Source organism: Anser anser (genome assembly GCF_964211835.1).
Source record: "Anser anser genome assembly, chromosome: 4".
NCBI lineage: Eukaryota > Metazoa > Chordata > Aves > Anseriformes > Anatidae > Anser > Anser anser.
This window is the reverse complement of record NC_139724.1, coordinates 66,557,912-67,688,392: the sequence shown is the minus strand read 5'-3', so window position 1 is coordinate 67,688,392 and position 1,130,481 is coordinate 66,557,912. Positions and strand designations below refer to the sequence as shown.

General features: G+C 39.1%; 9 protein-coding genes and 6 long non-coding RNA genes across 78 annotated transcripts; 8 read left to right on the top strand and 7 right to left on the bottom strand.

Moving 5' to 3' along the window:
- Positions 1-30,689: 30,689 nt before the first annotated feature.
- Positions 30,690-67,650, bottom strand: SH3TC1 (SH3 domain and tetratricopeptide repeats 1). Of its 7 annotated transcripts, none has more exons than XM_083832743.1 (18): positions 67,173-67,650; positions 56,367-56,636; positions 54,044-54,118; positions 51,461-51,660; positions 48,298-48,403; positions 46,361-46,504; positions 45,479-45,656; positions 44,589-44,662; positions 43,534-43,729; positions 42,483-42,610; positions 41,523-41,564; positions 38,397-40,085; positions 37,506-37,686; positions 35,884-36,034; positions 33,660-33,782; positions 33,218-33,368; positions 32,118-32,314; positions 30,690-31,896 (listed from the first exon to the last, which is right to left on the bottom strand). In XM_083832743.1, the coding sequence occupies exons 2-18, from the start codon at positions 56,590-56,592 to the stop codon at positions 31,666-31,668; spliced, it is 4,092 nt and encodes a 1,363-aa protein (XP_083688869.1). In that variant the 5' UTR covers positions 56,593-56,636; positions 67,173-67,650; the 3' UTR covers positions 30,690-31,665. The 7 variants fall into 7 exon arrangements, 6 of the variants coding, with proteins under 6 accessions (XP_083688869.1, XP_083688870.1, XP_083688871.1 ...); XM_083832744.1 differs by having other exon boundaries at positions 67,283-67,650; XM_083832745.1 differs by lacking the exon at positions 67,173-67,650 and adding an exon at positions 66,690-66,801.
- A 7,131-nt stretch (positions 67,651-74,781) lies between these two features.
- On the top strand, positions 74,782-217,677 carry ABLIM2 (actin binding LIM protein family member 2). Of its 33 annotated transcripts, none has more exons than XM_083834494.1 (22): positions 74,782-75,356; positions 112,529-112,672; positions 127,017-127,200; positions 136,894-137,009; positions 141,426-141,552; positions 142,988-143,081; positions 160,989-161,076; positions 164,369-164,427; positions 167,602-167,679; positions 172,439-172,585; positions 175,450-175,482; positions 178,221-178,341; positions 180,019-180,117; positions 185,911-186,012; positions 187,149-187,202; positions 192,218-192,270; positions 192,878-193,025; positions 198,748-198,806; positions 201,091-201,145; positions 202,500-202,564; positions 202,739-202,819; positions 215,908-217,677. In XM_083834494.1, the coding sequence occupies exons 1-22, from the start codon at positions 75,251-75,253 to the stop codon at positions 216,019-216,021; spliced, it is 2,127 nt and encodes a 708-aa protein (XP_083690620.1). In that variant the 5' UTR covers positions 74,782-75,250; the 3' UTR covers positions 216,022-217,677. The 33 variants fall into 33 exon arrangements, 24 of the variants coding, with proteins under 24 accessions (XP_083690620.1, XP_083690634.1, XP_083690631.1 ...); XM_083834513.1 differs by lacking the exon at positions 74,782-75,356 and adding an exon at positions 75,497-75,646; XM_083834514.1 differs by lacking the exon at positions 74,782-75,356 and adding an exon at positions 104,481-104,953.
- Positions 81,128-93,712, top strand: LOC310898890. The gene is made up of 2 exons (XR_014583831.1): positions 81,128-81,244; positions 81,670-93,712. It is a non-coding gene; the product is annotated as an uncharacterized lncRNA (long non-coding RNA).
- A 3,088-nt stretch (positions 217,678-220,765) lies between the features above and the next one.
- Positions 220,766-224,799, top strand: LOC310898888. Its single transcript, XR_014583827.1, has 3 exons — positions 220,766-221,383; positions 222,471-222,583; positions 224,561-224,799. It is a non-coding gene; the product is annotated as an uncharacterized lncRNA (long non-coding RNA).
- A 3,640-nt stretch (positions 224,800-228,439) lies between these two features.
- AFAP1 (actin filament associated protein 1) lies at positions 228,440-347,883 on the top strand. 7 transcript variants are annotated; one of them, XM_083834485.1, is made up of 19 exons: positions 228,440-228,564; positions 279,852-279,980; positions 284,735-284,832; positions 297,986-298,094; positions 302,759-302,970; positions 305,897-306,076; positions 319,488-319,580; positions 320,574-320,658; positions 323,530-323,679; positions 326,963-327,174; positions 329,002-329,147; positions 332,730-332,847; positions 334,357-334,614; positions 336,154-336,268; positions 338,066-338,230; positions 338,780-338,970; positions 339,745-339,906; positions 341,714-341,776; positions 344,468-347,883. In XM_083834485.1, exons 2-19 carry the CDS (start codon positions 279,854-279,856, stop codon positions 344,492-344,494), a joined length of 2,511 nt encoding a protein of 836 aa, XP_083690611.1. In that variant the 5' UTR covers positions 228,440-228,564; positions 279,852-279,853; the 3' UTR covers positions 344,495-347,883. The 7 variants fall into 7 exon arrangements, with proteins under 7 accessions (XP_083690611.1, XP_083690614.1, XP_083690615.1 ...); XM_083834487.1 differs by lacking the exon at positions 228,440-228,564 and adding an exon at positions 247,958-251,624; XM_083834486.1 differs by lacking the exon at positions 228,440-228,564 and adding an exon at positions 273,385-273,525.
- A 4,811-nt stretch (positions 347,884-352,694) lies between these two features.
- SORCS2 (sortilin related VPS10 domain containing receptor 2) lies at positions 352,695-905,269 on the bottom strand. Of its 10 annotated transcripts, XM_083834478.1 has the most exons (29): positions 765,819-765,964; positions 749,849-749,976; positions 727,440-727,507; positions 595,388-595,487; positions 471,881-472,045; positions 467,271-467,344; positions 457,599-457,663; positions 455,313-455,431; positions 451,143-451,232; positions 439,470-439,649; positions 433,635-433,781; positions 432,146-432,248; positions 421,798-421,874; positions 413,253-413,344; positions 412,092-412,199; positions 398,959-399,079; positions 397,352-397,485; positions 396,625-396,753; positions 394,389-394,560; positions 390,711-390,897; positions 386,018-386,151; positions 384,520-384,643; positions 382,480-382,592; positions 380,736-380,861; positions 375,805-375,904; positions 374,181-374,283; positions 366,154-366,311; positions 363,865-363,944; positions 352,695-363,533 (listed from the first exon to the last, which is right to left on the bottom strand). In XM_083834478.1, the coding sequence occupies exons 2-29, from the start codon at positions 749,933-749,935 to the stop codon at positions 363,510-363,512; spliced, it is 3,180 nt and encodes a 1,059-aa protein (XP_083690604.1). In that variant the 5' UTR covers positions 749,936-749,976; positions 765,819-765,964; the 3' UTR covers positions 352,695-363,509. The 10 variants fall into 10 exon arrangements, with proteins under 10 accessions (XP_083690604.1, XP_083690597.1, XP_083690600.1 ...); XM_083834471.1 differs by lacking the exons at positions 749,849-749,976; positions 765,819-765,964 and adding an exon at positions 904,887-905,269; XM_083834474.1 differs by lacking the exons at positions 749,849-749,976; positions 765,819-765,964 and adding an exon at positions 904,887-905,269 and having other exon boundaries at positions 363,883-363,944.
- LOC310898889 lies at positions 841,034-894,566 on the bottom strand. 3 transcript variants are annotated; one of them, XR_014583828.1, is made up of 3 exons: positions 858,702-894,566; positions 857,704-857,808; positions 841,034-841,882 (listed from the first exon to the last, which is right to left on the bottom strand). It is a non-coding gene; the product is annotated as an uncharacterized lncRNA (long non-coding RNA). The 3 variants fall into 3 exon arrangements; XR_014583829.1 differs by lacking the exon at positions 841,034-841,882 and adding an exon at positions 855,755-856,898; XR_014583830.1 differs by lacking the exon at positions 841,034-841,882 and adding an exon at positions 855,755-856,199.
- A 21,238-nt stretch (positions 905,270-926,507) lies between the features above and the next one.
- LOC310898886 lies at positions 926,508-932,580 on the bottom strand. The gene is made up of 2 exons (XR_014583826.1): positions 930,238-932,580; positions 926,508-930,002 (listed from the first exon to the last, which is right to left on the bottom strand). It is a non-coding gene; the product is annotated as an uncharacterized lncRNA (long non-coding RNA).
- Positions 932,581-951,752: 19,172 nt separating this feature from the next.
- Positions 951,753-957,696, top strand: GRPEL1 (GrpE like 1, mitochondrial). Its single transcript, XM_083834524.1, has 4 exons — positions 951,753-951,903; positions 952,348-952,516; positions 954,088-954,169; positions 956,487-957,696. The coding sequence occupies exons 1-4, from the start codon at positions 951,839-951,841 to the stop codon at positions 956,831-956,833; spliced, it is 663 nt and encodes a 220-aa protein (XP_083690650.1). The 5' UTR covers positions 951,753-951,838; the 3' UTR covers positions 956,834-957,696.
- A 1,512-nt stretch (positions 957,697-959,208) lies between these two features.
- Positions 959,209-965,228, bottom strand: TADA2B (transcriptional adaptor 2B). Its single transcript, XM_083834523.1, has 2 exons — positions 964,935-965,228; positions 959,209-963,864 (listed from the first exon to the last, which is right to left on the bottom strand). Exons 1-2 carry the CDS (start codon positions 965,202-965,204, stop codon positions 962,872-962,874), a joined length of 1,263 nt encoding a protein of 420 aa, XP_083690649.1. The 5' UTR covers positions 965,205-965,228; the 3' UTR covers positions 959,209-962,871.
- A 285-nt stretch (positions 965,229-965,513) lies between these two features.
- CFAP184 (cilia and flagella associated protein 184) lies at positions 965,514-968,440 on the top strand. 3 transcript variants are annotated; one of them, XM_083834522.1, is made up of 2 exons: positions 965,514-966,199; positions 966,660-968,440. In XM_083834522.1, exons 1-2 carry the CDS (start codon positions 965,552-965,554, stop codon positions 967,188-967,190), a joined length of 1,179 nt encoding a protein of 392 aa, XP_083690648.1. In that variant the 5' UTR covers positions 965,514-965,551; the 3' UTR covers positions 967,191-968,440. The 3 variants fall into 3 exon arrangements, with proteins under 3 accessions (XP_083690648.1, XP_083690647.1, XP_083690646.1); XM_083834521.1 differs by having other exon boundaries at positions 965,514-966,382; XM_083834520.1 differs by having other exon boundaries at positions 965,514-966,391.
- Positions 968,441-970,201: 1,761 nt separating this feature from the next.
- On the bottom strand, positions 970,202-1,036,949 carry TBC1D14 (TBC1 domain family member 14). 4 transcript variants are annotated; one of them, XM_083834492.1, is made up of 14 exons: positions 1,036,797-1,036,949; positions 1,030,781-1,031,516; positions 1,015,179-1,015,299; positions 999,187-999,305; positions 997,108-997,190; positions 995,292-995,409; positions 993,603-993,709; positions 992,623-992,703; positions 991,275-991,369; positions 990,157-990,228; positions 988,639-988,767; positions 985,549-985,658; positions 977,518-977,776; positions 970,202-973,550 (listed from the first exon to the last, which is right to left on the bottom strand). In XM_083834492.1, the coding sequence occupies exons 2-14, from the start codon at positions 1,031,452-1,031,454 to the stop codon at positions 973,485-973,487; spliced, it is 2,034 nt and encodes a 677-aa protein (XP_083690618.1). In that variant the 5' UTR covers positions 1,031,455-1,031,516; positions 1,036,797-1,036,949; the 3' UTR covers positions 970,202-973,484. The 4 variants fall into 4 exon arrangements, with proteins under 4 accessions (XP_083690618.1, XP_083690616.1, XP_083690617.1 ...); XM_083834490.1 differs by having other exon boundaries at positions 1,036,498-1,036,922; XM_083834491.1 differs by having other exon boundaries at positions 1,036,570-1,036,921.
- Positions 1,036,950-1,044,598: 7,649 nt separating this feature from the next.
- KIAA0232 lies at positions 1,044,599-1,112,262 on the bottom strand. 4 transcript variants are annotated; one of them, XM_083834470.1, is made up of 10 exons: positions 1,112,126-1,112,262; positions 1,095,318-1,095,359; positions 1,080,417-1,080,554; positions 1,072,727-1,072,939; positions 1,067,564-1,067,630; positions 1,066,143-1,066,224; positions 1,061,475-1,064,772; positions 1,050,278-1,050,359; positions 1,048,235-1,048,332; positions 1,044,599-1,047,234 (listed from the first exon to the last, which is right to left on the bottom strand). In XM_083834470.1, coding segments are annotated over exons 6-10 (3,660 nt in total). In that variant the 5' UTR covers positions 1,066,145-1,066,224; positions 1,067,564-1,067,630; positions 1,072,727-1,072,939; positions 1,080,417-1,080,554; positions 1,095,318-1,095,359; positions 1,112,126-1,112,262; the 3' UTR covers positions 1,044,599-1,047,054. The 4 variants fall into 4 exon arrangements, with proteins under 4 accessions (XP_083690596.1, XP_083690593.1, XP_083690594.1 ...); XM_083834467.1 differs by lacking the exon at positions 1,072,727-1,072,939 and having other exon boundaries at positions 1,094,856-1,095,359; XM_083834468.1 differs by lacking the exons at positions 1,072,727-1,072,939; positions 1,112,126-1,112,262 and adding an exon at positions 1,111,903-1,111,997 and having other exon boundaries at positions 1,094,856-1,095,359.
- Positions 1,112,150-1,117,178, top strand: LOC310898876. Its single transcript, XR_014583816.1, has 2 exons — positions 1,112,150-1,112,288; positions 1,112,955-1,117,178. It is a non-coding gene; the product is annotated as an uncharacterized lncRNA (long non-coding RNA).
- Positions 1,117,179-1,122,986: 5,808 nt separating this feature from the next.
- Positions 1,122,987-1,129,190, top strand: LOC310898874. The gene is made up of 3 exons (XR_014583815.1): positions 1,122,987-1,123,864; positions 1,123,982-1,124,155; positions 1,127,569-1,129,190. It is a non-coding gene; the product is annotated as an uncharacterized lncRNA (long non-coding RNA).
- The last annotated feature ends 1,291 nt before the right edge of the window (positions 1,129,191-1,130,481 follow it).

Below are 1,130,481 nucleotides of genomic sequence, written 5' to 3'. Positions count from 1 at the left end.
GAATCATAGAATATCCCAAGTTGGAAGGGACCCATAAGGATCATCAAGTCCAACTCCTGGCACCACACAGGTCTACCCAAGGATTCAGACCATATGACTAAGTGCACAGTCCAAACACTTCTTAAACTCCATCAGGCTTGGTGCCGTGACTACGACCCTGGGGAGCCTGTTCTAGTGTGCAACAACCCTCTCAGTGAAGAAACTCTTCTTGATATCCAGCCTGAACCTCTCCTGTCGCAGCTTGACACCATTTCCCTCAGGTTCTATCACTGGTCACTGAAGAGAATAGATCAGCACCTGCCCCTCCACTCCCCCTCATGAGGAAGCTGTAGACAGCGATGAGGCCTCCCCTCAGCCTCCTCTTCTCCAGGCTGAACGGGCCCAGTGACCTCAGCCGCTCCTCATACACCTTTCCCTCTAGATCCTTCATCATCTTTGTAGCCCTCCTCTGGACACTTTCCAGCAGTTTCACGTCCTTTTTGTACTGTGGTGCCCAGAACTGCACACAGTACTCGAGGTGAGGCCACGCCAGCGCAGAGTAGAGCGGGAAAACTGTAAAGCTTTGTTGTAGAACACATCTTGTCATTTTTATTTTTATTTTTTTGAAAAGGTAAGATTTACTTTTTCGTATAAAGCAGTACATAAAATATGAAAAATGTCTATGTTTTGATACAAACTTGCCCTTTAAGGAGACAGGAGACTCATAAAATGAAAAGTGTTAGGTCTGAAACATAGATCAGAAGGAAACAAGGGCTCTGTGTGTAAGTAACATGAATATTTTCGTTATTTATGATGACAGTTACAAGGAAGAGGTTGGGGAAAATGTTTCAAATTACAAATAGCAGTCTGTGAGCTATTGCTGTTAGGCTATGGTTACCTCTTTTTTTTTTTTTTTACCTCTATTGGTTACCTCTTTCTGTAGTCATTCTTGGAGACCTCAGACAACATATAGGATATAAAGGACAAATACAGACAGAGAAATAGAGCAACCTCAGCTGAAGTGCTTGCGATCTAGGATGAGTGTAAGGACTTTCACAGAATCTTCCATAAATGGCATATTGGTTTGCATCTTATTAACTTAGAATGAAAAGAAATCAGAAAGGTATTTTCTCTTGCCTGTTGTCATAGCCAAAATAAAACAGATGCAGTTTCTTAGAGAAGCTTCTACTGTTAAGGCTAAGCATTAGTTATATTCTGAGGGGTATGTGTTAGGCTCCTGTTTATTATAGGAGACAAAACAAGAACAGTAAAGGATATTTAAGTCTCTGCAACTATTTTTTTTCTTCTTTCAAAAATTATTATTCTCCCTCAAAAAAAATGACACATAGAGCAAGGCTAGGAAAAAATAAATAATAATAAAAAAATATTATGTCCAGTATTGGGTGCTTTTCTTTGGAAAAGTGAGTAAGAGGTTTCATGGCTCAGTACTACTTGTTGAATGCCTTTCACTTGAATTTTAATTCATGCAAAAAATCAAAAGTGGTATTAAAACCTATTCAAATGATAACTCATTCAGTAAGAGTTCTCCATCAGTTAGAAAAATGACTGTTTCATGGGTTCTGAATCACTTCCGTCTGGTGAAAATGATGCTTACTGCATAGCTGGAAGGGAGGTGCCTCAAGACAAATCCAAAGCAATGAAGGAAACGTTACTGATGACTCAGTGGATCCTCTCCCTTAAGGGCCAAATTGTGGTTTCATGCAAGCCCCAAAGCACCAGGAAGCATGTAGTTGCCTTGCCCTTGAGAGAACACCATGAGTTCGTTCCAAAATTTACCTACTGCATTCTAAAACCTCTTCTTCCCTTTCTCAGATTAGGAAAATAATCCCTGCTGGTTTTCTATGTCATTGGTTGTGCTATTTTGCCAGCTTATTTTCCCCTCCTGGTGTATATGTAGGACAGGTATATGTTTCTAGGTATGGGAGCCTGGGATATGTATTGGAGACATGGATACTGATGTATTCTGTGCTGTGTAGTCCTCATAGTCATGGCTGCAAAGTAAGGCAGCACATGACGCTGCATAGAATTAATAGTGATATAATGCCTCATCTTAGCACTGCAATAGGGATCTATATGCTGCTGATAAAGAAAGTGCCATTTAGATGATGGCAAATTCTAAATACATGGTCCAGTAAGCATTAAAATGCATACTGAATAGCTTGAGTATAAGAATATTTTCTCCTCTGGCTTGTCCCAATCCAAACTGGATAGTTAAGTATCAGCTAATTTAAACATCTGTTTGTCTGTCTGTCTGCCTCTTTTTCTCATTTTAAATCACAGCATATTCTAATCCACACACTCTCCTAAATCCTATTATTCTAATTCATCTCTGCATATTCATAAGTCTTATAAGCTTCTTGGGAGTGAATCTCTATATCATTAAAATTTGTTGTTACTGTTTCCTTAAAATGGTTAGAGTTCAGAAACATTCACTTACATTATAACCTCGCTATACAAATTGTGTAATTTAAAGACCATTCTGACCTCGCCATTGAGGTCTCTAAATTAGGAGCACATGTTTAATATTCATTCTCAGTTCCTTGTAGTATTTTGAAAAGAAATCCAAAGCACACTTTAAGCTCGGGTAATAAGCACTGTTTGTTTATCAGATTGTCCACATTTCATTTCCTGAACTAAACAGCTAAAGTCTGTTTGCACTCCTGACATTGCAAGTCTTACAAGCTGATCCAACAGAACATCTGTCAGTTTGTTTTCAAGACTGGACATTGCAGGAGAAAAATAGGGGTGGGGGAAAAAAATAAGACTTCCACAAACACATCGATTCAAACAAAGCGAGAACTTTCTCGGCTGCCTTCATCAACCAGGCAAGGTGTGTCTTAGAAATATACTTTTAAGGACAACCTCTTTCTCTTTCCCCCATCCCCTAACAGCAGTTAAATATCACGGCATCATTTTTCTTCTCTATGGTCTGCTCAAACTGATGCCAATAAATAATGTTTTGGAAGTGTTGATGAGTCCAAGTCATGCATTCAAGCAATACTTCTGCAAAGTATACTGAAAGCAAATTAAAAAATCAATTGGTTGTTCTCCTTTAACATGAGAGACAGCTAGTCTGAACTCATTGCACTTGGTGCAAGAGAAAAAAAGGTAGGCTTTTGGCACAGACACAGGATTATTTGAAGGAAATGCCACAGCCTGCTCTGTTCTTCAATATTTCTAGCCAAAAGAACAGTTTGTGTTGGTATGCTTAAGGGGAGGAAATTCAGACCGTTAATAGCAGAACTGGCCTAAAAATCATATGCTTTAAATTCTTTCACAGTCTTAATAAGTCTTTTTCTAACTGTAGAAGAGGGAATTCCATCTCAAACTTTAATCATTAAATGTAAGATCTGCAATGAAAAGGTAAGTGTGTATTTGAGCAGATGTCTGGGGCAAAAAAGAAGTCACTTCTGCTAGAAAATACCGATTCATAAAAATGAAGGGTATCTAGAGGAAGAAAACTTGTGTTTGGAAGAGCTGTTTGATGTGTGACAGTATGTATAAGAAAACGGGTAGATCTGGTCAAAGCATATGTTTGAAGAGATAGGGATGGAGAATGAAAAAGGGTAAGAAAAGACCCCTTTGTCTTTCTCCTCCAGGATATCCAAGAATGAAAATTTGGAGATTTTCTTCTGAAATATAGAAAACTCAGACTCAATTCTCTGATCTTTCCGGTCAATAGCAAGGACTTGAATTTAGTGTTTTTTGTGTTGTGGTTAATTTTTTCATTTGTCTTGGAGGATTCATTCATTTTTCTTATATGAGGTGTTAGAAGCCTTAGTTTTTGCAGAAGCAAAGTGAAAACAAATATCAAACCTGTTGTCACATGCAGACTTTTTCACATACACTCTCCTATAGGGACTTCTATGCCATTCCATTAGTCGGGCACAGGGGTTGTGTGAAGAGCCTTTTGAAAAGGGCCATCTGGTTGTGCCAAGAAAGCACTCCGCCACTCTGTAAGAGTGTAAGAGACATTGCACCAGGTCTGAAGATGCAACGTGCAAGCTCAGTTAGCTACTGAGAGGGGTTAGGTGGACAAGTCTGACTGATGGCAAAGGCACTGCTCAGCCGGATACGTGAGTTTGCAGTTCTCTAAAAATGCTGCTGCCTTGCCTCCTGTTAGCTCTCCAAAGAGATATTGTGACACCAACTGCTACCAGTTTAGCATGTGTGGGGCTATCTGAAAGAAAAAGAAATCTCCTTCAATTCAAACCACGCTTTTGTGGGTTCTTCAGACAAGACACGTCGCCAGAACCGCACCGCAGTCTGCTCTAGTTCATAGATTTGTGTGTGTGATTCGAATTTGTGGAACCAGCAGTCGCATGGAAATGATCATGAGTCACAGAAACGCCTTATTCTTCTAATAAACAGCTAGAGTGGATTGGAGGAAAATACACAAACGTAAATGGAGTTTTATTTTTCTGTGTTCTGCTTCATTACTGAGAAACTGCTTCAAACCTCATCCCATCTGATGTGTTCCTGTGAATACATGTGTCCTGCAAGATCCTGCCGATGTGTGTTAAAGAAAGAGGAATAATTTGAGTAGAAAGAGTTAAAGAGTCACTTTTAGATGTTTTCTATTCATCCAGGCCCAATAAAATTCACCTTAGGAAGCACTTAATGAACTGTCAGAAGCAGCTTAGAAGTGCTGTTCACAATAGAGTGAAAATAAAGTGAGCTTGTAAGCCTCCAGAAGACAATAAAGTGGTATACAACAGTCATTATAATTAAGAACATATCATGTCTCACCAATCAATTTTTTTCTATAATTGAAAAATAGGAATTGTAGAGAGGGTAAAAGCTATGGATGTCATAAATGTACATAAATAAATACATTCATATTTTTGCTACTGTGTTTTATTATACTATTTTTGTAAGCCAACAGTGAAATTCAAATCTGGTGAAAAATCATGCTGTATAATTTCTGGTAATTCTGTTGTCCAGAAAGTCATCCTTCCTTCATCGTCTACCTGGCACGTTGTGTCAGGGGTTTCCATGGGGGCATAGCCTGAGTCCAGCACTATTCGTATTAAATCTGCAGTTGACCACAAGATAAAAGAATAAAAAATTGAAACTTAAAATGTTTTTTTTTTTTGCGAATTGGAGGCATTGTTCTCCATAAATATGATGCAATTCAATAATGACAAGGGCAAAGTACTACATTTTGGCACAACTAATGAGCAACCCATTAATAAAACAGGGAATGACTGGCTAAATAGAGTTCTCCATAAAAGTTTTCGAGTTTACGAGAGACCATGAGTCTACATAATGGAGGGTGAAAAACATCAAAACCATCAAAGCCTCCCCCCCTTATTGAAATACATAGATCCTTGGTACGTCTTACTAAAAACAAACAAAAAAATCTTTCCCTTTTCCTCACTGATTGTAAAGTTTCAATTGGAATTCTCTGCCAGTTTTGCATCTCCCACTTAAAAAAAAAAAATAAATAAAAATAAAGTGAGTCAGTAGGAGAGAAACCCCAAGACTAGATCATTAGGGATCTAAAATATGCCTTACAAGCTAAGCTTGAAAGAACTGAAATTGTTTAGTCTAAACAAAAGACAAAAAGGGGACATGATAAGAGTCTTCAAATATGTAAAAGGTTGCTGAAAGATGAGGGTCACAAGCTGTTCTCCATGTTCATTGGTGTATGACAGGAAAAAAGCTCAAAATGCTGCTAGGAGTTTATGACTGATATTAGGAAGAAATTTTGAAATATAAAGGTAGCAAAGCACTGGAAATGACTTTTGTGGAGATGTAGAATGCCCGTTTTTTTAAGACCTTTTGTATAAGAAAGCTTAGATAGCCAACGTTGAGAAATTCTTTGTAATGAACCGACCCTGCATTGAGTAGGTAGAATGTTGAATTCCCCTCTTGCTTTTTTTTCTGATTTTGTGATGTTAATGCAGACAATCTGCCATATTAAATAGTATATGATCAGATAGCTGAAGTCCTACAAAGAAATTAGGAAGCTGACTCAGAAGTTCAAGAAGAAAGGAAGAAAGAGGTTAGAATTTGAGATGAAAAAGGATTCAGTTAAGAGTATTGTAGGGTAGTAGTTTCAGTCGTGTGATAAAACCACAAGGCAAAACCTAAATAGAAATACATTGAGATTGAAAGTGAAAATGGTTGTACAGCTATGTGAACGAGCACATTCAAGAGAGTTTGAGGTCTAGGGATGATCATAGGATAAAATGCTGGGGGTGGGAGAGATCAAAGAGAAATAAATAACAGATGGGACTGTGGGGGAAAGAGAAACATTTCCTCCAGATGGCATGTATTATCTCCTTGAAAGATTGGCAAGATTAGAGAATCTTGCCAAAAGGAGGATGCACTGTAAAGAGAGGTATAGCAAGTGTATTATATTAAATTCTATTCAGCAAGAAAAAGCTTCCTGCAAATGAGTTAATGCTTTAAATATGCCAATTCTATGTCTTAATCAAACTCCCTGTGTGGCTATTGTTATTGGTATCACTAGTTATTCGATATATAGCTATGAATATTATCTAAAGCATCACAAAATTAAATTCCTTCTGCCTTCCTTCTCTTCCCTAATTTTTCTTGTTGATACCGTCCCGTTTTCTGTGACTGCTTTTTTTCCTCCCTGACAGTGTAACAAGATTCAGGGGCCTGCAGATTTTATGGATCTTTTTATGGTGGCTTGGCATCGTAGCAGGATGGTGTCGATGTCACTGGATATCAGCCAATCTTTCTGTGAGAGGGTCTGCAAAATGGATGCCAAGAGTGATGAGGGTTGGAAGGCTGAAATATAATTATAGAATTAATTACAGAAACAAATATAGAATAAATTATAGAAATCAGGGTAAGTAGTTTAAATTAATGAAGAAAGCTTTATTCTACTTAATCCATGAATGGACAAATGGTTCAATCTCACTTGGAAAATATTAGATTTGCCATAAGAATATTTCCTGCTTAGGGTATGCAAAAAGCCACGATATGACTGGCTGCTTTTCTCATCAAATTTATCTCATTAATCAGTCCAAAGGAAGACTGATGAGGAAAGGTGGGTTTAGGAGTACTGCCAACCTCAAGTTCCCAAACTCCTGACCCTTTTCTAATTACGAATTTGAAAATTAATAATCTTTATTCTGTTTCTTTTTATAGGCCTAGAAGTTATGTTTTTGAGCTTCTCTCCATCAAGTGAGAGCTGGAAAAGTGTTTTATTATGGAATGGAGACTCTCAAGTTACTGCAGGAGTTAATGTTTTAAGAAAAACACTACATTTTCAAGATTTGCAGTAAAATTATGAGAGTTGGAAGCTTTAGTCTAAGTCCTAGAACTTGAAGATAAGTAGAAGTACTTATGGGGAATTAAAGGCTAAGTCAACATCTGAGGAAAATTAGAGTGGTGCCTGACTTTTCCCTGTGAATGCTGAGTGACGGCTAAAGAGAGACGCTAGCAGAACTCAAAAGCCATGGTAGGGGGGCTGATAGGATGGGTGAAAGCACGGACTGGGGAGCAGTGATTCAAGAAGATAAGAACGTAAGTGTGGTATTACCAGATCAGTCCAGAGAGATGGTGTCCTCTCATTTATGGTGCCTAATAACAGATCCTTGGAGAAGAATAGGACAAGGCTGAACAGACCCTTGCCCACCTTAGACAGTACTGATTTGGGAGCAGCAGTTTGCTCGCATCCTTCCACCTCTGTGACTCTTTAAACTGGAACTCTCCACCAATGTGAACCAGCCTAACTCTGAGCAAAGGCTGAACTGCAAAGAAAGATGGTTGTTAGAGTGTCATACCTGACCTGTGAGCATTTTTGTCAGCTTAGCCCTCTGAAATAGTTGGCCCAAGCAAGTTAGGAAGACAGGTGTCACTGTTAGACGAAGCTGTTTGCCATAGGGTTTTATTTGCTTACCCTGGCACGATTTATATGATGTCAGCACACAAAGAATGTCTCTGCAGATAAAGCAAACAGCAAATGATTTCATGAGCCTGTTTGTGACAGATGTGTGCAGTGGGAAGAAACGCTGTAGCACAAACTGCAGTACTCATCAAGATCGTGTTATTCCAGCTCATTAATCACATATCTCTGGTTCATCTCCATGCATGGTTATCTGTGAAAACTCACTAGCAGTCCTGACAAGGCTTTCTGCTTGCCACCCCCTCTGCGTGGCTGCCTGTTGAAATTCTGTGCATCATTACCGAGGCACACTGAAAGGCAGAGATGGGCTCTTTCACGTCTGCTTCACAGTCCTCTTCCATTCAAGGCCAAGATCTTCCCTGTACTTATCTCCCGCAGTTTTTCTTGATGAAAAGATTGTCTTAATTGGTATTCTCAACCAAATATTTTTATCAATGTGCTTTAACCAGATAGATTAATCTGTTACGATTTTTGATGATGACCAGAGAAAAGAAGGGCACTGTAAGTTAGATAATGACCTAATGAAATTACTTGCCTAATTAAATTAATGAATCTTATTACTACAGTGCACAAAATATATTTGGAGAAGTGCTGAAAACGAAGGGTCTTTTTGATTGGGGGGCGGGGGGGGAGGGAAGAAGAGATGCTTGCTTTCTCTCAACTCCAAGAAACCCAAGGGAATGCATATTTAGTGCTATCCCCTGGACTTCTGTGTGCTCCTGGCCCAGTCTTTGGAAAATTTTACTAGTCAAAGAGTCATGCATGCCTGTTTTCTCATCCCTTACTTGTCATAGTGCAGCTGCATTTCAGAGTTGTCAGAACAGTGACTACATATGGAAGAGAACAAGATGAATATATCAGTATTTACAGTTGAAATCAAATCTGAGAAGAAAATTAAATAATGTGGTGTTCATTGTTTCAAGAGAAAATCAGGATTCAAAAATTCCATTTTTAGCAGTGAACAGACTGGTGAAGCTTTTGTCCGCAAATGTTTGTGGCAGGATGAGCCCTGGCTGGAAGGACAGGTTCTTTTCTGGATATGCCAGTGTCTTGTTATTCAGGGATAACAGCAATGAACCAGCCGGGTCCCAAATGTATGCGTTTCTCTCCATTGAGCTACCATTTGGTTAGCTCAAAGATTCTCAAAGCTTTGTGTTCACTCAGTCCCCTAGTCCTTCTTACAGTTCTCTATAACAGTAAGAAAGCACTGCACTAATCTACAAATCCTTTGTTCATAGTTTCATCTTTCACAGGTTGTAGAGCGTTACACTGTGCCACAAAGGCATGGGGAACTGAGAGGAGTTGAATTCATGATGAGGTAGCTGAAAATTTTAGGAATAGGCCATGCGTGATGTTGCTGGCTGGCAATCACAGCAGTGAAACAGATTGAGGAGTAAAATCGCTCCCGTGCTTGGACACCTGAGCGTTGTCTTTGGACATGTTTGCCTGCTCCTCTTCAGAAGGACAAGGAGGGGTATTCATGTTTTATATAACAATATACTGATCAGAGAACTCGTCCAAGAAGCAAGGGGCAGGATTCTGGACCATTTTTACCCAGAGAAGATTTTGGCCTGCATCTCCCACTGTTTCTTTAGACAGGCTATTGGCAAATGTCTTTGAGAGCTCCCACCATTTTCTCCGACCATAAAAATGCAAATGTCCAGATGGAAGATGGCTTCTATAGTCTAGTGTTTAGGATATTCAGCTCAGTGGGACAAGTGTGGAAAAGCCTTCTACACAACGTTTGTGTCCAGTAGCCTAACAGTGCCAAACAACTGTCTTCCCTTCAGAGACTTTTTTCTTTTTTTTTTAAATGGGTGTCTCCCTACTTCCCCTTTCTGTGAGACATTATCTAAAATAAACCTATGCTATAAAATTCTGATGTATTAATGGTTTTATGCATGTGTAAGAGGAAGCAAGACAATGCTTTCATGTTTTTTGTTTGTTTCTTTGTTTTAAATTGACTGAAGAAATAGAATTCCAGTCTGCAAAATCATAGTAAATGGTAGTCTACAGCAAGATCCATGTAAATCTTGGATCCACTACATAGACCATGTATCACAGAGTAACTTAAAGCAATAATGTCTTAATTTCATTTATAGGCAACATCATGGGTTAAGGGAGATATTTTAGACTGTCCCCATGTGGGATTTCAGAGGTATTTGCTGTTGGTGCAGAATGCTGCCATTTTGCAGCGTGACTCCCTCCGCTCCCTCTAACTCATCACCAGGCACACTACTTGAAACTTTCCTACTAATGGCCTCTCATTATACACTTGTTCTCCTGAGTTGAAATTCACACTTCTTATTCCTATTCCAGTCTCTAGAGACATAATTTCTTTTCACCTCATCCACACCAACTTCTCTTGACTCCTTATCTAATTACTATCTAATCACAACTACTTCCACTTCCACAAGTTCTTGAGAGGTTGCCTCTTCAGAACTACTTTCTTCAACCTCACCTTTGTCTTTTCATCTGGCTTCTTGAAGAATCCCCCTCCCCCTTACCCCATCTCCTCCCCCTCTTCTTTCCCCACATTTAAAGAGGTGACTTATCTTAGATATCCCTGACTTAGTTGTGATGAACACTCAAATAAATTACATTATTTGTTGAAGTTAGATCAGTCCCTTTTCAATCTATAGCTAACTTTCCCAAGAATTCTGTGTAATGATCTCATATTATAGTGTTTCATAGCAGGCTGAAAAGTTTTTTGAATGGCAAAATATTCCACGCAATAATGAAAAAACTATTCCTAAAGGTATATGTCAGCTTAGGGACAAGTTGAGTTTTCAGTGTATATTCACACTGGTATCTCAAACACTTAGTGCAAGTATCCCAAAGTTTTAGTTTGCCATAGTAGTCAGTCAAGTCTGCCTATTGTGTGCCCCATCAATCCACTGAATTGTGACTGTATTTGTCCTTACATTTCATACTAAAGATATTTTCAAGTTTTGCTTGTTCATATATAAACCAACCTGTCTTCCTTGTCTTTCCCTTTTAAGTATTCCACATCTTGCAATGTTTCACAAAAAAAAAAAAAGGAAAAAAAAAAAGAGAAAAAAAAAGAGAGAGAGAGGTGAGAGGTGAAAACCTTTATCACTTTGAAATGTTTTAATCAACAAATGACAACTCATCTGGTATTAATATTTAGCAAGTAAATATGATTTAGAAGCACTAACATAAAATGTTTTCTTTTTTTCCATTTTTATAGTGCTATTTTCTTGGAATATACTAAGTGCCAACTATCTGTTTTCCTATTGTAATTGATGCTTTCTTGTACAGGCTTATTAATTGCAGTTTTCTAAAAACATCTGCTTATGGATGCAGTCAATTGGGATTTAGCTTGCTTTTTTATTTCCACTTCTTCCATTGGAGTTCAAATAACTCCCACTCACCTGACAGCATCAAAACCAAAACAAGACAAAAAATCATCTGCTTCTGGTGAATTTCCCAAAGCACAGCTGACAGCAGATCTGAAAGGGAACTGCTTCTAGGGCCAAATCCTATGCAGCTCTAAGTTTGTAGAACTCATTTGAATTCAAAGGATACCAGGAGAGATCCTGGTACCCAGCTCTGAGTGAGGAATGCACAACTAGACACAAAATGTTGGGGACTTGACTTTACTAACACCACTTAATTTGGCCAGGATACAAAGGTTAATATCTTTCCCCCTGCAAAAAGTTCCATGAGATCTTCAATTGACTACAAGTCACCAAGAGTCGGGTTTATCTTTCACAACAGAACAGGGCCTCTTTGAAGCACACTGGGCAGTGGTTCAATGCTGAACCTGTTGAGAATCACAATGCTGCATCCTTCATTCAGAAGATGCTGTCTTCTGAATCACAACCACTGTTTTACTGCAGCATCTGGCAGTTCTGAGATCCCAGCTTCCATACGGATTTTAGCCGCTCTGAGCCTGCATTGCTTTACAAGATCTGGAAGGATCATAACTTGAATTTGTGTAGTGACTGACTTCAAGAAAATACCTTACAATTTTAGAAACCTCTAAACAAACAGCTGATAACTACACTCATTATTATGCAGGCATGCTAAAATTTAGAAGAGTATGTACGAGTTCCACAATGCAGATACAGCTTTCAAGGCACAACTAGGAATATCAGACTGAGTTAGCTAGTCAAAAGACAAAATGTACAGGGGACTTAGATGTCCTGTTAAAAGTTTGTCTCTTAAAATTGACAGCTCCCTCTTAGATAGGTGATTCTATGCTTAAACTGACGCAGCTTTACTCAGTTTGGTGGAGATACAGAAAATGATATGAGCTGGAGAGCCATGACAGTTTCCTGAGGAGAGAAAATCCTTACGTTGCAGTCTGGAGGCACTGGCAGAGAAATGAAAACTTGAGCACAGTGTCAGTGGTCAGCCATAAACCAAAAGCTCTTTAGCTGTTTTTACCATTGTGGACTTCAAGTTACAGAAGAGCAGAACATTTAGTTCTTTTTATCTGTATAGTCAATGGAGTATAAGGTTCAATTGATTTGATCAAATGTGTCTGCCTGTTTAAGGATTAGACAAAACTTTCAGTGACCTTCAGTGCTGGAAGTTTTTCTGCAGTATCATACATGACTTTAATCCTGCTGTGCACAACCACAGCTTATAGTTTCTCATTCCCTCTGTGATTTCTCTGTATTGTCATTTCCTCAGATTCCCTTGTTACTTACATTCTGTGACCACCTGATGTCCATGGCTTTAATTTTGCCATGGATGGAAGATATAATTAACAGTAGCTCATCTCTAAGCTTTGAAATAAATAACATGGAAGTTCCTTCAAATGTTCTTTTGAGAAAGAACTTACTTATGAACTAAACATTTTGCTTTTTCTCCTGTTCTGAGAGTTGTTCACATAGGATCATGCTGGCATTGCTCAGGTGGGATTTAACAGCTTTAGATACCTGCAGTCTAAGTGTGTGTGTAGATTTGATAATAGAGTAGGACTTTGTAATTTTCCTTGTTGATGAGATTCCTTGTGTTTTTGTTTGATTTTCCTTGTTCATGAGATTCTTGTCAGCCCACCTCTCCAGCCTGTCGAGGTCCCTCTGGATGGCAGCATGACCCTCTGGAGAATATTTAGACAGCTGAATTCAGTCCTTGAGGTTAGGTGATAGGAATAATATGCATTATGTCTTGTTTCAGCTGAGAACTTCAAAAGGATTTAGGTCGTCTTTCACAAGACACTGGCAGTCTTTCCATGTGTTTTGATGGGAATTGGCTCAACTATCTGTAATAGCTGGGAGTCCTCATAACTGTCATTATTCCTTTTTAAATAAAAGTGAAGCTTGTCAGAATCAAAACTTACTCTCATCTAATAGCTGTTTGGTATCTCAGTCCTGTAGACACATATTGACATCCCCCCAAAAAACAATGAAGTTCACACTAGTTGTGCATACAAGACTCAGATTTTATAATAATGAGAAAAATGAGGTTTGATTCAGCTTGCTAGCCGCAGAGTTCTGTAGTTGGACACTAGTTGTTAGCATCAGTATGCAAACCAGTAGCAAAGGCCAAACAGGCATGGAAACTACCCTAATTACCCTAACAGCTGATATTTCTTCCACTGTGGTTGAGACATATTGTGTGTTGGAAAGATGTTCATATGACAAAGCCTGATGTACCTTTTCATGAATTTCTGCCAGAGACTGAACATCCGTACTGCTTATCAGATTCATTTTCTTCTCACAGATAACCAGCAATAGGACTAGAGGGAATGGCCTCAAGTTGCACCAGTGGAGGTTTAGGTTGGAAATGAGGAGACATTTCTTTTCAGAAAAAGCAGTCAGGCATTGGAACGGGTTGCCCAAGGAGGCGGTGGAGTCACCATCCCTGGGGACATTTAAGGAAAGGTTGGACGTGGTGCTTAGGGACATGGTTTAGTGGCTGACGTTGGTGGTAGTGGAATGGTTGGAGCAGATGATCTTGGAGGTCTTTTCCAACCTTAATGATTCTATGATTCTATGAAAGAGGTTTGAGAGGAGCTAGAGGAGTCTTAAAACGTGCCAAATGACCTGATAAATCCACTCCCTTGCTGACAGCAATGGAGGCCTTTCCAGTATGAACAGGAGGGGGACTCAAAAGCACACTCTGCTGCCAGAACTCTCCATGCAGAAGCTCATTATAATGCACCAAATTGTATCATGAGTTGAAATGCAATACAATTTTCCTGTTAAAACTTCCATATGTATGTAAAATTGTGTTCCTTGGGATGTGTAAAATTGTACTGTCCTGGCAAAGCAGGACATCTAACTGCCCCTTTCCTGTTAAAGCCCCTTACAATTCACACTGTTGGTATCTTCATGCTAAATTCCTTTGATGCATTTGTTTTGCTAAGCATGTTTGTGTATACACAGAGAACAATGAGCAGCAGCCACTGTTATATTCATTCATTAGTCCTAAATTCATGCAAAAACTCAAAAAGAAGAATGTGGATTTAACATAAAATTAATATCTCTTTTTGTTTTAACTATATTTCAAATTTGGCTTCTCTTTGACAGAAGAGAGTGGTAGAACACATAGGGTTTATGAATTGTCCCTAGCAAACTTGTTTCATCATTTAGCTACATTTTTTTACATATGAAAATAACATCTGTTCTTTCCTTTTACTCAATAAGACTTTTTAGAATAGATTAAATGCAACAATTTTCTAAAAGCCTAGTGTAATGAAACAGCTGAATGAAAAGCTTAAAAGAAGGCAACAGAAAAATAAATGCATTCCCAACCATGACTATAACTCATAGCTATATTTTGTGAGAACTCTAACAAGATAATCCATCTGGTTTTGGTTTTCAGTCACAGATGAACTAATAGCCTCTCATTTAAGTTACTGCATGGAACCACTATAAGCTTAAAGAAGCATTAGTCATTTTATGTTCTGTTGGTTTTCTTTTTTTTTTTAATGTGTAAGGAATATCTCTTCCCTTAAGAAAGGAACATAGCCTGAATACCAAGGATTACCAGAAAGGCAGGAAAATCTGTGTTAGCTAAAAAAAAATTGATTACGTGGACTCATTTGGTTTAGACAAGGCTTCTACTGTGTCATCAATTCCATTCTACTGCTCCAGTACCAAACTGATAATACCAGTTGGATTGTGGGATTGAAGAAAGCATAATTTTGGAAAGAACGAACCTAAAACTATTTCAGTGTATGTGTATGAAATCAATGACCTCAAACTGTTCTGGTATCTCTCCTGTAGAAAACACTGGCAAGATTTACATCATCTTTTCCAACTTTCTCCCCGGTTTCCTACTTTGATACTCAAATGACACATTTAAATTCTAAATATTTATTGTCTCTCTTCTCACCATTTCTTTCAAGAATGTTATGAAAAGCCCTTCAGCAGGCAGTCTTGAGTCCAATACTTGAAATGTAGAACTTATACTTTTGCCACAGAGCAAAGTAGGTAATATAGGACTTCAGTTTGTCTGCTTCACTAAGGCCCACAGCAGTTAACATTGCTTATAAAAACAGTTTTATCTATGGAAATACGCATTTGTTGAAGGAAACCCATACCGTAAGGAAGGAACTTTATTCACAACAGATTTCCTCCTCCAAGGACTTTTTCAATTCTCACTGACGGCACTCCTAGTTTTTCCATTACTTCTGTTTGGCATTGAATCAGGCCTCTTCACTGATGAGTTTGAAACCCTGATAGATAGGAGAATATTTACTCTATGCAATAATAATTCCAAAAATTACTATGTTACAGTGGAGTATAATGAAGAATTTTGCTGTCATAGGAATTCTGGTCCTTCATTTTGGTTTTGACCTAGAAATTATCTGACATGCTATAGACAGATAAATTGCTGCCAGTTTTTGATTGTATATGTAGTTTTAAATAGATCTCATGTTTGCTTAATCAGCTGTTCTTTAATGTGCTCTCTGTTTATTCATATTAGGCTCATAATCCTTTAGTCCAGTGCTATCATTATAGATTTCATAGAAAGGCAGAGATTATCCTAAAAATAATTTTCAAATTACACTATCCTAAACTTACCACCAATGTTCTTAATTTTAAAAAATGTCGTTTTCTCAGAGGCAGATAAAGCAGTGTATGCTAGGTTCAGGACTGCATTACCTTTTATTCAACATATTCCTAAGTCAAAATGTATTGTTTTTCTGTAGACACAAAACCAACCAGATATATATACGTGGCAATACAGCTTTTGTCTCCCAATCTCTTACGTTGCTAGACATTTACTTTCCCATGGAACTGTGGGAGACAATGTCATTGATCACAGCAAGCATTTTTAGGATATCATTTTGTGAGATCTCAGGGAAAGAGACTGCATGTGTCTACCTTCTCAAAGAGCTCATGGAAAAGGACACCTTAGGAATAACTTAAGTGAAAGGTGCCCAGCCTATTGAATGGAAGGACAGAATGAAGCTCTGAATTTCTGTAGCTTCTGTGAAATACTGATTTCTCTGGTCTATAGCATGGCATTTATGATGGTCATTATTTCATTTTTTTGTTTGTTGGTGTTTTTTAATGTGTTCCTTACAAATTCTCACTAGTGGCTCTGTGACTTTCTTAGAAGCTTCAGTATGGTGTGACTTTTTCTGTGGCCCACATCTATCATTAGCTAATTTTTATCATTTTTATCATTTTTATTCTATCATTCTATCATTCTATCATTTTTAATTCTTAAAAATTATGTCACAGTTGCTATTGGGTTATAACTCTTTAGAGAAGGAAATTGTGGTCTTATTTCTACAGGGACAATTTTTGCGGCAGACCCAGGAGTACATAAACATCCATGTCATGGAATTTCTTTTAATACCTTGTAAGTGCAATTTTTGTTTCTCTTTGCAGGCTTCAGAGATCTCTCTTCTGTGTGGTGTCTAATCTAGGTAATATTGGTAGAGATCCCAGAAGCTGTTTTTGTGAGAGGGTAGAAACTCAATTACTTAAGCTCTTATTCTCACAACCAGCTTCCTAGTTCTCTGTTAAAGAAAGTGTGTTTTGTTTTGCCTTGCTTTAGGCCTCATGACGTAGGTCAACATTTTCCATGGACAAATATAATCAGTACTGGTATCATTTTGTAACTCAAAATGGCTCCTAGGCCCACAGAATTTTTCCATTGAAGAGAGATTAAAATCATTCTCAGAAATCCATTCTTATGAAACACACAGGCAAAATATTCTTCAAACCATCTCCTTTTCTATACAGGGTAAAAGCCATTTTGTCTGAGGGTACATTTGGAATTGTAAGATTATCAGGTTAGAACTTAATGGAAAAGAGTAAATTTACAGTGAAAACAGAAGGGTAAAGAAAGGAGTTTCTCAGTCTTCACACCTCTGCCCTCATTAAGTCACTAGTTCTATTTTAAGGCAAAAAGCTGCACATCTCTAAAACTGAAAATACTAAATAATCTATTTCCCCAGTATTTTATACATTTACCTTTTTCACTAAGAAGACAGTAATTTTTTGATCAAAAATGATTTGGAAATAGTGCTTATAGTAGTAGACAGACTATTCTCACTAACAGAACCAGGACCACATTTTCTTTATGCCACATAAGGGCAAATATGATGGTTGCAAACCATAGCCACGGTGTTGTCTTTTGTTTTGCTACTGTCAGGCACAAATATGGATATCCATTAGAATTAAAGGAGCTTAGTAAGAGTAATTAGAAGATTGTAGTTAAGATCAAAGGCTTCTTATAGGCATATACTGTGAATAAGAGCAACCAAAATAAAAACTGAATGCAGTAATTAATATATATATATATATTGCTACATTATGTCCAGCACCTGTGAAAGATAGCAGTCAGCCACCAGCCTGTAAATTTCATGTGTTTTTATCCACATAAGCAGGTCTCAGTTCTTGCAGACTTGCTTCTTAGCTTTGCCATTACCTCACTGAGGATTTGTGCTCACGGGTGTGTTTGTGTTTGTGTAAGCAGTGGAAATTTTTTTTAACAAGTATGAAAATAAAGCCTGTGTGTTTTTCAGTTTTGAAAATATTTTCTTTGGCAATGAAAGTGATAAACTCAGTGGCTAAAAATGGGTATATTTCTAGGGTATATTTCTTGGTTTATACCTGAAATAGGACACCAAACTCAATGACAACAAATCTCTCAGCTGGCAAAATTAGTACAGTAGCATGAACTCTACCAATTAAGCACAAGAAAGCTGTCATTAGTCTAGATTTTTGGAGGTATATAATGGTGAAGACAATGTACTGCTCCTATTATTAAGTTGAAACTATGGAATGGTTGATTTTATCTTTGTAAACTTCACAGTGTTACTGGTATAATACCACAGCCACTGAAAAAACAAGCAGTCATCATTTAGTCTTTAGAGTGTTTGCTTGAGTTTTCATCAGCATCAAACCACAGTGTCCAAAGCTGAAAGGCCAATCTAGGTAAATCAACAATGCCAGTTGGAGGTGTAATGGAAGTTTACAGCACTGGGGTCATTGTACTTTTCATGCAGCTGAGACACAGCAAAGGGAGGAATATGGTAATTACCCCACTGTTTTAGTGGTGTCCTTCCTCTTCCAAAACGACTTTTCTTCAATAAGAACCTTCTTCTGGAACTGCAAAGCCCACATATATTTATCTGGGACTTTAGGATAAGTACTGATATTCAGTGGCGGTGCCCATAAGTTTATGCTAAAGGAGTACCCAAACCATTAAGCCACAGAGATTCCATGTGATTTCACAGTCTTATTGGTCTACTGGGGGCATAGTTGCCCCATTTTCTACCAGCCCTTTCCCAAAAGTAACAATGCCTCATGATTAGGATGAGAAACCTCTTTCAGTTATTCTTTTTGGAAATAATGACTTATTAAGAAAGTTTGAAACCGTTTTCTGGACTGAGATGTCAAACAAAATAAGCAAAAGAATGTCTTGTTAGCAGACTGATGGAACCTAGATTATAGAGAAGTTTTGAGCTCCTCATGATGCCGTAGCTATAGTTGCATCACAAGAAGAATATCTAGTCAACAGAATGTAATGGCCAAAATCATAAGGATTTACAGACTTCAGAATGCTTTATGCAGCTCATAAGCAGGAGTTTGGAGGGCCAGAGCTTTGGTGTCAGGTGCCTAGTGTCTGACGTACTCATTCATCCATGTAGCCCACACTTTAGTATTTTGAAGTATTTTCATTGAGGATGACAGATGGAAGAGAGATGTGAGCCAGCAGAAATACATAACAAGAAAGATTACTGGATGAGCTTATGTCATGTTTGACTCACTACTGAATCTGATTCTTCCTGACAAGTACTGTAAAAATCAGGAAGTAGCTGCATTTTTCAGTTAAAATTAGAGCGTTAATTCTGTTGAAATAAAACTGTGTGTATAAAACAATTCTGCTTATCAAAATTGTTTTAAAAAGGAAATGAATTGCTGAACAAACCAGTAACAGGCAGTGGATGTTAGATTTCTTTTCTAAATTATAGATTTAAATTCTGTCTGAGATGTTAGTGACAACTGTTTGTTAGCCTACACTCCTTTCAATCTCACTTCCTAGTGGACAGACATCTTTATCAGAATCATCAGTTTCTGTTAAGTAATTGTTTCTGCTTCAGCCTAAAGACTAAACTATCCTCTCTCAAAACTGAGAAAAAAATTTTAGCAGCAGTATTGCCACTGTGGTTCATACTGTGCTTGTGCAGATAAAGAAATAGTGTCTGTCTCTTCTGCTGTCATATCTCGTTTCATTCAGAAGCACTAAGCTTGTCTGAGCTCAGCAAAATCACGGTAATAATACAATGAAAAAGCTAAATCTTCCAAAAAGATTTTATATTGTTTAGCTTGGGTAGACCAAAGCCCATTCAGTCACTGTAGGATATGGGATTCCTTACTAAGCATCTATCCAGTGTTTTGGTATAGCCACCATTCAAAATCTCTTCTCAACAATTCAGCCTGATTAAATACCATGTATGCTTATGGTTTTGGCACTGGTCACATACACATCAGCACTGACAGTGCCAAAGAAGCAGCTATACTCTTACAAAATTGTCAGAAAACAGGTTTCCCATACCTCTCACTCCACTGATCTAAACATGGTTTGTCCCTGCAGAACACAACCAAATGAGCTGTGATTCCGTGATTCTGAGATAATGCCCTTTTACTTAGTGGTTGGAGGGCTAGACATGAAAGAGTCTGAATCACCATCTCCCTTGGCTTATATCCACTTTGCTCTTTGACATTTAGACAAATGTCTTTTCATCCCTTCATAGCTTACACTGTTCTATTTTGTCAAATGAAATCCTGAAAGCATGAAAGTTCGAGGGATCACCAAGAATCCAGTGAAACTCTGGTGCACAGAGGCAGAAATGAACATAATTAGGATATTTATCTAATGTTTTTAAAAAGCTGCGGTGAAGGAGATTCTCCTTCCATAACAGATTCTGGTGCTTCATTACCCTACTATTATGAAAATACACAATATAAATCTTATGTTTCTTTCCCTTGCAGATGAGAAGAACTATCTTCTTTAGAAAAGGCATTGTGAAGACGGTTATATCTTCCCTGAGTCTTCTCTAGACTAAACAAACATAGCTCCTTCAACCCATCTTCAAAGTTCATATTTTCTAAACTTTGTATCAGTCTTATTGTTCCTCTTTGTACTCTAATTTGTCAACATCTTTCTTGTGTTGTGTTGTGCCTAAACTAGACAGAGTTCTTCATCCAAGGCCTCGCTGGACAGAGAGTAATTTCCTTTGTTGTCTGTGACACATCCACTAATTTGAAGTTTGCCGTTTTTGCATTACCACCCTCAACAATGCATTTTACCCTTTCCTGTTTGCCATCTTCAGCAAATTATAGACATCCAGATTTCTTCAAATCATTTAAACAGGCCCCAAAATTTTGCTGTGCAGGGACCTGTTTGAAATCCCTTTCATTTATAAAGTGTGACGTCCCAATAACTAATTTTCATTTTTTTAGTAAATCACATGTTCAGGTCCTGGAAGTTTTGAGACAACATCCCATATTCTTTTACAGGAGAATGTATGATGTGAAACTGTTATACATAGTCTGGCATTTATGATTTCACCTTCATCCGCTGTCCCATTAGATAACGTAGTTGTCCCAGAAAGCTCGTTGACATGTGAGTTCTAAGACCATTTACCATCATCTTGGTATCAATACTGCCAGTTGCAGTCTCACACCGGTGGTGTATAACATGTGTTTTTATAAAAATCACTTGTGAAGTCTTTGGGGTTCAGAGGAAAGGTGGATACCTAGATTAGTGCTACAGATATCACAAAGTATAAGGACAACAGTAATCTAGGAACTGCAAAGTTATCAAATCCAAACTGTAGAGACTTTGCGTTTTTGTACTGGCATCCTTATAATAATAAAATGTCTGCCCAAGAGCAGCCTCTTGGGAGTGAATCAAATTTGTATGTTCTTTGGAAAAGGGTGTGTAAAATAAATCTGTAACAAGAACTTTTATTTTAAAAAGTTCAATTATAAGTATATACACTTATTTCTAAGTGATGATATAAGCCTCCGTAATAGTGAAATGGTTTATTTGCACAGTGAGTTCTTCCAGGGAGTTTTATTAGTTTGTTTTTATTCATGAAAGATGAAGTTAGGGAATGAACGTGATTTTAATGTACGGTAATGTATGGACTAAATGAAAAATGATACTTGACTCCACCTATCAAAAAAGAACCACCTGCCCTTAAAGGATTGAGCATTCAAAAGGAAGAAAAATAGCTTCAGGATATTTTCAGATGTTTTCTAAAATTGGATGAACTTAATCCACTTTGTTTCCCACCATTTATTCAAAAGTATTGCCTCAGGACATAGATGATTTTCAACATTGATATACTACCACACCCTGTAGTATGAGGTACAGCAACTGAGCATGCTAGTAAAAATTCAGACATTGGCCAAGATTGCTTCCATATCTGAGATGCTTACACATGGCTGACTGAATCTGTAGATCTTAGGAACTCAAGGGTCATAACTCTGATACTTTATTCCATGAGGTGTAATAGCTATCTTGTTTTCCATATATCTTCTATAGTGATCCAGTCCTCTTTCTCCTTTATGAGAATAAGTTTTACAGTCATAGAATGGTTTGGGTTGGAGGGGACCTTGAAGATCATCTAATTTCAACCCCATTGCCATGGGCAGGGACACCTTCCACTAGACCGTGTTGCTCAAAGCCCCATCCAACCTGGATGTCACTTCAACAAAAATAAAAATAGTGTTAAAAATCTTAAAATGAGTTGTATGTTTGCAAAAAATTACAAACACAAAGAATTTCTGAGCTGGAATATGAGAATAGAAGTATCTAAGACCTTGAAAATAATCAGGTTATCCCAAATCCTGGTTCTGCCATCTTCTACCTTGTTATGTCTTTTTTTGTACACTTAGTTTTCACCAAGGACTTCATTGAGGAATGTAGCTAATGAATGTTTGAATCTTAGTGGCCTGCATTTTCTTCAGTTAACAATTTAAGCCTCTTCACTTAAACTACTTGACTGCCAGTGCAGATAGTGGTTTTAATGGCTTTGTTCTTTACTTGCCATGGCCTAAATAATCGATACCATGAGAAAAAAATTATAATGTTTTTGAAGAAGTGATGAAGATATTAAAGATATGATGCTCTCTTGTGCTTGTCTAGTTCACAAATTTAAACTTTTTAAGTCTGAAAGGAACCATTTGAATAACTTATTCTAGACATTTCTGTTTGATTTTCATTGTTGAGCAGGAATAAAGCCAATAGAAGCAATGCAGTGAAACTGTATTAGACAAAAATGAAAAAAGTGAGAATCTTCAAGTGTCCTGAGACTGTTTTTCTTATGTTTGAATTCTCCAAAGTACTTTGACCACAATGGAAAAACACTGCTGATTATCCCACACACATTGTTACTTTAATAAAACACCAGACTAGACACATATTCTGTTAGATGCTCATAAGACTATTTTAAACTAGCTGAGTGACACTGAGAATACATGTGCTTGCTTAATCTGAAACTTTATATTAAACTGTTTCAGCTTTAAGTTAAAATTTCTAAAATTACAAAAGCATAAACAAAAATAGCACCCTCGATAGCACTTTTGAGAAATGAAAAACATTCAGTTTCCCTTATAAATTAATTCAGGGGAACTGAAGAGTTAATTTTGCAATTTCCTATCTTACTGATATTCAAAATCAAATGCAGGATAATTTTATCCCCTTATTGATAGTCTATCAGTTAGTCATTGACAAACTGTATGCAAAGTTTCTGCGTAATATAACAAAAGAAGTAGTGAAAAATCCAAGCTGAATTTTTTTAATTGCACTACAGTCAAATCAGCCAAGCATCAGCTTAACTAAAATGTAATCAGAGCAGACACTATTGTGACTTACAAAATCTGGAATGGAAGAAGACTACAAAAATACAAATTAGCCAATAAACGATTACACTTTTTTTTTTTCCCCAGCAGATAGAAAGAAAAAATTCTGTAAGATCTTGAATAAAATGGAAAGAGAGAATTGTTTTAGAGCACGCACTTGTAACCTTCTTCCAGAATCAGACCTCCCTAATGGGTCTTACAAACCAAATCTTGCAAAATGTGGCCTACTCTGTAGCCCTCTTCCCAGTAGAGCCTCTCACACTTTGTACAACAGTAAAGGGGAGGGAGAGGTCATGGAGAGGACAACCAAGGAGGAGGATTTGCAGGAATATGCCAAAACTTTGGCATCCTGTGGAGCCGTGTTCCACGTGGCTTAGTGCAGACACAATGCTGAGGAAGTCTCTCCAGTGTGTCCATGCCCACACATCCCGCTCCTCTAGACTCTCACACGGGAAAAGAACCACACAACAGAGCTGCTCAGCAGCTATCGGATGGGAGGAAGATCGAGTGTCTCAGCCCACATACACTCGCTGGTTGTAGGAGTCCCTTTGACTTAGACCTTTATGCAGGACCTCAGCATTTCATTCTAATCTCCTGTGGCAAGGGAATGTCATGTTAGACACGGACCTTTAGCCAAATCTCAAATTGTTAATTTAACCCAGAACTGGAGTTTTATTTTAATGGAGCTTAGCTGATTTATGTGAACTGAGAAAGTGGCCTATTGTCCAAATCAAAATTCCACGTCAGCAACTGAGTAAAATAAAACCTTAAATAGTGCACGCGGAGGTCCAAAGGCAGCAATCTAAATATTTCTAAATGCTTAATCTAAGTTTATGTTAGATTTTGCTTGTTATAAAACATATCCAGAGTATTTTTATACAAGGCCAAGAGATAGTTTATCAAAATTTACTAAAAAAAAAGAAAAAAAGAAGATAATTCAGAAGAGATGAACAAATGCATTTGGGTAATCCAGGTACAGGTTTAAAAGGGAAGTTCAGAAGAGCTAGAAGATATGGAGCTTGCAAAACTGAAGATGTTTGCCTGTTACAAAGACAAAGACCACGGAGAAACATATTCAGGACACTGCTTTAAGTTTTACCTCTTGCCATTTAAAAAGGATGTATTTTGGTCTGTCTAACAAAAGACATCAAGGAATTCTGAAGGTTTTAATATCATTGTTGTAATTGTGGGAGACTGGATGTGATGCATCTTCAAAAGTATCTCCCTTCCCATTCAGTCTTGGTATCTGCTACTTCAAAACTAACATAACTTAGAGTATAAGGGGAATGCTAGGCAATAATCCTTTACTAACATAAATAAAGATTGATATGGGATACCTGCAGTCTAAATGCAATTATTAAACATTGTTAAGTACTCAGAAAATCCACTAACTAATGTTGTTTATGCATGTTTACTGTTGTTTATGCAGTGTTTACTGCTATGATACAGCCTTTGGCAGCATGGTCAAACATTTTCCTCCCAAATTCTTTCTCATTTTGGCCAGAGGGTAAGCTTAGCTCATACTTCCAAAAACTAGTCTCTTATTATCTGTTGCAAGGCTCCTAGCTTTATTTCCTTTACCCTTGTAACAGCTTGAAGCATCATACACATGGCAAATCCTACTCAATTGTCCAAGATACAAGTAGCTCAAGCTCTCTCAGTAAGCATTAAATTTTGGTAGCACATGTCAAAACATCTTTACTACACAAGTTGTAATTTTTTAAAAGCTTATGATAGGAATACTTTTAGATGGGAGAAAGTCCGTTCCTAAATCAACCCCACTTTGCTGCTAAATCCCTGCTCCTGGTCAGTCAAGCTTTGTAGAAAACAGGTAACCAGACTTCACTCAGTTTAAAATAAACATTGACCAATTAGTGTACTTTTTTCTAGACTCATTCTTAGAAATAGGAATGGTTTATTTCCAGTATTAACTGGTATGTGGCAGACACCCAGGATTCAGCAAGGGTGATGAAAACTCTGGCAGACCTAAAAACAAGTAAAGATGGTGGCTAAAAATGGAAAGCAATAGAGCAAATATAATTGGCAAAAGGTACAACATGGACAACTTTTCTCTGCTTTAATAAGAAATTGTGATTCAGTGACCCAGAAAATCCCAGACACAAATTTATACACATTGATCAACTGGCAGACAAAGAAAGGAAACTGATAATCTAACAAGGTGATTCTATCCAAAAATTCCACATATCTGAGAAAGAAGAAAAAACATGTTGGAAACAAAGAGTCTGTCAAAATCTGTTAATAAAATACAGAATTTCAGACGAAGATACTTATTGACATGCAGCTCAGTTTTCCTGAAGCTTCTTGTAATCACAAGTCTTTTGAGATTCTAGCAATCATAGTTATCAATAAGTAAAATAAAGTGAGAAACTTAGAGTGATTGCTCTCTGAGATAACAAAATAATATTCAAGTATTCTAATTATCATTACTTTGTGGTGAATAACATTTACTCAGCTATATGTTTGCATGTGAGACTATTGTTATCTATGGTATGCAGGAAAAACAGGAACAACATTTTTTATATAATGTGTAATTGACAGACCTACAGCAGAGCATAAAAGGGAATCATTTTTGAGTTACTTAGTAAGCAATTTACAATTGTTTTTTTCTTGAGTTCAATTCATCAGCATGAGAGAGCACAAATTTTAACCAAGTAAATATTGACCAATATGAGACAAAGGTTTAAGATTTAAAGAAAATTGCAGCATAGCATTTTTAGTCTACCAGGCAAATAAATGCAAGTATGTCAAGAGTTATGAATGCAAGAAGTAATGTTTTCTCACGTGCAATAGGTAGAGGGGATGTATTTGTTTTACTATCCTGATTCTTTACAGTCTAGTTGTTTCTACAAAGTTAATACTAATAGCAACTTTGAAAACAGGAAAACAAAATTATAGAACCACATATTTCAATGATGCTCCATACTTCCATTATGCGTTGAGGATCAAATTGCCTCAAAAAATATGTCATTCATGGCTGAAGATACTCTTTAAAAAGAAAGTAAACTAAAAATAATTAGAATTTACTTCAGAATTTCAAGCAAATATGGATAATTCCCTGCATTGGCACTGAAAAATAGCAGTGTAGCTCTATTGAAAGTTTTTGCATGTTATTAAATGGATAGGAATTGCTGAAAAGAAATTATGGGAAAGTGAAGAAATTAATTTAGGAGTTCAGTACATCACCAGATCTATGCCACCAGTTGCCATAAAAACACATCTCTACGCCTCCATGAGTATTCATGTCTGAAGGCCAAAATGTACAACAACTACTCCAGGAAAAGGTGATGGCATTTTGGGTCCATTTTGGGTCAAGGTCACTTCTTTGGTGTTTCTTTCTATGTCCTAATACCCATATGTTGTTGCTTTTTGATATTACACAAAGTGAGCAGTTATACTGTGTTAGAAAAACCCTCTTCATGGAGAGAAAGAAACAGGTGTGTTGTGTCTCACACACATGGCCTATACTAGTTAAGGCAGGGACACAGAAATGTATCTACACTTCAAGCAGAAAATAAGCAGGTGGATGATGGTCAGTAATAATTCTTGGTAAAGTTCTTTCCTGCTTTGCGAATGGATTGGCTTCTGTGAAGTTTTACTTTTCCCACAGTTTATATCTTAACTCATAAAAAAAAAAATGTTATATGATGTTTAACAAACAGCCAGTGGTGTTAGATATAGCTCAGAAAACATTCAGAAGGGAGCCATGTTATTTTTAAAGAAGCAGAAATGCTCCATTAATCATACTCTTCACAACTTCCAAAAAAGTTAAATTCCTTGCAATGGTGAAATTCCCTTCTGTTGACTTGGCAAAGAAGGAATACTTTGAGAGCAGATTTTGTATATCTGCCACATCAGGAAAAACACCTGCTGAAAATTTTCAAGAGTTTCCCAGCACATAACTCTTTAAAATAATTGTGTCTAAATGCCACATAAGTTTTATGATAATATAAGTCAGAGTAATCTTGTTTAGTTTGCTTTTTTTATGCAAAGATTCAATCCATTTAGTACGTCAGTGCACTGCAAGGGAAACTTAACCTGCCCACTTAGTGATCAAAGTGGTGGCTGGAGAAAAATCTGCTGAGAAATTCATTATTATCACTCTTCCCTTCACCATCTGAAATAACAAAAATAAAGCAGAACAGCATTAAAAGTAAAATATTTAGGGCAACATCTCCTTTGCACATCAGCAGACATTAACACAAGGAGGGCAATTTGTATGTACAAAACTGCTACCAAATCTGCTAACAGGTTTAGTATATTTTCCCCCCAAGAAAGTGGTTTGCCTGATCTCCACTTGTTAACTATTTTGAATATCACTGCCTAGAGTACTATAGCACCAGGCTCATACAAAGGAATTCCGATGGCATTTATCTTAACAAAACAGGTAGCTGTCAGAAGTTGACCATTTTAAAGTAACACCATCAGTTTGCAGTGCGTGCCTGCCTCTGGCATCATTTTTTAAGTTTCTCTTCTGTCACAGTATTCTATATTTGCACCCCAGTTTTCTGAGTACCAAATAAAGACATGCAATACCTCAGAGCTGCTGACTTTATCTAGGTTGGCTGCAGACAAGTCAGTTACAACAGCTTTCAATATTTCAAAGTAGTTTAAAATTATCTGCAACTCTTACTCCTTGCATGTGCTCTGTTGCTTTCCTGGAGTATATTTCCTTTGTGGAAGAGCACACAGACACTTATCTGGAGAAGATCAATGTTTCCCCTGCTCTGGTAAAGGGGCTTTACCAGAAGAGTCCCTAGAAAGGACCTCAGACATCATTTTTGAAGGGCTTGGTTTGGTTTTACAAGGTGTTAGCTTTTGCTTGGAAAGGAAGAGTAAAGGAGGAACCGTGTGCTACGTTTTCAGGTTTCTGAATTCTTTCCTTAGCCTCCAGGACTGGAAACCACTTATTTAAAGCTAGAGAGTGCCACCAAGTGGCTACAGGTTTTTTAGGCTAGCGGTGACTTAGATTCTGGTCCTGGAAAAACTAAAGCGTTAATATTGAATGGCTTAGGTCCTGCTAAAACCACCATGAAGCAGGTGTAACTTCTCTGAAAAGGCCAAAATTGCAACAAAACAAAAACAAACAAAAAATGGTACTCTTCCTCTAATAAAATTAATTAAATAATGGACACCCAACATCCAGAAATCCTGTGTGCCAGTTTCTAATCCAGAGAGTGTATGTTATGCAGAGGTGTTAAATGCAAGTCCTTCATAACATAGGTGGTGGAGCTCAACCTTCCTTTACTCCCAGGTGAATTCCTGAGAGGACAAGGTCGAGCTCCCTATTCACAGGCACCCAGAGGGCATGCAGAATTTGGCACATCTTTTTATCTAACCAGAAGAGATGGAGAGAAGGACCAGACCAAAGCCTGCATGTCTGTGTCTGTGTGTCAGGGAGACCCCTTTCTAGTAATTATGTATTCTGTACAATGATCATAGTATTACATCCTCCCTAGTCCCATTTTCAAAATGAAGGGATGACACTTGATATCCATACCTGGATGAGGAACCACCACAGGTGTGTGCCTATATTTGACAGGGTTCTAGGTATGTAGCTGCTCACAGGCACCAGTTCATAGTTTCCTGGAAATAGAAGCTTGTTATTTTTTCAAGTAGAAATACCTGGTGTGCCAGTAGCCTGCAGAGCTTTTAACGGCCCAGAAGGGCTTTTTGGCTCATTAAAAGAATATCAAACTTTTTCTACTGTCTGGCTATATAACTAGCATTGAGTGTAAGCCCACTGAATCTGCATCTGCTTTCTGTGTCTTTTTCTTCATTTAGTAACCAAACATCCTCTTCCTCATTGGCTTTTCTAACAAACATCCTCTGCAGAGGTATGTTTTTTCTTTATCCCCATCTAGTAGGCATCCAGATTCCATGCTGTTCAGCCTTTTTGCTTCATTAAGCTTGAAGAATGTTTGAACATTTACATAACAGCTGTGGCAAAACAGAGTGGAAGTCTGATTATTTGAGACGTTATACAGACATGCACCAGAGAGCGTGCCAGGAAAGATTCATTTCACCCACCTGTAGAATTCTGCCTTGTAGCCGGCTGACCATTCTCTGATGCTAAGGGGAGCACAGCCATCTGACAGGTGTCTTCCGGAAGGGAAGATGAATCTTACCATTCCTGATCAAAGGGAACACAACTAAATAGTAAAATCCTTTAGCCCAGATTCAGTTCCTCCCAGAATTTGTAAATTCCAACTTTGCCATTCAAGTGCATTGCATTTGCTCCCACAGAATCATAAAATGATGTTCTACTTTCTGGAGAAAAAGGCATACTTAGAAGTCCAACAACTTTTGAATACCTAAATGCCATTTAGACATCTAATAGAAATGCAGCTCTTTGAAGTTCCGTGCCTATGAATCACTTTAACCACATGGAGTAGAAAAACACAGAATTTCTCAGAGCAAGGGGAGAGAATTCAGGTGCTACCTTTTCAAAAGTTAGCTACATTTTTCATGCTGTTCAACTGTCTTGAATGCAGGGCCCAAGAAATGGTTGTTTTAGACACTGCACAAGCACAATTTAACATTAAAGGGTGAATTAGTAATGAAGGACTGGATTGCTATGAAAGCAAAAATCCTGTGGAATCAGGGCAACAAAAACTTTATCTAGTCTGAAAACCCAATGGAGAGTAGACTGCCAAGCACTGAAAAATCAAGCTATTTTACAGAGAGCAATTTTCCCAGCTCTACGGAGAGATACAAGATTTACTGGAAATACAAGATTTCTGTTGAGTTTTCAGGCCAAGGCAAGGAAGAAGACACATTTCCAATGCTTATTGAGACAGTATGACACCAGAGTGAATGTGTTTATGCCTTTAGTGTAAGTTCCCAAGCTACCTGAACATTAAAACTTCCAGCTTTAATGCTTAGTTCAAGTCTGATTGCAAGTGTTCAGAAAAATTGAGTGGAATTGGTTTCAGCAGTACACACTCCTACAATCAGGGGTCTGATTCATTGTCCAACATAATGCTTTTTCTTTTTTAAAAGCAAAGTGCTAAGCTATATTTGGTGAGTGGCATATATTTACAAGCATACTCTATTCCTTTAGTGGAGGAAGTCAACAAACGAATGAAGAATTCACAAGGTCAGGAAGATGGCAAAAATCAAATACCCGATTGCATATGTGTAAAATTTCAGAGTCTGCTGCGAATGATAGTTTTAGGAAAGAAAATAGATTCTTGGGCAAAGAACCAAGATGATGAGAATACATAGCTACACAGACCAGAAAATAAGTTGTTTCTTGCACCTCTCACTTCCCCCAGGTTTGACAATAAAAAACAAAATACAATACATAGCCGACCCACCCCCCACTTACTGAGTCTGTGTGCATATCTTCCGTTGAAGCTTCCATTCTTTCTAAAAGTCCCTTAAAAATATAGCAAAATATAGCAAAAATATAGCAAACTGTTTTTATATGAAATTGTTACAGAGAATGAAGAGGCATGATTTCAAAATTTCTCTGAATATTTTAATTGAAACTAACAGACTTTTTCGTAGATATACACATTCAGTATATACAATCTACAATGTTATTTCTAATAAAGCTTTAATATGAAAATGTTTTGAGGCACAAAGATTTAGAACTACCAAAATTAACAATCTAGTGTTTTTGCAACTAACGTGAAAGACTACATTTTTCTGAATATAATGTAATTATATGTAAAATTGTAGGAAATGCTGTGTTAAGTCATTGCAGACAATACTGACAATTCTGAAGAACGTCAATTAAAAATGTCTTTGGAAAGAGAGAAAGAGAGCCTTCACATGACAAATGAAATCCACGGAACAACATGCATATTACTGGAGACTTCATTTCTGAGCACCGGTTAGTTTTTACAATATACAACATCAGGATTTCAAAGATAATTAGAGGCTCTGAGTTCTGCAGTAGGTTAGTTTGTTGGGAAATGAGGGGTGATTGATTGCTAGGGAACTGGATCAAACTAATTCTCAAATACTGCATCTAACATGGTTGTGCAAATACTTCTTTGGCATCAATTAAATTAAATAGAGGTAGGTCAAACAAGAACTAGGTCATACAAAGAAAGCCAGTTTGTGCGGAGAGCTATTTCTCTACAATGCTTTATTAAATACTTTTCATCACATATATGCATTGCTCATTTTCCAATATGCAACTAGGCAAAAAAAGATAGCAAAGAAAACTTTAATATTAAAAAAGAATAAAGGCTGATGGGTTTTGGTTTTAGTTCATAGGCTGATCCTCAAATAACAAGTGCAGGACTGTATCTTAGAAATGATAAAATGCAGTCCACTGTCATGAAAACAGGTAATTTATCTTGGGATGCTGAACTCCTGCTCACAGCACATGCAGTTTGAGACACTGAACTCATTCTGCATGCTCCTGCCAAACCCATGCAATATTTCTTTAACTATTTCTGTAATTGCTAGATTGCATTGTTTCAAAGTTGTTTATAAACTCTTATAACACTGATCAGGAGCTAGATTTATTCTTCTAACATTCAGCTCTGTTGCAAACGTTCTTGCCTTTTGATAAAAGAAGAGAGACATTTCCCGATCCACAAGGAAGTTGTGGTAGATTATTGCAAGTCTTGTGTAAATCTTCAGTTGAGCTTTTTTATTGCCCAAGTCCATGGCAGCAGCAAGTGCCAAATGATAATAGCCTGCTGCATCAAAGGGATCCTGAAATTAAAAAAAAAAAAGGTAGTACCTTCTACAGTACAGCTGTGTAAGAGGACATCCAAGCTCAGTTTGTTAGGTAACAAACCAGAAAAATATAGTTTCAGATCTTCTCCCACCTTATTATTTACATTCTAAATGCATAACAACAATTTAGTAAAGTGATGTGATGAAACATTACTCAGCATAATGATTTTTCCACAGCATTTTTTAGTATGTCTTACCTTAAGGTCATAGAATATTATGTCTCCTAAGTTCAAGTACACCTTGACGTAATACAATGTTTCCTCCTCAAACTCCAGGGGAGAGGAACAGAGGGACAAGGCCTTTAAATAAAAGTGTTCAGCTAGTTCACAGTGACCCAAATGATGATGGATGGCAGCCAGACGATGATAAGCTATTCGTTCATTTAGCTGATTTCCTAATGAGATAATGTACAAATCAGGATAAAATCAAAGAAACAAAAGTGAAATTTTCTCAAACCAGGATATATCGGTATTTTTTTTTTTTAGTTTATTTCTATATAGTATTTTGTTGATCAAAACTATTTTTGTTTTGATACATGGCCAAGAGATACATGGCCAAGCCTGCCCTTTTCCTTAAGAAAATTCCCAGAAAATTTCTGATTTTTTTCGCTGTTGGATTTGACTGTCTCTGGGATTTTCTAAAATAACTGCATTCATACCTTTCATGTATCACACACTGTGTGTATTTACAAAGAACAGATTTTTTTTTTTTTTGGAAGTTTTCAAAAGGGTAATAGATAATGGGATTACAAACTTCCTTAACCTCCCCAGTGAAAACTTTATATTAGAAATTATATGAAAAAAGATCAGACTGATCAAAATGATCTGTCCGTGCACGTACAGAGGGACAGGAGCATTCTTAATCAGTTGAACAGTTCTCAAAAACAAAGAATATCATTTTGGAATCTAGCCTTATTGTTTTTAATTACTTTTTCCTTGATCTGTTCACCAGCAAGGCTACAAGCAAATCTGAATAGAGCACATGATACTCATAAGCATCTTGGCACAAAAGTATTGATCAGTATTGCAGCTTGGCTATAAGAAAGCACATTAAATTTGGGCTTGGAATCCCACACTTAATTCTGTGCTGTACACTTTCCATATGAATTTAGAGTTTGAAGAGGCAACAGTAACATTATTTTTTCTTGAACAGAGGCAAAAATAGCAAGGAGAGTATTGTTATGAATTCCTGTCAGGAAATCTGACTGAATTTGAAGGACGAAAACATCTTATTTTTAGATTCCTGTCTTAAATTGGAGATATCACTCATATCCAGCTGTAACTGAAATTGGTCTTACCTAAATTTACACTAAGCATAAGAGATGCTTTTGCATATTCCAGACTTTCCTCGTAAACCTTCAGATTCACCAGCAATTCCACCAGTTTATTATATAATCTGAGCTCAGTGTTTTTGTTGCCAATCTCAACAGCAAGTGGAAGAGCCCTGTCCTGAAATGCACAAGAACAAGTTAGGTATTTATGAACCCCAAGTTGTGCGCTGAAAAACTTCTGTTTACATCATGTCAAGCAATTTCTGGTTTTCTTTTGCTCTTTGAATATATCACATCTTAAACAGAGAAGAAGAATTACAACAGGTGAAATCTACTAATAGCATGGCATAAAGTACTCAGTTACAATAGGTTATAATCTTGTTTGCTGAGAGATTCAGGATTTGTAGAAATCTGTGACAAAGGGAGAACATGTAATTATCGATGCTGTAAAAAAAAACAACACACAAACCTTGTAGAAAGTCACTGCTTTCTCCTTTTCCCATGAACCATTGAAAAATATGTCTCCAGCAGCTTCAAACAATTCCATTGCTAAATTGGGATCTCCTGTATGGAGAGCAGCATCCTGAGCAACCTGAAAACAAGGAATGGGGTAAAAAAAAGAAAAAAAAATCTTGGTAATTTCTTGATTAAAAAATTATAAATACTATTGATTGAAAAAAATGATCTTGTTAAGGCCCTTCTTCTTATTAGAATATAGGAAAAACTCTACTTCATGAGACCATACTTTGTGTTTTTTTTGGTACGCTCTTTTTGAGTGGTAGATGCTGAAAAAGGAATATAGGCACATACAGAGTTACAATTTCCCTTTCTCTGTCAATAATATCCTACTAACTTTTTCAGCACACAACAGAACAACAAGGGAAAAAAAAGTACTGTTCTCAATAGTTGTAACACTAAATTGAAATCAAATTTATCATAGAAATAAATGATTGTGAGTTAGATATAGCTAACAGCACAGATTTAAAAGCCTGTGAATTCTGTAACTAAATGCAGCTCTACCATCCTGGCTGCTCTGAACTAAATGTATGCCACGTTAGCAAAAAAGGCTTAATGAGAGGAAGCATACACCCGCCCCAAAGAAAGTAAGTGATATCAGGATACTCAGTTACTGATAGGATAAGTAGTAATGGGAAAGGGGACTTGCACACAGAGCAGGATGAATCTTGTTTTGGTTTTCAAGTTGCATCAAACTAATACAAGTGCAACTCCCAACTTTGGCTCAAAGGCAGTGCTCCTTTTCAGAATGTTTTGGCTTTAGGCACCTAAGAACTATTGTTTTACGTTTTTGGAAGTTGTACTTTACATGCAAGTTGAGTTGTGATAATTTGCACAAATTACTGGCACTGTGGTCTGCCTTCTAGTGGGCAGATTCCTCTTTTAAGATTTTCCTTAAGCAGAGGTACTCAGTTCTAAATATCAGATTCCATATGTACATATTATGGAATGTACATGCATGTCCCTGACCCACCCTTCCTCTTGAAGAGGAGTGTAACAGAGAAAACCATCCCACACGTTGATTTAGGTTTTGCACCACCAGGTGAATGACTGACTTGGAGGCTATAAGATAAAACCGTTTAGTAAAAGAAAAAGAAATAACACGTCTATAGCACAGTTCCTTCCCATAAATGCATTTATTCGGTCTTACTGGCGTGCATTCAAAAAGCTAACAGAAAAATTAATTAAGTTAGCCAACAATGTGTCTCAGCACATTTGAAACATGAATTTGTTCCTTATGGTTTCCTGCGTCTTTGTGTATTTTTTTTTTCAAAACATCTTAACAGTAGGTGTCACGTTATTTTATTTCATGATCCTATTTTGGTACCACTCATACACCAACCAAGACTCAGATCTTGCTATGTGAAATGCTGTATATATCCTGCGCTACAAGGCAGCACTCTCCCTTACGATGGGGAGAAGGATTTTTAAACCCTTTAACAAAAGCAAGAAATTAATTTCCTAAATACCTAAGTGATTGGCTAGAAGTTGTACAGATCATTACAAGACTCAGGTCTATGCTGCAGTGCAGCTCCAAAAAAGACTCCAGACAACCCAGCTGCAACAGTCAAGGCCTGGATCCCAGCTTCAGGTCATCTTTCAGACTGTTAGCACAGCAACAGAAGCAGCAGCAGATCCTGCTCAGCTGCGGGGGGTCCAAGCTGGCAAACCATCAGCTTGAGTGCTGCAAAGGCAGCAGCAGCTCCAGCTGGCCCTATGCCATGCTGTGCACAGCCATGGAAGGAATGCTTTAGATGCTCTGGAAATGCTTGCTGAAGAAGCTGCTCTGTTTTCCTGAGGATCTGGCCTACAAGCCAGCACACTATGCTAATTATGTTATCCACCAGCACATAGCACACATACATGATTCAATTGCTGTGGCGCTGCACAGCTGTTAAGACAATGAGGTAATAGGATGAAGAGATGCACAGAACACAAAATTTGCAACAAAGCAGGCAGTAAAGGTCACTGCCCAAGATCTTTCCAGAGTCCAGAAACAGGTTAAAATGGAACACCACATGAAGATGCTCAGACTTTCAGCTGTTAAGCTTACTACATGAATGGTGTTACTATGTGTTCAAAACATCAGTTAGCAAAATCTCTGGGATTGTTATATTTGTTTACCATGCCACCTGCTCCATGCCGATGACATATGTATGCTTGTGCTGACAACATACCTGAATATAAAGATCCACAAGCTCATTCTGCCTCAGAACGTAATATATCTTTCCTGCCCGTAGCCAAGCGTATGCTTCTTTCTCTTTTTTCTGGAGATCTATAAATATTCCAAGGCTTCTTTTGGTATATTCCAGAGCTGATCTGTAAGCCCTGAAATGGGGGAAAACTCCTTATCACGGAATGGCTCTTCAGAACGGGGAATGTTTTTCATCATAATTAGAGAAGTGTTATATTAATGTAAAAGACTGTTGGTTCAAATCTGTTTTCTGTTAGATTGTTATCACATTATGTTATTTCAGAGTGATTTATTTAGTTTTATTTAGATGTTATTTTTTACCCTACCTCACACTAGTGACAGGTAGAAAAAAATCTTTCCTCATCTTCATCTCTTCTATTATTTGCTCTTTTTCCTACAAGCCTCAGAAAGAAATAGTGTTTGTAATTTTCTCTTTCTAAATATCATCTAGGGCTTTGACTTATGCACAGTTCAGACTAATCCACCCTTGTACAAAATTTGGGATTGGGATAGGGGGGAGAATATAAATTATGAGGTCACTGGGCAGCACTGATTGCTGCTTACAGTGCTTGATACCAGCCACAGAAGCCCAGCCACAGAAGCCCCAGATTTCTTTATTAAATCCTTCTCTATCTATCTTATGGTAAATTCCCATCACCATGACCAGATGCACTTTCCTCCAAGCACAAGGCACAAGCACATTAAAATATACCATGAAGTACATGGTTGCTTTTACAGCAAATGGAAGCAGTTAAAGCAGAATATATTAGATGGCATATTAGAAAAATTAGACGCTTGAGCTTCAGCTACTTTAAGCTAAAATAAGCATCTACTCTCCCCACAATCAAGCATATTTTTTTCCTATACTGAGGTATGCCTAAAGATATCTGAATCTAAAGTGACTCCAAGTGAGATACAGTAAGAAAAGAATTCAGACAAAGCAGACACAATCTTAAAAAAAACAATCTTTGTTGTTGTTGTGAGAACCCCTTAAGTTTCTCAAGCACCTGTTAATCACTATAGAGCTGTGCAGTCTATTTTTTCTTTAATGATAAGCCAAAAAATGGTATTCTGAGAACAAGAACAGGGTAGAAATTTCTGGAGACTGACACTGTGCAGTTATGCACATAGGTTTTCTGTTTATATAAATTTTGAAAAACATTTCCTCAAAGGGAAACACTTAGACAGAGACAATTTGATATCTTACTTGGAATATCCCGTTCAGTTTCCAATGGAAAAATTGTCATGGAAAATTTATCATCGCAAACTAGTCACCTACCAGCAATAATCCTAGTGATGTCGCAGTGAAGTGTTGCATAGCATATAATTTTTTCAAGCATTTACTTACATTTTAAAAATATTTTGGCTCTTGAAGTGGTGCTACTCCCTGTTGAACATCTTGTCTCCCTTGGGAGATGATAGTTACTTAAAAAAGCAAAATCAGAAGTCTTCACTAGCTCTGGATCCCCTTCAATTATAATAAAGTGTGTTGGCAAAGCAGAGAGAAAATATCAGTCACACTCAACTACTGTAAAAATTGAGATCCTTTAGCATGGCAGAAAAGTTAAAATCAGGATAAAACCAAAGTCATTCAGCATGTCTTACCTTTCTGTTCCTAAAGACAAGTAGAGCTGACTAATGGTTTCCAAAATTTGTCCCTCCAGAACTTTATTGGATATCTTTCTAGCTAAAGATAGTTGATATTCATTGTAGATGACACACTGAGCCTCATTGGGAACAACTGTACTGTAGAACTGACACAGCAGTTTAATTGCTTGAAGCTGACCTAGGGGAATAGATACGAAATACTGCCATGAATTTCTATTTTAAAATGAAAGTTAAATTATTTTTAAAATAGCGCATTCCTACTGTTTCATAAGCTCAGAAGTCAGTGAATAACAATATAGAAGTCATGACAAGAAGATTCCACCACCAGCTTCTTCACCCTCAACAAAATTAACCAAGGCTAGAGGTTACTTAAAACTTGATTTCTAGGATAAAGTGATAAAACAGTCACCTTACCCGCATAAACTGCCTAAATCAGCAAACACAAATATAGCATGGTTCTTCTAAATACAACTATTTTATGCAAAAGTAATCCAGAGTATCCATTGTTTTCATATATTTATATTTGAGTCTTTTCCTGTTTGTACAGCCAATGATATCGTAGCTATTATAAATATTATTGAACATCGATATTATAAATAGTATTGACCAAAGAAGTCTCTAGACTTTATAGTAACTTATTTAGTTGTTTCTTAATGTTTAAATTTTCTCCATCATTTCTGACAAGCCTGAAAAGTACCAGAAAAACAAATAAGTATTTATTTTCTCCACCATTACAGAATGGAGCAGACTTTCATCACAGCTGTCATGTAACTGAACATAAAATGTTAAGGAAAAACCATTATGTATGGTATAAACCATTATATATAACAAACATTCCCAAACAGGGTATGTTTCATAACTTCAAGAGAGAAAAAAAAAACAACCTACTTTCCAGATGACTTGTCTCCATTGCAACTAAAAATGCCCATTCATAATAAAACCTTCCTTTTTCTCTTTGAGTTCCACTAACGTAGTAACATCCCAGTTGAAGGAGGACTTGGATAAACTCTTGGCTACAGTCCATGCTTGAAAGTTTGGAGAATAGCTTCACTGCCTTGATATAATAATGTTCTGCCAGCTTATTGGCTTCTGCATGCAGGCAGAGCGCTCCAAAATTAGCCAGGGCTATAGCTTGGTTATGGGTCATATTTGCCTCTTCAGAAAGACGTAGAGCTTTGTAGCAGCTTTCAGCAGCTTCCTTTGTGTTGTTTGTTCTTTTCAAAGCAATAGCAAGCATATTATAAGCAACACCTAGTTGTCGAGGATTGCTCCGTGAGGAGTCTACAACAGCATTTAAAATGGTTACTGCCACATCGTATTGCCTGTAAAGAATGTATAACCAAGCAAGTGAAACCAAATAGTTAATAGTCTCCTCTGGCTTCGCAGATGTATCAGAGTCCAGCGCTTTCATCACGTAAACAATGGCTTTTCCATACCGTTTGTGGTGGCTGTACAGTTTTGCTAAGCTGAGATAGATGGTGCTGCATAGTCCTTGTTGCTCACTTGTAAATGCAGAAGACAGAGCTTGTATCAGGTAAGGTGCAATTTGGGATGGAAGTATTTGTTTGAGTTTTCTCAAGCCATAGAGCTTCGGAGCATTTTTGATGACTAAATCAATCCTTTTCAAGGAATCCATTAAAGTACTTGAGCTCTGGGAAGAGGAGACTTTTATGCAACTTAACACAATGTGTGGCAAACACTTCTCATTGTAGGACTCTGCTAGTTTGAAATAACAGTTGTTGGATAAGTTGTTTTGTAAACCCAAATTATTAAGCAACAATTGCAGCCTTTCTAAGAAGGGCAGTGCCTCTTCATGCTGTTTGCGTGCAGTGTAGTGTTTTACCAGTAGAAAGCACGCCCTTGCCTCCGCATGTTTGTTCTGGCTCAAAATTGTCCTCTTCAGAGCATACTTCAGAATATCTGACTCTAGGTCAGTACTGCAAATGTAGTTGGGAATTCCCATGAGAAGAGATGTAGCCTTGTCAAAAATATGAGCACATTTTTCTTTGTTCTTCTGTGTCAAGTAGATGGCTGCTAGATTTGTGTAAAGGGCAATTACAAAGTATAAATCACTAAACCCTCCACTTACTGCCCCCAACGCTTCCTCAAAATAAACCCGAGCTTGGGAAAACTTCACCTTTTTAAAACTTAGCCTGCCTAATAGAAAGCATAGCCTTGCTAGTGCCCAGGACATACCTGCTTTCTTTGCTAACTCCCTTGCTATGCTAAAAAAGCTAACCAGTTCGTCTTCTTCTGAAAAGCCATAAAACATGCTATTAATAAACGGATAAGAGAAATCATACAGGTTTTTGAAATCTCTCTCATACTCTTCCCTATTTAAGAAGAGTAGCAATGACTCAAAGACATCAGATGCTTGACCATCATCTTGATAGATGTAGAAGCAAGGTCCTGCAGGTGGAGGAAGGATTTCCTGATTTGGAGACTTGGCAGAATCCTTTCCTTCAGTAGCTGGCCCTTCTGCCCGTGTGACCTCCAAATTCTTGAAGTTCTTTAAGAATTCTTCTATCCTGCCATTCTTGCTAGTGGATACCATGTTAGAGTGTGAACATGGAATTTCTGCAATTCAGAAATAATTCACAGATCAAAGTTTCATGGGTGCATGTACACAATGATCTTTCAGACCAACAGAAACATTTATCAGTAGAGGATGTTGTTAGGAAACACTATGTAAACATAATACTTTCTCAACAATATGTTTAGGAGACAATCCAAAGGTGGGGAGAAGAGAACAAGATGGGTCAGGGAGGAACAAACATGGGAAATGGAGGAATGTGGATAAAAGGACTTGCCACACCTAAGCACACTGCTGTTCCTGATCACCAAAGTCTGTTCCATCCTATTTAACTAACACAAACTTTTTTTGTGTTTGACTCAAAGTACACTTCGAGTGTATATTAAAGCAAGAGCAAGCACTACCAGAGAATTACAATTCAGACTACCTGGTAAACTGGAGACCACCAGAATCTGGAAAAAAACAGGGTCTATAGTGGAGGCTGAATAAAGGGCCCAAGGTCTGGGCATGGATATGGGATAGATTTAAGGTCTGAATAAGGGTAAGCCTAAATTCTGCTAGAAAACTAAGGCAGATTAGCCAGGGAGGGTGAGATGGAGCTCTATGTGTTGTTAAAGTCTGAAGTGGGCGCCTGTGAAAGTACTGTACTCTTGCCCACATTATTTCCACGTGGACAGCCATGCCTGTGTAATAGGTGTAATAAGATTCCGTTGTCAGATACCAAGCCTGCTTCTCTGCTGGTGCAGATCATCTTTCCTAGAATCACAAAGTTTGTGGTTATCATTGTGGTCACTGATCTAAATTCTTCAAGAACTATCACTACTGAATATATTATAAACACAAACAAGACAAACATGCTATCATTTTTCAGTTCTCCCACTGTTATCAGGTTACATTCATAGTCAGTGTAAAGCTTACAGCTGAGTATCAACAGGAGTTTATTGACCTTGCAAATTTGAAGAGCTCAGTTTCCTTAGAACTCCATTTATGAAAGTGTTCAGCAGAATCATAAACATAAAAATTGATATTTAGAAAAATGTTAGTACAATGGAAGTAATGGTAGTAACAGCTTAGTAGCTAAATTCCAGTGGGAAATAATTCTGCATTCTCAAAGTCTCTCCTCTAGGGAATGTATTTATGGGATGTTTTCTAACAGACTGAAGATATACTAGAATTCAAACTGGGCACTTGCCAGGTGTCCCATAAAAAGTACTTTGCCTTCTTAAACAAAATGTGTGGTCACATCAGTAAAAATAAGTCATGTACTTTGTAGTAGGATAGCAATGTCTGAGAAAGGCATCTGATACTTGTGAAAGCTACAACATCTTACAGCCAAACCTAGTGATAAGGTAGAGAAGCAATGAGAGAAGAAAGTTAGAATGTGAAAAGACATCAGAAAGACAAAAGCAAAAAGATTAGAAGCTACCTTAGTTTTAATAAATAAAAATATTTTAATAAATAAAAATTTGCATATTTATTACCACATTCATGAGTTTTCTGAAATTCCTGTTCTTCTAACTGGTCTGTAAGAAAGAAAAAAAGCCATGTTAGCTTACCTCGTATCTTACCTCTTTTTCATCTCTAAGTATTCTAAAATATAACTTTTTTTTTCCAGTTCCATATGGTGGAAAAATTGGATGTTCCCTGTAAGTTTAGAAAAGATTAATTTCCTAAGTCTGACCCAAAGATCTAGATTGAAATGTCTAACATAACACATCTGTAGAACATTTAAGAATTACTTTTGTATGTAGAAGATATTTCTCGGGATATGCCAGTTGCCATGCTGATTATTTTCACTGTCTTGCACAGCCTGTGGTGGGATAAGAAATTGCTGCTCCTGGTCAGTTTAGCAAGACAGTTAATTATATTGACTACCTTAGACCAAGTCTCTACAGAGGAAACCCCGATTGTCGCAATTACTTTATGTGAAGCATAAGCACTTCGACAGATAACAGCTGTAGAGATGATGTAGCTAAAAGTAAGTTATTTCTTTGTATGAATAGATTTTGCTATGCCTTTGATAGTTAAATGAAACACGAGGACGTGTGTGTTTACACTACCCATCAATAATTATTATGCCACGTTTTCTAACAAAAATGCAAAGCAGATATTTAGCTGAACACAGCCTTTTCTAATGCAGCACTCTGTCATTTGAAGGCTTAAAGATCTGTTCAGCTCAACAGCAGTATTTGAAAGTCCTGCTGCTCAATTCACTCAAAAATGGACAAAAGAGGATTTCTAAATGCTCTGCTGGGAAAAGTTTTGCATCAGCAGGAAAATAAATCTAAATGACGTATCTACAATCAAACTGAACACCAATATATTTCAAAGGAGCTACAAAGTCTGGAATCTCATTAAAATAGAAAAAAGTCACTTACAACAAGGATATAGGAACAATACATGTATCCTGGGCAGCAAAAAGGAGTAAAACACGTACTTACCTATTCTATACACAGAACAAACATCTGTGATAGAAGTTTGCTTCAACAAATGTATCACTTCTTCTAATTGTTTTTCCTTTGAAAAACAAGACAGCTCTTCTGCTTTAAGAAAATCCAGGTCTTGTGCTCTAACAAAGAAAGAAGCAACTTAGAAGGTGTCTCAAAGCAGATTTGGCTTGAGGAGCTTAATGAAGTTTGAATGCCTCACTAAAATTTGAACTTGTTAAGAGAAACCAATACAGGCTTCCCATTACAGGTCCTGTTGTGTTCAAAATTAATATCAGTCATCTTAATATCAGTCATCATATTTACAAACATATATAGAAACTAATGACACCTAATGATGCTTGCAAGCTAACAGTTTCTGCCATATCAGAGTAAGTTTTGTCCCTATATCACGGTATAGCATTTTATGAGAGAATTTATTAAAAGCACAAATATTTAAGGACATTATGAAATTGATTTTCTAATAAGCTCAAGGTTACATATCAAACTGCAAGCAACATCTAAGAACTCCTAATTTCAGCATGCAAGCAATCCAGACATAATAAGAGCAGCCTATTTGTCCCAATGCATTCTGAAATGCACATTTTTATGGGTTTCTTTTTGCATTATGAACAATTATTCATAAGTGAACCTCATATGAAGCAAATTAAGGCCTATGGTGATGGTACTAGCAAAATCAGAAGTTGGATACTTTAACATAGATCTTGACACCAGTAAAAATGGAATCTTCTGAAACAGTAAAAATTCTTGGATTATGTGATCCAAAGAATAGACACTGAACCAGATATACACAACTACAACAATCCCTTTTCCCAGTAAGAAACTCAGGTACAATGTGACAACACTTCCCAATATCTAAGCTAATTTCATATTCCCATTTCTTTGTGTTTGTTCTGACTGATACACACTACGGCAATTTTTATCAACAGGACACACAAAACCAAACCAAAAAACTGCAAACTTAAGTTTAACATTCAGTATTTTAAAGCTCAAGAGACTCTTCCTAAGCCTCTTTTGGTTTCCAAGCTAAATACGTAACACTTACTTATTTCCAGGTAAGTCCAGTTTAACATAATTCGTCTTTACAAAACCTATTTGGCCAGTAAGCAGATGTCTTCCAACAAACCATTCCATGCATTCAACGAGGTAACCAAGGATCTCAATTTTGTCTCCTTCCTGGAAACCAATCTCTTCAGGCACAGTACATTCATAATTCATCACAGCTAGACAGGATCCCGTTGCTGTGTAATAGAGATAAATATTTGCAGATACAGTAGTTTAACAATACACTTACTAGAATAGCAACTCAGCAGAGAAATGTATTTAGTGAAAGACATTCCTGGAACCCGAGTTGTACAACCAATGCAGCAAGATTTAAAGCATCTGTATGGAATCAGTTTGGTTTGAGCAATTAAAATTGTGAATAACAGCATAAAAATCTATACTAGTAATTTCCCAGCCATTAGAAAGCAAAATCTAAAATCTTTTCAAAAATCTGAAACAGTGACAAAAAGGAATTGTTCTTAGTCCATACTTTCTGTCTTTTGTGCTGCCGGGCCACAGCACAAGCATTTGAACCAATTTATAAAATCTTTATTAAGTAAATATGCAGTTATATACCATTCCATACAGTATTGAAACTGACTTGTATGGTAGAAAATAAGCCATGTTTACTCTCTAACCTGAGCCCGACTGTATGAGTGTTATTTTTCTGTCAGTATTAACTAAATCAGTACACGTGTGAAAGATCTACAAAAATTACAGTGGTGTGTATTCCTATTTAAAGTTTATCATCAAATCTACAGAGGCATCAAATTAATTACTTTGTATCTACTTAACAAAACATATAGGAGACAAGAAAAGGAGACATAAGCCTAAGAGTTTAACTCAAATTAGATATGCCGAGCCACTTATTTTGTAAAACCCCTTTGTCATAGACAGATTTATGCTCTCACTAATTTTACAGCAATGCAATTTTAAAAGCTGTTTTCCCATCCTAATACAATGAAAAGAAATATTGAACCCTTCAGAGTCTGTCCTAGTGAAATCATAGAATACATATTTTTTTTTACATGTTGACATTTGAATGGAATTTCTTACCAACTTGCCTGATGGATTTACATTCAGTTTTGTATGTAACATCAATAGGATCAGAATACACTTTAAGAAACCATCTTTAAGTAGAAAAAGAAATTGTAGTTAGTGCACAAAACACCTTATTAAATCTTGTAACAGTAACAGTTATATTTTAAATGCATTTAAAACCAAAAAGATGTACTCCTCCCAAGTATCTTTCAATTTCAACACTCACTAAACTTCAGATACAGATATATTTTGAGCAATGTTAGCACTGAAAGAAATATTACCTCAGTTCCTCATGCAACCTAGCAGAAAAAGCCTTGCTACTTCTCCCTGCCCAAGATCCACAGAAAAATTACTGCTTTTGAACTACTGAGAACACCAAGAATGACTGATTTTTTGATTATTCATAAAATAGGGAGTAGATTAAGCCCACTGATAAAATTTTGGCTTTCTAGCAATTACGAGATTGGATATGAACTTGAAAGAAACTGCAATATAACTGCAGATGGCTTCTGCCAATAACATTGAGTAAAAACACTGCTGTCTTGTCCTCATCTATATTTCCAAGCATCCCACCTGTTACCATCCACACTTCCAAGCATCCTGAAAAATGAGAGTTGTCAATTTAAATTATTTTAGAAATACTAATAGCTTATATTTCAGACTCAGAAAAAAAAAGGCAATATCTAACTTACAAGATGGTAAACCATCTTCTTTAAAAGCTGCACTGCAGGCATTGGAATTAATTTCAATTACTTGATATGGAAGGAAATAGAGCATTTGTTCCCATTGTTGATAGAAGATGGATGTTCCATAAGAAACCGCCATTTAGATGGATCTTTCTCTAAGCAGATACATACGCATGAAACAGATGCATATAAAAGAGGTAGTTAGGGTCAGGTACCTACTGATGAAAAGGGATCAGTGGCTCCAGAGAAACGTTAGACAGCATGGTCATGTCACCATCCACAGATCCATCTGTTACATCTTCAGTAAAAGCTGCAGTCTCAAAATAAGTGTTCGTTTCGCAGTCTGTAGCCGTTATCTTTGTTACCAGATTGTCAGGATGTAAAACAAAAAATGCCCCTAAAAAGAATGCAGTGTAGCAGATGCCATTTTATGTAATGTTTTAATGCCATACAAGCTTTAAAATTCTCTTCAAGAGCATCTGTAGCATTCAATTAAAGATGGATAATTTGAGATTTCACAATTATTTTCTTTCTCATTATTTATCAGATTTTCATACATTTCTGCCTAGTTTCTATTTCAGTAAAATGAAATGTTCTGTGAATTGTAGAACCCTCTTCTGCATTATTTTGCAGCAGATTACCTGGATACGTGTGTCTATATTCCCTGCAGAACACAAGAAAAATTCCTATTGCATTGGTCAATGAGCTATCTAGCCCAGCATTCTGTTTCTGACAGTGGCAGCAGATGTTACTGTTTAAGAGAAGCACATAAACCTGGCAGCTATTTGTAATCCCTTTTACATCTCCAGGATCTGCAGTAATATTAACCAAATTGGAATGCACATCCCTATCTAATCCTTTTGGTATCCATTTATGGACCAGTTGCACTTGAATTTATCTAATCCCCCTTTGATTCTACTGAACTCTTTCTGAGCTGCTCCTTTCTCTTCTCTTTTTCGTACACTTGGATTTAATAGATTTAAATTTCCACTTAACTAAGTATTTGAGTAGATCTTAAGATTTACTTTCAGGATTTTAAGAAACAGCTATAAAGAAAGGCACTTCTCTAAATTTAACCTTAGCGCATACAGTCTTCCTTACCTTCTTGTACTAGCAGACTTCTGTACATCAACTTCAATGATTTTTCATTTACACAGACTTCAATGCCTGTTTCTTCATCCTCTTGAGAACAGAGCCAGAAGGACTGATCTAGGAATAAATTCTCCATGCAATGATTTATAAAACCTAGGAGAAAAAAAAAAGAATTTGTTTTCTTTGCAGTGTTACTGTATTTTAAAGAAAATAACTTTCAGAAAGTCAAACTGGGGTATGCATTCTGACAGCTCCATTATTGCTTAACCCATAGTGTATAACACTATTGTTACAAGGCAAAATTACATCCATTGAGTCACGTGCATTACAGCTACTTTTGGTGCTTAGTTATCACAAGCTACACCTAAAAGACGCAGAAGTTCTTTGTCTCTAACATTGCTGAAAAAGCAGACCATGTCCTCGCATTACAAGGGTTCCACATGGTTTAGCTGTATTTCAAAGGTTTTCACTAGCAAGCTTTGAATAACAGCTGCTTAGCATCCCATAATAACAGGTGACTAGAAATAATCTCTTCATAAATTTCTGTTGCCTGAATCAGCTATGTCGATTTAAGTAGATACTGTGCCTGGGAATCAAATTCCTGAAATTTCTTTGAGACAGAAATAATACTGCATATCAGAGTTAAGTAAGCCACGAGACAGTGCTTGATCTTGGAAATTGGGACTCCTTACATAAGGATTTACAGCTTTCAAAGCTGTATCATGGTTACAGGAACATCTGAGTTGATGTAGTATGGTAGTAGTGTATAGTATGGTGTAGTATGGTAGTATGTTATAGATGGTAGATTATTACTTCAGGGACCAAGATTAGAACATTAGTTGATCCTTTGAGTATACAGTTACAGTGGAGAGGAAGGGGTGGACAGAGCAGTGATCAAGGTGCTACTCTGCAGTTTGGAAGATGCTAATTGATTTCCTTTCAGCCAGTCTCACATAAGAAACTTCATCTTTTTGTGCTTTCTCTGTGAATTTGGATAAGAAAGGTATTTTTTCTATTTCACTAAGGAATGTCTTAAAATACAAAATGACAAATAAAAAATTAAAAATAAAATTCATTATATTAGATTTGTCTGATGGAAACAGACAAACTCAAAGAAGTAGTGCACACAAGGTCCTCCATACACAAAAGAAAAATATAATCAAGTGAACAAAATTAAAAGACAAAATCTGATTCAAACACTATTCTTCAGAAAAGACCCGTGAAGTTATAGGTTATTAAAAATGGAACTCAAATCAACAGCACCATACTGCTACAAAACGTATGCTCAGATTTAGAAACAGGACCAAAGCATGCAAATCTGTTTTACTTGATATTTCATCTGAAGCCTTACCAACTCGGTCCAGTTTGCTCATTACTACTCAGGAAAGATGTGGACCAACTAGAAGAGTCCAGTGGGGAACATGATCAGAGTTCTAGAAAATACACTCTGTGAAGAAGGATTAAAGGAATTAGGGTGGATTTTCCTAAAGAAAACAACACTGAGGGAAGCATGAGTTAGAAGCCTTCACTTAGGTCTGAGCCTGGTGCAAGGAAAGAATTATAAGTTCTCCATATCTATGGTGAGCAGAAAAAGCTGTGAAAGTATTTAAGTAGCAGTATGGATTAGGCACTACGGCACAAACACTTGGATTAGAATAAACTGCTTGGAAAGAAAGCATGATCTGATGCTAGGGTATTTAGACTAAACACCATCCAGAAATGATAGCTGTTACCTGCTTTGGTACAAATGCAGGTTCTCTTGGAGGTGGGGGATGTCTCTCCAACCCTATCCCCAGTACTACATTCAAGCACGTTATTTACTGCTATTAGGAGTTATCACATTGAAAATCTCAAGATCACATTCAACATATTCCCAGTCAAACAGAAATTATGTGCAGAGGAATAAAAAAAGCATATTGTACTGTTGTATGGTAAAAGAGCTTTACCCAATGAATGATAAGTTAGAAACTTCCATATTTCTTCAAAAGTTTTAAATGTCACCACTATTAGATCTTGATCGCTGTGAATAGAGAGCAATCTAGCAGAGAGCTCCTAAAAAAAATCAAAAACAATATTTTAATTACAATTTTACCAGGCTCAAGCAAAATTTCTCACTAGTTAACATTTATACTAAAACATTATGTACTAAGAAGGGTAAAAAAAACAGGATTTGGCCTATAAAAGATACCTCTTCTTTAACACATACCTACAACATACAGCCAAACAAATTTTAGTCCGATTTATTCTTACCAGTTATGCTAATAATTACTCTGTAAATTCACAACTCTGGAATTAAGACTGGATGAGACCTAAAGGCCTGTGTTTCAGACCTGTCTCTGTACAGTGGCCAATATTTACCATATGGAGTGTGAAAGCCAGGCAGGCATCTAGTGATCCTTTCCAAGAATGCCCTCCTAGCCCAGAGCAATTTACAGCTTAGGAACTTCTTTTGCTAGGAGAACAGGCATTAATATTAAATACCAGAAGGATTTTTTTTCCCTGATATTTTAAAATATCTCTAGATCATTTGAGCCACTGTAAATTTTTAGGATCCACGGCATCCTATTGTAGGTTCGCCTCAGAGCTCTGTACACATATGACAACATACCTCCTTTGATGCATCTTTGACCTCAGTCTTGTGCCAGAGGAGACATGGAACAGTCATTCCCTTGTTCACTGGTTCCAAGCATTAAAATTAATTAAATATGTTGGAATATTATTTTTTAGAATATGCACTAAGATCCTTTCCTCCTCATTTGTAACAGTTCATATTGTTGTGAATTTAACAAAGAGCAGCAATAATCTCATAATTTACAATGTTGAATTTTATAAGGACAATGCTAACGGTGAGAACTACATAAACTTTCAAATTAGCGTAAGAAATATACATTTTAACGGATTCTAGCCAAAGATCGACAATAAACAGCTAACTGACGTACAACCAAACTGTTTAAAAATGGGGCTCTCCGGTGCTGTTGGTTGCTATCTTTCAGGGAAATACAAAGAACTGTGGCACTTTATGAGTCAAATATCTGAACCAGTATCTCAGAGAATAAATCAGATGCACAGCTAGAAGGTATAGTCTTACTGTATCATTTCCCAGTACTGTACCTTTGATCCTGGCACATCATAAATTGAAGTGCAACTTTAAAAAAAAAACGAACCCTGCTGGGCAGCTCAACTCCACCACAACTGCTCCTTCAATCCCCCTCCTCAAAGGAAGAGGGGAGATTAATATAATTTATTGCCTATCACTAGCAGACTAGAACAGTAAGAAACTAAAAGCAAACACCTTGCCCCCATCCACCCTCTTCCACCTCCCCCCAGGTGGTGCAGGGGAACTGGGGCTGAGGTCAGTCCATAGCACTTCATCTCTGCCACTCCTTCAAGGTCACTCCATGCCCCTGCTCCACGTGGAGTACCTCCCACGGGATGCCATCCTTCCTGAACTGATTCTGCAGAGGCTGCCCACAGGCAGCAGCTCTTCAAGAATTGCACCCCTATGGGTCCATACCATGGGGTCCATCCATCAGGAGCAAACTGCTCCAGCACAGGTCCCCCACGGGCGGCAGCTCCCCCCAGGCTCCCTGCTACTGCGTGGGCTCCTCTCCACGGGCTGCAGCTCCGGCCCAGGGCCAACCACCACCACTCAGGGCTCGGCTCTGGCCAGCAGCAAGTCCCTTTTGGAGCCAGCTGGACATGGGGCAACTGCTGGGCTCTGTTCACAGAGGTCACCCCTGCAGACCCCCTTCTACCAAGCCCTTGCCACGTAATCCCAAGACAGATCTGGAAATTGATTTTAAATCTACAAGTTCTCCCTCAAACTTTTTCTGTAATCTAAGCACGACAGAATTTTATCCACTGTTTATGACTTATGTCTTGATTTTAAAAGTTCTCTGAAATAATTGTTTAATTTCTATCTTTCTAATTCATGCAACATGAACACATTAAAATAGTAATTCCTTTTTGAAAATAAAAGTCCAGTTTAAGCCTCTTCCAACAGGCACGCCTCATCGCTACTTTGATCTTGTGCATACTCTTTTCTTCACCAGATTAAATATTAACAAGAGCCTGAAATCTATTAATAAATTGCCAACATATGCTAAAATATCTGAGCCTCAGGGGCTTTATGCACTGCTGAATATCAAAACAACATTCTAAGGAAATTTATCATTATAAATCTTGTTTCCTTCAAAGTTCTTTTCCCAGTCTGTTTCTAATAAGGCCACGAATCTAGCCTATTTGCATGCTCTTTTCCTTCTCATCACCCGTCTCTTCCTCCATCTCCTCCTAAACAAAAGTTAGAGCAGAGCAGCAGGAGTACAGACTGTTTTCACAGTCACAAAATCAGCAGGCTGGTGATGGAGGGTTCATAACATATGAAAGGAAAATCATGTAGGAACATATATATCTAACAGTCATAAAGTCATAACTAATTAAGATTTCAGTGTTTGGCTTGCTAGTGAAGGAGGCTAAAACAGAAAGAGGATGCCAAAGGTCAAATGGTATCATCCTGCTTTTTTCTTCAAGAGGAAAAGGGAGACTAAGTTGTATTTCTAGCAAACCTCAGTGGTTGTACAGAATATGTTTCCTATATACTAACAAATTAAAGACAGTAATAAAAAATGTTTAATGCTCGTGTGCAATTTAAACCTATAGCTATCTAGCCCTATGAAATCCAATATTTATACTATTCTCCTTCAGACTTCCACTTTGGCTTTGCAGTGGATTTTCTAGGTAACTTACATGCCAAATGACTATAAGCAACTGTAAACTGAAAAGCCAGTATGAGGGCAAATTAATAAATCACACAAAAGACAATTTCCTGTGATGTAAATCAAAGGAGAAGATATTTTAATTAGAATTCTTAATAACTTATTTAGCTAGGTTTATTTGGCATGAATTTGGTGTTGCTGTCTCTTTCAGTGGTTTGATATTTCTAATGTCTGTACATCATTTTGTGAACCAAGAGAAAACTCTGGTCATTCAAATTCAAGGATACAGCATGCAGATGGGCATGGAACCCAAGCATCTTGCAGATGAGTTCAGTAGCATAGAGCTGTATTCTCTGAACAAATAAACCTCTCAATTCCAAAACAGTTGACTTACACTGAAAACTGCCATGACCTCCCTGCTGTCATTTTCCAGAAGACGGAGCTGTTCTCTGAGCTGTCTTTGGAGTCTGGGATCGGGACATCCACTCTTGCGCCTTACCATTGTTAACTTCAAGGAGATATCTGGAGAAGGATATCCATTTATAGTGCTACAAGTTTGGTGATGAAGAATCAGTTTGTAGAGCCAGAAAACCCCTCAAAAGCAGAGAATCTACATTAAGAAATATTTTTACAGTTTCGGAGACAGACACACAGAAAATTGAGCCGCTGCACACATGGGATTTTTTCTTCGTTTTTATTATCCAGTAGGAATAATGATCTAGCATAAGACAAGATTTTTCGTGGTATTGTAACAAAGGCTTCAGCTATGCAAAGGATTTGATAGTCTGAAGAAAATTTGTAAAACAACTGTCATGTTTGGGGATGGAGAAGAGAGAAGAGGAAAAATCAAGCAGATTGGTAATTTATCAAATCAATCAGACAGCTCTACAGGCATTGAGAACATGCCCAGATTTCCAAATATCCTGTGCATACCTTAAAAGTCAAGGCAAACATATTAGATAATGGCATCTCAGGAAAAGACAACCATAGCTCAGTGTGTTACAACAATGCTCAACGCTAATCTTAAATTCATGGTTATCTGACACATCAGCCGCACTACTTCAGAAGGCTTCTATAAATTGAATATGGGAAAAGCTCTTTCACAGCTAAGCTGGTTGAGCAGTAACAAACCAAGATAAATGGCCAAACTAAAGGCTCACTTGCATGATTTCCTCATCACATGTGAAAGAATCTGGATACCTATGCTCAGACCTTAAAGTGATAAATGAGAAGCTTTTACAACAGCTAGGGGTATAGTTGTTACTAGCTCCTCTCAGATAAAGAGGATCTTCAATAAAGTTGCTTTCATTCTTCTGGTCTGTTAATTTAACTCAATAACAGTAAATCATATTCATAAGGTTTCAGATACTTTGATAGGCACATAAGCCAACAATACCCACTCAGGAAGAGTTCCAATTGCAAGCATGTGTATAGGTCATGTTTCCACCAATAACTGGGGTTGTTGTGCATCCTAAAATATTCCAGCTCCTCTGAGTTTCACCTTTTAATCCAGTAAAATAGATACTTTCACATTCTGAAGTGTTGCATCTTAATCTGTTTTCAGAGTGCTTTCTGTTTCTGGAGTTTTAAGACTGACTTGAACCTGAATTAGTCATTACTTTAATGTCAGTAAGAAGGGTTTCTCAGAGATACAAAGCAGTATTACTGAATTACAAGACCTCTCTGTATAGCTGTGCTCATACAATCAACTGTTAGCACAAAGAACACAAATTAAAGCCTTTGAATGTTACTCAGATCACTTTTAGGTAAGAGCATTGTTGATCTTTTCATTTTATTCAAAGCCATGACAGATGCTGGCACAAGAAAAGACTTTAAGAAAAGTTTGCCTAAATTATTTTACATAATCAAATTACCTTCAAGTTAAATACTTAACTCTATAAACATGGTTTAAGTCTTATATGAGTTAATAAGACTGAAATAATAAATGCATTGAACGAAAGGGACTAAAATATGTCTGCTTCTGCCAAGAGAACAAATAATAATGGCTTATGGGAATGAAACAGTCCAAAACCCAATTGCACCTGTGGTAATCTTCCTGTCTGTCCTGATCCATACCTTAATTAAAAACCCAAATTCTGTGTGGGTTAGGCAAGCATGTACTTAAGCATGAGTAATTTCCCTACAAACCACCATATGCCAGAGCACATCCCAGTGTTGTTTCCAATTTCTTTATCTCCAGAACAGAATCCAGGAGACTGGGTTCAGGGGCTGCTTTAAATTCAGTGAGTTAAGTCTGTCTGCACCCTTCATGCAAATACTGAAGCCAGACAGACTACAAAGGACATCATGCACAGATATTTCTCAGATATCAACATCTCGCAAATTATCAGAGAAGTAATTGATCTGTTGGTATAAGAGCACCTAGTTTGCTTGCAGGAAGGGAGAAGAAACTCCCAAATGATGAGGAATTCACACATTTCCTTTAAGAGTCAAATATTTTGATAACAACCAGTCTGTTTTTTTCGTTTTCCATAAGAAAATTTAAACGTGATTACACCCTCAATTCACAGAGTAGGCCAGGAGCCCACCTGAAGAGAAGCCCGTTGTACCTGCTTCCTGGAGAACTGCACTCAACTCCAGCTTTATTAAAAATACAGCATTTCAAATTTTGAGACTTGGAAGGGCTGCAAACTTAGAAATAAGGCATTTGAAGAACTGAAACCCATACATAAAACAGTGAACTTTTTATTTGTTTTTCTTGTTTTTCTTAGCCATTCCAGTATAGTCCATAAACAGTTTCTAGCTTTTATTGCAGTTAATAAATTACCTTTTTTTTATGAGAAATTGTCAATCATAAATCTTATGTAAAAGTTAAACACTTCATAGGTGCCATGAAGCATATCATAAAATTAGAGGAGTGACAACTGCAAATGCTGTTGTTGTAGCTGTCTCAATTTGAAAAAGCAATGAGAGAGCATTGTATGACTGCATGATATAAAGGCAGAAAAATTCTTACCAGTTGGAAAATTCTCAGCTTGACTGGGAAGGGTCCTTGAACTGACATTTGTGCATTTTTCATTTTGTGGATAATCTGTTATGATAAATAAATGAACAGTTAAGTGCATTTTTAAAGTCCACATAAAAAATATTTCATTTGATGCACTGTAGAAGTACTAGAACAAAGATTTTTTTCCCCCTTTCTGCTTTATAGTTCTCCAAAAATATGAAAAGTATCTGAAGATCATTTCTCTCCCACTAGGGAGAAAGTTAAATCTTGGTTTGATCATTTTAACGTGAAGCTTTAAGATGGAATTTTCCATCAATTGAAAATTGATGGAAAAGAAAACTGAAGTCCCATTTGGGAGGGAGCAAAAGTCAGACACCATTGTCTCTTCACTTATACCTATACTAAAAAGTGGCCTCCGCTGAAGTTTCAGTGGTATAAGTTACAAATAGTATCAATGACCCATACCAATACATACACAAGGAGAAATAACCTTCTCTTTATAGTCGTTACAAATTTAATACTTGGGAGGGGGGGTAATATAAAAAAATGAGTGATATGAAGTTTTAAAAAATTAACACAAAAAAATAGTCTTTTTTTTTTTGACTCATATATCTTCCAGTCCTTTTGGAAATAGTAGGTTTTTGTGCTAGAAAACACCCACCCAAGCGAGTTCTGTTTTCTCAAAGTTCCCTGAGCAAAAAATCAGTGAAGACAAGGCTTGATATTTCTAAGGAAGAAAGTGGTAAAAAAAAAGTCTATTTTTTAAAAAAAAGAAATTTTCTGATGCAATTTTCATGTATCTTAAGCCATTTTCCACTGCTCTGCTTTTAAGAAAATGGTTGCAATATAGCAGGATGTGGAAATATCTTCCCTTTCAGTGCTTTTGTTGATGTTATGTGAACAAAGGCACATGATCAACTAAGAATACAGAAGCACAGAATTTTCCTACTTCGGAAAAAAGGCAGTAGGCAGTAAAAGTGTCATCTTCAAGGCTAATTACTACTATACTAGCATTAGAAATTGCAGTTCCCAAGCACTTTAGATTTAGCAGGAGAGCAGGTGGTGTCATAGAATCAGAGTCACAGAAATGCTTGAGGTTGGAAGGGACCCCTGGCGTTCCTCTGGTCCACCCCCCTGCTCAGCCAGAAGTACAAGCAAGACAACTGTCAAAACTCTAACAACGTGTTATCAATTTTATCATTATCCAATAGTCAATAAGGGCAATTAATTAACAGATGTTTCTGGTATGTGAACTAGTCATTATTATTATTTCTATAGTATCAGATAGAGATTTTTCTTGAAAGGTATTTGCTGAGATGCTAATACCCAGCAGGTAATATTTTATGTTAAAACTAAACCTAATTTCCGTTACTTTAAGAGAAATCAAAAACTATGAGTAAGCATTGTATTACTCAAGGGAGTTTAATTACAAATAAGGGTTTGCTATAAAATTTAAGTTAAAGCATAAAAGTTGCTATAAATACATTTTAAACATTTTCTGAAGTTCTATAATTAGATTCAAAGATTTAACGTGCATTCCATGCCCCATTCTTAATGAATGGATGACTTGCATGCTTCTTGGCAAACTGAAAAGAAACTTTATACTGCCCTGGGATACTTGTACCTGGTATTCCTGGATGTCAGGAGAGTTGCAGCTGTGAACAGAAAGACATTGTCTTTCTAAGCCATAGGACATACAATTTAAAATGAAATAAGTTTTCGTGGTTTCTCAAAGTATTTTCACATTCAGAAAGCTCACATTCAGACCTACTGTAAAGTAGGAGTCTGGCCACTGGTTTTGACAGACCTATGCCACTCCACCAGTCCACCCAGAAAGTGTTTCTGACTTGCATATTTTTACAGTATGAAGTATGTTTTCATTTGCAGAAAAATAAAGGTGGTATGGTAAAATGGAAACATGCAGTCTAACTCATCTTTACTTCCAGCTCTTAGAGATTATAGTAAAAAGTGCTAAGCAAAGTACCTGCACTTCACTCTTCTGGCTCTTGGGTTCTGATAATTTTCATCTCAGCTAATTTTAACTAACAGCTAAAGCGAGTTTCTATATAGATCATATAGTTTGCCAACCTATGCAGCATTGTCACAGAGGAAATACAGCTGTTGGCTTTTTACTGTAGATGTAGGTCAGAAAAAAGCTCAGTGGAAAAACACAACAGCTCTCTGCTTGCACACTGCAAGCAATATTTTTAAAAAAAAACAACAACACTCACTCCCCTCCCCAAAAAAAAACAAAAACAACGAAAAAGCAGCAATTTAAATGCAAAGGTAAGTCAAGAGCAGAGTGATCAGGATGTATCGATAGAGGTCTTACCCATTTGTTCTTGCAGTGTGTCTGTCTTGCCTCCATCCCTGGCAGTGCTCATGGCAGCATTGGCTGCCTCACATTCCCAGCCAGGCACATACATTCCCTGCTCTGTTTCTTTCCTTTCCAAGTTACTGCCTTGCTTTCCCTCTGAACTAGGAGCAGGGGTTCCCTCCTCCATGGTGCCATCAGAGCTGGGCACAGACACGCCACCTCCTGCTGCCAAACTTGCCATTATTTGCAGTTCCTCACAGTGATGCAATTAACATTGTCAATGATCTGGGGGGAGAAAAAAATACGGATTTAAAAAAAAAATCTCAGAATACATGCACATATGCAAGAGCTGTCCCTCTACTGTGGGAGTTATTTTTAATTGTAGAATACATTAAAGTATTATTTCACAACCCAACAGGATTGGAGACCCTGTCTATTAAGTAATAGAGGACAGAAAAGGGAATAAAGAAAAGAACATAACAGAGAAAAAGCAATTACTGTGACAGCACCAAGATGATGTTGCTTTGTTGCAAGGGACAGTTGATCTGGGATCAGCTGTACAACGTGACAGGAAGGGAAGAAGCACTTGGAAACACAGCAGCTGGCAGGGGAAAGCACTCGAAGCTATTCTGCTGCTGCTTGAATCTGAAGATACAAATAGGGGTGGGAAAAAGAAAGGAGTGCTTCCCCAGGCTGGGTGTTGTAAAACACCCCACAAAAGATATCCAAGTTTCACGTGTGAGCAATCTGAAATATTCTAGAAATTTCTCTAGAAACTACTCTGGAAACAATGAGGAAACATCCTCATTTTCATACCTTAACCCTAATCCTGGGCAAGACATTTTACTGAATGAACACCTCAGTCTCCCTCACTGCACATCTGGAGTGAGGAGGAAATTAACATTACTACATACCTTTGGGGACAGGGAGGTCTGAAATTCACTAGTGTTTGTCATTTCCCTTTTGAAAATGCTGCTTGTCACCTTCCGATTTACGTTTTAGACTTCTTTCAGACAGAACTGGTGCATAACACCCAAACTCATCCCGGAAGAAGCTCCTGCAGTCAGGTATCATTGGTGCTTTAGTGACAAAGCACTAAGTAAATCTGACTAATAGCAATCCAAGGCCTGAAGTGAAACGTACTTGTGTCCACTGCTAATTATTCATTCCTGGCCAGCTCTAATGCAGAGCCTCCAAGGGATAGCATCATTCATATTAACATAGGCAATGCAGGAGAAAACGTTTTCTGAAGGTGACAAGGATGGAATGGGTACTGCATTCTTAATTGAAAAAAGCACGCAAATTTTTATAAATCCAGTTAAAGAATGAATCCTCTGGAGGAACCCCCAGTGCTGGAACACTGGTATACAAGCATCCAAGTATTTCTTTGCAGTAAAGCAGCAGAGATCCACTGAAGCTTGAGGCTGTTGGCAGCAATACTGTTACTGGCATGAACATCAGGAAAAAGGAATAGAAATGGAAGTAGAGCACAAGTAGTTGCAAGCTTCATTGCACCCTTTACAAGTTGCTGACTTGAGATGTCCTGAAGATCCCATTTCATGGGTACAAGCTACTTCAGTTTCAAAAGCCAGTTTTAAAGGTTGGACTAAATCTTAGAGGTCTTTTCCAACTGAACGATTCTATGTAAGAAGTGCAACAGCCATCATCCAGTGCATCTGCAAAGGATGCAGCTCATGTAGCCAGCATGTCCCACTGATATTTAGACCCATTTCCTCAGTGGGTTCTCACATGCCTCTTTAACTGGTTCCATAAAGCCACAGGATAGATTTTCCCTTAGTTCTGTCATTCGGACTTGAACCCAAATTCTTCTGTGCTTACTCCAGCCATGCTCATTAACAAGCTACTGTCATTGTAAGTATACCAAACTAGTAATCTTTGTGAAATTTCCTCTGCTGCTTCTTTTCCAGCAGAAATGGGTTAAAACTGAAGCTGTAGATGAAAAATTGTTTTTGCTCTTCCAAAACCTCAGACTAGTGCCCAGTGACCCTAGTGTCCCGTTATGATCTGCCTTCAGACTAGTCTGCAAATCTCTCCCTTCTCTATTGTAATGGGTTTATGTGGGCAGCCCACACAGGATCAGTTTGGGAAGGATGGCATCCCATGGGAGGGACCCCACGTGGAGCAGAGGATCCATGGAGGAGTGGTGGAGATGAAGTTCTATAGACCGACTGCAACCCCCATTCACTGTTCCCCTGCACTGCTTGGGGGGAGAAGGTAGAAGAGGGTGAATGGTAGGAAGGTGTTTTTAGTTTATTTTCTTTGTTTCTTACTTTGTTTTACTAGCTTTTTAGTAATAGGCAATAAATTTCTCTAATCTCCCTATAGTGAGTCTGTTTTGCCCATCATGGTAATTGTTGAGTGATCTCCCTGTCCTCATCTCAACCCTTGAGCCCTTTGCATCACATTTTCTCCCCCTTTCCCTTTGAGGGGGAGTGAGAGAATGGTTGTGGTGGAACTTGGCTGCCCACCTGAGTAAAACCACCACATCTGTTCACTATGAAATGGGGTATCTTTAAGCACGTACGTTATTCTAGTTTGCCCTTTCACACACATGACTTCCAGCACTTTGCTCCCTACCAAGCCTCATGTCATAGGTCCCAAAACCTGAGCAAACTGATGGCCATTGTGACCAGTGTCACCATCCCCTCTCTGCCTGCTGTGGTGGGCAGACACACAGGACAAGGCAGCGATCTGTTTGCACAACCTCCATCCTGTTCTGCAGTCATGAGAACTTTAGCCCACAGAGCACTTGAATAAACAGTAAAATATGTATAGACAGAAGAATGTTACACAATTATAACAAATTAACAAGGTATACGTGCACGTAGTATGACCAACTGAGAGAATTAAACCACATAAGTTAATGAAGTATGAAGAGATCTAGGACGGACATTGTTTTAATATTTTCTTTGTCCCCTTTCACTAATTAAATATTTTTTTTAAATGCCTGTCAGAGCAGCAAGGCTGGTTTTCAGAAGACTGTGCTGTAGCTCCGTGGTTCTCAACATAAAGTTGTACAAAATTTTATATACACTTCCAAAACACAGACAAACTCAAACTCAATGGATCATAGTGACTTCTCCCAAAAGAGTATTTCCACTAACATATCTAGGTAACCTTGCAGTTCTTACTTCAAATCTTAATTTCTTTAACTCTCCTGTAAAACTTCCAATCTGCCCTTATGATCTAATTATAAATGATTAAAAATACAGGCCTGCCAGAGCCTGAACTCACATTACTAGAGATACGCTTATCCATTTATATAGCTGATCTTTTCCTTAGAGTAATATCAGTAGCTAACACCATTCCTTTTCGTATTGTACCATGATTACATGTATTTTTTTCACACTTAACAATTAAATGCTTCTGTATCTATGTGTGGTGTCTCATGAAGAAATACTGTGATATTAAGGATAACTAAATTCCAAAGGTAGTTTAAAATATACTGTTCTATGAATTCCAAACCCAATTCTTATTTTTAGATCAGATTATCCTTAATCCCAGAAGTGAAATTCAATATTCATAATATTAATATTTTCCATCATCTCCTATTACAAGCAGAAATATCTTCCTTTAAAAAAATTACCAAAAACCATACTGTAACTTGTATTCTTAGAATTCAGGTGAGTTAGAGAACAGATATTGATTAAATCTTCCTGTCTTCTGCATGAGTGCCTGCCTGTTGGTAAGGGTAACATATATAAACAGGATTATGAATGAACCTATAGAGCATGGCACTGCAAAAACAAGAACAAGTGGGACTTTTGAATGAATCAAGATAGATATGATCTGTTTAAGAAGCCATAGTATCTAAGAGCCTAAGGCAAGGAACAAAATCAGGATGGGGGAAATAAAAGTAAAAGTGATAAATTATCAACATTTTCTCTTCTTTTCCAAAATACACAGAATTAAAATTAAGGTCTCAAAAAGCTTTGACAGCCATGCTCAACTCTGCAGTTTTGTTTCCCATCTGTAATGTTTACCTTAAAGCGTCTGCCTATGTAGCTATATATAAGCACTGAGAACAAGATTGTAAATCACTTCACTGCAGGTAGGCACCTTCTCTACCCACACACTTTAGAACGATGCCTTTTCCTTTTTTTTTTTTTTTTAACATCTAAACACATCTCAAGGGATACAAATTTGAACCCAAGTGACAAATCTTTCACTGAATTTTGCATCACATCTATTCTTGTACTGTTCACCTTTGACTATCAAGTACCCCAAGGAGAAAAACTGTAACATAAAAAAAATGCTAAGGTATGTCAGAATCTTTATTATGCTTGATGTTCTCTTATCTATTATCAAATAGTTCCAGTACAAGTTAAAACAGATTCAGAGGCACCGAAGCAGGGAAAAACATTTCACTACTATAAGATTTAGAAAATATTAACCCTCAGTGCTTGAATCACTCAAGTTTTTCATAAAAATTTATGAATCCTAACTTCAACTAATTAGTTGATAGTAAATACAACAGTAGTTCGTTGATAGCAACAAGTACAAGATGATGAAGAAATGGAGTAAAGTTTTTTTTAATATCTTGAATACTAACTTTGTCTTTTATAACTAGTTCTATATTTGTGTGCACTGACAAAACATTTTACTTATATCTCATGCTCTTTGAAGCTCAATGAAGAAATTCATATTTGGTATAGGATGCTGTCCAAAAAAAAAAAGCTAATGATCTTCCCATTTTTCAACACCAACCTCTATTCAAAAGCCGTGCACACAAGAGGTGGTCCTCCCAGCTGGTCTGGGCAAGTCTCACTTTCTAAGGCAGTGGAGAGGAGTGGTGGGAGAGGAGGGGCGATGCTGGACAGTTCAACAGCCCCTGTGGTAGGGCTACAGGGTTCACTGGCATCAGACTGAGCTCACTGGACATGCTGCCCTGCACAGAGCCACTGGCAGTACCTGTCCAGTCTTACAAGGCTCATTCTGCCTTCTCACCAAGCACAACAGTCTGGAAGGCTCTTGAACATAAGACACTTTATCCCTACTGGAAGTTAAAAAGAACAATTCCATTATCATGCAATTTCCTTCTGTTGCTGCTTCCTTTTCATTGAGTGCCTGTATCTGTTTTCAAAACACAGTTAACCAGAAGAAAAAACACATAGCTTGACATTTTCCATTCCCCTGACTATGGAGGTGGAGGGTTTTTTCCCTGTTTTTTTTTGGTGTTGTTTTAAGAGAAGTTGTGGATGACAGGAACACTGATTTTCACTTCAACCAATTTCTTCCAATTAAAGAGGGTTGAAAAAGAAAACTAATAACATCTACTGAACAGGTTGTCTGTATCTTTAAAGGTGTATTTTTAAGTCTGAGAAAGGTGCCCAGTATATAAAATAGGCTGTATTTTAACTAGTTGCTAAAAAACTGCATGCAGCAAGTTATTTCTCTTTTCACTTATCTTCCCTCTGGGAGGCTCAGGACAATTTATTAACCTGTAGCTTCAAGTTACCAGTGGCAAATGTAATTCTTTTAGTTTTACAGAGATGGGAATAAAGACAGAGATTATTTGTGGTCATACAGGAGTGCTATAGAGGTGCTGGAGAAATAGCCAAAGAATCCAGAAGTAAATGTAAAGTTCAATTAGTTTATCCAAGGGGATAATTCGTACATACATTCGTACATACTGTTGCTGTGATTGCCCCTTTTGTGCATTAATTCCTATCTTTAAGGCAAATGAGCAACTGCTACTTTCTTTCCCTCCTCATCTCAGCTCACCCGTGCCCCTGGTGGATCACGGACAACTCTTCTATATTTAAGTCTCCAGCCTCTTCTGCACCCAATACAACAGAGCACTGGTAGCCCCCCAATTTTTACTCATATTGTGGTGCATTGCATTCCTGAGGGGCTCCAAACCAAGCAAGGCTGGTAATGAAACCTGCATTACACCTTCATTTGGAGCACATTTGACTGTATGCACATCCTTGATCTTGTGCTCTGCTTGGATCCAAAGTTAAAAGAAATGATTTTCCCAAACTGATGCTAGATTATTTTATTATTCCTTCTTCTGTGTTTCTCTCAACTCGCATTTGCTTCACATCTTCTCTATTAGGCTAGAAACATCTTATTACAAAAACCATTACAAACTTTGTACTTAGAATAAATCACAGCCTTGATCTTCATGCAAGTCAGTCATGGGCATGACTTTAAAAAAAAATCCATACTATGTACTACGTAGGCAAAAATTAAAAGTGAGCTTTTTTCCTTCAGTCCTACTATGTATTACACAGAAATGTAAAGCAAATCTGTAATCAAGTTACATGGATTTAGACATCTGAGCACTCTCCAAAAATGTAAGACAGACTCCTTTATCCCTGAAGTAACTTTAGGTTAGTTATCAATTCTTAGTAAACTCTGTTGCAAGCAGTATCATTTCTCATGTTTAGTCTACAAACAAAAAAGCCCCAGCTTCAAATCTGAAAGGCACGATAGATTTCTTCAGAAGTTTTAACCCTCTCATGATTCATTTTCTTCATACCTTCATAGCACTGAAATATTCTTTCCACACACGGTTCAGCTTTGAATGCACAATAAGTCCAAAACTTCCAAGTTTTGACACTGAGATTTGTAGACTCAAATCTAGGACTACATAGCTGGTTAAAAATACACAGAAGTTTTATGGGTGCTTCAAAAGAAAATCAGATCACCACTAGAAAACTCTAAAAGATATCTGTGAATCTCAACACTTCGTTTTATGTGTTAGATCTGACAGTTTGGCCTCTGGCAGCTAACGCAGCAGAATGAAGTAGGAGGAATGCTGTTGTCACAGAATAGCTCACACAACGTACTCAGCTCACACAACACTGCCCAGAACAGCTTCTCAAAACCACAACAGATCGCGTTCACACATTTTGCAGTACATTATTGGTACGCAAAAGTATTTAACTACTAAAATGATCCCCCTTAACTGGCTGCAATTCTAACGCACTGATGATAAACCTCGAGTCAAATGCTAGACCACAAGTACCTAAATGATGGTGAGAGGCAGAGGTACAGACACAGAGCACTGATTTCCTACCTTTTCCACGTCTGATTTGCTGCAACATGCCAGTAAACAGCAGGCAGATCTGTGCCTTCCTCCGCTCTGCTCAGAACTGACTCCAGCACAGCTCTTCCTGTTTGACCTTCTTATCTTTCCTGTTGATTGCACAGCCAGACCGGGATGTGGTATGTACAAAAAGTTGTCTATTAACTGATACTGTTAATTGAAAAGCTTTTTTTAGGGGAAAAACCAACATTCACGAGCATGGAGTTGAGCTACTAAAGTTCATTATGCAAAGCAGAAATGTATCAAATGTGCTGGAAGGTTCATTCATTTATTCCTGCTTTTCAAAGCAATAATTCATTTTGACATTTTGCATTAGCTGCTAAAAGGTTTCATGGGACATATCCAGGCCCTTGTGCTAAGCAAGCGTTGTTCAGACAAAGTAACAAATAGACCTTTAGATGAAGCACCAGGCTTTGTTTCCCCTTTGCTTTTGATCACAGAATTAGATTTCTTGCTATCATTCCAGCTACAATAAGCCTCATGAAGATTTATTTGACAGTGAACTCACTCTGATACACTTGGTTTTAAATTGCAAAGTGTAGGGCTTTGCAGCTTAATCATGCAATCTGCAGCCACATAGCATTAAATAAGTTTTGGAAGTTAAGGAATACATACACAAGGCTTTATCAATGATCCAGAAGCCACAGCCTAAAGAAATGACCCACAAAGGCAAAGGAATAAGAATCCATCCCACTTTAAATTTGTTGGCTTTTTGTCCTCTACACTAAGATGAAGATGACTTTATCTTCTTTTTCTGCCTAACACAGTGAAAATTCCACACATGGTCACCTTGCTGGTAAGCACTATGTACTCCCAAATGCCAGTGATGTGGGCTGTCCTCAGCATTGCAGCAGGCACTAAATGAGAACAGAACGAAGAGAGGGTGTCTGCCCCAAAGTCCATACATCTGGTATCTCAGACATTCCCAGACAACAAAATCACAACACACATTTAAGTTGCTTCTTGACTTTATAAACTAGTGATTAATTACAAATCACAATCTTGTTTACCTTACTTCAGCCAGTTATACTATATTAACATGAATTATAAATGCTACTTCACACGGATTAGCCAATCTGTTCCCACAGTATGTTTGGGAACACTCCATCCTTCAAGACATTATAAATTTGGAATTCTTTTCAAGTGAGTGTATAAATCACACCTAGTCAACCATCCCACAGGACTTTTCTCTCATTGCCATCGATATGATATTGCTCTATAACACCGTACACAAACCTGTGTTCTAGTGCCACTTATAGCTACTTATATAGTAGCTATGCCCACAGCATGAAATACCATATTTCTTTCACTATTTTACAAACAACTAATTTTCTATAACTTTTATAAATGTTTAAGTCTTTTTAGCACATTTATTTTGTTTGTATACTAAAGAATAATCTTTCATCACGTTATAACCTCAGATCTTTGCTGGTCTTCCTTTGACCTCTTTTTTTTTTTTTTAATGTAAACCCAAGATAATTTAAAAAAAAAATATCTAAACCTGTTTTCCTCAGTGATTACCAAACTTCCATCTTATGTTTCTATGCCCCAATCACTGCAGAATCCATACATATCTATCACTGATTTGTGTGTCCCTAAAATCTCAAAAAAGCACAAACAATTATTTTAGAGAAGTGAAATCGGGAGAGACATATCTTGCTTAAGGAAACAAGTTACAAAATATCAGCTGAACTCACAGTTCCTTAACTTCCTTTTCAGTACCTTTTTCTTCATCTGTCTTCTATGATTTTACTCTAAAGTGCATTTCATCATGCCATCCATGGTGTATAATTTCTTGGGGATGTCTACTGACATGTAGTTTAAGCGGAAGCAGGAAAACAAATTTTTCAGCTTCAGGGTAATGCTATCAGAAGTTTGCTCCCTCATTTTTTTAAAACAGTACCAATCCACATTACAGAGATGTTATTCAACATCACTGAAGTTGTGAACAGCTGCTCTCATGAAATAACTCTAGAGACCAATATACTGTAGCAAACAGGAAGAAGACAAAGTTAGCAGGGTGGTTTCCGTATTAGTAATCACATCCATTGGATTTTAATCGCTAAAATTGCTGTGTGTGAGTTGTGCCACCTGGTCAGGTTTCCTTATGTGAAAGAACATGCTTCAGAATCCATCTTGTTTAACTATTAAAGTTACAAGCAGACTTGATAGCCCTGTTTACGTGTGGTTGTCCCTGAGCTTTTCAGGATCATTAAAAAAAGCTGCCAGGAGGACATTGCGTGTTGAAACAAGAAGCTTCCTCTAATTGTCTCTCTCTGTCATTGTTTTTCATTATCCTGTTTGTCTGCCCTTCTGCAGCTGCTCCAGCAGCTTTTCATTAGAGCAGCTTGCATTGGGAAAAACAACACATTTTAATATTCAGGCCAGGCTACACCTTCCATTATAACTACTCTTCCGTCACAGTTGGAGACATACCTATGAAAGAATATTTTAGCCTGCTGCTAAAGGGACCAACTTTAATGCTTAAGCACATTGAAATGTAGCTCATTTGGAACTCCTGTTAACTGATATCTTGTAGTAAATATCAGATTTAGAAGGGGTCTTTCTACCCGCTTTACTAAATTCCTGCCTGATACTCTTTCATCTCAAGCTCACTAAATGTTACAAAGCCTATTCCTCTTTGCTGAATCCTATAATAAAAAGATTCTCTTCCATTTAATGTTTTGCTCAAATTAGCATTCGTCACTTCAGCTGGCATGACAAGCTTGAAGTCATGCAACATACTGCTTTTTTGGCTGAATTAGTCTCTTCGTTTTGTTTCATCCAGCAGTTGAAGTATACTCACAAAACAAACAAACAAAAGCAATACAATGAAATCTGAACTGTGAATTTAAGAGAAATATCAACTCAGCACACAGATGTAAAGTCTATACAGCTTGGAGGGTGAGCCTACAGTAGCAACATTTTTTTTAAGGAACTCACCTAAATAACTATATATATTTTTAACAGGCTTACCAATATACATGTTGGGTCAATGTTTCACTCTAGGGCTGCATAAAACTTCCTTATAAATAGGTTTAGCCATATGTTTCCTTTTGATTAGCGCGTTATCTCACCATAGTGATTGCACATAGAGCTAGGTAAAGAGTTAAAGTGCTTTCTCCCAGAGTCCTGTCATCTTTTCCCCTGCCTGGTTGGAACCCAGATAGCTTTACTTCCCCCAGGTCTTGGAAAAAACACCACCCCAGCTCCACAGGCTGGGTTAGAAAGGCAAAACAGAAAACATGAAAAGAAAAATATACTCCCATCCATCTGTAAGGAAATGCCGTCGCCTTGTAGTCTGCAGGAAAATGCTGAGTCAAAACATCCAGCTGTTACACTGCTTCAACACTGTTCCTTAGCTATTTACCTAGCTCACTAAATAACAGCTAAATTTACTCACAATTATCACACGTTAATAATAGTTTCTATTGAGCTCGTTATCCCTCAACAAACCACAACATGGTACACTCCTGACAAAGCTTCCTTCTAAGTTTAGCAGCTCCTGAGAACCACTGTTATTTGCTTGAGAACATTTTTGGCCACAGACCAAAAAGCCAACAAGATCATACCAGTGAAAACATTTGGGCTCATATCCCAGTCCAGGCAGGCAAGAAGGTCATGATAGGACTCCCTGTTCTGTTTCAGCCATGACACGGATTTTAGGTCTCTCACATATTACAGAAAAAGAAACCTTCTAGAATAGTTTCATCAGCTCACAGTAAAAATCAGTAATTTACACTTACCACTCAGAAGATTTATCATTTCCTTCTTTCTATATCACCAAGATTTATTTTCTGACCCACGGGTGTAACAACCTCGCATAATCAGGCATAAACTTTTGAGTCACACGTACCGCAGAGAGCTTTTATTTCTTCATGACCCCCAAACCAAAAGCATTCAGGGCTTGTGTTCACAAGCTCCAGAACAGGGAATGAACTTTCTCTATTTTATTTTTAAAGCTGTTAAATAAAATTGAATTCCGTATATCTTTTCTTAACCACTGCAATTAACAAACCACCTAGAAATTCAGGTCTCTAAGAAGCACAAAAAAGCCTTAAGAATTTAGGAAATGTATTTTGACATAGAGGCAATAATACTGCTCTTCCACAAACCTACAACTATTAAAAGTGGAAAGCTGAAATAGAATTATCTAAACTTAGTTCAATTTATACTTTAAATGCCATAGAAAACATTTTTTTTTCATCCCCCCTAACCTGAAGAGACACCTTTTAAAGTATTTTGGATAACTTAAAGGAAAATGAGCACTTCCTTTTATAGCCAGGTGAATTGATTTTTATTTATTTTTTTTTTTTCATTAAAGGCTGACTTATCCAGCTGCTTAAAGTTTTCAGGGAGAAATAAGAGTTTATTCTTAAGGACAAATTTGTAACCTTCCTGTGGATTTCCAAGGAAAGCTAATGTGATAATATGTTATCTACTCTGTTCAAATGAATGTAATACTTCTTTTCCTTTGAAGAATTCTCTTCTTTTTCATGTTAGGCATTCAGAAAAGGACACTAATCAAGGTTTTTCACTGAGTGAGTTTTCTTATTTATGTTGTGAGAGTTTTTCCTTAGTTTTTAAAACAGAAAACTATTTCAGTATATCTGAACGTGTTTATTGTGAGGACTTAAAACCAGACTGGAGTAGGAGGCCATGGCTTCTACTGTACACTGAAATCTGCAGTACTGAAATTTCAGCAGTCTGTTAGGTGATTCTGATTAATGCTGGAAAATACAGTGTGAAGGAACTGTACTTATTGGAACCTGAATATATACGGAATACTGATATTTTATAAGCTAATTTTGGTATTGAGCAAGTAAATTTTGACTTAGGCATCCAAAGTGGAGGAAACCACTATATATAAATATATATTTCAATGTAGATTTATTTAGTAGGAACAAAGGTTTGCTTTTGTCTCTGCTGATGCTCTGCGAAAGGATATGCCTGAAGGAATACCTGGAGGATCAAAACAATAGATAGCCACCACACTAGAAATGATCATAAAACTGTGATTTATCATCATGTCATCTTTGTGCCACATAAAAGATGCAAGACAAGTTAGTATAGGTAGCTTCTGTGTTCAATGAAATGAATACTGGTGGTAGGTATGCCATATAAGGATTTTCCTTTTGATAAATATAGCATAAAATATTATTTTCTTATAGTTTGGGATTAATGCCTCCAGTCCCTGAAATGTCTACAAGATAGAAAATCTTATATTGATAGTTTTGACTTTAACAAATGACCATAAATTTCTGCACTCATATAAAACTAGCAGAGAAAACTGGGATTTTTCCAAATTACTGCTGCCCTCTAGTTGAGACCTGAAGAAGGGCTCATGTGTGCAAGCGTCCAGTTTTTGCAGTTCTGTCTGTAAATCTCAGCTACAACTTCTCCTAGGAACACCTTTCCTCTCATATGTATCTCTATTGAACAGTTGTCCAAAGACACCAAGACTAAGAATATGAAATGATGGCAATAAACATAACAAGCCCAACATTTTCTGCTACTTAAGTGTCCAGCCTTGGCATGCTTCATGCAATATTTCTTAGAAAAAGAATAAAATAGTTAAAAGACACAGTGAAATCAACAGTCTTGTGAAATATGAGGAAAGATTTTCTATTTAATAGAGAATATCTGAGGCACAGTGGAGGATTTGTCAATAAGGATCTGAAAATCATTGGAACTCAAAATGCTTCCAATCTGAATTTCAGCTTTTGAAACATCTTACAATTCCATTTATGGACTTTTGATTAAGTGAAATGTACTTTACACAAACATAAAGCTTTTAGTTTTGAGACTGGAGGTACTTTATTTTTATTTCTGTTAGTGCCAACAGAAGCTGTAATTATGTGAAGGTGTGATTGGGGAGGGGACACGCTATAAAGATATTTTTACTACATTTAAGGGCGTGCAACTAAAAAGAAAAAATATAATAAGCATTATCACTTGCTGGGCTCACTGCATTAAATGCACAGTATGTGTCTTATGTCCATACATTATATTCAGTAATGATCCATTTTTCACCATTTTGGAGAAGTAAAAAAAAAAAAAAATCCTTTCTTCCTTATTTTCTAGTTGACTTCTCTGCATACATTATCCACAACCCTCAGCCACCTTTAAGTTTTCTTTTTGGTAGGCTTGGCCCAAGCCATTACATAAAAACTAGGGCCTTCGCTGGTATCATTAAGCCTGGAAAGCAATACTGATAGCACGAGACAGCTTTGATGCAGTTGAGGACATCCACAGAAGCGTTCAGTCACAGCTGCATTTTCCTGGGGTCTGATGCTTTCAGAACCAGGTATATTCCCTGGCAGAGTGCGGTGAAAGGTTCTGTAAACTGTCATGAATCTCAGGCAAGGCCTTGCTTGCGGATGGTGCTACGTGAAAATTTTGTCACCTAGTAAGAGTCTAAGTTCTGCTAACACGGTGCAGAATTTTTTTAGATTAGAACAGCGTTAGAGATGCAATGCAGGATAAGCAACAGCAAATCTGCATATATCAGCTTGTTCTGCAGAGTACAGAGTTAAACTGACTCAGGGCCAGTGGGCTGTAATATCAGCTACTTGAAGTGAGAAGTTGCAGCTTCACAAAGGCAGTAATTTTCCAAGGAGTCACATCTGCAAGAGATCACACTACGCTTAATAAGTGCTAACCTCTCTGCAACAGGCACAAAGGGGACAGTATTAGAGTTCACGCTTGTTTACTACAGAAAGCACAACATTATCTACAAATTTACAGACAGGGGTACTGATTTCACTGGCCACATAAACTGTGTAACATTGCACTGGAATTCTTGCAAGCTTAATCTGCTGTTCTCAAATTCAAATTATTTTTTTTTTGGCCCATGTTTTTGCACATGTAGTTGTGACTTTTATATTATCCATGCCTTATCTTGACTCTTCCCAAAGCCACTCTTTGTATTTATATTTCTGCACACCTCATTTCTATAACCTGTGTGGTTGTCATTCTTGGGTATAAATTATATAGCATTACCTGCTAGACTTCCTGTCATATGCAGCAGTCTCTGATATTAAAATTTATTTGTTCTGACCAACTTTCCAAAAGCTGACTGCTGACATGAGAGAACAGTCCCTGATTGTCTCATTGTAACAGAGAATTCTTTCATCCTCAGCCATTGTTCCCTTTGATGTTATTCCATTCTTTCTGTTTTCAAAGTTTGCCTTGGAGTTGTATTTGACCTACTGATCATAATGCATTTAGGTTTGTAATGGGTAATTGATGTCTAAGTTAAAACTGCTGATGTAATATTTATATTCTGCCCATGGTGTGAGAGGAGCTGTACATAAAAGTTGTTACAGACATCTTGATATTGCAATGCAGACATCTCCATATAGTGCTCTGTTATTATTTCATTACAGCTGCTCCACACTAATTCATTAGTTATAAACATGTGTACCTCTGGCTTAGTAAATAGCTGGCAATTTATTTTCATATCCATAATCTCATTTTAATGTTATTCTTTGTAAACTTCAGACTTGACTTACATCTTGTTTACTATCAATGCCCAAAGCAACACGCAACAAACCCAGCAACGTGGTGAGGTACCCACTGTCACAGGCACCAACACATTGCAAACACAAGCCTGGCCTATTTTGGCAGCTGTCCCAGAGCCAGCAATTCCCTGATGTAGTAGCCTGAATATAGTAGCCTGAATGTTGAACAAGTCATAACTTGAACTGGAAGTAATAGGAAAATTACAAATTTCTGGAACACAATTGAGGGACAATTTGTCATTTAAAATATAAGCTCTTCAAAATAAATTACTATGGATTGCAAGATTACTCTTCATCTTTCAGGAGATCTAATAGTTGTCAAAAGACAGCAACTTAGAGTAAATACGAGCCTAATAATTAAATTTAAGGTAACAAATTAAAGAAATGCCAAAGTTTCTTGGCAGCTTAAGCTCAGTTTTCAGGACTTCCACATAGACTTCAAAGGCATGAAATACAGAGATACACAGTAGATTGTGTTTTGGTTTGTTTTGTTTCTGATTTGTTTCTGATAGATCAGTTTAGGTCATTTTTTATAGGAATTTGCACAACTAATAGTATAACTGCCACAAACTGACTCTGACTAATCTTTTTTTTTTTTTTCTTAAGTTTCACTCTAAGTTGCCCTGAATACCTTGTGGTACTATCTCAGCTTTGAACGTGAAGCCAAGGAACAACTTCATATCCTTCATCAGGTATTTGAACTTGTGGTCTCCTCTATTCTGGACAAGAATGTCAATAACTTCTAGTATCTGTCTGGGTGATTGGTTTTTCACAGGTGACTGTGTTGTTTTTTTTGTTTGTTTGTTTGTTTGTTTTGTGCTGAAGAGACAAGGATTCTGCTTCATTCCCCATGCAGAGCAGCAAGTTCATGTAGATTGACCTTCCATCATTGGGATGCTTTTAAAATATGACCCCTTTCATACTCTACTAGCGATGACCTAAAAAAGCTTTGCAGACAAACAATTAAATAACAGTAATAATTTTGTTGCACTGGGGAGCCTATGGCTTCCCCATTGTTGGAAAGATCAGGAATTTCAGAAACAATCTTTCTTTGTTTGGTTCAACGGGACTTTCTCAAGAAAAATTCTGAATAAAAATATCGTATGGCAACCTTGCTGTGAAACTGAATTTTAAAATGCTAGTATTATTAATTGAATACCACCCCATTGAACTCTCTGAATTTTAAGAGCAATAAAAAAGTGAAGAAAGGGAAATATAAGCAATGTGCTTAACTTCACTTAAATACGCAGAAAAAAAAATAATGGGGCAGCTTCTGCAAGAATGTATATTTTGTCAGTCCATAAATCTGCAGTGTACTTAAGATACAGAGGCATACACAAGAACAAGAACATACACATTGTCAAGTGTAATGCTAGTATCTATTCATGAATATATGCTATTTTGATTGTTCTGTTTTATATTTAAAGTGTTCACTCCTTTTTCTTTTACATGAAGCCGTACATAATTTCAAGTCAAGCACACCACAATATCACAGAACTTGCCTGGCAGTCAGAACCTGACTATATCCATCTGTTTTCTGGAAGCAGAGAAAATGAAATGTGAGATGTATTCCTTTATTTGTCACGGATTCATTTCTGATATTTGGGGCGGTTAGCAATTCAGCAGAAAGCAAAGATTTTTATTCCAATAGGACTAATGTAATAGAAGAAGATGTATGAATATAAGTAAGAAACACACAGTTTAAACACCCAGGGACAGTAAAATGCAATGTAAGTTCCTAGAATCATGGAATGGTTTAGGTTGGAAGGGACCTTTAAAAATTGTCTAGTCCAATATCCCTGAATAACATTAGTGAAGAAATGTTAGAAAACGTTCATATACTATAAAAGTAAAGTTTTTGCCTTGCACAGAGTTTTTTAATCTCTCCCTGGATGGCACTGAGGGTTTGGTGGAAGCCAGCCTATCAGGACTGTCAAATGCCAGTTCAATTTCCAGTAACGACAGAAGTGGTGCAAAATGCTGACATTTTGGAGGCTGATCTTGGAGGTTTCTTCCAACCTAGATGATTCTGTGATTCTGTGACTTTTCAGCCTTCTTCGCAGTGGCTGGACAAGCTGATCACTTTTACAAACATTGTCAGGAGATGACTGCCTATTAGCCTGAGATTTTAATTGGTAACACGAGACTGAATCTTGCAGTGCCTTGATGACTGTGTGCCCATTCTCAGGGTGCATCATTGTCCTGAAGGATCTCAGCTGCTTTATCTATGAAACAAAATGCTCGGTGTAAATTGTTTAGTGTTAACCTTCTTGCCTACTCTTTCCGGATGGTTTTAAAACTACTAGTATTAAAGTACTTCCACAAGTCATTCAGGCAGAGCTTTCCTTTGCCCTCTGTGTCCTGGATAAGGTTATTTTAGATGATAGGCCATGAAAGCAGGGATTGCTCCATGGTCTCTTGGTTGGAGTAGTGAGGTCCTACCCAGTGGTAGCATATGACTTTTGCACTGGGTCACAGGATCTCCTAATAAAGCTTGTGTCAGGTGGCATTGTCTTAAACAAGGAGAATTTTGAACTCCAAAACCTGTTTCTTACAGCATTTCCTAAAGCACATTTGTGCCATGTGCTCAGCGAACCGTTCTGAGCATTTGGGGAGTAATTGGGCCTTTTGGTTGTTTCCATGACCGACTGAGAGAACTTCAAGAATGCACCCACAGACCTGGGGTTTTCTCTGCAATGAATAAGCAAGGGTTTTAGTGTTCAGTCTCCTTCTGCACTACTGCCCAGCAGAAGGGTCCGACTTTAGCAGCCTTGAAGCCCAAAGCAGTTTCCTCTTGTTATACACCCAGTACTGATTGCACATCCACCATCTTCAACACAGTAAGTTATGTCTAATTTAGCTTTCAAAGCAACATTTCTGCATAGCCACAGGCTTACTAGCATCACTCAAAGAATGCCTTGAACTCATGATGGTTATTATATGCAAAGATATTTCATGATTAAACTGTTACACAAATTGCAGTGATGCTGGAAGCCAGATCTTATTAACATGAATGCAGAACAAAGACAAGATGGATGCTGCTGCATTGCTACAGTTGAGATGCTCTACACATTTGTGCTACTGTGATATGTAACAGACATAAATAAACACACAGATATTCTTGTACCGTCTGCAACCTAGTGAAGTTCTACAAGGCCAGCTGCAACTCCTCTGGCATGCTTCAGCACAATTGGGCAGTGCAAGAAAGCTTTCAATAGCAAATGGGTGGCAGAATGTTGAAGGATGGAAAAAGGGCAATAAAGGCAGGTAGCAAAACATGCTATTGAACAATTAAAGATGAACTCTGCAAATGACAGAAAGGGATAGCAGCATGCTACTGAAGTTACAAGTCATGAGTTTCAAGGAATGACTAAGCAGAGTAGGAGTGAAGGGTGGCATCTGATAGGACAGATTCATGAGTGACACAGAGAAAGTGAATAGGGAACAATATGTTTGCTCTCTCTTCCACTACAAGAGTGAGTTGGCATTGAATAAGATAGCAAATAGCAGGTTCAAAACAAAAGCAGGTGGTTCTTTGCAGCACCCATAGTTCAGCTGTGAAATGTCTCAAGCAGGGTGCTGCAGTTGCTTGAAGTGTGCATGGGTTGAAAAACAAAACAAAACAAAATAAAAAAAATAAAACAGTTGGGCAAGGTAATGGAAGAAAATGCATGGAAGGTTCTTAAACATGCAGAAAACTCATTTGGCTCAGCAAGTCCCCTCTGCAGATATCCACTGCCAGTGCCTGTCAGCAGTGGGGCACCAGCTTGGATTGTCTGATCCCATATCACTGTGATGCCTGAGTGCAGGTCCACACTCTTCCCAGTGGCAGCAATTATCTCCAGGATTCGCATCATTTGAGCACAGAGCAGCAGTCCTCTGCACGCTCCTGCTTCCTCACGCTGTTAGTGTTACGCCAAGCTGCCCTGCACGCAGCATCAGAGGAGCTGTGCAACACGATGTGCTTATGTAACTGCATCTGGATCTTGCTGGGTTTCTTAAAATGGAAGTTTGGGTGCTGTTTTATTAAAAAAACATTATTGCTATCAGAATTATAGCAATTATTTGTTAGATAGATGGAATACTGGACAGGCTGGCTTTCACAAAACATTGCGAGTCTTTCTAATTTCACAAATGAAGGATCAGTAAGGTTCCCCTGCTCCAGACAGCACTCCCTTCCTCTCCTCAATAACCACACTTGCTGCCAAACGTCTTCCGCGGTGCAGCGCTGCCTGGAGTCCGGGCCGAGCTGAGGAAGAGCTCAAACACCCCCATCCTCCTTCCCTGGCCGTTCCGGGGACATGCTAAAACACCTGTGCAGCGACCCGCTTTGCACAAACGTCGGCGACCTCACCAGCCGAGCACCAGCAGGAAAATGCGGAGGAAGGGGAGCTGCCGAGGAAAAAGGTGCGAGCGGGATGCGGCTGGGGGGAAACCGGGGGGGGCGGGGGGGGACAAGGAGGGGGGTCCCCGCAGCCCCGTAGAGGGATGTAACCCCCTGGAGGAAGCACGGAGCTGCCGAAAACCCCACGGTGCCCGCTGGGGTGGCCGGGGTGCTGGGCACCTGCGGCGGGGGCGGAGCGCGGCGGCGGGCGGGGATGGGGCCGGGGCCGCCCGCGGGGCCGCGGAGACGGGCGGCGGGGACGGGCGGCGGCGGTGGTGACGGCCCCTCCTGCGCGACATGAGCACCGGCACAGGTAGGAGGCAGCGGGGGGACCCCCCCCGTACCCCCACATATGCACCGAGCCAGCTATCGGGAGGGGGACGTTGTTGCTTTTTTTTTTTTGGGGGGGGGGGCAGCTGGAAATTGCGGACTGTAAAGATTTTTTTATTTTGATATATATATATATATTTTTTTTTTTCGTATGTATTTGCATCTCCGAGGAGAGCTCGGAGCCCGGGCGCCGCCCGCACACCGCAGGGAGCCCCGCGGGGTGGGCTCGGCAGCCGGTGCCCCCCGGTACCCAGCCGAGCGTGGGGCAGGAGCCTGCTGCCCCCCTTCCCCACCCGGCAGCCCGCAGGGAAGGAGCCCGCAGCTCATCAGATGGGTTTGGGGTTGAAATATTGGGGTTGAAAGCTCGGCCTCTGCTCCCGGCTGAGATTGCGTGCTGGCAGGGGAGGTGAAAACCACGCAGGTTTCGTCGGAACACCAGCTACGATTTCCACCCAGGAGATCCAGTTGCCCAGGGCAATACAGAAGTATTTTTTTTTATTATTCTTTTTTTCCCCCTGTGATACATGCAGGATTTGTGAACGGGCTTGGAATTGTGTTTTCCAGCGATTCAGCATTCGTCTGCATCGGTTGGCACTGGGGGGTGATTGCTTCAGAGCTCAGCTGATCGCACAATATTACAGTCTTTAAGGCAAACACAGGGTTGTGCATAGGGAAAGGGGGAGGCTTTCAGAGCTGATTGTATATTTCATTTCTGAGCATAACTGTAGCTGCTAAATATACCCTCTGCCACAACAACGGGGAGACGTTGAATAGCTACAATTACGTGGTGACTCTGTATGTCAACACGCTTAATCACACCACATCCTCGCAGCGAGCCAAATGAGAGCCTACCGCAAACAAAGAGGAAGACAGGCTCCTTGTTAGAGCAGTGCGAGACCCGGGGTCAAACACCTGCCGGAGGCTTCAGATAAAAACGGAGCTTTGCATTTCCTCAATTGAAAGCGTAGCAATTTCCACATATGCCTATCAGCTGTGCTCCCGTTTGGTCTGTGCACGGAAGGCACACTTCCAGCCTGCCAAGTGCCCAGGCTGGGGCAGGTGGGAGTAGAGTGAGCGCGTATTCAGGGGTGCTGGAAATCCCAAGCCTTTCTTCTGCCTCTAAAGGGATCTAGATGGTTAACGCAGATGGTGACATCTGCACTGGAGATGATTAAAGTCGAGCGCAGAATCCTGTCCTGTTCCCCATCTGTAATCTCCAACAGAAGAATATGCAGCACTGTGAAGCATTTAAATTCTGTAGCAGTAGAGCTGAGGCTGAGAGAGGGAGTAGAAAATTCCAGAGTTGCATCCTGAGAATGTTTTAAACACAAATTTGAAGGATTGCAAAGTCAGAAACACAGAAGAAAAGTTAGTGGATAACAGTCTAGTACAGATGAGACTTGACACAATTCTGTCTCCATAATTGCACCAAATACAGCATAAATGAAAGAGCAATAATGAACAGTGCCAAGATAAAAATAACATCCTGGGAAAAAGGGTGGAAAAACCCCTGAGAGTCCTTAGCTCTCATTTGAAATTACAACTGGCAGTTTTAGGAGCGTTGTTTTTAAGTATCGCTTTAGCTTTGATGTTTCCAGATTTTTGATTTACCGTGTCTGTGTGGACTATGTAAACAATTTACAATCAATTTCTATGATAAATTAAATGTGATGAGCCCACCTCTATTCTGCAAAAGCAACGGAAATTTTCTGTTAACATCAGCAGGGCAACTATCGTACAGCAAATGTAATGCCACAATGCACTTGAGTAAAATTACTGCTTACAAAAGATTTCCACCAAAATTGCTCTGGAAAGGCTGTAATTCAAAGCTTAGTGGTGGTACTGTAGCAGAAGGATGTTTCTGTCTCTGCCAAGAAAACCAGGGTGAAATGTGGCATCAAAATCAGCACCACATAAGGTTCAGGGCATTGTTGTCATGTTTGGTGATCCAGGAGTGATCCATCCTCATGAGCTGGAGTCAACCTTTGTGGATCTGTGCTTGCTGCTCCAGAAGCCTTCGCTCAGTCTGAGTCTCTTGTGCTGATGTGCCACATCATTAGTATCCCTGCCTGGATCCCTGCCATGCTGCCTTACTGTTTTAACCATAAGGTTCGGCTTTAGATGTACAAACAGTTACATTTGGTACTGTGATTTAGTTTATGATACATAGATCCAGATAATACCACTTAAGTGGCCCTATAGTACTTGCTTTCAAATGTCATTCTGTATCAATGAACTACAGAATCATGGTGTAGTTTTACATCTAGAAAACATATGATCATGTGGCATAGGAAAACACAACTCAAATGTATTAGTATTTATGGCATAATTAGATTTTCCCACACGTGATTATCCTCAGCTGAATTCCGTATACGTACCTCTGACCTCGTCTGAAAACATTTCTAAGCAAGGGCTCATTCACAACCCCTATATACCTAGGAGAGTTGCATGAAATGGCTGTGTATTCAGGATTCTGAGTGTATGTTTAATAATTTATAATATGGTTATCAGCCTGGTATCCCAGTTCTTCGCTGTCTTGAAATCATAGCAAAAAGAACAAAGTAGGTTAAAAAATAGAAATTGAGAAAACTAGGTTCCCATTAGTTCCCAGAAATAGGGTAAAATGGTGTTGATTATTTAAGTGCAAGAAGAATCACAGAGCTAATTACATACTAGGTGAATTATCTCAGATTAGATTAAATTAAATGTCATGACACAAATTAGCTTGGCTCTTTAGTCTCTAAACTGTTACATTAGAGGGAAAATTTGGTTGTGTGGATCAGAGAGCTGCTGACAGAGGTTCACAACCCAAATGGCACACGGCCATAGTGGCACTGGTTACAAAAGAGGTTGCACAGGCTGGTCACACTGGTTTCTGCCCTGCCGGGGAGATGCTTAACTCCTTTTCAAAGTTCACATGTAAATAGGCCAACAGGAACCCTCCCCAGAGACAATAGCCTGGTTGTTTCAGACTAGTATATTTTTCTGTTTTAATTTTGGCCCTTCCTTTTGAGCACTGGTAGCAGAGAGCATTAAGTTACTTGATGGGAGCAGCAAGAGGTCGCCTTGCCTTGGAGTTCTCTAACTAATGAAATATGTATGTGTGAAGATTATAATGTGCGGTCCTCCAAGTTTAGTAATTAAACAGAATTAGAGCTACTTCATTTCCTTGCCATTTTAGCTATGGTACGATCTCCCTGAGAAAGTATACAATGGCATGTAACTGCTGATGGTAATTCTTGCTCTGAAATTGAATTGCGTGGAATATATATATATATGGATTGTAAAAAAACAGGAAGCTGTATCTTAGGCTTCCTTAAGGTTTTTTGGCTGAAGATTATTCTTTGCAACATCATGTTCTTTGATGGTAAGAACATACAGCACTGCTACAAGAGGGTGAAATAGGTCAGACGAGATTATCAGGTGATAGCTTCATCAGCCGGTAACTTCTGACTGCAGGACATCCCGCCTGCCACAGGCCTTTCCGTGCTACCCAAGCTCTGCTCAGATGGGAAAGGTAGCTTGTTCTGCTTTAAAACACCCAGACATTTTGCTCCACGAGTGAGGTCTGCTTCTTGCCAACCTGCCCGTCTTCCGCATGGTGTCTGTGCAGCACTGAGCACTCTGTGTGGCTGCTCTTCTGGCTGCAGCTGGCTGCCACTTCAGCATGGTGATAAAGCACTGTTGGTTTTGCTGCACGGGGCTTACATACTTAATGCCCAATATTCAACTTTATGATAAAAACAGAGGGCCAAAAATGTAAAGAGCTAAAAAAATAATTGAAAAATCAATTGACGTGTGGCTGTTGAGGTACCTTTTTCCCTCTTTTTCCTCTTTCTGAGACATGGGCTGGCCAATATTCAACCAAAGTGAGGAAACCCCAATCATAGTTTTGCTGATTTTGACAAACCGTTCACCTTCTACCCTCCGCAGACCCCCAAATCCAGTCTGTGGAGATGTGTCTCTCCCGACTGTTGTTAACTTGAAGCTCAGAGCAGCGTTTTCCAGTGCTGTTGGGGGGCTGCCGGTGCCATTAACTCACCTTCATACCCTGGGTTTTCAAACCAAGGGATCACAATAGTGAATGAAGCGTATTTGGGTGGAAGTGGAGCATGCTGCTTAGAGCTTTCGCAGGTCAGGGATGACTGCTGGGATGGGAGCGGGCTCAACCATCAGCGCTGCTGCGGCTTCCTCATTCATCCCTCCAGCAGGCTGGCGTCAGACATGGCAGCGCAGGGGCCTCAGAGATTATTGGACAATTTGCTGGCTCATTGTCTGCATCCTTAAATATATCCTTCAGGCAAATATTTCCGAATTTAGATGATTCCCTGTGTCAAGATCTATTAGTGGTGTGTCAGGGCCTTGAGCTGTTACCGCCTGAAATGTTGGAGCTTTTTTTTTTCACAGCTGGTTAGTTGATGCTCGTGCTCTGAAATCTAGATAGAGTCTTGTTTTGCAGGAAGGACAGTTATTTATTTTTCCATTCTAGAGAAGGAATCTGAGAGGAATATAAGCTCCATTCAGTGAATAGTTCTGTCTGCGTTAGGAACATGTTTTCTCCTTTTCTCTGTAAAAACAATTCTACTGGCATTAGCTATATTGATCAATACCTCCATTTTGGAGATTTTCCTGATAGTATAGTACAAGTTGCTTGATCTGTAGTGAAGGAAATCAAAGTGTTACTGCAATTAGCCATGAAAAATAAAAATAAACATTTCTGAATAGTAAGATATCACTAAAGATGTTTTAAAAAGACCTTAATGTTCCCATAATATGGATTTTTTTTTTGCTATTTAGAAACCATTACTTTTTGAATTAAGCAATATTGTCACTGTTAAGCATAACAGACCACAATTGCTCCTCATGGTAGATAGGAGAAGAAAGCGTGGTACCTTAGTTATTACTGTATGGTAACTGTTCACAAACACAGCATTCCTTGGAAGTTTTTAAGTATCTCTTCTGTCATTTCATTTCTAGCATTGGTCAGTCTGATGCATCAAGAGAGGATGACATATGATTGTCCTGTGTTCTTCTTCTTCCCTCTTCCCAAATTCTTATTTGGGGGACAAAAATAAATACAAGTGTTTAAAAAAAATCCTGCTGTTTTATGGAGGGAAATAACTGAATATAGCATAAATGTGGAGCAGTAAGCATACAGTAGTTGCATTCCTTCAAGCCCGTTTCAAAGGATACGAAAGTAAAATCAAATCCCTATGACTGTTTATAGGGTAAAATTCTTGGGGAAGAGGGAGAAGTTAAAATTTGATACATATCATACGCAGAAAAAGTCAAAGAACCTGTTATGCTTGAGTGTGTCATACAAGAGCTTTGGCAACTTGAGAAAATAAGTCATTAGAGCTCCTTCCCCTTGCAGGTGTGTGACTTGTGGATTCACAGGTGGCAGCAAACCTCAGAGGTAATAAGTAAGGCACTTTACTAGTTGTTGTCTAAGTACTGGGATCTTCTCTAAGCAACGCTAAATGGAACTAAATGAACATGCGGTGGTTAATTCAGAGAGTTCTTGATCAGAGACCAGTTTTTGCTTGATTTATTTCTACTTCTGTCAAGAGAGTTCACTGAGGTACATTTATAAATCCCAGATAGTTGCAGTATTGCAGTTTAAAATTATGTGAATGATCTAGAAGTCATGAAAAATATTTTTACAGTTTCATCTTTGTTTTCATCTCAGTTACTTGTGTTTACTTTGCCCAGTTTACAGATACTCTAGGTCCCTTTTCCTTTCCTGTTGGTGTTCCCAGTGTTGCAAACTTATTTTGGATCTTCAAGTTATTTCTCTTCTTTACCTTGTAACAGAGCAGTGAGGGGTTTTAATAGAGTTCAGCTGACAAGTTTGCTTTTGATAGTCTGGTAGAGTTTGCCTTGCTCCTGTGTTTCTTTTGGCTTTGCAATACCAGCAGTGTTAAAACAATCGCTTGATCACAATTTAAGATATAACACAGATACAGAGGACCTAATCTTTAAGGTTGTATGTATATAATTGTGTAGGGCATGGAGACCGCAGAAAACCACAGAAATTGGCCTTGATGACAGGAAGGCAGGAATGGAGTAGGATTTGCAGCCAATTCACATAAACGGAGTTCAAGGCAATCTGGAACAGCTGGGCCTTCGTATGTCTGTACGGCGGCGGTCTGGAGCGAACGTCTGGCAGCGCCTCCAACACCCTGCCCCTGTGACTCGCACATATGCCATCCGTTCTGCTATCTGCTAACCTGGCTGCAAGTCGGGCTCCGGGTGCCAATTTTAGGGTTTCTGCTTGTGGCCTGAGTTCCAATGTGCTCACCGGTTCCTGCCCTACTCAGGCTAAATAAAGCGGAACGGACCCGAAAATAACGCGCTCTGCCTTTGCCTGGGGAGCAGGCCAGTGCTGCACCTGAGCATGGGTTGTGGGTATGCGGTGGTGGTGACAGGCCAGCATGGGTTTGCGTGCCATCTGGAGCTCATCCATGGCTCAGTGTGCCTTTGGGTACAGAGTTCCCACCCGCTTGGTTAACAAATCCTGCACGAGGGGGAATCTCACTGCTCTCTTCAGCTGGAACCACCCAGTGGGTGGCTGTAGGGAAGATGGATCCATGCTCCCCTCACAGGTATGTGGAAAAAGGGCATGAAGCGACAGCTAGGAGTTAGAATGCAGGAAATTTGTGCTGGCTGTAAGGAGAATAAAAACAGCAAAGGGAGTGCCTGAAATCTGGAAGAGTTTGCCTGGGGAGGCTGTAAAACCTCCAGCCTTAGGGTTTTTCAAAATATATTTTGCAAAGGTCTGAGCAACCTGACCTAACTTTGAATATCGACCTGCTGCGTGTTGGACCTCTGGATGTCCTATCCAGCCCCAGATTTTCTGAGGATCTCTCTGCTGCAGAGACATACAGGCAGATTTGTTTTGAATGCCTTGCTTATTTACTGACCAGTGTTCCTCCTGGCTAAGCTTTGGTGGTTCATTCCTATCTCAGGAAATTGGAGGAAGAAATCTGCTTCTTCTAGTGTCAGCTTTAGTAGGAGCATTTCTAAGTTCTCCTGCACCAGACCCTGTGGAGAAAGTAATTTTATGGACCACAAACCTGTTGAACGGTTTCCCAAAAGATGCAGGCCCACTCTCACGGGCTGCGTATGCACAACCGCAGAGCCCAGGTGTGACAGACACCAAGTGTGGTGTGAACATCTGGCTTCTTCATCCGTGCTGGGACTTTGAGAAATGATAGCACCTGTGGTTGAGATCACTGAGAGCTGCAGAGTGTTTCTTCCCTCTGCAACTGGGGCATTTTTTTTTGTGACTAACTGAAGAATCAAAGTAAAGATTTTAACATCTTTAATAACCACAGCTTCTCATGATACAGAACTAAGATAACATCTCAGAGACTGTCTTAATGTCTCATCAGCTATGTCTTTACAAGCCATAAGACTAAGCATTAACACTTCGTTTTGCTGTATGTCACGTTCGTTGCCATTATTTAAGATCATAGCAATGCCTATACCAGATCAAATGCCTGTGTGGCCCAACACAATGTGCCCAGCAGTGCCCATCACCCAGTGTGGTTAGCACTAATAGTATCTTGAAAATTGTGCAAGACCAGGATGAACTCCAAGTGATGCTTCATCCAAATGCCTGATTTTAGCTCTTTTTCAATATCTTCGCCTAAATTTCTTTCTCTGCAGAAAGGCAGCATAACAATAAACTTCAGTATATATTTGTATCTTAATAGAGCTACTCTGAAAATCAGTTATACTGCTGTAGATTTGATTTTGTCTGTATTATTTATTAATTGGGATAATTGGGATTGAGCTAAGAGTGAAAGATAGGTTGTGCTGAGGACCCATAACTCCCGTTACTTCTAAACTCAGAGTTAAATAATCTACCCAGAGTGAACATTGTAGTACACTATTTTTTTTCAGGAAAACTGCAATAGTGGTAGGCACTCATTTCAGATTCAAATTTCTTTCCTTAGAGCTAAAATTTTAATTTGTGATATGCCTGAGCTTCTTTCAAGGTCAGTGTTGATTTTTCCATAGGAACAACGTGGTCCACGTCCTGAAAAGAATATGAGACTAACATTAGAGTGATGCTGCCAGCTCTGCAGAAATGCTCAGCTGGGCTTTCTGCATCCTGTCTCTGAAGCACATAAGGTCTGCATAGATCTAGAAGCATGCCATAGTCATGGCTATTTTAGAAGGCAATACATAGCACTTGCTGCAAATTGAAGTTGGCAGAAAAAGCCTGGCTGTTAAGCTAGAGCTGTCAGAAGCTGCCATAACGTTGGTTGGATACTTGCTTGATTCACCCGTTACAAATTAGAACAAGGCAGCTTCTCAGAGTCTTTGTGCATACAAAGGTACTTAATATTTTTGGAAATATATAGGAATGCTATATATAGGAGGCACTCTCAGCTTCAGCTCTGATTTTGATTTTGTGCATGTTTCCTAAGTGTTGTTGTGATCCGTTCAATTAGGAATGGATGATTTCAGTATAGCTTTTGCACTGCAGACATCAAAACAATTCACCAATTTCAGATCTGGAATTTAGGCTGACTTTTTGTTTAATTCTAGTTATTAGTTTAAGCTATTTTTATAGCATTGTGTAGGTTACAGGTCAAATTCAGTTGCTTAATCATCTAGTCTTCTACTACTTCTCTGAATAACTGGTTGTTTGCACTCGCATATTCCAGAACCGAGTTAGAAAAAACAGAGCTGTCTTCCCTATACACAACAAAAGATAACAAACCTACCACTTCTCCTGATAGTCTTTTTCTGTACTAGTCACTCTTGTGCTTAGAAAGTACTGTTCCCTTTCATATTTTTAGAAACGTTTCATTTTTTGTTTTCTCTAGCTGAACCTATTTTCTTGAAGTGAGCCTGTGAATGTATTTTAAGTTATGCACCCAGTGTCACTTAGAGAGCCCTTTGCAGTTGGTAAATAGCAAACCTTGACACGGTAAAGAAAGCTGCCTACTCTTAGCCTGCCCTGAGGCTTCTTGCTGTGGTTCTGGAAGGCAGGTGGTGGCTCCAGTGCTCCGAGCATGCTGGAAGGCAAAGGGCTGCAGGTTAACAGGAAACTCCTAGGAATTTGCTAGGGAAATTCTGGTAATTATGGTGTGGAAAAAAACAGTGGTATGGAAAGTATTATCACTGCATTGACATTATCGGACTGTGAAGAATTAACAGTTACCGAAGGTCCTATATTGGTCACAGGCTATTTGACATTTCAGCTTGACAGCTATGTATAGCACTTGAGCAGTAGGGAGCAAGGACTTCTGATGGACAGTAAGAGCTACACGTCCAGGAGAGTGCGGTGGTACTAACCCACGAATTGGTCGTCCTATGTGTTTCACTCCATCCTTTCTCTAGGCTGTGATCTCTTCAAAACTGCTATGTCTGAGATAATGTTGCATCTCTATGTTGGCATTTAAAGCATCTTTTTATCACTTCATTTTTTTTGTTGTTGTTGCATATTTCGGTGTAAGCATCCTAAAATGTTATGCCCTAAAGAAATTGCTAACGCAATAAACAAATGGAAAGCTCTTCTACATACAAATAATGTAATTAAGAGGGTAATTACTGTTGTTAATAATTTTTCCTATACGTCATCTGACTGCAGTTTATTTAGCTTGTAAACTTTGAGGAGGAGGTTCTGTCTCTGTGTACCGCATAAACAGCCATACTATTTTTAGTCCCAAACTGAAAAGTAACTTCATCTACTTAGGAAATTTCTCCTCTATTTGGCAAGAATTCCTTCCATTTTTGGTAGGATGGATCACTCTTTACATTTATGCTCTCCGATTTTACGGTTTCCTTTTGGTAGAATGTTATTGTGGTGCTGTTGGAGTTGTGTATTTTTATAAAGATGTTTAGCTTTTTGCTAGTACTGTTCATCAGTGTGCTACAAAGCTCTCACAAGAGAAGTAGTGACTTAATTCACTTATACACCATGGGGAGCTAAGGACAGATTTGTGACTTGTGTTTTGTAGGATTGATCAAGGGGAAAAGAATTAGGAATACCAAAGTCTGAGTTAAATGTTGCATCCATTAGGTCACTGGCTTCATAAGTATAAAACTTGATATATTTGGGGTTGGTTTTGCCATTGATGTAAGTGGCTGACATTTGGCTGCAGAAGTAAGAAAGGAAAATGAACTCTTGTCACCTTCCACCAAGTTTTGAAAAATAAAATCTGGTCCTTAGGTTGTCCAACAGCTAAAGGAGGGAAAGAGAAAGGGAAGAATTGGGCTTGCAAAAAAAAATTTAAAAAAGAAATTACAACAAAGCCAGTTTCCAGCTGCTGATTCCATGCACTGGACAGCCTGGGTATTCCCCTCCTTGAGCTTTGTTTCCATCTGGCTAGTATCCATGAGACTTCATTCCACAAAAAAAATCAGGATTGCAACCGATGTCACCTGTCAGACATGGTTGTGCATGGAAAATATTTAAAGCAAACAGACAAAAACAGATACAAAAAGCTAACCCTGGGTAACATTCTTATTTTTACGTGACACGCAAGGGCTGCATGTGCTGGCACACGGGCTGCAGTCGTGCAGCCCCACCAAGGCATCTGCAGCCCACAGCACGCTTGTCCCAGCAGACCCCTGCCAGCAGCTGCCACTGTCACTTGCTAGTTGTTTCAAGCTGTTTAGAGGTGACGTAACGTGTCAGAGAGATAACATGCCGCTCTTTGCTCTAGGGGCAGGGTTAAGCTAATATTTCCCTAACGCCGAAGGCCAATGTTGTAGATACATGTAGAAATAAGGCAAAGCCCCTGCTCTTTTCTCTGCCCATCACCATTTCCTAGCCAGGTAAGGAAGCTGGGCACTGGGACTGGTGACCTGGTGTGTGCAGCAGTGGGAGCAGGACGCAGACATCAAGGCAGGTCAGCAGTAAGAATGGAGAGAAGCCAGGGCTCTGCTGGAGGGTGTCAGATGGCTGAAGGTTTTTGTAGTCCAACTGAAATAAGAGCCAATTCCTGCAACTTCCATCAGTCACGGTCACATTAATACAATAGGTAATTTGGAAAATATTTTCGATTCAGACTGATAATGCCTCTAAGCTTTTGTATCCCCGGTAAGCTGAAAGCTTAGTTACTGGGGTGGAGATTATGGCAGTCCTGAGGGCTTGCACTGAGTCAGACTTGTTTACTGGGTAAATTTGTCATGGTTCCAGAAGAGTATAACCACTGATACCAAATATTTGTAGAGGAAAGAGCATCTCATGAATAAGGAGAACCATTCAGATAAGACTAGGAACACACAAGGTCACACCAGATGTTGTCCCCTGGAGTCTGGTGCAGTACCAGCATGGCGTGGTTATAGAATCATGCAATAGTTTGGGTTGGAAGGGACCTTAAAGATCACCCAGTTCCAACACCCCTGTCATAGTCAGTGACACCTCCCACTATACCAGGTTGCTCCAGCCTTGGCCTTGAACACCTCCTGGGATGGGGCATCCACAGCTTCTCTGGGCACCCTGTTCCAGTGCCTCAACACCCTCATCCTGAAAAATTTCTTCCTTATATCCAATGAAGAACTGAAACTCACTTTAGCTTTTTGTGTTGTTTGAAGCCTGTTTATGTGCTTGGCCTTTGTTCCAGATGTGGCTCACAATGGTTATACCTTGACCTAACAGGTATCTGGGTCATTGCAGTCTAGTTGGTGAGGAGGAGTCATCTGACAACAACCAGTTGATTGGAATTGATGTAAAGCAGAACGCAGACAAGTATTTCTTTGCTGGAAACTGGACTTCAAACAGCAGATGTTTCAAAAGCTCTGTTTTGAAAGGTGTTCTCAAAAGTTTGTTCAAATTTGTAGTTGAAGAAATTTCTTGAAGCTTATTTTCAGAGCTGTGCTCTTGAAGCCACAGATGAAACAACTGCCAGTCTTGAAGCTTACAGTCCCCGTAAGGAATAGCTGTCAAAATGTGCTGTGGCAGAACATCAGAATAAGGTGCTGGCAAGTCAAAAGTATCTTATGCATGTCCAGAGAATCTCAAGAAAGCATAAGTGCTAATGCTGGGAATGCTGACTTATCAAAGGAGTGCAGCTATACGCAAAAGGATTAATTTTACATGCTTTGAGCTAAGAAGGCTCCACAACCTCAGATGCAAATCCACAAATGAGTTAAATTTAGTACGCATTTTATTGTGCCTTTGTTTTGAAATGGTTGCTGTTCACGTTTACAGCTTGGCGTTCTTCATTTGTAGTGCTCATCATGTTTTTTAAGTTATTCTAAAATTGATTCTAAAATGGATGTTTTTGAGGTTAATAACTTTCAAGACTAGATATGCTTTTTGTCACTTGTCCTATTGAAGCATAAGAAAATATACAAATATAAAACCAAAACTCTTTTGATATAATTATTAAAAGCTATTCCTTGTGTTTTGCTTTCAAATCTCTAAAATCCTCTTATTTGAATCAACATTCTTGAAAAAGATTCTTCAATTTTTGATGTTACTCACAGACCATTCCAAATATAGCTTTGGTCAGCTTCCTTGTGCAGGTATAGATACTAAACTGTTTTCTCCCCAAATCCCTCATCTGTGAAGTACTGTGTTGCAAATTATTAACTGGTTACTTTATTCTGGAAGTTTGCAGATGTTTATGTCATTTAATGCAAATAAATTGTAGATAAAATATGTTAGGACATTAAATGTTTAAATGTGCTTTTCAGATAATAGTTCTGTTTATTCAGCGTGTGGAAACTATAGGGGAAGTTGTGAGCACATTAAAAAGCACAGGTATGAAGCAAGAAAACAGAAGGTTTTGATTATTATTTAGAATAAAATTAATAAGTAAATAGGTCTAGAATAAAATTATGGAAGATTGCTGTAGGTCACTGCACTGGTATGTTAACATACTAAACTATTTGGAGGACGACACATTTTCCACATCAGAATTAAACAAACAGCAGCTTAATGCATTAAGTCATTTTGGTAACATCTGCTCTGTCAGTTGCCTACGGGCTTGAAAATTAAGTATTGTGGCAAAAGCTGCGCAGACAAATCCAGCAGCTCAGGATTTAATGCTCCAAGTGGTGAGGCCAGTTTTGGGTCCTTCGGCTCAGGTCACATTGGTGAGATGTTTGTGGCCCCTTCATCCTGCCTGGGCTTGCAGGAGATGTTCAGTACTAGGCATATCACTGCTGTCCTATTTCTCCTCCTGCCACAGCACTAGAATTGGTGAGGAGCTTTAGGGGGCTGTTTCTGGTGTTTCTACTGTGTGCAGTTCTAGGCCACCAGCAATGAGGAACAGGAATATAATGAGCTGTGGGAGGATTTTTTATTATTATTTTTTTTTCTGTAATACTTTTCCCTGTTGCGGGGAGTCGAACTCTCCAGGTTACTTTGCTCTTCCCAACACCCTGGGTAGGCGTCTTTACGACAACACTCATGAGACTGTCATTCTTGCTCCAAAGCAAGGTGTCCGAGTGTATCTCTAGGACTTTAAATAGTTTTCTACAATTTCTTTAGTAATTTTAGTATCATAAGTTTACCAGATAAACAGGATACATATTCTTGTACTGTACAAGCAGAAGTGAAAACCTTACACTTACCCCTGAGATGTAGCTATCAAGTAGGGTATGGACATAAGCAGGGAAACTGGGGGAGAGATTGCAAGCAATATGATCTGTATTTGAAAAGTAAAAAACAAGTTGGAGCATCTTTTTTTGCCATTAGGAATTTGTGTTGCTCAGATGGGAATGGCATGAGGAGACTTAAAATGGTAAAAAGTTGCAACCTTCTTCTGCAACTAGAACAGTTACAAACAGATAATAGTAATTAAAAATAAATAAATCATAGAACTGTTTGGATTAGAAGGCACCTTAAAGACTATTCAGTTCCAACCCCCTGCCATGGGCAGGGACACCTCCCACTAGACCAGGTTGCTCAAAGCCCTGTCCAGCCTGGCCTTGAACACTTCCAGGAATGGGGTATCTATCACTCCTCTGGGCAACCTGTTCCAGCGCCTCACCACCCTCTGAGTAAAGAATTTCTTCCTAATATCTAATCTAAATCTACCCTCTTTTATTTTAAAGCCATTACTCCTTGTCCTATCACTACGCTCCCTGACAAAGAGTACCTCTCCAGCTTTCCTGTAGGCCCCCTTTAGGTACTGGAGGGCTGCTATAAGGTCTCCCTGGAGCCTTCTCTTCTCCAGGCTGAACAACTCCAATTCCCTCAGCCTGTAGATTTCTGCATAATCACTAATCTTGCAGTGATGGCACTTAATTTAAAACATCACGTATTTCAAGGCTGTGATAAAATTGTGAGACTTAACAATGCTTCTTATATTGCAGTCCCAAAGTGGAAGAGTCAGCCAAATTTCAACAAGCATTTAGATAAGCAGCGCTAATCACATTGCCTAGCATTTGAATTGCAAGGGAGCTGTGTAGCATGCAGAGCCTCAATGCTGGATACGTGTACAGTAATATCTGTGCTACAGTAATATCTGTGCCTAAGATTGTGTCCTGTAGAACATGTGGTTCACTGGGATCCGTATTTACTGCCATAAAATTGCTACAACTTTTCTAATGTCTGGCCCTGCAAAGTGCAGTGTTAAATGTTCTATATTGTAAACCAGATTCATGTCTTTGTATGTGTGGTATATGCATAGATTTTAAAAGATGGCATTGTTTCTCCACTTAACTGTGGCATTTCCAAGGTCATTGTGAGTCTAATATTTTATTTGTAGGATTGGAATGAAATTCCTCCTGAACTCTCTCTGGGTCTAACCTGGAGCTAGACAGCTGCAAGTCTGAAGGCAAGCAGTGTAAATGGAAATACATATTCATTGTGACTGACAGCACTATGGGATAAGAAATTCATTTTGACATTTATATCTTAAAACAGCAACAACAACAAAAGAAAAAGAAATGTCATTCATTTAGTCACTTATATGAGTGTGCCTAAAAGTAGATTCTGTTCTAATAGAATCCAGTGGTCTAAAACTACAAGTTCAGATGAGAAAAGTTGACCCCCTGCCAGGATATCCCAAATTCCTTATGTCAGATCGAGAGAGAAAAGTTTGGCTTTACTACTTGTGTTCTGTAGTATAATATTATGATGGAAGATGGCCTTGTAAAAAAAAAAAAAAAAGATTCTGCAAGTTAAAGGTGTTCAGCAGCACTGAATGCCACACTGCTTTTTCCATAGATGCTGAATATGAATTTGGGAGCCTAATTGTTAGCGCCTTGCTGCAAAGAGTCCTCATGCATTTGTGGTGATGTTCACGCTAGAGAGTGATTTTAGACAAGTTTGTTTTGCTGTCATGTCAGGGTGTCATGCAGAGTCCTGCCCCTGGCACAAAGTGGAAGAGGTCCACGGGCTGCTGGGGTCTGGGTGTATGAGGAGGGGCTGTGGAGCCAGGCTCCGAGGCGAGGCTGAGAGGATGTTTACATCGCTGTCTTCCACTTCCTCCTGGTGGACTGTAGAGATGGTGGAGCTTCTGCTTCTGAGATCTGCTCCTCAGAGGTGCACGGCAGAAGACCAAGAGTCAGCAGTGCAGCATTGGAACTTCTGATTAGATATAAGGGGGGAAAAATCCCAGGGGAGGTGGAAAAGCACTGGAGCTGGTTCTTCAGGGAAGTGGTGTCCTTCCATCCTTCTGTCAGATCAGAACTGGACAAGGCCCTGGGCAACCTGATCGAGAGGGATCCACGCTGAGGGGAAGGCAGGACTCGATGACCTCCAGAGGTGCCTCCCAACCTACATTATTCTGTGGTTCTAAATGTAGTGTGTGGGTGTGCTAAACTTGACTTTGGTGTGATTAAATTTTTATTTAAAGCTAGAGCAGAAGAGTAAGTCAATGCTTCTGGGACTCTCATGCAGCGCTTCCAAAAATAAAAGAAAAACTTTCAATGGAAACTTAAGTTCTTCTTTAGCATAATGGTATCTCAGCTAAGAGTTATGTGTCTGTTTTAAAACTGTAGCCATGTCTCAGAGAGTGTGTTATGCACCTTGTACAGGGTCAGATTTAATTCTCCAGGTCATAAACTGAAGAGCTAAATGGATTCAAGACTTAGATTTCCCATTCTGCAACAGATAATTAAAAGATCTAATCTCTTATACAACTGACCTGAGTATAAAAACAATACATTTCCAATATTCTGTAGATTTTCTGCATAATAGAATACTCAGCCTTTAATTTTTAATTTAATGCCATTACTACAGCTAGGCCAATTTTAAGATAGTGTATTGATTTTAAAGTTGAATCTTGAGATCATTATTTTCTTGTGGACTGAATGGAAAGCATATTGTGAATTCCTAGATACCTATTGAGGAGAGGTAGAAACTCATTAATAGAAAACCATCTGTAAAATGATTGTAAAATATATTGTAGACAAGGAGCTGTTTAAAGATGAGAAAAAATCAGTTTTAAAAGAGCAATATTTATTTTATTACATTTTCCAGTTATGGCCACGCTTCATCATGCAGCTAATAAATGGATTGATGCATAACTGAATTTAGGATTAGCATATAGTCATTAAAGTCTTTGAGTAGATATGAGTGTTTGAAAGGGTTTGGATTGGTTTTAAGTAAAATAATTAAATCTTTCTGTGTAAGTAGAAGAATGCATTTTAAAGGGATCATTGTAATTCTGCCTCTGTGCAAATGTACAAAAACATAATCTCACTGCTTTAAAAAGAAACATAGACTATGAATTAAAAACTTTGTCTCAGTCACCTTCAGCTTGATTAGAATTATTTTATTTTCTGTCTTTGCAATTTCTAATAATTATTATCGGACCAAATGTGGAAATGGTAACTACACAGCAGTGTCAGTCTGCCAGAGAATCTCTGGGGGGCTGCTATCATACTGCTGTAGTGAAGGGCACATTGGTTGCATGTCTAGAGAGCAAAGAAATGATTTAGAGTCATTTTCCTTTATCCTTCCCCTTCACTAAGTGGAGCTCACAACTGAAATCGGCCCAATCAATTGGCAGCTAAGTGTTGATTACATCAGTATAGGGATAACGAAGCTAGAACTGATTGCATGACTTAGGTGGATTTGACCTGCAACTGCAAAGAAAGTGAAATGGGAGCTTAAAAGAAGCCATTTGTAAAGCAGAACAGAAAATATTCTTGAATATAGGTGCAGGGATTAGGCTACTTTCTCTTAATTGCCACACTGAATGGCATATTTATTAATAAAAATAAAATTATTACTATATTTATAGAAAACTTCCAATACACCATCTTGACCAATAATGTTTTAGCAAAAACTCGATGGATTGTAGAGTGATAGATGTCAGTCATCAAATGATACAGTATTGCTCCTATTTTTTTTCTCAAATGGTAAGCCAGCATTTGGAGCACTTTTTATTCTTTTGATTAGGAAGAAGAATTGACTAATGGATGCATGTATTCCTTGAAAAAAAAATAAGAAAAGAATGTGAAAAAAAGACCATTTTTGTTGAGAACAGTAGGGCCAAAAAACAGGAGGCAATCTCCTCAGTCAGAAATGTTGCTTTCAGCTATTTCCCCACTGCAGAGTACCTGTTGCTCTTCTATTCCCAGGGAGATGAGTAATTTTGAGTAATTTTTTTTTTTTTTTGTCGTATGGGCAATGCCTGTGTTTGCATGCATTTACCAGGTATTTATATGCAGAGGTTTCCTATTGTTTTCCAAACCTTACTCTAAAAAGGCCAACTTTCCTTTTCACTGAAAAATCATTCTTTTTCACTTATCTGTAAAGTTTTCTTAAGAATCTATGTTAAAGAGACAGTTTACACATGTATTTAATATATCCTGAACTTGCACAGTCAGGATCTGGAAATAAGAATTTGTATCATTTGGGGAATATTTATTCAGAAAGAGAGTTCCTTTTTTTTCCATTGCCTAATTTTAAAGCTAAGAGGTTAAAGATGTTTCACGTTTGTTATATAATGCTACATATTGTTAATTCCTGTCCAAGAGTTATGCTTAAACCATTATAATACTTCTGTTTTGAATAAAATACATTTGGATGTTGTATCATACACAGCGGTCTTTGTGTGGAAATTACTTTTTTCTGATTAAACTTGCATTGCTCTTGGCAGTATTATTTCAGCAAACAAAAGCTGGCATCATACAGAGATAAAATGTAATTATGAACTTGCCTCTGAAGAGCTGATGGTTTGACCTGCCAAACCTATCAAGATAGGTATCTATGAAGGTCTTTATATATAGGAGTATTTCAGCTGACTTCAATACAACTGAAATATTGCACTAACATTTTTCATATTCATTGATGCTCATGTTAGTATGCACTCTGTTAGTATGAGCATCCAAAAATATGAAAGACAATTAATGAATTCATGTCTGCAGAGGAAAAACAAAGAAAGAAACTAGAAAAAGACTCAACCAGTAATTGGGATAATTCATGATTAAAAGTTCATAATTATCTAGAGGTACTCGAAGGAGAAAAATAGCACAAAAAGGAAGAAAATGGTGCAGTGCGTTGGTGAAGTAATAGATTGAAAACTTGGTTCTGAGGTGTTATCAGCCTCCAGAAATAATGATATTTGTTTAAAGTAATTATATACATATATATATATTATTTTTTTAATGACTTTCCTAACTCTTGGATGCTTGGAGTTAGGTGAGATGATGTCCATCCCATCAGACAAGGGAAGACAGAAATTTCACCTTATTTGTCTATTTGTATAAAGCTTGTGTTTTTGCACAGTGAAAAGCTGAAAACTCATTCCTTTAATGACTACAATTGCAGTTTGAAATGTTACTCTTCCTTACAGTGCTTTGAAAATATAAAACTGTCTAAAAACATTGTCATTATGAAATCAGTGGCACAATCCATAGCGTTAAAGCCTCTGCCTTCATTTGTCAGTGTGGTGTTAGGTGGTGAAACTGTGATATGATGTGGGTCATTAAGCTGTATGGCTTGGGGCATAAGTGCACGTCATTCCCATCTTCCAGACTGAAATTCAGACCATGATTTTCAACTCTATTTCAACTCAGTGCAGGAAGAAATTGAGATAGCACTGGAATTTCCAACTCTTAGTGAGACAGAAAGGTATTACTAGTTGAGTAGCTTAAAGCGATGGGACTGATATGTGACTGACAGTATGAAAGATGTTGTTAGAATGACTGAGTCTTCAAGTTAGCTCAAATTAAGGGCTTCTGCAAGTCATGATGGCTAATTTAGGGATTTGTGCTTTTGGTACCTTATGTGTCACTGGCTGGGGTGAGTGAGGTGGTTAATGAGCAGACAGGTACTTCCAGAAAATGTCTCATTTTGCACAGCAGCAATGACAGTTGGAGCTAAATTTATTAGAAAAGCAAGGATTGGATTGGATTAAGGAATTGCTCCTAGTTCTTTGCTTATTTAACATGTTAGCCATTACTGTGTCTTTTTTTTTTTCCTAGCTCTTATATAAGAAATTGTATTGCTGAGATAATTCAATCACATCCTATCATTTTTCATACCCTGAGGACCTCATCAGTTTTTTCACAGTGTTGGATATCATGCTTTGAATATGAAATTGATATTCACTTCTTCTAGCTTGATCAGATTAACTTTATTAGACTATGTTTTTTTAGGTAGCTTACTTAGTGCTGTGCTCATATCCATGCTTTAAGGAAGTACTCAGAAAAGCAAAATAACTTTTTGAACTTCAGGCCCGTTTCTAGAGAGTCGCTTTTAAAACCCAGAGGTTTTGAAATATAGATACTGATAGTGTTCAGCAGTGCAGAAAAACTAGTCATACTGGCGCAAATGTTTATTTCATTCATTACAATGCAGAATTGTCTATCTTATTCAGTGGGAGCAGGGCTGTCACTCTAAATGATAGAGAGGACCGGGGTGCCATAGAATCGGTATTTACCCTCTGAGTCATGACTTGCTTTATGACTGTTTGGACTGGGAGGAGAATTATCTTTGCTTATATTCTGTTTTTGAAATAAACACTGGAAATGTACTGTGGTAGCATGGATCGCTTGCTTTTTCTGTGTAGCATATTAAACTGAAGTTGGACTGCTCTCTTATTAAAACCATTATTTTTGTGTGATACCAGGGGACTAGAGCAGGGCTGGATTGTGCCTGATGCTCCTTTGGCATGTGGTCCACAGTGGGGAAGAATAAAAAGAGCTCTTGTGTTTTGCAGTCCTGCAAGTCAAAAGGCAGGCCAGCCTCCTCCTGCTCCCCTGCCTCCCATGGTCCACCAGGCTTAGCCAAGCATCATTTATCCAGCTTCTGCAAAATACCAGCTGGCCACACATCGAGCAACAGTGTCACAGGTTGGCCGTGGCAATGGGAGCCAGACAGACTGAGTCTCATTTTAGCAGGTTATAGGTCAAGGAATAGCTACTTGCATCCCACGTAATCGTCATCTTAGTATATTGTCATTAAAGACCAGAATCTGTGGGATTATTGGCAATTGGAGCAAACTGCAGGCAGATGAAGACGCGCAGCTCCTTCCCCTCGGTGTGACCTACATCTGCCAGGAGCTGCGGCCTGTGGGATGGGTGGCGGGGCATTGGCCACCCATTGGCAGAAATTCTTGTCTTGGGGATGGTAAGAAGGGGGTCTCTAGAGGCAGAAGAAACTGAAGGTTTTCCTAATGCTCTTGCAAAGACAGCTGGTCAAGTCCAGGCCTTGGCTGCAGTCTTAGGTTCCTCATATTTTTTGCATGCAATGAGAGAATTTACCAGATTCAGTCACAGTGAAACTAAAAACATATTTAGATTAAGAAAGTTCCTTAAAGAGTTCTTTAAAGTGTTTTCCTCTGCTTTCTTTTATTTTGAATTGAAAAGTGCTCTTCAGTGCTGTCCTCCAACCATATTTTACAGTTTTCCCCTTGACGAACAGAAATCAGTTTCTGAATCCCACTTTTCATCACACAGGTCTGCATTTTTTCCTTCTTTTCCCTCTCTCTAGACACACTGACACAGGCAGCACCTGGTGGTGCTCCCCACAGCCTCACCCTGCCCCGGTGCTGGGACCAGGCCGCGGCACCAAGTTCCTGCACCTCCTCAAAACAGAGGCCTCTGTGTAGAGCAACCTGGGCACAGGGGCTGGAAGGGGAGTAGAGGCTCCAGCATCTCCTGCCCGCACACAGCATACATCTTGCTGTTGTTCCTCTGTCATGGGGAACATAATTTGTCCAGGTTTCAACCCTATTAAAATCAGAGGACTCTTCTGGCATAGGATTTGGTATTGCGTTTTCATCTGTCCTTCAGTGAGTTGCATTTCTGTACATTCCTGGGAAAAGTGCTGTGCAATACCTTTCCAACAAATAGACACTTTTTTTTTAGGTGATGTTTCTTTTTCCCCTTCTTTCCGTGACAGGTTTGTATAAAGCTCCTGACCAAAATATTTGGTTTTACGTGAATCCACTAACAGTATAAGCTGGCGTGTTGCAAAGTAAGCAAACCAAAAACTCGATCTCGTGTGCTCAAAGACTGTGTTGTAAGCAGCTAATAAACAGTGTCTGGAGGCAGTAAAAATGTGGTTGCAGAGCTGTGCAAGAAGTAGCACAGTGGCTCTAAGCTCAGGGGTTGTGTTTGTGTGAATGTAACACGTTTCTCTTATGGATGCAGTTTTGGAAGACAAGTGATTGCAGAAATTGTGTAGCCCGAATGTGAAAATGGAGGCAGTGTGTTGATACATCTGGTGGGGATGAAGCACAATTTGACGCGTATGCAACTGAATCTAGGAGGTTTCATGCTGTGACCACAGGCAGTGACAACTTCACCAGTGTTAACTAATTTGCACCTGTTAAAGTGGTGTGACTTCAGCTCCAACATTTCAGTAATATGAATACCTTTATATATTTGAAGTAACTGTGTGATTGCAATAAAACAGTGGTTAATCCCATCTTAATGCCAAATTAAGCATAGCAAATAAAGCCAGGAGGAGTTCAGTTTTATATTGCAGCATTAATTATTCAAGACATTTTTATATTCAGCAGAATAATACATAAAAAAGAAAGAACCTTTGGAAAGGTCCTTAAATTATTGTTTGTAATCATTTTAGAAACTCCATTTCATATAACATTAATGGAAAGTGAGTACCTTATAGAGTAATCAATGGTTGAGGGTAATTCATTGTGGCTTAACTAGCAAGATAAATTACTGGGTTTTATGTTATTTTATTTTGATTTGGCTTTTTGGTGTTGCTATAACAAGTAGGCATGGTTGTTGTTACTCTGTTTGTACCAGGGAATGGAAAGAGAAATGAGCCATGGAAATTTGTTCTAAACTGTTTTTTCCTGGTTCCAAACACTTGCTCATTTCCTAGCCAGGGAATTTGCTTGTTCCCCTCATCTGCTCAACAACACAGCTGAGAGCAAATATCACCGTGAAAATGAGGTGGGAGGATGCTGAGCAGGGCCATAGCCTGGTTAGTATTACCAACCGGAGGGTGGAAACCAGCAACAAAACAGCAGGTTCTGATCTACAGCATCTTCTCTATGGTTTGTTACCCTAAAGATGGGCAAGAGTGTGGCTCCAGTAACCAGTGGAGGTACTGGAAGTGACCGTGGGGCAGCCAGGGAGCTGCAGAGCAGATGCAGTTCCAGTCCCTCCTTTACTGCCCATCAGCCGCAGCCTGTGTGGGTCTGAATCTGTCTGACAACAGCTGCCTTCAGCAGGACACTCGTATCAACAGCCCTTTCCATTATCTCGAGGTTACACATATTCTGCAGTTTCACAGCTTTCTGTGAGCTTCCTCTTATGATAAATCAGCAGGTAGTGTTAAAGTGTTTTGAGCATTTATCTCAGATTCATGCTGATACGCTGGTAATAAGAGTCCAGGGTTTTTTAATTGATTCTTTAAAAAAGAGGCAGTTATTAATTTTGGAGCTACTTATGCTGGCACTGAACAATAAAGAATATCAGTAAATATGAAGTACTCCAAGAAAAAAAATCTTTTTGCTTAGTTTCTTGGTATTAAAGTCAGCTCAGAGACAATTCCCTTTCAAATGCTGCTGATGAGACATTGTAACCTTAGGCGAATAGGGAAAAGGCTGAACTTTCTGGTAGTGAAAAATAAAATGCTGAGATCAAAACTTAGCTGAACTGAGATGAGAAATTAATGCTGTTTAAAGTCTTCCAACTGAATCAATAGTAGTTTCGCTGGTGGGCATCACTGGGAGCAGGGTGAAGTCCAGCGGCATTAGATTTCCAATGATGACTTCTTTTTTATCTTTGCTTTCTAAACAACAGGCCATACTGTTGGCAAATTCCTCAGTGACCATCAACCAAAATTAATGTATTCAAGCAGGCTTTGGATCTGTCCTGCTGTTTTGCAGCTACATTGTTTTATAGAAGATGGGATTTGGAAAGCAGGCAGAAAATTCTTTTCTGGCTTGGTCACTGTGGGTTTAAAGTGCTAGGAGTTGGGTGCACATGCAGGGGACATGGAGAGCACTCAACCTATACTATCATTTGATGATCCTGTACAACAGGTAGCTTATGACTGCAAAATTATGGAAGTGGCTGTGTAACTTTCCAGAAGAGAGCAAAGCAATTAAGATCCTTTAAGTCTATGTAATTACTTAGTTAATAGTTCATTTTATTCTCTATTTAAGCACTGGAAATTTCCATTGATTAAAAATCCAGGCAATTTAAATGGTAATTTTGTGTGTAAAACAATGATAAAATAACATTTAGTGATCTCTTTCTTTCTTTGTATGCATGTGTAACATCAGCCCACACAGAAAAATCCATCCTTATAAACCTGCTCCATGCATTCATTTACTCCCAGAAGAAATACCCCCAAATGATCCTGGCATCTTCGCAGGGTCTGTCTTCTTTCTTGCACTGTTCGCGATCCTCTAAATGTCACAATTCACACGGTAGTATAGTTCCTCCTTTATTAAAGGTATATAAATTAGCTCTTCTAACTTCCAAGCCTTCTAGGGAGAATTTTGGTCATGCTGACTGCCATTTATTGTCTCATCTGCTCCTGCCATTTCCCTCCCATAAAGTGCCGAGCTTGGATTCTGGGTTTTATCTTGACAGTTCTTGTTACGGTACCATTTTATTGCTGCCAGCATACCTTCCCTTAACACAACACATCCCATTCTCCTGATTGTGTTCCTCATTTAGTGCCAGCTATTCAGCAGAGGGTTTAAGTTTCCCTCCCTCTCTCAAATCCTCTCTCATTAGTCCCTTGTAGTGCCTGACCTTTTAGTAACGAATACCTTTTGTTCATTCTTTGCCTCATCCATATTACATGGCAGTTTTTCTGCTCTAAATAGCACATGTCAGCCTATGACCTCTACTTAAGCACGTCTTGTCTTTTCTGACATCTGCTCCGTTTTCACTGGCCATCCCTATCAGTTTCGCAAGGTCAGCAAATTCTCTGTGCTGCAGGTCTATTTGTAAGATGTGAGGTACGTGGTGGCATCTCTGCGGCTTTCACTGTCACTTTGCTGCTAACCAGAGCATATCCATTTACCCTCTGACCTGTGTCACTTAGCAAACCACTTTCTGGATGTGCTGGCACGCCGTGACCTCATTATGAGACAGGGATTTTTTTTTTTTCCCAGTTCTCTTAAGAATTTTCTTGCACCTCTTTGTATAGTATTTTTGCTATTACGAAAGCTTGGCTAAAGGCATTGCAGGCTGTATATTTGACCTCTGTGCACCATTTTGTGTGTATTAGTACGTTTTTTCCAGATAAATCTGGAGGCTGGTGCTTGTGTTGTAGTTGGGACAGTAAAAGGGGACAGCACGTCCTTCAGTCTGATCTAGGTCTGCTGTAGAGGGACCCTTGTGAGAAAGAAGCTGGTAGTGGGGGAAGCTGCGGTTTCATTCATCCGATGGGCTGGCCAGCAGACAAGGGCTGTCATCACCAGTTTCAGGGCTGAAGAAAGCTCTTTATTCCCAAGAGATAGCAGGGAGCAGGAAGGGACTCGTGACCCAGTTACCTCTGGAGCGAGCACAGCTACGTGCTATTCTATATGCAAAGCTCAGAGTGAATTCTCTGCCTCATCTCACATTTGAAGTTTTTCTGCTTTATAAATATGCAGCATGTTCAGCATCTTATAATTCAATGCCTTGCACTACAAGAAACCACAAATTGCTCTTTTTCTCAGACTTGCTTGTGTGTGTGTTTCAGTTAGAGACATCCATGTATGTTTCATTGCTGTGCAGATGTTTTCTCTTGCTTGAGGATGGAAGTGTTTGATAGTCAGAAGAGAAGTTAGAATTTGGGCTACTTCTGCACAGGACAGATTTGGCAGGGTATGTCTGGTCCCAGTGGATGCAGTTGGGTGGTGCTGCAAGTCCATTTCCAGCAGGAATGGGAGCTGTGCTTGGTAGCAACAAGAAAGGATGGGCAGAAAGTCGGAGGACATGGGTTTCGTTGTAGATGCACCATTAATCCTACTTTATCTTGTTAAACCTTTACCCTTTTATTGTTTGTTTTCACTTCCACCATATGTTTGTCGTCTTTGTTTAGATCATAAGTGCTTGAGGGCAAGGATCATTCAGCAGTAGTGCCAACTTTGAACACAACCACTACAGATTACTTCAACTAACAGATGATGATAATTAAAAGGAAATATGTTTCATTATTTTTGTCCTAGTGATCAAGCATTGCCAAAATCTCTGTACTTACATACAGGGATGTACTCCTATTGCTTGCTTGTATGTTTGTTTGCGATCATTCTATCCTCAATGGAAAATCCAAATAAACACTATGCTGGGTAGCACTGCAGCCAGTTTTTGTGACCTAGGAGGAAAGATAACTTAAAGCATGCTGTGAACAATCTGTGAAATATTTCTTGTATTTTCCAGTGTACTCGAAGTAAAATTCATCAATTACAGCTTGTGTATAAAAAGTAATTCTTTTTAATATCTAGCAAGAGTGAGCTCTGTAATTTCCATGCGCTGTTAAAGTCATATAGTTCAGGGACGTTCAGACCTCAAGCAGCATGGGAATTGCTGTGTGCAAGCAGGCACATGTGTGTAGTATATTGCAAAGTCCCTGAATCTCAGGTGTTAGGTTAGCTCTGATTTTTTTCTTTAAATTCTCAATTAGATAATAGCACATTTTTTTGTAGTGAAGAACAACTGCATTTTTCCATATTTAGTAAAATAAATATTTTTATTTTGTAAAGTAAATATTTTTTCTAAACATTTTCTAAAACAGGCTATGAAAAAAAAAAAAGCTCAAGATGGGTCTAGAAGAGTGCTCTGATCATGGGAGAATGGGAACAGTGTTAGATTGTATACTCTCTCCATACTTGCTGCTCGCTTTTAGTGAGAAGAGTGAAGTGAGTATAGAAAAAAAGTGAATTAATCAGGAACAGATCTGAAATCTTTAAAAAAAGGCCATTTATAACCAATGGCACCATCAGCTCTAGAGAGTTTTCAGCCTGCTAATCCATTTCAGCGTGGCCTGAATTTGTTGCTAAGCTGTCTGGCTGCCATCAGCAGAGGCATTGACCTCAGTGATGTAACCTTGGTTAAACAAAACCCAAAGCAGAAAGATGGTGAGGGATGCAGCGAGGGCAGTGCTGTGGCTACCAGAACTTGAAGTTTCAGGAGGAGCCAAGGGCCTCTTCTTTTTCTGTACCAAGGGTGGTGTATTGTTACTGCCTTTACAATGGAGGAGTTACAGGTGTTTGACTTGTGTTGAGCTGAGAAATCAGTTTAAACCCGTAATGTTTTATGTCTTGTTTGCAGCAGGAGTGTCAGCGGTTGGTATACGAGCTGTCCTGCTTGTGCTGCCATCACTGTTATCTCTTGCCATTGCCTCCCCTTGTCAGTAAAGCACATGAATGAGGGGCAATAGTCTGCTAGTTTGTGCCTTTTAAGCCAAGTGCTGGAGTTTCACTGTAATGCTATCAAAAACATTTCAGCTATTCATGTATGAGTTTTCTTCTGCTGTAGCCAAGTTGTGAGACCATAGGGGAGGCTCAAAGCTTACAAGCGGAATTGTAAATACAAATTACTACAGTATTCGCCTGTGTTATGATTGTCAAAATGTAGATGATATAGCATTTAGCCTTGAAAAGCAAAAGGTCTGGAAAGTGGAAGGAAAGGCTGTATTAGAGGGAAAGCTCTTTCACATTTCCTGCCTATTAATTTACCTTTCTTCTGAGTGGTGCTATTTAGCAAAGTGCTTTCTGCCTCTCTGCCAAGCTGAAGCAGCCTCTGGGAAAAACTACAGAGGCCAAATCCTGACAGTGTCTGGAGTGCTCAGCCAGGACGTCTGGTGGGGATCCAAAAGACTGCGGGGAAGGATCTAGCCAAGCACAGACAGCACAAAAGTATTGAACAAAATAAAGAACTGTCATAAGGTTTTAACGCCAGAAGTCAGCTCCTGTAAGATAGGGCATATATAATACTGTTAAAAGTGAATTCATGGCTTTAAACTTACTTGATTTCAGATATCACACCTCATGTCTGCAGCTTGTGGTGCACGTGAGATTATGGTTTCAGTGTGCAGAATTTGGGCTCAGGAGCTGAGTTCTTGAGGCTTGCTGTCTGAGTCCCAGGCTGTGTCTGCCAGGGACTCTGTGAAGTTATGGACCGTGTCAGGCACGGCCCAGGGACACCACAGGGATCTCTGAAGTCCGAGCTCCTCAATCGTCCTTATAGACAAGCTTCTTCCATTCCCCATAGTCAGTACTCGACAAACAAAACAATGTTTTATTTCATATCTGTTGTGAAATGTAAAAACATTTTGTGTAAGTAATAAACTAAAGGTCAACATTCTGCAAAAGTGGTGGAATTACTACTAAGTGGTGGAGTTACTACTAATTTCTGCTTTAGTTGATAGTCAGGTCTGTAAGATCTAAAAACCATCAGCTGATTCTGGCTTATCATCATGAAGTATTTTGAAACTTGATCATAATTGTATCTCGATGATTATGAAGCATGGATGCTTTTGTTTTGAAAAAAAAATAAAATAGCCTCCACCTACCTCTTTCTATGTAGTGTTTATAACAATTCATCCATAGTGAGCTAGTAAGAACTTAGAGAAATTCGTTAGAGCTTCACTGAGCCTTCTTTAAATTTCCACTTTATTCTGCACAAATAAGCTTGAAAAGATAGCTTTTTTTTTTTTTAAATGGAAATTGGAAGATATTGAACTTTCTATGAAAAAGAAATCTTTAGATGTTGGAGGAGAATCACCTTTAAATGTACCTGCAGCTAGGATCAGTTCAATAGATTTTAATATGTTTTGGTGCAAAATATTCTTCAACCTGCACAGCACAGTGAACTTGCTGTGACTCTTGCATACAGTGCTGCATAGTATGTGTTGTTTTCCCAGCCCTCCCTCAGCAGCATCGGAGCTGAGATGTTTTCACATTTACACCCCTGATCAGTTTCTGTTTGTTGAAAGAGAAAAGAAACTGTTTCTTGGCAGCTTTGTAACCAAGCAGGCAATGACAGGATAGAGGATGGTGAACAGGGGAAGAGGGGAAAGTATTTTGGTGGCTTCAGAGACTGCAGGAAAAAATAAAATCTTCATGTAAAAGGCAGATGCAGTCCTATTCCTGTCCCAGCACTTTAGCTCAGGTTTAGCCAGGTTGTTCTCCATGCCATCAGTCCCCTTTTGAATATACAGGCCACCTTACTGCCTTCACACAAAGTTCGTCCAAAGCAAGAGCTACAGATTGTAACGTATTCACATGGTAACTGGGTAAGCAAGTATTGCTTTAAATAGCTCAGCACATCACTGTTACTCCAGTGATGCACAGTCCAGCTCTATATGAGCAATCAGGGGAGAGATTTTGGGCTGCCAGTTATCTCTGTGACTGCTTTTTGGAGAGAAGTGAGCTCTGAGCATCTCCTTCTGAAATCAGTGCTGTGCCTTCCTGTGCACAGGGACGGGGAGCGGGACAGCCTGTATTGAGGGGGTGGCTAGAGGGGTTTCTTCACTTGTGCTAAATACCATATGTTTAACTTGTCAGCTGCCTGTATTTTTAATTTTTGTCCAGCCAGTTAGAAGGTTTTCCTTCTTCAAGCCTTTTTTTTCTGGTGCTGCCCTGCAGTGCCTATAGGAGGTGGCATCACCGGTCCCTCTGTGTCCCTGCCAGCGGTGGCCCACCGCTGGACACCCTGCGGACGTGTGAACATTGAGCCTTCTGCAGGGCGCTATTTTTACACGCCGGCGAGGTTTTGGCTCGCCTCCCGCCTGTGCGTGGGTGCTGCAGGAGTCATCTGAGCCCTGGCCGCAGTTGTGCCGGAGCCGCTCTCGTGACAGCGCACTGCCGCAACGCCCGCTCGTCCCACCGCCGGCTGCTCCTCACCACGAGCAGGACTCGGGAACGCGTGGGGGCATTTCCCACGTCCATGTCCCAGTAGAGCTGGATTAATGCGGGAATGCCGGAAGATACAGGTATGGTTGGATGACTCCACGTTTTTGGGAGCATGGACCTGAAATGGCTTGTTTTTCATCCAGAACCGTGGGAACTTAATCACTGGTATTGTCACAAGAATGTTTATTTGGGGGTTACATGAAAATTCTGTAGAGTAGAGAAAGATAGTTAAACATTTACTTCAAATTGTTTCAGATAATTTAATTACATCAGTGAAGATTATGAAGTTACGATGATACTAGCGCTTATTAGTTGACAGATCAATTTTTAAATTTCCCTATTATTATTGAATATTAATTGACTTTAGACTTCATTATATTATAATGGAAAAATACCGATCACTTCATGCAGATATATTGGAGAGCTGTTGCTCTATTCTTTCTCATTGCAGTCTCACTAGAAGCCATGCAAAAATAGCCTTTATATTGCTGCACTAACAGTTCCTAAAATTCAGCAGAGATTTCTTTCTAACTGTACTTGGATTCAGTAAATATTTTATTACAATGATGAGGGCAGGAGGTTAGCTTGTGCTAGGCTTGTTTATGTGATGCAAATTTTGCACTGAGCATATGGTGAGATTTGGAACTCTTGTGTGATGAGTGCTTGTGCTGTATTGCATGTCTTGTGTGTGCATTGCTTCGCATTCTGCTGGGCAACACTTCTCGTTCATCTCTGGTGCCATAAACTCTGAAATTAGCCCAAAAATCACAGGTTGTTTCAGTCTTTATGTTAACTGCCTGCTGTCCTGTATCAGCTATAGATTTTTGATTTGATTTTGATCCATAGGAAGTGCTGGAAAATGCATGCAGTCCTCTCCCTTGTGCCAAAGGAAAGGCACTGTGCAAGCTGTTGTTTATAAACAGTAGAAACAGGTTTGTGGTTCAAAAAGGAACATGATTCTCAAACTGTGGTATTTTGTCTTTTTGGACCACGTTAGCGAATTTAATTAAATAGAGGCCTATCACATAAAGATTTATTGAATTTGCTGAATCGCCTGTCTTACAGAATATGAACTAAAGAGGGGAGCAGTAATAGGAGTAGGAGTCACGACAGAGGTGCTGGGAGAAGCTGTGAGCATTTCTGCAAGAGCAAGCACAGGTGGCTGGTGCTGCAAAGACCTGCTTGGGAGGGCAGCTCACTTGTGCGTGCTGGGTGGGCACAGTTCAGCCCTCTGCATGGCTAGCTGGAGTTCTCAAGGGGCTATGTGATGTGGAAACGCAAGGCAGCACTTCAGCTTTCCCTTTCTCCTTGTTAACTGTCTGTTTTGTTGTGATGCACGAAAGGAAAAGGTATTGCATGATAATGAAAAGGCACCGCAAAGTGCACAAATGCATTATCCTGAAAAAGGTTTTAACACAAACCACTGAGAAATATGTTAGAACAGGCCACCATGGGATATTTAACGTGCTGTTGCAGGACCATCAAGATCTTACAGCCCCACAGAGCTCCTTAATGAATCACAAGTTCTTAGGGGAAAAAAAAAACAAAAACAAAAACACCTTGTCTAAGGGAAATTTGTAGCTCACGCCCATATAGTTCTTCAAACACTGTGTGTATTACCTTATTATTTACTTATTACTGTATTATATTATCCCTCTGCACGTGCCAGCATTGGAAGTGCTCCTAGTCGCTGTATTTTACACACAAACATGAAGTGGGGAGGCAGCAGAGGCCAGCTTTAGACACCTAAAACCACAAATAATGCCTAACAGGACATTTACGGGCACTTCAATGCTTGTTTCCTTTGCTTTCATCTGGTGGTTTTGAGTCCAGCTCTGAGTGTTTTGATTGAAGCAACACCAGAAATGTTTGGCAAAATAATAACTTGAGCTTCAGTCTCTAATTCTCATCTGATTCTCCTCTAATCTTCCTCAGAGAACATTGCAAATTTAATTCCCCTCCAGGCTGTCCTGAACCACACCCTCCCCAAGTTGCTAAAAACAGGGTTTCAACAATCAGTACTTCTGTCCTGTTTCCCAAATACTTAGTAAGTAAATGGTATTTGTGTATCCTATTTGTTTATTTTGATTTTCAGGAACCATCTCTAGCTGTAGACATGACAAGGTTCAGTGTCAACACTGCTGAGATAATTTTCTCTTAATCCAGTTATGCAGAACAGTATTCGTTTTCAGAATGATAACGTGTGGTTTTGGTTTGGAGTTGGAATGTGGCCTTTGGCTTTGCTGTATCTTTTTATGAACCAAATATCTGATATTGGTAACTTTATATGTTATTCTAGATATTACAAATTGTTTTTTCTTTTTGCTCAAGCAAAATGTTTCTGTCTCATGAAATGAATAAAATGGGTTGTGAAGTAGGAATGTTCCTGCTGAATTTACAGACGAGCTAATAGTGCTGATAGTTATTGACGAAAAAATCGTGTAACTTTTCTTCTGATGGAGGGTTGCTATTTGAAGACAAATGCATTTACATGAGCCTGAAATGAAAGGGTTGTCCCTTTTGAACCCAATTTCAAGAAGAGAAGGAAAAAAAAAAAAAAACCACACACACACAAACAAAGGACAAGCAACCAAAAAAAAAAGGCAAAAAAACAACCAACACAAAAAGAACAGGAGAGGGGAACCACCTCCACATCCCAACAAATCCCTCCCGTTTCTCTGGTTTTCCTTTTACTTTTGACTTTAGGTTCTGGTTCTACAGTATCCATCAGAGAACCTTGCTGAAGAATTAGCACTTTCCATTGATTGAGAGGTAATTGTTGGGACTGATTTCTTTAGGAATAAAGTATTTATTCACATCAATGTTGCCTATCCATTCAAAATGCGCTTTATTGTTTCTCTCACAACACTCTCGAAAATATCTGTATCACAGAACAGAAAGCAGCTGCCAAGCCAATGGTTAAATTGTGTAATTTAGTCCTTTGTTATTTCATGCTTCTATAGTGACCAAGAGTAGGAAGTCTAATAAACATTTTTTTTTAGAACAGTGTCAAATAATATGGAGTAAACGGGATGTATGTCCTTATTTGTGTCCATACCGTGGTCAAAACAGGTGGAAGTCTTTATTATTAAACTTCATATTCGAGGTCTGATCTGAAACTGAATGTATATTCTTAAGCGTGACTCTTCTTAACTTTTCAGTACTTTGTGTCTACGCTCAGTAATAGCTTCTGTGGGTCCTTATGTTAAGTTAAAATAAAAGCACAAAACTGGAAAAAGCATTAGGACTATGTCAAATTATGTAGTTTCTGTCCGTATGTTTCTTCATAACATTTGTAATCCACTGTGAAGATTTCTGTCATTTGGTTAAAAGACAACATGATAGCAAAGTGGTTTGTCATCCTCTGCGTGGACTAGTCCTAGATGAGATCTTTTGCCAAGGATTTGAATTCTCCATTCCAGGCTTCAGAGCAGAGCATGACCAGGGACTCGCAAATCTCCCTTTCTGCCACCACAGTTTCCTTTGTGCTACTTCCAAAACACTCCTGTCTCAGCTAAATTTCTTCTTCAGCCCCCATTGTTGCTGAAACCTATTTAGTCTAGCAATGCTGAATGAGACAGGTTTATTCGAAGAATTGGGGGGTTTTGGACCACATATTTGTGGATTTTTGCAAAACTGTGTACCTGTCAGAAAATCCATCTCCTTGTCAGCCTTCACGCCAAAGTACTTCCAAGGTGCTATTCTTTCTTTTTAACATTGCAGTTTAATATATTTTATCCTATTCTATTTTTTCACCTTCATGAAAAGCTTAAGCAGTTTGTCTGAAATTTCCTGTAAAGACATGAGCTTGAGAACACCAAATATGAAGAATGCCAGTATAAACGGGTGAAGTTTGGCAAAGACATAAGAACATTGAAAACATGATTTTACAATTGCAGTAAGATTTGTAAAACAGCTTTAATAATGTGTGATATCATTATCCTCTCTTCCCCATAGTGCTTGTAGCAAGTGTGTATGTCTGGAGCAAACAGAAAAGAAGTAAATCTATCTGAGGAAGTTATCTTATTGCACTTTTATTTTTTTTAAACAAACCATACTTTTGCCAGAGTAGAATGCTGCCAAACTGGGAGGACGCAAATTTTGGAAAATCAGGCATTTGTTTGTATTTCGAGTCAGAACGAATCATTCGATGTTAGGAAAGAAATTTCTAGTTTGATTACATTCTGCAAACCAAGGTATAATGTAATTGTTTAGTTTTTAATGAGCTCCTTATTCAATTGTGATCAGATAAGTAGTCTCAGATCATTACGTTCCATCAGTAATTCACTATTTCACTCATTAAATGTTCATTGTAACTTCTGCATTGAAGACTGATTTTGATATAGAAAGGCATAAAAGAAGAATAGTGAAAATTACCATTTGAACTTACTTACTTTAAAATGACTCAGTACACATAAGCTAAAATTTTACGTTGGCAAATACTCTCAAAATTATGTCAATCATTGTTATTTCAACATAAAGCACAATATATTTTTAAATCTTCAAATGTAAACAAATATATTATTAATTACATCATTTTGTTGTGCTAGAAGAAAGTATTTGAAACTGTTCTTCAAAAGAACAGTTTTATAAAGAGCCCAAAGGCACTGTATTCCTTCTTGTTTTTTGTGTGAAATATTGATTAGTTTAGGTCTGAAATGAGAGGAAAGCAAAATAATTATTCATCTAACATGCATATTTTAAATATGATTTGTGTTACTTCCATATTCATAGAATTCCAAAAGAAATACTACATCTTTTTTCTTACAATTTATTTTATATCCGAGGTTGGTTTGTTTGTTTGTTTAATTCTATACTTTGATAAGAAGTCATGCATAATTTCCCCCTTCCAGTACCTAAAGGGGACCTACAGAAAAGCAATAGGAAAAGGGGTAATATTTTTAACTAAAAGAGGGGAGATTTAGATTAGATAAAAGGAAGAAATTCTTTACTACGAGGGTGGTGGGGCACTGGAACAGGTTGCCCAGAGAAGCTGTGGATGCCCCATTCCTGGAAGTGCTCAAGGCCAGGCTGGATGGGGCTTTAAGGTCCCTTACAACCCAAACCATTCCATGGTTCTGTGATTCCTGATTAGCTAGATTCCTGATTTCTGCTTCCTAGGAAGCAGAGGTTATAAAAATCATCATTTGACATGAAAAAACAAGGGAAAAAGGTTGGGGTGGTCAATTCTGTATGTGCATAGTCAGAACGTTTTTTGTGTTTTGAAGAAGAAAAATATAGTTTCCTCTCAAAAGATAAGAATATTTTGACTGCAGTGAAGAGCAGTTAGTCTTGCCTGCCAGGGTGCTGCAGGACTCTCTGGTGGCGTGTCCGGCACCTCTGGTATCTTCTTTTAGGCCAACGTGTTCTGGCTAGTCAGCTATTTTTAAGTCTAGTATTTCATGAATTAAATGCTACAAATTTGATGCTTGTGTTAATAATTCTGGAGAAAGAAGCTTCTTTCCTCCACAGTTGTAAGCTAGTACTGTGCTCAAGAAAATAAGTTGTTTCAGTTTCTTACAGGGCTGGTACTTCCCATGTTTCGGGGTGGGTAGTTTTGGGCAGGTTGCAGTGAAGAGAAATTGTCATGTCAAAAGTTAAACACTGCAAAGTTCAGTTTCCTCTGTTTTCTTTGGAGGAGTAAGGCAGATGCTCATATTAGCTTGAACTGTGTGCACTGTTTGTGTAAGTTTGAGCATCTGCCTTTCTATAAACTTCTAATTGCTTTTTACACTGTGTTGTTTTTATTGGATATGTACTTAATTATAACCAGGTCTTCAGTAATAGCTCCAAAAATCACATTGCTTTGAACAGGACTTTTTGACAGTCAGAGAATGGGTGATTTTAGTAGACAAGACAGAATGCTAATGGCTGGTGAATAATGCTATAGGCAGCTCAGTCCCATGCATGTCGTAGGACAAAAACAAAACAAAACAAGCAAACGTAAAAAACCCAACAACAAACACTTCTGTTTATGGGAGTATTGTGTGTCAGTTTGGGCAAAACTTCCAGAAACTTCTCCGGGAAGGCTGAGTGGGAGGTTCAGCATCTCACTGAACTGCTGACTTGGTGGACACGGAAGGGGCTCTTAGGTGTCTAGAGGTGGCAATGAGGGTGAGAATGGAGGAGGAAGTGCAGCAAGGACAGACGTTAGAAAACCGAATGAGACTCTCTTCCAGATTTTGGTGTAATTTGTTATCATATATGTTTATATGGCAGTACCGTCACAGCCTCTCTGTATCTTCCATACCTATGGTGAAGATACAGACATCACCGTGGGTTTTAGGTTTTTGGTTTTAATTAAATCAATTCTGTGTTGTTGTTGTTGTTTTTCCGTCTTCTTCTTATTATTATTATTATATTTATTTATTTATTTATTTATTTATATCATACATCTTTCTGATGTTGCGACTCTGATATTGCAGTAGAAATAGAAATTAAAGGTCTTGGCCAATCTGAGTTTAACTCAGCCTCTTATAAATTTATTAATCATGTTGCAGCAGTCTCACAAAAAAAGTTGTTTCATTATGTGTTTTTTTGTTGGTGGTAATGGTGTTTTTTTTTTGTTGTTGTTGTTAATGGAAGAAAAGGGTTGTGCAGCAGTGACATTATTCCCTCACTAAAACCTGAAAGGGAAACATGTTTTATTCCCTTTTGTACTTAGTGTATTTGCCTATGAGAATTTGCACAATGGTGTTAAGTTTATTTTGAAGTAAATTTTTTTAAAAATGAGTCACTTTGAAATAAGCAATCCAACCATGGAATAAACATGCCACATTAAAGAGGAATGTCATTAATTATGTAATTTACTTAAACTGTGATAAATTCTTCTGTTACTAATTTTTCTTCAGCTATGAAAAAAGGACATCTTTCGAATTACAGTACAGCCCCAATATAATAACTGTCATGATGTTTACTCTCTAGACTCTTACTTACTACAGGGCAATATAAAAACCATGCATATACTGCAGCTGAATTGAAAGAATAAGGTCATATCTCACCTGTTCTGCATAATATGTTGTAATGTCAATTTATATGGTTATATCAACAGTCTAATAAATGCAATTTCTAATTTACATCACAAGATGGCAGCAAATTTTTAATTCACTTAATATTTTACTAACCTAAATAAGCCTAATCTCTTGAAATCAGTTTTCTTACAAAATGGTTATTTAATGATCAGATATACGTGTTTACAGGCATGTTAATGTTTCAAAGTATAAACTCAAAACATGTACAGAAATGTATTTCTGCCTTAAAATCAATTAAAAAGGTAATTATCTTGAATGGTAAAGATCGGTAGCTCACAGTGTAGTAGTTATTAAATCCCATTGAAGGTATTTTGTATAAAAATAATAGCTTTCATCTGCAGTTTTTGGGTACCTGAAAAGAACATACAACAAAGCAAGCAATTCAAATTTATGTTTGAAATGTTTGTAGTTATGAGCTTTGAAAGTTATGAAAGAGTCTCAGCTCATTCAGAAGATATTTTCTCCTTTGCTGGCCAATTACACAAATTAAAACTGTTCTATTAATATGACATGATTTGTCCCAAGTGATAAGTGTCATTATTTGTAGGTCTTACAGAAGATGGCTTTATTGCAGTTATGCATCTGATGGCCTTTAAAATGCTCTACCTTTGTTTTACCTTGCAGTTTCGCAACCCCAGGCTGTACATAGCCAACTGGAGAAGCCATCAAGTACTGCAATTCTCTGCAATACCTGTGGAAACCCATGCAAAGGAGAAGTTTTGAGAGTTCAGAACAAATATTTCCATATTAAGTGCTTTGTTTGCAAAGGTAAGTGTTTGTGACAGCTGTTACTATGAATAGTGCATTAACACAGGACATGTGACTTCATGGTATTGGAAACTTCATAAAAATAATTTACAACACAATCCATGCCTGAGAGGATTTATCGTAAACTGTACAGCTGCTTACTGTAACAGTGTAAACATCCTAAATCCTAAAAGTGGAGTATGTTTTGAATGGATATAAACCCTTGGATTTTACTATGGAGTTGGGACCTGAAGAAGAGCAGGTTGAGGGAACTGGTAATGAAGGATAGTATGGGGTAGGAGAAAGCTAATATTTATGGAGAAACTCCGACGTTAGCTCTCTCCCAGCTTTCCAGTGCATGCCATGGGGTGAGCCATTGCCTTGTTTGTTCAGACTGTCTTGTGTCACAGTGTGATGTTTGAACCCTACTGTGACCATCTGTGCTTTTCTGTTTTGGGGAGGGAACTACTTGGTTTGCTCCAGATAGGCACCTGGAAGGGATCTAATATTATATTTCTGTCATCCACAGTGTGTTGTGTCTTGCAAAGAAACAGGGAAATTAACTGACAGACAAACATTCTGTAGGTACATGGTTGTTTGAAAGATTACCTGGAAGTTGCAAAGATCTAATCTGAGTGTACAAATGAATAAAATGTTAACTGACATTTACTGAATAGTACATCACTAAGCAGTACTTAAAATGGCATTTATCTGTGCCTGTAGCACCACCTAGAAATAAGAACATGGTCCCAGCTCTGTTGATGTGACTGTTTCCAAGAGACACTAACTTCGTAGGATAGAAACAATCTAGAGGGACAAAGATAGGAGAAGCAGGCAAAAAAAGTGATGAATCAACTTGCCAATGATAACAGAGCTGGTTACTGCTAGATCAAGGTTTAGTAATTTCTGCACTGCACCTGTCTACCAGGCAATGTGTGCATCTCAATAATAAATTGAGTGCTTCTTCAATGCTGTTTAAAACTTGAGCAAAAGACTCTCAAGGAAATAATCAGAAAGAAAACTGTCATTATCTGTCAGGTACAGTGATACTTTTATAAATCCCATATATCGTGTTTAATACCTGAGTCAGACTTTAATGAGTAAGATAGATTGTATTTAATGTCCAGCTCAGTAATAGCATTTGTTGCAAAATTACACAGCAGAAAAGTAAGCATAATGTGCTATCCTAAATAGCAAAAGTATTTGGGTTGCCTATTCAGAATCAGAATGGTATCTGAAGCAGCACACAACCCATACTTATTCTTTTCTTTTTTAAAGTCACCTGTTCTTTTGGCTAACTTTATCATCAAATTAGTTTTTAATACCTTACTTGGTAGGAGAGCAGCTGATTTATTATTCGAGAGTCTTGTTTCCTTCCTGAAGTCTCAATAACATATTGGTATATCCTCCGTTTAATTGTCTTGATGAAGTCAAGTCCTCTTTTATACAGATCTGCTATGAGAAAACAAACTGACAAGTCCTATGGAAGGGACTATAGAATACATCCATGTGTTCATTTCACAGAACACCTTCTTTTGCAGGCTGTCACCCACAAATGCAGCAAGCTGATTCTGAAACTTTCACTGATCCTTTCACTGAAACCTTCCTGGATTAGGAAGTACATTAATCCTACCTCTCCTACCTGCCTGATAGAGATCAGTGGTAGTATGTTCACTTCAGGCAGATCTTGGATAAAATGAGAAAAAAGAAACCACCCCACTATATTAACAAGCAAGAAGTAGGGCAGCTTCTGTCAGCCACACATCAGACTCCCAATTACCACACGAGAGATGGTATAAGAGATGCATGGTTACACTGCTTCATGGTATTAGTAATTTTGGTAAATACTAAATTTACAAGTGATTTTTTAAATTAATTTTTGTTTTTCCTCATTAGTTAAATGCCATAATTCTTTTTGTTACTTTTCATTTCCATCAGTTAGCAGACATATTTCTGATATCTGTTTTTATTTTGTTTCTGGTGTTTTATGTTATTTATGAATGGTAAGTTTATTTCCAATGTGGATTTACCACATTGTTATGTGAGATTAGAAATAGACCAGAGAACTGAACATACATTTCACCATCTAATGTAATGATAAAAGAAAACTAGGTTAGACAAATGTGATTTGGGTTTTTAATCATGTGCTTAAATCAGTGGATGTTAAAATGTAGTTAATATGTTACGATTTAGCAAAAAATGTTTCTCAGTTCTCTTGGTCAGTTAACCACTTACCTCCCTTTAGGCTTGAAGGAGAGATTCATGCCACAACCCCTTTTCTGAACCCTTCTCTGTCATGCCACTAGACTGTTGTGCATGGACAGAGAGACTACCCTGAAAATATATTTACATTACAGTTGACTCCTCCCTGCAGTGCATTTATTTTGATGGTACTCAGAAATGTAGTTTGCCCCCTTTTGCTTCATCTGCCAAAGACAGCACCTCGAAAGGGGATGTCCATCCAGTGCAGCAGCAGGACAGTCCCAGGACAGCTAATCCTGGGTGTGGGCTGGCAGAGCTGTGTGCTGCCTGCGTCCTTAGGTTGACTGCCTCCATATTAAACCATCTCATAGCCGTCATCAGACAGCCTTAAGCTTAAGATCCTTTCAAGACTGCAGAAAATTGTTTCTCCACATGTATAGGTGTAACAGGACGAAGACCACAAACTGACTAAGAGATCATGAAGAAGTACAAATGACCATGTCTTGAGAGGTGTCTAGAGGTATTGGAAGTATGTTTAAATGACTTGATATGTTAGAAGTGATATTACACTCAAAGAAGTTGTGTATACTTTTTGAATATGTGTGAAATGTGAAACCACTTATCAGATAGTGTTGGAGTTTTGGATAAAATGTGAGGTTTAGTAGACAGGGCAGCATAGACATTTAGGTGTTTCATTTTTTTTAGGGTAGAAAGATAGTTTTGTGTATCGCTGTATTGCCATCTGATTATTCCTATGAGGACTACGAGTTTCAGAAATGCTCAGAATGGTAATGGCATGTATGTAGGTGCTGTTTACCTTTAAAATAAATGATACAACCATGCAAATCTAAGGAAGGTTAGTATAAAGTCACTCATTCCCATCCAGCTCTTCCTGAATTCCCCAGATAATGCTTCTAAAGAATTCTGAGAAAAGTTATCAAATGCTTCTTGTTCTTGAAATGATTGTTGTTATTATTCAAGATTCTTGTTCTTATTCAAGAATGTGAGGTACACATCCAGGTTAAAATAATGTAATGGAAATACTGTGAACACCTGCTATTTTTGTCTAACATCAAAGTTTAATAAGATCTATGGAGGTAAATATGCATGATTAGCAATGCTTATACTCGTATCTATTTGTATATATTATTTACTGTTAAAGTGCACAACTAATCTGCTAGTAAAAGGCTGTAGGGAACGTGCCATTGAGTCCCACTTCAAATTTTCACTCAGTCTTTAAAATATCTCCCACTTTAATCAGGTTTAATAAAAGTGCAGTTACAATTGAAGAAAATGCCTTTGAAATATAAGGCAAACATTTTCTTCATTAGACTTCAAAATATTTAGTTCCCTTACTTGCAAATTTCAATATTATTTCCTACTTCTGTAATGTAAAGCAACAGGGAAAACGAGAAGAGGTGATCAAATATTGACAACTCAGACAATAAAACTCAAACTAATTGCAATGTCTAGTTCATTCTGAGAGTGTCTGTCAGGACTGCTTCTCATACTGCATACTGTGTTAGGCAAATGCTCACCTGGAGCTCATTTACAACAGCATAATTTAGTGATCCCTGAGAGGCACAGACTAACATAAAATTGTAGATAGGAGAGATGTAGGTGCTGTGATTATATTATCCTGAATAACCTTTTTGGCCCTACGTAAAGATAGAAATTACCTTGTTCATAGATGTTTCTCAAGTTTTTCTTCTTTTGTGGTGTAATAGCATCCTGACATTCACAAGGTAGAAGTAGCCTATGGCAAATGCAGTATTTAGGAAATAAGGAAGTCTGAATCAAAGCCCAGCATTTCTAAGGGTATGGGTAATATGATTACTATTGCTTCATATAAAACCAGAAAACATACTTTACAGTATTTTATATACTCTCTATATATAATACTTTATATACTTGGGCAGACTAAATAATGGAAAATCCATAGCAAGTTTGCAAATCAATTTACATGCAAAATTTCTGTAGCCTTCACCCGAGTTAAATGGGAAAGTCCTGCAAAGCTTGTCTTTGTACAAGATGGCTCATATGTAAGATGAACTGGTTTGGTCCCCAAAAAAAAAAAAAAAAAAGAAAGAAAGAAAGAAAATAAAAACAATGCGACCATTGTGCTATATAAGCTTCACTATGTATGTATCCATAGGTTATGTCGCTTGACCCCTAATCAGAATTCCCTGGATTGCTGTCTTGTTATGGATGCAGAATGTGCAGTCTTTCATGGCAGCATGGCTGTTAGGTTCAAATACACTTTTTTTCCCCACGTATTCTGATTTATTAGTTTAATTAACCTGGTAGAACATTTCACATCTTCAGCTGGAGTTAAGTAAGTGGGTCAATGTTTATCTTGCAGCAGTACAACTTCCTGGAAATTGTGAAAGAGCCCTGGTCTGGATTTTTAGATCAATATTAAGGCCATTACATGCATGCTTTTTTCATTAGAACATACAGTGCAGCCTGGATTTATACCATTTGTTGTGAAGCCATGTTAATGGGAAGGGCTAGGACAGAATATTTGTTGAAAAGGTTTAAAAAGTAAAGTAACTTGGTAGTAGGAGTGATTTGTTTGTTAGATCAAATGCATCTGCTAGGATATAAATAAGTATGTTAAAAGCTATGCTGTGTGATCTGAGGGACTGGTATCTGAACATAGCTAAGGGGTTTCACATTTCAGAATGGGAGTCATTTACGGGAAACTCACTCGTAAGATTTCTGAGTCCCAGCTTTTGGCAAAGCAGTGGGGTTCGTGGCATGTGTGGTATCTCAGGCACTGGGTTGATATGTGGTGGCTCTTGTTCATCAGGCACTCTCAGCAACATGCCCATCACTTCCGAAGTCCTTTAGGATCTTGCAATCCCACACTAACTCAGTATAATAGGGAAAAAACACACTTTTGACACAATACTGACAAAGTTTTTCTTTGACAGTACGGTTGGTGTAGGGCTGATTTAGGAATGTCATGCTAACTTTACATTTTCTATCACTGAAAAAAAATCACTTCTGCCAACGTACAAATGATCTACTGCAGTGGCCAGTGGTTATGTTGTGGTTTGAGATTTTTAAACTTTAAAAATCACTAATCACTAGCTTTCTAAAAGCAACTTAATAATTAAAGCTTGCTTTTATTAAGTATGGAAAAAAAAAAAAAAAAGGTAAGTCAATCACAGAATCATCTAGGTTGGAAGAGACCTCCAAGATCATCTAGTCCAACCTCTGACCTACCACTAACAAGTCCTCTACTAAACCGTATCACTAAGCTCTAAATCTAAACGTCTTTTAAAGACCTCCAGGGATGGTGACTCAACCACTTCCCTGGGCAGCCCATTCCAATGCCTAACAACTCTTTTGGTAAGGAAGTTCTTTCTAATATCCAACCTAAAATGAGGTCTCTGTATCATAAAGTAATTGATAATTTTTCTGTTGTTTTAATCACTTACTCTTATTAGTTGCAACCTTTCTTTGGATTCATAAAGAACATACTGAAGCCCCTCAAGTCTTGGTGGTATAGCAACCACATCAATGCTTTAGTGAAAGCTTTGCTTCAAGGCATATATTTCATCTACAGTCTAATGATATATTTTTTTAAAGTATCATTCATTAATTTACATAATATTTGTAAAGTTTGGTGAAAGGGACAGAGTTACAAGTATCATGGTTGCAAGTACTGGAAAAGGAATATCTTCCTAATATTTAAATAGAGCTTATCTAACCATCAAACACAAGAATCCAAACTTTTGTTATTTCTGGTTTCCCACTAGATTCATTTCATTTCATAAAGACACAGTGTGTGGGGCCTTAGTTTTTTTAGGGCATAGTAAAGCTGTCCTTGCTCACTCTTTACACCTAGGATACTGCCCAGTATTTTCTTACTAATAGACATATACATTTTTCTTTAGTCCTTCCATCGCCTTACGTTTAGCCTTAATCCCATCCTTCTAGTCCAAAGATGGAGCAGTTATACTTGAAAGCAAAGTGCTTGTTGAAAACACGGATCAGATTTTTAAAGAAGTTATTGCTGAAACTTTTGGGGGATGATCCAAACCACAGATACAGCCATGTGCATAAGGCAAAACTGAATGCATTTTAAAATGATGCTTGATGTTCATTAAATGAAGTGTTGGATGGAAACATAAACTTTGCAGGCAGTAAAGTTATTATTCAAATAAGGCAATTTTGAGCATACATAATTTCAGCCCACATTAGATAGTGTCACCCCCATGAAAAGCCTATAATTCTGTTGAATTGCTCAAGTTCTCTTCTTAGGGTGAAGTTTTTACCCACACAAAAGATGTCAGTGCAAAGTTGCCTCAATGGAGAGGGACTTTGTATCATGCTTTTTCACACAGAGGTACAGCAAGGATACAGACACCATGCTGGGGTAGTTACTGGGCATTTGAGTGTGCCAAGGTGATGGGAGGTCTGCACAGAGACACAGAGCTGTTGCATAAAATTCATCACTGCCACAGTACTGTTATTGCACCTCCTGCTTTCTGCGACTCATTAACACCAGACCATCTGCCATATCGGTGCGTAGTCAGATGAAGCACTATTTAATTTGCAAACCTGTAATTGGCACCCAAAGCATCATTATAAAAAATTAGAAAATATTTAATGTTTTCGCTTTACATGTTTGTTTGTTTGCTTTTAAAAAAAGGAAAAAAAAAGAGACTCGCTGTCTTAATTAGTCTGGCAAATGAGAGCAGTATTTTGTCAGAAATGTCAAAGGTGTTAGGAGCTACAAACCGGACAGTTTTTCTAGATTTCCTGGTAGTTGTTGTGGTATCTTGGAAGAGCCATGTACATAGTGCTATCTCTCACGTGTAACACTATGTGAGAGCTTTTATAGGCCCGTTATGCTGTCTTTAAGCTATTGGGAAATTCTGCTTTGCAGGAGGGAAGTGGAAAATTGACATGCACTAATGCAAAAATTATTAGATATGTAGTTCCAATAAATTAAAGGAGTCAAGTTACATAATGCACAAGAAACTCCCCAAACTCTCCTTCATTTTAATTAGTGCACCTGAGTCTTTAATATTTCATCAATCTCGTAAGATCACTCAGGATCTCTAAGGGTTTTCCTACACTGAAGTATGTGGCTCGAGAGCTAGACTGTTACCAATGCTACACATGTACGGTGAAATGTTGCAAGATGGAGAAGGTATATTCCCACAGTTCTCTGTGTCTTATCTGCTCCAGAAAGCTGTTCTGGTTGTACCATGCTAAAGCTGCCTGCTTGTGTGTTCCTATTAGGAAGTGGGGGAAGGGTCCAGCACACCTGTTCTGATGCTGCATGCTCCTTCTTTTGTTTGCCACAGACTTTAAGAAATGAGATGAGATTCCAGTCCTCGAGATTACAAGTATTTCAGGTATTATGAGGCAGAAGACTTCTCCAAAACTTCTGTGAGAAGTTTACCAGGACTCATCAGCACCAAAGCACAGAGCAGAAAGCATCACAGTTATCTTCTGGAAACTGGTTTAGACCACTTCAAATTAATTGCAAGTCAGTTTGAAGTTAAGTCAAAATTGTAGCAGTGGAAGCTTGCCAGGTGATTGCTGTTGTTTCTCACGGGCATAGTGGCCATGAGAAATGTTCCAGAAATAATAATGGGCTTTTGGAGAATGGGCTCCCAGACTGCATCAATGGTGTATTTCTGCCAAAAGAGAACTATGTTGGCAGTATACTTAGCGTATCATTCTTGGGATCTTAGTCAGCCACCAGGATCCATCTCAGAGATGGAGGGGAAATGCTAGAAATGGACTTAAACCACGGTGCTGAGGAAGAAAATTTCCATTTAGCTGTTGGGAAATGAGCTGTTTTTTTCCTTGTTTAGCCTGTAACATTATGGTTGTGTTTTTCTTCCTTTTATTTTCAGGGACTATGCCTCTCTCTTCTGTCTTGTTTTCATGCCTGGTTGCTTGCGTCAGGCAACAAATGGGAAAGGAAACAATTTAAAACAAACAAACAAACAAACCACCTTCATACGTGCATTTACAGGTTGATAAGCAAAATGCTTGCTTGTTTGGCAGACTGAAAGCAGAACAGCTCTGCTTGGATGACAAGAGGACCAGCGCATTTTACTGTTACAGCCTGTTGTACCATACAGCAGCACAGCAAGCGCAGCATCCTCTGAGCCTCTCGGGACACAGCTGATTTTCAGGCCCTGCACACAGCCAAAAAATTAATCTTCTTTCACTAGTCTCATTTGAAAGCAAGGAAAATAGAGGAGTGCAAAAGGAATACTGATGGAATGCAATAAAAGGGCTAGCAGTGTGCTTAAATTTCCCTAATTAATTGCTATTATTTATCTTTATAGGATGTAGGCCTTATGTGATGAACCACCCATACAGAATTGTGGATTTAGACTGTGAAATCACACGGCATAAATGACGGTGCTCCAGGTGCTGTTACAGACACCAGGCTGGGGGGAAAAATAGCCTTTTTCTAGCAAGTAGAGGAACCCCTCAGATCCGTAGGAGGTATTTTGGTGTCAGGTAACTGGAAACCATCTCCATGAGTGGAAATACCGAGCTGTGGGAGAAGGCATCCTGAGGTACCCTCTTCAGAAACAGTGCAGCTACCTTCCTCTCAAGTCCCCCACCACGTGCTGGTAGTGGTTTGTTGCCAGAGACCATAGCAGGACACAAACACTTGTTTATTCACCGCTTAAAAATTGCTCCTAAAGCCAATTACCATTCAGTGTGGGGCATTGCCTGGCTGTGCAGGGTAATGCCATGACAAGCAGCTTAGTTTCTCAGTGTCACTGTCTCTTTATTATCACAAGTGCTATATTTGCAATGCTTTCCTTGTTTCAGTAAGAAGAACTTCAGTAGTAGTGGGAAGCTGTTTCTAGGTTTTAAATAACCCTACCTCCAGATACTCATTTCGGGTGACAAGTGTTGGGTAGGAGTGGATCTGTGACATAACGCTGATTTCCTATCCTAGAAGAGTGAGGTCTGGTGAATGCCTTCAGATGTGCTCCCCAGGCCTCCTTCAGGTTTCCTTTCCCTGATTTCTTGTTTCTGCAGGTGTGCAGGACCATCTCAGCTGGGCAGTGTGTCTCTGCCCACATCTGCAGCAGGAAAAGGGGCAGCATCTCACCCAAGGGAGAGCCATTGGGTCTTTTTTCAGATCTTCTCTTCTCAGCTGTAAACTGGAACTTCTTTTAATATTTAAGCCAGTGTTTAACTGGATTCCTAGTGTTGTCCTCTGTCAGCTGGGTATCAAGTTAAATCGTATCAAATGGTTCAAAGAGTGCAGGATGTAGTGAGGACTCATGACTTGGGCTGTAGGTGGCAGAGCATAGCGGGTGGGGGAGCAATGTGCCAGGAGCAGAGGAGGGTTGTGGAACTTCACCCACACTGCTAGGTCGCAGGGTGAGTGGGAGGACATAACCACGGTGACTCTGTCCTATGCCCCAAAGTCACTCATGAGCTACGTTTTTCCCCATTCATGAATAAATATTAAGATTTTGCAGAGGGTAGCACCTCTGTGCACTGTCACATAAGTGGTGTCTGTTACGGACACGTGCTAAAATAAGATACAAAGGAAGGGCCAAAGGCCCATTCTGCTCAGTTTTCTGTGCAAAAAAAAAATAATAATTAAATAAAATAATTATATATATATATATATGTTAATGGACTTTTTTGCATAGCTGTTTCATAGCTAATCAGTTTAGAGGAAAGTCGTAGAAGGACTGATGACCATTGTCAAGAATTGAGATTAGGGGGACAAATGTGGCATCAATATTTATTAAAAATTACTTTAAACTGCTTAGAATGCTGAAAAAAATATTAAAAGTGATGTTATTGATACAGAAAGTAAACTGCTGTGTGATAGCTAAGCCTGTTTGAAAACTTTTCATCCCAGCTTTTTTCTGTGATTAAGTATCTTACAATGTACCTGATGTTTTTGCCTGAAAAACCTCTTTTCATTTAAAAGCAAAAATTTAAAAAAAAATCTTTAGTATGGCACCTGTAAGATTGCTTCAGCCATAATCTTCACAAGCTGTGTTTTTACTGACATAAAAACAGCTGAGTTTATAAAAGAAATATTCGAGGAAGTTATAATACTCTTCCATAAAAATGTTCTTATAATAAACTGAATCAGTAGTTACAAAGATGTACACTGATGAGGTAATAGCCTTGCTGAGCGGAAGAGGTTATCAAATCTCCAAAGAAAAATAAGTATCTTGGCCAGTAGTGACATTTCAATTTGTTACAGATCTAATTGGTTCCAAATAAATTTTTACTATAACCTATTTATATCAGTGTATTTCTACTACTGTATTACACAGAAAGCAGTATTATCCCTTCCTATGCACTTTCCATTATAAGTATAGCATTCAAGAGGTTGACATTTTGTGCGTTATTGGGGAACAGTTGAATAAGGTTGTTCAGGTTTTTCTTATATTGTAACATTCATTAAGTGCTGATTTATGGAGGGTGACAGATGCATCTGCTTAATTAAGAAAAAGCATTAAATGAAAGAAATGTATTTTAAAATGTTGATATTTGTATTTCACGGATGTATTGGATTTAAGGTACACAATCCCAAAGATATTTAATGTATGTATATTTATAAATATATGTATTTATAATTACCTCCTAGCTCATCTCACACTTCATGCTTTTTATTATTCTGTGATATTTCTTACCCTTAAAAATAGTCTCTTTAAGCTAACATTTCAATCAATCACATCTCATAATCCCTTTTTAATATTGCTCAGACTTAATACCAAAGCTGTAGAGATCTGAGGCCTTTTTTCCTTTTTTTCTTTTTTTTTTTTTTTCATACTTACTGGTTTGCTGTTCCAAATCCACTTGCCTGTGATGGTTAGAAACACTTCTATTAATTTCCTCCCTTGTTCTTGTGGCAACATTCTCACTGGGTGTAAATACCTCTTCATCTTTTCTTTAACTCACTCTGTTTCAATCTCAGATTTATGTTTAGATATTAGTTGTTTCCTCAGGTTTTGCTACATTTTGTTTTGGTAGGCTAAACAAGCTAAATTCTGCTTTTCTCTTAAAATAGGCTTTCTTTTTTTCATGTCATCCTGATAGCCATCCTTACACCTGCTCTGGTGTGAATCAGTCTTTTGTGAAAATAACTGAGAAATTTATACCCTATGTGCTAGATGAGGTCTCACAAGGTATAGTGCCTCCAGTACTCGCTAACTCCATGGGACCTACTTGGCACAGTGCATCCAAAGCATTAATGACTTGTAGTTCTCTGATTGCCAGTATTTGCAAGTTTTTTCTTTCCTTCTGCCTGCTCCATGTCTCAAGGCATACAGCCCCCCCTTACTGTCATGATCCTCTCCTTTGCATTAGTGCAAAGGGATGTGGAGTAATACACAAGAAGCCAGGGTAATTGTAACCTCTGTGGCAGTGATGGGAAAGGCAAGTACTTTCAGGGTGAGACAGGGACCCGTCTAACTCCAGTGGCAGGGCTGTCACTGATGCCACCTGCCCAGAGCCTCAGCAGTGGGGTCCTGTTGACAGCAATGAGACAGAGCCTGTGTGGACCCACGTCAGCAGGAAAAATATTGGTTTGTGTTTGCTGCATAAACAGGTGAGTATCAGGTGGGTAAAGATTGCAGGACAGAGTAGCGACAGATAATTTATGAGTGCATTACAGTCTCCTCATCATCTCCTTGTTTTGGAAGCCAAGCTCCAAGTTACTTTTGGATGGCGCAGGCAAAAATGTGTAAGTCGTTTCCTGCCCCGCATCTCCTGCCAAGCTTGGTCTGTGAGCGGCTGTGGCAGAGGGCTGAGGGGTGCCGCTCACCTGGTGAGGGTGAAGGCAACGGGCAGTTAAAGCTTTTTGGAGCATTACGAACATCCACCTCATTCTCCAGACAGCTGCTACTTCATTGTGCATTTTGTACGATTTTGTATAAAATCTGTCTTTACTTTTTGCCAAAGCATCTCTGTCTATGCTGCAATCTTGTCTTCATAGTTCAGATGGCTATAGTAACTATTAATCTTATGATATAATCTTGCCCAAAACAGTTCTGGGTGGCTTTTTCCAGTTGCACTCTAGAAAGATATGCCACTGCTGGCATAAAGAAGTACTCTATAGGGAAGCAACCTCTCCCTGGTCCCTTCAAAAACATAATTATGTCCTTTAAATTTCTTCACTTATGACCCACTCGGCAAGCTTAATCACTATCTAATACAATTTAGAACTATTATATCATTAATATCAGCTCAGCATGCTGCTCATCCTCGTCTTAAATCCATATCTGATTTGTGTTTTTGTCACACCAGTACATACGTGGGTGAAATATCAACAAAAAGAAACTTGTAACACTTAACAAGTCTTGTGAAGAGTTTGTACAAAAAATGTGTCATTACTAAAAATTAGACCAAAGGCGAAAGAAAGGTGAGGAAGAAAAATGTGAATGCATACGTCTTAAGCCTGTGAGGTAAGGCACATGAACAATGTACTGCAAGATGAATCATCTAACCTATTGTTGTTGTCCATGGTAAATGCAATATAATTGGAATTATTTTGGCTTATAAGCCAAAGAAAGGTTAATTAAGAAAGGTTAATTAACCCAGGTTCTTTTGTTCTTATTCATATACTAATACATTTTCAGCATGATTGTTGTTTTGTCATGTAGTGGTTAGGGGCATCTCCAGGGAGAAAGAATGAGATTTAGATGCCCGCTCAGGTTTTAAATAGGGCCTTGAGTCCAGGCCTCTTGTGCCACAGTCTCTAGCTATTAAGCAAGATGATAAAAAAAAAAAAAAAAAAAAAAAAAAAAAAAAAAGACATGACTGGATATGATTTTGAATGAAAACAACAGGGTCCTATGCTTTCTAGGATTTTCTGTGTTGTAGGTACGTTACTCTGTGCCTCGAGCATGCTTACTGGACTCGTTTCTCATTGTTTACGTACAAAACATCTGATTTTGGCCATGCAATCAGGCTTTGGTGTGAACAAGGAGCTTTACTTTTAAAAAACAGATTGTCTGTGGACTCTGGTACCTAAGCAGGAATCTTCGTCTGGAACATTTTTGATGTTTAAGTACCTCCACAATTTTGGGACAGCATCATTTCCACTCTTCTGTGTGCTGCGTCTGAGTAGTGACACTGTCACAGTCTGCTCTGCTACACATCTCAGACTCATATGACTGTAAGCACGGTTTGCTGCTGGAAGTACTTCCCAACGTGCATGTCCCCAGGAGCAGAAGACTGTAGTAACATGTATTATACTGTGACTTAGAATAAGAGAAGTGCAGTGCAGAATCACCATTTTCAATTTCAGTTGTTCTAAATCAGTTTGATAGGTTTTCAAAGATCTTGGTCTGTATGGATGAAGATCATCTCCTGCATCTCTGTCTACTTCAGCCACACAGAAGAGAGAGAGAGAGAGAGGCTGTTGTCCCTCTCCTATTTTATAATCTCAGGATGCCAGCCTAGCTCCATCCCTGGTGCAATGGAGAAAGCCTCTTGAAAACTCTCACAAATAATTGGTTAATCAACTTTAACCCTTTCCTACAGCTTCAGCTTTAGAACTATAAATTGACAGATAGGATTGAAAACTCTGCTTTTGCCAGGGGCAGATGGTTCTGGAGATCTCTCCAATTCATGCTTGGTGCATGACTTTTATCAGGTAAACCTAAGATCTGTTTTAAAAGATTTTGCAAACTGCCACAGAAGTTTACAGCAGTTGTCATGCACACCAAATCCCATACTTAGAGGGAGTGGTATTTTATCCACTTTCGTGTCCAGGAAGAATATCAAGCAATTGTAGAATAATTTCAGAGACATTGGTTGTAACATTGGTGCTTTGGATTATGAAGGTTTACCTCCCTTATGCGTTTCCGTTAACCTATTAAATATAATTGTGAGTATTGTTTATGCCAGCCCTGTACCCAACTTTTAAAGACTTAAATCTGTACTAGCAACATCTGCACCGAAGTTAGTATTTTTACAAGGAATAAATCTAAACTACTGGTGTACAAAATACACCACTGATGTAATTTACTATAAAAGCGGTGTTTTTCAGATACAAAACTGTCTGTGACCATAAGCCCATGTATTGAACTGCTAAAATACTCCACGAGGAACCCTACTAATCAGCATCATCTTAGAAAGAGAGCTTTCCTTTTTCAGCCTTCTGAGTCTGCCTTTTTTCTTCCTGCAGCTTGTGGATGTGACCTGGCTCAAGGAGGATTTTTTGTGAGACAGGGAGACTACATCTGTACTTTGGACTACCAGAGACTCTATGGTACACGATGCTTCAGTTGCGATGAATTCATTGAGGGAGAAGTGGTCTCAGCACTGGGCAAAACCTATCACCCAGACTGTTTTGTGTGTGCTGTGTGCAGGTATGTGTTCTCTGAAGCTGTATTTCATTTAAAAATAGATTTTGAAAGACCAATGCCAGGCATTCAAACTTGTAGCATATATATATATATATATATATAAATCTGTTTTCTATGATCTGTTCCATAAAAATTAGCAGATTAAAAAAAAAATCCAAATTCTTGAGTACCTCATTTGTTTTTTTTCAATGCTTTCTCTGTTTTATGGTATTTTATATGAGGTTTTCAAGGTGCTTGAGAAACTGCCATTGTGTCTACAGTCAAACATTTTTCCCCAAATATTGTCTTATTTCTCTGATGTCTTTTATTTTGTATTTTGTTGACTGAAGTTACACAGGATTCAGAAACCATTGACTGAATCTGAGGCAAGCCAAATGTATACAGTTTGAATAGACTTAAACTGAAATATCACAGCGCTGCTTCCCAGAAACTACAGTAGTCATTTAAAATAGAACAGAAGGGCCCTGGGCTCACAGACACTGATGTATGTGTTGGATTTCACGAAGATTCTCCCACAGGAGTGTAGGTGACAAGTGACACAGCATACAGGTTGTCCCCTCCCTGAGCAGCCTGGTGGAGTTCACCGGGATAATTTCCTGTGCATGCACATGTCACGTTGTGACCCAGTGTTGGTGGCAATGTTTGCAGGCTCTGCAGTAAAATATTGATGTTTATTGGAACCATATCTTAACCCTCTTCTGTGGAAATGGCACAAACACATGTTGAAGACTCCTGGAAGAAACTTTACATACACCAAATTTCCAGGAAATGCACTGTTGTTGCAACAGTTTGAAGTAAATGCAAATGCTCTAATAATTTCTCTGTCTAAACTGGAGCCTGGACCAACACAAGAAGGCAATCCCACATTTAAAGAGAAAGCACAAGCTTTGTTGCTCTGAGTTACGGGGCACTGAGGCATCACATTATAGATGCCGTGCAACGTTCAGATAATTGTGCAGCTCAGATGTCCTCCTGTGTCCATACAGAAACAGGACTTGCTTCAAATTCCTGAACAGCCATGCTTCATGGCAGGATGTCTGTGTAGCCTGAATATTTCAATTGCACAAATAATTAAATAGCTACGTTAAGGGGAAGTCTCCAAGACTGACAGGCCTTTGTTAGATTAAATTATGTCTGTTCAGGTTGTGCCATGATTAGTAGGAGATATTTCTTTTTGCATAGTTTAAAAAAACATGAGGAGTGAAGATAACAAATAAGCTTAAATATATGTGTATATTTAATAGGAGGTAGAATGATTTACATGGCTATTTGTGACACTTGTGTTAAATGCTGACTGTACATGCTGTACTGCAGCCTTTCAGTATTACAGCTCATCTGCAAAGGAGCACAGGTAATTCGTGGTACCTTTCTTAGCAGTAGTACCTTCTTGTAAAGTGAGGTACTTCTTCAGCTAGGAGGAGAATAAAAACACATCAATTCTACTTTCCTGCTAAGTGTAGTGACATCCTCAGCTACACGATTAGGGCTTAGCACTGGGGCCTAATTTATGTGCCTGTGTGTTACTGTACTTAGAAACTTGTTAAATCACACAGGTTTCAATCAGGCTGTTGCTGAACTAACCTCTTGCTGTATTTAGTCAGTCCTTCAGCTGATAGTAGGGAGCTTTGTGGTACAATTTGTCTCCTTTCCCTAGAAATTCAGAACAAGCTTCCATATGACTAAATTAGTTAAGTACCTAACAATTCAGGTGAGCTGAATTACAATACAGAGAAGATACTCACAGGAAAATGCTACAAATATCACATGTAGTGAAGACATGCCAAACCTTGGTTACAATTTTAAACATCAAGTTGCTGATACAATATTATTTCATATTTAAAAAAAAATCAGAGATATTCCCTAACTTTCATGTGTAACTAAATTATTGGATTAAAAGCTGTTGTACTGATAAAGCTTCAAATTGCTGCTGTCTAAACCTTCATTAGAAAGACAGATATGCTTCCTTTCCTTAGAAGGACACGCAAATTCATGTAGTCTTCATGAGAGCTAACTAATGTCCAGCTGACTTGCAGGATTCAATTTGTGTCTCCTAGGGGGGTTGTAACACTGACTTGTGGTGTAGATCAACAGAAGAATACTATCATCTGTTTATATTAAAAACACCAGACCAGGTTCTCAACTGCTTTAAATCAGCCTTGCTTCAATTATGCTAGTCTTTGTAAGCCAAACGTAATTCATGTTTTTTATGGGAGTCTCTGATCTAAACATCATCAGCATTTATTTTATTGAGTATTTATTTATTTTATTGATATTATTACTCAGCAAAATTCAGGTGGGTAGATTGTAAATACATGTGGTTTAAGCTGACATAGAATTAGGTTATGTTTTGTGGGTTTTTTTTTCATTAAATAATAAAGAAAAAAATAATTAAATAAAAAAGGGCAAAAAAAGCCCCAGAGACATTTGATTAGGGGTACAAAATTGCAAAGCACATTTCCTTGGCCTTTTCTTTGGAGGAAAGGGTCTGGAGTACCATTTGTGTCCTTATTTCTTACAGATGGTCAGAAATATTAAATAATGGACCAAAAGCACACCATCTTATGCAGCTGGCTGATCACACAAATTGTGTCTGACATTGCCTATTGCAGCTGAACTTTAATGTGGGCTCTCTCTTAAACGTATGACAGCTAGAACAGTGGTGACTGCCCTTCCTGCTCTAATGGAAAACAAGCATGGCTCTTACCAACTTCAGCTGCAAAAGAAAACATTGACAGCAGAAGGCGCTTGGTGCTCATGACAAGGGTCTTCAGCATATTGCAGGATTGTTATGGACTTTAAATGAGCACTTTTGCAAACCATATTTCTGTAGCTGCTGAAGAAACTGTTCTGCATCAAGTAGTAAACCAGTGACACTAGCAACTCTTTTTTTTTTTTTTTTTTTCCCACACAGAATCTCTTGATTTGAACAGAAACCGGTAGGAAGTATGTCTGGCTTCAGATGGTAAAATCAGTGAGAAAATCTAATGTGCACACAGCTAGGTGGAGCAGGGGGAAAATGCCAATGAAATAGCTCCATTCACTTTCTGGAGCTACTGACATTACTACTTTTGAGTGCCATGTGACCCAGTGTAACACAGAAGAGCTGTATTCCCTCTTACCATCTGCACTGTGTTGATAAGCTGCTGCACTGCTCTGTGAAAAAGCTTGTGTCAGAAACCCAAATCTTCCCTGAGGCATCCATTGGGACTCGGATGTTCTTGCTCCCTCAGCTGCCAAAATTTGAAGTGAAAAAATTCATTATCGATGAGAAAAACTGACTGTTAAAAATACAACATAACCTAGTGTCCTATGTGATTTTTTCTCTCTATCTTGCATTGATCACTTGGCTCCTAAACAAATTCAGGTTTGATTTGTGTTTGCTCTGCTGGCATAGTTTGAGGGCTTAGCCCCTTCTCCCAGTGCTGAGTGTAACTGTTTGCAGCTGTCACGTATTGTGATGATATTGCCTAAAACCAGGAAAGCCTAGAATGACAATTTAGATTGAAAAATGTTGCAGATTAACTTCTTACTCTGAACTCCGAGGAAGAGGGTAAGCAGACCTGTTCTTACATTTTCATTAACTGGAAGTGGCTGTGTCCTGCAGAGGACTGCCAGAGACATCTCCTCTGAAAGGTCTCATATCTGTAAAAGTGAAATAAAAAGAGGGAGATAATTAAGGCTATCTCTATCAAGAGAAGCTGAGTTTTATTAACATTGTTCTCAGAATTCTTATATGGTGATCAGAGACAAAACTTTATGGCTCACAGGAGCAGCTTGTGTACAGTGTGGAAGGCCAGGAAATGGTGTTCAAAAAGCAATGGGAAATCATTACCTGTGATGGTAAAAAAAAGTACTTTTTAAAATGGAATTTTCATGAGAAGTCTTAGTGTGATAATAAGTTATATAGGTATATTAATCATATATAAGATATATGGTTAAACTATACATAGACACTGTGTTGGATTTCAGTGTTACTAACATGTTATGTGTGCATAGGGCATCAGTCTAGGTTTTGGTAATATGTGTTAATATAATTAATAAAGTTTGGGATGGGAGTTATTTATTCACCCAGTTGGATAAATGTATGTAATTGTCATCCCTATACTTTCACAATTCTTATAATTAGTTATAAACATTTTTTGTGTGACATGTAAATGATGAAGAGGGAAAAATTTGACTCTTAAGTGGGTGATAAATTAGCATGAATGTTTTGGGTTAATGTCCAAACAGCTTCATGTTTGCTTTACAGAATTTGACGATACAAGTTCTGTGTTTCATCTGAATTTAGAAAGTTTTCTCTTGAAGCAGTGGATCGACAGAAGTAGAATGCGTGCCCAGAGGTGAATGATGTGGGGAGAAGGAAGAGGCACAGTTACCTGCTCTTCAAGGGGCTTGTGCCAAATCCATACCTAAAACTTCTCTCAATCCATATATATTTCTGTTATCTTCAAGAACGTAACTAACTGTAGACAGGCAGTCGAATATAAAAATTCAGAAAACTGAAAACTTTGGAAAAAAAGGCGTTTCTTTTTAGTTGTATATAACACTGCTATTTCTAGAAAGAATTTATGGGCTTTTGTATATATATGACTTAAGAATTGAGACAACACTGAAAATTAGAAGTTAATTCAGTTCATTCTGGAATGTAGCAATTATGTCACATTTTGAATATGCTAAACCTTTTTAATTGCTCACTTTCTTAGTGCTGCGGAAAAATGAAAGCGTTTGGCTCCCACTTAGGCAGCACTGGGCATTTATTAAAGCATCTCATAAAGCAGACTTCTTCATCTGGATGTGGACACCAAAACTTTGAAATCAAACTGAGTGTTCTTGGCATTGTAATTGGCATTACAATGATTGCATTGATTGTAAAACAAATGCATTTATAAGGTGCTTCCTGAACAAATAACTCTTACTGTCCTGCTCTTCAGGTTTATGCATGGAGTCTACCTATACCGTAGGCTCATGGAAGGGACCTTAGGAGGTCCTGTGGTCCAGACCCTGCTCAAAGATGGTCCAGTTTGGTCAGGCTGCTGAGGCCATTGTCCAGTCACATTTTAATTATGTCCAAGGATGAAGATCCCACAGTCTCTGGACAGCCTGTTCCAGTGTTTGAATGTGCTCAGGGTATTATTTTTTTTTTTAAACTTTATACTGAGTTGGTATTTCCCATGTTACGGCTTATGTCTGCTGCCTCATGTCCTTCCACTGTGTACCTATGAGAAGAGACTGACTCCAGGTTCTATGCACACTATCAGGTAGTTTTAGACAGCAGTAAGATCTCCCCTGAGCATTTTAAGGCTGAACTATTCCATCTATTTCAGCCCCTCCTTGTGCATCCTGTGCTCCAGCTTTGGGCCTAGCCACCTCCACCGGCCTTCCTCCAGTATATCAATGTCTGTCTTGTCCTGAGGAGTCCAAAACTGGGTACACGACTTCAGATGCAGTCTCTTGGGTGATGAACAGGAGGAAAGATCACTTCCCTCATCCTGCTGACTGCACTAATGCAGCCCAGGATGTGGCTGACCTTCTTTGCTGCAAGGACTTGCTGCTGACTCATGTTCAACATGGTGTCCACCAGGACTGCAGCATCTTTTTATGCAAAGCTGCTTCCCAGCTGATGAACCCCCAGCATGTACTGAAGCACGGGATTGTTCTTCCCCAGGTGCAGGCTTAGCTTTTGCCCTTGTTGAACTTCATGAAGACAATAGATAGCAAGTAATGTTCACTTTGTCTCATCAGATTTAGCATCCTGGGTCACATTCTGCCCTGTGGAGCAACCTTGAGGGATGTGATTGTACCTGGTACAGATTAGAGTACAATATGATCCTGTAGGTCCTCAGGTTACAGTCTGACATTACAATGACCCAGTGTAACTGCAGGCTGCTGCTGAAATGGATAGCTTTGCTCTCCTCACATTCCTGATCATATGCTTCTGTTAATTTTCTTATATCAAATTTAATTGACTGTTCAACCACGCAGTCAGATCAGCATCAGAAAGAACAGAAAGCCATCGGTCTGCTCCAGAAAAAATGAACATCTTCGTTTTGGCCCAGAAAGTTTGAATGACTTGCCCTCAGCTGCGTAGGCTGAGGCATGGTGCATGGACAAGACGAGGGCCAGACCTCTAAGTGTCAGCACACAGTTACCCTGGGTTAGGCTGGTGGTGGTTTGATGTTTTACAATATAGTTTCATTGGTCAGCCCCAGTCACTGCTGGCTTTACAAATATTGGAGGCAGGTAGATAAAACAAAATTCACTGGGAAATAAATCATAAAAGATGTAACTTACAAGACATTTCAGAGAACTGATTTAAAGATACTCTTAATTCTCATATTAAAAATAGATTAACCAACTGTGAAAATCACACTGAATATTTTTTAAAGGGATGTGTAGCTAATTAAAACCCATACCTAGCAATATTCAGAGAGTAGCTGGTTGTGACGTGTCATTATATTCAAAGGCAGATATGCTGCTCTTAACCTACAATGCTATATATAGTCCTGCTCACAAGTTAAAGAGCTCAGAAACTGAAACCTTGTTAATTGTCTGTTCTCACATTCTGTTGTGCCTTCACTCCTACTGGCATTGAAATCCTGGAGTGGGGCTGCTTGTGAAAGGGAGAGGTCAGATGTTACAGAAATGCTCTCAAGTGTATGGTGTATGAATTTTGGATTCCCAGTGAATGAGATAGTGGAGCAAATGCCAACATTTACTTATGAGTTTAGAAAACTAGACAGTTGCTGGTCAGGCCCTGCTGCCCACGCTGAAGCAGCAAGGGACAGAAATCTGCTTTTGGGAGGATAACCTCCAAGGAGGATTTCCCAGCTTTTATAGAGCAAGGTATCTTGCAAACATGAAAAACTTAATACAGAAGTAAATTTATTGCCCTTTCCCCTATGAATGAAAGGGCATGGTGATTAGTTACTAAACTTTGAGAAAATAAAACAAATGTTTATGGGATAGCAAAGCCCCCCACACCTTCCCCCTGAACTAGACTCTGTGGCTTGTTGTGGTGCATGTGAGCATTGGCATGTTTTGTGGGTGTCATCTACCAGCTGTGTCTTTGTGCCATAGGAGGTCAGTTATTCTGTTAGTCTCTTCTATCTTTAATTGCATTTGCTTTCAGATTGCCATAGATTGCATAGATGAGTTAGTTTAAAGTGATTGGTCTCTGCTTCTGCTTTACTTCATGTTTAGTGCATCTGTTTCAGATGGCTTCTATGTTCAGCTGGATTATTGTCAAGCAAATCAAGTAAAAAAAAAAAAAGTGATACTTCTTCAAAGATGTGAATTATTCATGGCTTCCACAACATCATTATCCATAGGATTATAAACAGTGCAAAGACTTTTGTTTTACTGAGACCTCACATGATAGTCCAGTTGGCTCATTAGCTGATTCCCAGCCTTATTCCCATTAAAGATTATGGGAAGCCATAATGGATGGTAAAATCCTGCCCAGGGAATTCAAACATTCATAAGAATGAAAGATACTGGGGTAATTGTTTGGCAGTGTAGTTGTGTGATTGTATCTGTGGAGCAAGTTACCTTTTTGTGGGGTTTTAATTTACAGCAGATTACCAGCGGTCCTGGTAAATGTACGTGGATCTGTTAATCAAAGTGAGTTTTCTTTCTAAAACCACGTAGGAGGTTTATTACGAGTTCTTGTCTCAGTTCTGGAACAGGTGAAGTTCCTTGCCTTGTGCCTTTCAAAGTGAATGAATAGTGCTTGGTTTTAGACTTGGTTTTGTAATATCTTATTAAAATGAACATATGATTAAATGGTGTCTTTCACATTGGCAGTAGAAAACTAGGAGGGCACTTGAATTATATCACTCCACTGTTGAGACATTTTGGGGTAATTAGTCCTTAATTTTCGTTATCTGTATAGAAGTGTATCACATATAGTAATTTTTATTCAAGACACTTTATGGTTATTTCAATAAACTTCTGCTTTGTACCAGATGACCTCCAGAGGTCCATTCCAACCTCAACAGTTCAGTGACGTTCATGAAACGTTTTTATTCTACATATTAGAAGGCTCTGTGACTTCAAGCAATATAAAAATCCATTGTGAATAATAATATTGACCTATAAAGAACATTTTATATATGTAACAAAGGAGCTTGCTGTTGTTGCATTGCTGCAAGATGGGACAGACTCACTGCTCACTGGAGCAGTTTGGCTCCATCACATGCAGCCTGCTATACTGGAGGCAGTGTTTTCTTCTTCTAATCAGTTTATGGAGTAAAATCAATCATAGAAAATCTTCTGTTGAACAGGTGGAAACGTAGCACTCCCTTATCTGTACTGGCATGGTTTTGGGACTCTGTATCAGAATCACACATGGACTATTTAGTTGAATAAAAGAGCAAGACAGTTTTAAAGGCTATTGCCGTAAAATATTATTCATTACCTCAGTGTAGGTAAGAAAGAAGGAAGCAAGTATTTTGAGTGTTAAGTCATTAAAAGATGAAAAGCAAAATCCATATAACAATAATTAAACTGCTTGCGTCCTCATAATTTTTTAAGTGTTGCCCGTGGTCCAAAATGGACGACATTGCTGAACACTTATCTAGCTGGGTTTAAATAGATTTTAGCAACTGTATTTACAAACAAAGGATGGCATAGCTTTTGTTCTCTTTTTAAGCACTTAAATTTTTCATTTAGATGCAATTCAAATGTAGAATAACCTACTCTCAGACAGTTTAGAGAGCAAAATAGTGTTTATACTTACCAAGAAGTATCTGTGTGTCTTGTAGCAAAGACAACCTCTCCTTTAGTATGAATCTGATAGCTTGTGTGGGGGAATGTCATGCAGATTTTTAATTAAATGTTAATGAATTAATCTGGTCAGATACACTTCACAGGGAGGCAGAAGGTCTGCCTTATGTTTATGCCCTACTTAAGCCATATTTTGGTAGCTCGCTTGGGATTTAGTTGAGCTTTGAGTAGAGTGAAATGTGCTTCTAAACCCTACCATTCTTTGTTGAATTATACAGTGATTTGTCCATCTGGTCCTCCTACAAAGAGAAAAAAACCTTTGTGTTTCCGTATGTAGACAAGAAAGCTCATGGCAGAAAGCTTGTTGTTTTAAGGACATTGATAAAAAGGAAAGATTTAATTAAGTGTAAGGAGAGCTGTTCTTGGGTAGAACAAACAAGTGATATAGATGCTTCTGTTTTTATAAGAAAGATATGTTTTCTCTGATGAGAGTCCACTAATATTTGCTTTCTGTATAAATGGATTAAGTGAAGGACTTTGATATGATCCAAGTTGGGAGGACAAATGCTGTCATCTTTAAGGTATAAAATCATCATCCTCAGGCAGCATTTTCTTACTTTAATAACAGATGCATTTGCTGGTACTTGTTCCCTGTAAATCCAATTTTATTTTCATTCCATAGCTGATCCTGTTAATGACCAACCATTGCTGATATATTTCTTATATATGCAAGAATTTGGACTTGAGTGCTCAGTGTCTTTTTGTATCTCTTGATATAAGTAGCTGTAACAGCAGCATTTGCAATTGTCCCTTTGATACTTTAGTCTCCAAGTGGCTGAGAAATGGGGAATGAGAACTGGGCAAGTAGAGAAAAAACAACTAGAGTAATAATCAGTAACTTTATGGAAAGATATTTCATTTCAATACAAGTGTGAGAATGTAACCAATATGCTTTTGTTTCCTCTGTTTTAGGTTGCCTTTCCCTGCGGGCGACCGGGTAACTTTTAATGGGAAAGAGTGCATCTGCCAGAAATGTTCCCTGCCCCCTTCCAGCAGCACTGGCTCTTTCCCAGTACAGAACTTGCGAAGTAAGTGGGGAGTTGCGCTGTTTTCTGTTGTTACTTTCTAGCCTTCACATACTTAAAGAACAAATTTTACACCAAAATGTGTAACTGCATAAAAGTTGTCAACAAATCCAGTGTAGTCGTATGATGAAATACATGGCAATTTTCTGAGAAATCTGATTTTAAAATGAATCACAAATGGTGCCGCTGTAGAATTAGTAATACAGAGAACCTCTCAGAACATTAGTTTAAAACTGGAGTAAATCAAAACATTTGGAGGAAGGCGTAATATAGATGTTAATATTTTTGAGGGTTTAATCCAACTCCAACTAAAATAAAATCCAACATGAGATTTAGTCATTAGTATGTTTTCCAGGATTGATTTAAAAATATCAGTGACATGGTGGTGTGTCTAAATACTACACAGAAAGGGTTAATGAATGCAGTGTAACCAAGGGGACATTCACCACTGTCATGTAGTATTAGAAGATACAAACACTACAGAGAAGTATGATTACACATACAGAGAAGTATGATAGCACATTTTTTGCAGCAAAACTGAGGTTTCGTAGATTAGCATTGCTGGTCTGAATTCTGTCACTGTGCTCATTCGTTCATGAGCAGCTACCACACTTTAACAAAAAGAGTAATCAAACAGCAACAGCAATTTAATTAAATGATGAATACAGAAATATTTTTAATGACTATCACATCACATCAAGCTGAATTTAGCATGACTGAGGAAAAAACACCTAGATTGCTTATCTTTGTATGTAAAGAATCCAGCTCACTTCAGGGAGAAATCTCTCCCCCCCCCCCCTTTTTTTTTTCCACCATTTTTTCCCCACAGCTCTCCTTTTACAGAAGTTTTCACCATCTCCTTTCTTCTGTTTGTCACCAAAGCTGCTGTGTAAATGCATTGTGAGACTCTATGCTGATTCCTTTCTTGCTACTGCTATTCTCTTTAGAGGAGGCAATATATGTCTCTTTTAGGTGCTTTCTCTTGTCACTTATTCTGGAGACGGATCATCCTCAGCCTTGAATCTAATCCATTTTGTCTGGCTGAATGTGCAGATCCATACTTTATGGCCTTTAATTGCCTGTCTCTTTTTCTTAGGGGAAAACTGGCTTTGACTTTAATGGAAATGATTTGCCTGCTTAATTACTGACAGAACAAGTTCATCTGATTATCTATGATACAGAATCCTTTAATGTACTTAAATTCTTTCTCTGTCCACACACACGTCACAGAGACTGCTTCCTGTGTTGTATTTCCCCAGTTCACCTAGGTCCCTTCACCATACCACCCCAGTGCACAGCTACTACAGCTCCTTACCTGCAGAACCTTAGCAAACCACGTGCCTCCAAGAGAATGAGCCCTGGAAGCATGCCTTTATGGCAAAACCTGACCTTTGAAAACAAAAGTTTGGCTTTTCTCCAAATAAAACCTCAAATACATGCAAGTATTTAAACCTCAAATACAGGTCTGCTTTAAGTCTCATTAGAAAATGAGGAAATCTTTCTACAAGTTTCAGTGGAATTGGGTAAGAGTTGAGGTTCAATAATATCTTTAATATCTGCCATGGTATGTCCATTCTTGTCTTTTTCTTACTCCACTACCCTGGTTTCTTGCAGTGCTGCTGCAGGGCAACATCTTCTGATTTCAAGGTAACATGCAGCACCCAGAAGCTGCAGAGCTTAAGGGCCTCAGGGAACTGGGTTGCAATGGTGTGGGAAATAGAGCTTTGAGGGATTAAGGGGAAACACTGCAGACACAAATGTGTGGAAGTGTGTTTGTGTATAAGTAGCTGGATACATAAGTCTGGCAAATGATGATATGCAGGAAATTAACCAAATAGCTAAAAGAATAACAATGAACCTCGACAATATTCAGAAAATAATGCAATATGTAAAAGAGAAATGTGGAATAACAGCTGTTTTTCAATCACTTACTAATCCTTAGGATAGAACCAGCATTTCAGGAATAAACAAGCAGTGACAAGACAACTCAAGCAGTGTCAATGACATCATGGTTGAAGTGCAAAATTGAAAGTCCAGAATGGTTGTCTGGAGCTACTCTACATATTACATAATGCAATAAATAGCATTAGTATCTTCCTGTTTTAACAACAGTCTTCTTGGAAAAGAACTTAATGTTTTAAACAAACAATTCTTTTTATGAAAGAACAGTAGTGCACAAAAACGTGTCCTCAAGCAAGCTAAGTAAAGGAGTAATATGTGTTGAACGACTGTTAACATGGTTTTGTTCTTGCCTCTGAATGCCTGATGTGTGCTATGTATGCTATTTGTTAGTCTATTTATCTCTGAATTGAGCTCAAGAATGCTTTGAGGAGATGTCTTGGGACTTACTGAGCTCCCAGCATGACAGCCACCTCTGACCACATCCTCTGTTTTCGTCTTCCCCATTTGGTTTTGACCTCTTCTATACATTACATTTAGAATAAAGAACGTGAAATACTTGCTTTTTGCCCTAGCCCTAGAATTTCTTATGATTATATAAATGCCTACATACCTCTGTTATTCAGTTTATAAAACACTAGCTGTGAAAACCCCTTGTGGCAGTGATGATGCTGAAAGAGTACTCAGGGAAAAATATCAATATGTAGCAACAAATTGGTGTGCTCTGCAGAGTTATTGGTTGAGATTAGGTGAGTCACCAAAGAATGCTGCATCCAAGACAGGAAGACAAGGGCATCACATCAATAGGCAGTGTTGGCATAGCAACCACAATATTTGTTTTTACTTATCTGGAACTTAATAGAGAAAACAGCAGCCCCCAGAATGCTGCATTTCTGCACACCCAAGCTTAAGCAATATGAAAGGCAAGTGACATCTCAGCACACTGTCATATTAAGTTTGCAAAATAAACTTTCAACTAGAGAGATTAAATTAGATTACCAGATAAACCCCTGGTGCATGGGAGATCACAAACAAATTTCTGATTGCAGTTAAAAAATAGATACTGAAGTTTTTATTGTCTTGTGGGACTAAATGTAGGCACACACCCAAATGTTCTCTCTTATTAGCAGAATTCAAATGTTCTGATCTGTTCTGCACACACTTTTGTGCTGGTCTTGTTTCCACATATTGGTGCTCTACAGAGTGATATTAAAGAGACATGGTATTACTCCCTTAAACCATTCCAAATCCACTAAAGGAAAATAAGAACTATCCTTTATTGTTTTGTGCTCAGAAATCAAACATTTACAACTGCACTAACAGAGTGTCTCATTAGGGTCATGTAATGAACTAAACAGAATCTTAAATCAGAAAGTTTTTAAGAGGACTGTTTAAATCTTTTAATGAGATCCTATGTTTGGAGCACTTTCTTAATAACAAGATAAATCTTTGTTGTTGTTTTTTCTTTTTTCTTTTTTTTATGCTTTTGTGTATCTTTCTCTTCCATGTAAGATGGTTTCTTTTTTCTCCTCTGGCATCTTTAAATGACTCTTTAATGTATCTTTCAGGTTTTGTCTTTTCTCTAGCAAACTGTATGAAGTTTGAAAACATGAAAACATGAAGAATTCCTCCAAAAAAAAAATATTTTCAGATAAGATCATACAAATCAGAAGGATTACTCTGTTGTTCATACTAGAATCAGTATCAATCAAAAGCATCCATCTTTTTTTCTTAAAAATAAATAAATAAATATTTTTAAAAATAAAATTATCTTCAATTAATAAAATAATTTAATAATAAAATAAATTATCTTCAATTACTGTTCCTGGGCAGTAAAGCACTACTTCACGTGCAGCCTGTTTAATCAATTTAGCTTAGGCTATATTATCCAGTTACAACATGGTTTGTTTTTAATTTTTCTTAGGACTTTTTGGAGCTTTATATAAGTGAGTTTCTATAAATGGTGTCTATATAGCCAGCCATCATTTTCACATGTTGCATATCCAATGTCACTATGATTCAGGAATTTCTAATGCCTCTTAAGTTTTGGTATACTTTTCGTGATTGCAGAAGCTCACATCAGAATTTCAGCTTATTTTTTTCCAAAGTTGCAAAAATATTAGCCAACTCTCAGACCTAGAAGAAAGTCTTACATATATATATATATTAAAAAAAAAAAGGTATTTATTTTAGTCTTGTAACTTTTAGTCTTTTTTAAATTATTTTTTTAATTGATTTGCTATATCTTTAATCAGCAAAACTTCTTTTTTACATATTTTTTAAACAGATTGTAAAGAAATTGCGATAAAACCTAAGTCATTAGGAAACCTAAGTTAGTAGGGTTGTTTGTTGAATGATTTGTTGTCATCTAGGATATTAGGACAGGACCACAGCAGTAAGCTTTAGAGCATGCACAAGCTGTTACTAGGACAGCAATGGATTCATGTACTGCAGCGATGTGTATTGTAGCTTGAGCATGTAAAGCACGTGATGCACTCATATTGGATTTTTCTCTTGCAGATTGTGGAGGCTGTGGTTCAGAAATAAAAAATGGGCAGTCATTGGTTGCCTTGGACAAACACTGGCATTTGGGCTGTTTTAAGTGCAATACATGCGGCAAGCTACTGAATGCAGAGTACATCAGCAAGTAAGTTGAGTGGGAGAGCTCAGAGCATTTTCCCTTGTTTTCAGCAGTCCAACGATAGCAAACGATTCATTCGATGCTGCATATCCTTTAGTTTGTGTTTATCAGTGGTTTTAGAGGTATTAAAGATTAGCAATCATTATCTATGGTAAAAGCAAAAAAAAAAAAAAAAAAAAAAAATCAAGTAGAAGTAGAATTTGTCCATTTACCTGGTATGGGACTTACCAAAGCAGCTATACTAAAGGAAGGCAATGGGTGGAGTATGCTTCAAAGCCGTGCTATTCTATGCATTCTATGCAGTGCTGCAATGTGAATAATGTTTCCATGTGTTTCACGTAAGCAAAAACATTCTCTAAATGTTCATTAAAGAGGTATGTATCAGACTTTTTGCACTACTACAGACCCTCATGCTGTCAGACTTGGACTGAATTTGATGACAGCAGTGAGAGTCAGCACAAAGCACAGACACAGACAAAGTCTCATGTCAGCACTCGTATCAGTCTGATGAGATACAGGGCTTTCACTGGCCAACGCAACTGGGATTAATTTCTCCTTTGGAGAAGTGTGTTGATACGATGAAATTTTCCTAAACAGCTAACAACCACCAGCGCCCAGAGATTCAGAGATGATGGGATTTCACAGCCAATGTCCCACTGGCTTTCAACAATTTTCTGGGTTTAGATTAATACAAGTTAATTTTACAGAATGAACCAGAGACTGAGAAAAAAATATTTTTAAAAAGGGTGTTCTTAAACATGGTTTTGCATTATCTCAAATCCTATGTTATTCGGCTGTATTTTGGTACATTTTGTTTGTTTGTTTTTGATTTTTTGTGTTTTTTTTTTTGCTTGCTATTTGTTAAGGAAAAAAAAGTGTTTTAAATATATAGTTACTGTGAAATCCTCTCTTTAAAAAAAGCTAAATGCCAAACAAAACTGAAGAAACATCCTTTCTTCAAGCAATTCAATTAATTATTGTGGTAACTTATAGGTTAGTCTCTAGCATTCCAGTTCATATGCTATAAAATTAATACTTATTTTTCTCCAAGGAAAAGTCCAGTAAAACTGTGCCTCTGCTAATCTATCTGATCATCGGCTCTTTTAGCATATAATGCACTAAACACATTTAACTATGTTTAATTTGCATTTCACACAGGAGAACAGTCTCCAGTTTCTTCTAAAGCATTTTTTTTCATTCAGTTGTTAGTGATCTAAATGTAAAATTTTGAAAAATTGTGATATAAATGCAGAATTAACAGATAGGTTAATTTCAGAGAAATAGGCCAGGTTCCCTGATTCCAACTTTTTAGGAAAAAAACAGCTAAGACCCCATTCTTCATACTTTTAAATTGTAATTGTTAGCATATTTTAGCTGTACAATCCCCCAGAATACCTGTAAGCCTATTTAAAGCTCTGTGTTGCCTGTCCTTCTTCCCTAGAGATGGCATTCCATATTGCGAAACAGACTATCATGCAAAGTTTGGTATCAGATGTGACAATTGTGAAAAGTATATCACAGGAAGAGTGCTCGAGGTAAGGAGAATCTGTCACTTGAACAAATCTCAAAGTATGCAAAGAGACTTGCTCGTTTCCACATATTCCTATGCTCACAAATGAGTGTTAATGCAACGATTTAATGTTATTTTTATGAAATACTAGGAATTACTTCTATAATTGTTTCCTGTTTCATCTTGTAATGATTTGATAATGCACACCCTAAATAGATGTTTGTGGTACTGAAGAACATTCAGGTAGCAGAAGTGGGATGTGAATGGGTTATCAGGCAAATTTTAATACTTACGCTAAATTCCTTTGTAAATTCTGCTCTTTGATTCTGTTTGACATTCTCCAGAGTTATGATGAAGACGGTGAAAAACTAGAATGAGTTTTATTTTTGAGCAAAGTTTACAAAATTTATCTTTGCACCCAGAAATGAGCTATGCTGCAGGGTTTGTTGTTGGGAGGTTTTGTTTGTTTGTTTTGAGCAAGGAGATTGTTTATTCTAAGTGCATGTTTATGCTTTAGCCAAAAGAGATTTCCATGTAAGTGACCAAAGGTTAGAAGTTAATAAATTTCTTTGATTCAAATAGAATTTTGCCCTGGATCCAAGTGTGTGGTGATCCAATCAATGTTATCCTTTATCCACTTTTTATATCTGCCCTTTCCCTGTACCTTGTTAAGCCTTAGAAGTACTGGAATTAGTAAGAGGTTCCCCAGATCTCTGCTTCCTTCTTTTCATCAGCTCAGAGAACCTGGAGAAGTCCCAATGGACATCCGCCAGAGAAATAGCTGCTAGTCATACAGACTTAATTATCCAAATGGTAGACGATAATAGCTGTGGAAGGAATTGAGAGGCAAGTGGAAGGAAACAATGAGTGTGTACTTGTTGGCATAATGTGTTATTGGGGTTAGTGCATGGGAAATATTTCAAATTATTATTGTCAAATGTTTTATGAAATATTTCAAATTATTATTGTCAAATGTTTTATAGACATCCCAGAAAACAGACTTCTAATAACATCTGTACAAAAATATTATTTTTATTTGGTAGAATTTTACCCACAGTTTGGTTAACTGGTTAATAACATGTGGTGCGATGTGCTTAAGAACTGGGTCCTTACTATCTCTCTGGATGAAGAAAAAAACAGGTATAAAGAAGGCCTGTGTAGTAACAGAGCTCAGTTTGCTTTATGGAGTCTGGGGGCATGTACATCTCTATCCATTTCTTGTAATTACTTGGTGAGAGTGTATTGAGCAGCACAAGAATTCCTTGTTTTTGTTGCAGATGGACCACAATAAACTTGAGAAAAGATAATTCTTTAAAGGCATTGTAGGAGTTTTACCATCACTGATCGATTGACTTTTGGTTAGTGCATGCATGACCTCCCTTCCCCTGTCCTCCCTGCCTACCCCCTGTAATGTGGCTCTGATGAAAAAGCTGTAGCATCGATACTCTTATTATTTTGGTACTTGTGCAGGTTGGGAGCGACTTTGATTGAAGTCTGTAGGATTTAACTGTGGATGAAAATATCAGCTCTGATTCTGAAAACACTTCTAAGCAGAGGGAGCAGATAAGTAGGAGAGAGGACTTTTGCAATCTGTAAAAGCACAGCAGCAGCAGACTGTCACTTTCAAATAGGAAAGCTAGGATGAAGTTAGTATGAAATAGGCAATGGATTAGAACAGGTACATTGATATTCAGCAACTGGAGGTTTGTTATAACAGTCTGGAAACTGGACTGTCCTGTGTCCTAGCATTTTGCTGCCATGATAATTCCAGCTGTGCATCTTGAACTCTCCCAAACCTGCTCATTTCCTCTCAAATATCTCTAGTGTTTTTCCTTTACATTTCCACCACGTTTACATGGGCAAGAGATGATAGATAATGTGATACCTACATGGTGATCAGTCCACTGGCTGGAGAGTTACCACTGGTGCCTCCCCCTGATTTGACTCTCAGCCCTTTACCAACCTGTGATTTCCACCAGCCTTTGGAGCTCTTTGAGGGATCTCACAAAATTCCAATTGAGTTCTTGTGTCAGCAGTGGAGAACAGCCAGATAAGGAGGTAGTGCACACACCTTATTTCATGAGGAAGAGAGATTAAAAGTCGTGACTTAAACAAGCAAATTTGAAAGAACATGGAGACTACATCCATCGCTAACACAGTTGTCATTTGTTGTTTGCCTGTAGCAGACAGATTTATTCAGAAGGCTTGAAGTTGGGGCTGATCTCTTCAGTCTGTCTGGTATCAAACTCAGGGTGTGTTTGTCACTGGCCAGCTTGTTGGGACATTTGTGTACCTCCTGGTCAGAAAGACAGATAAAGGAAAAAAGAAACAAAAGAAAAAAAAAAAAAAAAGAAAAAAAAGTAGCTGTGGCTGCTTTTCATTGTATGAGGTTTTGGATAGAATTGTGTGGAATCCTGAAACATTTTTCAGTATTTCAGTATTTCTTTTTGTGGTCTTGAATATAATCTGGAGATACACAGAAATAATACGGCAAATTACTGTTAAAAGAGAGGAAGAAATCTTGACAGTGATACTGTCTAAAAGTATCTAAAAGTATCCTAAATACTTTTTAGTATTTAGGAATAGTCCTCCGGGGAGCTGCTGGAAGCTATCATTTAGATCATATTAAAACTAGATTGGACAAGGCATTGGAAAATCTACGTTAGGGAACAATCCTGCGATGACAAAGGGTGGGACTATATGACCTAATAGGATTTTTTCCATCTCTGATTTCTGTGATAATGTCAGGAGGACAGCTGCTTCCACAATTATTCTGTGTCCAGATTTTATAATACTGTCTCCCTTTCCAACACTTGTTCATTTTAAGTGTTTATTCAGCAGAAGAGGAAGGGAGAGTCAACTAGTGTGAATTACTGATAACTTATTAAAAATATGGCTGTTTTTGTAGGTTGGCAGCCAAATACAACGATGATTTAGTTATTTAAATTCTTTCTTCAGCCCATTTTCTGAGGGCCAGATCCATTTCATGTAGTAAATAGGCTTAAATGCAGGATAGCATAATTCCTTTCTTGTGCCTTCTTCCTCTTTAGTCCACCTTGTCTTGCCCTCAGCCTCCCAGGGAACTTGTCCTGAAAAAGACACAAAAGGGGCCAAGCAAATGATTTATGGAGACCATAAATTATTCTATTGCTTTAAATAGCAACAATTTTGCTGTTATTTCTACAAAAACCCTTCTCACCAGTGATAGTATCGATAAGGTTTGGTTTGCTCATGAAAGCCTGAAGAGCACTGTTTAACGCAACATCAGCCCTGTCCTGCTTTCTCCTCTGAACATATATATTGATAAACCTCCCATCTAAAATGGGCAGGAAGAGGTGGCTGGAGTTTGCTTTATAGTTTGACTTAAACTGCGGTGTATCTGAGAAACTTTAGGGAAAAGAAGGCTTTATTCTTTGTGCTATAGCTATCACACATAGCATGTGCCTATGTTGCAGCTCTGTTCCCCATCCAGCAACAGTGGACACCATGCGATAGCACAGAAAATAAACACATTTTAAAATAATAAGCTGTTGATTTTTTTTATAACCATTCATTTCCCTTTTGTTGTGTTGCAATCTATTCCTCTTCATTTGGCACTAAAAACGTTTTTTCTCTCTTTTTTTTTTAATATCACAAGCAGTTACTTATTAATTAAAGTCTCAACTTGTGCTAATAAGCATATCATAAAAATAGACAAAATAAGTGTAATTGCTTTGTTATGAAAATAAATATACTGTATTTCACAAGGTAATCCAAATGCTAGTACAAACTCTTTTCAGTCCAAAGAATGCTTTCCATTTATTTAGTGAGCTTTTATTGATCTCCTTGTTGTGTTTTGCTCAGAGGGAACAGAGGTGGGTTCGCTACCTCCCAGTCCTTCCCACAGGACAACCTGTGCAGAGGCTTGGAAGGCTGATGCGGTGTGTAGAGGTACTGTGTGGCAACCAGCAACTTCTGGTCCTCTTCTGGGAACTGTGGCTGGGTTTCCTTAACCTGTGATAATTAGAAACTTTATCTGAATTCCAGCACCTTTCTATTTGTATGTGGTCAGTCTACAGTTGCTAATTCTGATAAAGATTGGTTTTTAGCTTTTTTGATCTTCTTCATTTTAATTGATGAAGTCTAAGGAAAATTTATAGAGAACGGTCTTAGTTCCTACCAACTTTTGTTTGCTAAAATGAACAAGCCAAATTCTTCTCTGCTTATAAACCAAGCTCCAGGCTCATGTTGTGATGCTGGTAGACTTTCTCAGTGCCCACTGCCAGCTGAAATCACCATCTCTCAGCATGGATGGACATTGTACTCCAGATGATGTCTCACCACTACCTTGTGCAGTGATAGTAACTCTTTTCACTGTTTCTAAAGGAAGTGCCTTCCCTGGAACATCTCACACTGAATGTGGTGCCTGTATTTTTATTTATTTATTTATTATTTTTTTCCGTGGCTTTGTTACTACTGACAGCCCATAGTAAGATATAACTTGGGGATGTACCTCTTCATCTGCTGTTTCAGCTAATGATTTCCTAGGTTGATAGAGAAAACTTCATATCCAATATTAATCTCCTGGCGATGTTTTGATGGCAAACTCATTGTAGACTGTGAGGAAATCAGGTGTGCTTGCTTAAATAGGCAACTGCAGCAGTTATGGCCAGGCAGAGCTGCGTCTTAGCAGCCTCCATGACCTGTAGTGGTAGCTGATGAACAAGACGATTCTCTGTCACTACTAGCTGGTGTTTTGCATTTCATGTGAATAAAAGTTGATGGTGTAAAATGTTGGAGGATATTCTTTGGAAAGGTCTCTTGGGACTTATTTGCATGCAACCTAATTAACCTAATTGCTACTGTAAGCACTGAGGGATATTTTCAGCTCTTGACTAGACTTTTGTCTACAACTGTCCCCTGATTTACAGCTACATGGCTGTGGCATAAACGTGTCCTACATGAATTGGTGATAACAGCCATATCATTTGCTAAACATAAAGGTGGGTCTAACCGCTGTGTCTGACATGGCAGCATGGAAGTCAGTATATGGGGAAGAAAGGGTTAACATTTTGTTGTTCTACATGTATGCTTAAATATGTAGAAGATATAATCAGTATATTTTTTAAATCTATTAATCATAACCGTATGGTGCTTTAAAATGAGGTAACAAATGCAGTAGGCACTAGACAGGACTGAGACTAGAAATGTCAATTATGTATATGTCAATTAAATGGCAATTATACCTCAGTGGCATATTAATTAAAACATGAATCTTTTTCTTTGTAGTTTGCTTTTTTCTTTCCCCTAGGGTTGAGCTGGTTTTTTTATTCACATTCCCATCCACTTTGTAAATCAATTGCCTTTCCCTTTGCAAAAGTCTCAGTGTAGCAGAGAGACGAGACTAATTCTTTACAGCAGGGTGTACGAATTTCTGCCTGCAGTGTGGAATAATGGTTCATTCTGAAATGTCTGTTCCCCTGCTGTTTCACTAACAACAAAACCTAGTGATGTGTGAAAGGTACTTCAGCAGCTTATAATACAGGCATTAATACTGAAGCACGCAATAAATGTGACTCCGTCTATTTGAACAAAATATTTCCTGTAGCATGGACAGCCTTGAGAAGGTTGTCAGAGCAGCAGAAGGATCTAAGTGTCTGTACTGATCCTCACTTAGAAATTGTTCTGCACGCCAGTTTTCTCCATCACGAGAGAAGAAGGAAAACTGTTGGAAAAGATACATCTAAATAAATCAGCATTAGCTCTTGCCAAAGGAAACCATCAAAGGTAGGAAACATTAACTAGCACTTTCAATGACTAGTGTTTGCTAAGGTGCAAGACATTTTGCAGTTTGAGAACCATCTCTGTTTCGGTGCCACTTGCATTTGTCAGGAGCTGCTGGTTTGCAAAGGCAGGTTAATCATCAGTGCATTGTATCTGAACTTGACTGGGTGAGATGACCTGGGCTTTTTGCTTTGAAACTGCCATCATTACAATATTACCTACAAGCATATAAATAGCAATGCAAACATTTTTAAGCTTAGTTTTTAGCCTTTTCTGCACCCCAATTACAATGTTTTAGGTTCATTCACCTAATCTGTCTCCCACCCTCATCCTTTCCCTTTTTCAACAGCCTCTTCCCTCCAGAAGGAGATACAGAGCTACTCTTATCTATACTTATTATCCAAACTATTAAAAACTCACAGCTCTTTAGATGTCAAGAAAAACTAGCATATATTAGAAGGAACTGATTGCAGAATTTTACCCTGTAAGTCATTTTTGGGGGGTTCTTGAGTAAGTGCAAGCAGTGGCATTTCTCAACAGCTTAAGCCTGCTACATTTTTACCAGAGTAAGAGATTCTGAAAACTATGTCTGAATAATACAAATGAGAAGTTCAAAATATGAGGGAAATTGGTTGATATAGAGGTAAAACTTACTATGGTAGATTTTATTTTTTTTCAATTGCATGCTTTCTTTTATTGTAAGAATTCCGGTTGTATGCATGGAAAAGGTCCCTGATAGCATTGCTGTGCAGTTTTGCCCATGTGGGTTTGTGTGTGATAGAGTTCTAGTGCGTAGTTAGACTACAGGCTCATGGTTAGACTCCTGAAAGGCAGGTGAGTGATGTCCACTGCTTTTCATTATGCAAAAGTGTAGTATCAGTTCACTGAAACTGCCATAATTAATTAATTACATTAGATTATTAATTAGTTTTGAATATCTCAATCAATTAAGACCATTTTGCATCAAAGCAGTGGCTTCAGTATTCACCCTGTACCTCAGATACAAGCAGCATACAGTATGCCAGTTACAATGCCCTTCTGAGCAGTGTTGCTGTGGTGATGCATTATTATCTAGCACTGTTTGCCAGCATTTGAATATTTTGACAGTGTGAAATGTTGCGAATTTTGGACATCTTCAGTTCCTCATCCTACTACTTTGCATAATTTCTCTTATTGCTGTTTCTCTTCTGATTCATGCCTCGGGCACACTGTGGTCAGCTAGACAGCTTCTCTGCTGTGCTCTGTAACACAGCCACGATCCAGCCACCAGCATGCAGCCTCCCTCCAGCTCTATCCTGTAACCATGACAGTGGTGTAGCAATAAGTGCACTTAGTGACAAGTGCCTGTGTTGATAAAGCATCTCCAGTATGCTCTGGCCCATGTGACAGTGGTTCCACATATCTGCTATTAGCAGGAAAGCAGCCTATATGACTTATTTATTGTATTACTAAGTTTTTTCCTGCTACCAATCTTTGGCTTTTTTTTTTTTTTATTCAAATCTCTTTTTCACCCCAAAAAAGGAACTTGTGAATTGTACTTTGACCTAAAAATGTGCTCATGAATCTGAAAGCAACACATTCCTACTCCCAGGAAGTACTATTAATGTCAATTCTGTATATGACAGTGGCATTTCTGGTCCCAGCTAAATCTGGGGATCCAAAATATCAGCCCTCACTCAGGCACGTAATGAGAGACAGCTTCTGTCCTCAGAAGTTTGCAGCCTCGATCACCACAACCGACATGAGAAGAGCTGTGCAGGCTTCATTTGATAAATCATCCTGCCTCTCCAGGGCTGTTCAGTGTTGGTTGTGGCTTCATTCTTCCTGTCTGAAATGGGTGGGTGAAATCCACAGCTGCAAAGTTGAAAGGGAAGGGGAATATGTCTGCAAGCCATCTTTCTCCTTCTTTGCTCTCTCTCCCCTGTCAAGGGATGGCAGAAGTGAGAGCCAGCTGCAGCTTGTCTTGGCCCATAAGTGGGTTTGAAGGAGTGGGAGAGGAAAGTTGAAAAGAAACGAAGGAAGTTGTTGAGCAAATGGAAAACAGAAGGCTCTTCCAGTCTCAGTGGGTGGCAAGAAAAAATTGCAAAGCTAAGTAGAAAAAGACAAGAGATCACTCATTGCATAACAAAAGCAACTGAGTGCAAAATTAGTGATTTTTAGGCATGTTTGACCTTCACAATATCATATACCAAGTTCTGTAGAAAAATTGCTCTGCTGGCCTTTCTCAGCTTTTGCCTGACTGCGGCAGGGATGAAATTGCTCCTGAGTCAGAACTTGTTTGCAGGTGTCACAGAATGAGATTACAGTTATAACAGTGTTTAGCTTTCTCTATTCTTTCTTTTTCTTAATTATTCCCTTTAGTATTTATTTTTATTATTATTATTAACCTCCCCCCCACACCCAAGCATTAGAAACTTCTACTTTAGAGCAGCCAGTCTATAGTAAGTTACTATGACTCTGAGATATATGTCCCTGTTGGTACATTCGATTCTGCATTTTATACCTGGAAGAATAAAAAGTATGTGGGAGGCAGTAAAAATGACTCAAATGTGGGTGGGAATTCTCAAGGCTCTGCAAAGTACAGGGGGATGAGCCAGAACCAAGACAGTATGAAATAGCTGCACATGTGAGAGAGCTAGAGCTGTAAGTAATGCTGCAGATGCATGTGCTGAACAATTCAAATGACTGTTTATTGGCATCTAATGGGAAGATAAATGAATCCAATAAGGAGAAAGATGAGAAGAATTTATTCAAAACATTACACAACATTTACACTGGTGTAAACCCCATTGAAAACAGTGCACTTGCCCTGGCACACTGTTGAAATGACTCAGTGGTGAGTCAGGTGCACTGTGACTAAGAGAATTAGTAAAAGTTTTCCTCCACATAATTTTCTTTTTGTCTCGTGGCTGTCACATTTTTCTCTCCTCAGCACTGTTGTATAACATAAGCAATTGATATTTCACTGAATATCTCTGCATTGTTAATGTTGCCTGTCCCTTCATACTCAGTAGATGACATGAAAGCTTTTTACTAATTTAACCATTACTGTATGCCCCTGTTACTGTTTAAAGTTTCAGGTTCTTCTGTAGAATATGCAAAGTTCTGACTTTGCTATAAATGTGAATGGAGATTTTATCTGGTTACTCCTAAAGCTGGCAACCCAGCACAGTAATATACTGCGAGCTGCAGTGGTTACCTGATTTTCTGATCATCACCACACTTACTTGATAATGCCCCATAGACTCCAGTTTATAGAGACAGTATAGTCCACATACTGTGCTGCTATGATCGCATGCAATGGCAGAGTTATTAGGGTGTGGCTGCTGAACAAAACTTGATGGCATGGTGCTGTGCACCCTCTCCCTAGTACTCTTGAGATAAAAACAGAACAACAATAATAAGCAATAAAAAGTCCTGATTTCAGACTGGTAGGTGGAATACCTAGGTACGAATGTGTTCTGGGCTAGTTCTGTGCTGTTAGGTCGGTCTGTAATTAAATAATAACTAGTATATTTCTTGGAGCAGGATCTAGAAATTTAGCTCAGCTAGTTGGAACTGCATTTACTTACAGAAATTACACGTTCCTCTATAAATCAATGCAATGACTGGTTGGGTTCATTAACATTAAAAAACTGTATCTCATTTAAAAACTTAATTGAATTTCGTAAAGATAAAAATCTGAAGTTCCTTTTTATACCTGTATTTCATTATCAGTTTCCTGTACATTTCTACCACCTGAGGGAAAAAAAAAATAGTTCATTCACATAATAATTTAATTTCCCAGTAAAAACAGTCATTTTAGGAATGAATGAGGAAGTATAAACAAGATGAATTAAATATCAATTAAAGGAGTTTAGCTTTTTAATTTGCGTGTTCTGTAAAAATTCTCAGTGAAGGTAGATATTTCTTAATGCTGAACTTAAAATGATAGATAATGATCTTCCTTTACTGAGTGTTAAGATGTTGCTTTTCTCCCCAGTTCGACTTACATGAATCCATGGAGATAAGTTGAAAACAGTAGTGAATTCATTTATCAAAGAGCTATATCTTGATTTTATGTTCTAATTCAGTGTGATGTACAATGAAGCACATCTTGATTTATTCTTTTGTCTTGTATTAATATATCTGTGCTTGGAAATACAAATAAGATATCTGGGGTCCTGGTGGACCATCGGCTAAACCGGAGAGCAGTGTGCCCTGACAGCAATTAAGACCAACAGCATACAGAGCAGTTTCAACAGGAGCACCCCCAGTAGACTGAAGATACTCCCTTTCATTCAGCATTTGCTAGACCACATCTAGAATACTGCATTCAGTTCTGTGCCCTCCCATACCAAAAGACACTGAATAGCTGAAATGAGTTCAGTGAAGGGCCACAATGATATTGAGGCCGCACCTCGAGTACTGTGTTCAGTTTTGGGCCCCTCGCTACAGGAAGGACATGGACGTGCTTGAGCGAGTCCAGAGAAGGGCGACCAAGCTGGTGAGGGGTCTGGAGAACAAGTCTTACGAGGAGCGGCTGAGGGAGCTGGGCTTGTTCAGCCTGGAGAAGAGGAGGCTCAGGGGCGACCTTATCGCTCTCTACAGTTACCTTAAAGGAGGCTGTAGAGAGGTGGGGGTTGGTCTGTTCTCCTACGTGCCTGGTGACAGCACGAGGGGGAATGGGCGAAAGTTGCGACAGGGGAGTTTTAGGTTGGATGTTAGGAAGTACTTCTTTACCGAAAGGGTTATTAAGCATTGGAACGGGCTGCCCAGGGAGGTGGTGGAGTCACCATCCCTGGAGGTCTTTAAAAGACGTTTAGATGTAGAGCTTAGGGATATGGTTTAGTGGAGTACTTAGTGTTAGGTTGAAGGTTGGACTCGATGATCTTGAGGTCTCTTCCAACCTAGAAATCTGTGATACTGTGATACTGTGATATCTGGGAGTCTGGAGCACACCTCCTGTGAGTTGAGGCTTAGGGAGATGGTTTGTTCAGCCTGGAGAAAAGAGATGACTTGAGGATATGCTTGACCTCAAGCATTCCCATAGCTATGATGAGATCCTCAAGAATGTGGAGACAAGCTCCTTACAGAGGTTCATGGTGGGAGAACGGGAAACAGTTATCGTAAATTGAAAGAGGGGAAGTTCTCACTAGATAAAAAGCAAAAAAATAATAACTTCAAGGATAACTTAGCATTGGAGCAGGCTGCTACTGCTACTGGCTGTACAGTATCCATCCTCGAAGGTGTTCAAAACCTGACTGGACAAATTCTTGAGCAGAAGAGTCTGAATTGAGCATCAACACTGCTTTGAGACGGAGGTTGGATTAGAGGTCTGTTCCAACCTGAATTGTTCAGTTATTCTGTGTTGCGCTTCCTGTCTTTAAACTGAATGATGTTTCTGCTATTAGCTGAATTACAAAGCGTAACTGCAGAAGTCTCAGTGACCTTTAATGTAGTCCGCGTTAATGGAAAATATTAAGAAAATTGGAGATGAAGTATAGAAAAGAGAAAAAATTATTTTCTAAGTTAAATTTTAAATTTCTGTCCATCGCTACATTACCTAAATAAACTCCCAATTAAGCAGATAGCAGGTGTCAAGCCGTATGTGTTTAATAAAAGCTTTCGTACTTCTCAGCGTGAGAAGCTACCTGATGCAAAGGTGTTGTTTGTTGGTATTTTTGTGCTTTATTCTGTTTCCCTTTGCTTGAACAGGTGGTTTTTTGGTGATGACCCAACTCTGTAGTAGATTTGTACCATGGAAAAAAGACTGTAATGAAGAATCCTTTATATGAATCTTTTGTTGACTTTGTTTCTGGTTCACACAACTACAACATGCGTCAGCATAACAGCAGGTTCAGTGTTTTGCAGGCTGATTTCCATTATCTTTGCCCAGAATAGGGTGCAATCAGGACCTCATCTGAACATTTTAGAGTATGAGGATGACAGGATTCAGACCTGTATCAGTAGATGAGACTGCCGCAGTCTAACTTTTTTTTTTCCATTTACATGAGCTCATTACTCCCAGTAGTAAAAGAGGTCAGTTGCTATTGTGAATTTTGATAATGAGATAGATTTTGTTGTTGTTGTTGTTGTTTTAAAGGAGGAATTTCACTGAAAAATTAATTATAAGGACAGCAACCAAGTAGTTACAAGTTTAATTATTTAACACATTAAAAGATTTTGTCTACTTTCTGTCTTTCCTTTACAGACAACTTTACTAAGTCAATAATGCAGTGAGATGGTATGTACTTATGCTTCACTTGTGAGAGAGTCATCAGAAATCTTGAGTCTTCTCTCTGGTACTTAGTTCACTCTTTGAGCTCTAGGCCACTCTGGTTTAGTCCTTCGAGTGTCAATCCACAAGCAGCTATTGCTCATCACCTGCAGTAAAAAAATGACATCTGTCACGCTTCCAACAATGGCACGAGAGGCCAAAATAGCAATGTCATTGTGATAGTTTCAATTACTGTACATACATTCTTTTATATATTTTACCACTTCATCAATTATTGCAGCCATCGCAGAGGTTTTCACTGAGCTGTCTATGATAATGTAATATCTTTTCCCTGAGTGATGACAGCTAATTTAGAACCCAACTTTTAGTAGTTTAGGTTGTTCTTCCTGGTACAAATTATATCGTATGTTTCCCAGGCATGATGTTCATGCTGTTCTCGGTTCCCTACAGACGCTAGGATTACTCCCCTTATTGTCTTCAAATTGTGCTTTAAATTATGTGATTCACACTTATCACATAAAATTTATTTTTTATCTAGTTCAGTCCCTAAAGGTATGGGAAGTAAGTAAACGCAGTTGTACACGCTTTTTTTTTTCTTTTTCTTTTTTTTTTTTTTTTCAGAGACTTCTACTCCTGTTCTTAGTGAAACTTGGGTTTGGTTGTTGATGTGCTGTGGGACGGACAGTAACTGCAGTGTCCCTCATGTTTTGAGTGGAGAGTGTGGATAGTTGTCAGTGGTCTTTATCCAGTGTGAGAACATTTCTTATGTTGATGCCATCCAGAAAACTGTGCCTACTGCACAGAAGAGAATTACCATAGGATGCATTCCTTCATACCTAAGAAGAACGAAGTAATTCATAACACTTTTTTTCTCAGAGTTTAAGGACTGTTTTGATTCTATCTTTAAATTGCACACCAAGACTTTGACTCAGTGATTGTGGAAAGCTGGTGTAGTCACTTGAAAGGAAATTAAATTTTTGGTACTGTACTGTGTTGCTCAGGACATACTTTGCTGTTCAGGTTTGAGGAAGTATCATTTGCAAATTAATCTTTAAATTGATCTTCATAATAATACTTTCTTCACATCCGAATGCCTGGGCACAAAGACCAGGTGCAATCTTGAAGGAAATGTAGGATACGGAGAAGGAACTCAAATGGTTAAATGGTTACAGTAAATAGGGTTACATCAGGCTAGCAGCCAGTCGCTAATGGGGTTCTCCAAGGCTCCATTTTAGGGCCAGTTCTCTTCAATGTTTTTATAAATGATTGGACGCAGGACTGAAATGCATACTAAGTAAGTTATGGACCATACTAAATTGGGAGGAGCTGTGGACTCCCTCAAGGGTAGAGAAGCTATGCAGAGAGATCTTGACAAATTAGAGATCTGGGCAGTCAACAACCACATGAAGTTTAAAAAGAGCAAGTGCTGGAATCTACAGCTGGGAAGGGGCAACCCTTAATATATGTATAGACTGAGGGATGAGAGGATGGAGAGCAGTCCCCCAGATCTGGGAGCTCTGGTTGGTGGTAAGTTAAACATAAATCAGCAGTGTGTCCTGGCAGCCAGAAGGGCCAACCGTTACCCCGGGGAGTAACAGGCACAGCACTGCCAGCCGGTCGAGGGAAGGGATTGTCCCACTCTGCCCTGCGCTGGTGCGGCTTCACCTCAAGTACTGTGTGCAGTTTGGGGCACCGCTGCATAAAGACATAAAACTATTTGAAAGTGTCCAAAGGAGGGCTACAAAGATGGTGGAGGGTCTAGAGGGGAAGGGTGTGATGAGAGGCTGAGGTCCCTTGGTTTGTTCAGCCCAGAGCAGAGCAGGCTGAGGGGAGGCCTCATGGCGGCCTGCAGCTCCCTCACGAGGGGAGCGGAGGGGCAGGCGCTGAGCTCTGCTCTCTGGGGACAGCGACAGGACCCGAGGGCACGGCATGGAGCTGGGACAGGGGAGGGTCAGGCTGGGGGTTAGGGAAAGGTTCTGCACCCAGAGGGTGGTTGGGCACAGGGACAGGCTCCCCAGGGCAGTGGTCACTGTACCGAGCCTGCCAGAGTTCAAGAAGCGTTTGGACAATGCTCTCAGGCATATGGGCAGATTTTTGTGTGGTCCTGTGCAGAGCCAGCAGTTGGGCACAATGATCCTTGGAGGTCCCTTCCAACTGGGATATTCTATGATTCTATGATAATCTACCACTTGAACAATAAGAGATCTCTCAGAGATTGTTGTTGCTTCATCTGTGCTGTGTGTGTGTAGATATTTTATTAAATAAGCAACACTGAGGCAACAATCTGTCAAACTGATCTTTCAAGCTGTGCAAAGAAGAAACTATATGATTATTTTAGCTGCATTAAACTCCCTCACATCCGTATAACCAAGAAAATGAAAAATAACAAGGCCATCATTACAACTAAATTGAAAACATAAAACAGTTACTGCCCTAAGCTTATAAAATTTCTGAGTTCTGCTGGAACCAATTGCTCATCTATGAGATGAAGCATCTGAAATAGCCTGAAGAGGGACACCAATGAAAGCCTTTTTGGCACGTACCCAAATGAGGTTATGGTTTGCATTCAGACCCAACGCACCCAGGTCCCATGGTCTAAATGCAATTCATGGTATCTAATGAGTCTAATTGTATAAACCTATTACGGAATATTATTAGTTAATTCCTGCATGAAGTTTGTAACCTCAGATTTAGTTATCACCTCTCATTTAGAAAGATGGTGTGATGTTTTAAATACTCAGTGATAAAGAGTCTGGCATGTCTTGTGTTATGTGCTTTGGTTAGAAGAGGGGTGTAATAAATTTAGTAAAGGGTGAAGCAAAAAAAACAATGTCAGCACTAAGAGTTATATGAAAAGTTTGAGTATGTCCTATTTTAATTCATAGGTAATGATACAAAATCAACTGGAATTATTCAGATGTGAGCATCAGCAAATGGATCACTGCACCTTTCTTCCCGTATTTTTCTGTTGTATTTTTCATAAAAAGAGGTCTCTCTGACATTCTACAGCTAGTCAGTATTACTTTCTGTACAGAGTGAATTAAAATGATGTATTTGGTTATGTAGTTATAGTTGGGGAGCTATATTTTATTCTGTGATGCATCCAGGTTATATGAGAATGTATTCTGACAGTTTATTTTAGCAAAGTAGTAATTGAACTCCCTTAGGTAGTGTTAGCCTGGGAATTATATCAGCTGTGTCAAAGCAATTGAATTATTGAGGCTATACATTGCATTAGCAATGCTTGTGCGATATGAATCTTCCAGGGGAAATTATATTTCTTTCCAGCTTAATATTATAAATTTAAGTTCATCTGGTGATAGTTAAATACCCTTCTGTGGCTAAACACCAGCATTCATGCAAGCAATTTTAAACCTCTGAGGTTTAAACCCAATACTGATACTTAATGGCATGATAACTTAAGGTGTTGACATAGTAAATAGTGTTCAACTTCCATTCCTTACGTTGCAGAAATCACTCAGCAGTTTGCATAAATGGTATCATAAAAAAGAAAAGTGAACTAGAACAAAGCTGTTTTCAACATGGTAATTCTGATGTGATGCGTTGCTCTTCCTCGTTGATGGTTTAAAAAATAGGAACAAGTTTTCAGGTGTGCATGAAGTTTACATTGGTTAAGTCTGAGCAAGTTGGTCTAGTGGAAGGTGTTCCTGCCCATGGCAGGAGGCCTGGAACTACACGATCTTTAAGGCCTCTTCCAACTCAAACCATTCTGTGATTCTGCGTTTCTATGAAGTAGAAACGAGATTTTTTAACCTAAATTATGCTCCCATATTTCAAATTGCAAATGGCAAAATAGCCCCCAGACCCAGATTATGTTCTTCAGCATAAAAACCTCTGGAGGCTTTGGCATTCGTTCATTGAAAAAGATTGATAAGCCATCCCTGTAGTAATAGTGTAAAATTTCTAGATTAACAGAAGGTGTAATACTTTGAGAGCATATTTACATGGTGAAGATAGTGGGACAATACTTGATAGTAATTTGTTAAATGTACACAGAATTCTAATAGCCCTTTCAATCATCTCCAGGTTAACAGGCTCTGAAATATTCAACATAAACTAAATTTTCATATTTTTAACTCAAGGAGAACTTCTGTTGGAGTCAGACTCAGCTTTAGAATTACTTGGTCTCTCTCTCTCTTTTTTTTTTTTTTTTCATAATGGAAGCCACATTGACCTCAAACCCAAAACCATGAGCCATTCTGTTGCACGCAGAATAATGCAGGGTGAAAGACGGAGAAGATGACAAGATTTGGCTTTTGGTTCCATAGGGGTTTTGAAGAGCAAGGGCTGCTGGGAGCACATACAAGAGCTGGCTTTGGGTTGTGGAACCTAACACGGATCTGTTATACATAGGGACCACATGAGTTGTGGGTGAGAACTGTGCGTTAGACGGTTGTATACCTGAAAGGAGGGTGTAGTGGGGACAAAGCAAGGCTATTTTCATTGGTGCCTGGTGCTAGGACATGAAGCAATGGGCACAAACAGGAACACAAGAGGTTCCCTCTAAACATCAGAAAGTGTTTGTTTTCTGTGCAGGTGACCGAGCACTGGCATGAGGTGCGCATAGAGTTTGTGGAATCTCCCTGTTTGGAGATATTCAAAAGCTACCTGGACACACGATTGAGCAACCTGCTCTAGGTGACCATGCTTGAGCACAAGAGCTGGACCAGTTGACCTTCAGAGGTCTCTTCCAACCTAAAAAATTCTATTGTTACATGTATGTGTATACACAGCAGTGCAGGGAGAATATTTCACACTTCATTGTTTTAACATTTCTGTTTTGTGAGTGTCATCTGAAAGATGGTTCAGGAGGTACATTTGGCGAGATGGGGGAGCAAGGGATGTCACTTGCCCACTTTGCTTACTCAGAAGAGCACAACTCCCTGGATGCTATTTTTGTCACTGGCTCATTGCCTTGTGTTGCTGCTGTCCTTGCCAACAGGAACCAGAGCTAACAAGTTTGCCCACAGTTGACCACAGAACTGAATTTTGGCCAAAAAGTTAACAAAGCTACCAAGCTTTTTTTGGCCAAAAAGTTACCAAGCTACCAAAACGTTTGCTGCATAAATCTCTTGTTCCTGTTCTTCTTTTTTTTTTTTTTTTTGATGTCTCCTCTTGAAAAACACACTGAAATGAGTGGTGAAACAGTTGAAATTAATGGGGTTATAAGATAATTGGAAATTGAAACTTATGAAAGTTGATGACCTACTAACCTTTTCTGAGCAAATTTCTGTTCTCATTCCAATAAATGAAAACGGTGGTATTAAATTACAGAGATTACTTGGCAAAGCTCCTGGCTTATCTATGTGAGGAAGTTAGTGCAGAGTACCTGGAAGTGTAAGCTCTGAACTCACAGTGCTATTGCCCAGCCACACACATCCCTCATGGATGAACTTCAGTACCTGTTAACCTGCAAGACACTTCACTTTCAAAGCAGATACAAACATTCCTTGCAGAAGATGGTTCTTGATAAGCATGAAGAGTTTATGTGTAGGGGGGTTGTGAGGAGCGTGCAATGAATTGCAAATCCATGCTCAAGGTTATGACCTCCCACCTGCCTTGTGCAGGTAAGTCCTAAGCTACCTTGCATTTGGTGCACAGTATGATTGTTTACAGGAAAATGTGTTCTCTATATTGAATTGTTTCTGTTTCGTAAATTCACAAACTTAACTAGTGAGTGTTAACATTTTTTACTTTTTGGTGTATGTGTGTAGGGAAAACGACAATTTCATTTTATAAAGTAAAGTGTCTATAATCAAAAATCAAAAATAAGCATTGTGACTCTAGAAGTTTGTTGAACTAATTAACTCTATTAACTAATTTACTGAAATTAAAAACATTCTAGATGATGAAAGAAAAACCCTTCTCATAATAAAACTGCAAAACTGGTCAGTATACTTACTCAACTGTACATTTTTTCCCAAACAGGCGGGAGAAAAACATTATCACCCAACTTGCGCACGATGTGTCAGGTGCAGTCAGATGTTTGCAGAAGGAGAAGAAATGTATCTTCAAGGTAAAATAAACAAACAAGCAAACAAACAAAAAAAAAGAAAGAAATAGAACAGTTACACCAGACAGCATGCCCTCTTGTCCATACCTGCTCACATGGCTGAACTTTATTGTGCATATTCTGACTTCATAACTACCAAAGAAAGTGGAGAATGCAATATGTAGGCTAAGGAAAAGCAACAACAACAACAGCAACAAAACTTATTTATTCTTATTCACTATTATTTCTCTCTTGATTTAAATCACAGAGCAAGTGGGAATCACAGGAAGAATGAGCAGTAGCAGTTTTTTCATGCAGATGGAAGTGCTTGACAGTGAAGATTATGAACATTTCCATTTACTAGAAAATGTGACTTTTCTGCAGTGATAAGACTTCCACATGAAACTTAACACACATGCAGGACAGGACGTTTCCTAAAGCTACCATTGCTGATGTAACACCAATTCTGTACCCACTGTCCATTTACATACAACGAGAAAGTCTATAGAACCTTATCTGAGTTCTTAGTCAGGCCTAATGACCCTCAGAGAATGGTGATGATGATGCCATGGATCTGAAGTCTGTATCAGACAGTGCCTGTACTGGAGACAGCCATGAGCTTGCACAGAAGAAATTCAGTGTTTCTTGTCAGGGAATTTCAGTGGTAATAGGAATGACTTGGTCTGTAATTTATTCAATAATAATAATAATAATAATTAACATAGATATAAGCTAAAATCTGCGTTTCAGGTGTAGCAAATTTTAGCTGTACTAAATTGATCAAAGAGAAAAGCTGTATACACAGTTAAATATAGGGTTGGTCACCAGAGAAAATGAAGGCTTTTGCCTACATTTTTGACTGGGCCTATGTTTTCAAAACAAAACAGAGAAGAGGAACTCAGTAGGATGTGGGAACTGCAAGGTTGGTGTATTATCCCAAAATCACATGCTTGCCCAGGTCTGTATTACAACTTATGCAATTGTCCAGAGTTTTCTAGAAGTGTACTTAGAAATCATTCTTTAAGCTGGAAAAGTTTGACTTTATTTAAAACAAAACAGTGGTCTCAGTAAGATCTAATTAGAATTTAGTACGTTATTCAAAATGACAATTTTATTGTCACTTTGGTTTACAGCAAGAACTATCTCATTAAAGGACATAATGATCCTTGTCTGTGCTCATGCGTTGTCTCTCAGGAGCCAGAAAATGCTGTGGTTCTTCCAATTGCAAAGTAGCTTAGCAATGATAAAACCCCCTGGGAAATCAATGCTTTAAAAAAAGATACCAAACTGCAGGTTTGTTTCTAGATTTCAAACCATCTGAAATTGCCTTACAGTGAATCCTTTTAAGTTTAGTTTGTTGTAAGGATGGATATTAATTTCGGTCCAGATTTTCAGTTCAATAGCTAAAAAACTATGCTCTGGTCCTACTAACTTGGACCCATCTTATTCACTTTATTTCCTGATACATGAAACATTCCTACCAACTTGTTATCATACACTTTTTGTCTTCATGTAAAGAGGAGTTTCCATTAGAAACTTTAATGAAAAACTTAACTTTGTTAAGTGTTAACTTTGTGAAAGATCTGTGATTAGTTATTTGAACTGCCTGACCTGATGAGTTAGATAATTACAAAAAAAATCCTAGGGGTTTATAACATGTTCTTCATCCTCTTAATAAACTCATGTAAAGTTCCCTTAGGTGTTGCACGTTCCTTAGCAGAAATTGAGTCTTCAGTAGACATCCAGCAGATGACTTTGGGGTGAAATGACTTTTTCTTCTATATGAAAAGTTTCCTAGCCTATTTCATGTGACCACAGACAGGAGTAAGTCATTCAAAAAAGTTGATCTAATTACTATTTAGAACCACTTGGAAGATTTACATCAAATTATGTGGCATTTGAGACAAACTCTTTCAGTGGGCAAGCTCAGACCCATTCATAATTGGAACATAAATTAGCATTGAATTCGAAGGTGTTATAAAACCATTTCTTAGTGGTTCAGTCCCTAGAAAACTTCAGTAACTTATTAAACTTAATTTATCCAGTCAGGAATTGCATATAATCTTTTACTGCTTGAGTCTGGGTTCATCTGGATTATTCTTGTGAATTGAATTCTGATGATCTCCATCTGTCTTCTGGGAAATAGACTTTCTGTTTCTATCTTGTTTCCAAAATCTACTGGTGAAACTGCTATCAAACTATCTGCTGGAAAACTATCAAACTGCTGTGAAAACAAAGCATTTCCTATAAATCCTCTTGGTGCTCTCCACCCAGTCTAAACACTAAACGTTTATAACAGAAATTCTCAACTTCCCAGTTACTCAGAAAAAACTTGCAGTACACTGATGCTATTTATCTGTGTGGAGAAATGCTTTAGCTTGTGTCTTGTCCTATGTCAGCCTGGCATAAACATAAAGGTTCCTTTTTGCTATTAAAATTTGCATGTAGTTCTTCATTTTATATAGGTACACACATTCCACTCCTCTGAATATTGAACACGAGTACTGAATGTTATGTTGAACTCTTAAAAGATTTTTTTTCTTTCTGACAAATTCAAAACCATTAAGTTTCTTTCTCACACTTCTGTTGACTTATATCTCTGGAGTTTGTAGTCCTCTATTCAACACATATATACAGTATAGGATTGGTTTGTTTTGTGTATTTTCTGTTTATTGAGGATGGATATTCCCCTAAATTAAAGCAGTTCTTTAATATTTAATTTATATGACACAAACATGTAGTGCAAAGTCAGTACAGTGAAGAATTTAGAAAAAAAAAAAAAAGGACGATTTTCAGCTAGTTTTAAATGCCACAATGATGTTCTATTCCATCACTAGGCCCTCCTTAATAAGACCTGGGCCAACCTATTACAAGAATAGAGAACAGGAAATTCTGAGTACGTATAAGGAAATACAAAATTACCACGAGAGTGGAAAATGTTGTCCAGGAGTGCTGTGGATCTCCATCCTTGGAGATGGTCAGAACCCAATTGGGCACAGCCCTGAGCTGCCTTCTGAAATGTGATCTGCTGTGAACAGGAGGTCAGGCTGGAGGAGTTCCAGAGATCCCGTATAATGTTTCTTAGGACACAGGTTTTGATGTTAATTTCACATATTGAAGTCCATGTAGCTTTCTGAAGTGCACGTAGTCTTTAAAATGTATGTGGTCAGTTTTACTGATAATGAGTTGTGGTCATTTTTAGCTTTGAAAGTATCCACAAAATTGTGATGGCAGTCAAATCAGTTAGCATGCTGTATTTTATAAAAGCCTCTTATTTGGTAACTGAATTGAGCAAAACTTTAAACTTACTCTCCAGGTACATCCATCTGGCATCCAGTTTGTAGACAGGCTGCCAAGGCTGAAGAAAAAAACAAGGTAAAAATACCTTATTTTTACACTTTTATACACTTATTTTTACACTTTTAAAATTTTATTCTCTATCCCTCTTTTTTTTTTTTTTGTAGTAGTAGATGTAGAGGGAAAGATTTGGAATTTTTTCACTACTGGAATTTTAAACTTTAATGACAGAAATCTATTTGGTTAAAGTACTGTTTTATATTCTGCTTTTACTAGTGATTAAAGGAGAATCCTGACCTAAGAGTTATATATGTAAGCTGAATAGGAAAAAATATGAAAATATGAAGAAATAAAGTTAATTTTTAACTTCTATCTGATTATGATATAATCAGTGCATGACCTTTTCTCTTTTTATGTGGCTCCACATTTAAAAGATCAGAGGACTTTCACTTAATTTACTTTTACAAAAAAAAGAAAAAGTACCAATTCTCCTTGGAATTTCTTTTTTATTGTTTGTAAGAAGTTGGCAAGCCAGCCACAACTTAATTTAATCTCTGGCTTGAAGTACCTCCTTAAGTTGGATGATTTGTGCATCTGTCTGTGTGCAAAGGGAAGAGGGGGTTGTTCTGGCAACTTTAATAATTACAAGGTTAGCAGATGAATAAGCTGCCCTTAGGAAATGAAGAATTAATCTGTAGCTGGGGAAATGATCTCTCAGAAGTGGTGGGACTGAGATACAGCTATCTCATTTAATGCAGAGGCCAACTATGGAGCTTTTCAGTTCTGCTTTTCTCTGATGCTCCAAGTGGTATCCTTGGTATCCTGTTCAAAAAAAGCCTTGCTTTGATTCATGAAGGCTTGGACACAAGTCACATGGGACAAGTCAGAACAGGAGGCAGCAGCTATAAAAAGAGTGTTTACAAATCTGGTGTGTTAGCAAGTGCAACTTTGACTAAATTACAGTTTTGGAAAAATCTTTTTTGGGCCTTACCCTGAAGGATCTTGGCTGTAGTTTTTGTACCCATGTGTTAGGGAAGTGATTGCTCTGGCATTCTGTGGCAGGCTCTGAATGCCAAGTAAGTGGTGTTTCGGTATGTATATATATATAAAAAAATAAAAATAAAAAAGTGTATTGTCAAAATATTTCAGTTTAATAAGTTCTGCTGATTCAGTCTAGTAGCATTATGCAGCATTTCAGGCTTCCTAAGGATTTTATTCTGACTGAGTAACTGAAATTGCAGGACTAAAACCCAATGTACTTTATTGAAAGTGTAGTGGTCCTTTTTTTATCTCTTTCAAAGACAGACAGTGGATACTATTGTACAGGGTTCATACTGGCTGTCTCTTCCCCACCAAGGAAAAGAAAGCGTGCTTGTAATATATTGTGTGGAGGCTGACACATGTCATTCATGACGCATCTCTCCTGAGTGCTGGGAGTCTGCCCCTTCCCCAGCAGAGGAAGATACCTATATCTGAAAGTCAGTGGGAGTCTTACCTAAGTACAAATAAAAACCAGAATGAAACTCAAGGAATTTTTCCAAGCCTAGTCATTTTTCCTTTTCTTTGGGGTTTTCCTCTCTTCTTTCTTTTTCTTTCTTTTTTTTTTCCCTGATCATTACATTCATTAATAAAACAAACAAAAAAAGAAGAAGAAAGGTTGCTTTTTCAAATTGGGTAGTAAGGGACTTTTCAGCATATCTAGTAAAGCTGGGAATAGGATATACTGGTGGTGCAGTCTTCTGGTCAATCTGTGAAGAGTGTTGTTTCTAAAAAGTCATCTGTGTATTTATACAAATATAAGCACAGCATGTAACTGAAGTAGGTAACAAAAGTAGGAGGAGTAAGTAGCAGCACACTACAAAACTTTGGAGATGGAGTAGAAGGGAAGAAGAAGTGAAAAAGTGTGACAGCAACAAGAAAAATTTTGGAAGAACGAGTAAACAGAAGAGATAAAGCTGGAAATGGCAGAAGAAATCAAAGTTCATCAAAGTGATGAAGAATATATAGATATATTTGTATGATTTATGGAATTTTTACTTTTAGCCATTCTTGCTACTTCATAATTAAAGAGTTTTCTGTTCCATGTGAAAACATTTAACAATTACAAATAATGTTTCACCCCTCTCTGTAAATGCTATATGTTATGAAGTGATCATTGTTTCTCTACTTGGTAAGGGATTGCTGTGTTAAACATTTGTTTTATGGTTCTCTGCCAACAAATTGAATAATATGGGCCTTTCTTCAGGTTGTGTTAATACCTGCCATACAGACACTTCTGAGTTAAGGTATATTCACATATCGCTTCTAAAAGCTAGCAAGTATTTCAAGAAAGACAAGTAGTAGGAAGGGTGCCACCTTGACCTGACAGCTTAATAATGTTAAAAGGGTTTGAGCAGTTGTAACCTCCAGATAAGAAGTGTCTGCATTTGGTGAAATAGGAAATAACAGTCATTCTTAACAAATGGCAAAATTCTTACTTTTTGCAATCAGGGACAGTTTTAGATAGATGGGAAAAAAATATTTTATGATAAATTAACATATCTGGGTAAAAATAGGGTATAAAACTCTTAGTAAGATTTGTATAAACTTCAGTTAAGAATGTCAAGTCTGTTCACTCATTGTCAGTATCATTGTTTCTCACAACCCTTTGTTACTTATCAGCAATTATGTTTATCATCATAAAGGAATCTACCAAAAGCAATAATGATCTGTCACTGAATGCCAGAATGATTGAAAACAGAAAACAACTAGCTGAATATTGAAATGAATCTCTTACAATCGGAGAGGGCAAAGCTAACCTATTGGTTTTCTGATTCAGGATGTTCTGCAGGATGTCATGCTGTTTGCTATGAGTGAATGACACAGTACCATGACACGTTCCAGTAGCAATGTGAATTGGTTTGACATTACAACCATAGAGTAAAAATACTGCAAACAAATCATCTTGTGACCCCAGATGCAGTGCCCCTGTAATGTCTCTGATAGTGTCCAAAGGCTGTCCTGGTAGCCTAGGAATGCCCCAGGCCATTCTCTTCTGAAAGGAAGAGGGGAGAGCAAGTTATATGTAAAATCATTTTGCATTTTCAAAATTATCAATTGGATTAAGTACATTTTTTTGCAAGTTTTTGATACGCCTGTACATTTTTAGCTAAATATAATATGCCATTTTTAAGTGGTAAACATTAAATTAAAAGAAATGTCTCTGGCCTGTCTCCCTATTTCCTCTGTTTCACATCTCTTCTCCTGCCATAGGAAACAAGGACTTCCTCTGAGAGTATTATTTCTGTACCTGCTTCAAGTACATCAGGTTCCCCAAGCCGTGTGATCTATGTAAGTATTTTACTGTGAAATGCATTCTGTGAGATCGGGAAAAAAGCCCATGCTTCCTCCTGCAGTTTAACATGTATGTAAAGTTAATGTATCCAAACCACTACAGTTGGTGATTCCTCTAAAATGGAATTTACTTACTCATGTTTAAAATGTTTGAATACTGCCTTTACCATAACAGACTTCTGGCAGTTTCTTGTTATTTTTTGTGGTGTATTTATAGCACTTACATTACCACTAGAACTGTTTTGTACCACAGCAAGCAAAATACCACAATGCTTTCTAAAAAGAAAAGTTTAAGTAAACAGTACAGCCCACAGGTAGATTACAAGCTTAGATTTGAATACTACTCGTCTAAATCAAGCCTTTGAACCTGCCTCTGATTGCTTATGGAAACACTTGTGTATGATTACAGGACTCAGGCCTCTACAAATTCCAGTCCCTAACCTCAGGGGACCTTTGATGTGTTTCTGGTCTAATAAGTGCTAGCTCTGGAAAGCTCAGAGAGTTTAAAATAACTTCACAAATATGATAAAAGCTTATGCTGAGTATTTTTTTCAGTACCAGGTGTACCTTAGTTGTAATAATTGCTGTAGATATTGTTCATGAGCAGAGTTTCAAGGCTACCACTTGGTAAGCAATAAATGAAAAAAAAAATACAGAATTGTGGCATCTGTGTAAACATCTCTGTGAGGTCTTCAGTATTCTCAGGACTATTCTTTGTCCTGTCAAAGATTTCTTTGTCCTCAGACAGGTAAGTCATTGTCACTGAATAGTACCAGAGGGAACTGCTGGAGATGCGATTGACTGTCAAAGAGGTTGTTATACTAAAGATAAGGAGTTTTATTTACTGCACTGAGACAAGTGAAACAGTGCCTTGAAGCCAACTTGTCTTCTTTCTTCAAACAGAAATAATTTTGAAAGCAATATACCCTTTATATAACCTACTAGTGTAGGAATTGCCCCTTATCTAAAAGGCCATCAGTGCTTCTGAGTTCTCCTTCCAGTAAAGCTCCATGCTTTTGTATACCAGGGTATATTCCCTCTTAAAAAAATGTCATTTCCATGACTGCTATGAAGACAGTTCATTGTGGTACAAGACTATTATCATGTAAACATTTTCTTTGGCCATATGGTCTCTATCTCTCCAGCCATGCTTTTTTGCTTCATTGCTTTTATAAATCATAAGCATTCTTCTAAGATTTATATATAAGATTTATATATTTCTAATGACATTTTTTCTGTTAGATGGTACTGTTTTTCTTGGTGTTTGTGATTATCACTTTAAATATGCTTCACAGGTTGTTAACAGTCAAGGACAAACCTCCATTCTCTTTTTCTGTTTTTTCAAAGAATATCATTAAGTTAGCATACAACTCTAGTGCTTGTTACTGTAATATACTTTTTTAGAGGCATCTGGGGCTGTGAAAGAATAAAGTTCTCAACCAAATATGAGCCAATTACGAAAAAGAGATTTCCCAGAGGTGTGCAAGTTCTTGCTATATCTTTCTCATGTATGACTGCTTAATTGTCAGAAGGCTGTGAGATCAATTAAGTCCTATTTCAGCTTTTATGAACAGAAAAGTAAGGAGAATCAAAAACATGGTTTTTGACTTCTATATTATCCAAACGATCCTTTGGCTATCTTTTGCATCTGTTTTTTATTACAGGAGTGTTATGACATAGAGACACGCTCAAAATTTGTCTTGGGTCCTTTCATGATTGCTTTAGCCAAATCTAAATACATGCTGCCACTGAAGGAAGGTCCCTCTTACACATGGTCCTGTTCCTCTCCAGCCCTGCCTTCCTGTCTCCTCTTTGGTGCTAGTTGGTACACAGAGATCAGTCAGATTTTAGACTATTTTCAGCTAGAAGAATAACTCAGGAAAAGATTTTTTGTTATTGTTAGAAAATAACCCATGAAAAAGACCCAGCTGTCTACCATGTTTCTAATGCTAACGGAGATGAGGGAAGGCAGAGCAGAGTGTAAAGCACATGCAGGACAGGCACTTTCAGCAATAACATGCATTTGTGTAATTAAAACAATTAGTGAAACTGTACATTAACAGCTGTTGAACTCTTTGAAGAACTGTGTTTGACGAAAGAGCATTTTGAGAAACAGTTAAAACTTAGGAACCGTGATTCTGTGGTACTTATTCTTTCAAAGGCATCAAGTCTGAGCGACATGATTGTTCTGAACCATCTCACGGGTGATGTGCTTCTGGGTCATGGTTTACTGGTCAGCTAGGGAAAGAGTAAGAAAGCATGTTTTAACTAAACCTGAGTGTGGTTCATGCAGTCTTTACTAAAACTGTATATCTTTTTTTTTTTTTTTTTTCCTTCTGCAAGTATCAGGTTGTGGTGTATTCTTGTACTGAGAGAGGGCATAGGTTAATGCCCTTTGAAGTTGACAGTCATCTTTCCATTAATTTCAGTGATGGCTGAGCTATATCCAGACTGAAATTTACTCCAGTGCAAACATTCCTTCCGACTCACTGCATACCACTTAAAAATCAGTAAATTTCTAAATCACGCCATTAAAAAGGGTTTAAACAGAAGTCCTTTTTTATATTTAGCTAAATTCTAAGTAGATTTAGGAGTTCCCTACAAAGATAAATCTAACCAGAAGGTTTAGTTTAGGTTACAAAAATGTGTTGTACATTCTTATACTGGGAATATAAATCACATTATATTTTCATACAGAAACATATTTGTTATTATACAATTGTAGAAGTACATAGTCCAAATGAAGAAGATACTCTAAACTTAAAGCATGTTTTTAACAGAATCCAAAATACCGGATTATTGAAAAAATGGCTTAAAGACTCTTAGCTGTAATTTGAGTCATCTCTAGAATATTTAAATTCCACTCAAGTATTTGAAAGTAGGTAAAAATAAAATAGAAAACGTAGGCTGAATGCTTGTAGAATGGAGTGTTTAGAAAGCAACTGTATCTGTAAGGCATTTTTTTATCCAAATTTTCCTACATTTGGATATTTAGAGTGACATGAATTTTGTAAGTAGGTAAGTTTTACTCTTGGTATTTTTGAAGTTTTGTGGGAGGATCCAAAACTGCACTTCTACACAGAGAGATAAGGGCTAAAATTACTGTAATTCACATATTCCCAATTTTGAACTTTTTTGTTTTCACTAGAATAATCTGCACAACCTGGATACCTTTAAAAAGAAATTATCACAGCCCCCCTGGTCTTCCTTGTAAGCTACAGTTCTGCCCAAATTTTTCCTAGAACAGACCTGCCAGACAGGCTTCTGATCTTTGAATGACCTGTCCCTGCATCAGACGTTGCCACCGGCTTCTCAGCTGGGAGGGATTTTCACTAAGGGGCTCTTTCAGTGGTCTTTAGCTTCTTGAAGCAGATGCAAGAAAAGCGATATCTGTAGAGCCCTCTGTCATCTTTAAGAAAGATGCAAGAAAAGTGATATCTGTGGGACACTGTCATCTTTAAGAATCAAATATTTCATTAAAAAACATTTTATCATTAGTTTTGAAGATGAGAGTATGTGTTGGTTATGGTGGCTTCATTCCACTTTCTTAGTTAAGAAAAATCTTCCTCCTTCCCATGTTGCTTATGTTTGTACAATTCATACATTGTTTTAGGAAAAGGGATAAATGAAAGTTGTCATGCTAAACTTCTGTATAATTAATCTAAAAGAAAACTTCCCTGAAAAATCTATTGAACTTTTCTTATCTCATACTGAGTAAAGAGATAATCACCACACACATAAATCTTGGATACTTTCATATCTTTTGCGTTTGGAAAGCATTATTACAGTTTTACAGCTGATCGTACTGAGAACAGTGAGTTCTCAGAGAAAAGTGAGATTCAGTCATCATTTTGCTGCCAGCGAAGAACTTATCATTCTGTAAAGCCCGAGGTAGGAACTAGGCAATTTTGCTGCCCATTTCTCTCCTCTCAGTGTGGCCGGCTTGTCTTCATATCTACAAGCCTAGTACATACATGCTGGATACAGTTTTACTGCAAGTTACCATTATCCTAAGGATAATCTGTGAAAATGTGGCTTTTGATAATCATGCTTTTGGAATAAGGATAGCAAGAGGAGAATGGAGAGTGAAACAGCTGGGAAAGAGCAAGCTTTTTTCCTCTGTTGGTTGTGTGAGTCTCCCGAAAGGATTTGAATTTTACTTAAGTGGCATCTGTGATCTTCCAACTAATCTACCACAGTGCAAATCCGTCATCTGCTGGTTTGTGACCTGTAATTAAGGACTACTTAGAAATAGTCAGGAAAGGAGGTGAAGTTGTGGGATACAGCTGAATGGAAAAAATTAAAGACCTGACTAATGTTTGTCAGCATCTGGAGAGTATATGTTGGAAATACACATTTGATTATTCACTACTGCTTGTGGTAGGGGAACCCTGCACACCAAAACCACTTTAAAATGAAGGGTGTTTTGCCTGAAAAAGACTTCAATATCTGTCCCACATGTCTCTTTATGCAGCTAACAGTAAGCGGGATATAACCAAGGGAACTGGAATTGTGCCATGCTATTCCTATTAGCTAAATGTGAGTGAAAAAGAAAAGGAGAAAGCACCAGTATCTAATAAGAAAGCAACAGTAATATTTAGCATTGTGTAGTAAATATAAGATACTTAAATTTGCACAAAGAAAAAGCCTATTACTATGATGATGACTTTTCTATCTATATATATCTGTCCTTTTCTGATTGTATCCTGATCATATTCTTTCTTATTCTCATTGCTTTCTTTCCTCCTTTTCTTAGGCAAAGCTTGGAGATGAAATTCTTGACTACAGGGATTTGGCTGCTCTTCCTAAAAATAAAGCCATCTATAACATTGACCGCCCAGATATGATCTCCTATTCTCCATATATCAGTTACTCTTCAGATGACAGGCATAGTTACGGGGAGGTACTGAAACATGGGTATTTTTTTTTTAATATGAATTTGAGATTTAATGTCATCATTAAAAGTTGCTGAACACTAAAATGTGCAGAATTAAAAAATACATATCTTTTATAACTTCAATTAATTGAGTCATGTCATCCATTCACCCACAAGGCATTTTAGCCTTCTAAAAATACAAGTGAGGCTTTCATTTCACTTTTTAGTTCATGGAAATTAAAGAATTGCTTTCTGTGATCATTTTTTAAACAGATGACATGTAATTAAAATATGTTTTTCTATGAGAGGAGTTCTACATGGAAACACGAGCCATTGCTAATTATAATGCAAAAATCAGAAGCAAAGCCAAATGTCTTTCATGATTTTTTTTTTAAAGTGTACTATGTTATTTTGGTAGCACAACAATGGTATCACTTTGCTATGCACAAATTTCTTTCAACTGTCCCTTACTAAAGTTCATCCTCATGTCACACATGCATTTCAATCTATTCATATGCAGAGCTAATGTTAAATAATTTGTGGTAATGAAATCTAATTTAACATAATCTTATTAATTCTGACTTTTTTTGTGAAGCATATTTGTATATAACTCCTGTCATTCAAGTTTGCTTTTCTTCCCTAATCATACCTTCCTTTTGTTTCAATTTCTAATTTATTTTATAATTTTAGATGCTTTTTGCAAATTAAACCTCTCAGATATACTAGATATGTTAGTAAGTTATACGCTGTCTAGAATGGAAGTCTTTTTTTCTCTATAGGTGTAAATGGATGGATAGAAATAAATACTAGAAATAATAGCAGTACTATTTTATAATAGTCCCAGTCTTGCTATCACCATTGCCTTTTATGCTTAATCAGTACCACTGAAGTCTCCAGTGCTACTCTCAGGTAAAGTGCAGTACATATTAGTTCTTGCAAACTCACTTCCAAATCCTCCCCGTACAATGCTGAACCACAGTAGCTCCATTATACTGAGTGCTAAAAAAAATAAGGTTATATTTGGTAAAGAGTTTAAATGGTATTTAATGGTTTCTGAATTCATAAAACTGAAAGCTGCTGCCTCACCCTGAACCTATACAGTGTAAACACTTCCTTTCGATGTCAAAACTTGTGGGTGCTGATAATGTTTGTGTCCTTCCTCAACTGCCCATTCACATCTGACCTTTCAGAGGTGACATCTAGATTTGACAGAGGTGCATATGCTCTGCAACTTTCTGCCCAACTCCTCTGAAGACTCAGTCATTGCACATGCTTCAAGGAGATGGTTATAAAAACATCTCACCTGCCAAAAATCTATGCTGCTGCTGGAGGGAGTTTCTCCTATCCACTTTCAGCAGGTCCTTGGCACATGCTGCAGTTCCTCTCCTTTGCTGGAGTATCTGTGTGGCTGAGCTAGGCACGAGGTTTTGTCTGGACCCCTGGAGTGATCTGACCCCATGGCTGTCACTCAAAGGCTGGAGATGCCAGAGGTGGGACAGCCACTCAGAGGTGCAGGGAAACTGACTGGTTTGGCGGAAGCCCGGTTTTGACTGGGATCCAGCGGCCGCAAACTTTGTAAACCTCAACACTCCAATTTTAGCAGTGGGATAGGAGGCAATTGCAGCTGAGCTCTTAAAAAAAAAAAAATCAAAGAGGGTATTGCTGCCTTTAGTGTATAGCACCTGCCTTTAGTGTGTAGCTCAGTGGTTATCCTGCTATAGGAAAAGTTTATTAGGACAGCTGGAGTCATCACCCTTTTCGTAAGGTAAATACGATGATAAAAATGACCACATCATAAAAGAGGGCCTTTTCCCTTGGGGCAGTAGGAGATACACTGGTTCACTTGGGACCAGCGGCCCAAAACCTGCCTACAAAACAGCTGTTTTCTTGCTTGCTTCCAAAGACCCAAGTGAGGCTCAGGAGTGCATGTCCCCTTCAGCCATGGTTGCTAGCATACAGATATATTTGAGCAAGCTTTAAGCTAGGTATATTACTTACCAATAACAATTAAGATACCAGTCTTAACACAGACTTTACAGCCAGTTTTCTGCCTTCACTCATGGACATGCTTTAAAGCATGCACTGAGTTTCATGTTGCATTTGTTCTTCCCCCCATATTTGTAGCACTAGATTAAAGCTTGCTTAGGTAGGTCTATGTTGATGTAGCTATTTGTGTCAGTAAGACCTCGGTGATATCTTAAAAAAGAAAAAATAGGATCTGGTTTCTAGATGCCTAGAAAAGGAAGAGCATTTGGGGCTGTGCTCTCAATCCAACGTGCACGTTTTTGTGATGCTCTAAATATTTTACATCCTTGATTTTGGGATGGTAAAAAAAAATAAAAAAATCCTGATTTTCAAACCTCAGCATCCTGGCTATATGTACAGCTCCAGGAGTTTCAGTAGAGTTGTGCTCAGATAATCAAGCTTAAAACCCACTAATTTTGAAAGGAAAATGAGTGAACAGTAAATTATCAAATTACATGACGTTTAATTAAAAATAAAATAGTACAGGAATTTTTGTTTCCCTTAAAGCAGCTAGCTCGGAGTAACAAAATTATAATCCAGATTTTGGTAGTGCTTCAGGCAGCTGCTTTAAATGTGGGTTTTCTACTAACAGTACTCTGTGATACAGGTCTGGCCTCACCAGGCCACAGGATTTTGTAGTAATGAAATCAACAACAGCTGTATATGCAAGGATTTATAACTTATTCCTTCTTACCTTGTTTAAGAACAAAGAAAAATAAAAAATTATTCTAACTTACCTGACAGTTATTTTTCTTAACTATATCATGTGTTATACATGGATATTGATGTTTTAAGAGTAGTTCTTCTCACAAGTAACATCATGCATGAATTTGTATCACTAATTTGTTGTGTGTTGCTGTTTGCAGTCACCTCAGTTGCTCTCTCCAACACCTACTGAGGTAATCCCCAGTGCCTTTGTTCTCCTGTTCTGACCCATTTTGTGATGCATAAACCTGGTCATACTGATAACCAGCAGCGTCTGAAATGTGGGGTTTGCCTCCTGCCTCTGCAGTGCATGGGGTTTTATAATTTGTTTTTAACAGTGTTACTTGTGTTGAATATGTGCTCTGCTTCTGGATTGTCATCTGTATTCATCTATCTCCACTGTCATCCATGTTTCAGCTTTCCAAAATAAAGGTTGTATTGTGGTCACTTCTACAAGCTCTACTGAATAAATTCCATTGGGAAACAGGATTTATTTTAACATTTAAAGCTGCCAGCATGAGTTGACATGAATTAATGCTTGGTATGGCTTTCTCTTTTATTTAGTTTTATTTTTTTATTCCACAGCCAGTTAAACTATTTATACTATTTGTACACGTATACTGTTGAATCATGTGCACATACCTGAACTTATAAGTGTATCTTGATGTACGTTAATGATAGAAGCCTGTCATTGTTTCAAGAAGTATCACCTTATTACAGGCAGTGAAGGCATTTCACATAACTTCCCAGATATCAACTCAATTAAATATCACAGGCCTGGCTCATTTCTCCATTATTCCAATTATATGTAAAGAGAACTGTATTGCAGAATTTGGGTAGTAGAGAAGAACTGGAAATTTCCATTAAATATTACAAATCACCAACTGTTGCTATGAACATTGGCTAAGCAGAGAATTTAACCAATCCAAATGTAATTTATTTGATACTTTAAAAATAAAAACATGCTTTATTTAATATTGGATTTCATGAACTTGATTGACTGTTCATTACAGAGACCAAAACTACACAAAAGGTAAGGTCTGAAATAATCGATATGAACTCTTGGTGTTGTGGAAGATTACAATAATTTCCTTTCATTAGCTATCAGTTAGCTAGTTGTCATGCTGTTTAATTCCAGAAGTGGCACTAGTATGGAGGTCAGTGCTGCTGTTACCTATGTCATACGAATTATCCCAAGTTATCCAGCTTTGCTGTTTCCCGTCTTTCTCTAAAGAATCTATGATCAGGTGCTTAGGCATCATCCTCTGCAAACTTGTCACCAGTTTTGTTGGAGAGGGTTTTATCAGAAAAAAATATTCACTGTGCCATACAATTGGAACTTCAAAGAACATTAGATAACACTCATATGGTATGAAGATATCACCCCAAGACTTTCCAGGGATGTGGCTATACTGACATGTAACTCTTTTTGCATGGGTTAGAATGGGTATTAAATAATATAGCTACATAGAGGGGGAAACATTTCAAACTGAGCGTGGAGGAGTTGGTGGCAGAACGCCTGTAGAATGCCGCATGCTTGGGAAGGCGCCAGTTGTTGTTCTTCCTTTCTTGGATAATTTCTGACTTTGAAATGGATATTTAAGCAATAATGCTATTTACTAGTATGCAAAACTGATCTTCAGTATTTTTGAAAATGCAGTCACTGAGTCTGGGGTGATGTGGAAGGAACAGAGGACACTTCAGCTAGAGGAGAGAAAGTGGTGACTGAGATGATGTTGTACATCCCCAGTGTCAAGGGTAGTCCCAGAGCAGCTAAACTGGAAACTGCAGGCAGGAAGAATCTAAAGATGAATGGATAGATATAATTAAGTTGTCCTGATAGGAATCTGGAAGATGATGATGGGGCCAAATAGGACCTTCTGTGTGTTTAAATGATGACTGATCCAGTGGGAATTACAGATGCCTGAAGATGTCCCAAAATTCATGACAAGTGGCTAACACCTACTATGGGATAGCATGCTCTTTACTCACTCCTACTGGAATAGGAGGAGGGTAGCATTTTTTGGAATAGCACTTTCCATAAGGGAGCATCTGTAGGTTACATTGATTTGCTCTAATCTGAAGTTAACTGAAGGCATTCCTCAATTTCCTTAAACAAGAAAATTGAATTTGCTTTTGTAGCTATTTGACAGAAAGTCATTTCCTTATCTAATTCATTACTTAATGTTTTTTACTGTTAAGACACTGTGCAAATTACAATTGTAATTTAACTAGCTATAGAAAGTGAGGGGCTTTGCATGGGTGTACATGGTTTTAAGTAGTTGAAGTCAAGGATTTTTTGGGGAAATAGGTTATATATTGTACAATTTTGCAGTGTTAATTCTAATGATATTTATATGAGTATTTATTATAGGCTACCTAGCTAATAATGACCATGTTTTGCTTGTAGTACAGTGTGCTGGGACAATTTATGCAGCAGACACAGTAGTTTCTGCGATGTAGTAAAGCCAGCAAGTGCTGATGTTGTGTTGTCTGTGACCCTTATGCTGTACAGCCATTTACATGGGTACAAAGTGACCATAGTACTATCACGCTAGCCTGATTTCACCTTCCACCTACCCATGTATGTTACGTAAGGTGGAAGAGAGTAGCGAATTATACTGCCCTGAAACAGTACTTCTACAGTGTTATGTTCTTGTCAAATGATACTGTCGTTTTAAATTCATGTATGTGTTGACTTTCCTGTGAACACGACCATTCTGTGAAACTTGGCAGTTCCAGAGCGCCTTTGGTCATACAGCAGTTGAGGTGCTTACAGCTGAAAGCCACCTTGTTTCATTGGGATTGCATGGAGCATTACAACAGCATCAAGTTCCATCTACACAGCACAGAAACATGTGAAATGGCATACTCTGCCTGCTTTGGAAGTGATTTATATTCCCTAATGATAGATTTCCTCTCTTCCTCTCAGGGTGACCAAGATGACAGATCTTTCAAACAGTACAGGACATCAAGTCCTAGCTCTGCTGGCTCACTGGGTTATGGTCGCTACACTCCAACGTCCCATTCTCCTCAGCATTACAGCAGACCAGGTAATTGAGAATCAGCCCTATTTGTTCTCTAGATTTTTCCCCTACTTTGTCTCGTGCTGTAGGCAGGGTAGACTCCAGGTTTTTTAGGTGGAGGCGTAGTTCATTATAGTATTTTGTTTATCGTGAACAGATTGTCCCATGGGGAGGAAGGAGAAAATTCCTCAGGTATAAACAACTAAGAAAAAGAAAACAGGCATCCAGAAGGCTTGATTTTATGTATCTGTAAACAGAAGATAGACTTAATCCTGGTCCCATCCTTCCTCATATTCAATCCACAGCTCTTTCCTGGTTCAGCATAGTACCAGTGAATGCGCACAAAGCCAAGAGGGTGCTCAGGTGATATTGTGTCCCTTCTGTACTGCAGGTTTATGGTCCATGGTGGCTCTCCTCACCACAGTGCAAGAGCTAGAGGAGCAACTAGAGGCACTAACGACTAGTTTTTGAAGTCCAGATTGCTTTAGATGAGAAGCTGTCAGCAATGTTTATTGATGTTCTTCTGCACAAAGAGGAGGGATCACCCTCTTTTGATCTTTGCATGGATGCTCCATACTAATGCCCATTCCTAAATGGACACTGTGCAGAATTTTATCCTTAGAATGATCAACCAAATTGCTCAAAATTCATTCTAATTTTTCTCCATTTCATCATCTGAACTGAAAACACAGAAATTCAAAAAATTTCTATTGTTTTCTCAGTGTCTACCAATTTCATTGGGGATACATTATAATTATAAACTAGTTTAGAAAAAAATATGGAATTATTAATCTTTCCAATGGAAATAAAAATTGTATGGGTAACAGAAACAGAAATTATTTGTACTATGTAAAGTCTTTGGTAAAATGAAGATGAGATTGAGGATCAAAGATCTATTAGAGATAGGAAGATTAGTCTGTGCTGAAGGTCTGGCAGCTGTGTCATACCTAAGCTTAGCTGCACACTATTAAAGGAAGGAGCAAAGATGAAAGAAATTCCAAATTAATTCTTATGTCATACAGCTTCACTGAAAATTTAGTCATCATAATTGCTATTTTTAATAGTTGTCTATTTGTCCTCCAAATACATTATCAGGAGGTTGTTACAACACAGTAAACAAAGAAAGTGACTTCTAAGAATATTTTTCTAAGTATTTAGTTACATGTATGACTTTCAGAGCTGAAACAACTCGAGGACGTTTCTTCAAGTGCTTAAATTAGCCATGCACTTGAGTGTCCTGGTACATTGTGGTCTAAATCCTACCAGTAGGCACCGACAGCAGTGAGAACTGGACCCACTTGTAAAACAGTTCTCATCACAGACAAGGCTCTCCCCATTTCATTTCATTAGATCCATTATAAGCATATATCATTCCCTCTTGCAGCTTTTTTAATATGCAGAATTTCCCTGAGTGCAGCTATGCTTTTTGTGGTTCCTTTCTGGAATATTTTCTGATGCATTACATTATCAAGGCTTTATACAATAACTCTCTGTTGAAATCCTTTGTCCATGGCCAGCCACGTAGTATGGCCACTGTGATGTTTTTAAACATAACCAGAGAAAGATGAAATCTTACATATAAAGTATATGTTTTTGAAGCATCAGGAGGAAAATGTTCCTGAAAAGAAAGGATGGCATTGTAATTTGTGGCTTTCAGTAAGTGAACTAAATAGTTTATTTTCACTTACTCTCTGTTGCCCCCAGCTGGTACTCAGAGTCTTGGTACCAGTAGCTGCATCTCCCTGCCCCAACACCCAAGCCCTACATCTACATTCAGACATCATTACATCCCTTTCTTCAAAGGTAAGGTCCAGGAATGCAAAACCGTGCTGTGATACTGTAGACTTATTCAGACGTGTTTCACTTTTTTTGTCTGTGCAAGCATGGCTTCCACTTGGATAAAATTTGTCTTAATTTTTTGCAAGTGCTTTCTTGACGTATTGTGTAGTTTTAAGAAATGAGTGGGTATGAGTTGTTTTATTTATTTATTTATTTATTTTCAGTGAGTGTTAAGTGTTTGTCAAAGGAAATAGATTTTATGATGAAAATGAGAGAGGGAAATAATTTTAAAACCTGTTTGTTCTAAGATACAATGTTTATGTTTGCCCTATTTTGGTGTTGCTAAATAAGTATTATAACAAGCTTATATGTTGGATCCAACATCAGACAATCAGTTATTTAACCTTCTAACTTTCATTTAGAGATTATTATTATTATTTGCAGCATTACCAGAAATCTTTCCAGATAAACTGGTTAAATCAATATAGTTGCACTGATTAGCAAATAATCTGTGCCATGTATTTTGAAACAGAGTAATTGAGACTAGTCTCCTTGCCATTACATTTTTTTGCATTGGATATTAACTGTTAATGAACTCCATGTTGCAGACAGGAGACAGTAATGAGGAATACCCGTAAGCCTTTCAGGCAAATGCTGTTCTTTCAGCTAGCTACTTAAACATAAGAAAGAGAAGACATTCAATTACGTGTCTTCCCCTGATTCTGTCCTCTCCAGGAACAACATGAGTGTGGAGGAGACTTGAATGGCAAACATTTTCAGTGCATGTTCCCCAGCTCTTATGTACCATTTGATTTAGTAAAGCAGAACTGTTCTCCTTGTCATTGTAACCTTTACTGAAAAGGAAGTGACCCTCTGCAGGAACCAGATTTACAAATAAGTCTGACATACAAACTCAAATCAATTGCAGATGCTCATTGCCTTTGGAAAAAATAACTAATGCATCTTGATTAGTCTCTAATGTATCCAGAAACAGTTCTGTTCAAAGTCAGATGAATTTCACCAACACAAGTAGGAACAGAATCAGACTTAAGTGCTGCAAATGTGATCCTTAAGAGAAAATTCTGGAAGAAAAAGCTGATGAGATTAAACCGATTGTCATTTTAAAGTCTACCGGCAAAGCTTCTTTCCCCACCCACAAACACATACCCCCACCTGCATTTCTTGGAAGGCTGACACACACCTGTAGCACTGCCTGAACATTTTTTTTCTATGTCCTCTAAATTTGGACAATATTATCCAACGTGATGTACTGAGTAAGAAAACCTCATCACTGTGCTGCATTGCCTGATTTCACTGTACAGAAAGCTCTTATTCAAAAGCTTGCAGTTGCTTAGCAGCACTCTTGCTAAAATGAATTTCTGTTCAATGCTACCTGCTGTTGCTCAGAGCAGCAGCAATTACTTATTGCTGATGTTTGGAGGAAGAAATCCTCAAGTGGCAGCTGTTTTTGCCCATACATTTGTTAGTAGAGTGATCAAAATTATAATATTTTGCAATTCTGCAACACTTTTTATCAAGAAGCTAAAATATCTTGCAAGCAGTAATTTATAATGCTTCACAGCACTCCTACGAGGCAGGCAAGCATGTTTATAATTCTTCTTTATAGGTAATTCTGAGCCCTGCAGAGGTTGTATAGATTATCCACTGCTTTACACTGAGTTAATGTCTCAGCCTGAAAGGAGTCAGAAGATTTGCCCTATCCTCTTCAAGTTCTCTGAATTCTTTTCTCTGAGTTGAAGACTGCATTTTTTCCTTATCTGGAGAAGTCCTTTGAGAGTGTTGATGTACTATTTTTTTCTCTTCAAAGTGGTTAGTGTGGGAAGAATGGAGTTGTAGGACTCCGTGCTTTGTATCCAGACCAAGGTTATTGCTGCCATTTCAGCTTTTAAAAAGCGAAATCAAACTAATTTAAATAAATAAATAAATAAACTTTGATTATATCCAAAAATAATACACTGGTTAATAATAATAGAACTAATCTTTGTAAAACTAGCTGTCCACAATCATAATAAAAAATTTTCTTTAAACGTCTGGCTCACAGATTTTTTACTACCCAAAGAAAAAATAAAACCTGCCAAAATATTCCTTTTGATTTCACTGAGTTTGTATCATGTTCTTCCCAAAAGCTACATAGTTCATCATTTTTCCAACAGAAATAAGATAACTGAGTTTCTCTTCTTTCTTCAGTACACTTCCTGTAGAAGTAGTCTAGCTTCCATGAAGAGTAATAGGATGAGCTGCTCTTTATCATGCAGATAAATTACTTGTGTGTTTTTTTCCCCCTTTTAAGAATTTCTGTCTTCAAAATATCTTCAAGATAAATTCTGTAACAGTCTTGCATCAAGAAAGCATCACAGTTCATGCCCTTGAGAATCATAGTATGTGATCTCCAGAGTACATACGCTTGGTATAACTCTTCCTCTTGAGTTGATGGAGTCAGTGAGCATAGAGTCAGTGAACATAAAGTCAGTGCTTAAGCCCCAGTGAAAAAATGCTTACTTGAAACACGGTGGAAAGCATCTTGCCAGCTTCCAAAGCCCATTTATTTGGCTTTGAAAACTTGGAGAGAGTTCATAATTAGACTTCAAAAAACTTTGTCTAGTTTAATGCACCGTGTGCCAACAGATATTGAAGGATCCAGTTTCAGGAGTAGTCTCTGATGTCTTTACTTGGCCAGTGGTATCTGCTTGTTGTTCAAACCCAAGTCAGGAAACTTAGACAGCACTTAATGTAACATGTTATCAAATTTCTTATCCTACCAAATAAGATAAAAGCCAACAAGGAAGGAGGTATAAGCAATATTGCACTTTTCCTGACAGTCCCTTAAGCACTATGAAAAAGGAAGCACGATTTGAGCTCTGGTCAGTTGTCTACAAAAACACACAAGGTTAAAAGAGCAGCCTACCCTCTCCGCAGCCAAAAGACACAAGAGTTTTGTGGTTGATGCTGAAGTTCAAAGTAAACTTTTCCAGATTCTTTCCAAGTTAAACAAAATCCAGGGAATAGTTTGTGATTCTGGTTTTTCACTCTACGGAGTGACCAGTAGATCAGATCACATCCTGCAGCTGCTTGTGGCAGAAGACAAAACCAAGAGTTTGAAAAATTGCTCTGTCCAGTAGTTCTGTTTTCTCAGAGACCTTATTTGAAGTTCTTCAGTGTGTACCAGGCAAACCTTGAAAGAGACAAATTCTTGGCAGGGTCTTATTTTAGAGACTTATTATAGGCTAGATTAAAAGAGTGTCTGGAGTTTCAACATGTGAACTTTCTACCCATATCTTCACTTTTCTTTATTATTAAATACTTATTTTCATATGCATAATGTGAAATGCAACTATTCTTTTGTGTTTGTCCAAATCAGTGGCAGAATTTTAAATATAATTTAAATATACATCAACTTGTACGAGTGAGCTGCTAGAAGAACCTTTTCCCGCATTCCATCCATAATTCTTCCCTTTCAAGCAAATTAGAGGTGATCACTCTGCTAAGTGCTCCTTGCAGGTGATGCTTACATAGAGGAGTTAGCATATTTGTTGTTTTCTAGTACTTACTCTTGCTTCCTGTATTCTTGCAAGTTTATTCACCCTAATTAATGCTTCCTTCTGGCTCCCTGAATATGTTACTGACACCCTACCCCTGAAGAATGACTTTATGGGTGTATAATGCCAGCACCTGGGGGTCACTGGTGCTCACTGAAGTGGTTTTTCATGTAGATCATATATGAATATGTTTTTAATAACATGCTAATTTTTAAGTAAATGAAGAATAAGTACTCTGTGAAAATCACTTGAAAACTTTCCTTTTCTTTTTAAACTAAAAAAATTCCAATGAGTAGTCAGGAAATTTACTTAAGTAAGTAACTACCACTGCTCTTTGTATTCAAATTTGGAATGAAATTGAGGCTTCTTTTGCTTAGAAGGGATGGCCAAGCATCTAAGCGGCAAGCAGCAAAGAAAGAAGGAATTAATAAATGCACAATGAAAACCTGTCACCACTGCTTTTTTTCCAAGAGCAAAGTGGGAATCAAGAAACTGAATAACTGTCTGGTTCCTTGTCTGAAGACAACTTGACTGCAAACTGATTGTGGTGTACCAAATTTTTAGTAATTCTGTAATTCTTCCCTTACTTTTTGGAAAGACCATAGGCCACCACTGCCCACAGTTGTAATTTCAATTTCTCACCTGTTCTGATTATATTTTCATAGAATCAAGGAATGGTTTTGTTGGAAGGGACCTTAAAGACCATCTAGTTCCAACCCCCCAGCCATGTACAGATATGCCACCCACTGGCCCAGGTTGCCCAAAGCCCCATCCAGCCTGGCCTGAATACCTCCAGGGATGGGGCATTCAGAGCTTCTCTGGGCAACCTGTTCAACTGCTTCACCAGCCTCTGAGTGAAACAGCCCCAGCTCTCTCAGCCTTTCTTCACAGGAGAGTTGCACAGGAGAGTTGATGAGCTTTGTGGCCCTATTCCAAATGGAAATCACTGTTCTTGAGTATGCAGTGTTAACAGCCAAATAGTTTTCAATTTCAATTTTTCACCAACTGTGAAAGTAAGAATTTAGAATGGATAACTTAATGTATCATCATGATTTCATCTGGCCTGCTTCTGCTACCATTGAACTCAGTAACACTACCCTATTGATTTCAGTGGTGCATGTCCAGGCCGTGTTTGGTTACAGACCATTGATCATACACCACTGCTAGTCAACAGAAATCTGGCAAGGGTTCAGTGGATACGCCCTCCATGGGCATAGCCTAGATAGTTATGGCAATCCAGTGGTTTTATGGTTATAAAACTTCCACTCCCTGAAGGCAGAACTCAGTTACAGATCTAGCACTCTGAACTGCTGCACTTCCTTTCCCCAAAAAATCTTGCTATAATTTCATTATTACTATCCATTAAATTTGTGCTCCATCCGCACTAAAATAATAACAGCAAATTAACAGCCCTTTTATGTTAGAATAAATGTCATGTTTGGCTTCCAGTTGCTTAAAAGTGCTGTAAATTAATTGGATTTTACAAGTCCCAAAAAAGTAGTGCTTTACTTTTTTGTTTGCCAAGCTGTGCTATAATGCCATAGAGTGTGCTTCGGGGAAATAAACTAAGAGGAAATGAATGGTACTTAATGAGTATTTGACAAAACAAGTGGAAAAATGGATACCGATCAATGTTATATATGTCTTCAAATTTTGTCAAGTGACTATGGCATTATAGATCTATGACTTGATAATCCAACTTTGCATAAATATAAAATGCTGTGGCATGTTATCTGTGGGGAATGTTTGCGATTTAGGAAAAATTTCAACATCTAGTTTTGTCACTGATATATGCAGGGGCATTTGACTTAACATCTGTTTTTTGGTCTAGTGCTGCTTTGAGATATTTTGAACAGTACTGAATAATTTCATTACTAGTTTTAAGGGCAGGCTATGAGCCACAGCATTAAATTTTTCAAAATCTTGATTGATAGGTTATTCACTTAACTATGCAAAACATACTACAAGACTGTGGATGTGCTCATCCTTTTATTTTGTTCATTATGATGTTTTTAAAAGAGGAGCTTTAGTTTCAAAGAGAGGATGCAAGACTGCAATTTAATCTGATATTATCTATCAGATATTAATTGTTGATGAGATGTTTGTTAATTGAGCCAATTCACTGTGCTGAAAATGGTTTCCCAGTTATTTAAAACTGTTGGATTAACAAGTCATTCTGAACAAGCTTTTATGCTTGAAATACTCTACTTTGCCTTCCATTTTTTTCTTTTATCTGCTTTCTTTGCTCTTCCCCTTGGAGGCAGTGAAAGTGGTCGGAGCACTCCAAGCTTATCCATGTACTCAGACAGCAAATCTTCATCTTCTGTCTATCAGCAGGCTCCTAGACATTTCCATATTCCAGGTAGGCATTCACTGCTTAGTGTTTGATCTTCAATTGCTGACACCTGTTTATTCTCTTCTAAATGTTGTTTGTTTGTTTGTTTTCCCATTAATTTGTGAATTTAGAGCTTCAAAAGAAGAAAACTACTGAGTGAAAATCTGTAAACTGTCTCAGAAATAAAGGAGTTAGTACTGCGTTCTTAGGTATAAAAATTTGCATTAGATGATGGCAAATGTTATTAAGCCTAGCTGCAGAGGTTTTTTGTTTTACTTTTTTTCTTTATCCATTCACTTTCTGAACTAGAGAGTCACACAAATACAGACTTTGAAAACTGGTGAAAGACTTTGGGCCCCCGTGAAGCTCACAGAGGCTGTGTCTTTGCATACATACTATGCTGTTTTCAAGTTCACATTCAGTTACAAGCATACTACATTTATATTCACACTGCTTAGCTTTTGACTGCTAAGCACACTGACTGCTAAGCTCAATGGTATACTTTGTTTAATTATGTTTAGCTTCTGGGATTAGTGTTTCTATAAACACACTGTAATTAGGAATTGTATTTGCCCAGGTCTGTAGGTCTAAGTAATATCCGACATCTCTACAACATGATATGTGGACTGTGGCTTTGGGGGCTTTCCAAAAATTCCTGAAAGGCCAGGTCAACTATACAACTCAATATATGGACAAACTATAGAATTTCATATTAGAATATTAGGCATTTCCAGTATAAACATCTATATCTTACCATGTATACTGTCTTTTTAATTAATGGAGAAATAGTCCCTTTTCAAGTTTGACGCTTTTATAGTAGTCTGTTCTACCATTATATGAATTTTATTTTAAATAGTGACAAGTATATGCAGTTTCTCTGTTGTCTATATAAATTGGTAGTGCAGCACTCAAGGTATCTGAAAGCATTTTGAGGGACTTAAGAGCGGATTAAGCTATTTAGGTAGGCATAGGCACTGTTTTAAACAAAGTTGATGGGTAAGGCTGCATTCTCTTTTAATAAGCACTGAATGACAAACCAATGAAGTAATCAGTAGTCTTTGCTCAAGTGTTTGCATTTTAGTGTTGTTGAGAGGAGACGAGCAGCATAGTCTGAACTGCTTGCTTACTCTTTTATTCTTTCCTTTCTCTTTCCTCTTCCTCAGACACTGGTGTAAAAGATAACATCTATAGGAAACCTCCTATCTACAAACAGCATGGTACAGTCTGCCTTTCTCTATTGCAAAAAGATATTTTGTCTTGTCTTGGTAATTCAGAGCAGATATTAAAAACAGTTTTCTTATTTATGGGATGGTATAAAATATGTAAATATAGGAAGTTGCTCTCCTGTTTTAACAACATGCCTTAGAATATCCAGTTTTGGTAAATAACTCTTCTATATTGCTAGAGGGAAAAAAAAAAATGTTTATTATTAACTGGTGTATATTATAGAATCATAGAATATCCTGAGCTGAAATTGGCCCACAAGGATCATTGAGTCCAACACCTAAATGAAATACCTACTTCTCATCTGCAAGTTCTTCAAGCTGTATAATATTGGGATCTAATGTAATCACACCATGGCAGTTAGGAACAAACTCAGTATATGATAACATTGGCAAGATATGATTGGAAAACTTTTGATAGACACAGCAACAAGGTTTCTGTCTGAGTTTCCAAACCATGGAAAGAAATATATGATGCTTTATGCGACTGAGGATCTGCATTGATGCTCTAGTAAATATAAAAAAAATACAGGATTATAAGGTCAGCATTCTTCCATTATTATTTAAAAATAATAATTTATATTATATTATATTATTATTATATAATTTATTTTATATTTCACTAATTAATATCACTGTAATTTCTTTGTTTCGGTGCCTGCTTCTGTTCTCAGTGATGTTTGATAATTATCTTTGTTTGTAATACAGGCTTAGTAATACAGAATTCATTTTTCTAGACTAAATTCCATTATTAATCTGTGGAAGCAAATGTGTAGGGCATATGCCGTGATAGGATGTCTGAGAAGTGCAGAAGTGCATTTCTGATGAAAAGAATCATGAGTACTACTGCCCTAAACCAAAAGCCATGATTTATTCCCCTGTTTCGGGAGACGTGAGAGAATAAAGTAGATGTTCATCACACTGTGAGCAGTACCTAAGACACTTTGGAGATAAAAGCAATACAGATAGCTATGTCACTCTTCATGGCAAGGATGGGTCTCTGTTGGAGCAACTTCTCCCATCTTACTAACTCCTGCAACACTTTCTGCACAGAGGTGACTTCCCACTTTGTATACAAGAATGAGAAAACCACGCATATGTGTTCTCACATACTTTAACTGGATAGTTGATAGCTTTCCATGAGTGAAAGGTTAGGAAACTGCAGATTTATCACTGTCTTCATGATCAGAATAAGGATAATGCATTTTAAATATTTTCCCGTTGTTGTAACAGAGGGCTTTAGCTGATTTTAAAATGCTCAATAAGCATAGTCAAAAGAACTATATTTTTATGTAGTTAAAATTTTTATACTACCTTTCATGGAAAACAACACTTATTTCTGTTTTGGTTAAACTTCTGGTTTGTATCCAATACAGTATTAGTAGAAACAAAATTGACAAATGTTATGTCCCAGCTGGGTGAAACACTCTGCGTACATTCACTGTAACTGAAGAGTTTCATGCTCAAGTAACTGCACATTCAAATCCTTAATATTTAGATGACCTCTGTGGTGGTTCTGGTTTTGAGCAAAGTCAGACTTGCTGATGTTTCAGTGCACTTTAGATAGATTTTCTGCTCACAGTATCCTAATCTTGGTCAAACTAATGCTACCTCCAAGGGAAAAAGATAATATCTGTTTGATTTAGTGCTTGATTTAGTGTCATCTACAAAATTTACAGGCTGCCCAAGCTGTCCAATTCTTTCTTCTCTTTAGATACACAAATCATTAGTGTAAAGTACTCAAACTGAGCAAAAGAAGCTACTCACAAAGGAAGAAGTTGAATGTTACAGTGATGTTTGGAAAGAGCAAATGCAAAGTTACAAAATAAGTGTCAGAACTTACTCTGATATAAGTCAACATAGCTTCAGCGATTTACAAAATCTGATGATAGGGCTCCTATATTCTGGCTGTGTCATTTAATTTTACTGATACTTTTGGTTTGCAAAGATTATAAAGAGCAGCTTTTTTTTTCTTCCAGGACAGGGTTTTTTGTATCAGTTTTCAGTCAGTTGGATATGCAGTTGAAGTCTGGATTTTGTCAATTTTGCACTGCTCTATGTCCACTAACTTCAATGGAGTTGTTCCTAGTAATCACTGGAGTAAGTGGAAAGTGAAATTATTGAGTCAGCAGTATCTATACATTAAGAAGGATCTACATTTTAAACTGTCTTTTATACACTATAGATATTCTAAGTGTGTGGATTGGAGATGTGTTGAAAATATGTGCTAGTTGTGTTTCTGCTGAGGAGCAAAATTTAATTTACTCTAATTCAAAAACAAACAAACAAAATAGATCAATGAACTTTCCTTCCATTAAAAAAAAAAAATACAGCGTTTACCTTTTGTTCTGGAAGAACTCCCAGCAGAAGTTCTATAAATCTTTCTACTAAAGCATGAACACATGAGCAACTGATGATTCAGCTCCTCAAGCTAAAGGGACACTGAACTAATACATGCTGAAAGGGAGCCAGAGAACATTCCTTCGCTGAAGAGACCAAGTTTGAACAAACAAGCACAAAAATGTTCTTTAAAACAAAAAGTGCAAGAAGCTCTTCCAAAACATTTGGCTTTGGAAGGTTTTAGTTACAAGAGTGCCCAACAGATTTGCTATAGCTACAGCTTCTGTGTTTCTATTATAAACACTTAGCTGCAGAATGGAGAAAAAAAAAAAAAAGCTGGTGGAAAACTGGTTCATACAAGAGATCAGGCTGAGAGTTGGTGTTAGAAATCGAAGCATGCTGGAGCCTGCATGGTCTTTATTTATTTATTTATTTAGCGCATTGATATTTCAACAACATTTGAACATAATACAAAATTAAAAAAAAAAAAGTTTGTTCTGCAGCAGTGTTGGCACTGGTCTAAGTGAAAGGTGTAGTTCACATCAGGGTTCACAGCAGAACCAAGTATCCCTTGTATTGGAGAAGCTAGTGCTCAGTACTGATGAAATTCAGGCCACTTGGATTTATCTGCCAGTAACGTCAGGAACTTGGGAGGGGCAGGCTTTGCAGGCCTCTGTTGATTTTCTTTGGACTCCTCTGGACCTCTGTGTAAAACTTGGGTGTTTAACTATTTTGAAGATCGCATGGAATGTTTGGAATTTCTGAATAACACTTTGGATACCACTTTTTTTTTTTCTTTAAAAGCAGCAATGTCTTGAAACAAAAACAATTGCAAACATGCATCAAATTCTCTGCATGGATTTCTCTTGAGTGTGAAGGAGATCCATCCATATAACCTGGAACAGCTTGTTGACTGGGGATTTAGGGTATGTTCCCAAAATATCAGTAAATCAGGTCCACGACCTTCTTGCAACATAGCGTAGGCACTTCAATTTTTCATCTTTCTATTCTTTCTTTCTCAAAGAAACAGCTTGCCATATCAGAAAAATGCCATGGTCAGGATGCCATTAGCAAACTGTGAAAACAGAGTTTTTTCATAATGTTGTTTTTACTTTATGACCCAGCTTTGTTTTGCCACATTAAGTTGAGAAAAGAAAAAAGAAAAAAAAAAAAAAAAGGCATTGAAATACTTTCACCTCTAACTCATGGATATTTCCAAAATGACAAGTAAAAATTTTTCATTTTTCAAGTATCACTTTCTTGACAAAACCAGTTAAGGTCTAGATGCAAGCTGTGTAATGGCACCAGAAAATGAAACAGAAGAGCACTGAAATGCTAATGGTAGTCGCCTTTTGACTGTGTTGTTTAGATGCAGGGCAGATCGTCTGCAAACATGCTGGCTGGGGAACTGGAGAGGGCAAAGTTGTTCCCAGCTAGATGGGAGTGTTGCAGCACTTCTGAGGGTGCAACTTGATCTCCTCCTCACCTCTGTCTCTGAGCAATCTAATCTGTTCCTTAACTTTTGTATTCTCATGCTACTTTTATTGTTAATAAATATATTTTTCTGGCTGCCTTGTTGTGCATGGAACTCTTCTGTTGCTCTTGTACGAAGATATTGCAGACAATTCCCTTGTTATAACCTCTCATGGGTTTAAAATTATGCAAAGACATTGCACTGCTCCAGTTTTGTACCATTAAAACTCTCCCCACAACAACAGAGTGATACAAAGGCAAGAAGGGTTCAGATTTTTGGAAGTAATCTGAAATGGCATGAAATTTGGCACAAAATCTTTCTGTAAAATTCTGAGTTATAAATCAGTCTCTGATACAAAACTCTGGTAGAGAAGACCAGGAAAAATATATTTAATGGTTGGGAACTATTCAGTGAATATCTTGTAGGTTTTCAGTTTTTCTTCTCAGGAAGTTGGCAGGTTACAGGATAATACAACAACAGGTAAATATTTGTTGATAATAGACTCTTACAGAGAGCAATATAGTTGAAAAAATTGAGAGTTACACTGTGAATTTGGGAGTCCTCTTTTACTTTATCTAAGAAATGATGAGTGTAGCTATGTGAAGGTCAGGACCACCCCACCCTTACCTACTCTCCTTCACTCTCACTTGTGCTGACACAGCCTGTCTTGCAGGTATCATGAAGAGGTAATACTAAATTTGTACCTATCTTGTTTGCCATCATTGCCTGTCCTTCTGAAGAACGTAGGAGGCACAAATGTGCAAGACCACCATATAGCTATGTAAACACATGTTCTTTCATGATCATGGTAACAAAGAATAATGGAAATTTGCTTGCAAATGACTTGCTCCTTGGTGCAGTGACTATATAGATCTGTCCCTAAGTTATGATGTAGTTTTTTTACCACCTGTCATTCCACAAAAGTAGCTTCTTCCTAAAACATAGCTTAAAAATCCACCAGGAGTAGATTTTCTACATTTACTGTACGCCTACAGAATTAGTATTACCGTAATCTTTTCCAAATGTTAAGTAGTTCTGTGACACCGTAGCCCTACATATCCAATTATCTGCCCAACTTCAGATTCATTTTGTATTGTTTTTTCCCCTTTTGAGAATATTTAGAACATTACTTTTTGTTTTCTGTTTTGGCTGTGTTAATCTCTTCCAATTTTTAAAATTAACTTTAATCTTCCAGCATCAAGAAGATCAGAAGGGGAGGATGGAAGTTTGGATCAGGACAGTAAGAAGGTAATGACCAGAAAGAACAAAAGGTGGTAGTTTGTTTGAGTTTCTTGAGGCAACTGTTCTATAAAACCTGGTTATGTTTAAAGGTATTATTTTATATAACTGAAATAAGCATTACTGATTTTAGGTCTTTACAAAAGACAGTTTCAGGAAGATTTATTAAGCATAATGTCTCACCCAGAGTGTTTAGATTTTACATTTTGCAGTAAAGAAAGAAATAAGGATATTAAAATAAGCAACAATAAGTTTGTGGTGATTCAGCTAAGGCCGTTGGACCCTTGCTTAGTGTGTGTGTTAACATACAACAAAAATGTTATAACAGATTAGTAGTAAGAACGTGACATAGCACATCTTCTAAAGTGGGCCATGGTGGACAACTTATTTTAAAGAGAAACTATCCTCAGCCCAGATGAAAGTTAAAAGTTTTCAATAGCCGTGGCATCTAATGTGGAGTCCTGTTACATAGTCAATTTCTATAATTTGTTAAGTGTTGGTACAGGCTGTACTGAGCATAAACATTCAAGTTAGCAAGACTTCCCAGGCTGGTGAAGTAGGACATGCATTTGGATGTTAAATCCTGACTCATTTAATTGTTTTTTATTCATTTCAGCTAAAGACCAGTTGGCTTATTCTGAAAGGGGATATGGACACCAGAACTAATTCCCCAGATTCAGAAACTCGGTCCCTGTCTCTCACTCCTGGAACTGACAGAGAAAACTTCCAGAGAACACAGGAGGGTACTACTGCCACATACTCCCGTGAGTACTGCGTCTTGGGGCTGTCATAGCGGGCAAGAAGGAGTGTGACAAAGGAAGATAGCCCTGCTGTAGACCTCTCCAAATAGTTCCCTAGTATGCTTTATGCTTCATTTCCCTATCATGGTTACATATATTTTCCAGTTTAGCTATGGCTTGTAAGCATTCAGTACCTTTGGATTTCAATATTGAAACTATTTTTAGTCCTCTATTAATGAAAGAATCATAGAATTGTTTGGGTTGGAAGGAACCTTAAAGATTATCTAGTTCCAACCCCTCTGCCTTGAGCAGGGACACCTCCCAGTAGACCAGGTTGCTCAAAGCCCCATCCAGCCTGGCCCCAAATACTTTCAGAGATGGGGCATCCACAGCTTCTCTGGGCAACCTGTTTGACTGCCTCACCATCCCCATAGTAAAGAATTTCTTCCTTATATCTAATCTAAATTGACCCTTGTTCAGTTCAAAGCCATTCCCCCTTGTCCTATCACTACACCCCCTGACAAAGAGACCCTCCCCAGCTTTTCTATAGGCCCACCTTAGGTACTAGAAGACCACAATGCAGTCTCAGAGAGCCTTCTCCAATCTTAACAACCTCAACTCCCTCAGTCTGTCTTCATAGGAGAGGTGCTCCAGCCCTCTGATTATCTTTGTGGCCCTCCTCTGAACTGATTCTAATATGTTGATGTCCTCCTTATGTTGGGGGCTGCACCCCTCCAGGTGGGGTCTCACAAGCACAGAGTAGAGAGGGAGAATCACCTCCCTCACCCTGAAGGCCATACTTATTTTGATGCAGCCCAGGTTGGCTTTCTGGGCTGCAAGCACGCATTGCCAGCTTATGCCAAGCTTCTCATCAATCAACATCCCCAAGTCCTTCTCCTCAGAGCTGCTCTCAATCCATTCTCCACTTAGCCTGTATTTGTGCTTGGGATTGCCCCAGCCCATATCCAAGCCCTTGTTCTTGGCCTTGTTGAACTTCCTGAGGATCACAAAGGCCCGCCCCCTTCTGTGACTTGGGCAGTGTGGCTAGAGCTCTTGCCAGTGAAGAGTGACGCAAAAAAGGTTGTTGAGTATCTCAGCCTTCTCCATATCCTGGATAACCAGGTCTCCCATTTCCTTCTGAAGAGGGCTTGCAATTTCCGTAGTCTTTCTTTTACAAAACACTGATGTAACTATAGAAGCCTTTCTTGTTGCCTTTGACGTCTCTGGCCACATTTAAATCTAATAGGGCTTTAGCTTTCCTGATCTGATCCCTGGCTGCTCGAATGATTTCTCTGCATTCTTCCCAGGCTACCTGTCCCTGCTTCCACCCTGTATAGGCCTCCTTTTTCTGCCTCAATTATGGCCAGGAGCTCCTTGTTCATCCATGCAGGCCTCCTGGCGTTTTTGCCTGACTTCTTCTTTGTTGGGATGCATCGCTCATGAGACTGGAGAAGGTGATCCTTGAATATTAACCAGCTTTCTTGGGTCCCTCTTCCCTCCAGGGTTCTATCCCGTGGTACTCTACCAAGCAGATCCCTGCAGGGCAAAGTCTGCTCTCCCAAAGTCCAGGATAACAAGCTTGCTGTGCTCCCTCCTTGCTGCTCTCAGGATCCTAAACTCTACCATTTCACGGTCACTGCTGACTTGGCTGCAGTGCTTATATACCATAAGAGGCATTGCTTATACAAAGAAATTGTGTTATCTGTCTGTGGAGGAGAATTTCCTTACAACAAAAACCTGCCCCTCATTAATACATAAAAGCACCTATCTATATGCTACCTATTTTAAATAAACAGGATAGTAGTATCAGGCCTATTTTTGACTTGTGGTAATTACTCCTTGGTATAAACTATGTCTTTTGAATATTAGTACAGACATTTTTTCCATATCATGATAAAGCATAAGGATCACTGAAAGTTTAACAGATAACTTGGACATTTATCTCCCTGCATCCTCCACTTTATGTCATAAAACAGTACAAGGTCATCTGGGATGAAAAAGCTGGGGAAGCAGTTTTCCAAAAGAATGTATCCACTGTGAGGCATGTCTGGCAGCAAGGCTAGGATGTCAGTCTTGTGGGCATTTTGGTAATGTGATAGCTGGCTCCATCAACTTCTATTAAGGAAATTATGGCTTAGCTATGCAAGGAAGAGGAAAAACAGTTGATACAAAGCCTGTCACAAGGGTGTGACAAGATAAAAAAGAAAAGTTATTTTGGGTCATCAGTCTCACTAGTCTAACCTGAAGGGATTTGATTCCTTAGCTATCACCAGACATTGCATGCATGTGCTCAAGATGTTTTGTAGAAAATCCTGAGCAAGAAAAACTCAGGTCTGATCACCTCTCACACCTGACATCTATCATTTACAGTTACTAACATCTGTAATTCATCAACACCTAAACAGTAGCTTTTCTCCCTCTTGCACTTATGGTTAAGAGTGGCCTGATCTTTAACCTGACCTGTTTCTGTGGCATAGTCAGTGAGTATCAGAGAAAATAAACTTTTCAGATAAAGGTTTGGTGCAAACAGTTACATACAGAATAGAAGGGTTAGCAGTCATCTGACTGTGAATCTCTGGCAATGTGTCCAAACATTGTGCAGAGCACTGCATTCATTCATCTAGCCTCTGAGCAAACCAAAGAAGGGTAGTCTGCTCTAGAAGATATTTAGGTACATTACTCTAGCTACGTTCCCAGAAGAATATATCTAACATCAAAGTACTTAAGTATGAGGCTTGTATAATTGGCAGATATCTGGAGTGGCGCTTGCTTGTGTCCAGCCATGTTGAAGACTAAGTGACAGGGACAGCATCTCCTTACATCCACCTGCATAAATGTGTCTTGTTTCTGTATGTGTATGTTTTTTATTGTTTACCATTAGTCATTATTTTAACTTCACATGTGTAGGACGTTAGATATCTAACAAAGTGTGTAACTCCTGCTGTTAATGTGTACCTGATGTGCTGAGAAACAGCCTCAGAATATCCAGGTTAGAGTGAATGTCGTATTGGAAAAAGCGGGAGCCATGCCCATGCAAAGAGTATCTGATGTTCAGATAGCACCTAATTAAAGAGACAGATTACTGTATCTTGACCAGTTACCCCAGAAAATTTGCTATAGAGGTACAACTGCATTTGGATGTGATAATGAGCAGTATGTGGTTGGTGGGTTTTGGTGATATATTTTACCTTTATATTAAAATAATAATAATAATAATAAACTTCACAAATAAGTTCTTAGGAACCAGAAACTAAATGAAATGTTTTTCTGGCTGGAGTCACTGGCTCTTTTCTTATTACTATGATCTGAGTTCTTTCAGCTTTATACACCTCTTGGGTTTCTTCCAGCCAGCCACACGATGTCGCTTGTGCCTGTAAATGTGGCTCAGTCCTGGCAGCCTGGGAGGCAACTCCTGAGCTTTTACGTGCTAAAATGAATTGTGTTTGTTTTCAAACCATGATCTTTTCCTTAGTGTGTTTTTCCCTTGTAACTGACAAATTTGGCAACAGAACAAATCCCACTCACCTTCTCTGTAGCCAAGATGCCAACAAATTGAACTGATGTTCAACACTGGCATCTTTTTCCAAGCAGGAATACAGATGACTATTACATGACACTTTCTTCTCTAGTGTCACTGCCATTCAGATAACAAACAATGACAAATTTCCAGTTTCCAAACTGGAGTAGGTAAGTGGTCCATCTAATTCAATATTCACCACTATGTCTCTGTATCAGATGTCAGAGCCCACAGTGGGACCAACAAAGGAAATTCTGCTCACAATTTATACCACTCCTCAGATGATGTTAGATTTTTTTTCTCTTTTATCTTCATTTTGCTAGATTAAAAGTCAATTTCATAAAGCCATTTTACCTATGATGAGCTTTCATTGCCCCAGTTATCCTGTAGACCACTGTTCCGATGAAGTTAATTTAACCCACCTGAACAGAACATCCTTCCATGATGTCCTGTCACTACAATTATTTCCATATCTTGAAAGTATCAAGACAGCCATTTCCAACTTTTGTCATTTTTACACTTAAGTTAATAAGTGCATTTGTAATGGTCACAGCCAAGTTTATTAGCCCATTACTATTTTTGGTGTCCAATTTATTAGTGAAAATATTCAGGAATTTTAACTCGACACCAGTCTATGCTGACATTTCCCTCACTCAGCACTGCTCAGTTCTCAGTATCTATTTCTCACATTTAATTTTTTCCTTACTGACCCTATAATTCCTCTGATAAACTCCATCTTCTTCAGTTTTGCTTTAATTTCATCTTTGGCAACATATGGAATATTTTAATATTTCATTAGATGAGATCCAATAAAATTTATTTTGCGTAGAAGCTGTTTCTCTTAGCAAAGAAAACTACCAGGGGAGTGTGACACTGTCTCTTTAACTTATGTTAAACCAGTCAAAATCTACATGAATATAATTGATTTTCTGTTTACTTCTATGTTTTTGTTTAGTATTTCCTAAAGTTTTCTGTTGGAAACAAACTGATAGGTCCTGAGTACCTTTTTCCCTTCTTAAACACAAAAACTGTACTTGCTGTTCTCTAATAGTATAAGCAATTGGACTTCCAATCTTTTATGAGCTTATTGGCTCCCTGTTTAAGTAGAGAGTGCTTTGAATTATGTTTCTGTCACAGTTGTGATTTATTTGCATACGCTTATTGCATTAGGTTTTTCTCTCATTGCTCCATACTCTAAATTTGTTCCTAAAAGCTGAGGTGAAATAATCCTTTAGTGTTGGAGTCCTACCTAGGTTTCTTCTTGTGTACTGACACAGCATAACTCCCAGTGATCCCATTTCTTCTTTCCTTGTTCTCTTTTTGTTTGTGTAGCTGCAGAACCTTTTGCTATTTGTTTTAATATCATTTTCAATGTTTAACTCAGCTTGACTCCTGGCAGTTCTCACTTTATCTCAGCACACCGTGAGCTCTTTGCTGATCCATCTTTTGTTTTTTCTTTCCATGTTCTTATTCCTAATAATCTCCTTAGGGTATTTATTAATCCGGTCGGGTCTGAATTCCCTGCCTTCATTCCCCTTTGGACACAAATTGCTAACATTTTTGTCAGAAAGAAGACTTGCACGTTCAGTTCTTTGAGCTAAGTGACTTCTCCTAACTCTTTGCCTCAGTTTAGCACAGTTTCTTGTACTGAAATCAATAGTGTTTACTACAGACACATTTCTTCATCTTCTGTTGAATTTAAACTGATTCAACTTGCCACTTCTATACAGCATTATTTTTATAAACCAAAAACTAGTCTGAAATACTTTTTTTCCATTTACTGACAAAGAGAACACCCAAACTTTCTTATTAGCCTAGATATTAAAAGTAAGGCTTTTCACCATATTAAATTGAATCTGTTCATGGTAACATCACTTTGTGAATTTTATCTATGTAGAACCTTTCTCTTCAGTATTTATGCTCTCACTTACTTTCTTTTTCTATTGCCATACTTTCATTTATGCTTTTTATTTTTTTTCACTTGAAGCAGTGAAGAATTTTAAAGAATTCAAAATGTGTGTTGTTTTCTTGTTTGTTTGTTTGTTCTTAAGTGATAAGATACTAATCCTTCTGATATGAGTAGTACTCAGTTATATTTCATCCCATGAATACAATATACGTAGTCACCTTGCAATTGCTGTTTCTGGCTGTTTTCCTGATTTCTGTGTTCTACAAAGTTGTAAAGGACTTTACAAAAAATATTATTGTGATATATAATGTCTTTTACAGGATTTCCATATTCTAAATCTGCTTCTCTACCTGGTTATGGAAGGAATGGCTTGCATCAGGTAGGTATACATTTAAATGTGTTCTCCATGTAACAGTTTTTCATAAATAGGCAACTAGTTAAAAATCTACACAGCAGTAACACTTCACAGTGTTTTGGCTGCCAGCCCTGCCTGACAGATTCATTCCCTGTGAGGGTTACAGTTTTTCTGCCTGCAGGAGTAAGACTGGGTCTTTTCGTTTTGATTGTGTGTGGCATGAGCATTGGGAATCTTGATTCTCCTTCCAGAACCAAGGTCCAAAATGTACAAGCTGCATATATTAACAGACCACAGTATAACTTGAATTAATGATAGGATGGGTTAAACCTTTCATTAGGCAAGTAATGATCTTAGAGCAAAGGTGGAGCAGCTCATAACCTTTGCATTTCTTAAACCACTTTTTTTTCTTTTTTTTTTTCTTTTTTCATTTTCTGGTTTATGTGTATATATATACACGTAGTCATTATATAAGGCAGGAGGGAGCAATGCAGAGAGAATGGCAGGAAGCAACCTAGAAAGCAAAATACATAAACTTATGATCAGATTAAGACTAGGAGTTCATCTTCTAATTCTTTATTATGTATCTTTTGTAATTCCTCAGGAAAAATCCATCACTGATACTGTGGTCTCTCTCTCTGGCATTCGACATTTTGACTTCTCAGTTCATGTCTCATATTTTTTGATAAAAACACAGTATGGTTAATAGTGATAAATTGGGAATACGTAGACACACTTGCATTTTGAAGATTGATTTGTGTATAAATTATATGGACAAGACCTCATTCAAATTTCCTCCTTTCTCCAAACAAAGATAAGAAAGCTTCAGAAGTATATAAGCAGGACTAAACTTCTCCAGTGATGAGTAAAACTATAGGTTATTAGTAGGAGCTACAAGAAAGTAATTGTAAGAGAGCAGCTGAACTGATTTTTCTGTAGTTACTGTCCATCCTTTTGAGTTAATATTACAAGACTAAATGTGCCTGTGATACTCCAAGTACCTGACTGCTTGAATTCCTCTCTGAAGAAACCAATGGCAGCACAACTTGACCAAATTAGATTTATGAATTTGAAAATGTTTGGATACAGCCGTCCCCATTTAGGAGTCAATCGCTTTTTTTCTGACTTTTCAGAATAACCGTTACTAGTAACCTGGACCAAGCGAAAGATCAAGTTGCGCACAGCCCCTGCACTGTTGAGGAACCAAAGCCATCAGAAAGTATAGATGCAGTGTTTGCTGTACTTTTGCAGGTTTAAGTCATGTAATGTGATAGGAAAGCAGCAGATGGCAGCATTTGTCCCATATAAGGGGTGCAACCTCATCTCTGAAAATTTCAGGAAAGTTGAAAATGATCAAATCCTTTAGATCAAATTCTTCTCAGAATGAAAGTGCTCTGTTTAGACTGAAGATTCATACCAGCTTTTTTGGTATGTTTTTTTAATCAACTATCCCATTGGTGCATAATGCAATAAAACAAAAACAAACAATAGGGAACCTTGCTGTTTGTTCTGAGCCTGGATGTGCACATGGTGTATATGCTAATGGGGAAAAAAATAAAAATAATAATAATAATAAATAATAATAATAACAATAATAATAATAATAATGCCCTTCTCCTGTAATAATTGTCATCATCATAGCATTTGCCAGCAAAGAAAAAGACAGTAGATCAAGCAAAGCTATGATACATATGGACAGTTCTCCCTGATCTTAGTGGCATCTGCAGTTGTGAAGCAGAAAACATAATAAGACACACAGGTTTCAGTGCAGCATAAGTGATCGGGTCTCCTGGGATGACTGTCATAAAAGGTCTGCATTGCAGGGGAAAGCATTTGAGGCTTACCTTCATACCAGGTCTTCAAATGACAGTGGCTGGTGGCTTTCTGACACCTTTCTACCTGATTGGAAGTTGCTAAGAATCAGAGCTTAAATCATCCACAGGACTTAGGGGTGAGATGGGCTGATAAGACTGTGCAGTTGCTTCCCTGAATGACACCCAAGCACCAACTTTCACTGGTTCGTGGAAATTCACAGTGTAGACAGCACACTGCACCTGCACTACCTCCAAGTTTGATGCACACTTATTGACACTCCATCCACCTCTGCAAGCAAAGCTCCTTCTTTGCTCCTGTAGATTGATGGGTGTTGTGAGTGCTCTGGATACCCACTTAGAGCAACTAGGTCAAGTTCTAATGAAACTGCTCTCTTTCTGTCTCATAAGGATCTGTATTTTGATTGTACACGGAGTGGTGTGGGTTGGTTTATGGTGTATTTTGCTGTTACATTGCTTCTTTTCTTCTCTTTTAGCCTGAAAATATGGGCCAATACGAAACAGACCAGGAGGCGAGCTGGGGGATGAAAGGTATATTGCAGTAGCATTTCCACTCCACTTTATGTTTTCGTCCTTTGAGGATGTTTGTTAACATCTTCCCAAAAGGGTTACTATTCTGGTATCTTCCCATGGTTCATGTGATAGTGATAGCTAGCTAGCTCAGTATTGTGTTCATCATAGAGAATCTTCTTTTTATCTGACTGAATATAAAGGCCTGACACCTGCATCACAAAGTGGTGTAACAATGTTGAGTTTATCCCCGTATTCTGAATATATGGCAACAGCCTCCATGATTCTCTTTGCTTAACAGGTGGTGTTCTCTTATCAAAGAGAGGAAGAAACTTAAGCTAATCACTCCTTCGAGCCATATCTGATAAAAAGATATAGTTCATTGTGCTTCTTTTTGGTCCTGCAGTAGGGCTAAGATGTACAGAATTCAAAAAGCAGAATTTCATTACATTAATTTCTTTTATTATAGTTTAAGTGGACTGTATGCTTAATATGGAAGTTGGGTTAGGATTTTCAAAAGAGATGAGCAATTTAGGAACATGCATCTTTTGATGGGGAAGAGTAGGGTGTTTTTTTCCAAGTCACTTAATCTTGTTTTTGTTTTTTAAATCTTACTCCAATGCTTCACTTCATGCCTCTGTGTTGATAAAAATCTTTGTCTGAGTAATTGACAGTATAGATTTTGAAAAGTAGACTTATCTTTGTTTTTCATTTTTTGACCATAAAAAAAGTCTATGGAAACATACTGGCTGTCTTGGTAGCATTTAATCATTGATGTATATGAGAATAGATGAACATACGGTAGTAATATCTATTAACACTGGCCTAGCTAGAATACTCTTGTGCTAATTTAGATGCGGGAGCACCCCACCCTACCCCCCCAAAAAATAGAACAATTGCTATCATTATTCCACTATAGTTGTCCAAGTGCAAGGTGTTGGCATCTTGGAACACTGTATTAACTTAATGATTTTTGTGTATGTTCACAAAATGACATGCCTGTAATAATCCATATATTTTAACTGTTTTCAGTAAAGAACAATATGGGCGGGACTTTTGGATGACAGTCTGACTTAACTCTGCACAAAAGCCTCTTATAAAGAGAAAATCCCAATTTTGCCATACTCACAGTGTATCAAGAGATGGATTTTCTGTAATAAACCTTTGATTTCAAGGACTGTTGCTTCAGTGTTATAGGCATTGAGACCATTGGGGTCAAATGCTTACAGTGCATGCAGTTATCCAACAACTATTGAAAACTGTAAGAGAAATGTAGTAGGATAACAAATTACTAATGTACCTATATGTTCATTATGGTGACTTCAAAAGCAGCCTATAAATTCTAAACTGTGAACCTATTCTCATTCTCTTGCAGAATACAAGGTAAGAAGGGCTTTTCCAACACTGGAAGAACAATCAGATTCAGCACTTCCTAGCAAGGTTACATGTGTTTCTTTTTTTTTAATTTTATTTTGTTAATTTTGTCCCAGTGAAATATTTGTCAAATAAGGATGCAAGTATGTACCATTAAAATTAGTAAGTTCCCCACACAGTCATTTCCACACATCAGAATCAGATTTGTCTGGAGTTCATATGTTCTTGTCTTTTTAACAGATTTATCCTTATGAAACCCTTATTGTAACAAACCGAGTTCGTGTGAAATTGCCTAAGGATGTGGACAGGACCAGACTGGAGGTAGGAATGATATTTGCTTGATGGCTTTGCAAGTCTTTGTCCTGTCTGTTTACCATCTGAGGTATTCCTAAGCTCACGTTAAGTAACAGCAATGAAAGAAGAGCGAAATAACACTATATATAATAATTTATTTGAAAACACTAGTATATCACAGAATCATAGAATGGTTTGGGTTGGAAGGGACCTTAAAGACCATCTAATTCCAAGCCCCCTGCCGTAGGTAGGGATGCCACCCACTCGATCAGGTTGCCCAGGGCCTTGTCCAACCTGGTCTTGAACACCTCCAGGGATGGTGCATCCACAGCTCTGGGCAAGTTGTTCCAGTGGCTCACTACCCTATGAGTGAAGAATTTCCTCCTAACCTCTAATCTAAATCTCTCCTTTTTTAGTTTAAAACCATTCCCCTTGTCCTGTCATTATCTGACTGAGGAAAAAGTTGCTCTCCATCTTTTTTATAAGCTTCCTTTAAGTATTGAGAGACTGCAGTGAGGTTTTCCCAGAGCCTTCTTTGCTCCTGGCTGAACATTCCCGGCTCTCTCAGCCTTTCTTCATAGGAGAGGTGCTCCAGCCCTCTGATCTTCTTCATGGCCCTCCTCTGGACCCACTCTAATGGGTCCACATCCTTCTTGTGCTGGATGCGGTACTCCAAGTACCTGGATGCGGTACTCCAAGTGGGGTCTCACAAGAGCAGAGCAGAGGGGCACAATCCCCTCCCTCCACCTACTGGCCACTCCTCCCTTTATGCAGCCCAGGATGCAGTTGGCCTTCTGCAAGTGCACACTGCTGGCTCATGTCAAGCTTTTCATCCACCAGATGAAAGTCCTCACCAAGTCTTTCTCAGCAGCGCTGCTCTCAATTAGTTCTTCTTCCACTCTGTACTCATGTCTGGAATGCCACAACCAAGGTGCAGCACCTTGCACTTGAACTTATTGAACCTCATTTCACATGGGCCCACTTCTCAAGCTTGTCCAGGTCCCTTTGGATGGCATCCCTTCCTTCTGTTGTATCAACTGCACCACTCAGCTTGGTGTCATCTACAAACTTGCTAAGGGTGCACTCAATCCCAATGTCTGTGTCATTGAAAAAGATATTAAATAGTACCAGTCCCAAGGCAATTGTACATATTATATATATATTATATTACATAGGCAATTTAACTGAAGTGGAGTAGCCCAAAACCCCCAAAATGTGTGATAGAATGGTGTTTCACAAAGACAGAAATGAAACCCTTTAGTATTAGATGATTTTACAGGGTATTGGGAATCAAAACTGGTAGGTAGAAACTTATTCATTTCAGATCATATAAAAAGACTCTCCTAGAATAACCTGGGAATTATAAAATAAAGAGAAAAGCTCCAATTGTCCTTCTAATATATGGACCTATGTTTCAGGTCTGTTATCTCATTCAGCCTCCCCTTTTGGCTGTATGGTCTATGATCACATGAGAATGTACTATAAGTTTGCAGTAGCATCCACCTCTCTCAACGAGTAGTAATGTAAGCTGGAGAGATGCAGATATAATTTATTATAGAGGGGAGCTTTGTTTCCAAAGGCCAAATCGTGAAAGTTATGTTCAGGCAAAATTCACAAAGTTAATTTTCTTGCTTGAGTAATGATAGGACTGAATAAATTACTAAACTTTTGTACCTTTGTGTTAATTATTATTAATAAGAGATTTCAACAATAAATATGTGATTAACAATGTTGGACTTTGGGGAAGATTTATATTTAAATAAATTTATGGTATTATTAACTTGATAACTTTATAAGAAATGAAGAAACTAATCATAAAGCAAACAAAAACAACAACAAAAACATGAAGTGGCAGCAAGTTTCTGCTTAGAGATCAAATTAAATAAAAAATCATATATAGAATTCTTAAACATACTGTATGTTTTGGAAATGCTGGACGTTCCTTAAATAGTTTAATGTGCTTGTTGCTTGATAACCCCACAAATGGTATGGATTTGACTGTAAGGATAAGAGAGCCTCAAAAGTGTTCTCTTTTAAGCCTGATATATAGCAAGGTATGAGATCCATAATAAAAAGCATAATGAATCCAGAAGAAGGAGCAGGGAGTTGGAGGGATACTCATCTGGACACATCTTATAAAGGATTCTTTTATGTACACATATATATGTTTGTGTATATTAAAAAATAGAATCTTTGTTTAAAGACATCAGGCTCGTCTGAATACCAAATGCAGCTCCAGCTTGCTTTTTTAAGACAACATATAGTTTGCTTTGGATGGATCGTGCATGTCCTGGCTGCCATTATCAATAACTCATACACTGTCCTCAGCTGCGACTGCTGTTTGTTTAACATTGGAGTTGCTCAGTCTGCTTTGCACCAGGTGCAGCTCTGTGCCTGATGGCTCAAGAAGCACAACCACTTCAAAGATCTCACAGAGGTTTGCAAAAGAACAATAAACAAGGTCTGCTTCAAACCTGCACCAGAAAAGCGATAAGGGGACCAGACTGATCTGCTGATTGTTGCACTATGTTAAACATGTGCGTCTGCAAATGGCCCCTTTGTAGACCATCTTACATTTATTAGGGATTGGTAGGTGTTTTATTTAAACAATTAAATTAGCAACATTTTAAAAGGATTATAACTACTGGAAAAACAGAGACAGGAGCTCATCTACACATTCAAGCCATATGCAGAGTTGAGTGACAGGAGTAAACTGTTGCCTTCCCTTGCCAGCCTCTTCCCCTCCTCTCTGTCCCACTCTTTTTGTGTTAAAGGATTGCTGGAAATAAGTAGCTTTGGGTAGAAAAGCAGTTTGTCATTATTTCCTCTTGTGGCAGAAGAAGAAGAAGATTGTAACTTGGTTGCTGACTTGTGCATTCAGTGCATTTCAGGGTTGGGCAAGACCCCGGACTTTGGAAGCCCAAGAGTACATGGGTTTATAGGTTTTCACAGGAACAGACAGAAATTAGACACACATGCACATGCATATACACAGCCCATTAGTAGAGGACCCATTTAGCATTTTTTGATATCTTCAAGATTTTGGAGGCAACACTGTGAATACTGGAAGCAAGCATTAAGGTTAGATTTCTAACCTTTCTTAAGCTATGTTTCACTTTCACTAAAAAGTGTGATTCGATGCTCACAAATCTCCAGGAGGCAAGTGCTCCCTCCGAGCAGAATCGGTTGCCAGCTTCTGTTTTCATCCTGCGGAGCCAATTCACTCTTGAAGGGGCTGTATTTTGCCTGCAGAAATGGTGAGGATGATAGCACTGCTAAGCCTATGTATTATCCAAACTGTAGAGTGGTTTATCTCGGAAAATATTTTCAGAGTCAATGTTCTGATACTATGGCTTTATTACCATCAGTTTCTCAGGCTGAAGTTTTACATTGTTGCAAATGTGAACTAGCTCCTAGGTGTGATGGATGTGGACAGGAGGATAGAGGTGATGTTGGCAAAAGGAAATGTGAGAACCATTGTATTTAAATTACCTGTCAAACCTGAAAGTGATCTTGCCTTGTCCTCAGGCAGTTAAAATCTCACACATCATATCACTGATTTCCTCGTCTACTTAGTCGCAGTAAGATCAGTAAATCTGCATGAGCTAGATTTCTTTAAAAGCCCTTGTAAGTTGACTTGAAGCAAACTCCTCTTTGTGAAACAGGGTTTGTTATGAACTTTGAATGATACAGCATAGATGTCATGGAGAAGGCAGTTCTCCTCTGATCCCTTAGTACAAGGGAAATTTCCTGTAGAGAATGTTCCTATCACGAAAAGTGAACTCACATAAAAGGTATTAGCTCCTTGAGTGAGATTAAGGGAGGCAGCTGTGAAAGTCTCTGCTAATGGTCAAGGATTGCAGGAGGGTGGGGTTTTAATGGTTGGTAGTGTTTGCCTATCTTTGCTCCCATTGTGAGTATTTTTTAGATTACTTGTTGTGTAAGAAATCTATTTCAAGGCTTATAAATAATATTTTTTTTAAAAATGCATATTTTTCTAAGCCTAAGAGGCATCTGGAGATTAGGAGGGCTCAACTGGTAATAAATGCTTTAAAATAATAGGAATTATTTCTTCAAAACCACATATATGTAAACGTAGAAACACTCGGCATGTTTTTGTTTGATTGTTCTAGCTCAGCAGTGAGGCAAAAGTAGCTCAGTTCTTTGTGCTCCTAGAGGAGATGTTTATGCCAACAGTGAGCTAATACACACAGCATTGAGAATCAGTTATAATAAATGACCTGCTGATTTTTAAATACATTACCAGCACTCTGACTTTTGAATGAATAGCCTGGATCTTCTGATATAAGCTGATTAGAAATGTGAGAAATTTACAAAAGATAAGGAGTTGGCCCAGGATTTTTTTGAGAAGTTTCTCTTTACCACACTGCTTTTTATTCTAATGTTAGATGAATGCAACAGCATTCCCACAAGCAATTCTAAGGGGAAATGGTGAAGAACAAGTTAATTTAGGTGATATAAACAGTAACACGGGACTGGATTATACAATGTGGGTGAAGAAAAGGAATTGCACTTTCACCGTGTTGGCAGATGACACAGACTGGAGGGAGAGTAGTTGATACTCTACAGAGCAGCTCTTTCATTCAAAGAGACCTGGACAGGCCAGAGGAATGGGTCAACAGTGACGTCATGAACTGCAACAAAGATAAACCATGATTCCTGCTCTTGTGATGGAATAACGCCATTCAGAAACATAAGATGGGGAACAGCTCTGCAGAAGGGGTCCTGATGGAAAATAAGCTGAATGTGAGTCATCAGCACAATTTGGCAGTAAAGGGGTTATAGAGAAAACATGCCCATCTCAGATGTAGGCTCTGAAAGGTTGAAAGGCAGCAGTTATGAGTTGCAGGAAGGCCAGTTACAATTAAATATAAGGAAAAAGCTCCTCACTGGGAGAGTGAAGCACTGGAACAGGTTGCCCATGAGGCTGAGGAGTCTCTATCTGAGGAAGCATTTAGGATTCGGCTGGACAAGGCCCTGAGTGATGTGATTAAAGTCAGCCCTACTCTGAAGACCTTCATAGCTCCTTAATTTGCTTAGCATGATATATTCTGTGGAGACAAGGCCTTAATGTAAAGTAATCTAATCACAAAATAGGATTCTAAGTTGCTTTTGCTGCAATAGCATTTGAAAAAAATAAATACTTTGATGCATTTGGAACATTTTATCAAAAGGTTCATTTTACTATGTTAAATATTGACGTTCTGGGGCTAAGACGTCACCTTTGGATGGTATAAATAAGCACATTCCTTACCTGCTCTTTTTCCAGTAGTGTTCCATGTGATCTGTATTTTTTCCAACAGAAGTTAGGCTTATGGACACTTCTGAAAATACTTGTGCCACTTTTAAGCACTTGAATACCTTTTACGGTTTAGTCCTTGGGCTCCTAAAAGAATGTGCTTGATACTTTTAGCTTACACTGGATATTGCTTGCCTGTTGTTGAGTATGGCTCACGCACAGCCACATAGATTGATTTATTTTTCTCCGGAAGTTGCTTTTATCACAGAGGATAAGATTTCTTTCATGGTCACAGGCTGGTAGTTTTGAAAGCCAACATAGTTAGAGTCTTTTTTGGGAAGTCCATTTGGAAAGCATCATTTATTTTTTTCTTTTGATTTTCTTATCTTGATGCATCTTAGTTTCTTTAGCCTTTTCTTTTGAATGTCAGAGTTAAAAGCATTATTCATTCATGCCCATCCAATACAGTAGAAAATATATTATTCCACTTTTGTTTGAGCCTGTTCATTCTTTGCTTAACTGAAACAATTGCTAAGGAAAAAAATATTCTGGAATGTCAAGTAGCAAACCTTCATCTGCCACCTTGTTCTCTTGTAAACAGAAATCAGAGATTTAAACATGGGTGCGGTCTTGTTTGAACAGAGCACTTACATTAATTCAAACATGCTTTTCCTCCTGAAACTACTTGTCTGGATCTGTTTTAAGGATGAGATTTTTTCCACAATTTTTATTCAACAATTGCCCTGGGTTCTAGCCATTTGGGCTGCAACCATTTTAGGAATGGATTCCAGTAATTCAGTTTGAATTTATAACAGCCCCAGCTTGTAGATGTCATTCATACAAGTAATGTTATGTGTGCCACCTCCTCTATAGCTCGGCTGGGGAAAATCAGGGCAAAAGCAGAATGTTGCGTGTTTTAACATGGAGAAGAGCAGTTTGTAGTTTGGAGCTGAATTTGAAATTACGAGTTCACTTCACGATGAAGCTCATAACCTGGCATGAAAAAGTACATTTCACTGACTTTAGTGGAACTTCACACTGTTTAACTTGCAAAACATTCATGTTGTGTTTCTTATTCTAAGCATATGCTTGTGTTGTAATCAGTGCTGGATGTCTATATCAATTTTCAAAGTCCTTATGAAAGGAGCCATTGTAAAACAAAAACACACGTTAGAAGTGACATGATATGTAATAGAGCTAATTCCTATCAGAGTGGAACCAGTGTGGAACTGAAGAGGGATCAGATGTGGAGAATTAGTATTGTGGCGACACAAAAGCCGAAATTAAGGGAAACTGGAAAATCTGCTTTAGGAGCAAGGTATTTTGAACCTAAAGCAAGTGTATGTGGAAAGTTTCATGTTGACTTCAGTGTACTTTTTTTGGATAAGGCCCAAAGACCACAGACAAATCACCAGAAACCAAACCTCTGAGCCCCAGGTGTGAGTCTGGGACAAATATCCAAGCAAGTGTTAGCACTAGCATTCATGAATACACAATAAATAACTTCATTGGATTTTCCAGTTTAATAATCATCTATGTCTACCTCTTTTAAGAAAACTGCACTTACATGTCTTAAATTTTTGAAACTCAAGATCTTCTATATATTTTCTTAATTTACTATGGATTCATAGTTTTAATTTTATTTATGAATCATTTTCTTAATGATACAACATCCTTATCAGCAGTAAGTTGAAGGCAATTACTTACATAAATGGCAGTGTATAAAAGCTCATTTCGTTGAATGACAGAATGATGGGATAAGTTATCCTTAGAGATGTTCTACTTATACTACTTTGTAGTTAATGTATTGATATCACTGAGTGAAATACTTACATCTTTTCAGCTTCTTGCATAATTACTCAAACATGAATGTACAGGGCTACTACAGAATATTTTGTATATGCCTTCTTTTGTGACAGGTTGAACTGTAAGTACCCCGTAGTAGTGCTGTTCAGTGGAATGCAGATTCTCTGTGGAGTTTCATGATACCGTGAGATACTAAATGACATATATTCACAGATCCAGGAGCCTTGTATGGATGCTAGGTATTACACTGGGAGGGGACAGGGGTTTCAGACTCACTTCCTTGCTGCTTCTGTTGTACTGCTCTTTCTGGGAGCCTTCTTGGGGAACTCACATTGCTATGGGGAAGCAGAGAAGAAAAGGGGGTATACACCTCCTGCCAACACTCGATTGAAGAAAGTACCCCAACTAGTCATTTTTGTGACTAAGTGCCATGTTCCAGCAAAACCACAATTGCAGCACCTCCTACCTTATTCCCTTATAAATGGAGTTGCCCTGGTTCTCTCTTCATACTTTTAAAGTTCATGAGGTGGCAACTCCTGCCATTTCTTAACTTTCTTTTCCTGTATCATATAATTACTTAATAGTTTAAAATATTTATTAGGCATGAAGCTTAATTACTCAGTAGATGAGGATAACATTCAATACTCCCTTGGGAACATGGCACATGGCTAATTATAGCTTTGTAATGAGCCATGCAGTAGACTTAAAAGAAGCCTCTGAAAAGCCTGCTGAGCCCCTGCAGTGCAACAGAAAGAAGGCAGAAGAGTGTGCATCTTGATGCTGCAAAATAAGGATCTGAAATTCAGTGCATCAAAGAGATTTTTTTTCCAAAAACATGTTTGGGCATCTGAAAGTTACATTTGGTCTAAATTCTAGAGGAATGGGAGAAGGGAATCAGGGGACAGGAGGGGAAGAATGGAGAAAGGAACAGGCTATTTTTATTCCAAATATATTCAGTTAAGATACGTCTAGCGTCCTAAATTTTAATACAGGAAGTAAGATTATATCCCAGCAGTACAGTCTCTGCATTACCCTAATGAACTAAACTTTGTTTATTTACATGAATGCATACCCATGGATAATTTTTTGGATAAATTCAAGTTTAGTTTGAGTATTTTGCATTTTCAAGACTCTGGTAAAGATCCTATAACTTTTACTTCTAGATTTTGTGGAGCAGAAGTTGGAAGTATTACAAGGACTCTGAACAAAAATTAATTGAACTGGACAACTATTTAAAATTGCATTCTATACAACAGAGTGCACAGTAGCAAAGGCAATATAATGCTTAGCTGCAATTTCCTATGTACATAAGGTAACAAAAGCAAAAACCAGACATTTTAAATAAGCCCTAGGAATTAGGACTTTGATTTTTCTCATCTTCAACTCATCAACTCCTGCCATCCACTGTGTTGGTTCATTGGTTCAGTATTGACTCATGAGGAAGTATGATATCCTCTGAATTTCCTACATCAGCAAGTTTTCACTTGAGGACTCCCATACAATTACTGACACAGAATAAACACGGTTGTGTAGCATGACCTGGTCACAGCTTACTACAGTACAGCTGTAAGTTAATTGCAATTTTTCCTTACTGTGACTTATTCACACTAATGCCATGTTCCTAAGTATTAGTTTTGAAGATCTCTGAATTTCATTAAAAGCACAATTATTCTTGTGCAAAAGAAATCTCATTGAATTAAATAAACATTATAACTCTATTTAGAATGATTAGTGGCTTTTTAGCGTGCCACAGAAAAACAGAAACAAGCCTCATTAATTTACAGCAAAAAGCATCACTCCTTTCTGAGTTAACACTGTGTAGCAAGTATTTGAATGTGCAACTGATTACTTTTCTTCTGGGAGATTAAAATTGAGCACATATCTATATCGCTCATTTTAATGATCATGCTTAGTTGAACATGAGGATTTTCCATTTTAGTGGTTGCAATGCAGTAGACAGATTTAGCTCAGCCCTTAGTTCTGTATATCATATTATTAAAGCATTTGCATTTAAATTATTTTGCATTTAATTCTATATGTTTTAGGAGAGCTAGCTACATGATTACAGCAAAGGTATGGTTCCCCTTTTCACGCAGTACTGTGCCACATTTCAGATAACATCCAAGTGAGGAATTACGGATATAGTACTTTGCTGAGCTTGAATCTCACTGTCTTTTTCTCTTTTTCCCATGCAAGCTGACAAAAATGCTGTCCAGAAGAAAAGACTGAACACTACTGACTTTAGAAGGCTCCGATTAATATGATTTTATCAAAACAATGTGATGCAGTGGTCCTTTCCAGTGTGACAATTTGACACTTAAATATATCCAAAACGTTTAACGTTGCAACCATCCAGTGGCTTCAGGTTAGCAGCCATTTCAGTGAAGATCCATATTTAAGTTATTTACATTATCTGTTAGGAAGGCTTTATGGCAGCATCATGTTAACATCATTATGCAGCTTCCAACCTAAGCTAGTCTAAATACAGCCAGTTAGGATGTGTTCAGACAGGGGCCTTGTCCTTGTCCTGTGCACCTCTCCTCTGTGTCAGCACTGTGTCCAACTTTGCCATTGAAGCAGAGCAGAAAAGTAGATTGAATTAAGCTGTCTAAATGTGTCCAAATTGTCACAAAGGGAGTTAGGAATTGGTTCCTGGCATACCGTAAAACACCCAGACTTCCTTTGTAAACAAGGCCAAAACTAGGGAAAAAAAATAAAAAAAATGAATGAATGTTAATTTTGCTCATAACTTGGGCTTTTCATTTAATGGCCCAATTATGCAGCATTAACATAGCTGGATATTTTAAGCTGATCCAATCATAAAAATAAAAAGTAAAAAACAAATCTGAAATCACATTCTTGGCCTCATATGTATCTTATCTCATACCTCAAGATGAATATCCTGCCCTATTCCCTATGCATGATTTTCAATTTCCCTTCTTTTGTTTGACTAATGAGATAAGGCCATGCTTCCGCATGAGAGCATTTCAGCTAACACAAATTAACATTCAAATACCTAAGAAAAATCAGTTTAATATTTCTTAGCAGTCTATTTTCTCTGCCTTTGGGAAGAGCTTTAGGTCTGAAAGCTATAAGGTTTAAGAAAGTCCAACAACAGAGCAGACAAAATTTAACATCACACATATAAAGAAAAGTATGAACATAAGCTTCCCACACTGGCCTATTCCCATGGTGTTTAGACCCTTCAAGTACTTGTAGACATTTACCATATTTTCCCTTAGTCATCATTTGGCTACAGTTTTACATACTTAGGCCTTTTAGTCTTTCCTCATAAATCAAACTGCAACCCATGATTATATTTGTTGCTTTTATCTGAAATGTCGCCAGTTTGATGACATCTTTCTGGGATCAAGGGTTATTCCAAAATCTGCAGACAGAACTGTAATCATTGCTGCTTCTAGGGTTGGTCCCAAAGCCCATGATGCTTAAAAAAGGAGTGGTGAAAGTTCCTGAGATGCAGGAAAAGCAGTGGGAATCATGAGACACTGGGCATAGATGGCTGTCCTCAGAGAGGGTTCAAACCAAAGAGAAAGTTTTTCCTTCTACTAGAATTAATTTTGCCTTCTACTAGAATTAAGTTTGAGTGTGGGTATTGCATTGATAGTGTAAAAAACTTTGCTGATATTGCAGTCTGGTAGCTTAGTCCTTGAGATGAGGGACAGTATATAGAGGAGAATTAGAAGCAAAAAGTAACTTAGTAGAGTGGGAGGTAGAAAGAAGAGAGCTCATCCTTTCCCCGTCTCAATCTCTGCTACTAGCTGGTATTCCTGGACTGGAAACTCTCAGCTGCTTTTGGAGCAGGCTGCACCAACTGAGAACTTCTGTGAGGAAAAAAAAATGTTGCTGGTATAAAACCAAACTTTAGTAGAATTAGAAAATTAGTGCATGCAAGGAATGAAAGTGATGTCATCTGCATATAAGCAGGAGTAGAGAGCATATCTAATTTATATTGGCTTGGATAGATGCATGTGGACTGAAAGCTCATTAACTCTGAGGGCAGAGCAAAATGATAAATATGAAAGTTTTGCCTTGGAGAGGAAAGGGAGAATTGCAGAGCTTTTTTTTGAGGTTGGTGGCAAGCTTCTTGCGGTGGTGAGCTGTAGCAAGTATTCGGCACCTTGCAGAAAGGACGTGTGGCCTGATGTAGCACTTGTGTTTTCTTTCAGTGTTGAAATAGATCTGATGAGACCATAGCAATTCCTAGGAAGAAATCTTGTAACACAATTCAGGAAAAAAAAAAAAAAAAAAAACCAACAGGAGAAAGCATTCTTTTTAAAATCTTAGTTTACTATGGTTTTGAATAATGGTCACTGGATTTACCTGCAGGGTATAAACTTTCTGATTTTCTTCAGGAATATGAACTACAGTTTGTCGCTGATTTCTCTTGAGATGATATCTCAAGAGTTATCCACAGTCTAGAAGCAAGATAAAACAAACTATGATACCCTTTGCTCATCCAGACTTTTTTTTTCCAACCCCACAGCTCATAGACATGTTCCTTAGTTTGAGAAAATAAGTTAAGCTTGCTAGAATTTATCCACTAGGTTACCAGAAAAATACAATGAAGTTAGTGGAGAGAGAAGTTTCTTTTTCTTTCCAAACACAGTAGAATTAAATTCTGTCAGTGAGAGATTGTTTCTAAAATACATTGTCAGATGTTGCTTATTTCCATGTGAAACAGGATCTCGTCTGCCAAATATGCATGGCGTATTTGTTCCATGCTATGCATAGTGCTTATGTTGGGTTGCTATCATTGGTCAAATGAAGAATGAAGGCTCACTTCCAAACTCTTAGTCAGTGTTGATTTGAAAATGTGGAATCTCAAGGGAAAAAAATAGAAAGGCTGTCCTTTCTTAGGAAACCGTAAGGGCTAACAGTGACCATTCAAAGTAATTAAATATAGTCATATTTTGCAAACAATTTCATTAATTTTCCTTGTGTAATTTACATTACAAAGACAAACTCAATGTTAATAAGTGGAAAGTAAAATTTTGCTTTCAAATTTGTCAAAAAAATAGCTGTGTAAGATAGGGCCAGTGAGGTCATGTCCACCTTAGTCAGGTAAACCATTGTGGCATCATCAGGGCATATTAGCATGCTCCCTGCCAGGATTTTGGATAATAACAGAAAGGTTTCAAGGAAAGTTTTGTGGAAAAGGAGAGGATGTGTTTAAAAAAAAATCAATTTGTAATTTTCATTGCACTGAATCTGTCCCTTTTAGATGGCGCGTGCTTAAGACAATGGAAGCAGAACCTTGATTGATAGTACTAAAATGCTTGAATAAGGGTTAGCCCACAGTTATCGAAAGAATTTTGTATGCTTTTCATTTCTAATTCACACATTTATCTTTTCAGCCTTTTCTGCATGTATACTAGTAATTGTTAGGCAAACTCTATATACATTCATTATCCTACCTCCTTCTTAATGTTGTTTTTCTCTCCTTTTTGTCTTTGTCTCATATATGAAAACATCAAATAAAAGCATAGTTTTTGGCATTTCAAAAAAGCTTTATCCAACTTGGGCTCCTGGTACAAGTCTATCCCCATGGATAATCACATTCTGGATTTAAGAATTTAGCAATGTGCTCTCTCCTTTGTTACAAGGCTGCTATTAACGAACCAGTGTGATGTCCATTGCTCTCATTAAAGATCAAGGCAAAACAAATCCAACTCTGAAATTACATTGTTAATAGTTTCTTTAAAGTCCTGGAGTCACTTAAATTTGTCTCAGTGTGCTCTGTCATCGCACATCATGTATAAATACATCTTCTTCCTGAAGACTGTAACTTCTACTTAGTTAGAACTAAATTGAAAAGATTTGTTTTTTTTTCAGAAGTTGCTAATGCTAACGATTTCATTTCCCAGCTGTTGTAAGCTGGTTTGGTTTTGATGTGTTTTCTTCCAGAATTTGGGAATTTAAATGTAAATACAAATGCATTATTTTGTGGTATGTTTTAAAACTTAGGAAGGGCAGAAATGTTCCTGTGCACAGAAGAGCTTAATGATACCTTTGTATTTTCATTTTCAAGAGGCATTTGTCCCCTGAAGAGTTCCAGGAAGTCTTCAAAATGAGCATTGAGGAATTTGATCGTCTGGCACTTTGGAAGCGGAATGACCTGAAGAAGAAGGCCCTGCTTTTCTAGTCGCTCATGGATAAATATGTGCTTAATCAAAACAAAAATAGTCTTGCCAGAACTATCACATGCACTTGCTGTTCAACCATTGTCCAGCTTCATTGTGTTAGTATGTGTCAGGGGAAACAGGACAGATTAGATGGCAATGCGTTGGAATACAGAGAATTTGCTAAACATGCATGACCAGCTGGTTTTGTCAGTAACTCCTGGTCCTATCCAGTTTACAACATGCAAAAATCTAGCTTTAAATTTATTGTTGCTTGCAGTTATTGCTTGATGCAAATCAAAATTCTGAAAGGAAGAGAAAAAGTGTAGCTGTGACAAAGGAAATGCATCCAACATTTTGTTTCATTGTGTTTTACAATACAATTTTTATGAAATCAAGTGAGTAATTACTATAAAATTCACCAGTGGGGGATCACATGCTATTAAAAATGTGGTAAAAGCCAAAGAAAAGCATGTCCACAAGCAATTATTGCAGCTTATGTTTATGTGTGGTACTTTTTAAGAATGAAAGAAAAAATATGGAAGCACCTTAATTCTACTTCTTACACTTTAGACACAGCCTACTCTCTAAAAGGTCATATTTGTCTAAATGGTAACTAGCTATCTTTAATTACAGCACAAGAGTTTTTATTTTATTAAGAATATATTGTGACATAAAACACTTATAATGACAAAATGTATACAGAAACCTCCTTAAAAATGTAGTCCCATTCGTCAGGAAAACTGAAGCCTTATTACAATACTGGCATAAGAATTTATTATGCTAGTAAACTGTGTTTTCCTACTATTTTAGGATGTTTGGGGGACTTTTTTTTTTACATTTCATGCTGATAAAAATGCCATGTAATCTTAATTATATGTAGATAGATATCTATCTATAAAAGATTTTTTTTCATTAATATATGTTCTAAGTAAAGACATTTTTACTTTCTCCACTATCTGGCTTATCATGATAAGCCATGAGAACTGTAATAGCATTGGTAGGTGTGGAAACGGAACAGTTCAGCATAAAATGTAACAAAAAAAAAGCTTGGTGTGCTCTATCAATAGTCTATCAAATTATAATCAAATATAGGAAACCCTCATGCATTACTATTTGCATGTTTCTGTACAAATCAATTAAAAAAAAAAACACAACAACCTTATGTGATACCGGTGCAGTACCTTGAAACTATCTTAAATAACAAAGCTAACAAAATCTAAGCATTTGATATGAGCGTTAGATCTTATTATCTCTTCCAGCTGAAAGACTGTATTAAATTTAATAATTTCATATGGTCACAAGTATGGTTGCTGACAAAGAATGTTTTAAAGTGAGTTGCTAGTTTTGTGTGATACTAAAAGAGCATTACAAAAGTACATTTTTCAGCCATGTGTCAGTATTCTGTATTTTTACTGCCTTGAATGTTTGTACTCACTTCCTATTTCGCTATGTCTTTTTGCCATTTCCTTGAAGTAACTGGTTAATATATGCACTACTACACACTGTTTCAACTGCCCCAGCATCAGAAAAATCATAGCATTGAACATGCCTTCTTCCAATAACTTTCAAAATCCATGCTGTTGGAAATAAATATTTTCTCATGACCTAAATGTTTTGTCTGATGATACAAATGTTTAAAAAATCATTAAAACAAAGACATAACTGGATGACTATACTAATATGTGTGTATAATTTTTTGACTGTATTGCTGCTCTGGATAGGTTCTTCCAATAATATTTATGTTACTAATACGTAATTTCTGTTAGATTTGTCCAACGAGGATAAAGGATATCTTTTATTGTGAAGTATACCTTTGAATGTCAATTTACTGCAAAGTTTGTCATGATTTAAATGATCCATTTAGCAATGGGCACACCTCACCAGGCAAGAGCTGTTTTGCTGGAGGTGTTCAGTGTATACGGCCATAAGCTAGTCTTAATTGAGAGCTCCTGATAACCTGCAGGCAGCATCCCTAATGCTTTTCAACCTCAGAATAGCTTGTTATGTGTTGCATATTTGTGAGACCTGGCTGCGCACTGAAATTGACCAATTCAAAATGTGACCAGCAAAGTCCATGGGATACTATGAATATCTAAATCCAGGAGAGCAATTGTTGGAGAATGGTGATTAGTATTTTTGACGTTGGAGAAGACCACCCTCCTCATTTATACCTTCCTGGGGCATCAGATTGATTACAGTCATCTTCTCAATGAGAAAAAAATTGCAGGTTGATTGTAGAAATCCACATAATGGTACAGATCAGGTTTAACATGGATCTTCATAAATAATGTGAAAACTGCGTAACCACGGCAGTTATTGTACCAGTGCAAGGAAAATGTGCATAGCTAATCAACACGTGATCAAGATCTCCATGTTGCTGTATTGAGTTGCACAGATCCGTGGCAGATGACAAGTGAGGACAATCAAAGCATGTGAGCTCTGTTTGACCCATTTATACTGTTTTGAGCCAGTTAGTCTGTCACAATGCCAACAGCTTAAAAATGTTGGAGGTTCTCATCCTTATTTTTATCAGAGCTAAAACAGACGCAATTCTTATTTTGCATACCCTCATGTCTATGCTTTAGCTCGTGAGCACCAGTTATGACAATTCACAACTGTACCTAGGAATGGTACCCCGTTATCCACCTATATTTGCTTACAAGTCAGTGAGCATCATTCTGTGTTCCCTTTTATGGTCAGTCAAGAGAAAAAAAAAGCACTTTGATCATATCCTAGTGTTAAAAAACAGTTGTATGAATTGCACCTATCATATTTCTGTCCACTGTGTATAAAGAAAGCCAATCCAGCTGCAGACATATGCATTGCAAACTACCTAATCTTAGACAAAATTAATTTTTGTGCAAGTGAAAGCATTAAGACAACAATCTCACTAATCTGGTGAAATATCAATGTCGCAACCATTGGCAGTTCCTAGCCCATGTTACCAAATCACTTTCAAGCCATCAGGATGGTACTTTGAATTGCACAGATCTCATAAAAGGCCTTGATAAAGTAATTCCTTGTGTTCACTATATACTCACCAAACAGGCATGTATTCAGTGCCAAACACACAAAAATGTCTCAGAAGACAGTCAGTTTATCAACTTAAGTTCTACTGCCAGCCAAACCAAAAAGGAGTTTTGGCTTCCATACACAAAACCTTTGCTGACATTAGATGAACAAGTATGCTTGTGTATCCTTCTTATTTCATTTTCCCCAAAGTTTGAAATGGTCTGTAGATGTCTGGTTTGTTCAAAGTTGGCATAGCTCAATAAGCTGTTCCGTTTTTCAGGTGGTACATGGCAGTGTATCACTCTATATTTAAAGCATCTACTGTCACATGCTTTATAAACCTAGTTAGTTGTGCTTTCTAGCATATCATTCTCATTTACGGCATGCTACTGAATGCTGGATTTGGAACCAGCCAGATATACCTGTGCAAAAGGGCCATAAAGTGTTTTAATTCACTTCACTGCTACTTCTTCTGTACATCACGTAAACTCCATAAACCAGAACATGGCATACCAGAGAATACAACAGTTGTCTTTATAAAATTTATTATATTTTCCCCATTTTAAAATTGCAAATTGAAATTTTAGTCATATATTCTACTTTCAATAACTTAGAGTATCTTGTTACGCATGAATAGATTAACATGTGCATAATCAATGTTCTGGTTTATTTCTAGAATTCCATATATTAATCTTAAATAGCATTATGAAATGGAAAATGCATTTCAGAATAATTAGATAAATCTTTGCCAGAATTTTCCATCTAATAGCATGTTCCAACATTGGCAGCAAGAAACTCAGTGTCTCAGCAGATCAGTGGCTATTCTTTAGGATTATGCCCTTTATCATTAGATATTGTTCCATTGCCTTGTTTTCAAGGAAATGCTATCTTTCAGCATTGTGGTAAGTATGGGTTCAGCTGTGCAGCTCAAAAGGATCAATTTAATTCTTGAAGGAACCTCTCTTGATATATGTTCAAGAAGTAAGGGAATTCTGTCAGAGATTTCATTTTCATACCTGGATCTGATTTGTATGTCTCAGCTGTTCATGACAACCCTGATGTATGACCTAATTCTCACCTCATGTATTTTAAAGGCATGTCTCAAACACAGCAATGAAAGAGCCAACTTATTTCATCATCATACTCTTTGAGACAAAGGAACACATGGATTTTTGTGGTTGACTTACTAATGCTGAAGCATATCTGACCAACAATTCCAGATAGGAAACCAGGCATGCCAGATTACTATTATAGCTGTCTGAGAAGGCTGGACATTTTTGTCTGACCTTCTGCTATTTCTTTTCCTTGCAGTTCAGTGGAGTGCTCTGAAAACTGGAATTGCAGAAACAGGAAAATACATAATTTTGAGAAGCTACCTGGAATCTAATAATCCCCTAAGACAAGGCTAGTTTTACATAAGCAAAAAAGATGCAGCTCACAGCAAGAGAGGCACCTTGTATTAAATTCCTCATTTTGTTGAGGAGCCACCTATTTAAATTTTCTCAAGTGTGATCAACTCAGACTATTAATTTTATTAGCCTTTTCACAGCTCTGCTATTTGCAGTGATGAGATCCTAGGCACTGCCGTATGCGTGGTGCATGGGCTCCAGTGTCATTTTCCTGTCCCTTTGACTTGCGAGGAACAGGGTCATATTCTTCTAAGCTTTCTAATATCTAGATTGACGTGACCAATTATTTGATAGCACACAGGCATGGCTACCATTTTTCAACTATCTTGAGTATCTGAAAAGACAAAAAAAAAAAAAAAAAAGATGACTTTTTAGTATCCTAATAACAGACTGCAAACCTCCTGTACATGTTAAATAATACTGGAGGTTTGCATTTTTGTCATATCCAGACTACCTCTGACATGACAAAATCATCACAGGCTCACTGTGCAAGTACTGGAGGTGCTTGCTCAAGCTTTTTGAGTCTTTGCATCCCTTCTCACTCTTTCTGTTCTGAGAAAGCCATGTTGGAAAAGGTGATATTCATGAAGAACATATGCCTTTGAAACGGTAGGACTCAGTAGTTTACTTCTCTGGTGGTAAAGCTGCGAGCACACACAGCAAGCTGAAGTTTGTTTGATGGATTACTGCAGCTGGTTATGTTTTTCTCCTCACACCCACCATCTATCTGATTAAAGCTAAGAGACGTAAATGATTTCACCTGTTTTTCTAAGTGCTCTTTGATCATTTAGCACGTTTTCATCTTATTCCTCAGTGCTGGATATCCTGACATCTATGTATCCAGGCATTTGTAGTATGAAGATTCCATTTTTAAATAATCAAACAAATCTCTGCAAGATTCAAGAAGTTTTGACCAGCCAATAATTCTGTGCCAGACACCAGCTGCTCTAGAATGATCTAGGTAAGAAACCAAAATCAGGCAAAAGACAGCTGTCCTAGGTATCATCTACACATACAGTGATTCACAGATTTAAGGATGAGTTTTTCCTGTCTCAGCTATGTTATATTTACTATTTGTTTGAAGAAATCTGCATATCCTTGATTTCCTGTCCTGAATCATGTTAAAACTGTGTCCTGAATGATTTGCTGTTGGTCTGTTTTCTCCACTTTCTCTGATGAGCATTGCATCCCCTAACTCATCTTTCCAGTAAATATTGTAATCTTTTCAATCTTTTTTTGAAATTAAAACCTTTTTGTGCCCTTGATAATTCTTCTCAGACCGTTGTACCTTGTGTTCAGGAGGTGGGCTGACCCAGAATAAAGGCATTACATTGTCTGTATTATGTCAAACATTCTAACATCTTTCAATTTTTATTATTATTAACATTATTATTTTTGACAGGGAAAGAAGAATGACTTTGACTTTTTTACTACAAATTTGCATTTTGGAGAAACTCTGCTATTGCAAGCGTCTTTGCCTGAATGGACATGCTTCTGAACTCTAAGAGTGTTTTTAAGTTTTTCCACTGCAATCCTTACATTCCCTTATAATAATTAAATAGATAACATGATAGATGCTAAGTCAATCCAGGTTTCTAATGGATTTTCTGAATTTCTTTATCTGGCCTGGAACAATGTAGTTGGGGAACCAGGTTAATACTATTCTTGTCAATTGACGGTTTTGCTACTCGGGGTTTAAAGAAACTCTATCAAGTTAAGGACACAGACGCTTTGGACACCCCACTTTTTCCAGTATTATACTAGACATTTTTCATCTCCCAGCTAGTATTTAATAAATGGCAGTATCTGCAGCACTGTATGAGTCACTGAATAAAATATAAACAACATCAAATTTTTCAGATGGCATTTTTTTTTCAATCCTTTCTTCAGTGTAATAACTGGTTATTTGTTTAGTGCAATAAAAATAACAGTAATCAAAGGTTACCAAATGACTTTATTTTTTTTTCCAAATGACACATGAGAATATAAATGCACAGTAGAAGCAGAAGCTGAAAGTATTTTTTACTGTTTTTTATTTTTTTGAGTAGGGGCTAACATGAAAGCATTCTGCGGAACATACTGGTGTTGTAATTAGCAGGACAGCTGGTATAGGTTGTTGCAAGGAGCTGAATTTCAAGGCAGATATCTTCACCCAGAGCCTGTAAGTGTTTTTGAAAATGTCTTATACAAATATAAATATCAGATTACGTGCTTTCATGTTTACTTTACATTTGTACCTCTGAAATAGGCTCTTATATAAATTAGCACATTTCAGGTCTTCTGTGCTTGTCAGATGACTAAAATCAGTGATAACTAATAATCATAAGTTTGGCAATACTAACTCTGAAATTAGAAGTATGTATGAAAAATTTCTTGACTCCTGTCTTGCCTACTAAAAAATTAATGGCAAAACATTAAAAGGAAATGTAGGAAATTCCATAAGAAATGAGGAGGCCTACTACTTGTAAAGCAAACCTTACAAAGATGCCAAGTCTGCATCATCAGACTTTGATTTCCAAACACTACAGAAAGCAAGCATTAGAGTAGCACGTGTACAACCATAAACAATGTCTTTTTCTTTCAAAATCCTTCTAATTCATTAGCATAAATGGAAAAATCAGAAATGTTTTTTTGGAGCAGAAAAACCATAAAAAGCATGGCTTTATTACTTTTGAAAGGATCAAAGTAAACCTGGCTATGCTTCCTTGAAGGACTAAGAAAATTACTCATGTTTTAAAAAAAAAAAGACTGATTGTACCACAGTCAGTCAACTCAAGAGTAAATAAGATATAAATAAGGAGTAACTTGAAGTAGCTTTTCCATTGCTTATGTAAGTGAGCTTCAGGAGGAAAGAGTGTGAAGAACCAGTGTTGTAAAGCAACACAGTAGGTTTAGCTGAATAGTGGAGATTTTCAACAGATTGCCCAGGCATTATTTTGACAGATTGTAAGTTTAAGAACTGGTTGTTCTGTGATTCTGATGATAAAGGAGAAGAGGGGTATAGAGTTTCACATGTTGTTGAACAATGCAGTTTAAAGAAGAGGCAGGGAAGGACTGAGATTCCATTTTTGGCACTGTCATGCCTCTGTTTGAAGAAACTGGAGACGAGGAGGCAAGTTTTACAGGAAATCTTATCCTGCTATGTTTGACCTTAATGTAAAAATAAAAATAATGAGGCCAGCCTTAAAAATAAATAAATGTTACATTCATACTACACAAAAGTGGAGCTGCTTTTCAGTGATTCTAGGAGTTTAATATGCAAAAAATAAAAGGATTTTAGCATAGCATTTTAAAAATGTCAGTTGTTAAATGCTAAGCCCACTGGAATCAGTGGAAGTATTACTTGCTCAGCACCGCAAAGGTCAGGTTGTATAGAACATCTGAAAGTGGCATCAGAAGAGGGGATTGTTTGTTTGTGCTTAGCTCAACCAGAAGGGTGTCAGTGGGAAGTAACCCCTTCAAGCTATGCATTCAGACTCTGGAAAGCATACAGCGCTTTTGTGATTCCTTCACTCACACTGATTCAAAATCAATTAATGGTGGAAAGAAGACAATAGTTTATTTTACATTTGTGAAGAGAGTATAGTTGCAAGTACTTTTGTTACACAGGAGAAGATCTACCTGTGTAGAGAGTCAGGAGAGGCGCATGTGTTATTTAAAAGCTGCATAATCTCTCTTCTTGAAGTTTCTGTGATGCACACTTTTTAAAATTTGCTTTCTGCAGAAGGGTGAATGGCATTTCTGTAACAGGGAATTTTACCTATGTAAGAAATCCTTGCAGGACACATATATACTCAGTGCTAAGTGAGAGTCCTCAAGCAAATTTTGAATGTATGTGTAAAACTGATTTTCTTCCCCCAGCAAACCTGTAAAGTGTGTGGGATTCCAGATAAAAACAACTTGTTGAAGAGCTACTTCAGAAAGATACACTTAAAAAATTCAGAAAGATGCTGAGCGTTTTGTTATTAACAATAATTGAGTCGGTAGTAACAGGATCACAGTACATGATAAAAGAAAACAAACAAACAAATCCTTGTCCACAACAAATAGCTTTCTGTTGTGCTTACAAGACATTTCTTCGAGTTTGTAAATGTTTCAAGCCTCTGAGACAGCTGAAAGGATTTTTTTTTTTTTACAGAAAAATTACAGTTTCAAGGTGACAGAAGATGACTTTTGTTCTAAAAAGCTGTAACATGCTTTCTGTTTTTGAAATCCTGCCATCGTTATGTTTTACTGAAGACAGTGGGAATTACCGTAATATTACTCCGTGTCTTGACAGCCCAGATTGCACAGTATTTTTGCCTGCTTCTCAGGCAAAATGCCCTGAGACCATCCGTTCGCACCCCTGCCAGTAGGATGGGAAGACAGAAGGTTAGACACTGCTGGAGGCAGTGGCATCAAGGCTGCCACCACGAAGCCCTGACCTCCCCTGCCCCAAATGCCAGTGTCTGTGATGTGGAGCAGTGTCTGGCCACTACATGAAGTGTCATTTTGTCAGTTGTGGGTGGGGGGGGGTGGGGAAGGGGCAGATCGACTGTGTTGACAGCCTTTCTGGTACCCAAATGACAAGAACGTACAGATTGCTTCTTACAGCTTTGATTTCACTGAGGTACTGACAAAACCATATTCTTGTTTAGGCATCTAGACAGTTCTTACTGAAAAGTATTGTGCAGACTTTTGGGGGATGCATCGCTTACATCATTCAATAGCTTTTCTAAAATATTTTCTTTTTTTCTTTTTTTTTTTTTTTTCACAAGGATTTTGCTGAGGTTTTGGGGCCTCTGATTCTAGCAAGTTGTCTGTTCATGGACTCAGTCCAAGGCAGACTTGAAGTGTAACTGAGTGTATTTTTAAAAACTGACCCATGCTTTTAAATGCTTAAAGTACTGTTTTCCTGCCTTTTTACGTTACTTAAGTGAGCCAAATCCAAATTGCTCGGAGTTTCGTACAAGACATAAATCTCAACAAATGGTTGGGGATTTTTTTTTTCTCATGCCTGTGTTTCTCAGATTTCATCCAATGTTGATTTTCCAAGGGAAAAAAATCTTCAAACATGCATAATAACTCTCCTAAAGATAATAAATATGGCCTGTCATTGTCATAACTTTCTTCCTTCAACACACTGGGGATTATCTGATAGTTAAAGACCAATCTTGTAAACAACTATACTGAGATATTTTACTGCCAGGAGTACTCTTTTTTTTCTTTTCTTTCTTTTTTTTTTTGCCATGATTCTTATTTATTTATTTTTTTTTTGTGATAATCAGTACTAAGAATGCTAAGAAGATTATAGGAAGATAAGGGTATCAAGGCTTCACCAAGTATTTCCTAAAGCTTGCAAAGACTATTCCTACATTAATGAAGTTACTCTTGATAGAGTGGCAATTTATTGTGAATTATTGAGAACAAAGATGGTATTCGGAACATCACATGGATGTTTGTTATAACCAGTAACTTGTCATTTTTGTAACTTAAAACTAGAAGGCACTTTTCAAAGGTGGAGGACATATGTTTCAAATGGGGGCATTTGTACCAATTTACCTTGTAGAGCTTTGTGTTAGAAGATGATTAGTTTAAGAAGTTTATTGGGTGCAAGGTATGACGTACAGTTACTGTGAACCACAGGTTTCCTATTAATGAAGTGACTTCAGCTTCCATGCAAGAAACTCCTTAGTAATCAATTGATTTATTTTGATCATGTTGTGTTTGAGGTGAGTTATATGCTGTTCCTTTTAATTGTATAGAATAGATTTTGTGTTTAAATAGTGTCATTAAATACTCATGGGAAAGAAATTCACTGAATCTCTATGGCCTGTTTTGCAGCTGAGGTAGCTCACAGAATGCACATGGCCAAACACAGAGTTGGGGGGAAAAATGTCATTTAAATATGATGGATTGTGGAAACTAATAATTCAAATGAGAAAAAGTTCTTTTGAGCCCTTTAGCTTTAAGGGGAATTTGTCTCCAAGAGGAATGGTTTGTGCTGGCTAGTGTTCATCTCCATGAGAAACGTCCCATCCTTTAGTCCCTATGGAGTTACCACCAGTAGACATGAAGTCCTTACCAGCCTCTCCAACAGCCTAAGGACAAGCACCTTGTTATCTCACTCTCTCACCCGGCATAGGGCATAAAGTACTTGTTGTCTTGTCTGTGTTGTTGCAGAGCTTTTAAGTCTCTGAATCCACTCCGGAAAGGCTGCAGAAATTACCATTGGAAGTTTGATTTGTTTTGTTGCCAGAGCTGGGACACTAACTAGTAATTAATCTCACTGTCATAACAGCTTCATAACATCTTCAAGACATTTCTTTGGAAGAAATGCTCTGCAGTATGGCTAGCCCCAGGCACCCCGCTTACAGACTGCAGAGGGGCCACACAACTTAGGCAGAGGCTGAGCATTGAAACGTTACTTAATGTAATGTGTGCATTAAAATTCATCTGTCCAGAGGCAGCAAAGCCAGCGCATCCTAGAAGTGCTTACTGCAATTGTACAAGTCAGTGGTACTCTGCACGGATTACACTGCATGTGCCAGAGCAGCCAAGACCTGTTCTGACTTTTCCAGCGAACTGTTTTGGACTGTTCTTGTTAGCTCTCACATTTTGCAGGTCCTGATACTAATCAAATAGCTCTATGACAGCAATAGCTGAAAGCAATTGAACTGTGGAGAAGAGGAGCTACGGTTTAATTTTCCAAGGCCGACAGAGCCGTTTAATATTGCCAGAAAAATCACTGCTTCTAAGCACTCCAGACCCCCTTCCTGCCAGCTCCCAAGAGGCGTAATGCAAAAAGGCAGGTAGGAGCAGGCTGCTGCTGTTGGAAGAGCTCATCCTGGCAGCAGTTCCTTCCCTGCCCATACCCAAAGGCATGCAAGGAAGGGAGCAGCTGGAAGTGAGATTGAGGCTCGATAAATTGTCCTGACAAGGCGGGGCCATGAATTAGGCACTCCTGTTTTAGGCCCCAGAGAGCTCATCCATTTCCTAGCTGGTCAAGCACTGTAAATGCTGAATAAATAGAACTTTCCCTGGTCTAACTTATTACTTTGGTTATCACCCTATTGCAATGACTGAGGATGATAAAACTGGACAGCAGACCACATCAAATTTGGTGAGATCAAACTGAGTTTTATTCACCAAATTTAAAGATTTAATGAGCTGTATACTCACAGATGAGCTACATGCTTGTACAGAAGGATGAACTTGCATATAGTATGCTGCAAAAATACTTGTTGCAAGAGAACATTTGTGTAGCCAACTGTTACAGCTGAAGGAGAGCTAAAGATACTCTAACACCCAGCGGACTAAAAATGAAGAAACATGCTCTTGCTTTAGCAACGTTTCTGTGGCTTCAGTTTTCCAATTTCTTTATGGAAAGAGAAGAAAATAAAAATGTGAATTTATCAAAGCTGCAACATGTTTACCCACCATGGCACTGTGCACAGGTTCAGCCTGCAGCCTTGTCAAAAACCGAAACCTGCTTTAAGCTCTCCAGGGGAACTTTCAATAAAAACTTTAATCGATACAACCAGCCTTACCTTGTGCTTTTGCCTCACCTCTGTCTTGTGCCAAAAGTAGATGACAGCGCTTGATTTTAAATCAATGTTGGCTCTGTGCGTGATTTTACACCGTTTTAACAAAAGGGCTTAAATCGTGACTTTAGACAGATGGCAATGTGCTCGGTGTGCCCCGCAGCCAAAAGCTGGAGTAGAGCATCACCCGGCCGGGACCGGGACCGGGACCGGGACCGGGACCAGGGCAGGGAAAGGACCGAGCTGCGGCGCTTTCCCGGGGGCTGGGGGCAGCCTCCATCCCCCAGCGGGCGAGCAGCCTGGCAGCGGGGCTGCTTGGGGCTGCCCTGCCCTGGGGTGCTGCGCCCTGCTCCCCCTGCCAGGGGGGCAACCGCGCACCTGCCCCCACCCCCCCCAAATCCCGTACCGGGGGCCTTTGTTCCGCTGGCTCCTCCCCGGCCCTGTCCCCTCCCTTGTCCCCCCCTCTCCTCCTCCTCCTCCTCCTCCTCCTCCTCCTCCTCCTCCTCCTCCCGCTCCCGCCCCGGCGCGGCGCTGGCTGCGCTCCGCGGGGCTGCGCCCGCCCCCGGTACTGCGCGGAGCCCGCTTTGTGCCGGCAGCCGCGGCGAGGACGGCCCGCAAGGTAGGACGGCTCCCGCTGCCCCCGGGCAGCATCCCCCTGCCCAGCTCCGTGGGCTGGGAGGGATGGAGGGAGGGGAAGGGCTGGGCGCAGAAAGGGGCTTTTTTTCTGCCGAGGCTCCGCTGCTCCGGGCTCAGTGCTAGCAGGCAAAGCTGTGGGCTTGCTGGGAGCATTTCCAGCCCAGGGGCGAGGAAAAAGACGTGAAGTCTCGGTCGTTTTCTTGGCCGGGAGGAGAGCACGGAAAAGGCTGCGAGCCCGAGCATCAGGCGGAGGCTGCCTCCCCTCGGCCCCGGCACCGCCGCGCCGTGCGGTGCTCTCCCGGGCTCTGAAGGGGCAAAAAAACCCGGCTGAGACCCCCCGGAACCAAACCCTCCTCCTGCCGTCCCAGAAACTCGCACCCCTGTCCCAGGGAAAGGCACCAGCCTGGCTGCCGGGGGAGCCCGGCGCAGGCGGGCTGCTGCTTTGTACAGCTGCGAGTTGCATTATTTTCTGCCTTTCAGGGTGGGAAGAGGTGGTCTCTCTGCAGACTTTGCCACTCAAACCCGTTTCATCATAGCGGGGAGGTTGCATCATGTTACAGTCCTGGACTCAGTAAGGGCAAAGGCGAAAAGAACCGTCCTTCCAGATCTATCCCATTGGCTTCACCATCTGACCCCCTCCTTTTTATTTCCTGTTTAACAGAAAGGTTAAAACTAAAAAGCAGCGTGTGATTGGTAGAAGGCTATTCAGTTCGCAGCGACGTATTTTGATTTCTTCCACTGAGAGGTTTTTTGGAAACTCGATTTTCACTTTGTCGGTTCTGTCTGTGTATGGGGAGGGAGGCATGGAGGAAACTTGCCAAAGATTTAGCCAGTAGGAAAATAATGGGCGGCAAAAGACAGAGCTGGATAAACAGCCAAAAGCAGACGTTGCTTTATAAACTGTGAGTTCTGGAGTCGAAGGAATTGGTGCATTCAGGCAGGCAGCCCTCAGAAAGCAAGGCGTTCACCTGCCCCCAAACACCGTGTGGGTGAATGGATGCACGCTTCCGAAAGGCAAGACAAGGCAAATGTCAGGAAAAGTATTTAGCTAATCTCCCCTCTGGATCCTCTGTGAACAGTTTGATGTAACAAACACTTGCTGTGTTTGTGCCTGTTTTATATGTCGTACCTGTGCAATGACTGATCTTTTCAGCTGAGGTCTGCCTATTATTTTATCAGCTTTCTTGCTTTGAGAAAGATCTAATTCAATATCGTACAGCAATCCAAAGCTTCCTCAGCCGATGGGCTCTGCTGTTCTTTGTGCAGTTCTTTGTTTTGTTCCAGGGGAGGAAAAATGTCACAGCACAGACTGGGTCGGCTCTCAGAGGTATTTTCTTTCCATAAGTGTGGTGTCTCACCCTCGCAGGTGCTCTGTGGCCGTGGGCTCCAAGTGTTGCAGGGCCACACTTTTTTTGTATGAAAATGGCAGTATTATGAAAGGCTTCTCCTCTGTTTCCCTTGGAAGGGCTGGGGCAGAGGGACAAGGGAACAGCTTGGCAGCCAGATGGATCCATCCATCAGCGCTCTCCTATATGGGCACTTGGTGCCCTTCAGTCATCCCTTATGCCTCCTGGTGGTTTCCACAGGAAGAGCTGCACAACTGCTTTCTCCTTTTGAACAATTCCTGTTTCCTTGTGGAAATGGGGTGGAACAGAACCGAGTCCTGTATTAGAGCCGGAGGGAAAGCAATCCTGTCTTTCTAGGGCTATAGGGCACCAGATGGGGCTAAGAAGCATTTGAGATGAATTCTGAAAAAAAAGCATCTACGTATTTCTTTGTGTGCCTGAATACCCAGTGATCGCAGTGACAAGCCTGCACGCAGAACAATGAGCAGACATGCACTGCCTTCGGTGATACACGGAACTGTTTGGTGTTTCCCAGGAAATATGTCAGCAAAACTCAAAGTGGTGTGTGATGCTCCTGGATCTCAGGTAGATCTATAGATAAGGGGATTTGGAAGGTCTTTGGGGTCAAAATCACAGTGTGTCTTAAAGCAGTGGCAGCAAAAAGGGGAAAAATACAGACAATTCAATAGGTCAGCCATTCAGATGACTTAAAATCTTGCAACCTCTGTGAAGGTTTTTTTTTTAATTTTCATCTCCTGCAGCTTTCAGAATTGAAGAGAGACTTTTCAGAGACATCAAAAACATTTGCAAGTGTCACTGCAATCTCAGTGGGGCCAGGCTGTGTTTGGTACACGTGTGACTAATGGTGCTGCTCCTTTCAGTGGTGTAAAGGGAGCCTTCTGTAAGGTCACAACAGGAACTGTCTTGCCCAGCTGCTCACTGCAGACTTCCTTGAGACATTGCCTCAGGACAAAGAGCCAGCATTTCGGGGCTGGTTTATGCAATCTGGAGTCAGCCAATTTAATTTCCCTCCTTTTTCAAAAGTTTCATATCTGATACCCCAGTCAATGAGAGTGCAGGTAAGCAAGGGCCTACTTGGTTAACTGCATTGTTCAAAGCTGTGCTCTTTGTGTGGTGTGGATGGGGCGAGGAGGAAGAATGGATGTGCTTTGTGTTCATCTGTAGGAAATCTCTGCCTGGCTGAAGTGGGAGGGTGGGATGCAAGGACTTAGCTTTCAAACTCCCAAACAGTTTAGTTAACTCTGTGTTATTGTGGTTCTAGTCGCACCAAAGCCTACGGTGTTAAACTCCTTGAAAAATTCATGCATCCTGAAGTTACGCAGTTCAACTTGTTTTACATGTGAATGACACCTAGCTAGTGGTATGGCCCTGGATTTCCACTGATTCATCAGTTTATTGGCAAATACCATGTCTCATTTGGAACAGGAACTTCTGTCTGGGCAGGGCAGGTAAGCATTTTACACAATCAGTAGATAATATTCCAGGTTAATATATCCCAATACCAAATACTCTTAGGCTCCCAGAACCCTAATATTCAGACCCATGAAAGATAACAGAAAAATGGAAGATAATCAAAGCAATACAGCATTACTGTGAACCAGGACTGAAAAAAAAATGAGTCCTGAATGTGCTCCTAAGTCTTCCTTAATTGTATTGAAATTTTGGAGGAATTAATTTTTTTGCTATGAAGTGTCCTAAGCTGGTCTTAGAGCAAAAGTTTTTAATATCATATCAGATGTCTTTCTGGGGAGTGTCTGCACAAAGCAATACAGAGAATTGTCCATCAACACTATGAGGCAGTAGGATAACGTGTAGCTGTGATCACATGGCAGTGACGTACATGGCTGTCAGACAGCACCTACCCATGCACGTATATATGAAGGTCTGGTATTTGTACTGCATATGCAATGGTATCAATTTAGAAGAGCTCATTGCTCTTACTCTCTGATTAAAAGTTAACTCTGGACTCTCCAGGTCATGAAACACGTGCTGAAGCTAGCAGTGCTAATGGATACCATCGCAGAACCATAATAAGGGTTAGTGGAAGAGAAGGTATCTCATAGTAGATGACAGACGACACAAGGGACACAAGCTCTTTTTTCACATATGGCAAGAAATGGAGTCCTACATGGCAGAAGAATAGAGTTGTCTGCCTTCCATTATCCATGCTACCTTGACAGAAAGTTGCTCACAACATACAGAGTGTAGTGAGATTTTGCTGTGTGAGCTGCTGAGCACCCTTAACACACAACACTGTCAAAGTGAGCTAATGGGTATCATTTCCCTTAGAGTAGCCCTGGGAGGTTACCCTAGGCTGTGAAAAGGATGAATCAATATCTGCTGTAAGTTTCACTGCTGTCCATCAAGAAATCTAGGAAAGAAATTCCTAAGAGGATGTTTTATAAATTTGCTTTCGTATAGGTGTGGTGGTATCTTAAAAGTCGATGCTGTATGCTTGTCAGTAAAATAAGCAGAACTGCATAGGACCGTCTTTTTTAAATCTTTTTCCTAAACTGAAAAATAAACATTTTTAAAAACCAGTACATTATTCCTTTCATGGTGACATAGTGGTGGGTGTTTTTTTATTATCTGGGGTTTTCTGTTGCCGGCATCTCTCTGCTACCGTGTATTTTTGAGTCGTGTGATAATAGCTGTCTTACTGTAGGACAGATGTTGGTAATGTCCTTTTTGTGCCAAAATGTTTGTGAGTACAAAATGCTGAATAATAGTATGTCCATCCATTGATAATAAGCACCATAAAAGAGTGCTCAAGTGATCTCAGATTTAATCCGTAATCTAACTGATGTCTCAAAGACTTTTAAACCCAAAAGGTTTTTACCCCAAGAAGTACACCACTTTGTATATGTGAGGTAATTGCCATGAGTTGCACTGAATATGTATTATTCATTAGGGGACTGCCATTATATCATGTTTGTGAATTCCCCAAAGTCTCTTATCACTTTCCTAACCACATCTAAACACTTAGGGAAAACAAGATTTTGGTGTCCTTCTACTCGACTGACTGATGTTCTGGCTCAGTGAATTTAGCCTGTGCTGGTAGCCACTGCTAATGAGCATGCTGGCTTGGTTCATCTAAAATAAACAGACTCTGAGAAATTAGCTTAATTCATGTGAATTATCAGGGACAGCGCTCTTCCTCAAAGAACATGTAGTATTACGTTATCTCAGATTTGCAGAGAAGCAAATAGTAAAAGCTCTTTAATGTGCTGCTTTCATGCAAACTACTATAATGAACTGTCTTCCAATCTATTAAGGCTCAATATCTGACCAGTTGCTGTGGGTGTTTTTTATTTTTTTCTCCATTCAAGTATGTTTAAGTATCTTTTTCAAACTTATGTGATCTCTGAATGGTTGCACATGCTTGTGGTGTTGCTGCTGTCCAAACAGGGAACTGAAGATAAGGAAAGGTAGGGAAGGAATTTCCACATTATTAGCAATTAGCAGACCCAGATTTTATTTTGTTCAGCGTTTCTTACCAGGAGCAGCTGCAAACAGAGAATTACAACATGACCTTCACTGCATTTCCTAGTGCAGTCATCAATCAGATCTGGCACGAGCTTTATCTCATCTGTCAGTGTGGCTCATGAGCCACATGCTGTCTAGTCTGGGGGGAAAACAAACAAACAATGGGAGCTACTGTAGGTTTTGTTTGAAATAAAACAAACATGAGTGAGCTTTTCCCATGTATGCCAGCCTTGTAGACAGACTTCATTTTTTAGCATGTGCTGTTGGTCTGATTAATAAAATACGATGGTTGGAAAGCAGTGAAAGAGACTCACACTAAACCTCGGTGTCCCTAAGACACCACTCACAAACCAGGGCATCCTCAGCCTCTGTAGTCATTGTTCTCATTTCGTGCTAATGCTGAGTTTTACTTTTACCAAGGAGTTAATGCAGTTAGATTATTTTAGGTAGTTTCTGCATACATAAGCATGAGGGAAGGAAGAAGGGTTTTCAGTGTTGTTGATTCTTGGATGAAATAACGCAGCTCTGTCAAACGAAGCAGTTTGTTGGTTTTGGTGGGAATGTGTGTGCCTTTACAGGCTTTTCTGGGGCTTACATTTGGAGGCAAGTTTATTATAATGGCCAAGGTCAGCTCATGAGCTGCAGCATCCCACTTTCTAACATGCAAAGCATTATTCACACAATGTAAGTGCTTTGTTTGTTTGCTTTGTGTTTGTTTGTTTGTTTTTCCCTACCGGCCTTGGTCTGCATTTAGAGTTCTACTGGAGTTCAGACCAATTTGCGTTCTTAGATCACTGCTACAAGCCCATGCCTTTTTCAAGTTCCTTTGCTATCCTTTTTGTGCCAGCTGCAGGAAGTGCAACCTTCTCGCCTTCTTTCTGAGGGCTTGGCACAGGGGCAGGTTGTCACTTCGTGCTTTGCTTCCAGTTAAATGGGAGAGCAAGGAGCGACTGGACAGTCAGATGTACTAGTGTGCAGTCATAACTTCCTTGGTGAGCCTATGCTTGTGTGTGGACAGGTGGACTTTGAGAGAGAGTGTGTATATGTATAGGTGATATATATCACAGCTGCAAGTGTCACAGGTTTTTTGAGAGAAATGGCTAATTACTAATATATATTTACTCTTGTTTCAGCACCAACTACATTGAGGCTCTGAATTGCAAACTGGTAATGTTGCTGGCCAGGAGTGGGGTATAATCTCTAATTCATTTTGGTTTTTAACCAGCCAGTTCTTGGCAGAAGTTACCTTTGTACCAGATTTGGGCAAGGAATCTGGAAATGCCATAAGAAATGTGCAATAGCAGGTGTGAGGAAAGCACTCAGAAAATGTGAAGCAATGTTAGGCAGCCAGGGGGAAGGGTTCTGAAGTGTACGTGGCTGGTGTTGGATGGTGCTGCTAGCCGCTGTGTGCCCGTGGTGCCATCCTCACTGCTGAGCCAACATCACTCCTGGGTCCCAGCCCAGCGCCTCTGCCTGAGCTCAGGATGGGGCCTCGGCAGAGGAGTTTTGGGAGACGAAAGCCATCAGCAGGGCCCACAGCAGCAGGAGGCTGAGGTGGAGAGGGGAAGCTGCTAGCCCAAATCAGAGCCGAGCCCTGTGTCATCATTTGGGTGCTTCTGCTTCATGTGCTTCAAGCTGGCTGCTTGGCCCTGGCATAGACTGAACAAAAAGGTGCCCTTTCAGCAAGGCAGTCAGGATGGGCTGCAGTGCGGAGATGACAGAATGGCAGGAGCTGAAAACAAGATAGACGATGTAAGAGGCAAAGTCGTTAGGTAAGGAGAAGAAGGGCTGCTAAATGTCACCGAGGCTGGGGTGGCCAAGAGCTGAGCTGCAGAGGAGCCACTCTGATGCTGCTCCGCCACTGGGGCTTAGCATAGATCAGACTGAAAGAAATTTACCTTGTATGGAATTTATGTATGGTATGGAATTTATTTTTTTAAGCCAAGTCTGTGATAGGGAATAGAGTTAAATACTCACTGGACGTTGTTGCTGGCTGTAGGAGATATAAGCAGAGGAAAAAAAAATACATTTAAGTGTAAAAACAAAACAAACAAAAAACCACTTTTAAATGTTTAGAGTTTTCAACTTTATCAAAATATATTATCAAAGAATACCCTCTGGAATTAAAAGGCTGAGGAGCCTCTGTGAATATACAGAGCTCTTCTCGCCTCATCCCTCCATCTGCACCATGTGTTTGCAATTAATTAGGCCCATGAAAATCTGCAAGTCCCCTTGGACAGGGGATGATAGGTGCATGGTGGGTCCTTCAGGAAGAACCGGGAGAGCTGGAAGGAGGTAGAGGCTAGGTCAGGCCATAGCATTTTGTTTTGAGCTTAACAGGAATGAAATCCACCCTGAAGTGTCTTGGGGAAAATTCTGGATGAGGGCCGGTGTGAATAATGCTGAGTGCAGTTGGGTGGGACCCCACCTGGTTACAAAAACAACCATATTTCCAAGGTTAGTTAGTTCTGCTGGGAAGGAAAAAAAAGAAAAAAAATGGAAGAATATTTAATAAGTACAGTTTTATCTGTAAGGAAAAACCCAGTTGGAAACCTTAAAAAAAAACACACACATAAAAAAAGGCAAAAAAACTAAGTCTGGCACTTCAGAAATTAATGAAAGCAAGCCCCCAAATATGCAAACAACTGAAATCACACAGCAAAAACCTCAGATAAGCAAAACAAGTGTCCTCCAGGGAAAAGAAGTGCTGTTCCCTCTCTGGGAAAGTTTGTCTGTTCCTGTGGCTTGTGAACTTTTCATCTTCTCTGGGATTTTCTGCTGTCCTTGGTTCACTTTTTGCAGCTCCTTGGTCTCCTGCACTTCTTTCCCAGGAGCTCTGAGAAGTGTTGATGCAAATGCTTAGCTTTAAGTCAGTGAATCACCTCATTTGATGTCAGTGAGATCAGTGCGTTGGGTTGTACGCGTGTTTATGTTGCTTTGCTGAACGGGAGCTCCAGCAAACACCAGTCAGCTGGGCTGTTGGGTACCTGGCCAGCTGGCACTGACCTTTCTGCCCCCCAAATCAGCTGTCCTACCAACCTCTACTTCTGCAGATGGTAGCCAGCCTGACGCCTTTTCCCAGAGCTGATCTGGATCAGACCTTGTCCAGCAAGCCTGGAAGACACAACAGTTAATTTTAACCTGACTCAAGGTCCAATTAGTCTCTTGGTAACTGCTGTTCCCATCTGTCTGTCTGCCATGACTGAGCCTCATACCCATTCAACGCAGCCATTTCCTTCACATCCCTTCGGATGTTCTCCCTTATTATTGTTTACAAAGCACTCAGTCTAGATTTTGCATATGTGGAAAGACTCGCTGAGAGCTGTCACCCCGTTGACCTCATCGTCTCCAGATCTCTCATTTTTCTTTCCTCTTGCTTATAGTCCAACTATGTGACTTTTGAAAGCAATTTGAGTGTAGAGGTCAGCTACCCTGAAGGCTTCCCTCTATACAGTAGCTCTCTGTACAGCCTAAGGGCAATTACGGGTATGTGCACGAGGCCCATGCACTGCCTCCCCAAAGAAAGAGCTGAAATCCTGATTATATTGCAAGGAAAGAAAAAGCTGTCTTGAAGGGTATGATTTGGGGGGTTTTAAGGGATCATAGTGATTTTTAGGGATCTTCTTCAGCCCTCCTCTTCTTCTGTGTCACAGTAATATCATTTTAATTATTATGGGACTAGATCTGCTGTACTTGCATTTTCTGTTTTTTTGGTCGGCATATCCATAGATGTGCTCCAAGTCTCCAAGATCTAAGTGCAAAATCGGATTGCCCTCAAGTTTATTGTACTTTATGAGAACAAAGGGTAAAATCAGTCTTTGAGACTTGGGGTCATTTGGGATAGGTTTCCTGACATACCAGCCCTTGCAAAAAAACAGCTGTTCTGAGGTTGTCATTCTGCCAGCCTTAAAGAAAAACAGCCAAACAAAGAAAAAATACCCTGCCAAATAGGGATTAGACCTTAGCGTGGCTTGAGTGTGCTTTAAGTAGTCTCAGTCTTTGCATTCACACTCATTAAGTTCTTCTCCCCTTCAGGGAGCTGACTTGGAAGCAGTATTTATGAACGAGTCCGGCCCTCTCCCTGCACATTATTGGAGGGAAGGGCTGCTTCCTACTGAGGTCTAAATGCTTTTCTCTGTGAGTCACTATCTGGCCAACCCAGAGCAAGATCTAACTGTAAATACCTGAAAGTACAGATATGTGAAATGAAGGTGCACACCTTGCCTTGGTGTGACTGCGGAGATGTTCTTGGCCAGGAGGCATCACCTGCATGGTCCTGTGGCCTGGCTCAGCCAGGACCAAAGCTGCCTAGAGATAACAGAGCAGGAATGGGAACTCACCTGAGATATAGCCTGAGCTATACAAAGAGCCAAAGAAGTATGTGTCCTTCTAGTAAGTTGTCATTAGTGACCTACAGAGCACCTACCTAGAGCAGCTCTTTACGTGTTAATAACTCATAAAAAAATTAACGACTTTGTGAGATGGGATGGGGATTAGGAACTGGAAATGGCAGATATTCAGGGTGCAGAGGGAAGAAGAGAAGTAGGTTGGTTTCCCTGAAGGCTTGAAACAAATGCCTAGCAAAGTTGTGAGGATTTTGGTACGCTGCTTATCTCTGGTCAGCCCCACTAGTGACTCAACACTCACAAGATTTCAGTAAAAAACCCTAATCAAACTACATTTTAATGAAGTGTATAGGAGGGTAAGAAGCATGTAAGAGTCCTATAGCATCTCTTCCTGCTATAGTCACCTCTCTTTTACAAGTTTTCATCTTAACTCCTGAAACTCAAGTGAGTTCAGCAACACTTCTAAAAGCTGGGATAAACAAGCATTTATTTACTTTACTTGGGAAACAATTTATTTAATAAAGGTGGATGTTATATCCACAACACCATTTGTCACACTACTTTTGAGCTGCAGTTAATTAGAGTCTAGCCCACCTTGCCCTTCTGTCAAGCAATGTGTGGAGAAAAATATCTCACCTGCTGTCTTACAGCCCTGTTCTCCTAACATGAGCGGTGTCACTTAATTCAATATTATTTGCTATTAAAATCACAGACTAGCAAGCCAGTCAAGAAGAGACGTGTGAGTTATCTCACTGACGTGAGACATGCTGGGCCTCTCCACACATACATGTGTGTTTTTTTCTTTGATTGTATTCACTGAGGTCATCTATAGGGAGGTCAGGACCATCCTAGATCAGTGCCTTTCTCCATAGCAGTCTGCCAAAATAATCTTTCCCCTGTTCAGTTCAGCTCTACCCAGTGCAATTAAGCCACTAAAATTATGCATACAGTTCTTGAAGGCTCTTGTCGGCTTCAAGAAGGGTGGGACAAAGTGTGGCTCTGTGTATCTTAGCACTTCACAGTGTGTACTCAATTTTTGTTTCAGAAAGGTATAAAATAATTGTAGGCAACCATGCCTGTGCGATAACAGATTCTGTTAGAGTATAACTATGTGAAAGCAGACAAAGAGCATTACAAGAAGTTTTTTCCTTGGATTGGAAAAATAGCTATTACTGGCATAATTTTTCAAAATTGTAATCATTGGATATTTTCTGAAAATGTGAAATTTCTTTTGTTGTTGTTTCTATATCAAATTGAGAATTTCCTCCCAGTGAGATTTTTGTTAAATCTGAAAATCATGAGGAAGTGGATACTCCACATTCACCAGTGGAAGCTGTCCAAAGCAGAAGGGGAAAATGCCATTTCAAACTGTTAAGAACAAAATGATAAAAGCTACCTGAAAAAATAAATGTTCAGTGGTTACAAATTTCTCATTTAAAGTGCATTTTCTTTTGGAATTTTAAGCAATTATTTATACCGTAGAACACCTACAGTTTATGCTGTAGTAAACCTACAGCATTTAATAATTTATTCAATTTTTAATTCAGAGTTGTAATCAGAGTGATGATTCGTTCTTGTGCTTAAAAAATAGCATCCATATCTACAATAAGTCCCTCTCCCTGGCCCCCTTCCCCACCTGTAGGAAGTGAATTTTTGTGACTGACTAATAATCAGAGGATCATTGACTTAGGACCCAATAGTAGGACTGCTGGAAAATCATTGAACTCCAGCAGAGTGTGGATTTTCATTGTCTGCTGCCATTATCTTGCTTTACATTCAGCTTGTCTTCTGGCTTGCTACTAGTATTAAAGATTACTAGAAGCTGTGCTTTTGAGGATACCATTATTTTCCTTTCTTTATCTGATCACACCATGGAATTATGTCACTAAATTAAAATTCTGGTGGTGGTAGGCTGCGTGTCCTCAATGATTAAAAGTGTCATCAGCACAAAGTCGTGTGTTCTTTAATTTAAGGATCAGAAAGTTGCATCCCATCTGTTCCAAGTGTGAGAGCTAAGAAATGGCATTATTAAGCTAGCTAAACAACTGTAAAATGTATATGGACATTTGCAAAGGAATTGATTTATGCAATTTTGTGTTTCCAGAGACTCTTCATCTTCCCATTTTTTTTCTGCCTTCTTCATATGTGCACCAATTTTCAGACTCTTTCGAGGGAAGAGCTGTATATTTTTCCGGTATACTGTATAAGATTAGTAATCAGTAATATGTCACCTTTCTTTTGCTGTGTTGTTATTGTAGGATTTTTGCAAAGGTACTTGTTAGGTCAGATTACTAGCAGTTTTCCAGATTGAAAATTGAAACTTCTGAAGGGAACATTTAAAATGGTGTATTGACTGTGACTCATAGCTACTTGTCCAAGCATATTTTCAAATAATAACCTATCAGCATCTACTCATATAGGATACTCTACAGTGTAGGTTGAGCTTGATCTAACTGCGTTGTCCAAAAATGACAAGATTCCTGCTGGATTTGGAAAATGTTAAACTGATTCATCTCCACAGTGAAAACAATGCTTGTAAATATCCTACCCCAGAATAATCATAATTATTATGTATATTTACCTTGTTCTTAAACAAAAGTCTGCCCTGTATGTCTCTTTGCCTTATCCTCTGTATAACTGTCTGATAATTGCCTGTCATATATATACATATGTGTATATATATATACACGTTTTGTTTTGCCTTGCCTTACTCTGTATTTGATGGAGACCTGCATCTGTTGTGAAATTCCATGTGATAGGAGATTATGGAATCAGGATCCTGACAAATTGCTTTATAAGGTAAAGGATGAGAAAGTTCCCCATTGTAAGAAATGTGACCAAGGTGCTCCAGCACGGTAATTTTCAGTCCCACCATACAAAGACTTGCCAGTGGGAATTTGTTTGGGTCTGATTTTATTTATATATTTATTTATTTTTAATCAAAAGGCCATAGACAGAAATTATTTAGGGGATTTCATTTCAGATTATTTTCAACCGCTGTCCTTCAGGGACAGCATGTGACTTGACATGTGCCAGGTCTGCAACCAAAGGCAAAGTGAAGCAGAGGGCAAGCAACTTGGATATTGATCAAAGGATGATTTCAAACAGTAACAGAGAGGGAGACTTGTGAAATAAATGCATTGATGTTTTTCATCGGATGTAGAAAAGTAGTAATGGGTATAGAACTGTTATTCACTGCACTGTGGGATCTGAAGCTCCATTGATGGAGCTGAATTTGTACTGAAAAGCAAAGCAACTGAGTGCAGTGTAAGTCCCTGCTTATCTGTGGCACTTGAGGTAGTATATGTGACATTTGTTCAAATGATTTTCCTTATTGTTGTGGTGGTTGTTGCATAGGGTGTTCCTGATGCTCAGGAGACAGCAGTACTCTCTTTCCCTCCTTCCCTTGGAACAGTGGGATGAAACCTCCGCTGTGATCCTGAACATGACAAAAAAAGGGCTCTCAATGTTACCAAGTAGTATGTACTTCAGAAAACCTAAGTCTAGATATCTCTCTCATTTCTATTCCCTGTAAAACTGGTTGAGCACAGGTAAAAGATGTCATAAAGATGGTAGGTAATATTAGCACTATTAAATATGCGTGTGAAAATAACGTGGCTGTATTTAAGCAGCTGTCTTAATATCTTTAAAGAGCTGTCTCATTACAGTAGAGCTATATTTCACTTTCTCTTTAGTAAATATGGGATCAGATTTTCAAATTAAATGCCTGTGAAAGCCTATAGGCACTTACAGTGGGATCCATCCTGCCAGACCTGAGACGTACACAGGAGAGCAGGTCTGTAGCTGAGCTTGCTCCCTGTAGACTCCCTTTATGATCAGTGGATAGAGATTTGTTTCTTGAGGACGTAATTAATCTGTTCTGTTCTATATTTCTATTTTAGGAAGCCTAAACTTCTCCATTGACTGTACAGTGAGCCTAGGGCAACTAGCTCAAATACAGATGACTACATTGTAAGTGTTGGCATTTAGTCAGAGGAATGTCACCTCTGAAGTTCGAACGGCCCGTCTCCCTACTTTCAGTCATACAAAATGAGTAATTCTTCTAAAGTTAAATAATTTATTCAGGAGTTATAAAACAAGATGATGGCTCTTTGGATTTGCAGAGATAGTTTTTTTTTTTTTTTTTTTTTTGTACTCTCAATTTAGGCTTGCGTGGCACTTACAAAAAAGTTTATCACAATGTACTTATATGGTTACTTAAATACTTTGAATAATCACAGGACTAAATGAAAACATCTTTGAAAAGAGATTTGAAATGCAGGAATGATAACAGAGACAGATTTCTGGAAAATGAGTTTTATGATATAAAATTCTTAGCTGTGTATTTCTGAGAATTGCTGTTTAATTTTAGTTCTCTGTTTTATGAGAAATTTGCCACAGTGCTCTCATAGAAGATTGTTTGTTTGTATACCAAATGTTCGTTCATTCAGCTGTGAGATTTTTATTTATACTGCTGTGCTCCACGCCTCACTAAATAAAATGTCTTGTGTTTTGATGACGAAGGTTCTCAGGATTAAATAGATAAAATAATGAGCTTTATTATTACTGCTAAGAATTAAAATAAAACAAAAAAAAAAAGTGTGCTGTCACATCACGGGAAAAAAAAATATTCTGAAGACAGAAAAAGTGAGAGGAAACTAATTATATTGTGCCTTGGTAGCAATCACTTGAAAGTCCATGGGAAACTATAGCTAGAATTCGGGAAAATTTTGTTGCTTGTGTACTTAGAAAAAGTGCACATCATAGGCAATGATTTCAAGAAAACATATTGCTTTAGACAACAACATGTTAATCAATTTAAACATGAACCCTACAACTGAGTAATGTCAGGGATTCAGGATTTTGCAAGGAAGTCCAGGGAGAACCAGTGGCTTGAATTTATTATCAAAGCCTGTGTTGTATTAGTGTACTTCAGATCTGGATATAGAAATACAGGCATAGATACAGGGAATGGCTTTCTTTAACAGAAATTCATATATGAAGTATTATATTGCAAGCTGATCTCCGTAAAGGCTGTATATTAATCAAACTTTTGTTTGGTTTTCAATTGTATGTCTAATATATTACATATTATGTATTTCATGTTTTGTAAATATTTATGTATAACATATTTTTCTCAGGAAATTTAGTACAGCATTAATTTTCACAGAATTTAGCAAGGAGATTTCTGTGGAAGTGTCTGGAAGTGCTGTTTCTGTATCCCACCTGTAAACATGCAGTAGCACTCAAATGACTCCAATAGGAGATGAACACCTATGAAAATAGGGTTTTGCACCCAAGAACCAATCCAACAACACCTTTTACAAGTGTGAGAGTTTTCATTTAAGCCAATGGGAATATTCAGAGGCTGTTCATGTGCCAGAAGGTCAAATAAAACAGAAACTTCTTTGTACCGGGGTGAACTTCACCCTTAAGTCAGACAGTGTACACAATCCTACGTTCACTGTTTCTTTTCCTGTTGACATTTGTTTACTGGTATCAGTCCTTGTCTGCCTTTCTGTTGTTGCTGAAGTCTTAAAAATAGTTCAAAGACTTAGAAATAGTTTAAACTATCTTTGTAAAGAATGTAGTCTTCATCACTATTTCAGGCTGAATAATTGCTATCTAGCTACATCTTGCTTATGTTACCTTCTGTGGGTGACATCCCGTTATTGTTCAAAACATGACGATTGCTGTACTGTTTTAACTAAATCATTTTTGTTGAAGGAAAAAGATAAGTTAAATATTGTAAGGAGCTGGAGAGGTAAAGCGTTTGTTAGAAAGTGCTATTCATAAACACATCGCATTCACTCAAGTGTAGACCACCACATGGTTGCTGTTTAGTTTAGGCGAGCATGCATTTATACATTCTTTACAAGGGCTTATGATACGCTGAGCAGCTGGAGTTCATGCTAACATTATGTATTAACCACAAAGACAAGACAGAGCTAAGTGAGGGCATCAAGTCTTAGTAGATGTTTGTAGTCTTTCTCCAAAACTGTATCCAGATCCTTAGCAAAACACCACAAGTTGCTACTAGCTTTGGTAGAAAGAGATCTATTGAAGATATTCACACCACCCTCCTTGCCCTGCTATCCAGAGAACTGCTGATATCTGTTAAAGATCAAGACCCTAGATGTAGCAGATTTAAAGGACTGAGCAGGGATTAAAGAGTTTAAGTGCAAGGAACAATCTTCTGGAGATACCTAGCTTTTACTACTGGCCTTGATTTGGAAGAAAGTGGTTTGTAACTACAACCATACAGTGTATAGATGCTTATACCTTTTTAGCTCATTAAGATGTTAATAAATACTACTTTGGATAGGATTTCTTGGCTGAAAACTAAGTTGCATCTAGTCGTCTCCCAGGGAAGGTAATGAAGTTTGACCTCATAAATCTGGTAAAGTGTACTGCAAAAAGTGTAAATCTGGAATAAAGTCCTATATTATTCAATAAACCTAAATGAAGACAGCACTGACAGCACAGGCTTTCAGTTTCCAAAAGGCAGAAGCATCTAAATTATTTTTCTTCAAGCAGCCTCATTTGTTAACCGCAGAAATGTTTGTGGAGAATTGGTGCCAGCTTCTTATCAGATGACTAGCTGGTGCCCATCACTTTTCCCCCTATGTTGCTATTCCACTATCAATACCTTACAGAATGTGTGCATATATAAATATGTAAGTATATATAAATGCATGCAAACATAATACATAGTGACAGCACCCCTTCTGTGAGGAGAGAGGAGGGAAGCATCATCACGTGTTGTTTCCTTGGATGTCATTGTTGATTTGGTCAAGCACATCCAGCCTACTGACAGCTGGTCCTCTTTGCTATGTAAAATGTAACACTCTTTTCTACACTATTTCATTTTGCTCATTGCTTGCACTGTGAAGGTCTGCAGCAGGGATTGGTGACTGCTGTAGGTGTTGTTCCTACAATCTTGTGCCTTTACTGAAGAACCACTGTACCCCAGGAGCTCCTCATGGGTCAATGGAGGATGGCTGAGAAGGCATGCTGTTGAATGACATTCAAATCCATGTCTGCACTCACACTGCACTGCCTCATCCTTGGCATTGAGATTCTTCTTAACTTAGGCAAACCTGCCCCTTTTTCGTGAGTCCATGGTGGAGATGTGGGATTTTCCTGGAGAAAAAAGAGCACTAAGGAAATACAGATAGTGTTTCCAGCTCATGAATTTTTTGTACCTTGAGATGTGTCAGAGGAAAGACACAGTTACTTGTGTTATGAACAGCTGGTCTTATATACAAATTAATGTATGTGTAGTCTCTTGCATGTAGTCTGTGTGCATTTATGCTGTGTAACAGACTCCATACATAAGCTACTAGAAATACACTATCCTAACCTGTTGCAGTGGAATTCTGATGAGCAAATTCTTCCTATCATTTCAGATATATTTCCATTTTCTCATCTATTGGAAGCACCAAAGCTTTACTCTTGGTACACTCAAGGGGTTTCTTTTTGCTTGCTTATCTTTTGTTCTTTCTTTCTTTATTATTTTTTCCCCTCATTTTCTACATTCATTTTCCATGGTATGCTTGTAGGTTTCAAAACCTTGCCAGGAGGTACTTTAAGAATTGCTGACTTCTCCTTGTTGTTACATGTCAGCACAAATCAAAGTGTATGTCAGCTTTCTTTTCCAATAAATAGCTTTATTAAATTCATCTTATGGTGTAGAAATGTGTGTTTATTGCATATTGCTATTACTGTTTCTGTAAAGGTTGAATAATATGTTTGAATCATACTTCTAGGAATAGAATAATGTAGAAGGAACTGTATATTCAATTTCATCTGGAGGATAACATTCTGAGAGTTAAAATACATCATAAATTACACAAGTCTCCTTGAAATGAAAGATTTGAATAACTGTGTACATTGCACTATAATAACATTTGCTTATCCAGTTTCAGTCTCTTCTGTTTAATTATCAATGAGATCCACAAAGTAAAAAGGTAAAAAGGAAATGGTGGGTGTGGCAACCCAATGCTTCATTATTTTATACATATTATATATATGTATGTATGTATAAATCTCTACTGATGTTGTATTTATTGACTGTAATACAAATTTCAGAAAAGAAAATAAACAATCTCCCTAACTTAAAACAACAAATACTACTAGACTGTTTAATTCTCATAGAGATGTTCAGAATGAACTTTACTATTCTTTGCATGGTTGCTTTGTAGTCTTTAAAAGCACAGAGCTGCATTGTTATCAGAGCAGCTAATGCTTTCCACACAGATGCAGGATAACACTCGTGTTTGGAATGCACTGCCCCAGGGAGGAGAAAGCTAAATGTGAGCCTACTTGCAGCCATTGCTTTCATTTGAAAATAATTATAACTTTTAGGCTATTGGTGACATTGCCTCCAGTATTTTCAGCAGTTTATAGTGCCTGAATGTATTTCACATATAAGGATACACACAAATATTTTGCATATGTCTTTAATAAATAACATGTTTTACCTTCAGGTGTTTTGTTACAGTATGGTCTATCCAGCCCAAAATTTCCAAGTCATGCATGCTTCAAGAAGCTGAGTATACTTGCTTCAGTAGTCCTCTACTGCATAATAAAACAATTCTTATTCTTGCTTCCACATAGTTACTGAGTCCAACATGTAAACAAATAAAACCCCACAGGAATAAGAACTGTGCATGAGAAGTGGTTCTCTGAGGACCTTAGGGTGAAACGCAGCCTTCCTGCCATGCCCCAGAGTGCAAGATGGAGATGTTTTCTCACTCCACTCACATCCTGATAGTTGTGTGTCCACCCACAGCAACATGAAGAAAGTCACGTATGTACGAATATTAGTATATGCATACACATGCGTTTAGGACTAGACCATCTGCAGAAGTCCCTTCCAACATTAACCATTGTGTGATATCTATACTAGAGACAGTGGTTTCACAGCAGCTTTAAATCTAATTATAGGCTGCCACTAAAAGAGTCAATCAACTCTTGCCCCCGTTCTTTGCTGCTTGCTCTTGCCCTGTGTGGGTACTAGTGATCCTGCGGGCATGTGGTAAGCTGGGTCTGTGCCCTGGAAATGAAGGATAAGAGAGGAGATCAGCCCCTCTCAGCAGCAGCCCAGACATAGGTTAACTTAAAGTTACTGTAAAACCACAGCTTGCTGGGAAGGCAGGGAGAAAAAAAGGCAGAAATAACCATCTCATCTGAAATACAAACATATTTGCACACTTGTATGTGCTTCTTTCATTCATACAGACTGTGTTGAAAGTCATCTCAATATCTAAGAAAGTGACTCTCAATATCTCAGAAAGTGACTGTTTTCACAGTGGGGAAAACAAACAAACAAAACAAGCATTGGTAACTGGTTTTATGCAGAAAATCTGGCCTGAGCTAAGGATTGCAAGTTCTCTTACTAGGAAATAGTTAAGCTGAAAGTACCCATGAGAATCTTGGAAGGGAAGAAGAGAAGTGAATGAAAATCAAGAAAACCAATGGGAGGGTTGTTTTATTATTTATGTACAATTATACATTATTTTCTCACAGTTATGTTGTTTATCTGATGTCAAAGTAAAGACAAGCAGATTAATACTTTTTGAATTTAAACTGTTAGCAATGTCTAAATTAACCTTTTTCTGATTTTTCTGGCTGTATTATTTGGATAATGTTACACCTAATGTCTAAATAACTGCTATCCCATTTACAAGTATCAGATTGATTTCTTAAGAACTTGGTTTCTTCCTACTTCAACAGCACTCTACATAATCAAATCTAAATAATTAATGAGAAACACTTATTTTCTGTGAAAATGATACCGTGTCATAAAGCTAGCAGCAGAGAAGAGGGTCTTAGGCAAAGATCAGTTACTTGAAGTTCTGCACAGACTTCCTTACTGGTAAACCTTTCAAACCCTACTTGATGAAGAGCTATGGTGTACCTTTCATGACCAACTGAATTTAGTACTACTTGTGTGTGGCTTAACTACCTGAAATGCTGTGGCATTTAAATTCTGACCAAGAATGGGGACCTTTTAAATTAACATGACTCTTTCAGCTGCAACGGCTCATCAGCTGAAATAAGACCTGGTAGAGCTTCCAAGTATGAGGAAGAGGGACAACAGTATTCCTGGCAACTGTACCAAGGTATGTTCAAGCCCTGACAGACCCATGTCATTCTTTCGAGCCGAGCTGATTTTGAATGGCATGTATAGGATTGCATCCTATAAATATTCTGCATCTTTCCCTTCTTGCTTGAACTTTTGGAACAATTCAGGACAGACTGAAAGGAGACTATAACCTATTATCTCCATGTTATAATAAGGCTTTGTCCAGTGTCCACTTATTTGCAACCTATTAATCTGTCACAATAGCACATCAATATTTCCTCATCATAACCTTTTTTTATGATGAACAGATAAGGTTAGTTGTGTTATGTATATATTACCACTGTTAATACTTCAGACAGATGCACGCTGCTCCTCTGATTAAAATGATTAAAACAATACCAGGAGGCGATAGATTATATAATATTATTTCCCCCAGTGCTGACCCCATTACTCTTCAAACATTCTGTAAGCAGAAACATAGCAAGGATCCTCAATACAAGTCCAGGATGAAGGCTGTTCTTGGACTCCTAAGCACCCGTATTATCTATTTTACCATGCAGTCCCACCTCTTTTCATCATTATGCTGCTCATAAAACTGACTTCTATAACACTGTGAAGGAGTCTTCTCCAAATTCTGGGCATGTGGGAAGGGGTGTCTCAACCCAGAGTAAAGCCAGGTTAGGAAATATATTACATATATTACATAATGATACTGGCCTCCAGCTTTTCCATATAACTTTATATTTGGAAATACTATTCTTTTTCTTTCTTTTTTTTTTTTTTGTGTTGAAATTGAATTCTGCAATTCTTAGCAAAACTGACAGATTTTTTTATTTTTAACTTTGATAACAGCTGCAGGACTAATTGCTTTGTTACCTCTTCTGTCCAGCAGCACTTTCTTTTCTCTCCCCCCTATTTGTGTCTGAAATGGAGCTGGTGTCAGTTCAAAGACAAGGCCAGTGGCCTACTGGGACATGCTTACTGTTCACTTCTTCCAGTTTTTAGGGGATGGCATTTCTCATTCCCTGATGAAAGGAGCTCATTGGGGTCAACCCACTACTATGCTTATCCCTGTGAGATGCAACCACTGAGGGATGTTATTTGCAAAAGACAGTCCCCACAGAGTAATTGAGATTATTAAAACTTGTTTTTTTGGAAGAAAATATCCAATTGAGCTTTTAAAGGAGTGAATGTTGAGAAGGATTTGACTGAGGGCACATCTCATTCTAGTGCTTTGGGGTGTCCTTGCTTCCCTCTGCATCTGTTGTCTCTTCCTGCTTTCTGTGATTGCTGTTGCTTTAGAACCAGGTTTAGTAGAAGTATTGTGAAGATACCATTTCTAAGAAAACATGGTAAACAAATTTTGCTGAGAGAAGTTGTGGATGCCCCATCCCTGGAAGTGCTAAAGATCAGGCTGGATGGGGCTTTGAGCAACCTGGTCTAGTGGGAGGTGTCCCTGCCTATGACAGGGGGTTGGAACTAGATGTTCTTTAAGGTCCTTTCCAACCCAAACCATTCCGTGATTCTATGAATACCTAGCTTTCTCTTCCTTTTGCACATCCAGTTATCTTGTTACAGTATAGCAGTGATATCTGTGTTTTTCCCACTCTGGTATAACTTGAAAACTTTCAGTGACATTTATGATGCAGTTACTTTTGGCAGACATTGGTTCTCCACGTTAGACCCACACACTTGTATAAACAGGACTGGCTTCAAGCTGTGTTAAATATAATCACTTAGCTACAAAAACAGAAAACAGACATAATGATGAAGATTAAGATTCCAATTTTTTTATAAACACTTTGGGCTGAAAACAATGGTTTGGAGTAGCGATCACACCCTGCTCACAAGTATTTTCCCCATTAAATTTTTCACCTCTTGCATCTTTTCCTATTGTCATCTGCTTTCTCTCCGCTAAAGTACATTTTTTTCTATCCTAAAATCCACAGAAACAGAGTCTGCCTAAATCACATCTTAAACACAGAGACACATGACAACAGGAAATATAAAGCAAAACCTGAAATATGACACCACCACTCCATAGGGAAAGGAATATTGAATATTAATTGAAATCCTGGGCTTGAGCTGCTGCCTGGAAGCAGCTTGATGACTGGCAAGCATAAAACACTGAAAATGTGGAAGGGACACAATCAGCAAAACTATCCAAAGAGTACTTTTGCTTTATTTTGATGTTTGTCTGTAAATGTTTATTCTATGGTATGAGTGAAATAAGAAAAAAGGAAACTAAAAAAAAGAGTTTAACAAAAATAAAATCAGTGTGCTGGGAAAAGAGGAAAAAAGGAGAAAAAGAGGAAAAAAGGAGAAAAAGAGGAAAAAAGGAGAAAAAGAGGAAAAAAGGAGAAAAAGAGGAAAAAAGGAGAAAAAGAGGAAAAAAGGAGAAAAAGAGGAAAAAAGGAGAAAAAGAGGAAAAAAGGAGAAAAAGAGGAAAAAAGGAGAAAAAGAGGAAAAAAGGAGAAAAAGAGGAAAAAAGGAGAAAAAGAGGAAAAAAGGAGAAAAAGAGGAAAAAAGGAGAAAAAGAGGAAAAAAGGAGAAAAAGAGGAAAAAAGGAGAAAAAGAGGAAAAAAGGAGAAAAAGAGGAAAAAAGGAGAAAAAGAGGAAAGCTTTTAGCTGTGAGACAGAAAAGATTACAGTTTTTATTTTTAAAAAGGATCTTCAGATGTTAGTTAAAGCACCTCCCACACAATCCTCCAAAGTACTGGGTCATTTTAGTGCTTGTTTGAAAGTTAAAAAAATTATCCCAAAGAAGGAAAACAAAACAAACACAGACACAAAAATCCACCTCTGCTCTTTGAAAACTGACACTAAAAGCATGGAAGTGTTTTTTTCTTACAACGGAGGTCAAAACAGCCTCATCACTCCCCCAGCATTGCCCAAACTTGAACTCGCTAAAAAATGCTTCCTGAAATTCAGAAAACCCAGTTGCATATTACATGAACATCACAAGCTGTAACAAGAATTTAACTTGCTTTGTATTTGTCTTTGTAATTCCAGCCTTTAGTTTAGACAAAAAACAAAAACAAAAAAACTACTGTGCCAAACAGTAATATTAAGCATTGTGTTACCTCCCAATTAGCTGTAGTTCTGGGGGTACTCAGACTCCAAGAAGGACTGAAGGACAAGCTCTTTAGGTGCTGCTTCTACTGAAGGCATCTCTCCAACAGTTACCTGGGTATGAACTTGTCTAATGCACTTCCCAAGCACACTTGAAAAGTTCTGACCTGAATTTGGTGCTGCTTTTAGTACAAGCAAGCAGGTTGGTATGAACAGATAAACTGAACTGATAAGTTGATTGATGCTGTTGTGTGACTGTGATGTGGAAGAGTAGTTACTTTTCTTCTGCATTCCCATAATTTCCTATATTTGCCTGAAAGAACATGCTGTGCCTATAGAGTTATGCTCCCAGCATCCCTCCAAAACCCACCTGGAAAGGCAAGGGTTATCTTATACCTGGTAGGCAGGTATATCCCACACCTGAAACAGGTTAGTCCATCTAGCAGTAGATCAGATGTTCTTAGAGCAGAAGATATGTTTTAGGAGATTTAAGTAAGAGTTCCATGAAGATCATGTCTTAGTTGGTTGATTATAAGAAAGGCATTAACTACTGAACAGCCTCTAAGAATTTGTTTAAACTGTAAAATTCATAGCAAATTTCACTGAAATGTTCTGAGCAAGAATTGAATAATACTTCAGGATCCTTTCTAGCTGTTTTTATGACCTGGGTATCAATTCAATTGTAAGTTGCGTTATTATTTTCTTAATGGATGAAAATATTCCAAATTTCATAGCAATATAGTTCAATATTTGAGTATTCCAGAGGGTTATTTTCCCTGTGATCCAATTTGCTCTGTTGATGAAGAGGAACATGTGTGGTTGTTATTACTAGAGAAAGTACACACTTTTTATTGATGGCACTACTTTAGTTTGCCTGGTTTTGGAAGACGTGGATTTACTTAGGGAAGATCCAGATGCAGATGATTAGATGAAAGGGAAAGCTACCAAAAACAATAGGATGAGTCTAAATCTGTGGAGCCACCATAATATATCTGCGTATCTGGATTGCTATTCTCTCATAATGAGTAACAGGACCCGGAAACCCTTTAACATATGTTGCATTCATAGTGAATCAACCCACGGTTTTACTCATATCCTTTTTATACTTTCATAAAACAAAATTTGGATCTGGTTCCAGCAATTTAAAAGAGTTTTATGGCAACTGAGTCAAAGAATTTGGCATGTTTTGCAGGTTGGAAGGCCACTGGACTGTTTTGCAAAATCTCTTCTAATGTCTTAGTAATAATGAGGTAACAGTAACAAGCTTTTATGTGTTGCAAAAGTAGGGTTCTTTTTAATTTTTGAGTATTTAGAGGCTATTCACTCTCTAGGAGATTCCTGTCTTTTTTTTCTTGCATTTAAAATGATAGATACTCTGTACGGATAATATTTCAGGAGTCCATGGGAGATTTCTTACCTTTTTTTAACATTTAAATTGAGATGGATGATTTGGACTGTTTTGTTAGTGTCTTTGTTCAGAAAAGCTTGTTTAAAAATAATCGCAAAAATTTTTGGCCTCCTTACTTGTAAAAATTAGCAAAAAATAATGATAAGTGTATACCGGTTTTCTAATCTTGAACTAAGTTTTTCTGGGGTGTAACTGCAAGAGAGTATAGGATAGAGTTTGTATTTTTAATATAAGGGTCAAGAAGGTGCATAGTGCTTTTTCTGACCTCTCTGGAAATTGTGGGATTGTCATAACATCAAAAAAGTCTCACCACTCTTCCTTCAATACATAAAAGTGACTGTGAACAACCATGTCCAAACATTGAATGTTGCTGACATGTTTGGCATAAATAACGGGGTGTTTTTTTCTATTAAATTTGCTCCTTAGCTTTCTTTGGGTATGTGTGTTTTTTGGCTGTAAGTATTAATGATTCCCAACAAGCAGAATCAGTCACTGATTGTGCACTTTTCCAGAAGTGCTGAGATGAGAAATGAAGCAACAAAAATGGAAGAGGACAAGGAACTGATTTCTCACTGCCACTGTATTGTGCTTAAAATTTTAGGAATACATCTGGATCTTCCTTAGATGAGAGTAGAGCAGGGAGTAAATTCATCAATGTTAGCAGAATTGTATGTGTTTGAAGTTGCTGTGTAAAAAGTGTTAGTTTACTTACTCCATGATATCAGCTAATTTGACACATTACAACCTATTTACTTTGTGTTCATACCTGTAGTATTTATATTATCCAGTAGGTGTATTTAGTGTCTATATTTGAAAAGATGAAGAGTTTGATGTGATGGCTTGAAGAGGCATGTCGGCAGTGTGAGCACTTCTGGCACTTTAATTAGAGGACTTCAACTCATTGTAACACTTGTGAAAATAAGATGGCAATGTGTTAATGTTTTCAGAGATGTTAAATAGTATAAACATGGGCTGTACTGAAAGACCATGAGGAACCTGGGACTAAAATGCTGCAATCTAAATCTCCAGCCTCCCCTACATGATCATTGAAACTACTGGTTCCTGATTTTTAGAGGAATAAATCTTGAAAACAACCAGGAACACAAGCAGCATTATTCCATTTTTACATTAGCTTAAGTAGAACTGGAGTTACACTGAACTCTTCTTGTACCCACCCAAAAGGTTACTTCTTGGCTAGTAGTGAAACTATCCATTTTTTGTTCTTATAGACCTTGTGACTCAACAATAATCTGTGAGTAGCCTTGAGGCTTTGACCTCCTCATTATCTGGTATCTGTCAGACATGTATGCCGCTGAGACACATGCCAGCTCTCTTTTGGGTTTCGTATCCCTTCCTTTCTTTATACTATCAGGATTAAAATATGCTTGTGATCTGGTGTGCAGACCAGACTTCCAGGTTGCCTGGGCATTGTGTTTCATAAGCAACCGATATGCATAAATGCAACTACTCAGAAAGGAAGAGTGTTTTCTCCTTCATATTTTTGAGAGTTAACAGCACTTTAGGGAAAACTAATGTTTGTTCGGCATATTAGTATTTTGTCTGAAATTGGTAAGTCCTTTATTCCAGTTGTTATTCTAGGTGATTAATTTATCACTTTTTTTACCCTCTTTTTTTTCTTTATCAGCTGTTAGTTTCTGTGAGCATGTTTATTTGCAGGATATGAAGCACATTACTGCTGGAGCATTAAGAAGGAATTAGGTCCAATAACAGCAACAGACTTTCAGAAATTAGAAACAAAGAAGTTAGGGAAAGCAGAAGAAAGAGCAGACTTAGACTAACCTTTAGTGTTTAAAGAAAGCTGTATTTACCTCAAAGCCTGTCATTTAAAATATATAATAGTAGATCATCATACAGTTCCCTCTTTGTTTTTGTTATATTTTTAGTTTTGATTACTCTCTTTTTGGTGACATATAATCTGAAGTAATTTTAACTAGCACTCACATCATAAACAATCTCTACAGGTTTTCTGTTCTTGCAATTTATATTTACCAAATACTCATTTTGTTCAAACAGTTTTGGTTTATTCATAAATTATTTACTTATATCAAAACAAAATGTGAAATTGGGTGTGGTTTCATTAGATGCTCAAGAATGAGATAAGAAAGCTGGACCACACAATCATCCTCGGGAACTGTTCTGATTATTATTTTATATTATAACATGCTCTTATTGAATATCTTTTTGATCGGTCACCAAACCTTCCCTGAACTTTTAAGACCTGAAACTTGAGTCAGGCATGTCATTAGAAAGATTATAGTCGAAATTTGGAATAAGATTAGAATTTTATGTGGATTTGACTTTGTGGCAATTCTTTTTTTATTATTATTATTTTTAAATAATTCTTTAAACCAATAAATCTATTACTAAGTTCAGTTTTGAAATAAAAGAAATGGTTTCTGCCAGCTCAGCTAAGATTTTTTCCTGTTTTCTCTCTGAATATAAAGATGAGTATTCATTTAATGCCCATTTGAAGGGACGCAATTAGTAATAGGATACACTGTATTGTTCATCTTTGGGTTATTAGTTGAAATCCAGCCAGCTTCAAAGCTATTAACATGGTTGAGGCTGTTAGTAGCTACTGCGAAATGAGCTGGAAGTCTCATGCAGCTATTAATAGGCATCTACAATAGTCATGCTGCAACTGGTGTAGAAAATGTATTTCTAGTTGGTGTAATTAAATACATGAATAACAAAATAATGCAACTTCCTAGAATGTGAGAATTTTTTTTTACCTAGATTTTATTTTATTTTTTCTCCAAATCACATTTGAGGTCTGTTAGTGCAGCATCCTCTGAAGTTTTCCATTACGTTATCATGATATTCCTGTTGGGCTTCTAAAAAGAAGTCATCAGTTTTCAAGACTGAGGTACATTTTAGACATAGTAGACTAACCTCACTATAATTACTGTCTCCATGCTTGAAAGTAACCTTGAGATGAATATAACTTTGATTCAGAATGGAAAGGATGTAAGAACTGATTCTTTCTACACTAAAATAAGTATGGAAGGCAAACATGACAACATGCAGAGAAACCAACTTAAGCATCCAATCCTTCAAGTGATGGTAATGTATTCTTAGCAATAAAATAACCTCACTTCATTTCAGCCCATTTTGTAATTTTGGGGGAATTATCATAATGAAAATAATGTAAGTATTGTCAATGTGTTATAACTGTCAGCAAATGCTACTGAGCCCTGTGGCTGTTCATCAAAAGGCTTGTTCTGATGGCATGAGACTACTGCACAAAGATCTCTGTGTGTACTTCACAGTCCAGGCATTGGCATTCAGATAAATGAATTGAAACAGATTAAGCTGAAAAAAAAAATAAAATATATATATATATATAACATTGTAGTTGCAAAATTGTAGAACTAAATGTGTTGAAGTTTAGACTTGTTAGTGGGATGTGATCTTTTACAACCATAGATAGTAGAGGGAAAAAATTATTTGCAAATTAGACATGTCCCTCAGTTAACTTACAGAGACATTTTTAGCCTGAAGACAGTCTTTGGCATTGGACGGGAGGACTGAACCACATGAAAGAGACTTGCAGTAGTTTTCAACCAGTGAGACTAAGAAGAGACAGGGAGCGCACTGCCTCTTTGTCTTGACTGAGCAGGAGCAGTGCTGGGACTGTGGAGAAAGATGCTCCCTTTTTCTGGAGCATGAGTGATAGGTTGAAAAACAAAACAAAACAAAAACAAAACCAACCAAACAAAAGAAAGCACTTGAAGATCTGTAGGACACATTCTCAGCCCCCAGCAGAAGTTGTTCAGTGCCTCATGAGATGCAACTTGACCAGGATCAAATCTGTAGTTTCCAACAGACAGTGACTGAATAGCTAGCAGGAAGTATTTAATAAAAGCTTAAGAATCTGTTCCATGAAGACAGCTCATAATTATCTCTGTCTTAACAAAACATTCTCTTAAAATAATGATGACCTGCTGAACTGCTTATCATACAGAATTTAACTCTACCCTCTTTTGTAATTTATTAAAAGAAATTCAGGGTGGTACAATTGAACAAATATTGGAAGAATGCACTTTTTAAATATACATGGGTTTTGTGATTAAACCTGATTATCGAGCGATTGAATTCTTGACTTCAGAGTAAGACATTAGCAAGCAGAACAAAAAGAAGTTGGAAATTTAGTAGCTGCAGCATCATTGTAAAATTAAAGTCAGAAGTCCTGAAGATTACAGCACCTGACTGGACTGCTTTCCCAGTGACTTTGTTGGATTTGTGATGGATGCACCAGATCTTACAATTGTGCAGCTGTACGGTGAGTTGGTTCTTATTCAAGGAAAATGAATCCTTCCATTTGCACTGAACTGAGGCACTCTGCAACTATTCAGTCTAGATCTTTTTAGAGGGGAAAAGGCAGAAATTGAGAGTAGAAAGTGGGATCAGGGCAGCTCCACTCTTTCCCAGAAGTCCACAACTACAATGCAGGAGGAGCAACAAGAAATTGCACTTTTAGGTAAATGTATCATAGGAGGACAATTCAGGTTAACTTTGGGGTTTGCTACAGGTTCTACAGATCTGTTCAGAGAAACGTTTCCCATGTCTGAAAGAAAGAGAAGTCTTTTTAGAACTCTTTGTTTTACTACAATTGTCTCTCTCATGTAACGGGGATTTTTTTGAATGTTAAACCATATAAAAGGAGTACATTGTGGTATTTGCTCTAAGACTATGTCCAAATTAATATTTTTATTTTATTTTAAAAATGTTCCAAGCCAAAGGCAAAATGCCCCAAATTAGCTTATAAGAAATATAACCCAAAGAAAAAACTGTTCCCTGGATGCAGCCCAGCTCTGGGAACAGAGGGAATTAGATTATCTTCCTAACTGGCACCAGGTCCTGCACAGCATTTGGCAGATTAGTTGGGTCAGACTTTAGGCATAGTGTTTATGATTAAGTGGATAGGCTCTGGTTTCCAAACATACTAATAATATATAATGATATTTTAACTGATATTAAGGGCCAATTCTCAAAAGTGCTGAAAACTTTGATCTTCCGGGGAATTTCAAAATGAATCAATGTGATTCATTAAAAAAACAAACAAACAAACAAAAATGTAAATACTGATGTAAAGATACAGACTTCAGTATCATTCTATTTCCAAAATTATCCAAAGGTGTTGTAATACCAAAAATTAATAGGCATTAAAAATATATATATATATATTATTGTTAAAAAGGTACAAACCAGCCAAAAATAATACCAAAATGTTCTTTTTCTTTTTTTTTTCCCCTCCATAAATAAATAACTTCAGTATAAACACTACAGTTAGGAAGATAGTGCAAGTTGAAAAAAACTTTATGTAATTTATTTTGAGATACAATTGAAATTAATTTCTGCTTTAGAACAAAAGTTTAGAGGAGGAAAAATGGAGTTTATCTTACGGCAGATGATTTTAATATACTTTTAATGAATCTGACTCTTAGCATACTCATTCTTCTGGAGTCTTACTGGAGACTGCCAGGGCAGAAAGTTCCTGAAAAGTCACACTTCCTTCTGGATATGAGTAATAATGTGTGTGTTTATTTAATGAAAAAAAATCTTTTATTTTTAAAAACTAAATAAAAGACTTCTTCAAAGACAAGAAGCTGGCAAGAAGCAGATATTTGCTAGTAAAACACACGTGAGGTTTCCAGAGCATCTTTTTCTAATATTTAATACTGTATCATTCTGAGGTGAAATAAAGTGTTCTTGTGCCTTGAAGGCGTGAAGAAATAGCTCTGAAACACAGACTATAAATGAGGAAATCTTCTGACTCTATCTCAGTAGCTCAGGTTGGTGGAGTCTTATGTTTTGGCTTGATAAAAGACTTTTGAACTGGTCTTTGGTTCTCAAAGGTTTTCATAAAAATGCTTTTGTCAGTGTACTGACCTGGAATGGAGGAGATGGGAGCAAGGAGATGTGCCCCATCCACCTCCTACACGTGCCGGAGCTGAACAAGCCTGTCCCCAGGCTGGTGGCACTCTGTGGGCATCCCCAGGTGCCTGCTGCCCATGCTCGGTGCTTTCCAGCTTTCTGTCCAGACGGACCATGTGCCTGGCACGGTGTTGGTGGCCTCTCACCACTTTGTGTGATCCTGCTGTGTTTGGTATGTTGTAATCTTGGTGTGGAAGGACGGAATGATGGAAGGATAGGAAGCAGAGTAGATAAACTACTCCTCATCATGGCATTCAAGTCCTGCTGAGGAAATGATCATCTAACCCTTCACAACCTTCAGCAGAAGGGGCTATGAGGCTGAATTCAAATGAGTCTGAAGCTCTTAAAGACCCTTTGCTGTGATATATGTATGTGTTTATATACAACTGTCTTATACTGGAGGGTCTCACAACAGCTTGATTAACAGGAATACGATGTTACAAATAGGGAAACCTTGTACTGATGCATCTGGTTCCTTTCATCCATCCCATTTGCTGCCAGGGGGAAGTTGGTGGCTATCACATGCAATTCAGCATATCTTTCAAGCAAAGGGTGTAGCTGAACGTGTGCACTCCCACCAGGCTACTACCTAAATGCCTGTCAAAATTACAGTTTACCTGCTTTAATGTACCTAGGTCTTACTGTAGAGGAGAGTTCTGTTTTCATGAGCAGAGCATATTCTTTCCCAATGCCAAAATAAATAAAGGGTAGGAAAGAGGGATGAAACAGAGCTAACGAAGATTTTTCTGCTGAGTGGATGTTTGGATTGTAAACTCTACAGGGGTTTGGACTGTATCCACACTTGTGCTCGAGGAGGCTGATCTCACTATCAGTGGCCAACAATAAATAAGGTTTTGCAAAGAGAATAAATAACGCTTTGCAAAGAGATAAGGGTGAAGCCTGTCCAAAACCAAAAGGCAGCAACAAGTCTCATAAATAGGTGCAGAATTCATAAGAAAACACAAAAGTACAATGCTCTGAGAAAACATGCACAGAATTTAATAGAATTCAGTGAAAGACAAAATAAATAAATAAATAAACTATGGCCCAGACAATTAATTGCAGTCAGCTTTCTCCCTTGTCATCTCTGCTGTCCTTTCTGCTGATTCCCTGGCACCAAGACATGCTCCCAATGTAGGAGCCCAAGAAAATGAAGGCAGAAATAGAGACAGTAGGAATCAAATACCATCAATATGATGCCAAAGCAAATGCAAAGCTTTCCTCATATCTGCCCTTTTCTGAGTGCATTGTTGCCAGAGATCCACCTCATCTAACAAAATGCACAAAACAGCATGCCTCAGTCTGTGGTGATCTTGTCATAGCCCCCCCTTCAGGAAGTTTCTTCTTCACCTACTGATAAACGGAGAGCCCTATTTGGTCTTTGTCCTACCCAGAATTATTAGCAAAATGTATATTCTCTGCATCTTTGCTGACTTTTTACTATTCATAAATTTCACATGAAAATTTGATGCAGTCTTAAACAAAAATTTCTTTTGTCTGTTGACTTTCAGTTTTATTATCTCCTTGCTCTTCAATTATTCAGACAAGTAAATAGGAGCATACCAATGTTGTGTTTTACATCATTATCATTACACTTTTGCCTTTCCTAAAACAAACAGCTTATGTTTTTGATATTTTCTCTGAAGCAAGTTTACCTGGTCTTTTAAGCATTTTAATCATCTGTATGTGGGTGCTGTGAGCAGCATGTAGCATTATAAAAATCAGTGTTTTTTTCTGTTCCATCGTTTACATTCCCTGTTCTGTTGCTGAATGTGGTACATGAAATAGACATGTTCACTGAATTTACCCTTTTGTCTGTTGGGATGGAGTTTGGACTTGAGGGAATGACATGGAGCTGGGACAGGGGAAGGTCAGGCTGGGTGTTAGGAAGAGGTTCTGCACCCAGAGGCTGGTTGGGCACTGGGACAGGCTCCCCAGGGCAGTGGTCACAGCATCAAGCCTGCTGGAGTTCAAAAACCATTTGCCATGGCTTGCTCTCCTCCTGGCTCTTCCACTTAGAGACACGCTGAGGAAGAGCAGGAGGGAACAAGGCAGGAGCCCTCAGCCCAGAAGATCTTGTCAGAATGGGCATTTTGTGGTTGCTCGTGGGTGGACATGAACAACCTTTCCCAGCAGCATCAGACAAACCCACAGCTAAGGCACCCTGCATGTAAAAAACAGCTTTTCCGAGCTTTTTTTTTATATACTTCCTTCCAATTTTCCCCTTCACAGACAGCATTTTTAAGGTTTCTACCATCTGCATTGCCTCACAGCCCTTTTTCATTGATTTATTTTTACTCTACTTAAAGTTCTTAGGTTACTTAGCTTCATATTGTTTACTTTCAAGTGGGAAAGGCTTGAAGATATGTATTTATTTGTTCATTCTGAGAGACCTCACCATTGCTTAGACCACCTAGAAGTTTAAATCCTCTCAGGGTACCTATGACCTCTTCTGTGTCATTTACTCAAAGGAATAGATTGCAAGTGGGGTTAAATAGCATCTTTTTTCTTCTAAAGCAGGGAAAGTTAGAAAGGACTGAGGGAGTAACATACATTTGGTTGCTTGCTGGCAGAACTTTGGGATCATACTCTGGTCACCTATGTTTGCAGCACTTTTTCTTATTGCCATAATTTCATATTTGTGTGGTTGAGAAGTCATTAAACTGTAAATTTGCATATACAAGAATTCTTATGTTGTTTTCGTGTGCATGGTTTAAAAAACAAAGCAAAGCAAAACAAAACAGTATAATGGTGTCTAACTCTAATGTGGTGTCTTTCTTTAGTAGATATCAAGGCTGATAACAACAGGGATTAAAATGATTATTTCCAGTGATGGGGGGACCTAGAGGGTAGAGAGGAGATACCACTCTCTTCAGTGCATCTCACATGAAAAAGCTGCAGCTGATCTACTGAGTCCTCCAGTATCTTCCTTTTAGTCCTCTCCTTTCAGGAGAACTAAGGTGTTGGAGCACAGCACACTATTTGATTACTTCCTAGGCTTTCCACATAGACTGCAGCCAGGATTTTTTCTTCTCAGAACAGGTATTTGAGAAGTTATTGAAGCAAAACTGATTGCCCCAGTGTTTGGATGGATTCTCTATCTTACGGTTAAAGAAAGCAGTCGCACCTGGGGAAGTGTTTGTCCTCAGCTAAAAATCAGTATATACGGGGCTTGCATGACACTACCTGACAAAATACTGCTTTCCAAGCTTGAGATATTTTCTGAAAAAATGCCATCTGATTGTGATAATTGCCAGAGAACAACGTTTTTAAGGTACTGTTGCTGAACCTAAAATTTATGACAGGATCCCAGTGAACCCTGTTCTCTTCCCTTTTAATTTGAAGCTCTGTTGACAGCACTGCTTCATTGATCAGCTGCATGGATCATTGCACTGTGGCCTTACAGAGCACACTTTTGGAAACTGCCACCAGAGCTCAACAGGGTGACATTAGCTCATGATTTGCTACGGTTAAGTAGTGCTCCCAAAGGACCAGGGTACTGGAGTGAGTTTTCAGTAATCTGCATTCATTTCTGGCTTTGCCATTTATTTTTGTAGTGGTCTTAGGTAGTTGCTTTTCTCCACAGTCACTTAGCTGTTGCTCTTTTTTCCTTAAAGAAAGATGATAATTGGCAAAAGTACTGATGAGGCTTTGGAGTAACTGCAATCCTCAAGTTCCACTTAGCTGTCTGAAGCTGCATTTTTATGCCTTGCTTTTTCCTTCTGTAAAGTGAAGATATCAACACTCCAATCTGAAACCTTCTAAGCTGGGAGGCTTAATGAATATTCATGCAGTACTCTGAAGAATAAGTGCATAAAAATTTTCCAAATAGTAATCACACCTGCTGGCTTTTATTTCAAGCCCCCTTCTATCCTTCTTCTTTCATTATTTAAAATTAATTCTGTCTGTGCCGCAGAACTGAGGGCATGCCTTGGAATTTTATAATGAACATTTTGGAGTTGTGCATGTGGTTTGCTTGTTTATGATGATGATTTTCACCTCTCATTTTACTCCTCCATGTTCTTGTTTCATTGTTGTAGGCTGAACTGATAGGAGTGGGATACAGCTTCACTGTATACTGTGAAATAATTTTCTAAGTGTCATCATTGCTGAGAATTATGCCAGCCCCATGTGTGCAGGCTGCACGCTGGCACGTGCAGCAAGCAGCTGGGGGGTAGTGGAAGAGGGAAGATGTGTTGGCATGGCTTAGCGTTTTTATTCCAAAACATTTATTCTTTCTCAGTGCAAGAGGGTAAAAAATGAAATCCAAGTAATTTTAATTAATCCATGCTGCAAATTATGACTGGCTTGGCTTGAAACCCTATCCTATTCCTCACCACTCTTGGACCTAGGTGAGCAATTTGTCTGCAGGCTAGTGCAAGCCAGGAAGGTAGTTCTGGGGACCGAATGTGGCCATGACGGTCCTGCCGGGCTGGCCTTCTTGGAGTCAGTGTGGTCACTGTGTGGTGAAACTGGGTGTCTCCCCGAGCCTGCGGCACTGCAGCCTCCTGCTCCGTGTCAGGATAATTCGGTGAGGGGCCCCGGGGGCTGCAAGCGCTGCCAGGACGGCTGTCAGCGTCTGACTTCTCGCCAGCGGCGTGAGGCAGCTTGGCGCTGGAGAGCGGGGAGAGGCTGGAAAGGAGAAAGTCGTGAATGCTTACATGGTTCTGCCATCAGCATCGTCATTACTATTATTTATTAGGCAGCTGTACATCTGGTCAAGCCGTGCTGCAGCATGCACGGAGCCAGGTCCTGCCCTGATCCACAGGGCTGTGGTTCTGGGAGAGCCCTGCAGCACCAGGGAAACCTGCCAAGTGGTATAGACGTTTATTAATGAAATTAAATGCTATTAAATATATTAATAGCGTAATAGGATGTTCTGTGCATTTTAAATATTTTTATCTAATTCTCTAATGCAAATACCTAACCATTTCGTAAACTGTATAGTTTTGTTTGTTTGTTTTCAGGTTCAGCGAAAGTTTATGGCTTTAAAAAAAATAAAATCCTTAAGGCCTTCCCACCATGTCCAGGTCACGTGACTCAGATCCACATTTTAGTTACAAAAGCCAGAGACAAAAATAGCCAACATTGTCAAAAATGGATAGAGTTAGTCAGATAGCCAGGGAGGGCCACAGCATGATTTGGATTTTCAGATGTGCTGAGGGTTGGAGATTATCTCAGCAGCCGTTGGCACTGGGAGAACTTTGCCTTTAATGGGAATGGTTAGACAAATGCTGAGCAGCTCTGAAATTTTGTCTCAAACAGAGGATGGTACACACTCAAGATGGATACAGTTGGGTCTGTAGGGCTAATTGGGAGCTATAGTGCAGCAGTGGTGGTGTCACCAAGTTTGTACGTTTGGAGAGCTGCAGAACACGCAGTTTACCCCTTCATTGCTGGTGTTCCTAGGAGGGAACATGAAGTTCTCCTGCTTTAGGATATGCACAAAACTGGCCCCACGTGCAGTGTGGATGGGACACTGGCTGCATGCCTGTCCTGTCCATCCCCAGACGGAGAAACCACATGATTCTTACAGGCACAAATTTCCTGCTGTTGCCTGATACCAGAATAAAAGCGATTTCTAAGCAGCCTGAATTTTGGACTGCAGTCCCATGAGGTTCCACAGAGCATCAACATAAGATAAATGTAGTCTGTATGCTGCTGTTCCACCATGAAGTTATTCTAGCATAGCTAGGCGTTTCACCTCAAACCGTCATCATTCCCCTGCTCCAGCCATCAAGTAGATATGCCAGCACAAAGAAGAGGTGGGAAGAACAGCCTGGGCATGGGAACGGCACATGTGGCTGCTCCTCTTGGTGGCATTGAGCCTGCCAGTTTCCCAGCTGTAAACTAGAGAGTGGTGCTCTGCAGCCCAAAAGAGTGGCAAGAAAAATGAGATACTTAATGTGTCTACGGTACCTTGAGAGCATAAATTGCTTTCTAAAAGTTAAGTGATGAATTATTTGCTCTCCTCCTCTCACCTGAAAAATTTCAAAGGCTTTTTTTAGAATCCATGCTAATTTGTTTCTTGATTTGGCTTTTCACCAGTTTGCCATTTGGAATGAAAAGAAAGGATAATATGCTTTTTTTTTTTTTTTTTTTTTTAGTATGTCTTTTAAGAAAAATTAGTTGTTGGGGGGGAGGAAGCATAATCACAAGAAAAGAGATTAAAACAGCACAGAAGAGAAAACGTACTTAGCACAAATGCATGTTTGTAACATTCCTATAGACAAAACATTGTACTGAGATAAACCTTTTTGTTTTTCTTGAAGGAATACCGTTAAGGTTCATGGATGCTGGTTGTCCCATCTCTCTCTTCTTTTGCTTCTCTTACTATGGGATCACCTGGCCTTTTTGAAGCACCTTTCTGCCACTCTCAAATGGTCTAAAACAAAGGCTTATTTAAATAGTTTCCATTTTCCCTGGCCTTTTCTGCCTTTTGCCAGCTGTCTGTCATTGGTTTGCTGGTGGGCGGGTAATGGAGATCATCTCGCATTATTTTTCTGCTAATGTGTATGCACGTCATGAGCCTCTGCAAACAGGGGGACAGAACTGGAGAGGACTAGGACACAATGGAGCATTTTATCCTTTCTTACAATTTTGTTGGTTTTAGCACCTTATTCACTATAACCATGGTGCTCAAAGTATAGTTTAAAAAAATTATTGGCAACTTTATTCTTAGAAGGTTTCTTCACTGCATTTTATAACTTCAAACAGGAGGTAGTGCTGTTTTGTTTATATATACATTTTTCTGAAATTCCTCTAAAATCTAAGAAAGTGGATTTGGCTGCTTTCTTTCTTATTGTAAATGATTTCTAACTCATAAGAAGAGGCTGTGAATGATGACGAATACATGTTATAGGGTTAAAATGTTCTTACTAAGAGGCTGTTTAAAAATACGTAGTTTGCTAATGTTCCTATAAGCATTTTCCAGTGTGACTTACATGGGAACGAAGGTAAAAGATTTCTATCTCAGAGTTTTTCCCCTGAATTTTGTGAAATTAGTCCTTATGTAAAACCAGGATGTTGTAATTTATATCTAGGGAATAACTCTTTGAGACTTTCTTCAGATTAAAGGCTACAGAATTGGGATTCGTATGAGTATGCTAAGCTTAAGGACTTTTATGACAATATACACTCGATTCTTCTCACATTTTCCCTTTTGCAGTGCAAATCAGATGCAAATAGGAAACTATTAGGAATAAATGAACAAGAGGATAAAGTGAAATTTCAATTGTTTTCTTACTGTCCAAGACTGGCAAACAGCCCCTAGAAATTGGGCTGGGAGATGTTATTTATACAAGCAAGACCAGCCCTGAATTTTCCATACATTTGCTTATGAAAGACCTTTTTGTGTTCTTTGAAAGAGATTTACACTTTATTCATTTACTATTTAACTCTGACCAAAGTACATAGGGGAAGAAGAAAAAGAAGGGGAAAAAGGGAGCAAAGAGTAGTAGGAGGAAGATTCACTCCAATTTGTTTCAGGGTCTGCAATTGCAAATGAAGCATTTTGGTCTCTCCTTATGAAGGAAGGAACCTGTCAAATCAGAGGCCATTGTCTCCCCATTTGAGTTGCAAAAAGGGTTGTATGCATAGTCTAATAATTATCTGTAATGTTAAGGAAGACAGATGTAGCATTAACTCCTGATTCAAGCAACATCCGTATTAATTTTCAAGTGAGCAGCAGCAGAAGCAGATGGTGAGATGAGGGAAGCATTCAAATGCTGGCCATCGATAGCTTTTACCTTTGTGTCGTGGATGTGGCTGAAGCTGGGCTGATGGGTGCCCCGGTCGCACCAGCTGCTCCCTGCCCAGCCTGGCTGCGGGGGGCTGCTGCACACTGGTGTGTGCATGGTGGCAGGCGCGACACGTGGTGTTTGTGCTCTGATGCAATGGGATAACATTTATATAGTGTCAGCACATTTTTGATAATACTGAGACCAAAAGATGCAGCAGTCTGCGGTTTCCTAGTTAGGTTATGAGTCTGTGAAAAGCAATGTGCATAAACCCAAGAAAATATGCAAACTTGCTATAAACTAAAATCCTGCTTTTTTTTGTTCTTGGGGGAGGGTGCTGGTTTTTTGCTTTTGAGATCTCAGTGGGAGGATATTTGGCAGTGCATCTTCTTTGTTACTTAGGAATACAGGAAGAACCAGGAAGCACCTTTTGACAAATATTGTTAAACAAGCCATTTGGGAACATATCCAGGAACATAAGGCATGTGTTGGATGGCTTACCGAGCTCTTGGAGAAGCTCATATTGATCAGGATGTTTCCTCAACCATGACAGAAGTCTGATGAGAAGCGGAGCCACAACCTCCTAATCACAAAATGTGGCTTCCCTTCCTGAGTAATACCACTGAAGTCTGGTCAGAAGTAGTTGCATAATTTGAATGGAGGGTTTTGCTCTGGACTCAATGGTCCATTTTTATCTTCACGGTATACATCAGCTGATAGAAGCAGGCAGTCATGAGGAAAATATGCTGAGGATATGTATAATGTAGCCAAAAATGAAGTTTCTGGGTGCTGTAACGGTGAGAAACTGGTGTTTGTCATGTTGCTCGGTTCGGTGGCAGCACATTTTACAAATGGTAGATTAGCTCATTAACCTTAAAAAATGCCCCCAGACTCATAGTGAGTAAGAGTCCAGGCCAACATCCATTACAGTTCTCCTGGAATGATTTTTTGCCCTGGACTTTGCTGCCTTGGCTTCTTCAGCCACAGCCATCACTACTGTACACCCCTGGTAATGCTAGCATTTTGGACATAGACCCTCAGAGCTTTGCAATGCTTCTGTACCATGGGAGAATAAGATGTTTTTTCATGTGCCTTTCCTGCCATTAGGGACCAGCTCTGTGCAGGAGGATGGAGCCGCAGGGCAGGGCCTGGGCATCACTGCCGAGGGCAGTGCTTCCCAGCCGCCGACCTGTTCTCTCCTGCTCGTTACTACATCCTCCCGCTTTTGGCAAGGCAAACAGGCATCCAACTGTTTGTGTATTTTGCTCCCGTTGCGCAGAAGTGAAATTACTGCTTTTTAGCTGTTAATAACTAAAACACAGATACGTTTTTTTTCTCTGCAACTCATCTTGTTGAGGTTAGTGGAACCGATCAGAAGAATGGGGACTTTTTTTTACCATGGGAAAGTGTGTGCAAGGTCTGGCCTAAAGGTAGATAAAGAAACCAGATGCATGACGAGACACGGCCCAACCGCTCGGTGAGGGAGAATGTGAGGATTATTGTTGAAGGGACTGCTGAAAGAAAGAGGGATTTCATGGGAGTGAGGAGGCTGCTTGGCAGGGAGAAGGGAGGCTGATCCAGACATATGGGGCAGTGTAACCAGATGCAGAAGAAATGGATAATGTGCAGAAAGCAGAAAGCGGCCAAGGGGAGTGAAAACCACAGAGGTAAATTTTGCCTAAGACCTGTAGGTAAGCTGTCTTACAAACCCCCTATCACAAAGAGGGACAAGGGGCATGAGGATCATGATCAGAGTGAAGAGGAAAGGTGTCTACAGCAGCCCAAGAAAGGCAGCAGTTTAATAGTGTTTGTTAAACATTCGTTTTCTGTTTTCACAATAAATTCAAAACACATCTGTCATTAAAATGAAATCTCTACAATACACGAGTATTAGATATATGTCCTAGGTTGCAATGAATTAGTGCATCACAGAAACTAAGAGAACTACACCAGCTAAGGACCCAAGTTTTTAATTGTGTATTTTTCTTTTTCTTCTCTCTGACTCCCCTTCCTTTTTTTTTTTTTTTTTTTTGATAGTGGAATTAGCTCATTTACTTATTTCACTAGGTAACCTTAGAATATAAATATAGATTTATGTTTGTTTAGTCTGGGGAGGGAAGTTCAGTTTTAAGCCCAAGTTTTGTATACAGGCAGATCACATATAAACCCAACAGTAGCTAAATAAATTTGTAAGAATCTGCATTTTTTCAAGCAAAAGTTGTTCCTAGATTATCGTTCTCTAAAGAAACATCCCAGCAAACAGAACTAAGAGTGCTGTAGATCACTTTGGTGTCTGACCTAGCACCTCATCTTTCTGCTCATACAGCTCAACACGAGTCTTCAGAGTAACTGAAGTTAGGATGAGAAAGATGAGATTTCCTTTAAAGGACAATGTAGCATCCAGGGTTTAATGTTTCAGGGATCTGCTTGTGCATAAACTTTACCAATTACAGTCATTTGAACCACCTCACAGAGATCCACACTGTACGTTCAGTGATTAAAACAACGTACAACTTCAAGACTTTTAAAAAGGAGTTCGTGGTTTTAATTTTATGTCATGACCTGCTAAAGTCTTTTGAAATCTAATGTTCTGATATTTTGTTTTCTGCTTTATCAGTGCTGGAGATAAAATACAACATGTATCAGTACTCAGACTATTGACAGTATATAGCTTTACAATTAATTTATGTCCTGTCTCATTGTTGGTAACATAGTAGTGTCACAACTTCTCACATCAGAGTTGTGGGGTCTAAACCCATTCATGAAAATTGTTCTGGAGTGTTTATGATCCTTTCTTTGCAATATGCTCACACATATTAGTCTCAGGCCCTCTCACAATAATATTGTCTGACAGTGTTTTGCCAAGGAAGTGAACTTCACATGCATACAGCTGCTTTTCTTTAAAACTATCATAGGCACCTCCAAGCGTTGTCTTAGACTATTTAATTGAGGAAGTGTTCCGGCATATTTTTAAAGCTGGCAGTATGAGTTTTTGTGATAAAATAGCATTTTTGAATTCTCACAAAATCCTCAGCTCAACTGGCAAAATTTCTGTTGACTTACTGAGCCAGCTTATCATTGGTGCAGTTTTAGCACCTCTTTTCTAGTCAATATGAAAAAATGCACTTTTTTGACTTCTTCTTCTTTCTAAGGAAGCATATCATAATTTAGTTTCTTGGACCCACATTTTCATGGATTTTTTTTTTTTAAACTGTACTTGCTAAACTTATCTTCTTTTAGAGTGAAAGACTAACCTTCACTTATAAACACATTTATGGAGCTGAGAAAAAAGGGGCCTTGAAGTTTGGTCGTTGGAGCTCCATTAGCAAGTGTGAATTCCACTTTTGGCTCATCCCTCATGTCAAGTTAGTGCATTTGCTGTGGCTCTTCTTTGAGCAGTGTCTGCCCAAGCCCAAGGCAGCTGGACCAAATCCAGGCTACCGGCACTCACTGTGCAGTCGGCACTGATGAGTTACATCAGGAATGTTTGGTCGGTCTTGTTGGGCATGCTGTATAGCATGCACTGAAGGAAGGAACTGAGAGGAGTAATTTGGCTCTGGGTAGCTGAGCGTGACTTGATATATATATATATACAATTTTTATTTTTATTTTTTGAAAGAAACTATATAATTGAAAGTTGATTTGCTTTCACTGTCTGTGTAGTAATCATGAAGGAAAATCAGAAAGAGAAGGCAAAACCAGGGAGACATTAATCCATTTCAGTGAATTAACTCAAGGGCTACAAGTAACAAAGGGAATTGAAATTCCCTGTTAGATAATCAAAATTTTCTATTTTGTCAGAGCTAGCTGAGTCCACTGTTGAAATGCATTTATTATTATTTTCAGTTGGGAATATGCTTCATGGTTACATTTATGAATTGGGTATATCAGAGGTCCAAGTGAACTGTAGCAAAGTGATGTATGTTGTGTATGTGCATGCTGGAAAAAAAGCTTAGAAGTCATAGCTTAGGAGGAGAGCTGTTCCATGCCACCCATTGATGGATTTGCTTAGCATACAGGGTCTGCCACCAGCCTTACCTCTATGTCACCAAATAGTATGTCCTCACTTTCATTACCTAGCTGGTGCTGGAGATCCTGCTGTCTTATCTTCCACTGCAGACTGGTGTCAGCTTTGATACCAAAAATATTCTCCATGGGTACCACACAATTCCAGTGTGAGGGGCTACATGCTGAGCCATATATTACAATCATCATCACCATCGTCATTATTACATTATGTGTGCTTCTTCGTGAACACTTCATTTACTGTTATCGTCTTGACTGGGTCTTGGTTTGTGAGATGTTTGCAACATACTGATTTTCATCTCTCTATAAACCTACAAATTGTTCCTCTTTGAGCGTCTGACTGGGAAAAGCTGTTGAAATTATAGTTTAGATAGGTGCTTGAGAGAGAGGCCCACTGTTACGTAAGACGATGCTTCCTGCTAGGTATTCTCCCTTAAGGTCTCTTACATTTGGAACTGCTTCCCACTTTGGTCTCTGAAAGTCTATGATAGTGATGCAGCAAAGCTCACTTTCTTTCTGGCTTGGAAAAAATGGGTAAGGGTACAGACTAATTAACAAGGAATCTTCGGTGATATTATCACGATAGTGGGATTTTATGAAACATGTTTCATAGAGCAGAGATCTAAGATGAGTCAACTTGTGTAGTGGGAGAAGGGATTGACTTTAGGGCACTTGTTTATGTGTCCTATAAGTTTTCAAAGGAGGCAAAGAATTGCAGCAGAGAAAGGATAACTAATTTTTCTGGCAGTCTAACATTGCCTTAGAGCAATGGAATGGATCCACTGCCTGGATCCTCTGTGTCTCCAGAGTTGTATGAGAAGCCAAGTATTTTAGACCTGACTTCCCAGGAGGCTGCCAGAGACCAGGTTTTTGGCATTCTGCCCACATAGAAGTCAAAGTCCTATGACCTACCTGATAGAAGTGCAGAGCAGTCCTAATCAAGTGATTAGGAAAGGTGTGCAGGAATGAGACAAGTTCTGCATGGTTCCAAGTATTTTGAAAAATCAGTTATTTCAAACGGGATCCAGAACCAGCAGCTCCTTTTCTCTCTTTCTCTTTTCACTCTTTCCTTATTCTAGTTCCATATCTAAAATGAGAAAATATTTCCTGTGAAATTGTGCTTTGTAGCAAACTTATTTTGCAAATCACTTGGATACTGTAAGGGTGAATACCATAGAAAAGGTCACAAGAAAACTAATGTTTCTGCATTCCAAGTAACACCTAAGAGAGTATGAAGTCCCTAAGAACCAGAGATACTCTTGGATAAGGAAGAGAGGGAACAATCAGAGAATCATATCATGGCATGGCTCAGGTTGGAAGGGACCTTAAAGAACTTCTAGTTCCAACCCTCCTGCCATAGGCAGGGATGCCACCCACTAGATCAGGTTGGCCAAGACCCCATCCAGCCTGGCCTTGAACACCTCCAGGGATGGGGCATCCACAGCTTCTCTGGGCAACCTGTTCCAGTGCCTCGCTACCCCTACAGTGAAGAATTTCCTCCTAATGTCTAGTCTAAATCTATCCTCTTTTAGTTTATGACCCCCCTGCCCACCACCACCACTTTGTCCTGTCATTATCTACCCAAGTATATGACTGCTATATCTTTAATATTCTAAGTGTTCGAGCATTTTTTGCTATGAAGGATTTGCTGAAACCTCATGGAGCATTACTAGGTATGTCAGGATGGGTTCTGTTGGGGATTCCTGCTGCGATCTGATAACTCTGATAATGTAGTGTTCATGAAGTGTAAGAGAAGACAGGAAACTGGAAATAGGAAAGACTTACAGACTTTGTTTGCCAGATTTTTGGTTTTGCTTTTCCCTGGCATTTAATTTGCTTATCATTCTGTATATAAGCTATGCAATCGTCTTTTGAAGTGCAGCAGTACATGTTGCAAGTAGTATTAATACAGAGTGCAAGTACAACATTGCTTGTGCACCTTCTTTACAGATTTAAAAAACAAACAAACAAACAAAACAACAACAACAACAAAAAATAACACATTTTTTTCCATGATTCTTCACCTATGGATCTTGAGTTTCAAAGCTACCTCAAGATCTATTTTTTTTTCTGTTGACAATAATCTGTCTCATAATGAAATTCTCAAAAAATAAGAATGAAAGGTGGCAGTAAATTAGACAAATTTCTTAGGACACTGCTGGAAGGTTGGGAATTTTCCACATGAAGGAGTATCACATTTCTGACCATTCTATTCTCTATTTGTGTAAATAATGTTTCTTTGATCTTATTTTCTTAACAGAAGGCAGTATCAGTGTGTACATCTATTTAAAGATTTTTTTAAAAACCCTAAAAAAAATCAGAACATGCTTCTCTCCATACAATAAGCTATGTATAGAAGTTACTCATTGCATAATGGACCCTGCAGTGAGAACTGTGCTATAAAAAAGTGTTACAGAATACAAAAAAAATATATATTTTTTTCATCTTCACATTAAATTGTGAGGACTTCTGGATCTGTTCTTATAAAATACAATATTATCTCATTTCTGGCTTTAAATTAGCTGCAAACTAGAAGTCTTTAACACCAGATCCATGATCATACTCAAGACTTTTTGAATCATTTTTAAGTTTGGTATTCAATATGTATAATAAAAATTGTATTGATGAATAAAAGGAATACCAGATGCAGCTGTGCAGTTACCACATACAATTGCCATATTTGTATTTCTCTGTCATTGGTTCACTACTCTGTTTTTTCCATTCCATTAACTTCAACAGTTTACTCTATTACATTTCTTCTGGCTATGTATCCAGCAGAGTCCAGGTATATTATCCATAACTTTGAAAGAAATTCTAACCTACAAACAGATCTGTGCACAGCTGAGGATCTCAGTGGAAGAGGACTTAAAAGGTGTCCCGCAATGCTTTTCTTTCTTTTTACTAACTTGAGTTATCTATTTCTGTGTGTCTCAGCCTTAGCTGAGCCTCATCTGCTCTTGGGACCTGGAGTCTGGAGCAGACTTTCACCTCCTGCCACAGATTTTCTGTCTCTTTTTTGCATTATGAGGAGACTGTTGCTTGTTTGGAATTGGAGTCTGTTTATTAATACTGTCTGTCGTGGCTGCCTATCTTTTGTGGTTTGGAGTAATGGAGGAGTTGAATTAATGCCGGAGCCAGCAAGCAAGACCTGGGATGCCTTTTCCTGACAAGATGATGTCACCTGATACATTTGGAGATGATTAAATGGAAAAAAAATAAAAATCTCCATTTTCTGCCCTAGTAGGGTAATGAGGGTCTGAAAAGGAAACTGAAACTGAATGCTCTCTTTGAGCACAGATGCAGGAGGGTGAGACTTGCCTGGGCTGCTGAGCATGCAGAAGGAGTGAAATCCATGTTCTTTCGCTTTACAAAGTTTATTTTGGGAACAAAAGGAATCTGATGTGGAAAATATACTTTTAGAGAAAGCCTTCAGCAACTTGAAAAAATTGACTGTAAGTTTCTGTTTAGTTAGTTATCAGTATTTTCTTTTTCTGGCTAACATCTTGAGTTCAATGTAGATAATTAATCCTTAAACAGAAACAAATGCCTGTAATACTAAATTCTTTCTTTTTTTTTTCTTGTGAGTCTATGAACTTGCTTAAAAGGAGGCATTCCTTTCCGAGGTCTGTAGCAGTGCTTAAACACTGGTCTGGACTTCAAAAAATAAACTCTTTATCCATCTACCTCATCCTAATGGATTACACTCCTGCATTGCTGTCACTCATTGCATGGCTTTAGCTGATTGAGTAGGATTTTTGGCAGCTTGTTTCTTGTCCAAACATTCCCTAATGCTTTCCTACCTCTTGTTTTATCACCCAAGCACTGCAACAGCAGTATTTGGAGCTCTGATAGCTTTTACGGAAAGCTAGTTTTGTAAAAGCCAATTCCTCAGAAACTGAAGAAGAAGGAAGAAAGAGAAAGAGGAATACATGTGGGTTGTGGCTGAAACGATCCCTTGACACTCGTTGAGGCTGATCATAAATATGCATGAGACAGGAGGAGTTTTTAGTAGCTGTGTGTTGCTTCTCTTGCCCTAAGCTGTCTGGAAAGAGTCTGTGACAGTCTGGAGAGCTCCAAATTTTAAACAAAAGATCATTGTTATGATTTTTTAGAGAGGCTCAAATACAATTATTTTTATGTTAAAACACCCTAATGACATTCCTTGTATATGTTTTACTTGCTCCTTGTTAATTCTTAATTTTTAGGGCTTCATTTGTTATTTAGGGTTCAACCCTTTTTCATGCCCCTTTGCCATTGTTTCTTGAAATACCATGCACACCCAAAATGATCTTCTCTAGTTTATAGAGCAGGTTTTTAGTATACTTAACAGGATACATCACACCTCATATACTATAGTCAAGAGAGCAGCACAGAAGGGACTGTGTGAGAAAACTGTCCTAGTGAAAAGTCTCATCTTCTCACTCTTCCTCCCCCTTCCTTTCTATATCACAGATCCCTTTTCAGAGAGACTGGGTATTTAACAAAGAAGTCAACTATGAGGAGCAGGAGCTGAGGGCTGGGATGCAATGAAAGGATGCCCTCAGTAGCAAGAGAAACTGTCTCCAGGCAGACCAGGCACCGTAGTGTTGTTTATCTTAACGTTTAAGACCATACCAGTTGATTCTATTTGCTTTCTTTTTCTCTTTGATAGTAATGCAAAAAAGAATTTGGGTCCACTAAATCTTTCTCTCCTACTATCTCGCTCTGCAGATTTTACAGTGAATACAGAGTATAAGGAACAAGAATTCACTTTTCACAAGTACTGTATTCATTGCCTATAAATGGTGTGTCTGCTATCTGTCTGTAATTACCCTTTCCTCTACAGGAAACATCGTCTTATGGTAAGGATATAACAAGCCCCAGGGATGCACTTTCTATCCCATCCAGTCTTCTTATGTGATCTTGGGCTAATGTAATGTAGTCATGCAGTCTCTGTGCCTTTGTTTTTCATGTGTAAAATATCAGGGATTCAGCACCTTGTCATTTGTCATAGGCTTTAGTCATCTCAGTAGCCTTCACTCAGCTTTGTCAATATCTCCTTTGTACCAGGAAGGCCAGAATTGGGCACACTACTCCATGTGTGGTCTCTCTGGTGCTGCTTAGAGGGGAACGATCACTCCCCTCCATCTACTGGCTTTTTTCTTGCTAATGTAGCCCAGCAGGTGGCCCCCGGCTTCATGGGCAAACCACTGACTGCTGCTCTACTTCTCCTCCAGGCTGGGATATCCATTTTGAAAACCTCTTAATGGTTACCCAATGTAGTGTGTGTGTATGTGCACGATTGTATGGAGTTGTATTTGGGTTGAAGCATACCTATTCTCTGTAACTGATTTTTGCATGTAGCTTAAAGGTTGGCCTCAAGATGATACGTAAATCCAATCGAACTTTTTTTCAGGAAGTTAAATGGGATCTCCCACTCCACACCCCCCAGCAAAGTAGAGCTCAAAATGGTGGCACATGTTTTTTGGCTTTTCTGGAAGACGTGTTTTTAAATATAAGTTTCTGTGCTAACAGAGGATTAGCTAGATGAAATTCTCTAGCCTGAATTGTATAGAAGATCAGATTAGATGATCTCTTCTAGAAGATCTTAATTAGATGGTCTGTTCTGGTCTTAAGCATTTGGAAATCACAAACTAAATGGAGAATGAAAGATTTAAACCCAAAGAACTTTTATTCAGCAATGTGCAAGGAAGTGATCAAGAGCGTTTTCTATAAAAATTAAACTCAATTTTAATTCCTATTTCTGTTATAGTTTTGTTTACTGATAAATTTGAATACTTGCATTTACAATAGATGTGAGCATGAAAATGAATTTACTTTGTTTCAGGTTTGTATTGTACTGTTCCTAAAGATGTTTTAATCAGTTGAGTAAAATATTTTATATTCTTTTTAAAAAAAATGATATAAACTAGTGCCCTTAAATGCAGATTTGGAATAATTGCATCATAATGCTGTTTCAATTCCAGTTGGTTTTCATTTTGGTTTGGAACAAAAATTGCAGCATGATGTAATTGCCTCTCTATGATTATTTTTACCTTGGTGTATTCTTCTGCTGGCTTGTGTGTATAGTTTTTATGTGCTGTCATTTGAAAAACTTTAAAACTCTTGAGAGCCAGACCTGGAAACCCTTCTGGATGTATCATTGCTTTTTATTTGTACATGCCAATTATATCAGCACATTGGGGGCCTATTACTCCTATTGAGCATAGAATGGACTTCTCATCATTTAATATGGAATGTGATTTTGCTCCTCAGTCGAGATAAAATCTGCTTACTGTTGTGATTACCATCCCTGGGCTCCACCCCGCCTTTCACCACCTGCCATTTACAAGTAATTCCTTTGACAATGAGAATTCAGCCAGAACTGTCAAATAAATTTGCCCCTTTTGGAGAACCTTCTGATTATTATTCTTATTTTGTGGTGATGTCAGATTTCCAAGGGTAATCTCTCACTAGAGTAGTATGTTTTTCTTTGGGACTTGCATCACCCTCTCATTTTTAGTCTCCATTTCAGAAGTAATGATTGCTTACTGAAAATATGCATAATGTGGATTTTCTATTATTCAGTTCCATTACTTTTTGTGAGCACATCATTACATTTCTAGGAAGAAGAAGAGAAGATTCTTTAATACAGAAAACAAGCCAAGGGTTGAAAACAGATAAACATGTTTTTTCCCAACTACATTTATTTATTTATTTATTTATTTATTTATTTATTTATTTGTGTATCTTAAGATTTTGCAGATCCTTCTTATTTTAAATGCACTTAATGTACTTCATGATAGTATTTCTATTCTATCCCTATTCTATTGAGCCAATACCAGCTCCCAGTAGTCTCTCCAGCAGCAGTTTCCTCTTTCCTCTTCTTTTGCTTCTTTTTGTCTTTGCCTTGTAACTCCATCTTGGCCTGTTTTCACTTCTCATTTTGCTATCTATCTATTGCATAATAAGCTCTCGACTACAAGGGTCTGATAATTTTTAATAACTGAAGAAAGTTACACACACTGCACACTGGCATTTGCTCTTGTTCGTTCCTCCTTTCCAGAAGCCAAGGTTCTAGGCAAAGAAATGGTATTCCTCTTGTACGTTATATTCACTGGGAAAGAGGAAAAAGGAGAGCTCCCTTTCAGGTTATTTACAGTCTCTTGCCTTAAAGAATCCAGAAAAGATGCCAGTTCAAGTAAATTTGATTGAATACATGCAATTGAAACTGCCCTATTTTCTATGCTTGATGCCTTTTTAAAGAACATATATTCTGGTATGTACTGACAGTAATTGATATGGCTATAAAAGTAGTTGAAAAAGTACATTTCTAGTACTGTATACTGATTAGATTTCACAATGATTGCCTAGGTTCTGTGGTAATGATTACTTTTGAAATTAATATCACATAAGTAAATATTAAAAGATTCATATATTCCATGATAGTTTAAAGTAATCTTATAATCAAAGTAGACCTAAAAGCAAAAGACAACCATAATCAGACTCATTTACATATTGGTATACCAGTAATAGAATATACATCTTATTTCTAAAAAAAAAACAAAAAACAAAAAACAAAAAAAAAACAAAAAAAAACACCAAACAAACAAACAAACAAAAAAACACAACACAGAGTTGATTACTTGTATTTGGTGGTGGTGGTGGTTGCTTGGTTGTTTTTTTTTGTTTGTTTTGTTTTTTTTTTTGAAGTTGTAGGTCTTCATTATTTGTTTTCCTTGAGTCTGTGATCTTGCTTACTGGTCTGCAAATCAGATTTAAATCATCGCTCTGAATCTCTTCATTTTGCCTTCAAAAGCTATATGTTCATCTGTAATGTGAACAGCTAGAAGTAATGTAGTTGTCCTGAAATACCTTTGGATTTCTAACAGACCCCTAGTCAGCTTCAAGTATGATTGTAAAAAAAAAAAAATAAATTTTTTAATGAGCTACTTTGTCAAGTGATGTAAACAGGTTTACTGTCATCGTTTTGGATACTCTTTTTGGTCTATATGTAAAAGGCTTTGTAAAAAACTTTGAGAAATGTACTTCATGTAAATGTGTACTGTTTACATAATGGCAGTGATAGTAGTCAGTTTAGTAGAAAAACATGTTCACCAAGAGAAAACTTGATCAGGATGGATATGTATGTGTAAATTAATAGTGTGTTTCAGAAAAGATTTGCCCAAGTGCACATTTGTAAGTGATGTTTTGGTTGTTGTTGTTAAAACATTATCATGCCTTAGTATTGCCAACTACCATGTCTTCTGGTGCCTTCTAAGAGTGTGTTGATTTTGCCAGTGTACGCTGAGGTACAATCATCTGTCAATAAAAAGTGTCATCTGCATTCATGTGTGACAAGAAGAAGCAACAGCCTCTTGCAGGTGTATAGTAGACATCTGCAGGTTTCCCTGCACTGTCCTATTTTCGAGAATCAGATAAAACTAATGTATCAAGACCAAGGACCATTTAAAAACCCAAATGTTGTCAGAAATGGAAGAAATAGATTCCAGGTTCACTTGGGTAAACAACCATATCAGAGAAGGCTTTAAGAGTAGGGAAGAGCTGGTAAGGGAGTCAGCAGCAAAGAATGTGCTTTTTAGAAGTCTGAAGAGACTTAGCAGCAGTCTCCCTGTTAGGCCCTGAAAAGACTATAAAAACAAAAGTGAGTAAGCAGAGAAAAACTTAAGTAGAGGCATTTTAGAATGAGGTTAGAACTGAGATTAATCCTAGGTGCGGCCCTGAAATGAAATGAATGTTTCCCCTCATCTTTTAATGAGGATAATGTCCTCAGATACAAAAAGTATGGAAATGTGAACTATTCCATCCAAGCTGAAACCATAAATAAAAATAGACAATCCACTTAAGTGAAGGGACCAAGGAATCTCAGAGTTATGAGTGAACTGAAGCATGAAAATGTGGTTCCAATACGCACATACTATAATACTATATATTAGGGCCCAAATACTATAGACTTCTCATAAATCTGCTGAATAGGTATCATATGATTAAGCTGTAAAGAATGTGTTTAGGTATATGGTCTGAGCTGCTACACCTATCAAGTCAATGCAAGTCTTCAGGGGTAATTTTAAAGGAAGGAAGTGAAAATTTACTCATAAAGTTTGTTGATAACAAAAATGAGAAAAATTGTGAATATGGAGAATGAATGTGATTTTTTTGTACAAAGAATTGGAAAGCCTTGAGATCTGGAATAGCAGAAGTAGGGTGAAATAAGAAGTGCATATTTTCAGTGAATCTAGGGAATAATAAGAAATTATGTGACAGGTTGGGAGCTCGAGTTTGAAAAATGGTAGGAATATGAGTCACTGTAAAAAATGACTTTCCCACTGCAAACAGAAGAAATAAGGTGAGGGAAGTAGAGACTTTCACTACAGTTTTTGGAAAATATCAATGTGTCTGGAAGTTTTATCAAACTTTAATTTTGTTGCGCAGTTAGAAATTGTTTGTTAAAAGAGAGGAACCAGAGGGGCACTGCTAGAAAAACTTATTGCTACCACTCCCGCACTTTTGTGCAGGACTGGCTTGATGACGTGGTATGTGAAAGAATAGTGTCTTTTCTTCACTAATTTTGAGGTAATTGCTAGATACACTAGTAGTGCTCACTAATGAATTAGTCTGTTGGTTTTGCCAATTAATGCAGTCTATTTCCAGCAGGGAAGAATGTACACTTTTAAGAATTGCTAGAAAATAACTATGAATATGAATAAATTACAGTTAACTCTGTCTTTTTTTCTAATGGGATTTCTCAGAAAAAAGTAATTTTCTTATTGTCTTTCAGCCATGGAAGAGTTAATAGTTGAGCTGCGCCTGTTTCTTGAACTTCTGGACCATGAATATCTAACTTCGACTGTCAGGGAGAAGAAGGCAGTAATAACTAACATTCTCCTGAGGATACAGTCATCAAAAGGTCAGTGTCGGGTGTGTTTTCTTGCTTGCAGAATGCACAGAATAAGTCTGTGCTCAGTGAAATTGTTTTAAGGGGTAAAGACAAGCCCTAAATTGAAGCAAAACAGAAAGACAGGGTGAATCCAAAATGGAATTTTCCTGAATGCTTTCCTTCACAGTCAACAGTAAAATATAGCAAAAGACATAAAGGAAGTAATTTCATTGCACATGGGTGAATTCAGCCATAAAATAACGTGATAGATGAGTGTTTTCACCTCTGTTGATATAGCAGTTACTTCATTTTATTTGTGGCAGCAATTTTATTTGTTAGTTTTGATGCAAAAGTAAAGGAGTACTGGCTACAGCACTGTGCATGGTGCTACATGCTACATCTCTGCCATATGACCCAAATCAAAGAGCTTGATTTCGATGTGGACTCCAGTGCATGACTGATACAGGAGTGCCAAGGCAGAGCTAGGAAATGGCTGTCAACGTGTTTGGTTTGCATTTTGCAAGTAGAGTAATATTCACTTTCTCTTTGTCTTCCTAAAAACATTTTGATTGCACAATCGCTTTTATCTCCAGCAAGATTATGGAACTGAATGCAGCATGAATGATTGGCTGTATACATCAGCCTTTCAGCAGAGCTTTTACAAAGAATGTTCCTCACTATTTTTCCTAACAGTACTTTTATATTTCCTTACAAAATTTCATTTTTTATAAAGAGGCATCAGGACTATGAGACCTCTCTGTCTCCCCAACATTTGACAGAAATGCTGTCACTGTAAACCCCCGTTGTTTAGATTTTTAAAAATACTAGAGTGTTTTGAAGAAAAATGCCACTTTGCAAGTAGCTGCATTTCTTAGCTTTCTTCTGCAGTGCTAAAAAAGATATGGTGTTTTTTGATGCAGTGAATAAATGTAAACAAATCACACCTGCTACAGGATTCAAGTTCAAGGAGATCAGCCTGGATGTGGCACTTAGGAACACGGTTTTGTGAGTAATATTTGGTGATAGGGAAACAGTTGGACCAGGTGATCTTGGAGGTCTTTTCCAGCCATAATGATTCTAAGAGCACCTGTCTAAGAGCTGTAAAATGATCATTGTCCTTCCTTCTGTTTTCACATTCTTAAGGACCCATCATTATTTTTTACTTTACTAATAGCAGAAGGAGGCAGGTAACAATTTCACATGTTGTGGAAGGAGGCTTTGTGCTCCAAAAGCTGATCAAAATACCCTGCACTTTTCAAAACAAAAAACTGTAGGTGAGAACTTGCAATTTGATATGTTTTAAAGGAGTTCAAAATACCTTCTACAATACTGACCTGACAGTGTATGTTTTTCTTTTAATCTTTTCAACTAGATTTATTAAAAAAAATTTTGACTTTCTCAAAAAGTCAGACAGCATTCACAGAATGTGAATGTGCAAACACAGAAAAGAAAGATTGTCGTATCCTTTCGTTCTGGATTGTGTGTGGTTTTTCAGGACATAAAACTACAGCTGTTGTAGGAAATTAAACAGTGCTGGGTACATTTTTGGACCCTGCAAGTCAAGCATTGACACTGTGAAATTATGGAGTGGTACTTGGCATGGGTTTGGCCTGCACTGACTCGTTTTCTGTATCAGTTCTTAGGTGTGATGTGGGAGTTATCACAGGCAAAGATCTGCGCCTAGCAAGCAGTTCAAAATTGTCACCATCCACCCTGGTTTTGAGGGTGAGAGATTTTAAACGTATGGATATGGCTTTCTCTGTATCAGAGCATCTTCCCAGACATGTTTAATTTATGACTATAGATGTGGGTGATGATAAAAAGATCCAAGGCCCATAGTTTTCCACCTTTCAGCACCTACATCTTACGTTTTAGAGCCTATTTCAGAATCTGTGACAAGATCCATTACATGTTATAATACAGGAACAATCCATTAACAAGATCCATATAAGATCCGTATATTAAGTGGCAGAGCTTGGTTCAGTGCAGTTGTTACTGGAACTTTATACCCACATCCAGTGCCTGTATTCAAGGAGACACAATTTAGACATGTCAAAAGGAAGTCATAAAAGTGATAGAAGGTCCAGAAATATGCGTTCAAATTATCCTTAAAGGAGGTATCATAATTAATCTTGATGTAGAAAAGGGATGACTGAGAATGAGCTCTTAGACTTACACAACAAAAAAAGCAGTGTGCAGTTGCTGGATGTTTATTTCAAAGTGGAAATAAAGCACATGTTTTGAGCATTGACGATATGAACTAATGGAAGAACTTAGTAAGGTCTGCATGCCATTGCTGGCATTTTATCAAGATAGAATATTTTGCTAAAAGATATGCTCTAGTTCAAAAAAAGAATTAATTCAAGGAAGTCCTATAGCTCAGTTAAGCAAGAGGTCATAGGATTATACGTTATATGCCTATAAACTCTAGTTTATGGAGCTATAGTTTAAATAGAGTTTAAGCCAGCATGGCCTCTAAAAACAGCATCTTGTTTCTCTCCCCAGGCTACTCATTCTTGCTCATCGTGTACTGTAGCTTCCTTTCTGCTAGCACAAGCATTATTTGCCTTTTTTTTTTTTTTTTTTTTGCTGGTTTATTCCTAACCAGTGTCAGTTCACTGCTCTGGTTCAACCTGAGGCCACACACATGCTTACGCTGGCACAAAGGAGAGGTTGGTGCAGGGACAGGAACAAGGCAGGGAAGGAGCTGTACTGCCTCCTTGGGAGCTCGGCCATCTCATTCCGGCTTAAAGTGTGTGTGAAACTACAGAGGGAGTAATGCACATTAATGGAGATGACCCTGCTGCTTTTTTATCAGCTGTAACATTCAGTACTCCCATTCCTTTGAAACTATTCATCTCTTCATTAAAATTAAAAGCAGTAAAAGGCACATAAACCCTCAGTACTCTGTAACTGAGCTGAACTGTCATTCTGAGTCTGTTTTTCAAGATGTTGCTTTACTCCACCCACATAACTCCATGAGAGCTCTCAGATCGCTGGCATGGTTTCACAGGCCCGAGGTCTGTGCTGAGTTCAGAGTCTTTATAGGCATTTGCAAAAATCAACTGCCTGAATCCAACAGTGTATTTTGATTGCTGAAGCAAACCATTGAAGAACAACAGGGAAAGGTAATGAAGGATCAGTGCAGCTGGGAACTGCCCGGATTCTTTCTAACATCTGGAAGTCAACAATTAAGTTTTTCTTTGTAAAGGTGTGGAAATTATTATAAAGTTGAATTTTGGTAAAACACTTTAAACTGCAGCTTTCTTTTCAGTAAGTTCTTAGTTGTGGAATTCTTCAGAAATCTTTTGCCTTGTGTTCTTATATCTCCTAAATGCACACCGTTATCTTCACTTCGTGTCCACCAACCAGAGCGTACTGGGCCAGTCAGATATATTCTTCAGGTTGTAGTTGCCTGGCCTCAGCCTGCACCATGTCCAAATCAGTGGTTACTCTGATGAGCTGGCAAAACTATGAACTTTTTTCTTTCTTCCTGAATCTTGGTATGCCCAATGTATTGTAGGCCTGGACAAAACACTTGGCATTTCCTTCTGAAACTTAGACTTCTAAAAGGCAAAGACAGTTTATTTTGGAGTAAGAACTGTTAATTGATTCAGTCATTTATTATGACCATCAGTGTTGCCTGTTTTCCTTAAAGGGTCTTGATGTCATAAATCTATAATGCTGACTTTGTTGTGTAGTTTGGTAGAAGAACACAAATATTAAAGAGCAGGTCCGTGCTTCACCAGACATAGTTTTGGGGGGAAACTAGATTTACAGAGGAAATAGAACCCACTTAGAAAACAATTTTAATTTTTTTTCCCAGTAAAATGTACTTCATATTTGACTTTTGGTTGCATGGGGGACTTGGATATGGATAGCAGTCATAGTATGGATTCATCCTACATAAAGAATAACAAATGAAAGTTATATTAAAAAAAAAAAAAAAGAATGTTTCTTAAGACTAATCACCTCTTCTTTTGTAGGAAGAAAGAAGATTCTATGGCCCTTAGCCCTTAGAGACAGTTTATTTTATCAGCGATGATTTTCAATCCAGGACTTCACAGCCAGTGGGATTGGGTTATTATGACAAGAAACATTTCATCACTGATTACATTTTGGAAAACTACATGATCTTGACTAACTTAACTAAACATGAGGAGCTAAATTCAGTCTAGGGGTGCACAGGGTACATCCCATTGACTGATTTTTTTTGTCAGAGCATTGAGATACACCCTAATCTTGCTTTTGATTTTTAGAAAAATAAACAATACCATGAATTGTGTTCGACTGGGATTTAAATGATTATGCCAAGAAAACGCAGAGGTAGTGTGTCACTCCTTTTTGCCCAGGGATTGAGGGAACCCTGTTTAATTTGCTCCATGTTGCCATTCGGACATTCACAAGTGTGCTGTCTTCCCCTCATCAATGGTTTTATCTCTGTGATAGATGCCAGGCAAATTGTTTGAATTTTAGGTCTTTCAGTTCCAAATGGGTAGGCAGTTCAGCATGATTTCCTGTAATTTTCTTCTCTGTCTGGTATTTGTTAATCCAAATATCATATATGTCATTATCATATATAGTAGGTATGTGTTTGTTCTGCTTGATTAAATTCCTGAATTCCCAGCATTCTTCCAGTTCTTCCTCAGTAAACAGGCTTGGGAGGTAGGTTGTGAGCAGGACTGCATGTCAGATTCCACTATGTGATGGTAGTGTCCACGTGTAGAAAAAAATGTCCCATTTGCCTCCACCAAAGCATTAAGTGACGTGTTGCTCTTCCACAGGTTTTGAAATAAAAGAACATGTGCAGAAACCAGAAGTTGCCAACAGTTTGCCAGCACCTCCTCAAATGCCTCTGCCAGAAATACCTCAGCAGTGGCTGGTGAGTGTTAATTTAAGTACATAAATATATATGAGAGAATATTTTAGTGGTAAGCACTAGCAGAAATGCTTACAAGGGGAAGGAGCCTGTGTGTCCAAGGAAATGATTATTCCTCTCAGCTCCACCCTGGTTGAGGAAATTGGGATCAACTTGCAGAAGAGAAGGCAAAAAATCCCCTGTGGTGAAATAAGCCCAGGAATAGGTCACCTGCAAGTGCTGTGGAATTGCAGTCCTTGGCAGTTTTCAGGATTAGAGCGGCAAAAGCCCAAGCAACTTAATGCTGTCTTCAGAGATTGACCTGCCTTGTGGAGATCGTTGGCCTAGCTGAGCCCATGGGTCCTAGCCAGTTTCTTATGATTTTAAGGACCAGCTTTTCCTGTAGCAAGTCGTATGAGAACACTCATGAATAATGAAGTGTAGAGTTTTAAAGTCCAGAAAGAATGCTGCTTTTTTTTCATAAAGTCCTTGGTGCCCTTCTGTGCTTGGTCCCTTGGTAGGAAATTCCCTGCAGAACAAGCAGCAGTTTAAGTTCTTGGTGATGTTTATATGTTTACTGGCTGCAAATTCAATTCCTGCAGTTGAGAGCAGCTGTCTTATTAAGCAGTAAACTATAAACAAGTTTTAATTCTCCTCTATTACTGCTGTGTTACTACTTTAGATTTGAAGAAAACATTTGCAACTTTTTTTTTAGAGAAGCATATGCAAATAATGGTCTATCCTGTTGAAAGGTGAACATAGTCTTAGCCTTAATATTGATGAATTATCCATCTTTTTATTAATTTGTGGAAAATTTTATGTATTGATAAGGACAATCTAAAGCTGTACCGAGGAGGCCTTCATTCATTGGTCTGAGGCATGAAGTACATGTGCAGCTTACGGATTAGCAGTCTGTCTTCTCATGGTGGAGGCAGAAGACTCCAAAAAATGGAAAGCATTCTTCATTTTAATGTGTTACTCTGTTTTTGCATCTCTGCCCAGATGTTTAAGCAGCTTCCCTATTTCATAAGCCAATAACAACTTATGAAGATAAGTACTAACTTATCAGATCAAAATCTTGGCCATCCTTTTGAAAGTGAATAATACTAGATACTGCTGAACAAATTAAAAATAAAAAAGGATATTATATAAAATATCTTAACCATAGTTTGTTTCTAAGTGCTGCCAGCTGCTGATTTGTGACCTGGAACAAGATTTCTTTTTTTTTAAATTTCAATTCTATGTAAAGTAAAGAAGTATTCTCAAACCATTATAGGAAGGGAATGTTTGTGCTAGAAACATCCATGTTGAGAGCCATACATATTGTAGCATAATTCAAGTAAAATGAATGTTAGAAAATGATTATGCACAGATTTGAGTGGATGCAAAAGTGGTCTTATTAATATGCAGTGAAACCTAGAGAATCCATTTCATGGTTAACAGTGCCTGAAAATGATTTTTTTCTTTAATTCAAGATGCACGTAGCATAAATTACAAGGCAAGTTGTTGATGACAGGGAGGAAAATTATGCAAAATATACATGACTTTGAAATGTAGACTGTAGGTGCGAGCTTCATAAACTCAAGCCAGTTGAGTTCCTTATTCTTTCACATTTGTGTAGGTTCAGTTTAATAAATTGCCTACGAAGAGTCAAGTTGTTTTAAAGACAACTGACCTGCATTTCCTTTCTCATATACTAATGTGAAAATTCCCTTGAAGTTGGTGCAGCTGCACTGAACAAAATGTTGTGAAGTATGAATTTGGTCCAGTAGGTCACCACTGTTTTGCAGGAGTTATATTCAGTTTGGATTTCAAAGTAACAAAAAATATTTCTCTGAGATACAGTGGGAATTAATGTGGAAGTTGACACAATTAGAGCTGGTTGATCTGGGGCATGTGCTTGCTACACAGAGTCTGGCAAAGTGGAGTTTGGACATGGCCTTCCCCTCTGGCCTGAGAGTAACACTGCAGGCACTTCCATCTCGGTGAAGTTATGAAGCTGAGCTGTTTTTTTTCTGTAGCGGTGGAAGCTCATCTTGGCCAGTTTTCCTGTAATTCTATTGATGCTGTCAGGCAGTGGTGGTCCGTGCCTCCATTTCTGGCGTTGGTGTCACTTTGAGATCAGCTGGAAAATGTTCTAGGCTTCTTTTTGTCTTCTGTTGTCCAAATACAGGCTACGAGTGGTGTTATTTTAAGACACTAACAGATCATAATTTGAGAAAGAAATGACAGACTGCTGATGTCCTGCAAAAGATCAGATGGAGCCAGAAGGGAAGGGCAAAACTATTACCTTTTTGACTTTTGAACACTGATGCAAGCTTAAACACCAATTTGACTGTTAAAAAAATTAACAGTCAATGAGACAATGGAATTGATCATTTTTTTTTTTGGAAACCTTTCTCTGCTAGAGGCTTCTTTGGTAGACCCTCATTATCATTAGATATGACCAGATTTATCTGCTCGAGGGAAGGAAGGCTCTGCAGGAGGATCTGGATAGGCTGGAGCGATGGGCTGAGGTCAGCTGCATGAAGTTCAACAAGGCCAAGTGCCAGGTCCTGCATCTGGGGCATAACAACCCCAAGCAGCACTACAGACTGGGAGATGAGTGGTTGGAAAGCTGCCTGGCAGAGAAGGACCTGGGTGTACTGGTTGATAGGCAGCTGAATATGAGCCAGCAGTGTGCTCAGGTGGCCAAGAAGGCCAACAGCATCCTGGCTTGCATAAGAAGCAGTGTGGCCAGCAGGTCTAGGGAGGTGATTGTCCCCCTGTACTTGGCTCTGGTGAGGCCGCACCTCGAGTACTGTGTTCAGTTTTGGGCCCCTTGCTACAAGAAGGACATGGAGGTGCTCGAGAGAGTCCAGAGAAGGGCGACGAGGCTGGTGAGGGGTCTGGAGAACAAGTCTTATGAGGAGCGGCTGAGGGAGCTGGGGTTGTTTAGCCTGGAGAAGAGGAGGCTCAGGGGAGACCTCATCGCTCTCTATAGGTACCTTAAAGGAGGCTGTAGAGAGGTGGGGGTTGGTCTATTCTCCCACGTGCCTGGTGACAGGACAAGGGGGAATGGGCTAAAGTTGCACCAGGGGAGGTTTAGGTTGGATGTTAGGAAGAACTTCTTTACTGAAAGGGTTGTTAGGCATTGGAATGGACTGCCCAGGGAGGTGGTTGAGTCGCCATCCCTGGAGGTCTTTAAAAGACGTTTGGATGTAGCCCTTAGTGATATGGTTTAGTGGAGGACTTGTTAGTGTTAGGGCAGAGGTTGGACTAGATGATCTTGGAGGTCTCTTCCAACCTAGACGATTCTGTGATTCTGTGACCAGAGACCGTTGCATCATCTTTCTTTGTACACCAGGCTGGACATCAGTGATAGTGGCTAAGATCTATTTTTCCCTTCCATTAAAGCTCCTGAGTAGTGATTTTCAATCTCCTCTTAACCAGCGAGCTCCTAAAAATGGGTAGATGATGTTGTCAATCTCTATAGAAATTGTACATAATTACATTGCTCAGTGACACCAATGTGCTGCCTTTCATAGAGACTTTTCATAGATCATGCTTTCACAGCCCAGAGAAAGAAAACCGTTGGGCTCACCTGAGGATAGGAAATTCTGCTCCAAGGTGCCCTTCTTCACATTGCAAGTTAGAAGTCATATTATATGTCACCTCCTTTTGTCAACTATTCAGCACAGAGACCAAGTTCTTCCAGTTGGTCTCAGCCTCCGGTAGAAACACAATGTGCTGCTGGAACACAGCAATTTACTGGAAGTGGGAATCAATAACTTTAAATAAGCTATGCACTGTTTAAAATCTAAGTTTTTAGCACATCAGTTATTGAGCATGCTGGAAATTAAAGTTTCATTTACACCACTGTTTCTTTTTATGGCACTCAAGGGATTGTGCATTCAAAAATGTTTAGTCTGAATTGATGTTTAAGCTTTTACTTATGTAAAGATGTGTGGGTGGGAAGGAATTCAATCCTCCTTAAAGTAGTGCCAGGAGCCAGAATTATGTGTGGGCAGGTGCTGTGCGAGGTTTCCTTTTCAGATCTGTAAATAGACCTGCATATTTGCTCAGGCCAAATCTTATATCAGTTTTGTTATTATTCATCAGCCTGTGAACAAAGATCATAAAATTCATTTTATTTAGAGACATGCTGTTAATATTTAAAGTGAAGTCTCCAGTTATTAAAATGTGTTAAAGCCCAGAGAATTTTCCTGGACTCAGTGGGCTTTGGACCAGGTCTTAAAATCCAGGGACAAAATTGGACCTTACATGTACTTGAATAAATCACATGATCTCTTAGAAATTCTTTGTCTGTATACATTCCCTTGCCCACATCTGGTCTAGCAGACTTTCTGTCAGGCTTAGAAAGCACAAATCTTCCCATGCTTTAGCCCATGCAGACAGCTCCTTCAGATGGCCAGCAAAGTAAAAGCTTCAGATAAAGAACATGAGCATGAGAGGCATGTCCGAGTCCTGCTGCAGAACTCAACTCTTCCTTAGATATGAGAGAGAAGGTGATCATCTTTTGAAATAAAGTTGAGATGCTTCTCCATTCTTTTAGCCTGCTTTCTTCCTCTCCAAATCAGCACCCACTTTTATGATATATCCGTGCACTGAAAGGACAGGCAGCAGTGCTAGATGAGGGGTTTGGAGCAATAAGAAAGCCAATACTCTGTGTGTAGCCCTCACAGTGCTGCCGGGGTTTAATAACTGAGATCCCATCACTGCGCTATCACCAAGTTGCCTTGAAGTCCATTTTACACTGAGGCAACAGAATAATATCCGGTATGTCCTGCTGCTCTGATGTGCCGGAGGAATACTGGCATAAATTATCCACAGCATGACAGTGACAGAATACTTCTAGCCTCCAAGCATTTGGTTGTCTTAGTACATCTGACATTAAGTGATTTCAGCACATTGTGCAGTCCAAGAAAATCAAATACGAACAGCACACTTAGCTCTTTTGCATGATTTTCACTGTAAAATTGGATATATGTTTTGTTTTTCCTGGAATATTGTCAATTTAATGATTATTTAACCGCAACAAGTGTCCAGCAAGATGCCAGAACCCCTGTAGATGTAAATCAAAAGCATAGGTCATCTTCCTCCAACCCTTTCTTGCAACATACACAGTCACACCGTAGGAGTGTTTCATATAAATGGGCTTCCTATTGAGGAGAAGTGATATGACAGCCCCCCTTTATCTGGCTGCCTGTCAGGTATACTCTCAGATATTTATTAGAAAATGCTGAGAGGAAATAGCGTCCTTGGAGAAGAAAAAATCATCCTGAAATCAAAAGGATTTTAAGGTGATATATTATCAATTGTATTAATCATTCTTCAAACAATCAAACAAAAAATGCCAGTATTCAAGATTATCTCAAATGTGCAGTTAGTCTTGTGACAGCAAAAGCAAGAGGTTTGTGTACCCGGTGGGTACTTAGGAATCTTTGTTTCATCTTGTTTTTTTCTTCTGATACTGGAAATCAGTTGTTAGTACTTCTTAAAAAATAATCTTAAAATAGTGTTGGCTTTGGAGTTTTTTTCCTCGTGAAAAATTTTTAGAAGCAAAAATAAACAATTCAACAAGAAACTCAATTGTTTCTCTCAGAGCTGGCTAGTAGCTTCAATCTGAATGAACAAGTCCTTCAGTAATGAAGGAACAACTAGAAGGTCCTTTTTGATTATTGAGTCCAGTTGCTCTTACTGCGGGCAATTAAAATACAAGCTCTTTCAGAAACTTAAAATCTATTTCTTACCATTTTAGGTTTCTTTAAACCACTATTTCAATTTAAAAGGCTGTTCCACCATGTTCATTGTCAGCCTTTGTCCTTATGTCTAAGTAGTTTTTTTTCCTCACTTTGGTAAATCCTTTGTCATTTGAAATCACAGTCATATTCTTCTCAGGTTTCATTTCTATACATTGAATGTAAGACAGGCTCTGTTAGTTTCAGTTTTGAGGTATAGTTTGATCCTGTTGAACTAGTTTCCATTATCTGTATTTCTCCTATGCTCTAGTTTCATATTCTAGTTTGACCAGAAGTGACCAGAAGAGCCGTCCTCAGGGCATGATTTCATTGTGGAATATTTCCAGTGTTTATATGTGATTGAATAAGGAATAAGGACGAATAAACATTTACAGCCACTGGGTTTGTTTGGTCTTTTTTTGTTTGTTTTGGTTGTTTTTGTGTGTGTGTTGATCTTCTCTTGCAGGACACCACATTTGCCGTTCACATTTTCTCTGGGTAGGGTTGGTGTATTATTGTTGATTATTTATTTCACATTTGCAAACGGTATCACAGAAAAGTTTTAGTTACAACAATTTCCTTCTTATTTAATTTTTAATATTCATTTATAACAGTGACCATCACAATATTTCAAAGCTTTCTTGATGTCTAAGCTGACAAAATGACTGTTCCCAACAACCTTTACCCAGAATTTGCATTTAAACTGGATGAGCTCTTTGGGCTTAGAGTGGGATGGAACTTTTTTACTTCAGATTCTTCCTATGATCATTGTGAAGCTATATGACCTCTTCTCTGTCTTTACTAGTTGCTCATGGTCTTTGACCTTTGTAAAAGGAAGCTATGAAATTACCAATGCTACAGATTTGGTAGGATATTATCCCACCATTTTCCATAACATGTTCACAATTGTAGTCTTAGGTTTTTGGTTTCTTCTTTCTATGTTATACCTGTCCATAAAAACACCCTCCCTATGCTGATAGTTAGGAAGCAGCCTATTTGCTTTCCTAAACCTGCTCATTAGTGCGCTGTGCACAAATACACGGGAAAGGAATTAGGCCAGTAAGTACCAAAGTCTCTCGTTTTTGTTTGATGCAGTTCAGGCCCTTAGAGAATATTGCTCCAGAGGAAATGGTGTTTCTTTATTCACAGTGCTGCTTGTCTTGTCTGCACAAGTACCTGGATGAGCTTATAAACTCCTGGAGTAGGAAGGTGACTGGGGAATAAAGGCACTTCTTTGAGCTAGAATAACCACCTCTGATTGAGGGCTCTGTGCTGCTTAAATTCAGATTCTTCTTTCTCATGTAATACACATGAAAATGTTTCTCAGAATTAATTAAAGACCATTTCTTGCTACACCCAGACCCTTTGCTCGATATGAAACAACTTTTGTTTAGTCTGAGTGACACTTCCAAATAGTTGTGTAATAATCTTTTATTACAGAATCTGAACGAAACAAAAATACCCTGTTTGTGTTTCTGCCTCATTCTTTTTTGCATTTTTTTTGAGTTATTTCCTTAGATCTTCTGTTACTTACATGGGGTCTGCTGTTTATTTTCACTTCTGCCTTCCATAGATTTGGGATGAAACTCTTTCTATGGTGCATCCTGTGCTGCAGTTTTCTCAGTTTTATTTAATATCTTAAATATCAATGAATTAAATGCAAATTAATTAAGTAACTCTGGTCCTGGTGTGATTCCTGTGTAAGTACTCTCCAGACAGTCTTCAGATCAAATTGTGGAGCCATAGGACGCCTTAAGTCATTCTTTAACTGTGACTAAGTCTGTTCAGATCCTTTCCCCATCATCAGGTTGTGGTTTCTGAGGCTGGAATCTGTAGTCACTGTAAATACCAATCACTTTTCCAGGGATACCTTTAATTAGATATTCACTCCTGCGTCAGCAGGCACACTCCTAGACAGTCTCAGACATATTTCCATTCTCAGGAGCAGTGTGCAAAGCCTGTACCTTGCTGTTCATTTTAAACCTTCCACTGTTCAGAATCATCCTGAACACAAGCTTTGCTTGTGCTTATGTTCATCCTCTGCCTGGTGGTCACTTCCACTAGTAGGCAATCCTGCACCTGACTGCTTCTCTGAGCACATCCATCTCTTTTCTGTATCTGCAAACACCAGACTACCAAATGCTGTTGGCTGATAGTTTTGCAGTAGTAAAAGCCTTATTCCATCTTGGAGACAACTATAAGAGCCTCTTACTACTCCTTACTAGTCCTGTGAGCCATACTTGTTTGTTATCTGCCTGTCTGGTTTGCTGTCCTTTGTCAGATGTGCTCAGAGTCTGAAAAGTGGAATTGTTAGACTTTTTTTCATGTTATTTGGCTCCCAGTTTCTTAGGGTCCAGATGACAACCTGAGAAATTGTCAACCCTGAAAACTGAAACCTTGGAATACAAAGCTGTGGTCGCATGAAGAATTCTCCTTGTCTTCTGCATCTCTGCACTCAGGCTAATATTTCACTCCTGCACAGCGCAACATGCTCTTAATATCCCATGTAGTCAGCGTTTTTGACCTGAAAAATCCATGGTCCATCCACGTCCTCAACTGCTGGCAATAAACAGCAATTTATTTTTAGTGCCTTAGTGATTTTGAGTTTTTCTAAAGACTTTCATACCAAGTCCAAGTGTGTGGTGAGTACTCATGCCCAATTTCCAGCCTTTACTGCGGTGTGATGAAGCCTCGTTGAAATGTACCGTCAGGAATTTTGCCAATTGTATTGGTGCTCAATTTCTCAATTCATTTTGCCTTCTGGACATTCACTTTTTTTACACCTGGGGAGTGCGATCATAATTGCACGAGCACTCTTCCCCCTCCCAGACTGAGGATGCCACAGGGCTGTATGGAGGTCAGCTCAAAGCTTGCTCTGGCACAAATGGCACATGCATGTGTCAAGGTCTCTTGAAAGCCCACATTTGCCTGCTGGCTTCTGAATAGCTTTATTATGCATCACCAGTGTGTGACCACTCTTCCAGTCTCATGTTGCTGCTTTGCAGCATTGAGGGGTAACATAGCAGCTGGCTCCACAGTCCAGCTGGATCTGAACTGGTGGCTGATCTAATAACACGTGTGAGCACGGCTGTGGAATTGCTGGCAGCCCTTGGCTCCAGCATGGGTGTACTGACAGTCTTTTCCTCTGGTAAAGTCAATGCTTTTCACAGTAAACTTTCACATCCTAAATCATTGCATAAACAGAGGTGTTTCTTTCTATTTCCTACATAGTGTAAGGCTTCATTGGGGTGTAAAGTGATTTTATAACCTCAAACTCTGGAGGATGACATTTCTTTTCCTCTGCCTTTTATACTACTTTTCACATTATATGCTAGCATATCTTCAGCAGGTATCAGATAGACCATCCCTAAAATAAATAAATAAATAAATAAATAAATTATTACCTACCTTGGTAACCCCTGGACAGAAGAGGGAAATGAAGTATTTTGTATCCTAGGATAAAGAAAGAAAGAGTGCATTTGTGGTCCGTGGAACACAGAGGGGCAGGTGGAGAGGTAGACCATAACAGACCATAAAATTAACGTCTCCACTAAGTCTGCTTCATAGTATCCAGTAGAATAGTGAGTTTTTATATCTAGGTAAGTATTGCTTATTTGGAGATATTTTTTTTCTTTCTTTGAGCAATCCCTCCTGTAAATTGTTTTTGGGCATCCCATGGACAACCCGATCTTTAGTGTCTTCAGAGATCTCAGTTCTGTAATATAATTATCACCCCTTATGATTCTTCATTTCAAATAAACCATCTCTCATTTTGTCTCAGACCCAGCTCCTGTCAAACATCTTTATCTGTTTTTTCAGTGTCACTGGTGTTATTGTGGGCAACAATGTCTCACTCATTTTTGTCCCTTTTCCTTCAGTGATATAAAAATAATGGTAATTTTTTTCTAACTCAGTTCTTATTCCTGTGATTGAACAAGATTATTTGTCTTGAAAGGCAGCATTCTCTCGTTTTCTTCCCTGTGGTCCGTTGTAAAAAAATAAAAGCAGAAATTTGCGCTAATGCTTTCTTTGCAGGTTGCCAGGTCTTTCCTCCTGATACCACTCAAACTACACATGTTCTATGGTTGTTTTTTTTTTTATTTCTGAGACTTAATCCTTTTATATAATACGTAAATAGTTTAGTGTTTTTATGGACTTTTTATTTTCAGATAAACTAATGAAAAATTATTCAATCAAGAATTATTCCAGTTCATAATTCATAACCTCACCACAGGTCTTCCACTGAAAAACTGCCAGGTTGCCAGGTTAAAAACATTAAGCAGTACAACTAACAATATTAAAAAAAAAAAAAAAAAAAAGTAAAGCACTGTAAATATTAGTAAGTAATATCAAAATGCTCACATGTATTTTTTATATTTCTGGATGCTCAAAGATATACGTATTCCATAGCTCCCCAAAGATGTAGTTGTTTATGATACAAATTTGAACAAGGTATTTTTGTTTTGTATTTAATCTGTTGGATTTTCTTTCAGGATTAAATCAGCCTGCTTTAATCAGAAAGTATTCAATGTTGGATGTTTCTGTTTCTCCTAATATATATATATATTTGGTTTTTTTTGTGAAAATGAAATCTTTTTATAATTGTTTTCAACTTTGTTATGGCAAGCACTGCAAAATGCATTTCAAAATCAAGGGCCGGTTAATTCAGCAATGGATTCCATCTGTGTTGACATTGGCTGCACAGCCCAGCCCGCCCCAGCTGCATGAAGTAACTGGTGCTCCAGCAGGGTCGAATTCAGACAAGCACCATTTGTGTTTCATTTCCTTTTTTCTTTCTTTCTGAATAACATTTTGTCTAAAAACAAGTATTTTTTTCCTGATCTTTATTGGAACCTCTTATTTATTTCTGGATAAAAGATAGCTTTGATACCTTGTTGCTATGTCAAGTCAAAATTGGAATGACTCTCAGGATGGGTATTTCCTGGGTGAATTAGGTTTAATAATGATAGGAATTTCATATATCATCTACACACCTGGCAGGGAAAATAGTTTAAGGCTAGACCAAAATATTAATATATCTGTCTTATGAAAGGGGTAGTATGAATCTGCACTGCCCCAGGAACAAGCCTTGACCCTGACTCACTTGAGCAAGGCTCTGCCCACCTGCCTGAAAGAAGAAAATGCATACTCTTTTGAGGAAGTTCTCCCTATTGTACCCAAAAATTCAGGCCACACAGACCAGACTTGTGCAGGTGTGTAGTGTAAACTTCACAATGTGCTGTCAATTTTCCAATGTTAACTAACATGTAATATTATGTAATGTCCCTTATGTCTGTTGCACAGCAGCAGGTAACCTTGAAAGGCTCATTTATTTTGTGATGATGTGCAGATTTGCAATTTGTGTTTTTCAGCAGAATCAAAAGGAAACTACAGTAAAAGTTGTATTTTTTCATCATTTTGCTTATTCAGTGGATAACTTCTCTAGCAAAACTGGTCTGTGATGAAAACTCATTTGGTTCACACTGTAGATAACAGTAATTGCTGTCTCTGAACTGTAATTGACTGTGACATACTAAGTTTGCTACATCATTTGATATAGAAATAATATTAGTGTAAATGTCAATCCGGCCAAGAATGTTTGTGTTTAGGTACAAATCAGTTCATTAGTCACACGGAAATTTTTGATTTTACTGGGCAGCTTGGTGTGCGATGGCAAGTTGCTGCTCGATCGTCTGAAGTACAGATTTACTCCTTGCCTTTGTGCAAACTGGGAATTCATAAGCATGTACCTGTGAGGCGGAATAGCCTACTGCATATAAATGTAACTACAGAGTGCTCTAAGACTCATCTTGCTGAGTAGCTGAGAATTAGGTGTCTGGCACAGTTGTTTAGTCGGTGTGGAGGTGTCTGGCTATGAAATGTGGAAAGATGAATCCAGCCCTGAAAGTGCCAAGGAACTAATTTCAAAACAGTCAATGTCACATGTTATTAATGCTCACGTTCCTCTCAGGTAATTTTAGGCCTATAGCCAAAGAGGAACATAGTTACAGCGGCTTCACCTACGTTATGTGGAAAAAGGCTTTATGCCTCTCCTAGACTATTCAGCCCACCTGAGATCTGAACTGTGCTCTAGAAATGTTTGTCCATCAGCAAAGCCCACATGACTAATTTCTTACTTAGATATCTCTGTTGATTTCCTGATGTTGAGTGGATCAGTCCAATGAAGACAAACGCCGTTACATCTATTTCATTACATGACAAAGAGAAAGATGTATTCAAAAACAGTTACTGCAGAAATGAGACTCTGCTTACAAGTTACATTTTTGTAATAATGCAATAAACCACTCGTATTGGAAAAAGACTGAAGTATTTCCTCCAATATGAAAATATGGATCTAAAAACTTATGGCAAATATGAATGAGTTCTATAAAATGCAGTTGTTTTGGTCCTTGCTAAAGAAATATAACAGTAAAGTCATATGGAAGAAGTCATAGAGTACTAAATTTACTTTGTTACTATATCAGCATACCAGCAGTTGGTCAGTTTTAAATTTAAAACAGGCTTATATTTAGAAAAGAAGCATTTCAGAATTTGACCTGGTATTTGAAATATTTATTTTATCATATAATAGTTTCTTGATGTTCCAAACTATTCATCGTTTGTGTAGCTCAGTTTTCACCAAGTAGAGGTACTTTTTAAAAATGAATATCTGTATTAAGAATTGATTTGCCATTGAAAAACAGAATGCATCGTTAAAACACGATCTAGATTATCTATCCTTGATCTCTGCCAGACCAGGCTATTTAACTTTTCTAAACTGTGCAACCAAAGCGATGCTTGCTACTGTAATATGAATTATTTTAGATGTAGAATACTAATAAATAAGCCTAAACACTATAAAAAGTCCTATGTACATAAATCACTTTGGTGCATAGATCCTTTACTTTTTTAGTCCTTAAATAAAGAAGTATATCTTTTCAACATGTTAGATCGTATAGTATTTATATCCCTGAAGGACTCAGTTGGAGTACATGCAAGAAGGTTCTGCTTCCTTTCCATGAATGGAGGTAAAGGGATTGGCAATAATGATAGGTTGTGAAGTGTATCATTATGTTTTGAAGCATAAATAAGTCACTTAATGTCTTCAAATCTCAACCTCTACGTATTATTTTTTAATTATAGCATCATAAAAGGAGCTTGAGATTTAGATTTTTTTTTCCTTCTAAATGCTGCTACCCTGCATGTCTTATTCAAAGGACAACATCTAATTCACTCCTCCAGAGATTTGCCTTTAGAGATAGTTAAGATATAGTTACATAGTTTTATATATATAAACCCAGCAGCTAGTCCTGACTATATGTATATATGTGTTACTTGTAAACTGATAATGAGCAGACGTTCCAACGATGTTTATTTTAACACCTTTAATTGCTTTCTCTTTTTTTTTTTTTTGTTTTCCTTTTTCCTTCCTTTAGCCACCAGATAATGGGCCTCCACCATTACCAACATCTTCCCTTCCTGAAGGCTATTATGAAGAGGCAGTGCCACTTAGTCCTGGGAAGGCTCCTGAGTACATCACTTCCAGTGAGTAGTGTATAACCAGATCAGTTTCAGAGCAAATGGTAATTCTAGTGTCCTTCGGCTTTTTTTAGGATTCAACAGCTACATCTCTTTTAGTGCCATGGTAATGTGTCATATGCGTGGTTTAATTGTCCTCACTGTCATAGGCTGTTTTGGTGTGCACAACTGTTTTGGTGTGCACAAACAAGGCTCGTTTTAGAGAAAACTAAACCTGCAGCTCCAAGTTAGGTGCACATGTGTTTTGACTGCTATTGGAGACAGAGTCCAATTTAGCCATTAATCCTTTGGACATATTTGAAGCATGAATGTGATGGGGACATTTTTACTAGGGATCCAGAGTTAAGTATTGTCCGGAGTAAACCCCTCTAACCTACCAATAGTGCAAATGTAGATGCCTCAGAACTTGGTGCTGGTCTGCAGATCTCCTGGTATGTTCCTATTGCACTGAATTACTTGCCTAAGTAGACAAAGAAAATAAAAACCACCTTTTCTAAAGTGAGTAACTATTGAAAGGATGTGATCTGCAGCATTTCTGATGATGTACTGTGGTTAGGGGTAAATCATTCATACTGGCTCCCATAAGCCATGCTTGATGAACATGTCACTATTTCAGTGACTAAATATAGAACTTAGAAGCATGATTTAGTGGTGGACTTGCCAGTACTAGGTTAAAGGTTGGAGTAGATGATCTTAGAGGTCTTTTCCAGCCTGAATGGTTCTATGATTCTATGACTGCTCGTTTAGTGCAAAAAGCATAGGGTTGTCTCCCAGCTGACCACCAGAACTTCCTTCTGCAACACAAACACTCTTTACCAAATTCCGGTACTTGTCCAAAGACTGATTGCACTTAAGAGGAGACAGGATGAGAACACTGATGAAACAATGAAATGACTGCTGTGAGAATGTACACAGGGTCAGTCAACCCAGTTAGCTGTCATTATGTACTAACAAATTGAAAAGATTTTCCTTTTGCTGCTCTTTTTTATTGGCTGGGGTAATTTCTTACTTGTGTATGGCTGATTTATCACTAACAGTTATTTTTTTGTGGCCCAAATATTAAAGGGATATCAGCCCCCATTTTATAGCTGTTTTTATTATTTTAACCAGAGCAAATGAACAAAATAACATCTCTGTCCTTAAAACACTTGCATAGGAGTCACCTTGGAACATTAATTATTCATTTGTACACTGTGTGGCAGGGAAATTTGTCATTGTGCATTAGCTCTAAACATGATAAACAAACCAGGGTAGTTGGCAGCTCTTAATTTACCTAGGAAATTGAAGGTAAGAAAGAATTTTATATAACGCAAAGTAATTACAGGAACTTAGCAGGGCAGCAGAATCACTCCTCTCCTCATGTCTTCCCTTGGTGGGTGGACATGATGGGTGGTCCTGCTATATACCCTGTGAACTGCTGACTTGTGTTTTGTCATTAAACAAGAGCCACGCTCAGGCAGAAAAACATTAGTAGCACAAAAATTAATAGCACTGCTAAAGGATTGCCTAGGAAAAAATACGGCACAGTATGAAACTGATATCTTATTGTACTTAACAATCCAAACCCATAAAAATATTTAGGATATCAGTCTTAAAAGTTCATTAGTAATTCTGTAATATAAATGTATATATATACCCAGATATCTAATGCTTTTTTCTGTTGTAACTTATCATCTGCCCTGCTGTGATTTTGTTGTATATTCTTATGTCCTGAATTCATCACCTTTTAAAATTCGTATTAAAAGTTATCTATTTTTCTTTATCCATAATAAAGTTGCTTTTAAATTCAATATTTATCTTCATTCAAGCAAAACTTCCACTGAATCTAGTGTGTGTGGTAATTAAAATAACCCAACAAAGTACTATATTAACCAAAGATTATAACTATATTAACCTGTAGTTTATCAGACTGATTGAGATAAAGACCGTATCAAAGAAATGTTAAAAGTATAAGAACTGCAATAATAAACTGTTAAGTAACTGTAGTGATAGATATAATTATCTTTGGTAAATATTCCCACTGAGTCTTTTTGTAATATCATTAATAACAAGGAGGCTTCCGTACTATAATATAATACCTATAAATGGTTAAAGTCAATCAGACTTTATTGATTTGACAAAACTGCTTCATTTTGGACAGACCCTTTTCATTTTTTTCCTACAAAGTCTCTCCTTTCTCACCACCACCTCCACTCCAAGACCCAAAGAGTGTGTTTACTTGAACATATACACAAGACGTTTTCAGATCTTAACTGTAATTTCTAGTCAGTCTATTCCCTTAGCTGTTGTGATCAGGCAATAAGAGACAACAGGATTTAGTCACTAGTAGCCTTTACGCGGTTTAACACAATTTAGCATATTTAAAAGGAATTTTGCCCTTTGCAATTATACATACATGCTGGATTTTTCTGGATAACTTTCTGAATGTCTGCTAGATGTATTATGTATGAGTAGTAGAATGCCTATGCTATTTATGTTAAAATAGTCACTTTACCATGTGAAAGGAAGATAGTTTGTGTCTCAGAGCCTAAAAGCTTTGTTTTGGTTATCATTTCAATGTTTAGAGAAGCAAAGAATAGAAGTGGGATGTGGCAAAGAGCAGCAAAGGCTTCAGCCCAGACTAAATGAGTACTTCACAGTGGACAACCTTCTTGGTGTGAGTCACACAAAAACCTCTTCATCTAGCCAAGAGTCCTGAGACCCAGAACAGAAACATGAGCATTTTCTGGGCAGGATATGGCAACAGGTCCCCAGAGATCCTCTTTTTCTCTCTGAGGACGGGAGTCCAGAAGTGTCAGCCTCGGAAGTACCTGTTGGCTTTCATTCTCCTATAAACAGAGATTTGAATGAACCTGCAGCTGCTGTGCCAGCAGAGTTCCACTGCTGATCATACAACTTATTCCTATCATGAAGTCTGCACTTGAGCTGCTTGTGAGCCACTTGGGAAGTACCTGTATGATATCACATATGGTGACAATATCTTATGTAGTGAGATATGGTAATACTACTCTGGTGGCATTTTTTCATTTAATTGGTAGTACAATATTGGCAGAGTATTATCTGAACAGTATTAACATATCTCCGTATACAAGTAGTAACTTGCTCTGCTTCTTGTCAGCCCGTATAAATTTTGAAGTTTAAGAATGATCTTATGGCCAAAAGTGGAACAATATCACAAGTGAGGTAAAAGATGGTTGTAGAAAGGAAGCAAACATTAAATGAACATTATGACAGTGGTGTAGCTGCAACAAAAGCTCAGTAGTAAATCTGAAAAAGGGACGAGGAAGTTATGTTTGGACACCTAAGTATTATTTTTCTTGGAAAGGGGGAGGGTGAAGTTAAAGATGAAATGCTTTATGTGAAAGACTACCAGTTCCCAGAGGGACAGCAACTCTAGGTTTGTCTGTTAGCCCATTCATGCCTTTGAAAGACGGCCTTCTTGAAGATGCTGATTTAGTGACTAGATCTTACATCTTCATATTTGGTAACACCACATGAAGAATTCTTCCTCTAGTCCAAACAGGTTGGCATTCTACTCTGTGTTTGAGTTTGGCCGATGAACTGCCAAGCATTTCCTGATGTTTCTGTGTGAATGTTTGTGGATAGCCACTCCAAAAGGAGGTCAGAGGGAGAACATTTTGGTTTGGTTCTGGTTTGCGTGTTTCTTTCCTTTTTTTTTTTTTGTTTTGTTTTCTTTTGTTTTTGTTTAGGATTTTTTTTCTGCTTTATGGGTAGAAAGTTAAAGAGAAGAGTCTGGTGACTTCTACCAAATCTTACACATTCTTTTAAACAAATATGAAAAAAATAAATGCTCTGGAATAAATGTTTTCAAATCTGTCATTTTAAACATCTAATCTACATTTTTCCATCTGTCTCTTGATTTTTCTAAAATAGGTGAAAAAAATGTTGTGTTTTCCCATTGATAATCATCTGTGGCATTTACCACTTTCCCATATGGAGCTGCCCCAAACCAAATCCTCAATAGTAGAATTGACCAGAAAACAACAATTCATTGTCAAAAAAAGTTTCATGAGCTTGAAATATATATATTATTTTCTCTTTGAAATGAAGATATAGTATTCTATATAAGCTTTGTGAAACTACAAAACGTATCAGAATATTTAAGCTTGATTTGGAGTTGTAGATAATCTGGGTATAACCCATTGTGACTCTGCACATAGGTGGGGACTGTTTCAGAATGAGCTCTCCAGCCATTTGATCTCTTGTTCCCTTCCTAGTTGCTGCAGGTTTCCCTCTTGCGTCCCGAATTGTGTCCTCAATACCTAGCTAAAGCAAATGAGAGATTTTCTTCCTTGAAATATTTGGATGAAATTTCAGCTATTGAAAATATTCCAATTGTTTCTTCTCCGTGAGAATGGAGAAGCACCACCTAAAATTCTAGCTATTTATTCCAAGCTCATTCTTTCAGTTAAAATTCCCAAGGCGTCAGCACAGGTCTTCTGTAAAACTTCATAATGGAACTGCATCTTTTATTCAATTAACTTAATGTAGTGATATTACTAAGCACTGAAACAGTAGTTTGTTGGTGGCTGACATACAAAAGCCTTAACTCAAAAGGAACCCTGTTGAGTTTTTCAATTATTTCAGTATACTTCATGGCTAAATGTTTTAACTTGACACTTTTATGCTTAAAAATCCTTTTCTTAAAGATTATGACTCGGATGCCATGAGCAGCTCTTACGAATCCTATGATGAAGAGGAAGAAGATGGAAAGGGGAAGAAAATGAGACATCAGTGGCCTTCTGAGGAGGCCTCTATGGATCTGGTGAAGGATGCCAAAATCTGTGCCTTCCTGCTTAGAAAGAAACGATTTGGGCAATGGACCAAACTACTGTGTGTTATCAAAGAAAACAAACTACTGGTAATTTTTATTTTTATCTGGCTGTATTTTCTTTCTACCTTTTAGATGATGTATTTATTTTTATAGGAATTTAGGTTTTGGAATATGTTCTGCAAACAGTGGCCAAGTCTACAGTAACCTTACCAAAGAGTTCGGTTATGATTTACCCAAGAATCAGAGAACCACTATAATTATAAGTGTATCATGTAGCCACTTAGAACTTAGATTTTTATTGCACTTAAGCCCAGTCAGTACCCTGATACAGGAAAGAAAGTCTACCCTATTAGCTTCTACTATATTTCATTTGAAAAAAAAAATGCTGAAACTGTAAATCCAATCTTTCATTCCCTGTGGACCAAAAATCTCATAGGGAGCTTTTGTGTATGAACTGTTGGATCAGACTGCTGGAGAGAAAAGTCCCTTGTTAGACTGAGAACTCACTTGGCAGCATATGCTGTTGTAATGTATACACTTTAAACTAAACCTACACCATCTGTTCTGCAGTAATTACAGATGCAGTATTCACATGATGCACAGCTGCATTATAGAAAGGAAAGAAACAAGTGGATGTATTCTCTTAAGCAAATCTGTTATGTTTCTTTCTAATGGCAGGCACCAGTAAAAGATTCTGAAAGTTAGTAAATTATCTGCTCATAGAAGTCTTTTTGTTTTTTGAAAAGAGTCTAATTAATGGAGACATTCATTTCTTTGACATTAAAAGCAACCTAAGGCGTACCATAATAAATCATTTGGAGTCTTAGACACTCCCTGTCTTCCTATCTGGTGCCTGCAACAGTTATAGCTGTTTATGTAACTGGTATTTACTGTAATATCCCAAGTATTAAAGGCTGATTAACAGAGGATAGAACATTTTCTGTAGAACCTCATCATTCCATACTAGTACAAGACAGCTTAGGTGTGTTTGTTTACAAGTACATTTATGCTTATGGCTGTGTAGGAAATAACAGGATATGAAATAGCAATATCTGGGTAAGAAGTTTCTGAAAATATAGTTGGAATTCATTTCTAGTTTCCCATGGTTACAGAGGATTTAATTTTTGCATCCAGCTCTATTTAATTGATAAAAGGAATGTTGAATATGATTTAGTTTGTATTATATTGTTGTAATGCCATTATCCTTAGCCCACATTTTTATCAGCATATAACAGAATCATGTCAGATTTCAGGACCATCAAATAACAGTTTGAAGAGAAGAAAGAAGAAAAAGGGAAAGAAACATTTTCTCAGAAGTCACACAGTATTTCTTATAGAATTATGTTTGTTGTTCTATATAGAAATATGCTATCTTTTTCTCTTTTCATTTCCTTTAGCCACATGTGTGCTCTGAAAAGCTTTTTTCTCTTTATAGAGAGTGTCTTTCAGTAATTCTATAATGGGGATTAAGAAAATAAAAATCCCTATAGGAGTCTAATGACTAAATTACACAAGATTGGTTTATTGTTTGAAGGAGATATAACTTATGAGATATGCAAGTAAAACAAATAAATGTTCTTAGGGATTAGAAGTTGCCTGCATAGTCATGCAGCTGTCATCATAAAATATTTTAATTTGAATTAGACATTAAGAATAACACTTAGTAGGGAATTGTTTTTCATGTAAAGTCACTTATACATAAATACTTCAGTTTTAGTAATTATAAATAAAATTTCTAATTTAATGTAAAGGAAAACATATGCTATTGATTGCTTCTTGAAGAGACTAATGCTATATGTTTTCAAGGTTTCATAGCTTGAAAACTTAAGTTTTTTAATGTTACAAAATTAAAATCTGTGACCAATCTGGAGAAATTTTAAGTTAATTGGCCTTGGAGAGGAAGGGAGGATCATGAATGGTTTGCAGAGAGTGGCTCTATTTGTTCAGCCTAAGTTGAAGTGTTTATAACCTCTAACAGTTACTGTACTCCTGACAGTTGCATCATGGCATGAACACTGCCTCAGACATGTAAAATCTGTATGTGTTTTTCCGATCACATTCATACTCAACTATTCTATGTATGCATGTACTAATCAGTGCTTAATATCAGATACCGTTTTAGCTTTCATGCTTATTTGTATGAGTAAAAGCCCAATTTACATTAGTGTATAAAATTACTGGACATTCATCCACACAGTTAAACCTTGCTCTGTAGTCTGGCAGTCTGTGACAGCTTTACAAAACTCATCTATACTGATGTGTTAGAGGAAATAGGGACTAGTTCAACAGGACAAGTGATGCAATGTGAAACCCTGCATCTTCAAATCACCAATTCAAACATACAGCAAGTCATCAGTGATACAGCATGAAATGACTGTTCATTGGCAGCACTTGCTACTGAGGGAAAAACACTGGACAATTCACATAGTTTTAGGCAGGACCTTAAAGGGTAAGCCAACATTTATGTGATTTTGTGCAGTGACAGATTAAACCAAATTAGTTGAAAAACTACACTCCTGTGATTTTCCCTCTTCTCCAGACTGCAACAAATTTTGTTACTTATCTCAACAAGGCATCTGCCTGCTCCTTTGTGAGGGCAGCTTGTGAGCACTGGTGTAGGTTTGCCTTGATATGCTGGAGGGCAGGGTAAGCATCTGGGTTTGAAAGTCGTAAACTGTACAAGTGTATTCTGCTGGTACATGTGAACAGATATCCAAAATCGCCCTCTTCCTACCTGATGAAGGTCAAGGTTGAGTCATAAAGATAACACAGAGAAGCTTAATGCCCTCCATATGTTGTACCTACAATAAAAGATCTCTATTAATGTCAGTCTGGAAGCAATTTTGCTTTACAAAGAGGATGAAGAGAAATGCAAAGTTAGCATTGGCTGAACTCTGGGGTATGTGGTAAAGAGATGTGTGGAAAATATTAAAAATAGCATTTCTATATAATAACAGCTTTTCCCTAAAGTTCAGAAAGGTGAGATTTAACTTTTGACCTTTGCATTTTGCAGTGTTACAAAAGTTCCAAGGACCAGCAGCCCCAGATGGAGCTGCTCCTGAATGACTGCAGCATCACGTACATCCCCAAAGACAGCAAAAAGAAGAAGCACGAGCTGAAAATCTCGCACCAAGGAGCAGATGCACTGGTTCTGGCAGTACAGAGCAAAGAGCAGGCGGAACAGTGGCTAAAGGTAAGGAGTGACTTCTGACCAAGAGCTTTCCCACCAACAAAGCACTTCTATTGCCTGCTCATTTGCTGTTAAATCGGAGATACAGACAGTAGTTTTCAGGTAATCTAGACCACTTAAATCCCATCCAGTCTGGGACTGCAGAAATCCAGACTTAATGCTCAGGCCTTGAAGCAGCTCTTTGGGCAACCGTAAGCTCATCACTACACAGCCGCTGTGGGTGCATATGTTTTTCACTGCTAATTGCACAATAGTCTGGCACCAAGAAGGGAGGTGGCAATTCCCTTCCATTTACATCTCCAGCTCATTATCTGGAAAGCTTTGGTGACTCAGATTCCCTAATATGAAGGGACCTGGCACCCAGCTTGCTTTTTGGAGTGGTGCATAAGCATTGCTGACAAGGCTGTCTTGCAAAAATTCAACATACCACCGTCACAGCCATCATTTTTTAAACAAGCTAAGCTTGAGGAGATACCTGTCTGAATTGTTCTGGAGGGAGAAAAATTATTCAAATTCTAGAAGTCAATTAAAGTTGGCTGACTCTCATTGAGCAACATATCATCTGTTATGGTTTGTTCTGGGAAGGCAGAATTCTGAGAAATAGGATTTTGTCATCTTCAACCCTTTTCTGTTCAGTGTCTGAAAATGTGGAAAATCCTGGTGCAAGGGCTGCAGTTTTACATCCCAACCAGATTACTAGTATTTATACTGGACTTTGCCAGTTTCAGATATAGAGGTCAGTGAATTAAGTAGTGTGGGAAACTATCACTACATTTTTAGTGGCTTGTTTTAAGACCTTTAAATCCAGCCTTTTAAATGCATATTAAAAATCTGAATGCATAAGACTCATCAGGCATTCTCCATGCTGTGCTCTGATCTAACCTTATATGGTACTTATGTGCTAAGAATAAATTGTATTTTTCCAAACACAATTGAATTAATCACGTAGGAATTTCCTGATGACAGTTTTTTTCTGTAGAAGTGGGAAGACATAAAATGCAGCTTAGGAGGTATGACTTCTGCTGTGTGCTAATTGACCAAGTGGAAAATTAATCTGTAATTTCCTATTTTGCAATATTTGAATATACCTTTGGGGGGTTTGCAGTATGTCTGCTTTTGGTTTTGACTGGGAGTTTGTATCTTATCTTAAAAATGCACTTTGTGTTGTCATTTTAGTGGAAACTAATCTGTATTTGTTAGGCTTCTTCTAACTCCAGTATCTTGTTTTAAGTTGTAAAATATAGTAGCATCCAAGTGTCCTATTAACTCACCTGGAGTTTGAGAAATACTGACTGAGATGAAAAGAAATTCATCAGTCATATTCTTTTCCAAGGGAATTCCACTTCAGTTAGATCATACTAACTCCACCATTATTTCCTGTCTTGTTCTAAACTTGAGTTTAGTAGAGCTGAATACATTGGCACTTATCAGACTTTATTTCATAAAAATTGTGTTTTTGTTTTGTTTTGTTTTGTTTTACTTTGTCTTTAAAGCATTCTTCACACAGGCAGAGCAGTGCTAGGTTTTTCTATATCCCAGATGCACTCTTGCTATTTAAAAAAAAAAAAAGGTTTTGCACATTGCATGTTAGCACAATTGTGTGTGCCAGAAGTGAATGGCTGGAAAGTATGCTTATCTGCAAAGCACGTGGAGACAGTCTGACAACACTTTATGTAGTTTCTTCATGCTGCAAAGCTCTCTATTAATAAGCCTCTCTCAACTACATGGCAATGCTACTGTATGCTCAACTTCCAAGTCCTCAGTGCTGCTGCATTCTGTACAGTACAAATTAAATTGCCAACCCAGCAGCTAACCAAAAACGGTTTGCGGAGCTCTTGCAACAGCACCAGGGTTTTCAAGAAATATGGCTCTTCAGAAAACAAGAAGCATTCATTCTGTGTTTTTAAAAATTTAAGAAAACTTTTTTTTTCTTTTTAATTTCGAATATATCTTTTTTTTCTTCATGCATCTCTTAGTTAAAATGAGCTTCTGAAACTCATGTGTAGATTTATGTAGTAATTTCTTATACCAAGCAAGAGATCACTGTTTTGTCTTTGAAGAAGTGGTATGAGCTGCTTCTGCCTGTCATTCAATAGGGCATGAGCTCTCTGTCCCCCCAGCTCTCTGTCATCTATGCGTGATTTCTGTAGGTAATAAAATGGACAGATTCAGAGACTAATGATGAGAAGGGTCTCTGCATCCATATTTTTTAATCTTAACACACCTCTGTCAAAGATACTGTGCCAATACATGCCAGTGGAGCCATGCTATCACTTGGCAACAACAGGTTCTCATGAATAAATTTGTATGTAAGTAACAAATTAAAGCTTTACTCTTGAGCCTGAAAAGCTCAAAATGGATTTGGAGGCTAGACTTTCCCATGAAAGCTAAAACAGAAGATCTTTTTAAAGTCAGATGTAATCAGTATAAAATACATTTGCTTAAGCAAATAATTTAAAAATATCATTTGGAAGACAAGAGATATTAGAAGAAGTAGAACTGAAGTAAATGCAGAATATTTTAGACCTTTTTTTTAAAGATGACACCAAGAAAACAGCTGATAAAGCTACTGCAAATTGAAGTCTAGACTGGAAACCACAAAGGGAGTTTCAGGTTTACCAGCTAACAAATGCTTGATGAAGAAAAAGATAGCTGATGTCACCAAAGAGCCTGTCAAGATTTCAGAGCATCGAGTGTAACTAGTATAAAATCCAGCCTAGAGCTGAGATCATAGCAGTAATACAGTGTGCAACATAAAGCAGTGGAATTTTCCAAACTTGAGTCCTAAAATGTTCCCACAAAAATGTACATGAAAAAATGTATGCAGTTACACACTCTGACCCAAACATAAGCTTTTTCCATGTGCGCTTGAGTATATGGGCATCTGTGTGCACTTTTGTGCATTTGTGGTCAAGTGAGGTCTTAAATCTTCCTGTTTGTCTCAGCACATCCAACAGACCCATGGAAACTACACACTTATTTGTCAGGATCCCTGGGACATGCTACATTAAAAATAAAAGGACTACTAAGAAGATTACAAGAAGATGCTTGTTTAGTGGCTTCATTCATCCAGATGAATGTGTTCTGTGTGCAGGACCTTCAGACAAGGCCACAGAAAACTGCTCTTAGTATTAAAAATACGTGGATGCCAAAGAAATTAAGTTCTGAAGCAGCTTCTTGTAGAAGACCAGCGGAAGAAGGAAATGGTCATGGTGTCCAACCCCAAGGCCTTCCCTTCCTCCTAGCAATGACTCCTGCAAAAAATGTATTTCTGATTTATCATTCATCGTTTATCTATTGTGCATCAGAGGTAATCTATCATTTGGAATCCTGGCCTTGATTTTCTTTTTTTTCCTAACATTATGCACCCTTGGCTAACTTTTCTTGTTTATGGTGTGCAGCCATTTTGCATCATCTCTTCATTTTAGGGTTTGTAAGAAAGAAAAAAATCAAGATTGTGTCGTTCATAGACCCTGCAACACTCTTCAGGACAGTTATCCAGGTTGACCTACCCAACTTCCATCTCAGATAATTGTATGTCATCTCCAGTAAAAGTCTTTGAAAAAAATCTTTTTTCACTACACGGAGCTTAGTGAGGGAGCCAAGTAACTTCTGGGCTCCAGTCTTAATGCGGACTGAGTTTTACTGAAGAATAAACTACTGTCACAGCTCTTTGTTTACCAGTTTAAATTGGCACAAAACTGGGCTTGTGACTGTAAACATTGTATGCTTGCTTTTACTTTCTGGGGGAATTTCCAGCCGAAGATCTCAAAAGACTTCAAACATTACTTTCTTGGCTTAAGTAATGTTCCCCAAAGAGGTTATTATCTGTGTGGCGTAGCTGAGTAAAGTCAAGTGCCTTTAGAGTGACTGGATAGAAGTGTTAGGGGATGCGTGCTCAGTACAACTGATTTCCATACAGTGCTTCTTGGTTTACAAGTAACTTCAGGAACTCACGGTGTCAGGCTGGGCTCATTCTGCACCACACATCACCGCCAGCAATGGAGGCATCACCTGGAGGTTCAGAGGGCTGAGCTGCATGTCAGAGCTGTGGCCAGCCTGCAGGATTACTTGTACACTTGGACAGCAGGAATACCCTGGCTTTGCAGGGGGTGGCCAGTGACCCCGTGAACCAGTGTGTTTGTATGACTGGCACCTTGAAAAACAATGTTACTTTAAAAAAAAAAAAAAAAGGAACTACAAACATCCTATTTGCTTGTTTTCTCAGAGATAAATTTTCTTTACATTCCTGGGTAAGATCTCAAATACAAGCTGTTGCAGATCTCAGAGCAGAATCTGTGAGGGCTGTGACATGTTCCCCTGCTTTCACCACTAGACAGTATTCCTTATCTCTCCTACTTGCAGCTTGGGATGGTAAATTATTTAAACCATACCCAGCTCAGATTTATGGCCTAAAATGCAGCCTGCATCTCTGTGCCACCTTGCAGGGGCAATGCTCCCCATGCAGCAGCGATGCCTCCTGCCCTGTCTCGTCCAGGGGCCATTATATGGCCAGTCTTTGTGGTAGTGATGCAGAAGAAAGGATACAGGGTTCGTTTTGTTCAAACATGCCAGAAAAATATTTTTAAGGGGATATACAGACACTAAAGGCTTGCTGACTACTAGTTTGCTGGAATCTCATCCCCAATTTACTCAAATGGCAATAAGACAGAAAGATGAATCTTTTCAGGCTTGAGGATGTTTTCCAGTATACAAGGTAAAGGACATTTCTTTTAAGGACTTACAGCACGGGTAAGGTGAAAAATTTCTGCTTTTCCTCTAATTCCTGTAATTTCTAAATTACAAATTTCATGGTAAACTCCATGGGGCGTCTCTTCTACTTCTCTGTAAAGTGCTATTAGAGCTTTGGTGCTCTGTTAAAGAGGATAAGATTAACACTAACATATGTAGTGCATAATGAAATTAAGCAAATGTACTTCAAGAAATGAAGCAAAACTATCAGTTTTCTCCCTAATTACTTCTGAACTTACTTGCGATGTTACTCCTTTCTTTGCCTGGCATGGGAGACAGTGGCAGTCATTAAATTCCTGTGAGTTTCATGAAAACAGGTACTGGGTGGACAAGAGATGCTATATGATCACACCCCTGTGGTAAGCACAATCTGTGCCTGAACTCATCCAATGGTATCCACCAGGACAGAGGTTCACAAGCTCCTCAAACACAAGGCGGGGCTTTCAGTCTTATTCCTTATCAGGTACCAGAGAGATTAACCACAACAACCCAGCTGCAAACTTAGTACTTTTACTCAGAATTTGCTGGTCTTTGTGGGAGAGTATGGTTAGCAAGCAGCTGACTTTTTTGGTTTTACTGCATAGCTCATGTTTTTTTTATCTGGTGACATGGTGTTTGAAGGTAGCTTGAAAAATCAAATTTGATTAATCTGACTTTGCAAGTAAAAAGAATGAAAGTAGGGTAAGTTATTTTGCATGCAGTCATAGTGTGTCATTTAAAATAAAAAACAATAATTATATAAATTTGTAGGTGAACGCAGGTATGAAGGTTTTATAGTAAACTCTACTGCTTTTGTAGTAAGATCTTTTAAAACAAAGAAATATTCCAGACGCACCACTTGGCAAAAATTCCACTGACTTCACCCTTCATTGTCAGCTGACTCGGGCAGGGAATCTTTCCAGCTGCGTACCTGAAAATATTTCCCTTCTGTTCCTCATGTCAACAAAGTCAAAGCAATTCACTTCTATATCCTAAACCAGTGGGGGATTCAAGACCTTCCTATAAGATAAATAAGTAATTGCAATACAGTTCAGGCTGCACAAGCTTTTTCCATATCTGCATTTGAAAGAGGCAGTTCTGAAGTCTACTGACTGTACTGTTGTAACAGCAATTGTCATATTTAAAATTCTTGTGATGGAATAACAGATTATTTTAAATGCATTTAGTTTTGAAGCTATCCAAAGATATGAAAGGTCTTCTGTTTTCTGATTATATTTTCTCATATATTTTAAATATTTCAATACATAGTGTGTTTTCCTGGCAGATCCTGTGCATGAATGTGTGTGTGTACATAAAATACAATGCATTTGTGGTAAGAAAGAGAATGATTTCCCTTTTCTTATGTGTGGGAAAATTTAAACTATTAATGGAGCATGCTCCATTACAAAGTATTCTCAGAACAGCCTTCCAGTTTTTGTCATTTTATTAAAAATCACACATTTGGGGATTCCTTTTATTTGCTTTCTAGTTTTGGAACCATTGAGATATTTGCCCATATATTCATATGTTTCATTGCAGCAGATAAAAGTTTTCTGACCTCCTCTCCCCACTCCTGCTCACAAGTATTTTTTAATGAAAATAGCGTTTTGTTTTCATATGACTCCAGGAGATGGAACATCATAGAAAAAATTGACAAGGACTCTGAGTCTTGTGATTGAAATTATGCAAGTTGGCAGCACTGGTGGAATGTTTTATCCCTAAAATTTTGAGTTAAAGCTATAAGCATGTGAAAACCGCATTTATAATGGCAGCTGTCTGCAAACGTAATTATAGAGAGTGCATCCAGGCAACCATTATATATTAAAGACATTTCATCCTGGTGAGCTCTGAAAGTATGAGTTTTACGCTGTGCATAAAACTCAATTATACTGCCTATAGAAGGTGATAAGCAAGTCTTTGCCAGCAAACCCCTTGAGCTGAAATGAAGTGTGGAATCCTTAGATGTGCATTTTCTTCATATCTTGATGTGAACTTCTATTTGAGAGTGTCATTTTTTTTAATCAAAATTTAATTACAACCCAATTAAACACTTTAGCTTCTCCTTAAATATGTGAGGTATGATAAGAACCGTATTTACTTGAGTGCATGACTTTGCACATACTATTCAGTTAGTGCTGCCAAATCATTTCCCTCTGTTCTGTCTGTAACTCCAATTACTATCTGCCTTTGCCAAAATTAACTAACTGTGTGGTGTGAGCAGATGCTGAAAACATGAGCCATTGAATCAGGGTCATGCAGGAGACAGAAATGAATGTTCCCAGAAACTGTATGGTCCCATTTCTCGAGGAAAACAGCAAGTTTACACCAAACTGAAGACCAGCAATCGAAAGGAAAGCAATATACAGAAACAATTTCTAATGTATTTTGGGAGAAACTTAGGGCTAAGTTTAACTCCAAGATGCAAATATTCTGGACCAGACACATCTAAATTTTCTGTTACAAAGCATGCCAAGTGCCATGAATTTGATAGTACTGTGCTTACATTTCTGAGAAAAGATACAGAGAAATTCAGACAGCCAAGAAAGAATATTGAAAAATTTTAAGATACTCGCTCAGAAATAAAAATGTAGGTTCATTTCCCTCCTCTGCTTAGATTTTTTATGTGACATTGAGTGAGTGATTTAATCTTTCTTTCATTCCCAAGTTCTCCATCTGTAAAACAGGGTTGGTTTTCTTCCTGTCTTTATGGGATATAGTGCCTTTAATTCATGATGTGCACATGAGTTGTATCATTAGGGTCTCTGTAAGCCCATAAGCATTTTTTGTTTGTTTGTTTTGTTTTGTTTAGCTTTACCCTTAAATAGAATTTCAGTGCTGCGAAAGGAACTTTAAAACTGTGTTCGGTAATGTCTTCATCTCTTTAATGGTTTCCACATCAAAGCTGTTCAGTTCAAAACTGGAAAGAGATTGTTTGTTGTTTTTCTTCTCCTCCCTATTTAAAGAAATTTGGATTTTGACAGTAAGCTAATTGCTGTTTTCCCTGGAACTGGAAGTTCTCAGGCCAGGTCCTCCTCACTGCTACACAGACTTGCTATAAACAGGGCTAAAGGAGGAGCCATGTGAATTTAAAGGGGAAATTTTGCATGTCTAGCAGGAAAGCTTCTGGCAGGATAGAATGCCTTTCTTTCTCAGCTAGCCTGTCTCTGCTGTCCTTGTGTGGCTATGTGAGTGTAAAGAGTAGTGTATATAGAATAGAATCACAGAATCACTTAGGTTGGAAAAGACCCTTAAGATCACCAAGTCCAATCATCGAACACTACCAAGTCCACCACCAACCATGTCCCTCAGCGCTACATACAAACGTCTTTTAAATACCTCCAGGGATAGGGACTCCACCACCTCCCTGGGCAGCCTAACCACCCTTTCTGTGAATAAATTCTTCCTGATATCCAATCTAAACAAGCTCTGGTGCAACTTGAGGCCATTTTCTTGTGACCAGTCACCTTTCACCTTTTCACTCTCCTCACTGCAGCCAGCCTGCTGGGCCAGTGCTGTTAAATGGGCTCAGTGTCCTGGGCAGCCCCAGCCAGTTTTAAACTCCCTAAAACTGGTGAGTGACCTTGCTTGGTGGTGAGCAGGGCTGGGAGCCTGGCTGCTGCATCTCCCACCTGCCCACAGAGCATCCAAAATGGTTATTCATTTCCTTCTTACATCCGTTCTGGGATGCCTTTAATTTGCAGCGTTAGCAGTGGTTAGATAAGTCTGAACTGGGCCCAAATGGTCAACGGGGTGTGATGTTCTGCCGAACGCTGCTCCCATCCCGTAGGGCTGTAGGACTCCTCTGCTGGTACCTCCAGCTCCTGGAGCCGCTGCTCTGCGTTGGCTTGTCCCTGAGGCTCGTGCTGGTGCAGCAGTCAGCACAGGCAAAGTCCTGGTGTTCCCTGATGGCACTCACCCCTGTGCAGGGGGCTCCCCACATGGAGAGCTTGACCTCTGCCTCCCCGCAGTCATCCTGGGCAATGATGTTGGGCTCCCAGGGCATGGTTCATACTCAGATTCATACAGTACACTGGCAACATGCGGCACTGTGGAGGGTTCTGAGCTATTCTCCTTGCCCTGCTGGAGGAGCAAGGACAGGCAGCAGAGCTGTAGCTCCAGAATGAGCGATGAGCGCAGTTGGAGCCCACGGAATCAGCTCCTCAGCAAAGTCCTCCCCGATGCTGTGGCAGCCAAGCTGTCAGCACCTCATGCCCGCATTTCCTGACCAAGTGTAGTACAGACACTCACAGACAAAGCATTTGTTCAAGTAAAGAATATATATTGTAGTTTTTGCAGAGGTCAAAGCTCACGGAGTGAATGGACACTCCCCAGGAGGCCAGGTGGTCACTGTCCAGCTGGAAAGAGGAGTCTCTGCTTCAAGCCTCCCTGCAGCAGTCTCTTCAGCTGCATGGGGTGTGCCTCTCCCAGGGGTGGTTTTGCTGTGGAGAGGACACAGAGGAGCAATTCCCACTGCCCACTGAGCAGCATCCTCTCCATGGGCAGCATGCTCAGCTCTGGGGCATGTGGCAAGCAGGGTGTCACTCAGTCATCTTTGTAGCCACCATAATCATCGCTGGTGTGGGGCTGGAAATCCCTCCTGTGCATGCTTGCCACAGAGATGGTGGTCAGGAGGTGCGTGACAGCTGTCTTCAAGGCATGGGTGGCAAAACTGGTGCTTAACAGGATACAAACACAGAGCTGCAGATGTCTGAGGTGGAAGGTGTGCCAAGCATGCCTAGGTGTTTCCTGAAGAATCTCTGGCACAGCACAGCTCTGTGGCCACCTCGTGGTGCTGCTAACAATGGCCTCTGCCTACTCGAAGGTCAGGAAGGTGTCTGAGTTGTGTTGCTTTACCCCAAGCATGATCTCGATGGAGAGGGTTTCCTTGGAGGCGTTGGTGAGCCTGAGCTTGCAGAAGCGGGTGGAGGGCAGCACCATTAGCTGCAGTTGGGATGACTGAGGCATAACCACGCAGGCTTCTGTCACCAGCTCCTAGAACCACTTTGCCATTTTCTGTACATCCAAGTAGGAGCCACTGCAGAGGGTGTCCAGGAGGTTTGGGTCCTGATTTTTCAGCTCGTCCTCAGGACGGTGGAGGAAGCACAGCATGTCCCCCAGCAGCCGCTCCTGTGTGCACGTGCACTGCAGCTCCACGCGGAGGCAGGAGTTCCTCGCCAATGTCTCCCCTTCGGTGCCCAGCTCCAGTCCCCACACAGGCCCTGGCATAGCCTGAGTGTCGGAGCTCCTTGAGCTCCCTTTGCACGGCCTGTGGGAGCCCTCAGGGCCGTCTATGGAAAGAAATTTGGGTGATGGAGCCTGTGGATGCTGTGCTCCTCATGTGCCACCTGGTGAGACGGGTCGGCTCCCTTGGTGCTGGCCTCGGTGCCTCCGTGGCAGTGGCAGCTGGGTTCTGGTGGCCATGCAGGTGGTGGGATGGGGCCTCTCCCTGGCCAAATCTGTGTGCCTGCTGTGCCGGCTCAGTGATTCGGAGGAGACATTTCTGAACGGGGACAAGGCTGTGTGGGAGGGAAGGTGCCCTGCGCTGCGGGATGCTCGTTCCTCCCATGCCTGCCTGTGAGGAAAAATAATTTTTTCAGACAGGATCTTCTGTGAAGCTATTTTATTCTCAATGGCAATGTTGAGCATCCTGCATGCAGGAGTGCCCAGTGAAAGTCTATCACAACCTTGTATTCCCTATTCGCAGGACCTCTCACAATTATTTTTCAATGGTCTTGGGAATCTGGAGAGGTCCCAGCTGACTGGAAGCTGGCAAATGTTGTGCCAATTTTCAAGAAGGGCAAGAAAGAAGACCCTGGTAACTACAGGCCTGTCAGTCTCACATCAGTGCCTGGTTAAATTATGGAGAAAGTTATCCTGGGAGTTATCGAAGCACACCTGGGGGACCATGCAGTCATAGGTCCCAGCCAACATAGGTTCATGGGGGGTAGGTCCTGTTTAATGAATTTGATTTCCTTTTATGATAAGATCACCCATCTAGTTGATCAAGGGAAGACAAGGGATTGTCCCGCTCTGCTCTGCACTGGTGCGGCCTCACCTCAAGTACTGTGTGCAGTTCTGGACACCCCAGTACAAAAAGGACGTGAAACTGTTGGAGAGTGTCCAGAGAAGGGCTACAAAGACGGTGAAGGGCCTAGAGGGGTAGACATACGAGGAGTGGCTGAGGTTACTTGGCCTGTTCAACCTGGAAAAGAGGAGGCTGAGGGGAGGCCTCATCGCTGTCTACAGCTTCCTCACGAGGGGGAGTGGAGGGGGCAGGCGTCAATCTATTCTCTTTAGCGACCAGCGATAGGACCTGAGGGAATGGTGTCAAGCTGCGACAGGGGAGGTTCAGGCTGGACATCAGGAAGAGGTTCTTCACCAAGAGGGTTGTCACGCACTGGAACAGGCTCCCCAGGGACATAGTCGTGGCACCGAGCCTGTCAGAGTTTAAGAAGCGTTTGGACTGTGCTCTCAGCCATATGGTCTGAATTTTTGGGTGGAGCCAGGAGTTGGACTCGATGATCCTTGTGGGTCCCTTCCAACTTGGGATATTCTATGGTTCTATAGTTGTAGAGTGATCAGGTCTCCCCTCGGCCTCCTTTTCCCTAGACTACAACAGGCCCAGTTCCCCGAGTCACTCCTCACATGTCTTGTTTTCTAGTCCTTTCACCAGCTTTGTTGCTCTTCTCTGAACACATTTCACGACTCAATGTCCTACTTGTAGCATGGGGCTCAAAACTAAACACAGTTCTCAAGGTGTAGTCTCACTAGTGGCAAGTACTGAGGGACAATCACTTCCTTAGACCTGCTGATTACTTGATTTCTGATGCAGGCCAGGATGGCATTGGCTTTCTTGGCCAACTGGGCACACTGCTGACTCACGTTCATTTGGCTCCCAACCCGCACAGCACCCTCAGGTCCTTTTCTGCCAGGCAACTTTGCAGGCACTCTTCCCTGAGCCTATACCACTGCATGGCATTATTATGACTGAAATGTAGCACTCAAGACTTATTGAATGCCATACAACTGGAAACAGCCCATTGATCCAGCCTGTCCAGATTCCTCTGCTGAGCCTTCCAACCCTCAAGCAGATCAGCTTCCCACCCAACTTGGTGTTGCCTGTAGACTTACTGAGGGTGCACTCAATCCCCTCATCAAGTTTGTTGTTAAAAATGTTAAACAAAACTGCCCCCAGTACAGAGCCCTGGGGAGCACCACTTCTGGCTGGCTGCCAACTGGATTTGACTCCATTCACTGTGACCCTTTGGGCCTGGCCACTCAGACAGGTTTTAATCCAGCTGGCAGTATGTCTGGCCAAGCCATGAGCAGCCAGTTTCTCCAGGAGAGGGCTGTGGGAAACAACATCAAATGTTTTGCTAAAGTCTAAGTAAACAACATCCACAGCCTGTTCCTCATGCACGCAGCAGGTCATCTTATCATAGAAGGAGATCAGGTTAGTCAGTCAGGACCTGCTTTTCATAAATGATAAGATGTGGTAAACACTGATTAGATATGCTGAACACTGAAGAGCTCTCCCCACACACAAAGGGTGTGTTCTAATTTCTCTGTCTGCTGCTTTCTAATTTATCTGTCCAAATATCTACTTAAAATTTTTATTTCGTATGCGTCTGAAAAGCTTTAAAAATGATAGTAGTGCTTACTGCTGCTTTCCCTAGCCCACTTTTTCTGACTGCTCATGTAGACCTTAAGCCTGTATGTCATCACAGTCAGAAGGTAAGTTGACAAAAAAAAGAGTAATGAGTAGCATGTGTGACAAAAAAAGTGTAATCATTCTCCACATTAATCGACGTGAAGATTCAAGATCTTTCCTCGTCAGCGCTAGCAATTTCAGACTGATAATGGTCAGGTGGGAACCTTACTAGAGGGAAAAAAAAAAAAGAAAAAAAAAGTAGTGATGTCCATAGGGAATCAACAAATGTCTTTGCTCATTGCATATTTTTACATTTATTTAGTTTCAGGTTTTGAACTTCTTCAATTTCTATCAAAATCTCAGTGATTTCTAGGTTCTGGATTTTTATTTAACATTTTAAAAACAGGCTTAACGCCATTCCCATTTCTGAAAACACATTTACAATTACTTTGACCTATACCTTTATGTCTGTATGAAAGTATAAAATGAAAATATCACAAAATACCACTCCAAGGTATTCATTGGCACTTCCTTAGATCTTCAATAGCAAAACCAAAACAAAACCAAAAAAAAAAGACACCACCACCACCACCAAAAACAGCTGGGTAATATGCTATGCAAAACTGTTCTCCTTGTCATCATAGTGCAAGTAATTTGGTGGTGTCAGCTGAGTTCATATTGCAAAACTAGCACATAGAAATCACTAGCACTGTTGGTTTCTTTACTCAGGAGAGCCTCGGAGCTTAACTTGCCTAGAAACTGAAACCTTCCACCTCTAGACATTATGTCTCCTCCAGGTCACACATGAAATGACTTAGGGAGGCAGCATGGAGAGCTTCATATAGTGGCAGCCTGCCTAACACATTGCTGTGGACAGGGAGATTTTCACATTGATGCTTTGCTAACCTGCCAGCCTACTAAATGGCTGTGTGATTCTCCTTCCTATTTCCTCTTAACATTCATACATAATTTCTCTGATTTGTATTTGGTAGCTAATGAATTTTTTTTATATTTTTTTTTTTGTCTCCTAAGGTTATAAAAGATGTGTGCAGCAACTGTACAGGCACTGTAGACTCCGATGGGCCGTTGTCTAGTTCTCCAGTACACAAGACAGAACTGGAAAAGGTAAAGTTATCAAACCGATAATGCTAACTTCCACAAAAACTGAAATTGGATTTAGTTTCTGGATTTGTTTCTGGATCAAACTTCTTCTTGTTATACCATATTCTAGGGAGGTTATAGATAAATATTTGCTGATTTGTGTTGCTGTTTTAAAATACTACCCCCTGCATTCTCTTAATTTATTTGGATATGTGTGTATATCCTACAGTTAAAAATTCTGCCCTGTCTATTCATTTGGTCATGAACAACCAACAGACTGTCTTGTGTCCAATATCAGCTTCTCTTGAGCTGCTAAATGGTGCAGACCAAGTAGCTGTGCTGTGTGAGCTGCATTGCAGAGACACTCTGTATAGTGCAAAGTGCAAGCAAGGCTGTAACACTCAGGGAAGACTAGCCGAAGATGATAGAGGAGTTTTGAGGGGAAGTCTTTTCTTTTTGAGAATTTAGTTCTTAAAGATCTCCCTAGGCACGCTGTCAGTTTCAGCAGACCATTTCAAGCATTTGTGCCTTAACACAAAAACTTGTAAGAAGCTACCACAAGTAGTTGTCTCTGCTTCCTTTACTCAGCAAGATATTTGAGCAAGAATTAGGAAGGAGAACAACTCTGCAGTGAATGGTCAGTACTTTACCAGCACTGATTAAGCCCCTCCTGTGTTAAGGCATCCACATGAGCAAATGCCTCTGTAGGCCCTACTTAAAAGTCCTACTGACAAAGGCTTTATCACCAATTTCCTGGGAAGGAAAATCTTTTTACTGTACTTTCAAATATGGAGTTCATTTGTAGTTTCTGTGCTATTCTAAAGCCTATATGGTAGTACTAAAAACAAACAAACAAACAAACAAAACAAACAAAACTTTTTACAAACTTAAGTTTGTCTTCAAGTGGATTGGTGCTTAGAAAGTGTTTTACTTCATAGCAAGCATACTTTTACTTTGACTCGTGACACTTAATTTGATGAAGGTGACATTATATGGCAGCTTTCTTTGTCCTTGCAGAAGTTGTCATCTGAGAGGCCAAGTTCAGATGGGGAGGGTGCTGTGGAAAACGGCATCACTACAGTGTGCAATGGAAAAGAACAAGGTAAGTCTCAAATGTTGGATGCTTGCTGTAAAGAGTGTCTGCAAATACAGAGAGTAGTAAAATAGGTATTGATTTTTATTTTTTTTAAATAGGTAGTAATGCTTTTGAATTGTTATTGTGCGGGTAAAATCAATATAATTAGTACAAGTAAATAGAATACAGAAATTTCAACTTGGCCTTTTTGTGTATTCAAAAGTACATTTTTTTCAGGACAAGCGCAACCACTATAAGCATCTAACAGTTGCTTGTGGTAATTGTATACAGCAGCAACATGAATAGTGAATGTAGATTTTAAGCAAAAAAAAAGCTATCACTGAATACTAGAAAGACAGAATTGTGCATATTATATATGTATGTATGTATAGACATATATGTCAGTCTATATGCATGTATTTATACACACATGTAAAAATGAGTACTATGTATGATTATATATATTAACATATTAAAATATACCTAATCATGTAATATCAGTGGGTTTATATAATAATATAATTTTACACATGCTACTTTGGAGCTGTGTATATTTTGTATTCCTTATAATCTGACAAAGGCACATCCCAAACCCAGAGGGAATTTTGTCTGAGTTATATGTAAAAAACTCAACCCCTATACTTCCATCCCCACATCTCACCCTCCTCCCCAAAACAAAGAAACCTCTGTGACTTCCTTAGCTTGCTGTGTAGCAATGGTATCATTTAGATACACAAAACTGACATTTTTCTACAGCTGTGAAGATGAGGGTAATGTGAGCCGCAGAGAACACAATGTGTCAATACTGGCTTTGGTGCCAGCCCTGTCTCGCCTTTTGACTCTCTCACTGTCTTCTTCCTGTGTCGTTTTCCAACATTTCCTGACCAAAAATATTTCTTACATACCCAACAGTATGGCACAATGCCAGCTATGGTGGTTTGTAGAAGTTGCAGCACATGGTCAGATTCCACAGCATGAAGTCTTCCACTTAGCTTTCAAAAAGCTCAGTACTGTTTTAACCTCTGGAGCCTGCTGAGCACCTCAGTGATACACAAGCTGAATGGGTGTTGTCCAAGATGTCCAAAAGTGGCTGGTAGCTCAGGTGGGCTGCAGGAAGCATGCTGTTGGAGCATGCGCTGCTAGAAAGCCAGCACACCTCAAGATTTCTCAAGAGGGGTAATTAAAAATACCATTTGCTTTGAAAGTTATGACCTTCAACTGTGTAGTAATAATATTAACAGGCATTAGTGACTACAAAGAGATTAAAATATTTTAAGTGGTTCTGGGTGAAGTTGCAATATTTTTAATTGGTTTTAAACAATGGAAAGGAAATACTGAAGTGAGCTTGCTTTGCTGTACATCACCCATAGACCAGCCTTTCTGCCACTCTTAACCAGCTTCTTGTTTTGCTGTGGGAAGGAGAAGAGAAGAAAAGGCTTTTGTGACAAAAATCACTTGCAGTCATGCAATCAGTATATCCCTGAGACTCTAAAACATAAAGCCATGAAGGCCTTGTTTCTGCTGCCTCTCAGTTCTACAGCAGAATAAAATAGCTCCCTCAACCATGGGAGTTTGTTTCATGTTTGGAAAGCTCTAGGTAAGTTGTAAACAGCCTTTCCTTAGGAAGAGAGAATTGGACCTTTGCTTGCACACACTGCACTGATGTTTGCTGGAGCAAAAGCTATCCACTCCCCAAAAGCACCTTTTCCCCCTCAGCACTGCACATAGCAGGTGGCAGATTTATTTGTACAGTCTTGGCTACAGATACAATTTCTAAATTGTTTTCCATGTTTGCTAACAATTAAACTAAACATGATAAATTGTGCCATTGTGAGTCCCAAACTGCTACTCTGTTTTCCATGCATTCTTCTTCCCAGTTCATCAGTTCATAATTATTTTTCATGTGAACATTTTGTCCTATTTCTCTTCGGCTTACACAAGTCCATAACCACTAAATGTTCTGTTTTGGGGAAGTAGCAAAGGGAGTTGGTAGGTCAAGGATAAACTTAGAGCAGCTCAATCAGTAACTATTTTAAATGTATCAAAATCATAAATCAGTGCAAGTTCATGGGTAAATTTGCTACCCTGACAGTTAACAGAGTAACTTTTGCTCTGTTGATGGAATTCAAATCCACTGAACATCGTTTCTGAAATGAAGACGATTTCTTTTGGGGGGATTCTGTTTTGCAAATAAAAGATTTTTTTTCTTCTTTTTTAATTCTTTTTGGCTTTAGAAACTTTTTTCCTTATTTTTCAACTAGTTAGTTAGGGTTTTAGTCAGGTAGGCACTTCTTAAAATGATACCTGTTGTCTTTGCCATGTTACCTTCAGTAGCTCACCATGGTTCAATGCATACAGCTGTAATTTTACTAGTAGCATGTTAATGGAAGCATAGAGTGGCAGTTGACAAAAATCCTTCCTTTTAGCAAGCTTTTTCTTGTAAGCCTGCAAGAAAGCAAAAAGTGTGAACTTTTAATCATTGAATGCTTATACTGATCCCACTAATTTAATTGTTAATTGCTACTTTATAAGTCTTGTCTTTCTAAAAGGCCCATTGTGTTTATATTCCTTAACGGCAGGGCCACTTTTGCTAGGCAAGCATATTCTGTCTTTGTTAAATACTTAACTGTTGAAATATTTTGAGGTAAATGTTTAGAACGGTAACTGATCATCTGGCTGGATTTTTATTCTTGTGTATATGAGGTAAGTAGTTCATTCATATTGATAAGTTAGATGATGACTGTTTTGGAAAGAAACTTTAAGCTTGATTAAATTAAATTGAATTAGAAGCTTGATTTTTGTTTTTCTGGATATCTGGACTACTATTTTTAGTCAGGTTCCCTCTGTTGATTGGATAATTTAAACCCACTAAAATACACACTTTTGCTTTCTTCATAGTGAAGAGGAAAAAAAGTTCAAAATCAGAAGCCAAGGGCACTGTGACGAAAGTAACAGGGAAAAAGATAACGAAGATCATAGGTTTAGGAAAGAAAAAGCCATCAACAGATGAACAGACCTCATCAGCTGAAGAAGATGTTCCAACATGTGGTAAGTGATTTTTCTATTTAAGTCTGAAATGCAGCTTGTGACTAAAATTTTATAAAATTCTAAGCTAGAAATTCCTATGAAGTTTACTTTAACTGCTGTAATTCTTACCCCCACATCAGAAGGATGCACCTGATGAAAGAGGAGGAGAGTGATCAAGAGCTTATCACTTGAAAAGAAACTAGAAGTGCTTGACTTTTTTAATAAAATGGTAGCACAGGCTCTGAGGGAAATGAGCTGTTTTCAAACTGGTATAAAATGAATATAGACTAGATTATAAACTAAATTTACACTAGGATTTAGAATAAGGTTCTTGGGAAGGCACCAGGTCTTTTTTTGATGAGGTTATATGCGATGGCAGTCATGAGAGCAGTCAACTGGCCTCAGCTAAAGTGATTTGACTGTAGTTGTGGTTCCCAAAGTGGTACTTAGCGGCAAAACTTGAATGAAGTAACAAATTTAGAGTAAGCTATTTTCACTGATAATGTTGACTATTCCTAATGACAACTGTACTGCTTGGCAACACCAATAAAGTATATTTAAAAAAAAACATCCAGAAAATGCCTATGTTATGTATCTGAGCCGTTAATGTTTGCTTACCACTTAGGACTTTGTGTAATGCATTTAGCTGATGTCATCACAGCTCTGCTATTTTCAAACAACGCAATATATTTACATTCTCCTGTTCTCCAATATTAAGTAACACCTATTTATTTGAATAAAGTTGATCCCACTCTTCTTCCAGCCTTCTCCAAAAAAGTTCCATAGCAAGATAGTTGTGAATCAGTTGCACTGGATTTTGAATTTGGATTTGCCTGTTCCCCTTTAATTGATTAGGAAAACTCCGGGAAACACAGAAATCTGTGATTAGGCAGCAGCTGGCAGAACTCCTTGGTGCACAAAGTGTGATGGATGCTTACCCAGTGTGAAAGAAGCAGATCCGTAGACCACCAGCAAGAACTTCATAGATGGCAGGTGGCTCTCAAGCCACACTTTGGGAATCATTCCCATAAGCAATCTGTGATTAAATAAGTGTATGCGTATATGTCCATACATCATCTAAGTACAGATGTGATTTATCAAGCAAAAGAACAGCTGGTAAAAGCTGTGTCCAGCCAGATGCATTGTCCGAAGCATCTGGCTTCCATAAAACCTCTAACTTCCTGGGTCTCATAGTCTGTTGATTATTTCATATTATGTGATATGTTAACCACAGCTGTGCAATAATTCCGAGTACTTCTATCATTATTTCAGAAATGGACATAAATACAGCCATTACTATTGTCTGCATTTGGCTCTACTCTACACCACTTGCAAATTTTATAGAAAAATATATTGTAAGTGTCTAGGCTTTGGTCATTGCAGGAAGTCTTTGCAAAAGGAGTTTCTCACCACCAGAAATTTGGCTGAGTGCAATACCCTCTGGGAGGTTGCTCCATAGTTGAAGGCTTTTACACTTTAGAAGGCTGTCTACCATGAACAAAGGGAAAAGCGCAGCGGGGCTGCAGTGGACACCCAGCTAGAGTGGAAATGGAAACCCGCCTGAACTTGGGACTCATGGCAAAGTTCTTCCCTACAGTATCACTGGTCTTTGGCCACCTGGACTAAGATGAAGTGATAATGCCCCAACTGGAAACACACTCAAGGCATTTTGGTTATGTCAAGCTCTGAAGCTTTAAGTAGGGATATTGTGGAGGACAAATATGCAGTCCTGATTATTTAAGTGAAGTATGAGAGTTTGGAAGAGTTTTTTTTTAGAGCTGCACTGGGAGCAGAGGTGGGGGAAAAGTACTGTCTGAAAAAAGGACTCTCTTCAAAACAAGCCAGCTGGCTTGCACATGAAGGGTTTTCCATTTCTGGGGATTCTATTATAATGCACAGCTATACAGGTTTTTGTTACAGGAGGAGGAAGGAGAGTTGGAGTGTGATCATCACAAGGAGCCAAAATCACAGGATTGTGCACATCCTCCTTTTTTATGGCACCTTCCAAGATGTGCGCAATTCTGATCTGCTATATCCTGTTGGATCAAGTTTTGACATTGGAATCATAATGTTGGAAGGGAAATCCAGAAAAAATAATGATAAGTCATAGTTTTAATGAAAACCAAAGAGATAGTTATCCAATAAGATTAAGTGCTTAAATGAAAATCAGACCTGAGAAAGAAGAATTTTTTTAAAATAAATTCTGGCCTGTGCAAGGTATTATTTGTCTCTGTACATGCTGTATTCAAATAACTGTAATTTGGAAGCAAAAGATAGTTGGAGGATTTTTTTGTTTGCCTTTTTTTTTTTTTTCTATTTACAAGTAAAACAAGACAGCAATATTGGACGTTCATTTTCCTGATTTTAACATCTGAGTCTGGAATGATTGTCGCTATGGGACAGGGAAGGAAAGACACTCCCCATTTTCTGACTCTATATGCCTAGATACTGTCTGCATCTGTTACAGAGCATGATATGAAAAGCAGAGTTTATTTAAAATGCAATTTAGTCATGAAATTTTTATTTGTTCTAAGGGTATTGTAGTATCCTTGGGGAAAAAAAAAAAAGGGAGAAGAAAAAAAAAAGCTTGTGTAAACTGTAGTTAAATTTTATATGTATTTATTTCTTGATTTTTAAGCCAATATTAATTTTATTTCTGTTGGCATCAGTAGTGACCCTTTAAATTCTTCTTTAGAAGTGTTGCATTCTTCTTTCTAAATGAAATCAGAACAGGTAACATCATGGTGTACAGTTAACTGTGCTAATTGTTCCTTCTGGCAAAGCAGAGTGAACCGTCGTTGAGTGGAAGGAGCTTAGTAGGTCTTTGGGACTCTGACTGTGGATGTTACAGAAGCCAGCTCACCACCTAATTATATAATAGCAACTGTGGTTTTCCCAGAAAATTTGGGCAGTCACAGTTATCAAAACCATTATACACTAAGAAAGTGGTTCTTTTATGAAAAAGCTGTGTGAGCACATCAGCTGTGTATGTACTTGTTACTACTCTCCCTCTTCCCTTCTTACTAAAGTCTTGGGGTTTGGTGAGCTCCTGCTCACCCAGCCACTGCAGTGACTGACACAGAAAACCATTTGCAGGTGAGCAGGATCACATCTTCATGTGCTTTTTGCGGGGCAAGGTCATTTACTTGTCTTCATAAAATCCATCTGGCCTTTCTATTGTAAGAGCAATAAGTTGTTTAAGTTCTAGCATTACACTGAAAAGTAAGTTGTAGTGTTCTTTTTTTTTTTTTTTTCCCAAAAAAAAAGTCAGGAGTAAGACATCTCACATTTCATTTCATTGCAGGATATCTCAATGTGCTCTCAAATAACCGTTGGCGTGAACGCTGGTGCCGAGTGAAAGATAATAAACTCATTTTCCACAAGGACAGGACAGATCTGAAGACGCACATTGTTTCTATCCCTCTCCGTGGCTGTGAAGTCATCCCAGGACTGGATTCAAAGCATCCCCTGACCTTCCGGCTGCTTCGGAACGGGCAGGAGGTTGCTGTGCTTGAGGTGCCGTGGCTGCTAATGGCTATGACTTGTAGGGACTACCACAAGCTAAATTAGAGAATCACTTCCATACTAACTGGCTGTTTGAAAAATCTTTGGAGTAATATTATTACTGAGATGGATAACAAATACTGGAGGGAGAAAAAAAAAAAAGAATTATAGGCAAAGGGGGAACTGAGATTTAGGGCCAAATTGCATAATGCAGTTCAGAAATCTCTGTAAGATTTTTTTCCCTGCATTGGTGTTCCATTGACTTGGTACTAAAATCTCTGTGATCCTTCTCTAGGCACACTTTTGTATCAGAGTTACAATCACTTTGGGTAAATAACTTATTAATAATTAAATAATGGACCACTGTTGATGGGAACTCGCAAGATCTTAACCCTCATTTGTCTGTTACTTACATGAACTACTTTTGTTCAGCCTGAATTCCAGTTAATGTAGCTCTACAGTAAGAAAAGACATTATGCCAGCAACTTGGTGAGTCTCTTTATACACTGCATGTGTATTCAGTGACATACTTCTAGCACCACAGAAGTCATACCCTCACCCGTGTTAGCTGCACAGTAATGATGTGCCTGGATGGATGGGAGCAGAGAAGAGCTCAGTGGTAGTCCTTGCAGCCTGGACAACTGCTGATCTGACCTGGGGAAGGATCCAGGCTGATGAGATCCCAGTTCTAAAACAGTAGGCAACTGCTGATGACTGGCAAACTGGTATAGGAAACCCATCTGATCTAGAAAATTGCCTTCAGTGGCTATGTCTAGTCTTATTTAGAGCGTTTAACATCTCTGCCACAAATTCAAGTGCAAGATGTGATTGAAAAGCCAACATTAAGTTAAACAACTATGTCAGATCTTGTTTTCAGATCTTGTCAAAACTGAACTTTGAAAAGTGATTTTTGCAGGGGGCTGTATTCATTATATTTTGAAAGCTGAAATGCAAAGCCACTTAAAGTGAAGCAGAGTGAAGATTTAGCAGGAGGCAACCTTTTGTTTTCATTGGCACAACAGGCACTTTGACCACTTTGGTTTTCCCACTGCAGGTCATACTATTCTCATGTCCTTGCAAAAAGTCCTATTGCATGTGAGCAGTTCAGAGAATTTGAAAAACTAGAAAGCAGCTGAAGGAGCTATGAAAGGCCACGAAACGTTAAAAAAAAAATTAATAATAATAATTTAGAAACCACACACTTTCTTTTTTCCCACCCTTTTTTCAATTATTTATTTTGCTGCTCTTTAACTTTGCAATTGGTGACTTGAAGTAAAATATGATTTAAAAAAAATATATTTTATCGGTATTTGTTTTTACTTGTGCCACTAGGAAAATAAATGCCATCAGCTAGACAAATGCAAGTGGAATTTTTTCAAAAAACAAAGCTAAAACTTCTTCTACTGTTTCATTATTTTCTTTCCTTGTTTCTACTTGGCAATAATACTTTATTCTCAGGATTCATCCTAACTAAAATCCCCCAGCCTATCCTAGGAAAATAATTCTGTTACAGTTTTCAATTTTCTGAGGTCTAATATAAGCATGACTTGAATTTAAATCAACTAGCCGTAAGTGATTATTTTTTCTTCATTTATGGAGATTGCCCACTTTGTATTACATCATAACTGATGAGCACATGGCTTACATAAAGTGCACTTCTAGCAAAGCAGATTTAGTGAGAAATCCTGGGTTTTCTAACTTCAGCAGAAGAAAGCCAGAGCTTCTCATATAATATGGTAGCAATTTGTCAGCCAAGAAGAATGCAACATTTTGAAATAATTCTGTGACAACCCCAATTTAGTGGCTGACTAAAGACCTTATGTATGCTTCTCCTTGCAGGCATCCTCCTCTGAAGACATGGGCAGATGGATAGGGATGTTGCTGGCAGAAACAGGATCTTCAACAGACCCTGGAGCTCTGCACTATGACTACATCGACGTGGAAATGACAGCAAGCGTCATCCAGGCTGCAAAACAGACCTTCTGGTGAGAGGCATTCAGCTGCCCGCGTGTTTTCAGTACTGTGAGAATTTATATCTGCACGTTAACTCTGGTGCCAACAGAGCTTATCAAATCCCCCCAGCCCTTTACCAGATTTTGAAATCCTTAAGTGTCCCAGCATCACAGCATGATAGATGTGTTTAAGATTATCTTGTTGGCATCCTGCTAAAGTTCTGTAAAAATGCGGACACAATCCAACTTTACTCAAATCTTGACTCATTTTTCATTTTTTTTTAAGTGTCTCCTTATTAAATGCTATATCTTAATATTTTATTTTGATTGAAGCCTTGGAGTTATCACTAGAAGAGGACAAATGCTGAAAAGTAAATAACTATGCATCTATGCAGTTTAAAATTATTTACTTCTTGGCTATATTAATATTTGTAACTGAACAGAACCACTAAAAATGTGCAGCAGATTTACATCTTGAGTAGTCACCTTCTCGGTGTTTCCTTCTTAAGTTCTTTTTTGATTAATTAAAAACTTAGTCAAGCTCCAGTTCAATTTATTTCTAGTTTTTAATTTAGGAGGTGAAAATTGGGAAGGAGTCTTGGGTACAGCCCAGAAATTCTGTTTAAAATGCAAATCACTCCAGTGAATTCCCCATCACCAATCCTGTGTTGAAAAAAGTAATGCATACTTAGCATATAGAGTGATTTACATGTTCAAAGTAAATTAATTAATTAATTTTGGCATTAAAGCAGTCTCCAGTGGGATGAGACTGTCATTTTTCCTTGGCTAGATAAGATTGTTTAGAAATGGGAACGAAGGAACTAGTGGGACACACGACATCTCCTGCTGCAGATGTACTCTGTGGTTTGCTGGGGTCACAAGAGGGGTGGCCTGGCAAGACAGTTTGCAGAGGCGTCATCCCTCATCTCTGCCAAATGAGACTTCCTTCAAATTCCACAAACATGGAATTCGCGTGACCATACGTTAGAGAATCACACCCATCTGCCTGTCATAACTTTAAACAGACTGAATATGAAAAAAAAAAAAGGCAAAAGCTTCAGAGTTTTCCAAAAGAAGGCTCTTCTTCCATTAGCTAGGTGTTAAAAGAGCTTCAGCAAGGGAAAATGCAGTTTCATTCAGGATCTAGCTTGAACTTCTTTTGATAGGAAATGACTCAATGTTACCACAATCCCAGTTTTGCAAAAAAACAGATAATTTTGATAGAATCAAAATGCACTTCGCTTATAGACTTATATTAATATTTGAAGTTTATAGGGTTCAAAAAGTTTATCCTATGTTGACATGTATTTTTGCTTCGGTCAGCATCTCGCAATAACCACATTTAAGAAAGAAACAGAATGGAAACCTTTTCCCCTTGAATACTGCTTGGCTTTCCTTTTCTGAACAAATGTGATATTAATTGGAGCCAAGTGAAAAAACATATGCAACTAAACCACATGTTAGAAAGGAATGTCAAACAACTTGCAAAATAGCAGAATTCCCCTATTAAGAATTAGTTAAAATTCATTGGGTGTCTTAAAAAGACTGTAAGAGCTTGTCAATAAGCAAGTAGAGTAGCCATCTGCTGATTTTCAACTACTCCTAGAAAATAAGGAGAAATGACAATGATGCTTGTGTAAACAAAATATTATTGCCACTCTTTATAGGACAAATATCAATATTCCAAATTAACAACAGTTATCATTACAGCATTGGTTATCATTCAGTCACTTCAATTTATTGGTTATTCTTTTCCTGAAGCTGTTACTGTGCCGAGTGATCGGCTCTTCATTAATAATCCCATCAATTTCGTGTATGTAAATCATTAGGCATCTAGGAAAGGCTGAATAAAAGTTTTTTCCAAATTTTTTTTTCCATTGGCTTTCCCATCTAGCAGTTTCAGAATACAATTAATTTACATGGATATATCTGTAAACTGGTTTAGAAAGGCTTAGTGAAATAATGCTTATGAAGTGTTTGCAGATACTTATATAAATGTTAGCTTACTGTGGTGGTGGAAACAGTTAGTGCAGGTGCATCAGATGTTGTTAATGAATATCCCAGTTTTCAGACTTGGCTATTATGCATTACTCTCAATGAAGATACTTAAATAAATAAATAAATAAAGCTACAATAACAGCTCCAAATGCAGTCCTTTAGACTAACCAGAAACACTTGAGTAATGTTCTTCATTAAGAGGAGCAGTAAACAAATGCAGCCCTTTAATAATGTCTAATGAAATATGAGATATGATAAACACTTTTATCATGGCATTTATCTTAGGCTCTTTACTGTTTGTTTGTTTTAACAAGAAAAGCTTGTGGCTAATGATTATTCCACCCATGCACTGCCTGTGCATTCACTGGGGCTGTGGCAGACCTAAGAGGCTCGCACTCAACCAGGCAGGTTCATCCCTCCTGTGAACCTGGCTCTCCCATGGCTCAAGTGAGCCATAGCTGGATGAGGTCTGTCTCTCTCTGAATAACAAATTCAGTGAACTATATGTTATTCCAAAGCCAAAAGAAAGCGAATGTTGAAACCACAGAACTTTTGAGCTCCAGCCAGCACTACAGAAGACCCTCTCAGGTTTAGTAGGGCTTTGTCATATTTTATGAATATCACCACAGAGCCTGAATGGTCCCATTGTTTGAGATGGAAAGCTTTGTTTTCCCATTCACATATACCCGAATCTGTAGGAATTATTTGGGATCTCACTTGATACCTCATTCAATTTCAGAGGTTGCTAGAAAGGAAAACTAACTCTTGAGGTCATTATTGCTATTGGGCCTGATTCTGTCAGTCTCTGCATTGTTAGATCTTTGCTCCCAACACAAAGCCCACTGTAGTCTGTGATATTCTTCAGAATTCCAGTAACACAAGCTACAAGGTAGAGTTTGGGAAGAGAAAACAAAAGGAAAGATATATATCCCTTTTGAAGCATTCAGAGGGCTCACATCCACTGTGTGAAACATAGCAATAATGAGAATATGGAATATTTGCATGCAGTTACCCAGAGAGCTGGGAAGCATAGTGCCATTGTGCAAACTCTACCTAGCCAAAAGTTCTGACGTGGACATGAAAAATCCCCAGAATTTGGGGAATAAATTATTCTGCAAATTTTGATGGATGTGTTGACTCAGATTTTATCCAAGTTCCACTTCTTTTTTCATTTTTTTTTTTTGCTGGATTTAATTATTGTTCCTCCGGATTCCAAATTCTCATCCCCCCAGACATGCGTGCACTCAGAAACACCTGCTTCTCCCCCATGCAGACAACAAGGGAACATTTATGTGACACTGGCAAGCTGGTTTATAACATAGATCAGCAGGTTCCCATGTAAACATGCCACTGAGCAGTTACAGCTGTTGCCATCCTGGCTTTCACACAGCCTTATCCCCGCTGTAAGAATACAGTACAGAAACATATGGTGTAATATTGGCTGCTAGCAGTAACATGTGAGTAGCAAAGGGAAAACTGTCCTCAGCTTTCCTGCAGAAGGAGAGAAGATATGTGCTTCCAGACTACAAAATCAGATACAGGGAACATACCACTGAATCATCATTTAGACTCGGTTCAAGTGCTGTTTTTTATTATTTTTATTTCGCTTTTTTTCAGTTTTATGAACAGGCGAGTTATATCCACAAATCCGTACCGGGGAAGCACTGCCAATGGCTACGCATGTCCGAGTGGAATGGCACTTCATTATGATGATGTTCCCTGCATAAATGGATCGGTAAGAATTGAATTTACACAGAACAAATGGTTTGCATGTGTTGAATGCATGGACATCTGAAAATTATATTATCTAAAAAGGCCCACTGGGCAGTTTCCAAATGAAGTCCTATTTTTTTGACTGGGGACTGCAAACTTCTCTCACACCTATAGGGTATTAGGGGCGTGGGACATATTGCTTACATTAACCTGCATGTGAGCCAACGTGCATTTAGAAAGCAGTTGCCTGTTGACGATTTGTTGCCAAGTCCTTGAATACAGTACCGTCTTAAGAGGGTATTTTTCAATCACACTGGACCTGGCAAAATTGAGTACTCAGTTACACCAGGCATTTGTTGGTCTCAATTGAAAACAAACAAACAAAAAAACAGAACCCTTTTCCATCCTTGGGGCTGTGTTCTTCATGAGAGCAGGTACTGCAGATCCCAAAGGAGAGCCACAGGGCTCACTTCCATCCTTCTAACTTGCAGAGCTGATCATAGGCAGCTGCGTAATAGCACTTAACACATAATGGATATTAACCCAAAGTAATATGTGGTCCTCAAGAAAATTTACAGGCAAGATATGGAAGCCCTTAAGTTGGGCTGCTTCATAAAGGTCCCCACTAAGGCTGAGCTCAGAAGAATTCATTGCTTCAAAGTGCTAAGCGGACTGCAAGTACAGGCGTCCATCATGTCTGAGTAATGTCAGAAAGATGGTAGGAAAAAAACCCTGTTGGGAACTGCACGCAACAGCATGGGGGGTGAGTAGTCTCTGTGTGTAGTTCTTGGATGTGCTTAAGCCTTTGTATGAGTAGCATACTGCCACAGCCAGGATGGATTAAGGAAGGATATTTGGCAACCAGGCCTTTGGTTTCTTTCAAGATTAATTGAATGAATCACTGGAGTATTGTTGTTGAGCTTTTCATTTTCTGAAGAAAAAAAAAAAAAAAGGAAATGGCCAAATGGCCTGTAGCTATTTTAGATAGTTAGCTCAGAATAATAATCCTCCAGCAAAGAAAATGTAATACTAACATTCCAGCAGCTGGTATTCACTGGAAAGACATAAAACCTGAAGAAAAAAAAAAAAAAAGGAAAAAAAAAGCCAACAATTCTTAGCTTCAGCTAGCTGTTAGGCATTATTACTTTTACCAACTTATGTACCAGATGTACACCCCATGAGTATCCCTTGTTAACACATTCTCCTTGTGTTAACACAGTCTCCTTGTGCCCTCTCAGTGTTAGAGATAAAAACTGATGGTACAATATGTGAACAGGGAGAGTGCTAGGATAGCACTGGCTTGCTCATTCTGTTTGAAATGCAAAGGCTATAAACCATGTAATGCAATGTTTCCTTTCCACACTGTGCCTTCTCCCACCTTACTATGTAGTTAGCTTCAAGTGTGAGCAATAAGCATATGCTTGCTAAATGCAGAGGGCTTGCTATGGTCAAAAATCTTACTAATGTTTTAATTTCATTTTGGTTCTGCATGGTGTATTGTTTACTAACTGCCAAAGTGTGTGTGTTGCAGTGGGAACCAGAAGATGGCTTTCCTTCTTCCCGTAGCAGGAACATTGGAGAAGAAATGCTTTATGATAATGCAGGCCTGTACGATAACTTGCCGTCTCCAAAAATCTTTGCACGCTATCCGCCAGCTGACAGAAAAGCCAATAGGTTGTCTACTGACAAACTCTCCTCTAACCATTACAAACACCCTGTCTCATCCAATCTGTCTTCTGCTCAGTCTGTCACTAATACCTCTGCTGTGGGGAGGGGATCAGTCTCGCAGGTACTGTACTATTTAATACTTGACAAAACTTTTTTTGTTTTTTGTCTGTTCTGTTTATCTGGTTGTTATCTTAAGGATGTTGGGCTATTTCAGTCAATCTGAGCACTGAAGTGCTTGGGGTTTAGCCATAAGTTACTGGCCATAAAACAGTTTTGCTAAGCTGTAAATTCTGCTGTGGAAGCATCGTCTCCTCGTGGCTTATGGGGAAGGCCTTCCCAACACGCTCTTGACAATTTACAGATTGCAGATAACATCAAAAAATAAAATATAGCCTTCCAAACTTAACCTGAATGCATATTGAGACACCTTCTATCTCCTTAGGCAAGGAATAATGACTAGAAAAAAAAAAAGTGATATATGGCTTGGTTGTGACAGCAATTTGGTTGTGACAGCCTGTAGCCAGTCTCCGAAAGCTGGTCATTGGCATAAGCCTGTCAAAGTATCACAGAGATGTGTGGCCTTCAATCTAATCTGAAACTGCACAGTTAGATAAGAGTTATTTCCCTTGTGTCAGGTACCTGTTTTATTGTGCATTAACTTAAACCCTACAAAAACCTCATATTCAAATAATAGCATTCAGTGAAGTTGCAGAATCAAAGATGGGGCTTCTACAATAAATTTCCCTGATTCTAGTCTGCTGCAGCAGGCTTCTCATTGCACTCTCAGTTCAGTCCTCAAAAGCTTTTAGAAGCAGGTGAAGATACTGTGTCACGGGTATGCCTCATGCCTGGCTAACACTTTCCAGATTGAAACACCAGGAGTAGGCAGGACAGCATTTCTCATCCTAGGTTTCAGTCCATACTGCTCCCCTTGGATGTAAAACATACTTTTTCTGGTAATTTTATAGAATCATAGAATCATTTAAGGTTGGAAAAAGACCTCCAAGATCATCTAGTCCTGTCTGGCCATTATAAGAGTTTGCCTTTTTTTAAGTAGGAAAACTTTTAACTAGTAGCTAGAGATTGTAGAAGAGAAGGTTAATGCATTAACTCCTAATATTTTAAAATGTGTAGTAATTTTATCATTAAAAAAATTAATAAATAAATCCACATACCATGGTGATGGAAAGACCATATAGTAAATAAGAAGGTGTCAAATTTTTGTATGGCAAACCCTGTTGGATCTTTCTGTATGCAATTAACCTTGAAAAACCTGTGTTTCAAGAATCTTTACTGTGTGAAATTATTTTGAGGTAAAACTCTTCTGCCTCATAATGACTTAGTACAGTAAATGCCAGAGTTTTGAATAATTTGGAAACCAGGATACCACTAGAGATGGGGTGCTCATCCACTCATTATCCTGTGTTTCCTGGTGTTTTCACTTCTGGAATCCTGCTGAGCAGGCAGCTTTCAGAGACAAAATTCCTGAAGGATGCACCATCTCCAGCTGGATCAATGCAGTCTGTAAAGGTTCTTTGATAAGGCAACTCTTTTTTTTTTTTTTTTTTTTTTGTCAAGCTTTGCCCTTGATGAAAGGATAACTGCAGTGCTAGTGGCACAGGAATAGCCAGAGACCATTTGTACTTTTGTTTTCAAACAGTTTAAAGGCAAGAAACCTCCTGCGACTGCTAATGGGATCACAGGAAAAGTGAGAACATTAAACAGCCAACCGAAGAAACCTGAGTCAGTGTCTTGTGTGAAGCGCACAGCCTCCAGTAAGTATATCTCCTCACTGGTGCCACTGTGAATGCAGACATGAGGATACCCAAGGCAGCTGTCTTCTTGGCAGTTGATAAAGAACCACTGTTTTAATTCAGTGGCTGAGAGACTAGGCAGGAGATGCCCACCAAGATTTTGAATAGGAGATACTGTGTACATCGGTTACTCAGTGTTACTCCAGCCATGCCATGAGATAAAAGGTTGTCAAGGGCAGAATGATAAATATGAAATGTGGCCCTGTGGCTGCAAAAAGTCATGAGAGCAGAAGGGAAAAAAAAAATATATCAGTAATGATTGTTCATTTGAGGCAAAGAATAATTCTGTATTCCTGTTTAAGAGCAGGATGAGAAGCTAGCAAAGATGTTAGAACATTATATTGTTCATAAGCAGAATTACTGTTATCTTTAATGAAAAAGAAAAAGGTACAACAAAATAATGAAGACAACTATAAAGCTCAAAAGCTTCCTTAGACGAGATTTCAATCCATAAACAGCAAATTCAGAACGTGGATTCTTCTAGGCAGGTAGATTGCCTGTAGGTAATACGAAAATATGCTTCGTGAGATGAAGGTTCAGTAAAGGAATTTTAGAAAGAAAGGAATTTATGAGGAGAAACGTGTCTAATTCCCAATACTATAATTTTTAGCAATTAAAAACAAGCCTCACAATGACAGTTTTCCTTAAGGAAGAAGAGACAAAAAAGAGTTGTAATTTTTAAGATATAGATTCCAAAATTTGGCTTTTGCCAATGAAGGAATGAATGTGGCTTTTTCAGCTCATGGTAATTTTTTAAGAAGTTGTGGATTTAACTGGAACATGGGAAAGTTGGGTTAGACTTTAGGAAAAAAAAAAAGTGTCTTTCTAACTGTACAGGTCAATTTGTACTGGAATAGATTGTTGGAGTAAAGGTATCTCAGATGCTAAAGACCAATTAAAACTGGTTAGACAACTGTTGGTCAGGAATGGTTTAAGTGAAGTTGACTGCCTTCAAATATGCAGACTAACTGATCTGTGTGGTGACCTATTTCCTTTGGGTCTGCAGCTGGAGCGGAGGTATAGAAGTGGCTGTGAAATAAATTAGAACACATACATGAGCCAGGAAAAGAAAGCATTTGTATGGAAAATTATAAAATCAAATAAAATAAAAGAAGAAGAAAGAGAGCTCTTAAGTATCACTGTGTTCTGTTCAGTCAGGTGAGAAAAGATGTGTGTTGTAGGTACTTGAAGTAGAAATGGAAAATAGGTAAAAATGGCAACCAAGAAGTTTTTTCTTTGACCACTTCCAATTAAAAATCAAGGGTTCAGAGATAAAGAGAAGCTTCCTTTTCTTCCTCTGAACTACAGAGAAGGGCAAGGCCATTTTTAAAAACCAATGTGCTAGAAAATAACTGGTATTTCTCATCTTTCACGTATAAACCTAGAGAACAAACTATGTATCCCGTAGCATTTCTGTAGCTGTGCTTCAGAGCTCAGCAGGAATCACAGACCTTCAGAAAAAGCCCATGGAAGAGTGGCGTTAAACCAGTTTCTCAGAACATGAAGTGCTTCATGCGATGTTCAGATATAGGGCATAGTTTTGGGTTTTACTGTTATTTTAACCAAGTCACTGAGGCAATGAGCTGCCTGAACAGCTGAGGAAGCATCTGTACAAAAACATCTATGCCACAAAACCCTGATTAACCCAAAGTTAAATTGAGAAAACTACATTTTTTTGTGTCTCCCATTTTAAACTGTGATCAAAATTTGAATGGGAGCAGGCAAATGAAATAAATAACTGCCATCTAATATGTACAGACGCAGAACAGTACAAATATGGCAAAAATCGTGTGGAGGCAGATGCAAAGAGGTTACAGAGCAAAGAGGAGGAACTGCTAAAGAAGAAGGAAGTGCTCCGGAATAGGCTGGCCCAGCTCCGAAAAGAAAGAAAAGATCTACGCGCTGCCATTGAAGTCAATGCTGGTATGAGGTGCTTTTTTGTGCTGAATCCTGCCCACGGTAGGCTTAATTTCCCAACCTTGCACTGTGGGACGAAGGTGTGGTTCTACACGAGGTTTGGCTTTGATGTTAAACTATACTCTGTAATAACTATATTTGCTTTTTATACATATATACATACATAATGTATGAATATGTGTGTATATATATATGAATTGATGTGTATATATACATATATATGTATACCTATGAGCTAACAGTGATGGGGACTTAAGCAGAACACAGGAATAATTTTATTGTGACTAGCTAATTATATTTTCATGACATGGGAGAATAACAAAACAAATACTGATTTGCAACTAGACTAGAAATCTTGGGAAGCAACCTGAAAGAAAGCATTTGGTTTCTGTTACTAGATTTTTACATGGAAAAATGTTATTTTGCAAAATATGCAACATTTTTGTGAAGTCATTGATTTTTTGAACTCCTGTTCTTTACTTTCTTAGAAAGAAAAAAATTTTTGAAAGTGTCAGTTTAAACTCATTGTTGTAATAACATTTCTGTGGATGACAGGCAGGAAGACCCAAGTAATTCTTGAAGACAAGTTAAAGAAGCTGGAAGAGGAATGTAAGGCAAAGGAGGCTGAGCGTGTAAACCTGGAGCTAGAACTCACTGAGGTGAAGGAGAGCCTTAAGAAAGCCTTGGCTGGTGGCATCACACTGGGCTTGGCTATTGAGCCCAAGTCAGGAACATCAAGCCCACAGGTATGCCAATCCACTGAATATGCAAACCCTAGTACCACGGGTTAGAAGGGCTCCATTAAAATGGATGTTATGTGAGAGTTTTCAAAAAGTTTGTTAAGCACACGAAATAACAACAGAATTAATTATTTCCTTTCTGCATTACTTGCATTCTTCACTTACATCTGGTATACTTTCTAGAGCAATGGGAGCAGGAAGACATGGGAATCACAGGTAGTATATATGTAGCTATTATTTGTGATACGATAAGGCACAAAAGTCGATGCCTCATTGTCCTCAATTTTTGCAAGAGCATAAACTGAGACATTGCTCCATCCTAAGGAAAGTTTTAAATGCACCAAATCATCATGCAGTGGCTGAGACCTGCTTGTTTTGGTCCCACTGTCACCCTTTGCAATGGCTGCATCTCACACATTCCTGATGGAGTGTGGCAACCTGGCTCATGCTATGGAGCTGTGCCAGAAGCAGCTGGGTAGCTGTATTAGAGGGATCTAAGAGAGATGTCAATTCCTCCCTATGACCCATTGTTACTTCATGACAGAAAATGAACTTTAATTTTCATCACAGAACATAGAATTTGTTTTCTTTTTCTTTTGTTCTAGCCCCGTTTTCATTTATTCAACATTATCATGAGTATGATTTCTTTAAAAATAGTTTCTGGATTTCTAAGTCTAGAAATCTAAGATTTCTAATCTAATCTAATCTAATTTCTAAGTCTAATACTGCCTGTGTGACTATTTGGAGGAAACTCAAGGTAGGGTTTTCACTCTTTATTAGTCTCCAATTTTCAAGCACCGAACTTTGGAAAACTCTCCAATCTCCAGTTGTGATACCAGTGATACTGAGTGCTCAATACCTGTGAACAGCGCAGCAGCTCTGAAGCGACCTCCTTCATCAAATAATTCTCCATGTCGAGGCCATGTACTTCGAAAAGCAAAGGTGAGAAGATGTGTAGCTTTCTTTCTCTGTCCTTCTTCTTACTTTTTTTTTTTTAAAAAAAAGTCTTATTTGCATGTAGAGGGACAGAGGTAGAGAGAGGGAAAGATAGGTTTCTTCTGCTTATGTTGGTAAAATTTAGGTTTAAGAAGAGACTGTACAATATCTAGATTATTTGTATTACTTTATAAATACTGCATGCTCATCCTCCAGTCAGGGTTGGTTTCGGGGAATTGTTTGCAGAAGAATTGATAAGTACTTTGACAGACAGATTTAGTTCTACTTCCCTCTCTTCCCCTGTTTTTCTCTTCTCCTTTATAAATTTAATTTGCGAGGTAAGTGGTCTGTGGTGTAGACAGTCCATCCAAAATCCACTAAGTTACACTAACCAGTATAGCTGAAAAGTGGCTGAAAAGTTACAGTAAGTGCTCTGATGCAACACATTTTCAGGTTTGGTATTTGCCAGCTGACACAGAACAGAATGGTTCTGCATTACAGTAATTGAAAGTGCATTATGCAATTTAACTACTCTTAATGTACATTTCAAGTAGAAATTAATTTAATGTAACCTCACAAGATCAGGCTGAAGTTTGCATTCTTGTTGTATTGTTACAGTTTTTTTTTTTCAAGTTTTGTGCTTTACGTTCAATGAGATTTCCATGACCATTGGGCTAAATTTGCCAGCAACATAGGCACGTGGGCAGCATATAACCAAGGGTGACAGTAATAGCACTGCCCAGAGCTGTTGTTGATTTAGAAGTTCACTGCTTATTGTAATTATAAACAATAATAATCTTAGACATCTGTCTTCTTTGAAGTCCCTTTCTGTTCTCAAAATAATAAAATACTCTGCAAAATAGGGATTTTTTAAGTAACTTTCATTAAAAGTATTTACAGTCTTCATTGATAATACGCATTTACAGTGATAAATGTGTTAGGCATAAGCCTGGCACCTAAATGTACTAGATTATAAAACATCATCAGCTTACCAAATGATTTGATTTTATGACACATCCCAGTTTCTCCCTGCGTTTCTCCCAGCGCCCATTAAATTAAGCTCTCTACATTGCCCAAGCCATGAATTAATTCTCATGCTGTACCTTATGTGAGCACTTTCCCACCCACCTTCCTCCCTCTTTTCCATGGGCATCAATGGCCTTTTCTGTCATTTAAGTCAGATAACAATAATTAAACTGGGAGTAATTAGTTTCAGTGCTATTTAACTTTGAAGTTTGGTGTTTGTTTCAAAACTGAAGAAGGATTCATGTACTCTGAAGCTTATCTTTGTATGCCAATTATACTATAATTTGTCCCATACAGATGATCTCTAAAAACACATTTTGTCTTAGATTTGCATGTTAGCACAGCATTACTGGTAAAATATGGTCTAGCAGTTAGAGCACAGGCCTGACGAAAGGGAGTGTGGATTTGTTTCACACGTGCTACAGACTAGACAGGCATATTTAATCTGTAGAGCGGAAGAAACCTGGGCACTATAAAAACCTGAAAAAAATTGATGTAAAGAATACCTTCCAGCTGTAGTCAATTTTTGTGTGCAACTTGCACCATACAGGACGCAGCCTGCTGTGCTGTTTGACATCACTACACTTTGGATGGCACAATATTTTAGTCATGTCCTTTTGTAGAAGAATCTTGCATATAAAATCAGGCTAATCTGAAAGGCTATGGAGCTACTAAGTGTATTTCCTACCCTGGGAAAAATAACTCGAAAGTATCCAATTCAGCTTTAACAGCTTTTTCCTAAAAACCTCATGCGCTAAATATTAACGGTGAAATTTTGCTGAATTAGACGGTGCAACCCAAGCTGTGCTCAGCCCCTTCGCAAGGAGCAGCAGCCAAATCCTGCCATCAGGTATGCATCTGCAGCACACCCGCCCTTCAGTGGGAGTTAAATGTGCATATGCGAGGGTGGAATTTGGCTCTCAATTCTTTTGGCCTTTTGCAGTTATGAGTGAGCCCAGGCCTTATAGATGTGGCTAAACAAAGGGAGTCACACGTGAGTATCCCAGAGCAGAACTTACTTGGCTCTTGGTGCATGAATGTCAGTGCAATGTGTGGGAGTGAAACGGATTTCATGTCCGTGCTAATGCTTGTGTGTTCAGCAACTGGCAAATCGCCCACTGTTATGGTTGTATAAGCATTCAAAATGCCTTTTTTTTCTTTCCTCTTTTTCCTCTCCACTATGCATTTAAATGCACTGAATGCCTCCCTTCTCACTCCACCCTTGCACCCAGGATGCTGAGCTTGTCACCAGCCACCCTTTTGTTTGCAGCCACCCTCTTGGCACTGTTGTGCTCAGCAGCCCAGAGCACTGTGCCCTTCTCTGCTGGGGCAGCTGCTGCTGCAGAATGCGTGCGCTGTCCGGCCTGCTGTGTTAGAGTGTGTGGCAGAGTGCTGCCCCCAGGGGGGTGGTCTGCTCTGACAGAAATCTCTCCAGATGCATCACCATGAGAGGGGAATAGAGAGAGGAGTAAGAAGACAGATCTAGGGATAAATCTAAAAGCAGCTACAAGGTGGTTGAGTACTTAAGACAAACACTGTACATATCTATGCATACAGTTATCTGGATTTTTTTAGCTTTTCGTGTTGTAACATCTATTTTTTTGTTTGTTTGTTTTAAGAAAAAAAAGGAAAGCAAATTTTTCAGCAGTCAGAAGGATTTTCTCATTGTGATTTTGGTAATCTACTGTGCTGGAAATGGAGAATAACTAAAATGTAGAAAACAGCAATTTGCATTAGCATTGTGAGTTAAGTAAAATACTCCCAATATTCTTGCTGTGCAAGAATAAAATGATTATCTAAGTAGGTCAAATGACTTTCTAAAATCAAATTTTTATGTGTAGCAAGGAGACTGTAGTGATTGCATCTAATTTGTTTTCAAAACTGTTGGATTGGTGAAGGTCAGCAGTTTACATTTTGCTCATGTTTGAGGCTTGGAGAAGAAAATGAGCACTCCTGGTTTCCCAGCTCTCATTCAATTTGATAATGTTGACTTAAACATTCTTTCATTGACTTGAACCTGATGGAGCAACGGAAACAAAGGAGATGTTCCTTCTACACCTGCAGAAGAAACTGCTGCTTTCAAGGCTTATTTAACACATCTTACAAAAAAAAATCTCTTCCCAGTTGCTCAGCCAAGGACTTCCTTTAGAGCTTTGGCAGCATAGACTTAGAGAATATATATTTAGCATCCTTTTTCAAAGTAATCTACAGTTCACCAATCCTGTGTTTTAAGTTTAGGTTTACCATAATTTAAAGCTCTAATTGAATACTTAAAAATGCTTTATATCTTAATAAATGGAAAAAAAATACCCAGGATTTAAAAAATACTAAACTGTTCTATACCTGCTCTAAACCTACTGTTTTTTTTTTTTTTCTTGCATTGCTAAAATCACTGACTGTGAGTTTAGTGGTGCTTTACAATGGTTGAAGAGGTGTCACGGTCATGCAGCTGTTCAGCCAAACTAATGCTTTTACTGCTTTCAGCAGCAGAAACAGATATTTACATACATAAGTAACAGTTTTCAGCTAGAGCTCTTAAATAGTGTGGAATGAGTGTTAAACTCAGGAATTCAGCTTGGGAGCCAACTTAACAGGCTGCCTGCAGAGTATCTCTGCAGAGTTGATGGGTGGGAGAGGAATTTGTAGACCCTGGTTCCTGGCTAGGAACAGCTGTGGAATTGCTCCACAGAGATTACTTCAGCGAGAGGCCAGCTCCTTTGGCACTTCATTATTTCCTGATCTCTGTACGGATGTGTTTAAGGGAGTTGGTACATCATGTATGTCCTAGGCTCAGCCCATCCTTCTTCACATCTTCTGTTCTGATGTAATATTAGGAAGTACTGTAGTTATCATCCCAAGTCAATAGCCACAAGTTTCATTAAATGAGGTGTTTAGCTATAGCGATCTCATTGTGACTTTTCACTTCTGTGGCAGAAGAAATGGCAATAGCGATACCTTTCTCTGAAATACATGGATGAAAGCATTATAGATCACATGCTTTGCTGTGGATGGTAGGTGTCATTATCTGCAATTAACAGGCAGAGAAACTGAGGGATGGAAAAGCAAAGGGATTTCTTAAATTTAATAAGCAATCGGTCAACTTGGATTCTGTATATGGGAAACAAACGCAGTGTCAACTAACTTTACTCTACGCTGCCTGTAAGCTTCTCTTTTTAGCCATAATGTGTGCTTACCAGGAATTTTACAGTAAAAAATTGAAGAGTATGTAGAACGACTTGGTGTCAGCTATGAGAGAGATTGAGTGCTTACTTCTCTCTCACGTAGGTAACTTAGAAAGCCCTAGAAAGTACTAGAAAAAAGTTGCCATATGTAGTTGCAGAGGGGTGGAGGCTGTGCACAGACCGTATCAGGACATACTTGTTAACGTTCCCTAACTAATTTGTGGGTAGGTGGCTGGATCCAGTAGTCAATGGAAATACTGTTACTGACCTCAGCTGGTTTTGGCTTAGCAGATCTGATGACATCAGTGAAATATCTTGATTTTTCTAACATTTTCCATATCTTTCTTTCCCCCTTCCAGGAATGGGAGATGAAAAATGGAACATAAGTATAGAAAAACCACTCACTTTCCATAAAGGCCTTACCTATTATGGACCAAGACATAGGCTGCAAAAGACTCATCCAAAAAGTGGTATCAAGTGATACGCCAAAAGAGGTTTTATAATTCTGTTAAGTTAATGGTAGCTTGGCGCTAATTTGCCTGTATTCCCTCTACTGTATTGCTGTGTAACTATGTGTGCCCCTTTTTATTACCTGTAACTCTTTATTTCCAACTTCATTGGTAACAAAAATGAAAACCAAAAAGCAAACCAGCCATAGTAAGTAAAAAGAGGCATACAGTTGCAATTGGAAGTTTACTTTGCTGAAACAGTATAGAGCAGCAATGTTAATTACATTGCATCAGATGGCCTGAACAGCACTGAAGATCAGTGCATTCTTTAAGAATGATGTGAAATCATTTCAGATACGTGCTCTTGCAGGTAATACTGCCTCGGAGAGCTCTGCTTGCCACAGAAGTTGCTGAGCCAAGGCTTGCTCATTAGTAGTCACACTGCTGTCCATGTGGCAAAAGAAAACTGAAGAGATGTGTTCACGGGGTCATGACCTTCTTGAACCGAGAAGTCAGGAGCTCTTCATTGCCACTGGCCTCAATGGCAGTGAGAAACAGTGGAATGACACAACTCAGCTGTGAAGAGTTCTCTGATACTTTTTAAGACAGTTGCTTTTGTCATTGGGAGATAAAAAGCTGCCATACTTTGAAAAAAAATGCATTTTAGTACATTCTCTTTATTCCGAAGCACCAGTCATTTTCAAAGGTCATGTTGTCAAGCAATGATTTGTTCCTGACTTTTTTAAATGGCAAACAGGTATTTTTAGATATTGCTTCTTTTCTATACTTTTTGAAAAAGAAAAATAATTGAAATTAATCAACAGATAATGGCAACTCAGAATAGCTTATGTGGTCAGTCTTTTTTTTTTTTTTTTAAATAATATAGTATTGTAAAACTTGAGTTATAGAACACTGCTGTACTTAGTTTCCTTCGTCTTTTCAGACCTCAGCTATTATTTTTGAGGAAGATGAGACTGAAAGGATGATAATTTTAAGGCTCTTTTTATAAACCTTTTTACAAGGAATTGGGGATTTTTCAGACTGGAGTCCATTTCTGTTTACTAGGAAATTGTGTCTTGCATTTTAGTCTGTAAAATTGTAGATATCTGTTCTTCTTTGTCTCTATCTACGTCACTCCTGCAAAGTTACGTGCAGTAAAATGCCAGCTGAAGTCCTTCAAAATCTCAAGATTGGCTTAAAAAAATCAGGAAGGAGAAAAAAATATATAATGAGTTGGGTTCTTTTAATTTATTCTCTGTGGTTTTTTTTTTTTAAGACTTTGGAGAGCTTTCAATCACATTCTCAAGATTTTTTTCCTCAGCTGTGAGGATTAGAAACTTACTTTAATTAAAAAAATTAAAAAGTACTCATATTTTAAGATTATCAGAGATATTAGTGCTGGAATCTTGATAGTTACTTAAGACTTGCAAGTAAAATCACAGAAGTTGGCAACACAGTAGTTATCAGGGATCAAATCCCATTATGGTCCAGCGGTCCTGTTATGGACACCGAAGGACTTCCTGAAGGAACTGTTAGGATTGGCAAACCCAGAGCCCATGCGCAGAGCTATCAGAAAGACCCAGTACTTAGCAGCTTCCCCAAATCAGGTGTATGCCAAGTGGTTTGAAAAGCGTGTCCATAATGGTGCACACAGAAGTGCTAAATCCTGTTCCCAAATGTGCCAGGCATCACATTGACCCTTAGCAGAGGAGAAATAGGGTCCAAGATTGGAAAAGGCTCATTGCTTCCTGGGACTGTGCAATTGTACAAAGTGCCGCAGGAATGCAAATACTATAGGGAAGCAAGTGTCAGTGTGGTTTTCATTGAAAACAGGATTTTTTTTTTATATTATTTTCAGTCATCTGCTTACTTATTACTGTAAGTGGAGGGCACATTCTATGCTGTATGACTATGGACTAAACATTACCAAGTTCCCATAAATATTAGCAGAAACAAATTTGAAGCAAAAATAAGTTCATTTAGGCTTTTTATTTCAAATTAAGTTATTTATTTGTATATTTCAATAAATATTTAATTTATATCTGTACATATTTATGATGCAAATTAGGCTTTAGTAAACATTTGCAAGGATGTAACAGTTACCATTAAGAAGTGGTCCCGCATCAAGTAATGCAGAGTAATCAAAAGCCAAATTCCTTTGAGTCAGTCTTATTTACCTAATATTAGCATTGTATCTTCCATCCCCTTTCGCCCAACCTCCTGCAGAGGCTCCTTAAAGCCACTTCCCCACCCCGTACTGTGTAATGGCATGTCTCTAATGGTAACATTGCAATTAGCGTTTAGTGACATGTCTATTCTTTGTAATGGCCAAGGTTTTCAAAGGAGGAAACAAATAAACAAAAACCCTCTAGAAATAATCTCTCAATGGACCACATCTAGTGCTGTGAAATATGTTCCATTTTTTTTAATAGTACTGTTGCTGTGCAATTTTTATAAAAAGCAACAGAGCTTGTATTTTCAATGTTTTCAGGATTTCAGGGTCACCAGGCAAAGTCAGTAATAGAGCAGTATGACTTTTTAAAAATGAAATTTATTGTATTTTAAAACATTGCATTTCTGTGTCTTTTGAGAAAATGTTACACTTGTGCTTCCTCAACAAACTCCTGTTACTATACCAGGTGCTTTTTTATTTTTTTTAATGGGTGATGCTTTTTTAAAAAACAGATCATAATCTTAGGGGATCAAAGTGTTTTTTTTTTTTTTTTTTAAGAGATGATTGTGGCAATTTGAGTTTTGAAATAGAGAATACTTAATTTAGTATCTTTTTTTTTTTTTTTTCATTTAAGACACTTTCAAACTAATTGGCCCAGGCTGTATGTTGTAAGATAATGTTCTCATATTAAGAATGTAATTATTTCCTTATTGTATTTTTTAAAAAACAAAATCATATTTAAAAATTTCTGTGAAAAAAAGCATGAAAGAAACACAAAAAAAGTTTTTGTTTTATTTTTGTTATTGGATATGTTGGCAGTGCCCATTATAATTGACTGTAAATATAGTCTTTCTACTGTATTTCTCAATGTATTTAATATTTTTGGCACACATTCATGGAAACTTCTGTAAAAAAAAAAAAGTCCAAAACAGACCCACCTACAAATGTGTGTCTTAGCAGCTTCAACTAACTTTATGCCTTTCTAGTTTATTCTTCAGGAAGTCTTGCAGAGTGTGAAAAAAGACTGGCACCTGGTAGGTGCGACAGATACAAGACCATTATTAATAAAGTTACCTGTCATAAATAAAAGAAGTATTTGCATTGTTGTTTCTTGTTACTTGAAAATACAAAAAAAAAAGTATATAAAAGTAAATATATTTCTTTGTGTCACTTTTGTCCCCATTAAACTGTGCAATTTTTCTTCAACTTGAATACACTATATCTAAAAGAAAGCCCAGCAATGGAAAATGATAGTTCAATGCATTTAGCGCTCATAGCGGAAGGTACTGTTTATCTAGTATCACTATATCTGTTTGCTTAGATGTCAAACCAATTAATAAGATAGTGTACATTTTTATGTACAGCGATAAAAATTACCCCTGAGAAATTAAAATAGATCAGAATCAGACTGCACTAATTATCAGGCAAGATAACTGTGATTATAGCAATTCCTTATAGATGACTGAAAGATGAGATTACATAATGATGTGCCATAAGCATTCCTTGTTGCTTTTTACTAGATTTAGCTCTCACCACCACCACACTAAAGTTATTACTAAATGTCGAGTTTTAGTAGAAAATACATTTCATCTTACTAAATTCATGGAAGCAGCGTAATTGGTTTCCTTTCTGTACTCACAACCTCTTTGACCTAAGGAGAAAAAGATGGTCAGCGTATGTAAAACATGTCATGGTTATATAACTAATAAGAATTGTGTCACAAGTAGACACAGCTTTTTGTCTACTTAATCAAGGCTTGTAACATTTCACTACCCTTCACGCAATTAAAAAGCCTTCCACCTCAAAAGCAAAGCAAATTATTAATATTTCTATAGAGAAAGTAAGAATTTTTTTTTGTAGAAAAGATAAAGAGAGGACAAACTGTATATGCATATTTTATGTAAAATGTATTTATTTAGAATAGTTGTAATAAGTAATATATACTATTATTACAGTATAATAATATATAAACAAAAATTAGAAAATTAGTATCTTAAGTTACTTAGGCTCATGGCCTAAAAATGCCTTATAAACGAACTTAATGGTGTTTTAAACTCTATGGTATTAAATTATATTTAATATTGTGTCTATATAGTTGCATACCAAAGGCATTCAATGATGTGAAAGACCTCACCAACACCTTAGCTTACTCCATTGAGGCACTGAAATTATAAGTATTGCAGTGCTTTAATGTTAGATTCTTTATCACCCCCATGACCTTTTCTAAAAAAAATTGTCTGAAAGTTGAGAATCATCAGACATTGCTTTTACTCTGGGATGTCATTAGTCATGAAGTTCTAAGAGGTCTGTGAGGCTGTTAAAAAGCATCTAGAAAAATAACATTCTGGTTGGATTTTTCAATACACTTTTGACAAGGTCCATCACAAAGGAATCTTAAATAGCTACTGGATAAAAGGAAAAGGCTTAGTAGGATAAATAACTGGTTGTTTTAAAAAAGAAAAAAAAAATACATAAATTCTTTTTTTTCCACTAGCCCTGAGCCTTGGGATCCCACGAGGCTGGGCTTTGGGCCTTGTGCATATCAGAATATTCAGAACTAACTAAAAAAAATAGAAGTGAGATGAAAAAATTTGCTGTTACTGTTTCAAGACATTAACGCTAAAATCCAGCTACAAGGATTTGCAGAAACTTCACCAGTGATTAAAATGTCAGAAGAAATACAACGTCAATAAATGTAGAAAGAACTGCCAAAGGTAAGAAAAGATAAACAATTCCACAAAATAATCCAGATAATTATGAGTGCTGACAAAGCTCTGACTACACCCAAAGATGGTCATGGATCATAGTTAGGTCCAAGAAAATATCCATGTATTGATGTATTGCATAGAAACAATGATAATGATAACAAAACAACCAGCAAATACCCTGTGGTCTAAAATGCAGCACAGAGTTCTAGACCCTGCCTGGTTCAGACATATGTAATAACATACGCTGTCAGCAGCAAAACTTCTTCAGCTGTAGCAATACGTCATCCAGGCACCACATGTCCCCATGACAAAGATGAAGATAACACTCAAACAACTGCTGTGCACAAGAATTTGCACAAAGTGGTAAAAGAAGAAAAACATTCTGATATCTCCACTGACTTTTTTAGGATTTAAACAAAGTCTGGACACTGAATGGAATAAATAGATATATTGGTGATGGTACAAGAGCAAGAGAGACCCCATCATACAGGGAAAAATATTGATATTAAAATGAAATCCAAAGGGGGAAAAAGATAAGGGCTTCTTCTGAATGAAGAAATCTGGAGGAGGGGGAGGAATATGTTAGAAGCTTATAAAAAATGGAACCAGAAAGAGAGCGTGACTAGGGAACGAAATAGTCTGTGTCACTAATAGTACAAACTCTCAGGGTACCAAAATTAATGGGGCAGGTTCAAAACTACACAGAGGTACTTTCCCTCATTGCATGATTCAGCTGTGGAACTCATTGCCACAATGTTATGGATGCTAAAAGCTTATACAGGCCCATAACAATAAAGAAAATTCATGGCAGAGAAGAATGACTCAAGGCTATTCGACACAAAGCTACCACAAAGCTACCAGCTCTGCTGCAGAGAGGTCCAGCTCCACAGTAAATGGAAGCTGGAAGCACGCACTGGGTAAGTATTATTGTATGCTTCCTCCTCTTCCCCTGCCATATTCCTATTGATAAATGAAGCTGGTTTCTCTCAGAACGACTATGTAATTTTTCCAACCACCAGTTACAAAAACATTCTTTCCCATAAAATAATGTATCATATTCTTTTCAATTTGATTTTTAATGCAAACATCTGTCTCAAGATCAAGACAATGCAACATTATTGCTTCAGAATATATTAGATAATTGAAATAATTAGAGGAAAGATATTCCTCTTCAATGAGCTCTCTTGATGACAGGGAAATAATTTTCCTATTAGATTTTGCTTCACACAGTAGAATTATTACTACATGGTCTCAAGTTGAACATAAGTGAAAAGCTTCATTCCTGGTTTCATTATTAATTTTTCAATAGATGATAACTGCTGTCACTGAATTATTGATTGGAGTTACTACTTTTTTAACATTTTTTTTAGCATGTACTTTTTTTTTTTTTTGAGGTCAGCTTATGGTACGATGCTGTAATGATGAAATGATAAGAAAGGACCCTTTTATCATGTTAAAAATATACTGGGCAGCATTTGCAGCATTTTGTATCATCTTCTGAAAACCATGAAGGTCAGAGTACAGTAACATTTTCACCACAGCAGCTGGAATCATATAAAAGCAAAGTATCTTTCAAGGCATAAATCACAAAAAGAAAAAAAAAATCAGTCTCTTAATGGAAAACAGGAAAAAATATTGGCTGATGTTTATGACTCAGAAGTTTTATTACAGAGACATAATTCATGATGATGTTGAAACCAACTAGACTTCAAAATAACATAGCAATTAATATGGCTTTGAGGAGGACAGCAAAGAAAACAGAAGTGAAGCGATTATCTTATCATTTTTTCCATGGCAATTGGTTTGTGAAGTAAAGTAGCCCTTTAGGTTAAATGCTGGCAAGTTTCTTGAGGTGGCTCATTTACAGGAGCATCTTGTCTCTGCCTGTTCTCACTTCTGTCCTTCCAAAGCAGCTTTCCTCTGAAAGAGCTTGTGGAACATCATTAAAAGTAAGAGGGTTTAGGGTTTCTTTTGGTTTTGTTTTTATTTATATCAGAGCATGGAATTTGGAAAATGAAACACAGTCACTTGAGATTCAACAGGCTGCATTTTTTTAGTGATAGATTGTAGTTTAAAGTCTCAGCTAGCCACAATACAGGATTAGAGAAATTGAAACGACAATCATCAAAATGTCTTCAAGCTGAGCCGCTCAAGTAGGGAAAGCCTCAAGCTCATTTCTGAACCCAGCTTTACCTTTAGCAGGACGTGCCATGGGGTAGGATCCCATTCCCCATCCTGCACGGCTCCTCTAACTGCTTTGTCTTCTGGCAGTGACCATCAGAAAGTGCTGAACCAGGGCAGAGCATTCACCCTAAGAAAATTAAGTTTATTTTTTTTTTTTTTAATTTCAGTTGTTCCTTTGCTTTTTATTTTACCAGCTTCAGGATTTCACTGGGACAGCCAATCTGCACAGCAGCAACCACCTATCAGCAAAACTAAAACCGTATTACAGCGGTAAATCTGAGCTAAGTATGTAGCAGGCCTCCAAGTTTTAAACCAGGAAGGAATTTCCATATTGCACGGCTGCACAGAATATTCTGGCCTTAAAAGTACAATGACTTTAGCAAAGAAAGACAGTTCTTGCTAGGATCAGTCACAAGAGAGCACTTTGAGAGCTGGGGCCAAATCCTTGCATACAGCTAGCTCAAGGACAGGTTTGGATTTGCCAACCCTTCAATTTTGTAAGGAGGATGCAGCTCCTACATAGCACAGGCAGGAAGTGAGTGGGATAAAGAAAAGACAATACAGGTAATAAAGAAAAAAGGAGTAAATAAGAAGTAAGTAGTGTGTGAAGAAGCCAAAGAAAACAGAAAAGATTGAAACAAAGACACAGGAAGGTCAGAAGAACACACAGCTTTGTTCTATTTATGGCTGTTTATTGCTGGGAGATCAAGGTTAAAACCTGCTGAATTCTTTCATTCTTTAGCTAGACAGAAATTTTCAGCCTTTGATTCAGTGGCATTCTAGAACTAACTTTTCTTTGGCTGTAATTGCATGGCTTTCTTCTCACCACAGAGTGTCACCCTCACACCAGTTATATCGCAGCTCAACTCCACTAGGGGAAAAGGCAAAAAGAAGAGGTCCTGTTCTATGTGCAGGAGGATGAGATGAGGCTTTGCTGCAGCCTTACCGTACAAGTTTGCTGCTAACGACTGACAAACCTAAGCGCCCACAAACTCTGGGGAGTGCTAAAACTGTTTCGCCTCCACAAAACCCATAAGCTGCTTCACAGGAAAACAAAACAAAACAACAAATAGTTTAGAACCAAATTTTATTAAAGAAAAACCTGTAGTGCAGGTTCTCAGGACAAATGCATACCTTTGGATGCAGTGGAGTACACAGGTACGTATACAGTAGTTTGCCTGCTACATGTTTGGAAGCTGAAAGAGACTGTGATCAACTGCTCTGCACAGTTCATCATCATCATTAGAAGTTGTCAAAAACTTGGTTGTGGACCACTAACAGATACTTGGTTATGTGTGTGCACTACATATTGCACAAGACTTCTGATTAAGCTATTAATTGTGCAATTGAATCACAGTTAAGTGTTACATTAAGCATATTCAAACATATATTTTTTTTTCTTCTCAAAAACAGCACGTCACTACAAAACTGCCATTAAATGTTACATATTTACAAAAATATACAAATAACACTTTTCCCCATTTACGACAATGCACCAGTTATGGATTAATCTTGTTCTTCCCTTAAGTCCTGATATCGTATACAAAGAAACCTGGTCAAAGTCAAGGTCTCCCGAAAAAAAAATAAAATAGGAAAAGTCTTGTATGGATTTCACAAATACTAAAATGTGCAAAGGCAAAAGGAGAGGACTGCACACTTGCATCTGTTAAAGGTATGGACTACAGCATACTGATTACTACTAAGAGCCTGTACTGGACTGGAAGGGCCTCTTTATCAGAAATCCATTTAGAAACACAGTGTTAAGCATTTGTAAATCACACTCTGAAAAAAGCAGTTGTGATTAGTTCAAAAACTAAGTGCTGCCTTCATTGTAATTAGCTTATGTGTATACAAAATACACACGTGCTAACCATGGGAGTAGGAATTACAGGTGATCATCAGTCGCTCACCTGCGTGCATACGGATGCAGTGAGATGACAACTGGTTTTAGCCTGCAGGTAGATTTCAAATTCACTGTGGATGAACAGTAAGCGTTCTTCTGGAACAAAAGGTTTACCTGACAAAGTCTGTGAACCTGCTTGGCCATAAACTAGGGCAGAATTTGGCCCTGTGGGGCCTAAAAAGTAATGCTGCACATGAACAACGTGGCAGTGAGGAACGCTTTGTGAATCTTCACAACTAGCATGTCAAGCCTACTTCTTACTTTATTGGCTTTTCTATCTTTACCAAGAGCTGAAGCTCTAATTAGCCTGAAGATATTATTTAAGCTTGGTTTGAATGTCTTTTTTCCCCTTTATTCCCATGGGCAATGCCAGCAAATCTATATGATTTATTTGTCCAAGTCAGGAATGAGAGATTTTGGACCCGCATGTGTTGGAACAGCCACAGATGCAGTGTAAATAAGGCAGCATAAATCCTTTACTCTTAAAATGGAAAATTCTCCCATTCCAACTTTCAAATCTCAAAACCTTTTTCCAATACCTAATCCAGGGTGAATTGATATTCCTAGCGTAGATTCATAAGTGCAGAGTTATGACACTATCATACTTTAATTTAAGTGAGAAATGGTGATAGCTGATGCCTTCTAATGCCGCATTTGCAATATACTGGTGTGATATTCTTTAGAACCACCTTCCCTTTTGCAAAGAAACACGCCAATGGTTAATGGAAAGACAAATCACGGTAGCTGTACACAACTGTAAATTTAAGTGGTAAGTAAAGCACAAAAGGTGTAAGCTTCCCAAAGAACCCTACCAGCTAATCAAATTCCCTACCTCTTCCATGCTGCTATTCCCTTGCAATTTTTTCCTTGTATTTTTCTCAGCCATACAAAAGAAGATAAAAATGAGTTAATCCCCTTTTGACTTCAAACCAGCTGGCTGGCAGAACCACAATCAGAGCAAAGTAACTCAGAAGAGACTGGGATCAAGAGGGGAGAATTCAAGCGTACTTCTCCATGTGATTAGGTTTTCCCTCCAGAGTCCTCTGCCCTGCAGCAAGTGCATCTCATGCCATACACCCATGCAGAAATGAATCATAACATGTCAGTGACAAATAAAAAAAGGAGCTGTACTCAGATGTCTGGTGTGTATAGGACATAATAAGAACTCTGTGTTCCTGAAACTAAAATGTCTAGTCACATGTTCAGAAAGTCCAGTGTCTGGTGTTTACCCTTAGGAATACTACGCCTACTCACCGGCTCCATCCATCCTCTCTAAACTTTATAAAATTACAGGTCATAGAAGGATTTTAGCAAATTACATTTAATCACTATAAATTCAAGACACATAACTAATCCATAAAATAACTCTTCTCCCTTGCCTCTTAGTTCAGTGCCATGCTAAGGAGGAGCATCATTAACAAATGGCCTACAATCATCTCAGAGGTAAAAGCTATATTGGAGCTCTCTCTGAAGCACACATACATGCATCCTGGCTGCTGGGAAGCAAACACTTTTCCATGTACATTAAGCATGATGTTGCTGTGTGTCAGATCCCTCTAATTATAAGTAGAAATTAATGCTGATAATTTAGCATTGTCATGTTCCTGGTGCTGCAGCAATTTAGATTCACAGTTGAAAGCCTCTGTATGCAACCAACAAAACTTAATATATGTGTCATTACAAATTAAAAGAAGCTCCAAAGCTTAAGAAAAATATAAAATAAACAACTTGTGGCAAAATCATATACACTGATCATATTGCCTTTCTCCCTGCATTTCCCTGTCCCGTATAATCTTGTGCTCCTCTTCCTCCTGCATCGCTCTTACACTTCCTCTCTAGCCTAGGTTCTACCCTACAAAAATAGCTCTGAGCTTTTCAATTACCTCATTCCTGTCATTTTTTGCAAGCTCCTCCACAAGAAGATTCCACCAAACCCATATGGTTACAGCTTAAACTTGCATATTAATGAGCTTAAAAGAAAGCTATTTGCCTCTGCATCCAGGAAAGGTTGCATACAAACCCGGCAAACTATTCCCAAGACTGCTCCTTGGTCCTTCTTTTCCCTATAGCAATGGACTCTATCTCACCTATTCTTCATCTTCGGGTTGTACCATTATACCTAAAAGGCTATGTAGTACCTTGGTTCTCAGCAGCCCATACTGAAATACATACACAGCCTAGTGGCTGTCAGGATGTCCCTGCCCAACTTTGCTGCTGCCCTGTATCTGCCAGTTTGAAGGGCAGGCAAAGAAAGCCAACCCTTGCTGTGCTCCAGAAGGCTCATGTAAACACCATGTCTCATCCTCATAACCTGAAGTGAGGCAGAATGGGGTATTTGGTAGATCATGGGTTTAGTTGTCTGCCAATTAAATGTATTTCTTCCAATGAAGAGAGACAGTAAGGTCAAGAGAGAAAATGGTGGTTATAGTTTATCACTCCTCCAAGGAGGACAACACTGATGCCAATTTCAGGAAGAAGTATCTGCTCCCTGGGACAAGGAGATGAGAGAGGGGCAGGAATGGCAAAAAGGAAGAGCTCCAGAAAGATTTAGAGAAAACGAGAGCCATAATTTAACATGAAAATATTAAAAGAAATGAAAGTGGGAAAGAAACGAGAAGAAAATGCAGAGAGCCAAAGTGTAGGGAAGTACATCAGCTGAGATAATACACCAGAGCTGAGAGAAAAGACAGGGATGGGGAAGAGATGGTGATTCCTCTTGTTAGCATTCAAGACACAGATAGAAACAGAACATAAAGCAAAACAAATGCAAGGAAGAAAGAAAAGTAGACTGTGGAGAACTGTCATCAGAAGGAGGTGGCAGGCAAGGCAGAGAAACAGGTAGCAGCAATAATGAAACAGAACAGCAGGAGAAAAAAAGAGTATGGAGGGAAAACAAGGAAAAATAAAAGAGAATGGAAATTCAGATAATTTTTTCTATATAGTATCACCAATTACTGAGGAAAAACAAAAGAGAATGGAAATTCAGATAAATTTTTCTATGTAGTGTCACCAATTACTTATCAAAAAGTTCCAAGCATTAAACAATGCAGGTCACCTCTCTGAAGGCAGCACCTCAAAAGATAAACCACAAAAAAAAAAAAAAGAGAGAGAGAGAGCAGTGCATTTACCAGCAAGTAGAGATGGTAAATTGAGGGTTTCCCTACGTTTGTGATGATATTCTGTAACTGTAACCTTTTAAATGTCCTTCTGTGAATCTGGGGCATATAAATAGTGTATTAAAAAGTTCTCTAGTTTTATCATTTGTGAATTGCCTACTGCTGTTTTGGATGTACACCTTCTGCATAGTCCTGCCCGTTCATAATCCATAACAAGACTGTCTGTCTCAAAAAACATGTGGATACAAGTCTGCTGTTTTTTCTGTACGAGCTGTTCTCATTAAAAAGCATTGCTTTCACAATTTCAGAAAGATTTTACTTTCTAAACTCTTTTAACTTAACAAGCAAATGGTGTGAATGAATATATATAAATGTTTAAAGAGAATAAGCCAATTCTTGCCCTTCGATCTGCAAGAGCAGACAGTGTCAGACAGAAATAAATATAAGTACCAAAAGCTGGCTAAAATTAGCAACAAATTACATAGAAATATAAGACATGCTAAGAAATTTACTTGGAATGCCTGAATTTACCAGCGATCAATAAACTCATTATAGCATTAAAAATATGTGCATCAAAGGCATCTACTGCTGCATGTATTATTGCTGCACAACGAGGCTTTACGTCCACTGCATTGCAACAAATTGTTATAAAGATGCAAATTCTACAGAACCTCAGAAATCAAGTCTGATTAATAAAGCTCAAGTTTACGTAATGCTTTCAATGTGTTGCAAGGAAATAATTTTACACTAAATTACTTGTGTGAAGGAAACAATCTACTTCTTTTTCAGGACTACTAAATGTCATTCCTAAAAAGAAAACTAACCTAAAAGAGGGAGGGACAAGAATATGCAATTAAGTATATGTATTTGAAGAGATATTTTATATCTATCTATATTAAAAGAGAATATTTGAATATAAACCATAACACCTCTTTGATAAGAATGTCGTTTTGTCCAGTATATTCATAGCCTAGCACTGCCTACAGGGCTATATCGTGCATACAGAATATGTATTTCTAAGCCTTCCAGTATTTCTTGTCTTAAATACTGTCTCCAGAAGATCACCACAGCTACTGTCTTGTAAACTAGCTGAAAATAGTAATTCTGACAAGCCTAAAACAAGGAAGAAAAAAAAAAAGAGAGATGAAAACAATGAAAATCTTTCAGTTGGTCATACATTGCTTAACAATTCACATTTTACCTACTTTGTTACTCCATTTAACAGGAGAAAAAAAGTGAAGTACTGAAGACTTAAAGAAATAAGACCTTGCATATTAAAAGACATGAAACTCACTCACTGTAGGTATCAATTTCAGGAAAAAAAAAAAAATTCTGAAAATACATTCTTTAGTCTTCAGACCATTATGAAGAACAATTTGTGCAGATTACTAGTCTTTATTTTCCTGACAGTATATATAGTCCTCTGCACTCTATGCAAAATATTTGAAATGAAAGGAAAAAAAAATAGTCCATCAAACAGTTCCTGTTCAAATTTGGGAGTCGACTTGTAGGCTATCTAGGCATTGTGAAACCCTTCTGCACTCCCACCAGCTGGAGGCAGCAAAAAGAAAGGGAAGAAAAGTTGCAGAGGCGGTCAGCCAGGTAGGAGGGCTGACTTATGAAAGAAGATTAAAAAATTAAGGAGTGCACAGCTTGATATTTTCCAAAGACTGCAGGGCTCAGCTTCTAATAGCAAAAGCTAACTGGAGGTCTGAGATACTTCAAAACTTGTCACTTTGATGACTGTAGTCTGAAAATAAGTGAAAAACATTATATACGTAACCACGAAAGGAATAAACACTTATTTAAATGGCAGTCAGAGGGCTAATACTGAAATACTGAAAGGAAATAAAGAATATGAAAATATAGACAATGTTATAAAAATGTTCTAAGCAGACACTTTAACTACTTCTAGGCACTTAAATGTTCTTCTAATGTAAGTTTTAGAAAGACTTTCACAGACTAGTAGGATTAGGCTATATGCCAGTCTCAAAGAAAGTTGTAGAATAAATAAGCAATTGGGGCTAGAATAGAGAAAATATGCTAGGAAGCTACGATGGTCTAGAATATCCATCAAAGTTTTGCATCTCAAAAACTAATATTTATAAAGGTAAACGCTAATAAAATTCTTTCTGGTGGTAAGCCAGTATTTTGAGAGAAATTTGCACTTTCTTCTAAAACTCTGAAATTAAAATGAAGATGGAAACAACACAGCAATATCAATCAACATATAAAATCAACTCCAACTGTAAATAATCGATAATGAAATAAAAATTCTAGTCTTCTTTTCCCCAAAGCCGCATTAAAACAAACAGCCACATCATAGTTTTAGAGAAAACAAAGGAAAAACCTTCAACTGACATTGTCATCAATGCTACTGACTTAGCAACGTTGTATTCAAATTTAAATAACGTCAAAATTCAAAACATATCAGAATCATTGCTTTGTCATCAAAAAGCTACTACAAACAAAGGCAGTAAATTTAATTTATTAAAAATGAAATATGTATATATATATCTTTGAGCATGTATTTATGTAAGGAGGATAGAAACCAATGCAGTTCCATTCTGCTACTCTCTATTAAAGAAGCGACATGCCATAATAGAGTATTCCCACTAAAGGGATTTCTCAGCGGACTTGAAACAGATAACCAACATAACAACGTCAGCTGAAATCTGCTTTGTACTTCGAGCTAGCAATCACAAAACATTGATTTGTCTCTGTCTGTCTAGAGGACAGTAATTTAACAAATCATCTACTTTACGTGAATGAATGCTGCTCTCACTGGTCAGTGAAAGCAGAAAACTCGTCAAGAATAATATAATATTCAATGAGAATATCCTCAAAGAGTTCAAAGAAATTGGGTATCAATTGGAGCTATAACAACATCTTGCCTCAGGCTGGTGTCTTCTATTTCTTCACAGTTGCTTCCACCACCATCTTTTAAAGGGTATAAAAATATACATTGGTTTATATTGCTTTTATTTTTAAGAAATTAATTTACACTGTGAGTGTGTGGGTGTCTGTAAATGTCTTCTGAGCATTTCTGAACATGTTATATGAGTAGACGATCCTAAAGCTGTCTCAAACGTCCAGTGTCAAAAGGGAAACTACAGTTAACAACTGTAAATCTTGATGGCTTCATATCAGAACGCATTGGAGCATTCTTAGAAGTACCTGGTGTTTTTGAACTTGCAAATACATGCGAGTTTAAGAAGGCCACAAGTTCTAAATGATACCAATACAATACCAGTTTTGTTGTTTCTGGTTTTAGTATAGTTCAGTGTCAATGCTGATAGGTATCATTGTACCCATTGTATTAGGCTTTTGACCAAATAACACTGCAGAAAGTAAGTTTAAGATACTGCGATGCAAATTAGCAAGATCACAGCCCATGTTGCAATGCTACTCTGCATATGGTCCAATAACAGCTTTCAACTGAAATTACCTTTTTTTCTTTTATTTTTTTCTTTTCTTCTTTTTAACAGTTATGTACCTGTTTCGTTTATGGATTTTTTACGTGTACATATAATTGTGGTTGGTTTCAGTATACTACCTTAAATTACAGCAATAGTAAGAAAAAAAAAAAAGAAAAAAGAAAGCTAGACTATTAATATTATATACTCACATAATTCTTTCACTCTAAAGGTCCTGAACGAACAGTAATTAATTTAGCTTCACAATGCTCCTGTGAGGTACATAATTACTATCAGCCCCATTTTACAGGTGGGGAAACTGAGGCACATACAGGTTAAGTAGCTTGTCCAAAGTCTGGGTACAGAATCTAGGTACCTGACACCCATCTTCCATTTCTTAGCCATCAAATCACCCTTCCTCACTAACAAGTTTAACTGGAGTACATACGAATACTGCATGTACAAATGCATACATGTGTGCCTAGCATTTGTGCACAGAAAGAACTCTCTGTTCTGTATATGCATGTAAGAGGATTTTAGATATATATCAAGGATGTGTATATATTTACATAGCCTTTAAAATGCTAAGATGTCCTGGATGTAGTTCAAGAGATTCAAAACCTAGTACTGTGAGAATTTTCATTTAAAGATAAACCATGAATGGGAAAATGGGCATGGTATTTTTCTCAATTTCATAATAACTCATTTTAAAGTTATTTTTTCCAAGGAATCAAAGGCTTCCTTTATTATATGCTGGGTATTGCTAATACAGTTACGGCGACACTGACATCTCTTTAGAAAACAGTGCTTTTAAGACATGACAAACCAACCTCACACAAGTGCTGCATGAATCAGATTAATTAGCTTTGAAAAACATTATTACAGGCACTATATTGTGCTGTGTTAATTAGAGTATCGAGCAGTTAAATATTCTACGGTTTTCCAAAAGACTCCTGTTGTCAGAGACACAAATCACCCTGTATTACACATACAAAAGTAGTTGTTAAAGCATAAATTAGATGCATGACCTAGTTCCAACAGTGTCCTTCACTAATCAGATAATCTGTGGAAGAACGATCCCAAACTAGGATTTCCACCCTACTCCTTGTTCATGAGGCAAATCCCCCTACTCACCTGCCCCATACCTACTACAGATTTATTTCACAGGTATAAGCAAGCTCTTTGCAATACTATTTTACTCTTTTCCAGCTCATTCCCACTAGAAAGAGCTGGTGAGAAGGGGAAGCCTCTGGTGCAACAACCCTGAGAGTTTCCGATGCAGAGCACTTTTTGTATTTGCACTTCTCTTCAAGAAATGCAGACTCAGACAAATGTAACACCTTGGATTTAACCACGGTCCTTCCTGCGTACACATCTGCTAGAGCACTGCTCCTCTCTGGATCAATTTGCACAGCACTCTACCACTACTTAGGCTTCTTTCTTTTTCTTTTCTTTTTTTTTTTTTTTGAAAGATTTTGGAAATTATTTTCCTGAGCAGTTTGCAAGCACTTTCAGAATCTTTAACTTTTCCACCCAGGTCCTTACATTACATTTCTAAACTAGAATTTCTTGTGCTTTACACATACATCCTGTAGGGTTTATGAGAGCCTACAGTACTGCACTGAATTACTACATCCCAGTCTGTTGCATTTGACAACCATATGCTTTAGGCCATCAACAGCTACATGGAAGAATGACTCCAATGCATGGGGTAATTTAAAGACAGGTCTCTTCTGTCTTGCCAGCGCTCACTATTTACTGTTTGTTTATTCAGAAAGATGCAGATAGCTATCTGTATCCTCCTTACGCAAGGTGGTGTGGGAGCTTGCCAGTAGCATAGGTATGACATTCACTGAGTAAAGAGCTATTTATTCTCTATTGAAGGCAAAAAGTGAAGAGATTATATAGGTTTCTGAGAGGAGCGTCCTAATTCCAGGCAGCCGTGACACAAAGGATGCCAGATGTTTGAACTCATCACACCACAGTCCATTTCCTACACAGCTCCATCAACCTCGGGGAAACCAGCAGCGAGGTGCGGATTCACCGCACTGCCTCTGCCTGGGGGTGCAGAGGTTGGGATTTGGAAACTCTGAGCTGATCACAAAATTGGAGTGGGGAACCTCCAGGCTGACCCCCGAGACCTTCTGCAGGATGCTCCTTCAGAAGCCCCACTGCCCAACCTGCAGGCGTAGGGACCAGTGCTGTGCTAGGGACCGAGTGACACCCTGTGGTGAGAGAAAGGAAATACGAACTCTGAAACCACAACCGGTGCTCCCCAGGGCCCTACAGACTGCCAGAGCAACCCAAGCAGAGTTCAGGTCAGGGTTTGCCCACCCCTGCCTCCAACGGCCCAAAGGCAGGGGAAGCCCCAAGGGTGACACGGGTGGGAAGGGGACTGTGGTGTTCCACCTGGAGGAGAGCTCTGACCTTCCTGGCATCTCTGCCCTAATGGCAATTTTTTAAAAAATAACCATACAAAGAAAGCAACCTAAAGAGGTATTTACACTCTCTGGAAATTTAAAAAGAAACAGGCCATCAGCACCGTTTTTTTTTTTTTTTTTTTTTTTACATGATAACTGATCTGGCAGCTGCCATCGTCCTAGAGGTGCTCGCTCAGAAGACAATAGGAGAGCAAATGAAATGACTGTCTGCAAGTGAAGGCACCTGGTCTGGGAAAAGCTTCACGCTGGTGTTTCTCTTTCACATGGGGTGGGATCGGGGGATATACCTATGCTGATGGTTTGTCAGGACTTGCTACACTTAAAGGAGAATTATCCTATAATTACGAGATATCCTAATTAACACTTTACTTCCTGTAATCCACAGAAGGGCGTAAGCATAAATTCATTAGATTGTCTCACACATTTTTAAGTTAAGAGCTTGTATGGCCTAGGAGTACATAGGACTCCTTGCTCAGTCCTCTCCCAGTACAGAACCACTGCTGAGTTATGGCCTTCTGACACAATGTCATCGTGAAAACCATCTATTCTGGTCTAGTCGCTTGTTTAGAAATCACCTTTTCAGGCTGAAGAGTCCCAGCTTCCCACTGAATACCTCAGTTAAAAACATAGTTAAAAAGTTACAGACAATCGTCCTAAAAATAAACATAGAGAACTAGAGCATATACAGGAAAAGAAAAAAGGAAGGTGGCATTGAATGTGCCTAGGGCTACAAATTTGCTACCATAGTTTGAATTTGAATTGTAACGAGTTCCCAGGCCATAGAGTGAACACAAGACGTATTATCCTTCTCCCCTGGTAACTGATGATGGACGCCTTTTTTCCACGGGACTGTTAGGGAACCTTCTCTCCACCAGCATTTACAGCCATATTCGCAATTTTGTGACATCACCAGGGAAAAATAAAACGATACAGAGAAGAGTCTTTCGGTTTTTGTGTTCAGCTGTAAATATCAGCTAACCAGGTAACTGTGCATCTCTCTGGAGTTGATGCTCAAAACCACGCCTGAGTGATTGCCTATGAAAATACAGAAACAAGAGGCCAGCATTAGTGTATTTCAGGTACTTCACAAGAAATCCCCCTTTTATTGCAGGGACAAGTCAATCACATAAAGAGAGTGGCTTTATCAAACAGGTGAAGGCTGGTGCAACAGCTCCGTGTACCTACAGGATACTTTCACTTAAAGCTTTTGCTCATGGTGGTGAGTTTGTGGCGAATTCCTAGGGTTTCTATCCCAGTGACAGCATAAGGTGGTTCTCTTTGCAGCTTAAAAAGGTGTAGTTGTCTCGAGGGGTGCAGGTGAGGTGGGAGAATGGCACCTGAGGCGTCCATTCAACATGCCACTGACCTGGGACTGGACACTGACCGGCATCAGCAATAGGGGAACTCTGTAGCTGTTCAAGTTGCCACTTCTCCCAGAAGGAGTCACTGCAAGGTAATGGTGTTGAGGAGTCCCAAGGTGGGGGTTGCGATAAAGTAGGCAACATAAAATATATAGAAAACAAAAAAAGTGGATGGGTGAGTCTGGAAATACTGTACTGTGGAAATTCAAAAGTTATGAGAAGAGAGAACAAACAGAACCCTAGGCCTGCAAAACCCTGCTGTGCATGGGGCGGGGGCTGTTACAGACCTCTCACAACAGGGAGAGAGAAAGCTCACCAGAATTAGAGGGGATCTCCATAGCATAGGAACCTTCTGCAAACAGTGTTGTAAAATGGAATTTAATATAGAGCAGGGATTTTAACACGTTTCATACTCTAGCCAGATAAAATAGAAGAGTATCATTAACAGGAATATTTTCTTGGCAGTAGTGAGTGATACCGGAGCTAGTGGAAAGCATTGCAAGTAACAAAACAGCACAGTGAGCTGAAGTATTGTTTTACATCTTAAATAAAGTCTTGTGTCTAAAAACTGTACAGTAGCTGATGAATATAGATGATTATGATCCACAGAAGTGAACTCTTTACGCTCTGCTTGAAATGCTTCTGGTGTTGACAACCTGGCAGAAGCACAAATCATCTCGAGATCTGCCTTTGCTTACTGTCTTACATTTCACATCAAAACATCACAATCTTGCACCCTTTAACCATAACAATACTCTGCCCAGATACAAGATTTCATTTTTTTTTTTCTCTGTGTAATGAGTGCAGGATCAGGCTTATGTAGCCAGCTATGAGCAAGTAGAGATTATTTCTGAATGTGTCACAAATCAGGGTAGCATTTCTTTATTACAGCATCACCAGCTGCATTATATAAATAGACCAAGAGGGATTTTCTACCATTAAAAGTAATATTTTTGCACATTACTAGAGGTGTTTGAATGATCCACATTAATAGGCATGTCTACATGGACTTTTGTTAGCAATCAGCTTTCTCCTCTAAAGAGCCTGGAGATAAGCTGATCAAACAATTTTAACACAAAATTTGTTTTTCCAGGCTTGTTTTTGGAATTAATTCCAACAGTCAGAGGTGAGATCAAGGCCTTCTTGCAAAATCTGAATAAAACACAGTGATATGCATATACAAAGTTTGTCAAACAAAATATAGAAATACACAAAGTTACACAAAGCAAAGCTGGAGGATGGAAGCTCCCCTTGTGCTTAAAGCTAACAACTTCAAGAACATAGAAGCAGCACATGGTTCAGCAAATGAAAATGACATCTGCAACAGAAGGTAAAGACGAAACCAGGGACAAAGAAATCTCTCCTCTGCCAAAATTCTGTCCTACCTCAGGTTGCCTCTGTCACAACTAAAATAGATCCCTTTCTGTGGGTACATGAAGACATTACAGTTGCCTGTTACAGCATGAAGGGACTACCACAAATTCCAAAAGCTTTGGAATATCTGATTTATTTTCACAAAATTTGTATGAATGAAATCGGAGAGCTTTTCCCATTGTCCTACACCTTTCAGACTTTGACTTCAGTGAACTCTGAACACAATGGTAAATTTCACAGGAACTTTATGGCTCAGTACTCTATGCTACATTAAAAATAACCACTGGGGGCCAGGGTATACATTTCTACCTGACACTGAAATCATTACTCAGAGAGTTTCACAGGAAGTTTCCCTTACAGGTTCCTTATGACCACCCCATGAATACTAGCAAATTAATAGCTAAAATATGGAAGACTCATAATATTTTTTACACAGGAATAAATTTAATGTTTCTAATAATGAAAACTTTAAATGCCACTGGAATATAATGACCAGTACAGCAATGGATATAGTTACAATTCATCTGAAATCTTGGAAATATTGACTGTAAAAATCCTTCTGGTCTTCTTGATTTTCCACTAATTCAGGGGATTCTTGAGTTAATTCAGATATTACCAATTATATCCTGTTCTACCAAAGATAATTTCTCTAATTATAAAAATTGTCTGTCTCCTGACATTAAACTCTATTGTCTCTGTACCTGTGTTCTACATAGCATGCCATTCATACATTAGCCTTCATTACAAGCAAGCAAAAATAAGATAATTGAGATAATCCTTTGTCAGTAGTGTACTATTTGCTTCATCCCAAGTCTGAGCAGAAAATGAAAAAAGAAAACAAAACAATAACCTAAAATGAAAATGAATATCAAGTAAAAATCAATTACTTACGAAAATTTATAGACTAAAAATGAAGTTACCTCTTGCGTTACCTAGTGTTTGAGAGTCCAGATCATCATCAATAAACTCCTCACCCTGGATGATGTTCTGGGTGTCCTCACTATGATTGACAGGGCTTGTCATCTCCTGTTCTTTTTCGTTGTGCATCTGGGCATAGACATTCCTGCCTGGCAGTTTCCTAAATTGGACAAGGAGAAAAAGTCTTGTGATGGAAGTCCTTTGTGCCACACACATGCTGGCACCAGAGCAGAGCTCTAGCAATGACACAGTACCAGAATCACATCATAGAACCAATCATATCCATCCCTAATTTTGTGTTCACAATCTAAAGTCATCAAGACTTTATTCTAAGAGTTTTATTTAACTCTCTTGAGCCTTAACTGCTCAAGAATTCTGCATTGATGATTTCTTGACTAAGTCTGATACACAATAAACTATATTAAAAATAAAATAAATTAAAATAAAATAAAAAATAAAACAAAACAAAATAAAATAAATAAAACCACACAAAAAGTGATTTTTGTGAAATAAAGCAATAAAAAGCCCCAACATAATTCTTTCCTGGTACCAGACATCTTTGCAAACATTAAAGCTGGGTCACAATCAGTCAAGCCCATCTCCCTGGTCAGGTGGGCTGACACTGAAAGTTAGTGGTAGCATTCAACGGCACTCTCATAATGTATTAGGGTTGAGGAGAGAAGCAGGAGAAATCCAGGAGACAGGGAATGGGAAGGGAGAAGAGAGCGATGCAGCAGGAGTCCAGAAGCAAGAGGTGTAGAGTAAGGAAGTAACCCAGCATTGGTAAGGGCAAGTAAGAAAGTAGTGCTTCTGTGCAGGGTTAGTTGGGTAGAGATAAGCAGGCAGCACTAAAGCACTACTGGGAAGTGCCGATTTAAACAAACTTTCCATGGAAAACAGCATTTAACTTATTCGTTCTGATATGAATCTAGAAAAACAAAAAGCGTGTTATTAAACAGCTTTATCAGCTCTAACAGACAATTAGCACCATAGCTGAACTTGGGAAGCTTTAAAGTAAGTATGGTAAAGATTTCTTAACTAGATTTACTTAAATTAGACTTTGTAAAATCAAAGGGGATAAATCAGGGGTTTCTAACTTTTGCAGCAGAACTCATGGTTTAAACATTTCTAGAGAGTCATACCCTCTGTTGTAGCTGTGTTCATCTGAAATCGGCCTGGGCACACAACAGCATCCGTTCCTACTCACCAAGCAGACACTTCTGATTAGGGAGCTGCAGGTTATGAGCTCCTTGTCCCACATAGCAAGCAGCAGCTTGACAGCTTGATCAGCATGACAGCAGATCATGGCTGTTGAAGTCTGTGCTCAAAAGAAATGGTTGCAATGGGCAGACAACAAGAAAAAAGGGAAAATGGGGTTCAACTGCTGAGGTTAAGCTGGGGTTTCTGCTTTGCTCCTGTATCTACAGGGCAAAGACAGAAAAACTGACAGCAATTTTTAGGTATCCCTCTAAAAATGGCCAACTTCTGCTCCATATTCTGGCAGCAGTATGACAACTGGATAAATACATGAGTTGCTCTGCTTTCTTTTGGCTTTCAGAGATGACCTGTGTTTAAATGTTATGTTAGAAGAAAGGTTCTGTTCCACGTGGCACCAGTTTGAGGTAAAAGTTACTGCAGCATCCTATTTTGAACAGCAGCTTTCATTGCATCACAAATAATTACAGAAAAAAATATATTGTTAAACAATGAAACATGAGTGAAAGGGATCTCCTCCCTATTGATGAACTGCATCCTATATATCTAAATATGTAGACACACATCTGTATAGCTATGTGTGTATGCACACATACACACATACATGTATATGTATCAATCAGGCATTTTATCCCATTATTTACAAGCAGCACAGAGAAAGAAATATGTTTGGTTTTACTATTTTCTGTACCCCACTGAGCATGGAGTAAATAAAGCACAGGCACTAACTAATCCCAAGGATGGGAAAAGGGTCTGGTAGCACAATGTTATGCTGGTATGACTGCTTTAGGACGTCCAAAGGCTCCTCCAACACTAACATACTTTGCCAAGCCCTGCATCATTGTCCTCCCATTAACTGGAGTAAAAAAGCCACATTAAAACGGAGAGGGACATTCCTTCCTCATTACAAAAACAAATGCATTAGGTAATTAATTGTGATTTTTTTCTCTAGGGCCAGTAACTTCAGACAGTTTATAATGTGTCTGCTAATGAAACTAGCCATGTGAAAACAATATCTGTCTCAATCAGACCTGCACCAAACCTGTCAAATTGCTTTCCTTTCAGTCCACCATCAAATGTCTATGGGAAACAAAACCCAAAAGAATGACTTTGCAGCACATCTACAGAATTAGCACATACCTTTCTACAGGAATTGGGAGATCTTCTCAAAGATGTATTTCTGACAGATTTGGAAGCATCAATAGCATTACCAAAATATTTTTGACATAATAACAATGTTATCCATCTCAAACCCATATGGCATTCCAGATCTTTACAGTGAGAGCTGCTAACCTACTTGTTGTCTGCCTGTGTTTTCACAGGCTGAAGGACCTGCCTGAAACCAGGTCAACAGGGTGCATCCTTTGGTATAAAACCTGAGGTTTCAACTGTTGTATTCAGTAAATCTTACTTAGATCACCATAATCCCAATACACACTATTAAACATGCCTGAATGAAGAAACCTCACAAGTTCACAAGTAACCATTAAACTTCTTGTTGTTAAGAGCACTCCTTTATGGGTTATGGATAAAAGGAGAAAAGACATAAGCTGATATTTCTCACTCAGACCTCATGAACCTGGTCCTGTTAAGCACAGATCCTTAAGGGAAGGTATAAAGTTGAGATACTCAGTGTAGTATCTTAGATTGTATCATGGAACATGGATGGGAGGAGGGGGAATATTACAAGTCTTGTGAAGGTCATCTGACCTTTTATACATTATAGAGATCTCTCTGTGTTTTATATTGCTTCAATTTTACAAGAAAGAGATTTATCTGATCTCAAGAAAATGCCAGTCCAAGTCTTTTCAAGACGCATTTTTTAACATGTGCCAGATGTTCTGTTTACATGGGACAACCACACTGTGGAATGAAACAGGATGTGGATACTGAATCCTTGCAAAAATATAGGCCTAATTCTGGCAATTTTCCAGTTGCTCCACACTGCTGTAATATGTAGGAAGGAAGCTGCTATCCCTAATTATTCCGGAAAAAAAAAAAAAAAGTGCGTACCCTGATGTGTTTTGCTCTTCTTAAGGAAGCAATTTATATTGAGTCCATTGTAAGTGTTTGAAGTAGGCAGAGCTGAAATGCTTGGGTCTACATAAAAGACTACTGTGAAAACATGACAAGACATGAAATTTGACCCAAGAGATTTATATCAGCAATATGAAAATTGAAAGCATGTTTTATCAGAACAGAGAAAAAGATTGTGCAATGGTTTCTTTTGGGGGTTTACTCTTCAGCTGCAAAATGCCTGTGCTTTGCATCCATCACTGGAGACAATTACCTCTGCTGTATTGCACTCTATGGTTTACATTTTTAGTTCCTATTGTTTTCTCTGTAGCATTTTATTTCAGCCATGAGGAGGAAGAAATATTCATGCCTGCTTTGAGGACCATAAAAACATGAACAGGAGACTTCATTCTGCACAGAACTATTAATGAGCATCCCAGCACATGGCTTTGACTGAGCTCTCCAGGTCCCAAACCTTTTAGAAGATATTCTAGGAAGCAACTGTTTTTCTACATTCACAAATTCTAATCAGTCCATACCAGGAACTGTTTGTACTTAAAAATGTTCAGCAGTATGAAACAGCAGGAGGGGGATGAGATATTGATTCTCACTCCTTTAAACTCTCTAGCTTATTTGGCTTTCAATTCCCGCCTTGTGGAGCCAATATTCATTGGCCTTTACACAGCTTCACTCATTTTCCAGAGGCTTGATTAAGATTCTGTTTAGTATAAAAAATAGGAGCATATTCACATGGCAAAGGATATGGAATAATGCATCATGCTCTTGGAACTTAAATAAAACTAACAACAACAATAATCCATTAAACAGAATATTTTATTGTGGTATTGGTTTTATTATGTTTGGATTAATGTTCAGATGAATGGCTTCTTTGTGCTTTGAGATGCTCCTGATTTACTTCCCTCTTTCATTTTGGAAATCTTTTATACAAGCTATTACTTTGATTTCAGAGGAAGTTTTTATGAAATATTACAGATCATTAAATTAGTGCCTTTATATATATGTATATAACTAAGTGGCATGAATTGGGACTAAACTTGCTCTCATGGAACATAAAAGTAGTATAAGCAAGGTGGGGAAAAAAGATAGCTTTTCTTCAGAGACTGAAAATGAGATAGTAAGTCAATGAGGCAGAAAGATAACACAGTTCTGCTCCACATTGTGGAAATGGCCCAGGAGAGGGTTCATTTACCAAAAGTGGCTCTTGACAGTCCCAAGAAAAAAAAGAATTATGCATGAAATGGTATAAATTTGATTGAAGTAGACTCACAGACATTTCTGAAAACACAGTATTCAGCTTTAGGATACAGGCAGTAGTTTGCATACAAATTAAAAGAGGAAGATTTTCATACTTTTTTAGAGAATCAATTTTTTTTTCCTGTTAACCAAGTAAGGCACTTAGGCAGAAAAAATTCTTATCTGCTCTGGTTTGGTTAATCTAATACCCTGTTGTTATACAGAAGTGAAAAAGTAAGAAAAGGATGATTTCACATCTTCTACTAGCAACATAATGATTATATGGCAGCTTTGATGTGGCTAAAATACAATTTTCCTTTCCTCCACTTTGCTTAGTGCAGACAGTGCTATTTGTTTTCTCTATAGTGTTGCCCAGGACCCCTCACTGGGGAAGTTTGCTCTGAAAGGATGAAGAAATCTTTTCTGGGTTGTGACTTGAAACCCACACAGAAAAACAAACATTCTTTCAAAGGGAATGGAAAACGTTTACCTTTACTGAACCAAATTTAGTAAAGATGGGATGGTACAGAAAAAAAATATATATGCAGGTCTCAGATCTGTATTAAAAAAAATGGGCCTGATTTCTCAAAAATATTTTCCATCTGCTTCATATTGTTCTGGTCTAAAGAAGCAGCTTTCTGGTCTAAAGAAGCAGCAGAAGTAGTCCATTTTTACCTGGATGGTTAAACAACTTAAGCGTGCTAGTGAGCATTGTAACACATTGTTTGCTTGAGGCATCAGATTGGTGATTTCCATACCCAGAACGTAAAAGCAAAGAAAAAGAAAATTATTCTTGGCTTGTCCAATATCCATGCTTGTTGTCTGCACTGTCTCGTGTCACAGCCACAGTGAGATTTAGCAGCCTGGGTATTACTTCTCTTTCCTTACTGCTATACTGAAAATTTCCCCTACCCAAAACATGTAAAACCATCTTTGTTCACTCATGGAATCAGACTAGAATTAGTTTTTAGAAACCATCAACATTAATCATTTAAAACTTACTTCTCTTTTACCAGGTAAATCTTTCCAGATACCAAATTTAACATTAAGAACTATTTTTCGTGCTGGCAAAGAAAGAGAATAATCCAAGTCATGTTCTTCTTTGCCTGTGTCCCAATGCCAATTGCAAGTCCTGTAGACCCAAGTATTGTAGTGACAAAACTAAGATTAATAAACATTTCTCTGAGGATAAATGGAATTTTAATGCTTTTCTGAAGGAAGTATCTGCCTATCAGCTTACACAAATGAAAGGAGATCACCACCACACCAAATCTCTTACATGTCCTCCTGTATAATTTTCTGAATTATACAAAAATTATGGACAGTATTAACACTTCAACACCTTATACATGCCTATAATTTATAAGTGGAAATAATTCATATTTACATTTGCATGTGTTGTCTGAGGTACCATAGGGCTTAGAAAGTGTTATTCTGCTGAAATAATCTCACAAATTTGAACATTTTTTGTTGCATATGGCATTCTTTCAGCAAATTCTTAACACTGACAAGCCTTCATGCATTTCAGGTTGGTTTATAACTAACGAAGGACACCTCAGTTTCAAAACCTATGGGCCAGTTTGTAAACTTACACACTCACTGTTCTGACTTTAAAGGGACTGCACTTGTAAGAAAGTACTCCATGGGGATCCAGAAATTTATTGTAAGTCCACATAAACACAGGAAAGATTTCCTTTTTAAGGGATATTTTTTTATGGGATTAGATATTTGGGTGGGAGAGGAGTTCACAGGAAGCACACAGGGAAAAAGTGATTCTTCAAACTGAGCACTGATTAGGCACTCAATATGCTTTGAAAACCAAACTGTATGAAAAAGATGCAACTAAAAAAAAAAAGGCATCTTGGAAAAGCTTAGCAGGAATACAGGAATATTTAAAAATAATTCTGTCAAATATCTCAGAAAGAGATATGGTACAGACCCAAACTGAATATTACTGCATGGTCATTCATCAATGCCAACAGCAGTTTTCAGGCTACTGAGAAGCATCTGAATATATCTCACATTTCTGCTCACTTGCACTAAAATTAAACGCCCATAAAATTCAAATGCAAATGATTTTCACAAATTACGTATGGAAGTGTGCGAGACATTAAAGCTCACAATTTGCAAATGGTACTGTAGTTTCCTCCTTAATAAAAGCTCTATTTATAAAGCAATGGTTCATTGGGCATTTTAGATAGGACTTAAGGAAAACAATTTTTTTCTTCCTTTCTTGAATATTTTATACTTCTTTTGCCACACAGTAATTGTGTCTGTTATTTAATTGCTCTCATTTAAGAGCTAATAAAAGATATAAATCATACTGCTTTCGAAACATATCGCAAGCAAGTTTTATGATTCCGTACTACAACCAACAAATCCTCCATGTATTGCTACTGAAATAATATAATTACATCACATCAACCATTTTTATGCCTTTTCTTGCTGCAGGCACCTAAAATAGGGAAATGGATTTTTATTCAGTTATAGACAGTCTGATACAGCATTATGTACTTTGTGCTTTAGAGCAATCAGTCACCATGGGCCCTAAGAAACTTATGTTCTGCAGGGAGAAAATGAAGAGATTCTTGGCAAAGAAGGTTTCTCTATTGACTTAAAAACGCTCATCTAAACAAACTCTCACTTAAACGTTACCTATGCTTTTTGTCATCATAAACATGGTGCCATATCTACTTCTATAAACATGCTCATTTCAAATAAAAATCAACCCTGAATAATATGACAAATTGATAGAAATCCTGAGTAAAGATTTGATGATAATGAAGGTTTCTTTCCAATATTATCAAACTCAACAGCTTCTAAATGCCCCAAAGTTATTAAAATGCTAAGAATATAGCCAGTGGTAAATGAGTGGTAACTCATGAAAAAGAACAAAATTCTTCTTTAAATTGCACAGCATCCAAGTAGTTATGATAGAAACCCATTGCAGACTAAAGATCTATCAGACTGCCAAAGACTAGTACAGTAACCATCGTCAATTTTGAGGATATGTCTCACATAAAGGCCACCTCTAGAATTATTTCTTCCTTTAACACATCCTAGTGTCAAATTAATGCTTATCTATTACCATCGTTTATTCTATGTGGCATTGTCCCAGCACTTAAAACATAATATGTGCAAAGAGAAACTCCTCAGAGTTGTACATTTTGATATATATATATATTTTTTTTTTTTTTTTAGCAAAGTGCATTGCAGATGCTTGTGATAACTGGAGTTCATTCATAACTGCTAAGAGTAATGAGATAGAAATTATGAGATAGGAATTAATTAGGAATAATATTTTAGTTCGTCTTTCTTTCGTGATGATATTATTTAGACAAGGTGAACACTCTCCACAGTTCCCATATTGCTACAGTTTCCTTGATGTCAGTTCAGAATGAAGCTCAGAAAAATATGATTTTCAAAGTGGTGGACTTCTTGCAGTTTTTCAGTCTCCTTTTGGAACAATAAACTCTTTTTTTGCTGATCTGCGGGTAAGTCTAAATCTCAAAATGTATATGTTGTTGATTAAGGTTTTACTTGCCTTTTGAACTTGTAGAGGATGAAAGCCCCAACTGCAACTAGACAGATAACAAAGAGAACCACAATAGCCCAGTAGCCACTGCCTCCTCCAATCCTCTGAGAGTCTGAAATAAAAAACAGCACAACAGCTTAGCATGCCCTCTTTTAGATCAGTCATAGTCTTGGGGTTTCTCTTCTATTTAATTGGTAGGTCAAAAGATTTGTTCCTACTTGTGTAACCTCTCCAATCCATCTGTAGCCTCTTCAAAAAGGCAACAACACAAAATTAATTGGTGACTTTCCACTAAAGAACAAAGAACCAATTTGAAAAAAAAAAATACCCTGAAGATTTAATTATTTGCACACTGAGTGGGGTTTATTTTTGTTTGTTTTTTTGCTTGTTTTGTTTTCTGTGAATCTAAAGTTATCATAGGAAATATCACATACCCTAAGTAAATATCATGCAAAAGCAGGGCTGTATTAATTTCACAGATGGTGAAACTAAGGCTCTGAACAACAAAGAAGCTCATCAAGATCATATAGTGGTAAACACTGGAATGTATGTGGGATTCTTTCAACTCTAGCCTTTTAAGCTGGTAAATGGATGTTATTCCTTTAAGTGAATGTTTTCTAATGAGATCAGACATGGTAACACAGTGAAATTTATAGCATGATTCTACCTTAAAGAGACTAGATAACAAAAAACTTTATCTTCTACAGGGAACTGACAAATAAAGTATCATTTACATCAGTATTAGCATAAATTGATTGTGGTCAGCTAAGCTTTTGTTCCACAGCACATTCAAGTAAGAGACAAGAGTATGTTACTAGAGATGATACACCAAATCTATGAGACATTCTAATATGTGGTTTAAGTCAAATTTGAACTTTCTGGTTAAAATATCATGTTAACACATCTCTGTTCAAAATATACACACACATATACATATACACACGCACACTCTTCGCCAGGTCCTAACTACAAAGGTAATCTGGAGATGGAGGAAATGCATTCCAAAAAAAATGTTTCAATTTGTTTTAAACAGAGAATACGTAGATCATTTGTTTCAGTATAGGATTAGCAGTGCAACACTCTGTGGAGACCCTACAGCAAGCTTCAGATCTGTAGATCCATCTGTGTGACACCAAGCAGAGATAGAAAGCCATGTCACAGATGCATGGAGTTATATTAGGAGAGTTAATGGCTTCAGAAGATCTACTTTCTCAGTAGCTAGTGCAGTCAAAGTGCCTCTAGTTCAACAAGTGTTTTTTTGAAGCCTTCCTTAATGGCACTGTTTTGTACAGAATAGATATTAATGTCATGGCTACACAGAAAAGAGCAAAAAAGAAAATTTGTGAGACAAATCATGATATATGACAAAACAGAATTATGTAAAAAACATGTATTTGGTGGTGATGGTTATTCACAACTATCGAGTAAAAAAATATATACACATATACATATATAAACATACACATACAAACGTGTGTGTGTAGCTATACGTCCCAAGTAAATATATGTACTTGTGTATGTATATATATGTACACATACATATACTGTTACGAAAACTTTCTCCTTCACCTATCAGAGCTCTAATAGGCATCCAGAGGCTGGTCTGTCAGAAGCTTTGTTGATACATATTTACCTGAATCGGAGTCCGCTAAGGTCACCAAGACCCAATATCCTCCCCTCAGAAAGAAACTGATGTTGTGTGCATTCAAGGCCTGCTTTATAGTTGCTATTCTCTGAAAACACAATAGAGAGAACGTCTGAGACATCTTTTACTCGGTTCTACTTTGAGAGACAATGCTCTGAATAGGACAACCCCTGGTTCATTGTAGTGAGAAACTCAGAAAGCACTTGTCATTGATGAGCTGAAATCTTAAAGAAATTCCATAGTTAAAAATCATGTAAAACTCCAGAAGCTGTAAATGCTGAAAATGTCAAATCCTTATAGCCAAATCTTTCTGCTTACCAAACCCTTTAGGTTTACCGAGTATGTGACAGACAACATGTTATATTTGCACGCACTGTTGGGTTTATCTCAGTCATAACTCAAACTATGCATAAGCCATATTATAAACTCTATCCATTTTCCTAACCCTATCAGAAGACAATCTGCAATGTCACTTTAGATTTCTTTACTATGAAAAGTAACTGTTATTTGATAATGAACTGCATGTTGTAATTTAACTCATCTCTTTCGCTACAATTGGATGGATTCCATTTGTATCTAATTTTTAACAATACTCTATAGAAATATATACATCCATCCATGTGGAAAAAATAAGGATTCCTTCTATTTTTCTCCAGTGGACAGAGCATACTAATATATGGTCACTTACATTTTTATGGAGCAGAACCATTAAATATACCATCATATCCTAACTCCAGATGAAAAACTGGCTGAATTTTCCCTTTTACTTCCTTCTGTCTTCAACACAGGCAATTTTATAAAAGATCAAAGCCAGTTTTATACTCTATGCCTTATAATTTAAGATACGATTTCCCACAGTATGCCAAATTAGAAGTATGCTTTATATCCACAAAACCTTCACAAGAAGCTCCTTTTATGATATTATCAATTACGGTGCTCATCTTTGACAAGCCTTTGCAGCATAACACACAGAAATCCCTGCAGTCTTCCTCGTATTATGGAGAGACTTCACAAAAGTTCAGATTCAAATATTCTTGCTCTTACTGAGGAATATCTAACTTCCAAAGTCATTCCATTGACTTTATTAGATTTTTTTTTTTTTTTGGTGAAGGAATAACTCGACCTGAGGATGATGTGAGCATGGCCACAGTTATTTCACAGGAAAATTACTCCAGATAGCTTTTAAGTATTTATCTTTTTACCCAGTGTCTGAAAAGAGAATGAATATGAAAACTATATTGATTAGCAGCCTTTAAAGTGACGCTGACACCACTGAAATAGTTAGTCAGTTCAGGCTCAATCACTCATTCATGGGATACAAGGTGAGAGGGAGCACTGCTTTAGGCTAATCTAACTTTCATCCAGTAAATGCAGTTACTGAGCCCTGTAATTTACCTTTGGAAACATCATATTTTCCTGGCAGGTATTTGAGGAATCCAACATTTGCTCTGTTTTTTTTGCTCAAGCAACTAAAACTTGTTCATTATTTCTCACCCCACCCCTAGGTTTCCACCTAGGTCTATGTAAACTACACTTCCACAAGTCAAAGATATGAACTCCACGTGAATCCAACCAAAGGTTCTGGCATATGTATTTCACGGTTAGACTGATGTTTGTTTCAGCCCTGATGGTTTTTGTTTGTTTGATTGATTCCCTGCAGTAGGTTTTGAGCACAATGATTCTACTTCAACTTTTTAAAAAAAACTAACCCAGTGTTTAGAGCTCCTAAGGTTCTTATAATGGCATTTTAATTTATCTTCTTTTCCTACATCCTTTCCAATTATAAAATTTGAAAACAATGGATCCTATATAAGAATGCAGAAATAGCTTTACTATTCAAACTCACTCATTTGGTTACACACCTGGGGATCTGACTCACCCGTTTTATAAAAAAAACTCAGTGGGAATTTTCATACAGTAGTTTGTCTAGATACAATCCTAAATTTTCCTCAGAGCCACTGCTTCCCAGGCTTTAGTTTAAATGCACTTTAATTGACTCAACTAGATTTATACCACCATTAGACATGTAATAGATGTGCATAAATTAAACAACCAAATCTTTCTCTAAAGTCAATGATATAAATGAAGCACTTCTGAAATTGCTGTGTTCTTAAAACCAGGCAAAAATCACCCTCACACCCTCAGCTGTTACTTTTACATGCATAAATTTGAAAGAGAGCTTTTGCCTAAATGGAACCAAATGACAGAATTATCCAAGGGGCTCCTACTACTGCCCTGCCAACTTATTTACAATCTTTATATCACCAGCTATTTTTACCAGTACTGACATCTAATCTAGATTGCTAATAAACTTAATAAATAACATCACATCACAACATGCCTTGTAAAATGCCATCACAAGCTCCACCAAATACTTGCTCTCTGCCTGATCTAGAAGTTATTGCCTTTAACTATCCTTCTGAAATTACATAATATCCCAACTCTAAAAGGGTGTTTACCAAGAAGAAATAGTTTCTCTTTAAGGGAAGAAACTTCATAACTATGTCTAAAATAAGGATTTCAGGGGTACTCCCATCAAACATGCAGGAAACATTCTGAGTTGATGAATTCTGACAGGAACGCCACAGGACTGAGTTTGAAAACTGTCAGTAGCAGCATGACAGAGCACATCTTTTCAGTAAAACATGAGAAAAGGATTATGATGAAGACCCTCAAAATTCTCTTAGTTCATATTTAAGCATGTAACACCATGACTCTTTAACTGTTGATTTAAATAGTTAACGCTTCTAAGTTTACATAGGGTATATATTTTCAGAATTTTTCATGATTCACCACAGATAAAATACATATTCCCCCAAAATGATGACATTCAATTCTAAATCAACAAATTTATATACACATATCCACAGCTAAAGTAGTGTCCCTATGCACCTAGCACTAGAAGATTGACTCTAAAGCTTTGTACTCTATAAAACAACCAAACAGTTAAGATGCAATACTAGTGTAGCTGATTTTTTACCACTGGATAGCATAGGCCACTGTAATTGCTCCTGTCTTTCTTTGTTCCTACTCCAACCAAATGCAGGTTGAACCATATTTGGTATTCCCATACAGGTAATTCCCAGGCACCATTTGCATGACCTAGTCTAACCTAAGTATCAGAAATGTACCATTCTTCTCCAGAAATTTTACGATTTCTTTCACCTTTTCACTCTAGTTTCAGAAAACCTTTGCAAGGTCTTTCTGGGAGAATACTTATTACAGGAAGTGTGTTCTCCTAAACTAGTGTAATTTCTTCATAGCCCACCTAAACAGAAGTTTTCACAAATAATTTGCAACATATGATTGTTCTTTATGCTATAGAGTAACTCACAGGGCATTTCACATAGAACACAAAAAAAAACAACAGAGACAGCATTGATTATAATAATATTCTTCAAGGTGCCTTGAAGAACAGTGCTAATATAACAGTAGAGATTTAAAGGGAACTAATATACATAACATTTTGCACTGATGTAAAATGTTTGCAGAACCCAAGAATCAATCACCATAGTTCATTTAAATTATTAAAGGGATCCATTCTATATACACTTGGAATAAAGAGAAAGAATTTCCTTTAGAAGCTGCACCTTGCCTCCTAAAGTAGAAAGATACAAATAATTTTGAAGAGGTAATGCTCACCTGGCCAAAAGCCATAGTTCATGGATAGCTCATTACTAAGGAAACAACCTATTAGAATTAACTGTTTCCTGCAATATAATCAGGATTTTAGACTCCCAGGAAATCCCACTATGATTACAGAGTGAGAACAGTAAGAATTTGGGGTTACCACAGGGTGAATATTTTGTTTATTCACACTGCTCTCTGTGTATTTCACACCATTCTCTGTGCAAAACACCTGTTCAAGTACTTGGACAACATCAGCTTACCCCTTTGGACCTTCCAAAGTGTACCCCATCAGTACCATAAACATTCTACTGGTATTGTGTTAATATGATGAGCTTTGTCTTATCTACTTCTCCAGCCCTTTGAATACTGTGACCTTGCCTCAAAGAGTAGTAAAATGCCCTTCAAAATTAACAATACTTCACGCTGTGATTCTTCATAGCTGCCAGGACTTGAACTGCAAGATACTGGCACGGAGTTGGGATCTGTTCCTTTTCTATCACAGCAAAAGGACAAGTATCATAAATAGTAATTTAGAAAAAAAAGACCAAATAGTATTCTGATTTTCTACTGGCATATAGTTTTTATTATGGAAGGGATATGGTTTAGAAAGAGGGAGGGTGGAACTAATTTCTGATTTTCATTTGTTTCTTGGCAATTGAAAAGGATATTTGCTCATAAAGACAGAAACTACCTGCTTGATGCTCTTCAGGTCAACTATTACAGGTCTACTGTTAAGGTTCTTTTTCTATTGGGCCTGAAATCTAATTTGCTTTTGAAGAAGTGAAAAAAAAGTTTGTCCCTCTTTAGAAACATCAGTGTTCTGAACCCACTCTTTGCTCTATCTGATCTTCACGGACTGACATGCTATCGCCATTGTTTCTGTTTAAAAAACAGATCAATATTATTTATTCTTCAGAAATACAGAAATATCACTAGAGTATGCTGTGGAGAAGAACATGGGCTACTGTGAAAATGCTGTATGTCTGAAAAAGCATTAAGAGGGAAGAATGGTTATTGTGGGTTGTCATTTAGGTGAATAATAATAATTTCTTCTCCTCCCTCTTCTCATGTGGTAGAATTTGTTCCTTAATATAGGAAGGTGGTCTAAACACTGCCATACACAGCAGTCATACTTGTTGCCAGCTTTTACATGTCTCTTGTCAGGTGGGAATGAGATCTTTACATAGTCAGGGAGAAACTTAATTCCACATAAAGACGATGAAAGTACAGCCAGTGATTTAAAAATACGATGAAAATTAGCCTAACCAGACATACATTGCTCTGGTTACCTTATCACTAGTTACACTTCTCTTCCTTTTAGGCTGGTTTGCTGGTAGCAGCACGTGCAAGTCAGCAGTTGTGGGCAGACCAGGTTTCACAACTGTCATAAGTGTTTCTTCGGGTATATTGGTTTCCTGGGAAGACAAAGGTATATGGCAAATTATAGAACAGCGTGCTTTGTATTTTATATAAAATACACAAGCAATTCCTCATGGGTTTTTCATTCTTTAGTCTTCAGATCCCTAGCATTTAGAGTGGATTCCACCAGAAGCTAAAACATGAACAAAGCCAAACGTTAATTAACTGAAATGTGAGCTGCTCTTTGAAGATTAGAAGAACTAAGCATTGTTATCATATTGAAAAAGATTTAGTGGCATCATGGAAAGAAGCAAAATGAAGTGGTATGCAGTTCTAGCAAAACTCTGCAATGGCTTTGAATTTTTAGAGTAACTAAAAATAATTCCTAAGCAATTTAGGATCTTTTGTCAGCTGTTCAGACACCTAGTAGACTTAGAATAGACATTATAGCCAACGTCAGCTTAGGGAGGCTACTTTTCCTTCTGTGTTTAAGGTACAGGGAAAAATCTCTCAGGGTGAGATTAAAAGCACCTAGGCTCAGTTCCTGAGATTGGTATGAATACGTGCACCCCACACTGAAAGTCAAATCCATCCCTTTTTAAAGTAGTTTGTGCAAATTTTGTTTTCTGACTCAAATTCCTCCATGTGTTATGTAACACAGTCACAAAATTCTAAATGACAACACTCAGGGCATTTCCCATTGCCTTTCTCGGAACAGATACTGAAATTGCATTAGATTGTCCATATTCTTTTGCAAATGATTTAATAACTAAAATGCAAGGGCAATTTTATAAAGTGGTAAAACATTTGTTAGACTGAAACTGGTTATTGAAAGTGTGTAAATGGGAATTTAATTTGACATTTGATGTGAAGCAAAAAAAAAAAAAGGCAGGAAATTGTATAAAGTCAAAATTCCAAAATTTGATGTGCACTACTGCAAATCAAGGAAAAGTCCAGCAATTTCAAACACAACCACTTTAAAAAACATCATCAACCTGCAACTCAGTGATACCATCCTCACAAAATGTCTGTATGTGCATGCTCTGCTATGGGCAGTGTGTATAGCTGAAGAGTATAGCTCTAAACCTCACAGATTTTATGGAGTCATCTTCGTTTAACTCACAGAACTGTTGCATGGCTTTTTACTTGATTTAAACTACAGGATTCAACTGCTCCCAGTCCACATTTCTTTTTCAAATATGGTCTAAAAAATACCCACAGCTGTAACAACTGTTTGCCTGTTTATTCTATCTAATTTTTGACTACACATCTGACACTGTAAAGTCTCTCTGCTTTTTTTCTACACAAAGACTATATCTTTATATTACACAGTATCCTTTGCTTTATGCTACATATATCACATTTAAACTACTCTTGCTGTTTTGGAGTCAGCAGTATTTGCCATGATGTCTATTCCTAATCCCAGAGGGCAATATTTAGCATTAATTGCCAATTAGGCTGTGTTAGAACTAAACTTTTGTATGTTACAATATCATCATCTACAGCTTGCCCATAAAAATGACATTAGGCTCAAACTTGTTTGAAATGTGGCTCATGAGGTTCATTTTGTTATTTTGCTCTGCGTCCTTTTTTTTCTAAATGAGAAGGCATTAACTTAACCTTCAAGGTTTACGTCTGGAGAGGGAACATTTTACGAGCAATCTGAAAGAGCACCTTTGCAAGAAGTCGTGTTACTACCCGCCCTATGTCTTCCCTCCACTCTGGTATGTCGGGGTTGTACATGTCCAGGTGCTTAGTGAACTTCAGAGGAAGAACATGAAAATGATCTAGAAAGACAAAAAGAAATGTTTTTGAACCATTAAAAAAAACGATTTCAAAAACAGTTTTGTATATATTTTCATATTTATTAATTCATATATATATACATATTTATACATCTATATGTATATGTGTATGTATATATATATATGAAAAAGAATGTCTATTTTCTGTGCAGTGCTGCAGTATGTAGGAACCCCATTGTTATCTGTTGTTCAAAGAAGAAAAGAAAAAAAGTGACAAACCCTTCCCCAAGGAGCCTACAGTCTACAGCAGCATGGAGCAAAAGTACACTCCTGTCAGGCACTCAATTTCTTTCTGTATTTTCGTCAACATCATCAAATTTGTGCCTAAAGATAAAAAAAAGCAGTAAGAAAAAAATAAACCAAGCAGATTTACATTCATTTTCTGGGGTCATAACATTCCCAATAAATTTTTTTAAAGACAATACACCACACAAACATGGTTGGTTTATTTTATTTTTAATGGGAATGTGCCAATGGATTCTATTGTCACTGAATCATAAACATATGTTTTTTTGCCTATTACATGTTCCTATTTGTCATGCAAAACGAATACCTTGCGTATTCCATAAACTAGCTACAAAAATAAGAACAGAAATGATATGTCAAAGGCTAACTACTGCCCTCTCTGAAAAAAATAAAAATAAAATACTCCCACAACATTTATCTGGATATTTTTCAAAATATCTGAAATACTAGAAATGGGCTATTTCTCAGTAAAGAGTCTCTAAACTCTACTCTTTCTCCTTACGGGCTCCTTGGAAGAACACCTGGGGAAGTTAATGCAAAGCAGAGAAAGAGATCCTTTGAAATGCAGGCATGACTCAAATGTGCCCTCTCAAACAGTTTGGACAGAATTGTACTGTGTTTTATTATAATTGTGTTTTTCTTTTCCAAGGCTTTCTTTGTTTCCATCATGACCAGTACTTTCCTGCTCTTTGGATCAGGATTTGACAACACGAACAGCAGAAGCAATGTTAGAAAGCCAAAGACATTGATTTCATCTCACTAAGAGGGCATATACTTTCCAAAAAAGTGGATGCACTTTTAACTTGTAGCAGAAATATTAAATCAATTTATCTTAGGAAAAGAGAGGGTTTATAAAAGCTATGTTTAGCATGAGTGTGGTTTTCATCATTACTTTAAAAAGTATACTGAAAGCAAAACAATCTTCTTTCACTGTTCAGACAAGAGATACGTCTCATTTTGTGTATTTCATGATATCTGAAAGCTTTTAGGCCTGTATTAAAGAGAATTTTTTTTTGCATATCACAATTCTCACATGTGACAGCACAAATTCAAATGTAAATAATTTGTCAGCACTACATTTTTCACAGTATATTATGCCTTGTCACCGTATTATAAGACACAGAAAACACACCAGGCCACAATGTGAAACATGAATTGAAGTTCAGCTTCTTCTATCGAAGAGTTCAATATTTACAACAAAGCAACACTTGATTAAATATTTCAGATAAACATCAAAGGAATGGTGGTATATTGTCATAGAAAGCAAATATTTCATATTATTTATTAATACTGAGAGCATATACATAACTTTTTTTTTCCCAGAGATATTTAGACTGTTGTATTTATAAATTCTAACAAACTCTTTAGTCATAGGCCAAAATACTATTTAAATGTTATTGCCACATATAGCAATTGGGAACCACAGCAACTTTTACAATAAGCAAAGGAAAGAAAAGGTTTCAAATGAAACCCTTCCATACAATCACACTATTCAACTTCATGAAGTTACCAAGTGACACTTTAACCCTCTAACTTTAGGAATTAAATGTGGCATTACATATAATTGTACAACAGGTTCAGTTCTTCCAGGACTGGTTTAAAAGTTATATAAAAACATGCACATGTGAAAATAAATAAATAAATAACAAGAGTAAAGTCTTACCAAAAACATGGACAACTTTTGAATCCTGAAGCATGGAGTTCCCACAGGAAGCTTGCACTGTCACTCTGATGTCACCTGTCACAGCAAACTTCGTTACCAGAAAATTGTCCAATGTAAGAAGTGGCTTTAAAAACAAAGAAAAGTTGAAAATAGAATTTCAACAACAACCACAATAATAGCATCTGAATAGAGAGTCACTAAAAATATAAGCAGAGAAGGTTTCATACCAATTACTTTTTAGAATGCTGATCAACATTTTATCAAATTACTTGATTATAATTTTCAAAGACTGTTTATTTGCCCAGATGGATCTTTTATAAACAGAATAACCGCCAGATTGGGCAAATATTTCTGTTAGAATAATTGGTAGAATATTAGGTTTTCATACAGATCCCACTGAAATAAATAGATTTTGAGTCAGGCTCACAAATCTTTACAAGATCACATTCAGCAAGTCATTTGCCTCAAAAAATGTGGGGTATAGCCAAGGTCAGATGGATTACTTCAGTCAACTGAGAGCATGACCTATGGAAGTGCGCCAGTCTATTGTAACTTCCAAGATGGAGCTGTTAATCTGCTCACTGACCACATCTGTATGAATTACAAAACCCTCCACAAGACTAAATCTATCTGCAGTGCCTGTTCTGGCAATGGTAAACCCAGTAACAATGAACAGATACAGACAAGGATTATGTTAGACCACACATTTGCAAGACAAAAGTTTACTGCACTTATCTGAAATCATTCCTGTGTCATACTTTGTCTCCCTCGTAAAGAAAATATTTTATGTATCTGTTATTGAAAGAATTGCCTTAAAAAAAAATAACCCAGCTAGACAAGTATTCCCAATGGCAATACTTGGTTATTTATTGCTCTAGGCTATGTGTATCTAGACTTTGTACTCCCAAATAAATAGCACTATATTTTTTAAGTGCTCTGACTGTTTTGATACCATTTTTTGATATCCTCGCTATTTTTGATATCACCGTTTAGTTTAGACTCCCTGTTTTAGGCTCCCAGAAAGTACTTAGGTATAAAATGAATATATACATATATATATATATTTCTGTGCAGTATTTAGATTTTCAGAACTTCACACAATCAACATGGAAGTTCATAAATCCAAGTTTTATCATTCACCAGTGCTGTGATCCCAAATGCACCTCTTTCCACAAGTTGTTGTTCTCCCCTGCCCCCATCAAGTAATTAAACACAATTTTTCCTGCAAAATGAATATGGTTTGGAAATTTAAACCAGTTTTAGAAGAGAAATTTCCATTTCCACATAAGTAGGAATAAAGGGAAATGAACACCTTAAAAGCATGTGGTAAAGCAAGGGATGTTAGTTACTCCTTGCACAGGATATAGGTGTCTATTTGGAATGAAAGATGGTCCAAAAGAAGTCATGTAACATGGTAGTATTTCCATTAAAATAAAGTGTCACTCAATCTTTACTGGAAAGAGATTGAAAATAATCTCAGCCAAAACAATTCATGTACCTGAAGATTGTTTCCTATCCACCAGTAGAAGACTGTCAAATTAGGATTCTTGGGCAATATGATGGCTGTCAGATTCACCTCCTGGTTTCTGCCAATGACTGGAACCACTTCTAAATTTAAAGCCTGCAGTGGAGCTGAACAAAGTTCCCAAAACATCATTGAACCATCACTGAAATACAATTGAATCCATCAATTTATTACTGCTTTTTTTTTTTTTTAATAATTATTTTTTTTTTATTTTATTTTTTGCCAAAGGCTTGTCACCTGTGCAACATAAGGTCCTGAAATTATTTTTCTCTTTCTCTCCTGCCTTTACCTCTATGTTGAAAGCTATGGGTATAATTGGATGAACTTAATTTCAACCAAAAATGAAATAATTCACAAAAATAAAAGTAAAGAGAGAAAAACATACAAACAAAATTGTTGAGCAATGTGATGGATCATAAAGATGCACCTCTATGTTGTACTTTTTTTGGTGCCTGTTCAATTTTAGAGACCATATGCATACATTTCAGATAAAAAATAAAAAGGCAATCTCAGCTTTATTTTAAGTAATAAAGGATCAAATGAATAGAAATCTAACAAATCTTTCAAACTGCAAAGTGAAAAGCAGAAAACTGAATAAAAATGTTGCTGAGTATTCATTTTCATTATAAAATATCAGCTGTAAGGCTCACCACACATAAGCTCTCATTAATGCCTGCTTTAAAATAAATGGGTACACCAGGGAAGCATTTATTTGCAAATCAAGACAGATAACCTCTGTACTCTAAGTGTGCATTTTGAATAATTTTGTCCCTTTCAGATTTTTTTTATACAAATGCTGTACGCATTATTATTTACATAAAAGGTATATATAAAGAGGACTGGAGCACCTCTCCTATGAAGAAAGGCTGAGAGGGCTGGGGATGTTCAGCCTGAAGGACAGAATGTTCCACGGAGACCTCATTGCAGCTTTTCAATGCTTAAAGGGGGCTTATAAAAAATGGAGAACAACTTTTTGCTCGGGCAGATAACGACAGGACAAGTGGAACCGTTTTAAACTAAAAGACAGGAGATCTGGTTTAGATGTCAGGAGGAAATTCTTCACTCAGAGGGTGGTGAAGCACTGGCACAGGTTGCCCAGAGAAGCTGTGGATGCCCCATCCCTGGAAGTGCTCAAGGCCAGGTTGTATGTGGACTGCCCACAGTCTGGTCTGGTGGGAGGTGTCCCTGCCCATGGCAGAGGGGTTGGAACTGGGTGATCTTTAAAGTCCCTTCCAACCCAAACCATTCTCTGATTGTATATAAGAAACACATCATTAATTAAGATGAATTTATCTGATTTTATCTTAATGGCATATTTTTCTTCAAAGTACAATAGCATTATTTGAAAGTATATCTTTGTCTCAGAGGCCTCTGAGTGTATATTTTTCAGAATATCTGATGATAATTTTTTTAATATATTATAATGTGACAACTAGAATTTCTTAACTTCAGCTGCACGATCTGTTCAGGATACAAAAATGCTGTGTAGTCAAAAACGCATTCACTACCCAGAGTGAATACTAACACATCCTTTTTTGTTCTACTTTAAGTATCTTTTCATTCACACAAGGTCTTTCATCTCATCATTTCAAACTTAAAGGTAATTAACATTGGTTTAAGGCCTTTCTCTCACTCTCTTTCATTAACTGAATTCACTTCCCATTCACTTCCAATGCACTGACTAAATTGATTGAATTTCTCTGAGAGAGCAAGTTGTTTAGACTGTGCACATCCTCCTTTTCCACCTCACTTCAACCTGACTTTGTGCTGCTTCATCCAAACATGAGGCTCTACTTTCATTCTGCATTTTCACTGAGGACTCTTTAACCATCTACATGAATTCAAGTTCAATTCATTCTAGATGTTTAAACAAAAGGTTTCTTCAATAGTTTCTTTACCAAAGCTGAATTAAGATGCTCATTCTGTTGCTGGTGTCTTGAGGAAAATTCAGAAACTGTAGGAATTCCATTAAATCTTCTCCTCCTAGAAAACAGGTTTTCTTTCTGATGATGCAAAATACATTCTGGAGAGAATCTGCATCACTGTTTGATTTTGCCATATATTTCCATTCTCACAGAGGAAACTGGTCATTTTGAGATACGGCTTTGGTCCTGAAGAAGGTTACTGTCTTTTTCTAAATTTTGTTTATAGGGGAAGTTGTTTGGCACTTGAATCATGAGTTTGCCATTTCTATACAGGAAAGAGCTAATAATAATTACTGCAAGTCGTTCTGTTCTTCTCAGTCATATCATTCCATAATGCATTTGAACAAGCTTCATAGCGCTTTCTAATGTTCATAATTAGGAATGAAGTTGACTTATATTATTTCTGTTTAACCATTTAACCAAACTATAATTTCAGTGCACTTTTAAAGCTTCCTGTTATATCATTTCCATATCCTTTTCTACTACTACCGCTCCCCCCCCCAAAAAAAAAAATATATATATATTATATATATATAAGCTTTCATAGCCACGCACTATAGTGACTCTGGTTTCATGTCATGAAGAAGAAAATGTACGTCTACTTCTTCTTGCGTTCTTTTTATTCTGCGTTATCTATTCACATTTATACTATCAGACTTGTTCTAGTCTATCTTACAGTTTATTAACAAGTTGTAGACTTTGTCATCAGGATCAGAACGCACAAATCACAGGCCAAATTTTATATAATTGTCCTGTATTACATGGCATTTCATACCAACAGAACTTCATGGGATTTAAAAATATTTCATTTGCCATTTGTCCCTCATAAAATTTCTCTGTGAATACATCAGATGGAAATAGAGTGAAAGAAGGACTCTGGACTTTTTGCTTTTATGATATTCCACAATAAAAACTGGCCCTGAGCAGCTATTATTGTTTCTCTAAAATGTAGAAATATCATATTAATTTGTGCCAACTAGTTTCCTCAAATCTCATAATTTACTTTAAAAAATAAACACTGTAAATCCCATGTGAAGTGTTTACTCAAGCATGCTGGGTAACATGCGTCCGTGTATCTTCTGGATCATTTGCAACATCCACAGAGAAGCTCAAGATGATTTCAGAAATAACCAAGTCTGCTTTTAGTGCTCCACTGCCTCTGTACTTCAGTACCAAAGTCCTCTTAAAGACCCTGCCATTTTATTCTTGAGAAAATATCTCAGGCTACTGCAATTTGTAAAACCACTGCATAAAACACAATTGACGTATTTTATTTTTACTGTTTATCCAGATGTAGGTCAAATCAGAACCACATTTTGAGAAAGCAATTGTTCAGCTTTCCATCAGGGCTTGTTACCATTTGTCATCCTCTGAACAGTTAGAAGATATTCTCCTGGGAGAGAGGATGTTACACGTAGTTTTTGCTGTTCATTGCTTGTAAAGATCTACCAACTGTGCTTCTACCTACAGACTTCTGTGTTTAATCTACTTCTCAATTTGTATAAGCTCCTAAAAAATAAAGGTAAAACTGTAAGTAATTTATCTGAGCTCTCTGGAGTTCTCAAATGATTTAAAAAACAAACACAATGAATAAGCAGATAATGAAACAGAGATGGAGAATTAGATTCTGACCATTTCCATTTGATCTTAATAGGAGATTGGACATTAGCATTAATGGATTGGGCTCCATTTGTTAATCAAAGCACAACTGGAAACTCTGCACTCAGATTCTGAAGAGCAAAATGCAGATATAGCAGCAGCCCACCAGAAAGACTGACATAAAACACAAGGATTTGTGCACAGCCTTGTATGAGGTTCCAGTGCTTTCTGTTGCTTTGGGATTAGGATGGAAGATACCACTCCCACCAGTGGAAACAGACACCTGAAGAATACAAAATGAATATATCTTTTCCTTTGATGTTACTTGTTTCTGAATTTTTGACACATCTGAAAACAGACAAAGCAATGGCTGTCTTGAATCTTGAAGGAAGAGGAAAATTCAGTTCCAGTTATGAGTTTCCTTCTTCATTTCAATTATGAGATGACTGAGGTACATTAAGCCTGTGATGGTGCATGATACTCCATGTGCCATGCTAGTCTTTTCTTTTGAATCTATTTAATGTGGTTTTTTAGGTCTTAATTAAGAAGAGAGGGAGACAGGTTTAAGTCAAGTAATACTGCCTGCCAATACGAAATTAAATTCGAGTAACACTTTAAAACTTTGTGAAAATTAATGATCTAAAACTAGATTCAAGGACTTTAATAAGTAACCTGACTTTTAGAAATGTTGAGATTTTGATCCTTCCATCAATTTATACTTTGTTAAAATTGTATAAGAGATCATACTTTCCTCAATATGTCTGTTCACTTGCTTCATACAGCACCTAAAATCTCCTAAAAAGACATAGCTTGAAGTGCTAAATTTTAGCTGCTTAGACTGACAATAGGGTCTTGAGTTGGGAAGAGGGTTCAAACCTGAGATTTGAACTGAGGAATGCTTGCTATTTAAAAGACCAATACATCATCCTTCTTCCAAATCTAAACAAAGCTAACTCTGACCTCGTTATACATTATGTTTACAAGCCTCTACAGTAATAATATACAGCAATGGAAGATTGCATGAAGCTATTGAAAAAATATGTGTTTTTTCCTAATTGTGACTAGTAATTCTTTACTTCATAGTTGTCACAAGGTTTGTATGCAGAAGTAAGAGTAAAAATAAAAATAAAAATGTAACTTACAGTTAACTTGGATGAACACCACAGCCTCATCGCGCCCAGCAACATTTTCAGCTTTCACGGCGACACGGTAAATCCCAGGATTCTCATAGCGGTGACGAATGGGTTCTCCAGTCATTGTAAGGTTCACATATATTGCCTTAAAGCCATCACCAAGATCTACCTGGTACTTGGTATTCAATATGTCACCCTAAAAGGAGAATATATCAAAAATATTTAAAACGGTCAGAACCTATATAGACAAGACGCATTATTTTAACCATTTCCTGAATCACAGCATTTCTAGCCCCAGCCAGATGTTTTGACTCAATTGCAGTAGCTACAGTAAAACCACTGAACTCTTTGCAACGATTTTAGAGCAATAAATGCTGTATGCTAACTTTCTGCAGTAAGGCACTACCTTAAAACAAAACACTCCAGACCACTAAGCCAAGTTGTATGACACAGAAACCATCAATCCTATCTTAGTGTATCTGGACATTAATTAACATAATGGTGCAAGGCAGCCCTAAATTCTGGTGTTATGCTCTTGTGATTGCAAATTATGGCTTTTCCAGTGGCTCATAGTAACTGATTGACCGTGAACTTCTAGCCTATGCAATTATAAAGTAAAATTAAGTGGGCTAGACCATCTTCACAGTGCCTTCTAACCACACTCTCCAAGTGTCAACTGTATGGCCTCCAGAATTCAAGCTGATACCTTCTTCAGTGTTGTACTGCATTACACAGAGCTCCCAGCTTGTCTAGAACTAGCATGGTCTACTGCAAAATTAGATGCATGTTTAATGAAGCAGAGCATTGAGCTGAGTTTGGGAAAAACTTTAAAAGACCAGCCAAATACTTCTGACATGTTAAGCATCTCACATAATTTACAATTCATTGCACTTCTGTTAAGTGCTCCTTTAAATGATACTGTCTTCCTAAACTTAGGCCTAAAATACTGCAATGACTGATACTATTGTCAAAGGACAAATATATGCCCATCACTCATGTTGTCATGGTGTGGCTGCTCACGGGAGAAGTCAGGCCTGTGCTACGTGGACTGGCCATATGGATGGAATCAAATGGAAATTCATTTTAGCTGTGAGCAGCAACACTGTCTTAATACTCCTAGCAGCAGTGTCTTAGTGAGTTGCCTTTTCTCCTCTATCTTCAGCAACATGCTCCTTCCTGCATCTCACAGCACACTGCCATCACAGTCATGCAGTTAAAACAGGTTGTGGGACCAGGCTTCATAGAAAATCCTTCATATTATAAAAGCACAGTGTTGGTTTAAAAATCATCAATGCCTCCAGGAAAGGAATAAATACACTAGTAATGTGACCTAAATGGCAATCAGACCAGAGAAGGATTGACACCCTCTGAAGGATTCAAAAAACACTTCACTTCCCCATAAGCCATTTTCTGAAATAGTTTTACATCAAAATCTAATACCAAATAGAAAACATTAATGTAAAATCAAAGGAGGCAACAAAGTCTAAAACTTTCAAATGCTTGCATTACAAAGGGAAGGAAAACAGACTATTTTTTTTTTCTCCTTTTATTATTTTGCAGTTTGGTTGATTTTCTTCCATGTTTTATCAGATGAAAGAGCATTGCTTATCATGTAAAAGAATACTCATAATAAGGAACCTGTAGGGTTATCAAACACCTAATACCATATTTCAACACATATAAAGGACCTTGAAAGCTTCTTCACTGTGAATATTTTTTTTTCCAAATAGCATCTTTATTTTGACAACAGATGGGTAGAATTTAGCAGAGGAGATAATATATTATTAAAGTTTAAAGCTAAAGAGATGTCTTTTTGCTAGCAATGTGCCAGTAAGTTGAATCCATTTAGATGGCATTAACTTGCAAATAGTTCTTGTTAGCTCTTTCTTATGCTAACAAGTATATATGTATATTTTCTCCAGGTGAAACAGAAACCAATGTTAAAAGCCAGTGGATGTAAGTTTCTCTCAATGTTTTATTCTAATACCTTCCCTAGTGTAAAGGTGGGAGTGCTGTCTCCGAAACACCAAGGCATTTCTGCTTCCCTGACCAGGAAAGGCAGAGCAGTGGACAGACGAAAAAAATAATCACATAGAGGAAATTCAGCCTAATTCCCCTAATTCCTAAAGGAATTAGGACTTTCATTTCCACACAAAATTGATTATTTTTATGACATTAATTATTCAATACAAATAGCCAACAGAATTTGGAAGAAATAATTGATAATATGTATAATATAAAATAAAATGTAATATAAAAGTAAATTATTATTTCTAAGGTCACTTGCAAGCTGCCCAAACATACACATCCTGCTTTCTTTACTCCCTGATGCCTGGCATTCCCACATCTAGTAGCATGCCTTCACATAAACCAGTAAATTAATGTTGTTCAGCAGGGAAAGTGGTATGTTTTGGTTTATCTTACTGTAGTTTCTTTTTAAACTCGCTAATTGTTAAGAATGCTCATGAATATGTCTAGGAGTATTAAGACAGTGTTGCTGCTCATGAACAGCAATGTTCAGGACTTTTGAGTATAAATATTATTCTTAACCATAGGGGGCAGCAAACTGTTACATTTCTTCTAAATCTCCATTCCAGTTCTGTGTACTGAGCAAAGGCTTGAGGAAACACAGCACGGGATTCCCTTCAAGACATCTGACTTTGGAAGACTTTTGAATAGTTAAGTTTTACCTATTGCCAGCAGAGATTCATGAAAGCTTCAGAACGTTTCAGTAGGAAAAAGAAAAAAAAAAAAAGTGAAATTGCCAATCAAAATCATTAGATTCCAAATTACAACCAAATGCTCTAGTCTTCCAGTAAACACTTCAAAACAAATTAGAGAAAAGAGAAGGAAGCACAACTTGCCATGCAACTGTTACTGCTCTGCAAGCTTTTGGAACCAGAACCTGTGATGGGTTAGCCAGCACTGTGTCCTGCACATAACTCTCCTGATTCTCTCAGAGAAATAAATCCCAAGTGCTTGACTTATAGCACACAGATTTGCCGAAATATGTGAAGTTTTTGCAAATAGTTGGGGTTAGGCAGGAAATACTCCTGTAACCTGAGCATAACAGTTAGAACCTAATACCAAAAAAAGCAAGCGTTAAAAAACATACCCAGGGCAAACACCACATCTGAAAGTTACTCCTTGCCTTTGGTCAGGGCCTCAGGGCATTGCCTCTTCCAATAAAAAGTAAAAAAATGCGGTGGGAGGGAACCTTTGGCAACATAACTAATACATAATAAATGTACTTATGTTGTGCTATTTGCTGATTTCTGTAAAGCTTTGCCTGATTCTTTACTGAAAGGCAGATTCTCAAAAGCACTTAAACGAAAATATTAAAGGTTCTCTGCATTTCTGATCTTCTCTGATATACCAGTTGAAATTTTCAGTTCAAGAAGACTTTGGTAATTTAGTTCCTTTGATTTCCAAGAAGCTGATGCTTTTAAGGAATAATGTCTGAACATGCTGCTGAGGAGGCAAATCCCCTTCTCTGGACAAAACTTTGTGGTTCACTGAGTTTACAGGATTGCCCGATTCACTCGGAAACGGAAGTTCCAGTATTTAGAAAGTCATTCATCTTTGTCTCAAGCACAAATTAATCTCATTCAGCAGCAAAGCAGGTAGGAGAGAAACGAACCCTAAAAATAGCAAGGAAACTTTCATAAAGCCAATGTTCATTACTACCTGCTCTTGTCTGACAATGAAGGTGATGTCTTCCCCAGGCTTAACAGCCAGGCTTTCTCCTCTGATGCTGATCTGAAGTCCCTTGGGAGCAATCAGTGGACACATATGCTGTGCTAAGTTCTGCTGCAGGTCTACGCCACCTTCACACACATTAGAAACAACTTTCCTGTACCTGCAAAAACAATAAGCAGCGAGCACAGTGAATTGGAGGTGAGCAGGAGAACACCATCAGAGGCACTGAATGTGGCAGTAGCTAATGAATATTACTTGGGTTCATAAACAGGCAAAGACTGCAGATGATAAAAAAACAACTTGTGATGCAAAAAAAATTCTCAGGGACATGCCTCTACTGAGTGAAAGCTGTTGAAAAAGCAGACTGAAGCATGATCAGGATTTAATTTGTATGCAATGGAATTTTCAAATTTAGAAACATACCTATCAGCCTTCCAGGATCACAGAATGGCTCAGGTTGGAAGGGACCTTAAAGACCATCTAGTTCCAACACCCCTGCGATTGGCAAGGACACCTCCCACCAGACCAGGCTGTCCAAAGCCCCAACCTGGCCTTGAGCACTCCCAGGGACGGGGCATCCACAGGTTCTCTGGGCAACCTGTGCCAGTGCCTTACCACCCTGTGAGCAAAGAATTTCCTCCTAACATCTAATCCAAATTTCCCCTCTACTAGTTTAAAATCATTCCCCTTGTCCTATTACTATCTACCCATATAAAAAGTTGTTCTCTGTCACTTCTATAAGCCTCCTTTAAGTACTGAAAGGCCGCAATGAGGTCTCCCTGGAGCCTTCTCTTCTCCAGGCTGAACATCCCCAGCTCTCTCAGCCTTTCTTCATAGGAGAGGTGCTCCAGCCCTCTGATCATCTTCAGGGCCCTCCTCTGGACCTGCTTTAACAGGTCTACACCTTTCATGTGCTGGGGGCCCCATATCTGGATGCAGCAGTCCAAGTGGGGCCTCACAAGGGCAGAGTAGAAGGGGACAATCCCCTCCCTTGACCTACAGGCCATGCCTCTATAGATTTGCTATCAACAGAGTATTCTCCTATCCTCTCTGCCATGCCTCTTCCTAGCTTTCATCAGGCTTCAGTGCTCAAGAGATCTTGGCTCCAGGATTTTGCTGTTTAAATTTATTGTCAAACTCAGGACTCTATCCCATCCCATTCTACTTTTGCATTAAATATGGTTGGTTCAAATCCCAAAGATCAGGAAGAAATTAAACCAAGAAACATATGTCAAAGTAATTTCTTATCTATGCTTATCTACTCCTCTCAAATCTATGCATTTCTTAGAACACTTGTAGCATTTATTTCACATAACAATATAAAAGAAGAGTAAAAAAGCTAACGCCTTTCAAGAGCTAATAAAGAACAACTTGGAAGTGTACAATAAGTATTTACAGATCAGTTTCACTCAGGTACATTATTTTTCAAACGTCCTTTAAAACTGGAGTCAGATTTCACTCTACTGAATTCAAACTCTGCATATCACAGCTGTCAGCCACAACCCAAAAGGCATCATTTTCCTCAGTAAGGCAAATATACACAGAGACCATGATTCTATTGCCAGATTTGACATTTCATCATTTGGTTCTCATCTCCACAACCGACAGAGATGATGTTATGATAAGCCAGAATAGATGCCAGCTGCAAGTTATTCTCAGCACAGACGTCAGACTACATTGTAGTGTACATTCTATGTGATATTGTTTACAGTTACTAAAGCTTTCCTTTGATTCTGAGTGTCCCATATGGTCATGAAAATAATCCGTTCTCTGTAGAGCTCCTTACCCCTATGGAAGTGAGAGACAGTGGAAAATTCTGTGAGATGTTACTTATTCCGTGGAGTAAATTAATTGGATTCAGCCTGAAAAGTGGTCTGGGGGCTAAAAGAAAAAGCTTTGAATAGGCAGTTGTATCAGAAGTATAGCAATGCTTATTAGCTGTCCCTGCAGTTACTAGGAAAAAAAAAAAAAAAGGAACACGACAGCTCCCCCTCTTCTCAAATTGGCTAGTTTTTGAGCTGCTGTGAATGTGTAAAGTAACATTTATCTTTCATTAGTCTGTAGGAAGCCTCTGCACAAGCTATAAGTCAGAGCCAGCGCAGTTTACCACTTGCATTTAACATTTTTTTTTTTACAGTTTGCCCCATTTACATTTCCTTAACACCACTCCTCCACTGTGGAAGCCTGCACTCTTGCAAGCCAGTCAAATACAAAATCAACTTACCCAGTGCTGCTGGTGTATGCCTGCCCCAGCACACAGTCTTCGGGAGGTGCTTCTGGATTAAACCAAAAGTCAGCGAAACACTTGCTAGACTGTGACTTTAGAGGTGCAGAGCGCTCAAACCCATAATCACTGAAAAACATCAACACCAAATGCATTATTATCCCCACTTTATTCACTAATCTAATAGGGATAGATGAGACTACTTCTTTAACAGCAAGGGAGATTTGTTTAATATTATCTCCTACTAGGTGGACACATATCTTTATGAAGGTAGTTCTGTTTTAAGTGTAGTTTTAACAGGAGTTGTGTACCCGTGGGGGCAAAACTGGTTGCAATTACTTTGTCAGTTCTGCAAAATTAACTCTCTTGGTAGCTTAGATTTTTAAAACGTATCCCTTGCCACTCAGACCAATGCATTTCTTCTGTTGTTGGCTTAATTTGTAAATAGAATGGGTTTGCTTGCCCTATAAATCAATCCAATGGTCATTTTTGAAGTCTTGATCAACAGAGAGAAACATCAGGATTTGTGAGACAAATACTTAAAGCATGGTAATGTTTTTAAACAAAAGCAGACACAAAAGCACCCTGTTATTCTATGTATTGCATTGTTTCTTGGTTGTTTGCACACAGCTATGCAGGGGGAGGTGCAAAAGGAGGAAAACAAACCCATCAAACTCTATGTAACATTTCTCCAGTGATAAATCTGAAGGTCCACAGACAGACTCACCATAAGAAATCAGAGCTCATGCATTCACAGACTTTGGATGTGAGAGCTGATGTGAAACTTCTCCCTTTAATGCACCATGATGAAATCTTCCTCTTCCGAAAGCTCCTCTGCTGACCCATGATGCATCGATCACCCTGGACATCAAAACACCAGACTTACTGCACAGCATAACCTACACCATGCAGATGTGATTTTAAGTTGTCATGGGAAAGGCTGGTCTTATTGCCAAGACTGGACACTGGTATCAAGCCTCAACTCAGTCATCAATTTCTAGAGCAATCTATAGCAAATTATCTATGACAAGAGTATAAATATGTGATCAATATATCTGGAACTTGAGACTGTAGGATAACAGACTCATCAAAGGAGGAAAAAAAAATCAATTCAATTCAAATGTGTAAGTATACAAAGCTTTCACATCCACTGCTGGGACATTATGGGGTTGTAACATACACCATATTTCCGGGCACAAATCCAAAGATATGCATGAAAATTCAAGTGCAGTTTAACCCATGTTTCACGTGTGCATAATCTAGGCACAAGCCTACAAAAGTACATTTAAAAATTCAGTCTTGATTCAGATGGCTGAAGTTCTATCTAAACGACCACATCTTGTGTAGGCAGCCAACACGAAGCACTAGGCACATGTTTACAGGTAGAATTAAGACCATCTGAATCTAATACTCCACTGGTAATAGGGCAGCTGTAAGTATGCTATCAGAGTCATTTTAGTAGCTTTTATTTTCTGTAAGACATTTAAATGTTGATATCCCAAGAAAATGTTACTGTCTAGGCTCAGTTGCACATTACATCCTTTCAAAATACACAGCAATTTCAAAAAAGAACAATAAAATTATGCATGAGAAACAGCAAGTGAAAGTTGGAGAAATATAATAACACAAAGTAGTATACAAAAAGAAAAAAGAAAAAGAAACATGCAGAGAGCAAGAGAACAAATATACAGGAAGAAACATAAACATAATAATTAGAATGATTAAGAATAAATATGACTAATTCCCATTTAATGCAAAACTCCTCACATTAGTCTGTTTAATCAATACATTACATAGAGAATGTAGCTTCCCAAAAGTGGAATTGGCCAGAGCACCAGGATTAGCACAAACTTAATGCATTATTTCTGCAGAAATGGTATTGCACAAAACAACTGGACTCTATTATAGCATCAGTCTACTGAGATCCTAAATTATGTCTGGAATGGGCTTTACATATGGCAATTTATATATGAATACAGTATGTGGTCAAGAAGTTGGCAGAACATATGACTGCATGTTGAAATTGCTTCAATCAATTATACAGATTTTAGTTTACGGTACATTGTTCATAATCCAGTAGGACCACCTATTATTATGGCAGACCACCACATATATTTCCACTTTTCCCAGAACACAGTTCACACAACTAAAGGGAACACAAAATCCTCCCACTTTTTAAACAATTGTAAAATCAAAAAAAATACCAGCCTAAGGAGATTAAAGCTTGTGAGGTGTAATCCAAATTCTATTAGAAAATATTTTCCTGGCACACAGCAGTACATGAATCTTTCAGATACATAAAAGTTATGGCATTTAACATAAGACAGTGCATACCTGTAGATTTGTGAGATCCCAGGATTCATAGTCATCATCAGTACACTCCCTGGGGAAGGATGGCCTGAAGTCCACCTTCACAAGTTCCCAGTCTGAACGGTAACTAATGTGTCCGAAGACTCTGAACAAAAAGATCAAATGTAAAATCTTGAAGGAAAGAAACACCACGCATCTGAGATTCCAGTTTTATCTTCTGCTTTCCATGGTCATGGTTCCCTACTAAAAGGTCCCTGTTTTTTTTTTTTTCTACTTTTACTCATCTTCACATACAATGTGTCTAGTTAGAAAATACTTATCAATTGTCTATGGAACTATACAAAGAAAAAATATAGCTCCTGGACCAGAGATTTTTTTTCCCCCCAGCAAACTGTCCGGGAGTTTAAATGGAAATACACCACCTTTTCTAATTTGGAACCCAACATTTTTGTCTATTATCTCATTACATGAAACACCCTCTGATTTTGACCTGGATTTTTGACCTTTCTGATCAGGGATCAGAACTCAGGAATGCTGAATTCAGTTTCCAACTCTGTCACTAATTTCTTATGATGATGGTGCAACTTCTTCACTTTTTATTTCTTTTTCTTTTTAATTTCTACAGATTTCAGATGGCAATATTACTATTGTTCAAACTCACAGCAGTATCATGAAATTGCATTCCTTTCTAAGGAATAGACTGAATATACGCATTGTGCTGGAGAACTCTGACTCTCCTCTTCATTTCGGATAGTCCAATCTCAAACTAAAAACAGTCATAAACTTTAAATTTCTTTTTGAAAAAAAAAAAAAGTGGAAATCTCATAGCTTTAAAAACATGGCTTCACTGCCAAAGCAGCCAACATTTTCAAAGCCGGAATATTTATTTCCAAAACAAAATGGGCAAGTATGACATTCAGCAACAAATTAGAAAGGATAAAGACTCTATCTGGGCAAAAGTCAAATGTATTTGTGGTTTGTATTAGGCTTATGTGTCTTACTTGCCAAGGAATTTAAGGTTGATTCTGAAGCCAACAATTCCTGTGCAGCTCATGCTGCACAGAGTTCATATTCCAAACTTTAGTAGCATTCTCCAAAACTAATTCATTCCTTTTGTTTTGTCCTCTGTTTTGTCCAAATCCAGACAGAGCAGGAATGGTATAGTTTTGCTAAAAGCATTCTGCCGCTTACACGCATTTCTGTTGTCCTGAATACCAGGTTCAAAGTGGAACTAGGGTAGAGCAGAAGCGAGGAAATGGTGAATTCTTGGTAATAGAGGCAATATCTTTGCACCTAAGCCTCTTCCCTGGTAGATGGATATAGAGGTCTGAAGTCCACCAGAGAGGCTGAAAAAAAGTTGCAGAGACTAAAGATGTACAGTGATTTCTTCCTTTTTTTTCTGGTGTCTTTGCTTTTCGGACAAAGCGCAGAGATGTAGGTATAATTGATAGATTACTGCCCACACTGCCCATGGTTGAACAATCCATGCTCACAGGAAACTTCACCATCAGAAGTGTGCTTATTTAAACAGAAACATCGGCATTTAGTTCACATGTTTTACTCTTTTCATAGTAAGGTTCTGAAATTAAAGGACTTGCATCATCTACTCTATCTCCTTTTCTCCCTGTGGTTCAGAAGTAGAAACAACGCACAAAACCAAAAAAACTGTGGCTCAGTCCACTAATTGTATGTGAATATAGGTGTGTGGTCCCACTTCTCTAAGCAGGACAACTGTCCTGCATCGAGAGCTACAGGTTTGGTTCCTTTTTCTGGTTCAGCTGGATCCTAAGAGCTGCTGTCACCATATGCTCTTATTCACTTGTACTTACATATACAATAAAGTGACTGCTTAGGTGGTCTCATGCTTTTTCCACAATGCCTGCTTCAATATGACTGTCTTTGCTGACAGAAATTAAGTGTCTTTTGCATGCTAAATACCTGTTTTTTTTTTTTTTAATCTTTTTTTTTCCTCCACACAGGGTACTAAAGTAAGGCAGACTTTACCATGTTTTTCTGCAGCTACCTACCTTAGTGAATGCTTCTCCAGGCTCCAAAAAACTTTACAAAACAGCTACATTTCTTTTATTAACTTATTTATCAACAAATACATTCAAGTACAAGGATCCAATTCCTCTCAAAGCCTCATTCCTGACTCAAGGAAAGTATTTTCTACTGAAGAAAAAATTTTCTTCATTTGTGTTAGCTATCTCAGGTAGGTGAGTCAAGGGAGAAGGAAGGAGATGGCTGGTTGAATTCAAAGTAGAAGAGAATCAAAATTCTCCTGAAAGCATGAAACAAAATCTATGGACTATCAATAAGTATCTCTGAGACCTTACAGTGGATGAGGTTGATTCCAGATGACTATAAAATAGAGAATATTTCACCTATATATTTAAAACAAAAACACAGCTCCCCCCAAACTCCCCCAATAAACAAAAACAAAACAAAACAGAAATGATGTGAAAAAAACTAGAGCCCAGGGAGTTACAGAATTCATTTTGATACCCACAAAGATACCAAACAAATTATTAAGCTATCCACTTATAAGCACCTTGGAGATAATTAAAATGATAACAGCCACCATAGATTTGTCAAAAACAAATCATGTCAAACTAATGTAATTTCCTTCTTTTACAGGGTAACTGGCTTAGTAGATAAAGGAAAGTAGTAAACGTGGAATATTTTGACCTTTGTTAAAACAGTTACACAGTTCTAGGTGATATTGTCTGAACTTAAAAAAAAAAAAATCAGTGCAGATAAAATCATAATGAAGAATGGGATTGCATATCTAATTAGGAAAAAAGAAAAAACATTTTCAGAAAGTAGTTATTCAAAGAGGAAGACATTTTGAGATATGTATTACAAAGATATGATGGGACTACATTCAATATTTTCATTAGCACCTTCATGGTCAAAGAACAAACACGCAGAAACTTTTCTGTAGATAACACAGAAGGAAGGGAACAAATGGCAGTGCCAGATGGAAGGAATGGTCAGAAATCAGCATGATAAAATACTCCAAAACCAAGTGCAAAAAATACTCCTAGAAATAGAGAAATCAAAGATACAAAACTGACATGGAGAATAACTTTCAAAAAACAAAAGAAAGACTTGTGAATTATATCAAGAACACAATTTTGCTGCAAAAGAAGAAAAACTAATTCTAGGTTGTATTTAGAACCGGAAAATAGAAGACATGGAGGTAATTATTTTGATAAATTTGGCACTGATGAAGCCTGTGAAAGAACATGGTGTCTGATTTTGGATGTTATATGCGTACTTATACATCAACTAAAAATGGATTTGAAGAAGGGCAAAGATGACTCACAAGCTGCTTAGAAAACTTAAGCAATAAAGATATATGGAAAGAATTATTTTTTTCCTCTGGAAAAAAATGAAAAACAACAAAATGTCTTCAAAGAGTCTTTCTATAGGTTGAAGAGCTGTCTTCAAAGAGACCTGGAGGAGGGGCATAAAGGAGGAAGGGCATAAAGGAGGAAGAACAAGAATTAATAACTTAAAAGGTACAGCTACAGAATTATTCACAGGCTATTGAGGTTCTATTGTTTCTCATAGAAGTGAGATATTAGTGAAACATGGGGAATACAGATGACATTTGGAGATATTGCCCAGTCCAACATCTTATAATGAAAAAAAAAATTAAATTAAAAAATCATGGAAATTACTATAGAAATCATGAAAATTCCACAAGAACAATATAGATGCTATGTGCAATCTATATGTGTATATTGCTTCACTAAGCAAATCATAAGTCTCTCTTTTGCAGACTTTTATCAAAAGACAGAAATAACCTTTCTGCCTTGTAGCTCAGCCTCTTGTAGGAAAAACAAACAAACAAGCAAAAACCCCAAAACTTATTTCCATTATGTTTCTTCTGATTCTATACACCAAAAACCACGTTCTGACAGAGACAGTACCTGATTCAAACATTCTCTCAGTGAAGTAAAATTCCTGAGATACAAGGAAGTGTCTCATCATAACCGCAAACTCCATGAAAACTGCACGCATACAGCTTTGGAATTCCTGGGACACATTTCCAAAGGAATCCAGCAATTTGCACACACCCAGCTTTACAAACTGTTTGAAAACAAGGCCTCATGATTATTAATGCTGTTGCTGAGATAAAAATTGTTGCCTTATTGAGGACGGGGTTTTGCAGACATGTCACAAGAGTCCACTCAAATGTATTGCCAAATATCACTAGGATTAAAAAAAAAAAAAAAAGTGTCTTTCCAAAGTAAAAAAAAAAAAAAAAGAAAAGAAAAAAAAAACGGCATTTTTAAAGTAGGATTCAATGGATTAGAGAAAAACGTAAGCTACAATAAAGTGATACGTAACAGCAACCATAATCTAATGGCTCAGATGCAAAACATACATGTCCAATAAAATCATATGAATGGAAAAAACTCATACAGTGCAGCAAGGGTAACCAATGATTAAAAGACAAATATCAAGAAGATAATAATTCATAAGCTACTAAAACATTCTTCTTGAATAATTATATTTCATTAGAAAGCCATCAAATCAATTCTGCTTAAACTATGAAAGATGATGCTGTGATACGTAATTTTTGAAAGAAATTCCAATTACCTTAGAAATTCATTTCCGTTTTATTTGCAAGGATTTGGGATCCATAATTTTAACTTCAGTATTTCAGTTGCCATAACAACTTTTTACATTTGTTCCTGGTTCATTTATGAGCACATCATTTTTAAATTTGATTGCATCATTTGATAGCTAAGACAGTTTAATGCAGTTTTTAAGCTAACTCATTTAAACTATTTGCTGGAGGATTGCTTTATTTTTATTTTTCTTTCCTGTTCTTGATAAAGCTCATAATCAGGAAGAGCTAATTTAATAGAAATTATATGCAATGATAATCTCTTCCAGTAAATTCATATTTCTATTCAATAGAAAAGGGCATCTATTCAATTGATGTTCTTAGTTTACATGAACAGTAATAGCTGCATTGCCTGCTGTCTGTGTCATTAGAGAACCACCTGACTAAAGCTATGATGGTGCTGGTGCTGAAGTCTCCCAAAGACTTAGCAGGTAAACATTCAGCTTTCACGGCTTCATTCAGGAGAAATGAGCCAGATTTTCACACTACACTGTTCATCTCAAATATCACAGTAGCTCTTTATATTCGCCATGCTTGCCTTCCTCTTTTGTTTTTCTCCTGTGTTCTTCAAGATTTTGTTCATGGGTTTTCACAGCATCAAAACACATTCTTTGCCAGAGCAGATGGATTTTATCTATTGTGCCCCATATTGTAGATCTAATGCCATATAAATTAAGATATGCCTTGAGCAACTTCTTTCATACTACATTGGTTTATCTTTGTGCTGTTAGCCCTGTTCTAGTAGTCTGGACAAAGGAAATGGTTTTGAGCAGCCTGATGTCAGACAGACCCACCAAATACTTGCAGCAGTGTACCTGAACCTGCAACACTTTTGCTTTACCGCTGAATATCTGAGAACAATCAAAGATCTCTGAGTGGAGGAAGTAATCCTGCTGTACCTCAGCACCAAGGTCATGAAGACAGCAGATGTGGAATTTACTCAGATGTTTAACGTGGCAACTTAAATTGTCCAAGTTTTCCAGTTGTATAGAAGACTGGTGATGACAACTATGTGATGCATAACTACTTTTGTTTGAAATCAGATGCCTCTTTCATTCTAGACGCGCTCCTTTAATCTCCCAAGTGCTGCATTAGCTTTTGCACTCCTCCATACATCTTTGTCATCAAATGTGATGTTTGAAACAGTATGCTGCCAGGTAACAAAATTTGCCTGCACAGTCCCTGCTGACACACACTGCTACCTTCACATGCCATCTGGGAATGGAAGAGAACCTCTAGTTTTTTGGGAGATCCTTCAAATGTATAAAACTATCAACAGAATAAAAGCTAGGATTTGAATCAGGAGTGCCCATATCACCTATACGGAAGGTCATGTCAATAGCTCTAACTTGGATAACGCATCTTAAACCATTCTTCCAGGCAGCACCAAAGCAAAGATGTCAAAGCATTGGATGTGTAGGCAGGCACCTGAAACTCTTTTTGGATCTTAACCTCAAAATTGAACAGTGAGTGTGTGACCAAGCCGAGAAAGGAAATGAGACTTACAGAGCTGCTAGCTACCTATTTTAGTAACTCACAGTCTATCTCTTGGAAAGTATTTAAATGGAACTAGTCACAGAGCTATGCTAAAAAAGTGGTATTTAGATTTTGTTCCTGATGATAAGGCTTCCTTTCCAGTAGTAAATCATATTAGTAGGAACAACAGTTGTCAGAGAATTTACTGTACCGTTACAGTATTTTTCTAATTGTTACATCTCCTCGATTATTTTTATAACACAATTGAAATTTCAGATTGAATGCTTGATCTGCCTTATGGTTCAGTAGATATCAGAGGCCACTTACACTACCACAGCAACAACTTTCTCAGCTGTACTTTACACAAAAGCAATACTTTGGTAGAAGTTTCTTGTCAGTTTATGATGAGCTCAAAGAGCTGAGACTCCTTAGCTTCGTTTAGATCTTTACTACAGATTGTGACAACATAACTGAAACAACAAATGTTGCCAAACAAAGGTCACAATCATTTTGTTGTTGTTTTGCCTGTTGTAGTTTGTATTACTATAGTACCTTTGAATATAAAGCAAGACACATGGCCACCCCATGCCAGGATCTCTAAAGAAATGATCAAGTTGAGGGAGTAAAGTGATAAGGTTCTGGCACTGGGAGGATGCACTTTATCTCTAGTGTAACCACTGCCAATGCATAGTGCTCTTAACTCACGGAAGTGGTGACATTATTAATGAAAGATTTTCACAGGGATATGGGCTAGAAGAATGTGTTAGCCATGACTATGTATACAGTGCTATTTTTGAAAAGTGACAAATGAATTTTTATAGACAGTTTTAGACATTTTTTATAGACATATAGAATTTTTATAGACAGTATAGACAATTTTTATAGACTTCTAACAATTGTCTTCACTTCCTTTACACCATTGTAAAATCAACAAAAAATGTAGAATGGGATCATACTAGTAAAATGGATGAAAGTAATGTCACATTCAAACCGCAGTTTCAAACTGCAGTTCAAACTGCAGTTTGTTACGCATCAAGATCATAATTCAGCATATTTTTCTAATTGCCCCAAAAACCATAACAGAGGTCACATTATCAATGGCCTTCCTAAATTGCAACTACAAAAGTGATGAATGCTTCCATGTGCAAAAGTAGACACCTGCCTACATAAAACAACTGCATATAAACAGTGCTTGTGTACACAACATAGCATGTGCAAAAATGCTTACACACTTATGATTTAAGTGCTTTAAACTACAAACACATGCATATACTTAATGCACTAAAGAGAAGAGTTTTTCTTTTCTTCCTTTTTTTTTTTTTTTCCCCCCTGGTTTAGCTGCCAAAATGAAAAATGAGGGGAGGAAATAATTTAGATGAAATTGAACCAAAATATGTTTTTTCATGTTCCCTGCCCCCCCAAAATAATAATTGCCAATCATTCTTTTATGCCAGAACATCTTGGTTTCAGCTCTCTTGGGGAAAAAGAACGGAAATGAATGCGTAGGTTCTGAGAAGTGCAGGGGAGGAGCAGGATGAGCGCCTCTCCATTTTATCCAAAGGTTCAGTGGCTCCGTGATGTTTGTGAATTACCTCCAACATTTTTTTTCCATCTATTCAGTAAAACCCTGTCCAAGAACAATCTTTTAGCTTGTAACCCATTTGGAAAAAAAATGTAGATTTAATGCCTAGCCTGATGCCTTATGCAGAAGTAAATACAGGGTGGACTATAAAGAAAATAGATTAATTTAAGGAGAAACATATGGCATTATAAAAGATAGCTTTGCATCAATCAAATCTCTGGTGTCATCTTATATAAAGATCAAATCAATCTGTGTAATTTACTATATTTTATAATTAATTCTCTAGCTAATAAATTTTATTTTTTTTTCTACTCACATATTTAAAAATCAGAGCTCTTTTATTACAGATAGGAAATTCTTTATTCAGACTTCACCTGGCTGAGCCAGAGTAAATAGCTTATGGTCACCTAAATAGGAGGAGGTAACTCCTTCATTTTAAAAGCAAAACATAGCAAAATGAAGTTTAAGGCCCCACCTAAATTTAAGTAAAATGTTTGAATAATTTTATTGTTGGCCAAAGTTTCCAGTGTCTACCTCATTATCACCACTTGTAAGAATGAGAAACAACTGTCTCCCTGGAAGCAAAGTTAGAGCACCATAGATACAGTTGCTCATTTAATGATAGATTCCCAAAATGACACGAAGACTCCACCTGAATAAAAGAGTCCTGTGTTACCCTTTTTAGCTCCTTCTGTCCTTTAAAAAAGAACAAGGTGAAAAAAGATTGTTTCAGGACACTGATTCCTAGTCTTTCGGTTCCTCTTATTTAAACATATTTCCAGGTTTGCCCTCAAAGTGCACTAAATATGGACTGTAGTGAGCCAACAAAAGCACCATGTTCCATTGCTTCTGAATATTATATGCCAACTTTATGGAAAGGGGAATACAAACAAACAAACAAACAACAAACACTAACCTTTACACACTGGAGTTTGAGCAGATAGAGACAGAGGCAGTCCCATGGTCTTGGCTCCAAGACCACAGGTTGGCACTACAACACACTGACTTGCTCTGCTAACACCTGTGCCCACAGAGATAACAGAATTAGCTGAGATTTGCCACTAAACTATCATCCATAAATCTGAGTTAGCTAACTTCTAGATTAGATTGAAGTCGAAGGCACCGTTTTCTTGCTGGCTTTCTCTGTTTCCTCCTTCTATTGACATTGAGGCATGTATATTGTGCAGAGAGCAGAACAATCATTTCATAACTGAGCAACACTTATTCAAACCGCACTCAGACAAGAAATCAGATTGCTGCAAATAAAACCTAGAACTCACCTTAGGAAATCAGCTACTTTCTTACGAATTGAGGTTTTATCTACTATTTAGCCAGCTTTTTTAAGGGTTACAGTAAGAGGTTAATCTACACAAGATCTTAGGAAAAATATCCCTCAAAAAAAAAAAAAAAGAAAAAAGAAAAAGACACTTGTCCACAAGGAAGATTTTGGTTCTACCTGACACAAAGAAAAGAAGGTCTTTTATGTAACCTCTTACTAAAACATGCTATGGGCTGAAGTACCATGGTTATTGTGCTTACTAGATTTAAACTGCAGTCTCAATAACCTGGTTTGGTTAATGCTTCCAGAAGCTGAGCTGTGATTAAGAAATCATTTTAACAGATTTGAAACTTTCATTATATGAACTACTTCCTTTGAAGAGGAACAACAATATTTCAGGAACATACAATTCTTCCTTTTTCCACTACGTTGGGCCATTACTCAATCCAGTGTTGTGTTTTGTTTGTTTGTTTTTTCACAAATATAATATGTTGCAAATGATAAGATTGAGTTTCAGTAAATTTCGCTCTTAAAGAATTTTTTAAAAAAGTCTACTAGAACACGTACTATTTTGATGAATTTAACATATATCAAATTAGTTGAGAACATTTCTGAGCATACCTTACTTATTCATTTAACAGTAAATGATGGATTTGAGCTCTTCATTTAGAAAATGATTTTACACAGAATTATTTTCCTAAACTGTATGAATACTTTATTGCTCAAAACTCCTAAAACTCGTCACTAGGTCTATTGCAGAGCACAATGGAATAAAATATATTTTCCTTGGCATTTGACAGTACACGTTTTGAATACTGCAGGGGATGTGGGTGAATGATTTTGATTAATGTCAACTGGCAGATGACAATTCAGTTTTCTGAAAACTTTTGACAAGTCAACAACATTTGCTTTTTCTCTGTTTTGGAGAAAACACAAAACTTTCTGAAATGAAGACTTGAGGCAACCAGGTTCATATTCCCCTGTTGCTTCAGTAAAGCTTTCCAGACCACTTCATTTTGGATAAGTTAGGACAGAAGAGAATTCTAATGACCTGTCTTGAAGGGGACTTTCAATGTCCCAGTCACCATGCTGGAGAACAGGAACTCACGATGTTACTGGGTCCCTTAACGCTTTTCCCAGATAGTGTTGTTGTTTTTCAATTCAAATTAAAAATGTAGAATGAAATCCCTAACCTAATTTCAGTGGAACCAGGATTTGACCCTACAGTAACAGATGCTTTCCACATAAGTAAAATATTCTTTAACCCTTTTGTGAGTTTATTCTAGAGGTTTTAAATGCAAAAGTCTCTGTTCCACAATATTTCTGTACACTCTTTCAGTTGTTACCTTCCCATTTCAGAATTTTGTTCACTCCGCTAATCTATGCTGATTTTGACATTGCACTCTTTATTCAAAGCCCTTATTCAAACAAATTCCCCACCAAAGGGAGAAAATCACAGAATCACAGAATTGAAGGGGTTGGAAGGGACCTCAAAAGATCATCGGGTCCAACCCCCCTGCCAAAGCAGGTTCCATATAGCAGGCTGCCCAGGTAGGCATCCAGACGGGCCTTGAATATCTCCAGAGAAGGAGACTCCACAACCTCCCTGGGCAGCCTGTACCAGTGCTCCATCACCCTCACCGTGAAGAAGATCTTTCTCATGTTGGTGCGGAACTTCCTGCGCTCTATCTTGTGGCCATTACCCCTTGTCCTATCCCCACAAACCACTGAAAAGAGGTTGGCCAAATCCCTCTGTCTCCCACACCTCAGGTATTTATACACATTGATGAGATCCCCTAAAATAGGTGAGATCCTCTAAAAGGGTGGTAAGGCACTGGAACAGGTTTCCCAGAGAAGCTGTGGATGCCCCGTCCCTGGTGATGTTCAAGACCAGGTTGGATGGGGCTTTGGGCAACCTGGTCCAGTAAGAAGTGCCACTGCCCATGGCAGGGGGGCTGGAGTTAGATGATCTTTAAAATCCCTTCCGGTCCAAACCATTCCACAGTTCTATGATAAAATGAAAATCCTGTAAAAATAAAAACTGTCAGACTAGGTCCTTAGTAATGGATTTCAGGATTGTTCAGGGTGAAAGGCACTGTATGAATTTATTTCCATTATCACACATAAGTTCATCTTACCATGCTCTCTCCAGAAGTAAAAACACTTCTTATCTAAAAAAATGGAAAAAATGGAAGAGTTGATTTTTTTTTTCCCTCCTTCAGGCAGTATGTATCAGAGGATGGCATTTCTGAAGAGCAGCAAATTACTGTAGATAAAGTCATGCCCAGCAACTCAGACCAAGTATGAAGTTTTAGGAGGAAATGACCTAAGCCAGAAAGAACAATGAAAGGCCCTGATAGAAAGTCAGGCAGAACACCACCAGGCAGACTGTCGCCCTGAAGGTAAAACCCTACCAAAAGTGGCAAGACAAGGAAGCTGATATAACAGCAAAAGGGAAACACATACTGCAGGTTTATTCTTCACAGTATCTTTGGAGTCAGGTAGGAACACTGCAAGTGCTTTCAGTTCCCACCTATGATAGTAAGTGCCTGACATCCTCCATGTTCAGTAGAACCAGTTGCAAAGTAAGATCCTGCAAGACTGATGTTGAGATGATGGAGTCAGACTCTTGTTCAGTCCTTAGAAACATACAAACCATATCATGCTTATTTGTCAACCTGGTCTTGTATCAAATCAAGCTGCAGTTTGGTATATTTCAGATGAATGATTTCAAAAAAGGTGTTGTGTTTTTTTAACATGAGATCTTTGGCTATTCATCCAGATATTTAAATAAATTTTCACAAAATCACTGTTTTTAACAAAACAAAACACTACAACCACAAACAACACCACCAACAAAAAATAACAAACAGAGCATATAGTCATCACATTCTTTTCTATCTGCCAGTAAGTATAGTTTAGTATAAGCTTTTGATCCCTGAACTTCCAATGAAGGCAGTGGAAATCCTTCATTCAGAGTCATAAGTATCTCTGTGTAGAATATATTATACCATAAAAACCTATGCTTGAGAGAAGAGGAAGATGCTGGAATAATGCTGCTGTTCTCAGATCATACAAGTTAAAATGGAAGAGAAATGAATGGGATAGTGGAGAAAGAAAGAATGGACTACCAGTATGCCAAAGTCATCCCTGTGCACTACAACATTGTGAACATGGCACAATGCTTTTAAGTACGTTGGGAAGGATTTATTTATTTATTTATCTTTCTGCAGATCCTTTAAAAACTCCATGCTTGGCTGATTTTTTCTTTTTTTTTTTTTTTTTTTCCTTGGGGAAAAATGCTACTGGTGCACATTAAAGGCAGTTCTGCTTCTAATTCCTAGGAGAAAAAGTGTGTCATGAGCATGCTGAGCTCCAATATAAAGGGTTGCACAAGCTGTTCTAACTGATAAGAGCAGGCATATCATCTTGCACATCTCTGAGTGCAGGTATATATATTTTTTTCTTGAATTCCCCTTTACTACTGCAGTCAGCCTGTCCCTTTCTCTAATTGGCAGGTGTTTTTTACTCTCAGACACTTGTAAAAATTAGCATTTATCCTGAGACAGAACAAAACCTGCAGCTCAGATCCAGCTGTCCCGAGCTCTTTGGAAAAAAGACTGACAAATGTGGGCTTGAGTTGCAGAATTTGGTTATTTTAAACTCTATTTGCAGCATATGCCTCAGTCACTGCACAGAATTAAAGCATGTATTTGTTAGCATGGTGTTTGGTTGCATAAAGTAATGCAGTTACTAAGACAACAATATAGTTGTTTACACTGTGAAGACAATTTTCACAAGAAAGGATTGATATTTAACGCTTTTAAAGTCTGCCTAAGAATCTGTAGGAAACAGGAAAAATGCAAGCTATAGTTATTTTTACCTATATTTCTCAGATTTAGATCTGTAGTCCTACTATTCCACACCTGGTTGCAACTGTGTGAAATCTCACACAAACAGAACTCTTCATCTTTATAATCTGAAATATTGCACTCAGGTAACTTCAAAGACAAGCTGCATAGTGCTGCTATTTGGACATGATCACGCTAAGAGCCTGTTTAACTGCAGGAAGCAAAAGCCAGTGACTCAAGGACTATCTCAAACATCCACAATTTAAAAACTGCTCAAGTGCATATTAAGAGAGAGTCCTGAAAAAAGAGGTGAAAACAGAAACCTACGTCATGACCAGTGTCTCATCTCCAGGTTCACTTAGTAATCCGTCTACGAAGACTGAAGTGCTGGTAAAATTATGTGTACTCCAAGTCTGGCCTTCGTCTATGCTGAACCTGTAAAAAAGCAGAAATGGATTTCATTTACAAGTATTATATAAATCAGAATTCATACACTCAAAAAAAAAAAAAATCTCGTAACTACTAAAGCCCTGGATTTACAATCAGCAGAAGACAGTTTGCATGGGTAGTATATCTCATTAATGTGCCAGTGACTCACATTATTAGGAGGTATATAATAAATTTGTAACAACAGTGGAAATTCTAAGGCAAATAAAAAACAAGTTCTGCCAAACAAATAATCTTGCTGCTTTGTAGGTTCAAGAGTCAGTAATTTACACTCCATTCTTTCTAGTAGTCCCCAGGCTAGAGACCTGTTAAGCAGAGGTCAGGGAAACATAAGTAGGGAAAACAGCTCAGTTGCTAAAACACGTGGGAGGTGCAGTAACTGCAGGCACCATGATGATGGCCCCTCACAGCTATAACTATCCTTTTCATTTTTTTTTTTTAAAGGTGCTGAATAATCAGCAAAATGTATTTCAAATAGTCTCTGCACCCAGAGTTTATGACTCCAATTCTCTCGTCTTGTGTACTTTTCTTCCAGGTCTTTGGATTCTAGGTTAATGATGACTTTCACTCCAGCAAACCAAGTGTACAGCCATGATCATATTAGTGTAGGGATTATCACTGAAAAACGAGCTTTATTACAGTATGAAAGCACTATTCTGACTGGATACCTAAGCCACATATGCACAATAGGTGCAAAAAAGTAGCAGACAATAATCATGTTGAACATGGTTGTACTTTAGAGTTCCAGGCTGTATTAATCATTCTTGTACTTCAGAGTTCCAGGCTAGCTTTTTAAGCAAACCAAAAAGATCTACACTGATGCAAGAAAATCTTGTTATAATTAATGCATTACGTCATGGTACCAACAGCACCATAAAGTAATCTTTAAGAAAACATCCACCTGAATTCTGTCAACTTAATTAATGTCAAATTGACTCCACTTGCATTTCATACATGATTACATTGAAATGTTCATCTTAAACTCTGAGCTTTGTCTGAGGCACTGAATACACAGTAACTCTACTCTGATTGTAGGATTACTTGAGGATTTTCAGTGGGATGGAGGTGTCTTTGATAGCCACGATAACTCCGCCATGGTCCAGGTATAAGATGTGATGCTCTTCTTCAAAGACCTACAAGTCAGATAGAAAAAAGGCCAACTAAGCAAACGCACAAAACAGCAGAAATAAAATGTATGAGCAAACCAGGGTTAAAAGACTTATATAATGTCCACACTTCAAATTGAGAAGGACATAAAAGTCAGTTTAACTCATACTTCCCCAGCTGTAACAGAAAAGAAAGTTAAGCAGGTGAATCAGAAAACGTTCAGGTTCAAATCACAGTCAGATTAAACTGTCGAAAGTGATTTTATCCCAAGCTTATATTTCTCGCAGTGTGCATTCTGCATTCCTTCCTATTATATATCACCAAGTGACCTATCACCTCACTTCAGTATTTGCCATATTCTGTGTATCTTGTAAAATGACATGCTTTGTAATCTAATTCTAAGAAAAATATGAAAATTATTGCTGTCTGTGACTTTCTTGCATGTTCTTCAGGCTCCATAGAACTTGAAATAATGGGTGCTTGCATGTTTTCTGCATTTCCAGTGTCAATGATTTATTTAAATTCAAACTTTGTGTGATCTCACATGGAGGCTGCTCTAAGTTCTGAACCAAAATATATGCAATATTGATGTAATGGTATTCAAAATCTCCTAAATTCTATTCATTCATTTTCTAGAGGCCATTAACAGTACTAAAATAAATGAATAGGTAAATATCCTCCCTTTTCCACATCTGACATCAGTTTTAAGATATGGTTTACTTGTGTTATTAGTCTATGAAAGTTCATTTAACATAAGAGCAGGTAATAACATGCGAGTTACTACACATGCATAGCAGTTAATAGATGAACATACAACCTCCTACACACTTTGACAAACAATGGTGAAAAACATAAAGGTTAGCTCTACTTTATCTTGTGAATAAGAAAATACAGAGAACACTAAATGCTTCTTTTTTTTTTTTGGACAGTACTGAATGCTGTATTTAGAGAGTTTATCAGCAAGACTGAAATAACGGGGGAGTGGGGGGAGTCTTTATCTTACAATGCATTCACAATTACTTCAAAAATAGCAAGCATTTAATCTGGGTTCAGAATTCAGTCTTCCTCTCCTCTAGTAAGAGCATATTTTATGGGAATCCTAGGTCTTCAAGTGTCTGATCAGCTTTTCAGTATTGCCAATTTACTGGCAAAATCCTAATATGAAGCATTTACAGTCCTGTCTACTTGTTCCACACAGCTGCATATTTCAGAAGAGAATACAGTAAAAGGCAGACATTAATTTTAGATGCAGTTCAAAAGGATGAGATCAGTTGGACTCAGATAAGCAAGCAGAGTTTTGATCCTCCTCTAAACTTTGTTTGAACACCTGCTTAAATCAAAATGAAATAGCAATACCAGAACATCAAGTCTCCAAAAGCTTCACCTTCATACTGAAGATAATGGAAGCTGGTATCTGCACGACTTCATCCAAATCAGGTTTTCCCAGTTTGCAATTCCTAGAGCACCATTTCAGTATGTCAGCTTTACCCTACTTCCACGTAAACTATGGCACACTACAAGGCACAGCGGACTCATTACAGGCATAATAATACCATGTTTATACCATGCTCTTCTTGCACACATTTCAAACATTTTATAAAGAAAATGTATAAATTCTTTCATCTTCAGCAAATCAAAGTGTATTAATAAATTCATGCTTGTGGAGATCAGTACAGAAGTAAATATTTATCTCTACTTTTTAAAACAAGACCTAAAACCAAAACCAAGACAAACAGTTTGCAAAGATGTTGTGGTTTAACCCAGCAGGCAGCTGAGCACCAGGCAGCTCATGCTCCTTCCAAACCCCAGTAGAATTGGGGATAGAATCAGCAAAAAAGGTAAAAACTCATAGGTTGAGATAAAGACAGTTTAATAGGAAAGAAAAGAAAGGGAAAATAATAAATAATAATAATAAGAAGAAAAGAAAATACAAAGAAAGTGATACACAATGCAATTGTTCATCACCTGCTGACTGATGCCCAGCCCGTCCCTTAGCAGTGGCCCCCCATTTTTTTTTTTTCCTGTTTGTTTGTTTAGCATGATGCCATATGGTCTGGAACATCCCTTTGGTCAGCCTGGGACAGTTGTCCTGGTTCTGTCTCCTCCCAGCTCCTTGTGCACCCCCAGCCTCCTTGCTGGCAGGACAGCATAAACTGAAACATCTTTGAGATAGTGTAAGTACTGCTCAGCAACAACTAAAACACAACTGTGTTATCAGCATTATTCCCATCCTAAATCCAAAACACAGCACAATACCAGCTAGGAAGAAAATTAACTCTATACCAGCCAAAACCAGGACAAAAGGGTTTATGCAAAGATGGTCCTGGTATCAGAGCTGAAGTCAAAATCCAGGAATAAGTGATATGCATATTCACAGTCAGCCATGGATTCTGTCCTATGCCTCTCCACTAACTGAAGTCAGGTAATATATGTATTATGACCCTTACAAGTAGCCAGCCACTACAGAACTTGATTATTATAATCTATTTCTACATCTTTCCTTCTCTGATTTTTTGAGAACTTTATGTCATAAAGTCAATGTCTTTTATCTCCCTCTGCTCTCTCTGTTTGTTCCTGTGTCTACTGTAACAACTTCAGCAGCTATTTCAGGCCAGGTTATCAACTGGGAGAAATTAAGAGATCTCCATGAAATAAATGAAACACGTTTAAATGATCCAAGAAAAAATTATTTCACACAATTTTACTCTGAGATGTCTAAGTTTCAAAGGTAATCCAAAACACCTGAAGTCATTTTCATCTCATTTTTAAGATGTCTGCAGGAAAAACAAACAAACAAAAAACACAAACACCTAATCTTGCTTAAACAAATACATTCCAAATTACTTTGATACAAAAAGATTATGAAGCAGTGGACTGGAGATCGGGATATAGATTCAGTTCCTAGACACACAATAGACTTTCTTTGTCACCTTAGTAGGTTAATAGAGCATTTTGTGGTTCCACTAGATACTTCCGCAGCAGATCCACCATGAAAGTTTTTTTGTTCTTGTCTTTTATTTAAGCCATTTCTTTATAGAATCATAGAATGGCTCAGGTTGGAAGGGACCTTAAAGATCACCTAGTTCCAACCCCCTGCCATGGGCAGGGATGCCACCCACTAGATCAGGCTGCCCAGGGCCTCATCCAACCTGGCCTTGAACCTCCAGGGATGGGGCATCCACAGCTTCTCCGGGCAACCTGTTCCAGTGCCTCACCACCCTCTGAGTGAAGAATTTCCTCCTAACCTCAAATCTAAATCTCCCCTCTTTTAGTTTAAAACCATTCCCCCTGTCCTCTCATTGTCTGCCCAAGGAAAAAGTTGTTCTTTTTTTTTTTTTTTTAAGCCCCCTTTAAGTACTGAAAAGCTGCAATAAGGTCCCCCCAGAGCCTTCTCTTTTCCAGGCTGAATACACCCAGCTCTCTCAGCCTTTCATCACAGGAGAGGTGCTCCAGCACTCTGATCATCTTTGTGGCCCTCTGGACCCACTCTAACAGCCCCACATCCTTCTTGTGCTGGGGGCCCCAGACCTGGCTTCATCACTCCAGGTGGGGCCTCACAAGGGCAGAGCAGATGGGCACAATCCCCTCCCTCCCCTGTGGGCCACCCCTCTGTTGATGCAGCCCAGGACGCAGTTGGCCTTCTGGGCTGCAAGCACGCACTGCTAGCTCATGTCAAGCTTTTCAACCACCAGAACCCCCAAGTCCTTCTCTGCAGGGCTGTTCCCAAAGAGTTCCACCCATTCTGTACTCATGTCTGGGATTGCCTCAACCCAGGTGCAGGACCTTGCACTTAGACTTGTCGAACCTCATTAGGTTCCATATGGGCTCACTTTTCAATTTCTTCCGAAAGCCACTCTTACTCTGCCCTATTTCAAACAAAACGTTGTTAACACATGCAGTTGAAATAGCAGTGGCAGCCATAATGTCAACAGAAATTTTCTTTAAAAAAATAAATAAAACGTACTCATATTATACATAAGGTCATTCTTAACATTTAGCAGAGCATCATAAAATCTCATAAATCAGGACTGAAAAAATAGGTCCCATAGGGAAAAACAATGTTTAAAACCTGTATGTTCTGAAAATGTGTTCAAAGATGGTCCATTTCTCCCAGGATGCAAGATTTATTTATCTATCTCACTCACTATCATTAACACATTTTACGATATTGTTTTGCTGGTATAATAGACAGAGAAATCTTCCAAATAGACATATCTATCCCATGAGTTCACCTTAGGCTACATCTTCATGGTTCACTTAAGATGATCTAAGCCCACATAGTTCATAATGTCAAGGTTGGGGTTCCCTCTTCTCGCATACAATCCAGATCACTGCCACTGCATGGACATTTAAGCTACTTGTCAATCAGCTCCTAAACCTCTGCTGTTTACAGTGCCATGTTGTACAGTACACCATCACAAATTTCATTTTGCTATAAAATGTTATACAGTAAAGCAATAGCGTTTTCAACACAAAAGTGTTTTCAAAAGATGTTAATAAACAACTCAGGCATCATGCAACAGAAAGGCAGAACAATTGGAACCAACCCAAGTTGTATCGTTGCTAATGAGAATTTTTTTCTTTTTTTTTTTTTTCTGTTTATAAAAAATATTTACTTAATTTTACAATTTTACAAAACTCTTGTTTTGTAGTGGGTTTACGTGGCAAGGTTTTGGTAGCAGGGGGCCATAGAGGTGGCTTCTGTGAGAAGGATCTAGAAGCTGCCCCATGTTTGGTAAGGGCCCCACTGCTGACCAGATCTGAGCCAATAAGCGATGTTGTTTTGTACCTCTGAGAGCATATTTAAGACAGGGAAAAAAAACGCTGCGCCACACAGCAGCTGGGAGAGTGAGAGGAGTGAGGAACAGCCTTGCAGGCGCCAAGGTCAGTGAAGAAGGAGGGGGAGAGGTGCTCCAGGCGCCGGAGCAGAAGTCCCCTGCGGCCTGTGGTGAGGACCATGGTGAAGCAGGCAGACCCCCTGCAGCCCATGGAGTACCACGGTGGAGCAGGGTTCCACGCTGCAGCTCGTGGAGGAGACCACGGTGGAGCAGGTGGACCTGCACCGACGGAGACTGCGGCCTGTGGAAGACCCCTGCTGGAGCAGATTCCGGGCCAGACCTGTAGCCTGTGGAGAGGAGACCACGCAGCAGCAGGTGACCTGGCAGGAGCTGCTGCCCGTGGGGGATCCAGGTTGGAGCAGTTCGCTCCTGAGGGATGGACCCCGTGGTACGGACCCACATCTGGAGCAGTTCTTGAAGAGCTGCTGCCTGTGGGCAGCCCACGCCGGATCAGTTCAGCAAGGACTGCATCCCGTGGGAGGGACCCCACAGCACAAGGGACAAGAGTGACCGAGAAGGAGCGGCGGCGAAGAAGCGCTATAGACTGACCATAACCCCCATTCCTTCATTCCCTTGCGCAGCTCAGGGGGAGGAGGTGGAAGAGGGTGGATGGGGGGGAAGGTGTTTTTGGTTTCTTTGCTTTGTTTCTCATTTCTCTACCTTGTTACTAATAGGCAATAAATCTTACTATCTCCCTATGCTGAATCTGTTTTGCCATTCACGGTAATTACTGTGCAATCTCCTCATCCTTATCTCAAACCTTGAGCCCTTTTCATCGTATTTACTCCCTGTTCCTCTTTCAGGAGGGGGAGTGAGAGAGCGGTTGTGGTGGAGCTCGGCTGCCCACCCGAGTAAAACCACCACAGGGTATTTTTATTTCTGCCTATCAACGCTAGCTATACATCCTGCCATGAACGGGACTCATAGTAAGTCTTCCTGAATTCTCATGTAATATTACCATACACAAGCTATGGAAATACAGGTTGAGTTGAAATCATTCCAAGTGTATAAAATCAGTTAAGAAATTGAAGAAAAATGATGAATAGATGTTCTTTAACCTAGGGATGCACTACAAATTCAGTAACTCAGGGACTGGTCCCTGTTACAAATCACAAACTGAATCTGAGTCAACAATATGATGCTAGTGCAAAAAAGAGAGATTTTCTGAAATAAGGTGACAGAAATGCTAAGACAGCAAGGGCAAGCATTTAATTCTGTTTAGTAATGATAAAATTTGTAATTTTGCATCCGGTTTTACCATGCTTCAGGGAGAGCCGTCGTATTAGATAGTCCAGATGATGAGCAACAAAGGGGAAAAGCAGTTTAGAAACTAGATCCATTAGGAAAATTGGTGGATTTGAGAGGGCTTTTCTTCCAGAGGGGAGAGGAAAAAACAAACAAACAAACAAAAAAAACCAACCATCAACAACCTATGCTATGGGTAGACATAATTGCCTTTCAAAATCTGAAAGGTTATTTAAAGCTGACAGGAAACCACTGCTCTCCAAAGACAGGAATAAATCAGCTTACCTTGCATAATTTATGAAACTGCAAGAACAACCACAAAAAACAAGGATATGCAAAGCAGCACAAAAAGCAGCTTATGCTAAATATTCAGAAAAATCTATGAAGAACAGTGAAACAGCACATAGGTAGACTACAGAATCTTCTACAGTGAAGGTTTAACAAATAGATCTGGCAAATCTCTGTTAAAGATGTTCCTGGTACGTTTGATGTTGCTTCAGAGCAGGTGGTAGGATTACACAATCTTTGACCTTCCTCCCTGTCCTATATTCCTATAAGTCTCAGTGCCAATATTGCTATGACTTCAGGAAAGCTTTTATTTAATTCCTTGAACTGCCTTTTCTCCTAGGTTCTTTATATTTACTTTTCTATGTTGCTCTTTCACTCTACACAAACACATATAGCTTTTCTTCTAGTAGAGTTTGCAGACAGCTCTGCAATGTCATGTGTGGAGCGTGAAAAAGGTGCTGGGCACTCACCAACCACAGCCGCAAGGTTTCTAAGCCAGTGACTTAAAACCTCCTTCGGAATTGTAACAATACATGAGCTTTGCTCTCCTTTTGCCAGCACAGGAGACCTGTAATTTACTCTCTAAATAATTCCCATATCATTTCACTTGAATCTAAATTTTTATTTTGATCACAAATATTGAGTAAGCTCTTTCAAAGGTTTCATAGCAGCTTTAATTAAAATCAAGCAAGCAATGGTGTTTTTCATTTTGACTGTCATAATGAGGATCAGTTTGTTGCTGGTTTTACAGCTTGATCAGTTATCTTAAGGTCAAGCTCCATCACAGATCATTTGCCTGAGTGCCTCACAAATAAAAGCAGCAAAAATACAAATTTGATCATTTTTTCTCTTTCTGTCTTGTTTTTCACCCCATCAAGACTACAGAACTCTGGAAAATGGTGATGGTAAAATATTAGAGAGACCTCTGTTAAGTATTAGATAACATAGTACAGGCTGTAAATCCTGGAAGGCTTTTGCATTTAACCACCTCTTTATCATCTGCTAGAATACAAGAAAGATTTTGGCATGAACTCTCATCTTTTAAAACTCGAAGGACATTATCACGACAAAAATAATATATTTCTTTTAAAAAGCCCTTCTGTGGAGTATTAATGGCACCCTGCAACAGCAATATAAGAAAATGTCTGTATTTTGCTCTTTTTATCTCAACAACACTAGTGAGAGCATTTTCACACTTACTTGTACTTAGATTATAACACGACTGAATTTTAATTCAGCTGAACACTAAAACACCACTTTAACAGAAATCAAATGACTTTTTGATGCACACTTCGGAGCTTTGAGGGCTTTTTTTCCTTCTTTTTCTGAATATACATCAGAAGTAGTTTAGAGAACTTGATCATGCCTTATGATCATTACTGTTGTTGATATTTACACTCAAAAAGAAAATATCCCAATGATTAATCATTGCTGAGACAGAGCAATTTAAGATAAAATGAATAACAAAGGTACAATGCTTAAATCAACGCTAAGCACTGGAAGCATAAGACATCCAAAAATCAAATGCCATTTCAACTACTACAAGACTGTGTTGTTTGTTGTTTGTTTTTTTTTAATACTTTAATGATTGTAGTCCTATAACTGATTAAATCATACTAAAAGACATTAAAAGGTTTATTGTTCTTTTCAATCTCTTTTTGCTTTTTCATTTTCAGTGGAGAACAAAGTTTAAGCTTAAATACCATTTTTTAACTGTGAAGTAGAATTTTTCCCTTTCTACCTAAACCACGTCTTTCAGCTTGGAATATTTGTACTGCAAGATTTAGCCAAGTCAACTTCATCATTAGCATAGGAAGATTACTGAAACTATTAAAAAACCTAAATGGACTGCACGTTTCTTATGCAATATATTTGCAAGCTCTGTAAAGAGACCAAAATATTTGTTTCAGCAGAACCTGACAGCCTAACCAATTTGAGTCTTTGTAAATCACCTCCTTAATCTCTCAGTTTCCAAGTGAAAGGGGAATAATAATAGCCACCTACCCCAAAAGAGTGGGTGTATGAAAATAAGTTAATCATTATAAAATACATCATATTGGTTAAATTAAAAATATTTCCAGTTGCCTTTGACTATTTCTGTTTCCTACCTGACGCCACGTGTTCCCACAGTCAGATGTGATGTACATTTCTTCTTTATACTCAACCAGCTGTGACCCCAGGTTACCTGTCACAAAAGAGAAGGAAACAAGGGTGCCACCCAGTTAGCAAGAGAGATTGGATCCCATTCTGACACTAGTCAGAGTAAGAATTAAACTTAGATGATTGCTAGAGCCTCTTAAAAACATATGCGCACCTTTTTAACTTTTTTTTTTTTAACAGTGCTAGATGTCTATAGGTGGGACCAATGAAGTTTAACTGTACTAAAATACAGGCCAAAATAACATTTTAGTTTTGTTCTTGCATGCTTAAAAAATTGGTAAAAGAACACGTATTTAAGATGCAAGTATGAAATGCACATCAACTCAGAAGCCATACCTTAATCACATTATGTAAAATTATTCATACTGAATTGTTAAAATAAAAAATGTTTTCTGCAAGACTTTATGGAATGGTAGAAAAAAATCAGAATCAGGATAAGTATGTAACACTGAAAAGAGGGGGGTTGGGATCTGAAAGGCTCTCTAAATGCAAGTCTCAAGCAGAATTACTTAATTTACCTAATTATTCACCAGGAAGCTATGGAATATTTTTAAAAATAGCACTGAAGAGCAGCAGCTAGCAAACAAAAGTCTTAAAATGAGCTTGTGAAACAAGATCTTAGAAGATGCAATCCCAAATAGCAAGATCTCCATCTTTTAACATTTTTTGTTTCAAACGGCAAACTACTGAATCACCAGACAGTTGTAGTGCATGCTATTCCTTCTAAATGATGTCCTTCAGGGGATTTTGACTTAAATATATGGTTTGCGTTCTTTTGCAGTAAAAAGAAAGGCAAAAGTTATCAGATTCTCTTAAGCAGAAGAGATGAGGAAGCAAAACACTTGAGATTAGATTAGCAGTATGAAATTTCATTTGTGTTACATAAATAGCTGTTTTTACCACCAAAACAGATCTGTCTTGACAGAGTGTAGTCATTAGTGCTGAAAGGTTCCAGAGAGGAATGACTCTGCTTACTGCTCAAAATACACACTCTATTTAGACCATCAAGACTGCATGTGTTTCATTACTTAAAAGTTTAACTACATTATTTAACCATGCATACAGCCTAGATAAGATTATGCTACTTTTTAAGTAGGATCAGCGAATTTATAGGAGGTTGTTCATTTCCTTCAACTGCATCAACTGTTTCAGAAGATCCTTCTTGCTTTTTCCTCTTCCCAACTAACTCCATGCCCTCAATTTATTGAGTGGTTCAGCACAGATTTAGTTGGTTGTGTCAATTTGAAAATAAAACCCTGTTCCTGTAAGCCATTAGGAGATTTGATAAGGTCGGTATAGTATGAATGAAGGTGATGGGGACTGAATACTCATCTAAGAGCCAGGCTTGTATGGATGAAGCGTATATATATATATATAATGAATATATATATATTGCAGCTTTTCAGTACTTAATGGGGGCATATAAAAAAGAAGGAGCTCAATCAGATAATGCTCAATCAGATAATGACAGGATAAGGGGGAATGGTTTTAAACTAAAAGAGGGGAGACTTAGATTAGAGATTAAGAAGAAATTCTTCACTCAGAGGGTGGTGAGGAACTGGAACAGAAGCTGTGGTTACCCCATCCCTGGAGGCGTTGAAGGCTGGGTTAGATGAGGCCCTTAGCAACCTGATCTAGTGGGTGGTATTCCTGCCTATGGCAGGGGGTTGGAACTAGATGATCTTTAAGGTCCCTTCCAACTTTAGCCCTTCTACAATTCTATGATAAGACCAGTAAGATTAAAAATGTGCCAAAACCAACTTAGACTCAAAGTGCAGAGATGACCCTCATGGCTGCTACTGGATGTGACAGCAGTTGTACCAAGCCAGAAGGAAAAAGAAAACGAAGCAGGTAATTGTGGAGTATACAGCCCCTATTCCTTCCCTGAAAAAATCACTGTCTTCAAAAATGGCCTAGCACCACATCAGCAACGAGGCCATAGGGCCTCACCAGGAGATCTCACCTTCCCACAGCTGTCTCTACCAACGTGGTCCATGTAGTTGGGCTAGTAAGAGCAATCAGTTGGCTTCACAACAAAGTTATTGCTTTCACATAAGGCTGTCTAGATTTAAGAAAGGCCCCATGATACCAGCATTCAAAATGAAACCCCAGTGATGGAAATGACAGTAAGTTGCAAACACATTTCATGCAGGCAGAACTTCCAGTATAAGAAAAAAACAAAACAAAACAAACAAAAAAAAACAATTAAACATTGTTAAGTCCTGAATATTATCAAATGATACAGATGCAAAATGAAAGCTTCACCTTTGAGTTCAGTTATATTTCCTCCCAAATTTTAAGTTTATTTAAAACTATTTGGTTTATAGCCATTTTCACTTTATCATTACTTTGAACCTTAAAAACCCATGTCAGCAAAGATCAGGAGGGTTGATCTGATTTTCCTGAGCCTTGAAGCTCTCATAGGGAAGTAGGACCAGATTCCATCAGTTTTGTGTAGCAAAGATCAGTCTGGCCACTAGAAGGAGGTGTGAATGAGAAAACATCTTCTCAGGATTTGTAGGAAGGGAAGAGAGATTTGATCTGCTGTTTAAACAAAATATATATTTCTTTACTCTTTTGATATTCTCATTTTCATTGCTATTCTTACTTTCCTTATACAGTTTTCACTGGCATATGTTCCTGTAAATGCTTGTGATTCTGCAATTACAGAATTTTTTCTTCGGGATAGCTGGGGATCAAAATATTTATTTTCTTGCTAGGTTGCAAAGTATTTCTTTCAGTCTACACCTTTCTTTGCAGAGATACCTTTTAATGATTGCATTGTTAGTTTTGCTCTTGGATAAATGCCAATTATTCTGTCTTACCTTTTACTGAACTCTACTTACATGAGTCGATCTTTATTTTGAGAAGTGATATGGAGATGCACCTTAAAAAGTGCAGTGGTAAATTGCCTTAGCTAATGGAGAATTAGTCTGTAAACTAAACATCATCAACTTCTGCTTCATTAGAAAGCCTTTTACATCCAGCTGATATGCTAATGACAAAGATATTAGCAAAAGCTTTGTAATTGCAGCTCTGTAACAAGACAGATCTGACTTCTCCTAGCTTTGTTTTTACCTGTATTGTCTTTTCTTGGTAAACGAATAAAAGACGTTGGACTCAGTTGTACTTACAGAGAAATGCCATTCTGTCAAAAAACACAACTGATGACAAACTTGGCATGGAGGCTGGTGTACTGCTTTGGGAAAAGGCACTGCTCTTTGACCTTTGAAAGTAGTCCATCCCCAGTTCAAGGGTTAAAAAAAACAAAACAAAAAAACAAACAAACAAAAAAACGGAGGTGATGCCTGCAAGGACTTCTGATTGCTGATGTAATAATGCTCTGTGCATTAATTAAGGCTGTAATTTCTACTACCTCCAGATTTTTTTTAGAAGTGATTCCATTAATTTTGCAAACTTTATAAAGTCAAGTCTGCAAGCATATAAGAAAACTCTTTTCAATTTATTTGCAGTTTGCTATTTGGTAACCATATATGGGTACTTGTTGAAAAACAGTCTCTGTGGACTGGGAAGGAAAAAACAGGAGAAACAGCAAGCAGGAAACCTGCATCACAAATGGAGACAAGTCCTTCAAAAAAAAAAAAAAAGTGGACTCACCACAGTTTTGTTTTCAAATCTTTCTATTTAATCTATGTCACGAAAGAGCTAAGAGTTCTGTATTTAAATAGTTACATTGGTTTAACTTTTTTTTCTATATTCTACTCTATTTTCTATTCTATTTTTCTATATTCTAGTAAAATGTAACTTCAAAGATACAGCAGATTGTTATTTTTGAGTGCACATTTTAACTTCAAGGCTCTAGCTACCTCACAGAGTGTCACATTACTGAATTAAACCTGCTAACTAGACAAAGCATACATAATAACACCCCATAAACTCCTCTGCAACAGCTCCAATTCACTTCAAACAAAAAAAAAAATCCTGACATTAACAACATTGCAAACAAATGACTGCAAAGTCATACAAGCACTCAGAAAACACAGCTGAAACATCCTAAAAGTTTCCGTGCTGTATCTGAGTGGAATTATGAACTATAAGTGTGGCAGCCAGTAACACATGTGCACAACTGACATCACAATCAAGCGATGCAGAAAGTGAGAAATGGCCAAATTATACTCAGCCCTAAGACTAAAAGCCAACAGTTCAAAGACTTTAAATGTCTTACCCCAAAAAGAGCAGTTCATAAGTACCACTCTGCTACCCGCCACACACTGATGTGTTCTGACAGTAACGCAATCCACAAATATCAGTGAATCATTCCAAAATCTTTCCTATAGCTGTAAAAGTCCAAAGTAACTCTTCAGATGTGCCACTACAATATGGAAACCTTTTATCATTTTATTGGGTCTGTGTTAGATCTCAAAATCCATCTGTGGTAACAAGTAAACGTAATAATATACTGAACGCAATTCAGCTTCATACTGGAAAAGGTCCTGCATCTTGTGTAGGTAACCAGCTTCAGACTATGTTAGCCAGAGTTGTGATCGGTATCATTCTAACATATTTTTTTGATGATCTAAATGGCCTGAAAAATCCTCCGACACACAACACAGTATTTTGCCACCTAGTCTTAAAACTTTCACCTGTGGTACAGAACCTTCTCAAACCTGGGTTATTTTGTCCTTTCTGCAGCTAAATGACAAAATAGAAAAGATGACCCTTCAATTATTGAGACTGTGTGTTTCAACTTTGCTTTCTTCATTTCTTATTCAATTTTCAATGTATTGCCTCATCTTTTATTCCTAATGACCAGGTGGCATTATTGCAAACTACATACATACATTAAAATAAGGGAAGGACAGAGATGATCCTGCAGCCCTGAGGCCAGCTGGCATCACTCACCCATGTTCACAGCATATAACACAGCCCAAGGTCTCACCAGGTAGTACTGCCACGGTAAATTTTTTTGTGTGTGTGTCTGTGAGGATTTTTTGCTTTGTTGTTGTTGCTGTTTTGTTCTTTTTTTTTTTTTTTTTTTTGAGGGGTTCTAATTACCTAAAAGAACATGAGGGTTATGTTATAGGCCATGAAAATGGGGTTCTTGTGTCATGAAACTGAGGATGTGTCATAGCACGACCCTGGTCGTGATGGATGTGTCTGAGGGTGAAAAGCCAAAGTATGACAGTTTCAGTGCGTTGTGTAGGTGAGGGAACCTAACCATGGTAGATTTTTTTTCCATACAACTTATCAGAAACATTCCTGTGTGTGTGCTTTCTCCCAAATCAGGGTCGGGTTACAATACACACTTTCACCATTCTTAACTACCTCCCCAAAAGCTTTTGCTGCCAACAGAGCCAGGATATTGTGCTAGAGACTCTTGGTGTGAACCAGTATGGCTCTGCTGTTATGTTCTGACAAATTGTTTGCTGAATTTAGGAAACACAAGGAAACATTTTGCTAAGAATTTCAGATTTTTTTTTTTTTGATTAAACAGTCTTCTTTCATCTCTGCTGTTTGCATTCTTAAAAAACCTTTCTTTGCATTCTTAAAGACCTTTTCAAACTGTGCTTTGGGATATAGTAAATCTTCACGCCTATGCTTTCCCTTTACCTTTCCTGAATAAAGGATTATGTAAGGTAAATGGGTAAAATCACATTCCATCCCTGCAGGGGTGGCAGGCCTGCAAGTTAGGCTACAGGGGCACCAACTACTGTCCCACATATTTATCTAAGCTACTCATAATTTTGCACGTCAGATTAGCAGTTGGAAGTGATCTGATTTCTGAAAGAAAATAATGCATTTTAATGATGGCCAGTGGACAGCTAAACTCTCTGGAATTGTGGTATAGTTGTGAAAACATATGCAGACCTCAAAAGAGTTAGCTAATTAGAGTTTTTCATTGCTCAGGCATTTTGGCAGGTTCCTGCTGGGCCACAGAAATATAGGAGATTAACTTCATTTAAAATTTACTACTGATTTATGTGTTCTAACCACTACTTATCACTGCATTTACCCATATTTTTTATGTGATTTTAGACATGCTTACTCTGAGAAGAAATAATCCCCACATGCAACACTTTGATAATCCTTCAAATACGGAAAATATTTTCCAGATGTTTAAATTTAGCATACAGACAGATACCTGCACCAAAAAGAGGAATGCACCTTACCTGCATTGCCTGGTAATTAATACATCCATAGCATCTCTTTAGCCAATGAACAAGCTAAAAATTCATAGTTTGTAAACTACCAGTCAGTGTAGAACAAGCATGTGACCAATTTGTGTTTCAATGTCCCAGATAGGCTGTTTTTGCTTGACAAACTGAAGTAGTGTTTAGCTGAGAGAGTGATTCACACAAAGTCAAGGGACATGTTGACATGAGAAAAATCTTTAGGAATTGCAGGATCTTCACTGCGAAGAGCACTAGGAAATGCTCTGTCATCTCCCTGTTATCTCATCCTTTTTGTAGTGGCAGCTCGGTATGCTACTTTGGTGAAAAACTATATAAATTTATCACGATGCATGCAATGTATTTGGGCCAGACATGACAAAAAGTAAACTGAACTTTCTATCACTTCCTGAATTCACACAAAAGTGCAAAATTTACTGTTTGCTTGACTTGCCATCTGGATTGGAGGCTAAGCAGAGAATTATAGTAAACTAGCACCTGAAAAATCTACACTTCTCTAAACATTTTTCATAGGAAAGTCTTTCACAAGTTTATAGTAAAAATTTACACGTCAATTGACACACATTTCATAGCTGATGCTGTGAAAAAAAAAAAAAAAGCTGCTGCCAAGATTAAAATGCACAGAAATCAAATGTAAATGTGAAATCCTATTACATTTCTTAAAGGGAGCAAGCCAGTTATTTGAAAGAACACTTTAAAATGCAGCTATAAAGTTTAATATTAGTCTGCACAATTTAGATATATATTTATAAGCTACAAATATACATACCTCATAACTATTTATGCAACTTTAATAGAGTGCAATTTTCACTTGTAAATGTGAGTTTGAAAAGGTGCAATTTTAACATCATATTATTGCATTTTTCCCAAATGCTCAAGGCTTTAATGCTGTTTGCCACTTAATTATTCTTTTAAGTTAAAACAATATTCAGTAGTCTCTGTGCTCTGATTTTCAAGCATAGTATCAAATCTATCCACAAGTCACGGGTTAGGTTTTCAACTGTCACAAGTGTGTTATATAATGTTTCTATAATGTACCCAACTCCATTTTAAAGGATTTTATTATTATTGTTATTATTGTTGTTATCATTATTATTTTGGCTTGGCCTTTTGATTAGTAACCGCACTGCTCTTACTGAGAGAAGCAGTTTCACTGCTCTTATGGTTAGAAACTTCCTCTGAGTTCCAGTTCTTATCCAGTTGTTTACATCATACGTTAAGCATCTCTTTACGGACATTTGTTTCTACCCCATGGTTACACTTTCAAGAAAAATCAGATTCTTTACCAGCCTTTATTTTTCTCAGCTAATGAGAATCTCCATGTAAATAGAACCTCTATTTCCATCAACTGCCAAGTAGTCCTTAGCACCTGCTCATTGGTCCTGAAAATTGATTATCAGAGTTGTACATGCTGTTATTAGTACAGTATTTTGCCGGAGTATTAATATTTCCCTCTCTCTGTTGGCAATTATTTACCTACTTCACCCTCAGAATACATTTCCCTCTTCCACAGCACAACACACTCATGGTTTGTAGTCACACTGTGATCAACTGACATTCCTGGATCTTCATTCTCATCTGCCATTTCCAGATGATGTGCTCTCACTAAATCTAACAGTAAAATTGCAACAGTGTGTGATGTGGCCCAAATAATCTGATTTCTGTATGTGCTAAGAAACTAGTACTTCTGTTGATTTGCATGTGATTATCAATGTTGAGAATCAGTCCAGAAGAAATACAAGCTCGTTGTATATAAAATATTTCTGATAAGAAGGTAAGTTTACAAGAATATCAGGTTTTCCAGATAAGACTGAAGATGTGCACTGAATCTAGATGATCTGAGCATCTAAATAATACAAATGCAAGTCAAAATCTGAGCTGAGACAGGTCATCTGTTTACAAGGGGCATGCAGCTTCTCTTTGAGATTTTTAAGAAGTCCTTCTGCTCTGTTTACAACTACATGACCTTCTACCAGAGAGAGGATGTACTGCCCTATTCCTGGAAATATTTTTTGTACTTTCACACCATTCTTCCCATCTTTTTAGCCAGCTGCTATGAGTGGTGGTACCTCTACCATCTCAATTCTGTTAGAGGTTGCTCAACAATCAAGTCAAATTTAACAAATCAGTCTAGTTCTTAATGATATCTGGATGACATTAGAAAGAACATTTCCTTATGTTGAAGAAAGCTGTTGGTAAGTTTACCTACCAGATATGCTAAAACAAAGTCACAGTGATATAATGTCACAGAATCATAAAATCATTTAGGTTTGAAAAGACCTTTAAGATCCTCAAGTCCAGCCATCAACTTAACACTACCAAGCCCACCACTAAGCCATGTCCCAAAACAGCACATCCACACATCTCTTAAATACCTCCAGGGATGGGGACTCCATTACTTCCCCTTCTGCAGCTTGTTGCAGCATCTAACCACCCCTTCCATGAACAAACTCTTCCTGACATCTAATCTAAACTTTCCCTGGTGCAACTTGAGGCCATTTCCTCACATCCCATCACTTAACACCTGTGAAAAGAGACCGTCACACTGTCCACTGCAACTGTCTTTCAGGTAGTTGTAGAGAGCGGTAAGGTCTCCCCACAGCCTCCTTTTTCTCCAGAGTAAATCCCAGTTCCCTCAGCCACTCCTCATGTCTTTTTTTCTAGGAAATGCACTCTAGGAAGGAATTAAGGGCAAAGTATTCTTCTCCAACCTGCCATCCCTGATATCTCAGGACCGTGCACTTCAAAAATACACACAAAACCCAGCCGAATGAAAAAAAAAACAAGATCTCAAAAACTATCAGTTTACTACATCAGATTATAATGCAAGGACAGAGAAAAAAGAAGTGGAAATAACAGACTCATTAATCAAACTACTGCTTAATATGCTAGTAAAAAGTGTGCAGGTTCAATATAATAAGGCTAGAAGTAAGAACCTACATTAGAATAGGAGTACCTTTATGTAAAAAGAAAATCCTTGAGAAGAAAGTTATTTTCTGAATTATTGGAATATATTAAATGTGAATTAAACACCTACTTAGATACTTCCCAGAAATGTAACTACAAAGGCACTGTATAAATTCTTAGTCTCATTCTTGTCACTAAAAACATAGCAGCATTTCCCCAGGTAGGTCTGCCTCCAGTAAAATATTTTGAACTCCATTTACACTAAGGGAACACTTGAAATCTTCAGTTAAAGTAATAGGAGCTGTCATTCTCATTCAACAGCAAATATGCTTGTCTTGAAATTCTTAGGAAATTTTCAATTTAGAAACCTTTTTATAAGACACTATTATAAGCTAAGGTAAAAACAGTTATTGATTAAAAACATATATTTGTAGGAAAAGATAAGTAGTACACTTGTGTATTTCACCTAAACATAATCTAGAACATAAGACTAAAATAATGTGATTTAAAAAGCTCTTATAACAGTTAGCATTTCAAGACTTTTGAAACAAAGAAATAGAAAATCAAAAGAAATAAATAGATGAACTACAAGGGTACAAAGTAAAACAGACTTGTGAAATTTTTTTGTGATGAGTAGTCAATAAAAGAAATTCCATTGGAATATTAAATTTCACTTCACAGTAACATGGTACAATATGTATGTTATAATGAAGCAAACACAACCAGCATTGTTCCCAGCACCAAGACACATTTGCCTCAGTCACTTCATCTCTCTTTAGGTGGAAAGATATTAACAAATATCACAAGACAAACTATCTCTATGTAAGCTTCAAGAACAAAGGCTTAGCCACTGTTTAGATTAATTTATTGGATTTGCTGTGCTATTATTCACGCTGGAGGAGATGTTAAGGCTTTTCACTTCCACAGAAAAACAGTGCAGGACAAGTCCTTCAGCCTCCATCACTGCTTCATACTGCACTTATAGGGAAGGAGATACTACACAGCTGAGAGAAGCATAATGTATAGAGGCAACTGTTATAGATCTGTCCTAGAGCTCTCGGGACTTCAACTTTTACTAAATTGCTTGATAAAGGGATGCCACAAAGGAATATTCTGCAGGGAAAGCCTAATTTTGTTAACGTTTGTAGCTCTATAAATGCTACAATCCAAAAGACTGGATCTACGCAAAAAACTCCTGCCACATTCCAGCTCTTACAAAATAATTTCATGCATTTACCTGCCCCCATGATGAGCCCTGGTGCAGTATCCTTTGTATGGACTGTTCCTGACACATATGGATTGTCTGCCCAGCGGAGATGGAGGTGAAGGTAGCAATCAGGCTTGTAGGGGAAGAAGAAGATGACAGGTGTTAAAAAAAAAAAGTTAATAATTAAGTTCATATGATAATGAAAGCTCAGTCAGAGAGCAGCTTCAGCTATGTGAGTCTCTGTAGAGAAAGAGAATGGCTGTTTCCCATGGAGCCAAAGTCCAGACCAAAATATTAACCTAAACTATCTAACAAAAATCTCTGATGCTGTCCATAGTCCTCTGCTGTCCTCTGATAATTTCCATAGGATTTCACTGCCTCAACAAACAAGATTTGCAAACTCATAGAAGTCAGCATGAAATTATTGTATAAAAAAAATCCTTGTGACAGAACTGCTTAAAAACTAACTAGCAGCAATGGCAACAATTGTTACTTGTTTGTTGGTCTCAGGTGATTAATTAAAATGATGATTAAAAATGAAAAAAAAATGTACTGAAATTTTTCTTTTAGAAAAAAAAACAATGTGAAAAATAGCTTAATGAATTTTGGATGATCATCGTCTCTGCTTGCTAAGCAACTTACTGTTTCTTGCTCTTTCTACTGTGGCACTTGGAAGTTACTTTTGCTGTCAGTGAAGTTCACAGCAATCTGTCCATGAGCAAGCAGCCAGCACTGCCTGGGAGCTGCTTCCACCGCCATCTTTCCACTGACCCCAGAGAGCTCAGGATCAGGGCCTGCAGACCGTATAGCACAGCCTTGTTCCCTTCAGAAGGGAACCAGCATCTCCAGCCCTCCCTTTCTATGTGGAGAAGGACCAGGTCTCTGCCAGTGGCAGGACTGAAAGCATTTATTTTGACCAGCAACGCAGAGCTTGGAGTCCCCAGGAGCAGAAAGACAGTGAGAAAAATACAAGGTTTTCAGCACAGCCTAACAAAGAACAAAATATTATGGGTAGCTGGGACACATAAGCAAATGGAAATAACATCCTCTTACAAAAAGAAAGGATTTTTTGATTCAATTAATTGTGATGTTTATTTCCAAGCAAGAGTTCCCTTTAACAAGATTATCTTGGATTAAGATGAAACAAAAACATGAAAGATGGAAACAGAAAAAGGCATTGGTAAAATATGTTTGACTGACGATGCCTTATGCCCAGACACAACTTACTGTTGTCATGATTATCCGAAACTGAGTTGTGCGGTTGGCACACAAGAAAAATGTCATCTTTGTGTCAAACTAAGCTCTAAAATATTCTGCAGTGCTACAGACAGTCATGACTCACTCTACAAGATGACTGGACTAACAGTGTACCAAACCAGTGCTCGTGTCGTGTAAGTAGATTTGTCTATTAATTTAGCTAGTAAACACTGCACAAAGCTCTTGGGCTGCCTGCACTACTGCACATCCCGCCCATACAAATAATCCTTGTGGACTTCAGAGAGAGGATAAGACCACTTACAGGTTTGCAGTTTGTCGGTTTGCCATTCATATCAATGTCTGGAGGGTTTAGAAAATCCCAGTCACGGCCTTTGTTGTAGGTTATTAGAGTTGTAACTTTCCCATCAATCTTCTGGTTAGCCAGAAAGACTCCTTTTACACCTCTGACCTGAAACATAAATGAGAAAGCATTAATGACCAGCACATACACATTTTTTCAGCAAGGATTACTGCTGATCAGCTGCTCTTTTGTGGCTCTAAACTGTGTACCTCTGGTAGTTTCTCCACTAGGAAAGTGAATAATACCTTAGTGTCATATTCTACGCTACTGGCAAAATTCCCTAATACATTTCTGCATTTTTATTTTTAACATGGACATATCTAAAACATTATTCTGCAAATTACAGAAGCAATTTATAACTGCAACACGACTTCTACACTGCAGTCATGTGACCCACATCACATAAATATTACACAGAATGGTTAAAATAACAAAATATAATGTAACATCCTTTAGAAAATAACACTGAATTAGGAAGCACACTTATCTACTGCAGTAAATAAATGCAGACAGATCTTCTGGGGCAGAAATAGTGAGGACTGAAATATCCTTTCAAGCATCTGAAATGATTCCAGACCCAGCCTAACTCCACAAACTCCCTCCATGGGTTTAACCTCTGAAAAAAAATAGGTTACAGGCTCTCTCTTTTCCTGGACACATTTAGTTGTTTTATTTCAAAATTATCTGTGTTAGAAAGCTATTACAACTTAGAGTGTCAAAGGTAATGTGTATCATATTTCAGAAGTGCCCTTGGGAGTATTTGTACCTTAATGTGTTTAGTTCTAGCCCTAGCATCATCCCTGATCTTAAGAGACTTTCCTTCTATTTAATAAAAAAGTCAACAAAAATGAACTGCAAGAAACAAACAAAAATCCATATGAATCTTTCTATGGATTCTTTCATAACTCCCACTGTGCTGACAAGATATACTGGAATATCTCTCCTTTGTAAGCACCCTTGGCCTACTAATGAATTACATCGATCTTAATGCCAGTTCGTCTCCTGAGGAAGGTAAGACAATCAGGCCCAAGACTTCACCCTTCCCAGTGGCAGCTTCTGTGTCCTTTCCCTTCCATGACTGCTGGTACTACCATGGAGGCAAAACCCAAACCAACATAATAATGCCCTTAATATATAGCACATCTTTTATTATAGGATGTTCAATATAATATCTATGCTAAAAATAATCTTATTTGTACCATACCTGCTGCAATTCTGAGTTATAAACCAGGCTTTTGCCTTTGCTTACAAGCAAAAAACAACCACAAAAACAGTACCTGGGTTCACATATATACCACAGGCTGTGAGATTGTAGCAGTATGAATGTATTTACACCAATTGGCACCTTCTAAGGTCTGGTGCTAGGGATTTGTATAGTTATGTTATTACACAACAAAGTATACTCAAGCTCTTTGGTACTCTGCGTGATCAGTACGAAGTGTTTAAAAGAAGACTCACCAGTTAAGATATATAAATATCCCAGGACCTGTTCAGTTCAACACCCTGACACCTCCACGATAAGAGTCAACCAAAAAAACTATGACTGGCCAAGGCCTGGGATTTTTTTCACCAAGAAGACACTTATGTGACAATAACTTTGCCATGCACATGTCTGATACCTTCCATGGGCAAAATGCAGTGACTCCAGATGGGAACATTCTGCCTAAGAATGCTCTGATTTCTATAGATTCTAGTTTGAGTCATATAGATAAAGTGCAAGAGCATCAGTCATGGTGAGCATTACCTATTTTTCCCCTTTGATAAAAGGTTGTCAATATTTTAAAAATCAAAGAAAACTTGACGTTGATGTTAATGTGGTAATGTCTTTGTGTTAGTTACAAGACAGCAAATTCTGACATTTACTTAATATTTTAATATTCCACCCAGTGGTGTGAGGTAAGATCTTGCATTAAGTTTGAAGGTTTTCTTAAGAGTGCCCCTGTTTACCTTACAATTATTTACAAGGTTTTTTGAATTTTGGAAAAATTCTAGAAAACGTGTATCAACTTACACCAACTTAAAAATGTGTATCATCATTTACAGCATAGTATAGCAACATGTAGCAACACTGAAGCAGTCATTTCAACTAAAGGCACAAGACAGCCAGGTCTCAGCTTGAGCAGGAATATTTGCCTCTTGCTGACATGATTCAGTCTTGGACTTACTATTTGCTTTTTATCAGAAACACTTACTGGCTTTTGGTTGTTTTTTTTGTTTGTTTTTTTATTTTTTTTAATTTTTTTTCCCCACTACAATTTATTAACTCCCTTTGACATTCATTTAAGAAAAGATCTACATTTAGGTTGAAGAGAAAGCACCTAAACAAGCAGGCTACAGACTTGATACCTACTGTTCATAAATATATGATTTATTTTGTTTTCTTGACTGAAATCTACAGGGAGTAAGAGAGTTCTGCTGGTTACAGTAATAGCCTAGAACCTAGAAATATATTTAAGTCTAGAGAATCAAATTTTCTATAGATCTTTTGCTACTCTCTCATTTTACATCTCTCTGATGAACTCTTTCTTACTTAAACCCCATGCACATGTGATCGACTGACTTTTCCAGGATGCTAGAAGCTCAGCATCACCTCCCAGTCAAACATAACAGTAAGGTACTTGGCAGTGCAGGTGATAAACTGAAACAGAAGGAGAAAATAAGGAACGTGCATTCTTTACTTTCAAAGATATTTCAGCTTGCTAGGGATTTATTATGTATTCCACCTTCTGAAGACAGCACAGAGATGAGTATGAGTGAAATGCCTAGCAGTTCAAATATGTGCTGGGAAAGGTAGACTTGGCTTTCAATTTCTGCGCATGCAGTTTTTTGCAGTGAAGACTATTAAATATTTAAACAATAATTAGATCAGGGACTGCAACTGAAGTTTTCCTCTTCGTATGTGGATGGCAAAACCAGCAATGTATCACGAATATTTTTGTTTCTTCTCTCATTCTTGTTTAATGAATATTCAATCATTCCATATAATCATTCAGTGAGAGTCAGACTGAAAATGCTTTCCATTCCCACTCCCATCTCTAACCTAACCAAGTGGCCAGGGTAACCTCTCCTCTCCAGAATGTGGGAGATAGAGATTTGAATCCTATCAGGCACAAAAAGGCCATGAAAAAAATTTATTCTTCTGTCCCAGTTAACTATTCTCACAGTTGCTTTGAAAGATAAAAGCTGACCAGGACTTCAGCAGCTTTATTTTGAACGAAAGGCATAACCCTGCCTGAAATAATGAGATTCCAGGCATCTATCTTCAAAGAAAATTCAGAAGTATGATATTTGGAGAGGTGTATTAGGCTAAAAAACAAACAAACAAACAAAATATAAAAATTACAGTACATAAAAATGGCAGCTTTAAAATACCTCTCTCCCTGTATAGCATTTTCTATTGTATTTGTCTTGTGACCTTTGTAAATTCACACCTGACTCTCTGTAAATATTTTAAGTGCTATATGTCAAATTTACCTTCTGGATTCAAATGTGACGGCAAGGCACCAAAATTCTTCTGCACTTTCTAATTCAGTTCCCTAGTCTAACACCATGAGATTAGTAACTTTCTATGAAAAAGGGAAGAGTCACATACAGCAAATAAGGTGCTATGTGAAAGAGGACATTTAAGCACTGGGGAGTGCTCAGCTACTTTGATGAGCAGCCCAGTAGTTACCTAAGATACAAAACTAGAATATATCTAGAGTAGTTACCCAAGGTAGGAAAGTCAAAAATGTCTTTCCTTTGGTTTTTCTTGGACCTTTGGGTTAGGTCTCAGAGCACCTATTTTTCAAAACAGTTCAGGGGTTAGTGGTTCCCCAGCAATTTTTGAAAAGCCTCATAAAACTATTTTATAAATGGTTTTGCTGCTATGGCTGTGTATTCAGTGACACATCATTTTCTGCACTGTTTGATTTTCTTTCAGTAACAGTTGAATAATATTCTATATTAGTTGGGAACCAAGAGGCAGTATTCAGATGGTCCCAGAGTGTTTATTAGCAGCAGTTACTGAAATACAAAATACAAAAAATACAACTATATAACATAAGCTTGTGATTAAAATTGAAATACCTAAGATTTGTTGTTTAGGAAAGAAAGTAAATATGAAGAATGTATGCTGCCAATTGTATAGCTCTTTTTCATATAGGAGGCATAACAGGATCCAGCTTAGAAGTAGTATTTTCAAACATGCTTGTGTCAAATTCCTTACTGGTTCATAGTTTGGCAGCACATGATACAAATTTCAAGGGCATGCTGCTTTTGTGTAGTCACTTAATACTTTGCCTTTCCTTTCCTTTTTTTTTTTTTTTTCTTCTATGATGGAAATATTTGACAATTATTTCACATTCACATTTGCAATGTGAGCAGAAATGAAATATGGTACAAAAGATAAAGTGTATAAGAGAAAATTAATACAGACAAGTAAAAGAGTTTATAGCAGATGTACAAGTAAAAGATGAAGTGAGGTCAGCAAAAGATAATGAGGACAGTGCAAATTTTAAGGAGAATTACACACTTGATAATTTTGGAAATTATCAACCATCAAGGATCATCTCTGTGTTGCAATGGAGATTCCTGTCCCCAGGTTGGGATACATGCATTAAGATGTCCAAAGGGAAAAACAAACAAAAAAACAAACAAACATGAATAAACAAACCAAACAAACAAACAAAAACAAAACAAGCAAACAAAAATAAGACTAAACAGTATCTTGATCCCAAGGACTGTAACGTCTTATCTTTATTACCTATACAGTGTAAATTATCCATACGTTACTTGTAGATATGATCAGATGATCACTTTTAATAAAGAAGATGAACACTATTTATTTATTGTACAGGCTATCTGAAAGCTGTAGGCTTTCTTACTGTAGATAAATAAATTTTTCCTCCTACAATGCAGCTCTAAAGACATGGAATTGTCTTTCAATTATTCTTTATCATTTGCACAACTTCTTTTTAATGCAACCCTACAAATTAATCGAGTGTACACAATAATCTAGGATATCTCCCTCTTGTGCATTATCAAATATATCTTCAGTAACACTTGAAATCCTTGGTGAAACTGAGTTAAGTAAATAACTCTTGTAGACAAAAGGACAGTGAGGGATGGCATCTCCGTACAAGTGATGTGAAATTACATGCTCCGGGTTATGCAAGGAGAAGAGATAGTACCTGACTCCCTTTCAGCTTTGCTTCCTGCAGGAGTGACCAGGAGCAAAGATCTGCAAAATAATGCTCTCGATAAATCACCCTGTGGGAATGTGGCTACACACAATGTGTAGATTCACTCATTAAGAAGACCCATTTCTAAATAGGGACAGCACAGAAAATAATCAGTGCCTACATTGGTAATTGGTAAATGTTTTACTACAGCCATTTGATAAGTAAAAGCTAAACAAAGATGAAGGAGATAAAGGCAACAACAACAAAAAAACCACTATCATTTTCCCACACCAAGAAGAACCTAATTAGAGCCATATGTAGGCAGCTACATACTTCTTACTTCAACAATAAATTACACTGCCAGATTTCCTATCTTACAGAAACCCTTGACCAATTCTGGTCTTGCACATCCTTGTAACCCAATCTAGTTCTTGGAGCCCACAGCACGCTACAAGGGAAGGAAGAAAAAACATAAATAGAAACGATGCACTATCAACGAATAAGAAATCCTAGTCTTTTCACATTAAAGATAACTGTGAAAATCTACTAACATAAAATTAATTATATCCCTAATCAAAATAAAAGAATGAAACCTCTACCCGGACTACAGACACTGGAAGAGATAAAAGCCTACCTCCAGAATATCTATCAGGACATTCTCTTCTGGTTGCTTTGTGCTCCGGACGTTCTCCAGCAGGATGGAGTAGTAAACACCTTGTGGGTCAGACTGGTACAGGTTGTATGTGTCTGTCTGGTACCATTCCTGAACAGCCACAAATACCTGGTTTTCGTCTGTGCTGATTATCTGTAAATCCTGTAGAAAAAAAAAAATAATAAAATAATTAAAACAAAATATATATATATAGAGAGAGAGAAATTACTCACTTTTTCATCATTTCTACAAAACAAATAATAAGCCTACAAGAAGAGCTGAATACCAGAAGGAGTGGAGGGAGCGTGGGGGGTGGTAAAATGCACCTGAATGCTAGGTGACAGTAATCTCCCAGTCTAGTACTAATCAGCACACTGCATCCCACCACTCTAGGGTGGTCAGGCACTGCCTTCTGGATAGAGGTTATCAGAGAGAGTACAAACCAGCTTAGTGAAGACCAAAAATCACGACTGCGTGAAAGCTGCAATCTGCTTTGGCTTTTACATAATTGAATAAAAATCATACCTACTGGGTTTCAACATTAAAAAAAAAAAAAAAAGCTACCAAATCTAGCAACGTCATTTAGGTCCATGGGTGAGAAAGAAAAGTGAATGATTTTCCAAGCTCTGGATGACAGTTGATAGAAAACCTGTATGATTCATAACACCATACACAAAGCTAACCTAAAAAAATAATCATCAGATACTCAAAGAATTAAGAATTATTTCATCCAGGATAATGCATAATATAGCACAAAGACAATCTGATACAGTTTCCAGCAGTCACACAGAGGAAGGAGTATGTATTATGCACACAGCTGATGTATATTACAGTCTGTAACGTTAACCTATTGACCAATGTAGAAAGATTCAGTCAAATATTCAACAGTAATAACATGAGAGTCAACATTCTACATTCATTTCTCAAGAATTTCAGGCATGGATATTGCAACAGCTTTCTTTTAGTTTCTCCATCTCCTCCACTCCAAACTTCTTAGACATTAAAAAAAGACTATACAGCCGGGGAAAATAATTTAACAATAACATTAAACAGAAGAAATAAATCAGGAAGTGGTATCAGTGAACTAAGCTTAACAAACAAGAAAAGGACTTAAGTTTGTAATTGGAAATTGCAACCAAAAGGCAGATGTTGGGGCTACACATGAAATGACTTCCAGTCATATAGATAGAAAGCTTGTAAACTCTTCACAACCTTCTTGATATTATGTATACAGTTCTGGCCACCTTATTACCGAAAAAATCACTAAAGTGATGGAGTGAATAGGAAATAAAGCTACCAAAACTGTTAAGAGAACATGAGTGGGAAAAAAAAATCAGCTTTTTTAAAAAAAAAAAAACAAAAACAATACTTCACAGAACTCTTTCTTATAGAGAAATAAAACTAAGTCCGTAAGAATCAAGTTTAAACTACAGAAAATGTGAGCATGTGCAACACTGAATACTTGGCAGAGCATGGCAGTCACACTTCAGGCAAGATGCACGATGTGATTGAGAAACTTAGATTCAAAAAAGGCATTAATAGAAACAAAAGAGTACATTGGAAAGATTTTAACATGAACAAAAGATGGTTACTTACTAACTAACCATGCAGTTAAAGATTTTTTTTTATTTTTAACATATCTGTCATCTCAACACAAAAGAACCTAACTGCAGTTTTCTATCAATGACAGCTCCCAGAGCTGTTTTCAAAGTCTTTCATGTTGAACTTTGTACTACGGTAGATTTTTGTTTAACGTTCCATTAGTGAATCTCTTTTTATCTTATACTCAAAAATTACTCAGAAGCAGGGAGTCTGGCAGAACTTTTGATTCTTTCCATCTGAAAGTTACTAAATAGTAACTGTTCTGGTGCAAGAACGCCAGCAAAACACTTCAACTGATCCCAATGGGTTCTTTAAAAAGCCTCTTATATGTACACAGTGCTTCATCTCCTGTCTTAAACCACATCTAATATTGAAGTCACCTTTTCTTTTACAGTGTGAGAAAAGTTGCCCTGATTACCCAATAAGTAGACAGAAGTGAAGCAGACTCAAACAAAAGAGTGAGAAATACAGTACTTTTCTTCTTTTTTCTACGTGTAAACCTCTAAAAAAAACCTTACTCTTCTGTGATGCCAGGGCTTGCAGCAAAATTATCATTTACTTTATTTTGTAATTAAAATAACACATCCATACAGCCCCATAAACAAATGCAGAACTCTACTGAATGCAGAAAAGGCCCCTTCCTTGCCCCAGGTACACGTGTGGTGGCAGTAGCTGCACGGGGGGCACTTGCTGGCAGAGGGGATAGCAGATGAGACAGGCTCATTTGCAGTTCTCATCCCTCAGGCTGTCGTAGGAGCTGCAGAGCCAGTGGAAGCAATACACGAAAAGCCAAAATGTGTGGCGCTGAACGGAAATATTAATCTTGGAAAGACTGGAGAGATTGGGTGAAAGCAGGGTTAGACTGGACTATTGTACTGCAACAAATGGAATTTACTTCTCTTTTGGCTGTGACTGTTATCAAGAAAGAGGCCCATACACTTAGCCTTTTTGATGGTATATTTTTCTGAGGCAAGAACTTATAAGATCCTGGTTTTAGCAAGTGAAATCACCCTTCCACTTCCTTGAAGTTTGCTCCTTTCACTTATCATTTACACTTTCAGATTTCCAGTTCTACTGGAAGGTAGAAATTTCTACTGGAAATTACCAGTTTCACTGCTATTTCTTTTCACAGTGCTTTCTTTTTCCCCAGGAAGCAAAACAGTCCTTCAGTTATACTACCTTGCACTAATCCTGCACAGCACTTTCTGCCCACAGTTATGACATAATCCCCTGTGAAAATTAATGGACAAAGTAAGGAGAACTGCAAATTTCATGACTGATTCTTAAATATCCTTTAAAATTACACAGACTGTTTAAAATGTAGCCGGAAGAAATCTATACTGTCTCTCTTTTACTATTCCTATTGCTGTAAAATTTAATTTAAAAAGAAGAAGAAAAAATTGATTAAGGAATACAACAGGTCTTCAGTGTGCCAAGTCCAACCCATCAGCCCAACTGCCCACTGTTCAACAGAGGATAAGCTCACGTCAATGGGATGTCAGCAAATATTGCTAGACATAAATTACTGCCACTAAAGAGTTAACTAGTAAGGACATCTGAAAAAGAGGAAATATCTTGATTCAGGGAATGCAAGTTTTTATTGCTCTACCTAATTCATGGCCACAGATACTGCCTTAGGCTGTAATCTCAGCAGATCCTATAAGGAAAGCATTCGTTCTGTGATGATTTCATGCTTGGACTGTTGCAATTGCCTTCTTGCTGGACACTGTGTTTTCTCTCTCCACACTCTGCAGACTATTCAAAGTCCTGCTGATCATGTAATTTTCCTGTAATTGTGCTATTCACACGTGATTTATTCAAATTCATTTATAAAGACCTTCTTTACTGATGTTACAGCACTTCAGGATTTGAAACATTTCTGATTTTTGTTTATCTCCAAGGTGCTTTTTTTTTTTTTTTATATATATACATTAAGTATTTGAGATCCTGTGCTTTCCTTTAATTTCCATGCTCAAATGAGAGTCTGTGCTCTTTTAGGTGTCCCCATGCAGAATCTTTCTCCAGGTTTGTCATACCATTGTGTTGCTTCCTCTACGGCATGTCCATTACTCCGTGGACATCCTTTCTCCCATTCTACCTACCACTTTGCTTTTGCTCAGTCCAGTTTGTCAGCTATTCTGATCTTCCGTGTCTTGCTCACCAAACATCCATGTTTTCAGCATTCCCACTTCTCTCCATCTCTTTTTATATTTTTGCAAAGCTCAGCAATGGTAACTTGTATGAGAAATAAACTGTCCCTCCCAAATACAAAATTCGTAAGACCAGCCAGCCAACTTTCTTTCTGCTTTATCTCATCTTTTTAGGCTATAAACTCTCGTGCTGCTCTTAGAATACTCATGATACTGCTAGTTGTACTATCCCAAACACCATGAGACTTCTTGGTTCTGTTTGCTAAGGTGCTTCTTGTGCAGTACATTCTGCAAATTCCATTGCCATAATGTTTCCTTCATCTTCCTCTCTTTAACGTATAATGTAATACCCACAGAAAGCACAGATATATGTATCTTCATCTCTAAAAATCTGTGGAACTACTCACAGGTCCAAAACAGTGGCCAGAGCCAGAGATAGGTTTACAGTGCAACCAAAGAAGCCCTACAAAGTGATCCAAAATCCACTACTCAGTCGGGTCCACACAGTTGTTTCTCTGTGGATGGATGAAAGTAGACATAAAACATCCTTCAAATAATGTAAACAGCCACCCTGAGGAACACAGAATAAATTGTGTTTTGTGTCTACCTGGAGTTAAGCAGTGAGTATAAATCACAGCTAAGGAGATTTAGGTTAGGCATCAGAAAATTCTTCCATAGTAGGGCCTGGTCATAAACACTGAGGATAAATGTTCACGAAGGTAAAGTACTCTTCATCCTTGGAAGCTGGTAAGAGTAGATCAGACAAGGAACTGTCAGGATTGGTTTAGATGATCATGCTTTGGAAGAGGACCTCTCAAGATCCTTTCTATGTCTATTGTCTATGATTCTGTGAAAATGGGGAAAAATAAAAACACACCTTACTGAGATTACTTGAAATGTTGCACATACAAATAGGAACATCATTAAAAAAGACATCGTCTGTTTTTTATTTTGTTCAAAAGCAGAAACAGTTAAGAGTCAGGGGTTTTTAGAGCTGAGGGTAGGAGGAATGCAAGAAGTTTAGAGGAGGAAGGGAAGAGAAACGGTTTGTTTTCACTGTATACGGCCCCGTACCATCTACATTTAGTAACTCAACTGCCTTTAAAACTGCTAATACCTTCTAGAATTTTATATTCAAGAAACACTCAATATGGTTTACTATGTTACTAACTGCTAAGAAAACCTGCACTTATTACTGTGCTAAGAAAACCTGTGACACAAATAAATAGGATTACACCCTGAAGACGGAAGGATATAAAAGATGACAAGGATCATAGAGCAAGCCACTGCTCCTTTGTGTAAAATGTGCTGATGACATAGGAAATGTCATCAAATGGAAACACTGCAGGCAAGATTCAGAATAGCCTGTATAGTGCTACATAGACAGGACTGTGGCACTTTAGTCACCAAGGAAGGTTCAAAAATAAACTCAAAATTCTCATTTTTCAAATCTTATAATTCTTAATCCAATGTCAAAATTCCACCCCTTGCCCTGCAAATGGTTAATGCTTAGGCTGGGGTACACTTTAACCTGAACAAGTGAAAAATTAAACAGAGAATCATAAGGAGTAAATTTATCACAAGTGCAACAGATGTAAGCACTCAAAACTCTGTAGTCTCAGCCTTGACCTCCAGATGCACCACATTTATACCCCTGTAATCTCTTAAGTACAATCAAGGTAACTGGATGGCACATATCCCAAAGATAATCTCCCTAATCTTCCTTGCCTGGCTGAGTAAAACGGTGCAAGGAGAGAAATCAATAACAAGCTATGCTGTGAAGAAGAGTTCCTTGAATCCACCTTAAAGGGATTTGTGTGACTTGGGAGCCATTCAGAGTGACGGCTGCTACAGCACAGGTTCACTTGCTGGTACCATGACACCTCCCAGGAAAGGAATAACTCTACTGCTTCAAATATCACCACTATCTGTATTTCTAACACTAGGTGTTAATCAAATAAAAAGAAAATATGGAGTTGGTAAAAAGCAGGTATAGGAAATTCATGCTACCATGAATACATTAAAGACATTCACTTATGTCTAAGGTAATGAGATTTCTTTTTCTTCTTTTATTTTTATTTGTTCCATGTACTCTCTTTTATCTTAATTACCTAAAAAAATTCATTTTAGTGCTTATTTCATAAGATAGAAAAGACGTACAGAGATCAAGATAGATGAAATAAGCTTTTTCCACATCATATCTTTTCAGAACTAAATATTTTACTTTCTGAATTGCAGTAGGATACAACAGACAATATAGTTGCTCCATCATTGAGTTTTTGTAACTGGCATGAACAAATGCAGAATCAATGAATGTCTTGTATCAGTTGATAAAAGGAGATCATTATCAATGGAGTTTATTTACCAGTGCTAGCAAAGGGACTCAGAATAATTAAATTCTTCCAAACTGCAACAGTAAAACTAACATGACTTGCAGCAAATTTCTTGGTTTGGTCAAGATTTTTTAAGACATTTTTCACTTAAACTGAAGAATGAAATAGTTCCCAGTTTTACTGTTAATCACATTAGGGAATAACTTAACATCCCAAATAAGAACCAGAAACCAACACAATTCTCTTCGAATTCATACTCTTCCCGGCAAGGGCAATCATTGCTGCAGGACCTTTTGTGCAATACAAGGGTGATGACGGATGGGGCTACACCCTGTTCCCCTTAGCAGAACTGCTCTACCAGTGGTAGCTGCCGAAACCCTACTCTGGGCTGAAAGCAACCCAACAGGGATTGCTGCATATACCTAGCAGATCTGGGTCCCCTGGAACATGTTTTCATGGACAGGCAGCCATCTAACAACACAAATGCAATCCTGCTACTCTTGGCTTGATTTTGGTATTTGCTTCCTATGAGTTACTCACTTCTGATCTAGCTTTAGCAGCAGAGAACAAGAAATCTTGGTAAAACAGAATATAGTTTAAAGCCAACGCAGTTTTAAATCAATAGCTCCAAATTTCCTCTCCTGTTCTGGGGAGCATAGAGACAGCCTTTGATGCTGACCACACCAACCTGTGGCCATTGTCTGGCAGCAGTCGGCACATGACTCCTGCCAAGTACAGGAGACAGATGTGTGATTTGACATATGTCACTGTCAAACATGCTACAGAAAATCTCTCAACAGCAGGGAAAAGAGCTAAAAAACAAAACAAAACACTGAATTCTGTTCTTTAGGTGGCCACCAACAGCTCTGTTCTGTACATACATGTAGCTATGATGTGTTACAAAAAATCAATCTAAAGTGCACTGTAAAGCTGGAGCCTAAAAGAAACAACAAATAAAATGAAGCTTAGAACTTGCAAAGCTTGGCTGGAAGCTGCTTTTATCAGCCTTCGACTCACGAGTAAGGAGGCCTTGAGATATGCCCTTTTAATCCTTTTCTGCATTTTTACTTTGAGGCTATATTTCGACAAATACAAACACAAATGCAAATACAATTAAAAAAATGATTTTTTTTTTTTTTTACAGATTTACAACATCTACATATCGAAACGAAAACATGAGACATCAACAACATTTTTAATCACTCAATTTGAAAGCGCTCATTCTACCTCCACATTTAAGATCACTGTGAAATGCATCTGTGCTGCAAAAAAAGGAATATCTGAAGAGCCCAGTGCTATTCCCTCAGGCTAGAGCCTGGGGCTCTCCTGATGTTGTCAGACAGATTCTTGACCAGCCCGCAGTATCTTCTGACAGTTTTTCCTTCCCTGTACACAACCACTGCTCCATCCAGATTTTTTGAAGCTTCATTCCATTCTTTTGAGAAAAAGGACATATAGCCTATTTCAGTCCTGCTTCATATCTGGGTTAGGCAGAATCTAAGACTGAAAAACCCTGAAACTCAGTTCTTTGAAAAGCTATAGTTTTTAATCAAACTTTAAAATTTTTCTTTGTAAAAATATTTCATTTTCTTTATCTCCTATCACCATAAAAGTAGCAGCTTCACTGCCATGTCCTAGATGTACTGTGTACATGTCAGTGTCTTTGCTGATATTCTGCTTCTTTCCAAAAGTTCACTAGTAATTTACTGATATTTATCTTTTCCTTCTGTTCAAATTAAACTGAAACATACATTTCTACTGCAGTCTGATGGTTCCCGCTGAAATTTAGTGGGATGAAAAATTTCAGAGCTGTGTTCTTATTTTGTGTGGTATCTAAAATATCTGCTATAATGTAAAGATAGCAAATCACTTCAAAAAAAAAATGGATCTTTTACAGAAGGCATTAAAATCACTCACATCTACTGCTGTTCTAATGGATGTCTGGCTTCCAGGCCCTCTTAGTGAAATTCTCAGCTCTGCTGCGTGCAGACACCAAAGCAACTTCTCTTGGAGGTGTCATCAAAATGCTAAAAGGATACAGTTTATTTCGTTCCACTCATCGGGCACTGTCTCAACCAGGAACAACACAAAAACACCCTTTTCCAAATGACGCAGTCATCCTGTTCCTAGCTAGCTATTTACTCTATCCAAAATGAAACCATTAGCTTCTAATTTATTTATTCAGTCAAGCCTGGAGTTAATCTGCTTAGAAGTTAAAAGACAAATAAACAAAACCCACATTTTCCAAGAATTAAAGAATTCAGCATGCAGCACTATTTCAAACAATCCAGACAACATACAACAGAAAGACCAGTGAGTTACGACTGACACTGAATATGTCAGAAATGCACTCAGTAAGATCATATGCCTAGTAAACTAAGCATCCTTTTCACATGGACTTTAAGGCTAAAAGTGATTATTAGATCCCTTAGTTTTCTCTCTTCACTGTCTTTCCAACCAGAGAATTTCCAACTATTATTTCTGCACAACTTACAAAGCGCAGACAGAGCAAATAACTTATGTATGGTTACAGCAAATCCCCCAGAAAAGCACTCAATTATGATTTGAAAACTTCAAAACCTAGAATATCTGTCACTTTCCTTGGCACCTTTTCAAATAATTAATCACCAACACTATTAAGAAGCTCAGCTGAGTTTCTAATTTGAATCAGACTTTCTTCAGCTCCCCTCTATGGGTTTCTTCTCTCTACTAAAGCACTTTTAAGACTCTTAAGTATTTTCTCCCCACAAGGAGACTTCTTCACTATAATCAAATTGCTTCTTGACCTTCCTTTTCGAAAAACAAATTATACTTTTCTTAAGGCTATTTTTCACTGCACTGATCTTGTTTGTATGGTGGCCCCACAAACACTACAGAGGTCACAGTGGACTGCAGAAGAGCGGTAGAAATGAATGACTGAAGTGAACTTCTTAAACTGGGTTTGCTGCCAAGGAAAGCTCCATGGGACTGTGATCTAGGTCCCCCACTGTGTGGCTTGTTTCTAGCCCTCCAATAACATTTGCTGCTGTTCTTCACAATGATGCAAGCCTATCTACTGCAAGCATGGATGACTACAAGAACTAGACAATTCATTTAGTTCTTGGATTCTGACAACCTCCGCCCATTTATTAAGATGTACCTCACAGCTAGATCTGAACCAAAATAACGCATCCTTTACTAATATAGTGTATGACAAATATTGATATTTAAATCAGAGACATCTCTTGAAGGAGGTAAAGTCTGCATCCTGCTTATTATAAATAATTCACTTTCTTGAATGCCTGAAGTACTCATCCACATAGAATATGAACTACTGTCTGTAATCATAGCACACGGTGCAACTCTCACAGACTTAAGTTAGATGTTCATCTCCTTTGCGATGGCAGTAGCAGGAAGCACAAACTGTGCTGCAGTAGATTACTGGGAATCATAATGAAACTGCAGTGGAAAGGTATAGATTTGGTGGTTGGAACTAGATGAACTTTAAGACCTCTTGTAACACAAGCCATTCTATGATTCCTGAACAGGCCATGCAAAAGCACGGGAAGAAATGCTCAGCTCTTGCATACAAGATTTCTACCCTTCCATTTCACAGAATCATAGAACTGCTTGGGTTAGAAGGGACTTTAAAGATCACACAGTTCCAACGCCCTGCCATGGGCAGGGACACCTCCCACTAGACGAGGTTGCTTAAAGCCCCATCCAGCCTGGCCTTGAGCACCTCCAGGCATCCACAGCTTCTCTGGGCAACCTGTTCCATTTCCCAACAAATAACTGTTTTGCAACACAAATTAGAATCATCAACACTTGCACTAATGTGCTGGCGCTTCTTCAGGAATTTTGACAAAACATTCAAGACTAAGAGAATTTTACTTGTTTTAATTTATTGACAACACATTATTAATTACTGATTTGGGTATAGAGAAAAACAAAGACAAAACAAACAAACAAAAACATTTAAACACTTAGGTAAACACCTTTCCTCTCCCATATCCAGGCTGAGCTCATTGAAACACCTCTTCTACCCTCTTCATAGCCTCAACTTCCTTGTTTCCACTTTGTGTAATTCAGTCCCACCAAACTACTTCAGAGAGGTAATGGGCTGTTGGAGTCATCAGCCAGAAGGTTTATTTCCTTGCTTATTCCTTGCTTTCCTCCCTTGCTCCTTCCCTCTTTGTTTCTTCTGTCTTGGCATGGGTCACCCATAAGCTGAAGTCATCTGGGGGTCCCTGCCCCAGCAGGAGTTGCTTGTGGGCTGTAATCTCTCAGGATGTCCACATTTGGAACATTTTAACATTTACATCTGGATATTCTTCTGTTGTTTTCCTAATTACAAATTCCTCCAAGAAAGCATAAAGGGTATGCTGAAGGCCTTAAAACATTGAAATAATTATGTGGAAGGGCTGATATATTTACCTGTCCCTGGCTATCCCTTTCTTTTCAAAATAAACAAACAAACAAACAGTCATCTGCATAATGTTACTGAAAACATAGCCAAATTTCAGATCCTTGTCTAAATAGTATCTGAGGATTTGATTTGAGGGTTTTGTTAATATGCTGTATATTTGAAAGCAGAAGTCTTCAGACCATCACTTAGTTTAAAAAAAAATAAAATGCTAAAACAGCATTTAACAAATCCTTTGCTTTGTAAAAATAACAACAAAACAAGTAAATTCAGTGTACTCCTTTGTCCTTTACTACTTGGGCAGTGAATTAACCAATGCATTTCAAGACACGCAACGGTGATATATTCTAGTTCTCTAATATGTAAAATGAAGGAATCCTAAAGAATCACATGAAAACGGAGAGACATCATGAGGTCAGGAGAACAATTTCTTCATGGAAGCAAGGTGAACTGTGAGGCCAGATCAGGTTAGCTGGGTTTTACCAACTGAGTCTTTAAAAACCTGCAAACTATTTCAGTTCAGGATTGCAGATGCTTACTAACTATACCTAAAAACATGAAACATATTGTGTGCAGTACAAAATTTCAATTGCATCATTCAGACTGTATGTAAATATCTGTCTGTGCTTTACTGCACAAATATAGAAGCCTTGTCACTATAAAAATATGCTAGACTGAAGGAATCTCACAAAAAACTCTGCCTTTCTGTTAAGTAATTAAAGTCCATATTGGGACTCTTTAATAAGATAGAGACCCATCCACTGCTAAATTTCTCCTATATTACTATTCATGCTTATACCAGAAAACACCATGTGGAATTAAACTGTAATTGATTCTTGGAAGAACACTTGCTCAATATCATTATATTACCATAGGGTATGTAGCACAGCTTCATGGAAGCAAAGCTCAGAAACTATTGTGGTGACTGACGATGTATAAGCTATCCTATGTTCTTGTCCTCTATGGTTCACAAGCTATTACTTTCCTAGAATAAACATACAAACAGTAGGGGAAGAATATACCAAAAATGGGATTTAGAAATCCATTACAAGGAGAAATTATCATCTCAAAATAATGAGGTTTAAAAAAGAAAAGAGCAAAGCTAGTTTACTGTGAAAGTGAAGAAGAAAAATACAGAAGTAGAAAGAAAAACATGTATACTTACTTTTGGCAATGCATATTTTGGCAACTTCATCTGTACAAAGCCATTTCGACGGTAAGATACGTAATACTTTGTCCGATTTGCTGATGTTGTCTATACAAAGGAAAAACAGAACCCTGTGATAGTTTATAGTTTATATTAAATGTAAAGAGGAAGATTTTGGAAGATTTTTTTTTTCACTGGAAGATTATTTTTTTTAAATCTGCAATTGAAATACATAGCTATTACTTCTATTACATAGGATTAATTTGCACAGTATGCTCCTAAAATAATAAATCAAAAGTTGTGAGAAAACAGACTCCAAATAGAATCAACCCCCTCTCCCCTTCTTTAGGAAGACGAAAGAGATTTAATTCCCTCTTTTTGTCAATTCAGCTGCCTTGAGTGATACCTGAGACTTCAGCATCTCACTGACCTCAGTCCTTCTGATATCTCTGTACACTGTTCTCCCATTGGCCTTCCACATTTCTGTCCTTTTGTAGAAACCCTGGCAGCAGGACTCACCAGACAGGAGGCAGGGAAGTGGCACACTGGCTGTGAACGCCGATACCTCAAGGGCAAGTGGTTCTCCAACACCACAATTCAAGGCAGTTCATAAAGGACTGAGTAACTCATGCTAACATTGTACAAAGAATTCACTGTATTTTACTATTATTTTCTATACAGGATAAAACATTTCCAGTGCAAGATGCTGACATGCAGCATGGAAGATAACGACGCAATTCCCAGTTCATTGGTCAGTCAGTTTGAAAATCAGTTACATGTCCTGAAGACACAATTCTACACTTAAATAGAGAGGTAAAACATATTTCAACTGTTTTCATGCATGGAACTGAAGATAGATTAGGTTTTATGTAACATACCTGGGGTTTTATGAAGATTTCCACCAAAGCAAGCAAACAAATGCACATTGAAAGAAACATCTGTGTATAACTATTATTCATTAGCACCCATTTTCCCCTTTGTAATAGGCAATACAGGGGTAATTTTAAGACTTTTATGTAACTCCCAAAAAATCAATGCAAATATTGTTCCAAAGGCCCAAAAGAAAGATTTTAAATAAACACTGTTGAAAATATTCATCAGCATTATTTTTTTTTCTAGTCAGAAATGTAATGCCAAAACCTCATCTGACAAAGTCATTGCCATTGTCACGGGCAAAAAACATTCTTATTGTGGTTTTTCACTTCCTCTACAAATATGGATCCTGTCTAGTTCAAGCAGTCAAATGAAATTTTACTAAGACAGAAAGATAGAGGAGGAGATGCCAATTTTAGAGGTTAATATGAGCACATCTTTATTCAGTTTTTCTACTTCACCCTCCTATATAAGTCATAGCAGAGCAAAAGAAGGAAGCAAATGGAGTAAGCTGATGGCTAAATGAAAGGTAGAAATTCAATGTAATTTATGAAAGAAAGGCTTAAAAAATAACCTCATTCAGGGAAGATACATCTCAAATGAAGATTCATTGTTGATTTCATAATACTAAAAAGAGAGTAAAAAATCGAGGTTTTGCAGTTAATTGCTACTATTTAAATCAAATGGTGTTTGCCACAATGAACAGCATATTTGGCTGTAGGCCATCACATACTTAAAGAAGTATGTGTTTATAAAAGGAACCTGATTTGGAGAACAGCCTATCCCGAAGCAAATAAACTTGACTTTTCTTGGTAAAAAATAAAGTTAATGTATGACAGCAGGTCCACCTGCCTGAATATTTTAAAATTATTAAAGTATTTAACACTGAAATCATTTTCACTCTTTAAACCAGTCTCCTTTTTTGTGGTAGAAAGAATGTGATGCCCTTTAGGAATGTGATTTGTTAAATGATGGATTAAAGCAAAAAGGTCACCATTTATTTAATTACTGTTAAATATCAGTCTTATCCATCTTACAATAGCCTTCATGTTCATTATGCATTTATTTTATGTCACTCATTTTAAATGACTAGAGATGATGCAAGGCAGCAGAGAACCAAAGTTGAAGCAGCTAGTTGTGTCAAGCCCCACTGACATTAAAGGCTGGTCTGTGCTTTCAAACAGTGTCAAAACTTTAATCCTGCTAAAATCACCTCTGAAACCATCTGGCTGACAGTGCAAACTGAAGAAAAGCAATGAGCGTTGGAAAGCTGCTGATCTTTATGGATATAGACATACTAAAGAAATTGGGATGAGAATTTCCTCTAAGTTGGTAAAAGTCTGTGAGCGGGGACAGGATTAGCCCTGCAGACTGAAACGCTCTGATTCACAGCCACCAGGTTAGGATGGGTTAGTGATGCCAGGGGCTGTACGACTGTCTCAAACTCATTTTTGCACAGATGACTCTGAGACATCTTCTTTCTAGCAGATATTGCTATGATATCAAGAGCAGTCCCTGGTCTGATTATAACTTCCATAGCAATACTTCAGCCTAGCTAAAAAATTAATTTTCATTTTGTTTCAGAAGATGCATAGCTGCTGTGTGGCTTCACTGAACATGCCAAAACTAGTGTCCTGCACCACATCACAAAGGTGGCTTCACTTCACATATGACTAAAGAATCCCAACAATACCTTCTATCCCTCTGTAATATGGACCTGGCTAACTGTAAACCAGTTAAGCAACAAGAGAGATTTATTGTACATACTGTGATTTACTGCAGTAAGCCTGAAAGGAAAAGACTATAGATGTTTCCCCTTTATGTGGGAACTAGAGAATGCTACCCTTTTATGTTTATATCTCTTTTACTAGCATTAATAGGTCTCAAATCAACAGAGACTATGTTACCAATGGCATAGTTTTGCAGAAGCAATTGTCTGTTAAACTCATGTGTACATTCCCAAGTTGGACTTCCATTTCCTGTTTGTCCATGCCTGCTATGAAATAGAACAACAATGGCTCCAGATGCAATTATACAAGATGTCTGGCAATACACAAATGTTCGAAGAGGAAGCAGTCTGTGTTTTGCTGAGTGCAGCAGTCTGGAACTGTACGTGGTGAGATGCACTTTTCACCACCTACAAACTGGGAAATGGATTTTAAAGCATGCCTTGTGGGAGTCACAGATAATAATAGCTTTGAATGAAATGGGTGCCACAAGTTCTAGACCTGAGCTGAAAAATGCCCACTCGAATTCTAAAGTTTTTTTCCAAATCCATTTTGCTGTTTCTGTGTGGGTCCTTGAAACTTCTGCGTTGACCAAGAGGAGTGCTGATCTTTCATCTCTATCAATTTACAAATCCTTTTGGAAGGAACAACCACAAGAGAGGAAAGCTGCAAAAAAAGCCAGTCTAATGTACACCAAGACAGTGGTGTGGAAAGCTATCTACACATAAAGCTGCCTTTCTGCAAGAGTCAATAAACAGACAAACCTTACAACAAGCAAATCATATCAAAATAAGGGAAATATCATACCCAATCACTGGGGAAAGTACACGAGACCTCATAGGAAAATAAAAAAGTAAAAAACGGATAGGATATAACATTTCTTTGAGAAGTTTGCAGCTCTGGCAGATTCAAATCAAGACGACTCCCAAACACTTGAAATAATATTTTCAGCTAGGTCTAAGTTGCACTTGGTTGGTGCCATAAGGCTGACAGAGCTCCAGCCCAGGTTTGTTCATGCAGGTTTTTTAGTTTGGGAATGAAATAACCCCAATGTAATTTGGATCATCACAAGTTGCTCCCAAGCTATGGCCATTCCACACTTTTGCTTCCTAAGCACAGTCATGTATCTTCTTTCTCAAAAACATCTCTTCACAGGAGAATCCATATGAAGAAGTTGAGCCACTACTCTGCTAGTGGCTTCCCTTGGATGCTCTTCTTAGGAAATCTTTTCATGGTATGCAAATATGGAAAGGACCCACAAAAAGTTGTGACCCCAGAGGTTTGTGTTCTGCCTAACATACAATAGTATTTATAAAAAGCAATTTTGAACCACATAAGCCATTTGAAAATTTCAGTCTAATTAAAGCTAGGTCAGTGATGAATTAAAATCAACTGGATACACAAGCAATCAGCTGCACAAATTAAAGATTGTGTTTTTTTTTGTTGTTGTTCCATGTAAATATTCATAAATCATCATGTATACTCTGGAACAGGTTTCTCCATGCTCCTAAATTACAGTGCTGCAGTACTGTCTAAAATTTTACTTCTGAATTTTAAAATGGGTTGTCTCCCCAGAAAGTGGCTTTACCTGAAGAAATATGTAGTCATCCTGCACAGTCAGGGAATCCCGGTCAGTGCTACCAGCAAACTGGACTGTCATTGTCTTATCAGAGCAATTTTGCATCTGGCAAGTGATGTAGCGATAACCTGAGGGAAGAGAGACAGAAACATTTGACAGGGCTTTGAAGGGAAAAAGAAACAAGCAGTATAAAATGTTATTCCTGTAGGGAAAGTACTGCCTTTGCCAGTTGAGTTAGTTGTAATATTATTATGTTAAGCCTTCGTACAAGATTTTTTACAATTTCCAATGTACTGAGAATACATTAACTGCCTACAGTTCAGATCATTCATAGGCAGTAGCCTGTTCTCCAAATGTTGCTGGTCCAGAGAGATTAGGGATTAGATGAATGAGACATTCATAGGTGGGGATAATAGAAGGAGCCTCTTTTCTCACTTAACCTATGCACATAGCCAAATTACTCATTTATAGAAACTACAGCCTTACACAACATAACTGAAATCAATAGATCAGCCCCAATATAAAACTGTGATGAGTGACAAGAGAATCAGACTCGGTTAGACAGCGTATGGAATTTGAAAGGCTATATTCAAAGCCCTGTAGAAAAGTTAACACACAGTATTAGAACTGCTTTGTTGGGCAGGACTTCTGTACTAAGAGTTAATACCTTGTTGAAAAAGCCTGCACTGATTTGTATCAGTGGAGGCTATGGCTGCTCTCTTCCTGTCCAGTTAGCCACGGACAAGGAATATCTTTTCTGCCTGGGTAGTTAGGAGAGCATTGCTGCATCTTTGATGCAATCTGCTCCTATGAAGCAGGGAGAGGAGAGCCAAAATCATATCTTAAACCAGCTGCAGCCCAACAACCTTCTCCTAGATTCAAGCCCTTGTATAAGCTCACCCTTCGCCACAATCCTTTGAACACAAACTATGGCTGTCATTCCCAAGTGCAGTGAGAAAATAGTTATATGAGTGACCCTGCGCTCAGATCACTAATGTTTTCCATGCTCCAGATAACAGTGTGAAAGAGCAAATAGTGCACCCCCACGCATGTCCTTCATTACTTTTGCAGTGATAGGAAATGCATTCCATACTTTATGGATTTTTTATTAGAAAAGGCCAAACCAGTGTGCTAAATACAAATATTTGTTTTATAATCTGGACCTGTTTAAAAGGCAGCTAGAGTCATTCCAAGTTCTCCTGCTTATTTCCAAATCATCACCACAAGGATATTTGAGCAAGCACAGCAAAAGGCCCTCATAAAGTCTTTCACCTATTTATAGTTCACAGGACATATATTTTAGTGCTTTATCAGACAGGTAGTACAAAGATACTGTTTCCACTAAAATAAATGGCAATACTTGTATTGACCTTAAGTGTGGTTAATTGAGAACCCAGCCAGGCAGTAAACATTTCATTTTTTTTCTCATTTTCTGCTGTTTCTCTTAAATTTTATATATATATATATATATATATATATATATATATATAAAATAATAGAAAATCCATCCAGCTCCTAAACAAACTTCTTACAATGTCTCTACACCAAGCAGCTGATGGGGCTGTGAAGGGCTCATATCAATGATAAAAGATTTAGGTAATTTGTCATCCAGGTTTCTTGACTTTTTTTTTTTTATAGGGCTGAAAAAAAAAAAAAGAAAACCTTCAGGGATCAAGGAAAGTCAAACTGTGCATCCTTTACAATTAATTTATAAGACTGCAAAGGAGCTTAGATGACCTGATTCAAGGAGTTAGATCATCTTTCAACAGTACAATTGGCAACAAGAAACCATACAAAGTTTTTGAATCACGGTGACTCTACTGCATCACATCCTGACTGCTGATCTGCTTTTTCATTTATTTTGCATTTGAAGTCTCAGGGTCTAGATGCTGTAACATGAGGAAATTCTGGGAGACAGTGGTTAGTTCAATAGGACTGACATACGCAACGATTCACTTTAACAGACACTTACCCAGCACTACCACTGCATTGCCAGTTTTATTCGCAAATCAGGAAAAAATGTTCAATGTTTAACTGCCAGAACAAATTGCACTATTAATGGAAGTTTTCAACAGAGCATAGCATCTTGATGTCAATTCATCTTAGAGTGGAAAACAAGCAAATTTTAAATTATACTATAGTTTTATATAAAAGGACAGCTTTACTGACTACAGATAAACAGAGCAAGAATCTGACTTGTACTTCTGACTAAAAATCAATCCAAAAAGTACTCTCTAAAACAAAGAGAAATACTATACCCTAGGGAATCAAATGATAACATTTTCATTTGCATACCTCCACTGGGGTCCTGGATTTCCATATGAACTAAATCAGGGTCTCCGTCAACTCCAGCAACGGCCCTGAGAACATAATATAATCAAGTTATGCAGAGCCAGCTACAGAATTGTAATTATGTGGATGGAAGACAAGAGAGGATTTCATGCTAACCAGCTTTAACATTCTTCTAGCTGGGAAATTAAAATAAACCCCATTTATAATGTCATATTACTAACATTAGATGGAAACCATTTTTTTCTGTACTTGGTATTATATTTTTCTCCTTAAATTTATTTAAAATACCTCTTACTAAAATACGCATACAAATATGATCCTAATATCAACTGGAGAAAAGAACCAAAATAGTTATGAAATTGGAAACAAAACTTTATAATCCCAAGTTTATACATAAATATATACAGCTACATGTGCACTCATATTTACTGGCAAGCTTTTGAGTATCTTTTTACAATTACCTCTGACATTTGAGACTACAAGGCAGATTTTGGGCTAGAGAAAACTTGGATTCCATTCTTATTAGAAATACCTTAAACTTGACACATCCCTTCCATAACTAATTGATACGTCACTGGTAAGTATATTCAAAAGAAGAGTAGATTCTACTTTGACAAAGGAAGAAAGTGAAAAATAATTTTGAGAAGGATATCCTGAGAAGGAAATTCAGTCAGAATTGATCAAAGCACAGCTTAACTTTGAAAAAGTGCATGGGGAATACAGGCTGATTTTCTCCTAATATCTCCCATGTTAAATATGGTTAGCCAAAAGATGAGCTTTCTACCCTCAGGGCTTCCATCCCAACCTAGGGACAGCAGCCACAGCTGTGCTTTTTCCTGGCTCTTACATTGCCATTAGTCAGGAAGATTCTGCAGAGATAGCTTGGAGATGACACTCATGCTGTCACAAAGAAAAGCAGAATCCGTCCTCACTCCCATATAGCTACATTGCTTTTCACAAGGCTCTTCACTGGCAATGTGTGTCCATCGAGTCAGTAGATGTGAGCTGAAGACATGCAAAGGAGGTGCGCTGAGTGACAAAGTACATCTGGACTCATATACTAAAAAACCTCATTACAATACTTAGAGAAAATGATCATTTTGATACAATTATTAATAATCAAATGCAATAAAGCTAATACTTTGGATTGAAATTACATCATTGTTTAATGATTTTAATAACATTGATTTATGAGGAGCGGTGAAAACTCAGACTCAGTAATTGGTGGCTCCTTGGGAATGCAGGCCAGGGGGAAGAGACTGGATGATTTCCACTGCTGCATAACAACCAGAAATAATCACATTGCTGTTTTTTCCTAATAAGATAAATGATCCGTCTGAATAAGGAAGGGGAGGGGGAGTGATGAGCTCTGCCAAGCCTTGAGATGTGAAGGAAACTTCTACTAGGAATTTTTTAGTAAATGCATGGAGAAGTCCTGCATTTTCTAAGAAATTGTGTCTCTGAAACACAAACTATTAGAGTATTTTGGAGACAATACGTTAAGTCAGAAAAGCTATTATACTCACTGAGGTCTGATAAAAGTGTATCTGAACAGGGCGGGGGTGGGGGGAGATCTGTGGACTACTTTTTGCAGTGTACATTATCTATTACACTATCTACTTCTTCTAGATATTCACGACATACCAAATCAAACCTTCTATTTACTTTGCAGTCAGCTCTTCGAAGGAAGAAAATTATGTTTGTTGACTACTTTATCTTTTGTTCTAGACCTCATGCAGCTGAACTACAAACTAACAGAAACTTTAGGCTTGAAGTTTTTTGCGGCTCAGCCTGACTTGCTGGTTGGTACCAATAATACAGCTTTGGGGTACTTGTGAAAAAAACTCTTCTGTCTATAACTCATTACACATGATTTCATGAGCACAGTTTGAGATATACGTCAATACCTTTACACACTTCTTTCAATAGCTCAGAAGTGAAAATGATCTGTCCATCATGTACCTCCTAACAGTGGCAGCTGGCACAAGTAGAGTCTAATCTCATTTCCAGTGTAATCATTTAGTGCAAGAGGTTGCAACTGATGGGTGTTAATGAACACCACATGTACACACAACATGAAAGCTTCCAACCTGCACTACATCTCTCCTTTAGATTTGTATTTCAGTAGGTGTGAAAAAAATCACATGGAAAGTTCTTTCAAACCCAGTCAGGAAAAAGTAATACCTCTTTCGCCCTGAAGTTCAGACATTTCCCCTATTCCCCCTTTTGAAACTATGCTTCATTAAACAGGAGAACAGTTACTTCCAGAGGGTAAGTCCTCTCTTCTTAAACCAGCTGGATCACCTCCACTGACTACACAGAAGGTTTAGGGTGACAACTCCATGCTGCAGTTTGACAACCATTTCTACTCATTGTTCTACCAGATTAAGCCACCTCTCTCCTGTGTTCCCAGTCTTGCCTCTCCGTCACCACCTCAGTTGTTCCACTGAACCAGCCAGGTCCCAGTGCTTGGAACTGTCTAATTTAAAGGTAACCCCACAAAGATAGAAGCCACAGAGCTGCCAAAAGAAATTATCATTAAGCTATACCCATAGATACCTCACTTTCGATACATCTAACATGTAAGATGTACTCTTTAAGTGCAGAGTTTATCCATTCTGAGAGGCAAAAATTAGGTAAATAAAATAAGGAAACAAATTCATTTTTTCAAAGACAGGTTTTGTGTTTTATATTACTCCAATTGTACAGATGGCTCTCTATTTACTCACTGAAGACATTAAACCTTCAAAGTCTACTTTTGAACATCAACTATAGAGCAAGTTTCCCAACTCTGAAGTCTTTTTGCCTATTTTTGCAAACACTTAGGAACAGTCCTTTTTTCTTTCCTTGAAAAAAAAAAACCACATCTATTACGGCTACTAAGAAAATCTTCAGAATGGAGTATAGCTAATGCAGAGAACTTGAAGCAATATCCCTGAAGAATAAACTAATCCATTCAATTCAGTGAAGTCCTCTGCCAACAGTACTTTAAACAGCAATATTGTTATTTCAACTGTGTTTAAAGGATGAACCAAAGGAAAAGGTGTATCATACTATCAAGGCTAAACAGTCTCAGTCCATCTGCTCATGCAATATAGCTTTCCTAAAATGATGGGCAAAAACCATACATACAGTAAATGATCCACTTAAAAGGAAGGCTCAGTTATGTTTTTTCATTTTGAAGGAGAAATCTAAGCTTTTTTTTTAAAAAATATATTTTCATATATAAACTTATTGCTACCACAACATAGATACATCATACCAGTGTGAGGATTATGTCCACACATCTATTTACAAGCACTGCTCACTGCTCCTGAGCCACCTCTAGGACAGGATCTCTTTCATCTTACAGACACAATGGAACCTTGTAATTCAGCAGCTTCTTCCTTTTTTGTTGTAATTTCAACATCAAATTCTATTTTCAAATAGAAACTTAAGCTTTCAGTACAGTACTTTCAGTACCAAGAGCACTTTCAGTACAACAAGCACTTTCTTGGAAACTATTTTTTCTCAATTTCAGTTTTTACAACATGCACTTAAAATTCCCACTGGAGAAAAAACAAAAACAAAAACTTTAATTTTAGATCAGACAAATTTTACTGTTCTGGTTAAAGCAAGTGCAACATGCCAGCATTTCAGATCGCATTACAGTGTGGTTACAACACTTCAAAATGAAAATAGACTGACTTGATTGTAGGGTGTTGTGAATATAGGCAGCCTCAATATGCTTTTTCCCTTTCCTGTGAACACAAGTTCCCATCACCTCCCTTGTGCTAGCACTGGTACTTGTCTGACACCGTGTTGAGCCTCTCGGGAAAATTAATTCAGCACAATGTAATTTGGGGAATTTTTGGAGGGATTGATTTTCTGTTTCTTAAAACATCTCACCATGAAGGCAGTTGAGCACCAATCCTGCAGAAGAAAAGCAGCACCTTTGGGTGGTGCCGTGATGCAGGGTTGCCGTGGTGCAGCCGTTGTGCATGTCTAAATTTATTTATGTCATAAAGCTCATAAAGATGCACCTAATCAATTAAAGTGCAAAGGAGAGAAAAATCAGGGCACTTTTGTTTCCATACACAAGGTGGGGCTGAATTTGGTCTCTTGAGGGACACTACAGCTTTTTTTTTTTTTTTATGTATATGTTGCTTGAGACTGTAGAGAAGTTCCAAAAGATTAGATTTTTCATGACCTTCACTTTTCTGTATTAGTGCTCCACCAAGACATTACACCAACTTGATCAGCATTGCATCAGCATAAAAATGGTGCAATGGAGTGGACTAATAAGACCTCCGCGTCCATCTTGGTCTGTGTATAAATGTATACTCCATGATACAGTCATTTAAAATTTTATATTTTTAAATGACAATGCTAAAATTCTAAGAATTTAAAATTTATAGTTCTCTGTTAAGAATGCAAGTTAGCAGACATTTGGCATTACTTTAATAACAACTTTGCTTTTATTCAGCTAACTCTCTTCCTCACAAACTGCCCCAGTAATTTCTTATTCCAGTTGTATGCAATACTAGAAAAATATCAATGCTTACCTAGAATTTTATATTTACGTAATATACATGAAAAAAAATTACCACTGCTATGTAATAATACATATTGCAAAATGTGAATTGTAAGCATCAATCCTTTACGCGGTAATTATTTCATATTTTACTTCTGCAGCATGGACTCATTTTGTAGAGGAGCAGTTGCCTGTGAGCACTAATCAAGTAGAGTCTGCTGTTGACATGCGTCTCCTCTCCTTCCAATAGGTCCCTTCATTGTTAAATATTCGATCCAGTTCACTTGGATGCATATTGATGAAGAGATATCTTCAAATATACCATCCAAATCCAAAACCAAATCAAAACAAACTCGCTTGCTAATGTGCCTTAGTCTCCAATGAAATGCCATCTGAAAACTTGCACATCTCCTCTATCTGCCCTCTTATCATCCCTTAAAATGAACTTTACCCAACAGGTAACAAGTTCCCACTTTACACTGACTGATTTCTAGTGTGATTCACATCATTGGTTTAAGGGTACTGTCTTGCTTAGAAAGCAAGTCAAAAGCATGTAGATGCTTTCTCTGAGTAGCTTAAAATGCAATTGACTCTTGGCAACCTGATTACTCAGGGAGACAAAACCGCAATTTGATTTATATAAGCTAAAGTCAGTAGATTACAACTGATTTATGTTTCAGGCCTTGCCTTCTTCACATCTCTTTGAAAGATGCACCTTCAATGACTCAGTCAATGCCTTGCATGGCCAGAGTGCGCTGGTCCTCATTTCCTCCCTATTCCTAAACACTTTTTAATAAAAACATTTTTCCTGCCCCACTTATCTGAACAGCAGGGCCAAAGTGGTTTTTCATCCCCATCACCACACAGATAGGAATAGAAACAAATATCATCCTGAATGCTTAAGTCAAATGTAAGAATGACTGCCCACGCAGATCCATGGCTTCCCACACAAGAGCCTTTCACACAAAATTCAATGTTAAAAGCTCAATGAAATCTTCTTTCCATTTCTCTCTCCTTCAGGGCATAACACCTCTAAACTCCACTCTTTCACCTGACACTCAAATAGGCAGGAACTCGCTACACTTGACATTAATGGCTGCAGCTATGATTGATTGCTCATGTGGGATTTCATGATAAGAACAGAACTTTGGTCCCTGGAGAACAACTGCTCTACCCAAATACACTCATCATTTTTTATTTTTATGTTTTCACCTCTCATGAAAACAGAGAACCGATATCTAAAAATAAGAGTAATAGATACCTTTCACATCGGATCCACATATTCTAGTGAGCTGAGGATAAAACATTTCTAAGGCTCCAGACAAAATCATAATGAAAGTATGCTGGGCCTAATTCTCTGGTAATTACTGCTTCAAGACTTACTGTCCTGGGGTATATTTGTGCTGGTGTAGACAGCTGATTCACAATCTGTTCTTCTCTTATGTATTACTAAGCTCTATTTTGAGAAATCAAAAGGAACTTAACTGGTGCATAAGCCTTAGGGACTGAAAAGAATAGCAGCAGAGGCAGAGGAATCCCAAACTGCAGAATTCTTTCTTCTAGACTATTACCACATAATATATATTTTTTATTTTTTTATTTACTTTTTTTTTTATGGGCTTGATATATAAAACCGATTATATACCCCGTGATGTGTGGGTGCTTAGTGTTTTGCTGGGACAGGTTATTCTTTTTCTAAAGCAAACTCTTTGCATATGCTCCAACAAATATGCCAAGAACTAGAAAAAACTACAAGGATTAGGCACTACAACACCGCTTCAATAGAAATATTCACATCAGGACAATAATGCACGGGTGGTTGTAGTTTATAGCCAGACGTAAAACTGGTCATGGTAACCAAAATTTCTTAATTTTAATGCACAAGAATTTGCTCAAAATTCAAACTTTTCACAAAAAAAAAAATACTGAAACCTCTCAACTAGTATTTACAAAAAAATTAAACAGTTATTTTTAAGTGCAGGTACAAAATGAAATATTTTATTTTGAATTATATTGAAACTTAACTGATTTTCTGAAGTTAATTTCAAATCTACATTTCATGATTTTGCTTTGAAATTAATTAAAATAATTTATTTTCAGGATTTTGATATGGAAGTTTACTGAACAAGTTTTTGTTTTATTTTCCCCTATATTTTGATTCTTCATTTCAACTTCAATGAGAAAACAAATATAGAAAAACAAAGAAGTTTCTAGAATACATAAGTTTTGTAACCATCTTTACATCTGCAGCCTCCCAAGCCCTCCTAAGCTGCTCTGGGAAGAAAAACTGCTATGAAAGATTAGTCAACTTTCCTTTCCAAAAGTATAAATGAAAAAAATTGGGAAAACAGCTGGGGGGAGAGGGAGGAGGGGGAGAAAATGCCACACTAAATCACAGACGGGATGAAAATATTCTGTGCTGCTAAAATAGAGATGATAGTATACACTTTCCAGTGATATCAATAATCTTTCCATTAGTTCCACTATCATGAAAGACCAAATTCCATATGTTAGAACTGCAAAAACACTTAAGGGACATTCCAAAACACTGGAAAAAGCACATAAAGCCTTGAAGATTATTTAAATATATCGCTTAGAAATGTGTAGTATAAGATCTGCACGTAAACAAACTACCCAGTCCCTACTGACCTTCACATAGAATAAATATACAAGACATTGCATTAAATTCATTGCATTCAGATTTTCAAAAAAAAAGAAAAAAAAAGAGCTTCTTCAGGAATTGCGTGAATATCTGGCTTCTGCTGGAGGCACAGGAGGAAATTGTTTTTAAAAAGCACAGGAAAATATTATGATGGATATCTGCATTTACCAGGCTGAAATAAAAATCTTAGGCTATGTTATAAACTTCTATACAGTGCCACAGCTCCATTGATACCAAAGAAGTAACATTTGCTAAAGACCTGCCCAGTGAAATGTTCTCAGCACAACCAGCCAGTATCAGCAAGACACATGCCCTAATTTATAGAGATACACAATTAATTTGAATTAATTTCACCTATCTTTAACATATCGGATGTTACATATTGCCAAGAAAACAATACTGGACTTAGTAGAGTGTTCCAGTAGCCAAGGTCTGACAACAAATCGTACGTTCATGGAAAACTACACAAATACTTGCTTCTATTCAGCACTCAGATAACTCAGGTGATGAAGGCCATGATGAAGGGTAGAAAATTTCATATAATGCTAGAGTAACTTCCACAGGAAGGCTATCACGTCCAACCCTCCATTCACAGCAGATTCTTTATATATTGCAACATCACACGTTATTTTTAGAAGTATAATATAGATCTTTATTTCTATGACTCTTAATAAGTTTTAGAGAAGGATCATATGGTCATGATGCAGTGCTAAATATCTGCCTCTGGATTTTTGCTGTTGATGGCTGATACAGTTCTTGAGAGAGATCAGAGAGGTCTCTCCACTGAAAAAGGGGAAAACAAAGCCCAGAAATTATTTCTAATGCTTATAAACATACACATTCTTAGAATTTATTACTCTTATCTGAGAGGAATGTGACATTTATGAACAAACTTTGTCTGAAGTAATATATGGCAGTTATTTCTGCCAAAGTTCTGGGACATTTTCCCTGATTGTGTCTGAGTGATATAAAGAAGCATAAAGATTCTGAAATACAGCAAAATACAGACTTAATAATGTTAAGCATATACTTGCTTGCCTTTCTTCAAAAAGCATTGACAGTTTGAGTCAGAGCAAAACCGACATGTATTTCAGTGCTAAATTTTCATAATTTCTGTGTCCTAAGTACACCCAGGATTTGACAAGAAAAACATTAAACAACTTTTCAAGGGAGTGGATTCTGCTGTTCTTCCTTAACTGTTAGCAACTTCAACAGTTTTCAGACTGAATTTATTTCAAAAGTTTATTTAATTAGAGACTGAGCTAAATACCCTCCTGATTTACACCCTATGTAATCTTCATGATGACACTTCCTAACCACTGTGTAACTACTAAGTGATTATACCGCTTGCATGATAGTTGAGATACACGTAAAGCATGTTGCCTGTAAAACTCCAGCTGCTGAGTGGCAGTAAGTTCTGCAGAAAGGCTACATTTTGCAGGAGCAAGGAGGCAGAAAGTATCTGGCTGACTCAAATATTTCAGCAGAGAAGGCTGAGACAGACAGGAGTAAATCAGATAGGTGTTACTACAAACAAACCACAGGCTGTTTTCCTATGGAAAAACATAGACTACTATGGGCAGTAAGTAGGTTGCAGACAAAAAAAATAATACATTTGGAACTATAAAAACTCCCTTAATTTTTGCAGAGACAATTCTAGAACTAAAACAAATCAAAAGTCATTTAGAAAACTAAAGTGACTGGCATGTTATGACTAATCCTGTAATAAAAAATACTAATTACTTGTAATAATATGGTTATATACATTCTATATTAATACATTGAAGTAAAACGTCAAAGGTGGAATTATCTGGACTTTTCCAATAGAAATCAGATAAATATTAAGTGTGCATATTGAAGACTTTTAAATATAAAATCAATTAAAAACACCACAAAAGTCTAATTTTGATGCAAATGAAGTTACGTATTTTGCAAAATTACTTAATTGGCAGAAAAAAAAACAAGACTTATCCTTCAAAAATGTTGGCAATCTGCTTAAATCACTTCCTCAATGTTTTAAGAGACAAGCTAAAATAAAATCGTTTGATATATGTGTACTCAGTAAAGTCATATTTTTCACCAGTTTCCCTAATAGTGTAAGTTTACATATGACTCCAGTTAATAGGTCTGATTCAACATTTCTTAAAAAAGTTATAGATTTTTCTCTGTGAAAATACCGTTCTCCTTTCTAAAGATCAATTTTACCAGTAAAACAAAAAGCAATTTCATTGGACATTACAGTTCTCTTTAATCTTCAGCTCCATAGAACTAGACCTATTAACCCCCATATACACTGATACTTAGCATAATCACTGGCATGAGCACGAATTTGCAGTAGTGGATGCAGCAATGCTGACATACTCAATCTGCAAAAGACACCAAAGCTCCTACTGTCCTTAGTACATCTGAAAATATCTTTCTTGATTAGAACAAAATATTTTTGCTCCTCTTTTTTTTTTTTTAATTATTATTATTATTTGGAAGATAATGGGCATCTTACCAAAAAATATGATCTTTTGAAACTCGCTCCTGCAGAAGAGTCCATTTTTTCCCCAAGTCAATAGATGCGTAAACCTACAAAAAAAAAAAAAGAGAATAGGTAATAGGAAACTTAATGATATACATTTAACGATATACATCTTAAAAGAGAGGTCCCATGTCACTATTAAAATGACAGATTGCACACCAAAGAAAAAAAAAATTCCAGGAACTCTCCACAATAACTTTCTATAAAGAACAAAACTCAGTGACAATGTCTTCTTGTCCACCATGAAAACAATTCACAATTCATTTTGGGTCAGATTCTTTTTGACCCCAACAAAGTTACAAAAAAGGGAGGGTACAAGGATACTTTTCTTCTCCTTCTTTCCCTTCATTGACAAAACAAGCACAAATGCTCCCTTTATGCTTCAGGCCTTAATTCCATCAGACATACTTAAGCTAGGAAGTCAATGGATTTAAAACTCTGCTAAAACAGGACCAAAAGATATTATAGAAATACTTTTTAGAGATTTGATGAGGAAAGATGTATTTAGGTGCATGCGTCATGGATAGCAATCCGAGACCTGTGAGAAATGGTCACTCAACAGTGTGGCAGATGATGCCCTGAAGGAAGAGGATGATTCCAGTTCCACCTTCCCTCAGAACAGCTCATTCCTGCCAAAAATCAAATGCTAATGATAGGGATGGATATCAGTAGAGCAGACCAAAGCTGTTTTAACCAATATAAAATGGGGAATAAAATAGCTCTTCAAAAATCTCCCTTCTTTAGCATTTGCCTTCATAATCTGTTTCCTCTAGTTAAAATAGCAAATACCTATGAGGCAGATTTAAAACCCCCTGCTGTCTACATGCATTTCTTGTTTGATCCAATTTACATATGATGGGATTTCTCTTAATGTCTTGAATAGGGGAAAAAATGCAAATAAAATTGTCCTACTCTGACGTGGGAATAATTCACCTGTTCAGTCACCAGCCATTATAGAGGAGAGAATCTTATGAGGACTAGTAAGAAATGTTTTTCTTTTAAAATTGCAGGTTCAGTGGCAAACGAATAAAACTATGAATTATGTTTTACTAGCGAAAAACAGCAATATTACTATGTAAAGATAAAGGCTGAGGTAATTTCCCTCGACATAAACTCTGCAGGTATTCATTACATTTGAAACAGAAATAAAACAGCATTTCCTACAGTTACTATGTACTTCAAAATTACTGGGCTTCGTTCCACTGCACAATCAGCTAAAGCAGGTAGAGCACAGTTGTGGTAAGAAACGATGATCAGGACTCAGATAGTTTATTTCAATGTTGACCCAGCCAGTATACAGACAGAAATAATCCAGGAATCAAAAAGTCAGAGTGAAGAGCATCCTCCTGAGAGGGAGAAGTATGGCTTTGCACCGGCCAAACCATTCAGAGCAGAGAACCTGAGCTGTTTTTTCAAACATTTGTCACCACAGGCAGAAAAGATGACCACCATTTTGACTGTGGTCATCAAAGGGTGGGCCCTGCTCAGCTAGGTACCTGCCACAGCAAACCACTATAAACCTGGAAGAGAGAATCATTTAAAGCTTTGCCCTAACTCTGGTGTCCAACCTGCAAAGAAAACAAGAATTCAGAGGTTCCTGGAAGAGGGAAAAGAGCGATTTGTGATAACAGACAACAGTGGCACATAACAAAAAGATGTATTTTTTTGTCATGGATGAATTTCAGAAGAAAATTCGAGAAGAATCTCACCATTAGAACAGTGATGACTGCAGTGGAGGACAAAAAAAAACAAAAACCACCCAACAAACAAATCAAAACCCAACCACACCCTGGCCCTTTCTCCTGATCCAAATAAACCTTCCACACACATTTAAATTTTAAGTGTATGGGCTTATGAACAAACAGTTTGATTTTGTGTAGTGAGAAGCCCTTGCAATCTTACTGCAAGGGAGAACAAAGTAGGAATAATGAAACATTCAAACTGAGAGGGATTTTTAACTGATGCGCTATTTGAAAGAAATAAAAAAAAATAACCTGTACCAAACTTATGCACACATTTGAATTCCTTAAAACGAAAAAAAAATACCCATATGGCTTTTGGTTTTTAATAGCTGCATACAATAAAACTACCAAATGAGCTTAGATATGAGGTGAAAACAGTTATATTAGTGGACAGCTAAAATTTCTGGCTTTAGTGAACACATCTAATAGATGTTTATTATCACTCATATAATAACTGTAGGGAATCACTTTGAAAAGAAATTAAAAATGCATGTCTTATTTTTACCATTTTTCCATCCTTACAGCTTCCCAATGAACAATTAAAATCTACTGTATCTCTGTCAAGTTTTAAAAATCAAAAAGCATTTATAGAGACTCAGTGAATAGCTGATTGTTATTCATTATTGCTGAGGTAGCCAGAAAAAGGGAGTATAGATTTGAGACAGTAAATGGATTAGTCCAAATACATTGACTAGATTTGCATTCATTTATGGTGTCAGCCAGAGGCTAGAGCTGTATTTAAATAAAATCTAGGCTTCTGAATGAAAGAACCATGCAGATTTAGCAATATAAAATAAGGACTAAATCAAATCAGAAGTTGTGAGAAAGGCCGTGATGCTGCAGTAGACAGAGAAGCTTGCTGATTGCTATTTATGAAGGACTTGATCCTGCATTCCTTGTATTCTCAAAAGTGCCTTTGTAAGAAATCATTTGAGTAACAGGAGGTAATGGCTTCTCCTGAGCTTTAGCTCATATAACTTCTTGATACTATGTTATTTCAGTGAAAGTAAAATTAATTAACTCAAAAATCTGGAGTATGCAATCTCTCTAGGCCAAATTCACATTTTGGCTTCAGATTCAGACTCTCTGGAAACCTTTGACTTTAGTACAGTGACTTCTTTTCATGTCAAGCTGCAAGTCTGATTTTCAACTCCTCCTTTGCCAATATCACTTCTTCCTGATAAGCCAACTTTGACATATCTTAAACAAAATTGAAGCAGATTATTTGCCCAGTTATAGTCAAAGGCACCCTTCCTTCCTTAACATCTTCGGTAAAGATGCAGGGCTTGTCCAGTAAGTTATGGTTGACTCTACCTAACCTTCCCTGCTACTACTAAAGAGTTATTATTTAGTGAGTATTTTGTAGTTTTTTGCCAAGTTGCACTTTAAGTGTGGGTAGTAATAGTATCACTTGTTTTGGATAATTATCCAAGTATAAAATGCCTGAAAACCTCCCTATTGCATAATTCATCAAAACACAAAGGAAATGCCTCACTTTGAGCTCGTATCCCCCTCTCTTTCCTGACAAGTATTTTTAATCACTTTAAAACACTTGTGTGTGGATGGTTAACTTCTTCAGTACGCTATGACTCTTAAAGATTCTGCTATTTAGTTTTTTGAGCCATTTGATCTCCTAACTATAATAAAATTGGGGATTATATCTATCATCAGAAACAAAAGTCAAACTGAGAACAGCACTTTTCATAACATAGGCTTTTCATAACTTAAGGCTTCCCTGAAGCATTTGTTCACATAACATGTATTCACCACATTTGTAACAGTTAATTGTGTTAGGAGTTGAAATTGAAACTAGTAAGTAAAATACTCTGTGTAATTTGAGACTGAGTTTGGCTTGCTACGTTTTTTTTATTATGCTTCCATCCTTATTTGAAAATGCCTGTAAACACAAATTGTTTTGGGATCGGCTATTAAGTTATATATTATGGAAAATATCCCAAAGGATGAGTTGATGTAACATAACTGAAATCAGCGTAGTATTTGGCTCCAGCATTAGCAACTTAGTCTGACTACTCTCACCTCCTGTGATCTCTTACAAGGGTCCATTTTTGGACTAGTGTTTGTCTAATTCCATTTTAAAACAGGAGTAACAATGGAAGACAGGCAAGACCACTGTCAGGACCAGAATCACAGTGATTAAAGTTGCAGTTTGGGCACTATGAAAAAGAGATGAATGACACACTTACAGATTGTCTGCTCATTTGTTCGTGTTTAGCCTAACCCATCCAGAGAGATGACTTTATAATTTAATCAGAAAAAAATCTTAAAGATGGTCAAAATTTATATAATACAATGATTGAATCTCAATGTATTATATCATGAGTGAGAGAATTAATATACTGCTGACAGAAATCTGTTTCTACAGATTCAGTGATTACCAAAATCCTCTTCTGCTGTATGACTGAACAGTTTATTTTATTTTACTTTACGTCCCATGAAAGGCCTTTGAAGGCAGTATTTCAGCTTTATTAACTTTCTACTACATTATGAATTAAAGAGCAATTGCTTACATTTGGTTTCTAGGGAGGAGCACATTTCAGAGGTAGTACTCAACTCCACTTCAAGAGGATAAATACTACCAATATCCATATCAACCAAAAAGGATTGAAGTTACCGTAAAGCAAAGATTTGGACATCAATGAAATAAATATTCAAATAGGCTTCTCGAAAACTGAATATGGTTTCCTCTTGAACACCTGGTATTTCATAAAACTCAGTGCTCGATGACATATGACAACAGTTTTATATCTCCTTAAATACTTAGTGAATTCCTTGAAATTTAGTTCCTAAATTTCAAACAAATGCAATATCTTCATACTTTACCTTGCCTTCCTTTGTGTAAGCAAGCACTTTGTCTTCTTCTTTTGGGTGAAAAAGGAGAGTTTCCACAAAAAAAGTAATAGGTTGTTTCTGGAAAGTAGCTCCTTCATCCGTGCTTATGAAAAGGCTTTGGTCACGGTCATTATGCGAAGAGCTTACAAGAATGATCTAAAAGACAAAAATGACAACAAGCATTCACTCAGAAGATTGTTTTCTCTAAAACAGAAAACAAAGCCTTATTTTTGTTCCATAAATGTCAGAATTTGTACACACCTTATCTATCAAAATCCTATGGAAAAGAAACTCAAAGGCATCTTAAGATGTAGGGACAGCAAGATGCTATTAATCTTTGCTGACCTAACCTGTGAATCTTAAACTCTATAGTTTCTCTTGCAAATCACACCAAACTGATCACAATTCTCATCTCTGCTCAAAATGACTGCCTTAGATTTTGGTTCTCATGCAAGGTTCATGAAGCTACAAGAGAAAAACTCGAGACTAACCAAAACAGATCTAATACTCATAAGGACTTATCTTAATATGCCCATATAAATACATCACTTTATCTAGTGAGGCTACCTTTATAAATACTAAACATAAAAATAATCTCCACTATAGTTATATAAGAATCACCACAAGAAAGAACTACTTTATAACATATTTTCATTGCTTCACCATTCTCCTCCAGCTTTCTCCTCCACATTTTGGATAAAAGGGAAATTCACTTCGGTGCAGAAATATAAGCCAATCAATTATTTGCATTTCCTTCGCATGTTCAGATAATACCTTACTTCAAACATAGTAATAATTTGAGCTGTTTTCTTGCATGAAATTTGTGTCAGGCTTTGAGAAACCAGGAAATTCTCCTCATATAATTTAATCAAAATTGCATTCTTTTTAACTTCTTCACCTTTTGTAGTTGCTCAGTGTGTTACAGCATGGTTCTAAAAAATGCCAATGCGAAGATCCATTTTTACTGTCTCTCCAGACCAAATGGACCCCATTTGCAAGTGAAAAGGTGCCCTTATTAACTGACAGCCAACAAACAAAACATGGATTTTCAAAAGGCCAGCTGGGCTCTATTTAGCTCACCATTTGAAAAAAATAAAAAAGTAATAATCCTAGAATCAAAATATATTTAAAATATTCAGCAATTGTCACAGAATCCTGATCGTTGCTATATAGTGACTGCAACTTGCTAACAGAGCTAAATGGCAACCAGTTATGCAAACAGGATTACAATAATATGAATATAGAGAAGTAAATACATTAGAAAAAAACAGCACAAGTTTTATGTAGTCATCTTTTTAGGGTGAAGCTGAAGTTCAAAAAATTGAAATCTCTAATGAATTGCACAGATACGGCAAATGGTTGGGGCTTTTACTGCTATACCACTACTTGGGGGTAAAACTGAATACTGAAGGATGTGTGTGCACTTGTACTTGAAACACATACACAGTTTCACAAATTTCTGCATAGCTTTCATATATCACATATTGAAATAAATTGCTGAACTAGAAACTTACACATACTTCAGGATCCATGGTCCATCTCTGAAACCCCACGCTAATGCCAATGCTAAAGCCAAAACTACAGTGATTAGGTGTGTGACTAGGTCAGTCAGAGGAGCATGATAATAGCCCATAACCTTCCCATGATTTTCCATATTTTGAATTATAATTTTACCCAAGAATATGAAAATATGTCATTTTTATTGTAAGGCCTTTATAAATGACATTTTCACAAGAGCCATCTCTTATTCCTACTGCATGTAATGGCTTCCTTTATCCTTGGTAAACTCTTCAAACAGTATCTGTTTAATTTATTAGTATATACTGCATTTAAAGATTCTTGTAACATGTTCATTCAGCAGTTTTCTGCAGAGGGCATGACATCAGACTAAAGTTGAATGTGGCTATAATGTGCTTCCCTGCACCTTTGCATGCATCACAAAGTGCAGAGAAGAATTTATGCCCAGTGTGGAGACTTGTACTTTCCTTGCTATACTGCCAACTGCAACTCAGGCTCAAAACATCTAATTTTTCTTGGAAATAAAAGAATTCAAACTGTCAGCATGCTGCCTGAGCTACCTAATGCTCAATCCCACTGGTTTCTTACCAGATGACAAAAAAAAACACCACACAGTTCTGTGTAAAAGGGTCAAGCAAACTCCCCAGGGAAGGCTGCAATAACACAAATCCTGCTGAAGCTTGTTAACGTCTGGATGGTGGACAAGACTGGTCCTGAGACTCATGCATAGCTTGCAGCGAGTACAATTTCTTCCATGCTGCATCACTAGATGCAGTATGGGACTAATTCGATATAGAAAGTTTAATTCCTTTGTATAATGTCTGCTAGTCCAAATAATTTCCATAAATGTCATTATCTTCATTTTCTCCTGTTTATGTCTTTAACAACATATACAACTAAGACAAATCCCTATAGCATACACCCCAGAAAAGGTATAAATTGCACCTAAAGAGAATAATAACCAGAGACTACAGTGTAGAGTGACTACAGTCCAGAGACTACAGTGTTACTGACCTGCTTTCCTTTTTTGGCCCAGTAAATCTTATGATCAAAAACATACCCAAAGATTGGTTTGAAAATAATAAAGGAAATAATTTTATAAATCTGGGAGTGGCTGTCACAGTTGATGAACATTGAGTATAGATATGTCTGTTTCTCATCCATAACAAGGACCAAGAAAGCAACTTTCAAAGAACATCATTCCAGAAATTGAAGTCTGAGGAAAAATGTCAGATATAATGAAATGCAAGCACACTGTGAGAATAGCTAATGGTGTCCTTAAAAAAATATTATGCATCTTTCAGAGTTAAATCTGTGAGAAAAAATACAGCCTAAAGATTGTAGACATTTAAGCGTACATGGCAGAGTCCCTTACTATACCCTTACCTACACATGTATCACAGTTCATTTAATGAAATATTTTTGAATTTCACTCAGTGTTCTGATTTACATTTCCATAGTTTAAACTGATGATTTTGTGCCAAGCATACAGATTTACTCCCCACAGCTAACGCACTGGGTGCTCAGACTTGCCTGCTGGCTAGCACTACTTATTGAGGAAAATATTCCAGAGCAAATATTGTACCCACATTAAATGCTTTCCATAACGTTTTATTTACTTTGTAAGTGCAAGAAATACCCAAACCTTCCTGCTAGCAACTGATGAAGGGATGCAACTGGGACATACTATCTGGAGAAAGCTGACTAGAAGTGCTGAGGGTTTTAACTCAGAATAAACAGCTATTTTCTTGAATAATTTAGTATCCAAAAACCAGAACAGATTTTAATCACATCTAAACCTCACTTAAGCTTCTTTTAAACAACTTTTTTTTTTTTAACATGGCATTTCTCTTTCCTGTCAAACTCTTGTGTTTCTTTTTTTTAATGAAATTGAGCTTAATATTATGCTATTTATCCCTAATCTCACTTCTTAATTTCCCATCAGTTAAACAGACCACAATAATAAACGTGTATATATTTAGATCAGATATAAATCTACAACTTCCAATAGTTGAGTGTAAGTACAATATTTCAAGGTGAGAACATAACCCATGGATTATCAAGCAGTGAATAAAAGAGGATGCTATAGATCAACAGGGAGGAGTGCAAAAAATATTTCTTATAAAAAAAGAAAAATAGTTAACCAAGTCAATATATGAATTAAAACATCCCAAAAATTAAGGAAAGCCATGCTTTTTCTTGTTTCAGGAAAAACATAGTGAAGCAGGAAGAAATATAAAAGCCAAATAAATCTGAAAATAATGTGATTAAAGCCATTTTTATTTAATCTCTCTTTCAGGATTGATTGGTCAACATATATGTCTGTCTGCTCCCTCTACTGGGTGGAATCACAATCTGAGCACTCAAGGATAAAAAGACACTGACAGAAAAGGCTACTGTAGCTTGGGTATCATACTTCTTCTTCCCACTATTACCATGAAGACTTGAAATAATCATAGTGATTACCAGGGAGTCTCAACTGTAGATTTGGCAGCAATTCAAAGCTATGCTGTAATTTCAAGTGGCAATAAACACAGGATATTAACATGCATCATTTGCACTGTGTCTGAAATATAACCACCTCCCCTCAGCCTAGGTCCAATCAAAATGTAAACTCAAGATAAATTTGATCTTAATCAGCACTTTCTCTAAAACAAGGCAATCTTCTAACAAATTACAATTGTGCTGTCTCTTTCAGCTTCAGCAACTGATCTTAATTATAATTCTAGCTTTTATTTCCGTTCCTTTTCTCTAGTATTTAAAAAAAATGGGAAAAAAGTCAAAATGTCCATCATGAAGAAATTTCTAGACTTGCAGCATCTGACTTGCTCCAGTAGAGTTCTGCAGTAAGTGGTGAGTGAGATAACACACACTTTTTTTTAACTATATAAGCCTGTATATGGTCAGAAATCAGGACACCCCATAGTCCTGAGCACTCTAAGTAGTACTTGGAAAAAAGAAATCTACTTTGGGCTGAGTAAGGTATTGAAATGCATAAACTCTTCATTTAAGAGTACACAGTAGCCATACAAGAGTAGTCAAGCATGCCCAGGAAGCACCTACACCTCTCCAGGCCCTCCAGTAGGCATAGAGGACTTGGCTATGGGCATTCAATCCTAAGGAGTGCTGGACTCACTCCAGCAAAAACCTTAATGGCAGAACTAATTTTAAACTTATGAGCCATCCCCACTACGGTCAATTAACTTCCATTAAGAATGTGTAATGTGTAAGAATGCCCAGATGAAGGCTGTTAAGTGAACGGGACTCAAGGCTGCTGGGCACAAGACAACCCTGAAATCCTACCAATACCACCACATAAAACTGCACGTCTGCATGAATGTTGAAGCTATCTCAGGGCAATATTCATATAGCTTCACAGCACTGCAATCACACCCTCAACATTTTTTGAGATTAAGTAACTAAGTCATCTATTTTTCTTGCACTTACAGTTTACATTATTTATGTGTTATTAGATGTGCCTGGCTGATACAGAAATTACTCTAGCTCCTGGTCACAATTGTAAATGAGATGTTGCTTCTCAGACAGCATTCATAAAACAGAATGCAGACTGCCAAGGGTTATGATTTTTATCTTGGATGGTATGAAAGACCTGATAACTCAAGAGTGGCAAAGCTGCAGAGTGAAATATAGTTCCGTTACTCTCACAGTGGTAAAAACAATATCTAAAGAATCGAACCAGGGTAATTCCAAGCAGAGAGTAAAATAAAATGCCTTCCAGCTAGCAGTTTAATCTTGTAGATATTTCCTTGAAGTTGCAACCAAAATCACTCCTCACAAATTTTATAATTATTAGTGAATATAATCACAAATGAATCATTGAAAATTGAGAAGAGCTAGAAATCCAGCTTTTGTGCAACTAAATTGCATAAATGCACATTCATAGGTACGTAACATGAATATACATACATCCCAAAATATTACTTTACATAGTAAACATTAACAACTTTGAGAATTCATATTTTCTTTCTTTTGAAGAGTCTTCTCCAACTCTCACACATATGCATTTCAAAACAGCAACTAGTTTCTACGAAAACTGCCATTAGGGAATGGAAAGTGGGAATGTTAGGGAGGACTCCCGAGAAATATCTGCTCCACTGATCATATAATCTCAGGACACAATCAAAGGTTATACAAAACAATCCTGGTGGGGCTAATGGAAAGCGTGTAGTACAGTTTCATCTCCCTTGTGTTGTAGTGAGCTCATTAATCATTTGGAGAATCACAACTGAAGCTGTAATATTATTAATCTAGTACCAACAACATGTTAGGCACGTTAGGATGTAGAGCAAATATAAAGAATTTGGGATCTTCAGACAAGCTGGTTACAAACTGGAGTAACTGGTTACACGTGAAACATGGAGGAGGGAATGAACATCAGAATCGGTATCTAAACAGAAAAATGTTATCATAGCAATGTGATGGAAAACAAATAGCTTAAACTGCAACTAGGCAAGACTGAAATTACATAATCTGCTAGTAAGAGGAAACAGTTTTGAAAGAGTTACCTTTTCTCTAGGGCTTTCGCTATATGGGCAGCAAGTTGAAGGCTGGCTACATATAATTCTAATGAATGCCCACAGATAAACAGCTACAAAAGTTCTGATTGATGTTGATGACCAGCCTGAAAATCTTCCCCTGTTGCACTTGTTGGCAATTTGTATATATTTAAATCCTCCTGATCTCTATAACTGAACACCTCAAAGATGCTGACTACGCTGAGTCAATCTCTGGGGAATGCTAACTGCAGCTCCATTCTTTAGTTTTCTTATTTAGAGAAGTGTTGGGTAGGATAAGCAAGTTGAGACATTACCTCTCCCTCTGTGGGAGCAAATTTCACCCACCTGTAACACATTGCAACTCAACTAGAGTGGCAAACCAAATTTTCATGAGGAATGCTTTGTTCAAAAACATTTCAGAGCAGTAACTGATGCCACCGGACCAAAGATTCTACAGTAATCGACACATATTAAGCAAAGTTGGATTACGCAAAGTTGGCATTCCTGCAGTATACTGAGACAGGGAGGTGAATATGTCAAAGGCTACAGCACAGGGAGAAAGAGTACTCAATGTCTTTATAGATAGTTCTTTTTTTAATAGCAAATCTTGATATTGTTTTGATATTGTTACTTGTACCTTTTTGTTTTGTTTTGTTTTGTCTCTGCATATTTCACTTTGCATTTCTTTATGCTACTGTTTGGATTAAACTGAAAACTGAAGAGTCTTTTAGTCCTCCTGGAAGGTCCAATGTTAGCCTGGCTATTGCTAATTCTCAAGCAAAAGAGATCATTTAATGTACCACTTACAACTTTCTATACCTTAAAATAACACAATCTTGTCTTAAGATGTTTTGAGAGATGATTATCATATTGATATCTTCACATATTCATATGGTTTCATTTAAAATAATGTACTCTAGTACACCAGGAACAAAATCAGTCTTTCAGTATGCTCTAAATCAGCAGTTTGAGTGGGAAATAGCACTGGGGGAGGCATACGGCCAGTTCTTGTCACAGCAGGAGAATGTTCTCTAACCAGGTTTTATAGTGCTGATAAAATAAGGGCATTTTGTATGACTTGGAGAAAAAAAAAGGGAGTTGGATAGCACAGCAGAAATGGGCAAGTTTTGTTGTTTCTCACCATCTCCACAAACGTTATTATTTCCAGACAGAACAGACACACTGATCTTTTTTAGTTTGGGCATTCGCTAACTAATCTAATTCAAGAAATATTTTGCAGACCTCCAATAAACCTGTAAATATATTCTGCCTGAAGACATCATAGAGCATAAATGTAGAACAATGCTTCCCAAACAGTATATTGGATGCACAAAAAATGACTGCATATATGTGTTGATCTAATTTAATGAAGAGACAGGTCAAATAGTTCCCAGCCTCCAACCGTTAATTTGTTCGGATGAAAAACTGCACTAACTTTGAAGAGAAATTACATGGATAGTAATTAGCAGATAGAGAAAAAACATGAAGGAAAGCAGTTATGGTGGTTAAAAATATCAGTTTTATGGCATTGATCAAGACCCACCGTATTGTCTAAAGGTAAAACTATTTCTTCACACTAAAAATCAGGTGTGCCCAAATTGTCCCCTCCAGTCCTAAAGTCTCAACGGATTCCTGGAGTTCTTGCAATGGCCATGTAATAATGTTCCCACGATATTCCTAACTACAATTCAAGCATCAACTTCCAGCACCTCCATTCCTTTCTCTGCTGATGCTATAAAGCAGGTCTCATGGAGATCAACGTATTCACTGACTGTACTGGAATTCATAAAGAATATGCAGCATATTCCAAAACTGGATATAAGTATATCTGTATATACAATTTCTACCCATGCAAAGGTTCATGCAACCAGATGGGATTCACCCAAACTTGTTGAAGCAGCTGGCTGAATTCACTGAGAGTTCTGAAAGGTTCTAGCGGTTGGGAAAGGTTCCTGAAGACTGGAAAAAGAGAAACACTGTGCCCATCCTAGCGTCATCTACAAAGTCTCACACCGTATTTTGAACTTGTCTGTTCCCATATCTAAAGAGACAGCTGGCACTACAAAGTGAGTTATTAAAGTCCTTACCCTTAAAGAAGCACCTGCTTCCTTTAAAGAACTGAAGGTGCTCTCCTTAATGGAGGTCTGGGCGTAGTTAAAAATTGAGCAGCTCTTCTCTTCTAAACTACGGGGAAAATAGGAAACCTTGGGGAAAGAGCTGCATCGAGCAAGTCTTTTGTACATAAGCCACAGCCGATAATGTGGTTTTGAAGAGGAAAACGGAAGGGGGAGAAGAAAGGGAGGCAGAGCAGCAGAAGCAAGCGCTGCAAAAACAGTAATTATTTTTCACTTGAATTTGGCTATATCTCCATTATGTGGACTACAAAGCTTAATTATAAAATCTCTTGCTATTGAAATATTTCCCCTTATCTTTGATATCCAGTCCAAATGGACTGGAAAAAAGCCCTTGAAAAGCAGAAAGGAAATGTCTTTTAGAGTAATTTTTGGTCCCATTAGGGTGAATCTCATTAACAGAAAAAGGACTTCACTGAAGAATGGAGCTTTTATATTCAGAAGCATACAGTACTGCTGTGCCTGATTCTAGCAGCACTGTAGATAATAAACCTCTCTCCATCAGGGTTTAGATTTTTGTAAAATACCCATTTTATATTGAGGTAGGGTTTTAGAAAAAGCACATATCTGGCACTCACAGTGCTAGTTTTCTCCAGGTGTACTTAGGGTAGGTGTTGATTGGAGCTTTTAAAATCTGATTTTATTTATTTATTTATTGAAAAGCATCATTTTGTCATAACTGACGTGTTTTGCTGAAATCTTACAACAACAAATTTACCAGCATGATTCAGAAGGCCAGTGGGGGCAATAGGGGCAGGGGATATTTTTTCTGGGTCTGTTCCACCTTACGCACATAAATAGAAAGTATTTGCTGGGACAGAGACGCTGACTTTGTGCACCAGTTGTTAGAGCACTCATCTGTCATTGCAGAAACATGACTCTTGGTATCTTCCCAGTCAAATGTTGCGATTCATAAAGCGTAGGCAATTCTCCACCTATTCTCATACGTTTTAGAGAGAAGGGGTCGCACATCAGCAGAACCAAGACAGAAATACAAGAAATGTTCTTTTGCTCATGTGCTAGATTTGTAAACTTTGGTGCCAAGGTATATAGTTTCTGTGTTTGTTCCCAAACACATTATTTTGACTCTTATTAGAACATTTTAATGAGAAGTTCAGAAGTAGGAAAGTATATAAGATGAATGCACAAGTATAAAGCATTTCTACTAATCCTCTTTCTCTCACTTTTACTAACATTTAATCCTCATGAAAAGTTTGTAATTTATACTGGGCTGCTTCATTTTTATTTATTTATTTACGGGGGTGGGGGGGAGCATAATCTTATTTTACTGCAATTTCGAAATCGGAGAGCTTGGACCCTGGCAGTGAGTTTACAGACACAGAAGGCAGGTAGGAAGATTTCAGGAGCTTCCTGTCCTGGCAAGAATATTGCTAAAGAGATTCAGATATAAATTATAGCTGCTACTGAAAAAGCAAATTGAAGTGCTACAAATTTATTTTTTTTTTGTCTAAATAAAAGCTACACAGAGCTCTAAAAATCTCAGGCTGAGGTTAATATTGGGGTATCAATTCTGTTCTCAGAGTCAGCGGGAACTTCACAAACTGTCTGTAATGCAGACCCCGGCATTGACACCATCTAAAGCAGAATCCAAAAGTCTTTGGTCTTACCACCAACCTGGCACTTAGGAAAATTTTGTTTTAGTATTTGAGGCTATAATGTGAATTTCATATGAAGCATTACATACATCACAGTTTCTCTAACTTTTACATCAATACCAACAGGATGGGAATAAAATTATGTATGTGCATACAGTTGGCATTAAAATGGAAATGGAAGAATCCCAGAAAGAGTGAAATTCAAGAATGGGAGAACAAAACACTGAAAAGGATGCATTGACAATTCAACAAAGAAAGGATAAAAAAATCTCTGCCATTCTCCTCAAAATCTCCATATTGTTCATATTTTGATTTCATTAGCAGCAAGTACCCGATACCACGAGTCATTTTACTGTTTTGGGCATATTGGAAGTATATATGGGGCTACTGGAAGCAGCCATCCAAAAACAAAAAGAATTATAAGAGTAAATAAAAAAGCAACCCCCCACCCCCATGTTTTTAATGAAACAAACATTAGTCACAAAAAGTTCATATTAGTACTAGGAGCTATTCTGACTTGTGAAAATGTTAGCTATTTTAATGTAACTTCAAAATTTTAAAGAACCATTTTCAATGACTGAATAATAAATTTCACCCATTTACTGTACATTAACACCACACCATACTGATGTTTTCAGTGGTCTTGGTATCTTAGAGTTAACTTTCATGAGGGAAGAACACCTCACTGCTCCAGAACTGATTTCTAATCTCAGCTGTGCAGATGTGCATGCTTTTGATTAAATCTGCAGGTCAGCTGGCATGTACAAACACAGCAAACAAAACACAGACCTGGGTGCCTTTGGATCTGAACAGGCAGTCTTAAATAACCTGGGTTAAACAGAAAAGATGAAAACAATTAATCTCAGTTGGTAATTAGCTCTTGTTCTGGCAGATGCAGTTCCAATGTTTGATAAACACTGATGGATACTGCCCAGGTGTTGCATAAGAATATAGTTCTTTGACTTGGAAGTTGCTTGTTTTTACAATCTTTTTCTTTCTTTCCTTTCAAATGAACATGCTCTTACTTCTGGGTTAGAAGTTCAGCTCTCTTTTTTTTTCCCCCTCTCCTTTGCCTGTGCTCCTTGGATCCCCTGTTGTGCTAATGGACAGGCTGTGTGGATAAATCCTAGGATGTTCAAAGAATAGCAAATAACTGAAACATGTAGGTAGGAAGGGACTTCCAGGAGTCATCTAGCTCAACCTCCTTCTCCAGGAAAGGCCAGGTAGAGTAGACATTTCAAGACTGTATTCCCTTGAGTCCTGAGTATCTCTAAGGATGGAGATCCCACAGTCTGGACAGCCTGTTTCAGTGCTTGTCCTCATCATAAAAATGTTTTTCCCTGTAAGCCGTTAGAGTTTCCCATGTTCCAGTTTGTGTTGCTGCCTCTTCTTCCAGTCCATGTCTCTAAGAAAACTCTTCAGCTTTGGATACACCTGGTTTTAGACATCAATAAGATCTCCCCTGAGTCTTCTTCAGGCTGAGCAAGCCCAGCATGTCCTCCGCTGAGCTCCTGCTATGTCAATGCCTCTCTTGTCCTGGGGAGCCTAAAACTGGATGAGTTGTTCCAGATGCAGGCTCAAAAACTGCCAAGCAGAGGGGAAGGATTACTTCCCTGGACCTGCTCGCTACATTCTTTCCAAAATACGTAGTTGGCTTTCCTTGCTGAAAAGGCACATTGCTCTGCCCTTGGCAGTTCGACGAGGACCCACCAGATCTTTTCAGCAAAGCTGTTTTCTAGCCAGTCCTCTGTTTGTACAACTGCTGGACTTCTTACATCCCATATACAGGATTTTTTTTTCCCCCAGGGTTTTTGTTTGTTTGTTTGTCTTTTCCGCAGCAGATGACTCTGAAAGTGCCATCCTGAAAAAACGTGAGTAGTTGGAGCCACCTAACAATTGTTATTCATCTTGTTGGTGAAAGCTAGATTCCCAGGTAAAGTGAGGTCAATTGCCCCTTAGGCCAAGCCTCAACATATGATGAGGTAGGATCTCTGTCAAAATTCCTAAATTAGAAGGATGACTTTCCACCCTTGATCTTCTAGTGTCAGTTATAATAATTAGGAATGTGTACTGGGTCTGGCTGGGATGGAGTTAACTTTCCCTGCAGCAGCCCATACAGTGCTGTGCTCTGCAGTTGTGGCTAGAACAGCTTTGGTATCACACCAATGTTTTGTCTACTGCTGAGCAGTGCTGGCACAGCACCAAGACTCCCTCCAAGCCCCCAAAGCCAGAAGTGGAGAGGGGACATCACCAGGGCAGCTGACCTAAACCAACCAAAGGGATATTCCATACCGTATGGTATCACACTCACCAATAAGAGGTGGGAAAGGGGAAGGAGGGGGGGGCTCTCCTTATGAAGACATCTGTCCTCCCAAGCAACTGATACGGGTATTGAGGCCCTGCTTCCCAGGACGTTGCCAAACATCATTCATTGATGGGAATTAGAGATTATTTTTTTTCCTTCTCTCTGTGCTTTTGCATGGCCTTTAATTTTTATTTTTTTCCTCCTCTCTTCCTTTTTCCTTTAACTAAATTATCCCTATGATAATATATATAATATTATATATATATATTATATTATATATAACATAATATTATAATATAATATAACCTGTGAGCCTTCTTTTTCTTTCCAGCATACTTTCTTCCCCCCGCCCTGTTCTTTTGAGGAGGGGGAGTGAGAGGGCAGTTGTGGTTTAGCTGCCCAGCAGGGTAAAACCACCACAGAATGTTTATTTGCTCAACTATATTCTAGAATGCATTCAAATAATATTTTCTGGTCTTTAGATTTGTTTCAAAATTTGCTTTTTGTTCTTGTGTTTTCTTAAGCTTATAAATCTTTCCAATATATCTTTTTGGGACACCTTGTCCATCTCCTATGTTTTCATCCATTGCTGCCCTGGACCACAGTTAGCCACTGATTAAAAGCACCAGAAGATTTATGGTCTTTTATATCAATTGCATTTGAAGTAATGTTCCTAAAAAGTTGTAAGCACCATCACTCTGTAATATAACGCATCTTACTGGGTAGAGGCTGGGCGGTGTGAGTTAGCCAAAAAGGATGAGCCATAAAACAAGAAGCATTAGAAGTTATGAAGAGCTTCTTTCACATAATTAAAAGTTAATTAAAAACTCTTAGTATAATCTATATCCAGGAAAAATGGCCTTTTGTCATTTATACAAGCGAGTTTCCTGAAAGAAGCACTCATCTGAGACTGCAGCCCATTCCAGAGAAGTAAACCAAAAAAAAAAAAAAAAATCACACAATAATCAACAGCCTGTCCCAGGTGGCATACTAATTTACTAACAGTTCTTGATAATTTATTGCAAGTTAAACAGTTCAGTGACAGGCAGAAAAAAAAAAAAAGAAAGAAAAAAAAAGGTTATTTACTCTCTTCTTTGACAGTGTCTCCTGTTCAAATCTACCTCACTTCATCAGCTTGCTCCTAGGCATTTCTTTGAGAGAATTAATAAGCAGGCAAGAAAAAAGTAGAGGAATAGGCTATAACTCATTTACTGTTACCGAAAACAAAAGGGCCTATGAGACATAAAAGACATCAAAGATGCTACATTGACCAAAAAAGCTCAATCCCAAGAGAAAAAAGAAGTCTCAGTCTCATTCAAGAAGAAAGATTGCCCAGGTGGATGGCTAGTCTTCCCAAATTGCCTCCATACAGACCTTTCTGGTCTGTGAAATAATTTCTTTTGATTACTAAACAATATTGCATGTTTATACAGAACCAAAGGATCCTAAATCAAAATGTTTCTGAAAGTAATAACTAACATTTCTGTCAGTTGCAGCTACATAAATCAAGGTGGTGTTTGGGGATGCAGAAATAGCACAAGTTAAAATTCATAAACAAAGCAGCAATAGGATTCCACCATCTAAAACATGGTCAGCATGCCTATAGTCCTAGCTAAGTTTTCAAAAAGCTTCAGCACATCTATGCTCCTCAGTCAGCTTGATTACAAGTTGCCCAGGGCAAGACTGTCTCTCTCTTTCACATCTGGACAGTGCCAAGCTCAATCACACCTTTGCTTGTAGGTGCAACCATGATAAAAGTAAATAAATACAGCTGCAAAAACCAGACTGGTCACACCGAGTGCTGAGAGCTGCTGAGCAATTTTAGAACTCAATTCTTTTTCCTGTTTTTAACCCCTAGACGAGAACTTAGTGATTTTTAGGGAGACATCAAATATTTATGGCAAATTAATTCAAATGAGCTACACACTGCTCTCATTTCCACCACCGTAATCAGACAGCAACTCCATTAATTTCATTCATTGTACTACTATTGCTCATATACTAGCGGTGTGATTTGCAAAATGTTAAGCACCAGAAATTCCCAACTGCATCATCACCTTTCATGCTTTCCACAAATTTCAGAGATGTTTAATCTATGCCTACAGAGCAGCCTGAGTCTGCTAGGCTTCATATTCTGAGCATCTTTTTCAAGGTTTATCACTGGGAAGTTTTCAGTATCCTGGAGCTATGAATGTGAGTTTGTAAACAATCACGGACAAGTTTTGTAGGGAGCAGTGGGTATTAATGAAAGGGTTGATGTGATTCAGTCTGTTAAAATTGCTGCAGCCAGCAAGGAAGAGTAAAACAGAACAACGCAGGTTCATGCCTGAACAACCTGTCATGGCACCATGCTAACTGATTGTAATCGCTGCAAGCCAGTGAGAAGCTGAACTGTTCATCACCTGGAATACAAGCTCTGACTAAGAAATGTCAGATTGCCAACAGCTAGTTTAAACAGGATGAAACAAGAAGTTGACTTTTTTTTTTTTTTTTTTTTTTTTTTTTTTGCATGGGGCATATCAGTTGTGTGGAATGGCAAATCCCTGCAAACTCCCAAAACCAACAGACTCAATCTGTCGAGACTTAAGTAAGTCCCACTCATCTGGTTGTCATCGCACACTGTCTCCATGATATCAAGGGCTCAGGTTCCTCTGCTGAACTGGGCACAGGTCATCAGCACAGGTGATTTACAAAAATCCAACCAGTAACAGCACCTGTAATACTATGCTAAAATTTTTCTAAAACAAAATAATTGCTGACTTTTTTTCTTATCCACATTCATATTTACACTTAACGAATATTTTTATAGTTTGTCTCTGTTTGGAGGAGAGTACTTTATGAACTTACATTTAGGCCACAAATTTTCTTATGGAGTATGGTATCTATACCTATTCACTTTTCAGTGAACTGAGGCCACATAGCTCAATATAGTGCAGATCTGGTTTCCAGCTAGAACTAATTCTACAGTAATATAACTCCTTAATCTCACTGGGGGTGGGGGTGGAATATATGCCTTATGTTGAGATATTTCTCAGAAAGACAGAAAACAATCAGCTAAATTTTGCAGCCTACCAATATGTCCATATAATAACCTAAGAAACATAGATCATTTCTGTTTTTACATGTCTGCAAGGCATTGGAAACGTTCATGGGATACAGATCACATTACAATATGCATTTCAAGTTTGTATTATCGTTAGTATCCAAAATTTTCCATGCTCAGGACTGGAATTTAAGTCTTTTGTTCCTTCAACCCCCAGGTCCATCTTTTGATTTCTCCCCATTATTCTTTTCTAAATGAAACTACAAGTTGACCACCTATCACTGAAGGGAAAGGAGAACGAGCAGTGCAGGTTATAGGCAATTTAAACAAGAAACGCTCATATAAGTGTCTTCATCAAAAGCTGCAGTTACAGTGATTTATATGCTGACCTGTATCTCTATCAGATCTGAGCCCCACAGGAAAGCATTTGGTGTTCTGTAGTTTCCATTATGTAGCACAATAGCAATGGGTGATCATGCAATACTCTAAATTATCATATAATGAAGAATGGCTTGGTTTTGTCAGTATTTTGTCTATGCTTGCCTTGAGAACTGGGGAATGCACTGTAATGTTTGTATCTATTCTCCAAATCCAGCTACTGTATTTTTAGGCAAAATAATCAGCTGTGACCTTTATTAATCCATACCCACTTTGTTAAACGTAAGGAAGATAAATGCTTTCAATGGGTTTAATTCATTGGAGAGTATTTTTTTTTTTTTTTGCACCAGAGTGGTGGTAGCAAAACAATTTTCTGTGAATACTGTAACATAACGCAAGCTGACAAGGTACAGTAACTGTTTCCCAAAGCACACTACACTACACAAATGTAGATCATGGCTGCAAAAAGCACACAGCCTTTTTTTTTTTTTTTTTTTTTCCCAGCAGGAGGTTTGTAATAAAATTACATGCTTATAAAGCCTTCGCCCTCAACACAAGATACTAAAGCTATGCCAACTGTGCTGTATTTTGAGATTGGTTGTGTATAACCTCTTTGCTGAAGGTTACCCTCTGGAAAAGGAACGGCAAAATGCCTGCCCCAGTCACAGACTGGTATATTGTTTAAATCATCAATATGGAGGATAGTCATAGGATTGACCAGAAGATGACTCTTGGATCCCAACAAGGACGTGACTGTGTTGTGCAGGCAGTCAAAACAGGCATTCGGGAGTCAGGATCCCATGCTGTATTTGAGATTTTCTCAGCAACTTACTATAAGACTATAAAATAAGTGTTTACTTTACCTCTCTGTGCTTTTGGATGCACATCAGCTTAATGGAGATAATACCTATGTGCTCTGTAGGACAAAGATGATGGCATTGAAATATGACTTAAACTGTCCTCTGTTCCAAGTACTTCAGAATACCCTGGCTTACACTTCTCCATAAAAGCACACAGGTTTCCCCCTGATAATTTATTTTGTTTTTCATGCTGGCATTTTAACCATTTAATGTAAAATTATCATTGTAATGTGCATAATGTAGGTCAAAAAAGTAGCCACTGAACAAGAAAACCAACACTACGATGAAGAAAAACAAACATCTTCTGTAATGTCATTATGAAGTCTCAAGAGCAGTTTTTCCAAGTGTCACCTCCACTCATCCAACCTCATAGTTCCCTCTAGAAATGACATAGCCAAGCATAAATTTGCTGAAACTCAAACAGATATGAATCTCTATTCTGCATAATAAAATTCCTTGACATAAAATCTACTTCAGTCACATCTACCAATGTAAAAATTGTGGCTAGATCTATGAAGTCAAGATCTATTGTGACCTTTCAAAAAAACAGAGTTAAGATACCGGAGGTAGGGTTCTATATAGTTTTTCTTCATTTTAACTTATGATATGTTTTACTGAAATAGGTAAGCCTTTCTTCCATAATAGGAGGCTGTGCAATCATGTTCCATGGCCAGCTGCTAAAGTAAAACAATTTGTGATAAGTGTCTTACTTTTCAGAGGTGTAAGAGTTCAGGCTGTAGAGCTATATTATCCTCTAAAGAACACCAGTATTTGCAAGATTATCCTTAGCTTCATTTCTGTGGCTTTCATATTATTAAGAGGTGGTGAATTCAATGTAACGAGTTAACACTTGTACTAGTAGTTCATTGTTTTTTCCCATTTCTCATCTGAAGTTAGCTAGCTGTCTGTTTTTAGATCTGAGGAAAAAGCAGAATCACATTTACGTTATGAATTCTGAATGGACTGTACTTAAATTACTCAGTAAAAAGGAATCATAAGTCATTTCATATCAAATCATGCTCCATACAGGTAAGTATAAATAATACTTTGCCTCAGAAGAAAAAACATCATTTCATTAGCACTGTGAGTTAGCAGTGTTTCTGGATGCTAAGTTCTGAAACAGCTAATTTGAATAAATGGATCAATACATCCTGATCACAAAGAAAACCTTAAAAATACTTTTCAACAAGGCACTTGTGCACAGCCTCTATCAGAAGTTTCACTAAAAGATGACCCACTCATCAATATACATATTTCTGCACTCTGAAGAATACAAGATCAAGAGTGCCCCTTGTAGAAGGCACAGAGTTTGTGGACAATTCTTAAACCTTCCTTCAGACCAAATCCCAAGAAAGTTTTGTATCCTGCAGACACAAGCTTTATCCATTAGGCTAGTGAGTAATACAGTAACACAGAACTTCAATATCTACAGATTTCAATAACAAATAAACAAATACGTGATTTTGTACACTCTGCTGAATTATCAGAATATTTACTTTGTCTACCTCAATCCCTGATTTTCATCCTGATGTATCATCATTGTGCTCTATGGATTCCGTCAAAATATACATCTACTTTTCTCACAGTTCAGTCAAGTGACATTGGCTTGATGGATCTCTGGAATCCCAGTGGATCCCATTGCTAAATTTCACAGAACAGAGTGGGCTTCTTGCATGTGCTAGAGGCAAAATGAAACAAATCTACTGTATAGTACTGAATCATGCATTAAAATCACAATATCCTCAGACTAATCTACCCACTAAATAATTAGCCAACAAGGCTAATTAACAGCTTCTGAGATTGTGAAGTAGGCTGAACAGAGAGGTTAAGCCAGATCAGGTCCTGTTGAAGCAAATGGTCTCATGTGCCTGAATCTGGGATACTTCTCTCACGAAGCACCTGGGAGGCAACCACAGTGGGCTGTTCTAAGAGCCAGTGCACTTTTCCTGAGGTCTGGACTGAAACTCAATTCTGAATTGAGCAATTGGAAAGCATTAAGTGTGTACCACAGCCTTCCCACCTTGAAATGGTCATCTTATAAAAAGATAAATGGCTAAAATGAGGGAAAATCAAATATGATTCTTACTTCAAAGCAGTATTAATGTGTTCTTACTCAGGGGGGAATATATACCATGGCAGCAAAATATGGCAGAGAAATACAGCACTGCAAATCATTCTAAGATGTAAGTTATTTAGCTTTTACCTACATAGAAAATACATTTACTAGAGTAATTCTGAGAACCTTCAAAGAACAGTATTTTGTCGTTTGAGAAATATTATATCCCTGAGTGGTTTTTGTACAATTCATCTGGACAAAAATCCCAGAAAACCTTACCACTCCTGCTGCCTTCCAAGTAATCACTAGGGATATCATAATTATCCACTCCACATAGCCAGCTTCTCCCAAGTCATAAACAACTGTACTTACAGAATGATTGGAAAGTCAAAATTTATCTTCATACTGGACTACCAAAATGATTTTCTTTATCATCTCAAGACAAATATAAAATAGTAATAATAATAAAAAAAAAAACCTGTCAGTAATAGAAAAGATTTTTCTTCACAATTACTACTAGATGCATAAACAATTCCACTGTGCAAAAGCTAACTCCCGTCAAGTCAAAAGCTGTAAGAAGTAATTCACTACAGAGCAAAAAATCAACATTAACAAACATCCACTCCCTCCTTTTTGCCCTTCCTTTTTGCCCCAAAAAGTCAGTAAGTGAAACTCTAAACCTGCCAAGGACTGAACAAAGACAGGCTCCCCATGTGGAGTGGATAGATGGATGGATGAATCATCCTTGCTTTTCTAAGCACAAGGATCTCTCAAAACTCATTTCTTCACAAGGAAACAGGACAATGATTTTCAAACAGGATCTTTATTTTCCTTTTTTCTTTTTTTTTTTTCCCCAGTAACAAATACAGATACAAGCAGAATCGCAGTCTTACCTGAGAACAACTACGTGCGTACTTCTTCCTCCTTCTTATTTCCCTGTTTTGTTTAATTACAGAACTCTTTCCATTTTACAGGGGCAACCCTTTTTCTATTTCATTAGTGGCTCAACCCAGCTCCCTGCCAGTCAGACACAGTTATTTATTTATTTTCACTAAACATGTTGAATTAACGCATATCTCAACTTCCAACAAGCAGCAGCACTGTAGGTGGCTCGGTTCGACTTAGCTGAATTATTGACATGACAGTTACTTTCTGAATCACTTGTCAAAAGCAATCTCTAGCACCCACAGCTTTCTGCTCCTGCTTTTCCTTTCTCTCCCTGCTCCTGCACCACTCCTGATTTCAACTGAAGGGAAATTTTTCCTTTTTTTCAACCCAATTTATCCTTCCCTGTTAGGAGAAAATCAAACACTCCTGCTCCTCGTAACTTGCCTGGCATATGTATTGGCCTTCCTCTCAGTCATCTTCAACAGTGAAAAGCAGTGTGATCATGCCCCAAAAGAATAAAATATAACAGATGGATATGAAGGACTTCCGAATACATATTTGACTCTGTACCAACCACAGCAGAACAGAACTGTGAGCACAGAGAAGGAGAGAGATATCCTGAGCTTCATTTATAATGTAAATAACAGAACAAAGTAAGGACAAGGGAAAAATATCATCACTCTCCAGGAAAAAAGGAAGGAAGGAAGGAAAACAAAAACCACCAAACCAAAAAAAAAAATATCAGGAGAAATTACTTCTCAGAAAGAGTGGTTAGGCATTGGAAAGGGTTGCTCAGGGAGGTGGTGAAGTCACTGACCCTGAGGGTGTTTAAGGAAAGGTTGGACTTAGTGCTTAGGGTCATGGTTTAGTGGGTGATATTGGGGGGGGGGGGGGGGGATGGTTGGAGTAGATGATCTTGGAGGTCTTTTCCAACCTTAATGATTCAATGATTCTTTTTTCTAAATGAAGACCTAGTCTTCAAAAACGATATGCATACAGCAACTGTTATTGCAACCCCATGAGGATATTTTCCAGTTATGTCAGAACTCAGTACTATAAGCTCTTGAAAGTCTGATCTTCATGATAAGCAGTAAGCAATTTTGATCCTTTCTCTCCTCCCCCACCATCCCCCAAATCTGCTCCCAAAAGGATTCTGTAAATATGAAGTCTCGTAGAGCTGGGAATTAATGCAATGCATTTTCAGTTTCACTCAAGAACTTAATACCACACATTTCTTAGTTTCACATATAAATAGAGTGGGTTTTTTTGTTGTTCATTTTAGTTTTTAATATTTATGGCAAATAAATACCTGCTACCAGTTCTCAACATATGCCATCAATACCAGTCACCTGAGGTATGGAGATACCACTCTAGAAAACCACGCTATTCTTAGAAGTAACAGTTCGAATTTCCATTAGATGAACAGGAAATAATAGTTTCTGATATCAGATTATAGCTGCGATGTCACTGATGGAAGAATATTCTGTTTAATAGAATGACCTGTGTTACCTTTTGTTAGGGAAATGTCAATTGTGAAAGGCTTCATTAAAAAAAGATAACGAACGAGAAAGACAGAAAAGCCCTTTAAGAAAGTTGGGCTGTCAGGTTTTCTCCGAGGGAAGTAACAGTTCTTTTCACACTGCTGTGTGAACTGAATTATATTTGACATTTATTCCAACTCAAACCTACCTAAAAGTTACACAGTCAATCAACATTCATTAGAGTCAAGAGTTAGGATTTATTAAAGTGTTTTTCCCTTCTGAATTGCATCACTCTTTTACAGATCCTCCTTCAGTAACTTTCCAGTTCAGCATCAGTAGAAGACAGACAACTTTTTACTGTGCTCTATGCATTAGATTTTCTTTTTTTAGTATGTTTTATGACAGTGGTATGTCATAAAACTTCAGAGATAAGTGTAATTGAGAGGCAGATATCACTGCTGATACACAGCTGACATAGATGTGCACCACTGCCCTTTACCAGTCCTCTTCTAGCCTTTGCAATAGCAACGTACTGCTATCAGCTATTTGTCGTCAGGGTTTTAAAGTGAGAGTTCAAAAGGTATAGCATTTGAGATTCCTATCCTGCCTACTCAGTTTCTACCTCTTAATCAAGTTTGATAAGCTATCGCTTGTACAGCAGCTTGTGAATTTACAGATTAAACAACAGAATCAACTCAGAAGTGCTCAAATCATGACAATGTTGGCTTCATTGCAATGAATTTGAATTGTAATATGATGGTATTAAGCAATGTTCCTGTTCAAATGCAGGGCATGCTTAGGAAAGTTCAGTAAGTGAAGAAAGCCCTTTATCTCTCCTTCTGTGATACATCAAAGACAATAAAGCCCAGTAAGAAACCATAAAATGCTTTGCTGTGCCTTATTATTAACATTGAGCACCATACAGTGCTTAAAGACATTTATTATGACACTTCCATTTGTTGGAGGTACTGATCTAAAAGGCGGATTGCAACCCATATATATACAACTTACTCAGTTATGTGTATTGACACCAAGCAATGTTTAGAAGTACTCGTTTACCATAAAAATACACAGCAATTTCAATATTTTCAATAACTATAAAAATCTCACAGATTCATACCTTTTGAGGCTAGAAGGAGCCACAAATACAAACTGTTTTATGAGTGTAACACTGCTGAAACTGCATGTGATAGTATTGTTGATTTCTAATGTCATTTTTACACTTGTATAATTGTGCTGGCTTGCCAAAATTTCCACAGATCTCTATTAATTATTTATTTAATACTAGGCTGCCTTTACATTTTTACAAAAACAAAACAAAACAAAAAAACACTATCATGTAGAGTAAAATTCAAAATTATGCCAGCTTATTTCCTAAATTAGTGAATGCGTTTTGCTGGTTTTGTGAAATTTTAGTCCATCTCATTAGCAGAAAGATCCAAAGACCAGGAGGCACTAGTGAGAGTTATGCTAACACCACCATACTTAATATCATAGCAAACGAATCCCCTGTGAGGGAATGCAGCAATAGTTTGGGTCTTATCAGGAAATATTGGGACACCATTAGTATCCAAGTAACCTCAATGCATCTCTACATTAATGGAATCATATTTCAACTGCAGAATGGTCTACAGCTGTCAAGGAAGAGCATTACCTACATTAGGAATTGCAGAGGTAGCCATGGCAAATAAATGATGCTCCTGAAGAAAACTATATTTTTCTGCCTGGAGCCTATTTCTTAATGCCATTTAAGACACCAGCAAAATAATATACTTGATTTATATCACTCAGACCTGAACTTCCCACTCAAACAAGCTTAAAAAAAATCTACTTTACATAGCTCCTTTCTTTAATCTGTATTTCAGAAAATGACCTCTAGACAATCATCCCAAAGCATTCTCTCTGGCTTTAAGAGAACACCTGAGAAACAGATTTATACAGTAATAGGCCAGATACATATGGCTGTCAGTTTGCCACCTGAATTGTTCACTAAACACAATATCTTGGTTGAAATCCAGAGACTTTCCATTAATTTTAAATGAAGTGACTTTGGAATTATGCTAGCATGAGAGCACAATCCGTCCCTTAATGACAGTTATTTGCAATAGGGAAGCTGTTTTATGTAATCAATTTGAACACCTGCTTTTGTAATCAGCCTATGTAATCAGACAGATTACATGATTACTACCAAACATTGTGCAGATACATTCTGAAAGAAGAATCCCTTGCCATTTCTCATTTTTAATCAGTGTTGCAAGGAAAAAAAATACTGGAAAAATAAAAATAAGATTCCATCTCAGCAGATAGTCATAAAAGGAATATGTAAGAGAAATATGAATAGGGCCTGTAATAAACCAGCAATCCACTGAGCACTTTATTAACTCTAACACCGTATTAGATCCACCAGTAAATACCACCAATGCATCATGATTCTCCAAAGAAGGATTCTCCATAGGAGAGACATGCTTCCAACATTTTTGTTCATCACAGAAGGATTTAGGTGCCTGCAATTCCAAAGCACAGCCTCCCTGGGAAGAGTCCCAAGGAAGCACAACAACTGTCTATAATTAAGGAGCTCTGAAACAAGCTTTGAAGTCTGCCTGCACTGTTCACAATTAATCAGCTTTCCCAATCAGCTGAGAATTGAAGTGTTTCTGTAATCATAAACTAGCTAACTACATTATACAAACGGACATACAATCAAGCATGCTCTTGAAATAGTAAGATGACTGACCATTTTGTCAGGGGCAGAGTAAGCAAAATTATAAATGACCTAATTTTTTTAAAAGCTTCTTGTATAATTATGCATACAAGTAGATGCAGATGTGTAACTGTATCTTTATAGGAACAGCGACTGAATTTTCATCACCACTATGAACATAGTGAGAACAAAGCTCTAACCTGCGTTCTATACACCTTTATTATTTATTTGTTCTAAAAATAAGTGTGTTATTGAAAACAAAATATAGTCTTCTGGTTGCATATATGTTTGGGAGAAAAAAAAAACACAACAATAAAAACAAAAATTTGAAACATATGATAGGAAACTCAGAGATTAAGATTAAATGTCAATGTACCAGATAGTTTCATTTTTTAAAATGAAACGTTTCATTTGACATCCAGAAAAATGGATGTATAAACCTCAAGAAGAAACACAGCTACAATGTATTTTCCTCAGTACTTACAATAGATCAACTTCATTTGATCTTTTCTACCAAAAGCATTTCTAGATAGACTACTGGCCCATGCAACATGTCATGATGAAACTGCACATCCTGTCTTGCTGGAAAGGAGCACATCATGTGTCACCATCACATCAGGTTGACTGAGCACAATTATATTTGTTTGGTCAACCATGCTCATAACTGCTCACATGGCTTGCGCATTGCTATATTTGTAGTGTGCTGAGCTATTAGCATCAGAATATCTCTTTTTTTCCCCTTACTAAGAGAAGCCAAATCTTGATATACTACCTCAGTATTTATTCCCTCCATATTCTATCAAATTCCTACCAGCTGTAACAGAATTTGCTGAAAATTAAAGTAAAAAAGAAGAAAGATTGCAATTTTTTGTCTTGCCAGGTATTTTGGTGCCAAGTCTGAATGCAACAAGATACATTTGGTGAAGTTAAAGTTTGAGAGTACTCATGTCCTCTTTTATTTATTTTTTTTTTTTTGAGTGCTTTTGTCCAACAGTATTTCTGTAAGGAGGAGGATGTTTCTTCCCTCTGGTTCTATTTATTTTTTAATCATGCTCTTGTTGGAGAGCAATAGATTTAGGCAGGGGACACTGAGGTGTTTTTTGGTTTTTTTTTGGTGGGCATTTTATGCTTTAAATGGGTTTCAGCTATTTTTCTGTTTTAAGTCACCAGAAGCCTTAAGTTACAAGTCTCCAGTAATCCAGTTAAACACTGGAAACGTGTTACATAAGCATTAAATCCAATGGTTAATATCTCCTGGGGGCTGCTAGCAACTCAGATCACTCTTAACTGGCCCCTCTGGCTGCCACACAGGACTGCATTATACATCTCCAGAGGGAGATGTGTCCAGTTATCTTCATCCACTGCCAAATATGTTTGTTTATTACAGCACTTCAGTGTGTTCTCTAAGCTTTTCTGTTCAATTTTCACTTCTTTCTGGTGCAAGAGGCAGGATTAAACCAATGTTTCTCAGCATCTTTGGTTATCTTCAAGTTTTTCTACAAAGATGTGTATGGAGACAGAAGGTACCCCATGGCTCTTAGTAACACAGATGATAAGTGATCTTCTTTGGCTGTAAAACATACCTTGCAGCTGTCCCTGATTTTTACCTCAAAAGTTCACTATCCTCCTTGATCTCAATTGCACTTTACTGAAAAAGTGAGGCAAAGAAATGTCAGGCAATAAAGCAAGGTAACATCCCTTTGGCAACAATTTTCTGTTTAAAAAAACTACAACAAAAAGGAAAGACTTCATGGCTTAGTGCAGAGTTTACCAGTACCTGCTTCCAAGCAAAAGCATACTAAAATATTGTTTAAACAATGAATCTTCCTAAAGCTACAGGCTCTTACGCTAAACTCTACATTGGAGGGTGAAATAGAGCAGGGAGCCAAACATCTTTAAAGGTACATTAATTTCCACTTACTACTGAGTGTCACTTTTTTCTTTTAACGTGCCCATAGGGACTGCTCTACAAGCCTAGAGTACTGCTAATTGGTTTCACTATTCTAGACATGACATAGCCATATAAAAAAGTGCAGGTTTCCTTTGAATGGTCTCAAAGTCCAGCCCTCTCCTGTCTTCATATTCTTTCTGGCTTCTTCCTGAAGGATTCCCCTTGAGGATTCAAAAAGGCATATCATGACTGGGAACACATACACAATGGAACTGTACTTATTTAACTTTTGCAATAAACTGTCTTTCACAAGAGCAAATCTAAAAGTATCCCATTCATACACTGCTGGTCTTTGGGCAAACAAATAATAAAATCTTCTGCTTGTCTAGTGTAGCTTAGTAAGACAAAATCCACATCCTAGCATTACTGGTTAGCCTAGCTGCAGACAACAAAGACATGTACCTTGCTTCAGCTTTTCACACCCTTTATCTCAATCCATACCTGGACTATAGCTGCTTCTAAATTCAAGATATTCACTGGGTAGGGGATTACCTTACATTTTCTATGCATTGCACAAACATTAACTTATTAACATTTATAATAACCATGGGTGATTCAGCTTTTGCATTCTGAAACCTATTCAAAACCCAGTGGAGGATATGAGAAGATTCAGCTTGGAATCAGGCTCTCATGTAACAGGCAAGTAAAGAAAAATGTAATATTCTATTAAACTTAAGACCATATAAGCAAGCCAACCTTCAAGTCAAGGTCAATTCCATTCTCTCAATTATTCACGGATGCTCCAAATCCTCTGGCTGTTTAAAACATTCCTGTTACTTCTGGTTTTGCTTAGAAACGACACAGAGTGTTACATCAAATCTTGTGGAAAGGACAAAAAGTTCAAGGCTACTTGTGGCTTCATCAAGCCATTTTATTTCTAATGTTTTAAAACAATGCTTATGCACTGAAAATGAAGGTTTTAATCAAAATCACTGATAAATGAGAGCGCTTCATTTTATTGAAGTACTTTTTGCCCTGTTTGTAAAATTCACCATCACAGGTTACAGTTAGCATAGATCGTTTTCTTTAAAAAAAATCTGAACACACTATTTTCACTGCCACGTTACTGTAAGTCGTTTAGTCACTTTTAAAAATTCTCCTTGATACGGTTAATTAAAATGAGCAATACAAAAAAATAAACAAGGTGACTCGGTGCTATCTCTACTGTGACTACTTAAAGTTTTTAAACTGATAAGGAACCTATTATTTAAAGTAATCAAGTCCTAATATATGGGTCTTTTCTCACATACACACACTTTTTTTTTTTTTTTTAAAGCATTTCACTAAATTTAAAACTCGATCAAACCATGGCTGTGTCTTAAAAGACACAAGACATATTTATTCTGCTTGTTAAGGCATTAACACTTTGTGCCTTACATACTTTAAATTCCTCAGCTTCAACATTTCACTTCGTGCCATACATACTTGAAATTCTTCAGCTTCAATATGAAAATTCTACATTCATTTGTTAAATGCCCAAAGAACTGCCACATTCCTCCCCCAAATCATGTTATACAAAAGAAACCAAACCATCATGAAATGGACTACTGTGATTCTCTTTCCTTTAAATGCTAATGCATAAAAAAAAAGGAACACTTTGATGAGTACATATTATTAAACTGAGTAGAACTGCTCTCATTTATTTTTCCAACACTGTGTTCAGAATTCACAAACCAAACTGGTTGGACTAAGATTACCTGAGCCTAGGTTCAAAATGAAGAAGCTCTCTTGAAAACACATATAGCCATCTGGTAGTTGAAAGGCTTGTTCTGGCAGAAGGTTGTATCAGAGAACAACAGATGCCTGCAGTATATGTTAGACATGTCATCTAGGGTTTATGTACCACAAAATCAATTATGTAGAACAAACTTTCAAACAGAGGCCAGATTTGAAAAGGAAACAAACACTTAGAGGAAAATAAAACACCTTTGCAAGAAGGTGTCATCTTCACAAAAGAAGGTTTCATCTTCACTTGCACACTCTTTCCACCGCTATCTGTTACTACAAATTTTTTTCATTCCTTTCTCTTTCAGTGATGATTATTTCTGGAAATTTTGAACTTTTTTCAGTAGACAGTTGTACAATAGATAGGTTGCTCAGGCAGGAAAACACTGCTGTAAAAACCCTTCTGTTGGAGGATCTGCATTTCTTATTTACAGAGAAATAAAAACACAGGGATGATTATATATATATCATATATTTGTTATATATAATAAAAGAGGAGTTACTGATATTGAAAGACCTCTTTATGTCATCTGCAAGTTAAACACTATCACAAACAGATAAAGGTAAGTTCCAACATCGAGCATCTAGTAAAGCCAATATGGTAAGTATTTGAATAAATGTATTGGTGCCTCCCCATCCTCACAGATCCTGGGTTAAAACTTTATTCTTACAAGCAGTCAAACAACTTATCCAGGAGAATATAACATACAACAGGAACTGGACAGACTGGATGACCTTGACCAATGGCATGAGATGCTATTATCCTGGGACAAACCTACAGTGACAATTTTAGGCAACTCTGTTTTGACCTCAAACTATGGAACCTCTTAGGGTTTATCACCTACTTTATTTAATTGCTTGACTTTTCACACACATTCAAGCTTTTCAAGGACTGAACTAGTTGGATGTCATTATTTGACAACAAGATAAATACTATATGGGGATTGGGAAGACTTTCAGCCTTTTTGTTTTTATAATAATAAAATAATAAATGTTTACTATATGAAGTCTTTAGGACTTTCATCTACAGGATTCCAAAACACTGTAGACAACTTTTCTCTTACCCTTCACCTTTTTTTTTTTTTTTTTTAAATATGGTACTGACTTGAGAGGCTTATCTGTTACAGAAAGTTACATTATGTAGCTTCAAGAAATTTGCTAATACTTTAATGTCATCTTGGCCAAATTATGATGAGACATAAATATGTCAGACACTAATAATATGGGGTCAAAGTAACAGGCTAAATTGGAAGCATTTATGCTAAGCTGTCATTACACAGAATATAGTTCGTCTTTAAGTAGCATAGCTTATACAAAATCAGATACCATATAATGGTGAAAACAACTCGATTTCCTAAGAAAAATATTAAAGATTACCAGTTTCTGACTCGCTGTTATTATTTCTGATGGTTTTGTCACAATGACTGAAAACGCAAAAAAGATCCTTTGGGAATATTCAATTTTTTCATCAGCCTGGGTTTGATTTGTACTTAGACTACAAACAGGACATCGGCTCTAGATACCATTGTTGCTTTGATGTTGGACTACTACTTCTGCTCACATCAGTGAGTTTTTTCCTTCTCAGTTCTAACTGAAAATACAAAATCACAAAGAAACACAAGTTACAGTGGGTGAGTCCAAGGCATGATATGTGTTTCACATTTCAAGTGCTAAATAATTTAGATAATAAAATTAATGTAAACTGTGCAGGTGGGCTTAAAACTGAAAGCAGACAAGATAATGAATGAGTATGAGATACTAAGGCTACAGCCATCAGAAGAGCAAAGCAGAAGATGGAATAGTGCTATTTTCAGAGAGAACTGTTTTAAATCAGTCGGAACCGAATTTACTTATTTCTATAGGTAGGATGAGGTAAGGCAAATTCTTCAGGACAAGGATAACAAAGATTTAAACAAAAGGAGATCTGGAGATAGTAAAGGAAAAATAGTCCATGTCATGACCCATGTCTTCAATAAAGGAATTTCATACTTTCATAGTCCAAAATCCACAACTGCATTATCCCTACCCCTTTACCTACCCCCTAACACATACATGAACAGAAAAACAAAAACAAACAAAAACAAACAAAAGTTCCATACCCAAAACACAAAAGAGAAAGAAGGAGAAAATTTCTTCATTTACTTGAAGAAATCTCAAGCAGGCCTTCACTGGAATCGCTGCATAAATACATGTCTGGTGCATAACCAGATTTCTTATGTAAAAAGTGAGTCCTACTACCGCTGAAACAAAATGACTTCCAAGAAGTCTACCTGTGAACTAGTCACTTACTGTGTACACTCAGAGAAAGAAAACACAACAGGAATTACAGATATCTGATGACTATGCTTGATGTATATCCCGAATAAGATGATAGAATATGAGAGAGAAAACTGTCCTGCAACTAAAAATTGATATTGTATTCACAGAAATGTAACTCTGAATGCACAGATTGCATATTCCCTCTGACTGGCTAAGAATACTTAGAAATCTGGCTGACTATTTATGCTCACACTTCCCTGGTAAGAAAACACAACAGCTATATGCATCTCTCGATAAATATTGTCTAATTTCCTAATCGTAGAATGGATTGGGTTGGAAAGGACATTAAAGATCATATAACTCCAATCCCCCTGCCATTGGCAGAGATGCCACCCACCAGATCAGGTTGGCCATGGCCCCATCCAGCCTGGCCTTGAACACCTCCAGGGATGGGGCATCCACAGCTTCTCTGGGCAACCTGATCCAGTGCTTTGCTACACTTCCAGTGAAGAATTTCCTCCTAATGTATAATGTAAATCTATCCTCTTTTAGTTTAAGACCACTCCTCCTTGTCCTATTATTATCTACCCAAGTAAAGAGTCCTTCTCCATCCTTTTAATAAGACCCCTTTAAGTATTGAAAGGCTGTAACGAGGTCTACCAGAGTCTTCTCTTCTCCAGGCTGAACATACCCAGCTCTCTCAGTCTGTCTCACATTAAATCCTGTCTTAACTCTCCTCCCAACAAGACAGCACGGTACACTGCTTAGAATTGCACCCTAGTGACCAGCCACTCTACTGCTGGTGTTTTCACTTTCTGGGTCTAACCCTCTGCTAGTGAACCACAATAGAGAAGACTCTTCTCTTAGCTGTTAAACTTCTCCATAAAAACAACAATTGTAACACCTATCATCACAAAAAGAAAGGGAAATGACAAAGACTGTTAATGATCGGCACAACACTGATAATGCACCATTTAAGTGTAAAGTGTATGTCAGTTATGTCAGCAATGAAAAAGAGATCACAAAAGGATGCTGGAGTATGAAGCAACTTTTTACACGAATTCTTGGTGGAGAGAGAATGAGAAAACTGGCCTTCCCTTACGCAGCAATAAGGAGACTAAATTTATGCCTGTTCTTACATAACGTGCTTATGACAGAAAAGAGATTCCCCACCCTATCTGCTAGACGTACTATAATAAATCTCCTCCCACAGAGATCTGCCTCAGACGTGGAAGCAATCAGAATGTTTAGACTTTAAAGTGAAGATGAAAGCTAAAGAGGAAAATCACACTACAAATTAACTTTGAACTTTGTTTTTTTGCCTGTTAGCTGTGCATATAGAGATCATCAGGATGAAACCTTCTAAACAACACTTCCACAGTAATGCAAAAACACCAAGGTAAATTTTAGTTATTTTCTGATAAAGTTTTAGTTTATTAGGATAAGAAATGGCACAATTTGACCTCCCATTAAGAAATGCAAGCAAATGTTTCTTTGCAGACAAATTATAAATAACATTTTAATTTGCTTGATTGAGTCAAAGTAATTATCACATGGCAGCAGGTACTGAGGAGTGAAGTGCGTGGGGTATCATTCTTCCCCTGCAAGGGCTGGAGGAAGAGAGAGTGATTACAATTGACAAGGCTAATCTTCCAGTCTTCTAATGTTAGGCATGCTCAGACGAGTCAAATCCCACTCAGCATTCCTTGTCTACAAATTGGTCATTTACATAAACATATTTTCTTGCCAACATATGCCGTTGTAGAAGATTACCCAAAGATGGCAATAATCCAGCCACTTATTTAACAGCCAACATTCATGTCTTTCGTGTAAACATATGTACTTTTCTAGCCTTTACATACAACTCTGGAGAATAAACCTTACTAAGGGCACATAGAGCTTTGGGTCAAAACCTACTTGACTAGGATCCCTGCCTTTGAAGTCAATCCCTATCATTATAACAGTATATATCTACATTGTTTTTTAATAATTATTATTTTTTATATTTTTTCTGCTGGATATATGCTGTCCCCTCAAGGAAAATCTGAAGGCTTTGGGAAATAAAATTACTGTTAGACACACCATACACAATTTTTTACATACTGGTTTAGCTGTCCAAAAGCATTACTTCAACACTGCATCTATATTATCCACACAAAGCAGTAAACCATGGCATGCCTTCCCTTTTTGTTTCAATACAGCTCTTACATTTGTTTTCCAAATACTCCACCCTCAAGTTCTCTACTAAAACTGGGGAACAGCCTTATCTCATTCACACACTTTTTTCACATGTAGATACTGTATTTATTACTGTTTACCTCCTTGTCCCTACAAAGATCTGATTGACTTAGTTTTCAAGGGATGAGAACACCGTGCTAAGAAGATTATTTTTGATTATTTCAGAAACAGTTACTAATAGTAGAAACTGCCTATCCAGTTCCTGCATATTTCTGCGATTTCTAGTTGGATTACTCTGTTCTGTGCAAAGGGACAGACAGTTGGGGGGAAAAAATATCAAAACCAAGCAAACAAAACAATGCACCTACTTCCTAACTAACTCTCTTTTTCTTTTTGAGAGTAATCAGACTCAAACGTTGCAGAATTATAAGTGGCTCCAAAAAAATGTTGACAGAATTTAGATAGATTTAAAAAAAAAAAGTGACCTCCATCATGTCCTTCAAACATATTGCCAGCTATCTCTGCTGATGATCAGCTATCAGGTCTCTCGAGGCTTCAATCACACTAGAAACAGGATATCTAACTGTTGTGCATCCATCACTGAAATGATCTAAGCTTGGACTAAGAAATAAGCAATAAGCCATCTCATTTCATAGTAGATTTATTTAAAAGACTCTGATCTCTACAAAACAGATTTACTTGTACCAAAAAAAAAAGAACATAAGAAAACCAAACATTTCTGTGCATCCAGTGCAAACATTCTGTATATTCTGTATATCTCAACTATTCCCACACAAACACTTCTTACAAATTGTGTTTGCAATCTTCCACAGTCTGAAATTGAAATTCCAATTGTCTTATATGGTGTTTTTTTCTGCTTTGCTAAGGAAATTTCTCTGACCAAGTGTCCCTGGCTTCTTACTGTAGGTCAGGTAAAGTTCTGTTAATGTTTATCACCTGCATCCTATCAAAAAGGAACAGTGATGTACTTCTTATAGACAGATACTATTCTGAAAGGCATAAAATCAAACTAAGCAAAGGAAGAAAAAGAAAATAGATAAAAGCATGGCTAAGCTCAGTATATGTTTTGTTTGCTAAACTGTATCTGCTGTTCCTTCCTCTGCACGCATTTCTTAGTCATTGCTTGATAAAAGGGAGACAGCAATGTGTACAAATCCTGCAATATACCCTTCTCACTGCACACAATCTGGGACTAAAAGGTAGAATAACACCTCAATATCTCACACGAAGACACTTTACATTCCTAAGGATTTTACCTACACTTTGTATTATGAAAGCAAAATTGCTGAATCAGTATTTGCTTTCAAAAAGAAAATGTAAAAAAAATCAAGATGACTGGCTTAATAGAGTTACTAATAAACAAACTAAACTGGAAAAAGTAACTATCTGAAAGAAAAGATGCATTTATTCAGGATTCAGTCTGTTGTCTTTGAAAAGTTTAGTCACATCTTAAGGACAAGAGCTGTAGCTTTCCCTCCACTGTGTTTCAGAGGATTTTTCTCTCGATATATTGCTGATGCATTGATACCTTTGTAGGGCTAATTCTGAGATTACACTTTCTCATATCTTTTGTCAGATAACAATAAAATGCATTCTAGGAAGTCTATAAGGATCTGTTCTGGAACTTTTCACTCTGTGTAACAGTTAATAACAGACTGTTGGTGGTGGGGTTAAACAAGGAGGAATAGATAGTGTTCTGGCTGCTCATAAGCCACTGGCTGCTGCTTCCTTTATCATGTTTTCCAGAATGATTTCTGCTGAAATTTGACATTACATTTCTGCAGTAAGAAACCCAGAAAACCAAATCATAGAATGTCCCAAGTTAGAAGAAACCTCAAAAGATCATCTGGTCTAACCTTCTGTGGGAAAGGGAGCCTAGACGAGACTACCTAGCACCCTATCTAATCTCGTCTTAAAAACCTCCAGTGATGTGGAGGCTCCAGCACACCCCCGGGAGGTTGTTCCCATGACTGACTGTTCTCACTGCAAAACTTTTTTTTTTTCCCCTCTCAAGTAGTTTTTAAAATATGCGGTCAGAAGTGAAAAATATCTGCTGTCAGGTTACAAAGCTGGTATTTCATTGCCAGAGTGTGTCAATGGAAAAACCCCATAAGGTGCTTCAGAGGCACCAACTGCCTCCAGCCCTCTGGAACCAGACCTCAGTAGTGGAGGGCTACCTACCAGGCTGTGCCCTTAGCCCAAATCTAACCAAAATAATGCTGGCCAATTTTGTTCTGTCCTGATCTTTGCAGAAGGAATTGCTTCACGGACTGCGTAATTCCAAAACGTGGTGAACGATATGCTCTCCCAAACCAAGCATCACCGCTGTGGCTGGCACAGGTAGAAGGGATTAGTCACCACTCAGCGCCAGCTCTCTGGAGCACTTCATTTACCAACATGACTGTAATTAACCTTTCAGCAAACACATTGCTGTTGCCATGGGAACCCACCCTGGACTTAAAGACAGTTTCATTATATACTGCATACGCTGAGGAACAGTTACACTTCTGATAAGCACATCTTCATGAACGAATGTCAAAGCAGTAGTGGGAATCATCACTTTGGGGAGAGCCAGGATGACAGTTCATTGGGAAGTCATGACAAATCTAGAGAAATTAAGGCCACAAGAACTGCCAGGAAAGACAGAAAGCCATGTCACACCAGTTCAAATCACCTTTCCTTCTACTACTGCAAAGTAAGCAGTCACTGCAGAAAGTAAAAAGTTTCAGAGCAGGAGGAAAGAGTGAAGGGGAGCACTTTTCTTTATCTTCATGTACAAATAGGATCAGATTAAACAACACCCACAAATTAAAAAAATAAAAAATAAAATTAGGGCACAATAGGCACAAATTCAATAACGTTATTGTTTTAAAAAACAAATGTAGTAGCTTTATCTATCTGAGAAAATAAGAATCATAAAATCTAAACAGAATAGCACCTTACTAGGTAATATTTAGTTTGCACTCCACAATTTGCATTATAATCACCACCTACCACCTTCTCAGAAAGGATTTCTAAAGACTGACATAATGAGATTTGCAATTTACTGTGCATTACAGTAAGAATCTCAAGCTTTGCTGAAATTTATCAAATAATATTTATTAGCATTATGGGAAGCCTTTAATTCAGTATTAATCTATGTTTGTCAAACAATTTAATAAAATACATTTTGAGTCGCATTATCTTTCCTTCCTTGAAAAAAAAAAAAAGAATTTATGTATTATCTAACTTGCAAAATCCAGTGCCTATTATATCTTTCGATCATTAGCTCCTAGCAGATTCCAATATACAATTAATGAAAAGGAAGTTCATAAAAAAAAATCCATCCATAATTCTGAAAACTAATTTCTAACACGAAATGTTCCATAGCAATATACATACACTATTTATGTGTGCCTCAATTTTACCCAAGGCATATTTGTCTGTCCACAGTTAGGAAGAGGTCCAAAAAACACTCAGACATCCAAAATGCAACTCAACCAGAATTTAGGCAGGGTCCAAGGGTGAGCTATACAAAACCCTCCATACCTAACAGTCCCAGACAAGTTTGTTTGTTTTTTTACTTTTCCTGTTGAATGTCTCGCAGGAGACTTCAGGTTTAATATCACTAGCAAAATTCAATTTTGCAGTGGCAATGCGGTGGGTTAAGAACTGCAAAAGTGCCAGAAGCACCCGTCAGGATTTCAAGGGCCAGAGAGTCAGAAGGGGCTGATATGGGAAAGGTTGATGAGAGGACGCAGTAAGAGTACTGGGATCTGCACATTTGCATGGACTTGGTTTGAAGGACCAGGGATCACAGCTCTTCAAGCTGCACATGTCTCTCTTTCTCTCCTCCTTGCTCTCTTCTGGGATCTCACTCTTTCCTTTCACATCTTCTTCTGGGATCTTGTTTGTTCCCCATACTTCACGATACAGCTGTCAGCCTGCAGCTGCTGCTGAGACCAGTTTGCATTACCCTCAGCAGCCCCAGGCAACTGGCTACAGCTTTGAGCTGGCTTAGACATTCCTGTACAGTTCACGTGCTCGGACATCCGAGTCTCTCCCCGCACTTTATAAAGAACAGGTGCTGGATGATGGGCTTGTGGGCTCCATTTCTGCAGCTGGATATTTAAAAGACAACTGAGATGATCTGCAGCAATAAGTCCTTTCCTAGGTCATCTGCAGGCCTGCTGGGAGATACGAGACACTTCCAGGGAACGAAGGTGAGGATGCCTCACTGTCCCTTCAGGGGATTCAAAACTTCAAGGCACTTCAAAATAGATTAAAGTCAAGATGAAAATTCCTTTTCTGCTCTTGAGGCTGGCCCATAAACACCGAGATCAACAGGAAGACCTGTAGTGACAAAAATCTTTGAGGAAGCTATTTGCTATTGACCTCAAAGGTGGTAGGATGAGGTCTTTTCTTCCATATGCTTGTCCCTTGCAGAAAAATAACAATCTCAAGAAAGAGTTATAGTGGCTTTCTGTGACAAAATGAAAATGGAAGAAAACTTATTCTATTGCTTTCAATACTTCACAAACATATGAAACACTCCACAACATGGGATTATTCTGACATTTGAAAAAAATAAATTGATAAAAACATTTCACATGCATGTCAACAGAATTCACTGTCTGATAACCTGTATTATTGACTGTAAGCAAGTCAGCAACAACCTAGCCCTCTCTAGGCTTTTTGAAGCCTGCTCTGCTCAAAGGCTGCCTGTTTCAGGCTGACAGCTTTGAAGAGAGGTTTTTGCCTTGTCCAGCACAGACACTGCTCATGCATAAGAACAGTTACTACAGAGAAGATATCAAAGCAGTCCTAGCACATCTATTACTAAAAGATATCTTTCACATTTAAATATTTTAACGCTTTCTTTATGGCTTGAGTGCAAGTGCAACCAATGACTGTCGTAGCTGAGTTTTTCATAGTCAAAAGGATTTATAAATATCCACTGTGTTTACATATTAGAGATAGCTAATGTACTCTACCGCTAAGTAACTTCTTCAGTTTAAGATCAAAACATGATAATAAATTTTTCCTTCCTTCAAGGCAGTGTTGCAATGGTAATCAAAAATGGGAAGCAGAGTAAATTTACTTCATCTACCCTCCACTACATCACTGCTTGAAAAGCACTTAGCTACATCATGCAGTAACTGTTATCCCTTTGAACACTGACTCATTTTTTGATTATCAGTTACGTCCTCCTGAAACAAAGGTGTTGGAAAGCCACTCTAACTGCTTAATCTGAAAGCATACCATTTGAGTGGCATAAATTTCCATACTGCAGTAATTGTTAGGATTTGATAGGATCCCTGTATATTCTTGCTTCCAGTTCATTTTTAATGAGACCGTGCCATCAGGTACTTAAATGAAAGGATAAAATGGCTAAGGAAAAATAGGCATTGAACCATGATCTTACTTGTGACCTCAGACAACTTTTCCTTGTGATTCATCAAATTCATTTGAAAAGAAAAAAAAAAAAAGTGTAAAAAAAATCTCAGGTCTTGCAGAAAATTGGTGTTGGCATCTCAGCTGTGCTTACCTTTGAGCACCATCCTATTGCAGGGTTAAGCACATAACCAGGATTTTGATTTTGTAAATTATGTGGTGTGAACTGCAAGAAGATGCAGGTGTAACCCTGAAAGTCAGCAATGCCAATTTGATAAATCACAACGTTTCTTCAGATGTATATTCTGAATATCAAAATCACTGTGAGAATTTCAGTTAGTGAAAACTATTGTGCACCAAAAAGCTGATTACCAAAAATCTTTCTAGTTTGTTATCTTGACGTAACAAATTCATGAACTTACAATTGGAATACAAACAAAATGGTAGTAATGGAAGCAGATGTCCATCAGAGAAATCACCCTACTAAAGAACATAGCCATTTAACATCATAGTGCCTTTTTTGATGCCACACATACAACGTTTCTTTAGAATTTCCAAGCAAGGATTCAGGACTACATAATATAACACATTATTTCCAAACAATGACTTGAAAAGATGTCCTATTCATGAAAACATTTTTGCTGCTATTTCTTTCCCTGTGTCCCCACCTCTTCATAACTTGTGTTTTAAAAATTTATTGTTTACCCTCTATTCCTCCAAATACCATTTTCTATCACTCCCTGTTGTCTTCCTCTGCACTTGTCTAGAGCTTTAAGTTGAAATGGATTATCTGAGCTCAGCACTACCTCCAGAGGAGTCACCAAGATGACAAAATTCAAGGAAATAAAAACATCTCTGTCACTGATTAGCAGGAGAAAAGGGTCAGACAGGACAGGTTGGGAGGAAGGAGAGGTGATGACAGATTATTATAAAACTCCCAACTGAGTCATGATTAATAAAACCCTGCTCCCAGCTGAGAACTAGGAATTTAGGAATCATGGATGACATACTTCAGCAAACTGATTTACAGCATTTCCTGCACAAATATTTCCCCGTTGACGCACAACAGAGTTGCAAAGGGAGTATTTCTGTATTGTATTTTAGGATACCTCACTGACAAGTACACAGCAATACACCTTCACAGTTCAACTGTTTGCCTTAATTTATCAAGAAAATTCACGACAAAGAAATTCTGCGTTCTACTGCAGTGTAAAAATGATGGAGCTCATTTCCAAAAACAACTGAAGTTAACTAGCAACAGACTCCTCAGCCTTGTTGAGAACAACAAGCAGTTGGAAAGAAAGCATACTGATAACATCACAGACTGCATCCCTTTGTTAAAAGGGAGTTGGTGTTGGCTCTGCAAAGGATGAGGGAGGAAAAAAATAATCAAGATGTCAGGGACTGAATGAGTAGCACTGATTCAGCATGATTTTTTTAAAAAGCAAACAAACAAAACACAAAAGAACATGTCTTTGTACAGACGCATAGCTTGATACTGGATTTTGTCTCAAAATAGACAACTTCCAGATACAACAGCCTGGCACAACTAGGAAATCATTTTATGAGAACTCTTTGTTTAGAAATTTCTTTTTTTTTTTTCTTTCCATTGAAGTTATAGAGTTACAGGAACCTCTGTAATAAAATTATATTTAAATATAAAAATAAATTCTTTTAAAGCCTACACAAATGCCTGCAATGAACAGGAAACATCTTACTGAAGAGCAGCCATTATTATTGTCTCATACTATAGCAAACATTTGTTAATCTCTATGCATATCAACAAAGTATTTCTGTATTCTATGTATTATACACCTCAAAAATCAGAATATTTTACTGATATTCTTCTGATTTAATAATCTAGTATTTCAATAATAATTAAGACATCTCAGAAACAACCTGCTTTGCCTACAGATTCCAGTCATGGTATTCAGCTCATCACACAGGTGACGGTCTGATCTGTCATACACAAAAAAACATTCAATGGACCTCTGGGCTTAATATTTATGATTTTATACATTTCCTTCAAAAAGCAACCCCAGAGCAGCAGTTACTTCTTCATTACGGACTATTTCAGGTCTTATTCATATTCTTCATCTATCATAAGTCACTCCCTCTACCCTGAAACAGCCTGAGTTTGGTAACTTCATGAATACTAGTAGTCATAAGTAATTTTCCTCTGAAAAAGGAAGAGAAAACAAATGGAAAAATGGGAGAAGGGCCTTTGTGAGTTGTGCTTCTGTTTTGTGGCTGGTGGCAAGCTGGTGGCGACTGGAGCTGCAGCCTGCTGGCAGCACAGACTGCAGCACACGTCCTGAACCCTCCTGGCAAACAGCCAGCGAAGACTGGCTCCAGCATAAGAAAGACGGTAACAGGGCTTTGACTGCGTCCTGTCCCCACCAACGTGTTGCCCTAAGGGCATATTTCTGGCCATGCCAAGAATACACGAAATCTAGACAGAAAGCAAGGAAAAGTATTTAAAAATAAGGAAGACCATCTACATGCTTTTAATTTTGAAGATACAGGTGCAATGGTTTGGTACAAACTACTTCTATATCACATCGGGACAGCTCTGACACATTTCCCTAGCTTTTTTAATACATGGTATAAGGATGGTGGAGAGCTCTCCTCTCGTTCTCTTGGTGCCTTTATTGAATGACCATCTCCTAATTTCATTTTTTGTTAGACAAGCAATTTCTTAAGAACTTTTCTTTATGCCTGTTATTTCATGGATAGTCTGCTCTTACCAGCCATTTAATATCACTTCCCTCACTCTCACAAATGCAAATAATTCTGCTAATCGTGTGAAGAGCAGTAGATGGGGATGATAGGAAAGACTGTTGTTCAATACCATTCACAAATCAGCAGGCCACTAATGAATCACAATATCATTGCAACAAAATGGTTTGCAGGAGAAATCTCTGTTTAGGATGATCAATACTACGAAACACCAGAATTGGCAGAGAGTGACCAAAAGTTGATGGAAAAGGCCTGCTTTAGCAGCTGCAACTCAAGCAGTATTTCTCCCATAAAGCTGATAACTTCCTTGCGTAAATAAGAAGGACAAAAAAAAGTTTCCTGAGGAACAGAACACCTCCAACATTTAGTGATGACAGTGACAGCCATGCTATTACAGGATCAAGTCTCAACATCATCATTAGCTCAGAGAAGATTCAGAAGAACACAGTTTCTAAAGCAGACAATTTTCACAAATTTACAGCCATCCATTTCAAACAGAATTGGTCAAGTCTGATATGAAACAAATGAAGAGTAAGAGAGAGCCCATCATTAGGCTTATTTTGAATATTTAAAACCAGAAAAAAAAATGGACATGAAGTTTGGAATAAATTCATTAGTATTAACACTGATTGCTGCACTTACTGTAACAAAGATTATGTGCCAACTGCTTATACTGCTTGGGATACAGGAGTGTAAAACAAGCCAGATGTAACTGCCAAGGTCTCATGAAAAGTTTATGATTTTCAATTCCCATATTTTTTCAGTTCTACTGAAGAAAGGTTTTCATTCTACAAATGAAACTTAGTTCCATTTTTTGGTCTAACTTGGCTGATTAATTTTGAATAAGAAATACAGAGGTCTACTTTAGCTTAGATCTGTCAGAGGCCTTTTTTTAGTACTTGGCAATCATTGATTCACCGATTTCTAAAGTAAGGAGTCATCAGGACTCATAGCCTGAAATCAGGGCAGTAATGGCCATGGAATGGGGCTTATTATTCTCAAGTTCAACTAGCATTTTCCTACAGCGTATTCTATATTATACAACAGGGCACCAGTTTCGAGCCAGGAACCTCAAGAGGTAAAAAGTCACAACCCATTAAAATTTGCATGCAGTATGAATTTAAAACTCTGGCTTACTGTTTCTTGAAATCTCTAATTACAATACTCATAAATCATAGTCAAGTCATATCTCGATAATTCTTTTGATAAACTAATGAGATCGCACTGTTTGAAAACTGTTTAAAAAATCCCTCAAAATATGCAGTTTTCTAGTAGTAAAACACTCACCTAATCTGTGACAATCTGGACTTTTTTTTTTTATCATGCTGCAGAAGATTCCAGCTCTGCATGAATGCAAGAGCTACAAGGTAAACCACAGGTGACTGAAATCTCTCATCTAATTCCCAAGTCCACTGAATAATAATGGAGGTTCCTAGTGATTTTTATTCATTTGAGAGCATTACCTGTGCAGGTTAAAAAAAAAACCTGCAGTCATTCAGTCTATGTGCCCCTCTTGTCCTACTATCTAAGCCAAATAAAGCAAATATATGCAAATTCTTCCCTGATTCAAAATTAAAATTAATTAATTGAGTCACTTTAGAGGAGGAGGAAATATTGAGGTACTGCCTTTTATTAAATTACTGACATTAAATGCTGACAATGTTCTAATATGCTGGTATTACTTAAAAGCCTGAGAAGACATCACCAGGATGAATAACTGCAGCTGTGAGAGAGACTCTGGATGAGCGTGGACACTCGGTGAGCCTGCTAACAACACACAAAAACCACTTGAAAAATACACTGGAAAGATTTATTGTTAACCTGCCAGGACTAAAGAAGTGCTGCATCCTCCACTGCATTCTCAACTGTTGTTGAGCATTCAAAGCATACACACAGTACATCTCTAGCACCTTTCCTCCTCTCTGCAGCTGCTAAAACCTCACATCACTGCAGCTGTTACAGACCCACTGCCCAGGTGCCTAATCCACTTGTATTTCTCTAACAAATGATTTGGCTACGCTCAGGTTCTAAGCCCCTCCTCCAATTCCCATCTCCCTTCTCCCTTACCTGTCTGCAATTCCACCTTACCAAATGCCCAATAGAAAATCCACCAGCCACCAAGTCCAAAAAATATCCATCCACCTGTAATACATCAGGATGATGTGCTTCAGAGCCAGCTGAGAACCTAGGGGTTAATTGCCTTTCATCACACACCTAGGACCCCCCCAAAAATCACACAGCATACAAATCCTTGCATCTATTCTGCCAGTGTGATGTCATACAAGTGGTGATATTGTCATGCCCAGGAGGAATTGTAGTTCCTTTGATTTCGCTCCAGCACACTCCTTTTAACTGAAGCTGTACCTTAGGCCAGTAGCACAGAGTTGTTAGGAGAAAAAATAAAATACCTGCCAATATGTCTGAAAGAAGAAAACTTTAAGACAAGTTGTAAGCATAAGACTAAACTCTGACATTTTTGTTGAGTACACACCACAAAAGATCATTTCAGAGATGCTCGTTTCAGAACTCTGCCTATTTTACTTGCTTATTTTTGAAAGGAATGAGAAGCACAAGTCTCAATAGAAAGTTTTCAGGTTGAAGAGATTATATCTTCCCACAGGTGATATTGCTTATGTAGGGCAAAGTCACAATGAAGCACTGATCAGATAATTTTCCTTAATGTTGTCAAGAACGCAACTAAACTACATTTAGTTAATTTTTATGTTTAACTGCCACATAACAAGTACTCAAAACTGAATTCTGCATCTTTCTTAAAAAAGTGTAAAAGAGAGGAAATGATACATTGAACACAACAAAATTCTCAGAAGACTATGCATACGTGTTTTGCAATGCAACTGCCAATTAAAAAAGAATTTGTATTTCTTCTTTGTAGCAATGAGCCACCACGTTCCTCTTCATCTACAATTTAATTTATACAATAAAACTTTTAGATCTTCTGTTAACTACCCTGAGAACACTGACTGCAAAAATGGATAGAGATGTTATATATCTTCTAAAATAACCACACAAACACACACAAAGCCAGATGAGAGAGCAGAAGATACTTTTATCAAAAATCCATCATGCGTGTACAGAATACAATGGGGACTCAAGTGTCAAATCACACAGTGGTGGACTTCATCAAAGAAAGAATTACAGCTTTGTATCTTCTTTGAATAGTGGACCAGGATTTTCTTCAAAGCATTCAGTGAAATCCACCTCTAACAACCCCCTCAGTCACCTTTAATCTTTAAAGTCAGAACCAAAAAAGGTGCAATTTTAGAGATGTTATACAGATAAAAGAATGAATTCTTTAACCAATTGACCATCTTTACTAAACACAATTTAAATTTAACACAACTTCCTCTAAACCTAAGCAATGATGACATCTAAGAATTCAAGGTTTTCTCATTAGGAGAAGGATATCTCAAGTCTTCACCTTGAAAATAATACACCGAATGAGATCTACTACTGCAAACACATTTGTTCTCCAGAAGAAAACAAGATCTGATGTCACAGTAATGTGATTGATAATACCTTGTTACAACAGAATAAAACCTGTGATAAGATAGAGATTTCCCTGTAATGTAGGCTAAATCTGTCTGAACAAGGAAAGACCATTCCTGCTTATCCTGAAATAGAGGCATTTAGTGTAATTCTCATTGCAAAAATGACTGCAAAATTTCACAGCACAAGACATACTCCTTCCAAGATTTTCACAGCTACTTACTTTTCTTCCCACTAAAAATATCAATATGCAAAGTCAAGCTGAACTACTTAAAGTTTGTCAACACCAGTAATACTGCTTCATGTGTTAAATTAAGATTATACTCATTCAAAACAATCCAATAACACAGTACCCAATCCTGACTTTATTGGTATTTCAAACTAACTGCTTTCAATGGATTTTCATAAATGTAACTGCTTTCTGGTCACTAAACAATCTGATTGCATGTAAACATAAACATTACTGAGTTTTCATGAAGATAGTAATATGTAACATCAATACCATACAGTATAAAAGTGATGTTCATCACTAGCAAGAATAACTATGACCATGAGCTAGTGTCAGGCATGAAATTTTTCATTACAAATTTGACTACTCGATACCTTCCCAAGTGATCTTTCCAAAGCCTCAACAAGGCAGAACACCCAATACACAGAGATTGGGGCACTTATCTGTCATATGGGAACTAGAGATTTGCATCATAGTTCTGCCTGCAGACAAAGAACTCGGATCTCAGTCTCTCACACGTTACATTCACTCAAGCTTTTTTTTTTTTTTTTTTACATCTGCTAAAACATAAATGAGATGAGAAATATATTTCTGTTAAAGCTTATTGACATAACACAGCCAGAACAACGTAATTCCAGCTCTCCTTATCAAGCTCTTAAATCTGAGATAAAACAGAGTTTCACATAATGACGAAAAGTCCTAAGTGTCTTTAAATACAAAGTTTAGTTTCAAACTTAGAAAAACTAAAGTGAGTTGCAGATGGCCATGAGGTCTCAAATGAACAGTGTCATCAAGGAATCAAAGTGTGTCATGTATTCCGGAGGGGCGGAAAAAAACCACCACCACAGGTCAAGATAAGTGAAAGAGCTGCCGTTAATTACAGAAAAATGTTTTCCCACTCGCACTTAACTTTCCAGAACAAAGAAAGTTTATACTCACCAGGAGACTCGAAGCATTTATCCTAGACAAATTCCAGTACCTTAAAATGTCACCACCAGAGGATACTGCAGTAGAGGCTCAGCTACATACTGCAGACCAGTTCAAAACAAAACTCAGTGAAGCAACCACCATCTACCCGCTTTGTGTCTTTGAGTCACTTCTGCACAGACAAGGTTGTACAAACAGTTCTTACCAGTCACAGCTTACAATGCATACAGTACTAGCTAAGCTAGTGACAAATTAAATTTTAAGGTAAATAAGTCTTTAGAAGACAAGAAACATGAGTAATTCATTTTGGGTTTAAAAATCAAGTCTGTGTTAGATTAGAAGGAAAACAAACTGTATTTTGGAATTATACTAATATTTGAGTGAGCTAATAGCAAATATTCTGGCTAAATCAGTGAGGTTTTCCTATTGTGATCCTTTGTTTTTATTCACTACATTAAGCTATTTTACAAATGTTGATGTGAACTGCTTTAATGACATAGGAGTTATTGATTTTTGCATCCCCTTCTAAAAGTTGACAAATGTCCTTTTTCCCCAATTAAGGAGAAGAGAGGTGATGACTCTTCCATCTGCTGGGACTGAGAACCTTTGTGACTGAAAAACAGCTAAGTCTGTTTTCCTCCTGAGGGAGTAAAGGAAAAAAAAAAATAGCCCATGTACACGTCCTTTAATATGCAGTGCTTAAATTGAGAGTCTATAGCAACATGAACTGCCTTCTATAGCTGGTTTGTTTGCATCTCAGACATAGGAGCCAAGGGAGAAAGCTGCATTATTCACTGGATGTTGCTGTTACTGCAAGATAAATACAGCTTTCTTCTTTTTATCTCTGAAGTGCCTTTCAGATAAATAGTGTGACCTGAAGTGAAGCCCTTTGCTGTTTAAAAACAAGACCAAAAGAGATCTATTTTCTCAACAACAGCAGGGGCCCAAGCAGAGAGGTCGCTGTGGATCTGATGCTTACGAACACCATTTGAAACAATCCCAACCAGGGTTAGACAAAGGGGGGGGGGGGGGGGTGAGGAGGGGAGGATTGCAGAGAGAAGCTTTTTGAAGCCTTTTTAGTGCCTGCTAAAGAAGTTATGAAACACAGAAACAAAAATATAACAAGATTAGAATATGCAGGACCTTAGCTGTCACATTCTGCAAAATCAGTGAATAACAAGCACTGGCCAAGAAGCATTGGGCCCAGCAGTGCTGTTAGAATGGCGCTAGGACAGAACTACAGCTCTCTAGTGGAAGCGTTGCACTCTGAGCTGCTGAGAAACACTGGTGCTGAACCAGCATTTAGAGATGGAATAATCTGTAAGAAAAGCAGTTCAGGTTTGTTCTGTGCTTCACCTTTGAAAGACTGACAGAGAGAAATCCCTTTGTTCAGAAGAATGAGAGTCCAAGGGAACACGTTCCTCTTCTCAGGTTCAGCGCATACTTAGGTAGGTTACATCTTAGTATTTTCAGATATCAGTATCATGCGACAAACATGCAATTACAAACACGTCTCCAAAAATCCAACAAGAACAATAAACTGCTTTACTCTATGCATCAGATTTTTATGTATCACTACCCTAAAGTCAAAGAGCTTCTCAAGCTCCCGCACTATTCCCCCCAATACTGAGTCCTGGTTCTTGAAACCTCAAATAATGGAAACCTCACATTTTCCCTAGGCTATCTGTTCCAAAGCTTCACCATCCTGACTGTTAGAAGTTTTTTTATGTTTTTTTTTTTTTTTAGATGTATAACCCAAATCTTACTTGCTCTAATTCAAGTCTGTATCTCACTGATCTCCCTGTGAAAGACCATGCATGTATTCTCTACCTCTTTTCAACAGCCTTTTATGTATTTGAAAGCTGTATCATGACGCTTTAGTCCTACATTCTCTGTATTCAAAAAAAATCCGGCTCCTTCAACCTTTTATTAGTAGTCTTCTTTTTTTCCTCTTAAACAGACCTCTGAAGATTCTCATCGTTTTTCTTTGAACTCTCCTAAATTGGTCCATATCCTTTTTGACCTTAGTAGGTTCAAGGAGAGCTAAAGAATTTCTTCTGCTATTTAACACAATGTTCCTGCCTTACACCCCAGATGGTGTTTAACATGACTGACAAGATATTGTTTACCTACTTTCAAGTTGAGATTGACTATTAGTCCACATTTTTTCTTGTATTGCTGATGCCTAAGGAGTCATTACCCATCCTGTGCTTGTACAGTTAATTATTCCTATCTAAATATAGAAGTTTAAATCTGTCCTTTCTACATAGCAACCCAGTTATGCTTATTTTATTTTTCCCATAGTGTTTCCAGAATAGAACGACTCAAATGTTTTTGTATTCATAGAATTCAAACCATGTCTCCCAAACATCCTTGTGCATTTTCCCATGACGTTTTCATCTGAAGATTGAATAAGCAGTCTCTATCCGTTATCCAAATTATTTAGAGAAAATATGGGAATAGAAATTGAACTGAAGTCAGGCTCCTGAAAAGTCCTCTTTGATACATCTGTCCACTTTGACAAATTTTCTAACGAGTATGTGTAGAGACATATTCTGGCTTCTATCTGCCAGAACTGTTAAGCTGTAAGAACTGAGAATTAAACTCATATGACACTGGCTTTTTTTTTCTTGATTACTCTTGATTTATTGATTACAGTTATTTGCTTCCTTATCATCTTTTAGTTGCTTACAAATATTTTTTTTTTAATATCTTCCAGTGTAAAGCAGATAACCTCATAATGCCAAGAATATGCCTCCTTCCCTTGTTCTACAGATGGCATTGTGTTTGCCCTTCTCGCCAAGGTTTTGCTAAATAAGTAGCATGGCAACAAAGACCAGCTAGATTTAAAAAAAAAAAAAAAAAAAGGACTATTATTATTATTATTTGTTTATATGCCTTTGGATCCTCAGTCTGGTAGTTGTTCTCAAAGTACTGTTAACATTTACCACTTGTACAAAAGGTACAAAAATCTGCACAAAACACAATTCCTGGAGAACAGGAAATTGAAGTCCAACATCTTCCTCTACCTGAAAGGGTTCAAATCCATGTCTCCTATCAAAGGGGCTGTAACTATGAGACCACCTATGGGGAGGATGGACTGCAGAGAAACAGAGCTTATGAAGCCTTGCATCATTGCTTACAAGACCACTCGTATCTTTTATATTAAACAGTTGTTACTTAATACAGAAGCAGAGTCACAAGACCATTCCTGGGTTTTCTTTCCCTCCTCTCTTCCTCTCTCTTTTGCTCCCTACACTGTCCACAATGGCAATTTTCAGCAGGAGCAGAGAGACACAGCGCTGTCATGCTGACAACAGTGCTGAATCTCTCTTTCATCTCTAAAGCAAATACTCTGCTAACAACATGAGACGCAAGTATCTTCAGAAGATTCCTCTAAACTACATTTAGAAGACCACTGTTTGATTTAGGACTTATTTTCCTTACTGTTTTCTTATTAGACTGCCCAAAGGAGATGGCAAATGAACTTGTACCTCAACAGCTTTTCCTGCCCGACATGCTCAATATTTATTTTGGGACACTTAGCTATTATTCTTTTAGCCTCTCTATGGTGCACCTAACAGTATGCCTTCTGCACCAGAGCTTGACAGCTATGTGCCAGAGCTGAACTCTCAAGGCTGTGCAGACTTTCTAAACCATGCAGCCTTAATGCTCATTACCATTCAGAAAGCTGCTGCAGTAACTATAGCAGTGTTATTTTAGGCAAAAAAATCCCTCAACCATCTGGTTATTGTACTGGCCAAATTCAATGCATGCAAATACTGCAGTATATGGTACCTTATACAGTGTATGGTAGCTTGATAATGCACCCATACACATAAAGCACTGGTCATATCTAACAAGTATTGCCTGAAAAGTAGTTAGATGACCAAAAAAAACCCCACTTCCAACAAAAGCACTTTCTAATTGTATTTGCCTAGTTATCCTATGGTATTTCTGTTTTCTATTTCTAATTTAATTAATTTGTTTCATAACAGTGAGCAAAAACAAAAAAGCGAACCATGCTGCACTTAACAGCAATTTTCTGAACATTATAGTCATCCTCTATATTGGACTGCTTCAAATCAAAGAAAAACAGAAGACTGCACCTATCAAAACAGAAGTATGTTGAAACTATACAAGATTCCTTGCTTCAGGACGGACACAATTAGTACAGGCAGAGCAAGAAGAGCAGGTAATGAAAGCATTGGGATGTACCATAACTAAGTCAGAAAACAATAAAAATGGCTATGTTGTGTGGTACAAAGCATCAGATGCTTGCAAAAGGCATGTTCCAGATGGTCACAGAACCGTATTACAGTGAAACGTGTGTGGGTGTTCCCCTTCACATACCTCAGTGATTTAGAATCAGTGAAAATGAATACCAAGGCAGCAAGGAGAATCCTCTTCAGGCTTTGGTTTAGCCCTTCATGGCCTCCTCTGTCACTCAACTTGATCAATTGGCTGGTAGTGTTAGTAAAACATCTATTTGCATGTCTGCATGTTTATTCAGACTGCGCCACAGTAGAACTGTCAGCATCTTTAAAGCAAGAAGCTGATGAGTTTCTTGGAAGTAACCACAAGATATATAAACTACATAGTTTCTAAATCCAGACCAGTTACAAGTTATTCAGGCTGTTTTATCCGTTTATCTTTGAAGTCTATACTGAAAATATTTCACTCCAATTTAACCAAAATAAACGGTTTCCTCTTAAACTAATGGTTCAGACTGAGAACATCTTCAATACACAATCACTGTGAGCACAGGAACATATTTATTTTCTTTGAATTCCACAAAAACAGCAGCACTTCTGGGCACAGAGAGAAGGGTTCAAACCTGAGCAAAATTTTGTCTTCATAGTGACGTGGAGGAAGGAACTACCACAACTGTTTTGCAGAACACAGGAACACCTATATTGCATGTTTCTCTGCTTTGCTGCAGCTTCTTTAAAATGCTGAAGTTATCTCAGGTTCACCACCATTTCATTAATAACATAAAGTTCTTTGAAAAAAGGCCTTGGGCTCATCATTGAATAGCAAAGTCACTGAAGCACAGTTTATGTACGGCCTGATCCTGGACAGCACCCACTGTGCTCCAACTGGAAGAATGGAAGGAGCTCCATTTAATTCAAGGGAACTGCTAACACAGTTGAAATTGAGCTGATGATTAGGTGCTATGCTGGAACCAGACCACAGACACCCAAAACACCATTAAAGTTAGGTATAAGTAGAATTCAAGGGTAGGTCTTCCCTTAGGGCAGATCCTGACCTAATGGTTGTGTAGCCAGTTCTCTCCTTGTGGTCTATCATAAAACAAAAACTGAAATTCAGAGCACTCTATGTGTTCTGTAAGTTTTAAGCAAACATCTACAGGACTTTATATTGAAATAACTCCAAATGTATGACAAGACCCCAGAGAAGCCTTCCACCTTTTGTTCTCAGCTAACAGTAATGTATATGGAACCATGGGCCACGTGCAAGAGGTTACATGGCTCTAACTCCAATTTACACTAAATGGGAAAAGCCACTGACTTCAGTTAAATGCAGTAACCCACTGGAGGTCAACAAAATCTCTCTGCTATAAATGCTGAATATCTGTGAGCAGACAAAAGACAGCCAAATTTCCTAAACTTGCATAGAGCAATTAGCATAGAATTTCATTTCTTTTAAATGGATAGGAAAAATTGTAAATCGTTAGTCTTGATCTCCTCCTCCTTGGAGAGCACACACAACTCAGCCTCTTCCACTCTATCTAGAGGTAACACAACACCTGTTCCCAAATGATTTACGTGACAGCAACGTAACTAAACTCTGACAACCTGTTCACTTGGAAGTTTGCTGCTTCTGTTATGAACTGGAAAGCCCTAAATGCTACCCACCTTTTCCCATCCCTACAGTCAGTGCAACAAAAACTAACCCAGCATGTACGCCCCCCAATGAGCATTCTTCATGGAGTTCATACGCAAACTCAGGCACATTTAATTTATCAGTTGAAAACTGATCATTAAAAATATCAAATCAACCACCAATACTATCTGCTTTGTAAGTTGTGAATAGAACAGATAAAAGGCAATATTTGCAGTTTACTATACTAGGTTTTCCAGTTCTAAGCAGAATTCCTGTTTCTGTACTCAGACTGTGTCGGTTCTGCAACTCAGCTCTTTGAAGCATCAATTCAAAAACTATCATGGTGGCTCATCAACTAACCAAATAGTGAATTGGTGCTTGTAAAAAAAATAATATATATATATACATATACACACACAAACCTAGTACTACACAGACATTCTGACAGGTAGATAAATAGGAATAATTTGCAAATTTGCCAATTGCTGCTAGGAAAATAAAACAGAAGGTATAATAACCCAGGCTTCGCTACAGCTTAAAGTAATCAGCTTCTCTAGCTGTACAAATTTTACACCATCACAAAAATGTATCAAAAGGGGAAAAATCATCTAACCTATGACAAAACAAAATTTTCCCTTTCTTCTTAGCATGAATAATGTTGAAAATGTTACAATAAATTCAAGTGTTGAGATCTATCAAAAACTCCTTGCTGGAAGAGCCTTGATTTTTAGGGGAAAGAAATCCACAGAGATCTGACTTATTAATGGTTTATTAAAAATTAATTCATGCCAAGAGCACAGTAAATGTTCATCTTATTAAAGAAAATATAATGATTTCACTGAAGATAAAACAATCTTACTAAAAAAAAAGATGGTAAAAACATACTAATGGGATTAATATTAAAAACATATTGACTAAAAACAACAGATTAAATGTTAACAGGGTAACTAAACAGCAGATTTATACCAAAAAAAGTTACTTCCCATAGTTATTTTGAAACGAAACAAATTTTGGAAGTCTTTATTTTGCTGGGACTTGATCACTTAAACCCAATAATTTTGATGGGATGAAGAGAAACGGTTCAGCAATCCTTTACTTAACCCACAGTGCTCCTACACTTAATAGAATTTCTTTAATGAGTTTAACACAATGCTATTAGGGGAATTGGGATTTGAATTCCATTCCTCCATATTTCTTTTATGAAAGTAAATAATTTTATTAAAATAATAGTAACTTCCTAAAGGAGGGTTTAAGGATAGTCTTTTGAAAACCGTGAGGCTCTCAGGTATTATTAACATGCATATATGCATGCATTACATTAACATGCATATATACATATATAGATGGTATATTCATATTAAGATGTTAATATACTTCTATCAGAAGTGATATATAGTATCAAAAATAAGTAACAAAGTGGATAATGTCTTTTAAATGACAATATTCAAATATGATGCTATGCTGCTTTTACTACAGAATATTTGCCTTCTCATTGTTATACAAAGACGAAAATTGCTTCATTATGGAACTTCTTATATTTTAAAATTATCAAATAAAGTGTATTTTGCCTACTTAAATGATAAAAATTCAGTAAATACAAGAAAAGCTTATGGCTGGATAGAATGGAGGTATCCATTCCAATGCTGAAATTTAAGTTTCAGCCAGTTGTGACATAAAATAGCTGTAAATTTTTATATAAAAGATATGTACTTTTCTCAAACATACTATGTCCCTTGCCATTTATACAACCTCTTTCACACAAATCATTAGATAGAAGCATCATATCAGATCTTTTTCAAATGCAGTCAAGAAAAATAGTAAATGTAGTGATCTGCTTCGCTTTTTATTCAGACTGTTTATATTAAACTTCTGCAAAACTGAAGCATCCCTACATTACTGCAACATCATTACATTTCCCATGTACCTCTCCTTATGTAATTACATTTTAACTTTTTTCCTGATATTTTTATTCACTATTTTCCAAGTGCTTACAGTACTTCACAGGTTGGTGTTATCCAGATTTAATAAGCACATTCTTGATACATGCTTCCTTTTGACAGTGAAATATTAATAACACTCCTATTATAGTTTTTGAGCAGTTTTCTATCCACCTACAATAATTTCTTCTGCTAAAGTCAAAATATAAGACAGCTACTGCCTGTCCTTTACCCAAAAGGCCTATTATTCCATAATAGATAAAAAAATAAATTGGTTTGACATATTTTGTTCTTGGCAAATGTATGTTTACCATTTCTCATCTCTTTTATTTTTCTAGGTGCTTACAGATACTTTTAGTGACTTCCAGTACTTTTCCAGGAAATGAAGTCAAGTAGATTATAAAACCCACTGAATTGCTTAAGTCCCATGTAGAATGGAAATAACAGCTATTAATTTAAAGCAAAGAGCATTTTCAAATGCTTAGTTGATTCAATTTGCATGCAATCTAAAAAAAACGTAGGCTACTCAATCCCACCAAACTGTTTTTTTTTTTTCCTTAGAAATACAATTGTGACATTTTAAGAGTTGGAGAAAATGACCTTATTCAAATACTTATTTAAGCATAATAAAAGTGTAACTCAAAAACCTACTTAATAAATAAAAAAAATGTGACATTTCACTGTACTGTAATTATTTGTTGAACTTTTTAATGGATTGATTTTATTGAGTTCTTAATTATTATGATTTTTGTAAAACTCAAGGCAGTCTTTGAAAGTACTAGTACTAAAGAAATGCCATATTATGTGCATTTTCTGCCCTGCAGCAGACCAAAGAATTGTTAATGTCACTTTAAACAGGAATTCATATACATTGCCTGTCAGCTGTAATCCCTTATCATTCATGAGAGAGACAACGCTCACCTTGCCCTATTTACACAATCTATAGAAGGAGCTGTACTAAAAAGATGTTAGCAGAATTGTGTTATTAAAAAGCACAGTGAAGCCAAATCACTTCTTCCCTATTATTACGCAACAAACAAACACAAACAGTTCTACTGGAAGAAGAAGGAATAGTTTTTCCTTTCCTTCTTTAGGACTTCCTTTTTCAGCAAACCATCTCACTGTGTGCTTGACAGAGAATGTTAAGTTTTAATTTAAAATGCAAGTCAAAAACATGATCTACTTTAATTTACAGCACGGCACTTCATACTGCATTGGCAAAAATGTTACTGTTGCATCCTCTGCTATTCTTAGATCATCACTTCTCAGAGTGAAGAGGGAAAAAAAAAATAAAATCAACAAAACTCAGAAGTACCTGTACCAGTTAGATTTTTTTTTTCCCACCCAAACTAGCAAGTTTTAACAATATAAAAATGGCATAACTACATATTGACAAGGGGCATTTCACTTACTCTTCAATGCTTACAGCGAGAGGAGAAAAGACTGAAACCACAATCTTTCAGTTCACCTGAGCTACATTTTCACATATGCAAAGATTTTACTTATTTTCAGTTGACCATTTATGCATTGCATTGATTCGTAATATGCTTAAGTCATACAGTTTACTACAAATGTATAACCACAAATAAAAACAGTCAGGTGACTGTCTTCAGGGCAAAAGTATCCCTATTCATAACTAAATTGTATCTTCCAGACTAAGAGTTTTAAGATGTGTATTCTTTTTCACAGCACCAGGATTTGATCATGTGATGGGTATATTAATACCAGGCTGCCAGAAATTATTAGTAATCTTCTATGGTTGCAGTCAGCCCTACTCATGTTCGCTTCATCCAGAACACAAGGAAGGAGTGAAACGAATATTACCTCTTATCCTGCTGAGCAGAGAGAGAGCAGCTTTTGCAGAGCTAAAGACCTGAAGGAGTTTGGTTGGGAACTGTCTGAAACCTGCCAAGCCTGGCTACGCTAGTGACTGCGAATGGGGCTGCTAAATAAGCCAGTTCACAGAGACAGGTAGTAAAATACACGTGCTCTTGCTTTGCATTTAACCAAGTACTCTGTACCCTCTTTAAACAACAACATCAACAAATAAATAAAAAAGCAGCAAAGCAGCACCAAAAACTTCCAACATAGGAAGCTCCAAAATTAGCAAGGAGAAACCTACAACTGGACAACAAGGCTGCCTCCAAATTCCTGCCGTGCTCTGAAATGAAGGCACCTAAGGGAGTCCCTTGAGATCCAGGTTCCACAGCTGCAGTTAGGACTCATATCTATAAGCCACATCCAATGGTGGGTGACAATAATCACCTGCAAAGTGCCATATAGATTAACACATCTGACCAGGAATGGATGACAGGAATTCTGTGTTTTCGCTTGGGTAAAGGAAACCCAAATGCATCTTCCATGCATCTCAGAGAAGCATGACTTCACAGTATCACAGATTTCTAGGTTGGAAGAGACCTCAAGATCATCGAGTCCAACCTCCGACCTAACACTAAGTACTCCACTAAACCATATCGCTAAGCTCTACATCTAAACGTCTTTTAAAGACCTCCAGGGATGGTGACTCCACCACCTCCCTGGGCAGCCCGTTCCAATGCTTAATAACCCTTTCGGTAAAGAAGTACTTCCTAACATCCAACCTAAAACTCCCCTGTCGCAACTTTCGCCCATTCCCCCTCGTCCTGTCACCAGGCACGTGGGAGAACAGACCTACCCCCACCTCTCTACAGCCTCCTTTAAGGTAACTGTAGAGAGCGATAAGGTCGCCCCTGAGCCTCCTCTTCTCCAGGCTAAACAACCCCAGCTCCCTCAGCCGCTCCTCGTAAGACTTGTTCTCCAGACCCCTCACCAGCTTCGTCGCCCTTCTCTGGACTCGCTCGAGCACGTCCATGTCCTTCCTGTAGCGAGGGGCCCAAAACTGAACACAGTACTCAAGGTGTGGCCTCACCAGAGCCGAGTACAGGGGCACAATCACTTCCCTAGACCTGCTGGCCACACTGCTTCTTATACAGGCCAGGATGCTGTTGGCCTTCTTGGCCACCTGAGCACACTGCTGGCTCATATTCAGCCGACTATCAACCAATACTCCCAGGTCCTTCTCTGCCAGGCAGATCAACCAATACTCCCAGGTCCTTCTCTGCCAGGCAGAGAAGACTTAATCCCACCTATTCCTAGGTGTTTTCCTAAACTTGCTGAACATTTATTGGGTATCTCTATGTTCAAGAGAGAAAGATGTACCTCCCATGAGCAATTTCACTGTAAGTATGTTCAATGGAGAACATTGAACATAGTTTCTGTTCGTTATTGAAGATACTGATTTCCTCTTAATATTTCAATTAAGTGCCTAAAATTTAGGGAGACAAATACAAGCCAAAGTGCCTTCCCACCAGGTTAAAGGAGAATGTAGTGGAAGGAGCATCTCACACCCAGCATGTACAGCATGAAGGCATTTGCTTACAGAGAGAGCTGCTACTGTGGCCTCATACTCAAGGTACTCAGTGGGAAGATGGAGAATCTGGGTTATATCTTCTGCTTAGTTTATGCATTGTGTGTTAAACAACCACCATCTGAAAAAATATAAATAAACCCAGGAGCAGGGCTCCAAACTCAGATTTGAATCCCTGAACATTTAACTATGGAGCAGCTTGTGCAAGAGACACAAGTCACAGCACACTTACATTTAGTGTTCTTGACTGAAGCACACTAAGCAGAACAGAGTGAAACAGTTACATCACATTGTTAGCCTTTTACTAGACGATAATGAAAAAAAATTCTCTCACACTGTATTGCAGTCTGCTAAACATTTCATTTTTGGAATACCATTTGCCCAAGGAAAAATAACATAAATCCATTAAATAAATGTACTTGTTTCATGGCTGCAAATGCGTATTTTTCTGGGAATTGTTACACTAAATGCCACAGATCATCCTCATCTGTTTCCAGCTGTGGTCTAATGCTTTAGAGGAATGCATAAAACCCCATGCACCTGGAGATTAGGAGATTTCTCTTGCTCCAGTTGATCAGCTTGCAAACCCAAAGCTTGACAATTCATGTCATTTGTACTTTATCTTAAAGCAAGTACATGATGATCTCACATTCGCTTAAGTTTACTGTACTCACTTCTGCATTATAAGCAGTTCTCCACGTTATTTTCATATTACTAGTTATAAATTATATCTTAGAGGTGTGGGGAGGGCCATAAGAATTTGGTGTTGTTTCTAACATGGAAGGTTCTCCCCATGCACATACACACCTTCTTGAGTCTATTTAATAGCTTAAGTCTCTTTAATGAGACCAAAGGGTACCAAAATGTTATTGATGACTTTAAGATCATTTGGAAAGATCCAAACAGCTTAAAGTTAAGAAAAATAAATTGTACTGATGTACTCACACTACATTATTTGCTCAGTTTATCCTCAATCTTTCATTAAGTCTTGCCTTATGGAAACTGATGGCAAAACACCTTTGATGAGAAAAACGTTAGAGGGGAGGTTTCAAAAAAAAAAAAAGTTGTATTTCTCAGATCTGGCTGCCTGCTACTGGAATGTTGTTACGCAGAAGTAAACTGGGGTGTGCTACAATTAAACAGTGCTCAGAAAACACAAAAGAAACTGGAATGTTAATGACCCAAAGAGCAAAGTTAGAATGCAGAATGAATTTGTAGTCAAGTGAAGCTTGAAATTTGCTATTGGATTCTGCTACTTGTTGACTGTGGTTTGTGTCAGGTTCTGAGGCTTCCTTTCTTTTTTTCCTTCACTCACTCTGCTAGGATTTAGCATCACTGAATGAGAAAAACGTTAAGTATATGAGTCACATAAATGTCCAAGGAAGAGGAAGCTTTAAAATTGCTGTTTCTTGGCCAACTGAAGTTGATTACACTCTCAATCCTTTGGTAATAAACAAACAAAAACAGACTGAATGTCCTTTAAGACACTGAAATTGAAAAAAAAAAAAAAAAAAGCACAGCGTGGACATGATGAACAACAAAAAAACATTTTTTACTAGCTACGTCAATGTACATGTATTTGACTGTAATCCCGCATGAAAGTAATTTTTGGTATATTTTTCAAGTTTAGCATAGATAACAATAGATAGCAATAGCAGACATATCAGCATATTTTTTGCTTCTGTATATGACTTTACTTGCCCAAGCATGTCATACAAAACCACCCATCTCATTTCTGCAGCAGCACTACTAGACTACTTGCTAATGCTAATGTATTCACCCTTTTATAGCAGTACCAGCACCAATCTATTATCAGCACCAATCCCGCATTTCACCATTCTGATTTCATTCACAGTTGTTTATTCCATACCTATAAGCTATGGAATAAGTTTTTCTGAATCCAAAAATGCATGACCATTTATTGCAGGGGTTTGAAGTCCTTGGAAACATCAGTATGTTACCACATTGCCTCTTCTGCAACTAGATATACGTAGCACCCCTCTAACACACTGAATGCATGGGGATAGGTCTTTTGGTTATAGAAGTAATTTGAAATTCTTAAACATGATGAAGTGCTGCCCTCAAGCCTCACAACTGCACATGAATAACCTGAAGGTTCTCTGCTCTCCATGGTGAGTTGCATGGCATATCTCTGCATCTCGCTCGCAAGAACGATAGCTGATATTCAAAACCAACACTGCTTGCTGCCTGTTTAGCTGATGATGCTTTTGGTGGAGCATTACAGCCAGATTCTGCCAGATACGCAGATCTTTTTGCTTTATTTCGTGGCTACGAGACCTCCAAGAAGACAGAGCCTTCATCTCATGACTGGAGATGCTGTTATGTCCTTGCCAATTTTGTGCAGTCAAACTGTCTGAAGATTAATAACTTGCCAAACTTAGCTTTTCATCTCAATTCCCAGTTGTTTCAATCCATGGTGCAAATGATTGCTGTCAAATGTGGTTCACATTTAAATTAACGGCATCCCCAAAAGAAAAATAGAGGCATTAATTTTTATGGGCTGTACTTGTTGAATGGTACTTGATAATACAACTCATGCCCACCATTCATTCACACTAATAGGCAAAGACAGGAAGACAAATCAACAAAAAAAAATGGAATTGACCTTAGTGTGGAAAACTGAGCTGGCATTCAGAGCAGTGAAAATGATCTGGCAATGAAACAAAACCTTTCATAGATTACTCAGAACTATAGGTACTCTTAATATCAGTAATAGGTACTATTTTTTATTACTAGAAGAGAACTGCTTAATAATCACTAGGGGAACAAGAGAAGATAAGAACTGGAAAAAGATTATTTAAAATAATTTGTAATAATGAGTTCTTCCATATTTTGATATACTTTTCCAAGAATAAATACCAAAAAAATGTTGGCAACAAAGTCTTTCAGCTAAATGTTTTAAGTAATGCATATTGCTTTTGGAACAGAAAAGAAATAATGGGAAATTTAAGTCCTGTGCTGGGTCTCCTTTATCAGTAAACTTTTATTGAATTTTCATGTTTGCAAACAATAAATAATAATAATAAAACTGAGCATTTTTATAACTGTTTTCATCCATAAACTGAGGTACTCTTTAGTACAGTTGTCTAACTGTAGCCAATAATTTTACCCTGTTGACTGGTGTGGAATGCTAAATGCAAGTGTTGTCCATTAAAAGGGAAATGAGAAGAATGAGAAGAAAGATTGTCTTGTGGTTAGTGCCTGTGACTGGGAGTAATAATTCTTTTGTTTTATTTCCAGCTCTGCCGTTGACTCACTGAGTGACCCTGGGCAAGTCACTAAGGCCAAGAGAAGAAAAGAGAGCAGAGTTAAGTTCCCACATTTGATTTAGCCACTCAATAAGAAGTTTAAATTTCATAATATCCAATATGTCCAATATCTAGAAATTCTCCTTGTGGAAGAAAATTTTGCCCTAATCTCTTGTTCCAGTAGTTGACCTATCTGTAATTTAATCTTCATGAAAAATTGAACTGGTTTAATTCAAATCAATTTTAAATTGATCTCATTAATTTGTTATAAATCTGAACTGTATACATGCTTAAATCAACTAAACACTCTTAAATAACAATTAGGCCTATTTGGTAAAACATATGTTTTATTAAAGAAAAATAGTCAGTAATTTAAGAGCTTCTGGATTAGGAGATGGTGACAATTTATCCTGATTGAGGAAATTTCCACTTCACGTGCCTTTTTACCATGCATCTACATTTAGCAGGCACTGTACCAAATCTAAGATACAAATTTCCTACCATATTATTTGGTCTTGTTCAACATATTACGTTGTCAAACTGTTCCTGCAGATTCATATTTCCTGGCCTTTGCAAATACAGCCTTATCCCACTGACACTCATTCAAACAACATTTTTATTCTCTTCTTTGCTTTTCTCCTCTGGCTCCTTTCTCTCTTTTTTTTTTTTTTCCCTATACCTACGAACTACAGCATTCTTGGCTTCATTTTCCAGTCTTTAAACTACCTCTAACTCAACTTTGACCATTCAATAACTGCTGAGATGTCTGCACTTAATTCCAAATAGCTTATCTTGTGTCTTTGGGGAAAAAAAAAAAAAAATCAAACCGCCATACATGAAGATGATTTTAACTGGGAACGCTGGTCTGCCAAGTCTGAGCTCTATTAATTTATTGTAAGTCATAAAAATATTCAGGACATGTCAACAATGTAAAGATTTTAGATCAAAATTTGAATTTTCTCAGTAAATGGAAAGTGGTGCTAAAAAAATAAACTGTGCTAATAAGCAACATTGCTGTCAACCTTTTCTTATTGATTATTAGTAAAACCTGACAGAATATCAATGTCACCTTATTGAAGTTATCTCTAACTGCTCGGAGATATAGTTGAGTGTCTCATGCATGTTTAACACATTTACAAGGAGATTACGATTGAGCACATACATTTTAGCATGAAATTATCCATGAATGTAACCTTCCTGATTTTCACAGCTTAACTGTAAGTTATTTTTATTAACACTTTAATGCAGTGAAATATTGCGTGCAACAGAATGAATTCCTCTCCTTCCTTGCAAAAGACTAGTTTTTGGTCTGCAGTGATACCCATTGTGTTCAGTGCATGAATGTTTTCTCCTAGCATCAAAGTACCCTACTAACCCAGTTCAAGAAGGAAATTGAGTTTCAGTTGAATTTTTCTAGATGTCTTTCAGATTTTCTCGCTGTCCTCAAAACCTACATATATATCATGCTAATTAGATTGTTAAATGACAAGTGATTACCTCCAGTCTTTACATCATTAATTTTGGAGTCAGCAAAGAGCTGACTTAGAGCCTTGTAAGACACTTAATTTCTTCATCGTGAACTCATATGAGAGTCATTTAGTCAAGTTACGCAACAGAAAATAGATAATATAAATTTTATATAAATAAACTAATTGTTTGCCTTTTTGATTCTAATGGAAGTATTTCATATTTTACGTTCATGCAAATAGGGTAAAGTTTTGGTTAAGGCTCCAAGTAGCACAGAGAGAACACAAGGCTGATAGTCCAGCTACTCAGCAGGTGTCTCAAGGGGGAATATCTGTCAGTAAGTGAACAGAAATTTTAATTTCACCACCCCCTCCATTGCAACGGGTTCAAATTTGATACTTTTCTGTAACTTACAGAATTAACTGAATAGAAAGTGCAAATTTTGAGTAGGTCGTGGAAGTGTGGATGTTTTTGCAGAAATGGAAATTCTGTAGATAGAAGATACGACAAATATGAGAGAACAGAAGCAGAGGGTCAGAAACGTATGGGCAACACACACAAGAAGCACTGGTAAGGATAGATGGAAGTAGAAGAGAGGATTAAGATAAAAGATTTGAGATGCAGAACACAATTCTGTTCCACACACCCAACAGACTTCTTAAGCTTTAATTTGCTCATTGAACAGTTGTAGAAGTGAATACAAAGTAGCATATAAATTATTTAACACCTTTGTGAATAAAACAATTGAAATGCAGTCTGTTAGGCTTTCTACGGGGGAAAAAAAAACAAAAACAAAAACGCACTTATTGCATTACAGCATGTTTACACTAGAACTTCACCAGAAGAAAAGCATTGCTTTATAATACTGAAGATTCATAAGATCATGGAGTAATTCAGCCCAATATATATAACTTTTTTTAAAAAAATATTAACTACCAGTATATTTTATATCAGTATCTAAAATGACTGAAGTCATTTCACCAAATTTGAACTCCATCATGACGGTTTGATCTTGAACATCACAGCACTTTCCTCCTCTCTCTCACAGAGGAGGTAAGAAGAATGGAAATATCTAAAATATTAAGGGTAACACTGAGCAATAACATAAAAGAACCTAAATTAAGTTAAACCTAGCTAGAATATTGGCATTGAACACCAAAACAAACACAAGTTACAGACTTTTTTTTAATAGCAAGTAGATGACAAATGGGTATCTTGAGTCTACATTACTTCGTTACTATGTTACTATTACCATGACATCATACAAAACCTATCATAAACTTGCTTTTTTCACTATGCTCCATTTTCTTGTTGCCTCCAGCTCTACTGCACACTCTTAAAGGCTACCTTTTAATTTGTGGTTTGTCCTCTCTTCTGATTTTTATACAAAACCCACCAGTTTCAAACAGTAGCCATTCAATCACTGGAAAATCAGGTGATTTGCAGATAGTTTTGAGAAACTAAAACAAATCAGAAAAAGCTGTTGAAAAATATGCCATGTTTGCAGGTTTCTCAGGTAAGAACTGTGTCCTTTCCTGTGGCTTGTGTGGAATTTAAAAATATAGTACAAGTAAAAAAGTGGGAAGAACTAAGAATCTTGGCTTCTTTTATAGCACTCATTTTCAGAATATTTCTAGTGTTCTGCATGCAGATACAGAATATTAAAAGAAAAAACAAAACAAGTAGTATACGTTTATTGGAGGTTTTAGATCTTGTAGTCGCACAAGTTACTTTGAGCACTCAAATACAAAGATGTGCTTGGAATGATCTACAGTAGTGCCCACAATGGTTCAGCTAAACTTTAGTTTTAATCACCAAAGTGTTAAGCATTTATGCAAGTCCTGCACAAAGTCAACTTCCTATGGTCCCTTAGTCTCCTTATGAACAGCATATAACTCATTTCATAGAATCATTAAGGTTGGAAAAGACCTTCAAGATCATCTGGTCCAACCACCTCCCTACTACCAATGTCACCCACTAAACCATGTCCCTAAACACCAGGTCCATCCTTTAACCTTAACTAGAGTCTGTTCACATGACCTTAAAATGTCATGAAATCCTAAATAAATCAACAGATTTATGAAGAAGGGCACCAGATCTAATTCCAGAACCTCTACAGATTTGATTGTTTAAATTATTCCAAGATTATTACAACTCTGCCCAAAACTGACATCTCATTATACAAAAATGGCACGTGTACAAACTGCATATGAACACAGGCATAACATTTATAAACTGTGAATAAAATTTTCAGTGGAAAGCCCAGGAGACAAGCCCATGTTATTTGCTATGGCTTGGAATGAATTTAGTTCATTTTTAAGCAAGTATTGGGTCATGTTGCACGGTAGATTACCTTTTTCTTTCTAATGTAGGTAGCATCTGGTTAATGAACAATTCAAATACACTAGGGATTTGCTAAATCACGGAGAAAGAAGCATGGAGATAGGAATGCTCTAATTTCCTTAGAAAAAGTTCTATTAAGGTGAGAAAATGGTAATTACCCTTATAGCACAGAATCATCAGCATCTATGCTTGAGTAGCTGTAAAAAAAAAAATCACAGCTTAAAAAGTAGTCATACTTTAACAGCCAAGATAGTACCTACTGCACAAATCTGTTTGGGGTTCAGACCTAAGTTGACCAAGTTAAAACAAACATAAGAGTATTGTGTTCCTCATATAACGTCATGTCTTATTTAATTCCAAACAGTCTTTTATCCTGTCCCATCCCTACATACCACTACTTCCAAAGCCAGACTGATTTAGAAGATTCCTAATATGTCATTTGACTTATACCTGCTATATGATAGCCATCATCACCTCGCACTTCGTTATATATATATTTTAAAATAAGCTGCAGTTTTGTATCTTGAGTGGAATTAATCTGACTTCACCCTAGCAATCTACAGATAAAAGCCTAGTTTCTCTGTAAGGTCATACCACAGAGGTAGGCAGCTTGAAATGGCAATTCCTGCTACTCATCTTAGACTTTAGGATAGAACCTCCAAGAACCTCCTTTAGGATAGATCCTCCAAGATACCTCTGTCCATTGACAAGACAGAGACACTAGAAAATCAGCTCAAGCTAGATGTGCAATTTTTATACTGCTAAGTGAGATATGTTTGAGCCTTTAATATTTGATGCTCAAAATTCTGATGGTTATGGACTATTAGTTCTAGCAACAGATGTTAAAGCCTTTATGTAAGATTAGCACTTTTTTTTTTTTTTTTTAAAAAAAGTAAGCCTCTACCACCATTTCTGTAGATATCCAGATGGCTGTAAAAATTCTCAAAGGTAGTCCAATTAATTGAGGTATATGGTTCATAATGGAGGGCAGATAGCCTCTTTAAGCATGTGCAGCTAATATGGAATGCCTTGAAACACCATCATATTCTCATTTAATGAACCTTTCTGCTCATGTTCCCAGTTTGTGGTACCTCCCCTTGGAAAGCAAAGAAAAAAAATTATACTGCAAGCCAAGGCAAATGAGTTGTAGGAAAGCTTTGGTCACCATTTCAAAGAAGGTAAATGGTTTTGAAATGTTCTTGTTAGCAATACCAATATAATGGAGAAAAAGAAAACATATCTATGACCACTGTGCTGATTTTCAAGACTACTCATTTAAGTAAGCAAATTTACAGACAATGCTTTCTTTCCCAAGCCCTCTCTCCCCCTCCGCCCGCCCCCCCCTTTTTTTAAAACCTCACTGGTGTACACAACAGAGGAACAGGATTCATCTTGTTTTAAACTCACTCTAACCAATACTTCCATTCTGTTTGCATCATTGGAGCATACGAGGCACTAGGAAAATAGAAACTGTTATTCTAATTTCACATCTGTTTTATACCAATATCATTCACATTTTACAACACTCATAAAGAAATTTAAATCTAATACAGTGCTCTCCATCCAACTGTTTGAAAATCAAACTTGGCCTTCATTTGCACTAGTCACACATTTTTATCGACTGCACTTTTCACTTCTCACGTCACACTGACATTTTTTTCCTGTTTTTCTCTGCACTGGTTGTGATCACTTTCTGGGTATTGAACCAGCACCAAAAGGATACTTAACAAACACAATCATGAAGTAAGCATAAGTATAATATCAAAAAGTTTCAATATTTGTACTAATATGGTTAAGTGTTAAAAAAAAAAAAAAAAACCTCTGAAAAACTCTAATGCCAAGGTTCAATTCAACAGCCATTAGCAAAAAGCATCTGATGCTTCCCTGTCTCAGCAGACCAACTGGAAGTGCTCCGTGGCCTGCATGTCATTGTAAAATAGGGAAGTAACAATAATGACTTAAGATAACAATTCTACTCATCATCTGCTAATACTTAATACTGGCCATAACATGTTCTCTCTGTCTGTGACATAAGACAGGTTATTACATAGGTTCATTCTTTTATTTCTCTCTAACTTTACTCTCTTACAAATTTATGCTTTCTAAATCTTCCTTCTGAAACATTTCTTTCTGCTACAGATGTAAAGCTTTTTTTTTTTTATTATACACCTTATACACTCACACAATGATTACAGAGAGCTTTTAGTTGCCTCTTGAGCAGAATAGATTTACTATAATTAATACATATTAAAATATAACTGGAATAACTTTGCCAATTATCCTCACTGGTTTTAGAGCTTGGGTTTCACAGTTAGAATCCTACAAACTCTCTCCCCCTCCTTCATTTACACACATTTTTTCCTCAAGAGCTATAACACAAAGAGCTGCAATGACTCTATCTGTTTATATTTGGTGCTTGGGAATTCAAAACAAGTTCAATTTAAACACACATTCATTCTTCTTTAATTTGGCAGTGACCAAGTAAATATATTATCTTATACAATGTTTATATGAGATGATGTATCTGAACAGAGGAGAAAATATCATTTTTGCATTATGTTTACTTACATTATCACTCTTCTCTTAATAATTACATAGTAGTTAATAATGGAGCAATATACAGAAGTGCATTAAGTATATATTGCTGTGAGAACCAAATAGTTCAGAGGAAAATGTTACTTTTGAAATAACACATCTGGTAGTAAAGTTAAGAAACTTCAAGCAGAGGCTCCCACTAAGTCCAACACACTTGCGTTAAGGCCTGGGAAGACAGGGACTGATTTTCAGAAGAGATGATCAGCATTACATCCCATGGACATCATACAAAACAAGACCTCTTCAAGAACCTTGCAAATCCAGGTTTTATTTGCTGTGCCCTGACTCTTTCTCCTCCTCCTCTCCTGCCCCCTCCCATTCCCTCTCCCTTCCCCATAAGGCCACAAGACAAAGAGCTATTGTGCTTGATCATTTTACCCAGGCAGTTCTCGTTATATCAACATTACAAAGACAAGTGAGAAAAAAATATAGTGAGAATGGCTGGGAGTACCCTATAAAAGCAACAGCAAAGAGGCATTACAAGGAAGAAAACAGGAAAATTCAGGCAAAATTATGTACTACTACAACTTTTATTGTTGTTCTGATTTAAATTTTACAATTAAGAGAGAATGCCAAGAAGTACATGAGTCCACAACATGTGGAGTAGGGCACACTAACTTGTGCCCAGCCACAAAGAAATGCTTTTTGGGTTGGTTTAGGAGAGAGCATAATTATAACATTTATTTCAATGCCACAACAAAAAAAGAACTCTAAAAAAAATTAATACACTTCATCACTGAATATCAGAGCTTGCAAGGTTTGTTTAAAATCTGTTTTACACATCAATAAAAAAGAAATGAGTTGAAAGAACATCACTGAAACAGAAAAAAAATCATTTCAGAAAATGGTTCTTAAGATGTTTGGGGCATGTCTATCTGCAGTATGCTCATTCGGTATCCAGCATTTTCACAGGTGATCTCTAGTTTTTACTTCAATTCTGTGAAAAACAATAGTCTTCTTACCGACATCCATTTTCCTTCAGTTTAACAAAATAAATCTAAAAGATGAATGGCCTTTCTTTTTCGAACCAGTCTCATAATTACAGGGATTCACCAGTACAGAAGGGCAGCTGCTTTGAAAGTAACATAAAACAGCCATAAATTTAGTTTAATCTCCTGATTTGATTGTTTTTGTACCCTTCATATCAAGACAGAACAGTTGTTAAACACTAGTGAATATAACCCATTGCTCCCAGTTCTAAACTCCTTACTCTGTTCATGCTCATTCCTAGTCACATTCTAACCCAATTCTATACTCACAACAGCAGCTTAGTGGAAATCTGGGGTTCATATTAATGTTAAGGGCTAGACCACTGAGAAAAGGGAGAGGATTTCACACAGCCAGAATACGATTCCAGATTAGCAAAAGAAAGCAAACAAAAACAAAAACCAACAACATTAAAACAAAACAACAACAACAACAAAAGTTTAGTTCCAAGCAGCTCCATTTTTGCTGCTTTACACTACCTCTAATCAATGTGCTACCTCACACACTTTTGTCATACGTTTCTGGAAGTCGTGTCCCTGTATCTTTTTCCATGGAGCTCAAATTAACTTCAGAAAACTCCTCTGTGTGCCTTCTTGCACCAACCCTGTACAGCCCCAGCTGATTCATCTTTGAGAACTGCATAATCCAATGCCACAGCAAGGAATGTGTGCTGAGACAAGAGAAATTCCCAATTTCCAAGGGGAAAAAAAAAAAAAAAGAGGCAAGGAGGCATTTAAGAACTTAAGGGTTGAGTGGGGAGTTTGTTTAAACCAGGACCTGCCACCAATTTTTAGGCTTTCAGAAAACTGTATATTCCTAATTCTTCTTAACTCAGAGAAACAGGACTTTTATGTATTCCTTATGGAATAGACCAAAGCAGACATAGGAATGTTGCACTGCCATGTTTAAACCCAACTGGAGCAATTAACTAGAGATCACATTCTTGCTAGCTGCTTAAGTCAAAATGCACTGATATTTGTAGCAGATATTTAGCGACCTTCAAACAGAACAAAATCTAAAACCTTGACCACCAGACACAAGATTCAAATGAGTGAATTCAGTTTGATAAATCTAGACTTTAGGAAGAAAAAGTACATCTGCCTTTAATTCACTTCCTCTTCCTTTGGTTATTCATATAAAAGATAATAAATTCTTATTCTCTTCCTCAGAGGCTCTGTCAAAAACAGAGCAGACAAACCCAATTAGCATTTAAAGGCTGCAACCTCCCTGAATTGCTTTGCGATTCCTTTGAGCTCATCTCCCAGCCAGACAATGTACTGAAACTGATTTAGTCCACTCTTTTTGAAATATTGCTGCTATTTTGCCCTTAATATATCACGAACAAAAACATGCCTTCATTCAGATAGAGGCCCACAATGGATTTTGCATAAGGTTGAATAAATGAGAACAGATGATAACTAAGCAATATCAAATCCGATGGTTTCAAACAGTACATTTATTTTGCATAAACAAATTACCTCTTAAAAAAATTCCTCAAAACCATTTACTTTCTTCTTGGTTCAGAAGCAGTGAAATCTGAAATTATCCCAAAAATCAAACTGCTCTAGGAGCACTGAAAATACTTTGAAAAGACTCAGAACTTCTCTCTTGGTTTTGAGTGGGGCTGCTTCATATTACCATTGCTGTAGATGTTTTGCTTGTTCCCACATGTATTTCCAGCCCCTTTTTCAAATCCTGCTAAAACACTAGCTTCAATGCCATCTTAGGAAAATGAATGCCATGGGTTAGTTATGAGATGTGTGAATAAAGTCTTTCCTTACATTAGTTTTCAATTTCCCCCTTCCAGATTCAATCAGTGTTTCCTTGTTCTATTCATGCTTTAGAAATACAGTACAAGTTCCCATCCTACTTTTCTTTACAGTAATCATTACTTTGGGTAGTTTCATTGTTTCTCTCTTACTCTCTCTCTCTCTAAATAGTCCTAGTCTTTTCAACTTCTTTTCATATGAGAACATTTTCTCCATACCCCTATCATTCCCATCTTCTCTCTCAAGTACTCTGTTTTTCCAATATATCTTTCCGATACAGCAATCAAAATGAAATGCAATATTGCAGGTGATGGCATAGCACTGACTTTTTTTTTTTAATAAAATACTAGCAATAGTGTTTTCTTCCTCCCATTCCTTTAAGTATTTGTTTATTTTTGACAGCTGTTGCACAATAAACAGAAGCCTGAATTCAGCTATATACACTTATGCCAAAGTCTATTTTTAACTGAATGTCACCACGTTAGAGCATAAAATTAACTTCTAAATGTAGACATCTATATAAATACCTAGAACTTAGTTAGTTACCCAAGCTTCTCTAGACAATAAAGAGAAATAAGCAATTCTGTCGTACAGGTTAAGACTGTACATTCTATGAACTGAATTGCATCCTAAAAGTGGAATTCCTTCCACCCACTTTAAACTGAGATGCTGACATCTCCTTAGGTCCAAGGAAAAGGATTTCCTCCCCCAGAGTTAACCATCATTAATTTTTACAATACCATTGAAGAGAAGGAGAAGAGAAGCATAGGGAAGACAAAAACAATTATTATAATTTTAGGAGACTTTCCTTCAAGGCTAGAAGCCATAACTTGGGTCGGTAGCCTTTATTTTAATGCCAACTTTTAGAAGTGAATCTCATTCCATTCACAAACTATCACAGACTTGCCACATTTTTCTGATGAAGTATTTAAACAATTATTTTCTTTCACTTTAGAAACAAGCTTCCATTTCATTTTTTTCAGCTTGAATTACAGAGTTGACTTCTCTTTTACCTTGTTCAGTTGACAGCACTTTCTCAGTACAGGAAGGCACATAGATAAGACATCCAAAGTGCAAACCAAAGAGATCAAGAGTTTCTCTGTGTCATTTGAAAATACTTCTCCATTTCCCTGCAATTTGTTTGCCATTTACACCATTGTATCATTGTATAGAAGTGGGGTTTGGGAGGAGAGAAAGAAAAGAGGGAAAGAAGTAAGAAAATAGAGCTGAACGTGGTTAAAAAGAGAGAGAGAGAGCACAGAAGAGAATACATGGTTCACATTCCACACACACACAAAAAAAATATTAGAATATGATTCCTGTAGAAAAAAAAGTCAAAAAGTCAAATGTAATGATGTAATATAAGCAAAAAAAAGCCAACAGCATTGCTGCCCTTTTGTGCAAATGCTGAAAGTTGAAGAAAATTTTCATTTCCTAATGGCAACACAGGCAGATATGTTCATGAGCTTTCTGGGGTTCTCATTTTGCTTGTTTGTTTTCCAATAAAGTGGTATTGATCCACAGTCAGGTGGTACAGACAGGCTGTATAAAAGAGTCTCTGTGGAAAAAAACACAAATGTCTTTACTCACCTCCTGCCCCCTCTACCCACTTGAGTTAAACAAAGGAGAGTTAAGGGTTCTGCTGCTTGACGCATTGGAGAATAGGAAATTACACTTAAAACAGCAACTGCTGTTTGCTTACTCTTTTATCTTAAATTCAGGCCCTTTAAGAATATGTTGAGCTGATTTTAAAACTACAGAAAAAAAAATTAGAAGCTCTTGCTGTATAATCAAACATCAAAGTTTGATGTGGAATATGGTTTTGCAATAAAATTTAGTACTTTCTCATTTGCATTTCAAATAAACCATTAATATCTTACAAAAGGACTGAGAACCAAGATAAAACATACTTTACACTTTGATATGTCAGCTCTTGTTCACTCCTGTGACTTCACTTTTTTTTTTTCCTGATACTGGAGTTACTACAACTTCTCACTTTTTTTTTTTTAAATTTAACCTTATGCCAAAACAAGTATCCAATACTGAAAAAGCTGCCCTTACATGGGATTCTAAACATCCCCCAAATCCTATGATAGAAATGGATTATGGCTTCAAAAGCTTTCAAAATGTATATGCAGTTCACTTTTCTCTTTATCCTCATTTCATGTCCTCAAAATCCCTTTCAACCCACTTTTGTAGTAGGCAGCATCTGCTGCTCTTCTGACTGGACTCTGCATTTGCCTCCTGCAGCAACCTTCTGTACTTTGAAAATGAATTTACCAGAAAAAAATTAAAAAACACCTAAGTGACCTAAATTATTAGCCTGAGCTGCTTCAGACAATGCTACCGAGCCTACTGCAATATGTAATTTAGAAATGCCGCTAGGAAGGAAAGGAAAGGTTGGATCATCCTGATGGTGCTTGCTCCCACTCCATCACCTGTATGAAATACAAACAAGCTTACATAATAAGGTCCCAAAGCAGGAGCTGTAAGTTCACAACATTAACTTATACCCAATTGTGCACAGTGCATCAAGGAGGGGAGAACAAGGAAGATAACACTTAGTGATCCAGAAAATAACTGTTTCTTGCCTACCTGACCTGATTAAAAACACATTTTTAGATTGTAAAGATTGTGATTATTCCAGAGATAATCTGCCTTTGATTCAGTGAAAGGTCATTTCTGTTTTGTTTGCAGCACATATAGAGTCCTGCGGAAAAGATGCACATCTTAGAAACACAAACAGAAAGATACTTGGAATGTACTTTGCAAGACAAAAAAAAAAAAAAAAGACGATGGCCACACCTCAGCCTCTTTTCTCAGCTGAAAACCAACAGCTCTCCCCACTAAGCCACCACAACACGTTTCTCACCACCGCAGGGATTTTTAGCATCATCAACGTAACTTCTATTAGCATATTCCTATCTGAAGCCTGTATTATCAGAACCGTATCAGACATTGAGGATAAGGATCCAGACTGCAGTGAGCCTCACCAGAACTATTCACAGAGCATCATCTGGTGATGGGTGTTCAAGGTCAAGTTGAGATAACATTTTTCACTTCTAACTGGGCCTTTTCTGTCATGTAAAGCTCCTAAAAAACGCATGCATCTGTGATGATATTGCTCTTGCCTGTTCTCGATTCCGAAAGAAAATACTTCAGAAAGGTTAATACAAGATCATTTTGCCAGTTTTGAGTTATTTATGCACAATAAATTTACAAGACAAAGCAGTTTTCTTAAGGGGAAAGAAAAGAACAAAGACCACCACCAAAATCACTATTCTGAACACCGATAAATCTAAGCCTGATATTTTATATATAGATAGTACTAGTTTGTTTGCAGTGTTGATAATGTGCATTGCACTGTATTGGATGAGAAGTAATCCCAGCTCCAAGGAACGAAGGTGATATGCAGTCTAATATCACAGGTGGTTAGGTAGTTCCCACTGAACTGGGGTTGTTCTACCTGGAGAAAAGAAGGCTCTGGGGAGACCTTAGAGCAGCCTTTCAGTAACTAAGGAGGGGCCTACAGGAAAGCTGTGTAGGGACTCCTTGTCATGGGGGTGTAGTGATAGGGGTAATTGTTTTAAACTAAATGAGAGTCAATTTAGATTAGATATAAGGAAGAAATTCTTTACTGTGAGGGTCATGAGGCACTGGACCAAATTGCCCAGAGAAGCTGTGGATACCCCATCCCTGGAAATGCTCAAGGCGCTAGATGGGGCTTTGGGTAACCTGGTCTGGTGGGAGGTGTCCCTACCCTGCAGGGGGTTGGAATTAGATGATCTTTAAGGTCCCTTCCAACCGAAGGATTCTATGACTCTATGAATTGAAAAAAAATTACTCGTGTGTAAAGTCAGTATATAAGCTCTGAACCTCTTTTCTTTAAGGGTGAGAAAAAGAAAAAAGCAGACAAAAAAAAAGAACTAGGTAGATGATGGAGGGGAAAAAAAAATCAGGGAGAACTTCCTATCTTTAAGAGCTCTCAGGAGAATATAAGCCTATGCCGTTGTGCAGTTATACTGCAGGATGATTAGCCACAAACCTTGACGTTAATAGGACTCTTTACATGGGTATCATTTCCCCAGCTGAGTTCAGGTATTTAGAGTCAAATGTACAGAAAAAAAAAATATGGTTCAGAAGAATACAAAATGTTTTACTTAAAATAAGATTAAAAACATTCTTTAAATGAGCACTTCCATACTGTTAGCATCGCACATCATCTAACTCCTGATGACTGTATTTCGGGAAAGAGTGAATTGGAAATGTTACTATCCTTGCCTATACAAATATTCCTACTTGAGACACACCCCACAAGTCAGGTACAGGATTAGGCCTTAATAGCGTGTGCTTTGAAACCACCATTAAAGGTGGATTCCCCATTATTTCTCTGCATTAGGAAGGTGTTAAGTCACCTTCTCACATGAATCTCCCACCAGTGTTACCAAAACTAAAATGCACTGAACTTCATTCCTCAGGATGCTATAATGCAGGACAGCTATATGGTCTTGAGCACAGCAACAAAATTTCAAAATATTGCATCTTGTGCATACATTAAAAATAAATTACTCTAAGATCACAAAAGCCTTCTTTGGATCAACATTATACTGTTAGCAGTTATTCATTTTGGATTAAATGTATTCATTTGCTTTTGAGACTTCACCAGCTCAAATACATACTGTCTACATGAAAATTGTATGAAAGTATCTGTTGTATTTCCACATGAAATACGATAATGCCTATTCTCCAGTTCAATGTTTTTTGTATCCATGTGATGTTATTAATTCCTAGTTCATGATTGTGAGTTTCTATATCTATAGAGACATTTGGAAATTGCTATGAAAAAAATTGTTCTAGCACTTCCTTTATTTCTAGATACTGAAAGTGAGAATGAAAGTGAAAAAGGGATTTAAAAACTACTGCATAGCCTAATCACTTACCTTAATGCATTTTATTTTAAGTTAGAACAACTTAAAAATGAAAGTCATCTTAATAAAAATGTCTATCTCACAATATCATAACCTTTCCCCCACACACACTTTTTTGATTAATAACGCTATTATTTCAACAAAAACTTAAAAATAGTTTTATTAAGCAGAGTTCTGTGCCTTTCACTGGATACAACTATTATAAACAACAAAACACCTCCCAACTCTATTAAACAGTTATAAAATACCTTTCAGAGGGGCTGACGTGATTTAACTGTTGTGCAGGGAGAATAGTTTAATCTGAACCTGAAGAGATTTTTAATAGCCAGCGCTGTCGACCTGAATAGATGTTGCTAAATTGAAGGGGAAAAAATGAAAATCAATATTATTATAAATATGTTTTTTTGGAATTTGTGGTCATTGAGAGACATTTCTAGAGAACCAGATATCCATTTGTTTGTAGCATAAGCCCAAGCATAATAAGGTTGATGCTAATAAAACATATCTATGTCGATACTGGAATGACTAGTTACTAAGAAGGTTACAAGTGCAACAACTCTAATCCAATTTTATGGATTTTTTTTCTTTTATAATCTATATAAAAAGCTGAGGTATTAGTCTAAAAGTTCTTTTCATTCCACAGTGACAGATGAATGTGATATCATCCCTAGCAGTATCTACTGAGTGATGTATTTTTTGCTATCATTTAATAGCCTGGTTATATAAAATCAATACTCCCACACATGCTGTCATTCTTCTCTTTCTGTCCCATTCAGGACTGAGGAAGCAAAGAATCCCCATATGTAATTACAAATCCATTTAAAACAAAATATTGAACCACATCTTCAAATTTTCTTCATTCTATATGGCAATTTCAATGCAGTTGGTTATAAAACTTCCACAGCTTAAGTTACTGTGCTTATGGAATAAATATAGGCAGATTTTAAAAATGCAGACGAGTATGAAAACATATGCTGAGTTACAGCACAGGTATGCATGCAGTCCTTTGGTCACGTCCACAAGGGAAGTAGACACCTACCTACCAAAGCCAAATTAACAAGCCTGCTTAAGGTGCATGAAAGTTTCTCTAACCAAGTTCCCCAAAAGGGCTTCCTGAACCAGTCCTGTAAGCAGGCATGTGATGCAGAGAACCCTTGAGCTCAAACACCGATCATACAGGAACAGGTTGTTCCCTTCCTGGAAGTGTTCAAGGCCAGGTCGGATGGGGCTTTGGTCAGCCTGCTCTAGTGGGAGGTGTCCCTGCCCATGGCAGTGGGGTTGAACCTAGATGATCTTTAAGGTCCCTTTCAATCCAAACCATTCCATGATTCTATACAAACACATACGCATTGATCCTAGAGAGAGAAGAAGAAAAAAAAAAACAACACACCACCACCAACAACAAAAGTAGTAAATGTGTGCATATTGTGCCATGCCTTTGGGGCTTCTCTCTACGGGTCTATGTTAATTGTAGGTTTTTCATTGTTGGTGTTTTTTAAACCACTCTGTAGCCTGATACTGAGGCAGCAAGAGTGGGATCTACCTACTGTCAGTACACTGAAAAGACAGAGAATTGAGGGTGCACCTAAAGCAAGATAAAATGATGAAAAATGCCACCTTTTCCTAGAGATTTCACACTGAGCAAAAGCCCTGAGTTAGATACTTACAGAAAATGGCATTATCAGCTTGAAATCCTCTCCCCCAAACTAAGTGCTTCATTTTTATGGACAGAAATGACATAGGTTTTTCATTTTAAAGTCAGACAAAAGGGTAAAATAATTGATATTTACTATCTTTGGTGACCTACTCACAAGGTTAAAGATTATGCCACCAACCAGCTTTCAGCCAAACTGAACAAGGTCTTGATCCAACTCGCACACTAATGCTTGGCCATCGCATCAGCAAGAGATTTAAGGAGGCACAAAGGGCAAAGTAGCAGCAGGATCCTGTCTAATTCCTCTGGGAATCATCTGGGAAGGCAATGTCCAGGATTTGGCCCTTGCTTACGGGGGTGTATTATATACATACACTGATTATTTACTGTAAAACACAAACTGATATTTAGGATACACCTCTGAAAAGTGCAAGCTCTGGTTTAATTGACTTTATTCAAAGTCCTATGATCCTGATTTTGCATTCCATGGATAGACACCCTTATGAATTACCTACAGTTCTGTAGGTATAACAACCACTTGTAGCAATTGTAATAGCCATACCTTTGCAACACTTTGAGTGTCAGCTAGACATGTGCTAAATATACCTACTATATTGTTGGCTTGAGGGATCAAGCACTGAGATGCCTGCTTTGATAATCACACACACTGACTGCCTCAGGCACAAGACAGGTGCCAAGACAAAGACGGACTCACCCCTAGGCTTGCTTAGCAGTAAAATCCTAGGCACTTTAATAACTCCACTAGTAGAAAGAAGTTGGACTTCCAGGGATTCTGACTTGCCCAGTGACATTGCACTCTAATTCCAACTAAACCCCGTATTTAGATGCTAAATGTTGAGCTAGTCTTAAGAGAAAAACAATGAGTGTACTATAAGAATCAACAAAGAAGTGAGTAAGCAGGGAGACGTGCTATATTTACACAGAAGACCATATCCATATCTATCTCCTGAAAGAAATTAGAAGATTTAGAAAGCTATGAGAAAGTTCAGCACCCAATAACTAGTTCATTCAGTGAATCCAACGCTTAAATATATAGAAAATATCACATAATAAGTGACAAGGGAATTCCATTCAGAACATTGAGTGAGAACACGTGGAGTCATTTCAGGTGTATCCAGGTGTAATTTGGTACATCCTTCTGAAGAGAATCATATACTGCACAATGGTACTGGTTTTAAATCAAGTTTTAATGGTTTTAAATCAAGTATTTTCAGCTGTAGGAGGGTAAGCATTCAATAATAATCTATTCAGAGAACAACCATATTTAATTTAAAAATTTATTTTGAGTACTTTTATTACCTCACACAAAAATATAGCTACAGAGAGCACTGGCCAGTGCAAGGTGCAGATGCTGTGTAGGGGCTTTTGCAGGTATACTCTTCAAATATTTATAAGATTAGCCACACTGGAGCAGACAGAGGGTGCATATCAATGTCTTTTCTCCCAGACCAGAAAGGAATAGATTTCTGAGGAAAACCATAATAGGAAAGTAAACTCATGGTTCGGTAGCTTCCAAGCCAAGAATGAAAGCTTTGTGCTTAATAGTCTGGATGTACTTTTCTTCCACGAATTTCTTAATCCCTTTTTAAACCAATGCAAATTTTTAGCATCCACAGAATCCTATGCCAATAATGAAACACTCAAATCAGCAGTAGATGTAGGAAAGTAGGACTTCTCAAGCTACAGCAGCTCAATTACTTTAAAGGATTTGCTAGGGTGTTTTGTTGAAAAATCCAGGTAGACTAAAACAACCAAATTTCACCTGTTCATATATTTGGTCAGTTCCACCAAAAAGCTCCAACAGATTTTTGAGACATTCAGTTTCATATAGAATCCTTTCTATATTATTTCAATTTTATCCTTTATTTTTATTTGTAATTTTTTATTTTTTAAACAATTATTTATGGGTATTGGGCTTACTGAGTAGTTCTACAGATCACCCCCCCTCCCTCAATTTTGAGGTATATTTGAGACCTTTTAGCACTCTGGTGATGCAACACATATCATTAAGAGGTTAAAAGGCCCAGTTTTTCATCTCTATGTTCCTTTCACATCTGGAATAATATAATACTTACCTTTCCATGGGTGTACATAGCTTAAAAGCAGAGTAACTACCATTAAGTGTTTTCAACCTAAGATGAGACGCTATCTTGGGGGTGGGGGTGGTATTATATATTACAGTACAGCAGAAAACAAGTAATTGTCCTGAACAGCAATTAAGTTCTTCTACAAGCTCAGGTTAAAATCTATTCCATTTATACTGTTTTAAAAAGCACTAAGGAAATGGATCCAATTTGAATAGGAAAGAAGAGATCAGTTTTCTTATTCTTTGCTCTCAATTTGTATAGGAGACACTGCAGTGCCCAAACTTGTGTTGTGGCAGCCTTTTCTCCTGAACTGTTTCTTGCTCTGTATGTTTGAATAAAACAATTACCCTAACTGCACTCTCCCTCTGTTTCCAGATGTATAAAATGACTGAAGAAATACCTTCAACCAGTTACTCTGTTGTAAAACTTGAGACAGTCCTAAACCAAAGTATGTGGTTTGGATACATCAGCAGCTTTGAGAGCTTAAATACAAAGTTTCAGGTTAGTCCATAAACACAAGAATTATCTTAAAATACTGAACATCTGGATTTATCCTTTGTAAAGGTATTTCCCTAAAGAATCATATTTAGGCCAATATTTCATGTTAAATTTAGAATAAAAAAACTGAAAAGAACGCAGGATTTTTTTTTTTAATCATGCAGTTTAACTTTCTGTCTGTTAGAATGTTTCTCAACTTTTTTTTTTTTCCCCTAGAAATCCCATGGTCTATGGGATCCTTCATTTTTTTCAGCAAACTTTCTGCAGATTTAACGATATACTTTTGTCTAACAGTATTACTGAAAAGCCCTATCATTTTTATGGATAGAGAGTTTGTTTGCTTTATGTTTTTGTAAAGCCAAACACTTTCCCTGGCAAGACTGAAACTCCCCACACAAAATATTTATTCCCTTTAAAAAACACTTTCTCACATTAGTAAACTGAAATTGGAGCCGCCAGATTTCTTCAAAGCATCTTGAGGAATCTGTCAGCAGTGTGACCAAGTACATAAACTTTGTCATTTCTTTTCACAGTAGATCAAAATCTGGACAGATGAATGATCTGAAACTGTTGTATGTGTGCTGCTGTCTTAAAGCGTTGAAATGTTTGTTTAATGGCAGACAAACGTTTTTCCAGATGCAGTTATATGATGTTATACTACAATCATGATGGTACAGTCCTTAGTCAGATTTATAGTCCGTGATATAACACCTTCAGATAACTGAAAGCACCAGGCAAGCACACCACCCATTCAAGTTTCCAGTTCTGAAAGGCTGCCTTCAGTCAAGTACTTGCACAACAGATACAAATCTTCTCTGCCTCAAAAGTCTGAATCAACCATCACAGACGAGATGGTTCAAGCACTTCTTCTGGAAACAGATTTTTCCCACAATTAGCCCTAGTTGCCAAATGTTGATTTCAGGGAACCATGCCTGCATTTACTCCTGGAGTAGAACAAATAGCAAAATATGCTCAGCAAAATGCCAAAAACATCTGTTGCAATCACAAATAGCTTGTTGTTCAGCAGCACAGGAGTCTTCACGTGCATCAGCTAGAGCAGCAGAAAAATTCAAAAATGCAACCAAAAAGGAATCACAGAAAAAGGGGAAAAGGAGCTCCCCAAATGTTATCAACATGAATTAAGTGTATTTGTTCTTATAATGGAGAATTTTCACACACACACAAAAATACTTTATATAAACATGAAATACATTAAGCAGAGTAACACGCAGGAACAATTTGTTGTGTTTAGGAAGCACTGTTGACTTTAAACTCCGAGTTTAGGCCTTTGCTACTCATACCATATGAACTGTGATTAGTCTCTCCTGTACTGGCCACTGCTAAGAGAAACTCATTCAGACAAAAAATCATCCAGCCATGGAGAAAAGTTCTCCAACTTAATTAATTGCCGTTGCCTTTTTCCTTTTTTAGTTTTTTTTTCCCTTTGTTTTCTCTATATATGAGAATTCCAAAGACAATTTAGATTGTCAAAAAGTTTCAATTCTTTTAGCTACTACCTAACAGTAGTTTTAAAAGAAAGAAAAAGGATTACTTTCTTAGATATCTCAATTACTGTTATTCTTAATTATATCAAATACATTACATTTAACACTTACACTGAATAGATTACATAATTCCTTGAATATTTCCATATATCTTCAGTACTTTTGAAAATAATATTTAATTATTAGAACTGTTCAAAATAGACTACCTTGGGAAACATTTGAAGTCACAATGATTTCTCCGACAATAAAAGGAGATACGTAGGTATCCCACGAGAAGCACCAGTATCATCCCTGGGACCTTTACAGCATTTAAAGCTTACATAGCAGAAATTGAACAGTGATTATTCAATTTAAGTAGTAGACAGACATAGGCTACATCATCCTAAGTCCTGGGCCCAAATACATGTACCAGTATTGGAGCTGACCACCATGATTTCTTTCCCAAATAAGAAACAGCTTCACTGCTATTATGGTTTAATTTATCTGTACAATTATGTGGACTGAATAAAGAAGGTATATCACCTAATATAATATCAATGAGCAAAAGAAGTGCAAGAGTTAGTCAAGGAACCTTTGCTAAGCTTAATTAGAAAATAAGTAAGATTGGCATTTATCTAGCCTTTATGCATAAAATGGAGTAGACACCTGGTTTTTATTTTCCCAGATTAACTTTGTGTTTTTATTTTTCCTAACAGAAGAGAAAAATCTTAATCTTAGTTATACTTCAAGAATTATTTTCTTGCAGCAAAACAATACCAAATAAACACAACCATGATAAAAAGTCTACATAAATGCATATTAAAACATCAAATTACATTTATATAACACAAATTGGAATACCCTCTGATTCAGATCCATTTTATCTGAATCACCCTGATTTAGTGCAAAATTCGGGCTTCTCTATTGTTGTTCTACAGCAGCAACAAGCTATTCAGGCTTGTGGTGGGAATGTATACTCTAAAGCATTTAGTAAGGATTAAGTCCTTCTTAGCTCTCTTCTTTACTACATAAAGACTACACTTAAACAAGGTATGCGCAGTTCCTGCTATGCACAGTCATGGTTAGCCAGCACAGACACTAGTTATAAGATACATTCCGCTTGTAGCTTCTTCCCCTTTAGTGCTCTTCTCAAATGCTAAAAAGCATGATACAGGTGGATGTACCAACAACCCTTTGGCCAGTTGTGAGATTACCTTTTTTGACTTATCTTTTCACAACAGTTACCAATTTATTTATTTATTTTTTTTTTTACTAAGACTTCATTACACAGAATTTGACAATTGGAAATAATTACTAGATCACAATTCGGCAGGGGCTCAGCAAGTTTATGTTTAATTTTATCCTCCATAACTAATTCAAATTAATTTATTTGTATTGTAAAACAAGGCATCTATCATTATGTAAGAAAATACATTAAACTGTAAAACCTAAATTAAAATGTCTCTAATGCCTTGGTCCTTTCAGATTACCATTGTATCTGTGCAACAGCAAACCAAACAAGTCTTCTGATTTGAAGAGCATACTAACACGCATTCTAATGCTCTTGAATACTCTCTCTCATCTGTAATAAACTTAGCACCAGTGCCCAGGTTGTTAAAAATAAACAAAAACAACACACTTATCTAAAAGATGGCCATTGTAATAATACCATAACATTTCAATTAGAAGTCTTAAGATGTGAAAAAGGTGTTTTTTTTTTTTTTTGTAAAGAAAAAAAGGAGACATATCTGTTCAAATTCCCGATATATGCATCCTCACCTACCCTCAAGGTATCATACCTCTCACCACTGGTTATGTAAAAGACAGGCTCTCTCTCTCTAACTCCACCTTAAACGTCATAAATACACCATAAAAATAGCCTAGGGCAAACACAACTAGGGGTATTCACACTCTCTCATTCAGAGTATGTTGTGATCATAAATTAAAACAAATTAAAAATATAAATATTTAAGCAAGAAAAAGATGTCTAGACAACGTAGATGAAGATGAGTTTACCAGTATTAAGAAAAAGATGAAGAAAGATTAAAGAAAGGATGCTATAATTGGAAGAAGCAACTGAGACAGCAAGAAGAAGTAGTATAAATGTTGTCTTTATTTATTCTCATAAATATGTAGATTATCTTTGTTTCTCTGGTGACTGTGTTGTCTGGTTTATGCTTCTCTTTGTTAAGCCATTCTAACACACTGCTGGGGAGCTGGGCAATCCAGCAACTCCATTAAAAACCCTGACTCACTAATAGCTGGTTTTATGAGAAATACGTTGCTCTTTCTTTATCCTCAAACATAACCAGATAGATTTTCTCATGCTAGCGCTCAGGCTCAGTCTAAAGGTACCAGTACAAGGTGAATGAACGGATAGGACATTATTTTCTGACTCCATGTTTTCCACAATAATGGAAACAGTATTGTGTTGTAACAGTAATGTTACATTTATTAGATAAAGTTTATCTGGAACACACTTCTAAGATTAACCCTATTTTCAGAAATTCCTTGTAAACAGAACTTCTTCCTTTGAAGTAGGATTTGAAAATATTGATAGTACTTATCCCAGAAGGGAAATAAGAAAATGCACAATTAATGTAGCTAAAATAATGATATATTAAGAGGGAGCTTTGGTTCTCTGTCTCCTGACAGAAGAGTATAGGTCATTCAATGAAATCGAGTAGTGGTATATTTATTAAAAAATAAGGAAAACAGAACAAAATAAAAAGCCTCTTTCCCTTTCACTCTTTGTTCTAAGTTACTGACTTTTCCTCGAACAAATTTCTGCTAGATGTAGGGTACTAAACTAAGCTGATCACATTTACCTACCTTAGACTGAACCTATTACTGCAATTCCTAGTTTCTTAGTACACAACTGTACTACTAAAGGATTTAAGTCATGTCAATACTCTTTATATGCACATTCAGCTTGGGCTTCGATTCCAAAACCAGTTACTATGGTTTATTCACCTGCAAAATATCAGCTTACCCCTGGCAGCCATCACTGTGCACAGTTTTAGACGTTAACTGCAAATTAATGCACTACAACTTAATACACAGTGAGAGATACACACGCAAGATAACTTGCATGACTATCAGAGGCAATTTGTTAGCACAGTAACTCTGAGTTTGAGCTGTTAACACCACATTCATCTTACCTAGGGATGTGTAAGATAAGCAAAGGATAATACTTTATGTGTATAAAATGGCAAGTGGTCCTTCTACAGAAAAATGAGAAGGTCAAGCACAGGACTACTTAAAACCTAGATGGAAGGAAACATAACCTCAAAATGGCTCTCTCTCTTCTGATGAGGACTACAATTTACCTTCCTAACCTGCCATCTACTCAGTTCTTGGAATGAATCTGGGCTCTAATGCGCAGGTGTTACCCTCCACAACTTTGTTCTCCATGTTTCAAATAAGCTAAGAAAACCTGAAGGCTGATATTTCCCAAAGCTAGCTGTTTCTATATGGTGTAAGCCTTTCACTTGTATAAGCCATTTGCTAACTCTTCAGCTGGAGACAACTCCTTCCACTGTCCACTGATGAGCTGATCATATGAACATTCCTCCTCTTCAGCACAGAGTCAGTCGGCTTAACTTCAAGTGAGACCTGATTAAACACCAACAGTCGATTTGATATCAAAGCTGCTGATGAGCACAACTTGTCCACTAGCAGAACCATCCTCCAGCCCAAACTACAACACAAAGGTGAGCAGTTCAGGGATGGTAACACCTCAGGCCACTAGAGCTGTTTCTCAAAGATCATCTGACCACAGCTGAAATCCCACTGATTTCACAGAACAAAGTGCTATTCCTCTGAGGAGGACAGGACCTGACTGTGAATTACAGGCACACTGAACTAACAGCATCTCTGTTAAAAACTGTTAATAATTCATTATCATCATTTCTTACCAGCCAGTCCCTAGAGAAGAATTAAATTAAAGATGCTGCTTGAAATACCACACTTATTGGCAATAATGGGAAAAAAAATACAACTCCTTTTCCCTTCCCACTGCATGCAAACACACAAACAAAATGGCCTTCTTTAAAAGAAAACAGTTGCTGACATTTTACATTTGTGTTTTTACTTTATTTACAGAGGACTTGGTCTATTGGGAAATGACATTTTTGTTCAGCTAAGAAATGGAAAATATATAGAAAAATGGTACAGCTGGCATTTACACAAAACAGTCGGCAAATTACAGAGGACAAGTAACTGCGAATGTTTTCTATAACTGAACAGAAATATAAATTAAAATTCATATTACTGTGCTATGTGCAATTCTATTTATGACCTCTGGAAGACAGACTGGAATCCCTTCTGTAATCTACCTTTTCTAGCACCAATCAACACTTCGACTACCACATGGAATTTTTCTTGAAATTATAGTCTTAAAAGAGCGCAATTATAAGTTTTTGTAAAATGATGACAAAAATATAATGTTGCATAATCATTGAGATATGTTTATATATATATAACATTTGAACTAAATTGCAGATTAATTCTTATATGTTATTCAGGAATTATCATAGCTCTTTATTATATGTCGGAATGATCACATGAATATATTTATAGCCTTGAGAATACACGCATAAAAATGAAATACTAATTCAAAACAGAATTATTCAATCAAATTATTATATTCCTCCCAGAAACAGGATATCATGCTAACAGCATACTGGGGTTAGACAGCACAATTTGACTAAAAATGCATATTTCTATTCATGATTTCTACAAACTGTCAGCAGCTGTAGGAACACAGACTTTATGTTGCCAATGATAGCTGACAGCACAAGTGAAGGAACCAGCTTTCCCTTTTCTACATGCTTGAAGAACTGTAATATCATTTATCCACTGCAAACATTTACAAAGGCCTGGTAGAGTGAGATTAATATGCTTCTTTATGAAGCAAGCAGCAATGTTTACATCCTTGCTTCCTCCCAAGCAGCATCTGACTGCAAATCCTTCATATATCAGGCTGATGTGTGTTACTGAAGGCTCAAAGAAAAAATAAATACACAAAAACATGCTTTAAAACAAATACATGAACATTAACTCTTCGTGGAAGAACTACAGAATTCAAGCAGGATTTGTTCCACTTCTGGCTTTAACTTCACCTTACACCATACAGCCAGCTCTGCCAGCAGAACTGCAGCAGAGAATTGCAGATAGCCTCATGCATTTACACTGCAAGACCAATGACATCCACCCTGAAAGGCAGGAAGACTATTCCCAAGTCATTCAACTCAAATAAACAAGAGAAAAAAAAAAAAAGTCTGCACACCTGCCAAATCCTCTGCAAACTGAAAGCAACCAACACACTTGGGTCTCTTAGGAGCAAAAAAAGTAGGTGCCTTTTACGCACAGGAATTAGCCACCTCATTCCCAAGCAACATCTTCAGCAGCCTCCAATGATGCTACAGCCAGGTGTGCAGCAAAGGGGAGGTGCGGTAGTGGTAGTCACAAGTTGGCAACAGCCAGAGCACCAAGCCTTGGTAATCAGCCCTGCTTTCTGTACAAAGCAGCAGAACACCACAGGGCATATTCTGTTCTTGTGTGAACACACTAGGAAGTTAGCACAGATTTGTTGAAGTTACCAAATCTGGATCGACTCTGGTGAGTGTTCTGAGCAGAAAAGGGTCCCCTGCCTATTGTTATACTTACAAAGAAGCTCCTCAGATTCTTGCTAAAAAAAACAAAAAACAAAAAACACCTGACGATTCACTTGCCTGTATCAACAGACTCACTTTTATAAACCATAACTAAAAGATTTTCAACAACTTTTCTAATAATTAAGATTCTTAAGAACTGCGGTACTTTGAGCATTAACTATAACAAATGTAATGAGAATGTTGAAGAAGGGAGCAATCAAGGGTCTTGAATAAATGTTTCTAATTCATTCCAAGGATGGCAAAAATTGAAAAAAAATCTGTGTATACATTCAAAGAACACAGGCACATGCACGCACACACATTCTCTTTCTAAAGCATCCACCACTTATTTCTCAGCCCTAGAGGTCCAGAAATAACAGGCCTACAACTGTGACTTTAGAGAAGCTCTTTTATGCCTCAACAAGTTATTTTTAGGTTGATATTTCCCCCCTCAAATCATCTTCACAGTTCTATAGAATCAAACTCCCAGTGGGTGGCTTAGCTTTAAAGAAAGAAACCAGAGACAACCATTTGCTATAAAATTATTTTTGGTTGTAATTGTAGGGTGGGATTTTCTAGAGATCTCATTGCCTGACTAACTTAGCTCCCACTGGATAGAAAAAGAAGTTTACTATGGTCTCCAGCAGGAACAGATCTAGGCCAACATCACAATTGCAGTTACATATTTTGTGACAAGTTCAAGAAACACTCAGCTGTCCCAGTTGCAGCATACACAGTTCAGCAGTGTTCAGGGTTTTTTTTCCCCTCCATCCCAACCAGCCACCATCATTGACAATACAGATTTTTTCTTTGTAGCATTTGTAGGTGACCAAAAAAAAAAAAAAAAACCACCACAACACAGAGTATAAAGCAGGGGGCGTATAAAGTGTGATAAAGTTGTTGGAACTGTAAAAAAATAAAAATAAAAATGAAATGTTCAAAGGGATGAAAAGTCAGTTTTACAATGGACAGTCTCCAGAGCTCAATCTGGTATCAAGAGCAAACTACTTCACCCTGAAGCATTCCCTCGCTGGTACTAGGCATTCTGCTGATTGATACAGCGCAATAAGAAGAAATACAAATGCTTGGAAACTGAATTACTTAAAAGTTCAGTAATTTTAGAATAACAACATTCATTGGTACTTCGGGTAAAGATATGGAATAGAGGAGAAATACTCTTTTTTTTTTACTACATATGCATGTATGAATATCATAGCATATGAATATCATAGATGAAAGCAGAAATAAAAATCTTGGCAAATATTGTTTAAGTTCATGGTTTCATCTCCTTTATGTTCATGTTAGTTTTAGAACTGGGAAGGGATCATACCCTACTCCATACTGACAGAGAACTGTTCAGTTGAAAGTGCTCAGCACAGGCCAGGAGCAAATACTGTCTTCTGCCACTGCTGAGGTTTCAGGCACTGGTCATGCGTGAGCTTTCTGTTTGTTTGCAGCAGGGAGTGCTTTGGGGTAGAACTGGTTTCAGCAGATGTCTTGCTCTCAGTACAACACCACTCAAAATTCAACAGGAAGCCTGAATTTTGCATGATTTCATTTGCCCCTTTTCTATTCTCAGACACTGAAATAAGGATGAGTCTGTGATGAGTCCCCATGCAATATGCAGCTCTCTTTCCTTTGCAAATAGCATCAGAGCTCTGGTTACCCTTCTACCCATCTAGCTTTGCTTATTTCCACCTCCTTTCTGTTGGAATTTTACTCATTTCTAAAAACAGAGATGAACTTTTTGCCTATGGCTTCCTGCCAAGAGCTTGCTCTTTCACATTCTTAAGACCTAGCTTTATTATTCTTGTCTATCAGTCTACCCAGAAGATGCTCTCACCAATGAACCTGACAGGCTGTTCCTAACATTTCCTAAGACACCATCATCAATGAATTGTATTGCTTCTATCTCTGAAGAAAAATTAAGATTCCCCTCTCTCCTTTACCCTATCTGTATGAAACATTCCCTCCCTGGTACTAGGCATTCTGCTGACTGATACAGTGCAATTAGAAGAATTAGAAGAATTACAAGTGTTTGGAAACTGAATTACTTAAAAGTTCAATGATTTTAGAATAACAACATTCATCTACAGTATTTTTTTTCCTGAATATGTTAAAGCTATCTGTAGTTGCTGCTTTTATTACAATTTTAATTAATACATCTGTATTTTGGTGCTTAGTGGTCCAGGTGCAATCAGGATTCCCCTCTGCTAGGCATTTAGTCAAAGTTTGATGTTGGGGACCACTGAATCCAAAAGGCTCATTCATTAATGTGCAAAACCACTGTTTCTCCATAGATTTACACTCCCAACTTGTGCTCCAGAGGATCTAAGGAGGACTTCCTCAAGGGCAACACTGGGTTATTCGTTCAAGTAGTGAGAGGTTCTGGCCATTAACAAGTCATCTAGGAAAGGCACGTGGGGGCTTACGTGACCCAGATCATGGACAAGGGTATACCAAGGGTGATACAATATCTGATGTGCCCCTATTTGCTCCCCTTGCCTCTGTAAGAGGATTTTTGTTCTGCAGGTGGAAATTTCAGTAGGTTGTATTGTATTGCACCTCTGATTTTGAATCCAAAATGAAATGCAAATTTTATGAGGGTGGTGAGGCACTGGCACAGGTTGCCCAGAGAAGCTGTGGATGGTCCACCCCTGGAGGTGTTCAAGGTCAGGTTGGATGGGGCTTTGGGCAACCTGGTTTAGTTGCTCCCAACCATGGCAGGGAGGTTGGAATTAGATGATCTTTAAGGTCCCTTCCAACCCAAACCATCCTGTGATTGTCCATTAAATACCCCACCATGCAACCCTCTCCATGCCTCTTGAAGTGAGGCAAACCTTTTACTGACACCAATAAATCCTAGTGCTCTTATTTACATGTTTCCATTGCTTCCTAATTCTGCATTTCTGCACATTGCCTTTTTTTAATATGACAGGAATTTCTATAACCATTCAGATAACAACTCACAATTCTCTTAAGAGGTACTCTCTCTCTCTGCATTTGATATGACATTCTGTAAGAGATCTGAGGTTAGTTTAATCCAAGCTTTTTTTCTTTATCATATAACTGAATACATCCAGAAAAAAAGAAACTTGAGAGAAAGAAATTAGAACATCAGTATGCACTTGCCTTCTCTTCTTCCTGTAAGAGGATCTCGTACGCATCCACATGTACACCAGAGACCCTTTCCTGGTCTCCATCTTTTTTTTTTTTTTTTTTTTAAATCAAGTCTTTAGAGAAAGGATTTAGATCCCCTCCAATTTCTTTCATAATCAAAGAGTAGCAGTTTGGAGTGCTGTCATTTCCTGGAAGCCTTTTCTCCCTCCCCCCTCCGGGAACAAGAGTGGTTCAATGCATGCGCCACAGGACAGAGATGTGGAAGAACCCCAGGATGCTGTTCCCACCAAAGCAGAGGACCATCAGCGATGGCACCTCAGAAGACAGGACAGGAAGAATTAGCCTTTCAGCTCTTCAGAGGGGTAACAGATCTGCACTCTTGTCATCAGCACTACCAGAAGTCAGGCTTTGCCACAGAAACTGCTGATCCAATTACCAAAATGAATTAACTAAATCTTGGTCATATGTGCATTTGCTAAAGACGGCGGGGGGGGGGGGGGGGGGGGGAACAGTACCTTCCAAGCTACATAGTTCATTCTTTAATATCACTACTGTGGCATAAATTCATATCTTTGCCTGATTTATTACTGAGTAACCTCTTGAATGTCCAAGGATATCACTTACTCACCTCCGAGTATAAGCCTTGAAGCCTTCTGAAATCCCTATTGATCCAGCACTAACTCCCCTGAATTCGTAAGTCAACAGCAGCAGCGGAAACTATAGCTTGCAGGCCTAATTGCAGAAACCCATCTGTCAGAAGCCTGGTAACACACACAACTGTTTTCTCAAAGAATTGTTAATTTGCTTCCCTGCCATCTGTAACACTTTGAAGAGTCAAAAGCCAGTGCTGCTCATCTCAATACCCAAATCTCTATTGCTGCTCCTCCTCACAAAGGTTCACAGCACAGATCTGCACATTCTGCAGATCTGAATTTCCCTGGATAATGTGTCTTTTGGTATTTACATTTTTATTAGCAATACTTTAACACAGCAGTTCTGCTCACCCCAGAAGATTTCAAAGTCATGTACAGTGCCAATGAAAATCTCCAGCTTCTGCAATACAGCAACAGCTGACAGCTAAAGAACGTGCCTAGCAATTACAGACTTCAGCAGATTACAATCTTAGTGACAGGGAAATTAAAAAAAAAACACAAAACTTTGCTAAAAGAGCCATGGTTTCTAAATATCCTCATCAACCTGGTACCACATTGGTATTTCCACCATCAGTGGAACACACCTATATGTTAAACTGACGGACAAGTTGCTTCAGAAGGGAGATGAGCATCACTCATGCCTGCTGCCAATCTGGTGTGTACCACACTAATGTAGTCTGTCTATTGTGTACTTCAGAAGCCATGTACTGTTATGCAACTGAGGAAGACCCTCAAGCTCTACAAATATACCAAAGTATTTTTCAGTTTTTCATAGGTGTTAAAAATATAAAAAGATATCCTTTATGACTGATCTCCCTTCTTCATTAATCACATTGAGATTTTTTTATTGAGGGTTAATTGTCAAGGAATTACTTCAGTCATACCGTGTTGACCCTCAGACAATGTACTGCGATACCCTATTAAAACAATGACAATGCCTATTGCAAATCCTTACATGCTCAAAATGACCTGCAGATGCTCTTGATCTACAAATACAGAATTACCTTTATCAAGAGGCCACCTATTTATTTTTAAGATCTTTGATTAACCTTAGACAGAACCGTTATTGTCTTCTATTCGTCATGTCTGCAGGAATACCTTCTTAACATTAATATTACCACAGTCTTGAAAGAGGGACAGGGCCCTTTTGAGAGGAACATGCAGCAAACATGTATACCCTTCTAAATCAACAGTAAATGGCCATGGACAATAAAGACTATTTAAAATGGTGTCACATCATCTTGCTGCACATTTTCTATTACATTTTCAAAAAGCAGCAACAAGTTACTTTTAGGAGTGAAGTCACTTGAGTAGAGGTGGAGTTCAAGACTAATTTTTCACGGGTGTGTACACAATTATGATTTTTTTTCAAGTAATTTATTGCTGAAAACACACACAATTGAGAAAGGCCATAGGTTTTCCAAAGACATAAGACCTGCATTGCAAGGAAACCAGCAACTAACAAAAGTAAAACAAATATCCCCAGTTCACTTCATTCACCTCCAGGCATGCTATAATCTTGCTGAATATAGGAACACTTCTAGTTTTACTATCTTCACTGCTACGCCCTCATTACACCAATTTGCATCACAGTTCCCCAGGTTCAGAAGTCATATTTTACTGCTTTGAGAGGTGTTCAACATGCCTGTTGGTGCACCAAGAAATATCAACAGATCAACAGTGACAAAAAATGTCCACTTAGCATATTCTAAGTAATAATAATAATGGTAATTTCTATCAGAAGAAAGGAAGATGAATGACTAAGCACAATAATATCAACCAATCATTTAAGCTAGATGCATAGCAGAAATGTAGATGGAAGTTAGGAATTCCTCATTAATAGTTTTCATTTGTCAAACATGGAATAAACTCTGCAAGCAAAATTCTCCTCTGGTAGTATTGATTTATAAATGCAAACTTAACACAGGATTAGATGCTTAAGGTTTTAACAGTGATCACACACAAAGCAGAAGTCAATAGTGACAATGAAAGGCCAGTTTCTAAAATCTTCTCCACTTGTTATTTCTAAAAACCGGCCTCTCAGTGATAATATTCCCAGTCTCTACACAAAGCTGGTCATCTCAGCTCTTTCCACATTCAATGATACATTTCAGCTGTCTCTCACTCCAATTTTACAATGCATCATGTTGAGATACTACTGTCCTGTCAATTAATTTTGACAATTAACGTACGCTAAATGCCTAACTTTCTGGATGGCTAAAGCTGAAGAGAGAGATTCACATTATTATTTAGAAGTGAATTTCTCTCCTAGATAAGTAGCGTGTAATTAAGATTAACATTTGCTTTCTGGATCTGGCCTACTATTTACAAGATCACAAAACTACAGTAGCAAACATTTTAAGTTTTCATTTTTACACATCATTGAATCAAAGAATTACATCAGGACATGACATTCTTTAAATAACAAACAAACTTAGTTGAATAATTTCTCCTGTTCCTAAATGATGGGAAACTAAAGGTCCTGTTTAACAAGCAGTGTTTCCTCCTTCCCATTCATCTTTTCTTCCATATTTTGTAAATTACTTCTCTGTCCAATGCACTTGGTCAGACAAGACTACTGTCTCCTTTCAGTGATTGCAAATAAAGAACAGAGGAATACAAATAACTGTGTTTAAAAAATACAAAGTTAAATAAGCCAGAAACACTGAACTATATTATAACAACCCTCAAGTTCAAGTTAAGGATAACATAGAAGAACAGATTTTAATATAATGCGTGGTCTAGCAGGAAGCAAGATGGGCAATACTCGTTACTTTGACTATAATACCAACAACAGGAGCAAGCTAAAAACACTGGACATGCACCACTGATGGGGAAAGCACAAGCCAACGGACAAGATGTCAAACCAACACCAGGTTATGATTTCCAACTCTTCAACCCAGCTCCTGTCTGACTTCAGAGTGATTTTTTCAGTCTCAGCTTCAAAAGTAAACACCATAACACACTTAGAGAAGGGTCAAAAAAAAAAATCAATCCTAAATGTGATTTGATTACTGTTTAATAGAAGGCTTTGTTGTTGGGTTGTATGGCTGAAACATCACTCCCAGTTCCATTTAAGTAGCTGTTTGCTAACCCAAAGCTTAAAAATCCAATGACCTTTTATAGCTGCAGCAAAAGCTGTGTTATACTGCCAATACCTGCTCTCTCCTCAACACTATACTCATTAGCTGACATTAAGAATGATTGCCATAAAGGTGATATAGCTGAGACTGAAATGGTATCTGCATTGTCCTGTGGATAGTTTTTTTGAGCTACCCTGTAATTAAAGGCTTTATCAAGCCTTTTAAGAAATTCACTTACAAATTGAGTTAAAGAAATGTGAGTTGTTCTAAATTACTGTATTTTCACCCAGCAATTCAGCAGACTGCCAGAAAACGCAGCCAAAAATCTCAAACACTTTTTAAACCAGGAAATGAGATTAGCAACAATCAGATCACACTATTACTATGTTATTTTGAGAGACTATTAAAGGTACTGACCTAAACATCAATTACCCTTCTGCCCTACATGTATACAAATAGATGTCTTGAATTCCAGGATTTGGAAAACACAGCTGGTGATTCTGATTATTCAACAATACATTACATTCAAGAAAAAAATCAGAACGCACTTCCTGGTAGCAAAACAGAACAAAGTCTACATTTCCCACTCAAGTGTTGCCACTTAGCTATTTAAGAGACAGAGATAAGCTCAGTCAATAACTCTGTGTTTTTTTCCGTAAGATTTAAGGCCTTTTCTTATCCTTTCATGGCTAATTCTTGCTGTCTTAAGTGTGGCTGAAATAAATTCAAAGTAAATCAAAGCAATATATGTACACAGAGACAGATTACCTGAAGCCTCCAGAACTCTCACCTACAAATCAACTCATTGTCACAGCTCTTGATTTTGAAAATAGTGGCAGGTTAAATATGAGTTTTGAAGGAAGCAGCCACATGGAACATTGTATCTCCATTTTAACCTTTCCTAAGGTACTCTATGAAGTCAGCTGTGTCAGTGCCATACATGAGAGAGATTAAAGATTTATTTTTTCTACATCCATAGACATTCATTTTTAGTGCAATTAAACTGCTCTCATGGATCGATGAGCACAGATAACTGAAAGTAAAGCAAGAGCATCCACAAGCAATCCTTTTCATTAAGTACATAACCAAATATTATTTGTTAGGCTGATACACAAAATGCATCTAAAGGTTCTCACTTTGTTCGAAAACCTGAGGGACAGACAGAACATGTGACCTTTTGAGAGATAAGGACGTACAACCGAAGAATTCAGGAGCAAACAAGTCAGTCCTTGTTACTGCTATGAGGTTTGACTCTAATCTAATTTCTACAGGTGAACCTGTAATGAAAATATAAAACCAACAGAGGTGGTATCCATTAGAATCAGGCCTTCAGCAATAATAGTCACAAAATAAACCCAAAAGAAAAGCCTAAATACTCTGGATGCGTATAGGCAACTCCTATTTCCAAACCTTTGTCAAGTTGGTAGTTCTTCTAAATCATCACACAATCAAGAAATTAAGCAGGTACTACCCTTTAGCGAACAGAAAAAGTAATGAGTGTAGAGAGAAAGTAATTTGTTTTTTGTTGTTATTTTTGTTTGTTTTTAATCCAGCTCCTGACTTTTTTTTCCTGTGTTACTTAAAATATTGTTAACACTAGTTGCAACACAAAGATCTGCTTCTATACTAACAATATATATATATATATACACACACTCAAACACATAACAATATTTTTCTCATTGAAACAAGGACATCTTGAAGTTCCTTCATCAACCAAAAGTTTTAATGTTTGGAGAACATGAATTTGGACTCCGGCATTCCCTTCTGACTCCGTCCCAAAATTTAATCAATTCTTGCATAGAGCTATCTTTAAAGGTCTATGCATTTAAAAAAAAAAAAAAAAAACAACAAAAAAACACTTTTTATTGTGTAGAGATCTTGCATGAACAGCCTTTATACCTGGGATAATGACAGTGGAATCAGCAGAGAAAGCACAAAGCACCACAGCTGTACAGTACATAAACCATGGTGTCCTTTTAATGAAACTTATGATAGCTCTATTTTTTCATTAAAAACAAAACCCACCTCCGTAAAATCTAGAACAGCAGTTTGCTAATTTTCAGACAATCCTGGTGAAAAAAGGTACATATTTTAGCTGATTTTGCATATTTCTTACATGTGAGTACTAGCAGAGTTTAAACTAATTACCACCATTTGCATTAATAGACTTTACACACTTAAATCCCACAAAGAGAAGTGAGACTATTTCCCTCAGCTTCCATTATTCACTGTTTTAACTACTAAAAATGTGCCTGTTTCACTGCCACTGCAAATATCACTGTACTAGACAAACGGCTGCAGCTATTCCAGCGTTAGAAATCTCCAGAAGGGGCATCCTATTCAGCTATATCCTCCGAAGGTATTCACACTAACTGTGAATGGCATGGAGGCCAAGACAAGGTTAGGACACCGATCTACCAATGACTCATTAATGGCTCTGAGCCACATTTGCAAGTTTGCTCTCAACACGCTGTGGCCAAAATGTCTATTCAGGTTTTCAGAATGATTGGTAATTTCAAATTTCAGGTGTAGGAAGAGACTATCAGGTCTTACATCTCTAATTATCATAAAGATAAGGTTCTATTTTTCAGAAAAGGAGGACTGTAGCTGACAGGGTAATCGCAATGAACAATACAATTACTTGTTTTGGTCTTCTGTCCCTTAACAGTTGCTCATTAAGAGCCTTGATGCTAGTAAAAACTGTGTCAACATTTTCCAGTAACACAGAGCAGTAGCTTTCCAGTCACTGACTATTTTGACATTTCTAGCCGCAAGAAAAAAAAAAAAGGCAACATTTCAATGTCTGTTGCCTGTAAGGGATACAGAGAGTGGACAATCTGTTTCTTCTTGCACATTGCTTTCAAGGTTTATCAACTGGCTAATGCACAAAGAGGGGAAAAAAGAAGCAAAACATGCAAGGAAATCGGAAAGAGAATATGACAGAGAAGGTTATCTCCTAGCATAACACTCTGGACAAATAGGGTCGCAAGGAATACAAAGCATTGACCCCAATGCCTTTCTCCCTTCAAAAAGAGGAGCAGATGTGGACAGAGAATTGCCACTGCTAGGTACCCTTTGTGTATCATATATAGATTACAGACAATATCTTCCACAGGATAACATGCAAACGTGGTCTCCACAACGTTCCTTGTGAAGAAGTAATGTGAAGGACACGTTTTGTGACTCTACACTGAGCAATATACTGTAATCAGAAGACAACAAAAACCCAAAGGAAGAAGGTGCGGTGATTACCACCACCATATGTCCTGCATACCTCAGTGTGGAAAAGGCAGAAGCAAGCCTTGCACCAGCTGCATTCTGCATCTGCCTCCTGTCACTGGGCAGCCCCAGACCCACCTCTTAACCTGCCTGGGCTACAGCTTCGCTATATTTAAGACACAGACACCAGATTAACTTGTTTAACTCTTGGGGTAAATGCTTGCATGGAAAGCGCTACAGAGAAGCTGACAGTGGGTCAATAACATGTAAACATGTACTAAGTCTCCTGCCACGGGACTTCAAATGCTAGCTAACCCCCTTAAACATGGAGATTTGTGGAAAGGCAACAAGAGGCTACCTGAAGCTTGGTTTCTTCGCACTGCTATATATTTTATTTTTTCATCATCTTTTTCAGTAGTCCAGAGCATTTCAGTCATTTCAGAGCATTTTCAGGCTACCCTGGCCTGTTTCTTTGCAGTTCCCTTGATGTTTTCACAGACTTGGACAAAGAAATTACTCAAATACATAAAGTGTTTTTCTGCCACAATTACTGATACTAAACAATGCCATATAACGTAATTCTTCCACTATGGTCTTATTCAGTATGACCAAAGGAAATAAAACCCAATCCACGGAGCGTTTTCTTTCAAAATGGTTTTCAAGCTTATCTATACAATTCTATACAAGGAATAGAATTTACCTAATACAGAAAAGTTGCTCCACAGAGAGACCCCAAGGGGCAAGTAAAAGCAAGAAAGCAAACAAAATAATCCCTGACAAAATACTTTCTAACATATTTAGTTCTCACACTGCAACTCCACCTGCACGTATAAAAAAAAAAAAGATATCCATGGAAATCAACATATTATTCGGTATCTGTTAGTTTATTGATAATAAATATACAATTATTCATTTAAAGAAAGATCTGATGTCCAGTTAACATCTAACTGAACATAATTTTAAGACAAAAATCAGTATGACATCTAAAGGATTACAGTCTTATGACGACTGTTGTATTTACTGTTAACTTTCTAATCTTACTTTCTTGACCACGACAGTACAGGTTCTTCACACAGGTTAGACAGTGGTAGACATCAGCCATTCCATACCATTAAACAAAAAGTGTTAGTAAGACAACATAGCATTTGAGATAAATTCTCACATGTGGCAAGTCACCATAGCTTCACTGACTCTGTCACAGCAAGCAATAAGGGTTTTGGTTCTCCAGGCACAGGTATATTTGACAGATAGCTCTGCTACAATGGTGGCCTTATCAATCTCTCCAGTACCATGACTACCTGCTCTTCTCAGATACAGCTCATTGCTGTCACTCTTCTTAACATTCTCAAGTCACCAAATAGTTCAGGGGTGACCCTATTTATTTTGCTGCACAGTAGTCCAGGTATGGGTGCCATTTGTACATTGACTACCAGCAGCAGAAATAGATGTACCACTCTCCTCCTTTCTGACTAACTTTGGCTAAAAGCTAGGTTATGTATGGGGAAGAAAAAAAACACAACACCATGATGGGAACGAGTGCTAATGATGAGTACTAATGTGTTACAAGGAACTCAGCATCTGTACCTTAAGTCTTAAAAATTTGGCTCACTTAACAATCCAGTTTCTACTTGAAACACTAAGCAACCATGGTCAAAGAGGAAGAAAAGAAGTGAGTCCAGCTATGACAATGCAGCTATGGTGCCTATTCAACAGCTAATTCGCTGCAAAGACCTATAAGCAGATATTGTATCTCTGGCAAAACAACAAGCTGCACCATCTATTCATTCAGTCTCCAGTTTAACAGAAATGTTAGAGGTGCAATGACACTACCAAGGCCTCTTTAGTCCTCACAAACACGTTATAAAGGCTTCCCATCAATGTATCACCCGAAGTACTATTATTAGCTTAGCTTTAATATAGCATAGAAATTAAGAATGGCTGCAGCTAGAAAAAGCCTATGTCGATGTTACTTGTCTGACAGCTGCAGGCTTATTTTCAACACATTAAATAACTCAAAAATGACTCAGCCAGCTATTCACTGACATCAACCCCTGCACAGCTGAGTAAGTAATGTTAAGGGCCTGTAAATGGAAGGAAATCCTATTATGAATGCCAGGAGGGGCATCGGTCTTTTCTTCCAAGCCACTGCTCCCTGTGAATGAGGAGAACAGCACTAAGAAACAAACACAAAGACTGATTTCCAGCAGCTACAGTACAGCCACACATTCTTCAAAGGTGTGGACACTGGGGGAAAGCTCTGAGAGACTTCAGAGCTGCTGAAATACAAAAGTTTTCAGAGGCAAATCTTACAACTTAAAACTTCTACTGCAAAAGACTCAGAGAAAGAATACAAGGTAAACAACACCTAGCCATTCAAGCTTCTTGCAGGTTTTGGCTTTTTAATTTGCTTTTGCCGTTTTCTTCCTTCAGGTCCTAACACTTTGCATGCAGTCAGCCCACAGCGGGACAAGCTGGGCTCTGCACAATTCAGCCATCGGTCTGTTGCTGAGCAGCCTATGCTGAAAACTATCTTTCATGGAGAGAAGTATATAATATTCCTAGAATTTCCCAGTCTGTTATGCCTTCCTCTGCTGGATAAAATGCATCCAGAAATCCAGAAGATGCCTTAGATGTCCCCAAATAGGCAAAAAAAAAAAAAAAGTGGAGTAAATGGATACAAAAAGAGAAACTGCCAGTCACCACAAAATGTCCTGCCAAAGAATGTTTGACAAAGACTGTTATTGAGGTCCATGTAAGCGTAAGCAGATCCTTTCTGTCACTCCAGTGACTGAGAAGAGGGAGCAAAAAGAGGATGAAGGAGGGCTTACAGAAGGGAATATCCTCCTTGCAGGAATGGCAGCTAGTCTGAGCTAACCCAAAAATGCTAGAGCAGTCAAACTCAACTCAAAGCAAGTTAATCTGATTCCATTCTGGTTTTGCCTTAGCACAAATCCTTTGATTCTGCCTTTGAGTTGCATTATTTTCAATGAGCAGGGCTCAGATTATTTCTGCCCTTTAAAAAAGGACTGAACTGAGCTGAAAGTAACTACATTGGGTATTAGTACAAGTTGAGCAATGGAAAAGTTTTAATTCATATTTATCATAGTAAATTAAAACAATGTAAAAACATCTGAAGATACACAAATTAGTAAATGTCTTGCTTCCATGCTGATTGCATCTCAGGCTAATGAAGGGTTTTTCTTCTTCTTAACTGTCCTGAAATGTTTGCTTTGTCCTCCCTTCTTTGAATTTCTCTACAGTATTGCTACAATGATCATCTGTCCTAGAGGCTGCTGGACAGATCGAGCATGCTTTGGGTATAATTTTCAGGTGACAACAACTAGATTTTAATCAGGAGAGTTCACACGAGCACCACTACAAAACTTGACGGACTGAACGGCAGCTCAGTGATACGCTAATAAGGGGAATGCAGCAGCTCATCATATCAGCAGCGTCTGCCATCAGCCCTGTCACACAGCACGTACCTGTAGGCCACCAAACTGGCCTTTATACTATTTTCCTTATTAACTGCAGAACAAGAGAGCTACCCAGACAGCCCAGGGAGAGCCCTATCTCTTTATAAAAGCACTTAAAAAAATAAAAAAAATAAAAAAAATAAATCTCTTCAGAGGATTACATGTTTTATAATGACATTATTTCTCCACCAAAAACAACCTGACAGCACCATTTCCTCATTACAGAAATAAGACACTAACTGCATATTCCCTCTGCTCTCACTGCAAGAATTGCTTTCTTCCAGTGCTCACACACAGCTTGAGCTTTATTCACACCCGTAAAAATGAAGAGCATTTCATTTCACGATTATCTGAACCACACTGAACATAATTCATGTAACAAAATAAATAACAGCCATAGTCTCACTCATGCTTCAAATTTTGCTGTATCTTACATGAAGTAACATCGTAAGATGTCTCTGGGCAAGACACATTCAGACTCTCAGATTGCTCCCCATTTACCACTAGAGGCCAGCAGTTCACCTGCTGGTGCTGCAGTGTGCGCACAACTGGCAGGAATTCAGCTCCCACTTCCACCTGCTAAACCAGGCCAAAACAGGCTAGAAATACATACCGTCCTACCTTACAAATAAAGGATAGGTCCCCTTGGTCATAAGGAATAGTATATATTGGGAGAGGGAAGTAACTTAGACAAACATAAATTTAAGAGAAGCATATGGACACATACACACATCTTTAAAGAAAAAAATTAAAACTATTGCAAGGAAATTTAAAGAGTCCAAGATTTTTTCCCCAAAAGGTGTAAATCCAAGGAAGGGTACTAGTTTTTCCAAATCCTAATGCTGTCTCTGAAATTAATATCTATGTCCCTGGATGGATCATTTAACATTTTCAGCCCTTCCCTCTAGCTACAATATGCTACCTAAAAGGCAGACTCAAATAAAGGACTTGATATCTCAATCTAGAATATCAACTTGGAGACAATCCCTACTTTAGAAAACAGCAGGCAATAATCACGTCCGTTCAGATATCCAAAGTAGTAAAGACGTTCAAAATATCTTTAGCATATTTGCCTCTATTTATTTTGAAGACTTTTAGTTCTGCATACAGGAGTAAGCAAGGGTTACTAACACCTTTAACATACAGCTACTGCTTCAGTGTCAAAAAACAAGGAAAAGTCTCAACTTATCACAGACATTGCACTATTGTAGACAAATACTGAAAAATGCAGCTTTGGACAAAGGTAGCCTAGCATTTCTTTCAAGATCCCTCTAGACTTAGATATTGACTCTCTTCTTTTGCAGCCACCTCCCATGGATTTTATAATTTAAGAGCACTACAAGAAAACCACATGAAAATAATGAAATTAAGCTGTTCATTGACAACTTCTAATATTAAAATAATAATAATTTCTAGAGAAGATGGATTTGTCTAATGAAGAAAGCCAAAGGTATAGTCTCCCTAAGCAGCAAACAAACTGGAAAACATGAGCCTACCAATTTCTTTCCCTTATTTCCACCTACCTCCAGAGCAGTGGCTAAGACCACAATGCAGATACACAGATACTGCTCACACATAAATATCTTCAAAGCAACAACACAGCTTTTCCTTGAAAATAGAACATCCTCTTAAGCACATCTACACTGTTAAGTGAAAAAAGATATCCCATGTATTGATGCCTACCTTAGGGAGGTTCAGTATCTCTGAGAGGCTGGTGCGTAACCAGCCAGGAAGACAGCCCATCGTGCTCTTCAAGAGCTAGGAAGCATTAGTGGCTGCAATAGGTCAAATTCAGGAGACACTTCAAACTCGAAGAAAATAATCTCTAAGACTTAAAAACAGCTATTTGCACTATCTCACTGTAAGCAAAACAACAAAGCACATGTGAAAATAGCAGCTACAGGCTACCCATCAGTCTCAGAAAAGCCCCAACCACCAGCTCCTCAGGTTCCTATAACGAGCAACACTCCCCTCAATACAATCTAATTGCATCAATTTATACCAGCAGTGAATCTAGCACCTGTTTTTTTTTCTAACTCTCTGTTAGCAGCTGGGATAATTCTGTTAAACCTGTGCCTTAGCACAGTTCAGCTGCAGGTCATTCTGTTTCAAAGAAAACAAAGATGATAATTTTGGAGAAATGGTTGCCTGAAATTTAATAAAATACTCATTAGGAAATTCAGGCTGCTTGTACCCTTGAGAAAATTTATTAAGCCTAGCATTAGGACCCTCAAATCATTTCTCTCTACAACATAAAAACAGGCCTGTTTCTCTGATGCCTTCATTTTGCATTGTCACTGAGTTAGAAGAGTAAGAGGGAATTTGGAGCTTTACCTCTCAGTTTTAGAGGTCATTAAACAGCTTTGAGGACAGTGGAGAATCATGACCCAAGACTACCAAAATTATTTTTTAAAGGGACACAACCTCCTAAAAGGGGGCAATTCAGCACCACTGAATCCTTCCCTGCTTTTCCCACAGATTCTCTCATTATATGATATCTGCACACCCAGCAAGAGGGAGGGTAAAGTGATTATATTTACCAAAAGAAATTTTGAAGGCTGGTGAGAAGAGTCTCTTCCTGCAGCAGCAAAAGAAGTGCAGGAGAGGGCATGGCAAAGACAGGGCTCAAAATCTGTAGTGTTATCAGTGAAACTTCGTCTATGTGTCAGCTGAGAATCTGTGCTCCAGAACTAAGGAAATAGGGAGGGAGTATCTGTAACTCCCTAGTAGGTAGTCAACTTAAAGGAGGACATACTTCAGAGATAGTTAGTAAGTACACTTTAGTCCAGTAATTGCAGCATTCTTATAACAGTAAATAGATTACTAAAAAGCAACAGCAATTCTGGAGAAAATGTGATTATGGGAATGGAAGTTCTCATCTACCTATTTTGCGTTATTTAGCACGTATTTTCCTCAAGAGTCGTACATGACCTGAATTTTCAAAGAGGAGATGTACCTGCTTTACCAAACCGAGAGAGAAACAGACGGTTGGAGAGACTTGTCCATTAACATGTAGCACAGCAGTTTGCAGATATACAGATCGGCTTGATTAAATGAATTAATTACTCTCATCTCAAAGACTTTAACATCAGGTTTTCTTGACTGGCATTTAGTTTGCTCAAGAGGTCCAACACTTAGTATTAAGTCCAGAGCTTTTATGCATGCTGGAGACCTACTACTTCACAAACTTAAAACCGACATGCCTAACAATATAGAAGAAAACAGCAAGTATGAGATAACAACATATAATGCATCTATCATTCCTAGCAAAGTCTTGGCAATAACAAAAAGTCTATTTGCGTTCCATAAAATAAAATAAAATAAAAACTGTGATACTGTAGGTCCGTTGAACATACTACAGTATCTTAATTTTTTTACTATAAATTTGCTGCATTAGTATGCTATACTGAAATAGTCCACCTCTTTTAAGATACCTCACTCAGCTGTCACAACCTAACCTCTTATAATCTCAAAAGATTTGTTTCATATTATGGTCACTGCTCTGAAGACTGTAGCGGTGGGCTCAGATTGTGAAAAGCATGTTTCTCCTTCTCCACTAAAGAAAGTCCATCAACTCACAGCAGTATAAGAGAAGAAAGAGATCTGAAGTGATCCAAACCCGGCCTTACAATACATGCAAACTGACAGGTGTGGCTGGGTATAGCTGGTAGAAAATATAGTACGCTGTGCAATTACTAACTTGCTGTTTGTCTCGGGAAAAGGGAATAGTGTAATCAGTAAATCTGAGTTTTATTGATCTAGACAGCAATGTTGCCTCTTCAGAAACCTGATGAAAATGCCAACACAAAGCCCATCAACACATGTTCTGCTGTTTACTGGGAGAACTGAAAGGGGTCACCAAATGTGCTGTACAGAATGCACTTCACCTGTAGGCACATTAGAGATTCTCACAATTTGCCTCCACTAAAAAGACTTCAAAAAGAAAAAGAAAGGAAGAAAAAGGAAAAAAAAAAAAAAAAAAAACGAAGAAAGGAAGAAAAAGGAAGATCTGTACAAGTCTACCTTCAATACTCTGTGTCAACAGCAACAGCGAAAGACCCAGCAGTTCGTACACTGAACAGTGAGAATATATGCCTAAGTAACTAAGGAACTAAAGGTTGAGAGCCAGGTCTATTAACTGGAATGCAATCAGCACTCTGCAAGCCATCCATGATTCAGTCACACATGGTGTGTGACCTTCCTCAATTCCCTCTACCTTTCTCTGTGTCTCCTTTTCCATGAAAAATTGCTTGCCAGCACCTGACCCTCACTTTTGCCAGGGGTTGGATACAAATCTTTAGCATGTTTTGATATCTTTATTTGAACAACCTGGAGGGAGGGAGGGAAGACCCTGTCAATAAACAGCAAAGTATGTAACGTTATGCAAAAGGAAAAAATACGCAGGAGAAGGCACTGCTCTGTAATGGAGTGAATACTCTATTTGCATACTACAGCTTGCTGTTTTACCAATGAACTTGGTACAAAGTCACTTGCAAACCTTTTCCTTGAAGGGAAACCATAACTAATGGCATCTGCAACAAGAACTGTGCAGCATTCACTGAATTGCAAAGCACAGCTCCATACATCTTTAACTCCCACACAATAGATCACCAGTGCCTCTCTGGTTCAACTTGTCTCCAGCGTGCCACTTAGACTTCAAATCAGGGAGGTTGTTAAGTGACAAGTCAGCCAAGCGACAAAAGAACCAATATCAATATACATAATGCAACAAAACCAAGTGAACTTGGGTCATCTTGCTTACAACAGCGTGGTTTTCCATCCCTTGAGAAATCAGGATGCTCTCAATCTAACAAGGCTTTGCCCCATCAGGGGAAGGGGAGGAAGGAAATGCTACAGTTTTGCAAAAAGTCTAGTTCAGATACTTACAAAGGGGAATGGATATCAAGGAAACGAGAAATAAATAATTAAAATGGGGCCTGTGACCAAATGGAGAATTGAACCAACATTTTTTCATACCACGAGCAGTAAGAAATTGTTAACTTCAAGACTCAGAGGATCTATTTCAAGGATTTATACTGCATGCTTCATAGCATTTTCCTTTCTCATGGTGTTTTTAACTCTACAATATATAACCGGATTGTAAACATAAATGGTGCAATTCATACTGCTCGTCTTATCTGAAAAAAACTCATAAGCAGTCTTGAATTCAAGTTAAACAAATGGACATATAAAATAAAAATACATTAAGTAAATCATAACCTCTGACTGAAAGAACCATGGAACTGAATTCTGAATGTGTGTGTCATTCACTAACCCCGGAAGCCCAGCAGACCTCAGGAGGTCGCCAGTCCAGGTTTCTGCTCAAGCAGACCAGGCTGGGGGCAGAGTGAATGATTAGAACTGCTCTTTAAAAATAAATTGTAAAATATATTGTAAAATAAGTCATTAGTTCATGTAACATCTTTTGAATAATGCAGAGAACTTAAACCAGCTTGTGTCTGGTTCATCACCATTAGACAATACATGCTGCAATGTACAACCACTTATCTATTTACTGATTCGTATTAGTAATATACCCAAAGGTAATAAACTAAACCTTTATTTTGTGGGTTGATTATATCACCGGACTAGTACGAAGCAGGTAAATGTGCTCCAGGCTTTCTGGGCCAATATTTCTAGTCCGCTTATAAATAGCATTCATGAAACACTTAGACCAAAAAAAAAATAAATCTGACACGATATATTTTTTAAGAACCATATTTCAATCACTGAATGAATATCATGTTCACGTTCACAGAAAAACAGTTGCACTTCTTTAACAGGCAGCTTTAATGAGGCTATTTCCATAAAAATGCTTGATTTTCAGTTTCAGACCACTCCAATGCCCTCCCTCAACTCCCTTGTTAGGCATCTTATTAAAAAGAACTATTACGGAAAACATTCATTATTTTATCTACCTGTTTCTTATTCCAGGACCATTCCCTAATAGTACCCTTGCTCATTTCCATGAAAACTCTCCTACAGAATCAATCCCTTGCTGATAAACAGACACACAAACAACACACTCATTTCAAAGCACATGGATTAACCTGTGTATTGTGAAACAGTCTAATTTTGCTTACAACCTTTTCCTACTGCTTCTCATAACAGAAGCTTAAAACCAGCCCTCACTATTGGCAGCACTTTAAACTACTTTCCATGTCTAAATGACACTAAGAAAGGCAGTGAAGAAACAGAGACCCGAATTCAAGCTCTTCTGGAAGAGCCCCCACTGAACAGCCGACCAGGAATGTAAACACATTACAATACTCCTTTAATTCCTCTAGAAAAAAATAAGACACCTTTTCTCAGGCTGTAAAATTAATACAGTCATTATATATATTACTGCATTTTACAATTTAACATTGTCGCTCTGATTCATAAGCAATACAGGAAGGACAGAGAAAACTAAGAACTCTGCCAGGCCTAGTCAGGACTGTTTTGGATTATTTTCAGGAGTGTGCAATTGCTTTCAGAGCACTGAATTGCCTGCCCATCATTGCTGAAGATGTTGCTTCAAGAACAGGAAAATTCACAGTGGTTTTAGTCCTTTTATCTCAGCAGAGGTCACCCTGAAAGCTTCACTGAGGAAACAAAACAGAACATGATGTAATAAGCCTAGCTATTTAGAAGGAAAAGCCCCAAAACCTTGAAACAAAGTCTTCAGCAAAAGATTTCTGTGTGCCCTGTGGCACATACAGCCAGCAGCAATTTATGGCTTTAAAAAAAAAAAAAAAAAAAGAGCTAATGGAAAGCTTCAGATAAACTGCATTTTGCTGTAAAACTGTGACTTCATTTGCTTGGAAAATATCTACTCTTCTCATTTATAAATTAAGACATGGAGAGGTTGCTCTCCCGCTCCTCTGGTAATGACTAATTTTTGTGCATTCCATTTTATTCCCCAGTTCCCAAATGCAATTGTGCAAATGCTTAACCTTATGCGCTGAACTGAAGTCAATGGCATCATGCACATACTTAATGCCAAACATGAACAGCTTAAACTTTTTACCGAACCAGAACATAGAAACCAACCTGAAATTCAGATCTCCATTCTTCCAGTTCTTGAATTCCTACTGATGCCGGGCACTGCATGGCTAGGGGGCTATAAGGAATGCTGTCCTTAACATCCATCTGGGAGACAGAGTGACTGAACAAAGAACTGAGAAAGGAGCCCAGGACCTGCAGCTCCTCTTCATTCCAGACTAAGTCTTTAGTTTCTTAGACCTGCTTGGTAATAGAGTCGTTTGTTAAGCTGCTTCAGTACATGTGAATTTATATCTTGCTCCAGACCTTTGTGGAAGCTGCTTGAATTAAGCCCAATGTAAGCGTCATGAGAAACAGAGTACCAGAAATGTATCAGAGGTTCCTTAGGCCAATTTCTTACTGATTTTTACAGGACACTCTTGAAAAGTTGAAAACCCAACAAAGAAACAACAGACATGGACAAGCAGTTTATCTTTAATAACTGAACACTTTTAAAAATGTGTTCGCCTAACTTTAACATGTAAACGTATGAAAATGCATACTGCATATGCACTTGTATAAAGCTACTTGACATGCAAATACAACTGAGACAATGAGTAGCAATCATTCCCAGCAGAGTCCATGGAAGGAGATGCCCAGCACCTGTGGGAGATGAGGCTCACTATCCACAGCATCATCTCCCTGGAGCTCCAAAAGACTGACACGCCTTTTTCCATGGTTTTATACTCCAGAACTAGGGAGAGCATATGCCTTTTCCAAATAGTGAAACCTGGTCTGAGCAGGTATGAGGAGCATGAAACAGGACCCTTTCTTTAGCAGCAGCTTCAAGACACAATGCGCAGTGACACAATGCAATAAGGTGGCACAGCAGCAGCATTTAAGCAGGTCTGAAATATCCAAATGTAAGTCAATTCACACTTAATATGAGCTTAAGATTCATAAGCTAGCAAAGATTTTGAAAATTAAATTTAAAGTATTTTCCAAATATTGTTTTCCAATAGATAGACCAAATCTTTCAGTCTTAGCAGAAGCATAACTTTACCACATTTCAGCTCAAAGACGTGTCCGTAACTAACCAAATACCAGTACCTCTTCTCCCTTTCTTTTACTGAAAAATCTTTTGTTGTTGTTGTTGAGGAAACATGTATAAGGAAAACATTTGAATCCCTACTGAGAAAAGTGCAGAGCATTTCACTTTCATACAAAAACATGGGCAAATCAGGCTTATTTCTTTTAAAGAATTATCAATCACCTTGATACTGTTGTCACACCAGGCCAAGGAATAAACTAATTTTACTGCGTTGAGACTCAGGAATGTCTTTCTTTGAGCACAGAACTTTTCTGAACACACTGCAGCTCTGCTAACAGCCACCAACCCTCAAGTGGAAGCCCTTGGAGAGGTATTACCCTGAAAGCCATTTATCTTTTACTTCAATTTGCAAGCAAACACCAACACAGAGAGCCATTAGAGAACAAGTGCTCTCTGGATGCAGAAAATCAATGGAGGAAAATTAAAAATCAACAAAGCTCTCACATACAGCCTCCTAAATGAAATGGCCTGTGATCCAGTCAATCCTTGTTAAGAGGAGAGTAAAATAAATTCTTAATCAAAGATGAGCTCTAACGACACTGCTTATCATATTTATATTGCATATTATACATGTCTAGCTATATTCTATGCTGGGAGGAAATAATCTGATTTTAAGAAATGTTCACAGTGCCCAAAATAATTAAGAAACTATTTTCAACACTCAAGTTCTAGTGACGGACAAAAGGTTTAGGCTTGTGATGACGTGTAAATGAAATTATAGGGACACAAATAAACATAGCAGAAGTTTTGTACAACTTCTCACTAAACGCCCCTTTGCTCAGATGTGAAAAAGTAAATCCACATAATTTACTTAAAAAAAAAAAAAAAGGAAACAAGCAACAAAAAAAAAACTGCCTGTTATGTTCTTCTATGTTGTTCACAGCCATGGAAAAGCCAAAAGTGAAAAAAGTAAAAATATTTAAGAGCGTTGTCTACCTGCTGTCTCACCTACTGATCACTGCCACCCACAAGCCACCTGAACCACTCATCCTGTGACCAAGTATTGATACGATGATGTCAACAGAATGCAATCTCACATGTACAAACCACTCTATTACCTTGATCATTTTAATTAACACAGAACCACAGAGGTATGCTGATGAAATAGGAGGTCATTCATTCAGGCAATTATTAGCCATCCTAATATAAAAATTTCTTCATGATAAATCAGGCACAACTAAGTGGTTTCATCCAACATGTATTGAGATATTCTATATTGATTGATTTCATTTTTCTTTATTATTTCTGTATATAGAACAGGTCAGTCTTTCTACTTTCCAGTACTAATTACCTTCCGCAGGAAGAAGACAGAAGATGAAAGGGTTTTCTTTAATCCTTAATTTCCATTATAAACATGATTTCTGTGAGGTTAAAAGGTAATTCTGAGGTTAAAAAAAATATATATCAGAAATGAAAAGCCTCACACCTAAGGCATCTCTTCTCATTTGCCTACACCCTGTTCAGCACATTGTACTAGAAGGATGGGTTAAGAAAGTAAGCACGGCAGTTTTGATTCAGGTGAAGCAAAACATAAACAGGTTCAGGTCTCTAAGTTATCTACCTTTTTACGGGTTGTTGCAATTGCTTCTAAGTGGATTTGACAAAAGTACTGCATTACTCCATGCTAACAATTGGTTTGCAATAGCACTAGTAGATGTGTTCAAGCAATGAAGCTGTTAATTACTCCAGAAGACTGGAAAAGTCTGAGCCTTTGATACCAACATAGTTATGTATTTTCCATTAATGAATGGGTCATAGCCCCAGCTGAAGCTCTTCCACTAAATCATCCACAGTTAGGTGTTGTGAAAGCAGCCTCTGCTTCCACCCTCAGCCAGCTCAGTCTAGGCAGAATATGGTTTCTCTGCCTAATCCTCTGCTTCCGTGGTTCGGGCTCTGCTGTTAAACTTCTTTACCACGCACCTTTTACTCAGACAGAATAATGGAATTACAGGTCTATCCAAAGCAAATAACCCCTCAACATACTTTTATGTATGTTACCTCGTTTGACCAAGCCACTTTCACCAGCAACAAATGAAGTCCCTCATGAAATTGCTCAGCCTTGTAGAAACCATATGGACTTTAAAAACCATTTCACACACCTTTCATGTTTATTTTGTGCAAGGACTGTCTACTCTCCATAGTGTTTTCAAGCCGCCAGGCATAAAAAGTCTCTAGTCATTACCATCTCTTCTTCATCAGTGTGAGGGTGCTAAAAGCGTGGGCATCATTGACATGTTCTACTGCAAAATACAAACCTGAAGGGTCACAAGTAACAGTTCTTTTAGAAATCACGAAGACAGATGGCATGGATATCTGAACATGACAAATTTAGGACTACGTACATCTGCAGAATTGACTCCTTGGGGTATTTGTTTGGCAGTCAAAGTGTTATTTGAAATTATAAAAATAAAAATTGACAATTTACTTTTTCCAGATTAGAGACAAGCTCCATGGGTCTCCCTTCTGATTTACTAACTAACTCAGCAAATCTTGGGTGACAAACTCGGTAATTTTTAATAGGTGAGAAAACAGAACCAAGAATACTGCCTGTTTTTTAACTTTTTATTTTCACTTCTAAAGTTAAGATTTCAAGATGGTTGGGTGAGAGACGTAATTGCTCAGGGCATCTTTCTTTATTGTTAAGCTCAAGAAAACTTGTGAGAAACCACAGTGGATTTTCTGTGCTTAAAAAAGGCAAAGGTAAAAAGGCAGTTGCCAAAATTTTGAATATGTTGCTTGCTCTTCCCTAGCAAGGCTAATTTGACTGCAACTTGACTCATCAGATGTTGTTTTAACAACTCTTGAGATGCACAAAGTTGATGTCTGTGCTCCCCTGAAGACAAGAACATATTTTTCAAGGCTCTAGGCTGCCAGCCACACCGCAGTGAAACATATGCTGTCCTGTTCCTTCAGATAACAAATGGCTTCTCTTTTGTTCAGTGATTCAGCCACACAGATAACTTATTTTGTCTCCTGAGATTTTTGAAATGACTGAGTCTCTTCAAAGAGGTATCAACTGCATTGTATTTTCTGGGTAATACACTTATGGCTAGACTACTCCAACCAAGGTATGGTAACTGAGCTAGCTTTTATAAGTAGCAGCTGTGGCAATTGGCTGTGACTCTGCTATTCCCAGTGGTAATCCTAAGGGAAAGACCCTATAAATATTGCATACTCACCATTACACGTGATGAACAAATATTGGCAGCATATTGTATTCTGAAATAGCGGTAAGTAACCTCATTCAGGTAAGAGAACCCCATTTCCAGAGTCTTTTAGATCAAGTAAATGTATGAAAGATTACAAAGGCATCTGGTGCCACAGCTTTAGAAACAGAGTATTGATATCAGTCACCAGCTCAATCCCACGAGACACCACTGCTCCTTATATTCTCATCTAATTGACATGGAGAGCATTTAGTTTGGATCATAGGTGCCTCACACAGAATTAGTGTCCCATAAAGAGGCTCACAGGGGGATTAAGCATACCACGGCAACCATCACCACACTTCCTGTCTTTGGTATTCGTAAGCCACCTATCACCATGGTACCCCCGTGCGAATGGGATTCATACCCTAGAGCTTTAGGAAGGGAAGAAGGAAACTTACACAGAATTTTGAACCGGACACTGCCAGCACATTTCTTTATCCGAAGGAAAGAGACAACATGTTATCAAAGCACAGCACCATTTTGAAGCGATTCTTGACCAAAATTGAATTTGATATGCAATTGTGCACCTGATATGCAGCTCGGCTTCTGACACTCTGCCATTAGTAGTGCCAGTGCAAGGCTGCTTAGCAATGCAGGCTGGGTTGAACACTGCTGCTCCTGGGGTGCTGGGAAAGGCCCCAGTGGGCAGATCTGCAACAGGCAGGTTGGGAAGAGAAGAGAAGTGGAATGGAAAGAAGCCGGAAAGGAAAGCTGGAGGGAGAGCTGGTTACAGCCCGCAGCTCCTGGGAACTGACTGTTTTGCCTAGAGCCATAAAGAATAAAAGCAAACCAGGTCACAGTGCTGCCAGACCTCCCCAGGTTATTATTGCAGTTCGCTCTATCTGGAAAATCAATACTCAAAACACACGAAAGCCCAGATTGCAGCACTGGATGCTGTTAAACAACAGCCCTAGATGAAAGGTCATCAATCTGAAGTGTGCTTGATTACCATATAATATAGTGCAACAGAGATGGGCAAGCCTAAATGGGCGGTTTCCTCCTGATTCCTGCAGATCCTTAAGAATAAAAATAAGTTGCAAACTCATATCCTTCAGGGAAAAAGCACGATAATATCTTACTGCCCAGCCACCACAAATATTTACTGGATTAAAAAGTGGGCTGACAAATTATTGTGCATTCTTATGTCATTCTTTCACCTTTCGATGATCTGCTAAAAATAACCACAGCTTTAGGAATAGATCTGGTTTTGAGATTTTGGGTAACAGCCTACAGCCCCCTGCCACAGTGGATGTCAGTGACAGTTTACAATCACAGTGTTCTCTGTGGGTAATTGTGTGAGCTCAAGCTTATAAACTAACCTCCAAGGAAGGCAGAAAGGGGGGACTCACACAGTGACTTTTAAATAAACTTATTTGCTGTCATGAGCATTTAGAGATTTTGCCTCTCTCTGTGTTTTAACTGAGCAATATTTAGCTTACATTTGTTAACATGGCTTAAATGCAATGGCAGGCGACACAGTAGTATTAAGGAACAAAGAAGTGTCCAACCTCAGCCACTGACAAAGTGCATTAGCTTCTCCAGACAGAGAGGGCTGATGAGAGAGAGGAGAAAAAAAAAAAAAAAAGAAAAAAGAAAAAAAAAGAAAAAAAAAAAGAAAAAAAGAAAAAATATTAAAAAAAAAAGAAAAGGAAAAAAAAGAAAAAAAGAAGAAAAGAAGAAAAAAATGTGCTATCAAAATATTCAAAGATAAATGACTGATAATTACCTATATCATGGACCACTGAGTACAGAGGGGGAAAAAAAAAAAAAAAAAACAAGAAAAAAAAAGTAAAATATAGCAGTGTTACATGCAGTCTATGAGTATCAGTCTGATGAATTTGCCTCCTCATGAATCAAAGGATCCCATGGAAAGAAAAATATATAAGCAAAACAGAATACATTAATGCTTTGAGGTAAACTCAGAGTCATTAATATTATGCTAGTCAAAAGTGTACCAGATATCAGAGAAAAAAAAAATGTATAAGATCCTGGCACTTCGCTAGCTATTAAAGGTGCCAAGGCACTTTCTGAAAAAAATAAATTTTGGTCAGAAAATGCTGATGTGGCAAAGTCAATGTTTTCCAGTGCATGTTTTGATTTTGACAATTTTCCCAGTTCAAATATTAATTTTGAGTATTTATGATTTTTATAAGTAAACCTCAAGATACTTTTAAGACACTACATTTAAGAGAGTCACAATTTAAACAAAAATATCAATCACATCTATTTTTCTTTATCTCAGATAGATCAACTCTTTTCCATTTTTTTGTTTTCATCTCTAAGTCCAGATACATTTTTTTTCAGAATTTCTTAAAGGATTGAAAATCATTTCTGACCTTATCCTAATCTACACATATTTTACATGGTAACTGAGTTATAGTACATGAATATTAAAATAAAGTGAATTTTAAAAATAGTGCAGAAAGAGGGCTAATGTTTTTCAATAAAGTACCTAAAATTATGGTTCTAGATGTGAATTTATCTCCCTTCTTTCTTTTTGAATATAAATTTTTAAAGATGCAGCTCAAATTGCCTCTACCAGTTTTTAAACTTCTCTTGTTATTTTCACAAATTAGCTTTCTTTCTTAGAGAAATTTGGCTCAAATTCACATCTTTAGTCTTAAAAGAGGTTTTTCTGAACATTTTATCAAATTCACTGTATTTGTCTATTTAATCTTGTTGATTCATAACACCAAAAATATATATATATAAATTTCAGTACTTTATTCTACAAACATTATCTATTCTGTGTGTTGGTTTTTTTTTTTTTTCTTTTCAAAAATAAGCTTTCATATTTGACTGGTGATAATATTTACAGTATCAGTAGATCTTCCACAAACCCGTACTCTCCTTTGAACTGGTAGAAATGCATTAGATTTAAACAATCTATTTTCTTGAGGGGCAGAAGGGTTTCTTTGTGCTTGAAGCTGAGAGGCTGGCTTAGACTCACAGCCTATTATTAAATTTCTCTCATTTATTTCCCAGGCAAGTCATTTACATCTTTCTGTTTCCATGTCTGTAAAATGGAAATCATATAACCTCCTCAGAATTCCCAAAGCTATTAACAGGAGACACAAAATCATCTACAAGCATATAAAATTCTGAGATCTTATGGCAGAGTACAACTCACAAGTGGATTTAATATGGTCTTACAATATACCAAACAATATTAGAATGGAACATTAGTACCTTCGGAACAGCATTTTATCCCAGAAAGGACAGCTTTATAGAGTTTGTCTGCCTAACTCAAGCAAGAAGTTATGGCTGGCCCTTGCAATAATATACATTGTGGGAGAGTTTCCGAGGAGCCTTTCTGCTTTGCAGTCCCAAAGCACGGCAGATACTCTGTACTCCGGGGCTCTGCCTGGCAGTGGAGGCCCAGATCTCCTGCTCCTGAGCTACAGCACTGTGCAGAGCCAAAAGAAAGCATTTCTCTAACCTTCCCCTGCAGCACGTAACAGAGCTGTTGTCTTTGCTGGAGCCCACAGAAAGCACAAGTTGCTGCATGCTATTATTCTCACGGACAGACTCGAACATTTAGCCAAAACACCCTTGTTTATGTTTGCCTGCACTGCATCACAAACAAACTGTAAAAGCATTTAAACACAGAAAATCCTATGAAGTGATGCAATGTGGAAAAAAATTTACTTCTCAGGTATGACTGAATTAAATAAACAGAACATATACTAGCATATTAAAGATGACCAACTCCAGTGCATTTAATACCTTAAGTGGACACGAGATGTTTGCTTATTCCCAGTGATGCTGGTCCAATTCCTGTAGTCATAGTTACCCTGAAAGCAGAGCTTTTTACGCAACTAGCAGTCGCTGGTTTTTGGCACCAAGCTTCACAAGATAAACACTCCACAATCCCTCAGTGCTACCTGAGGCATTTCTCCTGCCAGACCTTTCCACAAGATCTCCTTGCATAGGCTTAGAGTCTTCTGGAAAAGAATAAGAGCATTTTAAAGTCAAATCTAAATGTCATTTCAATGCCCAGAGTGGTAATATTGTTTAGAGGACTGAGAACAGGACTGTAAATCCATAAATTGTAGTTCCAGCAATCATAGCAGAAATTAATCCTGTTCTGTTTGGGGCAAGCAGCTTAATTTCCTCGTTTATGTGAGAGCAGAAATGCTACCATCATATTCAAATTATTACCTATGTCCTGAAACAGCCATGCCTGATAAATGCTAAGCAATACTGAGAAACACATGAACTTATTTATAACAATTATTTTCAGTATGTTGCAAATCTTAAAATGCTGTTCAGTAATGCAGGAATATGACATAAAAAATACCTTATAAATATGCGTTCTTCTCAAAATGGAATCATAAAAATACTCAGCCTTTATTTAAGGATCACAGGTGTGTTGCATTTCAGTATTATTTTCTTAAGTTTATACATAAGGAAATGAAACCGGACTTTTTCTATATTTTTGTAAAACCTTGTAATCTGACCTCAAGGTAGACTGTCAAATAATGGCATGGCATAATGTTTTAGCACAAGGCAAATGATATTGCGAGGTGTGAGGCAATGGGAAGTCAGGCTTCAGAGCAGTTCAGGACTATTCAAGGTCATAGAGACTGAAGTCAGGTCTCCTGGCTAACAGCTCCCTGATCGAATCAGGCTGCTATTGCTGTTGAAGAGGTTCATTTTATGAATTATGGTTAGTAATCTGTCAGTGTTTTTTATTATCCCAACAAATTTATGATTTTGAATAGAAATGTAGACTATCAGTTATATTTTTCTCAGTAATATCTTTCTTCAATGATTGTAACTGTGAAATAAAAAGATTTAGTTCAGTCCAGAAACCACATGAAAGGTATAAAAAGGAAGTAATGCTCAGCAATGGAAGAAAGAAAAGCAGGAATACAAGAAAGAGTTAGAAGAGATTAAATGTTGGATGGACAGAAAGAGGTAATGAAAGGTTGTGAAAAACAATTATGGAAAAAATGGGGAGGGAAAAATACCGGTTAGGCACAGCACAAAACAAGCTTGCAGGAGAAGCTAGATAGGTAGGTAGACAGATAAATAAATAAATAAATAAAATAATCAGGAATAATGAATAATCCACCATTCACCTGACAGTAATCTTTGGTATGAAGGGTCTATAGCAGCCTGGTGCATTACTCTCACAAATGGAAAAAATCTGTCTCTAGAGTGAGAGTGTGAAAGAGGCGACTGTCAAGAAGGCTTCAGAGATGGCTTAGTTAAACATATGAGATCGCAGTTTCCATGAGTAAGAATCTTTCCCTGCCTGACAGAAGCGCATAGTGTGAAATGAAAAAAAAATCCTTTTCTATGTTTGCATGAATTTTTGATGACTATATTCAAGTAAATGGTACAGGCTGCGTGAGAAAGACATGATTAAAATGTGTTTGTCACACTGGCCCTGCCTTTTCAGTAGAAGTTTGCTGCTGCAGAGTGCTGAGGCTACCAAGAATCAGTACTAATTCCAGAAATAGACACAAGTAAAGAAACAGCTACATTCATCCCTTCTATTAAATGCCACAATGCACTGTTTTAGAGGTTGGAATAAACAAAATCATGGGAATATAACTGTGAGATTCCAGTAGTTTAGGAGTCCTTTCAATTTTATAAATATTTGTGCCAAATGTGAGATTGCAGCAGCTGACCAGTGGAAGCAGCAGGTGTATTCATAGCAAGGATGGGGGCAGCAACCCCAGGGATTCTCAGTGGGGTAAGCACACCGCCAGCCCTGCAAAATGGGGTGAACACGCTGCCAGCAGTTTAAACCCTGCTCATTTCCACTGTGCTTCCATGCCAACCTCGGGGAAAAAAATCCTCCTTCATCTCTGCTCCTGAAAGAGCAAGAGAAGTTTGTGTGGTCAGCACGAGTTGGGGGAACTCGAACAGCTGCAGTGAAGAGAAGCAGAATCTGACACATCAGTAGATTGGAAAATGCTAACAGAGCATGAAGCGTGGAAGCTGGGACTCGTGCTGCTGTTCCATCATTGGGGAAATGAGGAGGAAACGCACAGGTCCCCAGGAGATGCAGAAGATTCATCAGCAAGCATGATGAATATGTTTCAAACTCGCTACACCGTCATTTCCAGGCTGTCTGGGGAATCTGCCTACTGTACATTGTCCTTGCAGATCTGCTGAACAGTGTTACTCATCTTTCTTCAAATAGTGTTTAGAAGTTTTCATGTTATCTCCTAAAGATTGTCTTGGTGCTTAGTTGCTGCTGTGGTTAGACTGAGTCGAGATGAAAGAGTTCCCAATTTGTTCCCTTCTGCAACAGAGGAACCCCAAGGCACGTTGTGATGCTCAAAAAATTGCACAGAAGTCATCTCGACACATCTCAGAATAATTGCAATGGATATAAATAGAATTCATCACAGAAAGGCCTTTTTACACACTGGTTTTAGCAGAAATCTGTTCTATGGGCACAACTGCATCCATTTCATTCTAGCACACAGGGCAGCCAATTACTTACTCAGTACTGTAGGATGCCTGCTACTAACCCTTAACCGCTCCCCCTTTACAATTACCTTCTCTCTTTTTTCTCCTCTTTCCTTTCGCAAAGTTTGAGCACTGCTGATGTAATAGCCTCTTCTATTCTGGTTCTTTTACCCATAGCAGACTTCATATGGATACCTTCTCTTTTGGACAATATATATTACCATTTGCCTCTTTGTTGTATGTAAATCTGTGAGCTTCATATTGCATGAGAAAATCTACCGAGATTATGTTCTCATAGGAACATACAGCATTCAAAAACTGTGTGATTCTCAATAGCTATTGACCAGAAGACTGCAGTTGTAGCTGTAGCTAGGATGCAAAAAGTTGCTGCTTGTGTGCCAGAGAAAAGCCAAGGTCTTCCTCAAGGACAATTTTGGTTGGTGAGTTGATTTTGGTTTCCTTTTCAGTTCTCTTCTGAAGCAAAAAAGGAATTAACTCCTTTCAGGCCAATGAGTTCATGGGCATACTAAACAAGGAAACACATCATCTGCCCAGTGTATCTATCAACAAATCTTAGATTTTTCTCTGGCATGCAAGAGGGACATAGAACTACTGGAGAGAGTCCAGAGGAGGGCTTCTAAGATAGTTAGAGGACTGGAGCACCTGTCCTATGAGAACAGGCTGAGAGCTGCTCCTGTTTAGCCTGGAAAACAGCAGATTGAGGGGAGATGTCATCAATGTGTATAACTATCTGAGGGGAGGGTGTCGAGAGAATGGAGTCAGTCTCTTTTCAGTTGTGCCCAGCAACAGGACAAGAGGCATCAGGCACAAACTGAAGCACAGGAGGATCTTCAGAGGTCCCTTCCAACCCCAGCCATTCTGTGATTCTGTGATGTGACTCAGATTTGGATTTGGGCCTAAATACAAGAATCTACATTTTAAGATAAAGAGCTTTGAAATGACAGCCTGGTCTAAATTCTGCAAAATTCACCTTATTTTTAAACATAACAAATCAAAATCCCAGATCTTAAAATCTCTCTCGTGTGGAACATTAAGCTTTCTGGTTTAGGGCTCCTCTCCGACCAGACACCCCTTCAGTAGCACACAGTGCCACAGTTGTAGAAGGTAGCTTCGGATATGCTTTCTACTGCATGCTCTTGATTGACTATTTCTATTTCTCCGGGCAATGCCCTGCTCATCCTAACAGGAAATCAAACCTTGCTGAAAATGTGATGCTTGGATTCCTTCTCTTCCCAGAATTACTGGAAGGGAAATAGATGTCTTTTACATGCAGAATCACATGCGTAATGGTCTCAACGCTTGCTCACAGGTCTTTTCCATTTTCACATAAATCTTTTTTTTTATGTTGTACTCCCACAAACTAGTCTTTTTTATTTTTGGCTTCACTACAGTAAACACAATTTAACATTAGGGCTTTTTGTAGTTATTGGTCTGCATTTGTGATTAATGAGTTTTAGTCAGGAAATTCATAAAAACAGAACAAAAGAATCTATAATAAGTATGTGGTAAAGACAAGAGTATTTTTCCTTAGAATAATTGTATGTCTAAGCACAAAAGAGTGCAGAAGTTACACATTAGGACATAAAATCACAGCTGAAGGTCAATTTCAAAAACTTCAATTGAGATCTCCACATTAAACATCAAATAAATTATAGGATACAATAATAATATAGAATGTCTGTTCAAGTGTTCACCCATTTAGCCCACATACCCTCTACCTTAACGAGTAATTGTCCTACATGTTGTGGCAAACCTACAGACTAGTCATGACTAGACTTGTACTGTTTGCCAGGTTTGTTTTGTTCCGTTTTGTTTTTTAATGAGGTGAAGCCTTTGACCATGGTCTACTTCATGTGCTTGACTATAGAACATTTGGAGGTCAGAGAGCAAAACTGAAACAAGAAAGTATAAAAGCAGCTTCAGACAGCACGGTTCAGTGTTCTAGTAGAAATGCATGCAGACAACAATTCATCTTTGTCGACAATAGAAGGGATTCCTGTAAAGCTCCACATGTAGAAGGCCAGGATGAAGAAAAGCACAGAAAGTGTCTGCAAATCTTGTTACAGAAACCAAACCAAACCTTTCTCCATCGCACTATATAGAAAAAATGTGTTCAAAGTCTATTTAAAAGACATGGCCTATTTAAATACTGTAATACTGCTGTTATATTTGACTTATTGGAGGTGTTCTGAAGAGTTAGAATGCAAAAATCTTACTAGAGTTATGTATTTCTGATGCAGTCCTGTTTACATATGAAGCCTGAAAAATCCCTGGTTTCTCAAACATAGCTGGAATCGGTCAGACAGAGGAAGCTGTAGTTCCTAGCCTCCATTCTGCCAGTACTTAGCTCAATACTTTTCTAATAGCCGTATTCCTAGTAAGTGTTCTATATATGTTCTTAATTTTCAGCTACTTCACTCTCAGCTTTTCAAACCTTTATTACACTTTTTCCACAACTATGTATATCAAATAGCATCCATCAAATCTTCTACCCAAATGGATATGTTTCAGTGGTGCTACACAAACCTCTGTTGCGGATGGTGACCCCTAATAAACAGCTCAGGGAAAGCTCTGACTGTTTTAACCTATTTAGTTCTGCTTCCATACAAGAGCTTCCCAGACAGGCCATCAACTGATGCAACTACTCATCAGTTGTGTGTGAATACATCTGGAATTTCTGCATAGGATTGATTCTCACAGCAATCCACTTAGTAGCAAACTATGGGTGGAATCAATTTTTAATTACTGGGCATACTTCTGGGAGGATCTGGAATATCTGAGGCTGAACTGAACAGTGATGGACAGAAGTTTGAAGCAAAGTGACACAGCCAGGCTACATTTTGGTGGTGCATCACTAGAATAAAACTGAATGTTGACACTATTTATAAGGAAATAATACATCATGATGATGCATCACAAGATACAGATCATATTCTGCAATTTCACAGTCAAACCTTCCTGAAGAAACTACTTGGGTTATTGAAAGAAATATTTCTTAGTTGACAACAACTACTAATAAAAGTGTAAGATAATTCTGCTCAGTACATTTCAAGACATTCTGGTATGGTCTCTAAGGAAATTGAAACTCGAGCAGAATTATTCCTTACAAGTAAATGTAGCCATGCTGCATTTTGACAACTTCCACTACCAATTGTTTTGCTCTCAAAGACAAATGTCAAAATGCTGTAGGACTGCATTTACCTGTTAGTGATTACAAACATTGCTCAACCCAGTTGCATCTTGGGAAATGCTTTTATAGCTGTGGCAAATACCATTTTGCTATCATGCGTAAATTATACTATTTTTTAAGGCACCCGGAGTTAAAATATTGTAGAGGATAGCCTATATCCTTACTACTATTTTACATGTTCTGCAAGGTTTGTCAAGCAAGAGTACATGTCTGTCATTTTGCCTTTTAGCTTGGGAAAACATGCAGCTATTGGTTATTGCGACAGCTGAAGAATGTAAGTGTTCAGCCCATTTAACTATTAAGTCAGCATAGACACAATCGACATTTATTTTCTATTAACATGAAAATACTGAATATAAACTGCTTAGCTGCTTCTTTTCCTGAAGTGTGTAAACAGAGGATGGATGCGTCAGACTCATGTGCATCAATGAAAATTAAAATATGTGCTCAAGGTGGGAAAAGAACAGCATTTTCATTCAACTCCTGTCCAGCAATATTATAAAAGCGGATTTAAAATACATACGTAACTTCTACACCCAACAACATGTACGACCTATAAAATGTTATATGTTCTGTTGTTAATTTAGCTCAGTGAATGTGACTTCTGCTAATTTTTGTCTTCTATAGGAAAAAAAATTTACTTTGTTTATCTGACTCCAGAATGACACTATGGAAAACATAATTCTGTATTCCGTGAACTGTGTGCATCACTTCATAAGCATAATTATCATTCTGGTTTGTTGAAAAAATAAAAATAAAAAATCAGAGGATACAGATCAAATTGTTTTCTCCACATGGTACATTCTAGAAAGGCTGCAATGTTTGATGCTATCAGCATAGAGTAATTACTGCAAAGTTGTTTCTGTTGTTTCAAGTGCAAGAACATCCCTTATCAATGCACAGCACTTCAAGGCCTGCATAAACTAAGGGTATTTTATGTCACAGATCAATGAAAAATTAGTTTATATGCAGAAGTTACTGTCAGAGAGAACGCGTAAGAGATCTCACCCACATTACCTTATAACTTTCCAAAACCATGGCAGAAAAATGTGATTAATAGTTTCCCTGTCTTTGGTTGCAGATTACTACTATGCTAAAAGCAGCCAGAATACAAAGCAAATAATGCATCCTCAGGAAGTGTGAACTTTTAATTAGTGTGACCTCTCCTATTACTCCATTGTTTCACAGCTATTCAGGGTGAGCCTACAGAAGCTTTTGCATGTAGGTGTGAATGTCTTCTTGTGCTGCTGGCTGACTGCAGTTCAGTTCTGATTCACAACCAGAAGAGTCACAGCTCACACCCCGATGCCATGATTTCATCAGAAAGGTTCATTCAGAGTAATGCAAAACACCCTAAAGCTCTACCCTCAGATGTTTGTCATCGTTTCTTGTCAAAACTGGGTTTCATAGGTTGAGTCCTGTGATAACCACAGCAACGCAATTTTTACATCAGAGTTCTGCTGCATTCAGGCAGAACAAGAACCACCTACAAAAGACTGTGTAGACATAACCTTGATACAATTCTATACTGATTCTTCTTGCAGACCTATGAACAGTATTAATCACAACCCACTCACAGAAGAGTAACATAGAAAAGGAACACGTCACTTCTTTGGATGCATTCAGTGGGGTTTGTAAATTGACTTCCTTCCTTCCACCAGCTACTTGAGAGTCCCCAGCATTCCTATAGCTTACCTTGTAAAATTATTATATTTTTATTTAGAAATACAATCACTTTTCCATGGAGCACTGCGTGAAAAGGATGTGGTTCTAACCTCTGAACTTGCGAATGCACTTCATCATAAACAGCATTATGATTCTGTGGAATTTTAACTTGGTGTTGGGAAGATAAGAATTAAGGTGTTTTTTTCATCTTAAGAAAGTACAAATGAGCAATTCACAGGATCCAAAAATTTCCAGTATAATTTCACATATAATTTCACATTTTCTGTATAAAGCTCACTTACGAGTCCATTAGTCTTTTTGGTATAAAATTACACCTCACAGACTGCAGCCCCATTGAGTGAAATTCTAAGGCCTTCCAGGAGCTGGTATATAGGCAGAGATAAACTGAAGAAATAATGTCAATCCAAGAACTAGACTGGAGCCTTCTAGCAAATATTTCATTTAATAACATTCCAAACCAAAAACTATTTTCCATCTCTTCATTTCTCTTTGTAGGAAGCTGCAGTGAGACTCACTGCAGACCCATTAGAGTCACAAAATCTTTTACAGCAACCTCCACAAGACCATTCAGTCTTATTCTCATATGTATAATAATCTATGACTTTAACAGGATGAATTGCCTGGAGGTATCCAAGCTTTTCTATTGACTACAGAGGGAGGGGACTTGACAGAACGCCTAAATTCAGGTGAGATTAAAGCACTGATGACATTGAGTTGTAAAAGATGAGCATTATATATGCAGTATCAGTTCTTCCACAGATGAGATCTACAATAGGTAAACAAAATGAAAGCACGGAATAGTGCTTAATATGCAAAGTATTCAAAATATCCCCATCAATGTCTTTTATCTTTGCTTTCATGCATATTCCCGGTCCCTAAATGCTAACTGGTAGCATGGGACTACTTATCCCTTAAATTTAAGTGCACGCTCAATGCCAGTAAGCACAGTCAGCACTCCAGCACAGCTCCCATTTTCAGCACATTTCAAAAGATGTGAACTGGCTGAAGAAAACCCACACCACGGTGATCTGAAGTCTAGTAATATCAGTAAAAAGTCAAAACTTGAAACTTTTTCTCAGCTCAGAAAAGAAAGTCTGAGATGTAAATGTTTTCTTACACCCTAGTGCATTTGTCCTGAAATGGACGGTAGGGAGAAATTTTCTTCCATCTTTCCAAATGACTTCTGTGAAATCAGACATTAGTCATTTTATCCTAATCATATGTCCAACACCAGAAAAGTTGCCATTTCAACTGACAAAGTTCTTATGACACGGAGACTTTCTGCTTACTTGATATGTGTGACCACACCACCTCCAAGCCAAGTTTGAAGATGTTGGCTACACTGTTTGACTCCAGTGCTTTCACCTTTTTTTGTACCATGTATGTGTGTACATCTGCACGTATACATATATCTTCTTCTGGCATAATTTACAGTCCCTAGAAATCCTTCTGTTCTTCTGTTTTTGTTGTTCATATACTATCGAACATCATCTTCGGAAAAACAAAACAGCATAAAAATAGTGTATTTAATGACTAACTACAAAAGCATTCTCTATAACCAGTGGATTGCAATACAATATCAATTTACTAAGCCAGATATGTATCTCTAAGGACTTCAAGTTGCCTTGAGCAGAAAATAGTGTTTTTTTTTTTTTTTTTTAAGACCGGGTTAACATGAGATTTTTTGTAAACATTCATCTTCAGGCTTGAAATTCAGCAGTCATCTTACCATTTTGCCAGACAACTGGCACAATCACACAGGCACTGACATGCTTCTGTAGGCTTTTATACTGGGAAAAGTTCTCCACAGAGCTGTCATCTTTCTCATACTTTCAGCTTCCAATCCGGAAACTGAAAATGGATGAAGCTTTGTTGATTCTTTTTGGACCTGAAATCATCAGCAAATTTTAGCTCCAACACAGACAGTGCACAGAAACTTTGTGCTTGGTAGTAGTTCCACTCCAAGAAAAAATAAAAAAAAAAATAATCTGACTTTGTAGCAGATTAAAAATATATTACCAGGGAATAGCATAGCTTGGTCACAAAAACTCCAGTCACAATTGCGAGAGAAATAAAATATGTACTTAATCATCCAGGCAGTCTCAACAAATTCTACTGATTTTTGATTAAACAGAACAGACAGATAAACACAACTAAAATTGTCCTTCCAATCGTGGCCTCTGCATGAAATCAATTCTTCTGTATTACACTGTAGCTAATAGGTCCCTATCAAGAGAAAGTTCTTATTTCATGAAAGACCTACTGTGCTTGTGCTATTCACAACGTATTTCACAATTCCTGCAGTTTAAATCACAAGCATTTTGCAGACTTAGAAGGCTTGTTATTGTTTTTTTTCTCATAATCATTCTTCTTGCCACTTCTAATATAACATCCATTCTAAATACACTCAATGGGTCGATTTCACTCTCACTTATAAAGTCCACTTAATCTTCCTAGGTACATTGAAAAGCTTTTTGGTTCAGTAATGATGTAGGAACATGTTTTTTAAAAAATAGGTCCAAGGAGAGGTGGGGTTTGTTTTTTAATTAAGGTTTTGCACAGGGTAAACATCATTCTCAATGACAGCCTGTCCAATCCCTATACTTTATACTCAGAAACATCCAAAAGGACTTTTAAATTGTGTATAAAGGATAAAGAGGTTGAATGCTAGTCCCAGAATTTGTGTGGATGTGTGAAAACCTACAGAGGTTGCTTTTCTGTTCCTGGGGAAAATTCCATGGAAGCTTCATTTCCAGAAGTCAACGGCCTCAAAAGTTTTCATAGTCCTTCAAGGCCTTTTCCCCTTCTATACTATTCAGCAAGAATAAATATCCCACTTGCATATGTCACAAATGTACCTAAGGTGACCAGCAACTTTGTGAAAAACATTCCCCTATATTTTACAAGCTAATAAAACACACTTCACATAGTCGTAGAGTCTCCATTGCATTATAAAATGTCATATTTTTTTTTACCACATACCTTCTTTTTGTTGGTGGGACAAATGTAGAAATTGTCAATAACAGTGGCAATCCCAGGCTGCAGATTCAACTTTGTGTATAACGTCCCAAAATCTGAGGACCTGAAAGAAATCAAACACCTGTAAGTGCTTTCCTCTAAAGGCTTCAGCATGGAAACTCTTTAGGAAAACAAAAAACAAACACAACAAACAAACAAAAACATACATGCATGCTTTATAGCACTATCCATTTTCAATGCTTCTCTGCCATCCTTTTGTTCTTTTCATTGCTCATTAGATACTAAAAGAAACCTGCCTCTGTAAGAATATTTTTCGAGGTCTGAAAAAACATTGCTAGTCTTGCCTGTATTTCACAGGTCTGTGCAGTGCTAGCTTTCATCCTGACACTACCCTGTGCAGTAAGAGAAGCACAAAATATATACCTTTCCATCACCACCCACAAGTCACAAAAAAACTGCTAGGCAGAGCAAAGGCTTGTATGTGAGTACTAACAGCACCTGCTCAGCTATGTGGAAAAAGAAAAGCTAATTTCAGTGCCTGGTGTTGCATAAAAGAACAATTTGGCCTGAGATCTGGAAGGCATTAGACTTGACAAAGGTATCCGCTCCTCAAGCTCTTTTTCAGAGGATCATTACAGTTCTGAATAAATAAAAACAAAGTAAGTTCTTGACCATCAATATGTCTTCCACACAAAGCTATGAATGTAACAAATGCAAGCACAAGCAGAAATTGCCTTGTATTCCTGAAAAACTGACAGCAAGAAATGGCATCTGTTTTAGGTACCTGCAACTGCAAAGTCTAGTATAAAAACAACAACATTAGTTTAGCAAAATGTTAATAAGCAAAATTCAAAGCAAGTCGCATCCAAAATTAAATCACTGTGGATGAACCTTCATTTGTCCTGTACAGGATCAAATTGCACCATATGGTCTCTCCATATTTTCCCTTCTCATTTGGAAGGAGACTCACCTAAGGCACCTGTCCCTTTCTCTACTAAGAAGCCTTCCCTAGGACAGAGAGTTGCTGGGTGGATTCCCACTCCATGTTCCCTTTGCTTCAGTGGAATAACACTCTTTGTCAAAAGCCAGGAGTGAAGGTGCCCTGTCAGGTACCCCTGGGTTATTCCAACATGTGGGAACATGCAACAACTCTCTTATCCAGGTTATCCAAGGGAATCACAATGAAACCTTGGTCCTTCCCAGCGTGACACTGAGGACTGCCTATAACTGATTTCTGCCCCACGTCACCATTCTCACATTTTCATTGCTCCTCAGCAGGCTCTGTTGTTGCATATCCCCTGCCCAGGTGAGTTATTGCTGAAATTCAAAGGCATGACTGCATACAGCAAGAGTGAAAAGGGAGATAACAAATCCCTGGCTAACCATGTCCTTGACAGGTGGCTCAGAGCCGAAGATCTCCTTCAAGCTACATAAAGCAGAATGGTCCCCAAGGGGCCACCTGCCTGCAGAAGTGCACCTGGCCTCCATCTCCCTGCGTCCCCATCCCACCAAGAACATCACTTAAGTCAGAGTACACATGATATGAAGCCAGAGATGGCTATTTTACTATCACACATCCAGCTGCCCACATGTTGCAAGAACCTGTAGCTGTGGTCTTGGATTAGTTTTTATGTCTCTGGCATCATCAAACATGAGGCACAGAATGGTATGTCTGGATCAGTCCCAAAGGCACACCAAGTGAAGAGCAGATCATATTTACCTTATTTTTCTTTCCTCTCTACCAGTCAAAAAAATGACTGTGACACACAGACCATACCCACAGCCCAAGGTTGAGATCATACCTCTTTTATAGTGATGTCTGAACAAATGCAATCCTTTTTTTTTTTTTTTTCCCATAATGTTGTTTGGTCTGCAGATACACAACAATGCATTACAGAAGTTAACATAATCATAGCAATTCAGTTTTGACAAATAATTATGTAGAAATCAAACACACACAATTGCACTGCAGTGGGTATTCAGCACGGAGCTAATTAAAATTCTCAGGAGAATAGGATGGATGGTGCTAAACTGATTTTGCCAGAGGTGTTTGACAGAAAAGAAATTAAAGGAAAGACCAAAATACTGACTTCAGCCAGATGTACTGAAATCACACACAACAAGTATCTATGCTGGAAACAGAGCCTGGTATATTCTCTTTGAGGAAAGAATATCAGGTCAGCAGCTTGCCCAGTAATAAAATCCTGAAATAATTCTCTGAACCTCAGAGATGATCCAATTTACTTTGAAGAGGCAATTCCAGGATTAATACAATGGGACCACTGGAGAGTGACACCACAGGAGTGATGGTGACAGCAACCGTATCAAGGTATGAGAGCAGTACAGGCAGGAAGCCTGAAGAGGATAAGCCATTTTAAAGATTAAAAAATCCAGTCTAAAACTTCCTGTTCTAACTATTATGACTTATAAAAGTTACTACAAAGAAATAATAAAGTTGTGACAAAAAGAGTACACTAAATTAACAAAAGTATTTTCAGATAAAGGTAGAACAACTCTAGTCAAAATTATTTTCTCATACAAATTAGCTATCTCAAGGGGAAAAAATCAGGAAAAAATAAAAGGAATTCCAATTTCAACATGCTAAAACAAGCTAATGTATATCCATACAGGTGCACCATGCCCAAGCAGGAAGACTCAGATTGGCAGAAGATCTGTGGATCAATAGAGAAATTTATTCAGACTGTTTTTTTACTGTAACCTTGCCTTGAGGGAACCCAGGAATGCCAGCTACTCCTTGAGACATCTACGTACAAGAGGACATAGCTCAAGGACATCGTTCAAGGGAAGCTCTTTCCAAAAAAATCAGTTGGTCTTCCAATTTTGCTTTAATCCAGAGAACACAGGTCACCACAAATTTTTATTTTAGATATAAGTTCCAAGTTCCTGCCTGTGAATATATAAAGAGTTAACATTTTATTAACAAAGTCCCTGTAATAAGTCGGCTATAGGGTTGGGGAGGATAAATTCTGGGATCTCAGAGTATGCCTGCTTTGGAAATATAATAAGCAGCAATACAAAACGTGTTTTGTACCAAATTCAGGAGAGGAGGAGCCCTTTACTCTCTTCCAGTCATAGAATGACTTTGTTTTGTGTGCGCTAAAAAACAAGCTTGTGGTAAGTGTAAAGTAGAGAAAGTAAACAAAACACAAATCTGTGTTTATCAGAAAAAAAAAAAGTATTCTCTTTCCTTCCTGAAAATTCATGAAAAGATATTTTCAAAGTAAAATGCAAAGAGGATACACATGCAACTGATAAGAAGAGTAAAAAGAAAAATCCTTCCATAGCATGGTTTATTTGCATTGGAAGCACAACAGCAGAACTCCATAAACCTGAGCAAGAAGCGTAAAGGTTGAATTCTTAAACATGGGCCTGACTGCAGCTCCGAGTGATCTGGATCCAGCTAGTGACTATTTTCTCTTCTGTGAGACATTCCAGCGGATGCAGCAAGCTATCCACATGTGCTTCTTCCTTATCCGCGTGTACACTAAGGGCTACAGATTGTGTGGATGTTTCTTAGTACAGCAAAACTCAGTAAAGTGGAGGACTCATAAGAAAAACATCTTTCTGTACTTTGGTGATGGGCCATTCCTGACAGGCAGAACCATCAGGTGCTGAAACTATGTGATTATTCACGTACAGATGCAGACATCACACAGCCTGACAGGCCCTACTGCTAGGTAACAGCTTCTTTGAAAGTATGCCTCTGCTGAAATACGTGCCATTCTTCTTCTTTTTTTTTTCTTTTTTTCTCTTTTTTTTTCTTTTTTTCTTTTTTTTTTTTTAAGGAAAAGTCACTTGCCACTCTAATAACAGTGTGTTGAAATAGCAATCGTCAAAATCAAATGATATTACAGCACAGACAGAATGATGGCTTTTTATCATGTTTTAATGCTGCGAGTTCAGACTATAGTTGGAAAAGCTTCCAACTGGTAGAGAAATGATGGGGGGGGGGACCACTCAAAACTGCCTAAACTGTGGAGAAATTTGGATCTTGTCTTTAAAAATGTATCTTTCTTATACTTGAGCTGAAATAAATCTATGCCTAATATAATTTGGAACTGTACCTAAACTCTGAGTCTTGACATCTTTTAACAGAAGTATTGAGAAAGAAGAAGAAATTTAACAGATACCAAAAGAGACACAAAACAAATGTTTGCCTGTCTAAACTTCACTATCATTATACAGCTCTCCACTGATGACTCACACCTACGATTCAGTATTACTGCTAGTGTTAGTTGTTTTTCCAGATGGTATTTACAAGTATATAGAAAAATAGCTATAACAAACATATCAAAATGTAGATAGTTAGATGTTAAGGAAAAAATTTTGAGAGGTCAAAATTGCAAAATTCCAAGTAAAATTTAATAGTAAAAGAAAACGCCAACTGAAAATGCTCCTTTCCTTTCCTTTCCTTTCCTTTCCTTTCCTTTCCTTTCCTTTCCTTTCCTCTCCTCTCCTCTCCTCTCCTCTCCTCCTTTTAGTGAATTGAAGAGAGGGACTATGGCTGGAACAGTTAGCACATACGTGGATCAGATTTCCTCTACTTTTCCTCCTTGAAGATTAACTCAAAAACTATTTTAGGCAAATGAGATATACTGTACAATCTCTATTATTTGAAAATCCTGGAATACAACAATAAAGAAGTTTCAGATAATTCACGAATTAGTTAACTAGCCAAATAAAAAGAAAGCACTTGTTAAAAAAAAAAAAAACGCATAGGAAAGATCTGCTGCTGTAGATTATTGATAAATTTTTGGAAAAAAAAAAAGATTCAGTTGAGATACACATTACAGTATCAAGGACGAGTGGATCTGTTCATAACACTCACTAGACTTCTTCCCACCTAAATCTTTTCCAGATTGTACTGCACATCTTCTTTCCTTCCCCTTGCTTTGGTCACAAGAACAATCCAGTATTTACATCATTCACACACACACGCACACACACCAAAAAAAAAACACCTTTCTTCACAGTAGAAACACATTGTAATGGTTGAGTTCCAATACCTGACTCACCTATTTAGGAATTCATGCAGATGAAAGTTTCTTCAACAGCTATATAAGAGTATGAATGCTAGCAATCCAATTAGCAGATTACTCATCAGCTACCAGCTCTGTGTAAGTATTTCACTCTGAGGCTTTCCAGAAAAGTTGAGCCTTTACGAAGTTACATGATATTTTTCCTCTCAGAAATAGAGAAGTTATAGAAATGTTTCTTTGACTTAATCCAGTTTTACACTAAACAATCAACAGTACAGTCAAGAGCTAACAGATAAACAGTTCACCCACTTCAAATTTAGGCAATATATAGTTTACTTTTTTATTTTTATTTTTTCATATGCACTGTGAAGATGAACTTATCCTGGTTTTATTTATCAATCCTTTATTGATAACAGTAGCCAGATTTTAAAGAAATGTGGATTATCACAACAGCCTTTTTGGCTAAAGTGAACTCCTCTGTAGTGCTCTGATGAGAAGATGGTGCAACCTAGCATTTATATACTTACAGAGATTCCCTCCCATTATTACAAATATTACATGCACAAGAACAGTCCTACAGTCCCAGTCACTACATGCAAGCACAATAAAAGACAAGCAGCTATTTGCAGAGCCTTTTAAGCAATCTGTAAATATATATTCATATTTGACTGTAAAACACTGCCTCCAAAAAAGCCACAGAATATAACAAAACACTGAACAACTGCATTCATATCCAGTGAGAACTCAAGGAGGATCAAACAGTCATTACTTCTAGCACTGGACTTGTACTCAATGTTTAAAATACACCTTACTCAACCATCTGCTCTGAGAGGGAAAAAGTCCTCCGTAGCCAGTAATAAAAGTAAGGATTAGCCTGCTGGGTCGCTTTAGCAAGACATGTCCTTCCCCAGGGACTATAGTTACTAACTTCAAATTGAGGAATAGGATGCTGCCTTGTTTTGCAATGCACTTAAAAATCAAAGACAAACTCTAAACAACGTGACACATTAGCTTCACCCCTAAGGGGCTGACAGTGTGCTCCACGATGCAGACCTGGTCTGGCTTACCCATACTGGCATGTCAGGCTACAACTTTCCACCGTGATGCTGCAATACTTACCTCTGCAGAAAGTATTTCCAAGCCCACCCTTTCCAGGAACTATTCTGTCTCAGTTACCCAGACACAAAGCTTACCACAGTACAAGAATCACTGACAGGTTCATATGAGGGAACATGGAAGGTCGCAAGTAAACCGTGCATGTATGGGGTGTTATTTGGCAGAGAAATCTGGCACAGAAATTTAAGCACCGATTCTTCTTTATTTACATATTGCATCAGGTTTTCTCTTACTGGTATCTTCTGTCATTGCATTTATCCATGTATTTTTATTTGATTATTAGTTACAACCAACCTACTTGTTCTGTACAATGTAAACACTTGCACACACTTAAACTCCAGTAGTAAGCAGAACTGTGTCTTCAATATATACTACGTATCTTTTAGGGCTGTATTTAAATATTCCTGCTTTGCATACACTCATTGTACACCACCATAGTTATCTTTTGTAGCCCTTCATTAGTCCTTCAATATACCACAAACATCCTGCTCATTAGCCTATTATCGAGCTCCTTATCAGTTACATTTCTAAGCTCCTCATTACTTTGCTGCACAGCTCCAATAATTAGACTTCATATTTTACTGGCCTCCACAACACTGCATTAGCTTCTATTAGCTGCAATCACCACCTTTTCTCCCAGAAATTGTTAGTTTAAGTAGGACATCTATTTTGAAACTACTGCCTTGGTGTATCAATTCAATCACCAAGGCACAGAAGCCATTGATGGGCACGTATTAGGGGATATACTCTGTAGCCACACTCACCGTACATCATATTTGTGAGGAATCCACTCAACCATATAACATGTAGTGTTGCAGTGACAAAGGAGACGAGACACATCCAGGAAAACAGGGATACAAGGATACAAATCATAAAAGTAAAATCTCGTTACTTCTTCCTTTCTACCTTTGCAACCCAAGCTGGGCTGGGGCCAGCAGGAGCACACACAGTCCTCGTGATGCAGTCACTGAAGAATGCAGACATCTCTGTGGGACACCTTAAAAATCCCCACCAATCTACCCCCAGCCATTTTGTACTGCTAGAAACAAGGCAACTGAAATGATCCACATCCAAATTATAGTTTTTGAACGTTTATTTTTAACCTCGTTCATTTCAATAATCCTGTTAACAACTCACTCCCTCAAATACTTGTAGTTGCCTAAATACGTAAGTAGAAAATGAGAATGAAATGGTGGAAAATACAGAAAGCTTTCTTACCACACCTTCTTCACTGAATTCAGCATATCACGTAACTAACTGTTAGTGAACAAACATTTATTCTAAGAAACAGTCCTGTGTAGATTTAGTTTCAGTAGCTGCAAATCCAGCATTGCATTAGCAGGTCTCAGCAAGGAGTGGAGTACTTAAGAGAGGGTTTGAGGGGGTTGCTGCTGAGAAACAGCTCTGGCATATTAGAAACATAAATAAAACAGCAGAACTGATAACTCAATACAGCGATACAAAAATTATTAATATTAATTTATTTTCTTTCATATCATAAAAATACTGCCTGGATTAGAACACAGGAAGAATTTTACTATTAGGTATATATTTTTTAATAAAAAGGCTTTCCTTTACAACCTCAGTTTATTATTTCTGAGGGTACTGTATTGAAAAAAGTGGCTTCACTTAACTATTACGTTACTACCTAAAAAAGAAATGAATACATTACTTCCTATATATTATTAAATTTCTTCCACCGATTTTGAGAAAAAGAATGTTTGTTGACAATTTAGAGAAAAGAAACAAGAAATAAAAGCCATTGGTGCTAAAGCACAATTTTTGAAAATCATGTTTACTACCAAGATTGCCAAAAGCAGAAACATCCTTAGATCATTTTCAGTACAATTCCTCTTTTATGACTGCTGTGATTGAAAAAAAAAAAAAAGTAATTACCAAGGAAAATTTCTCATCTGACATACTTATGTTCTTTGGGCAAACTTAGGTTGGTTTAAGAACATTTTCTCAAGGTTTGCAAGAAACTTTACAGTTCTCCATTATGGAAAAATACTAGGTATTTCCCACAGTCCAGGGCTTTTATTTAAACCAGTACACACAGCTGAAATATTTCTGAAACAACTTTATTCTCCTAATATGAGTCAGGCAAGGCAGCTCCTTGGAAGGCAATAAGGATGTTGGGATGTATGAGACGACAGAATTTGGCTTTGTGCTTTCAGACCAGAATACAAAATTTCTTGTAATCGCTGGAGAGATCCAGCTGCAACAAGAACACTTAGGAAATTAAAAAAGAACTGATAATCTTTTAATAATTGTATGTGTATACTTGCATGTGATTACGTATTCCTCTAGTAATGGGCTCTGCCAACTATAATGGTTGGCTACTGAACCTTCTTTATGTGGAACTCTTCTTTGACTCAATTTATAGAAGTTTTGACTCAATTTATATAAGTTTTGACTTTTCCTCCTAATGTGCTGACCTCGGCTTTATGATTGCTCTCAGTGAGGGGAGCAGTGAGCACTTTACACAAACAGGTTGTAGCATTTTATAAAAAGGTAAATAAGTCAATGTTTTGTCAGGGATTTGACTGTTACTCTGCCGCTGAAGCCAAATGCCTGGCAGAGCACAGGGAGTAGCTGGGCATGTTTATGAACAGAATGAAAATATCCTCAACCAGTCAGTAAATACAGATAAATAGACACTGTAAGGTGTCACGCCTTATGATGAGTGTATTAAAGACTTACCAAGTCCCACACCGTCATCTCTTGTGGGTTTATCTGGCATGCTGCTCTGAATCTGCTTGCACACATCGTGAATCGAGGCTGGACAGTGTCCACATGGAGCACAAGTTCATGTAGGATATCAGTTCCTACGTCTCCATTGTTAAAGGAGTGATTATTGTAAGTTATTAAAATTGCTGCAGGAACAAAACCTCTACAAGAAATTTTAAGGCATCATTTTGAATCCCTCTCCTACCACAGGAGTTCACTGCCTGTGTCAAAAGCACCGCCTGCCTCACCCACGTAGGCCCAATGGCTGCGGTGATGTATATGAAGTCACAAAAATGTCCAGACAGTTAAGCAAGATGAAGTTTTCTTAACAGCCATTAAAATCACGGTGTGTCTGTGCCACCTGAACTGCTTTGCTGAGCGCAGTGCTTACATGTGCAGTTACTGACAGAGAAGCGCACCTTGGGAGGCCGCAGTCACTCACCGGGGCGACCGGGGGAATTTGGATGCTCACTACCACTTCGGTAGGATTTGTTTCTTTTACTTGCTAATGAGCCCAGTCGTAATCTCCTAATTGCTTTCTACAATTGCTGAAGCCTTTCTATATTTATTTTGTGTAGAGTTTTTCAGCAGCCAGATTTCCCCTGCAGTCATTCTCCTGTAACTGCAGTGACACCTGGGGAGGGCCGGGCCCATCAGCTGTAGTTTGGCCTGCTGTTGAACTTGGCAAGCCAGCAGAACATAAAACCCCAGCAGATGTTTCTGCTTTTATAGCAGCTCTTCCAAAGCCTTGGCCAGACATAAATCCAAAATAGATCCAGAAAAGACACAAACAGTGCCACCATCATGGCTCTTAAAATTAGAAGGCAGAACCAACCTTTTCTGCAGGACTCCAAGAGACCATTAGCAGCAGAAGGTGCAGTGAAGTGTTCCCATAAATTATGCAGACAGATTACAAGGGCTAGCCACAGCAAAGGCAGCACATTTTGCACTGCATCACAGTTTGCTAGGAAACAGAACCCGAAGACAAATAGATGCATTTACATAGGAGTTTCCAAACTGAGAAGATTACACTTCATAGCAACAAGTACAGGAAGCAGGCGATTTTACGGCCATTAACACTTTCAGATGAATCTACCGTGCTTCCATACCATGATAATTAATGTTCTAAAAATAAAACAGAAAGGAGACGATCCTTGGCAGAGGTTGCTTTCTGCATACATGCCATGTTGGATCTATTTTGTAAAAAGAAAGTCACGCTAAGAGTGCATTCACAGCTGACATGGTGCTTTACAGGAGAGTGGGTTGATACATGCCAGGGTGACACGCTAATACATTTGTTCACTTGATGATGACTAACTGCTCTTAACAGAAGCTCAGTCCACTATAAACTGTTGCCATGTAATTTCAAATGCAAGTGAAAACAACCCCCACAGAATAAGATTAACTCTCTACCTTTAAAGTAACACAAAGCACTCAAGGAGCTGAAAACTTCAATCACACTCTTGTCTGACATTCAGGGAGATCAGGAAGAGAAAAAAAAAAAAAAAGTGACCCTGCATGTAAAAATAAGCTCTTTTTGAAGGAGTGAGGATTATTACGTGTTGCCCTGCTTCCCCTAGCATCTACCACTCAAGGTCAGATGAAGCTGCTGGGAGGTAATGCAGCTCTGCTGGTCGAGGGCTGCAGGGGTGTCCCAGGTCTCTCACTGGGGCTGGGGGCAGCAGATGGCCTCCTTCCCTGCAGGAGCTCTGTGTTGGTGGAGGTTCTGGGTCATCAAGTGAAGAGCCGCAGATGTAAGTCAGCAGCCTTCACAGCATCCACAGTGATGGGAAGGAGATCCATGGGATCCTGAGACACTGCAGGTACAAGAGCCTGAATCTTCCTCCTATGATGACAAAGGTTGGAAGCTGGTGAGTCCTGGCACAACATGGAGGACAGCTCTACCTCCATTTACAGGGCTATGACCACAGAACACCTTCAGTGCCCTGGAAGCAGCATCCATCAACGCATTTTGCTGCCTGTGTCTCAGCACGCAGCAGCTCCAGGAGGAAGTGGCAGGTGAAAGTAGTTGAAGACTCCCCACTGCAGTGGCTGGGGGCCCCCATCTGCTTCACTGAGCTACTGTCTAGGGCGTTTTGCTGCTTGTCAGGCCTTGGATCTGGGATGTGGCAGATATGGTGCTGAGGTGTTTTGTTGTTGTGTGTGTTTTTCCACTTATTAATCCCTGCTGCTCTTTCTCATGGATGAAATAATATCTTGATCCTCTTCAGTGATCAAGGACTACTAGAAAGAGATGAGAACAACCTGACCAAGTGGGACAAAAATATCTTTGTCTACAGGCTGTCTGGCCTGGTAAGAAGAGTTTACCCAAAAAACAAGTGTTTTTGCCCAATGAAAGCTTTTTTTTTTTTCTTTTAACGTGGTAAAGCAGTGAAAGTTCAGCACAATGCTACTCGTCTACAAATGTATGTACAGATCGCAAATGCTAGCCACTAGTCCCACCAGGCATATTTATTAAGTACTTTTTATACATCACTTGGAAAGCAATAAAATTGAAATCCAATGTGCAAATGTTTGGGGAGAGTAAGATACACTTGCTGTTCTTACTTCCAAATCACATCCACTTCAAGGCAATCTTTTTCAAAGAAATCAAGATTCCAGCTCTCTTCGTGGAGAGAGCAACAGGAGGGGGGTTACACAATATTATGCCGATTGCCCCACATTTCTGAGTAATCCCATGGAACACAGCAGACAAGCCTGCTGACCTTCACTCAGCTTTATAACGTCAAGTGAGTTTTCCATATAAATTCGTCATCTGTTTAAATAATGTTAGGTACTGAGCCTTCAGTTGCAGGGAAGTAAATGCTTTTGCTCTACATGGAGACCCGTTCAGCTTGCTGGGTTCCTCTTCTAGCCTGAGCATCTACCTCCAACTTCACAGCAGAAGACCTGGGGCAAAAACTGTATATTTGCATTTCCAACAGAAATGGTAGCTCGAATGCTGCCATGATATAAGTGAGCACCAACACCAAATCAGTAAATTAGTATTCTATTTTACAAGTAATATTTGTAAGTGCAGTGTAAATAAAAAATAAATAAATAAATAAACTTCTTGAAAAGTCTTGGATTTTCACTGAAGTAACACTGGTCAGAAAGAAATCAAAAAAATACTCTAGCCCCACCTCTGACATTCTGTAAACCTGTATAGCACTTGTAGTGAATGTTACTGAGATCTTATAGGAAATAAAACAGATCCTTATGTGAGAATTCCCTCTGGACCACAGAACTGCACTTTACTCTTTTTGAGAAGAAAGTGATGTTATGAGCATTATGCACAGAAATCATATGTATTTCTACTTGTTGACTTGCGATCTTGTTAAATACTATTAAAACAAATTGGCCGTACTGATCCAGATTATCAATATGAAAACTTCAAGATATCACTCAGTTAAAACAAGAGGCATCTTTCACAACGAAACTCTTCAATACTTTAAAACAAACAAACAAAAAAAGTACAATGGCTTCACAGCTGCCCCAAATGTTTACCAAAACTGGAAGCGACAATTACTTTGCTCAGTCATTTATGTCAGGAAACGTGCCTGAGGGGCATTTTAATTCCTGTAATTAGTCTCTTCACATGACCACTTCCAATCTTCATGGTATTTTCCAAGAACTAACTATAACAGCAGATCTTGAGCTAATTAAAAGCAGACAACAACCGTCGAGCCTTGCAGTTAATTATAAGACAAGAAAGGAGGGCAGCAAGGATGTTCGACACTGGTCTACATGTACACCAGAACCAAAATTATACGGTTACAGAACACAAAAATGAAACTGGGGAAAATCTGTATGTCTGCAGAAATGTTATATATCCATTCTTTCCACTGAGCAGGCAAAGTACTTCATTTTCATTTTAATGAAAGGAATCACTTAGGATTCCCAGTAATTTTCACTTACTATTCATTACTTTTTCATTCATTGTCTGAAGAGCCTCCAGTTCAGAGATGGGCTCTCACTTGGAAGGCCCTGTATAGATGTGGGAAAGACTACACTATATCTTGAAAAGCTTACCAAGTAATCTAATGAAAGATAAATACTGTTAAGCCTTTGGGGAACCAGAGGGGTTAGCATAAGAGGAAAAAGCTTAATGTCATGCAGGAAATCTGCAGCAGACCCACAGAATTGCACCATGTTTACCAAAGATCTCTTCCAGTGTTTAATTTCAAGGACAGAGGGTTTTTTTTCTCTTCTCCTGAATCAGACTGAATCTCCAGATATGAACTTCCTATTCTTTTCTTTTTATTGAGACAAACTCTTATCATCACCATTGAGATAATGACCAGCTGAAAAAGCTTTGCAACACATCTTAAAGACATAATACCTTCATGTTGAATGCTTCTGAAGTCATTTCACATGTAGGCACTTTGTATTTTGTCTAATTTTTATTATCCTATGCTAATAAAAATGAGAGATCTGAATCATAATTTTGTTGTTCCTATACATTTACTTATTGAAAAGGGGAATTCCTTCTTCTAGGGTCATCTGTCTAAATTTAGATATTGTCCTACTGTTAAACTGGTAGATTGGCTGTAGTTAACATTATCACTTATCACTATCTGCAATATCTAATCCTACAGAATCAATGCCATTGAAAATTTAGGGAGAGGAAACACAGTTGCACCACTGAGCAGGCTAAAAAGTTCTAAAAACTTTCAACAGAAAGTTATTGGAAAATGACCTAACTTCTGAGCTATGTATTTGCCATATGCCTTGACAGCATAGCTTGCATGCTCATACAAAAGCATATTTAATAACTGAAAGAAAATTACTTTTAAGGTAGTAAATTACCATCCTTGAGTGACCACTACTAAAATTTGATAATTCTTAGATAAAATCTACCCATCTTACTTATTTTAGTTACTTTAATATATCTTCTAGCAGCAATACAATAGAAAAGAAAGATTTGACACAATAGATTTTTTCTATTTATAAATTTCACTTTAAGACTTTGACAAGATCCCTTTGAGCAGTTTTCAACTGCAGAAAGGGTTCTTCTACAATAGACTGCCATATTTCTAGATCATATGTAACAGTTGACATTAGTTCTTCATTAACTACTAGTCCAAGGATACCAAAATGGACATCATGCACATACATTTTTAAAGATATTATTTCGTCACGTTCAGTTCTCTTTTCTTTATTAAGAAGTTGCTAGTAAAACTGATTGATGGGTAGTCTTATTGTACCAGGAGGACTTGTCATTCAACTCTTTGACCTTGTCTTCACAGTAACAGTTGAGTGTCTTTGAAATCTGTTTACTTCAGAATTTACAAGAGTATTAATGACAAGATGTCAGCACTTTTCAGGTTTGAAAAGATCTAATAATAGTAAACGAGTTAGGACAGTAGGGTCATCTGTAATGTACTTTAAGCAAGACAAACTTCATTATTCCACTTTATGATTAAGGACAAGTACAGCAATTCTTAAGCCACTTTTTATTCTTCGTGGGTTTTCTTTTTGTTATTGAAGAACATTATTTTTTGAGGCCAAACACAGACCACATTATGTAACAAGAAAAAAGCTATACTAACAGACAGAGGACTTAAGAAATACAAAACCCTTTCCAGAAACATCTACAGAACCTAAAAAGCTGAGTCACTTGTTATTGAGCAAATTTTGGGAAAATTTGAGAAGCAGCCTATCTGATGATGTATTATTTCATCATTATGGCCAATGCATAAAAAGGGGGCTATTTGTTCCTCTGTCACTAACACTGGGGACTCTATTCCTGCAGTTCAGATGCATGAAAATGAGACAGATTGGTTTAAGGAGGGAGGAAGGAAATCCTTCTCATTTTACTTAGCAATATTACACACACACACACAAAAAAAAAAGCAATTTCTTTTTCTTGTATTTGTTAAAGACCCTTTGCTTTGCTGCATAAGTATCTCAGGAGGAAAAGTGTTCTTTAGTTCCAACTCTCTCCAATATAGTTGCACTCCTCATGTTTACTTTCTCACAATTTCATCTACTGTACAGCATGAGATTAGTAAGAATAATACAAAATATGATAATCAGGTGACCCATGAAATCCCAGAGAAATAGAGAAATTGTCCTCAAACATTAATGCTTTGTCTTCAGGAACTGACTAATCTGGTGGAACAATGAACAGTCACGTCACACCTGTATTTGTATTGGCCATATATGGCCTATTCAGCAGCTATGTGTGGACAGCATTTTGATTAGCACTTACAGATTCCATTTTTTTTCCTGGGTTTAGTTTTTGCATCTACCTCAGATTCTTCTAACATTTCACTTATTTACATAGATAGATGTACATTTAACACAACTGAGCTTCAGATTCCTCAAAAGCCTTCAAATTTTGTAAGACGTTGAAGCTTCTGCTTTTGCCACAAAGCATAAAAAATAGAACCATATTGATACCTGTTGCCTCTAAGACACTGAAGGACATAAAAGTGAAGGTAACTACCGTATGATCATAGGAAGTTGTAAATGATTATTAAAAGGTTGAATAAGATGTTGCTTTGAGTCTCTTATTCTGTTAAGAATGCAAATTATAAGTAAGGGATATTAGCTAATGTATTGATAAGAAATTTCAAGTGATTCCAAACCAATAAGTTATTCACACTGGTATTCAAAATGTAATTAATTTCAAACCAAACAATAGAGCTGAACTAATGCAACAAATACTTTATGAGCAAACTATGAGTTGTGCCTATTATGATGCTTTGTTTACTCACAATTTCATTTCTGTGGCTTTACTAAATAACAACAACTACAATAATAAATAACACCACATTCAGACTCTCAGATTTAAATGCACATTCTGTCAAGTGCAAAAGGAAACAAAAGAAGAATATTTATGTCATATTTTAATGCAGTATCTGAAAGAAAATACAGCTCGAGTTACGCATACTGAATGTAGATATTCAGGCTTCAATTTCATGCTTTACAATTGCCTCTTCAAGTTTTTAGGTATAGAATTGAGGGAAAAAATAAGATGTTGTGTTTGTTAGTAAATGTGCCAAATGCCACAGAATAACGTGGGAGGGAATTAGTTGCACTGTTCCTCCATTGCTAGCACAGTGGTTACACAAAGGCAGAGGTATAACAAAACAGGAACGGAGCATTCTGTGCCTTGAAGATGTAGTAAATAAGCCATACTGTTAGGTACATGATAACTAGAAGCGTATGTGATTTCATTATTAAAAGACCTAATGTCTCTCTAGGGGAAAAATATTATCAGCTACCTTCTGCTTCCCACCCCATTCCTACTTGTAACTTCCTGTAAGCCTCTTGCTTTTGGTCCCCCTCCTCTCCCCGCATCCTACAAGTCCATGAGCAGCAGAGCAAAGTTTGCCTTTGGAGATAGCTGACCTTTAGTAATTGCTTTTCAAATTAACATCACAGCACCAATTACACATACAATCTTCCTTTTATACCTATCTTTTCTTTGCCTTTTCCCCATCAGAATAGCATTGGTTTTTGCTACTGTTCTTTTTTTTCTCCCCCATTTTATTCTTATCTTTTCACTGTGATTACAGAAGACTCTGTGTATAGTGTCAGCAAGGGAAGAAAAATGCATTATTCCTTATTTTGAAAGCTGGGCATGCTAAGCACAGATTTCATCTAAATTGCAGGTAGAGCATCACTGACAGTATTGATAGCAAAGTCAGGCATCCTTGGCACATGGATGAGAAGACCTATTTGTATTTGCTTTGGAATTTTCTATTATGTGCTATTTTAGCATATCAGTGCTTGATTTCAATTTACTGTCCCATCTCAGGGAAGAGAAGAAAAGTGCCTTAAGTCCATTTGTCTTTTGGCAAGTGGTTCCAAAAACTTCGGATAAGTGCATCTGTCAGAATATTTCAAATACCACTATGCTTTACATTTCCAATTGAAAATAGCATACCTGCAATGTATTTCCACAGATTATCTGTGATGCATTGCCCACAAACTTAGAGATCACCAGCGATCTATCCTCACTATTTGTGAACCACTACATAAAGGCATTGTACAGATACCTCTAACAGCTATCACTAACTACTCTACAGTTTTGGTACCCTGCCATCAATTCTGCAGAGAAAAACATGACAGATGGCTGGAAAATTGTTCATTTAAATCTACAGTAGTCTGCTTATTTTACTGTGTTATCTCCATTTACTTACTCTGGATTTAGCCTATCCTCTCCAAATTCACTTACCACCCTCACCACCCTAGTTTCTATTATAAGAGAGAAAAGGAAAAGCCCTGAGAACGGTCAGGCAAATTGCGTTTTCTGAATATGGTAAATATTCTACAAAGATGTACACAAGAAAGGAAGAGATGCTGAGTGGTAGAAGACAATCCACCCTCCAAGCCTGTAATAAAAAGTAAAATGCTTGGAATCGAGACTTGTGTTTTCTATGCATATGAGCACTAAATACTTCCCAATACACAAGAATATTACTGAATGTTGCATTCTAGTATTTATTCAAAAAAAATGTCTTTTCTGTTTGTAAATTATGTGAAAAATAAACAATACGTGTCATTATTTGTAAAGGAATTCTTGATCTGTAGCTTCTTAGCTGTGTTTGATGAAGATACATGAGCTCTGATAGAACATAAGGTAACATGTTGAGTTAGTTTTTGCCTGATCGGCTGTGACTTACAGAATCAGGCTTCCCTTCTGAGCATTTGTGATTATAAACTCCAGTTACCATCCTGGAGTATTCTGGAATGCATACTTTAAGTGTATTGATTTGGCAAATCCTACCATTTGCTGAAGCCTATTTGTAGGAAATGAACACAAGATAGGTCTAGACAGGATTGAAATGAAATAATTTTCAAATGTGAGCTAATATTCACAGAAAACTCACAATTTTCTGCTGCTCTACTCAACCATAACAAGTGATTCAATTACTTGTGTGGCTTCTTTTGCATGTTCTGTATCTCAGCAATGTCCCAGTTCCCCAGCCCACTGCCATATGCTTCCTGTTTGAAACCAAATTCAATCACAACCTCAAACACACTGAAATATAGGGAAGATTTCCAAGGGAAAATTAATGGCCATAGAGACTCCTCTGATTCCACAATGGTATTATTTGGCTTTTCATTTAAACCTCAGTATGAGAGGAATGCTACCATTCTTGCCCTTGGTTTTGCTAACAGGTTCTGCATTGCAGGGAATATTGCCAGAAATTGGTTTCAAAAACCAGCAGTACAAAAACTGGAATTTGCATTACATTCCATAAAGCCTGTAGTAACAACTACTAGCAGTACTGATTCTGTTAAATGCCCCACTCAGTGCATGTAGGAGCTTGGAAGAACTTGCAGCAGAGAAGACCTACTGACAGCAGCCCTTCTTGGGTTATCACAGGAGCCAGAGCCACTGTGCGTTCCAGAGAAAAGCCACTTGCTCCTCCAGAGCCAAGCAGATATTCCAGTGTTGTCCTATTTGTCTACTAGCTACCACTAACCATGCCAATAGGGAATAACATACTTTATAAATAACAATTAATGCTCTAAAGAGCACTTCAAAAAAGTGTATCCTGTAACTGTTACTTTCCTATTGTATTCAATATGTAGAGCATTCATAAAAATAACTTTCCTCCCAAACTCTACTTATCCAAGTTGTTAAGAATCATTTAACTGAGAAGTTATTCCATGCTAAACTAAAAGTTATTGTCGTAATTGAAGCGCATTTGCTTCTTCTCAGAAACTCGAGTCAAACTCAGCAGAAGAGTGCAGGCAGAGTAGTTCAAGGTCTACAGAAGAAGGGTTTCTTCATCTGGTGCACACTTGTGCCTTTTTGGCAATGTTTCACCACTCAGAAACATCCTGAATTCAGTCTTAACCTTGGAATTTCATGTTCTAATGTAGTTTGGAATGCTCCAGCTTTCATAAAAATTTGATTTCACTACAGAAAATTACCAATGTCATCAGTCAGTACCACAAACACATCTTGGCTCCTCTTCTTCACATACATATGGAGAGTGTTCATATATGAAATTGTTTTCAAGTGGTAATCATTGTACAACACAACAATCATATAACAATCATATAAACCAAATTCCAACTCTCATCTGGCAATGCTCACAACCTTGAGGAGCTGCAGTGGGCTGCTGTTATTACTACAGCCATTGATAGATTTTTTTTTTTTTTATTTTTAAATGACAGCAAGCATTGAGATTGAGTTCAGTTATAATGGGATCAGATTTCAGTGCTTTACCTTTACAGTGGAGCTGACATCTGTGTACAGTATCAAATTCCTGTAGAACTTTGCACGATGCTCTAAGCCAGCTAATGCAGCTAAGTGTTTGCTGCTATGTGACAGGATAAAACCATGAAGCAATGTGGCAATTCAGAACAAAAGAGCCTTGTGTCTGTTCTTCAAAATCTAAAAGATGGATGATATTTAAGGTAACAAAAGGAATTGAAAATACATTTGGACAGAAATGTGAACACATGCAAAGCATGAAAAATAAAAAAGCAGCTTCTCGATTCAAGTATAAGTTGCAGTTTGCTGTTAGGATTCCAATTTTCTATCACAGTGCCTATAAATATTTCACTGTTGTATACAACTGATGGGAAAATATCTTTTTTCTATTTTTTTTTCTCAGTAAAAATGTTTTAGCTCTTTATCCTTCCATTACTTAATTATGGATCTATTTTATGGACTGAAACACCAGTTTCCAGCACACTTGTAATCCACAATGATGTGATCCACACCTCTGAGGATCAAAAACTTGCTTTCTCTAGCAAGTAAGTGTTTTATGGTGTCCTTACTAAGGTACCTGGATGCAGAGCATGGTTTGTACACACTTACTGGGGCACAGTCCATGCTGAAGGATGGTCTTCCAGAGCTCTGGAATTTATTCTTAGCAATGCAACATCAGGCTTTGGCTGGGTCCAGGCTCCTGAGCTGATTCTGTTCTATGTATACTCACCCCAACTTGAAATTACTTGTTGGTTAGTTGATTGCATTTTTGTTTTGTTTTTCTAAAATCATAGGATGAAAGGTACTGGGAGCAAGCAGAATGGCTTTCAGTCTGTGGGATTTCTGGTGACCGCTCACCTCTACAAAGGATTAACTCAGATGTCCTACATTAAACAACACCTGGAGCCCTGCCTGTTGTGCTATGTCCATCTCTGGATGGGAAAGCGAGAACAAAAGAAACAATCCTCATCAACAGGATCCCAAATCCTCATCAGATGCTACTAAAGTTATTCCTCTCTGTGATGTTATGCTACTTTCCAGTATTATTTTATGCTACTTTCCATACAAGTTTCATACCACTTGTAACACCGCATCTGTATGAATAAGACCAAAGACAAAGAGCCAAATTCTGCTTTATTGTAAGAACTTCTGCTGAAGTTAGAAATAAAGTCTAATCCCAAATAGACTAATGTGCCTATGCAGCCCATTAACAGTTTTGTGTTTTCCAAATTACTGCTTTCAGGAGGTCACAGTAGTAATCAAAATAAATCTAACACTTAAAAAAAGTGTCATAACACTAACATTATATTTTATTTACCATCAAGATATCAGAGCAGATAAAATCAGATAAAAGCAGTTTGTCCTTATAATCACAAAACAAACAAACAAAACCTCTTAGAAAACCAAAAAACAGAATTGCAAGTTTCTCCAAAAGAAGACTACTCTACTTCCACTGCAGCCAAGGCTGGTGAATCATATCTCTGTCATCCCTAACAGATGTTGGTTTATATATTTATTAACCTCTGGTAATGAGGATTTTATAACCTCCTCAGGCAAATAATCCAAACAGCATATTATTCTGTAAAGTCTTCCCTAATTTCTAAATTGCATCATCTAGCACTATGCATGTGGAGACTGTATCCTTTTTGCTGATTTTTTTTTTTTAACATTTTTGAGGGCTGTTACCAAATCTCTCATTTACTACTCTTCTTTAAAACACATAAGTCACATTTTTTTTCGGTCTTTGTCACAGAACACATTTTAGATCCTCCATCATTCCCAATGCTCTTCTCCAGACCCACTCGGGGAAATTTGAAGCTGAACTGACCAAAAGGACATCTTCACATCTTCTGCATTTAAACTCAGATATGTATATTTCCAGCATGAAGTTTGGCTTTTGTGCATCACTAGGACACGACTGCAGTTCAATTTGTGTTTCTGTAATACCCAATTTTTATTCCTGTAAGTTGTCCACAACATTAGTACCTGTAAAGTTGGCAATTCCTGTTGAAATGCAATAGTTTACACTTATACCCACTAATTAATCCCCTCTCTTTACCCAGATCATTTCCTCAGTTTGTCAAGATCATTTTGAATTCTAATTTTGCCTTCCAAGATACTTACAAGCCCTTCAGACTCCTTGACATATATATGATGCCTATTCCATCAGCCAGGTCACTAATAAAAATTGATTGACCCTGAACACAAGCAGATCTCTAGAGAATCCTATTCATTTCACTTCTCTGTTTTCCCAGTGAAGCAGTAATGAGTCTTGCTAAGAAAGTTCTCAGACCAGTTCTGCATCTACTCTGTAGGAGTTTCTTTTATGATCCCCTAGATTTTTTTATTTTTTATTTTTTTAACTTTTTCTTTTTAAGCAGGCTATCAAAATCTTTGGAGAAAAATAAAGAACTCGATATTCCTAAACTACTTCATGGAAAATGACCAAGTAAAGCAATAGCATTTACACGCTTTTTGCTGAATTTAAACTGATAATCTCATCATCCTATGTGCCAAGTTTCCATTGACTTCAGTGCTCAGGATTGGATATTAAAAATTTACGTTATAATTCTAGCATTGTACTCACAAGAGATATGCGCTACAACAAAGGAAATAATTTATTGTAGTCATTTCACACCATCCACAGGAGAAGGAAAAAAAATGTAGCAGCATTGGAGGAAAAATGTGTTCTATACATTAACATAAGTTGACTTTGTGACTAGAACTATTTTTGGTGGAGAATCTGATAGTAGATTATAGAGCAGTCACTTGTAACGTATAATTCCTTTGGGAGTTCAGGAGACTTCAGATATGGCTCTGCACACCTACCCACTCCATACTTTTGAGACTTGTGTCCCTGGCTAAGAAGGTCAGAAAACAATTTGAAACACCAATGGGCTGCTTTAGAGAGTCCTGATGAGCTACACTTCCTCAGTTCACAATTCAAATGCATCACTTGATGCATCATTTTCTTGGGCTGGCTTTATTCAAAAGAATTATTCATATTAATTTGTAATATGCATATTAATGCATAAGAGAAGAAATAGCAAGACATTTGGACAAAAATGAAATAAAGAGCAGATGTGGTTCACCCTAAAACTAGAAAGATCAACCTAATATAAAGTCAGGCCAAAGAGCTAAATCCATATAGTTTACAAAACGATGAGTTGAATAGGATTTTAACACACCAAATACAACAATGCCAGCTAGTATAGCGTGCCAACTATTTAACAGAAGCAAACAGCCTCCAATGTTGACATATTTAGGCCTCGTTAAATCCAAAATACCAAAGCTTCTTCATATTTAAAGCAGAGGCGGTTTATTCAGCATTGAAAAGGCATTTTCTCTCACTTCATTTTTACTGGGAAAGTATTTCCCAGGTTTCCACAGTAACACCAGCACATGTTCCAACTAAAAAGCTTAAAAATTTCAAAATACTCCTTCAGCCTCCATCATTCTGTGCCTCTCGGGGTAGGGGGAATTTGTCTCACAACTAAAAGGAAAGGAAGGACTTTTTTGTATGACATGAGGGAAATTTGAAACAATTTCTAAGAAGGTGCTTTGTGATCCAAGTTCAGGGAAAGTCAACATTCCTCTTTTTCCTTCTCATTTAATTCTTTAAGGCGGTGTCTGAGACAATGCAAACTTAAAACTACTCTGAAGAAAGAACCCAATTACATTATATTTCATAATGTTCCACCACATCCAGAAATGAGAACTAACAGAAAGCATTAATAGAAACCAAATTTAAAAAATGAGAGAACAGTGCAAGGAAATTTCTGCAGTGCATCTAGTGTGTACTTTCTCACAAGAAAGACCACGAAAAAATACAACACGTTTTGGCAAACAGGATATATATGTATATTATATATATATGTATATATATAATATATATGATATATTATATGTGTATATTATATATAATATATAATACAATATATAATACAATATATATAAAATATATATAAATATATATTTAATGCATGTAATCATGCCATTGCTGTCTGTGACCTGAGAGGAAACAGCTGGAAATAGATAATAACTGCCTATAACATACATGAAAGAAAAGCATAATGCTGTAAAATCAGTGATGTTACAGACTTAACAAATGGCAACTCCATTTTTGAACTAATAAACCCCAGAGCTATCACATGGCAACAGCCTTTAGTCAGTTTTAAATTCTTGGTCACCCCTGTAATTAAATTTCCCCACTCTGCCTATACACCAGAGGATGCCTTCTGCTTGATATATAATGTGTGAGACAAGTCTTAGATACACATTTTTAGTCTGGCTTCCTAAGAAAATAAGACTTATACACGATCATTTGTTTTCTCTTTCATTTCCTTCCCTCCTCCAAAGTAGCTTTTGGGCCCAGATTTCAGAGGATGAGAAACCCCCAAACTCCCAAACTCCTGCAAGTTTCTTGAATAGTAATAGTTGGATAAAGAATACAGACCCAATTAGCGTCTCTGCTGAGGGAAAGACAAATGGAAGAGGCCATTATGGGGCCTGGCATGCAGCAGCCACCTGGCTTGCATGCCGTCATGTCACTTGTAACCAGCCACAGAATGCACTGTGAAAGTCTTCCCCTTCCAAAAAGGGCACGGAGACAACTACAGAGTCAAAGAGTGCTGCAGGAGTCGAAGAGAAAGGTCAGGGGAGCACAGCAATGAAGTTTCTTGCTACAGTGGATAGAAGAAAATCCCACAAGCAGGGTGTTCTGTGATTCTACCACCAGAGCTACTTCCACAAGAATAAATTTTAAATGACTTGTACAGTACAGAAGTTTACCAGGACAAAAAGCACAATGTCTTAACATATAGGGAGAAATTTCTATGGCCTTTCTATACAGTGACTGGGGTTATCAGTCACATTCCTACAGTGCAGTCTGTTACAATAAACAGTAGAAGCTGATCATTCACCTCTTTATTGATAACCTCCCCCTTAACAATTGGTTGCGAAAATACCTACAAGATAATCCTGAAAAAAAAAAAAACAAAAAAACAAAAAACCAAAAAAACAGTCCACCTACATTCCGTAATGTCTTTTAAAAAGAAGTTATTTCCCCTAATAATAAAAATACCTTCTTAAAGCAAAGGTCATACATTTTCTCATTGATTTTTTAATTCCACCAGAAAAGAAATATATATAAATAAATAAGAAAGAAAAGAAAAAACATGTCATTATGAACTAATATTTATTTACTTATTTTTCTTTACATTCTGCCCAGAATACTATGGTATGACAGGTCTTCTGCACAGGTTACTTAGTGTGGTATACTGCATATGCTAAGCCCCTTTAGGCTAATTCAATGTCACACCACTTACCTATTTAAGAGGTCAGATCTCATGGCAAGGTGGTTTACATTTTTATTATTAATTTGGAAATTGGGTCAACCTGCGAATACATGATTAAATTACTGGGATTGTATCATTTCCTTTACTAACATTTCGTAATCTTTCTCATCTTACAATGATGCCTCTTATAGCTGGGCAGGAAACCATTTTCTTGTCACATGAAAGTTTTGAGACTCCATAAATTGCCATGGTTTGAGTTAGGATGAAAATAAAGATGAAATAAGACCTGCCAAGGTTTTTTCTCAATCAGCCCCCCACTGGAAAAAAAAAAATTATAAAAATAATAAAATAAAATTAAAAAAAAAACAACAGCTTTGTAGTGGAGATACCCACTAGTCCTATAGAATTTTTGGTTCAGCTTCCAGATGTTACACTGGCTACAGGACCAACTCACTTCTTCCAAGATAGATGTTTGCATATCTATACATGGTTCCCTCTCTTTTCAGGGTGGGGTTTCCAGTCATAAAGCACAAATACTTGTAAAAGCATTTTTTGCGAAACCAGTTCATTTCTGTAAAAAAACTTTCCTTCCAGTAAATGTACATCCTAAAAAAAAAAACGACCATCAGCCACTTTCATACTGACCCCTCATTTTATGTCCTTACTGAAATCTGGTGAAAGCACAGACCCAAGAAGAGAGTACACACACAGTTTCGCAAAGTAACTGCCGGTGTAGTACTAGTAAGTTCGGATGTGAAAACCATCTCTATTTAAGTCTGTAACTCATTACTTTGTTTTAAACCTATTCAGAGCAACAGACTGATAATAAAGAATCAAACCCATTTTCAGTTCAATTACTAAAATATTTAAGTTTTTTAATATAGCGCTTTTTAACCTGTTTATTTATTGTTAGCTTCCAAACCTGTAAAATCTTTGTGATCTTTTTTATTTTAATCACCCGAGCCATCTGCAGCACATCTGTTACTTGCTAGTATTCAGTAATTAACTTAAATGTGGACTGGGTACTATTCTATATCAGCAGACATCAAAGTACCTGCTTTGATAAGAGACCAACACCTCTTTATCAGCTATAACAGTTAATCAGGTTAAATTAACTATCACCTATACCTTAAACTTACCTGATATCTTTCTGTGTGGTAATTGCAAGCAAACATCTGAGTTTTTTTTAACATTCTCCATTCCAGTGCCAAAATGCTGTATTCTTGATCAAAAGACCTCACATTAAGAGACACATATTCTGATACTAGTATTTATTTGTTTTTAAACATAAAAAGTGAATGGTTTGCATTCACTCAATTAGACATCTTGTGTCACTGCCGTTTTTCTGCTGACTGTAGAGAAATGGATACATCTCTCTTTGTGATCTCTGCTGGAGAGAGAACATTTAATGAGTCCATTAAGAAAGTTCTCAGCATCGTAACCAATATATTAGGTTTTGAAAAATTCCTCATTATGCTAAATTCACATAACTACCACCATTTGGGAACTTTGTAGTTAGCCTTGAACTAGCCACAAGATTGCAACTGCTAGATTTGCAGGCCAACTGGACCTATCTTTAATTGCATACTTAGTACAAGTCAGTTTTGACTTATTGTCACTTTCTGACATATTTTAAACAAGATATAACTGAATCCATCATGAATCCCTGGATAATTGCATTTTGTTACCTTAGAGGTCTGCACTGCCTATAATTAATTGCATTCTTTTTTTAAGTTAGCCCAGAAAAGAGTGGCCTTCTGCCGAGAAAGTGTTTATAATGTTCAAAGAACCATTCTGAGGAACAGCAGGTGCTCTTTGTTTTTATTTCTCAATGTGCTAATGCCAGAGAAGCAGGGCATTCAATTTCCATGTGTCCACAACCTAATGCTCTCTCCATCTCGATAAAAGCAGGAGATTATTGCACCGTTCACAACAATACCCCCATAAACACAATAAGGTTTGGACTATTAAGTAGGCTGTTTTGGGAATTTGTTCTCTTGGGGAAACACAGTTCATAGGTTGATGTGAAGAAAGTCTGCTACAGTATGTGGTGCATCAAACCCTCCATCACGTACATGTTACATCCATAGTGAGGGTGCTCAGCCTGTTAACTCTCAGAACACAAACCATTTCACTCTGCCTTCCCTGGGCAGCAGGGAGCTCATTAGTATCACCAGCTCACCATCTGTCTCAGAAGGAAGAAGAGACAGAATTAATATATGATGGAGGGAGAAAAAATAAAAGAGGAACAACAAAAAAAGGTTGCAAAGCAGCAGGATGCTATCCAGAAAGGCACAGAACGTTTCCTTTTGAAATCGTCTTGCCTTCTCTGCCCAAAACGTGGAGAGCAGGCTGGGCACAGCTATGAAATGTGCACAAAAGCATTTGTTAAAACTGAATTTTGATCATTTTAAATACAGGATCTTCCAAAATCCACAGAAGAGCATCATGAAACACAGCTGTGCACAGACAAGTCCTGTGAAACCTTCCTGGTTCTGTACTGGCTGAACCACAGGACAGGCAGCAGCTGAAATTGTGCCTTTCTGGCTTCAAGGCAGAATGAGAACCACATAGGGAATGAACAAGACCACCTCCTGGTACACACAGCAGTCACCCTGCAGCACAAACCACATGTGGCGTGGGTGACAGTGGGGGAAAGAGGGAAAAAATAATCTGCAAATGAGAAGCATCACGTCTGGTCTGCACACCTTGGATGAAAGCTCTAATTCCCCAAAATGCACAATAGTCTCCTTCCCAATGATAGGGAGAGCAAAAAAAGGCCACAGGAGAAACCCCAGGCAGTGCAGAGCCACCAAGGATAATGACAGGAAAAAAAGGACTGAAATAGAAGAGAACTCCACAGGACAAACACCAGGCAGAGCACAAAGTTTTCAGATGAAGAACCAGCCTTCTCAATATTGAATTAATCTTGAAGTTCCTAAGACATCTCTTTCCTTATGTTGGCCATTTTAATCATAATACAATTACCTTTGTAAGAACATTAGATATATGCACATTATGCGATATAATATATGCATTCTCTAGAATACCTAATGCAATAGGACAACATCTCTCTGAGTACCAGAGAATTAAAAACTCATATTTCAGTTTTGAAAATAGCTCTAGGACACAAATATCTGCCTTTCAACTGATCTCATAGACCATCAGGTCAATGCAGCAACTTCACATACAAGGATGAACTGTTCAGATATTAAACATACAAAATCTGAGACTCAGACACCAATTCCTTCACTTCTCTGCTGGTTTATACTCAGACACTTCGATCCAAGTCTGTTTTCTGTGGCCATTAATTCTTTGTCAAGTGAAAAATAGGAAGACCACCCTCCAAGCCACAAAGAGATCATGACAAAAAGGTAATGCATAATTCTTAAGTCAGTCAGAGGTATTTACACTTATGTACCTAAGTAGATACCTTGAGTTTTGGAATAGCTGAGCAACTGCCAATTCAAGTTGTCGGCACCAGCATTTTTTGAAAAATCCAGTCATTAACCTACCTGCCTAATACAAAGTACTACAGTTGGCTTTAGAGTTTTAAAATGTATGTATTTCAAAGCTGTGTTCTGTTTACAAGGGGAAAAATGTGCCTAACTGTGAATGCCAAAAATTTTAATGGTATGACGACCTTAGTTTTCTGCTGATCATGAGCTACATGGAACTTGTCCAATAAACATAACAGAGTGGGAAAATGAGTGACCAAGTTCTTCAAAAAACAAAGTGAGTGTATGTCATCAGCACACAGAGCAAATGCATTTCTGTGCTACTTTCTGGGTCACAGACGCTCTCACGGTCCACAATATTCTCTTCTTGACTGACACAGTCCAGTGGGTCTGTTCTACCTTGACCGTACACCATTTTATCATAGATGTAACTTCCAATAAAATGATGTAGTTACAAAATAAACACACTAAATTAGTACATTCACAACATCAAATCTTACATATTAAGAAAGACATGTTAGTAAGTCAAATTCAGCTGAAGTAGCTCCTTTAATTTAATTGGAACTGCCCCAGAAATGCAGCCACGGAGCCCTTCTTAACATGAGTTTTACAAAGAGGTGAATACAGATCTCTGCATATGCACTTTTGTATTTCCTTGATAAAGGAGTTCTCAAGGTTAGAGAAGGAAAAAAATATCATTTCTGAAGTTCTACTGTTAAGTGATGAGCAGATTATTTGGTTGCATTACTTTTTTTTTTCCGATTCTCATGGTCATGCTTATAGCAGTGAGACAGAGGTGTAGCAACTGGTGGATGCAAATCCCCTGCAGAAAATACAGATATAAACTAATCCTGAGACAGTAAGACAAGACACTACTGTTCATACTGGTGATCTATCACAGAAATGAGTAGCTACAGCACTAAAAGGCACATGCTGACAGGATGAGGTATATAAAAATGGAAATTTATATTTGTAAATAAATAATCGTAAATATGGAGACACAGGGCAGATCAGGACAAACAGAATTGTACCTGTTACAAACAGGTATTTGCTTCATCTGAAAACATTGCCATGAGGTTTATTCACACCACTGCACACTCCACTTTCATTGTTTCAGTGTAGATATCTGTTCATAAAAAAATAAATGAACGCTGACCTTTACAATATATTGTAATACGTTGTAGTGCATATATATATATATATACATATATATATATATGTATTTTCTTGTATACAATAGCAAGTCTCTCAAGATCTGAGATCAATAAACTTCGCACTGTCCTACTAAATCACCACACTGTCTGCCTGTAACACAGAATAGTTGGGTCCCTAAATGCAGTAGTTGACTGTGCCAGTTGATTAGTTTGCATACAAAAAGCAGCTCTGTAGTGATTTATGGCAACTGATTTCCACAGCATTAGTATTTTGGTTCTGGTCAGTAAGTAGGCTGGTAGGCAACAAAAGCAACATGAACCCTTTTGGTTAATTATTGTGAGATGATAATTCTGAAAAAGGTGGTTGCCCATTTTTGCGTAGGGATTTTGTCTAGAGAGATGACCTCCACAGATCCTTGTAAGGGCCTGAAGAGCAAAAAGAAGAAAATCACTTGACAGAGCCAACTTCCCCGTTTAATCAATGCTGTTGTAGAATTTTATCTAGTGAGTGGCAAAGACAGATGCCCCAAAGCTGGAAATATGTTCAGACACGTAAGAAAGAGGGCAGAAATACCTCCAGTCCTGAAGGTGAAAGTTCATAGCATTTTTGTTCTGATGAATCTCTAGCAAACAAACAAAAATGTCTATACTTGTAGACCATTTATGTATTGCTATCATACCCTGCATAAGTCTTCAAAAGGGGAAGAGAAAAGTACTCTCCCCTTTAGTGGCGTAGTCTCAAAGTATATTCCCTTCTTTTTCTTTACTGAGTTCTTGCCTTGAAGCATTTTTAAAGGTTCTTTATTATTTATAATTATGCCAGGCCTCTTAAAGGTTTAGAATCTTGTTTGTTCTAACAAATCACGGTCATAATTAATGAATGTGCTAAACCTACTGTCAACCTAACCGATGAGGAAAATTTGATTGGTTTCTAGTAAGGAAGGTTTTTTCCCTGTTTTGCTTTTTTAAAAGGAAAAAAAAATCTACTTCTGTTTGAGGAAAGAGTAATAAAATAAAAATAATAACAGTAAATATGTAGAAACATTTTTAAATCCCCCAAAGTTGAAAAAGAATAGGGTTTTATTTTAATTTAAAATCATGATTGGAACTGAATTTCAACTGAAGTTGAAACCAGGAGATGACTGTCCCATTTTATACATTGCCTCTCTAAGATGCAAACTGATGTCTGACACGGTCTGCTGATTCCCTACCATACTATGGTTAGTATTTCTCTCTCATGGAAATCTATAACTTCTTTGCCCAGAACAATCTAATATCTAGTCTTCTGCCTGCAACTTGCTCCTTTGCCTCCTGCCCCCTCATCTCCTTGCCACAAAATCTCTGCACACCCCATATTCCTTATACTAGATATAGGTGAAAAGCTAACTACAATTGCATCTGGCACAACTAAGCCATGAAAGAGAAGCCACAGCTAGGAAATACGCACGTTGCCAGCTGTACCCAGCCAAATCTTTACCTATCTAGGGAGTGTATTATCTCCATTTTGTTATCCAGCGCACAGAACCTTATTCATGGGGCAAATGAAAAGCTGATGGGCCCGACTGATACTGCAAAATCACTAACATAACTGAATCAGAAAGGGATTTTGTGTTTTGTAACAATGTGCTTGAACTTGACGTGTGCATTTGACAAGTGATAGGTAAGCCTATCTTTGGTACATCTCCTTGTATATTATAGCACTCTATATACCACATAGATTGCTGCGCAATGGAAACTGACTAATCCCAGTGAAACTAATAATCCCATTGAAAACTCTGAGACATCATCAAAAGGAACATACCAAGACCTGGTGATAATATTTAGGCTCCATGAAATCAAAGGCAAATTAGGAACATAGATGAGTGCTAGCAGGCTAACATGCAGTTGTGCAGAAGTGCCCTCCAACATGCCAACCTAATGGCAAATCACTGTAAATCAGTACCTGTAATGCTAGACTTTATTTTCAGTGCTAGGGGAGGGAATTGTGAAGTCCTCAAAGAAAAAAAAAAAAAGACAAGTTAATAAGAAAGCTTTCAGTGTTGATGATTTTAGTAGAACTGCACTAGCACTAACCCAGCCATTTGTCAGTTCAGAATGCAGTGGAAGACTTGAGAGGGAATTAACATCGAGAGCTTTGGGGGTAAGGAGGCATATCATACAAGTTTTCTACCCTCAGAATAACAATTACCCTCATCTCTAGGGTGAAGAATAAGGCAAACAAAGAGAAAAGGAAATATAACGTGAAAAGCCCTCACTCCTTAACAGGTATCAAAACTCCCATGTGCTAGAAGCCTAGCAATCCCCTTGTCAGCTGTTAAACTTGCTAGACTTTTCATCAAACATTGTGCAATAACTACTTATCAATATAAAACCACACCAAACACTTAACATTCTAAAATATGAGGACTGCATAAATATGTTAAATGCTTACTTATCCTTTACTGATGGCTTATTTAATTGGTAAATAACTTATTACATGAACTAGGTGGGCCTTGGAATCAGGTTCTAGTGATAATTGCATTTGTCAGGAGAAAGATGAGAGCCATACTCCACAATTTCACTATAATATTCTTCAGAAGAATGGGTATTGATTCAACCTAACCGTGGTTATCTAATTGTGGCTACAGGCATTATGGTGCCATTTTCATCATAGAGATTGATCGTAAGTAAATGAAGAACATGCGTATAATATAAAAATAAAAACAATAATGCTATTAGGTTACGTGTTATGCTTTAGAAGCTTGCCTGGAGAATTCCCTCAAGTGAACTCGAGGATAATATTAAAACCAGTGAATCATAACAGCTGTCATAGGGGAATTATCTGGTACAGTATCCTGTTCTGGTAACCTTGCACCCCATGGACAACTTGGTACATGAAACCACCCTTGAGGGGGGGAAAAAAAAGTCTCCATTTCTCTTATGTGCTATTTTGTAAAAGCCTAAGGTGACAATTTACTATTTGCTGTTCTAGCTTTTTTTTCCCCTTCTTAACCACTAAGCCTCTCAGATTTAACTTTCTGTTAACAATCCTTAGCTCAGGGCCACAGAAATACAATTCTTGAAGGACTCCCTTCACCTGGAATTTCTGTAACTAAATGTACACCTTTCACTAGGAAAGTGTGAGTTTCTGATTTCCTAACCATGCTACTGTGCACACACTCCTTGTGTCTCCTCAGGCTCCATAGCAATACCTTGAGTCAGAATGAACTATTGGGTCTGACAGCAACACATAGGCGACATAGCAAGTATTGCCCAACTCCACAAGAAGATATCCCCAGCTCCAAAGTATCTAAGTTTCTGAACAGAAAGGTGACAGAGTAATGAGGTATCTTCAGAATAGCACAATTCAGAATACCCCAGAATATATGCATTCAGAACATACATGTCTTTAAATAGTGCTAAGCAGAGAGTCTGTGCTGTACTTCTACTCGTGTTATTCAGTATGGTCTGTCCCTACAAACAAAAACTGCACTCCAGTATTCCAGAAAGTGGGGCAAAATCATAGAATGGTTTGGGTTGGAAGGGACCTTAAAGATCATCTAATTCCAACCCTCCTGCCATGGGCAGGGACACCTCCCACTAGACCAGGTTGCTCAAAATATTCTGTTTTAGCCCTACAGCTACTTATATCATACGGCATTTCCACAAACTTGTTTTTAATTGCTTTGTTCATATACTATACTCACAAATGAAATGGGGTAGTGAAAACAAGACAGATTTGACAGGAGATAGCAGGAAAAAGAAGAAAAAATAAAAGTATTTTCCACTTCACATCAACGAGCATACATAGCAACTACACTGAAGAAAGGAACAAAATTTGAACAAAGAATTACCCTATTGTACAGAACTTATAAAGGTTGCTGCGAGCTGGTGAGAATCCACTATGAAATTCCTTCTTTTATTAACTTCCTCAGCAGCTTTAAACATTTTTCCAGTCTAATTTTATGGCTAATAAATTATCATTATTTTGAATTGCTTGAAAATCGTGAATCAATTTAGTCACAAAGCAAATCTGTTCGATTTAATGTTCTTGTTACTCATTGCCTCAATGTTGCAATTTTCCCCCTTTGCTTCCTTTATTTCTCTGCCTCTCCTCACATTGCCCTGTTGTAATGCCTTTAATATAAAAGATGGCCTTCATTCTCATGTACTATTTAAATTCATCATGTCTGACCTCTTCAAATGCAGTGAATGCATAATTAATTTTCATTATAAATTTAAAATACTTCCTGTCTCTTCTTGCCAATTCAAGCTTCCTTTAGCTTTCTACTGCTATCACGTTTTATTTTATATTCTTTAAAAAAAATCTTTCTTGCTGTCTTCTTTTCAAATTTTACTTCACATATAATTTGACTCTTTGGTGCAAACATGCAGCTGAAACCTGCCCAGAACCTGATGCAAGAATCACCACTAAAAGAATGGGCATTTGGTGAATAACTAAAAAACAGACCATACTCGTTGGCTAGAAAAACAGCTGGCATACCAGGCTCTGTACATCATCTTCTCAGTAAAGAGAGGTTTTAGGACTACTGCAGAGTCCTTGCTGTTAATGCCACATATTTAAGAAACAGATACAGCACAGAGCTAAAAGCATGTGTTTCTTTCTCTCTTTAAACTGTGCTATTACTTCAGCATTTTTTCTTTTTCACAGTCATTATGAATGCTTTCTCCATACTCACACACATTTCCAAAATCCTGGTATACGGGCTTTATTTAGATATTGGTTCTCTTGTTAAAATAATTGAAGACTTCTATTTCTCTAAGATGCTGCCAATTGCATCTTCAGTATGACAGTGGGTGGCTTAACTTGAATACAGGAGACAGTGTTATCAGCCTGAGAGTACAGGAGAGGAAAGCAGCTTGCCCATTTTTTATTTCAGCAACTTCTGTGTGATGGGGATGACTGCTTACAGGAACTTCCTTGCAACATTATAGCACGCAAAATCAAGAACTTTGCTGACCAACATCAGTCTTATCTAATTGACCAGAACAGTTGTGAAACATGCTTCAAGCTGAACAAACAGACTTGAGCAACTGTAACCCTCAAAATGTTTTCCCATGAAGGATGCAGAGGTGGAAGATATGTTTAACACACATTTATTTCTGCTCCCAGTTTGTAGGATAAGGATAAAAATATATTCGAGTAAGTATTAAGATTTGACCGAACCACCACATTTCTTTTATGACACTAACCTGGATTTCTTTGTTCCTGCAAAATAGTCTTCTAAAAAGCGTTGTAGAAGTTCTAAAACTATTGCAAAAAGAAATAAATGGAAAAAAAAATAAAAAATTAACAAGCAGTGACTAGTCATTAGGACCAGGAAGATCTCCAGGTCAATTAGCTGGTCAATTAGCTGTATAAAACATACCAGTTTAGGACTGATGGTTTAGTTGATGCATTGAATCTACTGTAACACCACAGGAAAGCTTTCTATATGCAAATTAAATTAAAACTTTGTGTAGCTGTGCTACTTTTTCAGGACAACCCTCCACCACACTCCTCCATCTCTGTTATCTCATCGACTTTAAGAGAGCCCTGCCTCAGACCAAAACATGAATTGCCTTTAAGTCTCTCCAGACGTTTTGTTAAAATACTTTTTGTGTAAAATCAGAATGGGTTCCCATATGTAATTTTGCTGGCATTTCCATCCTACTGTCCAAACATATCAAATTTTAACTAATAGGCAAGCTCTTGCCAAGTTAGGTCTCAATGACATGACATCAAGGAAGAAAGGTCGCACATTGAGAATGCAGTAGCAGCTGTATTGTAATTGTTGTTTTGATAGATTGTCTTATGAGTAGGTTTTTATGGCATAAAGTGTTGAATTTTACTGTTTATCCATCAAAAAGAGAAAGCAAAGAGACAGTCTGCACAAATACTGTGCACTTTACCTTTTGAGTATAATTCAGACAAGACTACAGTAGGCTAAACCGATCATTTCCTAATGGAATGCCATCTGCTACGTGCATTCTATCGCTGCTTCTATCTACTTTGTTTGGGTTTTTAAAAGCTGTAATATGTAACTGAACAATGTTAAAAGCAAGTGAACTGCACAAAGTCCAGAGATTTAACTTATGCAATGGAGATTACTGGAAAATTGGAAGGACAGCTGTTTCATATGTAGTATCTGATATAAATAACAAATATAACACACCCCTCCCCCTGTAAAAACACACACAAAACTCACCAGCGCCAACAAGAAGAGCCCTTAGATAAAGGGATAAAGTTATGCCAGTATCTTAAACGCTGTCTTGACAAAGCACTACACACTATGTAGACTGCAAGCCTGAAGGTATGACTAAGTGTCAGGAGTACACTTGTATCGCTTTCCTAGTCTTGTATGTGGAAGTTCTTCCTAAGGAAAATGGCATTCTCATATGGTTGACTATTAAGACAATACGCCAGAAAATATCCTCAGGTGAAGGAGAATAAAGAAGGGAAATCCTTAAGTGGCAAGAAGATTTATTGGATAATTTAATAGGATTTTCTCATCACTAAATTCTATTTTTCTTCTGTCCCTAATCACCTTTCTTCTACCTCATTAAATGCAATTTCATTTCATCATATCCTTCTTTCCTCTCTCATTTCATAGATCATCATATAATTTCTCTCTCACCAACCAGCATACTTTCTTTTTGCACCATTCTTTTTATATGTACTCTTTCCCACCTTATCATTACAATGCCTCTCTTTCCATAAACTGGTCACTCCTACAACGATGTTCACCCTGCCTTTTAGCAGTATTGTGAAAATGCTGTGTATCTCTTCCTTGCTCAATTTCTTCCTTTCTTTTAGCCAATTTGTTGACTGAGCCATTTTGAATTTCTTGACTTTTTCTGCTTATTTCTAGAAACAGATACGTATAGAAATGATGAAGCCATGCTATACAATCATTAAATCATATTATAGGAAGTTACATCCAAGCTCCTGCACTTATCATTAACTATACTGTGGGATCAAAACACAAGAGTAAAAACAAATCTGTTATTTCTGTGTAGTTTAGATTGATCTGTTTTATTCGTGCCCCTGAACCTTGTTCTATGTTTCAGCAATGAACTTTTCAGTAATTTTGTACATTTTCTGACTTTACATAAGGAATGAGACAGGCTATACATTATGACATCTTGCAAAGATTCAACAACATACTTGAAGCACCATTCAATCTTGTCTGCATTGGAAAGACTGAATATTGTCAAATAATGTCTCAATACCATGTTTTGTCCCTCATATATTTCTCATGAAAGTGAAAATCAGATGACTCTAAAAGTACACTCAACAAAATCCTTCCTAGGTCCTGTTCCACATTTCTTAAGGTTGTAAAGGAAAATACGAATAACTACCAGCACTGATAATCATTTAAATTTTATCACCTTTGAAAGAGTCCCTAGACTGTCATTTTAGTAGATCCTCAAAAAAGAGGCAATTATCATCTAAGGCAAGGAAGGAGACTGGCACACTCCCAAGAAGGGCAAAGCCCCAAATAATCAGAAGAGGTTTGACTTGTTCCTGTACTAAATGCAGCTGTCTGTAGTACCTTGGGTACTGCAGCTTGGCTGAGGCATTTGCACTACATTACCATAAGCATAGTGTCATGTAGTCAGCATATTAAATGAGTGTGGTACATGGAATAAATCCTCCTAGAAACGGGAGCATGGGAATGTACTCAAAGACATCCCAGCAAGACCTGGTTAAATATCAGCTTCATGATGTTTGCCTGACACATCCCAAAGGGAGAGCTTATGAACTGCAAGATGATGCACTACCAAAGCCCCCCCAGAGCCTTTGTGGAGGTGCGGGGCAAAGGCAAGGGCTCCATCTGGTCCATGTGATCAAGATTAAGCTGGAGTCTGCAAACAATCTTTGACCCAAGCTGGTGACAGACTGAACAGGACCCACCTAAAAAAGCGTACAGATGCATTTGTGCAATGGGCTCCTGAATCCTAAACTTTGATTGCTCTCAGCTGTCCCTGCACAAAGCCAGTTCCCAAGAGATAACACCAATCATTAAACAGCAGCTCTTTAGAAAACTGTATCACCCCCAGTGGTATGGGCAAGCTGGGAGTGTATGTACCAACCTCTTTCCTAACTATAAAGTAGTTTTGTATCTAGGTCACATAGTTGTATTTGCACTTAAAAGAAAAAATAAATAAAAGAACGGGGCAAAATTCATATTTTTGTAATACCTATGTAAGATTGATGTAAGATTAACATAAAAACATGTTGATCATATGCAAAAAGTGGGTTCAGAAAATAATTCACAAATCAATTCCAAATTGTTACGTACTATATTTCCCAGTCATCTCTTGTAGTCAAGGGTCTAATGTCATGTTTTATAATATTTACCAATGTACAACTCCACTGAAATCAACTTAACTAATGAGATGTCAAAAATGTACTTTGTTACATTCATCTAAGTTAGTAACAATGTCAAAATTCCTTTAATGACATACTAATGTATTTTCATTTTGCTCTCAAGGCATCTTTGAGGTTCTATTATAACTGAATGCATCTGTTGCATTCAATTTCATATGTAAAGTTACATTCATCATTTGCTTTAGAAAAAAACTTCTCAACCATAACGCTGCTTCATCTAGACATAAAACTGTAGAACACCATGGACAGAAATAGGAAGAAGAAATCATTTGGATATAAAGATACAATAATAAAACCTGATGCACAGCTACATTAAAACATACTGGTGCTCAACTTTATTTTTGAGTTCACCATATCAGTAGCTAGTGATTAAAAACCCAGAAACAAGGACTCATTACTCTTCAATACCACACACCAAGAAAAGCAATATAATTCCACATATTTCTGCTTCTGATTTTATCTGTATAATAAAGAAAACTTTCATATTTCAGGCCATAAGTGCATAGAGAATGTGGAAATCAACATACAGATGGCATCAGTCAATTCAGTGCCAGCACATTGACAGCTTTTATGAAGAATAGATTTTGTTTGGAGACAGATACTAGATTCAACAGTCTAAGAGAGGTTCTTATACAGAACCAAGAAGATGGAAACCCGCCCCATGGGAGTTTGAATTAGATTTCTACAGAGGAAACAAACATTCAGTGAAATGAATGCAACATCTGTGCTTCAGCCTTGGAAAATGTTTTGGATTTAGGGCCTGATAGCATCATTACACACTTAGACATCACACAAAAGTCCTCTAAGCCTACCAAGCATAGGAACCTAAAGTCAATATTGTAGCAACCACTGAATGAAATGAATGAAAATAAAGGCAAATAGGTTCTCATCTGTCACAAGCATAAGAAGATGACAGAATTTAAACAACACGATTTTAGTATTTTACCATGCAATTTAGATTTCACCAAGAATGCAGAAACTTCAAAGTCTATCATAGAGAAAATGTTAATTGGTGTAAAGCATTAACTTGTCAGTGCTGTTTTTTAAAATCTTATGAGCAAAATATCAGCGGGGAGAAGAGAAGAGATGTAATTTTCGTTCTGCAAGGTGTTTCTTAAATCTATTCTGCTTTCAGGTAATCTTCATTGTACTTTAAATCTTCATTCATAGTTGTCTATATTCTATTTTCCTTTTAAAGCCTTTTTTTTTTTTTCCCTAGGCATAACTTTGTATGTCTCTGCTGCATCATTTTATTAATAGCATGGGACTGGCATTTGCTATTTTCATTCACTTTGCAATTTCTTATTTTTCAAACAGTCATGAATCCAGTTGGGCCTGCTTACAGTCTCAACAGAGAGTGGGACTATAAGTATTTAAATCTCCAAAACTGTCAATTTATTTGGAGAAAACTGATGTTAAAACATGCATTTAATGCCATTCAAGGCTTTTGTACTGTGGCCTCAGTCAAATTCTGTAATTTCTCTGTTCTTCAGTTTTGTAGGTGTAAATTGGGATAATATTATAAGGTTTTTTTTTGTTTGTTTGTTTTCCAATCACACACAGTTCCTCTTGCCTGATTACAATGTGAGGTCTTTCGGATACCAACTGTATCACACACCTGCACATACCTACACCCTATGGCATAAAGGACTCTCTCCCTCAGGAAAACACCTAACTACATACTAAGAAATACTTCATACATACTAAGAAATGCTAACTAATGTGCATCGACTTCACAGTACAGCCTGTAGGAATCAACACTTTTCACAGCAAATAAAACTATTTTTCTCTGAATATAGCTCTATTATGAAATTAAGAGAATACTAAATTAATTATGTGTATAGCCATATTTTTTCCTCTTGAGATGAGTGCGTAGTTTGGTGATCTCTTCCACCAATACTGCTTTGCCTCACCTGTGAAAATACACTATTTTGAATGACTACAGTGTAATAATGGGCAGAATAATCTTCCTCGGAAGGAAGAGAGGCTGTGTTTTAAAAGAACACTGGTGGAATGCTTAAGAGGATGTTACAGAAAGACCATATAGAGACTGTAACACTGAGCAGGTCTCTTCACTGGTGCTATTAGCACTATCTCTAGAAAAACAGATTTAAAACAGACAGATATTGAAGGGTTCAGTTCTTCCAGTCCTCCTGTTAAATACCCTACTTTCATCTACCCTTACACACCAATCTCCTGCTAAACCTTATTTCTTCTTCCCTGTTTCAACCACACAGTTGAAAGAATGTCACTTCTTGGAACAGAGTGCATGTTAAACTACATTTGTACTGACTACTGCTGTCTCTATCTGTAATTGCATTCTTTTGCTTTACCCATACAGAAAATTGTGTATTTCCTTAAACTGAATGATATTTTGTTCTACTGCAATAGTTAAATATAATAAAAATACTACATATTGCACAGAAAATGAAATGTTAAAATTAAAAAGGCCAGCATGCTTTCTTGCATATTCACATTACAGATGTAATTTTTTTCAGAACTATTTTAATCAGTGGATTTCAAAGAGTGGCATTACTGCTTATTCTTTTGTCAATTTTATGCCCTTTTCCTTTCTTCACTGCCAATTAGTTTATGTAACAAAGTTCTTTGCCCTTGCAGAGATTAAGATTTCACAGTTAAGTCTTCCAGAATGGAGAATTACACAAATATTCAGATGACAAGTATTATTTAAAGTTGTAACGTTAAGAATCATGCTAACATTTTCAACAAACCAGGCTTCATAACTCTTCAGCAATATTTGTAATATATTTTCAGCTTTCTAGGCAAATGCTGTCTGTATCAACATTTAACTTTTTTTCATGTCACAAGTTGTATTACCCCATTAATCAAATTGATAGTGGTGGCTTGAATTTCACATTAAAATCAAAAGTAGTAACTATACAACTGTGAAGAAATCCTAGATTGCCTGTCAGTCATTCTCTGAAGTGAGCACAGCATACCATTCAGTGTATTTCATTTAAAAATCATTCTAATGTCTGTTCTAAAATCTTCTAAAATGTGATTCAGGAGCCATCCCAATGATTTTACCTAATGTTCTTCTACCAATAAAATACCTTGTTTACTTCCATTAGGTTGAGAATAACAGTAGCTGTAAGATTCATTTTAAGTAGTTAAAAATAGGAATCACCTTTCACACAAGTCCAAATTAAGAAACAGAGAAGTAAAATACCCCATATATTAGTCAACAGTAACATGATTTCTTTGGTGATGGTATCATGCTCAATTCTGCATACAAAAAGAAATGAAGATAGGAACTCTGTCCCAAGAAGGCTATAATCAGAAAAGGTAAGCCATACAAGACAGACACATAAGACATTACAGAGCTGAAGATGGCTTTATCTCAAACTATAAATCATTTTAAGAATAACTAAAATAAAAAAATTTGCTTGGCATGTTGGTATCACATATACACAGGAGATGAGTTCTTCAAATGGGTATGAATGAAGAGAGCTTATTTCCCCACTGAATGGGGAAAAAATTCCAGGTGTAAATAAGAAATCAAAGTTCAGAGTGAAAAAATAAAACAGAGACAATTTTATATGAAGAGTATGCCACAGAAGCAGAAAGTGAGAAAATCAGAAATGTAAACAGAAGCAGAGAGCAGAATATAAATGGATTATACATTAGTTTTGCTAGCAAAGGGCAAGCCTGGTAGAGAGATCCAAGGAAAAAGAAAGTGAGTAGTTGTGAGGGCAAGTAAAGAGGGCAAGGCAAAGTCAACAGAAATGAAGATAAGAAGTTCTAGGTTTGGGGACAAATGTAATTCCCTCTCAAGAAATTACAGGTGAAAAAACGCAATAAAAATAAAAATAAAAATCCCAGAGACTCAAGGAAGAGAGCTTAAAAAAAAGCTATTCTTGAATATAGGATCTTTCCATTAGTATTTATGGCCACAACAGAAGACTCATCTGAAGATATTGATCCATTGTTATGCTGGGTAATTGAAACTTTAATTTACAATTGTTGTTCGTTTTATTAGAAAGGTCACTTAATCTATCTCAGCTTCTGCTTTCTCCAGCATTATTTATGCCTGTTTTCATATCTGGAGAACAGTTCTGTATGTAGCAAACTAGAGCAGACAAAGATTTATTGTATATGGACCTTACATGTTAAAAACTTTCTACAGAGGAGTGTAGGTGCTATATCTCCATTTTTATTAAACTTCTGTATTTCATAAGGCAATTTATATGAGTCTAGAAAGAAAAATAGTAAGCACTGATTATACTTTGGTATAAAACAAAACTAAAGATTGTGTAAGGCTGCTAAAACTATGAAAGAAATTTTCATAGACTATTGTACGAGTGCGCTATTGCTAAGGGAAATCATACAATTACGGAATCACTAAGGTTGGAAAAGACCTTCAAGATCATCTGGCCCAATCATCACCCTACCACCAATATCACTCATTAAACCTTTTCTCTAAGCACCACATCCAGCCTTTCCTTAAACACTCACAGGGACAGCAACTCTACCACCTCCCTGGGCAACCCATTCCAATGCCTGACTGCTCTTTCTGAGAAGAAATTTCTCCTAATTTCCAACCTCAACCTCCCTGGCGCAACTTGAGGCCATTCCCTCTAGTCCTATCGCTAGTTATCTGCGAGAAGAGGCCAACCCCCAGCTCCCCACACCTTCCTTTCAGGTAGTTGTAGCAAGCAGTAAGGTCTCCCCTGAGCCTCCTCTTCTCCAGACTAAACAACCCCAGTTCCCTCAGCTGCTCCTCACAGAATTTGTGTTCAAGGCCCTTCCCCAGCTTTGTAGCCCTTCTCTGGACATGTTCCAGGGCTTCAATGTCCCTCCTTCTACTGAGGGGCCCAAAACTGAACATGGTACTCAAGGTGCAAACTCACCAGAGTTGAGTAAAAGGGGACGATCACCTCCCTGGTCCTGCTAGGCTACACTATTCCTGCTAGGCTACACTATTCCTGATACAAGCCAGGATGCCTTTGGCCTTTTTGGCCACCTTGGCACATTGCTGGCTCATGTTCTCTCGAGCATCAGTCAGCACCCTCAGATCCTTTTCTTCTGCACAACTCCAGTCACTCTCCCCCAAGCCTGTAGTGTTGCACGGGGTTGTTGTGACCGAAGTGCAGGACCTGGCACTTACCCATGTTGAACCTCATCCCGTTGGCCTCTGCCCATCGACCCATCCTGTCCAGGTGCCTCTGCAGGGCCTTCCTACCTTCCAGAAGATTGACACTTCCCCCCAACTTGGTGTCATCTGCAAACTTACTGAGGGTGCACTCAATCCCCTCATCTAAATCATCAATAAAGATATTGAAGAGGATGTGCCCCAACACTGACCCCTGGAGACCGGCCGCCAGGTGAATTTAACTCCTTCACATATGTATATTGAAATGTATATTGTTTGGATCAATGGCTGCAATAAATTCAACAAAAGGTCTTTTCAGTATATTTTAAAGTTTATTTTTGAAGCCCTATTTTTATTATTGCCCACTAAGCACCTCATACTGGTCTTTCACGGGGAAAGAAAACTGGGCTGGCAAGACCTGTGACCTGACCAGAGTCGCAGTTCTTATGTTCTTTCCTGAGCAAAAATAGGACATCCTGAACATAAAAAGATAAGGCATTCTGGAGAGAATGCCACTTACAGGTTGTTAAACTTCAGATTTTCAGATTTACTAGAAGGGAAAGGATGAACTGGACAATGCCTTTGCTAGCCATCTTGTAATTATACTGAAAAGTGTAAGCAATTTTATAAATCATCATAAAGTAGAGTTATGTCAAAGAAAAGCAAACCTGAGTCCAAGAGAAACAGATACAGAGCCCTATCCCAGTTTACTGTTAAAATTGCACACAAATTCTCCAGCCATAAAATAGAGTTTGAGAAAACAAACGATATAGGCTACAAAATCATACAAGTTAAAAACTGAAAAAAAAATAATGATGTCATTCATATTTGCAGTATAGTTTTCTAAAACATATTTTCTGATGTCTCTGTGCTAAAGCAAATTCAAATGATTAGCATGTCCTATGCCAGAACTATCCCTTCCTTTTTGGGATTACTGTTAAGTCTTAAAACTAGAGAAACTACTGAAGTGATGAAGAGAAGAGGTGTAAAAGGGTGCTTTAAACATTTTTCCTCTCCCAAAGGGTAGGGATTACAAAATGTCTATGGATTGGTTTTGACAGTCACCTGGGGGTTGAATATAAATCCAAGCCCAAAGCTCTGTTTTTCCTAAATATAGCAGAGAGATATCCTGTGTCATTATGAATGAATGGTATCCTAAAGCCTAAAATGAGAACACAGCCTTTTGATTAAAATCCTAAGGGTAGGAAAAGATATTGAACAGCCAACTTAGATTAGAAAAAGTCAGTTTTCCAAAACAAAACCTGGTTGACGTTCATTAATAATGGTGGAAAGATTTTCATGTATCTGACAGGATAGTTTCTGTTGAATTTTAAAAGAGGGGATGAAAATTTACTTTGACTGACTTCAGATGCCTCAGGGTAGGACTTTATCAGTTTTAAGAAAAAGTAAGATGTATTCTAAGTATAGAATAAAACAACTGATATTACACGTTTAACAGGTTGTCGTAAAACAAGGAACATCTATCAGTAATTTATTTTATAAAGGTCAGCCAGAACCTCATCAATATCTGGATTTTACCCACAATGTTGTTCTTCAATTTGGAAATTTCAGCTGCAGGTAAAATTTCATTCAGTCAAATCCCATTTCAGTTATGAAAGGGTATGATTAGCATTTCAACATGGAAACTCTAAGTGTTGGAGTCTTTTCGTTAGAGTTTTGACAACTTTCATCGATTTGCTGCTGGTAATGTTCCTTATGGATATGGATCTCAGCAGCTTTCACTCACACAGCACTGCGGTCAGTGGTTCTCGCATCCCTAGCTGCTTTGATGAGTTCTTGTGCAGAAGTGGTTTCTTACTGTTTAGAGCATTAAGTGACAGAACTCCAAGTTATTCTTCTGTAAAACGTGTTGTGAGGTGCAGCCCATTTCAACACAAGCCCAACATGGCACTGAAATAAATTACTTCTCAATTTGTATTCTGCATGGCCTTTACATAGCCTTGTCAACTGAGAAGAGAGCTTGCATACTAAAATCAGCAATCAAGTAAGATTTGGGGTTTTCTAACTTTGCAATGCCTATGGTGGGACTCATCTTGCCAAATGTTACACCTCTACAGTGTAAGTGCCAGCATCTGAGTCAGTCATCTGGTCTTGCTTCATCACCAGCAAAGAGGAAAGGGCATACCAAGGCTCTGTTCTGGAAAGCTGCTTTAAAATTAAGTTAATAGCGCATATAAATTTACAAATTAGATTTATGCAAATCTGTCTGAACCAGAAATATAGACAACAAACACGGACATCAGTGACATTTAAATTAGGCCACTAAGTATCTGATTCCAATATCTTATTTTTTTTTTCTTTCCAAATAATGCCAATTTATTGTTACTTGCTTAAATTACTTGGTTGGGATAAAACACCAAAACATGGCCTTGAATAATTTTTAACATGTTATGTTCAGAAAATTCCTGTGACTTCCATGTTTTCCTGCACTACTACAACCCAGGGGATATCATTCCCTCCTGTAAATAGGGTGAAAGCAGTTGCCTTGGCATTTTCAGTGCAGCCCTAGAAACATGGTACACATTCATAAAGTCTCCAGAGTCAATCCGCAGATGCTTTTTTTTCTTTGAAGTACTTGCAAAGAAGATCCTCTCCACTCCGAAGGACTGGATAATTTTACAGTTACAATTCTCAGCCATTGGTGAGCTGCTTGCTTCATTTATAACTGAGAGCCTTTTTCTTATTAAAGCAACTACATGAAGTACTAGAGTAAGAAGCTTAATTCCCATTTCATTTCCATCACAATGTATTGCATGAACTCTACAGACCTTGCCCAGATCCTCAAAAGGATGCAATTAAAACATCAGGACCTTAGATTTTTTTCAGTAAAAAGCAGATTACTTTAAAAGCTGTAAAGGAACCCAGATCATAAACATAAATACAATATACATATACAATACAACCAATAAACATAAATACATATGCTTCACAACCAAAATAAAGAAACAAAAATATAGGAGGAATATTCCAGTATTTGCAAGGACATTTCAGTAAGTTAAAATACTAACAGAAGGCAGGCAAATAATCAAGGTATTGAATATTTGTACTGTAATATGGGCAAAAAGGTAGATCTATGCTTTAAGACACCCTACCAGGAAGGTACTGAAAATTAAATAAAGGTAGCCTTGAAAATGTATACCATGCTGAGTAATTAGGATTTTTAATGCTAGGAAGTCTTACATCACCAGATGGCTTAAAGCATTCATCGTTTTTATCATTTCATGGCATCTATTACAGATATATGGAAGAATCAATGGAAGAGGAAAACAGAGACAGAAGGTTTGCTGAAGAATTAAAGCCCTTCTCCAGCCTAGTTAGGCACAACAGGAGGAAGGTGTTAAATTATTATTGGTGTATATACACATATTTAACTGAAGCTACAGCCAGAAGAAGGTAATTCTTCTCTGAGTAGCAACCCCAAGACTGTAAAGGTATTTCCTAATAACTTTTTCCATCTGGGATTATAAACATTTATCCCCTAAAATCACGAGCCCTGTGTAAATTACAGCTTGTCTGTTGCACAGACTACGGACCACCCACATTTCACAGAATTCTCCCTTCTCTCCAAGACAGAAGGGCTGTAGTTTATACTTCCATTGTTTAGCAGAGTGATATGATAATTTTTTTTTTCAATTTATGGATTCATTTTAAACTTGAGTGTTATGCCTCTAAACTCTTGCACAGATTAGATTACAACAAGCCAACTCCTGTAGAGCAAGATTGTTTTTTCCATTGAGAAACTATGCACGTAGAAGTCAGTAATCTGTTTATAGATTTTAGAAAGGACTGAACATTCTAACTCCCCCTCAACCCTTTCTTAAGACTCTCCGTCTTCCCAGTTCTTTGCTTTCTCATAATTTTAGGAAATGGTTATCTGTTCTTATTTGAAAAGAAGTAATAAATAGAATGAACAACATTAATTACAATTGTTGATCATGACAAAGTTGAAATGCCTTCATAGGTGAAAAATGAGTCTCCTCACAAAAACAAAACAAAACAAAAAAACACTAAAAAGCAGAACGCTTGTCTTCCAACCACACAATGCTTATAAGTTTATCTCTACAAATAACATGTTTTTTTAATAAGAGAGAGGTATGGAAAAAACGTGTAACCCACAATATGTGCTGGTAAAGAGAAAGTAGAAATAAGTCTAAAAGCAAAATATTTTTTTGTATCAACCCAAATCTTATTGAAATTAATGAAGACTCTCTCCATTGATTTCTGACATCTTTAGATGACAAACATGTTATAGATTTTGAGGCATTTTAGGCAAATTGCATCTCACCAGAGTTTTGGCAGTCAAACAAATGGAAACATCCATAAATGAGAACTCTAATTGGAAAAAAATTAATCAAATATCCAAGTCTCTGCAATATACCAACTGATGGAAACTTACTGTCTCTTGAAATTCCAGTCAAATTAATGGGAAATATCAATGTTTCTTACTAAATTATAACAGCCATGTCCTTATAAGCTCAACAATTTTGCCAATATTAAACATAACATTTGGGGGATTATGAAAGAGGCCATACACTTCTCTATTCCCAGTGATAGACTATAGGTCTGGTTTGCAGGGAAGAGAAGCTTCCACTGTTTTGTTTTCTATTCAGATTTCCATACTCTAGAAAATTCTATTTATCAACAATTTAAATCAGAAGAAAAGAAAACAATTAGTTTATGATAACTGTCTCTCTTAGCTTCAATAGCTTTTACAAGCATGTGAAATCTTGGCTCTGAAAGCAACAGGGCTGATATATGCCTAAGTAAAATATATTTGACAACATGAACTGAAATTAAAACTGGTTGAAGGGTATATTTTATGCACGACATAAAAATAAGTTATGCTTAAAAGTACGAATCAAAGAAACTGGTCTTCTCCCATAGCCACTGTGTTTGAATACTGAGTGCAGAGCTGTCATGGTTAGGCATTGTTATTTGTTACTTAATTTGATGCCTAGCATTGCATTTCACAAAACAAAAGAAACCTTCAAAAACATTATTAAGCACCGGCATAATTATAATGTGATTTCTTAACAGCAGAGACATAGACATTAAGATGCTTCATCATCTCTATATTAGTTTACACAGTTGAGATTTACTATACCAGTATCAGCATTACTGAAAACAACTGCATTTTTAAACAGGTAATAAATTAACAGAAATGTGATGCATAAACAAATCACTGTGAAGAGAAAATCAGAAAAAATTCTGTACAGATTAGTAGGATTGGAACGTTTCTGCCTACAAGTTATTCTTAACATTACAAGTTTCCAATGTCTGCACTAGAGGAATTTTATTTTCATAATCAGCGATCAGAGAATTTGGAACTCTGAAATATGCCTGGAAATTTATCTTCATCTTAACTTCTTTTTTACATATGATTCAAGGTGAATGATTTTATTAATCATAGGACTATACTGGGGGAAAAAAAATAGTTGAAGGACAGGAGCAGTTCTTAGGATTTTGATATATGATAGAATAAGGAAAAAGTGGTACGATTATTTCACTAGAGATGTGTCTTCCTAATAATACACCTTGATATGCTTCATAGGATGGCCCTGCTGAAAAGCTTCATCAGGATACTTGCTATACATAAGCTTCTGCAAAGGGCATCTCTTGTTATTTTCCTAAATACTTTGAATAAAATCCCTAAAACTTCCCAGTGATAATTAGACATGAGATCTCATTGTACATTTGCCAATATTAAACAGGGAACCTCCTGGAGCTCCAAAAAAGCATTATGCTTCACTTTATCCCCTAACACTAGGGTCTGAAATTAAAGGTCAGACCCATTATTTCACATCAGTGCTGAAGGCAGGAGAACTTATTCAGTACAGAATTAAAGATTAGCCTGCTGCTTCACCAGGCATATGACTGTTCATAACTTAGCAGACAATAAGAACAAGTCTAAGAGTACCCTGTAAAGCTGACACTGCCTCCATTCTTTTGCTGGACTAAAGAAAGAGGCCGGGGAACTCAAATAGCAAAGAAGATATTTGTATTTTCAAAGCCAACCTTTCTAGCATCATCCAGCTCTGACTGCAATTTGTGCAGTACATCAATTATCAGGACAAAGAGGGCACATCTGTATATTTTGACAAGTGGCAAAATGGCACAAAAACTAAAATTATTCAAGCTACCTTTGTACGTAGTGTAATTAAACAAAATAAACTCCCCATGTTTTCCCTCTCCCTGCCTGGAAGATAAGTAAACAGCAATAAAAATTCAGGGTTGTCTAAAAGTACTATATTTCAGTTGTTTCTTCCCTTCCTTTCTTTCGTTTTTCTTTGGTTAGTAGATCCATATGGTCTTATTAGTTTCCATTCTAACTAGTCTACCACCTAGCTTTTGCCCAACCTTTCCATAATATTTCCATTCCTTGCCTGCTATTGCCTAAACCAGTGAGATCAACAGGATCAGACTTAGACCAGAAAACCGTTAATGATATAATTCTCTACCCTATCATCTCAGCCTGTTTTTCTGCTGGACTGCTTTCTTCATTTTCTCATTTTACCCATCCTATGAGATTCTGTCCCATGCTTGCCCTTGCTTGGATTAAAGGCAGACGTTCAGAAAACTTAATTTAATGCAATTTTATAAATTTAGAAGGGTGACCTCTTTCCTGTTAACATTCTTGATCTCATGCTCTGACAAGATCATCATTTCAAACTGTTCTCTTCAGCATTCAAATTTATAACATCCATAGGTGTCAGATGTTGCTTGGAGTTGCCTTAGCAGAAACAGCAAATAGTAAAGTAAATAAAGTAATAGCAAATAGTGAAGTAAATGGATTGACTTTAAATTTACACCAGGCTACATGAAACCATAATTAAGGTATCTAAGATTTTACTGGGGAGGAAAAAAACACACTACAACTTCTATTTTGGGAAACATGTACAAAAGGCCTCAATACCAAGGCCTTAGCACAGGAAATATTTACTCAGTATGTAACTCTTGATTCCCTTCAGTTCTTGTTGCACCTGTCTTCTCTTGCTCTTGAAAAAGGGATGTATTTGCTTTCTGCTCCAATGGATGAGCAGAGTTGCTCCATCCATAACCATGTCATTACATTTCCAGCTCTTAGGCACTTCTTGGTCACTCCCTCAGGCATTGCAGAGCATGACCCATTTCCATAATCTGCTTTTTCCACTGCTGTCTCTCCAAATGGGACATGTTCTCCTTTTCTCTGAGAATCTGTAGATCTCTCATGCATATCCAAAATCTTCTTGTTTACAAGTTTCATCATTGTCTCACTCGTAGTGATGTACTAGCACCATTATTCAGACAAACTAAAGCTTGTGAATCAGATGTTTCCCTAGTGATATGAGGTCAACTTAACCTTAATCCCAAATGTGTAGATTGTAAAATGACAACAGATTGATACTGTACCAATGATTGTACATCATGCATAGCATCTTAATAGTTTATTTCCTAAATAAAATTCTTAAGTATTCCAGTCATTTTTAAAGATTAACCTTTAAATGAATTAAGAAAGCAATTTTCCCCTTAAAACATGTCAGAAAACGTTACTGTTTCCCATCTGCTTAATGCAACTAAGGTAAATGCATCCAAATATGACTTACCACAGCATATTATTAGATGTTCTTCTGGTTAGTTTAAGATACGGTTCTTCCTTTCTTCCCTATAATGCTATCAGAGCATTATTAATGCAGGCACTACAGAATGTTTTGATACCACCATGAGCAGGCAGGAGAACACAAGCATCATGGAAAGCCCACCAACCTCCCCTGCCACCAGATGTGATTACAGAACGTAGTTTGGTCTGAAAACCAGGAGCACGAGAATTTAAAATGGAAGTTTTACTCACAGCTTCTTCACTTACTGGGAAATGGACATCAGTCTTTGTGACACTAAAGGCAGGGTCTATCTGCTGTTTAATTTTTTCTCTCAATTTATCTTCCAGCTCATTAATCCGTTTCCCAGCAACCTGTCCCCACTTTCTATTCTTACATGCAATTCTTCTCTGAGCTCCTGCTGGGAGGCATCCATCTTTCAAAGCAGTCAAGCTTTAATTTCTTCTTGTCTAGCTTGAGCTACATCAATCCTCTTCCTTTTTTTTCTGTCCTGCAAATTCAAGACTTGTTCTTGAATTAAGAAAACGGTGCTGGAATTGCGACAACTAGCCTGAGTAATGGGCACCTTTCCTTAGAGAATAAACTTCCAAGTAGCTAGAAAAGGAACGTCCCATTTTCAAGCAGAAATGTGATAACACCTCAATAAATAGAGCCTCATTTAGCATGGCAATTCTTCAGAGAACAGAGTAAGTCTCTTCAGCTGTAAAGCACCTTCCAGGACACAATGATATATAAAAACAATTTTTAAATGATCCCATCTAAAAAACTAATGCATGTACTATTTGGTTCCTACATTTGACACTTTATCTAGAAAACAGCTAAACAATTCAGACATTATTATTTTCAATTCTGACTGCACTGATAACATTGTGTATATAAATAAATGAAATTTTCTTTTTGGAACATTTGCATAAATTGCCAATGCATATTTGTGCTATGCTACATTGTTAGCTTTACTGCTAGGCTACATTGTTTGCTATGCTTATCCTAACAGGGGATAATATTTCTAACAAGGTGCTCCAGGTCACTTCTTGTACCTGATGCAGAGAGAGATAATAAAAGGTGTTCTTATAAAGACTCCTTCACTTTCAATCCCAGCTCAATTAAGAAATGTGTTTTCTTCGCACACAGTTTTCCTGTTCCCATATCTCATTTCTCATACTTAGGGATAGCTGCCTGACTAACCAAGCCAGTCCTTCTGCTACTGTGATGACCACAGGGAATGTAATGGGACTCCTGGTTGCTTCAGTGAAAGATGCTGCTACTGAAACATTTTGCTTTCTTACCCCTTCTGCTACTGTTTATATTGTGCCATTTAGGCGGACACACCATATATTTGGAGGTATCTATAAAGTGTTGTGTTTTGGTTTGTGTTATTAATTCTGGGGACCTTTTTTTCCTGCTGGCAGCACGACTCCAATGTAGAGCTGTGCCTGCAAACAAAAGATGGTTTGGAGAAAAGTTAAAAGATATGATTAAGGGAAAAAATTGATTTCCCTCTCCAGTACTCCTTTTTTATTATTATTTTAGGGTTTGAGGCATGAAGTAATTCCCTTATCTGGACCGATATATTTGGCCAAAAGTAGTTCAAAGAATAGAAGCAGCAAGAAAAACTACAGAAAAGAACAGAGAGCAAAACTATTGGAGACAATACACCTGGGGAGGCTCTACAAAGGCAGAGAGAAGGTGGATGTGGAAAGCCACAGGAGACATCATATTGAAAATGAAAAAATGAAAGATGAGGAATAAGAAGCAATAGCCTAGCTTGAACCTTTTCGTATTTCCTCTATACTCCTAAACCTGGACAGCACACACCACAGATTCCTTCTTTATTATTGTTGTTTCTGTTTCATCAAAGATTCTAGTCCCACTAGAGGTGCTCTGGCCATGCCTACACTTGCTTAGGGTTGTATCATCTTTCCACATTTTCTTTGTGCACAGCCTGAAATCCTGCTACCTACAGAATTCTGTCTACCTTTTTGGCATATAAACGTGGTGGACATGTAAGTAGTACTGCATAAATGTCTGTTACATGCGTGCCAGTGCCACATGAGACTACCAGGCTGTATACAAATAAATGTGTGCTGAAACCTAGGGGGTCCCAGAAACACTGCTGGGTCAACGCAGAAGCAACCCTGAAGGCATTTGAGAAAGTTAAGTATACAGGTAATGAATCTAGCCTCAAGTCTGGCCTGGAGGCTGCTCCTGCACAGCAGGAAGGATGCAACCTGCATGTACAAATGCTCCCTGCTGTAGAAGTGGTATCATATACTTCCAAAGAAAAAATTTTTGCAACCTCCAGGCACTATTAAAGAATGCACTGTCTTTCAATATTGCACAGTTTACTCGGACTCCATGTAGGCTGACTAAGTGTTAACTGTGACTAACAAAGACAGAAATGTGATTAGATGTAAGGTTTGTTTTTTTGTTTGGTTGGTTTGGTTGTGTTTTCTGTTGTTGTTTTTTCCCCCATGTATCTAAGCTAAATAATAATTCACAGAGAATGCTGGGCATTCAATGCCATGTTTACAGATATAAACTACTCTGACGCTAACATCATCTGAATTAGAGTACACCTTTTTCCACAAGTAACTAGCATTGATGATTCACTGACCTTGTGTTATGAACAGTTTGCTGCCAGTTTCATTTGAAACGCTATTATTATGAATGAGCAATTTCTAGGGAGTTTTTGTGCAAGAAATCCCTCCAATACTCCTTAAAAGTTGCAAGGTCATAATTATAACTAAGACGGATGTCCTGCATTCTGTGCATTTATCACTGCAGTCCTCTGGAGAAGACTTCTTTGCTGTGAACAACAACAAAAAAATGAACAGACAAGCCAAAGAACTGGGAAAAATGACAGACTACAGGATTCAGCAGCCTGAAACAATATAGACTAAGCATGGCACATTGAAGAAGAACAAGTCTATTTCACTGCTTGATGGAGTAACTCTCACAAGCTCTGTATCTTAATTTTTCCTTTTTTCTGCTTGTCTTCCTGCTACTGTGTTTTGTTGTTTTTTTTTTTAACCTTCTTGTGCTTGATATTCAATATCTCTCTTTTCCCCTCCAAAGGTATTTTTTGTACAATGTGGAATCAACTTACCCTTACGTGATCTATAAAGCAAATCAACAAAAGCACATGATTCAAGCTGTAAGTCTTTGTAAAAACAAAGAAACAAATATTTATAACACAACTGTGTGCCTACATCTATATATTTTATCCTATGACAGCGTCATAAGTTTATTATAGAGCAACATTCACTCCACAGTAGGTTGAGACTGGATTTCAGCTGCAAGCCCCATAAAATATTTTAGAAATTAAACTCATCTACCTCTCTACTACACTGTAATGTGATGTTTGCTTTGAACACACATTATGTCCCCTCAAAATAGCAAAATATACGTGCAAACTTCAATAGAGCTAATTTCCAGATCACGAGTACAAAAAATATGCTTTCAATTGAAGTGCAAAAGTATACTGGAGACATGAAACATTTCATTATCAATAACTTACGCAAGCCTAGAATGACACTATGTGGCTGCTAAAACACACATTAGTCAAGTCTCTATTTGCTTACATGCAATCAGTGTACTTCTTAGCAGCACCAGCTGAACTGCTGCCATTTCATTCATCAAAACCTATTCCTGGTACATGTGAAAATCTACAGCTCATAAATATAACACACATCGTGTGACTATGGCCCTTTCAAAACGTTTAATTTTTATTCAGGATCAAGACCAAACCTTACTGAAGTTTTGGAAAGATTCTTATCTAGTTTTATGGTCCTTGTTTAACCCACTGGTCATTGTGCATTGGCCCAGTTCACGGCTGCTATGGCTGAAGACCCTGGTTTAAGCTCAAGACAAAAGCATGAAGATTTTTATCACCATCTCCTGCACTAGCCAAAAGGGAGCCATCACAGATTGATCAGACTCATAAGAAACTCTCCATGCTATATTAAGGAGTGTAACTTTAGATTTAAAAGAAAAGAAGATGAAAAGAAAGGTTTGACAGGTGATGTATTTCAGTGGCATACAGAGTAATGAAAGAGCACATTAAAAACTTGCTAGATCCCTCAAGCTCAAGACATCTCTAAACTAAGTGTATCCCATCTGACTTTTACAATTTAAAATAGACCGGAGAGAAAACTAGAGAATTATACACCTTCAAATGCATATACATTGGACTAGTAGAAGCCAAGAGCTAATTGTTAGTGGCTGATAAGAGCTTAACAACACCTTGGGCTGAGAGAGTGAGGGAGAGGCAGTCTATACACTGACAAACAAACTCTGAATTAAACACAATCTTTGTCTCAGAACACTGAAATACTGCTTCTTAGTGTTCTCAGATCATAAAGCAAACCAGAGGACAAGAATACTGTTATTTTTACCCACTTTGACTTTCAGAAGAGACCATGAAATCTCCTCAAACTCTTACGTATCATTATATTTATCCTGGGCTCTCAGAATGCAGTCTCCAGCCTGCTTATGGATCCATGACACAAAAATGGCAAGCTTCCACAGATGGTTCAGGAAGCTATATTAACTGATGATTTCCAGTGTAAAAATAGATAAATAAATAAATAGCTTTTATTTAAAAAAAAAAAAATGTTCATAAGGCAGCCCAAGATTAAAAAGGAAACACTTTGAAAGTATAATTTCAAGCACTGCTTACAGCCACATTCAAATGCTATACTGATTCACGTCTTACACTCCTAAATAGCCCCAACGAAAGCAGCAGGATGACAATATATGATGCAAGCAATATGGTCTTCAAGTTAATAAAAGACAGATTCTGCTAGGTATACTTTTATTACGATGAAGCTCAAAAAGAGATTAAGTGGTTCTGAAAGGCTTTTTTTTTCCTTCTTCCAAAATCCATGGCCCTCTTTTCAATTTCACTTCACGTCACACGTTTCATTCATTCACTTTATGAATATGAATGCAGCCTTACACCATGGATCATGGCCCCTCTGGAAGGGGGGCAAAAGAGCTGAAAGAAGATGGAGAATTGCTAAGCAGCAGCAATCTGCAAAAACTCAGTTCTTCCAAGGTGGAGGAACGAGAGCAGGCTGTGATAAGTGACTGCAAGTGGTTTCACTAGCAGGGGACTGCTCACCTAATGCAATTGTTTACGGCAGATCAGATCCTCCAGAATGGTTGAATGAGCCCGTAATTACAGCTAAGTCTCAGTATTGTAGAGCAAATAAGTCACTGTCTACTCAGGGGGTCATATAAAGACAGATAAACCAAAAAAAGGTCAGGTATTTCAGTCTGAAAACACCAAGTAGTCAGATTAAATACGCTTGAAGTCTACAACAGGAAATATTGCTGGGTCATAAACAATGATTCAGATTTCCATAAGCACAAGTGACAGAGGCTGAAAGTCAATGGGAGTTAGGCTGCAATTACACATTCACCAGCAGTACTGCTTATAGCAGCTTAAGTAATCACATCCTCAGTCCCAGCCACTTACTCCTGCTCTTGCGTGGCCACAGTACTGTGCTCCAGCAGGTGTTTGTGTGACTGATGCATAGAATGGGGAAAGTGGTCAAGCTGTAAAACAACTCCATTAGAAAAATAACAGTGATTGTTATTACCAGGGCCAAGGCAGCACACAGAGACAGCCCAGAGAAGGAACTGATTAAATCATGCTGCTACCACAAAGCTCTTCAGCAGCTACGTCCAATGAAGAACAGTTGCCACACATTCCTGAAAAGCTGACAATCGTGTGTCAGTGTCCAAGATGCAGAATTTTCCATTCTTGTTTTAAGAGGAAGAATATAAGAATAATATAAGAATAACATAAGAATATAAGAATAAGAATATAAGAATAATATAAGAATATAAGAATATAAGAATAAAGAGTTAAAACAAATAACACACCAAGGATGTCTGCAGCTCATTATATTGGCCTTTACATGTTAACCTTTCAAAATTTCCATGTATTTGGCTAAGAGTTTATCTGTGTTTACCTGAATTAGAAAGGATGCTGCATCTTCTACTGCAAACCAGCCTAAATTGTCACTGTTGATGGGCAGGCTTTCTTTGCAAAACAGGTTAATCATTTGCTCTTCTTTCATAACAAAAACAACCTTTTTTTTTTTTTCTTCCCAGAAACAAAATCAAAGGCAACATCCCAATGGGTTTAAGGAGTCACATAACAAAATAGCAGAATATTACAGAGGCAAGATACCCTGTATAGAAAGAAGTTCAGCCACCCCTGGCACTGTATTCACATTAACAGATGCAATTTTGTAGTTACCACAGTTTAAATATCAGAAAATAAGTCTTTGCCTGTGATCTTCTGAATCAACGCAATCTATTCCCTCTCACAGGATGGGTTGATCTCTCTTCGTTCTCCGGTCTGTGTTCCAGACTCTAGGCCGACATGGCACATTTCCCAGCAGGAGGTTAATTACCACGATAAGGAAAAGTAGTCTTTCAGACTTCCATTTTCAGACAGAACATTCCCTTTAAATTGTTTTGCAGAAGCAGGAAACAGAGCATGCAGTTTGTGTATTTTGCCTACTTTCCTCCCTTATCAAGATTTATAATAAAATGAACCTAAAGCAACTACTGAAATACTGGGGGAGATACAAGAATGCAGTGTAGACTGGATTGCAGTGTTCAAATTCATTCAGAAGTAATTCTTACTGCTATAAATACATGGAATTATCTTTAATTTGTCAGGAAGCAACAAGGGATGACTGCTCCCGGAGGGCCAAGGAGAAAAGGCGAGGACCTCACCAACCGGGGCCACGTCCCACTGCACCAAGTGAAGTGAGTTGGACAGCCCCAGGGATAGTGGCCAGGTCCAACCATGAGTCCAGATCATAAGGCAACATCACATGTAGAGGCAGGTCTGAGTTCAAGCCAAGTCAACCTGCATGTTGGGGTCCAGATCATCACAGCCCATGGCCAGGAAGGGGCACACAGTGCCAAAGCTGGAAGCAGGCACAGCTATGGTATAGCATCGCTCAAACAGGGGCTGGAAGTCCAAGGCTGAACTGAACCCAAGCTCCTGGGACCACAAGCCGGGGATGAGAGAGGTTGTTCAAGGTCATTAAGGCCCATCAGTGCCTTCAGCAGGGCCCTGAGGATTCTAGAAGGATTGAATGTTTTTTGTTATCTTTTTGACTTTGTTTTTCGAAACACTGCAAACAGAGGAGATTATGCTTAAACTGTCCTGAATGCTTTCCTGAATGGAGGTCTTCACAATTTCAACAGCACTTCGCTCTAATCTAGTGGATTTGTTTTGCTTTTAGAATATATTATTTTAGAAATAGAAAAAGGATATATGTGTTTTTCTGCAAAATATCCTACTATTTTACGCTTAATTCAAGATTAGATAACATAATCACTACAAAATTTTAAAGACTGTGAAAATAATCCACATAATATCAGGTGTCTTTAAAAGATAATCATGGGGTATTAACTAAATATTATTGGTAGTCTGGGGAAAAGTCTTGCATTAGTGTCATTCCACATTTGAAATTTGCTGCTTAACCATTATTAAAAGAGTCTCCAAATGGCACTGAATCCATAATACTCTACAGGGACGACGAAATTAGGACCAGTGGACAAAAAAGTGGAAAATGGCTTTGCCACAAGTACATTAGCCAATTTTCTGCCACCTACTTATACCAGTTTGCCGTATAATCTCTTTCACAAATCTGTGCATTAACAGCAAATATTTTTTATCTTCAAACACAAAGAATTTGAAAAAAGCTGAGTTCTAGTGTGCTGGGAGCTGCATGCTACCATGGATATGCTTTAAGCAAATCTTTGAAGTGTTTTAAAAATCTCAAATAACTATAAAATGATTCAGAAGTTGCTCTCTATTTTATTTCTGCCATTTCTGAGTACTTTAAAGTTCCACCTTTTTTCTTCTGCAATTTTCTTTGCTTTTCTCTATTTGTCAAATCATAATAAAGCCAAGCTACTCTTTTATACTAAAATTCAGTGTGACATGCTTGATTTTTGCTGCACTGAGCTGAAGTTTCTCAGGAAACTATTTGTAGAATAGCTCTCAGTTATTTAAATTCCTCTTGGTCCAAATGCAAATACCTCTTTATACTCCTTCACACATCTTACTTTTGATATGGTTTCTCATCTTATGCTTTAGAACAGACTTCTGTGTACTTGCCAGCACTTTTCCAAGTTTTTCAACTATCCACACCTCTTTCAGCTGCAGTGAATCATAGAATCATTAAGGTTGGAAAAGTGATTGAGATGCAACATATTTCTTGGGACTTTTAACCTTTGTTGACAAATGATTCCACAGAAGTGACTAGTAGTCATTTTACTGCTGTTATAAAAAAAAAATAATTAAATGTGATAGACATAAGGCTATTTTGAAGCAATGTGTTTTAAATGAACTCTAAAGAAGAAGTAATAAGCTGTACACTAGCCAACCAAATACCTTGATATAACTCCAGATATTCTATTAATTCTGAATTATAGGGCTCCTTCCTAAATCTTCTTTCAGATCTCAGTTCCTTAATATACAATAGAAGAGCACTTAGGGGAATTGGAAATAGAGCTTTCATAGTTATGGCTGCAATTCATTTTTTTACTAGAAGTCAAAACCAGCCCATCAGTCAAAGAAATACCATCTTCTATAACCATTCATGAGAGATGGGATAGAATTTTTCTACTACTTTCAAAACACATTATGAAATGGCTTCCCTAATTGAGAAATCCTAAAATCACAGGTAGTAACCAAGACCAGAATGACTTTTCACTTTGTAGATAAATAAGAGACAGGAAAGAGGAATTACAATAGTTTTGACTAGATGAGAACATTCAGGACCAAAGTCTGTTGAAGTTTCCCTTCAGAATATAATGTCAGAGATATTTGATCTCTAAATTCTGATGTATCACATGCTACAGGACTGTTTTAAATCTATAGTTTGATATTTTGAATTTCCTTTATTTACAGCAATGAATAAAAAATAAAATGCAGAGAATCTACAGGGCTAAACTAACATAGAATTCCACTAGGACTATGTTATCTGTATCACTCAATCTGAGGCAGACAGCAAAGCACAGAAGAAGAGGGTCTTGACACAATGTCTTACAGACTAGGCTATTAAGAAATTGAATATGAAGTCAAAAGAACAAATTGCTTGTTAAATAATTTTAAGTGATATTTTCTATAGTATATTCTTCTAGTAGCTTATTAGAAGATTCAATGTCTCTGTCAAAATTCAATGTCACTAGTCCCACAAACTGTGGCAAGCCAATTAATAGCAGGAAAAGTAAAGCACTGTTATCTTTCATTGACTAACAGCCAAATGTGTGGCCCCAGCTAAATGCTTTTTTAAATCTTGCTTTTTAGAAGCAATAAAGTCATGAATGAAACCACTCCAGATTTTACTCTTGACATTTCATCTCTGAAAGATTGTGCTTTGACTATGCTCGTGTTGTTAGATGTGGAATAGGATGGAATAGATATGGAATAGGATTCAGGTAATAACTGCCATATCTGCCTGTTTAGCAGGCATTCCTTGGTTTGTTTTCAACAAATGTCTCTCTATAATCCCTCTTTTTTTACTGACAAATTTCACTCCCGCAATCCTGGCGTGTGGACAGAAATGGATTGGAGTTACATTGACATTCTGAAAGGTGTTTGTATGTGCTCTCCTTTCAGCTTACACCATTTCAACCATATTTGTTTCAACTTAGCCAAAGTTGCTTAAGAAACATTTAGGGTAAATTAAGTTTAGACATGTGAACAAGAATACAGATATAAATGCTGAAAACTCATGAGCAATATTATTAGTCTTAGATTAAACCTCTTTATCTCAAAGACAGGTAAAATCCCACCTCATGTCATATTTGTGATGGACTAAGAGCATGGATAAAATTGATGAAAATGAGCTGATGAGCAGAACTTCTAAACTTCTAAAAATCAATAGCATGTCAAAGTCCTCTTAAGGCTTAAGCCCTCTGCACCAACATAACTAAGGAAAATTGTCATAAGACAAGACTATATACCACATGTCATATACCACAAAAACAAAACAAAACAAAAACAAAAATACAGTTGAACTATTCAAGACCACATCACCTGAAATTTGTTTGCACAAACTATTTGGCACACACGTAAGAACATTGGATGCTTTTGTGGAGGCTGGATCAGTTCATTAACAGCATATGGACTGAATTATTCATAGAAAATAAATTATTTAGCACCTGTGCTTTAAAGTACTGCATGCCATTTTGGGCACTTATTACAAAAAGGACATTAATAAATTAGAGAGAATCTAAAGGAGGCAAGCAAAACAATGAAAGTGTTGTAAAGATAAAGGCCAGAGGTGAGGGAATGAGAACACGTCGTTTATATCTTGAGGGAAAGGTGAGAGCACACCTTTTAAGAATAATACCTTTTTCATAAGGGATTAGTTACAATGGTAGAAGAGAGAATTAAAATAAGTGAGTAATAGCTTGAATCTAAAAGTGGTCTATATTAAAATTAATCAAAGACTCACAAATAAGTAAACAGGTTAAAAATACTGATAATTTAAACCAACAGTTAATAGAAAGAGTAGCAGTAATAATATTGTTAATGACCTGGGAACACAGAGACATGGGCAGATTAGTATTTCAGCTATTCTACAATAGTCTACAGAAATATGCAAGCTACAAAGCCCAGATTAGATTTAAATAATAATAACCTTTGTAATCATCTGTTACAATATACTGAGGATAAAAAACTAAGAGACAAAAGTCTAAAAGGAGATCAGACAGTTTGAATCAGTGTCATACTCAAAATAAAAGGAGACGTTGTCTCCATTTCCCATGGAGGGAACAAACTGGCCACAAAACAAAATGTAGGGATTCCTTCTACGCAAAGCCTTGCCCATACAACATATAGAAGAAACTGTCAGGCAGCTATAGGATCTCATATAGGGGTTTAAAATGTAGTATCTGAAAAAAAAATGCCGTAGCATAAAACCAGGAATATAGCTGAATAATGGAGGGCCAGGGAGGGGAGCAAACTTTTCAAGGCTGTGGATGTACTTCTTCCATAAAAGGTCTTTTCTTCCATGTACTTTTCCAATATGTACAGGATCTAGTGAACAAAGCAGGTGACAACACCTTCCTCTGCGTCACAGACTGTACCCGGGTTTACTTGACTATAATAATGGCTGTCATCAAAAGCATTTGGATGCAAATGAAATTGAATTCATAAACAGGTCTGAACTCTTAGATGATGTTTTATAGCAAGCTCAATGCCTCTATTAATGCTGTAGTATTACCAGTAAGATACCACTTTCAGCAGTTTTACCTAACCCCACCCTTACCATCTGGCAACAAGTTGTTTGGCTTGGCTGGTGAGCTTTCCTTTTCCTCTTTCACATAGAAATTGTTCTACTCTGAGATGCTATCATTCCAATATTTATACAGTCCACAAGCACAACTTCTATTATCTCTTCAAAGAACCGGATTTAAATCTTGTTCTCCACACTAAACTAATTTACATGAGGAGAAATTCTGCACTACCATCAGCAAGTACCATGCATTCTGAGTAGTATACAGATCAAATGACTCATTTAGTCACTTAACGCACCCCCAATTTGATAGTACAGATCAAGAAAGATAATATTATGTAGTAGGACTGTTCAGCTGGGTATTTTGTTACAAAGTACAGGCCTGAAAAATCATCAGAAACACTTAGCTAATTCTCAGTTTGGCTCAAATTTTCCAGCTGGGGAAAGGACTGGCCTACTAAAAAGGCTATGGCTATGCATTAGAGCACCAGAGCTGTGACATGAAATTCCTTGCTGTTCCCAGAGCTTGACACAGCAACCATGTATGCTGGTACTTGAGAATGGACCTGATACATCAGCTTGGTGAAAAATGTTCGAGTCCTTTGCCTGGCAGGATGAATTGCAATTGTCACAGAACTACAAAAGAAATTTCAGAAATATTCTGAAACATTCCTTATCAGTCAATTAAGCTACAGGAGAGCTTTCTAAAGGAAGCATAAAGAAAAGCCTGTAAATGAGTGAAAAATCACTCTTTCTTAGAGCACAGTAGTAATGTTAACACTGAAATTTGTATCATGCTCTACATATCTAACATCTGATCTTGCATCCAATGAAGTCAATAGTATTTTTTTCACTAACACCTTGAATGTTACACTTCTGTTGTTACGTTCTGAGGTCAGGCTGTCCAGCATCATCAAGTCTTTGAGCCAAATGTCTGCTGTTATATATATCAATAGACAGGCACCCCATTCTCAGGAAACAACAGGAGATTCCCGTAGCAGCTTGCAGAGTAAGCACTTTGACACAGGCAGGGGAAGATGAAAGACTTTCTAATTGTTCTGAGACTGGACAATCATCCCAGAGGCTGCAGCCAAGGCCTGGACCATAATTTAGACATTTTGCAGACATAAAACAGTTTTTCAACTCATAAAATCACAAACACGCCGACTATGAATTAGTCCCATGTTATTTTAACAAAAGCTACAGAAAGACTTTATTTGGTGAAAGATGGGAACCTCATCAGCTGCTAATTTTGTACGCTGTATACTTTTATCCCACAAAAAGTATGTGCAGCCAAATCAAAGGGAAGTGGAAAGTAACAGTGGCTGTGAGAACTCCTGTACCAAATTTTTTATAATCTATCCTCTATAAGTAACGGTGCTTTTCCACTTTGTCATCCAAAGGTGAGAAATATATAATGGACTAATTCCATAGTGGATGTGAAAAGGCATCGCTTCAATGACCTGAAGTTTTAGTTATCATGACTCATTTGTTATTATAACACATTTTTCTGCTGTAAAAACATTACAGAAAATTTACTCTCCATATTGTCAGCACGATCAAATTCAGCTCCTTGCAATACAGAAATTTATCACACTTTTCTGCTTTCTATTGCATTTGAAAAAAGGTGGTTGCAAAGAAGTGGCATTACCAGCTGCAATTCTTAACTACTTAATGATTTCTAATATACTTCAGTCTGATAAAATAAATTAAAATCTTATTCTTCTTTCATTATTAGGAAGAAAGGAACGCTACAGTTCTTTAAATAGAATTCTATAAAAGTCTTGTTGTTTTTAAAAATCTAGTATTAAACTTGCTCTATAAACAAATATTGTTTGATAAATCACAAGTTCAGTTCTTTCAGTGAGCGTCATGGCCCATAGTTTGCTGTCTACCCTGACTCAAGCACTACAGTATGCCTTCCATTTGTTACAGACCGAACATTTTTTGATTTACTTAAAGCAAAAATCGGAAAATTGTATTTCAAACTTCATATGTTTTCCAAGTAAGTAAAACAAGTAAAAACAGAATGCTACATTTCTCCATTTTTAATACTTTTGGCCAATGATACTGTAGATCCAAGAAGTATTGATGACTTAACACCTATCTACATATATTATAATTCTCTTCAGTAATGCCTCTTACTCCTAGTACAGAACTAGTGTAACCAATTTCATGCCGGTGTTGGAAGAATCAGTATGCATGAAGTGTTGGGTTTGCTCCTGAAAAATTAATTAGTGCTATTTGTATGCATCACTCAACTTTTTGTAACAGTGAACAAGAACTGCATAGCGATTTCCTAAATTTTGCTCTAACTTTTTCTGCATTATTTTAAAATTCAATAAACACAAATCACTGCCGTTTTATACAACTAAACAACAAATTGCTTTGCTATGACTCCTACATCTATTTACTTAATGGAGACACTTATAATGGAAAACCCTTTGAATACCAATGCTTGTTTCCGTAGAGGCTCTGTCCTAATTATAAAGATTGGAAAGCTATCATTACAGAAGAAAAATGTAAATTACATTGCATCCTAAATTCCTCTACATTTTTCATAAAGTGTGCCTGTAATGTCAGAATTCACACTTCAAGCCTGAATATGGCTCAACTTCTCACTTAAGCACTAGACACCACGTCAAGATGTTAAGACAATTGATAGATGTCCATGTCTCCAGCTGGGATTTGCATGTCAGATCATGTCACACTAAGGGAAGAATGCTGCTGATATCAACTAACGAAATCTCACAAAGCAGCAGTATTTTTACTTTACAGATGTTAAAAATAATTCTTACATCAGTTAGCATTGCTAACATTCACAGCATTATAAAGAGTGTGGTTAAATACTGGATAGCCAAAACAGCATCCTTCACAAGTTTCTCAGCAAACGGACAAAACTCCCAGCAGTGAGAGATATTTCAATAATGAAATTTAAATACAGTACCTAGAAGTACTATGTATTGCAGATTATTAACACAACAATAAGACATGAGTTATTTATTTCAGCCTTCAGTAATCCTGTATCATATCACATCATTATCCCATTCAAGATCAATCCCAAATGCTTAAACCTTCCAGGTGGCCTAATGTTGCCTCTCATTCTTCATTATGGTCAGAATGAAGGTTAAACTAAATGATTAATGGAGCATTTCATTAGTTTTTTCATCTCGAACTGTGAATAGGAGTTTCCATCTGACTGCCCAATTTCATTCCATTTGGAAAAAGGAGACAATATTGGCTGGATCAGTTGGGACAAATGGTCAGTAGAAATTCACATGCAGTGAGTTTGCAGTGAGAGAAACTCAGTGAATATAGATGGAGCAAAAGACCAGAACAGTAACAATGACCATCCTTCCACCACGCACTACTTGAAGGCCAAAGTACCAAAGTTTCTGTGAGGAATATTAATGTACGGCTATTTCCAATTTTCTTTTCTTTTCTTTTTTTTTTTTTTCCAAACATGCCATATTATAAGAAAATTTTGCTAACATATTCACACACACAAAGAAGATATAACTCTCTAGACCCTGCCTATGAGGTTAACAGTAGCCTATCCCTGAAATTCAGTCATACAAGCAACATAAAAATTAAAAACTCCTTCAAGTAGCCATCGGTAGGTCTTTAAATTTGAGAAATTCTAAACATACCAGCTGAAAATTTTGTCCACTAAGTCAATGCAAGTTGAAGTTAAGCATTTGCTTAACTCTACATTGGTAATGTGTAAATGGCTGAGCTGAAGACAGTATTGTGTAACAAAACAAATCATTGCCTGATAATATCATGTCTTCTTCCTGAATCTCAAGTTTAGCAAAGTTCCTGGAAGCTAAAAACTTAAGGCAAACCTCTGAAAAGTTAAATTCTACAATTCCTAATAAAGCTGAACATCAGGAATAATCTGCAGCATTCCAGATACATTCAGTATTTTAGGATCAGCTAGCGCAGGTTGGTAGTGCAGTACTGAAAATAGGGAGCAATCTAAGATCAGTTCAGTGCTTAAGGAAAGCCATTACACCGACCCCTGGGGTCACCAAAGGAGCAAGCATTTTCTGAAATTTCTACTGTATTCATCTTTCCCAAAGGAACAAAAATATTTTGACAAAGGCATGCTACAAGAATTGTTTGCTTTTATTTACGATTTCATTATGTTTGGTATGATACCAGAGGACAGCGGTTTTAGGAAAGGTTCAGTGATGACTTCAGCTTACACCTGCATGAAAACTAACAAGCTAGAAGTATTTGAACCACTTAAGTTAAATAATGTAAATTATTTGGCCATGAATAGTGTGAATCATTTGGTTTTTAGGACCCATAATCACACATACTCAGATCACTCAACTTTGATACTAAATATCACTTTAATTATAATTCAGCATAGTTTCTACCAGCTTGGTTGAAAATACCATGTCATTCAGAGCACTGAAGGGCCAACCAAACCAAAATTCACTTTTGCAATATGCTTTGTTCAAGAACTGAGGGAAATAAACAGCTCTAGCATCTACAGGTAAGGTATATATTCCAGAACTGCATTCATTGAGAGATCCCAAATCAGTCATGTTAATGCCATATCCACACACATAGCCCCAAATACATAAATGAGTGTGCATACACATTTTAGAGAACTTTGGATGGTGAGCCTTCAAACTAAAAGCAGTTCTCAACTTTATCTACAGTGATAATTCTGTTCTAAGACAGTAGTCTCTGCTAGTTTATTTTTGTGTGTGTAGGCTATACCATCTGGAAAATTCACCTGAAAAGCAAGTTCCATCTAAATACCTACGAGTGAATATTCAGCTGAGAATAAAATGGATTCCCACTGAAACACATCTAAACTAAGCGGCAGATATTTTCATTCCATTTAGTTAGGCTGTGAAAGCTTTGAGCTTCAAAACCTACATTGTGGGAATAAAACATACCAAATCACATTGACTCTGATCAAGCTTAAGGGAGTGCATTTGATGCTCCATTTCTAAAACCCATGTTAAAACATAGCATGCTAAGAGCAACAGCCATCTAAGTAGAGGTATTTACGCAATCACTGGGTACTACCTCATACCAAAATAAATACCAAAATTAAAAACATGTTAAGGATTAATGCATACGATTGTGGAGATACCTGTAATTCCCAAGAAACTGATATTGAGATAGATACTGGGCTAATTCATGTGGGTTTAAGGAGTTTTTTTTTTACTCCCCTCTCAGTGCTACAAACTTTAATATTAAATATTGGGAAGAAGAGAAAGGTATGTAATGATATGCTAGATTCTATGTAAAGCTCCAAATGTTATTTGACAGCAAAATTTAGTGAGCACCTCGTATCGCTCATATCCCTTTGTGATGCCTCACTTGCCCCTTATTCAGTTACAGCCTACCACTGGAAGCTCTCAGATAATTCCAACTTCTCTCTTTCATTTGCAAGACATTCCCTTACCTCAGGGCCATTTCATCACACCTGTGGTAAGGCTTTGACTGATCCTTTCCCATTTTAAGACTTGAGACTAAAAGCCAGCGTTTGTGCAATTCTGAAAGGCTCCACTAAGACATGTGACGGATTAAAGCATTATCACAAGACCCTAGAAGTATTACACTTTCCCTTCTTCCCTCATGACAGGTTTAGAAACTTAAGAATAAAGCAAACTGACCCTTGGCTGAGTTGGCTGTGAACAGCGTGCCTAAACGACAGCATGACTACCAGCGTGATATAATCTCTCTTCATACTGGTTACACATTTCCATCCTATTTTCCCTTGCTTCAGCTCCATACTGGGCAATGCAAAATTGCGGATCTGCTACTGTTTTGAGGACTTAAGCCCCAAACTCCTCCCCCATCTGCTGCCAGCCATCCCAATACTAGCACAAAAACCTAGGGGAACATCTGGAACAGTATTATGTACAGAAAAATCTAATGACTACTTCTAGCACTATGGAGTCTTGGTTGGATTCATTTTCAAAGTGACTTTTATCAGCAAATACTAGAATATGCTAATTAAAAAATATTAATTCAGGTTTATTATTTTGTTCAAAAAAAGGTAAATTTAACTATATTTTGCTGAGTCATAAAACACATTTAAAGTCTGTAGAGGCAGAAAACAAAGTAACGGTTTCATAGGAACTAAAGCAAGGTAAAATGTATTCCTCCTGGAATATGAACTAGCAGAGCATCATTATAATTTTTGAAAAAGGCTCAGATGAAACACTGATACCTAATCAAGAATGTATCTGCAGATGGGTACAGAGATATTTTTGAAGAGATCAAAAGAAGGTGCATGAAACTCAAGCAAATACCAGAATACCTAGCAAATCCCAAATCAGAGGGAACCTACGCCACTTCCCAGTGAAATACAGCAGATGGGGTGCAGAAGTAAGAATATTAAAATAGCCAAAAACAGTATTTCACTTTTTTATGTCAACCAATATTTTAAAATAGCGCCATAGGAAACCATGTATCAGCCTTGATCAGCGCCTAAATTCATTAGCACCAATACTGCTGTCCTAAACATCCTTTCTTATCTATCCCTTGAGCTACTTTTGGTATATCACAATGCTAACCTGCGCCTATACACGAAGCACTGATTGAAGCACTGATATACATGAAGCTATTACTTCCCGAAGCAGAAACACAGGCTGCTCGGAGCCATGCTTTCCTGCCACAGGCCACCAGTCCCTCCTTTGTACCAAAACCTGTGGCGAGACAAGTGAGCAACAGCAAGAAACCCATCTGGCTGCAGGCTGATCCCCTTCCCAAAGCTGTCAGCCAGAGCCACGCTCTGCCCTGCCCATCACTGAGCTGCACCAGCGCAAGCACCAGCACCAGGTACGTGTGGTCTGTAACTGGGGAAGGAGGGAGGCATAAGCTGCCCTCGTTATGTGCCAGAGGGACTTCTGGTCTTTAAAATGATGGCACAACCCCAGCCCTGATATATCAAAGCCAGCAGAAAGCACATGGGATGTATTGAGCACTAAGAAACCAAACACAGCACCTAAAGCATACCCCAGCTTTGCACTTGCATTCCCACTTCGAAATAATTTGAAGCCATTCGTAGCAGTGCTTTTTATCTTTTTCAGACAGTTTACAGTTATATGAAGACAGTGCTGCTGTGGGGAATGTGTCCACACAGATGCTCCATTATCTTGTACAAGGGAGCCGTGTAACATATTACATCCAGAGATAACTGATTGCACATTCATCTAGTCCACGTGACTACCCTTTCATATGCAGCTCCCCCAGATATATATGCACGTAACAAAGCAAAATGTCCACATTCATCGCACAAGCAAGATTATATTCAAAGTCAGACTTCTTTTTCAGAAAGATTAATTTTAATGAACTTACAAATAAAACCAATGAAGGCCAGACAAATTGAAGAGATTAAACTGTAAGACCAAGACGGGCTAGAGAAATTGTGCTGTGAATAATTAATCACAAATCAAAAGTCTTCTGAAGCCAATTATTTTTCTAGACTTCTCTCAATTGTGAATATCTACTACTGAATGACCTATGCCTTCCCCACTTACGCATCTCTGAAGCACATTACAGGTACTACTACCTATATCAAAGATCTCCTAATTCAGGACAGAAATCCTTGCATTAACAGGGTTTGGGGGTGGACATTTTTGGTGATTGATAAATCTTATGATTAACTCCTTTGGATAGATCATCAGCCATGAAAAAATTGTGAGCATTCAAAAGCTTACAGAGCACAATAAATCTTGGGTTTCCCATCAGTTCTCAGTGACAGGATGGACAGAAGCTGAAATAATTTTGTCCACGCAGAACTATGGAGGAAAGCTCATCATTTCATTAGTACAGGGGGGTACTACACACGCACATGCACAGTGTGTTTTTTGCATAGTTCACTTTTTTTTCTGTGGCACACATTTGCTTAAGCAATTACTGTCTGGTATGTTCAGTGCACTAAGCATTTAGACCAGCCTGCCTTTTTTTTTTTTTTCTTTTTAACCTCTCCAGTACATCTTCAAAAACAAAGTTTCAGCAGAATCTTCTCTCTTAATTGCCTAGTCTTATGCTTTAGTCTTTTCAGCGTGCTCACTGTGTTCTTTAAATATTTAAGGAAGATACAAATGCCTTCATCTTTTGAAAAGGCCAGACTGTCATCCAAAATTCTTTGTTCCAGTTTGAGGCTCCATTGAACTTGGAGCAGTAAGTCCAGGAAACTGTCTTGATCTCTTGTAAAATTACTCACCTGCCTCCTTCCTCCACCAACAATGCAAATTCCTTCCCCTCCTTCCCATGCCCCTCACACATGAGAAACTCTCTTAAGCGAACGATTTCTCTACAGATTTCTCATTGCTCACATCCTTCCTAAAGACACACTAGTGCCATTTAGATTATAAAATAAAATAAAAAAAGCCCTTTCTAGTAGGGGGCTTTTTTTTGTTTGTTTGTCCAAATACTGTGCTGGTATGTGGTAACCTCTTCAACTGATTGCTTTCTCCAGTGGTGCTTTTCAGCTTGTAAGTTCTCCAGGGAAGCGTCTCTACCACATAAACAAAGGGCTTAGCACAGCACATAGCCCCAACAAAAACAATGCAGGCTAAATACTGAAACTCGGAAAGATGCATTTATCATTAATTTGGCCTCCCTCTTTTGTTGTTTTGTTACATTTCTGACATTAGGGAGTCTCAGAGGAGGACTGCTTCTGAAAAGCCTTATAGAGTCAGGGTAAGGATATGGGGTGAGGTTTTTTGATGCTGAAAGTGAACAAAGGAATTCAGACTAGAAAAGGACTGGGGAAAAAAGGCATAGAAAAAGACACAAGGAAACAGAGAAAAAAAAAGATACTGTATTTGGGAAGGAAGTGTGAAGGCAGAGCAGGCAGGGAGATGAGAATGGGAAATGCAAATAGCAATCTCAGCAAATCCCTGAATGTTAAAACAAAATGTTCACAGTGTAAGAGCTTGTCCAAACACTTCCAAAGGTCAATACAAATTGGCTCATCATGCTTTAGCTACAGGACAAAGCTCACATCCTCTTGTACAGGTTACCTCATCACTGTCTCTCGAGTTAGAAGCATTTAGGTGAAGTCACGTGTGGTTGCACAACATATAAAAAAAACAACTCACTGCATCACTGGAGCTGCACAGAAAAAATCTACTGCCAAATGCATGACTAGGAAGGGATTGCCAGATAGTCTGTGAAATACGTTTGCTGAATGTTTAAAATACTGATATAGGATCTAGTGCTGTTTTCTTCTTTTTCTGTTATTGAAGTGCCTTACTTTGGAGTGATCAATAGCTCAGCTCCACTCTCGGTTTGTGAGAAGCTTACAGGAGCGGAGAGAGTAAGCTTCAGATAACACATGAAGTGGAGCTGGTTTTGCTTTACAGATACAGGGCAAGCGTGGGGGAATCTGATGATTTCCCAGCATGGAAACACTTCTCTCTGAGCAATTCACAAAGCTACTATTATCGAATCTAAAAACTGGGGACTTCACAGGTTTCTTTGTGTGCTTTTCTATAACTGTAATTAAAATACACTTTGCCTGATACATTTTCCACGCTGTGGAAAATTTTCACTTTTACTTCTAGTACCACTTCTGAAGGTTTATTTCATTGTGAAGGCTGCTTTTTTAAGTGTTTACTGAGGAAAAAGAAAACAATTCTCACCTCTCCAGCCTCCCACAAGGCCGCCCTGTGGAAACCTTTCACAGCCAGCACGTCCGGCCTGCACCCGCTCCCCCCCACAGCAGCTCTGGGGAGGGAAGGCAGAGGGCAGGCACAGGAAACAAGGTAAAAACAAAGAGAAAAAAAAGCAGAAGAAAAAGAGCAGGTTCAAAAAGTGATGACCTGGCTCGGTGCACAGCCAATTGAGACTGTCAGCACAGCCAGGAGCAGGTTGTGAGGGAACACAAGAATCAAAGGATGCCCCCGCTGCACCCGCAGCACGGCACCTGCCTGGCATCCCTGCCGCCACTAGCCTCGACAAGCAGATCTCTGGTACGGATAAAGAGAAAGAAGTGCGGGGGCAATGAAGGGTAAAGGAGGACAAAAGAATAAAAGGGAAAATGCTGGACTAACTAAATGATATTTTTACGAGATACTACATGCACAGCTTGGCCAAAGGAATTCAACATACACACACACAGCATATCTGCTACTTCACCACCGACTCTGAACACAAGAACAGATTGCCAACAGATTCTCCCATACTTGCATCATTTAGCATCACCTGTGGCTGCACAAACTTTTAGGTTTCAGAATCTATTCCCAAGCCTCATGGTGACGCATCTTCGGGATGGAGGCAGGGAACAGACTGTCCTTTAAGGACCAACTGCTAAACACCGGTTTTCAGTAGCCATCTTCTCTGGAGATGTTGCTCAGGACAAACAGAATGAGTAGGTGACACAGGCAGGGAAATCTTGAGAGAGAAATCTTTCAGAGTGAAGGTTTTGCTTCAGCTAAAACCAGATGAAACAAATCAGAGAGAAATATGCTTGCAGTCATTTATTGTTTTGATTAATAAAGTTAGCTATGATATCACATTGCCTTTTGCCCCCTTAGTGTGCTCAGAAACCATTAACTTGAATAAAAACTTGCCCTGCCTATCTCAGATACACATAATTTTAAAATACAAGACAATGTTACGTGGTATTTACATGGCAACGCTAGCAAAAAGGATGAGATATTTACTTAAAAATATCCCTTCAATAAAACGTTTTGATCAAAACAGACCTCCTCTCACGGGAACAAGGCTACCAGCACGAGGCCTTTTTTAAAAGATGGATTCAAATGGGAAATATGAAAAGTCATCAGACATAATAAGAAAAACCATTAATCCAACCACAGAGATCCCATCCTTCAGAGGCGTTGCCAAAACAGGATTACCCCATCCGGGGATGCAGAAGAAGCCAGAAGCACAGAGTAATGACTCAGAAGGCTGACCAAGCCCTGTAAGTGGTCTTAGCAACAACATCTTTAAGATTTCCGTATACATTTGTCAGCGTCACTCTTTTTGTCACTCAGCAATGGGTGATTCAACTGTGGGAAAAAATAAAAAAGAAATGTGCACATGGGCAATGCTCGGTATTTGAATAATGTACCATTTCCATTAAGTTGTAAAAAGAATGTAAAATTGTACAGTGATCTATTAATCTGATTTAGTGATGGATAACTGAAATGATTAATATGGATTATATATTATTAATGAATATTACATTTAACGAGCATGAACATCGGTGAGTGTGAACATTAGTGAATGAGTAGTTGGGCTTATAAAGTTTGGGATCTGACAAACCTAACTAGAGCTCTTTTTAGCATGTGTATTATTAAGTACCTTGAGATTAAACAGTACCTATCGAAGCACATAACTGTTGACAGGTAAAGCGATCTTAACTCATGTAAGCAGTATGTTTCCTCTTGTTCTGTGGATATATTTTAGTATCCACGTTGCACTACTCGAAAATATTTTTCCCTTGGCTAAACAGCGCTGATCTCTTTCTTGTCATTTACCAGACTGGCAATGAAAAGAAGAATGAAAAATATGGGGGTTGCTCAAATGTTAGTACAAGCTGGTTAACAGGTATGAAAGGAAAGCCCAGGAGAGGCAGTGAAGCTGAGTTTCACTGCAAGACAACCAGATGTCAAGCTGTCCATGCTCCAAGTAAACAAGTTCTGGAACAGAGACCCCTCCACCCCCCTGCACTAACCCAGCCACCCTTCCAGCTGCCAGGCTTGCCTACAGCTGTTGATCTCCTCCACAATATCCCAAGCTGCTCATATCCAAATCTAAGCATGTCATTTTTCATCTATTCATGGAAAGTGCAATATATACACTTGCTAGTAGAGCTCCACTGGTTCTCTACCCACTGTTGTAGCAAACAAAATTCACTTTTTTATTATTCTTCTATTCTTCTTCTATTCTTTTATTTTTCTATTAACTACTTAACTCTGTGGTATCACTTTTTCTCAAAGAGCCTAGACTTGATCCTGTTCAACATTGTCCTCTACCCCTTGTTTCCCTTTTGTAGTCTTATGCAGCTGCTGCAGTAGTCTCAGTGGGTGAAACACAACCTCGTTCTCCTTCTCAAAGCACCTATGATCCCTTTTGAAGGCTGCAGTAAATAAATAGCCTGGATGACGGCAATAAATTGCGCAGGAGTTCCTACACCTACAGTTGCTATTTCACTTCAGACATTTGTCCTTCACCAGTCCTTTACTCTGTTATTCCCACTACTTTTTCTGTATCACGATGGCTGGGCACTGCAAGTTGGAGACTTTAAAGCAATGATTTGAAGTTACACAATGGAAATGATGCTTTAAAAGAGAGAGGGCAAGGTATCTTCAGGTGAAAGGTAGAAAAGCTTGCCCTATTTGCAGGTAGAGAACACCCAAATCACAGCACGACAGGCCCTGAGAGGAGTCACTTGTGGAGCCAGAGACAGAAATCCACGTTTCTTGGCTGCTCGTAGCAGGATCTCATCACTTGACCTCCGACCTCCTCATGTGGTATCTTTAAATTGCAGTTGACATGTTCTGGGCTACTTCTCTGTTTTGCTACTACAGAGCTTTTTAGCCCATCCTTCCTCTCAACTTTTCCCATGTATTTTGATCTTAACTCCCCTTTTTTCCCCCCCATCAGCTACTTCAACCTGCGTCAGAGAAGTTAGTAACAAAAAGCCATAAGACTTGGCTAAATACCACGCCAGCTTCTACCTTGCTTATAGTTTCCCAACATTGTTAATTCAGCCTCAGGGCCCACTATGCAACGATAAATATGATGCAGTCCTTTGTTCCACATATCAGTGAACACTCTTTTCAAGAAGGTGGTTTTCATTTTATTTAGCACAACTGAGGTTTGTTTCTTTTTTCGTTTTCCCACCCTAGGAAGAACAGTCTGCCCTGAACCTCGCTGGTAAGCAATTAAAATCTGGACGCTTGCCAGACACTGTGGTACTGTGAATTCATTTCCCAAGTAGACATGTAATTCTTGGAGCTGAATTTGAGACAATAAAATGTGTAAAACTTTACTATAATATGACTCCTCACTAACCGACAAAGCCCCTTTCATATAAAGAAATTGGAGCAAACCAGTTGATAATGAGAAAGTGCAGACACTAATTATTTTATTACAAATCTGGAAATGATGCATAATTTAATTTTTGGAAATTAAATGTTCTACTGATAGAATAATCATTTTTTCAGGCCTGACGTCATTAGAACTCCAGTAGTCTTTAATATCTCTCAATAACATTTTCAGCATTAAAGCTGAGCAATATTCCAAATGTCTGGACTTCAAAAGCTCCTACTCAGTTGGCAACTATCAGCTTGATACTCTCCAGATACTGCAGAAGAGAAGAAAAAAAAACAACAACAACAACAAAAAACAGTGGATAAGGAGAAGGGACACTATAAAAGCAATGTTTTAAGGGTAGCATAGCATAGCAAATGCAATTAGTGAATCTTTGCCACGTATATTGAATGAAATGCAGAAGAAATGCAATAGAGTTGTTAGGGAGTTCACGGGAAGGTCACGGCCACAGATGTCAGTACCCCAGAACAGACACTTCTCACTGGAAGGCTAACCACTACCAGCAACTTATCCCTGTGGATTGGAAGTGGATTTGGGAAAGCTTCAGGTTTCGGACTGGGAACTGAAGAAAAAAGGGGAGGGAGAGGGGGAGAGACTGCGAACCGGCAGCCAAACCATATTACATTTCCCAGCGCGCTCCCACTTCACAAACAGTTCAGACCTTGAAAGAAGGTAATCCTAACAAATCCACATTATAAAATGTTTTTTCACGTAATTCATACAATCATTTTATTGTTTGTGTATGTGTACCTATCCCTTGCAAAGATTTAAACTGTGGTGTGGTTTACGTATATTGGAAGATTAACAAGGCTACTACAGCATAAGGCTTGTTAGAACCAAAGAGAACAGATTTGTTCCAATGTCCTAAACTGTTTTAAAATAAATTAAGTTTTTCACCTGAAATCCAATATGGTGTTTTATGCTATATAGTCACCATTATGACATTATAGCTAAAGGTCAGCCCAGGTTTCTTTTATAACCTTTGATAAGTGGAAGATTTACTTTCTCATATTATTTGTATGCCAAAATTTAGCACTGTATCATTTAAACCATATAGTAATAGCAAGTTTGCTTCTAAAATTTGGTGTTGAGGCATTAGGGAGCAAAAGAAAACTTAAGAACTGAAAAAAACCTCACATATTAAGGCGGGAGTGCACAATAGGAAAATATTAAAAATATTTATTTATGATATGCTCAGTAATTTTATTAACTCGATCCCAAAATAGCTAATAGGAAATTAATAACATTCATTCACCAATGTCTGCCTACTAATTAAGAAACACTTATGATTTAACCAATGTATTCATTCAGGCCAGGGCTCAGCAAAACATTAAAGTACAAATTTAAATCCATTTCTAGTTGCAGAATGAGTCTGCTTTATGCTTAATCCAAATTGCTAAATCCATTAATTAGAGAGCTGAATGGGGCTTTATGGGGGGGTTATAAGATTAATTATAGAGTGATAGCAGCACTCCCTCACAAGGAGTGATTTCAGAGACTGAAATAGTTTATTTTACAAAGATAACATTAGAGGGAAGATGATAAGCATACCGTACAGCAAAATCACAGGCTACAGAGGGCTGACCTGACACTTTTTTAATGCAGCACAGTGACAAAGGTATACTTAATGAAATAATCTATCAAATCAAACTTGATAAAACAAAACAATCTTTCTCTAGCAATGAATCCATGGATTTTACTGTCACATAGAGAAATCAAGCAGAGAAAGACTAAGAATGCATAAGAAAGTTATTTAGATCATGGCATGGTATTTAGAGAAATAATGATTTCTAGAGTTGCTGTCAAGTCTTGCAGCACATTTTGGAAACCTTACTGAAGCCAATTCTTCAGGGTCTCAGAGAGTTTAAATACCAAAAGAGACCTCTAACAGATCATGAACTTTTTCTTGAGCATTTGGTACTCAGATGTTATTAACTGGACAAGCTGGTCATTGGTCACCGAGAAACCACGAGATACTCAAAGATCAACATTTTCTTGTATCAGCAAGAAAAGTAATTAGGTAGGTTACTTGAAAGTGTAATTGTACTGTTACAAAATATTCCATTTCTCCTTTTCCCTTTCTTTTCTTATACCTAGCCCCAATCTTGTATTTGTTACTCTTAAGTACTTGATTTCCATGGTATCTCTCTCAAAAAAGGATTTTTTGGTGTTGATGATTTGGTCTTTTGACTATGGAAGAACAGATGGTTTTCAGACATGAGTCAGCAGCAGAAAACTCAGTCTCCAAACCAGATGCTTATAAAGATCAGTGGTCACTAGATCAGGTATATTCAACTCAAGTGATTCATTCATCACTGAAAATTAGATAAAAAGCTTTGTGCTAGATGAAGAAAGAAAACTTGGTTTCAATACATAATCTTTTCATGGTAGTGTTATTTCTTTTCAATATAACATTGCTTTTTGTGCTATTAGGTTTAATTTTTAAGTTTTATACTTCTTGTGAAACATATAAAAACAAAGCTAAATACTTGATTTACATCAGGATTTTAATTATTATTAAACTCATATCACTAATTTGAACATTCACATTTTGTAGCTCTAAATTCAGAAAAAAAATCAAATACAGAAAAAAAATGCTACAATAGCATAATCTTGGCTGTGGAAATAAAGCATTTTTATATTCAAGGACTTAGACTGACCCAATTAAAAGCATCTATTCTCATATGGCTGATATCTGTTCAAATATACTTTTCTACATACGCTAAGGATTCTCTTCAGAGATGCAAAAATTGCATTGTTGTGTATTTCCATACTGCTTGTGTCAACCCTGATTGGTACTGCTTCATGTCATTGCCATTGAACAGTTAAATACTTATCTACAATTCAAATGCTCAAAAAAAACACTGCACATACATTTGTTTTTGTAATACCACAGTGAAAAAAAGATGCAGAAGATAACCATTCTTATATCATCCTATCAGTAAATTTTACTTATAGTCTGTCTTTTCAAAAAGAACCATATATATATATATATATTTTTTTTTAAAAGAGGTATGGAAAAGAGTTCAACAAAATTAGTACATAATTCCACAAGCACTTACTCATTAAACCTACTAGTCTATCCTATTCCCTATTCCCCCGTTCATATAAAGGAAATCCCATGCAGTGAAAAATCTCTTCCTGTCAGATTTATTTTGCTTTTCAGAGATCAGGACCCATAGGTTATATTTTCACTCCGCCCTGATTTGTTCTATAACCTAGGACAAATGACTCAATGTCTTTGTCTTCTTTTATAAGTAAACGGGGGCTATTAATACTTCCTTTAAGATGGCAATTGCAAGGATTATTAATGCTTTGTGAAATGCTTTAAATTTCTCCATATAAAAACATTGAATAAATACTATCTAGAGCATACTGCTATAGTGTAAGAATCGCTCACTTGAATTATAAATGTAAATTATAATTATTTTGAGAACTAACAAGCATAATATCATGAAGACTTAAATTACATCTTTAAAAGAGCTATGTGAATAGATTTATATAAGAAACTAGGCAATTATTGTTTATGATCACTTGGCTTCTTAGGTTGCTTTAAGACTAAATTGTCTCAAACTATCAGTCAAGAATTTAGACTGTTCTCAAACCAAGTTCAAGCAACAGTTATCAAAAGAAAAAATGTGCCTGCCTCTCCCTGCCACCCCATCCATGCCAACCAAAATCAAAGCTCTGTATTAGGAAAACATAAAGCAGGCAAAGCCTGCTTATGTTTTGATCCTCTTTAGGGAAGGGGACTGCCTTTACTGAAGAAGGGAATTGCCTTCAGTGAACCACAAAAAAAAAATTTGTAAATCTCAAGATAAATTTCTAGGAAACCTGCCATTGCAGAATCACAGTCTTCAGTCCTAATATGTTGGTGTCCTACAGAAGTTGTTCGAACCTCTGTGGCCAGACCCTTCTGAAAGGTTCCCAGGTACGGAAATGTTCCAGGGCTCACCTTCCCAGCTCCTTGCACTGAGGGGGTCCTGCTGCCATGGGGCAGCACCTAAGAATATTTCAAAGGAGAAATATTTCTACTCTTCATAAAAATGAATATTTTCTGTCTGCTCAACCTAATCAAAACACCCCACTATGTTCCGAGGCAAGGATTTCTCAGTCCCAAATTTTATCTCTCTCTCATTTCTTATTTAGACTTTTCAATTTTTTCTAGGTCTGTACAATGAAAGCAGGGACAATTGCTCTATTTAGTTTTCTCATGTCTCTGCATAATGACTAAACCATTTTGGCTTGAGTTTAAAAACAGAAAAAGACTCACTCCACCCCCTAACCCACACACAAACAAAACTTTTGCTCCTGGGCAGAGACCAAGCATGGACAATTAGAGCCTTTGTAGATAAGTCTTGGAAAGGAGGAATCAGAATATAAATGTTTTGCAACTATCATTAGGACTTATGCCTATGCCCTAGGCATAACTATTTTACATCTTGCATCGAGGGATTTAGTAGGCAGTGCAGTTGCACTAAAATATTACCTTCTCTTTCAGTAATGTATGACAAACTAAGATCTTCTGAAGGTGTATTAGCCAATGCATTGCACAGCTCAAAAACCAAAAACACAACTACAAAATAACTGATCCAGAAGCCACATCAGACTAACCCTGTACCTGGAGTACAAGTGATGCAGGCCCACAACAAATCAATTCATAGCCACGCTACACAGCACTAAAAGCACAATCCATATACTGCCAGTGAGCTTTCACTAGGGCCCTTGCAGGTAATGGAAAATATTTCACCTACCAATGCCTTTATTACCCATCTCTTCTGACACACAGTTGTCATTATAGGTTCCACTCTGACCTCAACCGTATGCACCAGAAGTCACCAGTGGTCATACTTTAACAAGACATTCTGCCTTCATTCTCTTCATTGCAGAGCTTCAGAGAATCCTTCTTTGTAATACTGGAATACGAACAATCAGCAGTTTGTTAATTCACAGTCTAATGCTGTCCTTAGTATCAGGATAAAATTCTGCTTGAACCTATCATTATAGTCTGATGTCCAAAATTGTATGTAAAATTTCACCTAAAGGTCACACATACAGAAAGCCATGTTTTCTGGGAAACTACATGGAATTCACCACCCTTTAAAATTATTTTAAAAGTCTATCAATCACATCTATGGAAGCTTTTTTTTCATTATCTTTTCTTACAGAGGACTAAGAATGAAGGAGGAACTATTTGCATTTTTTTTTTTTTTTTTATCTATTGGTAAGGAGGACTCACTGCCTTGACTTCAAATGCAGACAAGGAAACATTTGTCCACACTGGAAAAAAATACTCAAAACTTAGGTTGATCATTAGTTGGAAAGACTCAAAAATTTACAGAAATGACAAAAATAAACAATTACAGTAGCTCCCTACTGTGCCTTAGTCACCAACAGCAGCTGCAGTCACTACCTGCCACAGTCTGTGTATTCAAGGGTTTAGTTCCTAAGACACAAGCATTCGTGGTTCCTGTTGATGAGAATTCAGACCATTCATACTTAAATGTATAATTCATTTTCCTCTTTAAACACCATATCTACAAAATAAAACCTGTCAGATTGATTTAATACATGTGTTGTGAGAATTATCAAATGCATCAAAAATGAGTATTCACTGAACATATTCTTTTTTTTTTTTTCTTTTTTTAACATCTTCAGCACTTTTCTGTCCCAGTTTGAACTATTTACTGTATTTCTCCATAAGATGCATGTCCTCTTGGACAATGGCTTATCCAGCTATATCACCAGAGATTATAGTAGCCAGTTTAAAAAATAATAATAATAAAATAAAAAAATAAAAATAAAAAAATCAACCACTTCAGCAACCACCATTAAATTCTTCAGCAAGCCATTCTTTTTCTAGATAATGAGATCAAAAGTTACTTCGATATAACTTACAGCCTAACTTACTAAAGATTTGTAAAGCATTTAACAGAGTTTTCCCTGCAGAGCTCTCAGCATGCCCAGACCAAAATCAGGAGCAAAGATGCACAAAAAGAAAGACAAAGGAAAAAGAGAGTAGCCTAGGCAGCTGAAAAGGAAATTGCAATAATGTACTTGAAAGGAATAAAGCTTTCATCAATCTTAATCATTTAATTTCAATTCTCTGATGTTAAAAAATGCATTAATAATAATAATATTAATAATCTGATTGGATTTGTACCACAAATCTTTAAACTGAGATCTTTCAATATGGTAAGAGATAGTCTACAATTACTCACAGTTTTAAATTTTAACATCGGTGACCAAAAGACCCATTGGCAGCTCAGTGACCAACTGCTGGGACATTGGACTTCTCCTCTTGTCTTTTATGAGGAGCAGTATTGATCAGCAGTCAGGTCAGTAACAGAATCAGCCCCTCCTCATAGAGCTGCCATGTTCTTTATGGGATTGAGGAAAGAAAGAGATCAAGCAAAAGATAAACTGCACAGCTGTAGAAAATCACTTTTCTGCATGGCTGAAAAGTTTGATCACAACAGGACAGAGGCAGACTGCTGACAGTGGCTTTAAGAGTTTTGCATCCTTTCTAAAAGAGTATTTCCAGAAACCCTACCTGTGACTTCTGGCACATGGCTGGTTTTTAGCTCAGTTCTAGCCATGTAGTTTAGCACAAATACAATTCAGTCTGAAACAGCTCTTTTATTCAATTCTTAGCAAAACAGTATTTGTACTTCTTTGAAGACAAAACAATTTTCAAAATGAGGTCTCCAGTAAATATTCTTTTTTCCTGTTGAACTGGACCAAGAGAAAAACTACAAAACTTACTATGAACAACTGTGTTTTTTCCCAGTGAATACAGAATTCTTTGGATATCTAATGAAGGACTAAAAATCCATGCACTAATTACATATGCTAGTAAAGAGGTCAGATAAACCAACAGTTTAAGGGAGAGGAAGCAAAGACATAGCATATGACAATATTGCAGGAGGGAAAGAACAAGAGGAGAAGAGGTGCAATCAAACAATCATTACTAGTTATCACAATAAATTGATGTTAAGACGCAACACTTCTGTCTCCAAGAATCAATAAGAACAGTGTAGTAGAAGACATCATAAGTTAATGCATCAGCTTTTTCACTCTGGAGGTCAACAATTAAAACATTCCTCAGTTTTGTACACAGAGAACTTTAAAGCAGAGGCTGTTCAGTTCAGCGTAGTTCAGTCGTGAGCTGGCACAGGGAAACTGGCACAGCAGCATCTTTGTGCAATTCCTTACTACAGTGTTTGCTGCACTTAAACTCAAATATTATTTAAGGAAGGTAGTAACATTTCAGGAAATACGATACGATAGAATGCATCATTTAGAATACTGCAAGAACAAGAGTACAGTTTTGACTCATTTACCAAAACAGTACATATGTATTTGTAGTACAGTTGTTTTCAGTTAATTTACACCACTACATAGGAAAAATATCCATCTAAAAACAGTCAGAGAAGGGAATGATCTTTCATTTCAACGCAATGTACATTTTCCCGAACTTCTAAAAATGTCCCCATCATAAAAAAGGAACACCCAGTGATGCCCCAGTGATGCAGGAGGTGAATGCAGCAGAGTCTGTAAGGAAATATCCTTTCCACATCTCACTTCAGGGAGAATGGATTCCTACAGGAATTTTATAGTGCCATAGAGGTTTTTCTTACTACATTTCAGTAGTTAATTTTAGGCACATTTGCTCAGCATTGTCCACATGCAACTAGCCACTTATACCAGTCAATGGCAATAATTTTCCCTGTTCATAGCAAGCATGCACCCATTTTAGCATGTGCTTTAGACCAGAAGAAATCATGGTGAGATCCAGGTTCTTGCACCGTACTTCAAGTTGGAAACAAATGCAATAAACCACTATTTCTGACACATTACAAACCAAAGATATAGCCTGGTTCTTTCAACAGTTTCTAGAAGAGCTTGAATCAGCAAACTGACTTCAGCAGGTCAGGTTGGGTATGCAGCTAAATATGGACAGTTCAAGCTTTTGGGACCAAAGGGCTTTTTACATTTAAAAAATGAGAGCAAAGCCTGAAAGAAGAGGTGTTTAACACCACATAAGAAATTTTAGAGTACATGAAGCATTATTCCATAGGAGTCAAGTTCTTTGTAAGTACAGATATGACCTAAATAACTGAAATGAATTCAATTAAAAAATAAATTTTATAAAAAAAATCAAAGTAGTGTTTAAGGAAAAAGCTCAGTTTATTTCAGATGCATATTTCTGATAAGCCAGAGCTATTTAGCTGCGTACCGAATTTTCGCCACTAGGTAAATTTAAGCTGGCTCCCAAACAATATCTCATGATTACTGTAAGCTTTACTCACTGTCCAGTTCATGAATAAAATACTTTGATTTAATGTGGTCCTAGTATCTTTAAATATTAAGAAACTTTAAACACATCTCTTCAATCAGAAAATAATATTACCTCTGCTTCCACAATGTGGATTAACAGTACTGTCCAAAACCAAAGTGAGTCACTGGCAGAGCTGGGAAGGAAGTACTTGGGATAAACGCTGAGCAAGTCAAACCTTTATCTTTAAAGAAAAGATATATCCTCTTAAAAAAATATGATTTGCAAAATGAGGTTTTTCAGAGGTAGTATAGGTAAACCTTCTGGTATGCATATGGCATACTAGAAGGTTGATAACAAAGTAGGTTATAGAAAAAGTTGGACAGCTTTCCAAAAGATGTGTTCGTAGCAGAAGCAGCAAATTTCTATGCCTATGGTGTAATCATGGAATTGCAAAGGACAGACTTCAACCCTACTGGTTCTCTTATAGGTATTCCTTTGTATCGTATCACTAGAGGAGGATTCGAGAATGGCTTCAGTAATCCTCATGCAGTCTCTGGTTCAGCAAGTCTAAAATGTTGACTATCGGCAGAGGCAGGATCTCTCTGAATGTATAACCTATGTTATTTTCACAGTTTCCTAAATATCTGCTGTTGGGCATTGCTTGTGAAAGAACACTGGGCCTCAAAAACCCTTGTTCCAAACATTTTCCAGTTTTTACAAGGATTAAGGTTTCTTAAATCACTTGCGGCTGTGTTGAATTAGTTCGGTAAAAATGAACTTCCTGTGAAATTGGGCATGATGCAAAGACTGCAATTATCTTGCACACTGTTGGCACTGAAGTGTCCCCAGCTCAATTTCTGCTATTAGGTACCAACATCATTGAGGGACAGTGTCATGAGGATAACACACTTCTGTTATGGGGAACAACAGTTTGATCAAGAAAAATCACTGAGAAGAACCTAAAAAACCTTTCAGGAAAAGTGACAGGGCTGTAATCACATCTACAGGTATACAATATTACCTGCTACAAGAGTAGCACTAGACACATAGCTAACTCACTCTGAGAGTGAGTTTCTCCTGATTATGAATGTGCGGTTGCTTCCCCCCCCCCAGGAAAAGGTTATCTTGGGATGCAACAGTGATTGCTGGAATGCAGAAACTACTTGCTCTGTGGGTATCATTATCTGCATAAAGACTGCAGCATCTAAACCACTGAGAGATGAAAACGTTATGATGTTAAGTACTATGTGTTCAAATGAAGACACTAAATAACAGGCCAAAAACTCCATCTCTCCATCTACAAGCAACTGTTCACGATTGTCATCTGACTCCTGTTCAGCTTAATATCTGTCTAAATTTTCCAACTGATTGCATCTGTACCCTGCCTTCCCAGAGAACGCGCAGTGCAGCAGAGCTGACATCCATACGTGGCTACCACTCAAACAAAGCGACTCAAACATCTTTAGATGTGAGAGCATCTGTTCACAACCCAGCTCATCCCGTGCTCTCGCATGCCACGCTCCACTCATAAGCAATATCATTTCTCCTGGAATTCAGGGACACAGTGCTTCCATCCTCGCGTCTTTCTCCCTCGTGTTCTGCTTGCTTCAGCAGATGCTACCAAAGGTTGCTGCTTCTGAGTAATGCAAAAACAGGCTTCGTTTTCGTGAAAGGTTACACTGAGTGCCTGGCTACCCCAATGGGAAGGCTAGACAAAAGCATTTCATCTTCCACTCAACTGTTTCAGCATTTGTACACTGGCTTCATAAGAGGGAACTTCATTTGGACTATGGGTGGTGTTAAATTCTACGAAGTTCAAAACACCCTTTGCATCTTGGCTGTACATTAAAACCCAAAGCTTTCCATTCCCTGTTTGACTTATTTCAACATTAGTTTGGTTATACTTAAACCAGTAAAAGGGAATCCTTCAGCACCACTCACACGCAGATTGTGGGATACACTGGAGGGTATTTTTAGTCTTTTTATAGTCTCTTTACCATTAATATGACACTTACTGAAAGAATAATGCTAATCCCTTCATTAACTGAATTACACAGCAACTAATTTTGTCGCCTAAAGTATTCCAAAACCATGCAACGAAACTTCGAAGAAATAAAAATTATCGGAAAATAAAGTTTAGGATCCATGTTTGCACACTTGTGCACACCTCAGAATTGTGCCCAGTTCAGGTACAATAAAGCAAAAATTTGTCAAATCAGTAACTTACTCTGTGTCCATTTCACATATTAGTAGGCAGACTACATGTGTCTGTACTAGATCTTTCATGTACCTTTCCAACCCACAAACTTAAGATCAAAAAAAAAATCATGGACGACCCTCAGCTAGATAGAGGGCTTGCACATAAGTTATTGGCATGGAATTAACAAAGAAATATGGGAACTTAATAAGTTTGCTCAAATTGAATTAATTTTCATATAGCTATATATATTTTTTTAAAATTAGATGCGTAGAGCAGGTTGACCATTTTTTCCCATTACCAGCAGGCTTTATGTGAAGGGGAGGAAGCAGAAAAAGATTGAAAACCAGAAGCAGCTCATAGTTCACCGTTAGAACACATTTTATTTCTAGATTTGAGCAAAAGTGAGCACCAATTTAAAAAGATTAGGTGAATCAGAGGGAGGCCTTAGAAGGCAACAATTTTCCAGATTTATACCTCCTGTTTGTAGGATATCAAAAAGACAAAGCTCAGCTTCTGTCTTTCTGTTTTCACTTCCCTTTTATTTCCTTTTTAACCAAAGGGTCTCAGTGGCAATTCTGGAACACCAGAAAGATTTGCTCATAATAAAAATCTGTGCCTATATCCATATGTGGATGTAGATGGATATATCCATATATATGGACATAGATATAATGATAGTGTGCAAGGTATGATACAATCTTTATCATTTAAGGTCTAAATTCTACGAAAATTATTTTTATTAATGGAGTAGGGAGAAAAAGGGAAAAGCAGTATCAGAAAACTAACATGAGAGAAAATATCAACTTTAATCAATAAACTTATTCACATAAATATATATAAATGAAGCTATATAATAATGCCCAAATAAGTAAGGGGGAAAAAAATGATAAGTTGTAGAAGACAATTACAACAAGGATTTGTTTAGGGCATAAGTATACATGTACAAGACCAGTTCCCTTTTTCACCATTAGTGCTGTGTTATGCATGTAAGCTGATGAACAAAATTCCAGTTTTTGGAGGTACATTACCTGTTTAAAGCTAGTTACCAACAATCTAGTATTTGGAAAATAAATCAATGTCAGACCCTTTGACAGCAAAAGTAGCCAATGGATGTGAGGAGAGGGTGTTCAGCTCAATATCTTTACTGGCAAAAAACTGTAATGGAAAAGCTAACCACTTACCTAAAATATTAATTAATATTAAAGTGAAGGACAAAAGACGTCAGGTCCCCTCCACACACACAGACAGCTTTTGAAACTAACGAAGTACATAAAATATGCTGTTTTCCTTGTCTCATTAATGCAAAGCCAGATAAAGTTCCTACAGTGACATCATATTTTGGGTGCTGTATTTGGCCACTGGTTTCTGCAGCAGGAGTTAGAGCTAGAACTGCACAGAGCATCCCCTCCTCTGAGCTGAACACGCTCTGAACGCAGGGCAGGGGCTCGTGCCTGCACCATCGGTCAAGCAGGAATCTCAGACACGAACCGAAGTAACAGACACCAACAAGGCTGAAATTTGAAACAGAAAAACCAGATTTTTCCAGGAAATCACAGATATGCAGGAGCCCAACCTCCACACTAGGGAAACAGAACGTTCTAGGAACAGGTTTCTGACTAAGGCTCTGTCTAAGCAGCCCTTGCATTAGCGTGTCCAGCAGCCACACTTCCTCCCCTTGTCCCTCTGCTTTCCCATAGGTACCTGGCAAAATCATTTTCTCTTGCTTGCTTGGTCTCTGCACATAGCTGCAGTGAGTCAAGGCACATTTTAGTGGTTTCACCCATTCACACCAGCAGACTGATAAAGGCAGCAAGAGGAACCGGCAGCCTGCCCAGTGTTAGCCCTGGGTTATCCCTGCCAGGGCGCAGGGAATTCACATCCTGGGTGCCACGCCACAGGGCTTCTGTGGGGACTGCAGAGGACCTACAGTGCCTATAGAGCCCAGCACAGCACGTCTGCAGCCTCAGGATGTGCAGCCTCACAGGGCTCTCACATCTCCTGAATGCAGGCTTTCAGCTGACTCTGACTGTCACATCACGCCAGCTCTCCAAGGTTAACCTGAACATTGCCTCAAATATTCTTAGCAAAGCAATCAGTAACTGCTAATGCATTCCATAAACTAATTTCCTGTATTAAATATTCATATCAGCTTGGGTTTAAATTGTAAGAAATTAATGCTATTTTAAAGGGCCAAAGTCTGAAGCATTTAAATTTAAATGTTTACTTTTTTTACATTCTTGAACAGACCCTTTTTTCCTGTCTGTAAATGGAATTTTGCGCTGCCCTCAATGCCTGTGATGGATCGTGTATGATGGATCTGACAATTTCTACTTTTTATAGCATGATTGACTTTATTGTATGGTAAATAGCCAATGCTACAAAATGCCACATTATCTAATTATAAATACCACTTGGGTTGAATTAGAGTTGGATACTCAAGTTTTAGTTTCAGCTTCTTGATGTTTGTGTATGTTCTTTTTCGCCCTTACTTAACACAAGCCATGAGCGTGTGACTTGCTTATTTAGCAGTATCATCAGTGCTCAGAAGTGAGAAAAACCTAGAGACAAGGAAAAGCAAACAAACAAATAAGTTAAGAAATAAACAGAAAAAAAAAAAAGGAACAGAAGTCTCAGGCTGCTCTTCTTGCAGAACAAACAAACTAGCCTGGCCTTCACAAGCAGAAGATATAAATATCTTGAGCTAGGACTTTCAGACTTGAGGAGCTTATAAGATCTTTAGTTTGAGGCAATTTGAGCTAAGTCATCCTGAACCAAACTTGTAACTTACTTGACACAATGTACTTACCAGCAATATATAGCTGGTGGTACACAGAAACAGGAGACAAACTCTTTGAAGAGATCATATTCTTCCCATATTAAACGTAATTTCATGTCACACTTGTAACATAGCTATAAAATATAGTAATGCTGCTTCTAGAAAAACCAAGACACTGTGGGAGAAAAATATTCTTTCTTAATTAAAAAAAAGTTTTCCTTCTTTTATACACTAAGGTTTGTCAAAGCAGTACCACATTGCTTTCCTGGCTTTCCAGTAACAAGATGTACCCAAAGCAGCCAGGGGGGCTCACTGAAGTCATTTTTGAAGGAAAGCAGCTGTATTGTGTGAGTTTCTTTGCCAATCCACAAACAGTAACAGCACTAGCTCTGTGCTATTCATAAAGGGGAGGAGGAATCAAAGATTTCAGGAAGAAAATGTCCTGTCCCCACAAAGGTACACCTTTTATGTCAGATCTAAAAATTACGTCTACCACACAGAGAAGTGAGGTAACGCTGACCCTGCTAGGGCTAGATGTGAATCGTAGCTCGTGTCAGTGGCTTGCCCTGCTGTCCCACACAGCCTTGCAGGTGGGGAATGACCTTGCTGCATGCAAGCTCAAGGGCCAATGTGAGAAATACTGGAATTCAATGGAAGAATCTAGCATTTACTGCAATGTAGGGAAATGTGCATTTGCAGCACACTTGAAAACAAAGTGAACCGTGTATTAAATAATCAGGTCAGCATTTACTGCTATATTTAATTTTATACTACATTTGACTGACTTTGGCTTTGAAGATTTAAACAGCAACAGAGAAACTTTTGTGCTGAAAATGCACAAGGACATTATAAATACCCATTAGGAAAGGCACCAGGAAAGCAGAAATTTTGATCCATGGAGAGGAAATACTGGAAGGTTTTGATACCCGAGGAAGCCATCTGAGTTGGGAAAACAAGCATATTACTTAGTTAATTATTTCATCGCCTAAACTGGGCATGAAAGAGCTGCTATTCACACTGGTATCATTTGATTTTTTTCTAAGGTTGACATCCCAGGGAAATAAATGCTTGCACCCTTTAAAGGCTATTCATACAGTCAAGCCTTAAAAATCAGACAAGCAAAGATTTGTTAGTTTACTCTTCTAACAAGTGGAAGAATATACTTAAGAAAGATGAGCTTGGATTTTTTTTGTGGGTTTGCTTTACTTTGTTGTTGGTGTGGGTTTTTTTTTTAATAAATGCTTTGCTATGGCATCAGATTTTTTTCCCAAAGAATCAACTGCAGCATATTCTGTGTTGCACAGAAAGTTGCAGAAAGTTCCTCAGCTATCCATGCATGCATGTTCACTCAGACTCCTGAACACTTACAGGTCAAAGCAACCTTTCTGTCACTCCTGGGGAGGCAGCGGGATGCAAGGTCAAAAGCTTCTTCCAAACTCCAGCACAGGAAGAAGCAGGTAAAATCAATGAGTTTTAGAATCATGCGTCTAATTTCTTGCAGCTCCTTTCCATTTCACTCCAATGTCTCATGCCCTGAATTTTACCACTGACTTTGACTCTGCCTTACTGCAAATATATGTATTGAGGCAAGAAATAAAACAGCAAGGGAAATTTTTCTTTGCTTGAGGATGCAAAAAGAATAAAGATCACTGTGGTGAGCACACTTTACATTCAAGCTGCCAGGACTCTATTTTAAATTTTCTTCTTCTACTTTATTTGTTCTGATTTTTTTAGCTGTAGTGGGAAACATTGCAAGAGCAAACAGAGACTTGTATAGCAAAAATACTGCAAAGTGAGCCCCTCCAACAAACCAGAAACTCCCTCCTAATAAAATGGGGAATAATATATGAAGCAGAAACTCCCTCCTAATTAAATGGGGAATAATATATGAAGCTGTTTTGCATGTATCTGTAGGCTTCCACACCACAGAGGCAGGCATTGTTTCCTAAATTATTTTTCTGAGGTAATTAGAATAAAGAGGTTTTCCATTTTTTCCCTCATCTCTTTGGTGCCCACAAGCACTTTAGTAAGTTCCTAGCCTGATTTTATCAATTAGCTAATCAATCAATTTTCTATTAGGGAAGCAAGCATTGAACACGCTGTTGAAGTCCAAGGTTATTCAGTCTCCACACACTCGGTGACAGCCAGAAAACAAAGTCCGTCTGTCAGCAGCCAACGACTCAGGGAAGGGAAGTGATTAAAAAGGGTCAAACAAACCATAAAGAGCATTTGTAATTGTATTCATAATAAAGTCATCTTTACCACAACACTCCAAGCAGCAGAGGATGTACTGGGATCTGCAGGAATACTAATGAGAAAGGGAGGAAAGCACAGGACTCAGAGCTGAAATCCGAAGAGGTGGGTGGGACGTATAGAAAATATTTTGGGAAACATGTCAGATTTTCAAGGAGGCAATTACCCTTAGAACATCAAGTCTGCAGTGGCTTAAGTCTCTCTTAATTTGCAGTTAATGTACTCTTTAAACTCCAGGACATAAACCGAACCATTCTCTCGGGGCTAGGAACAGCATATAGGCAGCTGAGCCACTCCTACATGCAATAGGTACCACAAATCAGTACCCACAGTTCAGCCACTGGAAGCCACCCGGAGTTACAGAAAGATTTGTGAGACCAAGCTGCTGCATGCAAGCATGTTCCCCTCGTTCAGACATGATCACCAAACTCAGCTCTTGGCTTCCCTTTCTCTGGTCCCACCTGTTTCTTACAAAATCTCCGCGGACATCCTTTCTCTGAGGAGCAGACTTCCCAACCAGCCCCACAAATCTCCCTGCACACAGCCCCTTCCCACCGTGGCAGCATCTGAGCCTACGTGGGCTCAGTGGAGGAGATGGAAAAAGGAGCAGCCACGAGCAGATTTTCTGTCACAGGATGTCTTGGGTTCACACCAGACATCAGTCACTCCAGGGTATTTTGCCTTCCCTCTGTGGCACTTCCTAAACGTAAATCTAAACCCAGGGAGCTACAGACCTGTTTGCTTCCCAACAGACTGAACGCTGAGGGGAGGGACTCCTAACCACAGCGATCCTGCATCCGAAGTAGACACCAGGCTGGTACACGAAGATGTCAATACAGTTTAATCAGACCCGCGTTATACCTCCCTGAACACTGGGAGAGTGGGAAGTAATATTAATTCTGCTGTCTGCAGTTGTGCCATAGGAGGGACAGCAAGCAGGAGATCTAGCATGTTGCATTAACAGCTCACACACAAGAGGGCCTGAATGAATGCTTTTGACCATAATATTGTGTAAATACCAGCAAGTATCATTAAAGCGATGTCGTATTTGCAGACACCAGCTGCTGTAATTCACTGATGGCGCAGAGCCCCCATGCTGGCAGCACAGCACAGCTCTCCACAGGCCCTGCACCAGCTGACGTGCATAGCTCCACCAAGAAAAGCCAAGTAAATTCTAGCAGAGACAAATAATTCTTTTCATCTGTTGCAAAGATCAACATGACAGAACCCCCAAAACTCCAGGTTCATCACCCATGAGCTATTTCAGACATCAAATGTGAAACACTGCTTTAAAAACAATGCCTGATGTCAGACTGGGATACTCCTGATTGTGACTTCACCGTGCTTACCTCGTGCAAAACACATCTATGCCAAAAAAAAAAAAAGCACATCATAATTCTATCTAAAACCACAAACACTCATTTTGCAGGAAATTTGAAAATTTTGGAGGATAGCTTTTTCAGAAAGTAAAGCAACTGTTGGCATAAAGATTAAAAAACAAAGTTGAAAGTTTTAACAATGTATGTTTGTGCCTTTACAAGTATCCTAAATTCCCAAGAAGTCATCGTTATCCAAAAACATACAAAAAGGCAGAGGAGATATCTTTCTAAAAGGAGACATGGAGTTTGCGACACAAACAGAAGAGAAATTGGAGTATATAAAATGCTCACAGGAAAAGAGACAGAGTGTGTATGGATGTCTAAGGACAAAGAAATGTAAGTGAATGACAACATATAGAAGATAGCAGTGGGAAGAAAAGCTGCAGAAGTTCTGCAAGGGCTGAGCAGTAGAACTGCAAAGGATAATGTAAAGTACACCGAAATGCTCACATGGGTTTTTGTGATCCATATTCAGAACAAAGCCGGAGGATGCATTATCTCATGCAAAGTTGTGGATGGAACACAAAGTTTGCCATATGCGATAAAGAAGGATGTTAGGCAGCATCTGCTAAAATTAAACAACATTCAAATCAGCAGCCTGGATAACATATACCCCTGAGTGTTAAAAGGACATGCTGAGGAGCTTCCCTGAATTGCTAAAATCAATTTTTAAACAAACTGTTGAAAACTGGGGAAATTCCAAAGGAATAAAGGACTGCCAAAGGACATCCAATATTTAAATAAGGATAAAAGAGATGGGCCACAGACCTCTAGGATAGTTATTTTACATTCAGTAACAGGAGTGATTAATTTGGAATTTCATCAACAAAGAATTAGAAGCTAAAAATCTAATTAATGTCAATCAGTTAGTGTAATGGAAGGTTGGTCTTGTAAAACAAACGTATTGTCTTTTTGTGAAGAGATAACAGGTCTGGTTGACAAAGGCAATTGTATGCTATACTGTAGTTGATTTCTCCATGGCATTTGACTTAGTATTACATGACATCTCAATTAAAAAATGATGATGTGGAATTAACAGAGTCTACTTCAGTTGGATTAAGCTGTAGTGTACTCACAGGTCTTGATACGTTCTTGATACTGACAACTCATTTAGTGGAGCAATGAGGGATTAATTCTTCATCTAAAGTTATTTTTATCTAAAAATACATGATTAGGTGAGATAGCATCTCAAAGATTAGTGAAGAAAATGTAGTGTCTGAGAAGTGATCCAAGCTGCTGGCTACAAGGAGAATCTAATGGCATTCATTCAATAGAACCAAATTAAAGGTGTAACAAAGGGAATTAAGAACGGATGTTTTATGTGCCTAATGGTACTTAGGATGGTACTTGACTTGTCTTCTTAAGAAATTTAGTTTAGAAGCTTGTTAAAGTTTTTAAAATAAGAGCTTAAGTTTCCTACAGAATTACGGAAAAATTAATTCCTACAGAATTATGGACTTCCGGAACCGGGTGCCTGAAGGCTATCATTTCATCACTGCTCTCACAACCACTCACTTTGGGAACTCATAGAAGAACTTCAATGGAATGGAGAAATCCTGAAAGATTTTCTAAGTGGGGACAAAAAACCTCAAGTACAAGTTAGGCAAACTGAAATTAGCTTTTTTTTTTTTGTATCATTTGCGAGACCTCTGACAGATGTCAATGTAGCGTCCACAATTTAAGAAACATGTGGAAGTACTGGAAATCATTCAAAGAAGGGCCACAAAAATGACTCAAGCCTAGAAACCATGATTTACGAGGTGAGGCCTCAGAAACGGAACATATTCAGATCATCAAAGGGGAGGTTAAGGAATGACTTCATCACCATGCACAGGTATTTTCACACATAAAAGCTACGTAATACCAGAATGGAAATAGTTAATCATGCAGACAATGGCATAACTAACTTTCAGTCACTGGATCTCATTAGCAAGTTAAACCTTGAAAGAAGCTTTTGATTACTTTCGCAGCTGGGAAAATCAAATTGAAATGTTTTACCATGGGACTCCGCATTGCTTGAAGTCTAAAAGAAAATTATGCTATTCTTCTAGAATATAAATCTTTTCTTCTTTTTCATTTTTTTCCCCTGCAGATTCTTAGAGAAATTTTCTGCAGTTAATGAGCTTTGGTGGACTGGACAGGAAAGATGGTGTTTTGACTTTCAGGGCCAGAAAGACTACAAAGTAAACAAACTCCAAACCCTCTGCCTAATCATCTCTTTTCCTCCACAGGTTACAGGAAAATGGCATTTCTTTTCTCTCCCCCAAAAGAGTCAGAATTATTTCTGTTCTCCTTTAAGAAAATCATTTTTTACTGAAATCTCATATTTTAGGGCTTCCAAAATCATGCACTGATGTCAGAAACAACACGTCTCCCTCCTTTGCAGCTATCTAGAGTCATTCCAAAGGCAGAAAAGGAAAGGACTGTATTTAACAACATCTACAACATCAGAGATTAAGCAGAAGTAAAGCATAAAGTAAGAAAAACGGTGCTATGAAAAATTTTTTTTCAATGAACTCATAGAATCATATCTAATAAGTTCTCCATCATTTCAAGAGTATCGAGCACTGAAAGTTTCTTGATCTCTCCTGTTCTCTGGCCCAGCCCTTCAGACGACAAAAATTCTTTAGTCTGAACAGAAGAATATTTGGGTATAACAAAAATTACTTTTTTTCTATGAAATTCTCTAATGAAAATAAGAATCGCATCATCTAGTGTTTCCTATTGGCCTGAATCACGGGAAGTACAGCTTATGTCTTCCTAGCAAATCTGATGCTTACATGGTTTTCGTATCAAATCTCAGCATGTCAAAAACTTCACATGAAACACAGGTAACGTTTTGAACTGCCCTCATGGAGACTATAATTGTACTTAGACAATAACAATTATAAACAGAGAACGACAGTGCCCAGAAAGATAGGATTGCCCAGAAGTGAGCACTTTGCATGGGATTTGAGAAATGCAGCATTTGTGTACCACTTAAGCTGTAAGTGATGAGAGCTTTGTACACAGTCCAGGAAATCACTTTCCCAGAACCATGACTGACCTTGAAGCCTTTTGCTTCCTAAATGTACAAAACTGGCCATTGAGATGCTCTGTAGATGCTTAAAGAAAGCTCTTTGAATAGCCTCCGAGAGCACCATGCATGAACTTTACAGCAGAGCCAAACCCCTGACTTATGCCTGAACCAGAAGGTTACCCATCTATTCTATCTCCCAGAATAGATGCAAAAATAGACTGTATTTTGTTCTCCTCTGATTACTCTTCATTATTCAGGGCTAGGCACAATCCTGTAATGCATCTCTTAACTTAACAGATTGTTTTTTCAGGCTATTTAGTAACCTTTAGTATCTTTAAAAGCAGTTTAAAAAAACGCTCAATGAATACTCCAAGCAAAGAAAACATTAGTCATCACATACAAAGAAGGCTTTCAAAAGAAACAACAAAGAGAAAATGCATGCTTTGTTTCTAAGACTAACAAAGCATCATTACCAGCAAAGACTAGCATACACAACAGGTGGGTCGTGCCTTCATCTGGTGATTTCCAGAATCATCTGCCTAGGTAATAGGATGTTAGAGCTCTGAGTTACTCTTCCTCGCATTTCCACTTGAAAATTATACATCATCTGTTATTAGCGGTCTTCATCACGACTGGATTTCCACAAACCTCAGTCATAGCCCCTGTGATCTGCCAACAACATCATATCATCCATCTGGCATCTTTCAATACTTTAAACAGGCCACCAAGATGAGCATAGCACTTCCAGCCATGAAGTTACCCCAGTGTTTCAAACACTGCAAAGGTTTCAAAGAAAGGAGCTGGCCTATGGCTATGTATCCCCACCTGGAAATCAGATTGCCTTATACTCCCTTAAAAGCATTACAAGCATTACATTAAAAGAGTGCACATGGAAATAGAAGAGAAAATAGGGGTAATACCATCATAAGGCTTAAGGATCCCACAGAACATGTTATTCCTTGGATGGGCCACAAGGGTCTTCTCTACATGTCCCCAGGAAATGTCATAACACAAAACCAATCCCACCTCTTAAACTTGCTGAAATTATTACATTAGAATTTAAGTTTAGCGTGCATGTGGGTTTCTTCATACACACTAGAAAATGACTTTTCTTCTTAACTAAATCATTTCCTTGGGTTCAAAGAAGAACCAGAACGATTTTATCTTTAGCACAGCTATAAAATATAGCACAGCTGCCACAGCCATCCTTCTTTCTGTAAATGTTTGGATACTCCCGACATACAGTTTCTTCCAGTCAGTAAATGTTTGTACGCCAGTAAAAGTCACTTGACTTCCTTATCCATTTTGTCACTGAGATACCAAAAAGCATTAGGTTTCTTGCAAAACCTGCTGTTCCTTGATCTAGTTCTACTTCAGAAAAAAATCAGGGTGGAGAAAGGCAGGGAAGGAGCATGAACCCAGACAGCAAAACCTTCCAAAAGCAAATAAAGCCGTCTGTGTTGTTACTGAGATCTATGTACCTTCTAGCCAAATGGTGGTGCACGAAAAATTATTTTCAGTATCAGAACTGTTTCTAAGAGAATGCGTATTCACGTAATTAAACTAATGCAACACCATCAGGATTTGGCTCTAGACAACATCCCTGACATTTTATAGCACTTATCACCACCAGTTAAGTGTCACTGACAAGGTCTGTGGAAGGTGAGCTGAGCATGGTAGTGACACTGTGAAGTTTTAGGCTCCCAGTGTCAGTTCCTTCAAGGACCTGCTTCCATCTCCAGATCTCCATGACTTCATCTGCAACAGCTCCAGCGATCTCTCCCTCCGCAAGCTGACAGCCTTCACTCACTGGTTTGGGGGGAACGAAAGCAAAATCAAAGCAAGCAGCTAAATCACATTTTAAAAACAATAAAAGTTGTTGCACAAACCATACATCCTTACACTTAGCAGCAACACATGGTGGGAATTTGCAGCTCCCATATGCTGCAGATTTTTTTTTTTAAGTCCTATTTAACTTTAAAAAAAACAACAACAAAAATCACCCTAGAACATCCAGATGTTTTTGAAAAGTCCAAGACTGCTTCCCTTTCACTACATATAGTATGTCATCATCTTGATGTTTCAAGATACATTTCACATTACCTTTTCAAATCAACAGCCTTTTCTAGCTTAGATCTGTGGGCTCAGAGCCTGAGCCTGTAACACCTCTGCAAGTTTTCCAGTTTGGCTTTCTCCCATGACTGGCCACAATCCAAAAAAACAACTTCTAGCTCACAGCTGCCATACTACCCCTCATTTCCATTCTCCAATTTTGATTCTGTCCGATGTCAGGCCAGGAGAAAGGGGGGAAAAAAAGTTAAGGTTTAAGTTAAATATTCAAGAGGGATTCTGTGGTTTCTTTAAAGTTTAATTTAATTTTGCAGTTTTCCTAAAGGAAGCATATTCATTTCAGACTGCTCTGGCAGGACAGATAATTCACTCCAACACCTACGAGAGAACAAAAGGAGTGAGTTGTAGGAGTGAATACAAAAAGCACCGAAGACGGAGTCACTACATTAAAGCTGATCCCTTACTTTCAGGGGATAATCCACTGGGAGAAAATGCCACCAGTTCAAACACAATGGTCTGGATTATTAATTCACACAGGGCATGACTGACGGTATCCCACTTCCTTCACTGGAACTGGCTCTGCCATGCCTGCAGAGGAGGAGGATGTTCCCAATACAAGCATCTGCTCTTCCAAACAGTGCTCAGTGCTGGCCCTTCCATCTTCAACTCCTACAGAGGGAGATTTGAAGTACAGCCAGCCTTCTCTAACCAGCTACGTATTTTTTGTCCGTGACATTACCTAAGTGAGATAATATAACCCTTCTGGTTTTACCATGTGCCTGACTCTAACCCATGCATTAGACAGTCATTCTGTCAGAATAAGGGAGAAACAAATGTATTAGCAATTGTTAATGATTAGTGCAATCTACTTGTCTGTTTCCTACTATTACAAGATCAAACAGAAACCTCAGCCTGGATACATTACATTCTCATTAAGCCTTTAAGCCAGAATGGAACAAACTATTGCTCAAAAATTCATTTAGTCATGAAATTCAAACCAGTCAGTCAGCATGGTATGGGGAGGACAAGCAAATAGCAGGCTTTACTAGTTAGCGAATTATGGACAAATGGGCAGATCTCAGCTCTTAAAACCTAGACTCAACCGAACCAAGTCATGCCAAACACTAGAAAAAGAGGTTTTATTTTTTTTTCCTTTTATGGCAATGGAACACACATTTGCTGATGTACACAAGTAAACTAAAATGTATGATTACGATATTAGAATAAATAAGGCCACTGTCTCCCCAGGTCCTCTCCTGCATACAAAGCAAGACAAGAAGATGGCATTTAGGAAGGAATCCAAACTCAGAAAGTAATTGCAGATACTCGTTTACTATAAATTACATAGGTCATTATGAAACTGCACAAGAGAAGAGGATTTAGAAGAATATTGTCTACAGTCCATTCCAATTTGGGTTTTGTAAAGCAGACTATATAAATCTAATATTAAATTCATTAGTATCAGAGTTCGTAGGTTTGCAAGCTTAGTCTAGTCTTGAAAGGAGAGATACTTAGCATCCACTACAAATAGGAAAAAAATAGATATTTCCAGAGCAAATATTACTCCTTTGAATCTTAAGATCCAAAAAATACAACCAACTAGAAAGTGCTGCTGGTGAATTAAAACTTCCATCACTTCTCAGCCAGCTTGCAGAAGCAAGGATATTCAAATACCACTGCTTAAGATCAACACCAAGCAAGGAGAAGTTAAAATCTTCTTCAAAGGCTTCATTTTTAATATCTAACATACAACGTATTAACACATGATGTTCTAGTACAGTCTAGCCATATAATACTTAGCCAAGTTTACTTAACAAAGGGAATCCAACAGCATGAGTCCAATTGCTTGCTCCCAGTCTAGTTTTCTTCATGTTAAAAAATGCTTGCATTTGCAAATTCAGAAGTTATACACCTCCAGTTGCATTCCTACAGATTAGCCTAGATATCGCTATTCCAAGTTAAAAGCAGTTTGAAAAGAGACAATTTAAACTCACTGTGGTATTTGCTCTGCTCCTAAGCGGTGCTCCTGTACTGATTACACAAAAGAAACCCTAGGTTTTCTCTGTCTGATGAAACACGTGGATCCTGAATGGTTCTTCAGTCAATCTGTTGCTTCCTATAGTGTGAACCAAACAACTCAGAGGGTTCTCCACATGCCCACAGAGTCTATAAAAAGCTAGACTTCCTTGCTCAGTGGACACATATGGTAAGACCACTTAACTGCACTTCTGTGGAAATGGTCAGTGACAATCAGCACACATCCCTTGCTGCTTAAACACCCGCATATTTACTGTCCCCATGAGAGTGACAGCCCTGCGCCAGGACACATCACAAAGGAAGAGCTGGCTGGGGTCAGCAGGGAGGAGGGCATCAAGGCAAGAGACCTGGAGCTGGACTCCAAATGCCATTACTCACTTCCCATAGTCCTGTCTCCTGAGACTCACCAAACCCATCAGAATAGGAAATACCTTTATCATGGCACAACATCCCTTGGCTGCAGCAGTTGTGGGAGGTTACGGAGAGAAAAAGGAACACTGTCCTGTGAACAAGCCAGCCACGTCTGCCCGTGGGAATCATCTGCTTCACACCATGTGAAATCTCACAACAAATCTGAGCATCATCACAAGACTTCAGATTTTAAATTACTTTTTTTCTTTCTTTTCTTCAAATGACCTCTTTCAGTGAGACACAATCACGTGGAAATCACAAGCTTTTTCCCTCTTTTTTTTTAATTTTTTTTTTTTAAATTTAAAATCACTGTTATTCAAAATACAGATCCTAAAGGCAAAAATGCCAGAGGACAAGCAACAAGAATTCATAATTGATTAAGCCAAGCTTGTTTCTGACTTCTGAATGCACGGGACTGTGAATGCTGCTGAGACTCTTTTATGACCCCCAAAGATTAAGGTCATGTGGCATCCTTGTATACAAATATAATTAATTCATGAAGATATACTTCTCTAGTAAGCCAGGAAATATCTCAGGAGTCATGTATTTCTAAAGTGACTTGAATTATTATTCGTCTCTGTTGAAATCTCTTTTTCAATTTAATTCATATGTAGATTAAAACAACTGGTCTTTCTAAATAGTCCAGGCATTCGCTATGAGAACTGATGGGAATCCGATATTGCATATAATAAAGCCATTCTGCATATTTATGATATTAAAGCCGCATCAGGATAAGTGGAATCTGAGGTTTCAATGAAAAGTAATGCAATATGCACTACCCTGCCTCAAAAAAAAATTTCATTGTAACCTGACGTTGCTAGGTGCCTACCTGCTGTTGTGGAGGAACAGCACTCTCTCATAAGGGAATGGGGAGCACTCACCAAAATTTGCTATTTAATGAGGACAGAACATGAGTTCCTACTGATGATTAATATCCAAATTTTCATTACTTTCAAGTGCATCATTAAATTCAGGGATTTGTTCTGATCCTCCAGAGAGGAGCTATCCAGAAAGCAAAGACTGAGTCTAGCTTTTCCCCATTTCCTTTCTTAAATTTCATCTCTGGGAAATATTATGCCCAAAAAGAGCAGATGAACTGCAATTTACCAGAAAATTCATTGCAAAGTAAGAACTAATTATATTAAGACACAGGCTCCAAGTGCAAGTCAGATGCCCACATACATATGTAGTTATCAAAGACCTCCATGCAGTATTATAATTAAACATTATAAACAAATAAACAAATTTTGCAGCAGAACTCTGGATTACAATGTGCATTCTCTGTGTCCAAACAGGCATTAGAATTTCTTCAAAAAGAGGAAAGAAATGAACAGCTTTGTGAATGCAGACATGAATTGAAAAATCTCCAGAGAATTACACATGGACACACACAAAATAATTGTGCTGGCCTTGCACATGCCTTCTTTAAAGGCAGTTTAGCTAATAGCAAAAGTTTTTATATTTTCCAGTAAAAGTAATTATTGTCTGTGTGTTCTTTTGTCCATAAGTCTTAAGCAGCAGCCAACAGAATTTCATTTTCTTCCTTTATTTCAGCAATAAATTTCTTTAAAGAAATTCTCTTGTGCCCTGACAGCAGGAGTATTCATAAATGAAAAATAAAAAAAAAATTAAAAAAGGAAATTTTCCCCCCAGTTGACTCATTTTTACAAAATAAACCCAAGAAAAGCTGCTGAGACCAAGGCAAAAAAAAAAAAAAAAAAAAAAAAACAGAATTTTTAAGGGTTCTCAAATCTTCAAATCTGGTAATAGATGAGACAGGTCTCTGAACTCAAGCCCACATTATCAATGCCCCCTCAGTCCTGAAACACTACTAGTATTGACTCTATATCAAACCCCTGGCTTTTAGCAATAAGAAGGGATGCTCACAATCTGCATTTGGATCCAGTGCTAAACTTTTTATCACAACTTAGAATAATTATAACAGGAACCTCTAGTTCATCTAGAAAACGTGTTCAAGCAAGAAACTTCATGTTTTCTAGTTCCTCTATTCATTTTTAAATTGTGCGTAAGTAAAGCTTAGATGGGTATTTATATTTCTATGATACCTCTCAAAGATCAAATTAAAAGGCTTTTTGCCTCTTACTATAAAAATGATAATAACTTAGTATCAAATTCTCCTTCCATACAAAGTTCTATAAAGTACAGAAAGAAAGAATCTACCAAGTTCTGAATATACAGCAAGTTAGTCTATGGAGCACAAAGGTTCACCACTTCCTAAATCAATATCATGTTTTTCTTTCCATCCATCATTGTATGGTCACATAAAGTGTAGGAAACATTTTATTCTGCTTATGAAATGCCACGAGGAGTTCCTGTGTTATGTACCTAAGGTTACTGTGTGGCTTGGGACAACAGGTACTGTTGAAAATACACATATTTTTTGAAAGGAGTTAGAAATAATCTCCCCTCCTGCAGCAGGATGGAGACAAAACAGATGATCACCTGGGTTTTCTTTCAGACAAAATGTGTGGGAACATCCTGGAGCTTTAAAAAAAATATTTGAAAAATTAGTATTACTTTGCAGATTAGACTCAAATGAAGGTTAGTGAATGGCAGTATGCCAGGGCACTCAAGCTGAGCAGTCCAATCAAAGTGGTGATCCTTCCAATAGCCAAGAAAAATCTTGTGTTATATTAAGAAGCAGGAGACTAGGTTTTCCCCCCATCCCAAGATCTCAATTTATATCCTGAAAACTCTCAGCCCCCTATCTTCAGTATGTACAGAGACTCCTTCCAGACATATCCTTAGATAATGGAAATTGAAGTAAAACTCGTCGGAATTAATGAAGCCAAGCTCACTTACACCTTCAAAGATATAGCTCATCATCTATCTCCAGTTGCTTATTACGCTATTTACTTACTTGAGTTGGTGGGCAAACAACTGGGAGAGCAGATGAGTTTTTTAACACTTGCAAGCATTTTCTGTGTGCAAGAGCCCACAAATCAAAATGAGAAAAACAAATTATTATTTCTAGATGCTGTTAGTGTTTATTTCCCTCCACGTGCTCCCAGGCCACATGCATCAGTTTGCAACTAGTTATCGGCATTAAACTATCTAATTTGGCACCAATGCAACATAAGCGTAAATGTTTTCTCCCAGACTATGGGTAACATTAAGTCAACTAGCAAGGCCAAAGAAAGCAATTTGAATGACTTGAAAAAGTAATTAGACTCACAAAATCTACCACCATAATTAGTACTAATTGACAGCCTTGTTGGAAATCTCACTGGCAAGATGTCAGTGGTTCAACAGGCAACAGCAACAGAGCCCACACCCTCCCTCTGCTAGAGGCGGTCCCTCTGGACAGGGTCAAGCTGGGAAACTGTTCCTATCATGACCTTTGCTGAACTGGTTCTGCACATAAAAGAAGGAGGCTTTCACTTCCCAACACTATCATTCTCTCATATTTCAAAACCACTTGGGTTTTTCTTACGGTATCTGAAGGAAAATACTTAAGGTATTTAGGAAACAGTGCAAGAGGGGGTTCACAGCTACTGTCCACCTTCAAAGTAACATTAAAGGATAAACACATAATACATTATAAAACCCGGAGTGCCCTCCAAGTATACAAGCTTGATTTCCACCTCCATACAATTTCCCATATAACTTTGTATGTGCACTTCTTTTTCTTATATGGAAAGACTAAAACCAGTCTGTCTTCACCTAACACATGCTGGTCAAATATTGCCGTTGTCCCTTCCAGAAAAAACAAACAAACCTACCCAAATCCTGTTCGGAATAATGTTGTAAAAGACAGAAGTGGAAGGATGCAAGCATCCAAGGGTTCTTATATGAATACACCTCAGTAGCTCAATCCTTCTCACAAGCCTGGTTTAAAAGGTACCTTCATTACAAGGAAAATACATTGTATGAAAATAAGAAAACACGAAAACATAGCCATATGAATAACCTCAATACCCAGCCTCACAGATACAACAGTAATAATCCTTTACCCCAGTCGAACAGCTGCTGATGGTGAAATTACCCAATGCACAGATCTCAGGAGGCTGCACTACATAACTTCCATAAGTCACTTCCAGCCAACATGCCTGTGATTCTGTGATCTTGCTTTTACAGCTCACTTACCCCTTCCTGTGAGTTTAAACCATAATTAATAAAGTCTCAGAGACTAGACCACACACAAACAAAGGGAGCTTGTGTTCGTCTTCCATCAAGAGACTTCCTGAACGATCTCTGTGCCATCTCTCCTTAAACCACCATCACTGGACCACAGGCAGTTCGGAGACATCCTTGGAAATGCCTTTAGCCTGGCTTCATCCTGACACCTGCTGCCTCCATTGCACTCCGTGGCACAGGGACACAGAAGTCTCTCTCACCTGGTAGGATGTCCAGGTTCCCAAAAACCCCAGGGTAAAGAAATAATGGCAGCAATTTCAAACGTACCCCTTCTGAGGAAAGAGCAATGAAAAGAGAAGCCTGAGCTTTTTGCACTTTGTTCTGGCACTGAATGAAGACAGAAAATCAGCGGCAAACAGGACACTTGGGTTTACCCTTTTCCTTCCCTGCCATCCTTCTATTTATGTCAGCTCCACATTTCAGCTATGTAACAGAGTTATCCTGTGGTGATTTCTCATTAACAGAGCTGAAGTTTCCCTCTAGTGTCCATTTCCAAAGGTGGGAATCCTGCCTCTAACTTGTTCCGCCAAGACTTCACAAGATATTGCACAACTGGGTGACTCCAGCTGTGACGCTGATTTGGGGTACAGTCTTATACATAAGACTATCCCCTTCAGAGCTCATAAAAAGGTCCCCTTCTTTGGTGTATGAAATGGTTCGTCTCCTTTAGACATCACCAGAACTCTACGTCCTCACTTGAAATAATCCCAAGAAAAAGTGGGGGAGGGAAATTCTTCAGTGCTATCAACCTTGCAGGGAGGACCCGCTAGCAAGATGTGGGTCATTTGTTCAAATAATCTACAGCTGAAAAATGGCTTAAGAGTTCAGAAGCCTGAGGGGTAGCACAGGAACAAATTTCACTTTCCAGGGAAGACATCAAAACCAGACGTGTCTGTGGCAGACGTACCAGCATATCCTCTCAGATCCCTTTGAGTATATTTTCTCCTCTTTGGATTTGAAATCTTGGAGGAATAAAACAAGCTCTTGTTGTTTGTTTTTTTTTTTTAATTGAGTTTCCCGTAGGCAAGGTTGAAGAAGGAATATCAGCAAATGCGTGTGAAGTGGGAGCTAGCACAAAGCCCCACGAATAGTCCCATTGACCTAGCCTCAAAGTAACATTCACAGGCTTTATCATTATTAAAAGTTTTCCACCAATCCAGGCAGCAACAAATAACAGGCTCTGATGTTCTTAGTAGTGATATGTTATCAGGGAATATACAATCAACTATTATGTGAAAGGGTTGACTCTCACTACTCTTTAAAGTGTATTTATGTATTTTATTCTCTGCTTGCAGTACCAGAGTACACACTGCATATTCTAATAGGATGAAATGGAACTATTGTTCAGCTGCTGGTGGTTATTCAAACCCTATTTGGGCTGAATTTTTGTAAGATGGAAATGATCTCTTAATCAAAGGTGTGCTTACTAAAAGAAAATACTATTTGTCATGAAGGCAAACCTGTTTTTCTTTCACAGAAGGAAAACTCACATGGGATATAAGAATGTACATCAGACAATCGGAGACTTCATGAATAGTGCAATTATTTTTGATACTGGATATATATATTCTTGCCAATCACAGTTTACAAACTGGCAAAGATTGGACAGAGGAACTTTACCTAAGGCTAACCAACTCTTAAGGAATAAACAGCAGATCAGGTTTACACCAAATCCCTCCCATATCCTGCTGCTTTTGGAAGAATTACTACGAGAGAGTATACCGAGAACTAAGCATCAGTGATTTCAAGTCCAGATACTTAACATTTCTTTATTGCATGAAGTTTTTGAATTCTAGTTATACTGAACTATTAGTGCTGCTACTCCAGGAGAGGAGAAATGCAAAGCAAAGCACCAGGTCTATTTTCAAGTTATACCTATCACAGTAACTTTTTACTTTGCTCCATACTACAATCAATAACTAGCTGGCCCATACCTCCAACCCTTTCCAAAATACTAAACTACTTACTCTGGTCCAGTTTGATATATTTTTTTTAATCTTCTAGTCAAAAAATAAAACAATGGCATTAATTCTGTCCTCAACTGTGCTGTCTGTATATGTTGCCTGTTCTTGGAACCTACTGGACTCTTACAGTTTTCAAATAAATGGATTAAGTAAAGATGAAACCACACTGTTTTTCATCAAAAAGTCACTATGATACTCAGATGCAAAACCCTGACCCTAGGCAGAGAAGCCAGAAGATGACAGTAGTCACTCTTACATCACTTTGGTTTTGTTTTCATTGAAATATGCAGCTGAGAAATTAATGCTCTCTCTCTACCTCTCTATGCAGATAAACTTATAAACAAAAAAAAAAAAAATGAATAACAGGATAGGCCAATACCAAGGAAATAATATCTTCTAGAAATTAGGAAAGGGTAGGGCTTACAGAATCTTTACCATTCTTTGCTTTGAATATAAATTAAAACAACAGCAGGGAAAACACATTGGTAGGCTGTGAGATCCAAATGCTAAACTTCAGGAACATACTTGCAATACACACACACCCATATAAATACACACATACAAATTTAAAAATATGTAAATACACACCTTTATCTGACTGAACTCCAAAATTACAGGTCACAACTTACCTAGTATACTATTTTAGCAAAATCAACCTGCCAAGCAAACTTGTCAGCTGGTAGAGCTCACCTCTACCCTTTCCAAGATTTCTAAAATTTGTTTCAGGAAAGCCTTGAATGTACATCTCCATTATTCAGGCACTGAAGAAATCCCTTCACCCCGAAGGTTATCAGCAGGCCACTCAGACTATTTTATGTACTACAACCTGAAAAGGAAAATACATTTCCCAGGTTCCTCCTCTAAATAGATTTCAAATGATGAAGCATAGCAACAGTAAGTGAATACTTCAGTGACAACCAGTTTAAAAATGAGAACTTCCTTTGTTCCATACAGTACAGAAAATACTTGATATGAGCACTTAGGTAATACATTTTTTCAGGTGGGCTGAACATTTTCATTAGCAATTAAGCAATTTTACACCCTAAGAATAACAATGAAATTACCAAATGCATTGTCAGAAACAAAAACAGTCTAAAATACACAATTTATTGAATTACTTTATATGTGGTTGAATTTTCAAAACAAACCATGATACCTTCACCAAGAAAAAGAAAAATCATTTTACATTTTCAGTATGGTTTTAGGCATGCTGGTATGCCTATATCAGTAAAGTTATATTGCACAGTAATTAATCTAACAATATGCAGCTATAACGCTGTCATGAAAATATAAAAGAATATATAAGTTATCCAGGGGAAGGTCATAATTTTTTATTTCTTGTTGATTGCATACAATTTCCCAGCAAGGGTTAAAGTGTGTATCATGCTTTCTACTTTCCCACTCATCTTTCCTTATGCATTAATTCTCTTTCTCCTAAAATATTTGTGTTGCCAATCTGCTCAACCGGCAGATGGAGATGGCACACCAAGCTGTTTCTTTCCATAAGAACAAGAATTGTCCCTACCCAGACAATGAGAAATTTGTTAGGAAGAACTGCAGTATCCATTTCTTTTGGATACTTCCTCGAAGGGGAAATCTAGCAACTCAATGAACAAGGCAGGAAGGGATGGCAATAACAACCCTCTTGCATTTAAAAGCACTACAGTCATGGTTACCATCAGCTACATAGCAAGACCTCTGAGGACACAACATACAATCAGCAAATCTTTTCCTGCTCCAGAAACACACTGCACGCACTGGAAGATAGGAGTAAACCAGGCATGAACATCACCCTAAAGGTATTTTGAAGATTAATTTGGTTTGCTACTGTTTTTCTCACTCTGGGTCATTCTCCTATCATATCTCCCACCTTCTTTACACTTTGCCTAGAAGGGCCCATAGATGAACATACCCCATTGTCCTGGAGTTCATAGAATCACAGAATCATTCAGGTTGGGAAAGACCTCTAAGATCATCTAGTCTAACCTTTAACCTAGTACTAAAGTCCACCACTAAACCATACTACTAAGTTCTACAGCTATACTTTTCTTGAAGAACTCCAGGGATGGTGACTCAACCACTTCCCAGGGCAGCCTATTCCAATGCTGCACAATCCTTTCAGTTGAAAGAAATTTCTCCTAATATCCAACCTAAGTTGCTCCATATTGTTTGTTTGGTTTTCCTCCTTCCCCTAAATTTATCTCAGATCATCATCTCTGACTCCAAAACAACAGAACTGGAGAGCTGATATCTACTGATTCCTCCTTTCTTCTTTCCTATTGGGACTCTTAGGATCCAGATCCATCCCTCTTAATGTTCTCCTTGCAGGAACCAGTGGACACTGAAAGGCAACTGCAGTGGTCAGCTCAGTACTCCCAAATCATCCTCTGGAGACCTCTACTCATTTCTAGTAGCAATACATGTGACCTCAGGCAGCTACACGTCTAATTCAGGCATTTAAGTTCACAGGAATGTCTGGGGCTCTCAGTCATTTGGTTCATTTAGAGGAGAGTCTTCCTTCAAAGAATAAAAACTGTATGGAGAGGAGAATAGGGAAATTGAGTTAATTACAATTCCGCTCATTAAGCATTAAGTGTCTTTATTTTCCTTGCCTTCCTCTAGCAGCACTGCTATATATTTTAAACAGTTTCTGCTGGGCAGAACAAATGGATTCAAGGCCCTACTAATAAGTTCCCCAAGTCCAGATTACTCTTTGACAGTAAGAAAAGTAGCAAAAGCGACAATTTAAAATTTATAACATCCTTAGTATTATGTACAGTCTTCAGGAAAAAACACAGACAAAGCAAGCTAAAAAGCAGTTAAGTAACAGTGGTCCATTTGCCATGCACAGTAAAGGCGCTTCCACAGAATATTTTTTTCTGTTTAGCTCCAGCTGTCTGTAGTTTGTGGGGCTTTTCTGACACAGGCAAAGAGGAATTTACCCAGAAATCTGAAACCTGTTTCATTTAGGAACACATTTATGTGCAGTAACTAGGTGACTGATGACTTCACAGGAAGCTTCCAAATCTATATAAAATTTAGGAAAACAGCTGGAAAGAGATTTCTATTTCCTGTGTAATTTGTCTACTGCTAGAGAGAGAGAGAGAAACACACACACACACACAGATCCTGTACATTTCATGGTCTCCCAGAGTACCACGTATATAAAATCTTACATATTTTTGTACTAACACCAATGTGATATTTTGCTGTAGCTTTAAGAAAATGCATTCGAAAGCAAATTATTGAAATAAATATGATGGATGGCAACAGGGGCTTTGGGTGGCTGAGATCCTACAACTGCTGGAAGTTGATTGTGTCCATGTAATCTCCAGGGATTATTCCTCCTCCCCATCCAGGGGATGCCAGCAATCCCTGGATGCCAATGTACTGTCAGACAGAATAACGAGTGTTATACAAGAAGGAACAGAAAAGATGTTCAAAATGCCTGTTCAAAGCTTAATTTCCTTCCATCCCCGAAGAGACCCAACCAGCACTGCAGATACTAATTCTCACCGTGTCAGAGTTCGCTAGCATACAAGGACAGTCTTTGCAATCTCCTCTAAGGCTGGCACCGTTGAGCCTTTCCAGCATTCCCCATCCCGACTTTGCTGACACGCTGCTTATTTGTTCTGACATTAAGGCTGATGGAACAGCCAGCTTAGGAAATGGATAAGCTGCCTCCTCCAGTGTAGGACCACTGGAAATTTCTCTTATGCATTGTCCAATTTTCTACTCCACTCTATTGGATAGTAAAAGAAGCCACAAATTAATGACAAACACAAAAATACTGCCAGAACACAGTAGAAAAAAACACTGAGAAAAATATTCATGGAGGTATACGTGAAAAGGACCAAATGAGCCAAAACCAAGAAGGAACAGAAATTCTATTTGAAATTGCTGTTCCCTACTCCTACGTGGAAAACGACAACATCGTAGTACCCCCAATCCAACAAATAACAAAAGTACAGTAAGAAATACACTTGGATCTCTCCTTGTAAAGCTGTTGTACGTTGATTTTTTTTTGTTGCCAACACATGTAAAAAAATGCCATAAACAAACAAAAACAAACAGCATGAAAAACAGCTAGTTTTAGAGCAGGGATTTAAACTCACACAGGCTAACACTCGCTCCTTTGCATTTTAACTTGGTTGCTGTTTTCCACTTTGAGATACATCTGTCAAATAGCAATGCTGCTAGCATTTAGATTCACTTAGTTTTAATCTGGAAGGAATCATTAGCTCACCTAGCCTGCCGCGTAAAACCAGCCAGAGCATTTTGCCCAAGTGCAGCCCAGTAAGAGCACACCAACTCTTGTCTGACCAGCGCCTGTCTTTCCAAAAGCTGCCTGGCCTTGACCGGAGGAATTTGTCACTGACTTTGGTTGGTTTGTTTCAGTATATAATTATGCATTATAAAAACGTGTGCCTGATTTCTAATTTGATGTTGTCTAGCTTCAATTCCTACCCATTGCTTCTTTTCGTGCCTTTTCTATTAGAGCGTAGGCCTTCTCAGTACTCAATATTTCCTTTCTTTGAGGGTACAGTAAATTTCTTCCAAATGATATATATTAGTGAATAAAAAAATGCATGCATACAGGCAAGTACACAGAGCATAACATCATTATTACCTGTGATAAACACCTCTACAAGAACTGAAAAATATGCATCTAGCAGTTAAATGTATCCTCCTTTCATAAAAACTAGGTTGCCAATAACTAAAGATAATGATTTCATTTGCACGTTATCAAAGAGACAGCACTGGTCACTCAGAGGAGCGTCAGTGGCGCAGCGGCCACCTCTCCTCCGCACTATGCTCAGCACATAGCTCCAGCTTTGAAACAGAAGTGGAGAAGGCTGCCTTACCCTGCTCACTAGGTTATGGGATCTGACAAGATCACAGCTTGAAGTGATTACAGCTCCACTGCTGAATGACAGAACAGATTTCCAGCTCACGGCAGACAAGTTCATTTCTGTACATACCTGGCACATCCTGAAGCCCCATCCTAAACTGCTGACATTGGTTGTAAACGCCAATTTAAAAGCACTCCTTGGTGCTTAGATCTCGTTTCGGTCCTGATTTTGAGGAATAGTGCAAAATCCCAAAGGAAGGACAATCAGTCCTTGCTTACAAAGCACTTCACATTCACAAGCAGCCCGTTTGTGCAACCATATACCCCTCAATACACACAGTTGAGCTGACATACACAAGCTAACAATCTAATGACTATGTAAGCTTTAATATGTGGTTTAGCTGGCAAACAGTATTTCTATATTGTACATTAGCATTTTCTGCAGAGAAAAGCTGTGAAATAGTCTCTTAGGAATTCCTCCCACTTATCTTTTCTCAATGGTTTTCACCTCTATCATCCTCTTCTCTCACCCCAGATACAGCATATGCAAGGATGTGGGAAATGAATCATATTTTTATATATTTTTTTTCTTCCCCTGACAGGTCTGATACAAAGCTCTATCCCTGCACTGGACTCCTTAGCAAGAAAATGATTCAGTCCCTTTTTACAGGAAAGTCATGGGCAGAGTTTAACTACTGCAAAAACAAATAAATAATAGCCATTTTCTTAAAAAAAAATATGAAATCATGTTTGGAAATGCATGGAAATCTCAAGAAATTTCTAGGAAATTTCATCCATGATTCCCCTCCTGGAAACAACCATGAACTGTATTTATTCTTAGAAATGTTGATCTCCTGTTATTAGTATTTCTCCTTATATTCTGAAACACCCTGAAGAAAGACAAGATGGGAGAAGCCTCCTCTCAGGTGAAGGAATGTAAGAGATGTCTTTCTATAAAGGAGGAGCCAGGAGCAGCAGAGGTACAGATGTGGAGAAAAGGACCACCAGACACTGCTTCACAGATCAAATACAGACAGCTTTACAGAAAGGAAGATGACAGAGAATCTACTACAAGCACAAATAGCAGTGAGATAAACTACAATCCAGATGACTAAGCTATTTCTAGGTATAAAAACTAACGAGTGATAATATTCTAGAGGTAAGAGTGTGAGGCACTAAACAGCAGTTTGGTTTTAAATGATGCAAATTCATGCCTATGCATGCAGCTTTAATTGAAACGCCAACTGAAAGTGTTGGCTGCTACATGGAACGAGTGTGGGAAGCTGCTGCAGACATGCAAAGTCTGTTGAATTCATGTGCACTGTCTTTGCTTTTCACCAGAAGAGTCAAAGACTCCTAATTCTGCTTAGTTTTAACTTGCTTTTATAGCAAATGTGTAACAGAGAAAAATAGAAAAGAAAAAAAAATGAAAAAAAAAGACAATGACAAAATGTACAGAAAACGCACAGCAAAGGATTTTACAAAGACTTCCTTGCTCTTAGCAAGAATTTTCCCAGGGAAGCTGCCGGACTGAGGGAGAAAGGCAGGAATGCTTTTGAGCTGAGGACCCTCCTCCCTAGAAAGACTTCTGTTGCCCCCCCCCCCCTTTTTTTTTTTTTTTTTTTTACACTTCCATTGTGCAAACTCACAGTCATAGGAAAAACAGAAAATAAAAGAAAAGAAATCCCCAGAATATAGCAATAGTAAGATATTTTAGTATGTGATAATATTTAGCATCACTGGCTTTTTTTTTTTCCACTGAGGAAAAATAATGCTGATTTCTTGCTGTCAGCATTCTACTTACTAGAAGGTTTGAAGTCAATAATGTTGATATCCACATCATGAGAAAACAAGTTAAGAAAATGTATAAAAAAGTGCTGAAAGGCACAGAAGGACATGCAGTTTGGGACAATACAACTTGCTAGGAAAGGAGTCAAACACCATATTTAGGCAAAGAACAGAAGAGGCATTGGCAATTCTGAAATGGTAGTTGGTTAAAAGCAGTCAGATAAAAGGAAGTACCATTTAAGCAAGCAGGAAATAATAAAAATAAGACCAGAAGATAAAGTGAACAAATGCCCTTCTATATAAATGCTAAATTTCTAAGAAATGAGCAGATTGTTTAAGTACCTGGGGGGGGGGGGGGGGGACTGAGTGGCTATCATGGGTGCTATCCATCAGGAAAAGCTAAAAGTTAAATCAGATAAATACGCTAACTGTATAAGTAGCGCACAATCCCTGTGGATTAGGACTTCAGTCCCACTCGGGGCTGGAAGTGCAGCATTTAGTATTTAGCACGCCACCAATGGACTGCCTTGGGTGGGAGCAGTGACTAGGATTCGTGTGGTGAACTTCAAGGCTGAAAGATCAGGAAACACACCGGCAATGGGAGATTTCAATGACCCTACACAGATGAGTTAAATGTTATATTGAGGCATGGTGCCAAGAGTAAATTTTCAGGCACTGCTTCACAAGCAGCTAGCCAGGAAACTTCGAGGGGAAGCAACTCTTCACTGTGTCTCGGCAGGGCTGTCAGTGAGTCACTCCGTAATAGCGATCGTTGCCGACGTAGATGCAACAGCTGTGCATAAGCAAGGAAGCCAAAATATCCCCAGCAGGAGTGGATTCAACAGGATTCTTGCCCAAGAGTGAGGAAACTTGGTTAAAAACGAAAAGCGAAAAGAAGCCCCGGTTCAAGTAAAACATCTGAAATGTCTTTTTAAAGACAAGATACTGAAGTTTGGAGCCAGTGCATAATTACCTTGAGTGGACAAAACATAGGCAATAAAAGAGCATCACTAGAAAAATGGCTACTTGAAGTAAAACAAAACTTTAACAAGATGAATTTTTGTCCAGCTGAAGATAACAGAGGAAAAAATAAATCCTTAGAAGGATAAAGCTCGAATGAAATAAGCCAAAATAAAAACCTTTGAAAAACAACTTTGAGAAGTTTACCCTGTAATAACAAATCTTCTGTCAACCTAGCAAAAGACGAGGAGCCTGCCACAGAAACCTGTGGAGCCAACACATGAGCAAGGTGAGAAAAGAGCATCCAGAGATGAGGCCAGAGCAGAGGAGCCTAGCTAATGTTTTGTGTCTTCGTTCACTCTGGAGCTGCTTTGAAAGGTTCCCACGTCAGAGCTCTTCTTTTCTGTGGCTGTGTTAAGATATGTCTCATATTAAAGTGTCAGTGAAAGACATTTAACACAAATCAACACTACTCATCTGCCCAAACCAGATGGTAGTCATCCAAATGTTCTGAAGGAACTCAAGGACGAAATTACTAAGCCATTAATTGCAAAGATTGTCTTCTCATTTAAAATAACGTTTGTATTAGAGAAATGGATATTGCAAATACAGATTCCAATTTTTAAAGGTCGCTGAGAGCAATTTAGAGAGGTACAGGGCAGTAAAGTTTGATGACAGCACTAGGAAAATTAGTAAAAACTATTCCAATTCTGTAATTTGACACACAGAAATAAAATGTACTGAACAACAGTCTACACGACTTTGGAGAGGGAATGCATGACTCATTAACTTCCTAGGGTTTTTTGACAGAATATATGAATATATGAAAATGAAAATTCAACTGAATAGCCTACGCTAAAAATCTTTTAGAAAGATCTCCCACAAAATGTGCTCAAGAAACTAAATCACAAGATGATAGGAGGATAAGAGGACAGGTCTTCATTTGGAAGAGTAACTATTGTAAAGATGGGAAACGTAAGGTTTGATTCATTTTTGGTTACCGAGAAAAGTCAGCAAGAGTCCAGAGAAGGAATATGGGCAATGCTATTTAAAGTATTCATAATTAAAGAAATAGGGGCAGACAGTGACAAAAGTCTGCTGATAACATTACAGTACTCAAGCAGGGACGAAAAAAAGGTTGAATGAGCAAAGCTGCAGAAGAACATTGTGACACTGAGACACGAAGAGACTAGTGATTAAAATGGCAAAAGAAATTCATAGTAGATAAATGTAAAGAGATATTCACAGGGAACAGTTCTACTATGAAATACAAAATGAGGGGTTCTGCACAAACTACTAGCATGCAGCAAATGCACCAGATGGTATGATACACAGTTCCACGAAAACATCAATTTACCATTCAACAGCAATTCAAAAGATAAATCAATTCTGACTTCTTGGGGAAGGTAACACAGAACATAATACAAAATATCAAGATCACACTGTATTAGCCCCGTACCGGCAGCGTACCCCATGGGTTGGTATTGGGGCCAATACTGTATAACATCTTCATTAATGACCTGGATGATGGCACGGACTGTGACGTCAGTCAGTTTGCAGGTGATACGAAACTGAGAGGAGTGGCTGATACATTGGGTGGTTGTTCTGCCACTCAGAGAAACCTCAACAGCGTCGAGAAGCAAGCAAATAGGAATCTCATGAAGCTGAACAAGGGTTGGACAACTCACTCTACTACAGACTTATTCACTTTTCTTATTGTTCAGAATTATTTCGTATCACCCACTGGCAGGGACAGAATACTGAGCTGGGCAGTCCTTCATTGGAACCTCCTATGGTCATTCTTGTTTTCTATAGGATAATTTACTGTAAACTATTTTACTTTAAATTCATTAAAATGCATATTTTTATCTGGAATCTTAATGCAGAATACTTTCTCACTTTGATTAATATTTTCAAAGATTCCTAGGTTCAAAAAAGAAAAAAAAAAAGAAAAGAAGGGAAAAAAAGAAAAAGAACACCACACAATATACCCTTCTTCCTGCACAGAAGAATCAACTGTAGAGCAAATCACAAATTAAAGCATAAACCTAATGTTTGCTTTCTTTCACCTCATCTGATTAAAGCCATTAAATTTGCATCATCCTTAGCTATGCAATTATTATCACGGAACACTTAGCCTCTTAAATTCAATTCTCACATTGCAAAAGCTTTCCAGGGAGTGATTCTCCTTTTCATGAAACTTCCCCAGGATTTAAATGGAGTTTATATTATTTGAAGAATCTATTCTTCTTCTTTATATTCTTCCCAGAGAAGAAGCTGTTCAGAACTGGCTCAGAAGGACCCAACTGCTCCTTATCCCAACTCAAGAATACAGGATTGAAAATGACGAATGCACACCCGAGAAGGACTCTTGTATTACTTTGTACTCTGACTCTCACCATACTCAATGCATTTATTCTCACCTTTCTTCACTCCTCATCTGATAGAGAAAAAAGAAAATTGACCAAAAAAGGGGGGAAAATGCAAAAGAAAATTTTCCAATAAGAGTAATCTCCCCAAAAGTTGTCCCTGCATATTCAAGGTGTTTTGAAGGGTATTTATAGTAAGGGTTTTCAAAATCATATCCTCCAAAAGAGAACTAATCTTGATTTATTTTTCTTCTTCAAGCCCATTTATTTTAAAACTGAACAAAACTTCAATAATTATTCCAAGCTTGAATAATAGAGAAGTAAAATATGAACTGCTTCCCCAGCATGGATGCTACTCAAATTGACCATTAAGATCTATCAAAAACAATCTCTGCTCAGGTAAATGCTACACATACAAGCTGTCCAACATCATTTTGTAACATCTCTATTTCAACCTAAACAAAAAATGCATACTTACTAGTGTTTAGCATAGCGTTTCTGAATCACTAAGTCATTTGTTCTCCCTTCAAATACCAACCCCTTCTCCTAAAAATTAATTCCTAAACAGTACCTAAAAAGTAACTGAAATTAGAGTATTTCAAATTGTTAAAAGCTACAAATCTAAGCCACTGCATGTTTCATCTCTGTATTGGGATTCTTTCTGTAAACAGCAGTGACACAGGAGACATGAGGGAGATTCATTCCTTTAACGTTTTCATTCACGTAGCATTTGCTGATAGCCTTTCCATTTAAAATATCTGGTTTCCTTTTAATTAAGACTCTCTTGAGAAAACATTCCCACTTGAAGTGACAGATTATGTGGATAAGAAGGAAGCAAAACAGGAATTATATCTTTACCTCTGCTTTCAGAATCAAATCCCAAAGTCTCAGAGTTCAGTAAGCATCCTTAAGGCAGACAGAAATGCGCTGTACATGTTCCCAGTAAGCAAATCTCTATCACCCTTGCTTGAGTCTGGATTCCTTGCTGTCTCTGTTGCACAGAGGCGATGAGACTTTCTTACTTCGCATGGTCTTAAAAGAACCACCTAACAAGGTTTCACAGTTTCAAAATGCACTGTTGATGAAACTAAGCAAACAAAAGAAGATAAGCACAGACAAGAGAAGAGAAGTGAGTATCCTGCTAAGGACCAAATCTCTGGGATGAGTTGTCCACATCCAAGGAGCAGAACATATTTCACAAATACTCCCCACCTTTCATTTTTAAGGAAAACTACTAAAAAGTAATTCACAAATAAGCCTGTTGGGCTAGTGACCAAAGAGGCAGAAATGTATTTTTGGTCAAAACAGATAAAATGGGGATTAACAGAGAAAACAAACTAACAAGAAACAACTACAAAAATGAATAGAAACAGCCCTAATTTCCCAGCAGCCTACTGGCTACGGCAGTCACCTAGGACCAGGCAGAGCAAAAGTCAAGTCCTACTATAAATGTAACCATTAAAGATCTCATCACTTCCTTCTGATAAGCAAAGAGACTAAACTCTGCACATCTCTCACAGCACACCATTTACACCAGATTTCAAATGTTCCTTGTGACTGTTTTCAATTTTTCTATATGCTTTTGAACGTACAGGCAGGAGGCCTAGACAGGTAATTCACCATCACTTTTGTAGCGGCATGGTCAGAAAGCAAGTTAGTGCTCTTCACCCTGCTGAGGACTGCGATTTACAAGAAGTTCCTAAGGGGCCATTTACCCATAACACAACCACAACCACACTCTGATCCCCTGAGCCTTTTTACAGTCACAATTTGCTACCATTTGCCAACACATTTTGTCCATCATATCCCACATTTCTTGTTCCCAGATAAATAGCATTCCATTAAGCTGAACTCAGTTTTAACGTGCCAACTTAAAGCTTTTCTGCTGGTCCAGTCCTCATAACTGTTAATTACTTTTTGTCACCTATAACTGTAATAAGCAATAATTTCTATCTACTGCCAAACGAGTGGTTAACATATTCACCAGAACCAAGGCTGATACTGATCTCTACTAACTCCAGACAGTTATGATTATCCACTCAATGCTAATTGATTTTTTTTTTTTTTTAAGTTCTGTGAATTAACCAGTTCTTTATATATTTACCTATGACTTACTGACACTGCACAGGGATGTTCAGTGTTTTGTTGTTGGTGGTTTGTTGATTTTCTAAATAGAGAGTGAACATCAGGAAGTTTCAGTTTAAATAAAAAGACAGTAAACTCAGAATACGATACAGGAAAGAATCAGTGAAGGTGAATATTTAAGTTCAAAAACTCCCAGTCTAATTTCTAAAGAAAAAAGCTTAAGTAGAATTTTGGCAAAGATGTGGAAAAACATAGTGGAAATCAGGCAAACCAGATCAACTTTTCTTTCCGTGATACTTCTTATTCAATTGCATAAACAGAACAGTTGACATTAAAGCGCAAACTTGGTGAATAGTAAATCCTCACTGTTTATCAACTGTGCTTTTTCATGGACATCTCCCCATTTAATTTCAAAGATTATAATTTTGTGTAACTCCCATTCTGAGTATTCAGCTGGAAGAGATTTAAGGCGTTCATGGTAACTACAAAGTACTGAACATCCAACCTCTGAAATTGAGTTGGTTATCTGTAATTACTTGTCATTTATGGAAATATTGGGTTTATTTATTTAGTATGTGAACAAGTACACTGACCAAGTTAAGGCGCATTTATATCAAAGGGTGCACAGATAATGGCTTTAGTGAGCCTTACACCATAGTCTAATTTCAACAGTTGCTTAGCCTGGGTGAGTCATGCACTGATTTTAAAATAAAACATGAGTGTACCAGATGCCATGCCAAGTGTGCACACTACCACTGATCAAATTCTGAGCAGTGTCCTCAAGGCTGAAGGCATTCTGATCTCTTACACTTACATTTTAATATTCATATATTTAAACAAAGGAGGGATTGATCCATTTGTTTGTTTTCAGCATGGAGCTAAGCCAGGTGCCGCAAGCAAACTGTGACAGATAAAAATGATTGTCTTTATGCAACCAGCAGTCTCACTGTGTGGCCAGGACTGAGTTAAGCCTGGCTGGGGGAGAAGGACTTGGTTCAGCACTGGGATTCCTGCCATTTGCTATCAGATGCAGAAAGAAATCAGGAGCCAAGCATCTACTCCAGAGCCTCCAGTGTGCCTCCTTGAAATCTTCTGCCCTTCACACTAAGCGACAAAATGAATGGTAAGGAATGAGTCCAGAGATCCTTGCTTGAGACAGAGGAAAGAATAGGTCAGAAAGCTGAGAATGAATGTATGAGGAGTCGTAGTCCTAACACATCAATTCTCCCCACAATTATGTCTAAACACAATAGTTATCAGATGCATGGAGGAATGCCCAAGGCTTTCAAGCAACAATTTTTAATCATAATAATCGAACCTGTACACAACTGACATCCCCTTCCTCCCATCCCATTTAAGATCACCCAATTTCTGCCTAGATGAAGATGCTTTGCGTTTAAAAAAAAAAAGTGCTGTGCAAACTCTCAAGAGGAGAAAATTCCTGATGTGCTCAGGTTTAACTCCTTTTCTGTTGCAAGACTTCACCTGTGGGACAGATACTCCAGTAATCAAAGAAATGCCTCCTTTGAAGCTACCAAGCAGAGTGAAAAAAAGAATGCAAACCGATGACCACCACTTCCAACTTCCATAACAGATAGCGTAGTACTCCACAAATGTTTCTTCTGAAAAATCCACAAGGGTATGAATGGTAGTTGAAGGCTATTGCTAGCTATGGGACCTGACTTGTAACCTCTGCAAATCACTGTAGCCCTGCTACCTCCAAAAGAACTAGCACTATTTACAGCAACACAGCCGATGTGTTGCCCCCTCCCCAGTACCACATATATTTGTGCCCTAAAATATGGTTTATTTTCAAGGAGAGGGCCATGTGGGTTTGCATTTCCCCAAGGGTCACAACAGCCAGTTGAGTTCCTCTGGAGGGACTATTTTCTCCCAGTTAAAAATCTTTGTGACTTGCAGACAGGGAGATCTACCTCACTGTGAGTAAGACAGTGACAACATACAGTACTTTTCATATGAACTTCACAGAGAAGGTGCAAAGGAAAATTAAATATTGACTATGCAGCACTCAGTAAAGCAAAATGAAAAATGGAAGAATCCCCATCTGGTCTAGGCTCTGAATTACTGTCGTCCAAACACCTGCTCTGGGGTGTGCAACACATAGTAATTCACTTTGAGAGAGTAGACCGGAGCCTCTCCACAAACCCCATTTCCAATCAGCCAATCTGAATATACAGATTCAAAGCTGCACAGAGTCATAAAAGATAATAGATTTGGTCCTTCATTCTTTATTTTTCCCCTGATAAAACGCTATGGAAAAAATAACACATTTAAGGGAACAACCTCCAATGGAACAAACGTGATTTTACTCAGTTTTGTTTCCCACACCCAGTCCTGAACATTCTTGTGGCTAAAACCTTTTTGTAACTTGCAGTGTGAACAGAAGCAAATCCATTAGCTTTGGGGTGGCTACTGTATGTTCTGATTTTCAGGGCTAACGCTATATATCATCCTATTTCTTTCATGCTGTTTCCTGGTTAACTTGTACCTACCACATACTCCACAAAAAAATCCATCTTTGATTTTGAAGATGTCAAGACACAAGAAATTTACCAATGAGTGCTGTGCCTCTTATAATTTATGCTTATCTCATAATCACACATTAAAGCAATCAGCAGTTCCTACTCCAGCAATTTCTGGTGTCTACATAAGTCCCTTGAAACCTCATCAATCAAGACTACACATGTACAAAGGTATAAACCAAGCTAAAGATGACCCCAAACTGTTCAAAACTTTGTAAATCCAATAGCAGTGAAGACTGATGTATGAAGTCCCTCTTCAAATCAGACTTTAGCCTTAGCCACATCCTGGGATTAGTATGTGAATTCTTGCCTTCAAAAACTCTGCTTTGGATGTTTCAATATTCCAACTTAGAAAAACTCTCTTCTAGTTGAAGGACCATTAAAAAAAGCACGTAATTCTCCTTTTTTGCCTGGCAAAATTAATCTTTCTAATGTTTGTAGACACAATAATGCTTACCTGTGGCAGACATCTTCCAAAAAAAAAAAATACTTTAACCTGTCAAACAGTCTGATTAATGCTTTATTTAGAAGAGACCACGTTACAACAGATTACAGCACATACTGCCTAATCACCTAGGAGTGGCTCCATAGCAAACTACAATTCTGTGACTAGAAACAATAGGCTTTCTGTTGGTTAGTGGATTACAGCAGCTGCAGCCAAGAGATGTCATAAATAATGTACCAGCAAGTAAATCAAAACCCATAAAACCCATCAAGAATTCACGCTGCATAACAAAAGTGAGGGCACAAAGTTAATGCTGGCATCCCCACTGTTCCACACTTGGAGGTTCAGTACAAACAAGACCAATGTTATCTTTTTCAAGAGGTAAGGAAGTGACTTGGGTGTCCAAGTAGTTTTTAAAGAGATGAATTTCCATTTTCAATGATTTTGAGATTTAGGGATTTTTCTCACTTATTTTCATATTCAGATAAATAAAGCAACTGTTCTAAACTATTCGCCCAAGCATAGCCTATTTGTGTGGAGAAAGCAACAGAGGGACTTCCAGAGGGCAGGTCATCCCACTTCCACAAGTGGAATAAAATACCTCTGTTTAGTTTTGCGTTGCTTCATAAAAGTGGGAGCTCAGCAGCCTGGAGCAAGTCCAGTGGAGAGTCACTAACATGGCAAGGGAGCTGGAGCACACAGCATGCAAGGAAAGCCTGAGGGAGCTGGGTTTTGCTTAGTCTGGGAAGACAGGCTAACGGGGGATCTGATTCCAGCCTTCCAGTACCTGAAGGGAGGTTAGAAATAAGAGAGGACCAGGGCACACAGTGAAAAAATGACAGACGGCAGGCACAAGATGGGAAGTTCCAGTTGACATAACCCTTCATGAGAGCAACAAAGCACAGACAGAGCTTGCCTGGTGAAGCTGTGAGATCTTAGTCCTGGGACACTTTCAGAACTGGACAGGACAAGGCACTGAGTGACCTGATTGACTGCTGCGGTGAGCCCTGCTTAGAGCAGCAAGATGTATGAGGTGACCACCAAAGCCCCTTGCAACCAAAAGCATTGCAGTACAGAGGAAACGTCCCAGTAAGGCAGTCATGGAGGTGATCACTGCAAATCAGAAAACTCACATCCTATTCCCAGCCCTACAAAATGTGCTCAAGAAAAACTGAAAATAATATTTTTTTTTTTAATAACAACATCAATGTTTATCCATTCCCAAGATGAAATCTCAACAAATTTTCATAAAAAACTTAAGTATTGGGAAGTACCAAGACCAAGACTCCAATTAACATAGGAGTGAGGAGAAAACTAGTTTCTTACACTTGTTTATTAAAGCACTTTACAAAAGATAATGTGCCTTAACTGTGCTAAGTCCAGTTAACACTGTAAAGTTTTGGGGGACCCAACTCTTATCAGTACACACTCAGAGATGTGGCATCAGAAAAATATTGAAGTAAGGAGTCAAGGTCTCTTCTAATTTTGACCTATTAAGATAACGCTGTGATAGGAACAAAGGAAGGGTGTTTTACACACCACGCTTGCAACATACTTTTCTGATCTTTAAATAATTAACTTTCTTACCTTCTTTAATTGTATTTAAATTTGCTTCTTGGATGCTTTCCATTCTGGAACACTGACAACTTCGTAGACTCACCAGAGGCCACATGGGAAGCCAAGGCATGAGATTTTTCACCCTGAGCTCCTATGCTTGCCAGAAAGCACTGCACTCTCATAGTGCAGAAGAATATTTTTACCAGCATGTACTGCCCATTAGCACAGAGCAGAACAGACAGCAAGCTGTGGTCTGAACCAAGAAGCAAATTGTACCAAAATAGCACCAAGAATTCAAGTGTTACACACCTGAACTCATCATGCATGTAACACCTCTATGCATATTTTGCTTCTGACTGTTTATAAATGAGGATAAAAAGTAAAATACTATTTTTTTTCTATATTTTTAAACGTCAGGCTAAAGAAAAAGCAAATTACTGAAACATGAGAGACCACGGTTTGGCACAGACACAGCCTAGGGGTAGGGCAGAGGGAGAGAAATTTCAAAATTGAGACAGTGTACTTCAGAACAGCAAAACTGTACTTTTCAATCACATTTTTCCATATACACTGTATCCCAAAGAGACATTACAAAATTAAGGAATGGACAGCACATGGTAACAATTAAGATAAAACAGTGATAAGTCTTCAAATTCTTGGAACAGAGTAAATTTTAAAAATTATTTTCTCTCCCATGTGTTAACATTTTATGTTGAAGTGTTCAGAACAGCCACAATCCTATGGACAGCTCAGCGTTACAGAAAACTATGAATTGTACAGAAAGCACGAGTGAACTTCCTCTTCCTGCCAGAAAGGAAAGCTTGAAAGACTGGATATCAAAAGGTTGAACTATGGAGATTCTTTTGAGACTGACTGAACTGTTAGTCCTTTTGATATTAAGAAAGCACACTTTGTTGTATGTCTGTTTTACATGTTCCCCTGGCTGTTGCCCAGAAGTGGCTGTATTTCACTGATAAAGCAATGTCTTTTTATCAAGGGGCATAATTCGAACTCCATGCACCCTCTTGAAGAAAAATGATATCCATTTGGCAAAGGAAGTACATACCAGAATTGAAATAAATAAATAAATAAACTAATGCTGACAGGTGCTTTTCAACAAATAGGTGATAACAGGGTTTTTTCTCTCCCCTCAGATTGAAATCACAAATTCAGATCCTGTGATAGAAAACTTGGACCAAATGTGCTCACAGGTCATGGAAAAATCTACGACCTGCCAAAGCAACTACAGGGGAAAAGCACTGCCATCAGAAGAACATCAGCTTTGGAACAGCTTCAAAAGACAGCACTGGAGCTGACACGTTAGGCAAAAAGCAAAAAATGCAAAAACTTCTTGTAGGCACTTAACACCCCATCCAAAAAGCAGTTTCTCCAGTCTGGACTGGAAAAGTCAGTCCTGGAAGAGACAGAAATCTAGCCCCATGAAAAAGGGAGGACAATAACTAGCAAGGAGGAACTAGGTGAGAAAGCAAAATACATTTTCTAAAGTTTAGCTCAAGAATTGATTGCTATATGTTGAAGCAAAGTAAGTTACTAACCCCCTCTATATGCAATAGGAGGGAATGACACTGAAGTGGAAAGGGAACAGGAGTAAAATGGAAGGGAGGAAACCAAACACTACATGGGGGAAAGAAAGAGAGAGAGGAAAAAAAGAGCTGGAACAGAACTTCAAATTTTTGGTTAACTACCAATCATCTGAACAGTGAGACGTGGCAGGGATAGAAAGGAACCCCCCCCCCCACTAACCTTCCATAACTCAGAAAATCAAAAAGAATCAAGACATTTAAATCTTGCTGTATGATGAGTTTCATTTTTGTAAACTACCCCCCCAACACACACACATTCTTCAGCACACAGGATTATACATACATTTTAAAACCTAGTTTGTATGGATTTTTTAATTTTCCCAATCCCTACTAAAGTATACCAGAGGAAGCTGCCTAACATTACAAAGTTCCTAATAAATAAGTTATGTGGGAAACACTGCCTCAGTTCTTCTCACATTGAAAAATATATCCCGTACTGCAGGGATAATGAGAGTATAAAACATTAACACTACATTTTTCTATACCATTCTGCATAATTAACTATGCAGCTGTTCATTCATTCAGTCCCAACAACCAAATTAATTTGCAATCAGTTAGCAGGGGATGCACTAGAGCAGACTGCACATCCTAGAGAAGTAAGGCAGGCTGCTCACATGCCACATCCCGCAACAGTAACACAAGGTACCCAACACCAAGAGAAGCAATGGGGGTTTGCAAAACAGTATTTTCAAAATAGGAACTGAGAAAAATAAAATAAAAACTGTTGATGCTTGTGCAGTCATTAGCTGCCTTGTTGTGAGACTTCAGCTAAGTGTTTTCGGGTGGCTATCACTGTATGTCAGTGCTCTCTGATGGCCCCAATCTTTCTCAGGCTCAACCCCAAAACTCTGGGAGATGAAACACAAAATGTCCCTAAGCTTTGCAGCTCCTTCACAGCATTTGTATTAATGCAGCATTACAGCCCCAACACTGACTGTGCTTGTACAATCAGTTCTCCAAATTACTTCTACTCCAAGGAAACAAATCAGGCAAAGACCAAGAGGAGGAAAGCACAGGCACAGTCAGTTCTTCAAACAAGGTCACACAGTAGGCTGAAGGTGGAACCAGTAGCATGACTGGTTTCTGAGTGCATTGCCATATCTACTTTCCCACATGCTCCTCTAAGCCATGACTTTGTCCTTTTTCAGTTCTTAAAAACTTATCCTCTTCAGGTTTTTATACCTCATTCATCATCATAAAAATGTGATGAGCAATGAAAACGGCTGCTTTCATTGTGGTTTCTTATTTATTCCATTTTGCAGAGTGGCAAAGGAAACATTGCTTAATATATATATGGTGTCATTCCATCTGCCCCTAGGTTATGGGCTCCACACCTCCCCGCTGCGCTGGCCTGCTGACAGTGGGAGTTAATGGATGACAATGCAGCAAAGTACTTCTGATTAGCTAAAAAAAAATGATGGCCCAACTATTTATATGAATTTAGTACAGAGGAATCATGCCACAATAAAAGCTCCGAGACTGCAGTTCTCAGTTTGATCACATAAAAGTAGACCGTGGGCAGCGCCAATGCAAGCTTCCTTCTTTATTCTGAGCATGCTGGCAGGGAGGATGACAACAACACACTCACAAAAAATTAGAAACCCCACGGATGGCTAATGCACAGAAGGGCATTGTTTCTCCTCTCCTTATCTTGGACCTGCCTGCTGAAGCTAGCAAGAAAGAACATGTTTTTTTTAATAGAGGCCTGTGCAATAGATACCATGACAGATCTGAGCAGAAGCCAGTGAAGTGGCCTTTCTGAACTTACTACTACTACTGAGTTGGATGGATTTGGAGTAGAAAAAATGCTTATTTTGCTTATTCCATTAACATCAACCCCAGCTAAACGCAACTCACTTAAGACACAAACACGTATTTTATGGGACGATTCGCACACAGCCTGCGCCCATAAAATACCAGTTTTTAAGACTGTTCCAGTTCCAGTCATAGCAATCAGAAATTCTATGACATAGGATCAAGTTACTAAACAACGGTACAGGATTCATACACCGTTTTTGCTAAATGATTATTCTTTCTGAATAAATTGACTTACTACTCATTGATATAAATCTCACACTCCTTTTCCAGAAGTTAGAGTGGATTAAAAAAAAAGAAAAAAAGAAAACAACCTGAAAAAAAGAGAGAGATCAAAACCAGCCTGTAAAGTAGAAATGTCACCATCCTCCAAGATAAATTGAACATGCTCAGCAGCCATGCTGTAACCAGCTTGAAGAGACACAAGCACCCTGCAAGCAAAAGCCTTTTCCTAACTACATAAATCACAGCTTTGCAAGTGGATCTTAATCCATATGTCATATATTCTTTGTGTATTCGCAAACTAGTTTAGAAACATATAAACATTTGAAATCATCATCATCACTCCAAGTTGAAGGCTTGTAAAAATAGTTATGACACAACACTGTCATCTGTGAACAACAGATCTTTAGTAAAGAATTCTGGATAGAATTTTCTGGTAGCTTTTATTTGCTTGAGGGATTTATTTTTAACAGTTCAGACTTTCATACATAACTAGACATCAAAATATACAAAAGCTGCCATTGCAGTAACAGAGGACACAGAAGGACTTCCTTATGTCCGGTGCCTATGGACAGCCATTTAAAAGACATCTCATTCAGAGGTGTCTACAGAATATTGGATCATGATCATCTCACATATTGGTTTGCACCATCTGCAACCAAAGTTGATTCCTTAATAAATGGCCAAAAGCTACGGCTAAAACATGTCAGGATGAGTGCAGCATCAAGGTGACATCAAGGTTATTGCCAGAGTGCTGGATCTCTGTCATATAAACGAATACGCTGGGCCACGTGTCCACTGGAGTACACACCGCAGAAGCACATTTCAACATTGGCACCCTCTAGGTATCTAAATCAATACAACTGCCTGTTACAAACATCAATAATCATCTCTTCAACATCCTGCATGTTCAAAGGCTGTCGAGATGGATTCCTTTCGCTTTGTCTTTTATGTATTTTCCTTACCTGACGACCATACTAAAACATTGCTCATAGACTGAAATCTACTACATTCAGTTCCTAACTCTGGTTTTACAGCCCGTTTTAAATGCCCAAAATAAATTTAAAATAGAAACTCTCCTGCACAATTCAACTCATAATGACACACTGCAGAGTATTAGCAAGACAGAAATTGCAGCAAACATAATGGAAGTCTTAATAATGTTATTAGGCGAATATGGAAATATGATCAAAGAGAGTATAGAAATCTGTTGTTCAATAATGAAAATAGAGTTCTAACTGTAGTTCTGCCTTTTCAACTGTATTGCCCAAAACCTTTTCACAGCAGAACAGGTGTAAACAAGGATATAATAGGAGGGCAAAAAGAGTTGCAGTATAATTGAGGGCAATCTATTTTGATTGCAGAATCTGCATTACTCAGGATGATGCATTAGCCAGAGTAAGCACAGTTAGACATTAGATCCCAAGCTGAGTTTGCTGGGCTAATAATTAGAAAGCCATTTCTTTTTTTGTTTTTACTTGGAAAAAGAGCAAATTTGATATGGAAATCACAGACTCAATAACTCAGTCCCTTGGGGCCGTTTCTACAAAGTCACTTTTCAAAGCAGAACCACAATATAAGACCATCTGGAAATGCACATTGCTGCAGAATACAGTTGCTCACATAGTAAGCAGCATTTCACACCACAACTGAATTTGACTGGGGCACCAGATCCTATATTGTTGGGCTTTTTGTTTTGTTTTTCTTTTTAAATTAATTTCACCTACAAGTGCTAAGAGTTTGGAGACAAATGCCTATACTCATTCTCACACTCCGTGAGCCACAGAGTCCAGAAATTGTACTTTCCTGAGTGGTATTTTGTTCACTGCATCTACCTTAAAAGACTCTCCTGCTCTTTGTAGTCTGGATTTTAACCTTGGTGTAGGCATACACCTTTGTGTAAATGCCCAAAGCACCGTGTGGTCACTGTGCATTGATCATTAATGATGGGCAGTGGAATTGCATGACTGGGTCTTCCCAGGGCTTTTATCTGTGGGTGCAGATAAAACAGTTGTGCCATCAAAGAGAAGGATTTTTCTGACTCCCTGAGTTTTGCCAAGTGTCATGCTGTCAGTGAGGCTCAGATATTTACTGTCGTGCCCAGCTGCCCAACCGCTGACCTGAACCCTCACAGCTTTGCTCCCAGCACTGCATCTTCACTCCCTGTTCAAGCTGCCTTTGGAGCAGGGAGTCCCAGTACGTTTGGCCATGCCTAGATGGGCTGAGAGGTCTGTTTCTTCATTCAGTTCATCATTGACAACATCAGGTGAAACATCCCAACATCTCACCAATCGGCCTAACCAGGGTTCAGGATGCAGCGCTGGGAGGAGGTAACAGCGTAGCTAACACCCAACAATGCGGTTTGTTTTGCTGTGGTGAAGCAATAACAACATGGGGATGCCATTGGGAACAATGGCAATTACGCAGCAAGTCGAGTTAGCACTACCCTATCATTACGCTTGATAATATGCAATCAAAACTTTATTAGCAATCATCATCAGCATCTATTATTCATTGCATAGATCAAGTTAAGAAGGAAAGGCTGCATACATAACAGAAACAGGAGTCAGAGCCAGTCTGAGCACAGGGCTGGAAGTCATTTCCATGGCCACTCAGTGCTGAGTCACTGGATAACCTGCAGCAATCAGGTAACATCTCAGTTGCCCCATTTATAAAATGGAGATAATAATATACATCCATTTCCGAGATATCATCATGATTAATTAACTAAGATCTGCAGATAATTATTAGTATTAGTTTCTTAGTGGCTACCAATTTAAAGCTAGAATATTTGATTTTAAGATTCAAGTACATACACCTAAAGTTGCACGCATGCAATATATGCATGCAGGCACCTGAGGTTGTACGATATGTGCACCTATATATTTAGGTACAAACAGGCCCATAAAGCATATGGAAGCACATGATCAAGAATCTGTTTTCCTAAACGCTCTATTGAATTCAAGACCTTCATATGCTAAGCATGCTGTCTAAAGCTACGTGCAGACACTCTGATATAAATAGCACTAGTATGTTAAGAATCTGCACAATACACGAACATAGTTTTAGTACTTGAATTTGAAGTTTTACTCTGGAATATCAGTTTTTTCATTAAGTTAATGAGGCCTGAAGTGACAAGCAACTCGTGTTCCCAAGATATACTACAGTTTAGAAACTCTTAAAATAATTCTGAAAACAATCTTCTATTCCTTCTCAGAAAGTTACTTTATATTCAAGAGACAACCAATGCCATCGCAGTTTATTTCCCTACCTTTAGTCAAATAGCTCTCCATTTTAACCCTACCTTAATAATTACTTAATAAGCAAATAAACGAAGTGTCAGAACTAGCTGACTACAGAAACGCACACTGATGTTCTCTAACAGCACGCTTCCGCTGATATTTGTGTCTTCACCTGGCCAGGGTAACCAGAAGCAACCACTACTAGTAAAAAGACTTTCATTATCCAGCACCATTTTCACTGTTTATTAAGCAATGATAAGATTCCAAGGCAATTAAAATTCAGACATCCCAATCATGTAACCTGACCCATAGGGGCAGGCATAAGTCACCTGTATAAATTAACAAAGGTCTGCAAACGTGCAGAAATTTGCCACCTGGAACCATTTCCAAAAATCTGCTTTCCTTGTATGCAGCTCCCCACACCCCCACCAGAACGTACCTCAAACTGTTTTTTTTTGTTTTTTTCCGCCATCATTTGCATTACTCTTGAAACTCTGCCTGCAATGCCAAGGTGACCGAGAACAAATAACCGTCACTAGACCACCAAGTCACCCTCCCCTTCTCACTCCCTGTTCCACCAAGTTATCGCAGGGAAAAACAACTATTTTGAGTGATGGAAGAAAAAAAGAGAGAGAGGTGAAGAGAAAATATGTTTTAGAGGAAGAAAATAAAGATGTATTTTCAGGAAATAAAAGGACGGATAAATGTCAAGCTGTGGTAATATTTAGAGATTGGCAAGATAAAAGTGGGAGATAAACAACATTAAAAAATTAACTTGGTGGGGACTGATTGGGTTATAAACAAGGTTTATGTTCACTTAGAGAATATTAACTGCCTGGTATGATGTAGCTGGGCAAGATAGGAAGAAGAAAAACACTGGACTGAATCAGGAAATAACAGAATAGCATCCATTCCTACTGGGGCACAGAAACTTCACCAAGATTAATGGCTTTTATCCACGGACCAAAAAAATCTATAACATCTTTCACACCCATTTTACTGTATATTTGTTCTGATGCAAATGAGTGGAGTGCAGAAGAGAAACAAACCAAAAAGCTTAAAAAATACATATGCTTTGTGCATGCTGGGCAGACTGCCAGCATGAGTACAACACCATGGTGAAACATGCAGCTTCAACAATTTACACCCAAACTTTTAACATGTGAAAAAAATACAGAACTTCCCTGGCTTTACAGTCTGCCTTGTTCAGTATTTATTTTGATTTCATTTACTCCATACATTGAGCTACATCTCAACAGAGACAGGCACATTTGATATTTTTGCATGCTAGTCTTGGCTGTGCTTTTCTAACTACAGCCACTTCCTAAGTCCCAGTCTGACAACTGTGTGTGCAGCTCTCACACCCCGACGGGCAGAGACAGAAGCAGAGGTGAACCCAGAGCAGAACACAGCCAGGATGGATCAGCTACTGCCTCTGGCCCAAGTGCTATTCTTAAGCACTCGTTTCCTTTCAGCTTTTCCATCCTACTTTTATAAACAACCAACGCATGTGGCAAATCCATTCCTTGTGAGGAAAAGGACCTGATTTTCCTGTAACGCAACCTAACATCAATTCTATTCAAATACAGTTCACACCAGATCTTCTTCACACCAGCTGTCAGCAAGGGCTGAACAACTCTGTTTAAAATGTTTATGTTCTTTAAAGAAAGCAACATTATCTGAAGCCTGTTTTATATTTATTTTGAAAGAACAGAGAGTTTATTTTGAAGAGTCTGACTGGATAAGTTTAAAAGACTTCCATGATAGATTGTACTGAGGCGTGAATAGCAAAACTTGAAACACATTGTTCATGCTGCATCGGCCAGGGCCATGCAACAGGAAAGCAGTGAGTGCTTACGCAGCTATGAGAGCATACAAATTTCCATTTGGTTGTCTTCTTTACACAAGATGTTGGACGAAAAATAAAACAGAAACAAATGTGCAATTAAATTCCCATCTTGTAAGTTTAAAGGATAATTACAAATGAACCATCATAGCCCTAAAAAGGCCAATTCTTAGCCAATACTAAGCATTTTCCATTCGATCTTACTCTCTTTCCTGCAGACACCTTTTTAGTGACTAGAAGTTTTATTTTCTACTTGAAAACACCCTTGTGTTGCATGCAGCACTGCACTTGGCTAGACTTGACTACCAGCAGTCTGAAAACAAGGTATCGCAAAGGTCTGCTGCTGCCATGAGAAGTCTCACAAGATTAAAACAACGCAGCCTCCTTCAAAAAGAGTAACAAGACTGCTATGCACCACGTCCTGGTCACAGACTTCTCTCACTCCCTATTCTGTCACCCACTCCTTTTCGTGGACTGTCTCTGTGAAGCCTTTGTCTCTGTGAAAAATAAAGCTTTTGGGAATGTATGATGTTTACAAGTACCTAAACCACAAGGTATTACATCACTCATTTGTTTCTAGACCTGACGCTTATTGGCAACTTAAGCAATTCACATAGACTTCTGAAGTAAGTCTCCTGTCATTTCTAACAACTATTTAGATATCCAGGCAGAGTATTTCAAGAATACTTCTAGCACTACATATAACCCAGGAAAACTAGCATTGGAAACACTGGAGCAATTTTATATTTATTGATAACAGGAAAATATTTTCAATTTTGGAGTGTACATAATGGGTATTGAAAATCTGTGGTAGAAGACTTATAGAGATAAACAGAAAATTACACAGAGCACACAAAGCCTACCGAGCAAAATAAAATGAACGTATCAAAAGACAACCAGATTTTAGGTGTCAGGTGTAGGAGTTATCATTCAATACTGAAGCACCTAAATAACTACAGGTAGGTTCACACTTTTTATTCTATAATCATTCAGGTGCACACATCTCCGCAAACTAGGTACCTGTTAACCATTTACCTTGAAAAAACAAATCATCTCAACATGCAAAAAATAGAGCGTATTGTAGCAATTTATCTCCTATTGGCAAGCTTAAAACAAGTAAATTTGTGAAAAAAGACAATGTAATAGGAAAGTACTGATCTTGATCTATGACGTTGAACTAGTGTAGCACAGGCTTACCCTAGCCCTGTTTTTGTGCTGATAAACATCCAGTGATGCAATTTGTGTGTGCACAGGCAACAAGCATATTGATAATCCTAACTCACAGATGTTAAGGAAGTGACAATCAATTTATAAATCTTATTTGAACTACTACGTGTTTCCAGTCATCATAAGTCACAACAGAACCAGCACTGGTATTATGTTTCACATCCAGACGATCATGACTCCTTCCAAATCAAGGATTACTCACTAACCACAATACAGTACTACAGAACAGCAAAAACTCCCATCAGGGACATCAACACAAGAAGCAACTCGAAGACTTCAAGTCACTTAGAGGTAAAATTTCTAATAAAAGGAAAAGAAATGGCATCTTGTAAAGTGACATGAGGAAAGTACCTTATACTCTCTGTCATTGTTTGCTTCTACTGTTAAAATTCATTTCAAGCTCTTTCTTACTGAACTGCAGCTCATTTAAGGAAGAAAAGGCGTAAGCACTATTGAGACTCTGGGTAATACCACTATATTAACACCAGTCAGCTGTTAGATCAATTCAGCAGCAATTTCTAATGAGAGACAGATCTACTCATAGAAAAGGGGGAAACATTATAGGAAAAGCAGAGAACTTACCTCCACAAAGAGCTCTCCAGCACTTTTCCCATGTCAGTATGGTAATACTTGGTAAGAATCAGGATCACCTAAAAAGACAATGGAAAAAAAAACGTGTATTTATATATGTTCACTGATAAAATAAATAGAAGTAGATCATGGGCAGTTATTCTGGTGAATGTGAAGGTCAGGCTCCTGAAAATCTGAACTGTGTTTCATTTTATTTTTCACTTCTTACCAGTTTTACTTTTAGATTGATGGGGTGGGTTTTCTCCCTCTTTCTGGGGAGAGTGATTTTAGCACTCAAAGTTTTCTGCAAACCTAGTGACCTTGTGAAAGATTGCCTGTTTCACATGAACAACGGAGTTGGAATAGTCACATAAATCCCTCTACCACATGACAGCCCCCAAGCAATTTGGATGACTTTCTCAGCAGGAAGAACTGATTTGATTGCTAATTTAAATTTAGGAGGCAGTTGTCTTTGACATCTACAGACACTATTATTATTATTACTATTTTTTTTTTTTTTTTTAACACAGAGTGGTAAACAACGGCAATTGACCTTGATTATCCAGATAAATTCAGACAGAAAATGAGCTTTGGTCTTCTCTAGAAGATCAGAAATGAGAAATTCGTGTCTGTAATTTTTTGTTCCTAGAAGTACCACTCATTTTTCTTCCTTCAAGAACAGCTCTGCACTCTGTAAATTATTCATCTGGATTACCAGAAGTCATCCAAATACATATTAACAAATTTCATCCACAAAACATCTTCAGCCTACACAAAGAGCCAGGAGGAATCTCATCCCGTTCATTCAACATCCGACAAATTCACTGGTCAAGCAACATAAAGCATTAGTCCATTACTAATGTATCAAGCTGAATGCTATGTTTTATACGTAGACCACCTAAAACAGATCTCCCTCACTCGCTGCCAGTCCATATTAGTGCTTCTTATCCCCAAGTTACCATAGCAACCCCACTGAGGGAGAATTGGGAGAACCTTGCACAGCTGTTAGTTTTCTTTAATGCAGGGTCAACATCAGTCCCCAGCAGCTTGGAGCATGCTGTTATTGAGTTGACACTTCCTCTGTTCCTGACCACCAGATGAAATCCCTAGCAAACAGCAACTGTAGACGTCCACTTTGATTATCCAGATAATTAATATGCTGATGCTACATTTATGCAACAGATCAGTGCTCGGGTCTCTGTACACTGGAGATTATGAGAGAGCAGAATCCTAGACCATGGGTGTTATGTACATGGTTGTCTTGGAAATAAGATTTCGCAAAACTGAGCTATAATACCAGCCACCCTCAGGGTGATCTAAGCCTAACAAATTCAGAGAAAGTATCACTCACTGCATGTATATTGATATAAATAAACTCAGAATCGATCCATTAATTCACAAATTATATTAATCTCTCCTCTTCTCAAAAGAATCAAAATCTACCAGATCACTTTTTTTGGAATTTGATGAGAAGGCATTATAAAAATAAAGTCTTGGTTTAAAATAAAGCAAGCAAGCAAGGAAAAAAAAATTTAAAAAATCTCTTACTTTTAAATAGGTTACTGTAAGACTTACAAACACCGAAGAAAGAAACATTTCCCAAAGGAGAAAGTATCTACTGATGAGATTCCTGGCTACAGCCCAAGCACGCTCCATCAGGTCAGCTATTTATTCTATTGTCAGCGTTCTAACTACAGCTTTCTGCTGGTGCTTGCAATTAAGGAGGAAAAGAAAGAAACATCACTACTGGGAGCACCAATTGGCTCTAATTATTAAGGGAGAAGTTTCAGACCTTGCTTTTTTGAACAATTGAAATTCTTCTTAGGCCACAAGAGTTGACCTAGGAGATTCTCTTAATAGATACAAGAATGTATATGTGGTACTAAAAAAGAAAGTTTCAAAAGATATACGAGAGTACACTTTTTTCCTTACACTCATGCAGAACAAGAGACTGAATCCTGGATTTAGAAGTCCAACATTTTTCTTCCTTTTGTATCCTATAAGCATAACTTTTGTTATTTAGATGATTTTCAACAAAGTACATTGGAGCCCCTCCACCACAGGGCAAGCTTATTACAACACACTGAAGATCCCCAGATCCACCTGCTTTGAACTTAACCTCTACCAAGAGATCAACACAGTACAGTCCAAATAAGCCATTTCTGTTGCTCAGCACCTGTCCTAAATATTAATGAAGGAAAAATAAAGAGATAACCAGCCATCTTTGAATTCTTAAACTGTCAGCAGATTCCTGTTGCTACCTGTGATGTATGAGGCAGCTAGGGGGCTGACCACTTTTTCAGTTATGCCAATGGATTTCATCCCAGCATCTGAAAAAATACAGGTCGTCTGCTTTCCAAATTTTAAAGCATTGTCATTTGGACTGTGTTCATCTTTACAGGTTAAACAGTGATCCTGTTAAACAGAATGGTATTTCTCCCTCAATTAATAAACAGATCCAAAGAGCAGAAGGAATAATTTCACCCAAAAAAAAGTGAAGGTCTTTGGGATCTCTGGATTCTCTGCATCATTTGTAAGAGCAGAGTCTTGATTCACCAATTTCATTTCAGTGCAACTCCGCAACTGAGAGCATTTTTACGGCTTGGATGGTAGCCAGCAGCTCATACACGCTGCTGCCCTAGTGAAAGTGTTTGGATTGCCTGTAAATGGAGAGAGGCTCGGAGCACAACGGTAACTGAGCAATGACCAAGGGTGGGATTCGTAACCAGCTCCTACTATTGTTAGCATGGACAGCTAAAAAGAACGGCAATGGAGGAGAATTTAAATACAGAATCTGGTGAATTTAAGATAGATTTATACAGTTACCTAGAGATCTCCTAGTCCATCCCACCTCCTGTTTTATGGGGAGACTCATAAAACTGTTTTGAACTATTTCATCTTAAATTCACCCACATTTTTTTGACTTAGTTGCCAGAGCATGTCAACGGAGGTGGAGAGAGTAATTTCCCGTTGTGTGCTAGGGATCTAGCATCACCACAGCTGATAGTGCGTCTGGCCAAAAATACCTAAGAAATGTATCCTTTCTTCTTTAATTGCCCGAAACAGAAGTCCCTCAGCATTCTTTCTTCCCAGATTCCTCATAAAGCGTTTGTTACCAGTAACAACACCAAGGCTATTCTACCTGCAATCCCTAAAGGAGGGAAACTTTAATGAAGCTCTAAGATTGGATTTTTTTTCATTTTTTGTTTTTCTTTTTTGTTTTCTTTTTGTTTTTGCGGATTTTGTGGTTCTGTTACTGTTGTGGTTTTTTTTTTTGGTTGGTTGTTTTTTTTTGGGGGGGAGGGGGGCTAGGTAGTGTTAAGTAAATACAAATAAAAATAAATACATATTTTGGCCCAAGATATAGACATGAATGCCTGGTGCAGTTTTCTGGCTTGGTGTTTAAGCATTGTACTCTTCTCTTAGGTGCAGTCCTTACTATACCTTACAGGTTTCTGATTACATCTCTACAGCTTGCTCAGAAACTAGCTCCTTCTGTCCCCTTTACAGCACTGTTGCAGACCATTGGAGTTTCAAGAACATTAGAATAAACAAGCATCACATTTCCAGTTTCCTGCCAGGGTCCCTGCAAAGAATTCAGGAGACAATATTTTCACCTCTTTCTTTCAAGTCATACTGCATGACAGGCATACACCAACTATGTGACACAGTAAAGATTTAAAACAGAAAAAGGGGAAAAGGAAATTTAAAACCTTCAGCTTATGTCACAAAAACAGTGCTATTATCTCCCTCCTTACTAGAGCCCTTTACCCCTCCACAAAGCCAGTGTCGGCCAGTATTTCTCCATGCGGGCTGAAGTACAGAGGATAAATTCCTCAGGATTCCTGAAGTCATATGCAATGTGCATTCAAAGCAAGTTTTCCGTGGAAGTTCAGAAATTACTCTAGAAACAGAGAGAACTGTGAATTGCCAGAGATCTCCCATGCTATTCTCCTGCTTCCCTAACTTAATTTGTCTTGATAGATTCTTATTGTTACAGTAGCTACAGCTCAGTGCTGTTCTCCAAAGGTGCTGTAGCAATTTCTGTCCCCAAAATCCTTTCTGGAAATAGGCCCATCTTCATGAGTGCACTGGGTTTTCAGTGAACGATAGACAGCAAAAACAAAAGGAATATTCCACAGATAACAGTATCTATGAGTAATTAAAGTTAGAATTATCTCCTTTCTTATGCTCTCCTTTTCTCTTGTTCTCTTCTGAAAATACATCGCAGCAAGGCTGAATCAAAAAGAGTAAACCTTCCCTTTAAGAGATTAAAATATGCTTTAATCAGTTCCTAATAAGTTTTTGACTTTAAAGAAGCCCATTTTAATCCTCTCTTTTCATGACCATGTCACCTAGGATGGGTGAGAAAGGAAAAAAATATCTATATCAATCACTTTCCATGTTGTTTATCTTTTTCTATCTACATGAAGATTCTTGTGGGTTAAGCTTTTTGACCCCTGAAATTTTTGATTTTGTAGATTTGTTTAATTCTGGCATCTATTCAGAAATTTAATAGAGAAACACTCCTACTTTCAAGGGTATACTTGCAGGTATGACTGCAAGTTTTGGTGTTTTCCCAAGTTTATTAGAAGGTGAGAGCACACTGCAAATACCAGGAAAATTACTTCTCAGACAGACTCGTTTCTGGAAACTTTTTAGCATCTGCTTAATTTAATTCATGTGAATGAACCCACTGAAATCAGCAGAAGTGTTTATGAGAGTCACTAAAAGAGGCACTTAATACTCTGCATGACTGGAACGTAAGTTGCTATTTTGTTCACAAATATAGCTTAATTCATCTTTTTTAGCTATTAAACTATAACTTTTTCACCGTAAACTGTAACTATTTCAGGGAGTTCAAGATGTTCTAGGCACAGCCTATTAATTCATCACCATCGCCTCCCGTACTTCCAGAACTTTCTCGACAAGTGATAATCAAAAAATTCCAAAGCAAATTATAGGTAATCACCTACTGCTCCAGTCCCTCAAGCCGATTCCACTTTTGCAGCAGGCAGGTTACTTGATCATCATGTTAAGGCTAACATTAGATTACACATTTATTAATTAAAAAAGACACTTGTGAGAAAAGTGAAAAACAACAGGTTATTAATATGAAGATATATTAACATGGGTATATTACATGGACCAACTCCCATAGTACTATTAACAACTTTATAATAATTTGATTATGCTGGAAGAACTATAAGTGAGAAAAGAGCATTTAGGTTTACTCTGTTGCAGCATTGTGATGAAAGGTGAAATAGGAGACATTTAGACCATTACTAAAGCTATTAAGAATTCACTGTATAAGCTTCTACTCCTCTCTGTTAATAAAGTTCATAGAAGCAAACCATGATTTAACATGAAAGACTTAAGGAGATTAGATTTATAGTTCTTCCAACTAAATTGTATTGGGAGAAGAGAGAACTTGCTGTGTATGAAGTCACTGACCGGACCAGTGCACTTATGTCTTAAGCATTAGTAATAATTCTGTACAGTGAATTTATTCATAATTCAAGGCAAGACACAATAATGGGTCAATTCCTTTTCTCTAAAAGGTATTTCTATCCACAGGAGCTGAATAAGTGCATATTCTTGAAAGCAGTGGCTGTGATTACTTCCGGATTCAAAACCGTGTGAAATTTAGTACTTTACACATTGACCCTGCAAACACTTATGCAAAAGCGTAACTTTACGATATTTAATACACAGCCTACTACAGAACCATATTATATTGTGTTCACACTGACTGTATAAACACGGAACAAAAAGACAACCCATTGCCATCAGGAACCTATAATCCAATTTCAGAAAACAGGTCTTCACACCAACAACTTATCTCAGATTTTCAGTGCAAGCTCCTAAGAAAATTATGCTTACATGATGGCACTGCATGTGTATGCAGTCTCTACTTCATAACTCTAAATCCACTGATTTCAATCATATTTGACAGAGATCCTGAGCTCCAGGAAGTCTGTAAGAACTGGCTGTTGGTTCAAATGAACAATGCTAAGGAAAAGCTGCAATGAGACAAAATTATGAATGTTCAAATGCAGCAAAAGTTTCAGCCAAAGCTTGTACCCTATCTGAAAATCAAGGGAAAAGCAAAGGAAACAGCTTCCTAAGGAGTTCTACTCAAAGAAATAATTGGTTAGAGGTGTCGCTGCAAAGGAAAATATGAAGGAAGTATCCAAAAGAACAATGAATCATAGAATCATTTAGGTTGGAAAAAAACCTCTGAGATTATCTAGTCCAACTTTTAACGTAGTACTGACAAGTCCACCACTAAACCATGCTATAAAGTTCTACATCTACACGTTTCTTGAAGACCTCCAGGGATGGTGACTCAACTACTTCTCCGGGCAGCCTATTCCAATGCCACACCACCCTTACAGTAAATAAATTTCTCCTAATATCCAACCTAAATTTCCCCTAGCGCAACTTGAGGCCATTTCCCCTCATCTTATCACTTGGTTCTTTCTCCAGGCTGAACAACCCCAGCTCCCTCAGCCACTCCTCATAAGACTTATTCTCTAGACCCTTCACCAGCTTCATAGCCCTTCTTTGGACGTGGACTGAAATGACTTTTTCGGTCCTCCCTCAGCACTGGGTGGGGAGCCTTTCCAGCCAGGAGGTGCACAGTGGGAAAGCAACATGGCAGAAAAGGACCTGGGGGTCCTGATGGACACAAAGTGGAAGATGAGCAAGCAAAGTGTCCTTGCTGCAAAGAAGGCAAATAATAACTGCTACTCAGGCAGTTGGTCTGCTACTCACTCAAGCAAATGGGAACTCAACTTAAAGGCCACATAGTAACAGGAACCAAAATTCCAGATTATGTATGAAATTTAGAAAGCAATGTCTAATGTTTTGACTAGTTGTTCCATTGCACTTCCCAACTGTTTTCAAAGAGCCCAAAACAAAGTGACCTCTGACACAAAGATCTCCAGTTCTTTGCCATTGCCTTTTTCTAGCAGTGCATTTTTTTTTTAGGTTTAAATATTTGACATTGCATTTTGTAAGCTCTTAAAACCATATCTGCGAACATGCCAAGAGAATAAATTTCCAAAGAATGAAGCAAGAATATATTTCCTAGTTTTTAACAGTCTGGCTTGACTCCTAATTGTAAAAAATCTTGAAATATAGATTAGTTTTTACATATCTCCTCTAATAAAGTATTCTAAATTGAATAACAATCCTGCAAAAGCAAGCCTATTGTCTGAATATTCTTTTTCATTCCTACAAAAATTCAAGAGGAAGCAGAGCTGACACCCACAGAAGACATATGTGAAACATTTTTGCTGTCCTCTGGATATTTCAGGAATCCAGTATTATGGGTAAGCAATTCACCTTGGTCATCAGTGTTATATAACTATTCACCACCAGAGAAGAAAGATCAAATTTTAAATGCTGTTTGGGAAATATTTCCAGTCTGTCATGCAATGTTATTGCCCAAGAATAAAATATAAAAATTGAAAGTGAACTTCCAATCCGCATCACTAAATCATTTTCCAAAGCCAAAACTATTTTCTTACGTTACCATATAAAAGTAATTAAGTGCTTTATTTCAAAAAAGAAATTATTATGCAAGACATATGGAAACATCTGTAGAGGATACCGCAAGCTGGGAAGGCTGTTCATTTGACGCAGAGATGTTGGCAGATCTGTTCGTATTGGTTACTCTCCCTCACTGCTGCTGTCTTCACCCGAACCACAGGATTAAATATCATTGTACCAGATAACATCATATTTACCACAGGTTGTATCAACCTACACTGATCTCAATATTACATTTAATTATCTCTGAGAATGGCTTATGGTGCTCAAGTAAGACCTAACTGCCTATCATAAAGGGGCTTTATAAGACTGCATATGGGAACAAGGTCTTTGATGCTGCATCAAGATGAGCCAGGGAGTCACAATGTTTAATATCCTTCTTATCATGAAGGAGGACTGGACTTTATATTTCCTGGATGTTGTAGGTACCTGAATTTGTTCGTTACAAATTAGAAAGTTAAAGATGGTCATATGATGTACAGAAAGGGACCAACAGCACACTCCTACCTGAAACGCATACTGCAAGGACAAATATGCTAAAGAATATGGTGGTTATATTACAGTGATAGGGTTATGCTGATTAAAATTTTATCCAGAAGACTGGAGACACAGGAAAAGCAGATGCAAAGCTCCATTTGCATTTTTTTGTGATGTGGAGTGTACATGTTGCTTTGGAAATCATCAGCATACTCAGGGGTGCTTCAACACTCCATAGTCCAAAGATAAAATCATGCCTAGACAATGACACAGAAACAGAGTGGAGAACAAAGGGGGTTGCCTAGTAAAACAGGAATAATAATAAACACATCTTGGCCTCTTACTTCAAGTGCCATCTAAAAAAAGTCCTCTAGTACCCCAGCGCTATCACCCTCCTCATGGGGTAGGCCCAGATGCCTCTCACAACAAGGACCGTTTGCTCTACAGCTTCACACAGGGCCAGACCAGGCCCAATGCTACCCTTTCTTGTTCTTTTACTGGGTGAAAGTTTGTCTCTCTACGTCTGCCTTTCCTATTAACTGTTTTGTTCCTACTTTCCTTGTTAAAAAAAAAAAAAATTCAGCAGAAGTACTGCCACACTGTCCCCAGTACGGCATGGAAGGGAACCCCTTACCACTCAACTTCCAAAGCTGTCTACTCCCTGTGGTTAAATTCAAAATAAATTAGCACCACCTCAAATGGTATTCATAGAATTCAGCTACTGCAGAATAATGGGAATGGTCCCCTTTGAGAGGAAGAAGCATGAAAGTACATTTATCTTTGACATTATTTGTGAAGCAGCAGAAATTCATATCTGTGCCAATGGAAAGGGCGTGAAGGACCAGCAGGAACATCCAACTGGGTTAGGAGACTATTAGAAAGGGCTTGGGAGCTGTTAGGAAAATTGGTAAAAGGCCAAATATGTCAGAGAAAACATTGGAAGGGGCTGGGGGAGTGCTGGAGAGTTCTCTACATTCAGTCCAAAGCCAAACCAGAAGGTTTCCAAGCTGTGAGCACAGAGTTTTTGCCAGCTTTCTGTGTTTCCTCAGACGACTCCTCACCCAGCTTTGTCCTATGTGTTCATTACTTTAGGCGCCATGGGGCCATCAAAACTAAGTGGAATTATGCAGAATTATCTGTGAAAAGAAATGACTATTTCACCAGGCAATGCCATGTCATTTTTGATCCCTAGCTAATTTTGTCCTGTCACAGACACAGTACTTCTAGCCAGCATGAAGAATATTAACACAATCGGTCATCTCAGAGCCAGGTTTCAAATTAGCCTTGCATTCCAATCTTAAACCTCTAATATATTTTAAATGACCCTCAGATCAAGTAGATACAAGCAGGAAAAGATCGTAGGCCCTGATAAATGAGATCTATATTTCTTTATTTTACTCCAGCAAAGAAGTGGGCATTCAACAGATTCTTTGGAGACAGTTTTCGTATGTCAGCATTTATCTGGCTACAGTTAGAGCCGCAAAAAAGTTTCAGTAACAAACACTTAAAGGGAGATTTTCCCCTCAGAGACTGATATTTTTCACGCTTGGTCTCCCTCTGTGTTCCCAGATTGTTTTAAAATGTTAATAACTTTTTGTCTGTGTTATGAGATCTACTCTTTTCAATCTTCACAGATATATGCACAAGTTTAGCCACAGAAGACTTGGAAGGAAAATATTTTTAATTCATTCCTAGAACACTTCTGAACAGTTATCTCTAACACATACACCCTCTCATGACTCTTTTCTCTAGAAATGCACTAATTACAGGCTTCCAACATCCCCTTAACTTAAGGTAGTATCACTATCTATTTTATAGTTGGGAAATGGACGCACAGATATATCACTGATTTATCCCACCTAACTTTAAGATGAACCAGCCCCTAGAGACAGACAGAGACCTCTGGAGACCAATTTTGCCCATCTGGATCTCAACAGCCCTTTGGAAGTGTTTCTTGTTTCCTATTGACTACTGATCCCAAGAACCTATACTTTTAGCTTAAGCCTCCCAGAAAAGCTGGATGAATCCATGCTTAAGTGAGTTGTGGAAGAAGTCTACACCGAGCTGAAAACAACACGTAAAAAGGGAACAAACTGAGAAGCAGACAACAAATTCTGTGTGCCATGAATTATGAGGATCTTCTTTTGTAATACTTGGTGCTCCCGGACCCAATTCATACAAGACCCATTTAAGACCACTTACTGTAACCTTGGACTTGTGACTTACAGCAATGCGAGACTTTGCAGACCTAGGAGGCCTGAAGTACAGTAATGTGCTTTTGTACCACAGATCTCTTAACTGCTATGTAATATAAGCTATGCCAAGAAGTCAAAATTTTCATTATTGGAAAAATTCAATTTCCTGACAAGGAAAAAAAAAAAAAAAAGGAAATCTGAGGAGTTAAAAGAAACTCATGCAACTATATTTTGTTTCAGAAGGTTCAGAATAAGCTTTGTAACTACCACAAACATATTCAATTTATTGAAAATGGCATATATAACTCTGACGTGTTTTGTATCATGGTACTGCATTACAGAACTTAATAGTATTAAACAGTTAAAAGTTCTATACAGTGTACATGACATTTACTGTTGTCCTTCGTTATACTAAGCATCTCTCTGCAACTACTATTTATTTTCCAATCTTTTTTCCTAATGAGTTTGTTCTATATTTGTATTATAAATGCCTGTCTCTATTTATATTCTATTTCCAAAACTTGCAGCATAGCATCATCTGTTTACAAGTCAATAGTCCTTTTCTTGTGGAAATTACTTTATCCTAAAACAAAGAAAAAAATGCTGAAGGCTCAAATTCTTGCAAATTGTTTTTCTTTAGTTTGGAGTCTGGGGTTTAATGCCGTGACAGAAAGGCATTAATACTCAGAGCACACAGGATATAGCCCAAACCCAATGGCAACTTTTCAGCTTGATCTTGTTACCAACTGGATGTTTTTCTTCCTCCCTCCTCACCCTTACATACCCATGCGTTTACTTTTGAGTCTAATCCAAAATCTACTTAAATCAATGGGAATCTGGATTAAGCCCACTCTAAACAGATTAAAATAAAATCTGATTGTGAATTTTCTTTCACGAAGGGAAGGATTCAATTTTGATAAAACCACTATTTGCAGAAGTCTCATACATTCTATGCACAGGAAAAACAATGAATATATGTGCCATATTTTCCACAAATTCATGTAGCTTCACGAAGTTATGGCTTTAAGTGTCAAATTATAAGGGACATGACATTACCCAAATAGAACAGCTAGGGTTACAGTTAATAATGCATTTTTTTTTTATTTTTTTTTTATCCTGTGGTGGAAACTAACATGTCAGAAGCTCTTTCTTAAACAAAGATTTCTTAAAGTGATTTCCCATGTGTGAGAGAAAGTGAGCAGAGGTAGACTACTTGAAATAATTACTGGTAATACAATTGTATTTTGCAAGATTAAAGGCCAAATGAAAAATATCCCATACATCTAAAAAGACCACAAGAAAAGTATCCCATACATCTAAAAACAACATTTGACTCCTTTGATTTCCTCACTTCTGGTAATTTTTTCCCCACAGTTTGGGATTTTTTTTTATTCCCCAAAAATAATATTTCCTCAGCATAAAAATAATATTCCAACCTCTCCTAATTTCATTATCTTCTTAAACAGGGCAGCATGCCTATGTTTTTCAACAGCAAAGAGAAGGGACAAGATGCTTTCAATGCAGCCCATGAAACAGCTTGCAAAACTTTATTTTGTGGACATAATACAATGAAAAAAATTTCTATTCAAGACTGTTCTGCCACCTCCTGAAGACAGAAGCATGTCAAAAGCTAATGAACTTTTTAAAGAAAACTTTTATTGTTCCTACGTTCCTGCCAATTCTTCAATGAACTCTTTCTTTCAATGAGAGAAGAATGACATTTCTTCAAGAGCAGCATTAAAAAAAAAAGAAACATGAACAAATGTTAAAATTTATTTCAGCTAAAATCTGACAGCCAAACATATGGATGGTAACCCAATGGTTCTTAACTATTTTCACAAACCACCCAGTTAAGAGACATCCATAGAAATCTATTTAATTTCAGGGACACTGATTCCCTATCAGGCCAGAAAGAAATCAAGCCCCCTCCATATTTCCTGCTGCACAGAAGGTGAAAGCATCCTTTAATCTCTGTGACAACAAGCAGCAATTTATCTAAAGTGGTATTTTTGGAGCCTCCCTTTCTCTTCCCCAAATCATGGCACAAGCAGAGCATGGATGTAAAGGAGATTAGAGAACTACAGGGGAAAAAAAAAAAGAGGAAACTTCAGGAAAATACCTGGAAATAATGTGTATTTCCTATGAATAAAATAAGAAAGGCAGTAAGTCTGTTACAAGTGAAATGTATCAACCAGGAGGGGGACATGCTCCAAAACTGAGTTCTCTGGCTCCTGTTCCATTCAAATAGTGCCCGTTTTCTCAAGGGAATAAGGTATTTGAAGAACAGTCAGTCCCTATGAAATATTCACTCCTCAGAGGCTTAAGAGAAATAAGAGAAATAGCTTAGGGAAACAGCATAGGGTCTGTGGTCGCTGTTTCAAAACTCTTTTGTATGGTTGGTTTTAGTATCCTGGTACCTAGGCTTATCCTTCCTTCAAAAAGAAAAAAAAATCTCAGAGCAAAGAATACTAACAGTTTGTGGCTGTGCCTGACTGGCTAATATGAACAAGAACTGTGAGATCTGCAAACTGAATACCCAATTCATTATATATACACCTATATATATATATTTTTTTTATATATATTATATATACACCGAGAAATGGCATTCAGTCTAATAAGAAGCTTAGACTGAAGTTTCCAAAATGTGTGTTTCTAAAATCAAGAATAGCTACTGACTTTTTCTTAAGAAAAAGGAAAAAAAAAGAGAGAAAAAAGAAAAAAAAAGAAAAATTCACACACTCCTCCCCCCCCACAAATCAATGCATTATAGATACATTCCTCTGGATCCGTCTTTAATTATTAATTACCATTCAGCTTTGCAGTGACTCTCATGGTTATTTCACAGTGGCAGACCAGAGAAAAGAGTCCATCTCACTTCAGCTAGAAGGGGATGGAGAGAATGGAAAAAAGTAAGAAGGGGGAAGAAATCAGTAAGCCTCCAAGACAAGCTGTTTATTTGATAGTTTCAGAAGATGATACTGTTTAAAATTTTATTTTCAACACCAAATGAAAAGGACAGAAATAAAAAATTAAATAACTGCCTGTAGCTAAATGCTTCCTATTCTGAATGCTTAGAACTGAGCTGAAAATCCATGGAAATAGATATTTCTTGAAAGAATTGCAACTAAAACCTTAATTCCAGTAATGTTCAATACAGTAAAGTATAAAAGTCCACATAGCAGGTAATGGCAGATAATGATCACAACAGCTAAATGTTTTCTGCCTAAATTCATAATAAATCCAAGTGGATAAAGGCTGTGAGGTAAATGCTTACTAGACTGGTAGAAAATGTAATTCTTGCTAAAAAGAAATTGAAGGGAAAGGAAGGAAAAGGGAAAGGAACAGGAATACATGTTATTATAGAAATATAATATTTTGCTTCCCAGCAGTGGTTCCATTTTGGTGTGAAGTGAATGATTTCTGTATGTAGGCATCTCAGACAGCTTGTAAGGCATTTTGTAGTTTAGCCTTTAGAATCACCAAAACGCAGGTTTGAATTCTGAAGACATATCTGTAGTCTAACTTATCCTAACGTTATTTATATTTTGGGTGGGATCCTATGATTGCTCCTGAAGGTTTAGGCATCAGAAATAGAAATGATATTTTGATTTATTCTAAGTGTTTAATTTCACATTCTACTTTTATTGGGGAGGGGTGTGTGTACACTGACTTTTAGCAAGAAAAAGCCATCAGATCATTTCATTTTACTCCCTGTATCATTTTTTCTAGACTAAATTTGTCCAACTCGAACATTTAGATATGAGATCTTGCTGTGCCCTTACATATAAGACTAGAAGGCCCTTACTAATGAATATATTCTCCATACATAAGTAATTATACATGGCAATCATCACCTTTTGATCTTTTCTCTTTGATAAGGTTAATGACTGACCTCCCTACAACTCATTTCATAAAGCTTATTTTCCAGCATCTTTTGTGGGTCCTCTCTGCACCCTTTATCTTCAGAGTGTGTCCTCTAGAAGTGAATTGAGGCCACCAGATCTTCTGAGGTGAGGGCACCAAAGTCAGAGGCAGATACAAGTTCATTTTCTAACTTGTACCATACCATTTACAGACAGCCCGCAAACAGCTTAGAGAAGCCTCATTGTAGGTTTCCATGATTAGGGATTCTGGGATAATCCAGCATACTGCTTCTTTTGGAAAGCTGCATTAAACATTTTGTTCTTCTCTCCCTAAAATGGAAAGGTTACTTGGCAAGCATGCCTTATAAAATTAGTGCATGCATATTGGGGATTGAACCAGTGCAGATACATACAAAAATAATCAACAGTTTTTCATCCACACCACCAGGTTCTCCCCAAGAATCCAAGAACATTCCAAACCCAGACGTAATTCATCTCTCAGACTCCAAAGAGCTGTTTCTAATCAGACTCCTCTTGTTTAGCCTTAGGCTTTATAGATCTCCATCTACGCCTGCAGCAATAATTATTGTAACTAGCCTCTGCTTCCCTGGGCTAATTGCCAGTAGAATTCAACAGACTTTCTGCAGAAGAAAGAACAAGTTTGTCAAGAAAGAGTCTGCAGTCAGAGAGTCAGAAACAAGAGAAGAAAAAAATGGAGAAAGGAAATAGAACAATATTCCAAATTCCATTCACAAATACAAATAGAAATTTTGGCATGAAGAACAAACTTCATGAGCTCTCTTTGCCATACCAATTCAGATAATGTACATGTTGAACAAGTTATCCCCAATAAATTTACAATGACTTCTGAATTATCCCCAAATCCACGTTCCACCCTAAGAGTCATAGGTCCATTTTTCTTAAATCCTGATGCGCTGCTCTGCATCTGGCTATATCAAAATGAATTTTGCTGGAACTTCATCATCTAATCAGCCATTTCAGATTATCCTTGCAACAGCCATCATTATTTTAGCAATCTTCATGCCATTTACAAACTTAACAGGAAAATTCATGTCAGTATCCTTATCAGTGATTAAAAAATACAGAATTACTGACTAGCATTGGATCCAGAACTAAAGCCTAGAAACTAAGGTAATTCACAATTTTGAGTTTCCTCACAATAGTGAATTATGTCCGTAATTGTGAGATATCTGTTGTTTTTTTCCTGGCACTTGCCCCAAACAGACTATATGAGCAGGTGGAAAGTAATACCCTACTTCTGTAGTTGACAGACCTGCCTTGGATCGTAATCACCCAAGATCTTTTTTTCAACACAATGCAATCATTTCACAGAATCATCTAGGTTGGAAGAGACCTCCAAGATCACCTAGTCCAACCTCTGACCTAACACTAACAAGTCCTCCACTAAACCATATCACTAAACTCTACATCTAAACGTCCTTTAAAGACTTCCATGGATGGTGACTCAACCACTTCCCTGGGCAGCCCATTCAAATGCCTAACAACCCTTTCAGTAAAGAAGTTCTTCCTAATATCCAACCTAAAATTGAGATTTGAACTCACAGCTTTTAAGGAAACAACATGTGCTGCAACTGTCATATTTACCCAACACTAAAAAGCCTACCAGGAAAAATAAATTTTATTTTCATAAAGCAATGGGCTACATTCCTAACTGCAGAACTGGAAATGGTTAAAAAAAGTGTTCATGGTATTAAGTCATGTGTAACTCTAAAGTGGCTCCAGTGTTTCACTTAACTTGAGAGCTTGCAGTGTGCTTGCTCCAGTCAAAAGACAGGCTCTTACTCATCTCTCCATAACTCACTTCTTCATCACCTCTCCAGGAAAATGAAATTTTAGAATTTGTACTTCATATTGCCATTATAACTGATCACTTGCTGCCTTCCTCTATCACCATTAGAACTGACCACTTGCTGCCTTCTTCTCATATTTCAGACTGAGTCTCTCTCCTATTCCTTTTTTCTTGGAACTGGAATACAAGGTGCAAAGGCAAGATTTTATACAATTCATGCTTCCAGGTTGCATTCAGCTTCTCACATTAGCTGGCAAGTTTGGCATACAAACCAACTTCCCTTGCATCCAGGTAGCAGTGAGGACCTACCATTTATGGTTTAACAATTCTCTATCAACAACTACATATAAAATCTAGAATACTGTGTATACTTTTGGGATTCTACTGCAACAAAGACTGAAAGACCGAGTAAGTATAGAATCACGGTTAGAGGACTGAAGCACATGACATACAGAAAAGTAACAGAACTCCACTTGTCTAGTGGAGAAAAGAAAACTAAGGGAGCATCTTCCATTACTTAAAGAGAAGAAAGCAATAGGCTCTTCTCAGAGTTACATAGAAAAGAACAAGAGGAATGAGGGAAAAAAAAGTTGTAGGGTAAATTCCATTGGGACATAATGGGGAAATATTTTCACCATGAGAACGGTTAAGTACTAGGACAGGTTGTCCAGCAAAACTGAGGACTCTCTACCCTTGGGGATCTCAAAATGTATTTGGACCAGGCCCTTAAAAACTTTATCTCACTTTTGATACAAGCCCTAATTTGAGCAGGCAGCTGGACCAGATCTCCAGATGTCCCTTCCCACTTCAATTATTCAGCAATTCTATGTCACATGAACTGCTTACAAATGTATCTCATGTGAATATCATATTTTAGAATCTTGATCAAGAAATCTCATGTCCTAAGGCCAAAGCTTTGGAGGAAACCAAGTATATTTTATCATCATAACTGTTTTCACCACTTCGTAAAAAAAAAAAATTTAATCTTTTCATAATGGCTTCACACAAACATATTTAAATAATTTATAATGTATCAACTGTACTACTGCAGTTAGCTCTTCTCAGTATGGTAAGCAGACAGTAAAGGCCATGTTTTTCCTGAGATAAAGCAAGGTTGGAGACCAGCATTTCTATTCAGACTTTACAATCCCTAATTCAGTTTCATGGCATAATTTGTGGGCAGAGAACAGAATATATTGCTAGGTTTCATCTCTCTCTCTATTTGCTGTTTTCATATCCTTGCTCATTATCACAGTACTTCAATAGAAACCCTATAGCTAAAATAACTATAGCTTAACTTAGACCCCTCAAAAAACATTTAGCATGAATATACTCATTTACTACTGCATCTGATGAATAATAGCTCCTTCCTACCTATATACTAGTGATACTATATATCAGTGCACTATATACTAGTGATAAACAAATGATCTTCCAAAACATAATCTATAAAAGTGTTTTTAAAATATTTTGGATGAAACACTGCACTGAAATATAGTGCCATATCACATACTGTCATTTTAGAGGTAAAACTATATTCTGTTGCAGTATGCTTTTCATTCAAACACATAAATAAAAAGTACGGGAAGGAAGGTAGTGGCAGGAGTGTTCATTTTAACAAAGTACCCTGTAGCAACCATATCAATTAGGTTTGCATAGATCTCCAAGTGCGAGGCAGTTAATGAATCACTGATCATTTTTCCCAAGTCTAACTTAGACATGTTAATTAAAAATTAGAAGAAATCATCATCATATAAAATGAGTTCACTGAGAGAGAATATAAAAATACCTACCAGGCAGTGCTCTGTACACGAGACTTCTTTTCAACACTAATTAAAATGGATATTTCTGCGCATGCAAGTCTACCCAATGAAACGCAAATAATAGTGTGAGTTTAACATTTAATGATTTCTCAGTTAAAGAGAAGACTTTCATTCAGGAATGCTATAATTTACTCTGAGTAAGATCCACTTAATCATTATGTTTACTGCCTCCTTTTTCTTCCCGCATTTCCTTTTTCTCACCAGCCATGCAATTGGCAATTTAAGATTTAAATTCTGACCACTTAAGCCTTTATCTATCGCATTTCCCAGCCCCATCTTTATTTCCCTCCTTGCAACACGGACGATCTTGCTGAAAGTCTCCCTTAGCTACCAAAACGAGCCGGCTCCACCAGAAAATCAAACACTTTGGAGCAGAGCTTCACCCCCCAGCTGAGGCATTCCCCTTGGCAGCAGGATTAGTTCGGTTCAGTTGCACAAATGAAAAAGCAGGAGGATTACAGAGAGCTTTGCAGAGGGACGGAGAAGCAGCCAGGTCACAGGGGGGTATGGAGAAGAGAGGAACTGGTCTGCAGGTCACATCCTCAGCTTAGAGAATTTGGATCGAGTTCCTCCAATTGTAAATTTTCAGCCTCTTAAGGAAGCCTCCTTCACCTTACCTCCCCATGTGAGCAGAGCAAGGATACAGTAATCCTTTGTCTTCCCTCACATGGCCCTGGCCTGCTAAAACTTTAGGGTCTTTCAGACAAATGCTTTCTCTCATACGTGTATAAAGCATTTAGTGGGATGAAATTCTGACCTTGACTGAGATCTTAAGGCAACACACAGTTATAAGCAAACTTAAAGGATGCCACATCACGCACTCCACAGAGCGGTAGCGCTAGAATGGAAAACATGACATCTCTGTCACCAGCACCTTTCGCCTGTCTCCTCCCAGATAGCCCTGTTTCCCTGTCTGCCGTGGAATCTCTTGTTATCCCAATCGGCTTCTCATGCCCATGCATCGGCAAGCAGAGCTGCTAACTTAGGAGAGCCTATTTTTAGATAGGGTGCCTGGTTTCCCTGAGCGACCGGGGGCTAGAGCTGCAAGGTATGTCTTTCCCATCTCCTGCCGAGTGAGATGGAGCAGCCAGACCTGGCCACCGAGCCGCCAGGGCAGGGCAAGCGAGCACTGAGCTCTCGCCCGTCTCCAAGCTAATGGTAACTCCTCCGAGTGCATGAGCTTGCATGAAAACGTATCAGGCTGCAACGACCCGATTGAATCTATACCCTACACTCCCTTAATGCAACTTAGATCTGTCTGCAACATGATTAAGCAAGCTTATTTTTATTAGGATGTACATCTGAGTGGATGAGCAAGGGGAGATGAGTCACTTATTTTTGAGCCAAGAGAGAGATCTCGGTTAAATCAATCCTGCTACTGCAGTGGATGTGCTAGGAGTCTGGGCTAGTAGCCCTTCAAGAAGAAGGAAGAAAATAATGGTTTATTGTGAAAACCACAATGCAGACTGATGGCTCAAGTTTTTATGAATCACTGTCCTAATCAACATTGCTAATCAGAAAATTAAAAAAAAAGGCCACTGAAAGTATTTTTATTGTTAAAGTGCACACAAACACTGAGAAGACATCAGAATATTTCAGAGCAAAGGGACCCACAGCTTAAGTGGAAAAAAAAAAAAAAAAGCAACGCAGCTGCAGCAAGTAGCCACAGCTCACTGCAACAAGCATGGACTTGTTCATCTGCGAGAGCAACATGTTCCGAGGTTGAATGGTGACTTTCTCCAGTGCTCATCATAAACTTAAAATGACCCTCCCGTACCACCCTGCACAGGGTGCTCAAAGGGGACAAAATCATGACCTTTAGGAAGCAGGGAAACACAGGCTTCTGTTTCACAAAAGCAGTTTAATATATTAGATGTGCCACAGAAGGGACAGGCAAGTTCACACAGTTCCCCCACTGCACAACACGTCCCTCAACAAAAAAAGCTCAGTCCAAGTATTCGGGATTGCCAGGATCTGAATCCCCTCCAGCCAACGCTCCGTAACAGCCCAACGGGGAGGCACTGGCAGGAGCCAGCCCTGTACTTCCAGCACAGAAACCATGATTCAGCAAAGCCCTTAGGCACATGCAAAGTATTTATTGAATTAGGGCCTAAAAGCTCAAGTCCTAAACCTAGTTGTCTAAAGGACAACTGTGTTACTAAGCTAGACAGCAGCAATTAGTTCCAAAACAACTTTTATACCATCCATATCATAGGCTACAAAATGTCATTCATCAGCTGCAATTTAAAATTAAAGAAAAAATGCACTGCAAAAGTGACTTTTTATTAGTTCACTTATCTCTGATATTGCTACTGCAGGAGTCAATGCTTCAAACAGGACTGATTTTTGATGTAATAAGAAAAGTGCCATTTAATTGATGCTCAACTAAGATTTGTTTTGTAATACGCACAAGTATTTTGTGAGTGATTTCCTACGTACCTCAGCTCCTTGGAAGCACCCAATGTTTCAAATCTACTTATAGTATTAAAACATAACTGGCTAAGCTTTGAGGTTGTTTCTGTCATGCTTCTGTAAATATCAGAGGTGTCACGGGCAAGTCTTTTTCCTGTTTGTTTTTTTAAAAAAGGTGTTTTATTTCAGAATCTATTTCTTACCCACCGGATGATGACTGTATGTTCATCACTCCAATGAATTTCTGCTTTTAGAAAGTTTCAGTGTGAAAGAATTAGACTGGCAGATGTAGTTAGGATAAAATTCTTCCCACAAAACCAAAATTGGCTGGTCTGATTCTTTTTTCTTTCCTTCTCTGTAGACTCAGTCGGTGTTACATGAGTATCTCCAGCTACATGAATGTGATCACTTATACAGTCCATTGTGAGGTATCAGAGCAAGTACCATTAGATTCTACAGGTATATTTAAAAAAAAAAAAAAGCCACTATATCTTGTTAAAGCTTCTTTTCCTTTTCTAAACCAGATCATTTCATTTTTAAAGAAAGCATTGGTGGCCTGAAAAAAAATACTATTTAAAATGTCATCTGTCCGCAAGCCAGGCAGTGTACATGTAGATCATATTTTTTAAAAAAATTCACATTACTTTATATATTCTACTATTCTAACATCTGGTTACTGCAAAGTACTCCAAGTCACACTAGAAAAAGCTAACAATAGCCTGTCTCCAAGAGGATAATGCCAGACATTTTAAAGGAGGACGTCTCCCCATAATACTTCTAATTTTGCAATAGTACTGCACCATGAAAGGGAGTTCATATCCTTAAGACAATGGTCTGAGAGTCATTGTAGTTTCAGCCTAGAAAAATAAACTACTTTTGTAAAGAATAAGCCTTAAAATTTACAAAACATTTGTACCAGTGAGATCCTGCTACGGATATCTACCCTGCAGAGATGTCTTTCTAGCAACTTCTTCAGTAGTCTGTAAAACAATAATCTGGTCAAACATTGTCACTTTCAAATCCTGATCAGGTGCAAAGTATTAACTAACTGTAAAATACCACAAAAATACATAAATTGGACATACTTCGCACCAATTTTCAACCAGATTTTCTCACAAAAGTCAGTATGATGCACACTTCTGCTGCTCCTTCTCTTTTTTTTTTTCTCCAGAAAACCATACTTGCAAGCATTCTTTTATGAACACAGTTAACCCACTGGAAAATTATGAACATTGCCCTTAAATTGTTGTTGATAACGTGAAGGAAAACCTCACTGTGATGATTCTCTTCCCATTATGGATAAAGGGAAAAAAAGGAGCAAGCTCAAAATGGTAATAGCAAAATCTAAAAAAAAAAAAAATAAAGCTGAGAAAGAAAAAAGGCATTCAATAGCGTGCCCAGTTGTGCTTCATTTCCAGTTGGTTTCCCCTGATGGCGCTGCGTCTGGGTGGCACCCCATTAGGCAGGCCCCTACTGCTTTGCTTTAACTCTACAGCGAGGATGAGCTGAGCCCGACTGCCGGCTGGGAAGAGCTACAGAGCTCACCGAGTGCAGATCTCTCACAGTGAGCGAGGCTGCAAAAGCAGTCAAGGAGATTTAAGCACTCGTTTTCTTTCAGGGTTCCACCACTAGCTTTACATAGACAGCTGCTGAAGCCGAGTTAGGCTGCGGGTTGATACCACAGCAGAGCTACCCTTAGGGCTCCTAAAACCACCACAGGACCGCTTCAGCATCACCTCCCCCTGACAGTTCAAATCTGAGGAACAAACCCTGAAAAGTTAATTTCGTACTGTCGAGCTCTGTGTCGGTTCAGGTTTCACCCGTCCGCATCGCTCCGATGGCTCTCATGGCTCAGGTAACATCTGTCTCCCGGCAGCGGGCACGGAGCCAGCAGGGATTTCACACCGCGCCGCCTGGCTAATTTGACAGCGCTGCTCCGCATCGCACTTGGGCTGCTGGATGATGAAGTGGCGCCTGGACTGGGATTAACGACCGAACAGTCGGACTCTCATTTCTAATTCGCACCACCCTGCGAGAAGCAACAGGCTTGAGAGCGTACAGAGCAGCAGCGTGCTGGCCAAAATGCTCCTTACCCACAGGAAAAGCCCCAGGATGAAGGAGAGAAGGGGCTGTGCCCTGAGCCCGCACAGAAAAGCCTTCCCTCAGGCCTGTGGTGGGAGGTGACCCCACGCACAGGCATCTGAAGGCGGTCAGAGGCCACTTCAGCACCGTTCAGCTCCAGCAGTCACATTTCTCTTACCCAGAAGTGGCACAGCCTTCCAGCGAACATCCACCAGTGCTGAGGGGTCAGGAACTGGAGCGAGTTTGCTCTCTGGTCATCCTCCATTCAGAAGAGTCACAGAGATGTAGTTTTGAGCAGACCACAGGCTGGATCGTGTGGTGTCAAAAAAAAAAAAAATCCAGCTAAGTATTGCAGATGCTATCCAGGCCGTTTGCCTGGATACATTGCAGATGCCACCCTGGTTATGTGGCGGAAAGAGCCAAGGCACGCTGTCAATCCGAGACCCCATTACTGGACGCAATTTAATGGTGTTATGAGCTGATGATAAAGATCCCTGGCATTGAAATTTCCTTTTTCCTTAAAAGCTCCCAAGACAGAAAGGGCAACACTCTGTGAGCAGATAACAAACTTTTGTGGACCATGAGTACGTGTACGGAGACTGCGCACAACCCCGACAGGGCAGACAGGAGGCAACGGTCTCTGTTTCCTGCCAGCCCGCAGGCTGGTAGCCAGCGGAGTTCTGCTCATGCTGAATTTGTCCTAATAACACCACAAAGCCAGGGCAGAACACATTGGCACAAGCACATTTGGTGCAGTAATGTTTGTTGTAACTCTTATGTGCCCCAAGAAAAACTTCCATTGCAAGATTTATTTTCCCTAAGCCTCACGGCTAAAGGGCCTGAGCACGAGTAGCCCTCTGAAAACAGAAGTTCCTGTACCCAGCTGGTTTTCATGGTACAGCAGGAATGAAGGCAACTGAGTCATGTCAGTCAAACTGGCAGCTGGATAATTGGCATATTAACATTATCCGACTCCTACTATTGAATTTTTCATATTAGCATCACGTAGTTTTTGCTAATAAGTAAGCGTCACCAAAACCTTCCAAAGTTACTTGAAATTAAATATATGCGTCATCATTAGAAAAAAATCATGAAATTCTCCCTTAAGCAGCAACTGCTAGACTCAAATCCCCCATTTCAAAGTCATACTGAGCTAAATGAGTATTTCCATTCTCTATACCATACGAAAAGAGCGCTGTGAGCCATACGCTACTACAGAATCCCTGCCACACACACAATGTCTGATGTTTATATTTTTTTAATTCTTGCAAAGAGGTGAGAGAAAATATTAACTTTTTTTAATGACCCACACATTTGTTTATCTAACAAACATGAAGCACATATGTAAGTTCTAGTGGTGATTAAGATTAGATAGTAAAATTAAAAAGTAATAGAGAAACTAAATATCAAGAGATAGAAAATGATGCACAAAACATGCGTAAAACACAAATAAAAACAGTAAGATCTAGAATCTATAATTTAGATACAGCCCAGGAAATAAAAATAATTAATATATATATATATATATATATTCGGAAAACTTGAAAGGTTTTGCTTTTTTTTTTTAAGATTAAGATGCACATATCAGAAATCTTTCTACTACCATTAGATATAAAAGAGATGCTCAGAGGTCCATTGTCAGAGAGCATTACTCAACTTGCTGCAAAACAAGCAAATTGAGATATTACATGCTGTGGTTTACTTCATGTACCACTAATGAATCACTGTGCTTTTAAAGCAACATAAAATCAGGAACAGATGCATTAAGTGTCCACGGATGTTTATACCAGGTAGCGTGGGCGACTTGACATTTCGCATTTGTGACAGCACCGTAACTGAGTCTCCATCTCAGCAGCGCTCTCTCTAAAAGCAGCTTTCCATAATATCTCTGCCCTCCTGTTTTAAAAACAAAGGAGCTCTTTTAAAAGATCTCCCCTCCTGAAGTACCGTGGGTCACTGAAGAGGTACCATCACAAAAACCACACAAACACTCCGGTTTTAGTTCAACGTGATCCTTGAGAAATGCTACTTTCCGCTTGGCACCTAGCACAACGAGGGCCTTACCAGACACCATGACTGGAAAGACAGCAGCAAGAGAAAACCCTAAGCACAAGAGCCGTCACAGGGGGGTGAGCACAACTCATAAAGATGGTGACAACTACTGGCCATCACAAGGCAGGGGGAGTGTGACAGTGGAGCACAATGCTGGCAATGCTGTCGCTTATACCCAGATGTGGTCCAATTATTCAAGCTGCCAATTAATTGCACAGGGTTATGGATATAGCTCTGTGCAGAGCACACTAAAGTTTATTAGCTCAGATTGCAGCGACAACACATTTTTTGCTGCTTCTTGCCCAGGTTTTATCTAGAAGCGGAGCAGAGGTGTTTCATGTTCACAACCGGAGCTAATTAGCCTTTCCAGGAACCTGGGGAGCTCAGCGCAATGACTCGAGGTCCTTAAATTGCACTCCAAGCACATCTTGTATTAGGTACATTACCAAAAGCCTGTGCCAACCGCCCAATGCCCTGGATAATGGAGAAATGACTACGACCATGATCTCTTAACTTATAATGCAAAGGTCTAATTACTACACCAAAAGATGAGAAAGGATACATATGGCCATATGGGGCTTTTTATAGTGCCACGGGTCTTTGGAAGAATAAATTATGTCAAATACATGAAGAAATACAATGTACACAGCAATCCTGAGCTTTGCATGACAAATTCATTTGCACTGTCCATTTAAGTATGGGTGAGAATACTGACCAGACATAGCTTAAAATAGTCTAAAAGAAAACAAACGTGGGTCTTCCCAAAACCAAGGCTTCACTTCCATTTCCAAGGCACTTCATAGTGCTACAAGCAGTGTTTACCCTTTGTCGTCTCCTCTGTGCTGGTTCTAATTAATATTATCTGAGGGTGTCACCTGAGCTTCTTAAATTATCTGCTGGCTGCTTAAGTACATTTCATTTTATTCCTGTTCTGTTTATTCAACACAGGCTTCTTATACCAGTCCTGAAGACGTTACCTGAGCACACTGCAGAAGTATATGACACTGTGATTGAAGCCTGCTAGGTATGAGCCTTCCTACAGCCCCCTCAGGCCAGAATTCTGCATGCCACAAAGAATTTTCTTTTAGAGTTTTCAAAGATAATACCTATATAAACTGCTGTGTGTTTGTTTGTTTTTAAAGGGAAGAAAAAAAAAAAAAGCATGCCTTGCACAGGGAAAAGAAGTTGAGGAGCTTTGTGGTGGTCCAACATTACTGAGAAATATATGTATTTCCACAGCCTACACCTGTTACCTCTTACTAGTCAGTAGGAGCAGCCATCACATTCCGCACTCTGAAGTCCAACCAACTCCTTTAGCCAAAAGATTTCCCCAATCTCATGACTGGGTTTGCTTCTGTGTTGATCCTCTATGGTCTAACCTCTCTGGGGGGTTGCCTTTATCTAAAATCTGAAGTAATGATCATTAATATTCCTTAGTGTTGAGACTTGTGACTGCCTCACATTCTCTACAAGGGATTTGTTTGCCCTCTTGCACCTGACATACGTCGCCTAACCCACAGAAACCCATCTGTCTAGCATATAAATACAATTTACTGTAACCTTTCCTCTTTACAAACATCTCTGTTTTTCTTGGAAGCATGCTTGTCCTACCAGTGAAAACCATCACACCAATGAGGTGGGAAAACTAACAAACAAAAACCAACTAAGTAGTTTTTATGCATGATTTGGCAATACAGAATCCAATTTGGGTCACAAAAGACCTTTCTTTGTTGTGTTTTTTGATTTTTTTTTTTTAAATGAAACAAAGTCCCTGGTCTCAGAACTTTCCTGGCTTTAAGGCCAAGAAAATCCTTAAAATCCTTTAAGGCTTTTCAGAACACAGTTGTCTCTCAACTAGGGAACAGCATCACTCATTTATGACAACACGACAGTCCAGGACCTTTCCATCAAGTTGACAAAGATGCACAACTTAAATAAAAATTCACATTCAAATTATCAACAAATGAAAGTTAATGATGGATCAAATTTGGCAGAACTATTCTAACATGTAACACAATTTGGTCCTCAGCTATAAGATGTGAAATTTAAGTGATAAATGGTTGCTGGAGACCTTTTCAAGATAATTGACATGCTATGGTGCATTAATATTTCTTTCATTAGTATCAATCTAGAGCTCTCATCTGTTGGCAGAAGGCCAACTGCATTGTGTAAAAAATAACCCTACCAAAAGAGTATTGTACTTGGAAAACAAATGACTCAGGAAACGAAATATTTTTACTATTAGTCAGATAGTATAAGAATCTGATTTTTGACCTTGGTTCGTCACTGTCATCTCCTTTTCCTAGTATTGTCATTTCCGTAAAAGATACAGGTGCAATCAGTTATTATTTTAAGTACTTGATCTGTGACAGAAATTGGGTATTTTGACATGAATATGAACTGAATATCACCTGCAGTTACTTTAACAGATCAAAAGCACAAAGTAAAGGACCAGATTTTGGAATGCCATGCTTTCCAGGCAAGTGTGATGTAAGTCTATTGATTATTTTCAGAATAATGCAGTTACAATTATCATCTTTTATTAGCTGTTCTGAGACATTCTTTCCTCTCTCCCTTACCAGTCTCCTTTAGTGTACAAGGAGTCTTGCTGAGAGGGCATGAATTTCAATCATAGGTCATTATCCATGTCTTCCTCCAGCCCACTGTTGCAATGATATCATCTCCTCAACATTTTCCCCCTAACTGCTAAGTCTGAACACCAGCATTCACTTACCCCATGTTCTTTATGCTCATTCTCACCACAGTCAGCATCGCTAACCCTTCAGCTCTACCGGGCACTTCTAACTTGTCACAATCACTTTGGCCGTAAGATCTTCCCAGTAAAAACTTGTAGAAAGGGGAAATTTTCAGAGTCCTGAGAGCACCAGTAAGTTTTATCTGCCCTTGGCAGCCTCACCTTGTACCTAGCCCACACACTCTGTCCATAACACCAGGACCTCAATTTCAGCTCAGGCACAGGGTCCTAGCCTGAGTCACAGGCCTGCTTGTTCCTGTTCCTCCTCCCTGATGTTCCTGAATCATTGCTTGGGTCTCTCGGGCTGACCTTGGACCTGTCTTGTTACCTTGCCTGAAACTAGGAAAACATTCATTTTGCATTATTTTTTAACTAGGTTTGTTATTCCCACATGCAAGTTAAAAAGCAAGCAAGGCAAAGTTTTAAAATATTCAGACACTGGTTTACCAGTTCTTCCTAGCTTACTCTGCAATACTCTTCAGGGTTCTGAGCTGTGGTTACAGCATTTACTGGCAGCTGAGATGGAGACAAAGCACCAGAATTCAGCAAATGTTAAAGGGATAAAAAAAATACTTCTAAACCAATCATTGCTATGAAGTCAAGTAAAATAGAAACAAGATAAATCCTGTGGATTCCCCTGAGCTAGACAAGCCTTAAATTCCCAGCTTCAATAAAAAGAACAGAAAAAGAAGAAAGAAATGCAGTTGTCCCTTGTGTCATCATACAGAAGTTAAAAAGCACAAGACCCTTTTCACCCTGCACAATCGCAGTTCGCTTCTGTTTGAAAAGATCTGAAGAATCAAGTGAGAGATGAAAATACATCTATTTTCTGCTATTACAACCACGGTAGAGCAATCCTTGCATGGGTTTCATGCCCACACACAGTCAGCTAAAAACAGCGAAGAAAGCATCTGCTACCTGAGAACGGTAGCACAAATAAAGAGGACAACACCATAGGGTAAGATTCTGGCAGGCAAAGCACGTAGCTGCTGATGGTGTGCTGCAGGTACTGCTATGGGACCCAACTGCTGCCAACCACTTCAACCCTGGCAGCTTTCATCGTCTGGAAAAGGAGCATAAAAAAGACAATTTTCTTCTATCACCAATTCATGGCAATACATACGGATTTAATGGGAATGAGACTAGAGCAAATCCAAAGTGTCCTGGAGAATATGATTTTAGCATGGGAGACTTAATTACTTATATCACAGAACTTTTTTTTTTTCCCCCACAACAAAACACAACTGAACTAATGGCCTGGGAGAAAAAGCTAAACAAGCAGCCAACAAGTGCAAGTGGAAATGAAGATGATGCTAAACACGTGGGAGAGAATTCAGAAAAGCAAGAATGCTACTGAACAAACAACATGAAATCCACCAAGGTAGACTGCCACACAAGGGGGGGGGGGGGGGGAAATAATCAAAAGCCTAAATTAGAAAGAAAATGGGGTAAGGTATAATATAGATGAGAAAGACATTAATAAAGAAGAACATGTTGTATGTTCCTTCAGAGTTATACAAACCCTATTGCCACTGTGCTTAATTCTGGTATCATTCCATGGGATATGAATTTATCTCAGGATCCATGCAAATCTGCCTTTTTCAGTTCCCCTTCTCCTTCAATTTTGGCATGCATCACATGCTAGAATACAAATTTATTGCTTTTTCCAGCCATGCTGATCCTTTCCTTTTCCTGGCTTCCTTTAATGTTTTCTATATGCCCCTTCCCTTGTGTAGTTTTTGCCCATTTGAAAATTCAGTAATCCCACTTGCAATTATTTTCTTTTTACCTTATTAGGTTTTGCTTTTACCTTACTCAGTAATCTTATTTTTTTACTGCTTAGAAACTCTATCAGTCTATCTGAATCCATGGAGTTTTCAGGGTGTGATCTGTACAAGAAGTAGTATAATCTACCTGTATGAATGAATCCTGAATGGAAAAGCATTTAGCAACAGGGACCTTTGAACTCACGCCAGTTCAGCTTACGGCTGCACATGTCACAAAACATATACCAAGCTCCACATATTCTGATGATCAAAGTTATAGTGCCAGTAACATATAGCGCCAACGTGAAGGGGAACAAAATAAAGAGTGAATTAGAAAACATAAATCAACTGTAGGATTCCTTCAAAAGACTAACAGGCCAAATGCACACGTATCTCTGATCAGAGCAGCCCTCAAAGTATCATAGAATGGTTTAGGTTAGAAGGGACCTTAAATATCATCTAGTTCCAGCTCCCCTGCCATGGGCAGGGGTGCCACCCAATAGATCAGGTTGCCCAGAGCCCTGTTCAACCTGGCCTTGAACACCTCCAGGAATGGCGCATCCACAGTTCCTCTGGGCAACCTGTGCCAGTGCCTCACCACCCTCTGACTAAACAATTTCCTCCTAATGTCTAATCTTAATTTACTCTCTTAGATTAAAACCATTATCCTTTGTCCTGTCATCACAGGCCCTGGTAAAAAGTCCCTCTACATTTTTCTCATGAGCCTCACGGAGCAGTACAGAAGCCCAGCACGGTGACAACTCCACAGGAAGATCCTGATACATACAGCAAATTCAAATACCACATGAACTTTGTCACACACAGAGAAACAAAAGGAATCCTGTGCTATGATCTCTGCCTATTGCGTATATCACAGAAACGGCTGACTGTCTCAGCTGGGCTAAATCCTCCTTCAGTTGCATTATGGAGGCGTGACCCAGCTGGACTTCTACTACTGGATTTGAATAGCATCTCACCCATCCTAACATCCATCGTGACTGACAAGCTGCTCTTCATAGGTATGTTTATTCCACTTGGTTGGGTGCAGCTGCTCTTGATCTGGCTGAGGTGATCAGGCTGTGCTTCTCTAGCGAAGTGATACATAACAAACCCAGACATAACTTTTGTAAGGCTTTGATATAGATCAATGTTCAGGAAGGGTAACAATAAAACAGCAGGAATCTTCATTAATCCTATGGGGAAAGGTATATATTTATTCTGTTTTCCATCAGATAATAGAAAAAATAAACCAGCAATATAGGAATTCCAGTCCTTGAGTAAGAGCCTCTGTAAAATCAAAGACTAAATTGAAAAAAAAAAGATTAAAAGGTCTCATGTACCTCTGAAGTACAGTAATTTGAGACAGGAAATTGATATCACTATAGCAACCAAAGTAGTGTCATGAATGACTGAAAAGAATTTTAACCTATGGGGTAGGAAACCATGGATGCTCAGGACATGAGAGGCACATTTTACTTGCAGTTAAGCAATAAAAAATAATCAGCCATATATTACATCATATTTTTAATAAATTTTCCTCAAACTGTTGGCGTTACGCTGATTTATTATGTCTAATTAGTGAGAATTCTAATTACAGATCCCAGATGGTGAAATCTTCAATTGGAATACAAAGAGACTACTTTAATCAGTCAGCATCTTACTTCGGTAAGTCTGCAGGCACAATATCCAGATGTAAATAAAATCTAAGGTACCAAAATATCTTATGCGAAGGAATGACTTGCAGGAGCTATCAGGAAATGAAAGCTCGCAGTAATGAGACTAAATTTATATGGAACCACACTATGAGGTTCCTACAGATAGCAGCCTTGCCCAATGGGTTGGAAATTTCTCTTCCAAATAACTGGCAAGAGAGGCAAGAAAATGATTACAATTTCCCCTGTCAATCAAATTTCTTGTTAGTGATGAAAGTCCAATCAAGGGTAAGGAAAATTGTTCTAAAGCCAAGAAAACAATGATGGGCCCATAACAATGGGTTAGGAGTTCAGAAGTGTTCTGAAGGGGGGGGGAAAAAAAAAGGAAATAACTGACTTTCAAATTGATGGGGAAAGATGAAAGCATGTGAAAATAAATGGGAATGGCAGGGAGGACAGTCAAGATGGTTAGTCGGGGGAGTACTATGGAGCCATGAGTGTCCTCTGTAATTGCTCTTTTGATTTATCTGGAGCTATTTAAATACAAAGATTTTATGAGAAGACAGTGAACCTTCTAAAGATAGGTACCAGATGGGTGAAGAGAGAGACCTGTTTTGTTTTTTCTTTTTTTGTGTGTGTTTGTTTTTAAGTTGACCCTGAGTTTTGACAAACCATTAGTTTTCATGATTATGCCCCATAATCTCCACATGATTATGGAGATATTAGGTCTCCATTTGAAGGGCATGCCCCACTGTGATAGATGGTGTCTGGGTCTGTGTTTGTGCAAAGTTCCAGGCCCCAAAAAACTTACAAGTCCAGATAATCCTATATGTAACACACATGGCATATCTAACAATATTGCAGGGCCATAAAGCCCTTATGCCTATCCCATGAGCTGAGGAGACATGAAGACAAGGGAAGAGGAAATTCATTTCACATGGATGGAAATAGTATTGAATTACTCAGTCCTTGTTTAGTCAAAAATGTGCTTCCAGACGCAGCACCCTCTCCAGCTGAAAAGCCAAGCCAACCTTTCCATAAAGACCATGAAGTCGGTACCCATGGAAAAGCAGCCCTTGTCAATGGTCATCATGGGCCCAGAGAAGCAAGTGAAACTGTAAATCCATGTGGAGGATGAGGGACATCGTTCACATTCTCAGAGGAAAATGCCTCTACCTGTACGGATCTGCCTGGAAAAAATAAGTCAGAAACTACATATCCCCAAAGACTGAGAACACATTTCCGTCTCATTCCATAATCAATTATGTCTGCGTGTTAACAGCTGGAGCAAAATGAAGCACACCTCTAGAACAGTAACATCAAGGTTGGGCCCAGTGTTGAGATGGAAAAGCAATGTTCAGCTGGCTTTCTCAGTGGTTTGAATACCCAAAGAGTGCATAATTTCAGGGGGAAAAAAATAAATACAAAAAATCCTCTAAAATTGAGCACTGTAAACACCAAAACAGGAAGCTGGATGGGAAAATTCTCCAAAACCAAGTGGTAATGGAGATTCCTAACAGCAAAAAACCAATGGCAAAAATCTCAGTTTACCTAGAATGTTGTGGTTGTACTTTTCCACACTTACCAAACGCAGACAGTTTACAGGATAAGGCAACTGCAGCATTCTCAGCCACAAAAAAAAAAAAAAAGAAATATGGTTTTATTTTTTGAAAAGACGGGTTTACAGCTAACAGACAGAAGCCATGTAATTTCTTTGTATCCAATCCCTACAAACAGAGGAGAGCCCTTAGCTGCTGCAGTAGGGCTTTAAAACAAACACAAAAATGGAAAAAAAAAACAGGCAGACATTTCTGCTACAGCCAGGAAGATTGCGCATGATGCATTCAGATGAGACTTTTGTGCTAGGACTTGTAGCAATTAAGGCAGTCTGAAATGGAGAGAAGAAAGAAGATGGAGACTCTCCTAAGATGAAAAGCTGGGAAAGACTCTTTGAGAGAAAGTGTTTTTGCAAATATTTCAGTCATGAGACAGGTCACGTTGTTAGACTTGCAAAGCCCAAGAAAGCACTGAAACTATTTTCTACTCTCCTGCTTATAATATTTTCCTAGAATACCGAATATCTTTCATTATCATTATGGTTTACATGATTGCAACTTGAACATAATCAGGAGCAGAACAGAAAATTTCTGGCAGGAGAATACAGAATGTTATAGAAACTGCTCAGAACCCGCTTTTAGATGTGTGTTTCTTGGCTAAGATGCGGTGAGAAGTATTTGTACTCTTTTACTGGTGGAGTTAGCAGAAAGATCATATCAGCAGTAGGAAATTAAGTGCCTCTACTTTATAGTGCTGTTTTGATTAGAAAAGTAGGGGGAAGTACCTGAAAACTCAGTATTTTGATCACTGTATATTTACCACATGCGATGCTATGAATATTACACCTGATCGTATCATCACACATTTTATGGTTACCATAAATATTCGTAATCCCTAATGATTTCAGTTTATGCAACATGATATTTAAATTGCAAGACACATAACTTCAGAGATAAATGATAACCAAGCCTGCTCCAGCAGGAGTCTGCCACAAGACTAGATTTTCCATTCCTCTGATCTCCGTTTAACTGAATTCTGCATTTCCACTAGAAGTAGCTGTAAACCTTAGCTAGAAATCAAGCTATAAGATATAAGGAGGTTTTAAAGAAAAAAAAAAAGCTCCTAAACATAATTTTTCATGTGTAAGGAATTTGCATCCCATTTCACTTCAAACATCTGAGTCATATTACATTACTGAAATGAGAATTTTAATAAGGTTACTATTTTGCTTCTGATTAGTGTTACTAATTGCAATGATTAATATCAATTGTAAATATTAATATAAGACATTTAATTCAGGGTTACATTCAGGCCAAACCATGATTCAAATCCACCCTTTATTACATTTAACTGTGTTTCTCTGATACGCTGTTCAGCTATCAGATCTACATGGGATGAATGATGGCTCAGATTACTTGGAGCTGCTAAGGAATTTAAGGAAATTTGGGATTCTCCTCCCCTCTGAAACACAGATATTTCCTGTTAATGTAAAATCAGTCCTGAATGCTCAGTCTGTATCGCGGGGTGCAGAGGGCAATGTAGAATCCAAACAACTGCCAGTAGAGATGTTGAAAGAAAAGCCTTTCATGCTTTTTTTTCCAGGAGGAGAAGAAAAATGAGGGGAAATTAGCTCAGTTTGTTGTGTCCCTGCTACACCCTTCATTCAGAATTTCACAGCTGAAAGTTCACCACCCATGTAACAAGTCTGCCAGAAGCACTGCAAGCTCCAAGCTTAAGAATTCACTGCGAATGAATTTAAATGGAAAATTAGAGGGGAAAAAAGCAAGTCTTAGCAGGATTCACAACAGGGGCTCTGAAAAGTTCAAGCCAAACTTCCAGCCCAGACCCAGACACTAACGAAAACCACAACACAGTACTTTCCTCTGCAAATAAAAACTGCAGGATGACAAAACTACTTGGGTTTGTCCCTGACACGACTGTCCTGCATTTTCCAGCAGCTGAACTTCCTTCCCCACAAAAAACCTCAAGAGGCATGTGTCTTCTACATAAAAATAAATCAGAGCGTGGCTGCGGCCGCAGCACAGCCTGCCTGAACCCAGCTCACGCCAGCCGTGCGGATCTCCAGCGTGTCACATCTCCAGGGCTATAAAGCATAAGCTGCGAGCGGGACTGAGGGCTAAGGGGAAAACAGACGTGATCTGAGGTAACTTAGTGCCACGAGAGAATTGTGGATATCAGCTTGTTTATAGCATCGCACGGGGACGTTAAGTCCAATAGAAACAGCGATGCTTCTGACGTTTCTCTACCAATGAAACATATTAACGTTGTTTGTCAGAAGATATGCTCGAGCAGAGAGTGAATTTGAACTCCACACATCCTGAAATTACTCTGAACTGCATGGCAATTTCCCAAGACACACTCAGAATATGAAAGCTCTATGGCTTTAAATAAAAATTGGAAAAAACAAGCAACAGGTAATAGCCCTCACAGTGATTTATCTAGTAGATTTTTATTTCTTTTTAATTGCCTGTTCTTTCTTTAGAGGGATGTGTACATTAAGACAAAAAAAACAACGTCAGATCACATCAGCAACGTTTTCTTAAGAGATGTTTAAAGCACATAAAATGCATCTCAAACTTTAAGCCCATTTCGAGCATTTATTTCAGTGCTACCAGAATACAGTGCTGCTGCTGTGCAAATTCCTCTTTTACTGCATGGAATACGAGGCCTAATAAAATCCATTTTTAAACTTTGTCTCCCAATTAAAAATAGAGATTAGTGCTCTCTAGGGAATTTGAAGGAACATTTTCTTTGAGTTCTAGATCATGAGATCTATTTTCCATCTCAAAGGCAGTGGATGCCAATAACCTTGACTCCAGTCAGTGAGGACTAGAGAGGAACTCCTGTTAAAGATTTCCTATCAGAGCATCTTCTTTCACAGCTTACATGGAAAGCCCTGGAGCACTATAGGAAATGCTGTCCCACCTGGGGAAAGGGGTTTGGTCACGGCCACTTGGGACGAGATGAGTGATCGGTGTGTGCTGGCTGTTTTGTACAGTGATGATTTTGAGCACTTTTCATTCAAAGGGTTAGAGATTTTCATCCTCTGCGTAGACGCTGAGTACACTCAGTGCCTACAATGAAATGAAACAGTAGGAGGAGGTCTCACTGCATCTGCAGGAAACACTGTGCAGCCAAACAGCAAGACAGAACAGCGAGTTCTCTTTAGACTTCCAAAAAAAAAAAAGAAGAAAAAAAGAAAAAAAGTAAGTTTTCTCTGCCTCCTATTTCATCTAAGATCTTGTGAGTATTACAGGTCCACGTCAATAAAATGTACATCAGAGACAAGTTTTAAATGACCTTTCCAAATCAAAAGGAACTCAGCATCAATGGTTTTAACTAGCATTTTTAACTTTCAGGATTTTATTGCAATTAAACCATTTTCTGGAATAACTGCTTATCTTTTCTTGATTATTTTCTGAATCTAACTGGTTGTGTCACAGCAATTCAGCTGAAAGAAAACTTCAAAAAAAATGTAGCATGCCTACTCAAGCCATTCAAAGGCCAGAAAGTAAGCACTGATAGATATACACACTGACTAGATGTTTATAGTTACACTAACTATATATTATACTGATCACATATCAAATATATATATATGCACATATATTAAGCGCTCGGTAAGATGCTTGCTGATTTCTAAATAAGTTTAATCTCCTCATTTTTGATCACCTGCAGTTTGCAGAATACTACAACCTCTCTGCTTTCACATCACTTCTCTACCAACAGGCAGATCCCATTGTACTCCATGTGAATGTTTCCTGCTCTTGAAAGACACATTTATGCTTGCATTTTAGCATGTCGGGCTGGAGCTGACTTGCAAGAATAACTTTACGACCTTCTCCTTTCTATAGGGGAAGTACAATACATTATTTAAAAAAAGGTAATTTATAAGAACCTGAATTTGTTCTTAAACAATACAGTATCTGACTTAGATTCTGAGCTAAAACTGAAAATCCAGGTTGACAACACATTCAGCCTCCACTCTCATTACTATCTAAATGAATAACAGGACAGATCATCAACATGACTTTTCAGCCTTAACTCTGATTTTTTTTAGCTTAAGCCAGTCGATTCACTATTTCTTAAATGTTGGTTTATGTTCCTTAGTGGAACTTCTTTCTCTGTTGTGTTTTTTTTTTTCCCTTTTCTTTCAGTGGTACATTAAAAAATAATAAAGTTTAACAATAAAAAACTAACACTTTCATTTTCTACACATGCTTTAGCAGTCTTAACTACCTATTTCCTCCATAATATTGTATTGCCTGAAGCTGTTAGATACTATTAAGAAATGCATTTGTGTGTTGTTTAAATGAATAAAAATAAAATTAGGGCTTATAACATGTGATGAGTGGAAAAAAAAAAAAGAAAACAACACTGAACAGCTCCTTCAGGTCTGTAAGTGATCAGGGTCTTCAGAGCACAGTCCTGTGCTCCCATACTGCATGACAGACTTTGCATGCACTAAAACCCACTAAAATATTAGCTCCATCAAAGAGAGAGCTTTTCATACCCAAGTCAGAGGAGTTTGGTTTATGTGACAGCTGCAGGATTTGACCTCTACCCGTTCCTGCTGCCCATCCTACAAGGAAGCTAACTTCTAAAGCTCAGAAGAGGAAAGTCACTGAGTTGTGCAGTGGTGAAAGCATGTGCCCATTTGTGCGTCTGTGTTGTTTTTTTTTTCCCCCTCTATATATTATAAGCCCTGCACAGCTTCTCTCTCATCAACAGGAAAACTAAGCTAAGTCCAAGGCCACCTGTGCTAGCAGCATATCCCGAACCACCGAGACCTCCTGCTCTCAGAAGCTGAGTGATGGAGGCAGGACGCAGAGCCTTTCAAAGCTAAGCTGCTGCAGAGGAGCTGGGTTACATTTCAGCTTCTCAGAGGCGTAGGCTAAACTGAGTTTTGCCATGCTGGCAGAGGAACCCCCCAGCCTCTCTGACTGTCGGTGCCTGCCTTTACCCGCAGCCTCCGCCAGCACCCACGCTGCCTTCCCATCCCAGAACATGCTGCTCGCCAGGGTGACAGCAGCAATGAGGCTGGCTGCAGCCCCCTGCTCCTCTCCAGCATGCGGGGAAGCCTCTGCCCCTGTGGCAGAGAGGAGACGCTGGCAGGCTCCGCAGGCAAGCTGGGTCCTTAAGCAGCAGGGAACACAGTTATGGGCAGGGATATGGGGCCAGGAGCTTACTCAGGCTTGGCTCCCAGCCACCTTAGGATGGTGCTTGGCAGAACATTACAGTGACATTGTTACCTCCAGACACCTACTCTGCCTTTGAAGAGGCTTAGAAACCTGTCCGGCTTTCGGGTTTACCATAGCAGAGTTCAGTACAACCCACAAGCATATGGTGCCATTTTCCCAGACTGTGCTACATCTTGGCTATCTCATTTTTAGGAGTGCAAAAGGTGCTTTCTCTCATTACAAAACTACTTCATGCATCTCAACTGCCTGCCACGAGGATGCTTTCCTAATGCCCAGGCAATTGCAATTACTGCTAATGATGCAATTACCACCACCACCCTGATTTGTCCTCGCCTTTCCTGGCTTGTTATTTCACTCATCTGCTAAATCCGGTTTTCTAAAGAGCAAGTTTTCCAAGGCTGTACAGTTATACATCTCTAATATAATAAGGATGCAACTTGGTTGTGATTACTTCATTTAAGGGGTAAATATTGATGCTCTGCCACAGAGTTATACTAATAAAAGCCCCAAGCTGATTTGGCCCTTTTGTTTTGACCTTTGCAACACAAAGCACAGACAAACAATGTTTTCAAGTAAACAGCAACATTCCATAGAAATCATTCTTCTTCCTTCTTACTCTTTTCACAACCCGAAATTCTTCACTTTGCGCATATCGTATTGGCTATGTTTGTCAGTGCAATTTGCTGTGTCACTTCTGGAAGAACTAAAACAGCAAGCTAGCTGCATTTACCCCCCAAAAGAACAACATATCTACCCATAGCCAAAAGAAAAACAAACAAAAAACAAAAAAAACAGGTCTGTATCTTAGCATTAAAGCTGGATAACAAGAATGGCAAAAAAAGTAGTTGCATCCTACCTCTGTATGTAGAAACTATAATTTTCCCATGTTCCAAAACTCTGATCTTTGAAAATAATAATTACAAATGCTGGCAGCAGATTCAGATGGTAAAAAAAAGCATTTCCATCTGAGATTAAGTTTACCAGCCATGCTGATCAAACCAAGCATCTCTGTATTTGAATTTTGGAGTTGTTATTTTCTGTATACAAAAGGACTAAAGGGAGAGCTGCATCACATCTATCAGAATTATCAGCAGTTGAAAGTGGTTTTCCAGTGAGGGTCTTAGAGATGGTGATACAAACTTACAGCACTTCCAAGCAGGGGAGGATTCAGGCAAGACCATCTCTCTGAAACACCGAAAGGCATGGCAAGCCAGCAGGCAGACAGGAGGAGTACTCTGGATACCTATTTATATGCACTGCAAACACTTCTATGCAGTTTTCCTCGTGCTCGTGCCAGTTGTCTTAAGAGAGAGCTCAAGGGAAGTGAAGCCAGCTGTGCCAGCTCTAGCAAGGGCAGCCCACACAGAGCTCCGTGCCCAGATGCACGACATAAGAGATCGTCTGTGAAAAGTCAGCTTGCAAGCAATTAGCAAAGGAGCCCCAGTGCACTGGTGAACAGTGCAAACACACTGCACAAAGCTACAGGCCAAGCTGTATGCAGAGTCATAAAGCAGAAACTGGGCTTTTCTTAAAGATATCAGCGCTCATTCTCAGCCTCAGGGCAACCACTTCACAGCAGCTGTAACAAGTTAAGGAATAACTGCTAGGGATGTGGATAAACACACTGGAAGAGGTCCACGTGCAAGCTATTCAGTGGTATTCTGAGGACCAGATGAGAAAGATCACTTACACGGCAAGTCCCCAACTGGCTGACATTTAGAGAGAATGTGAAGTCAGGACACTGGAGACCGAGCTGCAGCATCAAGGCATGAAGTGGCTGGTGCAAAGGGTAACCAGCCACAACTAATAGAGCAGCCTTACGTGAAAAGTTGCCCAAAAAGCTGTTACTAGACACAGGGAGACATCAAGGGCCATAAAAAGAAGAAGAAAAAAAAAGAAAAAAAAAACTGAAGTATACATATGTAAAACCTCCTCAGCTAGCAATGAATGGAGATTTTTTCTTCATTTACTTTTTCTAAGAGTTGAAGAATAGTGACCACTCATCGCTGGCCTCTGCAATAGAGAGGAGAAACTTGGTTCCAGTGGAATAAGAAGTTTCTGCTTGCTGTACATATAATGATTTTTAAAAATAAATTTTTCTAATGCTGCTGTACCAAATAAGTTCATCCACTGATGAGAGCATCATAAGAATTCCTAGCATACTAACAGAATAAACTTGCTACTGGAAAACTATTAAGGTGTTCCCACCGAATCTAAATACAAGGAAACTCCCACCAAAGCAGTCCTCTTTCATTCTCAGATATTTTTAGCATTCTTACCAAGTGATCAATTGCTCGTTGATAGTTTAGATTACTCTATGTAATAGTAGATTATACTGTTACTAGTGTAATCAAGTCGTGTCCCTAAGGATATTGTTGCAACAATGCTGGAAGAGGGCTTTTTCGACTAAAAATCTCCATCTGAGACTGCTTTTTCTACCAATTCTTGCTGCCAGGTGGACAAAGATAAAGACTGGATAAGGAAAACTTGTGCAAGTCATCAGTAGGTACAGCTGGGGGCAGGGGGTGAGGATGAATCCAAACCCTAGGACAGTGCCTGAAACTCGCTGAATACACGTTTTTCAGTGCACTACTGGCCTGGAAAGAGAAATGTCGTTTAGTATTCTCTCAGCCTTCTGAAAGGAGCAAAAAAGCATTAGATTGGTCTTCTGACAACATGAAGCATAAACAGCTTGAGGAATTAGTGTTGGTCATCGATATATCTACCAGAGGAAACCACGACTGCTGAGAGTGGAGTAGTTCATAAGCAATTCAGTCTACTGATCTAGTTAACAATTTGCTCTGTGTGCAGGTTTTTTGGATGGTGCTCTCAGTCAGGTCACTTAAAACAGTACTGGGAAGTTTCCATAATAAAACAGAGTTTTTTTTTTTTGTATTTTGTTGTTGTTGGGAAGATATTCAGTGCAGATCTTAGTATTCACAGCTACTTAGATATGACTTCCAGTATTTCTTTAAGAAGAACACCTTTTCTGAGGTTGTATTGGTTCAGACAAGCCAGTTTGAAAGCCTGCTATCTTCTCCAAGTATGCAACTGAACAGCTGCAGAAAAATAAAGGGGCAGAAGCAATTACAGACACAGCAATGAATCATATAATACTTCAGAGTGGTCCACTAAGCTTCATAAAATAAATGCAGAGGAATTTGAACTAATTTAAGAGGTCTGGCTGTTCTTCCACTGTATTCAGTGCTGGCGAAGTCTCACCTTGAATACTGTGTATAGTTCTGGGCTCCACAATGCAAAAAGGATGTTGAGGTCCGTGAAAACATCCAGAGGAGGGCAACAAAGCTGGCAAAAGAGCAGGAAGGCATGTCCTATGCAGAGCGGGGAGGACACTTAGGTTGTCTGGTCTGGAGAAAAGGCGGCTCAGAGGAGACCCTGCTGCTCTCCACAACTTCCTAGGAGGGGAAGGCGAGAGGGAGGTGCTGGTCTCTGCCCCTGGGGACCCAATGACAGAGCAGGAGGCAACGGCAACAAGCTGCACTCGGGAGGTCGGGACTGCAGAGTAGGAAACATTTCTTTACCATGAGGGTGGTCAAACACTGGAACAGGCTTCCTAGGAAGCTGGTGCATGCCCCATGCCTGGCAATGTTCAAGAGGTCTTTGGAGAATGCCCTCATCAATATGCTGCTTCTTTTGGTTAGCCCAAAAAGGCAGTTGGACTTGGACTTTGTAGGTCCATTCCAGCTGAATTATTCTGTTCTATTAAATAACCAGCGTTGGGAGTAGAACTGCCCTCCGTACAGTAGTTTGGGATAGGAGGCAATAAACCATTTATTCCAGGCATTGTTTGGAATGGTATCAACAAGATGTGAGCACAGGGACTTTTGCCGTCTCTTCCAGGCACCAGCCAGTACAGAACAACCTGCCCCTCTCCCTCTGATTATTTTTGTCCTCTCTAAATATAAATTCCACTGTGATTAAACTATTCAGACAACAAGGGTGGAAAAGTGCCTTCCTGCTCACAGGTGAATAATATAACAGTGCTTTGTGGTTTAGGGACAGCACTCATGAACATGAAAAACTAGGGATGTTAGGGAAAATTTTTAAAGCAAATAAATAAATAAATAATAATATGCATGCCTTACTAGGGAGGAGAGGCCCTGCAACTGAAAAAGTAAACGGGAAAAAAATGGAATATACTTCCTTTTCTTTTTTCTTTTCTTTTCTTTTCTTTTCTTTTCTTTTCTTTTCTTTTCTTTTCTTTTCTTTTCTTTTCTTTTCTTTTCTTTTCTTTTCTTTTCTTTTCTTTTCTTTTCTTTTCTTTTCTTCTCCTTTCATTTTGGGGGGAGGGTTATGGAGAGTGGCTAAAGCTTTCACATAGTTCTATCACTAGTTCATACATCAGAACATATCTCTGGATTCTCTGAAAGGAAGCGGAAGATGAACTATTCCTCAGGGATGTAAGGAGGAAAGTATGGCAACACCCCAGCATGCTTCAATACACAGCAGTGGGTAATTAGTTTTGAAGAAGTGACAGAATAAACCCAGAGCCTCAACTCACTGAAGTCTTCAAAAAGCCTTTTTACTGCCTAACTATGGTCTCTTTGCTCTTTCTGATACTTGTGGGCAGGTATATTCCCCTCCTATATACGTGAAAGACTAAAGTATTTGGATTCCTATGGGGAAAGAACTTCTAGTTTTGCTTTCAAATTTTTATTAAAACAGATATACGACCTGGTGAAAGCAGTCTCTGCATCACTAGATAGTGCTACCCCTTTACCTTCGGGGTCTTTGTTGCTATATTGTTATGGATGAGGATCAAGAATTTGAAGAATGTTAATTACTGCTGATACATATCAACAATTGCTACTTCTTGAATTCCAATAAGCTCTTTGATATCGACATGTGAATATTACAGGAAATATTCCCATTGAAATGACTAAAATGACTGGCAAAAGAGGTTTGTATTATAATACCAGAACGGAAAGCATGTGGAGATCAGCAGTCGAGTATGATGAATAGGCTGAACAGGAAGCCATCACAGCTCTTGCCAACTCAGTCTCTTTTGATCTGGGTTGCTTAGGAAATGTAGAGGCACATCCTTACCTCTCAAGCACATAAGGGGAAAGAGTGGAATTTCTTTGGGGGCCTGGAAGGAACTGAGGAAGTCATCTGGCACACAGGGGAGTCGTTGCATCATGGCCATTCAGAAGCAAATGGGGCTTCAGGGGAACAGAAGAACCAGCTTCCACTTTGCTGACTGTTTCAACCAACCACAATATCTGCAGCTTTTGTCTTTCTTGCCAGCTTCTACTAAGATAGTTTTTCCATATTCGCCACGTATACACATTCTTACTGGTACTTAACCAGGCCCGTGCTTTTATGGCCTACCAACTGGAGAGGCCTGGTGTGCTGTTCACGTGCCAGAACAGAGGTTCTTCTCAACCCAGACCAGTTCTGACCAATATCTCAAAGTATAGCTGAGCACCAGCTGCCAGCATGCATAAAAAGAAGTCTCAATAAAACAACAAGTATGACATTGGAACTTGAAGTCCTTGTCGAGCAGTTGGGGACCACCCCTGCAGCTGCATAATGGCAGCTGGCAAAGGCCACAGGGACATGGAAGCACCACCATCAGGTTGAGGGTCTTCTGTCCTGACTTAGCGGTCTCACATTCTTACAAATCCAATTGTACCACACACCCCTTAAGAAGCCAGTACCATTTTTCCTAAGCACTTACCTGCTTTCCTATCCAAAGTAGCCCGAATCCCCATTATTTACATCTTTTTCTAATGGAAACTACTCAGATTCTGCTAACACCCAGTTGTCAAATATCTGTACAACCTGTATGATCTCAATTGTCACAAACAGTCTCACAAATCCACTTTCCTGGTGACTGTAAATACTCCATTCACATCCAGCTTTACCGTCAGATGCCTCAGACAGTCACCTACTTGCAGAAGATGACAGTCATGGACCATACTTCTTGTATACTTCCACAGCATCTGATGCATCCAGTCCCTCCCCTACACATATAACATTTTGAACAAGATTGACTGATGAAAATCTGGATTTTTATTCTAAATTCAACTCACAAAGAGAGAGATTTTATTTCATAAACCCTGACAGAACAACCTGCATGACATTTGACAGTAACTTTTTGTCTTTACCTAGCTAAGTCTTTTTTTATTTTTTATTGTGGGACAAATTGTGTTGAAGTGATGTTTTCACAAGGAAATCTTAACAAGTATAGCATTATAGCTATTTATAAAATTAAATCCCGGCGTTGACAGTTTTTCCGCGAGCCCAATGTTTTTTATGATTAAGACTGCTATGTTGAAGTCAGAAGTTCTATACTAACAAAATCACAGATGCTAACCAAAGTGTAGCACTAAAAAGTATTGATATTCAGCACTATTAGCTCAGATTAAAACAGCTAACATGGTTTTCCACAGGTAGACAGGTTATCAACAGTAGGAGGGAATACAAAGCAAAACAACTGTATGCACTTCAAGTTACAACAGCAGCAGTCCCCATTTCCAGCTGCACAAATACCTGCCCACATTAAAGTTTGCTGCATAAACCACCATGACCACTCTTGTGCTACTCTTGTCCATGCTTGTGCCAACAGACCCTGCTGAAGTTAATTTTCTGGAACTACAGTTATCATCGTAAGAGGGTTTGCATCAGAAACTGAGGCTGTGTTTATGTCAGACTCACAAATTTCTATTTCTTTATTGCTCAGCAGGAAGAGGCACACTCTTACCAAAATTTAGTGGAGCTGTTTAAGTTAAACTCAAGGAGATTTATATGTGTTCAGAGATTTTTAGTTTGCTTTTTTTTGCTAGCTTTATTTATTGGTTGATTTACAACTGGATACAGAGGGGAGGAAACACTTTCCCCATAATTTGTCTGGTTTCGGTCAAGATATGTTTGCAGTTGTAAAAGTCTGTGTCCATCAGCAGTGCAGCCCTCAGTGCTCTGCCCTTCATGTTGGATATAGTCCTGTATTAGTTTTGCTGATGCTGGATTTTTAAATGGTTGTCATTCATTAGTAAGGGCACTAGGACAAAGATGATGATGATAATGACAGCTAAGAAATTAGAAAGATTCTATATATGGCTTTCAATGAAAGGTTAAAAAAAATAAAGTGAAGACCCACAAAACAAAAGCTATGTCCTTAATATAACAGATCATTTCCCTATAGACACAACTTCAATATCTAAAATATTTAGAGCATTTTATATAATACATAACTGTATGCACAAAGGAATCATAGATTTTTAGCCGGCTTTATTGTTTTACTTTATGTGAAACTGCTAAGATGCAGAACAATGAATCTTCATGTTACCCATCTGCAGTCAGATGTTGTTACTAGCAATTTAGAAGCGACAGTTTTCATTAGCACACACCCAATGTCCCTTCTAAATGTTCAAGTTAGACACTTTGTAGACAGCACTCTGTACATCCACATCATTACCCTTTAGTTGGCCAGTATGAGAAGATGCTATGATGATTCAAGATTATAATTAAGTATGTACAGTTGGGGAATTACAGTCAATATATTTCAAACTAGGAGAATAGCAACCCCCTCTTCTGTCATTTAGACGCAATCAGGCTGATTTCAAACTGCAGTAAATAATCTCCTCTCCCCCTGAATTCAGTAAGAAGTGCAAGTTATCAGCATTCACGCAATCTAAGCAATTTCTGTTTAGCAACCTAAATTAATTTGAAAATGTTTACCTGCTGGGCCCAAACCTTGAGTAAATGACTTGTGACTTGAACAACGTCTTCCAGAACATAATTAAGAACATTCACTGGTAACAGAGCACTTAACAAGGCACCAGGGGGCCTACACGTAGCCAACAAATGGGGGAATTTCAATTAAGTTGTAACTTAACACAACCTATAAGCAAATAGCTGCTGAACAGGAAGATTAGCCAAAAAAAAAAAAAAAAAGTAGGGAGAAGAGCTACTGCAAAGGAATATTTGGATAGATTCTATAATTTATATATTGATGATTATTTTAAGCTCAGGACATCTCTGCTTCAGCTGCTGAGCTCTTCTCTGTCAGACTTTGCTATAACCATGCCTTCATATGGCCTTCTTTTCTATACAGAGAAGCAGGCAGACAAAATAGTACTAGCATCAACAAAGCACCCTTACAACAGAATATAAACCCCTGGACTTTGAGTCATGCAGAGGAAAGGTGTCATAAATGTAAATATTGAAAGATTCTGCTACACGTTAACAGCTAGATAAGCACAGCCTTCACTCCAGAGATTGGTGGAGATTTCCAAGAAGGCTGCTGGAAAGTTGAAAAACTCATCTCAAGGCATCCAGCTAGCACATGGTCAAAAATTAGCCCTGTGCCTGCAGTCCTCTCCACTCCCATCTATGCAATGCCTCAGTGTTTCTCAACACTGACCTAGCAGATTTGTGCTGCATGGTAAGAGCTTTACTAATTTTTTGGGGCTCAGTCTCATTTCGTGAAAAGATGTTGAGTCAATGACTTTCAAGCTCATCAAATTATATTTATTGACACCAAATAGCATCAATGAAATTCTGCTAAAACTAGATGAGGGAAACCATTGTTTATTGTTTTAGACCTCCAGCAGAAAGCAGAAAAACCTTAACTAGCAGCAAAAAAAATAAAAATAAAATCTGAAATAGCAGGAAAAGAAAAAGGCACTTTAAGGAAATACTGATATCTACAGTCAAATCTGTAATACTATGAAATTTACTCCTGCTTTACAGAGATTTTTATCACACACTTTCGCATGCAATTTGAAAAGAAGTCAATAACTATTCTATATAGTACACTATAAATGCCAGTCATAGAAAACAACTTGTCAACCTGAAGAGACATCCAAAACAAATCCCACCAGGGCCCAGCATCTAGCACAGAAATACTGAATGATTTTGGTTCTGACATAATTCCTTAAGGCTTCTTACCAAAGCACAGGAGCAAGTTTTCAACATTCACTCCTTCCCCCAGAACAACAAGAAGTGTTTCCTACACTGAAACTCAATACAGAGAAGTATGTGCTACATAACATATTTACTTCAGTTTTCCATCATGCACCTTTTTTCAAAGGTTAAGCAGTGTTCCAAGAATTCGTTAACTAATGCTTGTAAAAAGTTTTGAAGATGAACATTACTAGATAAGGGTAGCTGTTATTTTCCAAGGACGAACAAGTATCTAGCAGCTTTGTGCTGCACAGTAAGAGCTTTACTAATTCTTTTGGGCTCAGTCTCATTTCATAAAAAGATGTTGGGGCAAGGACATAATACTTGTCAAGCTCACCAAATGCTATTTACTGTTACAGAAACATAATGGCAAAGAAGGTTCTGGGAAAAAAATAAGTTTAAAAAATACAGAGTTATTTTTCCAGTTAAATCTTACACCAAACTTCCACTGAAAATGTATAATGTTGATGGATAGAAACACCAATTTCATCTATGACTGATGTTGTATCTTTGGTACTTCCACCAGCCTTATAATTCTGCTCATTGGTGACAGGCATGCACCTCTCTACCTATATAACAAAACTGAATTGAAACAGGTCTGCATTAGTTGCCACTTGAATTTATTACAACATAAAACTCAACAATAAAGCAATGCATCTGTTCAGAAGACAGATACGAAAATGTTAATGTTGCTGCAAAGACCCAAACCGTGTAAATGCAGGATGATTTCTGACTGCAGCAAGAGCACATGGACATGCTAAGAACATCCTAATTTGAACTGATCAGCAGGCAGCTAGCTCCTCTCCAACAGCAAGGACTCGGGATTTATCACACTTCCCTCAGTCTGTTCTTTAAACAGACAGAAAAATGGTACAGGAACCTGAAAATGCATCTCCTAACAATTGGGGCTAATTACCATTCAGGCTCCTGCTCCTATCACAGCTGCTCAAGGATAATTACCGTTAATGAAAGTGGTGGTTGCAGGCTTCTTGGCTCTGCTAAGTAGCCTTATAATAACAGACTGCCGAATGCATTTGGCATTCTGTGCACCTTGCCACAGAGGAACAGTATTGATCCACGCACCACGGCATCGCATTCAGACTAAGGAATTCATTTGCGAAAAACATATGATACACTCAAAAGCAGAGGAAAACATCACTCTCCAAGACCAGACAGCTTCTCTGTGCCAAGACGCTGTCTGAAAGGCAGCCTGCCCACACGACAGCACAATTCCTTAACACGAAGCCATTTCAAGTGACAGAAAAGTAATGCACCTGTTTACAGAACAGCTAGGTGAGAGAGATGCTAGCGAGCTTATGGAGGGTTGCGACAGACCCTGACCTCTTCGGCCTCTTCTGTGTAAGGAAAGTTTCACCCCTACAGCTATACTGCTATATTACAGCAAAAAAATCACTCACCGTGAAGATGTGGTTCATGGGGACAGACTGGTGATTTTTGTCATCAGGAGCTATTCCAGCTCAAGTGTCCCCTCAGCTTTATGTCGGCTCTTTTGGCTAAAGCACCCTTTACCATGAGCTCTTCATCCTGATTGTCACTGGCACAGCAACCTGAGCTGTGAATCTCACCTCTGCCCGGTACCACTTTGTTGTGCAGACCTGCCTGAGGAGGCACTGACAGTGGTCACCAACAGCTGTCCACAGTGGGTATGAGTGTCCCATCCACCTGATCACACTCACAGTTCACATACGTAATTATTTTGCACTGTGAAAACAGAGCATAATCCCAGGAAACACCAAAATCCATTCTGCTTACATTCCATCCTGAAAGTATTTCTGAAGACTTTAGAGGAACTGAAGTGAAACTGGAGTCAACAGCACTATTTTGGTGCAAGAGATATCAGTAACATGCCATATTAAATTTTGAGCTCTAGAAAAATACTATCAATATTTCCTTATCAAGATCTTTTTCTGTGATGGCTTTTCTTTATAAAGAAAGTGTGGGTGGCAGCATCAGACTTGCTGACATTTTTCATAAGGACTGTTTCTCATTTGGTTTAGGAGAAATAGCAGAAAACTAAGCCTGCTCGCTCTCCTTTTCTCATAACCATGCATGTAACCAACAAAGACAAGCCAACCTCAAGATGCAGTAGTGCACAACAGAGCTGGGAGCTGATCTAGAACATTTCCAGAAACTGAGCCTTGTTTTTGCAGGGAGGGAAGCATCCCGAGGAATTAACAGAATAAAAGAAATATTAGACAACTTCATATCATATTGAGATTTTCAAACACATTGTGCCCCTATTGTTTTTCAGTTTGAAATTGCATAATTAGTGATTATAACATCAAAACAGAGCAGAATGACAAAGAAATGTAGTCAGAGACAGGGACAGAGTAGGAAGATAGATTATTGGACAAAATGTGAAGTACGCTGGACAGTCACTAAGGTGAGCTGATAAGATGGAGATACACAAATTATTTATTCCAAATAACAGAAACTAGAGATGAGGAATCTCTGTGAGACCAGGAAGGCTTTCTGATTTGACAAGGAAGCAATCATCAGGATGCAGGCAGAAGAGACTGGGAAAAGTGATAAAGGGAAATACCAATCAAGAATGTGGAGGATTTGGGGAACCATGCAGGCTTTTTTTAAAAATGAATGTGAAAATCATTGAGTCCTATCGTTATTGAGATGAAGTGATAATTTTGCCTCAAAATCTAAAAAAGAAAAGGAATAAATACTATGATGAACAGCTAAGAACACAAAGTCAATAAAAACACTGTTTGAGAGCATATCTGATCAATACACCAGCTACTGTTATAAATAACATTTTAGAGAGAAGACTATTCTGCTTTTTTCATTTTGCATATGATAACTCTCAGTAATGTCGAAATTCATGTTTATTTGGCAGTCACCCATTACGTGTTATAGCCCTGCCTTTGGAAAAATCGAGTACTGTCTGACCGTAGAAGCTATAGTAATCACACAGTTGCTTTGATGCAGCATTGCAAGTTTTGCATGGGTCCATATTTGGCTTACAGTTGTGTTCAGAGTTTTGCCTAGATAGATGCCTAGGGGAGTGGTCTCTAATTGCACAGAATTTGATTACCTCATTGCTAACTTTTGTATACACGCCTAAAGCACTGAGGTTTATAGTTAATATATAACTCTGCCCATTCTGGGTACCCATTCTGATACCGTTTCTTGACGCTATGAAAGCCTTTGGAAGCCAGCTCAGTTCCCTGCTGCATATATAAGTGAAAATATACCATAATAAGAGTCCATGATCCAAATAAATTATAATTGGAGGCCCCAGAGACTGTAGTTTCCTATCACTGTTGAACTGCAGCATCAAGACTATGCATTGTCACTTACAGGATTAAATAAATAAATATCCAATTTGTAACTAAAGTTAAATACAAGCCTCTTGAGTTACGATCATACCTGTAATGTCCATGACAAAAACAAAAAGAAATTCAAAATCAGTGCTAGGAATCCATTCTTGATGCTCCTTCCAGTGTTTGCATGCTAAGTGTTCTCAAAGCACTGGCTGACCTCAGTAGGAAGTAACATGGTTAAATTGCAAAGCACTTCCATTTTTTACGACATACAAAAGAGACACTGCAGACAATGTAGTGCAACAGAAACAAACTGTGTCTTAATTTTGTAGTTCCTTGCTATGGTAAATTTATATTCATCTTTGCTGCAATTTATGAAAAAGATTTGAACAGCATTCCAAATCCCTCTCCTGTGCTTCAGACAAATATTTTGTGCTTAAAGCATTTAAGGATGTGCACATACAAGCACACCCACCCCTGTTTAGAAAGAACTTACTCTGATCTGAGAGTACCTGCACTGAAGTCTTTTTCTTTCTCTGAACCAAGCTGTCGACCGACCGACTGACTGGCTGACAGAACTTTCTTTGCTGTCCCTTGGAGATTAACAGGTTTTCTCTGATTCTCCTCAATTACAGGCATAAGAAATCCCCAAGTCCTCTCACATTCATGCCATCCATCCAGCATGACAGCCTTCGCCTGCTATGGTGAAGGAAAAGAGGAAAGAGGATCTTTACACTTGCCGGGTCCCGCGCAGAGGGTGATGTGTGACATCGCCACCCAGTCCTCAATAAAGATCACCTACTCCACTGCACTCAATTTGCTTCCCACCAGCTGTAACAAACGTCACTTTACTTTTCCTGTGATTTCTCTTCTCTAGGGGAGAAAATAACAACCCTAACTAGATTGGGACTGCTGGTAGGAAGCCACAAAGTCCAAACAACAGAGAGACCCAATGATCTTTCTTTTAACCTTATTCCCTCCTGCAACCCTTTCACAAAGCCTGGTGATCTGAAAAGTGAGACATAACCTGCAGATCTCTACATTATTCAGCTGACGGAAAATTCTCCCTTGAAGCCCTCATGCACTTACTACTTCAGTCACAGCCTCATCTGATTTGAACGGCAATGGATTAAAATTAAAGGATCGACTGCACTCCAAATTACAGTCTTCTGTGTCAGCTAAGTGTAATGCAAGGCAATAGCTTGAGTCCACTCATCTGTTCTTCAATTAGCGTAATTCTCATTTGGAGAGCACCCGCCCTTAATCTCAGTGAAAGGCTCTGCTGCTTTGTCTCACTGCCAGGCTACTTGGCCTTCGTACAGGTATCACCACTCTACAAATGGGGAACGGGGGCTTCTAGGATAAGAACCACGGGGTCCCTGGTTTATTTTACTACACAAATGCCCAGCTTCGTCAAGGTCTCTGCGCTCAGCCACACAAGTAGAAGGGCCCCGCTTCATGACACTACCTGAGCTTGATTCAACACATTTTAATTATTGCTAAAATCAAATAAGCAGCATGCTATTTCTGTCTCCTGGGAGAGACAGCAATTTACATCTCCAAAAATATATGTATATAATTCACAGCAAAATTGAAGTCCCAGTGCGTATAATAATTTTCTAAAATATACCCACTGTTGTCAATCAACCAAAGCCTATCTAAACCATTCTCTAATGCACCAGATAATTTAAACACTAGAATATCCTTTAAAATCCCATAGAATAAATACAATACCTCATCCAAGACAAAGTGATTATCATTTTCATTTCACTTCTTAGACAGTTCCTAATAGGGTCTATTCTTCTAATATATGTGTGCAACATCCATTAAGGATAATGAGAACAATGCACATGAATCAAAAGGGAGACTTGCAATTCACGTTTGCTGTTATGGACCAGACCATAATCTCCTTTACGACACAAGGCTAGCTAATTCAGCTGAGCACAGTTACTCTAGATTTTGGCAAATGAAAATAGATGAGAATCTTACCCTAGATTGCTAGTATTTACATAAGATTAACTAGATCAAATATTTCTTGGAATAGCTTGATAGGAAGCTCAAAAGTCTGTGTGCAATACAGAGAAATAAATGAAAATATCATTACCAGCTGAAGACAAGAGAATACAAATCTACTGCAAGTTTGCATCTCAATAGACAGTTATACCTCCCTATAAGCTACAGAGCAGGTCTGAACAATTACAATTATTTTGATATGAATATATGCTACTATTTACATACCAGTACTTTTAATTTTTTTTTCTTATCTTTTACTCTGGATGGCAACGGACCAACAATGACATTGATCAAGGAACTGAGTGCATATTCAGTACTTGAGGAAAGGATTATTATACCCATAACTGTATGCTTCCTTTCACAGCTGCAGTGGAACCTTACTCTAGGCACCTGAGAAGGTCTACCAAATCCTATTACATTCTCTGAAGTACTGCAAAGTTCTCATTCATTAAGATTCAGTGTCAGGTTTATGTTTTGTTTTGTTATTTTTAACAATAGCATGAAGGTCAGTTTATAAAACTCCACATCTGCTGGTGGTGTCGTTCTCCTTAGTATTTTGAGCTGCAACATGATTTTAAGTAAGACCAGTCTTTTGTAATAGATGCTGGTGTGCATGATGCTAGGGGAAGCTGTATGATGCAACACACACACTAGAAAAACACAACCCTTAATCACATTGAATCACAGAATATGTTGAGTTGGAAGGGCCCTGCAAGGTCCAAGAGTTGGGCTCTATGGAGAGCCTGCTGTCTTTAACATAAGTGGCCAGTGCTGTGTCATTTTTCTAGTCCATCCACAGTCCAAGGATGCCCAACAGGAAGAAACAACTAATAGCCTATTTGATGAGGCAGTCTTCCTATCGTGGAGATGGCTTATACAGAGTCCCATTACACTTGGTGCAGGACAATGATATAAGGAGCAAAAAATCTCGAGTTGGTATGGGGGAAAGTTATTTGTTTTTGTAGGTTCAGCTCAGCACTGAATCTATTCATGTCATCTCTTATTTACTTACCAAAAAAGCTGCTGCTGGAACTAGCAGACTGTGATGGAACATTTCATTTAGGGAGCCATGGTGTTAGCAATGGTTCATTGAGACTATTTCTCATAAACTAACACTGAAGTACTCTTTGTGATTGAAATGAACAATTAAGCATAAATTAAGTTACCAAAAATGACATTGCGCAAAAGCATTTGCATGGATTAACTCCAATAACCCTGGTGACTTTACACTAGGGAAGAATTTGGAGCTAGCAAAAAAATATTTTACTTGACGGGCGACTTGGAAGGAAAAAAATGAATATTTCAATCCTATTTAATTGAAAATACATTTATTAAAGGCATTCATCCTAATCCAGACTCTTAAATAATTTATTGAATATCAAAATATCCTGAATTAGAAGAGTCATTTTAAAGCAGTCACCTTCCCAAACAAAACAAAGGAGTTACTAAACATCTGGTAAAATTCTTCTAGGATTGCTGTTCTCCTGTTACAAACAAGTCTTTTCTGTTGAATAACAAGGAAGAGAATTTGGTCTTTCTTTTAAAACTCTGTATGGATTATAAGGTTGATTATGTTTATGTACACATGCCCCTACCATAGTTTAATATATGCTCTAATCCATCTGCAGAAAACTGAATGCCAAAAAAAAATCTTTTACATCTTTCAGTGTAGAAACTAAATGAATACTTGGAATCTCTCTGTCTTCTTTGTCTACATTTCCCATTTTCGAAAGTAATGGGTACTAACAAATCTGAAATGCGCATGCAGCATTTAAGAAATAAAGAACAAATACTTTCTAAAAAAGTATGTAAACTAAATATTTTGAATACTTCTTGAAGATTTTGTGCAAAATAAATACCATGTTTAAAACAAAGCACTTCCCTGAGAAAAAGGAAGTGAGAGTGCAGTGGATAAAACTGAAAAGTCCATTTGGTTTGAGGGAAAAACAGCATAAGACAAACAATACACATTTAAAAAGTGAAAAGGAAAAGTATTTTTAGTAATAAATACTATAGGTACCAGAGAAAAAGGAAAAGTATTTTCCCCCTAAAATAGGGAAACATTTTCTGGGCCCAACCTACCAAAGTCAATGGAAGTAACAGTCAGATTATGGTAAATCTACAGTCCTCAAAGTCCCTGAAACAGTAACAGTACTTATCGGTCATCATCATTTTGTTTAAACCCAGAAGTGAATTGGTGCTTCGGAAAGCATTTGTCAAAAAATGTGTATAATCACCAATTATCCTTTTAACAAACTGTATTGCATCAGCAAGGAAGCCACTTCCCTTCTGCTGTAAGAGTAGCTCCAGATGTGCTGATCAAGTTAAAAGAATCACATGGAAGTGGCCGACAAATCTTACTGGTTCGGTGAACAAAATCCTCACTTTCATTAGTAGGTTTCGTAATACACTTTCATGTCTTTAGACTCTCTATTACTCACACTTTGATGACAGGCTGCTGATACGTTAGTGTATTAAATGTACGTGCCCCTGAACATGATCATCATCAGAAGACAGCAGTATGAACTTTGCTTTGTTCAGCACACGTTTGTTGCAAGGCACTGTGGCTTTCACTTAGGGCTTTATCTTGGTGCGATGATTCTGTGCATTTTACAAAAGCTGGGTAATTGCTTAATAAAAGTGTGCAATGCCAATTTGATGACTGACAAGAAAAAATAGTTCATATTCAGAATCAAATACCATCCCTGCAGACTTCCCAGATCATGCATAGAGTCACTTGGGACACATATCATGATTTCTACAGCTATTTTCCATTTACTCCAAAAAGACCAAGATTGACAGATGTGAACATTTAACGCACTTCAGTTTTTTCTTATGACCTCTGATATGGCCACCCTCATTCTTTATTATTCTAGTATGTGCAAAAACTGTGCATTGACTGAAAACCATTTGTGTTGACTTATTTCATGGATGGATTCTATTCCACTCTGTTCCAATCTGTTCTACGTCCTCAAATGGCTGAAGACATTCAACACCTTTTACCTCACACTGATTTACCTCCAAGGAGAAGCTACTCAGTGAAGTATTCAGGAACTGCTGTAAAGGCATATCAAATTTCTAAACACTCAAACATAGGAGTTCCAGTAACATAGAGAAAATAAATTCCATCTTTGACCTTTTTAAACTGCTCTTAAAGAATCATTCTGTAAGGCTGAATTTATTTTTCTGCTCAGTATATTCCATTCAATGGCTGTAAGGCATTAGCTAGGATTAACATCAGGTCAACAGCACTAGGAATAAACAGCATTTTCACCTGAAGAATATAAAGGCAGCAAAACACCCAAAATTGCCATAACTAATCTGTTTGCTCTAAGGTTCTATATTTTTAGTGGCAACTCAATGTTCATCCTGCTTTCCTCAGGAAGAGTAATGATGACCACCATTTAAAAGGCAGGTATGTCACAGAAGAACATGAGGAGGTCATTATGGGCTTTAAAGGTGGATAACATAATGCCTAGGGGCTCTGATCAGAACCAGAGTACCTCTGTGCTGGTTATTTTTACAAATAATAGGACAGAAACGGAGCCATCACACAAAAATGTACGCTCTACTCTGCGCTGGTGCGGCCTCACCTCGAGTACTGTGTGCAGTTCTGGGCACCACAGTATAAAAAGGACATGAAACTGTTGGAGAGTGTCCAGAGGAGGGCTACGAAGATGGTGAAAGGCCTGGAGGGGAAGACGTATGAGGAACGGCTGAGGTCACTGGGCCTGTTCAGCCTGGAGAAGAGGAGGCTGAGGGGAGACCTCATCACAGTCTACAATTTCCTCGTAAGGGGGTGTCGAGAGGCAGGAGACCTTTTCTCCATTAACACCAGTGACAGGACCCGCGGGAACGGGGTTAAGCTGAGGCAGGGGAAATTTAGGCTCGACATCAGGAGGGGGTTCTTCACAGAGAGGGTGGTTGCACACTGGAACAGGCTCCCCAGGGAAGTGGTCACTGCACCGAGCCTGTCTGAATTTAAGAAGAGATTGGACTGTGCACTTAGTCACATGGTCTGAACTTTTGGGTAGACCTGTGCGGTATCAAGAGTTGGACTTGATGATCCTTAAGGGTCCCTTCCAACTCAGGATATTCTATGATTCTATGATTCTATGAAATGCATAGATAGCAGAGAATGGGTCAGGGCCTGACCTGCCCAAAACACCAAACACCCCTTTTAACTTACCTTGTCCTTTGCAAGTAGTGTGTCTGCATGTTAGATGTACATGACACTGTGCAGTCAAGTGGGGATGTCACAGCTGTGCCTAAAAAAAACTTCATCAGTGAGGAGAGAAGTCTATTATCTCCAGTTATGACCACTTCCAATTAAGGTGGCTAAACTATATAAAATATGTAATACTTTTTCCCCATCTCCCACTAATCTCTAAATATGGATATCCCATATGGACATTCCAATTATAAATACATGGATATCTCAATGCATTGTCTGAAAATATTACCTGCTGTTTCAGCAGGAAGTCCTCTATCACAAGAACTATCATCTGGTTGTCAACCGAGTGAGATTAAGACCTCCTGACCAAAAGCAATAGGTCTACAATATGTGCTGAAGAACTAAATCCACTTGCTGGTAGTTCAAGCGGACTTATACTGTTGGTGAATTAAGTACTTTGGAGACAAACGCAACGTATTCTTGGCAACAAGTCACACCAAGCCTGTGGGTTTATTTGGGCTCGTACGGAATTTGAATGCACAGCTCCGTACTATACAGATATGTACCAGTGCCCTCTACTGGCTGTTATCACAAAAACTAAACAACAATTAATAAAAAGGTTGCGTCAGACCTCTCCTCATGCTTATTATTTTATGTGACTTGTCAGGCAGAAGGCTGTCAATTCAATTTTAGTATTGAATAATTTAGACACTATTCATGACACATATCTGTGGTTAACCAGTGGCAGACATATTATTAGCCCATGACTGACCACAGATAACCATGGGTTTTTGGGGGTGATATGCATGCACTGTGCTTCTAGATCTGACATTATTATATGCTGTCCCTGTGTTTCAGCAAACGCATGCCTGCTTCATGGCATTTTTGTTGGAAATCAATACAACATCAATGATGAAAACCAGCAGTAGAGAGGCAGTACGGTCTAGTGGCCAGGAAAATATGCCCTGGAGCCTGGTTTCTGTTCCCCCTGCCTCTATCTCACCAGGTGATCGGCTGCTGTGCATTCCTTGCACTGCTGTAGCATCCAGAGACCTCTGGGCTGGGCACTACTATGGTACGAACCATAACAGAAAACAAGCTTGGCTTTCCTAGGTGATGATACAAAAGAAAGATGAAGTAAGTATATTGTAATAGGTAGCCAAAAATACCAAGTCATTAATCTGTGTTCCAGTTTCCCTATCTGAAAAGCACTCTGGGGGGTTCATGTGAAAGGTGAACCTGGATTTTTAAATACTGGTGTTCCATTAGTTTTATTTTTGCTGCTGTTTCTGTTTTGTTTGGGTTTTTGTTTGTTTGTTTGTTTTTTAATGTTTTCCCACATTATTTTTTCCACTAGAACAGGTGAGATGGAAACTTTTGTAGATAGTGTTTCCATGATGACAGGACTGTTCAATACATTAATTTAATGTTTGTTTTATGTTTAGCAGGAGGGAAAAAAAAAAAAGAAAAAAAAAACACATCTTATACCTTCTTCCTTGGTACTTTACTAATCCATAGTTGCAAACAATCACTGCTTTTAACTAGAGAAAAAATCAGGGGCAGGAATTCCAGGCAAGGGTTTTGCTATTGAAACAGATGCACATTGAGCTGAAAGGAGAGCATATCGATTGAAAACCTGAGAAGTTAAACACACACACACACAATCGCCACATCAGATTTTCTTTCTTTTGATCCCCCTGCCCCCACGTGTCCGTGGTCCTCTTCTCCTGCCTGCACACAGACACACAACTAACGGCAATACAAATTTAATCCTCAGTATCAGGCTGTCATCACACTAAAATTAAACTGCTCGCTTTTAACCAAAGGAAGCTTTTTTATGACTCGTCCCCCAATAAAGCCATCATCCTATGCTAATGAGGTGTCCGGAGACAGCTCCCACGGCCAGCCCGAAGCGCTGCTGCTGGGGATGAGCAGGAGGTGCACGGCAGCCCAAGCTGCCCTGGGATGCGCTCAGGCGTGCATCGGGAGAAGTGACCTCCTTCTGACCCCCTATAATCTCTTTGAATCCGGTGCTTTTGGAGCAAAATTAAGAGATGTTCCACTGGAATGTGGTGCCACAGGCAAATATGCTGTAGGAAAGTAAGAAGAGCTATTCAGATGTGTAAAACCTTGCAGAATGGGGCCCTGTCTCTTATCTTCCCTCGATACTCTTATTTCCAGTTCTCAAAAGCTGGCTGCTTTCCTGCCAGACCTCGAAACTGCAGCTACCACATCATTTATGTTCAAATGAAGGGAGCTGTGGATTTTGTTTTTTGTTTTGTTTCAGCTGGTGGAGCTCTCTGCAGAAGACTTTGAGGAAGGAGTGTGCATGTGTATGCACACACGTAACACGATGAAGATGTAAGATAACATTATCATATAAAACAAGACCAATATTCATTATTCTTATGAAGACAGTATTATGGGGAAAAAAGAAAAAAATACAAAAAAAAATATTTGGTTGTAATATGCTGGAAATCATAAAACATGCCAATGACCTGTTAGAAGAACTCGCAGCATTTTCCCCACATGCTACCTTGGCACAACCTGCCTCTTGCCAGTCTCTGTGAGCTTGTGAATCACCATCAAAATCCCCACCAAGGGCTAACATCATGGTAGTATGTGTACGCTAGGTCCATTCTTAGCACAGCAAGGAAAGAAGACTCAAAGATTTTACCAGCGATTGTAAAGGTCAAGTAGGGATGGACCCCACCTTTTCCATGATAAGACCCACCCCAGTGAGGAAGTTGATCCATTTGTCTTGATGAACCATATCTTGAAATAATTCACAAGAAATGCAGCTGCCCTGTCCACCGTTCAGTTGCAGAGCTCCTACCACTGAAGTCCATGATTCCAACAGTAATGAAGGACAGATCTGAAATGCCTTAAGTTTGGACTGAAGGGCTGCTGTAAAGTCTAGACTCTTTCCATGCCCTCTATGCACCCCCTGAACTCTTGCAGGATTGAGTCCATAGTCTAGTACAATTCTAAAATATTTCCTGATCTGCTAACGTGCCCAGATCTTTTTTCTCTTGACCTTCATAAACATGAACCTCACATGACTGCAAAAATATACCTGGGAACTACTGACTGGTGAAGCTAACTGAAGGACTATTATACTTCTAATACTCTAGACAACCACAACTCTAGAAACATGTGCTCTGAGGAAACCATTCTCAAGTAAACAGGTATTTCACATACACCTTCTCCAACCCAGACAACATAAAACAGTTTGTGGTCCCCATGGCCTCTGATTTTATTTGGGACCCAAAACTGAGATGTGGAAATACACTTCTAACATTATACTCGTGGGCTGTCCCAATCAATTTAACAGGAAACGCAAAATTCAGCTGGATGACTTGCAAGGATCATGTTATGTGTGTGTTTAAAAATTGCAAGATTAGGGTCTGGCAATCCATAATACAGCCTAGGACAATGAATCACCTTCTTTCACATAATGAAGGTCAACCGACTCGGGTTTTGTGGGACTGAGGGTGGCAGCAAGTTTTTAGACATAGATATTCATGTGATGTCTAACACAGAGCCTATACTTTGTCCCTGTTAATAAATGTGTCCTTGTAATATCCCTGTGAAGTAGAAAAGTAGTGTTATCCTGATTTTTCACAGATGGAAAATGGAGACATAGAGAAATTAAAGGGGAGAGGCTGTCTCTAGGGTAAGTGTGACGCAAACCAGTCAAATCTTTATAGGTCAAAACTGCCACTTTGAATTGCACCTAGCAACAGATGGGAAGCCAGATTCATTCCATTGTGTGTCCTTTTCAGCAAGGAGACAGCAAATAACCAGTGTAAAATATACTCCTTATTTTTGCTATTATTGTTGTTAGGCATTGTTAGGATGTTAAAAAATGTACTGTGGTGAAGATGGAGGGGAAAACATTGAGTACTGGAAGGGTAACATTTACCTACAGATCTTGTAATCAAGGAGATGCTTTTTGCCCCAGTTTATTCCCAGGAGCTCTGAAATTTCCCAGACGAGTAAAGAGATTTGGTCCCCAGCCCAGTGTTCACTCAAAGGCTGTATAAACAGAAAGCAGGCAAAAAGGAACAGTCATGCTTATCAGACTGTTGCTGCTCTATCTATCTTGCTGCCTTCCACAGTTTGCAGGGCACATGAAAAGTAGAATACCCAGTTACATTTTGCTTATCTGACACATTTCAGGAAAAAAAAAAAAAACGCATCCACTGAAGGTTATTTCTTTTTAATTCTGTCTGATGCTGACAGAAGGGGTGCTCAGAATTAGACAGGGGAGATAAAATGTTTTTAAATATGTATATATTTAAGAGGTTATCTCAAAGGAAAAAATATTTTTCTACTATGGTTGGCTACTATCTCAGCTCTGCTTTAAACATTTATCTGAGGAAATCTTTGCATTCCTCAAAAGAGCTGGTTCATGAATCCTCAGATTCTTATGGCTAATAAATAATTAAATAGCCCAAACTGTACAATCAACAGTAAGTGTCTGACTCCATGCCTAGTTAAAAATACACCAGGTTTAGCGTGCCACCCCACCCTTACTGGGATAATTCACTCTCAAAATACAGACAGCACGATGAGATTTTGTCCAACCACTTCAACTCAGTAATCGATACACCACTTCAACCATGTGAATTCATTGCGGAGCTGCACCTCCAGGACAGAGGCATTGACACTGCAGAAATTACAGTAAAATGACTTAAGGACTTCAGCTTTTATTTGGGATTACCTGCTTTTATAAACATTTGGAAGAGTGTCAGCTTTTTAAGAACTAAGATCTTTTTTTGAGATTCCAGAGTTTGAGACCCTGTTTTTATAGCTATATTGGTCACCCCACTTCAGACAGCCATACCACTGCTCTAAAAATTGGAAGAGAATTTGCTAATAATTATAGTACTCTGGCATCCAGGTGTCACAGCATTTAAGAGACATTTGTGAGAGAAAATTCTAAAAAATGCAAATCACACAGGTAATGGCAAATGGCGACAGTTACGGATAAGTGAAATGACTTCCATGAGGTTAGTTGAACATCTGAAAGTCTAGATCAAGTCCTTTACACTTCGCTTCCATGTGTTTTTATTTCATATTAATTTAAAAGCTCTGTACGGTTCGTTCTGTGGTACAGCAGTGTCAAGCACAGTGTGCTGGGAACTGCTGCTATTGTTTCACTGGCATTTTTATCTTCACGTTTTGTATAGCATAACCTGTCAAATTGCAGGGGAGGCAGAAATGTACGCAGTACTTTAGAAGAAGAATTGCAAGTAATTAAATGATTTCTACATGTACCCAAAAGTAGGAGGGAAAATTACTTTAAAAATAATTGTATTAGATTAATTAAATCTGGAACAAGACACGTAAGGGAGGAATAATGTGAATTGTCATCACTTTACAAACATGCTCGACAATAAGCTGTCAGGCTGATGGAGAAGCAGAAGGATTAACAAGAGATATGGCCATAATGGTATTTTCTATCCAAAGAAACCTCTGATGTCGACCAATGTACAATTGCTCTAACGTGTTTCCAACACTTCACATTTACACACATAATGGTCTACATGTGTCAGAAGCACTGACCATTGGTTTGAGAAGCCAGTGGTCTTCCATGGTACCTCTCTTCCCTGGCAGAGTGAAAAGAGGTGGCTAGTACAACAGCCACAACCTTGGTTACCTGAGGACACAATTCCAGATGCACGTAGTCTTCGGAGTGAAAAATGTATGCTATTTGCTAGGCTCCTACCGATCCTGTTTTTAACGTGACAAGAGGAGGCTGAAACATCTGCAAGCTGATCTGAGCAAGATACAAGCTCACGTTTCCTTCAGAAACTGGTGAAGAAGGGGAAGATCTTAAACAAGATTAATGTAATTAAAAATAATCTGCTAGTATGCAATTGATGGAGGTGAGCAATAACAAGCTCCATGAGAATTAGAAAGGTTTGAAGTCAAGCAGTTTATCTGCACAGTTTATCTGTAATGGCAGAATGCCTGCCTGCTCTAGAAGGAGCTTGGCCAAATCTGTACATCCAATTCAGTTTCCTAACGGGTACCACTGAGAAACTTGCAAATTAATTATGAGATAATTAGTACCAAGTACTAATTAGTACCAATAAATAGTACCAAGATCTCTTAGACCTAATGCCAGTCAGTGTAGTAGCCAATAAAGGACCTGCAGGAAAACACAGAAGAGAAATTGGGAATGACTTTTTACAGCATCTGGAGCTTTAAAGTGAGCAGTCCCATTCTGCTACATCTCACCATGTGGTCCTGACCTAGCACCTCCGCATGTGCCTTCTCCTTGATTCCTTAAACGTGGGCGTCACAACAACAATATAAGGGACAGGAGTAAATATATTTATATATAATATATATATAATATACAATATATGATATATCACATATATCATATATATCACATATCATATATCATATATATCAGCACCTCTGAAGCTCACAGAAGGTCTACTCAAGCCCTGACCAGTACAAGTGAAGTGCAGTGGGTAAGATGTACCTACCTGAACGAAAAGGAAAGAATCTGCATTCTGCACTTTAGACATGCCAATAGCTCACTGCCAACCTGAAGACCAACAATTATTAAGAAAAGTCACAACTGATGCTATTAATCATATCTAAGCTGCACTTGGAAAAAGATCATAATAAAAACTCACTTGCTGTAAAATGTTAATTACCAGAGATAGAAGATGTTTGGAAGGAGCTGAAGATGAGTCATGGCAGGTTGAAGAATGGACAAAATAGGTCTGTATTAGCTTTTCCTTCCCAAAAAGCATCTTCACCAGGAGGAAACAATAAGAGCAGCTGCACAACATGCAAACAGAGCCAGACAGTTCCAGACAGTTACAAGTCTGAAAACTCACTTGTATTTTGAGTGGTTCTCCATAACGACAATTCTCAATACACTGAGGCCATCACAGCATGTATCCTCTGTCTGAATGTAACTTTCCCTATAGCTCACTTAACAAGAATTAACTTGAAAACCATGCCCATATGTTAATTTGGCCAGTTTTGATCCATCTGCAGTGCCTGAAAGACGTTCAAAATTCTGCACTATATATCTCAAAGCTCTTAAGTTGTCCAATCTAATGGAAAAGTTTTATAGTCCACTTTTATATGATGCAAAATCCCAAACAATTTTAATCATTCTTCCCTTGTGTAAGTCCTCCTTGTTTGTAGCAATTAAGAAAATGGGGTCCCAAACTGACTGCCCTTTTAATACCAGCCCAGAAAAAACGAATGATGAAATTGCACAAATGCTTCTGGAAATTACATCTCCAAATGTCGCCCCTGAGTGCAAAGGTGGACAGAAAAGAAATAAAGCTAAGTCAAACTAGACAAGCCAGGTGACAGGGAAATAACCATTCTCCTTACATTACTATGTAAACATACAGTGGAGAGAATCTAACATGTGGAGATCACAGTGAAAAGCTTAACAGAGGTTGAGTATAGCCAATGATTCCCAGAAGCTGTGTCGAAGAGAGCCCTGAGTGAACAAATCCTTGAGTTATCCCTACTCCAGTCCAGTAAAAAAACTCGTAATAAAAATACATTTTAGACTACTAAAATGGCTTAGTGAATCTAAGTGGAACTTTGCCATGTTTGCTCTTATTTAATCAAGTGAAAAATTTAATTTCACTGATGTTTATTCTGTATGATTTCATCAATGCACAGCAGCAGCAAGTAACTTAAGTGTAGGTGTTCCACGGATCTTAACCTTTACAATGTAGTTTTTAAATTTGCCACTTTCCTATTTTGAGAGTCCTAACAACAGAGCACATTCACTCGGTCCTTTCCCAACCAAGCAAAACACTCACTGGGATTTCCTTTTCAAGCCTGCTAATTGAAAACATTCTGCAGCTTATTAGTCACCATACAGATTATCTGCTGACATGCAAACTCTCACTCATTCCAGACTTGTTAATTAACACGTAATTACTAATCCCACAGAGACTGGACTGCAGGTGTGATGCGCTGGGTCCTGCTCTAACAACCGTTCCTCTCGGATCCCGGCACAGATGGAATACACAGCAAATGCACTTTCCCAGAACACCATCCCACCCTCCCCAAAGCGCTCAGCCTCAGTTTTGTTTTTAGTACATGATTTTTTTTTTTTTTTGTCTGGGTTCATTATGTCCAACATCCACCCACACCATATCACAGAAAAAAAAAAAAAAAGCAACAAAAACCTGCACTCACATCATCCTGGCTCAGCAGGAGCTGGCCTAGGGCAGCTGTTCTGCAGTGAATTTAAATAGGAAGACCTAGAGGAAAAAAAAGGGAACGAAGGAGAGAATAACAAGGAGAGAGACAGATATGTCCAGTCATTTCTGTGACTGCCTAAATGACGATCTTGCCTACTGGTTTATTCAATGCAAGATGATACTCAGTGAAGTCTTTGATACAGCATAAATCTTGCCATTAAAATACTGTCTTCCTTCAATTACTCTTATGTGAAGCCTCATGTTACCATTACTGTTCCCTCTATGCGTTCTTTCATCAATGGAGTGTGCAAGAAACTTTTTTCAAATCTCTTAAAGCTGAATTTCCTGTAAGACTTGAAATGATTTAAGAGTCTTTGCTCAAGTAAGGAAAAAATATTATCAAAGCGTAATAGTGAGAGTAGAAAGGCATTGCCATGGAAAGTTAGGTCAGATGAAATCACAAGATTATAATTCCTTATTAGCAAGGTTATATTGGTCATGGGATATGGTCAAGAACCAAGTCTAGAAGGAACTTTATTAAGCAAAGCACCTTTGCCAGGAATAAGCGTATCCAAATTTAAAATAATTAGGGAACTGGATTGTTAAGAAGCATGCAGAGTTGGCATGCAATTCAATTCCTACTGAAGTCAGAAGTAAAATTACCTTTGATGCCCCAATGAAAGCAGACAGTACTCTACATTTTTGAAAATTCCATCTTACATATATAGAGATTAACAGCAAATAATTTCCTTATGCTGAAAACAGAATCTCTAATACAAACATGACCTGAAGTCATAAAAATTCCCACCTCAGATGGAATCTCAAAATTTGTTGCCCAATGTTTCACTATGAACCACTGAAGATGAACATGAAAAACGTTAGCTTTCTGTATTATTTCCCTATCATGTGATAGGAAGCAAAGGATTAAACTGTTCTAGGTAGAAGCCTCATTTAGTTTGAAAGATCCAGTTTGATTTACTGAATTTCAAGAGCAACAAAACCTTTACAACTAAGGACCACTATTAAGACCTTCAGCTGCCATGGAACAGCATCAACTCATCTTTTTATGCATTCACTGTCAATTATGCTCTTAGTTTATGAGCCTTTTTAGGAGGAAATGGATAAGAAAAATAGTGCCAGTACAAATAGGTAAGAAGAGTCACTAATTAAATCTGGAAAGGGACCGCTAGAACTAATAAATCTTTTTTATGGGATAGTGATACTATCAGGGAAGTGGCTGTACATTTACATCAGAGGAAAGAGTGAGTCCATCTGGAACAAAGGTGCAGAACCTGCCAACAGGAGGAGATAGGAATGTCCTGCATGAGAGACGATTCAGAGCGATTGTCATATCTGGGTCAAGGTATTAAACCGGAACAGAAGTAGTTTCTTTCATTAAACATGGCACATTAAAGGCATTGAAGTCCAACAGTGCTTCAACATTCTGGAAAGAATACCAATTCCAACCATGGAATTGGTACAGAAAGGGCTGTAGCAATGTGAATCTTTCAACAGCAGAGCAGTGATATGTCTCAGCCTTGTCTTGCATACAAACATTATGGGACACACCTCTCCAAGTCACTGGCTTAAAAGACTTGGCATGCAAACACTAGGCAATAGGATATGTCACTGCTCAGTTACAGGTTGGTAGCCACCTTTTGAAGCTTTGACAATTCTTGGCATACTGTGTTCAGCCAAGCATTTGGTCCATGGTCACTATTACAACCTGATCTTTCGAACTGCTCTCACTACTACGGATTTGCATGAGAAGGGCCTCTTGACAAACCTGACTACAAAGCTTTCAGAACAGACCCCATGCCATAGTCCTCTCACAGATGAAGTTGCTGAAATCAATGGACACGTGAGGGACCACAAGAAAGTTTGTGCACTGGAATTTTAAGATAATTCTTCCTTTGGCTGGTAGAAAGTCTTTTATGCAATTCAGTAACTAAAGTGACCTGAAAAGAGAATTAAAGGTCTGAAGAAGGGCAACATTAGATAGTTGTTCATGAAGCGATGATAGGCGGGAAAAACAGATTTATATAATCAGTGATTAAGGTGATGTATTCTGCTTGACAGTAGACACTTTCTGTGAACTGCTGCATGACAGTCAGCTGAAAATACTGCCTACTGAGCAGAACCAAGAATGAAACTCAGCTCTTCAAGAGTTAACAAAATTCTATGAGAATGAAGCAAATTCTGTTTCTGACCCTGTCTGTGACACATCGGTCTTCATCATCTATAAGTGGCCTGACCTCTTCCTCCTAGCAGGATGATGAAAGACAGCTACTAAAGGTACTCGATCTCAGATCTCAGCTTCTAGGAAAGGGGCAGTTGTCACCCTTTCTGAATAAGAAAACATGGAAAAGAATGACCAGAAAAAGTCACTGTCAGCCACATCTAAGAAAAGTTTCAAAGGCTTTTTATCCCAGATAACATTGGAACAGGCCTGCCAGGAGAGCAGCAGCACAATACTGTGCCACAGAGAGGCTTCCAGCCTCAAGCTTGCTGCTGAGAAAGTGGGGCAGAAATGGTCAAAGGAAACAAGTCAGGTACAGTCCTATTCCTATTCCTATTTATTTTTACTTTTCTGACACCGTTATTCACAGAAGCTAGCCTGAAAGTGCTCCTCTACATTTTCAGTTCTAGTCCTCAAGTGCTTCCCTCTCTACAACCATTCTCTTTCCTTTCATTTGGTTTCAAATAATACCAAAATGCCTTTTGGGAAGATCACAGAGACCATCCACTAAACAGAACCACATAATGGCAACTGAAGCACATTCTTTAAATTGTGCTTTCAGGTCTTGGACCCTTCCTCCTATAGATTGCAATGCTAATATAAAAAGTATACCTAGGAAGAAGAGGAAAACAGATGATGTCAAAAAGAAAATGCACGCACAGTTCTGTCTTCAAAATAAGGCCAGAGAAGACCTGGCATGGAAATGAAATGCATATAGAGGCTCCTCAAGTTTAAGTTATTTTTATAAGAGAAAACTTGTGTAAAGGATTGATTAGAAATTCTTAGTTCTTTAATCATAGAATCTTTTAGGTTGGAAAAGACCTCTATGATCATCAAGTCCAATATCTCTTTCTTATTTGTTAATCTCAAAGAAAAATATATATTATATAGTTCATGGTTGTTTTGGTGTTGTTGTTCTTGTTTTCTAAGATGAAATTCCACCTCTTAAAAAGTTATTAAGAAGCTTGGTCAGTCTGGTATTTCTGCTCAAGCATTAGTGGAAGTAAATGTAATCTGGAAAGAAAGGGGATGCAGACAAAAGGGAATCCAGCAGTGTTATCTAAACTATTGTTCATAAGACTGAGAGAATTGCCTTAATTAGCTACTGTTTCAGTCTTAAGATTTACTGATCACTACAGTACCACAGAAATCTTTCAATATTAAATACACAATTCTGACTCATTTCCAGATACTTCCTCAAGCCACATGCTTATTTAATGCATTCCCCAGCAGAGCTGTTCTTTTGAGTAAGCCTCGTACACAGACATTATTATGGAGTCTATGAACACAATGACAGTAATAGAGTTGAAATTTTCATCAAATGTAACCTCATTAACCTCATTAATTGTATGATCATATCTTAGTTTGACTATTTGAATGCATTAATAAAAAAAAATATTCTGCTACACAGTATTAAGGATCCTATCTTGGTTAATTTCCTAAAAAATATTATTACAGATTATTTCTTCATCTTGATTTTTATACATCTTAATTTTAAACACCTAGCACTTGAACTTGAAAAGAAGTTTAATCACTGAAATAGGAAACCTGGCCCTTGCCCTACACTGTTGAAGTCTCAGAAGTGTACTCTAGATTTCTACGGACTCGCTTCCCCCTACACACAAACAGAAAACAGAGAACCAGATGGAGAGAGAGGATGGAGTGACAGCATGAAGTCTGCCGTCCTCAGGTTATCAGCAGCGTGACGCCGGTGTGCCCAGCCGCTCTGCTGGAGACACAGACATGCGACTCAGAGCTCACCCAAAGGGTGTTTGTTCTCCAGGAGGACAGGAGGACACACTTTGGTTTGACTCCTGCAGCACCATCAGATTGCCACAGCTTTGGAAGGTAATATTTATGGCGTGTGCGGGAAGAAATATACAAAGATCTTAAAGCCTACTTTAGACAATCCAAGCAACTGGGAAAAATAACAGTACTTACATCAGCTGTGCTGCATCTTACTGAGCTGACTGGGTTCAAGTCAGTGGGGAATGCCTGTAGTCCTGGCTTCCAGATTTCTCTTTCCAATTAAGCACTATGTGAACATACTATGGGCAACTTTTTGAGACAGTGCTGTAAACTAGAACGTGAGCTGGGAGCACCGTTTCACCTCACAGAGCCCAGGTCAGAATATTGGTTTTCAACATTTCAATCTCTTTGAAGAATTCAGAGGAGACATTACATCTGTAAGTAACAGAAACACCACCAATTACAGAGGGTTTGAATTGCCTCCTCCTGACCCGTATTGTACAGACCTCAGTCCCTGAACAATTCTTTCTAACCTGTGGCAGTGTTTTGCTTTGTACAGGTACACAGAGGTGATCACTGTACGTGAATACCTGTTCCAATGCTCTTCTATTGCAGTATGAAGTATTTTAAGAAAACCTATTTTAAAATATGTATTAATAGCTAAGAATCAATTCCAGATTAAGTTAATATCTTTAAGATAAATGGAAGGCATATTATGAATATAATATACTTTGGACCATGCCCTGAGGATGCTAAAACTAGCCTCACATTCTATTAAAAACATAAACATATGGCTTGTTTTTGAGAAGTGCTCAACAATTAGCAACTTCCAATGATTTTAGTATATTGAGTAAAGCCCCAGAAAATTCAACTCTTCTGAAAGATACCAAGATATGTAATTCAAACTTATAAATAAATAAATAAACCACATGAACTCAAACCTCTTACACTGAGATTTAAGGTAGATTATGTTATTGGGTGTTCCTTACCGCACCTCAGATGGCACAGAGTAATTTATTAAGCTTTACTAAACTGATTACAAGCCTGAGCCCTAGATTTGTCCCAAAGATATGAGCACTTCTTCAAAAGTCGCAGAGCTACAAGCACTTAAGAAGTTACCACTTCCCAGCTGTGCTGTGTGGGAGCTTATATTGAGCCTCACTACAGGTGGCTTAAATTGATTTGCTTTACCTTGCACTGAGTCATTCCATACTCAGTTGTGTCCATACCAAAAACAATATAATTTCAAACTGCATTATCAAGCCCTATAGGGTTGCCCTTAAAAAGCAAATCTGACTCATTTAATTTCTGTAAGTAAATATTCAAATGCAAATTAAATCAATGTAACTATTTTTAAAACAACATATAGTTGTGCATGGAAGAATGTGAATCCAATCAGCTTCCTTTTACCCATTCTTAAATAAAAATAGACTTCAAACTAAATTTATAAGTATTTAAATTGGTAGATAAGCATAGCAGAGCTCTAAAAATACCCAATTAATTTCATATATCTACTTGGCTCGTTAAGGATTAACAACCATAATAATTATCAAAGAGTAAAAGAACAATTATCCACATTATTCTTTAAATCATATGAATTTATATAAAACTTTATAGGGGAACCTTCATTGTATTAACATAGGAGATCTCTGAAAGCTAATCCATTAAGGAAAAGTTGAATTAAATTTAATAATCCTTCAGGAACTGACTGTTAGTGACTTACTGTAAGGTTTGAATATAACACGCTGTTCTACTATTTCAATAGTAAAGCAGCAAATCTACAATTTTAAATTAGTGTACCTGCAAATAAACCAGGAAAACTACATATTTTTTCAAGAGTCTGTGTACTTCTTGTCCACAAATACTGACAATACAATAGAAAATGACTGGTGCAAGACCTACTTCTCTGTAAATTTATAGTTGTTATCATTCCAGAACAAAAAAGACTAAAACTAGATAAAGTGTAGTCAAATCTGTGATTTTCATAAGCAAAGTGAAGATCTGTTTTTTTCTAGAACTGCTCTCCTCAGCTGCAGAACTGAACACATGAAGAGAATTTGGAACCAAGAACAAGAATGTTTTCATGTAAACTATCAAAATACTGTGCCAGTGGTACATGGAAGCATTTGTCCATTTTATGTTGCAGTCATGTATGGTAAGGAAAGTTCTGTAAGGGTGAAGCTGGAAAGGAAATATTTGCTATTTCTTTAGCACCCGTGTAAACAGCCATTGATGTTCTAGCAAGAAAAATGTCCACAGTCAAAGTTGAGTTTATCTACTAGCATCCAAGGATAAATATCAGATTGCCTTAGTATACAAGAAATAATTACAAAACAACACATCATTGTCACTTAAAAACATTCACTCTGGCTGGATTTGACTAACTTCCTCAACTGGAAAAGAAGAATGATAGAGGACTGCACAAAACAGAATTAATATATACCAAATTCTTTTCAGAATCAAAGCATGAAGTTACAGATTTATAAAATAATCAGGTTTTATAGTATTTAAACAAGGTTTTGAGCTGTTAATCTGTTGTACCTAAACGTGTCTGCCTATAACGCGAGGACAAAAATGATGAACTGCAATCTAGCTTATCACTGGAAATTACTAAATCACTAAAGATTATAAGAGAGCAGCACATATTTCATTATGCTAGTCTAGATTCTGGTTGATGTGATACCAAGCAAAGACTGCCCGCTTTATCAGAAAAAGCAGGCAAATGTCTCCTGGATTTTGGCAGAAGATCAGTCCAGAGCTCTTGGAATATAAAACTATTTGCAAGAATCCTAGAGTCTGCAGTTGAAAAAGCCTGACTTTCTCCACAATCCAGTAAACAACTTCATGCTAGTAAAGGAGGAATGAAAAATGTATATATATTATCTGAATCGTTTCTATCTCTCCCCAAACTCTGTGGACATTTAAGTCCATGATTTGGTTCATACTTCATTATTCTAGGAAATTAGAATCCAAAAAGGTTAACTCAAAATCAGAGGAATTCTGGAATCCGGGTTAAATCATGCATGAATCCATACAATATAATAACTGCAAGGACATGATGCAGAGCATGTAGAAAAACAACAGTTTTCTCCATACCTGCACAGTCTGTCCCCTCAGCGTATGGAAACCTACGAAAGATGTTATTTTTAAGAATTATTCTGGAGTCTTGTTTCAGCACCGTGAGAGTTTGCAAAAAGAAACATGTCCCAAATTACTGCGCTCCTAAATGCGGTTACATGGCATTAAAAACCAGAAGCTGTATGTGCGAAGTGTAGAGCCTGCAGTGGCTGGAGCAGCAGGGAGCTGTTACTCACCTCATCTGCTGCAGAACAAGCCAGGCAGTCATGGCACAGGAAAATGAGTATTGATGAATCTATGTAACACTTCCTTGAAGCGATGGCAAGCTGACATGCGGGTCCAATCAAGGCTTTCAGTATGCAAAAATAAAATCAAAGCAGGGCCCCTGGGGTACTAAATATAGCTCCAACTCCAAACTTTCTGAGAAATGTTACTGTGGAAGAAAATTGATTTATCCTAATGCAGAGTCTGGAGCTACAAGTGATCCTTGGACACCCGCCTATTGAGCCACATTTTAACCAGTTGTCTCCAGCGTTCACGTCTTTCACTTCTCCTTAGAATGGCTTTACAACAGCTACCATCAATTTGAAACTGGCAGCACAATCCACAGCCTGGTGCTATTAAAACAAAACATCGCACAGGGTTATGTACTCGAGCAGGCTACACACCCTGAACACATTTGCTGACAACCTATGGCATTATAGCTTCGAAAACAGAGTAGCAAAAGATTTATGTGTGTTCTCACAGACATATCCATTCATGAGCTCATATGCATGCACACACTTTGCAGTGGCTCAGGTATAAAAACGCACTACTCTTCACGCTGTGAGAGCAAAGGACAGCATGAAACTCTTTGATCCGTGAGCGAAGCAAGCTCGACTGGTCATTTTCTAACAGATCAGGTCAAAGAAAAGTGAGTGAAGAAAAGAACAACTACATAAAACCTGCAGTATGGACACAGCGATTTACACTCCGAAAGCACTACATTAGGCAGCAACTTCATTTGGGGAAAAAATAAAATCAAATAGGAGCGGGCAGAGCAGTTCAGCAGAGTTATGGCATAAACCTGGGGTTGTCCGAGCTCTCGGACTCGGGTCCGGTTGGTTGTTACCCCCAGACAAATGCATTTCCTCTCCCTGTTTCACAGTCTGTACCCCCGGACTACACGCCTGGCTCGGTGATGCATTTGGCGTGGCATTTTGTCTGCCAGTCTCACTCTCTGACAGGCACTGAATTTTGCTACAGCTCCAGTTAAAGTCTCAGGGCGTTACACACACATGATCAGATTGATGATTACAACCGTGAGAGGAGAAGGAAGAGAATAGAAATCAATGACTTACTGTACCACGAAAGAATCAATTATTCAGCAATTCTGCTTTTGCTAATTCTGTCACATAATCTCATCTATTAAAGTTCCATCGTTATTTGAATTAATTGTTGCTGTCACAGCAATAATATTCACAATCAGCCACTCTCATTCTGCAACTACCTAGTTTATATTAGATTCAATCTAGGACTACTGCTTAGCATCTAATGAACTGGTTTGTAGTTTAATTACAGTGCTTACCAGATAATGTATTAGACAGCAATAAAGTTCAGATTTACTGCTCATGCAATATTGCTGCATTATTAGAAGATGTATACATGAAGCTACATTTTGCTCTCAATTACACAAGTATAAATCTTGAGCAACTCTACTGAAGTCAACAATTATTTTAAATTGGTATGCGGCTACATTGCATTCAGAAATCTGTAATAAAGAGCAGAGTTTTGTTCCATGTGTATGCATTACTTATAGCACTCCAGGTGGTTACTTTGATAATGATGCAGAATATTTTTGTACCGTCGAAATAAATGGCAATCCTGTTACAGAAAGTGGTTTATTATAAGGAAAGAAATAAAATAAATGTTTAGTGCAAGAAGCAACATTCAGATGATTCCTGGTATACATTCAAAGATGATTAACTAAAAATGAAAACTGCTCTCAAACAGGTGTATTTCATGCACCTTAAAACCAACTCAGTGAAATATTAATGAGCAGAAGCTATTGTATTGAAATCGGACTTTGAGATTAATTAAAGTATTAACTAAGCCAACAGTATATAAAACACTGAAGCTTGCGCATAGATATGAATAAATACAAGCAGAACTAAACAGAAAGAGGAAGTATAATTAAAAATGTAATAAAATTTGTCAGACTACCATCCTGTGTGCTTTAGTTTGAAGGCCATGTAGGACCCAAACTCCACTGTTTTTCAGCAGAACCTGGACAAACTCCACAAAAACACATAAAACTTCTTGCTTTATTTAGAATAGTGGTGGAATTTCATAGCTGCTTTGATTATGTGTAACCATAGAGCAGCTTGCAGTCTTCCACAAACCTGCCTTCTAACTAAGCAGCTGTATTTGATGCGGTAGACAGTGATTCTGATCGCATCTGTGTGGTGAAAGCTGAGAAGGGAATTACTGCGAAAGCAAGAGAATTCCTGTGTTAGCCTTAGAATCCCTCTCTGGGATGTCTGGTTTGGGAATGGCATAAAAAGCTTAATTCACTTCTCTGTCAGTTCTCCTTCACTAAAACGTGGGTTAGAATACATATCACATCGCAGGTATATGGGGAGATGCTTCTGCATTATTTTAATAATTCTTCCGCATTACTTTAATAATACCTTCTGCATTATTTTTAAATAATTCTGGCCTGCTCAATGGCAGACCCAGTCAGATAAAACAAATTCATATTTTCAGAGATTTCACAAAATGTGGGCTCTGTTCCTGCCATGAGCAGGCACAGAACAAACGAGTCCAAATCACTGAATTCCTCCATGCTTATATCCCCCATTTGGAAAGGGAGATACTAATATATCCTTCACCTACTTTGAATGCTTGTGTATTTAGGCTGCAAACCTATTCAATTGCAATGGCTTCTCAGTGGTTTTCTGTAACAGAACAAGGTACTAATTTCTGGCGGAACAGGTAGATGCCACCAGCATAAAAATAACTAAGGACACAAATAGTAAAATAGGTTCTTCTGAATGCTGCATGGCATTTTTGACCATTGGGAAAAAACACAATAACATGCACTAATTTTAAAAAATTAGGAAGCAGGAAATGCTTAGGCTTTTAAAAATCATTACACATTTTTTTCCATGGCTTGCTTTTAACTCTTCACTTCGATTTTTACTGAAGGAGAGCCTTTTGGCTAGAACACCCTGTGAGATCTCAAAGCTCACAGTGCCTTGCATCATACCACTAACTTCAGCCCAAGCTGTGAAACTTTCGCAGACAGAATGACTTTGAAGTAGCTGGAGTTCTGGGAGAAACATGGTTTTGACCTAAAATTTGGAAATTTCAGAGAGAATAAGCTTAAGTAAAATTCCAATGGCATCCAACCTCTGCCCTAGCCCTTATGAGTGTGACTTTCATTTCTCAAACACTGTTTTTACATTGAAGCTGGCTTTCTCCTCAAGGTAGAGTGCCTTCAAAACGCCTGTCTGTCTGAAGAACAGACTGCTGGTTTAACGTGCATACCTCTGTGTGGACTTGTAATTCATAGTGTCCTACATATGCTGGAAATGGCCAAAAGGCCTTGGATGAAATAGGAGAAAAGGAAAATTACAGAAAAGAGAATTCTAAAATGCGTGGGTGGTGGGGAAGGGAAGGACGTAGGTATGTGCACGTTCAGACACACACAAATCAATACTAACTCATTTCCATTTCAAAGTGCCCAGAGGTTTTAAGTCAGACTATTCCAGAGTAAGGGGCTCTTTGCCAAGTTAGATCTGAGTTTGGATTTCAGATACACATAAAGCTCATGAGCTGGGCTCACCAGCAAATGAAAAAATCGTCTGCCACACACACGTTTTCTGTCTGCACATTCACCATGTCAGACTCTACCCCTTAATCCAAAATCCCCAAATCCTTCAATGTACATGCCATTTTCTGGTGTCACATGTAACAATGAAAGGAGAATTAACAACATTGAAATAGATTAATTAATTAAAGTGAAAGAGATGAGAAAGAAAGGAGAGAGAGAGAGAAGAATGTGTGGGTGGGAGGATGGCACTGTTCATTTTCATCTCAGCATCACTCAACCACATATGCACACTGAATAAATGGCAAGGAGGGCATTCACAGACCACTAAGCACAAAAGAAATCTAATAGGGAGGGTCAAAAAGAACTGAAAATGGTGAATTCAATCTATGCTCCTATCTCCCACCACTGAAGAGCTAGAGGTATAGCATCCTTGGTGAGACCACAGTTGCCGCTTTCTAGGACAGCTAACCTTGCTGGACCTTCACTAGAGAAAAATGATTAGATAGCATTTTATTACTTGAGTTTAAGCTCTCACATGAGGCCACAAAAATTATGTTCATCCATCAATCCCTAAAAGCCACCTCTATATATATATATTGCATTTGGAGAAAAAAAAAAAGTATTCAAGCAACAAGCTTATTCGTGGCCTTTCTTGTCTGTCTTGCATTTATATACTGATCTTCTGTGTGCAGTGACCACATGGCTTTAGCACGCTTCAGTCACCTTCATCTGCCTCATCTGTGTTGAATCATTTATAAAAACGGAACGATCAAAGGTATTATTGATCCTTTCTCCACGCTAAGGGCAAAATCTTGTCTTTTCTTTACTGAACTCCCTTTAGGCTGTCAACTCTTGGTGTTTGTCACGGAAAGGAAATATACATTTAGTACCTTCTATATACTATATAGTACATACAGTATATATATAAGATGCCTACAGAAAGCTGAACGATGTCTTTTAAAATGCTGAAAATGTTTCCTCGATCATATCAAATACAAAATAAATGTGACATGATATTAATAAATGAAGTAGGACAGATTAGGAGGGCATTAGAAGCCCTTTTTCCACAACACCACACCAGCTTTGGACACCAGTGGAAAGCTGCTGATCCAGTGCTTGGAGTGCTGTGAGTGTGATGAGGATTGGGCTCATGGCCCCGGCCTATTCACGTCTGTAGTTTCTTATTTTGACATGTATCCCATCTTACCAATAAAGCAAGAATCTCTCCACTGACATTTAAAACAAACAAGTGTACTTTTGCAATTGTTCTGTGTACCACAATGTAATAAAATAAACATTAACCAAAAAAAAAACCAGCACATTGCTCACTGCCAAGTTAACAATGAACAAACACAGAAACAATGATAGCAAACATGCAGAAATTGTTATATTCTATTAAGACCCTTCATACTAGACTTTTGCCAAAACTTTAGTTAACTTTCAAAGCTTACAATTCTTGAAAAGCCAGAAGCTTTGGAGAGGTTTCCTACTCGCCTGAATACTCGATTATTCTATGTGCATGCAGCTGACCCTGACAACTGAAAACAAAGCATTATTTTTGCTTCAGTAAGACAAATGCTATGCAGTAAACATTTAAGACAAGATTAGAACTATTCTTGATTAAACATACCATGGAACTGGAGTGGAAAGGGCGAACTCATCTTGAGGTCCTGTGCAGAGGCTAGGAACTGTCAACTAATCCTCTCCAGAGCAGAGGAAAGCACGAGTACCAGAAAGATCTGCAGTGAAATGCTGACTCTCATCATTTCACACGAGTAAGTTTTTCATCTACTTGACACTGAATATGCAAGATTTATTCTGTAAGCAAACATAAGGAAGGAACACCACAAAGCGTGTAATGAAATTCATTTTCATGTGATCACCGAAAATCAACCTCCTGAGGTCCTTTACTAGCCTTCATCTTCCAGCACCTAATACCTAAAGCAACCCCAGACCAAGGTACCAAGGCTCTGCCCAAGTCAGTACATCACAGATCTCTCTGGGACGTACTTAGTGCATGCAGCAATTTATTTTAAAACATGTTGAGTGACTACATTTGCTTGTCTGTCTTCAGAACCTTTACGTGGGTCCTACTTGGGGAATTAATCTCATGCTGATTAACCACGTAGCTGGTACTTTGGACACGCATGGACCTACACACATAAGGCAGGTTTTGTAAATTGTGACTTGCACTGCTGATTTAATTGCCTTAACATACACACTGTGCATTTTAAAATTTGAGAAGAGGAATGAGATGGCACAAATATGGTCAATCATAACAAAACCTGGAAATTATTCTAAATTAGGATGTCTTGAGTCAGGTGCAAGTGCCAAGTTCAGACCTATTACTGCCATGAGCCCTGGGTCAAGACTTTGCTTCCCTGAGTCAACACTCAGCTAATACGCAGCTAATATTTTAAATTAATTGCATGTAAGAGGACACAGCTATGTAAATCTGGACCCTCTTGGCTTACAGTGCTTTCAGCAGTAAATACCTGGAAAAAAATAGAGGTGCCCAACGTACTCACAAGGAATGAGCTCTCCCATTTTTTGACTGCAGACACTACTCAATGCACCTGAAGATGGCAGAGCTCAGGTTTTACCAAGCAAGGAACACGTCTGTGTTGGAGAGCACTGTGCACAACATCATGCCAGTCATTAAGTGTAAATCTACAGTCATTCTATTAGCAATGCTGGAAGAGCACCACTTTAAAAAAGGTGAGATTTAGAAGGGAATTAGGCAAACAATTTGTCTGTTTTGTTTGCATGGACCAATTAACAGTAACTGCAAACTGTACTAATGATGCAGGCTTTCTCTAAGTGCAAGCGGCAACAACCAACCTCCTAAACTATTCCCTGTCTAAACATTAGCTCTTCCTCAAAGTTAGAAATGCATTCCGTACCGATTTATTTTAATTACCCATAAGCAACGGGGGGGGGGGAGGGGGGGGAACACTCACATCTTAGTCATTTAAGCCCAGATTTCACTAGGATAGAGATGAGTTACAAAGACCTCCATAACACGGCTCGGAATGGAAATACTGACAAGCTGTTGAATCTAACGATGCAATGGAGAGATTAAATTTACCTCACAAACCATTTGAATTTGGACAGAGACAGATGGAGAAAGTATATCAAGTGCCTGTATTTCAGGGGGAAAAAAATGAAAATATCGAAAACATAATTACAAAATCAATTTAGGAAACATTAAATCTACTAAGGTTTGCATCCTCCAGTCAACAGAGGTTTCAAATGCAACTGCTGAAGGATCAACACTGCAATTTAATTGTGCAGATATTCTGAATACGTATATTGCAAATAATAGACATTTCTCTCCAGCTGCTCTGTACCCCATGAAAAAAGAGCCGAGCCTCATTGTCCAACCACAGGACCTGGCTTCAAATTCTGGCTCCAAATCTTGGCTCTGATTCTCCTCCTTTTGAAGACTCTGGGAGAATGATTTAACTCCTAATGGCCCAGTATTAACGCTGATTAATCCCACACAAACCCTCTGGCATATCGAGATTTAATTACGGAATCATTTCTAAGCATGGAATTTAACGTGATGCTCCTTTCTCTGTCCACTGGGATAGCAAAAAATCAGCCTCAAAAAGGTTTCCTGTCTCATGGGGGAGCCTTGAGCCACAAAGTCACGTCTCAGACTTCTCCCTTGGGAAGACCTGCACCCTGCAAGACTGCATGTCGTCTGGCTGCTCCATCGCTCAGGCACATGTTCAGGCAGACCAGGAGCCACAGCAACCTGTAGCTGGCCTGGGAATAAGACAGGCTCCTCTCTCAGTCAAATGGCATCCTAAGAAAAGCTCATCTAAATTTCAGTTGTCTCAATTTTTCTGCTTTACAATTATAAGCTTAATATTACTTGTCTTCATCCAGTGGACACGTAAGAAGTCATCTTACTTAACAAATCCTGGTTTTGTCACTGCATTCAAAGCGATTAAAAAATAAAACAATAAAAGTGAGACAAAATCTTCTAGTCGCACTCAGCTACTTTGAATACCGTCCTGCTTGGCTTTAAACAACCATTTCAACTCGTCAGTGATCTTCATATGAATAAAGTAAAACCTTCCTGCTCATGTGCAATAGACTCTTTCCCTCAGATGCTGTTTACCCTCTGCTCACTGTATTTTCATGCTGCCAACAACTGCGTAACTAACGGGGGCAGCCTTCTGTCTGAGTGTTTCACCTATTCTCTGCCTGAAATTACAGGACGTGTCCTGCACAGCACAGTCCACTGGGGCCAGAAGTGCTAGCAACACCACATTTAACTGCATACAACATTAAAACCAGGTGATAAATGTCCCTCCTCTTGCGCCTGACCTCGGCTCTCTGCAGGACACCCTTTACTCGTCAGCAAAGAGCTGCCCACCTTCAACCATGACCCTTCTCCTCCTCTCCCTGGCCTGGCAACCAGCATCCTTGTTAAAAGCGACAAGAGAGAGGTTGGGGATCAAAAAGTTCTTTTCTTAAAGGAAGGTTTCTTCAAGAAGAGGGCTGCAGCAGCATGTCCTTCAGGTGCCGGTGGGACATCAACACGCTGCTGTGCATTCGCTCGCTGCCTGGGGAGCTGGTGGGAATTGGAATAGGAAAGAGAAGTGCATGCAGAGATGTGCTGAGGCTGCCCCGGTCGTATGCACGTACCAGCCAACACACACAGCTGTCACGGGGGCACAGAAGATGATATGGCAGCCGTGGCTGCACCACATGCTGTACTGGATTATGCGGGTCTTCTGAACCATCCCCTTGAAGCAGGCAGATAAGCCTCTCTCTTACCGGCTCCTCAGGCTCAGCATGTAGGATGAATCCCACAGCCATAGACGAGAGACTTACAAAGCTTAGCAAAAACGTTTTAGACACTGACTTTAAGACCAGAAGGACTGCTGTGATATCTCATCTGACTTCTCCTCTGACAGAATGAAGCATTTAAATCCCTGAAATCGTTCAGTCCCTTCCAGTACATCTTTCAGAAAGCCATCCCACCAAGGTGAGACATCAAGTGATGGAGACAGAGCAGCATTCCCTGCAGAGACGTTCCTATGAATAACAGCCCCCTGCACCCCGGTTAAAAACGTGTGCTTTTCCTTTCTCTTTGAATTTGTCTGGCTTCAGTTTCCAGCCACTTGATCTTGCTCTGTCTCTGACACCTGGATTGAAGACCTCTCTACTCTCAAAAATTATTCCCGGTGTGGGTAATTATAGTTGTCACGCCATTCAGGAACACGCTAGATGTTCTCACTTCTACCATAATCATTTAACAAGTAGGAGTAGTCTATTTATTTTAAGTAGAAGTTTGTACACAAAAAACACTTCAAAATCAAAAATATGAAAAAAAAATCAGAAGAGAGATTTGGAGATTTTGTTTAAGAAGCTTTGACAAAATGGATAGGTCTCATTTCTCCACTGTTTTTTTTTTTCCCTTCTTTTCCCAAATCTTCCCACATCCACTCATTCTTCAGTAGTGATATGTGAAAGAAGGAAGCAGCTAGATGTAAAAAACATTTAAAATTCAAAGATTTTCAATTACAAACCCACAAAATTTAAAACTTGAAGTTTGAAAATTTCAGTACAAAATAGTGCAAAAACTGAAATTAGAAATAATTTCCTTTTTGTAATCCTTCTAAGGTTTAGGCAAGTTTGTATCTTGGTAGGTTACAGTCTTCCATTAAATTATATTCTTGAAATTAAAAATACATTTCTGAAGGGGTATTCTCACCTGCTACCCATCCTCTGCAATGCTCTTGGCCTCTTCTGTCTTAGATTTTTTTTCCCTCTATTTTTATTATTTGTGAGCCTTTACAATAAGTTATTTTGTTATGAGACACAAAGAAAAAAATTCAAATGCCACAGAAGGATAAATGTATATAGAATCACAATCATGAGCAATATAAATTTATTACTTCTAGCTGTACAATGAGATGACCTTATTTGCAATATGTCACATTAGTTGGCTGTTACACAGTGGCTTTTTGAAATCTGTTAATTCTGCAATAATGTCTTCATAACATCAAACTGTGTACATTAGATAGAATATATATTATCTCACGTATTGAAATAATTTCTCATCACGGGATTTCCTAACTCCTACATCCCCATTTGACAAACATTTAAACAATTTTTACCTCATATTTTAAAGTATGGCTGACAAATGCAGAAGATGAATACTTGCAGGAAAATAGGGGAATAATAATGGGTATACTTTTTATCTATGACATCGCATTTTTTTGTTTTCATTGTTCACAGTGCTAATATAGCCTGAGGAAGAGAGCGCTATTTCAAAATGCACCTAGTGATAGAAGAAAATCAGTAATAATGGCACCTTCTTTTTCCAAGTACCTGCTCCCTTAAATCTGAATGCATTCAAAACTAAATTATATTTTTAATATGGGCAGTACCACAAAGCCAATCAAGACAGCTAGGCTTTATTTCTTCCTGTTTACTCACCCAGCAAAACTGCCATTTGGTTTCTCTCAGGGAGAAAAAAATAAAAAAATAAATCACCTTTCTACTAACAATAACAGGAAGAAAAAAAAAAAAAAAGATTGATTTTCCAATGCAGAATTACATTTTTAAGACCTGAAAGTAGAGGGAGGGAATAAACATGAAGCTCGCACAAGTCGTTTTTGCAGTCACCTTCCTAACCACACACCCATTTTTCTGACAAACAGACCTACCCTAATCCAGAATAGACGTTGACAATGATGTCAATGTGGTCACAACACTCTATCATATCTGTCGAATATCAGTTTCTTTTATTCATCACGTCCTTGTGTTTTGATCTCCAAAGTCACTCAGGTGAATTTACTGAATATATTTTCACAACAGTGTATCAACTGGAAGGGCTTAGGAACACATAATTATTCCATATCATTGCCTTTTACTGCTGAGATGGGAAAAAGTTATCCAACAGGAAAAAAAAATGGAGAAAAAAAAAAAAAGACCCATTCCAGAGGACAGAAGGTTTATTTCTTTCTATTTCTCTCTCCCTTTTTTTTTTTCCAAACGTCCCTTGCTCTTATACTTTCATAAGCAAAATGATTCAGTGCAGGAAATGAAGCGTTAATGCAGCGTCACGACATTTTGAAGCTACAGCTGTTTCAATAGCCAAGATTCTAGCCCTGAATGTACCAGTAGCACTTGGAGCTGAAAGCATCTATTGAGTGAAGAAGGGCTTGACCCTTTGCTCAGTGACTTCAAAGTTGTGAGTCATATGGCCCGGAAAGAATCCCTGAGGTCTTCAGAAATAAAAGTGCAACATTACCATTGTGCTCCAAACGGCTTCTGTACAAAAATATATTTGCTCCTAATTTATCATTATGCACCAAACCACGTTAACGAGTCTGAAAATTTAAATTGTACCTCTCAAGGGATAAATGCACAGGAGCTGGAAGCTGCAGCCATGGCCAGCCAGGTCTCCTTGACCTAGCAGGAGCTGCTTCAGCGCCGCTGCCACCTGGAGCACCACAGCTCTGGGCTGGGCTCCCACCTGCAAACCCAGGCCAGAAGGAAGACACCTCTTGCAAGGGAGAGCTCCGCGACACCACAAAGGCTAGTGCACCTTTGTGAGAGGGCTATTTGGTAACATCTACAGGAATTGCTTTGCCAAAGAGTGGGCAGGAACCACAAGTGCCAACAACCTCCCTGTCTGCGATCTTCTTCAGCAAAGATTGCTCCGTGTAGTGTTTGAAGAATGCTCTTTTCTTCGCTAAACAAAAAAGTCTTGCGTTTGGTATTATGGGAAAGACACACTTTGATCTGTCACCCCACCTCCGTTCGAATGAAGAGGCATTGTTTAACTGTCTCCCAGAGCATGTTAGTTCCAACAGACCCCAAGTAATTCATGATTCTTCTAAGACATGAAAGAATGAATACTAACGGATACAACAAAAACTCTGTCTTCCTTAAAAGTGGTCTTTTAATTCAATGTATCTACACACAAAAAGTGACAAAGCTGAATCTGATGTGGAAAAAAAAATAAAGGCAGATAGACCAGTAACAATAAAACCCTCCCTGAATGACTGGCTCGTCAGGCATGCAAGATGCACCTGTCTGGTGACAGCTCATCCTTGGTTTTCCTGCCTGGGGCTGCTGTAACACTTCCCTGTGTCTGCAGACTCTAAAGGGCTAATTATATGAGGGTTTTGCTGATTTAAAACCCTGTGCAACCCATTTCCTTACACAGAACATCTCATGCATTGTGCTAGCACACAGTGACACTGCTCGGAAATTTTTAAGATTTAATTGTTTTCTGTCTTTGGTTTCAAGCTTTGGCTAGGGAAATGTTACTGTGGGAAAACAAAAATGTTCTGCTTAAAAAACACAGAATCACAGAATCATAGAGTAACCCAAGCTTGAAGGGACCCACAAGGATCACTAAGTCAAACCAAAATCATCATCATCAAGTCCACCAAAATTACTCAGGGTTTTTAATTCATCTCTTCTGGACTTCGCGTGGCACAAGCTGAAGCAGAATCTGGCCCCTTCCATTTCCCATAAGCTTACAATAAATCCATGAAATGTGGCTTCATTACTCTCTTCCTCGGATACAGGAACAATACCGGGTTAGATCATTAATGTCACGGGGTCACTGAAGTCCAAAGCACTACAATGATTTTGACCAGCTGAGGGAGCAGGTCTCTTGTTCCGTAATGATTCAATAGGTGATAAATCTGTTCATTCTGGAAGGATGTTGCTATCAAATGTGCATCGACTTCTTACGAGGATTAAAACATCTATCTGGATCTGAAGAGATACCCTTTCTAAATTAAATGTGTGCTTACCATGTAGCGTTTCTCAGTAATCAAATAAGAGGTCTGAGAACGACACGGCAGCCCGAATGCTGCTGATGCTTATGGTTGTGGATATCACGAAGTTAACACATCTGTAATTGAAAACTATTAATAACTACAACAGCAAACACTGCAAGACCCAATGCCCTCAGAAAAGCATGGAGAATAAAAACAAACAGGAACAAAATGCAGGGGGAGGTATCTCATGGAAAGGCAGTCTGTGGCTCCACCTAGGCTTGCCAGGCCTCCAACTAGGCCCTCCGCCATCTCCCACCTGGGTCAGGCAGCCAGACTAATCTGCCCTGTAAGGGTCTGGGCTGATTTATTTAGACCACACCACAAAAAGAAACTCCTCATGAAAAAAGACCTACAGAAGGTGGAGTTAATTCTTTCCAGGTTTGGATCCAGGCAGATCTGACAAGCTTAGCTTTGTCCTACAGCTGTTGGAAAGACAGAAAATTTGCTTACACCTGGCATCAGGAAGGCAGCAAAATATTGGTGGCTGAGCAAAACTAAGGGTCTTGTGTCCAACTTGTTCCTCAGCCTCCAGAAGCCAAAGCTCTAAAAGATTACGGTGCCTCCTTGCTGGAAGACAAAAGCAATGTTCTACTAAAGCTGCTGTGTCATGGAGGATTTGCTGCCACATACACACATCCTTCCAAGTTAGATGAAAGTCTCATAAATAAAATTAACAAAACTGCCTCTCTCCCTGGCAGGTCATTTTTTATCATAGCCAAATTTCTTAACAAGTAGCAATTACTAAGCCACGTTGCTTGTAAGTGCACCCAACAGTCACAGACTACAGGATGACATATTATATCCATGAATACCTCACAATTGAAATACATTTTCCCTACGGGACTACATCACTGCTTGATTTAATTTTTCCTGACATTTGGCCTGGAGCTTCTTTAAAGAAATGAACTTAGGATGGCTTTGCTGACAGCAAAGGACAAACCATGGCTATATACTCGAATCTTACTTAAATCATGCACACTACCCTTTAAAAAATACTAATCCTGCAAAAATTGCAGGATAGGCCCTGAAATCTATTAGTCGGAGTTCATCTTCTACTGTTGGAGGATGAGCTAGAGGTCCAAATATGCAGTACCAACAGTCCAGTATAAATCATAAAACTGCGAAGGAATAAATACTTTCACCAGTGACAAATTTATAGATGTGGAAGGAGATATGCCAACTCGTCAGAATCCCTACCAGTGTTTTTTACAACCTCAACAGTTCTCACTATGAATCATCCGTATTCTGTTTTGGACTGGCTTCTTTTTCCTTTTTCTCCATGATGTTCTCTAAAACACAGGAACTTTAAAAATAAATAAATAAATGAATAAAAAGCCATTTCAGGAGTAGTCTTTATAAAGAACGGCAAATGGAGTAACTTATTTTAAACTGGGGGAGAGGAGATGGATTAGGAATAAGAACACTACAGGGCTTCTAATAAATCTCCTTTCTGAACAGTAGCCAAAGAAGTCCACATTCATTCTCCAATTAGGTTATATCTTTGTCTTTAACATTAGGAAGCTGTTATTAATATTATGGAGTTGTGTGTCTCTCCAAATATTAAATTTAATGCCTATTAGAAGTGACACATTGACAAGTTCAGAGAAGGAAGTCCTCTGGCTGTGATACAGGCACAGCAACGCCTATGCAGCATTTCCAAGGGTTTCCTGAGAGCCCAGCTCAGTCCTGCGCCTGAGGAGCACCCTGAGGCTGTATGATCTCCACTTCTGTTTGAATCTCGGTTTCAGCGTTGAGGAGAGCTGAATATACCATAAAGAGAACTACATAGTTTCGACTCTGAAACTACAGGTAATTTCATTAATTTATTGTCACAAAACCAGATAGAAATGGGTCATAAAGGCTTAGAAAAGAAAAAGTATGAAGAAAAATAATATTAGGGCTGAATCAGTTTTAAGAGACCAGGCTCTTCTTCTCATTCCCCTGAGGACAGTTATCTGAGCTCAGCATCTTAACCTTGGAATGACCCAACAGTAAATGCTGCTCAACACAAGCAGATCTGGGGCTGGCGTTCGGTCAAAACGGCACGTGAATGCAGACATCCCAACAGCAGTGGGAAGAAAGTCATTCAGGAACCAGAGAAACACTGTGCCAAGTCAAACCAGGACACGTGTTAACTGTTTGCAGTTACCATTGCATTAGATGCACCCCAGGTTTTGTGACGCTCCTTTGAAGTTTTGAAGCACCTCACAAAATAAACAAGTTTCTCAAGTTCAGTATGATCTTCTCTATACAAGTACCTCTAAACTCAATTATTTCTTAAGCTCCTTTATTGTCCTTCCAGTCCTCTTTTCTTCCTGCTTTCTAGGGCAACCTGACCACCCTCCAAAGTCATGAACACGGAATAACCCATCTCTGGGTCACAACTGGTCAGTTCGGGACTAAAATCTGCCACGTTGGCCAATCTTTGAATGCATGAATCTTTGAATCAATGACAGAATGCTTGAAAGCAGATTAGATTTGCCTCAAGAATAGCAAAATAGAGAAACTGGGCCTAAATTTGTCATGCATTGAAATGCCCACGATTCCCAGCCTACTCATTTCTCAGTCTTTCAAGTGCACGGCCTGCTTGTTTGGGGAAACCACAGGACGCTACGCTTCAGGTTTGTGCCTTAAGAATCATCTCTTTCCTTTTTCATGTATCTCTAGGATTACCTTTGTACCTGTCATCAGGGTATCTTTTATGCCCTGAGCCATCTTCAAGAATGCGGAGAAACAAGCAATTGAGTTCCTATTTATCAGACAAACCTCGGTCACTGACTAATCAAGTGTTCTCACTGAAAACATGAAGCAAAATGCATTTAAACAAAGTAAATGGTTTCCTAGTAAAAAGGTTTCCTAGAAGAAATATTGCCTATATCAACCCTGTGTCATACAGTGTTGGTGAAATTTGCATTTTGGAAAAAAAAAATCATCTCCACCTTCATAACTAAGTCAAAAAGTCTCAACTGAATCTTTGAAAATACTTAATTGTGGAAATGCCAAAAACGCCTTTTAAGCCTTTGAGTTTGCACAGAAGACTAGTCTGATTTCTCTCTCTCAAGAACAAACATCTCATTCCAGTTCAAATGAACTGAATTCTTCTTCAGAAAATCAATTCTTTTTGCTGAGCTTTTACTCTGTTCTATCCATCTAGCACACCTCAGCCAAGTCTCCCTTTGCCCATGTTACTCTCAGTAATAACGATTTTCACTCTACAAATGCTGTAACTCAGGCTCCTCGTCTTGTCCTGGGTTTCTTTCGCTTGAGGCAGGCAGAACAAAAAGACAGATCGCCTGTCTTAGGACTTGTATTTTTCTCCTAGGGATATAGGAGGGCCTTGGTGTGACCAAAGCAAGTCATTTAGCTCTCTGCTGCTGTCTCACATACTTAGGGCAGAACATCATCAGGCAGATAACGTCCCTGCACCACAGCTCTTCATGCTCAGTGGAACAATAACTTCATTAAAGGACCCAAACTGTAATCTTTCCGTGCAAGATTTTAAATTCAAACATGTCTTGGTTTGCAAAATGGTAAGTAAATTTGTTTCTTAACAACACTGTAAACCTCTTAAATCATGTATAAGCAGCAGAACAAAAACACAACTTTGCTAGGGCAGAAAATGATATTTTAGTGCCAACTCTGGTCCATTAGATTTTAATTGGCTCCAGCTGGCAGTCCCATAAACTATAACATTTTTTTACCTGAAGCTGAGCAGCTGTCCACACAAAGAGCATAAAAAAAAATCCTACCCAGGAAAAAGAAAAAATATGTTGCCTGTAACTGCTTCCTTACAGTTTAATACCGAACCACAGTCAGTGTAGCACAGCGAACAGCTCTTTCAGAGCACCTTTTTATCCAAAACCCAGATCACCTCAAAAACTTAAATTCTGCAATATATTGAGAAGAAAAAAAAAAATCTCAGCTTTACCTGCCTGGCTGGATGCACCATGGGAAAGAGTACCTCAGTTCTTCATGCTGGCAAACTCAATAGGCACAATGGCTCAGACTGGGCAACTCCTTCAAGTTTCCTCACTCAAGTAAAAAGGACTCAATTGTGGAAACTACGGAACCAAATTAGTTCTGCCACCGCAACAATGAAGTATAATTTTAGTCCATGTAATTTACAGGCAACTGTCCCCATATCACCTATATATGTGTAGATAGATAGATAGATATTAATTATATACAGTTCACAGAAAACATAGCAGCTCCATCAGATTATAATATAAATAATAATATAAACCCAAAATAAAGAGCAAACCAAAGAGATATTGCAGATTTTCACTGGATGACAAAGATCAAAACGTGGTCTGCTGGATATAAATTGTAATATTATCTTGTTCTTTCATTTATTTCCCTTTGAGAATGGAAAAAAAAAAAAAGGAATTTCAGTCTGATCTAAATAAAAATCTTGAACCCCTTGGAGGAGGGGCTGCTTCAGAGAAGGACAAATCTTTCAGATATATGCCACACAAATCATTTTGTGACAACAGCCTGCAGCAGTCCCCATTGCCACTGCTGCGCTTCCTCCCACTAATAAACAATACAGAGATGATCCCACCAAAGTCTGCCAGCACTGCCAAACGGTCAACACACGGACAAAGAGCTGCAAAAATCCCCTTCAGCAAATGAGATGTGAAAGACCCATAAGAACAGGGATTGGAACCGACTCCCCTTTAAAATCTCGAAAGGGGCATTACGCTCCCTGCCTGCTGAACACACCAGCACCGCTCTGCCAGCTCCCTGCCCTGCTCTCCTGCTGTCACAAAGCTCTTCTGAAGAGCCACAAAAAAAAGTAAAATAAAATAAAAACCACTAAAAAATGTACACCTGCAGATGTACACAAGCACAGGCCCTGAGAGTTTGAAGCCTCAGAGCTTTTCTCTCCTGCTCAGGGAGTGCCTCTGAGGATGCCCAGCTCGGCTTTCCAGCCCGCTCAGAAATTAAGAGCACCCCGCTCTGGCATCCCTCCTCCCAGCACTCACTCCAGCAATAAAGCAAACAGACAAGGCTATTTAAAAAATGACCCTAATGATGTAAATTAGACAAACATTAATAAACTCAGCAGGTTATTTCCCTACTGGAAAACCCACCATAGATCAGAACAGCTCTCGTGTTGGTGATTCATATTGTTATACAAGGTCTGTGTCTGAAAATAGAGGTTCCACAGGAGGCTTGCATTGAAAACACCTTATCCGCCAGGATCGCCTTTATTATTGCTGCACTACAAAGAGGCCAATAAAAGAGCTGTATTAAAACAGGCCCCCCGTTACCAGAATGCTGTGATTAAATGTTTGACTTACAGTTTGCTTTATTAAGCAAAGCAAACACCAGCAGCTTTCCAGATTTTTGAACTTTGAGTCACTTTGTAGCATTAGGGCTGACCCAAACCTGCTCACATCCTACGAGCCTGGAAACCACACGTACTACAAACCTAGAGGTTGTATTTTATCCTACTGTAAAATGTTAGGCACCTGATTACAGAAGGGTTAATTTTCCTTTACAGGGATCTCTTAGAGCTGCAAACACAGAGCAAGGAAACACTTTCTTTGCTCCTGATGGTAAAAGGTTTATGCCAAACAGCTACAACTTCTCATTTTAGAAGAAATATATGGTCTTATATTAATGTCTAGTCAAAAAATTCTTCTGTTGGTTAATTAAGTCATTTCTGTATGTGAAATACTACATAATTCTAAACAGAAGAGAAAAAAGTATCAGCCAGAAGACTGAAAACACCGAAGTAAGCACTCTTTTCCTACCTCCATGCTGGAGGGAAACTTGTGCATGAAGAGAAGCTCCTAAAACACCTGTAACAGGACTCAGATCGATGGAGCTGTCAGTGTGACCGGAGAGCGAGGCCACCCAACACCTACCAGTCAAGCTCCACCTTTCCAGGGCCTTCTCCAAAGGTACTGCTACACCTCATCCTGACTTTGGAGACAGGATGCCCATTTTGGCATTTGAGAGCCGTCCCAGCGCTGTCTTCTGAGGTATCCTAGTACGGATGGCTAATATTGTACAACAAACCTATTAAATCAGATGCTGGTAATAAAAAATACGGAAATGGACCAAACTGCATCTCCAAATGCTGTTTTTAGATATGTCAGCGACCACTGCACAATGCCAAAGCCCAAACTGTCTATATTTAGACACCGATCTCTGTTTCACTACCTACATTTATTGTGAAGGTCCTATGATAGCCTCAAAACCTACAGCTCAGCTGCTCCTTCAGTCCCGCAGGTGCACAGATGCGCAAGTCTGTATGCAGAAAACAAGGCAGCTTTGGCCCTGGGCTGGTGAGATGCTCACAGGTCCATCACAACAAGCCAGACCCTTCTCACCTGCTGTGCTGCAATGGTCCAGTTCATTCTATGGGTTATTAAATGCCATATTCATCTTGCTGTAAACTGCAAAAGGGGAGGCTTGGATTCAGCTTACAGATGGATACCTAAATATAGGCGCCACACGCAGATGTTCACATGTGAATAACTCACCTGAGCGCTCAACGGAGTCCAAGTCAGCTGCTCAGCTCATCCTAAAGCAGGCACTTAGATTTGGATAGCTGAACAGCTCTAGTCTGCCTTGCTTCAGAACCTGGATGGCTCTACACTCCTACAATGAGATCTTCATCGACTGTGTAAAGAAGCTTAGACTCCTGCTTCACATGTAGACAGCTCTACTTAGATATTTAAATTCACAAACAGAATCTTAACCCAAATTCTAAAGAGATGATAGAAGCGCAGGTTTTACTGAACGTTTTTGTCATCCTGTCTTTTCCACCCCAAAGGGATAATTCCTCCTTTATTAGGAATGTGGGAAAGCTTACACCAGAGACAGATTTTACAATATATCTATTTGTTAGTTACAGATGAAAGAAGTACCTGCTGTTCCTTCTGCCTGCAACTTGTAGGTATAAACTAAATTTCAGAAATGTGACTTAGCCATTGTTCCTCACTTAAGGTATAGCTGTTCTGCTCCACTGCACCATTCAGTACCATCAAATTTGTGAGGCCACAAAGGATTTAAGCATGTCATTTAATCATTCTCCAAAAGGCATGCTGAACAATGTCACATCTTTATCATTGCATATGGCATCACTTACCCTGATAGCTGTAAAAGCAAGAATCACTGTTAAGCATTTAATCCTGTCAGACAGGGATATTAACCTGCTATTTTAGAAGCCATTGCCATCTGATCTGTGCAGTGCTGACAATGATGGCTTCCAAAGGAACAATTCTTTCTGCCAAGAGAAAGAATCGTACAAATAGCTCTGATGGAGGTGGAACTCTAGACCTGCTGGAGAAAACTTTTGATGGAAGTTATTTCAGTAAAGGCAGTGTGGGGAAAAAAATGAGTTCTTTAAAACATTCATTACCGTCCTGTCATACATAACAGATTAATCTCTTTCCCTCATTTGTAGGTATACATACATACATTATTCACTTATCTGTGCCTACAAAGAAAGCCAAAGAATGGCCTCTTGCCACAGTTAATGTCCTAGCAAAGATCTCAGCCCTAAAGTATGCTTAAGGAGGGAGAACAAGTGTGTAAACAGAAGATTTTGAATCACACATTAAACATTTGCAAGTACTGCACCGAGACTAAGCACAACAACTGAAGGAAGCAACTGGACTCTGGATTCTGGGCACACCACAGCCCTACCAGCTGGATTTGGTTGACAATGACTCTTTCAGACATGAGATGTTTCATTCATATTTCACACAATGGCTACATGAGTAATGAACAGATGGTTTTGCTATTCGCACCACTTAGTGGAGCATGAAATGATGCACTGACAGGTAGGAGAGAGAAGAATTCAAAGCAGGTGTTGAAGTAATACTGTGTATACAGGACGTCAAAATGCAGGGTGCAAAACACTTAAAAATTCATTCAGAGTCTCCAGCCTTAGAGGTGTTAATAACTGAATCCTTTTTGTTTTGGAGGGGGCAAAAATAAGAACAGGCAAGGGCATTTTGGAGTGAATTCTACAACTAATCCATCCAGGCCTGGATGTTCTTCCATGCTAATGGGAGAGAGACAGGGTCATCCACATACATGACCTCCAAGCCTGACTACATGGGACTGAAAGCTGGAGGTCTAAACAAACTCCAGCTGGAGTAACAGGCAGCTGCTGTCCAACTAGTAGTAAATGCATGGTCTTCATCACTGCTCTGGTCACTGTACTGGCTGAGGACAGTACGGTCCAAAAAAAATAAAAAAGTTAGAAAAAAAAAAAAAAAGCAAAGTCCTGATCTTCAAACTACCCTACTATTTGGCAGTTGCCCTCAACTGGAAACTGCACTAGTGAATTCCTGCAACCACGGCGTATTGTCTGGGGCTGGAAGTTGATTCCTACTCAAGTTAACATGCAGACAACCCAAAGCAGTGCTTATAAGCACTGCTAGTTTCCTTTGGAGGTAGTCAAACCATGCAGAACCTCACACAGAAATCATAATAATAATAATAATTTTAAAAAAAAATCAATATACATTTTGGTTCTTCTTTAAGTTTCATGCTTGATTTTGATATTTAAGCCTAATTCATGGATTTAAGACTGAAATTTTTCAATATTGTAACAAGAAATCCAGTAGGATATAACAAATCTCATTTCTTCTAAAATTTTATTAAAATATTAAACAGTAAACTAAATACTAGTTAGCAATAAAATACAAAGTAAATTATTTTTAGTATTATAGTAAACATTTCAGGGTTTTGCTGCAACAATCGCTTAGCAAATGAAATAAAAAATTTACTTCTCTTCCGTGAGGCACTCAGTCTCCACGTGAGGAGCAGCACTCAGAGCACCACACCTACTCATTTTATTCATTTATTATTCATCATTAAGGTTTTACCCATAATACTTATCTTCATGGTCCTTTTCTCATATTTTTGAACAAATACTATGCTAAACATTAGATGTCAGGATCGATTCCCCATCCACACACACATGAGGAGCAGCTCCACTGCTCAACAGCCCTGTGCAGCCAGCTTTAGTGCGACAAGCCTTGGACCTCAGGTCAGCATTGTTTCCTGCAAACTTTACGGTATAATAAAAATAGAAACTGTTAACTAGGAAAGATGAGATGCAATCATGAGAGTTACAGCCTACTCAGGTGGAAGACATCCACTGCCACGAAATCTGCAGCGATCCCAGTCGATGCCAGTTGATCGGGGCATGGGCTTTGTATCTTCTCCAAAAGAGGGCATCTGCAGAACCGCCGCGCAGCTCCGGCTCTCTGCCTCTGCATTGACTCGGAGGAAAGAGACTGCCATCTACTGAGTTAACCCCTCTATTAGCAAAAATAGGAGCTAAAACAATGAAGAGGAAGTTAATGGTTAAGGAAAGGAGGTTAGAGAGTTTCCATTGATATCAGCTGTCCACGCTAACAAGGATTCAACAGGGAACCATGAGAACAATTTTAAGTCCTTTTCTTTTCTTCCCTTCCTCCCTAGCTGCTTTCCCGTAGTCAACAAACAGGTTTTCTAATGGGAATTATTCATCCAGTGTATACTTTCACACCATCTAACCCCTGTAAATCCTTTTGCTCTGAAGGACAGAGACTGCTGTGTCTGCTATTTTGCCACACTGAGGAATGAAAGGGAAAAGGCAAAATATCAGAAAAATAAAAACAGAGGAGAGGGTAGTAGAGATCTGCAAGAAAAGGGGAGGCTTTGGGGCACTCACAGAGTTCATTAAAGCATTTATATGAAGCAGTCAGTAGAAAATACCAGAGAAAAAGCCGTACAACATCATGAGTAAAAGAGCATTGCCACAAACAGCTCGTTCCCACTGACGGTGCATGGGGTTGCTGCCATTAAGACAGAGCTTAATAAGCCTTAGCACTTTAAGAGCACCTCAAAGCAAAGATCCCAAAGCAATCACAAACATTAATATCCTTGCTTCCGCCACATGTTCTGCATGCTCATCTATTAATATCCATCAGAACTCACCATGTTCAATACCTTGCAGTACCAACCTCCAATTGATTAAAAACCTCCAAGCAACTTGATGAGGTATGAATTATTGCCTCCAATTTAGCCAGGAAGAAACTAAGAAGAAGTAATTTCAGAAGATGCTGTGAGCCTCCAGGTTCCACTAATTTTCCTTGCAACCCAGAGAGTTCCTACAGCAAAAATAAAGCTGAAACGTTCAGTCCCAAGTGCCTGTATCGATAAACAGTTAATTACCCAAACAGCAAGTGCTGGCAATGCTGGGTGTCCGGCATGAATAACAGAGCTGTGGGTTACCTCAAGAAACTAGGTGGCTTATATAAGCAGCTAGTTGCAGAACAAGTAAACTCAATATTTTCTCAATGTGATTTTTTTAGATGTCATCCAGCAAGTTGATATCAAGGCTGGGATTAGAATATTTGGCTTCGTATTCTGAGCCCCAAATGCCAATTTGTTTCTCTCGCAATGGAAAGTGAACCAAAAACAAGAGGGTAATTATTTTATCCCAGGATATCTCAACTCCATTTAGCCAACTCTGCCCTCAAGGAAATAAAACTTTTCCGCTTTGCTTCTTCCCAGTGCTGTTACAACGGGCATTACCATATAATTTCAGCTGGCTGCACCTGTTCTTGACAATGTCACTTTCCAACTGTGCAGAGATTTGGAAATGGTTATTAAACACTCATCAAAGAATAAAAACAAAATTGAATCTAAATGGACTGTGCTACACTCCATGGAAGAGAGACAGCTGGCAAAGCTATAGCGCACTGAGGCGTCCTGTCGGGCTCCGTAAGGAATGCCATCAGGCTCCACTGGTGGCATCGTGGCTGGAGTGACAGGCTCCCACATCCCAGCCTATCAGTTCAAATCGATTTTGCATACATAGTAAGAGATATCTTGCTTGGTTTCCTTCTAACGGGCTGCTGAATGTGGCCACCTGAAGGGAATTAATTCAGCTGGTTTGTTAAAAATAAAAAAAATTATTAATATCACCGATCACTTTTTGTCTTAGGCTCTTTTGAGAAGAATCGCCCATTCTCACTCATCACTCAAGGCAGAAATGGCTGGAATAAAAGTAATTTCTTATACTGTACTGTCTCTGGGGAAAAAGAGATAGCCTCATGGGGAAGTCCGCCGCTTTCTTATTACAGCCAGCATTATGTTTATTGAAACAAATAGTGTCTTGCGTGGACTGACAAGACGCCACACTCTCCCATCTCCTAGGGAATTCATGTCAGACCCACGTGGCTCAGAAGAGCAGTGTGTGAAGTGGCTGACAAACCAAAGGCTCTTGAAGATGCACTCAGAGGAGACACAGGCTTCCACGTGCCAGCTTGCTGCTGGTACTGCCTACACGGTTGGGTTTAAAGGCAGCTTCTGTGAAGCCTTTAGCAATGCACTGATAGCACAGCCAACCACTGTCTCGGAGGAGAAAGCACTAAGATAAGGAGAATTACTGCACTCCTTGTAACTGATCAGATTTCGAGCTGTTGCAGCCCGTTCAGATGTTAGTGCCTCTAAACTCTGCGCTAACAAACTCAGCAGCACCTTGTGGTAATCAAAAGGGCTCCAGAACTAGGGACTGTAAAACACGCTGAGAACTGCAAAGGATAGACACAAGAGGCCAGATTTTCTTCCACACACTATAAAACCTACAAGAATCTGGTCTACAAGTAGCAAAGATACCGTTCTCAGACAGAAGAGGTGCAAACAGCAGGAGATATTCATACACAGCGCATCTGTGTCATCTCAATTTGGTTGCAAAGTTATCGGCTACAATTCTTCTGCTTGCTGCAGAGTCATGCATATTTCTACCCATTTCAAAGCACGATTTGGAGCTAAAGACTGTATTACAGAGATGTTGTGACATTTTTCTGCTCAACGACTGGAAAATGTTAGTAAATAACTGATTTCTTTGCTATGCAAACTGTCAAGTTACAAATGGAGAGGGTGACGGAGGAAACCTCAGGGGAATGGCCTGATCGCATCGCTTATCAGCGGTCCGCTTCTGCCAAATGCAGCCATCACAGAAAGCGCATGAATCTCAAACAGTTAAAATCGGAAAGCCCAAATATCCCCAGAGACTGGCTAATGGGACACAGAGCTTTTCACCTCCGGGTCACTGGCCCAGCTCCGGCTCCTCTCAGGAGCAATGACACCATCAGGCAGGATGCTCAGCTGGGGTAAAAGGGTATTCCTAAACCAGCCGAGGACTGCTGCTAGTCAGCAATTTTGGAGAAATAATCCATCTCACCCCAGCCCTACTCTTCGAGCAGCCTTCAACTTCTGCATGCACAATGCCCTGCTATCACAACCAAGGCATATTAATGTTGAGGATGAGGTAGAAATACACTGCCCAGTACGCTTATTTGAATTTCAACACTTTCATCTTCTGTCATGGTTGACAGTTCCCAATTCAGTGTTACGTATTAAGCTCTTTTATTCAAGATTTTTTTTACTGTTTCCCCCCACTAATCTGCTTCCTATAAATGGTCTGACAAACTCGTACCAAACCAGAGAGGGAAGGCAATGGAGAGGAATGCAAATAAAAAAGTAGATAAACTTTTAGGCTACAGAAGAGTGTTTTTTCATACAATGATACTGTAGAACTGACTCCCACACACTGTTATAGATGTCACATATATAAATGGATTAGAGAAATTAGAGAAATAAATTGCAGTCGTGAAATGTCTGATTTAACGGGCACTGGAACAGGACTACAGACACTAAGAAGTTGTCTTAATTCCAACTGAAGTCAAAATGAACAACTCCACCTGCTCGAATAGCATGAGGACTGATCTAGTGGAATAACAGAAGTGATAAATTTATCTCCAAATATCTGGATGTGTATTCAGAATCATGGAATAAAGGGGAAAGGATCTCTGGAGGTCATCTGGTCCAGTGCCTTGCTCAAAGATGGGTCAACTTCCAGGGTAAAGCTGGCTGCTGATGGTTGTAGCCAGCCGAATCTCCAAGGACGGGGATTCCACAACTCATCTGGGCTCCTGTTCTAATGCTTAACCACCAATCGTTTGCATGGTTGAAAAAGTTTTTCCTAATATCTAACGGGATTTGCCCTCATTGCAACTTGTGTCTAGATGAAGTCCAGGAGGCTGGCCCAGCACACCTTTCAAATGTTGTTGGAAAAGATCACTCCTGCCTTACCTGGAAAGGCTAAAAATCTGGGACTCTTCCATTTGGAGAGAAAGCCAAAAAGGGACGTGATTCTAAATGCAAAAGTAATGGACAGGTGAATGTCGTTCATCAACGCCGGCTACTTCTGAGAGGCATACCCGAGGAAACGAGTAGGAGATGGGTTTAAAACTCACAGCAGGAAGTATTTCTTTATAGAGCAGTAGGTTGTGGAGACACAATCAAAAAGGGATTATAAAAATTGGCATCAGCATGTCCGTAATCAAGTATTAAGAAGAATAGAGAGGGATCCATCCTCTAGCACCCTTCACTTAATCATCGTAGATATTGGAGTACATGAACAAGGGTGAAGGAAGTGGCTAGTGCTAAATAGTGTCTCCTGTTGCCACTGCCTGGGGCAAACCACTGGACTAGACAAACCATCGACATGACCTTGTACAGCATTTTTATCCCCTTGTTGGCAGCAAAAAGGATTAAGAATGTCCCTGAACCATTGCTATTCCCACCCAGACAGGCTTCCTGAGGCCTAATGACATTCTGTATTCTCTGTTCTTTTCTTCCTCTTTGACAGGAAAAAAAAAAAAAATGCAGCTGGAAAAGAAAAAGAAAACTGCTTGTTTGGCATTTCAGAATCTATGACGTTAATTGCTGTGATTCCTCCCAATACCAAGAATCAAAGTCTGTGTAAGCAGTCAATAACACCAGCGTCAGATTTACAGATGGCGAAGCAGCCTCTAAGTATCCCCTTCTCAGAGGCACGACACGTACATTTAATCCCGTTAATATCTATCCTACGTACATTTATGGTTTGGGTAATTTCCATCCTGAGGTACCACTCCTGTTATTCGAGACACCGCAGATATTGTGCCTGAGGAGGTTATTTCCACAATGGCAGGATAGTTTTTGTGACTACACAGTTTGCTGCAGGTGATGTTGTAAGACATAAAATCCCTGCTATATTAACTTCATCACAGTAGTCCCTTGGGATACTTTACTGGAGTGTCTTCTTACTATAAATCTCCATTTTTAAAACAAAAATGACCAGAGTTAAATTTAGTCCTCTGTTCTAACTGAGCAGCTTCAGGCACTGTCAGAACTATACCTCCGATGTCTTCAGGAATTTGGTACTTAGCAGTACCACACAACAGCACGCATATGGCCAAAAACGGTTCTCACAAAGCAACTGATGGTATATAAACTATAGCATCATTTCCTTCTACAATATGTTAGAGTATTAATGACTTACATATTCAAAAGCTTTTGACTAACTCTCAGACAACAGAGTGGAACAGTGTCAATATTTATGAATATATGAATACATTAAGATAATAGCAACGAGAATTCTCTCCTACTAATCGATTCCTTTCCGGTAAAGATTCAGCATGAACTGCAGTCCTCTTAGTTGTCTGTTCTGCCTTGATTTGTCTCTGACAGAAAGATATACATATTCTCAGGCAAATTCAGGATTATTAGAGGTGTATGTGGGGTGGGAGGGGTTGTTTTGTTCTGTCTGAAAGGGAGTCATTTCTATTTGTAAATGCACTGCAGCTCCAGTGGAGAATTATTCTTACACTAGGCATTTACCAGTGAACAATACCCACCCCGGAACTGCTGAATTTCTGCTGAAAGCTTAAATTTTCCAAAATAACTGGTGATTTCACATGCCTAACATAAAAAGAAATGTTGAGAGGCCTTGACTTTCACAAAGTGTTGCGGATATGCTCCCTCAGAACTGCACCTTTTTATGGGGCAACAAGATAGACATCCAAAATCCGTAGTGATTTTCCAAAAGATAAATCAGTGAACAGCTCCTAGGATCTCAGGCCCAGGAGACCGAGCAACTAAAATTATGTACTAATGTAGGATAAGACGCGAGTGCAATACCTTATCCAGCTGAAGCTGCAGACAGAATTCAGGTAGACAGCACATAATTACTCCCGCTGGAACTTTGCCAAGATACCCAAGTTAACAGCCTAGAACATACATACCATGGGTCTTTAATTACCACAAGTGCCCGTGACCTATGTTTTATGCTTCATGTCTGTGAAGTGCCCTGGGAAATAAGTAAAATATCCAGTATATAATATTGAGTAAAAAAAAAAAAAATAATGACCTTGGTGACTGCTAGGGAAAGCGCTGGTCCGTGTCTGCAAGGATTTCTCTAGGAAGGTAATACGAGAGCGAAATATGATTTCGGTCTAGAATGATTTGCATCTAGCAAGATATCTTGAACAGAAAGACTGTGCTCAGACAACCAGCCCTTTCCTTTCATCAGTCAAAGCAAGTCTGATGATGCTATCTCTTGTTTTAATGTTGCTCTACCTAGGTATGAAAGGGCATTTCAAAACTACATCACTATTTAAAGAAACTCATACTGCCTTAAAGCTTTTAGAGAACATATTGATTGCTTTACCAAGAGACAAGAAACACTGGCTTTTAAAGAACTCTTCTGTTTTTACCACCTTCACCTGAGTGTTATTTTATTCTATTTTTTATTTTCTTGTGCATTGCAATGCTTAAGAAGAATGAAGTGTTAGATGCACTTCTTGTTGCTGAAAAAGGATTTATTTGCTCATCTCTCTTAAAACACGTTGAAGCACTCTTTTCGGTATAAGTTAAATTATTTTATGCAAAAAACACAGTTTAGAAAAGAGATTTAACAGAGTTTATAAAAGGCAGAACAAAACCAGCTTCTTCTTTAGCAATAAAGTAATTATTCAGTGAGCTGGCTACTTTTTAATCAAACTGGACTATCTTGTCTGTTCACACAACTCCACTGCGACAGTACCCAAGCATCACTGAATTAGTGCTCACATGGGAGTAGGGACCAAGGGGCAGAAAAAACAAATGGCTCTAACCTGGTTTAAAACATTTTATTTGTCCACTGTTGTTTTTTTTTTTAATTCACTTTAGCCTAGAATTGGAAAAATCATTATTATTCATTCAGATTTACTCATAAGACCTAGACTAGGTCTTTGGGCACACGACCATCCATCTTACTCATGCTGGAGCTAGGGAGGTGGTAAATGAGGCACCAGTACAGCCACATGCAACCGTGTAGGGGTCTGACTCCAGTCTCTGACACTGTGCTGAATTTCATGGGCTGCAAGGTAAAACGATGTGTTCATTTCCTTACTTTTTCCTTGTTAATGTGTCATTCTCAGGTTATTTTTTCTCAGTAGGTTTTGGCTATAGCACAGATGATCCATTGTAGTTTGTCTTCGAAGCCTCACTTTGAAGGTTTCAGATGTTTGGTTTTACTCAGAAAAGTGACTGCATAAAGATTTCACATTTTTACTGCTATTTTTCTTTTCACTCTACTGCCCATGTAGAGCTTGAGTGAAATCTGCTCAGTGGAATAACACAAGCAGGGCATGCTACTTTCTACTTCTGTTAAGTCTTGCAAATCTAACAGCTAACAGAGGAGGAACGGGATTTTATTCTGGTTCACACATCATCACTAGGCCTGTTAATGAAGTCCCAGCATTTTCACCTGCACAGCCACATTAACAGAAACTTGTACAACACTGCAGCAACAAAAAGCAAAACTACAGTAGAAACCCACAGCGCTGCTCTGGCATTCACCTTATTCTCCAGTTCTCTTTGAAGGAAGGATTAAATCCACAGCTGAAATAAACATCCCTCTTGCAAAAAGAAAAAAATAAAATAAAAAAAACAGAATCCCTCTTAACTATCTGTGTTAAATCCGGCTTTTCAATAGCATTACCCTCTGCTGTAAAATCAAATAGGATCAGCAAATCACAGTAATTCCTTAAAAAAAAAAAAAGGAGATTTGTTAGTTGTTTATGCTTTGTGTTACTATTCAGAAAAACACCCTGTCAGAGTAAGAAGTTGACAGTTTTGACACCGCAAAGGTTTTCTCAGTTTCTGGTTTTGCAAGCAAGTAATAAATCACAAGGTGGCAAATACACTGACTTTCTTCAGAATACAGACATTTTAGTTTTTTGGATTTTTTTTGGATTTTTTTTGGATTTTTTTTTTTTAATTCCTACCTATAGTAGATTATGATATCAATAACAGAGCTATTTTGCTACTTTGGAGGGAAAAAAAAAGTCAAACTTTTATCTTAATTGAGATGCACGGGCACCACTCATGTCAAAGAAGGTATTTGGGATTTCATAGCTGAATGTAGGTCTACGAACAATCAGGTTGCCAAAGTTGTCCTATGACATTACAAAAGAACAAGGAAAAAAATCTGGGAACTATAAATTTAAGTCACCTATCACCACACGCATTTAAGTGCGTGCAGCACAGGCAATTAGAGATTCAGCAAGCACCCAATAGCAACTGAATTAGTGCTGTAATTCCGATACCCTCTTTGGCTTTTAGGCACATATTAGAAGCTTAAAGTTTTTGTGAGGGTTTTTCCTACAATAAGCCTTAACATCTGCAAGCTGTGTTCAAAATCCTATTCATTCCCAATGCCAAGAATATGAAAGGACATTACCCGGCACACACAGGCAGGAGCCAATTCATCTAAACTCAGCATGAAAATGTGCTGTTACTATTCAAACCAGAGGGTACAACAGGCAACGAGGCACTGGCTGGCCTTTGTTGCTGCAGTGCTGATCAAATTATCGAGTAATATACATTCGGATTTAAAAATAAAATTTTTTTAAAAAAAAGAAAAGAAAATGGTAAACTGAATCTTAAGAGGAACAAAAAATAAGCTTTCTCTGGGACTGGCAACTGATTTAAAACTTCAAGCATATCTCTGACTTTGGAGTAACTAATGCATCACTGAAAAACAAAGAGCGCAGACAGCAAGCTTGTGCAGTCAGTTAAATCATGGAGATCAGACTCAAGATCTCTGTGAAGCAATTAGGACCCACTTAAGGGCTGAGGCTCATGATCAAGCACTCACAGAAAGTTACCAGAGCATGGCTGATTTACAGTAACTGGTGAAGCAACAATACCTATTGTGAGTTTGAGTGCTGCGCACACTGAAGGACTATGGTGCATGGAAAAATAAGACTCAGTTCCCAGAAAGCCCAAATCTGGAAAGGCATCAGTTAAATATCAGCAGAAGAGCCTTGAATAGCCAGAGCAGCTATCCCATCCTTCCCTCACCTTCAGAAGCAAGGCTCCTCGGAGACACCCACAAAGCACACCCCAGCCTAGGGAGGCACGCCAACGCCACACACATCCACGGACTCCAGGAGGAAAATGAAGCCTCCAGAAGGCAATTCAGAATCTGAGCCTATTTCTTCCTGAAAGAGGTGGACAACTATAAAATCTGACCCCTTCATGAGTTAGCTCATGAATGCCCCTTTAATACCATTCGATGACTGCTATCTAAACACAGGGCCACAGACAGCGAAGTGCAGAGACGTCATGGTACCAGCGTCACTCACAGGCAGGAGCCCAGGGAAAGCCACCCCTCCAGGCAGCCCCCGCTTCAAACACATGCCAGAACAATTCAAACAGAAAAGACTGAAAAAAATATTCAGCAATCAGAAGGTTATTTTCAACCTTAATTGACCAGAACATTGTATACGATCTGTAATTTTATCCAGACAAATGCTGGGTGTGTGGACCCTGCCTTCCTAGCTCCGCTGCTCAGCACAGCCAGGCACCACAGCCCCTCGCTCTGAGCTTACTGAAAGCTACCCCCAGCTGGGCAACTGGTCCAGTAGCCACGGCACCCTCTTTAATATTCCTGTATTCAGATAGTTCACCTATGTGGTGCTTAAGATACCAAAACATATCTGGTATATAATGTTTAATTATATAGGGAGGGAGCTGCAGGCCTCCACGAGGCCTCCCCTCATCTCCTCTGCTCTGGGCTGAACAACCCAAGGGACCTCAGCAGCTCCTCATACGTCTTCCCCTCCAGATCCTTCACCATCTTGTAACCCTCCTTTGGGCACTCTCTAATAGGTTTATGTCCTTCTTATACAGCGGTGCCCCAAACTGCACACAGCACTTGAGGTGAGGCCGCACCAGCACAGAGCAGAGCAGGATAAGCCCTTCCCTCGACCGGCTGGCAGTGCTGGGCCTGATGCACCCAGGGTACAGCTGGCCCTCCTGGCTGCCACAGCACACTATTGACTCGTATTCAACGCGCTGTCAACTAAAATCCCCAAATACCTTTCTGTGGGGCTGTTCTCCAGCCTCTTGTCTCCCAGTCTGTATGTACACCCAGGGTTACCATCACAGGTGCACAATCTGGCACTTGCTCTTGTTAAACTTCATGCGGTTGGTGATTGCCCAGCTCTCTAATTTGTCAAGATCTCTCTGTGAGGCCTCTCTACCCTTGAAGGACTCAACAGCTCCTCCCAATTTAGTGTCATCTGCAAACTTACTCAAAACACCTTCACATCCTACACCCAAGTAACTTATGAAATCATTGAAGAGAACTGGCTCTAAAATGGAGCCCTGGGGAACCCCACTAGTTACAGGCCGCCAGCCTGGTGTAACCCCATTTACCATAACCCTTTGAGCCCAACCCGTCAGCCTATTGTTCACCCATAGTATTATGTTTTAATCTAGCTGTGTGCTGAACATTTCATCCGGAAGGATATATGTATTTCACATATACTCCTCTCCTTGAGCTTTCATTAGATAATCCCAGTATAAACCTCCAGTACAACTGGGCAGTGATTTTAACCTATCTGTCTGGTATTCTGTTCCCCGCTGTAATAATCTATCGCCCAGCAAACTGCAGGGTAACTTTTTTCTTCTTTTTTTTTCCACTCCCCGTCTCTTCGGCAGCCCAAGGGAAGCAGGCTTTGGATTAACTTTCCGAGACTCCACGGAGGAAGTACAAAATATGAGAACTCATCCAGCCCAATACCTATTTCATTTAATGTTCACTGAAATATTTACGGGTCACGGGATTTTGTTAAACATGAGACTGTATGCAAGGGCACTTTATCTTAAAAATAAATCTGCTCAGAATAAGGCATTGGGATACAATGTATTTATAGATTTTTTTTCACAGCATTAGCATATTTGTCTCCAAGCAATTACTTCCAATGGCCAAAAAGTACAGGAAAGTAGAGAGAGAGCTTATAAAAGCAAATCTAATTTTGTTTTGCCAACCATTATTAAAAAGTCACTCTTGAAAAATAAAAGAAAGAGCAGGGAAGAGGTCAGGTGTAATACAACCTAGCAGCTCAGGAGGAAAATTCCCATGTTGAGTGCAATGTTAAATCAATGAAGCTTAGCAAATTTTAAAGAGGTACATTTACAGTTACTTCTTCATAAAGTAATTGAAACATGTTTTTGCAGCAGCTTCTTCCTTTGCCTTTGCTTTTCTCTTTGTTCCTCTCAGAGACAGCTATGCAAGATGATTTGGTATAAACAGGGGATTAGTTTCCCCTCTCATTGCTCATTCCCTATTTGCTCTGTTTTGACAGGGCAGCATGTTACTAACACACACACACTCCTCTTTGCTTCACCGGACACAGGGGCCGCAGGTACTTTTATTTACAGAAATTGAAGCTGAAAAGGAGGATCAGTGAGCCAGGTTATCCCAGCTTCTACTGGGATCCTCAAAAGCCAGAAGAGAGAAGGGAAGGGAAGGGAGAGAAGGGGAGGGAAGGGGATCATTGCATTGCTCCCCTTTACACAGACCCGTGTACAGGGAATGCAACAACCCCACACTGCTTTTTGGAATCTGTCTGTCTGTTAATGCTGCCTCTGAAATTTTCTAACTCCGCGTTACAGCTCCAGCTGAGCCGTAATGTTACCGCTAAGTCATAGGAATTCAGAAAATTAATACGTTTGCATAAATCATGTCAAGTTTTCAAGTTCTCCCTCCTGCACACAGCCTGGTCATGAAAACAATGAGCAGTTTCATTTTCTAGGTTCAATACAGTTGTTTGTGACAGCTACGTACATCTGGAAGCTGTCCGCATCGCTCTAGATTTACACCGATGGAAATGAGAGCAGAATCCAGCCCTATGGTTTCACCCTTTTACATTTTTCTGTTGTTTCTTTTTGCTGAAGTGCTTTTCATTTTGGATTTCCAGTGCCCCAAGGACTCAGACAAACAGAAATGGCCTTTATCAAAATTTAAATCGTGACAAAATTTCTTATTATCTTGGGTTTCATATCTCCTTCTCTTCCTTTCACCCCGACTTGCTGAACAACGCCCATATTTAGAGCACAGGTTGCGTGTTTTAAAGGTGCTAGAGAAGAACAGACATTAAAAACTCTTTTCTCATGGGTCAGGTGAACAGAATTTGGCCCAGAATCCCTGATGGGGGCAGAGACCAAAGGCAAAGAAACTGAAAATGAGAAATTGAATTCCCCAAGGCTCAGTGTCACCATGTCAGCATCAATGCGTGCACCGCTCCATTTTATTTTACACAGAGATGTGAACTTTAGCTACATTAAAAGCCAGCTCTATCTACAGCTGTTCTTTGATGTCTAAGGCCAGATGGTTTCCAAAAAAGACTTATTCAAGCCATTGTAATCCACACCAAAATGGAAGCCAGTAATGCTAATAGCAGGATAGTGTGAGATAGCATTCAGGGAGAGAAATGGGGAAGAAAAACAAAGCTGATCAAAATCAGTTGCTCTGCTCCATCTATTTGATGTACGGCTGCTGCTTAACCATCACAAGTTTCATTATAACACGTACCCTTAGTGTAATTCCATTTTTTCCCTTTTTTAATCATGCAGGCTGTGAAGGCCCAACTTAATTGTTTCTCTGCAGTATGTACCATTTTGCCTGATTATCACTGATGTTCTGACAACAAAAAAGAAAAAGACATTAACTCCTGACAGCATCGCACTTGCGGAGTTGGCTTCAGTATTTGTTTTCAGCTTTCCTTATCCTTCCCATTTCAATTTTTATTCTCTTGCATATTCAGCAACATGCTTTACAATGCTCCCTGCCCCCCGCCCTGCTTGCTAACCAAGCTTTGACAGTGTTCATTGCTAATCCAACAGTTTGCACAAGTCCATAGCACAAGGTCAAGTCTAATTATCTTCTCCGGTTTTCCCCCACTCCCTCAAGGCGATAATAGCTTCAGGGAATTAAATACAGGATCAAAAATGAGAACTCTGCTCCTATTAATTGACCTGCATTTTCAGCAGCACTAGAAGTGAAATGTCAGGGTCTCAGGTGCAGCTGAATAGAGATATTAGCACCCACTGGCACACGTTAGGCCTCCTTACTCCATTTGTAATGACTGGAGCTCAAACATATTGCCTAGACAATATGTTTCGAGTCTTCTGGCAGAGGCTGCAAGGAGTTTAGGTTACCTACCAGATGCAGAGTTATGCAAGCTATCATTTGATCAGAATTTTTCCCTCCAACCTTGTTCTAGCTGCTCTGTTCCATCTTTCTCTGCATACCTTAATTCCTCATCTCTCGTGCCCATCTCCTTCCCCTTATGCAGAGAATTGTACAGCACCCAAAGTTCACTGAGTCCCTTAAAGAAGGCAGAAAGACCTTTTTTAGATGAAGGTAGCGTTCCTGTTCTCTCATGATTTAAATAAAGAGAAGTCTATAGGAACAAGAACAAGAATACTAAGAATAAGAATAAATTAAGCAAAGGTCAGATTTTCAAGATTATAAATTCCCTTGTTTGTTCTGGAGGCAAATCATGTTCTGTGAGAAGCATGCCATAACGTATTTCACAGTGTTAGGATTAGAATTCATGTTTAAAAAAGCAGTATTAAAGAAAGCAAGTAATTCTTTTTATTAAAAATTAAGACAGATAAAAACCTTCAAAACCAGCCAGCGAGCTAAGATTTAGAAAAGTATCTCCCAATTCATCTAGAACCATGGAATAACATCTCTAGGATATTTCTTCACAGATGTCAGCAAACCAGTTAAATTTTCTCCAGGTCTTCTGCTGCTGTGTTCTGCCACATATTGCATCCCCTTCATGGTACTGCCCAGTGTGCATACTTGCCATTTTTGTAGCACCCAACTCACCTCCACAAGGACCTGTGCCCTGACACACCATTCTTACCACTAACACCTATTAGCTCTCATTCACGGACACGTGCCTTGTCCCCTGCATCAACATTAGCACACCCTATGCTTTCACTACTTGTCTCACTCCAGTATGGTCCAGCATACCAATAATGGCAACCTCCAATAGTCGTTTGCCCTCTAGCACCTCAAACTCCCCCTGGCACACCTAACGCTAGGAATGCTGGCTCGATACTAGCTGAAGAGGTTCCTCTCCAAAACCTTGTTCTCTCGGATGTTAACTGTGTCCAGATGCCACTTCCTCCTGCTTACCTTTGTAGGGACTGGCATTTACCTAGCCAGGCACAGGTCATATCATGGTTGCCCTCACCACTTTGCATTCCTTCATATGCTTTGAAACGTCTTATTTTAATAAAGATCACAAACTCACAGGGACATAACTTCTCATTCATTGTATGTTTGCACAGTTCTCAGAACACCACAGACCAAGAATGCTCAGTGCAACTAGAATATAAACACAACAACAGCAACAACAGTTCCCAATTCCTGTTTATATTAGAGAAGCATAAATGCCATGGAGTCTTCTTTTTAATCAGCAAATGAACATATTTTTTCTATTATCCTAAATTCCCATGTAACCACTCTGAATGACTCAGTCCACGCTGAAGACAGAACTCTTTCTACCTTAGTCTTTTCTTCTTCGGGAGGTTTGCCTTACGTGTCTGTTTAGGATGAGCACCACTCCTCTCCTTGTTCCATAAGCAAAAAGAGACATGCCACTGCCTTCTCTGATCTCTTGGTGTCAGGGAGGGGAGAGACAATGCTAAAATCTTAGTTGACAAGAGCAGACAAATAGCTGCAGCAGAGGGAACCGCACCACAGCAGGGCTGGGATACTGGAGGCGGAGGGAGGTTAGTGCTCTTCTCCCGCCAACACTAACAAAACCCCTAGCAGAACAGAAAAGACTTTTGTTCTGCAGGCACAGGCTCAGCTGATGCCTCTCTCCGATCCAAACCATCCCCATCTGCAAGATGGAGAAATCGCTGGACAAAGCCTGCTGTAATGCACACAGCCAGTAGCACCGAGAAGCAGCTGCAGAGGGAAGTCTGGACATCGCTGTTGTCATCGGCATCTGCTTTGCACAGCTTTTGCTCACCGTGTGCTTTGCCCGGGATGGGTTTTAGCTCTTGCGCTCTGCAGTCCCCAGGGAACGCCCAGGGCAGTGGTGTGGAAGGAGTTAAGATAAGGAGAGCCATCAAAGCTACAGGGGACTCTTTCAAATGGCTTCTTGTGGGGCAAAACACAAATGTTGAAGTACACATTAATTTTCTCCCCCATAGCAGGAGCTTTGCAGATACTGACAACTCTCTCAGGATGAAGCTTACGGCAGCTGCATTAATTTATACTATTGAGCTATAATGCTTTTAATTTATTTTCTAATTTGCTTCACATCCCCAAATTCCCTAAACTGCTTCTGTCTGTTTAATATGAAGGTTAGCCAAGGCTCCACCAGATAAATCCACCTTAAGGCTATCAGAAACCTTTTGTGAAGCAAGAGCATTCTCCTTCCAAAGAGGCCTTTCTTCTGTTCATGAAAAGACTATTAATAACACAATTATTCCCGTTGAAAGAAAAGGCCATAATTAATAGACTCAAGAGCAAAACATCCATCCTAAAGGAAAACGGACTTTCTGCTCCTGGAGGCAATATTTTAAATCCAGAGTATTGCTGTGGATTTAGAAGCAGCTAAATCTAGAGAATAATGGAAAATAATAGAGACCTAAAAAAAAAAGTTGTGGATTCCATGAATAGCTCAGCACTGAAAGCAGAAAATGAGAGGCTACATTTCCTATTTCCCAGCAGTCAACTAGAATTACCTTTCACACCAAGGCTGGAGCCAAATAACCTGCAAATATATTTTACATGCGTTATACTAAGGTGTAGCATTTTAAGCATCCAGGTATATAATTTAAGTATACTGCTACTTCAGGAGAAGTAGCTCCCTTACTTGCAACCTTATTCTGCTAGCCAGTAGCTGAACAAAACGCTAACAAGTTTTCTATAAAGGACTAGAGGAAAAAAAGCAGAGAAAAAGAGTGAGACAAGTGAAGAGCAGAAAACAGAGAGATGAGAATTTTTTGAAAGGACCTGATCTCCTAACTTTTGCAGCTGTTCAGGATCTCGGTTGCACCATTGATAACCAAGCCATTGTCAGCTGTGCTTGGGGAGAACCCTTTGAGCCTGCTCCATACCTCACCACCTTATAAAACACAGGCTTGCAGAAGCAGAGGCCCGTTTTGATTTGAAGCGAAGCTAATTAAATGGGATGCATGCGGGGAGATAGGGACTCACTGACTAGGTAAAAAGCAGGAGCCTGGAGTAGCAGTGATAAAAGTGAAGCACGAGGGGTGGCACCCCAACCAGCTGTAAGTTCATTTCAATTCCCTAATATTTCATTGGCGTGACAGCTGCTTGTCTGTGGCACTTCTAATCAGCTGCAAATGGCTGGCGGGCTGTTGCGTGTCCATTTGTCATCACTGTCTTCTCCTGACTCACATACGGTAATGCCAGCATCTCTGCTTCTCTGCCATGGTAATCACAGCGTTCCCCTCACTGCTTGGGGATGTGGGGTGTTCATTATTTATTTATCTCCCCTTGTTTCCATATAGCTTTGGCACTGGAGAAAAGCTCTCTTTTGTTCTCCCTCCTGTCATGATTTACCACTGTTATCTAACTCTACGCAGTCTTTCAGCTTTCCCCATTTTCAGCAGAAATGTATGCCTAAGTTAGGAGACACTTAAAAAAAATAGCTGAAAAGTTACTGTCTTTTAATTTTACTATGTTGCCAGAGATTTCTTCAGGACAGACAGTGATTCAGCATCTTTGCTGAACAAAATCATGCCAAGATATTTTGTTCCTCTCTGCCTGAACCTCTCTTTCCTGTGGTGTATGTCATGCAGCGTTCACCCATTTGAAACAGTGTGAAGTCACATCACAAGCACCACAGCTCACACCTTAGAGTAAAATGCATAAACCAGGACAAAACACCCCGCTTGTGCTGCAAAAATAAAGTTGCTGTTCCCGACAAGCGTGACCTTTAAGTGCTCAGTGGACAGCAGAAAAAGGTTATTTTGCCACCACCTTTACAATGAAAGATCCCTGCTATGTTCTGTGTACAGAGAGTCCAAAGCCATAGAGCTGTACACAGTGAAACTGCTCTGTCAATATTGTTAATTATACAGAGGCACATACTTTGAAGGATGCTGTAACATCTAATCTTTTAAAATAAGTAGTTACCTATTTCATTCTTGTACTACAAATTCTTATGGTACTTTACCATCACAAACAAATCAACATGGAGCACGGCATGAAATTATTTCTTAATCAATTTAGGATGAGAGAAATTAAGAAATAATCTGATGGGCAAAGAGAGACCTCAGGACAGCTTTGGCTTTCAGTATGCATTTTGTGAGGATTGGTTATTTAATAATTACAAAGTGTTTTGCAGGCAAAAAATATGTATCTTTCTACATACAAAGCCAAAAAGCAATGGCAGTATTGTTGGGTCTGCTCTTGGTTTGCTTGCATCAAAAATGCATGCTTCACTTGCAAAATCTCATACGACAACAGCTATCGCTAAAATCTGCTTATTCTTTATAATGAAGTGTTGTTTCAGTCGTAGTGCATATCCTCCAAAGTGACAGGTTACGCAGGCACCCTTGAGGGAAAAATCTGCAGTGTATTATTACATTTGGATAGCCAGGCTTAAGGAGAAAACACTCATCAATATAAGCTTGTTAGCTTATAAAACTGTTTGCTACGAGGCTTAAACGGGGAGTTCAAAAGACATATGCTGAACTCAGAAGACAGGATCCATTGTAGGGAAAGGTGGGTGAAACTCACTGTGCATTAATTCAGCATCCAGTCCCCCCAGACTTCCCTGTCAGGAGCTGGAGCACACAGCTATTCTGTGACTGCCCCAGGGGCACAGTTAGCAAGCGGTTCTGCAGCATCCCGGCTCCAGTGGCACACCGAGCCTACCGAGCTCGCCCTGTGCCCTGCCTCCCTCCTGCCCAGGCACACATCTGTTATTAACCTCACCCTGAAACTCATCAACACCCAGCTGCTGGGACACATCTGCGGGATGAGGCAGCAAACCGGAGTTCAGCAGAGACACAGAGGTGGTCCGTGCTCTCACCTCTCGTAATTCCAGACATCACATTTCTAAACACAAACCTTTTAGCCCTTCTCCCTGCAGCTCCTGGGTGTCAGCTGAGGGACACGGCATGCACGTTTTCCACATGCGTGTACATGCAAGCCAGGTTTTTATAGCACATGAGGCTTCTTTCGCTGATCTTTTTGGAATTTTGACTATCTTTTATTAGAAGTCTGCGAAATACCTTATTTGACATCAGGAAGAAAAAAAAAAAACTTATCTGTCCCTGCTAGATTAACTCCTGTAGGTTTCTTCTTTACAGAATTTATATACATATAAATCAAGAGACCGCTGTTGTTAACCCTCTATAAAAGAATGAGACTCTTTTATCTTTCACCCACAGACTGGCATGACATTCAGATGTCTCTGGTTTTCCCACTTCCAATGTGAGTGCAATCGACTGCATTGAGGTCAGAGCTTAGCTCAGCTCAGCTATATCTAAGACAAGAGCACTCCTCTGACTGGAGAAAAAAAAAAAGAGAGAGAGATGGAAAGCAGCATCAAGAAGAACGAAAAATCTTTCATTTTGTAATCTAATTTTTGGTCAGTGGAAGTTGCTTCTCTATGGTGATGCTAATTTGTTTTTTTAAAAATGAGACTCCCCCCCGCGATGAAAATCTCCTCAGAGGGCTCTGGCCTTTTGTTTCAAATTCCTTGTGAAGTCCTTAGGGTTGAAAATGCAGCTGCTGCTTAATACATTCAATTTTCCATGCATTAGGGTCAGTAATCCAGTCCCGTGCAGAGCAGGGTCTCCCAGTTGGCCCCGAGCTTCCATGACGACAGTGAGCTGAGAGAGAAACGCGACAGAGACACAGAGCCCCCACAAGCAGCACCTTGCATAAACCCTACCCAGACTGCCTTCTCTTCTTTTCTCGTTAAGAAAACCATCAGTGATTATCTGCTTTGCGATTATGTTCCTATGAGAAGCCATCTGACAAATCATAATTAAAAACTGTAGGAAAAATCATTCACTATGTTTTTAAAATGCTTGCAAATCCCCCTTTAGACTTCCCTACCTATTTTGGGTGCATGTGTGTATGTAAAACCTGGCACACTAAGGGAGAAGTGTTCATCTTGCACCACTTTATCTTTGAAGAGCTGATAAGAGGACCTAAAAATGCTAATACATTTGGAAACTCCCCACAGAGCCATGATGAACAGTTTTATAGAAACCTCAGTATTCTGCCCGTGTCTTGGGTGTGCGCATTCTTCACTAAAAGCAGTTTCCTTTCTCATTCATGTTGCAAGCTTCAGAGAAGAAACAAGTAGCAGAGCAATGCTTTCCTAAACCTACGCTTACTCTCCCTTTCTGCAAGTACCTATGAAGAGGTTATACACTGAAATCCATGCAGTCCACCTTGAATTGTCCAGTCGCCATACTGCTGGGAGGGAGAGGGGTAAAAAAAAGAAAAAGCTAAGTCAACCTTGGTAAAGCAGTGTTACTAACGCACATAAATGGGAGAGAAAGTGGATCAGCCTAACCTGAGGGCAGCATGTGACTCCCTGGCAGCCACAGCAGCAGATGGCTTTTTCATCAGCCTCTCTGTTAAAAAGGGTAGCAAAGTTGTCTAGTGATGAAAGCTGCTGGGAGACGGGAACCTGACCACTGAGCAAGATGTATAACCTTCAAGAAGGATCTTAGTACAGATTCTCAGTTGCTACATCTGTAAAATAGAGATAGCGTTATCCCCTGATCTTTATGAAGTGGGAGTAGGTTCCTCGATGTTAGCTAAACACATACATTTTTGGAAAAGAAAAGGAAGAGGTTAGAGAAGTGCTTAATGCGCTCAAGGAAACAGTACGCTAATAAATGCACTTCTTGGACGATAACAAATACGTGGAAATGTCACGGCATTTTCCATCAAGCGATGTCACAGTATTGTGCAATGGATCTCTGCCTCCTTATCTGTATCTTACAAATGAGGACAATAAGCAACAGAAAAGATTTGTCAAGGTCATCTGGTAGGTCAAAACCATCACTAGAGCACCAGACTTATATTAGCTACCAACTGCATGAAGCTTAACAAGAGCAAGTGCCAGATTCTGCACCTGTGACGGTAACCCTGGCTGCATGTACAGACCGGGGGATGAGAGGCTGGAGAACAGCCCCACAGAAAGGGATCTGAAGGGTTTGGTTGACAGCAAGTTGAACATGAGCCAGCAGTGTGCCCCGGCAGCCAGGAGAGCCGGCTGAACCCGGGGAGGCATCAGGCCCAGCACTGCCAGCGGAGGGGAGGGATTGTCCCGCTCTGCTCTGCGCTGGTGCGGCCTCACCTCAAGTGCTGAGTGCAGTTTGGGGCACCGCTGCATAAGAAGGACATAAACCTATTGGAGAGTGTCCAAAGGAGGGCTACAAAAATGGTGAGGGGTCTAGAGAGGAAGACATACTATGAGTGGCTGAGGTCCCTTGGTTTGTTCAGCCCCGAGCAGAGCAGGCCGAGGGGAGGCCTCATGGCGGCCTGCAGCTCCCTCACGAGGGGAGCGGAGGGGCAGGCGCTGAGCTCTGCTCTCTGGGGACAGCGACAGGACCCGAGGGCACGGCATGGAGCTGGGACAGGGGAGGGTCAGGCTGGGGGTTAGGGAAAGGTTCTGCACCCAGAGGGTGGTCGGGCACTGGGACAGGCTCCCCAGGGCAGTGACATGGCACAGAGCCTGCTGGAGTTCAAGTTTGGGCAACGCTCTTGGCCACGTGTTCTGATTTTTGGGTGGTCTTGTGCAGAGCCAGGAGTCGGACTCGATGATCCTCGTGGGTCCCTTCCAACTCAGGATATTGTACGATTAACCATCCTAACAGAAAAAACTTTGTCTAAGAGAACAAACTTGACCTGGACTTTCGTGCATTTAATTGCCTTCCTAAAATTCTTCCTACCCTGCCGTGTATAAATCACTATTTTAAAGGGGAGGGAAAACTGAATTTAATATAGTAAAATAATTTTAAATGCACGTCTATTTGTTCCAAAGAATTTCCTAATTTTTAATATGCCTTACCAGCAACATCAAGAAAACAAGGTGATGGAGGGGTATAGAAAATATCTGAAAGTGATGGAGGAAATGTGGCCATGAACTCTAAGATGAACATACATTATTGCAGCATCGTGTGATTTTCACAATGGTACAGAAAACAAAGGAACTGGGATTTGTAATTGTGTTATAAAAACAATCAATTCATGTGTCCTGCTCCTTTCCTCCTATACACGCTAGTATTGTGCCCACAGTGCTGGAGAGAGAAGTTTTGTTGATCCCATTTGGGGTCTTTGAACCACAAGGTCTTTACAGACAACAGACCTAATCCATAAAATAAATTTCACTTGTATTTAATGGCATATTTCTGTGTCTACCTTGTAGTAAGTTTGCTTTCCTGTATTTGTGTCTAAACGTTTCTGCCTACTTGACCCCACCTGACCTTTGTTTATATTTGAGGCTTATTCATTTATTTATTAAGTAAAGGAATTGGTGAAGTCAGTATTAAACATAAAATCCACCACATTTAATGGAGACTATTTTTCCCATTGTCTGAAGCACAGAGAGGCTGAAGAAAAGGATTCTCAATTCCAGTCACTGAGCTGGGTGGGCATCCCCTCTGCAGTTAGCATGGTAGTTCAACAGGCCTTCCTACAGAAGTGTTTGGATCTGTATTATTGCAGCTCCGCTGTACGTGGGGAAGAAGAACAGGGTGTGAGGAGAAGACCATCAAATCTAAATGCTACAGGGTAAGTGCTGACTACGAACACATTGCCTTACTCCTACTCACGGGTGTTCCAAAGCACAGCACACCGATCATTTCTACTACGACAGATACATTTCAGTAGCAAGAGGATCAGGATATGCTTGGCACTTCAGAAAATCTGTAGCCCTAAATTTCTATCCCTTTGGTTCAAGTTTAAGATGAGAATGGCCTCACTTCTCCCAAGGTCCTGGTCACTGACAGGGATAGATACAGCAAGATCTACCTAGAAGTCATTTGGGTGAGTACGAGAAAAGAACAGAATCATAAAATCCTAGAATCATTTAGGTTGGAAAAGACCTTCAAGATCATCAAGTCCAACCATCAAGCTGACCTACCAAGTTCCATCACTAAGCCATGTCCCTTAGTGCCACATCCACACTTCTGAAATGCCTCCAGGGATGGGGACTCCACCACCTCCCTGGGCAGCCCGTTCCAATGCTTGACCACCCTTCTCCATGAAGAAATTCTTCATGTCCAATCTAAACCTCTCCAGAGCAACTAGAGACTGTTTCCTCATGTCCTATATCATTTATCACCTGAGAAAAGAAACCAATACCACCCTCACTGCAGCCTCCTTTCAGGTAGCTGTAGAGAATAAGGTCTCCCCTCAGAGTCCTTTTCTCCAGACTAAACAATCCCAGTTCCCTCAGTCACTCCTCATGAGTCTTGTTTTCTAGTCCCTTCAGTAGCTTCATTGCTCTTTTCTGCACATGCTTAACTAACTTGTTATCTTTCGTATAGTGAGAGGCCCAACACTGAACATAGTATTTGAGGTGCGGTTTCACCAGTGCTACATACAAGGGGACAGTCACTTCCTTGGTCCTGCTGGGTACACTATCTCTGATGCAGAATAGTTCTCAGAAGGCAGAATAAACATCCATTTGTTTAAACTTTCTCTTAATTCATTTCAGGATTATTCCCAGATGACAGCAGGGAGATAGACACACAGGCTCTCTGCAGATTCAGGCTCCTGACGAGCAGCACTGCATTATCTCTACTGCATTAAGGCCTTACAAAACTGCCTAAATGGCCTTGGGATTAGGTCCTAAGGGAAGTAAAAACAAAAGTAAAATACTTGACTGCAGAACTAAATCAATAATCCTGAAGCTTTTTATTCCTCTCAGTCAAGAGTCAAATGAAAGACAATCAATACAATTATTGTAACTTCTTCCTGAAAAAAGCACCAGATAATCTATTCTGTGCAGTCTGAGGAATCCAAAGCACAGTGCAGAAGATGAGTCCTCTTCATCATGAGAATTGTAAACGATGTTCAGTGCTTTCCTAGCCTGTCCTGCCAAACTCGCAGGAAACAAACAAATTCCAGGTTAATGCCATCACCATCAATGGCTGCGTCCTAAAAGAGGCTGCAATTCTCCTCATCATTTAAATCTGCATGCCGAACAGAAAAGCTCATGTACACCAAGTTCAAAACAGAATTTCCGCAGACTAAAACTTTCATCAATAATTATTTTATGCTGCAGGACAAGAAATGTTCAACAATCCAGTTTCTCCATTCACATTCACAGCATTTTCAACTTGTTCATCACCTCCCCATTTTTTTCAGTTCACACCCACAGCTACCTGTGCAATAATTCCCTCCCCACAGATGTCAACTGCAGTAACAAGAACAGAATATCTCTCATTATTGGATCTTTTTCAGCCACAGGCCCCTTATTGAGACTAAATCGCCTACAAGCAGTGTACAGCAAGAAAACAACCTTGGCACTGAAAGGGAAAATGTCAAAGCACCTCAAAGGCAACTGAAGAGGAAATCTGGGAGTTATGACTGGAGCTTTTAAAAGAGGTGACAATTGTAGCTTTGTAGTAGGGATGTCTTTTTTTTGAAGGCGGTTTTCATAGCAGTAGTTCTCCAAGCATAAAAAGCACACAGATTTCCTCTACAAAGATCTGTCGTCCTACTAGTTCCCCCTCTGACAGCTCCGCACTATTTGTGGTTGACAAGCCCAGGAGGCTCAGGTGCACAAACACACCTGCGAACTGGGGAAAGCTGCTCCCAGCTGCTCCTCGACTGCAGCTGGGAATTAACCTACAGTCTGACGACCCCGCTTCGATTGACAAAGACTGGCTCTAGGCACAACCTGGCAGCGGGGTAACAGGAATGTTTCCCAGAGACATCTCTGCTCTGTCACTGCAAAGCAGCACAGTGTCCAGTTGCCACGCATACCGAGCCTCCTCCCACCTTACACTGCTATGACATTGCCTTCACATCCAAATTTAGAAATATCAACTATGATGGCTCTGCCAGATTTATGCTTTTGTGTCTTCATCGCAGATCCATCGCTTTTAGCCCTTTAGTCTAGTACGTACGACTCGCATGGCAGCAAGAGAACAACTCTTCTAACGGGTTGCCTAAGCATCTGACTCTTCCTGCACTACCTTCCAATAACGTTTTTCTGTTTGCTTCTAGCATTACTGCTGTCGTTATGACCCCTCTATGGTTTCTTTTTGGCTGTATCAATTAGTAGATTTCCCCAAAGAATTTTCCCAAGGACTCTAAGGAGAGCACTTCATATCAATGGCAAAGGCTCAGATTCAAACCAGATTCTCTTCCTGTTTTCACCAGTAGTTGTACAGAGCAAGTTTCATTCGGTAAATTCAAATATCTGAAAGCAGCAAGGAAAATGCAAGGCTTCCTGGCGGAGTTGATCATTCTGAATTCAGTTATGCACTTACATTCATTATTCTCAAATTTTTTCACGTCATTCATTTCTCTTAATTATTCACAATTCTGTGTAATACAAAAGAGAAAACATTTATCCTGTAAATACTGGTCCTATAGTTAAACCTGCACCTCTTGATTTCATAGAAGGTCCTCTAACCACCAGGTCATTAATAACACTGGAATATATATATTCTCCAACACTTTTAGTGCAAATGTAAGGGACTATTTAGGTATTTTACAATAACAACAACAAAAAAATATTAAAGGAGAGGGGAGAGGAAAATAAACAGCACAAAAAGTACCAGGACCCAAGTTCTCTTATGACCCTAAAAAACTTGCCTATGGTGGCACAGAAAACCTGTAGAAAATTGAGTCTCACTCCCTCAAGTTTCTTAGACATCAGGTAGAAAGGAATTTCTATGAACAGCACAGATTCTGTATTTGCAGCAACAAACAACTACTGTGATTGATATTCTGTGTTGATATCTGTGTTTAGAGGTGATAGGTGAAGCTATCACCTCTAAAAACAGCCTGGAGATCTACAATGGCTTGAAGAGTAGTGTAATTGGAAACTAAAGTACAATAGGTTGTCATTAAAACACAGTGGGATAGCCCCAAATCTACCAAAACAAAGAGGGAGTGTGCATGAGAGCATTCAGGAAGGCCTCCCTGCCTTTTTGGTACACAGACATTTTCCATTTGCTCACTATTTTCACACCAAGATCAGAAGCTTGCAGCGTCTCTAATGCTCCAGGGTATCATTATGTGAGGTTGGCCAGACTTTCTCTTTATCCCTGCACTGTCTTTAAAAGAACATTATTAATGAGGAACAACATGTAATTTTGTGCTTGGAAGCAGATGAAATCACAAATACGTCCTCCTGTGCCTTAATGCGCAATTGGAACAGACCTGTGAGTTAGTCACATAATGTAAATGTAACAGCTGATGCTGCATTGTCAGAGTCTTTCTCCCGGGAATTTAACTGGATATTTGATTATGAATAAGTAACTAAAAGGGATTTATCATGGCTCAAAATCTTGAGAACCACACCTCAAAGCCGCCTCTTCTCCTATGTCAAAAAAAAAAGGCGGGGGGAGGGAGGGGAGTAAATCTCAGGAGACTTATTTGTAGTAACATGTTAGCAATAATAAAAATATAAGAAAAAATAGGCCACAAGTACAAGTATGGATTTAAGTATAGGGATAGAATTTCATCTGGCATTTTATCTTGGATTCAGAGTCAAATTCCACAGTTTTTCTTTGCTTTACAGTTTCTTGGACTGTACCAAACATGTAAACTTCCCTAATACACAAGAACAGAATGAATACAAGGAGTATGCAGACAGTCTCAGGTCCACACATCAGACTCAAATGTTTTATTTTAAATCAGGGATAAGTTATGTCTCACACTATCTTGCTTAATTAATGAAAACACGTTTTAAGACAATTAGAAGACCACAGTATCACAGTATCAATTTGTATTTAAAAAAAAAGTAATAAATTAATGCAATATAATTCTCATCAGAAGCTAATTCATGGTTGTTTCCCATAAAACTTCACTATCTGAAAAGGTCTTGATGTCGACACTGTACATCTTTATCTGACTCTCCCACTCACCTCATTCAAATCAGTTGTTTCAGTAAAACTAACAGGAAAAAAAAAAAAGAATCATCTGCCTCAGGTAACTCTCATTTTAAAGTGATACTACTATTGAAAAAAAAAAACATAGTATTTTTGTCAACAACACTTCCTAAGAAGTGATTGACAGTTCATCTTATATCCACTTTGCTGTTCATTAAAAATGATTGAGCGACACACATTTCTATGTAGTGCCTGACACAGAAATCATGCCTTTGGTGCTATCTTATTCCATTCGAGACAATAGCAAAATTTCTAATGATTTAGAGGATGTAAGATAGGGCCTTCTCAACCATAAATTCATCTAGAATGGCAGAAGTAAATAGCACTCCCTTGAAGACAAAGCTGAAATAGGAAAAGCATATTTGAAAGTCCATGAAATACAGAAATGTATTTGCGAATATACTGTTAATCATATTTACCTGTATTAACATATTAACACAACTGAAAACATTTAAATCACTTTTCTTGGCCATATTAGCACAGATGCAGTTGGCAAACCAACACTTCAATGCATATCATTATTTGAAAAGTGTAGATAAATTGGAGAGTGTTCGCAGGGGGTAACAAAAAAAATGACCAGGTCTGGGATGACTTGCCTACAGTGAAATGAAAAAGAAAGGTAAATCTATGAGGGTTGGGATGAAGGAAAGAGAAGGAAAATGTAGCTGATGATTAACTGTGTGAAAAGTAGAAGGGAAAGAAGGAAAGAATTTAGTACACCTAAACTTGAGAGGAAAAGGAGAAAGTTTGAATAGCTAAACTGTGTATAATGATCTTCCTATATAAATGACAGCAGACATGACTTTTTTAGATATGCAAGAGTATTGTTCTGTTCTGAAGAGCTTCTACATCGAGTGACACATTCTTTCCATGGCATCTGCTCCTTGCAGACGTATCTGAAGAAAATGAAATATTACTGTTTTCATCCCTCATAGCCTTGTTCTCACTGCATAGTCCCACTACCTTCAGTGGGTGAAGTCACTAAAAGCATCATCTGAACAAGTGGATTATTTTTTTCTGATGACAGTCAATGAATGACACAGAGCTTAATTCTAACATTTCAAACTGAGTTTACGGGTTTGCAGAAAAAAAAGAAGTATTCACCAGTACTTTTGATACTTGAAACGCTGAGAAGTTACAGGTGCCAGGATGAGTTGACAAATATATGAGAGCTGAATTTGTAACTAAACAAAACCCAAAAGTAACCCATCATGTCAGAGCCAACATTCACCCAAAATCACAGTGCTCTGATGACATCATCAATGGTATAAAAATAGTTAAGAGCATGGAGCACATAATACACCAAAAAAATGTCCTCATTCATGACAACAGTTACTTTCAATGCAATAAGAGTGATTCACAGGCATGTCATAGCTAGACATCGGTAAGACAACAGTGTTATTATACATTTCAAACCATTTGCTTAGGCAGTGTTAAGATGTAAGTTCATGCCTGAGACCCAAAATACTAATTTATTAAGTAATTTTTTAAAATAATATTTTAAGCAGTGAATAATTTTATAAAACAGATTTATGGCCTGTGGCAGATACTCACAGAAGAACAATTTCTTCTCATATAGTTAATAGTTTGCAGCAGAGTTTGTTCTGATGTAAATTTATAAGATAAGGAATACGAACTAAATCTGGATTTCTTTTAATTGGGATCCCTATTCAATTAAGTTTATTAATAACAATTAAGTAGTCTGAATTTATATCAAGTAAGAGCATTAATTGTGGAATGGGGGCTGATATCTGTCTCCCAAAAGGCCATTTAGAGTCGTATTTCTGATCTGCAGAGGGTCTCCATTTTGAGTGCCATAAACGTCAATTAAAAAACCCAGAACCATTTGAATCCTAATATCTCACAGTATTGATTCTCTTGCCACATTTTAAAAGATGTTAAGTGGAAGAAGATATTGGCGATGATGTTGAGACACATGAGAATTCAGTTTCAATGCCATTAACAGCAAAACAATCAATATGAACTAAAGTGTATATTTTTTATTAAGTTAGTATCAAGTGCAGTCAGGGCTTTCCCAAAGATTCTGCTGGTATTATAGTGGGATATCAGAATTCACCAGTATGAAATATAAAGTTACTGCTACTTGGTTTTGAAACCAAAGCTGAGGGGGGATCATTTATAGGTATTTTCTTTTTTTTTTATTCTTGCAGCTTGTGATTATTGCTGCTGATTATTTGATCCCAAAAGAAGCAGCATGCAGAGAAAAGAATGGAAAGAAAGGAATGGGTAGACAATTATGCTCCATCAGATGTACCTGAAATCAATCACGATTCAGTTTACCCAGGCTGTTTTCCTGAGCATACTGTCTATATGAACTGTTCAACGGAGAACATTGGTAATGATCTGGCTTTCTGCACATTGATTTTTAATGGCATTGTCATTTCAGCCAATAGAAGTCAGGTAAAGACAAAGTGAAAATGTTTTCTTTTATTGGGGAACTAACAAATGCATGTAGGAATTTCCACCCCCCAAAAAAAGGGAACGAAAACAAAAGGGATGTCTCCCCTCAAAATTACTGGGCAGTCTGAAATGTAAAAATAAGTGAAGGAAGCAGACAATCAGTGAAAAGGAGAAGGGAATATTTCTTTTTTATTATTAAGGTTTTTAAATGTTGATTTTTCTTGCATATATGAAGCGTTCTCCAGAGAGTAATTATAAATGTCACCAGTCAGTGCATTTCTCTGTCTGCTCACCAGCTGCAAAATGTTCTGGGTTCTACTGGGGGATTACAGAATAGCTCAATTTATGCCTCTGTGCATTAAAATTTGGTGACAATGGGGAAGCTTTCCCAAATTTAAGATGAGGAGAAAATAATCTAGTATTTATTTATTCGTGAAAAACAGACTTTTTGTGAAAATCTCTCATGTATATTTGCAACTCACCAGCCTTAGGACAACAGAATCATACAAAGGGACAAACACTGTGTAACAGTTGACCCACCAGTGTTAAAGAAATTCCAGTAAAAAGTACAGTAAGACGTAAGCTGATTTTTTAAATCATTTTCCAACTTAATAATTTTACACACTTAAAATCAAATGAAAATGTTATTTTAAACCACCTTTAGTCTGTCTAGCGCCCAAAAAAAAACATTTTAATAAAATGAGGGGGGGAGAGGGTAAGAAGGGGAGAGGAAGGTGTCCATTTCAGCAACTGATTTAGTTTTATTATTTTAATTACCACTAAACTCAAATTGTATGTACACTCAAAAGTATGCCAGCCCAGCAAGTAAAACTGTCCGAGAAGCTGCACACTCCAGTAAGAGTTTTGCCCGTGCACCGGCTGATACTCCCCCAGCTGTCTGAATCTGAAGTTCCACTCACTGCAAAACACAATCTGCACCCTGAAGGCTTTCAGGATCAGATCTTCTGAGTGCGAACACTCAGAAACTCTTCACATTTTACTTTCAAAGATTATCGAACACAACAGTAAGGCGATTACTAGAGGACGCTTGTTACATCGGTAATACATGAGACTGACTTCATATTCGAAGGGTCAGATACGGGGATGATTGATGAGATGTATGTAATCTGACTCTAAACCATACAGTTACTTTGTTTAGAATGAGCAAATTACATTAATTTTGTTTTCACACAGCAATATTGGCATCTAGGCACTTCTAGTTCTAATCCAGAGATTGTTCTTCCTTCTCAGTTACCCCAGCAGTAAAAGAGGGATAAAACTTACCTTCCCCACTCAGCGGACGTGTGGATTAGCTAGCGAGGCTGAAAATGCTTTGAAGATGAGAAGTGCTCATCATTATTATCCAATGCCAGCATTCCAATTACAGCCCCTCGTCCTTCTTCCTTTAGAAGCTGTCAAACATAATATACTGTTCCATGCGTCACAAAGATTAAATATGTCTAATGTGACAGGTTTAAGATGGACAGGATATTATCTTAACAAGGTTACATGCAAATATAATTACTTGTTTGCTAATTCGTTTCATTTAACCTACAAATGCTGTCAGTCTGCTTTCTGCCAAGAAGGACCCCGGAGTTCTGGCAGTTCAGGGGACGTTGTTTCTTTGGCGGCTGTGGGAACACCACTTGTTCGTTGCCACCTCCACCATATCAGACCGACGGAGTTCGTATCGGTCTTCTGAAGGCATTACGAGAATTTCATGCTTCTTGGATTCAGGATAGAAAATACTTTTTGTCCTCAGGACATTGTCCAACTGCCATACATTTTTGCATTAGAGAATTAATTATGGTTATTTTTTTATTTCACCGAAGGAAAATCTAGAGTAGAGAAGCCACAGGGAAGATTTTAAAGGCATCTAGGTACTTGTAGTAACTGCAGGCTAAGAACAGGTTCTTCTTCAAAGTTTCACAAGGTCTCTACCTGAATTTTTAATTGCTTACACACCCTTTAAAAGCTTTTTTTTTTTTTTTTTTTTTTTTTTTTTTTAAGTCAGAGAAAAAACATTTCAATGAATGAGAACTAGAATTACTCCTTCCACTCACAGTGCCTCTCTTAGGGGGGCAGGTTTTCTGTTCTAACCAGGGTGCATTTTGAGGCTTGTTTCTGCATAACCCCAAGAGGGTTATGCTCCATGAGGGTAACCTCACTTCCGACCATGCCCCTTGGGCTCCCACCCTTGCTACCGGAGGCTCCAGCTCTGCAGGACACAGTGGCGCAGCAGAAGGCAGGCGGTGCCCCAGCAGCCACAGCCTTGTCAGCACCGCAGCCGCTGCCCTCGATAGCAGCAGGATGAGGCCAGGCGGCCAGGTGCCCTGCGCTACTGAATGACAGACAGGCTCTGCTTTGCAGTGTAAGGAAGCAAGTATAGCAAGTGAGAAGAGCTCCAAAGGCATGCGAATAGGAGAAAGAGAACGCAGGTTTTTTTTCTTTGCTTTTTTCTCAAAATATTCATGTCAGTCTAAAATGAAGAGCAACCACCGGCTGCCAAGCCTCAGTTAACCTGCAGTCAAGTTTGACAGGTTAAATTCAGCGAGTGCTTCACAAATCAACTGGATACCTTATGGCAATCCAACTTTATCAAAGACTTTCCAAACATACTACAGCTAAAAAAAAAAAAAAAAGCAGGTGACACCAACTCTAGCTTCTGACGTAGATACGTTTCTTTACAGAACCAGATTTACAGAAAGCTCTACTAAAGGTGCTGGTCTTCGAATCAGTTTAAGCCATAAAGAACGGGATTTTTAAGGCTCGCTTTGCTGGGAAACTACAACCCTGCACATTTATGGGGCTCTGCAGGTCAATCCAACAGCACCTGCAGCAGGCAGCCAAGAGCTATACCAAGATACACAGCGTCACAGAACAATGCTGGCTGTTCAGAAATAGCAAGAAACAGCATTTTGACTTGCTCTGGATGCCCTGCTCATCACTGAGTGCATCAGTTCCACGGAGACTTTCTTCCCTTCGATAAGAAGGGCTTGGTAGAGAAACACAGGCATGAAGAGGTCAGCGTGGACAGTTTGGGGTTCTGCAGTTTTTGTAGCCAACCTTCTCCGCTAACAATTGTTAGATTTTAAACCCATGTTTCATTCTTGTTCATGACTTTATGAAGTCACAAAGTGTTATGGGTGAAGGAGGGTGTTCACTAGAATTGTTATTACCAAGCCATTTGAAACCTGTTTTTGCAGAGAAGTACACACGCGCACTTAAACGTTTGATGTACAGACCTACAATTAATTTGCTATCATCTCATGACAGCAAAGAGAGGAGCTGGGAAATGATTGACGGATTACACTTCGGAGAAAGAGGGCTGGCTGAGCAACTGAGCGCCTTGTTGTTGGTTACTTCGCAAGAGGCTGACCTTTTTCAATTGCCACATGAATCTGAAGCTAACTTATAGCAGAAAAGGCTTGCTACGCAAATAATACTGACAGCTAGAAACATATTTTTGTCTTCAGACTAGAACACGCATTCTTTTATCTTAAATTCTTTAAGGGCGAGGCAGCAAGGTTTTGGCCAAAAGAGAGCCCGCCGGGATGGCGGTAGCAGCCCTGGGGCCAAGCTGAAGCAGGACAGCCGAACCAGAGCGTAAATCCTCTGCCCGGACCCCTTGCACTCGCGTGCGGCTCAGCAAGGCTGGAGATCCACTTTCAGAGCCATCCATCTTCATCTGCTCGATGAAGTCCCGTCAGACTGCAAGTCTCAGCAGGCAATATTGCATTCTGATTTAAGTAACTTCCAACCCTGACCGACTGTCGCGCCGGCCACATCTCGGTAATAAAGACAGCAAAATACCGTAACTCCAAGGGCTGTGTCTGGCAGAAGACCAAATACAATAACGCCATATCTATAAGGGTTTATTTCTACCATTATGTTTTCATCTCTTTAATGGGTAAAATATCTTCCACTTCTCAGATATACATGCAAGCTAGATGCCTTGTCTGTACAAACCACAATTTTCATTGTTGGTGTCCACACATCCACAGCAATTTTGTAAGTGTGCACGATAAAAGCAACAAAGGCAGCACAAATTAATCCAAAACCTTTCCCATTCCCTGAAATATAGAGCAGCTAATTTGCTTTAACCATCTGCTCTGTCCCCCTTAGACTAATCCTAATCCACTGTCTGGTCTGAAAGCGACCTTTTGAGGTATCCAGAGCTGCGCTACACAGAGCAATAGGTGCAACATTTCCATCACCACACTGGCTGCCACGCTGAGACCCACTTGCTTGGGCTGCTCAGAGGGAGCTGCTGCCTTGATTTACGATCTCCGCTCTAGCTCAGCCCAGATCGCCTGAGCCTCAGAAAACTCAGAAAAGGCATATTTTAAGTTATGCACTGTACTGAAGCCATAGCACACACTTTAGAAGTCTATCGTCAAAGCGTAATTGGCACGGTTGCTACACCTTAGGACCTGCAGACTGGATTACTGAATTGACTTTTACATGGAGCAGCTGTTAAGAGTTGCAGGCAAAAGGAGAAAGCAGCTATCCATAAGGAACACGTCCTAATAATTTCTGAGACCTGTTTTCTGTTAACCCTAGGACAGTTCAAGATGTAGACGTTGAGCTACAAAATTCTTTATATGGGTTAGTTAGGTCTAAGCTATTTTTACGATTACCATTCTTCCTCATAGTCCCAGAACTGTTAAAAGAAACCTCCTAGTTCTAATTAATAACGCCAGACACTGGACATTTCTGTTCAAGCAAATTTGACAGTGGACTATTGTTCCTGTACCGATCTGGTACAGCCCTATCTGTCTAGCATGAGGTCCATAACTATGAAGACATGCACAGCAAGAGTCTGCACAAACACATCTCGTCAGCATGAGTGCTTCTTTTTAATTTCAGAAATATTTCAAAGCCTTATCTTAAATTCACAAAGCCTTTAACCAAGCTGTCTCTACAATCCCCTCATTTTCCATGATCCTGCAAGATAGCTCTCCTCGCGAGGAACAATGCGGCTTTGAGAGAAGCAGCAAGGACTGTGTATTTTCAATGGCTGGGTGCCAAATATGAAAATCCTTGTCAAAAGAAATTTGACGAAGCCTTCTGCTTAACTCCAAACACAAGCTACGTTTTGGGGAAAACTTCTTCTAGGTGAAGCTTCAATAAAAATCATCACAAGTGGGAAAAGGAACTTTCCAGTCTTATGCTTGTAAATGCAAAGAAATAAAGATCTTGATGGGAATACATATTGGTATTCTTTTTTTAAATAAAGCTTAACAAACATCTTGAGTTTCATACCTTGTTGGAAACTAAATTGGATTTCTAAATCTCTGTCTATAAATCATTGAAAGTACTAAGCATCTGATGTCATGGGATCACTATTCAATGCCTTTGAAAATGAAACTCCCTATCTTCCAAGTCCCAGAGAGGATTTGGGAAGGTAAGTTTAAAAAAAAACAATAATAACGAAGAAAACCAAAACCAAACAAACTTGAAAATCTACCCTTCAAATCGTATATGCCTGAAGAAAGGAAGAGCCGCATGGTGGTTGTATGTTTTAATCCTGGCACGTGTATATTTAATTTCTCCTGCCTGTGATCAATAAGCAGCAGAAATCCTTGCACCTCGGAAGTTAAAACAGAAATCACAGCCCAATTCTGCACGTTCACCCATATACCAAGCCATACTTTCCAGAACGGCTCCTGTTGAGGCAGGACTGCATGCAGGGAAGTCCTGTTGGGTATGAGAGAAGGCGATGGGCTCAGGATCAATACATCACCCGGGAAAGATGAAGACAAACGGCACCATCCACTACAGCACAGGAGGCACGTGTTTTATGTGTGTTTCCGTGGGTGGCTCAGAGTAACTATTTACAGCACAGTAAAAAAATATGAACCATGAAAACCATAATGGATTGGTATCGTTTCTGGCCACTTTGTGGCTTTGCTCCCTCAGCCCCTTCCCCACCCCCTGAAAAACAAACAAGTACAGCTGCGAGCTCCTTGTAAATGGGAACACGCAAAGCCTCCCCAACAGCTGCTTCATCTGCTGGCTCTGAGATAATATCGCAAGCCGAAGCTCTAACCCAACTGCTGTAATAAAAAGGCTGATGCTGTCATTTTTCTAATGGCTTCAACAAGCTACAGTGTACACAGAGTGATGCTTACATACACCATGCTCCCTTCACTTGCAGAAAACTGATCACCCTATGGATTGCAGCTTTATATCCGGACTTCAACAATGAAAGTCTCTTAAGCTTAGAAAGCCTAGCCTTCTGGCTGGTTGGTGCCCTAGCAGATAATTAGTAGAGAAAGACAGGAAAAAAAATATATCAACATCCACATTAAAATCTGTTTCACTAGAAAATTCCCCCCTTAAAAAATAGTGTTTTGACCCGCTATGCAGTATCTCCACCAAAAAGAGTAATTTCTTCCTTCTCTGCCTAAGACAGAGAAGAAGCATTTCCAACTGCAACCCGTAATTACAGATACAGCAGTGCCCTGTTAGCAAGCCCAGCAGGAGCATTATGGCAATTGCATAATTCTCTTCCTTGAAGAAGAAAAGGGTTATTTTCAAAGAACAGGCAGCACAGAAAGACCTCAATGTTACTAAAGAAAAAGAAAAGAGATAACAATGGCTCATGCTCTAAAATTGGTGTCTTATAACTGTGCCTTCATCCTGGGCCACATGCCTTTGCACTTGGATGGTACCAGATCCCGAATGCCACCAACCACAGACCTGAAATGGTGAGGGGAACAGCTGCGGGCTTGTCTCATGTGCTGCCAGCCCTCTCATTATGAGATCAAGCAACATGAGATATCCCAGAAAGCTGTTTTGGTAGAAATGGATCATTTATTCATCCAAAATGTTAATGTGTTTATTTGGAGGTGGTGGTATTTCAAATGCAGGCATGTATTGGAGAAGAAGCACACTGTAAAACTCCTGGTGTAACCACCAGATGAAACAAGCAAATTTATACTCTGTGATTTTTTAATTCTATTATTTTTTCTTATGTTCCTCCCAAACAGTAACTATCACATGAATTTGACGATGCAGGTGTGCACCGCAAGTTTCTGCACTATCAAGGCATTATGGAATTACATAAACCGAATAATTTCATTGAAATAATCAATAATTACTTCCCAGAATTGAAGCCACATAGGAACAGCACCGGGCTTTCCTTCAATATGTGCTAGCAGCAATATCCCAGTCTTGTTAACATACTGCAACTTTTTGTATAGGCAATTGTTCACAAGATAAATCAGTCCCTATTTTTCTGCAGTACACAAGTCACTAATTCACTGCATAACAAATCTTTCACAGGCATACTGAAGTTAAGTTCTCTTTTTAAGAATGCACCCAGCTGCCTAATACATTAGAAGTGTCTCTTATCAGTGGACCAAATTCCCAGTGAGGCTTGCAGAGTTCAGGTACATTCCAAAGCAGATCTCTTCAAGGAGTTAAGTGAGGCTGGAGAAAACCATCAATGTTCAGAGGAAGAAATTCAACTGTTTGTTTTATGAAGTTCCTATAAATTTGGTAAATATCTTTTAATTATTATTTTTTTAATGGTCATGAAAGAGTCAATCCTCTAAATTATTTGTTCAAACAAATAAAATTTTCTATCAAATCAATTTTTTCCACTTAACCTTGTCACCTTGCAAATCCACATGACTACGTATGGAAGCAGGCCCCATTCAGCGTCATATACAAAGAACAAAATCTGTTTCTTCAGTGAATAAGGCCAGTCCTGTGCTATCACTTGTACAACAAAAGAGTTGCATTAGGAAATTTACATATAAAAAACTTGTGCTTTAAAGTTTAAGTTTTGGCCCTTAAAAGACCAAGCCGTCTAGGTTGCCTATGGAAAGAGGTGTCCTCACAAACTGAACTCCCCACAGTACCAAAAATTAATTAATGAAAGCCACACACATGGTAAGGAGCAAAAGCATACAACCAAGAGATCACTGGATTCTGAAACTTAAGAATTACCACTACACAAAGGGCAACGCCTCTAAACAGGGGCAGATGCACAACAGCATGGAGCTGCTGCAAGTCCAGAAGACAGGGATGCATGCTGACAACCTCACCTACGCACTGATGTTCAGCCCTGCTCTCCGAGGCAGCTCTGGATAACAAATATTGAGGCTGGGGGGAATCATAGCTAGGTCTTCAATCTGCAATATTCACTATGGTAACTCAAAGACTGCAAGATCAGCAGCTGTGGCTGCTCAGGAGATCGTAGATGAGATGGAAGGGAGGAGTGAAAGAAGATAAGAGCGGCTAAAGAGATTATACATCCATAAAACTATTCCAGAAAACTGCAGTGATGTCTACAACAAGTCACTGAAATAAAGGCTAAGATTCTGAATGTTTCATCCTAAAGCTGGAAAATTGAATCCACATTTCTCTAAGTATCTTGTTTCCAAATGATGAACACCATGAAACTCAGGAGTCATCAGAGGCTGCAGGTGCTTATCACCGATATAAATCAGGTCCCTTAGTTATTTAAGAGGGAGTGACAAAATCTTGGATGTAAGAGGGACTACACATCCCAGTTTAGGGGCTCTTCTCATGGGCTGGGCTGATGTGGCAGTGACACATCTGAGTGCCTGTGTACAGGAGGAGCTAATCCCCATCTCCTCTGATCCCTCTCACGAAAAACAGAAGGGAGGCAGTAGAAATAGCCCAGGACTACCAATCTGATTACGCTGATGTACCTTCTGATATAGCCTTTATTCAAAAAAATTGTTTGCTACTACTTTATGCATGAGCAGAAGCACTCCTCTTTCCAACCCCCCAGCATGTAATAAAAAAACTAGTAAATCAATAGCTGCCATTAAATATGAAACTACTTCTGAATCCTCACAGTAAATAAAGAAGCCATGTCTTATCTAGCTCTCAATATAAAAGGATATCAAATTCTTGAGGTCATATTTTATACTCCCCTGATAGCACACAGTACAATTTATTAGCTTCTGGACAGCAAAGAATATCTTATGATGTATTAGAGTAGACAGAGAATAACCCACCTCAGCTGGTTAGACCCAGAAGGCACTTAGAAGTTTATTTTACTCTAGCGTCTTCCATTCTGAAGAGCTGGGAAAATCTGAATCCAGCTGATTCCACTGACTCGTCTTCTCCACGTAAATAGCAATTTAGAAGACAGAAATGTTAAAAGGCTGCTGTCTGTTGAACTCAATATATTACATCTGGAGAGAAGGCCATTATCGACCTGATAAATTGAAACTGATAAATCTTAGGCTGTATCCATATCATGAGAAAAAATTAATCATGTGGACTGAAAAGAAAATCATACTGTTACATTGCATTTGCCTCATCTCCAGGAACATACCTAGACACGTACATTTCAGGAGTAAAACAGGAACTATTCAGCAACCCCTGTATTGTGATCTCTTTCAAAAAATGACTATAATGTGTACATCAAAAGCGGAATTAAAGAGCGAGTTTATGCAGCATTTAAGTATTGCTGAACTACAAATGTAAAGGCTAATTCAAGACAAAAAAAAAAAGTCATATATTTCTCCAAGGTCCAGCAGTCACGAGGGTCTTGACTGGTTCAAATGATAAAAAACTATAATTGGAGTGTTTCTCTTGAGCTGAATGGTTAACACACTATCTGCTTTGCAGAGTAGCAAGCTGCAGGCCATATTACCTGGGGAAAATGTCCTCATGTATGTTCTCTAATTCTCCTGTGCTTTTGTTTTACCAGATTTGTACAATACAGATTTTCCCTCTCTTTATTTCACATCCTTTAACACAGAGGAATGTCCTCAGGAATTATAGTGCTCTTTTTTTTCAACTGATTCAAAAAATAGCTATGACAGATAGCAAGTTTTACAAATATTTAGCTATGGAGGGCAAACACATTATGTAGCACATCCAAGGCTTAAAAATTCAAAATATCAGCTTTAAATATAGTCAGTAAGCAAATACTAAGAATTTGCAAGTTGGATAGAATATCTTTCTTAGAACTAAAATACAGAGTTGACATGTGCTTACCACTTACATTGCAGAAGTACTGACAGGCCAAAGCCAGCTGAGCCTGTTACGTCAGTAAACTCTTGTCTTTATATAAAAAAAAACAGTGTCTGGAAAAGTTGGGCAAAGCATTTGGGAAGGCTTCTCAATATTACCTGGTATTCTTCTAGCACATACTCTCAGGGTAAATTTAACACGTCTGTATGTTCTAAATTGTTGTAAATATAGCCATTAAAGTGAATGACATTCACCTGGGAAGGAAGCTTCTTATTCTTGATGGCAACACCCATGAAATAGCACTGACTTCTGCAGGATGGAAGGAAGGCTACAACTTCTTGTTTGCATAATCCTCCCTCTATTCACCCTAAACTGTCTCAAGTAATTTAATTAAGAGAGTGAGCACAGGCTCTGAACTGGAATTACTCTACGGCATTAACTTCCGATTACAGATGGATATAAATTTTGGGAAATGAGTCCAGTCAGATCCACGAGATAACTGCTAGGACAAAGAGTGTCATTAAGCAAAGTCAGCTTGCCAGACATTTGTCTTCTCTCTGCCCCAGTTCAACAACAAAATCTTTGAGTATCTTTTTTTTAATTTAGAAATGTTTCTAATTCCTCAAAACAAACTTTTTGGGGCAAAACACGCAACAAGGCACGCAGTTGTAAGAGGCAGCAACTGAGGTACAATCATTGCGGTATCTTCTTAGTGTAATTTATAATGTTGAGTTTATCCTTCTCCTGCTGATTTTCAGAAAGAGGAAAAACCTCAAAGTGTAATTATCCTAACAGTTGCAGGAATATTGGCTAACTGTTCCATACAGGCACCCGACCCTGCTGTGCCTGCGAGGCCTTCCTGCCCACAGGGGTCCCCAAATCTATTTTCTGCCATCGTCAACAGCTCCATTATCAAAGTAAATATTAGTGGGGAGAAAAGGACTCCCATGATGGTCATCTCAACGTAACCTCTCTTCTGACCCTTGCTCTGGCTTCAGCTTCAAGTGCCTTCATCCGTATCAAAAAAAGCATACACAAGCCAAAAAGCATCGTAAAAAAATTGACTTCACATGGTTATTAAATTATTTCAAAGAATCGAGCTGAAAACAGACGCCCATGCCTTTTTTGAGAATTCAACAAAGCAGAGAACATTAAGTGACTGACAAGTGTTTGATGAACTATATCCCATAAGGAGTCTCAATCTGACTGGAAATCACTATTCAAAGACTCAGAACACATCTTTTCGTTTTGAAGTCCTCACAGAAACATCTGTACCTGGGCTAATGAGGAGAACAGGACAACACAAAATTCATCCTAGAAAGTTCCCTGCCCTACTGGAGGCTTGAAAAGATACCAGCTGTCTCTGGAAGAGTAATTCAAATCTCAAAGTAGGTTAAAAAATGGTTCGTTCTGAACATTTGCATTCTCTCAAAATAATCATCTTATGTTACCGTACAAAAAAAGTACTTCAGATGTCTGCTTCAGTAAGCAAACTCTCAGAAAACACACACAAGAAAACGGGTCCTCCCCTTGGCTGTTTTACATCGTTGTAATTAATTCAGGTACTGAATTTCACCAATTGAGAATCTGGTATATCAAATAATTTAATTTCATGGATGGCCCTACATGATGCAGTTGGATGTAGCTGCTGCTGATACACAAACATTTGTTGGTTTAATGAGATCTGCTCCTCTCTGGGTTGCAGACGGGTGCCAGGAAGCAGCAGAGCACTCGGTGCCCATCTCCTCTCATGTGCACCTGCCCAGGGATGGCCACAGCCTTTATAGGTGCACGAGAGCACCAGGGCAGCATCCAGGAGGCAAGCACAGAGCCCAAAGTCCAAACTAAGATCCCTTGGGCAATGCAAAGCAGGATTGCTTGTTGATCTTCAACGTGTGCAAGCTCCCTGCTCGTTCATCCCAACATTTAAAAATCCTCGTACCGCTCTACCAAGGAGGTATAACAAGAGAGATTCGTCTCACCAGAGACAAAGGGTTTGAGAATTAAGAAGAAATGTGTTGCTGTGGTGATGCCGATGACTCACCGTCGGTCCGCGGCTTTGTACTCAGCTGCCGTGGCACAAACGTCACACAAATGACACGAGGAGATTCTCGCACTTTTGTGGGGAACAGACTCCAAGTCAGCAAGGCGTGTAAACCCGCGCTCGCTTCTCCTGGTAATGCAGTGGGACTTGGTCATGAGCTTCAGTAACCTGTTGACTAAAAGTGGATTCAACCCATGCCTATACTTGACTGCATGCTGAAGTGCTTGCTTGGCTGGTGACAGCCATAAATCTTCCTTGAGTTTAACTTGTTTTGCTTCTTTCATCTGTGTAGATTTGTGGTAGCAGTTTTATGGGTTTATAGACAGAGGGATAAAGATTTTTCTACTGCTACAACATCTCCCAGGGCTGGCCGGGAGTTGTGAGGCTGAACAAGAATGTACCGGTAACACAAACCATAGATCACAACCCGAGTCTTGCAAAATGCGCTAAAATTATCTTGCACGATTTTATTTTCAAAACAAAACTATTCAAAGGCAGGACAGACTCCTGAACCACCCAGCAATGCTTACTTTGGATCTCTTGAAATTTTTCGGGCAGCTGAGTATCATTAGAGGGATTCTAGTAAAGAAAGAAGAAAAACAGGGCTCCAAAAGCAATGACCTGACTCTGATCTCAGTTATTCAGGTGTAAAAGGAAAAGAACTCCCCTGAAGCCACTCGAGTAAAGGCATTGTCATCTCCTTAATCTCAAAGGAGTGCGCAAACAACTTTCAGTGTTTGACAAAGATCAAAGGTTTTAGACTTATCTAAAAGAGTGCAGAACTGTCTGGCCTGCAGAATACGAATCTGAGATTCTTAAACAAATACGGGATCAGAAGTAATGCAATACTTACACCACTGCCCAGCACAATCAGTGTTTGGTAGGCAGTTACAACGGCAAGAAACAGTTTGATGCTTGCATACTTAGAATCCAAACATGGCAACATTACAACAGTCAACGTTATGAAGGGTCATGATATTCTATTGCCCACGTCCCAAAGCTGATCTATGCTGCTATTCTTATGCAAAACACAGTAAGTCATCACCTATTCCAGCAGCTGCAACAGGAACATTTTTGAGACCTGAAAAAAAATTAAATTAAATAAAAAAGTAGGCAAAGTGTTCAACAACCACTCTGCACATAAATTCCCAGTGAAAACACTTGTTTTGCTTTGCCTGCCCTGTAAGATGTCTGCTATGAGAAGAGTTTGGCAGCACCCTCGATAAACTGTCTGGGACAGCCTGCTCCCAAGCAAAGATTTAAAGGATCTTTGAGAAGAAGGAAACAGGGAGACACATACAAACCATGGCAGTTTTGATTCCGGATGGTTGCCAGTGTTCAGCACAGCTTTAAAGTTACAACCCAACAGATTTTTCTGTGTATGGATTTTATAACATGTCTCTGATCCATGGGATCCCTATATCTCATTCAAACATATACAATATAAACAAACGTGTAGAACTGTTTTGAAGGAACGAAATGCAAATTGCATTTCAAACATAATACAAATATCCTGACATACACAAATTCATTGCACAGGACATTTCACATCATCTGAAAACACTTACAGCAGAGAGGGGTTTGCATGTGTGCACTTTGTTCCCTTCTGAGCAGCTAGTTCACTGCTAAGAAATGCTGATGAAATGTATTTTTATTGATCAGCTTCATGGTTCATCTAACATACTAGGATGGCTGGTGCCTGATCCACAGTAATTGAATAATCAATTTCTTGCTTCCTTAATAAATTAATTTATTAAATGCAAAGTATGTACAGCTGATATTTCAAGGAGCTAATTTGCAATCTAAGCCCACAATGGGATTCTTTAAGTAGCTGATCTCTGTGTTTCAAAAGTCTGGGGACATACAGTAAAAAAAAAGGGAGTAGCCAACAAAGTAATAACATATTTTAAACATAACTGTATGAATTTAGATAACAAAATTTTAGTATCTGCCTTAGAAAAAATAGCCTGAAATAAACACACTTACTGATAAGGAATGTAAATTTTTCCATCTAATTATTTTTTTTATTTCAATATGCCTGTTTGAAATGTCTCTCCTGCATTCTCAGAACTGTCGGAAGTTTTATTTTTAACCATAAATCGCAGAATAAAAGGATAATACATCACTCACTCCATAACAGAATTAAACTCATCAACTGTTATCATCCACACCTCTGTACTAGTGCTCATCCGTCTGAAAACGGAAGAAAAGATGCCAACATCCAAGTTGTTTTAAAGGGGGGTTGGACCAGATGACCTCCAGAGGTCCCTTCCAACCTTACCCTTCGGAGAGTCTGTGGGGAGGAGAAGCGGGGTTATTGCAATCACCTTTTCCTCCTTTCTAAGCTCTTGCTGAGCGATTCCACCCACAGCTCTCCACCCCTAACCTCCAAAGCGCTGCCGTGTCAAGTGCTTTCTGGAACAGCAGCCTGCACACGTCCTCCAAGAAACCACCAGCTTCTCACTGATGGAGGGCCCCACACAGGAACGGGCTAACTGGAGGGCAGAGGAGAGAGAAGAGTTCAAACCCTCCAAAACTGCCTGCCCCATGGCAGAGCAGGTACTGCAGGTGAGGGGATGCAGCTGCTGCAGGGTCTGCTCAGCTTTTCTCTGTCTCACTGCTTCCATCACACACATGCTGCCTGCTGCAGGTCCCGCAGCCTTTTAAACGTTCAGACACAAAGCCTGTATCTGAAAGAAAAAGTTCTTACGGTGCTACTTGCCACAGGCACTAAGATGTCATTGCAAATTCAGCTGTTAAAGAACAGGTAAATATCTTCAGGGCAAGCAGTGGTTATATTCTCTGCCACGACTTGCTGGCAATCTATTTAAATGACCTCCCCTCCTTCCCATCTGCGGTAAGCTGCAACCACCCAGCCCCCATCTGAACTCCAGTTTCAGCCCTTTCAGAGAAACAAACTCAGTCCCATCAGCTACAGCACAAGAGTGGCACGTCTTGATGCCAACGGCGCTTAAACTTTTCTGTTTGCAAGGTCTCCTAAAAGAAGTGATAACTAGGAAAATCTGTTCCTGATGCCTGTCCTTGATCTCACGGAGACTCACGGACAGATCTGCACCGTGGCATAAGCAGGTAGCAGCGCTGAAGACAAACAGGAGAAGTGCTGCTGTGGAAGTGGTGCTTAATCCACCACCCCTACCTGCCAACATAAAGACAGTTCCTTCACACGAACAAGTGTGCAAGGAGACCTAGAGCACACAGATACCGAAAGCTGCTGCAATCACCTGAACAACCTTAGCTGAAGGTGCAGTATTAGCCATTTAATGGACAGCGGACGTTTTTAACGAACGTGGGATTGACTTGGCACTCTCAGTCAAGCATGGTGGCTGACAACGTACCCTCCTAGTCCACGCGACACGATATAAAACAAGGACACTTCACCTTCACAGCAAGTCTTTTAAATGGGGCCATTTGATTGCTTGCAAATAGCTCTTCATCTGGGTACGCTTACTCTGGAATCAGAGCAGAATATTTCAATTTAGGTACAAATTTGATTTGTCAGTTCGGGAAAAAAAAAGAGAAGAGTTGCTTATTGCAAAATAAGGATATCCCCCCAGGGACGTACACCAGTAAAATTGCCATTGTTTAATATCACACTTTAATTTTTCCAGTAGAGCTTCTTACAGGCTGTTTCATTAGCTTGCCATGTGCAAGCCACTGAGTGCCCAGACTGTGAGAAACAAATTATAACACCTTGAAATACAGTTACAATAAATTAGTATAGCCATTCCTCGAGAAACCATGATTCATGTTTTCTTACAGACTGACGGCAATTTTATAAAAAAACATGGGGAAATACTTTTGGTTACAAGAGCTGCGAGCTCCCCAAAGGTATTAACCAGCCAGGAAAAACAAAAGTTTGGAGGAAAGGTCTTCCCACATTCCAGGCATACCTTTGCGCACAAAATGGGAGCTTATGGAGATACTCCTTATTTACATCTCCCAGCAAATACTCACCCTAATATCGTGGAACCAGAGTCATTTTGATCAAACTCAAAAATCAAGTCAAGTTTTCTTAGGATGGGAAAAGCTTGAGTTACCAATGTAAGTCAGACAAATTAGATCAATCAGTTGGTATGGCACCCAAATAAATCTGCTGAGTGGAAGTTTACAGGACATTTTCTACAGGCAAACGAATTGTTTCCAATCCCACCATTTCTCCTTCTTGTCCATTTATATCGAGAACTCCCCTATTACATTCTATTTTGTACAAAACAAAAACGTCAAATTATTTTTAAAAATGCTGAAACAGGACTTTGCAAGTATATTTAGGAATAAATCTCAGAAGACTTGCACTGTCTCAGCATTTTTATGTCAATTTTATTGTATTTGTGCCGCTATCATTAAGCATTCTATCTCACGGAATTTAAATGCAAGCAATTCATAATAGAATATTTGGAAATAAAGCCATGTAGCGCATTAACTCCAACTTTGAGTTACACCGCGCAATTTGTCAAATTGCCAGCAGAACAACTCATTTGAAAAGACAGATTGTTGCTTATTCTTCAGCTGTCACTTGCGTTCCTTCACTCCAGTTACCTCTGCCTGACACTTGGCGCTGAGTTAGTCAATCACGCTGACGGCTGCCTGATGATCGCTGATACACCGCGCAAACAAAACAGAGATTCTAGCGACTCATCCATCAGGCCGCAGATAACTTCATGCCCCACACGGCAGCTCCAGGGAAGAAACCCCCGCCAGCCACGCATGCCGCTAGATATTATTGACACGAGTTAGTCGCAGCATCCTGCCCATCACTGGGAAATTACTGGGATAAACTACTTGGATTTGCTGGATTAAAACATACCTTGAGATCCTCAATCTGGGCATCTTCTGCTTATTTTTGCAAACTCCACCTGTTAAGAGCATCCTTTGAAGTTAAGGGATTTAAAACAGCTATCCAACAGGGAAAAACAAACAACTTTTGAGACTTTGTAGAGGTTCTCTGGGCTTGCTCCAAACACCTTTGGAGATCCAACCAGACACCTCCCACTAGGGACTCCGCTGAGCCCCCCACCAACCGCTGGATTAGCCACCAGCAGTTACGAGGCCACGCGAGCACCCTGCCACTCTGGTCTCAGAGGCTCAACTTGCCCTCCACGTGTTTAACTGATCCAAACATTTTCACCTCCTGCCCAGCATTCCCTAGGTGGAGCACAAATAAAACCTTATAAAACGATGCTGTTGTAGAAATAGGAGCACGTCCTACCAGATCGCTGTCTGCCACCTTCCCTCTCCCTCTCTTTCACAGGCGCACACACAGCAATAACCTTCATGCATCTTAAAGCCGGAACTGTTCGCTCGTGTGTGAAAATGAACTTCAAACTTCCACCAGCGATGAGGACAGAAGCCTAATGGTTTCGCCCAAATTAGCTCTTGAATTGGGTCATATATATTTTAATGAAGTAGACGCTAATGTGGGGGCTGAAGTGGAGTCGGGAAACTGGATGCTAGATGAGAGCCCGTGATTGCTTTCGTCCTTGGTTTGATTAGTTTGGGCAATCACAATCATTTGCATAAAGTGTGAATATCTTACAAAGGGGGAACCACATGCCAAGGGGGTGGGAAAAAGAAGTGCACAACCTACTCATAAAAAGCTTGTGATGTGCAGATAAATACCGGGTAATTTTGTGCTCTGCCATGAGACTACACGTGTGCTCCTCATTGCTAAGGCACCTCCAGTAGCTCAGGCAGTCACGCTGGGCAGGGCTGCCTCACCAGCCTCAACAGAGACTACCATGGGAACCACCATGAACATCAGGTGAAAAGAGACGGAGTTCTCCCTCTCATCACAGCCAACAGGTATGCATATTCTAGCGACAATTCTACTCTACATCTAACACACCACTAAAGGAACATTTAAATTCTGCCCTGGTTTGTTAACGCAGCCTCACCTCATCAGGTTCGCTTCTCCTGAACAGCTCTGCAACCCACCTACTTGGTCACAGAGCACAACCGTGCACAGAGAATGGTGTTATCCAGAGTTACCCAGTTTACAATCTGGCACGAATCCTGGTGGAATTAGACAAGCGCTAGGGTGCAAAGAAACTTCCTTTGCCCACAGAACTGACTGGCTGGTGTGCTTTCAGATATGAAACCTGTCTACCTTTGAGAAGAACACAATGTGCATCCCTACTGCTCCTCCCTGGACTTTTTAGCCAAGTACTCCAACTTCATTCACTGGAAACGGTCCTTTGGCATCCTTCTTTCAGGTACTGGACTGAGACAGCAAAACATTTCATCTCCGCTGAGCAGCAGCTAGCGGGTGTTACCAGCCTCATGATATTTCCAATTCTTTAAGGAAGCCTTTTCCCCAATATTTTTATGCGTTGCACAAACAAGTCAACATTATGTAAAGTTATGTATTCATAAAAATAATGACAGTAGGTCACAGGTGACTGGACTGGGTATTAAACCTGACTCAAGGGAAATATCAATTTCAGCATACTAAATAAGCACTATCATCTCCTCTAGGAAATCGTCACCTTCCTGAAATCCTCAGAGGTTAGAAACGCTGATCTGGGAATACCCCAATGATCTCAGTCCCTTACATGCTTCACCGAAGGCATCACGGCTGTGTCTCCTTCCAGGAACTAAACAGTGCCAGGGACCGGCCCCAAGCACCAGAGCTCTCCCATCTGTGCTGCCAGCTGCGGAGGGGCCCCGCTCCCACTCAGCTGTGCCAGGGCTCAGCCACCCCCAGACACTGCCTGAGAGCCACGGGGCCAGGGACCATGGCCAGCAGGAGCCGCAGGTGGGGCTATCCCAGTCTGGAGGTGAGGTGTGGCAGGCTAGGGGTGGGTGGCAGGCTCCCACAGCTGTCCCCCTCCGTGCCACATGGTCCCAGGACGGTAGCGTGGGTCTGTCCTGTCTGTGGGCTTCTTCATTACCCCAAGGAAAACCGTGGGACTCTTTGCCAAAACATGTTATGAACATCAGGATCTTACCCGGCCTTCCTTCTGGGGAGCATTCAGCTTCACGAAGGACTCGAGAGACCCGCTGAGAGTTACCGTATAAATGAACCACAGCAGGTTCAAGAAATCCCCCGAGCTAAAAATGGTTTGAGGCTGAGAGAACAGCCATGGAAGTCTCGTACATGCTTGTCCCGTTCTTACCCCCTGGGCCTGCTCGTTACGGCCACCACTGGAGACAGGATATTGGGTGAGATAAGTCTTTGTCTGAACCAGTACAGATGTTATTATGCAGGAGTGCTAGCATCCAGAAGAGTTCAGTGTGACAGAGCAGATGTGAGGAAACATTCAAGAAAACAGAGAAGCTGAGAAGTAATCTGGCGAGGAACATTTTGGCAGCAGCGCTGGCTTAGCCTCCCTTCTCCCTGACCTCACCCAGCGCTTCCCACCACTCCCTCCTCGGTGCTTGTACAGCTGGTTGCACAGCCGCACGGCCAACCAGGCTAGAAAACCCATTTCGGTGAGACAACCCTCTTCTTCTTCCTATTTCTTCCCCTTTCTCTGGGTTATTTTTCAGCCAGATCAGTATCCTGATATAGCTGCACAGCTGAACAAACACTTTGCCAGGACAGCACAAGAGGCAGCCCAAATCAGGCCCACGTGTCCGGGACCTGGAGGTGTTTATGCTGAGATTAAGCAGCACTGTCACCAACACCAGCACACAGCCTGCGACTCCTCGGAGCAACGGGAAAAGCAGCTCGGGGTGCAGCGGGAGCAGGGCTCCCTACCCTGCCCCAGCAGGGGCTCGGAGGGCTCCCTGCCTACCTGGTCTCGCAGGATACAGCTTAAGAACAGACCAGACAGGGACAAAGCCATTTGCACAGACGTTCCCTGCATCGTAACGCAGACAGAAGGAAGAGCTCTCTCGGGAGAAACCAGGCCACGTTCAGCTTAAAAATGGGACGTGGCCTGGGTACCTGTAAATCACCTGAGGATGTTCCTGCTAAGCCGAATTAAAGTGTCTCTTAAACAGTAGTTATTGACTACATTTGGCTTTAATTAGTTCTCTGGGCAATTTCCCCGATTAGGAACATCCTGATTAAGTGGAAAATGATACACTGCCTTTGCATCCTCTATAAACAACATATGGTAGTTTACTACCGAGGTGCATGCAGAGGCTGAGCAGGAGCATCACAGCACAAAGCAGGGGAGGGACTTGGGTCCTACCAACAGCTGCTTGCTGAGCACAGGCACCAAATGACAACTCACCTCCATCTCCCTCAGCAATCCAGTCTGGCACCTCTGCCTCACAGGAGACAGGAATAATGCATTAGGGAACCGCAAGATGCCATAAAAAGCGTGTCGTTTCCTTCTTGTGTACACAGCACTCAAAACCCAAGTCCCACATTTCCTTTCCTAACAGGCTGCCAGAAATAGGAGCCAGCTCCTGCCAGAGGTTGCGTTGCTTTGACACAGGTAGACCAACACAGCAAAATGTAGTACTCAACCGAATACATCTACTGGCTTAAAAAAAACAGTGGCATGCATGCTGGCAACCAAATTATGTAGCCAGAATGCCTGGAGGGCTCTGACTGTATAAATTAAACTTTTAAGTGGCATCCTACCACACCGTGCTATTTCCCATGCCAGCTAGAAGACGCTAGCAGAGGCTGCATGTGGGTAAATTAACAGATGCACCGGGACAGCTTAAACTCTGGACTTCATTATGTTCAAAACACAGGCAAAGACAAGTCAAACGCATAGCAAACAAGCATTAATCATAGTATTGATGTTGTCAATCTAGATTGTCTCCTTCTGATAATCTCTTTGAAGGTGAAGGAGTTTGGTTAATTCTGCCAGAAAGGCCGTAAATGCTGTGTTTCTGGTCAGGCTGAACAAAACCACAGGAGAAGAAACAGAATTCAGACCCAAAAGCTAGTTTCTAAGAAGCCGAAAAAGAAATTCACTTCACCTCTCTGAACGTCTGAGATGCAACTTGCTCTGGTAAATTCTCCCAATACATACATACCAGCTAAAATTAGGCTCATGATTGTGACTCATCCAAGTGGCTGCCAATCTCTTCGTTAAAAAAAGAAACAATTCCAGCAGTTGTGTACCGCACACAGCACTGTGCTGCATAAGGCTCTTGAATCCAAACTGGAGCAAAGCAGCTTCAAGGCTCTGGAGTGAGAAAACAACACAGGCAGTGCATTTCTTAAAAGCCAAGATCCTTTCTGATACATTATTTACATACGCAGAAAGCACAATTGATTACTCTGATTCTGCTTAACAGCTGGGTTTTGAAAGATTGATCAAGTATGTGATAAACCCATTTGCTTGAAGAACATTTTCCTGGTAGTCAGAAGGATTCTGTGCCTGTACTGCTTCCCTACCTGTTAAAGAAAAACTGCAACGTGTTAATGAAAATAGACAACGCTTGCAGTGGTAACCCAATTACGTGAAAAGCACTGTCACACCTCCGTATCAGAGCACAAAAACCAAACCTGACTTAAGACAGGCTCATCAGGAGCCAAGGGAAAAATTGTTTCTGAACAATTACGCCTGTCTGTCTAAGCTGGAGCCTTCTGCAGCGAGGAACCCCATCTTCCAGGGTGAGCGGGGAGCAGTCGGCTCATGTTTAAGTCACGGGAAGCCAGAGGCAGGCAGTACTGCTGGACACAAACTCCTGAAAGAATAAATTCTAACAGAAGGAATCCAGCGGGGCCGCCGCTGCTTTTAAAGACAAAATTCCCATTGAATTCATCAAGACAAAAGTAGGCTTTGATACATGCCCCGTATAAAGCTGCGGCAGACTTTGGTCTGTCCCCAGAAGGGGCAGGGCTGGCACAGCAGCCACCAAACGGGAGGCAGAGGGATCCTGGAGTCGAGGCGCCTCCGCCTGCAAGCAGAATGACATTGACCAGGAACCTCCGGGGCTTAAACCTGCACCAAGCTGAAAGCTGCATCTGCTTCCTACCATCACATCTAGGCCTTTAAAGTATGCCACTGAACTCACTCCCTGTTACGAAGTAATAATAATGTACCCTTGTCACTGTAAACCAGAACAAGAGGAATTTTAAATGGAGAACACTGTATTTTGGTCCCCATGTGATGAAAAGGAAGTTGAGTTTCCTTCCAGCATAGTTCTAAGCTCCTCTGTTCTCTGTGCCAGAGATATGGGGTGAAAAATGAGATCAAAATGTGCCCCCAAAACTTTACCAAAACAGTGGATTATTTACTTTTTAATAAAATGCTCCAACAGGCTGACCCAGCCCATGCAGCCAGCATATTTATGAGTGCGGAGCACCACAAAGGAGCCCTTATCTCCTCACCCTGATGCTGCACATGTCTCGGAGAAGCCATCTAACCTCTTGCTGAGAAACCGCGATTCATCCGTTTTGGTGGAGGGTGGATCAAACCAGGCTGTGTTTAACAGCCCGGTCTTGACATTTAGAAATCTATCAGCCAGCTCCATTTGCACATGTCAGCTGCATCATGGGCAATGGGTCTGAAGAAATCTCCTCCTTTATGTAGCAACAATAACTGTCTTTATTCATAAATTGGAAAATAGCAGCTACTGGTTGATCAAAACACTGCTGTAATAAGAAAACTCGCAGCCCGTCAGTCCTGCTGGCATCCTCTTCAGGCAGGCAGGCATCACCACGTTGGCTTCACAGAGGGGCAAAAAATGAAACGTGTGTAGGTCAAGGCTGACATTCCCAAACTCGGATGTCTTACGTTCTGCTCCTAAATTCACATTTAGTTGTCAGTAATGCTGCAAACCCCCACACAACATAGCACATAAAGACAGCGTGGGAGTCAGTGCCTATAAAAATCAGAGCAGCCCTACTTACTTGCTTAACTACAGATTTGGATGTCTAACTGCAGACATCCACATTCAGAAATGTTGGCCTAAGCAACTTATTTAGGGCTGCAAAGACAGTCGGGGTTAAGGACAGGACGTGAAGCCAGATGACCTCCCCCATGGTGCCTCTGCCTAACCAGAGCCCTCCCAGCAGGCAAATACACGGCCTGCACTGCGTGTCTGTGGCCCCTGCACAAAGCTAAGAGAAAAGAGAGACAGCTGTGGAGGAGGTTTCCGATCTACATGAAAGGCATCATGCATGGAAAACTCTCTTTCCTTCCATAAAGAGGCTTAATACACAAGGTCCTGAAACAAATACAACCTCTCCCCAAGAGGAATTACATTCAGCCTCTCCAGCAATGAACTTACAGAGGACACCACTCACTCTGAGCTCCCGCAACTTGCAACTTCCTTGAGGAGATGCATTCAACAGCAGCACACAGAAAAAAAAAAAAAGAAAAAAAAAAAGAAACCACAGTTACTATCTGTTCCTCACTCTATTTTATGAGACTCCAGAAGGAAAAGTAATAACAATTCTGTGAGCTGGGTTCTGGCTGCTCTGGGCAGGAGAGGAGACCAAGAAGAGCCACTGTAGCGTGAGCTTGCAAGTGCCACTGCCCACAGCCCTGCCCGTGTCTCCGGGAGGCTGGAGCCACGTGGGACATGGAGGAAGCTGGAGGGGAGATTTGGGGATAAAAACAAGGGCACAACACTTAGTTTGGCTGAACAATCTTTAACGTCTCCTATTTCTTAGAAGTAGATGTATATTGATTAAAGATAAAGATTGATTAAAGATATTTCATACACTAGTAATGTTTTGCTTGAAGGTCTCCTTGCAAGCATTGTGATACACTCGAGTTTTGAAGGGATAAGGCAATGAGAAATATTTCAGGCAGTGGGTTCAGTACAGAAAGGGTCCGACAGAAAAGTGGCCAAACGCAGCTTAACGAGAGAAGAAGATGGTAGGACTTTTCATATTATGTTAAGGTGGCAACATGAGGTTTATTTCTTCAAGAGATGGGATTGTTTCTCAAGGAACAGAGCCAAATCCAACAAAAAGCTAACGAGACACAGACAATAAAGTCCTGCCAGTGAATCTAACAGCTGTTTCTCAGCTCACTTAGTTTAACCTGTCCTTGTTGGTTTGGGTTTTTTTTTGTTTGTTTTTTGTTTTTTTTTTCAGAAGACTTTTGATTTTAGCAAGACAACTAGGATTTCACAGCAATGCTGAACAAACATTTTGTAGAGAACATACCAAAAAAATATTTCTGCATTCTCCATGCACGGTTTATCCAAGATGGACACTGGCTGTTTCCCTCACCTTGCTCCATTTGAAGTGAAGGGTAACAATCCCAACAAGGAGCAGAGTTAAGGCACTGAGAAGTGCTTCTGAAAATCTCACTCTTGGTGTGTTCGGTGTTTCTCTTCACCCTCCCATGAGGTCGTAATTTATTTTCTTAAACAGTCTACATTGTAGCTAAAACCCCTTATTGCAGGTAATTCTTAATCAGCTTCATCAAGCTCAAGTGAAAAAATGTTTAGCTTGTTTTAAAAAGTTCCAATATTTGCATTTAGAGGATTATTAAGTAGAAATTAAATCATGCTCCTGACATACCTGGGATTTGATTAATAAGTAATAAAAGTGTCTACATTAAATCTTAACAAAATCCAGAGTTACTGCCTTAATAAAATATTATCATGCAACTTAAGCTTGCAGAATATTTCGCAGATTTTAAAAGCAAAGCCCTTGTGCTGGGTATGCATTAAATCACAAGATATATATTCCTTCTCCTGAAAGGAAGATGAAAGGGGCAGCTGGACTAATGTAAGAGTCACCTGGCCAGAGCAGTAAAACAGCAGAATATTCTCCTGGAAGTTCAGGGTTCCTCCACTGCTAAATGTTTCTTCTGATGCCAATAAAGGGAGGATGTGTCACAAGGGGAATATTTGCCACTTCGGTTGTAATTAAACTTGTTGCTGAGTATGATCCACGTAGAAGTATTTCTTGATCCACTTCAGCTGGTGATTATTTCCCCGTGGAAAAATGAAGGACTTTTATCTGGCAGGGATGAAGGCCCGGGGTTCCACTTGGCCTGGCTCTGGCCCGCTGGAGGTGTGCTTTAAAGCAGGGTACAAGAACCTGTTGGCATGTAGGACTACTTTCAAAACAAGCCAATTGCACCTCCTCACCAGGAGTCGAAATTGCATCTCCTTTAGGGCTTTTCCCTGATACCTGGTATTTACCAGGCTACTTATCACAGCAAAATCATGCCTTCATTTACAGCTTTCTGCACTTGGTGCTTAATAAAAGGCTAGGGAGTTGAGTATTTTTCCTAAGCACAGGTGATAAGTCGCTTTTTCTTTTCTTTTTTTTTTCCTTTTTTTTTTTGAGTTATCAACATATTTTACTTAATAAGTGAATAAAATGCAGTTCAAAAGCATCAGGTGATGTTCATACTCCAGCTAAAATGAAACTTGCAGCAACCTTATGGCACATTATTTAACCACGACCAGACGTGAGAAAGGAAAAGACGGAGGCACTGGCAAAAAGCTTTAGAAAAGCAACAGTTATGGCGAGCTGTGGAAATCAGCGCTGATACGAAACTTCACCATGCCATTCCTGGCGGGCTATTCTCAACATCACCTGAGGATCAGGTGTAATCAACTTACACTTAAACAGCTGGCTTACTCATCTAGGTATTTTCTTAGAGAACATGAGTTTGGCAGGGCTCATAAAAGACACAGCAGCCAAAAGTGAGGAGCACATCACTGGAAGACGCCAACATATTTCTGTGGTTCCACAATGCCCCGTATGCATCCTCCCTCATCTGAGCCCTTGTCCAGAAAACTACTGAGGACATTTCACCCATTACCGTGACGTTCAAGCCTATGGCATAACGTCAAGTCTAGCTTAAGCTGTCTCCTAATTAGTGTATCTCTATCAAAATTCATTAATCCTTTCATAGTTTAAACAGAGAAGGCTGGATAGCTATGGAAAAAGTGACTCTGTGGCAATGGCATTAGCCTAGGACTTCAGATCAAGGCCTTGCTCCACAGACTTCTTGTGAAAATCCCCAGAAGACCCATTAACCTCGCCCACATCCTCCTGCTTGTGAGGTCGGGTTATCAGTACTTCTGTAAGGCCACTCTGAAAAATACTGTACGCTAAAAAGCAGAGATTAGGGTAATTGGGGCCATGTAAGTAAGTACCCACGATACACAGACTCGAAATGTTAGAGATGGTACACAAAGTATGTGGAAAATAGCTGACTTCTAATCAGACATTGCTTTTTCTGGCACAGTGGCTCAGATAAGCATTTGAGAAATTAAAAGGAAAATGTGAATAAAACTTATATGGGGAACTGTTTTGACTGCTATTGCTTGTGCTAATTGCTTTAAAAAGGATTTTGTTTTACTGTTTAAATAGCATTTTAGGAGAGTAAAATCCAGCACTGAGACAGGTCTTTGAGCACTTAAACATTTCCAGTGGGATTTACGGACAAAATCTTTGATGATCAAGAACAATCAAATACAATCCAAGTCCTGAATCAAACCGCTAGCCTACTTAGGGCTTTTCATCTCCCTTGAGAACCCATGGTCCCTTGAAAGACTTTGGCAGACCTGGCTGGATACTTCAGTACTTAATATGCAACAGCAAGAGCGAACAAGCTTGTGAACAGCCATTAAATCACAATCAAGGAGAGAGTCTAATCAAGGCTAAAAAGAGCAACGCTACGTTTGAGCATGCACTTTGTTATCAGCTGAACACATTAAACCATTAAAAGCATTCACACATGAATCTGATGAATAAATTCATAGATAGATGATACCAAAATTTGAATACGAATACAAGCCACAGACTCGATCGGGGCTGGAATGCCTGCACCTCAGCTACGCGGCAGCACCAGATACAATGCAGGACACAAATGTGATGTTAAGAGGAATACTGTGCAAAACAGGCATCCAAACACGAGATGGAAACAGCTTCAAATTTCAGATTAATGCGACAGCAATGTGACAGAGGGAACTCTTAAGCTACAAAACCTGAAAAGGGTTGTAGACGTGCCAGATTTTCCTACCTCCATTAACCAGTTTCCAATCCCCAAAAGGGAAAATCTAGATTAATACCGAATAATGATATTGTGCTCATTTTAGGGAGATACAGACACAGAAAGGCAAATTATGTCTCCACCTGAGGCCACAATAATAAATAAATTAATACTTTAGGGGTACAATTTGTAAAGCACTCAGTCTTTCGAAATATTAACTCTGACAGCAACATGATGAGGTTTATCTCTTTCAGTCCCTTGTACAGAGAGATTAAAAGAAGCTAGGAAAAAAAATGCATCAGTGTTTCTAAACAAGGACCTCAAATCAGGGTCCTCAACATCAGACAGGCACAGATTTTCAAACGTGACTAGTGAGCTGACCCACACTCATCTCCATTTTAGGCAACCTTAACTAGACCTAATTTTCAGAAAGTACTGTGTTCTTGGCCCTTTCAAATGATCCTTTTTAAAAAGAAAAAGCTCAAAATGGGTTTCCAAAAACCTTAAATATTGGAAATAATTCAATAGCTATAAATACATTATTATAATTACTTGCTTTTAAAATTCTTTGCTTTGATATCTCAGCTTATTTCCACAAGAGCTAGGCCCTTGGTCTTAGTAAGGGTGAAAAAGCAGCACAGCACTTCTGAGAAAAAGCAGCCAAGTGCGTTTAAATACTTGAGTATCAATTTTAGAAAATTAATTTTAATGATAAACGTTTACGAAGTTCTCCCCAACCTCTGTTTTGTGATGTGTACACAGCACTTGGAGCAAGGAGGTTCAGCTCCCTACCACGATGCGTAGATGGTGCAGCAACGCAACCAGGAGACGACAGCAGCAGCTCAGCAGGATGGCCAGCACCAGGATCCCAAATTCTGCAATCCCTGCGTCCTGTAAATCTGCTCGAAACACAGAAGCCATGTCCCAGTTTGTGAGAACAGTTTATTTTATTCCACACTAAATTTAAAAGTTAAGATGGGTATGGCTCTTTCTTCAAACTGCCTCTGCTTTGGAGCAAGTCGGCAGGCAGAAGGGCAGCGTGAGGGCACACCAGCGATGTCTGCAGGTTCACTGAGCTGTCAGCGCTCACCGCCTGAACTGATCGCCAGCGCGATCCACTCCTGCTAAATCCACCAAGTCGTAAATAAAACTTAATGAAGCAGCAGCAGTGCATTTCAAGGTCCTAAGTCTGAATAAATAAATAAATGCATAAAGAGTGGATGCTAAAGGGAAAGGCGTTCGGGATGGGACAAGGGTTAGGCATACAGGCTGCAAGAAACCAAATCGATGTGCCATTAAAAAAATATTTGGCTGCAAGAAGTCTTGTGGGCCAACCAAATCTTCACAGATTGAAAGTTTCTACTCCTACAGAGAAGGGTTCCCATTAGGGAATAGTAGATAGGTAGTGGAAAACTTCGCTAACAACCTCAAATCAGTTACAGGCCTGAGCTCAAAGCCATATGGAGAGAACAGTTAAAAGAAATAAGAGAGAGGAAAATAAAAGAACATATAATGAAACTTAAATACTGAGCACTGTGATATATTTCAGCATGGTCACAGAGTCCTGTGGGATGCATTCAGCATCTGATCCATGGCAAGGGCACTGAGAACTGGCAAGAGTGCCCAGCACACCGCAGGACCGAGCTCTCCAACACAAAGCAGAGCTATTGCCATCACGGGCATTTTAAAATGTAATCAAGGCACAGGCACATATCCAATGCATGGTCAATGCCTGCTGGGAAACAATGAAAGAAATTACTTCACTTTTGTTTTATATTGGACCAGGACTGAAAAGGACAAATTCTCAGGTTCCAGAGGAAGAGTCACACCAAATGATAGCCTTGAAGAAAACCAAGAACTGCAGTTCCACTTCTGACCATAACTCTTTGTCGTCCACAGCACCAAACTTTAGAAACTCTCAAAAATATCACAACCTATTTTCATGATTTAATTTTCATGATTTAATTCTCAGGATAACAATATGAATGTAAGGAACTATCGTTATTTCCACTGTATAGATTCAGAGCAGAACATCAAGATCCCAGAGACCAGCCCGCTCCATTTGGCTTATGTTGATCTAAAACCATGATAGCCACCTCCAAACTCAAAGGATTACTATTGCTACAATTGAAAGGACTCTATGTAAGCCGAGCTTCTAACTAAATTCTCAAGAAATTCTATGTAAAATTAAAAAAAAAAAAAAAAAGATACATACTATTTATGCCTCTGTCTAAACTTAAATGATTGTGCACTGGTTCCACAGTACGGTTGGACTCAGCGCCAGCATCTGGTTTAATGGAGAAGATGCAGTCCTAATACACCTCTCCAGATTTATTCTCCAAAACCAAGTGGATACCACACACTGTGGATCAATGAACGTAGTCCCTGCCTGTGATCCCAGGACTAAATATAAGCTTGAGCTTAAATTCATACTTACTTCTTAATGTTGGACCCATTTGTTTATTTGACAGCAGGTGTTTGTAACCACACAAGGCTGGAGTCCACGTCAATGACAGCTAAATGACCAAAAAAGTAATTTATATTCAGGCTAGCAACACAGCCAACATGGGTGCACTCAAAATAACCACTTCTAAAAATTCTGTCCTGCAGTCCTTAATCAGGGAGTCAGTGATTGCTTCATTTGAGACAATTATCGATACCACAGCTAAAGACACTACTTTAATCACCACTTACACACTTTAGCCAATGGTTCTTTAAGGAAAAGGTATAAATACGCTGTACAGCAAGCAGATGCTCCTATAGCATCCTGCCTCCTCCTGCTTGTCCTGCATCTGGCCCCATTAAGCCTTACGTTCCTTTTTACCCAGCAGCAAAAACTCAACCAGGGGATGCTGAGCAGCCCCCTTCCAGTCTCACCTACTATTGATCAGGGAGTAACTGGCACAGAAAGGAGCTGGATACTTGTCAAAGAGTGAGTATGCTGAATGCACTCAATACAGTAAATTATGGGCATATTTACTTTAATTTAATCCCTACGCATCTCCTTAAATCGGGAGGTAGGAAGCATAACCTTCTCTATTCCAAGTATTCATACTGGTCCCTAATCATCATTTTAATAAAATAATAACAACGAGCTGGTGGAAGGTATTTCTTGCAGCTTTTATGAACTCAGCTACCTTTTTGGTCCCCATCCCCCTTCTTCCCCTTTAATGTTAGGCCCCAAAAAGTCTGAAAAGTTTACTGTATTTTCATAGAGAGCACGGGCAAACATTTCATGGTGCTTGTGCAAATAAACTCTTTTTTATTCATGTTATGCAATATAAAAGACAAGACAATCAGCTGGCTATTCAACCTAGAATAGTTATTGGAATTTCTCTGTGAAACGATGCAAGGATAGCAAAATGGAGTTAGATGGCAAGAGCCAGACCATCTCCTCTAATTAACATCACACTAGCTTTCTGGTTTCCTGGCAACTTTGGAGTTTCAGCCTTGTCAGATGGAAAGTATTTGCTTGATAAAATTTTCAGAAATTCTCATCATTCTAATTTGCCAGTAAAACAGATTTTTACAGGGAGGAGGAAAGGAAATTAAATTAGATCCTGTTTTCTTCTCTAATCAGGTCAATGAAAAAAATAATAGAATGGTGCTGATAAAATATTATGCCAATTTTATCGAAAACCTGCCCCTCGCTTCACATGAAAGACCCAGTGGTTCGACCTGGGTGTGTATAGCTCCCCTGGACATTCTGTAATAAGACCTTAATCTGCATGAGCGAATCTGACTTCTTCGTTTTTGCCAAAAAACCATACACTCATTTGTGAACATAACAGCAAGCACTTAGTGTCTCAGCCATTGGTACGATAACGAGAAATGCCCTTTCCACTTGGCTGTTAGAAAGCTTGTAAACTTCTGAGCAACAACACTAATATAACCCCACGCAGATGGTCCAAATTTAGAGCAACACAATCAAAAAAGATGAGGAGGCCAACCTCGTAATGTGGCCAGAGAATTTGTTGTCATATAGAAGAGCGCAATTAACTCTGTTCAGTTCTGATTACTATACGGCACTTCTAAATAGAGCATCTGAGCATGTCTGCACAATAAAATGGTAATAGCTCCAATGAAGTCACAGAGAGTTGGATCCCCAGAGAAAAACCTTCACAATATCCCTGTTCTCTTCCGTGCCATATGGCCCAACTCACGGCGCAATTTAATAAATGCAAGACTATTCTATCCCTTTGGTCTCTGAATCAGGCTCTGCATCCAAAAGTTTCCATCTTGCAATAGGAAGAAAACAAATCTGTTTGAAAAACCTTTCGGAAAAAGCATGACCGTTCCCGATCTCTACTTCTCCCATTCAGCTGGTCCAGGCTCACTTCAGTGAAAGCACAGCACGCCTGGGCCAAGTCCCATGAAAAGGTGCTCTTGGAACCGCGTCAAAACTCACTTAGTGGTAATCCAGGCACAAATCTTGCTGTTAAAAATATGGTGCTTCTAGGATGACTTTACTAAACACCTCTTCTACCAGCATCTAAGTACTGCTAAGAGACCTTGAACGTTTGCTCGATAGAGTTATACTGAGCCTTGGTTGTAACCAAAGTCCTTTATGTCAATAGCTTTCTCGGAATTTGATGGTAAAATGGTCAGAATGCCTACAAGTGCTTTTGAAGCTTTACATCCATTAGCCCAGCAGATAGTATTAATGCTAAAAATACCAACTATCCTTCGACCAGACACAGAAAGATGGGTTATTCTCACTTCAGTTATCCCAAGGGCCAAATCTTTACTTTGTTTTGTTCTGTTTCCCAGCTACAAAGAGCAAAACACGTCCTTTCAGTCTGGCTGACTTTCATCAGTGATTAAGGGGAGGAAGCAGAAAACCTATCAAATCTGGGGGATAGGCAGCAAAGCCAAAATATTCATCCCTTAGTGCCGCGCTCAGACTAGAAGAGCACTCACCCCGTGTCATGGCAGACCACCAGCTTTTACAACACGCTGTCCCGGGGTTTTGCTGCAAGCAGAGGGATGCCAGGAGCACAGGAGGGCAGCCAGAGATAGAGGATTGCTTGCTCCCAGCCCCTGCTCGTATAGGCGCTGTTTGGTGCACAAGTCCGTCTTTCTTCCCAAAGGGGAGATAAGGCTGAACAAGCCTGCAGCACAAGGCAGCTTGCTCTAAAGCAGCCAGAGGAGAAAGGAGCTGCTGCCCCTGCTGAACACATGAGCAGAGAGATGTCTGCCTTTCTGCAAGGCAGCAGTTCCCAGCTCCCACCGAGTTCACATGCCAATGCTCCACGTTTTTATTTTGCAGCTTTGAACATTGCCCAACTATGAGCCATCTTTCTGGGGGGAAATAAAAATGTGGAAACTATTATTTAATATGTAGAATATACAAACTGACTTTCCAGCTGGCCTTGTTCTCCCATTCATATGATAATTTTCATATTCTTCTGGATTTCTGCTTACTTGAACTGCTGGGATATGGATGCCAGCCACTTTAGCTAAGCAAGCAATCTCCATATCCATCACTGACCTGCAGAAAAGGCATTCTCAGTTTTCTCAGTTTCTTTGAAAAATCCATCAAATCTAAAGATATTCAAAGCATCATGTCTTCTGGGATTTTTTTTTTCCACTAGTTTGTTTGCTTTCATTTATTTATTTATTGCAGAAAACTGGATCCTGCATAGTTAGGAAAATGGCATCTTTTCCTTTTAATTTATCCCACACGGCACGGACATCCAGACTGGTGGTTCAGCAGAAAGGAGGTCAATGTACAAATGGAATCAATAAACTTAAGTGTGATGAAGCAACTGCCACTTCAATTACTGTACAAATCATACATCACGTTCAAACTCAAAGAAATGTCCTTCTATCAGCAATCTATTTGTTTAAGCAATTGTTTAAAAATCAAAGTGTGATCTTATAAACATTTTTGGGCTCGGTTACTCTGTACGTCTTACTCATAACTTCTGCTTATTTGTCATTCTTATTCCCCAGTGACTCAGAATCAGAATAAAGCAAAGACAAGCTGAAGGAGTATTTACAATTAGCAGCTATGACGAATGCCTCCTCCTTCCCACTTTTACCCTCGGCTCCTCAGTTAGTCACAACGGGATGCTGTGACAATAAATCTTTCTCCCAAGAGAACTGGGAGCACGGAGCCATCTGTGCCCACTGTGAGCCACTGCTGTCACCCAGGTGCAGAGTGCACCGGCTTCAGAGAAGTCTTCTGCAAGCATCAGAAGCCCTACAGGCTGATGTCCTGTGTGCTGATACGGACCAACGGCTAAGTAGTCCTGTTAAGCTCTACATGCTCCATCCCCCAATATGTCTCTAACTGAGCAAGCAAAGGCACAGGCATTTTTTCCCACCTAGAAGTTTAAAATATGCTCCCTAAATGACAGGAAGTCCTGCCTGCCCGAGTTAAAGACCAAGAAATACCGCAGCATGATGTTACATGGCCTTCCCTTAACAGCCCTCGCTCCCCAGTGAAGGGTATCGCCCGTTCGCTCCCTCTGTCAAACCCTGAAAAATGCTCGCTGCCACAGAACAGCCCGAGCAAGGAAGTTCAGAAAGTGATTATTACTCATTAACAGCAGTATATACACAGCGCAATGAGGATGCACAGCAACCCTTAGATGGAACAAAAGCTTATCATCCTCTAGTCGAGGACAGATAGGAGTTATTACACTGGAAGTGATAACCACGAACAACATTAATTATCCAGCCTGAAGCAGAACAGAATCACAAACTGGAATCACAAACTGCTGAAGCACAGATTATTAGAAAAGTGGAGCCGACGCTCTCTCTGCAAACTTTTTCTTAAGGTCTGTTACAGCTCAGTAGGCAAAATAATTTGCACCAACTCTACTTTTGGTGAACTCTTCTCTCTGTGCGGTAGGACTTGAAAACGATGCTCAAATGTGGGATTTCTCTGTGCTTTGTGCTACACAAATGCATGGTAAGAGACAGCCTTTTCCCTGAGGTTTTATCTAAATAGACCAAAAAAAAAAGGGTAACAAAGAAAATAAAAGCTAGATTATCAAGGTCAAGAAATAGATCGATTACATGACTTGTTCAAAAATCCAATCTAGCTCTAATTTTTGCTCTCCAAAGTAAAAAAATGAGCCTTATGGCCCATAACACACTATCACTTTTCCCATCACAAAATTCCCCACCTCTCCAAACACACTCAAACTTCCAACAGGACTCATGCCGGACCCTCATTTCAGATCTCAGCTTCTTTGGTCTCAGAGAGGTGGGAGATTTACAATCACAGTGGCAACTGCCGCTGGCAAAATCTCCTCTGTTCTTTGTTTCCAAAGGTCTCCCAAATTATTTTGGTAGACTTTGTTATGTAATGACATATTTCACCTTTGTTTCTTCCTCCAGCAAGAACAGCACGAGCTCCAGCAGCTCAATGACCATATTAAAAAACAATCCAAGCAGTAACAATGTCAAATTCAGAGCCTTCTTTAATATTCAGGAAAAATACCTAAAGCCAATTATTTTAGGATTTCTTCTGAAGACCCAAACCCTCACTTCTGGCATGCTAGGTCTCCCTTCAGCACTTTCTTAGAGACCACTGGCCTTGCACAGCCCACAACACCTGGAGAAGCCTTTGGATTCTACCAGAGCAGAATCACGCTGGCTGTAGTGATGTCTTGGTATGAGCACCAGCAAGGCTTCTCCTTCACTGTGCTCAGCAAGCGATGAGCTTCTGCATATCTGAAAAATCAGTTTAATTGTTTCAGACATGAAGCTCATCAACATTCTCATTTTCTTCCGCCATTGTCTGAATGTTTCTGTTAAGGAATTCCTCAGCTCTGTGGCTTTAATCAAAAGCTTGGTTTTACTGTAACTCACGGTGGCTGGGCTTGGTCATAACTTAATTTCATATTGCTCACAAAAGCTGTTTGGGATTCACAGCAGGAAGGGGGTTGTGTAGCTGTCAATGTTATCAACTCACATTTGTCACATCTTCCTGTAAACACCCAGAAGGAATCTACTCCACTCAATAAACTCCAGATATCTGTCTAGGAAGACAAAGGGACACTTAAAAGCTGTGTCACAATAATAATAAAAGTGAGAAGCCTGCCCCTGAACTTCTGCTCTGTTTAATGCATTATCATCTGTTGGCTATTATTACCTGCTTTACCATACCACCCATATGCCCTGCTCCAAGATCAAAATCTAAGCCATACTAAGCGACAGGTAAGCTAACGTTCGAGAAGTATAGATCTCACATTGGCCACTTGGACAGAGACAGAGGAAGTTAAACACAGAACCACGGCGACAAAGTCATTATTTGTTAACATTTCAATGATCTTGGAAGAAGAGAAACGAGAGGTTAACCTACAAAGTATTTCAAGTGAAACAAATATGTATATATACATATATACATGCACACAGAGCTTCTGATCCTTCACTGACTTCAGTAGAACTTATTTTTCCTAGTTGTTCATTTTACATTTACCTACAAATGTCTACAATCCATAAATGTTTTGTGATGCTCATACCGTTTGAAGAAACTGGAAAACGTTTAATCATTTTGTCAAATCAGTTCACTGATGCGCTTTACCACAAGGCTGCATGAGGAGTGGTGGTGCCAAAGCTCAGTGAAATTGGAAATCATTAAGTGGCTGGAGATGGAGAAAGATGAAAGAAGGACTTCGGCAGTATTTTCTTGAAGAACAAAGCAAGAGAAGCATAGATAAGGTGGAGATGAACATCATCCTCAAATTTTTGAACTGTTAGAAGTTTTGAGGTTGTTTCACTCACTTCCTAAAGAGTTAACATAAGATGGAGTGCACACCAGTTGACCAGAAAAGAACAGATATTGAACCTATTTTAATAAAAAGAGGAGAAGGGTCAGGAGGAGGCTGGAAGTTACCAACTAGTCAGCGTACTCTCAATTCCCTGAACAATTCTAGAAGCTAGCACCAAATAAACTGTGTGCAAGCAATGAGTGGAGTCCAATTTGAAATTCTCAAAAGCAAATACTATCAAAATGATCTAATTCCCTCTTTTCATAGAGTAACAGGCCTTAGGGATAACAGAAAGGCAAACAAGTGATCACGTCCTTAGCCTGGTATTATTTGACATCTGCGTGAAGCAGCTACACTTATTAAATGAGCGTATGACACCAAGCTGAAAGATGTACAGGAGGGACACGATTAGAATTCAAAGTGATCTTCACAAATTGGCAAAATGATCAAAAATGACTGGGTGCCGTTCAGCAAGAATGATGACATTCAATGAGCATTAAATACTAAAGTGCATATAATCAGAATAGGCAAGAGCAAAGTACACTCAGCGGAAGAGCTCTGAATGTTAATGAATCATGAGACAATACTGTCTGTCTTTTTCGTAGCAGCGTGGCATCATAAGGTAATGGACTGAGAGGCTGCGAGACACATGCAGATGGTGAGACTCAAAGGAAACTTCCACTCCAGCCTGAAGCCCTCAGGTGGAAGAGTGTTCATGCCAGAGCACCACAGGACTAATGCGGAATAATTGAAGAGAGCCTGCAAGAATGTAATAAAAATGATGAGAGGTCTAGAAAAGCCTAGTGAGCAAGAAGGAAAGGATGAAGAAGTTGAGGCTATTAAATCTGAAGAATATAAGACATAGGAGAACCATAATAAAGGCTTTCGGATATATTAAAGTGTGATGAAAAGAGACAGGGAATAAACTTTTCTCCACACTCATGCTGGATAGGGAAAGAAGTAAATTGAAGCCAAGCAGGCTTAAATCAGACGTTAAAGAAAACAGTCTAACCCAATCATCCGGGTTCTTCCAGGATCAATTCTCCAGTTCAGCTCTGCACCCAGCTCCATTAACAACTGTACTGACACCAGCTGAGAGGGTCTGCACAGGCCTGGAAATATTTTGTAGTTGCTTAAGACAGCACCGCTACCCAGAGAGACAGGCAGCAGACTACACTTTAAGGAACCTAGCACACAATACGCTGATTCAGCAGTGTACTTTCCACGGTTCCCATTTCTCAGCCGCTCTGGGCTCTTGTTCTCAGCCCTTTGTCAGTGCCCGATGCCCTTTCAGTTGTGCCAGTGCAACGGCACGGTATGCCAGGACAGTGAAATGAGCCAACTTCAATACAACTCTGCTTTTGGAGGGTTTGTTTCAAGGAGCCATAAGCTGGGAGAATGCAAAATCAGCACACCACAAAGCATCAAAGCCATACAACAGACAGGTGAACCTGAGTCGCTCCCACAAATGGGGTGTGCATACTGCTTTTTGCACTCACAAGTTGTGTACATCCAAAACCTGGACAAGAAGCTCTTACCATGCAAAACAGAGCTGGGGGTTATTTAACCACAAAAACTTCCAGGCTTTCTTACGGATTTGTACCATGATACTTACAGGACTGTTTCAGAGAAAATACCTCACGTCTTGTATGCTGCTGCTGAGACCGAACAAACAGCACTTTGGTGATGGCAATCGAGTGGTATGATGAAATATTCTAAACCTCAAACATTTGCATGACTTTCTCCTACACACTCCCAAGTGAATGGTGGCGCTTCCACTATGCTGCAGGGAATTTCAAAACAGATACACTTTGAAACTTAAGGCATCACAACTATTAGCAATGCTAATGCAACGCCTGTTAAATAAATGCATTTTCTACAGACCATAAAAAAAATCCCTTTCAACAATTGAAAGATATCAAGATAAATATCAATGTTTATTAGGGCTACAATGATAAACAGAAAGTTACCTAATACTAAGCTATCTAAATATTTAACCTTTCAGGGCTCACTGCAGCACTCAAATGATCTATGTTGTCCAACACACATGTTGGTCCCAGGCCTTCCTGAGTACTGATTACAGTGATTACAAAGTAGGTAGATTAAATTTGTTGTCTAAGTAGCTTAGGAATTGACCCCGAAAGTAACTAAATATAAAGGTGCAGTTAATTTTAAAGACACACAGATTAAGCTGCTAATACAGCTCTAACAGCCAGAACAGGAACAGAGAGCACTGCCCAAAATTACAACGACAGTTCTGTGAAAGATTCAGGAATTAAAAAAGGGTCCTCCTATATCAAGTTTTAAGCTTGCTTTACCAAACCACAGATATCCCTCATTACATCTTCAAGACCTCATATGGCAATTAGTTTAGCCCAAAGAAAAATTCTGCAGCACTTCAGTGATTTGTAATTCTTCTGCTCTGGAGGAATAGTCATATTCCTTAGCAAACAGTTTAAATACTAATTATTTCTTTGCTGAACCCTGCAGTGAAACTTGTATCTAGAAAGGGCCATGTGAAAGCACTTCGAATAATTTTGCTGCTCAAAGAGCAATAGTCTTCATTCGCTTCAGTGATTTTCTACCCAACAGGTACAACACTGAAGTAATGAGCATTATAAAACTTAATACAGTGCCATAGTGCCATATATGTTTTATGGGTCTGTAGATCCAGATCAGAGAACATCCAGATTGTTTTTGCAGAACTAATGCCAGACACATTTCAAATTATTGTGTATGCAATCAGTCTTCTAAGAAATTTACAACTCTTACCAAATTAAAATTTAAAATGCATATAGTTGATTAAAAGAGTGAAAAAATCCCAATCTTTTATGGCAAGGTAAAATTTCCCAATGATTTTTAAAGTAGATGTTATTATGAAAGAAAATCATATACTTCAAAATAAAAAGTGGCTTGGTAAGAAAAACATCTCACCAACGCAAGCGTCAGGCATTAAAAATGTACATAAATGAAAAATCATTCATACGTTTCTCCTGTTTTTGCAGGACGGCATTTGAAAAGCAATACCGTGTAGGATGTAAAGCCACATGAAAGCTCTGGATAAGAAAGTGTAAAATGAGATTCCCTTATATCAGATTAACATAAGAAAAATCACTTTCCTGTGTAGCTTGCCTCTCTTTACCCTTCTGTTTACCTAGGGTAACACGATCACACAAATTTCCAAAGTATCCAAACACTTCATGATCTTTGATGTTGCCCTTATAACCAGAGAGGCAGAACAGGACGTGTGTGTGTGGAATTCAGATACAGAAAGCTTCAAGTTACCAGCTCGAGGTTGAACAGAAAGCCTCTGGCAGCCCAACGAACCCAAAGTGTTTTTTCTGAAGCCCAAATGAATGCAAAAACAACTGGACCCTCTGTCCACCGTTTCTGCAGGAACTGCCATCGTGTTGCCACCACTGGCGAGTCCTCTGCAGAGGAAGCACAGCTCACCTGGAGTCAGCCTTTGAACTGACGTGGAAATTACAGAAATGGAGGCTGATGCTATTGGCAATCTGAGCCAAAATGTCATATGGCAGGAATTCACTCAGGAGAAGGACTGGCTTTGGATCAATTACAGCCCAAACGGTTTGAAAAAAAAATACCCAATGCCCAGATACCAGCTCCTGGGGCGGCTGATCCACTACCCAGCCCAGCCCCGTTTAGCAAATCTTACAAGAGAACACGCTGTATTAAGATTACAACTTCTGCTCTTTGGCTTTTCGAAGAACAGCACTTCAAATTGGCATTAAATCTACAAACTACACAGAATAAGTGCCGAACATTTGCATATATAATTTCATACGCAGCACATACCCAAAACGTGCAATACCTTCTGTGCAAACACAAAGTTGAGAGAATACAGACTTGGAAAGCATAAACTTCATCCAAACTTTTCCCAAACCTACTGAAAAGTAGCTCCGTGCAGAACTGCTAATGTAGAGTTCAGCTTACACCAAACACACGGGGCTTCAGGAACAGGGGGCAGGACCCTGCTGGCAAATGCTGTCCCACGCTGCTCTTCTGACCAGCGCTGGGCAAAATAAACCTGCACGCAGCCACCCCCTGGGAGAAAAACTTGGCTTGTCTAAGACCAAACATCACCATTAAATCCCAAACCACCTTACCCGAAGAGCAAATCTATGATTTAATTATTCTGTGATTGGACAGACACATTTTCCATCATGCCTATTTGTACAGAAAGAGAAATCTACTATTTCTGCAGAAACAGCTGCAGGCGTCACCTCTCTCAGCTGCCCAGGGAAGTGATGGAGTCACCAGCGCCAAAGGTATTGAAGAGATGTGTGGACGTGGCAGCTAGACACAGCCTAGTGGTGGTCTTGGTAGTGTTACACGATGGTGGGACTTGATGATCTTAAGGGGCTTTGCCATCCTAAATGATTCTGTGATTCTATTCTATGATCCTACCTTCTCTATGGTTTAAGAAACCTGATCAGCATTCTCCAAGGGACTGATTTTACTGCAAGTTACACGTCTGAAGTTTATTAAAAATGTCGTCTGGAAACTACTGAGCACCCTCTACCTCTACTCATTAGAGCATGTCTCAGGCGGGCATGTGGAACTTCCCAGGAACACATTGTAATACCAAATACACTTCTGGCTGGGTTCAGTTAGGTTACCTCAGCACAGCCCGCGCAGCCGAATTAGCCCTGCAGGTACGGCTCAAGCAGCATTGCTCAGTGCGCTCCGCAACTGCCTCTACGAAGTGTCGAATGAAGGACAGAACAACACAAACACAATCATCTTTCTTCCTATTTCATTTACATTTTGAAAAACTGGAAGCATTCCAAACTATCTTACTGTTTGGTGGTTAAAATAGGAAAATCCAGCACGTTACAAATGGAGATCAGTCCAATTAAACACGTTAGCTACTGAAGATTTGCCTACTCTGGAGCTGCCCTTAAGCATGATGAGTCAACGGATTTGTCTGCTAACAGTGTCATGTATATAATGACTAGAGTTTGTGACATTAGCAAAGACCCTTCAAGAATGAAAAGTGCAACAAACTGCTGCAAGCTTTGCTTTCTAAACTTCTGATTGTTCCTAAATATGACACAAATAAAATCAGTCTAAACCAATTCATTTTCCCAACATCAGTTAAGGTCTTTTAAAAGGCCTGTCCTTAGGGACAATTTGTCACGTTACAAAATGATGACATTTGCACCACGGCATGCTGACATTATACTACCCATCAACAGGAAAATGTCACAACTCGTGACATAACCACTGCCCTATGCCAACCTTTTGTTAGCCTCAGAGATACCACATACAAATATTTGACCATGTAATATAAAGAGAATCAATGACACCTTTGGGACCAGCACGGAGCAAGTCCATCAGCCAGTGGTGTCGGCTTATTTGCGTCTAAATCTACGGTATCAGAAAAGCCTCAAGTGCTATGTGCTGCGAGCCAGCAACACGAAAACCCTACCTCACACCTGGACGAGAGCGGTCTGACACGCACATGGAGCAGTAACAGAACTCAAGGTTCAACACCTCTAAATGCTAACAGGGAAGGGTGAATCCAAATTAGCCTTCTAATGGCTTTCTCTTTGGCTATTTAAGCCATTACCTGAGTTATACAGCACAGTGACCTGAAAATTTTCATTAAAGAACAGATCTGCCTTTCTGCACTCCTGTTCCTTCACCAAAAAGTGAGAGAGAAGAGCAAAACCACCACGTTTTTGCCTCATGCTGAATGTAATAATGATGCCTACTAAAACAGTATGTCATTCCTCATAATTATTAGTGTGCATGCAGTACAGAAACTACGAAAAGCAGCTGGATATACTAAAAATTATGAATAAAATTGGCCCTGCTTTGTCATCAAGATGAGCCTCATGCTGTTAGCTATGACAGATTCCTTCCCATGCTTTTGTAGCTTAAATACCTCTTAACTAGTATGGTGACTAGTATGGTGGCTGACTAGACAGCCAAAATGTTGAATTATTAGCTCAAGGACCTGATCCAAAACACAGTGAAGCCTGCTGCTGCTATTTAGGGGCTTTGGGTTCAGGAATATTGGGTGATTTGATTTTAAAAGCACTAAGTAGCATTGCTAAGTGATGGCAGAGTGCATCGGTGAATTCTGAAGAATAAGACTCCAATTTAGGGAGCCTTCTACAGCAGGGCAGTGATGAGGCTTCCACTCTCATTTCTCTCTGTTAAATTGATTGCCTGTGCGTGGAGATTGATGCAAAAACCAATTCGCCCACCCCAGCTGGTTTCCCACTATCTGCAGTGATGGTAAGTTGGTCGGGATATTAGTTCCCTTCAGCTGATGTGCCTTCCATCTGTAACATGCTGACCCTGGTGATGCCAAACAACCCAATGCAGCAGCTAGAAAGATTAAATTAACCGAACCATAGAAAGTAAGGGAGAGGACTGAGAGAGAGGGAGAAGACAAGGACAACAAACTACAGACCTCTGCTAGAGTTAAGAAGCTTGCTTTCTCTAGTTAAATTCAATACTATATAAATGTTTAAGGAAAAAAAAATCATAAAGAGGAAAAAGAGTAAAAACAGAACAACGTGGAATTCAACATTTAAAATATAATTCTTGTGGTATTACCTGGTTTCTGTTTACTTTTCCCCATTTTTTAGGCTTCTGCACCTCTTCTTTTCTGTTATGTGAAGACTCCAATAACTGTGAGAAAAATGAAAGCTACGAATCCTTCCATAAGGGGTGAAATTTAAGTCAGTGAAATAGTGCCACTGTATACTTGTGAGAAACCTAACCGATGCATGGGTTCCCATGGAGCCTGCAGACCGCCCCCTATAATTGAATGTTTTTTCTGATAACCTCCAATCCAATATTAATAATTAAGAGAACACTAGAAGTCTTTAAAAATCATGACATATTTGTAAATGAGAAAGAAAATTCTCAAAACTCAACTTCAACACTTCTTGAAATCTAAGAATCAGGACCATGATGTTTTAATAACTGGCCTTAGAGTAACTTAAGAGAAAAGGATTTATTTTTGCTTTAACAGGATCACCCATTTTTGCAGAAAAAAAAAAGCTTAATTTTGCCATGCAAACTTGCATCGAACAAGGAGAAAATCTTGTAAATATCAAAACAACTTCCTCACACAAATCAGCTGTTTAAAGTCAAACACTAAGACATCAAAGGCCTTTTTTCATACTTACAAACATTTCAATACTCTCAGGTAAACTTTCATAAATTAAAAATGAGACTCAATTGTTGATAAGAACATATACTGTACTGCTTAAGTACCAAGAGAATAATAGCTTGGAAATATAATTAAACCTGGCTCAGATGAGGTCGTCCATTAAACGAACATTAATTCCACTCTAAATAATGAAAGAAAACATTCAGTGTACTTCGAACTTTTTTCAGATGATAGTGCCATCATCCAACACTCCTGAAAAGATGCTTCAATAAATTCTATAAAAACAAAAAGTCACCTAAAAACTACTTTTGCCGTGCATCTTTCTTTGCAGAAATGGCATTCACTTAAGTGAAATAGGATCCTTTAAATTTCCCAAACTGATGAGAAACTCACAGTAAAAAAAAAAAAAAGTACTCTGTCAATTATGTGCTGATAGGTCTACTTCTTATCTTCTGTAATTTTCTGGAATTTAAATATTAAATCAATACACTAAGAAATCACTTTGAAATTCTACAATGTAGCTACAGAACACAAAATTTAGGTTGCTCAGAGATCAAACCCAAAAAACAGACTCATTTAGATCTGGGGAAAGGATGATGGTCAACAGAGATTCAGCGCTAGCAATTTTGGCTAACTGCTGCATTGAGGTATGTAAACTCATCTTCCCTCTCGTTTTCATGTTTATAACAAGGTGTTTTTCTTGCACCTGAAAAGCTTTCCTGTTACTCCCGAGCCACAAATTGCTGTTGGCCAGAAAAGCTGTCTGGTGAAGGATCACAAACCAGCCACCTGAGCCTGGTGCTCTCCGCTAGACATCCACGGATCTAGCCCCGCACAGACCTTCTTATCTTCTTCTCCTGAGTCACTCCCATAAGAGAGTATCAATTTCATGTTAGATAAAAGCACTCTAAGGCTGTTCACCTTCGAGTCCATGACTGCACAGCAAGTGCACTTGCATCAGGGCAAGGGGCTATGCCAGAAACCAAGACGTAGCACTCCCTGCTGCTGACTCCCGTGTTTTCAAGGCTCAGCCAAAGCCGCAGAGCTTGCCTGTATGAACCGCACGGCTTCCCTTCCATGACAGCTTCGCTCTCACTTGCTGTCTCTGCTTTCCCCAGCTTGCATTTGTTTTCAGAAGATGCTTCATTCATTTAAATTCTTGCAATAAGTGACTGCTTGTAAATATTTCATTTCTTTTAAGGGAAAAAGAATTCGCTGCCTGTAGGTTGCAGAAAGGAATAATGAGGCGTACTTGGCAAAGTCCCATATCAGTGACATCACCCAAATACCAGAATGACAAGCACTAATATCTGAACTAAGCCTGAATAATAAAGCCCACGGTAATAGACATTTCAGAAGTTGTGTTTTGCTCGCAATACCTCATTTATGCATTAAATCTAACACTGAATAGATTATGATTATTTTTCAATTAAACTTGGATGAGCAGCAGAGTAATTCCAGTGATGGGCAATATACAAATTCTTATTAGATGATATGTGCAGATTATAGAACTGGATGACTGGAAATGGGATTTTGAGTCTTTCATTTCTAATTATGATCATTTAAACTCACCCAGAAGCTTGCCACAGCAGCAGCGCATTTCACTTCCTCTCCCCAGTCTACCTTCGAGTTTAAGAGATCACTCTGCAGCTTTAGGCTAGGGACACGAGGTGAAAGACACTGCTCCTGGGCCACTGGCAATTTAGATGATATTTTGGGGACTTTTTTTTTAAACATCTCTTATTGCTGTCTTCCAGAGCTACAGATAGTGCCATGAACATAAGCTTTCCTGAAGCAATGCTGCTGTGTCTGCCCAAGCCCTCACACAACGTGTGACCGAGTGTGAACATCTCTGCTCGCCGGAATGGCAGCTCCTGCACTGATGACACGTCGGTGTCATTACTGACTATGTCTTTGAAGATCCTTTTTTGCAGATGGAATGGGGAAGATGATGCTATTTAAGCCTCAGGGGTGAGAAAGGTGATTTAATACAGGGAAGAAATGAAGGCAGAATAACAAAGGAGACTCAGAGACAGAGAAAGGAGGGAGGAGGAATGAGAGCCGTACAAAAAAGCAGACAGAAAAGTAAGGGAAACAAAGGACAGACGTAAAAGTTGCCTAAAGGGGAGCCGAGTTTCTCGCTGAGTGACAGCGATTGTGACAATCGGGCTCAGTTAATAACTACAAGTCTATTTAGTTGCAGCAAAAAAATAAAAAGCTTGCATATTTTGCGCACACCCTCCATGGATCAAAGACTAGGAACTCCTTATATTATTTCCTGGCACACAATCTATGTCTAAATGGGAATTTCAGTGCTCTCATCTCAACGGGCTTGACTTCTGAGCTACCGACCCCTGTGAAACATCACGCCCGGCTGAGTCCTGCTCCCTTCGGGAGCCTTGATATACTTCGCAGAATTCAGCAAGGCAGTGAGCAGACCTGCTGGCAGCTTCTGCAAACAAGATGATTTCCTTCTCTAACAATACGTTCCCATCTTCACCAACAGTCTCTTTGCAGTCATGAACGTTAGAGCCAAGATGTAATGGCTCACAATAATATAGACGTCGATTCAAACTTCTTCCTGTGCAGCTCTGGTGTTGGTAAAACATCTCTGGCCTCACCAGCACACACAAAAGCAGCTCAAACATTCCTGGGCGCCGGCGGACCAACCAAGCCGAACCAAGACCACCAGCAGACGAAGAAGCTTGGCTTTCATTCAGGTCTTACGTTGTGCCAGTTCATGCCAGTTTAAGGAGCAGCTTACGTGAAGTCAGCTAAACTAAGCTAAAACACGCTTTTGTATTGATAATTTAGCAGCTAACACCCTAGCTCTCACACTGATTATATACAGTGGCCTGATAGCAATCTCCCATGGCGCGTAAGGCCTTTCCCTTCCCCTCTCAAGAGCTTTTAACTAAACAAACAGAACACGGGGCACGAGGTGCTTATACGAATTCAAAAAATGCTGTCTCTTACAGTTCTCCAGGATCAATGACATTATTAAAAGAAAACAAGGGTCAAAGCCCTCTAAATGTACTCCACGTTATAAAAAAAGTCTGTTTTGTACCCCACTTTATAAAAAGACATCTGTTTTAAAGCAGATATAGGAGAAGGAAGGAAGGAAGGAAGGAAGGAAGGAAGGAAGGAAGGAAGGAAGGAAGGAAGGAAGGAAGGAAGGAAGGGAGGGAGGGAGGGAGGGAGGGAGGGAGGGAGGGAGGGAAGATGTTGTTAGTGGCCCTCAGTGCTCTGCACAGCAGCCCTTGAGAGATGCTGCATGAAGAAGAACATATGTATTTCATTAGGAACTGAAAACACGTTCGCTGAGCTGCATCTTGCCATTTGTAAACCGAGGTGTCCAGTTCAGCCAAGATGCAGGGGAATGCATTCCTTCTACGTCTTCCTTTGCAGGAGCTGGTGAGAGCCAACAGTTTGGGCAGTGAATCACAACTGGGCTTCTCAGACCTACAAAAATGCTGTACGGCTGATGTGCAACACGCCTTCTTGCTTCTCTTCTTTACAGTTGTTCTAGAGTTTCATAACAATCGCTGAGACCCAAGAGAAACTTAAAACATTGATAATGGGCCACTTGCTCAAAAATACCGGGCACTTTTGCTCCATCTACAAATCACCCTCCCTCCTGCTTGTGCTCAGCAGCACCTCAGTGGCTGTCACATACAAGAGAGGGAAAAATAACTCTGGATTCTCTCATGTTTGCTTTTCCTACCAGGCTGGGAAACCTCAAGAAGAACAGGACCAGGTCTCAGCTGGCTCTGTCGATAATGGTCTCCCTCCCTTTGTTTTGGGGAAGCAAAGCTTGGAACTGCCAGCAGCAACAGCTTCCCAGTTTTCTACCCCCTGCACCAACCCAGCCAAGAACAAGCAGGAGTTCAGTGCCACTCCTCCAAGGTCCATCACTGGTGTGCAGGACACAGCTCCCACTCTGAAGCCACTGCACTCCCGACATCGAAGTTTTCCGTAGCCTCTGTTCATTTTTTACTTCTCACTCAGGGCAAAGAACATGTTTTAAGACCCCTCTCAAGACAGCTGAGATCTCTGAATATGCTCTCCATTATGTGGTTGGATAACGGGCAGGGAAACATGGGAAACCACTGATTAAAAGACAAACAAACTAACAAAATAAGAAATTTCCCTCTAAATCAAAACCTGCAACTCTGATGAAATCCTAGTGCCCATGGGAGGGGATCTGGGTCTGGGAGAGGAAAGCTTTTTAGTTCGTGTGCCTGCTTGCTTCTTAGCTCTAACCACATGAATACGACAATACCCAAGGCTCCAGAGTCCCATACATACCAATTAAACTTGTGTGGTTTACAAGACTAAAATGAGAGCGGTCAGAAGGAATGATGTTCATGTAGCGTATCCACGAATCAAGATGTGGCAGCCAAATCTAATTTTAACCCTACTAACCTCAACGGTGCCCCATAAAGTGCTGAGAAAGAACGGAGTGGGATCACTCTAAAAACCAGCTAGAAACATGGATACGCCGACACCAACCTGCTGTGGCCTGGGATGCTGGGGTTCAGTGAAGACCCATCGCGGTTAGGCTCAATGTCAGAGCAGTGTATATGTGCACTGCACTCCGATGGGTCCCCATTGCCCCATGGACGTAACCGATGGGTGATGGTATCTCTGTGCACCGAGGAACCAACCTGTCGCTGGCATGTGTTTGGTTTCGTTCGTTTCATTTCTGGTTTGACGCCTCATTCATGGAGCCCCTCAAGAAGAAGAGCTGCCTGTACAAAAGGGGTTCAAAGTTCCCCCAGGGTTATTTTCTTACCTCTACCTATGCTAGTGCTGATGCCTACTTATGCTGAACCCTCAACACAATACCTAAGAGTACAAAAGGAAAAACCAAGAACAAAATATTCTGTTTTCCATAAATGTAAGATTTAACAAGTACTGCTGCAGATTTAGATGCCTTAGACTCACAGGCAGTTTCAATCCTCTGAAAAGAGCAAGTTACAAGGTATTTTCCAGTAGCAAACATGGGGAAAATATCTTATTGAACTTAGACCCTGGAGAATTTTATGGCAACCTACCATCCCTTGATACAATTGTGTTTCCAATGAAGAAACAACTATTTCTTCAGATTCAGTCACATCTAACATTGTGAAATGCTGCCCAAAGCTCAAAGAGTGATTCCAACACGCTCCTGTAACCCCCCAGCTCCAGCCCCTTGGGCATCTGCCTTGCAGTGACAGCTGCTCTTGGAGGCAGGCATGGAAATACATTAACCATAAATAGCTTGTTCTTCAATACCCAAGAAAAGCAACTTTTCTCCAGCGTGGCTCAGTTAGGGAGGCTAGGCGAGGCACTGCTACAATTTCCAGGTGGCACAGCTCGATTCTCAGCCAGCACTGGCGTTGTTTGCTGGTATCACAGCAGCACCTAAATGCTACCACCTCAGAGCAGAGCGCCGGTGCAGCACAGCTCGCTCGTGCGTGTGCTGGGGGAAGACTGCTCCTTCCCTTGGGGCACTTACAGGCTGGGAGCAGAGAAGAGACAGCAACAGTAATAAAAAATGTGTTTTCACAGACTGCAGCTTGCCATCTGCTAAAAGTGAACGTGTTGGCCAGTAAACAGGGGCTCACTGCTCAAAAGGCACGAGGATGCATCCTGGTAGCTGGGGCTTGCAAATACGCTGCTACCACACCGCTCTCTGATGAGCTTCCAAGGACCATGGAAGAGCTAAATTTCATGAAGCAAATGGGGAAAGGCTAAACATTAATTACAACTACTCTATCTACTAGTGCAAACTTTTAACAATGTTACTGCAGAGAAACCACAGCAATTAGATTTTGCCTAATGACCACATTGTTCAAGGGGTTTTATGGCTTACCACTTAAAAACAAACGAACAAAACCCTACTTACTGTCCTACGATTTTATTTTTAGAAAACACAGATAATCACAAGGACATTGGAGAGACTAGAGGGAAACCAGAAATGAACAATCATTCCTGTGTGCATGTACATTTGTAAAAATGTGCCTGTCAAACACGCGGCAGGTAAATACAGCTACATGGAGATACTGTCCTATTCAGATGGCGCGATTAAAGAGCTAGCAGAAGTGAGTTGGAAAGAAAGAAAATTTAAAAGGCTAAAATAGTAGTTATTCAAGAAATAATAACTAGTCTACAGAAGCAGAAAGGTGCAAACAGCGAGAAAGAAGCAGAGTTATTTCAGCTTACCGGTAAATGAGGGGAGGGGAGGGAACCAGTTAAACACAGGTTAAATTGCACTGGAAATGTTTGCAGTCACACAGTCTGAAGTCTATTCAATGGTCTGAGCACTGAAGTGCCAGAGTCTAAGCATTTAAGTTGAACTGGACTATGCATTAAAAGGTGCCCTGATCAAAACGAACACCAGAAGCAGGACCGAGGAGGAGCGCCTTTTCTTCTCCAGCCCCTAGACTGTACTGAAAAATGTCCAACGGAGCCAAGAAACCACAGATGTGATTTTCTATTGTCCCGCCTCTTTTAGGTGTTTGGGCAGTAACCATTACTTTCATATCAAAGTGCCCGGCTTATTGAGAACGCCATCAATCCTCGATCCTGGGGAAGTACCATCATTCTCACATCACAGGTAGGAAACTGAGGCATAAACTAACCTATGTGCTACAAACGGTATTTCAGAGGAAACTGGTGAAGAGTAAAGTTCTTCAACAGTCCTATCCAGCTTCAATTTAACCCAAAAGCCATTCACTGGGCACCTCGTATTCTACCTCCAGCCAAGCCTCGCACTTCCCCTGATGTATCCCCGTAACAGGGCAGTGGGGCTCACCGAGCATCACCACGGGCTGCAAGACCGCAACGTCAGAGCATCTCTCCTCTTTGCACATCAGCTTCACCCAAGGCTGACAAAATCCCGTAGGATCCGTAAACATGGCACTTCTCTGCTTACCCAAGCCAGCGAGTCCAGCAGAAGTGGCACTGCACACACGTGACACAGCATACAGTGCATGGAACAACTCCCTTTGAAACGCAGCTTCTTGGAGGGGAAATTTCAGGCATTGCTCCAAACACTGCTTATGTGTGAGCATTCCAGGTCGTTAGAAAAAAATACCTAGCTGCAGGAGCAGCCCTTGGACTAAAACTTAAGACTTTTGTGTAATCTCTGTCAATGAACATCCTTTAAGCACACAATTCTGTTTCTTAAGGACAGGCACAGGCAAAACTGCAATCACAAACTCTTCAGAGCTGCGACTGCATTTTTGCCAGAGGCTTAGTCCGTAACTGAAACTCTAACAGCCATGCCGCGATAAGGAAGGAAGGAAGGAACCGCAGCAGCCATAAACACCGGTTATTCGGGTTAGGGATAACTTTAACCAAATTCTGTGTTTCATCTAAGTTAGTCACCCAGGCCCCTCTAAAATAAGCAGAGAGACATAGGTGCACATTCTCCTGGGACAACTCATCCCAGCTTTCTCAAGTGTGTACGTTACGATTATCACCAGTGAGATCAATCCAAGGACCATCTCTGTCTCCTTCCCACTGCAGAAGTCCAAGCTTAGACGTGAAGACCGAGGTTCGGCATGACAAAGGATCCCATCCATTACTTCTTTCAAGCATTTTTGTCATCGGTGATTCGTCAGGGTTTTAAGTTATTATTACTGGGGCAAGGGGCTGGGGATGGGAATGTTTGGCAAAGAATGTGAGGCTACAAGAATAAAAATGCTGAAGGAATGTTGCAGGTCATCAAGTTTCGTCCTGAGCTACTGCAAGCAGCCATACGTTGCAGACTACTTCCAAGCAATGCTTTCAGCTTTTGTTTACTTGAATTTCTGCTTCCAGGAACGAGAAGGATCCCACTTGCGTTGTGCTGCAGATTGTCTCACCTTACGCCAACACCCTTTGGTCTTAACTGACAGAACCACAGAATGTTTTATTTGGGCATACAAAGGGCTTGGCATGAGACAACTCCACAATCTGGGCAGTTTTATGATTTTAATTCATAAATTTGTACACACCTGCAATATGAAGTTCCCCCTGAGATACGTGACCCTGCTATCAAAAAGCAAACATGTATTTAGTGATTGTTATTAAGCCAGATTTGGCTCATCGTGCACTTGTAATATATCATCAGTATCAGAAATACGATTTCAATCTTGTGTGTGCCTGTGGTGCTTATTGCTAATTTTCCCTCCTAGATTCAAACTCTCGGAGCACCTCCCAACATCAGCACAGCAGCACCTGCTCACGCTAAGGCTGCTTGTAGCTTGCTCCTATGCAAACCGGGTAACACCAGTTAAACCAGCAAAACCAGCTAAAACAGGAATGACTGCAGGTGTGGAGGGGTGCTCACAGAGGAGGACTCTGAGGCATGTTTAAAACAGGAGGTTTGTAATTAAATTATGTATCAATTCTCGGTGTCTACCCAGGGGACAAGAGGTGCTCCCTCTTTTCATCAGGTGGAATTTGCTGAAATGTGAGAGAGCTCAGCAGGCAGCGACATGAGTAGCAGGCTGTAGGGCTGCAAGAGAGGGAAAACGGAGGCTGAGAGAAAGAAATAAATGAAGCTAGCCACAAAAATCACATCACGATAAAATATATATATATGATGTTAAGCTCCTCAGTTACTTCAGTCAGCTTTAAATCAGTTTGTTTTCAATGTGGGATTCTGCTCTTCCATTCAAATATGATTACTGGATTTGGTTCCTGTTCTTTTTATCGTGCTATCATCTCAAGGAATTAAAAAAAAATAAAATCCTCCCTGTGGGAAATCTGCCTTCCAGTTGACGATGTATCTGCCATTTATCAAAGGTCTGAGCCATCGGGATTTTTGACCCCGTGTTGCTTTTAGTTCCTTAAAAGTAGCCTCGCTACTCTTGAGGAACAGCACCAAAACCTTACCACAAATGGGCTTTTGCCCAGTTTGGGCAGATAATTACATTTACCGTTACAGACAGCGCAACGGTAATATTGAAGTCAATGGTTTTTATAGATCCCCTCAGCACAATTTATTGCAAACTGAGCAAAACAGAAAACCAATTAAATAAAATATCTTCCAGAAGAATACATTTAGTGATCACTGAACACTACAAATGATATACAGTGAAACTGTATTACAAAGAATAATATTTTTTAAATTAAAGAAACATTTGATGTCTGGGCATCAAATACAAAAAAGCCTGGACCAGCTGAAGTTTGCATGTAGCAATTTCTGTGGATGTGCAATAAATCTTCCCCTCTGGTAAGGTGCTGCTAAATATTGAGTCTTGACAAGACTGTGTGTATTTTTATGTTTATTTCCCACAACAAAGAGCTACTCATTTAGGAGGGATCATGACATCAACTTTCTGGACAAATAAGTGCCTGCATGGGACTTCATATTGTGACAGCAAACAAAACGAGGAAATACTGGCACCATGAAGCTGCAGCCTCAGAACTAATTGGCCGACGTCCTGTTCACGACACTTTAGCAGTCTGCACAGAGTGTGCAGAGCATCCTAGGAACCAAAATCAACCGTGGATATGAGTCTCATTCTTCCTCTATTTCTGTTTTGGCTTTAATTTTTTTTTAAAAAATCAACTGGTATTAATGCGAAATGGGAATTCTCCAGGGGGGTCAAAAAATACAGTTTTGCAAAGAAAGTTGTTCACCTAGCACAAAACCAGAAAAGCTTCTGGGAAGACCATAAGTAAGGTCTCCTAAAGAAAATGCTAAAAGTTTTATCTGTCAAGTGCCTATCTTCCCTAAATCCGAACGGGCAGTGTACTTTGAGTAAAGCCAGGAGAGCACATATTCAACTTAACGCAGTAAGAGGCTGCTCTGTAAGCGTGCACAGCTCCCCGTTACTCACCAGTTACACAAATGTCAGTCACGAGCCCTGACCAGAGCACGTGTGTGCCGCACCACCCACCTGCCATGCCTTCGGCTTATGATTATTGAAGACTGGAAAGGAAATCAGTTCCACTTGCGTGAACCTTTGTTTGAAAGTAATAGCGCACAACAGATTCCTGTGGACGTAGGGGACAGAGAACAGCAGCACTAATTGTAGGAAGGAACTCACCAACCAGATACACCCTCGGTGTTAAAGGACTGGGTCTGCAAGGCTTGCTTCACTAGCGGCAGTTTTAACTATGCAGCCCGCTGTCAAGAAAGGTCAGGGAGAGGCTTACCGTGTATGGAATCTATAAATAATTTATTATCAGACTACAAAATAAAGGCAATGAGGACAGAAAACAGGAAGCAATTAGCATAGCTCCCCACGCAGCTCTCTGGTGACAAAGGCAGGGAGCATACCGCGATCTTCCCAGTGATTCAAGCTCGCTTTGCCATCAGTTCAACCACATACACTGCTGTGCTATCAAACCCAGCAATTTCCCTAATTCACAAAACGAGCGGCATTATGAGAGGACATCAGACTTCTACGCTACAGAAAAGAAGGGGGAGGAGAGAGGAACAATTTAATTTACAGCCTCCCTCATTTCTTTCAAGGCATCGCATGCAACCAAAAGTCACATGCTCCTGTTATGGAGGCGCAGGAGGATTTACAAGACGTAAATACATATTTTAAAAGCTCCATGTGCACATCAGCCTAACCTCTGCCCCCCTCAAAGTTATTTATTTGCCCTAGATCCACACTTGAGGTGCTCCTGATGAACTATTTGTGCAGGTGATTGTCTCCCAGAGAAGCAGCTGCCCCCTCAGCTTTTACGGTTATTTGTCTCCCCATCACGGAGCTCAGAGGAATAATCCCACTGCATATTTCTTCTTCATTTATTTCACTAGGTGAGGTGTTTAAAAGGATATACGGTCATCTGGAGCTCATCACTGTCAAATTTTCAGCCACGCAGCTGTAAAGGGTAAAGGAACTAGTTTAGCTCCATGGTTTACAAAGCGCTGAGTACCTCCAATGAGGTGCCAAATGTCTGTGGTGACACTTGAAGATTGCTTAGTGCCTCATGAGGTTCACGGGGCCTGATCCAGCCCTCGGTTATGAGCGACGGTCCTTCCATCGACGGCAGCATGCCTGGGACAGAACAGCACTTCACGTTTCAAGCCTGTACCTCCGCAGCAAGGGAAGCTCTCCTAGGCTTTGGACTTACAGGATAAGGTGCCAGGGTCAAGAAGAGCTGGATGTTAGCATTGCTACCTCCAAACACCCAACCCAGAGCAAAATAAACAAACAAACACTCAATACTACCTTAAATATGTTTTGGATCGGGTATTTATTTTCAAACGTTTTAATCTCAAACACACAGAGGCAGCAGAATTCCCTCCAAACCCCGTAAGCCCATCCTGCTTCCACTGCGCTTCATTCATTTCTTCCGCTTTCTTTCCAAGGAGGAAAAAAGAAATCTCTTTTACAAATCATTTTTCTCAGGAAGCCTTTGTTAAAATCAGCTCTTCTGCTGGAAATGTGCAATAAAACAAAGCTAACAAGAAAAGGAGGCACAAAAAGAACTGCTGACAGTCAGCCTTTAAAACACCCAGTGCAAAAAGTCTGCTTGCTCTGCCTGGGCTAGGACAGCAAAGCCTTTCACTCCCAGGTCACTCCTTCAAACCCAGTCTTGCTTGGCAGTAATCACCTGACGGCAGGCATGGCAAGCAGCAGTAACTGCTTTAAGTAACTCTGCAAAAGCATTTCTTATTGAATGTGTAAATACCGTAGAGAATATCTGCAGGCATTCAGGATGAGAGTGCCACCCGGCAATGCTGAATTAGTAGATAGCAAACAAGCAAACAAAAAAGAACTAAGAAGTTGCATCAAAGACCACGCTTCTTTCATTTCTTCTGACAGTTGCCATTTATCTTTGCTCTCGAACAGACTACTTCATACTACGCTAGCAAGTGAACTGTAGCATACTGTGAAAAAATCAGAACGTTTTAGCAACACAAGCCTTCGCTGCAGCATCTGTTATTAAATCTTTGCAGAGAGGTGCGGAGAGACCACCAGCCATAAACATGGATTAGCAAGGCTCTACTATGTTCATTTCAGAGCGCCAAGCACTTTGCATGAAAGCGCTATCTTGCCTTTTATGTCAAAAAATGAACTTCTGCCAACTTTTTAATACTGGATTCTTCAAGGAGGCAATCCTAGCAGCCTGCAAGCACCGTCCGCAGGCAAGGAACGGCAGCAGCCTACCGGGGAGGAAGGGCAGAGTCAGAACAGCTGATGCCGCTGATCTGCAACGCGTTCTGCGAGAAGAAAATGGCCATCCTCTTACCCTTCCTCCCCCAGCAAATGAGAAACCGCCTCTGAAAGCGTCAAGCTTTGTGATGTTGCCTCCACCTCCGGCACACGAAAATCCGTGGTAACACAAGAGCTGTGCTCCCGGGAACCGCTGCGTCCCCACCCGCGGAGCCGCAGCCGCCACGCATCCCGGGTGAAGCCCTAACCAAACAGGTGGAAAACAGGACCCGGCACCCCACGGGAAGGATGACAGCTCGCACGTTTGCGAGCACCACAACACCGGCGCTCTGGACTGAGCCGAGTTTAAGTAAACTTTATGCTAAACTCACAAAGTTCAAGCAGGGTAGGAGCTCAGCTGAACTGCAGTAAAAACACCCGAGGGTTTTCCTGAAACGCTAAAATCCTCTAGGGGAAAGTTGATCTCGAGCCTTCCTACCATTTCCCTGCCTGGGAAGTTACGCAGGCAGCGCAAGGTGCCGGGTACCGTCTGCCTAGGACGCGCACGGGTACGAGGTGCTGTCCGCGTGCGGGAGAAACCGCAAGCGGCAAAGCCCCGAGATCGCCCGTGCAAACGCGCAGCCATCGGGGTCGGTACGCGAAGAGGCGAGGGCTGGAGGAAAACGAAACCGGGCTAAAAGCGGAGCGGGGCTCGCCGCGAAACTTCGGGGCTAGAAGTGCTCAAAGTGAGGAGCCGCGGGACGCTGGGAGCGCTGATGCTGCAGGGCGAGCCCCGCTCCGGGCGCCGGGGTCTCAGGCATCGCCGGGGCTGGGACACAACCGGGGGGTGCCGGGGGGCGAGGAGGAGGGAGCTGAGGGGGGAGAAGCCCCCGGGGAGGGGCAGGCTTGGGGCCGGAGGCAGGCGGGATCCCGCGGGTGTCCCGAGGGGATGGAGGAGCCGAGGGGGCGACGCGAGCTAACCGTGCGGACCACGGAGAAGGAGATCCCTGCGGGGGTCCCCTCCCCGCGGAGGGCAGCGCCTCTCCTTCAGCCGGGGGTGCGCGCCTCGCCGCTCCGGGAGCGAGCCCTCCTCCTCCTCATCCTCCTCTTCCTCGCCGTCAGCCACCCTCCTCCCCGCAGCACCCTGCCCCTCCGCTTTCCAAACTTTCCAAACTTTCGGGAAGCGGCACCTCGCCGCCCGTCGGGGCGCTGCTCGCCCGCGGGGACCCCGCCGGGCACCGGGCACGGACCACAGGGCGAGACGAGCCCGGCGGAGCGCTGACACCCCCGGCGGCCGGGACACAGCCCCCCTCCCCGGCTCCCTCTCGCTTCCCCCCCCCCCCCCCCCCGGCACTCACGCTGCTGTTCTCTCCCGTCCAGTGCACCATCGCCTGGTTGTGAGCCGCGTCCCCTTTGAGCACGAAGGAGGTGCTGAGCAGGGCCACCCGCTCCCGGCCCCCAGCCGCGGGGGATGCTCTCCCGGCGCGGCCGCCCCCCGCCGCCTCCCCGGCCGTGCTCCGCCGCCCCCCGGCCGTGCTCCGCGCCCCCCGGCCGGGCGCCGCGGGACCGGGGGGGCCGCAGGGCTCGGCGCAGCGCAGAGCGGCGGCGGAGCCCAGCAGCAGCAGCAGCAGCAGCGGAGGAGGAGGAGGCAGGCGGGAGGCCACGGCGGTGGCGGCGGCTGCGAGGGACACGCGTGGCCCGCCGTGCGCCATGGTGGCTCTCCGGAGTGGCAGTGACAGGCGGGGAGGTGGCGGCGAGGGAGACACCGCCGCGGAGGGCGGGGGCTGGGGAGGGTCGGAGCCGGAGCCGGAGCGGGGCTGAGCTCCCGGCCGGGGCGGCGCCGCCATCTGCTGGCCCGCAGCGAAACGCCGGCACCGGGGGGAGAGCCCGGGGCGGCCCCGCCGGGACCGGGGGAGGGCACGGGGCGCCCCCAGGGGCGGCCGCGCTGCGGGGTCGCGGGGGGGCGCGCACAGGGGCGGCCAGAGGGTCAGACAGAGGGTCGCCCACCGGGTCACCCACGGCACTACAGGCCGGGTCCCACTCTGGGTCACTCACTGGGTCACCGACCGGGTCACCCACCGGGTCACCCATGGGGTCACGCACTGGGGTCACACTGCAGGTCACCCCCAGCGCTACATGCTGGGCCACCCACCAGGTCACCTCCGTGGCCACCCAGCGGGTCACCCACAGGGCCACCCAGCGGGTCACCCACTGGGTCACCCTTGGGGCCACCCATCAGGTCATGCTCCAGGTCACCCATGGTGCCACACACTGGGTCACCCACCAGGTCACCCAGGGGGCCACCCACAGCGCTACGCATTGGGTCGCACTGTGGGTCACTGACCAGGTCACCCACCAGGTCACACTCGGGGACAGCGACCAGGTCACCCACCGGGCCGCAGCCACACACAGCCGCCCGTACCCCGGTGGGGACACGCCTCGGGCAACTGGGACTGACCGGGCTCCGGCAGCCCTGCCGCATCGCCGGCTGCTTGGGGGCTTTGCCCGCGGCACCGCAGGGAAAGACAGGGCCAGGGCGCCCCCAGCCACCCTCACACAGCCCCTCGCTGCGGACACGCTACCTGCGGACCGTGGAGCGGGCACCCCTGGCCTCTCGCAGCACGGGGTTTGGCCGCGAGTCCCGGGAAGGCGCAGTGGCAAAGCCAGAAGGGCTCCGTCAGAAGCTGGAAGCAGAAGAATGAATGAAGCAGTTGCAAAATTACAATTTTCGTGATTAAGATAAGGAGCGCTTCAGTGGAGAGCGGGAGCGCATCCTTTCTTCTGCCCCGCAGCTCCTAGCAGGCAGCAGGCTCGTCACCAGCATTTACCAGAGATGCTCACCCATCCAGTACTGCCTGTTTTGGGGACCTGGGACTTGCAACCTGTGACCAGCTCGTGGAAGCCCCCAGAAATGCTAACTGCAGCTGTGGTCGCAGCTAAGGGCAATGCCCGGGTCCTTGCAGTGCGGCACAACTCGAAATAGGCAGGCAGAGGCAGATATAGGCACATCGATGCTCTCCCTGCTCCTCTGCAACGTGAGGTGTAACTGTGAACAAATTCGTGCCGGGGAAGCTTTCTGGTGCTGTGACAAGGGACGTGGTGGAATCGCCAACAAATTTAGGCTGGCAGGGACCTCCGGAGGGTCCAACCTGCAGTGCAGCCCAGCGCCAGCTCTGATGCTGGATCCAGCTTCAGGGTAAGGTGGGGTTGCTCAGCCCCAGCGTCACAGCCCACGTCTGGAAGGCCAGCGAGGGAAGTAAGGATGGCAGCTACAGGTCGGCATGTTAGATGGCACGTAACAGAAGAGGTGAGGGCTGGGCAAAACCACGGTGAGGGAAGTCAGTAAAACAGTTTCGGTTGTAATCTTCCTTTACCCTAATGGCCTACAAAATTAGGATTACAAAGGCATTTCTAGGAGGATGAGCAGAAAAAATATTCTCCACTGTTATAACCATACCATTTACAGGGCTGGGACTTCTACCGCAATTACCTGGAGTAACCTGGTCATCCCAAATTCTTGTAAAAACAACTTGCAGTAGGCATACACCTCCCTGTGAGCTAAACATCCATGGTGCTGGCACACCTGTGGTAACCTGGCCTGTTATTACTGCGGTGGCACAAACTAGAAGGCAGCTTCAAATGCAGGATGACTCCCACATTTCAAAAGGAATTACGATTTCTTTTTTAAATAAAAAATCCCGTGTGCTTTCTTCCACAGCTCTGAAAAAGCCCTCTTTCATAGTCCCGAGCACAGCCCCCCAGCCTCAAAGGAGCCTTCCTCCCCCTCGCTCCTCTGCCACTGATTCTGAATTAAGGGAATAAAGAGCCTGCACTCGGGGACCTCAGCGGCAGCGCTGCTGACCCTGCCACCAGGCCACGGGCAGGCCCACATCACCAGAAGCTGCCGCTGGGGCCCTTTAGGGGGCTGCGTATTAAATTCATTTCTCAAGCACTTTGTCTCTTGTATATAAAGCAGACTGGTCTTTTAAAAAAATAAAAAATAAATCTTGATTTATGGAGAGAACACTGGAGCAGCAGGGAAGAGAAGAGATGATAACATCCTTAAAAGGCCTCTGTGGCTATAGGAAGCCATGTAATGAAGTTAAAGACAAGTGTGAGATGAGAACAACCCTTGCATGCAGTTAGTCTCCTCACATTACCTTACTCCTCTAAACCACCAACCTTTGTAAGAGGAGAAGCACCTGGCTTCAGTGGGCAGAAAGTCAGTTTTCCAGACAAAACCCCTTGGCTCTGGCAAACTGGTATCAGTGACAGGCGGTGGTAAAACATTTGTTTGAATTTTTACTGTGTGGACGTGTTATTTAGGGGTCGGCTTGCAGAAAACACACAAGTGACAGTGGGAAGCCATTCCTGCTGGGCACCACTTGTGTATCGACTGCGTCACCTTCCGTCTTGCACCTCAGCCTCAAAAGAGAACAAGGGAAAAAATATAACCCTGAATTCTTCAGGAAACACTGACCAACCACAGTCGTATCAACCAATATGAAGGGTGATTTCTCAATTATTGAGTAATTTTTGTTCTAGCATGACGGCCATCCGACATTCCCAGACACCGCCTGTGAAATTGTGAAGATTACTCAACATTTGTATAATAACCTAAAAATACTCCGAATAGAAGGAAAGGCCTGAGTCCCTGCAGATTTAAACTTGCAGACAAGAACCAGTGCTTCAGCTGAACGCCACATTCAGATGAAGCTGGGCAGTGCTGTGCTTGCCCATTTTGCTTTCACCTCAGTGTTGGACAGACAGGGCTCCCAGGGAGCAGCAGCGAAGACAGGAGATAACATCCAGGTTCCCTAGGGGCAAGCTCCTTACACCTGGCAGGAACTGACATTTCCAAAATGAAACTGAAAAACAAAACCAAAAAGCAATCAGTTGCCCTAGAACTAATGACACCTGGCTTCCTCCAGCTTTGCACGTCGTGGGTCTGCAGACGTTTTCCCACTGGCAAAATATCTTTCCCATACATCTCAGAGGATCCTAACGAATCCACCAATGAAGTCCTCCTTGTCTGCCCCAAGATCTTCCCCTCCCTGTACTTGCTAGTTACTCCTGTGACCTCCCCCGTTTGCCAGTTTACTCGGAATTGTCTTACAGGTTGAGAAGATGCTGCCCAAGGTGGATGGAGAGAAAGCCATCGTCTGACTGCTCCCTGACAACACAAAACATGTTATGAAGATATTTGTACCATCTGTGTCTATGCAGCACATTCTCAGGATAGGTACAGAAAAAACTTCAGCCGCTAGGTAAAAGGCTTTTACCCAGCCACTTCAATGGCTTTTGAAGCCATTTTTACAGCAGCCAGATTAATGCACACTTACAGAACCTTCTAATCTAATAAATAATGTATATTTAATATATCCCTAATTCACTATAATACAGTGCTGTAACTCTAGGCTAGGGATACGGCAGCAACAATACCAGTTGCCCTATATCACTGCTGTGCGCGCTTGATGACAGTACGGCTCAAAATATGAGTATCAGCCAGACTGGGAGAGAAGGCTGAGATCTTTCAGCAAAACTGAAAAAGAAGTTTCTCCCATTAATTTCTTTCAAAGTCCTGTAGCTAAATCACCTCTTTCCATTTATTCTTTTGGTCCAGGTTTAAGGATTCCTAAAACAAAAAGGCTTTCCTAAATTTCTGCCACCTTTTATCTCTCCCATAAAGTCTGGCCCAGCAAATACACTCAGACACACAAGAAGAAAAATAACCCAGTATCAGACACCTCTGAGCTCCTCTAGTCCCAGAATGGAAATAGTAAAAGCTTGAAAAAGAGTTAGTGCCTTGTAAATCCAAGACAAGTTTCTTCCTGTTAATGGCAGAATTATTACTGCTATACTAATAAAGTCTACTCACATTTTTATTGACTGTCAGATCAGATTAAGATTAAGAAGGCTTCAGTTAACCACTTGATTTTTAGCAGGTTTGTTTCTGATCAGACACTGAGGAGTATTACAGAAAGTCGCAAGTCTGCTTGGGCAGAAACCAAGATGCAATGCTAATATTCCTCTTGTTATCGGATGCAAGAAGAACTCTTGCAAATAAAAATATCGATAAATTTGTTCTGTATTTCATGCTCACAGGCTTCTTAGCACAGTAGAGCAAGATGACCACAGAGGCACAACGCTGTAGAAAATCACAAAAGAATCACCCATGCAAGCATGCTCCTTATGGCTCGTTTACCTATTTAAAGGTCGATTTAAATTAATGTATCAAGATACATTTAGGACACTTTATTCTATAGATTCAATACAAAAATGATTGCCATTTACATTGTGTTTATGTTAACACCATCACTCAGCGCACAGTGACCTGCAGGGTTTCCGACAAACCGCTCATGCATGAGAACACCGTCATCTGACACGGGTCGTGTCAAAGCAGCCTGCTTGCTCCCACCGCATTGCCAGCTAACAAATTAATAAATGGCAAAGCTTTATTGCCTTGTAACCCAATTAACAAAAACCAAATGCCTTCTTCTCTATTATATGTAAATTATCATGCACAATGCCGTACCCTAATTGCCCTAATGCCAAACAGCAGTTTTTATTTAGCATGGCCTCTCAGGATCCAAAATAATTTCTGGTTGTATTGTTACAATTACAAAAATAAATAGAAAGAATAGAATAGTACTCTTTCTATAGTCAACAAATCTAGGTGTCTTTCTTAGCACTTTTCTCAACAATGGCTCCATTTGGCAGCGAAAAACCCAAGCTGCTGTCAGGCTGATTTGTTCGTGCTAGCTCATTGCTGCATTGCCCTCAGCCGTTAGCTCAGATGCCCACAGAAGAAAACCTAATTAATAGCAAGATATACTCATCACAAGAAAAAAAAAAAAAAAAGAAAAAAAAACTTTACTTCTGTGGGCAGTTCTGAAGTTAAAAAAAAGAAAAATAAAGAGAGTGGCTGCATTTGTTCTATGAGGGTCTAAGCTATAAAGTATGCTCCCAATTATCCTATTCACATTTGAATGATATAAAGCAGAGAGAATTTCAGTACAACGTGTTATCTCTGATTATTGCTGAGTGCTGTGTTCAAGTGTGAGTGTGCTGACACATGCACACGAGAAAAAACTTGGAAGAGCTGCATGGGATTTGGGGGAAAGCTAACTAGCTTTTCATTTTAGCAGTACTAAACTGTCAGCCAGCGTGCATGCTGAAAAACAGACACAACCAGCCGCCTTTATAAGGGCTGGTAGCCTGTCAACAAGAAGTCACTGAGACAGGAGAGGAACCTAGTTCTCTGAGCATCTTCAGCTCTCACCTAATTCAATGAAAGTAACTGGTATTTAGTATGAACAGCTCAGCACCTCGCAGGATTTTCGCTAGCAAGTAGGTAAAAAAATGCACACCATAATTTTCTCTAGCTCATAAACTGAAGTTGTCAAATTTCCATCACTTACAAAACAGACTAAGAATGAACACAAGCTGCCTTGAGCCCCCAAAATTTTATCTTTTTTTTTTTTTTTTTAAAAAAAAGCAACCTAACCTGCATCAATTTGTTATGCCACAGAACCTGAAGTAGTGGTTTAGTCTGAACTGAAAACACATGGTGAAAAATGCTCTGTGGTACCTATTGTAAGATTATCTGTCTGCAGCCTTCATAATTTCTCACTGACAATTAATGAGGAGAGGTCTGAAAACATGAGAGGGCTGGATTCATTGTCTATACCGTAAGAGCTCACAACGGAACAAGCAGAGCTTTTTCTTTCATGTGGCTAGCTAGACTGTGGGAATTTTCTCACAGAATAGCTCTGCAATCATTGTGCTCTTTCATTCCCCAAAATTTCATGAAGCTAATTTGAGAAAACATGGAAAGCTGGAAAAAAAATGGGGTATTTAGGTAAGAAAACTGTGCTGTGAAGGAGGTAACACTCAGGTTTACATTCAGCTTCATATACATACAGATACACAGTTCCTTTTGTCTTGAAAGTACTGTTAATGCCTTACCAACCACTTACATGCTCATCTAACCTACAATATTTTTACCCGTGTCGTTTTGTCAATCAGTTCGCTGATACAGCTGCATTTCTGAGAAAATGATATCAGAAAAAGAAACAAACATTAAACTCAATTGAAACCAGTCCGTTCTGAATCAGTCTTACGGTCTTTGGCAAAGGACCCCAAAGACACCGCACAGGAGATCTGCCCAGCCCTTACCTGTTCCGTGCCCTGGCCTAGCACGATTCCCTCAGGCTCTTCGTGGAAATGAGTAGGCTCCAACTCATGGGTAAGAGGCTTTGACCCCCAGAGCAAATCCCAAATGTTGTAAGCAAGCAGGCTTCAGTTGGTGTGGGACTGGGTGCTGACCGCGCGCCTGCTGGACGCGGGGAAGGCTTTCGCTCTAAGTTTTCCAGGCAGGTTGCTAATTTTCATCTCATGTCTGAGGTCTCCAGATGGTAGCAGTGGCCGGCTCAAAACCAAACCAGCAAGAACGAGAGGTTTTTGCAAAAGCCGTTTTCAGCTAGACCATCACAGAAGTCCACGCTACTTTCAATCCATGAAATAGATTCACTGATAGCAGTAACAACCTTCAGGAGCAGCTGGTTTAAAAAATGACCACAAAAGTACGTTCATTTTGTTTAGGTGGTACTTTTTTCTGAGATGGGTTATTCTTTTCCATTTTTTTCCTCATTTGTTTGTGTTCTACATTTGTGTGGTCTAGAGGAATGGATAAAGATGGATTTTTTTTTTCCCCCCCAATGAAAAAGCAAATTACTGGAAGCAATGTAGCACTGCAGAAATGTGTACGATTAGATGCCAGAGACCCTGACTATCACACATTATGGGGAAGACCATTTTCCAAAAAAGCCATATGGGTAACAGTAAAAATTAAAGTAATAGAAACATAAAAGACAACTGGCGCCTCTCCTTCAAGCTATTTTTCCTGAAAAATGGAACAGCTGAAGGCAGATGTTTTGCATAAGCAAAAGGCTGGGGGGCTTTGGAATCACAAGCTGGAGAAATACAAAGAACTTCACCTTTTCCAAGGCTCCCCTTATCAAATCGATTTCTATATTTAAACGTTGCTTTCCTTTAAATCACTCTTGTTCTGCTTTTGAGCTTGTAAAACAAAACATATATATATCTCATAACATCTTAAAATCTTGTTTTACGCATCAAGCAAGAGTACGTATACCAAGATAGCATACCGGTTCTCCCAAAGAATAGGTAGCATTGTCCTATGAATATACAATAACCTATCTCGATAAAAACAAACGAGTGCATAAATACCATGCTGTTTTGAACAGTCCTATACAAATTACACTGTCATTACTTCTAATCACACATAATGAAAAAATATCCAACAGAAAGTATTTCCCTATCCTTTTTTCTTTCCAGCGCAGTAGTTTCTCTCCAATCCCGAAGAACTGCAGCCTTGCCTGAAGGTCCCTTTGATGCAGTTTTGCAATAGCCTAAATCTGTAAAGATGCAGGTAGGCATTTGCAATGCACTTGGCTCCTAACTTGCACAAAGATCAATGGGGAGCTAAGAGCTCAAATGCTTTAGAAAATGAATTTGCCTTTTGAAATCTGGCACAAGTGGCTGTTTCAATTTTCGCTGGGATTATCAAAAAGCAGGGAAGTCTGGGAAACGTGTATGTTTTTCCATATGTCTGCTATACGATTCACCTGAAAACTGCGAATAAGCACTGTGTGAGAGGTAAATAAGAGCAAATGTGTATCTATAGGAAACAATACACAACGCTTTCTGCTTATACAGCAGCTGACAGACTTGCAAGATTTTTCTTAGAGCTCCAGCTACTGGAATCAGGAGACTGCATAAAAATCTCAGTGTTGGCATCTAAGAGTTCGCTAGCCTTTGTGTTTTCAAAGATAGAAAACACAGAGCAAATAAATCCTCTAGAAACAGGGAATCAGAAGCCAAAGAAGGTGGAGTTGAGAATTTCACTCGAATGTTACAGTCTTTACGACAATCTCGTGATTTTTCAACCTTACAGTTTTTCTCTGGCAGTGCTAAGGCTAAGAGGTCTCGCGTGGTTTTCTCAACATCTTCCTTCTCCTGCCTGAAAAAGCTTTTGGTGGTTACTGCATTCCAGGATCTGAGCTGATTTCTTCTGGTTTTGAAATGATACTGTGGAAATAATTTTTAAGAAAAGAATAAAAAGAGACCTTAACTGGGATTTTGTTTTCATCTCTAGCTGGTAATACCTTACCCTGATCTACAGAAGATTGGACCAGAAATTTGGGGAATATGGAGAATTAAAAACAAACATCTGGCAAAACAACTCTGCTTAGGGGTCATGAAGAACATACTAAATCTGAATTACATAAATTGTAAACATTGACAAAGAAACAGACAATTATTTTTATATATATTTTAGTGGCAAAACTCCTACTTCATGTATGATTCAGAGTCTAGCACCCAGAAAATCATTTATCCACCAAAATATTTACATATAACCAGAAAGAAAAAAATCCAATCAAATAGAATGATCACATCTTTTCTCCCAAGAAACTTGCTCAGGAAAAAAAAACAGTAAGGCCACAGATTTGTTTCTGCTATCATAAAGATTCTGCAATTTTAGTCTGCTGTAATCATCTAAATTCATCCATCAATAAACATAACTACACTCAGTCTTATTCAAGAAAAGTCATTAAAAATACCTGAGTGGTAAAGCAAAGATAGCAGTCTCTGACAAACAAACATTCCTTCCATAGCTATTTTTATAAGGACTAAAACACCTACACCATACTATCAAAAATTACTTTTCCCCATGAATTTTAAAGCAGTTTCATGTGGCAAAAATAATCACCTTTTGTGCCTATAGTGCAGTGTTTATGTGTTTTCCCTTGTTCAGCTCTCAGCCCAGGAATAAATCATTGTTCCTGCAATTTTCCAGCAGTGCTCTTGTAGTTTTAGCCTGCATGGAACTGCATCGCAGGACACAAATCTTCTGTTTCGGGAAGAAAAAATAAAAGACTTCTCATGGGGTCTCTGTTGTCAGCAGAAAAAAAATATTAGTGAAGATACTCAGTTGTAGCTGGCTTGATGCAGAATTTTTCTGATCCTTAATTTATTTCTACCAATCTATCTTCAAAGCACCTTCATTTTCTAGGTTCTCCACTCTAGCCGTATTAGTAGCTATTCCTAGGGATACGAGTATTACTGTGAATCAGATGTGTATTTCACCTTTTTTTTTTTTTAATATTGGTTAACTGAGTCAATCCCCATCTCCAGAAACACACGCTAACTCCTTGTGAATCTCTGCAACATGGCACGTGGCCCCTGGACTTCATTAGTTCGATCAGTGTTGTGGTTTAACCCGGCTGGCAGCTAAACACCACACAGCCGTTCGCTCACCCTCCCCCCTCCCTCTCTGGGATGGGGGAGAGAAACAGGAAAGTGAAGCCTGTGAGTTGAGATAAAGACAGTTTATTAAGACAGGAAAATAATAATAACAATAATAATAATAATAGTGATAATGGTAATAGTATTAACAATAATAATGTGTAAGAAAACAAGTGATGCACAATGCAATTGCTCACCACCCGCTGACCGATGCCCAGCCTATCCCCGAGCAGCCGGCCCCCCACCCCGGCCAGCCACCCCTATATATTGTTTAGCATGACGTCAGATGGTATGGAATACCCCTTTGGCCAGTTTGGGTCAGCTGTCCTGGGTCTGTCCCCTCCCAGCTCCTGCTGCACCCCCAGCCTGCTCGCTGGCAGGACAGAGCAAGAAGCCGAAAAGTCCTTGGCCTGGTGTAAACACTGCTCTGCAACAATTAAAACATCAGCATGTTATCAGCGCTCTTCTCATCCTAATCCAAAACATAGCACCCTACCAGCTACTATGAGCTACTTAACTCTGTCCTAACTGGAACCAGGACAATCAGTCACTGGTTCCTACAGCAGCAAATGATACACTGCTCGTCTCGGTAGGGTTATAAATTATGGAAAATATGTTGAATACATTACTGACTTTGCGGTGACAAAGAAGAGCAATAAAGGAAGGTGCTCAGCCAAGGCTCACAAATCAGCAGAGACCTTATGCGGACATTTCGCTTAAATCATGCAAGTGGAGCCACAGACTTCACTAGGAATCTTCTTCTGCGTCCCTTGAAGCAACATATTTCTGTGAATTTTTAAAAAGGGTTAAATATGGGAAACCTCCTGACTTCACGTCCAGTGCATTCACCAAGCATTAGCATTTCAGAGGAGGAGGGCTGACTCCGTGGTACTATTTCCCATACTAATGATGTGCCAATGCAGGCTGTCACGTTTGTCATTTGGACATTTTATTTCCAGCTTGCCCTAAAGGCTCAGCCATGCTCTGACCCCTAACCTAGGTTGGAAAGCCATAGTTAAAAGGAGTGGCCAGTTAGTAATCTGAGGGCTGAAACTCTTTGGTTTGCAGGTCTTACTGAAACCTTAGAGGCACCTGGATTCTAGGACTGCCGTCAGGTCAACAGACCCACCAAATTAAAGGGCATCGCTGAAAGGGGAGGGTTACGCACCAGGCGCTAATCAAGGACAGGTCACGCAATGCCACAGAAAGAAAGCTGCTGCTTCTGGTCACCAAACAGCTACCGGAGAATAGAAGTAGCCTCCAGCCATTCAGAAGTTAACCACTGCTGACATACATCACATTTAATCATGTCTTAACAGCTACTGCCATTCACTTATTTCTTCTCCTGCTACAAATGGTTGGTTCTGAACCTTAGAAATATTTATTGCCATGCAGACAAATGAAGCCTACAGTGATCTTTTTAGGTGGATATAGCAACTAAATGAGCTCTATCGTAAGCAAATGTGGCTCCACTAGCGCCACAATGCAAATAAGATGCTTTTCATAACTGTTCTTCTGTGACGCGTTTCATTCTTTCCCTTCGTGCTGTTTATTCACTCCAAATATCTGCCAATACTCCCCAGCATCATCTTGTAACGGTGGTTTCACCAGAGTTTACCCATTAAGTCAGATTCACCTCTACTGCTAAAAGGGAAAACCAAAGCAGCTCTGTAGCAGCCCAGCTGTGCTCTCCTCAGCTGTGCCACCACCGCGCTGCGAGCGTGCTAGCTTAGGCAGCTGAAGCTCTAACAGTAACCGCGCTAACTTCTTCCCAAATTCCTTGTCTCACAGGAAGCCAGGAAGGGATTCACCAGCACTTATATTTTCCTTAGGGAGCTCCCTGGGTAGGGCAAGTCAGGATCGGACTCTGCTTGATAAAAGGTTTATCGGTTATAGATGCTGTGGATCACTTGTGATCTTCTTATCTCCTCCTTCACCTCTGGAAGTCACATATTAGGTGTCTGTATATCCTGTGCTACAAAGACCTTGCTTCTTGGCAGCTGAGCTTTCAGCAGAGTCTGCGCAACTTTCAGTAAATGTTATTTGATTGCTGATCCTTTTCGCAAGAACACTTTACCAAATTCCTAACTTATTCTGGACTAATATCTTCAAAAGTACAGTGCAGCAACCAGCGTTCAAAGTAGGTTTTCTTACCAAAAAAATGACATCATTAATGCCAGGTTTTGCATTTGAAGAAACAAAGCCCTATGGATTATAAATTACGTGTCTATAACATCACTGAAATCTGTAGAGTAACATACCACTTACTCCTGTGGTTATTCTGACTCCACAATTTTGAGTGTTAAAAAAAATTACGAACCTACAATAAGATAACAAAAACAATGCAGAAGGGAGGCAAGTGAAAATATTTAAACGTCTTCCTTAAAACAGACAAACAAACAAGGAGATATTTGCAAATATCATAACTGCAACTTCATGTTTGTGAACAGCAGCCTAATGAAGTATTGCTGGGACGCAGCCCATTAAAGACTAGGAGACGAGAACATTGTCATTGACTTTAGCGCGAGCAGGATGAGGCTTTGTAGATAATCATATAGCAGTCTACCGAGACACAGCCAAACTTTGCAGGTAATCAAATACCTCCTACAAGCTGCTGTTCTGATAAGCACAAGATCACATCAACTTCTGTGTAATACATATGCTCTACGCTTCTCAGAATAAAATCTGTCTCTTTTATATACATGTGCATACCTCATGAGTGTTTGGGTAGGGAACACTTGGGCAATAATGGTTTAGAAGAGCTTTTGTTGGATGTATTTATTTCCCAAACATGTGCAGGTGTGAGAGGCAGGGAAGTTTGGCTCTTAATACCCAAACATTCCTCATTTGCACACCTGCACTTCTGGCTGAAGACCAGAATGCTGAGAGCCTGCAAGAGGCACCGCGGCGTGATTAATATTAATGTTTAACATTTACTAGCCCTGTGCACTGACTGAGCTAATCAAAACTGAATAATGCGTGGCACTATCCAAATGGCTAAAAATATAGCCCATTACATCAAATTCGTATCCCTTATGAAGTCAACAGTTAGTTGCTCCAAATACCACGTGTGCTGAGAAGCTCAGGCTTTGGTGATAGACCGAGTACAGCTGCAGCGCTGACCAGGACAGAAAAGGCATTTATCTGCCATGTTGTCTGAACATCCTTCCTTCTAAATCCTCACGGAACCGTGTTGGATGAGGTACTTAAAAACAGGCTTCTCCTCAATCAAAATTTCAACAAAGCATCTGCTCTTTCATTGTGTCCAACGGCAGCCAGACCATCCACACGTCCAAAATCTGTCACCCCCCCAGGATTCCCCTGCGGTACACGCGATATCCTGATTCGCTCAGGATGCTGTCGTATGGCGGGATTGCTGTGCTAAGCTTTCTTTTTAGAGCACTTTATATTAAGGAACCTGTGAGCACTCATCTACTTCTTGAAAAGCACTGGGAACAGCTCTTACTGATTGTTCCATATGAGGACCGAAATTGCCTCTCCTCTATTTTATGATGTATTTCTTCAATACCTGTCAGTAAGCACGCCGTTGTCAGGACACTTCAGACTCAACATTTTCAGTCTAGAGTTCACCAGCTGCAAATATTCACCCTTCCACCAAGTTCTGTTCCCACTGATTTCTCTTTTTCAAGCCGGGATTTTCTTCCAGGCTTAACATGGAGAGTCGGACAGTTGTGAGTGGCTCCTAGATATCAGGATATCAGACAAAATAGTAGCTACCAGTAGCTATCAGACTGATGTGCAAATATTGTTGTGTAAAATAAAAAAAAAAAAAACCTAGACAGAAATACGGCACCTGTACCTTTTTGCCACTAACCCAAGTTCCCTGTCCGCAGAGGTGAGCAGGTCACTCCAGACCGGAACCCAAGGGCTCTGGTATTAGGGATGATTGTGGGCGCAGGGAAATTGAAACTAATGAAATGAAATTCAAACTTAAATGGCAGCAAGGTCTCATTCTTATTAGCCAAGGATGTGGATGGAAATAAAGGGTCAAAAGTGCAGGAAGAAATACGAAGGTGAGGTACGAGGACAAGTTCCCTAAGCTGAAGTGCCGACATTTGGAAGGGAACGCCCCTGGTGACTGCAGATCGCCGTGCAAGTTTTAAGGACCAGCAGAACAAGGCTTTGCCAAGAAAGGTTTAGGTACGGTTGATTCTGGCTTGGAGCCAAGAGGTTCACCAGATGGCCGTTACCAGACTTATTTTGTACGGTCTTATTTCATGTCAAAACACCGCAAATGGGAATTTAGCCCTCAGCTGCATAGCCTCCATGCACACAGAGCAAAAACCCATGTAAAACCTGGGGCTCAGCTCTTCCTTGACCCCTTTCAGCCAGATTTTCCTTTTTCTTCCTTCAAGTTACAAACCATTATGTATACATTAGTTTCCTGGCTAATTTGCACAGATTTTTTCAAAGCTCTTCTATGGTTTAGGCTTATGTTATCACTTAGATTTCCAGTCACTCTGCTTGCCAGCTCCTTTACCCTCCATTACCTTGTCTGATAGAATTTAGATTGCTGTTGCCATATCTACTTCACCGAACCATTTAAAAGTCATTCTTAAGCACTCCTGTATTATTTCTATAGCAACTTTCATTTATTGTCCTCCCAAACCCTTATGTGTTGTACTTACAGGTCTAAGATAACACCTTATGTTAAGATGCTATAAAAAAGTACTAGAATAAAAGTGTATCTCAGATAACAGTTTGTTACTAGTGGAATATCTTGTAGCTTTTCCTTTAAGCAAGTGATTCTTCTATCAATAACAACGTTTTATCTTGTTATAGGTTTTAAGACATCCTCTGCATAAAACCATGAACACAACATTATGACAAGGTGTGCTCATTATTAACCTTACGGTGTATTTATTTAGTATTTTTATTACTTTAGCTGCAATCAGAGATTTTTTTTGAAGTCTTCACTTAAACATGGGGCTGAGGCACAAGGAAAATGTCTCAATTTTTAACACACTCTCACCTTAGTGGTGCCCACATCAAACTTTTGATTCTGCCTAACATAAACACAAGACCCATGCCTTCCATGCTGCGTTTCAGTACTACAGGTCTCAGGCTCAGACTCAGATCTATGTCTACTCTCAGTGCCATTGTGACCACCTCCGGTTTTCACGGTTCACTGCTCTGCTCCATTTCCCTTGTCAGAGCCCCCCATTACCTTTAAGTTATCTAGTAAGCTCTTAGGAACGAGGATTACCTTTTCTGACATGTTTGTATGCTGCTTGACAAAATGAGCCCCAGACCTCCAATCTCCCATCACTTAAACACTTTACCATTGATTTGCAAAAAAAAGAGATGGGAGAGAAAAAAAAAAAAAAAAGAAAAGTAATGCAGAAACGTGGAAGACCCTGACAGGGGAGCAGGGACTGAAGGAAGAACACGGTGCCCTGGGAATGTGAAAGCAGTCAGAGGAGCAGGATAAAGCAGAGAAGGAGAGCCAACCGACTGGCATGTGACAGCTGGGAAGCACCTTTGCATACAGCACTCGGGGAGCAGTAGTTACAGCAAGCAAGCAAACAGCAGTAGCTGCTTGTGAGGCAATGCAGGGAAAGCACTAAAAGAAGTACTGGTCAAAGAAGTTACTTGCTCCAGAGCCAGGCACCCACTGGAGAGAATTTGGCCCTCTGGGAGCACTGAAACTCTTAAAGATCAAGAAAGGGTGTATTAAAAGACATCAAAGGGGTAAGGTCTCGTCTTCCTGGATGAATTGCACGACTGATTAAAGCCACTGAAGCACGGCTTTTGACCTTGTAAATGGCATGACAAGGCACTCAGACATTCTCTAACATCTACAGAAAAGAAATTGAAAACAGATGCAAAGGCAGTTTTCATTATTGCACAAAACTATGGTGTGCCTACACTTTAAATACTGCATGGAGTGCTGATCCTCACCTCAGAAAGGATGCAACAGAACCAGGAAAAAGAACGGGCAACGATGACTGAAGTACGAGCAACATCTGCATGAGAAAAGGCTAGTCAGACCCTTGGGCTTGGAAGAGGCATAACTGAAGAGTATAGTTCTTGGAAATAATTGATAGGGACAAAGTAGCTCATGAATTCAGCATGGAGCAGGTCTAAAACAGAAAATGAAACAGTTCTTAACATAATTAAATTCCACATGAGATGCTGTGGAAGCCAGAAGTGTAAAGAGACACTAGAGAGAGGTAATGGCGCATCAAGGCTTTTGAGCATCATGGTATAAATGAAACATCCAGGTCTGAAAGTCCCCAAGTTGCCATTTGTAGAAAGGTTGAATAGCACCGGGGAAAGATTATTCTGCATTTGCCCTGTTTCTTTTATTTTCCCCTAAACATCTGTTACTGGAGATTGCGAGACAGTACTCTATTTACTCCTTGCTCTGTCTGTACCACCATTTAAATTTTTTAAATACAAAGAAGCTTAACTAGAAAAGGAAAGAGCAGCAGCAAGCACACTTCTCTATCTCTATGAAGCTGTACTCAGATATGGAGCAGTATTAACAAAATAACAGCACAGGCATTTGAAATTCAATTATTTACATGCCATTTTGCACTACTTCCAGATGGCATTATCAAACTAGCCAGACTGCTACCAGAACTGTGCTCTGGTCCCATTCACTTCATGGGACAGAATTCACTTTTGCAAGACATTAAGCAAGGCAGCCACAGAAGCATAAGGGTCCCCAAAATTTGGTGTAAAAGCACTGAGCTTAGTTTAAGGCTCCCCCTTACCGAATATGTTATGTCAGTGATGGTGCAAGATTACCAAGTTGAAAGAATCCATCATCTAGTCACAGAGGGATTTAGGGAAATGAAATGATTCAGTGTCTCAGAAATTGCGAGGGTGGACTGGAGTATGTGTTCTGGACAAATAGGATTAAAGACATAATGGCATAAACAGGACTGCAGAACGGGAGTCTGTATCTGCTGGATAGATTACCGTTCGTTAATGGATATTTTCAGCAACAATTTGGGTTCAAATGAATGAAACCCAGTGCATAGTGATGGTAAACTTCTAGTAACGCTCACCAAGAAGAAGGACCTGCAAACCATTAACCTTCTGAACGATCATGTTTGGGCCCCTTGGAGGGTGACAGCTTCAGAGTTTTTGCTGTTCACCCATCTTCTCTATAGTGCATACTGCTCTAAAGCATCACACGGCCCCTATCTCCTCCTCTGCTTTGTAATGAGGTGCAAAGTCTGCTCCAGACAGATTTGGGCAGTCTTGTCACCAACTGATAATATCAGAAATTATAGTCTCTGCCAAATAATGAATACCCACCTGAATAGAAGATGTAGTTGTACTCATTAAAAATCAGATCAAAAACCTGAAAAGCATGTATAATTCATTACGTAGAAAGAAAGCACATTCTACTAAAATCAAGTGTACTTCCATTACAGTGGTGAATGTGCTGTTACTTATGGTCTGCATATGACTTCATTTAATTGATCGCCTTTACTGAAGAATTTGTTATCTTAATTTACAACCTCAACACAGAAAAGGTGTTGGAGGCTTTGATTTTACTCTGTTTAATGACTAATAAATATTCTGAAAAATATTGGCTTTGTTGCTTGAATTAAAACTTCTGTGTATGAAGTTTTGAATTTTTCCCTTCCTTCATGCCTATACCCTTAGTTTACCTGGTGAAAGACTGATTAGTAAGTTATGGAGTGCAGTGTATTCAAATAATAAAGCAAACCAAGCCTTGTTTCAACAAGGAGAGACAAAGAGGATGAGAAATCAAGTGACAGTAATTCCAGTCCTAGTGATCCAGAGTTTAGTAAGGTCATTCAGCATAAATAGAAAGAACACTCCAAAACCCACAAAGGATAGCTTTCCAATTGCAGCCAGACAAATCATAAAGTTGTAAAGATTAGGAAGACAGGATCGATATGGTTCCATCTCCTGGAAGAAGTCTGCATTAAACATTTACATTCTGAAAGCATCATAATGTACCTGTTTTCTGAAAAAGGGATCCTTTACAATTTCAACAATTAGTTCTTGTGCCATATATAGAAGATGCATTCAAAAAGCTATCCGATTTAGAAAGAGGAAATTAAGGAAAAAGGGACAGAGAAGCCACTTAACCCCAGACACAGCCTTCCAACGGTAAATGGCCATTTAGAGAGTCCCCCTGCTTAAAATCAAGTACTTCCACAATTACTAGAATTAAGTAAACCTCCTACTCAATATGGATTGACATTGATGCAAATGTAGAAGGTTATTCCCCTTCACTAACCAACCCGTTCTCACAAAATTCACAGGCATGTAATACTTTGGATACCTCTACTCCCTTTCAAATTCAGGTGATTTAAACATGTCTATTGTACAAAACCAGACTTGGCTCTGTCATTTCCCTAAGAAAGCAAGTTGTTATTATTTATTGTCACAAAACAACTCCAACAAATTTCTTAATGCTGCTCTGAGGGCAAAGGAAGCTTAAACTACAAGTGGTCCATACACCTGGGAAAACGCATCACCCTCTAGATAAATAGAATAGACATAGCTGCAGAAAGAGGGGGAGAAAAGGATGTTCCTATTAGCTCAGCATCTGCCCCTAAAGGAAGGAGCTTCTTGTCATTGAGAGACTGGTTGCAGAGGAAGCTCAGGACATGACTTCACAACGGCAAATCCATTCCTGTGGGTATGGGGAAAGCAGTGAGGCCACTTGGTCTGGCACATGACAGTGCTCAAAAGATATAAAAGGAGTCATCCAACAACATCACTTCTTCCACATCAGTTGCATCTAGAGCTGACTTTATGTCTGTAGCATTCTCTTGTCCTTTCAGATCATGGAATAAAGTCAAATAGCTTTAAGCAGTTTTAAAATCAGAAAGATGATTCTTCTCTAAATGATACCTAAGAAAATCAAAAGCAGTGTCGTTGGCAGCACACTAGGTCTGTGTAGGAAAAAAAGTAGAAATACAGCTCTATGATACCTTGAGAACAGAAGGATAATCTTTGCCTCACATCCCATGATAAAGAAAAGAGAAAAGCAATAAATAACTCATATCCCACAGGAAAACAGAAAATGCATTTAAAATGGAAAAATCCAAAGACTCTTCTATAAACTTGAGATGAACATTATTTTAAAATACCAGTTGCTTAATTTAAGGAATAGTAGATTCTATATTTTACAATCACAGCAGAAGACTTAATAAACGTAAATAAAAACAAATTTCTCATGAGATTTTATTTTCTTCTCATAAAATACTGATAAATCCTGAGTTCCATGCAGAATGTTTATAAGCAGGAGCAAGTAGTTTGAAAAGATGAAAGCTGCTCGAGTGCTGCAAGATGTTGGCCTTCCGCAGCAGATCGCTGAGCGATGAGAACGCTGTGATCAGTTTGACAGTATGCAGACATACTGAGCAGTAACAAGACGGAATTAGAATTTTTAAATATATCACTAGAAACTGTGGCTATGGCATTTGCAGCACAGTGAGCCAAGCTAAAGATGAACACGTAACAGTCAAGACAAACAAAACTGTAGTAGCTGGTTGATATCACACAAGCTGCATAAACCATGCAAGGAATAGGAGGAAGGTTGAAAGAGTGCAGCGTTTTGCTACCCAGTATGCTAAATCAGGTTTTTAGCATCAAGAAAAACTATCAGTTCAGGCACCTATGCTTTGCATAATTAGGATGGACGAAGTATGTGAAGTTAAGAAAAATAAAAGAACAAGTCTCAGTCTGTGTGATGACTGCCAATATAACCAGGCCGCTCTGTGGATTCAAACCAGGAGAAGACCAGGGCAAGGGAATGAAACCGATCACCTCTGGAGGTCTGCTTCAGTATAAGTTTTTTACACTTCCAGAATCAGTCAGCCACAGAGAATTAAATTCTTACCAGGTTAGAGCAGTAGCAAATGGATTATCCTTTTTTTTTTTTTTATCATTACCTGTGCCATGATACCTAGAAGAATAGAGCTAACGTTTAATCAAATGGCAGGTTTCTATTCTCACCCTTGCAAAAATGTGCCCTGATACAAGCATGTGTATATTCTACACATATAATGGCCATTTGTTTTGAGTACTTAAATGCTTCTGCACTTCTTCCTTGGCAACTTCAACCTTAGGCTGTAGAAACCCTCCCACCTGTCTTATGCAGCATTAAACACAGAAGAGTCCTGGTCTTCTTCAGGTGCTCTAGAAGAGGCAGATATTGTTAATAACGGCAATCAGGGACAGAGTTCTGAACAACTCCAGGACTGAGACAGAGTAATGTCTATCTAATGTCATCTGTCTAGCATGAGTCTTGCATGGACCGTAAGGATGAATGCTGAACTTGTAAGTAATATCGGACAATCTAGTACGAAATGTCATGGGAGGTTGGCTCATGCCATTCTTTTATAAACATAGAAAATATGCCATAAACACACAGATTTTTCACTGTTTTGCACTTGAAATTTTTAGAGGAATAAATTCGTTTTTCATCAGATGCAGTGCTGTCAAGACAAAACTTGTGCAATTAATAAGATTTCAGATATACACTAGGCAAAGTTTTTTTTGTTTGTTTTGTTCTGGCACCTAAAATATATGTGGAAGTACTAAACCTATCAACCTACCCCCTGTCTACCATCAATAGAATTTAAAATTATAAGTCACTTCTCATACATTGCTATTCCGTGTACTCAGTGGGTTGTGTCTGCTTCACTCCTTGAATACCGTCTACATTCTTGCCATGAAGTGAGATTTCCATCCCTCTCTCTATATATATCAGTATATATATATACTAGGCTGTACACTGTATTGCTGCTGTACAAACATGTATACGTTGTTCATTTTAAATGTTTTGAGGTGATGGGATGTAAATGGTAACTTTCTTCAGATTTTTCTCACCCTGCACTCTTGGGCATATTGTTGCCTATTGATGCTAATCACTGTTAATGTATTATTAATGTTGGATACTTTGGCCATGCCACAGGCACCAGCACACCTTTAGACTGAGCTTGGTTAGGTTATTAAAGGAATGGTAATAACATGGCTGTCTGACTCATTGACCCAAGGAGCAAAGGACACTCAGAACACCACTTTGGAGAAGGGAGAAATATCATTTAAGACGGACTGACATAAACCAAAAATACTTCCCCAGGGCTTATTTAGAATGAATAATGCAGAGCAAGCAGCAGTGTCAGCGTTTTCACTCTGTCACCATTCAGACACCTACGCCAGTCTTCGCCTCCCAGTGAAGATTACCTACAAACATACCAATCATGAAAAAAGTGGCTTTTTTCTAGTAAGAGCCAAGATGATACCACCACAAACTCCATTCACATTGGTGACAACTCTGGGTCCCTGCTGTATCAACTAAATGCCCTGGAACTTAAAGGCATTGCGTGCTTTCACCAGTCCCCTCAGCAATGCAAGAAACAAGGATTTTAATTCAGAGTTCACTATACGTTAATCCAGTTTGAATTGCTTACACAATGCTAAAGTCTAAATTAATTAGAACCTTTCAGGAAAGAGACAAGAGCACTGCTGTAAACAGATCAAATACAAAAGCTTCTGGTCAACACACAACTGCAAATAAAGAGGCAAACAATGTTAGGATTATGGGAGAAGGAGGGGAAAAGATGATTTCCTGAGATTCTCAGCCTTATTTTCTGTAGTGAAATGATACAGAAAAGAATAAAAATAATGCTAGCATGCCATTTTATTATAGTTATTAGTATGCCTTCAGCTGAAATAGCGCATTTAGTTCTGGGCATCTAATTTTCAAAGGTCATGGAAGAAACTAAGTGCTTCAGCAAGATGCCAACATGAAGATACATGATGAAGATACATAAAATAATCAGTGGTATAGCCACAGTCAGCCATGGGTCTGGTATACCTTCATTCAGAGAAGTAGCAAAGATAAAAGGCAGAAATATTTAAAGTAATAAAATTGTCAGGTTAACCTCTGAAACTCATCACTATAAGGCATTAAGAGCAAAACTTAAACGTTTATATAAACAGGAAGAACACCCAAGTTACATAGCAGAAATAAACAACAACAAAACATTTCCTTCAGGTGAAACACTAAACTTCAAACTTGGGTGGGTTACCCACTGACAGCCATTGCAAAAATGCCACCCCCCAGAGAAAAGTCACTGTGTGATGATTCAGAAAAGAGCTTCTTAAACCTTACTCTGGAACAGGACATTGCCTAACTTACGATACTGGATTATATACACAATATTTTGACATGAATAACAATTCTTGTGTTCATCTGCTTCACTGCTCACCAAAGTGCTAGTTCATTTTGGCTCGGGCATTATCTATTTTCAGTAACATGGTAGAAGATAACACAGTATCAGCAATTTTATCATTTTACCCACTGGTAAACAGTAGGAGGTACAGAGCTGCAGAAGTCTGTTACGGGGATTACGTGATTAAATTGCCTACAAGAACATGGGAAACGATTCACTGGTGAGCTAGGACCCTTCTGGTCCTGAATTACTAAACACATATGGTACTGGAAGAGGAAAGAGTGTTTAGATTTCTACATTAGAACCATGATCACCATTCTAGAAAATCTGCATCAGTTATGCCTGAATATCAACCCGTTTGATTCTGCATGCAAAGCACAAATACAGAAGGAACTCCACACCTTTAAATCTGAGCCCAGAAAAAAAAAATGATGCAGTGATGCTTGACAGAGTCTGAGCCACTGGCAAGACATCTGTGCTTATTAAAAGCAACAAAATATGAAATTCATATTAATTTTTTGTTTGATCAGAATTTGAATTTCATATTAGTTATGTTTGTTCAGATTTAGAAGCATCTGTCATCTGAAACCACCAATCAATATTTTATTCATCACAAACTATTTAAATCCATTGAGAAACAACCTGAAGAAACAACACAGAATTTAAAAGTGTTACAATTAAAAATAGAGCTCAGCCTTCCCTGTCCCAATTAATAGCCTTCTGAGAGTTTTTGTTGCTGCTGTTTCTGCATGAAGTCCATATCCAAAGGTAAACTGCTTTTGGTGGTTCAATTTCCTTACGGCGGTCATTCTATTTCTATTTACTCATAGCTACAAGTACAGAGGAAAGCATTTCCAGGCATAAGAATGAAAAAAATGAAACTGCACAAGACCATTCATAGTCTTAGACTACCTAAACACCATATCACTGCACAAGATGTTGAAATAAATGCAGGCTCCCGTAGAGTAAGTCAGCATTTCAGTATATGTAAGAACATTTCAACTCAGCTGCAACTGCTGAATAAGCGTCTTGCCACTGAGGAATTACTGAAAACACAATCACCAGTCTCCTTCTACAGAACCTTTCTTCTATTGCCCATCTTGCCACAGAAATTTCTACCTTGAATACTGAGATTGTCTGAAGGGTAAAGAAAGCTAAGCCACCAGCTTTGAATTCCTGATAATCCATTTTCAGGTCCTGGAGCTATGCTGGTAGTCACAGATTTTCGTGATTATTTGAATTATCAAGTAGAAAACTTTAAATAATCGTTACTCTTATTTTGTAATTGCATTAATTAGTATATTTTCATTGGTGGTGTGCATTCTTATTTTCTGTTTGTTAACCAAATACACTAATTTAAGACTTTATTTGGGCAGTATACAATGATTCTGAGTCTTCAGGTTCTTGGAGTCAGACTCCTGTGAATAGCACTTCTCTTGTTTACCAGATATCTGCACACAGGTAATCTCTCCCAGATGGGATTAGATCAAAAATCCTAAGTCTGCCCAAATGCATAACGTAACATTTGAAGTTATTTTACAAGTTAAAGAAAAATTTTCAACCTGCTGTATACCTGAAATTTCTGTCAACTCAAATTCTCTGTTCAAAAACATCTATTTGTTAAAGAAGACTGGACTCATCTAAAAGCAGCAAACCAATCTGATTGTCTCTTTTAGCTGCTGTCTCCAAGTTTTTAATTAGTCTGATCCTCCTAGCAAGATCTGGGAGAGAAAAGCAAGATTTTCTGCTTTTTCAGTAGAGGTCAGTTTCTCAGCTTACAGTCAAATAATTACTGAACTGAACTGTTTGAAAAGGCCAAAATAAGGGATTTTTTGTGCGCTTGCAGAAAAACACTAATCCTAGATTAGAGCCTCAGTAACCTATGATTTCAAACACACAGTGACTTCAGTGGTTTGACTCTTGAAGATATTGACACCAAATTAATAAACTTTCAATGTTTAAAAGAGCTAAAAGTATTTTTTTTAACTGAGCCAAGGGCTTAGCATACACTCATATTTTAAGGATTTTTTAAAAATAAGTATTTTCAAAAGAAAATGTTTAATTGCAGTTTTAAAATAATTTTGAATCACCTGCTTTTTATTCTACTTACAATTAAGTTTAATATCGCCTGAATTATTTGTTCATTATCACACAGGCCAAGAGAGAGGAAGAAAGACACATAAAAAAAAGTCTTAATTTTGGATAGTCATGTAAAATACACGCACAGTTTGTGCACTAACATTATGATCAGTATTGTTCTCATGGTTTGCTTTGACCAGATTGAAGTTGAAATTACGGGTAGAACATTAATGGAGACAGAAAACTTTGTAGTTTTCAAATATAACAGCAGAACAAGCTAAACCCTTGGCTTTATTTCCAAAACAACCCCAGCTTGCACTTGTCCTTGTTGCTTTTGTGGGGTGGAGGTGGGCTCCTTAGTGTTGCCATGCGGACATGCATTACCCAGAATGGAAACACTAACACAAATGTCCCTTGATAGCTTTTCTCTGGAGTCATCCATGGGATTCAGCTTTCCCTGGGGTGGCATTAATGAGCTCACTTCCAGACCCAGCTGCAGGAAGATTCCCGGACCCAGGGTGCAAGCATCCAAGTGGATGGCAGCCTGAGAGGTGTGCTCCCACCTGAACAGCAGTTCACATCTGCTTAACAGATTATGCATTCACCGCGCCTCCCCAAAAGTGCAGTTGCTGTTACCAAGAGAAGCTTCATCCTGCTGTGCTTTGTACAACACTGCCTGCCAGCCCCTTGCACCTCGAAGCTATCCTGTTGTTAGCAAGCTCTTGGTACAGCCACTGGTTATTCTGCCCCCAGAGAAGTTTTCAGCTTTCTCACAGTACAAGATAATGAACACAGCTATGTTCCTGGGGCTGCAGCACATACCTCGTTGGATCCTCTGGGAGGCAGAAGCAGCAGACAGTCCATCTGGAAGGAGAGCAGCGAGGTGTGTGTGAAATAATAAGAGGGGGGGAAAGAGAGAGACAGTGGAAGAAAGCAGGGTTCTGCTCAGAACTAGGTTCAGCAAACAGGGACTGTACCACAAAACAGTGCTGATAAAGAAAGAAAAGAATACTGAGGTAGGAGTTGTCCCAGAAAATAAAAAAGGAGCAAATCTGAAAGAGCTGAGGAGTGGTCAAAAACAGCAAGCATCAAGACATACATTCCATGTGGGCCTTTGTATGGCCCTAGAAGCACATTCAGAGCGCTGCACAAGCTCCCAAAAGTTCATGAATCTTTTCTTGGTGTGTGTCTGCTTCAAGCTTGGGAACTTCGTGGTGCTGAGGGCAATTCACACTTTCAGTAGTCCCCAGCATTAGGGAGTGGGGCACATTTGGTGGATACCTGCAGCAGATCATCTGGTTTGGTTTCCTCTGAAAGCAATCTCATTCATCCAAATTGCAGCTGCTCTGTGATGCAAATAAATGTGCAGTAAGTGATGCCAGCTGGGAGCTCTGCTTCAGAAACACCCTCCTGCTTCAAAAAGGGCTATCAGCGAACCCACCAAATGACACATCGCTGGGCCTTCCTCCCACCTGCACCATCATGTGGGTCCTGCCACACGGCACGGTGTCACGGCACGAGAGGAAGAGGAGGAACACGGCTTTAATTACGGCATCACACGGAGCCTGACCTCCCCGTTTCACGTGCTGCGAGATGGGAGCCCTTAGTATCCGCGTTGCACCTGCCTCTTTTGGGACGTTCATTCTGGCATTTCCTGAACAAATCTTTTGGAAGCCGTTCAAAATATGTTTGTGTGTAATTAAATGCATCTGCAGAGCTCCACAGTAGCACGGGGGTGCTGATCTTAAGAAAACTCTCCTTTCTTACATACAGGCAGATGGGGGTGTGCAAGGAAGCAGTGAGACACTATTGATCCGCACGATAAGCAGCATGCAGAGAGGAAACCACAGACACAAAATATGGGCTCCAGTTACAATAAGGTTCCACTTATAAATATTTTATAAAGGTTAAATGACTACAACATGTTAGAAAGATGGTGTAGTTGTAAGATTTACGCGTTAGAGCTGATGGTATCATTAGAAGGTTTAATGGACAGTTAAAGGCAATGATTAGAAGCAACCTATTGGACTGTAATTGCTGATTTGCCTTTTACTCAAATATCTATTAAGTCTTTTATTAACCCTCTGTATGACCCTCACTATAAATTCCGATCATAATGATTCCTGGTTTTTGGTCCTATCCAATTGACAATTTTCCCTGATTAGAAAACCCATTGTAGTCAGTGCTTGTAATTAAGTGTTATCAATACACTCTGTTATGCCACCGAAAGAAAACCTAAGTTTACTGCAGTGCTTTCCAACAGTTAAGCTCCTGGCCACTTGGGAGGACAGCGTTGCTTACCGAAGGCATGTTTCAAAGCAGTTTAAAATGAGTTCCTTCTTCCTGCTATTATAGTTTACTGGTGCTCTCCCCTTTTCCTTTCACCGTGTTCCCCTTGGGATATATGGAGCCAGTAACAGTGAATAGAGAGATTCAATTCAATTAAATGCAGCAAGCTTCATCAGGCACAATTCCTGATCCTGCAAGATGCCAAGTACTCTCAAGTCAAGATCAGGTACTTAGAGCTCTACTACAAAAGAAACAAGCATAAAAGACAAAGGACTAAACTCATTAGTATGGAAGAGGCACAAAGAGGGGCACCTCTCCCCTCACCTACAGGACTACTACCGAATCACTTAAATGGTCAATTACCCAGGACATCACTGCAATATCAATTTCCATCCTTGACTCCCATTGTCCTATGAAAATCAATGATTATACCATTGGTGCATATTGGCTTTCATGTACTTTGGCACTCCTATCTCCCAAAACTGCTGAAGCCAGTAATTGATATTACAGTCTGTTCTTTATAGGATGCTTAATAACAAAATAGGTTTTTAATGAGCCCAGTCATACCCCATTGTTTTATTTATTTTTTCATAAAGCCAAGTAATGATAAGGGAGCTGCCGAGGATAACTCCACGGGCCACATTCACAGCAATGCCTGCTTTTCCTGGCATTGCCAAAGAGCAGATTTTCACTTTTATGACACCGTTCATACGTGGATTTTGAAGCACTTTACAAACACCTCCCGTAAGGAATAATCAGACAAGCGGTAGCAAAATGAAATTCAGAGCCATCTGAGTCACCTGCAATATGTTCACAGTAGCTCTATCGGAGCAAAGCTGAGCAAAGGACAAGTTAATACAAACTTAAGACTAGTATCTATTTGATAAATACCATTCCCAGAATAATTTCAGTCACAGCTTTATACCCTCAGTAGGTGAGAATCCTTGGGGAATTCTGACCAAAAATTGCTAGGACAAATAAACATATTTTGAAAAGCTGCATCCCCATCAGATCTAGGCTTAGTGCAGTTTGCAAAAGGTAAGGGAATCAGTGAGCACAGTTCAGAGTTCCCTTGCCTGACCCCCAGAAATTAGGCCGGTGGCCGTTGCGTGTGGGAGCAAACCCCCTCAGGGGGCTGAGGCACCCGTATCACATCCCAGTCATACCCCCAGCCACGCAGCCCAGGAGAAGGGAATGACACAGAGCTACTCCATCACCTGTGGAGCACCTGGGGAGTCTCTTCTGAAAGCGAGCTAATGTGCCCCGGCCGTGCACCAGGCTTTAGGGTTGGTCACCCATTGCCTCAGCAGTGGCAGTGCAGTGAGAACAACTTGCTGGGTCTCTGAACTCCCCAAGCTCCTCCAGTTGCCTCTGTAAGGAGCTGCCAGAAACACATGCCTACAGCGTGATTGATCTGGCATTTCCTTCCATTTCGGAAAAGGAAAGAAAGCAAGCTGCAGGACTTTGCCAGAAGCAATTCTAGTGGCAGCAAAGTTGGCTAGAAGAGAATCTCCAGAGCCTGTGGCAGCAGTCCACACTGGTTATTTTTCTTAATTCCAGCTCATAAATCCTGTAAGCACTTTACATCAACATTAATTGGAAGTCAGGGGTTCACAGTACCCCGCAGGAATTAACACTACCGACTCAACACAAAGCCTTCCACCATGCTGCATAGGCATTTCAGCCCCACAAAAAGCCTCAAAACTTTGTTTTTATTTTGGGGCGAGTGGAATTTTATGAGCAAATACAGATCTTCTGCTTCATCTTATTCCATTAACTGCAACAAGGCTCTTCAACCTCTCTCCTCCCAGATTACTCTAATTCAATGCCAGTTTCCAGCCACTGCTGCTAACATTTCAATACCCAGTACAAGTTCATTTAAGCCTCTTACTGGGAGCAGTACAGCATTGAGGACTTTAATTTTCTCTCGGTCTTACATGACTAATGGAGTCTGAGTGAAATTCCAGCTGTTTACTTCACGTTTTAACAGCACTGTTCATCTCAGACGGCATTTTACAAAAAAAACCCAGCACTTACAGCCATACCCCATGTGAGGCCAGGGCGTGCTGTATGCAAAACAACTAGTAAGAAGATACTTCGTGATCCTAAAAGTCTGCAGTCTAAATAGGGAAGGAATGGGAGGGTGAAACAAGAGGGACTTGTGAATTAGGAGATCAACAGCATGGTCGAGTCCGGAATGCAGCTCAGAGTGTCAGTCTTGTGTCCTGTATGCCTCTACTGAGGCATTAACAGAGCTCTGAGATATCTCTAAAGGACTGATGCACCCATGCAGATCAGGAGAGCTGAAGAACCAAGAATCTCCCACAAAAGCCCACAGAATGATTTCCAAATCTCAAGCTTCTTTCCCATCTCCTCCCTACATCTCAGAAGGATGTTATGTTCACAGGTTAAGGTATATCATGGAATGGGTTAACTACAGAATAATTTAGTTTGGAAGTGATCACCAAGCTCAAGCTCCTCCTCAAAACAGGGCATGTCCCAAAGTGAAATCAGGTTGCTCAGGGACTAACCAAGTTACAGCACCTGCAAGGACAGAGACTTCACAGCCTCTCTGGGCAACCCATCCCAGTTTTGAGCACCTTCACTGTGAAATAAAATTACCTCACATTGTACCCATTGCACCTTGTCCTGTTTTCAGGTTCCATCCCTCTCTATATCTTTCCCTGAGGTAGTGGAAGATTGCAGGTGGATCCTCCCTTAGCCTTCACTAGTCCAAGGTAAACAAGCACGGCGCTCTCAACTTTTGCTTGTGTTTTCTAGCCAGTTGGCCCCCAGCCTGTACTAATTTGAGTTGGCAGAACAGTGCATTTGCCTTGTGAATATCATGAGGCCTCCACCAGCCCACTCCTTCCACTCGTTGAGGTTCTTCTGAAGGGAAGCTCTGCTCCAATCTGAGTAGCAACTGCTCCCCACCCCACAATTCGGTTTCATCCATGAACTTGCTGAGGGGACATGGTGCCCCTTCATCCTGATGATGTTCAACAGAATCAGCCCCAGTGCTGATCGACTGTAGCTGCCTGCCAGCTTTACTCCAAACCATTCATCAAACCATTCATCATCATTCTTTGAGTCGACAGTCCAGTTTTCTGTCCACTATCCCATACACGTCTCCCCAGGTTAGCTTTGGACAAAGGGCATTGGAGACCATGTCAGAAGCCTTGTCACCATAAACAACACCCACTGCTATTTCTTCATCCACAGAGAAGTCATTTAATTCTAGGAGGTAATGAATTGGTCAGGAATCACTTGTCCTGCTCCGTTTGTGCCGTTCTCAGTTATCTTCTTGCTCTTTGTGTGCCTGGGAAATCGCTTCCAGCATGACTTGCTCCATAAGCTCTTCAGGGACTGAGGTGATGCTGCCCAGCCTGCAATTCATGGAGTCCTCCTCCTTGCATTTTTGTAGACCCTCATTCATTTAAGAAACTTGTGGGAGGCTGGATGGGAAGGAAAATTCGAGTAATGAGAATGAAAAGCAGCCCAGTGGAACATGAAACCACAAAGTCCTTACAGTGTTTCCTTTGCTTTATTTGGTAGCAGGGGGAGAAAGAGTATCCTGAGCTGACACCTGCTGTGCCAATTTTCCACCTGGAATGCTATTAACAGCCAAAGTACACAGCTTTGGAAACAGAGTTATTAACTGCCAGATCTTTCCTAGGGTGTCACACAGGAGAACACTATAATCAAGCAGGTATCTGGTTAGAACTGAAATGAGAAAATATTTCTGCTCAATATTTCAACTCCCATTGTAGACTGGAAGATACTTCTCTGTAAAATCTGATGTTCACAAAGAAAATCAGGAAAGATACTTAAAGTTGTAGAAAGGAAACTGAAAGGAAACTGAATGCCATTACAATTTTCTTTTCCTTTGAGAAGTCCAGCTCCTGTTAGCTAATAGTGTTTCCTACTGCTTTCAGTATGTTAGACTGAGTGCACAGCCAACATGAAAGAAGAGTCAAGACCGGTGCGTATAAAATTAGTATTACAATCTGATGTTGCTGGTTCTGATAGAACAATAAAAACAACTTTTCTCTAGAAAACATTATGAAATTTAAAGATATCAACTTAATATTTGACAACCAAACCCATCTGTATTACTCTGAGAACACTCAAGCAGAGCCTGGAGAGAGAAAAACTGGAAAACACTACAGCATTCAACTCAATAAATTAAACAAGGTGTTCATTTTAGCATTAATACAACTTCAGTGGAATATTTCCTGGAAAAATTTTAAGTACATAGGAGCTGAACTATGCTTAAGAGCTGCAGGAGTGTCTGTCTGTGTAGGTAACATTCCCTTCTCAGAGCTCATCCAGCGTTTGACACCCTTACTTTCTTTGCCATAGATCTTTACTAGGCATTCTGGTCACCTCCGGTTTAGCAGCCACTTCCTCTCTCAGACTCCTTTCTAAGGTATCAATATTTAAAGAAGAAAAATATAAAATAAAATCAGAAATGGATGGCCTGGGAGTGACTGCTCCTTTCACAGGCATTAGCTTAATCTAGATAATTTCCCAGGAAGATTCAGTAACATGTATAAAATCAGTCAATATTTAGTACAGAGCATGACATTTAAAATAACATGGGTTACCCAGGAGCCAAGTCTTATTGACTTTCCATGACATTTATTCTTCCTAATACCTCAGTTGATTTAGAAAGTGGAACTTGGTAATTTTTGTAATGTAGTACAGTTTCTTCCCCTCCAGATCTCTCTGTGCCTTGCATGGGCTTAATGAATGATATTTTGAAGTATTAGACGTGATTATGACATTCTTGCTTTACATCTAATCTGGCTTAGACCTGTGCAGTTTGCATCTGTTTCTTTGATTTATAAGACTTTATACCAACATTGTTGTGGTACAAAACTAACAGAGACCATCAAACACAACTTGATTTTCAGCAGCCGTCTGGAGCAGTTTAAGGTGTTACTGCCCTAAAAGCTGCTGGTTGCCATCTCCTGGCTGGAAGTTAGGAGGAAGGAAGATGCTCTTCCTGCATCCAAAGCCAACAAGCCAGAATGTGGGAGGCCGCCTCGTTTGCTCCAAGGCAAGGTCAAAGCCTTGAAGCATGCCGGTGGTGGCTGGCGCTACGCTGGCTGATTTTGCACTGCACTGCACCATGACCAACCTGACACTCTGCAGCTGGCGTGCTAGCCTCCAGCTATGGATTTGTTTCTTTGGCCACCTTCTAGGCAGCATGTGTGTCCACATCTCCCCAGTGTCTACACGGCCTGATTCAAAGGCACGGGGTCAGCAGCAAACCCAAACTGACAAAGCAGGCAGGGCAGTTTTCTGCAGAAACTAACACCTCAGAAAGCATTGTGCTAATCACTGGTAAATGCTACCTTAAGAACAAATAAGAGGATGTCTAACTATAGAAAATCTGACTGTGTATACACCATACAACCATTAGGATTCACATGATAGCTATCACATGGATAGCACAAATCCCTTTACCTACCGTGGAAAGATCCCAAAGCCCCTAGCCCATAGCTCTGCAATCCAGCAATTTAAAACAAGGCAAAAGAAGTGTTCGCTGTTAGTAGCTCATAACAGAAGTCTTCTGCATTCACATGCAACCTGCACCACAGTCCCGATCTCAAAGATACAGAAAAAATGAGCTCATTCGTAATGCTAGAAGTTGGTCTTCTATTCCAAAATTAGACTCAAGGATAAGATCAGGCCATGATTCACTTTCATGTTGCAAGAAAGTGTGCTAGCATAGGTATTATTAATTTACACTGGCTGTCACCATCCCTCGCCTCCAAACCTTTGTTGGGAGAGGAAACAAGTAGATGTTTCTCCTTTCCTTCAGCGCAAAGCTGGCAGTCTCTTTGCCGGGACAAAGGTTCAAGAGCATCTGTGCAAAGCCGAGCTTTTCATTAAGCAAAGATTCCTAAATTAAACTTGGTGATTAAAATTTGTGTGGAGAAGAAAAGCCTGTAAAACATTTAAAACAGCAACAAAGCTATTAAAGCAATTTCACGTTAGAACTCACGTTAACAGTGAAAGAAATAATAAGCTTACTAAGTCAAACCCTTCCCTGCAATGCCTGAATTGCTTTCAAGTGAACTCTTCATGACAGCATGTGACTTAATTAGGAAGCTCCACATTTTAATTCAACATTCACAGCCTGCAAAACTATCAAAAGGTGTCCATCTATTTATTTTATATAATTGCTAGAATTTAAATGAAAGTGGTAGAATACAAATAGAGGCTCCGGCTTGGTTACCGTAAAAGTGCTAATAGACTCTACAGGCATTTTACAATCAAGAAGTAATTGCTCGAGTCGATACTAACATCGTGCACAGCAACGTTTCTGGATTTTGTTTGTCTGTTTATCTCTGCTAGAAAAGACCACCAATTTTATTAAGTGGGTAAGGAACTCAGCTCACTGAATTTTTTTCCATTCTATTTTCAAAATGGAGCTCTGGAGTCTCATTTATATCCAAAAATAAACATTAACACTAGACTTCATAAACTGCATGCTGTTGTGGTTTGGTTTGTTTTTTACGAAAAATCTTTAGAAATAGGATAGGGAGAGAAATTTGACAGAGTCAGATTTGATCTTTGCCTTTATCTATAATTAATGCTGTTAGAGTTTAGGTTTTTTTGCGCACTTATTGATTTGTGAACTACAAACAGCACAACACAACTGGGTTGCATCCAACGTTCTTCTGCTGTAAGATATCACGGGAAGCATTACAGGGATCAATTAACACGGCCACATCAGAACCTTGTGAAACAGGGAATGTGGCTCTGCTAAAAGCCAACCCACTTAGGACATGAATTTTGCATACTGACAAAAGAAGAGTGGAACGCTGTGACTTCTTAGCAAATACATCCCATAGAAATAAAAGAACCTCACTGGTTTTGTGAAACATTTTAAGACAAGAAATCAATCAGCATCACATAACCAAAGCAAGCTTTAATTCTAGATACTCAGTGAGTCAGAAGGCATAAAGGTGAGTCTGCAACATTAACGATCTCCGGTGGAAAGGTACCAACATAAAGACATGGGCTTCCAGGAGCCACCTCTAATGCACAGGACACTAACAGTAAAGGTGATATTTCGGTAGATTGCAAATCAACAAAATCTAAGTAGATTTTCATGAGAGCTGCAGAAAGGAAGACTCCTTGCCTTCCGAATCACTACTGAAATGCAACAAGGAGAAAAGCAACAGGAGTACGGAGGAGTGATATGCACCCAACCCAGCCTTCCAACTCCTGTTTTGTGAATATGTTATAATATTGCAGTCGAGACGAAGAATCTGAGCAGACTATGCTTTCTAAAATCTCAGCTGAAAGACCCAGAGACATTGAACTACATGAATCGTGCATCTGTGCTCAAAAAAAAAAGGGAAAAAATGATATCCCTAACAGGATTTAAACCAAGGGATCAACAACCTGAAAGTGTCAAAACTAGCGCTGCCATCCATTTGTGACACATGAGGAGTCTTAATAGAGTTTGAGGTCGAAAGGAGTTGAGAGTGCTTTTATTTTCCCAAAACAGCGCAGTTACGAAGTTTTACTTCCTTTTAATATAGGGAACTCCAGTTCTTTAAACCAAAGGGCTCAGAAAGCTTTCCTTGAACGTATGAAGCTTTCGTAGTCCCCTGCCATCCTTCTAGCAGCCCTGCTCTAGCAGAGGCTGAATAGAGCTGTTAAATCAGTGTACATGTCCACGCGACCTTCAGCATGGAGTGGTTTTTCCTGCAACCATGAAGTGTCTACAGTGGTGACAAGTTATTCTCTGAGTAATCTGGTGTGTATATATATCACCAGCTGATATGAGATTTCACGTAGTAATCTCACTCTGCTCAGCGGAGTTAGCGTGACATATGCTGCTTTGTGATATAGAACGGACTAAAATTGAGTTTTATAATGTAAGTGCTGACAAAAATTGTACGTGAAATACCAGTAGTGCAATGAATACAGGGCAAACAGAGCCACCATTATGGGCTCGGTAATATCTCATACACAGTCCTTGATTTTCAGAATTAATTTCACTGGGAAATGGAATGTTTGACAAGACACAGAGGGGATTTTTAAGAGGGCTATTGGCAGAAGCGACCTCAATTTAACATATCAGCTGAAAGATAGTACCTCTCATCGCGTAGCTGCTTCTAAAATCATTCTTCAGTGACAGCACCAAATAAGAGTCAAAGTCCTGGGGCAAAACTACAGACAGCCTCATAACTTTCTGCTTCAAAAGTGAGTCCATAGTGACAATTAACGCTCTGCCATAGCCAGGGACTTCATGGATGAATAGAAGTTCATCAGGACTTGCAAGTAATGCAGAGACCATTTTTCCATTGGGCAAAACTAAAACCTCTTTTAGCTTCAAATGTCCCCAAAAATACTTCCGCGAAGGTCTTTTCCAACCTAAAAGATTCTACGACTCTTCACCTCCCAGAAAGAGGCACCAGTCTTATTTCACAAATAACCCAACAGAGGCTAAAGGACACGGGTTGGAGAGAGATGCTAAGGCTGGAAAGGTGAATTTTCAAGGACTTCCTGGCAGGGAACTCTCAAAAAGCTCAGTGAAAGCTGAGTAACTGGGAATTTTAAAAATCTGCCTACACTCATTTGCTTAGCATGGCACATTAGGAGTAAAGTAATAAATTAAACTTGTGGGGACCAGCCCTGTGCCCCTCCCAGCCTTGAAGATGACAGCTTAGGCCTCTCATTGTCTTTGTTTCACAATCTAAACATCCTACATTTCCATGTTCTTAGGCTGCTTTATTATCACTACAGCACATCTTTCCCAAGATACGTTGCTTTCCACATTCTTAACCCCATATATAATTTGTGTCACCTCGGGAGCAGGAAGATTTCCAAAGCAGCATTAACATTTCAGTTATCAGCTTCTCATTTTTTAAATTAATATTTACAATATTCATAAAAAATTCATACTTACTACAGCAATCTGTATTATTCGCATGCTAATGATGAGAGTAAAAGAATTCATTAAAAATAAATAAAAATCAGCAGGCAGAAAAAAGGAACCATAAACATTTCTAGACACATGATATTTTCAAGGAAGGAGAAAAAAAATGAAGCAGCTCTACTAAAAATTCAAATTTTCATGTCAATACAAGGGAGACTGGAACATTAAATGCTGGGAGTGAAATATGAATCTTCTGTTTACAGAGAAATTGCTCAGCTGGGGTCTGTACAGCCTAACAGGGAGACATTTGATAATTTCAAAATAAAGACTAATGTTAAATCTCAGTTTAGACCAACTTCTGTGTAAATCTTGTTCTCCACTATTTCTTTCTGACACGCTTGTTTCATTAAAACAGAAGCTTTAGAAAAAACTCCCATCATCCTATTTTCTTTTATATTACTCTTTTTTTTTTTAATAACCACAACGGATTCTGATATTATAATTATCTAAAAAATCAAAGCCTCTCCCCCACCTCCCCCACTGTGATTTCCGGATACTCTGTAGGAAATATCAAACCCGAACGGCTCGTGGGCACCAACCCTCATCTGTTTCTACGGAGGGCTTCTGCCTCATCGGGTACGTGGGGGAGAATTGCAGACTAAGCTACAGGATATGAAACGGCATCCTTTCTCCGAGGCAACGCAAGCTTATCTAATCCACCTGAAAGCCACAGATTTAAGTTACTGTGCCCTTCTATCTGTGCTGCCTACAATCATACAAGCAGCCGCAGAGGTAAGCACAATTTGCCCGTATGGGTGTATTCAACAGAGGGGAAGAAACCCACCCGAGCGTCATCTGTCCTAAGCAGCAACACAACGAGAGCAGGTCACTCCCGTGCCTAGCAGGGGAACACTGCTGATTTCAGAAAACTAACAGCAAGGATAAATTTAGCGCTGCTTAATGAAGATGAGAACTGTACACCCTCTCTTCTCTGAGTAGCAGTAAAACGTCAGAGGATGCATTCTCAGTATGGCTTACATTTGTTTGTTTTTTATTTGATGCCAGTCAGCGTCAAAAAATATAATACTTTCATAGCAGTAAAAAACAATTACTCCTATACCTCCTACTCTTCCTTAGCTAAAGGAAAGAAAAGATATTAAAACATCACAAATTGCTGTTTTCAATAGAGGATTTTTACCTGCAATGACTTTTTTCCAAACATGAATAAATTTGAGGAAAAGGCTTGCTGTCCTTGCAAACACAATGAGTGAGATAAAATTTGATTTTACTGATTTTCAAAGGCATTTACAGAACACAAGCAATGTATAAGAAGAACATATTACTTAAATATTTTCACTGGTGTGTTCCTTTTACTTCAGAACTTCAGAAAAATAATTTAAGATCTTTCTAACTGCTGTATGCTGGCCGTCACTTCTGTGTGCCATATGAGGCAGCAGCATTTCTTTATAAACACGAAGGGTTTTATTTTCAATATGGTCCAAGCACTGGGTAAACATTCATGATTAAATCACAGAAATCAACCTTATCCTTCTTTAATCAGTAGGAACAAATACACCAACTTCGACGTGACTGAAAAGAGATAAAAACTAGGACATGGGGATTTTTGTAATGCCATTACTAGCGCTGTGTGATTTCTAAACAAGGAAATATATTTTAAGTGTTCGGTTCAGTCTGAGATACACATCGATATGCCCGTCAAAGAGATGTGCGGGTACCCTGACACTAGGTCAGCCCGACCGTTGTGGCTATCTGTGCACGTACTGTATGCACACTTCACCTCTGAACAGCAGAAAACACTTTTTCATTGTGAGGGTGACAGAGCCCTGGCACAGGCTGCCAAAAGAGGCTGTGGAGTCTCCCTCCTTGGAGATCTTCAAAAGCCCCCTGGACACGGTCCTGGGCAGCCTGCTCCCAACCTGCCTCAGAAGGCGCGCTGGAAAAGACAACCTCCAGAAGTCCTGCCCGACAGCAACCGGCCTGTGGTTCTGTGATCCCTGGCACCAACAGTGTTAGAGAGAACAAGAGACATCAAGGATAAGCAATGAGTACTGCGGCATGTCACAAATGTTGCTGAAGAAAGAAGAGCTGAAATGGAAATAGCAAACTCAACTTTTGCAAACGTGTATGAAGTTCGTCCTAAGGTCAAAAATCTTTTTCACTCATCCCTAGTATTCAGTCCTCCTCCCTGTTCATTTAACTAGTTATTCAAAGAAGCTGCAGAAGGAGGCTCTTAAGGAGAACCCTGAGCTTTCTAGATTTTTCTAGATACATTTGCTACAACTGACATATGAAAAGCGATTCAAGTGCCTAGAGACAGGTATCTCAAAACATTTTAAATGAGACATTAGCATAGGTCTGGTGTAAACAACACAAGACTTACCAAGACTTGTGTCCCTCCGGAGCAGCTGCCAGAGGCCAGGTGGGATACGTGGGGTGTCTACAGAGGGGCTACACACACTTAGCACCTGAATCGCTCGCTTTGTAACTTGCACGGTGGAAAAAAACAGAGTTCTGCTGCCAGCCCTACCAACGGATACAAAAGCTCCACAGTGGCAGTGATGGTAGAACAAAACGAAGCCTGACACTCAGGTTATGCCTTGACACTTTGGAAGTCAAAACTCTGCTTGGTTTTAATAACATGTCACTGTTTCCAGACTAATACATTGCATGTCAGCTTGGCTCCTCTGCTCCAAGCGATCTTTTCTTCCAGAAAGCAGTGAGCTGTATTTCACGTAAATGCAGGAGTTCAAATAAAGGGCACTTACATGGCAAGTGGAGGAATGCTGCAAACGATGTTCCAGAAAGCCCCTAACGGACTGAGATCTCACCATACAGCACTGAATTTTCTAGAAGAAAACACAATTGATTCTACAGGAACAAGTTTCTCTAAACTACAGATTTATATTTATCTAGGGTACAGACTTCTCTAAACTAGAATTTCACCAAAACATAGAAGGAAAATATATCATAACACGATGAATATACAACTCCTGTTGTACGCAGTCTGACAGTGATCAGACTGCCACAAATTTTCTGGAGCTGCAAGAGAAGAACATATGCGAAGACCAAAATATTTATGTGCACACACAGAGATTAGATGCAGAATTTCAGCCATTGCATTTTAATTTTTCTTTTTGCTCATAGCTTTCATGAAATTTATTTGGAGTTTAAAATACTGGTATTTCTCTGTGTCAACTTGGTACATGCATAAATACTAACTAAAGAAAACAGGAGAAGATGCAAATAGAGTCAGAGTGAATTTACAGCTTGTGTAGCATTTACCCCTCTAGGGCCAGCCCTATCTTTTCTTGGGTGTACTGTGTCTGCAAGAGATATTTTTTCACAGCAGCCTGCATGGTGCGGTGTTTTACATTTATAACTAAAGCAGTGCTGTTAGCACGCCAGTGTTTTAGCTGTCACTGAACAGTGCCTGCCCAGCCACAAAGCCTCCCCCAGTTTTCATCCTGCCCCCCCCAGCAGCTAGGCTGGGGGCAGGCAGGAGCCAGGGAGAGGACAGGGCTGGGACAGCTAACCCAGTCTGACATGCCATGCAGTGCCATGCTCAGCAGTAAGATTTGGGGGCGTCTTTCCAAGGGAGTCTCTTCTCGAAGATCGACTGGGCATCATTCTGCTGGGAGGTGGTGATTGCTTTTCCATCACTTGTGGTTTTATTCCTTCCTTCACTTCCTAAATTGTCTTTATCTCAACCCAGGAGTTTTTTCTTGGTTTTGCCCTTCTAATTCTCTCCCCATCCTGCTGCAGGGGAAAGTAAGCAAGCAGCTGGTTGGCGCTTAGTTGCTGGCTAGGGTCAACCCATCACGTTGTGCAAACAGAGCAAGATAAATGTGTGCTGTCTCTGCCATTTAGAGACTCTGCCTGAAGGGTGACACTGCCTTAAGCCATCATCTACCTTCTCTCAGCACTTTCCACTTACTTGGTGATCTGCAGAGCCCTTAATAAAGGGAGGCAAAATCTGAGAAGCAAAGAGCTGGGTAAATTTGTTTGCTCCCAACTGGGAATGTGTTCCTTACAAAGCAGGAGCAGCAATAAGGATATTGCCATTAATGCCCAGCTATTTCCTGTGCTGTGCTCTTGCCTGACCTTGCCTGTAGGTGTGCTGGCCAATTGCTTGCACGATCTATGTGGTATAGCTGAAGTTTACTGAAATGCTGGCTCTGAAACAATCATTTGCAATGTAGAGAGGTATGAGAACAGGGCCTCGGAGTCTGTCGCAGTCTTTGTCAGAAGATTACAGCACCTACTTTACAGAGATAACTACTCAGTTATCTCTGAAGGCTCAAATTCTTGTTAGTACATCTTTTAATTCAACTGGTATTAACAATTGTTATTGAAAGACAAGAAGCAACAGTCCGAAACATCTCCTTCTGTTCAAAATAACAGAAAAGCTGTCGAATCTATGTGCAGACAGTCACTGATGTGTCTGCAGAGCAGTTCGCAGCTGTCTGACACAAGCTGCCTCAGACACCAGTTGCCTTCCAGAAGTACAACCAGCTCAGGGCTAGCCGGCGTGACTTTCTGTGCTGTGACACAAGGAGGGTTTTGCAGCAAATACAGAATTCTTTGCTACTTCCAGGCTACCGTCAGCGTGTGACTCCCGCAAAGCTGGCCTCAGTGGATCTGTCCTACGGAACACGCATCACGGTAAGAACAGGAGAGACAGACCCTTTGGTTTCTGTGCATTACACAGAATTAGGAAGATTAACACATTAACAGTTCGTAACTGCAACAGATTCTGACAAATATTTTTCCTATGTATTTGTCTCATTTTACTTAAAATAACTCCAGGCTAACTGTATTTCTCATTTGCCTCAGCTCTTTCAAACTTGCATGCCTCATTCCAAGGAAGGAGTGGATTTTTATAGCTGTAACCCGACAGTAATTTTATTCGTTAAGACTTTGCCAGCCAAGGCACTTGGGAAGACATAGAACAGTAATAAACACATATTTTAAAAGACACGATAGAAATATCATTTTAAAAATAGACTTAAAATACAAATTAAGAAAGCAGAAAACTACAGGACAGCACTAGTCAGCAAAGAAAAAAAAAAAAGCTTTCAGCTCTTTGAAATGGATGAGCCTGCTTTGTTCAGTAATAAAGATGAAATAAAGAAGCTACAGTGGTTCTCCACCTTAATGCTTCACCACAGCACAAGCATAATTATCAATCACCACTAAAATCATGAACACATATAGCTCTAGAAATGAACACGGTGCAGTTGAAGCAAGATACAATATCAAAAAGGTGCTGTTCTTGACCACAAATAACCATAAGATCTACAACAAGGATAGCCTGAGCACAACCCAAGAATGAGCGCGTGAGCAGAGAGGGAAGCCGTGTGGTGAAGAGGCTTTTCCATGCCAAAGAAAGCAGACACGGCAATAGGAAGTGCAGAGCAGGAGGTAAGAGAGGAAGAAGGAGAAAGGACAGAAAAGCCAAAATCAAAGGACCAGCAATGGGTTTTACAGGGAACAAGAAGCAGCTTCTCCAGACAGGTCAGTGCAGAGAGAGGCAGCGGGAGCTGGTCACGGGTGTTGAAGGAAAGACTACGTGGCTGAAACTGCAGCAGCAGAATTCCTGCTTAACACAGAGACGTACAGATTCTCTTCCTGGTATTTTCTTTTATAAACATCTATCACAACAGCATTCATGGTGCTGAACCATTAATTTTCTGGTTTCTGATTGATTAATAACACATTAACCTGAGGTGATTCATAAATCTGAGGTGACCTTTAGAACAGCAGTGGAAATACTTTGGGGGACGACTCTGGCAAAGCTTAAAGCAGCCACACTCCTGCTTTCTGAACAAGCTGCAAGTCCTGCGGATGTCAAACAAGGGCTTTCACTCACTCCTGTCTGTACCTGCCTGGCACAGGTTTTACACTCAAATAAATGCCAATATACTACAGATAACAAATACAGAGAGTTGTATCACAGATAGACATGACGGAACCCAAGAGATTTCAAGGAAAATCTACCACCACCACCCCTTAAATTTTGCCAGTCTAACTTTAATGTTGATATGAGCTCTTACAACAGGGTTGAAGTTGTGTGTTCACCGATGCTTGTGGAAAGGAAATAACACGTGAAGTCCTCATTTGGAGACAGCTTTGGAAATTGTGGCCTCTACAAAAAGCACCAAAAGGGCAGCTGGTAGATTTTATTTATGTGGAAATCAGGTATGTGGAAGCGTTTTATTCCCTCACAACTCCAGGTATTTTTAGCTGAACTTCTTGTCCCTTTTCTGGCAAGACCCACCTAGCTAGATTAGGGCTGAATGCAGAACACCCATTGTCTCACCAGAGCATTCATCCACTCATTAACTAAGCACAGAAACACAATTAAAAGCTTCTAAAAGGAGCTGGATAAAAGCAGAAGATAACCTTTTTAATTTTTGCTTTGTGCTTCATGTCTTCATAGCTCCTGAATAGACTTGCAGAGCAGCAGCAGCCGGAGCATTCCTCCTTTGTCAGCCGTCCTGATGCAGGAGGAGCAGCCTGCCCGTGTCACTGAGCTGTGAATTAGAGCGCTGAAACACCATGCCTAAACAGAGCTCCGTGCACTGGCCCAACCAAGCATGCGGTTTAACCTCTTGTCAGTCATCAGAAAAAAAAAAATAAATGTAAAAAGCAAGAGAGAAACATTTGCACAAGTCACACTTGAGCAATAAATAGCCAGGCCTCGGGCTGTTACAGCACTACTGGCAGCCTATTTGCCTAGCACCTGGCTTGGCAGTCCTTCACCATACAGCATTCCCTTTGACTAATACAAATCACTTGCACACGAGGGCAGCAGGAATGAGCCCACAGCAGCTAATTCATCAAATCTTAAAGAAAAATTAAGAAAGAAAAATGTAGATCTGCATGTCCAAATACCATTCCAATAAGAGCATTTCTGCCTCTGTGCAGAAACAGACCCAACTTCTGTCTTCTTGGCAAAACCCGAATGTAACAGGAGAGGGGAGAGAACAGGCTAACGCAGCTGACCTCCTCTTCTGTCAACTTGTTCTGGTAAGTTGAAAGAGAACAATTTATTTTTAAGAAAAATATTAAGAAAATCAATGGCACCACACTAAGAGTCTATGAGAATCACAATTGATTTGAAAACCCTTTACCCAAAGCTCAATAATTTTGTCTCAAGGCATAAAGTCACATCAGGATGATAAAAGATTGTTTCTGTACATGTGAACAGCTTGGTTCTGGCTGGTAACTAGTTGTTTACTTAAGAAGACAGACAGACAAAGCTTGATTGACAGAGTTTTTCCATTTCCATATCGCCAGGAATGTTACAAGACATATACGAGTGTCCCTGATAACGAGGGCTAAAAGAACAACCCATAACAGATAGCCATTTGCAAATCCTTGGGATACCAGATGACTTATGCAGGAATATTACAATAAATTTTCTCTGAAATTGTTGCACGCTGCTTTGGGGTAGGATCTCTTCTGCGTCCTCCTAGGAACAGAATTTTTGTTATTCTAAATTGCTCTAATTAGCTCTCTTCAGAGCCCTGTGGCTATAGCTATTAGATTTCCAACACAGCGACAACCTTCTCCAGGCAACAAGACGGTTACAAAATGTACCTTTCAAATTAGTTAGCAAAAAGCTATGTGAACTCGGAGAGTACTCTACAACCAGAATGAGATGTACGATTCTGTATTTTCAGCCTACGGAGAAACTCGGCAGAAAGTAGGTATTGCACGTTCTCTCTTGGGAGAGATTTCTTTAAATGTCTGCACTAAAAATTATGAATTTTGAACACAGATTAATTATTTTCGTAGTGTTCTCATTAAAAGGAAGGAAGGCTACACCCTCCCCACCCCACCTGTATCTACATGGGACTTAGAGTTTCTGGATTCGAGTCATGATTTAATCTCCATTGTCCTGTCTGAAATGTTTCCAGGGCACAGCTGATCCTCACGGAGATTATCTATTTTTTATTATTATTCTGCACACAAGAATCTGCCCCTTAACTTTACAGTAGGTATCTTCCTGGAACAGGCTATAGGATACTACAGGTAAGTGTTCTTTTCCAAGATCTTTTCTAAATGGCACAGGTATGAATAACAAGTTTGTTTTCACCACTGAATAGTTCAGTAACAGTCTAACAGCTAAATTAACATTTTTAAATTTGATTTCGTTATTTCCTGATAACCGGCTTGAAAGGTCACTGCTAGAATATTTACAAAGATATTTCTTCATTCCACTTGCTCCCACCATCGTTCGATATTTGGTTCTGATTAGGCTGACATATATCTGATTGAGGAAGATATGATACCCTTTTGCGTTAGCCTCAAAACATTAATAATACAATTCATATTTGCAATACAAGTGTAAGGACATTCTGTTTACGGGTTGCATACCAGTAGATAATATCTTAGCATTAGGAGACAGGACTAGTACTCTTTTTTATAGAAATAGAAATGCCTTAGTTTTTCATTTAATTTTTTGAGCACAAATCTCGCATTGATGGCATTTTTCATCTCAAAAGATTACAAGTCTCTTTTCTACACGGGTAAAGTTGATTACAAAAAAGAGACTTAGCATTCCTTTGACATTTTGAATTTTCAAAATATCACAGAAATTCCCTTGTGCAGTCTGAACAACTTTCTTGCAAGGTACTGAAAGTTTATTACCCTTGATTTGTAGTCATGTGGAAATTAGGTTAAATAACTGCACAAGACTCCAAAGTGAATCACTAGAGGAACCGGGAATTATGTCCAGACTACCTGGTTCTATCCCTGGTTCACACAAATCAGAGGTTAGAGTCACTTCTAACCACACCAAGTTGAAAAGCAACAACTGCTTTATGTTAATGTTTTAGAATTGAGGATAAGCATTATTTGTCATCAAATAATACTCAAACCCAGTATTTATGTAAAGAGCAAAAGACCGTGTGATATAGAGAGGACTACTCAGGAACAAAACTATGCTTGTTATTGAACATCTGTGACTGCCAACCATGTCAAAGCAACAGATGCTGAATACTAATTAGTTGAGTATTAAAAAAAAAAAGAAAAAAAGAAAAACCCCAACACAACCCACTAGGTGGCACTACAATTAAAACAAAACAGACTACAACGGTGTAAATAAAAACAAAGCAGGGGAAAGTCTTTTTTTTTCTTTTTCTTTTTCTTTTTTTTTTTTTTTGGTCAAAGAGTCTTCCAAAGTGGGACAGCACGTACAGCCACCATCAGTCATGATGCAGACAAGCTCTGGGTGATCATGCATGCTCTTGTTTTGTGCTGCTCATGCTCCTCAGTCTTGACCCAAAATTCACTTTCACTGTAGATTATCTTGAAAATTTGCTTGCAAAAGGCCTATGAACTATCATTTGGGGTAAATGGGTCCTAATATACGAATTAACTCATTTCAAAACTCTTGAACCCAATATATTTTACTCAACTCTTAAGACATACTGGCAATGGGCTCTTTCCAACCTTCTCTTATCAATTCTGCCATTTGCTGATCAATCATTGATCAAGCACAACTTCCAGAGATGGTAGGCAGCAGAGAACAAAGAAAGGCTGACACAGGAAGCTACGTGCTAAGGGTTTCAGGAAAATCCAACGGACAATGAAGATAAGACAGGCAGACTGGTTGTCTAGCCTTTGTAAGGAACCAGTAATTCTTCCAGGAAACATTTTAGAAACTTCAGACCTAAAGACCCACTTACCTTTTCTGTCTCATTTCTTCACGTCTTTCTGTGGGTAACCTCCTTTATGGTTATTCCCATTTTTCAACTTGCTCTCTCAGATGCACTCCACAGCATCATCAGCATCTTTAACAGATTTCCTCAACTACATCTTAATTATGAGGATGAAGCTTGGGATTTGTGTCTTGACAGACAGCAGGAGGCAGACACCAACAGCACTTAAGGTTGGACCAGCACTAATGGTTGGACCAGATGATCTTGGAGGTCTTTTCCAACCTTAATGATTCTATGATGATTCTATGATTCTAAAGCCACACTAGCCCATGGCATACATGCTCTTCCTCTGCTTTCATGTAAAGGCAAGCTGTTGGACTGTATCATTATCACATCTCAAAACAATGACTACCAGACTGCAAAACTATTTGCTTAATTCTGCTCTTGGAGATGTTGCCTGTTGTCACCCAGGACTGTTAATGGTGTGCTTCTGGCTCTTCCAAATTGTCCCTCAGGAGCAGAAATGCACCTCAAGGTAACTGTAAGCGACAAGTCTCTTTGGAATATAACAATTGTCATGATAAAAGGCCACTTGCCCCGTTAAATCATTTATCCTCCTTTCTGCAGAGGCCGTGAAGTGGCACATCATAAGTGAGCAAACTGTCCCAAATGAAAGCCGTGACAAAAATTTAGTGCAGTCTGTCAAAGTTTGATTTAACTTAGCAAGGTCCTAGCTTTTGCAGGATTCTCATGTGGCAAACTAGAAATTTCTTCTGCAGCTTCTTTTTAGTAACACTTTAATCATACACTTGAATGTATCATTTGCTAAACTTGCATTATGGTATCTGCATCTTCTTTATCCTTCAGACTTATTTTGGAAAGTGCAGAAATGCCTGCAGAAATCAGGTGAACAGCTGGTGTTCAGGCACCTGTGAGTAATCTAGCTCTCACTTTGGGACCATGCAATACGTGTGTGTGGCTTTTGTTCTCTTGAAAATGATGATCACAAAACGACTGGCAGGAGTGATGAGGTTAAGAGGTCATTCAGGTGTCACCAAGCTGGATTTCTGTGGCCTCCAGTTACACAGGACACCAGTAGAAATGAGTTGCACAAGCAGGCTGCTGTGTTTGAAAGTGTTAGCAGCGTTATCCTTTCCAACAAAAAATTCAAGATTTTAGATTGTGATTGTTGTCCAAACAGCGTGTTACAAACCAGCCACAGTGGACATGTACACACACATATGATGACAAGCTCCAAGTGGAAGTTTGAAAACAAACCACAGACAGTTCCAACAAGGAAAAAGGGCCTCTCCCACAGCCTAGCGTCCCAAGGAGGTATTACTAGTAACGAGGCCACTCAGCAGTTACAAAAACCAAGCTTCAGCTCCCCACTGTCAGCCACAGCTGCAGATTCAAGTGTACAGACTGGACCACCTGCGGCTACCCAATCTCCTCGTTTTTATGCAGACCAGCTCTGACAGGAGACCCCATCCTGACCTCAGCCAGCACCAGGCCAGCAGTCTCTCCCGTCACTTACAGCCCCGCAGCGGGGTGAGGAGAGCCCTGCCCGCCCGCCGCAGAGCCGCCCCCTTCCCGTTCCCCTCCGCCTCCGCCTCCCTCCCACACAAAATGGCCGCCGCCGCCGCACCCCCCTCCCACCACAGACTGCCCGGAAGAGCTACAAGTCCCGCCCCCTGCCCTCCCTCCCTCCCCTCCTTATGGCCCGACGCCCTCATCCTCCTCGCGGATTGGCCGCCGGCCGCGTCCCTCACGGCCCGTCTGCTCGCTGATTGGCGGCGGCCGGGCAGGCAGGAGCCATGGCGGCGGTGGCGGCCCGGGGCGCGCTGCGCTCGCGCTCCCCGCTGCTGGGCTGGGCGCTGAGGTGAGGGAGCGCCGCCGGGGCCGGGCCCGGGCCGCGATCGTGTCCGCGCTAGGACGGCAGGGCCACGCCGGGCTCCCCTGGCCCCGGGCCGGGTTAAACGGGGCTGGGAAGCGTCAGCGAGCCGTGAGCCAGCGCTCCGGGGCAGGCCTGGGCTCGGTGTCGCGTGTAGGATGCGGTGGGGAGGGAAAACCGTGCCCCGGGGGCGGCCTGCTGCGGCTAAACGGTGAGCTGGGCTCGGTTCGGCAGCGGAACGGGCCGAAAACTAACACCGCAGACCGAGAATCGTCGTGTTAGTTCGTGCTTTAACGTGAGGGTCCTGTAAGTGTTGATTTGTGAGGCGAAATGTTCCATTTATGAGGTGAAGCGCTCACTATGTCCAGAAAGTGCTAATCTCTTACAAAGCAGGCACCCGTTTAACGTTATTTTCATCTTTCTTTGCCTTAGGACATCTCCGCGACTGCTCTGTGTGGCGACGCAACAGAAAAACCCCGGCCAGAACGTGGACGAGGACCAGAGCCAGAGCCACAATGAGCAGAAGGCTGAAGCCAGCCCCGCTGAGAAGATGTTAACTGAGGAGAAGGCCAAGCTGGAGGAGCAGCTGAAGGAAGTCACTGTGAGTGTCCTGTGGTGGTCGGTGTGCATACCTCCCAAACTGCACGCCTAACTGTCTTGATGACAGCTTCTCAGTGCACAGTCTGCACACAGTAACGTGACTGCGGCGTAGCTGGTGTAATGAAGCTGTAACTCAGTGAGTTCTTTAAACGTAAGGTTAGATACATTGTGAGACCTGAGATGCAGCCCTTCCTGGTCCAGAATGACTCTGGGCAGTTTCATTCTGATTTCTGAATGTAATTGGATCTCCTTCAGCCTGGAAATTTGTCACTTGGTTTCACTGATTTCATTACACTGAGATTTTTGCTCAGTGGAGAAATAACTTTTGGAAGTTCATTTAAGGGTTAGAATGCTTTTGAGGTGTGTATTTTTGTAGACTTCTGAAAACAGCTGCTGACTCTTCCAAAGGTTAGAGTTAATGATTCTTAGCTTTTGTATAATACTGTACTTATTACGTGCTTTCAAAGTGAGAGTTTCAACCCATCTCTTTTGGAGATGTCTTTAAACACAAGACTAGCATGTCGTGTTCCCTATCTGGCCTAAAGCATCTTGCATTCCGTCTCGTGCATGACTTAGCAGAGAGTGAAGAATGCCCTGAGAGGTGGCAGTTGTGGATTAAATAAAGGCATTGTTTTTCTGGATGAGTGCTTTATGTAAAGCGTCTTTCTAGAGCATGTGGGACTTAGGGAGGTAGCCCAGAACCTTCTGTGGAAGCAGTGCCTATACGTTGTAAGTGGACTGAGATTCCTTTCTGCTGCCTTTACCAAAACACTGAAGGACAAAACAGAGATGTCCTTTAATGCTTCTATTGACAGCATTTGCTATTGGCTACCTAAGAGGTCTCTTCAGTCAACTTATTGACTATTTTTAATCTGTTTTGTAATTCTTCACTTGCACGTGGAAGTTTAGCTTCCTGAGTGTGAAAGCCCAACGCAGAGTTTTGGCTTAGATCGTAGAGCACTCAACCTCAAATGCCACAGCTTATAGAATTTAGTTGTTAGTACATTTACTGCATGGACATCTTGCTAGGAACACACCTAAGCTTAACAGAGTTCGAGCTTAACAGAGGTAGGCTTTGTAGTTTGTAAGGTTTGAAAAACTTGGAGGACACTCTGTGGTATGTATGTAGAGGGAAGAGATGGTTTGAAAGTAATGGTTGGGTTGAATCTTGTTTGCCACGGTGTCAGAATACCTTATGGCTTATGAAGGCTTTCTGTGAACACCTACCAGAAAAAACAGAAGTCTTCAATTCAGAAAGTTTCATGTATTAACACTTCATAGCGTTAAAAATTTTTCCAGCTAAGCTGTTAACAAATACTGAGTCTGGAAGTCTGTCTTACTTTCTCTCCCTCACTTCTGTCTGCACTGACACAAAGCAAACATCTTCCTTTGTAAGAAGGATGCTGTGATAATTGCCATGTTGTCTTCAGATTGCTCTTTAGACAGGATTTGGGCAATGTAACTGTTTTTTAAAAAAAAAAATGTTTTTACTGAATTTTCAGTTTTGAATTATCATCAACTACTCGACCGCTTGGAGTGAAATCTCTTCTGTAACTTGTTTTTCTTCTTCAGGACAAGTACAAGCGTGCCTTGGCAGATGCAGAAAATGTGAGGCAAAGAAGCCAGAAACTAGTAGAAGAGGCGAAGTTATATGGTCAGTGGAGGCTCTTTTTGACTATAAGACACAGGAATAACAAGATAAAGTGCAAAGCCTGAAAAATTGAGCTGACTGTCTGGCAGTTTTGACAAGTTGTACTTCCCAGTTATTCTGGATACTGGGTTTAAAAAAGATGTACTTGAGGGAAAGAGGTTTAAATGGTTCCTTGCTTTGTATCAGAATTGTAATCATCTTACTCTAGACAATGGCGAGACTGAGCAAGCTGTAGCCAACAATTTGAAATGTTCGTTACATTTGACGTGATTCCTACGTGCATTGCATTTTAGATTTTCCTTTAGTAAGGTTTGCAGCCTGAAGTTTGCCTTTTTCACGTGCTTGGTCTCAAAATAGTGCAAAAAAACAACCAAGAGCATGGAATACTAGCTTTATCTTTTTTGTTGTTTTGTCATTATCGTTGTGTTTGTTTTACCTTTTACATTTGAACAACATCCCTGTTCTGTTGAAGGCCACAGCTGTCAAACAGAGGTAGTACACTGCTAGGAATGTACACTCACTGGTTTTGAGGCGTGCTAGAAGTGCACCTTTCTTCAAGAGTCACTGACATCTGGTAGAGCTTTTTGACATTCCAAAACAATTTCTGTTGTACAGAGTTGTGCAAAAACTCTGTAGCAGAGGAGTGCTATATCATTTAAGTGTTTGGCTGTCACTCCAACTTGAAAAATTAGTTATCCTCTTTTGCCACACTACACACAACTGTATAGTCTTATTCTGAATGCAAAAGTTCTAATTTCTGCATACAAGATCTTCAGTTAATATGCATGTTTAAAAAAAAAAATCACTCAGTTGCATGGTATTGTACAATTTTTATGGATGTTTGAATGCTTCACCCTGAAATTCTTTTTCAGTAAGCACCGTTTCACTAATGTGCTGTGTATTGCAGAAGGGCCTTGAGTCATATCTGAGTCCAGAGATGCTATCATAGAAATAAATATTCAAATGCAACTTCTCATGAAAAGTAAATTAAAGATAATCTGCATGATTATAAGTTTCCTCATTCGTACAGGATTGCTCTTTCTGTTAGGGAAGAGAAACTCTGTTTGAGACTTGCGTAAATCCACAGAGGTGCAGTCACAGATATCTAGAGAGATAATTCAAACAAACAAAAAAACAACGAGAAACTTCTTGAGGAGTCTGGCTGTTAGGTTTGATCCAGATCACTGGACAACTTGTTAATACGTGCTTTAGACACTTAAGCCCTCACCATAGTTTTAGGCTAAATTTAAAGTTTTGATTCATGTGTTAATATTTTTGGAACTAATTGGATGCTTTTCGTTACAGCTCTCTAACGAGCTCAAGTCTCCAAAGAGTTGTGCGGTTGTTAAAGTGACTTTTTCCTGAGAACTAGTTGATCCCTGTAGATCTCTCAAGGTGCTTCTGTAGTTCATTTTGTTTAAACCAAAGACTTGTCCTCTGGTAATACTGCTATTCCTTCTTGGTAAGGGGGGGGAAGAAGTAAGAATTAAAAAGGCTGAGTGTGATGAAAAGAAGAAATGATGAAGGCTACCGAAATGCAGCGTACTTTGTCATTGCCTTACCTCTACGTAGAAATGTTATTCAACGAAGTTGTTTTGATCTTTCATGGTTACTTGAGACAGTTTACCTGAAGTGAGATTAGTCTGGATTCTTCTAGAGTGAGCCAGAGATCAGCTTCAGGACACGGGCTGCTGTTAGTTTAGGAATTACTCACTGCTTGTGAAGCTCAGCTTCTGACTCACTGTAAAAGTGGTTTGTAGTGGGAGGGAGAGAGACGAGCTCCTTCATTCAAGGAAGAAGCCTGTTCATCTCTTCAGAGCCCTCACCAGTCTGACTACAAGCTTTTTCTTCTGCAAATATCTTTAGCGCATCAGATTAAAGGGGAGGAGTGGGGCAACACAATGCTTTGGACTTCAGGTGAATCCCCCAATGGAGGAGGCAAAAGATACGTTCCTTAACATGAGGAAATGACAGTAAGCCATCTGAAGGTTTTGGTAACATCTGTTAATATTAATTAACAGTTAACTGTTAACATCAGCTCACCAGCTTCAGCTCTTCTGAGTATTAGTTGAGACACTTTCTTATGTATAGCTAGAGGTGGGGTTTTATGGTATCTGTAATAGTTCTGTGTCATCAAGCAAAACCAGGAAGGATTTTTTAATCCCAGATGTTTACTGTGTTACACCTTCTCGGAAACCTAAAAGATTACAGGTTAATGCTGTGGTGTTTGGTTTGTGTTTACTTGTTCTTGTTGTTGGTTTTTAATGCTTGCTTCCCTCACCAGACTAATCCTGTTCCTGCCCCTTCTGTTTCTTTTTAGGGATTCAGAGCTTCTGTAAGGACTTACTAGAAGTTGCAGACATTTTGGAGAAAGCAACAGAAAGCGTTCCAAAGGAAGAAATTAAGGATGAAAATCCTCACCTGAAGAGCTTGTATGAGGGTCTTGTCATGACAGAAGTACAGATTCAGAAAGTGTTCAAAAAACACGGCCTGCTCAGACTGAATCCTGTCGGAGCCAAGTTCGATCCCTACGAACACGAAGCGTTGTTCCACGCTCCCATGGAGGGGAAGGAGCCGGGCACTATCGCATTAGTATCCAAGATTGGCTATAAGCTGCACGGGCGTACGCTGCGGCCTGCCTTGGTGGGTGTTGTGAAAGACGCTTAGCTGCTTAATCAGAGAATCTAAAATGCCATACAATTATTAAACAGCTGGATGGTTTTTCTCTTACATCATGCTTTCCTTATTCCCCTGTCCCACAGGAGGTTTCAGTGAATCCGTTGAGGTCTCCCAGTCAAAATGAAGCAAACAATGAGTTTCTGTTGCTTAGTGGCCTTCAACATTGGTGTTCTTTAAGCTCTCTTCTTTGAGTAATACTTAACTACAACCATGGCTACTGACGGTACATTACATTGAAAGGAAGTAAACGCTCACAAGAACTTTGCAATCTCACGTTTATCGCAGCGTAGATTGAAAGTCCACACAGTGGTTCAAACAGTTCCTTTTGTTTTTTAGAACCTAACGTTGCAGAAGCGGGTGAGGTAGTACAGATGGCCAGTTCTCTGCAAGTATCCATCAGCTTTGCATGCTGATGTGTATGTTCTTTTTTTTTATATAGTATGCCTATTCAGAAATACTCTCAACATCTGAAACTGAAACCTTTGTGACTTCTGACCTGTAAATAAAAGGCAGTGGAGAGCAGACGTGCTTTGTAACTGTTCAGCCCTATTAGTTCTCCAGTAAAGTCGACTCACGAAAACCATCTAATACTTGTATGGCATTGACGAACCAATAGAACTTATCCTATCTCTGGATTTTTAATTTAATATTGTATAAATTGGTTTAAACAATTTTGATAGTCTTGTAACTTCCAAGCTCTACAATCAGTTTGTTATGCAAACTGTAGGTAAAACCCTGCTGAAAGTCAGAATACCTAAAGAAGTGAGTAGCTGGGAGTTCAGTACCTACTATATTTTAGAATTACATAAATAATTGCATGTAAGTGGCTCAAACAAAAATGTGAACTGTTTCATCTCCGTTTCTTTCATTTATTCATCCTGGGTCTTAGGCTGCAACAGAGCTTTGCCCGCATGCAGCTCTTGTCATGTTTAGCTCTACCTGCTGCTCCCAGTTGCGCAGAATCAGGCTAAAATACGGTACAGCGATTAACAGAGTGCTTTGTTCTGCACTGGCCTGGTCACCTGGATAGGAGTGGATGGGACTTGGCAAATTACACAGCTCACAAAGTGTCTGTCCTCTTACATCCTCAAAGCCCACGTGTTTAACACACAAGACAGAAACATCGAAGGTATGCATCTTATTTAGGACCTGGTGAACTAACAGGAAGTACTTCCGAATTTTTCACCCTCCCTTCTGGTTGTCTTGGGTTAAGCAGCTTCTTACCTTAAGGCTCAAGTATTTTTTTTATCTTTGAAAATTCAGATGCAGCATTGCTAACAGTTTACTAAACATTAGAACTACTCATAGTGAGCAGTGATTATTTAAGATTTTTACCAATGTTGGTTTGCCCCATGAGAACCAGACAGGTAACTAGGAACAGCCAAAGTGCATACAGCTGTTTGGGGGTTAATCATGCTTTGAGATTCATTTAAGTCTTTCTCAACTCTAACAAAATCAATGCTTTGGCTGGATAGAGGAGGGAGAGTAATTTTTGGTGACTGTGTGAAGGCAACTTGACTGTTAATTTCTTAAGCTAATCAGTTACGGAGATGAAAAGGCAAAGATTGAGCGTAAAACTACAGAAAAAAAGGGATTCCATACAGCTGAGGTGAATTTGGTTGTAACTTCCTCCCATCTTAGTTAGCTCATGCTGTGGCTGTATCAAGTAGGATGAAGTGTTTTTTTTTTTTTGTTGTTGTTGCACTTTGGGTTGGAACCTTTGTTCAGCCGTGATATGCCCTTAAGGGACCAGTGTCAACTTATGTACCTTTTTTAAAGCAAACAAAAAAAAAAACTTAGCTAAACTAAATTTAACTTTATTAGCGTAGAAGATTTTTCCAGCAGGACAGCTAAGGCAGAGGGCCAGGTTCTTCCACAGCAGATCAAGATTTTGTCAGTGAGCTCCAGCTCCTCACAGTGTCTTTTTTGACTACATTACTTCATTTAAGGTACGGTTAAACACAACTTGCCGTTAAACGCTCAGCACAAGACTCAAACTCGTATCTTTAGTAGCAGCTGAGTTGATTTGTTTCTTTCCCTCAGCCTGCGCCTTCAGAGAGGCTGTCAGTACAGAGAGCCTTTAGGAAGAGCTCAAACCACCACTGTACGGCAGAGCGTACAGGTCAGAGGCACTGAAGAAACCAAACAAGAAACCAAAGGTGGTTCTGAAGCTTAAGCGTAAGAGAGAGCAGTTGACAAAGCTGCCAGTGCCGCTGCCTCTGGCTTAACTGATTGGTCAAGATCATTCCTCCGCCCACCACCACTTAGCTAAAAACCATCTCTATTTACTACTGGCACGATTTTAGCGATTTTCATCACTCTAATACAAGCTACGTTGCCATGAAATCAATATGGAAAGGAACTTTTAATACAAGTTTATTTACCAATATACAATGCAAAAACCTAGTAAAACGCTGAGTGCGCACAACATCAGTTAGGTTTTACATGACTTCAGCACAGGCATTTGTGTGCCTGGCACAGCGACACCAGTACACCACTCAAATGAGTGCAACATTCCCTTTAAGGAAGCAGCTGATGAACTTAAAGTGCTCACCAGGTGCCTTCCTTCACAGTATTTTAATTCATCATCGCTTAAGAGCAACCGGGGCACATGCAAAAAACATTTTGCAAGAAAGAATAGGAAACCAAAAGGCGAAGGAAGTCAGTTACAGTCGCAAAGAAATTTGATGCAGCCACCACACAAGAGAATAATGGCAGAGTGCTTAAGTTGTGTGATTAACGAGGCCGTTTATGGTCAAAGACTTGTGCAAACCACTTGTGGTGTTCTTACTGCTTGCTGGGACCGGGCAGGAGGTCTGCATCCAGAGCACTGCCCTGCAAGCCCTCTGGGCTGGGTCGCACACAGAGAACAGAGGTTACTGCTCCTTCGTTACACAGTGAGCAAGCAGTACTGTAAAGCATCACCGGACTGATGGAATTAAGTGAACAGCATCAAAATGGATTATTGCTGCCTCGACCAGTAGCAGAAGATCAGCATTTTGAACAGCTGATGGACTGTCACTTTTTCATAGGCTTACATCAATGCTGTTAGGACAGATACTATCATTAGGAATATTTTTAGTCAAGAAATAGTCAGGAGGTAAGCATATCAAACACCTTTTCATTAGCAACATGAAGCCTGGAGTATTTGTACGCTACAGGAAACGCTGCCTGATAAACACAAGATACAAGCTGAAGAGCGTTTGCCATGGTTGTTCTCAGCCCCTTCACCACACAAGAGAAGCAGCAGAACTCGAGTAAATTGCTGGATTAAGATAACTGCATCTCAACTGAAGAAAACAAAACAGCAGCTCATAACAAAGGAATGCTTAGGCTAAATCGGTTCCACGTGAAAATATGGAACAGCAGCATCCTCTAGTGCAAGTCACTTTTAAAATTAAAAGCACAGCTGACACTGAGACATTGCTTCTAGGGAAGCCCTTTCCAAGGGAGCAGCATTTGCTAAAGCAAACATTTACCACCTTGAATTTGCTTGCAAGTATAAAATAAATATTGATATCCATATTTCATACATTAAAAATATTTTATTTTACATTCATTTTGATGTTCAATAAGTTACGTCTAGCACCAAAGAAACATTTTGGAGGGGCTGAGGAATTAAGCAAAGTGTAAGCACAGAATTAATTTCTACAGCATTTAAATGACTCATTGGTGCCTAGGTTTTTTGTTTTTTAAGTTATTGTTCAGACGGGCATTAGGCTATTGCTTCAGTTAGACTTAGGTGTGCCGAAGCACTATGGAAATATAAAAATTATATTTGAGGAAAAAAAAATCAGAAGACCCACAATTATTTTAAGCTCCCAGCTACACACAGAGCTGAGGCTCCCGACCACCACCAGTGTTACGGCAGCTAGGAAACGGGGTACGGGAAGAACCACATTGCATAGCCACAATCCCAGAAAGAAAGGCTGAGCTTCCTTTCCAGGGGAGTAGGCCAGAGGAAATCTTGGTTTATACCTTCTGAACTTGGCTTGTGTGCCCCGTGTACGTGCGTGTCGGGTGGAAGGGGTTGGTGTTGGTGAAGCTGCTTGGCGCACACAGGCAGCTACGGGTCTGCCTCAGGGACCCGACGGCACGCCGCTCACAGGCGAGCCACACAACGCCTTACGGCAGGGAGGACGTAGCCCTTCCCTTTTCCAAGGGACAGACTGTCACAAGCTCAAAAGAAAAAGGCACTAGAGTTTGGTTTCGTTTGTCTCCTTAGAAATGCTGGCTTTGTATCTGCACCCTCTTCAGTCCGAACTGCCTGCTAACACTGCTTTGACAATGCTGGCTCTGCTAACTGAAGGCCCGTTCTGGTCAGGGTGCCTCTGGCACGGTGCAGAATTAATACTGGTTCTAAGGTTTCGCGGTAACCTCACTGACTGCAGCCCACAGTATCCACACAAGATTACATTTCCGTGCATTTGTTCTGAACCCTGTCAAGTTCCATGTTTTGGCACAGCCGCGCTCCAGAAGAGCCGCCCAGCTGGCCTCTCCGTCACCGCTTCCTGCTCTGGACAGCATCAACTTGTTTTTTTTAATTATTCATTTGGGTAACTGCCAGCACAGGACCTTAAGAACGAAGTGAGGATAAGAATCCTTTCCTAGTCGTCCTTCAACGCCGCTCCCTTAATCGGCACGTACTGCTAGAATACTGGTGCGGCTCAGGCGGTGCCGCCACATGCTGTGCTACGCCGCAAGTTCACGCCTGCTGCGGGCACCCGGCTCGCTCTGCGGCCCTCTGACAGCTCACAGCGCCCTGCCGAGCGCGCCGTCACCGCTGCAGCGCGCTGAAGTCACCGCTCTGCCGGCCGCACATCAACAGTTTTAACTTAAGCACGTCCGGCCCCGTGCATTTCACAGTACGTGCACTGAGAAGCCTGGAATGGCTTGAGTTACGCTTCTGTGCTTCAGGAGCACAGCAGCTGTGCATTTTGATCTCATTTACTTCTTGTTTTTGTTTTTAAAAACCAATCTTGGGGGTCACTATGAGCTTGAGAACGTAGCTCCTGACCAAGTCCAGGAGGCTGCTACACGTCCTCAGACCATCTGTGCTCAGAAACCCCAGGCACCAACGGAGGAGGCTCCTCCAGCAAGAGCTAACAGCAATTTTTGCTGCCTGAGGCTCCCAAGAGCTGCGAGCCACCTACCTGCGTGCTCTCCTGCACCGCCTTTCTGCCCAGAACCCGCCACTTCGCAGCGGCGCTGACCCCAGAGCACAGCACCACCACAGCTGCCTCGCGCTCCTGCAGCTTTGCTCCTTAACACTGAAACCTCCCGTGGGGCGTTTCAGCGACAATTCAAGCCCAATCTACATCCAGAGCAGCTGGGTGCAAAGGCAGCTCTCCCAGAACCCTTCCCACAGAGCAAGCACCTGAAGGCACCTCACCCACCACCCTCCTTCCTCCCCGCCCCCCATCACAGCTCATCCCTGCCCTACTCTCTGCAGAACCTCTCGCCCCCCGTCCCCCCACCCCGGCTGTAGCTACTAAGGAGAACGCTCTGAAAGCTTAGCAACGGTCACAGAAATCCCTGCCCACTCTGCCTGAGAGCCCAGGACTTCTGCAAGCTCCGCTCTGCTGCCAGCATTATGCCAAAAACAACGACGGGGAGAAGACAATTTGCTGGAAACCATCTCCCACCTTCAAAAATAAAAAAAAAAAGCAAGGATTACACTGACACTCGTTTGTCCAACAGTAAGGAGTAAAGCATCTACCCTGGGACCGTCGGACTTGAGTACGTTCACATGGAAGAGATCTGTTCTAACAATGCACCCAAAGCAAAGTGCTCTAAGGAGTAACGAAATCTAACAGAGAAGTATCACAAGTAAGCATTTGTCATGATCCAAAGCAAAAGTCTGTTTGAACGACGGACCATGATATTGTGGGTTTTTGTTTTGTTTTTGCTTTTTTTGCCTGTTTTGAACGAGAAAGTTTCTGTATCTTTGGGGAGGGCAGGAAAAAATAACGGAGTCCTTGAGGCTGCAAGGGGCCTCTGTTATGATTTCTCAGATCAGAAGAGTTTCAGGAAGCATCTCGGGATATCCAACCGCTTTCTGTTAGAAAGTTTAAAATCCTTTTCTTCAGTACCTTATCTAAGTAACTGGGAAGGCGACTCTTTGAAGGGATTCCTTGTCTTTTTTGAAGATGGTCTTTAATGATTATAGTTTTCACAGTCACGTAACGCGCAGGACTCAAGTTTAGAGAGCTGCAGAGCACTTTTTCCCTGTCCGATAAGAGTTCAAAGCCAGGCAGGTTTTCAATGGCAGCAAATTCACCTTCTTTACCATCTTCCTTCCCCCTCTTGGAACTGGCTATGTTTTTGTTCTCCTTCCTCTTTTCCCGTTTGTGTCTGGCTGCCTCGTACTCCGCCGACTCCTCCATTTTGGTGATTCCATTGCGGCGATACCGCTGCAGTTCCCGAATCTTTGCTCGAAGTATTCTCTCCTTGTGCATGTTCTCAAAGAAGTCCTCAAACTCCTTACAGGACATGAACTGGTACAGGGGCCTCAGTTTCAGCCTCAACTCCTTCTCTTCTTTTGTGATCTTTCGTTTGGGAGTTTTCTCCTTGTCCTTTTTATCCTTCCCCAGAAAGGCGGGCACCAAGTTATAGTCTCGTGCAATGTTCTTCCGCCGCTGCCTCTCCTTGAGTTTTCTTACGTACATGTCTACGTGGGCTCTTTTTAGCTCTATTTCCACGTCGTCATCGTCATAGTTCACCGACAGGCCGCTGATCAGAGTCTCAGCATCTTGATCGTATTCGATCTCGTAGTCGTCCCGGAGCGGCATGTAGCCCAGCTGCTGCTGCTCGGCTACCGATATATCCAGCGGCGGGAGCGGCGTGGTCAAGCTCGGAGAAAGCGGGCCGCCGCTCGGACACGTATGATCCGTCACTCGGTTGGGGATCGTGTCGGGGATGCAGGCCTTCCCGAGGTTGCCATGGATGTACATGCTCACGTAGTGTTCCATCACCTCCTGCGGCGTCCGGGAGGCTCCCACGTGAGCAGCCATGTCCTCCTGAAGGGAAAACAAGGAGGAGCAGTGACATGACTCCTGTTACACCCCAGGTATAACACGCACTCCTTCTTCCCCGTCCCTCAAAAACCAACTCACGATACCCTGACTGTTGTGGCAATCCTGAAACCAGACCTGCTGCCACGCGTTTAGGTCCAGGTGAGTATTTTAGGTCCAGGTAAGCATTTACAAGTGCACAAGGGCACGTAAGCTACGACACAAGTATCAGGAATGTGTGAAGCCCCAAAGAACATCAGCCTGGGAAGCTGCCTCAGGTCTGCCTCTAGTTAGAGGAACACTGCCCGGACGCTGGATCCACGTGGTGACTGCTGAGCATCCACTGCTGTCTCCAAAAGTCGGCTTGCTGTCACCGTGAAGTCCTGCAGGTTCCCAGCGAGTACTGAGATCACTGCCTCGTTGGGGGTTGTTCATTTGTAGTGTAACCAAAGTACTTTTAAAGCAATATAGAAATAAGAAACATAGCATTTATGTCTCTTCTCTAATTAATTTGTAATTAAATGAACTAGTTATCACAAGCCTTGAGAGTTTGAAAAAGAGCCACAGAATCATAGAATTATGGAATCATGAAGGTTGGAACACACCTCCAAGATCATCTGGTCCAACCACCCCCCTACCACCAATGTCACCACTAAGCCACGTCCCCAAGCACCACATCCAACCTCTCCTTGAACACCCCCAGGGACGGTGACTCCACCACCTCCCTGGGCAACCCGTCCCAGTGCCTGACTGCTCCTTCTGAGCAGAAATGTCTCCTCATTTCCAACCTGAGCCTCCCCTGGTGCAACTTGAGGCCGTTCCCTCTGGTCCTACCGCTGGGTACCTGTGAGCAGGGCCGACCCGCAGCCCCCCTCACCTCCCTCCCGTGCAGCCGCAGAGAGCAGTGAGGCCCCCCCGCGCCTCCCCTTCCCCGGACCGGACGCCCCCAGCCGCCCCCCCAGGACCGGTGCCCCAGCCCCGCAGCCCGGCTGGGGGCAGCCCCGCGGTGCCGAGGGCGCCGACCCGGGACCCCGGCGGGGCCGGGCGCTGAGAGGCCGGGCCGGGCCGGCCCTTACCCAGTTGCCGAAGCCGAACTGCTCGATGGCGTCCAGCAGCAGCTGCTCCTCGCGGCTGCTCCAGCCGCCCTCCGCCTCGGCGCCCCACAGCGTGAAGCGGCCGCCGTCCACCAGCTGGTAGCCGTGCCATCGGCGGTGCGGGCCGATCTCGGCGCCGGCCGCGAAGCACTCGGGGCACAGCTCGATGTCGGCGCACTCGGTGCAGCGGAAGCGCAGGGAGCTCACCTCGGCCAGGCAGTACACGCAGTACTTCTTGCCCAGCTCCGCCATCTTACCCCCCCTGCTCCTCCCCCCCCTCCTCCTCTTCCCCCCGCCCAGCCGCGCGCGCGCCTCGCCCCGCCCCCTCCTCCCCGCCGCAGCCAATCGCGGAGGGGCTCCCCCGCCGGCAGGGGCGCGGCGCGCCCGGCGCGCTGAGGAGAGGCGGGGGCGGCGATTGGCCGGGGGGAAGCCGTCCGCCCGCGCCGCGGCCAATTGGAGAGGGGGCCCCGAGCGACCCCGGCGCTGAGCGGTTGGTAGGGGAGGGGGGCGGGGCTTCGGGGGCGGGCGGAGAAGGGAGGGGCCGGGCGGCGTTGCCGGGGCGACGGGGGAAGCCGGGCGGCGGCCGGGGCAGCGGCGGCATGGCGGCGGGGCCGGAGGGGCTGGAGGGGCCGGGAGCCGAGGAGCCGCCGGGGCTCGGCGGGGCAGGACCGGAGGGGCCGGGACCCGAAGAGCGGGGACCCGGGGGGCCAGAAGCGGAGGAGCCGCCGGGGCCGGAGGAACCGGGACCCGAGGAGCCGCCGGGGCCGGGGCTGAAGGAGCCGGGACCCGAGGGGCCAGAAGCGGAGGAGCCGCCGGGGCCAGTCCCGGAGCCCGCCCCCGAGCAGCCCGAGGTGCCGGAGGCCGCCCCCGGGGAGCCCGAGCTGCCGGCGGAGCCCTCGGGTCCCCCCGCACCCGCAGAGCCGCCGGCCCCCGAAGCCAGCGGGGCCCCGCCGCGGCCCTTGGAGGAGGAGGAGGAGGCGGAGGAAGGCGGCGGCCCGGCGGCGGAGCAGCGGGAGCGGGCGGCGCTGCTGGCGGAGCACCGCGGGCTGGCGAGCGAGCGGGAGCGGCTGCGGCCGGCGGGCGCCGCCCTGCAGCTGCGGCTGGGCGAGCGGCTGCGGCTGCGGCGGGGCGAGCGGGCGGCGGCGGCAGGAGGCGGGCGGCAGGCGGCGGCCTACGGCGAGCGGCTGCGGGAGCTGCGGGAGCTGCGGGAGCTGCGGGAGCGGGCGGAGGCCGCCTGCGGGCAGCGGGTGAGGGCCCGCAGCGGGAGGTGCCGGGAGAGCGAGGCCCGGGCCGAGGAGCAGTGGGCGGCCTTCCGGCGCGGCAAGAGGGCCCTGGCCCTCCGAGCCCTCGGCGGGAGGCTGGGCGGCCGGGCGGCGGCCGTGAAGGCGGTGGACGGCGTGCTGGCCAAGGAGCAGGCCAAGGAGAGAGCGGTGAGGGAGGTGAGGCGAGCGGGTACCTCTGGGTACCTCTGGGCTGCTAAAGTTTCCGAAAAGGACGGGGTCGTCCTCTTCGTACGCCTAGGGAAGTATCCCCTTCCAGGGGCAACAGGCGTGAAGGTCTATCCCCCAGCGTTAAAGCACAGCAGACTCATAAAACCTTGCCTTGAAGCTTTCCTCTTGTCACTACTGACTTTAACCCCAAGCGCTTCTTCCCCCACAAGGCAGGGATTAACCAAGTCGAACCACTCTTTTATTTCTGCCCCTCCAGGTCCGCGTGGAAAACATCAAGATGAAGCTTGAAATCCAAAGCCTTGAAGCGGTCTTGAAAGCCCAAGGAGAGCTGTCGAAAGGCCAGAGTTTTGTAGACTTTGAGTACATGAAGAAAGAGAATCAGAAGCTCAGCCAAAAGTTTGATGACCTCTGTGGTGAAATTCTGAAGCTCAAAAAGAAGGTATCGACTGCAGCGCACGTTCTCAGCCATTACAGGGAGAAACTACAGTTTGTGGAAGCTGAGAACCAAGTCAGAGAAGCCGAGCTGATGGACATTGACATCCTCTTGTCACAGAAGAGAGACTTCCTCACCAGAAAGAAACAGGCCAGGGACAGGCTGCGGGCAAGCACCCTGAAATTGCAGCAGAAACGTGGGCTGGTTGGAAATGAGGTACTGCTTCAAGACTTTGAGGAGAAGGTGGACACTCTGGAGTTGTTACGTCAGCAGCTGGAGACACTGAAATGTCACCACGCTGGCCTGACCCTTACACGTAGGGAAGTTCAGAAAAAAGTCAGGGAAGCCAATTAATTTTTACCTTTTTAGGCAAAGAAAGCACGGAAAAGATATATGCCAAGGAGTTCTCTGTAATTCTCATTTTTAACATGCTTCTTTTTGGTAAATCCTAGGGAACATACTACACACATACTCCTGAAAAAGACTTTTCTAAACGACATCAATACTTGGCATTAAATGATCATAGTACTCATTTTTGAATGAAACCATATACCTATTTACTTATTTTTAAAAAAGAAAACCAGTCAAAAGCCTACACTTCTAGAAAATCCCCTCTGTGCTCGGTCCTGTAAGACCATGGCGATATTGTTTAAGCAGAGCACTCACCGTACTTTGATTCAAATCTTGCTTCTACCACCCGTTTTGGGTCTTATAATTCAGTATCAACTTCATCCATACAATAAACCTACCCGCCTTCTAGGCAGGTCCTGGATTAAAAATAATTAATCTTAAGGGTTACTTTTCATAGATGTGGCCAAGAACTGAACAGAGAAGCATACTGTGGAAGCCTAGCAGGACTCGCATACAGCCAATGCACTGCAGAAGCACCAAATCCCTCGCCCATTCTGTAAACATAATTGGCTTCAAAGTTTGTCTTGGTGGTGTACAAGAAGAAAGGTTTACTACTTTAAAAATATACATCAATCTTATTCAGAACTAGAGTTCTGGTGTTTTGGTTTTTTTTGTCTGTTTATTTGGTCTTTCAGCTTTTACAGCCTAGGGGATACTCAGCCTTGTGTGTGACATGTCATGGTGTGGGACAAGATTAAGGAGCAGCACAAACCCACCACCATTTTAGCCCCCTCTGCACTGTTCAACTCTAGTGTCAGAATTCCAGAAGACTGAATTGAAAGGAGGGAGAGAAATTTTCACACATATATGACCATACAGCTCACACAGCTTTAGTTCCAGGAGACAGCTTCCGCTTTCAAAATAGCGTATTCCTGAAATTCCCGCATGACTCATGAAAACAGCAACTACGAGACTTATCTACATCCTGCAGCTCTTGCTGCTGCGAGGGTAGCATCGTTTTTCACTAAGACATGGGATGGTGTCGAGAATACAGAAACAGCTCGGGCCAGTAAAATGTCAGAGCTGGGAAGGAGTACGTTCTCGTTCCTGAAAGAGCTGCAACCAACCAGCTGATGGGCAGCCCAATTATTGCGTGATTCTTGAACCGAGTTAATTGCTAATTTCCATCCGTTTCTACTTTGCTTAGACAGACTAGATCTTTTTAGTCAGAATTAGGTATGGAAGGCCCAGATGCAAGTCTTCAAAGGCTGTGAATTTTGCAGCAAAGCAGCTACATCCCAGTGGGAATGACTAGGAGAGGAGTCTTTTGGTCTCCCACCACAGGCTGGAATTACACACTGTGGGACCAGCATTGCTGAGCTGTGCTTGAGCTGTTGGTCCCAGTCCCAAAATTGCATACGTGTTTACACACAGCACACAGGGCACTGAATACACTTGCAAGGGGGTAAAAGTAGATAAGCACGTAAAGACATTCCTAGCAACGCCTTATTCCTTTCTCTTTTAAATGAACTAGGTTTTCTGAACTTGATAGTTATTTAAAGGCCAGAACGTAATTGGTTATTACACTATTGAAAGCTTACTTTTTTTTTGTTCTTTTTTGTCATAGTGAAATGGCAGTCTTCAAAGAGATCGGTGGTTTCTTACTTTGTGCAGTCATGCCGAGCAATCTGGTTATATTCTTCTACGGTCCTGACAGTTTTGCAGAACCATTCCATGAACAGACTGAAACAGCGATGCTCTTGTTGTAGAAAGAACTCAAGTACTCTCTAACTTCAGTAGCTCGCAACCTCTGTTTATGAAGACAGATTATACACAACTAGTAACTTTCCACAAAACGCCAGTATATCTATCTCTTGCTGGATAGTGAAAGGACTCAAGTGTAACTGCCAGCCACTTATCAAGAAAAAAAGGCATTATAAATCATGGCCCTTCATCATAACCTCCTGTTTGGTAATGGGGCTCTTCTCCTGCTGAAAGGAGTGGTTATTGCCCAAGTTGAGTAGCCGCTTAATGTTCTATGAAACTTTCCATAAATACTAGTGGATGATCAGCAGTCATGTCTCTAAGAGAAGTAACTCTTATTACTTACAAATTCCTGCCAGGGAAATTCTTAAGACTTCTTGCTGCTTTTGGCTTAAGGGATGGAAACCTTCTCTTAACTTCTTAAAGATCATTAAGCAACAAACGTACACAGGTAAAGGGAGTGAGGAGCAGGGAAAGTACATCTCGGGTGCTTTTCATTGCTGCACATTTGAGATCTGGAAAAGACAGGAATTTAAGGTGCAAATGAAGTCAACAGCATATTCCATGTCCCTGAGGTGGGATTTCTACTGAAACATACTATTAAGACATTAATCCTCACACTGCCTCCAGGGTTTTTTTTTCTTAGTCCTGAGCTGCTGGGGTAACCCACTGCTATGCTGGCCTTCCAAAGCACCCCGAAGGTGTAAGGATCAAAGATTTCTCCATTTTCCTCCTGAAAACATAGGAAGACAATCTGTTGAGGAAGTAGTCAAGATAAATCTATTTTTATCTGCTAATCTCAGTATTACCTGTCTTCAGGCAGATTGGAATGAACACTGGGAAAACAAGTAAGAAAATCTAGTTTTAAACAATTTTATGCAACTCCTGTTAATATATCTAATATAAATGTCTACCAGTATCAAGCATAAGGCGATTTTGATGTTCTAATCCAGCAAATCAAACAGCAAGGTACTTCGGTACGAGGCAGTGAGAGGTGTTTCCCAGAAGAAACTCAGTGGCAGCCAAGTCTTTGACTATGTTCCCCTGCAGTCTTGTTGCGCAGGTAGTTTCTCCGCAGCTTGTGTCTAAATTCTATTTTTACCTGGTGTTTTAACTCCTTTCCAGACAACTAAGGGATGGGAAGCTTCCCCACTCGAATATCTGAAGTTAGGTTTACATAAGAATTAAAGCAATACCGCCTGAAGTTGAGCACAAAGATGCCCTGCGATTATGAAACAAAATAAACCATGTTTTCTTCTTTTAAAACAAAGAAAGTTTTAATTTCTGAATTACACTGCCAACAGGTGATTAAGATAACTTTACATGACTTTATTTAATAAAACCATATATTTACAGTTGAAAAAAGTTCCAGTTTGATACACATATCTAAACAAAACATGTAACTACATAAAAACAATTTAAACGTGATGTACAGGGGATGTATCAACAGTTCTCTACACGTCACTATAGTTTTTGAAACATTCAAAAAGAAGCTGTTATAAGGTACCTCTTCAAATAAAAGTCTTTACTGAACGAAATACGTCAATGATTGATTGCGGACTGAAGTTGCGAAACGGCTTTACAATAAAGTGCAGGTTGTACAGAATTCCTAACCTGGTTGAAGTTTCCTGTTCTCTCTCATCTGCTGCACGTCCAGTGACAGTTGCAGCCTTCTGATGTGTTGCAGCATTTTTATTTTTCCTTAAACCCATGAAGAAAATGAAACAGTTTGCTTTGATGGGGACACTCGTTCAATGGGAGAAAATCTCATGCATCGTGTTACAGATGCCCTCAAGCATCCAAACAATAAAATTAAGTTGTCAAAATCTTTTATGCAATCCCTGAATTTATTACAGAAACCCTCCTTAATAATTAAGAGATTTGGTATGCTGCAAGAAACTTAAAAAGCTCAGTGGCAAGTAATTCTAAGCCATTACAACTCAACTCTGTTTTTATCAAAATTCAAGCATTATTTTCAAATCAAGTTACTGAGAAGTTGAAACAATTGCATCTTCAGGCAGGTGATTTTTTTCTTCAAATGCATTTTGTTTGAAAACAAACTGTGCAAAGCTCCTTATTGCATTGCTTTTCTTCATTAAAGAACATACCTTATATACACAAAGAAATCATTTAGAAAATATATACATCTTCTAAAAACAGAAAGATCAAATCACTGAACAAAATAATTACGTTTGCAAGTAACAAACAGTGCACAGGTGTTGCAGCAGGCCTTTTCCCACAACTATGCCCATTTCCACTCTTACATTCAACATGTTACTGAGAAGAAAAAAACGAGAACAGGCTGCAGATGGCTAAAAGAGACCTACTGGCTCCAGAATATACTCTAATCAGACAAGTGAGCCATCCTTCTAGACTTGGTTTAAACGGAAATACACACCTAGTTACAATGAGGACTTAAATCACAAAGCCAGTTACAGTACCACCTAAAAAACGTATACTGAGGAAAAAGTTGTCTCCGTTTAATAAATCATTTAAAAGCATAGTGCAAATGTTTGGGATGTTAGGCCTCTCATACCCTTTGTGAAAAGGTGTATTTGTTGTAGTAATAGTAAAAGTAGCATTAAAAACCACTTACTGACCTTCCAGCTTTCTATTGCACGTCAAAGCAGTACCGGTCATTAAAGGATCAGAGCTACACAAACCCTGGGAGCATTAACGGGTTTTCATGTCAACATCCTGATGTCTGTTTTCAGCAAGTGATGGCCTAGAAGAAGCCTTTTGGAGAAATTCAGATGGCCAACAAAAAATACACACGTCTATTACACCAGGTACACGAAGTGGACAGGAAAAAAGGCCAATGAGGTAACAGACTGGCAAGCTGCACTTGTATCACATGTATTCCAAAGTGATTGGGAGTCTTCAAACAGTTAACCAAGAAACCTTGCTTTCGCTCTTTTTTAATATTACAGTCAAAGTATCACCCACAGAAAGAATGTTTGTACTAAAGGAGAGTCTTTTGATTACATCCCTTACAGTCTAGGTTGGTTTGAGCAGTGTGCAACTATTATTCTCATTTTTTTATTCAGACAATGCCGAAATGATCGGCATAAAACAGACTGAGAAGCCCTGGGAAGCCTATGGCCATGTAGCTAGAGGGGCTAGTCATTCCTGTTGACAGTTAACACAAATATTGCTTCGGTTAGTTTCCCTTTTCAATGGTCGTAATTATTTATAAAACAGATTTTACACTATACAATAAACATTCTTGTAAATCAGAGGCACTCACAATTTACAGTTCAACATTCGTCTGAATGCAGAGGGAATCTAAGCGGTGTAACCACTGAGCATCTGCTGTCGGCTCTCTGTAACTCGCTCTCCTCTATCAGAGGCTGGCTTCAACGCTAGGAAATGACAGCCTGTACCTGTCCCGACAGTATCTGTCCGGCACGTTCCCCAATAAACTGCTACTCATCACTACATCAAGTTCAGCTCCATATACGCTTTTCTACTACGGCAGCAGCAACTTCCAGAGATACCCCATAAGCTTTTCTATTCAGCAGCAGTGCTGGCTTATGGAACTCCTCCCCTGTGCCCTTCCTCCTTGGTTTTGCCAGTGAGCAGACCTGGGTATGAAGAACCTATAAAAATTCCTTTCAACCATCTCTCATCTGCTCAGCCGACAGTTTCATCAGTTGGACAGATGGCACAGGAATAAGTAGCTGGTAGGCAGGAACACCCTGAAACAGCACTGCCCCAGAGGAGGGAGACGTGGAAGCATACATTTACTGGTATGTGACCCTGTGTTTAAACAGAGGCAAGACAGTACGATTGGGAAATAATGCCAGCTCGATACTAGACCCACACCTGGTGAGTTTGGAACCTAGCCAGAAAAATGGAACGTTTTCCATGTGCATCCAGATTGGAACATGGATTTCCAAGGCATCTCGAAGAATAATTGGTTTTACACTGCTAGCATGACTTCTTTTCCAAGTTAACTTAACGTTTTTCCTTAAAGAATGGAATGTAGTTCTATGTCTACATGATCTCTTTGGTAAATGGGACCTACAGCCTATAAAACCAGAAGCATTTCTAAAGAAATGGTCCTTCCGTCATTTAAGTATAAATTCCAGCACCAGTTATTTAAAACCCAGATCCAGCTCCTGTTAGGGGTATGGGAAACATATCCTGCCTAACAACAAAACTAGGGAATAGCTTTCAAAGCAACCGACATTACTGAATGCCCGGTATTTTAAAACATCAATGAAAAAAAGAAAGAAACCTTAATGTTGTCTAGTTTTACTGCCCTCATCAGACATCTGATGTGTATCGCTGTCCACCGCAAACGCTCACTCCGCTAAAAGTTTAAGGCTAAGCCTAGGTTTCACTTACAAAGGTTTTAACCTCCCATCTCCTTTTTTTCCTCCTCTCTTCCTCTCTCCCCTTTAAGGCTATCCTACTACTGAAAAAGAACTGAAATAACACTTTGATTTGCAGGCTCACACGTGTCAAAACACTACCCAATACTTTTGCCACTTTCGATCTTTTCCTGTGAGTTCCTGGAGGCAGCCAGAGTTAACGTTTGAGTGAAGGGCTTCCTTTTTCCATTTCCCGGTTATCCTTCTGCAGAGCAGCCAGTATCTAGACAATGCAACGAACGAGAGAGAAAAAAAGTGTTAGATCTACAAAGCGACTAAATAAATCTCTGTCCAAAGATTTTCTGATGTCATTACCTCTGAGCAATACTATTTTAGCTATTAAATATAGTTAGGCTCTCAAAATTGAGAACCTCTCCACTGAAGAAGACCACTCCCCTAAGTCCTTGTGGCATGGTTAAGTAGGAATGGATTTAACAAAGGTCTAAACTCAATCTCTCCCCAACACACACACACACACACACACACACTCTTGAAGCCTGGATGTGGGATTTTTACCCAGACTACACAACTGTAGCACTATGAAAAGGAGCTGCCTGAGGGGAACTTCTAATTCTCCGGATAAATGAACTGTCTGAAACCACAGCAACTGGGCAGCCTGTTCAGAATCACCATAGCATTGATTGGTGCTCGCCTAGAGCACTTGGCTGTCTCCAGATCTGTTCATGTGATTTTCTGAAGCAAAAAAAAATCACCATTTGCGTTCAGATTGAAAACTTTTATTGACTGATGCACGGTTTTGTTTTGTTAGCCCTCATGACCTGCAGACAGCACACTGCCACCAGTTCCTCCTCGCAGTATGCGCTCCCTGCCCTCTGGTCACTCTCCACTGCAGCCCAGCGGCAGCCCCAGGATCTGCCCAGGAACCCAATGTACTTTGGGACGTTTCCTCTCAAAGAACTGCAGCTACAGGTAACCAACTCCGACCAATTTCAAACAAACTTCTGCATCATCAGAATTAACAGCAAGTAGCTCTAAATCACTCAGAGCCATTACACAATACTGCCAGTATTTCAGTGCAAAGGCATCCAAGCTGTTGCAACAGGTGTTCAATAGAGGCACGAACAGAGCTGCTGCTGGCTGGTTGTTTGACAGCTTCTAGAATTGGAGAGATTTCAGCAAGGTCCTGCTCAAAGATATTCTGAATAAATCAACAGCTACTCAATCAAATGAGCTTACTGAGACTTTCAAGTGCCATAGTAACAATGCTCTTTGCAGAAAAAAAAACTTTTTAAGGAGCCTGAGAATTAAACCAAAATACTGATCCAGAAAAGCTTTTTACGTAGACCTAGCTAACAGAGAGCTCAGATTCCTTAGTTATTTGGAAAACTTGATGGAGCTAAAATCGAAGCATACAAATTCCAGAAACGCTAAGCCAACAGCCTAATCTGTTTCTCCACACCTGATGCCAAAGCCACGAGTATAACTGCCACTCACAGTTCAGACTAAGGCTATATTGGCACAAGAACCTGGAGATCCTTGTTGGTAACTCCAGAAGAAAACCAGAACTTGCAGGCTTCCTGCTGACAACCACACTCCTTGTTACCAGAAGTGCCCCGGTCATCATTCAGCTGGTCTCCTTCAGTCTTTACTTTCCTGATCACGCTGTTAGAATGACCAAGGGGAAATGGAGTGTGATGGAAAACACCACCAGCCTGTCTGACGAGGGAAGCAGGATTAATAAGCAGCCTGTAGCATTTCAAATGAGGTCCTACAAACATAATCTCTAGACAGCATCATCCCAGAACGTGACACGCAGGATACCAACACCAGAATTACCAGAGTACAGCAAGGTGCGTGGTTCAGTGCTTTTCTGAGGACCAAGTATATCTACTGCTGAGACCTGAGTCTGAATTTGACTTCTTAGCTCTACAAAATCAAATACACTCCTAACAAAGGAGCAGCACCTCAAGCTATGCTGCTTGCTTATGCAGGACAGTTACTGTAACCAAACGAGATGATGCTGAGATGGGACAACGCCACTTTTTTAAGCTCAAGAGCATTTGGCATCCTCTGCAAACTAGTGCCCCTGGTCAGTCAGTCCACCTAGAAGTTTAACTCCAAAGCAGAGCATCCATCACAGTCGACATTCATTTTGTTAATTTGAAAAGGTATTTCCCTACAGAACTAAACATACAAGCAAAAAAAGAAACCACAAATGGGTACTACAGCAAAGTATCTAACTTCTACCAAAATACTTGTAGTCAAAAATAATTATCTAACCAGGGAGCACAGCAATCGCAGCCTAACTTCTCAAACATCCTGGGTGGGTGGGTGGGTGTTGCCACAGGCCCCAGCACTGCTGACTACTACTGCTCCCACTCTGCAGCCAAGTCACACACTACCAAAAGCCTGTCCTAGAAAAGCAAAGTTCAGGCTTCTGAGTCCAAACTCATCTTGGTGAACTTTAAAGGCTGAAAAAAGGTAAAAGGCCACCTCAGTCAGCATCTCTGTAAAAGCAAAAAATCCCATACCCTTGTTGTCTTGGTGCTGATCACTACTGGAACTACCAGTTCCAATAGTGGTACCTCAGCAAAGTTCCAGTATGTATAGGATACAACCAAACTCATAGCTCCTACTCACTTCTGGCTTGGAAAAGGATGGCTAGAGAGTGAAGAGGCCTTCCTGACAGAAACTTACTCAGTAATGGAATTAGCTGGTGAAGAAAGCCAGCTGGTGCAGAAGACAACAAGGGAGGTAAGATGTCAGCCAATACCAACCCTACAGTGAGCTGGCTCTCCTTGAGATCTATTTGCTCCACTGTTCAGCAGCATTTTTTCTTCAGTTTGCCACAGCAAGCAAGAACAATCTGGTAAATTCCAGCGTAGTCCAAATGAAGTTGATGAGGAGACTGAGGAAGACTGCTAGTGCTAAATTATTTTTAAAGTCCTTGTCCTTTTGTGATTATCACTACCAAATCTTTACAGTTATCACAGGCTGAAAAGCACTGGCAGAGAACAGCTGAAAGCTGGTTACCTGGGGGTATTTGGCAGAATAAGACTCTTATCTCCCCATCTCTGCAAACACTTGAAGCAGCAGTAGGCTGAGAATTTATTTGGTATGTGATGGTCACCAACACAGGACATGTTCAAAGAAAATGAACTATCTGAACAAGGAACAAGACTGGAAGGCTACTTGTGGAGACACTGCTGGCTGAACAATGCTCTTGAGGACAGAAACAAAGGTGGATCTGTACTAGTAACTTCTGATGAAGCCCAGAAGGTAAATGCAAGATAAGCTGTGAGGAAGCCTGTGTCAGAGAGGAAATGCTAGCAGTGCTCTGTTCTCAGCTGGGCAGCACAGGCCATGCTCCTCCCTACCCGCAAGGAAAGGCTCAGAACACTACAACCAGCTCCTGCCGCGAAAGGTTAGGAATTCTCATCTCAAACAGCACGCTGGTGCTACCTCCCATCTACCATTACTCCAGGAAAAAGCCATAAGCTCCCATTCACAGCTGAATTGCCATAACCACCAAGTTTAATGTCACCTTTCAGTTCTCCCCCCCAAAAAAAATAATTTGTATAGACTGGGCAGAACTCATGAAACAGGCTGCATTACTGCTTTGAAATAATTAAAAAAAAAAAAAAAGTTTCCCTTCCAACTGCTATGGAGTGCATTTGACCTAACTCTCCAGCATGAATGCACACAGCAATTTCCACATTCAAACAACATGCTTCCACCTGTTTTCTGTAAACTGAAATTTAATTGGGAATTGCAGCGATGAGACAGCAATTTTTTGAAGTGAAGACTTCACTGCTAAATGTCATTAAAGGAATCAGAGATGTGGTCACTTCTGTACAGCCCCAAATTAGGCAAACTCCTCAGGGTTAACATATAATGATACTGTCCTGACCGATTCTCATCTTATCCCAAAGAGCGAACTTCTGCGTTTATGTATCATGCTGTAATGCTGGTAGCAGTCTTTGTAATAAATAAAATAAAAAAGCTGTATGATACTTTACTTCATTAACTCTAACATTTCCATTCTGAGCGTCGACTGAAGTCTCCCTTTCCAGAGAAAAAAGCTCAGGCAATCCACTCACCTGAATGCATACTGAACACACAGCAAGCCACGTAGTCCTACCCACCCACAAAATCAAATACTAGGTGTAAAACATTCTGCATGAATACCGTACATTCATCTGATAATCAAAGATCAACATGCTCTTTACCTGAGCCCACTTTTTGTTTCTACTTTGCATCTGAATGGCAGCAATAGATGTAAAGAACTCTTCTGAAGGTAAGTCCTCTGGTAGCTTTGTTAAAAACTGAGCTATATGAATGAAGTCCATTTTGGTCAAAATATCTTCAAAAAGTTTTAATATTCCCAGGGCTGTACGAAATAAGAACTCTTCTCCGTCACGGCAGAACACATCCCAGACACGACAAGCCAAGTCAAGTGGCAAAGATTTGCTGTACAACGTGAATATCCTGAAAAACAGAGTACAATTTTCACAGTTACTGGACAAGAAAGACGTCTTGGATGCTCACAGAAGTACACAGACTGCTCATTAGCAAGTTTGAGGCTTCTCAAATATGAATATCCCCTTTGTATTTCAGAAGTACTCCTATTAGCTGCTGCATAGCAATACATTAAACAATATAAAATTGTACTACATTAGTACAACAGTTACAGCATATCACCATCACCTGGGGTTCCAGGCCTAATTTTTCTCCACATATGCACTGCAGAACATTTTGCTGCACTCTATAAAACTGCAAGTAATTCTTTCTCCAGCAGAGGTCAGCAAAACCTCAGCTATAAATACAACCTTTCCATATCCTTTAACACAAAATTTATTTTCACGTATGCTGAATCTAACAGTACTTCTCTTGTGCTTAGGATTTCACACACACACACCCCTTCTCCTTTTTCATTTAAGAAATTCTGGTTTACATAAAAAAATACAATGGAATGGAGATATAATACACACACACATATGTAGGTATAGAATATAAATCAATTTATTTTCCCAGCAAATTCTAATCATCAAAGGTTTTCTGCAATATTTGCTTTTTACTACGTCAGATTATTTGAATGATGTCCCATCAAGTATAACGCTTCTCCGAGTCGTCACACTTTAGGAAAATAGGAAAATTTTGTATTTTATAAGCAGCAATAAGAGATTAAGCCATTTGCACAAATTCAGGTGACAAGTAAATTGCAGGTTAAGCATCCTGCACTATTTCATTTCATTCTGTTTTCACATCTAATAGCAATATTTTTTTATATCAAGTGGAAATCGTTAAAATTCTGTTCTCCAAAAAAGCTGAATTAAGAAAGTGGTAGAGGCTGGATTGAAAAAAAAAAAAAACCACCTACTGTTCATATATATATATGAACATGTATATATATATATATATACATACAAACACATTTGAATGTAGAAGAATAGCATGGGATCAGCCTCCTTGGGTTATTGGCTGAGCATGTGCCTAGTTACAGACTTATTCTATACTTTCAGCATCTTTGTACAGTCACATCCCATATAAGAATGTCTCACTGCAGAATACTTGCACAGCAGAATTACAGCTTGTTGTCTATACACACAGGCGCACAGGAAACAGCAATAGGTTTTCCATTTAAAAAGACCAGTGCAATAGGAAGCAATTCAGCTGAACACTTTCCTGGTCACCAAGCAGCAGGCACTCAGCTAGCCCTGCCTCAACATAAGCAACAATGCCTCTATTTTTTGCTCCGTTTTTATTCACAAACGCTATTATTCTGTCATGATTCACACCTAACCTGAATAACCCACGTGTATTAAATCTGCAACTATGCAGAAAATTAACTGTCAGAAGAAATAGTCACATCGATTTATGAGAACACTGCTTTTTGTAGGAAAAGATTTACTCACATAAAAAAGCTGTCACGTCAAATAAGGTATTTGACACTGATCTCTTCATAATTTGCATGGAAGTGCAATTTGAAAGAAATTCATAAAGCAATTAACTTTCATTAACACTATCATGGAATTAAATGCATCAAGCCCTACGGATGGAGATTGGGCCCCCTAGAATAACCAACGACACAACAGCAGGAATCATTTCTGCTAAGAATGGATCCAGTATTTGCTCCCTTAAAACATTTCCTCCAGAAAGACATTTTTATTAGACATCTGAGCTACTGCTCTGAAAGCCAGCTGAAATTTATTACAGCAATAAAGCAGCTGCAGCAGCTCTCAGCAGCGCTAGCACACCGCTTGCACATGATCTGCCTGCACGGACTGCAGGATGATTTTCTGCCTGCTGCTCTCTTTCAACTCCCCGAAGTCCAAGATGCAGACAAGGCAGCTAACAAGCACAGAGATGACCAGCGTCAAAGAACTGTAAATGCAGGGTTCTGGCTGCTATCTGTCTGGAAGAGGAAAAAAATAAGTACCGGACAGATGCTCCTGCTGCTCCCGGCCCTGCTTACGATGAATGCGTACTTTGAGGTAGACGCATGAAATCCTGGCTAGTTTGCTGCTCATAGGGAAAGCACATGACCATCATCTTATCAAGAAAGCACTGTTACCATGATCATCATAGGCTCTATTTTAATCACTCTCCCCCCCCCCCTTTTTTTTAATTAAAAAGTCTTCATAAGATATTGTTAGCAACAGTGCTGAAGGCAGGTGTGCCAGATTTTGGATCGACAACTCAGGCACAACAACGCCAGTGCAAACCAGATCCGATATATTCTCGTACTGCACATTCTTGTGGCCATTTTTAACAGCACACAAAAAAAAAATCTGCAACTTCTGAGTTCAGTTGTGGAAACTGCTAAATTAATTCAGCTTTTGATCTTACTCTCGGATCCTCTCTGCTTTATTCTGGTACACTACTTTTTAGTTACATTTTTATCTGTTTCATCTACATCTGCTTTGAGACACTGCATCTTTCTAAGAGTTTGTGCATTCATTGCATAGTGGCATTACAGACATCTATCATTATATAATGAGAACCATTCTCATCAGCACCTTTAGAGTTACTGGAGTAAGATTAAGTTTATTTAGTACAATTTTAAAATCATTGAGATGACTGCAACAGAGCAACATCTTAATAAATTTGATTGCATTCGAAAATGCCTCAATACAAATACCTTGCTAGTTTCTGGGCAATTTCATCAAGTCAGAAGCACCCAAAAAACCCTGTTCTCTTGCCTAGGTGTGCTACACGGCAATGCAGAGCTTCACTTGACTTCACTCTAACCTGCAGTGACATGAGGATCAGCACACTGTAAATTATGCTGAAGACTAATTTTTTGGAGTCTGGTAACAACAACTCCAAATCAAGAAATTCGGATGTCACGAGAAACCTCTGGACAGAATTTTCGAGGTTTCTGATCCACTTTTTTCTTTGAAAAGGCAGCACGTACTTAAAGCATAATCTTGAGCTTCACTTTTTGGGGGTGGGATGTTACTGGCATGACACGGATTACATTTTTCCTGTCATGACAGACAGCAAGCCTATAAATATTTCACTGGAAGTGCCCACTACAAACATCCACACAAACAAAATGGCTTGGAACTTTATCATAGCAAGTAAAGGGTGTCAACAGAAAGTTCGTGTTCACAGAGCACAATCACGGTCAGTGCAATATTAAAGAACACTGGTTTAGCCATCGGTACAAACAAAGCTCTGGGCTATAATTATTGCCCAAATCATTTTTCTGAGTGGGAACGAAGAGGTATTTGTATATTAGCAGCAGGCCATAAATAGACCGCGTGTGTCCTTTGTAAAGCCACATTCTGCTCTGCTCAGAAGAGCCTGTGGTCTATCAGCTGACAGTGCTGAGTGGCCCAAACCGGCCTATTCAGACACTATTTCCTCTCTGTTCTCTGTGAACCTGACTGCACGTTGTTCTTTACAGCCCTTGCACACTCGATTCCCTTTATATTCTGCAAAAAAAGTAAAAGCATGTCTAGCTTTTGAATTTTTACCAGGAGAAATAGCAGTTGGAATTTGAGCCTGAATCACGTGGGTCCTTTTTAAAAGAGATGCCTTACTTGTGGCAGGTATCCGCTGATAATCATTCTGCTGTACCTTTTAATTAAATTCTTAAGTCCTTGACGTCCTGCTGTCATAGAAGGCAGTGAACTGGCAGGGGAGCTGCACTCCCTAAATCCTCCACCAGCCCCAAGAATGCCCAAAGCAGCATTACATCACCTGCGTAGCACTGCTTTTTTCTTGGCACGTCCCTCCAGCAAATGATTTAGGCATACCAATTTCACCGCCGTTCCCTGCGGCACCGGATACGCGGAGGAGCACAAAGGAGACCAGTCGATCCCACTGTAATTGCAGGAGGTTTCCCAGCAACTGGTCTGTGCGGCACTGGCTACTGGAGTCCCCCCAGAGCTGGCACCAGCTGAGATTTCCTGCAGACATGCCTGCACAGTAACCATGCCAGCCACCGGAATAGCAGCAGGCGTCCCTCTGGAGCTCAGAGCAAACATGCATTTAAATAAAAGTGATGTTGTCGGAGCAAGGCTGTTTCACTGAGATTTTTACCCACACCCAGGAGGTCTGTCTGTCTGAAAGAATTCACTGGGCGTGGAGCTGCACAAGAAACACTTCACCATATTCTTCCTCGAATGAAACGTAATTGAAACTTCTTTCTTTCCACAAACAGTTTTGTTTTTCACAGAGTAGTATCCCTATTACAGCAAATTCCCTGTCAAACTGGCAGTCACTCAGAAGACACAAGCAACATTAGAAACACAATTTTAAAAAGTCCTTTGCTTTAATAGTTACTCACTTGCAAGGACACTGACCCACCCCCTTTTCCCTTGCATCTTTCCTATATTACTTTCTGACTAGTTCCGTACTAATTATAATGGAAGGACAGCAGATATAAACTCCAATTCTCGTTAATTCCCAGTGGCTATTAAAAAGATCTAGATTTGCTTCCTACGGGATCATAGGATTTTTGAAGTAGGAAGGATATATATATATATATGTTCAGACACAACTATATGTATAAATACTTACATGCACATATACAGACATTTAAAAATCTCACCAAAATCTCGCACAGTCGAACACCAACCCCACTGCCTAACAAAACCAAAGACACGGTTGGACACGCTGACTAGCTCAAGACAAATGTGAAGAAGTTTAGTATAGGACTGGACAGGACTACTGTAAGTAGTCCTCATTCCTGAGGTTTAATATCATTTCAACATCTTTCCTCTTGTCACTGGACATACCAGCCCCTGCCCTCTTCCTTTCCTTCTATCCTATTCCAGCATTTTTCTGGCATTTTCCTGCTGTGCAGTAAAGAAATCCAGTTCAGCTTATATTCTCAGCCTTCAGTCATAAAACTTTCTGATAGCATTTATAGATGTTGGGAGAAATGAACCTATCCATCACACTCCCCCTCATTCCCCTACTCACGCTGCATTAAAATGTAATCCCAGTGTAACAGCAAAGTCAAACAAAACCCATGCAACACTATTCTCTGTGCAAGAGGCATGTGCAAATGAAAGGAACTCAAAGGCAGCAGGAAGCCCGTGTGGATGAAAAAGAAGCTCCCGACGAAAGTATACAAAAGGAATAAGGAGGGGAAGATGTCCCTGAAGGAATAGAGACACCGTCTGAGCACACACGGAAGACCAAAGCCGAGCTGGAGTTAAACCTGGCTGTGGCGGTTAAGGACAACTAGAAGGGCTCTGCACAGGTGCATGAGCAGAAAAAAGATTAGGGAAAACACAGGCCTGCTGCTGAATGGGACAGGGAACCCGTTGAAGTGGTACACGCAGAAGGCTGTGCTACTCACTGCCTTCTTCAGCTCAGTCTACTGAGACGACTTGCCTTCAGGAATCCCAGGTCCTTCAGACCAGTGCGAAAGTCTGGACAAGAAAACCCTACCGTGGGCAGAGAGGGATCAGGTTAGGAACATTTAAACAAACTGGGCACATACAGGTGGTGCATGGGTCCTGGTGAGAAACCCCTGGGTGCTGAGGAAACTGTCTGGTGTCATTGTGAGGCTGCTCTCAATGGTATTTTAAAGATCATGGTGACTTGGAGAGGTTCCTGAGGACTAGAAGAACTTAACAAGGACAAAAAGATTATTGGGACAAGTCAGTATGGATTTCTGAAGGCAAAATAATGCCTGAAAAACCTGATAGCCTTCTATGATGAGTGTCTTGGTGGATGCGGAGTAGATACTGCCCATCTTGATTTTAGCAAGATTTTCACCACAGTCTCCCATAAAATCCTTGCTGATGAACTGATGAAGTATGGACTAGACAAATGAAGAGTGAGATGGACTCAAAATTGGCTGAACTGCCAAGCTCAGAAAGTTATTAATCAGTGGCAGCAAGTAAAGTTTCAAGCCAGTACACTGCTAGAATACTCCAGGGTTTGATACTCAGCCAATATTTTTAAGTAATTTAATTACAGACATAGATGATGGATCAGACTCTACCCTCAGCAAGTTTGCAGGTGGTACAAAACTGGGAGTAGCGGTTAATCCACTGCTCTAGAGGAACACACTGGAGAAATGAGCTGACATGAGTCTCGTGAAGTTCAACAAAGGGTAACGCCAAATCCTGCGGCTGGGCAGGAAAAAAGGAAAAAAAAAAAAAAAGCACCGGTATGCATGTGAAACCAACAGGCTGCAAAGCAGCTTTGCAGAAAAGGACCTGGAGGTCCTGGTGGACAAGAAGTTAAACACGAGCCTTGGGAACACAGAACGCCAACCTCCTGGGCTGCAGCAGGAACAGCACTGCCAGCAGGCCAAGGCAGGTGACCTCTCCAATCTTCTCAGCACCAGTGAGGTCAGCTCGGGGCTTCCCAGCACAAGAGACACAGACACGCTGGCACAAGTCCAGCTTGCCACAAATGTCATTAAAGGCTTGGAGCATCTGATACACAGGGAGAGGATGAGAGAGCTGGGTCTGTTGAGCCATGAAGGGAGATGGCTTGCAAGGTGTGAAAATACTCAACAAGAGGGAGTAAAGAAGATTGAGACAGCCTCTTCACAGTCACATCCTGTTAAAGGACAAGAGCCAACAGGCACAAATTGAAACACAGGAAACTCTATTTAAACATGAGAAAATAAAAACTTCTCTGTGACAGTGGTTAACACTGGAACAGGTTGCCTGGAAAGGTTGTGGAGTCTCCATCCTTGAATATATTCAAAACCCTACTAGCCAAGGTCCTCAGTAACCTCCTATAGCTGACTCCACTTTAAGCACTCGGTTTGGACCAGGTGATCTCAGGCACTCCATGATACTGAGAAAGCTCACCTAGTGAAACTTCTAGCTGTGAGACTGGACAGAACAACTCTAAAGGGATTTCTGTTCAGTGGATCAGCAACGTGTTCAGTGCTAACAACAAGCTCTGAAAGATCACAAGGACATTGAGAGCTTGGTTCAGATAGAAATGGATTAACAGTCAAAAATGTTTTCTGAAATAACAACTTGTCAATCTCATAAAAAATTGCTGCTACTGGGAATTTTGTCTTTTACTGAAAGTATTTAGTCAAACACTTGACAACAGAAGAAGCTGTCAACAATTTAAAGGAAAGCCAGTTTGCACAAAAAAAGATTTCATATCTTCCTGAAATTGACAATAAAGTATTGCTTGCTGAGAAGAGACATTTTAGCTGCCTCCAAACCCAAGCCTGATAGGCACAAATGCAAATACTCAATTTGGAGTACCTGATATCATGATAGAATTTGACAGGTCTGCAAATAAGACCTATGTCTTTTTCATCTCTAAGGCTGTAACTGCAATAGAGCTAAAAAGAAGGAGAATTTCACCAGATAAAAAAGATTGTAACTCCTTGTCTACTAAGCGAAATAGCCGTAGTAATTAAAACCAATCTGTGCTGGGGACCCTCTAAATAGGATCTGAGGCCACCGAACATACGAGTAGAATGCTGCCCAAGAGTCATAGTTCATCCTTCCAAAAGCCTAAGTGCTTGTTTTCTTTGCAACTTACAGCTTTGGGAGGTGTCCCTGCCCATGGCAGGGGAATGAAATTGGGTGGGCTTTAAGGTCCCTTCCAACCCAAACCATCCTGTGATTCTATGATTCTGTACGTCTGTGGGAACGATTTGGATTGACGAATTCAATTACTGAACACAAGATAAAGCTTTTATCTTAACAAAAGAATACTAAAACAGCCCAAAACCACTCCAGCTTACGTCAAGAATACAGACACGGAGCTATAAACTAGTGTGCATATTAGTAATTATACTGTCAATGTCTTACCAGTCAATAAGATAAATATCTGGAGTTAAGTTATTTTTTTTGAAGTGAGCAAATAGCTTTGGCAGATTTTCTTCAAAGAATACCTCAAATGCAGCAAAATAAGTCAACATCTGTGAAAACAATAGGGAGAAAAAATAGTTAGCTCTATTATCAATAGACTTCAATATATTGTCTGTTGTTGGATTCATGTTCTTCAAGAATACAATCATATGAATTACATGATGCAATACAGAGCTAAACATTTGCGTAACAGACAGCATCTGCAAACACACAGTTTAAGATCCATTCTATATTTTGTTCTCACATTAAACAATATCATTATTGTTGTGAGTCTTGGCCAGCTTCCTTTGGAAAGAAAAACATCATCAGGAAAGAAGTTATTTGCTGATTACTCAAAATAATTATGATAACAGAATGGTGTTTATGTTTGTGGCAGTAACCTAATGTTACACTGAACAACATCCAAGACCCAATGGATTACAAAATGAAATACAAAACTAAAATAATTTAATAGTCCATAGCAAGAGTGATGAGTCCATTTGGCTCCAATCAGAAATCACAGTCTAATACCAAAGCTTCTATTGTATAACACATTTTAAAAATGAGATAATTATTTTTATCGTAAATAGAACAGAAAAGCTGAAGATCAGGACAAAACACTTATGCAAGAGAAACAGATTCCAACCCCCATCTGATACCTTATCCCCTTAACTGTATTGCTTTTAACATGAAAACTTGAATGTTATTTTAAAAATTTGAATATTTAGGACAAAATAGAAACAGAGGGCATGCAAAAAGAAAATATTCCTATCCAACTAAGTTAAAAACAAAAGTCATTTTTAACTTTTCCACCCTAATCCTCTTACTCCTACAGGAAGAAAAGTTTAACAAAGTTCTTGAATGACTCAGTATTTTTAATTACAATCTCTTGTAAATGAAGAACGCAATAAAGAATGGTTGTGGTATCTCTGAAGTACAAGTTGTACCAGCATGCTTTTCCCCAATACACCGTGGCAGTAAAAGACAAGCCTTTTGTGTGAAATCCTTTAAAAGGATGACAGATGCTTACCTGTTTTTTGATAACCTTATAGAAATGTTTTCCTGTTTCATCTGAACGTAGTGACAAATTCTAGACTACCTTCGTTAATAGCAGCACATAAAAAATTGACTTTCAAGCCAATCTGAGATGGGCAGGCTACAGAAATAGCTGTACAAAGTTAGGTAAAATCTCTAAACCACCCGTTAGTCAGAAAAAGCTTCTCGGTAAACAGGAAAATAGAAACCTAGAAACCCACTTCAGAGAACTCTACAACTGAGAACTTCCCAATATGTATTTTTAAATACACAAAGTCCAAGCATCGTGTGAGATTCATAAGCATAAAGAAGGAAGTAGGTAATGTAAGACAGTCCTACTTCCAAAATGTTCTGTTTACGAGCCAACACCACAATGAAAAGAAGTCCTACTAGAGCATTTCAGAAGTACTTTAAAGCAGGGATTTTTACACATAACTGCCACAATCACATCTGTTGATAGAAATGAAGGCAGCTCAATTAGAAATGCAGTAGCAGTTCAGGTATTTATCTTGATCGAATCAACATACAGGAAGACGTTTACTTAGTAGTAATTAAAAAAATCCTGTTTAATAAAAATTTAACCAAGAAAATAAATGAAGTGAATTCAGAATAAATTACTATGATTTCCAGAAGTACCTCTTAAATAAATTAGAAAAAGTAAAACCAATATACGACAAATTAGCATTTGAGCATTAAGCTGTAAAACTGACCAAAAAAAGTTCAGGATACACAACAGATCAGAATATTAACCACAGGAAGACAAAAACATCTCACTTTGTCTCACCACTAGGTACAAAGTTTTCCTTGCGGTGTGAATCATGGCTTTGCAATTTCACAATATGTTAATACTCCTTCACGTAGCACCACCTCTCCTGTTCTGTAAGCATTCCTCTATCACGTAGCCTCTACTTGTCTAAGCTAACAAAACTAAAGGGCACTATCCAAGGGGAAACTAGAAACACCATTTCAGCTAATAAACATCTTATTCTAGCAAATTTAATTCTGAAACCATCTTCAAAAGATCTATATTTACATACTGCATGCATGAGCACATCCTCCTTTTTCAACCAGTAGTAATGGAGATGACTGATACTGCTTGTAGCAATGCTGTCTGAGCTGTCCCACAGGCATTTACAACTGATGAGACTCAGAAGCTGTAACAAGGAATTACACATATTTTTCCAGCAGAAAATTCCAATAGGATCCCTAGCGTCCCGCTGTTTAACCAATGCAGGTGATCACTGTTGATGTCATCCATTCCCCTGCTTTATTTCTCCCATTTAAACCCTTGAGAAAGCTGGTCCTATTTTTATAGCATTAATGGGTAAATAAATGAAAAGGAAATACAGAATGCCATCCAGTTTTTGAAAAATACTTTAAAAATAAATTAAAAATGTATTTCAGGAGATGAGTCTTACTTTGCTGTGGTACACAAGTAGCCCAGCATACATGCTAACAAAGAATTTCAGACAACAGAGTGTGAATGAGGCACCCAACTTTCATTGAAAACTGGGGAGGAGAGGGTTGTCTGCTCATCTGATTTCCCCCATGCCATCTCGAAAACATAACTGCTACAGAGTAAAGAGATGGGAAATCCAGCTCTTTTGGGAGCCTATTTAAGCAATGTGTTAGTTTGGTATAAAAAGCACCTTCAAACCACTTCTAAAACTACTAAGCTGTTTTCAGCTTTCAACTACAGTGCTCAAATTCAAGAACACCTACAATAATATTCTCATAACTGTTCTCTGAGCATCATAAAATACTCAGCAGCTGAACAACTTCATTCACCTGCCTCTTCAAAAGCTTGGTGGGGTGTTTTTAGTTCCAGTTTGGTTTGTTTGTTTGTTTTGAGGGGGTGCACATGTGTGCCTCTGCTATTTTTTAAAAATTTTTATCAAGCATGTTGCCTTAAAATAAATTCAGACTTATTTTCCAGGTTACTGATGTCATGTTTTTTTAAAAACTGTACTTAAACATATCCACAATATGTAGAGTACCATTTTATTGCATACTTACAAGGCCATGGTCCACACGGAAAAATGCCATCTGACAGGGTTTATTTAAAAGGTTAGAAAAAGCAATGAAGGCATCTGCAGTATCCAAGTTCAAGATCAATACTGCTGCTATGAATGACATGCCCTGTACCTGAAAAAAGAAAAAGCATCACCATTCAACAAGAACTGTATTCTTTCGAGAACACTGCCCCATTTTGTCATTGCAATCACTACGGTTTAACACACTCACTGAGCTATTTAATTTTGCAAAACTTTCAGAAAGGGAGGTTTTTTTTAACCTGCATAACCACTTGGTACTGAATGCTGAGAGCACGGAAGCTAATGATCCCCATCTCGCCTCCTTTCAGAGATTCCAAGTAAAATTCCTAAAAAAGGCCACGACGACATCACTCTCAACTATGCAGAATAAAGCTCTTTCTGAAGAGCAGAATGAGGATTTTTTTCTGGTCCCTCTTCTCATAGGAATGGGGCATATCCACCTTGATCTGTGAAAAGCTGTACTAGGACACTAGAGACTAACCATGTTTCTTTTTCAATCAGCAGCCTGGCAGTTACGGAGAGCTGCAATAGTTCATTTGACAACCAGCAGCATTTTAAGTTAAGCGCATGTTTCATTTACCATAAACTCATGATATTGTTACATTTTTCCACAAGCTTATTATGGAATTGGCACAGAATCTAGGCAAAACTCACCCACCCAAAGGGTGTAGTGCTGCCATCACCGGGTCACATGGACCAAGGTGTGACAGTCCTTCCTGCAAACCTGAGGAACGAGCTCCTTCCTAACACAACAACAGGTTCCATGCCAAATGAAGCGCACCACCTCATCTGTTCTTTTTCTAGTTTCCAGGCAGTCACGTTCAGATTTTGCCAAATAGCCAGTGCTGCTCACAGAACAGGAATGGTATTTTTCTACATTCGCCTTCTATAAAACAATAGCTCCCAAATAAACAAGCTCTTATACACATCCCTGCTCTGTATTTTTCTGTTGTTGTTTTGTTTTGCTTTTTTCTCCCCCAGACTAAATAAAGTATCTGAAATCCACTCGGTCCCTTCATAATCACTACTTTGAATACTTTGAGGAAGCTCATGTGGCTGTGATGGATGCTGCTTTACAGGCAGTTCCAGAAGCTCACAACACTAAGGCACAGAAACGCGTATCAAGAGGAGTAAGAAACACAATTCAAAGGAACAGCCTCAGTAACACTGCCATTAAGAACAGTATGTACTTCAAAGGACCAATTTAACTACATCTTCTCTTTCAACACCAATTTTCAAGCACTAAAGATATGTACTTTTGAGTTTTCCAATGACTTAACCTATTAAAAAGTTTAAATTTAGCAGCAGAACCATTATATATGACACACACCTCCCAAGCATGTATTGGCATATAAGCACACAGAAACCCCATAATTATTCACAAAATAATTTAATGCTGGTCTACAAGGGGCTGATTAACACACTCTTCCCTCCTCCTCGTTCTTCCTCCCCACCCCAGATGAAAGAACGATTCACTTACATAGCCTACATCAGGTCTGTAACAAGTATAGGCTCCTAAAATACTGTGCAACGTGTCATGGTAAGGACCACCCTAAAATTAAACAAAAACAAGACAATATGTCTAAGTATGTAAACATGCACGTTCAAAACCCTTCAATGCTATAGACAGTATCTATTACTTTCGGTAAAGACGTGTTGTTTCCCTCTACAGCTCTGAACACCCCCAACTCCTTCAAAAAAATCTTTAGCTTTACAAGCAGGAAAGAGCTGTCTGTATCACGTTACAGATGCACACAGGTCATTCAATACATCAGTTACGCATTGTATTCTCGTACAAGAGGAATGTAAGCCTAAGAGATTCAGTACAGCTTAGGAGCATTTCGACAATTGTGCCAAGAAAGCAGAACACTAATGAGAACTACTTAATTGTCTATTAGACTAGAGGCAGAACGCAATCATGAAGAGAACAGTTAAAACAACAATATGCTGTAACACACCCACAGATCGTATCAAGCATGACATCTATGGACAAAAACAATTTTATGTTGTAGACTATAAACAGCTGCCATGTCAAGCACCAAGTAGTATAACTGACTGAGAATTTCCAAAGGGAGAAGTTTTCAACCCAAGAATGCTGATTCATCAAAACCTCCATTTTTTAATAAGCATGCTGAAATTTGTGTATAGAACGACAAAATATTTGCTTAAAATGAGTTATTAAAGCACACCAAAAACACACAAGTTACATCAGCCTTTCATGGAACAACAACAAAAAAAGATGTCCAAATTTTGCTCGCTTGAGCTGTGCTCTCTCTCACTCACCATTTATTTGCAACCCAACAGTGTTGGTTCACTGACTTGGAAACACTAACCTAGACACCTAGACAGAACCCAGCGTGAACTGGATTAGATGAATCAAGACATGATGATAAAGCAGCAGATCGTTTTTTTTCCTTCCTCCCAATGAGTACCTTAGAGTTAGTCTCTTCTAAACTTCCAAAAGCTCTAGGAACTTGTTCTCTCACAACGTCTGCTCCTTCGGATTTGATCATCGTGGGCTGTTTCAACCCAGGGACAAACAAGATTTTGTAAACTTAATTTATCTGAGTATTCATAATAAAAGTTAACATTACTTACCTGCTGGAATATACAGAGATTAGGAAACGTTCTTGAGATATCCAGTTTTATTAACTCCAAACTTGCTTCTCTGTCAGCTGTAGAAAATCCAGCATCTACAAAAGCCAAAATTACTGCATTTATTACATGGGTCACTGCACGCTATTCTTCCCACACACCATGCTATAAAGCAATGAGGGAAAAGCGTAAGTGACAGACAGAAGGCAAGGCAGGCCAGGGATGTCACTGGTAACCTCTGACAAGCCAAAAGACATATGCAAGCCTGTTGACCTGTGACCCTTTGCCTTCAACAAGGCTTCCCAATGGTTTCTGAAGTAGCTGTCTCTGTGGATAGGTCCTGGTGGGAGGGACAAGATCTACCGAAGTACAGGATGGATGTCACCTATCTTTATTACTATCAGCTCTCTTTCCAAAATCATGTTGATTTACTCTTTGTATGTGTTGTTAAAGATCACGGTCATCACAATACACTCCGTAACTGACATGGATCTCACACAAAGTAAATTTCTAAAGCATTAGAGATCCAAAAGTTTCATTTCTACTTTGTCTGTCCTGGTTAATTATGTTAAGGACCTACCTACTGCTACACAATGAGGAATCAAAAAAACCAAGAGTTGTTACTTGCAAATAGTATTAGCATATAACGATCACAGGAGGATATACATCCCAGAAAATAAAGTGCAAGATAAAGCTGGAAATGTACTAGATGTTGTTGTACTTAAGATGCAGGAAACCAAATCTCAAAAGAACAAAGCAGGGGGTTTCCAATTAAAAACATTTTTTTCTGTTGATAAATACCAGTTCTCCTTTTTCTGCTCAGAGTGTAATTACTCACCAAAGGCAAATTTCAAGCATCTACATATACAGTTTAACACTCACTCAAAAAATACAACTCTTTTAATCAATTAGTAAATCTCAAACCACTTCATGTGCAAAAATAAATTGCTGCTCTCTGAAACATGCCCAAGAGACAGACTCCAAGCTGCACTAAGGGACCAAACTGTAACTTTCCACTGCGATTTGAGTTTCAATTCCAAAATTGCAGATGCAGCAAAATATTTTAGTGTTGCAATACAATTTATAAGCCCCCAAACCTTCCTAGTTTTCCTACAAATTAGTATCAGTAATACCAGAACTTTACCTAGAGATAGTTTTTAAAGAAAAATGAACAAGTGTGGTGTACTAAGAAGAATACAGCTATTTTTTGCTTCCACAATAAGCTTTCTTTTTTACCAGACTCATCTTTATAGATGATTTTTTTTGTTTGTTTAAAATCTGTTATTTAAGGAACAATTTTACCAAATCTTGTATTTTGTAACACAGCATAAATTATTCACGAAAAAAATACCTTCACATTCTACTTCAGCCCCTCCTGTGCTAAGTGATCGCCATTTCTCTTTGGCACGAGCCAGGCAAATATCATACAGTTCTGGAAAAAGAAAAACAGAAAACCAAAGCTATTATTTGCATACACGCATGCCCACTGTCAGGTTCTAACCATGTACCATATGAGCAATGTTGCTCCAGTCATTACCACCAGCAGTACCTCTAACATACTAATTGAATTTTTAAGTAGATTATGGTTCTGAAAGACTTGTTCTACTGACCTATAATTTAAGATCCAGAGAAAAGTAAAGGCAATCTAGGCACAAATTACGTTCTGTGTTCAAGCACTTACAAAGCTCTGACATTCAAAGATACAGTCAGAATGGATAACTAGGATAAGCCTAGCAAATTCAGTGCAAGAACTAAAGCTACGGTAACTAAAACAAACACAGAAAAGCAGCACAATACAGCAAGAGTACAGGCAGTCCACAGCATTTCCATATTATAATTAATTGGAAGCAAATGGAATTAATTGCTCTTTCAGACCTGTTTTTCTGCAGTCCAAAGCAGCACACTATTTGTTTTCACAAACATACACATAAACAAAAGCACAGATTTTCCCAGAGGTTTTTTTAATCTCAACACAAGCCTAATGTCTTGATCTAATTCAAAAGAATGCATAGTCATAGCCATTACAAAATGAACAGCAATTCTCAATTAGGAAAAAAAAAATCTTGAGTCATTAATTCCAACCATCTCCACCTAACATCAAAGCAAGACACAGAGATGGTAATAATCATAAGCAATTCACAGCAGCAGTCCTATGACAGCTACAAGATTAAAAGATACGGTATTTTTGAACAAACCATGTTAAAGCACCACCAATAAAACCTAATTAAATAATACCTCGTACTCAGAAATCACGTTCTGATACATCATAGTAAATACAAGACTATTATTACTTCTCTTGACAGCACAACGTGGACAAAACAACAGTCTCACCATGGGTGATGTTTAACTCGTTGCCAATTGCCAAGCTCCAGACTTTGCCTCTCACACTCGGTGGAATGCCCTGCCACCACAACTCTCGAACTTTACGGGAACAACACCTGTTTAAAACAAAATGTATTCTTCTAAGAAATATTTCATTGTCAGATGAATCATCAGTGTCTCCTCCTAGCATGGCTGAAGGGATACAGACCAAAATGAGTATCAACGGCCCAAAAAGTCAAACAAGGTCTTTGTATATCGATTCTTTAGTACTATTTTGCTTTGAACTGTAAAGGAAAGCTTCATTCCTTCCGAAGTCAATGACTTATTTTGACAGGAGCACTACAGTCACAGTAACTGCAATCTGCCACCAACACGATCAAGCCAGAATAGTAAGGGACAGAAATGAGCGAAAAAGAGATCCATACCCCTGCCGCTGCATACCCTTAAGTCTGGAGAAACTTAATCCTCCATGTAAAAGTAAATACAGAAACAAGGTACAGAGGTCTATCCTCTTCCCTCAGTCATCACCCCCTCGTGCAAATGAGACGTGCAGTTTTCCACTCTGCTTTGCGGCTCTAACCTGCCAGCAAAACATATCAAGATGCCACAGTAGGAGGGAGCACGAGAGGCACTTTAACAGAACACAGGCTTTGACATAGCTAGGGCTGACATTTTCCGATCTGAGAAGCTCAAAGGAGGAAAAGGGTATCACTGAAGCGCCAATTAAAGTTGCTGGGAGTGACAAAGAACACAGTAACCCATTTACCTAAAAGCAGACTCTGAATTAAATGTAAAGTATGGAATACACTGGGTAACTTCTGGATTTCTAAACTGGTAACAGGAAAAGGTGTACTTAGTTTTACAATAAAAACAACAAGCGTCTTCAAATAGCAAATAGGCATTTAATCTACAGTTTCCTTATAGGTAATCTACTGCTTCAGTTCAACTGAATTTTCCAACGAATTCCATCAATACTTTTAACACATTCTCAGGACAACTGAATCCCACGATTAAGCAAACTGCAGTTATAAAAGACGTGGAGTTTTCAGTTGCTGGGTCGGTTTTTCTCACATGGGATGGGGGGGGTTGTTGTTGCTTTTGTCTTTTTTTTTTTTTTTTGAGATAACTAGCAAAATAGCAAAATCCATGAAAAACCTGGAGAGTGAAGGAAGATAGCTCTCCAGTTGCATGTGCTGTGTCTTAGTAGAAAATCTTTTAGTAATTAACTTTTTTTAATAACTTTTTCCCTACTCTTCTTTTCCATCACTTGATTATCTCTGTAGGTATGCCACTAATTAGAGGCTTAATAATACCGTACACATACTTCAATCCACATCTGATACTGAAACATCAGGCTCAAGTAGTCAAGGAAAGCTCGTTTCTGATAAACGCATGGTGTTCAAGCATTACACTTTCTGTTCTTACATTTTCTACCACAGACCACTTCTCAGTGTGTCGGTTTCTGAATACTCTCAACCTCCATTAAAGACGAGTAATGGCAATTAGAACTGCATCGCTTTTAGCCACCTTATCAAAATAAGGAAGCTCATGTTGCTCATTTTCTTTGTAGCTGTCCAAAGGTGACTTTCAAACAAAAGCTTCCAACTCTATTTAAAATTACACTTGTTAACTTTGTAACTTCTTTTCAGGACAGACTTGACAGCTTTAATTAAAACTCAGTATAACATACTGTCTTACATAGTTTCCCAGTTGGGCAAGATTTCATTGTTCCAAGTTAAAACAGCATTGCCTATGCTGTCCTCCAGCTTACAGCGTTCCTCCAGTTGTTTCTTTCTCTTCTGGGCTTCTTTAAGCTCTGCAGGAAAACAATTTCCTTTTCAATTTAATAAAGCCAGGAAACAAATACTTCAGAGTTAGCTACACAGGACTACATTGCCATGTACAATCACCTTATATACACACAAATTTACAGCAGACTGTTCTAATTCTAAAACTTTAGTGTATGGTTAATCTCGGTGTCCTACATCACAAATCTACATACTGGAATCCTTCAGAATAAAACCCTACGTTTGTCATGTTGAGTTTAAACATGTTTTACATTTTTCTATTACCATTCAGTATTTCTTCCTGAATCATCAGTTACTGTTTTTTTCCCACAAGCAAATTTGTTAGGCAAGCAATTTAACGAATGCAGGCAGACACTCTTTATAGCATCACAGTGGAAATACAGAATGTGCGTGCATGTGCACACACGATCAACAATATGGGAAAGTACTGACGTGGCAAGGAGAACTAACGGAAGAACACCATGTACCATGAACTTTGGAAAAAACACATACAACCTGATGGGTCCACTTAAAACCCAACAGAAGCCAAGCCTGGACCATACTGTCTCCTAATATTTTCAGCTTTGATAGCAGCTCTTTGTAAGTCTGTCTAAATGGGGGCTTGCATTTGTCTCTGTATGAAAACAGTGCTTACACACTTTGATTTTCTGACCTCTACACAACACATTACTCTGCCAAGTTGTTCATCTGTGGAGCGGCTGTAGGGAAAATGTTTTATTAGGTATTTACATGGGCAGAATGACGTAATCCCATCCAGACAGCACACAGACTTGGCCCAATGCCTAACCTGAGCATTACTTTTTCCAAACCATCTATCATATATGCAACAAAAGAACAGATAATCTTCTTTGGGCTACTAACCATTAAATGGATATACTGACATGGGAGTCGCATAACAGAGGAGGATGCATTTCCCTGGTAGGCGTATGATGTTCAAATGGCCTATTTTTATTAAAACGTCAACTGCAGAAAGCAAGGAAGTTTTAAGTTCCTATCATCTTCCCACTGTTTCATATGGCTCAGGGGTTTGTTCGGCTGCAAAAAAAAATATTTCCAGAAGCTCTCCCTGGGCACACAACTTTCATGAGTTCAAATTTCCCATTACTGCAATGCTTGGTTTTATTAGAAAAGCCAGATGGTCAAAAATACCTGCAGGAAACCACTACTGTCAGCTCCACCTGATGTGCACAGTACAGTGTTACTTAGACACTTCTGTAAACAATGACAGATAAGAAGAACCTTAGGAAAGCTGTAAATTTGAAGTGGGAGATGGATTACCAAATAAAATAATGACATTCCTATCTGCAAAATGTATGTAATTACGTACTACAGCCTCAACAAATTGTTCCTGACACAAAACTATCAAAAAGTTTTAGTTCTCTAAAAAAACTATTCTTAATTTGACTGACATTCTAATTCAATATATTAGTAGTTTTTTAAACCTACAGACGGATGCTACTCAATTATTTCAGAGTTAGAAACTCTTAAATTTCTTTCCTGGTAGATTCTTGGAATGTTTTTCAGATGAAGGTGGGGCTTTTTAATGAAACTACTTTTGTCCTTCCCTCTTCCCTGGATTGATTCTCTTTTGCAGGGAGGTGCAAATCTCTCACATTACAGAAAAACTGAATGACACAAGTGTATTTCAGGTTTAGAAATACCCCTCAACTTTACTGCTCTCTTCTGAAGACAAGAAATTCCATCACCTCTTTTTTTTGCTTGAACCACCATTTCTTCGTACTGCTGTCTGTGTTTCTGAGCTTCTTCTGCTGGTTTTGCTGGGAGGTTCCTTAAATTAAAAAAAAAAACACAGTATTTAAAGTTGGCATGCCTGTCTAAAGACAATTCTAGACACTTCTAAAAGAAAGGCACAATGCCACCTCATGTCAAAATATTTGATCAAAAAGTAGTCCAACAGATTCTTGGAAAGATGTTTTTTGCCAGAGTCAGCAGAAGAAAAGGAAAGAACACTGACCAGCTATAACTGACTCCTTTTATACACAAAATATGCTGAGCAATTTCCTTTTGTTTGGTAATTTCAGCATTTCTATTATTAAACCAACTGAACCCACAGACTAATCTTCATAAATAAAGGGAAAACAGTCATATCAAGCTAGTGGTTTTATTTTTAAACTGATCTCTACAGATAAAAGTAGGAAATTTTATTCACTCACTGTGTACCTCACTTAAGAACTACATCCATAATTTTCTTTACTCATGCAGTAATGACTCACCACACCAGCTTCCTTTTCCTCTCTGATCTCAGAGACCCCATTTCCTATTTCGGAAGGTTTAGCTCCTTGCCCTCATTTATACAGCAATAAGTGGAGCTGGAGTCATTCTGTATATTCTCCATTTCTTAATGACATCATCACATATGCGAGATGATGTATCTGTTAAGATTCTGTTAAGATTCAACTTTTTCCAGTTAAAGCCAGAGAGACCATATAATATTAACTGATTTTTCCCTGGAAGTTTTCCCTGAACCCTACAGGTGAGTAGGAAACCAAAAGCAGCCCCTTTGCAAAATATCTCACTGCATTTCTTTTGGAAATCTTACATTTTTTTGTTGCAGAAGATCAACAAGAAATTACTTAAATCCTAACAGTTAAAAAAGAAAAATGTAAACTAAGTAAACAATTTAAAGAGATTTTTTTTTAGACAGATTCATTAGAGGACAGCACTGTTGCTGAGAACAGTTTCCCCCACTAGACAAAAGAACAATGATTCAACTGTCTAGAATCTTTCAAAACTTTTTTTTTGCTAGAAGTTCCTCAGCCTAACAACATTAGGAAAAAAAAAAAGCAGAATCTGAATGCTGTCCTGTCTGTCACGTAGCATTAATTGAATCTAGCTGAACACTGTATGTCTCAAAGCATCTCACACAAAGAATGATTTTAACAGACAGGTTTTAAATAAAACAAGTAAGCTAGTACATATTGTTTCCACTTATACAAAGAAAACCTGCTATAACAAATAATCACTCTTAGGTTGTTCTAGATGTTCCAAGAAGTCTTGGCATGCAGCTTACCAGCTAACAAAAGTGTCTTAAATGACCCTACAACTAAACTAGTTTGATATGAGCATTCTTCATACGCATTTGTTGATGAAAGCATAGACCTGTGCTATGCCAGTTCTTTGTACCAACGCACAGCAATATTAAAAATGCAGACACCATGTCTGTAAAAATGTGTATTATTCATGAATTGTCTAAATATGACTGAACTTGTGAAATTTGGGAGTAAATCATGGTAAATAAATCTTCTGGGGACTGGTCTGCAAAGGCAAGAATCTCTTTGCAGTAACAGAGGCAAGCAACTTTTCAAGTACTTGACAACCCTTATAACATGATGCTGATCCCACTGCAGAACAATCATTATATTCTTTCATTATTTATGCGGGTTTGGTCTTTCTCTGTGCAAACAGGACACCATATCCTTGCTTCTAAATTTCTTTAGCATATACCAGCTTCATTTTTATCTTTATGTTCTCTCAGGGAAAATAAAAATCCCTTACTCATGTTCAGAAGCTAGAATTACTCAAAACTAAAGCTCTGCTCTCCTAATTACCATCTTCCACTAAATGCCATATCTTTTACTATAACACTACTTTTGTTTGAATAATTTTCCTCATAATTACTCCACTTGCATACTCACTAGCCTGAAAAAAATATATTCTTTAAAATTAAAATCACCTGTTTAAATTAGAGTGAACGAATACTGTAAGAAAAGCTTTGCTAGCCTCATTTTAAAGGGACCCTCACTGAGGTACTTCTCAAAACTTACGCTGGTCTGTCCTCTAAAATAAGTGCTGTAGTGGAGAGTGGTTCAAAATCAAGATTCTTCCTCACATTCTGCTTAGGAGAGAGTGGTCTGTGAGCTCGACCAGTTTTTTCTTCATATTCCTACAGAAGCAAAAGAGAAGACAAGTTACAAGAGTGGAGAACACCAAGATGATGCGCAGGAGAATTTAAACAGGGTCTATAAAAGTCATCAAGATATTGCTTTCAGATTTCTGCCCAACTGCAGTCCCGTTTAAGCTCTTCAGCTAGCATCAACTCAGAACTGAAAACAATGGTAAAATTTAAGTTCAGGAATGAGTTTCCATGTTTTCTTTCATTACTTCTGTTCGTACAAGCATCTTACATTTCTCTGGATGGAAGCCTGCACTAATAAAATGCTGCTAAGTATGAGCTTTTGAAATAGCACGAACCATCTGAGGTATAAAATAAGACCTATCTAAAACATTTTTATTTACATGGTTTTGAAATTGAAGCCAAAAACTTCCAGAGTTTTAAAGTCTCACTTTAAGATTTCTCCTACCCATGCTATTTTCAGATGCAAAAGTTCAGTGACAGCAAAAAAGGGTTAAAATTATGGTTAAAAAGAGCCCTCTCCCCTTCTTATAATGCCCTGAAGTATGACAACCCTAAATCGTAACAGAGCATAACACTAACTTGTGTTTATAATACAGACACTGGCACACCAGAGCAAGTCTAGCAAAGAGGCACCCCGATGCCAGGTCTGGAGCAAAGGACACCTGAACTGAAGCTGAGGGAACTGGCCTGGTGCAGCCTTCAGAGAAGGCTTCTTCACAGGGATTTCCAGGCAGAAACAGCAGGGTGGTAAAGAGGCTACAAGGTCTCTGAGCTGTTTGTATTTACAACATGAAGACAACAGACAGAAACTGCTACAAGTTCCCAGAAGTGAGGTAGAACCTCCAACCCAGAAGGCATTCAAAACTCAGGTGGGTGAGGGCCCCGGGGTCCCCATCTAAGCAGACTCTGGTCTGAGAGGCCCCTCAGACCCCCCAGAGGTCCCTCCGCCCTGAATTAACGTCACTGTGATCTACGTTTGAGGACTAGAGTAACACATACTACACAATTTTTTCCTGCAAACACTGTTTTGGAAGAAAACACACAAAAACCATGACCTATTGGGGTGAAACAACCTTTACACAGCTCCCTTCTACCCCAAAGTGTGAAATACTACAGCAAACGCTAAGTACAGGAACAAACATGGTCAAAGAGTCCTACAGAAAAACAACATGCATATTATAGATACGTTAAACTTTATCATTAGTTCTACCACTTCCAAAAAGCACCTGCTTTGCTGTATAGCTTGTTTATACCATATTCATTACATAAAAAACCACATGCACAATACTCTGAAAACTCAGCATTGCGACTGAGCGCTAAGCACAGTGTCCCAAACACAGTCTCTTCCTCCCCTTTTTCCTGTTAGCACAAACAGTTCCTCAAACAGTACTGATTCTTTGTACTGATTTCTTTGTCAACCTAACCCGCCAATTATATAAAAAATAAAAATTAAAAAAATTCCTTGAGCAGAAGATCCAACCCACTAACAAAACCGTAACAGCCTGGATCACTCGAACCAAAACAGGATGCCTACCACTAACATAAAGGTCTTCTCCTCCTTAAAGGACACACAAAAAACACACACATAAATGCAGAGCCACTCAAGTTATTCCATGTTAATGCTGTCCCATTCGATTCTAGTTCAAGCTAGTTCTGGGGGATTCAAAGGAGCAGTTGTGTGAAGCTCCTGGGACACAGGAACTCTCTTTTCCCTTGTTTGCTAACAGGGTACTGTCCCGGCAATCAATCCTGTGATGCCTGCATTGCTGTGACGGGAAACATTGTCATGAATTTGGAATGCCTGCCTCATTAATACCAGTTAATGCATGACATCAGCTTGAAAACAAGGAAAAGAACCAAGAAAAATGTATTTAAACTACCGAATAGTGCTTAGCTTTGGCCATCAAAGGGAGAGAGCTCGTACTGATGAAGCTATTAAAAAAAAAATCTATTGAGAAAATACGCAAAGAGATATAGTAGAAAAGGTACTGCGACAGACAGCATGTTCAGCACGCTAAGACGCGGCTCCTACATTAAGAGCTCCTTGAAGGCAGCTGATGGTGACCAGCTCATGAGTGTGCCCTCATTACGTGCCTCTGCTGCCCCACGAACCACAGAGCACATCCACTGCACTTATAGAAACGAAGTAAATGCCTATTTTTTCTCCTAGTTTCTATTAGGATGTAGCTATTTTTCACAAATTAACCTAGTCAAATATTAACCTACATTACTGCTTCCCCAGATGAGGTGAACCTTGTTCCTAAATCTAATGGTTTTACTCCTTTGAGATACTACCAGTGACAGAAAAACCAGCTGACATCCACAAGAAACTGCAACTACGCAGAAATCATCACATATAGATCACCTTAGAGCATTGCTGAGCTTGACATTAAAGCACAAGCACCCAACGCTTATTACAGAAGTTCCACAAAAGCTGCTTGATTTTTGCTTACAAAAATTATTTTTGGGGTCTTCCTTCCCTGAAAGCCAACTACAGAGCAAAACTGCTTTTGGAAGGTGCAAAAAAAACTGTACACCCTGGGCTGCAACAGGGATTTTATCTCATTCAGTAGAATTTATTTGGAAATCTCATTCGCCTAAGCACAAACTTTTCCAGCCCAGCACTATGAATATCATCCCTTCACGAATTTCTTGACTAAAGAATGTTTTATTTTAGAATATTTCAGAGCATGGGCGGCCAGTTACAACAATGAGGTATTAGTGCAGTTATCCAAACCTCTTAAAGTCACAGAAGCCAATCCCGCGTTTCAGCAAGTATTCACTGATGCGCTTTACTCAGCATCACCCTACAGCAAAGCAGCCAGACCGGCACACAAAATGGGAGTGGCACGTTTTATCAGATTAGCAGTATGAGTCCTTTGTAGTATTTTCAGTAGTAGCCAAACATAATAAAAATGTCCTTTGGTGACAGATTGGTGACAAGGCTGCGTATGAATTAGGAAGGGGAAAAAAAAAAAGAGTCATAGGGAACAAAAGCACTTCAAAATGATCTTTATTTCGGTAAGAAGAGAATGCAAATTTGAACGTAGCATTGTGTGATACAGCAATGAAAGGGACTGAAGCCTCCACAAACTCACAAGTATCTGCTGATGGAGCAAGCAGAAGTATTTGCACGTATCGGCATACTGCAATAGGCACACAATAGCTCATTTTAAGCTTTTTGTTTTTAAAGCAGACTCGAATCCCCTACAGTGACGAACAACACAGCATATATTTAAATCCTGGACTACAACTAGGGCTTGCTTACCTAAATCAACTTCAGGCTCCGTTCAGGAAGAAGCGCTCACCTCCGATGCGGAGCACATCCTTACCTCCGGGCTCACCGGGGCTTGCCTCCCGCTTTCTCCCAGGCCTGCTCCCCCCGCAGCCGGGCTCTGGGGGCTCTCCCAGCGGGCAGAAGCCCCGCTACGAGCAAAACCCCAGCGAAACCCCCGCGTCTCGCCAAGCCTCCTCGGCACCGACCGGCCCCGGCGCCGGGACGCCGGCCCCGCCATGTCGGTGCCCGCCGCGGGTCCCCGGGAGGCAGAAGCCGGGCAACCCCCGCCGGGCCGGGCCCCGCCGCGCTCGGCCTGCTCGGCCGCGGTCCCCCCGGCTCCGTGGCCGCCTTTGGGCTGCAGGGCACGGGGCGAGCGGGGCGCAGAGGCCGGAGGGGCGCAGCCCGGCGCCGGGGCTCGCCGCCTCCACCAGCGCGGGGTGTGTGGGGGTGGCAGCCGGTTCCCCGGCGCTGGCAGCCGCGTATTTACCGATCGCAGCCCCCCGGCCCCGCTCACCATGAAAGCCGCCCTCCTTCACCGGCAGCGCCGCCGCAGCCCCATGCCCGGGGCGCTCCGCGGGCCTGGCTCCCCGCCGCGGCGCCGCCCGGGCCCGCACGGCCCCGTGGGCCGCCCCGCTCCGCCCCGAGCCCCAGCGCTTCGCTCCGCCTCGCCCGGCGAGGCCTGCACCGCGGGGACGCGGAGCTGACGGGCACCTCAGCTCGTAAAAGCCTCGTCCTCTAATTCGTGCAGGCAGCAGTAATAATACCCCAGTACTGCCCCAACAACGCCCCGTCTGAGGAACCTCGGCTTCGTTCCTGCCACCGGCATTTGTGTCAGTACCACAAGGGTGTCAGAGCACCAAGTACCACAAGGGCTGGGCAGCTCCTGGAAAGCACTGTGGCCCCAAGCGCTAATGCTTTTTGTCCCAAGCGAGCTGAAGCACTAAATTGTCACCCCTATCAGAAGGCATTTATGTAAAGTTAAAACTATTAAAAGAGAAACAACTTCAGATGATGAGAAGTACCGTAACGTACTACCAACACTATTCCTGTGGTAAATCCTTGTCTTCTCACATGCTGAAAATGGATCAATACCGCAGATCTTTTAGACCAAGGAAATAGCCATCTGTCGGTCCACAAGAAGAGGAGCTCCAACAGCTCTGCTTTCCAAAAAAAAAAATATATATATATATATATAGAGAGAGAGAGAGAGAGAGGGAGAAAGTAAAGCCTGGTGAGATTGGAAGGCACTTCTGTATGGTGGAAAACAAAGTATGCTATAACTCTATCAGTTACCACAGATGACACTGATGTTCGGGACCAGTCTCTATTTTTAGGCTGCCACCATTAAAAGAGTACCTGAGGCTACTCAAACAACTTATGCACAAGCTTTAATTACATGATGCATTTTCCACTGGAATTCCTGCCTCTTTCAGTTTACATGATAGGAAGCAGACCAGGATTGCACAAGCAAACAGAAAATTGTTTTTTTTCCTGGCTTTTGAGTCTGATTGCTACCAAAATACCACTTCAGCATTCCCCATCTGTTGCTTCACAGCTTTCTACTGCACGCCCATCTGCAGTCTCTTGCCTTTTACTTACAGCGTGGTTTACCAGATCGATCCAAGCTGGTCCACACCTAGCAAGCACATAACTGCCCTCCCCTGCCCTTTTGGCCTCTGACACTGTCTCTTTGTGCCACTATAGGTAGCTGTGCGATGGCACACTAAACTGAATTGGGGAAATTACATTGCTAAAACAATCTTTTGTTGGATTAGTTTGGCTACTCTAGTAAATTCTGGGTCTGGGTCGCTGTGGGGCAAACGTAACTGCATACTGGCACACACAAATGTTGTCCAGGAAAAGGAGTGAGCAACAGGACCTCTTTCAGAAGATCAGCTGAAACCAGCATGTCATGAAAACTGTGACAATCTTGGGGCCGGAAACTAAGTTTTGATTCCTGACATGATACTAAACCATAAAATGGTCATTTTATGGAGGCTCTTATGTATGTAATACAACTCCAGGAATCAAAGGGATCTTAAGGACACTAACACCTCGGGCAAAGATCAGATTGAGAACATCCTTCAAAATTTAAGAGAAGGAATACAGATTGTTGAGATGAAGGAATTATTTGAAAGTTTAATGTTAAAAGGATATATATATACACATGAGAGCTTTTTATATAACTCCAAAAGAGTAGAGAACTGGTTTGAAATGCAATCAGTTTATTAGTTATGGGTCTGAAAAACCAAGATATCCAAGTTGCACACCCAAACTGCAGACTTTGCCAAAGTGATCTGACAAGTTGTACAATTGATTAATGATTCAAGAGCCATCAGGTCTACTTGCTTTACCTATCTGTACACATTTTTAATCCTCTTAATTTATAGAAATAATACCGGAGCAGAAGATAGCAGTATGATGATGGAACTTGACTGAAATAGCATTATGTCCATGAAGGTTGATTTTCTACCAGGACATCCTTCTCATCTTTAGTACCACAGTATTTTCTTCTTCTATACATAACAAATAAGGAATGCTTAAGCAAAGTAAGGGTAAGAAACTACAGCCAGTTCACACGAGGAGAAGCTCACACTACCTATTTTTAGGCATCATTTCAAGTGCTCTGAAATTACCCCCTTATCCCCTGAAAAGCTTCTCTCTGCTTACTACAGATGATAGGGAATTTGGGCTTGCAGCTTTAGTCCCACAAAATCACACTGAAGTTAAATGAATAAAGTAGTGCACACATCTTCCAACAGGTTAACAGTAGAGAGAACTAGAAGCTACATGCCCTACACTGCAGTCCCGAGCTCCATCCACTGGACCACTTCAACAATTTTTGTGTGTATGTATTTTTATAGTATCATATTTTGAGCAACAGACGCATTGGGTTAAAGAACGCTTAAAACTTAAGCCTATACAGGCCAATTTAGGTCTTCCAAGAAAGAATAACAGTTCACTGTTTTGGAGTCTGTAACATCTAATCATGCAACACGTTATATGTATCAGATGGTTTTCACCCTCAGGGTTCACATTTAATTTGTGCTAAATGTGAATAAGTACTTTTTTGATCATACAGAGTCACATGCCTTGTAATAAAAAAAGGGGAAGGAATCTAGAACAATGTTACCTATAAGCAAAGGACTATCTAGAAGAGACAAAGCATACCTACAAACCGTGTGGTTTAACAACAGCTCCTTATTGTCAAATGCGGTATCTGTAATCAGATTGTGAGGCATACTCTTACAAGTGACTCCAATATGAGTCACAGTAACCAAAAAACCCCTAGTACTTAGAACGTTGAAAAGGATGTAACTTAATTTGCATACACGAACGTGCACAGTTTCCCTGCATACTGATACCATCTGATACACTACAGTATCAAACAAGTGGAAACATCTACTAGAAGGTCTTCCAGCAGAGCAAGCATCTGATAAACGCTTGAGCAAGAGAACACAAGCTAAGTGTTTTTTTTTGTTTTTTTTTTTTTTGATGAACAGCTGCCAAAATAAAACACTACCAGCACCTCTTTTTAGTATATCCCTTAAATTTCACTTCTAGGGATTGGGATTACACTGAATATGGAACTTATGTAAAACTATAATTTCACATAAACTATGTCTGCTCACTAATCTCTCCAGCTCAATTTTCTGTATAGCCCCAGCACCATGCCCTTGCCAGTCATCTCTCAGCAACTTTTTCCTCTGACATTTCACATTAGCGCTGATGTGCTGGTGTTGCAGAAGAAAACTTATCTTTCCTATCTCGTTTCAAATTACACACTCTTCAGTGTGACTATTTAGGAACTATCTGGGCAAATAACAGGAAAAAAAAAGGTATTCTTCAAGCTGTGTCATTTTTATGCTGACAACTCTGAAATGGCCAAAACACCAGGTTAACTCTAGGATATAGGAAAGGAGTCACAGGAGTATGACATTTTATTCTGCAAGTTCTCTAATATGGCCTCAAATATGGCCTCAGTCTTCAAGGCAGCATAAAAGTGACCCAAGAATGCCATCTACTTTGTAATGCACAGCAACTCACGTGGTTACACTGTTCGGATACCCACATCAGCATGCAGTTACTATTTATCCTCACAACCAGCTGTCTATGTAGGTGAGTATGTGCAGGTCCTATTTCGGTGTATGACTTCAGTATATACACCAGATTAGTGTGAAAGTGGCACTTCACTTTATACTTTTAATCATACTCCCTGCCCCTCTTTTCAAATCCCCTCACTAATTTCTATACCGCCTCCTCATCAGGATTTGTCCATTTCTACGTATCTCTGACCTTTCTGAGTTTTATACTTGCCTGCCCTTAAAAAAGGGCAGAAAAGCAAAGCACTAAAGCCACTTCAAGTGGTTTTTGTACATCCTTGCTATCTAATCCCTGAAACTACCCTTGAAGCAGTTCCTGGTACCAATTTCTTACATGCTTAATAAAAGCTTCTTTTCTCACATTGATGGAATGCTTCACAATATCTTTCATCATCCATTTGGATTGGAAGACTCCTGCACCTTCTTTATTTAATGCTACAGAAAATATCAATATGTAAGTTTTCCTGATTTTTTTTTTTTAACTTAAGGTTCAGTTTTGAGGAGAAGAGATTTTTAAGGGAACACCCTAATATAAATAAAGTACATGAAGGAAGGCAACATATCTTCATAACCTAGCTTAAATCGATGGCTATTTGGAGGCTTCAGTATTCATGACTATTTCCACTGAACCTTGTCATGCTAAAGAGAGCTTCACTACACAGCAAAACGAAATTCTGATGTGGAAGTTACTAAGAGGTACAAAATACATGTAACAGAATCACATAGAAAAAAATAGATCAAGTGTCCTCTGAGAGAGAGGGGGAGAATAAGAACATAAAATTTGAGGAAATATTTTCCCAATCTTTCTTCAGAAAGACACTTAAGGAAAAAGTATCTTTGTTTTTGTTTGTTTTTAAATCCTGACATCAGTACCTTCCAGGTTTCCACTAACACCCATACAGTATCTCCATTCACTTTGCACAGCCAAAGAACATCAGCTGTATGTGTTTTTGCTGGTGAGCATGGAAAGACTTAAACTTTTCAAAACCTTCATCTCTCCCCACCCCCATTCTTTAATTTTAGATGAAGCTTGAAATGTATAAACGGGAACAGAAACAAAGAAAACCTTTGGATTAGGTTTCTTGGGACATATTGAAGTCCACCAAAGCTTCCCCAATTAATTTTACATTGTAGCAATGCAAGTTCCAGTCTCCTGTTAGGACAGACAGTTTTCCCACAATATTTAGAGGCTAACACACCTGCTTTTAGGGATTTATCTCCAACTTTGCTTCACAGTCATGTCTTGCCAAATGCATCGGTGATGCAATGTTCAAAAACATGCCAGTATTTCCAGGCTCTTCCTTTACATAATTCTACTTTCGTTCCAAGGTTACTATGCTGAAAAAAACCTTACTGGTTACACGAAGAGCTAGGTGTTTAAGCGCTATCAGACTCACAAATGCCAGCTACATGTTGGATTCTCATTTAATAACAAATGAGAATGAACTTCCACCTGTGTAGCACGCTTTCTGAAAGCTACGAAGAGCTACGTACTTCATCTTCAACAGGAAAGCATTTTTCCACGAAATGCTTCTCGCATTTAAAAATAATCTTGTGCCATGTGAATTTACCCCATCTACTGCTAAGCATCAATTTGGGCTGCAAAATAACTGTTTCAAATAAGACAAACTTTATGATCTCGCAGGACAATTTAAAACTTACTGTATTTCCCTTAAAACTCAACACTAGCATTAAAATAGACCTTTTGGTAGAGATTAGCAGCAGGCATTTCCACTGCAATAACCAACAAAGCTTATACTTCTGTCTCTTCAGTATCTTTATTCCAATACATATCCTCAAAGACCACGTTACACTTATTTAGGATCCCTCAAGCTTCCAGGGCTTTTGACCAATACAGTTTCTAAGGAACTCTAGATACTGATAAAACTAAAATAAATCTTTTAAAACTGCAAAGGAAAAAAAAAAAAACTTTTCTTTCAAAAAACACTTTGGATCTTGTCATAACTGTTCAACTGATACTCAAGGCCTATTATTTTCTATTAGCCTCATGCTCTTAACAAATATTCTGTCCTTTTACATTTCCACAACGTAAGGGAGGAGGTTCCAGGAGCATCAAAAGAAGCGCTTTGGCAGCTAGACTGTTTGCTAGATTATGATACTAGGGTAGGTCATGTTACGTTCTTTTATTATTAAAATACTCAGGAACAATCATTCTTCTGTAGGATTAAATTACCCTTTCATTTACTATGGATGGAAGCTATTACTCTGTTTAATATTAGATTTGTTTGAGGCAGGTAATTTTCAAGTCAGGACAAGAGCAACACACTCTTTGTACAGGAATACAGCTAAGGGCTCCCTTTACTTATTTTTATTTAATTCCACAAAAATTAGATTCCCTTTACATATGATTAAAATTATTTCAAAACATTCTGATTTTAATCAGAAAGAAAGACATAAAATAGCACTGCGTTAAGGCAGCTTGCAAGTTTTGTGGTATAATCCTTTAGCAGGAAAATCAGAGTTACACCTTTATTTCTTGAGACTGCAACAAGAGCGAGCACAGGTTAGTTTCAGACTAACAAGGAGAGCTATGCCTTCTTCCAATACAATTGTATTTGTTTCCTTGTTTTAAAAAAACAAGGAACTCAGTCACACCATGACAGATCTAAATCCTGCCTTTCTGACGGATGACAAGTAGGAACGAGCCCAGAGGAGCACACAGGAAGTGAGTCACTCACACTCTTGGACTTCTACCGTGGAACAGGAAAAAATGCACTAGGCAGTTTGTAGAAAAGAGTGCTTTAAAGTGTGAAGCGAGTCTAAATGCAAGCCCTGCACCACTAACAGCTACAGCCATCAGTCCCAATGATTTCTCCAGTGATCCCTCCCCAGACAAACTCAGTATGAGCAGAAGACCATGCTCTATCCAAAGCCGTAATCTAGCTCCTGCAGGAATCAGCAGCCAGCTTGAGCCAACCACTTCCTGTTCTAAAGGCCCTGAACAAACCATCTGTGTACAGGGAAAAGATGTTAAGATAAACATTCAGAAAAGTTTGGTATTTTTAGACAACTGTCACCCATCAGCAGAGGGCAAGAGGAAGCTGGGCACGTGATGGCAGCTAGCACATGGCACTGCACGCATCTGGAACGCTCCTGCACGAGAGCTGCACGAGAACCTCCACACATCACGAGCCAGTGCCCTCTGCACTCTTCTCTGGTGGGTTTGTTTTGTTTCTTTCTTTTGTTTTGTCTGGATAAAGCATGCTACTGTCAACAGGAGCTCTGACTGCCTCTGTCTGGCTAAAGCACGGATTGCAGTAATTCCTTCCAGTAATTCCTGCTAGGTGCCATTGCTCTGCAGCTCTTTTCCGCCTAATAGGTCAAAGCCAAAAAACTGACTGAGAAAAGTTAACATCAGTTAGGACCATACCTTAAAAAAAAAAAAAAAAGCAAAACAAGATCGACTTAAATGATACCTGACCCAAATCAGTTCACGGAAGTTTTTCCTCCAGTACTGTTACAAGTTTAACTATTCACCCCATCAATTTATATATAAATATATATATTATATATATATATATTATATATATAGTGTATATATATAGTGATATATAGTGTATATATATATATAACTATATATACATATATAAAAATATAAAATCACCTACACACCAAGAGCTGTATTTAGCTATTTCACCAGCTCATTTTCACTTTATCTTATACTGCATAGTGAGCCTCTTCAGTACAACAGATTTTAATTGACAGGAATATTGATCCTACTTATAGTCACAATCTAATTACAGGAAAACACAGTTGGTAAATCACGTGGATTTATTCTCTTTTAGTACATCACTCTTAGAGGAAAGTCTGTTGCATCTCCAGTTGAAGACATTCCACTTGGGAAATGTCATTACTAGTACCAAAGAAGAACCAAGAACCAGACTTTTTTTTCCACAGAAAGAAAAAAACAACACAGGAATGACCAAAACGAAAAAAATAAAAACACTTTAGTAGGAGGCGGTGGGAATGCGCTGACACCAGGTTGTACGATAGGAACGATGTGATCATCATGGCTGAACAATCTGACTCAAATGACTTTGTTGGAGCAGGAAGGGCAAAACAAATGAAGTGTGCTGAAAGGCCTGGCTATAAAGCTCTTATGCTGTCGCTGTACCTACGGCACGGCTGCAATCTCCTCCTCAAGCCTTGCACAGACAAACTTGTTATCCACACATTTATATACATAAACCACTGTAGTTTTCCGCTACGTCTAAGGCAGGCACACTGTTTTCATCATTGGTGGTGTCACAGCAAGAATCACTCCCCAGTATTCATTTATTTGAATCCTTACACATATGGGAGAAAAAAAATGTCTCCCCTCCCCATGAAAAGAAATACTATAGCTTTTAGAACAGAAACTATTCTAAGTTTGGAAAGATGACAATTCCTAGGTTAAAATCTATAGCTACTTTTTAATGTTAAGGAACTACCATTATAAATCCAAATACAAAATGTTTCTGGGCATCAAATGAGTTCAAAAAATATTTAGAGCTGCATTTATGAGTAAAGATTGTTAACTGAAAGGCCTCATGTGTTATATGTGCTGAATTTTAATGGTATTGGCACTCAAAGAAAATGACGAAATTCCATCGAGCTCTTAGGGGAATTTATATGGTTAAAATTAAATTGAACTGTTTTCATCGATGTGTCCAGCACATTTGGAAGTGGAAAAAAGTTACACACTGATTCAAAAATGGATTTTGAGAAAAAGGATGAGACACTATAGAGATAAATAATTTAATTCAGGCTGCTCCTTGGGCAAGACAACTGCAATGCGTCTTAGGATACAGCTAGAATGTGGCTGACTCCTCTGTGTGCATTAGTCTTAATAGGCAAGATTGAGTGGCCAGCTGCTACAAATTACCTGAAGACTGATCACGAGAGGAGACAATGGAGAAGATGCAATCTTATCTTATATTTTTAAAAGAGTTTGTGAGTGAACAGTCTTGAGAAATAAAAAAAAAAGGCTGCAAACACATGGTGCTTACATCTGCTGTATTCACCAACCCCAAAAAGTGCTCCTGAAAGAAGCAATGGCCACAAAGCCAAGTTCAGCCTTACGGTCTGTTTAGCTGGGAAGATAATTTGACTTTGCTCTCAGTGAAGTACTGTCATCTGACTTCCCGTGCATTTTGACGCATCTATTATAAATGCAACTGGCTTAACCAGTTCTGCTCAGGCAGGATTCCTGAAGCTAATTGATACAAAAAATTAATCATGCAAACCTCCACCGTAAATGCACTTACAGCTTCTCTGATGCTATTACTTGTTCTGACAGTTTTTAAGCTTTAAAACATTTACCTGGGTAAAAAATGTACAACGCTCAGCGAGAATGCAAAGGAATCCAGCCTTAGCCTACGACCAGAATGGTTCCTTCCCCAGACAGTAATATCCGTGTCTACCGTCTGCCTTCAAAACTAGGGCAAACACCAACATCACTGGACTGATTTTCATTCCCCTGTTGTCAAAACGGAGTGTGATCCTGTGCCTTACATGCACTAGTCGAACAAGCGAGTGCTGTTAGAGGAGTTTTTATAGGACTGGAGAAAAGTTTTGTCTGCCTCAAAACCTGCCTGGGTCACAGGAAAAAGATGTTACTTCTTACACATTGTTCGTAGCTCAGCCATACGTGTACAGCCTCCTTCAGTTGCAGGATAACAACGTCTAACTTGTGAACTGCAACTAGAGTTTGAGGGTCTGGAGTTTTCACCATCTATTTATTTTATAAATAGAAGGCAATAAGACCTGGTGGTTCTATTAACAATGTTTAAGTGCTTCACAGTTAAATTACTTTTTTTTTTCATAATTTATACACAGATCTTGCAACTCCTTTCCTGCAAATTTCTTTCAATCCCAGGTGAGATTATTATAGGGAAAATATCAGAAAAAATTTACAGTAAGAGTGTTTTTAAAGCTTGCTCCCTTCATGTATAAGCTCAAAAAATATACACATAAGTGGACCATCCTTTTTTTCAGAAGACTATGTTTGCAGTTAGCTTCGTTCATCTCATTCTGGGAGAAAAAAAAAAAAAAAACCATGTTTCATCCATACAGTAAAGGTATGAAAGGATGGAACCACGACCATACCAGCGAAGTCACAGGGCTCTTACCAGCTGACCTGGCACAAAGGATTTCTTTGATGCCTGTCCAGAAGCAAAAGAAGCTGACTTGAGAAACTGCTGCTCGATGACTCGGTCACCTCAGTTCCTGTGCACAAAGAGCTTCATACCAAGCAAGGGTGATCAGATTGATTTCCCTAGATATGTTACATTTGAGGACTGATAACTGTAAATTGGTAACTATAGTTAATAGTACAGTCAGGCAATTTTGTGGCATCTTAAACAATCCGAAGGACTTTCAATAGTTTAAGGTTACATACGACTTGAGGCTTTGTTTCTGTGTTTTGAGATGGGATAATCACAATGAAGTAAAAAACAGAATGAAGAACATATCACCTTTCCTTTATGTTGCCTTTCAGAATTACCTCAGACCAAGATTTTGCTAATAGGAACTCTATTCAACAGCCTCCGTAGCCAGACAGATCGAGTCCCAAATCTGTGGGACTATGAGTATTTCACCACAGACAGTAACATCACTGAACAAACAACATGCAGGAAGACTCCTAGGCTCCATGGGATGAATATGTACTTTTTTTCCCTTAAATGAATCAGTAAGTCAAGTCTGAGCAGCCACAGAACAGAAGGCTTTTACTCAATAAACAAGTATTTCAAGTACCCTGTTAATGTCCAACAGAGGTGAGAACTGGAACAGGAAGGACAGGGGCAGGCTGGAGAGAAAGGCACATGGCACCCTCCCAACTTGAGGACACTTCAGTGTCAGAGTACTGCAGTTATTGGCGCAGTACAGCTCTTGTAGGTGTCATCGAAAACCTCTGGTGAACGCTCTGGAACTGCTAATTGTATCAGGACCGTCTGTAGACAAGGTCAGAATGGTTGATCATAGGGAAACCTTCAAAAAGGTGCTATAGCTTCACTTAAACTAACAGCCTAAATACAGCTAACAACAGTCACATGAGACTTCCAGATTTCCAGAGCACTTCACCCTAATTTAAGCAGCACAGTCCTTCAAATAAGCACTCTCTTTTCATACACAGCAGCTGGTTTTGAAGTTCTAGCTACATGGTCTCTCTCCGTGTAAACCTCCTCATTGCCACAGTGGTCTGAACAAGGGAGAACAGGAAGCTTCCAATACCAATGAAATACAAAAAAAACCACCCAAGCACATACAACATCAACCTACATGTACTCCACAAATCCCAGGTGAAGCAAGAAAGCTAAAAGGAGGATATTTTCTTCTTACAGAAGGAGCAGCTGATGAACTACTGGCCACATAGCTGGATTTCAGCAGATCTTCCCCCATGGGGAAGGCAGGTTGTTTGATTCTCTATGTGCTTGCATTATCTGCAGTCAAACCAATCCTCTTATGTGTTGTTACATTTTCAAAAACGTTACTGTAGCTTAGAAGTAATATGCAAAGAAGGAGAAAAGGGCTTTCACTATTTTCCATTCCCTTGTGACACACTAAGGATGACCTGGAAAGATTTTTTTAAATCTCTTGACTCCCCTCCATGTCTGTCTAAAATTAGACAAAAGATTGATTTAAAAACTTACTACGGGCAAACACAAGCATCACGTACACATACAAATCAATGCTACAACTAGTTAAGCAGCAATTAAGATAGTGAAAAAAATAAATTCCTTGGGGTTTCTGATGCTTTTAAAGACTTCTCTCTCCAGGGAATCACTTCAATAAACAATTTCAATACATGCTCCCTTCTGAACTATACTGTGCTAGGAAAGAAAAAAAAAGTTTTATTCCACTCATTTCTCCTGAACTGTATTATATTTTTGCAACATTTCAAGTCAGTAACTGGGTTTTCAGAAAAGCCCATATGTAGAAAGTTTCAACTGTAAATAGCAAGCATTTCAGAAAACAATGGGTGAAACCAGCATTGAAACAGGATTTTTCTGGCACTTGACCACATTGACGTTACCCTGAGTTCATGAATTTTAATTAGATTTGAAGCACAAATAAACCAAGGCCCAACAAAACACAATTTCCCTTCAAACAGCATGTTATATATAGACAGGTGTATGGCACAAAGGCTACAAACCAGTGAAAACTTGAACAAGGTAAGGAAAACCAAAAGATATTTAAAATACCCACCAAGTTTGATTATAAACAAATATTCATTCACATACTTTGAATCTTCACATGAAATGTTTTATACCAAAATGGCATGATTTACATGGGGTACTCAGTTTTAAAACTAAGTAGAACACATTCTTTTGAATGGCACTCTGTGTTATAATGTAAGTTTAAAAAAAAATCTAACAAAATCCATCTTTTATATTGTCAGATTATTATAAATCAGGTGCAACTCCTCAAACAAACAGGCTTCACAGTCATATACACACATCATAAACCTAACTGGATTCTACATTCACTGTTAATCCTAATGTAGGGTTAAACAAATACCTTTTGCATTTTTTTGGGATCTTTCTGCGAGGTTTCTCTGATGGGTACTTTTCCAAACAACTTCCATCCCACATCATTTTGTTTCTCAAGTCTTGCACTTTGCTTTCTGGTAAACAAATTCCTACAAAAAAAAAAAGGTTTGATTAAGAAAAAGGGTCGATTAATTACAATAAACAGAAGGACATATGATTTGCCAACCTCATTTATCCCAACCACACAAGCTTCTCTTGTGTTTGTGGTGGCAGGGACTGATTCTTATCCCCAAGAGATATGTTATACAGCATTGCCACCATATGACAAACAACTTGGTTAAATAAGAATTTTTAGTAGATAAGTAAGTTTATTTGTCATTTTCTGAAAGTACTCTTCTTTTTTAGCCTCCCTCTACATCGCTCAACCTCAGTGTTTTAAAGTAAGACTAAGAAGCTAGATCTCTTGCTGTGTAAACATTCTCTACCCACCTGTTACAACAGATTACTACCCAAAAATCACAAAAAGGTTGCAGACTTAGCAGCCTTTTACTGTGTTTGATCTGCTCTTATAAAAGATTGTTCAGATTGTTTTTCCTGAATAAAATTAAAAGCAGCTATCAAAACACATTAATTCTGAAGTCTCTCTGAAACGTCTCGGCCAGCTTATGCACCGTACGTACCGTCTGAAAGCCAGACGGTACGAACTGCTGACACAAAGGAGCAAAGGGAAATTGGCTAAGTTTTAGATGAAACAAAACTAGAAGCCACTGAAAGTTAACTCGTTTTTATTGAGGCTGTTAGTTCTTAAATCAAAGCTATGTGCCAAATTGGCATCTCCTCACCGCAGAGATGTTCTTCCAAAACAGGGCAGCTGGTAGGGAGCAGCCCTCCTGGCTCCCCCAGGAGCACAGCAGGCACTCCACACCCACGGGGTTATTAAAACCAGGATTCCCTTTTGTCCCACCGTCTAGTCCAGCAAATACTCAGCAATGTCCAGGTTAGTTAAGTTTAGTACCAGAAGGCGTGGGAGGTTCCCCCCCCCCCAACAAGCTGTGTAGGTTTTCATTCCTCCATTTAAACAGAAAATAAAACTACTCCGATGAGACAAAAGCTTTTTCACTACTTCCATCCGCACGCAGCTATAGCACCTTCCTAGCACAGATGCTTCCAGTCTAGCACTACTGTTTTTCCTCGCTTCCAATTACCACCTTAATGCCCAACAGGCTGACCCCTGCAAGTACAGATTGTTTCTTATTCATAAAGCATGGCAGTTTGGGAAATAAAACTGTATCGAACATCATGTTCTAAATGGGCTGAACTCAAGTCCGCAATAGGAAAGATACAGACAAAAAGAAGTTATTTTTCTCGGCCACCTTGGATCAGCTAACACGAACAGTATCATAAATACACCACCAGAGATAATACAGCTAGGAATACGGGAGAAATGTTTAGTAGGAGGAAAGCAATCAAGGCACAAGCATCAAGAGTGCACCGAAATGTATTTTATAAAGTTGATAGGGTGCGCTGCCATCCTTCAATATGCCTGTATTTACACAAATGATCACATGCTTCAATATCACAAGGGTACGGTTACCTTGAAACCCAAACCAGGAACAGATTATCATATTAAAAGATACGACCAAGGTGTTTAGGTACAGAAATCACACAAAGCAGTAAGAGCTGATGTCAAAGCTAAGGAGTAAGGAGTTTAAGGAGTTTGTACACTTCTACAAACCCAATTTAGCTTCCCCCACCCTGTGACATAAAATAAAAAAATCAGATAAAGATGTAGGGGAAACAGACAGGGAAACACAAACCTAATGACATCCCCCCCACCTTTTTTTTTCCCCCCAAAGCATGAAATCATAATTCTGGGGGTAGATTACTGGATCGACACCAAAGATTTGCTTTGTCTCTACAACTAAAACTACAATGCAGTTATGAAGCTCTCCAGTAGTTCATCCTTCAAGTTCTAACGCTACTTAAAGATTTATAAGCTAATTAGAGCGTTAATCAGCAAATTCAGCTACACTGCTACTGCTGCAACTGCTAGCGCTGGGAAAAAGAGACTGGCATAACAACAGCTTCAAAGAAAGCTCTCTCTTCACCCCACCCCAAGTTCATATACATGACAGCCTGAGGTGATGAACTTACAGGATCATTTGAGACAGCTGCCACAGAAAAAGCGTAAGGAGAGACAGAAGTGAGGTTGCGCATGTTTTTTGTTTCTTTGTTAACTTAAAATGAAGAAATTTCAAGCAAGATCTAAAAAATATCTGAAATTAAAAAGATTTTGAAGGAAAGCATGACAAAAAACATCACCAAAACCACTCCAGGCAAGAAATGATAGACAACACAAGACAGGTTGGTTGTTCTTGCTAACAGGTTTTCTTTCAGGTTGTTACTACCTACAAAGCAAACAAACTAAATTCAAGACTACAAACCATCTGCAGAGAAAACTCGAACTTCCAGCATCGGACAGAGGTGAGAGCCACACCTGTGCGACAGCTCTGTGCACATTTAAATGCCCTTTGGCAAGAAAAAGGCTTTCAGCACAGTTCATTAGAACTGGAAAAATAAGACAAGTAGAAGACTAGCACGCAATTTTCTTTCCCTATCTACTCACACTAGAGGTTTCTAGCAAACGTCTACGCAAGCAACAATCCTCCCCATCTCCTTTGAAGGATTTTAAGAAGGACAGCAAGCTACAATACATCATTATCTTCAGAGCAAAAATAAAGATGAATTGGGATGATAAAGTATAATAACCCTCAGCTGGAAGTGCTGCTCTAAGACAGAGTTGATCTCACATCCTTGCTTTGAACCAATTCATTAATACAATCTCTCTTCCCTTTAGAGGGAGCATCTTACTAAGTAATCTCTTCTACTGCTCATCTAGCAGATGGCATGATACTTGCTCAGCTCACTGTTCCCTCTGTCTGCACGATTTCCAGGGCACCAGGCATCTCTTCCTCTCTTTACACCATCAGCGATTTCCAGTTCTTTTTAATTTAAAAAAAATTGAAATGAAAGGACCGTGCATGGTCAACACACATTCCCCACTCTGAACAGAGCAACTTACTCTTTACTCTGCCTTTTTGTCTCTTCCCTGCTCTCTGTCTACACCTAAGTCCTGATGTTTTGCTGGTGTCCAGGCTCTTCATGCACTCTTCACAAGCTCCAAGCAGCACCCAAACTTCCAAAAGACAGAGCGTTATCAGGAGCAGCAAACTGGCACAATCAGAAGTAGAACTGTAACCTACAACCTGCTCTTCTTTTGACTGAGGAGAGCCAGCACTGGTAAATCCTGATCTGTCCCAGATGGGAACAAGGCAAAGGTAAACCACATGGCAGTCAAACTGGGGTGGGAGGAGCAGAAGGGATGCTGCCCCTTTTGCAGCTCATTTTAGAAAACTTAGAGAAAAAAGAAATACTATAAAACGTTCTGTAGTCCAACATATGCAGAACTTTGCAATAAATCAGAACATCACCACAGGATCGTGATAAAACCACCACCTGAGTGCAAGGAAGGGATGATTTTTGCCATACATATCAGCACATATAATTCACAGCAAAAACTTTCATTTGTCTGCTACTGTAACTCAAAAAGGATTTCTTTTCCTCCTGTGCTTATCTCCTAAGATTTAAGAGTCCTGAGCAGCCTCACTCCTGCACAAATATAACTCACCAAAAACTTCAGCTCCAAATGCAGTATGTTTAATGAGATTCTAGCTAATGGAAAATGCAGCTTGACAAAGTCCCAAAAATTCTTTATTAGGAAAATTAGAAACCCCATTTTCACTCCAAGGAAAAAAAAAAATCACAAATCCTAGTGTAAAAGATCTCAAAAATTAATTAAAATTGTTCTAAGACGCAAATTAATTAGAGATCTTAAATGTAAAAAGGGTTGACATGCCTGGAAAGAAGATCTCATGATTATCTCAGTCTCACTGTCTTCTTCACAACCACTAGAGCACCCCATCCTGATTTACAGCTGGGATATTAACAGGAATATCTGACATGATGCATCACGTCTGCTGCATTGTTACCGTGGAGCCATGGGTTTCATTTGCATTCCCATTCAACGTGTGAACTATTTTACACTAAGTGTCTGCAGCTGCTTATTTTAGGAAAGCCAAGGACAGGTCACATTTCAAATACAAAATTACTTTTGCACCATTCCCTTAAAAACACTATTTGGCACCAAATCAGTGTTTAACCTTGTTTTAATTGAGCTGTGGTGAGATGACAGGAGAGATTTTAATTCTAACTTCTGAGTAAATGTTTACATACGTACAAGGAGCATCCTGCGATACAAGAGAGACAGACAGAGAATTCTTCCCCACGACCATCCTGCACCACTGCTGTATACTGACTGACCTGCCCAGCTGCTTCTTTCGTGGGGAAGGGTGGAAGGTAAATACTAACAGCTACATTCAGCCGTGTCTGGAAAACCTTACTTTCGAGTAAAACCTGAGAACCATTTCACAGGGGTTCTATAAGCACTGCTGAGATAAAGTTACTTAATGGCTGCCATACACACACACTACACGTTCACATAGTGCCAGCATTTTTGTTGCCCCCTTTGCTGTCATGGTCACACTGAAGCCTCAATCAAAAAAATTAGAAACGCTAGAACCGCATCAACCACACAGTGGTTTGGGTTGGAAGGGACCTTAAAGCCCACCCAGTTCCAGCCCCCTGCCATGGCAGGGACACCCCACCAGACCAGGCTGCCCAAAGTCCCATCCCGCCTGGCCTTGAGCACCTCCAGGGATGGGGCACCAACAAATGGCCCAGATGAACTTATTCACACAGCGCCTATTAAGGCTTTTTAAAGTTTGTTTCTAAATATCACTACCAAAGCAGTTTATCTATTTCTGTCCAATTCTTTCTAAAAAGACAGGAGGTCTGCACACACAAGTGCCAGCAGCTACTGCTGCAGGAAGAGTTTGTAGCCCTGTCCCACAAGCTTTCAGGAATTCCATTTTCTCCGTTTCAGCTGTGGCTTATCCCACTCAAGGTTAGTAACCAAGTCTCCTCCCAAAAATTCACCCCTCCTCCCCTCTCCCCAAGTTTAGTATACAAACCTATCCACTAAGAGGAGCACAGACAGTGCTGTCATGGTTTGTGCTGCCAATCTGGCCCAGATCTCAGACTCCGCTGCAAACCTACTCCATGAAGTCCTCTCTAGCCAGGCAAACTGCACTGGGCCCCTGAAATACCTCTGAGGTTCAGTGCTGCCAGAGTCAAGGAACTGTTGGACATGGTGCTTAGGGACACGGTGTAGTGGGTGATACTGGTGGGAGGGGGATGGTTGGACCAGACCATCTTGGAGGTCTTTTCCAACCTTAATGATTCCCTGGCTCCTGCCAAGGAATCCTGCCCAGGCTGGGCTCCTGCTGGGCATCAAAGGGCAGCCAGCGAGGTGGGCACATGGACATCCACTGCCACCTGCCAGGCGCACACACAGGTGTTTTCCCCAGAACTCCAAGACACACCGGTTGCCTGAAATAAAAGGGCAGAGGAGCTTAGGGGTCTCCAGGAAATCTGACATTAATGATTTTTAACTGTTTCGCTGGTGACATTTTCACGTGGCTCCTGAGATGAACTTCTAAAGACCACGCTGGCATTCAGCACGGAACAATTGTTAGGAGCAAAAGGAAAAGGAAGATGGCACGTGCTGCTCTGTGGCAGATTTCTTCAACACTGACCTAGCATAGCGATTATACTTGCAAGTATACTCGTGTTTTAATGGGTTGCTTACTCTTAAAGACAGATGCTGTAAAGAAACAAGCCTGAGAATCACCTAGAGGCAGACACTGACCCAACCCACACACACACCGATGCTACTTGTTACCAGCTTTTACCCAAAATGATTTGTAATAGCAAGTAACTTTTTGTTATGAGTGTTAAAAAAGCATACAACATTTCCTGCTCTCACAAAGCATGCTCACGTTCAGACGTCAATTAGTCTTCCAATTAAGAAGGTTATTTTCAGAAGACAAGACAATTAGAGTAGTCATGTGAATGAACAACTGGAAGAACTTACCAGCCTCTCGAGGAAAGCAGATGAAAGATAAGAGCAGTGAAGAAAGTTCAGAAGGTTCAGACTTCGTCGGACAAAGTAATCTTCAAAGACAATTTCAAATGAGTATCGGACTTGCACGTGTTCTTAAAAGGCAGGAAAGAAACAGAGGCAAACCAGCGTTCCTTCAGTTTATTTTGGAGGAAGATCCTGAAATTTCCTGATAAGTCCAAACTAAATGTGCAACGAGCACTGAGGTCTTGAGCCCCTTGGTCTACGCAAAGGCAGTCAAACCGGAGTGCATAACGGGCTCTCTAAAGAGCTGGACAGTAAGGAGATACCGGTCATGAGAGCTAGGTAAACCCACATGTTGAGCACATAAGCACAGTGTAAAAAGAGATGTCTCCAAAGATGTTATTCCACAAGGCATCCAGAAACCTACATTGAAACAGGGCATTTTAAGCAATGCACAGCACCTATGAAGCAAAAATATATATTAAGAGAAATTTTATTAAATGTTTGTTGCAGACTGAGGAAAAATGCCCAGCCATCTTTCCAGGCATGGCACAAACTCAATTAACAGTGTTTGGGAAACACTCTTACACCGTTACTGAATTTAGGCAATAGGTTTAATATTTGTTTTTTTTCTCATCTTTCAGTAACCTTTTGTATTCTGCGCTAATTATATCCTACATAATTCACCCTCAATTAATTGGGGAAAAAAAGATTCTCACCTCTAGCAGCTTGCATTCTAGCCACTTCAATAACTTCCAGAGGAATAAAAAATAAAAAACTACTCTGAAAAATCAGCAACACACTGTAATCACAACAATTTTGGTTACCTGATCAGCAGAGGAACAAGACTCATACACATAGCTCATGATGGCTAGGGAACTGAAGGACAGAAGAAAAAGATCTTATAAAAAAAACTACTCAAAAGGCCCTAAGGGACCCTAAATCTACATTCTTAGGAGCACGTAGGTCAGCAGCTGGTACCCATGACCAGGTAACACTGGTTTCTGGGAATACTTCACTCAAGGCAATCGCTGTTGGCTCTCACATTCAACCTTCCCAACCACAGACTGCCATTCCGTCACAATAGGTTTTGCAAACCTGAACTTTTCAAAAAACAAAGCATCATCCCAAAATATCCAAGTATTTTGGCTACAGTAAAGAATCTCTGACAAATTAGAAGTCAGGCTTTGAGTAAGATTCCAAAATCACACGCAAAAGCCGTGTTTGAAGAAATGTACCTCACAGATACCAAAACAATCCAACAGAAGTAGAGCCAGGCAGTCTAGAAGTTGGCCTCCCTGACAAATGTTTAAGAAATCCCTATCAAATTTTATAAATGAAGTTTTCCAACCACCAACCCTCCAGTGTGCTTGGTCTGTTCAGTAGGAACCCAGAATAACGGCACCTGACCTTTCATACGGCAACAGATACCTGCAGGTCTGAAAAAAAAATTGAGGGCGACAGTAACACAATTCAAGTTTGCACCACATGAGAGCCGAAAGCTTGCAATGGGGTAATTTGGAAATCTCTTATTAGATCTCCAGAAAAGAAAAGGAGGGTTTAAACTATCAAGAGGACTACAATGTCCTATGTTTACTTTTTTCTCTTAGAGGGTACCCCTCAGTTCAGAAGAACACAAAGCAGAGCTGCGTGTACTCAAGCGTCGAAGACGAGAAAAGGTAAGTGAGGCTAATCCTGAACGCTTAGCAGTAAAGACCGGCTGTAGCAAACCAAGGACTATTTTTCACATGGATGACGTGCAGTGCTAATTTACCAGGCAAATTCTGGGGACTTCTCAGAAACAGGAGCTTCTGCAAGTTGGGACTCCCATACAGAAGCAACATTCGGGTCCAAGTTCAAACTATTCAATTCAATCAACTACACATAATGGTTCTTTTCTAGTTGGCAAAATTCCCAGGTATTCCAATGTTACCAGAATAACCCAAACTTCTATTCCCAGAGACTGAAAGCAGATTGCATCATTGATCTAAAGTACTATTACCACACAAATCAAAACCTGAATGAATACACTAAATACCACCCTAAGCAAGAAGGTGAACCTGAGTCAGCAGTAAGACCTCTCAGCAGCGAAGACTGAATGCAGACTGGGTTCTGTTAGCAGATGAAGAGGAAAAATGATTAACAGCTCTGCTTGTTATCCATGAGAATATCCGCATCCAGTTTGGGGGCCCTGAACTAAAACACAGATCAGTATCTGGAGAAAGTCCAGCGGATGACCCCCTTGATTGCTGAGTGCTGAAGCCTACAAGACACAAAGAGGGATGCTGAGAGGTGGTTTGTTCAGCCTGGACGATCATTCTCTGAGATGCACACGGGCAACATAGCAAGTCGCTGCAAGGTAAACTCCATCTGGACAAAAGAAAAGAAAAAGCACAGTGGTAGTAGCTAAATCCTGGCCCACATACTCCAACAGGCTGTGGTAACTCTAGGGTCAAACCTACTCACAGCTGCAGGACAAGGCTCTGAGCAGCACGAGCTGCTGCAGAAGTCAGCCCTGCGCCGAGCAGGAGGTTACACCAGGGGGCTCCAGAAGTCCCTTTGGACCTAAACTGCTCTGTGACTCTGTTTTGGAAGTGCTACAGCTCAGGAATTGGAAGTCTGAGCACTACGTAAATACACTGTCTTACCTCTTGATTGGTACCCAGGTCTTGCATTTATCCTGTCAGCTGTCGGGACAAGGTGTGAATTATGATTTATCTACTGTATTTTTTAGATATTGTTCTTACAGCATAGCTTGAAAACTTTTGAGGTACTTTCCTTAATAACTACGTAGAGATGCTTAGTATGGATACCTCCTTAAAGCATCACTGTAATAATGCCTGAACTGAGACCAACAGTTCACAAGTAAAAATTCACATTTTTTTTCTTGGTTTGCCATGTCAGCAAACTCAGTATTTAACAGAACTCAGACTACCCAGAGCAAGGCATTAACACCACCTATCCCTGCTCCAGAAAGCCCACAGTCTCCATATACTATTTCTGTCAAAAAAAACCCTCCATCCATCCATAGAATTTTGTTAAAAGACCATTTCTTGTTTAGCCTTGAGATATTTAAAAGCAAATGCCGACTCCAAATTTCCCACAGAATACGTAGCACTGGTAATGGAAGGGAAACAGTATTCAAAAACTAGTTATTCAGTTATCCCCCCTTAACTATTTTGAAAGGAAAGTTCTCAGTAGACACCTATTCCATCTAATTTCACCTCATTTACCGCATTTTTCAGAATCTAAGCATACACACAACATTCCCTTGCAATGTTGTCCCCAAATTAAGTACTCTTTAAGTTCAGAGTAATGTTGTTTGTTTTTTCTTTAATGATTTCTAAATTTGTGGTAACTTACAACAGTTGACATTACCGATAAGGAAGTGAGGAAACAAAAAGTCAGCTGAACATTAAATGTTATTTTGATTAGATAGCTGGGAGTGTCACAAGGCAGTGACTGTGCTGAGAGTCTCCTTCCCCGAAGCTCGGTCACTTCCAGTCCTTACAGCTCCTTTAACACAGGGAAACACGAGGAAAGTTCATGCAGAGCAGCTTGAAGATACAAAGTCCATCCAACTCACTGATTCACAAACCATTCCCATAGACAAAGAATCAAAACGAAAGCAGACTTCTTCCATCCATCTGAATTTGTTCCTCGAGTCTTGTATACGTCTACCGAAATGAACCTAATTCTCACTCTTTCTATTCAAAAACAAACATGTAGAACTGCACAACTGGAGGAGTTCAGAAAGGCGGCCTTACACAGAGGATAAGGACAAGGAGTAAAAAAACATTAGAGCTGAATGCTACAAGTGACATGAAACTCATACGCTACAAACTGCTAGCTGGTGTGAGATTTTTGTAATTCTTCCCACCAGCCACTGAAAAAGAAAATATTCCCATTTGACTTTATCTTAAATAATAATTGGATCGCACTAAGTCCTCGCTTATTGTGCCATTACTGGGAAGTAAGAACAACAATCCACCAAAGCACCGCTGTGCAGATTTTCATTTAACTTCCATAATGAACAAAGGGCATCAGCAAGCCTCTTAGTTTTTCTGCTGAATATCTGAAAACACTTTCTCACAAACAGGAGTTCAAATAAATAAGATGTTATCTCCAAAAGCAACTTGCATTTATTCTGAAGAACAGCCCCTCAGGTCAGGTTTAATGCAAAATTTAAAGGAGGAGTAATAGAACAGTAAGTCTAAATGGCAGTTGTGTTACTGCATGCATAAAGAGGAAAAAAAAGGATTAAAATTAATGTGGACAGTTTAAGTTCAACGCCTCGTGGAAAACAGGCCACACGACAAAGTTCCTAACTGCACACAGTGCATTAGAGGACTGGAGTTCTGAAAACTGTACCACACAATTTTCAACAGATTTCAGCCTTCCTTATCAAAAGGAAAAGTTATCACTGTAGAACTCCAACTTTGCACCTACAAAAGATTCACTTTAAGAGCGTTTATTTCAGGACAATTCTGTAACTTGTTTGTTCTAGAGATACAACAGTAAACACAGGTTAGGGGTGGACCCCTAGTATTTTGTGTCATGCAGACAAAGCAGCTTCCAAGTAAGGGGCACCCAACACCAACAGCGAAGGCTGCAGTACCTGACACTTTGCTGCCTTCTCTCCCGACAATCTCCTCGCAGCCTTTTCAGATCCCCATCACTGACACCAGTTAGCTCAGAAGGCACCCAGAGAAAGCAGCGGAGAGGGACAGAACTGCCACCAAAGTCCTCTGCTGCCTCCAGCAGAACGGCAAGCCGCCGAGGCCAGGCAGATCTCAGCACCTGCAAGCCCCAGCCTGCAGCACGGTGCCGCCTGCCCGCGCAGGCTTTCCCCATCCTGAGCCAGGTTTCTGCAGTTCCTCCTCGCAACTTCTGGGCAGCTCTACCTGCAGCTCAGCAATTTTCTGTGCATTTGTATTTAAAAGCTGCGTACACACATCCTTCCCCGCCAGCTCCTTCTGTTCCTCCTCCTACGCGCTTCAGTGCTGCTTCTCAGATGGTCTCCTCCTGAACAACCTCCAGTCTAAGAGTCTTCATTGAACACAAAACACGTCCAGAAGAGGAGACAACACCACATGTAACGTTTAAAAGTTCAGATTACTCAACCATAATTATTTTCATACTTTTTCTCTTACCTCCTGTGGTCAGTGAATTCTTTTTTTTTTTTGGAAAGATGAAAGTGGGCAACCAACACTATCTACAATGGTCCTTGTTACTCTACCTTCCTTTTAACATTGAAATTCGAGATGCACCACATGCGGTGCTCTCATTAAAAAAACAAGAAATGGCATTATGAAAGGGTCCTACTCCTTAACACAGGGGACTTATCTATGGTATTAATGGACCCAGTTCCTAAGGTTTAGAGCTCCCAATTACGTGACTAGTCACCTTAAAACATGTGTGCATATGAGATGTATAAAATTCACAAGATTTTAGACTTAATGCTGAAACCCGTACTTACTGTTTTGAAACTTAAGCCCTTTTTCTTCGCAGACTACAAGTAAGGCCACAAGTTTGTGCTCCTGTGTATGAGATATAATGCCAATACTGCTTCAGAAATTCTCTCAGAAATACAGAAATTCTTTGAAAATAGTAAAACATAATATTCCTGAAAGCTCTTTTTGTATAGTCCCTGTTCTCTGCAAAAAGTTTCCTGAGATCCTGCTTCTTAGAACGTTTGGATCAAAAACTTCTAGGAACGGCCTGAAAAGAAAGAGGATCCAGGTTCCAGGAATAACAGAGAATATTCACAGCAGCGGACTAAGCCAAGAGTTAGGATTCCTGCATTCCGTTAAAAAGGAGCTGCATGGCTTATCAGTTAACCAGAGTCCTACAAAAACTCCGCGTGTAGCTATAAAGAGCCTCATCCTCACTCTCCAAAATGAGGAATGAAAAGCAGAACTTGTGCAGTAAAATCACAATGGTCCTGACTCAAAGCTGCTTTAAAAGCGAGCCTTTTAAAAGCCTGTTTCAGCAGTGCTGTACCGCAGCCAAGTCCAAAGGTGGAATTCATTAACCTGCGCTCCCGTGGGTCACCAGGGCAAAGGCACAGGCAAGGCACTGACTCCTCAGTCCCCCAGCCAATTATTTCTTAACACCGTTTCTCAAACCAAGTTCCTACATACATTCAAATTAAGGAAACGAATTCAAACTCATGTTTTATGCAAAAGACCCCTGGCCTTACAGGGCTGATCCAAGTACACACGACTTGAAAACAACCAAGATGTCAGGTTTCTTTGCCAGTAGTCAGGATTATTGCTTTGGAAAGCAGCCGTAATGCTTCCTCACGTACTAACCTGGAGCCTAATGACAACCGCTACAGGCGCACCCAGCTGGTACCTGGGATGCCGTAGGCTCTTTCAGGAGGACTGTGTGTGGACAAGCAGGAACGCTGCCTCTCTTTCATTGCATCTTCCTGCCCCACCCAAAGAGGCATGTAACAACCCGAGGAAATCGCCAGACCTGTCAAAGTCCAAAATGGTGAAGAGACAGCACTGAGGCTCAGGAGAAGTACAGGAAACTTTCTCCATCGCAGTGCTTAAGCAGGTAGGGCAGGCACGCTCCTTTTCCAGTGCCGTCAGCGGTGCCAGGATCAATGGGCAACCAGTTGGGCTCTCCTGGCCTCCATCTCCACTGTAGCTTAATTTCCAACCACTGCCTCAAGCAAGCACCGATGCTTCCTAACAGGACCAATACTACACAGCTGATGGGGAGCACACCACCTCATATGCACTGCATGTGCAAACACACATACACAGGGAAAAACAGATCTACAGAGTGCTAAGAGAGAACGTTACATCCTAAAGAAGATGCTCCCCTACGCATTTTCTTGATCCTGCGGAAGATTTAACCTTCAGTGACATGTAAGCTCCTTCAATACATGTGACCAAGCACTGGAGGAATCTAATTTTTTTTTGTCACTACTATGTCTACTGGCAGCAACAACTCTTAACTGACATATCCAGTGCAACTTCTGTCTCGACAAGTTTGGAGAACCCAATACACGCTCAGCTGACAGACAGGGTTCAACACAAGCACAGCTGCTGTTTCAAGAAGTGAGGTTTCTCCTTTTACCGAATGTCAACAACTTGAGCAAAACCTCAGCTGACTCATCGCAGCCCACAGCAGTTCAAATCCGCATCCCATCGTGCAGGAGAACCTCCAGAGACCCAAACCTGCCGAAGAAGGCTAAGAATGCCTCCCTTGTGCTCCACGGTCAGGCTGCTGGAAGGTGGAAAGGCTGCATCCAAGCCCCCAGTGCCTGTTCGTCCACCCTGCATGTGAGTGTGCACTGAGCAAGGCCAGAACAGTTTCGCTTTCTCCTGCCATAAGTTCATCCTTGGTTTCTGAAAGGGAAGGTTTAGATGTTTAATGCTCACTTTGTCCTTTCAGCACAAAGCCAGGTGCTGAAACCATGCTCCTCTCAGGGACTTGGTTTACACCGGTCACCTCAGCATTTTTTTTTTATTTTATTTTTTTATTTTTACAAACTACTCCAAGCGGCTCATTTCTCAGCAAAGTGCTCGTTCCAGATACCACTCCAAATGCCGCCTCCTCTCCCAACACCACACACAAAGCCAGGACACTCAGCTTGGAGGGAAGCCCGCCGAGTTCATCTACCCAAGCGTCTGTTCAGCTCAGGAAGGCGAGGAGCGTAACAGCAGCCACAGGAACTGCAAAGATCATTAGAGGGTACAAGGACAGCCACGCAGGCGGCAGGTTGCAAATACCAGAAAAACTAGCAACAGCATGCTTTAGTCCTTAACGATGTAGACAACATAAGCTGTATTTAGCATTCCCTGTGGGGCAAGAGGACACTCAGGAGTCCCCTGGTTGTTCAACACCTGTGAAACGCCACCGGTTTGCATGACCTAAGAGAACGGATGCATAGCATCCAGGTATGTGGAGTACAAGTACAGACAGCGAGCAGCCCTGTTTTGGAAACAGGGCAGAAAGCAGGTGTTAAAGGGAAGGATATTAAAGGTCAGGTTACAAAGAGAGCAGCTGGAACTTCAAAGCTGATAACCCAGTTTGAACTTAAGCCTCATATTCTCCTGCTGACATCACCTGGTGGCCAAGATGACCTGCTCCCCATTTATAAGGTAATAAGGATGTCCTTTGTTCTCTGAAATTCAATGCACCTGAAAACATTCAGGTTAAAAAGCTCAGTCTAGTGAGTCCCACTGCTTCTGTAGCACCACTGGAGAGCACAGCAGAACAGCATTGGGACAGATGGTTTTATTTTCTTGGATGGAAAAGGTTAGGAAGCGGTTACACGTCCTCCTTCAGGCAGGGCCTACATGTTGCCGTTCCGCGGCGCTCCCTCCAGGCTGAAGGACAGCATTTGTTAGAGTTAGCAGCTGTGCTACCAGAACGGGTAGCAAAAGTTCACACTCTGAAGTGCCAAGAAACCTCTTGCTTCAGAATTGAGTCTGGTCCCATGGCAACACACAGACAGAGGTCTGCAAAAGCTTTAACACCTCAAACAGGACTGGTAAGTGGAGTTCGCTGCAGGCATTTCTACTGTAACTTGAACCTAAGCATGAAAATCAATGACAGCTTCAGCCAGTTTTAGTGAATCTGAAGGAACTGCTTCTCTTGAGCTTTGCAATTAAGGCAGCCTTTCAAAGAATGACGTTTGCCAATTCTGTAAGTATTTTATCGCCTCTTCGTCTCACGCAAAAAACAAGTTTGAGTAAAAAGAGATTAACTGAAGAAAATGTATTCAAAACAGGTTAGGTACAGCCAACACTGCTTAATGTCTTCAGTTTACTTCTGGAATCATTCCTCTGAAATATACTTCAGACATTATGTCCTAAAAATAAGAGGCAATTACAAGGCCTTAAACAGCAAAAAAAAGCAGAACGGTCCTTTTCCTGAATCACCATTTTGACTTACCTAAGGAGTATCTTCATTTAACACACTTCATCATTCATACTAAATCCACGTTTAGAAGATGTCATGTACCTGCTTTGAGCAGTAAATGATCTTATTTCAACAACTGAGTGCCAAAATTCCCCATCAGGTGTTCCCACGCCACACCAAACCGAAGGAAACAGGGTATTAACAAAACTGCCATTGAGGTTGGGAAGAATCATAGCAGTCAGGATGTCTGACAAGCATTCGTGGTTTAAAGTTCATGCATTCATCAGTAAAACGCTCCATCACGACTAGACCACCTATGAATCCTCAGATGTCAAAGCTCTTCCATACAGGTATGTACCCTACCTATATTTATTTATGGAACATGAGGTTAAGGATCTTGGCCAAAACACTGAAGGCATCACTGGAGAAGCCTGGAAGAAAACCCTTTTTCTGTAAGACAGAAAGAATCTTTTACAAAGATTTAAAATGCCTCCATATAACCTAAAGATAATACAGAGCAGGATTCAAACCCCTAGTAGGCAATATCAGCCCACTTATTCAGACCAGACCGATTATGTTCATAATGCCATTTTACACTAAAATAGCAAGCTATTTTCTCTTTCAGAGTAAAATATACAAAACATTTCTCCTATGGTCTCGTTTACTCTCACTGTTAAGACCAACGTGTTTTACAGAAACATTACCTGGCAAAGAAGTTCGTGAAAGGTCCCAGTATTTTTCGCTTGCTGTCCACGTCTGTCTCTTGGCAGCACTCCTGCTGACTCTGATCGTTGGTCTCTTTAGTGGAATTCAGGGTAACATCCGAGAAGTGCGCTTCGTCAGTCTCAAGAGTCACAATCGCACTTGAACTGCTTGTGACCACGAAGTCCAAAATGTCTTCGTTGCTAACAGATAAAGTCGTTGACAGCTCTGTGCTAAGACTGGAAACACTACAGACAGAGATATCATCGCTTCGATTCAGAGTTTTTGAAGTTGGGCTATAAAGTTTGACGGTGTCATACCCAGTTCTTGGAAAAGTAGACGATTTTCGCACAGCGTGATCGTGTTCAGACGTCAGAGAAGGTGGAGGCACATAAGACAGCAGCGTGCACGCGCTCTGGAAAGCTCTGTCAGGCACAATCTCAGGTTCTGACTGCTTTCTCTTCCCATTTAACACACTGCAGTGAACAGGCTCTGGATTTCCTATTTCTAGAGTTGGAATACCAGAATCCACGGATTTAAGGCTATGACAATCTTCTAAAGCACTGGAGGGCTGACCAGGTCCGTACTCAGGCAACGAGAGAGATCTTGGGGCCCTTGAATTCAAGTTTTGAAGACCCTGGATACCGCCGCCAACTCTCGTGTCCAGAATTCCCATCAAGCTCAAACCATTTAAGGAGTTGGATAAGTTTACGTCCGTTGTCTTGGGCCAAGTGGTAACTGGTTAAAAAGGAAGAAAAGACAAGATTATGAGTTTGCAGGGAGATATTTTTTTTTTTAATTACACTCAGTCCTGTCATAGATTAGGCTCTGTAATTAAAAGTTATTCATCTTCTGCAGATAATTAATGTCCCTTCCCCCTGCTTCAACAAGCAGGACAATGGCAACTTAATTTAGGCTTCTAGAAAATGTCAAGCATGAAAAGCTTTTCTTCAACAGTTTGTGTGCCAGTGATCGCTCCACATCCATCTCCTGAGAGCGAAATTACACGCTACAAAAATTGCAGTACTTGAATGTCCCACGTCAATATTAATATAGAAATTGGAGATTGGTTTTTTATATAGTCATAAATGCATATTTACTGATGTATAGGACCTATAAACATTGTTTCCACACACATTACAACTTAAACCAAAATTACAAAGCATGCGTTTAAATAGAATTTCTTCGCTTTCTTCTGGAAACCATAAAACTGACAATAAATTTGTCACTCAAATAGAATGCATGCTATGCGAGCTCTGCACTAAGCAAGAGATACAGAACCTGAACAGCTATGAAGTTATTCATACAGACAACATTTTGACAACGCACATGATGCACTCCATCAGTGCACGTACAGTGAAACTGACACTTGCACATCTATTACATTTACTGCACGCAGGGACACCTCTACTTCCTATTTGCACCACTACTGACCCTTTAACACCCGACGTGACTGTTACCATGGCATTACATCCGTGGTTCTGTACAAACACTTAAATTACGTCCAGCTCTGCCGAAGTCTGCAAGGTAATTACATCAGCTGGCAGAAGAAATGTGCACATACTGCTTCAGTTTCTTCCCTCCGAAACACTTTCTGTGCTAAGCGTGAAGCAGTGCAGAATACTCCTCCCATCTGGCAAACGGCTCTTTCTAAGCAGATTTTTCTCCGGCTCCTGAAGCCGGGCCTCCTGCTGCAGGTCTCTGTTCTCTCCGAAGCGCAGCACTTAATTAAAGGTGCCAGTTGTCCTCTAGGAGGTTCCCCCCATTCAACAAATAACTCGTTCAGGAAAACTGCTTCCTCCGAGCAGGTCCAAACCTTTGGCTCTAAGCCCTTCAGCCCTGCCAAACACCAGGGTCCGAGGCATCGTATGGCCTTAGATCTGAGCCCATCGATGCACTCTGGAGTTGTGCTGCAGGCAGGCAGTGAGCAGAAACACTTCTCAAACATATTCCACTTCTATAAATTGTGAAGATATTCCCCTAAGCTTTTAGTCACTTGAAAAGTTTGTGAATCCAAACCTAATTCATAGGTTATACCCACTCCTTAACTGACCTCCAGAAACTACACGGTCCGTCACTCCATTCACTCCCAAGTTTAAGAAAAAGCCAAGTAAAAGCCCCTCTGGTTATCCCACCTTTTGGACATTTCCAGAACTTTCTAACAGCCAACTATGTACTACCCATGAAAATCAATTGCTGCAGCAAATGTCTAAGCCTTTGGATAAGCAAGGTTTCAAACTTACTGTTTTGACTAAAAAGCTTGCGAAGATGTACACTTTTCTTATAGAGTTGCTATAGCGACTTTTCTTTTTTCACATTTCCATGGTTTGAAAAGTTTACATCCTCTGCAATTTTAGGAAGTCACGTCTTCAGCTAGCTAGCACACAAACTGCACACATTATCAACCTCTCCGGTCAGTAAATTAAAGTTGCAAGGGTCGGCAAACAAAAACCTTGTATAACAATTCCTGAATAGAGGAAAACTGTTCTCGCTCTTGAAGCCAACTGTGATATTCAAAGCGTACAAATATGACATAAATTGCAGCATTAGATACAATTACTGCTGCATACACTTGAATCTTCTGCTCTTACACCTTCTTGCTTGGGTTCACTTATTTTTCTCAAGTTCATTTGGCTGTTTTCTCTTCCCTGTGCTCACCCATCCCTTCACAGACACCGCATGGCTCTTTAAATCAAGAGCTCATCCAGCCCCGGCACTTCTCCACACACAGACAGAATTTGACAAGCACGGGTGCAGATGTTTGCTTTACCCCAACTCACACTTATTAACGCACCCAGAAAGTAAAGTTGAGAAACTCAGTGAGCCAGGAACAACACTGACGATGTTTGGGTAAATGGCACAAACACGTTCCCCTAATGAATTCCTTCACCGACTGCCTTCACTTCTGCCCAGTAACTTTCATAAGCAGGCGCCAGTCCTTAGTTTATTTGCACAGCTCTTCCTGACTAAGCTTACAAACCGTAAGCATTCAAGCAGCCTTGGCAAGAGCTGGGACGTACAGCAGCTCAAGAGGCAGAACAACTCTGGAAACGAGAGTTCACAGTGGTGTGAAAATAAATTTCCATGCAGGGTGCTGAAGCTGTTTTGACTTGGCTTGATAATTTTTTAAGGAGGAAATTTAACAGGAAGAGATTCTTTAAACAGGCAAACAGCAAATGCAGAAGTACATAACAGCCATAGCTCGCTGGAGCAAATTATGCAATAACAAGCTACAAAGATTTTACACTGTTCAGCGAAACCATGAGAAGCTTTGAAGTACTCATCAAGGGCTTTGAGTGAAAACTGGAGATGCGATCAGCTGTCAGAAACATACATGAGAACTCCCTGATTCGTTTTGCATTAGGCTGTTGCAGGATCGCTTTTAAGGATGTAGTAGTATTTATATTCCTTATTTTAGCTGCTTCGCTGGCAAGTGTGAAAACTGACAGTTGATGCCAAACATTCAACGTGTTGTGTGCTCCAGTACTAACTTCTTTCCATGAATCATCTAGTACTGTCACATTGTTGTAACATTATTACCATGATAAACATGGTAACGAAGTATTATTAGTATAATAAACTACTGAAAAACAATAAGCAATTTCATCTGCACAACAGCCACAATCCCCATGACTTATTCAGATGGTAATATATCTACATAAAATTGATATATGTAAAGTCTTCCTTAACATCCTGTATCTTATGGGAGCCATGATCTCATTAGTGTTAATCTACCAAATGGCAGATAACGAGAGAAAAGGAGACAAAAGAACACAAGAGAGGTCACAAGTAGCAAGGACAAGGTAGGTAGGGGTCATTTACATATTAACTTTTCCAGCGTAAGAGCTACGGGCACCAAATAAACTCAGAGTTGTAGCCAGGCCCAAAATTAAGATCAGGATTCATGCAATGGGTATGTGAGCTGCACAACTCCTTGCCATAGCACACAGTCTGATCCTAGAAGTTTACATGCAAGTTCACAGAAGAAAAAAAAAATCACTACAGATTCCTACACGCAAAGAAGCTCTGGAAATCCTTGAGCTGCAAGTGTCAGGGCCTCAGGAAAACATCAGTAACCATTAGCCCTGCTTACTGGCTCTCTCGCAGATAACTTTTTCTGTCTGGTAGGTGGGGTTTTGGTCCGACCCCGTATGGCTGTCCATACGGCCCTACACTACTGAGATTCTGATCACGGCACGTAAGAAGGCATGTTCTGACAACACCAGAGCTCTACAACAGGTTTTGACTTTCCACGTCACTCAGCCACGCTAAGGGAAGATGTCACAATTGATTTTAACTCCTAAAACATGTACCATAAAATAGGGTTTTTACCCCTTTTATTGCAAATTCTTAATAAAAACGTTAACACCATCAAACTGTTAGAATAAAACAAAGCTCAGAAAGAAGCCAACTCAAGTCACATTGTTTTAAACTTGCAGGAACTTGTAATGGGACTTAGACAAAGAACTTGTTTAGAAAGTATGGTATGACAACAGCCCAAGATACTGCCTTTGTATCTTCTTGCCTCGCAGGAAGGAGAAGAATGGTTTGCATATAGTGATCAGCTATCAAAGGGTTAACATCATTTTTATCACCTTGTCTCCTCAACATATATCTCCGCCAGCTTTTTTTTTTTTTTTTAATTTTTAGGGTGAGGAACTTCCTCAATTACTGAAACTCGCAACTGCTTTTTTCTTCTTAAATGTTTTTTTTTTTTTTTAAAGTGAAAGGTTTAAACCTTTTCTTGCAGTGTTTCTTGGTGCATTCAACAGAAACATGCTGTACGTTAGTGCTACCGAGCGCAGGTGACCTCAGCGCCGAGGAGCATCAGCCCCAGCTCTGTTTATCGAAGCTCCCCTTGGTTCAGCCTGTTTGTGCTCAGCAGCGAAGAACTCCCGAGGCTACAAAACAGCTCGGCTCTCCACAAAGCCAGGAGAGACAGCGATTACGGCTACACGCGCGATCGCTGCCAAAACTGTAACGGCAAAAAGAAGAGAAACGACTCGGGGTTTTTCACTAAGCTGCCGTTTATTTATCTCCCGGCTGACTCCCCTCACGAAGGGCGAGCTGTGCAAACCTGGCTGCTGAGCGGAGCACCTACAGCGCCCAGAAGCGAAACACTGAGGGCTTTCCCACTTTCCTGCTGCAGCAGGCAGGCAGCACAAATGAGTCACAGTGTTTTACCAAAGCCTCCGTTCCAGAAGCAGATTACAGAGCTTTTTTTTTTTTCTTTTTTTTTTACACCCCCAATATTACTCAAAAATGCGAGGCCAGCGTTAAGTTGGCAGCAGCGCCGCAAGAACTTCAAGCTCTGCTGCGAGGTCCCTCAGTATTTCGTCTCCGGGAATCGCCTAAGAGGCTTGGGTTACAGACGGCGAGAGATGAAAGTTGCTCCCTTTCCACGAGCCTTAGGTCTGACTCGGCGCTGCGAACGGCTCCTAGCCGGTGGCCTTGATGAAATAATGATGATGAAAAAAAAAAAAAAAAGTAAAAAAAAAAAAACCACCAGCCAACCAACCTACGCCTTTCCCCAAAGGCCTCCAGGCCACGCCACGGGGCCGAGCAGCTCCTCCAACTTTTTAAGGGCCCGAGAAGCCGCCCCGGAGACCCCGGCCCGGTCACCTCACGGCGGCGCCTGCACCGGCTCGGGGACCCCCCGTTCGGGGACCCCCCCGCCCCCTCACCCCCGCAGCCGTCCCCGCTCCGTGCCCTGCCTCACCCCCAGCCCCGGGCAGAGCCGCGGCCCGGCGGGGCTCGGGGGAAGAGCCGCGCAGAAACTTGGACGCCTCACCGGTGCGGCGCTGCCCTCCGTCGCTCTGCTCCTGCTGGGCCATGCCCGCCCCTTCCCCGCTGCGGCACTAGGAGGCGGCCGGCGGCTGCTCCATCGCCCCTCTCCGGCCCCCGCGGAGGAGCGGCGGCTTCAGCGGAGGGGAAGCGGCGCAGCCCTCGCCCGCCGGGTCCCCTCCGCGGGCAGCGCGGAGCCTCCCATGGCGCCCGCCCCCGCGGCGGGCACGGCACCTGGCTGCGCCGGCGGGACAGGTGCCGAGCTCCTGACGGGACTCCCCGCTCTCCGTGCCTCGGCTGCCGCCTCCTCCTCCTCCTCCTTCTCCACCTCTTCTTCCTCCTCCTCCTCCTCCTCAGCCCCAGCGCCGCCCGCCGGCCGAGGGAACGCCTGCGCGGTGGGAGGCGGGCTGGCACCCGGGGGAGGCGGCCGCTGGCCGCCATTTTGAGGCGCCTCCGGCTATGGGGGGCGGCCTCGGGGAGCCGTCGTGGGGGCTCGCCTCAGGCACAGCCCGGTGGTGCCGGCTTGTGGGGTGCTGGGGCGTCACCTGAGAGGTCAGCGAGGAGGGGTTCCCCTGGAGAGGGTTCCCCTGGAGAGGGTTCCCCTGGACCGGAGGCTCCCCCCAGGCAGGGGGTTGTGAGGTTGTGGTGGGATGGCCCCCGGGGAGAGGAGAGTAACAGCGTTTTCCAGGCTGGATTTAAGAGGAAAACAAAAATTGGTGTTTTACACTAGTTTGTTACTGTGGGAAGTGTCGGTCCGGGGGTGTATCTATGTTCCTGTGGAACTGGCCCATAATGCCAGGAGTCGAGGCTCTAGGGTGGTCGTGATCGCTGGTATTCCAGCATGTTGTATTTATGTTTCCATTCTGTCAGATTTATTTACCTTCTTTTACCCCATCTCAAAGTGCTCGGATTTTTGCATCATCAACGCAACTGTCTGTGCACCCACACACTGAAATCAAAGGGGTTAGAAGCACTCGGTACCTCACAAGAGTAGAGCTCACGTTTCCTTCTTGTGTTTGAAACTCATCCTTTCTTTTTTTTTTTCCCAGAAAGAAACAGTTCTAGGTAGCATCCAAACTCAGTGATCGTGTCTATAGATTATGTTAAGATATATTAAGGTAGCAAAGCTGTCATCCACCTTAAGAGCGTATGTAAATACGAACTTCTCATGATCTCACTCACACGTGTTAAGTCTACTGTAAAGCTGGAAGCGTGAATGCAGCAAATACAGGAATATCTGAACTTGTATTAATGTAATTAGTTAAATAACAAGAAGAGCAAAACCATGATTATTTAAGCTTTGATGTGGGGAAGTTACACCTGAATAAATTGTCAGTCTGAGGTGAACGTACACTGGAGTACTTGCCACTGTGACCCCACTGACAGCAATTCCGTGGTATCAAGATGAGAATTAGCACATTATCAAGACGAGAAGAAGGCACTTATCATCAACAACCAAAAATTATACCTCTGCAGGTGTATCTCTGGTTCAGAGAGAGATAAATTTCAGCTTTTGTTCTGCTGGATTTGTAAGATGAATATCAGAAAGAATATGAAACAGTTAAAATGTCACATTTTTCCTTATCTTAGAAAATCACTCCTACCTCTGTAAGAAACCTTTTGTATTACCTTTAAAACAGAGTAAATAAAAGAAAAACTGCTTTGAAACACTATAATATAGTGTTATAGTATAATGTTATATGTATATAGTTTATGCAAGAGATACTATTTTGGAAGATACACCAATTCCTTTTTCGGTATTAATATTTTCCTTTTGTTTTGGAGAATGGAAATCAATCCCTCTTTTGTAGCAGCTAGAAGATTGTACCGTCACCATGGTATCATCTATCTTTGGTCAAAGTTGTTAGGTCCTAGGGTAAATAACAGAATGAAAGTATGCAGTCATGAATTCTGTATCTGTGAAGTGTCTCCAAAGGAACTAATCACACTCCTATCTTTGCAATTTTATTTAGGATGAAGAAACTTAAAAAAAAATCTGCCATAAGAGATCTTTCAGCAGTAGCAGAGTGTAGAGTAAGCTAAAAGTTTCACATCAACCAAGGGAGTTAGGCACTTAAAGACTTTTTGAGTCAGTACTTATTTAAGAGTAGAATTGTGCCCTAACAGTCATAATGCCTTGAAATCTTGCCTTGAAATGCCCATTCTAAACTGATTTATTTTAGTGGATTTTTCCATTTCCAATCCACTGATGACTCCTCCTGTTCAGCTGGTATACTTCTTGACACCTACTCACAACAAAACTCATATTGTTCTTTGCACTGAAGATACGTGTAAGAACAACCAGAACCCCACTCTGCTAGGCAGCATAAAAATACCAGGGTCAGCCTTAAAATGCTTGCAGAAAATCACAGCCTAGTCAGTGTAAAATATATACTCTTTACTACGTGTGAATGAGCGTATACTTTGTTGAAACGAGTAGTAGCATTTTGGTTGTTGTGAGCTACTAGTAAATTTTACTTTTTCCAGCAACAGTTAGCATTAGTTCTGTTAAAGCTGCCTCCATCAGAGATAATGTATTTTTTCTCTGCAGGTATTGTGTATTATTATTCTGTATTGATGAAGGGCTGAAATTATGTGACTAAATACAGCTTCATTAGCCTTCATGGAAGTGTGGAATGTCCTAATTACTAAAAGGAAGCTGAACAGGTACTACCAGGTACAGGAAGCATAAATGCATAACTAAGATCAAAGGAGTGCTTTAGAAACCTTTGTTTTTCTGCTGTGCAACATTTAAAGGACTTCATCCAGAACAGCAAGCTGAGAAATGGCTTGTTCATTTTAGTAGTTGGACTGTAAGTAAACCCCCAAAAGCATGATAAAAAGTCAGCTTTGATGCTGCATTTTTTGCTAACATGTCATGTGCTTGTTAGTGTTATTTATGTCTAAACCTGCTTGACTGCTTAAGGAGTTTGAAAAACAGAAATTTGCATGAAGTGTCATGACCACAGAGTATACAGGAGAAATGTTTGCAGTAGCTTGAGGTTTTTTGGTACTAGGTGAGCTGTATCCTTCCTGAATTATTTGGAACCTACTAAATACTTCTTAAAACAGTGAAACGTGAAATGAAAAATAAACCTAAGTAAAAATATGTTCAGCCTTCACCATAATTTGAGTAGCCTGGCACAATGAGAAGGGCAAAAATAAAAAATCCCTGAGAAACATTTACACTCACCACTCAGAGTGGTTAGCATCAGTGTTCTGGCATTGACTTAGAGTCAGGTAAAGCTGTAAAATAAATATTTAGGTTTGTAAAAATTCCAGGACCAAATCCTGATATTTTAAAGTGCAAGAGTGTTTTGCCTGCAGCTGCTAGGTAGAAATGAAGCACTGGATAGAGCAGCCTGGGATTGGTAACTGATGTTCACCTAGCAGGCAAAAAAACATCTAAGTGGTCTAATAATAGCTTAGTGGTAGAGAATTTAATTTCTAGAAAACGTATTTCAAAAGCCCCACCATACAAACTCATATCCATACCAGCAGAGTTAGATGCACCAGTTTTATGATTACTTTGCAAGAAAGCAGGAAGGGTTTTGTGTACTCTGCTCTGTCACAACAATTTCTCCAAAATATACATGCCTATGGAAAAAGTATGCAAAGTAACAGTCCTTACTTTGTTCTTTTAGAGTAGAGTTAAGAAAGAGTTAAGGAACGGAAATGCAAGCTCCCCTCATGCTTCTTTAGCCTATAGATGGTGGGAAATCATTCTCTGCTTACTCTTTCAGTTCTGTTTTGAAGCTTCAACAATTTTGCAATGGAGAAAACTTTTAAAGAACTGGGGGGAACCATCTAGATTGTAGTTTCATTCATTGCAAGCCAAGTATGATGCAAGCGGGTTTCAGACAGCCAAACTGAGCTTTGTGTGAATCAGCTGTGCAGTTCCCTATCGATCTGGAGGTCAGCAACTCTCTGTCATAAACTAGTAGAAATTCCACTGTAATATTTCTTCCCCAGTTAACCAAAGGTTTGCACGTTGTGGAGATCCAGCATTCACACAACACTGTATGCCAGCTGATCAGCAACCCCTGCCTGGATTTCCCATCACTGTCATTTAAGGTAGGTTTTTGTTTGTTTGTTTGTTTGTTTTAGCTCATGCAAGCCAGAGAGCAAGCATGCTGAGTATAACAAGTGATGGATAATCTCTGATACATACAGTCCATCGTGCAGAGACAGAGAAGGTCACTGTTGAAGGTGAGTGTCAGAACAGAAATGAGACATTGATCTTTTTCCTCCTTGCTTTACAGAATTGCTTGTACATATGGGTAAGTAACTAATGCCTGTTCCAGGGCACAGGAAAAGGGAACAGTGAATTCATGTTTCTGCTACTGACTTGCAACTACGAGCAAGATGATTTGATCAAAAATTATTACCTGACAAGCAAATGGTGATGCTTTTGACAAATGGAGAATAATTATGCTGTTCTCCTTCAAAGTCATCACAAATTAATTTCGCTCTCACCAAACTAATACTTGCCTGTTTTTTGTACATCTGTGCTTGGTAGCAGTCAATTTCCAGCACAGCCATCACCTGCATGGACTGTCCAAGGCAAGTCTGTCCACCAAAACAGTTCGATAGGTTTGGGATGAGTTGGGAACAGCTAGAGAAACTGCCACGTTATTCTCCCCAAAGGATGGCTCCTTTTATAGGAATTTAATTCTGATAAATGCAAAAGGATGAGGAAAGTGAAACCAGGTCTATAACTGCCATTACTGTTCGTCCTTTTGTTACCACTGGGTAAAAACAGACTTTTATGGTTTAAAGCTTCCATCTATGAGACAACAAGAAAAAGAAAACTAGGAGAAGGTATTGTGAGACTTGGCAGCACTTTTGAATTGATATTACTGAAACCGTATGTATGTGACCAGAATGTTTCTATCATTGTCTACAAGCTGTTTAGGAAAGACAAAATGAGTAAAGGTGTGAAGAGTAAGACTATACATACTAAAAATACTGCTTCTTGTATTAGTATCTCAACACAATTTAAATTGTGTTTCCAAAAGCAAATAGATCAATTCCGTAACACAAAAGGCATTGCACCCAGCGTACGGTAGCTTTCTGTTGGAACTTGCTAGGAAAAAAGCGAGTACCGATCTAAAATCAGTTGTTGTCTAGAGCTAGTAATGTTGAATGCAATAAAGTAATACTCAGCTTGGGCAGATAACAGATCCAATTAATATTCTCTATGGAACTGTAGTGCTTCAAAAGACTTGATATTTCTGTCTTGAATAGGATTGTAGGGAAAAGGGAAGAAAAATATTTTAACAGCATGAATGAGAAGATGACTTTGTTGTCAAATAGATAAAGGTTCCAGAATCAACAGAGTAAGGGCTAAAATCCCATCTTAAAGCGAAGACAATTAAAAGCCAAACATCAGTACAAAAATTAGAAGTTATAGAACGTAAAAAAATATAAGAGAGAAAGTAAAATCCTACTCATGAGCATTAGGAGTGAAAAAGAAACATGCAATACCAATAAAGGAAACATTCAGTACCAATTTCTGTCCTGCATGTGGAAGGGATCAGGGTAGCCTACCATAGTAAGGATTATGAGGCAAATTATTCCTTGGAAGATGGGTTTTAACCACTCAAACACTGTAATTTTTTCAAATGCAAGCAACTGGGATGAATAAAGGGAAAATTGCACAAGATTTAAGGTCACATAGGCAATCTAATGTGTTTTTTTTTTCCTTCTTTAAACTATGAATCAATTTAAAAGCCCTTCTGGATATAAGCTGTTCCTGTGTGGAAAGAGGATTCACAGAGCTCGAGAGTTCAGTTTGTTCCTCCTTTTTCCCCCAAGGCAAGATGTATGCATACATACCTGCATAATTTCTGACACATTTGTCTAATCTGTTCCTAAAAATCTCTAATGGGGGAGGTAATGTCAATTTTTTAGGCAGTCTATTCCAGTGCTTATGTATTTGCTCTCAGTACCCCGACCGTACTGTAGTGCTATTTGCTAGAGTGTTTCCTTGTCTATGATAAAAAAAAGCACTGAGATGAAATGAAAACATGATCATCTATACTTTTTAACATGCTTAATTGTTTAGATTGAGTATAGAAGAAAGAAGAAAATAAGTATTTGAGAATACTCAATTCTATGCAGTAAGGGAAGCAGCTACATGTCACTGTGTCTCTGCTTCCTTGTAGTGGGAAAAATGTCTACGCAGAAATGATGGGCAGTGAAGCCTTCTTCTTTAATAATGATGATGATTCCTAAAACCTTTATGTTAATATAAATTGTAGCAATATTACATAGACATTGCTAATGTAAATAAAAGCGACCCTGCTGCGTGGTGACAAAGAGACTTACTACAGCTTTCACACCTCCTCATGGTCTAGGATTGACTGGGTTCTACAGCAGCAAACAAATTACAGCAAGAGGTACAGGTCTTCCAGAAACACTTTTCCTGCAAGAAAGCTGTCAGGTAGGAAAAGGCAGCGTGCACAGAAGTCTCTCCTCTCAGTCCATGTCCACGGTGCGTTCTTTGTAGGTGATGCTATAGGGAGGGAAGGATGAAGTAGGGCAGGGGAACCAAAGTTTTGCCACTCACTTTATCTCCACAGCCTGCTGACCTGCAGCCAACTCTGCCAGCTTTGTCTTTCCTTTAAGTCCCATTATGATCATACCGAGCCTATAGGTAGCTCAAAAGTTGGTAAGCGCCTGCCTATTGACATACATATTGAGAGCAACTTGAACACTGGAAAAGGGATCTTACTGTATGAAGCTACAGCTATCAGGTAAGTTTCATTTGCCCAAAACCTAACAGTTTTGTTGCTGCTCGTTTCATGGGGCATAAAAGAAAATTGAGATGCTAAACGTGAAGGGTAGATGATGAATTCATTGGCGATATTTAAATATGCAGCTGCTAGCAGGAAAACGATGAGTTACTGACGAGGAATCCTGGCAAGACCTGCTCTCCGGGAAGCGCAGGACCTTTCCATGCATCTTCACTGTGGACAGCACCTGCACTCCCCTGCAGGCACGGCTTGTGCATTTAAAGCCTGCCCTGCCACAGACAGCAGCGACTGCTGCCTAGAATATTCAGTGTTTTTCGCATGATAGAAGCAGGGTTTATACTGGAAACTAATGCCTTAAGATAGGTGGAGTTGATGCTAATTTAGATACAAAAAGTGAAAGGCCTTGCTGATCATATTTAACTTTTATCAAGCATCTATGAACACAATGAAACTCCTTTTGCTGTACTATTTAAAAGAATTCAAAATAATTTGTTACCAAGATGAGTATGAAAATTCTGTGAAGTTTAAAAAAGGCAAAGCTTGGTACATATCTGTGAATGAAAGTATTCACCCAAGCTCCTTACAGAGCAACTATTTCGCCTTATTTTCTCCAATATGTATGCATGTATTGCTCTCACTTCACTTCTAATTCTGGGGAGTCAGAACATTCTACGCAGAAGCTCACGTCACTACAGCTGTAAACTTACAAAGACACAATATGTCTTACAAAGACATAATGCTTGTTTCCACCAAGCTGAGTATCAGCCTAGCCCCCCCCCCCCCCCCCCCCCCAAAAAAAGAAATGTCCAGCTACAGAGTTGCATGCCACAAACAGATTTCTAAAAGCAGAAGTCAGATATGGACCATTTGATGGCTGAGCACAAGTTCAAAGCAGGAAGTCTGCTAGTCCACGTCTCATACTTCATACTATATAAACATGTCTTGCAACGTGTTCTCCAAACATGAAGTTGTCATTACAAATTAATTTTTGGATTGAGATCATGACATTTTCTACAGAAATAATTAAAACTGGGGGGCTAAACTTGTTAGATTTGCTTTGGCCATCTTGTGTTTTCTTCTTTTGTTTAAAAATACATATGCAGTTTTTTTTTTTAATGCTTTTTCCAATACAAAACAGGAAAAAATACTAAAATGAGAAGGACTCCCAGATTAGATACCTCAAGCTATCTATTCAGAAAGTTTAATTCCTAACTGGCATGCTGTATCTAAGTTATATACAGCAGCCAAAGAAAATGAAGACACACACACAGCATCCAATTGTCCTTTTATATTTTTTATTTGGTGTTAAGTAACTCCACAAGAAAACAAAATCAGTTACTCTGGTGTACGTGAAATCAGAACAATACAACCACTTGAAGCAAAAAGTAGAAACAAATTTCAGCCCAGGAATGGAAAACTGATACTTCAGTGCTATGGATATGCAATGCGCTTCATACCACAGTGCGGTTCAGCGTATGCCAATCTTTAATGCTTTTGTTGTTGTTTTGTTTGTGTTTCTATCCATACAGAAAAACTAAAAACCACACTTCAACTCTCACTGAAAGCTTTAGAGCTTTAGCCATTAAACTATGAAAACAAGTAAAGACAATTTGTTATTGCCCAAGCTCAAAATACGATTTTATTTTCCCCAAAGGTGCTGAAATTATTACATGCCCCAATGTAACTATAAGCAACACCTTTGTTCTTTTTGAGCCCTTTCCTACCAAAAAAGCAGCTCTAGCCAAAATTAACTGAGCTGAAGTTTGTGTTTGAAATATGTCCATTTGGTCATTTCTTGTTCTTGAATGAAGTTCTTTTCCGTTCTTCAATGTAGTGATTTGAAGAATTTACATGTAAAGTTCTTTGTTACTTTCATGTTACAGTTAACTAGTTCTCAGTGCAGGTGCTAAACAACCTCTCAAGGAAGCTCCAGAAGAAAGTAAAATATATAAAAATCTATCCAAAGTCTGCAAATAAATTAAGAAAAGAAACTGTAAAGTGTCAAAAGACTCGTTGTATGAATACAAACCCTAAAGCATAGTTTAATAGGAGGACCAAAAGAAAGTCCCTGGGTAAGGACAAACCAAGCCAATTTTTGGTAAGAATCTCAACAAAAATGTCGCACAAAGAATGGCATGATTTTCTAACCATGTATTTCAATTCTTAAACTATCGTTTGAATAAAGGCAACCAAACCCAGTTATTCAAAAAAACCCTTCTCACACAGAACATATTTCAAAGCCAGTTCAGCTCACATTTCAAACAGCTCTAGTTCTCATGAGGTTTATTGCCTGTCAAAATTAATGGTTAAGCTTTTCAAGTCAGTATTGGACTTTCTGCACTTCCTGATGTTATAGACATGCTGCTACTGTATAATTAGTTGTTTGTTGTTTTTTAAACTATGAGTTGGTAAAAACTTAGAACGTTTAGTTTTGCAAATATTGCTCCTCCTGGCTTATACGTTTTGCATAATGTGTTAAAAGCACAAGGAGTTGATAGTCTTGTACAGATGCAACTTGACAATGTATTGACTTTCTAAGTTAACAAAATAAAATTTAAAAGCAAGTCACATAAAGCAACAATCACTACTGCAATCACACATGTATGTTTGAAGTCATCACTTTCCCGACCCCCACCCACCACACACATAGCTTGCCCCACACATTCTCTCAGAAACACAAAATGAACTACGAGATTTACTAAATTACAGCCACAACAGCAGCTAACTGCAGCAGCCACAGGATTTCTTTCAAGTGAAGCACTGACCCTTTGCATTTAAAACATCGAACACTCTGAGCATTTTAGATAGTTTCAGTCATTCAGGCTCAAATTCAGTAAAGGATGCTTTTGCAGGTTACACAAATGCCATCATTTGCAACAAGACAACATTCTCATTACTTGTTACAGAATTCACAACAATCCACACATCACCCCAGTGGTTTATTATTTTTGGTGTTACTTCTTTTTAAAGTCCTGCCCTACATCGGCAAGTTGCTAAAAAGGACAAAAAAAGAAAAAAGAAAAAAAAATCCACATTGCCTCCATACCTACAAAAAATCCTTGGCTTCTCCAGTTAGCAAAAATACAAACCATGGTATCCTCAGTGTTGGTTTGCAGGAGGGGGGGAGAGGGGGAATCATAGGATAGAAAACACAGTTTCTGTAAGTCTCTAAAGCACAACCCTGTTGTTCCTACTTCAAAGTTATGAGATTTACCGAATGAAGACTGGACAAGTCATTCATGCTTTTCTCCTGCATTCAGAAAGGCACTGATAGATTACAGTGTTAAGTATTTATCTCCCAGTTCTTAAAGAACAAAGCCTAATGTGCCAAAAGCTAAAGTCTCTGAATAGCAGAAGTAGTTGTAGACACTGCGATGCTAAGAAGATAGTAATAGTGGTAGGTCTACAGTTACGAATGAAAATAACTGCAATTAAGATGCAAAGAAGCAGTGGTACTACTAAGACAAGCACATGCACATCCATTCTTGATTTGACAACACAATCTAGTCTAGTTCAAATAGCCAAGAATTTAACAGTTTGGGGGTGAAAAAAAATCTTCAACAGGACAGCTGTGTCCCCATCTATAAAATAAGCAAGAAGAGAAAGATAAATACACATCTGAATCCATTAACTGAAGAGGAAACTCAAGTTGTTGTTTTAGAGCTACAGACCCTCAGGAAGGATAGTTTTCCATCTCATGTTACTTTTAAATCATCTGTTCTACTCTGCAGTTTTCAGAGTTGAGTTCGAGAAAAAAGCTCCTCCTCACACGGATCAGCCCATTCACTTCCACCTTCTGAAGCTGTGTCTTCAGAGCTGGAGCTATCACTGGAGTAGATCTTCTTCCTGAAGCCATTTGGTTTTGCCTCAGCATCTATATCATCTGCACATCTTGCTTCATAAACAGAAGAAACCTAAGGATTTAAACTGACAGTGTTGATGGGGAACAATAAAAACATGCCTGCTTTTTTCTAGGCTGGTAAATTGTATCGTTTTCTACATGGTCAAGAGAAACGGCACAATTAAGGGCAAATTATCCTCTTTGCATTACGTATCTCCTCTTGTCCATTACGTATGAAGGATTACAGAACAGCAGGAAAAAAAAGGTTAGATTTTTATTTTATTTTTTAATTGTAGGGCCTTAGTATTTCAGGGCCCTTTAACTTTAGGATTTGCACAAAACAGCAAGAAAATTGAAAGTGAACTCAATGTGTCATTGCCACTTTTTTTTTTAAACACAAAATTGCTGTAAATGCTGTCTCCAAATTTTGGTAGTAAGTATCAAATATCAAGAAAACAGCACAAATCCAATTGTATTTCAAGCAAAGCCTGTATATTTTCATCTGAATCAGTGAAGTTACAGCAAGCATGTCACAGTATTAAACTTAACTGCTATCATCACTATCAAGTTTGAAAGCACATTAGTTGGAGTTGGAAAGTACATCAGTAAGCGCACGTATACATGAAGAAGATTTTCCCTACAGCAAAAATGACTTAAATACATCAATTTTTGCTTGTAAGGAGGACAGAATTCAGCATACATTGTGTTTAGACCTTTAATTACTGGTCCTTTCTGGCTTCATAGTGCACATCAGCCAGCCCTATGGTTGGTGAAATTTGAAGTCGAGGAAAAAGACTCATACGTTTAACACACAACTCACAAAAGCCAAGTGTTCCCAAAGGAAACTGAATATGCTGAATTATTACAAGTACAACGCTCAGCACTCTGTAGAGTTTTCAGAAGAAAGCTCAAGACACAGAGGAGATTAAAAAACAAAGTAAGGGTAGAAAAGCTTTTGAAGGTTTTTGTAGGAATTTCACTTGAGATGAGACCGAGAACTCTGCACAGAAAGACACAGTGGCACACCCTTATAAAATAGAAAAATACCTCCCCCAAAGCAATGACAAACTTACCATATTAAAATCTAAAAGATGTTCATCATCATTGGATATTTCCTTTACATCTGCAAATTCTCCTACACCATTCTCTCCCTTGGCATTTGTATAACATTCTTACAGTGCGTGAGGAAAAGAGGAAGAAAAAACAGATTTGAGGAACACTGTTATTTACATTTAGCCAAAATAAATGCACCTAGAGAAGTATGCTTGAAATTTACACTCTAAGTCACTTAAACTCTGTGCTTGTGGGGGATTCTAGTTGGACTTCCTTAAGAAGCTAAGCAGAATATCTTACTGAGACTTCATCAAACCTTACCTGGATAACCAAATAAACACAAAACAAGCTATTTAAAGAAAACATTTTACAATAATAATGTACAAAGGAAGAATTACTTCATCATAAATGGTTCCATACATTTTTCAGTTCTGATAATGCATGGTGTTTTAGATCATATTTCTATACCCACGGAAAATGCAGTGCAGCCTGATACCGATCGAAACTCAAAACCAAATGAACACTTGATGTAAATGGCTGTAGTTTGTATTTACCAGAGTAAACTTCCATACATAATGACATATATTGTATCAATATATATGGATCACATGCAATGTCCATATATAAAACTATCCATACAGAAAACTAAAGATTTACGGAAGAACAACATTAACTCTGGTCAACTTTGTCTAAAAGATGAAATCCTGGAATTACTCAACTTCACAGAAATTCTGTGACTGTATTAAATAAGTTCTGGACACAGTATTTTACACTATATATGTTGTCTTCCCCTGCTGAAATAAGGTGGTGAAACACTAGATAAGTTTGCAAAATCACCAGTAGATGTCAGCAAAAAGATTACACAAGTCACTTGCAGAAATTAAAGGATTACTCCGCATAAAATACATACTCAGGGTTGCGAATCACTGCATTTGCTATTACACCAGTGATATCTCTGCAATTACCGACATGGAAAACAAACTTTCAGAGGACACCAAATAACTTTACTCCTTCAAGTTACCAAATATTTTTCTAGTATGGGAGGCCCAGGAGGCAAATCAAAGTCCTGTAGGCATGATCCCTTTCACAGAGCAAACATCTCTATGGCTGGGAGTTCAGTAAGCAAAGATGGTTTTGAAAGTAACCTCCGCTGTCCTGAACACCAAAGTGAGGGCACTCACGAAGTTGGCTGCACTTTAAAAATAATTCAGTAGTAGCTACTTGCTAATCTGCTTCCTTATCATTACAGAACCAGGTCTCTGATCAAAAGCTTCTTGCACTGAGCCTCTGCCAAACAGAAGCCACCAGATATCCATCAATTCAGCATGCAGAACGCTTTTGTTTATCTTCTTGCCTTCTCCCCCGAAAAGATAAATTGTTATGCAGCAAAATCCAGAAGAAAAAAAAAAGCTCTGGATTCTTGCCTGTGTCCACAGAAAAAACTGGCCTTGGGCCAGCTGTCAGATGCTACAAATTCTTGGGAGGCAACAGAGAGTGCTGGAAGCACACCTGCTTTTGCTTACGAGCAGCCTGCCTACCAAGACGGGACAGAAAGACTCCCAGACTGTCACTGGAAAGGAGCGGCCAAGAGGCAGATCCCCCCGCTTCCCGGCTTGAGAGAAATTCCACACATTCACTGAATAGCTGGCGTGGTGTTTATGCGAACCCAGAAAACATAGTTATCATATTTTCACATTCTAGTAAAATTAGCCGCCTAAAAAGCATGACACGGGTTGAAAGATACTCAAAAATGCAATGAAGTATTTTCAGAGTCAGAGGTTAACGTCCCGTGCAAAGCCAAGCTCTGAAATTGAGTGAATTTGCAAAAATGGTAAGACCATTTTAAAAGCACTTTTGTTCAAGAGCTATTTAGAAGCGTGCCAGAGATGACAAATCTCTCTCATCTAGAGATCCCAGCTCTCAGATTACTATGAAAACTTATTTATTTAATACAAATTACATTTCTAATTCATCTGCAACAATTCAAATCCATAACGAAGATCACTAACAAATTCTAGCATGGGTGCAAGAGCAAGTTAGTTTGAACATGCACAGCTTCTTACCTTCACACTGTGATGCAGGAAAAAGGGGAGAATAGAGCGCCTTTTCCCACCAGCATTGCTTTTCCTGGCTGCCACTCATTCTCTGCAGATCAGTATTCAATATAGGAAACGGTTTAGACAATAATCATGCTTCGTTATGCCATAAATAATATACTTACACGTAAAGGAGGGAACTCGGGTGTTACAACCAATTTGCTAGGTAGTATAGGTCACACTGTTCAATTTCTAACACTAATGGGAAAGGACTGCCAGGCTACAGCCATTACCTGAACTATTACTGCTAGTATGAATCCCACTCAAGGGCTCGTACTGTACCGATACAGAGCCGTACAAACCCAGAACAAGAACGTGATTTCCAGCTCTACACTTTATGGTCTTAGTGAGAACACACAGGTACCCAAGAGGTGAAAATTACAGTGACATAATGAAACAGCATTAGCCAACGTGATAAATAGTTCAGTGTAAAACAACACAGAGAAGGAAGTAAACAGAAAGCAGCAAAATTTAATGCTTAAATTCTGGAAGGATGAATTAGCAGTACCATTACCATAAGCAATAAGAAAAATTTCATCTAGAGAATTAATATGTCAACATGAGGAAAAACTAGTTGATAATCTGTATTTTTGTTAAAACGTTGTCTCAATCTCCTCACATTTTTATTTACAATTATTTACATTTTAATCTCACATTTTTATCTATTTTAATCTACATTTTTATTCCTAAGTAGTCTTCCCACGCTGTATTTTAATGCTAATTTAAGTTTACCAGATCCTTTTCCTTGTGAAATTAATGGACGTAGCTAAAATACTGAAGTCATGCTCCTGGTTTTATGACTGCATCTGCGGTAACCCCAATGACCTTCAATAGATTATGCCAGCTTGTAGCATCCCCTATAGATGCTAGGTGGAACAATTCATACAAACTACACTGCTACTAGCCCCTATAAAGTGTTGACAAAGGAGTTTCAACACAGTCTCTCTCTGTCCAGCCTCCTCCTCTGTAAACCCAAGAACATTTCGGTATGGAAAACCAAGGAGCCTCCTTTTGCTCCCCTTTAAGCTACCACAGAACTACAAACCTACCGAACCTGAACTTACACATTTTTAACAGACAGAAGTCCCTCTCAAACCTAACAAGCAACTCAAGAGTGCTGTACTCAGAAGTGCCTGCCAGATGTAACTTTTTTTTCCCCAATGAAATTCTTCTATAAGGAATATCGAAATTCCCCATGCTGGTTTCCTATCGCAACACTCTCCTTTTGGAACCACCATCCAAAAGCTCAAACCCCAGCTCCAGAGAAAAAATTTCTGAGGAAATTAAACCATAGACAAAAAGAAAGCCAGTACCAAATCCTTTTTGTTTGGGATGGGACAGGGGGCAGGAGCTGCTGTCTACTCCGTACGATCACTGAAGAACACCATTTTTCCCTACAGTTGCCGAGATGTTTACTACAATTGCTCATCTGTCATCACGAACATTTCTGTGATCTGAAGCACCCTTATCTAGTAAATACGAAATACCAATTTGGCGTTCTCTGTTAAAACTGCATTTTCAACGTATGCCTCCTTCTCACACATACACCTCTAGTGTTTTATGAAATGTTTTAAGTTTTCCAGCTACCCCATCTAAACAGCTGTTATTCTCAAATTTTACTAGTATTACAAACTGCAAGTTGCAGTCTTTCCTCTCTAAAACTGTTCATAGTTATTTTACTTTTCTTACCCACAGCTCAAAGACAAGGCCAAACCAACTGCAACGACTGCTTCACTCCTGGTCTTGCTGCAGCTCTGAGAGAAGACTGCTGGGTGGCTTACCTCTGTGTTACAGCCAGACATGGGCTAACTGAGGCTTTGCTTAGAGCCTCTGGTTAAGGACATGTAAAATCACTTGAGGACTTCGGAATTCCCAAAACTACTCTATGTTATAGTTACGCAAGCTTCTCTTGCCTCTGAATCCTGTTTAATTTTGGCCACAACTTTCTACTCATTTGCAGTAATGAGGTCAGAATTGCACAGTTCCATGTGGAAACTCAAACTTCAATCCTTTTCTTTCATTGCCTGTATTTGTTTCTGTCCCCTTCCCCATACAGAGTTAAGCCAACAGCGGAACAAAATCATTTTAATGTTTGCTATCATTTATGCAAGAGTTTGAAAGACAAGAAAAATACCCTCAAAACTTTAACCAGTATTTATACACCTTTCATTGGCTACTAGCTCACTTTTGTTCCTTCCAACATCATTTCGTGTTTGTCTCAAACGTTCCTAAGAACTTCGTACAACAGCAGGGCTATCCACTAAGGTCTTTCATCTAAAATTTCAAATGAAACCTCTCGTATACAAAAAATTATTATTCATAGCAAACATCTAACATTCACTTTCTAAAGCAATAAAGGCAAGTATCAGTTTTGTTTTTTTCAGCTACGTGCTGTTTCAAAGATCTGATTACAGTGAAACAACCCTAACCTAGCCAGGCTAAAGCAGCTAACACGAAAGAGAGATTTTATTAATTGTAGTGGATGATGACCGTTTTAAGCAGGATATTTGATCACTAGCATTGTGGTGGAATAGCAATTGAGTGTTGTGCTAAGGATACAAGCGAATAAAGGGGAAAACGGGCAGAGAAGTGAAAGATTGTTTCCTGCCCCATCAATGGCGTTTCCTATAGCAGATGCGGTTTTTCCTCACCTCTCCCACTCACATATGTGCTTGAAATAAGGCAGCTGAGGAAGATTACTGTTCTGCACAGCTTTAGCGTACTGCTGCTTTCTTTGCAGGACCGCCACGGAGAGCAGTAACTAATTCCTCAGGCGAGGAAGCTGCCCTGCGAGCACGCAGCAGCACACCACCTTACATCCCCCTGGCGAGAAGGGCAAGCCACTCTGGCGCGGTTACCACTTCTGTCAGCCGAGCTGGGCCTACCAGAACGAATCCCAGGAGAAGCATTTTATTATGCTACTTGTTTTACTTGCATCATTTGTTCCATATCCACTACAGGAAGCAACTGAGGTATCTGACGCCGAATTTTTCGGCGGTGACCACCAGGCAGCCTGATAAGCAGCACATTCGAGTGGCGCTGTTGGCATGCTGACACTGATGGAATGAAACTCTTCTCCCTACAGGACACTACAGCCACCTTTTTAGGATACCTCTGACAGGGGCATTTAGGTGTATGACTACCTACAGTGTCACTACAGTGACTACCAAAGCTGAGAAAGCCGAGGTCTAAAAGTATGAAACTAGAATTCAAGGAAGATGACCCAATCCTACGACGGTCCACCCACAGACCTGGTTCTATCACACCTGCAGTACAAGGTGGGGTTACACGAACGACAGACGTACGGATGGAAATGGTAAGGAAAGAGGTGTAGGAAAAACCCCAGGGGATGTGCGTTGGGGATTCCCCCCCTTCCCTCTCCTCATGTACACAAATACTTTAAAAGGGAAGTTCATGTTGCAAATTTAAAAGACAACCACAAATCCCCAAATACATCTCTCCCCCGCCCCCTTTTTCTATTTCCTAAAATATTTCTCCTCAGGTAAGAGCTTGATTGCTCATACAAGTAGTTCATTAGGAATTTGTTATTTTTCTGCCAGGAATAAACAACAGATAAAAAAAAGTTTTATTTTGCAACTTCTCAAATTTCTTTGCATTTATGAGTATGAAACACATTTTCTTCTCCCCGAAGAACTGGCATAGGATTTGCTTAACAACTTAAATCTTATCAATAGCCTGTAGGAGGGGAAATGTAGGGGAAATGTTAGTTAAGAAACAGAAAAAAAAATTGAACTAACAATTTTATATGAGAAGAGGCAATAATTTTTGCTTATTTCCTTGCATCCATCACAAGTTCTTCCCTATAGTTAGGGACAAAGCTCCCTGGCAAGTTCACGTGGCAGATTAGTCAGCTGCTAGCTAGAAAAGTTGCATGGACAGAACTTTAGTCTTCAAGCGAAATTTATGCAAAGCATCAAGTAATCCCTCTGCCCACCCACACCTGCCTTTGTGCCAATCTTTTTGCTGTTCCACTCTTCCAGGCTTTTTTTTTTTTTTTGTATATCAAAACCTGATCTCAGAGCCGCGGTTTGCAGTTTAAAGGACCATCTGGCTCAAGCCCTTGAAACAAAGGCAAACTGCCTTCTCGTACTCTTCAATGGCAGTTTAAGCTTCAGGGCTTTTAAAAAGAGAAGCTTTGCTAGATCTTTTGTCCATCACACTGCTAGCTGTTTTTTCTTCCCCTCTATACAAGATCGATTTTTCAGTCCCTTCTATCTTTGTTTCTTGCAGCCTTAAACAACTGTCAAAATTCTCACTCCTTTACCTCAACAGGTATTTCTCTCCTACAGTGCCAACTCTCTACATGAAATTGCTTCCTCCATCTCTTCATGAATGGAGGAAACAGCACATATAGCTGTTCAAATCAAACAGTAAGACTGAGACCAAGGTGAGACACAACACACTTGATTTTTGTCTGATAAAACTTTGTCCTTTCCAAGCACCGTGTACATTTAATTCTGTTTCCATATTTCTGGTTAAAGGCTGTAGTTGCAGTTAGTAAAACAGCAATTCTAACCCCAAATCTCAGTGTTTGGCTCCACGTAAAAATGTTTTGCTCAAGTACAGAAACATTGCTGCTAAGGAACTCAAGTTCTTTTTGAGAAACCATTGTAAAAGAAGAGGGAAAGGACAGGTAGCTAAGATTTCCTTAGCTAGATTTTTACTTTTCCATAAATACATATGTAAAAGTAAACATAAATATAATTCAACCCGCTGTTACAAATCTAAACATAAACACTGTGTGCCTTTGAGCTCTATTTTTGCATCCCTCCCTGCAGTTGTATTCATCTACTTCACAAAGTAAACAAATGTTTGTATTTATCAATGCAAAAGCACAACCCTAAGCTTATTCTATTTTTCACCACTTTTTTTAAGACTTCTACGCAATGAAGATTTGAACAACTGTGAAATCCAAGCTCATGAAGTGTCCTGTGTTTAAGACTTTTTCATATATGTAAATATGTATACTCAGTTATATGAACATATACAGCATGTTAAAGGGGTAGACTCTGAAACAAGTTAGCTGACTATTTCTGTGGAGTTCTGCAAGATATCTATGGCATTTTATTTATTTTTTTTTTTAGAAGAATCTAAGCTATGTCACCAGTTGCAATGCTTGCATTATTTTAAAAGCACAGATACCAAACATGAAAACAGTGCATTAAAGAAAATTCTCTTTTCAGTAGCTTTAATCAACATAATACAGCTCACTATACACAAAATGTTTTCAATTTGTACACCGAATTGACACTTGATTACTAGACTGAACTCTGAAATAGCAGACCCTAGATTTCCCTCGTTTACACAGAGCCAAAATTGGACAATTGAGATTATTTAAATTGCTTCAATAATCAGGACAACAAAATCAATACACACACACAAAAAATGCTTAAGCTTTTCCACTATTCTTTCTCCAGTTTTTTGGAGAAACTTTGCTACCCAAATTTAAAATTCCTTTCTTTCCAACTCTCATCTAAACACCTCAAGACCGATACCACTTTCTTTAGATACTGGTTTGACAACACCAGCATTAAACATTTCTGCTGTTTCAGAATGCATGCTGACAAGGATCAAGGCAGTGACAAGAGTGTTGCAGAATCTGAACACAACAAACACTAAAGCGCCATTAGTATCTGAGCATTATTTGAGGTGTTATGACTGTCAGTTTCATAACCAACAACAGAAGAACTGAAGTCTGTAAGTAACTGTACAGAAAAAAATCCTTAAGTGGAAGTCTCCTTGAAGCTGCTCTGCAATCCCTTACAATTAGGGAGAACACAAACACATAATTTAGAAGTCACAGCAGCGATGAACACACTGAGTCCTATTCTAAATGATCAGATCCAAATTTTAGCGCAGCAGATACTCAGGGAATACACATCTGGCTCTAGAAGCTAGTCAAAGGATCTAAACTTTATATCCTTAAAGCCTATCTGGCAGTCACCTCGTTTTGGAATTTCACTGAAAACACATCTGTAAGGGAAGCCAGGAGGTCATCTAGTCTCTACTCTTGCACAAAGCCAGAAACAACTACAATGCACTACGCCTAACAGGTATTTGCCTACACTCTAAGTCTCTTCAAGAGAGAATTCATACTGCTTCCCTAAAAACAACTAAGCCTTACAGGGAGCTCATTTTCTTGTTACAATTCCTGTCTTGCAATCTCCCTTGCCGTGCTTTAAGGCCATCACATCCACCTCCTCTGTCTGCCAGAGCTTACAGGACAAGCACAGCTTTCGCCTTTTCTTCTGTGACTGTGAGAATGGCTTCTGCAAGACTACTGGGTACGCTTTCAAGTTTCTCTTCTTTGAGATACAACCACCTTGGTTCCTTCACCCTGTTTTCAGCAGCAGCGATCTTTGTGTTGCTCTCTTCCGGATATCTTGCTTGAAAGAAGGTAATCAAAACCGAGCACGGGACTCCAGCAGAGGGCTTGCTAGTTCCAGCTACAGAGGAGCAATTACTTCCCCTCTTACAGAAGGGCATTCCTATTTATAGATCACAATGTTGCTGCTGTCTTCTGCAAACTGTGTCATTGCTGATTTACGCTCAGCTTATGATACACTTGAAGGTGCTTTTCTGTTTCGCATCATTTCCTTGCCTGTCACTCCTCACGCTGTGTTTGTGAAAAGGATTATTTTTTTCTTCAGAAGTTTTCATGTGTCCATGCTGGATTGCATTTTATTTTTCAGATCATTTCTCCATTTCAACAGCCTTTTGATTCTAATCCTGTCTTCCAGTATAACTGTAGGCTTTCCAAGTTTGATATCATCAGGGATCTTCATAAACATGTTTTTTACTCCCCAGACCACAAAATTAATGACCTCCCTTGTCCACTAGAAATACTTTCAGAATAACAGTAAGCCAGTGACGGTTACTTTGAGTGCACAATCTCTTTTTGTCAAGCCAATACTTAATAACTTCTACACTTAATGGTGCATCCATGCCATTTACTGGTTAAAACATTTATTCAGGTAACTTAAGAGTCATTGACAATACCCGTGTTCCATTTTCCTTCTTACAAAAGATGGAAATGTGCTTGCCTTTTCTGCATTTTCTATCTTCTGTGTGTTCTCAAACAAGTATTCTTCTAGGTTGTTTTCAAATTAGTTGCTGCTCATTGGGATATTTAGCTGAATATTCCCACAACTAGCAAAACCAGTGTAATTTATAATCTGTATTTCTCTTTTGCTTGGTCAATTGTCTTTTCATCAATAATTCAAACAATGAGCAAAAAAAGCATTACAGGACCTTTTTGTCATTACCACTTCATAGTTTTCCAAGCTCGTGCACTGTGTGTCTCACAAAAATCCTTCTTCAGAAATTTTTCTGTGCCTGATTTACTTCTAGGACTTAGAGGAAGACCAAATCTTTACCTTTTTGGCTTACTTCATACCTTATTTTTTCATCATGACTTTTAAACCAACACTGTGAACTCCATCTTTTTAGGGTCCCTCTCCTACCAGACACTTTCATCTTTCAAAATCTCAACAAATTATGTCTTATTAATCAGAAACTTAGAGCCTAGAGTCTCTGTAGCTGTTTTCATCATCTGCCATGATCTGCACATACCAGAACTATCGGGACCAGTCCTTTCTCAGATAGCCCCACGATTACTATCCCTTTTACAAAGGAGTACTTTGCTTTGTATATTGATGACTGTGCTTTTCCACCTGATTCTCCTGTGAACCTCCGTAGTGGTTTACAGCAGGTTACCCCATACACTATTCTCAGAACCAACGTATGTAAGGCACCCCTCCTCCCTTCCTCTTCCACCCGCCCTTCCTACAGAAGTTAGATACTGGCATCACATTACTCCAGTCAAACACAGCACCTCACCAAATCTAACACGCCAATTTAGTCGCAAGAACCATAAACACTTAAGTGCCTTTGCCAGTCAAATTTCCTAGCCCCACAGGCACTGTTGGCATGTTCAGACCTCAGAAATTTGGTAATGATCCCAACAGAACCCACAAGTTCCTTTATCTATGTCAAGGACTCAGCAGTATACGCATTCTTAGGCACAACTACTAGACCAGAGTCCATATAACATTTATTGGTAAGAGTTTCAGTGTTATTAGTTATAGACTATTAACTGGACCACAGTGCATACTTACCCACTACTCCAGAGCTAAGTGGTAAGTGCATTTACTTGGAAGAAAAAGGATTGTACCTCAGTGTCCCCCAACCCTCCGCCCCCATTTTTATTTTCTTTTAAGTTAAATCTTAAGGCTAAGTATATAAATATAATTCAATTTTGAATAACTTCTCTATCACCAAATTCCTGTTGCAAAACACGCTATAATCCTGAAGAAGTGCTCTACTAACGAAGGTATGCTACTAAAGAAGGTACGAGGAAGAAACTCTACATGACTCTCGTACATTCTTATAAATAGAAGGTATTCTAAGATGTATATTTACACAGCATGTATATAATTCAAGTTAATGTGACACAAAACATACTCATCCACTATTACCCTGTGGTCTACATTAGTATTTTCAAGTCCATTACTTATGCAAAACGTTGGAGAAACCCGTATCTCAGAACACAACTCAAACTTTGTTGGTTAACAGCGAGTTAAAGCAATACATTTAAGTGTTATCAGAAGTCCATAGAACAAAGCATGAAAGCCTCATTTAAAATGAATTTACAAATATTGATCTCTACTAATCAGTCAGTTCTCTTCAAGCCTCTGCTCAAGTTAAAACTCTTTTTCCTGTGGATATACATATGGGGTGTCAAAGAGGAATGCCTCTCCTAAACTGTTCTAATTCCACATATTTTATACTGAATTTAACACCCTTGAAAATACTTTTCTTACAGAAAGTTCACATGTAGAAGATCTAATTGTATGACACCCATTCCTGGGCACAACATAGTCATCATCTTTACTGACTAAAGTTTACTTCGTAACCAACACATTAGAATGTATTGTTTTAATGCTTATAAAGCTTCTCTTTTACAAATAGATATAACTCCAAAAATAAACATAGATAACCGTTCTCAAACCAAAAAGCCAATTAACTTCAGATGCACACTAATGGCTCTTAGAAAAGCTCAGAGCGCATACACATCCTCTTGAGACACACTAGATATAGGAGGGCTGGTTAACCCAGTCCTTCTGAGTTTAAGTTGTAATGAAGCTCCTCAAGCCCCCTAGGAAGAGCTTAATTTCAAACCAAATTGGAGTACAGACTGCCAAGATAGTTGTTGGCCCTTTGTACTTAGCAGTAGCTTTTAATTTTGAAGCTATGAAAATTACTATAAAATTACGTGACCTGAACACGGGAAGCAGTTGGCTTGCTTCTTGTTGTAGGGAAGCAAAGGAAAACAGAATACTGGAAATTTCTGACCAGCAATCAGTAACTAAGTTTTTTTCAAGCCTTATAGCTACTATAAACTCTGTAAACCATTGTAAACTTCTTATCCTATACCAGAAATGTACTACTTTCTTGTATGGGTAAGCAGTTGAAGAAAAGATGAGAATAAGCATCCTTGTGGAGCACCAAGCAACCAGAAAGGAGATCTGTGGAGAGGCTGGAAGGAACTTCAGTCTCTCACTATCACAGATAAGTGCATTATACCATTTATTCATTTATTACGTCCTACTGTATGATAAAGCTAGATTCTGTTTGCCCAGTAAAAGGTAAGTTCCAGAATCTCTTCTGACATACAGCCTAAGTTTACTCATGTTTTTTGGTGACTTTTATTGCAAGGCCTGGCACAAACACGGAAAACCCCCAGACTCCAGGGAAGCAGGAACCACAATTATTTGATTTTCTTGTACAAGCAGCAGACAACAGCTTACTGACACTGGCAAGAGAAGCAGTAATAGTAATTAATTTAAAGGTGAGTGAAAGAAGAAACAAATGGGGAAGAAGCAAAATAAGGAACTGTTTTCATTCAACAAAAAGGTTAGCTTTAGTTTTAGTGAGAAAATGGTTAGCTTTCCCATATATGAATTAGCATTTCGAACTTGTAATTGAGGAGCATACAGTCAGCACAACACAAGCAAGGCACAACTCTCCAGTTAGAAGCATAAAAGAATGCCTTCCCAATGGAGGTGCTACAACTGCCAAGTACGCGTAAGAAGAGACTGAAGAGGAAAAGAGAACGTAAGATCCAACTAACTAACCAGACAATTTCTCTGAGCTGGCCACTCAGTGAAATGATTTTGCAGGTCAATTTTTTTTTTTTATTATTATTATTATTTTCCCCTCAAGAGCAAAGGGAATGAACAGCAAGAAAGACTTGGCTATTTACGTCTGGAAGAGTTTTTGCTCTTGATCGTTAGTTAACCTATGACTACAAAGACCTGAAACAAAATTCTGAGCTTAAGTCTTAGTTGGACTGAGGCCTCCTTACAGTGCTGCAGTAGCAATGTACGTTTTTGCATCCATGTTTTGTTTCTTTTTGTGTCTAACACCAACAGGAGAACACTTTATTTTTCAGATTAATTAAACCTTTCTAGAAATCCTTCTTTGCCTAAGTTTACATGCAGTAATGCAACTCCATAGTCTTCTACATGGAAGTAATTACAATTCATGTTGAAATTCATATTGAAAAGACTGACTTCATATTTTCCTCTTCAGTATTTTAAAATAGACTTGAATCAAAATCAGTAATACCTCACTATTCAAAATTTATGCACATTTTAACATATGTAAATCAGGAAAAATTATAAACCTAAGGTAAACAGATCTTAAAGTCACATGAGTGTACACATGCATATATTTCTAAAGGTATGCAAGATGACACTGTAACTCCTGAAGATGGTTATTTTTTTCACAGAACCACAGAATGATCAAGGTTCAAAGGGACCTCTGGAGGCCATCGTGTCCAACCCCCCTGCTGAAGCAGGGCCACCAAGAGGAGGTTGACCAGGACCATGTCCAGACGGCTTCTGAGTACCTCCAAGGAGGGAGGCTCCACAACCTCTCTGGGCAACCCGTGCCATTGCTTGGTCACCCTCACAGCAAAAAAGTGTTTCCTGATGTTCAGGCAGAACCTCCTGTGTTTCTATAGAACTACATTTTTCTAGAGAGCTATACAATTACAATCATTTAAATTGAACTGTCACATGATGAACTGCTGGTTATCAGCTGTTAGCTGCAAATTCCATAATTTTACACATCCACATACCTCTTCAAGCTCTCCTGAAGAAACAGGATTATCCTCGTATGTGGGGAAATGGCACCCTGCTTTACAACTGCAAAACCTGCTAGTCTCCTCACGTGGCTCCACTATTCTGCAGTTTACTTTAGAGCTCTCCACCGCCCTCCCATCTAGGGATTCTTTCATACTGCATTCTAAACATGGATCTTGGTTTCCTACTGGCAACATCCCAGCCGATTCTTCTTGGGAATCCAATGATGTTTGTGCACTCTTCTCCATTCCAGACTTTTTTAATCTGGGAAGGAATTTTCCAGATTCAAGCTCTGATTTTCCATAATAATGCCCTTCCTTTTCTGCATCTTCTTCCAGAGGTTTGAGATCTGCTTGCGGATCCTCAAACACATCTACTTGAGAAGGGACAGCAATACTTCCCTCATCTTTTTCTGACTCAAATTCTGACTCACTTCCACCACCTGGAGAAAGTTCAGATGCAGAAATTGGGCGAAAGTGAGTCCTCGGAGAAATCCGTATAGCCCTGTACTGCGTTCGATCAACACCACATATCCTGGGGTGTAAAACCTCACTGTCTGAATCAGAGCACAGAATTGACTTAGGTTTAAAACTAGGGCTGAAAGATGCAATTCCTTCTGGCTCAAACGAACACTCTACATGAAGAACTTGAGAAAATGGATTGTTCAGGTCAAAGGAAGAGAATGAGTACTCAAGCCCTGGTTCTTCAACTTGAAAGTTACCACAAGCTCCCAGTAAGTCTTCATGGAAGATAAAAGAGAAACCCTTATTTAATCCATTATCTCCACTCTTCGATTGCTCATTCTGTTCAAACGATACAAATGGCCTCCATAATTGCCTATGACCAGGGGCAAAACTGTTACCTGGAGTCATAAAAACATCTGTACCAGCTATCGTCACCACATCAGAAGCTGCACATTGTAATAAGCTCCCTTTTGAGTGACTAGGTGGCACCACCGCCCATTCTCCATCACTGTTAAATGTTTTCAGCTCCCCGTACACACCGCCAAGTATAAAAGAGTTTTCTTTATCTTGGTTAACATCCCAAGGTTTCGATGGTGTTGTATAGTCACCACCATCTACTTTTGATAAATCATTTGAGACAAAGGCTCTCTTCTCTAAATTCTCTTTTTGACCTTCCCAAAGGTGATACTCTGATCTCTGCACTGCTTTATTGGGCTCCTGGAGGGTTTCAACTTTTGCTTCTGTATCCAAACAGCAGCAATAGTTATTTACATCAGTTGAAAACAATTCATCTTCTATTCCTTCTATTTCTACCATTGCTGCAGAATTTCTGTCTGTCATATTTGTCCAAATATCTTTAATAACCCCTGAGCTGTAGCCATCTCCATGTGGACTGCTTTCACTACACCCTTGTGTAGTTTCATAGTCTTTACTTTCTGCTTTTTGTTCTAGCTGAATACCACAGACAGATTCTAGCTTAGATTTTTTTTTGAAAATCAAAGTGGGCATTTCTCCTAAAGTTCTAGCTTGTTGCTGGCAGGTTTCTTCTGGCAAAAAGTCTAGAATTTCTTCATCTACATAACTTGAAGACACTCTAGGAACTACATAATTAATATCTTCTGCATTAAATTGCGTGGATTCTTCATACGGAATATTTAAAGTCTCATTATCTGAACGTGTTTCTTCTGAGTGTGACCATGGACTACAAGTTCTTGTTGAAAGATTGGAACAGTGTTCATTTTCATCAAAGGCACTATTTTTGGTCCATATTAGCAATCTAGACTGTGTTTTCCCAAGAATATTACCAGTGCTACTAGAATCTGCATTTTCATTTCCCAAGTTGAGTGTTTCAAAAGAAAATGGTAAAACAGAGTTACTGCATTGCACTTCAAACACTGAAAAACAAGAGTTTATACCAGACCCTTCATTAATATCTGAAAAGAGCTCTTGATTGCCAGCAAGCATGTGTGAATTAAGCATTGTGCTGTCTAAGATGGGGGAGAATCTGATAGGAGAATCTCCTCCGAAACTTTCCCCATCCGCATCACCAGAACTAGAAGATGAACAGCACTCCCAAAATTGAGCTAAATTACTAAGGTCTTGCAAGAACCACCCTTCAGCACCAACAGAGCTGGTCGAATCTGTCCATATTGCACTTTCCCCTTGCAACTCCATTCCATCTAACACTATGCAACATTCTGCCTCAAAATCAGTTTTTTCTTTACTCTTTTGTCGAATCATATTTAAAATCCGACTCTCCCCTTGCATCGTATCTGAGGCACCAGGATCCAACATGGATTGATCAATATCCACTTCATAGAAGTGTGTTAGTTCTGATAGATGAACATCATCTAAATATTTGTCGTCCTCCGGTTGAGAACAAACTGAGGTCCCAGCGAGGTCAATATCCTCATTTAGAATTGCAGGCATTTCTACAAAGTGACCATCGATGAAAGTACCTGCTGCGAGGTATGTTTTATGAATATTATTGTTGCTAATACAAAGACCATGCACTGATTCAGACAACTCTTCTACAGCCTCTGATGTTACGCCACATATATCTTCTCGGTTGCGGTACGTAGTCTCCAGCTTGCTTTTTCTGCTAAGAGGAACAAAGTACTCTGTGATCGGCTCAGTATACCACAAGGGTTCTTCTTTATATTCCTTTTCATTTCTGCTGTCTAAATACAAATCTTTTCCATCGTTACCGCCAGCTTCTTTTCTTCCAATTTCTTTTAATGGCCTTTTACCTCTTTTGCACAGCTGTTTGATGGACCCGCTGCTACTGCTGCTACTGCTTCCGCTGTGGACTTTTCTATCAGCCTTTTCACCAGATTTCACTGCAAGCCTGCTTTGCCCGTTACGCCCCTTTTTGTTTCGAACCTCTCTTGTTTTATGTCTTACTTTTATACATTTCATGGATGCCTTGTATTCACCTTGATTACCACTAGAACTTGAGCCAGCCTCACTGGATCCAGAAGACCAGGAGCGAGGACGCATCTTTCCCTCAGACTTATGTCGGACTTGCTTTTTGTACAAAACAGGCTTATCTTCAACAGCATTGTTACTAAACTTGTTTTCTTTCTCATTTTTACTTTTCTTCTGCTGGGTTCTTTCATGTACAGTGGCAGGTACTTTATTACTTCTATCTTTCGTTACTTCGCTTTCACTATTGCAGTCCTTTGGAGAAGATGTATCCGTGCTAGTTGGTGGAGCAGTGGATGAAGATGAGGAGCTAGAGTAAGAGCATACTTTGGATTTATTCCATACAGTCATAATTTCCTGCAGGCAAACTGGCTTTTCAGAAAGAGGAGGAAACGCTTCGTAGTACCTGAAAGCAATACAAAAAGGTGACATTCGTATCTTTGAACTTCAGACAGGCATTAAAATTAGAAAGTAAAAATACATCAAATCACTACCAATACGATTGTCGAAAAAATCTAGTTTGTTCTACTTACACACATTCCACTCTTAGCACTGTTTATTTGAATGACAACAAAGGGGAGATTAAGATAACTTTAGAAGTACTTATAAATGATTAAAAATACACAGCAAAGTAAAACAATTCCAGTTCTAGGAAGTATTAAATTTCATCATAGACAGAAATTGTGAATGCTTAGAACAGTGAAGGCCTGACTCCAAATTTATTAGATAACATAGCAATTTGCTATACCAGTCTTACGTGTGTTCGGTTTAAAGTATAAATGAGGAAGTTTTGATTCTCAGTCAATTCAGTTCTGAATTTCAGTGGCCAGTTAGTTCTCCTTTGTAAAACAAGAACTGTTAGCTTCTACATAGCTTGTTCTTCCAGTTATTAAAAAAAAAATAAGTTACTGCAGAAATCAATCATCAACATGGTTTTGCACAGACAGACAATAAGCTCCAAATTCTAAAAAAAGTCTTAGTTATTGCAAGAAAGTATAGTTATACAGTAGTTTAAGATGCATCACAGCTTTGTCCAACAGGGACAAGATTAAAAAATGTTTTTCTGCCACATGAAAGCAGCATGTGTTTGGCAGTAAAGAGATTTATACCAATTCTCATGTATTTCAATATTGTTTTTAAAAACAAGAAGTCAGTCAAGTTAAGCGTCAGCACAATCAGCTCCCTGAAGAAGTAGCATCCATACAGCAACGCTTGGACTAGACTGCTGCTAGCAATGCTTATTAGTAAAAGATACAGACAGTCATATCTCCAAGAGAAGACAACGATAAAGCTCCTGGGTACAAGAACACCAGGCTCAGGTACTTGGTAACCAGGAGACCACTTTGGTTATAAAGAATTTAAGGGTTATAAAGAGTTGCAGTTTCCCATTTCGGCAACAGAAGACAGAGTTCTGAAGACAGAAAACTGATTCTCTCCCTGAAATGTGTCAATTAATACCATTTTAAGGGCTTTTAATTTGCCTAGCTGACTTGGTCTCAAGGAAACCAAAATACAATATGGTTTGAGTTCTGCATATAGCCAAAAGAAGGCAGCAAAATGAAGTAGTAAGGACTTGCCAGAAATTAAACTAGCCTATGACACTAAATGCTTATGCTTAAATATTTAAGATGAACAAAAGAGGATGGCAGGAAAAAAAAAAGTATTGCTTAATATCCAAAAAGCTCCAGATTTACCACTAAGTTAACTTCACTGTTTTAAAATATGGGTGTAAAAGGATAGAAGAGAGAATGGTCTAAGATAATAACAACAACATACATTTCTACTTGATCCTTTGCTGTGGGAGATAAATCAGTCTCAGGAGACAAAGAGCCTTCTAATTTTTTGTGAATCTTCTCCTCTGTTTTGGAAAAAAATTCCAAATGCTTAACAGAAAAATTCAAAAATCCAATGCATTTTATAACAGTCTTTAACAAAAAGCACAAGGATGTGCAGCTTTTTTTCATAAAACACTATAAATAACAGAACAAAGCATGGTCTGAGTATTATGCATACAGAAGTCTCAAGAAATCAACAAAGATTCAAGCTTTCCACAGTTGTCTCGCTAAACCCCACAAATTTCAAACATGACAGGCTAGCAGCAGGCCTTCTCGTGGTTAACAATGCCCCCACTAGGAGACTTCCTATGGAGTTTTTTTTTTAGTTATTTCATATTCAAATCCTTATCCCCTCCTTACATTGCTACATATAACACAAAACCACAATTTCTTTAACTAAGCATTTTTATAGTTACACCTAATTTCTCAAATATTTCACCAAAAGAAAGTACCCTGGCAGTAATTGCTGTGTTTTGTGTGGATATAAAAGCATATTTCCTATGTGAGAGGTGACTCTACTGATTTTTATTTCTATTAAAATATAAAAAATAAAAAAAATGCTGAAAGATGCAGACAAATTCAACTTTTTTTTTTCTAAATAAATGGTCTGCATCACCTTGGCTCAACAAGCAAGTATCACAGCACTATGAAATAGCGAGAGACTAGTGATTACTGTTTAAAAACATAAAAAGGGAATTGAAACAGCTAAAATTATGCTTTAAGCAGGCAAATACTTATTCTTCATTGCTATCTATACTACACTGGACCCGTATTATTTTTACTGTAAGGTGCCAAAGGCTGCTGCTTTGTGCCTGAACAAACATTTAAGTGCAATGAACTTCCATTGGACACATAATTTTATATTATGCTCCCTGCCATACACTTGGGAACATAATATCCTCATTACCACTCCTCTAAAGACCAGGGATTTTAAGTACACCTCTGTGACAGCTACTTGGATGATTTTCACGAGAATAGCTATTCTTTGCAAATATCAATATATACAAAAGGAAAAGAATCAAGCCCACTTTATTTTAATTTCTTTTGGTGGGAAGAGACAATGCTGAATATGAAATATTTACTAAAAAAGCATGCCTAGCTGGACAGTTACTTCTTTTGAACAGTTACTTCTTTTCACAAGAATTCCCTTTGTGAATGGCTATTTGTTAGGTAAATAAAGCATACCAGTACACAATTGTTTAAACTATTTGAATTAAATTATTCAGCGTCTTTTTAAATTGCATGGCCTAAAGGAATAGCTACTGAAATAACAGCCCATCCCCTCTTCTCCCAAATCTCAGAAGGGTATACAGTTAGTAAATATAATATACAGCCTCAAAAGTTTCAAGATTTATTCCTTACCTTGTTTACTCTGAAGGTCTTTCAGTCTGGAGCAAAGCTCCTCCACTAAAGTTTCAATCCCAGAGCTCTGCACAATAACAAAAAACAAAGCCACAAAAAAAGGGAAAAAACAGAAAATATAGCTTACCAAAAATAAAAGAATATTCATTTTATACAAAGACATCGATAGAGTAAACATATCTTGGCAGCCATGTGTTTTTGCACGGTAACTACGCATTAAAAAGCAAGAAAAGTTATTCCTAAGTATAAATCCATTCCTGTAAATACATTAATCAGACGTAAAAACGATTCCACAAAACAAGTGAATACATTCACACTACTAGTGAATACATTCAAACTGCAAGTCACAAATTACCGTATATCCAAGGTTTTGCAAACTACATCATCATATTTACTGCCCTGTATCACTTGGTTTAGCTGAGTGTCTCCGGATAAAAGTCCCAGAATCAGCTCATCACTGAGACATTTCAAACAGCTAAGCCTGACCCTTTTTGCTGCACAATTTATACCTGCGAGAAAGGCACTGTTAAAAAGGACACAGAAAATCATGAGTGAAGGTGAAAAGTAGAACACTATGAAAAGGTATTTAGCAAGGACAGAGAGGGAAAGTTCCCGAAGTATCTTCATACAAAACATATCCCATTGCTCTGTCAGTTTGCAATGCACAATTTTTTATTTTTACTTATTTTAAAACATTGTGTTGTTTGCTTCGGAGAACAGAGGGAAAAATAGCTCATTCATCTTCCCTTATCAGCCTCTATTTTCCTCCTCTATTCCCACACAAACCTTTACACTCAAGTTTCCTTTTAAATCCAATTTCAATGCTATTTGCACATGCATTTTTCTGCTTTTACTATCTGCCTACACTTGTGAGCAGTTCTAGATAAAGCAGCAGTACGAGAGCAGCAAAACACTGAAAGAAACACTCGCATAAAGCAGGACAGTGTGCTGCCAACTGTCCCACTGGAGAAAACACCACGCTATTCTAGTAGAATTAAACTTGCATGCCAGTCAGTGAAATACTGAATACCAACCTACAGCCTGGAATGTTAATTCCTTTTGGAAGGAAAACCAGGTGAGGTGAGTACTGTGCTATTATTTCGATATGCAGGGGCCACATTTGGAGATAACACTGCACTTTTCCAACTGCAAACAGAAGGCTGGAATCACAGCAAAAAGGCAACCTGAAACACGTGAGGAGGACGTGGGAAGCCCCCTTCCCATTACCTCAACAGCTGGGAGTGCTAACTACGGAGACTTGGGCAGCTTCTTGTACCCTACACACAGTTTTCCCAAATAACAGCTCCAGCATCTTGTCCCCATCCCACCTGGAGACTGAGACTGCTACAAACCCTGCTACAGAACTACCTCACCTGAATTTAGCATGCTCTTGTGTGCACATAGTCAGGGAATTTGCACACTCTCCAGAAGTAACATAAACAACACGTCAAGGTAAAGAAATGCATAAAAAGAAGTTTAAGATTTGCTGTGTCACTGTCGTGGCAGATTTTGTTTTTCCAAGGTCTAGGAGGAGTTCCTTCTTTCTCCTGCCCACTGGCTAGAAATTGCTAAGAAATGTGAATATATGATGTTAAAGCACAAGTAAATTTTATGGAAAAGGGAATATTAAATTATACAACCAGCTTGAAACCAGCTTGTTTAAATCCATCAGAAACACACTTGAAAAATCATATACTGAATCACTGACTTAATGCTAACCTCTAAATTTTAATTATTTGCAGTCAAGTGAGAAAGCAATTTTCTGTTTGCATCAGCATTGCTGCACTGAAGTCTTAAATATAAAACTTTATGCCACGTACTTAACTGAGGATGACTTAGCAATATTAAGCATTAGAAGATATCTTCTATATCAGTAAATTTACTAGCAGAAATCATATTATTTAGAAAGAGCTAAGCAGCATAGTAAAATGGACAAACCTATGTAGCTGTAATAATTGTCAGTTTATACCTTTATCACTTCTGACTCCCCCTTCCTCCCCGCAAAAGGGCAACAGAGGAGGAGCTGGCCTTGTTTTTGCCTAGCTCTCTGAACCCTCTAACTGAGCAGACTCTTGTAGCAAATGCTCAAAACCTAAGCAATATAAATAAGTTAAGGAAGGGAGTCTACACCATCATGTCAAATCAAAAAAATCAACCCAAAACAGCAACGATATGCTCACCATTACACTGAAGAAGGGAAAACTTTTCGTATCAAACACTTCATTTCCTCCCGTACCATGAAACTAATACTTGAGTCAGCTGACACGCTGCATGCTGTCCTGCATAGCACTCCTATGTAGCTAGTGCTAGGTTAAAAGGGAAAAAAAAAAAAGGCAGCACTGTGCAGAATGCCAAGTCTCTAGAGACCACTTACTCAACCTCTTGCTGCAGTATGTAAAAACAGACTGCAGACAATGAAGCAAATGCCACAGCAACTATTCTATATATGACCATGTTCTTGGCTGAATATGTGATTTATTAAACGTAGTTTTTCGTTGTTTAAGTTAATGCGTTGTAGTTGCAGCAATCCCAGTGCCAGAAAGCAGGATATTTCAGGCACTGCCTTCACAAAATTAGGTGATCTGCCTGAAGTGCTTTGCTTAGGTTTAAATTTAAAGACAGTCCCCAAACAGGAAAAATACTAGAGTATCTTAAAAGTACTTTCCAATGTGGAAGTCTTAGCACTTAATTAGGATTGCTTTTGTAATTCCAACATGAAAAGCTTAAATCTCATGATCACCTGTGAGATTATTTAAACTACTGACCCAAATTTCCACTAACCCTTTGCTCTCATTCCAACTACAGAAGGCAGCGTCGTTTTTTTTTTAAATTCATACTTACATTTTGCTCAAATCCTCCTCCACACATTTTTATTCTATTCTACTTTTTCAAACATCCTATTTCTTTCCTCTGCTTTAACTTACATCCAGTTCTACCAAAAGCTGTGCTTTTTGGCTTTTCATCAGCTAGCTGAGGCAAGGGAAGGCTTACATAAAGGAGAGGTGTTATATTACTGGCACAGGAACGACTGTGCTAATAGATAAATTAAGCTTCTGAACTCACCCAGCATGAAAAGAACAGTCAATCTCACTGCTACAGTTATTGGACGCTCTCTAATAGTCTTGCTTACAGACCAACGTTCAGAGGCAAATTAATGTAGCTCTGCATAATGAGGAATAAGAGCAATTAAAAAAAAGCAAAGCTCACTGTTTATAGGTAAATATAAAAGTATTTATACATACTGCATGTAATACTGCAATATAATATTGCATACGAACATGTGTATAGACACATGCATAGGTAATGACAAAACTTAAAGATTTTTAACATGCTCTGCTTTTCAAACTGAGCAGTCATAGACGACACGCTTTCAGCAACTAAGTTGCTTTTGAACGTATGTTTGCGCCCCTGTAAAACTGCAGAAAAAGTTCCCAGAAGATACTAAATCTGTAAATTTAATTACTTCAGAAATTCTTTTATAAATTCAAAATAATCAATGTAATTAATTGTGAACAATAGAAACAAAATATAATCATGTACACGAAATTAGAGTCCACTAAAAACTGTTGCCTATGTAGCAGTGGACTCTGGCTTCTAATGCTCTGAGAGTTTTTAGGATGAAGCTGTTGAACATTAGGCCCTACCACTTTAATTCTTGCTGACCTTTATCTCCGCTAGCAGATTACTTCTGAAGGCTGCAAACAAGCACCACACAGTCACTGTCCTAAGGATTTAATGCCTTTATTTTCCCCTGAATTTGATCACAAATGTTCTAGCACCACTATTATTTCACGTAGTTATTCTACAGAACTGAGGACAGCACAGATCAACAGAATTTTGCTTTTCTACTGGTTCTGCAGTCCAAGTAATGTCATCTAGTTACGGCTTTCACACTTCCATCCAAAAAATGCCAGGCAAATACACACGTAATTCTGCAGATTTGTACATAAAGAATAGCCAAAAACTCTGGACAAAAAAAGGAGAAAACATGTCAAGGGAAAAAAAAGTTCATTTAGAATGAGCTTTCCAAATCTGATGTACCATAACTTATCTGCAGAAACGGAAAAATTCCATCAGGTTACACAACTCATGAGGCAAAGGTTGTGGCTTCCCCCCCCCGCCCCCCTTCTAGCTTAACCTAAGTTAATACCTTCCTCCAGAAGCTTTGAACTGTGTACCCTGGATTATTTACTAAAAATGACTTGTTACTTGAGGCCTGTAAGGTATGAGGAAAGTTCCTTGTTCCTCTTTAAGCTTTTTGGAAAGAGAAGCATTACACTTCAGTATAACAACCAAAAAAAAAAAAAAGTTTTTTTTTTTCTTTTTTTTTTTTTAAAGTGCTTTCTAGCTTATACTTTTGAAACAAGTCCTCGTTTCACTTTCACGTTTTCATCACATTTCAGAGACTCACTGAACTGTGCAGGTTTGAAAGTACCTATGGAGTTCATCTGGTCCAAACCCCTGCTCATGCAGGATCATCTGGAGCAGAATTCTGACACTTCTTTCACAGAACGAGTTCAAACAATCTAGAAATTAAGGTTAATCAATATATCCATAGTTTCAAATCGTTCTTTTAACAGGTCAGACTCTCCAGACCGAGATGTACTTTGATTGTAGTGCATCGGGTTTGTTTTCTTGGCGTGCAGCCTGTCACCAAGCGAAGGATTAGGTAGCTATTCCATATGAATCAGCTGTTAAGCCACGTGAACTGAATAAGACACAAGATGTGATTCACTGCAACCACACATCTATTTCTATATTTTGTAGGATGAAGAGAGCTAGCTGGAAGTCTATGGTTTCATTTTCTAAAATTTTGGTACGGTATGGTATACCTGGTTATAGGTATATACGTCTCAGATTTTTATTTTTTGTAGAAGTCTGAAAAAGAGAGTCACAAGCTTGCCTTTCTTAAATTGATGTTCAATAAAAAGTAGCTGCACTAAGAGCACCTCAGACTGCTTCCAGGATGAGAGCAGACTAACTTGCCAATCAATGGTCAAGGGGACAGGAGCACACAAGAAGAGAGGGCTAACTAAAAACAAGCATCTTCACTGCCTCCCAAACTCCTGAAATTTCCTCCACAGTTTCCTCCAGTTACTGCCATAGTACATAAATTTTCTTGAGGTTACAAATTTTATTAAACATACATGACAAATAACTTACTGTTTCCCTTGCTAACTGCACGGAGGAATTTCCAGTTAAACTCAAAATTCTTGGATCTACTATTCATCTACATGAGGAACACTTCGTTTATCTCCACTGTAAGCTGTGTCTGCAAGTCTATTACTCAAGAAAAAAATCCCAGGTAAATTCAGATGCGTTCCTTTTGTGCTTAATGTCCTGCATCAGCTTTAATCGATCTTCAGAACAACATACCTGTGTGGGGAAGCAGGACAGTCCTGTAAATATGGGCACCCAAAATAAGCTGAGCACTATATAGCGTGCTGAGTAGTTTCGCAAAGTCTAAAACCAAAACAAGCAAAAACATTATCTCTATGTTCATAAATAGCAAGATTAAATGATCTGGCCAATTTAGTGCTTTTTTGCAAAAGCAAGCTGATCGCTGGCCAGCCTTGTCACTGTTACCTGAACCTGGTTTTAAGGCTCAGCAGGAGAATTATTATTTGAACTTGCATAGAAAATGATAACTGTTATACTTGGACTTGCTAAAAAAGGTATCCAATTTCCAAGTAAATCCAAGAATCTCTGCCAATAAAGTACTCCCAAAAGAGGTACTCAAGAGATAGAAAGGACTAAAGAAATCCCCACCCTCAAGATCACTGCTAAATATATAAATAAATAAATCCACCAAAATAACATCTGTCCTGGAGGGTTCAATCCCCGTAGAGTTCTGAGGAATAAAAGAAGGCTCCAGTTTGCATTTTGATATTTTCCTCCAATAAAATATGATAGATTACATTAGAGAACGTATTTGAACAACACTCTTGGTACTTTCAGTAGAAAGGATGCAAATCTTTATCTTTTTACTTGAATACATAATGATTTACACCGAAGATGTTGGAACAACCTGAAAAAAAAATGTTTTTATTACCTTCTCTTTTGGGGCTATGAATACATAATCTGAGTAATCTTCAACAGATGTGTGATCTTGGAATGTTTGATTCCCTTTAGAAGACAGACAATATAAAGAAATCCAACTTCAAGCAATATGTAAGCAACAACACTCCAACAAGGAGATAAAAATACTTTCTTGCAACTCTCTTACTCCTGTCATCTTTACTAAAACAGCATTAGGAAAGGTAAATCATGTAGCTAGAATCAGGCTCAGGTTTCAGAGATATTATTCTCCACTTTACAAACCATGTCCTAAGAGAGATCACAGTAAGTATTATTTAGTAATTCTAGATGAGAGGCAAACCACCAGCTCGAAGTGGCTTAAAATGAACACACTATCCCTAAATGTGGGTTACCAAACCAGCTGAACTGTTAAACAAGAGTTAAATAACTTAACTCTACAGTGGCTACATTCTAGCCACTATAGATTCTTAATCCTAAAGTGGGCTACGTTGAAATTTAAGTTCTTTCTTAGAGAAAGGATGATTTGTCTCTGAAAAAAAATGTTCTTATCATTAATCACCTGTAAACAAATAATGCTGACTTCGAAGCCAGAATAGACTTAGTATCCTTGTAAGCAGTGCTTACTGCTTAATCACAGTACTTCAGCTTTAAGATGCTAAACTATTCTTATCTGTATGTATCCCAATGTAATGGGAGAAACTTTTAAAAGTGTGTTTCAACAGTCATGCAAAAGAGATTTTTTGCATAGGGCAAACTGCAGAAGGGACACCTGGAAATTCCCTGTTAGGTACTCTGCCATATCCGCTACTTAAAATAAGAATTCATAAGAATTCTACTTAAAATAAGAATTCATAATGGGCTCCAATTATGTTTTTTGGGAAAATGGTTCTTCTGCATTAATGAAAATCATAATCTAGTAAAGTTTGTGATGAAACCCAAGTTGACATTCCGTAACTGACCTCTCTAGCTTTCTCACGGCCATGGCTGTGTATCTGAAACAGCGTGCCTTCTTCTCTCCTCAAGACATGTGCATATACAAACTTCTTTCTTTCCCAGGCTTCTCAGAGAAGCTGCTGACGAAAGAATCCCCTTGCCCCTCTGTGCTCCCATTATTGTTGGGAGCACACGTGAGATGAAGTAACTTTTAAATATAACTTCCATATAGACTTAGCGCCTGCGAAGAACTTTTCCAGTTCGATATATACTTATTCTGTATCAAGAAAACTGGTATAAACATTGGAATAATTAAAACTTTGTCAACTTCATTGAAAATTACTATTATACTCAGGGTAGCAGCTTCAGTAACCTAACAAAGCAGATACATGTTACCATGAATGTTACTGGACTGCAAAAGTCATAAGGAGAAAGGAATTGATTTATTGCCATTATTTTATTCTGTGATGATTATCTTGTCAAGACAAATTCACTTCGGTTTTCTATATGGTACCTGAAGTTATAAAATACAGCTTAACAGTCTGTCAAATTCAGTACAACACAGATTAGTATAAATTTTGTAAGCCAACAGATTTGGTCAATACAGAGCCAATACAAATTCCCTTAAACCAATACAAATGAGATTAGTGTATAGAAACACTGACTGGTTGGAAATAATAAAACCCTATGGTGATATCTCACAGAAAAAAAAAAGAAGTGATACCAGTTCTAGCTCAGTTTTACTTTTTAAAACATACATCTCATTTAAAATCCTTCTTAGCATCTTGACTAATTTAAAAATCCTTTCCTAAATAATGCTATGTGTTCTAAAGACAGATAGTATACGCCTTTCCAGAAGGATGATTATATTCTCTGATGTTTGAAGTATTTATGAATTTCCTGGAAAAAAAAAAAAATCCAGCAATCGTCCTTCTCAGATGCACAGAAATGTTTACTACTTAACCATTTAGAATTCATCAGGAAGGACAAACATTTTGCATGTTGGCATGTAAAACCGAAGAAAATTGAGAGGTTAAGAAATTCAAACTAGGGGAGACATCATGAAACAACAATCCAGGTATGACTTGTCTAGTGGAGGACATGGTCCCCTAAGCGCTCCCATATGGTAACAGCCATCAGAAGGGTGATCCTCCCTCATAGTTCAAAGCAAGCAAAGCCAATGCTCCAAACTGCAGCATGCTCACACCTTAAAATGTCCTCACACAGTTCAGCAGAATAAAGGTACTCCGATTACTTTAATTAAAGCTCTAGCACCATCTTGGGGTGGACTTTCACATGTCACACTGCACATGTTCAGTGAATGAACTGTATGATATAGGAACTTGAGTAACACATCTGCTCACTGTACTGAGCAGAGTCAGTTAAAAGGTGACCAGGCCTGGATTTGTGACCAAGGGACATGTAACGTAAGTACTTTTCAACATTATTAGTAGGAAATGCACCTACTGAAAAGCCTCACATGTATCAGTTTCCAAAAAATAACCTAGAATTCCAGTCTTGCTCAGACAGTACCCACCTTGCTAAACTTCAGGGTATCAGAGATACTGCGTTCTGTCCTCTTACTGACACGTTGCATTATTCAGATCCAAAGCAATTTACTGACTTTCTTCTAAGAGGTTTAAAAAGTAAACCTATCCCAGAAACTATACACGAACAAACTGACCTTCTCCGTTTCAGATGTACCAGACAGAACAACGACGAAAAGTCATTCAATAATGACAGCAACTACTATTTTTACTCAAATTTTGAGGCAGTATTTTCAGGATAAAAGTCCTTTGACAAAAATAAGGAATTTTACATAGATATTCCTCAGTCCTAAGCAGTTGTTTTTTCAGCCCAGCATGCCATTAGAATGGATATCCTTACTCTGCCAGTTAATTGCAAAGCAACATTTTTAAATTACTTCTACATTTCAGAAGGATAAGAAAATAAGATCTCTATGAAAAGTCAATAATTAATGAGCATTTTAGAATTTGAACAAATTCTTCAGCACATCTCTTTGAACTGCTCTTTATATTCCATTCAAGTGTTTTGGAAAAAAATTAACTTTAGAACTGGCAGTAAAAATAGCAACTGGTTTGCAAGTACTGCACTGAAGTGACTTGTCTTGAAGGTTCTTCTCATCGTCCTTCTGTCTTCATTTTATGGTAAGTTGCAATGCATTTGCGTCTTTTCTGCTTCTAACCGCATCAAGAGTGTCTGCAGCACTTGAAAAACCGACACCTTGAGACATCAAAATGCTTGTCACACAAAAAATACTGTCCTCAAAATATACGTATGTAAACTGTTCACATTCTTATGCGTCCCAGAGAGTACTTGTCAAAACCAGGTCTTCTCTCACAAAAATACTTAGTGCACATCATACTCAGCCACTGTGAGACATAAGTGATGCTAACTGGTCAGCCTCCCTCACTTGTTATACTGCATAACTTCGGAAATGTTTCAGAAATAAACTTAGGCTTTGTGACGTCAAATGCTTGTTTTCTGCACTATAAATTTAATAAAAAATTTATAACCAGAATCTTGGATTTCTGTCTCAGACTAATGTTTTACAACATTAGTTGTTACTGCGTTTTGTTTCTTTTTAATGAGACACAGTACTGAATTCTAACAGGAACACAACTAAGCTACCAAACAAAACGCTCCCTAAGAATTAAAATCCACAAAAAACAAATTTTCAAAATATTTATTTCAGCCTTCACACAACAGACTGACAAAAACAGTGTTTACTCCTATCAAGGCAATTTTCACCTATTTTATGATTTCCTCTCCCTATCACACATCAGACAAGATCTTCTTGAAGCAATCACTCAACTTTCAGGCCTTTGATTACTATTGAATGGGAGGAGGCAGATTATCGGCAATTTCTCAACGCATTATTAGTTTAAATAATATAGTATGAAGATCAAAATTATGGTATCTGGATCTCTTGCATTGCCTATGAGAGTCAGAATAAGTTATTGGTACCCCTCAATACGCTTTCATTCTCTGCACGCTTTTGCACCCCTAAAAAAGATCAGGCTGCAGAAACCTAATGTTTTCATTTGTCTTCTTTTTTAAAACAAAACTTTGTGTGCATGTACATGTGTCTGCATACTCTCTCTACAGACACACGCACACACAGATCAAATCTAGGCATTTTCACTTAAATACAATATTAATTAAATACACTTCAGTTTAAGTGCACTTAGACTTCTTTAGATTGTTCCGAACCATGGAACTACCTCAACCTTGCTTGCTTTGCTCCAGTGCTAAGGTTGAAAGAAGAGGTTAGGCTGGATGAGTTAGATGTCTGGGTGAGGATACTGGTATTTCTGTATCCACTTACTTTGGAAAAAAGGGCCACAGAGGAAAAAAAAGAAAGTATTTTTCAGTACTCTTTCAGATCACAGGAAGACTCATAACTGGAATTAAAAGAAACAGGAAAACTAGCATGTATAAGGAGGGTGATTTACATTAACTGGCATCCTACCTGATTGAGAGGACTAAGCCTAGCCTAGTCCAGGACGGATTTTTAGAAGCTTCTACTTAGCATATTGATGAAGATGTAACAAACACATGCAACTTCTTCCTATTAGATACTTTTTTCTTTTGCTTTGACAAAAAGGTAAACATTTTCAGATGATTCAGGAAACAGTTAAAATTTCAAGTGGCATTGGAAAGAATTGTTTATTTATATTTTAGCAGTTTATAAGAACACTTGTCACACACCATTTGGAGTATTTTTATCTTGCAATTAAGTCATGAACATTGCATACAGCAGCCTGAATGGCATTACAATACTGTTTCAGAGTACAAGAACCACCAAGTACTCCTGTTGAATCAGCACCCAAAAATACATACAGACACCAGCCAACATAGGAAATGTGTTTCAAAAGCAGGAAGAAAAGATACCCTAAAAGTTATTTTAAGGTATCACTCATATCAAAACAGGATCAGCTCCCTCCCTCAACTCTAGGGTTTAGAAAATGCTCGTCTCTTCTACAATACACATTAAATTACCTACAAAACAGCATTAAGCAACAATGTTCAAACCTTGACAAAGGTTTAAAGGTTCCACTCTGTGTTTGAAAATGGGAGAAAAAAATAACAACCTACAGTTTTGTTAAAGACACCAAATGTGCAAGCTTAACTATCTGGGCACGTAGCAGATGTCAAAATAGCCCTGATATAAAAACAGGAGTCTACAGGTTATAGATTATAGTTTCACATTGAACGATAAAATCTGACAATGTGGCAGGAGTCAGAGGAAGTTACTTGTTCAGAGTTTCAGATCATGTATCTTTTCATTCTTTTAAAACCCTAGTTGAAGGGCTTCTTCCCTTCTTACTCTGTTTTAGATTATAAAAACGTTCAAGTGGAAGCAGAGCAAGGATTAGTAATAAATTGATCTCCTTCCTTTTTTCTTTTCAACTGTTTTTCTAAACATAAATTTAGCTCTGAGTGATGCTCCTTCATTTTCACTTACGTGATGATGCATAGAATCATTCCTAAAGCTAAAAATCAATCAATATTCCTAGAGTCTATGTATGGGACTACTGTTTTTTGTTGTTTATACAACACGTACACAAAGACGGTCATACCATCAGAAAGGCATTACCTCTTGCAATTATTTCTCCGTATTTGCTTCATATTTACTTTTAGTTTTACAGTAGTCAGAGTGCTGACCTCAATATTCTGCAACTACAAGAGCACAGTAAATTACCAAGAAAATAACATTTTGCATCACTTTCCTCAGATTGTAAGTAAAGGGAAAAAAGGGAGTTCAGAAAACTCCCCAATTAGTCAGTTAACACTTTAGTAACTGAACAAATGCCCAAGTAGCTTCATAAAAAAATAAGTCAATATATGACGGGAATGCTGTTGAAGATGGTGGTGCAGGAAATAACCACATAAATCAATACGACATCCTCCACTATTCTTGGTTGCATACCTTCCCCTTTCTTGCTGGGGCAAGTCTCTGTACAAATCTGACCGGGAAACTTCTCTAGGTTAACATTTCCTCCACCCCAACCAGGTTAATCTCAGGATACTGCTTCTCTTTCCCAATCATCCCACACAACCACACAAATGCTTGTGCAATCACAAACTGTGACCAGGAAGTTGTATGGAGCAATAACGCAACCAAGCTGCATAGACAGGGGGAGAGTTTCACCTCACAGTAGTGACAGATAAAAGTATTTGTAGTTTTGTAACTAAAAGATAGACTTTCTGATTTCTGTTGTCTGGAAAGTCTCTCTGAAGAGCTTTCATTGATCTATGCCACAGGTTTATTTTTTTAAAAAACAATTCCTTCTACAGTCTCCCTTTCACCACTTTTTCCATTGCTGCCTTCACCTCTCCTTACCTTCTCCAGTCAGCATGCTCCAACTCCACTTCCACTTAATGATGCAATGTAGAAAATTAATGTTTGGTACTTACACTGCATCTTATTTAGCAATTCTGGATTGCACATACACCAAGCACAAAGCAAGATGACTTTCTGCCCAAATACTCTACTCCTCGCTGCTCAGACAGAGTTCAACGCAAAGTAAATCCAGAATTTTAACAACTACCCTTATGCAAAGCTTTGTGGTAATTTCAGCACAAACTGGTGCATTGCAACTGTCCTCAACAATAATAGGTGAGGGCTTGCAGAAAGGAAGGCATGACACTACATGGTACAGAATCTTTTGTGAAATCCTGCTGCCACACAAAGGTTTCATAATTTCCTAAAGAAGAACAAGAACACTCAAGAGAACTCTTGGGGATATTGTATTTAAGAGGCCACAGACTAGAAGATTAACCATCACAAGTTAAATATATCTAACTCAAAGAACGGCATAAAGTCTTAAGAATCCGTTAAATAATCCCAACTTACTTCATCAGAAGCAGAGCGAAGACACTGGACAGCAGCCTGTTTTTTCATTTCCTCTAGTGTTAGATCGGAGCACTTTTTCTTACTCTTTCCCCATTTTTTGTAAGCTCCCTTTTCCCAGCCCAGGAAGATGTCATTCTCCTAAAAATCAAAATAAAGAAAATTACGTTATTTAAGATATGTAAATAGACTACAAGACTACAAACAACATACTGTTCGAAAGACAAACAAACTCACCCTATCCACTAAAAACTGCTGTTTGACAAATTAAAATGTAGTTTCATTAAAACCAATGCCTACAGAAGACTTTACTATTTATAAGACACTTACTATTCGGAAAAGTACATGTACTTTTTCTCTGGACATGGAGGCTACTCACACTGTAATGCCGCTGTTTTCCAATTGCAAGGCAGCCAGAGAGCTACGGTCAATGGCTCTATGTCCAGGTGGAGGCCAGTGATGAGTGGTGTCCCACAGGGATCTGTCTTGGGACTGGTGCTGTTTAATATCTTTATGAATGACATAGCCAATGGGATCGAGTGCACCCTCAGCAAGTCTGCAAGTGACTCCAAGCTGAGGGGTGCAGTCGATAGACCAGAAGGAAGGGCTGACATCCAAAGGGACCTGGGCACGGGGAAATGGTTTTAAACTAAAAGAGGGGAGATTTAGATTAGATATTAGGAAGAAATTCTTTACTATGGGGGTGGTGAGGCATTGGAATAGGTTGCCCAGAGAAGCTGTGGATGCCCCATCCCTGGAGGTGTTCAAGACCAGGTTGGATGGGGCTTTGGGCAGCCTGGACTGGTGGGAGGTGTCCCTGCCTAAGGCAAGGGGGATGGAATAGGATGATCTTTAAGGTCCCTTCCAACCCAAGTCTTTCTATGATTCTAAGAAAACCATAATGATCATTTTAGGGCCAACTTATGGTTGAATGTATCACTGTAATTTACACAAAATATGCTAGAGTTGCACCGATCTCTGAAATAAGGATGAAAAGCAAGATGTTCATAGTTAGGATCAAACTTAAGAGAAAGTGAAATAAGCCAAAAGAAGAGATTGCACTGTTAGATCTGAAAGTCTTCAACTCAGTCTTTATGACCAGAGATAATAGTGTCTATCTTCCATTACACCTAAACTAATTTTAAAGAAAGTCAGGCACTCGTGGGTAGGGAGAACTTCCATTAGGAAAAATAAAATCAAAGAAGAATGCTAGTGTATTATATGTAATCATCTGAAGATACGTAGCATCTGTTTTGCATCACTTTTCAAAAGCCAAATCATACCAGCAGCAATCACAGTGCACTTCCAATCCTTCTGCAGTTGCCTGTCTCCCCTACCCATTCTTCCACATCCGGGTAAATACTCATCTCGTTCCTGAAATATGTTATCAGACTTGCTTATTCCTCGCTGTCCGTTCACATCTATACATATGATTTCCCGTGTTCATCTGATCAAAGAAATACTTTGACTACCAGGAAAATCATCTTTACGCCTTTCAATGCATGCTGGTCTAAATCATCTTCTTCAGAGGGATTCACACAAACCCAATGCTTTTCAACATACCTCTCATCTGCTCCTAATGAAACCCAGTTGAAAGCCTACCCTCACTTAAACTATCACAAAATAGGTTCAATAGACTATGTGCCTCTACACTCCACTTTAAAAATAAATAAATAAATGCTTTCCAGAATGGTATTGGTATGTTTCTTCATCCACAACGAGGTGGTTAACTAACTCAACATTCACATGGAAGCATGCACACTGGTGAGACCCACCTACCCCTACCACCTTCCAAAGCCTGTCCTGCTCATCCACATGTGGGCACAACTGCCAAAAAAAAATCATATATCCACTTGCAAAAGGTTCTTAAAGAAAATCCAGGCACACAAGCTAATGTGCACTAGGTGACTTCATTTATTCTGCTTTTCAGTGGAAAGTTGATTAAGGCAACATCTTACACTAGGAAAATGTTACCAAAATGCTATGTACTAGCATACTTTGCTTTATCTATACTGCTTTGTACAAGCGCAGCCCAGCTGGCCTCAGCAATGGCCTGATACGAGGCCTGGAGCATCTCCCCTATGAGGAGAGGCTGAGACACCTGGGTCTGTTCAGCCTGGACAAAAGACGACTGGGAGGGGATCTTATCAATGTTTATAGATACCTGAGGTGTGGGGGACAGAGGGATTTGGCAAGCCTCTTTTCAGTGGTTTGTGGGGACAGGACAAGGGGCAATGGCCACAAGATGGATCACAGGAAGTTCTGCACCAACATGCGAAAGAACTTCTTCACGGTGAGGGCGACGGAGCACTGGGACAGGCTGCCCAGGGAGGTTGTGGAGTCTCCTTCTCTGGAGATATTCAAGGCCCGTCTGGACGCCTACCTGGGCAGCTTGCTCTAGGGAACCTGCTTTGGCAGGGGGGCTGGACCTGATGACTTCTTGAGGTCCCTTCCAACCCCTACAATTCTGTGATTCTGTGAAGGGCTGTGTTACTCACCACACATGCTAGCGGTCTGTCAGCAGAGCACCAAGAACCTATTGCTATAAAGCATTTGATTCAGTTCTCCACACGTGCAAGTTTGAATGACACCTGACAAATCTCTATTACTTTTGCTATTCTGCAATTTTAAATATTTACTCTTAGCAATAAAAATATCCCTTTCTAATGGGGAAAGTGGGGCTGAGTGGAATTTTCTCCGAAGCATCCAGCTCAGAGCTGGATTTTCACCATCTCATCCTTCCTTTTGGAGCAAGCACTTTGTTCGGGCACTCTGGGACCAATGCGACTCATCTTGTGGGGTACAGTGACCAGGGACAGCGCTCTGGGAGAATCTTCTCTCCTTTCTGCCTCCCTAGGCAATCCACAGAAAACTTGTTTCTGAATACAGGGTTTTGAGTCACATCTGGCTGCCAGTGCTTCATATCAGCATTTCATTTTTATAGGAATAAAACCTACTGAAAACGTGAGGTTTTGATTTTTTCCTGTCACTTTTTTCTTTCCTTTTTTTAAGCCTCTCATTTCACAAAATTAGCAAACACCATAAATTAGAGTTTCAAATCCTCAGGTAAATTACAACATTTATCAGCAGATGCAGCCAGTATTTATCAAGTACCTTACACTTACTGCACATAATTCAAATACCCATAAAACACTACCAAACAGTGAAGGAAATAAATTCCTTACATGTCATTCTTGTGTTATAATGCCTTGGAACCTGTCTGAAACAATTTAAAAGGAAGAAAGAGGAAAAGGAAAAAGAACTAGGAAACATCACGTACTCTTACAGTGACATTTTAGAACTTGAGGTGCCACACAAACTAAGTGCCTGTATGCTGACCAAATTGATAAAAAGGCAATCCAAGAGTTTCAAATATTTTAAATTGATCTTTTGCCTTTTTTTTTTCTGATGGTGAGAAGCCCATTAGTAGGTTTACTCTTTAGACTGGAAAATGTTAAGTCCATGACAAACAGTAAAGAAAGCAGCTCAACAAAACATTCTGTATGCACGAAGCAGAATAAACGAGTTACTTCACGTGGAAAGAATCACTACGGACTTCTGTTCTCTTCAGCAGCTAGATGCCTTCAGTTACCTTTGCTTCCTAACAGAACTAGAGGTCACATTATAAGGCTCGTTTTAATGCAAGAACTTTACAGTAACTTTGCATTTTCACAATTCTGTTCAGTGGTCGCTGAACTTTTCATAAAAGCAACCCCACTCCGATCTTATGGGTTTAAAAAGCGTGCACACAGAAGAAAAAACAAAACCAAAACAACAACAAGAACACACAAGCAAACAGAAGTCTGGCTTATAAAATCCTAACATTTAAAACAAACTGCCCAACATTGGGCAGCTTAACTACCCAATATTAAATATATATCAACAGAAACAGAAAGCCATCTGGATATTGGAAAAATATCAAAACTGCTATTTAATTATCCATTCCTTAGAGTCCTACTTTAACTACCACATAACTAGGTGAGTTCATAGTAGAGATTTTTAATTTGCAAAGACATAATATATGCAAAATCTTATTATGAGAATAATTTAAGAACTATAAACATGGCTAAAGGAGTGCTGGTAAAGTACCTGTACTCTGCTAATGCTGCCTCGAGAAGTCTGGTGCTTAATTCAATACTAAATTAATATGCAGATGCAAATTTTAGGAATAGCTTTCTAAATTGATTCTCCTGCTCAACTACGCAACTGCAGCAGTTCCCCCACTTCTCTCCACACTTACCACGAATTTGGGGAAGCAAAAAAAAAAAAAAAAAAGCAACTTAGGTAGTGATTCTACTTAGTCTCATTTGTTTTAAAGACAGTAGAGAAATGCTAGTATCAGTAAGAGAACAAAGGTGACACCTTGTGATTAGTCTGAATGAAAATTGTTTTGAAAGTCATGGTCTACATAACAGGAAAAATCAGTGTTAAAATTTATCTCAAGAATCCTGCAGAAACTACCCATAAAAGCTGGAGTCAAGATCAGGGATGCAGAAACACCAGGACCTTGAGTTTATACTCAGGTAAGCAAACAAGCTTCAATTTTGCCTTATCAGCGGAACACACAAGAAAGTAAGCTGATCAACATACTCCCATAATGGGGAAATCAAATCAGCAGAAAAATGTGTTTAAGATATCAGAATTTTCTTCTTCAAGGAAGTTCAGAGAACCCAGGTGCCTAAGATTCTCTCTGCGTATACTACAGATTAAATTAGACACCATAAAATGATGATCAATCACAAATTTTCTCTAGTTTTTAGATAATGAATTGAATAGCTACAATTACCTACTTGGTCAACATTCCTATTTCGAATTATGAATAAGAGATTTTAGGGCAAGAAATTCAATTCTCTTTGGAGAAGACTCTTTGGAGGACTGAAGAACATACCGAGTTAAAAAAATGCTGACACGGGGAATTCTGAAACACTCCTCTTTTTTCAGCATTTTAATTTCAGTACAAACCACTTGCGATTTGAGCATATTACAGGTTCAGCATTTTTTTGCTCTCCTAAATGTCACTGCTGGCCAGTCAAATAGCATTGCTTCGACAGGCAAGCTCAGGTAACAAGTTCATACAAAAAATAAGAGGGATTCAATTCCTTGTGGCTCTCTGGCTAATGGGCATAGCGTGGTTCACAGCTTCAAAAGCCGTGTCGGTATGGTGCACAGGGACATGGTTCAGTGGTAGAGCTGGCAGCAATGGGATAACGGTTGGATGTGATGATCTTAGAGGTCTCTTCCAACCTAAATCATTCTATGATTCTATAATTTCTCAAATATGAAATAAATATAGAGTCTCTCCCTTTAAGATTCCAACTCGAAGAATATCAAAGTCGGATAATCTAATTTTTAACGTGAAAAAAATTGCCCATGACGTTTAAGGTATGCAGAGTCATGCAAGGCTACGTAAAACACATATGAACAATCTTCTCCTCTTTTAACTCTCAGTAAACAAATTAAGAGATAACTAAAGGAAAAAAAAATAACCACACAGTTTTTAATGAGGGACAAACATTTGCCAAAGATTCAGTAGGACAGCTGACAGATATTTTTGCCGTAAATAGTTTGGAGTTGTATGCCTGCTGAACGAATGGAGGGCCAGTTCCTGTCAAGTGCCATATAGAATGACTAAGATTTGTCTGCTTGTTCCAAAGCGGGGCATTAGCCTCTACCAAGCTGCAGGAGAAACCTTTCTTACAAGACTTTTGAAATGTCCAAAGGCAAACAAAATACATAATCAAATTACTGGACAGGCCAAAGGGAAAAAATTAGAATGTATGCTCACATGGAGAACGATGAATGCATGAGCCTTACTTCCTTAGAGAGAAACTCAAAAGCAGGAAAAGACAGATCACCCAAAACAACTGCAACATCGAGGTCATGAATTGTATACGACATTTCAAACCCCAAATTTGCAAATCTTTACTCTGCCTCTGAGATGGAATAGCCTAAACCCAAGGCAGCAGTGTTCTCCAAAGGCACTCATGTTCCTTTTCTGCAAACACACCCAAAATAATTTGAGTATTAACATGTGGTCCATAAAACTTCTCTGCTAAAGTGTATCAACAATTTATTTTAAGGCAATGTCAGCTATCAAGACTTGTAAGGGAAGAATAAACACAAAAAGCCTAGGCTACGTAATCTGACCTAATGAAAATCTAGGGGGTACAGCATTCTGGCTTCTTCTGGCAGCAAAGTTAAATTAATTTCACAGTTAATAATTAAATACAACGTTCGGATATTTGGGTATGAACTACTGTGCACTGCATGAAAGCTTTTCCAAAAATTTCATCAAAGAACTCTAAGTCAACTCTGAGAGGTTGGGATAGGCAAAGGAGTGGAAGAAAATAACCATAAATTATATAAAAAAATCGATTAGGTCCTTACTACCTGTAGGAGGATCTCATAATGGAGAGTAAGGGGAAAACTGCATCTTTAAAGTTATTCAAGAAGCAGACTGCATAAACAGCTTAAGTGATCTTTCCTGGAAAAAAAATAAAATACTTCCCCTGAACTGAGAGTGAGGACAAAAACGTTCAGAATTTGCTTAGAGACACAGAGATATCTATCTATTCATCATGGCTTTTGTGAAAAGCTTAAGAGAACTGCATCTCATTACAATGAAAGTTAAAGGTCTAATGGATGAGGACTGGCTCTGACATTCCCGACTGAGACTTGCCTCAGACTGAGACAAAGATAATGAGTTAATACATATGCTAGAATTCAGAAGACGTGCATGAAAACAGTGGCACCAGCTCAGCTTAGTCAAAAGACATTCAACAAGAGCAGCACAAGCTTTCTCCGTGTCAGAAGCCATGCTGGCCACAGAAAGGAGGAGGCTGAAAACCATTCTTTGTTACTAGATAATTATTCCAAATGCAGTTCTTACCAGGGGAAGAATTCACCTTGGACTTTTTGTGAAGAAGCAGAGAACCACATTATAAGCTCTGGGTATAGCAAAGTACCTGCAAAGCCACTGCAGCCACCTCGTTCCCAGCTGCTCCAAGTGGAGCACGACAATCCTACGCGGCTGAATTGTAATAGAAGAGCTGACAGTACGTGAGACCACAGCATGCGCTGCTACGACTTCAAGGTCCTCAAGGCATTCAGAACCGATGAGTCCACAATTTGCAGGCAGGGAAGAACTGGACATATCAAAGCCAATCAAACCAGGTATAAAATACCGTAAATTGAGTGTGTGTCAATTACAAACTCTTGCTTATAATCCTACGAACTTGAAAGAGCAGTCTACGTGTTGTTCACTCTAGGCTGAAACCAACCAAAAGCAATTTGATCACACCCACTCCCAAGAGCTAGAGAACATGCAAATGCTGCATCTGTTGAAATCCTATGTTTGTAGAGCAGGCTGCCTGAAGAGTTTTCCAATTGAAGTAAACATAGAAAAGAAAACGTAGTAAGGCTATAGCCAGGGCTACAAAGAAATCATGTTACTTACATGCCTTACCCACGTGGCAGAAAAAGACAAATTCAACAGAAACTGCCGCTACATGGTCCAGATGTCTGACAGGGACATGTTACGACTTGGGAAGTTATTTCACAGCACGTCATCGTTGCTCTCTTGAACTCAGGAATTAAGTTGTGGGGCAAACACCACAGACTACTGTAATCATCTGATTTCACAGAATTTAGGTAGTGCACACCTGTGCTTGGAGACGTAGTGAGCGTACTGTCATACATTGGTCTGCAGTATGAAGAACACTAACGAGGTACCTCAGCCAGCGCCACAATCAGAACCAGGACAATTATATCAGCACAGAGATGGCTGCTAATAAATCCTGACCCTCAGGATGAATAACCAGCCTGGCAGTTGATTTTGTATCTCTGCTCTGCGTTCTGTAAGCCTTTGTAAGAATAGATCAGCAGTGGTAAGAACACACAAGTGATTCTATTATTCTTGGGTGACTGTGAGTGAGAGATACAGGATAACTAAGCATTAGATGCTATTTAGAAAGTCACAAAAAGGTAATGTAGTACGTGTTTCAAAGATTGCTTTGATTACTCAGCAGAGAAGCTGATGATAACACTAACTAGATTACATAGATGTGCCTACTTCAGCAGGCTAGCACACCTGAGAGGCACCAAAGAGCCCAGGTAACTCTGATGTCCTGAAATGATGTTTCGCATCATGGAACAGACATGCTTGCGAAGGCGTTGGCGTTCAAACATGATCGCACACACCAGTACAGAGACAAGTTTGTATGAAAGAGGAAAAAAAATTTCTGGCTACCACACTTGTTGAGAACAAATGCTTTCCGATAGCTCCCACAGCCTTTTGCACTAAGGTATCAGCTGAAGCAGACTACTGAGGAGCCTGCTGCTGAGCTCCAACCCTGCCATCACACTTCCTATCCTTAAAAGAGAATAAGAATACAAATGCACCGTCCGTGGCGCGCCAACTCTAGCCCTTGTCGTGCAGTCACCAAGACAGAAATACGGAATAGAGAAATCATCTTTGAATTAACAGGACAAATGCCAAGTAATGGGAGGGGGGGATGAGTCCCTTAGAGGTGCTGCACCAGTAAGAAACTGAGCTGTGCTGGTCAAACTCAGTTTCCAAGTTTATGTATGAGAAAAAGCTTTATTCCCAGACTTGCAAACACATATACATGGGATTACCCTAAGGGCTTTAAATTTATACATTGCTGGTGAACTCAGTAACACTTGCATGTAACAGTCACACGCATTACCCTACGGTAACGGAACTGTACTCTGCATATGTTAATGTGTTAACAAATCATTTCTCAATGACCCAGTTGTTTCTGAGGGATGACAAAACAGCAATTGCAACCTTCATTGTCGTGTTCTGCTGGAAAGACACACTAGCCAGTTCACGTTTAATACAGGTTTTGTTTAGTACATGGGACCAAACCCTCCTTTCCCCTCACACCTTTATGTTGCAGGTGCGTTTTTCACTTCAAAAAAGAAGAGCCACAGCAAAACACGACCTCTATCTCCCTGAAATAAATCCGTAACCACTAAATACCCATTACTCCGACGTGAATCCAGTCATCGGGTCCCTCTGCTGGGTTCCCGTGGGATGGCTGGCAGAGCAATGCCCTGCGTTGGGCTGGATCCTATAACCCGGGCTGGTGGCCCAGCGCTGCCAGCAAGAAGTGTCTCGTGTCACCAGCACATGTCACCAAGTGCAGGACGGCTGGTGGCAGCATCCCCAGCCCATTTCACAAAGCTAGGCCAAAAGCATCTGTGGAGGTACAGCCACAGGGCACGGAGCTAAAAATTATCATGTGTGGGTTGAGGCCTCTTTTCCACCACCCTGTTCTTCCCTTTATATAAAGGAGGAAATTGCATTTTGGGGCTCTGAGTATATGCTAACGATGAAAAAGTAAGACTAAAAGCTAGGATCAGAGTCAGCAGAAGTGTAGCTGTTATTCTGAAGACTGTTTCTATCCCCTTATGTAAAAAATCACCTGAATGAAACTATTTCAAACGAGTCTGTCTTCAAGAAAGGCCTCCTGCCATCCTCCCCAAACTTCAAAATCAAGAGATAATTTCACGGTAGTCACAGAAGAGCACGGTTTGCAGTACAACAGCTACTTAATCCCAAGATTTTGGAAAGCATTACCTTTCTAAAAAAACTTCTCTAGGATTTTTACTTTTGAGGGTCAGAAAAAAGGTCAACTTCAAAAAAAAGTGAAAAGAAGGAGGTAAAAACCAACAGACAGCACTTGATATGGAAAGTATGCATAACAAATGCATTTAGACCTTCCTGCTGCATGACCAGAGGCTTACAAACAAAGCCTTTATCTCACAGTGTCTAGCTGTTGGGGGTTAGTTTGCTTGTGTGTTGGGGTGTTGGTTTGTTTGTTTTGTTTCCTTCAAAAGGAAGAACTGTCCGCAGGCAAAAAAAATGATGAACCAGTTATATTCAGAAAGAGCTGTGCTTACAGCTAGGATACAAGAGACATATCACAGAACACTGACTTTAATACAGAGCAAATGAAGACCAGTGAAACAGTTTCACACAATATATTTTAAGGCAATGCTTAGTGCTGCAGAGTATGCTATCTTAGTGCAATATTTCTGTATCAAACACTGGTTTGAGAGCACATGTATCTATAAATATACTTTTAATTAGCATTTAAACTACAGTCAGAAATCTTAAAAGCACCTAGTTGGTTGAACATCAGGAACCACTAAGATCAAGGCATTCTGGTTAAAAGTCAATCTAATTTGCGGTCAAATGGGTGTCTCAGAATTTTCAGCTATCCCCCTACAGCATTTCTCGGGTCCCCCAAACTTAAAGATTCCTCAGTAATTCCATGGGGTTTTAACTTTTATTTATCATTTATTTCTAAACAAACAAACAAAAATAAAATGCAATGATAAAGCTTATAGTCTTAAAAGAAACATTCTGCATTTAAGTTTCCATCATAGTCTATTGCTTAAATCCATACCAATTTTTATAAGTTTTTCCTTTACAGACCAAAAGCACTAAGAATTAAGGACTGCTTAAGATCTTTCAAATCTTAAGTTTTTACATTTCCAAAGATAGCAAGTATTCACAGATACAACTGGCTTGAATGACAATTATGTTATAAATGTCAATGATAATCAAGTTAACTTCAGTATTTATTTTTCTTTACAACATTTACAGTGCGTATGTTATAGAAATACTTGACAGGTATGCCTAACACACACAAAACTGCAGCATGCAATGTATAACAGATCTGGGGGCACTGCGCAATTCAACATAAACGAGATCCCTTCCTTAAAGGCTCTCTAGGACTTGGAAACACAGCTGGGCAAAACATAGCTGCTTATCCATTTTCCCAATATTTTTAGATTCAAGCCAGTGAGTCAGAACAAAAAATGCAAACATTCCAGCAAAACTTGGTAGCAGTGAATTACGGTTTCACTTTCATCTATCATTTCTGTACAGAAAACACCTGTCTTCTACACACAAGCCTTGAAAAAAGGCAATATTAAGTCTCTAAGAACTCACGGCTTACTTATCTAGCATTCAGCAATATTAAACCTGCTAAAATATAACTATACCCAACAGAAACCCCTCTAACTGGGCAAGCCATGGTATTAACAGTGAAAATAAAACAAAAAAATAAGAAAAGCAACCAACCAAACAAAAAAATACACACCTCAAACCCTTAACCACATTGTATTTTCTATCCAGATATGGAACCACCTCAGCATACAGAACTGGATAATATTGGAGGAAAAACGATCAAGTGATAAGAGGCATAGAAGTTAGCAGCATAATCAAGAATGGGAACCACGTATCATGTATTGCTAACAGAACAGAAGGGAACATCTTGCTTATTCTCAACACTAAACCCTGAAGAGCTAGTCAATTAAGACTCCCATATTCTCTTGAAATACTTATTTTGTCACTGTAAACAGAAGCAAATGCTAACACAATAACATTGACATCTTAAATAGCTGGGCTCACTCAGTAAGGCCGGGGATGCTTTTTGCTTCATTTTTTAATTTTAAATCTTTCTGTACTTACCTGATGTAAACTCAGTCCAGGACTTCATGCATCAATTTTCCCTGCTGCAGTTGATGACACCAAAACACCATAAAAAAGCAAGGAAGGAGGCTTCCTAAAGCAATTAAAACAGTGCTAATGATGTCATCAACATCCTGAGGAGGAAAGATCTTAATGACTATCTAAACTACAGTTTACAACATCTCTAATGAAGATGATTATACAGTATCCTTAAGATTAATATTTCCTAAATAGTTTGTCCCCTGCGGCACTCTCCTACCCCAAGCATCAGACTGGATTCCAGTGTCATCTGTTATTCCATGCAGCGCTTAGAGACCAGAGATTCCCTTTAACCTGTTCAAAACGGACATCACTGCTGTATTTTTGGAAAGAAGTGATGGCTAATCATGCCCCGCAGAAAGAAAAGAAAAATCATTTAAATAAATCCACTATTGAGGATATTTCTTCCCCTGGAAATTGTCATATTTCTCAAGAATCGAAAGAACTGCATGGAGGAAAAATTCCTGAGATGCCAAGAACCAATTGTTCCCCTGGAATTAATCAGAATTAGAGGATTTCAGCATCTCTAGATATTTTACTCCTAAAATATTTCTCTCTCCTTTAGATACTAAATTGCTGCACTCTTCCCTGATGTCTACCTGTAAACAGTGCTGGTATTTGTTCTTCCTCTGTCTGTCTTAATATTGCACCTATCATCAAAATTGAACTGAAACTGCTTCAATGCAAACTTGCTTTTCAGAATATAGACTCTTGTTTCTGAATGACTTAACTAAACCAAAATTCTTTTTAAAATGCAAGGTCATAAAAAAAATACAGAGGAGCGTGTGTTTTAAATTTCTTCAATTCTTCCTATATATTTTCAGTTTTCAAAGACTAAGCTATTCAAGAAAGGAATTAGGTAGCAGTGTGTTTGATAACATATGCATCCAATCATTTTTACAGTGCTATCACAAAACCAAATTGATAAAATTGATACTAGACCTCAAAACTTAGAGAACGGTTATTGAAATAACGTGAACAAATATGGTAACAGTGTGTTATAAGCAGGGATCAAATTGGAGGAGGTAGAAAAGAAACTTTCAGGCTTAGTATCTAGACACCATTCAGAAGACATTCTGTAGTTCTCTTACAGCACCAGTGCAGCAACACGCATTTGGACTACTCTGCCAGCATGTGCTACTCTTCTCTCTTTGGCTCGTTAAGTTCAGATAATCAGCTTGGAAAGAGAACAGGAACATTCCTTAAAGCTCTGCTATCACTCCACAAAGCACCCAGCTAAGATATCGAGATGAGAAATAAAATGAATGAGGTTTTTCGTAATACAGTTATTCTGCTTCTTGCAAGGCGTGATAAAAATAAATTTAAAATCACTGAAGTGCCAAAATTAGTTTATCACGGTAGTGATTTACAGTTATGACTATGCTCCAAAATAGACTGTAAAGTCTGGCCACAGGGTTATTTTTAAAGTTTCTAAAATTCGGGTGGGTTTCACTTGATTGTTTTTTTTGTCCTCCCCCTAAGCCCTCCTTTTTAATGGATTGTAGAACTGTCCACTTTCCAAAATGCAGCCATTCACGTCTGACTAAGACCTAAATAAGTTCTCTATTTAGGTATCTTCTAACTAGTGCTTACAGCATTTTTGCTTTTTGCTTTGTTATTTTCATTACTATTATTATAAATCATGAGGTTGTTCCTGGGGGCTTCCACTGTTCTCATATGAAGTTCTCATATTTGCACATAAATTACTTTTGCACATGAAGTTTTCTGTTTTGCACAACAGATACATGAGGGCTTTCATGCGCAGTAACAGTTGCTAAGAGTTCAGATACTGCTAGTTTCTGACTTTTTTCCTCCTGTTTCAGCTATTTTCACATCTGTTCCACAATACCCTGCCCTGCTCTTGCTTGATTTTAAAAAAGGTAGACTAGAAAAAAAAATCTGCAGGACTTAGGTTGCAGTATTCAAAGCATCACCAAAACAATAGCAAGAAAAAAGAATGAAGCCACCAAATAAGTGGTATATGCTTTCCTTCCTTCCCCTTTTCACAATAATTGCAACCACCTTATAAAGATGCAGTCCAGGCAGCACCCTTACTCCTTGAAAGTGCCAGAACTTCAAGTTCTCCATCCCCCCAAAAAAATCCTCTATTAACAGTATTTTGATATAGCTTCATAATGCAGAGAAATAAAAAAACAAACACACACACCTAAAAATAATAAAAAAGGAGTTGAAATTAGGAGCAAAGAGAATATTCTTGGGACACACAAAATCTTTAGCAATAAAGGCACATGGGAACAGTAATTGAGTTGTTTGTTGTATGGCTTCACTTTTGCTCCCCAACCCGTTTTGAATTAGGGCCATGTATCGCAACTCGCTGTTCCACAACTCTTTTGCATGCCTTTTGTCAGGACTCAGCATTAACATTCTTTTAGAAGATAAACACTATTTGCAATAAAATATTTTAGATCCTTGGATACTAAAATATGTATTCCTTTTTAATCTTTACTGAAAATAGCATGAGATGAAATCCATAAGAAGTGATGGGAAGTCTACAGGCTACTGTGAAGCAGCCTAACCCGACACACAGCTTACAGAAATTACACAAGTTTACTCATGTTCCAATATTAAACAAGCCTTATAGGCACAAGTACTGAAGGTCTATGTTTATGATACATGACATTCCAGAGTTAATAACTCTAGTATTGATTGCAGTAATGCTATAATTTTGTTCAGTGTAATTGCTGATAAAGCAAACTCACTACAGCAACCTCAGCTCACCCACTGAATTTGATCCCCGTGTGTTTGTACCCCCCTTCCACCCACACACTGAAAGACAACCACCCCCCACCACGTGAGCCATGCCCAAGTACAATACACAAAACATAACTGATACAAAAACTCACTTTCACTGGACAACATCTAAAATATGTAAATACCTGTTCCTGCAGGTCGTAGTCATAGCTATCATGCAGCAGAAGACTGAGGACATACCGAGTATAAATCATGGCATCAATGCCACACTTCTCTAGCTCTTGTCCCAGCCAGGTCTGCACTGGACCCAAAGCATGTAGCAGAGACATTTCAGAAACAGATACAGGGCCTGGATAAGAGCTTGAGGAGCTTTCAGATGGCAAACCATCCACAACAACTGTACAGATAGGGCGCATGAATCTAGGTGGTTGGCATCCTTATAACGTGAAGCATTTTCTGTAGTTGATATTCCGTCGGTATCTGGAGGTGATTTTCACTCCAGTAAATAGGAGAGAGGCTTGACTTCTAGGACAATCATTTATATTTCCTGGCAGTTAGCCGTCTAGAGACGAACATCACTCTTCAGGCATGACCAGTGAATAAACTAAATCCTAATAGCAAACACATATGTAGATGTGTTTTTCTACCTTAATTTCACATTGAGGCCAGATGCAAGTCCCCAGCAGGACCTATAAGGAGGAAAAAATGAGAAGTTGTGATATTATATATCCATACATGAATAATATTAAACAGTGAAAAATAAAGTCAAAACTAGTCATTTAGATACTGCTGACTCCACCTATACAGTACAGCTGTTCAGAGTCCTTTCCAAGAGTAACAGGCATTATTCCAAGTTAAAGGTGACTTCAGGAATGACACTTTCTAATGCAGAAAGACAGGCTCCTTTATCAAACACTTCACAATTAATGCACTGATTGAAATATATGTTTGGCCTAGCTCTACGAGCAAGTTGAGATTTTACTACTTTCACTATCAGCTGAAAAGAGACGCTTTGAACAAAGAAGTTTACTTTAGTTCATATCAAGACTGTATATTTTGCATCACTAGAAAACAATATAATCCTGTTGTTTTGCTGTGATTTTCATTTATGAAACAAAAAAGGTTATAATGTTTATAAAACACTGAATTTATGAAATTCATCTGGCCAGGGGTTTCATCAGACCAACAGAACTGCTTCCCACACTCTATCACTAAATAGCTGCTATCATTGGGTTTAGGGTTTTTCTACATTTTTAGTTTCAGTATTTGCCTTGCCTCAGGCCAACAAAGCATTTCATCATCCAAGATCTGTCCACATAAATATAAATTTCTGAAATAACTTCAAAAAAATTGAGCAGAATAATTTGTTCATGTAAGAATTAACATTTAACCTTCTCTACATAAATGAATTCCCCAGTCTTACCTTAGCAAGCTTACACTCTAACTCATATTCTAAAATGGAAAAAACAGCCTAAGAATGAGAACACCTGCAACCCCGAACCAAGCCTGGCCAAGCAAGGGGCAGAACACGCAAGCCCCACACATGCAGGCGTTCTCCCCCCTAACCCCAAGGAAGGGGGGTCCTTCAGGAAACAAACCCTGAAGGAAAGGAAAGGGAACAAGAAGCCTGAAGCATCTAAGCAGTACCTACTGCTTTGTTTCTACCCCCCCTGCAAGACACCGGGAGCAACTTGCTCAGAACGGCCATCGCCTAATGTAACTGAAGCACACAGCATGCACAGCATATCTTTGGTGGGCAAACAAAACTGAAGGGTGCCCTCGCAGCTGACACCTATGTCTACACAACAAAAGATCACAGTTTTTAGGAGTTATGTGTTTTTCTTTGCGTCACTGCCCCGGTACAGCTGCATATTCCAGAGCTTTACTGAATCAACTGCGACAGCATCAGGGAGAGAAAAAAAAAAAGCATTATGATCGGTTGCTACAGAGCTGACAAAAGCCTGCCCTACAGTTAAAGCCACCTTATCACTCCGACGGCAATCTCTGTTTGAGTAAGAAGGTAACACAACAGCATTCAGGCTGTGTCAGTAGCATGTCTGTATTGGTCAGACTCTCACAGGCAAGCATAAATAACGGTACATCCACACATCTTGCAAAGGGCCAGTTTGCTGTTTTGCCATGTAATTATGCAGAAACTCTAACACAGCGACCAACATATTCCAAATCAAGAGCCACAAGCCCAAACTCTCAAGCAGTCCATATTCTCCTGAATGCTGAAGAGCAAAATTCCACTCAAACTTCTTTTTTTTTTTTCTTTCCTTCTCCCACTGGCACAAGAAGAGATGGGGATTGCTTCATGTGATGAACACTCACTCATTCAATGCACCCCCCAAACACCACGTTTTAAAGATCTGGGAAAACTGCCCTCCTGAGTTGTCTTTTTTGGGGCAGGGAGCAGCACTAGCTGAACGTTCAGGAAATCAACGCTGTTTGGGCAGAGCTGATAGAAAGTTCCACTGGGGAACGCAATTATGACAAGAGGGAAACAAACAGGGAAAAAAAAAGGGGGGGGGGCATAACGAAGAAACGTATTGCTTCTAATCCTGCAGCTCTCTCATCTACCCCTCATCTTTTCTTTTACAGAGTGTGCAGAGAACGGAGGGGGGACAGAAGACACAACTGAAGCAGTCTGTGGTTTGCAAAGATACCATCGAAACAAGTCCAGGGGAGAGCGTGGGGAGGGCTTGCTTAAGGTGGTGACATTTTCCACTGAATGCTTTGACTATCTGACAAGACACAGCATAGCAAAGGGCTTCTGGAAAATGAGTCGTTTCAACCCAGAGACACACGGCTACATGTTTAGCATCTTGTAAGGACTCAGTTTATGCTTCAGCTTTTCCCTGAATAAGGTGAAAACACAGCCTCTCTTTCCTATCTTGACATGTATTTATATGAGGCATTTGAGAACTTCAGTTCTTTAGATGTAGGGTGACAAAACACTGCTTTGGCTGACCAGTTACAGTACGCCTGGCTTTCTTAGATGGGTGGGGAGAGGCAGCAAGAGAGACAGAGATCATCGCTGGAGTTAAGAAACAAGACGACAAAATTTCTATGATGCTCAAGTATTGTGGACAAGTTTTTTTGAATACCACATTTCGATTCCTCTTTTTAACATTATTTTATTATGTTTCAAAAAATATACATAATATAATAACTGGAAATTGGAAAAAATCTGAAATTTGAGAGTTCTCATTTTACAACTCTCTCGAGTACTCTGCTTTACAGAAAGTGCTAAGCATCTATTCCCATTATGTTTCAGAACAAAATTCCATGCAAACTGGGAAATATTTTCCCAGCCCAGCACTAGACAGAGGTTTTTCAAATCAAATTAACACAAGTCACTCAAATAGCAAACATGTCTGCTAACAGATGTGAAGCTCAACTTTACAGATAACATTATCTGAGAAATAAGTTCGCATCCCTTTTTGATCTTTTTCACAGTCTTGTTAATACAGCCTCCATCCTCACAATGGTCACGGCTAACCTGAACACAGACACCACAATGAAGCTTTAGGAATTAGTGCAGAGCTTGTTACTTTAACTACCAAGTTGGAAAGAATTCTCCATTTCCAGCTGTAAAATATGATGGAGGGACATGCCTCGTAATGACAATTACTAAATAAAAATCTGCATATACATACCAATAGTTTGTGAAAACTATACTGATTACTTACAAATGCCAAAGTCAAAAATACAGGATGAAATTCTTTCAGAAGAATTTCTCCTTACTCCACTAACTAGTACATCTTCCTTTTAAGTAACCTTCAGTTTTTATAACACTAACCAGTGACCTTCACAAGGTCATCGACAGCCAACCTATGAAGTGTCCTGTGCAGGAAAGAGACTGCAATATTGTGTAAATAAACACTGACTTCACCACTCCGACTACTTTAGAACAGATTCTCTTCCTCAAAACTTGACTCAGTGTGATAACCACTAAACGTTCTTTGGACCCAAAACAGACAGCTGTAGACAATCACTTGGTTTTAGTTTGCTTACATGTACTTACAGCAAAGGCAACAGCTCTAAGTGTTCTGTAGTAAAAAAAAAGAACAGGAGGAGGACCAATGGTATGGAAATTGAAGCTGAACACTCCACACCAGTTCCTATGATGCTGTCTTTTATGGCAAATATTCTTTTATGAAGACAAAATAATCTTAGTCTTCCTTGTAAGCAAAATGGGATGTAGCTATTGCTGTGACAAATTCACAGAAATAATTCAGAGCATCTTGAGCCACGCAAACACCTTCGTGACAGTTGTGTCTACAGATACGAAGTTTTATACAGTAAAATTATACTAAGATTACTAAAGAGTACAGTAAAATAAAGATGTAATTAAGTCACTCTTCATTTAAACTGACACAGGCCCACCCAGAAAGTGTTAGCATACCAACAGAAAGAGCAAACTCACAACAAAACCATGCCAGCTGAGACATTTCCACATCTTCACCAACTTTTTTCTCCATCATTCCCTTTTGTACAAAAAGAAGTTATTTTACAGAACTTAAGCGGGAAAGCAGGTTCTTTCCCCCCCCCCAATTGTTTCTAATCTTGGTAAACAGTGAACAAAGCCAAACCACAAAACCCACTGAATTAATCTAAGGTTGCCTCATCTGTATTTTATCAGCACCAAGAGGCCCCTGAAAATTACGCATTTATATGGCAAGGTTCTGAACAAACACCTTTAAATGAAAAAAGTAAATAGACTTCATGCTTTAACAAGCTTTCCTAAAGACATACCTAATATCAAGACTTAAAGGAGCAGAAAACATTGGAATTGGAAAAAAATATGCCTTATTACTGTCCTTTCAGTAAACTAAAGGACAAGACTGCTTCTTGTAGATCATAAAAATATAGCTTAAAAAGGAGGCAAACCGTTTGCAGACTTAAATTCACAATCCCAGGGTCTATACCCAACTGGAAAAAAAAAAAAACAGGATCTACAATAGGACCTATTTCTTTGCGTAACCTGCAAATAAAGACCTTCAGGCAACAAATCTTTCTTACACACCGCTGTGCACCTACTACACAGAAGTCAGCCTCTTAGGTAAAGCTACAGACACCACCACCTTCTTTCCTTTCATTCCCAGGAGGGATAACCATCACACCTGGGCCTCCGGAGATGCATTCATGTTAACAGCTAGACCAAGCATTGTCACACAGTAGTTAAGTGCTGTTTTACGAAAAATTTCCTTTAATATTCTGTGAAATATGCTAGTACATTATGTAGTTTACAATTAAAAGCTGTCATGTATTAGATATTTTTTTTGCTACCATCTCTAACAATGTATGACAATTTTTCAATGCATAAAGCAATTACAGAATTCTTAGTTTTTTAAATGTGAATATGAAAGTCCACACTTTTAAACTTTAAAATAAATTTTACAAGTAGTATTTTTTTCGCAGAACAGTTTTATTAAAAGCCAACAAACAATCCTTCCTCTCCCTGACATGTAGATAAATCTGCAAATCCTAACTAGTATAAATCAAAAGTGAAAATTTTACCATGTGCAGTCAATAACATTAAAAGTTATGAATTCACTTTAGTAACTTTCAGTCCCCTCTAGAAGACTGATAATCAAAAGTACTGTCACATCATATGATGGTAACAGAAGTCCACATTTTTTCTGATGTATTATGGAGGAATCATCAATTTTACCATCATTTGTTTTGTTTCTTTTAGTAAAAAATCTCAACAAATCCTTAATATGCAAACCAAACAGTCACACACAGGGGAAAGCACTGTCAAAGCCCAGAAACAAAGCCTATTTAAAAATCCAGTGAACAATGGAATCTGTGTCCTTAATAAATTTCACATGGCGTTTAAAAGACATGTGAATCCAGAAGAAGTTGTTATTTTTTAATCACATGCTTTGACAATCTAAGAAATTTGGCTGTGTTGTCTTCAGAGCAAGGACAGCCTTTTTATGTGTTGGCGATGGTTGATGTTATTGTACAACAAATAGCAGAGCAGGGACTCGATTCATGACTAAGGCTCTGAAACACTACCGTAAACCGAAAAAATTGGTAATGCTTGTGCTATAAACTAACCTCTCCCTCCATCCCATTTCAGACAATTTCTGCCACGAAGCTTCAGAAGCTTTGTGTCACAACAAACACCAATTAAAATGCCCAAATGGAATCAAAGCAAGAAGTGCTAAAGTAGTCAGAAACATACACACAGCTCTGTGAATTAACTTTTAGATATACATTGAATTCCTTTTTTTTTTTTAAAAGAAGTATTACTGAGAAGTGCAAGAGTAGTATAGTTATGTTTTGACAATGGATATAGGTTCTAGAGTACCTCGGTCATGTCAGAGAAGCACACACAGGACAGAAACCAGTTTGTGGCTGTCACTGCAGGATTTTTTTTCCTTGAAAAATCTGCTTGCCTATTTTCATAACGCTTATCCAAATGAAAATCTGAAGCTGATAATCCTGTGTAAATGCTTAATGGAATTACTGAAAGAATTCATGAGTTACCATATAAGCCTCATTTCCTTAGCTTCTTAGCAAAGAGAAAGAACGCAGATATAACCAAGATGACATAAAGGAAGGCATGAGCACGGTTCTGTAGGATTTTGCTCTGGGACTTGTGTTGCTTAATAAATTTATAAATGACCTGAAAGATGGGCTAAGTGACACAGTGAAGAATTTAGCAAGTTACAGCAAGCTAGCAGAGACTGTGAGCACAGAGCAACTGAAAAACTGCAGAAGGACCTTATGAAACTGAGCAACTCTGCAATAAAAATCAAACAAAATTCAGTGCAGATAAACTTGAAGGAAGACAAGGCAGGAACAAAACCCTCGTGCTACTACTACTAAGCTCCTTATACAAAACAGTGAGCTCTGAGCTCACTGCTCGCCGCAGAAACAAGCTCCTAACTAGTATGTTGGAACTTTCATGAAACCATAAACTAGGAGCCAGCAGCAGTCAAAAGACCAAACCACATTACAAAACCAAAGCCATCTATGTCACCACATTCACATTTTGCCCACACGCTGTACACTGCTGCAATGGATAGACCTTCAAATGATCCTGACCCATGCTTAACATACACATACATGAACGGTATGCAGCATGGGGTGGAAATTGCACTGGCTTGGGCTGGGCTAGAATTAATTTTCTTCACGGCAGCTCGTATCCTGCTATGTTTTGGCTTTGCGACCAACCCAGCCTCGGTAACAGCGGGATGCTGCAGCTATTGAGAGCGGTGCTCACACCGTGTCAAGGCCTTCTCCGGCTCTCAGGCTGCCCGGCCAGCGAGGAGGCTGGGCTGGGAGGGGGCAGACCCAGGACAGCCAACCCCAGTGGCCAAAGGGATGTCCCATGCTGTGAAGCATCACGCTCAGCTGTAAAAGCTCGGGGAAAACGTGGTGACAGGGGGATGACACACAGACATTGGGAGTTAGGGCATCTGTGCTCTCACGTACCCGTTACCCACGAGGGAGGCCTGCTTTCCTGGCAATGGCAAAACATCTGCCTTCGGGGGAAGCAGCGAGTTCATTCTTTCTTTTGCTTTACCCATTGAATTGTCTTATCTCAGCCCACAAGTTCTCTCCCTTTTACCCTTCTGATCCTCTTCCCCATCCTGCTGGGGGAAAGTGAGCAGGCAGCTGTGCGGTGTCAGCTAACCCACAGCAGCCCACAGAGCCTTGGTCCTGCGGTATCAGAACAGATGTGCCCTCCCCAGAATGACTGCAAGAGCTATGTATAAAACTTCACACAAGAGCTATGAGGAATTCCTTGTCAGAAGATTTGAGGACACAAAACATGCATATTTAGATCGGCTCCAAACAGCATTGAGGAGAGGTCCCTTGAAAGTTTCCAACTACACAAACCACATCAGGCTCGGGAAATCCCTTAGACTGAGAACAGCAAGGGGCAGAGGCACTATTCGGGAGTGGTATCCCACATATTCCCCTTTTTTTTTTCTTCTGTTACAGCTCACTTACAGATGCTGCTGCAGACGAGTACCGGATTTGACAAAGCCTTTGTCTGCACCAGTACAGTTGTTCTCATAAAACATTCATGTTCACCAAGAACACCACTCCAAAGAAAAGTAGCTGGAGGAGTTCAATTAGCTGATCCACTCGCAGAGCTGCACATTAACATACATGAACTTTGTGACAAGATGTCAGAACATCAATCCTGCCGGAGAGCAGAGCACTAACTGAGCTGGGGGACACAGTCACGGAGGCCTGCCGAGTACGCTGCTGAAGCGCCTGCACAAGGTCCAGCTGCACAGCCGAGATGCCAATATTCTTGGTAAGCTGGATGTTATCCACTTCCTCAAAAAGTGTGATATAAACTGGGAGATATACAATTTGTTAGTTTAAAAAAGGCGAGATAGAGGAAAAAGCATGACTGAGCAGCAAAACCTATGGATGCTGTGAACAGTCACGGCACACGACGTCCGTCGCATATCAGAACCTCATTGCTTTACAGAATTACAAGATCTGGAAGTGGCTTCACAAGCAGACTCTTTTGAAAGGGTTCCTCTTAGTACAGCACACTTCTAAGAAGTGCCTTTACATGGTGAATACATAGGAAGTGGCTCTCCACTAACAGGACGTATGGATGTAACTCATAAGCCCTATCAGTCGGCAAGTTTTGCAGAACTTCTTTCAACAGTGTCTTAATGCGTTAGTGAGCAAATTTTGTCTTCAAGACAGGAGTGCTGTTGTCTCAGAGCATTGCCCAGGAAACTTTCAGGAGATCAAGGCTCAATATCAAAGATATATTAAAAAAAAAAATCCAAAAGCAGCAACCTCATTTTACAGCATGTAACCAGTACATCCTTTTCCATTAACTTCAGGGAGTCCGGAGCAGTTCTGATAAAACTCACGCAGCTGATAAATAAAGCAATTTCTGGTGCCACACATCTGTTGTGTGGCCATACCAGACAAGTTTAAGGGCAGCATATTTGTAAACTGCTCCCCCCGCTTCTGCCAAAACCACATCTCCAAAAATTTCAGTATTCATTATAAACAGGACTTTCTACTGTTAAAAACACCTTCATATATTTGTCAGCTTTAATAAACCAAAAGATGTTTATAGATGTATGAAGCTACAGGAGTGAAATACTGCCTCACTGGCTAGCCATCATTAACATTGGCAACATTTACATCATTTCAGTAAGAATTTGTCCAAACGAGGTTAGCCATCTATCAATACAATCCTAATGGTTCTCTTCACAAAAAATATAGATATGCTGCCATGAGAAAGCCTTTTTTCCCAGTTTAGTTTGTTGCTGTCCAAAACTGAATTTTGAACTAAAGTTAAAGCTTTTGAACTAAATTTAGAACTGGTGCTTGAACTAAATTTTACTTGTTTAAACAAGACTACAGTCTTCTTAAAATCCTATCTGAAAAAAGCAACATGTACACATATCACCTAACTTAGAAATAAGATTTTTTTTTAATAAGCTTAAAAATATAATTTGGAATCTACAGACAAGGAATTTTAATATTTTCTACATTAAAAGTGAACTTAAGAAACTACAGGTAACTGACAAAATTTGAAGCAATTACTGTTACTGCTGGCACAAGTACCAGTTTGTAAAAAACAACAACAAAAAAAAACATCTAGAAGCGAGGGCTTTTATCCTAGCAGTAACGCACTTTCAAGAGAAGAACACCACCAGCAGCAGCACCTTCATGGGGAAACCTGCCGACACAAAGGGTAACGTAAACCACACCTCAGCTGCACACTGCTACCACAGGAGGATGTCCCAGCATTTACCTGGAAGGAATGGTAGGAGACTCTCAGCAGTCTGGCCTTGTACAAAACCTACCCACTGCGTGGCTGCACGGATGAGTGGGAGCGGTTTGTCGCACACCGAAGAAAAATCATTTTTGGTGGGTGGGTCTTCAGAAAGCACAAGTAAGCGGTCAACTTTTGTTGCCACAAAATTTCTCCATCAGGTGTAAGAGAGGAAGTGGCACTGCCGCCTTCATGCAATTCAGCAGACTCAGCTTTAAAAAAAGCAGAATCCCACTGCAGCGGCAGCCTGGAGATGTCACAGTACTGGCTGCTGCAGGTTTTGGTAACAGAGAGGTTAACAGCACACTGCAGCTAGCCTGCAATATTGCGGATCACCAAGGTGTGGAGAATGCAAGAGGAACACGGGGTGCTGGTTCAGAGGAAGGCACACACGCACCTCCAAAGTGCCACGCCAACACCAGCTTTCGGACAGTTCTGCTTTGTTTCTTTTTACCAGTGAAGGTATCAGTATGATTTAAGTGTTTCAATTTCAAACTGCAGGTCTCAGCAGCACACCTCACGTCTGTTACACCCAGGGAACGCTTGGATGGACTGCTACAGGGCCGGAGAGAAGTCCCTGTCTAGCTGTAACTTCAAGGAGGAGACAGTCTTTTTTGTTCAAACCCATGAGAATTTTTTACAAGGACACATTTATCAAAAGCTCTATCTTTTCCTATGTGCATGTACAAAAGCAGCAGACTGCACATTACTGATTACCATCATCACTCTTTGATAATTCTCTCAGGTTTAAGAAGAGAAACTGAGTTAATAAAAAACAAATCCAAATATATAACTAACATCACAAAGGAGGCACGTTTTAAACCCACCGAGACATTTATCTTCAGGACTTTCGGCACGTAAAACCTGTAAGCTTCCTACCACTCGCATCTCAATAGACCTACTGATTTTTCTGCCACCTAGAACGTAGGGGGGGCTTTCCACTGAGAAGGATGCAGCCACATCACGGAAAGATCAGACACACGCTCTCTACTGTTTTGACCCCTCTGCCTCCTGCCTTCTCGATGCCTTGCCCAACCTCTGGAGCAGCTCAAGCAAGCAGCTCTCAGCCGGAGCCTGAACTCCCGTCCCCAGGAAGGCGGTAATGGCCTGGAGGCCAAAGTCCTGCAGGTGTCCATCGCAGCAGACCTGCCTCCAGCTTCAGAGCCTCTCCAAGGATGGACACAGCCACCCGTGTGCCCTGCCACAGGCACAGACACCCATGGGGCACCACCCCCCAGCGGCAGCGGGGCCACCCCGATAAAGCATCGGGTGCTCTTCACTGCCCAGTGGCCACTCTTTTCACACAACCGTATAGCATTTAATTCAGTTAAAATGAAATTTAGTCTTAGGCATACTTTGCATCTTTCAGCTGGGGAGGGAAAAGGAGAATGAATTATGAATTCCAGACATGCAATAGCTACTGTCCATTTAAAGGCAGAGGTATTTCTCCAGCTATTTATACCTTCAGAGTCAATAATCCAGCCGTACCCAGTAATGACCACGCTATACGTTTTACTTTATTTCATTAACTTGTACGTGGTTCTTCTCTGAATGCTTACTATTGAAGTCTTCTATATTTGGTTGAGGTTTTCTGTACTTGGTCTGTGATTCAAAGCGTTCATTACTGTCTTTTTGAAAAGCTTAAAAACAGCCCCACGAAGGGTTTAAAAAACAAATATACTTGCCTGACTATACAGTATTTTCAGTATCTCTTTCCATTAAAAAAATGGTATCATAAATTCAGTTGGGAGCTACATATAGAGAAGGTTTTCATTAATAATTGTGCAAAAATGTAGAATATCTCAGGCACGAGAAGCTCGATGCTAATGAAGAGCTCTTAAAAGTTGAATTTCCAAGCTCTATGAATTAACCAGCAGAGAAGATATTGACTTTGCAGTGAAGAAAATATGGCAGAGCTACAAAGGAAATTGTTGCACTGGCTTTTCCCCTGCACCCTTATCACCTCTAATTTTTAATCCCAAGTATTAGTAAATAAAATTCCATATATTTATCAAATGGAGTACAGAAGCAGGAGACTTGGCAATTTTGAACAGAGTAACAATTAAGGAAAGAATTAATATATATTTTGGCATTCAATTGCATTTTAATATGCATTTTGTTCAGTTTATATTGTCACACCCTTGGGAAAAAAATTTTCTTCCTCTTCTTCCTTAAAAATGGTGCTGCCATTTGTTGCCATGTTCTATCTCACTTATATGACTAAATACATTCCTTAAAAATACTACTGATTATTCAAAAAAAAAGTTTACAAACTAAGCAGGTAGGACACGTTAATATTGCTTTTAAAACAAAACTTAGTGTTTGCTACTTCAAAGGAGAGCTGGAAAATGTATTTTTACTGAAACACAGAATATTTAACCATCACCGCAGAAAAACTCTTACAAAAACACCGGCTCAGCATTATATTACTTCTCTTCAAGGAAGTTACTGTGCTGTTAACCAAGGTATTTCTTTCACAACTCAAGTTCAAAGTTACTAAAAACTGGAACTCTGAGGTTTTTCTCAAGCCGATAAGATATCCTGTTCTGAGTAGCTGGCGAAAAAAATCATCTACATAAATGTGAAAATTAAACTAACAGCTGGAGCTACAGAATCATTTTACAACTCGTGTCACCCCACACAACTCAACGTGACCTCCAGCAAAGCAGTTCCAAAGACTTCAATAGGAGACTTAAGGCAAGAAGCCCCCTGGGTCGTTCCGTGCCCCTGCCGCGCACAGCGGCCATACAAGCAGCAGAGCGAACTTCTACCCCAGAAGACAGAACCAGAATGAACGTCACCCAACAGCAACCTTTAGCTAACTAGTAACAATCATTAGCTCAAAACCTTCAGCCAGCTGAATTAAAACACCATGAAAAAGCAGAAGCTATTCCTTCAATTTCCTAAGGAAGGTCACCACTCAGACAAACCACTGGACGCCAGCTCTGTTTCTTTCAGGACACTCCAGCACCCCAAATTCCCTGTCCTGTTTTAAGGTTGCACTCCCACTCAGCCACAGAGTCTTCAAATTTGTTTCAAGTTTGTAATAACAGATTACGGTGTCACAAGGATTTAGTGAGAATTAATTACTCATTCAGTGGCAGCAATATGCATTCCTGATTTCTTCATTAGCGATGCTTCGAGCAGCCTTTTTCCTTTAGGCTAAACAAACATTTTATTTTGGTCATTTAGGATGTGTCATATATGCTTTTTAAGAAAAAAATGTCTTTAATCACTCTGTGTATGTTTGAGGGTGTTTTGCCACTTTACTGTTAAAGATTATCTCAATCCAAATCTTGACTAAGCTAACATTACCTGAGATAACCTTGCAGAGAGTATCTTGCAACTCAGCCCCGCTGTTCTGATGGTAAAACTACACAATCTTATGAAAACGGCTTTATTTTCTCTGGCCTTCAGCTAGCCCCTAATCTCTTACTCTCTTATCTCTGCACTTTCTTTAACGGGACGCACGGCCCCTCCTGCAGCACGACTACACAACTTTTCTACAACCCGACTTGCTCATCGAACTGAGTCTCCAAAACAGCAGCGAAAACCCAACCCACACCCAATTTAGTAACATATGAATGGCTTAACAGCTCCTCCTTTCCATCCAGCATCTCAAACACAGGCACGTTAAGATGAAACAATGTGCTTCGATTCACTCCGTGACACAGCTGATAGGAAAATGCCGGTCTCGTCCAGCCCAGCCCAGTGCTCCATTGAGCACGCCTTGTTCCCTTGGTACTTTTACATCAATTTAATAATGACATGGGGAAGATTTTTTTTTTAAGTTACAGAAAGTACAAAAAGATCTTATTATAAGATCTTCAGATCTTATCCCTATTACAATTTAATTTCTAAATGTTTTTTTCTTTTGGCACAGAGAGTAAGTTTTCACCTGCAATCCTTTCTCGAATAAGACCTAGAAAGTTAGACCTGTGAGTAAAGCTCACGTTCACTGTATGTTTGAAACTTCCTCCTCAAGACACTAAATCACTAAAATGAGAAATTTAAACATTCCCAAATTACATTAAAAACGAAAATTTTTACAGGAAGCCTGCATACAGACTATGCATAAACTCAGCAGGATATAATTAAATCTACTGTATATAATATCATAACAGTAAAATGAATTTAAATTAATTTACACTCAACAAAAAAAAAAGTTAAAAATGAAATTAAATCTATAATTGAGTGTCCACACTGCTTCCTTGGAAATCAAACTCTTGGAAGGACAGGTGCCCAAGTGGACGTACAGATACTAGGTTATAAAAAGAATCTAGATAACCAAGGAACAGTTTTATGGGGATAAATCCAGATACTTGCATGTGAAATTAGAAAGGAAATAGCACATTAAAAATTCAAAATTCTCAGTAGCTTCCAATATTGCTAGAGAAAGAACTTTTAGTAAGAAGCTTGTGAAAGGAGAATCTTTTTACTGAATGTTCAAAAAAGAACAACAAAAAAACTGTCATGGCCAATAAAATGCACATTGGATCCCTCAACAACCATCATAAATGCACCCAAACAGCTGCTGGGAAAGTACAAGATCCCTTACAGTAAAAATGTTGTAACTGGCTGGTATAGATCTCTTTCTACTAAAGCATTCGAGAAGTCCTGCAGTTAGCTGATATTTCTGCCTAGAAAAATCTGGTAAATGGTTTCCAAATTAAAAAGAAAACATGCTTTTCCCTCATAACAGCCAATTTTCGTTTTATCTATCTACTCAAATGCAACCGAGCATTCAAATATTCATTTGAACATTTTTATTTTGCATCATGAAATTAACTTTACTGAGAAAATTTCTTGGGGAAAAAAAAAAAAAAAAACAGAACAAAGCAAACAGAAGACAACTCATTTCAATAATTATGTTTCCAAATGACCTACGCAGCCTGTCATTGGTCTTGGACTGAAGCGAAGGATTCCAACCTCTGTCCCCCAGTACAGAAGAAAGTACCCCAAGAAACAGGGCACGTTAAAGAGCTTCCAGAAGATCACCTGCATTCCAGGCTCCACGAGCAGCACAGATAACTAGAATAGTCCCTGCTACTTCTCTTAGCCTACAGGAATCCCAAGTCTTGCTGCCCTCATCACATTCTGCTTTACCAGACGTTATTACTCATCATCTTACGGTAGGAAGTTATTACCTGCAGTTATTAGCCATTAGCTGTCATTACCATTAGACAATTTTAGGGGCTCCACATAATCATTCCATCGGACACGTATGAAACTTATGCTATCAATGCACGTCTTAAGGAAGAAAAAAGGGTAGCAGGAAATAAGGGTCCTTCTCTCTCACAATCCACAGAAACCCCTGGATTTAAATATATCTATACATATATTCTTTGAATATATTAACATTTAGATGGATTTTAAGGAAATATTTAGCACATACCACTTTCAACATCCACCACTATGCATTTTGCATACTTCTTTAAGCAGAGTCTAAACCAACAGATGATTTTGCTGGGAATTAGCTAAACAGATAGAAAAAGTCTATTCTGACTCTACAGCACTAAACCTAACAACTAGGAAAATTCCACAGAAAATTCACCCGTGCTAATTATAAAACCAACCTATTGGCTTCCTTCGTTGCTCCTATTCACCTAGGAACAAGATGCTCAAGAAGGACAAACAATGGAGTTGACGCTAAGTTATGAGCAGTATCTAGATCTTCCTCTGTCCCTGTTCCTGCCAGAACGCCCAGCAAGCTAGCAAAGGAAAATGCTGACATCATTTTACCCCTATGGAATTTCTCTTACTTGGAAGAATAATGAATAGCAACAAGAAGAAAAGCAATGGGGAGTGCAGACTGTGAAATCAGCAAATTAAGGTAACAGATGTTCACGGTCTCCTATTTTTCCTCTTGGGTCACATATAAATCTGTTTGCCCCTTCCCCTCCTTCTGATTCACCTGCTGATAAGCAGAAGGGCTGTGGGGTCAGGTACCTAACGCAAACATACAGAATCTGTGGTCCGAAATGATCACTGCCGCCAACGGAGCACAAAACAAGTGATTCGAGGTAAAGTTCCAGGAGCGTGTGGGAATACCTGCTAGGCAGAACATGGCGGGGATGTAAACTGCTGATGCTTTCAATGGAGCGTACAAACTGGGATGTCCCCTAAAATCCTTAGCCTTTGAACATGATGAGCATTACAGACAGACAACGCGCTACTCATCTTATCTGTTACCTACGTGCCCTCTTACATCTTGGTGTTGGGGACTGAGGGTTCTGATACGCACACAGTGTGCTGTATTGATTGGAAGGGAGGGGTTGTACGCTACCATTTTAGCATATCCATACTGACAAGAAACAGCAGATGGAGGATTAGTACAAAATAAAATCTGTAGAGTTACATGTCAAGTAACAATCAAGTTACACGTCATTTACTTTTATAGGGAATATTTTTGTCCTAAACAATAAATTTTTCAAGAAGGCTGTTTCAGACCGCCACGGATTGCGAGCAGCCTGCAATACTTGGGTTTTAAGCACTGCAGTGGAGTAGTTTGTTTTACACAATTATCTACTGAATCATCGCGAGCTCACTTTTGACAGCCAAGACACCAAATTTGATTTGCAATTTCCACTTCATCACAGGGACTGAGAAGTAATAGACGGTGTGCGACGGAAGGGCAGAAAGCAAAACGTTTAAAAGGTTTACAGGGGGGGAAATCAACTGCCTGTAACATGCTGTCCTCAGGTCCTGGACCTCCAAGCTACACCCGAAATTACACCCGGACAGAAAACACTGGAAGCACAGCAATGTCTTCTCCTAAAAGGACAAGCAACCCGTACCACTGTCACCCTTCAGCTGAGCACCGGGTACTGCAGCGAGCAATTAACACAAAGGCAGAGCGGCGGCGGGCTCCCACTTCTCCCAAACTTTCCGAGGACGGCCGGGCGTCCACCACCCGTATAATGGCCATCCCTGGGAGCAGGAGGCGGCCGGGGGGGTGCGGCCGGGGGTCTCCGGGCCGTGGCAGCCCTGCGAGGAGCTGTAACCTTCGCCAAACCTTGGCCCCCCCCGCCCCGCCCGCTGCCGCTCAGCGGCTGCGGCCCCGCCGGGCCCGCCCCGGCTGCGCAGCTCGGCGCGGCCATAGGATGCGGCTGCCATCAGTCGCCCGTCAGCACGGCTCCTCCTCCTCCTCCTCCTCCTCCGGAGGCAGCCCGAGCCTTTCTGGCCGCCTTTTGCCTTCCGTAGGCCCCTAAAGGACAATGCTGGGGGGAGGAAAAAAGGACCGGGAGGGGAGGCGCGGGGGGCGCTGACCCGGCGGGGAGGCAACCGGGGAGCGGCCCCCGGGCAGGGCACGGCCGCGGGGCTCCCCCCCCAAACCCTGCCACCCCCCTGTCCTCCGAGCGGGCTCCGGAGCCGCCTTCCTCTGCCTCTCCTCATCCCTCACCCTCCTCGTCCTCCTCCTCCTCCCGCTCCCGGCCCACGCTCACCTGCCGCCGGCTGCCCCCAGGGCTCCGCTCGCACCGGGGCGCCCCCGGCCCCGCCTCGCCGCCGGCCTCCAGCCCCCAGCCCCCCTTTTTGCTCCCCTTTCCCCCTCCTTTTCCCCCCCGTTCCCCTCCCCGGCCCCACAGCTCCTCCTCCTCCTCCCCCCCCAACCCCACACCGGGGCCGGGCCCCGGCGCTCCCCTCCTGCTCTCCTCAGCGGGTCGTTACCTGCCGTGGCGGCGCAGAGCGGGGCCCCGGGGCCTGTGGCAGGCGGAGAAGAAGAAGAAGGAGGAGGTGGAGGAGGAGGAGGAGGCGGCGGCGGGCTCCGTCCCGCTGCTGCCGTCCCCGAGCGAGGCGGGCGGGCCGGGGCCGGGCCCTGCCCCGTGAGGCGGTACGGGCGGGGAGGGGGGGGGGGAGGGGGGGCGGCCGCTCCGTCACTAGGCAACAAGCCGCAGCGCCCCGGCGGACCGCGCCGCGGGCTCCTCCCTGTATCCTTCCGCCCGCGGGGCGGCGCGGATCCCGCCGCCGACGGGCGGCTGTAGGGGTGGGACGGAGGGGAAGGGGGTGGCGGGAGCGCTGTGTGGGGACGCTGAGGGGTGGGGAGGGAATCGGGGGATTGCGATAGTTTGTCGTGACAGGGCTCGCTGGGAGGGGTTGGCGGGTGAGGGTGGTGCTGAAGGGAAGCCCGCCCGGGGAGGGAGGGTGCCGCTGGAGGCTGGGTTTCGTTAGGGAGCCGTGAAACTTCGGTTCCCTGCCATAAAATGCCGCCCGGATCGGAGCTGTAGGCGCCGCCGGGGAGTGAGGGGGTTTTTAGTATAGTACGTTGTTAGAAATGGGCCACCGCAGGACCGAAAATATGACAAAAGGCGCACCCAAGTGCTAGTTACGCGGGTTAATTGGGAAAATAATAACGCCCTTTTTGGGTGCGCATTAGGTCTGTGCGTTTCTCGGGTGTATGAGCACGTCCAGGTCAGAGGAAAGTCAATATTACGTAAGATGTCAAAGTAAGGCCTCTGTCCGTGCATAATCCGGAGGCTTGCTTTCCTTTTATTCACAGCTGAACGTGTGGTTCTCAGAGATCCGCAGCGAGGTATGTCATCGAAATTGGCCAACACTGCGCCTCTTGTGCGAACAAAATCTTCCCTCAGCCACTGGAACCAAGCTCACCTTTGAAAGATTGATGCCCGCGCCCCGGATGCAGGCCTTTCGACGAGTTAAGCCTGTACATAAAACCATGTCTCATAAACCATGAATGCAGGCCAAGGTAGTAGCTGCTGCCTCCCAGCCTCTGTTCGCGACACAAGAGCAGCATTACTCTAGTTTTCCCCTTTTTTTTTTTTAGCTAGGCTTCATCTTTTTTTAAACGTCCCTTACCAAGCACCTAATTTAGTTGTAAATTTGGCTTAGGCTAGCCAAGTAAGCCTAAGTTTTTTAAAGTTAAATAGGCAGGATTATGTGGCTACATGAGCTACTGACGTTCTCTTAAATGCTGCCGAGGCAGTAATTGATGGCATATGAACGTGGAGCCGATCAGTGCAGTTCCCTCCGAACCTCGAGCGAGTATTATGGGAAAGCTCAAAAGAGAAAGTAGTACTTTAAACCCCGTGCTGGAAGGGCAGAGTCGTTCTCTGAGCTATTTAGTGACTGTTTAAGTTATTTTCTTGTTAAGAAAAGCTGAAACTGAAAACGGAAAAGCTTGGGGGAAAAATCCTGCTGGGTGTTTTCTGCTGAGTCACTCCACTGGTTTATCAAAAGCATTTCACCAACAATGTAATACGACTCGCGCCAATCAAAATCAAATCTTTTGTTTGTGAGCTCAGAATCTGAATTCCCCTTTTGAAGGTAGAAATAACATAGTAAAATGTGGGACACCTGGGATTTGTCTGTAGTAAAAATTGGCTCCGGTTTAAATCAATCTCCACGTGGTCTCCTGCACGTATTGTCAGTGTATTAGTAATGTATATCACTAGTACAAATCCACTTCCCTTATTTAACCCTTTCTATAGTTTTCTTCTGCCAAAAGCTCCGTGGAAGGGCCAGATGCTCCGAATATCAGGGTCCTCCTAATGGAAGAAGCCAGAGCATGCAAACAAATGGCAGGTTATTCTGAATATTCACGTAGTTGCTGTGTGACATTTCAAATCAAGTCCTGGCTTCGTGGTCAGATCTAAGGAATACTGATAGTGGATTTGTTTGTTTGTTTGTTTGTTTTCTTGTTGTTGTTTTTTGTGGGTTTTTATTTTCCTAACAGCCAACCAGATTCTGGTCTCCCTTTGGCAAGCATTTCAGAAACAGCTGGTACATGACCATATGCCATCCTGGCAGTGCTGTGAGCTTATTTCCCACTTGTCCTCCTGGTCAATCAGACCTGCTCCAAGGACAGCTGGTCCCTTGGCATGTGAAGCAGCTAATGAACTTTTTCTCTGAAAAGCTGTAAGGATAGAACATGCTAACTCCAGTCAGTGGCCTTTCCTTTCAGAACTGCTATCAAAGGTGGAAGTTCTCTAAGGGAATGTTTTGTGTTGCCCCTCTGTGACAATCTATACTAACTACTTGGGTGTGTACTGTAGGTAACAACATGTGTTTGGAAAATCAAGACGAAATGATTTGTGCTGAAAAGAATGCTGAACCGGCTGAATGACTGACAGATTTTTGCCTTTAGCCGTCAGCCTCAGCAAGTGCCACTGTTTCCCTTTTTCATTCTGACCCCTGCTGGAAAGGGTCTCCAATGAATTTTTATTTTTTTTTTAAATGTATATAAGGTTCACCATGTAGTATTTTTTCCTGTTCAGGAGTATACTAAAGGAGGAGTTGCACAGCAATTCAGCATTACAATAATCGTGGCTTGTAAGCATTTTACCATCAGACACACATCTTACTTCCTTGAAATTGGTCAGTTTATAATATTCTCTAAAATTTCCTGCTAGGTGCAATAAAAAGCCGATTTTCCCTGAGCAGGGGTTCTGTATCTGTTAACTTTGAAATTCATGATAACCAATCAGTCCCCTATTGTTCACACTTCATAAACTGTTCGTATAAAATGCTTGATAGAAACAGTCTGCGCATTCAGCATTTTAGAAATGGAGACAGAGCAACGTCCGTAAGGGAATAAATGTAGTCTAAGAACAAAAAAGATCACCCAAGTTTGCAAGATCTAAATCCAAATATATACAGAAATTTGTAGATAACTTTAAAATCCAGAAAATGGATGGACCTTAATGTAAAGTGAAACAAGGAATGTCCAACAGATACGTGACGCGTTTTATTGGATATCATAATGTACAGCTTAAGAAGTATATAATTATCTTTTTGAAATTACTTTGCTTAATTGCATGAAGGCTTGCATAACTTTTTTACTACTCTTCACGGTCAGTTTCAGGTTTTGAGTGAAGACTCATGCAAAACGTTCACACCTCCCAGAAGTAATTACTAGGTACAAATGACACATTCAAAAGGCATTCCTCAGCACTAGATCAGGTTTCAGATTCCTTTTTACTGACCCCTCTTTCACTGCATGGTGGATAAGCAAGCTGTAGATACCCGCAGCAGCAGAGGGCCATTGGAACCAAGCTCACTTTCTTACTAGCATTAAGGACCTCATCTACATGAATGGAAAGTAGTGCTAAATTTCAGTAGGATCTGTATTAGGCCAGTTAGACCTTTTTCCTTCTAGACTTTGCTGTAACAGGTTTCAGGTGAGTCACTTGAAAAATCAACTTCATAGTTCAAAGTTGTTATTTTTTTTCCTATTTAATTTGACTACATTGCTCTAACCTCAAAATGTACTTTTACTTTTTCTGAACAAAAACTGCCCATAGGAAACTGCCTCAGAAATTGCAGGGTAGGCAATTAGGTTGGGTTCTGTAATAAAAAAGAAAGTCTGGGTTTGGTGTTGGTATTTCTTTCCTTCTTTCTTACTTTTTTTTTTTTTTTAAACATCCTGCCTTGGTGTACACTTGCCGTTTTTCATCCTGCAGCACTAGCAGGTGGGAAACCCTAATAATACCTTGAGAAGCCTTTGGGAAGTCCAAAATAATACATGCACAGGCCTCTGTCACAACATGCTGCTTTGCACCTAAAACAGACCACCTGAAGTCTACTGTAAGAACAGTTGTGAAAGCACTGTGATAATCGCCTACACTTTGGACAAACAGCCAAGCAGTACAAAAGATAAAGAAAATGAAACCTTTATACCACATAATGAGTGTAAAAGTCCAAGTGCCTAGATATAAGCATTTGAAACAATTAAACCAAGGATCAGCTTTCACTAGGGATGTAATGAAAATGGTACAGAAAGTACAGTGTTATAAAAGTGAAACAATTTCCACAAGTGGTGAAATACAAAGCAAGTATTACATGTGATTGCATTTCAAGGACAGTCACTATAAAATATACCAATGTCTCAAAATCTGATCTTTTTTTTTTGTAATGCGTATGTAGAAAAACATGAAGTCGTAATGAGGTACTAATTCAATTGCATTATATTTGTTGCTACATCAGCTATTGTCAAGCCATTAAGTTAATTACATGTTAAGTTTTAAACTAGATGAAACACATTATGACATCTGTTTTTTCCTATTTACTACAGCATTCCAGAATTACCATGTTGGAAATGTCTGAGGTTTTGGCAGCTTGCTGTCTTACAAATAGTTCATGAATACAATTAACCATCCTTGAGTAGCCTGCAGCATCAGCATCCAATCCTTGCCTTACTCGTCAGAAATATAATTATTGTTCCCCAGTAATTCCGCCAAGCATTTTTTTCATATATTGGCCATATTTTCAGTCAGTGAAAATGCTGAGAATAGAGTTGGTTGCATTATACTAGCTGCCGATCTGGCCATACATTTTCGAATGAAGACTTTAAAAAGACAACTATACTAAGAGAGTTATTCAGTCTCTATTAATGATTTACATGAAATTAAAAGTGAAATAAACACATGAAAATATATCAAGTTCTTAAAGCACCGAAGATGATATTCGTTTTATCCAAAACACGTATTTTCTTAACATGGTATTCTGTCACATACCCTGGTAAAAGCAAAGATCCTTTGTCTGTTAAAGGCTTATTGTTGTGGTACTTTGACATTATGTTTTAGCTGATCAAAAAAAAAAAAAAGCTTTTTTATCTGATCCTATGGTAGAAAAACTGCAAAACAAAAATACTGCTTGTTTTCAGATACTTTTAAAAAATGAAATCCATGTTTTGAAATCCGTGGCAGATAAGTGAATCTGTATGCATGATTTATAGGCTGTAATAAACTTATGCTTTTTCTGTGTATTTCTTTCTTTGAGCTAACTGTTTTATCTGTGCAGAAGCAGGAGGGAGAATGGTCATAGATGTGACTGATAATCTGAAAAGTGCTGCCATTAAAATAACTAATTTCACATATGTTGGAGAAGCATTAAGAGTGGCTGATTGATGCCAGCAGCCGTTACAAAGAGTTCGTATAGAATAGGGAAAAAAAAGTCAATTTTGACAAAAGCAGTATTTTAAAAAGGGGTAGTGAATCCCAACCAAAAATCATTTACTATTTTAATCTTGGAAAAAACATTTCAAAATACCTGCTGAGATCTAATACCTGATTTTCCAATACTGTAACTACACCAAGGGGAGTTTTCCAGCTTGTGTGATTGACTGCAGGGCTGTCAGGCTGAAACAGAAAGAATTGAGCAGCAGGAGCGAAGGAAAGGATGTTTTTCTGTCAAGAAGTAACTAATGTTTTGATACTTTTCAACCACACTGATACCCCTCTAAAATATCTTTTGTGATAATTTGCTTTGTAATTCTAACTGAATTATATTTAGAGGCTCATTTGAAGATTTACTTGATGGCACTTGTTAAAAGGAGCAAAACTATCTGACTTTCCAAGGCTATTTTGGATCTGGTATTTACATTATAAAAGTGTTTTCTCCCAAGAAAGGTCTCTCTGTTGAGACGAAAACTGCTGCTTTCTGGATTTGATGTTGAAATTGGTGTGTCTTTTGAGTTTGATACTATTTTAATACCCACTCCCGAGGGACAAAAAGCAGGCATAGCTTTAACTGGCTGATTGAAAATTCTGTCTTGATGTGAAAACAACAACAATACACATTTTGGCAGTTGAAGAGGTTGTGAAATAAAGGAATGGTTAAATGTCTAGAACCAGCCAGCCTCCCCAGGCATAGGGAAGGCGTCAGTCTTTTCACCTAATACAGGAACATTTTATTTTTATTTTTTTTTTCTTTGAGGCTGACTGTAGGTCCGGATAGAGCTAAACCAGGAACATACCCTGATCAGGTAGCACAAGGAGGAGGCACTGTAGTCCAAGCTAATGCAGTGGAGGGGTACCAGAGGAGAATATTAGATGCCAGATTTGGGACAGAACTACAGATCACAGATAGGAATATACTCCTGTGAGAGGGATCACTTAGATTTTATTTATCGAAGGGGTATAATGAATGCAGTATCATTAAATAAGAGAACTGCTTCTTACAAGTATTTTCTCCCTAAATGTCAGTGTCGATATTCAGAGGGGTGAATATGAATTGACAGTCAAGAGTATCGCTTCTTGGCTTGTTGCAATATTTTGGTTTTTGAGATTTTTCTTTCTGGGAGCATACTTTCACAGAGGCATGTGCTTCTGCACAGTGAACGGTACTTCACTGCAACGTTTTTTTCAGGGAGGAAATGAAATCCTTCCTTAAGAAAAAAGCTGAAAAGCCCATGCATCACTGTTGTGCATAAAAGTTATTTCTGTATCTGGACATGAAACACCGCAGTGCCAAAAATACTATGGCAAGATTTCTTTCACAGTCAATGAAAAACTGTAAGCCCTTGTAAAAAGGAATTCAGTGCACCTGTACGAGGCACTGGCATCTCTGCCACAAGTGCATTGGACCACCAGCTGATTCAGGAGTCCCCTATACTGAAGTGGAGATCAACTTGGAGCTCATCAATGGAAAATGGTATTGAAATCATCTGAAGAGTTAGCAGATTTGGCCTTGCCAGAAGCGTCTTTGGCCACCAAGAAGTTTTTAGGAGTAAGTAGAATGTCAAAGAATATCAAAACAGACCCAAACTCCCTATCTCCTGCTGCTGAAAATACTCCTTTGAAATGAGAAGTTTGGGATGCAAGTTCTATTTCCAGTTTATTCAAGTCCATAATGGAAAATGTAAATATTATCCCTAGCTCATGAATTACTGCGAGTTACCAGGAGGGCAGATGTGGACCTCATCCTAAGCTATTCTCTCAGCTGCTGGTGAGAGCAGTCTTCTGGAAGAGCTCTCTCCACAGGCAGGATAAGACTGCTAATGTCAACTGGGAGCACTAAATGGATTTTGAGCTAAACTCAGTGCTGTTTGTGGGAATGGGCTCTCTGGGGATGAGTTTAGACACTTCTTTCTCAATTACAACTTTAAGAGTTCATTTTGGGATACGTCTAAGTATCTGAGAGTCTCTGTAGAAGATTTTGCAGTCCAATGTGGAAATTTTAGTAAGATTTAAGCTCTTCCTCGGATAATAGGAGATCTGACTAGCTCTCTTGGATTTAGGCACCATGCAGACCAGAGCTAGTAGGAAAGAGCTAGTAGGAAGACCACTGAGCAGAGATAGGCTGTTATAACTGAAATGTGTTATTTGCCCTTTCTTTTTAAAGACATGCACATTTGGAAAAGTGTGGAAGGCAGCTTCCCTGAACACAGTCACTCAGCTTTTTGAGTGAGGGGGTAAATTCCCATAGTTCGGATTCACCTCTTTAAGATATTTGATAGATTTGCTGTGCCTATGTGCACTATTTCTTCTGTGAATGAGGTTAACCATATAATAGTAGTCTTCATGTTCCTTGTTTCTTAGATTTAGCATTGTCTAATAGCTTACCGTGCAGTGATATAAGACATTCAGCTCTGATTTCTTTTCAGCATACTCATTAACTGACTTTTCTAGACAGTCACTGCTTGTCATTACTTGTGGCAAGGGAGTTTTGAAAACTTATATGAGCTACTGACAGAAAGAACTGTCCCACTGGTTTTACAAAGAAAACCTAATATACATATAGCTAATTAAATTAGCAATAGCTAAGCTGAAATTTAACAACTGCCTGATTTCACCCGTGTTAGCGGTCTCATCCAAAGTCAAGACCAGTGCTTAGGTTTTTCTGTGATTGTTCTCAGATGTTGAGTGCGTGATTGCAAATATTCTGCTTGCTCTAGTTACATGAAATGATAACAAACTTCCATGATTTGTTACATTTATTTTATTTATTTATATTTTTACCCATAAATGCAGAGAACATTCTATCTGCACGCTTTTTTCTGGCTCACCATCCCATTTCAGGTGTCCACTTGACATGTCTCATAGAGGGTAGCTAGGCCTTCAGTTTGTGCAGTGGCAGGTTAAATCAGCATACTTCTTTGCTTGTCATGTTGATTTTGGAGGAATTTCTTTTTAATTCTGTAATGATTATGTTCTCCAATGCACTTCTCTTATTTTCTGTGGTGGTAGGTTTTGTAATGTCAGCTGATATTATATTCCTTTGGCACACCTATCATTTGCATGCACATAAGGCACTGAAGGTGCTCATTATTTTCAGCTAACAAGTAATCTTGTTCCCACTTAATTTGAAATACATTGTTCTTTGTATCCTAATTTTGGCTGTTACAGTTACTTGCCTCATTGCATTTGGATTACACTGCACTGTGTTTTAATACATCATATTTAAAACCTGCAAGATAAAACATCACAATAAATAGGGATGTAGATACAACTGCAATGGAAACATTACGGCAGCTAGGGAGGTTACCGTGATTCATCACCTGTCAAGTGTACTTCATCATAGGCACAGTGGGCAGTGTGGGACTGCTCCATTGAGTAGAGGCTCTGTGTCTCTGCCGGTCTCGCCAGGCTCTCAGTCTCCTCAGGGCTGAACAGAGAGGGCTGTACCAACATGTTCCTGAACTCACGACAACGGAGTGAGCTCAGCTTGTCTCTACAGACAAGCTCTTGTGCTAATACTATTGCAGCAGCAACCCGTCCTCAGAAGGAGCTGGGAGGGTTCATCGAAGGTTCATGCACCTGCATTCTCCACTTTTTTAATGCTGGAGGACAAATACGTACACCAGTCTCTGCTTGCCAAGTGATGGCAAACCACTCCTTCATGTGGAAGCAGCAACTTCTGCTGAGATTCATGCACCTTCTGAATTAGTCATTTCCTTTCATCTCCACTCCAAGCTTGTACAAGATGGTAATGATGGTACGAGAGGAATTGTCCTGTGGGCTGTATTTGGCTTGCACAACACCCACGGTAGTGTATCATATTTGCAGACAGTATCAGTTACTGTTTGCAGTGGCTAAATGTCTCAGGAAGAGATGAACATAATGCCAACAAAAGAAGTAAGCTTCATAATTTAAGTTATCTAGTTGGGAAAGTTTTACCACATACAGCTGTAAATGCTGTTTTCTTCCTGCGTAAGGGTTGTTTTGCTTTCAGTCCTTTTTCCAACATATAATGGAAAAAAAACCCCAATGTGTATGCTACAATGTAAGGGAGTCCACAAGAAGTCATAACAGAATGCTTATATTGTATTGAAAAACTTTCACTGAAAAACTTGCTCTGAAGATAAGTGAAAAATGTGGTCTGCATTTAGTTTTGCAGTAGAGAACATACACTGTAAGTCTCAATGCCGGGAAGGGCTCTTGGGGGAAGGACCATACAAGCTCTTTCTGAGCCTATAGCATATATATGTTTCCCACCTCCAGAATTCTGCCATTTAGGTTGTGGACTTCTAGAAAGCACAGAATAACAGTGATACAGCACATTTTCAATACAGCAAAATGTTAGAGGTGAAACTATACTGAGACGAATCTACGGTTAATATAAAAAAATCCCTTACTCCCCTGGGAAGAAGAAAATACTGGTTGCAAAGTTTGTTGCAAGGTCCATAAAAATAAAAGCATATATACATAAATGTACATTAATATGTTAGTATACATACATGTCTAGAAATTATGCTGGTATTTCAGATAGGAGCGTTGAATGGTATGTCTGGGCATTTCTCAGTATACATGTACATCATTTCCATGTGTGTTTCAAGAGATTGACTGAATTCTTGAAGGTGAATGATAAGGGAGTGTGGGTTGTGGAGCACTAAGATAATGCAGAGAGTCACCTGCAGGGTATGAAAAGGGTGGAGCTACTAAATTTAATATGTCAGACCTCACAGAAGTTGAATATTTAAGTTGTCTCTGTGTCATTTAATACATTTTTCAGCATCTCATCATCTCTTAGATCTCTTTTGGTGGATTGTCTGAAGACTGTGCCCCAGTAATATTGAAATACCGGTTTAAAATGTCTGAAGATTGTGTCCCAGTCATAGTGAAATACTGGTTTACAATGATAAATATTCCTTCAGGAGTACATGCTGTTAAGCTGCTCTTTTAAAAACTGAAGTGTATACTGAGACTTAAACATGTGCTGAGATATCCTTGATTTCTCTGGGATTTAATCACAGGTTAAAGCGGTTTCTTGAACACGGGCCGGTAAAAATAAACAATTTATAGCTAATTGAGAAGGAGGAACACAGACAGTTAAGATTTTGGTCTGCTCTTGTCATCCATACACACATGTTGAAAATGTCATTTTCATATAAATCTGGACAAAATTAGAGCTCTTTAAAAGGAGTTCATAATTTGCATAAGGTTTTCAGTAATAGCACAGGACAAGATTAAGGGATACAGGTAGGAAATCTGTAAAAGAGAGAAAGGAGTACATCAGAGCCTGCATCTGAACTTAGAAGTCATTGAATTTGGAGAATTAATTCAAACCTATTCTCTACAGCAAACATGATTTGGAATGGCCAGTAGACACTGGGATGATATCCAAAAGCCAATTAATAAAACAAAAGCTATTCATGTATTTAATGACATGCATCCTGGCAAACAGCTTAGTAGAACTGATACTGATAAAGCCAATGGAGCATGGTTATCAGTATTCAAGACTATACCTTAAATATTGGAAGGATTTACCTGGACTTGCAGAATGAACATTTTCCATACCTAAGGGAGTTTCTACTTTATAGAAAATAATGCATTAATACAATTCAAAGATTCGGTGCCATTTAAGAGAATTTCTTACATATACCAAGAGTATGGGAAATATGAAAAAGGAAAGGATCAGTCCATTATGAAATACTTTAAATAACTTGAAAACCAAAAACAAAAACACATGCATCCTTTAGATTCTTCTCTGTGCTATTCCAATAAAAATAGATTATAAACATTTCAAATATTAAGAAAGTATTACTAATATGTGCAACTTTAGCCAGTATATATAAAACAGAGGCAATTGTAAAAGCGAAATAGAGGCAATTCCAAGTAAGCAAGTGTAGCTAGTCACCCACACATACCATGCAAAAAAATAGGACTAGCTTTTGTTTCCTTTGTTCCAGTTTAGTGCTGCTTACATTTGACCCCTTACAGAACCAAAGCAGTGTGACTGAGCCCAAATGTGATCTTGCAGTGGCAGAACAGGCTGCCTGGAACTTACTTATGGGAACACCTCACAATTCCAATCCTGAAAATATCTTCACATATGATTTTTTTTTCTGTATCTGAGATTTACATAAAGATGTGCCACATGCCAGATAATTATCCAAATAAAAACTCTTTTTTTTTTTTTTTCAGTTTAACTGTAGTAAATTTACTACTAAGGGACAGCAAGGAACAATGGGCTCCAAATCTTGGCTCAGTTTATTAGATCCCACGTCTGTGTACTGTTTTCTTGTTTCCAAGCGTGCTGTATGTCCTTCCCAGCTGCCAGGCAGTGCATGATGCATTCAGTTCACTGCTTCACAGGACACACCTGGTTACAGTGTCAGAAACAAGGTTACTCGATGATTCAGCCTAATGGAATTACTGGTCGCAACTGGTAATGGAGTTACTCGCAGCCATCACTCTATAAACACATGAGGAGGGGAAACTTCAAAAAGAGGTAATTCTGCCAAGCAGATCAATTGTGTCCATTTGGGTATTTGAGAGAGTAAATTGGAAAAAAAAAAGTGTGTTTGATTGAGGTAATCTGTATGAAAATTTGTGTTTTCTTTTACAGGGACTTTTTACAGAAATTAATACCTCAAACTGAAAAATTGCATTCAAGAATTTGGAGCTTTGAACTTCATCTGAAATCCAGATTCTGATTTGGAGCCAAAATTAGCAAATTACCTAACAATCAGAGCTGCAGCTTCTTCCTTTAATGGTGGCTATTGCACAAGCAAAGGAAAAGGTATTGGAGCTAATAGCAATTCCCCAGCTAATATGTAACACTTTGTCATGTTACTCCCCAGTGTGCTCTACAAATTGGCCTTCTCTCATTTTATGGAGGAAGAAAGAGGCGCAGAGAGATAAGGTGGTTTCCTGGAGGCCTCGGAGCAGGCCGGAGGCAGCGCCCATGCCTCCTCGGCCTAGTCCTGCGGCCTTGTCTGCCGGCACCCGGGTGCTCACTGGTCACCATGAGCAGACAAAAACCTTCTGTAGACAGTGTGCATCACCTTTCACCGTCATGCAGTGTGTTTCTCCTTTGTATATGTGTATATCCCCTTGCTTTCTCAGACTGGAAGAACAAGGAAAAAATCCCTTCAATTTTCAAGATGAGAAAGTGGAGCATTGTAGTAAAATTAGTGCTGGCAGGAACATTTATCCCTCTGTGACCTTTCCCTGTTTCCTTTAAATGAGCAGCTTCTCTCCCTGCAGTCTTTGTGATTCCCTCTTTGTGCCTGTTCAAAGAATCAGTTGAGACTGATTCAAGCACTTTCACAGGCAGCAGCCAGACGAATACATTGCATTTCACTGAGCTGCAAATGCTGGTTAAGTCACAAGATGCTCAGACATGAAAGGCTCTATCTTAAACAAGGGACATGTTCGCTTCTCTTTTCTCCTCCTCTTTCCTGTGTGTGAGAGGGGTAAGATTCACTTATTATCATTTATTTGTGGAACGGGGAATCTGATCTCTTCATAAGTCATGTAGCAATTTAACTATCTGAGCTGAGTAAGCTTTTACAACCCATTTAATTGTACTGTTTAAATTGATGTGTGGTTATACTGGTATGAAGGTGTTTTACACTGTCACTGTTTTTCCTTCTGCTAAGGAAAATATGAGCTACGGTCATGGAATCATAGAACTATAGAACAGCTCGGGTTGGAAGGGACATTAAAGACCACCCAGTTCCAACCCCCTGCCATGGGCAGGGACACCTCCCACCAGACCAGGCTGCCCAGGGCCCCATCCAGCCTGGCCTTGAACACCTCCAGGGATGGGGCACCCACAGTTTCTCTGGGCAACGTGTTACAGTGCCTCACCACCCTCTGAGTGAAAAATTTTCTCCTAAATTCTAATCTAAATCTCCCCTCTTAGTTTAAAACCATTCCCCTTTGTCCTGCCACTGTCTGCCTGAGCAAAAAGTTGCTCTCCATCTTTTTTATAAGTCCCCTTTAAGTACTGAAAAGCTGCAATAAGGTCACCCCAGAGCCTTCTCTTCCTCAGGCTGAACATCCCCAGCTCTCTCAGCCTTTCTTCATAGGAGAACATGTAATGACACAGTGCCACCTAAATTGGAGAAGTACAGCTTTAACTGTAGAAATATAGTCAGGTCAGCACAACTTTCTATCGTAAACGAGGCCTATATTGCACAGCCAAGGCTAGATTGCTCCCTTTTTCAAAAGGTCTGCCTACAGAATATGCACAACCAGTGTAACTAGTTGTGTTTTAATAAATAGTAATGATATGTGTCTAATTACAACAGCACGTCTAGGCATTTCCTGTAGGCCTCTCGCAGGGTGATGAGGCGCTCCTCACCTCACCACACAGCCACAATTACAATATACATAATTTCAGAGCTATGGACTGCTGGCAAGTAAGCACTGTCCATCTAGAAGAAAAGCATTGTCTGCAATTGCTTTCAAGGGCTCAGCCAGGCAAATGTTTACTCACAGGCACAGCTTTTATGACCATGAATAGTCCCCCTGATTTCAAAGGGATTATGTCTGGTAGTAAGTATTTGCAGAATCAATGCCTTAATCAGCATGCTTAAATGTTTAATTTTGTCTCTCCAAACATGTTTGCAGGATGCTAAACTAGTCTCATGATTCTCTACATGCAGGTTAGCTCCTCTTTTGGAAGTGCACTGCATTTCAATTTTTAAAAAGCTCAGGCAAGCAAAACCCACTGTTGCACTTACTACAAGGTGTATCACGGTGTTTCGCGATGGATATAGTAGTCAGAATATCGCACAGGCAAATACGTCAATAGGAATGTGCAAATAATCAGATATAAAAGTGCAAATAATCAAATGACATTGTTCCAAAATCTTGTCGAATAGTGGGATCTGGAAACTGGAGGTTGGATTGATTGCTAGAATGAACAGATACCATTCACTGACGTCAAAGGCTAAGGTAAAATGGAAAAAAATCAAGTAGAAAATCAGGCTTTTGTGGAAAGAAAAAAGGCCACTAATTTTTTTTTTGATATTTTTTTTTTCCTCCTCTTTTCTTAACATGTGGCCTGTTCTGGTTTTGCCCTGTTGTCTTGCTGTTATTTTTTCCTTTCTCTATACCCTTTTAATACTTCTGTGCAGCGCTAAATCCAAAGAATCAGTTTTGTCTGTTACTACAAAATCTGTGTGGTTTGTTGAGTGCTCCCATCTGCCAAAAATCAATGACAGGACTTTGGCTCTTAATGTTTCCCCCTAATGCTTAAACTGTTATAGATCACTACAAAATTTAGCCACAAAGGTGCTCAGCTTCCTCCTTGTAAGAGGAAATGCCCTTGAAGGTATCTCGAGCCCTTTCCAAGGAGCTCCAGGAAGACAAATGGTCTATGCTGTCCAAATTGATCTGCTGCAAATCTTGCATCTCCTTCTTACCTTCTGTCATCCACTAAGCCTCAGTGTGCACCTGCGAATTCAGTCAGGCACCTGATGGCTGGCTGTGTAGGTGAGAAATTCAGACACATGTGATAGCTGGGACCATACCTGAGCTCCACCTCTCTGTAAGCATGGGTGATGCCCATACATTCCAAAAATGTGTTGAGACCTCCACGCTGAAGATGTACTTGGTGTGCAGCACCTGGGTTATGAACACAATTTTACATTTCGGCAGTGTGATTAAAAACAGAGTCACAGCTTTCTCGAAATTTTCTAGAAAATGTTGCAGAGAAGGTAGAGTTATCCTACAGCAGCTGGAAATTACATGAACCTAATTGTGTCTTTATTTACAAAATGTAATAATGAAAATCAAAATCCACAGTACAATCAATACATGTTGCCATTGCTCTCATTAATGTATGCACATAAATAAGAGTACAGGGAGAAACTGTATGTATATATGATGAGGTTAGTACTTCACTTGGTGTTTTCACTGCTGAGATATACTACCAATAAACATCATTTAATGTTAATAAAGTAACATTAATAATTTAAAAATGGGAACTGCTTACTAGCAGCACTTCAGTAAAAAAGTATTTGAAGATTATAGAAGAAGAAAGGCACAGATGAGTCAACAACATATTGCTGCACAAAAGCAAACATCCTATGAGGTGGTATTTAGATGAGTGTTTCATTTAAGTAAAACCAAACAATCCTTTCACACTACTCACCATGTTAAAGGTCTGAACTTAAAAATTAATTGTGTCTGTTTTTGTAGATCAATGAGAGCAAGAATCCAAGTAAGAGCAACAGGACTCATTGCCTTCCCTGGTTCTTCAGGACCAGAACCACTAACTGAGATGCTGCAGAGAAATTTACTGTGCGCATTTTTGGATCTAGATGATTTGTGTAAGTGTTGGATGTTCATAAACTAAGCAGGGAGTGAGATATTATTGACCTACATGCCACTGAAAGTATTTACACTTGGTGAAAAATATAATGACCACCCTGTTCACAAAGCAGCACAGACCTTGCATAAACTGGGGCTGAAAATTTAAGGGTCTCTATAGCAAGAGCGACTTAGAAAGAGATTATATTGGGGCAGTGCTGAAGTAGCAAGGCATCTCTCTCCTGGCCAAGATTGTCAGAGGCAGCAGCGTACAATAGGAGATTAGACGAGGAGCCAACAGACTGAATGCAAATCCTTCTGTTATTGACCCACTCAGCAGTTGTGTTAAGGTCAGTGTTTCTCTCTCTTTCCCTTCCCACTGTACTTCTTGTCTTCTCCTTTATGTATTTTGACCTTTTTGCCACCTTTGACTTTTATTTCTTTGGAGCCTGCCGATCTTTCCCTGTGTTTCCCCAGCGTTTAGCACAATGAGTCTCTGAGACCTTGTACGACACTGTAGATGCTACTGCAGTAGTAATTTAGCAGGGAGGAAATGAATTTCTTTCACAGGCAGAGAAATTATCCCAAATATATATTAACATCTGAGACTTGAATTTTAACAAATGGCTCTCTGCTTCTGCGGCATCCACTTCAGCATGCCATTGACTTCACAGTAAGTATGCTGCAGACTGAAGCTATACATATGCTGCAGACAGCTTTCCTTTGGCTGCATACTGCAGAAGTTAGACTGGCATTAACAGCTGCCTGCAGCACAGGTTACAGTAAAGTGTATCATGTTCACATCATCATTACATACCTTGGATTCCTCTGTAAGCCTCAAGTCTGGGGGTGAGGAGAGCCCTTTGGACCATAAATATATTAGCTTGCCACAGTGAACTATGTAGCTCTGTCTTTCAGCTAAGAAAAAAAAATACTTTTATTCCACAGATGTATTATTGAGACTGCTGAAGAGCAAATCAAGACGTGATTTTCTCCTTTGTTACAGAAACTTGGAGACATTTCTGTCTGCCACAGATATTACAAATATTCTTAATGCACCTACATCTCTGAAGCAAGGTTAAGTGTAAATCTTCATTCACAATGCAACTTGGATAATTAACAAGTGTGCTTACAGCTAAGTGTGCAATAAAATAGTTCATTATTATTCATTATGCAGTTTGTAGAGGGCTGGCAATTCTCTTAAAGGGAATAGGAGCAAGGCTGTAGAAACAAGAGGTAATTATTAGAAACCTATGGAAAAGAGAGCTGTGGCTTTTATGATGCATGAACGCTATGGCTAAGAAGTGGACCGAAGGGACAGAGGGTCAAAGATGATTAGGAAAAGAAGCATGCTGCTTTTACATGGGGAAGCATTTGCAGAAAATTAAAAAAAAAAAAGTTTCACTTTCCTTAGTACAGTATCTTAGTACAGTATCCTTAAAAAGGCCCCAACAAACATTAGGGAAAAAAAAAAAGCATGAACATAGAGGTGGGAATCCATCTAACTGAGCATGGACCCTTTTTTTTTTTTTTTTTTTCTCCATCAAAGTTCAATATGAAGTTAGGAGGTAAAGATTTTTAAAGATAATGTGTATTTGAAACTAATTGTGTCCACAGCTACAAGAATAAGTTTGGCATAAGCAGAAACGCTTCATTGCCTTTCCTGATATGGGAAGCAGGGCATGACACAGATGTCTCTGACTGAAAACAAGTTCTCTTTTTTTTTTCTCATTTGCTGTCAAAGTTTAACAAACTTATTTGCATTCACTTCTCTCAAGTTTTCTGATAGTTGTGTCACTTGCAGGCAAACCTTTGTGACATGAAATGCAGCAGTCAGCTCATCAGCACTACAAACTCTGAGTTGCACCACTTGCTGCAAAAAAATAAGCAGGAGATTAAACAAATTCTGAATATAGGATATTAACATGTTTGTTTGTACTTGGAAATCATCACCAGTTTTGAATCTTCCCAGAGAAATTGCCCTGCAAAGCAATTTCCCCCCCGAGACTCAGCACGCTGCTTCTGCATCATTCCCAATCCCCGCTAATCCTGGGCACAAAAAGCCCACGCAGCCGCTGCGTGCTGCTGCGGAGCACGGCGCTGCGGTCACAGGGATGGACCTGCACGGTGGCTTTTCACCTTGGTATATTGCCTTGCATCAAACGAATCACGTCCAGAGCTTAAAAACACTCATCTGCAAACAGTTCAGTTAATAGGAGGCACCCTGCTGCCACATGCAGACCGTTCTGCAGCAAATGGCAGGGGTCTGCAGGTTCAGCCTGCGCTGCAGCTCGGCCGTGAGCACCTCTTGCAAAGCGAGGACACCAACCCCTCCGGCAGGGTATGCAGAAGTTAATTCCCAAAGCAGTGCTGCTAATTGCTTAGTGTACTTGAACAGGTGGAAATTAGTAACTCAACTTTTTGTCCGATGGCATTTGCAGAAAGATCCCCTGCAAATGTTCTCAGCCCGTGCTGCTATTGCTACCCCACTAATGATGTGCAGCGCGGTGGCTCTGAAAGGCACCGGTCATAAATCAGCTGCCGGCTGCGAGGGTATCAGTGACCCTAGAAAAATGTGCTCTGCTGGGGGACGGGGGAGGACACCAGAGATAGCTGCTTGCTCTTTCTAGTCGATTAGACATCCAGAGCCCTACAAGTACAGCTGGCCTTGTCATATGCAACATGCCAAAGCCAAAGACGGCTGAGCATGGAGAGCTGCTCTTAGCTCATGATGTGTGGTCCTAGTCCTGCGAGGGATCTGCGAGCACGAGCTTCCTGATCCCTGCAAGAGTACATGAGGGA

Excerpts from the sequence above, each read along its gene's own strand:
- SH3TC1 (XM_083832743.1), bottom strand. The coding sequence starts at position 56,592 with ATGGCAAGTTTGGCAGCAGGAGGTGGCGTGTCTGTGCCCAGCTCTGAT. Across the intron at positions 42,611-43,533 it reads CTGGACTTACCTGGAAATAA|AGCACAAGACCTGGATTTTC; the intron begins GTAAGTGTTACG and ends TTTCTTTGTTAG. Across the intron at positions 33,369-33,659 it reads AAGCAGTGACTTTCTACAAG|GACAGGGCTCTTCCACTTGC; the intron begins GTTTGTGTGTTG and ends TGTGCATTTCAG.
- ABLIM2 (XM_083834494.1), top strand. The coding sequence starts at position 75,251 with ATGCTAAAACACCTGTGCAGCGACCCGCTTTGCACAAACGTCGGCGAC. Across the intron at positions 112,673-127,016 it reads TAAGTGCTTTGTTTGCAAAG|CTTGTGGATGTGACCTGGCT; the intron begins GTAAGTGTTTGT and ends TTCTTCCTGCAG. Across the intron at positions 193,026-198,747 it reads TACTACTGCCACATACTCCC|GATTTCCATATTCTAAATCT; the intron begins GTGAGTACTGCG and ends TGTCTTTTACAG.
- AFAP1 (XM_083834485.1), top strand. The coding sequence starts at position 279,854 with ATGGAAGAGTTAATAGTTGAGCTGCGCCTGTTTCTTGAACTTCTGGAC. Across the intron at positions 319,581-320,573 it reads ACAAGACAGAACTGGAAAAG|AAGTTGTCATCTGAGAGGCC; the intron begins GTAAAGTTATCA and ends TTGTCCTTGCAG. Across the intron at positions 338,231-338,779 it reads TGCCATTGAAGTCAATGCTG|GCAGGAAGACCCAAGTAATT; the intron begins GTATGAGGTGCT and ends TGTGGATGACAG.
- SORCS2 (XM_083834471.1), bottom strand. The coding sequence starts at position 905,240 with ATGGCGCACGGCGGGCCACGCGTGTCCCTCGCAGCCGCCGCCACCGCC. Across the intron at positions 595,488-727,439 it reads CTGGAGAGCTCTTTGTGGAG|GTCCTCAGATTTTGGGACGT; the intron begins GTAAGTTCTCTG and ends GATTTCTTTCAG. Across the intron at positions 386,152-390,710 it reads GGTGTTCATCCAAGTTAACT|CTCCACTGCAGGCTTTAAAT; the intron begins GTAAGTTACATT and ends AACTTTGTTCAG.
- GRPEL1 (XM_083834524.1), top strand. The coding sequence starts at position 951,839 with ATGGCGGCGGTGGCGGCCCGGGGCGCGCTGCGCTCGCGCTCCCCGCTG. Across the intron at positions 951,904-952,347 it reads CTGCTGGGCTGGGCGCTGAG|GACATCTCCGCGACTGCTCT; the intron begins GTGAGGGAGCGC and ends TCTTTGCCTTAG. Across the intron at positions 952,517-954,087 it reads AGCAGCTGAAGGAAGTCACT|GACAAGTACAAGCGTGCCTT; the intron begins GTGAGTGTCCTG and ends TTTCTTCTTCAG.
- TADA2B (XM_083834523.1), bottom strand. The coding sequence starts at position 965,204 with ATGGCGGAGCTGGGCAAGAAGTACTGCGTGTACTGCCTGGCCGAGGTG. Across the intron at positions 963,865-964,934 it reads AGTTCGGCTTCGGCAACTGG|GAGGACATGGCTGCTCACGT; the intron begins GTAAGGGCCGGC and ends TTTTCCCTTCAG.
- CFAP184 (XM_083834520.1), top strand. The coding sequence starts at position 965,552 with ATGGCGGCGGGGCCGGAGGGGCTGGAGGGGCCGGGAGCCGAGGAGCCG. Across the intron at positions 966,392-966,659 it reads AGGAGAGAGCGGTGAGGGAG|GTCCGCGTGGAAAACATCAA; the intron begins GTGAGGCGAGCG and ends CTGCCCCTCCAG.
- TBC1D14 (XM_083834490.1), bottom strand. The coding sequence starts at position 1,036,612 with ATGGCCCAGCAGGAGCAGAGCGACGGAGGGCAGCGCCGCACCGGTGAG. Across the intron at positions 997,191-999,186 it reads ATTTTAGAGGACAGACCAGC|GAACCTCCCAGCAAAACCAG; the intron begins GTAAGTTTTGAG and ends TTTTAATTTAAG. Across the intron at positions 990,229-991,274 it reads ATCTCTGTATATTCCAGCAG|GGTGGTCCTTACCATGACAC; the intron begins GTAAGTAATGTT and ends GTTTAATTTTAG.
- KIAA0232 (XM_083834467.1), bottom strand. The coding sequence starts at position 1,095,086 with ATGCGCCCTATCTGTACAGTTGTTGTGGATGGTTTGCCATCTGAAAGC. Across the intron at positions 1,080,555-1,094,855 it reads ACTACGACCTGCAGGAACAG|GAGAATGACATCTTCCTGGG; the intron begins GTATTTACATAT and ends TTTGATTTTTAG. Across the intron at positions 1,047,235-1,048,234 it reads ATCTTTTAGATTTTAATATG|GTTTCTTCTGTTTATGAAGC; the intron begins GTAAGTTTGTCA and ends TTAAATCCTTAG.